The following is a 1,153,433-nucleotide window of genomic DNA, read 5'->3' on the forward strand; positions in this document are numbered from 1 at the left end:
ACATGTGCACGTGGTGCTTTCCCTGAGAGCCCTCTCCAAAAGCTGCTGGCAAACCACGTGCAGCACGGCCTCCCTCCCTGGAGCAGCATCCTGGAGCCCCCAGGGCTGTGCGGTGGCAATGGGCATTGTGCCATCTGTGCAAGACAAAACTGCATGAAGCAAAGGGGAAGGACAGGGAAGTCAGGCAAAGATGCCTTGCAGCTCCAGCTGAATTCAGCAAGGATGCCAGTGGGAACCCAGCGTGGCTCTAGTAATCAGGGTGTTTTGGTAAAAGGGACAGGGGACAGCAGTTAAGGTTACCTTAGTGTCCCTGCACAAGGTGCAGAGATGGGAACAGAGGAAGGCCTTTGGGGAGCTTCCTTCAGAAATCCTTCCAGAAAAATACCTGAAATTAGGTTTTTTAAAAAACCAATCGTGTTCTGTTCATGAGGTACCAATGGCTTGAGTCAACTTTCAGAGAAGTGAGTTAGTGGTGAGTAACCACTAACAGGATGGTAATTTCTCTCTGAAACAGCCTAAATGCCCTCAATTCCCAAAGGATCTCAACAGAGGGCACTTGAAGCTGACTCCCTTGCCCAGAAAATTACATATTTTCAAGAAAACCAGCAAAAGGTGGCAGGTGCTCCCCTAGGAGTAATATTAGGCCACTTGTAATTATGGAGAAACTCATTCTGGGCAGTCTAAATTTGAGATGCTTTTTCTCCTCTGCCCCAGTTGATTTTTTGTCTTTTTCATTGTTCTGTGTGGAAAACCACCTGTCCTTTTCTCCTGTACCAAGGCTCCTTCTGGTAATGGCCAACAGAAAATGGCCCAACCACCATGGCCAGAGCATGTGGTGCAGAGCACTGTTGGTGCTGATGAGAGGAGCCAGATGTCTTGAGCAACTGTGCCATCTGTGACATTTATCCCTAGGACTCATGGTTTGCAATGTACCAAACACTGACAGGCATGGCCAGGGGACTTGGAAGGACTGCTGGGGCAGCTGGGTCGTTCACCATAACCCATGGGGAAAGGCAAGAAAGACAAGGCTGGACAGCTTATTCAGAATGTTCTTCAAACACAGAACACACAGTTACATTTTGGGGGGTTTGTTTTGCATTCCTGGTGAGAAGAAGGTAAAGGAATTTTACAAAGTTGTGAAGGAAGGCTTGTATGAGACTGGCTAAGGTGAGGCACTGGGTTTCACTGCCTGGGATGATGGTAGGATCCAGCACTGGAGCCTGGATTATCCTGTCAAGTACAGGCTTGGCTATTTTATAAGGATTGACAGAAGTGTGATTCATGCTGCTTTAGCCAACAGGAATGACTGGGGTGGTCTCTTGAGGACCCTACCAGTCCTATTCTTCCACTCCTCACAACTGTTATTTCTGTCCCTTTTGCCCAGTTACAGTAATGACAATCCTACTCCTGACTGTTGGCCTTAAGCTGCCGTATTTCTCTGTGCCATATCTGAACTGCATTAAAATCAAGCCTCTGCTGATCACAGACTGGCCAGCATACCAGTGGGACTCTGCTGTATTTGTACTGCAGAAAAGACTTGCAGCAAGGTTTTTATAGGAAGTCCATATGTAGAAGAATATTGTTACACACTGGAAACAGATTGCAGGCCAGAGCAAAACAAAACATGGAGAAATAGTCATTATTCACACAGTCAATACATATATAGCATAATCACCCACAAGGCTGTCAAATGAGGCCAAACCCTGTTGCATTTTTGGCAATCAGTAGGCAGTGAAGCCATGCATCCCTACCAGCAAGACAGGATTTGACCCACAACAGCACTTGGGGTCAGCATGGGATAAGCCTGATAGGAACTGGGCTACTTTCAACACTTTCCAAGATCCTCTCTCCAGGACATGTTGATCCATGACTTTAATCAGCCATGGCAAATCTGGGGGGCAATAATGAAGTTTAATCCCCACACACATGTCCTCACAGACTCACAGAATGGTTGAGGTGGGAAGGGATCTCTGGAAGTCACCTGGACCAAGACCCTGCTTGGACCACCCAGAGCAGACTGCCCTGCTGAGGCAGGGTGTGTCCAGCTGAGCTATTATTTCTCATATTTTATTAATGATTTTTTTTCTTAAGTTTAAGTAATGTGTTAAACCAATCAAAACATCTGGGGAAGATGTGCAGTGATGAAGACTTAACAAGATTAAAGAAAAATGCAGTAAATACTTTTTTTTAATCCAGTCACATGGAAGACATCAGAAAGCATCTGATAGGCAGCAAATCAAACAAAAAAGGCACAGACACATATGCAAATACACAAATACATAAAACATGAAGAGTGGGAGGAATGCCTTAAATACCATACAAAACTTATTTCATTAAGCAGCAACTGAAAACATCATTGATGCAAGACTGCAAGAGTTGGGCCTCATTTCTGCTCAGATGGGTTTGACCATTTTTTGATCTTTACCTTGTTCCAGACCACTCTTTCAGACTGACAGGCTGCTGCATATTTGGAAACAGAAAGAACATCAAGATACTTTCATGAGGGATGCCTTGTGAACACTATGTGAGATGTTCAACTATTTTAGGAGTCCCTGGCAGGGTCTTGGCCCACACCATGCAATACTCTCCAGAACAAGCCCCAAATGTGGGAGTTAGTGCTGTCCCAGCAGGTGCTGTGGATGCAGCCCCACTCCAAGGGTGAGATGAAACAGTGCAAGACCAGGCTGCCCCATTCAGCTTGACCTTGGAACAGCTAAAAACCATGGGCACATTTAATTTAGTACTGTAGATGTAGCCTAGAATCTAAGATGGAATGGGTGAGCTTCACAAAACCAAAAGATTTATACAGCAGCACAGTGAAAAATGTCCGCCACAGGATCAAGAAAAGTGAGAATTTCTGCATTTATTTATCCCAAGTGGTTAAACATAACATGTCTAGAAAATCAAATAAGGCTTTCAAGAAAAGTGAGATCATGTAGCAAGCAGGTTTTACTGGACTTCATATGAAGCAAACCCTAAAGGATTCAAAATACACATTCTTTATGCCACAAGGAACAGTTTTTTGATTATTTACCTTGTGCTGATACATTTGAAGAGCTTCCCAGTGGCTGCTGAAGGGGCTGTTACCCTGCTCCCTGTGGTACCACTATACCTTGGCTCTCAGCTAAACATCCTCTCCACACCACCACGGTGCAGCATCAGTGACTGACCCATGCTGCATGTGCACAGATTGCCAAAGCTGAAATTTGACTCACTGTATAATTTGTTTTAGGAGGTACAAACGTGCTTGTAATGAATATTTAATGTTCTGTGACTCAGCTCCACTGAAGTTTATAGAAGTCTTCATGGTCATGACATTTATTAGCAAAGTAACTGGTACACCCCTGGTTATTTAGAGCCAGCTAGAATTATCTTGATGAGTTTTCTTGGCTATTTAGAGCCAGTTAGAATTATCTTAATGAGTCTTCTTGTTAGGAGTTCTCAAATAATCTTATCTTCTCTATACAACAAGAGCAGTTCACACTTACTGGCCAAAATAGTCTCAATCAACCCACAAATTCCAATTACAGATTTTATGGGTTTGGATATTGCCTTTAGACTAAGCTATTGAATAATATATTAGCAAATAGCAGTGATACTCCTACAATTGTGTTGAAAATTATTTTATTTTATTTTATTTTATTTTATTTTATTTTATTTTATTTTATTTTATTTTATTTTATTTATTTTATTTTATGTATTTCTTTCTGCCCATGTTATTTCCCTCAAAATACAAGATCCGATTTTTTTCTCCTGTTTCACAGAATTTTATTGCAGTCCGAGACTGTTTATCTTTCCTGTCATCTATTTTCACCTCAGAACATTGCTGAGAACAAAAAACTTTTGTTTTTTAAGATAGCAATTGACAGATAAGAGCTTTAATATAATACAACCACAGAATTATTAGTTTTGGGCATGACAGCATCAGCAATGACACATTCTTATCCTGTAGGGTTGTTACAGACCCATTGGAAACTTGGCAAAACCAGGGAAACATAGATTTAATCCTTTGAAATTGTATCTGAGGCGTTCCTTCCTGAACCTCTCTAAATTTCCTGATGGCAACTAAAGCTCTGACCAACACTAAACTGTTGAATTACATTTCTGGAGAATCCAATATTCTTGCCATAATTTACGGGTGAAGTTACATTTCAACTAACACAGTTTTACTTTAAAATACCTTTTTTTAGCCTGTTTGGAAGATATTTCAAAACAACTTAGATAAAAGGGATAATATAAATAAGCATTTTTGCTCAGAATAACCAAAGGATTTTCCTTTAGGCATATGCTTGTTCACAAACAAGTCAAAATTCTATGGCTTTTTAAGAAAGACGCTGAAGAAAATTACTTCATACTTTGCTTGTCCCATGGTCTGTGCAATACATTTTTACACTAACATCAAAAAGATGGGACTCTTGGAAGATGAACCATAACAACTTTGAAATTTGCTTCACGTGAGCAGAAAATTCTTTTGAAGTCTGATGAGAAATTAAATTATGGATGTTAATGCAATTCCATCTTGTTATCCAGTACACACAGTTCTTCAAAACTTAATCAAGAACAGGCATTGGATTTTTAAAAATGGATGTTATATATTAAAAATTAAATGGAGATTATGCTCTAAGTTACAGTGGCTTTGCTACCTTAAAACCCAGAAAAACTATAGCTCTATGATACAATTTATTTTACTTAATACATTTTGCACATAGCTTGTTCTATGTGAATGGTAACAAGGATGACCCTAAAAGCAAAACTAAACTGCCTTGTCCCAGCCTAAAGGCAGTGAGAAAACAGCCAGCTGAGATAGTCAATTCCTCACTGTTAGAGACAACTTTCACTTACCTGAGCCTCTTTTCAATTTACTAAAGTAAATTCACTCCTGCAAACAGCCCAACAACATCAGAGCATCTGTGCCTGGCCATGGTGTCTTCCCAGTGCAAGGAGTGGAGTTGGGAAGGAAAAGAGACACACAGAGCTAGGAAAGACATTGTTTGCAAAGGAAAAGAAGGTACACTGAGACTGTAATAACAAGCATCTGAGTGTTCAAATATCACTAAATTTGCAGTTTCATAATGTGACTCTGTAGTAATGTATGTGGTCTTTTAAAAGAGCTGGGACTGTTTTTTTTTTTTTATATGAATGGAAGTTCCATGTGGAAGAAATCAATGCCTTCCAGTAAACCTCCTCATCATCCATCACCTTCTCCCCCAGCTTACACTGGTGTAACAAGAGGTTGCCTGGTCCCAGCTGATGTCTCTTACACACATTTATTTTCTCCTGCTAGAGTATATAGTACACTAACATCTCCACCTTCCAAGAAGGTGGGAGGACTTGGAGCTTTTTTCCTAAGATGGATGTGACAATGTGAAACAGGGATAACTAAATCATCACTTGCAGATGATGTGCCAGTTCCCCTCCCAGTCCCAGAGGAGCAAACCCGAGCATGGGAGCCACTGAAGAAACTGTGCTAAAATGTAGGGAGAAAGATCAAGATCAGTAAGGGCTGTTCCTAACGCCGCAATGTGAGACACACTCAGCACATGAAAAGATCAGATAATTCACACTTCTTGGCACTGAAGACCACGTAAGCTTAAAAAAATTCCCTCAGCACTTTCTACCAAGCAGAAGCAAATCTGTCATCCCAAGAGCTTGGTTTGACAGACCAGATAAGGCAGATGTGACAGAGCTAATGAACCGAGATGTGAAGCTGGAAACTGGAGAGTGAGGCCTGGTCTTGAGTGGGCCCAGCTTAGAAAACCAAAAAGAAGTTTCATGCTGGTTTGGTTTTCCTCCTTCTTGAAAAGCATCCTTTGTTTTGCAGGGCAGAGAGGACAAACCCATCTCCAGAACAATAATCTACCTCCCAAGAAAAGCCAGGAGATAAGTATGGTAGAAAGTGGCTTCCTCCTGGTACTGCTCCCTGAGAGACATGAGACTGCACTCAAGATTTGATGCTCCTCAGAAGGGACCTGCAGCTGGGGATCTACTGTGAGAAACACTCACTGATGAAGTTGGAAAAAGACAAAAGTCATTGAAGCAAGACTATTTATTAATATAAACAAGTCAGCTGAGTCAGGTGCATCTCACTAAGGAGGCACACCTCCCCTTAAAATGCACAAACTTTTGTGCCCTTCCCTGGCCTGTGGGGGTCCCTGTCCCTTTTTTTCCTTGGGCTGGGTACTCAGGAGTTCACATCCAACTGCCTACTGTGCTCAAACCAACACCTTCTTCCTCTTCCCCCTTCTCTCCCCAGCAACCAGCATTAGTTTGCTCCCCTTTTCCTCCCCCTCATGCTCACAAGGCCTGGCTTTGTCTTGGTTACACCTTTGCATAGGTGACATGAGCACATGTCCTTATGGCTAGTTACAATGGCTGAGGCAAAACATTATTTTTAATAATAATATCCCTTGCATCTACCAAGTGTATCCCCCGCATCTAACAAGTGTTTTCTCAGCTGTGACTCCCTTGGAATCATCAAGATGAACCATTTCCACTTCTGTAGGTTCTTCATTATGAGCTGATAAACTCAATGATAGACATTCATCATCTGCTCCAATTTCCAGTATGGCTGGCCAAAACTGCTCCCAGGAGGTCTCAAATCAGGTCCAGTACCTTGTGGTTTAACCCAAATTGTTCTTCAGGAAGCCACTTTCACATGCTGAAAGGTAAGATTTGGTGCTGAGCCAATGCCAGACATATGGGTCATATGTCCCTGTGTGTACAGGGGATGAAACAACTTCAAGCACTATCCTGCATCCACGTGCAGAGTTTAACCATCCAGCATGGATCCAGTTCCTGTTAGCCACACCAGCACCTTTCTAGCTGCTGCTCTGGACCAGAGCCTGCTGGGTAGAGACAGACAAACTGCCACGGTTGGTGGGGGTGCAGGGGAGAAGACTGTAGCACATTGGCACGAGCCAGGTTGTCTCATGACCTCAGAAGAAGAGAAGGAGAATGCACATGCTAAACAAATGATGGCAATGCAGTGGCTACAAAGCAGCCATTACTGATGCTACCTGTTGTACTTAATACCTGCAGCTCCTACTCAGCAGTGTGCTTGGGAAACCTTTCATGATTCACCTCTGGAGCTTTTAATGTGGGAAATGCTACTGAACTGCTCCCTCAGGCCTTTTTCAGGAATGGCAAAGTTTACCCAGGGGACCTCAAATACTCTGAAAACTCTACAGCTTCTCCTTTCTTCTGACTTTAGTGTTGGACAACACAGGTCTTGCAGCAAAACCAGGAAATTTATAGGGTCAATCTTGCTGTGAATCCACCAATGTTCCAATCTCCATGCCATTTTTCTTAGCTTGGGGCTAGAGTCCTGTGCAATGAACATCATCTGGAACTGTAGTCTGAGTGTGATCAGAAGTCCAGAACGATATTGTGTATCCCAAGGGAACACAATTAAATGAAATTTTCCTCTGACGATTTCTTTCTTTCTTCACATAACAGATTCCATGAATTTGCTTGATCAGCGGCCTAAACTTGTGTGGCTGACACTCTGCAGGTTTGGAAGAGAGCTGCAAGTATGTGAGAAAGGTGTAAATTAAATTAGGTCACATCAAGATTATTCTAATTTACTTCTTCCGGTGCTTGCAGAGTTGGCTTCCACTTCAGCTTCTGCCTCAAGCACCCCAGCTCATAACTTACACTAATTAGACTCCTAAAGCAAGATGCATGCTAATGTGTAGGCAGAAATACAAATACAGTTTTACTGCATTACAGAATGACTGCCCAGCAGCAATGCTCCATTCTACCTTATAGCCCAGTGCCCCTGCAAAACCAAAAGCAGTGCATGGAACACCCCAGTGCTATGGCACCAGTGCCATCTGCTTCGTCAGGGAGCTTCTCTGGGCAAAAAGCAAGTGTTTCAGTGGCACAAAAGCAGGAAGGAATGGTCAGCACCCATCCCAGGGCCATCAGGATGAGGGTTGGTTTTCATCCAGGACAGGAGCAGAAAGCCCTGCTCAAGGGGATGAAGGGACGGAAGGAGATGCCAGATTTCTTGGTGGCATTTCCCTCCTATGGGCACAACTCATCCCTAGCCATGCCAGCCCCTGAGCAGGAGGAGCCACTGGCACCCTGGAGCAGCTGGGTGGGTGCATTCACTTCCACGTGGGAGGATGCCACATCATACAGGCCAGTGGCTCTAGGAAAAATAACTCATCAATCACTAATGAAGAGTCACAGAAGATGCTCCTACCATGTAGGAGTAGATGCTGAAGAACAGCTGAGCAGGGGGCTGTGGTTTATTTTTAATTTTGTAAAGTATATTTGCCTTCCACATGATCCTCTCATTCTTCCTCTCCCAGCACATGTAAATAGAGACAGTGAATGGCACATTCAGGTCCCAACAGACGGAGACACAGCACGGAGCTGCTGCAGATCGCAGTGTTTGCTGTGGCTGTCTCAGACCCACCTGCATTTCACAGAGACATCTTCCTTTTCCTCACACCCCAGGGCAAAGTCAAGTAAGAAAGTCAGCAGGGCAGCCCCACAGGCACTTTTCAGCCTGTGCTGCTTATCTTGGCTGACAGATCCATGCACAGCATGGTCCCAGACCACCACACATTTGGCCACTGAGGAAAACCTCTGGATGCAATACCCCTTCCTGAGTAGAATCATGTTTCACTCCTGGAAAGTTTATTGGCTAATCTACAAGGGCTCTCAAATAAAGTTTATGAGCCTGTAAATGCTCCCTGCCACGAAATGGCCCCAGGAGCCAAGGATAACCTGTGTGAGCTTTACCGCAGCCCTTTAACAGGAGCAGTGCTGGGATGTGGCACAGGCTGCTCCAAGGGGCCGGAGGGAGGGAAGCTGTGGAACAGGAGACTGAGCTCCTCTCTACAAACATCACCAGCTGCCTTCAGCCCACGAATGCCAGGGTGGCACTCAGGCCAGCTGGCAGTTGGGGTGTCCCACAGGGATGGACACTTCCCTGGAGGTATTTGCTGTCCCTGAACGAAAATCTACCACCCTCCAATGGCCTTATGTTCTTGCCTTTCATTGCAAAAGCCAGGCAGTTGTGATAAAATTAGGACAGCTGCTGCTGACAATTAATTAGCTTCGGATAAGGACTTGGGGGTGGCCATTGGGAAATAAATGAATGCTGCTTAAGCCAGCACTGTAAAGTCCCCCTGGCAATCTCTGCCAGACCTCACCCAGCCAGCAGGCGCCAGGCAGTCAAGCAAGGGCCCCTGCTTGGCAAGGGCTTCTGCTTGCAGGGCTGGGTCCCCACCAGCACAGCCCTGCCCAGCCCAGCCCAGCCCAGCCCAGCACAGCCCAGCCCAGCACAGCCCAGCCCAGCACAGCCCAGCCCAGCCCAACACAGCCCAGCCCAACACAGCACAGCACAGCACAGCACAGCCCAGCACAGCACAGCCCAGCCCAACACAGCACAGCCCAGCCCAGCCCAGCCCAGCCCAACACAGCCCTGCCCAGCCCAGCCCAGCCCAGCCCAGCACAGCCCAGCCCAGCACAGCCAGCCCAGCCCAACACAGCCCAGCACAGCACAGCACAGCCCAGCCCAGCACAGCACAGCCCAGCCCAACACAGCCCAGCCCAACACAGCACAGCCCAGCACAGCACAGCACAGCCCAGCCCAGCCCAGCCCAACACAGCACAGCCCAACACAGCACAGCCCAGCACAGCACAGCACAGCCCAGCCCAGCACAGCCCAGCCCAGCCCAACACAGCACAGCCCAGCCCAGCCCAGCACAGCCCAACACAGCACAGCCCAGCCCAGCCCAGCACAGCCCAACACAGCACAGCCCAGCCCAGCCCAGCCCAGCCCAACACAGCCCTGCCCAGCCCAGCCCAGCCCAGCCCAGCACAGCCCAGCCCAGCACAGCCAGCCCAGCCCAACACAGCCCAGCACAGCACAGCACAGCCCAGCACAGCACAGCACAGCCCAGCCCAGCACAGCCCAGCCCAGCCCAACACAGCACAGCCCAGCACAGCACAGCACAGCACAGCACAGCCCAGCCCAGCACAGCACAGCCCAACACAGCACAGCCCAGCCCAACACAGCCCAGCCCAGCCCAGCCCAGCCCAGCCCAGCACAGCCCAGCCCAGCCCAGCCCAGCCCAACACAGCACAGCCCAGCCCAGCCCAACACAGCACAGCCCAGCCCAGCCCAGCACAACACAGCCCAGCCCAGCCCAGCACAGCACAGCCCAACACAGCACAGCCCAGCCCAGCCCAGCACAGCACAGCCCAGCCCAGCCCAGCCCAGCACAGCCCAGCCCAGCCCAGCCCAGCCCAGCCCAGCCCAGCCCAGCCCAGCCCAGCACAGCACAGCCCAGCCCAGCACAGCACAGCCCAGCACAGCCCAGCACAGCACAGCCCAGCACAGCACAGCCCAGCCCAGCCCAGCACAGCCCAGCCCAGCACAGCCCAGCCCAGCCCAGCACAGCACAGCCCAGCACAGCCCAGCCCAGCCCAGCCCAACACAGCACAGCACAGCACAGCACAGCCCAGCACAGCACAGCCCAGCACAGCCCAGCACAGCACAGCACAGCACAGCACAAGGGCTGGCACTCTCTGCCAAGGGACTGCAGCTTTGTAAGTTTCTCAGTTTATTTTAGATGGATGTTTGTTCTAGTGTAGTCTAAAACACTGATGGCCCTCAGGGAAGGTGAATACCTGCCCAGCATGGCACAAACTCCACCTTCATTCTAACTTACCCTCCCCCTCACCTGTTTGTATTACTTTATGCAGAAAGAGCAGAGAATGGGACTTTAGAGATGCTTAGCACACCGAAGCCACACTTCCAGTCTCACATCTATCAAGCACTGACTGGGTCCAGTGTTTCCAGTGGCTCCCCACTGAAAGAGGGTAGTCTTGAATTGGATATTAGGAGGAAATTTTTTACTGTGAGGGTGGTGAGACACTGGAACAGGGTGCCAAGAGAAGCAACCTGGAAGTGTCCAAGGCCAGGCTGAGTGAGGCTTTGAGCCATCTGGTTTAGTGGAAAGTGTCCCAGCCCATAGCAGGGGAATTAGAGCTAGACTCTCTTTAAGATCCCTTCCAACCCAAACTATTCTGTAATTCTGTGCTTCTGTACTCACCAGTATTTTGTGTAAGGATCTGTCTTCCCATCTTTGAGGTCTATGGAAAATGCTTCTCACCCCAGCCACAGGCATCCATCTGCACAACCAGTATTTGTGTTAAACATCACTGATGCATGTCCAACTGTGGTAAAGTTCCATTCTTCAGCCTCACAAGCAAAAGTACCTGTTTAATTCCTACACCTGTTTGGAGGAAAAAAAATTGCCTTTCATACTTCTGGCCAAAAACCTGACTTTTTGTGTGGTTGATGTGAGACTAACTAACCCTGTTAATTTGGACATACACTCAGTAGCAACAGGGAAATGAATTGGCATGACACAAATGAAACAGAAGTGGCAGCAACTGGTCTCTGTTTTATGGACTTTGGGTAACACCATTTGAGCTTAAAATACAGTCAGCATGTGCCAATGCTGCTTCTTCCATCCAATGGATGTGGAAGAGAAAGACTTGCTTATGCAGGTATCATACCACAAGGTACAGCAGCACCAAGAGTAAATGTAGGCTAATATTCTAAGTAACAGAAGAGCTTTAACACACCTCTCAAGAACCTTATATTTTTTAAGTATGCAAATCTAATGGGCCCAAGTTGAATAAAATCAGCCAGTGGTAGGGAGGGGGGAGAGAGGGGAGAGAAAAAGAAAAAAATCAAGACAGTTAAAAATACAATTATTTTTAATAATAATTTAAAAATATTTTTTAATTTTTTAATTATACAGAGGAATTCTTATCCAGTGACTTAGTGCTGCAAAGAGGCACTGCAGTAGGCCATGCCCTGCTGTGAGAATCCATGCATTTATCTCAGCAGCATGCAATGTTTCCCCATGAGTTTGTCTGGCCTCAGCAGCCTATCGAGAGCCATAAAACGTCCTGCCTGCACCAGATGCAGGATGTGCATCCCATGGCTGTGGCCACTGCCTTACAGCCTCATAGCTCAAGAGGACAGGGATTACAAGGAGAAAGACTCATCACCTTGTCCCTCTGCCTGGATGCAGGGCTTGTGGCATTGGCCAGCTGTTGTCCTTTCAAAGGTGCTCCAAAGGCAGATGACATCCTCACTCTGCCCTCAAACCCTGCTCCGTGTGGGAGAAGCTGGGAAAACATTTTTTGGCTTTACACCCTGCTGTGCAAATGAGGAATAAAGCAAACTGGACCAACTTTATGGAAGGGGCTTCTAACAACAGGAATCTTGAAGAAACAAACCAAGCAATGCTTTTTTTTCCCATGATGATGTTAATCCAAAAATGAGGCATGTGTGGTAGTGGCTGTAGGAGCCCTCCAGACACTATCCCATTAGCCCACAAAAGGATGACTAAGTGGGAGACAGAGGGATGACTGAGCAAGGAGCAAGGCAGCTCTGTCAGGGCTTTATCGTACCACCCGTCTCTGCAGCCAGCAATTTCACACACTGTGAATGAAGTAACGTAATAAAAACATTCAGCTTTTCAGTCAAGCTGTAATTTGACTCTATTTCCCTTCAAATTGAAAGAAAAAAAGAAATCAATAACCAATAGGCATGGGGTAGAAATGCTTGCTATAACAACTCTACGCTGGTAGTCCTCTGCACCATGGGTTTATCACTGCCCTGGGACCCTACAACCAAGATTGGAACAGCTTTTATTCACTAGCCTGGCTTAAATTAATTAATGGAAACTCTTCTCCATAGTTACCTAGCCAAGAGGAACTCAACAGCTGAGGTAAATTTTAAAGACACTTCCCTGCTTTCCTGGAGCCTCATTTAATGCCCATTTTCCCCCATAGTCCCAGCAACCCATTTTCCTGGAGAGCTGAGATGTCTGAGAGACAAGCAGGTATTGGGGGAGTTTCTGGGCATCAAAAGATGGTTTAGATGTACCTGGATTCAGGTCTGGTCTGGAGGAGCTGCTCCACAGCTGCGGCTTTCCCAAAGGACACCCCAAGTCCTGCTCCATCCTGTGAGGATCAAAGCAAGCCTGAGCTCAGAAAAGTTAACCCAGTAGCAAATAAACCAGTAAAGGCCATAGAAATGTTTTCAAATGCTAGAGACCTAATAATGAAACATTCTGTTTAGTAGACAAACATACTTGTTCCAAAGCTGTAAATTACCTCTTCAAAGAGTTCTAAAGCTCCCTGTGTCTGCCAGGGCTTGTCCTCATGCACAGGCCATGCTCTGGGCAATGAGGATCTCGCCACTGAGGGGCTGTGGCTCAGAGCAGAGGCATCTCACTCCTTAGCATTGCTGCTGCCAAGGTCAGAATGGCAACAGCCATGGTGGGGCTAAAGCTTTCAGGGCTCAGGCCTCCCCAGGTCTGCTCTGGGTTCCTCATCTTTAACACTGGCAGCAAATATTCCCAGAACTTGTGATTTTCCAGGCCCCCAAAGCTACTTCTGCCATGACTTCCAAGAGGGAAGATGGTAGCACCAGTGTGATTATTCAGTACTATTATTAGATATTTTTTCGTTAGTATTTGTGCTGCTCACCATTGGGTTCAGTTGCCCAGAGCTGGGGTGATGAAGCCCTCAGGGAAGCTCTTGCAGGACATGAGTGACCACACGAGTCTGTGTATGATGATCACACTTGTGGCACTGCTGCTGGCATCTAAGCAGTGAGCAGTGAATATACTGTCACTTCCACTGCCACCAGCACAATTTTTGTTTGTCATACTTTTCCTACCCAAGGCATGTCACTGCCTTCAGGATTCCCCAGCCCTTCCCTGAGTGGTTTCAGTCTCTCAGGAGGTAGCTGGTGTGCCACAGCAATCTGCCTTCAATTAATCTCTCAAAACTGCCTGTGAAGCAGCAAACAGCCCATCCCATCCTGGAGACCCTCCATGGCAGAGGCCAGCAGTGGTGACCGTCTTTGGCACACAATGGGCCCTGGACAGACCTGCAGACACAGCCCAGGGGCAGAGCCTGGACAACCTCCTGCATGGTAAGGCCACGAGCTGTGAAAAGGATTCTTGCATTTCCTCATAAAACAACACAAGTATAATCTCTTCAGAACCATGTCTGTGGGCTAAGGAATAGTGATGGGGAGGCAGATTTTCTCTGAAGCTCCCAAGTTCAGCTTAGCCTGCACTGCCAGAGGCACTTGTCAAAGTATTTGGATGTTGAGACTTGTTCTTAACACTTCTCTTGGATCTGCTCATTGACAAGGAAAAAAAAAAAAAAAAACCAAAGAAAACACCAACTCCTCTGGTATCCATCCAGAACCTCCAGTGTGATTTTGGGAGCCTCTTCACTAAAAGAAGTAACTTATGGATGACCTAAAAGAGAGCCTTGTTTGAGGGGCTTATAAAAACCACACCAGCCTCATGAGCATGCAGCTCCCTCTGAGCCCAGACTGGGGCAAGCAAACAAGGTTCTGGTCAGCATCTGCCCCAGTCTGACAGGCCAGTGCTTCACTGCAGGCCTTTCCTCTGACTCTGGCACTGCACACTGGGATCAGCAATTGCCAAGTCCAAGCCAGGCAGGACTTCAGCCTGAGCTGCAGCTGGAAGGGCACAGCAGCACCCTGCCAGCCATCACACAGAGTGGGCAGAGCAGCGACCAGCAGAGCTGCTTACGGCATCCCAGTGGTCTAATTTTGGTAGGAGTAGGAGTAGAATAAGACATTTAGGAGAGAGTTTCAAGGATAGCCTTTGAGCAGATCACATCCAGCTGTCACTGTGCTGGCACAGATTTTTTTCTGACATTCACTGAGCACCAGAGGGACAGAATCCAAAGTCGGTCCCTGCTGGTGAAGTCATGGAAGAATCCAAAATAACTTTCCATCAGTCTGTTGATCTTCTTTCATTATCTGCTGGTGAGAACCTCCCCCTGCCTCTGCAGCAAGAGGCATTTCCTAAAGGAACAGGCAAGACCTTGGAACAAGCCCCAAGGATGGCCTGTCCCCATGGCAGGAGTCAACACCTCACCCTTAATGCCAGGCAGTTCTCTGTGCCAGCTCTCCTACTCCTACAAGCTCACTAGAGATGCTGCAGCAGTGATGGGAGGACATTCCCAGAGTAACAATAACCAACAGTGCTACAGCACAAAACAGGATCGATGATACAGATTTGTTCTTGTGAGCCCATCAGCAGCCACACCAGAGCCAATGCAGTGATGAATGGTGCTGGCCAAAGCAATAGAAGGAGGAGGACATTTCCCAGGTAAGCCCTTCAAGCATATTTGTAAAAAAAGGATCTGCAGGGCAGGAGCCTCCAGTCAGCATCACTCCGCAAGAAGCTGCAATATTGGCGGCACTGCTGCCTGTCATGGAAATCTCATGTCTGTCATTCATAAATCCTTTTGTTTCGTTCGAAGGGTCAAAATTCAACAGGGAATTCCCCAGCCGGCCCACGTGAGTACACTCAAACAGCCAAATGCCAAAGTTACTGTTTAAAGCAGAAATGTGTGCTCTACACTGGCCAAAACCAGCCGTTCCTGAGATTTACCTGCGTTTCAAGCTGAAAAAACTTTAGCTAAAGTAAGCAGAGCACAGTTCTATGCTCAGGGCAGGCTTTGTTTCCTAGAGGCAGATTATGTACGATGGGAGGGGACCGCTGCCCATCTGTGCCCAGGCTGTACTGCTGCTGTCATCTGTGCCCCGCTGTCGGAAGCAGGGCAAGGCAGCAGCTGCCGGCAAACCAGGAACAATATCTCTTAACAGCAATATTACAGTGCCCACCTTGCCCTTCTGCTCCAGGGAGAGGACTTGCTAAAAGCTGCCATTCAACAGCTTCATTCAACACCCCTCAGCTGTGCTGGTGCGTGTGTGTGGTGTGCGTGCACAGCCGTGTGCCAGGCGTGCACACCCGGCCGCACAAACAGGGTCTGTGCACGCACCTGCGCATCCCTGCGGCGTGCGGTGCGGCCAGCGGGCCCCAGGCACAGGAGCATCCTCCTGGCAAGCACAAACTCGGCTACATGAAACGTCAACGCATCAGCATCGCCAGTGACCGACTCCCAGAAAGAGTGCTAGATAATAGTGACAGAAACATTAATATTTGCTGACTCAAGGGCTCCACCAGGAGGAAAAACCAGCCCAGATCATCCCCTTAGGAAGGCCAGAAGGAAGATGCTCCTCTGGCAGGCTAGGTGACCGGCAGGGAGGCCATGCTTGCTCTTTCAAAGCTTTCCTCATTCAAAGACAAGGACAAGAAATGTGGTGGAAGTGGATCAGCACAGTGTCAGCCGGCCAGGGGCTGGCTGCAGTTCTGAGGGTGCTGCCACACACACAGTATCCTCATCTGCTGCAAAAATCTTTCCAGTCCAGAAACACTGAGAAAGAGGTTACTAACTGCCCTATCTTCACCTGCTTTCTTTTATTTCCCAGCAAGGGCTGGGAATACTCACTGACCTACTGCACTGGGCAGTGGTTTCACAGCCAGAGCAGAGCGTTGGGAGCACGATGTCTGCCTGATGTGGCTACTGATAACCAAGTCATGGGGTTTGCCGGGAGGGACGTCTGCTTGAATGGGAACAATGGGAACTACAGAGGCCACTTTGCAATTTAAAAGGGGGGATTCTTCTCTTGAGCCTCAGCTCCTATTGCAGGCCCCAGAGAGAGGTTTCTACTCATGTGACCCTTGCAGACAAGTTCTTCACCAAGACACAAATACTTCCAGGAAGCACCTTCTCTGTCACACTGGCTCTAGCAAAGTCACACACCAACCTTATTCCAACTCAGAGCACAGAGACCATGTACACTGAAGGGATGCTTCACACCTTCTGCCCCCCACACTCACACCCATCAGGCTTTCTTAAGCTTGATAGACACAGTGTGAGACACAGAGCCCTCAGAGGCCCATGGGGTTTCTGCCCAGAGCCCGGTGCTGGTGGAAGAAGGCACCTTCTGCCCATCATGCCTGTCTCAAGGAGGCACAAAGAGGCTGCAGGGACAAGACTTTTGAAATGACAGCCCTGACAGTGCCTACACAAGCAGGTGTGAAGTTGTGCCAGCTCAGACCCAGGTGACCAGTGTTTGGCTTCAGGCAGGTGCCTGGCTGGCCCCAGCTTAGGGCCTGAACCTGATGATGCTGTGCCCAGGCAGTCAGGGCGCCTGCCCCAAGGGCATGATGCTCTTCATATATCAGGTACCGCCCACTGACAATCACTTACAGACACTCAAAAGATTTCTCCTTGTGCCAGAAAATCCCAATTAAAAACAAAACAAAACAAACAAACGCCAAACCCACTTGTTACCTCACTAGACTGCAAAACCTATTGCCAGGAACAAGAAAGAGCAAGTCAAGAGCTCCTTAAAAAGTGCAAGACAATATATGGAGCACTCATAACTTTCTCCCACAATCCAAAAGCTGTGAATACTGACTTACTCTGTCACATCCCAATTTTATCACTTTGGATTTCACAAGGAGGCAAGTAACTTGTAAATGAAGGCACGGGCTTCCCCACACTCAAATTTTATTGAAACGACACACATATTTTACACACAAATCAAGTGGGAGGCGTTGTACCAGACTTTGGTATCTCATATACATTTACAGAACCTGAGCACATTGCAGTTTCATATTAGAATATTCTCTATACTGTCATCATAATTCACAAGACTCAAAATAAATGCTTTTTAGTACTTTCAGTGACATAATAGGTTCTATTACTCCAACAACAGACCCATTTACAGTATTTTCTCTTTCTCCTCTATCTCAGTATTTCCAAAAGGCACTGTGTTTTCAGTCTGAGTCCACAGTTCTCTTGCAGTTCCAGTATGTTAGTGAGGGCTATCAGTTCCAGCTTTTCTCTGTATTCTCAACGTTCCACTCTGCCCTCTTCCAAGTACCTTATGTCAAATGATGCAGGCTCTAGTAGGGAAAAAAAAAAAAAGCTGTTCCATTTCCATGCTCAGTACATACTCCTGATCTTTTACAGAGACTAAAAGAACAGAGTCAATTTTGCTGCTTATTTTACAGCAGAGACAGTTGTTCACTAGGAACTATGCTAAGGCAGTGGACCTGTTTCATGGAACTCAGGTACCCAGGACTGTGGCTGATCTGGGCTGGCAGGGAAATAACACTTGTGCTACCCCATCACTGATAACCCTGGGCTGTCAGTTTAGCTCATGCTAAAAAAGCAGCACAAGATATTTGCAACAATAAGACTTAAAAAAGCTCTTCCACAAAATGCTGAATATTATGAAAAATGCTTGGGTTTAATAAAGCAGAACCCTTTGTCTAGCTCTTGAATATTCACTTCATCTTGGAAAAAAAGAGCCTATTTATTTGCAGATAAGCTGGGTACAGCTGAATAGCATCCCTTCCACCCCAAGTAGCACTGCAGCACATTGGCCACTCTTCAATCACTCCATTCTCTTCATGTGGTATCAAAAAATTACAAACAGTTTTCAGGCACACAATCAAAACCCAAACAACAGTCCTTTGTAAGATGCTGCTACTCCATACTACTTCTGGTTTGGTTTCGAAATGCTTAATACCTTCTTTCAGAAGCTCTTCTGTGACAATATTCCAATGATTCACATCAAACACACAACCTGATATATGTTCATACATTACTGGGTGCTTCCTTACAGCCCAAGTAATCTGTTTGTAGCAACTCAAGGAATAATCCCTTGGAATGACATCTCTTCTCACCCCTTCAATGCACAAGTTCAACCAAGAAGGGGAGAGTATCAAATCACCCAGCATGACAAGGGGAGATGGACAACACCAAGAGCTGGCTGTTTCAGTGTCAGATGACTACAAATACAACTACAGATTGCTTAATAAGGCACTTGATCAGTGAAGCATGGAAAAACACAAGCCAAAGAACTATGGGATGTGGTTTTTCTCCACTGTTAACAGACGTGCCTTTTCAAGGACCATTCAAAGTCCACTGACCTATTCATTAACAGCTATAACACAAGAATCACATGTATTTGAATTAAATGCCTACCAGTTTTCCAACCCAAGTAAAAACTTTTTCAGACAGAATCCAGGTTAATGGGGGGATTACACATAATTCCCAGGTTTAATAATATTCCATAGTTCAGACCTCATTACGGTCTTCCCACATTCAATTATTACTATATCTGCAACAGGATGAAACAGAAGAGCTTTTACTCTATACCAAATCTATAAATATGAAAACAGAAAACAGGAAAATAATTTATAGCAACATTTTTACATGGAGTGATACCTCAGCTGGTTTTCAGATTAAAATACCGTAACATGAGGTAAATATGCAGTTTGCTTTCTTAAAACACTACCAAAAGTCTTAAAAAAATCCATTCCATGTCATTTTTAAAGACAGCATTGACAGCAGATGAATCAAGGGAATCTTTAAAAGGCCATCCTTTTACAAAGCCATATAAATTTTTTACAAATTATCCCCCTTTTTTTTCAAATGACACAGAGAGAAATATATTTACTCTTCTGACAAATAACATGAAAACCCAGGAAAAATATCCCAGGACACTCTAATTTCCATGAGAGGAAATTAAGCCAACTTCACAGCATATAGGGAGATGAGGAGAGGGAAACAGTCACCATTCATTTGGCAATTTGTCAAAAATCTGCATCCAGAGTGAAGACATTGTCCATTGTTTCTGCCATAACAGCAAAACGTTGATATTCCGAAACCCGCTTCTCAAAGAAATTTGTTTTTCCTTCCAGAGATATATTCTCCATGAAATCAAAAGGATTTTCTGCATTAAAGACCTGGGGATGGAAAACACACTGGTGATTCTGACAGGGAAATAATGCTTTCAAAACCCCACAGCAAACAAAATCTGTCAAACTCTTTCAAACTAGACCACCTCTGGCTGCAATATCCTGCAGGATCTATGGACCCCTATCTAAGCAAATTCAGTACTGCCACTCCCAGGAGTTTGGCCTGTGATGAAGTTCACTTGTGCAAGGTGCTTGTTATTCTTCAAGCACTGCAGCATCTGAGCACAGCTTACATTTCCCATTACAAACCTGCTGAGCAGCTGAAGGGAAACAAAGGCCTGGATTGTTCTTGCTCTTTTACAGTGAAGCATAGGTATGAATGCTGTGGTTTCAGCTGTCACTCACAGGAAGTCCATGTGCTAAATATGACCTGCTTCCCAGCATGACAAGGGAGTGCTTTGTGCTGGCAGTTCTCCTGGGCTGCACTGGTAGGCCAGCATCTGGAGCAATTGCATCTCTTACCTTTGAGAACCCAAGTTCCATTAGTAATCGGTCTGCAACAAATTCAATGTATTGTTTCATCAAGGTGCAATTCATTCCAATCAGACCCACAGGTAATGCCTCAGTTAGAAACTCCTAGAATTAAAATACAGATGACAATTAGAGAAATTAGATTTAAGAAGAAAAAAAGGAGAGAAGACACCTGTGTTTCACAGTAACATACTTTGTGATGTTTCACACTCCCCAGGAAGTTGTCTGAATAAATAACTCACATCACTAAATTCAACAAATATCTTCTGCTTTCAGTAACTGTTTGTATCTTCCTTTACTTTTAGCCTGTTACTCTGGAAAAGGCACAAGATTTTTATCACTGCCCCTCTAATCTGCCGTTTTCCAATCCCCCAGTGTAAGCTTCTGTGTAAGCTTAAGCTCCAACTTCAATAAATCTATGGACCATACTAGTGGGAGCAAGGACAGATCAAGAAATCACCAGTTTTCCTGGCTTCCAGCCACCACAGAATGACAGATCAGAGGGCAGTGATATATATGAGTGCTGAACCCAGGCAGGTGTATATTCAGGCACCAATGCATACCTGTCAGTGCTGTGAGACAAAGAAGGAGCATTTGTCATCATCATAGTAGTTAGGTAACAACAGGAAAGAAAGCTAAACTAAAATCCTGCCAAACACTCAGCCATGCAGAAACCTGTGCCTGCAGAAGGGCAGCACTTCACGTGAAAGAACCTGACATCAACCTCAGAAAAAGCCAGAAGACAGCATGATACTCGTGGCCTGAGCAGACTCTGCCTTCTCCTGAGGACAAGCAGAGATGTGAATACAATAGGGAGAGACAAAGTACCTGAAAGGACAGATGTAAACAAACTCCTCTCTAAGAGACAGCAGCAGCTGGACTAGATGATTACTGCAGGTCCCTTCCAACTGGAACTATTCTATTCAATATCAAATAAGACAGCTTTTCTTCCTTTCTGTCATTAAGGAAAAAACCAGCTGCCAGCTTCAGCTTGCCCCAGTTGCTTGACAACTGAATCAGAAGTCTCTGACTCTTATTGTCACCATTAAGGAAGAGGGAAGAATGGTATAATGCATCAGGAATCAAGTCTGAGACAAGTATCAAACATGGAATTGCAAAAGTTAGAAGTTAATTTGTTTATTTTCACACCTCAGACTGAGCCTGTGCTGCCCACAATGTTGCCACAACCAAGATTACCTGCTCAATTTCTACAGCATTAACGATGATCTCACAGACTCGCTCTTCTGATGGTTTGTTCACTAAATAATGGAACATTAGACAAGCAAAATCACAGTGTAGACCCTGAAATAAGAGAACAATGAAAAAACCAGTCAGTTTTCCCCTCTTCCCCATAGTTTGCCCTTATTTTCAGGCAGTCTCATTTGGGTTGAAGTTTCCCAGCCTCCTGCTTTTATGGAAGTCTTAATGTTATCACATGTAGTGTGGACTTGTAGTTTACAACCCAGTAACATCTCAAATCACATGTGCCAAAATAATGTTCGGCATACATGTTTCTCAGGTAAAATTTTTCTGAGGGCTGCTCTACTGTGAGTGATCCTACAAAGAGCCTTGCTGGTCTCTGCCTCCTGTCAGGGATGATTTTGCTGAAAGACTTCTACATCAAGACCTGCAAAACTACTTGTGAGTTAAAACAGGCTGATTACCTGCTCTTTGCTTTGAGATACTTGATTAAAATTCTTTCACTAGCATTTCTTCCCTCGCTTCTCCCAACAGCATTTTTAGAAAGGCAGATTCAGATTAAAGTCACCAAACCCAAGATTAACAAATCATCTCTTCCCCAACTGAACTCCCCTTCTCATTTCACCCAGCTATCCTACACAGAGCCTAGTAAACTGTGCTCCTTTCCAGGATTTCCAGGAAAGTCTCCTGACAAGGTAAGGAGACAAGCAACTCCAGGCTGCTGCTCCCAGAGGCACCTCAGCTGCTCTTTAACTTGCCTGGGTACAGCTTGATGGTCTGGCTTCAGCCATACCTACCACTGCCAGCCTAATGGACCACTGTGCTACCATCTCTCCTCTCAACTGCAAGGTAGTGATTACAGCCAATAAATACCAAGAGGGCACATCCAGAGTGAAAACCAATCAGAAAGAATTTGGCAGACTATGGGCTACAAGACAATCTAATATTATCATAACAAGGGTCAAAACAAAACCTGGGGGCTGACCTACTAGAGAGCTGTTCTTCTGCAAAAGACCTGGGAGTCTCAATGGGTAACAAGCTGACTGAGCCAGCAGTGCTCGTGTGATCAGAAGGGCCAAGGGTATCTCAGGGTGCATTGGGAAGAGTGTGGCCAACAGGTCAAGGGAGGTGATTCTCTCCCTCTGCCCATCCCTGGTGAGGTCACATCTGGACTGCTGAGTCCAGTTCTGGGATCCTCAGTATGGAAGAGACAAGGAGCTACTGGAGAGGGTCCAGCAGAGGTCACAAAAATGATGAGGGGTCTGGAATATCTTTTTTATGAGAAGAAACTGCAGGAGCTGGGCCTATTTGATCTGAAGAAGAGAACACTTAGAGGGGATCTCATTAATGCATATAATTATCTCAAAGGTGGTGTCATGGTTTAGGAATGGTACTCCCCACTTCAGTGCCCCCACCAAGACTCTCCCAAACCAGATGCCTCTTGCTTGCTGCCTGCCCTCACCAAGACACCCCTGGCTTTCCCTTGCCCCTTCCTGGTCTGTGAATGGAGGCACAAAAGGTGAAAATCACAGGATGGGTTAGAATCATTTACTGGAAACAAGAAGATAATGAAAAGAACACTGACAGCAATATGAACAACAAAATGTATAAGATGAAGCTATTTACATGGAAAATCCACAACAAATACCCACCTGCTCTTCCCAAATACATTTTTTCCCACTGGAAGAACACCCTTCTTAAAAGCAGGAGAGGGAATCCCTTTTCTCCACCCCTGTCAATGATCTGAGATGATACCCAGTAACATTAGGGTCTTAGCCACACAGCTCCAGGCTCTAACCTCTCACAGCTACTGCAAAAAATTAACCCTGTCTTTGGCTGAAGCCAGGACAGGTAGGTGCCAAGACCCTTTTCAGTGGTGTCCAGCAACAGGATGAGGACCAATGGCTGTAAACTAAAACACAAGAAGTTTCACTTCAATATGAGGAAGAACTTCTTTACGTTGAGTGTGACAGAGCACTGGAACAGGATGCCCAGGGTGATTGCAGAGTCTCCCTCTCTGGAGACATTCCAAACCCACCTGGACATGCTCCTGTGTCACCTGCTTCAGGTGACTCTGTTTGGCAGGGCGATTGGACAGGATGATTTCCAGAGGACCCTTCTAACCCTAACAATCCTGTGATTCTGTGAAAACCTTTTTGGAAAGGCTATAAAATCCTTGTGATTAAAGTCATGAAACAGCCCTGAAGTAATGTAATTTGGGAAATATCCCCCCTTCTAGTGACCACAATAGCTGCCTGCTGCAAGGCTCCCACGGTCTTATCCAGGGCAACATCACCAGCAGGATGCAGGACATGCCTGGCTTCTCCATGAACCGGTGTGCTCTGCTGACCGGTGCTCCCACCAGCTTTGCACCTTTAAGTGTCAGAGATGCACCAGCTCAAGAACAGCCTGGGAACAGAACCAGCAGCTCAAAAAACACACTGAGCATTGATCATTTATCTGTCCAGGTGCATCAAAAAACAGTTTGCAGTTTTCCATTGTGGATTCTTTTTACTGCCACTGGGTTTCAATGCAGGTGCTCTGTGCACCAGGCTTTAACCTTTGTAACAGCACTGCACTTGGAATTACGCCAGCAGAGCTCAAAAAATTTTAGTCTTTTGGTGCTTGGCTCTGCAGAAAAGTACAGTTACATGCACTCACCTGCAAGTGATCCTTGTAACAAACAAATACTGCCTCACTCAAATGGATCAGTTCATGATGCCTCACAGAAGACACAAGGAAGGTGAAGGCTGAAGAACTATTTGTTTTTCCTTACTCATCATATCACTTTCTTCAAAAGTGTCTTTTAAAGACATGTCATAAGATGTCTCATTTCAAAGCAAATTATCTAACCTATGAAAATCACCTCCATTATAAAAAAGCTCTTTACACATTAAGACCAGCTCTGATAAGTTACAACCACTAGTATGTTTATACTGCATACAAAACTGGTCTTTCTACTTTTTCAGTGCTGACAGCAAGCTAAGTAGTGCAGTGCACAGTCCCTAGCCATAAACAACAGCTGCCAACTTGAAGGGAGCAAGGAAAAAGAAAGGAAGGAAGCAGTGAAAAGAAGGGGCACTTGTAAACACATGGTCTGTCATATTTGGTGTGCTGACATGCAGCCCCTCAGACACCTCACATCTAAAGGTAAGATTTACTCTCCTCCAAGGCAGATCTGTAGTTGCCCCCTCCCAGGAGATTCTACTGCTGTGCAGCAACACAAGACCATGGAGAGGAATGGTATCTGCTGCTTCTGCAGCAACCTGCCACAGCTGCCTCAGTGATGGATGCAGGTGGCTGTCTGCAAGCTCTGGAGGGTGCAGGTGGGGAGTGCTACTTGGAGCCCACCTGAACCTGCCTGAAGCAGCTGAAGCACAGCAAGTCTCAGAGTCACACACTATCCAGGTCCTTGCTCCAGCCAGCCCCCCCTACAGCTGGGAACCATGCAATTCCACCCCACTCCTTGAGCAGCTGGGCCTTTGCCTCCCTTCACAGCAGAGGAAAACAAACATCCCCTTCAATCTAAAAAATCCACTTTTGATAATATTATATACATTGGCTGGTTTTGGATGGTGTGCTGTTTTGGGGTAGGGTTGGTGTTCTTCAAGTACGGTATGGGTCTGTGTTTTGGATTTGTGCTGAACACAGGGTGGGTAATATAGAGATGTTTTTGCTATTGCTGAGCAGGGCTTACACAGAGCCAAGGCCTTTTCTGCTTCTCATACTGCCACCCAGGTGAGGAAGTTGGGGGTGCATGGGACATTGGGAAGAGACACAAAACCTGTCCTGAGCCGAGTCAGGTGACCCAAACTGACTAAAGGGATATTCCAGACCATGTGACATTCAGTATATGAAGTGAGGGGAAGAAGGAAGAAGGGGGGAGCATTTGGAGTAATGCCATTTGCCTTCCCAAGTCACTGTTGCACATGATGGGACCCTGCTCTCCTGGAGATGGCTGAACACCTTCCTGCCCACGGAAAACAGTGAATTAATTCCTTGGTTTGATTTGCTCATGTGTGTGACTTTTTGTTTCCCCATTAAACTGTCTTCATATCAACCCACGAGTTTTCCAGCTTTTACCTTTCCAATTCTCTCCCTGATACTACTGGTGGAGGAGTGAGAGAGTGGTTGCATGGGGCTTGATTGCTGGCTGGGGTTAAATCACAATTGGGACACCAGTATTTATGTTTACTCCCTTTAAAAACAGGTACTTCTGCTGAGGGACCCAGCGGCACCCAGGCTTTAAGTTCATCAGTGCTGTTTGCTGGGTATAAAAATGGCTGGATGGCCAGGCCAAAAAACATGGTAAGAATTAAATGCAGTTGGTGGCTGGCCACAGACAGGGTTCCCCAGGGCTCAGTTATGTTATGTTAGCTATATATACATGTTATATATATGCATGTAACACACACAAACACACACACACACACACACACATATATATATATGTATGTTACTGGCCTGAGTGGCCAGTCCTGTTTAATATCTTTATCAGTGGTAAAGTGCATTGAGTGCACCCTCAGTCAGTTTGCAGAAGATACCAAGCTTGGTAGGAATGTTGATCTGCTGGAGGCTAGGAAGGCAGGGGGATCTGGACAGGCTGGATCAGTGGACTGAAGGCAATGGTATGAGGTTCCACAAGGCCAAACGCCAGGTCCTGCACTTGTGCCACAACAAACCCATGCAGTGCGACAGACTTGGGCAGAGTGGCTGGAAAGCAGCCCAGTGGAAAAGGACCCGAGGGTGCTGGTTGAGAGTGGCTGAACATGAGCCAGCATGTGCCCAGGTGGCCAAGAAGGCCAACAGCATCCTGGCTTGTGTCAGGAATAGCGTGGCAAAAGGACCAGGGAGGTGATTGTACTGGGCACTGGTGAGGAAATATCTTTAATCCTGTGTTCAGTTTTGGGCCCCTCACTACAAGAAGGACATTGAGGTGCTGTAGCAAATCTAGGGAAGGGCAACAAAGCTAGTGAAGGGTCTGGAGCACCAGTCTTAGGAGGATTGGCTGAGGAAGATGGGAGTGTTTATGCTGGAGAAAAGGAGGCTCAGGGGAGACCTGAGCTCTCTACAATTGCCTGAGAGAAGGTTGCAGTGAGGCGTGGGTTGCCCTCTTCTCCCAAGCAACAGGACAAGAGGAAATAGCCTCCAGTTGCATTAAGCAGGGGATTAGATTTGATATTACAAAAAACTTCATGGAAATTGCTGCCAAGAGAAGTGGTTGAGTCACCATCCCTGAAGGTATTTAAAAGACATGTGAATGTGGCACTTAGGGGCATGGTTTAGGGGTGGACTTGGCAATGGCCGGTTAACAGTTTGATTTGGTGATCTTAAAGGTCTTTTCCAATTTAAATGATTCTATGATTCTGTAATTTTTGGTAAAAGTCTGCTTCTTTCCCCTTCCTCTGTCAAGACTACGGGTTTTTCATAAATATAATTCTACCCTTGCCCTGGAAACTCACTTTTCTTCCCAAATAGTGTGTAGGATATGCCACATTACCTCATCTCTGCTAATAAGTTCATTGGAGAAAGTCAATCCAGGCATCAGGCCCCTCTTCTTCAGCCAAAATATAGCAGCAAAGGAACCCGAAAAGAAGATGCCTTCCACTGCAGCAAAGGCAACCACTCTCTCACCTGTTTAACATAACACATTTTTCATTAGACACAAATTTCTCTATTGCTCATCAGCAAAAGGGACCATTTGCATCAGACACAGTGATGCTGGAGAAAAGCAATCCCCTTTGCAGCACCAGATGCTGTCTTTGACCACATCTGTCAGCAGATCCTGATGTACAAAAGGTCTACACACCCCACAGCACTCAGCCATAGGCAACCCCAGCAGAACTGAAAAACCAGGGCACCCACTGAAACTGCCACAGGTCCGAAGCAAAAGAAGGTAATTGTCCAAAGTGGCCAAGACATTAGTACTCCATTATCTCTTTCTCCTGAAAGGCAGAAAAGTAGCTATGTAACTGACAGCCAAAACTGAGAAAAGGGCCAATCTCTTCTAAATTAAACAAAAAACCCTACACCACAATTTCTTCTTGTTGGGAATCTACATAAAAGCACATATTCTTAAAAGAGCACATATGCTTAAAAGAGTGAAAGTCTACAGAACATAAGCCAAGACACAAATAACTACTTGTGTTATCCCACCTTTAATCCTAGGAAAGCAAGGCATTATTGCTCCCAGTTCTCCCTGTTCTCTACACAAATGTATTTCTTCAGACTACAAGACCACCTGACTGTTTAGTGAAGCCACATAATTCCATGTACACTACTTCAAACAACTTCACAGGCTTATTGTGTATGTTCTGACATGAAGAGCTTTGGCACTAAGTTCTCATGCTTTTTCCCAATAAGAATTGCACAGAATTTTGTTTTAAAAAATAACCCAAAGTAGCCAGATATCCCACTTCCTCTATGAGATACAAATGTCCACTGCTGGTTCATCTGAAGAAATTCAAATTAGGAAAAAGCACAGAGAGAAATACCAACTTACAAGTATCAGAGAAGTTATTAAAGAAAGAATTTTTCTGGCAACACAAAAAATCTTGTAGGTTACTGCTATAGAGGAATGGAGAAAGGCTGCTTATAAAATATAGGTTTAATGAAGCAGAAGACTGATTACTTATTTGGATAAAATGCATTAAGTTTGGGGCAGGAAGCAGGGGGCACACTGCTTTTTGAGTTAGGGAACCTTCTGATTCCTGCACACCCCACACTGCTGGGAGCCAAACAAAGGGACAATGAAGGGGTTTCACACACAACAAGCACTCCCCAGACCGGGGAGGCAGTGGGAGCTCCAGGACAGAACAATATACAGCTACAAAAAAGAACCTCTCTCAAACAAGAGCTCTGAACAGATGCTGCAAAAGAATGATGTTCAGATTAATTTTGTTCACCAGGTTGAATCTATCTCCTACACTTTCTCAAAATATAGAGGATGTTTGTTAAAAAAAATTCACCAGAGTACACCTATTATGTATTTCAGCTACAGCAAACCCTTCCAAGTCAACACTGTAAGAATGCAGAACACTTCTAAGGATGCCCTGCACCATGCTGATGGAAGCTGAACCACTGTCCCAGCTCTGAAATGAGATACAAAAACTAGAAACCTGGTTCCAACAGCAAACCAGAAACACTAGAAAGAGATGGTTCTTGAATCTTTTTTTGTCCAGGCTCAGTCATGCCTCAGTTACAAAAAAACCCACGTGGATTTCTCTATAGGAACGTGGACACAGAAAATACCCGGACTTGCAAGAACTTCAGCTGCCCAGTTCTGAACACTGAGTGAAAAATAAGAACCAATTAGAAGAAATAATCAAAACTAGAACATAAGGTCTACAGGCAAAAATTGAGGAAACCAGGGTTATTCAGTATAAAGATAATAAGAAGACAGAGCATTTTTCATAATATGATTTCTGGGGGCACTGCCATTTCTTTATTTCTCTACCTGAAGATAAAAACATACAAGCTCACCAGAATTTACTTCTAGGTTTTAGCTAAACCAGAGACCCACTACATCTGTGGAGAATTTAATTTCATGTTCCAGGAGTGCAGCTTACTCACAGACAGTCAGTTTGTGATATGCAATAGAAACAAGTTTATAAAAAGCTACACACCGAAAGTGGATTCTCGGTCTTCAATCCACTTCAGAGCCCAGTCTGCTTTCTTCTTAACACAAGGCATTGTTTCAATAGCATTAAATAAGAAATCCCTATAGAAGAAAATGAGACAAAACATCAAAATAGTGATTTAGGTAAATCTGCCCTGGTTGTCCCTTCCAGCTCCACCAGACAGATGATCCCATTATGCAAGGCTCTGAACTAACCCAAGTAAGAGACCATTCCCACCCCAAAGAGGTGATGATCTGTCCTGTTTTTGTCTGGGATAGAGTTCATTTTCTTCCTAGTTGCTTGTACAGTTCTGTGTTTTATATTTAGAATGAGAATTATGTTGATAACCGATGTTTTAGTTGTGACTAAGCAGTGTTTACACGAAGTCCAGGACTCTTCAGCTTCTAACCCTACTCCACCAGTGAGCAGGCTGGGGGGAACAGGAAGCTGGGAGGGGACACAGCCAAGACAGCAGACCCCAAGTGGCCAAAGGGATATTCCATACAATGTCATGCTCAGAATACAAACTAGGGAAAAGCTGGCCAGGGACTGCTTTTTGGGGACTGGCTGGGTATCAGTCAGCAGGCAGTGAGCAACTGCATTGTGCATCACTTGTTTTGTTTATTATTATTATTATTATTATTATTATTATTATTATTATTATTATTATTTTCCTGTCCTATCCAGCTGCCTTTACCTCAAACCAACACTTCTACTTTTCTCCCCGATTCTCTCCCACCCCACTGGGCAGGGGCAGGCAGTGAGCTGCTGTGTAGTGTTAGCTGCCTGCCAGGTTAAACCACGATGTGATCTGTGATAAAAAGAGCAGAGGGAGGCAAATGTGCAGAAAGCAACATTCCCAAGGGCTCAGGGGAGGAAGGCTGTGAACTCAAACATCCCATTCCAGGAGTGCTCACCCACCAGATCACAGTATCTCTCTGAATTGAAGCCAGCTACTTCAGTCTATCCACAGAGCAAAACCTCATCTTGCCCAACTCCACAAAAGAAACTGGACAAGTCCCACATGCACAGACTCTGTTCCTATGCTGAAAACCTGAAAGGAAACCTTTCAGTCCTCCCACCATCATCAACACATGATGATGGGAAAGCACCACGGGAAAGCAAGCTCTGCCTGACCATCACCATAGTGGAGTCTCTGAGGGAAAGTGCTGCTTTTCAAATGTATTCTGTTTGGACTAGGAAGTTCTTCAGGTAAAGAAGGTGAACTCAATAATTCAAAAATAAGCAGTTCAAATTGTGTTAAAAAGCATTGACAACAAAAAGGCTGAAAGTATGCAATACATTGACTGCTGTATATTAGAAACACTACTTTAATCATGAGCACTCAATTTCCTCAGGCTGATCCTTTGCTGATGTAAGAGAAGCACTGCAGGAGCATGATAACCTCAAGAAGCTCATCTAACCTTTAACATTTCACATACTCCATGCTTCCAGCAATAAAAGATTTATACAAATATTAATTAACCTTCTGATACTCCCACAATAAGCCTTGGTCAGTAATACTCCTCTCCATTTTGGGGGTCAGACATGCAGGCCTTGAAAGCTTTAAGGAACTCTCCCCAGTTCCCCCAGAAAGTCAGTATGAAAACAGGAGACAGCTGCCATGCTGCCCTACAACGGTGGCACTGGCTTCAGTGACAGATTTCCCACAGGTTTGTAACACATCCAGAGGTTTACCTTTTCTTGGGATCTTTGATGTAGGTGTCTATGAGCAAGCTGTACATCTCTGAGTGAACATTCTCAATGAGAATCTGAAAGCCATAGAAACAACGAGCTTCTGGGATCTGCACCTCCTGACTAAAACGTGCCACCTGCCAAAACCAGAAAGCATGCAGTTAGTACAATAAAGCAGTCCTGCATGACACTGCTCTGAGCTCAACAGGAGAGACATCAGATCTCTGCTACAGAGACAGGATGGGAGCAGTTCTGTCCTACTTTGTTCACAGATATGTCAATAGGATAGTTGTGGTGCAGAAGAAAAAAAAGCAAGCTAGCCAGAAGTAAATACATCTAAGAGCTGAAGCATGAGGGCACATGTACACAGGAGAATAACAGCAAAATAATGCAATACTAAACACTTAGTACTGAACAAAGCCTCAGACTTTGTGTTCATCATTAAAAAAATAAACAGCATGACATAAAGCATGTTCATGGAATACATGCACATATATACTGCATGTTATAAACATTCAAACATTTGAGATTTAAACTAGGCATTTGCAGACAAATACCACTGCTAACCTGTGATGAGATATTCTCCAGCCCAGAACAGATATCAACAGGAAGAATTCCCCACCTTTTTAGCAGCACCCACCTGCAGCCCTAAGAGATTCTAGGATGCCATTCAGTGAGAACAAAACAGATTTTACCAAAATGAGGAATACATGGTACAGCCATGGTCTGTATTCCTTACTTCTCAATTAACATGAGTACAGAACAATATGGGGTTACATTAATTCATTCAGAAATGCACATCCCACAGCCAAGCAGGGGCTGAACTTAAAAACAGTGTTCCAGAGTGATGTGATTTGGAGCCCTGATGACCACAGCTGACCCAATTTAACTCAAACACTGCTTCCAGATGAACAAGCTGTTTGTTCCACTCGAAAAAGGTGAGATGGAAAGAAAAAAAAGTACACATTTAATAAACCTATGAATTAATGTGAAAAAGCCAAAATGGAAAGTTAATAAGACAGTAACATGACTAAGTATTCAAGCCCTCTGTCTTTCTCACCAGGTTTTCATTTACAATTCCATCACTGGCTGCAAAAAATGCCAGAACGTGAGAGATAAAGTATTTTTCATCTGCTTTCAGCTTGTTCCAGTGAGGAAGGTCCTTTGACAAATCAACCTAATGAAAAGAAAAAGGAAAACATTGTCCTTCTGCATTTGTCATTCTGTAAAAACAAACACCCAAGTCAAGTGACTGAGGCAGAGTTTTGGCATTTGCTTTCAAATTTTTACATGTAGGGAATTTAAATACTTGTGACTGTAAAAGACAACAGAGACACTGCAGAACTATTGTCTCTCTCTGCAACAATAACATCATGTACTTGATTCACAGTTTATGCTTTTGTAATTTGGAACAAAAGTTGGTGTCTACTGAATAAATAAATGAGATTTTGAAAAGCCTTAGTATCTTTCTGTCACAAGTATGAACACACACCAGTAACCAGACCTCATTCTGAGACACTTAAACTTTACTTGAAATAAATGCTGATACCCCAAGAAAGCTATACCAAGCATGTCAAAAGATGGACTGAGGGGACTTCTGCCTTTGGCAGGTGTTCAGCCTTCATGTTGTCAAAGAATGGTATGGAGCAAATGCTGTGCAACTGCTCTTGCCTATCAGACCAAACCCCAGCCACGAGAGAAAACCACAGCTTCCTTCACACGGTCCTTTTTTGTTTGTTTGTAGGATTTCTGAACCAAAACAGCACTAAAGTAGAGTCAGATGTGAAAAATGTAGAGGACCCACAGATGGTAGGATAGTGTAAGAAGGAACCAGCAATGTAGTAAAAGGGTAAGGCAGGAGTTCAACTGCTTTTTCTTTCATGGTTTAAATGAAGATCTGCTGCAACAGGGCAGCCAGCTGCCCAGGGAAGCAATGAAATACCACCTCCACAAAGGGCAGTTCCTCATCATCCCATGATGCTTTCTGGTCTATTTAGAGCCTGCCAGTGCTTTCATCTCACTTGTCTGCAATTGCAGACCACTGTCCACAAATGAGCTCAGGTCTAGCTAACCAGCAACCTCGGGGAAGAACTTAAAGCTTGCACTGTAACATGGGGCAAGCACCTCACCAGGGCAATCAGGAGTCAGCTAAACACATTCTCAGCAAAATTAACACAATCTGTCTGGAAATGTAGGTACCTAATATTAAGGAACAGCATGAAATTTCCCAGAGTACTTTACTCCTTACATCAGCAGTCAGTTGCATGTTCAGAGACCGCAGCACGGTAGGAGCACAAATTAGAGCAATCTGACTTAGGATTTCTCTATAACCAGAGAAGCACTCCAGGACACAATTCCACCTCATCCTAAACTAAGCACCTAAAACAGCTCTACTGAATCACCCTGTGGAAGCAGCTTGCTTTCCACTGTCGAAGGGAGTTCTGCTTTGGTGCTGGCACCTGATGTTTGATGAAATTAACTCCAACCTTTGCAACACAGAAGCCAGCAACAGAGCTAGGAAAGATGTGCCAGGACCTTGGTGGTCTGACTATCTTTTGCCAACCTACTGGCCCAGGGCTCACCTCTTCTGCTGTCCAAAAGGAGGCCTGAGCCTGCTTATACATCTTCCATATGTCTGGATACTGGATCGGGAAGATGACGAACCGGCGGTGATTTTTTCTGAGTAGAGGCTCTTCATCAAGGTTGGAGCCATTTTCAACAGCACTTGATGAGCTCTGAAAATAAAGCACAGCTCTGGTTAAAGTTACCACTATTTATTCCTCCTCCTCGCACTATCTCAAAAGTGTGGTCTGAAGTTCACCCGTGTCACACAGACACTCACCTGGCCCGCTGGGGTACGTGTCCCCTCGCCCTCCATCAGTGCTCCCGGCAGCGCTGCCTGCCTGCCCGGCTCTACCCAGCACAGCTCTCAGCAACCGCCCCGTCCCAGCTGTGCCGGCACAGGAAGCGCCCGATGCCTGTGTGCCAAGACAAAGCCTTTTGCAGCACAGGGGGGAAATCTGCCCTGGGAGACATCAGCCACTGCAGTCCCACACACGGGGAGACACGAGTGAGGTCACGGCACGGGGCTGCAGCCTGCCACCAGCACAGCTCCACCACGCTCACTGCCCAGCTACCTCCCAGCCATTTGCTTTCCGTTCAGCCATTAGGACCTGGATGGACTGCCCTAAGCCATGAGATCACAGTAACTAATCCCAATTGACAGAGCACAGCCCTGTGCCACAGCGAGTGTCAGCATGGAGGTTTGTGTATGCAATCTGTGAGGGCAGCCCACAAAGCAGCATGGGTCTGGAGGCTGCCCTGGAGGCTCTCCCTCGATATGAAATTAACTTGCCTCTTCTCAGCAGCTGGCAGCAGGAAAACCTCTGCCTGGAGTCACCCATCTCCACCCTGATCTTTCTGTGTGGGCTTTCAGAGGACATCTGTGCACAGCTCTTCCTCAGAGAGTTCTAGCCCAGCCGAGCTGGGGAGGTGGGGACAGCTGATATTTAGGAAACAGGCCAGTGAAAAGTAGCAGAGAGGGCACTCTGACCAGGGCCTTCACCTCACCTCTGGCTGGGGACATCTGCTCCCAGGATCAATCCCTGCATCCCTGCAGACATGTCACCAAGCACCTACTAGAAACTATTGCTGTGAAGAGCTGTCAGGACAGCACGCTGCAACCTCTGCAGAAGGGTGGGGGACTCACACTGATCAGAAGTTCAGCAAGCAGGACGCCTTTCTGGGTTGATTCCAAGATCCCACTGACACTCCTCTACAGCAGTAACTAACTGTACAGGCAGTGTACAAGGTGTTCCATATAATACAGCAGAAAAGGGGAGCTGAAGGTTTTGAACAACATTGTTTCTACCTTCATTAAGGTATCTGGAAGTCTTTTCCCTACCCAGTCTGACTGTAACTACTCACATAATAAAAAGCATTCCTTTACTTCAATTTGGAAAATATTCTCAAGCAAATAATGCCATTCAGATTTTAATAAACAAACAAAACCCAAACGTGTGCACATTGCATAACTGGCATAGATACCCCAGATACCCCCAGTGAATGCATCACTGAAACACATTGCAATTATAATTCTACCCCTTTATTCCATTTTTAAATATTACTCAATTACATGATACAGATTTCCCAGCATCATCTGATGGCCATGAGAGTTGAAGACCTTTTTTACTTCCCAGACATAGATGGTTACAATAACTCACTGGAATTGGGAGAATTTGGGGTTGGCAGGTTCAGCACCTTGTCTTAGCACACACCTGCTCAGGGCCTGGCATCCAGCCAGCTTCATCTGTTTTTGCACCAACTGACATCCTTGAAAAGAGAAACACTGCAAAAGTTTTCCCTGTTATCCCAGCCACTGCTGGCTCATGGGTAGCTTGTTGTCCTCCAGGACTCCCAGATCCTTCTCCACAGAGCTGCTTTCCAACAGGTCACCCCCATCCTGTACTGGATCCCAGGGTTATTGCTCCCTAGACCTGCATTTGTCTTCACTGAATTTCAGACTATTCCTCTGCCCATCTCTCCAGCCTGCCCAAGTCCTTCTGAAGGGCTGCACAGTCCTCTGGGGTATTGGCTGCTCCTCCCAGCTTTGTGCCATCAGTGAACTTGCTGAGGAGGCATCTGCCCCTTTCATCCGAGTCACTGATGGATAAGTTAAAGAATACTTGGCCCAGCATTGAACCCTGGGGGACACAACCAGTGACAGCCCTGAAACTAGACCAGTGCTCAATCCACCTCATCATCCACTCATCCTGCTCACACTTTCTGAGCTTGACTATGAGGGTACCATGGGAGACATTGGCAAAAGCCTGGCTAACACCCATGTAGACAAAATCCACTGCTCTCCCTTGTCTATTCAGCCAATTGTCCTATCACAGAAGGTAATCAGATTGGTTTAGCACGAGTCCCCTTTGGTGAATCCACGGTGACTATTCCTGATGACTGTCTTGTCTTCATGTGCTTAGAGGTGGACTGCAGGATGAGCTGTCCCATCATCTTTCCCAGGATTCAGGTGAGGCTGGCTGGCCTGTGGTTTTAAAAACTGTACCAGTATCTTGTTAAATAGATGGTTTTGGTTGTTTGGGGTTTTTTAATTTTAAAAAAGGAAAGGTCAGTCACAGAGGCTACACCATACCGAAACCTCCTGCTCACCTCCCTTATCACCTTCAGGGGTTCAGAGGAGTTTCACAGGCAGGCTCTGTGAAAGGAGCCTTTCACAGGCTCTAAATGGGCAGGCAGGCAGGCAGGCAGTGGCTACAAGACAATCCCATCTTCTCTAACTCAGTTTCAAGTGTGTGGCGCGTTCTGATCACTGCTGAGGTTTCTGTGCAGTCATCACCATGTGCTGAAGGAGCATAATGCATTCCCTGCCTTGCTTTCCTGGATCCAGGGGCACTGGCAGGAGTGTGAGAGGCAGGAGAAGGTAGAAGTCACTAGGTCAACACTACCTTCAATCTGCACCCCCAGATCTTTTTCTTAATGCTATGATGGTGCATAAAACAGTCAACACTCACCATAATGACAAAGGGCACCCATTTTCTAATGTGTACACGCTTCGTTCTTTTCAGACAACGTCATCCAAATGCATAAAAGAGCTGAAGCTGGTGGGCACAGGCCAACCCTTGCACCAGCAGGGTCAACCAAATGAGGCTTCAGTATCTCCAAGGATGGAGACTACACAGCCTCTGTGAGCAACCTGTGCCAGCATTTGCCCACTTTCAGAAAAAACAAGTGTTTTCTCACACGTAAGTGCAACCTCTTGTACTTCAGTGTGTTACCAATGCCCCTAGTCCCACCATGGGGCACCACTGAGAAGAGCCTGGCTCTGTCTCCTTTATTCCCTCCACTAGGTATTTTCAGCCACTCACAAAATTGCCTGCAATCTTCTCCAGGCTGAACAGTCCCAGCACTCATGGCCTCTCTTTGTATAACAGATGCTGTAGTCTCTTAATCATCAGCCCTTTGCTGGACACACTCCAGTACATCATATCCCAGTTATTCTGCAACTGAGAGAGACAAGCTCTTCTGGTGATGACAATAAACCAAATGGACAACAAAAACTGCTTAGGGGTACTGAAATGCCTTCCATTAATTTCAAATTCAGCAAACTAGGAAATAATTAACAAACAAGGAAACAAACTAGAAAATAATTAACAAACAAGGAAACAAACTAGGAAATAATTAACATATATACACACCCATCACCCCACAGTTACAGCTGCTGGGCTACATGTGCAAGCATCACAGTTACATGCCCTACATCAGCTGTAGGCAGGGGAAAAGCTAAAGGTGCTGGCAGAACCAGCAGTGTGATGTGGAACACACGCTCAATGGTATGCGACCATGAACCCTCACACACCCTAGTAAGAAGCTGCACGAGCATCCCATGAGCTTCCTAAGCATTCAGGCCAGCCCTGGGAAGCACAGGCCATGCCAGCAGTGAGACTGGGAAGACCATCACTTTTCCTGGGAGAGATGGTTTGCACTGCACGGCGTCTGAGGAGCACAACACCTGCTGGTTCCACATGCTTGAGGGGACCACAGGACTGCCACACACTTCACTATGGGTACAGCATGTCACTGTTCAGGGGGACAGAGTAAGGGGTTTCTTACACTTGTATTTAACATGGCACACTTGTTTTTGGATACTTGAGTACTGATGACACATAAGGGTTCAGGAAGACCATGTCTTCCCTGTCATGATGATCCTTTCTCTTCGAACACCTCAGCCTGGCTTAGCACGGTTATACTGGGGGGACACCAGAACGTAGCTCAGACGCCTCCCAGGGGCAGACCTTCCTGGTCCATAGGGCCTAGGAAGCCGGGAACATCACCAACACACATCTGCCTCCACGGCAGCTGGGGGCAGAGAGGACGAGCTCTACCTTCCCGGTCCCGGCAGGGACCCCCGGGGCGGCACTGCCCAGCCCCCGTGCCAAGCAGCCGCGGCCTCCGGTCGGAGGCCCGCATCTCCCGCAGGTGCTGCCAGCGCTCCCCGGGGCCGCGGTGCCCGAGCGGTCCGGCCCTGCCGAGCCCGGGCAGGACAAGGGCGCGGGGGGACGGGTCCGTGTCCTCTCCAGGGCTGTCCGAAGTGTGATAAACTGTGGTAACTTGTTTGTTCATCAAAAGAATTGGAATATTAAAGGAGGAAATATAAAAATTAAAGTATGATTAATCACCATATAGGGAGCTTTTTGTAGCTTTTTTGCAGACACAGGCTAAGGATGTCGGGGGATGGCCGGAGCTGATTATGAAATCAGCGACCACCAGGCAACGGCCACCGGACTAGACAACGTAGGAGTACTCCGGGTATGCCCATCACTGTCCGGAGCCGATTGTGAAATCAGCGATCACCTGCCTCGACACAACGCAGACACGACGCAGAGAGATGCTCAAGCTACGCACACTGCTATCGCAAAAGACACGAATTAAGAAACCTCCAAGAAACTATAAAAAGAAACTGAATAAGGGAGTGGGGTGTGGGGCACTGCAGTGTGGGACACTGCAGGAGGGGCGGTTAGGAGACCCCTACCCACCCAGCGCTGTTTTGCTTGCTACTGCTTGCTGTAATTAATAAAATTCTAATTGACCTTAAAAAGGCTGAATCAAATTATTCGCCTCAATTTATCACAATTTGGTGCCGTGACTCGGATAAAGGAAACCCGGGAGGGAGGCCCCACTAGGGTGAGGCGCCCCACCGCCTTTTTGCGGTGGACCTAAGGGGGGCTTCCTCCTTGGGCCTTTACCGACGAACCTAAAACTCAGTAGCAAGCAAAGGTACCCCCGTTAATCTTTGTGCACGAAGAACCGCGGAAGAGTGAACACGCAGGAAGCGTAAGTAGCCCCCAGTGGGTGGTGGGCCTCTTTTCCCGGTGGGTGGTGGGCCTCCTTTTTCCAGGGTTGATTAAAACCTGCTGGATTGAGGGATTAATATTCCAAGAGCATCCAGGGTTGATTCAAACCTGCTGGATTGAGGGACTAATGTTCCAAGAGCATCCAGGGTTGGGGGACGTAGGAGGGGGGGAGCTGCACCCCGCTCGGCGTCGAGTTACCCTCGGTGGGGAGGCTCCTGGGTTAGGAGGAGAGCAAGCGGGCCTAACCCAGACGCGGAGGTGGACGGCGTCAAAGTTCCTGGGGCGGGGGATCCCCGGAGAAACTTCCCCAAGTTTCGGCTTACTAATTTAGTATAAGTGTATGTGCTCAGTGGGCCCCGTACAAGCGGGCTCCGGAATGCGTGTGCGTGTGAAAAAGACGGTGGGCCCCGTACAAGCGGGCTCCGGAGTGCATGTGGAAGGGACAAAGCCTCGACCCTGGAAACGGGGTCTTTAAGAGTCGTTTAGGGGTGTGTAGTCCCGGAGTGATTGAGGTGAATAAGAAGACACACAGGGCGAAGCCCCGGTTGAGAAACAGAGGCGCCGGAAAGACGTGAGTAGTCCGGTCCGCTCGGTCGCTCGGTCAGGGGTGGGAGTCCTGGAGTGTAGCAAATGCGAACGTGTGTGTGAGAGGGGAACTGGCAGCTCAGATTCCCCAAGTGAGTGTGGACCCCATAGTAGTGCGTTTCCCATATCCGGCGACGGAGTGGGCCACGAATTGGGGGAAGCGACTGTCGTATTGTTTGTGTTGAGTGTGAGAAGGCACTCTAGAAGATGGGTCAGAGAAAAAGTAAATCTGCTGAACCCATGGGTGGGAGAATCTCGGTAAAACTTCCACTAGGCTTAACGGTAGAGTATTGGGATGCCTTTCCTTCTAGAAAAGGAAAAGATAAGGTTAAAATGATCCATTATTGTATGGAAATTTGGGGAGGTAAACAAATAAGGGGAGACCAACTATATTGGCCCGTATTTGGGTTGTTTGAGGATTGGATCTGTCAAGCTCTAAATATATATGTTAACTCCAAAGAGCCCTTTAACCAAGAGGAGAGCGAATATGCAGCTCTTTGGATAGTGGGAGAGATTGAAGAAAGCTTTCCAGTTGTATTCAGGGGTGGACCCCAATACCCCAGAAGGGGAGACACTTTTGAAGGTGCATTTTGTAGTCAATTCTTGGGTAGACATTCGGAAGAAGTTGGAGAAATTAGAAGGATGGCAAACAAAAGGATTGGATGAGTTGTTGTGAGAGGCTCAAAAGGTGTGTGTTGGGAGAGAGGATGAGAGTTTTAAAAAGCAGTCTGGAATCGTGTTAGCAGCAGTAGGGGGGGACAACAGAATCCCCAAAGGGGAACTGGAGGTCAGTCCAGAGGTCGGACTGACGTCCAGCGAAGTTGGTTTGAAGGGAAGTCGAGAGGTGGAGAGAGCATTGTTTGTTTCTATTGTGGGAAGAAGGGACACATGAGGAGAGAGTGTCGGCAGAAGATTGCTGATGAGGAACAGTTCAAAGAAGATTAGGGGGGTCGGGGGCTCTATCTGCTGGGGACAAGAGAAAGAACAGAGCCCCTGGTAAAATTAAAAATAGGTCCCCAGCAACGAGAATATGAGTTCCTTGTGGACTCAGGGGCGGAGAGATCAACCGTCCAGACCCTTCCCCAAGGGTGTAAGATTTCACCTGAGATAATACAGGTGATTGGGGCCAAAGGGGAACCCTTTGGAGTACCTGTAATTAAGGATGTACTCTTAGAAAGTGATTCTAAATTAGGAATTGGGTCATTTTTACTAGTTCCAGAAGCAGATTAAAACTATATCCTCTCTGAGTTGAAGACGAGAAAAAGATTAACCCAGAAGTTTGGTATACCCCCGACAGTGTGGGGAAATTAAATATTGAACCCTTTGAGGTAACTATCAGGAACCCAGAAATCCCTGTCAGGATTCGGCAATATCCCATACCCAAAGAGGGGAGGGAAGGACTAAAAACAGAAATAAAGAGACTTTTGGAAAAGGGACTTTTAGAACCCTGTATGTCCCCTTTCAATACCCCCATCCTGCCAGTAAAGAAACCGAATGGCAGTTACAGATTGGTGCATGACTTGCGGGAAATTAATAAAAGAACAGTTGAAAGATTCCCGGTCGTAGCCAATCCACATACTATTTTAAGCCAACTTGGCCCAGAAAACCAGTGGTATAGTGTAATAGATCTTAAAGATGCTTTTTGGGCCTGTCCCCTTAAGGAAACCTCTAGAGATTATTTTGCTTTTGAATGGGAAGACCCGGATACACATAGAAAACAACAACTGAGGTGGACTGTCCTTCCCCAGGGGTTTACCGAATCCCCAAATTTATTTGGGCAAGCTCTGGAACAAATATTGGCAGAATATTCACAGGGGAAGGGGATTGTGCTTCTACAATATGTAGATGATTTATTAATTGCAGGGAAAGAAGAAGAAAGAGTAAGGGAAGAAACTATAAAACTCCTAAATTATTTAAGCCTTAAGGGACTCAAAGTTTCAAAGTCGAAATTACAATTTGTGGAAGAGGAAGCTAAATACCTCGGACACTGGCTGACTCAGGGGACTAAGAAATTGGATACTGATAGAGTCCAAGGAATACTTTCCCTGGAAGCCCCAAAAACTAAAAGGCAGGTTCGGCAGTTACTGGGACTTTTTGGGTATTGCAGACAATGGATTGAAAATTTTAGTGGGAAAGTTAAATTTCTGTATGAAAAATTAACAACAGACGGGCTATTAAAGTGGAGCCCTGAGGATGAGACCCGGTTAAAATAATTAAAAACTGAACTGGTCAATGCCCCGGTTCTCAGCCTCCCGGATCTAAAAAGACCATTCTTTTTATTCATTAATTTCAATGAAGGGGTGGCATACGGGGTGTTAGCCCAGGAATGGGCTGGAGGAAAAAAACCAGTGGCATATCTTTCAAAGCTTCTCGACCCTGTTAGCCGAGGGTGGCCTGCCTGTCTGCAATCGATAGTGGCTGCTGCCCTTTTGGTAGAAGAAGCAGGAAAGATAACTTTTGGGAGTGAACTGAAGGTTTTATCTCCTCATAACATTCGTGGAGTACTACAACAAAAAGCAGATAAATGGATAACAGATGCCAGACTCCTAAAGTATGAAGGCATCCTAATTTCTTCTCCTAGGTTAAGTATTGAAACCACAAGCTTACAAAATCCAGCCCAGTTTCTATATGGGGAACCAGTTGTGGGACTAACTCATGATTGTCTTTTGCAAATAGAGGAACAAACAAAAATAAGACCAGACCTCGAAGAGGAGGAATTAGAGGAAGGATATCGGTATTATGTAGATGGGTCCTCTCGGGTCCTTGAAGGGAAAAGGAAATCTGGGTATGCTATTGTGGATGGGAAAATTTTTAAGAAAATAGAATCTGGTCCTCTTAGCCCCAGCTGGTCAGCACAAGCATGTGAATTGTATGCAGTACTCAGAGCTTTAGAACTACTAAAAGGAAAAGTTGGGACCATTTATACTGATTCAAAATATGCTTATGGGGTGGTTCATACATTTGGTAAAATCTGGGAAGAAAGGGGTCTTATCAATTCACAGGGAAGGGGGTTGATACATGGGGAATTAATTCTGAAAGTGCTCCAGGCCTTGAGAGGTCCGGAAAGAATAGCTATTGTTCATGTAAAAGGACATCAAATGGGGATGGGAAACTCAGTACGGGGAAATAACTTAGCCGACCAGGAGGCGAGAAAGGCAGCTCTAATGAATTTAAAACCATATAAGGGGGGGGTCACACAAAGGAAAGATTGCTCCACTTGTGGAGCTGACTTAGAGGAAGAACCATGTTGGGCTTGCTGGGATGCATACGGGATTGATTCGATACAGTGTGCCTGTGATAACCCCCAAGACAAACATTGCCGGTTCCATGAACCCATTAACCATGTGTTAGCCTTCACGGTACAGGAAAAACAAAAATTAAACCAAATGGGGGTGAAGGAAAAAGAGGGAGGCAAGTGGATACTACTGGATGGGCGGGAGGTACTCCCAAAAGGAATGGCAATAAGGGTCCTGCAAGCAATTCATGAGAAAACCCACTGGGAACTCAAGCCCTGGTTGACCAATTTGCAATTAAATATATGTGTATAGGGGTCTATAATCTTGCAAAACAGGTAGCCCAACAATGTTTAACCTGTCAAAGAATAAATAAACAACAATTAATAGAAAGACCAATGGGCGGAAGGGAACTGGCACAACGACCCTTTTCACATATACAAATAGATTTTACAGAATTTCCAAAAGTGGGGAGGTATAAATATCTATTGGTACTGGTAGACCACTTAACCCATTACGTGGAAGCTTATCCTATGGCCCGAGCTACTTCGAACACTGTGGTAAAAGTATTATTAGAGCAAATTATCCCCCGGTATGGATTAATTGAGTGTTTAGACTCAGACCGGGGACCCCATTACACCTCTAAAATTGCAAAAGATGTCCTGACAGCTTTGGGGACTCAATGGAAATATCACACCCCATGGCATCCACAGAGCTCGGGGAGGGTGGAAAGAATGAATGGAGAAATAAAAAAAAAAAAAACAAAAAAAAAAACAAAAAAAAAAAAAAACCAACTCACAAAGTAAAATGCTAGAAACAAAAATGTCATGGGTTAAGTGCCTACCTCTTGCCTTATTGAACATTCGAACTCAACCCCGAACTGATGTGGGAATCTCCCCATTTGAAATGCTATTTGGAATGCCTTATGATATGGAAGCCCCCACAGATCACCCCTGCCTAAAAGATTCTCATATTAAATTCTACATTACCCAAATTATGAGCAGAAGGCAGTAATTGAGGAAGAAAGGAGTATTGGCACAGAGACCACCTCTGGATATCACAATCCATAAGATAAAACCAGGGGATCAAGTACTTATTAAGTCTTGGAAGGAAGATTCCTTAACTCCATGTGGGGAAGGTCCTTTTCTTGTTTTGCTTACCACAGAAACGGCAGTCAGGACGGCCGAAAAGGGGTGGACTCACGCCAGCCGAGTGAAAGGCCCGGTTGCCACAAATAACCAGTGAAGAGTGACTAGCCAGCCTGGGAACTTGAAAGTGACTCTTAAGAAAAACTAATGAACTCTGTGGACATTATCCAAATCAACCATAAGGGGAAGCAAAGGGATACAATTACAAAAGACTATATAGTGATTTGTAATAAGGAAGGTTGTGGAGATTGTTACCCTTTTGTGTGCTTTATATGTAAAATTTGCCAAGAACGGTGGTGGGTCCATTGCCAGAGGGGAAGACCACCAATTGGGGTTTGTACTGAGTGCTATAAAACTCAGCGAAAACTAACTGAAACTGTGCTAAGGATAGGAGAATTGGAAAATCAGTGGGTCAGTTTTGGATCTGAGTGGTGGGAAATATTCTTGTTTTCATACTAACGAGCCCACTTCATTTGCTGCTCAGATAATAAAAGGGTGTTGTCGAAAGGAACTGAAGGGGATTCCTTGCAATCCACCTCTGGTCAAAGATAAGAACTGGGAACAGTACAAGGCTAGGCAGGAGCGGAAAAGGGGACGCTCAGGCGAGTACTGCTGCTGCCGAGAAGATGGTTTACCTCGCGGCTCGAAGCACCCGAGTCGGCGAGCGAGGCAGAGAGGAAAAGGCCAAGCCCCCTCTAAGTGGAACAATGCTGAAATGCTCCAACTATTGCCAGCCGAGTACTAGGATCCCTCAAAGGACCAGTCTAAGTGCCTCCGAAACACCAAGGGAGCAGCAAGCCAAAAAGGGGAAAACAGGATATTACGTAACAAAAACAAGGCTAGGACTCCACCCTTATTGGCAAATTATTAGTTTTCTATCGCTCTGTCCTAATGGTGTTTCTAGTCAGAACAATGCTGAACACTTTACTTCTAGCCTACGAAGCAGCAAAGCGATTTGATGAACAAAATGGTAAAAGAGAAAATGGGGGATTGTGATAAACTGTGGTAACTTGTTTGTTCATCAAAAGAATTGGAATATTAAAGGAGGAAATATAAAAATTAAAGTATGATTAATCACCATATAGGGAGCTTTTTGTAGCTTTTTTGCAGACACAGGCTAAGGATGTCGGGGGATGGCCGGAGCTGATTATGAAATCAGCGACCACCAGGCAACGGCCACCGGACTAGACAACGTAGGAGTACTCCGGGTATGCCCATCACTGTCCGGAGCCGATTGTGAAATCAGCGATCACCTGCCTCGACACAACGCAGACACGACGCAGAGAGATGCTCAAGCTACGCACACTGCTATCGCAAAAGACACGAATTAAGAAACCTCCAAGAAACTATAAAAAGAAACTGAATAAGGGAGTGGGGTGTGGGGCACTGCAGTGTGGGACACTGCAGGAGGGGCGGTTAGGAGACCCCTACCCACCCAGCGCTGTTTTGCTTGCTACTGCTTGCTGTAATTAATAAAATTCTAATTGACCTTAAAAAGGCTGAATCAAATTATTCGCCTCAATTTATCACAGAAGCAGCGGGTCCCCGGTGCCCGGGGTCTCCCCGCGGCGGCCCGGCCTGGCGGGGAGGCAGCGCAGCGCCCGGAGGGGCGGCGAGGCCCGGCCGGACAGGGCTGCGCTGCCGCCGCCGCGCCGTTCTCGGAGCCCCGGCCCGGCCCCGCTCCCCGCCCCGCCCGGCCTTACCCGCTCCGGGCCCGCCGCCTCCTGCGGCGCCGCCGAGCCCTGGCGTTCGCCCATGGCCGGCGGGACTGCACCGCGAGGAGCGGCGGCGGAGGAAGGGGGAACAGCCATGGCCAAGGCCGCTCCTCCCCCGGGGAGGACTCAGCAATTGCATAACAAACACAGCCGCAGCGCTTGGAGGCGCTCGCCAAGGGCCCGTCAGTGGCAGTACGACTGATGCTTGTTTCTCTCCCTTGCAAGCAGAGAGAGCTTCAAAAGATGTCCCCTTTCCAGAAAGGTAACTTTCGGTGCTGCTTTAAGAATTCGTGTGCCCTTAAGAATTTTGGGTATTTTTTTTAAAGGCACCAGGCTGCCACAGTAACTGGGACCTCCCCTCCTCCCCTCTCTCCATTCGCAAGGATGGGATGGGGGAGTCAGGCCAGCTGGGCTCCTCTGGACTGCATCTGTTTCCTGGTTTTATGCCTTGTATGAGACGCCCAAGCCTCGCCAGGCAGGGGATAAGAAAAGTTCCGTGGTGAGATCTGTGACTAAGCACAAGAACAGCTCTGGTTTTCTCACGTGTTTTCTGAGGAGCAGAAACATGTGCCTGAGCAGCAAGTGACTTAAAAGCACAGCAGGAACACTGAAAAAGTAAACGAGAAAAGGTGGATTCACATTGATAATAATATCTGCTGTTAGCTGAGTACTGTTATTTTTGAGACATCCTTTAAGTTTTATTTCCCAGAGATACCTAGACAAGCTGCTTAATCTTTACGTCCAACAACAGCTCCACTCATATCAAGTACATGGAGTAGCAGGGAATCCAGCTTTTTGTCCAGAGCAATCAGAGGAACACTGACTGATGTAGAGCAAACCCTATTGACCCATTTACAAACAAATTCTATTGGTGCGTGTAATGCAGAATTTGCTGGTGGTTTAAGGGGGAGATGCATGAATTTGTGGAACCAAAACTAACAAGCAGCAGACTATTCGTATTAAATGACATTGACTGGTCTACCAGTTGTCTTAGCCCCTAAATCTGATTGTCCCAGCTACTGTTTCAGAGTTCCCTAAATAAAGAAATGCCCTGTCCTGACAGGGATTAAGATCTACCATAAATTAATATAATTAGCAATAGAAAATTGTTCAAGTATTTGGAGACAACTTCTTAAACACCTGCCCTTATGTCTACTTACATGGTGCCTAAAGATGTACAAAAAAAGAAAAATACTGGAAAGGATTAACCAAACAGCATGTGGCTGTTCTTGCACCTCAACAAAAATCTGCCAACTTCTGTTAGCTTTGTTTTATAAAAATTAAATCATGTACAAAACACTGAAATACAGACAAGCACATAAAAATGAAATACATTATGCACAATTTTGCAAGATTTCAGATTACCTACGATGTCCTATTTAGGACAAGCTCCCTGACAGGTGATGGAAGCTGTACTCCTCCCTTAGTTCCACACAGCTGCAGCAGCTGTCCTGCTATGGCAAAGGTAGTCATCACTGTTTTAACCGTCCTACCTTTCTTCCCTCCCCCAAAAAGTGTTACTTTTTGGGGGAATACTCAGCTGCCTTTTGCAATGGGTTATAAGTCTGATTTTGTATATGAAAATGCCATTTCAGGTAAATTGAAGAATTTTCATTTATAAATTAAAGTGAAATCTGCTTTTCAGCTTAGCACTGTTCCCTCTCAGAAAATCAATTTTTGAATTATTTCATTATGTCTAAAGCCTAAAATTTCTTTAAGTCTCCTTGAAGTCTCTGTGCAGAGAAACCTTACCATAGGTTTGGCAATAATCTATTTTCCAACATGACTACAGTATACAAGCATACTAATTTGGTTAGCTGCCACTGCCACTGGACAAAGGGATACTGAAGAGTTTCATCATTATGGAAAAGTCCTGAAACACCTCGGAGCAACCAACTGCCTCTTCTTATACTAAATAGTCTATTACTATAATAGTAGTTTTTGGTGATAATAGACAAAAATACCTTTATATTAAGCCATTGACAAAGGGGGGAAATAGTCTCTCACAGGATCGTGTTTCAAGCAAGACATGGAGTTATCCTCTAAGACAACTCCACAAAAAATCCATTAAAATATATTAAAAATTAAAAGCCCTCCACTCTTCTCAGTTCAGCAAATCTGAAATAGCTGCAAATGAAAGCCACAAAAGCAATTTCCAACTAGCAAAGGATCCATCAGAACTCCTGATAATGCTGGAAGTCCTGATGGGCAATGACTGCACTGTGATGGAGGCCACACTCCAGTTGTGAAGCCTGTTCACGTCCTCCCCACAGAGATCATGTGGAAACTTCCAGCACTGTGAGTTCCAGGTAGTCACTGAAGCTTTCACATGACCCATTCACCTATGCATTTTAATATGTGGATATACCTTCTATCTCAGAATATAATGCCACACATGCTGAAATACAGCTAATCTGGACATGCAGAATTTTCTGTTTGGTTTTAGCAGACCTGTTACTAAATAGGCAAACCAAAGAGTTCAGAAAAAAGGTCAAATCCTACAAAGCTTGAAAGAGGAAGGGAATCAGAGCTACTAAACGAGGTATTCAGAGTTTGCCTTACAGAGAGGAAGCCAGAAGAATCCAAGTGTCAGTGAAGCAAAGAGCACAGACACAGAAGCAGCTCAGAATGGCATTTACAGATGCACACAGAGACATAATCCACAGGCTATGGGACCCCATAAAGAAGGAGTAAGGGCACAGCAGTTAGCATAGAAAGGAAGAGGTTAACACAAACTTAGTGAACAATCTTCCACGTGGTATTAAGGGTCACCAGGAGCTGTGCTGAATTCTGGCTCTCTCTGAGAAGCAACCACACAGGAGGCGGTTGGTGGTGGCTGGGGAACTCCCACCTGCACACCAACTACCATGGAGAGGTGCAGCCCTGTTCACTACATGGTTCTCTTCAGATGCATGGAACTTTTGAAAAACAGCATGTCTGTACGGTGTGCACAATTGCATACAAAGATAAACATTGTTTAAGAGTTGAGGAAAATTTCCTTTCCTTGGCCTCCCTGAATGCTGCTGGGCAAGGGTATTGGTTTGGATTCACAAGATTGCCAGTTTCCAGCTTTATCACTGCTTGTTATCTAGGGACCAAATTACTAAATTGCTAAAGGAAAGAAAAATCACTTCCAAACCACACAGGTGGGAAAGACCACTTGATGACAATTTTTCGTTCCTGGAAAATTATCAAAGTTGGAGCAAGTGATTTACCTTGTGCTGGATACAGCTAGCTAAGTAAAAGAAACCAAAGCCAAGAATTAGTCACAGAAATTAGCACTAAAGTATCAGTTTCTCCTAGATCCGGATTAGGACCTACTCTAGTAGTTGGTCATAACATTTTATTAGTAGCTACCTTTATCTCCTCTTTCAGCAATGGTGAACAGCTAAGGATTTAGACTATTAAAAAAGTGTAAACAGAATGTAACTAGTTAGAGTCTCTAACACACTTTAAGTGAACTAACAGAAGGGCTTAAGTCAAAGGGAGAGGAGGTGTATGATTTTAATAAACATTTTTCTTATTAAAATCTTGATATAGTTTAAATATACCATACAGAGGAAAAAAAGCTATTTATAAAGCTACATACATAGTTCAAGTCAATGACGACAGAATATAGCATTCTAAATTCCCTCTCTGCTTATCAGAATGCCTTGTGTGTGTATATATGGTGAGCTACTGTGCTATCTGCATAACTTTTGTCTAGCTATACATTACAGGACTTAAAAAATGCTTAATCTATATACAGAAATATATATACATATAACATATATTTATATGTTATACATACACACACACTTATATACATATACACACAATACATATATATATATACAGTACTTTACATGTATATATGGCCTTTCATCCAAGGGCCTTGGATACTTCTTAGTACATCAAGCCTCACAAAGCTTTGTGAGGGAGCTTTATTTTACAGACTGGAGCTTTGATGCCTATTCTAAACAGTTTCTTTTGTTGCTTTCTACTAATTTTGCACATTTCAGTTAGAGGCAGTTTTGATAGTGGAAATAATCACAGCAGTTTGATAGCCAGGCATAAGGTAGATGTTGCTTTGTACCTTTGTAACTTATCCTCCTTAGTATAAGAGAACAGCATAAATTTTCTCTATGCTAAAATGCCTCTACCTAGATTTGTGAGGCTGTACTGCTTTTTTTATTTTTAGCACAGTAAAATCTAATACAGTTTTGAACTTAAAATACACTGGAGGTCACAACAGGAAATCTAGCTCCAATCCTAACACATTGAAACTATCCTTTTCTAAGATGATCGATTTAGAGGAAGTATTAGTACCTGCAGAAATAATTCTACATCTATTTATTTATCTGCAGTTTAACTACACAAACCTGAAACAATCCACCTTATTTAGAAAACAGGATTTTCAGCATCAATTTGGCAACTGGTGATCAGAATTTGTGGTATCAACTGTACTCCATACCTTTAGCAACTAAATAAATGAAGAAAACCGAGTTTTTTTTGAAAATCAGATGTAGGTAACTTTTGGTCATCCTAAAACTAGCTGACAGAAAGGAAAACACAGAGGAGCTCTGGCTAAGGTGAATTCTACTGGGATTTGGATGGAACAGTACTTCAGCTCTTCCCAACTAAAGGGAGAAAAAAAAATTATTAACATGGACTAATGGGGGTTGGAGAAGCAAGAAAGAACATCACCACCACAAAACCTCTAATCCCTCAGTACTTCAGTCTGCTAAGCTTTCATGAATTTATTTTGACACAGAAAAAGTAGCTCCTTTCTTCATCAACCAATTTCTAACTCAAAAATCTCTCAAGCCTTAGGGAAAAGAAGTCCTAGATCATGGTCAAAGACTGCCCTCCCCAAAAGTAACCAAGCACTTCAAAAGTGAACATAGAGTAGAACTCACTACAATGAAGTTCGAGAATTTTATTCTAATCTAATTGCCTTGAGATTTTTCAGAACAAGCTACTTTTCCTTCAAACCAATTCTGTTAAAAGGAGGGGTTGCCTGGCCCATTTCTTTCAGGATTCTCTGCTAACTGTAAAATGTGGGCTAAATGTCTTCTGCATGTCAATTTTTTAGCTACAAAATTCAGATTTTTAATGACCAACTATGTTTAGTGTATGCTGTTAGCTAAAGTATAAATGGCTTAATAAATAAAAACTATTGTTTCTTCAGTATGACTTGGTATTTTGTCTGTAATTTCTTTATTAAAAAACTGTAACAAGATACTTAAAAAAAGGCTAGATACAAAAGAAGTTAAGCAGCTCACGAACATTAAAGTTTTCCAAAAAATGTATCTTCAATAATCATGATCTTATAAACATTTTACAGTTACCAGAAAGTGCCCAGGCTGAGTTTACACAGTTAGATAATGTAGTACAGGTGTTGGGTTAGAACTGGTAGTGGAACAATCTCCTGACTGTCTGTTCACTGTAACAAGGATACAAAAATGTTGATTGTGAACTATGAAATACTGTGCATTGGCCTCATCAAATATGTACAGGGAAAAAAAAAACCACTAAAGGTACACATTACATGCAAAGTATTAGTGATGGTATCTGATGTGCCAGAGTTCAATGCAATAGAACAAAAATTGCAATGGAAGTGGTTTCATAAGTGAACAATCCCAACTCTGGGATCTGAGCTGTCAGGAACTTTTTACAAGTTCAATATACATGATACACAACTGCAGCCAACCACAAATTAAACACCATTAAAAAAAAGTTAAAAACACAGAACATACTTAATTTTTTATTTTGAAATTCCCTACTCCCTCTATACAAGAACCTTTGCTGAAACACTTTCCACAAAGGCAGCAGTGAATTTTCAGAACATTTTACATATTTTCCCTCAGCAAAAAGATAAATCACAGTGTAAATTATATTGTTCTGCTGTCATCTTTGGCTGGGGTTAGGCAAAGGAGTTATTGACTAGCAAACTGTTGCAATCACATATTGCTAGTGCTCCTTAGGCCTTTATGTTACAAATTTAGTACAGGAATGTTTGCATTTAAATCTTTGAAGTACCACCAGGGGTATGACAGCATTAACTTTCATAAACTTTTATAGACAAATGGAAAAATCTACAAAACTTAGCTAGTAATATTACACAGCAATACACACTTTTTATACTCTACACAAAACCAAAATTCTTGGTCTTAATGGCGAGTAACAATTTTTGTTTCAAAATCTGCTTAGAGGAATAGAGTGGGACATAAAGGCGAGAAATGCAAGTGTTTGCTGTTGGAAGATGTTGGTCATCTGGTGGCCTTATTGTGATGGATGGCATAGGCTGGAACCCCTCCTCACTGGCGGGCAATGATGGACTTGAGGTCCAAAAGTAAACCTGAAAAAAGAAGACAGCGTTTAAAATTAAGATTCATACTGCCTACAAATTGTGTAGGGATAGGTTAAAAAAAAACCTGCACAGTCATAGCAAGATTGATCATACTATGTTCTCTTCAATATGCCAAACTAAACTCCACAGTCGTTCTACTTTCTTCTGTAGCAATTTCCTTTACTTCCCTTCATCAACCGCTCATTCATAAAACTGATAAAAGCAGCACTCAAAATTATCCTGTATCAACAAATCCTCAGTAAATGGCATGTCCACAAATCCATCTAGGAAGGTGGTGACTGCCATCAATACAAATTGAATGAGGAATCTCTCACAAACCAGTCAGAGACTACAGAATGTAGTACTGGTACAGACAAAAGGCAGCAACGGAGAGTATTTGGTTTATTATCTCAAGTGTGAAATATGGAGTCACCACCAAGGTGTAAGCATAGACACTCCTTGAAAAATGTGCTCTAGGCTTTCCACTTTCCAGAGTACTCTTTGTTTCCTTTTAGTAGACTGTAAGGGAGAGATAGTACCTTAAAGATTAGGAAGTTAAAAACAAACCATTTTAAGAAGTGTACAATGAATAAAATTTCCAGGTGAGTTTTTAAAAATGAAACCTCCTGAACAATATCTTATTCCTTCATGCTTCTCATCAGCTTCTCACTCCTAAAGGGCTTTGAGATGGACATGGTATCGTTACTGACATCTTACAGAGAAGACACACATATTGCCCTCAGGATACACAAAAGTCAGGTGAGTAGATAATCCATGAAGAGAACTTGACCTCAAAACCCTACCAGCCCACAACACAGTTGAGTAACCACAGTTACACATCTTAACTTACTCTGCAACTGTGCAGAGTGAAACTGTGCTTCTGTAAGAGATCTATGAACAGGGAGAAGGACACACCATGCTTACTTTCAGTTATATGAAGGTCTAGGATTCACACCTCTTGTTTCCAGAACCAAGTCTTACCCAGCCCTACTACCCTGCTCTGCTGCTTTAACTCTGCACAAAGTCTCTGTAGGTAGACACAGCTAAGAACAGTATTGACATCAGTTATTCCAGTTCTTCTGCATGTTTCCAATGGGAATGGACAACTTACCAGATCCTGTCTTTCCGTCATACTCATCTTCTCAACTATGGACCAAAACCAACGTTTGAATTGCAAAAGCTTCTCAGCATTTTCTCCTATGTGAAATAACAAGGTACACAATTCAGCTGTTACACTGGACAATAACATTAAGAGACCTGTTTTACATGTGCTGCAAGTTGGATCTCAGCTACAATTGTGTTCATAAAGTCCTGATATTGGAGACTAGTAATTTCAAAACTGATAGCTTTGAATGCAAGGCCAACACTGACATAACTCAGTACCACTCCCATTCCTCCCTCCTTACCAAAAAGCCTAACTGCAACTAAAGGCAGTTAACACGCTTTCTCCTCCCTCACTTAACTGAAGGTAAATATTTTTTAAGGAATGTAAAAAAATATCCCAAGTAATAACTTTATTACAGCTTTCACTGGCTTATTAACTAATGTCAGATTTAATAGTTCAAGTTTAATGCTAGCAACTACTCCACACAGAAAAAACAGTGTTAAGTTATACCTGCAACTCTATTTATGACCAAGTTATTTCATACCTGATTCATCATTGAAAGAGGTAAAGCTGATTAGCATTTGCACATTTACTTCACCACAGCCATTTACCAGAAGTCTGAAATCTTCTGCTGTCAAATCTTCTAATGAATTCTTTGGAAGTACATCCAGGAGCCCCTTCCTCATTGCCTTAAGTGAAAACCACAAAATGCACATTGTAACCCTGTAACTTTTAAGATTGACTTTAAATACAGTACTCAAAAGTTTCATGTGAAATTCCCTTTAACTCAAGATTCATTATTCTCTGAGCTGTTCTTTTCTTTTAAAGCTTTATCATCTAAGATGCAGATCTTCTGAAACAAAGAACTGCACCAATTTTTAAACCCTATGTACTAGAGCAAAAGAAAGCAGCTATTTGCTTTGAGCTATTGGTTTGAGCTATTATTTCACCAAGAGCAGAAGCACATGAACTCTGTTAATGCTAAAATGTTCAGGTATTTTGCTAAGCTGTGCTGAATTTGATGAGAATTAAAAAAAAAAAAACCACATCTTGCATGTTACTTTTACTTTGCTTCCTCACACACATGCCAACTCTGCTTCAAAAATATTACACACACAGACACACACACACATGCACACACACACGCATTTAAGTAAGTAATATCCTGGAAAGATAGGAAATTCCATATTCAAAATGGAATACTAAGAATCAATTTGCTTTAGAAAATTTCAAAATGAAAACAAGTGTAAGAGTTTTCAACTCTTAAAATAAACAAGAGTCAAACTATTCATATATGCAGACATGGAGATCAAGTATCTTAATTCCAGGAACATGTTCTTTCTGTGAGAATTTGGACCTCAGCTGCACAGAGGTAATATGGCCTGCTCCCCTATCTCAGATGTGCAGCAGGAAACCACAATGAGCTCAAGCAACAGAGTTTAGACGTAGCATCATATGACAGACTGGCCTTCATTAACGGTCTTCATTAACTGTCTATATTATTCTGTAAGTGTTATTTCACAAGGGCTTTAAAAAAGAAAAAAAATTTTAATGTGGTTTTCTAGTCAATTTTTAAATTTCTTGCCAGGCTAGTATAAGTGGTTTTATAAATTATTTTTTCTTAGAACAAGGATGCAAACAAATCAAAGGTAATAAATTGTTAAGAACAAAGTAGCCGCCAAATACAAAGCCAAAATTCCAAGAGAATTTGTGCCATTTGAGCTGAAGAAATGAACATATATATTTAACCAATGAGACCCACTATAAAAGAAATTATCTTTCATTCTATAAAATAAATTACTCAAAGTATTCAGTCTTTACAGTACTGCATAAGCAGCTATACAATTACAAAAAAAATTTAATACTTTTAATCAAGCTGTCAAGACTTTGAAGAAAACTGATTAGCAATACCACAACTAGGAGAATAATTAACTGACAGAAATATTACAGATCTTTTTATCTTATTTTTAAAAAAACACTGAAGACTTACATGTAGAGGCTGCTCTGCTACTACCAACATTCGGTGTTCTGCATATTTCCGGACATACTCATATACATTCTGAGGAGTAACTGGTATATTTACACCATTGGAAATAAGTTCAACCTATGCAAAGAAATAAGGAACATTTAAAAAGGGGAAGAAGAAAAGGGATATAAAGGAAATGAGATTATTACAACCACCACAGTATGCTGCAGAGTGATTTATTGCTCAATATACCTCCAAACCCAAGCAAAATTCACTACTACAGGTTAGTTTTAAAGATTCCCTAAGACTGACTATGGTTGCCAGGGTCTAAGGTAGACTCTATATCATTTCAAAGAAAAAAATCCAGGCTTCAATATCTAAGAACACTGTACTGAATCCAAGAAGAGTAAAATGTTTTATCTGCCATCTGAAAAGAGTATGGATTATGTGCACACTACACCCTGCATAAGCAGTCGAACTCTGACATTACAGAGCCACAAAGTTAGCTGTGCTTACCTGCCCTCCACCCTCCTCCTTACACAGGTCTATTGCAAAGGCTAAATCCATTGCTGCAAACACTGCATCAGCATCTGTACTCTGCGAAGCGAGGATAAGTTGCCGAAGGCTTTCATACATAACTGGATCGAAAAAAGCGAAGTCGTGCCAGTTCACCTATAAAAAAAGGATAGAAGTTTGAAACATAACAGGTGTTTAAGAATGTATTCAAAATTACGTGATCGGTGCCAGATCTATGCACTAGCAACAAAGGATACAAACACACAGAAATAAATGCAGTTAAACTCCTACTTTTGGTCTGCTTTAGAAGGTACATTGAAATACTGGAAGGAGTACATATTCAACAAGAAAAACCTTGAGATAATAATTAGAAGGCAATCACTCTTGGAAGACACCAGGAGGTATTTAAAGGCCATTTCTCCTATTAACTCTTTTTCATTGAAGATTATACTGTGTTGGGTAACTGATTATGTGATCAAAGCTGAATTTAAGGAAAGACCAGCAGTAACAACCTTGGTTGAAGTTTGCTGGATCAGACAGGACTTACAATGCCATTGACTAATGCATCAGAAGTGCAGTACATAATTAGCTTTTACTGGGCCAGGGTAGCAATTTTGGTCAAAAGTTTATGTAATTATTGCTCTGAATTAAATTATGCCTACACCTGAGACAAAATTTTAATTACAAATTAATTCCATGAGCTCTCTCAAATATCCAGAAAAATGCTTTTCTGTAAGCTATTGCCTAGTATTGTCTAACATCATCTTTTTTGAGTCTCAGGAAGAAAAAAAAGCAGAGACAGTGTGTAGTTTCTGAAGAGAGTTGAAGGCTAACCTATTTCAAATCATTACATCTTAGTCAAATACCTGACTTCTAGTACATCTACTCTGTTCAAAATCTAGGAAATGAAAAAATTAAGTTCTCAAATTAAAGACCTCCATACAGTTCTGAGTATCAACTTGGCTAGTTAATACATATGTGGTATGGGGGAAAAGTCCAGTTTTACAGATGAGGTTTTAAGTAATTACAGGAAATTAAAATTGTTATGTCCAACTTACCTTTCTGCCAAGTAGAACTTTGATTACGTGTCTATTTAACGTGATGGGACATAGTTCATTCTGCAACAAGCACAATCCTAGGATTCTGAAAAAATGTGTTTGGAGTTGGTTTTGGTACAGCAGAAATTACACTAGAGCTCTTTCAGCAAACTCACATTTAAGAGTTCCAATAATCTAAGAATTAAGCTGGAGCCAGATTTCCAAATGTATTGGTCACAAATGAAAATCATGGGCATACATAATTGAAAGAAAGAAGGATAAAAAATTAAACTTTAACAGGAAAAGAAACCTCAGCTTGACATATGCAAATTCCCCTCTATTTAGGCTCAGTGTGAGAAATAGAGACCATTAAAAAAAAAAAAAAAATCCAGCTTGGATCATTGGTACTCTCCCTGGTGTTATGTATGATTGTCTTTTATATTTTTTCAGACTGAAAAGTTAATGGTAGCATACCTGCCAATGTTTCGGAAACAATTCAGCCTTGCTTCTGTGTTTTTACCAGGTCTTGGTGTATAAAATCCTCGTTTTCCAGGTTGGTAGAAAAGTGGTGCATTATCATCCCCATCATCTGTATCGTCTAATTCCATATCTACTACACTGCGGCTGGATCCATGTCGCTTTCTATTTTCCTGTTTTTAAAGTCAAAACAGCAATTAACACACTTAATTCTAGTTATTGACACACATCAAGCTATTTGCTACTAGACCCAAAGATTCAGGTTCCATTGGTTAAGAATTCCTGTGATATTTCCTAATCATAATATTTTATACTTTTGACTAATTACTGTTAATCCTTTCTAAACAAAATGATTAAACAGAACTTTGTCTTGCATGATAAAGCTTCCAATTGCTTCCGGTTTTAAAATTAACTGATAAAATTGAATCTTACATAAATTTTGTGCAACAGGTCATTACCTGTACTTTATCTGAAGAGTCTAGCAATCCAAGATCCAATATACTGTCAGCACCATTCTCCCTTAAGAAGGGAATAAAAAGGTAGATTTAATTTCACCATCACAGACTCACAGAATGATAGAATGGTTTGGGTTAGAAAGGAACCTTGAAGATCATCTAGTTCCAGCTCCCTTGTTGTGGGCAGGGACACTTTCCTCTAGAGCAAGTTGCTCAGAGCCCCATCCTGGCCTCTACAGCTTCTGTGGGTAACCTGTTGCAGTGCTTCACTATCCTCAAAGTAAAGACCTTCTTTTTGTTATCTAATCTAAATCTGCTCTCTTTCAGTTTGAAGCTATTCCCCTTGAATTGTTACTACATGCTCTTGTATAAAGTCCCTCGCCATCTTTTTGTTGGTTCTCTTCAGGGACTGGAAGGTCACAATTAGGTCATCCATAAGCTTTCTCTTTTCCATGCTGAACAACCCCAGTTCTCTCAACCTTTCTTCATAAGATAGGTACTCTGTTCTTCTGATTATCTTGGTGACCTCCTCAGGACTTGCTCCCACAGGTCCATGTCCTTCCTGTGCTGGGGACTCCTGAGCTGGATGCAGCACTGTAGGTGAGGTCTCACCAGAGGGGCAGAATCCTCTCCCTCAACCTGCTGGCCACGCTGTTTTTGACACAGCCCTGAACACATCTGGCACATTGCATGGCCAGTTCATGTCCAGTTTCTCATCCACCAGCATCCATCAAGTCCTTCTCAGCAGGGCTGCTCTCAATAACGAACTGTCATATTCTGAAACCAGTCAGAATAGATTAAACCAAAGCCAAAAAGTCACTTGTCCAAAGAAAAATATCTAGACTATCAAGAAATAAGCTGCATCTATTGAAGTCAGATGTAGAACAGTACAAATGCTTTGGCCACAAATATCAGTTCTCACTTTTGATACTTTACCTGCCATGTGCAATAATGAGTTCCATTGCTTCATCAACTCTTGCTCTAAGGGAATCTTCACTAGCTAGTAACAGAAGCAGCTGAGCAGGAGACAATTCTAATAACATTCCTGTGATTTTACTTGCAAATGCCTGGGGATAAAGGAGTGATAGGTCTTACTATTCTCCTCCAGTTCTCTCATTTTCAAATACAATCTTATGAAAGTTTTGGTATTTTAAATAGAGCATGAATTACAAGATATGTCCTAAGCTAAAAAAAATTTAGAAAAAAAAATCTTAACAAAATAAAAAATAAAATCAGTCTTACATGTTTGAATACTATCAATTATGTTTCAATTATTTCAATTATGGATAAGGAATTAAATTTTTACATTACAAGATGACAAGAACAATCATTAGGTGTATTAGGAAAGTCTTACTGGTTGCATTGCTTGCACTCGAGGGTAGAGCCGTTCTCCAAGGGCTTGTCTGTGTGCTGGGAGAGGGTCAGGGTCATCACTAGGATTTCCTTCTGATGCTGGTCTAAAAGGCCGTGTGTCAATGGACAATTGTCTTCTGAAGTCCCTTAAGATAATCAGAGCAGTTTGTACTCATTTCAGAGGAAAAATTCAAAAATCCTCTGGGAACAATATTATTTGCACACAGATTGTTATTAGCATTAGCTTTACTGCTGGAATAGTAGTGTTGCTCATAGCTGCTTGGAGAGAATGAATCAGAAAGAGAGAATCAAAATAAACCAGAGATTTTAGTATACTTGTGCTTTGGATACAGCAGTCAGACATGCCACCAGTGGCACTGTTGTTTCTAAACTACCTCACAATTTTATTATAGTACACAAGTTTTTGTTACTGTTTTAGCAGAAGAAACTGATGGCCTGTGGTGGAGACATAACCGATTAATGATAAAGTAAGCATAATGATTCTTTAAAGAATTAAAACTAGAGACCGAATTTCAAGAAATTACCCTGCAAATCATTCCTGAGACTCCTTTAACTGGAGGAAGTAAAAGTATCTTTCCTGACAATATCCAAGGCAATTACTCTATTTGACAAAATATCTTCATCAAGATAAAGATTATCACTTACCTATCCCTATCTCTCCGAGAACCAGTTCGCAAGCCACTACTTCTCCGCATTTCTCTCTCTCGCTCCCTTTCCCGATCTCTCTCTCCCCTATTTCGCAATCTCTGCATCAAACCTGAAGGGGAAAAAACCTCATAAACTTAAACATCTTTATATTTCTCTCTCCTACTTAAGTTTCAGTGTACGGAAGACTAAGGTTTTGGAAGAGTTTGAAAGACATCAATGAGACAGTACCACTTCACTTGAAGCAGTGGTTGGGTTCAGCCAAACTTAAGAAGGGACCTGAAGTGTTTGTACCAACTTAAAAATGATAAAATACTTTAAGAGTTTATATATACACTTTCAAAACCATTAAAATGTGTTTGTGGCAAGTCAGATGGAACAGCTGTAATAAAATGTATAAGCTCTTAGTAGCTAAAATCTTGACAATTATTACCTGCTGGAGAGAAGGACGCTCAAAAAATCTGAGCACATCTAAAGCAAAGTCCTGTTGCTAGAAAAGCAAGAAGTTCCTGTTTCTGAAAGCGGGGGCAGGGAAAGCCATTTCCTTGCTCCAGAGAACTAATGCATAATTTTTATGGATTCTGAGCTAACAAGAGATATCTCTGGCACAAGGCCAAGTATTTATATGTAAATAAAGCACCCAAGGTTTTTATTAATATTTTCTGTAGATTAACTGCTGTGCATCACTTACTTGTATGGGTACCCTTGTTGGCATTTTGAATGCAATCTAGATTTGGCAGTTTCTCATTTGACAGAAAAGCCTGTGCAATAGCAGTATAAAAGCTTCGTGCTACACCGCTGCCTTCTCCGGGCTCATCCTTAAAAGTAACTTTCACTCTGTGTACGGCCATCGGAGTGGTAGCACACCTGCGACCAAAATGATTGTTGAGCTGCCTCATAGTCTGCTGAATTAGAAGATCTCTGTCTCGATCAACCTAGTAAAGAAATAAAAAAAAGTCTTTCTTTACCAATTATCATTCTAAGAGACTTACAGCTTCACAAATGATTTCTGGACACTGCTGCACAGATTCAAAAAATAACAATCAGACTGGGAAAAACTACAGAGCAATTGCAACATAACTCAAAAAGTATGATTTAATACACCTGCTTGCAGACTCTGAAATACTTTTCCTATCAAGTTACTGTAATAATTTAACTTTTAATGAAAGTTTATTCAAAGATAAACTAACATTTTTTACCTCCAATGTTAAATCCCTTGATTGCTGGTTTCTAAGTTTTTCCATCTCCCTGCGGAATTTCGATTCCTTTACTTCAAAACCACCTAATTCAGTCAAGATCTAAAAATAATTAAAAAAAACAAGGACAAAACCCAAAATCAGAATAATTAGAGAGAGTCACAATTTAGTTTTAAGAGGAACTGTCCTTACACTGGGAAATACATACCGATCCAGGCTCTGCTCCAACATCTTCCATGAATACTCTACCAAACAACTCCAAAGAAAGGCGCCAACGTCCCAGCAACATGTCATGAGAAATAACCATGCCCATGAAGCTACACTGCGGCCTGACAGAAAGAAGAAAAAATGACAGATATGTGGAATCAAGTTAAATTTCAGACACATTTTGTGTAGTTCAGCTTTTTCCTACCCTCTGCCTTCAACTAAGTTTTTTATTCCTGATAAACAACAACACAGTACACTAAGTCTGTGGACAAAAGCACATGAAGCTGCTTAGTTTCAGCAGAAACACAAGTCTTGCTTTCAAAGGGTAATTACTCCAAAAGCATGTAAATTTTGGTGCTATGTGGAATGCACTTTTACTGGTCTCCCATCAACCAAGACCTTAATTTCTTTTAAAATAGCTGTAATTTGAAGGGAGGGCAGTTCAATCTATAACTGCATTAAGTGTGGGTAGCACCACCAGACACAGATGGCAAGCTGTCGATTCCAACTGCTCAGCCTGGCTACCCAGGACATCACAGTAGGTCTGCAGCAGGAAGTCAGGGAGTAAAGGAATTTGTCTCCAGTTTGCACAGACCTCTTTGAAGACTGTTCAACTATTCACCTTAGAAGCTACTAATCACAAACTAAAAATGCAAACTAAATTAAGCTACCCATTTTAATTTCAAAAAGACTTTCTGGAGTCCCAAACGGCAATTTATCAGAGCAGTAGTATTTCAAAATGTAATTTTTAACTCAGCTACCTGAAAGATGTGAGGGGTGGCCCTTCACTTTCTGTCAGTCCTATCTCTGCCAACAAGCTGCTTTTCAGTTGTGCTGCAAGATCGTGAGCTGAAGGCCCTGGTTTTGAACTCTCAGATTCTTCTGTAGGCACATTTTGTTCTTCCCCTTCCTTCTTTTGCCGATTTTGCATGCTCATAACATTTTTTAAGTTGGCTGCGTAAGACATTTTAGTTGGAAGAACCTAAAGGAGAAGTAAAATTTAACTGAAATTTCAAAGAAGACTAGAAGGCTTTTTCAGCACATATATTAATAAGTGTATATTTTAAATCACACAAAAGTGAACACTGTAATTGACCTGTTAAAACATGGTGACCTCAATCATTTCAATAAATACAGAAAAAAAAAAAAAATATTTTCCCCACTGTATGTTTGCATTTCATATGCTTGCTAATTAATGTACAGTCTAAAGGCAAGTCAAATCTACTGGACAGACTATAGGAAGATTTAAATCTTTTTATCAAAACTAATTATATAATTAGCATTTCAAAATTAACTCAGAATTGTACTGCTGCATTTAAAAATATTACCTGAAAGCTGCTGTAAGTCAATAATCACCAACTTTCTACATTAAGCATACTTTTCATAAATTTTCAAGTTTTCACAGGCACTGGGCTTTTAAATTATCATTCTGAAAGCTACATAAAATTCTCTCTGAAAATATTAAAGTGTCTTTTTAAGGAATGATGGTTCTAGTTTAAATTACCATATTGTTTAAAATAATAAAGTTTTACATTTACCTCAAGGCAGTTTCTATCCACTGTAACTTCCACTAAGCACTTGCCACTGTTGGCAGAAGATGAGTACAGACCCTGACTGGGTCGGCCGAACAGATCCTCTTTGCGAGCATTCGGCTGAAAAGCAACAAAAGTGTTCTGGGTCAATAATACACTTCGGTAAGGAATGAAAAAGCAAACTGCAGTTTTCTTCCAAAACCCCATCTCTGATGTCACCTGTAATAGATGTGGCTGGTCTGCCAAGGGGATGGCCTCTGCCAGAGGAACCTCAAAGGGATTGGGTGGAATGCAGCCAAGGAATGTCATAGAGTCTGACCGTCTGAAAAACGGATGGTTTTGGCCAGTCTCTGCTGGGAGGGCATCATCATCTTTGTCGTTGAGTGTAGCACCTAAATATCAGAGATTTAAAATCAGTTTTCACAGTTACAAAAGCAAAGGATATAAAATGCCAAAAATTAATATCCTTCCCTATTAGCTACCTGACTAGAGGAGAAACTCTGCAAATTTAGTACTTCTACAAGATGCTTCTGCAAATGGTGTATCTTTATTAATTTGCTTAGTTATAGTTTTTATTCTTTTTACTGTACATAGCTTTACTGAACAGACACTCCTATACTGTATGTAGGAGTATATATTCTACCATTTTCAGCACAGTTTCATCAGATCAAAAAAATTAGTCTATGATTCAAATTTTAATGTAGAATGGTAGGTAACAGCAGAAATGCTGCAGTTTAGTGAGAAAGGAGATGAAAAGATGATCCTGAAATGAGAGGCCATGAAATAGGCAATGGTAGAAGAAACTTGGTAAAGTAACAATGTTAAGAAAATCTTACTAAAACCCAACTTTACATATACAAGCAGCAAAATTTATTCAAAGTCTCAGCTAGCAAAAGGGAAAAAGCTCTAAGAAAGTCTGGCATTTTGGTATGCTATGTCAATTTTTGTATACTAACTTTGATTGGTATCATCATCATTTTCATGTTCTGAATCTTCGTTGTCAAGACCCAGTTCCAAAAGCTCACGAGTTCTTAATAAAAAACACCCAAAACAACAACAAAAGAAAATAAAAAAGAGTCAATCATCTTGAAGAAATTATTAGGCAAAACATCTGTATCTGTAGCATAATCATGAAGTGTACTTATGAGCTATACATAACAAAAACAAAACTAAAACTAAAGCACCGTAGAGAACTTCTTATTACATACTCACTACGTCACTCAAACAGTTACCCTTAGAGCCATTTCGCCACCTACCAATTTTGATCTTTAAAGTTACAGCTTTGGGCAGTGATACTTGGTTTTAAACACTGTATCAATATAAAATCCTAGGAACCCTGTATTAGTGGAAGAAATATGCAAGTAAATACTATTTCAAAATTTGAAAATAATCTCACTGATATAATATCAGAAGGTAAGTCTGCAAGCTGCACATTAAAAAACTTTATTTCACTGTATTATACTACTGTTCTGTCAAGAACTTTGATTAGTATTAATTTCTGGCAGTTTATGCATTGTGAAACGTGTTCTGAAACTACATGAAGACTGATAAGATTCATTTTACTCAGACTACTAATATGTCATCTAACAGAAGCAACTGTTTGAACCACTCACTTTTAATTGAAAAGGTCTAGGCTTTCACAGTTTTAAAAGCATTTCATGCAAATTTCCCAATTCTTTAATGAACAGTTATTTGACAGATTTCAGTACGTGAATTTTTTTTTTTTAAGCAGCTTCGGGAAGTATGTTATTGCCTGGAAAAGGGTTAAAGCTGTGGCTGTAACTACTCAAATCAGTACAAAAAGTTGATTACTGTACTATATCATTCTTACTTGTGAGGAAACTACTGTTGATAACACCCCCCTCGGTACAGCTTTGAGGTCATAACAAACCTTACATTAACGAAATAAACAGAACACAGGATTCAACTGAAGTAACAGTCCAATATATATCTAAAATATTAATATCTTATATCTTACAGTTACTACATTTGTAAAGAAAATGTAAAGTTAAGCTTGACCTGCAGTATTGAAAATTAGGAGCAAAAAGGGGCAAAGATCTGCATTTAACTGTTGGCTAGGACTGCTTGGGTACATTACCTAAAAATCTAGTAAGAAATGAGAACAGATGGTGTAGATTACCAACAGGTGGACATTTCTATTAGCATTAATTGGCATTTGAAATGAAAAAAAATATAAAAAGAAATCTTAAAACATCTTAAAAATTAATACATGCACCTTGGAAAATGCCATAGTTGAAACAGCAGTTTTTCAACTTAAGGACATTTTCAGCTATTGATTTCCCTACTGTGCTTTAAATATCAGGTGAATCTCAAATGTATATAACCAAATGGAAAACAAAACCACAAAGCCCATTATATCAGACAATGACATTTTCTCCAATGTCATCTCTAACATGCTTGACAGATATCTAAGTTGCTATCACGTCAAATGCATGTCTCATGTCATTAACTGAGAAATTGTCCTGAGTATGTCTTTTAGAGGCGCTGCTACAGAGTTAAAAATCCAACTCAAGTTTCAACAGTAAGAAAACATTTTACAGCATAAAAAGAAGTGAACGGGGTACTGCAACAAGTGTATTAAACACAGGTACATTATATACCATTATAGAAATTGGTTTTATAATATGTATGTTACTACATACATTTATAATATGTATGTTACTACACACACCCACAAAGAGACATACACATTCCTGCATCTATTTATATAAAAGTTGCTGAGGAACAATACCAATGACTGAAACAAAAGGGCTTATGCCACTTTTATGTAGGTTTTGTTTCTAGGAGTCAACCTTAGTACCTTTTCCTTTCCAGCTGAGGAGTGTCCAATGTTGTCTGTTGATTCATTGCTTTAATCCAATAAATAAGGGCTTGAAAAACATATGCTACGTGCTTTAGTGAGCAGACATCTAGAACAGGAAGAACATCTGAGTGCTCATCGTTGTGAGAACGCATCAAGGACAGTGCATAGTTCAGGAAATCACCGCGTGCTGACATCATTCCCTGACGGGCACTGAGCAAAGTAGCACGTCTAGTGAAGGAAAAGGATTAAATATAGAGACATCAGGCACCACAGGAGAACACACACTTTATTTACAAGCCCTATATTTGAAATTTGGATGTAGAATCTCAATGAACTCCACACAAAAATAATGATAACAAGCTACAAGCATAGAACAAGCAGTTCAGATGCAGTATGTTGTAAATAGTTAATGCTCAAGATTAATCTAGTATGTCAGAATAAAACAAATAGTAGCAACAATACAGGAAGCCAACTTAAATCAAAACAGCAACTACTTTCCAGCACTGCAGAATTAGATTCCTAAGATGTCTGTGAATAAGATTTGACTATAAAACTGATCATTCATACTGCATGCAGTAATCAAACATACCTTCTTCCCTCAAGTGTTCTCAAGCTGGCTTCCTCACGGGCTGTCATCCTTTCCCTTCTAGCTGAGTTCTGAGAAGCATGGAGAGGATGATTTGGATGCCCAGGATCACCAGCAGATGATAATGCGGAACCATAACGCAGCTGAGCTTCAGTAGAGTCCATGATACTGACCATCCAGTTCCAAGTAGGAATAAGCTTTTCTTCCACATAATTCTATAGAAAATGAGATTTAACTGGTTTTGCAAACAATAGAACTAGATGACGAGAATGAAATCTTCCTGATTCCCTACAAAGAGGCTGCAAAATCATGCTCAAGAATTACCTATGATCAGTTTCTGAAAGCTTTGTTGAGACTGTTGATTTACAGTGGTGGTATGCAGCTCTCATTGCTTAACACTTTGATATCTATAAAGCATTCTCACCATCTCTCTCTCTTTTGGGCACCGCTTCTACTCCTCCCCTTATGACCACTCAGCATCTCCCAGGTGTGCACAACTTGACGATTTGAGCTTAATTCCTGACTTTCTATTAGCTTTAACAGCCCTCATCCTGCTGTGGAATTCATCAGCCAGATCTTTTACCATTCTTCACCCCTTGCAGATTACTCACTGAAGACAACAAAGACCTGCACAGAGAACTATGTCTGCATACAAGTCTCACCTCTGGTCTCATCTTTGCTTCACCTGTTCCCACTCCTGGCTCTGCAGCCTGCTTTTCTTACCATTTGCTAACTCCATTGACCTGTTGGATTTTTTTGATCCAACATCAGCCTGCTTTCTTCATTCCTCTGCATTCTGGTCTTCAAAAATATCCCTCACACTTCTAATGCACTGAACTACCAAAATGCTGTCTCAACCCCACTTCTGTATCCAAACAAAACCTCCACTGTTCAGGTTTCCTGTGCTAATACAAACATCTGGCTGCATCAGCTGGACAGATCTCCTGTTCACTTTTCCCATTAAGAATCTCTTGGAACAGAAAATTATTTTAGCCTCCTCCATAATAAAACTACACTCTCTTATTTCTTTCCCTGTTTGTTTACCCCAGTGTTTGATTCCAGAATATCTTTCTAACCTTCCTCTCCCAAATCAGAAGTCTTTTCCTTCCATCACACTGTGAAAACAGAGCCATACAAATACCATGTGGCTCAACTGCAAGTAAATATATTGTCAGCGGGTTTCCATATCCTTACCCAGCACTACTAACAGAAAAGAGCATTCCTTGATTTCCTGCCCCCACACAGCAGTTGTGTTGTTCACAGCTGACTTCTGTGTACAGCTGTACTAAATTCAGTACATACAATTTTACCCTATACACTACGCCCAGGTACAAGTTGATACATACTTTCTAAACACTCTGGAGTCCCTCCACTCTTGTCAGTCTCTGAAAGGAATATCTATACATGAAGGAGAAGATTGCTGTCTGACATGTATTTTCTCTACAGATGTATTTTACATAAATTTTCAAAAACAGACATTCAAGAGCACTGTATAAAAAATACATGCATAACATGGAAAGGATGACCATGTCCCTGAAGGAAGGGACAGTGAACAGTACATTTACCTATACAAATCTTTTCTCTCATTTAATTATTTGGCCCTTACTAACTTTCTTCTTATACAGACTCAACAGTTCATGTCAAATAGAATATAGCAAGAGATGTCTAGCAGAAATCCCTAATCAATTCTGACTTAACAATTACGTATCAGTCAGACATTGTTTAAACAAAATCACCATTAAGTTCCTTTTTTTGAAAGAATATATGTATATGAAATACTACCAATTTAATGAAATAAATGACCACAGTTACTTTAGTCCACACCCTCTCTTAACATAAGAAGAGGCTGAGAATGCTGGGAATACTTTAGATTGAAGAAACAAACACAGGAGGATCTTACCAGTGTGTACAAACACCTGACAAAAACGTATGAAGTATACAAAGCCAGACTCTTACTAGTGATATCCAGTGAATGGACAAGTGGCAACAATTGAAATACTTGGTAAGTCCCTTTAAACTCAAGAAAAATGCTCTTTCACTGCAAGAACTGCACTGTCAAACATTTAATAGGTTGTTCAGAGCAGCTGTGGAATCTCCATCCTTGAAGATATTCAAAACCTAACCAGACAGTCCTGAACAGCCTGCTTCTGGCTGACCCTCAAAGAAATTTATATTAGCAAATATGCAGAGGTCACTTTCAATTTCAAAAATTCTGTAATTTTACCTAAAAAAACCCAGTTGTACTGAAATTATGTTTTTTCTACAAAAGTTTCCATGTTCTTACCTGCAAGTTAACTGCATCTTGGTAAGTCAGCTTCACTGCAGCTGGAATCTGGGAGTATACTAAGTGGTTGTATTTGGGAATCAGACCCATCAGATCAGATATCTGCCGTATCACAATACTGTATGCTCTTGCTAAGCTGCTTGCAGATGTTAAATAGCTGCTTGCATTGCTGGCTTCAAGTGCTGCAGCAGCTGCTGCAGCACTTGTACTGATGGTACCACTCCGACGAAGGTTTGATGGATCAATATAAATCAAGCCCGCTGAACTTGCTAAATATAAAAGAAAAGATTACATTAATTAACTCATTGAATCTTTACTATGCCATTTGTGTATTGATTGATTTCATGATCAAGATTTACAGAAATAAACTTGTAAATATTACTGACATCACAACTGTAACTAGCAAATAATTACTAACTACAGTAAGCATACTCAGATCTTAACTGCAACAGATCTTCTCCTTTTTTAAATTCAAAACTAGAACTGGAACAGTCAAGGTAGGTCAGCAGTATGACAAAGAGATAAGATTTCATCCTTAAGAGAATAAACAAAAGCAGAGGAAGGAACAAAGCCAGGGCTAGCTGGCATTCATGCATGCAATTCACTCAGACTTGCCTGCTGGGGTTGACGTACTAGAGGGAGCTGTGCTGGTAGTCCTCTGGTTTTGGGTGTTCCGTACAGCCCACTGCATGGAACGGGGAGCCTGGGCAGCACCGTTGGCATGGGAGCTATTTGTGGTCCGCTCCAGAGGCTCATCAAGCATGAAGGTCTCCTGCTCTATGTCATCACTCTGACTGCTGCTGCTATCAGAGTCACTGGAATCATTTGATTGAGAGTCATCTTCAGAAAAAAATGCTGGAACACTGCTAGCTCCTGTTGGGAAAAATAAGCAATAACTGACAGCTCCACACCTGTGCACATATACATGTATCATGTCAGCATAGTAGACTTCTTTCATGAGAAACTACACTATACTAAAAACGTTCAAATACCACTATTGAAAATGTTCAATAAATTATCATAACATACTGCTAATTCTCCACACGTGTAATGAAAAAGCAGTATGATTACTTACAATTCAAAATATAAATTAAGAGATAATTTGATTTAAAAATACTTTCTATCCCTAGGAAAAGCATTCCAAAAATTGTGTTTCCAAATTGGACAGTAAGGCAGTTGCTCTCAAAAACCTGTGCAATGAGTGCTCAAGTTTTGTGTATTGATTTGAACCATAAACCATAAACCATTGTTTTCAACTACTACATTTGAAGATAAGTGAGACCATTTCATTTCACTACACAAGAGTGCATGGTAATTTCTAACACATGCAGCTGCTCTGTAAGAGCAAAAAATGTATGTCACATCTTGATGCATTTCCTTGTCCAAAAAGTCTGCACAGTACCTTACTATTAGAGCAAAGATAAAACAGGAATTCTAGGGAAGGAGGAAAGTGCTTACTCCTAATATCTAAATTTAACCAGCTAGATTAGATCCGAAAAGATGTGCTGTACCTGCTTCTGACCCAGCAGTAGCTGCAGTGACAACACTTCTGCGCCCGCTGGCATTGTCCTGGTTACTGTGGTTACTCTCACTGTCACTTTCTGTTTCAGCAGCAGCTAGCAAATCCAACTCCATATCACTGCCTATAAAAACAATGGACAAAACATCTCATGTTTGGAAGACAAAATTACAATTACTGTGGTGATTCATATAAGACAGAAACAAACCCCAGACACTCTTACTATAGCAGAAGTTAATGGATATGCAGGGAGGTCATAAAAGCAGTGCAGACACCCAACAACACCTGGAGCATGTTTTCTTATTTTCCAGTAATTAGCCACCCGTTCTCACTCTGCACTGTATATGTACATTCAACACACAGTGGAAATATAGGCTTTTATGATTCAAAATAAGTCACTCCAGCCAAAAGACTCCACAACTCTGCATACACATGTACTAGGACAATTTACCATATGCTGTTTCAACTAGTTTTTAAGGAATACTTGAAAATGTAAAAAAAACCTATTTAAATATACAGGTTCTATTCCAGCTTTAAGCTTTAAGCATGAAAAGTTTGAATATTCAGCAAATCAGTAAACAGATTTTCTATACTGTAAATGGATTGACTGGAAACACAAAGCACAGTCAGAAAAAGAAGATAACCTTTTTTTAAATCATAGCTTTGGGTTATCTAACCCCAAACTAAGTAATACAAGACAAGTCATATTAATTTCAAACATTTTCATACAGGATTGATTAATTATGTCTACAAAATATTGAACCATAATTTAATACTTTGTGATTAGTTTGAAAATTAGCTTGCCAGGATTCAAATTGCTTTTGAGAACACATTGCCGTGGTTTGACACTGGCCCCAACCATCAACAACATTTTACAGTAGCAAATACAAAAGGTAAAATATATTGTTAACCAAGAATATAATAACATCTGATACCTTTGGGAACTTAGTATTTTCTCCTCAATCAGAAAAAGTTCATGTATTTGTCTACTACACGTTATCTCCAATTTTACACATCTCCTTCTGTAAGATGAGCAGTCTGGAACCCTTGGATTTTCTCTACTTGTGCAAATCTCCCAAATCATTATCACTGGTGACTCCAAAGATGCTTTTCTTTTTGATGCATTGTTTTCTCACTCAAGCAGTAAATGTGCAAGATGTACATTATACATACCATCCTCATCATGCTCATCATGCTGTCCTTCTGCTTCAGCATTTTCTTCACCATGTTCTTCCTGTTCATCATGATGGTCTTCTTCACCCGCCACCCCCTCAACCACCTCAACCTGGAAAGAGATCGTAATATTATGCCAAACTATCTTCAATATCAGAGAATCTATGCAACTTCACTTTTCCAAAACAGAGTGCAAAGCTTGATTTAAAAAACACATCTTAGAAAGATTATGTCAAAATTGAACTGATGTGAACAAAAAATGAACTTACAGTCACAGAAGCTGTACATGGCTGTACAGTTTATCGTGTTGTAGGAAAAAAAAATCACATACACAAATAAAACAGCTTTGGATGTTAGATTTTAATGCTATAAGGATAAAACTGACTACAAAATCAACAATTAGCTTCTAAATACTGAAGAGGTATTATGTGCTATTATCTGCTGAAAAACCCTCTAGCTCTCTAATAGAACCTACATAATAGCTGCCATGTGCTGAAAGACTTTAAAACATTTTAAACACGGTAAAATAAAATAGAAAACAACAATTACAATGTTCTATTAAAAATACTTATAGCACTGTAAGATTTCATGAAGTATTACTTAACATCTTTTTCAAATCAGATGCATGGATTTCAGATTCAGATGTCAAAGCATAGGCTAATGTATTAGGTGTGCTATATTGAGAAGAAGAAAAAAAGTACAAAAAGAAAACTGACCTCTTCTACATCAGCTGAAACAATATCATCTTGTTCTTCATCCCTGCCACGAACTGGTTGTGACTGGCTGATTCGTCTTTGCTGAGGATTTCTTATTATGTAGGACGACTGAGACTGACTAGAACTTAAAAGAAAAATATATAAAAATAAATCCTCAAAAAAAGTCGATTTGGACCTCTGGATATCACTTAATGCAAAGCTAACAAAAACTCCAAAATAAAACCACCTTTAAGAAGTCTTTGAAAAGAACAGATAGTAAGCTTTAACAAGTTTTACCTGCTAGACTGGTCAGATGATGGTCTGGGTGGCAGAGGCTCCACGGAAAACAGTTCTTCACTTCCCTGCATGGCATCTATACTAGTGCTAGCAAGGGTAAAGGGTGCTGTAGGACGTGCAATTCCCATCCTGACTGGAATAATTAGAGATTCTGCTACATTGCACAACTCTTCAACAGCATAGGGCAATAATGCCTGAAATACACGTTTACATTTTCCAATTGGCTGTGGAATAAAATTGCTGGGGGATAAAATACAGAAAGATAAATGTCAAATACATCTTTTTTTTCCCAAAAACTTCATGGCAATATTAATTGTCCTAATTTTTTTCTCAAAAAATCATCTTTAAGAGATACATGCATTTGCATGTATAGAAACAATATGCATTTATTCAAGTCAGTGAAAAACATTGATAATTCAATAATTCAAGACTAAGGCTTGATATCTAAATCTACTACTGACAACCAACCATACACTGCAATTTTAATATGTTTAAAAAAACCTATTTCCAAAACCCTGACACTGTAAACAAAAGGTTTGGTATGAACATGTAAGTCTAACAAGCACTGCATTAAGAAGTTACATGACATACCAGCAGCTATTGTGCAACTTTCCAATTCTGTATACAGAATACAAAACAAATCAGATGTTTCTGCCTATTGTTGGTTTTTATCAACTCATTATATAGGAAGAAAAAAGTAAATAAAGGGAAAAAAAACACCACAACCAACACACATCTTCACCACTTACTTTTTCTTTTTGGAAGAAGCCATCTCCACACTAAGAATGACAAACACTCTCGCCACAGAACGCAGGAATCTCATTGTAACAGCAATAGCTTCTTCTCTGCGTCCTGGCGTATACTTGTTCTGTAGTTCCTTTACCAGAGTACCCAGCAAAGTATCTAACAGCTATAGAAAGAGGTCATTACAACTTATTAGTTGTGTGCAATTTTGAAGCATGAAACAAGAGAGATTAAGACTCAAAGGGAGATCACAGTCATAACAGTATAAATTCACAAAACCAAGATTAACTTGAAGTTATTTTCAAATTAGTTTCCAAGCACATGACCTGAGATACCTTATAATATCATGTTATTCAGAAAACTTATGTAAAACATGCCTAAGAGTGCTTACCAAAATGTCTGCTGTACATTTGACAATAAGGCAGTGTGTAAAACAGTCCAAGCGAATAGTTCCACTTTGCTGATTAAGGTAAACTTGCTCTTCAGGCAGAAGATGACCTATCCTACTGCTTGCACTAAGACTTGGAAAAAACAAAAAGAAATTAAATAAATTTTTGTAAGTCAGTAGGTATCAAGTATCAGATCAAACTTTACATCAACAACTATGTGTAGATACACACGGGTCTTTATTTTCCTGGGAGCCAAACATGATCATGGACTTCAGTGCATTCCAGTCTTGTAAAACACGTTCCAGTGCTAGCTGGGCAAAACGAGGAGGTTCTAAATCATGATCAGGCATATCAGAATCTAGAAAAATAAAACAAAAAAAACCAAAAAAGCATAAGGAAGAGGTACTGAAATATGGAATTTGCCATTTATTTCACTGAAACAGCTCTTACCTTCAGGATTTGCAGCCTTACGATTACGATCTTCCCTGATTCTAGGTGGTCTGTACTGGCAGTGTTCTACTGTTTGCCTGGCAACTGTCTGTACTAAAAACAAGAGCAGATGTTCTCCCCTGTAATGAAAAAATTGTTAGTGGGAATACAATATACCACATATATTTAGAAACTAATTTTTAAAATTCTGCCCTAGTCAATGCTAATATGAACTTGCCTGCTATTTGGCATGGTAACAAGATTTGTGGTGGTAAGCAGGCGGTAAAGGAGATCAAGGCGAGCAGACTTTTGTCCAGCAATTAGTGTTTTACACTTGCACTTTTCCCAGCAATCACAGTAGGCTGTTGGGGATGTTCGTTTGAGCCTACAAGAAATAGAAAAGGTGAACTGCAACACTGTTCAGTAACATATCAAATCTTTTCTACACAAACCGAGGGTGTTAGTGTACATGCTTAGATTTTGTTCTGCAGTTTTTTGTTTGTGATACTAGCAAAATGCCAAAACCTAGCTTAAAAAGAGAAATACAGATTTTGTATGTGGTACCACTTGACATTTGTCATCCATGTTTCCTACGCTCATCTTAAGAGGGCAGTTTCACTACAGAGCTTTACATACTGTCTTAGTAAAACTCATCCAAGGTCATTTATTCTTCCCTAAAACAGCCTCCATCCAAGAAAGTTAAGCTGAAAATACTCATGACATGCAGTAAAATCTCAGTAACTGTTATGGTACTGAGAATATATTTTAAATTGTATTTGTTAACTCATTATAGCTAGGATATTAATACTGTAACTTTTACACCTTGTAACAGCAGCACAGAACACATGCAGCTTCAAAGCTTTGGGCCAGGTTGATCTGAGATTTCTTGATTGTTTGCTCACTTTTCCCTTTGTTACAGTTGATTTTTAAAAGACTAATAACCTACATTTCTTTCCAAAAATTCACAAGAATGATCTATCATCAAGATTCATAAAACTCTGAGGGGCACCCAAAATGAAAACACAGCAATATTTAGATACAATGTTCTCACAGTATTATGCACTTTGAGAATTATTCCTTTACTCTAAATACTACAAAGTGGAAAGTACAAAACCACTTCAGATTACTCTTGCAATTCTGACCTAATCTTATAGAGTAGGCACAAAACTATTTCATTAATCTTCTGTTCTCTTCTGCAAGTTTGGAACACTTCAAACAATGAAAAAAATTATTAAGTATCAGTAAACAAAGGAAACCACAAAATACTGATTTAATTTTAAGAAATGGAACACAATACTTACTTGCAGTCATGTCCTTTGTGACAGACCCTTGCACATTCTGTGCAACAACAAAGTGATTCCAACAGGCCACATGTTCGGCATTCAAATATATCCTAAAAGAAAAAGGGGAAAAGAAATATTATGCATAGTTTTTTCCTTACAGTGCTTGCAATCTCACACTATTTCAGGTTACAACAAAACTGCACTTGTTTAAATTGATGCCTAAACTCAGAAGTAGGTCAGTTCTAGAAAGTGAAACTTAGTTGTTAAGTTAGAATATTCAGTGATTTCAAAGAGCCATGACCATCAAAATTCTTGCCAAAGTTAGCCAGAGGGGAAAAGCCACAAGCAGTAACAACCATGTTGTGAGGAACACCGTCAGCTTTGGGACTACATAGCAGTTTGGGGAGGCAGTACTTACACCAGACTTAAAAGTCACAGTAATTTAAACAATGTAATTAATAATTTAAAAATCAGGTTAGTAGACTAATACAATACATGGTTGAAACACATTCCTATTTGCTTTAAAAAAAACAGCTTACTTGGTTAATATGTTCTGCACCAGTCCAGGTAAAACTGCACGTATCATTACAACACAAAACATACAAAGGAGAGTCATCTGGATTTGTACCAGAAGGACAAACCATTCCCATAAACACATCATCTTCTTTTTCACTGGAAGTTGCTTCAGCTAAAATAATAGAATAACAGTGTTAAAAACAACCCCCCCAAAAAAACCCAAAATATCTAGCAAAATAATCCATTCTTGGCAGATGCTTGCCATTACAAAATGTCATACAGCATTAGAAGTTTGAATAAAACCTGTTACAGCTTTTTGAGAAAACTTTCTGCTCGTCACATTATTACTTAAAGAAGCCACTGCAAATTCCTGACTGAAAAACACAACCATTATCTCTTCCCTAGTTTTAAATTCACTAATACTTTACTCAATTCAATGAATCACCATTTTGAAGGATTACGGACCGTATTCTTAAAAGGAGTATTCTTGTCCCACACAAAGTCCTACAGAACTGGGGTGTGACAAGCTCTGATGTGCTTAAGTTTTTCCCTAAATTCAATTTCACGTATTTCTCCCAAAAAATTAAATACCAACATTACAAGAGAGTCACAAAATACTTGTTTGTACAGAAGTCTTTTCAGGAATAGGATCTAGCTTGGCATATCACTGTATCATATCAGGTTTTTTCAATTTCAACAGAGAAGTTCCATGTGATACAATTGTGCGACCAAAAAATAGTACCTTAATCCACTGGTTTATGAAACAATGAAATGCCAAAAAGACTATAAAGAGCACAAAAGCAATAATATTCATAGAAATCTACTGCAATATACAAACTGCAAAAGAGAAAGATACTCCATAATAGCAAAATTTCCAAAACATGCAGCAATCTACAGTGTTAGTAAAGACTCTGCACACATGCCAAAGTTTAGAAGGAAGCCACACACTAACAATCACTTAAACTGCTGTACCTTTAGCAATTTTCTGTGCAGTTTCTAGAATTGTAATTGCAGCAGGATATGCCCGGCCACTAACTGCTGACATAAATGGCGTCATGCCTCTCGCATCCCTAGGCAAAAAAAACCCAACAGACAAGTTAAAACACTGAATTCTTTTCATTGTAACAGGAGACATAGGATGAAAATACATGAAAACTTAGCACCACTGATCTTGTGCAAATAGAAAAACCACAGAGTGAACATGCACTCTTGTTTATTTTACTTCTCTGAAACAGACATACTTTTAAAGGATGGCAGGACACAATACAGCTGTATTCTAACGTTCTCAATTTTAACTAACAGGCCTTTATGTAACCTTTCTAAAAAGGTTTCTATGTAATTGATTTAAGGTAGTATAACATTACAAAAGATAGTGAGAACTCTCATGAAAATCCTTACTTAGCTGACAGCAATTCTCGAAGATAAGGCTGTAGAACAACGCTATCACAAAGCAATTTCAGTATGAAATGAGCATTTGCCTTCCGATCCTTTGATTCCACTACAGAGGGCTCTGTAGAAGGACCTGCAGTAAGAAAAAAAAATTGCAGAGAAACTGGTTTTCCTCAAAAAATTACTTCCTGCTAAAGCAAGTAATTCACTATGGTGAATAACTGGTAACTTGACTATTCAGTGGTTTCAGCAATACTTCACTGAAGTACTGTAAATTTCAGTTCCAAATTATATTTGAAATACAGAGGGTAATCCCAATTTCATACTGATTTCCATAGTTTTACATATTTGTCACTCTCCATGTATATTTTTACATAAAACATAGTGTGGTGCTTCATTTACTTTCTGCACACTTGAGAGATTCTGCTTCAATCCAGTCTTCATCTGGTAAGAGGCATTTTCATATGCAGAAAGTCTGTGCAAGCAAAGACAGCTTTTGAGATAATTTTCATTCTAAAGCATAAATCAAATAAGCAGTATGTCCTCACCTGGTATTGTGGAGGTGCTGGGTCCTTGGCCGGTGCCAGTCGCTGCTGTGGTAAGAGATCCCACAGCGGGGGCCAGGATAAAATCAATGTCACCATCTTTCAGTAAACAGAACAGCAGGATGTATATCAATACATAAAAACATCCCTAACAACATGCTCTTGCTGCAATGTCTAACACACTGCAGGTTTTCTGTATTTAACTGGTAATCTTTCCCACAAACGGCCACATTCCTAGGTCTGTAATGTAACTCAGCATTACAAAGCAGACTTCCCAGCAGTTTGACACCAGCATTAAAAAGACATATACTGGATTAAAAAACAGCTGTTAAGTCTTCAGTAAACTCTTCAAGTTATCTCAATGAACACTTGCTGCCTCAATGGCATTAGACAGATTACAGTGTGAGACTGAAATAAGTTATTATTCACCTTAAAAGCCACTGGTTCTTTATCAAATCTCTCCTTCTACAGTCTAATGTGATATATGAGCAGATTTACCTGGATCCATTGCAGGAGGATCTGGAACCCAGCTGGGAGGAGCAATTGGTGGAGAAACTGGGTCTTGGTGATCACTTGATGAAGCACCAGCTTCATGCCTGCCCAGTCCAGCAGCTCTCAAGGATCTTCTCATCATTTCCCTTAATCTCAAACTAAATACAAAACCAAGGCAGAAATACTATCATTTTCATTTATAATTAGAACACATTTAAGAAAAATGTCACACTGAAAAAGGGAATCAAACTCCTCTTATAACCATTATATTTCAGTATAAATAAGAATGAGCCAAGAGGTATTTTTCATTACATTTTTGTTGCACCAGAATGTTTTAGCTCTGGAAGAGAAGTCACTCAGCAATGCTTCAGATCTGAGCCCAGAATACATCCCTAGGCACCACAGCACTGCCTTTTGCAGGCAGCAGCTGATGGGCGTTCTTACTGCTATCTGACATTCCTTTTAGCCCAAGCTCATTGCCAGGAGTGTTAAGCTTTTGCAAGGATTTGCTCTTATTGCTACTGCTTTTTAAAATCTAACTACAAGAAGAGGTCAATGAAAGGATAAAAAAATAGGTCTTTATAGAATTTATTTTTAATGACTGCTTAGAATAAAATGAATCAACTTAAATTCTTCCCCAGCACTGTTATGTTGGTTTCACTATTATTCATCTGCTTAATTGACCATCTTCCTCAGAAATTCTCTTAAAACAAGCCTGGACACCATCACTGTGATGGTGATGATATTTCTGTGATACTTAAAACTTCTTGGTAAAGAACACTAGAGCTTATCCTCAAATTCCATTTCCCCACAAGGAGGAACATTTCCACTTCACAACTGACAGACAAAGCAGGAACCCCAGAAAACAAGATTAGATTAGAAATATCCCACCATTAGTTCTCACACAAAAAAGGGTTCAAAAAACCACTAGAGCTCTAATTTGGTGTTTAAAGAAGTGAAATCCAATTTTAAGATAGCAACAGAGGCCAATTCTTAAACTAGACTGAAGGAAAGAATTAATAACAGATTGGTAGTTAATATAGCAATTAGCATTCAGAAAAGAAGAAGAAAGCATTACTCAGTTTACCTCCTGCTGCTTGATGATCCTGCCCTATTTCCTGGACCATTACTTGACACAACAGAGATTGCATTTGCAATAGCTTCCACAGCTGAGAGCCTTTCAGCAAACGTGTTCCTTTCAGAGCGCTCTGCTTCTGAAAAATTAAGAAAAGTGTCAGTATTAAAATTTTACTTGGGAAAATTATAAGAAAGGAGTATAAAATATGGAACGTCACTATTTTTTGGGTTTTTTTACATTTAGAGAGACAGACTAGGTTCATATACAATTTTTTATTTTGGATGAGCTTAAAAATGATTCTGTACAAGCTTTCAGTATCATCAACAGACAAGGTCCTATCATGTAACTGCTTCCAGGCACCTGCTGAGTCAAGGCCTCAAAAAAGCCTTGATAAAAATTATAAAAAAACAAAGAAAACAAAACAAACAAAATACAAACAAAAACAATAATAAAACACAAAAAACAAATAAACAAACAAGACCACCAAAACAACCCACACCAAAACACTAGACCAGGAGAACAAGAAAACAAACCACACTTCACAGTGAGCATCCATGAACAATGCAAATGTTTGGGCTTGTAATATACACACTCGGGGTATGAACATGCTTAGGAGAACTATGTTTGGAGTATAAGAAGGCAGTACAATCCATTTACATCAGAAAGAAATAGCATTTCTTCTAAAATCTACAACCCTAAGCATCATAACACCTACCAGTTCAACTCATAATGAGGACTGAATTTTGTCAAGTGGGATACAGAATATTAAAGCAAGATATAGAACATTATTAAAATAAAAAAAAAGTTTTTGGTACAAACTAGACAGAAAAGATGTATTTCTGAACAAAGAAAGTATTTTCTTAAAGTGACTCTGATTGTGCTTTCAAAGTTGCAAGGGCTAGTGCTCACTTTCTATTCAAAGGCTTTTCAAACTGAGAGTCACCATTCTCTGCACACTTATTTTCACCAGTGACAGTTCCCTTTTTTCCCTTTTTTAACAGGAAAGTACTATCAATACCTTTCATTCAAAGAAGGAAAGAATAAGGCAGTCTGACTGTGTGTCAGCTGTTACAGTAAGGTTATTCTTTAAATATTTCCACTCATCACAACCCTAAGTAAAAGAGATCCTTGGTTTTTCTTGTTCACAAGCATGTGTGCAGGCTTATTAGACAAAGATCACCAACTACCCAAAGCAGACAACTATTAAACAGTTAGCAGTGAGAGAATACTACACTTGTGCCCCTAGCTACAAGTTGATTTGTAGCTGTAAATGAATTGCCACTGTATTTGTGCTGTACTCCTTTCTCAGACCCACTAGCTCTCATAACTCACAACCCATCACTTCTGGACCTCTCACACAAGGGGTCACAGCTCTTGAGAGTGATCTCTCAAGCAATACAACCATTCTCTGCAGAGGGTTCACCTGTTCTGGAGAAAGTGATCTGTAACTGAATTTTCACCATTCCACTTACAAAGTTAGCGTTTGTTTTTGGAGAACCATCAATTGTAAATGCTTTGGCTCTAATGGGTGATTTGCTGTTCTACTGTCTAATGAAATCCATCCCAGTTGTCCAGGCAAAATCCCTCAGTTTTTATGTGTTCAGTGACATTAGCTGAAATTCAGTATCACAACTTTTTAATGATTTCACACGCTTTGAACATTTCTTTTAGACATGCTTTTCCCAAGATCCATTCTATTGGCAAGACTGAGGAGATAGCAATTCACAGAAACAGAGCAGCTTTCCCCCAGCTTTTCAGGTCTGGGGCCACTTTTCCTGCAATTCATTTATCATTTATCCAACACTGCAAGAACTGTACCAAAACTAGGCACAGGATGTAATAAAGAAGAAAAGAAAAGAAAAAAAAGAAAAAAAAAAAAGCTTATCAAGCTTATCCCTGCCCTCAATATTTCCTTTCTGGCACTTAAGAAGAAATCTGTATGAACAAGAGTGAAGAATCTCAAGCAGACTAGCTGGGAAGTAGCACTAAATTGTTAAGAAATTGTTAAGAAATTCTTAAGAAACATCATATCTGTATGTTTGGAATTGAAGCCTTTACTTCTAAATCAAACTTCTTTTACATTTTAAGAGATCACCATGTAACTCACAGACAGTAACATAAGTCACCACTGCCCTCCAGATGATAAACAGAAAATAAGCTTGTCCTAATATCCATCACTAACAGTTACAGTGGAAGCTAAATGTGACCTGAATGTAAAGATATTAATCTCTTTCAAGGACAAGTTTTATGAGGGAAAAAGAGAGAGGCAGAGGAGTGTCACAAATCTATCAGGTTCATATTTTTCATTTTTCAGAAAGTTAGATTACACCCAAATGAAGTTACTGAAAAAATGTCAAGGTTGCAAATACAAGCACTCAAATTAGGAAAAGTCAGATTAAGTTTGCCTATGCATCCTTATTTCAACTTCCTTGCATGCTTATAGTAAAACAATCTTCAGTTACACAGTTAGGTTTTGTTTGTTTATTTTGGTTTGGGTTTTTTGTCTCGGATTATTTTGTCACCCCACCCGCCCTAAGCCCAGCAACAATACCCCTGCCTCAATCAGTGCACAGGATGGACGACACACTAAACATGAAGGGTTGTACAGAGAGCAGGCTGTTTATGCCTTGTTTGCTGCAACGTTAGGGAGGGGTGTATTAAGGCAGCAACAGCTTGGGAAGGAGAGGTGGAAACATTGCATTGTGCTTAATGCCACTGAACATCGCTTTGGAAAACCAGAACCTATTTGTGACACATCTATCAGCACACAGAACTTTGTGAAACAAGTTTTTACAGATGATCATGATACATTTTACTCATTTCTGGACACCTAAAAGGTGCCCAACTCACAGAAATAATTAACATTCACAGCACAACTAAAACTACAATTAATCCAGTTGTAGAATACAGTGTTTTGAAGTAACACCTACTCAAAATCAGGCCCTAGGCTTCTCAAATTGAAAGCTCAAAATTAGTTAATAGCTTTGAATACAGAAAAACTTCAAGCTATAATAAAATTCCAAGCAAGAGATGAGAAAGCTGCACATTACCCCCATTTTATAAATAGGGATATGAAGAACAATTAAAGTCTATAAATGACTAAAATTCAATGACAGCACCATACAAAAATCCCACAAGGAAGTTCATTCGTTATTCAGTGCAGGGTTTGTATGGTGTGCAAGAGTAAGGAATGGGGCCACACACTGAATGATGAGGATAAAAAGAAATATTGAATAGCTACCCATTCGGTGAGCACCGTCCATCTTGTGCACTGAATGAGGTAGTCCTGTGGAAAAAATAGTATGACGGTGTAATTAAAGACCATTTCACAATGCATACCCGTGTACAGCACATGGGTAAACTTAATTCTGCTATTCTTTAATTTTTGAGTGCTTGACTTAGCAACCTTGCCCTGTTAACATGCTTTTTACATAACAGTATTTTAAAATGGTGTCAGTAACTGGCATTAATAGGTCATTCTTCCACATTTCTTAATATGTATCAATGACAAGTAGCATTTCTAATTGAAGGCATTAACATATTCTACAACACTTCAAAATTATTAAATACCATTTATCATAAATTTTACTAGTGATACAAAGGGGATACTAGTGATACAAAGGTAGAAAAATACTTTTTTCATCTAAAATTAACATGTGAATGTCAAAAGCTTTTACAATCAATTTAAACAGCTTAGTGCTTGTAACTATTGAATTCTTATAAAATTCTCATAAAACTTTATGAAAGTAATAAAAATGTTGTCTCAGCACCTTTGAAATGGCAGAGCACATTTTAGGTGCTAAATTTTAATATATCCATATATGAAGAATGCAGCCTTTATTTCATATTTTCTTGAAAATGCATTAAAATATTATTTTTTAATTATTTTCATTATATTGTTGAGCTCACCCTCTTCCTCTTTTGTTTCCTTGTTGCTGGTTGGAAAGCATACAGACACACAAGCATGCAGAATATTACGGTTTCCATCACATCTATGGCCAAGGAATGTCTGCAGCATTTGTGGATTCTGATCCAAGACAACTGCTTGTTCAAGATTCATCAGGTATTGTCTGCAAGCCTCATAGTCACATCGAAGAATGTGCTGCATCAATGTTTGTTTCTGTACTCAAAAGAATACAATATTTTAGAAATGTGAAGCACAAAATGTAGATATAAGCTCCATAAATACTTTTAATTTTCTTCTAATTTTGAAAATAATAGGAAGGTCTTCATCTACAACACTGGCTGGAAGTTACTGCAGGAGCTGTTCAGAATATTCATCATCTCAATTATAGCACTGTTAAAAAGAGAGTTGTGTGCATTCAGGCACAGACAAGCAAAAGGAATGGAGCAGCAGATGCCATCAGGCTCACAAAAGCATTCCTTTGGCTTCACAGTTGGATTCTTAAGATAGATTATTTCCATTTCATAGCTCCATGTAACATGGGAAAAGTGATACAACTGAAAAAGCCTAAGGATGTACACGAATGAGTTCTAACCTAGTTCTTTTTAAACAAATTATTTATGTGCTGAGAAGTGAATGATTAGAAGCTGTTGAAGGTCTGGGAGGTTCACCCCCATATATAACCAGTTTTTCCATAATGATGGAATACTACTTCACTGTGAAATCAATCTCAGTCTAACAGGTACACAGTACCTCCGGGTGGCAGCAGAACACACAGCAGAGCTAACAAATTACTGACGAGATTTTACAAGTATGACATATAAATTCACAGCAGAACTGCTCATACAACATCACTGATGAGGACAGAACTCTACAGGTGATTCAAGTGAAAAAACCTTCACTTTCCTCTCCCAGTTTCCTAGTACGTGCTCTAAATAGATGATTTTTTAAAAATAGAAAAAAATAAAGAAGTATTGCATTCTCAGGGATCTAACCAAAATAAGTTGTTAGATCTCTGAGAAAAACTGTGTACCCATGAGACAAATGAAACTGCACGGTGTTAGTAGGTATAAAAAGGTAATCATTTCAAAATCAATGCCTAAAAAAACCCTACTAATTAAAAGCCTGATACAGAAGTCATGCATCCCCCCCAAAAAAGGCTCTTTCACTTTACTTGGTAAATTTATTGGTGTGTTTGTGTTTCTAAGAGAATCTTCAGTTGAAATTAGCTTCTTTCAAATAGTGAAAACACAAATCAGTATCTAAACATGAAGCTGCTTTAAGCATAACTTTACAATAGCAAGAGAAAAAAAAAAAAGCACGTAATTTCATAGCAGAGAAAATATTTTACCTCAACAGCCATAATGATAATAGCAGCTTTCTTTTTGATAGTCGAGTTAGCAGGAAGATTTGTTAAGGAATGAACACCCATTCCAAGACTACTAATAGGTGGAAGATCAAGCCAGTCAGGGTCTCGTATCCCACCCATACAGTCTTTAGCCATTGGATAGATTGTACCATTTCCATCTCTAAGAATAATAGGTGATTCCTACATTTGGGGAAAAAAGTTTCATTATTAAGTCTCCACAATTTATAAATATTATCCTTCCCAAAAGTTCCTGTTCTTAACTGACAACAATTACAACAGTTTACCCAAGATTCTCATTTAGGATAGGAGTAATGACTCCTATCATTAGGAGTCTTTGACTCCTATTATTAGAGGTGGTGCAACATAAGATAGGAAATTCCCTTTTGCAAATGCCTGAAATGTGTTTAACATAATAAATATTACTAGAAGTATCTTGCTTCTGATAAACATTCATTAATTAACATTACCAGTGAAACAAATAGTCACTATACTTTTAGCTTACTTAAATGCTCCAAGTAAAGTTGAATATAGTGAAATGAAACATTCAAAATCAATTATTTTGCAAAAACTGTTTCTTTCAATTATCCTAAACAAAGTACGCCACGTTTGTGGAAGAGTTGCACAAAACTTCAATCATTTTTAGTAAATCTGTACTGTCAATTACAGATTAATTTCTTTTCTTTGTTAATATTTCCATTTATTTTCAAGAGTGGATTTATATCTGACCCAGCTCCAAAATATAGCTAGATCACATTCCAAAATGCAGCTAGATAACAAGTTGATACTGACCCAAGAACCATTCTGCCACCTTTTTTCTCCCCTATTTTACATTCAAGGTAGAATTTAAGTAAGATGTGCTTAGGTAAGTTGTTTGCTATTGCCCTTGTGCCATCAAAATATTAAAGGTAGCAGCAAGTTTTTCATAACCTGTTTGAAAAACTATTTCTTTGCCATATTTTGGAAAAGTCTTACAGAAGGCTGTACCACCTCATTCAAAGTTGACAGAAGTGAAGTGCAGTGAGGTTAAATGATTGAGGAGACATAAAACCACAAACCTGTCCAGCTGTAAAAATAGCAACACTTCTCTCATTCTGACCCAGGAATGCAATGCTGCTAGTAGGGAAATTATTTTCCTGTTCAGCCTTTCCTGTGGCAAGGTCAAATATGCAGTATCGAACCCAGTTCCCAGTTTTCAGAACAGCATGCACTCCTTCAAAGACACACAAAGAAAAAAGTTAATGTGTTTTATGGATGGCATCCAGTTAAAGAACTCCTAACTAAAGCACTTTCAAGAAAGTACTAATATCAATGGAAGCACCTGTTTATGTCATTTTGAAAGTAGGTGTTTTTCACTTGGATGGGAGACAGGTAATAAAGGAGCCAACAGATTTGGACTCATAGGGTAAGTCCTACTTACCTTTTGAATCTACATTTACTGCTAGGATCTCTGTTTTTTCAGGAATACACAGCTTTTTGGGTGTTCTTTGAAAGCAGTCAGGAACTTTTGGAGTTCCACCAGTTTTTACAACCTGAAGATAGATGTAAAATTTTAAGCTGCAATTAAGCACACATAGCGCTGGCAGTTGTAAATACTGATTGTTTCCTCCATGTTTCACAAACACATACCTGCAGTTCATCTATCCTGAGCAGCCTACAGTCTTGGAGGAGAGAAGAAGGATCAGGATCGGAGTTAGAACTGCTCTGACAGTTTGCATTATTGGAGGTGCCTGGAAATTTCACAGCAACATACGCACCATCCACTTTTAGCACCTACAGGCAGAACAAAAGAGTATTACCAAAAGGCTGAACAGAATCTGATTTGCTTCAAAATAAACCACACCTTTTTCAGGGAGAAGAAAAAATTTACACTATCCAGTGATAAAATTGTATAGCTCATGGTCTTGCTAAAATTACTGAAATTTGAAAAACTTGGATTTCCTAATGACTTCATAAGCATCCTGACTCGTATCAGAGGTCCCTCCATTTCGGCATCCTACATCCAAGAGAAGCCAAGATCAACTGACTAGAGAAGCTCCTACTGGTACTCCCCTGGACTTTTTCCAACTTCCACCTCCTGGAAACAGTAGGACAACTTCATGTTTAATAGCCTGGATAGACCTTTCTCTTATTAATTTGTGCAATCACTTTTGGAAATAAACACTATTCTTGTGGCAATGAATTCTAAGCATTAGCCAACAATTCAACCACAACGAAGTTTACACTGAGTCTCCTTCTTTAAGTGCCCATTAGATCTTATACTACAAGATAAAGGGAAAAGCTTTTTTTTGGCCCCACCTGAAAATTTTTAGTGCTCTTTCCTCAACAGGAATGTACACAGTGGAAAAAAGACTTGTTAGTTTACTGGTCTAGTACCTGTTCTGTACACTCAATGATCAAGTTCTCCACTCAGTCCCTTAGGACTGAAGGATACAGACAAGTGTATCCAGATGTTCTTCATGTGTGTGTGTGTCTGTCCTTCTCTGGCCACCCAAGGAAAGAAAAATTATTCAACCCTATACTGACACAGGCATTTCTAAGACTGTAAGCCTCTATAAAGAGTTGCTGCCATGCATATCTAATCAGAACTGTCAAAACAGGCTTCCTTGATACAGGAACTTCTTGTGCTATCACCAAACAGCAAGGCCCTTTGTATTTCCAGCTAAGACCATAGTTTTCTCAAAACAAAAACAAAGCTAAGGCAGAAGGGGGTGGGGAAAGAACAGACAATGTTTTAACCATGAGCAGAAATAAGAACTCCGTATGCTCTCAGTCTTGATCAAAACTAGATATAAGCAACCATCAATCTTTAATAAGCCCTAATTTGTTAATAGTTTCTACACAGAAAGTGCTTAACAAACTAAAGTCTAGATGTAATCAACTTATCTAAAAGGTCTCCAACAATAAAAAACTTGTCTCAAATTTTCAAGAGACTGTATGTAAGAGAAAATCCATGTTTTCTACCAGTTTTTCTAGCTAAGTGCAGCCTATCAAGTGCAATAGAGAATATGTTATATTGACAACCTTAAAGCATTAGCAGATTTTCTTTGCAACGAAGATTACTGTGGACAGAGTTACAGCAATTGCTCCCTACATGCTGAAACTTCACTCTAGAAGCAGAATTACAAGTTCCAGTAGTAGAGCACCACTGACAGCTGTAAGACTACTACCCAAAATTTTCAAAATTCAGACCTAGTCAAAAGATTCACAAACATTAACCATCGTCTGGACTATACAAAGACAGAATTCTACTGAGACTGGCAAGACAACTCTCTAGAAGTTGTGCTTTAGTAAAAAAAGTTTATTCCATGTACGTTTAGATGTTTCTAAGAAATCAGACTAACTTATAAGCCTGCAATCCCATGCCAATGGTTCAATCAGAGCTTCTAGTACAAAATGTATATTTTTCTTTTTTTTTTAATGACTAAATGTTGCTACAAGAACTGTATAAATTTGGGCTGCTTTCTGATGGAAGCACACCTTAAGAAATTTACAGTTCCCCAATCTTTAACATATCTTATCTCCACAATTAAAAGGTTTTTACTGCATGCTTTCTGGCTGCTCAAAGTGTTACCAACTACATAATTTCTCATTTATATCACTTTTGATGTGTTCAGAGAAATGATGACAGTTTCTAAGTGCTGGAACTCTTACGGCATCCACATGACAAATATTTTTTCTTTCCCATTCTCCAGGAAAATCACATATCTTTAAAAACTGGAAAATATGCTTATTAAGATTTTGTTAAGAAGATAATCACCTCTTCAAACCTAAAATCAGTTCTTTAGTTAAAGTTATACTACAGCTGTTGGTTGTAATACAGAAAGAAAATAAAACTATCCCCCCTGATGTAGAGAGCAATGAGCTTGAGTGAAGCATTTGATAGCAACTGTACATAGAAAGCTCCAAAGCAAAGATGTGGCATAATGAGCCAGCACCAAACAAGATAAATATGCAACATAAACATTCCTCTTTAAGTGAATTTATATAAGACTGAGATAATTTAAAAACTCATTACAAAAATAAAATGGAAAAACTTAAAGGATTGAGATGCTTTAGCTTACACAACTAATGTACTGCTGATACTGCTAATGCAAAAGTTTCACCAAGTAGAAACAAGCATTTTACATAACTACATAGACAATATGAGCCTTACTAGGACTTAATTAAGAGAATGAATTGAATGAAAAAAGCAAGCAACTAAACAGAAAACTAAAGATGTTTTTTTTAAAAACAGAATACCTTTGTAGTGCATTTTCAACTACAAGATAACAACCCCTGGTCTTTTTAATGGAATTTTAAAAATAATTGAGAAACTAAAAGATGAACACAGTTGTTAACTCCTTTATCCTTACTATCAACCCACTTCCACAGTCCCTAACACCAGAATGCCCCTGGAAATCACTGAATCTTTCCCTCTCCAAAATCACCACATTCTTCCTCAAAACACAGCAGCAGAAGACCAGGGAAAATATATTTTTTACTTCCTATCCAATCTTCTTTTCGAAATGGAAGAAATTTTAACATCACAGAAAAGGCTTCTACCTCTTTCCCAAAGGTAGAAAGAAATACTTCTTCACCTTCAAAGAAATACTGACACAATTTTAAAAAATACTCAACTTTGAAAGATTACAAACAGATTCATAATAGGGAGTGAGTAACTCTTCTAGGGCAAGATCCAGTTCTTTCAATTTATCCTTCTCATTGGAAGGCTTCAATCTCAGACAGGAATCAAAGAGAAAAAAACAAAATCAAGTGACTGACTGAAATAATGCAATACAAAGTAAGAACAAACTACTCAATCCAAATTTACGTTTTATAAAATTCCTAGGAGCTGACAGGCTTTCTGGGTATAAGAACTGCAAAATTGGTAAGACACAGGATTCTCACCTGGTTGAGGATAACTTTGATGACCAGAAGCAGTTTGGGGAGGCCTTGGACACTGCCAATGGAAAGCCTCAGACCAAAACGAACCGCAGCTGCCAAAGAAGAAAAAAGCAGCTCCAACCCAGGTTCCCCATCCCTCTGTTCTAGCAGTGGTTTCAGACACCATTTAAGCCATTTCAGAAGAAAAGATCCAGAAGCTAATGGGGTGAAGTAGAATATCCCGAAGCGCATGGGATCAACAGAAAAAGGCTTTTATCCCTTCGATACCAGTGAGCAGTAAAAAAGGCTTATTTCAGCCCATATCTTTTCTCAACAACACTAATGAACACTCCATCAGACTTCTCACCAGGGCAGACAAGAGATGGGACAAGTGCCAGGCTATTTCATTCCATCAGTCTTCCATTAGGTAGATAATCCTGGAGTGATTATCTCTTCCATCTAGTGACGGACTTGGAGGAATAAAGGCTTACTTTCATTCCAAGCCATGAAGGATTTAAATTGAAATTACATTGGAAGGCAATAAATTCCAAGGAGCAAGGAGATGATTAACTAGAAGAGTGTATCTAGCAGACATGCATTCTTAGTCTCTTTCAACACCACCTCAGTGTAAGGACTTTGCACTCTTGTCAGACTCTCTGGTCATTCACTGCTTTGGCATCATATGAAATCAACACTTACAAAGCAGTGTGCAAAATGCAGGTTGCACAACCTACTGGTATCAGAATGATCACAAACACTCATCTTGGATCTTAGCACTCAGGGGAGAGCTGTTACATTATCAACAAAGTGCCCAGAGAGACACGAGCACTTTAGAAGTCAACACCTTCTACCTGCCCACCATGCTACAGGACAAAGCAGAGGTTGTGGAAGGATTTTAAACAGACATTTTTTAGAGACATCATGAAGCTCCTGCATACATCCAAAAGCACGGGGACATAAAATTTCTAGGAACAAAACTATTTCAAGAACACAGGCTGCACATCAGTAAATCTGAACCCATTCATTTCCTATCTCTAAATTCCACCTCCTGAAGACTAAATCTTTGGTTTTGTGTAAAATAAAGAATTATATAAATAATTTTAAAAGACAGCAAACATTTTGACAGAAGCTCATGGCTACCACACATTATTCATTTTATTTTAAAGAATATAAATGTTTAAACTTCCGGATGCTCTTGCAGGTAAAAAGACAAAATCTGAATTATTACATTAAGCAAGATTTTTGGCCTCAGAAATCAATTTGTTTACTGCAATTGACTTCATATTGTGCTCAAAAAATATCCACTAAGTTACCGGTGTGTATTTCTCAAAGATGCCCAAGTATTCATATGCTCCATGATCACATATTTACTGGATGACACTTTGAGAGAAGCTAGGTGTTGCTCCACTGACACCACGATTTGTAACATCAAGTTCTTAAAACTCAAAGTTGTTTCAAAGCCTTTCCAATTTTCTGAAACACCAAGGCTAACATGTTCCCAGGTTATACTGGAATAGTATATTCTCATGCAAGATGCTCATGCCACTGAAGCCACCCATACAATACATCAAAGATGTGACTTTTCAAATTGTCAGTCAGTACACAGAAGACCACGGAAGACCAGATTAATGTATATTTGGGTGGATTATAAAAGGGTGGAACTACTTAACTCATGAAGTCCTACGAGCCAAAACCCATCTAGTCATGTTTTTGCAGTCTGAACCTCTGTACACACACATTCAAAAATTACTTAAGGATACAACAGCCAAATTATTCAGAGTTCAAATCCTCTTTGTGCTTAATTGAGCTCACAACAAGCTCAATTACAAATATTACTGTTCCAGAATGAACAACATTACTCTGGAGTCTGTAGGAGAAAACTACCCAGGGTAACTTCTGCAGACTGAGATGCCTCTGGTTTTCCTTCATACAATCACACAACTGATCCAAATTACAAACAGAACATGTAACAAGGCTTAAACTTCTTTATTGCCCTGTAATAAACTGCGTTTCTGACTTTAACCTGGACACCACCAGGCAAAAATAGTTATGATTTTGTCTGCTGGATTCTACCTAAGCTCTAAAGATAAAGTATTACAAAACTCCAAAAGGAAAAACATGAGTGGCAGTATACAATACTGGAAAAGCACAGCATGCTTTATGGAGGAAAACAAGCATTTTTGCTATAAACAACTGATCTAGAAGAGACTCAGCACCAGTAAGTGTTCAGAAGACATGCCACTTACTGATTTTAGCACTCCAGTGAAAATATAACCATAAAAATTCAAGGTCTTTTATACTGATTATAGTAGTTCTTGATGCAATGCACAGACACCTTTGCAACTGTATACAGAAATAGTGGCATAGTCTCTGTACTGAAAAGTCTTAGGATCTAAAACAAGAAGGACAGATAAGGACAAGAGGGACTTTCCCAAAGATGATATCAGAGGAAAACAATGGTTTCAGCAACTTCAATTAGATCTCAAAATCTTATTTTGAGAAATTTAAGTGTTACAATGAACTAAGTTGCTCCATATTCCCTTCTGCAGAAATGACCTAAACTTGATAATGAAAATTGATTGTGAGCCTGCTCCTTTCAAAGATACTGCTGAAAGCAAATCTTACATTGCCACACAAGTAAATCCATTAGGGATGCAAGTAAAATAACTCTTACTAACTTCAGCTGCCTTCTGTTGGACAGTTACTGATCCTCTTCTGATAACATTTTTTAAAATCTTCTATGAATCGAGTAGAAAGCAACCCAATCGTTTCCCTTTGAGGAAAACCTTATCGGTTTTTGCATTGCTTTTATTTTTGAAAAGCATACCAGAGAACTGTCTAGAGGACCTAATCCCTCCTAACATCACACAACAGTGCCAAAGAAGAAAAGGGAGTATTTTCCTCTATTTGGCTCTTGAGTCAGAGCAAAGGTTTATTAGAGAAAAAATGAAAACATTATAAGGATTAAAGAAAGGGATTTTCTGGAGTAACAAATCATATAACTTTATAATCATATTAATGAAGCGTTTAATTTCTAACAAAAATATTTATGTTCTTTGCTTGCCAGAACATGAGATTCACCCAAATATTCTACCTATGTGTATGTAAAAGTCAGTCATAACAGGTGGAACCTTCACAATCTCACTGGACATGTGGGAGTTATTGCTCAAAACAACAAAATGGTATTTTGGATAAAACCACCTCTGTTTTTTGTAATATTGTGGTTCAACTTAAAATACCAGAATTTTTAAGATTTATCATGTTTTACTCACAACACACCCGCTCTATTATTATCATTATGTTATAGACAAATGTAAACACAGCTAAAGTCATACTCATCAGAAACATTCTCAAGCATCCCTGAAAGTGTGATTTTTTAAAACAGTTAGCTGATCTAAAAGAACAACTCTTTTCTTCCCCCCTCCCCAAAAACAATGGGGCAGAGTGTTTTAGATTTTAGACAAACCTTGCCAACAGGAACATTCTTAACATCTTCCACAAATACAACTTCCCGCAGAGACCACTGTTCTTCATTCACTTTCTCCTCCTCTTTCGGGGCAGGAGTAGATCGTCGTCGCTCTGAGACAAAAAAAGTTAGTACCAAAAAGAAACTTGGCATACTTAATCAAAGCATCAAAATGCAATGTTTACTAAACACCAAACCTTTCCCCCCAAAAGATTATCAGCAGTCAAATGTAGAAATTAACAAGAGGTTAACAAGAATACAACTTTCAGAGTCAGAGCTACCTAACAAGTATATCATGTCACTTTTATGTTTTTCTATGGATTTGGAAACTAATAAAGCCTATATGATAAGCAAAGCAATTTTAAAGATATTTAAGAAAAATAATTAGACTACAGTATTTTTTAGAATTTTAAATAATACAGTAACTAGAATACAAAAAAATAAAATACAAAGACCAAGTCCTGTTTTGGCAGGGCTCCCATACTCATGCTATAAGTGAAATGGCTGACACTGTGAGAACATTCAGTCACCCCTGCTACAGTGCTTTGTATCAACCTTACAAAAAGTCTGCTTGCCTACCACATATGGATTACTTGGTAAACTTCTAGACGAATAGCAAATGAGGCAGAAAATAGCTATTTGGGCGAATGGCAATTGCAATACAGTTAGATTTGCTGCAGACTTTATCTGAACAGCAACTGTAGTACACTCAGAATCAAATCCAAATACATAACATGGCTAAATTAACACTGACAAGAATCTTTAATCTTCCAAGTTGAGTATATAGTGTAATTAATACTATCAACATATTTAAAGAAAGAAGTAGAGAACTTCTAAGCTAATTGCACAGTTAATTCCAAACACTAGTTCAAAAGCCCAAGCAAAGTTGTAGTCAGTGGAAAATTACAGCTGAATGAACTGCAAAAGAAATCAATAGCAAAAGACTTCTAGTAAAATGAGTGAGTACTGCAGATCTGAGCAGATGAGATGCTCAGTCATTGCACAAGGCCATTTGAGTCATTAGGTCAATGCTGCTTAAAACTGCAGCCTGTGAACAATTAGAAGAATAAGCTGCAGAGAGAAGATTTCTTCAAATGATGGCATTGTAAATACATTTTATAAATTTATGCGTTTAAATTGAGAGAAAAAAATGCTTAAGTAGTCCAGTTACACAAATTTGGATGTGCTTAAGGTTTTTAAGCACAACTTGTACTACGAAACTTCCCTGACTGCTTTTGTATGTTAGTAAAGAATGTCTCATTTTAGACATTTTCTGTAATAGATACAAACTACTGCTTTCTGCACTGACTTTTAACTACAACACAAGCTGTTCAACAGCAGCTTAATCTTTAAAGAAGTTTTCCAAAACAAGTTCAACTTCCTGGCTACAAAGAAACTCATTATCACATTGCAACTAAAAATAAATTTATCTTTAGAATTTCCTCTTGATCACCTCCTGAAAGATACTTTTGATTCTGAGAACTGTTACGCTTGCACAGATACACCTTACATGGAGGAGTCACTGCTTTATTTAACACTGACAATTCACAGATTATTCAAAGTCTATTACAAAAGCCTTTATCTACACTGCAGTACAGACTGACAGACCAAAGGATTCTGAAATTAGTACAGAATCACTGTAGAATTGCCTTTTATGGAAACTTCTTATCTACATAATTATTTAAGTTTTCTCTGAGCTACACATTACTTACTATATGGCATCGATGCACTGCTTGCTATTGAAGATGCATCACTACAAGTGGAAGCTGGGGATGGTGGAGGACCCATCTCAGTTTTCACTGGTTCCTGTTTGCTTTCAGGTCTAGAATAAAAGTTAGTACTCAGAAATGAAGAAAGAAAAAAGTGAATTTTCTTCTGTAACAATGGACAAAGCGCCAGTATATCCCAGCACTGTTCCTTTAACAATACCTTAAAGAAGTAACTCCACACTTGTGGATGACCATCCTAACTGACAAAGCTATAAATCTTGAATGCTGCTTAATCAGGGATTAGCTTTTTAATATTAACTGAGCATAGATACACTATTACAGAAAATAAACTTCAAATGAGCTTCATTTGAGGAAAGAAAGAATTATTAGCTTTACACAGTAACCCCAAACTCTGGAGCTGCTAAATATTTTCAAGCTTTACTTGAAATTGTTTAAATCTGTTTTAAGAAACATTTAAAGATTTTTTTTTCAAACTATGGAGGGGCTGAAACAGATCTGTTTAATCTCATGAAGAGCCAGGAAACAGCTGGTTCCATTTTCAGCTATTAAAATATAAAATCTTGGAAACCTTATGAAACACTGTAGGCAAGCCTTCATTTAATACTCCTCATGCATTTCACATGTACGTAGTGCTTTCACAGAAGTGAGAGACTCTTCCTGCAGTGAGCATTTCTGCACATCTAGCCAAGTTTACAAGAAACCTAGTACCTCATAAAGATCGCAATATTTTCAAAATTACAAAAATCTGATCTTCCTTTTCTATTATTACTCCCCAGTTCAGGAGAGTATCACATGAACGATCTGAGTGTATGTGCACATGGTCTCCACACTTACTTTGCTTCAGTAGTTTTGCTGGCCTTCTCCATGTTTTTCAAGCTCTCAGGGGACCGAAGCTGAAATCGACAGCTGTCATTCATGTTCCAAACAGATTCCATTAGCACACCAACTTTAGGAATTCCAGCACTAATTGAAAAAGCAACTGCTCCAGCATGATAGAGGGGGTTATTTCTTAAACACACCTACAGACAGAAATATTTATTTCTGTGAGAAAAATGAATTCTACTAAGGGAAATCATACATACATTATTTTCTTGGTGGCATATGCAGTAGTCAAAATAGAAAACTTATGGAATCAGGTGAAATCAGCATTATGTACAGAAAATGAAGCTGTTGTGAAATTCACAGCTGAAAGCAACAGCTTTAGCATTGAAACTGTTTAATGTATAATATTTAGATGCTCAACCACAAAAGGAACAATTAATCCAATAACAGAGACTCATCAACATATCAATTAGAATGGTTTTGCAATCAAAAAGAAATGTGCTCCCTGCAAAAGGAATGCTTTGCCTCATATTAGTTCTAGTACTTATCAAAAAAAAAAAAAAAAGGGTGTCTGTATCAGTTTTTAGTCTTTTAGGTAAAGGCTTCAAACCAAAGGTCTATCACACTGCATAAATAAATCAAACCCAGATATTAATACTGTGGGCATTTAAATGCCTCATCATTTACAAAGCTATTTGTTCTACAGAGAATTGTATTTCTATACTTAGTTTCTCTCAAAGTACAAAATCAGTAGGTAAGTTAAAATAGAAGTACTTTGCATGAGTACAGCTTGTTCTTCTGTGCAGCAAGAGTCATACTTGTAGAACAGTAACAATACTAACAGGATACAGCCATTTACAGCCATATAATTCAAACATATTATTTTAATTTCTCATTATTGCTATCACTTTTGTGCATAACTTTTTGTGCTAATTAATTTTGTGGTGTTTTTTTAAGAGCATGTTGTAAGCTCATCATATAGCATGGTAGAAGTGCCACTGGTGACAGCTGTACTTGCCTGGGTTCCAACAGTTATGTTTGGCATAGAGGAGATACCAGCACTAGACTTCGGCTTTTTATTTTTTGCTCTGGCCTTTTCTAGCATTTTCTTCCTTTGACTGAAAGGAACTACACCCCTGTGGAAAAATGCATTTTATTTTAAAAAGGCTGTGAAAGAAAAGCTTTGAACAGTTTATTCCTTCTGCTTAATGTAATCATGAGCAAACATTCAAGTGTGTTTGCCACCTTCTCCAAAATCTCAAAGCACTGTAGAAATGTAATCTTTTTCCATATGTACCCCAACTTTCCAAATTCATCTCGACTACCCCAATTTATACAGAGGAGGAAGAAGAGGCAGATGACTTATTTCATTGCCAAGTGGCTTTCCTTCCTGTCTGAAGTGCTGTAAACCTCTGTCACAAGTGGTATACTCCAGTCACAGCTTTCAAGATGCAGCTTGCCTCTCTGAACTTGAGGATATCTTTCCCACAACTAGTGATAATTTCCAGAATTTTCAACCTCTGGGGAACATGATTTTTGTTTCCAAATTCTAAAAGCCTCATTTTCTCTCTGGGTACATGGCTGAAGAAGTCTGGGGCTCTTACAACCAACTTCCACTGCAAGACGGGGGGAAAAAAACCCACTTTTTTTTTTTGTACTTGGATCTGCTCAGTTTAGTTGAAAATCATGCCTGCATACATAGTTAAGCATGCTCATTATTTTGATATTTCATGATTTAGTCAATGGCTTATACAGTTAGAAGCTTTGATTCAAGAAGCTCCTTCATGTTAGGCAAAATGTAAAAAGCATCAGTCCTGTGAAACACTGGAAATTGGGATCCTGTCTCATGTACTACAGACCACTGTAACTCAGGCTATCAATAGTAACAGAAGCTTCTGTCTGCATCAATCTGGTAACATAAAATCACCATGGCTGACATTTAACCAGAAAAAGACATGTTTCATCATAAATTGCTTCCAAAGACTACATGTAAACACTAACAAGTATTTTTGTATTTTGCACAGATTATTCCAATAAATATAGAACGTTCTAATAGCCAAGTATCTCCAATGCTACAGCTTAGCAGTATCTATACGAACAGTAGTTAAAGTATGCCATGTCAGCCATGACATAATGAAAGAGCCAAGAACCAGAAGTTTACAAGTCTAGCTACAAGTCTACTTAAATATTTTCCAGAGTTAATAGAATTTAATGAGGAAGCTGTTTCATAGAATTAATTTTCAATGCTCTCATTTCCAGCTCATCATTGAGTATTGAGCTCATCCATGCCTCAAAGCTACTTGAACTTTAGGCATGATACATAATGCAATGACTCCTGACACACTGAAAAATAATGCATACTGACAATGCATTAGTATTAATTAATTCACTTAAATTAGAAACTCATTTCAGAGCCCTTTTGGAAGTATTATTTTTGAGCATTTGTTTTTTGCTTTGTTTTGTTTGGGTGTTTTTGGTATAAGCTTCTTAATAATGAAGCTATTAGTTAACATATTTCAACTAACATTTCATATTTTATGTCTGAAAGGATTATATTTTAACAACAAACTCCAGAGGGAGCATTTGATGTTATTTCCCCCTTCTTTAAGATTTAGAACACAAACTAACAGACCAAATCTTCTAACAGAGCAAGACAGAAGAACATCGACCTCATATGTGGGTAAGTTTGTTCCATATTTATAATCTGAAAGACCCAAAAGGCATAGAGGAGATTATTTTCTGATCCTGTGTAGTACTGATAGATCTGAATGCTAAAGCACTTACACACATCTCCTAAAAGAATGACCTTATTCTGTTACAAATGTTATAATTGGATCCAAAATCTTTAGGCATTAAAAAAGAGAATAAATATATTTTATAAAGAGAACCTAAGATCAAGTGCAGATTTACCAAACTCAGAACAATGGTGGTTCAGTAGTTTTGCAATACTTCTCAGAGCCAGAGACATGAAGACATGCAGAGCATCCACACTGTTGTACACAAACACAGTATTTACTTACCACCAATACAAGTTGTTCTCTAGTTGAGCACACGTGTAAAGAGCACAACAATGTAAAGAAACAATCCGTTCTCCCTGAAGCTCTGAGTATGTCTGTGCAGTGTGTTCTAATTTAGAGGCTACAGAGCTTAAAGTTTCATCTACCCATGTAGCAACCTAAGGGAGAAGGAAAGAAAGGAACAGAGAAGGTAGAGGGGAAAAAAAAAGAAAAAGAAAAGTGGCACATCAGTTACATCTTTAATGTAATATTTACTGGTTTTGGAATGGGGGGGGAAAATGTATCACAAAACAAAGAAACAATTATACCCTTCGGAAATTTATCCCCTACCATTTTTCCTTCCCCAAAAGAGAGCTTTCCAGAATTGTTTTCCCCTCTATTTCCAGTCCTAAACCTTAACAGAAAAGATTAAAAAAAAACCAAAGGAGAAACTTGTCATAAAGTATATGAATGTGTTGGTGTCTTTACCAAATCAATTTCAAGTTCACTCTAACTGGGCTGAAAAGCATATTTAGCTAACTTACTTTACATCACGGAAAGCTTCAATGTCCTTAGTTTCCCTACTGAATCTCTACAGAACATTAACAAGCTTCTCTATTCTCAAACCAGAGTCAGTTTCTACTGTAACAGCAAAAAGTCAAGCACTTCATATAATCAGGCAACCTTTTCACTGTTTCAGCTCTAAATCTGATAGATATCTTTTTAAAAAACTTTTTGCATTTCATGGGGAGGAAAGGAAAGGAATGAGCAAATGAATTGAGTACTTTCTGGTGCAGGTGAAGCTGAAGAAACAACTTCTTTACGATACAATGCAAGCAATTGAAAAAACCCAGCTTGACCAAATTCAGCAACCAGCAAACATTTCATACCTTGTTACTTTCCGTGGCAACAGTTGCTCTAATACTATTTGCAGAAAGGAGCACAATCTTTTCATTGGTTAACCCCAAGAACATGGCTCGTGGATGATGTAGTGAAGGATTCTTTAGAAACAAAAAAGTATTTTAGATATTCAAAGCATATAAATAATTCTGAAGGGGACTATTTAAAGCTATACAGTACCTGTGCATTTCTGTAAGGCTCTGATTCACTCCATTTCCACTGATAGAGTTCTCCTTTACTGCTAACAGCCACAAGCTCAGAATATAGAGCTCCAATAGAAATAAACTTTGTTCCATCCTACAAGCACAGAAATATGAAGTCTAAGACAATGATATTATAAATGCATCTACAAAAACATATAAATGCAAAAAACTGAACTTTTTTTTTTTTCAGAGCACCCATGAATGCTGAACATGAAAATAAAGATCTATCCAAGTTGTCTCAAGATCAGCATGCCCCTTCACACAAAACATCATTTTTTCTGATGAAGTGAGGGAATAAAGATATTATTTCCAAGACCTTTAGCAATAGCATATACAAGGCAATTAACTTGGACAGTTTATTAAGAACTTACATGGTGCTTTAAGAACACAACACTGCTCATAAAATTAGAGATGAGAAGATCTCTTGACTTGCGACATTGAAAAAAAAAACCTGCTTGAAATTCTGGCTGTTTGAAATTAACAAAAAAGCAACATAATTCCACTATTCCATTACTAAGTATAGTCAGGAAGGTATCTTCCAAGCTACTCAAAAAATCAATTATCAAATTCACTATTTCAGCAGTTAACAACTCTTATCTTGCACTTCTGAAAGTAAGTAATGGCAAACAACATCAAATTTAAAAAAAATCAGTATGCTATGTCTCAATAATACATCATTACAACCTGACATGCTGGAAGAGTTTCTAATTATTGGTTATTCCTCTTGCTCTTTTCTCCTTTTTAACATTTTATCAAAACTCATCTGGTATCTTTCTACTACTTACATGGCATCAGTTCATTCATTTGCTTCATCCTATACCTACAGGGGCCTCAGAGGTCTGATTTCCTCTCTCTTAGATTGGGTTTTGTATCAATGCAACTATACAATGTTACAACCTCACTTTTGCAAATTCCTGTTCCTCCTTGCATTGAAACTGATCTCAAACTACAGAGAATTTGAGTGATTTCACAAAATATTAAATTCTGTTTACTGAGAAACATCTGTAACATTTCACTGCTCCTCAGCAAGTGCAGCTATAGGACAAACATGTTCCTTCTAAAGTTCCTTACTACTAATAACTCAAATTTTTCTTCCACTTACAGCTTCACAAAAAAGTGAAAAAAAAAAAACCAGATCTGAAAGAAAAAACAGATCTGAAAGATGCTATCTGGTCTTCTCTGCCGTGGTTATCTCCCCAGATCAGTACCTTTAACTGACTCTCAGATTACAATACACCATGTTTAAGTACTTCAGCCATCTGAGGGGAAACTGAACTCAGTCAGCCAATAAAAATGTCCCATTATCCAGTACATTTACCTGTCCTCTAAATTAGGAGACTTTTCGCCACAGAATTTTAAAAGTGGAAACATTTTTAGTTTTGTAAGTCTGGATTTACACTATTTTTTTACTGTTTTCATGCCCAGAAATGTGCGTTCCAAAAGACATGAATGTGTCCTTGAGTGACACAGGATTCATTCAGTACAGAATGAATTCAGTACAGCTCTTACCAAATGCTCACCAGTATTTTGGGAAAAAGAAAAGCAGCAGGAGGAAAGGACAGAAGCAATCACAAGTAATTATCTTTTTTAACTTGATAAGAGTCTCTAGAATTCATTAAATCATTAGAGAACTATTTTGTTCTGGAGAGCATCTACCAACATAGCAAAGAAGTAACAAAAATACTAATCCATGTCATGACTATTTATACATGCCATGGCATAAACATTGCACATTCTGAGAAAGAACTGTCATCAGAACCTACTGTAGTCTAATGAGATGCATCTCTACTTCATCAGCATAGATGAATCTTCAGAAGTTAGCTGGCCTAATGCCTCAGAGTTAAGTAGGAAAAGCAATTAATTTTTGCTCCAAGACACTCTCATTTTGACTTCTTATCTTGCTATCATATCTTTTAAAAACAAACAGCTTTGTACCAAAAGCTGAATATTAGAGAGACCTGCCAATCAAATTTTTTCTCTCCCTTCCATCAAACTATTAGCAGTTGTGACCTAAGTGCTTCAGGATCAACGCTGCATTCACCTCCAGAGGGCTATTCAACCAACTGCCCAAAGTATCTTGAAAATACAGAGAGGAGAAAATTAAAACAGTAGTAACAGAAGTGCAGCTGATCTTGCAAAGATGCCAAGAACAACACAACAGCTCTGTTTCTGTAAACCTGAGACTCGTGTTCAACTACAGATTCTGATTTCAGACCAGTGAAATGAAAGATGAATGTGTCTTCCAGACACATGAAGATGATGCAGACTACTGACAAAATCTTAGTATCTCAAGCAGAACAGACCTGCTTGAAAAAACTAAAGGCTTGGTTTGCACCTAAATTACAGTAAAGCAGGGAAAGACCAGCCAGACTTGCCATTACAACACTCCAATACACGTGGTTCTGATACACGTGGCACAAGGTTGATACAGTGCAACTGCAGACTGACAGTACTACAGTGTAACAAGATTTGAAATATCAGAAGAATGTACTCATTGATTTGGATTCCTGAGCAGTTGATGAAGTTTATTTGATGGAGAAAATTCAGTACCTGAGCAACATGTCTATACACTGTCACGCTCAGACTGCTGGTGAAACTGATGCACTTGGGAGCACTATCAGCTTTCCTAAAGTTTCACCCATGCCTCCCAGGTTGATACTTCACCTCCCACAAACAAAAGTTAACCACCCTCATCACAGCCTTCTACAGAGTTCTGTCCCAAATGCTAAAGATCAAAATAATGAAAAACTAAGGAAAAAAATATCTGCAAACATGACTGGTTCTTCTGTAGTGGTTTCTTGTGTGCTTTCACTTGCCCCCTAGCTTACTGTCTTTTCCAGTAACCTTTCAAGACCCCCCTCCTATTTTCCAAAGTGGAAGAGACCTCTGAACTGACCTCTCTGCTAAACCATCTCCCTCAGGATTTTCCCCTTGAAGAATTTCTGTTAGAAAATACTATCAACAAAAATTCATACTGGATTTACAGAAGGAAAAGCCACAGAACCATTTCTTATGAATGTTCAGCTGAAGGAAATGATAGAAAGTTTAATTACTTTTGAATAAAAATGGAAGGCCTTCCAGTAAGACACCTTCATGTAACTGGAAGCATAGAAGCTGGGGTTTATATGAGTGCATATGCAAACAGGTAAGTGGGAAGCAGTTCAGTATATATAAACTGCACAGGCATACAGTTAGATATCACAGCAAAACAAACAAAAGAACCCCACACTAGTAATAATGGCCATAGTAACGTTACCAAAACAAAGATGATGAGTCAGTATTCCAAATCTGAACTACATTTATTCACTGATGTTAAATTCCTGAAATGTGTCTCTACCAAGCTAGATTTTCTCATTCTAAACTAGGGGGACAAAAGCTGCCAACTTTGCCTGACAGAAAAGTTCAATGTTACTAGATAAGGAAAAACAGAACAAAACCAACAACAAACCCAAAACAAACCAAGGAGAAACACTCTAGACATAAAAGATCTGGTAGAGAGCAACTACTAGATAAACATTCTTTTTAGGTCTCTCAATTTCTCAGTCTGAATACTCAGAAGAAGACAATTGCATCTAAAGTCATGCTGCTGTTAGCAGAAATAAGCCTCTATATTCACCTCTGTTTTCAAGCTTTCTATCTAGATTTAGTCTGAAATGGACAGAGACACAGAAAAAGAAAGTGTGACAGATCAAAAAAGCAACCTCACAGATCCCATGCACAGACAGAAATGGGAACACTAGAGCAAGTCAATAAAATTTGGTCTACTAAACATAGATGATCACTTCCATTCTTAGGAAGCTTTTTGGTTTGGTTGGTTGGTCTGGGTTTTATTTTATTTAGGTTTTTAAAAACTCATCTCCCCAAACATCTAAGTAGTTCACAAAGACAGTGACCACAGATATTCAATTACCAACATATAGCTGGTGTTTCTACTACTTTTATCTTCTGTAGTTATTACTTCTTGCCTTGAAAATTGAATTAAGGTTATAAAGCAAAACAGCTAATCAAAGCCAAAGGATTTCGAAGGAGCAACCAAGTTACTGATCAACTCAAAACACAACTGCAAATAAATGCAAATTTTTACTACTGTAGTTTAAAAGCCCAATCCACTCAAAATGAAAGTATCTCTAGGAAAAATAATGCTTATCAAAAATGTTTCCATGATGAAGCATCATTTAGATTGTTTCATGAGTTTCCTACTGCCAATTAAATGCTTTGAGCACCCAAATAAATAAAAGAAAGAAGAAAACCCCAAGCTTTATCATCTACAGCAGTATCTTGAAAATACACAGAGAAGAAAATTAAAACAGTAGTAACAGAAGTGCAGCTGTAAGTGCCAATAATTTTGTGTAATTTAACTAAGTGTCTAATAAGGAATATGCTTTATTACATTATCTCACAAAACTAAGACATTGTAGTCAAAAAGGCAACTCACAGTATTTATTCAGAAAAAAAAATAAACAGATCAATTGCACAGCATGCAAATAATAGACTAAAAAATTCCATACCTTATCTGGCCACCACTGCAAGTCTTCTCCTAAAGAAACGGGACTTTGAACAGGTGTATTCTTCTTGTCCATGTTTGGTTCCCCTTCCTTACTTGTTGAGCCTCTTTCATTATCAAATGAGGCTCCATCAAGCCACCTTCGTTCACGCAAACGTAAAACGGACTCACGTTCACGCAACAGCTCAGAGTCTCTCTCTAAGGGAAGAAGGAGAACTGGTATGCAATTGGGTCACACCAGTGGGATAAAAGTAAGCCACTCTCTAGTAAAGACCCTTCAGGATGCAACTAACAGCAGTTTAATCTACTCACACAGATTAAAAATATAGTCCTGACATGCAACATTCAAGATATTAACTCTTTCAAGAAATGTACTTGAGAATCACTAAACATAAAATAAGCTAGAAATAAAGGCTTACAGTTTTGTGCACTATGAAAAAATGCTAGAGAAATTTCACTTACATCATAACAGGCCAAATACATTTAACATTTCTATTTAAAATTTTCTAGGACAATATGCAGTTTTGTAGTTTTATCAATGTAGTTACAACAATAGAAGAATCTTAAGTCTACAGTCTGTCAGATAGCTTTATGCAAACCAAAAAAGAGTATTTATTAGAGAGTTTCATAGCAACTTTCCCAGAAAAAAACAGTTATTTGAAAAGGTTAAAGAAAAAAAGCATTAAAAAAAGCTCTCATACATGTTTGATAATCCAACCCCTTTCATTTAAAACAATATTCTATAGGCCTGGATTTAATAAATTAAAGTGTATCTGCTTTGAGTAGATTAAATGAAAACTTTTCAAGAGTCAGACAATTTTTTAAAAGGATCCTCACAGAAGAATGTTCCTTACCAAAATGCTTCCCCTCCAACTGGTCTATAAACTGTCTAAAGCCAATACTCTGCAGTTCGCTCATGCAGAAAAAATTTTTAAATCGGGCAATCAAACTAACTTTCCACAAGTAAACTATGCATGGAAAACAAGGACTATGAAATTCGTGGTAATGTCTTATATAGAATAACCTCTTACATAGAATAACCTTAGAAAAGGAAAAAAAAGGACGAATTTAGAAGGAGTTATGTCAGATGCTGAATATTCACACATGCACATAAATGCATTTAACCTATGAAGTACCTCACTTATGCTCACAAAAATCAACTGGAACTACATATACGAGATGACTGCGTTATTATCTCATAGTTTCAATGGATTACACCAAGTCTTGGGTCTTTTGCTGTATTAGACAAATGGGAAAGTTTTTACTTAAGCCAAACACGACAGCCTGTCTTACAGATGTATTTCATATAAGTACTGTATTTACTTTCTAGCAAACATCACACTGACTCCTGACTAATAATTTTGTAACAGGAACTTACATATTCAGCAATTAATATATTAAAACATGTTCATGAAAGGCAACAAAACTGTACTAAATAAACAATCACACCAGAGGTTGGATTAACAGTTTGGAAATACTCTAGGTATTTGTGGCAACAGCCTCAAAAAGATAAGAAATTGCTGTGTGGTCTGTTATAAAATTTTCACATGTATAATGCTTAAAAGAAAAAATGCCCTAACACTGCTGAAGGAGCTTTTTTTATCACCTGCCAATAGTTCTCCTTATACAACTACAAAAATGCTTCATAAAAGTAAAATTTAGATTTCTTCTCCCTCCTTGTTATCTAAAGTTCCTCGTTCCATAAAGGTAAATTCTGTCATGGAGCAACTAAGGAAATGTGAAGAACAGTGTACAAAGAGCAACCCAAAAGAAAGAAAAAAGAAGAAGAAGAAAAAAAGAAAGTATTAAGAATGCTGCATGTCAATCATTACTAATTTTTGAGCCAAATCATATATTTGTATTGCAAACTATGTATTAGTAGGTACATATACTACAGTTTATTTTAAACTTAACATGCAATAATTTTGTAACACCTTGCAACACCAGTGATCAACAATTATATTTTTAATATATGACTTCCAATGTTCTTGCAGAACTTACCTGCTAACAGTCAGAATTCATTAATAATTTTGATGAGCAGCAGTCTACTTGTCTACTCTAGATTTGACAACATATCACAGTCTACTTTCACATTAAATGAGCATCTAAACCACCAGTGTGTACTATCACTAGCTTTTTCCACAGTAAGCTACTTATTACAAAGAAAAAAGGTGCAAAATTACCTCTGGATGAGCCTAGCCTGGAAAGTGATGAGCGCCGAAAGGATGGATAACCAAAGTAACTAATATCTTCTGAAAACATAGCATCAGCATCAATAATGACACTTGGGTGAGCAGAATGTATGTCAGCATCCAGAAGAGACATAAGATCCTCTATAAGAGGAGACAAGGGTCTTAAGTGAATAATCATCTACTTAAAACATCAGCTAGAGAGACCATCAACTAAACAAATATCAAAACAAAAAAAATCCTATCTATTAATTGAATTTCTGCTCTTCAGATTCACCAGTGCAAACTCATGTGCCTCCTATGCAACCACATTTACAATCAAGCTTGGCGAACTAGTGAACAAAAAACAGCTTCCCTGCAAGAACTGCTCTGTCACTTACCTAACTACATTTCCCAAACAAGACTTTCCCAAAACATATTGTTCTATATCCCAGAAATTCAAACTTTTGACTGTCACTTGAAAGAAAAAAGCACTAAAGTAAGATAGAGACATATACACACATGTGCACACACACTCATGCATGTGATGCAGAACTCCCAAGATGACCTAGTATGAAAGGACAGAGCTGATGGAGAAAGGCGGCCTTCACACAGCCACATCTTTGATGCCAAAGACTGCACCTTTCTCCATGAAATGTTTCCTTCAGAGAATGATGTACTTATTTAATTCACAAGCTAGCAACTTGCAGCTCTCAATACAAAGCTTTAAATGGCAGCTACATGAACAACAACGGTTATCTGGAAAAAGCACGATGTTTTAATACCATGCAGTTAAAAAAAAATACCCAACCAAACCTAAAGGTTAAACTTAAATTAAATACTGTGACTGCCCTAGCTTCTATGTTAGAAAACTTCAGTTTCCCTGGAGTAATGATCATCATTAAAATGCAAAACAATCTCCGTCCATTAACTAAACTAAAGCTTCTATCCACACACAAAAGAGGCTGCTGGAAATTCATGTAACTTATTGAAGGCCAGCAATATGGACTGTCAAGACAACTGAACCTGGCCACCATCTTTCTACAAAAGGGAAGTCCTACTTCCCTCCTTTATCCTTGTGGCAGGCACCTCCTTGGGACAAGGGCAGATTTCTAAATCTACAACTAGTGCATTCACCTCACTTGAAACAGAAGTTCACTGGGTTTAGAAGTAAGGTCGGGATGGATTTTCAGACTGACTTAATGGAGTAATCAAAGCCCCAAAGGTGGAGCTTAACCAAATGCTGCAAAGCTGACCAGACCCTACTGCTTGCTGCCAAAGGAAATAGCTCTGCCCTTCCCAAACCTTCAAGCAAATATGACTTTAAAAAAAAAAAAAAAAAAAAATCAGGCTCTCCAAATTAGGTTTCAGTAGCCCATTCGGGCCCAAGAATCTCACCCCTATGCAAGGGAATGGCAGAATAGTGCCTTCTGGCAGCAGGACAACCTCATCAGCTTAAAGCACCCACAAAGCTCATGTGAGGCTATAGACAGGCTCCCTTCAGGAAACCTGGAAGCAGCATGCAGAATTTCTGCACATCCAGTTCTCAGCCTCCATCTCACAGGCATAAAACAAAACAGTGGCTAGAAAACAAGCATTCTTGACAGCAGAATCTGATTATTACGGGTCTTTCTCTCAGTGTTGGGAATGAAATGGAGGGAGAAACCTGAAGTAGAGGGTATCAAAAAACTGAAAATTAGCCAGAAGTTTGCTCTTAGACCTGGTATTAATTCACTTAAGACTTTCACATGCCTGCACATCAGAATATTCATCCTTGTATTTCTAAACTCTCATCTATAGGAAATGTAACACATGCCACCGACTGTCCACAGAAAAACAGCACTGCAAACCAGTGAGCACAGTGGGTTTAAGGCAAGACCTACATAAATGCTTTTTGCATTAATTAAGTAATCCACTCAAGTGTAGGCTGTGCTTCTGAAAGCACATCATTTGGGACTCCACAGTTCACACAGTACACTTTAGGAAGTCATCCATGACAGACTGCTTGGAAATCTTAGAAAGAAAATACACATTTGGCAAACAGGCTCTATCTAAAACAATTCAGATCACTCAGAGTACCCTTACCCTGCCTGCTACCGGCTTTTCACAACTTTACACTGTAGATGCAGTACACCTCACCTTCAGTGTCAACTTTTAAGTAACACACTTTCAGAGCTGGGAACACAGATGAGATCCTGTTGTATTTCGCTATATTGACATACTGATCCCTTCTCCCTCATCCCACAACCATCTTTTCCTAGGTAAGCTCCAACCCCTCCATAGTCTAGCAACTAGTTCTGATATCTTCTGGTCAGTGTCCAGGAAAAAAACTGCAAATAACTCTGATCTCTTTCTAGGAACCAAATTGCCCAGTACAGAAAAGAACCTTCCACCCTCATTCAAAATGGACAATAGTGGATTTTTTTTAGGTAAGCAACGTGAGAAATCCTCTTGACAGAAAACACACACTAACTTGTGACATACACACACACACCTTCCACCAGGTCAGGCATCTTGACTTTAGCTGTGTTTCAAAAAAAAAAAAAAAAAAAAAAAAAAAAGAAAAAAAAAAAAAAAGGTAAAAATTCAAATATCAGACGTAAGAACCAAAACTAGGTGGCTTTGGGCTAAATACGCATTAAGATGAGTAACGAAATGAAGCCTTTTCTTACCCTCTTATTTCAGCTTCAAATCAGATTTTAATTTTCTTCCAGTATGTATTTCTGAAAGAGATCCCCCTTCTTCCATTTTCTATATCAGCAAAGAAAGGTGCTAAAACCAGTAGGGATAGGAGCCAAATCCACTCCCCTTCAAACATCACTGGAATTTTTTTAGCGCTGTGAAAACACAGATACTGCAAGGCTACATCCAGTTTTAAGAATCCAGAGTTAAAAAAAACAAAACAAAACCAAAACCAAACAAAAAAAAACCACCAAAAATCACTCTCTATGTGTTTATTTTCCTGCTCTTCAGACAAATCCCATGGGATTATATGATTCATCTCTTGTGCTGTGTTAGACCAGAATCAGACTGCTCCCTTCACACATAGGTGTGATACTTCTGATGAACCTATTTTTCCAAGAAAAAAAAACACCAAAAAAAAAAAAAAAAAAAAAAAAAAAAAAAAAACAAAACAAAAAAAAAAAAAAAAGAAAAAAAGAAAAAAAAAAAAAAACGCCCTAGTTTTCAGTATGCACATAAGCAGCAATTTAAATCGCATGATCACCGGATTCATTAATTGAAGGCATTGCTTAGATCAATTCTGATCCCAAGGAGAGCTCACTTTAAACCTTTTCCCTTAAGGGAGCAATCATAAGTTCTCTCCCCTCTTCTCAGCTGCACATTTTTATGAAATATTCAAGTATTCAATGTGTTCAGTACCTCCTCCTCTTTCAAGTTTGGATTAAATTGGCAAAACTGCGACAGTGAAGGGAGAGAAACATTTGTTTTGGTTTCCTAGGAAACTAGACTAAAACACAACTCCAGAATTCATTTTTGATAAGATAATATCTATTCAAAATATTATCCAACTTGAAGTTCAGAAAAACAGAGAAAAAAAAAATCAACCCAACAACAAAGAAAACCAAACCACAACAACAAAACCACGAAAAACCCCAACCCCATTATCTAATTGTTTTCCCCAAAGGCAAACCACTGAACTGATCCTACACTAGGCTGCAGTTCCCATTCCCCTTACTGGAAGCCAGCACAGTAAGCCTTGCTGTGATACCAGCCCATCTCTCTCGTCTGCAAAGCAGCCTGGATGTCGTCAAACCCACATTTTACAAGTCCCACTAGCGAGAACCCATTGTACCATGCAGAAGTTACTGAGCAAATATGCACTGCTCTGAACTACAGAAACAATAAAACTTTTTAATATCTACAGCATCTCTATTCCAACTATTAACAGAACATAAAGCCCACAAGAACCTCTGATACAAGCTGGTATGAGCCTCATAGAGGCCGTCGAGTCTTTCCTGTGCTAAATGATCTTCCTCTATATATTTTTACCTTGATTATTCTCCTTATGTATTTGTTATGAAACAAATGAACCCACACTCCTCTCTGCTAACTATCACAGAACAAAAGAAACAGGACTAGATTAGAGAAGCCAAAAATCAAAGTACACTGGGTTCCAAAAATAAATATTTAAGAGACACTTGTTGATAGCAATCTGTACAGGAAAGTAATGTTCTGATCTTCACTTAAGACATTTTGAGAATTCAGGAAGGATTGGAACATGTTTTTTGCTACCTCAAAAGAAGCCAGATGCATAACATTCACTATACTAATAATATCATCACAACTGATATATTAAGAAATTATGATCCATTAAATAAGAATATATTAATTTCACAGTAGTTGGAAAGTATTTTAGCTTATTAATGATTTTTTTAATTATATGTAAAGTGCTTTAAAAATTTTCTCTATCTTGGAAAGCTTAGACAAGTAACCCCTAAATTTAAGAGTCACAAATCATCAGACATGCAGAAGGCAGAAAGACAAAATTAACATATGCTTTTAATTGAAATGCAAGAGCCTCAAAAGTCCAGAGGCAAATTCTGTCTTCTTGCTTTTTTTTGTGCTTAAGATGAAAATCAAAAAGCTTTAAAGCATAATTTGGCATAAGTTTAAAAAAGGTTCTTTATCTTTCAGAACAATAAAAAAGCCTAACAATTGAATGCATATAACATTTATCAGTTATCCACAGTTTTCTCTGATGATGTTATAGTTCCAAAAGGGCATCCAGATGTGAGATGACAAGTGTAAGCAAGAAGACTGCAAAGTTTCTAGAGCAAAAATACTTTTAAAAAGGGCTATAGGTAACTTTTTCTGGCCATTTGATTTTCCTGAAAACTAGCTTGCATGGTCATGTGACACAAGCAAAGCTGCTAATTTTTACTATTTCATGTTTCAACAGTAGAGTTATGACAGCACTGCCTAGTGTTCAGCTAGATTTCTGATCAGTTCAGATACCAAACTAATTTCTGTGCAACAAACTGATTTTCACCCCTAAAATTTAGGACAGAGAAGGCATGCACATTCTACAAATAAGAAATTACATCTTTGAAGAGTGGCGTTAAAACAGATCAAGTGTAATTTCAGTCATCATTTCCATATCTTTTCCCATAAAAACAGGGAAAAATTTAGCCCAATTTCTCTGTGAGGAAAAAAAGGGGAAAAACCTAATTTTAGGATATTGCAATACCTTACAGGAAATTTACACTGAACAGGGAAGAAGATTTAAACATTAAGCCAAGGAGAAAAATTTTTTCTGGACATCCATTGAGGACAGTGACACTCTGCATACTACTTTAACCCATCTCAAATTGATGAGACACACACTGTAGTGGAGGCACCTTCAAATAAATGTTACCAGTCACAGGTTGTCAGACAGTCCCTATTAACTGATCCTCAGGATCACAAGAGGTACTCAGAGAACAACTGATGCTGTAGAAGGCTGGTTAGTATGGTTAAAAGCAGTAATTTACAGTATAAGTTCCTAACTGTGATTTAACTTCCTAAGGTCAGTTCTGGAGGAATGCGTTTGCATATGCTTAAGACTAACAAGTGCTTTGAACACTTGGAAACTTCAGAGAATTAACTTCCTCCAGTGCATCTGTCTAATGCTATTAAGCTGATCACTGAAAAATAAGACTGAGATTAAAGATTTTTCACCCCTTTCACCAAAAGAGTCTTGATTCTACAGCAAAATAAAGATGCTTGACAGATGCAACTAAAAGAAGCAAAATGAAATGCAAAGTTTTTGTTGCAGAAATTAAAAAAAACCCATTCTCTAACCACATGACTGACAAGGTAAAGATGGACGAAGCCCATGAACCTTCCTGGTGAACCAGATGAGCAGAAAGAAAAAACCAAAGCACAACCATTTATTAGAAAAATATCAAAACATTTTGACACACAGAAGAAAAGCTACTATGTAGTCAGAGTTCAGACATGTTTTTTTCGTGCGATGCAACTAACACAACACTGAATTTGGCTGCTATGTTTTCCAATCTGTTCACTCAGCAAGAAAAGATTGCCTAAAGTATTTAGCCAATGCAAAAGAAGATTCAAAGTCTTTTATAAAAAGCAATTTTATGGGACAGGCAGTATTTCAAAAACGGCTGCACTTATATTACAGGATTTTGCCATTATAGCCAGAACAGCATTTATAAGGGGAACTTCAGATGAAGACTAAATTCTTGATCTAACTGTAACCACTGTAAAGTGTTTTGCCCTCTATGAAGGCTTTTTGATTTTAAAAAACATGTAATTTTTGCTCTAAAAACTTATATGAATATTAAGAATATATGTTAGTAATAAAAAACATGCAAGTCACTAGAAAGTTTTAGAATTATCTTTTATGAGCAAGCCACACAGCAGTCTCAGCATCTCACTGAGCAGCAAAACAGATGAAAGTAATGCTAGTGTTACAAAGCCTGGGATCCTAAAAAAACCCAAAACTTTCATGCCCCCCACAAACAGCATCAACAGTTATTCTTCAGTGGCTATCCTAATCCCTCAAGATATCCCAGTCCATCTTTTGTTTTATACATCTTTAGACTTTGTTCCTATAAGCAAGAATTGTCTTCGCTGCGTACCTTGCACAGCACAGAGCTCACTGTCAGTACTTAAATACAGAAAAATAAGAACACACTGGCATTTTTTCATCAAAAGTTGCAGGATACAAACCTCCAGGAAGATATGATTCACTTGCTGTGTCATCCCCATCATCTCCATCTTCATCATCACGACTCAACAAATTATTTACAGCAAGGTTTACATCAAGATTTGTTCGTTGGAGTTCTCGAATAATAATACTTCTGGACTTCCCTTGTAAAACAACTTGTGCCTATAAGAGCAGAGTGAATTGGTTACTGGTCATTCTCAGATCACCAACCACTATTCATAAAAAAATGCTTGATTCTAAAGAAAGTCTAGTAAGAATCAAAATCCAGTAACAGTACATACAGACACAGGCTCCTATCAATTTTTCACAGTATTGTGTACTTGATATCCAGCCTTCTCTCAGCTCCAGTTAGGCCACTGAACTGCAACTTTGGCACTAAATTTCCTAACAAAATCTTATAATCTACTTCTTGGAATGTTTAATGCTGCAGTTAAATAATAAGTAAAATCTGGTTTTGAGAGTTTCTGCATGTTGCTATAAAAGTGTTTAAACTTAGTATGTCAATCAACAGAGTTTGCAATCAATTGCTGTGCCAAAAATACACCTCAATCCCTTTTACACTGGTTTCTTTCTACTGCCCTTCAAACAAAACCACTTTAATGACTCTATTTTCCTCATCATTATGTTTCTAAAGGCTTATCATCAGCAGTTTCTGCAACACTGAAGTTTTTATTAACGAAGTGCAAATGCAGATAAAACCTCCCAAACATCAGATGCAATGAATTTACAAAAAAAAAGAGAGAAACTGATTTATTCCACTGAGCCTAGGACTCAGAGCACTTTGTTTTTCCAGACTAGCCTCTACCAAATGTCAGAGATTATGAGAATTTTGAAAGATCAGAAACAAAAGAATGTAAGAAACAAGTACTGAGTATTTTCACAAGTTAAAAAAAAGGGACATTCTCATAGCACACAAAGGTAAATTTTTTGTCATAAACTTCTATGCCAGAAGTTTACAGATTTTTGAGACCTCCTAGAATATACAGACCATCTGCTAAGTTCTTTCCCATTGCTCTGCTTTCAAGTTACCTCAAAGATGTTTTAGACACCTTCTATTTTAAAGGCAAACAAAGTACACTATCTAAAAAATAAAATTTTTAAAAAAGCAAAATATCACAGAAAGGGAAGTACAGCAGATTATCTTTGGCCTAGCAACTAACAACTGTATTTCAAATGTCAACCAGCAACTATTTCTAAGCTAATAGTTAAAATGCATTAACTAGTCACATATTTTGAATGCATTATTTTCTTCAAATACGGAGGAAAATGTTTTAACAGACTTAACCGCTTCTTCAGACTTAAGTGCATTAAAAGGCAAAAGTAGAGCAATATATACCCAACATTCAAGAAAGTCACATTTATAAAAAATTAAGCAGAGATGTCCATGAAGAAAAATTATCAGTATTTTAAAGAGAATAAATAAATTTTATATCTTTCATTTACAGCTGAATTGGATCATTCCTTCTATCAAATACAAAAAAAAAAAGTCAATCTGCCCTCCTTTGTTACATTCCTTCAAGAAACTTAACATTTGATATCATTCTCAAATATTTTATTTTCTCACTAAATCTCCCCTCTGCAACCAAACGTGGCCTTCCTCATCAACATTAAACATATATCTTGTCTTGGGTGATGTTTGGAAAATGAAAATTCTAGAATCCAAAAGTCTATCACTTCCACTACACATTTAAGAATAAAACCAAGTCAGCTAAGGAAAGTCAATTTCTTCAATTGCATGCCATTACTCCTTGGAGAACAGGCACTACTACAACACATTCTGGTACACATGCTCTGAGAAGCTCTCCAAGTTTTTGGAAGCAAGCAGTTTCTAGTTCACATACCTGTGAAATTAGTTCCTCTGGAATGACTGATGCTGGAATCACTGGTTGTGGTTGACTCCCCAGCAGTCCAGATCCTCTATCACGTCCTGTGCGTATAACTCTGGTCTGCCTTCGAGAGTCTCGAGCTCCAGCAGATGATCTACCAGAAGATCCTCCTCCACTTCCACCAACCCCTGAATTCCAGCGACTTCTAGAAGATTTAGATTATTTGGTTTTTTTAATACAGCAGCATACTTTGGGGGCTATTTCAAAAGTCTTTCGTTTTATTGTTAATAACTTACAAACAGCCTCTGAAAAATACTGAAGCTTGACTTCACAGACAAATGCTATAAAAGTAACTCGCAAAACTAGAAAGAAAAAGAACACCAGGAAACCGATGAAGTTCTGAAATATGCAGAAGAAATAAAAAAAAAAGGACTCCAACTGGAACTTGCATTCTTTCCTACTCATATAGCTGCGTGGATGTATCCATACATAAACACATAAAAGGATCAACTCCTGGATTTTTTAAAAGCAGTAGCAGCAACATAACATTTAATACTTATCTGTAAATTTCCTGCTATAAAAGCACACATGCACGAACTTCACTGCCAGTGGCTCTGACAGAAGATCACTATGCTTAGGTGGATCTTCCAAAGATTCTGATACTTGATTTACGTTAAGAAATTAGTTAAGATTACACTAGAAAAATCAAGTAATCTTCTCTACGGCCAAAGAAATCTTACACTAGATAGTTCTCTGATCCTCGGGCATAGTTTTCAAAAGATACTCTTTACCTATTCCTATTGCAGAAATCAACATCAACTGTAGACATTGCAAAAACATGCCTTAACTGACTGAATGGTTTCTTCATTTCTATGAATCAGCATCAAAATAAGGCAACAAAAAGACAGTGATTTGTAGAAATAGACATCTCACCATCATTACAACGATCCACTAAGAATTATCACCACAGAACTGTGCCAATTGAATCTGCTCTGAATTTAAAACAAGATAATCTGCTGCCATGAAAGACAAGAGACTCTAGTTTGTTCTTCAAGGTTAACTAAGCTTTATCTTGTAATACACCTTAAAGGTTATTGGATATAGTATTACTGCTACTTAATAAACTGTATCAGCAGAACCTTCCTGCTATTAACCACTTGAAGTCTCGAACTCCTTTCAAGAAAAACATTTAAAATCAGACACAAAAATAAAAATACGTTCTCTGAAACAGTATCTAATAAACTTACATTAAAAGTCTATCATATGTAGCTATTAAAAGCTAATTAAGAATAATTGTCTTGCATTGTATGCCTTCAGTTGATTACTAACACCCTCTTTTAATTGGGCTTTCTTCTTCCTCCTGACAAGACCCTGCAATCACAGAGAAACTCGATTGTCTGCTTAAGACAAGGCCCTGTCAGACACATCAACATTTTCAGAATTCTAGCTAGCGACCACAGACAATGACAAGACAAAAAGCAGTTAAATTATGTCTTTAGGAAAAGTCTTGTCTCATGAGTTAGAAAGAGAAGTCTAAAAATAAAAATATACTACTGAAAACAGAAAAAAAGAAAGAACACCAAAGAATGTGACATTTTAAATAAAATGAGCCACTTAAACTGTTCTAAAGGGGGGAAGGTGGCTGAGAAGAAAAGAAAAGGGCTGAGGGGAAGTCAAATTCTACCTACAGAGCAACTTTCAATTCAACGCTCTGCAGGGAGGTGTGGGGTTAAAGAAAAAGTTCTGTATTGCATATTAATACTTACTACAGATGCATTTTCTACTTTAAGTTACAAACTATCAATGGCATCGTTTAGACATCTACCAGTTAAAACCATTTCTATTTGTGTAATAATTCAAATATTCCCTGTGTGTCCTAACCTGGTCCTGTTAAGGAGAGTAAGGACATAGCCATTGCTATTAGAGCCATCTAAACCTAAAATAAATATTAACATAGAATCTTTCCTCTCATTTCTGTTCACCTACTAGTTTACCACATCTCTCCACTATGCAGCAGCATGCTAGCAATTTTCCAAATCCAGTTACCTACTCAAATGGCTCCACAGTTTGAATGGTTTTAAATTCAATTTATTAAGATAATTACTCCCTCCATTTAACAGACTAGTTATAGTACCTACTGCTATTCTATTAGTTCAGTGACTTTCAACTTCCTAGTTCTGAGACATTCAAGAGAAGACATTAGGAACGCTTTAGGGTTAGTCTCTAAGATTCAAACAATTTTAACACATTATGCTTAGCTAAGAATAAGGAGGAAAAAAATGTCTTACATGTACCACAATAAGTTCTTAAACATGACAATACTAGTTTGTTTTTGAAGTTTGACACGTGGATTTTTAGGTTCAGATTCATAATGATTTCAGAAAAAAATTGGGAAGGTTACGGGGATAGTTATTCTTCATGCAACTAAGGCCCAAATGAAATTAATTAATTTGGTAATAAAAAACGAACAAATTTTCTCGAAATTCATGGGAAAGATGTAGCTCCTTCCTCTTAACAAATCATTCACATGCAGAAACCACAGTTCTCATTATTGCAATCAGTAACCTTAGGAAGCAGCATAGTTAGACATGTCTTACAAAAACATGTAACAAAGAGATCACTGTCATTATGGAATGTAAATTACCTTTCTATAAAAAGGGACACTATCAATTTTAAAGCTAATCACAAGAAATCTGGATCTATACAGTACATTTTGCAGATAGTACAATTTTAAAGATTCTGAGAAACAACCTTTTCCAAATGTTCCTTTTCTATTACAATGTATAGGACCCTTGCTATCAAAACACCACTTATGACTTGGGGCAAGAGACTGGAAGGCACAAAACAATGGAGCACATTATGAAGGTTCTTCCTGCATAAATGCACTCATTTCACTGTATGCTTCTAGCCTATCATGGTTTAAATTGATAGTGTCCCTCTAAAAGACTGCTTTTCAAAAATCAAGAAACTAAAAAAAAAAACATTCAAAAGAAGACAACACAGCCTAAACCAGGTTATTCTTCACAAATATATGAAGAACTCTCTGTATCCTATGTGCTGAAGGGTCATTTAAATGTCTGTTATTTTAACCAAGTCAATCAAGTTTGTTTTGTTATATCCTACCTACACAACTGCTGTGATTATACGTTCCCTTAGACATACTGCATACAATTTATATATGTGTATACACATATACTCAAATATGGAACAAACAGATTGCAGCCTCAATCCTATCAAAACTTACCCAAGGGTGTTGCCTGCCAGTCTGCCCAGAGTTTCAGAACCAGACAGAAACCATGGGGAGTCACTAGTCCTGCCTGGCCTGGATGTCCTTCCTGCCCCTGAGCCACTGCTCAACTTTGAACTGAAAGTAAAAGATGGTAAATCAGTCACAAAACAATCCCAAATGGGTTAAGAACAAAACCTGGAATCCCAGGTTGAAATTCTCAGGGACTTAGTCTGGTAACATACCAGCTTAAGCAACACCCTTGGGGAATACTCCAAACTAATCTAACTGTATATTAAGAGGTACACTGGAAAAAGAAAGTGGAAAGCATACCTAACAGACCTTACGTACATCAGCAATCCATAATAGCACAGATGCAAATACATATTAAGCTAATTAGTGATTGGAGTTCGCCACTGTGCTAAGATTCTCATTAGTGTATATGTACAAATTGTAATCAGCAGGTGCTCTATCTGTAAACCTGAGCCTGAGTACGCTACTTCAATATTAAGTGGTTTAAATTCAAATCTGAACCGTTAATTAGTCCTATTAAGGGGGACTTACCTGGACCGAGGACCACAGGTCTAGAAGGTGAGCCTTGCCAGAGGGGACCACTTTCAGAGTGGATTCTACATTAAGCTTACCAGTTTAACACAGCTTCTTTCTTAAGGATTATTTTTGGAGTAGTTTGTTTCTTCAAGTTAAAGAGAGCCTGTCTCACTCCCTTCAGAATCACATATACTATTTCTTCCTACACCAGTTTGTCAAACTAGGCTGTTTGGCTGCATCACCGTAACCATTGTGACTCTACTCAAAGTATCCATTCCAAAATCTACTTTGAAAATACACAAATAAAAACAAAACCAGAAAAGCAGCTGAGCTGCTTACTGAGTTAAAAAAATATCTTAGAAGAAAAGCATTCCTTACCCATCACTGTTCTCAGGTTTACCCAATTCCAATCTGTCTGGTTGAACTGAAAAACCAATCCTGCAGACTCTACCATCCTGTATTTAGAATAAGAAAAGCAAATGTTCAGAACTGAAATGTAAGTCAAGTTTACAAAAAAAATTAAAACACAAGTCTTCAGTTATTGAAGAGTATTAATCAATTTAATGTTAGAATAACTAACTTTAACTGTATGGTTTCAAGTTTGTTATCTGAGAAGATTTCAGGAACTCACCTCCAGAAGAAATGCAGCATGATTTGGTCCCACCACACACTGTTTAATAGTGGCCTGTTCCAATACATTCAAAGGCGGGTGGCTGAAAATAATAAGTGAAAATTTATAGTATTTTAGTATTTATACTATTTAGACTTCTTTTGAAGTCTGAAAAAAAAAAAAATCAAGCTGTACATGAAAGGAAAAATGTGCAGTGGTGGTTACCAATACGAAAAACTTTCAAAAATGACTAAGCATGCATGAATTGAAGCACACAGTACATAAAATGCAGGAAAAAAGATCTTAAAAGGTAATCATTTTCATGTAATCTGATCAGCAATAAACAACAGGATTTATACCTCATATTACAAAGTCATTCCATAATGAAGATTTTAATAATATAATTTATCATAACTGAGAACCTCCCTTTTTCTTCCTGTGTTATCTGAACTATGTTACCTGAAGCATGTCTGGACTTCAGTATCAGTAGCACTGAGGATTTCTAAGGCTCCATCATCTACTGTACAATCATTTGCTTCTTGTTACTGTTAGAAAAATTGTACTTTCCTAAATTATTTACAGCAGCATATGATATGCCTTACCTGTTTAAATTATATTTGTTCAGCTTCTCTGAAACTTCCCTTAATCTGAAACAGAAAGAAATGTATTTGATTACATACTGCACAGTCCACAACATGCACTCACACAGCATATTTATGATGTTATGGGAACAACTTGCCACCACATTTATTGATGTTTAATATAAATACTACTTGGTGCTGAGAATCTGTTTTGCTTTGGAGTTTTTACCCTTGCCACAGAACCAACATTTGCTTGCATTTCTGTGTGTTTTGCAAGTCACTATCAGAAAACACTACTCTTGCCTTGTTACAACCATTTACAACTTCATGCACAAAATAAAAATATAAAGCAATGACCATGAACTGTAGATATACTTTTATTTCCTTGTATAAACTTGAATACAGTATCCCAGAGGAGAAAATATTATAATCTCCTAGGAAATCCAAGTATGTGGCATGTGAAAGCCAAAAATACGACAGTAAATTCCCCGAAACAGAAAACACAAGGAAATAGATGAACAAAAGGCAACGGCAAAAGGGACAAAACCAAATTCTGACTAACAGAAGAAACAATCCAGAGAAACATCTCTATTTATAAGGTTTTGTAAAACATTACCTTTACTAAAGGTAAACAATGTTTCCAAAAGCTCAAAATATCAGAGCAGAAGAAAGCACCAACCCATATACCACTCCTGCTTACAGGATACTGTGTCCAAAAGTGGAAAGCAACAGTCATTTCTAACGTAATTTCTAAATCCACTTAGGAAAGATCATCTATGGGCAGCAAAAACACTGGAGTATTATCAAGTAAGCATGTCAATTAAAGCTTGGGTTCCTCTCTTCCCAAAGGAGACAAGCAATCTGAAAAAGCCTCCAAAGAACTTCCAATTATAGTCAGAGTACTTGAATTTTATCAAGATATAAAACAAAGACTGATTCTGTAAAACTTGTGTAAGGTCTTCTTAATTAAGATAAAAAATCTCAGCTTTGGTACCATGCTCATCCCAGCATAAATCAGCAACACCTTTCTAAACCTAACAAAAAGCCACACCAGTACTATTTTTGTCTGTTTGAATCCATGTCTTTAAATCCTTCATTTTTACTTGCTTCATTTCAGTTTCTACATACAGACTACGGACATCAGACTTCAGCTACTTGAAAACCCTGAAAATGAGAAAGAAAACAGACTAGAGGTCCAAACAGTGAAATCTTAACATTATCAACGGTGTTTAACTCTGAAGTATTTGTCCTAAGGGGAAAAAAATAATGGGAAAAAATCTCTAAATCTGTTTGAGAAACAAGGTCTTTTATACTGATAGAAGTAACTTTCAAGCCCAAGAAGAAAGAAGAAGTGAAAAGACAGCAGGAAGGAATTGAATGTGTTTAGAATAGCCTTTTGCTATCCAAGCCAAGCTGCCAATTTGTAAGTAGGCAATTTCACACTCCCAATTTCCAGCCACAACTTCACACAGGCCAAGAGTACATATGCAGGTAAGGTTTCTGTGAAGACAACCCACAAGAGCAAGAGAAAATACAAACTTCCCATGCAATCTGTGCAAAAGGTACCCCACAAGAGTGAACTACTGTGGGAGACTATGGAATGAACCCCAAGTACACTCCACACCTTATCATATGGTTTTATACAGCAAGCAGGGATTGCTGCGTACTATCTGACAAGTTAAACATCCCTGAAGTTCCATGTCTTGAGTTTGCCACCTAACAATTTCCCACAGGAATCCTGAGCAGTTTCCCATTAACATTTCTCTCCTGGCAAGCATGAGTAATAATTACAGAATAGGAAAACCTACCTTTATATTCATTGCACTGCCTTTAAGAAAAGCTGATGGCAAAAAAACTAGCACTTTATTGAAGATGATTACTAGACTAGTCTATGAGCAACATTTAAAGCTTCCTTACCCAGCCTTGGTCACAAGACCAGACCACTACCAAAGAAATAGATGATAAAATTTGAAAAAAATCATCATAGTCCTTTTATACCTGTAAAAAATGAAGTAATAGGAAAGAAATATGCTCAGGAAGCTAAGACTTGAATAGTCAATGAATCCATGAGTAATCTCAATCTCAAGAGAGTAGGTCTATCTGCAAGAAGCACAGGCCAAAAGAGATCTAATGTTCCTGAAAAGAGGCTGGCGTCAATCATCACCAGGAGGGAGCAGAGAAAGCTATAAACAACAATGCTGAAAGTACTAAACTCTTCCGTAGAAAGAAAAATAAAAGTAAAAACTATCTCATGCCTCAAAAATCTCATATGCAACTGCTGTAACAGCAAAATTAACAAGTACTGCTCATAAGCTCCTATAAGTCCACGAGGACTTGAATTTGATGCAGAACACCACTGAATTTGTTCCCTGCTGAGCTGCTGGTTCCACCCTCATTCCTCCCGTTTCTTGTGCTGGCACCAGCATCCACATGAACACCAATCGCAAAACCAAACCAGCAGGAAAACAAGAACAAAGCAGAAAGATGTGTTTGTATACTCTGTATGGAGAAAATAAAAACTTGAAATAATTTCCTGCAGCAATCTAAACCTCTCTGCCTGCACAGTTGCAGGGTATTGTACCACTGACCCTCTGAAGGGAAAAGCTTATTTAAGATCAGGTTAATTTTAATTATACAGTGCAATGATTTCAACTGATGGTGCTCTGGAGGAAGAGGTACAAGCAGAGATGATTCCCACATCAAGGTCAACATTTTCACTAAGACCCTTCTGTGGTAAATGAAATCTCCAATATAAATGCCTTGACAGACTACACTTCAAAAAGGTCTCATTAAAGGCAATTAAACTACTTCAAAGGACAAAGTTAAAAGCAACAAGTATTTTCATCACAAACATTTTTGAAGAAATACACTAGCTTGGCAACACTTTTAGACAAAAAGTTTAGTGATGATAGCTCCTGTCAAGACACACATTCTTTAAATATTATTAGTGAAATTAATCCAAAAACAGCTGTGAGGAAAATACAGTCAGTTTGTCCAAGCCAAGGAGGGATTTCTTTAATTTCAAGTTTAGAAGCTCCAATTTCTAGCCTCTAGAAACTGATCAGAATAGAAGGGATCTATGCTCACACTAAGCAACCAAAAAGGCTCTAGGTCAGGACTATCACAGCTCAGATTTCTGACATGGCACTTTTATTCATCACAAGACATTACTTTTCTCAAAGAAAATTTCTATTTCCAGGCAAGTTTATCTCAGGACCCATTCTTCCACCATATCTTGTTTTATAAAAGCAGGTTAGGCTCAAAAATGCAGGAGTTATAGAGAAATTCAATTTCAAAATACTGAAGGTAAGAGTTGCAGAGGAGTAAAAAGTACTTTTTAAAAAGACCAACCAAATAAACAAAACCAGCCAAACAAAAAAACCACACAGGCACACATAAAAAACCCCAAGCAAACAAAACCCCCCACACCCCAAAACCCTAAAACTTTCAAAACCAACTTGGTATGATGAACAACTTCAAGTAGGAAATAAGAAATAAAGCTACTTCAGGCCTGGTAGATTTTTCTAAGTGATCAGGTCTCTTTAAAACAACTTAATGTGTCAATGAAATCTGTATGCCAACAAACACTAGACTTCCACACCAGAGCAGAAAGTATTCAAAGTACCACTACAATGCTTTTCCAAGGGAAGGCTAATGCTAATGCTAATAACGAGCAGATACCCAAGGGGACACACCCATATGACACAATCCATTTAAGCACTGGAGAACAGTCCTACATACCTATCAATACTTAAAAGGTAAAAACAACCTTCATCCCTGTCCCTCAGCTGAGATCCTGAAGGGCTCTGAGCAGAGCGAGCCAGACCCAAGGAAGCACCTCTGGGGCCAGTTTACAGGGTTTGGCCCAGCAGAGCTGCACAGCCTCCAGATCAAACACCTCTCTCACCTGCCTGTCTTGAATCACATGGAAATGAGCTCCTGTGCCGGTCTATCAGTGTCACAAAAACAGTCTCAAAAATGCAGAAAATTGATGCCAATAAAAATCTTAAGCAAATACATTATCTTAGCTTCCTAATCCCAGGATAACTTTGATGCTAGACACTGTCATTGATGTAAAGTCACACCCAGCTATCTTCCGTGCCACAATACAGCATACAGAAGGATCCTGCTCCCAGCTGCCATCTCAAAGCTTAGAGAGCAGCTTTCAAGGAGGCAGCCTTCCACAGCTACACCTTTCTCCTACTGGAATAAATGAAGATTTGGAGTGTGCTTTAAGTCATTCTGGGTCGAAAGGGGGAAGGATCCATAAAATCAAATGCTAAAGTACCAGGCAAAAGCAGGCAATAAGATTATCTGTAGAAATAAAGTAATGCACATAAGAAAAAAAAGAGAAAGAAATCCCAAGCACAAGTACAAAATGACAGGCTCCAAGGTAACACATGCTGCTCATCAGGGTAGTGGGCTAATTTGTTTAGACTATTAATTCACAGATCACTGAAATGAACTAGATGACAAAGAAACCCTTTCCTCTACTCAGTCAGTACTCAGGGGAACCATGGCTTACACTGTGTCCTCTCCACATTTCAAGAATTATAAATTAGGACTATTTGGTTATTACATACTAAACCAACACCTACTGCTCAGGAAATCCCCAAGCCGCAAATTCTTAGAAGCTGAAAAGGCGTCACTGTATATTTGCCCTATTCTGACACTGTTCTCCTGTTAATCTAGCACTGGTCTCTGTCAGCAGAAAACAGGAGGAAAATAAGTCTTCTCTGACTTGAACAGCTGTTCTTGTATTTCATAGTATCAGCCAACACAGGTTTATAGAACCATATATACAGGACACTTCTCCCAAACTTTATTTCCTATTTTGCATGATTGTCAGTTTGGTTGATAAAGGTAGTTCTGATCACTTCATAGTTCTCTCTGGAACAATGGTAACACACTGTGGTGACTCTGTAATCTGCAGTAGAATGCTAATATGGCAAAGACCAAACAAATTAATGTCCTGAAAATAGCTTTCTGTCACTGAAAAGTCTTCAGGTAATACAGTGATTGCAGAATGAAAGTTCTCTAACAATAGACTCTTACTATTTAATAACACTGATGTAGACAATGACCTAAGTTGGGTATAAAATAGCCCATAAAAAGGTGAAAGCATGATAAGAAAAAGTAGCAAAAATAGAACATGTATTTTAGTTCCAGTTTTAAGAAAAAAAGGCAGACTTCTTACCACTATATTGAAGAACAAGGGGAGAGCAGTTTATATTGCCTAGCAAGGCTTAGAGCGCTGTGTTCCATAAAATCCTCACATACAAGTTGTTGATGTTCAGGCTGGATGAGCAGACAGTGAGATGAACCAAAAACTGTCTGAACATTTGGGTCCAGAGGGTGGTGATCAGTGTCACAAGGTTTGGCTGGAAGCCAGTGACAAGCTGTGTGCCCCACAGGTCAATACTGGGTCCAGTCCTGCTCAACATCTTCATTAACAATTTAGATGATGGGGCAGTGGGTACCCTCAGCAAGTTTGCTGATGACACCCAACTGTAAGGACTGGTGGATATGCAGGACATCGCTGCCATCCAGAGCACAGCAACCTCATGACAACCAAGGGGAGGCAAGGCACAAATCCCTGCACCTCGGCAGGAACAGCCACATGCACAAAAACAACCACATGCCAGACGCTGTCCAGCTGGAGAACAGCGTGGCAGAAAAGAACCTGGAAGTCCTGGTGGCCACCAGGTTGAACAGGAGCCAACATGCCTTGCAGCAAAGAAGGTAAAACAGCATTCTGGCTGCAACAGAGAAAGTATTGCCAGCATGCTGAGAGAGACAATCCTTCTCTTTATTCAGCACTCATGAGGCCACAACTGGATTTCTGGGCTCCCCACTACACGAGAGACATGAGCATACTGGACAGAGTCTAGCAAAGGGACACAAAAATAAGGGACTAGAGCATCTCTCACAAGAGGAAAGGCTGACAAAGTTGGGACTTCAGCATAGGGAAGAGAAAGCTCTGGACGGGATCTTAGCAACATACATGAACACCTAAAGCAAGGGTAGTAAAGGGGACTGAGCCAGGCACTTTCCAGTGGCACCCAGTGACAGGACCAGAGGCAAGAGATACACACCAAAACACAGGAGGTTCTGTCTGAACATCAGGAAACACTTTCTTTGCTGTGAGGGTGACCAATTACACAGGGTGCTCAGGGAAGTTGTAGAGTCTCAGCCCCTGAGAGTTATTGAAACACCATCTGAACACACTCCTGGGCAATCAGTTGTAGATGGCCTTGCCTGGAAATGGGACCAGATGATATCCAGAGGTCCCTTCAACCTCAGCCATTTTGCAATTGATATTGAGGACTTAATGCTTTCAGGATGTGATCTCCTTGAAGGCACAGCAGCAAAAGGAGGGGATTTGCCATTGAAAAGCTAGGAACTCATGTTTTGCTGTAGAGAATCCCTCTGCGGTCAGTGACACAGGAAAAAAAGTTACACCAATGAGTCAGGAAAGTGTCAGAGAGTTACACATTCAGTTAAAAAATTCATGGATACTTAAATACCCAGCTGGAAGTACTCTTGTTTCTTCAGCAGGAACAGCAAGCGCAGGGGCAGACACCTGTAGAATTTGTGAAATGCCTGTAACTAGCAATGAATTCCTAAGCTGGGCGACCGGTTGCTCTAGCTCAGAATCTACTTAGACCCTTTCTTCAGATTTAAGTGACACTGAAAATATCCCCCTCTGAATAAAAAAAACCCAGAACCATAACCCCACACCACAGTGCAGATGATGGCCATAGCCTAGCTCAACAGGAATACAAAGCCTATCACGCTTTTTAAATAAGTAAACACACATAAGCTACGAAACAGCATGGCCCCTTTTCTGGAGAAAAAAAAAAATTGTAGTTAACAATCTAAATACAAACAGGAAGAAATCACAAATGGTATGATTGTGACAGGACTGCCACAGAGGAGTTAACAACATGCCTACCTGTTATTTAACACATTATCTACAGGATTTGGTAGTGAAGTAGATCTATAGCTACAAGTTGCCTAAACACCTAGTGTCATTTCTGGGGGGAAATAAAGAAAAATGCACTACAGGAGAACAAGTCAGACTCAATCTGAGGTCCTTCTATGGCAGTAGATTTCGAAAAGTATAGTTTGCATATCCAGAGAGAAATCTGTTCTCTGGTGCAGAATGCATCAAATCATGTTGTAGTCCAAATTCTGTTCAACTGCGCAAAGTCCTCGCAGCTGTTCTGTTTAACATTTAGCAGAAGGCCATTTCTTTAGCCAGAACACCACAGCTAAACAACTGGATCGACCAACTCAGTTGGGTGAGTTCTGAATCTTAAAGCAGTTAAGGTTGTAAGCTATTTAACTATCCATCATTTTAGGAAATATATCCTCTTGTGATAATAAAACACGAATAATGGGAATTTAGAACCCCATGGTTCTAAATTCAAGGATACTTGAAAAATACACATATGATAATAGCATGAGCAGTGTTACTACACTGAACAACAAAAAATGAGTGCTAGCTACCAAAATACAGCTAGGAAGCTGTATACTTGTTTAACTAGAATGAATGAAAATTAAAAGATCCCATTAAGGCAAAGAAAAGAAAAAATCCCATTTTTACAGTCAGAACATTGCTGTAGTGATTCCATTAAAAAATGCTATCAAATTAAAAATCCAGTCACTGAAAATCATAGAACCTTTTTGTGCCCCATTGTGATACTGTTGTTTATGTTCCTTCAGGAGTTCATTACGAGCCACCAGGGAGGCCGTGAATTTACCAGCACACCAGCTGAAAGCCTGGAGAGCCAAGTTCTGGTCCCAGCTGAGGCTACTGCGGGAACCCAAATCATCTCTTCACCATTTTCCTTTGCTCTAAGCTTTTGGGAGCTGTGATCACTTTGTGCAAAGTTGGAAAATGGCCTTTGATTAGAGCATTCAAATGCTATAAAAATATTTTTAAAAGTAAGAACTGCCACATTATTAAATACTCAGTGTCTTGACTAGAGAAAAGCAACTGTATGTTTTGTACAAGTGATTTTATTAAAAACAAAGCACAGACAAGAACTGAATTCTAATTGCTTTGCTATAAAGTCCAACGACCTTATTCTCATTCTGAATTAGTTTTAGCAACAGGGAAAGATCACTCAGCATGTCCAGTCCTTTACTTGCCAATTCCTCCAATTCCAGGCCTTAAAGTATTCAACAAAAACTCTGATATCACAGTGTTATCTGCATGTCACTTTTGCAAACTTGCTAAAAACTGCCTTTTAAATACCAGACCTCCTCCTCCTCACACTGCTCTGTCTTCCACTAAAAACACAATCTTCAAAACCTTTCCCTCAGACACTGAATCTTTGATTTAGATAGGAATGGACTGAGGCCTGGAATAAAGAGTAGAGAGCAAGCACCACACCAGAAAAACAAGCAGCCAAATCGCTTTGTCTGATGCAGAGTGCGGGCAAAATAAGAAACCCTGGCTTCTGAGGTGCACAGCTCATCCCAATACTTTTTTGCATTGCCAGGAAAAAAATTCTTATTTCCATCTGCCTGCACCCCGGCCATGAAACTCCAGGTGCTTCCCTCAGTGTAACCTCAGCATTTTGGTTCCCCTAGAAGAACTCATGAAACAGCACATTGTGTACCTCCTGCATCACATTTTGCCTAGGGCCATATTATCTCTGGTAACAATCTTGCCAGATACAGATTCTGCCCCACAAGAGAAAAAAACCAAACTTTGGCCATTCTAGCAAAGCAGCCTGTTAGTCCCCAGCCTTCCCATGAGGAACAGGACACTCCTTGCCAGATTATCTTCTGCCTACCCAATCCGCCCCACAATGACAAGATGTTATGATCCATCTCATTTGAGGGTTTTATGAAGTGTCTTTAAATTACTGCTCTAGAGACAGACACATTTTGCCAGTCAGTGAATTGTGTATACAATGACTTAAAAAAATGGAAAATGAGAAATGTAAAACTGTTGTTAATAGTATACTATGGTCAAAGCCGAAGAGTTCCAACAACCTAAGAAAGATCTTCATTAAAGATCAGACAACAATAACTCACTTATACTAAAAAAATATGAAATGGATTAAAAGCCACAAATTATCTTCAGAAGAACATATCTTGATATTTACTAGAGAGAAAAAAATTACAGCTCTGACCATTTTCAGGCTGGATAGAGAATAGCAAGAATTTAATACAATAAATGAAAGAATAAATACAGACACACATTTAAGAACATTAATTTTGCAAAATGAACAAGGAATTTAAATGATACCACCCTTACTGGAGGAAGTGACAAACTCCAATGGCTTCAAGCAAAAGCAGAGTAAGGCATACATTCAACTTTATTCCCACAGGCAAATACTTATTCTCCAGTTAAGTTTTTGGAAAAACGCTGTAGCAGAAACATTTGTTTATGTAAAGTCAATGTCAGACTCCATGCTGACACCTACATAGTGAAATTACAATTTTCAGTAGAATCCAGAGATCTCAATCAAGATTCATTTCACTGTATCAGAACTCCCTACCTATATAGAGAGATAATCCATCCCAAAGGTGAAAAAGGTGAGAGGTTGAGGAAACATAATGGATAATAGAGAATGAAAGATGGTAAGCAAATTTTAAAAATGCTGTTTTATCACAAGTTTGGATTAAAGTAATTAACTACTACTTCTATAGCACATAGAAAAAAAAAAAAAAAGACAAAATTAGCATCTTGCTTAACTAGAGATGATGGCAAACATGCTGCAGAAAGTAACACCAGCAAGACCTGGGTACAAATCAGTTTCTTTCTGGGCTATCTTCTAATGAATAGGCAAACTACAGCTGCATGGTTATTATCACCCTCAGCTATTCAAGATATTTTGAACTGATTCATTTGACAAACAAAAAACACACTCTCTTGAATGTGGATTATTTTTTGGGCTTTTTTTTTGCTGAAGACAAATTTTTTAAGATTACTGAAGTCTCCAGCAGCCTTGGTACCTTTACCTGCTGCATTACACTACCGCTGCCACAAATTAAACTGGCGACCTCATGTCTGGCAATAAAACAACAATGACAGCAAGAAATCCCAACACAGCTAACGTCCAAAATAGTATTAATCATGGAAATGTTTTCAAAGTTTTTATTCTGCACTCTTTAATAAACACCATAATGTAAAAACTAAATCAGAAAGATACACCAAAATATCTTCAGGCATCTTTTCTGATAAAAGGCAGTAACCAGTTTAATGATGAAAAGCTGTCCAAAACAACATTACAGAAATAAACGTTTCATCTCCACTGTAGATATAAGCAATTTGAGAAATCACCTCAACAGCAACTGGCTTGGGATTACAAAAACTAGCCAGTAATACAAAGTTTAAGATGCTACACCAAAAATCATTTTTAAAACTGCAACAAAATAATCAAGTTGGGATTTAAATATTCACTGTACCATCATGGATTGCTGCTGTAAAACACACTGCACTTTTAAGTGCAGCAGCTAGGATTTGCTGAAAGATTGGGTGAAGCATATTTACTATGAGACATTCCCCTGACAAGTGCTGGGCGTAGCAGTCAGACTTATGAGATGAAGACTAAATTTTCAAAGACAGCAAATTTAATGGCTACCTCATTCCTCACCTGGAACCAAACTGGCAGTTTTATGTGTAAATGCATAAATGCAGACAACCATTGTCTCCACCTTAAACCTTTCTGTTTAGGTTTGCAGTATGTTTAAATACTGTTTAAACTGTTTAAAATTGTCCTGCTTCATACCTTTGTATCAGTGAGTATGTGTTCTCTCTCATATAAAACAAAAACATTATTTAAATTGAAGCGAAACACTAATTTCCCTAGAGGGGAAGGGTAAGAGAAAAGAAAGCAATGCTGGTGACCTGCATTTTTTAAGCACAGAAAGACTTTTAGTAATAGAGCACAGAGTTTATTGTCAAAATAGGTCTATGCCAGAAAGAGCAAATAAGATCTGAAGTTTGGATAATTATTCCTGTAATGGATTAACTAATGCTGTGTCATCTTCACTTAAACTGTCAAGCTTAAGAGTTTGGGCAAAATATATGTGTGCACTGTGAAAATTAGATTTGTGCATTTATTTCAACATCTTTTTCGTCCAAATTGTTCCTCTCAATTTAAAATCCTCTAACTATTGCAACCAGGCCTTGTCTTCATGTATTCTCTGGGGCACACACAGATGCCAACTACTGCAGTCTCCTATGTGGAGTTGTTGCTAAAAGTGAAATCCTTAGTGGACTTCAATGAACTCAAGGTCAAAAAAAAAGTCTGTACAACTGAAAAACACAAGTCGTTTTTCTGTATGTTTTTTTTTCTGCATAAATGACTGTTGATGCAGAGAAAGACAAAACAGCAGCTTTTACACTAAGCATCTTGCAAAACTAACTGCAAATTAGATTGCTGCTAGTGTAATCACTAAAACAAAATACCTTGAACCCCCTTCTCTTCTTCAAAGACGTTTCACATACATAATACCACCTATTTAAGTCACAAATTATTAACTGTGCCAGAAATGTGAAAAGGCAGCTACAGCACCTTGCAGTTTGCCAAGCTTAGGTACATCCTTGGTTGTTTTTCCTCAAGTGTCAAGTCATTTTTCATGTAAGTATAATTGTGTACTGAACAGTTATCTACTTCAGATAGTTTAAGAAAGAAAGTGTCACACCCTTCACATTTATTTTTTGATTGAATCACAAATTTGACAAACACCCTACATGGCAATCAGAATATTTAATAAATACATACTATACCAAAAATTACCTCAAATGCATGTCATTGTTTATAGTTTTTAACTTTTACAAATATTTAGCACATGAATGTTGTTGACGTACTGTTCTTAGAATTAAAAATGTTGTTCTCTGACAGCTTTGATTTGCAGTGCCAACCTTAAAATACTGCTACTAATCTCTTAGTCAGTTAGTCTTGCTCTATCATTGGTCTAACAAATATGCTTAAACCTTACATTTAAGAAGCAAAAAGAAAGCAACATTTGTGTCCCCATTACTATTTTACCAAATTCCTTGTGACAGGTCACAACTACTCTCAGCCCAGATCACATTCACAGTACAGTTTCACATTACAGTAGCCAAAATAAACTTGCTGCTTTCAAAATGGAAGGAACTCAACCCTGCTTCCTCTTTCCCGTTCTTCACTACCAACTCTCCCTCCTGCAGCACTTTTCAAAATATTCTGATGCACACCCAACAAGGAGATAAACCGGTTCAACTTCCTAATGCACTAAATTATATTTACTTCACATTACCAGAGCTATCTTCTATCATTTTAGCAACTGAAGTCAGTTTCCTATGGGATCAGAAACTTAAAAGTTAGTACAACCTAAGAGGCGGGGAAAGCAAACCTCCGCCTTCAGAAGAGAGCAATTACTTTGACTTACAACATCTCAGGAAAGTTTCAGCAAGAACATTCACAGACAATTACATATGTACTCTCTAAAAAGCAGCATCTGGGGTGTAGCAGGCAACTGTAATCAGAAGAGGACCCTGGCAGAGCAAAGTTCAAAAAGGCCTAGAATACCAGCCAATGTAAAAGTAACCTTCCACGTTCAACCAGACATGAAATAACACTGTACTTTCTGATGCTTAACCTCCCAAATCATTGGTCTTAAGTAACAATACTAAGTAAGATCAAATCTTAATGCACTGCTGCACATATGAATCTGCACATATGAAACAGTCTATATTACCACAGTGGTGGTGCAAATCCTTTGAGGCAGCCAAACCATTTTATATTTAAAAAAGTGTTTCCATCTAAGAGTCTGATGATAATAATAATGTCATGACAGTCATACTGTTCCATTCTTCTCTTCCAAAAGAGCACAATCTAAATTTGGGTATGCTTTCAAGAAATTAATCCTAAAACCAAGTTCAACACTTTGCCTGTTACTAAAGTTTATCAAGCAGCTGTAACTCAGGTAATTCAAATAACACGTCAGTTATGGCTTCTTAGTAATTAAACCACCTATTTCTGTTTGAGGTGGGCTACCTGCACTTTTGCAAAGTAGATTAGGAAGAGTTTAAAGCACACCAAAATAAATCACTTAACCTAAAAGAAGTACTGTATTATCTGCACAAAACTTGCAGATTCTCTATCTAAGAATGCATCCATCAATCCTTTCTTTTCCCCAGCTTGGGGCAGCAATGCAGATCACACGTAAGTAACAGCACAGAAGTTCGTGCTCGGGCTGCCTTCCTCTACACAAGAGGACAGGTACTCTCCCAGCATGCCTGTGGACACAGCAGAGCGGGTTCAGGTCATACAATATCACTTTAACATGAACGGCTGCATTATCGGGAGCTCTCTCGCCCTCCCTGTGCGTGGCTGCTGCAAACACGTGGGGCCAAGACACCAGCTCCACATCGCTGCTGGCTCCCTGCACAGCCACACCACACCCTACGCCAGCTCCTTCCAGCAACATCTGCTCGAGATTTTTAACAGATTTGCTCATCAGTAAATGCAAGGGGGGGTGGCGTTTGCCAGAGCAGCAGCCACATATCCACAGATCACTTGCACAGTACCTTAAATTGATGTGCAGATTAAAAAGGTATGTTCTTGCTAGCAATTTTTTCCACAGAAATTCAGAGTGCAAACAATGCAGGCAATGCAAAGTACACAACTTAAATTTTCAGTTCAGGCACGGCCTAAAGTAAGTAGCATTCAAATAACAGAAACAGGCACTGAATGTATTACTAAGAGAAAACAAAGTCATGTAAGGAACGAGATCATCCTTTCTTCCCCCAAAGCTGACTCTACATACAGACTCACTGAAGCTTCAAATTAACTCTTCTCAGGTGTGCTACTGGTTTCAAAGATGTCACTGCCAGAAAACTTACTACATGACACTTCTAAACCCTCATATTCAGAATAGCCTCTATTTAACCAAATTCATTACATCTCATCTCCAGGACAAGAGAAAAGACCACATTAACACTGTGTCAATGACCACTTCAAAAACTACATCTTACTCTATGCTAGGACTTAAATGGTTTAGCTGACAAGAATTTTCTTAGTACAAGGTAAAAACAAAGTCAAAGCTTTGAGATAAAGCCTGTCTCTGAAGGTTAGTTCAGGTATGGAAAGCCATTTGTGTAAGGTGAAAGACTCCCCTTCTCCTTCCCAGAGCAGCAAGTTAAACTGCTCCTGTGAGGTTTCATAACAGCCAAGAAAAGGCTATTTGTCATGGTTACACCCACCTCCTAACCCAATATAAAATTAAGAAATATACTAAGAATTTGCTAAGATTAACTTATCTATGAAACTGTGTCAAACTTCCTCCACAAAGTCTCCAACCCTGAAAGAGGTGGATAATCGACAAAATATACCTAACACCCACTGCAACAGAAGCTGCATACCTCTTTTTCAAATATTAAAGCAATTAATTATTTACATCCCAAATACTCTATGGAGTTGTTTCTCAAACTGCAGGCCATACAGAATTTTTCTCCCATTAAACTCTTCATATTCAGTTTGCAGACAACAAATTGCTTGGGGAAAAAATTCCAAGTTACCTGTCTTCCTTAATAAACCTACCAGAAAAACCTTAATTACCTCAGTTCATCCTAAACAAAAGCTTAGCCTAGTATCCATTTCAAAAGATGAATCCTAATACAACTGCAAAATTAAGTATGACCTTGTCCTCTGTGAACTCTCTTCAGTGTCACCAGCTCCCAGACTTCTGAGTGAAGAAGTCAACACTGTTTCAGCTTATTTGAGAGACGACTAATAATTACCCTTGTGCAACATTAACCTACATTTTCAAAAACACTAGCTAAGAAGTATTTTCAGATGATGAGTAGATGTGCTCAGGAGTCCTCCGATTATTCATGGTTCTACAGTTACTTTCCTCTCTTTTCTCTGAAGTGTTTTGCCATTCTCACAGTTGCTGCATGAATAAGTGTGACAACAAATTACACAGAAAACCTAATAAGAACTGTAGAACAAAATGACAGAAAATGTACCAAACCAAACTGGAAAAAACTACTTCCTCACGTTTTTTCGACTACTTAAGAGCACAGCAATACTTCAGGAGAAGGATGGTTTCCAAAAACCACTGCCTTTACATATCTACACTGGTTATTAAGCATAATTGATTACAAAATTCAACAGTGTCCCGTACCCTGAACACACAGGGATTGCAGCAATATATGCCTTGGGTTTTAAGTGATTACTCCTTAGATGCAGAACACAAATCCATTACTGAAAGCATACAATACAGAAATATGATCCCAAAATCTGATTTTGAGAAACAACTATCATTCAGAATACAGACAGAAAAAAGCCCTGACTGACCACCGGCTGCAGCACAGACTCAAAAAAGCCTATAAAGTGAGAGAGAAAAGAAACATCACAGAGATGAGATGTTCCAAGATCCTAACTTCTTATGAGAGAGTACGTGTATGAGAATTTATTAAGCCATCTAGATCTTGATCAACATTGACAGAATAGTAATAAGCAGCTACTGATAAAATTGAACTGGCATTTCCAGCACATATGTGTGTGCCTCAACCCTATTTATGAATCATTCTGATTTCACTGCATTACAAGTTCTGATACACAGCTACTGCACTTTTAGTAAAATTACGTTTATCAAGTCGAAATTTCTGACTTGCAGCTCAGATCAAGGAGTCACTTGACTTTTCAGAATAGTCACTACTTAACAGCACTGCTGCAGCTTTCTCCATATATTAATTACCACCCATTTTGAAGGTTCGTGTATCAAAAAGTAGGTGTAAGAGCTGCTGCTGTGGTAAGAAAAAAAAATTTTAAAAAACCGAGAAAGCATTATGAAGACTGAAAGGCACTCATATTTTATATCAATATGTCAACAGAAGACGTAACATTAAAGAAAAAACAGATGAGCTCTCTCACTTGGAGCAAAGTGTGATAATTACATGCTAAATGTTTTCTAAGGGCCAATCAACATAAAAAGAAGAGAAAACCCACTGGGGTCTTTTCAAGTTCAAAGGCCTAGATCTTACTCCAAACCAAAACAGTGCAAGCAATAAATCCTAGTACAGCATCATCTCTCAGTTTGTCACTCTAAAGGAAGATGGTCTATGCCAAATTTGAATGCAGTACCTATGGAGAAAGCAAATCAATTCTGTAGGAATGGCTAGGCCTCCTAGGAAGCAGGATTCTGTAAAATGCATTATCAGGCTACAGGAAAAAAATACAGTCCACAGCAACACACTTCAGGTTTTGGATCTGTTTTATCTTTTTCTTTTCCCTGTATAAACATATAGACTATGTAGTTAGGCAGAAATTCTGCCTTCAAAACTACCTATTTTCCTCATTGTACATACTGAAACTTCACCTCCTCTAAGAGGCATCTCAGCAAAGACTGGTCTAGGAGAAGTGACCTAACTACAAACAACTGTGAAATAACCTGGACCCTGACCTACTGGTAGTATCAAAACCAGAGAGTATAACCAAGAGCTTATGCTTTTTAAGACTTAAAAATACTTAAATATTGTTTAGAATCATTAAATAACATTTATCTTTAGTGCAAAAACAGTTTAGGTTTCTAGCCAGTGATCATTAAAGATCACGATTTATTCACACATAAATTTGTTAGAAATTAAAGATGAAGTTTTTAAGAATTCCTGTATAAAAGAGCAGAAGTAAAATTTGCAAGCCATTACACATACCATTAACAATTGCAATAGAAGAAATATTTGACAGCAACACAGAGCTGTCAAATAAACGTCAAGCAGTGAGGAAAATTTGGTTCACGGATTCATTTTCTCTCAAAGCACTCCAGTTTCTCCCCAGCCTGCAATTTCTCTCCCCCATTCCTACATAAAGTTAGCTGCGTGGTTTCCAGGCTGGCAGCTGTCATCCCCATCTCAGCCAAGCCGCACACCATCAGTGATTTGAGATCGGGCCTCCTTTTGTATCGAACACCCGGTGCGTGAGCAGGGGAAGGCAGCGCACACCGGCGCTGCGTGTGACAGCGCTGCCGCCTTTATCTCCGCTCCCGTCATTCTCTCACACACCGCGATCCCCCATCCGCATTGTCTGCCTCGCTCCATCCCTGATTAATACGGACACGTTCTCGCTCCTCCGCCAGGCATCCCCGGGAACCCGCTTCCTCGGCCAGGGAACCCCGGGAACCTCCTTCCTCGGCCGGACGCCGGGATTTCCCTGGCCGGCCGGAGCCCCCGCCGGGCCCGCGGCGAAAGTCGCGGCCCCCCAACCCCGCGCGGGGTGAAGCCGGCGGCGGCGGCGGCTGCCGGGAGAGGCCGCTCGGAGCGGGACGCGCCGAGACCCGGCGGAACCGCGGCCCGGCGGGGGGGGGGTCGGGCCGGCCCCGCTGCCCCGGGGCCCCTCCCCTCGTCCCCGGGGGGCCCCTCCCCTCCGCCCCCCCTCACCGGTCGTTGAGCTGGTCCTCGGTGCCCGGCAGCGGGTGCACCACGAAGTGGATCGAGGTCATGTTCCGCACCGGTGCCCCCCCGGCGGCGGCGGGAGGCGGGCGGGCGGGGGCCGGGCACACAATGGGGGCGGCGGGGGAGGGGGCTCTCGGCCTACGTCCCTCCCCCGGGGTGGTTCGGGGCCGCCCGGCGGAGTCTAGGGCTCTCGGCGGCCGCGGCGCTGCGGGCGCGGGGCGGGGCGGAACGGCCGCAACGGCGCCGCTCGGAGCTGGGCCCGCGCCGCGCTCACGCACGCGCCGCCATCTTGGCTTCCAGCGGGCCCTTCTCCCTCCCCCTCCCCCGCCCTCCGTGCGCCGCGACAGGGAAGGGGCGGGGCTCGACCGGCGCGCGCGGCGGCGCGCGTGCAAGCCTCGTGCTGACTGGCGCGCGCGGCTCCCTCCCCTGCCACTAAGCGCGCCGCCGATTGGCCCGGTGCGTCGCCCTCGCGGCGGGCCGCAATGACGTCATTGCGCAAGAGGGACGTAAAGCACCACGTGCCTCTCCCCCCCCGGCTCTCTCTCCCCCCCCCGCCCCAGAGCGGCTCCCCGGCGGGCGGCGCGCGCGGCTTCCCCTGAGGCGCAGGGCGGGAGCGGAGCCGCTTCCTCTTGGCCGGAGCGGCTGCGGGAGGAAGCGGGGGAGGAGGTGTGCGGGGCCTTCGTGTGCTGGTCCCCAGGGGGGCCCTGGGGGAGGGGACAGGGATTTCCCCCGGAGCCCGCTCTCGGCGGCCCGTGCTAGCTCTGTCCCTTCCAGTTGCGTTTCTTGTTGCATTTCTAGTCAGTCTTCCCTGCAGCAGCTGGGAGTTTTCACCATTTTTCAGGGAGGTTCCCAGAATCATTAGGGTTGGAAGGGACCTCTGGAGATCATCCACTCCAACCCCTCTGCCAAGGCAGGGTCATCTGGAGCAGGTGACACAGGAACGTGTCCAGGTGGGTTTGGAATGCCTCCAGACAGGGAGCGACATCCCTGGGCAGCCTCTTCAGTGCTTTGCCACTCTCTGCGTAAAGCAGCTCTACCTTACGTTGAGGTGGAACTTGTATTTCAGTTTATGGCCTTTAGTCCTCGTCCTGTCGCTAGGCACCAGCAAAAGGCGTCTGGCACCATCTTCTTGACACATTCCTTTAAGATATTTATATCTTTGATGAGACCCCTTTTCAGTCTTCTGTAGACTAACCACTAGGTTGGTGGTATAGAAGAATAAAAAGCTACCACGCTGTGAAGCTCCCGGTGCCTCTGGCCTTGCATGCCTTCCCTCTGGACGGGATTCAACTGAGCTGTTCCACACCTTGCCAATGGAGCTGTTTTTACCAAATTAACATGTCAATGTACCGAAGGTTGAGTAGCAAAGTCAATAAAACAGCCATTTGTTTCTATAGAAACTAAACACCTTAGCAGGGATTGAACCGAGCTTTGATTTTGGTGATTTTTTTTTTTTTTAACTGGAATTTACTGCTTTTGCAGCCTGCTCTTGCTTGTTTTCAGGAAATCAGAAATTTGGAAAACTGACTCGGAATTTTTTAGCATGTGAGGAATGATGATCACATGATAGCAGTGCCAAAAAAAAAAACCTCTAGAACCTAGTTCAGTGAGTTAGAATTGATTTCTGAGTCTGTATTATCATAAACACTAAAAATCTCAGTTTGTTCCCCCACTTTCAGACCTTAAGGAACTTTGTGACTTCCCATCTTCTACTTCCCTTTCTTCCTAGGCTCTTTTTCCAGTTCAGCTGAAAGGAGCTAATCCAAGAATAGGCTGATGCAGCTGCTTGCTGCCCAGAGATTTGGGGAGTTTATGAAGGTTTTTTCCCCCAGCTATCATTAACATGAGGAAATGTCATAGAGAGAAGAAATACTCAATTGATGTATTCCAGATTTCTTGGATGAAGTTTCTCCATATGTTCTGTTTTCAAGTGGCAGTGATACTCAAATGCCTCCAAGAATACAAATAAGTAATTTAGCTTATCCTGGGAGGGAAATACTAACAGGTTTCTGGAAATCTACAAGGCATGGAATAGGACTCATTTTGTTTGGTAGTGAGACAGTGCAGTAGCTGTGCATTTAAAAACCAGTAGGTCCATGTTTACCTTTTTACATTTTTTTTCCTGTTAGGAGAGAACTTAGTGTTTATTTATTATTTAGTTCTGTGTTTGACTGTACCTAAGTTTGTTAGGTTTTTTCTGCATTTTTTCTTCCCAACATCAGTCTTTATGCTTTCCCTGAAAATATTTGTGGTGTTTATCATAGTGATTCTTGTGAGCTGTGTTGACCTCAGTTATTTTATCAGAATCACTTGCATGTTTTGGTAAGCACCTGAAATGCCTTGCTTCTCAATTTGATTTTTTTTTTTCCATACAAAAAGAAAATTCCCTTTGGCCATAATTTCTTTTTTTCCATTGAACAGTAGGAAGATGGGTCACGGGAATTCCCACAGAGCCCTTCTGAATGCTGTCAAGAATTTTTGGTAGGTTTTGGGAAGCTCCAGATAACTGTTTGCTTTTCTGTTCAAGATGTAGGTCTCCAAAGCATTTACATTTCCAAATGCTATGACTTGTTCATTGGAATTCTTCAAGGGGATGGGTATGAGGAAGAGATTTCCATTGCTCTCTCCCTTCCACCATTAACACACAGCCTTTAAAAGTTAATGGGTTATGGAAACTGGCTAGATACAGGAAAGGAGTTGGGAAAGCCCTAAGGGGGTGCACATCTGTTAGGCCTCAGCATTCTGCTGCTGGCCATTTCCAAGCAATCCTTTTCTGTAGCTTTATTTACATTTGTCTAAACCCCAGTTTTAGCCATTGCTTGTTGCTTTGCCAATGCAAGCACTAGGCATGACCAAAATTTTTAAAAAAATTAAAATGGATCCCACTGGAACTTGTATTCAGAGCCAGAATAAGGTTGAGTGGTGCAAATGTCAGCTCTTGTTCACACAGAGTTTACACTGCTGTCTAGAATGGCAGCTAAGCTTAGGTGAGAGGACACAAAGCCAAGTGCTCAACTGCTGATGTTATTCTGACAGGAGTTTGGAATATGGAGGAAGTTCCAGCTCAGGGATGTGAGGCTGCGTCTTACTGGTTGACTTTTGCATTACCAGGAAGTGGCAAGCATTGAATGCCTGCTTTGGCCACTTGGTTTTGGAAGATAATTACGGGGGGGTTACAGCTTGATGGCCCTTTGATTATCTGAATTTGACTTCAAATAGAATTGCTTTCTGATTGCAGAACTACTCATTCTTACAACTTGTGTTTCTTAAGAACTTCAAAATAGAAGATTGTCCGAAGTTCTCTCGATTGCCCCAGTCTTGGATGTGAGCATCCACTACTGAAATGATATTTTGAATTCATGTTTGCCAAGTCATGAAAAAATCCTTAAGAACCAAACCAGATTTTTTTCTTTACAAAATATGTCTTTAAGACAACACTGTATGTCTTGGCCTAAGAAATTTGGCTGCCTACACTGCACAGCTCCTCCATGTGTAGATAGTGCTATTTTCAGGTCTACAGGTAAAGCAGCAGCTTCCTTATGAAGGTGCAGCTATATATACACCAACACCCAACCAGCAGAACAAGTTTCTTGCTGATATATTTTCTGTACAAGAGTTCTGTCAACTTGGAAATACCGTACAAAATAACTCCTGTGAGATCATTGCTGTCATGTCTGAAATTCAGTTTTGATGAGTCAATGTTTCTTGAAGTTTTCAGACTGGTAGAAGCACAGAGATCCAATGAAGGATCTCTGGAGGTCATCTCATCCAGCCTCCTGCTCCACAAATGTTCCGTTCCAGTGGATCAGGAACTTTCATATCAGAAAAAGCTTCTGAATCACATGCACTGGGACAGATTTATTCCCAACTGCTTGCTATGCAGCAGCTGCAGGCCTTACAGATTACACAGAAGTCTGTTCTGAGGGGAGGGGACCTGCTAAAGATGGGAGGGTTGGGGTAAGAGGACTGCAATGGACTTTGCTCTGTAAACAGTGGGAGCAGATGCCAGCAGGTGTATCACAGGCTGATGGCTGCGGCTGATGGGACATGCAGAAGTCAGGGAAGAGGCTTCAGGCAGTGAAGGAGAGCTCCAGAGTGCACTTTCCAAGCTGTTAACTCCAGATATCAACAGAGATGACATCAGGCTGGCACTGTAAGATTGTATTTTGCTCTGGAAAAAACAAGGCCAGCGTTCCTAGAAATGTCAGGCAAGAATGCTGTGCAGAAAACTGCAGTTTCTAGATTGTTCCCAAGGCTGAAAAGAAGTTTCTATAATGAACAGCAAAGTGCATGGCAAGGTTTCCATCACCTTGTGTAACAGACTGAAGCAAGGTAGCTCTTTCATAGCAGAGCTGATGAAAACACGTTTTCCATGGAATTTTTCTTACATTGCGTTTTTCAATGTCTAATAGTGCGCACATGATTTCTTTCTGCCCTGGGATTGTTCAGCAATTAAAAAAAAAAGTTGCTGAAGCAACTGAAGCTCTGCTTTGATCTTTGTCTTTCCCCTAGCTGGAGGACTAGGTGGTTCTCCTGCTGCCTGTCCAATGCTTGGGTCACTTAAGCTAGCAGAAACCTCTGAGACCATAAATTTGTGTCAAAATTTGGCTGCAACTTAGATATTCAGAAGTGAATATGGTGAGCTTTAACACACAGCCTGGACTGAAATGCATTATTTAAAATGAGGCAATTCTGGAGGTGCCTAATCTCCATTCTCCTCCCTTGTCTGATCTATTCTGCATTTCCTCTCTTCAGCTCTACAGTGAAGGACTCCAGGGGCAGAAATTAGAATTATGCAAGAAATTTAGCCTCCAAGAAAGCTGGAGAGGGACTTTCTACAAAGGCACATAGTAACGGCTTTACACTGGAAGAGGGCAGATTTAGACGAGAGATAAGGTAGAAATTATTCAGTGCGAAGGTGGTGATAACACTGGAGCAAGCTGCCCAGAGAAGCTGTGGATGTCGAAGAAGCTGGGTGTCTCGTCCCTGGAAGTGTTCAAGGTTGGATGGGGCTTTGAGCAACGTGGTCTAGTGGAAAGTATCTCCTCCCATGGCAGGGAAGCTGGAGCTAGATGTTCTTTAATGTCCCTTCCAACCCAAATAACTCAAGGAACCTATGATCTCCTTTCTTTACAGTATGGTTTGCTTTCTTTGTTTAGGGGTGTTGGCACAACATGTCTGGGATCAAAGTAGGGTCTCTGCCCAGTGTTTGGTGGAGTTTGTAGATCCACCAGTACTTTATTTTGACACTCACTTGACATTGTGTCTCACTGTGGTTGTAGCCCCTTACTTGGGTCTTTCTCTTCCAGCTCCCATAGAGACACTTCTGAACATTTGTTCCTTCTGACTGGGCATCTAAGACACCTCTTCTTGTCCAGGCCTCACCACAAAGTTTACATGATCACTTCCTTATGTGTAGACCAGACCTGTCCACTGACAAATGCAGCTGAGTGAGACAAGAGGAGCTCACTAGGCACCCTGGGCACTGTGCAGGAGCTGAAGGAGGAGAGGCTGTGGGCAGCCCCTTGTGTGACTGTCCCTGTAAGGTGGCATGGGCACAGCTGGTGTGCACAGTGTACGTGGTGGGTGTATCTCTGAGGCTTCCTAAAACCTGGGCGGGTGTTCCTGTGCAGGCAGCTGTAAAACAGAATTGTGTTCTTTTGTATCAGAGCAGCTTCCTTTAAGTTCCTGGTAAGGAAAGACAGAATTTCTTTGAACTTTGGCAACTTTAAGGTGGGGGGTTTTCTGGGTTCCCTAGGGAGTTGCCTTCTCCTTCTTATCTGTCTGCAGTCTGTCAAGGTGATTAACTAGGACAAGAAAAGGGTTTTTTTTATCTCCCTATTAGTTTCATTTGGTTGGGTTAGCTACTCTTGTCTTAACCATATTTACCTTCAAAGATGGCAGTTTTGAAAAAAAAAATCATAAAATATGTGGGTGAAATGCATTCACAGCAATAGTTCTGTGTGGCCTTGATTCAGGTACTGCCTTCTGAAATTATTGCAGAGTAAATTTGTTTCTGGCAGGGAAAGGAGTGGAGACCTTCCAGGTCAAAAGCAAGTGATTTATTCCATGGACTCTAGTGGGGCCAGGATTTACCTTTGAGCATATATACTTTCAGCCTACTTTTTAGCTGCTGTTCCTCTGCCATTAAATAGCCATTTGTCATGGATGGCTATTTATAATATTGGGAGAAATAGTAGATAGTTCTTGGGTTTAAATTCCCCTTGGAAAAAATATTAAAATTTAAACATTTCCGGAGAAGTTCAGTGTAGCACAAAGCAGTGGGTGCCAAGTCCCCAGCCATCCCCCTACTGAAGGTGGTTTTAGTGGCCAGCTCTAGTTGTTCCTCATGGACTGAACATCCACAGCTTTCCCAGAGATAACAAGGCACTTTGGGAGCAGAATTTCCCATTTGGTTTTACCCTGAAGGAGGCCACGTTGTGTGCTCTCTGGCTGTTCCACAACATCAAACGGAAGATGGTGAGAGGAAGATGAGTTGCAAACTGCTGATTTGAACAATAGCACAGGCACACAGACAGAAAACCGATCTGCTTGTGAAATAACTCCAAAGCAGCCTCCGTTTGCAGCTGACACTCGAAGCAAACCAGAGGCTGTGTCATTTGAGAAGTGGCTTATAAACAGCGGCTGTTCAGGAGAAATTTGGCCTGGCAAAATGAGTGTACACAGAGGCTACAAATCCACCATCCCTTCTGAAATATCTCTTCAGTATTTCAGCAGTTGGAGGTTCCTGTCAGGAGGTGCAGGCAAAGTGTCAAACACAGCCCATTCCCTTTAAACTATGGGTTTTGCTTCCAGGGATGATTGCACCTTCTGCTAAATATCTTACGAGCTTTTTTCTACTTTGTTTTCCCCCTTTCAATCACTAAAGACATTCAGATAGAGCAGGATTGTTGTTTTTTACTGTTCTCCCATGTCCCTATAGCGTCTTCCCTAGATGAGAACACAGTTGCAGTGGGTCTTGCAACCAGTCACAGAAGTGATTAAATGTCAAAAAAAGTAGATGTTAACTTCATGTGAAGGGAGGCAGCTCTAACATTTGGGAGTCCCACAGAACAGGATTTTTATGGTGATGGTGCTTCAGTACTGAAAGGCAGAAAAAAAATGGCAATAGAGACAGTGGTCAATAGGAAATGCAGCACACAAAGACTGTGCTGAGAACTGCTTTGGCAGTTAACATTTAGCTTTATTGAAATAAATGGAGGAAAGAAAATATTAATAAATAGTGTGGAAGGGTTTTCTTCCATTGCAGTTAAGGAGAAAGGGACACAGTTAACTGATGGTTGAACATTTTATTGTGAATAACAGCAATTGCAACACTGTTGCATATGCCTGCATATGTGTTAGCAAGCATATTTTTATAGACAGGCAGGCAGTTGACACGAAACTGCAGGCAGATTTGCACATTCAGAATTACTTGCTACTAACTGAACATACAGGTAGTTTCAACTTACCGTCTGCTGTGAACTGAGACTTTAATTATTGGGGCTTAAATGTTTACTACTGTATATATACTCTGTCTATTTTTTAACAAAAATGTCAAGCAAAAGGTTTAGGTATTGCAAAATGGGAAAGGAGAAGAAATATGGCCCTAAGTCATCTTTGAAACATTTTCATGAAAACTGTAATGCCACTGGAATCTGAAGGAGGGCAGTCAGTATATTATCACTTGCAGGAAACTTCAAAGTTTGAATTTGGGTTATGAGCACTGAGCAAAAGAAAAACTGAAGTAAATAAGCCAGGTATAAACTTGTTAGCATTTGACAGATCTGTTCACTCATGATTATGTACTTACACTTGGCCTTTCCCTCCGTACATTTTGTACAACCTACCTAGACGCAGCTAAATTTGCCTGAAGTTTTCCCTGTCACCGTGCCTTCCAGCTGGCAGGGGAACCACCCCTTGGCTGCTTCCCTGGGCAGAATGCCTGCTGGGCACACTGCTGATGTCCATTGGGAAATGTCTTGTGTCACCTATCTTTGGGACTACAGAGGCAAGAGGACAAATACATTGGTTTGGGATGTCCCATTTAGAAATGCTGTTCAATTCTAATGCACAAGCTACAGGCTTTTGCCTGAGGAATGTACAGAAGTTTATAGTACGTAAGGCACTAGGGCAGGAGTTCAAATAGGCTTCAGTCATAATGACAGGCAACTTATCCATTTGGCTTTCTATTTCCTAGGATTTATTCTGCTGTTCTGATAAGCTATAATTTAAAACACACTGAAGTGCCAGTGCAGGCTAACAGCCCCTTTTCCTACACTGAAACACATCAGATAGAGTTGAAGACACTGTGCTTTGTATCTGTCTCCCAGAATGAGGGAGAAAATAACTAAGAGATATGGGGCTCTGCCCACAAAGACCACCTCATAGGCAGTCAGCTGAATTTGGAGTGGGAATCAGATCCAGAAAACAGATACCTGATTTTAGGTGTCTAATCTCCCACACTAGCCAGTGGAGACTTAGTTATGGTAGTCAATGGAGCTGGGAGTGTGATTCATCTGAGGAAATGTAGGTATCCATCCTCTGTTAAGCTGAATCCCTCCCGGCAGTGGGAGGTGGGACACTGAGCTCATCGGGTGTCGACACCTCTAAGTACACAGCTACAGCCTGGAAGCCCATCCCTGGTAAGGATGGGCTGATGACAGGGATTCAGTCTCCAGTTGCTGTATTGTTTCTGCAGTTTAATGAGAGGGGTGGGCTGGACTACCCCCCACCTCTGGCAAAGGATGGAGCTGCAGAGCCCTTGGGAGAGCCAGAGAGTCTGAGCGTGTGTAGGCAAGCGCCATCCCCTCTGTTAGGGGTGGGTGAGCACATTAGACCTTATTTAGGTAGTCAAAATGGCACTCAAGGCTGTGCAATAAAGAAACAACATCTCTCTGTTAAAATTATTTTTACAACCTCTATTGTCAAGTTCAGACAAATAGACTTAACCAAGCCTTCTTAGGATATGAAACATTAGTATCTACCACTTATATCTGAACCTATGTTTTAGATTTTATTTTCCAGACAAAAGAGTAATTTAAAATTATGCAAATGAGCTGCCAAAGCAAGGCATTATGCAGATTTGTGAGGCAGGCAGCAGAGTGTTAACCCTTGGTGCTGCAGCTTGCTGAGGAGGAGTGCTGCTGCAGCAGCTCTGTGTGAATTCCTTCCAGCCCTTGTGTTCTTTAATTACAACACTCCTGTGGCAGGGCCTGAGTGTGTGAGGCTCAGCCCCTGCACACCCCCACTGCCAAGTGGACTTAGGTGGATGGAAGAGCTGTGTTTGCTGCATTGTTCACCTCACAGACCTGCCCAGCACAAGCTGTACACAAATCTGGTCTGGGCATCTCAGAAAAGACAAGTGTTGTAACTGTCATCCGTGATTGTTTCCAGAATATTTGAAGTGACTGTCATGGGAGAAATATTAAATTGCTTTTCAAATGCCAGTACTGCAGTAACACTTTAAAAACAATTGACACTGTCAGCTATAAGTCCTCTAGCTTGCTGGCGTGGCTTGTATACACAAGATGCACTAGCAGCCTTGACTTTCTGTAGAGGAAAGCTATTAAAAGAACTCCATGTTGTGCTAATGTGGATTTGATAGCTCATTATCCCACCCAGCTATAAAGGTGGTGGGAATCACTCTCAGTCAGGAACAGATGGATTCTGATAGAAATCCAAGGTCTGATCTGCTCTGGAAGTTTGCCCTGGTCTCTGCAACTGATGCCAACAGCTGACATAGCCACATTGGTGCAAGCACTAGGGCTGAGCAACAAATCCAATGTTTTATAGCAGTAAAGTTTGGCAAATGGCAAGAGCAGGCAAATCCCCAACATGCACGAGGATGCAAGTGCAGCTGATCTCCAGTGGAGGTGCCTGATGATGAGTTAAAGTAGTGGCAGCCAAGCTCAGGGAAAGAGGGAGAGAATTCACATCAGGCAGTTTTGGAAGGCCTGGGTTTGTGCCTCAGTCATGCTCATGTGGGATGCCATGCCCTGTGAATATTGGATTTGTTCAGCATCAGGCAGGGATGGATCCTGGTGAGGGCAGGAAGGAGTCTGGCTTCAGTATGGGAGGACTTGAATCCACATTTCCTCCTGCACTCCAATTCATAGAATCATACAATAGAATCATACAATCATAGTTATTCATGGCTCTCTGTGAGAGAGCTTACAGAGCAGTGCAGGTTTCAAGGAAAACACCAAGAATATGTATTTCTGTAATGAGTTACTTCAGGAACAAACTGTCTCAGTGCTGCTCCAGGACACAGAAGTAATCTGGGTTTCTCTCTTGCACCCTTTTACACCCAAACCCTTTAAAGTTTTCTCCACTCGCCAAATTGCTCCCTCACTTTCTTTCTAGTTAAAGGTGTCATTTCAAGCTGCCTGTCAGAAGCTGCCTGTCTCAGCCAGCAATACTGAATAAACATTTCAATATGTTCAAACCTGGATGCTGTTGGTGAATTTACAGGCTTAAAACCTATGGCCATTTTTAAACTGGATACACATGTGTGCACACAAAGGTTATCTCAGTTTAGCTACTTTGGTTTTGCTTGTTCTTAAGAGCATTTTTTGGCTCAAAAATGTGATGTCTCTCACGTACTTGGAAAGAGTTGTCCAAAGCACATGATCAGCATCTGTTGGTTTAGATATGCCAGAGGAGCTATGTAAGAGATGCAGAAATCAGAAAATACATTGCTGCTGCTGTGTATATTTGTTGTTAAATTTGGATTTTCTGTTTTGAATTGGGAGCTTTTCTATTGCTCAACAATTTAAGCAATGGATTGATGGTCAGGTTAGTAAAAAAAAAAAAGCATGAAACCCACTTACATTGGTTCAGGTTTTGTTAGTTTTGGAGGAATAGGAAGGATATGAGGATAGAAAGCTGAAAAGGATATAAATCAGACACTGCTGCTGTAATGCCAATGCCTGGCCAGCTTAAAAGAACTAAACTAGTTTAAATAGGCAGAAACACTGTTTTATGATGGCAAACAACATAACTGAGCACCAAGACCATGGAAGGAAGTTGATACGAAACCTCTACAGTGCTCTGGAAAAGTTTTGCAGCACAGACACCTATAAAGAGAGTTGTCACCACCTGCCAGCCTGGGCATTTCCTAAAAACAGGGGTGTAAAATTGTAATACACCTTGATTTCTATATGAATGCAGCACCAGGAAATGCCTTAGAGCTCATTTTAAGTCAGTGCAGCTTCAGGGAACAGTAAGCTGTTCCCAGAACCATCTCTGAAGACAACACTAAGGTCTTGTCCACAGTAACACTGAAGCCCTGACTTCTGTGTCCAGACAAGGTCTGCCCAGACTGCTCTCATCTTAATTAGGTTCTTAGCAAAGATCTTTGCTTCTGTGAGCGCTAACCTTGCCCATGCTGAGATTTCAATAAGGTAAACTGTAAACTGGACTGGCCCTCTGCAGGCACAGCCACGGAGTCCACTTTTGCACTGATCTGCATGGTGGCTTTGCCAGCAGAGATTTCCCACAGGCATGCTGCCAGCTCAGGTGGGTTCTCTGCATGGGCATGCTTCAGAAAGCTGAGCTGCATCAATCAAAATGTTACAACTGCAGGTCCACAGCGTCAGCATGCACATGTTAAAACCCCAATTTTGGTACCAAGTAGTTGTAATTGTGATGGTATCCTAATGATGGTATCTTAATCCTTTTAACACTTGATTTCTTTTGTATGGCTACTTCATAGTTTAACCATTTAAGCCCATTTTCATGAGGAAACCTGTAGGCAAAAGACTGGGGAATCAACAGGAACCAGGTTTTTCTTTCATCATGAAGTCATCTGTCCGCGCAGCTCATGACTGGGATTAAGACAGGCAATGTCTATCAGGGGTTGCTAAGGATTGCTTGTCTACATACTTGCTTGGTAACATTTTGCAAAAATGGGTGATGTGAGGTACAGTGATGAAGGAATGGCTGCTGAGAGCACAATGAACAGAGCTGTGAAATTTCTAGTCTGTGAAATTCCCTTTGTGTGGGAACCCCCTGAATGAGTGTCACCAGCAAACTCCTGCCTGCCACCACCCGTCCTTGTTATATCGTTCATTCTGCACTCCTCCCTGCCCACCTGGTGAAACGACCCATCATGCTACAGGCCATTTGCACTCAAAAGGTGGGCAAGGGGATTTCCTGCTGCTTCAAAGATAAACAATAAATTAAGAGAAATAAGAAATACATGTTAAACCTGAGGATACTCCTTTAAAGAAAGATTCCTTTTATAACAACAGGATTCATTCCGCAACAAAGAAGGCACTCCAGAGAAGATGTGATGCTGATATGCAATACTGATACATGAAGTATGGCTCTTATAGGATTTTCCATTCTAGCCTATCTAGTCTGTTGACATATATAGAAGATCCAGATCTTCAGTTTAACTTGAAAAAACAAACCTCTTAGGAAATCATTTTTTACACAGCATATAATTAATGTATGGGATCAGCACAGGATATTCCTGACAGGCATAGACTAGCTCTGCACTTGATGGTCTAGCAGCCTTCTGAGCTGTGTCCCTGTGAGATGCTGTGGGAGGGAGGGAGGGCTCAAAACAGTGTGTAAGGCCAGGAGCTCAGCTGTTAATTTAAAGAGAAGCCTTTAGTTTCTGGAGCAAGAAAACTGTGAGAGCTATAGTAACATCTGGAGCTTTCTCGGTTCAAAGAAAGGTTTTTCTACATTTCAGAAAGGATTATGTACATGCACAGAAAGCAGTTCCAGTGGTGTTACTGGAGTAAGGTGACATCCAAAGAGTCTCAGATTCCACACTTGGTGACTCAGAAAGTAGGACCCACATCACATGCTTTTACAGCAGTGACATCAACACCTGAGCGAGTTCCCTGCACCTTCCTTATGGCAGGTAAGGAGAAACGAGGACCTAACGAACTCAGCTGGATAGCTGCTGATGGGGATAGCCATGTCCTAGCAGCACCCCTCTCCTTTCTTGGCTGCAGAGAAAATTTAGAGGGAAGTGGATGTGTTTGCTAGAGGTTTGAAGAGGGTAAAGCCCATCAACGTGCCTGCTGACTGCAGCTGGGGAGCCTTCTGCTTTCCCTGCTCTGAAGGCAGAGCCACCCCATATGGGGTGCTGGGAGATGCAGGTTCCACTTGGTGCGGGATGACTGAAGCAGGCACCCCTTGCAGCTGTCCATCCTGCCCCTTTGGTAGGCACAGCTGCCCCGAAGCAAGGATGTGCTCCTCCCATGAATCATCTCGGCCATACAAGTTCATGTGTCACTACATCTCTTGGTCTCTGTGCTCACCACAGCCATGGGCCTAATACTGGTGCAGAGCAGGCAGGACCTGGGCAGGTCTTGCTCAGATGCAGGACAGCTGAGTAGTGAGGAGAAAAGGTGACATAGTAACACCAAGCGAGCAGGCACAACCCTGTGCAGTCTACTGGTGTCCACTGGAGCCCTCCCATCAGGCTGTACTATGGCAGCACCGTGTCTCCAGCTGGAAATGAGAAGGGGTCTTCCCCAAAGTATCCAGCACAGGCAGGACTGATAGAGGCAGGATTCTGGAGCAAACGTAAGCCTTGCTCATCGCCACAACATCCTTGTGCACAGGTAATTGCCTCTTCCAAAGCAGCAGCCCTCACAGACCTGAGCCTGGGAGGTGCAAAGCATCTGAGCCATCTCAGAGATCAGTGCTTCTGAAATACGGTGTGATTGTTACGGTTCATCAAAGCACAGGCTTAACTTTAAACTCCTCAGTCACACAAGTAGTTACTGTCTGACCCTGTCTCACACCCTAACAGTGTTGCCAAAGGAAGAGGGAAAGAATTGAAATTTTACACCGTGGCATATGGAGTGATTCAGAATTCTTCTAAAATGGAGATGGCAAGAATGTTTTTGTCAGGTCTTTGATCCCTTTCGAAAATAGAACCCCCTGGATGTGGTTAGAGAGGGCTCATGCTGTGAGCTGGAGTTTTTGTAATCACTGCTGACTGGAACTGCCTGTCAGTCTGATTTGTGCATTTTTCCAGTCTGTTTTATAATACAATCAAATTGCTGTTCCCACATTGTAAGAGACACTTCACAAGTTTCTTGGGAGAGGACACCAAGCTCCAAGGCTAATTCATTTTTCCTCTCAAAAAATAATTTTTCCATTTCTTTTTCTTAAACTATTCAATTTTGTAATTACTCACAGGGGCTGAAAATGATTCAACAAGTCTTGGGTAATCTCTAGGTGTTCCCCAGACTGGAAACCAGCAATTGAAAAGAAAAAAATAAAATAAAATTTAAAAATGTTTCAAAATTGAGGAACTTCTTATTTCATGATAGTTAAGTGGTTAAACATCTCTTATAGAGTGGCACATCAGGATGTATTTCCAGGTAGTTTCCAGGGTTCACATCCCTGTAAGTGGCCTTAAACTGCTGCAGAAACAAGATAACAGAAGCCTTTCGATTTTAGCCACGAGCCTTATTTACCTCTGCTCTGAGGATACTGTAGATAAAACCCCTGAGACCCTAGAATAAATTTACTGGAGAAAGTAAGGCTGGCACACCTCCTGTTTCACCATGCTGAGTGCCATGAGGTAGGACCTGTAAGCTCACAGCTCATTCTTCTGGGCCACTGCTGTTGCTGCACCTTGCCAAGGAGATCCTCAGTGCAAAGAGCTGCTCATCCTCCTTTAAACAGGGGAGAATGAAAAGGAAAGCAAAATAGGATTGGGGTTTTCTTGTCATCACAGGAGCGCATGGCTTGTTCCATCTGTGTGGAGAAAAGCTGTCACAGAAATGATGGGAAGCTGGTGGTGGTACCGGGCTGCTAAAGGAAGACACTGCTAGTAGCCTGGAGTGTAGAGCTGATGTCGATGAGTGGTATAAATTTAACTGGTAACTAATTTCTTATTAAAGCTGACAATTTTTTTCTTCCTAGCAGAATAGACAAGAGTGGAAATGTTTCACATAATCACTGATTTCACTGAAACTTTGACAGCATTATCAAGTACTTTTAATACTTTTTGATTTTATATGAATCCCATAAAACATCCAAACACCAGGATGTAAACAAAGCCTTCAAGAAGCTTAGTTTTGATATTTCTATTATGTTCCAAATTGGGAATGAAAGGAAGTGTGAAATAATCAGCTCTCCCAAGAAAATGTGACATTTCATACAACTTTGACCATTCTTGCATAAGTCTCAAGGATCTCTGCTGATGGACAAGTCTCCTCCTGCACTTAGTAATGCTGCAAAACGTCCAGCACACCTGCCACAAAGGTAATTCTCATTCTCATCCTACTGGATGCTCAGGGTCACCTTCCAGGGCAGCAGCACCAATTACCAATACCATCTTTTGGGAGAGTACTTTCTGAAGCACACTGATGGAAAGGTAGAGGTCATCTCTTACTACTCAAGTAACCTGGGCATATCTCTGGCAAGTGGCTAGGCCTTACCTTCATCTTTTAGAAGAGAAAACAAAAGGCACATGCAAACTGTTTTCTTTTGAAGAGAACATGGATGTTGAAGAAATGAGAGAATTCTTGTTAAAAAAGAACTCTTCTCATACTGCAGTAGTGCCTTAGGTTGCAATGCAAGATGTAACTGAATGTATTCCATTACCATCTGTTAAAATCAGGTAGGGCAGTGCTCTTTATCTTTCCCAAGACCCATCCTTCCTCCAGGGGGTTATTTTCTGTTAATGGGCCATTGAGTGTCACTGCATGACTGATAAAATTACATCATCCCATTGTGAGATGCTCTGCCCAGGGTGAAGAGCCAAGCATTCCTACCTGGATATAATCTGAGATTTAGAACACCATAGTCAGCCTTTTTCCACTGGATTCCCAGAAGAAGACTGGACCCGTCTGCACTACCACTGGACCTTCAAGGGAGAACTGTACCCTGATTCTGCAGGATCACTGCTTCAACAGAATCACATTTGTCACTCCAGGAGGACTGCAGCCACCATTTAATCGGACTGCTACCAACACCCGGACTGCTGACCAACAGGGTATCAGATTATATTCTGACTCTGTCAGTAGTTTTGGTGGGTTTTTTTTTGGTTGTTGGTTGGTTTTTTTGTACTACTGCATTTTAATTTTAATTTCCCTAGTAAAGAACTGTTACTCCTATTCCCATATCTTTTTCTGAGAGCACCTTAATTTCAAAATTATAATAATTTGGAGGGAGGGGGTTTACATTTTCCATATCAAGGGAGACAACTGTCTTCCTTAGCAGAAACCTGTGTTTTCAAACTGAGACAACTAGCATATTGATTTCTACTTCTGCAGCAAAAATGTGTTTCATTTGTAGAGGACTCTCCTGGACAGAAACACGTGTCAGACTATTGACTAACAACATAGAATGCAGTTTTTTGTAGCAAATAACTTTTTGTTTGCATTTGGGTGGACAAGATACCTACAATGGAAGAACAAGAGCCAGTAGATACATTGCACACTGAACTACACAGGCACCAGTGTAGTTGTGGTAGCACTTGTTCACAGATGGGGGTTTGTACCCCGGGTGTTGTACATAGCTGGCTAATACCACTTACCTTGTTCATACGCCTGAGAACTGGAAGGCACAAATAATGACCATTTCCAGCTACTCCACAATTTACATCTCTTCTGGGTGCTCAGTTAGCTGAGCTATTTGTACTCAATGGGAACAGTAGGAATACAGTAATGTTGGCTGAAAAGAAAAGCTGAAGCAAGGGGATTTTCAGAGCAGCTTTAGGGCCTGAAAACTGCTGCAGTCTTCCCGTATTTGCTACAGAAAGATGGTAAGGAGTACTAGAAATTACTCTGGTTGTGACAGAGAGAAAAAAAATTCAATTTATCAGCAGGCTGCTCCCTTTAAGCATTGCAGCAGCTTTCAGATACTACCTTTAGGAAGAGGGACTGGCTTGATGGAGGGAGAGAGGAGCTCTTCCCATAGCATCACCCCTCCAAACGTGCAGGATGGCAAGCAGCTGCTGCAAGCCCAGGCAGTCTGCGCTGGCCCACTAGTGCAGGAGCAATGGCAGGGGTGGCCCAGCAAGGCCAGACCCTCCTGTGAATTAGCACCACTGACATTCCACTGATGGGCTTTTGCTCTCCATGGCATGGTGCTGCAGGATGTTGTGGTCAAGATCCCACGTGCACGTGGTACAAAGCATCTTTAGCAATGATGCTGGGTAGCATGATGCCCTGAAGTATGCTGGGGAAAGACCTGTCATTGCTTTAATTACATTCAAACATGCACAGCTAGAGTGAATAATACCATGAGCAGGTCAGGAATTGATTAACCAGTTTGCTGTGAAAGGGAAGGGTACCCCCTTCCTTTTCTTCCACCTGGCCTGTTTAGAGCAGACCTTGATAGGAAGAAGGACATTTATTCACTTAGGTGTAACAAAATATGGTGCTGCCTCTCAGATCCCCACCACTGTGTGCCAGTGGGAGAGCAGGAGCAGGAGAGACCCCAGGATAATGCAGGAACGTTATTTAGTAGAAAGACCTGTTAGGACAGCACTAGGAAAACAAGGAAAAGACAACTCTTTTTACGAAAGTTGACTAAGCATCAGTGTGTCTGAGCAGCAGCTTGAGGAGTCAGTGCAAAATATTTGATGAATCCTGTAAATTTGAATTAAAGGAATTCAACTGCTCCATTATGAGTTTCAAGGGGAGAAAGAATTCCTTGAGGAAATATATAAAAAGTAGTTATTGATATAACATGAGTATTTTTTCCTATGAAGGTTAAAGAGTGTTAAATATGTTGGTAAAACCAAGAGAATATCAAAGGATGTCTCGTTTACATAAACAGTGTGTTGGCAATCCAGAAATACCATCCTCAGGAGTTAATTCCACAGGTTGATACTGGAAGTCAATGCCACTCCAAGGAGCAGGAGGCTGAGCTGGAGCCTGACATGCTGGGTCTGCTCCAAGCCTTTCAGCAATACTTGGCTGAATGTAGGGGCACAGTTACTTTGCTAATTACTTCTGTTCCATATGGAAGTGAGAAGAGGAGAAAATGATCATTATTATCCATTTGAGCACACTATTACCTGAGTGCAGTGTGTGGCTACAGTGCTCTGTATGCAATTGCACTCTCCGTTAAACAACACCTGGATTTCTTCTGAGGGTTGGTGCAGACTCAGCTTCAAGTGATATCCTTATGCCCCACTTAAGAAAGTGATTGGGATGTTAAGACATTCTGCCTGATACCTATAAATCAGTGCTTCAGACACTGTCAAAACCTCGTAGGTCTGAAAATACCTTGACAACACTCTGAATTGATCTGTACTTGCTGAACTTGATGTGTTCTTGCTCAAAAGAGACCAAGAGAAACCTTGAAGGAATGGTTAATTCAGGAATTGTGTTTGAAAGGGCAAAGAAGCTAGCAGTGCTTCCAGCCCTAGGAGTTAGATTTTGGGGTTTTGGAGGTTTATGGTTGGGTTTTTTGTTTGGTCATATTTTGGGGGGTGTTTTTGGGGGACATTTTTTAGGGGCTTTTTCTTTGAGCAGATCATATGGAGTATCTTTAAGTCCATCTCTGTGGACTTCCCAGGCAATTCACTGGACTCTGTGAACTCACTGGACTCAAAGTGGAGAGGTCCCTGTCTCTGTGCAGTGAACAAGGGGAGACAGTTACACCTGACAGTAAGCAATGAAGGCCATCTACCAGTTTCCATTGCTCCATTCTGCTTTTACATTTGAGGAACTTCTCAGCTTCATGGGTATCAGGAAGACCTTGACAGCCAGGGATGCTTAAGGAGCCAAATAATCTATACTGTGTTTGACTTGTCTGTGTTGAGATGTTGTCTTTGAGGTCACTGTGGGAGTGGGTTCAGGACAACCTGTGAGACTGATAAGGGCTGGATCAGACATGGATGCTGTAGCACATGCACTCCTTCATCCTCCTCCTCATGCCAGGCCAGACCTGACTGTGCAGACTCCCCGGGACTGCAGCAGATATGAAACAGGAGGATTTCCTATTCCATTGATTAGTAAAGACAATTTCAGAGCAGCACTTGCAAATTAGGCTTATTAGCGGACCCACTTCCTTAACATCCCCAGACTTTGGGCTTGGTCTTCGTAGAAGTCAAAATTCACCTTGGCTTCACTGGGCAGGGATCTTCTTAAGCTGAAACCACCCTGCTGGTTCTCCATGTCCCAGTAATATGCAGCACCCACATACCAGCATGCCATGCCACCAGCAACTCCACATTGCATTTACAGCACCAGCTGACTTGCAGTGAAAGAGAAATACTAAGAAATCCTCTCTACCAGAAGGAGTACTGGAAGTACCCCACCAGCAGCTGCAGTAACACACTGTGTGGCAGAAGTCCCTCCTTCCCCTAGGGAAACAGAGCTGAATTGGTTCTTGAAATGACAGATAGAGCACCCTCAAGGTGGAGTTGATCTGTACTTAAAACAATTTTTATTTATCCATCTACCTTCTAGGAAGTGTTTGGTGCTCCTTTCAAGTGGGGCCAGCTAGGCAGACCCACAGAAATGTGAGTGCCACTTCCCTGTGCCTGAGAATCACCAGCTCCACAGTGGTGACACTGTCCAAGTCATATGCATGAGGTTGTTTATTCCTCTGGTGTGGGCCCATAATTACCCATCCGTGCCCAGAAGGGCAGGCAAGCTCTCCTGCAGCTCACAGGAAATAATTACAGAGCAGCTCACCTTCCTGCAGTACAAAACTCTTCCTGATACATCCCAGAGGCACCAGCAGCAGCATTACTCATAGTGGGTGACGTTTCCCAGCCTGATTCTCATGCCCTGGCTCAGCCATCCATCCCACTCCCACCTGAGGCTGGTCCAGCCCAGGACAGCACGTTGATGCAGGGGAGCTGGGGAGGAAGTGGAGATCATGGCTCTGGCTGTGGGAAGCAGCCTATCAAGAAATGCTTGTTTAACACATGGTAGATCAGCCTGCCTCAGGAGTGAGCTGTTTCTGTAAATCAAATTGCTTCTCATGAGTCAGGAGCCCAACCCTTTATTACAGAGTCACATATTTTCAGAAATCGCTGTAATTCAGGGATTTTTATTGTTAACATTTTTTGGCTTTCATGTACCAGCCTGAGGTGGGATCTGACTCCTTAGAACTGTTAAGAGCATGGGTTTCTGTGTACTGCCAGCACCCAAAGGGAGTGAAAGCCTATAAAGGGATACCAGACAACCCATCCTCATTTGCCAAGAGAGACAGATCAGTCCTTCTTCTCTGAATGCTTCTGAGGGCCCCTTTCCTAAAAATGACATCCACAGATGGTAAGCTCTGTGGACCACTACTGGAAATCACCACGTATGGCTGAGAATGCTGGAATTAAATTTGTAATACTCAGCTGCTGTAATCTGCAAACAGTGCTAAGTGGTAGAAAGAGGCAGCAACCGTCTTCCAAAGCTCTTTGCAAGTACATACGATCAAGAGAGTCACTTGTCAGCCACAGCAGGTGCTCACTTCTCTCAGCCCCTAGGAAGTCACACTGAGGATGATTGCCATGCAGCTCCTTATAGAAATTTCATAAAATATACGATGAAAAATAATTATTGAGTTGTCTAGACAAGCTACCCATCCATCTCTTATATGTGCAAAGTGAATGATTTGCAGCAGAAGACCAAAAGTTTAAAGTGTGTGGGAGTAACACAAAACAGCAATAGAAGCATGAAAAAAGCTCTTTACCAACATTGCTTAGCTGCTGCAGTAATGGGAAACAAGGCTACAAATTACTTTCAGAGTTCTATATTTCCATTGTTTTAAAAGCTACAGCCCTTTTTTCAGAGCATTACAAAAACATCCTGCCTACAGATAGGCTTTTATGTTTTTTAAACACTGCTTGCAAACATAAGTGCAGGTATGTGGTTGATGTGAGAGAACCCTTGGGGTTGAGAAGCTCCACACAGGGGTGTTTTGGGCAGTCTCTGTAAACCAGTGTTGCCCCCCCTGGTTAATTAATTCCACAGTGGGCACTTGCTGACACAGTGTTTCATTTGACTGCAGGATTTCCTGGGAGGTTTTGGGACACGGTAAGACAAGGCAAAGCACACACTCTTCCCAAGGCATGGCAATGCAAGCCAACAGCACTGCTGGGTACTGCCCTTCTGCCTGTGATAATGGGTGGGAAAGGGAGCAGCGGAGGAGAGCAGAGCTTGGCAAGTACCTGCTTGGTTGATTTGTGTCTACACACACCTGCTTATCCTATGTACAGTATGTGGTGATGCCCCTCCAAGGTTATTTTGCCTGCAGGTCCCTCTGCTCAATGTTCTGCTTGCAGACCATGCTGATGCTCTCCTGCTCTGAGGACAATCTCCCTGGATGAGCATGCCTGCGGAGAAAAGTTCACATCCCTTGGCTTAAAGATGCATCCCAAAGGAGTCAGCAACCTATGGGCACCACTGCCTGCAGACCCTCCTCACTCTCCTGTGGGGCATGTGGCAAATCCTCAACCCCCCAGTTTCATGTGCCAGGAAGGTTTAACTTCAAATTATTTTTTGAGCTGTTGCTTTCCCTGCAGAAGTTTTGTTTTGTTTTGACACACACCCTAGTGTTCAGCATCTTTGCTTTGTAGTGGCTTTTGTGATCCCTACTCATGTATCAGAAGGGAGATTGAGCTCCGTGCTCAGTTCAAGTGATCTGCTCCAGACATCATCTCTTCAGACTGGGCTCAGCAAACAAAACCCTCTCTGGGAAATAAAGGGCTCAGACTCACCAGGCAAGAGAGACCTCCTGAAGGACTCATGTAGAGCTGAAGAGAATAGAGTGTGTAAGAGTTTTAAAGACAAAATAGTGCCATCAGAGGGGTGTACAGGCTCCACACAGGAGGGACACTTCACAGGTTGTCAGCCTTTGAATTCAGCTTTTAAATAAAAGGTTGGTCTTCAGACCAAAAAAGTGATGCTTTTTATGAGTAATAAAGCACAAAGCAATTTAATTTTTTATGGATGAAACTACCATTCAATATAAAATAATCTGGCTCTTTTGATTTATTGATAAACCAAATTCATATTTCACCTTGGGAAAATAATACATCATCTGGCTTGCCACTGGGCAGATGCCTGAGAGACAAGGGTGTTGGTGCTGCTGAGGCTGGGATTAGCTTTTGTGTCACAGGCTAGTCTGAGGGAATACATTTCATGTCCTGGGCTCCAGCACTTGTCAGAGGTGATGGGATGGAAGCTGATGGTCAGTACCATTGTTGGGAATTTTGGGCAGCCACGCTGTAGCAACATTGTGTATGAAACTGCATGCAAGTCGTGCTCCCCATGGTCCACGGCTCTGCTGCCCAGACACTGTGCACATATCCCTGCCTTGTCCAGCCCTCGGCATGTCCTGCTGCCCTGGGCTCCCCTGGGCCACGGCTGGGAGCTGCAGCAGGGGCTGCAGTTGTGCGGGGACCCGGCTGTTGTTCCCATGGTGACAGGAGAACGGTGGCGTTCTGGATCCGCGATGTCACAAGGTAGCTGCTGGAAGGCTGCATGAGCAACGGCAGCTCTGCTCCACACTCACCACCAGATGAAGCTCTCAGGGCACTCAGGATTGCTCTTGCCCTGACACACTTACAGCTTGACCATGTCGACACACTGTCACTTCGAGAGCATGCAGAACCTGAGGCACATACAGAGGCACATGAAGCTGCTGAACCTGCGCCTGCAGCTGCTCCGTGAGAGGCTGTGTGCAGCCCGCCTGCACAGGTGCACCCTTTCCTGCTGCTGCCTGCCCCAGCCCTGCCTCCGGAGAAGGTGCATCTCAAGATATGAGAGGTAAGAGAGAGCTGCCTGCTTTCTACAGACATTGGCAGCCTTTAGGGTAGGATAAGGGATGTTTGACATTGCTATCAGGAGCAAAGGTTGAAACAGGTAAGTAGGATGGGAGCGAAATAGCCATTTTGGAGAAATAAATTGAAAGGGATACAGGAAGGTAAATATTGTTCTCTTGTTTTAATTCCAGAATGAAAAGACTTGGCAGGATGTTGAACTCATGCTCTGGTCAAAATTTGGCTTTGATCGATGTGAAGGGGTTTGACCCCAGGGACATCACGGTAACGGTGAAGGACGGGAAGGTGACCGTGTCAGGGGAGCGCAAGGTGGAGTGCAACACCGGCTTGACAAAGACATGTAACTACAAAAAGTTCATTAAGGAATTCAGCCTGCCGCCAGGGGTGGATGACAAGGAGGTGACCTACTCAGTGGAATCCAAGTGCCCCAGAGAGATTGAAAAACCACCCAAGTGCTGCCCTTTTCTCTGCAACTACTGAGCTGCAGCAGGAAGCCAAACCAGGCACAGCCATTCCCCTGCCTCACTCTGTCTCTCCATCACATTTAGATCTGTCCCAGTAACTGTGTGTCAGCAGCTTCTCTTACCTCTTCCATTAAAGAAAACAGCATTCTGAGCAGGTTGTGTGAGCCTTATTTTGAAGGGGTTTGGTGGGCAAAAAGGGGAATGCCACTAGAAAAACACAAAGATATTTTTAGGCATACATGACTGTGGTCACTTGCTGGGTACTGAAGGCAGGGCTAGAGGTGGTGGACTCAGGGCATACAATCTCATGGATTTTAAAGGCTGAGAGGCACCACTTATGATCAGTCACATTTCTGTAAGGACACTTCTCTCAATCCAACCTCTTCCATTTGAGCTCTAGGGTATTTCTAGGAGGAAAATCTTGAAGAGAAACACCTTGAGGGGAAGAGCCTTCTCCCCAAAAAATCAAGCTGTACCCTTTGTTCCCTTGGTTTGGTTCTTGCACAGAGTGCCTGGCTGGGAAAAGCTGTGGATGAAGGACAGAGAGCTTTTCCTTAGAAGAGTTGGGATTAGGCTAGAACTCTTACCAGCTGAGGAGGGAATGACAGCATTTCTTGCTGAATTCAATGGCTCCAAAATAATAAGAAAACATTTTTCATGTTGGGAGAGGGGGAGAATTGTCAGTACAATTGCTTGAAGGCAATTTTAATTTTGCTGCCCTAGCCTCAGCACTTGGGTATGCACTCCTATGGGAAGTAGCATTACCTCCCACTGCACAAAGGTGTGTAACAGAACACACCTGGTGCCTGCATTTACCAGCCACCTGGGCCAGCATCTCCCCAGTGAGCACCACCTGGTTCAGGCTTCATGAGCCCCTGGGGCTGGAGGGAGGAAGGTTACCACCTCTTCATGTGATGCACTCCCCTGCAGCAGACTTTCCTAACAGGGAACTCAATGTTTTAGGTTGTGCTGGCACAGAACCTGATATTCCCTAACCTGCTGGGGGAGGGGGTGAGCACGTGTGGGCTGGTGCTGTGCAGGTGTGCTGCACAGCTGAAACTCTTCAGAGTGGAGTGTTGTCCCTGCCATTAGCCTGGTTGAAAAAGGCATTTGGTTGCTGTCACCTATGAGGACCCTGGCCCCTAAAGGACCCTCACACCAACTGGGTCAATGTGTCCCAGTGCAGCCAAGGGGTCCCCAGTGCCAAAGGCACCCACTCACTGCTGCAGCAGGGAATATTCCCCTGGAAACATCACGCCTGAAGAAAACAAAGCCAGTCCTTTCTGTACAGCCTCACTTCCACAGCTTACTTTCACCTCATGAAGGTGGTGAATCACAGGGGATGGGTTACAGAGCAGTGAGTCCATGGCTGGGAGCACCATGGCTGGGGGAGGCCCTTGGCTCCATTGCCACCTGCTCCTGAGGTGAGTGGGAGTCCTCTGAGTGGGAGCTCCTCCAGTCAAACATGCTACAAGCAGATCAGATGAGGATCAGTTTAGCTTGGCTATAAACTTGGTAATTTAACTTTGGTGCAAGAAATTAACTGCTTCTGGGATATTTTCAGCACCCAACTACCACTTAAAATAACACCTGCTAACAAATGTTAAACTTTATGGGCTAGCGTATAGCTGGGTCAATATAGAACCATACAACCATGGAATAGTTTTGGTGTTAAGGGACTTTTTGAAGGTCACCTTGTCTAATGCCCCTACCATGACCAGGAACATCTTCCATGAGACGAGGCTGCTCAAAAACCCATCCAACCCGGCCTCTGGGCAACCAGTTACAGTGTCTCACCACCCTCATAATAATATTTAAAAAAATATTCCTCATGTCACATTTAAATCTAATATTTTTCAGTTTAAAACTGCTTCTCCAGTCACTACAGTCCTTGGTATCAAGTGTCTCTTCATCATTCTTACAGACGTTCCTAATATACTGAAAGGGTGCCCATGCACAGGTAGTCTGATTCTGCTGGTGCTGCCCAAGGATGTTTAGACCTAAACCACCCCTCACCTGGGAGGCCAAAAGGGAGCCTCCAGTGAGAGCACACAGCAGGGATGGGTACTGGGGATGGACTGGGAAAGACCATCTTCCTACAAAGCAACCCACCAAGTAATAAAACCAAAACCCCTCTGTGATAGGGTTTTTGCACTTTGTAATGATTTCTATAGAAGCTGTCTAAGCATGCAGAAGGGAAACATATTTCAACACCTCCCCTCTACCCGTGACTTGCAGAACATATCGAGTCCCACGGCAATCACAGGGCTGGTTATGACTGCTCTTATCCCTCCTGCTCATCCTTTAACACATGCTCTTCACACACTGTTCCTAAATTAGGCTCCTTACGCTCCTAAAACCAAATTACACTCTTGAGCACTTATTGACAGCTTTGAATTTTTTCTTATTGACAGACAGAATTTTCTGAGGAAAATTCTGAATTCATATTACATCCTGTGAGTTGCTAGTCTAGGCTGGTAGGAGCATCTTCGAGACCTTTTCTGCAATAAAAGCAAATCACTGAAATAGTCACTTAGTTTTGCTAATGCCTACATGCTGTTAGCAATTTGGAACTTAGCCCAAAGTCTATAATAAACAAATACTGAGAGTTTTGAAGGAGAAAATACCTTTGGAAAGCCACCATTAACCCAGCAAGCCGTAACATCATCATCTCCCATTTAAAAAATTCATTTACCACTAGGTGGCAGATACTATTTTTTTTTAATTTACCACCATGCAACTCTTTTATTCAGAGCAAACACACTGAGGGTGGTGTCACAAAGCAGTAAGACTGGCACACACCGGAGCTGGCATTTTTTTCTGATACACTAATGGCAAGTGAAGAGGAGGACAAGAGACAGAGCTGGTTTTTGATCCTGGGTGTGCAAGAGCTCTCAGGACAGACCACCATCACATTAGGTTACTACACTGAATATATATCTCCCCCATGGAAATAAGGCTCCTGTTTAAGGCCACTTTCATTGCTTCAGCAGCTTGTCTCTGCCACAGTTATCAGCCCAACAGGGTCTTCCAGTGGTTCATGTATTCTTCAGCATGTTGCTGCAACCAATTATTTTTGGGGCCAATCTTGACCATCCTCACGCAGCAGATACTCTCTCTGAATTCCCTAGCATGAGGAAGGTATCAGAGAGGGTGAATTGGCTCTGTGGTTCTAAATGTTAGCGCATTCTTGAACTCTAGTCTTATAGGGGGCATTTATAAATAGCCAAGGAATTTGTAACGAAAGGTCATCTGAGGATGCTAAATCCAGACCTCTCCTCGGTCATCAATTTCTAGGGTTTTTCCTACAGCTAGGCAGTGCTCTGCTGTGCTCTACACAGGCTTAGGCTGTGTTGAAATGTTGTTTCTCTCCCTGCTATTGAAAACCTGGGGAGAGCAGTGCCTTCATGAGAAGGTGAAAAGATCCCATCTTTCCTCTCTGGGTGCCCTGCTGCTCCCGAGGGCACAGCACTGCCCGGGCAGGGGGCTGCTGCTCTCAGTGGGCACTGCCTGCTTGGCAGGGCTCTTCCTGCCAAGGACTAAATTAAATGCCTGTCACAGGGGCCAGCTCCACTTTTCACACCTCCTCAGAGCAGCAGCATGGCGAGGCTTTTGGCATCACCCCAGCCAAGGGGGGCTGGTGCAGTTGCCCCCCACTGCACCTCCACATGAGGTGAGAAGCTTCATCCATCCATTGTGTTTGTGCTTAAAGTTAAATTTAACCATTGTCCTTGCTAAGCTGTTTGGCATCTTAGTCTCTTAGGTAAACTTTCCAAGCCTGTTTTCCATCATCTCCTCTGGAGAAAGCCCTAAGACTTTAAAAGAGAGAGCAGGACCCATGTCTGCACCTCTGCCTTTGTACCAAAGACTCCATAGATTTGTTGTCATTCTGGACTCTGCACTTGCCACCTCATTAATAACCCTGCACTGAATTTAGGTTAGCAGTAAGCTGATCCTTCCAGCACACTCAGCATGACTGTCATGAAGCTGCCACCTCCACGAGCATGGGACACCGGCCCTTGCTTCTCCTCTTTTACCCTACAGGTCCTTTCCCTGGTCTCTGGAATGAAAAGGAAGTTTTCCATCTCTGTCTGTCTTCTAATTCCCTCTGCCATCCCATTTGTGCCCCTCCAATTGCTGTAGGTCAGGCCTTTCTTTTGACAAGTGATGTATGAGGGTTTGTTTCTTCTCTTAAAACCCCACTCTATTGCAAAAAGCTTTGCTGTCCTGGAGGTTAGCCTTTCAATTGCCCTGCTATGGGGTGTGAAATCCTCCCCATGCAATTGTCTTCCTCAATTTCAACATCAATTATAAATAATAGCAGATCTCTCAGCTCTCTGATTGCTTGTGCTAGTCCCTATCTTGGGTGTTACATGGAGCCTTTAAAGGCCTGCAAGTGACAATAATGCTATAATTAAAAAATCTGAAAACTAAAAGTCATCAGCCCCCACACCTCACTAGAACAGATTTTAACTTGCTAGAAAAATAAAATACAGCCTCCTTTTTTGTTTGTTTGGGTTTGGGTTTTTTTTGCCATAGCTTTTTGCATCTCCACATGTGTGTGCAGAAAAGCTTGCAAAAGGGAGAGCTGCCAGGGCTCTGACTCACAGCCACACAAGTGCATGTGGCACTTTAGAACATGCCAAAAGAGAAAACAAAATCCTCTCTCTGCTGAGGTCTGGGTCCCAAAGCCATGGAGAGTCCTGGGTCTCGACAGGGAGGAGCAGGACCCACAAGAGCCACAGGACACGACCCTGTCCCCTCACACCCCCCTGGCCCAGGGCTGCCATCTCGGGGTCACCAGCCACCACGTGCCTGTGCTTGCAGGGACACGGGGTTGTGTTCCTGCAAGCACAGAACCAGGAACACCACCCAGAGCACCTGGCTATGGCCCAGTAAGAATTTCCAGGAGAATGTGAGCAGAAGTGGGTGGGAAGGCAGAGGGACCCAGGAGAGTCTGTCAGAGTGCTCACAGCCCAGGGACAAGCAGCCTCACTCCAGCCACAGGCAAGGCACTGGAGCCCAGCTTCGGGCAGCCACTGGGACAGACTCCTCCAGAGCCCAGCAGGGAGGGAAGGCTCTGTCCTCTGGCAGAGCAGAAGAGGGATGGGGAAGAGGAGAGGCTGGGGCCACGCAAGGTGCACTGAAGACACTCAAACCTGAGCACAGCCCATCGGAGCAACTCCAAGGTGCTTCAGAGCCATTGCCTCCTGCTCAGGCCAGCTGCAGCAGCAATGCTGAGCTGTGATTACCATTGCTTTGTGTCTTGGATTTTCCCTCTCTTCTGGAAACCTGCTAGAAATGTTTAAATATGAGCAGAATCTGCAGGATGCAGAAGAGATGACTGGGGTAAGAGATGTGAAGTTGAGAACAAATTGGGCATGAGGACCTCATGCAGATAAACAATTAAAATCAGTGAGCATCTTTTGGTAGAGAGGCAGCAGAAGAAAAGGAAACCAGCACTGCAGCAGGTAGAAACAGCTGATTGTAGCAGCTAAAAGTCATGCAGCCTTGCTGAGGTTTTACTGATTGCAAATTCAGTAAGGCTCCAGGACACTGAAAAGAGATGAATAAATTAAACTCCAGCACTTGAAGCCCACACATGCCATGTCCTGAGCACTTTCTATTCCCACTAAATCCTCTGAACAACAACAGCACACAGCAGAACTTCACCATTACTGTGAACACCTACACAGTAAATGGCCTTGGAGAAACACAGGGTGTTTACATGACCAGGACTGAGTATCACCACACAGAGCTAAGAGGAAAATTCAATCATACTGGGAAAAGTGTCAAAATGCCACCTTGTCTGACCAGGTACCCACCCATTCTTGGCTGCTTGGTGTGCCTGGAGAGCCAGGCACTTAGTTTGAAATCCTGGGCTGGCACCCGGAGAGATTTATGGATGGTAATGCACCAGGGTAATGTAATCCTCACCTCAATATTTAAAAATAGCCCAAGGGACTGACCTACATAAACTCCAAGCCATCCAGTCTGGACTGGGTGCCCAGTTAGCAGGACATTTCAAATGTGGTGCAGCTGACTCCATGACAATATGGTAGGTTTCTTCTAGGAGAGGTATGCAAAGTGTGCACAGACAATGACACTTCATATTGGATTAAAGCACCAAAATAACCTGGAGGAGGGAAGCACTCTCTGTTTAATCTTCGGAGCAGCTAGTAAAGGAGCAGGAGCAATGCTTGTACTGTAGTACTATTCAGCCAATTATATGTGCTTGCTTCATCTGGAAAGCTGAGGAAAAGCAAGTCCTGACATGGCAGAGGATTACTGCACGCAGGGAGGGAGCAGCAGTAAATAGGTCAGTAAACACTGGCCAGACAGTGGCCCTGGGGGCTGGGTATCCTGCTGGCTCCCAGCAGTGCCTTGCACGGGCTGCCTGGGTCCCTGGAGGCAGGGGTCCTGCCCTGTCTTCATGGGAGCTCCTGGAAACTGGCTCTTGTCCTCCTGGCTCCCAGGCAGGCACAGCACAGGAACACAAGTTTTGCACCCTCAGTGCCGAGCTCCTTCAGCACCGGCCCACCCAAGGACATTAGAGAGAAGAACAAATTTCCTGTTCCTGGGTCCCCACTTCGTGTGTTTGCAGGGTTGAATACCACACCAGGACCCCATTCTCCTCCCAGGGTGCCTGCAGCCTGCTGTGGAAGTGGGATCAACCACCTCAATCCCACCAGATGGACCCAGAGCCCTCGCAGAGAGGATCTAGTGAGGGCAAACGTGCCGGCTGGGTCTGGGGGAGTTTTCTAAAGCACAAGCAAACCCTTAAAGAGGTGCTGCATCACCCCGACAGCAAATGAAGAGGACTGAGCCAGAAGCCAATGCAGGTCTTAATGTCAGCATGGGACATGGGAGCTGTGGCACACGGGGCACCCTGCATGGGATGCAGCTACATGTTTTGCACGCTTGGTCCATTTTGCATAAACCCTTGAGCTGTACGAGAGAAAACACACAAGCACGGCTCACCAGGGCTGCACGGCCACTGCTGAGCCCCAGCCCTGGGCCTCAGTGCCATGTGCTGCCAGGGGGCAGGAAAGCCAATGCAGCAGGGCTTGGCTCCAGCCAGGAGATGATAAGATTTAGATGCAAGGTAAAATCTGGTCTAAAAGAGGCCATTTAAGGATGAACTCATGGAGGACTGTGCAGCTGGGGAGCAGAGGGATGCCTTGCCTGTTGGTGTCAGCAGCAGCAGGCAGCTCTGCAGGCAGCACAACCAAAACTTGCCCTCTAATTGCCTATGTGACAGGAATTTATCAGTCATAAACTGTCTGGGGACCCCAGAGCAAAAGCTGCACCTTATTTGCAGCCAGATCACTGTGCCCCCTGCTCTGTGCCAGGAGCATGCTGGGCTTCTGCTGTGCCGTGTCCACAGCTACTGGAGACAGGAGTCACCCAGGACGAGAAGCAGTGGTGCCTAAGGACAGTGGTGGGCATTTCTGGTTTTCTGCCCATATCTCTGGGAATGTTTTACTGACAGAACAAGGATAATGTTGGCCAATGGTGTCAGGAAAAAAAAAATCAGGTAAGAATTCCCATAGACAAGATAAACACAGGCTTGAGGACATTGGAGTCATTGTGTTGGGAGATGCTGCACCCTTAGACTGCCTGAGAACCAACCATGTCCAGTATCCACCTGTTTTGGCAGAAAGCTTCTATGTCTGAGACTCAGCACAGTATGGTACAGAGAGTGTTCCAGTCTGTACTTCATCTCAGTAAAAAAAACATGGACGAAATATTAAAAGAGCAAAGAGTAGGGGGTCCAAACAACATCAGAAGGAACCAGAATGAGGGGCAAATTTAAAGTAAGAGCATTAAAGTGCATATTAGGAGGAAAGCTGACTTTGGAGCAATGCAAACAGGAAAAGAATGGGCATGGCTACACAAATAGCCTGCCTCAAAAACAGGGAGAGGCACAGGCGTTGGAATATGGCTGATGTGCCAAAAGCTTTGGTGGCATTTCCCCCTGCTGATGGTGCGTCATGACAATACTGGATTCCCACCAACAAAAACTGGGGTAAAGCCCAAGATTTAGCTCAACTCAGGGATAGGCAGCTGAGATGTAATGGTTTGAAACACAGTGTGCTGAACAGATGGCCTGATGTGCCTGCTAGTCTGAAAGGCTCATTAGCTTCTACAGAGCATCCTGGGGAAGTCTCACCACAGGGTGTAGCAAGGAGCTCCTGCATCTCCCCTGCCAATGACAGCAGTAGCTCAAATCCCAGCACATTTTGTTTTCTGTAAGGCAAAGTTTGTCTTTCAAATCAGAAATAAATGAAATTACCAGTTAAACACTCACATTCTTACACAACAGGTATCTCCATAAAAGAAAGCTTAATCGGTTCTTTGTTTGGAAATCACCTCAATACATCTTGTAGTGCTCCAAGAAAGCCTCTGGTTTCTCCAGGACTTGAATTTTGGTCCTTAATCTCTTTTCTTCCAGCAATATTGGGTCAGTCCTGGTCCATCCATGTTTTGGAGATGTAAATCTGAGGCTTGGGATCTATGCAGGAGTGTCTCCTGACAGCACCCCAGAGACCTGACTTCATCCATGCCATCGTGGGGGCTGGCTTGGAAGCAAAACATTCTGCAGCACCTCCCCTTCTCATCCACTTTGTTTCACCTCAGGGAGAGCCAGACTTCCCACTTAAATTCAGGTACCTTTCTAGGCCTCAGCTTATTCTTTCTGACCTATGAACAGCTTTCTACCCATAGGCCTCTTTGAATTCCAAATAGAGATGAAATTCAGTTTGCTTCCCATGATTCATGTGGGAAGGCCCATGAGATCTGGCAGAAACAGCAGCTCATCACTTATGTTTATTATGCCAAAGCAGAGTATGACAAATCACAAGTAGGGAGATGAGCTGACCTCTAATAATCTAACATTTTTAGAATATTCCTTTTATTTTTACAGAAAGAAAGGTAACTGAGTGTGCTTGAAGAGCCCGAGGCTCTGTCTCTTGCTTAGCATTAGCATCAATCTCTCTGACATTATTTGTACTAGTTTTCTCACGAGTGTAGAGGTTTAACTGGATTTCAAACATTATCAAGAAGACTTAAAAGGTAAAGGCCAGATATTTTTATGTTTGCTTGCTGAAAAGGTTTTTATTCCATCTCCCTGACTGTGATTATAGATACACTTCTTGCTCCTTGAAAGCAGTCTTAAATTCACAACTGCTTACAAAGCCATAAAAAAAGCAATTTATTGCACATCACTGAACACCCTCAAGAGGCCTGAGGCAGCATTAACATTTTAAAGGAAGTGCTGGTAAATCCTTTTGCACATACCCCACCTGTTCTTTTGTTCCTACATGATGTCTATGGATGGTACATAAATTCTTGCCAAGAGGTGCCCAGCTCCACACAAAGGGCTGAGGACAGAGGGCACATGATTACAAACCTATCCATGCTGAGCACATAAGGCTGGTTTCTTCTGACCAGATAAGCCTTGACTCGTGTCACCTCCAGGCAGGATAGGGACACCAGGCTGGGGGAGGTGGCATTCAGAGGACGCAAGAGGACAAGAGACTTACACTGCCAAACAGACTCTCCAGCAGGTTTTAAGACACATTTCAGCTGAAATAAAAGTGACCATCACCAGTGTCATTGACTGGGCAAAGAAATAAACTTAACATTTCCAAATAAAGAAAAATAAAGAACAAAAGCAAGACACACAGTCTGATGTTTTCCACCAGCCACGGTAATTCACTGTGTTGTCCACCAGTAAATGCCACAGTAATTCAAATTCAAAACACCAAGATAGTTGGGCTTTAAAATCAACAAAGCAGTAGCAAGAGTTTCATATGAGCTAACATAAATAGTGCAGATTGAAAGTCACTTGGCACCAGAGAGAAGTAAGGGAATTGCTCAGTTTTTGGCCACAGTTCTAAGGGGTTGTAAAAGTTACATAAGCAAATGGATTTGTTACTTTATCAACTGACATTCTTTTTGATCAAACTTTTTCTCTTCACCTCTTTTTTGCTTGTTTATTTTAGGACATTCACTCCTGGTACAGAAGGGCAGTGGTTGCTGTTCATGGACTACTCTTGGCACAGAGAAGCCGCAGCTTGGATCTTGGATGCAGGTATATTTACAGAAAAGAAGCATTCAAAAACATCTGCAGCACAAAATTATTTTCTGTTTCATTTACGGGCCTAAAAGGGAAAAAAAATTGTCTTTTCCCTGGGCCACTGCTGCACCTGGCTCCAATTCCTGCTCTGCAGAGAGCCAGACTGCAGCAGGTTGAAGGCAGCTGCCCACGCGGCAGCGACGTGCTCGCTCAGCACACCGAGGGCATCCACGTGTCAGAGAGCACCAGGAACATCCATGTGGTGTCAGAGAGCACCAGGAACATCCATGTGGTGTCAGGGAGCACCAGGTTCACCACAGCCTCATCCCCAACTCCAGTGTTTGCTCAGCAGCACCACAGTTTGTCACGCTCTGCTCCCAGCTCAGCTCTCCCAGGATCTGAAGATGTCTTGGACAGGGCTGAAATTCTTGGAGAGGCTGTTTCAGCCTCTGGTGAGCACTGACCCCAGCCAGCTGAAGTCATTTGCTCTCCAAAGCTGCACTGCAGGTGCTGGCAGGGCTCTTTCTGCAGCAACATCTCAATATCACACACGGAGGAGGCTGCAGATTTGGTCCTTGGCAACCTCCTGCCCTAAAGGACCACTTCTCAGGGAAGCCCACCAGGCAATAGATGGCAGTGGGCAAGCCTAGATCAATTCTTCTCCATGGCAGGAAAGGCAGAGCTGGGCAAGAAAATCCCACAGCAGGGAATGGGCAAAGTCTTCCTGACTGCAGCCTTGAGTAAGCATCTCTCCTGTGTTTGCCATTTGGGAGCATCTACACCAGATGCTCAGGAGGGTGTTGTGGCTGAGGAGTTGGGTTCACTCCCACCATTCAAAGCTGACCTTTCCAGGGATGCAGTGACCAGTGTCAGGAGAGAGCAAGCTTGTCTTCTTCACTGCTGCTCCAGCAGCTCTGGCATTTACCTGGGCAATGCAATCCATGGGCTGGGGTCCAGGCAGGCACAGAGGAATGTCCCAGGCTCTCTCCCTGAGCAGGATGTGACTGTTGCCCATGCTGCTCACCACTGACCTAGCCAAGCCAGCTCAGATCCCAAGTGCCTGACACTGGGGCCAGCATGTCCCCACACCAGTTCCTGCTGAAAACTCATGGAATGGTTTGGGGAAGAGGGACTTTTAAGTTCCTCTGGTCCCAACCCTACTGCCATGGGCAGTAATGCCCCTGTCCCACATGGCCTTGAACACTTCCAGTAGTGGAGCATCCACAATGTCTCTGGGCAACCTGTGCTACTGCCTCAGCATCTTCAGGCTCAGCACCAGGAGCTGCAAACAGCAAGTGGAGTTACCTGGGCTGTACACTGGGAGAGGGGCAGCTCTTGCTGTGCTGTTGCTCTGGAGGAAGCCACATCCCCACAGGTGGCACCACTTGCTGAACACCCTCCTGCTGTGCTGGTTTAAATTTCTTCCAACAGCGCAATGGCAGGGAGAACAGTGTCATTGTGTGAAGTTCTATGTTTCCATCTTTCACTAGCACAGACTTTACTAGAGAACTAACTTCCTAAAATCCGGTTTCCATATAGTTACCGGTGCTCTTCACACCTCTGGGGGTCAACCATAGCTTAAACACTTCCTTTGTTACAAACTTTCCTAAAGGCCCTTATTGTATTTGTGATCCCCTAAATGCCCTTGGAAACACCAGGAGAATGATAAGAATCAGGCTGGATGCTTTTTGTCAGCTTTGACTAATGAAAAACCCATTTCATGAAACATAGTGACCTTCTCTCCAAAATGCTGTGTCCATGACCCAGACACCAAGGTCTTGGGATGGGGGACTTCATAGTTTATGGCTTTATTTCCAAATCAGTATATTCAGATTCAGAAAAGGGGGATGGGATTTTTGTTTCTTTGGTTTGGTTGGTTGGTTAGTTTGTTTGTCTAAAAAAAAAAAAAAAATTCTTAGAGCAGCTACAGGGACTGAAAAATAAACCTCCCATATTTCTCAGTAAAGCAGTATTTTTTTGGCTTGTTACTGAGTTACCTGAAGCGCTGCCATCAGCACAGGAACCACTTAGAATTTAATCAGATCAGCCCAATCTGCTGAGAACTGCAACTTGCCTTTCTAATGCCAAAATAAAAATTAATAGAAGCAGGTTTTCTCTGTTTTTCTCCTGAATTGCAAAACGGGCTGTCACATGGCAAGCAGAAGGGGAGGGGTGGCTGCCTTCATCCCGGCTCAGTCTCCGGGAGGAGTTCTGAGCTCCGGGGAGGCCCTTTCTGTGCAGGACGTGCCAAACGCTGTTCTGTCTCACCACGGTGCCTCGCGGGGACTAACACGCAGGCAGAGGCAGTTCCAGCAAGGATGGGGACCAAAGCCTTTGCAGCACAGACTGTCACCTGCTTTGCATGGATGTTGAGTGTTACAAAACCCCTCTCAGCCCCTTCTTGCTTAATTTTAGGACTGCCTGGAGGAAGGGGAAATAAATTACCTCAGAATGGGAAAAAAGAAAACAGAATATAGAAGACATTGCCAAGATGAAACTCCCAGCTGCAGGTTCTGCAGGTCCTGCAGGTCTTGCCTCAAAGGAGGTTGCAGGTGATGTTACAGGAGCCACAGGCAACAGCTTTCCCAGCTCAGCGACAACAGAAAAGAAGCTTCCTCTGCTTTTGCTGGTCTCCGCTTCCTTCTTGACAGGCACATTCAGCCCTTCTTCCCCATCGTTCCCTGTGTCAGGGACAGGCAATGTTCCTGTCAAAGGGTCTCAGATCCCTGCTGGAAGAGTTCACACCCTTGATTTCAAAACTCTGGAAGGGGAAAAAGGAAGAACAGCTACAACAAAAACAGCCCCCAAACGATTGCTCCCGACACGTCATTCCCGAGTGTGTGACAGGCAGGAGCAGGGACGGGTGGCACTGAACTGCCACCCTGCAGCGTGGCGCTGGCCTTGGCCTCTGCTGGACATGGACACGGCAGCTGGACCTCGGGGCTGCCAAGCTGGAGATCCTGCAGCCCTGCCCTGGCCTGGCCCTTGCCTGCTCTCTCCCCCTGGGGTCTGACTCAACGAGAGGAATGTGTGAGGAAAGCCAACACACTGCACTTAAGAACGGGAAGAAAACAGCAAAAGGAAAACATTACTTGGGCTTTTTTTTTTTTTTTTTTTTTTTTTTTTTTTTTTGTGGGAAGTTAAAAAAAATGCTCTAATTAGAGAGGGAAGCTGAGCTACAACTAAATTTGTCATTTTTACAGTTTTTACGATTTGCATTGTCCTAGGGTAACATATTTTTGAACCCTGTGAGCCACAACTCCAAACTACCAGCATGTCAGGAGACACCCTGCCCTACCCATACCCTGTGCTCCCTCAGGGACCCATTGCAATTCCCACCCCAGCCTCTCACTCTTCAGTCTTTCTCCAGTCCCTCTCTTTGGGGCAGCAAACCTCCTGTACCACAAGCAGAGCCCTGGCACCCCCAGCAGCTCCCTGTGACCTCCTCCCCCCTCTGCAGCTCCACTTGCTGCACCGCAGTGGCCAGAACAGCTGGGGCTGGGGCTGGGGCTGGGGCTGGGGCTGGGGCTGGGGCTGCTGTGTGCAGCCACCACCCCCAGCACCCACTGCTCACAGCAGAAGTGCTGCCAGTGCAACACGTTGTCAAAGTGGTCCTTCTGCAGCAGCTTTTCCCTGACTGCTGCCTCCTTCCAGGAGGCCTCCCCTGTTGCTCAAGCCTTGGCAGTCCCTGTGACATGCTCCCCCTGCTCAGGCAGGTTTATGAGGCCTTAGGAGGCACATGTTGTGTCCTACACTGTCATGTAGGAAAGCTGTACCTTTCAGGAACCTCTCAGCAAGCAGCTGTGCAAGTGCTGGCTCAGAATAAAATGTCAGGAATAAACAATTTTGGACATTCTTATGAAAAAAAAAAAAAAAGTGAGTACACACATACACTTCTGTATGTTTCTCTCTGAAACACAAGGCAGTTCAGTCCTGACTCTGGTATGCTGGGAGTACAAAAAGGGAGAGCTTAAAGGAACTCTACCACGGATTTAATTTTCTTCTTGTGGCCTCAGGATCAGCAGGGTTTTCCTAGATGTCCTTAGAAACTGGATGCAAAGGGAAAAGCATGGCATAGTGGAATTTCCACGCCTGGCCAGCCAGAAGGCAAACCAAGGCCAGAGAGGTGGGCAGCAGCTGGGTAAGCCCAGCTGGCTCCATGGTGGCACATCCTGGGCTGCCTTGGAAATGCCTTGTCAGACGAGTGGTCAGTTTAACATGTCAACATGTCAGGCAGCAAGTGCCCGGATCTGGAACTCTCTGGCATGTGCTTTGGGGGCAGTGGTGCCTGCTGTCTGGGGGAGCCAGAAGGGTGCCAGAGCAAGGGCACTTTCTGGAAGAGGTTTTTGCACCAACTAGTGTCCTAGCAAAAGCCAAAGACTCTTCATTTTGCAGAGTTTCAGGTCACATCCAGTAAATTTGTGTAGTTAATTTTCTTGTATCCAGCATATCCCTGGGGCTTCCCCCATCCTACCCGAGCCACAGAACCCCATTTCGTATCTCATCTGCAATTAAACAGAAAGCAGTTGACACTGCAGAACTGCATTTGTTTCTGCAAGAGCAAGGGTTGTACTGAGTATCGTATGGAGCTTGTTGCCATGGGAAATATCAGTGTTTGTCAAAACTTTAAAATCCAACCCAGCATATCAAAGCATCCCATTTCCACTTGTGCACCCACAGAGCTGGGGACAAATTACAGTGGTGGCAAATCAGCTGTGGAGAGGATAGGAAATTAAATTTGCTCAATATATGTTAAAGAGAGAAAAAAACAGGCAGCAGCAAGGAAAACAGAAAGGAGAACATCAGCATGCAAACAAAAAGTACCAGGGGAAAAAAAAACAGGCCAAAAGGCAAAAGGGTTCATTAACAGCAACAATTTATTTGACTTTGGTGACAATTTATTTTTTTGGTGACACTTAGGGAGAGTCTTGTGAAGTCAAACCCAGCCCTGAAATTACACTGCAATCAGAACTCAGGGTTGCAAAGTGCTCCTGTAACACAGGCATTAATTCACTCACCAGTGGCAAGGCCTCAGCTGTGGTTCCTGGTGCAGGTGGGTGCGGGGTGGCCCCAAACCTCCGCTCTTCCTGCCTGATTTTCTCCTCCTCCCCAGGCCCCACATCTGAGGCACCAATACCATCTGTACTAATGCAGAGGCTCACAACGGGGAGGGCAAAGTGCACCTCCCTTTCCCCAGTCAATCAACACCCAGCCGAGGAAAAAGAAGGGAAAGGAAAACCACCCTTTGCCCTTGAGCCCAAGGGATGTTTGGCCCTCCTGACTCCTCTCCAACAGAGCACAGGCAATCACCTCTGCCAAGCACAGCCAGTGCAGGTGCAGTAAGACAAGAAGCAAAGTTTTCACAGAGTAACTACCAAAGGCTCAGAGCTCCAGACAGGAAGGTGAGAGTCCAGGAGAAAGACACCCAGAACCAGATACAGCCATCCAAATACTGACACTGAGAGGTGTCTCCAGCCTGCAGACACCTCAGGCTCTCCCACCTGTCACTAAACTGAAGCAGCAATTGTAACATCTAAAACCTGCTTTGAAGCTGCCAGACTCTGCAAGCCCTGAGCCTCTGTGGAGTAAGGCAGTGCCTTCCCAAGAGCTCCAAGCCAACACAGACTGCATGCTGTAACAATGCAAGCAAAAGAAATGGTTTATTTACAGCCTATTTGAGCCAACCAACATTAGCAACATGCAGAAATAAGGCAGATCAGTTCCTTACTGTGGGAGTAAGTAATAAAAATTTTTTTTTTATTGAAGTGATTTAAGAAAACAACATCTTTCAGGTCAATTAAAAGTTTGCTTTAGTGTTGAAATGGCCTTCAACATAGGCTGAAGTTCTTTCAGGAGGCAGGGTCTGTGGTTTTTGGACATGATGTGATGAACCCAAGACAACACTGTCATACTGCCGAGGAATTTTCCTCCTCCCCAGCAGCAGCACTGAAAAATTAAATCTGTTAATCCTTTGTTGCAAAGCTTCTATTGATGGTGGTTGTAAAAGGGACTGAAATACCCTCACAGGAACACATTTCTTTGGTTTTTTTTGCTACCTACTAACACCAAAAATACTGTAAGTACATACTGTAAGTAAATTGGGTTCCTCTTTTTGTTCCTTAAAGGCTGTGGCTAACAAAGGCAGCCAACTTTCTTAACTATGGCAAACAAAACTAACTTTCCCCAATAAGGTATCACTTTGATTTCCCTTTAGAAACATGCTGATCTGAGTGGTTTCTTTAAAGATGCACCAGGTGAGGAGCTGCCACGCAGCTCACACTAATCACTCACTGGACTGCTGCTGCCCATTCAAAGCCTGAAGTGGTGTGCAAATAGTACTGACCATATTTTCACCTTGAGTACACTCAGTCAAGAGACACTGTCACCTAAGCACTCAAGACCTGTCCTCCTTCTTCCCCAGATCCAGTGCTTTACGAAACTAGAGCCTAAATAAACTCCTAAAGATATTAATCTCATTAGGTGTGCAGGTGTCCCACAAACTGGGACGTGCTGAACATCAGCACTAAGCCATGTCTTGAATCAGAACTGTGAATACTGGATCAAGCCACTAGCACATAATCCGTGTCTAAAGTGATAAAGAAAGCTCATCACCTTCTAGTCCCCCTGTCCTGTTTAAGCACCTGTTTGACTGTGCCATGCCATGGTTTTGTGACAGGCTTTTGGATTTTGACACAGTGCCAGAAGTAGGGATGATGTGAGCGTAGGGCAGGTATGTGAGGACAAAGCTGTGTCAGCCACCAGACCGACCCGTGCTGAGGAGCCCTCTGCACCCAAAGCATGAGGTATTCACGCAGTCCAACCCCTTCCCACAGGTACTGATCCTGTTCTGCAAGTGAGACTCTCAAGCTCTCAGACGCTCTTTGCCTCCCGGCAATGGGTCCTTCCCTCCGACCCTGCCCAACTATATTCCAGAGCAGCTACAACTATCCAAAATTTAAGTGTCAAAACGCCGAGGAATGTGTATATTATACACAAATATCCGCTGTATGAGGAGGCCATGCCACGTTGCTTGCATGTGCCCTTGGCGTCAGCTCGGGCGGTGCTTGCCGGAGGTGAAGCTCCCGTTGCTTCCCGCTGCCAGCCTCCTGTCAGGCAGCGCTATCTCCCGTCCGTGGGATCCCCAGGCCGGCTTGCACACGCACTAGTGCCCTTGCCAGCCATGCCAACACCGCACAATTACTGCCAAAGAGCTCTTTTGTTCGTTTTTTCTTCCCGCGGCACCTCCGCATCCCTCCCTGCGGTACGGTGGTGCGAGCGGAGGAGGAGGAGGAGGAGGAGGAGGAGGAGGAGGAGGAGGAGGAGGAGAAGGAGAAATCCCTTCCAGCCTCCTCCTCCTCCACCGCTCCAGCGGAGCGCGGCGCCTGCGCGGCCGCGGCGCTGACTCACACGGGGGTACCGGGCGGGGATTCACACGTGGGTTCCGGGCAGTGACACACGGGGGTACCGGTACCGGGCAGTGACTCACGGGGGTACCGGGCAGTGACACACGGGGGTACCGGTACCGGGCACTGGCACACGGGGGTACCGGGAGGGACTCACACGGGGGTACCGGGCTGCGCTCGCCGGCAGCCGCCTCGGCACACGCAGCCCACGCTTGTGCCGTGGCGCTGGAGAGCCGGGCTGCCCGACCTCCCCTCCGATGGATCCGGGCAGCCCGGCTGGATCCAGGCACACCGGCTGGATCCGGGCACACCGGCCGTGCCCCTCGGAGGAGACTGCGGAGCTGTCCCGCTACAGGCGGCAGTTCTGCGGAGCGCCTCGCTCCCTGCCGCGCCAATGAATCCCGTCCGTAAATCCGTGTACGCCCTGCCAGCGCTTCCCCTCCCTCCGGGAGGTTTGCTGTCTGGCGCCTGGGAATATGCTATCCCACAAGAGAAGCTGGAGTCACCGTCCAGATCTAACTGCATGTAGAATATATTTCCTTTCTTTCTTTTATATATTATAAATAGTCCAGCCTTCCTACAGCTTTTTTTCCTGGCCTGGTGACTCATCATCGACTCATCATACTTGTTGCTTCACTTAAATAGGGCATTGAAAAGTCCCTTGCTTAAATGAAAAAAAAAAAAAAAAATCCCCCCAGCTGCAGATTAACAACTGACCACTTCATCCTGAAAGACCTGAAATAATTCCTGCTGTCCCATGGCTGGAAAGTTCATGCTAAGATAAATCGGTGTGAGGCAGAGCAATGCTGTCTAGGCCAGCCAGTCTGTACGTGCTCCTCCTTTCTGCCCACCCTGCTTCCCTCTGGGTATTTGCAGACCGTAGCAATTTCTTTCTCTTCCTTAGTTCAATGACTGGCATTTTTGACTCGTGTACTGCCTTGAGAATTTCACAGGGATGCCACAGTTTCCCCTTTATTTCAAAAAATTGCATAACTCTTTTGCCAGCATGGTTCCTAGCAGAAGCACATGGAGGTTTCACACCACCCTCCTGAGCAGCCACCAGCTTTGCTGGCAGCATGGGAAGCTCCTGGGACACGTCAGCTGCAGCCAGGTGAGGAGGTGAGGACCCAAAGACACTAACTAACATCTCCCAGGCTTCAGGAGAAGAAGAGCCCCCCATTTTGGACTGCTGCCAAGCCAGGCTGGGGGTTTGGTGGGTGCCAGTGCTGGAAGGGATGGTAAGCCCCTGAGTCAGGGCCAGTGAGGGATGCAACCAGCAGCATCAATGAGAGGTCAAGCTGCTCCAGTGCCCCCAGCAAAGGCTGCCCTGCCACAGGGCTGCTTCTGGTTTCCCATTCCCCAAGCTCTGCTCTGGGCTGCAGAAGCTGGTGGAGAACCAGGAGCAGAGTGATGCCAGAAGGTGGGGTGAAAGGGTGACAGTCACCTGCAGGTGGAAGGAATGTGGTACCAGTGGGAAACCTAATTCCCTGTGGTGGGAGTTCCTGGTAAGGTGCCCCACAGTCCAAGGTTAGGGGGAGCCCCTCTTCCTAGGACAGCATGCAGCCACTTGTAGGTAGGAACTCTCATCTCCAGGAAGGCAGGAATCCTGACATCTCAGAGCACCTGCATGGCACTGTGAGGGCAGGTAATGGTGGGGATAGAAAAAGAAGTGAAACCACTTATGCTCAACCAAGAGCATTAGAGGCAACTGCTCCCTAAACGTGCATAGCAACCAGATGGCAGCAGCAGCACAACACACTCAGCTGGAAACAGGGGAATCCCTTTGGTTTTCCTAGCCCTCACTGCTGCATTCGCCTCTACTGCTTGTCAGGATTACCTGAGGAATACTGATTACAGCTGATCCAGAGTTCTGTTTTCATTGAGCTGATTGCACAGCTTGTTTGAAGATGGCCGCTCTGTCCTCTTGTTATGCTGTGGCTCCTAAATGCCTTTTTATTTAGCAGATGCTCCTCTGCTGTGCAGCAAGTGCCAGTGTTACATCACAGCTGGTGGGTGGTCGAGGGACTTGCTTTATTGTTTGCTGGATGGGAGTTTCATTAACATTTTGATAACCCTGCATTTTAGGCCATTAAGGTACTCTCTGTATCCTGTTTTTCTTCAATTCCAGTCAGGTTGCATGCTCTCTTTTGATTTAGAGGAGGTGAGGGTTGCTCTTTCCAAGTGACTGCCAGGCAATTAAACATTAAAGGCTCTGTTTCCCAAGCAGAAGGGTTTTAACTGTCTGAGGTTGTTGCTCACAATAAGTACCCCATGCCAGTTTCCTGGCTATCCCTGAGAAGATCCCAGCCTTCACCATTAAACAAAGACAATTGTATGGAATTCAGCCCAGATGGCAATAAAGAGAAGTTTGTGAAGGGTTTTGGTGTTGTTTTTTTTTGTTTTTTTGGGTTTTTTTTTGGGTTTTTTTTTTGTTGTTTTTTTTTTGTGTGTGTGTGGGTTTTTTTGTTTTTTTTTTTTGTTTTGGTGTTTGGTTTTTTTTGTGTGCTTTTTTTTTTGTTTTTTTTTTTTTTAAGGTAGACTTGACAAATGTCAGATTCTCTTGCATGTGTTGGAAGCAGTCAGGAGATGAGGTGGGCAGAGAGGAGACTCTGTATGTCTTAGCTATTCAAAACCACTTAAGTTTTGCTGAAGCTCTGGGGAATATTTAGCTGAGGCAGGGTGTTCTTGTGCCTCTCCACAGCTGTTAGTGCATGAGCAGTCCCCACCACAGCTGTCCCCATTTTTTTAGGAGGTTGTTGCCATGCAAGTACCTTGACATCTACCAAAACCTTCTGAGTATTTGAAATGAAGTCATGGTAACAGCAGAATTTTTTTTTCCTCAAGCAACTATAACTTTCAGAGTAGACTACACAATCAAGTATGAAGTTTCATCAAAACTGTGTTATCCTAAAAAAGCTTCTGAATTATTTAATGCATTTTATATGATGATTGCCTGATTTATATCACAGCACAGGAAGTGGGTTAGCAAGTTTATCTCCTGTCTTCTCATTAATATAACGAGATAGCTGAAGATGTGTTTTGCTCTTGTTCTCTTACTGCCAAAGTATCACATTTTCTTCTGGGCACAACAGAAAGCATTCCAGAACCTCATATTCCTACACATGGAAGCTCTGTGTGACATGTTAAATTACATTGTAAGACCTAAACCCAGTTGTTCTAGTCTGTATTCTGAATATTACACTCTCTGGTCACATGTTCCAGGAGAAGCAGAGTTTCCTGCAGAAAATATGTGATACAGAACTAAAAGCTTGAGCCCATAATGCACATATTCATTCATCATTTCTCTTGATCTGATTTTGTGCTCCAGCTTTTCTAACAGATTGTTTCCTTGGTTATCCAAGTTTGTTGCCAAAGCAGACAAATGAATCATCCATTTACAGTAAAAGTGGGGAACTGCCAAGGGAATACCTGATGTCGCTGCATGTGGCATGCAAGTCTCAGGCCAGCTGATGATAAAGTCCTTCCTCTCAGCTCTTTGGGCATAAGCCACATCTGCAGTGTGGCACCCACCCTGGCACAGAGGCTGAAGACACCCTGTGCCAGGATGACAGGACTGGTTGGTTAAGGGTGTCTTGAAATAGCGCTGCTGAATGGTAAAGCTCAGGAGGAAAAACCTCAGAAAGCCACAGGAAGGATGGGTAGGCAGGCTGCCCTGGTTCTTGTCTCAGCAGCATCTGGGGGTCCAGACAAGCTGACCCAGCTCAGGACCCTTCTTCTTTTAAAATACATTAGTTCACTCAATGAGCATCTAAGTTTCCCACAAATACTCCTGCTGTAATGGAAATCATTCTTTTCCAAACCACAAGGAAAAATGCTTGCTTTTTCCAGCCTTCTTTCCATCCTCTCTGGAGATTAAAATCCCTGAACACTCACAGAGTGCTCAGGACATATGCAGGGTGCCCTGGCACTGCAGTTCCCTACTGCTGATCTGTTTGGGTGGGATAAGCAGACCTCAAGCCCTCTAACCTATCCTGCTGATGCCTGTCCTATGGCTGGAGTGAGCTGCCTGTGCTACACCCAGGGCAGGCAGGCACACTCAGCAGGGGAGGCACACTGAGCATGGCATTGTATTGCTTTGCTTTGGACACAGGGGCTAGCTCCCTTCTTTCCCAGGACAATTTGTGGTGACACCCCCACTGCTCTTCCCTACTGCAAGCTGAGACACGGAATGTGTCACTCCAGCTCCTGTAATCCATGTCAGCACTGCAGCATCAACTTTTATGTGTGTGTCCATCACTTCAGAGTGCAGTGCTAAGCAGCAAGCTGGAGGGTTTATAGATACTTCCAAAATCTTCTACCAAGAATCTATGCTATCTCTTGGATCCCTTTGGATTAACTCCCCAGAGCCAGGTGTGGCACAGCAAATGACACCCTGGCAAGCCCTTCCACAGCCAGCGCCAGCCAGTGTTGGCATCCAAGTACTAATTGTGGGCGTTGCTCAGAGCGTCTTGGTTTGCATTTCTGTTTGGCTTCATCACTAAACCCAAACAGGAGGAAAAAATACGAGGTGTGCCTTTGTTTTACATACAGGAATAAGGAAGTTCTAATTATTTACAGCAATTTGTAGAAAATTCATAAAAATCAATCTTCCTACTATGCAACCAAATTTGATTGCACAATAAAGTTAGCATTGAAAATAATGCCCTTTCAACTACATTTTTCAGGTTAGCCTTGGATTAAACCACAAAATAGCTGATGTAATTTCCAGCTGGCTTTCACGGTTAAGCTTTAAAAATGGCATGAGGTAAATTCACAACTATGACTCTGTCTTCAGCTAGACCCAGCCAGAAGTGCACTTCTTGCTGTTAAGTTCTGTATTTAGAGGGAGAAGCTGTATTTTATTTAGTTCACAGCATGCCAGAAACAAGCTTCCCTCAGCAGCCTCCCAGCAGTGCAGCCAGTGGGTGGTCCCAGGGCACAGCCCCTGCATACCTCCAGAGTGTGTTGCTACTCAAAAAGCACCAGCAGCTGCTTTTACTTCAGAAAGCACAGGCAGCCGAGATCACAGCATGGAAACCCACTTTCTTCCTCTCTTATTGCATGGCAGCCTGAGAGTGCTTGCCTGGAAAGTCACATAAGTTCAGCTCCATGCTTAGAGAGAGGGGCTTCAAAGCCCACTGCATGCACTGCTGAGGAGAGGGACAGGGCCATTGCATGGGCAAAATACCAGTGGGGAGGTGGCACGTTCTTTATGCTCTTCTTCTGCAGGGCTGCAGCAGAAAATGGCATTCAAGGATCAGTGTGCCAGGCAGAGCTGGTGAGAGGACTTAATTCCTAGTCCACTGGCTACTTGCAAATGTGGAAAGGTCTCAGACCCAGAGCTGTTTCTTATTTTATTTTATCTCATGGCCATGAAATGAGAAATACCGTGAAGCAAGGTGGTGGAATGGGACTCACATCTCACATTTCTGGGGAAGGAGCCTCTCTTTTGCATTGGACTATGATGGCATATCACACCTGGAACAAGAAGGGCAATGACTCAGATGCCCCCTACGCAGGGCCCTGTGTCACACAGGATAAGCTAAGGAGTGCCTCTGCCCCAAACCCACAGCAGGGAAGGGCACTGAGTCAGCATCCGTGCGATTGTGAAATCTGGGGATCCCTGCATGCGGGGATCCGAGCAGGATGCAGAAGAGCCCACGTGAGCAGTGCCAACGGCCATTGCTGGCACGCAGGGGCAGCAGACAGAGAAGCCAGACTGCCCAGCCTCTGCCCTGAGATGAGAGAACCCCAGTTCCCTGCTCTCCTCCTGCAGAGGGGACTCCTGCAGCGACACCTTTAATTGGGCAGGCAAACACCCAGCCTGGAGCCCATCTCGGTGCCAGCACCACATGCCCACTGGCCCTGGGGAGGGCCACAAGGGACCCAGATCCCACACTGTGCGGTAGTAGCCACCACCTCTGCCCGACAGCCAGGCCATCAGGAACACAACCAGGTTCCTTCCTGGGGAAGGCAGTGCAATCACCAACATAAAGGAAATACTTTTCACCGGAGTCATAATGGCCCACATAGGCATGATTAGCTTTGGATACTGAAGAAAGGCAGGGGGATGAAAAGCTGGGACAAAAGACCCAAAACAGAGATGCAGAGTAGTAAGCACAGACTTGGAATTCCATTCCTGTGGGCTTTATAGCGCTTTAAAAATATTAAAAATTAAGAGAGAGTGTTCCGTTGGTCAGGACAACTTTATTTTGAGGTTATTTTCCTTGCAAATGGATAAAAGTTCCACTATGAATTAAAAAAAGAGGTTGATATTAAAGAAAATTGGTTTATTGTAAACAAAGTATAAAGTACAACGTAAGAAATGTGCAAATCTTTAAAGTAGTCACAAAAAGCAGATCTAATACACTATTATCAAACCATTCACTTTCTGATATGTGTCTTCAACATAATATGATAAAATACAAATAGTGAAAATTGGTGCATTGTCACAAAAGCTGGTTTAAATTCTAGGCTGGTGTCTTTGCTGCCTTGTTTTCCTCTTTGAATCACAACTTTCTAATTTAATACAATATATAATATATCAATTTCAATTTTAGCATGAACCACTTTTCAAAGAGTAACACAATCAAGAAGCCTAGGATTCTTGGTTTTCTTCTTTAATCAACCAGAGTAGTTTACGGTTACCAAGTTTGTCTTCAAGGTGCCCCATTATCCGCTCATGACAAGCACAGTGAGAAGGTGGAAAGGAAACCATAAGCAACACGAAAGCAGAAGCATCATGCGATGCCCAGGTATAACCAGCTGTAACAATCACAAAGCTTGCCAAAGCAGCTGAGAAAACATTACAAAGCTAATAAGGATTCAGAAACGTTCCTGCCCTTTGGCTGCCCATGCATTGCCCCTGCATGCCCATCCCAAGCCCCTTTGGACACAGCAGTGTAAAGCTGTGTGTGTTAACCACCCCATGCAGAAGATGTCTAAAATCTCCAGGAGTCTGACACGAAATCATCGATTATGATGGGGCTGGAGAACGGTTAGGAGAAAAAGACTCCTACCAAGCAAAGGCAGCAGAAATAGCAAAACAGATTTAGATTAACTTACGCAGGTGGGTTCTGGGCTTTCAAGCCTGTGCCTGTACATTGCCGCTGTCCTTGTCTGCGCCTACTGAAGATGGACAACTGACAGCTAAAACTGGAGTTGGTCTCAGGCATGAGCAGCAAACCCTCAGAAATACTTGCATGGCACTAGATCTAGAGCATACAGAAGTGATTTGCAAAATTCAAAACTGGCACAATGTGGCTGCTCTGCTCTAGAGCCTTCCCCTTCTTTCTCTCCTCACCAGTGCAAAAGACACCCGCTATTCCAGTCAGCCACTGGTTCTTCCAGCAACATTTTTTGTGACTGAGTGCAGGCTGCCTTTGCCTCTCTGTACTGCTGTTAGCAGCCAGTGCGGGAGAACTACAGACTGGGAGAAAAAGCATTTTCCAGCCAGCCTATCCCAGCAACAACAGTTAATTCCACTGTCTTCAGAACAAGTCCTTTCACTGGGTGGTCGCAGACGTTGGTGGCACGGCAACATCACTGAGCTTGCTCACTTCCATTTGCCAGTTCGGTAATTTCTTTGCCGATAAGTGGCGACGCGCGTGCTTCGTGAGGTGGTCGCTCCGCATGAACCGCCGCTCGCACATCGGGCAGGCAAACTTCTTCTCCCCGGTGTGCGTCCTGCGGTGCCGAGACAGTTCATCAGACCGTGCAAACCTCCTCTCACAGCCTTTCCAACTGCAACTGAATGGCTTTTCTCCTAGAAAGGAAAAAATTACAAAGGGAAAAGCCCAGTGAGTACTGAGCAATAAACACCACTGCCTTAACTGGCAGGATTTCACTTAATTGTCAGGAAAGTTTCTATTAAGGCAGCTTAGCCTTATGTAAGCATTATACACACAAAATGTGGAAAATTGTTTACATTTAATATAATATTTAAACATGCAGACTCACTATCTCTAAGGCTAAGTAGTATGCGTAAGGGTTAAAGGATTAAAAAGGGTTAAAAGGGTTATTTGAAATGCTCTTCACATCTCAAGACAGCCAATTTTAACACTCCATGTAAACTGCGGATAATGATGACTCAGCATGCCCAAAACTCCCCTCTGAAGCGCAGCCTGCAATGATGTTTTATGTTACCGAGCTCCAGCAGTGTACTGTGACCCTGTGTGAAAATACATGGAACTCTTTCTGCTACTGCAGTTAAGGGCTGAGGCTGGAGAAGTTACTCTAGAATAACCAAGACAGGAATAGATTGGAGTGGATTCTCACATCCTCTCATAAAACAATCTCCAAGTTTTACCCACTTCTGGCAAAGGCATTCCTGAGGAGAAGCCTAATAAGGATTCTTTAACTCTGGAAAGCATGCTCCATGTTGGGCAAGGCCTTGCTTCCACAGATGCATTACTGAACACCTTCTGACACGCAGCGAGTCCAGCACAAACAAAGTGCTGAGTCAACTTCCCCTTGGGGAGACTTCCCGTCAGAGATTAGGCAGCATTATAATGCATGCTGGCAAAAAACATATTTCATTGCTGGCCCACAGTTTGTTCAATAAACAGATCCAGTAATCGTTACAACTGTAACAAGCTGTATATACAACCACAGTTTTCTACATTAGATTTTAACATGCAGCAGCAGTAACCAACCTGTGTGTGTTCTGACATGAGCCTTCAAATGGGAGCTCTTGAAGTACGTTTTCCCACATCCTGGGTAGCCGCAAATGTGACTTCTTATTCTTGAAGAATCAGCCTGAGGAGTGGCTTTTGCTGTAGAAGGTACAAAGCCAGGAGCGGGGGCAATGGGAGACAGTCTCGTGCCATTTGGACTAACAATGGGAGCCTTTGAGCCCTGCACAACTGGCTGGGGCACAACAAACATGACAGCACCTTTGGGAACCTGGGTGCCCATGAAGACCATGGGCTGACAGAGAGCCGGCTGCTGGCTCGGCGCAGTGTTGGGCACCACAGCTGTCACAACATTGTTGTTTGCGGGCAGTGGGACCATCTGGCAAATCACTGGCACAGGGGGAGCTCCGCTGCCTTGGGCGGGGGACAGCGGTGCTGCCACCGCTGGCTGCTCTGCTGGTTCAGGGACAGACTCCTCCTTCCTCACCGAGGGCTTTGTCAAGGGCACGGGACCAACAGCTGGTTCTGCAATTCTTCCTTCTGCCACTGACAGTTCGCTGGTCTCAGCACTGGCTCCACTCGGTGCCGCGGCAGAGCACATGGAGTGCTCTTCGCTGGCTTTCTGTTTCCTGTTTGTTTCCCTCCAAGCACTGTCCTGGTATTTGAGCACACTGGCTGTTCTCACAGGGCAGGTTTTGTGATCACAGAGCTGGGCATCAGCCGTGTGGCGGATAACACTTGTCACTCGAGCCTTCAGAGGCCTGGCTGCTGGAGACCTCTCTGCTTCTCTCCGAGGTGTGGCCAGAGGAGGCTTGGCAGCCTCGGGCAGCGCCTTGCCGAGCGGATGGATCACCTGCGACATCTCCAAGTCGGAAGGGCTGTAGGGAGGGGTCAGGCACTGCGCAGGAGAGAGAGACACAGTAAGGGGGGGACGCCAACAGGACATCACCACATTGTTAAAAACAAGCACACACACACACAAACTGGAAAACTTACAAATGCTGGTATTGCATTAAAGTCCGCTGCTCCAGGAAGCAAAGCCTCATCACTTTCTTCTGACATGTCAGATGCAGGAGTTATGGGTCTCATTTCTCCATGTTTCTTGAGGTCTGATTTCCAGTTGCAACTCATAGAAATAAGGGCTTCTACGGCCTCATAATCGCTTTTTTCAGGGGTATTGTTCCAGAAATACCTCATATCTCTCTGTTTTTCAGTCATCATCTCCATTTCTCACTCCTGTTTTGGTTAGAGAAAAAAAAAGAAACTTTAAACCTGATGCTAAGCTTGAGTATTTTGCAGCTGCTTGTAAGAAGGCATTGCTAAAAACAAGCAAGGCAACCTTTGCAAGATAAATACACTTAATGTACCTGTATTTTCCTGCCTACTTTCTTATTTATGTAATATTTTTATGAAGTTGTTAGCGACGAAATCTGGCCATCAGATGAAAATTATATAATTACTTGAGACAAAAGAACTACTCTGGATGTTAAGTATGTTAAAGTTATTCCACACTACAAGAGCTGTGTCTGAGAACTTAAGAAAAATCTTCACACCCCCCCAAAAAAGTAAATCAAAGCTTCCTCCACCATCCCACCCTCCTTCTATTTTTGCTTTGGAAGCACACAGCCCTCAGGATTGTGCTTATTTTGGCCACACTGGGGCTGATTCACATTTTCTTCGAAAGGTATTAGCAACAAAAAATGTTCTATAAAATACTCAAAGGATCTCTCTCACACACACGTATGTGCAAGGGAAATCACCTGCTTGGAGAACCGAGACATACGTACATATCCACACGTATGCACCCCCACGCTCCGTGTGTCCCTGCCCGGCCCTCACGCAGCGCTGTGGGCGGGGCTCAGGCGCGGCCCCGCCCCCGGCTGTTGGGCGCGCGCCACCGTCACCTCAGCGCACCCCGCCGGCCGCCCCCGCGCGCGCCGCCCCCGCCCTCCCTTATTGGTTCCCTCGGAGCCGCGCCGGGCGCCCATTGGCCCGCACCGAGCAGGGCGCGGGCCGGGGCGGGGCACCTGAACAAAGCGTGATCGGGCGCCGCCGCGCGCCGACCTTTCCCCCAGTTCCCCCGCGCGGCGCCCCCGCCTCTGGCGCGCGGCGGCGGCCGGCTGTGAGGGAGGGAGGGCGGGGGAAGGAGCCCGGGCGGGAGGAGCCGTCACAGCGGGCGGGGGCCGGGCGGGGGTCAGCACCACCACACCCGACGCCTCCCGCCGCGGGGGAAGGGAAGCGAAGCGAAGCGGCGACCCTGCGAAGTGGGTTACGGGGGCAACGGCCGGCTCTTCCCGCAGCGCCGCTCCGCTTCCCTGCCGCCGCGCCGCCCACCCCGCATGGCGCCGGGATCCCCCCGGCTTTCTCCTCCTCCCCAACTGCTGCAACCTGGTACATGCAGCCGCTGAGGCCAGCGCCCGCACCCGGTCGGGAACGCAGGCACGAGAGACTGCACGGCGCCGGACCGGCGCTGCCAACAGGTTCTCGGCGGCTTCTCTCCCTCCCGCGGCTTCCCTCGCCGGCTTGCCCCGCGGAGGGCTCTCCATGCGGGTGGCGCTCCTACAGCCCACCCCAGCAGCTCCACTCCTCCGCCGCGACTCAACCCCTTCAGCCGCCACCCCAGCCCGACCTCTCGCCCGCGGTCCCTCCTATCGTGGGTCGCCCCCGCACGTGCCCTGGGGATCCCCATGCCGCACCACCCCCGAGGACTCCCTCCGTCCCAGCCGCCCCGACCCCCCGGGATGCCCGGTTCAGCTCACCGGAGGAGCCGATTCCGCCCCGAGGTGCCGCCGCCGCTCTCCCGGTTTTCCTCTTTTTGTTCGCCGCTCCCCACTCGGGCGTCGGCGCCCCCGGGCCCGCGCGCGGGGGGGTGGGCGGGGCCCCCGGCCGCCCGCCGGCCAATCGCGGGCAAAGGTGTGTGGGGCGGCGGCCAATGGGCGCCCGGCGGCCGCGCGTGATCGGCGGCCGCGCGGCGGCGTGGCCGGAGTGTCAGCGCGGCGTGTCCCCGCCGGCGGCTGAGTCAGGGCGGCCGCCCCCGCCCCCCCCGCCGTGCCCTTCCCTTCCCTCCCCGGCATCCGTGTGGGAGCGGCGGGGGCGGCTCGGCGCTTCCTCCTGCATGAGGTCACACGGCGGCGGGGGAGGGAGCAGCCTCCCCAGTGCGGCCCCCGCTCCCCGCCGGGCTGAGGTGAAGCGGGGCCGCGGCCGCGGGCGCGGGGAGACGGAGAGAGCGGCGCGGTCGTTCCGACCTCCTCGGGCCTTTCTGGCCCATCCCCGTGGCTGGGCGTGCCCGGGGGACCCGCTGCCGTGTGCTGGCAGCCCCCTCGGGGTGGGGGAGGTCGCTGCCACGCGTCGGGACCACCCCAGTCTGCATCGGGATGCCCGGCTCTGTCCGTGTCAACCCAGGGCGCTGCTGTTGGCGGGAGATCCGAGCGAGACCGCAGTCTGAGGAGACCCCAGGCAGGTCGGCCCCGCGGGGCTCGGCCGTGTCTCTCCGCGGCTGCCTCGCCCGCTCGCCGGCTGCTCCGCCCGGCCGGCTCGGGAACAGCTGCGGCTTAGCTGGGTCACTGCTAATCGCGTTACCCCGCAGGCTGCGGCGCGCGAGGGGGGCGAGAGCCGTGTGATCCGGTCTGCTCCATGCAGGGTTTAAGGCGGGCTCTTTTTCCCGTCAGAAAGTTTAATGAAAGTTGAAAGAGTGGCTGTGTGTGTTAGGACCTGAGAAGCCAGATCCAGGCCAGGCTGCAGCTGTGACTGGTCTTGCGCTCTAGAAATGCTATTGATGCTTCGTTATGGTTCAGTTTCTTTCCTCCTGCTTATTTAACCTCACTTAAGAGATTTTTCCCTCCTCCTTCTCCTCCCCAAGTAGTCCAGGGTCTTTGGTCAGAGCATTTTCCTTTTTTTTTTTTTTCCTAACACCTTCTTTGCCTTAGTCTTCCCACAGTAAGACCAGTTATCCTCAGGACAATGGGCCTCCTGAGCTGGTAGACAGGGAGTAGAATGGACACCCTGTTATCCAGGAGGAAGCAGTTAGTGACCTGCTGTGCCACTTAGATGCTTACAAGTCCATGGGACTGGATTGAGCTCATGCCTAGTAGATGAGGGGAAGGTTGTGGATGTAGTAGTCTACCTGGGCTTCAGGAAAGCTTTTGACTCTGTGTCCCATAGCATACTCCTGAAAAAGCTGGCAGCCCGTGGCGTGGAGAGACAAACTCTCTTCACTGAGTTGAAAACTGGCTGGATAGCCTGGCCCAGAGAGTGGTGGTGAATGGCATCTAGTCACCAGTGGTGTCCCACAGGGATGAGTTTTGGGGCTCAGTCCTGTTTCATATCTTCGTTGAGATCTGGATGAGGGGATCCAGTAAATTTGTGGATGGCACCAAGTTGGGTGCGAGTGTTGGTCTGCTGTGGGATAGGAATTCTCTGCAGAGGAATCTGGACAAGGTGGATCAATGGCCCAAAGCCAGTGGTAGGAGGTTCAATAAGGAGAATTGCTCAGTCCTACACTTTGTCCATATAACCCCATGCAGTACTACCTGCTGTGGGTAGAGTGTCTGGAAAGCTGCTCAGAAGAAAAGGACCTGGGGGTGCTGCTCAACAGCTACTGAGCATCATCCAGTGTGTGCCCAGGTGGCCAAGAAGGCCAATGGCATCCTGGCCTGTATCAGCAATAGTGTGGCCAGCAGGACCAGGGCAGTGACCCTCCCCATGTACTCAGCACTGGTGAGGCCACACCTTGAGTGCTGTGTCCAGTTCAAGGCCCCTCAATTCAAGAAGGACATGGAGGTGCCAGAGAGAGTCCAAAGAAGAACAACTGAGCTGCTGTGCGGTCTGGAGCACCAGTCTTGTGAGGACCAGCTGAGGGAACTTGGGGTGTTTAGCCTGGAGAAAAGGAGGCTCAGGGGTGACCTTATCACTCTGTAACTCCCTGATGAGAGGTTGTAGCCAGATGGAGGTTGAGCTCTTTTCCCAGGCAGCAAGCAACAGGATGAGAAGAGACTCAAGCTGTCTCAGGGGCAGTTTAGGTCAAACATTAGGGGGAATTTCTTTACATAAAGGGTCATTAGGCACTGGAGTGGGCTGCCCAGGGAGGTCCTGGAGTCATCGTGCCTGGGGGTGTTTAAGGAAAGACTGGAAGTGGCATGCAGTGCCATGGTCTAGTTGGCATGGTGATGTTCAAAGGTCTCAGATACCTTTTCAAACCTAATTGTTCTGTGATTATGTCATTCTTCCTGTCCTTCCCCTTTTCAATGGTGTCATGGTCCTGTTCTTTCATTCTTAGTTCTTCCCTATGTCAGCCAATCCCAATTGGCAGAAGGGGTCTGGCAGCAAGTGATGTGTTCCTGAAACTTGCTGGAAAGCAAGGAAACAAGAAACACCTCTCCCAGAGAGTTTAGTTATGCCTGAAAGAGATAAAAAAAAAAAAAAAAAAACACAACAAGAAAAACAAACCAACCTGCAAGAAATGAGCAGTTTCTTCAGCCTGAAGATAGAGAAAGGATATAAATATTGCAAAACATGACCACAGATGTATGTAATTTAAAGTAACACTTAATAATTTCACAGACATGTATTGACAAAAGAGTGGTAATTTTATTCCCAGGAAGACTTTTTTTTAAATATTGCTTTAATTCCAGTATTTCGACTAATACATTATACAGATGGAATGTCTGTTATTTGGCTTCTCAGTACCCCATCTGATGGGATGTGCTGTCCTACTATGCCCCTTGCACCAGGCTGCCAGTGGTGGGATCCCTTTCTCTGTGCTCCTACAGCTGCCACAACTGGCACCTGTAGGAAAACATGCCATAGAGAGAAAGCTCCATCTCCCATCTTCTGTTTTGGTTCTGCAGCCTGAGTATCTGCCTGACTTTCTGACAGATTTTATAAGATCCCTGCAGGCACTGCAGGGAAACAGATTGGCTTGACTGCCTTATCTAGAGGGAATTCCCAAAAGAGAATTCATTTCAGGATGATCCAAACTCCTTTCACTACCAGTAGCAAACAGTTGTTTACAAATTACTCCATTGGATCCCACGTCTCTGGGTGGAGAAATGAGAAAGTGTGTTTACTGTGTGTTTCACACTGAAATCAACAGGGAAAAAAATGTTGATAAAATGGTTGCTTGGCTCCCAGAACATGCTGTCCTTTGCCAGAAGGTGCTACTGTCACCCAAGGTGCAGCTGGGGAGAGGGCGCCTGCCTCTCAAGTGTATCTGCCCTGGCTGAAATAAAGGTTGTGGAGCAAATACTCAATAGATCTTGGTGAAATTCTGTGTTTGCTGTTTATGGCAAGTTCTGTCATAGTTTTTGTGATTTTAAGTGGTTTTATTTAAAACATTCTGAAATCTCATTTGAAACAAATTATTGCCACTAAAACTAAATCTGTAAAAGTTGCACCAGCCAATATGATGAATTCACTCACAAAACTAATAGTTTCTCTCTACATTCAGCAGAAAATTTGTCACTTTTTCACCCTTACTTTTATGTAATGCATATATACAAATATTTCACTGATACAGTAAGAACTTTATTGTTAAAAATCCAGTTTCCAATATGAACAGAATATCTGTAACATTATAATACTGTCGCCATTTTTAGTTTGCTTGCTATGGCAACGTGTTGAAGGTGTGTGCTGGACTGTTGGAAGAAGTTACAGTGATTCCACAGTAATCTTCTATAAGTCAAGTGTTCTTTGGAGGGAATACAATTACTTTCATATAAAATGGAAAGGTGAAATTAGCACAGTGATGTTTAAGTTTGATCATGTGCATTTCAGATTTGTCATAAGGGTGACTTTCATCTTTGGAGTTTTGGCCATATCTCTTCATTTATGTGACGTGAAGTAAGTTATGATCCAACACTGACAGGTACTTCTTGACTTTGCTATGGTGTGACTATGAGAAAATAAAGGGCTGACTTGCACGGCAGCTCATGCTTCAGGTGGTCTGTTCTGTTTTGTTCTCTTCCCACTCTTAATTCTCTCTCCTCTGTCCTTGCTTTACCTCCTTGCCCATCCTCCTCTTGGCTTCCCAGTAAGCCATTTCAGCTCTTTGTTGCTGTGGGTGCTGCAGGATCACCCTTGCTGCCCTTGGCACCCCTTTCAGCAGTGGTTCTCCACAGGTCCTCTCGGCTTGCCTGTCCCAGCTGCCAATCTCATGTGCCCCAGCACACACCGTGTTTTTAATACATCTCAATGCACCTTCCTTTCCATGATTTCCGTACTGCTTTTGCTCCATGAAAGCCTCTCCCTGTGGCCATTCCCAGTAACCTGCACTTGCCAGAGCCTGGTCTGCATCACGCATAGGCCATTCAGATCCTGCTGCTTCCTCCATTTCTGGATCCTCCCTAAGGTATTCCTCCTCCACTGACACCTCCAGCCACTGATGTTTCCAGCCTTGCCTCCCCAACTGCCCTCTTTGCTTCTTCAAACCAGCTTGTTTCAACTTTAATTTCCAGATCAGCCCCCTGCAGCCACGCCTCTCTTCAGTCTGCTTGTCTCCTGACTCAGGAAGCCTCTTGCTCATTCTCCTGTGTGAGTCTCTTCTCACCCTTGGGCTTTGTTCCCACCATGTCAATGCTTGTCTGCTGCTGCTGCCATCCAAGTGCAGAGCCCTGCAAGTTTTGTGCACTGACCAGCTGCAGTCAAAATATACAGAAAGACTGGGGTTGGACTGGTAGATCAAAAACCTGTTACACTTCCCCTCCTTTAGGCCAGATCTTTGGATGAGTTCTGGGTTTAGCAGGGCGTATGGGCTCTGAAAAAGAGACTGCCTGGTGGTGTGGGGGATTGGGATGCAGGCGGGGTGAAGGACTTTGTGAGAGGGTAGAGAGGGGGTTTGCTGTGCCTGTCCTCCACAAGCAGGCTTGACTGTCATCTCAGTGGCATGTCCTGTAGCTGTGTTGGTAGCAGCTGGCCTTGGCTCAGGAAAGAACAGTGCTCAGAAGTGAGAAGACATATCTGTTCCTTGACTCCCACAGTCCACAGGAGCTTTGTGTCCCCCCAGAGACCTCCAGTCCCTTCTAAATGCACAGTCAGGAGCCCTGTGTGTGTGTTCATCTGCTGTATCTTCTCCCCCTGCTCTGTGCTCTGCCTTTGAATTACAGAGCAGAACTGTCAAAACCACCTCTCCCAAAAATAATCTCTTGCTTCAGAGGCTGGAAAATGTGACAGCTCATTTTCATATGCAGAACGATGCAGTGGGTGTCTGAAAGCAGCTGAGGCTGAGGGGGTGGCCGGGGAAAGGCAGCTCTGAAATGGCAGCTGGGGAACATGAGAGGAAGGACGGAAGGAAGGGAACAAATGAAGAACGGGGAGGGGGTGGAAGGAGGGCCGGAGGCAGTAGACAGCAAGTCCAGGGCATGAGAGGGTTGTACAGTGTGGGGCTGTTATTTTTTCCCTGTCCTTCTACTGCTCCTGTTCAGTTATTGAATTAGAAGAGTATCTCTGCTGCTAATGACAGCAATTGCCAAGCTTGATATATCAGATAACTGGGAGAGGGAGCATACAGTCAGCAACAAGACAGCTTGGTGCTTTTTTTGTCTCCTTTTTCCTTCTTCTTCATGCCCCATTTTCCTCACATATCCTAACCGTAAGAAAAATCTGCTTCATCCTGGTTCTTCAATTGCTTATTGGAGTACTGAGTGAAAAACAGAACTTGTCATTAAGATTTCAGTTTATGGGTTTTACTTTGCTTTACCAATCTGATTGCCAGATGGAACAAATCCTATTTGCCTGGCAATGCCATGTTCCTCCCCAGCTCTATGTGATACTCACCCTGGTTTCTGTGTACATGCATTTTACAGATTGTTGCTCGTGGCCCTTTGTCTCTGGAACATTTGTGGCTGTGCCTGAGTCACTGCAGTTCCAGTCCTGCTGTGCCTGCTCAGTGGAAGGCTTCAGAGGCTGTCGGCAGTGTTGATGTTTGCACTGCTGCCATAGGAGAGAGCCTCGTGGAGTCAGGGAAACCTCAAACATCCCTAGTGGAAGCCAAAGGGCAGGTGAGAGAAACTTCTTTTTGGCAAGTGAGCCGTTTCCAGTGAAGTTGATCTCTGGCAGCACTGGAAGCAGCTAAAGGATCACTGTCAATAAGTATTTTCCATTCAGTTTCCCAGAGAAGCTGGGGATGTGGTTTTATGCCACCCAGGAGGAAATGTTTATTTCTTTAGGAAAATGTTTAGGATTTTGACTGTTAAGCACTTGTTGGTTATTATGTATGCCTTGTACACTTAAGCTTAAATTTCAAAAAGACCCACTTGTCCAACCTGCAGGTCATAGAATGGTTTGAGTTGAAAGGGACCTTAAAGATCATCTGGTTCCAACTTCCCTGCCACAGGCCGGGACACCTTCCACTAGACCAGGTTGCTCAAAGCCCCATCCAGCCTGGCTGTGAACACTTTAAGGGATAGAGTACCTTATTTTTCTGATTGAAAAGCTAAATTGTCATAGGATTGTGGCAGTAAATTAGAGAAGAGAATTGGGAACACAGCTAGTAATTTACTGGCCAGCTTTGTAGCTGGTCTAGGGGCTGAGGCTAAGTCAGGTGAAACTACAGTCTCCTGAATTTCACCCCTCACTTAAGAAAAACAGCTTTGTTATCTGTGCCTTATCTTGGCTTTGGCATGCAAAATTAAGAAGGTGTTTTAAGTTGTTCCTTTATCCTAAACTCTTTGATTTCTACCAACAAATAGGCAAGAGACATTTTCCACTTCTCATGACAGGACATCAAGGGGTATTTTTTACTTCTGAAGAGTACATGTTTCACATAAGACTGTAGGATAGACGGCTATTTTAGTCAGCACAGAAAGAACCCAGGTAAGTAAATGTTTGCTTCGATACATACTAAAAATTGTGAGAGGATTACACTCAGCTGTTTCAGTGCAGGATTAGGTTGTATGCCAACAAGAAGTTTCCTTGGGTCCTGTGGCTGTGTTTCTTCTGAGGACACTATGTGGGATGGTTGGTCCTGTACAGCTACAGCCCTGCTTCCATCTGTCTTTTTGGAAGGTCAACCAAAACAGGTGTCTGGTCAGCTCAAACCAGCCAAGTCACATACTCACTGAGTGTCTTGACCCAAGAAATCCTGGGAACCCAGTGGCAATCAGGAATTAATATTGGAATGATTTGTTGATTCCTTCAGTGCTTCCTATTTCACTTCCCATGGTGTGACCATGTATTTATTTTTGTTTAGTATCTTGTGTGATCTTTCTTCACTTGTGCAATGCTAGTGGGTTTGTTGATACCTCCAGTGAAGTGCAACACTGCTGTGTCACATGGAGTTTGTAATTTCACAGCAATATAGGTACCTATACCTGAGATCTGTGGAAGAATGTGACAAAGTGGCATTGTTTTTTTTTTTTTTGCAGACAGAGCTTGAAAAATATCAGAAAACACAACAGAGAATGTTTTCTTCTTGAGAGGAAAACATACAGGTCTGTGCATTCCACCACTTGGAAAGGTATATTTAATATATTTCAAGTTTTCTCAGTGTCATGGTGGATTTTACTATTCAGTAAAAAACTTAACTGATCAATTTGAATTTCTGCTATCAAAATCAGATACTTAGAAGCTGAACTGTCAGCCAATAAAATGAGAAGCAGACAGCCTGTAAACGTTGTAGGATGAGCTTGTGTAGCTAAGAAACCCACCTGTTCCTGCTATGATCAAATAAATGTTTTTCCCAATGGAAGTGTTAGAAACACATTTGTGTCCTTCTCCTGCCAAAACAGAATTTGCTTGTTACACTGTGACCTAGAGGTTGCTGCATTTTAAAATGATCTGATGGGCTAAATCCTAAATTACCATCATAAAGGTATGAAGGAAATGAGGTGGTGGTGGTATGGGACATAGCACTATAATATAAAAGTCAGCAGGGACACTGCCTTTCCTCCTAACATAGGTAACAGCATTTCCATACCTCCCACTGTAGGTATTGTCCTGGTTTTGGCTGGTATAGAGTTAATTTTCTTCCCAGTAGCTGGTACAGTGCTGTGTTATGGAGTATGAGTATGAGAATAACATTGATAACATGCTGATGTTTTAGTTGTTGCTAAGTAGTGCTTCCCTCAAGTCAAGGACTTCTCAGTTTCCCACGCTCTGCCTGTGAGGAGCTGCACAGAAGCCTGGAGGGAGCACAGCCAGGACAACTGAACCAAACTAGCCAAAGGGATATTCCAGACCATAGAATGTCATGCTCAGGTCCCCACACCATGTGGGACCTGAGCATGACATAAATGGTATGGAATAAGGGGTGGACAAGGTGCTGGCATTGGCTGCAGTAGAATTAATTTTCTTCATAGTAGCAGGTTTGGGCCTATGTTTGGGATCTGTCCTGAAAACAGTATTGATAACAGAGGAACGTTTTTATTATCACTGAGCAGCACTAATACAGACTCAAAGCCTTTTCAGCTTTTCACCTCATCCCCCAAGTGAGAAGGCTGGAGGAGCACAAGGCGCTGGGATAGCTGACCCCAGCTATATATCCCAGAGGGATAACACACCACATGGCATCATGCTCACCATCTAAACCTGGGGGAAGAAGGAAGGAAGGGGAGGATGTTTGGAGCAATGATGTTTGTCTTCTCAAGTCACCATTACATGTGATGGAGCCCTGCTTTTCTGAGGATGGCTGAACATCTGGCTGTCCATGGGGAAGAGTGAAAGAATTCCAAATTCCTTGGTTTGCTTTGGTTGTGTTCCTATTAGACTGTCTTTATCTCAGTCCCTGAATTTTCTCACTTTTCTGATTCTCTTCCCATCCCACTGCCAGGCAATAAGCAAGTGGCTGTGTGGTTGCTGGCAGGGTTTTAGCCATGACATGTATTTTGATAGAAGTCATGGGATCTAAGGATCTTCTTTCCTTTAAATCTGCCTTTAATTATTTTTGGACTATTGACTAATTTAATCTTCATATGACAAATGACATAGAGATGTTAATAGCTGCCACAGTGTTAATTTATTAATGTAATGCCTGAACCCACTGTGTACCGCTTAGTTTACGTTCAGACAAACAAACAATCTCTAGATAGGAAAATTAAAGTGAAAAAGGACAGGTAGCATGTCCTTCATCTGATACAGACTAAACTGCATCCAGTTTGGTCCCCTGCGGCCGATACACTCCTTCTGTATGTGTCAGCAGGCCTTGAGCTCTCCCATGTCCTGCTGCTCTCTCTTGCCAAATTCTTGGCTCACATACCACACCCTTGGCATCATGGTACAAAACACATCAAGCTGTTAAGCCACCCACTTAATATTAGTAAATGGTTTCCTTGTTTTTCTTAAGATTTCACATGAATTAAGGCAAGGGGCACACTTGTGAGACCTGTGGAGATCAAGGCCTTGTGTTTCATTTAAAGAGATAAGAGCCACACCTTTGTTGCTCACATAGTCTCTTAGCAGCAATATAAGGATTAAACAATTCTACTTAAAATCTTTAAAACAAGAGCCTTTGTGAAAGCTAGCTTTGGTGTTCCTCAGTGCAAGTATCTCCACCGTGAGCTCAGACTGGCATGTGGGGCTGCAAGGAGATAGATTTCTCTTTATTCTCCAAATGCACAATGTGCAGGGACGGTGTTGGCTTTGTCAGAGACTACAGGGAGGGAACCTCTGTCAGTGGAGTTGCCCTCATGACCAGAAAAACTTGCCCAAAGATTTTCATCAGTCTTTGCAAGATCCCAGGTGTAGCTGGAGATTGTGCAGGTTACGCACAATGTGTGTATTTGCCTGCATACCAAACCCTGCATGGCAGCAGGCTGCCAGCATCCATCTGCTCTCTGAATTCTCCTCTGTGTCTCACTTTACTCTTGCAGCTCAACTCTGGGGACACGCACTTCATTCCTGCAGCTCTGCATGGGACATACACACTTTGGTCTTGCAGCTCACTGTTGGAAAGTCACTTCTGTCCCACAGTTCATCCTTGGTCCTACAGACATTCATTCTGTGGGAGCCACAGTATCCTGGTTTTGACTGGTATAGAGTTAATTTTCTTCCCAGGAGCTCATACAGTCCTATGTTTTCAATTTAGGATAAGAACAATGTTGGTAACACACTGATGGTTTAGATGTTGCTAGTAGGGCTTGCAAAAAATCAAGGTTTTTTCAGCTTTCTGTGTTCTGCTAATGAGGAGTTGCACAAGAAGCAGTAGGGAGCACAGTCAGGACAGCTGACCCAAACTGGCCATGGGATATTCCATACCATAGAATACCATGTTTGGTACATAAACTGTGGGGAATTGTCTGGAAGCTGCCAGTCACTGCCCAGGGATGGAATGGGTATTGGACAGGGGTGGTAAGCAGTTGCACTATGCATAATTTGTCTTTCTTGGTTTTATTTATAGCTCTTTTTATTCCCTCCCTTTTCATTATAGTCTTATATATTATACATTATTATTATTATTATTATTATTATTATTATTATTATTATTATTATTATTATTATTATTATTATTATATTTTATTTTATTTCAATTATTAAACTGTTGTTATCTCAACTCATGGGTTTTACCTTTTTTTTCAATTCTCCTCCTCATCCCACGGGGTTGGGGGAGCAGTGAGCAAACTGCTACATAGTCTTTAGTTGTCAGCTGAGGTTAAACCACAACAAACAGTAAGAAGAAGAGGGCAGTATGAGCCTTGTTTGAGGTGACATGCACAGTGACATCCTGACCTAATGGAAGCTTTGCTAGAAGAGGGCACTGTCTTGTCTATAGTAGAGAGGATACATTTTTCCAGATGGATCTGTGGTGCAGACTGAACCCATTTAGCTGGTTATGGTACCCACAACTCTGCAGGGCCTGAGTGATGTGCTGGCATTCAAGGGCTGGCAAGCAGCCTTCTAAAGCAGCCTCCTAAAGACCTTGTCAATCTGAGCCTGCCTATGACTGCTGCTGCCCTGGTCCAAAGTCTTCTCTCCACAAGGGGAGGATGGGACAGGGAAGGTGGAGAAGAGGTGGACAAGGTCAGTGTCTGAAAGGGTGTAGATATGTAGGCATGGGTCTTTTGCAAAACAGCCATGGAGGCTCTTGAGCATGGAGAGTACACAGGCATGGGAAGCCAAGAAGGCCTGGGCAGGTGGGCCCTGGGCTGACATGCTTCCCTTCATCTTCTCTGTAGGTGCAAATCATCTCCTCCAAAGGATCCTTGTTGTCAGCAGCAGGGAACTGAGCCAGTTTGCAGTGTATGACCCTGGGCCCACAGTTGTTCTTGGGTTTCAAGAGCAAAGTCTACATAAATGTACCCAGAATCACTATGGGTTGAGTTCATTTGAAATTAGGTGTTTATAACACAAGCATGTGGTTTTATAGCTCTTTTTATCATCAGTGAAGTGCTAATAAATATAAATCACTGGGTTCAAGCAAGTTATGTTTTTCCCTGATGTGGAATGAACTACATTCTAGGCTCTGTTGACTCCATCTCCCTGATGATAATGGAAACCTGAGCAGCAACCACAGTGGGTGACTCTACAAAGCAGGTGAGGTGAGGTGGATCCCACCACAAGTGCCCACAAGAACCATCAGCTGGGCAGAGCAGAGTCCCGTGGAGGTACAGCAGGAGCGGGTTCAGGCTGTTTGCCGGCTGTTGGCATGCAGGTGTTCACACGCATGTCTGCAGCTCGAACATAGCACACACTACTCTTTGCTGCCAAGAGACCTGGGGGGAAAAATGAGGGAAGAGAGAAGACACTGTGATGGGCACTCAGATTTAGAGAAGGTGAAAAGGCTGAGTGACTTGCAAGGGCACCAAGGAAGCAGGAAAGAAGGTATGGTGTAGCTATTGAGACGGGGCACATAGAGGAGAGTTTCAGACCCTGTAGTGAACCAGGCTCCCACAGAGCAGCTGCCTCAGGGAAAGCTTGGTTATCTTTATCCTGCACCAGAAGCATCCATTTTGCCCTATTGCCCCTGGATGTGCTGCACAGCATGACAGCTGTCACTTGCAGGTTTGCTCTGCTGAGGGGCAGTGGCTCTGTTCCTTCAGGTTTTACAGGAACATGCTTGTCCACCATGAATCTCTTCTTTGGCTCCTTGCTCTGTCTCTTTGGGTGAAGCTGAAGGACTGATGTAAAAGGCTTTGTGATCCCTTTGGTTTTCAGTTTAGTTTTCACAAGTATATCTTGTATTGAAAAATATTTTTAAGTCCGGAGACAGCCTGTGTGTAACTAGCTCCATTCTCCCAGGAGAGAATTTACATTAATTTCTTACTACTTCCAGGAACGTTTGGTTTTGTAAAATGTTTTTTTTTTTTTCTTCTTTCAACATTTTTCTAGTATCTTCCTGTTTCTGAGTTAGCTAAGGTGGGTTTTGCAGGTAAGCTCTATTTCTATAAAAAGAGGATTGGCTGAAAATGGACTGATGTGTTCATTTCCATCACAAACTTTCAGGAAGTCTTTTCACAGGTACTGTTGAAAAGTTACTGGTTTGCAGTAGTGGAAGGACAAAATTATTCTTGCAAAATACTGTTTCATCTCCCTTTTTTAGGGACTGAAAATGCAGATATTGGACAGAAATAAAGAGAGTGATTCTGCAGCTCTTGATGCCAGTGCAGTGAACTGTTTAGAGCAAGGACTAAAAGGCAATGGGAAAGAGGTATCTACCAGAAGAAAGCTTGCATCTAGTTGTTAGTTTCAAAAAGCTAACAAGATGCTTTGGCTAGTTTAAAGATGCTTTAGTTAGTTTTGAGATGTTTTCAAGATGGTTCTGAAGACCATCTTCGTGTATTTGATGGCACCAGATGTAAAAAACCCCACTGATGTCATAATATCTGTGTGTGTACATGTGTTTGTTTTGCAGCTAGAACAGTTTTAGCTATCAGAAAACTGTTACATCCTGCTCTGTGCAGTCAGGGTCATGCACTCACCAGGAACTGTCTTCAGAGCCCCCCCCCCCGCCCCCCCGCCAAAAAAGGGCATTTCCAGCATCAATGTGGGTGTGGGTGGAAGAGAAAGCAGCAAGTGAGGGTCAGGGGGTTCTTGTGCCTGCAACAGGCTTTGTCAGATAAAGTGGGTCACATTTCCCACACTTTTATTCTGCCTGTGTGTTCAGCCTTCAACTGCACAAACCTGGATGCAGCGGTGGTGGATTTCACTCTCAGGGGTCCTGCTCACAATCAGTGAGCACTGTCTGTGACCAGTGCTGGAACCTGAGTACAGAAAAAAAAGAGGAAGGTGGAAGCCCTTTGGGTTTCTTTGTCCTCAAGAAGCTTTGATGTTAACCTCAAATCCAGGTCAGTCTCATGAGACAGTGAATGATCTAAGCTGTAATTATTCTGGAACATGTAATATCCGTAACAATTCTCCAGAAAGCTTTGCCTGCTGTTTGGGCTTCAGCTTCCCAAGACTTCCTGCTTCTGGTGAAGTCCTGGGAACTCCTAAAGCTGGTGTGACACCTTCTTCTCCTCCAACCCAGTGTTTTGTGTCCTGTATGAGCTGCATTGTCACATATTGTGAGCCTGTCACAGTTTGGGTCTGTTTTCTTAGGCTCAGTTAATTAAAAGCTCAGATGTCATTTAAGAGCAACTGGAGGAGTTGCTGTCATAGAGAAATCAGTTCTGTATCATCCTGGTTAGCACACCCATGGAAGGCAAAGCTGAGACACTAAAGTACACGTATGTGAAATAAAACCATGTCTGGAAAGCATCTCCTAAATTAAAGAAACACAGCATAGCAACCCATGCTGAAGGAAGCTTTTTGTATCCAAATTAGGATGACACAGATGATACAGTGAAGACATGTTTTTAGGTGCAGATCTACGAGTGGGCCTGCATGCACCAACCCCTCTCCTCTCATTGGGATGACTGTTATTGGCACAGTGTCTGACCAGCCCAAATTCAAGTGGTGTGTGGTCTGTTTGGTTACTGAATAGCTATTTGGCAACTCTGGGTGAATGCCCTTGGATAATCCCACTGACACTGGGTGTTGGAGAGCTTGAGGTTTTGGAAACTTTTGGATCAAATTTACTCTTGTTAAATAAACAATGAGTATTGATTAGATCATATTAGATCATTAGATCACCCAACAGAGCACTCTTTCAAATACTGCAACTCTCCAGAGTTCATTTTTATGTATTTATATTCTCAGAATGCCTTGAAATGCTTGCTTTGGTCTATGCTAGATCTTTACTCATATACTTTTATATGCATGGACTTTTGCACACAGATAGGACAATTTTCAAGGCTGCTTAAAGGATTTGGGTACTCACTTTGTTTGTTTTAATTGGAGACTTGAATCCCTTAGATAGATTTGAAAATCTTAGCCATAATTCTTTGCTTATCTTAGTATATTAGGGTAAGACCTTTTCCATGTTAAAATAATTTCTAAGTGCTCTTTTCTTGCTGCCATGGAATAAAAATTTATTTAAGTGGAATTTTAAGAAGCATTTGTTTTTCTAGACATATTAGTTTATTTTACTCACTTGCTGCTTTGTTTACTGAGGAAGCTCTTAAATCACAGTCTGTTTATATTTTGTACTGAGCAGAGTAGCAAAGGGTTTGTCTGGACTAAGCCTACACATCTATGAAGGCCTTTTATTATCATTATTTGTACAGCTTAAATGTCCTGGAAAGGTTTTCTCATCTTAAATCTCTCAGCAGTACAGTACGTATCTGGCCTCAGATGTATGTCAGGAGAACACCATATGGCCCTGCCAAGTGCAACACCCGCGCACGCAGGAGCTGGTGTGCAGCGGTGGGAAAAGAGCGAGGAGTGGAATCTGTAAACAGAGCGGAGTAGGTGAAAGGCTGCGGGTGCTCTGTTTACATGTACGCCGAGCGGGAAGCTCTCATGTTGCACAGGCAGTTCTGTCCAGGCAGGAAGAGGAAAGCACAGCCTGTTTCGGTGCTGCTTCCCAAGGCGGCTTGTTGCGCCACTCTCCATATCTGGCAAGGTGCTGCTTGAAGCCCCCGAGGAGCCTCAGGCACAGGGTGTTCCATCCATCCCAGTGCCTTCCCAGCTGCTCTGCTGCCAGTAAAACCCCGGCCCGCACCTCGAGGGAGGCCAGTGCGAGCAGTGGAAGCAGCTGTGGGCAGTGGGCACCAGGCCCCTTGCACTGTCAGCGGGGCTACCCAGCGTGGTCCTAGGCTGCACGGAGTGAGTGTTGCCTTTCTGAGCTGCCTGGATGATGGAAATGAGCTGGTGCACTGCAGAGTGCTGGAGCAAGTCCAAGTGTGGGGAAAACCAGCCCATCCCCAGACCTGACCTGGATCTTGTTGCCAATCTTTTGAGTGACACTCTGTTGGGTTTGACTTCTAGTTTAGGGCAACATTTTCCTCTTTCACTCCCAGCAAGGAGAGGATTTCATTGGGAGTAACATGTTGAAATAAACACAACTTGAGAATTTGCTTATTTGCAAAGTAAGCATGGGACTGGCTGTGCTTTAGGCACACACAAAAGAAGATGCAGCTCAATAGTTTTAGATCAGTTTTTAAACATTACTTTGCCTTACCTGTACATGTTGAAATGTCATGGAGGCATGAAATGCCATCTGAGGCCATGGACCTCAGATTTTGGGTTGCTTGCAAGTGCTGGAAATGCTGCAGGTGTTTTGTTAAATAAAATACTCACTTGTCCCCAGCAGTTTATCAAAGGTGCTTCCCACCCATTTCCTCTCCAGCTCCAAGAATAAGAGCTGACAGTTAAGACTCCGAGCGCTGGAAGGACCATGTGCCCTACAGCTGTCCCTGTGACCAAAAGGGCTGAGAACTCCCATGGAGCACCAGCACCTTCTCCTGCACTCCTTTTTTGTGTTTTTAATTGTAGCCTGGCAGGTGGAGCCAGTGACACTCAGGAGGGGAGCCTCTGGTTGTCCCTTGATGTCTGTGGTCCCTGCCATGAGTGTAATCCCCTCCGCAGGGCTTGCTCGGCCAGCCTCAGGGTGTGACTCCTTTGCACACCTGCAGACACACTCTGGTTTGACTCTGGTTGAACAGGAGTGGCCACAGAGCAGGCTGGAGGCATCAGCCCCATCCCCAGGGCCCTGCTCCCTCAGTGGCTTCAGCAAGAGCAGCCCCATGTTCTGCCAGGAGGAGTGGCCAGCAGCTCCTCTCTGCTCCAGAAGAGAGGGCTGAAAGCACCTACAGCACATGCAGGGAGTGACAGCTCATGGCTGCATCCATCATCCTTTGGTTAGTCATCTACAACTCATGCCATCTCGGGAGAGGCCTGAGGAACACACTGGGTGCCAGTAGCTGGGTGTGCAAGCTGCACATCATGCCTTGGGGGGATAAGTTGCTTGCAGGCAGTGAGCCACAAATGGACACTGACCCTTTGCCTACATGGGGACCCAGCCGGGGGGGTGGAGGGTCACCTGGGGACTGCACAGGGCCCCATGAACAGCACGACTGGGACCAAATATCATCACTGGACCCAGAGATGTGTGCAAGGCATATGAAGAGCAGGTGCATAGACTGTGAAGGTATGAAACCTCGGGGATCTCTTTGTTGGGGTTCCCTCCCCAGAGGCACCCGCTCAAGCTGTTGTTGCTGTACCACAATTAAAAAACTTAAAGGAGCCAGATGTTTGAAATTCTGCTACGGGAAGGCCAGGGTGGGGATGGCGACTGTGTGAGCGGTGTGTGTATGGAGTCAAGTGGGGCACCTGTCAGTTCAAACTGCCTGGTTTGGGGTGATGTGAGTGGCTCCCAAAGGACCTTTTGGAGATCATTGTGAAATCCCATGATCATTGATTTTAAAACAACCAAAGAAGCTACAATCATTTAACAAGCTGTCTCTACTGATCTGGTCCTGCCATTTGTAGACAGTACAGACATTCTGTGTGAATTACAGACTAGATACCAAGCCAAACACTGTGCTTCCATCTGGAGCATTATAGTTCTGCTTCTTGCTTTTATCAGTTTGTTCAACTGGGCAAGGGAGCCTAGTGCAGAAATTTATTTTCTTTGGAAAAAAATTAGCAATCTACTTAATGCTGAAACAATGCCTTCTGACTAGCTGCCAGGGCCTTCAGCTGGTTTGAGTGTAGCTTATTCCAGACCATGATGCTTTATATGTTATGGTGCATGTCCTCAGCTTCACCTTTCCATTGTGCATCTTATATGAAACCCTGCTTCTGGGACTTGCAATCATTCATTTGGAATTAAAAATGAAACAAATCACCTTAGATCTCATTTATGTGGGAAGCTGGGAACTGTACTGGGTATAGAAACAACTTTTGGTTTATTGAATATCCTGGGGACATGCTGCAGAAAGCCCAGCATGCTGTGTGTGTAAAACATGCACAGTGTGTAAATAGAAGCTTACAAGACAACATGTTTTAAGGTGAAATTGCTTCAGTATGAGACAAACCCCAGAAGCTTGAAGGGACAACATCAGTCTGAGTTTGGGGGATTGTTAGTAATCACTGGAGAGGCAATAGAAAGTCACAGGTAGAAAGAAAATGTGATAATATGGAAACAGGCAGGTGGAGCAAGCACAGCTGCACCCTCTCCAAGCCCAGAGCAGCATGTTGGGCAGATGGGCTCAGTTTGTGGCACAGGGAGCCTGCACCAGCTCCTAGGAAACCCAGTGCTGCTGAGGGCAGGGGGCTATGGTGTGACAGGGTGTGCATTGGCACCATATCCCCTCTCTCCTCTCCCTGCCAGCCATGTCACATCTAGAGTGGTCTCCTGCCCTGTCCTGGCAGGTGCAAGGCTCTGGCTGGCAGGTGTGGAGGATGCCAGTGCCTCGGCAGCCAGGCACACTGCTTGGCTGTGGCTGCAGTGCTGGCCCTGGTGTGGCATGCAGGCTGTTTGCATTCCTGCACCAGGGGCTTGTGGCCACCATCTCATCCTGAGTGCTTTAGTCCTGCGTGAGTGCATGATAGAGCACTTGGCACGTGAGACAGAGATCTCTCCTCTGAAACTTCTTGAATTCCGGTGTCCTCCAGGGTTTTGCACTGGGGCAGGATTCATCCTGCTCAAGGTGCATCCAATATAACCAGTCTGCTGGTTTAGTAAGTTTAATGTCAAAGAAACTCCTTGCTCTGAGCTGGAGACATTACCTCGTGGTTGCCAGAGACTGCTTGGGCCAGCAGCAGCTTTGTATGCTGTGCCAAGCTAGTGCCTGGAGCCCCAGCCCTACATGCCTGCAGCCAGGTGAGAGGCACCAGAAGGTCGTCCAGAGCACCAAGGTCTGGAGCCAGGTCTGTGTGTGAGCAGTGGGTTGCAAGGCTGCTGTGGGCTTTATGTGCCTGCCATTTCATTGCCAGGCTACAGGTGACTCCCCTTATCTTGACTTTGAGATGGCTGAACCCCACAGAAATGCCCAAGCAGGTGGCATCCTCCAGGGCCTTAGGCTCAGGGGAGAGCAGCAGCATGCCAGCCATGCAGGCAGAGCAGCAGTGAGTGGCCCATGGAGGTGGGTGTGGGTGGGTTCATGCCATGCGTGCAGTGGGGCTGGGGCTGTGGGTGCCTGCTGCCGCTGGAGAGGGGCTCCAGCCCTTTGGCAGCACCAGCAATGGGAGAGCCCCTGCTCCAGGGAGATTGCAAAATGCATTTGGCAGAAGCAGAAGCACAGCATGCTAAATGTGCTAAGCTATATCAGCTTTGCTTTGTGGGTTGTTTTTTTTTTTCTCACAAGCCACCAAACAAACACCACTTTGGGGCCTGAACAGAAGCTGGGAATGCCCCTTCTGTTTCTGCCTTTCCCCCACTTGTCTATTCCCCACTTATCCAGCCCCTTGCAGAATCTCACAGGGCCCCCACAGCCGCTGCAGCAGCACCGTGGAAAAATGCATTGTGGCTTTGTGGGACTCGGCTCAATGGCCCCAAGGGGATGGAGGGCTAGGACTGCCAGGGGAACAGCAGCCGAGCCAGCGGCTGCAGCCTGGCACGCGGGAGGCTGAGTGGTCCTCCTTGTGGGGCTGCCCACGCAGTAGAGACTTCCTAAAGCCATCTGGAGGGTGTTTTAAAAGCAAACATTGCAAAGCATTGCCTGACCTTCCTCTAGCTAGCAGAGGAAAAAAAAAGAATACCCTGGAAAGCTATTCTGGTCTCGCATGATTCTCAAGTGGAAAATTTCATCTGAATTGATTTCGGCTGGCGGGGTTAAGGGAGGTGAGGCCCAGCTGCCGCTGGCTCTGCAGCACGGACGGACTGACGGACGGCTCCACAGGAGCCCGTGCCTGCCACGTGGGCAGGGCTGGGTCTGGCAGCGGCTCCCATGGGGAGAAAGGAAACCTGAGCGCAGTGGAGCGCCAGGGTTGGGATGCAGCCTTCAGTCAGCGTGGCTGCTGCCGCCGCTGTTAACCCCTCCCCGGCAGGGAATAAACCGTGCCAACTCTCCAGGTCCTGAGGGCTGCCTTTCCACCTTGTCCCCGTCTCCCAGCCGCAGTCCCTCCCCTCGGTGCAGCCCATGGAGTGCAGCGGCAGGGACGCTGGGTGCGGTGGCTGGCGGGGCTAATCCCTGTCCTGCAGGAATAACATGGGGCATGTCACCAGCCCTGCTGACGGCACAGGTCTTGAGCACCGGCCTTGAAACTGTGCAGGAGAGCTCGCCTCGGGCCAGGGACCGCGGCCTGGAGCCGGCAGGGGCGAGCGCCTCGCGGTCAAGCCCAGCTGGAGAAGGGGATGTCCGCTCCTCATCCTTCCCCTCAGTGCTGATATCCCAGGACCATGCACTTTAAAACCTAGGGTGGGCTGGGAACTTGCTGTTCAGGTGTTTGTTGTTGGAAAGGAGTAGTAATTTGTCGAAATTGCAACTTTTAATGGGAATGTTCGTATGTGTATGGGAGACAGAGTCCCTGGTCCTGTGTCATGGAGTGTCTCCCCCCTTTCCCCTCTATCATGAAACACATGAAACAGAAAGGCTTTGGATCCTCAGACAGCTCAAAAAAAAATGGGTTTTCCAGCCAGCCCTACCCACAGCACCTGCCAGCACAGCTCCAGCCGTGTGGGCCGGCAGCGATCAGCCAGGGCGGTGGTGCAGCACAAACTGGAAAGGGGGTTTGTGATCCGGTGTCACAGACTCACCGGGTAATTCTGTGGGGAAGAGGGCCCGGGAGGTCTTAGGTTCAGCTGCTGGCTCTGGGCAGGTTCGGCCACGATGTCAGACCAGGCTGCCAGGGCTTCGTCCGTCGGGGCTGGGAAAGCCTGCGGGAAAGGATCCCGACAGCCTGTCTGGGCAGCCCTCGGCACTGCCTCACGCATCCAGACGGCTTTCCCCGTTCGCAGTTCCAGGGGCATTTAAAGAGCGCGTCAGAGCTCGGAGCGTGTGGCGAGCGGCTGTGACTCCCCGGCGCCGCCGGGACGCGGGAGCGGCCGGGCACGGCCCGGGCTGGAGCAGGGCAGGGCTTCTCCCGCCGCCCCGGCTCCGGGCGGGCGCTGGAGCTCCCTGCTGGCCGCAGCTCCAGCGGCCGCCTGAGAAAGGAGAGGGGCCGGGGCGGCTCCGCCGCGGTGCCCCAAGGCAGTCCCGAACGGCAATACTCGCTCTGGGGCTCGCTGGGTATTGATGGTGCTCCAAAGGGGAGTTACTGGGAGGAGGGTGTCCACCGTGGAGCCTGAACATCGCTCGGCCATCCCTGGCTGCAGCAAGCGACTGACAAGTGACCTGTAGTGCACAGCACCTCTCTGCTTCATCACCTCCACCCCGAGGATTTCCATTGGAAAGGTGCAATAAACTGCTGACACACATAGCTAAGTGGTTTGTCTAAGGGTACAAGGAAGGGAATTCAGAGAGTGGGTAGTTGAGAAAAATATCCAGTCAGGATCTAAATGCAACTTCTTGGGCCTGAATTCTCTCCCCTATTTGACTGATACGAAGGATTTGCCCCATATTGACGTGGCACAGTAGGACAGGACACGATGCACATGTGACAGATTGGGCTCTGCACTACTGCCCACTGCAGCATTCAAGCATTTCAAGAGAACATTAAAATAAAGGATCATATTTAACAGAACTTATGGGAAGCAGCCGGTTGAAGACAGGGGGGATCAGCAGGGAATCTCTGCTGCCACATCTAAACTCAGGCTGACAAACACAATTAGCTTTGTCCTGTGAGCCAAGAGGGTAATCCTGTTAATACCCCTAATTTAGCTCTAAGACTGTGCAGTTGCAAATAGATGAAAATATAGAGGGGGAAAAAAGCTTGCAAACATAGTGAATATAGGTGTTACTCCAAGCATAAGGACTGTAATAGGAAGGGTCCCCACCCTTCCCACATCTGTGAAAGGATCAGGTCTTAGGGAATAGTCCTGGAGTCCTGGGTTAGAGACCTTCACTTGTCTTCTTCTCTTGGCAGCCTCTCTGCCAGTGCCACAGACATCCCCACTCCCCTCAGCAATGGAGCTTCTCCCTAAAACTCAGGGCAAGTACTTGATGCACAAGTAGTGACTCTCACATGGTAAAGCAATAGCTAGCAGTAAATTGGTGAATCAGTTGCTACTACTTACTTCAAATTTTAATAAACAGATGAAATAAGAGCTCATAGAAGGAGCAAGTCTGCAGTCAGTGCAGTGTCTCCAGCAAAAGGAAAAATTAGGTGTTTAACATCTGCCACCCTCCTGCAGTCTATGTGGCACTCACAGGTATTTTCTCCTTCAGTTATGATCAGGGCCAGTTAAGCCATCTTTGTCACATACCCTGTTCCTTCTCCTGGCTCCTTGCAGCAGTCAGCTGGTACTGCCAGCACTCACTGAGCCCTTCCTATGGGCAGCCACTGCCACCCTTGCTGGCCTCCAGGCTGCTTCTTAGGGCTACATTTACTTTCCAGCTGCTGCCCAAGGCCTTAGCAAAGCTCTGAGAGCATTGCCCCTCCTCTCCTCACAGAAGAGGAGACTCACAAGGTACATTCCTGGTTCAGCAAGATCAGTCTGGACCAGAACAAAGGCAGTTGCCTGGCTATCAAGGATTAAAAGCTGTTTTCTAGCCCAAGTTTTTTTGGGGGCAGGTGGTTTTTTTGGTTGGGTGGCAGGTTTTTTTGTTTTAGGTGCTTTGGTTTTAATTTAAAAAACCCCAAGGGTTCAAACCTGAGACATAGACAACTCCACACACCCTTCCCCACCTCTACCCTCCCCCCCCCAAAAAGCAGAAACAAGAGTACATAGGAAGCAGCAAAATATCCAGTGGTGGATCCAGGGCACCCACTTTTATTCTGATCCAATGTAAGCCAGTTGTGCAGCTGCTTATGCACACAATGAAAAGTTGGAACCATTTTCTCCTGTTCCTAAGAAGTAACTGGCAACACCAGTACCACAGCCTTGTCTGGGCTCACAGCCCTGGATCTTCCTTAGGAAATGGAACGCAGGCTGCAGGGCTGGATCAGGGAAGCATTCAGGCCAAAGCAGGCGTGCCTGTTTGCCATGCACGACCATCACATCACACAGTGAAGCACCGTCTGCAGGTCTGTGTCACAGACACCCCTGCTCCTGCCACAGCCTCAGCAAGCAAGAGGGGCTGCAGCTGTCTAGCAAGCACAACAGGGCTACATCACTTCCAAGTACTCTAAAGAAATCATCCAGCTTTCATATTTTGTAAAAATTCTGAACTGCAGTTACAACATAAACAGTAGCACATAGCAAATCAAACTGAAATACATACTGTGTTCAGACTCCAGGGTGGCTTTAATGGCAGACTGTCTTTAAGTACAGCAAGTATTTCTGCTCTGACCACTGCTACATTTATAGAGAAATTGTTTTCTACTCATCTGTAAGTCAACATAAAACAACTTTTAAAGACTGTATGACAGAATCCTGTTGGATTATCTAACCTTAGGCAACTGTAGTTGCATTAAGTCAAAAACCACACAGCAGTCTGTCTATAAAGACCTCAGCAGGAAAACTGAAGAGCTTATCACTGCTTGACATGGGTCAGCTAGTAACTTCAGGTTAAAAAAAAAAAACAAACAAAAAAAACAGAAAACCAAACCAAAACACAAGTTACCCACTTAATTTACTCCCTTTCCACTTCTACATTTAATAACAGTAATAAGTATTTCTTAAACTGCATCTCCAAAGCACAAGCCATTTTGTATATTCTAACTGGCCTGTAAAACTGTTCTGACAAATACAAACTGAGAATTTACTTTCAAGCAAAAGTTTGTGACATTTCATAAAATCTTTGCTTTACAGAATCAGAAAATAAAATTTCCTACTAGCTGGCACTCATGTGAAATACACTTGCAGCCAAAGGGTATAAATTTTACCTCCAACTAAAGCGTTTAAAAAGTCCCTTTTATCTGCAGGATCCGGACCTCAGTGCATCATTTCAAAACCCTAAAACCTCCTTCTCCTCCTTCCCCCAGTTTTCAAGTAGGGTAAGTTCAAGTGAGAAAGTAAGCAAAGGACCTTGAAGAAATCGAGAGGCTGCAGTAACACAATAAAGAAATTCTCTGACCAGTTCAGGCAGTTCATTACTCAATGCACATATACTTGCAGCAGTCTGATTTACCTTTACATTATGGATACAGCTAAATGAAGTCCAGTGCAAGAGAGCATTTGAGGTTTCTGTAGTCTTGTGCAGCCCTACCCTAGAGTCAGCACTATACAGAACTAGCTAAAGTTGAAAGTTAAGACTTTTCAAATAAACACTATTAAAAAAGGAGCCAAAGGTTCTGTGACAACATGCAGAATTGGACTAACCCATGCTGCCTCAGGGCACTGCATGCACACGAACTGGGACAACCTCTCCGTGCACACCCATGCCTACTGCAGGTTAGCTGGTTGGTGTGAAGAACTGAATCTAAGGTCATGCTCTAAAAACACACCACAAATTGCCTTTTAGCCTTCCAGGAACTTACATGACTTTCACTTCATACAGATTGATCAACCTTGAAATTTTTACTGGTTAACACAAAGCTGAATCAATGGGCTTGAGAAAAGAAAGCTTCTCAAATCAATCACATATACATCTACCTTATAGCTATCTGCCTAGCTCCTCCCAAAGTTAGCCTGGAAAACAGTAAAATCTACACAAAGTTTTATTGCAATCATACAAGGGATACATCATGGGTCAAATACAACAAATACTATGATGCAATTTTACATTTATTAAACTACAGTTCAAAGCACAAATTTACACATTCTAAATACACTACAACATCTAATGAAGTCACACTGGTCTCCCACTGACATTTGATATATCTGGGCGAAAGACAATAACTTTACAAGACTTTTCTAACAGGAATCCTTAGTATAAAAACTGTGTACTTGTATGTAAACTGTTGAAGAACCCAAGTGATGGGTTTCCATCTCCACTAAGTCATCCATTTTGTTGCATATTTAACGCTCAGGGGTTGAATGAACTTGATTTTAAATTTGGACACCATTATTTAACCCTCCCACCCACCCCACTGAATTGTAGCTGTAGCTTGTTTTGCCTGGTCCCCATTACTATTACTATTTTTTCAAGTTTTGAAGAGAATGAATTGAATTCAAGATTGTTCCATTTCTTCCACATTGGAATGTTGACCAGACAAACTACAGACTTGCAACTGCAGGTCTAAATGAAGCGTTAATGCCTGTTTAAGCTGCAGTGGAAAAGCGTTCTTCCGGGCTCAGCTGAATGCACGAAGGCACAAAGAAGAAGTTCTTCATCAATGTGTCTGAAGCAATTCCAGCATCTTGCATCTCATCCCTGCAGCAGAAAAGGTCAAGAGATGTAATAGCATGTTTTCAGGTTCAATTTCCCTTCAGAACCCAGCCTCCACACAGCACTTGAAGCCAATTGCCCCCGCATGGCTTGGCCCTGGCTCAGCAGAAGGCAGCTCAGCTGTGCCAGTGCCTGGCACACACAGAAATGCTGCCACTCTCCAGGGGTGGGAGCACAAAGGCCCTGCCTGCCTGGGGGCAGGAATGGGTTACCACACTCTCCATCACCACAAGAGCATCACCGCCCTTCCTGCCTGTGATGGTGCCAACACTGCACACAAGCTGCAGTTACATGTATTAGGAAAGCTCAAAGGTTAATATCAAACAGCTTTTGTTAAGCCAGTACAAGACTTTACAACTGCCACTGAAACTCACAGGTGAGATCAGTCAGGTATTTTGCTTTCCTTTGTCAGCCCTAAAACAAAGTAGGCATTTTATCACAGATCTCAGTTCAGTCTCAGCAGTCAGAGACAAAAAAATTTCCACAAACTAAAAAGGCACATTCTTGCACTCAGCATTTTCCTCTATTTGGCACGGAATGTAATTTATAAGCGTATACTCCCCAAAGGAAGCAAAAGCAACCTTGCCACTACCAGGATAGTTTTCTTACCAGTCACTGAAAGACATCATGTAGTAAATCAGTGGCCTCTGATAGTCGTTAAAGGTAGACTGTTCACCTAAGGTACCAGAACCCATATTGTCAAAGATCAGCCAATCTCCAACGCTCAACTCGGGAAGAAGACAGTTTTCCACAATTTGATCAAGCTCATCACAGGATGGACCCCAAAGGCTGCTTGCAAACAGAGGCTCATCTTCCTTGTATTTCTATAGGGAAATGATTGAGGCAATTCAGGCTTCAGTTTATTGAATAAGAAAATTTTCAAATATACAGAAGGTTAATTTAATAAATAACATGCAATTATATATGCATGAAGTTTTAAATATATGTTCAATAAAGAAGGATAGTAAGGACTACCTCTGAAGAATATAGAAGGACTCACCTTGTGAACCTCTGGGATAGTATTCAGTTTCTCAGACAATTTACTTGCAAAAGAACCATAAACACCATCATTTATGTAATATGTAAATACTGGTTCATCATCATTCCTGGTTTGCTCCACTGGAAGTAAAAAAAAGTTGTCTTGCATGCATGTTTTGTCATTAGTAGTCTTTTTGCAATCTAACTCAAGTCAGCTGCTTTCTCCTGACAAAGGAGTTCCATATATACTGGAATATGAGAATTACAAGCAGAGTAATCTGTATGAGACCAGATTATAAATTCAGTTATTAAGTGTGAGGCTTAATAAAATTAATACTTTCAGTAATAACCACTGCTAAGAATATAAATCCAGAGAAGCAGGGAAGTAGCTTGCTCTGTGACATGATTTTTTATGTTCTAATACAGAACCTTCTAACACACCATCTGTGATGCACCCACTATAGGTTTAACCTAGTAAGGATACAAGAAGTGCCACATAAAAATAACAGTGAGACACACAGATAACATACGGTCAGAATCCAGAAGGCATATTACAGTGCAAGAATTAGGGGATGCACTAAATATATAAACAAACTGATCAATCCCAACTAATAGTGGGCAGTTATCTGTACTGATTCATAACAAAGAACACAAATTACCCTTACCTCCAGAAGGAAGAAGTTTATCATACTCAACAGTCTTCTTTGCAATGACGTTCACTGCCAGTGTAAATGCAGATGAAACATAGTAACATCCAGGCTCTGCAATCACATTAACACCAGATTCCTTAGGAAAGTAGACATCCAGCAATGGCCTGATGACATGATTAACCTAGGAAATTGAAGTCAGAGGTAAGGCCAATGAACTCAGCTTATGGATGTATCACACACACACCTCCAGTCAGCAACAAGTATAGTCAGCACACCAAATGCTTACTCTGGTCCTCCATTCTCTGAGAAATGCCTTTACCAGAGGTCCACAATTTATAAACAACATGTAAGAAAACTGATCATTCTGCTAAACACTGAAGATTGAGAACCATGAGTCTGATTACTATACAGTCTCTTTTCACAACCAAAGTTCAAGCTGTGGTACACTCATGACTGCACCAGTAACTTCAGTGCCCATCCAGCACAACAGATAATGTAAAATGACATGTGAACCCACAAGAATGGGCAAAGGAGCTTTTTGTGATCAGTTCTGAATAGTATCATATTAGAAACAGAATTATTTAATACTAATGTTCATATCTTAGGACAGATATTTGAAGATTAACAGATATTTTGGACAAGTAACAGAACCATTAGAATGGAGAGAAAAGCCCTGATTGCTGTTAGTAACACCTCATACATCACTTTCACTGTTCTGAATTCATGGAGTCTGTTTTTAAGACAACATAAGTGTAAACTGGGTATCCTGTTTTACGTGCCACTTCATACTAAAGATAGCATTTATGCCAAATCAGAGGCCAGCCAAATCAAGACCTTTAGCTTTCAGTTCCAAAGCAAAATACTGGAAATTTTCATCCAGTAGCAACAGGGTTTATGATTCAAAGCATGCAAAGGTACCCTGGCCCAAACCATGCGAGAGTCACCAGCTGGACACTAGTCAAGAAAAACCTTGAATTATTACTGCTAGGGCTGCTTCAGATAGTAATTTAATCTCTAACACACTTAAACGAGCATTCACCCAAGATGAATGGGATTAAAAAGAAGTCATGATCACCTCCAAGAACAGATTACACTATTCATCATCAAGAACACAAACCCAACTAGTGAGATCTTGAGTTACAGTCTAGCATGGAACTTAACTATGTTTCAGCTATCAATTCAAGCTGCAGTTTGAAGGTTAAACACTTCAACTTCTTCAAAAGTAAGAGTGTCAACTTCCAACACATTGCGTACCTCTTCCAGCTGAAGTTCTGAACCTGTGAAGCCCCCACCAATATCCAACATGTTCATCTTAAAGCCAAATTCTTCCTAAAATGTGTAGGCAGAAGGTAAGTACATGAACAACGGCAAATGCAAAAATATTTTGTTGCTCCTTACTGTGGTTGTTTTCTGTGTATTTAAGCTTTTAAAACTATTTAGCTGAGTACATCTAATGGAGTAAGGGCATAGTACAGATCCATTAAATCTAGAAGCAAAGCACTGGGATGTCAATAGAGGCTGGTTACACAATTCTCTGCAAGTCCCACAGCAATACCAAGTGGCTTTTGTTATATTCAGACAGTGTTTGCTGAACAGGTGGTGTATTTTGACAAAAGGCAGTTTTAGGATTTCACTAATTTTGTGACAACACCACTACAACGAAATTTGCACAAAGATCAGCAAGATCCTCAATTTTATTGTCCCCATATGTTACCAGCCACAGCTAAGGCACTGCAGTAATAAGAGTAAAAAGACTTGCAGTCTTCTCTGTTTAGTTTACAAACTCCTCATACCACAACAGATGCTAGCATACAATTGTTTCATTTCAATGTAACCTAAAAGCATCAGTTGTATATTTACAGGACTGAGATTTGAATATCAAAAAGCTTTGACTCAAAGTGGGAAACTAATTTAAATAGCATGTAAGGCTACTGCCTGTCAGTGGGACAGCATTCATTACCATAATTATGACAAAGTTGGTTTTACTTCTACCACATATCACAAAGGAGTATTTAGTCCCTTACTAAAAGTTCCATCTCCAATGATTTATTTTGGAAAGAATGTAGTTGGTTTGTTAGTATGATTGGAATAGAATGGATCCTCTACTGTAGCAATTGCATGTGTGTATAGATCTACTTACAGCCATGTCAAACACACACCGAGCATCAGATAGAGCATGAATGTATGTTTGCAGATCCTGGCAAGAGCCTGAAACATGAAATCTGAAAGAAATAAAAACACTGTAAATACGCTGAACTATGCAGCTTTCAGACCAACCAAATTGTTTCACCATATAAAACAGCAACAGAAGCAATTCATTTCCAAGTGTCTCAAAACAAGCTTAAATGATAACACAGCAACTGTGCAAAGAAGCTCAGACCACAACCACTGCCTTCTATTTCACCAAATTTGTACTTGAGAGTTGCCCTCCTCTTAATACTAAGAATGTCCCACAATATTCTCATCTTTGAGAAACAACAGATTTACTGAATTTTTCAGTCTTCACTAGCAAAGTGGCTAAAAGTTGTTCTTCAGTAGGTGCCAAAGCTGCAGAGAAGTACTGATGCCCACCACAAGCTCCTGAATCCCCTCTTGTTCCTTGTTCAAAAAATTCAAGTACTGCCATATGCACTTAGGCACTGAGGTGCTAAAACAAGTGCCAGAATTCCTACGGGCTTCCGCAACAGGAATGTGGTCTACTGGTTCTAGACAGACCATACACACACCCGAGCCACAGTGTTCTCGACTCCAAGTCTACTCCTTTAAGGAATGCCGTTTTGAGGCAAAGGTCACTTTTCAAACTCACTTGCATGAATCCACGTGTGGAATTTAAAATTAAATAAAAATAATGCAGAAGACCCACATGATTTTTGTAAAAGTTGGTTGAGACATTATATGTTGAGGAATGTTTTTTCAGTAGTATCTAATTTATTAAGACATTTGTAGTTTATGCTTTAATATCCATTTCGAACAGATATAACATCAAAACATTTATGGTTTAAATCATCAAAATCTGGCTTAACATTTTTTTATTGTCTTGATGACCCATTTATTTGTTTGGTTGCTTTCCTAAAACACTCATGAGCATGTGAGAGATTTGTAGCTGATGGCAGACAGAGCAGACTCGTGCATACATTTTTTTCAGATACAGTAAAATATCCATCAAGCTTCCAATTAAAATACCACAGATTATTTATACAAACTTGGAACTCTAGGATTCATTCCTGCCACGTGCAAGTCAAAAACTTATCTGAGTATTTTGTCTTGATATGATCAAAGAGTGTAATAGAACCTTAACCTTTAGGTTCTAACTCAAAATCTGACCCCTTGTTCATCTTGTTCAAAGTATCCAACCTATTCCATGCTGTACTAGCACTTTTCTTATGATGTTTATTGCTGGAAAAATACAAATCGAGTTACCATAGAAGTTCAAGAGTACAGTTAGAGAACAGGAGAGGCCTTTAAATTTAGTTTTTATGCTGACAGAAGGATTTATGATACTTCATTTCATATGGTTTTGATGTCTGTAATAGTTACTTTGTTTCATACTAGTTTGTGCTTGCAAGCAAAAGCTCATGATTCTAAATTGATGTGATACTGTTTGTCTGGGGTTTTTGATTTTTTTTAAACCTTGTAAAATAGTGTCACCAGGGAAAAAATTATTTTCTATTTTACATCTTAAGTACATCATACAAATATCTGCTCAGCCAGCAGAGGACAATGAAGTTACTCACTTGACACCAACTATTTGGACTCCCAGCTCCTTAGCACATTCCATAAGGTGCCTACAGTTCTTCAGGGTGGTGCCAAACTTCATATTCATCTCCTCACCAGCAGTAATGTCTTCTGTGGCAATGTGCAGTAAGAGCCTAAGAGAAGGGGAAGATGATTGGGGCAGTTGGTTTACATCATCAGCACATGTGAAGCCTGAAGACTGTCAGAAGTGTGTTGATTATGTTGTCAGTATTCCAGCTCCATCGATGGATGAATCAAGGCAACCTAATAATAACAATCCTGTACAGAGAAAAAACTAGCAATTAGGGGCTAAAACATGGAGCCAACAAGGACAAGGGATTTCGAAATGCAGCAACTAAGACTCTTGCAGCAGCAAGAGTCTGCTGAGTGCTGTAATAAAAAATAATGTTACCTTCTACTAAAGCGTAGTTCCTCATAAAATTAGTAAGACTAATATGATTTTTCCCATTTCTGTACTCCTCCCCAGCCCAGAGGTTCCCCTTCAGTTAGACATATATCAGATTTAGTTAAACTCAGCATCTGGAGAACACCAGGCTGAAAGCACACCCTGGCCATATCACATAGCCTCCCCGTCTGGCTGAGCACATGGACTCAGGATGAGGGGGTAGGGTGATCGGTCCATTCCCTGCCCCTTTTTCCAGGACACTGAAGAGGAGAGAGGCAGCAAGTACCATTTCTTACATTCTTATGCAGTGGGACATCTTCCTCTGTCTGGTCAAAGCCTCATTTTAGGTAGGTCTGGCAAATCTTTTTCTATGTTAAAGTAACACTTGATGGTCACATCCTAACCTCTAGAGACATACTTCCAAACCTCCCAAAAATCAAACTGCTGTTTGCTGAGAAAGTCACACTCCCACAAGATCAATTAATTAGTCATGCAGTAAACTAAACAGAGGTGGTGTCATGACATACATGCAGACTGGACAGAGCACACTGCAGTTAACCAGGATGGGGAGTGTAAATGAGTGGAAGAAACTCTGCAATCAGAGTGAAACAGCTCTTTACAAGACAGGCAACAAACAGAACTCAGCCTAGCCAATACAGTTGGCCTAACATATACCATGACTTCTACAGGTACTTTCCAAATGTTTCATGATGTGTTTAACATGCATTTTGTAAAGAGCAAAAAGTCCTAAGTTCTCATACAGGTTGCCCTGCAATCCTTGTTAATTTATATCATTTTGTCTTGAGAAACTGACAAGCATTTCATTTCCTGCTTCTCACTAGCACAGAAAATTCTGTTCAAAAAATTTGTAGTCAGTATTTTGTGAAGCATTTGGAAAAATGTGCTAACTATAGCAAAAAATTATTACAAGTCAAACTCTTTAAAATGCAATACAAAAATTCAAATCCATGCTATGATTTGTAACCTTGTATTAAGACCCCTCCTTAAAGACATCCAGTGTGAAATTTATTGAGAAATTGTTATAGCAGCATTTTAAGGGAATCAAGATATTTTTCAAGCAAAACTCACTAAATCTGACTTCTAGAAATCCAAGAGATTGTTAGAATCATGGAAATAAATCAACATAAAAACTAACAAAACTCTAAAGCCACCAGTGAATAACTGGTAAAACACTAATGATTTAACAGTCAGCTTTAGCATTGCCAAGGCTTTCAAATCCACTAAGTATACCAGAGCCAGCAGTTTCAGAGAAGTTTATTTATAATACATAATATTTTTGCACAGAAATTTCTCTCCAGTATGCAAAGCACAGACTTCCATGAAGTGTTATCACCAGCAACAGCAATATTAAATCTTGTAGTCTTGAACAAAAAAAAACAAAAACACTGTCTCAAATACCACCACCTCCCCCAAAAAAACCAGTGAAACAAAAAAAAAAAAAAAAGCCACAGTTTTGGGAGAAGACACAATACTTCAATAATGACTCTTCAGAACCAAGGAATTTGTTAAGGATATCTGGAATTCAGTTTCTCCAATGACACTTATGGAAAGCTGTATCTTTAATCACTGTAAACCACTGTAACATTCACTTAGACTCTGGCTCCATATTTCTTAAAGGCATGGCCCAAAGCTAAAGCATTCATAGGTGAGGGATGTGATGCTAAATGACAGGAGTGCCTATCAGTCCAAGAGACCATTATACACTGCCAGCAATAAAGTTGCCATATTTAACAGCCAGATGATCAGCTTTGATCACTTTTCTACAGAGAGCAGCTGAGCTAATACCAAAGTGATGAAAAAATTTCTGTTTCAATTGTGTGAAAATACCTGCAGGTGTATTTAATAGACCTGCAGAGTGTGCCCAAACCCCAGGTGGGATCCAATGCACACGGTCATTCACTGGTAGCTCAGCCCTGACTTCAGCCAGAGCCCTAGTATCCAAACAGAACTCCCTGGAAGATAACACTGAAGCCAAAACAGAGCAGGAGGGAGATGTTATTTGCAGATGATGAAATCCTAGACTTCTGAACTTTAATCACTGAAACCTTTACATGAAGATTGCCCTAAAAAAATCACTTTCTCCCAAACCAAGGGCCATTGTTTTAGGAAGCCAAGCCTCAGTAAGAAAAGATGCAAGAAAGCTACTTTGAAAGAAGACAGAAGAAGATACAAGTGACTTGTACTGAAGAAGCCATGTACTTTGCTTGCAACTCAAACCACCCAGAATACAAGCAAAAAGTTTCCCCCACATTAAAAGCAAAACCAGAATTTTGACACTTACTTGGCATTTGGATGGTTACGTGAAATTTTCTTCAGCTCAATATCATTGTCACAAGTCATGATGTTTATCCCAGCTTTCGCTGCATACTTGATCTGAGAGGCTTGCTTGCAAGGATTTGTGTATATGATGTTTTCAGGAGAAATGCCCAGGTCTTGTACCAAAGCCATTTCAGCCTGAAAAACAGGAGCATACCAAAGTCTGACAAAGTGCACTGTACCATCTTTCCTTTAATTTTTATTAGATGTGCTCTACTACCACATTAAAGAGAAAACTATCTACTGCTTCTAGGGCAGAAGTACAGATTTTCAACAGCCAGTTACAAATGAGTTCACAGTTCAAACTTTATTTATAATCATGGCACTTAACACCAAAGAGATGAATTTAAACCAGCAGACATATGAAAGAAAATTAGGCACACAGTCAAGAAAAACTTACTTTACTGGAACATGCAAAACCAACACCAAGGGTTCCCAGAATTTCGAGTACACCTGGAGTAGAATTGCATTTTACAGGATAAAATGGCTTTATTGGTGCCATCACGCTCTGCCATTGCATGTTATTCCTTACAAGCTTTCCAAGATCACCAACATAAAATGCCTTTTTTCCAGTCTGCAAAAGGAAGAATAGGAAAATAAAACATCTGAAATTGTAGGTTTGCTGTCAAGACAAACAACCCAAAGTCTTAAAGAATTATGTACCTTTTTTTTAACCTACTCTTAACTTTTAGATTTGACCTTGAATCATGTTTTTCTGCTCACCTAGCAATTTGAGCTAGTTTTAAAAAAACCAAAGGGAATACCTACCACTTCAGAGATATTATGAATGCTATTGACAATATTCTGAGATTCCTGAATAAAAGATTCTACTTAAATGCCAAATGCTGATTTTATCAAAAAATACAGAATAAGTTACACATTTCTTTCAACTTTTTATTTTCAGAAGTCTGCAGCTATTTATAGGAAGAAAATCCACTGGGATGAAAGCTTCCACAGTCTCAATGTAATTTATAACTTATTATACAAGGAATAAAATCTGATGCACTAACATTATTTTAGCATCCAGGTAACCGCTTGTTTTACTAAAAATTTGTCTGATTGTATTTTAGTTCAGGAAGTCAATTTTGAGATTTATCTCCACATCTTGTGAAGAATGAAGTTCAAAAGGAATTTTAAGAACTAGACTCCATGTTAAAGGTGACAGACTCAAGTACATAATCTTTAAGAACTTTTCTGGAACTGTTAAGTTCCCTCTGCACATCTGTTACAACATAGTGTTTCTCACAATCAGGTCATGATGCAGGTGTAGTAGATCAAAATGCAAACAGATCATTCCAGATTTGTTCATAATGTGCACTCAGTAAAACTACTGTAGGTGAATGACCTACTGTAAAGCAATTAAAGACCATCACAAAATATATGATGGATCTGAATTGAGACTGTACATCAAATGTTAATTCTAGCACTTGACTTTTGCAGATATGAAACTCTAAATGTCGTGGCTTATTTTATACAAAGTCTTTATTTCTGTTTAAAAAACACAAATAGAAATTCCATCGGGTGGAAGCATACTGACCCCCTGTACGGGTCACCAGCAGGAATGGGATCTGGAGCTTTAGATCCATGGCACAGGCCTCTACCCCTTGAGCTAAAGGAGTAAATGAAAGCAGCAGGAGGCAGCTATCCTCTGTGAGCCAGCCAGTGGTTGGAGACATGACATGTTGCCAGTAGTTTACCTATTTATTTGCTAGACAGAAAAAGAATATTAGGAATCAGGATTTGGGAATCCTACACCTGAGTTCAGAAGGCCATGGAATTTAGCTATTTGCTGTACTATAGTTGACCACTTGTACATGAATAGTTCTGATAAACCAAGGGAAAAGTGAGCAACTCACATGTATGGCATATGAAGAACACAGGATTTGCTTAATGAACCTTTTTAAAAAAGTTTTCTATTTCTACAACTTTGTCTGCAGAACAAAAGGTACATCTTCCTGCCTCCTCCTAAGAAATGAGTGAAGCCTTTTTCGAAAAATGACTATTGTACACACAAAATTACTCAGTTTCTTTCCAGTTGGCTGCTAAACTTCAGTAGCTTTTACACCAGTTTGTCTTGAAAGATAGTACTTCACAATGTGCTTGTACCAGAGTTTCCAGTGGGGAGAAGGGTAACAGGAAGATGTATGAATATTAACCATGATGGCCCACAGAAAATTTAAACATGGCTTTAAACTGGCTCAGCATACACATTTGTCAGAACTCTGCCATATTTTCAGGGAAAGAACAACAACAAAAAGGTTCTAACTGAATATATCCACTTGCATAATTTCAGGTGCTTGATCTAAACCCCATTGCTAATAAAATCTCTTGAAACAATGAGATGGGAAAACTTGTATTTAATTACATCAGCCAGACTACTTTCTTGCCAGTCACACTCAGAGAAGAGTTGATGCCCAAATTTTCCCAACAGAATTCTGCTCAAAGCAAGAAAACAGCAAAGAAGCAGAATTAGAAGAGGAAACTACTTTATAAGGTGAGTGAGGACTGTTTCTCAGCTGCTGTCAGCTCATCAGTTCTAAAATACTTTGACCTAGTTTGAAGACTTAGGGAACTAAATAAAAAGAACTGGGAAGCAAACTTACATGAGTATGTTCATAAATACAGTTGTCAATAACATCTGCAAGAGTTGCTCCTTCATCCAACAGACCAATGGAATAATTTGCATCCTCAAGAAATCCTTTCATCTCAGCCGTATTCCACAAAGCCGACAGTCATAAACCAAGAAACACAAGGGATGGGCTTCCAAGCCTTATATCCGGGTCCTTAAATTATGCAACAAACTGTACAAAGAAAACATGTGTCAATGGAACAAGAGGCACAAAGCATACCATGCTGCTATTTAAAAATCAGCTTTCTACACCTGATGGCCTACAAACAGTAACACACCCTCTACAAAGACCAAAGATGTTTTACGCTGCTCACCCTACGTTTGTAAGAGATCTGGACAGAACAACTCTACTGAAGCCAAGAATAAAACAGAATCTGAGTACTTTAAATCTGAAACTAATTTCCAGAAACAACTGATGCAAGGCTGTTCTTGAGAAGAATTCCAGACTGTATGTACACTGATCTGCACTGAGTTTACGCAAACTATGAAAATACTGTGAGTGCAGCATATTTGTACAAATGTCTCAGCTCAGTTCTTCTCAAATACAGCATCTTAAGCAATGCTAGCATTTGAGTGTGCAACTGGAATAGAATACTTCTGAATTTGTTACAGAAAACTTGTAGCTTATTGATGAAATGTTAGCAGTGATATTTGTGTTAACATTCTAGGTTTTTGATGCTTATTTATAGCCACTGCATTTACACATTGCATTTATTAGACATTTATTTTGTTGTTCTGTTCATAGTATTACCTACAAAACTTAAAATAGAGGTTAATAAAAAGAAGCCAATAGTCTAGAAGTAATTTTAAAAGTTATAATCTTAGCATGTAGAACTGTTATTAAAATAAAGTGATAGTTACAGTCTAACTTTATTTGCATTTTGCTTATCCTCAGATCTTCACTGCAAATTAGCTTAGTAGTTTATACAGTGTTTTCCAAAAGACAATCTAAATCAAAGTCCAAACACTGAAAACACTGTTAAATATAATCTTAGAATGCAGACTGACTAATCACAAGTAAAAATCAGCAGACAGCAGAAAACTACCAACAGCTGACCATATACCTTCATTTGCTTTACTTGATTAATAGAACAATCTGCAGCTTACATTCCATTAGAGTTGTGGGTCTTGTTTAAAAGCAGCTTATTAGCTTACATCAACCCACTGACCACATTTTTGTTTCAACTGTCATCTTTATGACTAACACAAGATTGATCAAAAGCAGCTAGCTAACTAGATTCCTTCTCTAAATGAAGACCCAAGACATTTTTAAATCTCTCAACAGAAGTTGCACAGTAGTTGTAAAAAAGGTGATGGTTCTTTTCTAAGGCCACCTGCACGTAGATTTACAATAGCAGAATTGTTTTTCTAATTAAAATGTTTATAGAAACCACAAACATTACAGCTGAAAGCCAAAAGTACTTCATTAGGACTATAAAAATTAAGATAATTTTGGCTTCAAATCATCACAGGACCATGGTATTAACTCAGTCTCCACCACCTTCATACAGCAAAAAAAAAAAAACACAAAAAAAAAAAAAAAAAAAAAAAAAAAAAAAAAAAAAAAAAAAAAAAAAAAAAAAAAAAAAACAAAAAAACACCACCAAAAAAACCACCACGATTTGCAACATAGGTTTAGTTAATGTTGTCAACAATATGAACAAAGTTACTTTGCTGTAGTTTAATACTACCACAACTAAGCAGCAGTTGCTCCTGCTTGTCATTATGCCAAATAATGGGAAAGGAGCCAGCAGGCTTTTTATATGCTTTCTGCACAACTGAAACATGCCCTCTGTGTTTGTTACAAGAAGAATTTACTGCCAGGTGAACTAACTTAGTGGCAGCAAGAATATTTACTTCTGTTCAGAAGCTGAACGATAAAGACAAGTACCCCAGGTAAGAAAAAGTTGTCTCACACATATATAGTGAGTCCTATGATTATTTAAGGGAATCCTGAAGATCCAAAACAATCACAGAAGAGCAAGATAATTAATCACATTGATGTAGGGATTTAGTGAGTTATAAAAACAATGACTAGGTGGTAGATTATAATAAGCAGGAAAGCGTTTAGTTAGTCATATCTCAGTATGAGACTAATAGCTAAAACTCCTTAAAAAAATACCACCACTGAACAAAAGAAGCTTGTGAACTAAGTTTGCCTTAGAATCAGTCTAACAAAGATAAACACCACAGTCATCTTCATAAAATATCCATGGTTTTCAGAGGCAGAGGACCAAAAAGGTTGAGTTATCTTTTTCCCCCCCAGAAAGAAATGCTGGCATCAGCATCTCACTGAAAATTTTTTTAAGGAATTACTGTATATACAAGGGTACTACTTAGCTAGATTTTTAAATTTTCGTTGAGGTGGTTTTTTTTTTTCATGCTACAAGCCACTTCCTACACTCTAAAGCTTGCACAGTCAAGAGTCCCTTTCACCCCAGATCTACCATACTGGAAAGTCTCAGCACACCCACTGGAACCAGTCACAGCCCTGAACAATTTTTAGACTTACCAGACACACATAGCTAATTGCTTGTACCTTGAGCTGCTTTTTTTGAAATACAATCTAACCAACTGCACACTTTTCCTCTTTGAGTGTGGATGTTCATCTGAGTTACAGTGGAGTGGATTTAAGCCAGTTGTTTAGCACTCTTAAAAGAAAGGCTTTTTTCCCATAGTTAATGACTGTGGTGTCTAGCTTTCAGACAGATGATGTAGAAGAATACTTTCCTTCAAAAGCTGCCCTTTTAATTTTGGGGAGAGTCGGTTCAAGTAAAGCATGGGGGGAGGACTCTTTACCACCAACACCCAAAGCCGCCACCAACAAAACGAACAATTATCTAGTAAGTTAGTTTTGATAAAGATCATTTCCTAAACAAGACCTGCCTCCTGCTCATTCATCAAAAAGCATCTTATGGTTAAGAGGCAGGGACCAAAAGGAATATATGCTAGTAGAGATTCAATTACATAAATTGCAACAAACCATAAACAACCTGATATAACCTCTCCCAGGCTGCTAAACAGTGATTGCTTTTTCTAAGCACATTCAAGACATGGAAGCTTTTCCACTTAACAAAATTAATCTAGTAGAAAAAAAGTGCTAACATTTGTTTGACTACTGTCCAATTTCCCCTTTTTTGAATAACTTGTATCTCTTCAGTCTTGATAGGAATAATATTCTACAAAGAAAAAACAAATTCCTAGAAGCACTGCTACAGCATCACTACAAGACAGTGGCTAGAGAAACATTTCTTTAAGGGGTTAATACCTTACAGTAGGATTTGGGACTCTGCTATCACTTTATTCTGTCCTGACCGGTTCCCTCCTGAGAGGGGGAGGAGAATCAGTGATAAAATTTGCAGAAGGAAATCTAAAGGATGGTTTAGGATTTTTTTTGATGTCTGTAAGATGAGTCAGAATTCATTAGAGTACAGAGTGCACTCCTTGCTGGAAATGCTGACTTGCTGCAAGTCATTATTTGACAGACTTGGTGTGGTAACACCACCCATTTTCACACCTGAAATGTTAGTCTGCACAATGCTCCAGGACATACATTTTAAGTCAAACAAAAGCTGTCAAGTGGTATGAGACTTCTACATAGGCATGTAATTGCTTTCTTTGAAGTAACATTACATCCTCAGGCTCTTTAACACAATGACTTCCCAGATGAAGAACTCTAAGATAAAGGTGTACCTATTTAAACACTGCAATTACTGCAGACATTGGGAATAAAAGAAAATTAAAATTCTCTGAACAGAGAGTCTAAACACATGCTTGTGTGTGCTACCAATGCTTACATGTGACAATTTTCATTTCTTCTTTACATTGTCCAAACTATGTATTGTTTGGCCTAAGAAAAGAACTTCCAAAAACCCCAAACACCTATACGGTTGGCTCTTTCACTAAAAACTTCCTCTACAAAAAAAAGTCTCTGCAAATGAAATGGGCTCCAAATAATGCCTTTCAACCACATCTTATTAAACAAAAGTATTTATGACCTATAACAATTATGCTAATGCAAAAATCATAAAGGGCTAAAAACACATTCTCTCATTCCTTGCAATACTGGTTCTTCAGGGGTAACAAATCAAAACAAGAAACATTTTGTCACTGACACTGGCAATTCAGTACAGAACAGGCATACTAGAAAAGTATATATATTTTATATATATACTCACTATACATGACTCCTCTGCTTTCAGTGCAGGGAATGCCTATTTTTAATGTGAGTATCTTTTAAAAAAAAATCCAAGACACCATTTCATCAACTTGCATCACTGTAATTCAGTTAGCTGAATGCAGCCCCTAACCAGCTGATGGAAGTGCTGAAACAGGTGTCTTTTTTTGCATTACTCAAGTTACCTCTCCTCAGCACAAATCCACTGAAGACCGTAAGTAGGGTACCTGTAAAGCTTAGGTCAGTTGCAGCCTACTCTATTCTCTGAGCAGCATTCCACACAGTTAAGTGAGCAATGTAGAAAGAGCAATTCTGCTGAAGCAAGCAACCGGGATAGATACTGAAAAAACAATGCCCCATCCAGCATCTTGCACAGGAACAAAAACCTTCTCTTGCATTCTTGAAGTCTGAATACATTATTCAGACCCAATAAGCTCACAAAGCTAACAAAAGAATGGTTAATCTTCTAAGTGCACATATACTTCCGTGGTAGCAGACCAGCACTTCTCTTTTACAACAGTGCAAGCAGTCACTTCCCTATTCTTTTTCTTTACTCGCTCAGTCAGTGTTAGTATTTGGCCTCCCCACTACCCCCTACAACTCCCAACTCTCAGCCCTCCTGTTCCCCAACTGCCTCCAGCTCCATCCACACAAAGTCATGAAGGCTTTCAAAGTCAGCCAGTCCAGATAGCTCCTGCTTCCACTTGGCATAGATAGGACTTGTTAATACATCAGACCTCCATTGCTGGTTCCCATCATTTCTGACCAACCAGGTGGGACAATAAATAGAAGAGATTTAAAGGAGAAAGACTTCAGGACACTTCCAGTTGCCAGACTGCTCAGGGAGTGAGAGCTTGAAAAGCAGACAGAACTAAACCCCAAGTCTTCCCCTGCCAGTGTAACACAAGGAAAAAGTGAGATGGAGAAAATCATAAAAAGGAAGCTAGTTTAATGGAAGTAAGTACACCTTCAGACAGAAGATTTTTTTTTTTTAGTTCCACTGGAGCATTAACATAACACTACAGTTATATTTAAGAGCCCACTTGACCTTTTTCCCATTAAATTACTTTGCAAGTTGAACAAGACTCAAAGTACCAATTAAGTCTCTAACTTGAGTCTTAGCTGCATTTGAGGCAATGACTTGTGCTTCAGCACACCAAAACAGGTACAGATTTCCTGGCAAACACCACTGCTACCTACATCACCACTAGATTCAATACTAATTCAGTAAGAATTACCTCTACTTGTGTACAGTACGTTATTGCTGAATGTGTAATAGATCCAATCTCAAAATAAATATACATTATCTGAACATTCACCTGCAAATAAAGCAAATCCAGTGGCATTTCCATTCTAGGGCAACATGTACTTTGCATCATCTGTCACAGCACAGGATCTACCAGTTTGAGAAGGAATATCTTAAAGAAGGTATCAGAACAGCCTGCATCTCAAGAGTAAGAACTTCTGTCACAGCCAAAATTATCTTCAGAACAGTTTTAGAAATTAAGATGCATGTACAGTACCTTAAGATTGTATACTTTATTCACTTCTTTCTAACAATTCTTTTGCCTTTCCTAGCTTTTTACTACTTTACTTTATTCCTGTTCAAGTGCAAAATGTCATGCAAGACTTCTAGCCACATACAAGAGCAACCCAAAACTTAAACTGAACAGGAGAAGCAATTTTCTCAGCTATTTTGCTTATAAAAACCACACCTTAAACATAACTGTGATATTCAGAAAATTCTCAGTGCTAACTGAATTCATTTGACTAGAGTATTCAACTACAAAGAACCAGATATATGCAGTTAATTCAGTAAGTTTCAAACAAAACAAAAAGAACATAACCTCTGGAGATATAGCCAGAAGTCAGGATAAACCAAGCTCATCCTGTGCCTCAGCAATTGCGGTATTTTCAAAGAACGAGTTTATCTACATGAAGCACCTTATTAGGATGCATAATAACACAACTGGCATTTGGAATCTTTGTGGTCTTTAAAAAGTACCTGGCTCAGTAAGATGTATTTAACCAGTTGCAAGTTCTACATTAAAAAGTGTTCCATAATTTATAGGTACTAAGCCAAACAAAAACGCCTTCAGCTAGACAGGAAAAGGTAATGCTGTACAAATACTGTATAAAGTCAGCTTAAATGCATTTGTAATGTCTGAGTTAAGACTATTGTTAAAAACCACATAAAACTATTTTAAGTTAACAGAATGTGATAACCACATATATTTCAGAGTTTTCTGTGCTCCTTAAGATCAGCTAAGTGCATTCATTTGTTTTCCATTATCATGGTCTTGTTTTCCTTTAACACCTATTTGCTACTTCAAAATATAAAGGGATTTATAATTGGTACACATTTTCCATCCAACATTAAATTCCACATTCTACTGTAACCCCACTACAACTATTTGTGGAAATGGATAGTAATTAACAAATAATGGAGACAAGCATTTGGGAAGGCACACCCTCCATGATCAGCCTTAGTTACTGTTTACAATAGCAAATCTTAACTATTTCAGTATAAACTACTCTAAAACTATAGAGTACTCAGCAAGTCATGAGTTGATGTTAACAGTCATGCAGTCCAATTCCTGACTTCAGAATTATCACAGAGACTGAAGCTACAGCATTTTTATTTCAGGATTTCTGCAGCCAACACCTCTAATTCAGAAAAGTAGCTTTATTTACCAAGTTTACTGCAGGATTTAATCAGATAATTGTACTGAGAAAGGTGTTAGGTGAGTAAAATGTTAGTTTAGTCCCCCCTGCCATCCTGAATGAAAGTCCTACATAATTTTGTTAATCTGCATCCAGACAGTTACCCTGCTTATCAAAAATAAAGCTGTATTTTTGCAAGGGCTTATCCTCCTGCATACAGATGAAGAGAGACTTACATGGACAAGTTAGGAGATGGAACCCTACTATCATCAGCTAGGTTCCCAAGGTGGCTCAGCGTTGAAGTCGAACTGCTCTCTATAAAGCACTTCTCCTAAGCCTTCTGGATAGTTGTAAACTTGATCAGAGATTTTGCCCTGTAGGGAGAAAAATGCACACAAAAATAAATTTCATAGCCAGAACAGAATAAAAGCTTTACCATAAATCATGTAACAAATGCCTTTTCAGCAGTGCTTTTAAGGAGGCTTGCAACACCCCACCAATGAAAGTTTATAATCACATCAAACACACAGTTTTCAAGAGTTAATATAAACTCTGAGCCAGAACAAGTCAGATGTACAAAGAACTGCTAAAACACGTGAAACTGCTTGTTTTACTTATCTTTTACAGTCTGAATGAGAAGATTTTCAAAACTAATGGCAAAGAGCTCTACATGATCCTGCTGTAGGGTAGTATGCCTTAATACTGGATTACTCTCCCAGAAGTGTTTTTAACCCTGTAACCACTGCATTCTTCCCCTCCCCACTTCCTTTCTATTTTAGAATTCCCTTGCCACGTTCCTTCTCCCTCTGCTGTGAATGAACACGGCATGTGGGTGAAAAAGCTACGTGGGTGAAAAAGAGTGCTTTATATAGTGAAACTGAACACCACACAGACAAATCCAGAAATAAGCAAGACAGTAAAAACAAAAACTTATGCTTGCCTTCAGGAATGAGGAAACATTTCAGCTGGCCCTAAAGGCTATTACACACATCACCAAAGCAGCATTTTAAAGTACAAGGCTAGCTTACTCAAGGTACAGCAATTACACAAACCAGAACAATGAGCATAAAAGCAGTCAAGGAAACATTTATTAGGCCTGTTATTCCTCCTAAAAGCAACAATAATTTTCATGGGATTAAATACACTACCAAATTGGTCACATGTAAACCCAAAATACAAAGTTTCTACAAATTTGCTGCAATATATGGCATGGAACATAGAACATACCAACCTATTGTGAAAATAAACTTTTGATACTTTCATTAGAGAAGTAATACTACATGGGTTGACTACAAAAGCCTGACTTCTGGGAATCACCCAACACAAAAGATCATCTTCACAGCCGTGTTAGCTAAACTCCTGAAATGTACTTTTCCACTTATTCTTGCTATTGGAAAACTAAACTAGTACACGCCATAAAGTACTGCATAACACACAGAGGTAATGCAACTTGAGGGTAACTGTTTCACAGCAACTCCCACAGAGCAATTCCTGCAGCCTTACCACATAAATTAGCATTTACTAGCATGCAACATTAAAAACAACCTCAATGCTTCAAAATTGAGATATTACAGAATTTTGACAGCTAGAATTAGTGCATATGTATATTTAACCTTATCCTCTTCTTTCACTAAACCAAGTCAGTAACATTTAGTTTTGCACAAAACAGTTTTACAAAAGGAAGGTGTTGCCAACATTTAAAGTTAACTGGTAGTTACCCTACTTCCTACTGCTGTTCTGATGATACTCAAGAATTCATACAAATTTTCCAGTGATAGGAATTAAGTTTACCTTCCTAGCCAAACAAGTCATTAAACACAAGTGCTTCTAGGTAGAGCACCTTACCTTCAATGCAAAACTTAAAATGCAATGCTTCAGCCAAATATCACCTGCAATATTATGCCAATAAATATTCTCCCAAGTTCCAAGGAGAAAAGTTTACAGTGAAAATTCCTGTGGAGCAGGAATGAAACCCAACAATTTTCTGTAGCAACAGGAAACTTTGAGCTGTGCCGAGTTCTGTCTTTCAGAACTTATTTTAAATGAGAATTATTTATGTAAAGGATATACACAAACATACAAAATAGTCTGACTACTCTTTTTGTGCAGCTTTGCTACTTCTGAACATTCAGAGGAAAATGGAACAATTTGAGCCTTTCCAATCACAGGCATTTTAGTCTACTTCAACCAGCAGAAAGGGATTTTGCTGTCGAGTGGCAGAGCTGGGCTGCAGTAGAAGTGTATTAGATGTCCATAACCCATATGGACAAACCCAGTTTTACAAAAATAGCACATGTTATGAACCACAATGAAGCATTCCTTGTTTAAGGGTTTTAAAGTAGGTATAAAATTATTCTTTGCTAAGCAGCGAGCTTTGATTTGTGGAAATAGTCAGCAAGGTAGCTCTGCTTTTTAATATTCAAGTGACACCTATATGCATGTGTTTATCATCTATTGGTATACTCTACTAGCAGGTTCCTGAAGCTTGACTACAGCTCAAACAAGAGTCACAACTCACCTGAGGACTCCAATCACCCCCCAGCTGTCCACAGCAATAGTTTTGTCAGAACACCTGCATCCCTGCAGCAAGCCCTATAAGTGCCCAGCAGGGCTGGGCTTTTTCCAGTTCACTGGCCCCCCTCACCTCCCCATGTGTGACGCCAACAGGCCTACAAAACCAGGGATCAACCCATTTTCTTAAAGAAAAAAAAAAAAATCCACTATATTTGTTTCTGAGAAGAGGCTCTCTAGTGGCTTGAGCTAAAATATATCCATTAACCAAACCGTAAAAATCTAGAATTAAAATGACCTTGCACATTTACACTGAGTGACAGACTCAAAGGCACCAATGTTACTCTGGTTCACAGAAAAGCCTACGTATTTTTGAGTTACAGTAAGCATCTTCCAGAGCAGAGAGAGGACACTGTGGCACAGGGATCCCGGAGGGGGAGCAGGTCCTGAAGGAAGCACAGGTCCCTGAGGAGTTCTCCCATGAACCACACTCTTGCTCCTGTGCCACATCAACAGCATCTAGAACTGATATTTATCATTACACCTATATTAGCACACTACATGATTAAGCCTCGCTTTTAGGAAGGGACAGTCTTAATTCTCTTCCAGAGTACTCTGTCTCCCCTTGAAATTGGAGAGCTGGAATAATTTCCAGCAGCACTGCTGCAATCACACACCTGCAGCAGCCTCCCAGGGAGCAGTGGGAGGCACGAGCTGCAGGTCCAGGGGCCGGCTGCAGTGCTGAAAGGCAGTAATCCTTCCTCTTGCCTCCAGTAAAACTGTGCCCACAGGAGAAACATTCCCACAGCTGCTCACCACCAAACAACACCCTCCCCCTCCCAAAGACCCTCCTTTTTCTGGGGTTTAATAGCCTTTCCCTGGAGCTCAATGCCCAGCAGGAGGGATGGGGGAGAGCAGGCCAACTGGCCTGCCGGGGGTCTTGGCCTACAGGAGGCAGAGAAGGGAGCTCACCACAGCCAAAGGCACACGGGGAAGGGGCTGCCTTGTCACAGGCATCAGCCACAGCAGCAGCAGCATTGTTCACACGGTGACAGGAAGGAAAGAACTAGACTGGACCAGTCCAGACTGGAACAAACCCCTCCTACCATCACCATTATTCACAACCCCCACCTCCCCCCCAGCACCACTGCCTCCCACGTTTATTCCAAGGAAGAATAATGGGCAAGTGCAGCATCTTCAGAGACAAAAATCCGGCAGCCGGGGAGGGCAGAAGTAGGGCAGAACTACCCCCCAACCCTCTCGCACACAAGAGACTCAATCACGCCTCTGACTAGACGGTAGGCATTTCTACGCTGTTTTATTGGCCTTCATACCGTGTTTTCATTCAGGGTGGCTATAACCAACTGGGACAACACAATTGTATCCTGGTTAGTCACCGGAGACTGCTGCAGAGGTCTGAAATGCAGTGCTTCTCCTGCCTACACAAGACAGCTGTGCAGGATTTTGTACTGCAGGAGATGCACTTCAGAAAGGCTCTAAAGGTTTAAGCTCACTTTCTTCCCTCTTCACCACAATCAGGTAACCCCCAGCACACACAGGCATCTTCACGGGCTCAGACTGATGACCAGAAAAGATCTGCAGTGCTGCCCAGTACTCAGTCATAACAGCATCCTCTTCAGCCACACTACGATCCTGCACTTGCATCGTCCCACTTGTGCACGCATGAGCCCGCTCGCTCACCGTGCCTTCAGTTCCCCTACCATCAGGAACACCTCTACTAATTTGTCACCACTACAACTCTGCTGACCTCCTACCAAACAGGTAACGGCACTGCAGCCAACACACACACTCCAGATACGCCAACATTTGGGTACACACACTTTACACACACAAATTCAGCTGGCAGCTGAGCAGGAACCAGAATCTCTTCCCCATACTTTCCAAAAGCCATTAGTACACCAGTGGCCAAATGGACCACAATATGTTGGCAGAGGCAGCCAAGCCAAGAAGGTTGAGCTCAACCAAGAGACCTCCAAAAGGATGAGGGGCACCAAACCTACTACTGCTACACTAAGGGTCTGACCAAGGGGAAGGGTAAAGGGTGCACCTGTGAGACGACCAGAGAGCTACTCCCCGGGCAAAGGGAGGAGGGGACTGCTAACGGGAAGGAAGGGCTCCCTTTCCACATGCCGGGTGACCCCACGGCCCTTCTGCGTGAAGGCAGTCCCGGAAAGCGTCACTTGTGCAATGCCCTTACGACTCGCGCGTTGCTGCTCTGACAGCCGGCGATGCCACCCTGCTCCTCGGCGTGGCCCTTGCTGACCATGCCGAGGGGGACAGGTGAGGAGGCCTCGTGCAAGCGCAGCTCAGGTGAGGGGGAGAAAGTGGAGCATGGCAGCGGGAGCCCGGATGGATAATCACGCTCACAGAAGCACAACATGGCCCCTGAGAAGCAGGCGAGGAGACGCCGCGGCCATGCCACCAGCCCTTCTCCTGCCTCTGCTCCCGTCAGGCTGCCCAGCGCTGAAACCTGTCACACACGGCTGGCCCCGGGGGCTCGGGGAAGCTTACGGCGTATGGGTCAAACGTAGAAAGGGACCCTGCAGCACCCGCACCGCAGCCCGTGCTGCCAGCCCAGGCTGCTGCCACAGGGCATTGGGCAGCCCCTCGCTCTGCGGGATCCAGGCGAGGACGCCCCTCAGCCCCCGCTCCCAAGGCAGGGGCGCCCTGCGAGAGGCAGCAGCGCCCGGTGGGCGCGGGTCTCCAGCCGCGGGCACTGCCTCGGCTGCGAGGGGGAAGACACCGTACAGCCCCCCTCCGCAGGAATCCGCCATGTTAGGGCGGCCGCCGAGCCCCCGCTGCCCGCCGAGCCGGCGGCCCCGCCGCCCTTCTGCGTCCCAAGGACTGCGGGAGAAGGGGACCGGCGGCACCGCCGCAGCGTTCACCCCGGTGTCCGGCCTCTGCTCCCGCCCCGTCACCGCTCGCACGCAGCGCTGTCCGCCATGTTAGCGCGGCGGCCGTTGACCCTCCGCCCGCCGCCGCCGCCACCCTCCCGGGTGCGGGGGTCCCGCTGCCCGCCCGCTCGGCCCCCGCACTGCGGCCCCGCACCGCCCGGCGCGCCGGGGGACAGGGGGAGCTCCGGCTCTGACTCATTCCGCCGCTCTCCATCTGCGGCTGCCGGTGGCAGCCGGTCTCGCCCTACGCCGCCGGGCGGAGAAAGGGCAGCGGGAGGAACCGGCCCCATCCCCAAACCTCCTCGGCCGTCACCGCCACGGTACTGCCCGCCGGCTGCCCCTCCGCCCTTTCCGGCCACCACGACCACCGCTCCCCGTCCCTCCCTGCACTGCCCCGAGCCTCAGGCCCCAGGCAGAGGGAAACCCCTAACACTACCGCCCGCCGCCGGTGACCACGGACGCTCCGGCCCGGTTCGGAGCTTGGGGTGGGCGTCGGCACTGCTTCCCTCCCTCACTCCCACCACCTCCCCCACGGGCGGCGAGAGACCCAGGACTCCCGCTCCGGTACTCACGTGAGATAACGGCCCGAAAGATTTGGTAAATCGTCTTCTCTTTTTAGGCGGAATTTTTAAAGAGGGATGTGGGAACCTACAGCAGAAATACAGGCGGCGGCAGCGGCGCCTTCCAGGGCCATAGGCTGCGGGGGCGGCCGGCGGGGAAAGCGCAGCGCAGCGCTGGGACCAGAGGGCACAGGCGAAGAGAGACAGAGCCGGAGCTGGCCGGGGGCTGCGGCAGCGGCGGGCGGAGACGGGAGCGCGGCCGGTGAGCTGCGAGCGAGCGGAGACACGGAGGGAGAAGAAGGGGCAGTCTCCGGCAGCGCTTTTATAGAGAGGGCGGGCGGGCGGGGCGGCACCCGGGCCGCCGTCACCGCACCGGGGGCGGGACCCACGGCCTTCTCCCGCCGCGGCGGCCGGGGCGCGCTGGGCCAGGCGAGTACGGCGTGTGTCCGCGGCGGGGCCAGCGTGTCCGCGGCGGGGCCGGAGTGTCCGCGGCGGACCGCCCGCCCGCCCTGGCTGGCACCGAGAGTGCTGCAGGAGCGGTCAAGTCTTTGGTTAGTTCCTGACACAAGCCAGGGCAGGGACACCGTCAGCATCCCCCCGGGATCCCGGGCAGGTGGTTATCATACGTCTCTTCACACGGCATCTGGGATCTGCGCCTCTGTCATGGCTTCCTAACTAACCCGAGACCTATTCTATGTCACTACGGCTTTGAGCAGGTGGAAAAAGAACCCAGGGTTCAGTGGTCAGCCAGAGGCCTCATTCACCGAGGTAACAACAGCCTGACAGATCGCCCTGATTCCCTGGGCATTGATAAGCTGTTCATAATGCTCACCAGAGGAAACTAATTACACTGCATAGCTGGCAGCCTCAGTCTCCCAGCAATTTCAGGCCTTCAAGAATTCTGTAAGTCAATACATTAATAGAAAGCTTTAGCTGACCCATACAATTCACAGAGAGTTTCACTGAAGCTCTGGGACATCTTCAGCACACCTCAAAGCCTTTAGTGCTTTCTTAACGCCCTTATGAGGGAGTGTCGCTCTGCTGCAAGTAGAAAAGAGCCACCCAGAGATGAGGTGCCTCAGTTAAAAGCCACAGAACTGTTTCATGGTGGAGCTGTGGATGAACCCTGATCTACCAGCCTGGCTCTGCCATGTCAATTTTACTAAACCACACAGGGCTGCTTTTAAAAAAATTCATTCCAGCAATCACAATTCTTTCCAGACACTAAAATACGTAGGTATGCAGTTCACTGAAATCCACCAAAAGAAATACGTGTTCCAGAAAGTACTTCTTCCTCTCAGGAAGAAGTATTTATTTTCTTTTTAAAAGGTATATTAGTACAGTTTGCATTTTTTTTCAAAGCAAATTTGGTTTGTTTAGTTGTATAGCAGAGAGAATTTAGAAAAGGAGTGAATAGACACACACCTGTAATATCTTCAGAAAAAGAATATGACTGAGGTTCCACAGCACACAGAGATGTAGTTTATTTACTCTTTTCATCTGTTACCATGTTCTCTTTTGCAAATAATTTTAAATGAGGAGGAAGTGAATTGAGAAATATATGCAGTCTCATTATCATGTCTCCTTTTTTTGTGATAAATGCACTAGTGGGTTATAGATGAAGTTAGTAAAAGCAGGCACATGGATTAGGAAGTCAGAAAACCTCTTACATACACTTGCAACAAACCCTGTATTGAAGACCAAAAATTCAACTTTACAGTTTACAATGCTGTTTTTTCAGGGGTGTTCTGTATTACACCCTTCAACAGTGACTTACTTGTATTTTGAGTTCCCATTCTAGAATGCAAGTGCAGGAGGAGGGATCAGATTATATTAAAAAAAAAAAACAAAAAAAACCAACCAACAAACAAACAAAACAAACCAGAAAAAAGCTATAGAGAGATAGGAAAAGAAATTTGGGCAGAGCTTGGTTATGGTACAGTAATTGTGAATTATTAACAGGCAAAGAAAGGAGGAAGGGATAGATGGGAGGACAAAGGTTATAGTGATATATACAGAAGAGCAACCCAGAAAGCTGTATTAATTAGGAAGGTAGATTTTTCAAATCACATCTTTGGAAGGGATATAAACTAGGAAAAGGACTTGACTAGTTTGGAGATGTTACTATGTGTTTTATATATGTTCTTAGAGGTCTCCTGTTGGTAATACTCAAAGATATCCCAGTGATACATGAGTGATCTCACTGGCACATGTTACTGCCACATTCATCTTCCCAGGAGAGTTTTTGTTTTGGTAGGTAGGGGATGTTTTTAATATTCTTATCGGGAGTAAGAAAACAGATGGACTATTTAAGAGGAGTGCATAGCATGTAGGACAGGAAAAAGAACTTCAGTTTGATATGCAATTAATTGGGGGATCTGTCAACTATTTTAAAAATGCACAGAGGGAAGGAGGATTTCCTGCTTGTGAAGGAAGCAACACTTGAAAACAGAAACATAAACTTCATCCTCTCAAATCTACTGGAAAAAGAAGAGTGGCACGCTATTAGGGAGAGTACAAGACTGAACTCTGTAGTCACTTCATACAACATGAGAAAAAAGTGATGCTTTATGCAGTGTTTCTGCTACCACAGGTGATATTAATGCAGAACTAGAAAATTGATGCCACAGCTCAATATATATATTTATTTTAGCAGTTCTGTTTTGTCCGGAGAGGCAAAATATTTAAAAAAGCTTAAATAAAATTTCCTTCTGCCTCATTTCTCGCATTCAGTTTTAATACTTGTATTCCTAACATTGTATGGCTCCATATCCACATTTCATAGATTAGTAGAGTAAAACATTACATTTTCTGCTTCAAAGAGAGAAAGTGAACAAAGCACAAAATGCATCTCCAGCTTTGAGTTCCCCTTACTTCCAACTGTGATGCATTTCTACAATTTTGGTTTTGTTTTTTTTTTTTTTTTTGCCTCCACACTTTCTTTTCAGTACGGTTCACAGTTGGATATAGACAAAATTGGGTGTTATCCCTATGACACAGATAAACTGGAGCAGGAAAGACATCCTTCCCCACCTCATCTTTTGGAGTGCAAAAAACACTCACTAATGAGGCAACCCAGTGGCCAGGAGCTCCAGACTGGTTTGGACACATGTCTGAGGGCTGCACAGCCTGATGACCCTCCCTGCTAATCCCAAATATTTCCTTCTCTTAAGGATGTCTTCTAAAGGCTCTTTTCTCCTCTGGTTCTCCCATTTCCTCTCCCTCTCGGATGCACCCTCTATCGCCACTCATCAGCAGCAGGGTCGGATTCCACTCCTGCAGTGAGAGAATGAGATTATTTCCTCCTCCATCTCCTCTTCCTTTTCCCCCACTGCTGCCAACTCCTGCAGCGGCCAGTATTTTTTCTTAATTCCTCAGGTGCAGGAATTGCGTGATTATGCAGGAATTTCATCTTCCACTGAAAATAAAATGTTCCTAGCTACTGCAAACTCAGTGCAACAGAAGACAAATACAAATAATGATCCACCTTCCAAACTAGGCAAAAGGTTGCTTCAATTTCTGAATGCTTGGACTTGGGAGTCTGTTCCCTGTATCATCTCCTTTTACATGTAGTGGCACTCGGTATAGTAGACACTGGGTACAGTTAAAAATCTGTAGCCATCCAGCTAGAGCACTCAGCTCTTGGGGTGGGAAGAAAGAATCAGTCCAAAGTGCAATTTTGTCTGAGCTGCTCAGGGCAGGAACGCTTGTGCAAAGGGAAGAGGTACGAGAAAAAGAAAACAAAGGCTGTGATAGCTCTGGATCCCTCATACCCACAATGACATAGAAACACTAGAACTCCGGTAGTCCCTCTTTTTAGTAAAATAACCTGTATAAATAGGACCTTTTAGTAGTAGCATCCATTGATACTCTGATCTTCAGACCTTTTTTATTGCTGCATACTTTGGAGCTATCACTGTTCCAGCCAGTTGACAGAAATGCTGATAACCAGCTGGAGGATGATTCATAATTATTAAAAGCTCAGAGACGATGGGAGGAAAGACATCTCTGCCTTAACTCACAGGGACAGTCACCTTTCACCTATATTTACTGACTGTTTTTCTGGATCAAAACAACTGGGGCAAAAATAGGGTTCCACCTTTCTATTGGTTTCAAAAGAGTGTAATTTCTATGGAGTATAGTTACAGAATAGATCTCATACTCAAACCAAATAGTTTACACAAAGTTAATGGAAAGGTCAGCTCAAAGCACTACATAAAGACATCACAAGTAATTTAAATTTGGGTTGTTCTACAAAGTCAAAGAAAAAGAGGGAAAGAGCAAAAGAAAAGTCAGTCTCGGTTTAGAAGTATTCAGTGATTTACTATAAGTTGATTGCAGTTCAATGCTAGAACGATGTCAGCTCCAAAAAATCTAGACTGGGTGGGCAGAAACTAAGAGAAAAGAGCCAACCAGCAACCAAGTAACACATCACTGCTCACTCACTCCCTCACTAGTGGGATTGGGAGAGAATCAGAAGGGTAAAAGCCAGAGAACTCCTGGGTTGAGATAAAGACAGTTTACTAGGTAAAGCAAAACCACTCACAAAAGCAAAGCAAAGCAAAAAAAGAATGAATCTTTGCTTCCCAGGGGCAGGCAGGTGTTCAGCCATGTCCAGGACAGCAAGGCTCCATCAGATGTAACAGTTACTTGGGAAAACAAATGCTGTCACTCCAAGTGTGCCCCCTCCCTCTTTCTTCTCCCCATTTTTTTTACTGAACATGATATCATGTGGTCTGGACTATCCCTTTGGTCAGTTTGGGTCACCTCTCCTGGCTGTGTCTTCTCTCAATCTCCCATGCACCCCCAGCCTCCCTGCCAGTGTGGCAGCAAGAAAAGCAGAAAAGCCCTTGGCTCTATGTAAGCATTGCTCAGCAATAACAAAAACATCACAATATTTGAAGCCCTGTGTTCAGCAAAAATCCAAATAATAGCCCTGTACCAGCCATGGTGAAGAAAACTATACCCCTGCCAAAACCAGCACAATCCAAGCTACTAAATGAGGGCTATTTAAGAGAATATTCAGCTAGGAGCATTACTTGAGAGTCTAGCCACCTGCATGCCTACTTAACATTAACTGGTTAAGAAAACTTGAAAGTTTTAAGTATCTGCAACATGATATGGACTTTTTACTGTAGGAAATGTGCCCAAGTTGAGATCAGGTTAGAATTTCCTTGGGTTCATTGGGTTCATTGTGTGATAGATTTTGAGCTGTGCATTAAATTAATCACACCCATTCCAGTTCCAGGTGCAATGGATCATCACTAATACCTGAAGGGTCAGCTGGAGACCAAAGGTTATGCCTCTGTGGAATTTATAATTTCTCATTGCAAATATCTTGGAATTGGAGAAGTGGCATGGAATTCCCCTGCATGGATAAACAGGAGGCACTGGTTCCCAGAAGAGTGAACTGGTCAGCAGCAATAAATCAACTTTAAAACACAACATCTAAACACTAAAGCAGGATGAAGTGGTCTGTGTACCATGCAAGGAGGTTAAAAGTATGCATATCATGTGCTGTGACTGATGGTTACTGAATGGGGAGATTCTTCTTATTAACTTTTTTTGGAATGAATACTCTCTCTGTTGTCATTGGTTGCATTTGCAAGAAGTTTTTGTTCCCAAATGTTTATTCTCAGCCCTGTACTTCTTGTATAAGTAGTCTTCCTCAAATGTGACCTTAGCTTTATGCAATGATTAAGAGTTTTTTCAGGCTGCTTGTTTTGCTCTTGACAGTCACGTTTCAGCTTTCTGAACATGCACATGTTCATCTCATGATTTCTAGTAACAGCATCCCCTGATAGCCTCCAGCTTTGCTGAGCTTCCCCAGGCTGCTAGGGCATTTTGTCAAGAGTGAAGACTCACAGGCTTCAAAAGAAAGATTTCCAGCTAACCCCTGGAGAAGCACTTTCTACTTGTCTATGTCCTTCACCACCCTCCCAACTCTGAGAGGTGGTGATGTTATCCAAGAGCAGCAAGAAGGGAAGTGGTCTCATGAGATTGCACTCCAGTGCCATTGGAGATGCCTCCAAATGTGTGCCTGCATTTTCTCTCACTGACAATGCTGTCTCAACACATTTTGGGATTGAGAGAATCACAAGTCAAGGCAGAGGCCTTTCCCAGTAGCATGAAAGGAGCAGGACTCTTACACAAAACTCTAGCAAACTCCTTTGCTACTTTAAAAGCAAGTAACAACACATTTGAAAAGCAAAATCGACCCATTTAATATAATCCTGTAAATCTTGTTTACTTTGCTTGCATGATTAGAGTTTTTATGTTAGCAGGAGGAAGATGAGCAGCATGTAGAACTATTCACTTCCCTCTGCATTTGAATTTTCTGTAACATATACATTTTTCCCTTAGAAATTGAAGGCTTTTTAAAAAAATAATTATTTTTTCTTCCACATAAAAAAACAGAAAAACCACAGATGATAGGTTGGCAATAGTGACCAGAATGGAATAGTTACCTCTTTAACACAGTTCAGAGATACAGAAGGATCTGTCACATCTGTGTCACCTACATACAGGAAGAAACATGGTGTTGTCATGTCCATTTTGTTGTCAGAGTACTGCAGGAATGATGCTGCTGGTACTCAGGGTCTTCAAACAAGTTGTTTGTCAACATGCTTTTGAGTCCCTAATTGTACTCAACCAAATTTGATCTTCACTTCAAGAAACTATGTCCGTGTACCTTTTACTCTTTAAGGCCTGGGCCTTAATGCTTAGATTTGTAGCTTGCAATTTTTTTTCCCCAGCCTCAGTCTTTTTGTGATCCTCAAAAACCAGGATCACAACGATGAAGGAAACCCCTTTTAAAATTTGTTGCCATTAAGATCCCTGATCTTGTTTAGGACTCCTTGGCTCAAGAATGTGGATATATGTCCTGGCTCAGATACATTGTTGGAGGTGAAACAGTAGCTATGGATATCATCTGTTCAGGGTACTGTGTCAGTGCTATCCCCCGGCTTCGTTATTTCCAGCCAGATTTGCAGAAGCAACAGGAAAGTTAGCAAAGGAAGGCAAACAGTGCTGGGTTATTTTTGTTACACTCAGTTTCCTTGCAGCTGGTCAAAGTACTCAGTACCTTCCAAATCTGACCAGATAGAAATGCAAGTGAAAACTGAACTTGAAGTGAGCACCAGACAAGCTTGGAACAGTGTCTTGTGTTTGATGCCCTTTGTCCTGCCCTGTTTCATCAGCAAGACTGAGCAGCCTTTTGTGCACACTCACACCAGAAGATGTAAATGCAAAGCCAGAAGGTCTCACCTATTTTTAACATCTCCCAAACCCCAGGGCAAGACCCAAGGAGGATATTGTGCAGGACAATGGGGTAACACTAACCAGGAAGCCCCAGGACGGGGGGGGGGGGGGGGGGGGGGGGGCTGTAGCCAGGGCCCCACTGGGGGGCTGCAGAGCAGGAAGACCAAAGGGCAAAGTGCTGCTGAGATGAGCTGAGCTGAGCTGAGCTTTCAGCCCCGGCCAGTCCTCAGGGGTCCTGGCCCTGTCCCTGCCATGGTGTTCTGCCATGTCTCTGTTGTTTACCTCTCTGCAGAGAGCTCCCAGGCCAAGGCACAGCCCCTGCAAGCTCAGCCACTGCAAGGAGCGGGAGATGGTCCGATTTAAGGAGTTATTACTGGTACCAGTGGCTGCTTCCTGCATGCATACTCTGCATCTGCTCATGAAAAATACCACCTAAACTGGACTTGAGTCATTAGCTTTGCCTGGTGCTCTTACACTGGGATTTGCTTCCTTTTATTAGATAAAGTTTTCCAAAGGGACAGATAATTGCTGTTCCATCTTGAAACTAAAACAAACAAACAAACAAAGCCACCATCAACTTTCTTGTCATGTATAATATTCTTGCATGATTTAGAATTTGTTTCCTCTCTTTTCTCCTGATGGGAAATGAGGGGCAGGGAAGGAGAGATGGCTGCACCCATGTCATCCATCATGGGAAAAAATGCCCAAAGCAGTGTGTATTTAAGGTTACCATCTCCCAGATGGCCCTTTCCTCAGAACATCCCAATATGTTGTTAGCTATGGAGCAGGGCTTTGGGCTTAGGTTTGTTGTGAGAAACCAAAGGCGTGCTTACCATTTTCTGTGATAGCAGTGGAGTTAAATGAATGATTATAATAATAACTACAGAGTGTGTTTCTGAGGTTTTATTACATGTAAACACAAAAATAAGTGTAATCAATGTCAATGACTTCCATTTAATTCTCAGACAAAGTTTGCTTTTAAATACCACACCAGATTTGACACGGTTAATGATAAATGGAATGCAATTAGTTCTACTATTTGCTTTGATGATATGCTAAATTATTTCTTACAACAGACCATTTATTATCCAATGCTAATGGTTATACTCTTGCATTTAACAAATCTAATGTATATTAAACCATAGCAAACTGATAAGTTTCAAAATTAGATACTAAAGGCTAGAAAAAAGTGATTCCATGAATGAGTTTCATTTAATAAATCCTTATCATTGCTCAAGTCATAAAACCTTAAATTGGAAGAGTTTTATATATATTTCTCGTAATTGCACAAATAAAAAAAAATTATGCTGCCTCTTAGTGATTTGCAGTCACTTAATGGATATTTAATCTTAAAGAAAATGTCCAAATTTAAATGTTCTTGTGGCATTTTTAACATAATGCATCTTCTAATTCTTAACAAGAAAATTATTACTTTTTTTTTCCTCCAGAAATTTATTATGAGCTTACCGTGATAATTGAAAAATTAACGAAGAGAGTGTAGTACTTCAGAAGATAAAAGTAATTTCCTAATTTTTCACTATGTGTTGGTTTTGCATGGCCTGGTTTTTGGTAGCAGGGGGACCACAGAGGTGGCTTTGGTGAGAAGCTGCTGGAAGCTTCCACCATGTCCAGCAGAGCCAATCCCTGATGGCTCTGAAGATGGACATGCTGCTGGCCAAGGCTGGGCCAATTAGAAATGATGGTAATACCTCTGTGATAACAGATTTAAGAAGAAATCCAAACAAAGGTGTGAGGTGCAGTTCTAATTCCAGTCAGGAAAGAGGAGAAGGTGAGAACATGTGAGGGAAACAACATGGAGACACTAAGGTCAGTGGAGAAAGAGGGGAAGGAGGTGCTCCAGGTGCCAGAACTGAGATTGCTCTGCAGGCCGTGGTGATAACCATGGTGAAGCAGCTGTGCCCCTGCAGCCTGTGGGGATCCATGGGGGATGCAGAGATCCACCCACAGCCCATAGAGGAGGTGCCAGAGCAGGTGGATGCCTGATGCACTTCTGCCTGTGATCCAGTGGGAGGCCCAAACAGAGACAGAGGGCCCTTGCTTCCAGGTTGGAGCAGCCTGTCCTTGGAGGACTGCACCCCAAGGAAGAGTGACCAACACCATAGAAATTTTGGGAGGACTGTGTGCCTGTGGGAAATTGGGACTCATGTTGCAGCAGTTTTGGGAGGACTGCTGTTCATGAGAGTGGATCCACATTGGAGAGGTTCATGGAGAACTGTCTCCTGTGGGAAGGACCCCCATGGTCTCACAGGGGAACAACTTCTCTCCCTGAGGAGTGGAAGAAAACCTCAGGTGATGAACTGATCAAAACCTCCACGCCATCTCCCTGCGCTGTCGGTGGGAAGGAGGGAGGCATTGGGGGAAGAAAAGGTATTTTTAAGGGCGTATTTTACTTGTTGTTATCCTCCTCTGATTTTGTTAGTAATAAACTTACTCTGTATCTCTATGGTGAGCCTGTTTTGCTCTTGGAGTGTTTTCTCCTGGTCCTTATCTCAACTCATGAACCCTCTGTTAAATTTTCCTCTCCTCTGTCCAGCTGTAGCAGGGGAAGGTGAGTGAATAGCTTTCATGGGTGCCTGGCATTTGGCCAGTGTCAAACCATGACACACTTATATCCAAATTTTCTCCTATCATCAAAAGGCAGGTCTGTCTCATCTTGATTTATATTATTCAAAGTTTCAAAATAATGCAGGCAGCAAATTCTCATTGTTGCTAGAGAAAATACTTCTATAACATGAGGGATTACAGAAATTGACAATTAATTCCTATTTCTGTGGTTACCTTAATAACAGCAAGCCAGGCCTACATCAAGTTGCTCTGCCCCAGTCCACCTGCACACACTTGTCTGCCCCCTCCCAAACACCTCCTGCTCTCCCCGTTCTTCCTCCCTTCCTTTCACCCACACCTGGCTGAAGCCCCTCCAGGCACATCCCTAAATCTTACACTCTTCTGCCATTTCCTTAATGTTCTTCCTTCTATTTATCTAATTCCTCAGAGATTTTTTCTCACTCTAGTACCTTCTCCCATTTTCTGAGCTCCATGTCTTCTTGCTCCTTGTGTGCAGGGGTTATTCTTCTCAACAGTTCAATCCCCCTGAAGATGATAGGAAAAGTTGACACTAGGGATGAAGGGAAACTTGGAAAATACACCAGTGTTTCATGATGAGCACTTAAAAACATCAGAAATATCATACTGATCTCAGTAAAATCTTAAAAATTAACAACCATGGATTGCCCCTTCTGCTGAGGATTACATAGAAATGAAAAGGGCATCTTGGCATTTTTCCTTAGAAGAAAAAGAAGTGCCCTAGACATTCAAATCATCCTTCCAGTTTTGTTGTCCATACAATGTCTTCATAAATCTGTTAATCTTGAATAAAACCAGTTGCAACAGGGAGATTTGACTAGGGAAATTCCACTTGCAGGACCACAGCTGATACACTGCTATGTTTGCTAGCCTTTACTTTAAGGCTCTGCCTCATTATTTTCTCTGTAAACTGTCTGATCTCTAAATTCTGATCAGAAGTATATTCCCATCATCCAGATGACATCCTGTCTCCTATTTTCCCTGGGATAACATTTCCCTTGAGGATCTCTGTCTAGATAAAAGAGACCTCCACAAATTCTGCATGACTGGCCTAGGGCTGCCTGAAGCTGCAAGCTCTGTTTAACTCTGCCCCTACACTCCATAGTATGTATTCATTGCCCCCACATTTATCTTAGCAAGATTCATAAAGATTTTTGACAGATGATACATACCTTCTAAACTTTGGTTTTCCAACATAAATAGCAGGAAGTGGCAGAGAGCTGCTTCTTTTTCAGTTTGAGGAAAGCTGCAGCCACCGATAGCAGCAGTACATCATTGCAGCAAAGGCAGTCCATCATAATTGCTATGCCTTCCACTCACCTCTGGTCAGATACGGCTCTGTGATTTTAGCACTACAAAGGCTCTGCATTTCTCTAGAGTACGACTCATCTTTTTCTAGGGAGTCATGTTAAAATGACCACCTGCAGAAGGTTTTGTCTTCAGCTTTTGTCTTCACCTTTTTCTTCCAAGTAAAAAGGATTTATTTAGCAAATAGATTCCTCTTCTTTTGGGGAGCGGGCACTGGGTAAACACATTCTGCTCATCATTTTTTTTCTGCAGCCAGGTGGCTGCTTGCACTGAGATGAGGTATCAGCAGGAGCTCAGTAATCATCTGCTCTGTTTAGCCAAACAGCACTGGCTTGAAGACAGCATACACTGTCTTCTCCCTGGCCAGTCCTTGCCAGGCTACTGGGGGCAAAGGGTGTTAGGAGATATGGAGGGAATCTGGGGCTGTGGAGGAGAAGGGAGACAAGGATGGGATGAGGTGAGATAGGATTTCTGCACAAATCATGGGAAGCAGACAGGGTTACTGCTGATGTCCATGGGGAAAATTGTCTCCTCCTTCCACACCTTAGATGAGCTTCTATGGGACAATGACACAAAAGCCATGCAGTTCATGTACCATTACCATGCACCAGAGCCCCATAGGGGAGATATAAATCACATGTTCACATGGCATGCTTAATAACCCCATGAGTGAAGTATAAAATAAAGGTAATAATAAAGAGCTGCAGTGAAATCCCTCAGGACACTGATGAGAAAGCAGGCAGCTCTGCTTCCTGCAAGACAGGCGCTGATTTCCTCTGATGGCAGATGAAGCTGTCACTGCGGCTGCTTGCTTTAGCACGGGATGCCAGCTGCATGATACCATTAGCATTCCTCATCAGCCACGGCTTATGTCTCTTTGCGCAGTGTTGGAAAACCAGGTCATTCTCTTGGCTCATCCTCCTCTGATAACTCCTCTTTTCTTTCACTGCTGGGAAGCTGAGGATAGTGTAATTAGTTTTCACTAATGTTCAGCTCTACGTGGAACTGCTTTTGTGCCAAGCCAAAAATGAAGTTTTCACATAGTTTGCATGCCCTAAGAGGAGGAAAACTGGAAACAAATTTGGGAGGCACCTATTTTCCTTGTATCATAATGATTCAGCTGATATTTTTCAAAATACCACAGAGAATACAAATGACATGTTAAACTTCCAGTACTTACTGAACAGAGAATAAACGAGTGTGATTCCAATGAAAATACAAAGTTAAATACTTACCCATGCCAGATAACAACTGGTACTGCAAGGCTGTCATAGCAAGCAATCTGAAATCATGCCCTTAAGTAGAAAAGCTGCCCAAAGTAGTATTTAACTGCTTGGGGTTTGCAGGCAGATCAGAGACCTGATATTCCAAAGAAGCTGCAGGGGAAGATAAAAATGAAAAATTCAACCCAAACCCCAGATAAGAAGTTCAGGTTTTCTTAATAATATAGTGGAAGTGATGACTTCTAAACCTGTGAAGAATAAATTTTGAAAGGCTTGTATAGGGCATGATACGGAGAGATAAAACAACAAACTTTATTAAAGACTAAGTGATTTTGGGCTGTGAGTTAATTCATAAACATAAATGTCCACAAAGAATTAACTGGCTGGTACAGTGAGGCTTATATACTGGTAGAGTAACCGTATCAGTAATTAAAGCTGCATTAATGTGCTTGACTGATGCTCTGAAAGTGTCACTGTAATGACAGTCACAGAACCAACTGAAGCAACTAAGCTGTGAGACGAGGAGCTACTAGTTAGAGAGGCTCCTTGCCAGGAATATGCTTGAAGGTTGAGGCGTTGGTACACTATTAGAAATAAATTTATTTAAATAATAATACATCCCCATCTCCCAGTGTTTAGTATCCACTACAGTAATTGCAAAATCAACCAAATTATATGCAGTATTTTAGGGGATAAAATATGAAGCAGTAAATGCTTTAGCAGTCATTCATATCCTCTCATCAGCAGGGGGGCTCTCTGGAAAGAAGTACACCAAGTTTCAAGCCACTACATTGTATTTTGGGAGGCTGGGAAAGATCAAAGTCAGCCTGAGATTACAGTTGGATGTGATGACACTAGAAACATTTAAATTTCTCTTTTTCAATGATTTAAGTTAAGAAGTCCTAAATATGGCATATAAGCTGTCCAGACCTCTGAAAACACAGATCTGTTCCTTCAGTTAGGCAAGAATTACAGCTCATTGGGAGAAAAATATCAGCCAGGAAAGTTTGCAAATACATTTAGTGGGAATACTTGTGCTCCTAAAGCAAAAGAAACATGAAAGAAAAAAAAAAAAATCATACTCAAGCATAGGTGATCCTAGTTGCCCAAATTCAGCAGAATAATTTTACAGAAGCTTCAGATACATCAGCATTATTAAAATAGGATTTGGCCCAGAAGGCCACACATCCCTTAAACTTGTCATAACAACTCCAGATATAATAGAAGCCTAAGGTCAAACTATGCTTCAGATATGTGGTCTTAGTTACAGATACATTTGTCTTATTTTTCAGCTTCATCTCTTGCAAGCCATCAGGTTTCAAATAAATCCTGAAGAAATAACTCATTTTGGTAAGTTCAGTGACCTATTACCTGTTTCCTGAAGTGGTTCATTTAATAAAAGCTACTTCAGTGTTACCGACAATCAGTACCAGTGTGATAATGAATATAATCTCAATCCTCTATGTTGTGTGAAAACAGTACTTTGGTTCACGACAGGGAAATCACAATTTCATACATATACAAGACCAATACTAAGGACTTAATGGCTACAATGATGCACAAAGAATTAACTCAAAGAACACCTGGACAAGAATCCTTCCTTGATTTTTTTTCCAGATTTAAGCCTAGAATGTCAATTGTGCTTAAAATGTAATTTGCAGCAATGAGCATTTTACCATGACTGGGCTTTTCTTATGCATTGCAAAAAGTGAGATAAAGGAGCTTCTCTGACACTGTTAGCTCCAGATTCTTGTAGTCTACATGCTTTGGTGATGTTTAGCCTATGGAAATATGGACAGTATAAGTGATGGTCTTTTGTAATGCAGCTACTGAGATGTTAGGAAGAAACCTAAGCCTTGCAGTTGCTTTCTCCCATAAACCAAACAGTGCTTCTTTCATTACTGGAGGTGCAGAGTTATGTACCCTCTAGTTAAATCTTGCAGTAAAAAGAATCATTCTGCTTTAGAAATTAACTCTGCAAATCAAAAAGAACAAGCAGCCACAATTTTTTTATGCTTTAATACATATCTTCGGGGGAGTGGGAGGAAAGAAAAAGAGTTTTCCAGGTTCACAATATATTAGAATAAATGCCCATCTAAAAACATTGCATAAGATAGTATAATAGTTCTGGTTTGATTCATTTATGACTAAGGAATTCCTTTACAGATGGAGGGACACCTCTTCCTGCTGCCAGCCCTCGACCTGCTGCTGCTCCTGGCACATTGTGTTCATGCACCAAATGGCAGCTCACATCCAGGCTCTAGCAGGCCATTGATCAGTTACTAACACTTTCAGCTGAGTAAGACTTCCATGGCAGGATAAAGTGACAATAGCAGGGGAGGCAGATTGTAAAAATCCTACTAGCCACAGTAACACGCACTGAAGGACAGCCTGAGTTTGCATATTACCTTCTTTCTTTGTCCTTCTCCAACAGATTGCATAGTAGCTCCACTTACTATTGCATAGTAAGACAGCAACATTATTTGATTTTTTGTGTTTAATTAAAAGCTAAGAGAGTGAAGTCCTCTTCTATTCCTATTTCTTGTAGTTAGTGATCTCAAAAGTTTTCACCAAACAGTTGCGCTAATATTCTTGTAGTTGCACATCAAGAAGTGGGAAAAGTAGAAAATACTAGAAACTTAGAATCATACAGTATTCTGAGTTGCGAGTGACTCAAGAAGATCATTCAATCCAACTCCTGCAAAGGGCAGACTAAAATGTAAACCATATTTCTAAAAGCATTGTACAAAGTCTTCTTGCCCACTGTCAGGCCTGGGACCGTGACCACATCCCTGGGGAACTTGCTGCAGTACAGATCTCTGAGCATTCAGCCCAAAACCTGTGCAAAGAGACCTTTTGTTGACAGCACTGTCATGGAGAGGGCAAGCCTTAGCTGTGGTTGTACAATTGAGTAGCAAGGGTATGAGAGGATAGTAATAAGCTGTGTAGGAAAAGAAGGTCTGTGGGACTGAGTTTAGGCCTCAGGCTCTGAACAAGAGCCAACGTGGTGGAGCTGCTCAAGAAGACTGCTTAGAAACTGGTGGAGACACTACCATGGTAATGCCTGTGGTTGTTGGACCTGATTCAGAAGGTTTGGCTCTAGCACACATGGTCCATTAATGTTTATGCAGTGTAATATGTTATAAATGAAAAGCAGTTCGGGGGGGGGGGGGTCATTTGTGCTGCTGGTGACAAGAAGATTCTTTCCACAGTTTCATCTTTAGCAGGAAGAATGGTTTCTAGACCATTCATGTCTCACAAATATGTTGCTGAAAGAGTCTGTGATTGTCATTAGGATCCTAAAAATGTAGTTGTAACATCAAGATCTGTCTACCTTTATGTGCTTTTTCATTAAGAGAATATTTTATATGCAGATCAGCTTAATTTACCTCCAGCTTATTGCAGTTGTACATCTAAAGCATCACAGCCCTGAATGTTATCCACAAGTTAGTCTTCTACCCAGTACCAGAGTGCATACGCATCATTAACCTCATAGATACAGTCAAAATGAAAAGGAAAATTCATGGTCCTTCTTTTTATAAAACAAAATTATGAGGTCACTTCTCCCTGCCTGAAGACATATTAAAAATAAGAAAAAAAACTGATGAAAATATTCTGAAAAAGGTCAGAGGAACAAATGACCCAGTAAAGTGTCTGGCTCTTTGAGCAACAATACCACTAAGCAAAGAACTGGCTTATCTCTCTGTGCATCATAAATCCTGTCTTCAGTTCTTAAAGTGTTCACAAATAATCTTTCAAAGTAGAACATAAAAACAGTTCCTGTATATCTTGTGTTAAAGGGATAAGGGCTTCCTACAGGAGCAATCCTCACTTCTCCATCATCATCATGTATTACCATAATCTCCTACACTTCATGGTACTAAATGCCTGGTACTAAAAACAAAGTTTAATTACTATATCTTTTTCTAAAATGACTGAAATTATTTTTAACTGCTACCCCAGAACATTTACATGGCATTTAAATATAGTCCTAAAACACGTGTGGCTAGTACCAACTGCATTTGCATTTCCGTATTTGTGTGCTTTTAGGATTTAGGCCAGCAGTTAAATGATCCTTTAAGGATGATATAGTCCTTACCGAGCTACTGTGCACAAATTGCTACACATTTTCCCACTACAATTCATGCCCCTTGGAAGTTCCTCAGTCTCTTTAATGTTCAGTGATATGATAATCATGGGTAAGCAGGCATGGAAACGTCACTGACACTGCTCGTCTCCAGAAGCCCTGACACACCTTTGACTAGGGTGTGTTATAGCACAGATGGTTTCAATCTTTCCTTTTATCTCTTCGACACCAGCATGACAGAGCAAACACTTCCAGGGCGTTGGGGAACATGACATACAGAGCAGGACTGATGCCGTGTATGCTCTTGCAAGCCCCAAATGACCAGGGAGCTGCGGCCACCTCTGGCCTCCTCTGGTCTCGTGTACTGCACTGAAGCTTACTACAGCTTTCCATCTTAGCTGAGTTCAAAGAAAGGCCAAACTGAATCCCAAACCAAACAAACAAGCCCTAAGTACAAGCTTATCAGCATTGCTGAAGCTTTTCTTTAATTTCTTGTTTGCTTGTTTGTGCAAAGAAATCTGCAGTCACTTAACAGGCTTGGCATTGTGTATAACTCCCTGCATCAGCAATTAGGTCAACCAGCAGGGTAAAGCACCGTACAAGTGAGAGGCTCCCTCAGCTCAGCCGATGCCTGCTGATTATATTTTGGGAATTAGCTAGGTAGAAGAGAATGTCCTCCCAGGCATGTAGCTACCCTGAAATTTTAGTCCATTTGCACCAGTCATTTGAAACCTGTTCTTGGCCCCAGCTGAAAGGAGTGCTAAGCCCATGGCGGCTAAAGCAAGACAAAAACAGTGGAAAGTTCAGGGGTCTGTCTTCCTCTTTGCTCTTTTCAGCACTTGTAACTACCCAGTAATTAGTCACAGCACCCAACACTATATAGGGCTTGTGCTGTGTTCAGAGAGTATCAGCTTTCCCAAGTGATGCAGATAACTCTTGAGTAAGATAAAAGTGAGAGGATAAAGACACAGGATATTTTTACCTGGACTATTTTTATTTACCATATGAACATAATTCCTCCCAGTGCCTTAGGCAAAGACAAATAAAACTGAAAAGATGACAGCTACCCTTACATCTAGGCAGGCAGAACTCTCCATCCTGCCAAAGCGTGGGTTTGCTTGCTTCGTCTCTGGTGGAGCTGCCTCTGTTGTAGTGCCATCAGTTTGGAAACACTGCTGCAAGAACATATTTTTGGCCTTCAATCAGAAACTCCTGCCAGCCCTCCATAGAGCCTGGGAGACCTTTTACGCTGTGAGCTTGCCTTTAAGGGAAAAGTTATTACAAAAATTTATTGCAGAATGAATTATTTCTGCATTGCTCTTGTAGCTCAAATGTTCAGATATTCTGTAAATTAAAAAAAAAAAAAAAAAAAGCGCCCCACCCAAATAAAACTGACAGCTCTATAGAGCTCCACCTGGGGCATACTATATTGCTCTAAAAGCTAAAGAATTATACATAGATTACCTCCAAACTCACCCACATGACAAAATTCTCCTTGAATCAGAGCACCAAAGCATTTGTGACTGCACAGTGAATGCAGACATGAAAAATGGAGGGACATTTCTTCTTCCCCTTTTTTTTTAATCTGATTTTTTTTCTACTTCTCCTTTTTTTTAATCACTTTAATCTTCCATATTATGCAGAATTTGTGAAATCGCACTGTGTCCAGCCATGTCTGTGCACACAATGACAGCACTTCACCCTATTTCAGGAACAATAGAGTCAGAGGGGCTTAAAGGAGGCTTTGGGGAAGGTCATCAGCAACCTTCTGGAGAGGCTGCTTGCACAGGGGTAGCAGTGGAGCTTGCCAGGGGACATGGCAGTCCTGCCCAGATGGTATTGCTGCGCATTGCACCTGGCTCAGCACATCTGCTCTGCTTGTTGAGGTATAGTGGGAAAGGATCTGAGCTGTGGGGAGTAAGCTGGCACCTTCACAACGTGCTCTCAGTATGCAGTAGAAGCAATCTGGAACACATTTTTAAAAGCCCTCCGAGTGCAGAGAAGGGGCAGCTGCACAAAAAGTTTGTGCAAAATAATATTGACCTTCAATTTCACACTCTAACTTCCTTAACAACAGCTTATTTCCAGGGTGGATAAGCCTGAAGATGGAAAAGTCTGCTTAAGCACAGAAACATGAGTAACAGAAATGCATCAGAAAATGACAATACAGAAAATGTGTAGTGTGGATTTCTATTCTCTCTCCTAATAAAAGGAGGAATGGAGAGTTGAATAAATCAAAATGTGACCCATTTAGGAGTGACATGAAGTTAGGTTTTTTCTCATGAGAGACAGTTCAACTGTGGGACTCCCAGCTGATAGATATTACCAATGGCTAGAACTCCATAGGAGTTGGTAAGGGCATGAACACCAACACCAGTGTTGAGAGTTGCAACACATTGAAATTTCGAAATCAGTCATAGTTTTCCCCAGTCCTCAGCTGAACATGATTAGGATATTTCTTGCCCCTTCCTCTGCTGAATACTTTCAGGGACAGAATATAAAACTATGTGAGTCATGTGGCTAATCCAGCAAAACAGCTGGTGTGACATACACATGAATGTTGCATTAAAAACAGCATGACTTTGTAGTAGGTAGAGGCCTTGGTGGCAGTGGCTTTCCTTTTAAGGAGTATCTCACCCATTTCTGTATTCTATGTCTTGTATAAATTCATTAAGGACTTGAAAATGACAAAAATGTAAAATCTAGAAAATTAACTACCTAGTGACTGGATGGAAGGTGGAAGCTCCTAGGAGCCTGTGTTTGCTGCCCTTAAAAATCAGATACATGGGTTAGATTACAGGTATGTTATAGCCTTGGATACATGAGGCTAGGGCTCAGCCATAATTTAGCCCTGCACACTTCCTTTCCATAAAGGGGCACTTTAAAGAAACCTATTTAAATATGTATAACTCTGTAAAAATAGCCTACTTTGAGTACTTAGAAGTCAAATTTAAAATATAATCACACTAGCAGAAATATCCAGCAGTCTGTGCACATCTCCAGCTCAGCAAAGGACATATCAAGTATTAGATCTCCAATACCCTGGGTTTCCTGCAAGCACCAGCTCTTATCAGTTGTCACAGTCTGGATTAATCCATCAGACTGGCTGTGTGCCATTAAGACCAATGGGATGTGCAAGCTACCAAGGCAAAAGGTCTCTCTGCAAATGTAGTGAGACAGAGGTGGTGTCACAATGCTTGCAACAGGGACTGGAAGAGCATATGATATGATATTACACTGGTTTTTGCCCAGTTACTGCATGTTCATTAAAAGAAAAAATCATGGGTTGTGTAGAAAAACTCAAAGGTGGGGATTGTTGGTGGCATCAGAAAGGAGCAAATATCAATAAAATGTAATCATGAGGGGTTTTTAAAAATTAGTTATTTTGTAGTTTTTGTAGTTGACATGCTGCAGATTATACATTGCTATCACTATTTTGGTGCAGAGCAATGAAGCACAGAAATGGCACCTACCCTTTCTGCCAGCCAGTCATTGCTCAGCTGTGTATCCTTCACACAGACACAAAATCTACTTCACCACGGAGATATAAATGGAATCAGAGAATCACAGGATGATTTGGGTTAGAAGGGACATTAATGATCACCTAGTTTCAACCCCATGCCATAGGCAGAGACACCTTTCACTCAACCAGGTTGCTCAAAGCCCCATGCAGCCTAGCCTTGAACACTTTCAGGAAGAGGGCATCCACAACTTCTCTGAGCAACCCGCTCCATCCTGCAGAGCCACGCTGCTACGTGTGGGTCCCATAACTGTGGCATTTTGTCTGGGCATGCATTATAGGCACATCCAGGCTTTCCCAATGCACTGTGTCCTCATGACCATAGCATAACTCCAGGTATTAACAGACAATGACTCCTCAAACCCCAGTGATGCAACTAGAAGATCAGATCAGAATAAACTCTTGCTCACAGTAGCCTGGAAACCTGTAAGCCTCTGGGCCAAAAGATCCCAGGAGTTGTTGTTATTAAAGAAGAGGGGTGACAGAAACTCAAGAACTACCTCCAAATCATGGCTACTACATCACAGCAATCATAGTGGTTCCTCACTTGCAGGACAGCATTGCCCTGGAGGGTTTGTGGAGGGGATAAGTGTGCAAAACGTGAGGAAGAATGGGTATATAGGAAAAACACACTGAGAAGAAGAAAAGCACATGAGAGTGAAGAAATCAAGATCAATTAACTTGCTCAAAGAAGAAATAAAACATGCAAAACACCCTTAATGAAAGAAAAAAAAGTAGTTACTATCCCAATAATAGTTATAAACCAAAGCAGTTGCTGGAGTTAGCATAGGGACCTTATTCAGTTGCACAGGAAGGGAAGTGATCCACCAAGCACTTCTGTGAACAGCATATGCTCTGCATTGCCAGAAGCACTATCTGCCAAAATATCTCTTTAAATATATATATAATGTGAAGAAATAAGGTTTTCCATGAATTGCTGTCCAGCTAGATGACCTTCCCCTCTGTCATAGCCAGAGAAGGCCATTTCTTTCCTTTGGCAATTATGACCTTCCTAAAATACATTTTTACCTGAAACACCAGTAAAATACAGCATTTAGACAGTTGATTTCAAATATAATGATCCCAAGTTGAACTGCAGCATTTCTGTCCTTTTTGAAGCTCTCCTGTGCTCATTTTCCTTACTGGGAAGTGCATCCTTTCAGCCAGCCTTTGCATGGTAAGAACCAGCAGTCCTATTAGTAGAGGTGCATTCTCAAATACAAATCTAGGTTTCTGATGTTGATGAGAAAAGACAGCCTGGAGAAGGTAGCAATTTCCACAGTAGGGCCATTCTGACCATGTGCTAAGGGCTCAATCTTCACTCAAACACTGCTTGAATGGGAGCAAGTCAGATCCCTTCCCAATGCTTCATTCTCCTCATTCATAAAATAAAAATATATGAGAGACATATATTTGAGATTTAAGAGTGAAAGTAGTGTTGAGGAGCTATCATTGCTGTTGTAATTTATTATTATTCACATGTTTACATGTCCTTTCTCACCTGCAATGTGTTAGGCATTACCTTACATGAAACTTGGAACTCTATCTACCAAATTTGGGGTTTTGCCATCCAAGTTGTGCTTTAGGCAAGAAAAGGTGCCTCCGTATCTTACTGCTGTCTCAAATACATGAAACAAATGTCAGCAGCTCTTCCAGCTATCCCTTTTGTTCTCAATGCATGCCTTTCACATTGTGCTGTTTCACATTGTATTTTCCAAATCCAGGGAATTCAGTACAAGTTCATGTCTATCTTCATTGTTTAATTGAAACACTGTTGATCTCATTATTAATCCACCCAAGCAGAACAAATGTGATTGAAAGGAATTTGACATGGAAGAATCTAGTATGTTATTTAGCCCAACTCCAGAAGAGCCTGCCAAAAAGAGAGACTTTCAACGTTTTTAGCTCCAGAAAAAAACAAAAGGCAAAAATATGAAAGGGATGTGATGGAATTAATTGAAAAATGTTTATTGTATTTCTGCATTCCAGGTGTCAGACAGAATAAAATGTACTCCTTGTCTGAACTTTGGGATACACTTGTAGAATAGACTCAAAGATAAAATATCCAAAATGCCACTGCTGGTGATCACTTATCCTCATAAATAAGAGTAAGTGCTAGCATAAACTTCAGTGCCTCCTCTGAGATCATTTCATTTTGGTGAAGAAATGGGGAATACATTCAAAGATCTAAATTTACTGGCAGGTAAATCACCGCCCTTTTGGCAAATTAAAAATAAACTGGCAGTGATAAGCGTCACAAAGTCCATGTGGTTGCCTTGGAGGTATGTGTGACAAAATGAGACTTCAGCTCCCAGGAACCTTGAGTGAATTATTAGCTCTGCTGCACATCTGTGAAGAGCTAGACATACCAGAGTTTATAGACTGTGAAAAACAAGGACAGAAGATAAGCTGTTCTAACATTGCCCTCTATCAGAAATTTGAAGTAAAGACAAAATTTACATGATTTATTAATTCTGTATGTAGCAGATGTTATTGTTGTAGTTAGCAAAAGAAACATATAACATCATATAAACCATAAACATATATGTAATTTTATTTATGGGATGACAAGATTCAGAGGAAGTGCTGCATGGATCAGCCTCTTGCTCTCCCACCACCTCTGTCCCTCAAGCGCTGGCACACTTACAGCTACCGAGTAGATTAGGTTAAAGAACTGATTCCACTGAAAAATAACCAAGGGGATGGAAAAAGGTTGTTTTCCAGCCACGTGAGTCCACTATGTGGTTGCAGATTGCTCCTGCTGGGCAATAGGGGAGGTTATGCGGGGCAGGACCAGCAGACAAGAACACAGAAGGGAGATAATGACATTATAAGGTGTCTTTGTAATTGGATATCAAGCAGTTAATTATCAAAATATGCCCTAAAACATTTTCTAACATAATGCTGTGATGAGGAAAATATTTGGCCAGGATTATAACCAAAGGATTTAAATGAGAGGAAACTGAGAACTTATGAGAATACAATTACTCAAACTGGTTTTTAAAAAGTAATTTTAAAGGAAAACTGTCTAGGACAGTTATATGGTAGCGATGCAGGGATTTTGCTTTTCCTGTCAAAACTACTGTGGTGGTAGTCTGTATTGTGTCTTCTTTAGTCAGCAACTTCTGTGTTCTAATGTGTCATCTACAAAGGCACAAGGGACATACATCCTGCTAGGCTGAATGAGTGCTTCTAGAGCGGGGTGCCAAGTTATAACAGTTGGGACTTTATTGTCACTCATATCTTCTGAATCTGTCATAAAACATAAATTGCCAACCCATTATTGCTATTACTGATGTGATTATATATGGTTTCCATTTTTCAGAATATACAGCCATATAACTCATTTAAATACTATGATCTAGTATTGCACTACTATGATAGACTTAAGGTCTATGATCATGAAATTACCTAAATGGAATTGTAATTCAGTATAGGTTCACAGCAGGGTTCAGGCATTTAACTCCAGTGAAGTGATACCTGGCATCACTGGTGTCCCGACATCTTATTCATGGCTTCTCACCCAGCTCCTAAAGCATCCAACCATTCTGCTGACAGACCCCTCTGGACTTCGAGCTTTCTTCCACTGTACAGATTAGTAACTGTGCACTGCTTCACTGTGCACCCTGCAAAGTTCTGCTGCCTGAGCCCAGCCAGCTTGGCTCTGCTGTAGATAGAGAAGTAGATCTATCTCTAGATAGAGATAGATCTAGATAGATGCTGTAGATAGAGAAGTAGATCTATCTCTATCTCTGCTGTAGATAGAGGGAAGTGCCTGACTTTGGATTATCTGAGAATGGGACTAACATGAGATCTGGATGCAGCAGGGTGTGGATGGAAGCGCTCTGCGGCCACGGGGCTGAACGTGTCCCCAGGTGTTACACACTGTACAGGGCTACAGCCTTCCCAGCCCCTTCTGATCAATGCAAGCCTGGAGTTAGGAGCCCCACAAGAAGCCCCCATCAGCTTGTCTCTACACCAGAACTCTAAATGATGGGCTCTGAAACACAGATCCACGGCAATACTGAGCTTCCCAGTGCCCCCTTCCATAAATCAGGTGCTCTCCCAAATAACAGTAGAGTATTTGAGAACTCTGTCCTGTTTGGAATAAGGGAGGTAATGGACAGTGCTGTCCATGTGGAGCATGAACTGGGATCACAAATGCTTTTCACAGCTTCCCTCAGCTTGATTTGGAACAAGGCTTTGGACATGGATTTCAACTCTGTCAGAGGGCAGCCTGCCCCACAGTTTTTCAGGCACGATGGTTTAAATCTTTCTGCACCTGTCCTGAACACGCTGCCCACATTGTATAGAATAATTAAATGCTCATATGCATAAATACATATAAATGGTGACTTCAATGTTAATTGTGGTAATTTAGGAATTCAGATTTATTATCTACCTCAAGTACTTGAACTGAACCTGAAAATCAGGGATGAAGTTTTAAAACACAGAAGCAGCTAGGGAAGTGATATTCTGTCTCCGGCACAAAGCTTACCTGAAGAAAAAAAAAATTTCTACAGTTTGCAAATGTCTTTTTTCAAAGACTTACATTTCAATCTTGAGGCTTGTGTCTCCCAGACAACATCAGGAAAGATGAAAGTGCAGTGTGCTTTGACAGGTATTTTTTATTAAAATGCTTTCAAAAGAGGACCTCCAGGAAAAATAAATAACAAATTAATATAATTTTTTTCTCTGCTTTCTTTGACTAGTTTTTGGAAAACAAAAGTATTTTTTATCTCATTCTCATATCAGCCAAACTGATGGAAGCTGCGGGATGGGGTCTTATATTGCATTTTACCCATATTACACAGAACATTATGACCCAACCTAATTGTATTTATTTTTCAGACATTTGAATACTGCACAACATGATACTGGGATATTAGTACAACAATATTATTCTTCCCTATCTTTTGATCTACATCTTTAAAATTATAACTTTGCATTTTTAGGGCTTTAGTCCTGCAAATTGTATAGAATCCTTATTTTACCACCTTTATTACCAGAATAAAAAAATAATCCCACTGACATATTAATAAAAAATAATAATAAAAATTATGATCATGTTAAAACAGATTATAATATTCCCATTGTCTTCAGCAAGTCAGTTTGTCAGCTTTTCTTAGTATAATATTGGAGAAGCCTCAGAGGACACCAAAAGCAAGGGAAATCTGTACCATCTGTGATGATCTCTGTTGTATACATCCACATATCAAAGAAGAACACACAGCTCTGCAACAATTATTGGAGAAAATTTGGCTAAAAATCAAATAAATTTAGAATGGGTGAATAATCAGAATTCAAATAAAATCTGTATTTCCCTCAAAAATGATCCAGAGATGTCAAGACCCACCACATTAGAATGAAAAGCTAAAATCTTTTCACCATGTTCATTCTGGAGCCATCTGTTGCTGTAAGGGAATGTGGAATGTCAGTCCTGACTCACAGCTGAGAGGGTTTCTGCAGGACAGAGCCCTTGGACGGCCTATGGCAGCAGCCTGCAATTGGCTTTTTGGCTGAGGCTCCTGCACAGCTGCCGTGGGTTCCCTCACTGGGGACTCCCCATTGCTGCCTGGTGCAGCACACACGCTTGGGGTCATATAAATCCTCCTAACCCCAAGTAGGGATACTTTCATCACCAGGATTTTCAAAGAGCAGCAGCTACTTTCATAACCTATCTCATGTGTTCTAATTTTCACTCTAGAGATCTAAAAGAGCAACCACTTCATGCAGCTGGTAAAAGATAATGTCTAAGGGCAGCCCTGCACCCACCATTGCTTGCTAACTCCCAGGTAAGCTTTCTCAAGCCTAAGTAGATTTATCTCAAATACTTCTGTGCAGCCCACTACACACTCAAGTCAATCTGTGTTTAGCCTGTGCATAACAGGAGTATTCAACAAAAATGAGTCATTCAGATATTCAAGGCTGAATACAGGCCTACACAGAGATTTGACCCACAGTAATTTTTGACATATGTTTTTATTATAGAACAAAACATCTATGCAAAGATTTAAAGATATAATTATTTTTCAAAAATTACAACAGAAAATAATTGCAGTCAAAAAGACACATAACAGTTCCCTCCTCCCTGAATGAAATTTTAACAAATAGATTTCTTAAGACATAAAAAAAAGTATGTACTATTTTTTTCCAGGTTTCAGAGTCTTCATACAAATATCCCTGTCAGACTAGATGGTGTAATAATACAGGGAAGTATTATAAAAATATTATTGAACATATCTGTTTAATCTACCATATAGCTACTCCTATTGTAGCAGCTGTGGTTTTAAATGCTACTATTTACAGATTTCTCCCTAATAGCATTTATAATGATTGCACATCTGGCTTGGGTTTCTCACCAATAGCTCACTTAATGACCACATTGCAGCTCACTGCAATATGGTACTGTGCATTTATTCCACGGGTGCTAATATCCTGGTTGTTTGATTTGTGCTAATCACTTTTTCCTTTTTTTTTTTTTTTTCTAGTGAAGAGTTATAGATTGCCTACAGCCTTGCTTTGTATCTCATTGATAATTATAAAACCAACCACATTAGGCAGTGGACTTTAAGTAGCAGATCATAAGTCCTCATTCTCAAAATCCCCTCCTGCAGTTTTACAAGCAGGTTGTCATTTTGCAGGTTAGAAATGCTTGCTGTTTGTCTCTTAAAGACTTTGAGTATCATTTACTAACCACTCTGTTTATTTATAGAGGTTGATGCCAAGTTTCCGCCTGATAGCTTGGAGCTATGGATCACTCAAAAAAATCTTATCTTGTTCCAAAAATAACAGAGATAATGTCTTGCATTTGCTGGTCACTGCTTGCATATGGCATATATTGCCACAATTTGAGGAAATGGCTTGCAATACTAATGCAAAAATATGCCTATTGTGAAATTTTATAGGATTTTTAATTGAAAACTCAATAATGCATCCATTAAGAAATTATTCTTGCTACAATTGTTAGTTTGGGATTTAAAAATAAGTTTGCCCGCTTTTAAGATAGGCAAGTTTCCATTTTACTGCGTTAGTTTAGGGTAAGTATTTTTATACCGATATGAGAAAAGCCTCTCTAAAAAAATTGTACCAATAGGAGCATGTAAGAGCATTTTAAAGGGCTTTGGGCACTTTGGCAATGGGAACATTTTCAGCAGCTTCTGGTGGTTGAAGGACAACATAAATGGCTGAAGGAAAACTATCTGTCAGATCAGGTCTTGTTTAACAACATTCACACTTGGACTAAGCACAGTTTAGAGCTTCTGCATCTTTAAGTACTTAAAGGCAGAAGAGCACAGGACTAGAGGCCTGAAGTTGCTCCCAGAGTCACAAAGCTGCATCCTTCGCTGGGTTGGAACTGTGTGAAGTCATCTTTCTGATATCTCTGGTCACATGTGTGCCTTCTCTCTGCTGCAGTTCCCCACAAGCCACCCACAGCTATATAATGGTTCCAACTCTTGCTTATTTGGAAAAAGGGGGAAAAAAAATTGAAGAAAAATAGGATCAAACTATTTGTTTCACTAAAACTAGCAAACCAAAATAGTTTGCCTTTTGTGTACAGTTTCTGCTTTCTTCAGATAATGTTGTGAATTACGACAGGCAGTTTCACACAACTTAGCTAGCAATAGAGCAATTTACAATCTGCTCTTTTTCATTCAGCATTTCTACTCTGAGCTAAGACAAATGGGGTTAGGTGCCAAAATAAAACAGTGACAGTTTCTTCTCAAGTGCATGTATTTCCACTGTCACCTGCATGCAAGCCTCTTTTCTCAAGCCCTTCACTGCAGACTGACAGCAGTAAAGCATTTCAGCACACGTTCCATAGCTGTGATCCCTGAAGTACACTCTGTTTTCCAGCACTGTGTGTTTTCCCAAAGCTGATCTTTTCCCCTTCACTGGGCACTCATGAGGATACATCTCGAGTACTGGGCTCAGTTCCAGGCCCATCAATTCAGGAAGGACATTCAGGAGCCGGAGCGAGTCCAGAGAAGGACAAGGAGCTGGTGAAGGGTCTGGAGCTCAAGTCCTGCGAGGAGCGGCTGATGGGGCTGGGGGTGTTTGGCCTGGAGCGAAGGAGGCTCGGCCGTGACCGCTCCCGACAGAGCCCTGGGAGGAGGCTGAGGCCAGGTGGGGGTCGGGCTCTTCTCCCAGGGAACAGGCTGTATAGTATAAGAGGACATGGCCTCAAACTGTGCCAGGGGAGGTTTAGGTTGGACATCAGGAGGAACTTCTTCACTGGAGGAGTGATTAAGCATCGGAATGGATTGCCCATGCCTAGGGAGGTAGTGGAGTCACCATCCCCAGAGGTGCTCATAGACTGGATGTGGCACTCAGTGGCAGTCTGGTTTACGTGGTGGTGTTCAACGCGGTGGATTCGATGACCCTACAGGTCATTTCCAGACTAAATGTTTCCTTGACCCTGTGTTTCTGTAATTTGAGGAAAATATACTGGCCGCAGCAAGAACAAACACACAGGCCTTCAAACCCGACCATCCTCTCTGCCCGAAGGGCAGAATCGTACAAGGCCTTCTTGTCACAGGGCCGCCCTGGGCTAGATGTGGTTTTCACACCAATTCCCTAATCAAGCCCAGATTACTCAGAAGTGGCCCGGGCCCTGAGGCAGTCGGTGCCCTGAGGTGCCCGTGGCGATAGCGGAGCACGGAGGAGAGCAGCGATTCCGCCGGGGCCGGCCTCGAACCCGCGGCCCCCGCGCACCCGGCAGTCACTGCGCAGCTGCGTCACAGCGCCTCCTCCCGCCCCTCGTGCCCGGCGCTGCGGCGGCGTCAGCTGACCGCGGGTCACGTGACCCACCGGCGGGTGAGCGGGCGGCGGCGCCGGGGATGGAGCAGTGACGGTAACGGCGGGGCCGGGCCCGGGAGCGGGCAGGGGGAGGGAAGGAAGGACCGAACGGTGAAAGGAAGGAAGGAAGGACGGACGGACGAGTGTCTGGGCTACCCCGAGCGGCTGCCGCAGCTCCCCGGCCTCCCCCGGTGCACGCCCTCACCCGCGCCGGGCTGCGCAGGGCCCGGCACGAAGGGCAGCGCCGGCCGGGCCCGGCGGCACCGCGGCTCCCTGGGGCCTCAGGGCCGCCCGGCCACCGCTCTGCCGCTGCGGGGGCTGTTTACCTCGGGGAGGGCGAAGGGACAGCGCGGCCCGGGGAGCCCGAACCGGCGGCTGCCGGGCTGTGGGAACTGCCATCTAATCCCCGTGATCCGGGTCGGCGGCTCCGTGGGGAGCGAGGGCAGCGCCCCCCGCTCCCGGCGCCAGCCCCAGGTCGCCTCCGCACAAGCGTGGGGACTCCCCACGGCGCAATCTCCCCGGCTGCCTGGTTGTGGCCGCTTCTGCTTAGGGAACGTGGAGGCCAAGCAGCAGAAGTGATTTCTGAAAACGAGCTTGAAGAAGTGACACTCTAGAGACTTAGTGCTGAGCCGCATCGGTAAATTGAGATTTCCTATTGAGCTAAATAGAAGCAATTGTCCCCTGCCCCTTGCCCTGTTTTGTTTGTTTGTTTGTTTGTTTGTTTTGGTTTTTTTTTTTGGGTTTTTTTTTTTTTTTTTTTGGTTTTTTTTTTTAATGCAGTGCTGTAGTTGAGATTCTGTTTCGACATCGCTGTTTCTTTTTCTGGGTACAGCACTGAAAGCACTTATTCATGAGTTTTGTTTTAGGTTGTAGTATACTGCATGAAATATTTTTCTTTGGAAATCCATTTTTCTAGTAACATAGGGATGAAACAGTGTATTTCACAAAAAAGTCCTGGTCATAGAGGTATGTTGTGTGAATAACCTACCCATTCTTACTGCTTATTCTAGGTTTTACTTTGAACACTTGCTATTTCCTGCTTTATCCTGTGGTTCTTTTCTTTAATTTGCTTGGCTTTCACTTTGCAATTGGTCTGTATGTATTTTTTGTCTGACCAGCATTTGTATCTGTTTTTCTGTAGCACTTCTCCTTTCTTCACTTCTTGTTTGGTAGTCTCCATTGTTCTGGTTTCAAGGCCCCTCATGTAAAAAACACTTAAAACTCTTCTACCAAGCTTTTTGTTCCCTTGTTCCCCCATAATACCTCAATTTTATCTGAAATAGGAAATCATCTTCCTTCCCATGACTATTAGAAATGGAGCAGAGCTTCAAGAAAACCAACCACACAGACAGAAAATGGTGAGGGAGGAAGGGAAGTCCAGTGACTTAGTGATTCCTGGGTGCTACAACTGTTTCCTCTGTGCCATTTCTGGAAATTTTATAAATATTCTTTAGAGAGTATTGATGTTTGTGGAAAACATGAGAATGCAATGTTCCCTATGTCTTCCTGAATAGGATCCTAGATTTCTGTGTTACCACTTTTCTGTCTTTTACTTGGATATTTGCAAGTTGCTGCTGTCACCATTTAGTTTGTTTATCCACATTTATTCTACAACTTTTTCTAGTCTTAGTCTAGTTAAATCCAGACAAAACCAATTTAAATCTTCAACACTTTGAGAGTGTGTGTCAGCTGTAGTGGTGTCTCCCTGCGTAGGTGAAGTTTAGTGTAACCCTTTTATAGGGCCAGAGTTCAGTGGAGTGTAGGAAAACCTCTCTTGTGCCAAGTCTGGCATGCATTAAGGAAGATAATGCATCATAGTAGTCTGAATAAGAGGAAAATTTGTTTTGTTCCAAATCATCAGTAAGTAATAGCCCTCCTGTGCAGACCCGTTATGTGAGATACTGCAGTTGGTGCTAAACAACGAAGCCCTGTAGCATGGTGATAACTGATGTTGTGTGTCTGGTCTTGTAAATATTTTGATTTCTCAGCTACCTCAGATACCTGCCTTGGCATTGTCTGCCTTGGGGTTTGTGGCACTGCTGTGCTGTGCCTGGTGGTGCATTGCCAGATGTCACTGAGTGTGTGCTGTCAAGGGCCTCAGGAACTGGGCGTCATCATCTCCTGCTGAAAACGAGGCCCCTTAAGCCCAGGGGGATGGATGGCTGCTATGCCAGGCTGTGCTTCATGATGGTGATTTAATGGCTGGTAAACTTCAGCTTTAGGCTTCCTGAGTAGCTGAGCAAAAGAAGCAGCAGGCAGGCCTATATCTTACCTGGAATTTCAACACCCTTGATAACTTGCTACCCCTAGAATAAATACACAGATGAAGGATCTATGTGTGTTGTTTTGGGCAAAGTTTGCTACCACATACTAGTTCTAACAAATACAACATTTGATTTGTTCTCCCTCAAAAAATTGAGTGCTGTAGTCTGTGCTTATGAAATGTAGGTTAGTCTCTACTCATTCAGAGGTGCTACAGAAGACATTGCAGATATCGAAATTGACATTTAGATTCTGTCAAGGTACTCTTTGATTTTGTTCTTCATTCCCTTATTAAAAACATCCAGTAACTCTCAACCAGCTGTTTCTGCTTCTTAGTGACAAAAGAACATGTATACTCCTAACCTCCTGAGCTTGTCTGCAAAGCAAAACAACATCATTTGTATTTAGTACCAACACTTTCTTGACTAATGCCAGTATGTGTAATTTTATTGATGGTCTGCAGTAATAACACAGATATCAATACTAGAAAGTGTTCTCCTTTTTGTTGAAATTTTTAGCTGCCAGGAGTAGCTTCTTTACTTGAAAGAATAAACTAGATTTTACTACATTTAAATAATTTTAGGCATTTACTTACTTTAAAACACTGTCCTAATCTGAAAAGTGATTGGAAAAGAGATGTCAGAGTTGAAATTTGTTTGGTTTTTCTTATTTTTTCTGTTGTTTTCAGAAAAAGTTATTTGTTGTACAGACACTGGAAAATGTGTATAGCTGTGACCCTGTTTGTTTTGATTCCTTTTCAGTTAGATTGTTTGCTTGTTAACTTTCTATGAGATTGCAGTTGAAAGGTGCTAATGTTGCAAACTCAGCCCACTTTAACATACAGGATAGGCAGTTTAAAAATATTTTCCAACTGTGTAAATGTGATTTGGAAGATAGGAAAAAATTAATTTGAAACTGCATGATACTACTGGTAAAATCTCTTACAGTGACTGGAACTGCACTTTAGTAATACAGAATGAGAAGTTTTTCTTCAGGCAAAGCTTTGACTGCTGTATTAATGGCAGATTTTTTTTTCTTTTTTCCCTTGTTTCCCTTCTGCTAGCATCTTGCCTTTATCCTCAGAATCAACTATCAAGATAAAGGCACAAAAATGACAGAGTTTTGGCTGATTTCTGCTCCTGGGGAAAAGACCTGTCAACAGACATGGGAGAAGCTACATGCAGCAACTACAAAACATAACAATCTTTCCACTAATTCAAAGTTCAATATTCCGGACTTGAAGGTATGTAAACCCCGTGTTGTGTCCTAAGAAGTGTGTTTGTTTTGTACCATCTTTATTTCTCTAGATTAAAACCTGCAAATGTTTTAGCGAGAACAGCTGACTTCTCTTGATGTTTATGTGTGGATCTAAGAAATAATTCAGACAATGGTTATATTTTTTTTCTGAACTTCTAAGTTAGTTGTTCACTCTGTAAGTTTTCAAGATTCAGCAACCTATGTTCTTTCAGCAAATAAAGCAGTTTTTTTCTGAGGATGGTAGTCTTGATATCATGGTGGTAGCAGTTACTTGGAGAAGAAAAACAGGAACTTGTGATCTGATTATTGAGAGTTTCCTTTGACTGTTTTGTTTTGCCTTTTATAAAAAGGTATTTTAAATTTTTTCCCGTCTGAATTGTCTGCTCCTTTTCTCTGTCTGAGATACAGTGAAAAGGTTCAAATTAAAATACAGGAGTTGATCAAAGAGCTGCTCTGCCTTTTCTCCATCCAGAAGTAGCATTCTTCTATTAGAGCAGTGGTTTATCTCTGAGCATTCCAGTGTGACCTGCCAATGTGTTGTGGAAAGTGGAAAAAAAAAAACCTGTTTGAACTATTCAGTGAGAAGCAAACAGTAACAAAATCTGAAGGTAGTTAATCTTGGTTTAATACAATCATCAGGATATGGAAAAGTTATGAGCCAGTGTATTCATTTAGAAAAGGTCTTTCCTGGTGCCTGAATGTTTCTTCAACAAGAATTTGTTCAATGCTCAGTTTAACATACTGAAAGCACATCAGAGTTTACAAAATTGAGGAGAAAAGTGCCATCACTCTTTGTCTACAGAGTGGATCAAGTTCAGGTGGCATAATGCCTTTTTCCTGTCTCTGCTAAGGAATGAGCCCAGGGCACAGAGTGCTTCACTGTGCCTTTTAAGGTTTTCAAACTGCCATAACTTGTATTCACATTTGGACTGTCCTGAGTTAGAATAGGGACTAGAACAAATGTTTGTCTCCTCCCCAGATATCCTTGGACATGAGTCAGGATGGCTTTCAAACTGTAGGGTGACTGAAGCTTTTAGAGGAGTTATTACTGAAAACTGTTGGGGTCTATCAGGGTTAGAAACAATTTGTTTTGCTTCTACTCTGCTTCCTAAAAGGAGCAGAAGCTGAATTTACCTTATGTACAGTGGGAAATAGTCTGGCTTCTGCAGACCTGGTAAAACTGTTTAAGCAGTGAGATCCTTTAGTTAAAACTAATTTAAACAGTGGTTTAGTCTCCACTGAACAGCAGTGTTATTGCTTAAGGACTTGCTTGTCCTGAGGCTAATATGTGACTAGTTAAAATGAGCTTCCTTATTCTGCTTGTGACCCACAAGAAGGTGGGGCATGGAGAGTCATTTGGTGTGATATTTCTTAAGTAATTCTGCTCCTTTCTGCTTCAAAGCTAAACAGAAAAGGACTAATGTGAATTTGAGTGATCAGATATATAGAAAGTAGATACTAGGCTACAAGTATGCTAAATGTTAATACCATCTTGGCTAGACAGAAGATTAACTTATATGAATAAATGAAATACTGTAATATTTCAGTGAGAAATGTGTACTCGAGATACATGAGATTGGGGAAGAAAGTGTTTTCTATAGAAGGGAAGAAAGAGCAAAAGCTTGTAGACAAGCTAGATATTTTATTACCCAAGATGCAAAAAGTCGAGACTCTTGTTGGTCTTACTGCTGCAGTACTCTTGTATTGTCAAAGTTTTCAATGTCCAGGTTCCCTCCAGTGCTGAGATTCATGATCAGTGAAATTTGACATTTGATCTAAAGTAGTGAATTAAACGCTGAAGCAACTGCCTTGTGGAAAATGCAGCCAGTCCATAGCGTAGACATTGTTTTAACATGTTTTGGATGGCTGGATTGCAGAACTGAAGCTGAGCACCAAGCTAGTGAGTTAGATTTGATCCTGCGGTGCTTTAAGGGGAGCATGGTATCTAACAAGTGAAACAGAGTGTGACTTTGGTAAATCAAGATGTCTGAAACCTTAAGAGTCCAGCATTTCATGTAGTTCTGCAGAGATACTTGTTGAGAGATGTAATTTTTACTGTTAGCTGTTTTTATCTTTCTATATTTATATAAATGTGCTAATGCATTTTGATCTTTGCATCTAGGTTGGCACACTGGATGTTTTGGTTGGTTTGTCAGATGAGCTGGCTAAACTGGATGCATTTGTGGAGAGGTAACAGTTTATTTTTACTAGGATGCAAAGTATTAGAATAATAATGCGATGGTTTGCTGAGTCCTAATAATACACAGGTTATTTGCAGGATTTTTTGTATCACAGTGATCCTCTGCAGGCAGTCAGCAAGCTCAGATTTAAGAAAGCTAAGATGCTGGTTTTAACAGTATCTGTTCTTGAAAAAAGAAAAATAATCTGAACTTCTTCTGGAATAGTGGAACATATGCATTGATGAATGATGGTTCTCCCTACAGTAGTGCTGTGTGCTGCTGGGTCCTGAAGAATTGTTAAGAATTGACCCAGACAGATACAGGAAGTGGTGATGAAATGAAGTAAAAGCTTGTTCTTTCAATAGGAATACTGTTTACACACTTTGAGAAAGTAACCCTGTAATTTCCTAATCCATAGAAATACTTAAAAGTATTAATATTAAAATGCAAAACCTATTCATTTTGAAGAAACCAACTTTCAGGTTGGTTTTGAAAGTGATTTTGAGCAAAAGTAGCAAAATTTCAGACCAGAACTCATGGAGCCATCTTCTGTTTCAAGGAGAGAAATCTTAAGTAGACATTTTTAAATAGAAAAGAAAACTATTTGGCCTGGCACGTGTGAATAATATACGTATCTTTTCACTTATGAAGGCAGGTCTTGAGAGTCAGATTGCATTGTCAAACTAAACCTTGTGTTTAATTTGTATTACTCTTGACTTCTACCTCTCTACCTGTTTCTAGAAGGGGGTTAGAATTTTGGAAGTACAACAGACTTAAAAAAAAAATTTACAGTCTAGTGACTTTTCACTTGAAGTCAACACCAATGTGAGGGAGCTAGCCTCACCTTGTTGAGAATTGGTAGCAGCAGTAGAGATTTTAAATAAGTTGTGGAATACTGAGAAGTTGGTCTCCTTCAGATATTGAGCCCAGCTTGTGCTCTCAGAAAGTTTGGATGTAGAGCAGTCCTCATCTTGTTTGATCCAGTCACTTTTGAACCAATCTCAGGCAATTTAAAATGAGTTTTATGAATGGTATTTTTCAAATGGCAGGTTTGGGGTTTTGTTTTTTTTTTGTTTTTTTTTTTTTAAATATATTTTGATCTTTATCTTCCAATTTTCAGTGTTGTAAAGAAGGTGGCCCAATATATGGCTGATGTGCTGGAAGACAGTAAAGATAAAGTTCAGGAGAATCTTCTGGCCAATGGAGGTAACGTATTAACCATGATATCCTAATGTATTCTAAAACTGTAGAAGGGAAGGCAATGATCCTGGAACTTACTGAGGTACAAAGAAGCCAAGTGCAAGGGGCTGCAGCTGGGTCAGGGCAACCCTCAGTGTCAATACAGGTGGGACATGAACGGATCAAGAGCAGCCCTGCTGAGAAGAATTTGGGGTGCCAGTGTGCATTTTCTTTCTGTAAAGAGCTGCACTTTTCTCTGAACCAATATTTTATTTTCAGAGCTATTTAATAGAATTATCACAACTTGTATTGATGCAAGAGAGGCTAGTATGAGTGGATAAGGGCTTGGAGTAGTGTCTTTTATAGATAGCTGTACAAACCTGTCATTTCAGGGGGCTGCATGGTCATTACTGCCTTTTTTGCCGTCATAACCTTCCCTTCTCCCACCCATTTTTCACACACAGAGCAAAAAGTCTGTAGTTCTCCAGCCATCCTTGACTTAGTAGTAAATGTCATTTACAGTCTACAGAGGTGGTGAAAGCAATATCAGAAGACAGAGGTCATGGATAATTTACAACTTGTTAATTTGCAAATATCTTAAGCAACAGGGTCCACATATGGGAAGGTCCAGTCTGTTACAGTTCTCTTCTGTTAGAGCAGTTCTACATAGAATATAATGCAGTAGTCTTTTTATTGTCAATCTTAACAAAGTTCTTTAAAATTCTAGTTGACTTGGTCACCTATATAACAAGGTTCCAATGGGATATGGCCAAATACCCTATCAAGCAATCCTTGAAGAATATTTCAGAAATTATTGCAAAGGTAAGGTAGCTTGTTTTATAAAACTTCCCTATTTGAACTTGAGATATTTATGCACAGAACTTGCTCTCAAAACAATTTGTCTGTTTTAGTCAGCTAACAATACAGTTAGTAACCCAATAAATACATTAGGATGTGGCTAGAATTTGGAGAGTGCTCCCTGAAGGCCATCATGCTGTCTTTGCTGATTTTTGTTTCCTAAGATCACTGAGCTAACAAATAAATAGCCAGGAAATGATGTTTTCATTTTGCTGTACTAGCATATTGTTTGTCTGATGTTCTCAAACCTTGTGGGCTGTTAGCAGTGAACCAGGGAACTTATTTACATTCTGAAAGCTGTGGAACTCAGTTGTGAGGAGAGAAATAAGCCTTCATTGTTAGATGTAAAGAAAGCTGATTTGAGAGTTGTCATGCGTTTTTCTCATCTTTGGCAAAGTGTTTCATACATGGAGAGTTTAATTTGCATTTTACTTTCTTGTGAGCCTATACAGGGTTCTCAGCAGCGACTGGCTGATTTAGACAGTAAGAGAATTCTCTGTAGACAGTCCTTGCTTTAAGATCTTCCCAACCTCTTCAGGTTGTTTTTTTCCCTTCCCTGTTTTCTGTAATCTGCAGACTGGCTCTTGAACTGCCTGTGTTACTAACTGGAAATATATAACTTGGAAAAAAGAAGAGGCTGTTCTGGGTACCTATACAGTCAGTCTTTGGTAGTGGATGTGTAGGGACTATAATGGGGTTGAGATGGGGGTAAGTGCTGACAGACTTGGGTTTTGCTATAACTGCAGATTTCTGAAACTATTACATTAATTTTTTTGCAGAGATTACAAAATCTTAATATGTGGTACAAAGCTGACTGAGAATGCAATTAGTACTTTCATTTTTGATATTTTCTTTGGGACTATCACTGTATCTTGAATTTATTTCACAAATTACATTTAGTAAGTATTCTTGGAAAACACCTGCAGTGTGGCCTGTTGTTAAAGGATGACTGGCTATTGTATGGCTCTGAAGATTTGCACATTAAAAATATTTCACAGATATAAAATAATAATCTTAATATCTGACACTAGCACATACTATTTGCTTTTTCAGAAGAAGGTACCAAAATGAAGCACTGAACTTTTTACAGCTGTTATAGTACAGCACTTGTTTTTGTAGAAGATAAATTTGTTGAAAAAGAAACATAGGACATGAAGAGATATGCCCCTTATAGAAAATTATCAAATATTCAGTGCATATTATTTTGTGTCCCAGAGTCTGCTAGATAAATAATCTGCTTCAACAAAGCTCTAGAACCTGAACTTTAGCTGTCTTACATTCTTTATCTACTTTAGGGACCTCATGGACGTGTTGTGTTGGATAGTAAATGTAGATAAACAGGTCTGCTGGAGTTCAGCCTGAGTCATCTTGTTGGGGGTTTCCATTTTGCTTCATGTTTAGCTGTGCTTGTATTCTATAGGGACAGCTTTAGGACACCTGTGTCATAAATGTGATTTCAAATAGATTATAAAATATTTTCAACTGTGAGCCATAAAGTAGAGAAGGAAGATGACTGAGGATGCCTTATGTTACTATAGAAATGACCCCAAGGAGATCATATCACAGGACTTGAAACAGTTTTGTCCCAAGGCAGAAAGAGTCCTGACAAAGATAAAATCTTCATGTAATCACATGCCAAAGTGAAGATAGAGGAAAATTGATAGAGCTACAGTAATTAAAATCTGTGAAGCCTCTTGACAGGTTGATGTTAAATAATTTGAAAAGTTTGTCAAATAATGAATTACTCCTTTTCCTGTACGGTTTTGTATCATCCTCACTCACTCAGGCAGCAGATTCTGATGTCTGTCAAAATGAGTAATGGCAATTGCAGTGGGGCGTTTGTCAGTTGAGAGGAAATTGCAGCAGTGTCAGAAACATTTAAAATAAAATTATATCTGCTAAAACTATCCATCAGGTTTTTTCAGCTTTTAACTTCCAGAAGTTTTGTGAGTCCCAATGTCAATACAGAAGACTTTTGAGATGGCATCTGTGCTATGTGAGAGCTGTCACTTGAGTCATTCTTTGAATTTGAAATTAGTGATCAAATTTGTGCAAGGAGACAACTTCAATATTTTTAGTACCCTAGTCCAACCTTTTCAGCAACCCAGGCATGCACTGAAGTGCAAACAGCTCAAGACACTCATGTATTGCCAATGATTACCTAAGTGGTTTAAATATCTGGGATTCTTCCGTGTAGGAATAGGCTCACTATGTTAGACTGGCACTTTCCTTAGCAATACTGTGAGTCTGCCTCCTTTTGCAATGACCTTTGTGAGTTATTCACCAATTCTACTTGCAAAAGGAAGTTTGTATTGTTGCTTCATTTGGTGATTTTACAAAAATTTATTTTCAAGAGCTCTTCTGTGGCACTGAGGTTTGTGGTTCTGTATTCTCTAACATTCAGTAGGAAGCGAAGCTGATTGTCTTTACAATAAATTTCAGTCAGTGCAGCGGTAACAGGTTTTTGTCTAAGCAGTCATCTTTTAAAAGACTACTGACTCTACAAATGAGAGCAATTAGAGTATTGTTAAGTAGAAAATGCTGAATGAAACTGGTTTGTAAAGGCAGTATTTGATATCGAAGATTTTTGGGTTTTGTAATTAATAATGCATAGTTATACTGTTGTTGAAAGTTTTGATCCTTGGAAAAGGTTGTCAGTCTGGGGAAGAGCTGAAATGCACAAAGATACTAGTTTAATATCTTCTGGTTAATGTTCCCCTTATGCTGTCCTCTAGATGTAAAAAGAAGGTGCTGGTGTTACTTGTAGTATTAAAAAGTTTTCATGAAGTTATATTCCTTGTGTGACACCTGCTGAAATGTTCTGCATGTTGCTTTGCTAAAGGTTGTATCAGTCAAAGGATTTAAATAGCCTTAAGTACTTACTTGTTTAATTTTGTCATTTTCAGAGTATTTTGTCTAAAGGATTTCTGTATCTCTAAAGGTGCAAGCTGTTAATGTGTTGCTACATGAAACTTACAGAATGTTCAGGCTTTTGATGACTTCCTGCTACAGACAAGCCAACTTAGGTGTTACCATAAACTAGGTTGCTATTTAATTAAGTGGTCTTGCTTTTAAGAGAAATTTATTTTGTGGAAACCAAATCATATCTGGATCTCCAAGCTAAAGTGTTTTATGCAAATAAAATGTTCTGTCAGTGGTCTAAGTATATATAAAGGGAGAGTCCCTGGACAGCGTTCAGAAACCTTTCCCTGGGAATTTTTTCATGCTTGCGCCTCCTTACTATGGTGAGGAGGCAGTGAAGGAGGCAGTAGGCAGCGTTATAATCCCAGACCAACACTGCCATGTTCTTGCACTTACCCAGCTGTTACTGAGTAGGCTGATTTTAAAACACTTCCTTGTATAGGGTACACACCGATATGAGTATGGTTGGCAGTTCAACATGTACTAAAGTGCTTCTTTTGTTTTGTATTCTTCCACTTGCTGCCAAGTTATCTAGCTGGGAATGAATCATTTTTGGCAATCATACTAATTAAGCCATCCTTCTCAAATCCATCCTCCAGGATTACTTGAACAGCAGTGGCAAACTGAACATAAGTTCTATTCTAGTTCTTTAGACACAGTTCCTTTTCTTTTTGTTTTTAAGGGAGTAAACCAGATTGACAATGATCTAAAAGCAAGAGCCTCGGCATACAATAATCTGAAAGGGAATCTTCAGAATTTGGAAAGAAAGAATGCGTAAGTTGTATTATTTTTTGCTAATGTAGTGCAGGAATGTTATCTAATCATGAAAATTTAAGGAAATGCAGAGTGATACAGGCTCTAAGCTTAATGTATTTTTGAGGTGTTTAGCAGTCTTGAAGAGCAGCTGTCATAAAAGAACATTTATTACCAGCTGTCTGGTTGGTATTAACTTACCTGTGACTGAAAAGCAATTAAGAAGTCACAAAAGCATGTGCAAATAGCATAAATTGCTGGAACTTCTGAGAGGAGCTTGCTGTTAGTGGTAATGCTGCTACTTAGGTGTCTTGTCTAAATAAGAAAGTCGTTCTTTCACACCATCTTACCTGGTTTTCTTTCCTCAGAATTTACCTGCAAAGACAGCTGTTGTGTACACCCGGATAATAAATTAAACAAGGACTGTGTGTTGTCTTGTCACATACGTGTGATGATTCTTTGAAGTACAGTTGCAGTACAGTTGTTCTTCTGTGCAAATGTGGTTGATTAATGTGCCTGAACCCTGCCATTACAGTGAATGGCACAAGCCTGCTGGCTGATTCAGAACCATGGGTCATGCCAATGACAGTACGTGTCAAGCTCTTCAAGGAGTGAGACATAAGTTCTGTGCTAAGCCGTGGCAGTTTGTCGGCTGAATGCCAATTAAACCTATGTGCCTTCTTGCTGTTTTATGAATACGAGGAAATACATGGCTTTAAGTTTTTATTGATGTTCTGCATGTAGATCTGGACTACATTAGTTATAACTCTGAGGCTCCGTGTGCTAGAATCAACAGTTAATGGTTTTAATGGTTCTTGCAATTTTAAATAACTTCTAAAAAGACAAGTTGGCCACTTAAGCATGTGACATATTTGGAATATGGAAATGACACACGGCAGTGGAGCTACTGATAAAAATGTCAGTGACTTTGGACAGTGAGATATAAAATGCATATAAGGACATTTGTTTGCTCTGCTAATAGCAATCGTGTAGGTAAAATGTATTTTTGAGAATGCTATATTGCCAAGCACTGGAAACTGTTATCCAGACAAATTCAATTCTTAAACATGTAATTGTTCTGGCTGTCTTTGTTTCTCTGCAGGGGAAGCTTGCTAACCAGAAGTCTTGCTGATATTGTAAAGAAAGAGGACTTTGTACTTGATTCAGAATATTTGGTCACGTTATTAGTGATTGTGCCGAAGTAAGTTTATTCTTCCTAAGAGCAGAATACAATAAGAAATATAAATCAAATAATAGATCTCACAGCTCTATAATACTGTAAGAATGACATCTGAATTTACTGGGGGCTTTCCTGGATGAACAAACAGAACTGTCAAGATGCTCAGGAGAGATAAGTGAGCATCTGTGCCTGCATTCCTTTGTTCACAAAAACTTCTTATAAGGACTGCATAGTGCTCATGAATTTCCTAAAGAAACTGGAAATTAGATTTATGTCTCTTATCCAGTGTTTGCTATGACTAGTCATGTTCCAGATGGTGTCCTTAGGAAAATAAGTGCTGAGTAAAAACATGACTTGTTTTACATTAGAAGGCTTAATCATTGAATTATCCTGGTTACAACTATGCCAACTTTCACCACTAAGTGAGTGAACTCTACTGCTTTGCTCTGCATGTTTTTAGATTGCCTGAACACTGACTTTTTTTTTATTTTATTTTTTTGCTTAACTAAGTCTGTGCCATTGTAACCCTGCTTATGTCCTGTCAGTGGCTTGCTGGTGGAACAGGCTGGTCTTATTTGAAATGTTTGAACAACAGAAACCTCATGTTTTCCCCTGACCAAAGAAAGTGGTGATACAGATGCCCTCAAAACTGTTGTAAATTACAAAAATGGCCCTTGACTGGAGCTGCAAGCAAAAGAGAGCTTCTAGTTTATTAAAAGCCCACTGGCTCTCTTTACCACAGGAGCCATTAGAGTCTGTCACATGTCAAACTCTGGTGAAGGAAAACCAGTTTTGCAGAGGCTTTAGCAGAAATCAGGTGGTTAGAATATCTCAGCTGTTATTTTTCTTTGTCTTGTTTTTGCTGTTGAAAGGATGGAACCTCTTCACAGCTAACTACAGAAAGGCAGGGCTTCCAAAATTCTCAGTCCTTCAGGCAAGTGTAGGACTCTAGGGGACTTGATTATAATTGTGGAAGAAGTATTCCTCTTCTCAAAAGAGCAGAGTTGGATGAGGAGTTTCTGATTAACTTTGACAGTTAATTCCATTTGGTCTCCTGAGAGCTGTACTTAATGATGATTTAATTTCATAGTTCTTTGATTTAAAAAATGTTGCACTTGCAAACTGACATGAAAACTGAAAATATGTTACTTTTGCAGTCACAGTAGTTTATTTATCAATAATTATAAAAACAGCATAAGGAGAACTGAGCGTTTCTTGAGTCTTGTGTATTTCTGACAACCTACACCTGAGATGGAAGATGTGATGATTAAATGTTTTTCCCTTTAAAAAAAACCCTGATCCATTAATCTCAGATTTAAAGTCTAACAGTAACCTGTGTATTCTTTAGGTTAAATTACAACGACTGGGTTAAGCAGTATGAAACACTAGCAGAGATGGTTGTACCACGTTCCAGCAAGTAAGTTGTTAAATGCTAAATCTCATATTTGCATGTGCTGTGTTTCAGGAGTGTTCTTTATCTAGAAAGACTTCGAATTCTAAAAATTGGTGAAAAACTTGTCAAGCTTTATCTGACCAAATCTGATCCAATAATTGAGGAAGTGTTCAAATGAACTCTAGGGTTAACAAGGTTATCAAACTTACGTGAGAAGAGTAAGAGGATTGAAAAGTTAATCTAGTTTTGGTCAGATATATTCAGCTGGAGTGTGGTGGAGATAACCAACAAATGCTGGCTGCTGGCCTGTAAGCTTTAGGTCTGTATTCACAGGACTTGAAGCAAGTTGTATAACTCTTTGAAAAATTTCACAGAATGGACAACTGGAAGTGTAAATGGTTTTGTTGTATACAAAGAAAGGTAGCTTGTCTCTTTGGGTCCCTGGTATCAAGCTGGTGCTAGATGCTGTGGTGGGTAAGATTAAACCATTTTAACACATTGAAGTTAAAGTCCACATGTAGCACAAAGCATCAGTTTGTGGTTAATTTTAACTGACAGACTGAGGTTTTGAGCAGGCAAATCTGATATTACTGGTTCTGTGCCAGTTAAAAAATCTGAACCTGCTCTGGATAGCTTCACATTTGGAAGACCTGCTAGTGGTCCTTATTATTGGGAAGCCATGGCCTAGGGCTAGCTTAAGAAAAGGCAATTTGTTAAACTGTTGGATAATTCTTGTGTTGAAGACAGTATGACATTGAGGAACAGTCTAAATCCATTCAAGCTTTTTATTTTCCTAAGGTAAAGCCTCAAAATAAGCAATATTATTTTTAATTATAAAATAGTAAATCTAGGGGTCATCTTTGCAGCCTAAGAAACATTTTGTTTTGCCAACATGTATCTTTTTTTTGTGTACTTTTCTGTTTTTTATCAATTTCATTTTTCTTTATAACACACATTTCTAATAAATCTGTAGTCCAAATGTTTAAATGCTAAACCAGCTTCAGTTGCTTTTTTTTTGTTAATTAAGTTTTAATTTGAACAAATATATGAAGTGGTTTTGTGTGATGAAGTCTCTGAATGTGAACTACAAGCTGCCATCATTTATGAAGGGAGTAATTAAGAGCAGTCAGTTACATTCTGTATGAGGTGCTTAATTTGGGAACTAAACCTTGTATAATTATCTACGTTTATGTCTTGCCTTGTAGCAATAAAGTACAACATGTGGTACTGTGTGACTGATCTCTGCTGACTTGAACCTGGTTAATTCTGATACTTGGTTTGTTTTCTTTCTGTGTAGTGTACTCTTTGAGGACCAAGACAGCTACCTTTGTAATGTCACCTTGTTCAGGAAGGCAGTGGATGACTTCAAGCACAAAGCCAGAGAATATAAGTAAGGTTTATTTTGTGTGCATTCTGTCTCAAGCTTGAAGGGTCTCTAGACAGGCACTTTTGATTTTATTCACTTCCAATTGCAGGTTTATGGTCCGTGACTTCCAGTACAATGAAGAAGAGATGAAAGCCGATAAAGAAGAAATGAATAGACTGTCAACTGACAAGAAGAAACAGTTTGTAAGTCTTAATAAACTGGTCATTGCAGAAATGTGAGACATCTAAGACTTGTTATTGCTACATAAAAATTTAATGAAGTTGTGATTCAGAGAAAGCATTGTAAGGATGACATGATACAGCCATCCTGTCACCCAGCTAATCTACTCTGGGATAATTGAATTTCCTGCAGCACAAGAGCTCCTCACTGCATTGAACCAAGGGCTGGTATTGCAGCTGATAATGTTTGAAGTTTGAAAATGGACAAGTTTTTTAATTACATAATCAGATAATACTAAAAGGATCTTTAATATAGTTAGATCATGACAACTGAGATGGGGACCTGAAGGGACAATGGGAAGTCTCATTAAATGTCTCTTTACTTTGTATCAAAACACTTTTGAGCCATAATGTCCATAGTGAACTCTGCCTTTAACTTGTCTTTTATTATCATGGTACAGATATTGAGTAGCTGCTCAAACATGCATAATGGGCTGAGTCTTTTTCTGATGTTTGAATAGCTTTTTTTTTTCACCCTCTTTTCTTTCACAGGGGCCTCTGGTTCGGTGGCTGAAAGTTAATTTCAGTGAAGCTTTCATTGCATGGATTCATGTGAAAGCGTTACGTGTTTTTGTTGAATCTGTTTTAAGGTAATGAGGCAGACTTGAATAGTGATTTTCTTCCTAGACTTGATAAGAATTTACATCTAGTTTGGGTTTACCAAACTGAAGCATATGAATGCTATTCTCCTGGGAAGTAGGAAGCAAAAAGTAGGGTAGTAAGAATAGCTGGTGGTAATAGCTCTTATTGCCAGTTGTGAAATATTTGAGGTAGATAATTGTGTATCTGCCCCTTGGATAGTCTTTTTACTATTGCTTTAGGAGTTACAGATACTGGGTGGGGAGCAGGCAGACATATTTGCTAATTTTTAGGTTACTTTATGAGCTGCTTGTAGCAAGAGCTAAATACATCTTATATTTAAATGGCAAATTTGAATTGTTGAGAATAAAAACTATTTGGGCTTTCAGTAACATAGTTTGGCATCATGAAATCTATACTTTTTTTCAATACATGTCTTTTGTAGTCTAAATTTTTCAATATTAAACTACTCAATAGTCTAACTAGAAAATTTATCTGCTTTTTTCTTCATACTATCCACAAGTATTGTTACTAGTCAAGAACAGCGGTAGTTGTTCTGCAAAGGAAAGACTTTAATTTTTTATAATTGAAGACGTTCCTACCATAGTTAGTAAAGGGCAAGGTGTTTTTAGCCTTTTTGATCAGTTGTCATAATGGAGAAAAGCAGAGGAGAAAAAGAAAACAAATCACATGAACTTGCATTCTTGCTGCTATGGCCTTGTTGTGAAGACAAAACTTGAGTAAAGGAGAAAGCTGAACCTGACTGGAATGTTGGCAGCTGTTTCCACACTCCTAGAAAGGAGGATTAAGTACATTGTCCACCAAGTGTCATAAACAAAGTAAACTAATGGAGTGTTCAAAATTTAGTCTGTATTCAGGTAACATTGAGAATTATGCTAAATACTCAAGGATTTAAAATCATTTTTAAAATACTTAGGCTTCTGTTTTGTTATTTTAAACTTTTGAAGTTCTACTTTTTTGATGCCTTATGAAATGTGGACATAGAATGGTTTTGCAAAAATGGAAATCAGCAGAATTTCCTCTTCAGCAATAGGATTCTTTCTCAAAATAAAATTCTGCTCTGAATTATGAAAGATGGTTTATTTCAGCATTTCCATGGTTTTCTACTTGACTTCCTCAGGTACGGTTTGCCAGTTAACTTCCAGGCAATGCTGCTTCAGCCTAATAAGAAAACAATGAAGAAACTGAGGGAAGTTCTGTATGACTTATACAAACATCTTGACAGCAGTGCAGCAGCTATCATTGATGTAAGTACTTTTTAACTGCTACTAGTATGTTTAAACAAAGTCTATTGGCATCATTAAAAAGCTATACCTCTCCATATTCTTCATTTTCTCACAGTACAGAGAGTTTTGTCTCCTTAAAAAAATGCTGCTTCTGTTTTACACTTCGGCAAGGCAGATGGTATTCAAAGTTGCAGCCAATATATTTGAAGAGCTGTCTGGTTTAAAAGTCACACGTAATTTCTTGTTACTGCATTCTTCCCTACTACTGATGGAAAGATAGACTGCAAGTTAGCATAGTAGTCCTCTGCTGAAGAAGGCTGAATCATTGTCAAAATGGAATCAGCCTTTCCATCTGTAGAGATCTCATTTTCATGTGTAAAAACTGGTTTGTTGAGTGGCTTATTCTACTAATTTGCTTTGTGTTGAAAAGCAATGATATTCGTAGTTAAAGGTTAACTGAAGATACCATGAGTTCAGCTGAATTAGAAAAGATTCTTAATGTTATATTGAATGTAATGTATTTCCAGGCCTTTCTGTGGAAAGAGGATGTGAGACAATTTTAGGTGAAAGTTAAAGATGCTGAACTTATGTAACATCCTGGATCATTTAGCACCCTATAACATTCTCATCAGAAACTGACAGTGTTTAGATGTAGTAGTCATGCTGTGTTTACTATAGCAATGGATGTGAATTATTGATACAGAGCTACTTAGATTTTGAAAAAGCACTTTGTATTTACTTTTGAAAAATACTGTTAGTCATTTGTCAAAGTTCTAACTTTACCTGTTATTTAAACAGTCACTTGAATGTGAAAATTTAAGCTTGAAGTCTTACCTGGCCTATTTGCTTCTAAAACATATGAATATTTTATCTACTTCTTAATAGGAGTCTGAATTGTAAGAGTATAACTGGTTTCAAAACTTTATTTGCAGGCAACTATGGATATTCCAGGTTTAAACCTCAGCCAACAGGAGTACTACCCATATGTGTACTACAAGATCGATTGTAATTTACTGGAATTCAAGTAAAAGTTCCCTAACATGACAATCTTCTCAGTGTTGGTGTAAACAAGCAGAAGTGAGGTTGAAGTATAGTAATACTTTTAACATTCTACTAATCATATGCTTGCTCCTTATGTTAGGTGAATTGAACACACTGTGGTCCATCTCTAGACATTTTCTTTTTAAAGAGCAGTGTAGGTAACCAGCTTTTAATCGACTATGTCTGTAAATGTATATTGAGAGAATTGAAGTATTTATAAACAGAGTGATTTATTTAAGGAAAAGCTTATCCCTCTTTCCTATGGTGGTCTGTGTTAATTCCATTTACTGTTGTTTATAAAAAAACTTGTTTACAGAAGACTAGTGTAAATGTTCATGGCCATTTTGTTAATTTGATTTAGTAGATACAACTGTGTTAATGTTGTTGAACTGTGATGTAAAGTATGTAAAATTGGTATGAAATTGTGCTTTCTGAATGGTTTAAAATTACAATTGATGCACTGTAAACACAGGGAAAATAAACATACCTGTGCAAATGTGTCACTTTCTTCTACCACATAAAATTGCAGATACTTGTGTCTAAACTGAAGCAATATGTTAAGTCTTTAATAGTGCTGCATCCTGCATGCACTGGTACAGAAATGCAATTGGCTTCAGCACAAGTACTTTTAAGAGATGCAGGAACTGATTTTGCTTTTTGCAGAAAGTCTCAAGTATGTTGTTTGGCCACCACACATATGTATGAATGTTTTTTATGTTTATATCTTTGTGACTCTAAAGAAAAGATGTGAGACAATTACTGGGAAGATGATGGCAAGCTGGGATAAAAACAAGCTAGGCTGAGCTGGGATTTTAAGAATTCTTTTCAGTCAGCTTGAGACTTGAAGCTTGAGACTATTTTATGGCTTTTAATACTGTACTATTAGATGCTCTTTTTTTTTTTTTTTTTTTTTTGGCAACATCTGCTCTACCACACAGGGAATATGATGACTTCCTTCTAATGTGGATAGAGAGGAGTTGTTTATTTCAGTAGCAGCTATTACAAGTATTCTACCTGACTGAGTAGCTAAATATGCAGTGAAAGCTGCAGTATTGTTTAAAACTGACTTGAATCAAGAGTGAGACTGGAGGAGTTCTGATTTAGCAAAACTAATATTTGAAGTACTGTAACCACTGTATTCTTTTCTCTCCCTAACTGAAAATATCAGAGCTCCAAGCAGTATAGAGCTTTCAGCTGTGGGATCTCTAATCATAACCCAGCAGCACCTTGGAAGGAATTGGCTAACTTTGTAAGCCTACATTGTTATCTCTAATTATGACAGGGTTTGACAACTATGAAAATATTTGCTGTGTAAATTTAGATTTGCTTTTCTTCCTATTTTTATGGACAAAAAGGGAAATAGTGAGATCAGGTGTCCTATTGTGGTCACATTTCTGCTTCTCCCACTTCTCATTTCCTTACGGAAGTTAACAGCTGTTTGCTATGTTGTCCAGATTGTTAAAAGTGTACCCAAGTGGAAGAGGTTTTCCTTTTTATCACCCAGCTCTGCCTCTTCCACTGGCTTTTGTTACTGCTGCTCACAAAGGTTGTAATCTTGGCTCTGAGCCCCCTGTAACACATACACTGCTTAAAGGTAAAGAGGGTTTTTTTGTCCTGCCTCTCGAATAACAGGAGGAATCAGGCTAAACTGTTGTCTCTGTCCTTCACCTTAGTTCTCTTTTGATTTTGTTTTCAAAGCTGTTCTACAAACAAGTGCACATAAGGGCTTAGGTTTCCAGTAAGTGCTGTATGAAATGCTTTGCTGTGTATTTCACCCTGTTCAAGATACTGGTCCCTGCTCAATCAGCCTTAAAGCCTTCTGCAATGAATGGAAGCAAAGGGCAAGTGGACAACAGAATGACACCACCATCCAAAGTGAGGGAAGCAGTCAATATGCTGAAAGGCAGAGAGATGTGGAAATGCTGGAGAAATGGGCTGACAGGCCCTGCATGGACTGCAGCAGAGAGAATTGCCAAGTCCAGTGCTGGGGGATGAATAACTCTTATTCCCCAGTCTGGGCTGGGCGTGGACTAGCCAGGAAGCAACACTGCAGAGAAGGAGCTGGGATTGCTCATGGGAAGCTAGTTGTGCTTGTGGCCAGCCATCTCCTGGGATGGCTGCTAGCAAGAGGGTAGCCATCCTTCCCCAGGATTTGGCACTTGTAAAGTCATGTCTGGGCTCTATAATGCAAGAAAATGGAGTACCACAATGGAGAAAGTCCAGTGGAAACTACCCAAGCTTGTCAGGGAGGTGGAGCATGTGACACTGACTGGGAGAATCGTGTCTCTCCCTGCTGGGGAAGAGATGGGAAAAGCAAAGAGCAGATTTTACGGATATTTCCAACTGCCTGAACAGAGGATACAGAGAAGATGGAGCCTTCTGATATGCCTGAGCACCTCTCAGAGGTACATGGCAATAAGGAGAGGCAAAGGATGCAAGCTTGAATGTGGGAAATGCTTGCTGGAGGCTGTGGTGGGTTGACCTTAGCTGGTGGCCAGTTACCCATCAGCTGCTCTCTCACTACTCCTGCTTGATGGGACAGGGGAGAATACAGGGTGCTAAAGTTCCTGAGTTGAGATAAAGATGTAGAGATTGCTTACCAGTTACTGTCACAGGCAAAACAGGGTAGGCTTGGGTAAGATGGGAGAGTTGGAGTTGAAGAAGTTTATTGCCAGTTCAAGAAGATTTGGTTTGTGAGAAGCAGATAAAAAGTGGAATACCGTATCCTTTTTTTTTTTCTGAGGCTCAACTTCTTTACTTCTAACCTCTGTCCTTCTGTTCAGCAGCTTAGAGGGATGAAGAATAGAGGTTATGATCATATATTCATAATAATTCCTCTCTGCTTTATCTTCCCCCTCACACATTTCCCCTGCTCCAGCATGGCTTCTTCCACAGGCTGCAGTCCTTCAGAATAAACCTAGTCTAGCACAGATCTTCTGTGAGTCATGTTTCCTTCAGAGCTTGTCCCCCTGGTCTGTTTTGAGTCCTCCAGAGGCTGCAGTGTGGGTAAGTGCTCTGGCACAGACCTCTAATTAGGCTGCAAGACAGTTTCTGCTCCACTGTGGTCCCCTCTGTGGGCTATAGGGAAATTAATAACCTGCAGTGCATTTCCTTTCAGTGATGTATCTAGTCTGGCATTACCTGTGGCTGAGTAGACTCAAAATTGCTGTTTAAAAGAAGGGAAAATTGCAGAGTATTAAATATTAGTAACCAGCCTGGAATAGCTGATGTCTGGATATCGTTGGGCCTTTCTAGTGATGAAGAGATACTTTGGATACAGGAGCTGGGAGTCAGTTAGATTAGTTAGTCTGTTAGATTTGATTTATAGGGAAAAGCTAGAACCAAACCCACATCATTTTACAATTTATTGTATTTCTGTGGTTCTTCAAAGATTTCTGGCAACTGAAACAAAGTTAAAACTGTGTAGAAATGGAAATTTTTCATTTTGTTTCCAAGAAGCAGGGCAAGTGACTAGGTTAGAGAGTAATTTGTGGAAGAAATTACAAACATAGTATACTCAGGAATGTGAGGAGTTTGGGAATGTTATTTTTCTTATAATTAAGTATCAACAGATGATTTATGTCTTAATAGGAAAAGCAGACATAACTGGATTGTTACAATTTACAGTCTGTAATCAAAGTCTGAGAAGGGGAGATAGATACTTCTGCTGTGCAGCAGCTAAAATAGCAATACTTTTAGTAAAATTCTAAAATTCTACTAAATTCTAGTCTTTTAGTAAAATTAACATAGGTCTTGAAATGCTGATGGATGCCATTTGAAAGCTCACAAATAAAACTTAGTAATGAAATTGTGTGACAAAGCAATACCTGCAGTGATCACCAGGATCACCAGGACTGGGAAGAAGAATGAGCAGAGAACTGGGGACGCGGTAGGAATGTGGTAGCCAGGAGCTTGAAGGAGGGGCAGTTAAGCAAACTTAGTAACTCCTTACTGAACAGGAAGAGCTATCACAATAGCTGAGGTCAGAGCAGGAGAGGATTTCAGTGAACTCTAAGGAAAATGAAACATGACAAACTTGTTGGAAGAAAAGAGGCATCTCTCTGTCTTGAAACTACTGACCCAGATCTACTGATGAGGTCTGGGCAGCCTGACCTCGATTTCTGGGAAGGATGAAGGAGCAAACTGTGCCAAGGACAGGAAGGTGATTAAGGGTAGTTAGTCTGGATTTGTGCCTTACCAACCTGATGGACTTCTTGCAATGAGATGATTGGATCAATGGATGAGAGCAGAGCAGTAGATGTTTGTGTATCTTGGCCCTTGATGCTGTCTCCTGTAGCATCATTGGCAATCTGATGGAGCACATTGGAGTAGGTTAAATGCATGGTGAGGTGGACTGAAAAGTAGGTGAATTTGTGGGGCCAAAGGTTTGTGATCAGTGATACAAAGTCCATGCAGAAGCCACTAGCTACTACTGGTATGTCCCAGGGTTCAATACTGGGGCCAGTATTTTATACATTTTTATTAGTGACTTGGATGATGGGACAGTGCACCTTCACCAAGTTTGCTGGTGACACAAAACTGGAAGGAGAGGCTCATATGCCAAATGATCCATGTTCAGAGGCACTCAGTATACTGCAGAAGTTGGAACATGGGAACTTTATGAAGTCCAGCAGAGGGAAATGTCATGTCCCACATCTGAGGAAGAATACTGGATTGCCGTATACCAGTACACACTGGTAGCCAACTGGCTGGGAAGCATTTTTGCAGAAAAAGGACCCAGGGCTCCATTTGGAAAAGCTGAGCATGAGGCAGCAATGTGCACTCGTAGCGGAGAAGGCCAATAGCACACCTTAGGAAGAGCACTGCCAATGGGTTGAGGAGGGTGGTTAGTCCCTTCACCTCAGCACTAAGGAGACACACCACAGCTTGGCAGTGGCTGAGGTTGGCAGGCACCACTGAAGACCATCGTCTAGTCCTCCCTTCTCAAGCAAGGTCAGGAAGAACAGATTGCTCAGTACTGTGTCCAGTAAGGGGTTGGAAATCTCCAAGACTGGATACTCCACAATGCTCTCAGTGCAATCTTCCCTGGTGTTCAAACATCCAGGTGGTAAAACTGTTCTGTTTAGACAAGATAAGATGTGTCTCTGTGCCTGTTGTCTCTGGGCACCACTGAGAAGTCAGGCTCCCTCTTTACACCCTCTCAGAATGAATAAACATTGATAAGGTGCTCTTGAGACTAATTATTTTCTTGAGCAAGGGTACTGGAGCCCTCTGCAGTGTTCAAGCACTTGTTTTCTGGAGCTATTTTTGTTGTAGCTCTTGGATATAGCAATGCACAGTGACCAGCTGATGTGGGAATCTTTGGTTTTGTTTCTTTTTAATATATAATAGTCTGAAATGCTTAGCATTTAAACCTCTATATTAATTCAGTTTTCATAAAGATGTTGATGATTTTGAAAGCTTTCTGAAAGATAAATGTATCTATGATCTGCTGAACTATTAGATATAGTTCAGGCAGTGACTGGTTTCTGAAAAGTGTTTAGAAAGTAAGTTCTTCCCAGATATCTTTATACTTTAATTGTGGTTTTCTGGCAGAATTCCCACTGCGGAAGGGATGTTTGAATTGTGCTTCATCACTTATGTCAACAATTGCAGTGTTTGTCTTCCGCCCAACCAGGACTGGATTCTTAGAGTGAAAGACTGTAATATTTGCCAGCACCTTAGTATTTGTTTCCAGGCAGACAGTGTGTAGTTTATCTTATACTGACTTAAATATCTTTAAGAGCACAACTGGGGAGATGAGTCAGAAGCAAATGGTATCACGCTTCACTTCATGGGGATAGGATCCCTGCCTGGGCTCGGTTAATGTTGCTTCAGTATAAATGAATGAACTCTGTCACTCTCTGTACTGTGGCATTAATAGCAAGAGTCACGGATAGACTAAATCATGACTGTTTCCTCTTGCAGAGGTCTGGGGTTTGTGTTTCACCAAGAAGCTCACATTCTGTAGGTTCTGGGGAAATACAAGTGTAATATTTATATTCCTGCAGCTTCACTGAGTAGAATGTGGTTTTCCTGAGGTTCTTGGGAGTCTGTAAGTAGGTTGTTGCAATGCTGTATTTCCCTGAGACACTGGGTGAGATGGTGGTGGTGGGACCTGGGAAGCTGTGGCTGTGTGGACGCTTTTGGGCAGTCCTACATTCGACAGAGCCAATGAGAAAACTACAGGGGAAACTACATTAGGCAAAAGCAGATGGTGGAGAGCCGGCTTTGAACAGATGACAACACTGTCATGCTAAAGAGTTACAAAGAGCAGTGTGTGTGCACAACATCGTAGAACTGATCTCTTGGTTTTGGCCTCACTATCACTTTTCTAAAAATGTAATGGGTTTAGCTTTTGTCCTCTGTAGGCTCATCAAGGATCTCTCCTGTCTAGCTCTGTCCGGGTGTGTGCTGTCACGTGTCCTTGACGATTTGCTTTGGTTGCATCATCTGCAGAAGTGAAATCTGTGTTTTCCACCTCTAGAGAGCAACCTCGAGCTGCTCTCAAGTAACTGCGGGGTAAAGCTCTCATAAAACCTTTGCTGAATGATTTGAGTTTGAACTGAAGCGTTTGGTCTTTGAATAGTCTCGTGGTCTCATAGTACCAAGGAAGTTTTTAATATTGTCCATAATTACTATGTTTTGCTTCCCCATGCTCCTTAAAGATTTATGTGGTGCCAAGCACATATCCAGCTTCTCGCTGAAGAGCCTGAAGCAATTGGCATGTCCCAATGGTGAAAGAGAATTCTGGTGGACTCAGAATTGCTACATGTCTAATTTAAGGTACATTATGAGATTTCAGTATTTTAAAAGTAGATTCTTTGACTACACTGTTTACTGGTACTGTTTATTTTACCAAGTATTAAATGAAGGAATTTGAGGGATCATATGTATTTTCCAGCAAAGCAAAAGTCTTCAGTTTCTATACCATCTCCTTTTGCAATGTTCAGCCCTGCTCCACACCTGTGGCAACAGGGGAGATCCTGCAGCTGAAGGCTGTATAACTTTAATGCAGGCCTTTTAATCTTTTTTTAAAATAGATTTGTGAGTTTTTTGATGTGTGAAAATATTCCTGTAGTTCCTGAGCTACTAAGTTTTCTTTCCACAACAAACTTAGATTTTTAAATCAAATACTCAAAATGCAGGGCTTCGATAACTTCTAGTAGAGCCTGGCAGAAGGTTGCCTTTTCCTTTCAGACTCCTCAGGAAGAATTCCTGGTGTCTTAGGACATGTGGGAATCATGACACAGTTACTTCATCTTGCACGTGTTTGTTTTGCCATTCTCTGCCTTGTGTGAGCAACAGCATCAGTCCAAAGCAGATCTGCCAGCTGGTCCAGCTGAACCCCACCTGTTTTCCCATGTCCTGCTTACCTCCTTTGGCTAAGAGAAAACAGAAAAACTGTTTTCAACCAAACTTCACCTGTAAACACGATGGAGAAAGCAGCTGTAAGAAGTGTTACTCTGGGTTACATGGGACAATCTCACTTGGTAAGGCCTTGCTTTCCCACAGCAGAGCAGCCAGGAGCAGGGCCTCAGCCCTGCTAGCTTCCCACTCCTGTTCTGCTCTGTCACATCACCTTGGTTACATTATTCTCTTGCAGGTCATTGCATGTTCCTTACTGAATCTCTTAATTCTTCTGCAGCTCCAACTTTCCCCTTTTTCCCCAGTTCTTTACACTCTTCTACTCCTCCCTTTCCTTGTTCCTCTTGTATTTATAAACTGCCACAGTACCACAGGCTTCATTTTTAAATGTTTTCATGTTGCTAAGTGATATTTTTCCTCTCTTCTCAACAGCCTGGTTTTCTTAGAAGTGTTTAGTACCTGCAGTTCCCACTTAGTTGCCCTAAATTCAGATGCTTTTTTATCTCCCATAGCTAAACAACAGTTTACCTTGCCACATTTAGCCTTATGAAAGCTTGTAGTCATTACTAAATCTGTTTTCTTGGACAATACTGTTTCAGAATTGGTTATATTTCACAATGTATTTGTTGACTGTGTTGTGTTTTGTTACAAGAGACTTGCAACCTGCTCATAAGGGCTTATCCAACCTGGACCAGGCTCTGGAGCATGTGATTTGAAGCCCATCATGCTGCAGCCATCATCAATGCCCCAAAGTATTGTGAAGCAAAGGATAGGCTGATTATTTGGCCAATTTGCTCATTATGCTCCACTGATTAAGGGTGTGGAAATACAAAATTACGTATGGATTTTCAGCTACTAATGGTACAGCAAGTAATCAAGATGAAAAGACTGTTTTCACCAGCTTTTGGAGTCAAACTATCCATAAAAATTCCGCTTAACCCTTGTGAAACTGTGGGTCAGAGTTACCTATTTCAGTGTTCTTTCAACTTAATTCAAAGTTAAATAGGTGTCAGAAAAAAACCAAAACAAGCATCATGAGCTTAGATGAATGCAATAGGAAATACACAGCAGATGCAAGCAGAGAGAGTTCATCCCCAGGTGACAGGCCTGTACTGCTTCTGCGACTGTGTGGGAGAGGTGTTACTGCCACTATGGCACCACAGAGGCTTTGTTAGCCTGTCACTGATACACTGGGCATTCAGATGGATTAGAAGTGCTCAGCACCTTTAGCTACACTGTAAGGAGAAATTTAAATGTACTTTTTCAGACCATGATGAGTAATCTGTGCACAGAGAGGAATGTCTGCCATGCAGAGCCCCAGCCTGTAGGAATTTCTTACTGTCATTTGCTGTAAACTAATAAGTATTTTTGGTTCTTTCTTCTCCCAGCAGATAATTTTCCATTTAAAATAGTGTTGAACCAGTGGGATGCTGTTACTCTGCCACTGCTGTTACTGCACACAACCTGGTGTGAAGTGGCAGGGTCTGCCTTGACATGCCACTCTAGCACGTGCTGAGTGTATTTCCCCATCTGACAAGGATTAGTTCTGACACCATTGCTGTGCTGATGGATCCTGGCTCTAACCAGTGAAACTGTTGTGTCAGCAGAGTGTTGTAAGGGGCTCTGTCTGCACTTACAGGGAAACTGAAAAACAACAGATTTTAATTCCTGGTGGCAACAAAATCTGAAATTAATAATGATGAACAATTTTGTGCTAAATAGTAAATCAATGATGTTTTTAACTGGGGTACATAACTTTGAAGAATAAAGCTTCTATCAATTTTACTTCATCAGAATGAAATAGAAATAGCAAGTTTCTTCCCAAATACTAAACTGGTGTAATAAGAATTCTTCACTTAAACTGTCCAAAGTGGTTAATTTCTAAAAATGTGCGACACACCTCTAGTGGCTAAATTTTCATAAGAATTTAGAAAAATGCTTGTAAGTACATATCTATGAGCAACTTTGTTACCAGCTAGAGGTGCTTTTAATCCAGTTTCCCTCTGGTTTTCACCTGGGATTGTCACCTTGTGGAAATGCTGTGGTTTAGAAAAACATCTTTGCCCAGCTTTGGCAGAGAGAGCTTTGACTGACTCTTTTGCAAAGGACTTTTTCCTCCTCTAAAGATTTGAGGTGGTCCAATGGCACTGTAGATGAATGAAGATGGATGAAAGAACCAAACCTTTTGGAATTGTGTCTCTGAGAGGGCAGCACTAAAGCCATCTTGAAACACCAACACACTCTTGGGCTTGGGTGTACTTTTTGTAGATGCTAAGTAGGCATTTACTGCCACCATGTTCAACACTGTGACTGCTGAGACAGTCATTAGTACTACAAATAACAGTTTCAAAACTAATACTCAGTGTTTTTTGAGTGGGACCAAACTCAGTGGAAAATTGATAATTAAACTATTTAGGAAGAATTGGCCCAGCTGATACCAGAATGGATTATGGTGCCCACATCTTGATATTTTTCTAAAAATTACTGTGGTTAGTGCTGTAAAGTAGTGTTTTCAAATTATTTTAGTATATTTTCTAGTGGAAAACATATTAATACAATGGTTAGGTAAAAATAGCTTTACATTCTTTAAAAAAAGCTACTTCCAATTCTTAAAAATCAGGTTTGAATTTTTAAAATATTTCAGCTGGCCTTATTAAAAGGTATTACTTAAGACAGATAAGGGTTCCTTTTTGTTTCTGTGAAAAAAAAAAAAAGCTGTTGTAATAAAAAAGTACTTTTTCATTCAAGCACTTCAAACTTCGGAGCTTCAAAATTTGGAGCTAAAATGAGCAGGTTACATGCCATCCCCATTTCAGTTAATGATCTCTTGCCACTTGTTTCTGTCAGACTTGGATTGCACTCAAAATGCTAAATCAAACCTATAATTTTCCTTTTGTTCTGCTTTTCTGGAGGACAGTTCAGGCTCCTAATTCAGGCCTTTGCATCTCTCATTGGCTCTCATGCAGCTGATCCCAAGAAATGTAATAGTAAAATAAGAATAATAATGCAAAATCCATTTTTGTTTAAAATAACTATGTGGATACATTGTTCCTCTTGAACTATTTCCTAATTAAAATTAAAAAAAAAATAATAAATAAAACTAACCAAAAATAAACCCCACAAAAACTCTTTCCAAAAAAACCCCAAAACCCACAAACTAACAACAGCCAAAAAACCCAAACCAAAATCAACAAACCCACAACAAGAGGTCCTCCTCAACAATGAAATTCAAGTTTCAGAAGATAGTTGTGAATTTCACAACAACAACTGGAAGGGGGTCAGCTGCTTTACAGAACTATTTTTAATGTAATTACTAACACCTTGTTTTACCTTAAGCAAATATTGGCAAAGGACAATATCTCAAAGCAATACATTTTGAAGTAGCCAACCTTTTTGCATAGCATGACAAGGGAACCAGGATGTGAGCATTTCCTGCAAAAGAATGGGAGGAGCAGGGTTTGCAAACAGAAGGTAGCTTCACCAAAGTGTGAAATTCAGCTCTAAACAGCAAAAATGGTGATGTCTGCCTGTAAGCTGGCTGGCTCAGCTCTCACCCTAGACAAGCTGAGCAGCAGTTTGTTAGTGCTGTCTGAGCAGGGGTGGCCAGTGCCATGTCAAACACCATAAGGCAGCTGAGTTCTGCTGGAAGAATTGCAGAATTGTTTAGGTTAGAAGAGACCTTTAAGATCATCAAAGGTAGGATGATAGGTAAGACATGGGACCAGTGGGAGGCCCATATCCATCTGGATCCTCCCTGGATCACTAAATGCTTTGTTTGTCTGCCTGAGTCCCCTCTGGCTGAGCAGCTGAACTCTGTTCCTTAGATCCCCATGGACTGTAGTGGGCCATAGATAGGGTTACATGTCTTCATCTCTAACTGAATCTCAAGGGCTTCATTTCCACACTGTGATGTCTCCAACCTCCTCAAGCTGCAGTTCTTACCTGGAACTCTCTGCAAATCACTGTTTTGCTAAGCTGCTTTCTTTTTTTTTGCTGTTCTTTTAAACATTCTTGAAGCTATTTAAATTTGTGGGGGTTTTCCCTGTCTTTATGGTGAATCACACGCAGAACATGAAACAAAGGTGCTGCCAAATGTGAACCCAGCCAAGCATTGAGTGCGCTGGGATTGTATCAGTGATCCAGCTGTGGTCAGACACAGCAGCTTCAGGCTCATGGCTTGGTCTCAACCATCAGGTGTATAAAGAGCAAACACTTGGTGCCCTCCCAGCTCTGGTCTCTCCTCTGGAGCCAGCTGACTCAGGCTGCTCTGCTTGCACAAGTGTAGCACAATGCAGCCACAGCACACAGCAGGGGCAGAGTGAAGCTGAATGAACACCTGGGCACTGAAAGGATGTCATGGGAATGGACAAAGAGATGATGGCCTTCAGTAGTGTTATGATCGACAGAACAGCTCCTTCTGAAAAGAGCAGCTGGGTGAATCAAAAATTCAGAGAATGTTCTCAGCCTGAGAGCCCATGCCTCCTCAAAAGCAGCTGGGATACTCGTCAGGATAGATCTTCCTGAGAGATCTCTTTTGTACATAACCTAGCTTTTATATTTATGTCCTAGTTGGTATACTGGCACAGTATCCCATATAATGTGTGTATTTATTTTGCCAGCAAACAAGGGCTGGAATATTCCCTTTTTGCAGGTGAAGCAGAGAGTTAAACTTCCAAATTTCTGAATATGTTCAGGTTTGCAAATCCATCCAATCTCAAGTCAATTTAAGCCCAAATATTCAAGGACACTTAAATGTTATCTACTCATGTTGAGACACAAAACATGCCAGAACAGAGAACCATGAAATTAATAATTTAATAGAATTCCTCAAATAAATAGGAATGCTTTTAGTTATTTACTATCATCACCAGGCGCTTCCACAAGACTGAGGTAATGGCTTACCACAGGAAAATAACTTTTCTAAAAGAGGATTATCTTAGTTTTCCTGTCCTGAATTGACAGACTTCCTGCTGCAGTTTGTTTGACTATGGAGTTAAAAAGTGTAACAATTTTAGACTGAGGCAAATTAAATTTTTTTTTTTTTTGTTTAAGTCAAGCAGCCCTTAAGTTGTCACCATTTACAGACACCATTTACAGACTGTCACATCACAGCAAGCTGAGATCAGTGCTACCTTATGTTAATTCGCAGATGAATCAACTCTTTAAGATACAAATTAATGGAACTGATCTTAAGAGAGCAAAAAAAAATCTTAGCTGAAGAGGGAAACCTCCATCATAGGAAAAGGGCTTGGTCATTCGATGGAGAGGCAGCCCTTGCCAGCATTCCTGTTCCATTTGTAAGTGAAACCTTCTGGCAAACTGAGCTCAACCAGGCAGGAGCAGCCTCCGGCCCTGCTCTGCTTCCGAGAGGAAAACACAGCCGCGTTGTCGTCATTCAGAGAAGGAGTGGAAGGAAGAAATAAGTAATCTGCTGAGATGGGAATGGTAATGGAGATATATTTTGAAACTGATGTAAATCCTGTTTGGTGACGTGCTGGTGAGTCACCAGGGTGGGTGGAAGTGATTTTGCATAATAACAGTATCATCTGCTTTCTGCAACAGCAAACACAGGCTCTGTGCAGCAGCCAGTGAGTCATACACTGTGTACCAACCTAAAAGCAGGGAAACCTCAAAATATTTACAGTTGCATTTCACATCTCAGTGCTAAAAGGTATTGGGAGTGGGCACGGGTGGTGCACGGCTATTCTGGTTTCCCCTGGACTGATGACACCCAACCAGGAGTCAAAACTTTGGAGGAATCTTAGGAAGATGCTGCTCTAGGCTCCACAGTGTTTAGACAGAATAAAAGAGGACAGATATGAACAGGAGGACAGAATCTTTCAGAGTTAGCATTAATAAAGAGTGAGGCTGAATTCAGAATAATTGTACTGAGGTAAATTTTCAGTGGCACTTTCAAATAAGCTCAGCAGAAGCAGTGGAGCTCAAAGGAAGACACATGTACAAAAGGTGCTGAAGTTTAGAAATATTCACAAGTACTTATTGGAGATTATTTTTTTCTCTTTTTTTTATTTTTTAGATGACAAAATATGCTTTAAAATTCAGCATGATTGCTCTTAATTGGTCTCTTACTGATAACACAAATGTAATTAATTCCTGCAGGTTTCCATCTCCTTTTTCCTGTCCTCTTGGCACTGTAGGGAACAGAAAAAAAAAGCCTAGGAAAAGAAGACAGCAAAATATTGTATCTGTCAGATTTATAGTTGACTGAGTAGACCCTGTATATGTAGAACTAGAAATTCCTCAAATTACAGAGCTTTCCTAATGTAGAACACAGCTAATGGAGTGTCTGACTACATCCTTTTTAATTGCATTTAGATTTTCCTGCACTGTTGCATTAGGCTGATAGAGCATCTAGTCTATTTCAAAACAAATGAATTACCTGTAAACAATTAAAATGTGGCAGTACATGCTTAATTTTGTAATACCCACAGAGAGAAGAATGCATCCAAAGGAAAAAGTCAAAGATATTTAATTAAGACTTGGGTATTAGGGCCATAAAATTTCAGGCTCACTCTGCCAAGAACAACTGAAGTGCTAAATGTTTACCCAGTATGATACTTAGTTACATAAAATACTGGTTTCATAACTAGGTTTTATGATTTACCTTCTTAATTAGGAACAAAATGTAATCTTGGAACAGAGTACGTGGTAAACAGATTTTATGTGGAGGAGCTCTGCAGAGACTTGGGTAAATGAGAATAAATCCATCACTGCTCTGTGCTACAGCTCTGTTTGCAGTCTGAGTTTTCCAGGGACATTATGGTTAGTGCCCATGTGGGCTTCTGCAAGGTGGCAGTGACTGATTCGAGCCCTTTTAGGAACAAACTCAATGTCTCTTTCTGCTGGGGAGCACCACCCAGGTATTTTGAGATTCTCTGCATTATCCTTTCTTACTTTCATTTAATATCCTTGCTGGATACTACACTTGACATCCTTTATTCAGGTGCCTTAATCAATAGATATTTAAACACCCCCAAATGAGGTGCACAGCTGACAATTGTTTTTTTCCCAGAAAATAATTTTATTTCACTAGCTGCCAGTTTATTTGAACAAGCCTGAGACACCCAAAGGGACTGGAGGTTGATCTTAGACCTTCTTTAAGAAGAACCTAAGGAAGGTTTAGACCATAGACCTTCGTTAAGAAAGAGATCTCAGCTGGGCTGTCACAGCCTAGCAATACTTTGGAGGATTTGTTTCCATAGGTGGTTATTGCACCCTCCAAAGAGTCTGGTGAAGGGAATGGCTGTTTAGAACAGCCAGGAGCTCTCAATGTGACAAAGTAATACAGCCAAAACTTCTCTATTATGACCTTTTCCTACCACCTTTTCTTTTGATCCCTTTGAACTATTTGAATTCAAAGGAAAGTAGGAGATATTTTCCATGAGGAAAATACACTTAGCCATTAGCAAGCATGCTATCCCCCAAGCATCCCCTTTCATGACAACCCGGGATCCACCATCACCCAGTCTCTGCTTCTGTGCAGTGGTTGCAATCTACTTGCTATCCTTGACAGCAAATGGGGTAACTCTGCATTCCAAGACCAGCGAAGGGCACAGCTGCTCAAGCCACAAATGAAGCAAATATCCTCATGCAACTTTGGAATGTTTGAACTTCCAATGTGTCAGAAGGTAGATGAGGCAAACCAAGAGTTTTATCTTTCCATATACTGATTTTGAAGATTTGTGTTCACACAGCACACAGAAAAGGCACGATATACATTGTACAAACATGCACATCTGCCCCAGTTTTCAGTCATAAGGTATCAGTAAGATGCCATGCAGTGAGGACATTTTGATGCTTGCTATGTATCGGTTTTTCACTACTTGCTGGGAAAGTGAATATAATTATACTGATCCTAAACTTCCCACTTATGCAAAGCTTACAGTTTGTTCACTGAGAAACATTCACCATTCACAAGGGAAGGGAGACTGGACCCTGACAAGTTCAGGTCAGCATTAAAGCCCAGCTGTGGTTCAAAGGCTGAGAAAGCTGAAAAGAAATGACCACAAAATTTCATTGATAGTACTCCATCACAGGAAACTTCTGTGCTGCCAGGCTACAGTTATTCACAATTAAGAATCTAGTAAATTATTATTTTGAAATGAAATTGAAAGTTTCAGATGGGGGAATTCAAGGCCTTGCTCTCTGACTCTGTGAAATTGGAATTTGAGGTTCTGTTTCAGAGTCATTTTCAAACGTGAAAAAGATGCAGTGGAAGAGTGAGTTAATTTACTTCTCTCTATTTATGAGCTCTTTGGAGATATCTTACCAAACCTTCACATGTAGCTAATGTTGAGTATCACCCACACATGTCCAGGAAGCTGTGAATACTAAAATGAAAACTTTCTCTGTTTGAATGGTCATATCAGATAAATGAATGCTACTATTTCCTTGTTGGAAAGAAATGCATAATTAATTCACAGCAATATGAAAATTATATGGTATAAATTTTAAAACTTTTAAAGACAATTATTTGAGAAATCAAGGTAAGCAAATAATATTTTTCAAGTGTTCACAGCAGTAAAGAGGAATGTGTGATCATTTATTAATATAAATGGTGTGAAAGCTGCAGAGGCAATCTTGCTTCCAGGCATATTGCAAGCTTAGAGTGATGATGTCAAATGGGTATAACACAGCTAAATAATTCTTTCTCCTCTGATACACAGAATACATTACTGGAAAGAAAAAGTTTTAAATTCAAATTCTTCTCCCCCCCTTTAATAATGTTCTTAAACCACAGGGATCCTGGGTAGTTCAGTAAACTGATCTGCTGTCTACTTTCTGGGGTGAACAGATTTGTGAGAAAAGCTGGGGCCTGAAATTTAGTGCCATCTTATAAAACAAGCAGAGATGCCACACAAAAAATGAAGGCAGGCAGGACATCTCCTAAACCTCCTGTTTCTTCTTCTTCATCTAACACTGAAATGGTCATGGGGATACAAAAGATTTAATTGACTCCGTATCACCAAAGGAAAAATTAATAATGGGTCCTACAACAATTACGTACGGCTTTTATGAGGAAAAGTTTCTTTTCATTATTTTAAACTTATTTTAGAGGTAAATGTAAATTCCCTGAAATCCCCTTCCCTTGTTCATCCCCTGCCCACCCTGTCCTTTTACTTCCTACTCCCATTATTTCAAGTAGCATGTTTTGAAACCAGCATACACAGAGCAGACATCACTGACAGCATGAGGAGGAAAAGCATCACTGCAGTGTGCACCAGGCAGCACAAAACCAGAGCAGCTAAAACACAGTCCAAGCTCCACTAATAGGATCTGTGGGAGACCACCCTTTTTTAGCAATTAATGAAGAGAGGTCAGATTTTAATGCCTTAATCATCTCTCAGCGTGAGGGTAGCAGCATGACAAATTAAACTTGATCCAAAAAATTGCATTTTTAATCCCTCTCCTGCTAGGCTACACCACCTCAGGTGTTGAAGTAAAGGAAGAAAAACAAATTGTGAAGTTTTTCCCCTTAAGTGTTCTGCAGATTTTAATTCTTCACTTGCACATTGCCATCAACCTCTTCCTGCCCTGCGTCAATTGCTCTCCACCCAGCTTCAGAGGCTGAGTAGTTCCCATACAATTACACTACTGGAGGAGATGGAATCAGGCCAAGGATTCAACTGATGCTGGGTATTTTCTGTTTCTGGAGGCAGATTTCTTTGTCTGTCCACTTACTTTCCCAATACAATTCTCAGTGCAAAACTAAGATTATCAGATTCATACTCTTGTACTGTTACCTTGCTGTATTAAAGATGCCATCTCTGTTTCATGCCAGCCAACATGCACTTCCCTGCCACAGGCTATTCACACACCCTCTACACAATGGCTGTGTGCCTCTGTGCCTCAGGGTTTGCTCTTTAGCTCAGGAGGGAGTCAGAATGGTGCAGATCCATCAACATTGTGCCCTGCACAGTTGGCAGTGAGGAGTAATTTTCAATAATTCAGAACTAATTATGATAAAAGGCTACCCACAATTGCTCTTTTAACAAAACAATGCAAACCTCATTTTTTCTCCTAGTCTCTTAAGTTTATTCTAAACACACCAAAGAATAAAACTTCCTTTAGCTATGGGAAAAAAAATTCCAGTTTCAAAAAGTAGTTCTCAGTTCCACTAGGAACTGATGAAAATAAAATGAAATAATTTACTTACTAGAGCTAACAAACATTTTCAGTCATGCAAAAAAAATCTTATTTGAAAGTATGTTTTTAAATTCAAAATCATAATGACACCAGAAGTTTAAATATGAAATCTGTAATAGTTACATTATTATTTTTATGCAGTAATTTTCTGAATGTTCCACCAAAAGTGGAAATTTGAAAGGTGATGTGAAATACTAGTGCAAGGAAAATGAACATGGTTCAATATAATGCTTCAAGACCCTGCTTCACATTTATGGTCTAATTCCTCTCTAGTGCTGGTAGTAATAACAGGAAAGAAAGAGAAGCCTTTTGTTGCTCTCTTGCCATTGGTTTTTCAAGGGTTTGAAAACTGCTAGGAAAAATAAGTGTCAGAAAACAAAGTTCCTGCAAGTCGAGCTAGAACTGAAATCAAAGTGATGTGAAAGCACACATGCCAGAAGGGAGCAGCCTGCCAGAGCCCCTTAAACTTTTAAGTTAAAATGAAACAACATATAAAGGCTCCCCCAAGGTTCTGCTCCAGTGTGTTTTTCATTTAGAGCTCTTGGTCTAGGAAGTTTTGCACAGTTGCAGTGTAAGACACTGATGTCTTGGTCATGTTTTCATCTGAAGACTCAGGGATGTCTGGCAGTTTTTCCTGGGCCATGTCCTGTGCTTACCTAGGGCACACACAACTCCTGGGAGGGGGGATGTGTGTTAGGCTTCTTTATTGGCTTCAAACACCATTATATCCCATTGCCCCGGGGACTGTTTGCTGGGGAGCAGTTTGATTGAAATATAATCTCTTTTGAAACTCTCTTTTTATAAAAGTAAAGTATTTTTAATCTACCAAAACATTACCACAGTGATGAAAAAGTAGCTCAGATCACTGCCCCAGTCACCCTGGGACCTTGGTAGCACAAGTACAGGGACAAGAGCTGCTGGCAGCACCCACGTGGGTAAGGGATCTCAGCAGACCTCAGTCAGAAAGTAAGATTGCTGGGAGTCAGTATTTGGCTGGGAAGCTGCTTAGAAGCACCTCAGTGGTCATCTGTTTCGAGAAGCACAATGAGAGATTTGGTGGCTTGGACAGCAATGTCTGACCTGAATCCCTTCAGAGCAAGAACACGGGACCTGCCATCTGAGATGCAAAGCTAAGGCCTGTGGGATCCTGGTAGAGATCCTGAGCCAGCCTTAGGGACAAGAGCTTTTACTCCAGAGACTTTGTGTTCCTATTTGCAGCTCCCATAACGCTGGACAGCTTAATTTTGGATTTCAGTGGATGAATCCTTTATAGCCGACAGCCATGCTGGGTAATGGCATGAAGTGTGGAACATGACTTCTGTATTGCTCTGTAAGTTCTCACAGGGGAAGGAGTCATTCCTGCTGCTCTACTGCAAAATTATTCCAGGAGAGAAACCTTTACCTGGGATAAAATCTCCCCCTCAGGATATGATCCCAGAGTGCCTAGTGTTCACGAGGCTGGTTCCAGCCCTGCAGGGACCTTGTGAAGCAGCTCTTGCCACACAAACTGCAATCACCATCAATACAACTCAGTGCAGAATCTCTGTCTGTCACTTGGACTACCCAAGCATAAGCTTTAATTATAGTCTGTTTTTCAGGGTCTCATGTTCTTGGTTGTTTTCCAAAGTGAGTGTGCAAGAGGAAAGAGTGGAAGTATCTCTGGAGTTGAGCACTCAGTATTGCACCTTCGGTTCCCAATTATACAGCAGCAAACTGCAACACCAAAGTGGGAGCAAGGCTCTCCAACGAGGCTAAAACAGTGAAGGGACAGATGGCTTTAGTGAAACAGAGCACAAGACCCAGTCAGGGCACAAGAGCTGGGTGCCAGCTCAGGCCGGGGGGCTGCTGTGTGGTACTAGCTGTGGCACGCTGGCAGATAGGTGTAAATCCTTTCTATCCAGATCCTAACCCGGGGAGGAGAGAGCTGCTGCCCGCGGCGTGTGTCTGCCCCCGGCAGGCTCGGCAGGGCAGAGCCAGCGCCGCGGCGGAGGCAGCGTCCCCGCTTCTGGGAGACACCCGCGGATGGGAAGGATCGGGGACGAGCCGGGAGGCGGTGGGGCGGGAGAGCGGAGAGAAGCGGGAGAGGAGTGCAGATGGTTGAGGGAGGAGAAGGGGAGGGGACAGCCAGGAGTCGGGGTGGGGTGCGAGAGGGAACAGCGGAGGTAATAAAGCCGGGGAGAAGGGGTAGACGGGCGAGCAGAGCCGGGGGGAGCTGGACGAGCGGGGATGGGGCTGAGGGCTTGAGCGGGGCCGGCGGGGCGGCCGTGCCCGGCGGGGCCATGGTGCCCGGGCGGCGGCGGCGGCGGCGGCTGTGAGCGGGGCGTCGCCATGGGCTGCGGGGGCAGCCGGGCCGACGCTATCGAGCCCCGCTACTACGAGAGCTGGACGCGGGAGACCGAGTCCACCTGGCTGACCAACACGGACTCCGAGAGCCCGCCGCAGGAGGGCGGCAGCGCCGAGGGCCCCGGCCGGGAGCAGGGCGGCCCGCGCCCCGGTGAGTGCGGGAGACGCGAGCGGGCACCGGGGAGAGGGGAACGGCGGCGACACCGTGTGTGTGCACCTACACACCCTGTGTGTGCACCTACACACCCTGTGTGTTCACCTGCACACCGTGTGTGTGCACCTACACACCCTGTGTGTGCACCTGCACACCGTGTGTGTGCACCTAGACACGCTGTGTGTGCACCTGCACACCGTGTGTGTGCACCTAGACACGCTGTGTGTGCACCTACACACCCTGTACGTGCAGCTACACACGCTGTGTGTACCGACACCCGCTGTATATACCCGTACACACACACAGTGTGTGCGCATGGAGGGGGCTGTACCCGTGTTCCTGCTGTGAGAAGAACGTACTCCGCCGCTCCAGCCCCCCCGGCGAGAAATGCAGGCGCCCAAGTCTGCTTTGAAGCTGCAGCGGCTCGGAGCGCTCGGAGCGTCTGCCCTGCCCGGCCAGCCCCGCCGAGAGCGGCCCCGGGACCGGGCAGCGCCAGGAGCGGCCCCGGGACCGGGCAGAGTCGGGACCAGGCGGCGCCGAGAGCGGCGCCGCCGCGTTACGGGCTCTGAGCTACCAGAGCCGGTTCGGGCTCTAGAGATCCTCTCTCGGCAGTGCTCGGCTACGAGCGAGAGCGTACGGACGCCGTCAGCTGTAGAACTGTGTTATCAGAAGGGAAGAGAACTCAGTCCTTGAGGCTCTTGCCGTGGAATACATGGCTTTTTCTTTTGCAAGACAAGTAACTTAAGAAATAAATTGAAATTAGGGAAGAGGAAGCTTTCTTTTCACACTACCTCTGATGCCTTCTGATACACGGAAAGTTGACCTGAGGGTGGGTTGCACAAGAGCAGACCTGCAAGTTTGAATTTCCCAGTTCTTGTCAGTATGCTACATCCCTAGTTGTGCACTTGAGTTGTTACAGAAGCGACAGATATGGGAAAGGGATTGAGGAGCTCTGATCTGTTGAGCAGTTTGAAATTATTTAAGAATTATTGTGTATTGCAGCAGTATCTAGAAATCTCAGCTTAAGTCCAGAAATCCATTGTGCTAGATATTCTACAAATGGTTGCTGCCCAGAATAATTATAATTTCCATATAAAGCAGTAAATGCCTATAGGCAGGCTCAGATGAAAAAAAGTAGCTTTACAGACTTTTTGTAGACAGTAACAAAGCACCAGGAAGAAATTATGAAAGTGCAGAAGTGAAAATTCACAAAGATGGGCATCACAAGCCAGCTGGAACAGGGAGACCACAACTCTCTGCTGACCAAAATATTATAGGGAGGGGTCTATGTTGTACTCCTAAAGGCTAAAGAAAGACTCTGTCGTAGTCACATGGGAAATTATGAGAATTTGAAGTTGAATGGGTCTATGAAATACCATATTAAAGAAGATTAGATAAGGAATTTAAGGAGGTTTGAGATGATGCTGATCAGTAAGTTCAAAATGACAGATAACAGTGTCATCTCCAGCAGTGAAAGCTAAACAGTGTTACCTTTTTATCCACACTTAGCATTATCTTAGCCATGTTTACTTTGAGTTGGTGCCTAAACATCATAAACAGAAGCTAGACAGTCCAAGATCTGACTCTGAATAGGAGGTAATAAAGAGGTAGATCAGTAAGTATTCTTCCTAGAAAAATGTGGGAATTGACTTTGTGTTTAGAGATGAGAACAGCAGAGATAAGAAGAAGAGAACAACACTCGAGACCAATGGAGACTGAGGAAGGCATGAAAAGCTTTACAAGAAAACCTTGCAGAAGAAATTAGAAGGAAGGTGATGAGGAAAGGACAGAGTAGAAGCAAAAACGATGAGTAGAACTTCAGTTAGGGCAAGATTCACTCTTCAACAGAGCAGCAGTTTAAGGAGCCCGAGGAACACACACTGCTCCCAATTAGTGCCTCAAAAGTCATAAAGTACTTCAGGGAGAGCTGTTGTAGCATAAGGTTTGAGGTAGGGAAGGAATAGGGATAAGGAGAGGTACTCCAGGGACTAGAAACAGCACTTCAAGTGAATTTACAGATGAAAGGGAGAAGGAGCAATTGGAGGGGCAAATGAGGTCAAATACGAGATTAAGACATGAAAAGGAATGCATGCCTTTATTGTGAGAACAGAAAACTACCTTAGAGTGAGAGACAAAAAGGAAGGGTAAGGGAGGGGACCAGAGCAGGATGGGAGAGATGGAGAAATGGGAGATGACACCGGTACAAGGCAAGGAAGGAAGGTTCTGTAACTGGGACACAGAAAGGGAAGAGGCAGCAGGGAAGGGCATCAGCCAAACAAGGATGGGGAAAGAGGATGAAGTTCTTCTCTTTCATTTTTCATTTGGAATAAATTGGTGAAATTCTGTGAAGAGAGAGACATAGAGATAGGATAAAAGAAATATTTTGGGAAAAGAAAAAAAATTGGGGAAAAGACAAAAGCAGTAAAGGTGGTTGTGATTGCAAACATGTCTCAGTTGTAGAAAGAAAAAAAAACAGAATTGGACATCAAAATGCAAAGAGGAGTAAATCACTCAGAAATGTAATGTATACAGAATCAGAGGGTGTATCAATGAGGAAAGGGTTAGTAACTACCATATATTAATCTTCGTGATTTCATACCACCACAAATTTCATCATATGCTTCTCTTGTTTTTAACTAGTACATTCAGCTTTCTGTGCCTGCTTTCATTGGAACTATAAGTATTTCTGTAGCCAAATGTTTGTACCTTTACCAAAGCATTTTGAAAGCTTAAATATTATTAAATTAATAGGGAAGTACTGAGGTTTTTTTGTTTCTTTGTTTGTTTTCTAATTTGCATTTCTATTTTTCCAATTTCAATTGATCCCTTTTTTGACTATTTGTTAATTTCCCTACTTGATTTTTTTACATTTATTTTTATAAAGTGTATTGTAATCTCCTTATTTTTTACAGGAAGACATAGAGGACAGTATTAGTTGCTATAACATACCTAAAATAAGAGAGATGTTCTTAGGTTCATGAGAAGTGACTTAGGTCATGAGAAGTCACCAACAGACACAAATATAGGTGGTTGTAACTTTTATAGTAATGTATATTATGTAACTTGATAGTGTTGCAGTACACTGCTGAGGCTTTGGCAATGAGGAACAGGGCAAGCAGGTATGGATGAAGAGGGATAGAAAAGTAATAAATAACTTCATGAAGCACTGCAGGTGCTGGAATTGAAAGGCATTTTCTGGAAAATAAGTGTACATACTGTTCATAGGATGAGTGGCTTCTGTGAGGGAGAGAAAAAGGAAAGAATCACGATGAGCCCTTACAATAAAGCAATTTCTTGGAAGAACATCCATTGCTATGTGAGCAAAGAACTCTTCACAGGACTGAGCTACTGCATAGGCTATAGCTATATTTCATTTCTGCTTAGTAACTGTTCGTTGATCCTTGCAACTCTTTGCATAAATTGCTTTCTCTTTAGAAGGTCTGATTCAGCTAAGTGGAAGTGTTAGTAAAGTGATGACTTTCAGGGGAAGTAACAATCTGTGGGTACAGATGAGCCCCCAGGGCAGTCACCTCGGCTTGCACTCAAACCATGGGGAAAAGGTCGAATTCACAAAAAGCACACAAAAATTGTCAAGTACTTTGGAACATGTTTGCACAACCTGTTATATTATATTGGGATAACTTGTTGAAATGTATATGTACATGTACATGTATATGTATATCCTATGAATTTAAACTGTACAATTAACTGCCAGAAACCAGAACTGTAAATGTGCTCTATTAACACATTCAATATAAACTAACAAAAATTAATTTTGTTTGTTTTAAAGCAGGTTTAAAGCCATCTTATTTCTACTTCTTTCTATTTTCACTTACTAAGTTAGCTGCTGTATTCAAATATTTCTTCTTTATTATACCTGAAAGTGCCTCAGAGTGGATATGGCTCCTTGTCTTGTGGTCAGAGAGACTTTAGAATCAATTTACCCCGTGGGCTGCAAGTACTTTAGGAAAGGATCTCTCATTACTGTTTTCCCACAGCAACCAGCACAGTAAGAACCCAGTCTTTAATAAGGGTTGTTATTGAAATGCAAATAAAAGTATTTAATTTTTAAATTATGTAGTAACCATAAAAAATATGGTAAAAATATCGTAAAAAATAATTTTCTCATCTCAGAATGGAAAAATTGAATACTGATTGCCTCAGGACTGACTTCTTCCTCATCTATTAAATTGTTTGTTGATTTTTTATCATGATGTCACACACAGTACCAGATTTTTTTTTTTAAAGCGCTTTTTATTCTTTGAACTTTACACTTTTTCCTTAGTGAAGTAATTTTTTTCCTGAGGCATATTAAAGAAAACATTATCCGTGTTTCACAGACTTCCCTGATGTACTCAGAAGGAAACCTTGCCCATGGCATCAGCAAAGGGAACTGCAGTAAGCGGTCTGCCAGGAATGAAACCTGCAGTTTGGGATCAGTGAAGACATTTGCAAAATACCTATGAAATGGGAGGGCAATCGAGTCCTTTGTAAAATAAATAGAGCAAATCAGAGGAATACAGGAGAAATTTTATCACTATCTAGCAATCTGGCTGGCTAACAGTTTATCTTGCATAATTGCCCTAATATACTTGTGTGTTTATGAATGATTCTTGCTCTGCTCTTTGGGGCTAAATGCCTGGCTCATGCTGCTGCTCCACTCTTTTCTGGTCGCTGACAACTCCGGGACGTTTTATGGACCAGGCTCATAATTTGCAGCTAGGCTTTGGTCAAGCCTCAGCATGCAAAATGCAGCGTTTCAGAGATAACCTCTGGCAGGGAAGTTTTGGACAGTCAGTTTTGCATCGTGTGCGGCAGAGGGCTGCGAGCAGCCGCAGCCCAGGCCGGGCTGTGCGAGCTCCAGTTGCCGTGACAACAGGGACTGGCGCTGGCTCGGACCGCGCTGCCGTCATCCGCTCCCTCGTGCACCAGGTGTACGCAAAGCCAAGAGCTTAACAGACATAAATAAGCAAACATCAGGTTGTAAATTATGAACCCGGTGCAGCAGAGTGTTTTTCATGAATTGGACTGCAGAGAAATATTTAATAAACCATCTGGTTTAGGTCAAGGGGTAAAGAGGGATCAGTGCAATACATGGGTATATCAGGATCTCTTTGTGCTCTTATGTCCTTATGTTCTTTTATTAATGGGTTGTTTCAAAATCTGGTATGTTTAATAAACAATTATAACAGTGATTCTGATGTGATATTTTCAGGAGATAGCCTTATTACAGTTCAGTATTACAGTAAAAGTGAATAAATGCAGCTCTTCTGGACTGTAGACATATTGCAGCAATTCCCTTTCCATCTTAGTCCAGACCTTGGGTATAATAATGTATTGTGTTTGCGGGGCAATGCTTTGTAGAATGGAGCAGGGTACAGGGTTGGTTTCTGTGAGAAGCTGCTAGAAGCTTTCCCCATGTCCCGAGGAGCCAGTCAGCTCCAAGATGGACCCACCACTGGGTGGGCTTAGTTCATCAGCAATAGTGGTGACACCTTTGGGATAACGCATTTAAGAAGTAAGTGGGGGAAGAACCTGCAGAAGAGCAGCTGGAGAGAGGAGTGAGAATCTGTGAGAGCAGTGCCTTTGCCATTTCCCATTCAACACATTATTGTGGGTTGACCTGGGCCAGATGTCAGGCATCTACCAAAGCACTCACCCACTCCCCTCCACAGCTGGACAGAGGAGATAAAATTTAATAAAGGTTGAGGTAAGGACTGGGAGAGAGATTACTCATTAAATACTGTCACTGGCAAAACAAGCTCAACTTAGTGATATGAAGTGAATTTACTACACTAACAAAATCAGAGCAGGATAATGAGAAGTAAAATAAGCCTTTAAAAACACCTTCTCCCCACCTCTCCCTCCTTCCCAGCTCTACGTCCTTCCCCAGTGGCTAAAGAAGACAGGGAATGGGGGTTATGGTCAGTTCATCACCCAAGGCTTCTCCTGCTGCTCAGGGAGAAGAGTCCTTCCCCTGCTGCACCGTGGGGTCCATCTCACAGAAGACAGTTCTCCATGAACTTCTCCAGTGTGAGTCCATCTCATGAGCAACAGCTTTCTGTGAACAGCTGCAGAGTGAGTCCCTCCCACAGGCAAACAGTCCTTCCAATACTGCTGCAGTGTGGGTCACCCTTCCATGGGTGCAGTCCTCCAAGGACAGGCTGCTCCAGCCTGGGGCAGGGCTCTCTCTCCACTAGCTCTTCCACAGGGTCACAGCCTCCTCCAGGCAGCCACAGCTGCAGCTCTCATCCAGAGGTGCAGGTGGATCTCTGCATCCCTTGGGACCTCAGTGGGCTGCAGGGGCACAGCTGCTTCACCATGGGTTGCACCAAGGGCTGCAGAGGGATCTCAGCTCCAGTGCCTGGAGCACCTCCTTCCCCTCCTTCTCTGCTGACCTTGGTGTCTGCAGGGTTGTTCCTCTCACATAGTCTCACTTTGGTCTTCTCTGGCAGGAAAATTACCACTACACTAAAACCTTTGTTAGGATTTTCTTGTACAGTAGATCATATAGTAGGGGGTTGCTCGGCATAGAAGCCAATTAAGGATTACAGTATTGGCCTAAGCCACTATTTATTGCTCCACAAAAGAGTATTGAAATTATTGGAAAAAATCAGACTCAGATGATAAATACAACTTTTTGTAATGACCATATTTTTCAGCCCAACCCTAGCTGTTAATTCTTCCATTCTATACATTTTCAACTTTGCTGTCATTTGATAGTGCAATAATGGTTTAATTTCACATTTCAGTTTAAAAATGGCGCCAATACTTATTTGGCCCATCAGATCATGCTAAGCAATCTACCCCACCACCTCTGGAAGTATTTTTAAATTAATTGGTTTTTAATAAATATCCACTGCCATAAAAAAGGATGCATCCATAGATAGCAGAACTTAAGTGTGAAAGATAATTGAGAGATGAGAAATTTTTTTCTATTATGACCCTTCAGCTTGCTATTCTTTAGACCCAATTGTTGGGAAAACTTCAATCTTTTTTGAGAGTAGGTGGTTCAGATACTGCATGAAGCCTCCTGACCCATTCTCGTGTCTCAGGTGGGAGCAGCCACCTCTCAGGCCTGTGACAGGAAGGGAGGGCAGGGGCTGGACAGGGTTCTCCAGATGCTTCCTCCTTCCCCAGCAGCCTCTTCATTGCCTCTGGGATTTTCTCAAAACTCTGCAAAAACTGTAACACCAGCCAACCTAAACTGTGATAATCTTTCCACAAAACATCTCAGGCTTTGATTAGCATCCATTTAGTTAGTGGCTAACAGTCTTGATAAACCCTCCCTACAGTCTAAAGCAGACCTGCTAGGATTGATCACCCACAGTTTACCCCAGTACAATGATTTTCCCACTGATAAAGTAAATTTGCTAAAAATGTCACGTACAGGAGCACTTGAATTACATGAAAGGCTTTCCCAGCTGTCACAGTACCAGAAAGCAGAAAGGCTGTTGAGCATCAATAGAGATGATTTTCAGGAAGATGAACTGGAACCATCTCTCCAAATTACTTCCCTGTGAAAAAAACCCTCTTTTTTGCCACATTGAAATCTTTAAAGGCAAAAATATTCCTAGTTATTGCGAGCCAAAGGTCTGTCATTAACTAAAGGAAGGGGTTTTACACTGTCTCTGCAGCAGGTGGTGGGGAGGAGGGATGGTGAGAGAGGGAGAGTGTCTGAAATATTCTGAGCAGGAAACCTGAATTGTGGTTTTGTCAATGGCAGATTCTGCCTGCAAAATGCTGAGAAGGAAATTGCCCTGCAAAATTACTCTTTTTGTGGAAATAGCACTCTTTCCCTCATCTCAGCCTTTATATCCTGATCCAGGACATTTAAAATTGTTTTTTCTTTTCCTTGGGAATGTATTTACACTTTCCAGCCAGTTCTAATTCTGCATTTTCCAGTTTAGGAATGTAAAATTCACAGCAAACAATTAAAAATTTAATTAGCTTTAAGCAAAGATTCCTGACAATCTCAAAGCAGAAGAGCCATGTATTGCATACAGGAAACACATTTAAGAGTGCAGTTTACCTTGTTGTTCATTGATTAAAATTTCTAAAATTTCCACATAAAGCACATATTGCAGTAATTCAGCATTGAAATGGCCAAAATCTCTTTTCTTTAACTGTAATCAGTTCTAGAAATATATATCTTCATAGAAACAGAAATGATATTGCTAGTTCCAACTTTTTCCCTCACATGTTCCTCACATGTTTAAAACAGATTGCAGTTAAAAGAAAACTGGGATTGAAAGTTGGGTTTTATCTTAAATCAAATCTGTAATACTTAAGACTCAGGAACAGAATGATCGAAGCCAGCAGTTTATTGTAAGGCTTTCTCTTTGACCTGCACCAAGCAGCCCTCTTTTCTGGAGTACAGGACAGACCTCTCTGTCTGTGTGGTGAGTGCATACATTTTTCAGCAGTTGTCTCACATGAAACAAGTGGCTTGGTCCTTTGCTGTGCGCAAAGAAATGATGCAATAAGGGAATTTTATCTTCTGATGAATACATTAGAAAATAACACACCAGTCTGCTTCCCTAGACTGCCACAGTGCCTTTTCTGTTCTGTTTAGGAAAAATACAGGTTAAAAGTAAGTCAAAGAAGTAGATGAAGGAGTGGTATTTTACCACTTAACATGGGCAACTGGAGGCTGTGACGCAGGACTTTACATTTTAAGTTTTCCTTGAGTTCACTGAGCTCCTCTGCATTGCTGTTTGCTTAACTGAGCCTAACATTTTAAGCAGCTGATTAAAACAAAGCAATGTTGAGCCTCGTTCCTTCTGGGAGATGGGAAATTTAGGCTAGTTGGTTGAGATGCATGCTAGCTACTGAAGAGAAAAATAACCAGCCCATTCTTTATTGACTGACTGAAATATTTTGATTGTGGTTTTTTTTTTTACCAGTTTCCTAACAGTGTATATAGTTGTGTTTCTGTCTCTGTACATTTTGTCTGGATACTGTCCTTGTGTTGCAATTTTCATTTTTGGAAACTGCTAGCATTTCCCAAGTGGGCCATCAGAATTGTTTCAAGCACCTGCAGTACTAAAAGCAGGAATATCTGACATTTGCACAATGCAGATGCCTGAGTGCTTTCTGAATGTTTACACTGTGTGTGGAAAAGATGGAAAAATGCAATGAATTTATCTAGAAGATGGTTGATGGCTGATGGCATTAAGTTTTAATGTAGTTACTGCCTTCATTTTAGGGTGAACACTAAATGTGAGTGATGACTTTTTCACATGCATACAGATACCTTAAAGCCAAAGCACTTTATGATGATAGTTACACCGATTAAGTCAGCAGTATCCTTCTGTATATTCATGGACTGTAAGGCTGGGAATGCCACCAGGCCATACAGCCCACTGCACTTTCCTGAGTTAATTCCCACAGAGAACATACCTTTGGGACATTGAGACTGAATTTACAGGTTTCGAGTGGTTGACATTTTGCCTAAGCCTTTGTAAATTATCCCAGTAGTCAATCACTATTTTTTAAAACAAATGTGCAATGTACTACCTGGAATGTTTAACTTCAATTCCAGCTGCTGAACCTTGGTAAGCAAAACTCAGGAGTCATTTCAGCTCACATTTCATGTACCTTTAAATGCTTTTCATGAGGATTTGTATTTAGTCTGCCTAAATATTTTTGCTGCTCCTCAGTGTGATTAACTGAAATAATGCATTTTGCTCATCTTAAAACTCCATGTGTGATTAGGTAGGTAATAAGACTAATAGTAATGTTTTCCATGTCTGTGTTGGAATGAGAGATATTTTTTTAGCACATCCCAAAGGAGAAGGAAAGCCCAGGAAAATGAGAGGGAGGGGAAGAGCATGTGAACACCTACAGCTGTAAGGCACTGCTCAAAACAGGGTGGGTACTGCTGTGGGAAGGATGACTGAGAGAGGGCCAGCAGCCTCCTGCTTGTTTTCCATCTCACACAGTGCTCTCCTGTAAGGGGAACTTCTTTCTTGGCATTTTAAGGATGGGTTTAGACAGGAACGGAGCCAAAAGCCAGCACTTTTGGAAAACAGGCTGATTTGCCATAATTTGGACCCATGATATAAGGTATTGTGTATGGAGTGTATAATTTTAAACATGTATTTTTCATGGGCTTTATTGAAACACAGCTGGTATATTTGCATGTGGAAAATCAAATGCCCCCACTCTCTATCCTTCTAAAATTCAGTACTATGAAAATCAATACTATGAAAAGTACTTCAGAGCTTTGCTATTTGTGTGTCAGTTTTTCAGTTTGGAGGAAGGAGTGATCTGTTTCTGGCACATCATGTGGCACTGGCTAGTTGCTTAATCCTTCCTGTGTCATTTTCCCAGGCAAAAGATGTACTCAGGTGTCAAGGTCTTCCAAAATGTTGCTAATACTTATTCCAAAATATAGTGAAAATTTGATTCTTCTGTCTTATTACAGTTATCAAAATTTGTACCTTCATACATTAAACTCTGTTATCTTTCTGAAGTCTTTGCCTAGCACCATGATTACAATTCTCTCAAGTTTACCTTTTGCATCTTCCCTTGATGATCAGGCCAATTCCCTTTAATTCATCTTCTGGACTCTAGTTGCCATGAAGAACCCTTTGTCTGGAGCTTTGAAATGATCACGCATTTGTTAAAGAGTGTTGCAGCATGCTTTTCCTAGTTGGGATAAATATAAATTTTATATTCACCTTTCTTTCACAGATATGGTTGCAACATTGTTAAATTTGTTTACAAGATAGTTATTCGGTGATTCTGTATCCCCAATTGAAATTGAAATATACCAACATGCAAAGATTTAGCATGTTCTTGGGAAGTTAGGCCATGCAAGTGATATCAAGGTTTGCAGCTTGAGAGTTTGTTTGTGCTTTAGGATGAGCTCACTTCAGAAAAGCATCCCCCTGTAAGTATGGAGGAAGGCACAGAGCTCCTGGCTGCCTCCCCACACCAGCAGTGTGCCTTGGCATGGCTCAGCCCTGCCTGCCTGGAGACAGCTTTGGAGAGACCTCCAAAATGTGTGGAAAGTGAAAATGTGTTTGTTGTATTTTGCTTCACTGTCTACAATTCATATCACATTAGAGTTCAGAGAAATCATTCTGGATTCTCTGAATGTCTGGGAAGCAAATTTATTGCATTATTGTATTTACTGATACAAAACATTGTTTCTGACAATATTTTCCTGCTGCAGTAGGTCATCCCTCTGTAAATCTGGATCCTTCATCCTAGCTCACAAACCCACTCTGATATGCCTGAAAGTTTCTAAATTGTTTCTTGTTAAGTAAAAGAGCTATTGCATATTTCCTGAGCATCTGGCCTCATCCGTGAGGCTACTGCTTTGGAGGAAATGACTTAAACCTGACTTTTGTCACACAGCCCCCACTCCATTTTTTATTGGATCCTTGCTACGTCTTGTTTTTGCAGCCAAAGCGTGCACCAGTCCCCAGGCCTGCAGATGCGTGGCTTTCCCAAAACTATATTGTTTCAAATCAGAAAAATAGGTAGAGAAAACAGATGTTTCAGTGCTTTCTGTACTTGTTATCACTAGCATTAAATGCCAGAAACTCAGTGATGATTGCAAACACATATTTCCTCTGGAAGCACCTGTATGTGGTGATAACACTTTCCATTTGTCTTCACTGTGAGCTTTCTCAGAGTCCATCTTTACAGTGCATCATCTTTTTAGGCAGGCATTTTCTAAACCAGCATCTTATGCATTATACATGAGATAAGAGTCATGATAAATAAAAAAGGGTCTTACTGAACTAGAAAATGGAACCCTACTGGTTTGTTCATAGTCAGTTCCAAAGGTATAAATTTAGCTAATCAACAGCCACCTGCTTTAAACAAATGTATACTTGTTACTCCATAACAGAACACCTGATAGCACAGGGTCTCATGGGTACTGGGTCAGATCTAGAGCTTGTTTGGGTCAGAATTCATGTCCTGTTTTGGTCACTACCTGTTGCTTTAAAATGAAGTGGGAGAATACCATGGCAAACACACGTGGAATAATTTTCTTCACAAATAGTTGATTCTTTTGGCTAAGATTAACTTTGCCTCCTTACTGCAGGCTTCATACCCTGCCCAAACTTCTTGACAGTATTAGCTACTGCAGCATTGCTGATTTTCTTAGTCACAGAAATTTTCAAATCATCTTGAACCTTACTAAGACTCTTCTGATTAAGCCTGTGCAGGAAATCCAGGCAGACCTACCTATGTGTTATTTGTGGTTTGAGATGTTTCCTGTGGTCCTGATATTTAAGGGCTACAGAATTGTCCCTCCTAGATCTCTTTTCTGTCTCTCTGTGCCAGATGTCAATCCATGACACAACATTGCTTTTTAGACTAATTTTACATTCACAAATTGAATAAATTAGGTGATTTCCCCCATTTCCACATCATCTTTATACAAAGGTGATACAAAAATCTTCATACAAAAATCTGGTTAGAAAGAGTTAAGAGTAAAAATTTCTTCTTCTCTTTATGAGATACTGTTATTAAGAATAATTTGAATTCTTAGGTGTAACCAGGCTGTATGAAGAACTAGAGCAGCATGTATGCAATGTTTATCCTTGGTTATCATTAGTGTTGTCATTATAATAAAAGAGACCAGAAAAAAAAAAAAAAAGAAATACAGGTCTAATGTCTTAAATGTTCATTCTGTATTTTACATTTTCACTGACTTTTCTGTGATGAACACCCTATTTACTAAAATAATTCTTTTCAAAGCTTTCTTAGACAGCTCCCTCCCCAAGTAAATGGCAGGGGGGAGGTTTAGAGCTATTTGAATGGACATAAGCTTGCAAGTCTGTGAGCAATTTTTCAGACTGCAATTTTAAATATCTATCTCCTAAACCACTAAATTGGGATGATGCTGTCTGACAATTTATGAAAACTCATTCAAAATTTAAAAATTATCATGTTTGTTTTGTTTTATTGGAGAGCACACAAAGCTAAGCTGCTTTCAGCTGCTTGTTCTGATTCCTCTGCTACCTCCCAAGTTGTGCCAGTCTGACTGCTTGCGTCACTGGGGGAAGAATAAGTCTAGGATTGATTTCAGTTTACAATAACCCTTTTTTCCCCTGATGCTGCTGAAGAAAGCATTTGTTAAGCTCCAGCCTAAGGGATTTCTATTGGCATGGTAAGAAAGGCAAGACTTAGTGTGCCTGTGCAGTCTAGCAAGCAAAGAGAAAGGTGGTGGTAAATGTTGCCATGGGAAGACAGGTTCTTTTAGGCACATTTTGTGCTGGAAAGGTACACTTGGATTTATGAATTTATGAGCAATGGGGCTGCTGCAGGGGTGTTCTCCCTGTGGCCTTTGAGAGAGAACTTGTGTGTGTTTCTTACAAATATTGTAGCCTTGCCAGTTCATTTGAAAGTAAAACATAGGTATTTGACAGAACATTGAGGTGGGATCTGCTGTTTCCTCTGGCCCATAGGCTTTTGGCAGGGGTGGCATGAATGAGAAGATGAGAATGAAAACAACATTACTGAACCAGTTCATTTAAATGTCTACACTGATGTAAACTGAAGGTCTACCATGAAAGACCAAGGAGATTATTTACCAAACCCCTGCTGTGAGGATTGCATAAATATCTCAACACTTTGCTTGTTTTAAACCACACTGAGGCAAGACCCTTAGTATTGCCACCCTGCTGGCTTTTAAATTCTAATAGTACATAAGAGAGTTAACTCTTTATTTTTGTGTACTGTAGCAAATCCCAAATAACAGTGCAAAAATATTTGCTATTTTAAAACTAGCCCTGTGTTCCTAATCCTTTTTAAACATCATCTCTGTTTAGCAATCATCATTTTGTGTCTATAAAATAGGTGTTGCTTTATGGATTGCCAACAAATCTCATGCTCTTAACACCACTGCCTCTGTATTCTCACTGTAATTTCTTCTTGGTGTTAATACATAGTGAGCAAGTCACTGAAGCCACTAACTGTTGCCCACTGACTAAATCATCTATTTGCTAATGAAAATGGATTCTAAAATAGTTTCTTAACTTCAGAATAGCAAACATATTACATGATAAAATAAAAAATCTTTTTGCCTAGTATTGGTGATCATCCATATAAAAATACAGTAGTGATAGTGGAAGGCTCAAATACTGATACCTGGTTTATATTTGACAAGTATTACAAAAAAAAAGGCACACCCCTGCAATGCAGGATGCAGCAAGTATGCTCGGGCTGCAAACTAACAGAAATAAAAAATGAATCAGATATACTATTTTCAGGATTGAGATTTTCCATCAGCCTCTGGAAATGGATTGATGTAAGAAAAACTTTTCTGTGCAAGACCAAAAGATGCAACACAATCTGATAAATGAACAATTGGACTTAATAACAAAATGGCTTTTTAGCTGACAGATGTTTCACCAGACAATTTAGTCAGAGGCCAGATGGCCAAAGAGACACATGGTGGAAAGTAATTTCATAGGATGACTCCAGAGAAGTTAAAACTCATCATTTGGATGTTTGAAATGTCAAAGACTCAATTAATGGAATTAGTATGTAATTCCTAGTGCAGTTTGCTTGTTGAAAGCTGTGCTCAAGCTTGTTCTCAGAGCTCCTCTGCCAGGTGAAGCAGTGGACTCCTGGCTGAGAGCTCTGACTCACACGTGGCTCATTGCCTCTCCATCTTCCTTCCTGACAGCTGCTTTTGTCTACAATATCAGCCTGTGCCACTTACTGCTCTGCACCGAGGCATTATTTGCCTCTCCTCTGGTCCTGTGGAGTGATAGGAAGAGGTAAGACCTAAAACATAAGTAGGTAGGCAATTTTGGGAGGTGCAGGAGAGGTGAAGTTTACTGTTGCCTTACTGAAGTTGCATCTAAACTTAGACACAAGAACAACATCCGTTTTTATGTCTAGCAGAAAAGGCAGTTTATAAAGAGAGAAGTATTTTTTTAAAAATAAATTATAATATTTTCAAGTTTCAGCTCAATTTTTTCCTATCAAAAAACAGATGACAGCATTATTAGTTACCACCACTACAAGTTAAAGCATCTTTGGAATACTCTGCCTCCATCTTCTGACTGCTCAGGGAAATGCAGTGACTAGTTTGCATTCAGACTTCTTAACTCAGAATCATAGAATGACTTGAGTCAGAAGAGATCTTGAAGACTTTTTAATTTCACAAAATTTTATATATTTTCAAAGCCAAGGCTTTGAATATTTGGGTGAAACTATTGAATTCAGTCATTGCCTTTGCTAGCTAATACTGACAAATGTTGCTTTCTACTAACAAATCATCTTTTCTTACAGATTTCTGAAAAAGAATTCAGGACTTTGCTTTCTTTTAAATATCTTTAACACAGCACTTGAATTCCTACCTGATTAATGTAGAAGGTTTTGATGACACAATGTCACTTCATACAGCAGTGGCTTGTCATTGGTTTTCCACATACTTTTTTCTCACTTAGTGTCTGTGACTCCTTAATTTTTCTAGGTTTGATACCTGCATTACCAGTTAGTAAATTTGCCTTCTTTGTTTCTGTTTTAACATAAAGCTCTTCATAAATAAGCTTTGACAAAAACTAAATTGAGAGCAACAGTCATGCATCCCACTTACTCCTTGTATTTGGATTTCACACCCAGAGTTGCAATGGATGTTGAGTGCTTTCACTCACCATAAATGACAACTGATTTTTGTTAATGCATTAAGATGGGAAAATTCATCCATGCTGTCCAATGTCATATTGTACAATTCATGTGTATCCACACAGCTAGAGCAGAATGCAAATTACTCATTTATTTGATTGCTGATAGATAAAACAACATGAAATAACTTCTTTCTAACTTTCTCAACTTCAAATGAAAAAGATATTCAAGGCAAGGTCACACATAGAGCAACCCTTCCATCCATATTCGTCTTATCTGTCATGCTTACATCTGACCCCTTCATTTCTCAGAACTGGAAGAGATTTAAGGAGGCCTTCTCTGGGTCTTAAATTCAACTCTTGGTCATGCAAGGAGGTGTGTGTTTAGAGACGTCAGTGGAGACCTGCAGGTGACAAAAATCTACTGAAATGCTGTACTCATTGACTGTTTTCCCAGGTTTTCTAAGCCAATGTTTCACAGGGAAGTGGACCATAGAAAAAAGGCCAAATGATGTCAAATGTGAGGATGAAGATGCCACAGGGAGGTAGACTGCTCTCACTGTGGTACTGTACCACACCTTGCATCACTGACACAATCACAAAACGTGGCAAAATAGAGCCAGCTGCAAATTGACTGCCCAATTCCATGTGTCCCTACTAGGTCTTCTGGAGGATGGGAAATTGGCTCACACAGGTGTATCTACAGCACCAGCCACAGCTGGAATGCTGAATGCTGAGAAGAAGAACAACTGTGGCCCTCAGTGTGCAAACCCCACAGTCCACAGCATGGGAACTACAGCACAGAGACAGAATGGCTTCAGGACCACAGAGGTATGAGTATAATTATGTTCCCTATTGCCCAGCACTAGCTTTAACCAGGTCTAAATTACTTTTGTGACAGCCTTTCTCTTTGCAGTGAAACTGTATTTAATGTCTTGAGATAAGAGAAAATGGTGCCAGGCTGCACTACAGGTATGGCATGATCGAGCTGAGCACCTCTGGCAATGCTTCATGCCTGAACAGCCACAGAATTGATGTTTTATTTGTCAATCAGAGTAACACACATTTGCTACAATAAAAAAAAAAGCCCCCATGCTAATTTCTTTCAACTCACTCCAGCTGTGGCATGTATCATGCAAACTATTTAGCTTAATTATCTGAAAAGGAACATGTTTTCCCTTAATTGATGTTCTGCTTAAAATATGTGCACTGCATGAGCCCTGGTTCATTCAAAGCTGAACATGAAGCTTGAAAAAGTCAATGGGTGTCTTTTCAATAACTTCAGTGGGCTTTGGATCAGATCCTCCCCCCTTTTCCCCCTCACTTATGTGTTGTGTACATTGTATACATTGTAAGAGCAAGGCTTTGGGGCTACACCAAAGACCAGCCTTCTCCTGCCACAGCTGCCTACCCACCCACCTGCTTCCTACAGGCTTCCACTTGCTGCCCTGTTTGCATAGCAGCTGCTGAGCTGCTGCAGATTAAAGAAAGCCAAAATCTATGGCTGGTTTACTGCTTATGGCTGGTTTCTCATATGAGAAGGTGTTAGATAAAAATCTGGGGAAGGGAGACTTCCTTGTCTTTTGGGTTATCTGCAGATGTAGCAGATAAAGTCCTTTACATGGTCCTTGGCATTTCTGGGGGAATCTCAATTTCTATTTTGAGAAGTGCTTGCCATGCTGTTGTTGCTGCTTCCCCTGCTTTTTCAGGGGAGTCTCCTCTTACTACAATATCATCTAATTTCACATGTAGGGAGAGTGAGACTGTAAAAGTTTGGCAATCACAAAATGTGCAGTCATGGGTGAATGTTTATGTCCCTGTGGGAATCTGTCAAAGGTACACTGCACTTCCTTCTGGGTACGCATGAACTGAGCCTTGAAGTATTCCCAGAGTGGAATCATAAATAACGTCTTTTACATCTAGTTTTGCCCTCTGTGAATAGGATGCTCCCTGAATTTGCATTACTAGTTCCACGAAATTTGGCACAGCAGTAGTTAAAGGTGTAATATTGGCATTCAGTCTCCTGCAGACAATGGTGAGTGGCCACTGTCCCCTCGGCTTCTTCACCATTCTCCAAGGTGAGAATGGTTTTCAATTGGTTTTCTATCTGTACAATGCTGGTTGGATTGGCAGCCCCCTTAAGCATAATTTTTACCTTTTCTTCCAGTTTTTTCTTTATCTCCTTTTCTTTCTGTAACTGTGCAGCTGCTCAGTTTCCACAGATAGTAACAATTCTGTTGTTTTCTTTCCCTTTATTTCCTCTCTCAGATTTTGTTCACACTGCATTTTTTTCCTACCTAATTTCTGCTATAATTGTCTTTCCCTGTGCTGTGTTGAAGCAAGTAGAATCTTAAAATTATCTTTCTCAGTAATAAGCTTGGTTTTGGGTTTCCAATCTTTCTTTTATTTCCCTCTCAAAAGCCAATGATGACTTTAATACTCCATTTTCTGATTTCAAAGCAGCATGTTCTATAGATAATATGTTTGAGGGAAGAAGGACTCTTTGATTCCCTTTTGCATGTAAGATAAGAGAGCCTCCAATACTGCACAAATAATTGCTCTGCCTTTCCAGAATTTTTGGGCTCATTCCTTGCCTGCCTGGGAAGGAGCATATTCATACTTCTGTAGCTGTTTATCCATGGCAATCCTGCTGACTACACCAATTCTTCTGTCACATAAAAAATTAGGGAAGGGAGACCCCTGCCTTGCTTTCCATGTTGTCTGCAGATGTAGTGGGCCTGGGGGCCTTCCCTTTCTCACTCAGTATTATCTGCCTGAGATCCTGGGAGGCCTTCACAGACAATATTTCAGAGTAAGCAATCTGGCACTCTGAGTCTGGTGAGGTGCCAGAGATGCAGTGTGGTGGCTCAGTAATTCTGGTGAGGATCCCAATCCCTGATGCAAAACAGACATGCATTGCACTGTAAATCCTGGCAAACTCATTAAGACTTCACATTCACAAATAGTGTAATTTCTTGACTCTTGGACAAAGTAAGATCCACAAATATCTGTTGATAAATGCACTGATATCAGAATGCATAAGCAATAGTATTGCTGTGGAAGAAAGTTTACCTGACAGGTGTCCCCATGGGGGAGGAGAGAGTACAGCCTGTTGACCATCCCAGGACACAAAGGAAGAGTCTCCTCTGACTTCCCTCCCCTATTAAGTCATATTTATATTGTTCTCTTCGAGGATGGGGGAAAAAAGTTTCAGTTGACATAATTTTACACTTAAATGGAGTTGGAGTGACTTTATGTACGTGTAAAGATTGTACAAGTTTTACTTTGTTAGCATGCTGTGTGGGGCATGAAAAGGAACATGTGTTTTCAAGTTCAAGCAAATTTCAGCTTTTGGTCACCATTTGGGTCATTCCTTCAGTTTAATTCCTGTTAGCTGCATTTTTTTTAAACAGAGAATGACTGCAACACCTCTTTGCAATTCCAGCCTTTGTTTCCTGCCTCTCTCACACATGAAACAAGCTCCCCTGGTGTCCCTGCTCCTCAGGCGTGAACAGTTTGTTTCTGCTGAATTACTGCCAGTGTGGGCACGCCTCCTTGCTAAGCTTTGTCTTTTGACATTTTTCCACAGAAAGTGCCTCAGCACAGCCTGGGGCAGAAGAGCTACACCCACCCCATCAGAAGTTGTCCCATCTTGAGAGTCACATCCTTAAACCAAGGGGTCTGAGCAAATGACAAAGGCAGTTTGGATTGAACTTCACTTTGCATTTGCCAACACACAACACATCAGTACATGTCTATTTATTTTATACCTCCATTGTATTATTATCTTTTGTATTGCTATAGTACAAAGATATTCCCAGGTGACATAAAAGATACTGCTGTATCTTTTCATGAGATACTGCACCTCCAGGACAGGGACACATTCCACAGCAGCATGACATCTAGAGCCATGGGATTTCTGTGAATGAAAAGCCCAAATGCTTGTCATAGCCACTAGCCCACAGAGAAATTTTAATTGGTGTAGTGGAAATTTTAATTGGTGTAGTTCTGTCAAACAGAACTACATAATTATTAATCCAATTTGAAAAAGACTTGGTCACAATTTATAATTACACTGTGTACCTGTCCTACTGTTAGACAAAATTGTCTAATTTTGTAATTGAATGGAAAATTACTTCTGTATTGCATTAGTAGGAAGTATGGGCAAATCCCCACAACATATTAACAATGACAGTGTTGACTGTAATGGTACTACCCAGTGAAGTGTGGGCTCCTGCCTGAGGCCCCATGACTTGGAAGATACCCTCCTGCATTTTCTAGCTGAGATACATTCAGTAACATGTATCTGTGCTGTTGCAGTTCAGTGCAAAAAAAATTCTGATGATAACTAAAGCATTTACATTATTCTCCACATCCAATGCAGGTACATAAGAAGCTGTCAAAACTTCTTATAGTCAAAAAGGAAATATATATGCCTAGAGAGAAAGTGTAGTATCTAATGTAGGCTCTAGCTCTGGTCTGTCGTTCTGCATCTCTGTTCTTCCACTGTTTAGAGAACCATAAGGTGAGCATATAATGTGAATACCTTAAGTTTAGGTGCCTAGAGTTGAAAAGGTGATTGTCCCCTGCAGCTCAAAATGTACCCATTTTATTTACCTCAACACTGACTACTGTTTTTCTTTTGTCTCAACAAGCCATAGAATACAGTGCAATGCAGCACATGGTGCTCCTGGGAGCCTTGGGTTGTACCATCAGCCTGTGGCCTGGCAGGAGATAAACCATGTCTCACATGTCTCAGCAGGAGATAAACTTCTCTCTCACTCACTTTCTCCTGCATCAAGCTCTAAAGCAGCCATCTGCCTTATCCCTTGATACTTGGTTATGACAGCGTGCAGCTTGTGCTGTTGAAGGGGAAAAGGTTTGACACTGACTGTATCTGGGAAATTTTATCATCCTCTCATGACGGTAATGTCAAAACAATTTAGAAGTAAAAGATGATGATGATGATGAAGACGATAATAAAGAAAGGAGTTCTAATACCAGTGAAGGTAACAGGTTGGTCAGATACCCCTCCAAAGAAAAGGTGGCATCCAGATTATGTCCCTGACTGACAATAATCTAGTTTGATTCTCATTGAAGGCTTTGGCAAGTACTTGCATGAGCAGTAGCACTGGGGGAGCAAATAGCAAAGGAGCTGGTGTATTCAGGCTGCAGAAATGTGAAATAATACACAGCAACAAATTAACTCCAGGTGTTTCTCTGTGATATATATGAACCTTCCATTATGTCAGTGTCTGAACTTTATCAGACATTATTTTACCTGGCACTCTTACCATGTAAATAATGCCTAATTTACCTGGCATTCCTTACACTGACAAATAGTCTCATGGAACACTGGCAATGCAATAATCAAACCCACCTAACTCAGCTGTGTGTCTCTATCAGCCCAGATCAGCCCACTTTGTTAGACCTATCCAGTTTCCTGTGCATTATGGTGCGTTGCTTATGGCAACAAGCAGACAGTCTGGGAGATGGAAAACTATAAATTTAAATTAGAGATGCACTTGCATGCCTCAGAAAGACTGACTTTTTTGAATATTGAAAATAAACTGATGAAGCTCTGAAAGGTATATATTGTGCTTGGGTCTTGTATGCAGGCAGAAGTAAGTGTTACTTTAAAACTGTATTTTCACATCAGAAAAAAAAAATCAAGTACAGAAAATTCCAGCTCAGGCTAGTGATGCACTATTCACAGTGACATCAAAAAGAACCTCTAATTTTCACTTCTGGACTGAAACCAGATTTATTTGCTCTGCCTTTATAGTACACACATGCAGAGATGATAATTATAGGCAAGAATGTTGATCCAAAGCCTACTGACACCCACTGCCTTTGCAGCAGATATAAAAGCTTGTGTCCACGCTGAATGAGACAGTTGCTCTGCATCACAGTGCCATGTGAAATATGCTGGAGACATTTTGTTTATTACATAGAACTGTTTCTGTAAATCCAGGGTTAATCACCAGTGACTCTTTCTGTTGTCATCGTGGAACTCACTGTGCTGTTTAAAACTCTCACAGAGTAAATGGGACACACAGAAAACCTCCACACAAGAAGTTGCCAGTAATGTTACAAAAGGCATCAGACAAACTGACAGAAGAAAAACAAAGAATTGTGCCAATTAATGAAGAAAATTGCAGGTGACGATGGACTTAACAAAGCTTCACTGCACTTTAAATATCAGTCACTGAAGACATGAAGATCTCTAGGTGTTCCAGGTTGAATACAGCAGGCAGCTGCTACTGAGTGCCTCCAGAAGCAGGTCTTGTGGAAACCACCTGCAAGCACTGTAGACATTGTTTGTCTAAAGCAGCAGCACCATACAGACATATACAGAAATTCATGACATTTGTTTTTTACTAACTTCCATGTTATCCCTTCGTTATGTCCTGTTCCACATTGCTATTAAGATGAGACTGGATAATAAGGGGTACAGCTCATCACAATTAAAACCAGGAAATGAACAAATGAATCTGCATTTTTAGTCATAAAGGGGTTTTGAGTGTGGACATTCAAACCCACACAGAGCTCATTTAAAACACATATTTTAAAACACAAACCCACACAACTAAAGAAAGTGAGACTAAAGGCTAGTTTTCTACTAAATCTCTTTTCAACTATATATATAGGCTATATGTAGTTAAGTCATACAGTAAAATTTTTATATATTAAATGTTCAATTACTTGGTTTTAAATTATTGTTCATATTGACATAATTTTGGTCTTAAAAATAGTAATTTTCATATTGATTAGCCTTACTTGAAGGTCCTAGTCTTAACTAGTAAGTTATGGCTACTTGATTGTTTTATAAATGCCCCTTCGATTATGTTGAAGTCCAGTCTGACTAGGAAAAAAGTTACCATTAACATTACAAGAAAATAACCACAATTTTTAAAGTCATATTTTTATGTCAATTCAAAAAATTAACTTTCTTTGAGAAGATATAATTAATTCACTGTGCAGAACTTACTTAATACATTGTCAGCATCCTGTACAACAGTATTCCATGATTATAATAAATATATATCTAAAAGGAATATAAATGTTCAGTATAGTGAAGTCCAGGAATTAATTCAATGTATTACTTCTTAATATGGAAGTAATAATATATATTCTCTGTGAGTTTGCATGTTTATGAAGATAAAAGAGGTAAATGTATTTGCCTTCCCTATCAGACATATATATATATATATATATCCTTAAAGGGCCTTTTATATATATATATATATATATATATAATATATATATATCCTTAAAGTTTAAAAGAACTACTCAAAACAAGCACACAAGATTAGGATTGTGAACTGAACCCTTATTCTGTATTAGGATCATTTTAATAGCTTGCTGCTTAGGTGTGTGAGTTATTTTCCTTGTTGTACAACAAGTCTATGCAATAGGAATTGTTTATTAATTACTCCAACAAAAAGGCAAACTGGAATCCAGAGTTAGAGCCAGAATTTTGCATACCATAACATATTCTAAAAGGATTTACTGGCAGAGAGAGTGCAGTATAAACTTGTATGATACAAGAAAGCTACAGAAAGTGAATAATGATCCTGATGAGTTTAAGGGTAAACAGGATTTTGAAGGAAGGCAAAAGGGAAGGTTTGCTGTGTAAGAAGCTGTTCCAGAGATTTTGGCCTTGGGTGGATACCACATTAGAGTGAATAGATGCAAGAACAAAGGAGTCCTGGCAGTGAGATTATTTATTAGCTAAGAAATTATTTAGTGGTGATGTGCTGACCAGATGTGTCAGACAGCTTGGGTCACACCACAGAAGGAAGCCCATGAGCTGCATGGCACATGAAGCAGCCCTGGCTCACGTCAGCAGCCATCAGGGAGGCAGCTCTTGAGTCTTGTATTCTCAGCATGAGAGATGACAGGATGGTTTGCAGGAGATGGCCTTGGTACACAATTATCTGGGCAATAGCACAGACCTTTCTTATGATGACCACATCCCCCCCATCAGGGTGGCAGCTGCAGAGTGCTGGATGCTGCCTGCCCTGGACTGCTCATGATAATATTCCTGAGCTACTCCAAGATCCCCTAGACCTGTTTATATCCTGAAACTTAATTTTATGACGTTCAAATATTGGATCCAACTTCTGTGGTAAAAGCCATGTTTAGTAACAAGCAATTTTATACACACTCCTCATGTAGTACATTACTGTTCTTATTCATTGGGCATTAGTAACTGAAAAGAAATTACATTATGTCCTAGGTGGCTTCTTAGTGTTTGATGTGCAAACTTCCAGTGACCTTAATAAAACTAAGAGCTTGTTGTGGAGATATACATCTTGCCTCTGTACACAGATTGGGATATACTTATGTTTACTTTCCTTCTACTAGGGATAACCACAAGTAGAAACAACCAATTTATAAAATAATACCCCACTCTGTATAATTAGGGTGACAGAATCTAGTCTATACCACTTCAGACAATTTAAAGTCCTCATAATAGATTCTCATGTTGGTTGTAGTGGAAGAAGCAAGCCCAAAGAATCATCTGGATATTTTCACTCCAGGTGGCCTTCCTAGAAATGAGGAGTCTTATTTACAGGGTCTGTTCTTTGAGCATCATCTTTCAAATACAAATGGCTCAAAGACATCAACTAAAATAACCATGTTAAAAGATATGGACTTTCAGATAATGAACCTGTGGGCATCTCTGTCTTATATGCCAGGATTTTAAAAATGTAATTTTCCCCAAAAAGACATTATTGCCACATAATTTGTTTGATGTCCCTTGGCTGCACGTGAAGATTTCTACAGATACACTGAAACAACATACTTTCTGCTGGAATGATTTGCCAACAGATGGTGAGTTCTTATGATTTATCTAAGTTCAGATTTTAAACAGAAAGGAACTTTGTCATGTTTCCACAATTCCAACACAATATATACATAGGATTTTCCTATATATCTTGATATATCTTCTTCCACTATGTGAGAAATGGAATAATTCAAAAGAAAAAGGATATTGTCCAAAGAAGAGAGAGGATTTACAGTTACAAATTCATCATGAGGCAAATTAATCTTCTCAAAGACTCAGTACAGCTTTATCTTGCACTATTCCTTCATCTTCTCCCTTATGATTCCTTAATGTATTTCTTCATTTCAGCATCACTGTAGGACATTGACTGGAAGACACACAGTTTTACTGTGTAACTGAAATGATTTTGTACTGACATAAACAGGAAATTATAATTATTGTGTAAGCAATATATGAGCACTGCATTAAACATGCATTCTTATTCGTTAAATCACTGAGATTTCACTAAAAAATGGACACAGGTATTTTTGATCTACCTAGTATGTTCATATACATATTTATTTGTGCATGTCTCAGCATGTGTATATTGTAATGTTTTTAGTGTGTACTTCTGCAGTTCAGGCATATTTTTTTGAGAACCTTTAATTTCTGTTTGTAATTCTGATACCCAAGTGTAAAATATTTTGAAATAAAATCTGTTTCACATGCTATATGAAAAGAATGAGCTATATAATTTGTGCACAGAAATGGTTATTTGAAAATTCAGGCTTAGTTTTATTTACAAATATATCTAAATTCAAACTAGACTAACAGGAACATTTTTGTACTCTCTGCAAATTAATGAAGATTGACCTTAAATTTGCAAATGAAAATAAATAACATTTTTAAAGTGTCTGTTTATTACTCCACTTATTTCACATTTCTGTGTTTATGGTTGGGTTAACTTTTAAAGCTGAGATCAAAGAGGGCAAATGGTTCCTACATCTGCTATCCATGGAATCAGAATATTTCTGTATTTGATGTCCTCAGGTTTTGGCTCATGGACTGTTTGGTCATATGAAAGAAAGCAAAATATATATATTCCCACAAGAAATGTGTGTATTTGCCAAAGAGGGATTGTGAGGTCAAAATACAGTTGTACCTCTGTAATTATAAATGGGAGAGTTTGTGGTTGCTGTCATGGCTAAAGTGGAAGACACTGGGAATCTGAGACACTTTCTCTACTAAGATGCCATGAGGCAACTATGAGACAACTGGAATACTAAAGCTAAAGAAAAGCTCTTATTCCTGCCTGAACTGGAGAGCACAGGATGGAAAAGTAGCTGTGGTGTTGCTTGACCTCTGCCATAGAAATAAACTCATAACTTTTACAGATGATGCTTCTTATTTTTTCCAAAATTGCACGAAATTTTCGATATATTTTTCCTTACTACCAGAAAGGCTATTGCTGAAATATCATCTCCATCCTAATTGTCTGTGCCCTGGGTGTTGCCTGACAAGTTGCTTGTTCTCTTTGATTCCTGGCCAGGATGCTGACACAGCAACTTGTTTGTTTCCTGTGGAAAAGGAAGAATAGTATCAAAGGAATGGTTTTCAGATGTACTAAAAAAGAAGACGGATTTAGGGACACAAGGAAACCATAGTCCAGCAGTCAGGCATGTAACAGCCCAAGGGAACCCTACAAACAGATGCTTCAAAATCTGGGATCAGACAGTACCTTGCAAGTGGAGCCTTTGAACTCAATACACTGCAGTGTTTCAAAACTAAACCTCCATTGTCCTCAGACCAAGCATCCCTCATTGCACCAGTGCCTTCTCAGGTGCCTCCTTTCCAGACTGGCTCAGTGAAGCATGTGAAAAAGGTGCTAGCAAGAAATAAGATGTACTCTAAGATGCATGGATGCAAGATTTCATTCTGTCCTGCTATCACCCTCCAGTTTTCAAATCTTTCCTTCTGATTTTCAAAGTTTTTTTTTCAGGTAGCCCGTGCATACTATCCATAGTTAAAAGCCATTCTTCTACCTTTTGGTAAACTAATGGCAAAGTTGGGTAATTAATATAAGATAAAAAGTGAGCTGGTCCACCAGAAATGACATTGATTGATATATGTCACTTAATCAAGATAAAATCCAAGCTTATTTGCAACAGCACCTTGCACAGAAAAACTCAGCAAACACTAAAATCTAGGAAATACTGTAATCCTAATGGTAGAACTACGATGTTCATAAGCAAGAATGAAAAAGGGAGAATATAATAGCTTTTCATTTCTTTCTGGAGGACTGAATATCATTTAAATCCTGAGTGCAAAAATTGGGATGCTGCTGTATATCTATCATTCAAGACTGTATAAAACAAGTAGCCTTATGTTGCTGTGGGTTCCTGCTTAGGAAAAAAATGGGATTGAGGGAGAGAGAGAGAGTGGTGTCACAGGGCAAGACTGAGCCATGCTGCCAGTTGTATTAATTAGCTTTGCTTGCACACTCTTGCATTATAATCAGTATTATTCAGCTTTAATTTAATTTCCATTAACCTCTGCAAACATCAAAAACACCCACATGTTTGGATACAGGGAAACGTCTGGGGTATTATTGCATGGATAGAAAAAACAGTTTGCTCACAGTCAAAAAGCAGCTTAAGAAAAGGCACCATAGCTAAGCAGCAGCCTATTCTTTATCAGCTATGAAGAGCTGTCAAATACAAAAGGCATGAAATTATTCACGTTCATCTGTATCTGGTTTTACCAGGGAATTAAATATTGGGGTTGTTCATTCAAGACAGGTAGAACTTTCCAGGTCACACAGTAAATGGCTTAATGTTCAGTTTGCCTGACTCAAGGACTGATTTGAACCTAAAACACTGGGCATTGTGGCCTGTTCAAGTCCCTAAACCAGGCCTTCTCGAGTGTAGTAGCATTTCCTTTGCCCTCAAATTAGTTCCCTCCTAGAAAAATTTTTCCACTTTATTATTTTCCACTTTACTATTAATATGACATTTTTTTTTTGAAGCACATTATTAGACATGTTATTATATTATTAAGAGCATAATTTTACCAATTCAGACATGGGCCTGAAAACTAAAGCTCATGATCACAACTGCCAAGCACAGGGGCAAAATTAATTCTCATTAACTCACTGAACAGATACAACTCCACCCAAGCAGTATCATCACCTCTGGGAACTGTTGAGATGTAAGGAGTTCAATATTAATGTACATGTATAGTGTCCTATGCAAATGGATATTCATTATTCATGTTTTTGATTCAAAGCCGTCTTTCAGATGAACTAACATGCTTAAAATCATTGTGGAAGCCAACATTTTATAATAATTCCTGCTCTACCTGGGATTTCATATCTGATAAGGATTTTCTGTCCCTGGTCTGTGCCTGATATCTTTTGACAATTTAGAGGAATAATTAACAAGTATAACAGAATAACTTCCAGAATATACAGTGGTGTATATATATTATATTTTTTTTTCCAGCACAAAATTGGTGTCATCATTGCTGCTCATCTGTCTGCATGCTGTCTTTTCTTACAATGTATTGATTACTTGCATCCATGGTGAGAAATAATTTCTTATGCCTTCACCATATAGGTATTTTTAATTTATGTCTAATAAGCTCTTGCTGGTATTTCATGTTACAGATGCATTTTTATCAAAGGGTGAATTTATGCTGCCAAATTTCTAGCTCCAGTACCAGCTCCTGGATCCTAGTCCCAGACCATCTGCTCTGCACACATGGCACATGCGCAAGTTCACCTCTGGTGAACACACAGAAACAAAACAACCAGTTCCCTCTGCAATGAAACTATGCTGGTCCAGGACAGCTTCAGTTGCAAATTTATGATCTTATTAGCTCACGATATCCTCATTTATATCTGCTCAGTTCTTTGGACTGTTTCTCTTCCAATTCATGTGGGATTTATCCTACATAGTTGATCAGTCAGTGCCACTCAGATATATTTCTGTGCTCTCAAGAACCTGTTGGAGATTTGCTTGAGTAAGTCCAGGTGACCACTTAAATTTTGACATGTGTAGTATAATAAAATATATCCTGACAGTGCTCTCAGACTGCCTGTTGTACTCTTAGAAAAGTAATAGCACCTTCTACCTCTGCTGGATATTTGTGATATCCTTGAGATCAAGAGAAATAATGATTCCCATCTTCACATGACAGACAAGTTTAAGCTTTGCTTACACCAGAGCAATTCAGTATAATTTTTTTCTACTCTAGCATTTTTTCCCATATATCTAAAACTCAGTGGCAATAGGTCTGTGTGACAGCTTTCTCCTTCCATTAACTGACCATTTTGGTTGCATTTAGCAGAGGTAAGTTCTGATTCAAGAGACACTGATTTTCACCACTACTAAGGCCATTGCATACCACATTGTCTACTTTGTTAGCATAAAAACTTGGAAGTGAGTATGGCTTGCACACTCTCTACACTTTATATTGGCATTGTGATATAAAGTAATTTAACTGTGGGCTCAAATCAGTGCATTTGTAGTTTTTCCTATGGTTTTGCTTTTATAAATTTATACATTTTTTATACCAAAAAAATTACTTCGCTGTGTTCATTAGTTAGCCTCTGGCTTCATTCATTCAACATGGATTATGCTGCTGCTGTTCTCGTACAATAGTCCACAATCTAGAAGAAACCAAGTTACTTTACTACAAATTAGTATGAAAGTAGAAAGCTCTAGTAATGCAGGTTTGATTTCCTTCCCTTTTTATTGCTTTCAAACTCAGAAACAGGTTAAAACCAGCAGTTCAATTCACACAGCTAGAGCTCCTGAATATAAAGCAACTTTAGATTCTTCCAAATTGGTAGAGATTTGAGAACTCGTTCCTGGCACTCAGCAGTTTCACTTACACAGTTCTTGTAAAGCTCAAACAAAAGCTTAGCTAAATTATTCACTTTACTCCCAGGAGTGTAGAAACCTTGTATTTGCTAGTGACCGAGGAAAAGACACCATGCAATTGGCAGAGATGCAGAAACATGTATATTTTGCCAGAAAAGGCACAGAGAGGAGAATGGAACAAGAGAAATATACAAATGATGAAATTATGGGAATGTCAGTCCATTGGATAAAATCATTGTTCTAATTATACCTGTATAAATCAATGAATACATTAACATTTTTGATATGATAACAGAATTTGTTATTAACTTCTATTAAAATTGTTAGTATCTATTCTTAGGATAAATTACTCCACAACACTTGCTTAAAAAGTTTCATCTGAGTTTTTCTAAGGACATTGAAATAATTTGGTGCAAAATATAATGAGGCATGTGTTCATATAATGCAAGTGCAAAGAGGAGAATAGAAAAAAATGCTGTCTTTGTCTGTTATTTAATTTCAGTCCCTTTGCTCAAGAGCAAATAACTGCTTGAGTGGTGAAGAATGAAGTTTCTAAGTACTTATGCTAGCTGTTGTGACATCTGATGCACAAAGAAGAGACAGGACAATTGAATTTATGAAAGATTTATGAATCCAAGGGCCAAACTGACAAATTCTAGTAACATTATCCCAATTGCATTTGCATCAGAAATTGAATTGGGTGAGTTAAACTGATTTTTTACTTTTCTATTGATTTTGATCTACTGACATTTTGAAAGGGTCCTGGAAGCTGTATTACAATATCTTTGGCATGGAATATCTTTATCTTTCTGACCTCTGTAAAGAGGGTTGCCATCTCTGGATGTCCATGCTCCTCTTTACATGGATTGGTTGGCCTATTCCCTTAAGTGTTGTCAGTATCCTTAAGTCTGGAGTGGCTCCCAGTCATAATCAACCTTTCCATCTTGCTGCACAGCAGACCTATGGCCTCTGCTACTATGCTGGGATTATTTTGCCTTTCTTCATTTTCCACCATGAAAGTATCAGCTCTGCAGAATGATACCACTCTGAAATTAGACGAGACATAGAACATAGTTCCGAACTTACCCCTAAATGCAACCATGAAAAACGATGTTCCAGGAGAATGTGTACTTCCATATCATGATCCAAATTGAACCTTTTGGATGGTTCTTACACTGCCTGAAAGTTTGAGCTAAGGATCATCAGTGCATGAGGTGACAATTGGTGGCATAGGATGATTCACTGTGGTCTTTTGTGCCCATATGGCCCAGCACAGGTAGGAATGCAACTTACTGCAGTGCAGGACTAAAATTAAAGCCCTGAGATGGACTTGGAAAACAGTTCAATACAATAATGAGCAGTTATCCATTGCTAAGTCATTGTCCTCTGCTACTGGAAAGCTCTGAATTGTATCCTGTTGCAGGACAAGGGCATCACATCATGCTCCATGGAAGAGGACATGGACATCTCCATCATTCAAGGGCAGTTTGGGTCCTCAGAGGACAAAGATAATGATGATGATTAGGCTGCTGTTGGCAAGGAAGGTCTGAGAACTTTCCAAAGAATCCTAAATGTATGTTTTTCTCAGAAGGTCTTTAGGATCCAGGAGCTGATGGCATGAATGCCTTTCACTTTCTGTTTGTAATAGGGAATGTTTTATAGATACTTCTCTGCCATATATCCTGTCTGGAAAACAACACCATAGGCCTTTATGACCCAGTGCTCTGAGAAGGGTGGGTTAGGATTCCTGTGTCACAGAGAGGCACAAATCCCACCTGGTATCTCAGGCTTCCCTTTTCTTGTTGCTTATATGCCACATTTTTGCTTTGCTTTGCCATTTTGGATGCTTTGTAAGATCCTTAGCAATTGCCCACAGCTGAGCTTTATAATTTCCATCCCCATCCAGCAAGTAAACTGTCACCCAGCATCCCGTACACTCTTCTCAGAGAAGCAAAGAGCCTCCTGGCCTTCCTCCTCTGCTTCTTATATTTATGCTTTGGAGAATCCTGCCCCTCTGTCCCTGTTGGCTCCTGGCCTTCCTTCTCTATCTGAAGCTTTAATTTCTGACTTCTGGCCTCCTCTTTCACCTTCAAATTAAATACACTCAGTTATATGTCACAAAGTCCAAGAAGGGAAATGAAGGCATAAACATGAAATCAGTATACTTTGTACAAAAGTCATGTAAAAATAAATGAGAGTAGTGGTTAGCCCCTTGTTTGCCTCCTTGTGTCTCAAATTGTCTGCTGCCATAGCTGATGATATCTGTGAATTACTGAAACTCTGGCATGCCAGGTGGGAAGACAAATTTGAATGTTAACTAGATGTAGTCAGAAAAAAAGCATTTTTATGGTTAGACTCAAGGTGATTATTACTGATGCATACTAAAATCTTTCCTATCTCGTTCATTATTGGCTTTGTCTCTTTAAATTTTTTTTGCCTGACAATATTCCGTGTTCCACTTGCCCCAGCCCTGCAGATGTTCAAGGCCAGGTGGGATGGGGCTCTAGGCAACCTGGTCTATTTGAAAATGTCCCTGCCCATGGCAGGGAAATTGAAATGAGATGATCTTTAAGATCCACTTACAACCCAAACCATTCTATAATTCCATGATTTTATTTTCTGCTATAATTTGTACTTGAGATGCTTTCACACTCACACAGTTGTCTCCATCATCTGACTACAAATGCCTGGATGGAAAGGCTTAGTTTCCAGACATTCACTGGTTATATGATGGTTGATCTCAAACACCAAGGATGAAAAAACACAGAAGGAGACTAAGAAAATGAGGTTTATATAATTTAGAAGTCTTAAAAGTAGTCAGCACTATCTCCCAGGACATGGTATAACTGCTTCCAGAACCCTATTTTGCAAATTCTAATTTAAAACTGTTATGCTGACACAAGTCCTGGAGTGTAGCAGGTTTTATTAACCTGAGAAATTAGTTCTTATGTGGTTATACTTACTATAAGATCTAAAGTGTGACTCATTTTTGTATTGTGCATTGATCTCAGGCAAAAATGTATGTCTCAGCTGAAAACATCCTTAATATTTTGCATGATGTTTCTATTTATAATAGCTTAGGAGAACCTGCAAACAGGCTTAGGAAAAGCATTATTTTTGAGCATTAAAACCATTAATAAAATAAGTTTTTGTTGTCATAAACAGTGACCAAAAAAAGACAGAAAATGACTTGCTGTTCTGTTTGTAAAGATAATGCATACACTGATCATGACACTTTCTAATAAATTTTCTACACATTACCAATAACTTTATTCCACAGGTTTTAAAAGAAATGCTATTAAAGAAATTGAGAAGCAATAATAATGGAAAATTTGTGCTTCTTATCTGAACTTCTTCCTTCAGGTTTTAGCAAATAGTGAATCTGCTCACTCCAGAAATCCCACTGGGAGGAGGTGTTGAGAGGATGTATTTACAGACAGACCTGTTCTATTTTTACAAGGTACTCTGTTATGTAGTTCACCAGAACCTGAGAAATCCCTGCAGTACAGGATTGTTATGATGAGGAGAGATGATACAGTAGCTGGTTAAGGGATGGATATAATTACTAATGTCCTGAAACACTTCTGTGGATGCTCATTAGTCTGCCTTTAACAGGCTGACATGAATCACCTTGTAGCAGGTGCCTCTGAACTTCCAAAGCTATTGTTTTCTTGTATCTCTAGCATGCTCACGTTTCAATAAATATCTTGAACTACCACCTTAAAGAACATCATTTGAAATGTGTGTGAAGTTACTCCTGTGTTGCTGTGAGGAGGATAAAGATGAACACAACACTTTCAAAGTCAAGCAGCAAAAGCTGCCCTTTAATGTTCACAGCCTATTTTTATACGGTTTTCAAAAGCCTTGTGTTTAATCGGTTAGTAACTTTCTTGCCACTTAATTCATTGGTTCATAGGTGCTCGTGTGTGTACATGCTAAAGCCCTCTTCTTCAACAGATGTTTACATGTTTTCTTCATGGATTCTCACGGGATAAACTTCTTATTTTCACAGGTGTTGGACAGTTTTCATGAGCAATGGCTGATGTGCTTGCAGGCTCTTATGGGACAGGCTAGCTGTTAGCTATACTTAACTGAAGTAACAAGGCCTGAATCATGGTCTTACAAGGCCTTTCTTTTGTAAGGTTTTACCTATGTGTGACACTCCTGCTTTGATAATTGCACTTTGTATTGAAATGGACAGTTCACCTCTAATTAATGGGTCAATGTTTTGGAGGGAGTAAAACCCAAAGCTACAATATACCTCTTAAACCAGGATTTTCTGCTTTGCTGTCAGAATCATCTATACCTTGCCTGTCCACTCTAACAGATTGCTTGGTTTGTATCAGTCTTTTCCATAGGACTTATGCTCTGAAACACAGATTTCTTTTCCCTAGCCTGTGTGACATTGTCTGAGGTGAGTCCCACTCCAGCCACAGAAACAATGGGACAAGAGGGGCTCTGTCAAGAAAAACACTTACTGCTGCTGCTACTGTCACCCACACAGACGGGCTGCAGATTTATCAGGAGTAAAGGCAGCTGCTAAAGGTCCACAAGGAATAAAGTGTCCTTGGCCTTAAACTGTTAGGACAGTTTACTCTTTACAAGCTTATTTCCTGTTTAGTTTGCATTGTGCTTAATATCTGAGGCTAGGTGAGGTAACCTGTTTGGAAAGAAATACTATTAGCATAATCACTGTTTTATTAAAGCAATGCTGTGAAGGCATGCTGTTGTCATTTACAGACAAATGAAAGATGAGATCTTTCTTGAGATCCTTCTTACATCAAAGAAATCAACATCTTCTTGTGTGTGGGTGCCACAACCCACACAGCTGTAATATTTTGAAGGACTAAAGTCTAAATAACATACTTTGTTCAGGGAAGAACATGACATGGGTTCCAAGTACCCAGTAATGTGTTTAATACACAGCAATGCACCAACATTTGGCTTTCTCTATATGATTCCTTCTCTTGTCTTCATTGCTGTAGTGAGTTGAGGGGGGTGAGTTACAGTTTAAAGACTTTATGGAAGAAAATGTTATAAACAATGTTTTAGCTGACACAGCTGCAATGAGACTGCAGAAGTACTCAGAAGGCACTAACTCATCAATGACTGGATTTTCTAAATAATTGGGAAATTACTGTAAGACATCTTTATGTTCTTCCTCATGAGTTTATGTGTTCAATCACACTGTAGAATTTTGACTTCAGACAAACATTCTGTTCAAAAACTATTACTGTAAACTAAAAAGTATAAATTATGTCAATAACATTGTTTTGTCTAGTTTTTTTAATTTCCAAAATGCATTTGAGAAAAAGACAAGAACTACACTTTGCCATTCTAACTCTCACAACAGGATTTATTGGTGCCATCTACTGGCTATTTAGTCCTTTTAAATTCTAGCAAATGATGAATAATGTGTTTTAAATGCAGAATAGTAAGAACATTATGAGCCTTATGACTGAATCAGCTAACATCAAACTATGTAATTGGCAAATCCGTAACATTAAATTAGGTCAAACTTTGATACAATGTTCCAACAGTGCAATTCAATTATGAAGCTGTTAGATGTGTCAAGAGGAGAAAGCTCGTGTACAAGTACTCGTGTGCAGACTCCAAGCATTACCACCACACACATCCTCCTGTGTGTCAGAGGAAAGCTTCTTCCTGACAACTGCCACTGCTTGAGATCCCTCCTCCATAAAGCATGACCACGTAGGGCACTAACATGTTCACGCAGCAGGTAAACATCATTACCTTGCTGTTTGCCTTTGCTGGAGGGATGTCACCACAAAAACTTGGATGGAGAAAATGGTGCTTTAGCTCATAGCCCACACAAGTTGTGAATGTTTCTGTTGAGGGTGGGTTTAAGCAAGCTGGAAGGGAGCATGGGCATGGAGGGGATGGCACAAAGCCTGTTCCGGCACATCCATTGCAAAGATGGTGGGAGCAAGCAGAGCTTGGAAAGGACCTGCTGTGCATAACTGCTGAATTCCCTTCTTGTTGAAAGACATCTGAAGATGACCTAGGATTTAAATAAGGTTTTAAATAACTTAAACTCTTTGCAGTAAAAATTGCTAAACTATAATTATTTGAGGCAGTGCCAGGTAAGATCAGCAAATCAATATTAACTGGAATGTTAACAATATCTCCACTGCCAGGTAAGAAAAGTATTTACACATCTGAGTAGCTGCATCCCTAATCAGCAATATAGCTGAGCACATGCTTAAAATACTTAATCATACTTAAAGGCGCTTTGCTAGATACCAAAGAGAGTGCTCACATTCCCCACTCTGGTTAGTCAAGACCTTAATAGAGCCAGAAACAAATATATTTAGATCACACTCTGAGAACCAACCTCTGGAATAACTTGCTTAACAACTAGGTTCTGAGCAAAGAAAGTATATTAATAGAGTGACTGAAGAAAGGGTTCATGCTTCCTGTTCTCTGCCTTTTCCTGTCATCCAATGAAAACATGAGTCTTTAGGGAAGGAAAAGAATGTTACTTAACCATATCTGTTTTTCAGAGATTTATGTAATAAAATGCATTCTGATGGAACAAACTAAGCCATGACTTTATATAATGCCTTGGTCAATGGAACTAGAAAGGAAAGAGAGTTCATTAGAAATCTGGTGGAGTGTAAATCTGCACTAAACATGCTTTGTCCCTGCAAGGTTTCAGTGTGTCTGATGTTCCCAGAGCTGAGAGCAACTCTGCAACTTCAGTAAGGGCTGATCGAGAACTTCCCAAGAAGAACTTCTGCAGAAGTGGAGTGGGGAAACTGTCCCTTGCATGCTCCTGGGGCTCTCACTTCCAGACCCCTAGAGTATGTGGCCTCCCAGAGCTCATGAAAAGAAAAATGTAGTATTTCTAGGATAAGGAAGAGCTACTGAGAGAGACTAGGACAGAAGATAGCTGGAAGATGAGAAATGGAGCAATGACAAAGGGTAATGTAGGTGGGGGTTATCATACAGTAAAGTACATTAACTTCCACAACCTGCAAATAACATTTAATTTAGCATCATTTGTTTGTTTGTACAGCAAATTTAATTCCAGCTATCAAGTTACTCCATGTGCTCAAGTGGCAGAGCTATGTGGATATGCAGCAAGTAGGTATAATCCTCCTCATGATTCATAGAGGTGCTAAAATGGTTTGGTGTAAGGGAATCTGGAGGAGTTTTATATTTCTTCAGGGTAAAACAGGCAATGACACACAAAATATCTGCATGAATAGAGAGCTTCTAGATACTTACTGTTTTCTGAATAACCACATGCAAGTTCATGCTCTCCACACACAATTCATGGAAGCTTTCTCTGGATGAATGTGCCAGACTGCACAGACTATCTAGGGGCTCATTAGAAGAGAGGCAGTGCTGCCTGAACATCAACAACCCATTCCTAAATCTGGTTTGCATGTCTCGGCATCTGGTGTTTCCTGTTCCAGTCCTGGAGCGTGGAGCAACTTGCATGGCTGAACAACAACCTGATGAGACCTTGGATGGCTCCATGCTGAGAAATTTGGTCATCTCTGCTTAGTAACCTTCCAAATTTCTATAGTTAGGTCTCATTAGCTCAGGCCTGTGTTTGTCAACACAGTTGAACACTACTGGCCAGTACTTGTCTGGTATGTGTGGTCTCAGCCAGCAGCAGGTATGGGAGCAGTGGGAGGACAGTTCACACATCCTCGGGCTGTGTTTCTGGAAGACAGCTGTAGTCTGAGCACCAAAGTCACCACAATGCTCCTCCTTCACTTGAACAGTCATTTCCCTTTGTTCTCACCACAGCATCCCTTTCCTCAGCAAATATTTCTGATTACTTCCCTTTCCTTCATTAAATTCAATTGCTGAACATCAATTTCTAATATCAATCTCTTCTTCAGCTATAGCCTCATCTACTGAGTGTCTGCACCTGTCAGGTCCTGAGGATTCGGGCCTTTTGCAGGACGGTGGCAGCTCAGGTGCCAGCAAAAGTGGCAGTGAGGGTAGCAACCAGGGTGGCAGCGAAGGTGACAGTGAAGGTGTCAGTGAAAGTGGCAGCAAGGGTCTCAGCGAAGGTGTCAGCGAAGGTGTCAGTGAAGGTGTCAGTGAAGGTGACAGTGAAGGTGTCAGTGAAGGTGACAGTGAAGGTGACAGTGAAGGTGACAGTGAAGGTGGCAGCGCCAGGCAGGCTGCCCTCTGCCGCGGAGCCCTCCCGCTTGGCAGGGGCCGAGGTGCCTTTGGAAACAATCCTCGAGATCGCTTCCAGCGGCGGGACAGGTTCATGGCCAGACACGTTAAGTTGCCTTCAGAATTTACACAGTTCATTACAGAGATGTTTACGAAAACCCCAGTGCCGAGTCAGTTTGTAGGGATTTTCACGCCGTTTTCGTCTGTGCTGCAGTCCCGGAGCCCTTCTCAGCCGGGGCTCCCCCGGCTAGCGAGGCGCGCTGGGACAACACGGAGGGCTTCGGGGGCACGGCCGGACGGGTCACTGCTCCTCACAGCCCCGGCCGCGGCCCACGCCCGCCGCCCCCGGCCCCGCCGGGGCGGGAAGGTGCGGCCGCCCCGCCCCGCCCCGCCCGCCAGACGCCACATCCTGCAGGTGCCGCGGGGCGGCCATCGCGGAGGGGCCGCCGCCGGTGAGTGCGGCGGGTAGCGGGTCGGGCCCCGTCCCGTCTCGTCCCGGGGAGCAGCGACTCCAACTCAGAGAGTTGCCGCGGGGTGGCCACCGGGAGGCGGGTCCCGGTGAGCGGGCGGCGGGGGCGCGGCCCGGGCGTGGCGGGGATGCGGCGCCGGGGCCGCGCCAGGCGAGCCCTGGGTCCTGGGCCGACTGCACTGCCGAGCCCGCGGGCGCCGCTTCCCAGGGCGGGGCTGGGAACGGAGCGTTGGGAGTGGCGGCAGCTCCGGGGCCCGGGCGGGAGCGGGAGACGGAGTTCCCGGAGCGCGGCTGCGCCGAGCCCCGGCCCCGGCGGGGTGTGTGGGGTCGGGGAGGAGCCGCGGGGGGCACCCGGCCCGGCCGGAGCCGCCCTCTCGCCTGCAGGCCGGCCGGGAGGCCGAGCTCGGCCTTCGCACGGGTGGTCGCGGTCGGGTTGTTTCTGCTGTTCACTTCTCTGTCCCGTCTTTGCACGTACAGGCTCGAAGAAGAAGGGATTTAGTCAAGTCGCGCTCAGCTAAAATGGGGCAATAGCTAAAGCAGCTCTGAGGAGTCTGATTGTGCGCCTTAACTGCCTTGCGCTGGAGCTAGCAGAGGAAGATGCATGTTTTTATCCTTGTGCAACGCCGGTCTGTCTAACTACTGAACGGAGCGATGTGCTGAAGTTGGAGATCCTGACAAAATGGAAGTGCTTGTGTTCTCTGCGACCTGCAGTTTACTTCTAGCTCTGGTGCAAGGGCACAGCTTATTCACATGTGAGCCAATTACTATTTCCAGATGTTCAGGAATGCCTTACAATATGACTTTTTTCCCAAACCTCATGGGACACTATGATCAGGACACGGCTGCTCGCAAAATGGATGTAAGTTTCTCATCCCTCCACCCCCCCACCCCCCCAGTATGTAACGAATTTGTCATTAAGAAATTATTTGGGATACCTGTTGCACTGAATGACAAGACTGATAATGTTTAGTGAGTAGATGTGTCTTCAAACAGTTTTCTAGAGCTCCTTGTAAAGCACTATAAAAGGGAGCTACCAACTTCCTCCCTCCACCCTGCCTTGGATCCTGTATTAGAGTGGAAGAGGAATGGGAGTAGCACAGCAATGTGGCTATTCTGAGCTTTTTGGCAGAGTTGATCTCGTATAGCTCAGGCACCTTACTGTTATACAGAACAATTGTTGAAATTCTCAGGGGGAATAGTTTATGATATCCTGGCCTGCCTGAACTCTGTGCAAAAATCATATTTAGAAGATGCTCTTTGCTCCTCTCTCACCTTACATCTACTAAGTAGAATCGCCTGAAGTTATTCTTAACTCTATCTCCATTGTGGCTTTTGCATTCTGTTGTCTTCTCACTGGATGCTGAAACTTCTCACTGAAAGTGCAACTTTACTATTTTAAACTGAAAATAAGCACTTTTCTTACCTGAACTGACTGTAAGTGTGGCTTCCCTGGGAATATGCCACGTTGTGGAAAGGCTTTGCCCATAGCAATACCAGTAAAGGGCGAGAACCTCTCTGGGTGAGAGGCTTGTAAAACAAGTTTTAAACCTGTTTTAATAATGGCTTTTCAGTGCTAAGAGAAGGGGGAAAATCTTAATACAGGTCTTGAAAAGCTCAGTGTCTTGTGCTATGCAGAGAGTGAAACAGAAGTGAGGTGAATATTAAGTTTCTGTTTTAAAAAAAAAATTATATGTGGTGTTGGAGGTAATGCTACTAAATTCTTATTTGCATACTGTTTACTGAGCTTGGAGGAGGAGCTTGGTTCAGTTGCTGAAACATGTTTTGAGTGTTGCTTGGGATGATCACAATTCCCTGTTTGGCTGCCAGTTGCCAGCCTGGAATAGCACAGGCTTTGGTCTCACATTGGCTTTGTCAGCCCGGTGTAGATGTGTGAGAAATTCTGGTATCAAATGTTAAGCCATCTGTATGCAAGCAACTGAATTCGGTTGCAGATCTCTGACAAATTGAGGGCTTTTTGGTTGGAAAGCAGGCTGTAGGCTTCATCTGTGAGCTGTGCAGTGCTTCTCTAGCCATCACTTTTCAGGGATGCTTCCTGCAGTGTCTGCCACTTTATCTCCTCAGGTACGCTGCTGCTTCTGACTTGGTGTGTGTTAACTGCAGCCGTTGAGCCAGCACGTGTCAGTATTTGTGCCTTCCAGTCATGCTGCTGTTAGGGCAGAGAGACCACAGAGCCATTTTTATTAGGTTGCTATTGACTGACTTTTCTCAACTGTCAGTAACTTGTGCCTAGTGCATGTGTGGAGGGAGTTCCTCCTGGAAAGTATTCATGGCTTGCCTTACATATAACTACCTACCTTCTTGTATAGCTATTTCATTAAAAATTGTGTGGTAGTGAGAGGTTTTCTTGTTTTCCTCTTTTTCCATCCTGTCACCCTTATAACCTGACTACTAGTGTTGGATTGCTACTCAGCCAACTGGCTGGGTGGCTGCAGGGAGCAACAGTGTCTATTAGGATTTAATTTGCCTGCCCTCTTTGATTTGCTTCCTAGTCTCCTGTCATTCCCACTGCCTGGCCTCTAATTTGATATTCCTAACTACTGTGCTGCTGTGCAGACATTTCTGAACTGACTCTTGAGTGGTGGTCTGCCTGCCTTTATTGTGGTCCAGCAGTGATGATGGATTACTTGGTCAAAGTGAATTTTTAAGACAGCTGCTTTACAGGTGAAAAGGTCTGGAAAAGGTCTGTGCTCCCATTCTGTATGAAGTTCACATTGAATCCGCTGCTAGTGGTTAGATTTGGAACTAATATGGTAAAAGCTTACCGGGCTTCATTGCTGGGCCTTCTTTCTGAGAGGGACCAGTATGGACCAGTATGGACCTCACATATTTCGATGTCATTCTTCATATCATTCAGTAATGGCACCACTTTGTCCATAGTTGATTGCAACAGAGAATCTTCTCAGGATTGTCAAAGGGTTCTGCTTTTCAGGGGACTTGGTGTTGCAGCAGGGGAGGAGGAGTCGCTCACTTCTGCAATAGTAATTTCAGTTTGCAGCCATAATGAGGCAGCAGGCTAGGAAGTGAAAGAGACTCCTCTTGAATTTTTTTGTAATTTTCTGTCCGAACTTCATTCATACCAAAGAAAGAATTTTAATGGCATGTTTTCACTCTATTTCTTTTGATCCTCAGTAGGAATGCTTAAAGGCTTTCTTTGTTAATTCTGTCTTGCTCTTCCCCCTCCCCGTGCCTGTTCTCATAATTGGGCATGAGATTTACATCTTTGCATGTAAGGTCTCACAGGGTTTTGAGGTTGAGGCCTGCAGTATTTTGCTTCCTGTATCATAACTGACTTTGAGTAAGATGCTTGATCATACAATTCTAAGGAACAAGGTAGAGACTTACAGAAATATTTTTTTTTTTGTGCAGAGAAAGCCCTGATGTTAATCCAGTTTTATGTTTCTATCCCCTCTAAGACTCCTTGGGGAGTGTTTACTCCCCAAAAGAACCAAGATTTGTCAAGGGGGCAAGTCTCACCTCAAGGTGAAGTTCACTCTCCAAAACAGTGGTAACTCACAATGCCCCACTCTGAAGGCTCTACAGGTGTGTTCTGCTGTAAGGGAGTGTTGTATAGCCAGAAGAGCTGTGCTGGGAATCTTTCAAATTGGTATTTCTGGATGATGTCTTCATCTTCCAGAAGAGGATGATGTGGAGCTACTGTCTCAGGTAGTGGTTGTCTTCCAGGAAAGTAGCTGATACATGTCTTGCAATTCTGCCTCACATATCAGCTGTTCATAATGATGTGCTATAAACCAGAACACTGAAGCACTAGAGCAGGAAGATGACTAACTCAGTCCCAGGGCCTCTGTTATGGATGTTCTGGGTAGTGAGGATAGTCCCTCTGGGATCTTGTTTTCTGCAGTGCAAGATGTGTAGTTTCCAGTTGCTCCCTCTATTCACATATTTATTTAGTTAGTTTAATTTTGAGCTTTCAACTTGACAGACTGAGTTTTGGCTTCTTCAGTTTTACTTTATATTTGGATTCGTTTTGTTTACACAACAAATGGTGGCTTTAGGAAAATAAAACCACATGGTTTTATGGTGTGAAGTTTTGTGCATGTTTGCTAAACAGCTGCATGACTGTGGAATCTGATTATTTGCAGATGCCTACAATCTCTATATCTCAAAGCAGTTTATCAGTAACCGTTCTTGTTACTACTAGTTCAGATTGGGAGGTGGAAGATCTAGGGGTTTGTCTGATGAGGAGAATAAATGGACATAACAGAAGGTCTGGTTCATTACAGCTGTACTTAAATAGGTGTAACTCCCCCTCGTGGTCATCCACAAAAACAAGTCACTTCTAATTCCAAAGTAGTTCCTAATTTAACTATCCTGGAATATAAATAGGTTGTCAGCTGAAGGCATTATTCCATCAAGGCAGAGAGTTACTGTGTTGTAACTTACATTCATATCTCTTAATCTGTTCTGCTGCAGTTCTGGAATGTGTCCACAGGAGACAAACCCTTAAGACTTCCTGATGTGGGCAAGATCCAGGTCTGTAGAAGTACAAAGGGAAAAGGCTTGCCAGTGAGCTTTTAGAGCAGACTATAGAAAACACTGGAAAATGTTGCACAGAGAACAATGAAGTACCTCAGAGAGACTGAAAAAATGATTCAGTAGTGAGTTTTCCATTCACTTCTGAGTCCATGGCCGTGTGCCAGAATATGCATGTGCATGTCTATGGAGGGTTAAGTGCAGCTGGCTGCAGCAGTGACAGAAATTGTGTGAGAACTGGGGTCAGTTTAAACAAAGACATTTAGAGGGGGTTAAAAAGCACCTTCAAAAGTTTAACACTAAAGTTGCATGAGTTAAAATTTGTAATGTAATGGCTTCATTTGCTTCCACTAAATCCAAATTTACAGTTATTTCAATATAATGATACTTATAAAAGCCTGCAAACCTGGTGAATGCAAGTTGAAATTGGTAAATGTGTGTGTGTATACACACAGGGAGAAAAAAGCTGTCTACCACTGTAGGCTGGGAGTTTTGGGGAAATAAGTGCTGTTTTGTGAAAAAGCTACTACTGAGATAGCCTGCAAAGTAGCACAGGTGTGAATTTACTTAATCTCTAGAGACAGCTGTCTTTGCTTCTTGCTTGTACTCCACATGAGCAGTGTAATATATGAACCACTAGTACTTAAAACTTGAAGCTTAAATCTCAGCATCTTTTAAGAAAACAGTCAATATTCTTGATCTGCTTGGAGTTATGTTTTGTCCCTGGTGCTGCCTCAGACCCTAAAGTGGAGAAATGTGTGCAGAGGTGTGGACATTGATCCAATGGAACAAACACAAAGGAGTCTTTAATTCATATTTTGTTAGAAATATGAAACATTTTTGTTGTCTCTTTACCTTGGTACTAAAGAGCAGGGAAGGCTTTTGTAAAAAGTGATAAATTTAGAAGATCATGTGTTACTGTTTACAAACTAAGGTAACTTTTCTAGCTTCTCAGAATGTAGTGGATGTCACAAAAGATTGTGGTGATGAAACAGCTAAATTGATGCTTGTTAAATGAAAGTTGGCAGATGTCTTTTTTATACATACTTCATATGGATCAAAGGAAATACAAGGCAGTGCACCTGACTTCTCTGCTGGTTATGTCTCAAGAAATATGGAATAATTGGACATGAGTAATTCTTTTGAGCATCACCATGGAAGGTGCAGAAAAGCATTGACTAAGGGTTTAAAAGCGTGAATTATCTGTGTAATTTTGTAAAATAACATAAAAATTTGGGATATGTGTTCATTTGTTGTGCTCTCTTGCTCTCAGGTATTCCAAAGAAACACACATCATGTTTAGTTCATAGAGTGGTGCTTATAGCAACATTCATAAACCATTTTTGCTGATTCCTATGGGTACAGTAAATTACAAAAAGTGTTTGTTACCTGTAGTACTGAGGCCCTTCAAGTGTGATTGGCTTGTGCAGATTGACTGAAAGCAGACAGGTGAATGTGTGTAATCCCATTACCCTGCCTTTAAACCTATCAGTTGTCTGCAAAATCTGCTGCTGGTTTCTCTGAGCAGCAGGACTTGCCCACTTGATAATGTGAATAGCACTGCCTTGCTCTTTGTTCTGCAAGGATGCTTTTCAGAATGTATGGGTGTCCAAACTACTGCATGCTTGGAAAAAAGATGGTGGCTGGAGTTCTTGGAGATGGTGTTGACAGTATGATTCCAACAGCCTCCTCTTTATCCATCTTCAGAGGCTATGTCTACACTAGCAAGTAATTTGGTGTTACAGGAGTGGATCACTAGGTGAAGTTGTCAGCACACTTATTACCTTTCTGCTGCCTGAGACAGAGGAGTTCTACCCTGGGTGAGATTTTGGCCAGTCTCACTGTGCATGAGGTCTGAAGCTGACCTATGGAAGGCTGTCTTCAGATCTTGCAGATCTTTGTGAACAGCAGACTTCTGAGAAATACCATGGTATCTTGTTGTTTGTCTCCTGCAGATGTCTGTCCCTTCTGCAGTTAATGTTCCCTGGTTAATGTTCAAGTGTAGCTGCAAGCTGTTGTGGTTCCTTAGTCCTGCTGTGCAGCCTTGTCTCCAATTCCCTCTTCTCCATGCTCAAATCTGCAATTACTTGCTAAAACAGGGCAGTGATGGACTTAGTCCTGTGGCTGTAGCCTACTCCTAGAGGACACCTGTGGATGAACAGAACAACTTCCCTGAAACTATTTATATAGAGAACGAAAACAGGAACAGAGCTACTGAGTTTGTAACTACTTTGCCTTCACTGATCGGCAGTTAGGGCCTGGGAGCTGAGCTGTCTGCTGAGAACACGTCATCCTTGGAGTTGGGGAGAGTCAGCAGTGGGTACAAAGCTTTGAGACAGGTGCAATTTCCATATTGTCTTAGTGTTTTTATGGAAGTGGCTGCTGCCCAGTTGAACCTTGTGAACTTTACCTGGTCATTAGTAAAACCTAGCATTAGATTAGGTAGGATAGGTCTGCTGAGGGTGATGTGGTGACCATGATTTTGAAGGTCATCTTCACATATCTTTCTTTGAATAGTAGGCAAGTAGGACAAAATTGTATGTTGTTACGTGCTGGTGGTCCACACTGTTTGCCCTCTGCTGTCTGTGAGCTGTCAAACGGTGTGGGATCAAAAACTGGGTGACAACTCACACCCAGTGCATTGGCCCACAGCAGCTCTGGAAACAGCAACTGGATAGTCTTGAAGGATTTGGTGAACCAAGGTACATTGTGGGACATATTTGCAAGGCTCCTGATGTTTGTCATCTACAAATCTAGCCTAAGAATGGCAGAGGATCCTGATGTCTTTCTGAAGCGAGCTTTGTGGTGTTGGGGTGTGAGATGCTCTTTGTCCACAGTGTTGCATGGGTCAGGAGGCTGGATGGAGCTTGGGCCCTTGTTGTGTGCTGGTGGAGGTGGAATGCAGGCTTAGTTTTGCATTTGCAGGATGGATGTTCAGGGTGACAGCTTGGCTACAAGATGTTACCTATGCCTTCATTGAAATAGACCATAAAAAGCAATCGGTCCAGAAAATAACCACATTGCATGGCAAATATGGTCAAATGTCCATGGTTTCTTTTCTAGTTTGACAGTGCAGTGATTAAAGCTGACAATTTCTAAAACTACTATTGTGTCATCTTAGTTCTTTACTGTATTCCAAAGGAGGTGGTGGGAGTAGCTGCACCACAAAATTTGCTGCCTTTTTCTCTCTCAATGTTGACTGTTGATTCACCAGCCCTTAGGGGCAAACATAGTTCCTTTGTCACATGGTTGCCTTTTTGGGTCTTTTCTGTGTATTTGTGTCCATCTGTGATTGCTGTAACACATTGGTAATTTGCCTGCCAGACTAAAAGATGCATATGTCTGCCCTCTTCTTCTGAGCTGTGTAGTGTAGATGAGTGGAGTCTTGCTTGGTTTCTGCTTAGCTACTGGGTGAGGTGTACAGGGGTGTGTAAGAGCTGTGTAAGTAGCTACTGTAGATGGGTGGAGAGAGGCCTGGATGCTCAGTGTTTGTAGGACAGTAAGAATGTCCTCTTACTGAAGATACCTCTCCTCTAGACAAGAGCTATCTGGGATTGAAAAAAAAAAAATCCATCTTTCCTGTACTTAAATTTCTGGTAGATCAAGTTACTTCAGAGAATAACCACATCCTTCCAAGTTTGGCTCATGCTGTATTCCCCAGAGGGCCTGCTTAACCAGATTTCTTTTGACTCAGTAGCTACAGCCACCAAACACTTAGTGGCCAAACCCTCCACACAGTTGTCCTGCATACAAAATTAAAAGCATTGCTTTTCTGGAGAGGGACTGTACCTATCCAGCCTCATGGCGCCCTAGCAATACCTGTTTGCTAGGATGCCATGTCCCATCTGCATACTGTTTCACATGAGCTAATGCTCTTGCAAGGAAGGTACAAGGTGCACCATTCTAAGAATCCAGTTGGGTGGGGGATCTCGCTGGGGATTATACGCAGAGCTACAAACAGAACATTAAATGTCAAAGGCTAACATAGCCCACAAATCATAATGTGACAGCGAGAAAGAAAAGGTGGCCTTGAGATTTTAGAGCAGGAGAAATAGGGAGGATAATAAGGAGAATGTCACCAAAATGTGCACTGTGGGCTAACAATAAAGAAACAGTGTCTAATACAGGCATTCAAAACTGGGGAGTGTCTCAAAGTATGACCAACTGGAAATAGTGAAAGCAGAAGACAGAGGTAATGATTGCAGATGCTGAGGTAGATTACTGCATCTTCATGGGCTTCAACTTGGTCAAATGACTTGTGCATGCCTGACTGACATCTCCTACATCATAACAAAGTTGAGTTTTTTAAGACTACTAAAGTTTTCATTTAAGACTGCTTAAAAATGCATGAAGTAGGCAAGAAAGAAATGGTGCAGGTTTACTGCTCTGGTAACTTGGGTGGTGCTGTTATGCCGAAGTGTATCTGTGTACTCACAGAGAGAGGGGGAAGCATAAATCTGGATGACTTTTGGAACCAGAGTAGTAATGACTTGTGCTGGAATTTCTTAGAAATGGGAGGCTTTTTTAAAGCTAAGACTGTCTATCAACATTATTACAGGTAATCCTTTACATTGAATGCAGCACAAAAAGTTTAGCAATAAATCCACGTACTCCTGTAACACAATACTCCTGTGGCAAATACAAGGAGAATTTAAGATTTGAGATTCTTATGCTACCACAGTCCAGATGTAATGAGGCTCTGTCTAGACTTCAGATGTCTGAGGGCCTACAGTAAATCTTCCTTCAGTTAACTTATAGTCTGTCTTTTATGCTGTCTAGTTTACACAAAAGCTAAATCAGATACAATGTATAACTGAAAATCTCAGTAAAAATAGATCAGTTCTGTAATACTTGGGAAAAAGCTCTCATGTTTGTTAAGGACTGTAAATTGCAGAGGCTGGAATATCTATAATTTAGGTCAAGCTATAATTTAGGTTAGAACAAAAAAAATGCAGTGGGTTTTGGTCATAAGCTGTTTTGAAAAGTATTTGAAATACTTCTACTTTAGTTTGCTTCAGGTAGTGAGATGTAATATTCCTGTTTATATTGTTTGTAACCTTTGCTATAGTTAAAAAATATAGGTATATATGTATTTTTATACATAGAAAAAAAAGTCTGTTGCTAGATCCCTGCATGGACTGTTCTTTTGACTTGGACTTGGTCCTAGTGAGTCCCTTCCAACTCAGAATATCTTGCGGCTCTGTATAGTTAATACAAAACCATTCAGAGTGTATAACAGTAAAAAAGCAGAATTGTCTGCTTTATCCTTCTGTGTCTGTGCCCATTTATAGTGTCAATGACAACCTTATGGCCAAGGTGTGATATTGAAGTAGTTTTTTGGAGTTTGTTTTACCTTTTTTTTGAAAGTGTATGAGTGCCTTGCTGTCCTGTTGACCTTTGAAAACATTCCCCAATGTGCTTTATCCTTACCTTGACAGGAGTTTTTGATTAATATTCCCATAACCTTTGAATAGCTAATATGAAAATTCAAACCAGAATATATATGCAGACACATAGATGTGTATATATATATATATATATGTATGTATGTATGTATGTACATTGCATGTGTTGGGGGAATGATGGTGAAGAGTTTGCAGACAGACTCGTTCTTGTTGCAGATACATTGAACATTTCACTGCTGAGCGATTCGGCTCCCTGAGCGATTGCTCAGCCCGGCATCTGAACTCTTGCCTGGATGGCTGATGAAGCTCAGTCCCGCCTAGCCTGCCCCCACGGGCACCTGGCTGCCTGCTGGCCAGTCCCTGGGCACTTCACAGCACAGGGGTTTTTAGGATCAGCTGTCATCCTTTGCCCTCTAAACACTGATCTTCAGGCACTGAGCAGCAGGCAGCTCCTGGCCTGTACAGCTATGGGAGGAGCACTGCTGGGCACAGTCCAGCTTATCAGCTGCTGCACACTGGGCTGGCCCCAGGCTTTGTTCACAGCCCTTTGACAGTCTAAGTCCATTTGTTGCCTTTGCTGTTTGGTTGAAGGACAAAAATAAGCTTATATCTTTGCAAGCATCTTTCACTGCACAACAGCAACGTTTGTGCCACTGCTTGTTTACTACCCTTTTCTTTCTCTGCACCACCCCTACCCTCTACCAGCTCTTTGAACTTCAGCTTTTCCTGGAGTAGGAAACTTAAACTATTGTCTTTTAAACTACAGGGGCAACCTACTTTGTACTATGACAAAATAATTCATTCTTATCTATGTAAATGTTAAGTTGATTACATTTTAAAAATGTTTGAAAAGCTTTTAGATTAAACACAACTTCATGTACTTTTAGTTTATTGTGGAAGCTGCAGAAAGTAATGCTGTTTTTTTTTAAAGCACCTTATTAAACAAGAAATCAAATTCATATATGCTTGATGGTTTTCTTTTTACTTCTGTCAAATCAAGATGCACTAATAATGCATATTAAACGTACAAGTGTTCAGGTTTATAATATATATATTATATACATTTATAGCTAAAATATAAATGGTGGCTTTTAGCCCTGAAAAACTTTCGTTGGTTTACCCATGTAATTTTAACTGAATTGAGAAAATACAGATTACAGCTGATATTTGCTGCTGGCAGCAGTAGTTGATTATTACCCACAGCTCAGGTAGAGACATGGTATATGTGGGCCCTCAAATGAGCTCATACCATGTTCCTTGCTGGTTTAAAGGATGGTTGACATTGCACTAATGTTTCTGGGCATTCCCATGTTCCTGTTTTGCAGTTCTGCTGTTAAGTAGCAGCTTTTAGCAGGCATGTAGCAACAAGACACTGACACTTAAACTGCCTCAGCTTCCTGCAAAATCCTTACATACCAAATTAAGTGTATTTAACTTGCCTTTGATCTAAATTCATCAATGTAATTTCCAATGGGAAAAACCTTGTCTTTTCTCAACCTTGCTTTGAATCTATTGAACTTGTAAATGTCATCCTTCATTTAGTTTCATGTGTTGGGACACTTATTTATCATGACTTAGTTAATTGTGCATGAACTAGAAGTCAGAGGATCTTGGCAACTGATTCACTATGGCCATCAGCAAATTGCCGCCCTTGCCAGCCTGTCTAGGAATTGCATGAAGGCATTAATCTCTTTGGGTGTGATGCTAATCTTGTTTGCATCCAGTAGAGAATAACTCCATTGTAGCAATAGTGTAGGATTAAATCAGCTGTGCCATACTTGCTCCACTGTTTTTAATTGAAACAGATTATCATTGTAAAAGTGGCTAAAGATACTGTGAAGATTGTTAGTGTAGCTCTGTGACTATTAAGAGTAATTACTGTCTCCTCTTCTGAGATACTTTATGTGCACTGTGATTGACAGTGGCTGCATTTCCTGACTATCACGTCTGAAACTTACATGTTTATAAATATTTTTGGTTTAGGGTTTGAGGCTATACTTCAATTCTCTAGTGACTGGATAGTAGGTTTGTTTGTATGGTACTGTAAATTATTAACAATTAATTTTTAATTATTAATCACTAAGGTACCCTGCAAGAAGCAAGGGAGTTGGTGATCCTTCTGGGTCCGTTCCAATTTGAGATATTCTGTGACTAATTATTCATTATTTAGGTAGGTGCTATTTCCTGTAAAGCAGATACATAGTTACATGAATAGCAATGTGTATCTTTAATATGGGTAGGAATCTGAGGTACAGAGTGTAGTACAACTGTAGAAATACAGATTAAAGCTTGCCTTTGCTTCAGTGACTGAAATACAGAGTTCTGTAAGCAACAAGGTTGTAGTGTTGTTTCTTTAATCACAAGATATGTATCAAAGAGGTGACATGGCTTAACACTGAGACGGTGTCTCAGTCGTTGTTCAACTCAGTTAACCTCAGTGTTAACTAGATTAATAAAACCAAATGCTTTCACATGGTAGGTAGAACCCAGTGGGTTAGGAGAACAGGTTGTTACTGTCTTAGATATCTGACTCCAGTGGCTGAATAAAGTCTCAAGTCCTCTGTGCCTCTCAGCAATTCAAAGTATTTCCTGTCTCTTAGAGTAAAGGTTTGCCATAGATTGATTGTAACAAAGACCTTGATATTTCAGTCCACCATTTTCTATATTATGAAAGTGTCTCTGTGAGGCTAATCAGCAGAGTACAGGAGAGTGTTTTCACTTACTTGTTTTGGCATATATTGGTTATCACATATCAGAACCCCAGGGACTGATCATCTCTAGTAATGCATCTCTCTAGGATCAGACTGAGGTGAGGTACAACAGAGCATTTGAAATGTCTGCATGGAATAATGAACTTGTTTCTCTTGTGTCTTGGAGTTGTAAGCCTGCTAAGCACAAAACAGAGAAGCATGGCAAGCACAGGATCCATATATAGTTCTAGGTTGCAATTTACTTGTTGGCAAAGCGCATTTAAGAACATGTTTGCACTTAGACATTTTTCTGTGTTTTGTACCATTTGTTTTCACTTGTCTCTGTTATGTTACTGTTTGTAGAACCACACCATAACTGAATTTCTGAGGTAGCTTGTCTTTGCTGCTGGAGAAAATATAACATATACACACCTTGGAAGGAATCTAGGACTTAATGAGGTGTTCATGTTTGTTAGTGGAAAGTTTGCATCCTACAGTCCTTGGTTCTTCACTGATAGTGCTTGAGGCAGTGCCCCTCTTGCTGGTACAGGCTACGTTATCGTTGACTTTACAGCTGCTATTAGTTTGTTGGTTTGGGTTTTTTTGTGGTGGTGTTTTTTTTAAGGATCGTTATTGTGTTCTAGTTTGCCTTATAGTTACTGAGTTTTGTTTCCCATTGTCAAGAAGATGAGAATTTATATTTTAGAACTTACATTGGCTGTGTGAGGCTCCCTTTCTGTTTTTCCAAGAGTGTGGTTTCACTCTATTTTTAACATTCTTATCACCCAGTGTGCAGATTTTCATCTCTTCTTCATATGACAGGACAGTGGTTGCTAATGCTTGAAATGCCAAGTACCTTGGTACCTGGAAGAGTGTATTTTGTTTGTTTGTGCCACATGCAGACCCTGAACTTCCTGAAGAGAGGAGGATTATGGTATAAGATTGTGCATTTAATCCCAGACTTGCATGCTTAGGACACCAGCGTGTGCATGCAACTTACCCAGCTGACCACGTGGGTAAAATGTGGTTCGTGGTTGGGACATCCATGGCTCAGATAAAGTGCCCTTGAAGGAACTGAAATCTCTTACTGACAGTGAATTTATGATCTTGGCTTTACTTTTTGCTTTCAGACTATGAAGCTGGAGCAAATACTTTGGTTTTGGTAAGATTTTGCTTTTATGGTCCATCAGAAAATACAGATATACTATTTTCTATGAGCAGACTTTTCCATTTTGGCTAGCTGGAAGTGAAGCCCACATTTAAAGATACCTCATTGTTAGCAGAGTTCCAGGCACAATTTGCTAATATTTCTGATGTTCTTAAATGGTAAAAGTAGGCAGTTGCTGAAAATACACCTGTATTTTACAAATCCCATTTGTATGTGCTTGAGGCAAAGTTTTACATTTTATAGAGGTTTTTTTTTTTTTGGTTGAGAAAATCATTGGCTGTAAAATCTATTAGAGTTTTTTGAGGGACTCCATACTTCTGTTGAAAGGGACAATTCAGATGGTATATTATACATCAGTTTCCAAAAACATGGTCACAGCCTGTATTTTTTTTTAAGAAACTCTGCTGGTAACCCATTGGAGACTTTGTTTTCCAATGCCTGCCTAAAGAACAAGAAGAAAAATAGGTATAAATAAATAGATAAATGTTTTTTCCCAATAAGAGATATTAAATCTTGAGCTGATAGTTTCATGCTATACCAAATGAATGACTAGAGTGGTTCTCTTTAGTTCTGGTACTGAAACCTCTGATAACAAACTAATTCATAAATGGATTGAGAAGAGGGATAGGTACTAAATTTCCTGAGAAAACAAAGTGGGATTAAAGAATTGTAGAGTGATCATGTGCTAGAAGCAACTGGACAATAAAATGGTAGGTGTGATTTAGGGTAGGGAAATGCAGAGTAATAAGTTTGGGGGAAAATAACCCCCAGAGTAATAAATATGGGGGAAGAGTAACACCCACTCTCTGTACAAGTGGGTGGGCACAGTTTTTTACCAGTTACTGTCACCCAGAAAGTCTCTGGAAATGTGATGTCAGTCTTCAAATTTAGTCAAGGCAAATTGAAGGCAAAATATATTATGAAAGGAGCAGAAATCAAAATTTAAAGCATTACTATACTAATATATAAATATAATATAAAAATTATAGCAGGAAGACAAAATGACATGGAAAAAGTATAGTGCAATCTGCTACCTGTTTGTCAAAACACATTAGGCTGCAAAACCAGGAGTTACAATAAACAAGTAAAATGCAGTATTTTCTCACCAATGTCTGCTTAAATTATGCAGGACAACTTACTGCTGTAGTATTTTACAAAGGATTTAAACTTATATGATTGAAAAAGGGATAAGATGCATTTTAGGAAGAAAGGTTTGTCACTGTCTTCTCAACACAGTGGTTGTGTTACAATGTGCAGCTTGTTTCCTAAACCCTTGATAGCAGGAAAATGGAAGAGATGTCAGCTTCTCTTATTACAGCCCCCTTGCTACCAGCATGGTGAGGTGTCCAGCTGAATGGTCTGACTCGGGAGGTCAGCTTGTGTTTTCAGAACATCAAACTTGTTGCTCTTGTGCTCATACTTTCAGGTGTCAGAAGGTAAATATTTTTAGCAAGCTGAAAGAAATAAAAGAAATTGTGTAAAAACAGTTACTCTTGGCAGCCAAGTCCTTAGAATACTACTCTGATGACATTATAGGCTAAACGTAGCATTCTTCCTAAAAATTTGCATTTTTCAATTTATCTGTTAGGGTGGTTTTGCATTTAAATAAGATATGCTCTTTAAACAAGTGTTTAAACAATGACAACATGCTTTAGTAAAACTCTTGTAAACATTTTATTTTTGCTTGTCATTTGTTATCTGCCTCTAATATACAATATCATTACACATATTGTGATTCTTGTGCTATTTTAGCTTTTTGGTAGCTTCATATGACAGAAACTCTAACAGAGTGGTAGAGGTTGGTTTTATGTCCTGACTTTCTTCTTCCTTTCTTCTTCTTTATGCTCATTTTCTGTATCAAAGGAGCAGGCTTAAAATATGTAACCTTATTATCTGTATTGGAAAATGCGATTTAAAAATTGTCGAGTTGCTTATAAAAATAGTTGGTAAAATATCTCTGTAGGTAAACTCAGTTTCATTGATATGAATACTAAGATTTAAAAAAATCTTTACTTTTCTAGATAAGATTTATGAAAAAGTTTTTGGCTGGTAGTCCAAAACTTGCTCTAGAGAATTAATTTTACTTTTTATTGAATGAGATGAACTGTGGGTGACAAAAAGGAAGAATTCAGAATAATCAAGACAAATTCTGCAAGACAATGTCAAAAATAATTTCTGTAACAATTGAATATGACTACCCAGGCTTTTTTGTTTATCCTGAGTTCTGGAAGGAACAGAGCAAATAAATTTAACAATTGAGAAGAGAAGAAGCATCATAATTATGCAAAGAGAATTTAATTCATGTAAAGTAAACTTCTGACTACTTTTTTCATCTGAAGCTGTGCAGCCTTTAGGAAATAATCCAACTTATGGAACTGGAACACAGAAGAGCAGAACTGCATTTCTGTCCTTGTTACAAAATACTCAAATCTTGGGTTCCAACCAAGGCAGCTCAAGAGGAGACATTCAGAGAAGGGATCAAAGTAATGTGTGCCTGTTGTAATGGCATGTGCAGATGCAGCACACAGCTGGAGTGCTCTGAAGGGTACTGCCAACATTTTTTTGGTTTATCATATAGCACTTGTATGTTATTCTTGCTCTGCCTTATCTCCTTCCTTCCTCCCCACACATTCCTGTATTTATTACCAAGGTCCTTTAAGGACTTGTAGATATTCCATTTTGTAAGGGAAGTTTATTTAGCAATGTCTTTTCTTTTAAACTGCATGTTCAGCAGTAAGACTTGCTTCTTGGGTAAGGAGATGTAGATACATAGATAGATATGAGATACTTAAAAGCTGAAAAAGATAAGGATACTGTTCTGGACTCAGAATCTTATCTTTCCTTTTACAGCCATTGGTTGAATACTTGAGAGACATAGATATTGATGGCAAATATTTAGTAAGAATTTTATTTAATTAAAAATATTACTAAAAGCTTGGCCTACTTTGAAAATTGCATGCACTGTCCCTGTTTATCATCACACATAACATTTGCACACATGGTAGTATTTTGTGCAAAATAATTTGCCCTAACAATAAAACTGAGAAAGTGTAGAACAGAAAGGCTGGGGGTTTTTTTTCTTATTTAAAAATCTGAGTGTGAATAAGCAATTGAATGCATTGAGCAGAAAAAGTTAAACTTTGTTCTATGAATTCTCTAGTAAGAGCAGTCATCAGTTACTCACTGCATGGCACTTGGTAATCCAGGCAAAGGAATTCTCAATAATGTTGAGAGAGATTTGAAATGAGATGTTCAAAAATGGGAATTAATGTTTGGACCTCATTAACAAAAAAAAAAAAAAAAAAAAAAAAAAAAAAAACAACAAAAAAACACCCAAATTTCTTTAATGTGAGAGATGGGTACATCACACCATTTAGGACTGAAAATATAATCTAACAGGAGCTACAGGAACAAACACACCTAAGAAAACCCCAGGGCATTTGTTTAGAAGCTGACTGGTGTACAAAGAAACTCAATGTTTTACTTCATTTTTAAATATCTTGGGCATTCATAATACCTTTCAGATTTCTAATGTTGTCAGATAGGAAAAATGAGGTTTGGATAGCCAGAGGTTGCCAAGATCCTGGGACAAGGGCTGGGCTGGAAGTGCCAATGGAGCCTCTTGCCACTCAGGCCAGTGGGTTTTGCTTTTTCAGAATTGCTAAACAAACAAGCAAACAAACTGCTGTGTCTTTTCAAACCTACATAGGATTAAATGCAAGCCCTAGTGATGAAAGTTAATTTTGATGCTTTGAATTATCTTTTAACTGCTGAACAAACAAACTGCTGTATCTTTTCAAACCTACATAGGATTAAATGCAAACCCTAGTGATGAAAGTTAATTTTCATGCTTTGAATTCTTTTAAAAATTGCTAACCAAAGCCTTTTTCTTCCCCGTAGCCTTTCCTTATTCTTATGAATCTTCACTGTTCACCAGACGTCCACACATTTCTGTGCAGAGCCTTTGTCCCAGCCTGCCTAGATCAGATTCGCGTGATTCCCCCGTGTCGAAGCCTCTGTGAGAAAGTGTATTCTGACTGTAAGCAGTTGATGGACACTTTTGGAATTGCATGGCCTGAAGAGCTGGAATGTGCCAGGTATTTTTCATGCTGACAGGTGGTGGGAGTGGTATTTTCATGTTTGACCCAGACTGAGTTGAAAATCTGAGGCAGAATGTTAAATATCACCTCACAGTAATTGCCTTAGTATGCTGACCCTGCAGTGCTTATCCACAGGACCATTTCTTTATTAAAATATTTTTGTTATTCAAATGATCACCTGCATTTTCTGCCTGACACTTTTTTGCAACAAAGTTCTGCAGCAGTTCCTTTCAATAATCAGATCCCTGAAAGAGGTAGCTTTTTTTACTATACATTTCTAAAAGTTTACAATATTATATGTTACAGCATAGATTTTGCTTTGGCTTCTGATCTCTAAACTAGGGATGATCATGCTTACTTTATTAGGGATTTTAGAAGTAACTGCTCATAAGAAATATAGAATATTCTGTATTTCAACAGACCCAGAACATTAAATAGTAGAAACCTTATCTTGCTCCTAACTGCTTAAATGTGCCAAACTACTCTTGTGTTGCTTTACCTGCACTGCCTGCTAAAACTCTATTTTTTGAAATGTTACCTTCTCCTCAAAGGTGTTCACGTCTGTTTTAGATAGAGGACAGTTAATACTTCACTTGGGGAAAAGATGTCTGCATATTTTAAATGGAAACCACTGGAAGCACTCCAGAGCAATCTTTTTGAGATTATGACCTCCAACTGTGGATATTTATAAATTATTAAGGCCAGATTTTTTTTGTGTTGTTTGTTAACACACATCAGGTCAAGAGGTACAGGAAAGGAGCAGAGACTGGAAACTCAATTTTTCTACCCTACGTGCAGTTGCTAATCTGTGATGGGACTGAGGGAGAGCTGGGACAGTAGTTCTGTGGATGACTTCTGGTAGGAATCAGTATTGGAGTCAATGTGACAAGTGGCATTAATGCCATTTCCCATAGTTCTGTAGAAAAACAGAAGTTTGTGGAGTTTTAAGACAAGAAGGCTTAAACTTCTCCCATCTTTTATGGGGTTCTATGTAACAATAGTGCCCCTCAGCCAGCAGATATCTTCAAGGATTGTTTTGAAAAAGTAGGACAATTATAAGTAAATCCAATTATTCAATATATGTTTAAAATGACATTTTAAATCAAATTATGTTTTTTTTGCAGGATTTAGTGCAGCTTTAAATTATTTTATTACTGTTAGCATTTACTGAAAATGAACCTTTCCAGTTCATATGTGAAGAGATATCTCCTTGGTAGCCAATACTGAAAAGTCCATGTCCGTGTTCTGAGAAGTCCAGGATGTTCTTAGAGCAGCAGAGATCCAACTGCTGCAGCCCATGGAAGAGGAGCTGGTGTGAGCATGGGCAGTAACTGGAATACTGAGGTTCACACTTCTGTATTCTTACAGATGAACTTGAAGCTGATTAAGACAATGAGAGAATGAAATTCACTCTTGTTTCCACATGTACTGCTCTAGCCTGTGGTTAATGAGAGAATCTGCCATAGAATCAGTTTTCTTAACAATTAGTCTGGATTTAATTGGACAGCATGATAGTGCAGTAAAACAAAGAACTAAAGGAGTTTTTAGCTGGAGCTGAGCTTGGATACTGAATTGAGAGACTCTTGTAATAGTGTTTGACAAAGAATGTCGAGGTAACAGAATTTTACTTTAAAAGCTAGAATGCAAAACTTGTTTCTTTTAATGTACACTTAAACTTGGAATGCATGTGACCATAAATCCCATTTTGAGTAAGTGCTTACTTGCTTGAGTTATATAATCTCGTTTGAAGTTACATCCAGCACTGCTAATATGGTATTATCCATATAAAAAATCACATCTTGTGTCCAGTTAAACCCTGGAGCAATTGAGTCTTGAGCAGTTTTTAAATTAACATCACAGAGCTAGAAATTTGCTAAAATACTAAAAATCTTGACAATGCTTGCATTTTCTATTTAGGTTTTTTTTCCAGTTAGGTTATTTATTGTTGGTAATGAAATAGCAGTACAACAGAAAAAATTCTAATAATCATGTACTAGTCATCAAGTATGATGTCAGTCCTCTTCCTTAATTGGAAGCTTGTATTTTCACAAGATTTTTTGCTGTCACAAAGAGTCTGTTATCAACAATTTTAAAAAAATACTGTAAATATTTTATGTAAGTATGTAAAGGTTTAGTATAATTTTAAAGTGTATAATGATTGCAATTTGAGTAGTGTTTCATAAACTATAAAACAACAGCTGGAGAGCAACAGTTAAATAACTGCGATTGAAATCTTCTGAAGTGAAGACAGTTGAAGTTTGTTTTTTGTAATGCCATCTGATTTTTGTTCATATAATTTCACATTTGCATCATCTATAAAATTTAACAGTGCTTAGGATTAGATTTTTCTCATATTTCTAAGAAGTGATTCCAATGCCTTATCAAGGCTGACCTAGAACAGAGGCTTGATGGAGTTAAAGAATAAAGTAGGTATTTATTAGAAGGCCTCAGTGGATACACCTTGGGTGGGCAGCACAAGAGCCCAGCCAGGGCTACACTTAAGAAGAACCCAAAATGGTCACAAAATGTATGACTGGTCATGAGGTCTCTCACTTTTATAAGTTCTGGTCCATTTGCATATTGGAGTTAATTGTCCAATTATAGTTTTAGGTTATGAGGTCCCATCCTTCTTGTTTTTCTCTCTTCAGTCCACATTGTTTATGCTCTTGGGTCTGAAATTTGGTTCCAAGCTAGGAAAGGAATTGTTTTTGTCTAGCTGTTCTGTGAAGAGAGCTTACCATCCCTTAATATGAAGCTCAGAGCTACACACTAAAGCAGTACAGAGCCTGAAAAATATAAAAGCTAAAACCTAAGGCATCAATTCTAGTTAAGAATGAGGGCTATTGAGATATTCCTCTTCTCTTTACTTATTCAGATTAATCAATTGTGATGAGACTGCTCCTGCCACTGCTGCTGTAACCACAAACGTACATGGAACTCAGAAGACCCCAAGCCAAATCCGAAGGGATTATGGATTCTGGTGTCCCCGACACCTACACACTACCAATGGACAAGGCTACAAGTTTCTAGGAATTGATCAGTGTGCACCCCCATGTCCCAATATGTATTTCAAAAATTATGAATTGGATGTGGCAAAAAGTTTTATTGGAATAGTTTCAATCTTTTGTCTTTGTGCTACGCTTTTCACATTCCTAACTTTTCTGATTGATGTTAAAAGATTTAGATACCCAGAGAGACCAATAATATATTATTCTGTCTGTTACAGCATAGTCTCTCTAATGTACTTTATTGGATTTTTACTTGGGAACAGAACTGCCTGTAATGAAGCAGATGATAAGTTAGAAATTGGTGAAACGGTTGTTCTTGGCTCCCAAAACAAAGCCTGTACTGTCCTTTTCATGGTTTTGTACTTTTTCACTATGGCAGGAACTATATGGTGGGTGATTTTGACAATCACTTGGTTCCTTGCAGCAGGAAGAAAATGGAGCTGTGAAGCTATTGCACAAAAGGCCATGTGGTTCCATGCAGTTGCCTGGGGAATACCTGGTTTTCTAACCATTATGCTCCTTGCAATGAACAAAGTCGAAGGGGACAATATCAGTGGAGTTTGTTTTGTGGGTCTCTATGACCTGGACGCCTCTCTGTACTTCGTGCTTTTGCCGCTGTGCCTTTGTGTCTTTTTCGGTCTGTCTCTCCTTTTAGCCGGCATCATTTCTCTCAACCACGTGCGGCAGGTCATTCAGCACGATGGCAGGAACCAGGAGAAGCTCAAGAAGTTCATGATCCGAATTGGAGTTTTTAGTGGTTTGTACTTGGTGCCACTTGTAGCACTTCTCGGATGTTACGTTTATGAACTGGTGAACCGGAAAATCTGGGAAACTACTTGGGTGTTTGACCACTGTGACCAGTACCATATTCCTTGCCCTTATCAGGTAAGTAATGTTTTCTTTTATAAATAATACTGTAAAGTTAATTAGCAAAAACCCTTATGCATATCTACCATGCAATGAGTAAATTATTTTCATGTTAAGTAATCAGTTCAAAAACATGGAGTGATTAGCTCCTCTTTAAGTCAAAAACAATGGAATATTACTGTTGCTTTGAAAATTTTAATCGGTAGCGTTCAGCAGTTAAATTCTAACTTGCAGCTCTAACAGAATATATAGCATTTTTGTGGTCTTTGAACTTCATGTTACAAATTGTGATGGAGGAGGATTGTTCTTTATATTTGTTTCTAAAAGTGTTTGCTTAGTACTTTGGTACCAAGCTCAGTATCAAAGTATGTAAGTTGAATTTTCATCAATTTCAGTTGAAGCTGAAATAATGATTCTTAAAAATTTAGACTAAATTGGATTTTAAATGCTGCTTATAACCACAGATTTAGAATCACTTTTTTCTTTTTTTTTTTCTTTAAAGTGTAGAAGTATAAACCACTTGAAATTACAGAACAAATTTCCCATATATTTTTTTACCACAATAGCTGTCGTTTGCAGGCTGATTTTCAGAACTGCAAAGAATTCTTTATTAAAAAACCAACAACAAAAAAAAAGGCAAATAAAACTAAAAAAACTCAAAATTTTAGAGGTGGTTGTGTTTAACAGTTGCCTCCTAAAATCCAATTTATTTGGAAAGACTTTTAGATTAAATCTGCCTATGTTTAGTGGATTAAATCTGCTGCAGTTACAGGGAGTTTTATATACTTTTAAGTATTGTTTCTTTCCATTTAAGAACAAATATATAAGAAGACAACATCACTAAGAAATGCAAGTGTCTTGTGTCATCTTTCATTGCATTACGCTTCCCATCTATGTTTTTGCTGCAACAAACTATCATTAAAAATGAGGAATTATGGAATGATAAGGATTGACCTTTTTTCATTCTTAAACATCATTTAGTATCCTCTGGATTGAAGTGTAGGCTGAGAGAAGCACAGCTCACAGACAACTTGGTTATTTTGGCTTCCAATACTGTTTCTTAACAAGTGTTTTTTGACTTCAGTGGGTTTTATTCTGAGCTCTGTATAAACCTAAATGCTTCCGAATATACAAGTCTGAAAACAAGACTTTTATGCTTTAAAAATAATCAATAAATTTGTTTTGTAGTGTTTAAATGTAACACCATGGCATAACAACACAGAGCATGCATTTTTAGCGTTTATTTAACCCACTGGGAGGAAGAAATATCAACATTAAATATTACTCAAAGATCTGCTTTATGAGATCTGTCCCTATGATGGACAGTGTGGAATAGCTCAAAGTGGTGTGCTTGGCCTTGGCTTACCTGAGCTGACTTTGGTTACATTTTCCAGATGAAAACCAAATAAAAACAAACTGAAGCAGCTAATGTTACCTGGCTAACAAAAATAGTGACTTTCATTGATGGATGTGGCAGATAAGACAAGTGGCATAAATTAAATTTGCAGCATGAGAGCTGAAGATAATGATCTCTCACTGAGTTAAATGTCTCAGCTCCTATGATACAGCTGTGCAAATAGGTGGATTAATTTTGCAATAAACAGAAAGCTACTGTGTAGTTCCCTGCAGCTCCTTGAAGATGCTGTCTAATCAGATTAACTCCCAACTAATCCTTCCAGTACCTAAAGGGAGCCTACAAGAAAGAGGAAGAGAGACTTTTTACGAGGGCATGTAGTGACAGGACAAGGGGGAATAGCTTTGAACTGAAAAGAGAGTTAAGTTTAGATTAGGAAGATATTAGGAAGAAATCCTTTACTTTGAAGGTGGAGAGGCACTGGAATGTGTTTGCCAGAGAAGTTGTGGATGCCTCATCCCTGAAGTGTTCAAGGCCAGGCTGGATGGGGCTTTGATCAACCTGGTGTAGTGGGAGGTGTCCCTGCCTGTAGCAGCTGGGGTGAAGTTGATGATCTTTAAGGTGCCTTCCAACCCAAACCATTCTGTGTTTCTGTGATCCACTTGCTGTTTCTTTTAAGTTGAAGGGATAAATCTTTCACAGTTATCTCTGGAGAATATTTTTACTAATACTATTACTCCCAAAGTTACCTTTCCTTTCAATTTAAAAGAAAAACAATTCCTTCTGACAGATTTCTTGTGTGTATATTCAGCTGAACCACATCTGACTTGTCTGTACATGTCTGATGTTTGTCCACAGTACAAGCCTCAACAAAGAGCAACAGTCATAAGGAGAAATTCTCTCATTTAAGAAATTTGTATGTTTTCTTCATTTAAAAAAATAAATCAATGAGTATATTTTCTTCTTTGCATTTATCTTCTAGGCAAAGGCACTAGCAAGACCAGAAATATTTTTGTTTCTGATGAAATATTTGCTAACTTTAATTGTTGGCATATCTCCAGTGTTCTGGGTGGGAAGTAAAAAGACCTGTTCCGAATGGGCCAATTTCTTCAACAGAAACCGCAAAAGAGAGTAAGAAAATTTTTTTCTCTGTTTTTTAAAGTGTATACTTAAATTTGGCTTTCAGACGTGTTTTTTTATATATAGCTCAGGTAATCAAAATGTTGTCCCCAGACTATAAATGCTGCTGTGGAAATCAGAATTCCATTGGAATCTGGGGAAGTTTTAAATGCACAGTGACTTTTTAACAGTAGTCTCAGGAAGACAGAAAATATTTTCCTCTGCTGATTTCTCTTTTGTAGAGCAGAAGGTGTGTTGCTGTGTTTAGCATTGGCTAATACATCTCTGGTTCACAGTCTAAAGAGGAAAGATAATTTCAACCATCAGTTTAGTTTTTTTCATGTGTTGTGACCACTTCATTCGACACAGTACTTAGCGCTATGTTTACTGTCATGCAATAATAATATCCTCTTTTTTCCTCTGCCAGGCTTGTCTTATTTTAAAATTAATATTCATTGAACCCCCCTTCCTATCACTTTTATTGTGTTAATCTAGTGTTCCTTTTTTTTTATTAAACGGAAGAATTCAATTTAATTACCTAATTTAAGCAAATGGATACCCATGAATTTAAACAGCTTATAAATTTTGTCTCCATTTCTTGTAGTTGTCGTTTTTTTCAATTCTTTTTTATGACTCGATTATTTCTTTTCAGATTATCTGTTACTTATAAATGATATTGTGGTTTTAGATCATTTTGTTACTTTGGATTTCCCAAGGCAGTAGTCTCTAAGCTCTTTTTATTTTACATCTACATTTCTCAATGGTGAATTTATAGCTTCCTTTCCCTCTCCCCTCTTTTTCTATTTCCTGTATAATTTTTTCTTGTGTTTCAGATGTTAATTGCTTTCAGCTACAAGGATTTAAAAATAATGAAGTCATTTTTACAATGCTTATATTTTTTTCATTTGGAGGAGGTTGACTCTATATAAAGTTGGTAATGCAGCTGCTTATGAGCTAATTCTTCTTTTCTCTCTAGTAGATCATTAATTCACTGTAGTCATTGGACCAGTTTGCAGAAGTAAGAAATGTAGAAATCTGCTTTATTTATTTGTTCCACAGACAGTTACTTTGGAGCCATTATGATTTTTCCTCCTCTTTTCACATATAATTTTTTCCCTGTTCATTAACATCCAGCTTGGATTGCATCACTGGTTGCTGTTCTTTCAAGGTTTTGTGTACTACTCTTTATTATATGAGCTAAGGTTATCCTCTTTGTTCAGTGATGTGCTTGTACTCTCTTCCAGTCCAATCAGTGAGAGTCGTAGAGTGCTGCAAGAATCATGCGAATTTTTCTTGAGGCACAATTCCAAAGTTAAACATAAAAAGAAGCACTACAAGTCAACTTCACACAGACTGAAAGTCATTTCAAAGTCAATGGGGACCAGTACAGGTGGCACAACAAATCATGGAACTTCTGCAGTAGCAATCACTAATCATGATTATTTGAGCCAAGAAACTGTGGCAGAAATTAAAAGCTCTCCAGAGACATCTGAGAAGGAGATGGAGGCAGATGGAGCATCTGCCCAAAGAGTGGAGGAAGGTGAAAACAGTGGAGATCAGATGTTACCCAGTGCTAAACTGACCGTGGATCAGCTGGAAAGGAGAAACAAAGCAGACAGCACCTGCCATATGAGTACTTTGGCTGAGAGTATTAAGAGAGTAGGTGAAGGAAGGTAAGGCTCCTGAACTCGGTATTTTCTTTGTTTCTACATATTACCACTGGTTTTGTTAGTGTTCTGTTTCTTCTCTCTGAGGAATCAGGGTACTCTCAGGATGCAGCTGACCCTCAGTAGCTGTCAAGAGAACTTGCAGGCTAAAGTCATGTATGTTTAGCATATGGACTATCTTGTATTTTTGTAGGATTCTTCTTTTTCTTTTAAGCATTGTGAGCTGGAGCTTCAGCTTGTAGGATATTCTTGCCTTGCTGAACAGTGACCCTCAAGAAACCTGTGTCTGCACTGCAATCACTTTGAGAGGGTGATGGGTCTGAAAAAGAACAATGGTGACTGTAGGCTTGGGAAAGCGTACAGAACTGTACTGCATTCTTTTGAAAGAATACAGCTGAATATATATTATGATTTCACTGCTCTTTTTTTTTTCCAGTGTAATGTAAATTAAACTGTGCTTAAAATTTACTGTCTGTGTTTTATTTTTCATTACTTACAGAATAACTCCTAAAAATGATTTTAATGAATCTCCTTCACTACAAAGGAGCTGTTCCCAAATACCTGATGTCTCACAGTCACCTTCTGTATCACTGCTTGTCTACTCAGCTTCAGATATCAGAAGAGAGTTGGATTCAGGAAACAGTTCTAATCCTTGAAAGATTGAAAATGAATATGAACATTTGCATTGCATAAAACTGAAAGACTGAAAATTTGTATGAACATTTGCATTGTATAAAACTGACATGAATTCTTTGTTACACTGGAAATAACGGATATTCTGTGCCTTATTAAAAACACATATATCCTGCTTTGCACTTAAAAAAATGTATGTTTTGTTGTGGGGACAGCTAGCAATAATGTACTGTATTTAATCCTGTCCGGGACTAATGGAAATTGAAGTTCTGTAGGACATGGCAATAATGTAAGAAAAAGATGAGAGACAAATATTATTCCTTATATAAAGAACACTTTGTAATGAATTGCATTAAAATAATGCTTCGAAAGCACTGTTACTTCTCAAGGTATAAAATTCTGTCTGCCTCTTCAATATTTTTCAAAACTTGTTAATTTTTTTCTCTTTTTTACTATCTCTTAAACAACAGTATCACCTTAATAGGTGATGCACAAATTTATAAAAACTCTATAAATTGTGCATTATGCTGTACCAATTATAGCACTGGTTTATGGTAGCTTGTACACTGAATATGAAAGGGAATCTGAAATTATAGCAGTTTATTTTGTGCATAAAAATGAATTTTGTAAATAAGTGAATGCATAAGGTCAATATTTAGAACTACTGTTTTGTATGTATTGTACAAACTTGAGAAAGTTCCCGTGATTCCCTTAGGGTGTTGCTGAAGCCAGCAGTTGGTGATCAGCCAACGTGGCACAGTTCTGGGAAAAGCAGGTTGGACCTTTATCCATAGCATGCACTGATATTTGGGGTGAGACGGGTCCTGCCGCAGGGATGATGCTGAAGGTGCAGCACTGTCTCAGAAAAATGCCTCTTGGAGCCTCTCCTGACATGGTGTTCCAGGGCATGGTGCCAAAGGGAACACCTCAGACTCCTGGGCTTAGTGGGCACAGCCTGATGTGCAGGCTTTGGGCTTTTGTCCTGGGCTGCAGCGACAGCTCGTCTTGTGCTGTTTCTATGTGAGTAACTTCATTAAAAAAAAAAATGCTATAAAGAAATGTCTCACAGATATAACTGCTGCAAATAACTGGTGAATTATTAATGTGCAGGCTTCTTTAACAATCTGTTTACTCAGAAGACAGCCTTAGTGCTTTTCCTCCAAAGCCTAATTTTCTACAAAACCTAGTTTTCTATTATGCTACAGCAATATATTTTCTCTAAATCAAAAAGGCCTTAATACATATAGCCTTTTTAATGCTAGGTTGTTCTCAGGAGCAAGTACTGCTGATGTGGAAAACAATTTCATTGTCTGACTTCATTTGAGTCAAGATTTTTTTAAGAGCCAATGGGATTTATTACTTGAGATAATTTAGAGACAGATGTTACTATTTTCTAAACCTGAATGTCAGTGCATTTTGTAAAACTGTCCAGCATCTTGCATTTGACCACTAATGAGAATATGTCTCAATGTTATGGTGTTGTGCAGAGAATTTACTGTGAGTTGAGGCAGCATTCACAGTGATGCATTGAACAATGAAAATTGCATGGTTCAAAGGACATGTAACTGCTGGAACAACAGGAACTACAGTTCTGATAAACCAAAGTTATTTGTTTTATCCATCATGCATTAAAAATGAAATTTCTTTACCTTTTTATTACAGTACCTGCATTTTAGTATTTGTAATTTAATGCCTTCAATGGGATATGCTCTTTCTTTTAGAATTTTCCTATTAAAAGTACACAGAATTCTTGCTACTGAGTGGACAGTAAGAAATATATGAAAAACCTCCTGTGAAAAGGTGCACTAAATACCCTTCATTTTTCTAGTTCTGTTTGTAACCAGGTAACTTTATACACCTGTTCAGTAGTTTTGTTATTACTGTATTTGTTAGTAATAAAATATGCTGTTGTATAGTAAGAGCTTCTGAGTGGATATTTCTCAGTAACTAGATGTGGCATATTTGTTGCTGTACCCACTACTGTATTATTTTTGCACCTAAAACACAAGTATTTTTTTTTTGTAGGGCTGTGTGAGTTAGTAAGTATTGCAATGTTTTTGTTTCTCCTGTGTGAGAAATTGAGAACAATGCTGGGAATTGTTCACATGAACAGACTTACGAAGGAGTGAGGAACTTGAGCTAGTACTTTCATCCTCATATTTACAACATTTTTTCTTTCATGACCTCCAAAGGCCTCCTTTAGATTATGTAGAATGTGTATTTCCAGACTGCTCATGCTGCCACCTTCTTAAAATATTGATTTTTAATTTTTTAGTGTTAAACCCCCTTTTAGGAAGTCCTGAAAAAAAATTGCTTTTGTGGTAACTGCTCTACAAAAGATAAATGCAAAGTAATTTTGAAGTTATAGCAAAAAAAAATAGATAAATTATATATTAAAAATAGATAAATTATCAAAGAAATGTGAACTACAAAGCAATAATCAAAGCACTGACTGGCAGTGAAACGCATCAGTGGTAGATTGAGACTGTAGCACATTGTGTGTTCTAGGGCAGCTGCACCAGAAAAATCAGACTCAGAATTCCCAGGGTGATCCTTGCAGGCAAGGAGGCTGTGACCTCTCTGGGTGCTTTAATTGCTAAGTACCCAAGCAGTGAATGGGAAGTTGAAGTGCTGTTTGAATGCTCACATCAGTGATGAGGAGAAGGAAACAGAAAAGGGGCACAGAGATGAGTCAGGGCCTGGAAGACTGACTGCCTTATGGTGAGGGGCAGTGCAGAATCTCATAAGCAGCTTCTCTAACAAAAGGTATTTATTTGTTTGCTTTCCTCTTGTAATCTGAATGAAGTTAAACCATTCATGTTCAAAGGGTGTTTCTGAACCTGTGAGAATAACTTCTCCCTGGGAAGAAGGGAGCTGATCTCCATCAGCTGAAGTTGTTTAACGGAGGCTGGCAATCATCTGGAAGCTGTGCTGTAAATCCAGCTATTTACATTGATACAGCCATTCTAATCTTGTTTGGTGCCACTGTTTGCAAGAAACTAGACTATAGGATACTGACAGCTTCTCCAAACCTGGAATTATGTGTGCCAAATAGTCTTTCTCTGAATGAAGTTGTCATAAATCAGTTCAAATTATGCATTGCACTGAGTTTTCAGGTTGCATAGAAAATTTTCAAAGGACAAGAAAAATTTAGCATATCAAATAATATTTGATTTGTGAAATAAACAGCACCTGAAATTGCCAATATGGTACTTTTATGGTACATGTTGTTTATACTGTATCTTACTGCTGTATTTTGTGAAATGTATTTAGTGAAAACTAGGGTAGACTTTACCTAGACTGTAAATCTATGCACATAGTTGAAAAATTAAGTCAAAGTTTGAAAATAAAATAATATTTGTAGCATTTAAAATATGCTATTACCAGAGAAGGAAAAAAAAAAAAAAAAACAAAACAAAAAACCTGCAGTATTTAAGACCTGTTTAAATCCTTCTGTTTTTTTAAAGTAAAAACCCCAACAATTCAGCGATGGAGCACTAACAGGCTGAAGTATCACACTATTTTCTTTGACAATTGTTCAGCTGATTTACAGAGAACTGTAGCTCCTTTTTCCTTACAGGATACAGAATATATTTGGTTTAAACTGTCAAATCCAGTTGAAATTCAGAAGCAAAATAGAAAAAAAAATTGATATGAAAAGTTGAACTTCTTTAATAAAAATTAGTTCAGCATTCTGCAAAACACTGAAAAATGCAGTAGCTGAAGTTTTGCTGTGAAGTTTGACCACCCAGTCTCAACGTGCTGTTTCAGAAGGCTGCACATCAAAGGACAGATTCTGCATCCTTCCCTTCACACTGGCCACTTGTTGGATCAGTCTTTGAAGGCATCTGGCTGCTCTCTGCCTGCATTCACTGGTAAAACTCACTGCCAGTATTAACCAGTGGTATTTGCAGTAATTGGGATGGCTGGCACCAAAGGTATTTCAGAGTCTCATGAGTATAGATGTTATTTCCTGCACATTACCTTTTTTTTGCACTTATTCTTTCATGCCTTTACACTTATCATACTTGTATTTTTTAATGGACTGGAGTTTAATTAAAGCAACTTACACCATGCATTCATGAGCTTTCTGCTTTGTATACCTAGAAGTGGAGCTCAGAATGTATTTCTGATTTGCATCTATGAAATCCACTTCTGTTTATTAACTGGATTTTACTTCCTATTAAAAAGCACTTGAGATTAAAAGTATAATAAAAGATTAAAAACATGCCAGGACATTTATATCCAAGCTCTTTGTTAATGTTTATTCCCTGCATTTTAAACTTTGATCACTGAAACAAAATGTGAAATAAAATTTTGCTTTCTTTCAGGTTTTACTAGTCAAAATAAAGTAATGGCCAGTGAGCTCTTTAAACAATGATCTATCTTCATTAAATGGGTCAGAGCTGGTTTCTTAGCACAGACAGGAGCTGGAGAGGGAAGTAGTTCCTGCTGTTTGGAAGAAAGCACTTTTTGTGGAAGGGCAGTGCTGAACGGGCACTTAGTGCTGGGCAGAAGTGATGTGGAGGGACACTGACCTCCCTCCCAGAGAGCACACTCAGGTACAGCAGGGTAGTTATGAGAGAACATTGGGTATTTAAAGAGGAAAGGTATTTTAGGACTCATTTTTGCCGTGCAAGGTGAAGAGACACAGCAAGAAGACATTTTGTTGCCATTGAGTAGGTTTGTCAGAGGTGAGGGGAGGATGATTAGACATGGCCACCAAAGGGGTCTTAATGGGAAAAAGGATGTTCCATGTTGGTTGTGTATGAAGGACTAAGAAGAGAATGTGTGTCCCAGTTTATCTTCCTGGTGTTCTACCTTACCACATGAAACTAGATCACAAGAAATTAATAGTAAATTTTTAGTTATTAGTTGAAGGCTTAAGCTATCTGGGAAGCATTCCCTCCAGACCCAATTCTAATAGTATCACACCTACCATCCAAGAGTGCAGGTAAGTCTTGAATGACCAAAGATGGAGGCTTTCAGGAAGCTGAAGCAGTTGAGTTCACTAGGTTTGAGTCACTGGTGTTGCCCACTGGACACAGTCCTATCTGGGACTTGTTCTTCTCCTTCCAGATTCCTACAGGCATGGCTGTGATCCAGACTTCCAAGTAAAGAACAAGTGGATGCGCTGCAGGGATAAATAATCTAGACACATGAATCTGTGAAATGTGGAGACATGGCATTGATAGGTGTGTAGGTGTGATGTGCCAGAGGGTGGATGAGATGCAAATGTATTGGGCTGGCTCACCATGCAAATTAATTTATTTTTCCTAAAATTATTCTTAAATTATTTCTTAAAATTCTAGTAGGCCAGATTATCCTTAGAAAGACACCTAAAGATGCTGATAGCTGTGATGAGGTTCTCTATGGAGAGAAATGGACAGGCACCAAACCAGCAGGAAAAGCCAAGAAAGCACATGCACACACACACAAACACACACACACACAAAAGAAAAAGGAGAAATTTGCCTTTTAAATTAATATTACTTCAACAGCATTTTTAGGGCACACACCCTGAAAATTCCTCTACTTGACAATGGGAAATTCTGAACTCATAAATAAGATCTGTAAACAACCAAGAGGTGCTGTAATTACAGCAAAGTTACAAGGACAGAAGCAAGGAAACCAACACTAAGTTATGCCTCACAAAAGCATAGTTAGATGGGCACCTGCTGAAAAAATGTAACTTAAAGAAGGGCTCAAAATTACATTTTTCTTCACAGGAACCTGGTGAGTCTTTTGCTATTCTGGCCAAACACAATTTCATCTCCAGGTGAGCCAGGGATTCAGGTGCTTGATCCTTTCCAGTGCCATTGTACCAGTCACCTGTTGATGCAAATCAAATATGATTTCTATATTAGCACATAAAACAACTTAAATGCAAGACTTTACCTGTTTCAGTACCCCTCAGGACTGAAGGATGACCCCACTGAGCCATTTGTGGTGAACTTCACTGGCCTGACCCAGCAGCCCCTGTCCATGCATTGCCCTTTCAGTGACAGTGGGTCATGTGTGAGGAGATGCTGGGGGTGGTCTCCAGAAGCTCCACAGCCCTGCTTGCCTCAAGCCATGGCACTTTTTCACTGAGGTCAGTGTGAGCATGGGGAGCCAGGTGACAGGAATGCCACAGGCTTCAAGCTCCACCACTGCATCCAAGAAGCAGAGCTGCAGTGATCACATGTGCTCCCATCTGTCATTGTTGTTTGGCTCTGCTCATCTGTCTCTCTTCTGAGTTTTGTGCAAATGGACCAAATAGTTTGTTTCTTTGACCAAATCTTTCATCTACAGGCTTCTGTGCATTTTGTGTGTGCCTTCTATGGTGGCTATTGACCTCTGGTTTCTGTAAACTACCTTGAAGGGCTGCAGAGCCCTGCCTCAGCCCTGCTCATATCTTGCTTATCCTGAAGAACTCCTTTTCAAAGGTTTTACTGGACACAAATAAAACATTTCAAAGTTCAAGTCTATTCCTTTAATTTCAGGATTATCACTTATTTGAGCTACTACCTTTCAAAACTGGAAGGACAAACTTCTGGCAGTGCATTTGATGAATGATGTAGAAAAAGGCAGATTGTGCCCTTCATTTGAAGAAGCCTTCCTGTCTGAATGGAGCACTGTATTTCACATCCTAATAACCATTTATTAGCATAGGATTTAAGGAAAGTTAGCTTTTCAGTTCTGTATAAGCCTTTCTATTCATTGAGGTTTCATGAGGTAGCCAAGTGATTTTTCTATCACTGACTGATTCCCAGCCACTGGTAATGAGCAAATGTTCCTCCTGAGACTCAGCTCTCCCCTTGCACATGATGATTCACTGGACACCCAGTGGATTTAATTTTAAACTGGACTGAAATAATTTTACCATTCTACAAGTCCTTGAACAACCCAATATAAATGGACCTGCTTCAACCAGATGTGCCCCTGATGTCTCTGCAGACCCAAATGTTTCCGTGGCTGCAGCTGGGATTGTGCCAGCTGCTCTTGGGAGCAGACTTGCAGAGGCACAGACCAGACCCCTTCAGGGTCTGAAATTTGCAACCAGCAGCTAATGGAAACAGTATGGGCTTCTCATCATAAAGTTTGCACTATGGAAACATCTGGATGTCCTGAGTTATCCTTTATCAGCGAAGCAGACAGTTCTCCCAAATCGTTTTATTAAAGTTTATCTCTCTCTGACTGTTTGTGAATAGTGTTTAGTTTAAAATATTCAGTGCCTCCATTATTATTGTAGAAACACAGCTATAAGCAAATGCAACTATAAATCAACTGCTGTCTTGGACAGAAATAACTAGATCTGCCTGGAATCCCAGCAGGCAATGGAAGGAACTGTTTCCATAAGTTTTCATTGGTATATGACCTATGTTCTGGTCTTGACTTGTCAGAGACAATGTTAAAGATTTCTCCCCATAGAAAACATAATTAATATGAGTAATAAAAAGTGTCAATTCTCTCATGTTTTCTATTATGTAAAAACACATTTCCTATAGTAACATTAAGAACTGCCATGTGCTTATTCAAAAATAAAGAATTAACACTTACCTTCAGGATTTTTTTTTCTCAAACTCAAAAAATGCTGTCCTCATGTATGTGAACACAGGAATTCGCTTCTACAGACACACCTCTGAAGGATGAGCACATGCCCCGAATCAGATTTTAAGATTCAAATGTTAATATGTGTACCTGCAAAGCACTGCTGTGGCTAAAATGCTTTTATCATTTTTCATAGAAGTTACTGGAAGGTTTTTTGTTCTGTGCTAGTAAAGCAATAAAATGGAGGGAGAGATGTTTTGGAATTTTTTTTTTAATATTACTCATGCTATATGAATCATATATTTAAATTAAGAGGTGTTAGAAGGGACTAAGACTACAATCCCATTGATTTTTGTGCTGTTCCAAAGGTTTTTTTGGTGGAAGAAGTTGGAATCAATTTCTTAAATCTGTAATAAATTACTCAAGAGCTTTTACTTTGGTTTTCTTCCACAGCAGTACAGACAGCTCTTTGTCTCCTTGATCAGACAGGCAGCCTGCAAAGAGCCATTTGAAAATTCAACAGTTTTCCCTGATCTCAGCCTTTTACACCAACTTAAAACTCACCCTAAAATGTCAGTAATAAAGTGAACAAGATCTAAATTATGAACTCCACAGTTAAAAGCACCAAGGATGCATTGGCAAGGGTGCTGAGTGTTGTGATGCTGAGCACTGCAGTGCTAACCTCGACTGCTCTGCTGTTATCTGGGGTATAACAACATGATCCCCAGAGTGATGCAGAGATCAGGCTGCCAGCCAAGGTCAAAATCCCCAGACATCCTCAGAATAGGGAAATGTAAGAGCAGTAAGAGTTAAAGGCAGATGAAAGGTCCAAGTCTTGGCATTTACCTTCCTGGGCCTCTTTTGTCTCAGGATCCTCAGCCTTTAACTTTCTCTAATGTTTAGACACCTAAGTCTGGTGTTCCTGGTTCCCTGCAGTTATTTCACACTGTAAAGATTAAGGACTGAATAATAATTGATTTGAATAACAAATACTTACTGGCTGAATTCAAACCAGTGTGCTAACAAACAGTATTCATAAACTGGAATAGTTTGGACAGGAAAGGCAGACAGACCCAGTGACCCCATGGACAGTCCCTTGAATTTAAATACGTTATAGCTGAGGTGAATGGAAACACATGTGTGTATGGGAACATCCTCCTCTCCAGACTTGTGTGTCTGGATTTTTGGGATGCTGAGAGGCTGTGTGAGGGGGAAAGCAGCTCAAGCTGCAGCAGAGAGACTGCACTTACGGCATCAGCCTCATCTATGGTGCAAGATGCATTGACTGTGCCATAGTGACCTTGTGTGAGCCTGCCCAGGCTGTGCAAGAGCAGACTGACCATCTGGGAAATTTTAGTGACATTAATAACAACTCATAATATTTGCCGATATGTTTGTGAGGCCTTGTATAAAAGATAAAACCTATATCATATGGCAGGATGGATAAAATGAAGAAATCACTAGTTGATGTAGTACAGATCGTGGTCAGAGGTTGCTCAGGCAAGTTTATTACCAGTCCTTGGATCATGGTCAGAGGATGCTCAGGCAAGTTTATTATCACTCCTTTGAGCTGCAAAATAGTTAAGGTAAAATAGATCAGTAGTTCTGATTCAATTTGAGTATCTCACCAGCATTTGGCAGTGATTGGTGCCCTCAGAAGCATTTAAATATATCAGAAGCCCACAGAGCATAAGCCTAACAGATGGCAAGGCTTGCTTGGGCTGAAAAAGGCTAAAGAGGATGTTGACATTTCTGTTTTCCAGATGGAAATGCACACTGCAAGTCAAATGAGTGCTAGAAACTGCACTCACTAGAGCTCAAAGCAGATGTCCCACCGTTGTTTGCTAAGACCTTCTCTTACAGTGCTCCTCAGTTTGCTTCCTCTGGCAAAGCCATTTGGAATTCCAAAGCTTCTAAACCACACTCAACTATATGGTGAGCAAACCCAGGTGGGGAAATAATTGTGAACGTCCATGCAAATTTTGTTCTCTAAAACCCTGAGTGATTGCCTTAGGAAAGCGTGCAGTGCTGCTGCACTGTGCACTTCAGCTGCTGCACCTTGCCTGAGGAAATTAATTCTGTAATGCAGAAGTTTGGCACCCTGTGAAGAGACACACCTTAGCAACAGCCTGTGTTGATGCTGAGGATCCCCAGCCCTTGGTAAGGACGCTTGTGCGAACATGCAGGTGACACAGAAATCAAACATTACCGCCTTCACAGCGCTGCCATCAGCCCAGGCCAGAGGCGGCAGGGTTTGCTGACAGCACCACACAATTGCTCAGTGAAGCCTCTGCCTGCGTGTGTTTGTGGATGCTGACTGAGCTGTCACCAAAGCAATTGTTACAATTAAGGATTTACATCATTCCATAAATTTTCCCAGCTGGTTTAGGGAAACATTATTATTTTCCAGCTGTTTTTTTGAAGTTGGCAGGGTGTAACGCTGCCCTTCTTCACAAGGTAGGAGCCCTCACCTCAGCAATGTGGCTGATGTCAGTCTCAGCTCTCAGGACAGCGTGTGACGGGGTTGATGACAGCAGTGTGACTGGCCTGTGGTGTAGCTCTCTCTTTGCTGTTCTTCACCAGCACAGACATGGAAAGGGGAGAAAGGCAGAAGCGGCTTAAAATGCAGAGCCACATGAAGGGGTTCAGTCTACACAGAAATGTGGTTCCATGCAGCTTGTTTGAATGACTCAACATCTTGTAGCATTCTTTCCTGCAGGAGAAATGTGTGGTTTTGTTAAATACTTCAGGGAAAAAAAAAATGTGTTGAAGCTTATCTCCCCCTTCTGGAAACTCTACCTCCACAAATCCCACGAAGTTTGCAGTATACAGAAGCTACATCTCAAACATTTGTTATTTCTATTTTGAATTCTTGAGGACATATCACATCCTTTATTTTACAGTGCTTTCAGTTCTAGAATGATGAAAAACAATGTATGATTTTACATTAAAGCAATATGAGATGGTTTACACTGTGTAGCCAAGAACTTTCTTTCCTTCTGTTGCTAAATTGACAATATTCAGTCTGGCAATACCCGGTTTTTCGAAAAAGCCCAAAATCCTCTATTGTTCAGAAGGATTTTTTGTCCTTACCTTGATTTCTGTTAAAGTGAAATCTGTGACTGATGCCCAGCTGATACGTTATCACACAGTGCATCAGGATCCCGCTGTGGCGTTAAGCGGTTTCTTGCAGACACAGCTCCTTCATCGGAAAGGAGCTACCGAGTGCCGAGCAAACACCTGGAGACGTGGAAGGGAACTGCCTGGGGCTCCGGGAGAGCCCGTGAGGAGAGCCGGGAGGGGCTCCGGGAGAGCCGGGCATGGCCCCGCAGCGCTGCCGCCGCCCGGCTCGGCTGGGCTCGGCTCGGCGCGGCCGGGGGCTCCGGCACGGCCCGCGGAAAGCTCGGCGGGGCCGGCCCGAGGGGCGGGAGCCCCCGGCCCCGTGCCAATGGCTGCGGGGGGGTGGCTCTGCCTGGCCGTCTCGCTCGGTTACAGGATGGAAATTCCCGGCCTCCCCGGGGAGGGAGCTGGGGCTGCGCGCTCTGAAAGGCTCATTTATCGCCGCGCTGCCGCCCAGAGCGGCGGACCCGGGCTCCTGCTGCAGCCGGCCCCGGCGCATCCCCGCCCCGCAGCATGCCCCGCGCCCCGGCCGCCACCGCCGCCCCGCTGCTGCTGCTGCTGGCGCTGCTGCTGGCGGCGGCGCCGCCGCACGGCGGCTCCGAGAGCCCCAAGGGGAAGCAGAAGGCGCTCCGCCAGCGGGAGGTGGTGGACGTGGTGAGAGCGGCGGGGCCGGGGGCCGGGAGCGGGGCGGGCGGAGGTGTTGGGGGAGTCGTGCGGGCGGAGAGTGGCCGGAGGAGCCACGCAGCCGCTTTGTTATTGCAAAGATATGAAAAAAACCAATAGATCAGAGGCTTTCGAAAAACCTCTCGGCCCCTCCAGCAGAGCAGCGCCGGTCCCGCGCTGCGGGCATCTCTCGGTTCAGTTAATTATGCCCTTGTTGTGCTGAATCAGGAAAACGCGGAGAAGGCGCTGGACGGGCTTTGACACAAACCGCAGGCTTTCGGCGGCCCGGTGTTTGAGTGCTTTCCCCATCGGGCCAGGGTCGGGGATGGCGGCTGGAGCCGGCGGAGCCCGCGCTCCCCGCCGTGCCGGGGGGGACATCGCGGCGGGAGCCGAGGCAGCGCCGTGGGCTGGGCAACGCCGAAATCTTCCTGCCCTTCCAACATAAGTAGTAAATGCTGCTTAGTTCTTTCCAACATAAGCAGTTAACTGCTGTTTATCTCCTAAAATGCTAGTGGATAAATAGTGATGAGAAAAACTATCTGCATGCTCTGAAAACTATCTGCATGCTTACCGAACACACTTTTCCTTTGAGTCGCGTGAATGCATTATTTCCTTTGGCGGCAGGGACTGCACACCACTGTTTGCAATTCCATTGCTCCTAGAAACCTGAATGCATTGGGACTATCCCATCTCAGGGATAGATGATGACAGGAGGGAAATTTTCCAGTCCTTGGAATGTAGAAAGCAGATGTGAAGGTATTTCTGTGAGTTGCTGGACTGCCGTTCACCTTCTGTAGAAAATCACTCGTATGACCATTTCTTCCATGATCTCCAGAAAGACCCTCTAAAGTGATGTGCTGGAAGCATCACTGCTAGCAAAGCTCCTTTTCTTTCACACTGTTTCATTGCCTTTTCACTTTTATTGTGGAAATTGAACTGCATTGAGAATAAGGAGTCTGTACACATGGATGAGCTAACATTTTCTAAGCAGTATTTTAGGGTGCCTCATTTCTTTGAATTTGCTTGATGCTTTTTGGGTGCATCAGAGTGAGCAGCAAAGTGCGGGTAAATCAGTAGCAGCTGATTCGAGCACAGCCCAGCTGTACAGACTGCTTCAGCAGAAGCCCTGCCAGGGCAGAGTGGAGGCAGGACTGAGGGGGGCTTCTGCCTTCAGTAGATATTTAAAGTATGTTTTATGCATTTCCAGCTTAAGAAAACATGAAAAATTCTTGACTTGGCAAGACAGATAATTTTAGTTGGAGTAGAGCCCAAAGCCCAGGTGATTCTTGTGCTCCCATTTATTTTTGGGATGTGCCATGGCTGAGGTGCTCTCCCTGTCTGGCTGTGGGTGGCAGCTCCTGTGCGAAGGCAGGTCAGCCCCTCTTGGTGTCTCTGGGGATGGGGGGCAATAGGCCAGAGCTTTGGCCTGACCCAGCTCTTGCCTATTTCCACATCCAGGATTTCTGTGGTGAGTAACCACATGCAAAAGCCGGAGCCTGTCACTGTTACAAATAGAGTCCAATGGGAAAGCAACTGCAAAACCAGATAACTGTTGCTGTGTGAAATAGAAATGTCTTTGCATTGTTCTCCTGGGTTGGTGTGTGCTTTGCCAACCAGCCTTCTCTTCAGCTAACTTTTCTAAAATGTGGTTTTCTTAATGAAAATATTCCAGTATTTCCACTGCCTTTAGCCAGCAGGGTTTTCTTTGGTGAAGGTATTAAGGGAAAGCTAGCAACCATTAGTCAAACCCTCATCTGACTTCATACTAGACTTCTCTATAGAGTCACTGATTTTACTTCTGGTGTGGCTCCAGCTAAGCCTGTGATGGCTCTGCTGGTTTTTGCAGCAGACCTCGTGAAAAGGCACAGCCTCAGAAGAAAATTCTGACAAAGGAAAGAGCGTGGGGGCTGTAGTTTACAGCTCTGCAGTGCAGACAGGGGCATGGCTGGCATGAGGGGGAATAGCTGCAGCACTGTTTCTTTTGAAACAGGTGGGCATTAGGTGGTTTAAACTAGATAAAGACAAATAAATGTGAGAAAGTGGAAGAGCAGAATACAGCTATTTGTGAGGTTTTGGGATGAAGACTGGAGGAAGCAGTCGGTCACCAGGTGGGACAGAGCACATGAAGTAAAAGCTATGGCCAGCCCCTGCAGGTTCCTGCTCAGCATTCCCATGCCCAGAGCTCCTCCTGCATCCCAGCACTCAGGCTGCTGGGGGAGGGAGCCCTGGGCTTCACAAACCTATGCTCCAAGGTGGGCAGCCCCAAGTCTCAGAAGGTGAAAAGGCAGTGTGTGTTAACATGGAGTTTGGGAAAGCAATATTTGATCTTTCCTAATACTGTGATGTTAGGAAGGATGTTAGTGTGCCCTCCTCCCACATGTACCTTCCCACAGATACCTTCCCTTTACAAACAGGATTCCTGAGGTCAGCTTTATTCTAGGGTGCAGATTCCCACATCCATATCACCATCCATTTGTGTGCATATTGGAGTCTGAATTGTGGGGCTTGATTATCACTATGTGGTTGTCACCTCATCACCAGAGGAGCAGTGACAGAAGAAAAGTGGCATTAACCTTTGCACCTTTGCTCGCTATGAAATGGAAAATCTTCTTAAAAAAAAAACCGAAAAATAATACTGAACACGTATTAGCATAGACAGTTATACAAGTAATGGTGGGTCAGGAGAAAGTTACTATTAACTATTAACATTTTTTTGTTTCTGTATTGAAATGTTTTGACTCTTGTGAGGTTTTCCAACAGGTTTTAATTCTTGGACTAGGTACATTTTTAATTCTAGGATTTATGCATCTTTTTGTTAAAAAAAGGCATCTTATTTTACAGCAAATTTTGCTGGACTGCTTATCTTTGAAAATTTATTCTTCCTTTTTTTTTTTTTTTTCCTTCTGTGGAATCATTTTCTCGGAGATGCAGAAATAGCCCATTGTGGCACAGCAGGGGATTTGTGTTTTGTTGTTATTCACTTGTGTTTGACTTGGTTAGCCTTGGAGATAAGGGATGGAAGCAGCAAGATCTGTTCTATCTTCCAGTATAATGGCATGTGCTTACAAGGCCCCAGTGGTGTTCCTGGACGGGATGGAAACCCAGGAGCCAATGGGATCCCTGGGACACCTGGAATCCCAGGACGGGATGGGTTGAAAGGGGAGAAGGGCGAGTGCATGCGTGAGAGCATCGAGGAGTCCTGGACACCCAACTTCAAGCAGTGTTCGTGGAGCGCGCTGAATTACGGCATCGACCTTGGGAAGATCGCGGTAAGCTGGCTCTGCATGGAGGGGCTGCACCAGCCACAGCGGGCTCTAGGACTGCCTCTGGGAGCTGGGCAGCACCAGCCTCACAGATTCCCTGCTGGGGCCTTTTTCTGCATGCAATGGTGAACTTCTGAAAAGCTTAGCTACTTCGGATTGCTCTCAGCTGTGTTTCAGCTATGTGCCTGTTTCATTCCTGGAATAGGGTTTCGGAAGAATTTTGTACCTGGTGTAAGAGTACATTTAGTAGACCAGATTTGTAACTGTAAGGCTGAAAGTCACAGTACCAAAAAAGTACCTCTAGCTTTTTTGGGCAAGGTTTTCACCATTTCAATCCTAAGAAGGGATGAACATCTTTAGTCTCTTAATTGTACCCGTCTTTATAACTCTTGCTTCATAGTGGTTATTCACTGAAATTCAGTTGCAGGATGCTACTGCAAAGGATCACCATTGCTCAGGAGCAGAATTGCCAGTGTCACCCAGACTGACACAATCTGTCCTCCACTGCAGCCCTGGGTGTAAAACTTTTGGAAAAAATCCCTGCTCAATCCCAGCTATGAAGCAAAGCCCAGAGTGATTATAGCAGTTTAACTGCTGTGCTGTGGTTAGAGGGAGAATCAACTTTTTCAGCAGACTTTTCTTACAGCCTGCCTTGTACTTACAGAACTGTCCCTAGCTTTTTTTCTTTGTTTTCGTTTTTTTTTTTTTTTTTCCCATGATATCAAGCATTTTGAAGACAGGTTAACAACCATTTAAAAACATGAAAGTATTTATTTTTAAGTTGTGTAGCTTTTATTGGGTATAAACTGCTCAGAAATCTTGTGATAATTGGTAAGTCCAGGATTTCTGTTAGCAGAGACAGAAACTGTGCTGTCTTGTCATGCAAAGACTTGGGGGTTGGACTAGATGATCTTCAGAGGTCCCTTCCAATCCTTTTGATTGTGTGATCCTGTGGCTTGAGTGCAGCTTTCAGAGAGCTTATATCCCTTTACATAAATCCCAGAAGGCAACTAAGCTACCAACTTAACAGTAGGTGTTATCAAAATAAAGTTAAGAATTTCCATAATCTGTTTCTCCTTTACCATCTCTGAGGTGCTGTTCTGATTTGCATCTTTGCACCACAATGGATTTTACAGGCTCTGATCTTTTTTTTTTCCCAGAGGGGGGTAAAGAGAATAGCCAAAACATTTTGAAATAAATATATTCCTAAATCTGTGTCCTAAATATAAATATATAGAAATTAAATAGGCTCAAAGCCAGAGGTTTGTGCCAAAGCACCTTTGTCTCCTGTCAGGAATGCACGTTTACCAAGATGCGCTCCAACAGCGCCCTCCGCGTGCTCTTCAGCGGCTCCCTCCGGCTCAAGTGCAGGAACGCCTGCTGCCAGCGCTGGTACTTCACCTTCAACGGGGCAGAGTGTGCTGGCCCACTGCCTATTGAAGCCATAATATACTTAGATCAAGGAAGCCCAGAGCTGAATTCTACTATTAACATACACAGAACTTCCTCAGGTATGTATGCCGGGAGAGCAGAGATGGAGTAGAAGGCAGCAGCGGTTACCAAACGCAGAGTGGCCAACTCACACTTGTTCTCTTACTCTGCTCTCTCAGAGTTGACTATTGATAAGTAACAGTATAATAATTATTTATTAAGTGGTACTTTTTGCTGTGGCATTTTTCGTGGCACTTAAAACCTGAGATTTAGAAATGGAAGATATTTCTGTCCAGACAGGTCTACTGATCTCTGCCACAATATGATTACAGAGACATTCTGTGCTGTATTAGCCTATGGAGAAACAGCTTACTGTCAAGTAGACAGTGTCATCCTGGCTTAAAATACTGGTATTTGCACACTATCTGTGCAAAAATGAGACTTTCCTCCTGCAATTTCTACTCTGATTTTAGGTGGGGCACAAAAGTACCTCCAAAGTGAAATATCTGGGAGCAATTATTCATTTGCTTAGCAGAGACAAATTAGTGAATTCATTAAATATAAAAGGATGTGACACTAAGAAAAAGCATGTAAAGTCTGTGTCCTTTCTCCATTTTCCTCCCTGTACTGCATGACTACATGAAATCTAATGTCTAAAGCTATTATAGGATTTTTTCAGCATAGGGGTAGAGCTGACTCATCTTCATTACCCCACCTCCAGCTAGTGGTGCCAGTGGGGCATCAGGAGTGCAACTTTATGCAGAAGCAGCGACTGACGTGTGGAAAAGCTTACAGGGTGGCAACCACCTTTACAGAGCTGAGCTGTAAACCAGGCATGGCTGTGCTCCCACCCCCTCCCACCACTGCTAGAAAGATGTCTGGAAGGGTATGAAGCCATATTCCAGCTCCCAGTGTGTAAATTTGGGTATTTAAAGCAGCAGGTATACCTCCCATTTAGCCATCTGGTAGTGCAGGTACTGCAATGAGTGTCAAACAGCAGCATGGACAGAGGCACTGCATGGCTGTAACTGATGTTCCCACATCTCTACATAATAGTTTTTATTTCTGAGATTGTTTTAAAATTCTAAAAACTGTTCATATTTAACAAAATAGCAACAAGCTGCTGTTCTTGAGTACTTGAGTCCACTTTCAGTTGTGAAATACAAAAGGATTGTGTCTGCTGAGGTAACCTGATTTTTGTCTCTAACCAGTGGAAGGTCTGTGTGAAGGGATCAATGCTGGCTTGGTGGACATTGCCATCTGGGTTGGGACGTGCTCAGATTATCCACGGGGAGATGCTTCTACTGGATGGAATTCAGTCTCCCGAATCATCATTGAAGAACTGCCAAAATAACTTCCCTCCCTTTTTATAATACCTGTTTTTTTTTAATTTTGTACTATTTTTTTCAGAATTTATTTCAATAGAGTTGGATGCAAGTACTGGACTGAAAGGCACCAAAGCCTTGCATCTGTAGCCTTTGCCTTGTTTTGTACATGGCAGAGGCTTTTTATAATAATCATTTTAGAATACAAATATCAAAACCAAGTTCACTAACATTTTAAATTTCTTTTTTGATGTAATAGCACCACTGTTTTTAGAATTAACCATAACTTTTTGTATCAAATAAATAAGACCTTTTACAAAAAAAAAATCCGGGTTATTTTATTGAACATTAATCTGTTTCAGGTATTTTACATGGTTTTATGATACACGATTTTTTTAGAAGGCTTTATAGATAAAGTTCTAAGAAAGTAAAATCAGGTGTTGGCTTTAGCCTTCAGAAAACATACATAAAATGCACTCCCATAAATCTGACTGCAGAATAGGATGCTCCGCTGTTACAGTCTTGTCTCAACAAACTCCTGGTGACTTAACTGTGACCTAGACAATGTGGTAAGTGTTAAAATACCTCATTATGAATAACTGAGCAAAACCAGACTATCTAAGCTTGTAGCAGCCAGAGGCCCTGCAAGGCCTCCCTGGCGGTCTCTTGCCTAAGATAAGAAATGCCAAGTCATGATGACTGGACCAAAGCAGCCCCTCTTCTGCCTTCAGACCCTCGTTATCTCTCTGTAAGACCATAGGTCATATTTGCCTCGACCCTTACTACTGGACAATTTCCAATGCCTCTGTACCCCATATAAAACCCCATTTCTGCCCAGTTTGGCAGAAGAGCTGTCAGTGACAGCTGTCAGTGACAGTCCCTTCGCAGGAGCTGCCAATAAAGACACCGCTGTGGAACCGCATACAGCCTTCTCTCTCTCCCTGTGTCTGCAAGGCACTTAGCAAGCAAAGAGCTGAAATCACTAAAGAGCTGTTTTCACCAAAGAGCTGATCTCTCTTAAGAGCTGAGCTGCTTGTTAAGATTGCCCACGGCTGGGAGCCTGCCTGAGGGACCTGGACAGGTTGTGCCTATCAGCTCAGTGCTATCTGGGACACCTACGGCAGCCAGGGTTGGATGGACCCCAGGAACCCCAAGCTGTAATATAAGCTCTTCTTCCTTCTCTTGCTTCTCGACAGACTGGATTTCAGTGTAATATCTATGACTGGTCTCCACTACTAAGATGCAGAGACTAAATAATTTTAGTTACAACACTTAATTTCATTGCTCCAATAAAATAATTCTCCTGGATTTAGCCTTTCAGATATACAGAATCACTTTTGTGTTGGGTAAAAGCTAGGTATATTAAACAGTTTAGAAGATACAGAAATAAGACAGGTTGAAATGCCTAGGCTTTCTAAAAGTGAACTGTTAAAGTGAAACAATGATGTCACAGCTGTTTGAAAGTGACAACACCGATCATGCCAACAGACCATAAGCTTCAGTGTTTTAAGTATTTTCTTCCAAATGCTGCAAGTGACATACTGAAATATTTTTTTAAATTGTACACATTCTAAAGAGAAACAACAGTCATGTTTGTATTACAAAACCAATTTTACATTAACGAACTAAAAAAACTCACAAACAGCATGTACAACATGCAAAAATCTCCACTCTTCCCAGAAATTAAAAGGAAAAAAACCCATTAAATCTGAGATAATGAACTTATTTCAGCTATTTAGAATTAAATCTCATTTTCTTTTCTGAAGAACAAGCTGTAAGATTTCCCCCAGGCATCTCTTGGATGGGTAGCTCTTGCCTGTAGCTGTTGTTGCAGATACCAGGGGAGGACACCTGCAGTGTCGGGAGCACTTGGCCTTGCCCAACTGCAAGATGGTGTGTGAGATTTGCTGCAAGCCAGCAAGTTACACAGCTGACATTTTGTCTCTGAAGAACTGCAATGTTTTCACTGGCTTGGATGATGGTTTTAAGGTACCTGAACACAAGCAAGTTACTATGAACTGAACTGCGGTGTGAACTTACAGAACGTCAGCTAACACACAGTGAGTGATTGTGCACATGCTCACAGCCTGTCCTTGCAGTTATCCTGAAGCACGAGGAAGCTCTTCTGGGCCCAGAGCACACTAATCCACGGTAGTACGTGCACAGCTTTTTCTCTTTTATGATGTTTTCCTGTCTTCACAATATATTTTGGACCCTGGGTGGTAGAGTTAATTCAGTGTTCCATTAAATTCATTCTGTGTACCACAAAACACACAAAGCCCAGTAAGCACCCTCCAAAGGCAGGAGCTGCTGTTCTGGATCTACATAATTTACACGGTAAACTTCCAGTAAATTTATCTTTGGCTAAATACACACGGAACCTTCCATAGTAAAAACCAAAGCCAGCCATGCTGGCCCCAGATGAGATTACTAAATCTATCAGTAGAGGGGATGAGATTGTGGAAGAGAAAGTGCAAATTATTAATAAATTTAGTTATACACAAAATGTGGTATGTGGCAACAGCACCTACAAAAACAAGCAAGTGGATCGCTGAATGAAGATTCAAAATACGGAGTAGTTTCTCTGGCTTTTCAGATTTTAACTTAAAATTTAAACCAAGTCCCTAATCTGTTAAATTTTTATTTAAAATTGTTCTTTCTGCTTTAGGTTAGTCTGGTAAACAGGAAACTTCTCTAAATGATTATTCTGCTCCCTACAAAACTGATGATTTCCCCCTAACTGCTGGATAGCCTTTGCTAACTTATTTCCTAGTTAAATGATACTTACTAGATACTTAATATCTTCTTACCAACAGCAGGAGGCAGATGTTAGGGTCAGTAATGTCTTTTCTAAAAGAAATAAAAAAACCCAAACCACCAAACCCAGAACTCTCATAAGTACATATCCTTGATGGCAATTACTGGTATGGGAAAAAACCCTAATATACAAATTTACTGAGATGTACTATAACTTAAATTATCAGTAAATTAGCAATCAATATATTAACAAGCTTTTCCTTAAACCAAATCAGAAGACATTAACAGATAGTTCTGTTTTTTTTAAAGAAAGTACTGTGCGCAGGATTCTTTTAGCCTAGAAACATTGTTTTTCCAGAGAATATTATTGAAAGTAAGTGTGGTCCTATTTGTTACTATACTGGCTTGAACACTGCATCACTATGGGATTACTAGAAAAAAATCCTCATCTTTAAAATGTAAGCCCACTTTCAAATATGTATTTACTTAGTAATATTTGGTCAGCTGTATCACTAATGGAGACAGATTCTGGCACAGTGAGAGATGGCAAGAGAATGAAAGAGAGAGAAAATGAATTAAGTGTCCAGCAACGCATGCACTTTCAGCACGTCGGGCTGCTGCTAAAACCAAGTCAAAAAATACAGTGTAAGTCCGGCCTGGTATGAGACAAGAACTGAACTTCAGACTTGCAATTATTCAAACTCAAGAATGGACAGCTGTTTAAAAAAAACCAATTTCAGTTTCCAAACTGCACCCCACTGAGGCAGCATTTTTGTGTTGGATGAACAATGGAGTCTGGAGGATTCCATATCCTAAAATGTGACGAATAACAGAGGTGGATTCAGATGACATTCCTTGTTTTAATGAGACTCAGAGATTTAAGAAAGTTTTGACAGGCTCCAGGGTTGCTTTCATATGAAGTTTTCCAGTTGTGCAGGAGCAGAATTTCACCAACTGTTATCTTGAGACTTGTTGAAACTGCTTAGTGGGTTATTCCAGGCAGGCCAGGATGAATGGAATTGCTGTGCAGCTGCCTTCACCCAGTCACAGCACTATTATTTCACAGTTGCAGACATCGGCTTCAAGCAGACACAGCTGATTCAGAGAGGAAGGCAGCAATACAGGAGCATTCAACAGGAGAGATGTTGGCAGGGTTTCTTGTCTCTATATTCTTTCCTCAAAATACCAGATCAATTCACAGTGTCAAAGAAGACTGCTGAACTAAATTTCTCCCAGGTCATAAATATAAAAATAAAGGATAGATTCCTTCCTAGGAACTTGTGTTCCTTTAATTATTTTCTTTCCTAAAACCAAGTAAAAAGCCAGATACATTTTCATAAACTACAAAGGTAATACAGCAGGCAGGAGTCACTCTGATTACATTAGGTATAATTCCTTTGTAAAATCCATGAACACCTTCTTTCCTTTAAAGACAAAAAAAAATTGGTTTTAATGAATGTCTTTTAATAGAAAAAATCAGACATAAAACGAAGCCTGGTATTTTATTTCTCACACTCCCATTGAGAGATGTACTTCAGGTTAGAAATAACAATTTCAGACAGTGTTTAAAGTGCATCAAGTATTAACCCATCATTTTTTCTTCTGAACATACAATAGCATTATGTAAATCAGTTATTTAGCTCAGGCTTTGATTGTATTTTGTGGGTATTGTCCAAGTAAGGCAATTTTCTATCTTTCTTCATGCTACAAGAACTGGCTAAACAATTAAGAAAAGCCAGCATTCATTTTTTCAGAATTTAAGCACCCCTTCCAGAATTTTGATTGTACTGGCCAATGAATGAGAATCTAATTTGACCCAATTTGAATCAGTGTGTCATGCTAGGGCTGTTAAAAAGTTTCAGAGACATTAAATCTCAGCTCTTTAGGTACAGGCCTCACAGGCCTAAGACACCTGGAAGGATGAGAAAACAGAGAGCCTGAGAAATGCTTGCGTGTGGTTTACACTACCCTCCCTAAGTCCCATCTGTTCATCACAAGCACAGCAGTGGCTCCAGAATGGCTGTACTACACTTTTCCAGAACTAATAAGCCTTCCTGTAGCCTGCAGCTCTGAAGGGCTCTGCACTGACACGTCAGAGCTACTTTTGCTCTGAACTGCCTCCAGTCAAAATGGTTGTACAGCCTCTGAACCAGGGGTGCTCCTGGAACAACAGAGCCTCAGTAACTTACTCAGCTGGCCCCTCTTCACAGCCCAGGAGCGCATTCCCACCTCTCCAGCAATATGGGCCAACCCAGAAGCACTGCCCAAAGCCATGGATGCACACGCAGAGGTGGCCACCCGTAGTAACTACACAGGTCTGTGTGAAAAGCTCAGATATGAATAGGTGTGAGGTCACAGGTCTCTAGAGGTCCTACAGGAAGCTAGGACCAGACTACAAGTGCAGTCAGGCTCCAGGGTAACCCAGGGACATCAGTATAATCAGCTCTGGCTAGCTCACTTCACCTTGCCAGGAATTTGGATTAGCCACAACTCCCAGCAGCACAATGCTCCTGTCCTATGTGATAAGCTAAAGCAGTTCAAGTGAGACTTCATTTAGTGTCCCAAACCAGCCATGACAATGTTATTTTTTAGAATGTGAATTTTGCTGGAGAAGAGAGAAGGGAGACAGAATAAACAACAGAAACCTGCAGGGGGCATTGACTCCCTCCTATCTCCTCCTCTCTCCTTAGCTTACTGCTGTTGGTGGCATCTTGCACAATATGACTTTGTACGGCTAACACTTTGCTTGCTCTGAACTGTACTGGTTCTGCAAGTCAGCACAGAAGCCAGTAAAGGTAGCTCTGATTCTGTAAAACTCAGTTTCCAACATGTAGGCTTTTAATTTTGCACACCTACCTCCATGTCCTGCGGATCACATCAAACACCCCAGAATATGTGTTATGCTGGTCTTGAAGACGAGCTCGCACAACTTGATAGGGGTATGTTGCTACCACAGCAAATATTTTGGATACAGCTGCCATCAGTATGTATTCCACAGTGTTCTAAAAGCAACAAAAATTGTCAAGCTTGCCTTAGGTATGATCTAAATTAGCCAATTCCCAAAATCTTATTTGATTTTTAAATGCACAATCAAACAATACTCTAGATTTTCCCCCCTTTTAATACAACACATTAAAAGAAATGTCAGTGTTTACTACATGCAGTGCTACAAGTAATTGACTGTAAAACATGTCTTGTGCCTTCTTCTCATTCCCACCAAGAGAAACACTTCTTCCAAAAGTAGCTACCTTTGCCCAACTTGCACCCGAACGGTTTTCCAGGGTTTAATACCACCCCCTCTGGTTCCACAAAGTATGAAAAAACACTCATTCCTTCCTCTAAAATTCTCAAACCACTTGCCAAAGTAAGAAGTTGGTTTTCAAAACCAGTGAAAACCAGTTGCTTGTTCCTAAAAAGTGAGAAAGTATTATTTCTTTCTATATATTCTGCACTTCAATTAATGTACCAATACTTCGTACATTTGGCTGCTGCATAACTTGACAAATGGAATTAACTTCTATTTATTTATATGCCACAACATAATTTTATTCTCAAGCATCATACCAATTTTGTATCTGATACTCTGTTTCTATACTTGTTGTATCTCTCTTTCAAATCCTCGTAGGCCATGAACTGAAGTGCTCCATGTGATGTTCCGAACAGACCAGGCACAAATCCCTAAAAAAAGGATAAAACAAGGATAAAGGGTAATGCACAAAACCTAAACAACTTGACAGAGCACAGCTCACACACCTACATTTGTCCTCCCTTAATGCACAGACTGTGCCTGCACAGCAGTTGCAGCCTGACTCAGGTATCTTTAAGGGCAGGCATCACACAAACCCTTAACAAATGCTACTTTCCTGGCATACAGCCTAAAGTCACCTACTGAGATAAAACAAGTGGCTCAGGGACTCCACCTCACAGAGCACAAACTGGTAACACAGATTAGGATGGCAAGATCACAAATCAAGCTGTGGTCTTGCAAACGTGCTGCCCAATGCACATTTCCAGAGACTGGCACCGAGGGGTCTGGTTCTCACCTGAGACTGGTAAAGCAATGACAGATGCTGGCAACTCAGAGAAGAGCCATCAGGAGAAGGGGTAAAAAACATTATTGTGATTGAGCCCAGGAAATAGATATGTATGTGTTTGCATGTGTGTGTCTACATAAATGTGTGTCTATGAGATATAAATATGTATTTCTAGACTAAAAATGTTTGTGTCTATGTAGAATCATAGAATCATTTTGGTTGGAAAAGATCTTTAGGATTATCAAATCTAACGATAAACCTGACACTGCCATGCCTACCAGCATACCATGTCCCTGTGGGAGAAGAGAGTGAGCTGCTCCAGCACTGTCTTTCTTACACAAGCACATGAAAATATACATCAACTTTTAGCTTCAAAAAAGTTGAAATGAAGGGGGAAAACAGGTACTTTCTGAACTGTGTCCACAAGAAAGAGAAGGCAGGAGTTCCCCCAGGAGCAGGACTAGCTCCATTAAAAGTGAGCTACCAGCTGCATGGATATGGAAAAGCACTAATTCTCTTTTTGAAGAGTTGGTCACCTACATTGAAAAACACAAATAAATGGGGGATTAATCACCTTGGCCAGAAAGGGACTCAAAAGCTTGCTGCGAACTGTTGGGGGACAATTATAACAGAATAAGTGATCAAAGTGTGGTTAAAAGCACTCAAAGAAACAAAGTAAAAAACAAACAAAAAACAAAACAAAACAAAAAAAACCCAAACAAAACAAAACCCAAAAAACCCAACAACAACAAAAACAAACAAACAAAGGAAACAAACAAAAAAATCAAACAAAAAACCAAAACAAACAAACAAACAAAAACAAAAAAAAACACCCCCCCAAAAAACCCAACAGTTTTATTTCCTATTCAGGCAAGAAAAAGGAATTTAAAAATGTGCTCAGATGCCAAACTCTGTGTTAGACTAAAAGGGAAGCCCAAAATGTTGAAGACTTATCAGTATACAATTAAAAGCCTGGAGAAGGTGAAAAAGAGAAGGGATCCTGAAGGAGTCCACTGAATTGGTGTTAACAAGACAAAATAATAAAACTCCTAAATTGCAGAAGAACTAAACAACTTCAACAACTAAAACTACAGCAGGTATAAAAATTGCACAGATAATACACAAAATACCACTTCAGGAATCAGCTTTTCAAATGCTACATATAGATTTCTAAAGTTTTTCAGTCATTCAGGAAATTATTTTTAAGAATTTCTTTAATACATGAGGATAAATTTCTTCTCACAGTAAGAAATAATGGTCATGAACTCACCATGAGTGACCACAAACTGATGAAATGCATTAGGAGTTAGTGAAAGTACCAGAAAAAAAATTTCCCCAAATGAGAACAAGTGTAATTAAACTACATATCTGTATTTTGTCAGCTGTAAGCACAAAGTGAAGTTTGAAGCCAAAGGGCCCCAACAGAGGGAAAAGGACAACTTTGGTTTTCAGAAATCCTGGATCAGAGAAGAAAATAAAAGGAGCAGAAACAAAAATTATGAAAAAATGTCAAAGAAAAATTTATCTGGATCAGCAAAAAAAAAAAAAAAAAAAAACACCAAAACAATATGAAACTTATGGACAGTGATAGCAGGGAAAATCTTCACAAACATTTCACAGTGGTTAATCAGTAAAACAACTAAAAGACAGTGGAAGTGATTGTTCTCCACTTGGAAAGAATTAGAACAATGTATTTGTATCATAGAAGAATGAGGTAATACTTTCCCTGCCAACAAAAGAAGAACATTAAACAAGCTTTAAGAGGGCTAAACTCTTAAACTTAAGCCAGAAGATTTGGATAACTTGCACCCTTGAGTCCTAAAGCATCTACTGGTTGTACTTCATAAACAAATACCAGCACACTTTAAGTCTTGGGCTGATGAGAAAAGCTTCCAAAGACTGAGGGACTTTTACTGTTGGGCCAATGTTAATGCAAGAAGGGAGTGAGGCAACTGTCAGCCAGTGTGCCCCAGTAAAATAGGAGCTGACCCAGGCTTTTATTGATCACAGAAAATAATGTATTCTTATGGAAAAATGTTTCAAAGCAAAACTGATTTCTTCACAGCACTGAAATATCTTGGCCGAGGAAGTTTTTGAAACATATTCTATTTTTTTATTCTTAGAATAACTTAATTCAAAATTCTTTCTTGCCACAAATTTGATAGAATTTAATATTTATTTTTATCCACAATATGACTGTAAAGAGAAATTTTATAATAACTTCATGTATTTTCTGTTATTTTTTATTTTAATATTTGAAATATATCTTTAGAAGATTTTTGCCATGAAAGCATGACAAGATGAATGGTTCCTCAAAGAAGTCCTGCTTGAATTCTCCTTCAAAGGATTAGAACAATAGACAGAATTAAATATAGTTCTATATTTATCTATTCTATAATTAGAAATTTAAATGGCATATAATTCTGAGCAGCAGACAGTGGGAATAAAGAAATATTTTAAAGTTGGCTTAAAGCATTTTAAGTGCTGGAAATCCAGACAAGAAGAAAATGTCCTGCTGGTTAGTGTTTCAAATGTTACCCATCACAATAAAAAGGCAAATGTACACACTGGAAACCCTGTGCTTCTTAGCAAAGAAGGGAACAAGGATCATTTGGTGATGTGGTACTCAGATCACTGCCAGAAATGTTTGACAGCACTCAAGCCAGAACAGCCTCTGCTGTATGCTTCAAAAGAATGCAGCAAATACCTCTTGTAATCTCTCCAATGCTGCCTTCACTGGGCTCTCAGTGTGTCAAAGAGCTGCAGCATCTGAGTGCCCTGCTCTGACAACTTGTGCAGACAAGACATTGAAGTCACCATTATCATCTTGATTCCCTCATGGTGAAAAATGTTACCATCTTTTATGTGAAAGCCACTTATGCTTATGTCTCTGTGTAGAACTTGCAACTTAAGTTATAATCAAGATGGCCAAATCTCAATGGATTTTGCTATGTACAAGTACAAAGATATAGAAAGCTTACAAGCTTCATATTTCTGAGAAGAAAAATAACAGAAGCAACAGCATTGCAAAATAAAAAGAGCTAAGTGTCTTAGCCACTGAGGGACCAGGAAAAGTACTTTATCCTCACAGCACAGAATCTTGCCTACCAAAAGTGAAGTACCAACACAGAAGTGTCCAAATATATTTCACTTGGTAACGAGCAGACATTACTGTTATGACTTTTGTTGTTGTTAGCATGCCACATTATTATTCTCAGTCATTCATTAATGGCAAAGTAATTTTTAGAGCTCAAATCTCCAGCAGATCCATGGGTGTGCTCAAAGTACATAACCCCAAGCTGTTTTTTAATTCACCTGGTGTGCAGCAGAGCAGCTCTGTCCCTAATCATCAGGGGGATGGAGGCCAAAAAGATGAAGCCCAACGGATGGAGGGTGTGGAGGACCACTGACTGATGATTACTGGGATAATGAGTGAAGAAGGCTTCTCCTGCCTTTTCAGAACCAGGCCAAGTTCAAAAGGAATAACTTACTGAGAAACCCAGATTCAGACAAACTATATTTGATGAACAATCAATACCCAGCAGAGCTAATAAAGACAGCTTTGATCCCTGCTAGAAAGATTGATGTAGGCTGACATTACCAGTTTGTACCTCAAAGGACTGAAAGGATTTGCTCAGATCAGTAACAGCATCTATGCAATAAAGAGCAATATTGAATTGCTTGGTCAGAAATACCATTCTTTAGGAGACAAATCTCAAACAGAAAGTAACTCCTTCCAGATTTTATTTCCAGTTCTATCTGAGACAGTTGCTCTATTTGAGATTCCTTCATTTACTGTGAGGTGGTACTATCTGAGATCCCTTTATCTGCTATAAGGAATGCTATCTGAAATGAAATGAAATGAAATGAAATGAAATGAAATGAAATGAAGATTATGAGGAAAAAGAAGACAATTGTGTGTACTACAACTCCTGACTCAGGGCAATTAACAAAGCTTTAGCTGTACAATTTCAAATAGAGCAAGAAAAATAAAAGCTCCCCTAAACACTGAAATGGAGGAAGGCTAAAGCATGTACAAGTCAAAGAGCCACTTTGACTTGGAAAGGAGAGGCGCCTTTTTCCCCAGTATAGACAAGGTTGAGAGAGTCCTGACATCAAATGGAAATTGCTCAGTGTGCATACTTATGTAGGTCACTCAGGATTTATTTAGGTCACCTTCTTTGCAGATTTAAGCAAGTAATTTGCTCTTTCAAAGGAAGTAGCTGCTTTAGTCCCACACTTGCAGATTAACACTACAAAGAATGTCTAGTGCCAAAGGCGACACATGCTACATGCACGAATAATCTGAAAAGAAGGGTGGAAGGACATCTTAAAAACGAACAGATCCAGGAAATCAGAACTTATCTACGTGGAACAGAGCAGACATCCAGGCAGGCAAACCATAAATCCTGACAATTTCAATTTAGGAACAAGTAAGGTGCCTTGTTGCTGGTGTTAGAATTTGGCATTCATTGCTATGAAGCACACAAGTCCTACAGAATAGGAAGGATCACATTTTTCACTGAAAATAAGCTAACATTCAGTAATCAGGATAATTTCTAGGAGAAAGTGGTCTTGTTCCCTATCCCTTGCAGTGTTCAAGGTCAGGCTGGATGGGCTTTGAGCAGCCTAGGCTAGTGGAAGGTACACCTGCCCATCGCAGAGGTGTTAGAACAACAATATCTTTAAGATCCCTTCCAACCCAAGCCATTCTATGATTCCATGATTCTGCAGCATTACTTGCAGGAGAAGAGCCAGACTGAACTAAAATAGGTTTCTTCACAACTTCCAGGCACTGATGAATGCATCTTGATGTCATGACCTGAAGGGAGGAGGAGGCAAAAAGTCCAAATCTTGTTGCCATCTGTTTCCCTAAATTAAAGGGAACAAAAAACCCACACATATGCAGACCATATTTAGAAGTCTGCAAATTTAAGGTATCTAGAGCTGACAGATTACAGACATCAATAACCAGAGGGCAAATAAGCAGTTGTGAAGCTATCCATTGTGGAAGAAAAAAATAGCAAGTACTTTAGTCATGTTATCTTCCAGAAGAGGTTAGAAATACAGAGATAAGGGATAAAATGCAAGGAAGTACTACCAGCAACATAGGTTACATTGTTGCTGTCCTACTTATCCAAATTCTAATTATAGGAAGATTTAAAAAATTACAAAGCAGTTTATCACCAGTATAATGGATTTTCTTCTGACTAAGCCTTTTTGCTACAGTTCTTCAGTGGGAAAGACTCACAGAATGAGTTATTACAATTTAATTTTTTTAGACAAATATTTAGAAGTCTCACTATGCTACTGGGTGGTGCCAGGCAATCATGGAATTTTTCTGAAATGTGATTACCTTATATAAGCCACGTATGCCCTCTGTCTTGTATATCTTTATAAGAGCATCAAACATTCCTCTGTATTGGCGCTTGGATGGATCCACGCCAGCGTTATATTGTAGCACAAGTCGAGTCTTGGTTACCCATATTGGGTTTGTAATGCAGAGAGTCATGGCTCCTGAGAACAGACAGAAGTTACTCTCATTGTTATGCCAACTCCACAGATTGTCCCAGCTAGTTCAGTCCAATATAACACAGGCTTCTAGAATGACAAAACTACTTTTCCTACCAGAGTACTCATATTGTTTAAAACAGGTGAAGTTTATGCCCTCCATTGCTCCCTCTCTCTCCCTTCAAAGCTCACAGTAAAGTCCAATTCACTTCTGCTGGGGTACTTTTGCAGGGCACATGTATTTTTGCATATTCCTAGTACAGCCCCTTTTTTCTTCACCTTTCCACAGTTAGTAGCATAATCTGAAGTAGACAGGAAACGTAATTTCTTAATGTACCACTGATTATCTGAGTTATTCTTCAGTATACAATAATTCAAAATTTAATGAACACCTCAGTGATGTGAAATTTGCTTAATAATATTGATAGGTTAATAGCAACAACATGTTATAACTTTATAGGTTATTGAAAATACCATTGTAGCAGAATCCATTACTATATTTCATGTCGAACAACAAGCCTTATATTTCAACATTAAATGAATGCTTCAAAATCCTAATAAAAAGTCTTCCAAATTGCCTGTACAGCATGTAGTGACAGGACAAGGGGGAATGATTCAAACTGGAAGAGAGTAGGTTTAGATTAAGTATGAGACAGAAATTCTTTACGGTGATAGCAGTGAGGCACTGGAACAAGTTGCCCAGAGAAGCTGTGGATGCCTCACCTCTGGAAGTGTTCAAGACCAAGCTGGATGGGGCTTTGAGCAACCTGGTCTAGTGGGAGGTGTCCCAGCCAAAGACGGGGGTTGGAACTAGATTATTTTTAAGGTCCCTTCCAACCCAAACCATTCCATGATTTAAGAGGCCACCTCCTTTCAAGGTCCAAGTGTTAAAATGTAACAAGTTAACAATCTGATAGCAGCAGATTCCTACAGTTACATTTTAGGACTCAATACAGTACTAAATATGGAAAGTGCTTACACAGAATGAAAACAAGGACAAAAGACATTTTGACAACTGCTCATTCTGCACAAAACTGAAGCACCACAGTGACCCACTTATTTGTGCTAGACATCTTTGTTTTATTTACAGACAACAAACTATTGTGTCTGGGCTGGAACACTTACAATTGCCACCTGTAAAAAAAGCTGCACTGACACAGAAAGGCAGGTAGCAGCATATGGGAAGGCTACAAGTGAACATTAATTTTTGCATTTAACCTCACCAGCCTCTGCAGCTGACACTAGGTGTTCGCTCGGACTGAGATTTTCCATCTTCCCTTCCTTCTTGTAAGCTTTGATGGCATTGTAACTGGAAAATGTACAACATAGTTTAGTAAAGGTGAAAACAGACCTACATCACAAATAACACAATCCAGAATGACATACCTAAGATCATAATGGTTGGTACACAGCCTTTGAAGAAAAGGTATCCAAACTACCTTTATTTAATTGATTAATTGATCTCTGAGCAGTCAGCTCTTTAAAGTGAACTATGGTAATATATATTTAAATTGTAAAATTAAACTCTCAGTATCAATGGGACTACATCTTGAAAATGATCAGATATCAAGAATTAACTTCTAAAATAAGTTTATTGGGAGCCAGAGTGCTAGGTATCTACCCTCTAGCTCAGATATACACTGAGCATTCTTCTCTTGATCTAGTTTGCAATCTTTATGAATTAAGAAATTGTCAACAGAAGATGAAGTGTCAATAGCAATCTACAGCAAAACTTAAGGACTGAAGTACAACAATAACAGAGTCTAGAGAACTGACAAGTGAACTTTGCATAGGCATGCCAGTTAACTAGTCCCTAAAATGTTTCAATTAATAGGGATAAGCAGTAATGGAGTTAATAAAGTAGAATATTAAAAAAAAAGGGATTTAAGCAAAGCCCATCAACTGCCAAAAACAATGAAAAAAACTGTCACTAAAATAATTTAAAACAATCAAACGTTTAGTTTTAGTAGAAAACTTCATACTCTTTTAATTTTTAATAAATCAATTTAGTTTCTTGCTTTTCATGACATTTTAAGAACACTTTTAGAGAATTCTTCATGAATAGTGTCACCACCTCTCAAATTCCTTAGTATTTTCACAGCATCAAGGGAATGCACTGTACCTGACAAAGGAACAGGTCTCTGACTCAAATTGCTTAAATTCTAAACCAGCAAACCATAATAAACATTAACAAACCCGGACTAGCTAAGACAACGACAAGTTTCTAAGTCCATTTTTATACCCCACAAAGAAGATGCAATGTATATCTGAACACTACATTGTGCAGGGTGTGACACATTTTACAGTTCTACTTACAAGAAAAAGTAAAGTCCCCAGGAGGCCCCTGCTCCCACCATGTTTGGAGTTACCCCTTGGTACAAGCCTCGAAGTCCTTCATGCTTCCAGACTGTGGTCATACAGTGAAGAATTCCATTGTACTTTGGCCTCAGCTCCAATCCATCGCTTACTATGAAAGAAAGAAATGATACTGGAAAACATTTCAGGAAGCATAAAGTTCAACTGCATCCAAGCCAACACAGAAGTCCACAGCCTCCAAAGCAAGCATAAATAAACATGATACCTAACTGATCAACTGTATTAGATGAGTTTTATTTCACAAGTATGCAAGAGTTGGGGTTTACAGCTTTATAAGCCTAGAGTTCAAGAACTTAGGGAAAAAAAAAGAGGGAAAAAGAGGTAACTCCTTAGCTCAGTAAGAGGAAAGCTCCTATTAATCTGACAAGGCTAAATAAATGCACTTTCGTACATTTTTGATGAACAGCAGATCTGAAGTTTTCTGTCTCTTCTTTTTAGCACTGCAGCAATTGTGCATCATATTTCAAGTGATATGGATGGCATCCTTGACATGTTTCTCTAAACTATTTAGACAAGTCCTAAGTAACAACCCTTAAATTCAAATTTTCTCTTTAAAATGTTCTATTAAGCAATGGGTGACATCTTACTGATTCCCAAGTCAGTTTTTACCAGAACACTCAAGGGTTTCTTCTCCCACCTAATAACCTAACAGCGGGTGGTCCAAATGTTCAGAAAAGATCACTTCAAAAATACAGAAAATGCACAAGTTTTTTGTCTGACAGATCATGTAGAACGTGGATGTCCACAAAACTTGGAGTGGCAACTACTATTGCTCCTACCATAACAACAAAGGAGTAAGTTGATTACTGATGAGAAATGTGATACAGTCCATGGTGAGATGATGAGATGTAACAGACAGAAGCTGAAATACAGGGAATTTTGATCAGAATTTTTTATCCAGCAGAATGGCCAAATACTTGAACAAGTTGCCTGAAGATCATCTTTGGAGCTACTCAAAACTCCAGTGCACAAGATGAAACAAACTGATCTAAGCAGAGCTTATCTGAGTAGGGGTTGAACTCCTTAGCTCTCTTCTCACCTAAATTACTCTATGATGCCAACATAGCAGCACCTTTCATTCTTAATACAGACGTATGGCTAGACTGCAACTGTACTGAAAACGGATCTCAAAGTTTTACAAGAAGTGCAGTTTTTATGTCCCCATCAAAATTAATCCTGGTAAATTGTCATTTTATGTTCAGTGCCACATTTATTATTAATTCCCCTTGAACTCTGTGTCCCATACACGTTGTGACAGACTTCACCATTAAAGACAAAATGCTTTTACTGAGCACAGTGTGACAACACCTCAACACCTTGACAACCACACAAAACTAGAACACAAACATCTCTTTTCTCCTTCCAGAATAAGTGTTGCTAGACAATTTTTTACCATGCATACACTAGATCAAATTTATAAACATATTAAACAACATCAGAAATCAGAGACACAAAGACAAGTCTTTCTGTCAATGATGCTGCCAAGAAACTTCACAACATTCATTTCTGATATCAGCTCCTGCTCCCTGATTGAAGACAAAACATAGGAATTGTTATTTTCAACCCAAAGAAGCATGTGAAAGTGCGTGACCTCCAAAAGCCACCTAATCCAAACCTGTACTCAAACCAGATCTAATTAGATCTGGTTACTTAGGGACACGACCAGTTGACTCCTGAATGTTTCCATGGCTGAAGAGATTACAGGTTGTCTGGGTAACCTTTTCCAGTATTTGACCATTCTCATAGTAAAATAACTAGATTTTTCCATGTTCATGCTTGTGCCTGTTCCTTTTTGGCCTACTAACCAAGAATCTGGCTTTACCATCTCTGTGTCTTCCAATAACATTGTCATAGACTGAAATTTTATGTCCCCTCAGCCCTTCCTTTCTGAGGCCAAACTGATCCTGTTCTGTCAGCCTGTTCTATGTCATGTGCTCCAGCCCTTCACCAGTCTGGTGGCTTCCACTGGAGTCACACCAGTGTGTCATTGTCTTCCTTCCACGTCCTGGGGAGCCCCAAAGTAAACACAGCACTTCTGATGTAGCCTTACAAATGGAAAACAGAGAGAAAAGAGCCCTTCTGCTGGCTGGGCTTTTCAAAATGCAGCCCAGGATGTGCCCAGCTAGGACACGCAATGTTTTGAATTTTGTAAAATGTCTCTGAGATAGTTTGGTTTTGAGATCTTAAAATATCCATGTATTTATTTAAGAAACCAATCCAAAGATACAGTAAAATGTTTCAATCTCTCTGAAAGAGAATATGATAAATGGTGGACAAGTTTCTCAAAACAGCAGAAAAGTCTAGAGAAGTCACCATGTATCCCTGTGGAAAAACAAATTAGTTACAGAGTTTTCTGCAACACAATACCACGATTGTTAACAACCAAGGTTATTCCAAAACCACCGCTACGCTTTGAGTGTTGAAAATCTTTGGCATAAAGGTGAACTTTGAACGTGGGCTTGGGACGACCCGCCGGCTAAAAGCAGGCAGTGCTCCGGCGCCTCTGGCACTGGTGGTCACGGAAGGGGGGAAGAGGCTGGCAGCCCTGTGACCCGCCCGCAAACAGCCCGAGGCACACCGCACACTTTACGGTCCCTACGAGGGACAAGAAGAAGCCTTGGGATAGCAGGGAAGAGAATGGGAGACCGTCCCCTTCGGCTCACGGCCAGTTTATTCCAAGCCGTGGGGCTGCCCGCCGGCACCGGGGCGCTGCAGCCGCGCTCGGGGCGGGCCGAACAGCGCGGGCTTTGGGCAGCAAGCCCGGCAGGTCCCGGCCCGGGCTCGGCGAGCTCGGGCACGGCGGTGCGTCCTTAGCGCAGGACGGCGGGGGCGGCCTCACCTGCGAAGCGGATCTTGACGAGGTCCAGCGGGTGCAGCGCCAGGGTGGACAGGACGCCGCCGCTCATTCCCGCCGCCAGGTTCTCCAGCCGCACGTGCCGCAGCACGGAGCGCAGCGCCGGCTCGCGCGCCAGCGGCTCGCGCGCCGCGCACGCGGGACCCGCGGCGCCCATCTCCGGCCGCGCGCGCTCGGGGGCGGGGCTACGGCGGGCCTCGCGCCCTCGCGCGAGAACGGCCGGCGCGGCGCATCCGGTCACGTGTGCGCGGGCGGCGCGATGCGGGTGAAGGTGCTGAGCCGCAATCCCGATGACTACGTGCGGGAGACCAAGCTGGACCTGCAGCGCGGTGAGCGGGGCTCCGGGATCGGCCCTCGGCCCGGCCCGGCCCGGCCCAGCCCGGCCCGACATGGCCCGGCCCGGCCCGGCCCGGCCCGGCCCGGCCCTACACGGCCCACCCGGAAGGGATGAGGCCGGCGGCGCAGGAGGGAGGGCGGCAGCAAGGCAGGCGGCAGCGTCGTCCGCGCCCTGCTCCGCTCCGGTCCGGTCCCCTCCCCTCCGCCGCTGCTCCGGTGTCCTCTAGCAGCGAGAATCGGAGAGCTCGGGCAGTGGGCTTTGGGCTTCCCTCCTTCCGAGGGCCGGGAGTTTTCCCCGCGGGTGCCGGTCCCAGGCGGGGATTTGCGTGCGCTGCCCTCTGCGGTGGCGAACTTCTCTTGCCGTGTTCCGGGGCCGGGCGGCTGCCGGCAGCTGCACCTCGGGGTGGCAGAGCCTGGAGCTTCCAGAGCCTGGTCGGGGAGCGGCGTCAGAGCAGGAGTGTGAGGCTGGGGTTTAATCGCTGTTCTGGTACCCCGAGATTGCGCTTAGCATTTCTTAGGTTATCCTCTGCAGTTTTTTGCACTTAATGCTGTTTCATTCCTGGTACGTCGAATTCTGCTTCTTGCACATTCATTATTAAAATTGCCAAAAATTGTGTTGATTTTACAAACAGAATAATAGAGTTTTGGAGGTTGGAAGGGAACTCTAAAGGTTATCTAGTCCAACCCCCCACACCCTGCCCTGTGGTGAACAGGGACATCTTCAGCTAGGTCAGGCTGCTCAGAGCCTTGATGGGACATGTGCCATTTCATTGTAAAAAGCTTCTTACTACTATCTAGTCTAAATTTACCCTCCTCAAGTTTAAAACTGTTACTCATTGTCATATCAGACCATCTAAAAGTCTGTCCCCATCTTTCTCATAGCCCCCTTTAAGTACTGAAAGTGAGGTCTTCCCGGAGCCATCTCTTCTTCAGGCTGAACAACCCCAGCTCTCACAGCCTTTCCTCATGGGAGAAGTAGTCCATCCCTCTGCTCACCTCTCCTCTGGACCTGCTCCAGCGTGGGTTTCTAATGTGTGTTCTTTCTGTTGCAGTTCCAAGGAACTATGACCCTGCATTGCATCCATTTGAGGTTGCACGAGAGTACACAAGAGCTCTGAATGCCACAAAGCTAGAACGTGTGTTTGCAAAACCCTTTCTTAGTTCACTTGATGGCCACAAAGATGGAGTTAATTGCATGGCCAAACATCCAAAAAGTTTGTCTACTGTGCTGTCTGGAGCTTGTGATGGAGAGGTAAGCTTACAAACTGCAACAAAGAAAGTACCTTTCTTTCTTATTTTTTCTCTTTTGTGTTTTGCTGTGTTGTTTGGTTGGTTTTGTCACACCTTTTCTGGCTCCGTTCAGTGTGTTGCCTTCATCCTCACTTGGAAGGTGAAACTTTTTTCTACTCTGTAACTCTGCCACTGTACAGGGGAGACAAATTGTAGTGGAAGGTTTGTGGGTTGAGATAAGGACAGGGAGGGATCACTCACCTATTACCACCAGGGACAAAACAGACTGAACTTGGGGTTATTAATTGAATTTATTATTAACAAACTCAGAACAGAATAATGAGAAGTAAAACAAGACCTTAAAACTACCTTCCTCTCACCCATCCCTCTTTCCCAGGCTCTCCCTTCTCCTCTTCAGCAGCACAGGGAAATGGGGAAGGGGGTTACAGTCAGTTCATTACAAGTTGTTCCTGCCTCTGCTCAGCAAGAGGAGGTGCTCTGCTGTTCCACCGTGGGTCCCTCCCACGGGAGACAGTTCTCCATGACCTTCTCCAGTGTGAGTCCTTTCCACAGGCTGCTGCTTTTCATGAATTGCTGCTGTGTGGGTGACTGTTCCACATTGTGCAGTCCTTCAAGAGCAGGCTGCTCCAGGGTGGATCCCCCACAGGGTCACAAGTCCTAGGAAACCTGCTCCAGTGTGGGCTCCTCTCTCCGTGGGTCCAGAGGTCCCTGCCAGGAGACTGCTCCAGCAAGGACTTGCCATGGATCACAGGCTGCTTTGGGTGCATCTGGCCTCGGTCTTCTCCACAGGTGCAGGTGGATCTCTGCACGCCCATTAACCTCCTCCCTGGGCACCAGGAGCACTGCTGCCTCACCGTGGTCTTCACGACAGGCTCAGAGGAACCTCAGTTCTTCCTCCTCCTTCTTCCCTCACCTTGGTGCCTGCAGAATTATTCTCTCACGTATTTTCGCTCCTCTCTTCTCTGAGTGCAGTTACATTTGCCCACTAACTTTTATTCCTTCTTAAATGTGTTATCACGGAATTGTTATCACCATTTCTTATTAGCTTGGCCTTGGCCAGTGGTAGGTCTGTGTAGGAACTAGCTGGCATTGGCTCTGCTGGATGTGGAGGAAGATTCCAGCAGCTTCTCACAGAAACCACCCCTGTAGACTCCTAGTACCAAAGCCTGGCCACACAAACCCAATACACATTGTGATTGCTTTTTGCTGCCCACATGACAACCCCCCCCAACTCCTCCCCCTAAAGAAGTTAAACTGCTAGATTAGCTATGGTGAAGGGACACAAGCAAAAATGTTTTGGAATAACAGGGTTTCATACTGCCTAAAAAAGGCTAACCCTATGTATATTTGATTGTATTACATAACTATTATAAATAGCAATCAAGGACATTTTAATTGGAACTAGCTGCAGAAAAAACTACTTGTCTCTTTTGAATTGCCTGTCTTTTCTCATCCTTATGTTGCTCATTTGGTAGTACTTGAATACTTTAAAGGTGTCTTCTGGGCAGTTGGTTGCTTTCTGCTTCTTATAGAAATTGCACGTGTCATGCAGTAGTGTAAGGAAGGTTAACCTTTTCAGAAAGAAGTGAATGAAATTTCTAGGAAAGTTCTTATCCACTGATAGAGCAAGTAAAACTTGCTAGTACTTTCAGTACTCCCATTTCTTTGTTGTTGTTTTTTAAATGAGCCCAAAAGCTTTGCAACAGAAACCTCTGTGAGAAGTGGACAATCTATAGACAATGTAGTATAGCAGCTGGACAGAAAAAATTCTGTTGGTTCCAAATTTCTTTGTGTTTTTGTCTTCAAAGGGGTATTACTTTGCTAAATTTATAACTGCTGCTGTTTTTTAGCAAGAATTCTAGTTCAGAAATAGGGGAGTGCAAAACACAGAAAGCATACAGCTTAGGTCAGGGGGGGAGGCCAGGAATGAAAGAGCCTCCTTTTAAAATTTTCAAGAAAGAAATCTGACCAGTGTCCCAGCCAGCTCTGCCATTTCATTACAACATGTGTGATCTCTTGTGCTTGAATTGTGAGCTGCAGCTATGGGCCGTAGAAAGCTTACAGAATATTTGCTCTTTTGTTTTTATTAGGTTAAAATTTGGAACTTGACCAAACGACAGTGTATCCGCACTATACAAGCCCACGAAGGCTTTGTTCGAGGCATGTGTGCCCGCTTCTGTGGTACATCATTCTTCACTGTAAGTATTATGTGTCTCCTTAGCAGTGCAGCAGCACAGAGTACCTGCTCACCATCTGTTTTCCACTGAGAAGCTTGCTTGCTGCCATTGAATATTTAAATATTGTATAAATACACTTATTAAATGTGTCAGTGAACCGGACAGTTCTGTTTAGGATGAAGTTTTTTCTGATGCTGTGATATGGATGTCATTCAAGATTGTTGAAGGTATAAATACCAGCTAAGATCTAACAGATGGTCATGTAATTAAAACTCGAGTAAACTAGTTTTTGTTAAAGTAGTAAATGGATTATGTTCATTGCAAGACATAAAAAAGTTTAAAAGTAACCATTTGCATATACATATACCATGTAAAAAAGTAACTATTTGCATATACTATGATTAAAAATAATCTGATTAAGTTAAGATCATTCCAGGTTAATAAAGCTTTATTGATTCATAAAAACCACAACAGATGCAGTTGCATTTAAACTGCTTGGAAATCGTATGTCTTCCTGTTGGCATTAAAACAGTTCTAAGATAACAGTTCTAAGAACTGTTTTTGAAAACTGAAGTGTCCTGATGTTGTGCTTTGTTTGAACTGGTCATAGAAGAGCTATTTTTGCTACAGTATATTTATTTTTTCTAAGGTATATACCTGGTAACAGGGACAGTATTTAGGATATAGGGAAAGTCACAGTAAAAAATCCTAAGTGACTCCAAGTTAGTTACTCCCCTTTTGACAATCTGTCTGCCTGAAAATTGAGAGAGGGAGAGAAGCAGTAGTAGTGCAGTCAGGGAGAGGAAGATAAACTTGTAAAGCTAACTTTTTTTAGGCCTGTTTTCCTGATCCAGGTCACTGCACAGCCCTGCAAAAGCTTGTGCTGGCATTAGTGCAAGAGGTAGAACAAAATTTGGAACAGGCAACCAGAGCAACTGAGGTGGAAAGTGCCTTTTAACTGATTAAAGGCTCACCAAAGTGACTTCCAGAAGATAATTTGCAGCGTAGGGTGCCAGTTGATTAAAAATCACAAAATGTAACCTTACAAAATAGCCATCATTCCTGCTCACCTTTTCCCTATTCAGCTATCTCTTTTGGAACATGGAAAAGCTTTGTGGCTCAAGATAGAAAGTGGAATAGGTGAAGGAAAGGCGGTGGTGGGGAAGTGACAAGCTGGGAATCAATTGCCTGCTCTCACAAGCCGACAGATCCCCAGATAATCTCTGAGCAGCCCCCACCTCCTCTTTCTGCTCCCAGTACTGCAGCTTTTATTGCAGAGCATTGTTCTATGGTATGGAGTACTCCTTTGGCCAGTTCAGGACATCTGTCACACCCATGTCCCCTCCCAGTCTGCTGCCCACCCCAAGTCTGTTTGCTGGTGGGAGAGGCAGGGATGATGGAGACAGAGTGGGAGCCGGGTGAATTGCACAGCCAAGGCCTGGGTGCTGTATCAGGGCTGTTTCAGCCACACATCAAAAACACAGTGCCGGGTGGGCTGCTATGAAGAATGTTCACTCTAGCCAGACCATGTATGTGTTTTAATAACATATGATGACCAGGAGAGCTAATCTGTAGCTTGGAGGTATAAAATGGAGCAATGAAGAGGCAGGAAGAAACATTTGTGTATATCACAGAATATTTTTTTAAATGATGCCTGTATTTAATTGCAAAGCACATCTAGCAAAATCAAAGGGAATATATTTACATAAAACTGTACATGATTTCTCCAATATTTCCAGGTTGGTGATGACAAAACTGTGAAGCAGTGGAAAATGGAGAGCCCAGAATATGGAGAAGAAGAAGAACCTATTCATACAATTCTTGGAAAGGTAGTAAATCTGAGTTTTGATTTTCCCACATCTCTTCTTTTGAATTAAGTTTTGAATCATTTCTTATCTAGCTTTTGAAGGAGAGAGAAATAGTGTGATATCGCCTATTATCATAATGGGTTGTAATTTGATTGCATCAAATTTTATAATGGCACTTTTAAAGCATCTTCATGTTTTTATTGCAGTTACTTTAGATGTAACCAGAAAGGACTCCTCCAAGGCCACCAGAGACTGCTTAGCTCTGTCTGTACTAATTATGCCTTTCCTGCAAACTGGTCACATTTCTCTGTAGTCTCTTCAGATGTGTTGTCAGTGCTTAGTCTGTGTTTAATAACTTACTTTTCATACCAATATCTCACAGTCATTCAATACAAAATACTAGCTTTACATCTCTCTTATTGACAAAAGCAGTCTAAAAATAGATATTTTGGCACTTTGAATTTATTATAAGGTTATATTAGGAAAAATATTAAATGCTTTTTTCAAATAGATAGTTTGAAACTCTTTAGTTATTGCAATGTCTGTGGAATTCCCTAAAGTCCCCACTGAAAATACAGTTGCCCTCTTAAAATTTTCATTTGCTTTAAAATCAGCCAGGATTTTGTAAATATGCCTTTAGTGCCAACTCCATTGTAAATTAACAAGAAAGGCATACATACACCTTAAATGGAAGAGAAAGCTTGCCTACTGAAAGGGGTACATCTGATAAGGATTAGTTCCTAGTAGCAGTGGTGACTTAATTTTCAGTAATATAAATGAGAAAAACCATGTGAGACTCCATATGCAAAAGTTTGTTGATTCTTTTTTTTCTAACAGAACATACTTGAGTATTTATGCATACAATTGGGTTTTAAAATTTCTGCTTTGCTTTTTTTTTCTCTTAAAGACAGTGTATACAGGAATTGATCACCACTGGAAGGAACCTGTTTTTGCTACTTGTGGCCATCAAGTGGACATTTGGGATGAACAAAGGACAAGCCCCAAATGTTCTCTGACTTGGGGTTTTGATAGCATAAGCAGTGTAAAATTTAATCCCATTGAGGTAATGATTGTGTTATATATTGGAAATTAGTATTTTTCTCGAGCAGTATGAGATCTAAACTCTGTTTACACCATCTTGATTTTTTTTTTTTCTTCTGAATTTAGATTTTATGTTTTAATGGAATATGTAGGGGGATATATGCATAGATTTTGATGGTTATATTATTTTGGAATGTAGTACCATATAATTTTATCTTCCTATCTTTCATCTCTATTAGTGTGGGAGAGGAGAAACAAAAGCAGGGCAGTCTCCATTCTGCCCACAACAATACATACCTGGTACCTCAGTCATGCAGTGTAGTAGTTAAGTGGCTGTGGAGCTGCCAGTTCATCTGTTCCAGTATTCTACTCCCTGTGACTGAGACTTCTCACCTTCTCCATGGCAAAACAATTGCATTTGATCTTTTACAGCACTTCTGTTATACCCCTTTGACTGGGCTATGCCCATAGAAAAAATGTTTATAAGGAATTATCTGTTCGTTTTAAAGTAGAGGGCACTGCATGGATTCTGAATCTTACAGGGAAAGCTATTTTAAGATGTTTGTGCTGGGTAATTAGCTGCACAGAAAAATTGATTAATGTATTTCCTTGACTGAAAAAGAAATTAATGACCAGTTTTGTGAAATAGCTTAGGTATCTGATGTAAGCTGTTAACCACACTCTAGATGTATTCAAAAGACCATACACACTGGTTTTGTTTTTTTTTTTTTTTTTTCCAGACTTACCTTTTGGGAAGCTGTGCTTCTGACAGAAATATTGTGCTCTATGATATGAGAAAATCAACTCCATTAAAGAAGGTAATATTTTTCTTTTTAAGATTAATTACGGGTGCTAATAATCATACTGAATATATTAATAGCCTGTAACTGTTGGTGACAGTAGATAACGGGAAGCTCAGAATTCTGAGTTAACTGAGTTTTCATTGTCTCAGTCTTCTGAGTTTGAATTAATGTTGGGATTTAAACAATACAGAGTTGGAAGGACCTTTTTCTGCATTCAGACAGGCTGTCATGCTCGCTCTGTTGTAATTCTTGATCAAGTGCCTGACCTGACAGCAATTTCACAATAAGAACTTTATGTTCCTGTATTGTATTCTGTCTATGTATGTGTGATTTTTTTTTTTTTAATTTTTCTCTTCCTTACCAGAAGGAAACAAGGTAGCTTCACCACTGGAGAGCCTTGCTCTGTATTTGAAAAGGTGTTTCTCCTTCGAAGGGAGATAAACCCTTCCCTGTACACCTACTGTGAACATTCAGAAACCCTGTGCAGTGTAATCAAAGTAATATTTATATGTGGAAGGTACTGATGACCTAAAGATTCCTATTTAACAGAATATTTGTATTTATTTAGATGAGGCTGGTAATTCATACACACGTATCAAACCTCAATCAAGTTCAGTAGTTCTGAGCCCCAGAACTATCTTAACAATATTCTTGAAATACAATATTTTGGCTTGTGAGTATGTGCTCAGTGTTACATACTGTCTGTAGTGTCATTGAGCTGATACACACTACAAGGTTAAAATGGTACTTATAAAAAGGAATGTTGTTAGCATAACAGTATTTTTTTCTCTCCCTGTGCCCCAACAATTTTTAGTGAAGTTTCATTTAGGCCACTGAGGCAGTGCTTATAGAAACTTGTCAGTGATGCCATGCTGACATGAACACAGCCAGTGCTGTAGAGCTGCAGTTACAAGGTCAAAGGATGCAGTTTGATCCTTTGTGAACTAAGTTTGAATCTAACATAAGTTTACATATGTATATATGCTAAGTGTATGACTGTACATGCATGTGTATATAGAATTATTATAGACTGTGTGCACACATTTGTATATGTGTGTCTCATGCAAGCAGTGTGCTGAGGTGCATTTGAATAAAAGACTGGTTAGTTCTTCCTTGTTTCCATGGGCACAGTACTAGGTTTCTTCCTGGGATAGGAATAATTCTTCTGTGGAGAGGAGGTGAAATGTCCATTTCTGCATTGAGAGCTAAGAGCTCTGGGACTCCTAAGAGAAGGGTTTTGCTTATTAGCGGTACCTTACTTATGTATGGGCACTGGTTTGTGGCACTGCTGCATTCCTGGGACTTGATCAGCAGAGCAGTTGGAACTCAGTGGGAATCCCTTCATTAATGGAAGTAGGAGTACATCACACATGTATTCCTATTCACACATTTTTCACATCGTGAAGCAGTAGCTCTGTTGCCCATTTGTCCTGAGTGTGGGTTTCAAACCCTTACGTTTTAAAAAGGGAGGGATGAGATAGTGAGATGCTACCTAGGTTCAAAAGAAGAACTAGTCTAAAAAAAGCTGGGAAAGATGAATGAAAGCAATTCTGTTGAAAGACAAGAGGAAAATGTTTTGATAGGAATTGGTACACTTTAAAAGTCATTTTTGTGCAACCTGTGGGATCAGAAAAGCTTAGGGTGTTGTAAAAATAGACTTTAGCATTTAAACAGCTGACAGGAAATATGTTTTCTCTTGCTTGTTACATTATTAGGTGTTCATCTCAGCCAAAAACCTTGTAGGTAGTAAAAGAAGACAGGTTAATTATTGGGGTAATGTTTCTGTGTTAAAGTAATCTCAGCATTTCCAGGCTGACATTCTTTGTAAGCAACTGCTTACAGTTAAAATAATTAAACCCAGAGAACCAAGTCTTCAGGGACTTCACAATTTTGACTTGTCTTAATGGGGACTTAAACTTACCCATTTTCTAAGAAGATGTACAATAGATTAAAAATTGCAGTTAAAATGGCTCTGTTATGGGTTTAGATAGTTCTGAAATGCCATTATTAATGTATTTACAGCATGTTAAATCACTTCCAGCCCAGGTTATCTTACCTGGTTAGTCTAGTTGATACTAAACCTAATGCTAGAACTGTAGAGACAGTCTCATTTCTTAGGCACTATTTTAATTCCAAAAGCCACTGCTGAAATCAACTGAAATCAACTTATAAATTTTGGTGAAAAAATAGAGATTCGGAGCATGACAGGACTTTACTCCTTTTGAAAGAGCTGGATTTTTAGCAATATTGAAGTTATTTTGTAACATGACTTAAGGTACTTATTATAGATACGGTGGGTTAACATTAATTGTTTGCTCATTTTGCAGTGGCTGATAAACTTGTACAGGAAGGAATAAAGAACAGTTCTTGATTATTAACTTCCCAGTTTTGTGCAAGTTTTGTAACTAGAACAATACTGAAATTTGAGCAAATTCTAGTTGTCACATTAGTGTAAACAGAGGACATCTCAATGTCTATTTTTTAAATTAGAGATCACTTTAGAGATCTGATAATTGCATTCACTTCTGGTGTGTGCAATTACTGAAAATAAGCAGTGGTCTACAGCACAGACTTTATAATGAACAGGTTGGTGTCACCTAGGAAATAAGGATTTAGGGAGAATGAGAATTACAGGAATAGACACACATTCATTGCAGTCTTTTGGAGGGGTGTTCAGTAAAGTCATCACTATTAACTTGTTTTGAAACTGTGTTCATTACCTTAAGGGTTATAATTGTACAACTATATTCTGAAATATGTGTGTAAATTTATGGTGTTTGGTGTAGTAAGCCAAGAACAAGAATGGGGTTTGAGTACCATAGCATTAAACACCCAACTTTCAGCATTTTTAAGTAGGATTATAGCTGGCCTGGAGCGTTGTAGAAAATCCTGTTTGGAGTTGTTCAGTTTGTTAATCAGTTGCTCTGTAATTACACATCCACTTTGTGTCAGACATACTGCATAGTTCTTATTTTCAAATAAATGGTTGGGAGTTCCTCTCAGACTTGGCAGAAGCCAAAGCTGCAGTGTCTGGTGTGTCAGATGACTTCCTCCTTGCCTTGCCTAGCCCCACAGGGGCCCAGCTGTCCTCCAAGGTGTATCCAGCATACAGCTTGCTAGTGCCTCTTGTCTAGTCTGCAGTTAGCAAAGTAGAAGGGTTTATTAGTCTGTTATCAGCTGCCTTCCTCCCACTTCAGGGCCAGCTGGCCTCTTCGTTGGCCATATGCTTACAAGCAGCAAGCACATCTTACAAATGTGTGAGGAATGATTCACTGCTGATACAGTGAGAGTGCTCAGTACCTGACAACCCAGTAACTTCTGTGTGCATTGCTTGGCACTTCCACAAGAAATGGCAACTGGACAGGAGAATTGGTGAACTGCAATTTTAGACATAAAATAATAAAGGGGTAATAACTGGGAGAAAATAAACACGTTACAATTGCTTTGCAAATGCTGGTTCACAACTTCAATTAATGACTATATCTGTTGAAATAGCCATTTAATTAGGTTTGTCTACAGATTACTTAACTAAAGATTCCTGTAAATAGGACAGAGAAGTGAAATTTTTCGAAGTTGTAGATTTACTTGTTGACTGCTAGCAGGTTGCCATGTTAAATGACCACTTAGAAGAGTTTGATTCTAAGGTGATTTAGAGAGGAAAATTTAATTGTTGTGTAGCCCAAAGCAGTAAGCATGTAATGAGGGACAGGAGGTTCTTGGGTTTCACTTCTAACACAGCTGAGGAAACATTCTGTCTTGTACTATTCCTCTGCCATAATTCTCTGTCTACTAAGTGCTTGTCTTCAGGGGTATGTAGGAAGTTTTGAACTGAATTTACTGTATTTTACTGCCTTTAACAAGGTAGCAATGTGTAAATATATTTCAGGTTATCTTGAACATGAGGACAAATACACTGTGTTGGAACCCTATGGAAGCATTCGTTTTTACTGCAGCAAATGAAGATTACAAGTAAGTGTAACCTTACTTTTTGATAATCCTGGACAGGTTATATTTTCATCTGTATCTTGGTGATTTATGATCATGCTAAAATAAATTTTTAAAAGACTACTCAAGCTCTTCATTTGAATTGCTTAATAACCTAGAGAATTATAGGCATACTGATTTTAAGAAATATGAATTGATAGTAGACTGCCTCTCTCTGTGTGTCTCAGTACTTGGGGGTTAAAAAGCAGTGTAACAGAATAAATGCAGCTGAACCAATGCAAGTGTTACTTGAAATGGGTCCTGGAAAATAAGTACTATTGGTCCAGTGTGAGGCAATTTAAGTGTTTATTTTCTTGCCAGCTCTTGTGAAGCTTGATACATTGTACTGATCAGCTATTTTGATGAGAACATTTCTTAAAAAAAAAAAATTAATCCTTTGTGTGACAGTTCTGGAGACTGCAGTACTTATCCTTTCAGTGTCTCGGAGCAGTTTTTTACTTTTGAGCAATACTATTCATGTGAACAGCTAATCTGATATTGAAAAAGCTGTCTCTTCAAAACTAGGCCATTGCAAATATGCTCCATATCCTTTTTTCCAGGAAGTCAGTGATCTAACAATAGATCACTGTTTTCTTCTAGAACATAGGAATTTTATCACTTATCTTAAGGCTGTTTTTCTAAGGAAATGGAATCTGGCTCAGACCTTGAAAGTGATGTTATATTCAATGTGCTGGTTTTCTTATATTTATGTTATGATATGGTAAAACTATTAGACTACCTAATCTGTTTGTTTGTAAGTTTGGGGTTTTTCTTTATGAATTTTCTTTTTGACTGGTTTGGGTTTTTAAAAATTTTTTTTCTTCCTCTTGCTAAACTAAAAACTTTGGCTGTTGCTGTCAGGGACAGCTGTCCTCTTGCAGCCTGAAGTATTTAATATGCAAAGGCAAATGCAAACATCAACAATGCATATATGCAAATATTTGCTAGTTATATGGAGTAGCAATTTTGAATAAGGTGCTGCATACTTTCTCTTGGGGAAGAAGGAAAAAGCAATAATCACCATTATAGTGTTCAGTAAGATATATTTAATTTCAGTTATGCATTCATCTGCAGAACCAAAGGTAAGAAACCTATTGAATTAAATTTTCTAACATAATAGTTCTACTAAATAGTATATCTTAATCAGGTTCCAATAAATGCATTGTCTGTAAAGCACATATGCTTATTTGATGATCTACATAGTGATTTATGCCTAGCTTCTTTATTCAAAGGGAGTAGAGGTAGGCCTTATCTGAGCTTTAAAGTCCTTAAGAGCAAACCAGCTGTGGTCTAGCAGCTGGGTGTTTACTTTTAACATAATGTTTTTCTATAGACAGTGTGCTCTGCAGAACTAACATCTCCATGGGTAAGGACCAGGCTTTCCCTGCACTCCTGGACACGCTACACCAAACTTCCCTTGCGCTTGTCTGCTTAAGATAATTAGGCAGTAACAAAAGGTGCCAACCAAATGGAACTTTACAGTAGACTCTGAATTACTGGGTGTTCACAGCACGGGAATATTTAGAAACATTTCAGAACTGATAGGCTTGCTATAATGATTGAGAGATGCTTTTACAAGTTCAGGGTGCATACTTACATGGGAAGATGGAGTAAAGGAGGCCAGTGTGATGTCTGCAGCCTGACCCTGCAGATGGACAGATAATAAAGTGTGTCTATCTGTCCTTTGATAGGGAGCAAGAAACCTGATCCAATAACTAGATCCTCTGATTAACAAATTCTTTCAGACCCTAAATTATGCAGTTTTCTTTTTTTTTTTTCATGTATTATGAGCTGTTTTTAAGGAGTTCCCTCTGCAATATGGCTCTGTCCTTAAGTGTGGTTTATGCAAAATGTACTGTTTACTTAGGACTTGTTATGATATTAAGCTATTGATGTGTTTATTTTAAAGCTTATATACTTTTGATATGCGCTATCTTGAATCACCTGTGATGGTGCATATGGATCACGTGTCTGCTGTTCTTGATGTGGATTATTCACCCACTGGGAAAGAATTTGTGTCTGCCAGCTTTGATAAGTCCATCCGCATTTTTCCTGTAGACAAAGGTCACAGCAGGTGAGTAGTTTTACACCTTTCTTTCTCTTCATTCCAGTGACTTCCTCCCAAATTATCAAAATTACTAATTCATTCATTAACGTCTTCATTGGGGCATTTGCTTCCTGTGAGTGTAGAGATCTTATTCTGTCAGTAGCTTGAAACTAACAGGCTGTGTAGTTGACTTAATTCTGGAGTATGGATCAAGAGTAGAACTACTTAACAAGTAGCAGTACTTCCACAATATGGAATTAAAATTAGAGTGGATTACTGTGCTCATGTCATTTGTATTTTACCATGGTGAATCTCATTTGATTTCCCTGTTGATGCATCTTTAATGTTTTTAGGTTGCTTTATACTGTTTCTGTCACCATTTGAGTTTGTAGTGTATTACAGCATTGTAGCATTTGGTTTCCTAGGGATTGTCTTCATCCTATGTGGATGATTGCTGAAGACATTATGTAAAATAGATTCCTGGATGAATTCCTCAGGATCAGTTTGGGACCCTTTTGTGATCCGTTTCAGTGCACTTACTACCTTTTGTTCATATTTTGTTTAACTTGGTTTTGGTTTGTAATACAGTGCTTTGAATACAATTCACATGGATTTTATTTTTCATGTAAGGTTTCATAAGTCAGTATATTAAATATTTTGCTGATGTTCAGATTGAATCTACTGTGTCTCCATTATTTTTTGGTTTTCTTTCAGTTTGATGAAAAGTGAAGCAAGTTATCTGATCTTTCTGGTATCATTTTATCTTCATAAACCTGACTTCATTATTCTTTCTTGTCAGTTCTTCCTGCTTTTTCTTTATTCTTAACTTTATTTTACTTCTGCTTGACTTCCTCTCCCCAAGCTTGTCCTTCCAGAAGGTTGTTACTAAGTCAAGTAAGTCAAGTGGTTTGAGGGTAAAAATGTTGAAATACTGGTTGGTGAAAGAGTATATTTTTATTATTGATTGATGAAATTGTGCATTCTGTGTAACTTTGTGCTCCTGTTCTGCATTAAATAGTGGGAGGGGCTATTTACATTCCCTCTATATCTAATCTACAGATCATTTTCATGTTCTTTTTGTCTTGCAATAATACTTTAAATTAATTAGGTAGTGCAGTTTCTTTGTAGCTTTGGGTTTTTTTTCCCTGACTTGCATTATTAAACAATATGGTTAGCAGCTTCTTTGTATGAATTAATAATCTTCACAGAAGTGGTAATACACAAAGTCAACACACATCACTGAGGAGAAGTTTGCAGACCCCATAACACAGCAGTAAAAGGCTTTATTTCACATTTTAGCAGATTGTTGTCAAGGCCTATGGAAGGGGTTTTTTTCTTTGTCCACACTTTTTCCTCTTTTGTATTGTAGCCATAAATCTAGTGAGGAGAAGCTTTACAAATGAAAAATTTTGCCTCATGTAAGCTGATTAGAGTGTTCTGGTACACTTAAAATTCTTTAGAAGCTGGGCTGCTTTAGAATTGCACAGTTCGTATTAATGTCATGGAATGGAGAAAAGTCTCTAAATAGAAGATCTGATCCTGCTTGGAAAACTGAGAGGGCAGTTAGGAATACCTGTAAATAAGGATCCTGGTGCTATTCTAGTTTTTACTTCTGATATCCTGCCAATCTGAAAAACTCCTAACTTCAATTGCTTTCTATTTTGTTTCTAAATGAAAACTTAAATAATGAAATTGTTTAGCCCTAAGAAATAAGGTTTGTTATGGAGTTGATTAAATTTAGTAAATGCTTAGTAAACAGAACTGTATTTCTGTGCAAACTTCTAAATGACAGATCCAGGTTATTTGGCCATGTTTTCTGTTTTTCCTGTCCCTGAAAAATTACATTTAATACCTTCTGATGACAGCCACAGGATAGGCAAAGGCTGCAAATTCAAAGTATGAAAAGGAAAAGGACTTAGTTCCCCTAAGGTGGGTGAAGAAAAGCTTTGTTACTGAGTCACATGGTAGAAGGAAAGTAAAACATAGAAATTCTTGTGAAAGTGCAGATGTGCACACATGCCATTGAACAGTGAAAAGCTGATGGGAGTATTAATGTTTTTGATGGTAGATGTGCTCAGTCTTCCATATACTTGTTCTTGTAGAGTATTGCTTGCTGGTGAATTAAAAGAAGTGATTAAACTTATTAAAGGTTCTTTATTCTGATATATTGATTACTTTTCTTTTCCTCACAACCACTTCAGCTCAGCTCCAGTCTAGTTTCTCCACACCACTTGAAAAGGTGTTGCTTCTGTGTTTCTTTTACATTATTATTTGGGTTTTCCGTGCAAAAATAACTGAGTGGAAGAAAGAGAATAAGCTGTAATGCCTGCCTGATGCATCAAAGGAGTGGCTATTGGTAGACAATAAATAGGCCTTACTTTTTCCTTCTTTTCAGAATGCTAATAAATTGCTAAAATTCCCCAAAAAATGTATTTTGTCCTTTTTTTGTATAGCAGAAATAAAAGAATAAATTTGTTTGATACATACTTCATGAAAATTAGACAAGCGTTTAACTTAAATATTGGTTTAAATGAAGCATGCAGAAACATTTTTTTAATTGCACTTGTTGAGCAGGAGTCTGACCAGCAGAAATTAAAAAAGAAATGGACTTCATTTTTGGGTAAAGGAGGGAAATCACAATGAAGAGTAGCAAATCCATTGCCATATCATAAATGGACAGCTGGGAAGTGTTTCATTGCTGTTTGGTGTCAGATTCTTTGGCACCTATTTTTCTGCATTCCCATTCTGTAATACTTTTAAGGTAAAAGCATATTAATCAAAATTATTTCAGGAACAGTATGCATTTCATACTGTATACCCTTAGCATGTCTTGCAAAAGGAGTTATTATTTAACTCTTTGCTATTATTTCTGTGAAAGCACTTTTTTAAAAAGCATCTTACTCTAGGTGGTCCTTTATCAGTCTATCACACTTCCTTTGTACCTCTATCTATAGAAAGATGAGATTAGCAGTGTTTAAAAAAGTAGTTTTTTTAAAAACAACAGCAAGAAAATTTAAAAAAAATTTGCCTTGACCAGAATGCTTTCTACTATTTGAAAGGTAATGGTGATAAAAGTGATGATAGATAATTTAAAAATGCTTCTCTTTGCTCTAGGGAGGTTTATCATACCAAACGAATGCAGCACGTCATCACTGTAAAATGGACTTCAGATAACAAATACATTCTGTGTGGCTCAGATGAGATGAATATTCGCCTGTGGAAAGCTAATGCTTCGGAAAAACTGGGAGTGGTAAGAGTTGCATTTTGCTTTTTGATATCACAACATGTTTGGGGGTTTTTGTTATATTACAACCAGTTAGCCTCTTCAACTTTTAAAAACTTTTTTATGAAGGGAAGCTGTAAAATCATTGACATTTGTGTTTAATTTGTAGATTGACATGTCCAGTACAGCTCATTGCATTTACTACAGCTTATAATAAGAAGAGAATTAGATGCCTCATTATTGCCATACAAGATGAATTCTTTTGGTCTTGTTTAATGTTAACAATAATCATCAGTTCTATCTAAACTAGATTTGAATTTTTTACCTGTGTGCTAATGGTTAGAATTCATCCTTTACCACTGGGAAAAAGGTAATAAATTCTGTTTAGCCATACTTAAGTAATTCTATTGAAGTTTAGAATTACTACTTTTAAAGATTTTGACTGGCATGTGATTAGTTCGTGTTCATTCATGCAGCTCGTTTGTTAAAAAAAAGTATAAAAAAAAAATCATGCTGTGATAAGCATATGTATTGTAAAGTAGACTATTTGCACTGATGTGTAGTTTGACACCGAGATTGTTGTTAACCTGTGTAACTCTCAGATTCCAAGTGGGCAAACTAGGCTGGTATCTGAAGTCTGCTTACTTTAATGTAAGTGTGTTTGGTCGAGGTGTTCCTAGTGTGAACAATCACCAGCCTCGTTAGAGAAGTCTTCTCAGTTATACTTATTCAAATGTTTATGTACAGACAAAGCCCAAATGTTCCCTTTCAGTTACCAATTGCATAGATTCATCTGCACAGTTGTGTCAAAGTATTCAGTGACTTTGGACAATGAATTTGGCACTTTGTCTGCTGGGAGTAATCCCTTTATGTAGCTTTATGTTGTTATGGTATTTTGGAGGTGCTTACATTGTGTTTTCTGAGCCCATCGGCAGAGCTGTCAGATAATGTCTGGGGGAGTTTTTGCTTGATCTTGTGACAGGTTGTGGGGAGAGGAAAGGGAAGCTGTGTTTCAGGGAAGAATGTGATACAGCTGAGATGCTGGATCTGTTGCATACTAATGTTTAGGACTGCTTGTGATTACCTGAAGCTCCATCAACTTAAAGTATTTGTAGGAGGGAAGTGAAGCAGAGCTGGGAGAGGTGGGCAGGTGGAGGGAGTGGAGGAGTACTTAGGGTTGCACTGGAAACAGGATAATTCATGGACTGCTGTGCACTCTGAAGCACTGGCTGTGCAGTAGCACAGTTAAAATGACATTTGTAGCCATGGCCCACCATAGGTATTGGGAAATCCTGTTAGTATTCTCAGTTTTGCTACAGAGCAGTAGATTAAAAAAACCCCACAGCTTTGTGGTCTCTGCAGTAATTGTGACTACAAATGACTGTTTATGTTGAATTTTTTTTATTTTAATTTTTTAACAGATACCTTTTTTTTTCTTTTTTTTGTTCCCCCCTGCTCTTCTGCATTGATTATTGGTATTGTCCCATGCGGTGCTTTGGTCAAACACTTAAATATCAGTTCCATAGTTGCTAATTTTGGGGATTCCACAAAGCTCATTAGAGACTTGACTTTTGGATTTAGTGTTTGTGCTGAATTTGTTTAGATAGTGCAGTGTTGGGTAGAAATATTATCTGTGTTCCTTCTGTTATATCCGTATGCCCATGGCAACAACCTTTTTCACCTAATTTTATTATATTAACTGAGGCTTTCTCCATTTACTTACTGTATTTTTAGCGAGAGATCATGACGTTTCTCTCCAAGATGATGTTCTGTAACAGAATTGTCTGGTATTTTTTACATGCATCTTTACTCTGAGCCCTTCGTGTGAAGGACAAGTGGGTAAAAAGAATGTCACGAATACCATTTTCATGTAGAAGAGTTGCTAATATTTTCAGATGTGAACAAAAAGTTTGCTGTATTGACTACTAGATGGCATTGGCTTCTTTTCTTATGAAAGAGTAAGGATAATTGACTCTAGGAAGTAATAGGCAAACACAGCTACTCCTGCATTGCAGAAATATTGCACACCAAAAGGACAACTTAGCTACTGTTTAAGTGTTCAGAACGTAGACTGGTAAATGACATTCTGCTGTTGTCTGTAGTATTTGGATCAGTAAAAAGTGGCCATGGATGGGCCTTAAAAAAGACACTACTTAGTTGTGACTGCTGGGTATTGGATATGGATTGGATATGGCACATTAATAGTCTTGTGTTCCTTTACCTACACAAGACGACCTTTGTTGTTTTTCTTTGTGAGTACAGTGTTGTTGCTTGATGTGCCCCCTGGAGGCTGCGCCCACGGTGTGGTTCTGCTCTTGTGGGATCTTCCCAGCGAAGCTTCTGTAAAGTGTGTAAGGGTGTGTATTTCTGTCACAGCCCTTGGGCTGTTGGCTCCAAAAGAGCCAAACCAATAACTATCTGTGACACAGGTCAAGGGACATGTAGTTTATTATTTGATTTTTTTCCTCCCTGTTTTTTGAATTATTCTTGAGGAGTTGTTTTTTTTTGTTTTGTTTTGTTTTGTTTTTTGCTGTCACAAGTGAAAATCCTCCCATAATATATCATCACATCTAAGAGAAAACACCTCACAACATCAAAAGTCATCTTAAGAAGGCAAAACTATTTAGACATACAGGAAAAACTTAAAAGGGGCATAGAAAAATTGCTCTCACTTCACAGGACAGAGATGAACTTGTGAAGAATTACATTATAATGAGAAAAGAACATATCGCCATATCTTATGTGAAAATGTGTTCAAGCATGGTGTTGGTAAAGCCGTGAATTTAGCAAGACACAGAATTTGAAGGTGTCTGAAGTGGCTGTAGTTGTTTAAATTTTTTTAGGAGCACTATGAAGTTTTATTTTTCAGGTGTTTAGAGAGCAATTGTAGCTAATAGGACTCAGGAGTCCTCATGGACTTTTCACACTCTTGGATATATCTTGGGAATGTTGCTTGGATTCAACTCTTTGATCCAACCTGGTCATTCCTGTGATTCTTAAGAATGCAACTGTTAATGGCTATTTAGCAGGTTCCTCTGATTTTTTTTTTTTAGTATCTGCTTCTTTTTTAGAGTATTGGTGTTCTTATCTTCACAGACATATGCTTGCTTATTTTATAAGTGTCCAGTCATTCCACAGTCTGTGGCTATTTTTTGAATGTTTTAAATATTCAAAGCTGAACATTCAGTAATTCTGTCAGAAGTGTCAAAATATGTCTTCAATGCTTAGTTGCTTGGTCTGCTATTTTTCTTTGCTGAGAAGATTTGATTGAATGACTCATCCTAAGGTCACTGTATTTCTGATATAATGCTAAAATCTTGCAATACATTGTATTTTAAGATGGATATTTTTGTGCTGGGGGCAGGTAGAAATCAACATCCTGAAAGAGAAAAAAAAACCATTATTTTTCTTCTTTGATGAGTACTTAGTTGTTCTTTTTGCGTTGTGAGTTCAAAGGAAGTTATAGTGAATATATAGTACTCATGTTGTGGCTGGTGAACATTTATCCAGTTGGAAAGTTGTACTTTCTGAACCGTACCCGAGCAGTCATCAGTTCTGACATGCATGTTTCTTTTGGATTTTAATGTATTTGGCACTGCACTCATTATTCAAAATCAGTGAAACATAAAAGAAAGAAGAAAAGTTTCTGGAGAAGCCAGAGGCATCTTGTGTCTCTATTCCACTGACAATTAGGTCTGCACGTAGGGGTAAAATAAGTTTTACATAGGGGCAACAAAACCCAAATATCTGTGCTGGAGCTACTGCAGAGGTTGCTTTGACATAATTTTCTGCATTTGGCTTTTAATAAATTTTCATTAATTGATAAATATGTATTATTAAATAGGATGTAACAGGTGTTATTTTTAAAACACTGAACATCTATCTCTGCATGCCCAGAAGTAAAAGACTCAGTTAAGACTTGAAAAACTCTAGACCGTTCAAATACATAAAATATGGCTTGTTAAGTATGTTTGATGCTTTTTTAACCTGTGCTTTTGAAGAAGTTTGGGATTTATGAAAAGGTAAATTATTTTGACTTTTGAGGAGAAAAATAGAGCCTGATCTGAGTGGAAAGGCTGAAAAATCAGCAGTAATATAGTAGATTTCAGTTAATAGTGTACAATTAATATAATTGATAGAAAGAAAGGGATAGACTAGGTTTTTCTGAATTGTACTGTAAGTAATGAACCATTAGGAAAACATGTAAAAGCTGTACTGCTCTTCAGTCTACTGCCACATTAAAAAAGAAACTATACCTGCACTTCTTAGAGTGTGAATTCTTGGTAACTTTACTTCTGTGAGTAACAGCTGCAACATTTGTCTCTGTTACTTTTATGAATTAGGACAGAGCAGTGGGTTAGGATGCTTAGAAATTTTGTGAAACTACTGATGAGTGAGTGAACAGTAGTGGAGCATAGGTTTACTGCTTTCTTAAAAAATGCAGAAAGACCAGATTTTGAATATGGGCTAGTAGAGATAGGAGAAAGTGCTGTTAGAAATCTTGGTTTTGATCTAGCAAAGTGCATTAGCATGAGCACATCAAAACTGTCTTAAGCAATTGTTTATCCTTTCAGTCTGTTTCTAGTATGGGGTTCCATTTTCCGAGATAATGCTGATAACAAGCAGTACCAGATACTGTGGGTTGTGGCATTCTTTTCATAGTGACTTTCAGCTTGTGATTCAGTGCACCTGTAACTTCAGCCCTGTAGCTATGATTTTATGTTCTTAACATCTACATTGCCCTACATTACTTTTCTGGTTTTTTGCTTTTGTCATCCATTTAGATGTAAAGAGATCAAAATTTTTGGTCGAGGAAAGAATGAATAATGAACTTCATGGCTATAAATTTAGAAAGTGTTTTCAGCAGAGCAATAGAAAAATAAATAAAGACAAGCTATGGTATAGAAAATAGCTGGGATATATCTGGATTCTAAAAATATATTGCATCTGTGCTCTTGTCTGCCCTAACCTAGAAGGGCAACCTGAAGAGGACAGATAAAAATTCATTTCATATTCTCATGAATTACAGAAGTCTTAATAGTGTGGAGTTTTAAATACAATCCTCTTGAAGAGAAGAATTTTTAAGGGTGGTTTTAGCTTCTAATCAGGACTCTGCAAAAATGCTTACTTTCCTTCTGCTTAGATGGAAAAATAAGCAGTCTGTGTCATCAGGAGGGAGGAGAAGAGGATGGGCAGTTTACTCAAAGAGGCATTTTCCTATTGCTGACAACTTGGTTGCATTGAAAGTGTTCTTTTTCCCCTTTTTTCACCGTGAGTATTTGCTGTGAAGGCCTCCTGTGGTAGTGACACAAATCAGCTATGTTTGTTACATAATCTTCATTTTCCTTGTGTAGGAAAGAAATTGCACATTCATAATTTGAACAGACGAAAAAACAGTCATATGTCACCTTTAAGCATGTCTTCCCCTCATGATGTCACATAAATCCTAATTTATTACATATATTAAATTGGAGAGTGTTCTAGTCCATAGAAATGAAATCCCTAATCCTGCAAATCGTGCTGTGCATCTTCTCCAGCCCAAAACAGAATGGGAAGTAACACTGTTCTCTTGAAGAGCTCACACTGACCTTTGTAAAGTGACTTGCAAGAGAGAGCTGAAATTCAGTGTGCAATTGCAGTGTGTCTTCTCAGCTATCTGCTATGTCTCATGAAGGAAATTTGTCATTACTGCAAAATTTTCTTTTCCATCGTGTGGATGAGGGTGCACTTAGCACAGCCGGGTGCGTTGGCCGCTGGCATCCGGTAGTTGGGTGGAAAGTCAGCAGCTGTGTGCCTTTCTCTATACCACAGGACCCATAAAAACGGAGTCAGGCTCCACCACCTCTTAATCTATAGTATTTTTTAAAATAAGATGTCCTGGATGTATCTTTAATTTACAGATTCACCTCTTGTCTGTGGAATCATCAAGGTTATACTAAATTGGCAGCAATTAGCTCTTCTAAAATTAAAAGAAAATCATTGCATTTAATTAAAATAAAGCTCTTTAATTTGGATTATGTTGGCAGTTTTCTGCAAAGTGGGAACACCTGGGATTTACTGAGAGTGAACCAGCTATTCACAGGCTGGCTCACAAGAAGGAATTTCAGTAGAAGAGTAGCTTTAGTGGGCTAAGACTGTAAAATATACTCAATTTCCATTTCAGAGGCCACACTGAATGTAAGTAAAGCAGAAGGATTTGGGTTTTATGAACAAGAAGGTGTGGAGAAACAGGTTATAAGAGCATCATGTATCTCTGATGCTGTGAGCAACTCTGTATCTGGTACCTGGTTTCTTTATTGTCCCAAATCAGAAGCTCCTTTATGGTAATTTTTATCAATACTTGTTTTCAGACCATTTATGGTATTCTGGACCATTTATGGTATTCTGAGTGTGATATTTGTTTATTCAGAATTCATGAAAAATTCTACCAGAAGTCACACACAAAAGTGATCTCCAGAGTGGAGAATAAATAGCCAATTGCTGATTTCAAGAGGGGGAAAAACACCTCATTATATTGTAAGTGAAATTTCCAACTGTGTGTGTAATAAAGTTGTTGGTTTTGTTAGTGCCTTTTTTTTTGTTTGTTAGCATCAGTTTCTCTCTTTTCTTGAAAGTGAGAATTTAGTGACACTGTGTCATTTACAAAGCTGAATAAAGAGAAGTTGCCTGAACTATTGTTTTAGATTTAATATTTTAGGATATTTTAGGAGACAGTAGTGTGACATAAATGTGGGGTGGCAAAACACTAGTGCCATGGTTTAATTGAAGTTATGAAGGGTTTTTAAGATGTCTGAAATATTTGAGTTAGAGTTTGGGCAGGAGGGTAGGAAAAAAGAGGATGGGATTATCATCATCTCATATTTAATACTAACAGATTTTATATTTATATGAAAACTCACTAGATGAAATGCAGCTGAAATTCCCAAAGATCCAGGCAAATCCAAAATACATAGAGATTGCTACTCCTCATGAAGCTTTGAACAAAACCACAGGAAACACTTTTTTTTTTTCCCTTTTGATAAATCAACATTAAGACCAAAGGAAAAAAGCCTAATTGGAAAAAAAAAAAATCTTGTGTAGATTGGCTGTCAGGAGAAGGTGTTTCTTACTTTCAGTGCTGTTGATGGTGGCTTGGACAGAATTTTAAACATGAATTAAAAATCAGTCTTTAATGGCAATACCAGCTTACTTGTGTTTCATGTGTTCATGATACCAAGACTTTTTTAGCTGCTTGGTGAAAGTTGGAATTTCCTGTGTGCCATATAGTCAAGCTAATATGTGAAATCTGATCCGTGCTTGGTGCTTCCCAAGGGATCAGGGTGCTGGATAAGATTTAAGCCACCTCAAGAACTGTCTGTAAACCTGTTCATGAAGACAGTTTCTCTACAGCATTTATAATTACACTGCCTAGTGATTAAAATGCCTGAAAATCTTTGTTTTACAGGGAAAGTTGATTGTCATCCAAGGTTAGGAAAGACTAATCAAAGAGTGTTTACCGTCAGCTATTTATGTTCTCATTTGTCACTTTGCAGCACATTAAAATCTGATTCTTGGGAATTAAATTTGGTTGCTTCACCCAGCTTAAAAATGATAACATTTTGTGTTTTTCAGCACTGGGACATGGTTGGAATTTTAGGTTTTTAATACTTACCCACCGTCTTCTAAAGGAATTTACTAGAAAGAAGTCATTTGGATGAAAAGGAAAAATTTTGTTTTGTAGAGGAGATTGACAGTTAAATCCCTGTTCTTTTATAACGTGCTTTTCTGTGTTATTTTCCCTGTAGCTTGCACCCCGAGAGAAGGCAGCTATGAATTACAACCAGAAGCTGAAGGAGAAGTTCCAGTTTCACCCACAGATCCGGCGCATAGCTCAGCACCGACACTTGCCCAAGAGCATTTATTACCAGATCAAGGAGCAGCGGATCATGAGGGAGGCTCGGCGGCGCAAGTGCGTGTTCCTCTCTGGCTTTACTTTCTCTTCCTCTAAATAAACCCCATCCCTGCAGTGCTGCTGTGGCAGTGGCCCATGGGAGTGATAGAGCTCCTTTGAGCATCTGAATGAGGGATCATGAGCTACTGGATTGATTATAAGGAAAACACAGCTGAGTGCCAGTGCCAGTGAGGGCTGGCTGCTTCCCAAAAGTACAGGGAAGACATGGCAACAGATGCCATGTTGGAAAGAGCCACAGTGCTGAGTTAAGCATGACATGATGCCCCATTGCAGTGGAAATAGGATGGGCTGTTAAGGGGTGTGTGGAGGGTTTGGTTTTTTGTGGGTTTGTGGTTTGTTTTTTTTTTTTTTTTGGTTTTTTTTTTTTTTTTGATAATGCCAGATTCCAGGATGAATGTTTTATGCCATCTGGATTATTGCCATATTGGAATTTCTAGGAGTAGGAGGTGGCATACTTTGCCATTGAATTAACAGTAAAGTGGTGGGTCTTCGTCATCTTTATTAGCTAAAAACTCCACAAACTTGAGCAGCCGATCCTGTTGACATAAAAACCAAGCTGAGCTCCCAAGGAAAGGCCCAAGGAAACCTTTCTAAATTAGCCAACTTTAAAGTTACTTTCAAAAGGGATGGTCCTTCTTCCCAAAGGTTATTAGAAACAGAGTGATTCTTAACTTTTTTGGCTTTCTTTGTGGGATAACTTCATTAGTAGCTTGAGGAGGAAGACAGTATTTCTTAAACATTTATGCTGACTACTGAGTTTCATTTTTTTGTTTTGTTTCTAGGGAACAGAATCGTCGTAAGCACAGCAAGCCGGGATCTGTGCCATTTGTGCCAGAGAGGAAGAAGCATATTGTGGCAGTAGTGAAATAATTGTTTTCACATGTACAAAATGCCACAATGAAAGAAAAATGTCACTATTAAAAGAATACATTGTACAAAATTTGATGTACTTTGGTAAGACAGCATGTGGTTCCAGAAACATGACTTTTCTTCCAAGTTTGTACATCCTCTGACTTCTCAAGCTGTTGTCTATTTTGAGTAGTTATGAGAATTTCACCTGTAATCTTTTTTTGCCATTTGTCTCATGTTACTGGCCGAACACTGCATATTGCAGCGGAGTTTGACCCTTTTAATACAAGCAGATAATTTGGTGGAGAATATCTGTAATTCCAGTTCTATTCCTTGGTACTGTTACTACAAAAAATGGATAAAATAGATTAATGCTTGTCAAAGCAAAAAAAAAACTGCTTCACACAGACTTACAAAAATTATTGTCCTTATGCTGTCCTTTTTAAAAATTTTTATTTAAACAAATTTAATAAAGTGAGCTTAAGCAATGGACTAGATTTTGATTATTTCAACTGATTATTCCAAATGTCTGCATTATACTTCTTACAGTACAATGTATTATTTTTCTTTTATCCAGAAATTCAACAGGATTTTCTGACATCGGTAAACATTTATAATTTTGCTCTGTCTTTTTAACTGTTATATAACTTTACCAAACTTCAGGCTGTTAAATTGCTAATATTGCTAATTACTTAGTTGAATATTTTTTCTCTTTAAAACTTGGAAAATCTGGATGAAAAATCACATAAATTTTATAAACCACAGAAACTCCTTTGGATGAAATTTATTATAAGCTTTCTATTTTACATTTATAGAAGAAAAGTGGAAGTTTCACAATTTACAAGGTATCTGTAGCCTAAAGTTCCTTTACAGTTTGCCTGGGAAACACCCTATTCCTCTTCCAGTGCACTAAACAGCTTTTTACTGAAGTTACCACAGTGATGAGAAATTAAACTAGGCTGTCTAGACTAAGGAGAGATATGAGATATGTAATAACCGTAATGTTGCTTAACATAAAGGTCTTTTTAAGTCTTAACACTACAGTGTGTAATGACACTCCCCTTGCTGTGAGCTTATGCACCAAAAAAAAAAAAAAAAAAAAAAGGTGAACTCAATTAGAGTAAACTTAATAACTAATTTTTTTTTTTAATCTGGAAAATGCATTTCTGGTTCTTACTCTTTAACTTGTCTCTTGCAGTACTGTTGGGCAAGATTCCTGAATCATCATGGCAAAATTATGACTCTTTGGTGATAAGAGGCCATAATGTATCTTTGACTCTCTGGATCACTTACCTTTATGGGGTGATGCAGGAAGAGAGGCAGATCTGAAGAGCTATAAGTAGGATGATGAGAAGAAGTGGAACAGATCAGGAAATAGGCTGATGCTGGCTGTGTGCCTGTTGTACTAATACGGTGCACTCTGTGGCAAGTACAGTTTATTTTCTTCCTGAAATACTGAAAAAATTGAGCAAGAATACAAAGTCCAAAATGTGGCTTGTGACACAGCTGTAGTCAAGTCTTGCACGATTTGCAAAACCAGACTAATCTCCTGAAATGTGATTAAAAATTTTCAGCCTTGTCAGTTTTGTGTGAGTTGAAGCCGTTGATTATTGATTTGTTGAGTCATGGTAACCTCTGGTGTGAACAAGCCCTGCTGCTTGGAATTTATTAGCTTTGGTGCAGAACTCTGAATGTAAAGAGAGCTTTCAGTTGTGAAGTTGGTTAGGTTGTGTTGTGGTATTGGTGTAGAGCAATGGGTGTGAGCCATGTCCAAAGGATCTCCTCATATTCTAACACCTTTGTAAACTGTTGCTTTCAGAGAGAATCCAAGTGAGGAACTCAAAAGGATCAGGGTTGGCTAAAAATTTCTAGAAAGATTGTAACTATGCTGGGAAAAGGAAATTTAATGTTAGGAGGGTACTCAGAGTCCATGCATTCGGTTATGAATTCCTTTTCCAAAATCTTTGGGTATAGTTTTACACAGAGATTCATCTTGGCATCAAGTGGGGCACCCTTTTGGCATCCCAGGAAAAAGTCTGTTTTCCAAAGTCAAGTCTTGCTGTGACTTCTAGAAACATGCTAGTTGTAAAATCAGTGTAGCTCTGAAATGGGGCTTTCTGCTTGGAAAAAAAAAAAAATCAGTCATTTGGAATTTTGCAGGTGGTGGCTGCAGTCTGTCAGTTCACAGGATCCCTGGCCATGGATTTGTACATTGCTGGGCTAGCTGCTGTTGATTTATCCCTTTTGGAAACCCTTACAGTTTGTCTCTGATGCTTTTTGTGGTCATCCTCCTGAAGTACATAATACCACAGCACTCAAAAACGTTTATTTAAGTGTAGTAGTTGCCAGGTGGTAGCTGTGCTTGCAAGAAGTGCTCATGTAAGTCTGTTACAGGCCATTGCTGAAATGGTTTAGAAATTAAAATAAAGGAGCTGGAGCCGTTAATCAGTTTTTATTTGGCAGGGTTTTTTATTATTTTTCCCCCTCAGTGATTTGAGGGGCTTAATCAAACTTCATCTTAATTACCTTAATGGAGTTACCTAGATTTATCAAAGTTATTATATGTAAAAAGACTGTGGCTATCTGCATGTGTGTGTACCCAAGTGTATGCAGAATAAAATCCTTAGTACCACACAAAATACTGAAAATCTAAGGAAGCTAGTAGTGTTTCCCTTCAAAATTTTGGTGTTGTTGATTAAAGAAAAAAAGGAAGATGACAGATAATTTTCTAAGCCAAGACATTACCTACAGACCTGCTGAGTAAAAAAAACCAAAAAAACAAAATTCTGTATATGTTCTTTCTTTGGGAAAAATTACTTAAGGAGCAGTTTTAAAGAAAAATAATTTCTTTATTGCATAAATACTTAGAACAGTATTCATAGCCTTGGTGAATTTAGCTGTTTCATGATACAGGAGCTGTGGAGTCATCTATGTTTTATTTCATTTTTATCATAGCCAGACTATGTAACGAAACAGATATTTGAATAAAGTAATTTCTTTTACTCTCCATGTGTTAGAGATACCTGAAACAAACTAAATGACCACTCAGGTATGTGGAAATATATAAACCTTTTAGACCAACTGAAAATTTCAACAGGAGGGTTTTTTGCCAGTGTCTGTGTGACCCTTCTTTACTTTGCTCATGTTAGCAAAGTCCCATGGCTTTTGGGATAAGGGCTTTTTTTTGTTTCCCCTCCCAAGCCAAAGGACCCCAGGCTGTTGTGATTCCTGTATTATCAAGCTTGTAACAATATAAAACAATGCCTGTGTGCACACCTACACACAGTACAAACAATAAACACTGCCAGCCACAACTCCCAGGGGCAGAGTGCAGTGCTTGTATTGGCACCTGTGCAAACAGAGACTGTGCTGGGTATTGCTGCTCCACCCTCCTTCAGCTGGCCAGGCTGAGCCTCACCTCTGTGTGTGCACACAGCTGCAGTGGGGCTCTGCAACTGCTCTGGGAGACACTCCAGGCAGTGACTGCTTACCCTTTGCAGGCCCCTGGACCTTCAAGTGCCTCAGCCATGTGGTCCTGCTCCAGTGGATCATACTCCTGTTGTCCTGCTTGTGGGCTAGTCTCACTTGAGGTTTGCTAGTCTTGACAGGTACATGCACACAACACCAGTTAGAAATAGGGTGCAATAATAATATGGGATGGACTGCAGCAGTGCAGTGTAATTGGTAAGCTGTCTACATGGGACTGGTCCCATTTATTCTCTTTGTCCTTGATTTTCCTATGCCTCTTTCTTTCCAGTCTACTTTAGTCACTCCCTTTACACACTTTTTACACACCTTAAGCATCCCAGAGGGAAGTCTGGCACACTGCTGCAATCCACTAAAAAAATTAATCCTCTAATAAATTTTACACACTCCCTAAATTCTTATTCCTCTGAAGTCTTAAATGCTTTAGGCAATCCCTCAGTTTGCAGTTTTCTAGGGAGTTTCCTACACTTGTTTAGTGGGTTTTGCACTAAGAGCAGTCATCTGTACTGTTCCCCTTCCATGTTACTTGGATTGGTGAGTCTGTTGTGCACTTGGTTTTTGCTAATTGTTCTGATCCTTGCCGTGGCTTTGTGTTTAATTGGTAACCTTTAGTCAGGTAACATGCTCTGTTATGGAAGTATCTCTGCAGTACTTTCCCAGTGACTGGACCAAGAATGTGGTGGAGGCAGTAGATTTCATCTTGCTTAACCTTAGATGTCTACAGTGCAGGCCCAGTGAACAGCTTTGCATACCTGACCTGTACTTGGTGGAGGTAAATACTTATTTCAGGAGTGTTTATTCCATGCTTCAGACATTTATATTTTAGTTAAAACTGAATTTTTATACTTAACATTATGATGTGAAATATGATTAGTTAACTTATGAGTATTTGTCTAGGTTTGGACAGAATTGCACACAGAGGCAATGAGGTTTAAAATGAGCAAAACCAGTGACAAGCGAACACCTTGTGCCCCTTCTGCAATTCTGCACCTAAAAGTCTAAAAATATTTGAAGAGAGATGAATGAGATTTTGTAACTGAAGACAAAGAAATTTCTATGGATAATGGTTTGTGGGAAACAAGCTCAGTGTTAAACCAGAGAAAGATGAAAAGGTGTTTGAAGAAGAGGGACTTTAATTGGAAAGAAAAGACTGCGATGTGCTCACCCAAGACTTCTGGGGCTTTAGAAAGTATGTGAAGAATTCTAGCACAAAATCAAAGATCACAGTTCAAATACCACCAACTAAAAACTGCTGAAAGTGTCATTGCTTACCATATTAAATGAAAAAAATATACACTTCTCTCAGTTGAAGATCATGTACTTTATACACAGTTTGAAACAACCTTAAGGAATTATTTTCAAAGATAGTGAGTAATTACTGTTAGAATGACTTTAAGGCAGGGCTGCTGTTTTCCAGTGCCTTCAAAGTTTGATCTGTTATCTCTGAAGTTTTTAGAATGTAAAGTGGAATATCTTGAGTTTCAATTTTTTTTTTAGTATTAATGAATATTAATATACTCAATGATTTCATTTGTCCAGGGCTGGAACAGTTTCAGCAGGTACAAAAAATGTGTGCTCAGTGGGTAGATGGAAATGATCAAGAGCATATAGCATGTTGCATCATGTTTTCTACTTTTACGACTTGTGTAGGCAAAACCAAAGATCTTTCAACAGACAAAAGAGCATTGCTGATTATTAAGAAGATAAATGGATGGAGATGGTATTTTGACTCTCATTGTAAAAATGTGATTAAAAACCATAATATGATAGAAGCCCACAGATTTAATATAGATTCAGTGGACATATTGTGTTCATGTACTTATTACAATACTGACATCCAAGCCTCTAACTTGTATTCAGTCAGAGTGGAATTATTTGAAGACGTGGCTTTTTTTCTAAGAGCCTTGTAGAATACGACAATTTTTGTCAGCAACCTGAAAAATGCCAATTATTTATAGAACAGTGTATGAAAGCTGTAGTGGCATAAGGTACAAGTGGGCTGTGGGATGCAGCAAGGGATAGGGGATCTGTTACACCTGCTAAGAGAGGCCATTGCATCAAACAACTGCCTGAAACAACTCCACTAGTTCATGATAGAGCCAAGCCTCATCAACAGCTGCAGAGTCACAGTCTGGACACTCCTGCTTTTGCTATCTGGGGCAAACATCCCTGTGTAGCTAAGCAGCAGCATTTGTCATTACTCATTTCCCTTTCACTCTGTCCTGTGAGAACAGCTGTTTGCTGTTTTTCTGCACTTTGAGATCTAGGGTAGGGATCGAACAGTACCTGAGGATGAAATCACTTCTTCCTATTTGTAAAACTGTTTTGATCTGAGGATTTCAGATTTTCCAGCATGATGGTTTTCTTTCTCTTCTGTTTTTGTTCTTTTCAGATCCTTGCTTCCCAAAATAGCACCCTCTGAAATTCTTGCTTTCTCTGTGGTCATCATTGACTTGCCTGTATGGCTTAGGTTTTGCTAATCAAAAAATATAAATGCTTCTTTCTTGAGGTTATTTCTACTGTATAATATCTGGGGCAATATTACCCCTAATCCCTCCAAAAATGAGGTTTATTTTGCTTTTAAAGACTTGTGGTTGCTTTAATCATTTGCAGATGCCTGTGAATCTGCACTATGGTATGCACAGTATTTGGGATGCATTAAGGGAAAGGAAACCTGGACTCAAAAATTCATGGAAGAAGAGACGTCAGGAGAGCCAAAGGGGAAAGATTATTAACAGAATATAATTGCAGACTGGCCAAAGGGTTGCAGTTTGGCATGGCAGGAGATGGGGGAGCTATAAGGCACAGATCAAAAAGAAAGGAGCATGTCAGCAGTTTTCTTGGTCAGTTTGAGTGAAGACGAAAGGGAAAATTCAATCCCTCTTATGCTCTAAGAATGTAAAGTGAAATATCAAAAATGCCTAATTTTTTTTCCTCACAAATGGGATAATCCAGCATTTAAGTCTGAAGGCAAGAGAATCATTGGCTCAGCTGGGTACCTAAAGGTATCATATTTATAGACCAGCTATTTCAGGAATAGAGCCTGTGTTCTTTTGCATCACTTAAGGCAAAATATAACCTTGGCAAACAAAACCACTGGCAATATTTGCAGTTGCATCATTCTCAAGTGAGTATTTAACATCATAAAACATTAGGACATTCGTGATAAGCTGCTGTTTTTACATAATCCCATCAGTTATGGCTGTCCAGTACTGCGGTGCAATATCTCGAACAGAAAATGTTCACTATCACAAGTTAAAGCAGCATGGGATAGGTAACTGGATTATGATACTGATGTCAAACTGTGGAATAAACTTAATTCAGTAATTGGGTGTCTAAATGTGATTTGAAACTAAGGCTTAGTCAGAAGAGGGTTTTTTCCCCTCCAGGAATAAAGGAATAAAACCAGAAGTCTGGCTTAGTGACAATTCCTTAAATTATGGATAATGTGTAGTAATTTGCTTTAAAAGACAAATACCTTTGTGTTTTGTGCCTTACTCTATGGAGAGTCTTTTGTGTGAACAGCCCTAGACAGAGATTTTGACTGTATGTTGAAGAAATATCATAGTGAATTTTGGACAGGGCCAAAATTCCAAGGGATGGTCACACTAAAGGGTGCAGTCACAGTAGCAGACATGGAAAAATGTAGCAGAACAGATCAGAACTAAATTCTTAATAAAGCTATTAAAATGAGTTTTAAAATGTTTTAAAATCTAGTACCAAAGATTTTATTCATAAAATAGGAAAAGCTAAAATAGTATGCAGTAGATTGCTAAACTAACCAGTTTCATATTTCAGTGAGAGATACCTGAAGGAAGAAACTGCAAATCTGTCAGGTTCTCATTTTATCTGTCTTAATTCAACCTACTTTTCATATCGCCAGAAGCATAAGACTTCAGCTGCCTCGAGGAAGTACTATCAGAAGCCAACACATCACAGTTTCCCAAATTTTCTTGCAAAGCTGCTGCTTTAGTGAATACTGTGCTGAAAATGTCTCTCTGGTTTTCTTGTCTTTGGGGATGCCAATGGTCTGGTGTTTTGGGCCACAATGTCCAGTTCAAGATCAGGGCTGCTTTATTCTGTGCAACTGTTTCTGAGTAGCCAAGGGGAATGCCAATGCTGACAGCAGTTTTCCATCCGTTCCTTCCTGACCTGCAGATATATGTTTAATGCATAGCTACAAAAGACTCTTAGCTTGTCATGGAGGGCGTTAGATTTCCCTGCTGGAGGCTGGCCATGCCAAAGCAAAGCTTTCCACTTGAGTCATTTGCTCACAGTTGAAATTGTGCAAAAGTTGCTGTTTTAGTGAGGTAATAATACTTTAGACTTCCCTCTTACGGAGCCATACAGTTCTCTGAGGTCACACTGGTTTTTATCACCTTTGTTTATCGACTTTCTGACTTCAGGACATTTTATTCAGTTCTGACAGTTCTTAAGCAGCATGTTTTTTATCAATGTCTCCAGGAAGCAGATACCATCAACAATGTCCAGACCTACATGTGCGTGACCTGACCACAGAATTTCACTGTCTTGAAGATGTTTTACCTCCAAAATACAGTAAATTCAGCACAAACTTCAAGCCAGCTGGTTAGAGATCTTGGTCCATCTGTCTGGTGTCTTAATGAAAACCGTAACATTTACTGTGTATTGTACAGATTCATGAAAAAATTTCAGAGATCCTCTTGAAAGCTTTCTGAAAGTCAATACCAAAGACCACAGTCTAGGTATGTTTGGTATGTGCCCTGTGTCCCCTGTGCACTGGTTGTTCAGTGACAGTGCACAGCCTGAAAATACGGTCAGCACAAGACCAGCTGCCAGAAGTAATCTGCTGTTCTTAAGGTACCTGAAGATGCAGTGATGTTGCAAATCCAATTCAGTGTAAGTATGTAGAATAATTTTCTGGAGAGGACTGTGATGCTATATCAGTCTTACAGTCACTAAAATTGTCTTTCAGGAAGTTTTGTAGGTTTTTCTTCTACATTCTTCTAAAGTGGATTCATTCTCTTGTGCTCAGTTCAAGATTTAGAGCATCATTTTGTGATTCTTTTTGCTGCCTTTGGGCAGATCTGATCTGTTTTACCCTACACTGTGTCATGCCTTCCAGTTCTTCACTTTTACGCTGTTTTTGTGTTAATGCAAGATTGTTTTCTCACAGTTATTGTCTTATTTAAATTAGCCGAATAGATTATTTTTCGATTGGTAGGACAGTTTCAGTATGAAGTGGAAGTCTCCTCTTTAATTTGGGGTAGGGTTTCTTTTATGGTAATGGTATTTGCTCTTTTGTTTTTTATTAGTTAATTCTAGCTATTATTAAAATCAGGAACCACCTTTTTGCTACCTGCCAATGTGATCTTTTCCATTTTAATGGGATTTTGTCCTGACCATTTGGTAAGTTCTGCTTTGCTGGTCCCTTTCTGACACTGCCACTCCACAGCATTGCTGTGACCCAGCCCTCCTACTTTTATTGAAAAATATCAGAAAAGTCTTAGTTCTACCAACATATTTTGCTGAAGATACTCAAGTTTTGTTTTTCTGAAACCTGAAAATTATGCCTTTCAGTGGAAAAATTGTTTTTGAAAGAACTGACATTTAAACACCATACATTTGGGTGGCTATTTTTTATTCACTTCTGCAAGTATTTTATTTAAATTTATTCTCCACAATGGCAGCATATCTGTCACACTCACTGTTGGCACCTAAAACTTACATGCCTAAACGTTCAGAAGAACAAATAAAAATGAATACAGGTTAAAACCATGTTGTGCCCATATTTTATTATCATCAGTCCGATGTGATTTTGTGGGCAGAAGAACATGCTCTTGCCATCAAGAGATAATTTAGTTACCAAAGCTGGATAATGGCTTTATTGGTGCTGCTGTGTGAACAGATTCCAGATACCCAGTCATGTTCAGTCCATAATTAGTTCTCCCTACTTTCCCATTTATTCCCAGCCATGTTGATGAGGGTGTGCTACTGTTAATAAGGTTCTGCAAGATGTTTTAGGAAGTGGTTTTGTATCATGGTAGCATTTGGAGGGTTTTCGTCCTCACTTACTTGAACTGTGTACCTGCTGCTTTGCTGCTAATTGGTTCCTCATCAGTCTCACAGGGCTCTTTATGTGGTGTCACTCACAATCAGTGCAACTTCTCTGTTTTCCTCCAGCAGGGGAACCTCAGTAGTTCATGATTTTATTATTGTTCTTCAATTTGATACAATCTGTTCCTGACCATCTGTACCCACTCATGCTGAGAATATCAATACTGTAATTTTCCATCTCCCTCATAACTTGAGCTGATTTTTCCAGCTTGCAGCATTGGATGTACATGCCAGGATCTTGTACATAACATGGAGCAGCAGATACTTCAAGGTTTGAGCTCCTTGCTGAGATGGGATTGGACTGATGCTTGTTGCACGGATTTGTTTGGGGCTACCCACTAATCCAAGGAGCTGAGGTGGATATTGTCGTGGAGACAAAGTGCAGGCTCAGCCAGTAATATTTCTACAGAGGAAGGTGGTCAGCCTTGCATCCAGCTCCCACACTTGAAGAATCAAGAGAGAAATTTCTGTCTGGCCTCTATCTTTGATTTACCCAGCCTTGGTAGACCTGTCGGGAGTTTTCACAAGCCTGCTGACATAACTTTGGATCAGAGTTTCCTAAGCAACCCAACACAGCAAGGTACCAGGTTCAGAAATGGGGAAAAATGGGGGAAAAGTGGGTTTGCCTCTGTGTGGGGTGTGTGTGCATGCGCGCATGTGTGTAGTTTGCATAATTCTGGCAATTTGTATTCTACTGTACTTAGAATTAAGCAGGTTAATTTGGCTTTTCCTCTATTTGTTCATATCTGGTGCTTAGAGGATTTGGAAAATCCTATTCTCAGCTAATTTCATAGAACCTACTACAACTGTTATATGTTGTCTGGTGGACTATTTTATGATTGGGTTTTTTTTAAATTTTTTTGAAGTAAAATACTTCTAAATGGCATGTGATTATAAATCTGATAAATTAAACCCTTTCAGTATTTAAGTAATCCTTCAGGTCATGCAGGACCTACATTTGTGTATGTGAGAATAGAAGGGAAAATAAAGACACATAATGGACTATAACAGGAGGTTTCGGTAGTGTTATAAAGCACAGGAATAAAGTTCAGATAATTTATGGTCCACTTAACAGAAACTCTCAATGGAATAATACCTCTATAAATCAAAATTTGTCCATTGCTTATTTTAAATATGTGATTCTGACTCATGAATCCATGCCCTGTAGAAATTTCTATACCTTCTTGAGTCATGCAAATGTTGCCTCCTATCACACCAGATATTGCTTTCTTGAGTGATTAGCTCTGTTTAACCCTACACTGTTGTCATATATTTTTTACTTCATCTAACTTCACCAGTTTGGGGAAAAGATATTGTGCTAATGTTTCTTCTTTTTCAAAAATACAGTAGAATTCGTTGTACCAAAATTGGAGAAGTACAAGAGGCAATCAGTATATACATTATGTAGAACCAAATATGAAAAAAAAAATATACATGAACAGAATTATTGATGCTGCTTTCTTCATGTTACCTTTTTCCTGCTTCAAATGTCTGATCACAACAAAATGTCATTTTGAAGGACATGTGGACATCATCCACTAGGGAGACTCCTCCTCAGCTAGTGAACAAGTTTACCTTTTCCTCTTTTTAAGATATTCTGTGAGAGAATAAAGCAAAGCTGAGACATCTTTGCATGTCCTTCTCATCCTACGAACTGATAGAAAGAAACATGACATAAAACAATGGAATTAAATGCTTGGTGGATATGGAATCACGGACAGTAACAATGTAGGGCAGTAGCAGACAACTCTATGAAAGCCAAAGATGTTACATCAGGTGGACAAAGTCAGAGGAAGCAACTTTCTGACTAGAAATGAGAAGCAGCTCCTTGTGAGAGAAGCAAACAGCCGTGTGTCCAACATGTCCTCTTTGCTCTCAGGATGTGAGTCAGCAGTGTTGTAGTTGTTTGCAGTCGTCTGCTACTGCAGGTTAGGGACTAGGCTAAAAGGCTTTACTGAAGTCCAGGCAGACAATGTCCACAGCCTTTCCCTCATCCACAAAACAGGTCACACCATCACAGAAGATCAGGTCGGTCAAGCAGGACCTGCCTTTCATAAAACCTACCTTGCCAGGCCTGATTCCCTGGTTGTCCTTACATGCCCTGTGTTGGCACTCAATGTGATCTGCTCCATGACTTTCTCTGGCACTGAGGTCAGGCTGACAGGCCTGTAGTTCCTTGAAACCTCGCTCCAGCCTTTCTTGTACACATTTGCTAATTTCCAGTCAACTGGGACCTCTCCAGTTACCCAGAACTTCTGGTGATGAGCGAAAGCAGCATGGCAAGCTCTTCTGCCATGAAGAAGACACATTTGCTAGTTTCCAGTCAACTGGGACCTCTCCAGTGACCCAGGACTAGTGGTGATGAGTGAAAGCAGCATGGCAAGCTCTTCTGCCAGCTCCATCAGTATACCTAGGTGGATCCCATGTAGCCCCATAGACTTGTGAATGTCTAAATCACATTGCAGGCTATTTCCTCCTGGATTATGGGAGCTTCATTCTGCTCCCCATCTCTGTCTTCCAGCTCAGAGGACTGGATATCCAGAAAACAATTGGTCTCTCTGTCAAAGACTGAAGCAAAGGAGCCTTTAAGTACCTCAGCCTTTTCCTCATCCTATGTCACTGCTTCCCTCTGCATCCAGAATTGTCAAGTGTTGATTTATCCTACACACATTGTGGACTGCAGTGATTTGTACATAAGAAGCAATGCTTTATTTTAGTGTATAACTCAGTTTTCTATATTTTTATGGCTGAGTTTTGAATGTGTTACAGACTCTTTTTATAGGTTTTGAACTCTTGACAGCCATGAATACTTTTCAAAACAACTGTGAATGATGGATGGATACCTATGAAATCCACAGTATCACCAAAAAATGCCATCAGCTGTTATTGATGGTTTTTGCTTGGTATCTTTTGAAATAGCTGGCACAGGGGAGACTATGCACACAGAATGTGGCTACTCATCAGACCAGCTCATATTCAAGACAGAAATACAGGAAAGAATGCACCCAGATAACTAGAAAAAAAATATTTGGATATTTAATGTTAACACATACAGTGGGAAGTAAAAAAGGTTATTTATCTGCCCACTGTTATGGAGAGAAGTACAGCAGTAATGAGCATTGTAAGGACAGGATTGCTTTAAGGACGCAACTATAAACATGTGCCCCTCAGTGCAGCTGGATACTTTCTTGCTTTTGCACATGCAACAGGTTTATTGCCACCCCTCCCCCTGCCCCTCGCCCCCCACTAAATTAAGGTGTAGAACAAATTCTGTCCACTGTGTGGTCGATGCTAGAAAGTGTCAATACTTGCTCAGTTTGCTCTATGGGAGAGCATGTATATTTACTGTGAAAATATTTCCTATGGAAAAGTAGAGACGAAGCTGGGAAGTCTTTCTGCACAAGTGTATCCTCTTTGGCTTTGTAATGTATCAATTCTGTAGCATTAATCTGAACTGTAGTATGGTGGTTAATGACATTTAGGCTAAGCAGCTGTGTTAACTCAGTGTTTCACACTTTGTCGTTATCAGGGTAGTTACTGGTCCTGTTCTTTTCTTTTCCAACTTATAAAGCCCCTGCTTTTGAAAGTGTCATCCACTAATTTTATAGTGGATGTAGTCCCTTTTGTAAGACACAAGGTAGACTTTAGCAGCTGATATTCTAAAGTAAAGATTCTCTGCACACTGGCACTGGAATAACTCCTTTTACATTCAAAGAAGGAAATTCCCTGCACTTTCTTTTTTTGATATACCTCTTTGAAATGCAAGAGGAAATGTCAAAAATGAACTCATATTTTATTATTCCTTCCCTTCCATCCTTTCCTTTGTAAGACCATTCTTTATAGAGAAATATTTTTCCTGTCCACTATAAAAACAGACTATGTTCAAGTGCTGCTACTTATACTTCACTATCATCAGGAAAGCTGGAAATAAAATTACAAACTTGTCATCCATTTATATATTAAATACCTTTGTCTGACAGCAATTCTAACATACACTTTTTGTATTAATTTGTAAGATGCTGTAGCATAAAAAAGGTAATAATTGTACTCAAAGGTTGTATATTTTCTGAGACTAATATTGCTAGTAAAAATAGCCAAGCTTTTGTGCATGTGAATCACTTCTCAGAATGTTTTGATTTTCTACTTATTACAAAATCATTATGAATGTAATTATACTAATGTAGCTAGTGAATTAATCTTGTTTTAATCATACTTGTACTTTTAAGTATGGCAGAATCCTGGTCTGGAGAGCAGAACACAAAGCAGCCATCATCATGTTACTACGCATTTGCTGACTCTCATTTGGCCTAATGCAATTTTCCCCTTAGCCTAGTAAAATGCCAAAATTGATTAACGTTGATTAAGACTGTTCATAAACTTTTCATGCTGCACAGTTTGATTTTATCTGAGGCATGTCAACTAGGATCTCATGGGGAGCCTTTTCAGGGAAACAGTGCTAGAAAGTGTCAAATAAGTGCTAATGATCTCAATGTACAAGAAAGAAATTGTTTTCCAATTAGACTTTAGCTTTTGCCATTCTAGTGCCTTCTGTCTCTGGAGTGTAAAATGAAGTTTCACAAGATACTGGCTCCTTTCTTCGTGTACTGGAGCTAAAATTGTAATGTATGCTTGCTTGAATTAAAAAAAAAAAAAAATTGCCTGTACCGTTATGCTTTTAGTAACAGTTTCACAGTGCTACTACTTCTGCCTTTATGTATTATTTGAATTAATTGAACTTCCTGGTAATTTTCTGGTCATTTGATAGATGTGAAAACTAGAAAGGTAGAGTTTTAGATATAAAATACCAGATGCTAAACTTCAATTATCATCTCTTTCAGGCATGTTTTCATTATCAAAGCTACTATAGTCTGGGTCTGTGAGAATTAACTGTAGTTGAAAATCCAAACAGCTAAAGCCCTGCTGCCTTTGGATTTTGAGGAAAGCGAAGAGTCAAACCAGTGTTTTCTATCTCTTGCCAAGGGAGAGATCAGAACTTAAACTGGATGCACTGAAAAAGGCACCTCAGTAATGGGCTGGTTTTGCATGAATGGATGTTACCTTGAGAAATTTCCACTCAAATGCTACTTTGGGGAAACTCTAAACAGTTCTACTGCAGCAATGATGCTCTGTCTCCCAAATTGTGTCTCGTTTTTCTTCAAAGATCAATTTAACACCATCTTGTAATAATGTCCCTAGTCATCTTCCACTTCTCTAGTGTTGCTACCTTTATGTTACTGCTGTCTTCTCATTTCAATTGTATTTGTCTGAGTTACTCATGTATTGTGTTTTGTCTGTGCCTATCTGAGTTTTCTGTGGCAATAGGCTGTTGCCTGTGCTATTTTTTCTATTGATTTCTAGGGCACTAGACTCTTCATACATGACTAGGCTTTATAATAATAATAATAATAATAATAATAATAATAATAATAATAATAATAATAATAATAATAATAATAATAATAATGTCAGGATATTATTAATACTTTTAAGAATAATGTTAGTAAAACTTAATAAAAGTTAGTAAAAGTAACAGTTAAAATAACTTTTAACTAATAATGAATAATAAATTGAGAGACAAAATCATATAGTGCAGTCCATGAAAAAAAAAAGGAAAAAAAAAAGGGCAGTCATTTCTATCTAGTATAAAATCAGGAGATTTAGGACTTTCAAGATGCCACTACAATAGGAATGAATATATTCCTGAGATCGGGAACAGGATATTCTGTACCAACTCTGGAGGACAATCTTGTGACTGAATTTAAAAAAAAAAAAAAAAATCACATGGGTCTTAAGAATACTGGTGTTTCTTCTAAAGCAGCTTGAGTTTCATAAATGCCGGAGGGGTCAGGGAAGAGGGATTAGAAGGCAGCAAAGAGGGAAGACAATGCTGCATCCATAACTTACAGGAACATATGATAATGTTCTAAGCACCAACTGTGCCAATGTAAGCCTGTGCTTTATGTGTTGAATAACGCCTATATACTCATCATTTAGAAATCAGTGTAGTATCTGACAACTCAGAACAATTTAAAAGAAATCAGAGTGCTCAAGCTGGGGACAATTTTTAATACTAATAAAGGTATTAAGACCAATGAATATTTTGGCCTGTAAGTGGCCAAAAGAAATAGACTTGTATGATTTTCGTAGGATTCTTGATTCTACAATTCTTTTAGCTGGACAATTGCAACACTGTTGATGTATTACTATCAGGACTGTTAGATTATAAGAATTACCTTGCTGCCCAGTTACTTAAAAACATTGCTGGTACAAGTAGAGAATCAAATAGAAATGTATAATCAAAGAACTGTCATTACACAGGAACTTTTAGGTGCTTTCAAAACTTCCTCCTTTGACTTTTAATCAACTAAATGAACAATCAAAATTGAACTATCAAATTCAGATTGAAAATACTGATTTTAAGATCCTGTAAAGATTTTAGCCTGCAAATTCAGCATGTTTTATGTCACAAATATGACAGAATCTTTCAAACTGAGCATGGAAACAGAAGTGCAGGAATGAGGCATAATAAAGTTCATAGCATTGATCATATTTACAAACTTATGTACCCTGTGTCTGTGTATAACTGCTCTGGACAAAATATCCAAGCTGCAGAAATCATGTTTAGCAAGTATCCCATTAATAGAATAGTTCAGGTTGGAAGGAACCTTTAAAGGTCATCTAGTCCACCACCTCTCTGAGCAACATGTTCCAGTTTTTACAACCCCTATGATAAAAAAATTTCTTCCTTCTATATATCTACTTCTGTCTGCAACAGGCTAAAACATATTTCCCCATCTAACTTACAGACCCTCTTTAGGTGTTTACAGGCCACATTAAGCTTACCAGAGCCTTCTCTTCTCCTGGCTGAACTACCCCAACTCTCCCAACCTTAAACCAGAAAACTATCTAATTGATCTGAGCCTCTTTTCAGTTTTCAGCCAGCTGTGCTTACAGAAAACCTATGTGCCAGGGCCTCTACCATATCGCATTTCAAAATACAACCCAGCTCCTCGGTCCACTGAGAGAAGGCAAATCAATCTCTTCCCAGCAAAGATTTAGGAATAAGATTGGACATCTTCCATAACCCAAGCAGTTCCAATGATGCCCATGGAGAGCCCCCAGTCCTCTAATCCAAATGTTTTTGTTAATGGTTCTCCTTGAGCAGGGAAAGGGTTTGGAACTGGGTAAAAATTAAGTTACACATTTCAGCACGACTTAAGAAATTCACTCTTCTGACTCGGTGAAGATACAGATCATATGTGTAGAGTGGAGAAAGAAATGTGTTCTCTAGATACCAATATCTTTTCATCTACTGCAGACAGATCCTTAACACCAGTTAAATTGGGAGGAACTATTTCACTAATATAGTTGATTATGGTCAATACTATGTATACTATGGATGATCTTCTTTTATAGGAAATGACATTAACAAAAAAAATCTAACTTCTACCCATAAACATCTAGCATTGTTTAAATCACTTGTGGGGAAGTATCCAACTAATAGAAATATAGAGGAAACATATATAATACATATGTTACATAACATATATAATATATGTTATATAACATATATAATATGTTTCCTCAATTTAGACAGAAAAAAGATGGGAAAGATCCAAGGCTGCACCAGAAAACCAGCCAGTGATGGTTGGATGGCACTTAGTACAGGACCTGGAAAACATAATTTGTTGCAGCGCAGTTTTTCCTTCCTGTATGGGAATTTGAGCAGTCCCTTGCAGATTGCTTTGATGAAGTGTCCTGCAGGAAGCATTTCTTGCTGGTTATACATCTTATTTGATCCACTGAGAGTCTGAGTACTGGTCATTTTCAACCAAGAATATGTTTTTAATTTCCTCCATTCACTGATCCATAACAGAATACTTTAAAGTTCCCTTCTTGTCAGCTACATAAAAAATGTTTTCTGTGTTTCAAATTGGGACAAAATAATAAATAATTAGTTACATTGGATTTTTTTCCCTTATACAAAACATTATAAAGCAGATGTTAGCACTTCCTTTTCAGAGACGACTTATACTTGACATGCTTAAACAATGAATCTACCAACTCATTTACTCTTGTAGTTGCTATGAGGTAGGAAATGGGAGTAAGTATAATGAGACCCTTAGAGAAAGACATTTTGTGGTGATATATAAAACTAGGTTACAATATCACTGTTTCCTTGGGAACCCCTCATGTCTAGCGGAACTGAAAAGGAAGGGATTAAAAAGGGTATAAAAATTATATTAATAACACTGCTGGTGTCAGTACATTTAGATGACTTACAGAAGCCACCAAAAGAAAGTACCACATGCCTTTGATACACAATTAGAGTGAATTTCCATTTACAGATTCTGCAGCGAAGAACAATTTCAGCAGAGGATTGTAAACCAGGAATGGGAATAGGGCTTTTTGGAGGATCTGAGTGAGTTCAGAATGAGAATTGAAAAGAACAGAAAGGGCAGGAACCTGGAGACATATGAATGGCTAGGTCAGAATTAAAAATGAATGCTCCTCAAAAATAATTTTTGTAAATTATCATACTACATGACAGTATGATCATTTGTTGGTTGATTATAGACTGCTGTTGACCCCATTACACTGGAGTGGGTAGGGAAGTCGGTGCTGTGTTTTCTTCAATATATCACCTGGGTAGTGTAAATAACAGTAACAACATGAGACAATTCTGTGCAGGCTGACAGGAACATGAAAATATAATTTTTGTTTTCAGTTGCAGAAAAATGTGAGGAATGATAGGTGGACCTGCTTGTGAGAAAGGAAGGTTGTCGTGGTTTGACATGGAAGTGAATTTTTTCCAGGAAGTTGGGTCAAACCAATCAGTGGTCAGGTTTGGATATTGGCACCTGGAGTGACCACTGAAAGTATGGACACGCCTCTGAGAACACAGGGGGTTAAAAGCAAGAACTCCCAGGAGAACTCTCTCTTTTGGTTCCGGTCGTCAGAGTGTGCAGACTCCCCCCCTGCCCAGCCTTAGGCTGGGTGGGGGAGGGGAAGCCACGCGGCCTTATCCAGGTAGGCCGAGGGGGCTGAGGGTCTGGAACCGAGCCAGCTCCTGCGGACGGAAGGGTGGAGAGAAGCGGAGATGCCTTTGCCCCCCCCAAGAGGGAAAGAGACAGAGAGCCTGGCGGCACCTGGAAATCTGCTGGCAGAGGAGAAGGAGAAGCGGGGGGGAATGCCCAGCGTGGGAGGCAGAATGCCGGACTGAGATATCGGCCGTCCAGGGAGTCTGAACTTTTAACCCTTTCCAGGAAATGAGGGTTTTTTTTTAAAGTATTACTCCTCCTTGATTTGTAGTGGAAGAGAGATAGTCCGGGACCTGAGATGTTAGAAGAAGAAATATTTAGGTGGGAGGAGATGATGGAGTAGCTTTTAGCTGGACTTTTCTTATTAGCCATGGACTGAACCAAAATCTCCTGCAATAGAGACTGCATTTTAGGGGGATGCGGTGGTGACCCAGGGAGACCTGTTTCAGCTTCAAACAGCACAAGAATGGCGAGAAACGAAGAGAGTTGAAGAGGGAATGGTGATACCCTCTGTCTTCAGGAAGAAGATGAGTCCTGTTTTTGGACCCCTCGGCCCCAGGGGAAAATGGGGGGGACTGTAGTCCCAGGATGAGAAACTGAACTGTTGTATCTTTGGGTCCATGGCAAAGCATCCTTAAAGGAGCCCTATGAGCAGTCTGTCCATGCACGGTGGTGAGAGCACTGTGACATGGAAAGGAGAGTGTCACACTGGCAGATTTTTCTTCCGGGCGGTTGCCATGTGTGACAGGGAAACACAGGGGGGCAGCTGTGTTTCCTGGGGGGCCTGTGGTGCAAGAGAGACTTCTCTCTCCCTTGATAGTTTAAGCATAGATTACCTGAAGGGTGGTAATTTGATCAAGAATCCCGGGTGATGTTTCATGGCTGGGTGTGTTTGGAATTGGGAGGAGGAGGGGTGGCTTTAAAAGGTCTTCATCCTGGATTTAGTTTATGTGTTTTCTGTATTAGTAGTAGTTTAATAAAGTTTTTTTCCTTTGTTATTAAGCTTGGGCCTGCTCTGCTCTGTCCCTGATAACATCTCACAGCTTTTATTTAGGGAAGGTGCATTTTCATGGGGGTGCTGGCATTGCGCCAGTGTCAAACCATGACAAAGGTAGAAGCTTAGAAAGGTCAAGTTGAACCATTTTTTCATTGTCATCAAGATGGGATGCCTTCTACCCTGAATCTGCTCTCTCTTCTCAAAAGTCTGCTCTCTCTTTTCAAAATAGCTAGATAACATATGGGTATTACAGTTCCTGTCCCTGTATTTGTTTGTTTACAGTCACCCATCTAATGGTAGGGGATTTTGTGGAAACAAGGCAAATACCACGGAGAAAAGAAAGCTCTTGAAATTCTACAGTAACGCTGAGAGCAAGTATTTGTCATTTGTGGATAAAACCTCACAGGCACATTGAAATGAAGCAGGCACTGTAAATCCAGGGAGTTCAAAGGTAAATATCTGTTGGAAAGAATCTTAGCTGAATGAGACAATGCACAAAAAAACTGTAGTGATGTCTTGCAACCAAAACTACAGCCTGAATACTGCTTGTGTTTATGGTTGAGGAATGGCATGAAATATTCTTGAACCAACTGTGTAACCTGACAGAATGATTGCTTTCAATCAGTCTGGTTCTTTGTAATCATTCTTAGAAGTGATTGAGTGATTTATCTCCTTCTTCACTTCCCTGGGATAAAATGTATTTTCCAAAGGCTTCTGTACAGTTAATTCTTCCATTCAACATTCACAGATTGATAAAGAATGTACTATCTTTGGTAATCTGATGACACATGGATCTAAATTTCCTCTTCTTTTTGACTTCGATGCCAGATTTATCTAGTGCCTGGAAGAAACAAGGAATTCAGTGAGAGCCAGCTGGCTGGAATCCAGTCTGAAAGGTGAAGGTGATGTGAACTGGAAGAGCAGAATGCTTTCAGGAATGAATGAAAAATCATATAGTTTATTTTTAAAGATATCTGCTTAAATATAATACGCTCAGTGTCTTACACGATGGTTTATGGTTTTTACCATAGGGTTTATTATAAACAAGTTTACGTAAAGAAATGTAACAGTCTCCTTTAGCTAAGGATGCCAGTGACATTTCTTAGAAAAAAATTAAAATTCAATGAATATATGTGCCTGATAATAGCTAGAGATTATTGTTAAGACCTGCTTTACCACAGCAAACCTCTCATGTCCTTCTGACAATCTGTTCCTCCAGAATTTGTTGCCACGAAGGAATGGTGTTTTCACACACAGGCAGAACTCTTTAGTTTGTGGACCTGCATCCTAGAATTTATTCTCTGTGGAAATACAGCTAATGAGGATCATGATAGGTTCTGGAAGATGACTTTTTTACCCCATGTATTTGCACCTGGTTATAAATTGATGTCATGGCAGATAACGAATAACACCAGCTCCAAGACTACATGATCTAGAATGAGATTTCAAACTGCTCAAATTAAATCTTTAAAAATCACTTTATTATTGCTGTATACACTTCCATGTTATCCAGCACTGATGTTACGTCTCATGAAGTGAGAGAACAGCAAGCAGAACTCTATTGTCTCTTACAGAGTAAAAACATACAGATTTGGATTGAATCGTTTCTTTGGCATTCTTGGATAGGGTATTTCCCATTTAATGCCATTCTGAATGGCATTTTGGGTACTTTAGGATGCTATTTCCAGAAATTATTTCTTGCCACAAAATGACTGCTCAGGTGGGGGATTTATAGGTAGCAAAAGAGTTTTGAGAGGTTTATTTCACCACTACCTGGTGCCCATGTGGGAGGAGGACTTCTCCAAGCTTCTCTAATGGGTGTCACATTCTTGCTCTTCTGGGTCAGAAGAATCTGTCCAGACAGAGGCTGGGGTAGAGTTCACACCTTGCGTGGGGTGAAGGACACTCCAACAGGACCTTTTGTGGGGGATCGTGGAGCAGCAGGTCTGCTGGGCTGGATTCGCACGACTGAACAGCGATGCGGTTCCCTCCTCGAGGGCACCGGAGGCCGGCCCGGCGCACACCCCGCGGCTCCCTTGATGTTGCTCTGCGGTTCTCTGCCCGAACTGCGGAGCGTGCCGTGGGGCCTACGAGGGGAAGGGGATACGGGTGCTCTGCAGCCCTCCCGGGCGACTCCCCCTTGCCTTTCCCTCTGCCTCCATTTACTCCTCCCGGGGCCGGCGCTCCCCAGCGCCAGATCCTCCTCCCAAGGGCTGCGCTCGGGGACTGGCCCAGCCGAGCGGGTGCCCCTCTCCGGCCGCCCTGCGGGCGGCAGGGGCAGCGGGAGCGGCATGAGCAGCGGAAGCGGCGGGAGATGCGGGAGCGACGGCCGCGCAGCATCTCCCCCGCCCTTCCCCCTTGCCCCCCCGGCGGCCGCCGGGCTCGGTCCTCCCAGCGCGTCGCCGGCGCCTTGGCTCCTCCTTGTCCTTCCTCGCGTGATTTTTATCGCGTCCATTTTTTGTGCGGGGATAAATAAATAAATAAGGGCAGCTGCCGCCCGCCTCCCCACGCCGCCAGCCCGCGCGGCGCCGCTAGGGGCGGCAGCCGGGCCCCGCATCGCCCCGCGCCGCTCGGCTCAGGAGAGGGAGGCAGCGGGGCGATGCGGAGTCCCCTCCCGTGACTCCGGCTCTCCGCCATGCCATGGGTTAGGCGGACTCCATCCCGCAGCCGAGAGGGCACCAGCCAAGCGAGGCGGCGGCAGGAAGCGGCGCGGTCCGGCAGAGGAGCGGCGGGAGGCGGCAGCGGCGGGAGGCGAGCGCGGCGCCCCGCGGCCCCTTCCATGGACGGCGGCGAGGAATTATGAGCCGCGGCCGGCGGCCGGGACTGGCGCTCGCCCGCTCGGGCTTTCCCCGCTGCGCGCCCCGGGGCGCCGGGGCTCCGCTCTCTTACGGCACCCCCCTCGGCCCCCCCGGCAGTCGCTGCCCCCGTCTCCTGACCCCCCGACGCTCGCTCCGTCCCCCCTCTCCCTGCCTGGAGCTCGGGGTTGGGATAATCTCGCTCGCACCCAAACCACAGCGCTCCCGCGGCTAATCCTGCCCTCTCCCCTCTCTCTCCCCACCCCGCCCCCGGCCCTTCCTCTCCCGGCGCTGCCTTCTCCCCTCCCCGCTCCCCCTGCTCGCCCCCCGAGGCCCCTCCGTCCCCGTCCTCCCGCTGCCGCCGGCGGCCCGGCGGGTGGGTGCGAGGTCGGGGCTGCCGGGCACCCCGCCCCTCCCCGGCGGGGCCGTCATTAGGCTGCCGGTTGATTACAGGGTATTGATTTGTATGTGCTTCTCCCGGCGCCGGCCGCTCCCGCTGGTGCTGCTGGAGTTCGGGCAGCGCTTCTCGTAGCGGCGGCGGCAGCTCCCACCAAACATGTCGGCTCCCGCCGGGCCCCGGAGCGGCCCCGCCGCTCCTCAGCCTCCTCCGGCCCCGCAGCCCGAAATGCCGGACCTCAGCCACCTCACGGAGGAAGAGCGGAAGATCATCCTGGCCGTCATGGACCGCCAGAAGAAGGAAGAGGAGAAGGAGCAATCCGTGCTCAAGTAAGGAAGGGCGCATCCCTTTCTCGTCCTCCCGGGCCCGCGGCCGCGGAACTCTCTCCTCTGGCCCCGGGGGCGGCACGGCCAGGGCGGGAGAGAGGAGTCGGGCTGCCGGGGTCGGGCAGGGGGCTCGGCGCCGGGCGAGTGTGGGGCACGGCGGGAGGGACCTGCGGGAGCGGCCAGGGACGCGGCAACGCTCGGTTCCTGCCTTAGTCGCGCTCCGCGGGGCGGCTCCGGCTCGCACGCCCCGGCGCCGGCGGGAACCGGGCGCCCAACATGGCCGCACAGGTGCCGTCCTCACCCGGCGTGTTCCATCGGGAGGACGGGGGTGGGTCGGGGCGGCGGTCGGCGCCGCCGGAGGGGGCGGACCGGCAGCATCGGGCCCAGTGCCGGGGGCGCGGCGGGCTCCGCGCTGGCGGCGGCGGCCCCGCCGGGCGGAGAGGCACAGCCGGGGCCTGGGCTCCGGCCGCCTGGCTGGTGGGTTTGCCACAGCCGCCATCTTCCCCCGACAACGTGTCTACCGCCCGCCCCCGCCCCGCTGCTCTTTCCAAGCGTGAGCCCCGGCGCCGGGGAAAGCGGGACGCCTTCCGCCTGCCCGGCGCGGGCGTGGGGGCGGCCCCGGCCCCGGCACCGGCACCGGCGCCGGGAGCTGTCCGGAGCGACCCGGCTCCGGCACTGGGAGCTAGCTGTCCGCTGCCACCCTGCCCTGCTCAGCACCGGGAGCTGTCCGCTGCCACCCTGCCCAGCTCAGCACCGGGAGCTGTCCGCTGCCACCCTGCCCAGCTCAGCACCGGGAGCTGTCCGCTGCCACCCTGCCCAGCTCAGCACCGGGAGCTGTCCGCTGCCACCCTGCCCAGCTCAGCACCGGGAGCTGTCCGCTGCCGCCCGGCTCGGCACCGGGAGTGTCCGGGCACGGGCGCGGGGCCCGGGGAAGCGCGAGCTTTCCCCGTGCGCTGTGCCCCGTTCCCGGGGTGACACCGGTCTCCTTGCAGGGGTCCCGCTGCCGTGCTCGGCGTGGGTCACGCCCTCCCCCCGTCGGCTGGCAAACACTGAGTAAAGTCGAGAAAACTGTTTTCCCTTCGTGATGGAGTAACCACGCTGACTTCTAGTGGCTTAAAAATAAGCAAAGCTACTGCTGTCGTGAACGTGACTTTGATGAGTGTGGTGAAGATGAAGCTCTAAGCTCCAAGGGTTTTTATTTTTTTTTGTACCAAAATTAGCGTTGTGTCTTAGGCAAGTTAATTGCAGCTGGCCTTTCACACTCAGCACCTGGAAGCTGTCTTCTGGGCTTTAGTTTCTGACTTTGGAAGTCTGTTTCCAAGATTCAACGCATTATTATTAGCATCATACCAAAAACTTCAAATATAATTTGTGTGACAGCTCCTAGATATTGAGGAGATCTAAAAACATTTCAAAGTCTGTTTAAAAAGGTTTCTTGTTGGATGAACATTCTGAAACACGTCAGTGTAGTGTGAGCACTGGAAATAAAGTACCATACCTTCTTCTGTCACCACATCTTAGTCTCTTACTCTACAGTTTGTTTGCTATTGGGATACTTTTATTTTGAAACAATTTAGACTATTTCATTAAGTTGCGTGATATAGCAAAATAAATGCAAATTTTTGTCTAAAATTTCTGCACTCTTAAAAATCATTAACAAAAATGGAAGTTCAAGTTGGAAGCTGCAGGAATTCAAGGAATTAAGGTTGCATTTTAAATATATAATAATAGCATTAAAATTTTAAAGAAGGCTCCTGTTAACTTTTGCTGTGGACAGTAATATTTATGACCAAATATAAAGTAAAATATCAGTACAATACTAGGATCAGCTTGAATGGTTAAGCTTGCAAATGAAGAATAAACTCAAGTAATGGTAAGGTAAAGCTAACTTAAGAAATGAAGCAGAATTGTTTTCATTTGTAATATTGAGAATCTTGGAAGCAGACAATGGGCAAAAAAACAGTCTTGATCAAATCTAAAGATAAAATTTATGTGGGGTTTAGTTTCTCATTATGTCTCACTAAAAGTGTCCTCTTGAGTTCTGTGTAAGCTGTGAGGGAAATGGTAAGGTGTAAAGTTCATATATAAAGGATAGCCAAAAGCAGCACTATTAGGAACATGGAATTTGAATAGATGGCCCACAATATTTTAGAGGGTAGTAAGAAGTGAGCTGGTGTCAGATGAATAACTCATCAGTTTCATTTTTCTTAAAATGAAGTGTCTCCTTGAACCATCAGGTATATGTTTATTCTAAAAATATCTACAGATTTATCAAGCACAACTCTCCACCAAAGTCATACCAGCTCTTTATGTAGATATTACTGAGTTTAATTCTCTTGATATTTTCCTTCTGTCAAAAGAAGAGAAAGAATAAAAAAACCCTCCCATGTTTATATGAATGAACTACTGTTATTGCACAGAGATAAATATAGAGCTAAATACTGCAGTCTTTGTTCAAGTGTAATTCTTCTCGAAGGCAAGCTTCTTTTGAAGTGGAAGGTATTTTTGCCTCAGCAATAGAATTGTGTAATTTCATTCCATGGAGAAACATAGCAGGATTAAAAAAATGCTGAAAACAAAAGTTGATATTTAGCGATATTAACACAAGAACTGTTCAAATGTTGAAGAAAGCAGCAAGCATGTGTTCCCTCTATTTATTTTTTAAAATAATTTATTGTGATCGAGTGTCAGTATGAATGACTAGTCCCTGGGCTCTACTTCCTTTCTCCATTCTGTTTCTATCTTGTGTTTTTCAAATTCTTATGCTGTTCCCATCACTGTGGTATTTGAGCATTTTCCAAAAGAGCATTAAGTAGTGTGACTCACATCTGTAATGTGGACTATTTATTCTTTTCCTTTCACTCCCTGGGGTAAAGATGTGTGGATTTAAAATAGATACACAACTTCTCCTTATGCTTGTTTTACTCTTTTTGGGGAAAGGAAATACAGATGGTATTGAGTTGTAGTCTGTAGCAACTAATAGTGATCGGGTCAGCATGAATTCTTGCCAGGATTTGATGGAACATGATGGCATGGAAAGCAGAAGCTTTCCAGATTTGCTCTGTCCTTTGGCCTGGTTTGGTCTGTGAACTACGCTGAGCTACAGTTGTGCACTGTGTTCCTGAGGTAGAACTTTTGCTTCAAAAAGGATGGGTGGCAAACTTTGCTGTTTTGACTGTCTCTTTTCTGGAATTTTTGGGACCCTTGGAGTGCATTTTGAACATTATGGGCTAAGAAGTTGTCTTTTTGACAAGGTTATTGAAGATATATTTTGCATAACAATTAATATGCATAATGCGCGACAGAGTGAATTTATGTCTGCACTCTGGATGTAGGTCTTTGCTTTTTAAAGAATATTTACATATTTTCAACTTTTTTCTTTGTGGATATTTTACTGACTTGGATAGAGGATAGAATTTTTGATGATCACTTTTCTTTTAAATTATTTGCGTCCTTCCTCTTATAAAATCTGGTTTTGTGTGTGTAACAGATTATAGACGGCACATTTCCTCCATACAGACTGATTTATGGGATCAGTCTTGTGCTTTTTAAATTTGAATTTGTACTTTATTTCTGTATTGAAGAATCATGTTGAGAGAATGCACACAGGAAAAAAAATAGATGTTAGGATGCTGCCGTTATTTATTAAGACTTCTGTTTCCGTCTATGTGATGTGCATCTACACTTTCCTACTTCAAATATCATGAATTTCCAGCTCCTTTGCTGAGCAATTCTAAAGATAAAATATTCTCCTCATAAAGTCAGACTCATAGCTCTGAAAAGACATGTATTTCAACTTTTCACGAGAGTTTGGCCCAGTAGTAGACAAATTTTCCCAAGAGAAAATTTTTTAATGAAATCATACAACTTTTCATATATTTGCAAAGCATCACAGGTTTACCATGAGGTCCTTTTAAAAGATTTCTATTAAAAGTGTCTGGCTTTGTCAGCTGATTTACCTAAGAAAGGTGGATACACAGTGGGCTAGCTAGAGGATGGTGGCTCTCTGTGAACCACCACTGTCAAGTCCAGAATGAACTTTAGGAAGGTACATCTGACTGTAGGCTCAGTTACTGTGGTAGTGATAGCACAGACATAGTAAAAATGGGGTAGCTACACTGAACGAAACAAAATCTCTGACAAGCAAACCTCCAGGAAGCTAGGCTTTGTGAGCTCTGTATGACACTGTGAGTGAGTGAGGTGTGGGGCAGGATATATATATATATTTGTATAGAGTTGAGGAGTTGCCCTCTTTCCTGCCCTGCCATGTCCTCTTTCCTTCCTACCACCTCATTCCGCTCCCCTTGTATTATTCCTTATAGTCTCCCCTTTCGTTTTAATAATTTGTACTGCTTTTTGGGCCTCTTTCAAAATTGTCATTGTTCCTTGCTCTTCATTCTTACCACATGCTTAGACATTTTATACTGTAGATAATGCTTGTCAAGTTGTTATGGCTTGTACCATTTGCTCTTCAAGAAGACTTAGTGTTTACAAATGTTCTCTAAAGAACCTAAATCACTTTTAGACACTGTCTACAAATGATTAAAGTAGTACTTCTTCTTAGCGACTAAGCAGAATGTATTTGGAGATTATACAGGGTGGCAGTTACACTAATTATTTGGTTTGATAATTTTTATGTTGAGTAAAGTTTTGGAAGACTGCAATAGTGCTGACATTTCACATTCAAGAAGTACAAGTAGGATTGGTTGGATGTAGAAAGGTTTGACATCGTATAGGGCTGAGAAATAGTCTAACAGATACAGGATTTAGTTAAAAAAGAACCCCCCAAAATAGACCATTCAACACCAGATAGTATGTGCTTTCTGTAATCTTGTCAATAAATATCTTTCTGTGCTTCTTAAAAAAAAAAAAAAAAAAAGAGAGAAAAAGTCATTTAATTTTACATCCAAAAGAGAGGAGTAGAGATCAAATTTTAAGGTGCTGGGACTGTATCCTAGAAAGCAGTGACTGGGTGAGATGCAGTAGTCTCTGGAGATGAGTTTAGGGGACTGAATGGTCCATTCTGGCTTTTGTCTGCATGCATCTCTGAGCTGGGTCACATCTAAATAACTGAGAATGTCAAATAATTGATTTTCCCATTGAAACAATGGCTAATTAGTGTATATATTGTAAGGTCAAAATACACAGAAGTGATAGGTTACTGCAGAACTGGTGTAAAATATGGTTTTATCCTGCCAGTGAAGTTTTAAAATACTTGCAATGTATTCAAAGTTCCATAATAGGGAGGAAAAATTAAATTAATAATTTGAATTTGCAATTTTAATGCAGTGGAATGGGATATTTTTTTCAGCTTAATGCCACCTCTCACCCACTTGCTTTAGTGGCTTCCTTCAAGTTTTGTTATCATATTTACAGTCAGTCAGAATGCTAGGGCAGTTTCTAAGACCATTAGAACAACCTTTTCCAAGAAGGATTATTTTGGTGTGATCTTTCCTTTTCCTCTAACGTCTTCACTGATGATGCATTTTGACAGAAACGTGGGGAGATAAAATCCCAAGAACACATTAAGTGATGAGTTATGATCTCATCTGTAACTGTTTTACTGCAACTGAAATTATACATTAACAATGACATTTGAGGTAGGGATGATTTTTTAAGTTAAGTTTAGATCACATGGGCTGTTTTAATAATATGTCTTACTATATCAAGGTTATTATCTACAATTTACCTTAGACAACCTAATCTCTCCAAGAGTGGGCAAGTCTTTATTTTAATTTAAACTCATAAGCAAGAAGAATCTCTTGAAATACTAGTTGTCTACGAATGGCATTCAAAAGCAGCCGTCGTTCAGAGAAAGTTATTTGTATTATAAATCTGAAGTTCATATCGACCAATATTGTTTTCAGTGCTTACTGAGTTTAGATCTGTTTTGCAGGACTACATGGTGTAACAGGAGGAACTGTTACATCCTTGAAATAATTCTGTTGAGGGTATGTTATAGTTTATTAATAAAAACAGTTTACACCAAATCCGGTAGTGCATTTATAAATTCAGTAAACTCCAACAACTTCATCTCAGGAGTTATTTATACTTCTGGTGATACTGTAACATTGCAAAGTGAGTGCTGTGCAGCTGCTTCTGCATGATATCATGCGGTGACTGTGTCCTCATGTAGTTTCTCCAAGCTATGGTCTTGAAGCTGCAAAGATGTCAGTAAGGACTGAGACTGTAAGAGTTAATGTAACAAACAGTAAGAGATTGTTAGCTTTATAGGGGAATAGCAGAGCATATAAGAAGTAAATAGCTGTAATTTTTGGAGAGTAAGAGTTCAAAGAAAGTTCTGCTGGTTTTTGTCATTGAAGGTGGAAGACAGTGTTTTTATAGTCTTGAATTTAAGTATCAGCTATCATCATATTACATGCTTGCAGAGTGATCTCAGTTGCATTTTGATAAAGAAATCAAACTCATGCATTTTGATAGAGGAAACATAATAGTCATAATAGTTGACTTTATGTTTCTGTATCTTTAGGAGTTTCTAAGTTTTGATGTGAGGTCATAAAGAATTTGATTTCAAATTTTTATTAAAAATCTAGTGAGATATCCTGTTTGTTCTAGCAGGAGTTAGCAAGAGTTGAACTCGTGTTTCAAACAAATGCTTATATTTAGAAAATTCATAGGAAAATCTTTAAACTTTAAACAACACATAAAACCTATTATTTTCTTTGTTTACTGTCTCTATGTGGTTGGTTCTTTCTTCTTAAATCTCATATGAGGTTGCTTAAATACTTCCTGATGACCTATTCTTTATTTGACATTAATATTTTTAAGGTGAATCATTTCTTATAGCAAATATAATATTGTATTTGTACTCAGAATATTTATCAGGTCATAACATTACTAGGTATTCGATATAACGTGGCATTTTGGTTCTGTGTATTTTTGAGGCCAGACTTACTTTAGAATGTGTACTATCTTAAGCATATGATGTTTTAAGCATCAAATTTTTTCACCTTTAAATAAAATTGTGAGTAAGAAGCAATTAACCTGTTTTGGAAAATGGTTTACAACGTCTTTCCTATAACTTTTCAGAAATGTGTACTCCAGCATATTAGCAAGAAATCTTTTTCCATATAGTGTTTATCTAACTCTTGGTGCATTTATACATTTTTCTGATTACAGAAAGGATGAGTGAAAATAAATGTTTTTAAAGCTGTTTAAAGCCCAGAGAACACATAGAATAATAGAAAACATTGCTGGTTGTGACCTCAACAGGTTTTCCAATTCATCCTTTGCCTCAAGGCATGACCAGCTCTTAAGACAGCAGTTTCTGTCACTTATTTGTATAACCTTGTGATTCGCAATTGTGAGACCCCACCTAACTGTTGCATCCCGGAGTTTGGGTTTAGATTAGGGTTTTTAATTTATGTTAAAATAAGTTCTGTAATCCTGTGTTTCCCCTGTGTTGTTCCCCCCCGCGGTTTCTGGCCCCATGTTGCCTGCTGCCGGCTCTTACCGCTGTGCCGCTCCTGTAACCACCCTGCCGTCCGGCCCCGGGAAACCCCGTGCTGGCCACCCCAATCCCCACGATCCCGCTCAGCCTGCGGCTCGGTGCCCACCCCTGTGGGGTTCTCTGGTTGGTCGCTGTTGCTGGCGTCACCGCCACGGCAGCCGCCCCTATTGGCCGGCAGGCCGTGGATCCTCTCGCCCCGCCCCTCCATAAAACCCTATCCCGCCGGCAGTCAGGCGCCATTTTCTCCCATGCGAGTGCTGGGAGCGGTCGCATCTTTCCATCGAACCGCGCCATATGTGACCAATAAACCGTTCCTGCTAAGCACGGAGTAAATGGACAAATTCCTTACCTCTTTGCCGGGTCCCTAGTGCACAGTAACAGAGGCTGGCCAGCCCACGCGCCCGAGACACGGAGCCGTGTCCGGGAACCCGCGGCAGCAAACCCCGGCAGCACGTGGAAGCTACGCCACAGCCGGGCTCCCAAGAGCCGCGTGCAGCCGGGGAGAGCAAAACCCATGCCACACCTAACTAGTGAAATAAATAGCTTTCCTGTCTGAGGCAAGGGCCTCAGATGATAGCAGATGATACACTGAATTCAAAGCTAATAATCTCTGCAAGTGCTGTGTTGCCAATGTAGCATAAAGTGAAGAGTGGGCCAAAGAGATCTTAGGGTAAAGCTCTTGTATACAGGATGAATATTTTACATTTTTTTTCAAATGATAGATTATTACTGAAAGGTGTGAGAAGAATGACTTCACTGCTCACTCAAACAGGGATGGAGATTTCTTGAATTCCCTGGATAATTTGTCTCAGTTACTCAAAGTCCTTATCCTTACCACTAGAATTTTCCCCTTACTGTTAAACCTAAATCTCTTTCCTGCCATTTGCTTCTTACTCTGTCCACATTGGAAATGCAATGCAGTCTGTTATTTTTCTGTTTGCAGCAACCTTTTATATATTCCTCAAATGTGATCGTATCTCCTCCGGTATATTCTCATCACTCCTTTCTGTGTATTCAACAGGTCATATTTTCTAGATTTCTGACCATTCTTGCTGCTGGTATTTATATGTACTTTTTGACTGATTTTTTAAAAATACAATGTCCAAACCCAGACACATATTCCAAAAGTATGGGGAGAGCATGAGGATAAAACTGTCTTGAGCAGAACTCTGTCCTTGTATAGGCACTGTCACACGTGTTTGGGGTTTTTGTTGTGGTATAGCACTTATGGATTCATGGTCAGCTTGTGATCTACTATCCCTTCACCATGCTTTTCTGCAGAACTCTTGTTGAATCAGTCATTCCTCATTTTGTATTTTGAATTTGATTATCTCAACTATGCAGTGTTTGTCTTTAGTGCCATTGAGTTGTATTCTGTCTATATCAGATGCCTCTTATGGATTGTGCATTCAAGTGCTTAAATAAAATGCACAACAGCCCTTGGAGCAGGAATGAGGACTTGCCTCTGGAGAGAGAGAATCCTAATCACAGAGATATTTTGACTTTTTCTTGCTTGTCCATTTGCATTCCTGACTGCACAATTGTATGCCTTCATTGTTAGGATGCAGAATAAACTTTTCCATTCATTTGGGAAGAGAGAGCTGTGTTCAAATCTCTTCCAGAGAAAGGAGGCCTTTCACCAACTTGGAAATACACAAATGCTATATTATTTTAAGGGAAACAGTTGCATCTGCTGCCATATTTATTCAGTAGGTGCAAGATGTTTGGTTAACTTACAAAAAATTTGACAAAAATTTGAGGTCCCAAAAATACATTATTACTGTAGGTTTAATGAAAATAAGAAGATGGGTAGTGGAAGTGATTGTCCATACTCCCGATTGAAAAAGTCTACTCACACCATTCTACATACTGAAGAGTTCTTATAGGGGAGAGCCAACACTGGCATCAAAATAAATCCATCATGAAGTGTGAGTCCTCACAATATCAGACTTCTTTAAATTCAGCATGCATAGAACTGTTTGATTAATGAACACCATTGCTTCAGTTTTAGTATCTTTTTCATTACCACATTACATCATTTAGAGCTTGGATTACACTATTTGAGCCCAGAAAATCTTTGGGATTCTTCTGACCAGATCTGAATACCTACAGAGGAAGACATCCATTTCTGAAATCACTTAGGTTCAATTTGAAGCAAATGGAAATAAAGAGGTGCCTTTAGGATGTGTTCCATCTCAAATTAGACATTTCAAATAGGCCAGATGAATTGCAGAACCTATTTCTGGCTGTGGACTTAAAAAGAAGATAGAGTGAATATGTCAGAGGTAGAGGTCTATCTCACAGACTTCTGGAACTAGGTAAGTTGAGTCTCCCTTGCAGAGTTCTGCTTTTGAGAGTAACTCTTCACTATTTGGTCCTGTAAGAATGCCATGGACACTTTGCCAGCTGACACTGACGTTTATAGTTCCCTAGAAGCTGTCAATCTGCATATTTTGCTTATATTTCTATCAATTATTAATTAGGATATGCTCATTTATCCATATCTTTATTATTTGAGACTCACTGCTGGGAACCTGAGTATGCTTCCCTTTTAGTCCATGGTTATTCTTAGGATTTAGTATATTTTTTATACTGAATTCAGAAAGCCTTTGAAGAATGAGATCTAAAAGAAGACCTTGGAATATGAAATCATTCCAGCATTAAGATTAAGCATTCCCATCATCAAAAGAGCATTGCAAAGAAAACCTTCCTATGCCATTCCTCAATAAGAATGAGTAACAGATATTTTAAGGTAGAATCTCATAGATGAAGCTAGTCAGATTGCTAGATGGGAAGTCACAAACCGGATTTGTCTACTACTTGTAGGATTAAAACAATGTAACATTAAGACCCAAAGAAAGCTCTATAAACTCAGTTTGACAGTTTCTTTCCTTAACTCACACTCCATCTCTCTTTTGCTATGTATTGTTTTAATGGGATTTGTTTAGCTACTGTGTATTTACAAGCTGATAGGTCACTTTTGATGGTAGTCTGTTAAAAACATACTGTTGTCCTACTATGCATTCTGAATTCAGCATTTTCTTGCTTTGAAGGTCTGAATAAACACGTATCTATGGAATAAGCTGTATGGTATTTAAATCAAATATATTTTTGCTGAATCAGGCCCTAAGACATTTTGGGAGCATGAGTTTTGATTCAGCACGCTTTCATTAATTTGGCTAGTCATTGTGATTATGATTCATTTCATTCTGTGTAACCAACTGCTGCACAGTAAGTGACAGCTGAACCATGTATTATCTAACAGCTAGAAAAATAACATCACTGTCATTTTAGAAGGCTGAGGATTATGCTTTTATCAAACACGTGTTTTTTACTAAAGTTAAAATGCTTCAGGAAAATATCATATTTTTTCAAACTACTTGTAACATTGCAGTAATGAAGTGATGAAATATCACAGCAAACACTATGAACTATTTAAAATTAAGAACTTAATATTATTCTATGGATAGAATGAAGCAGCTTGTTCTGGTTTTTATTAATGTATTAACTTTTTGGATCGGTAGTAAGGTTATGCCTGTTCATATTTTGATGATAGTCTGATTTACATATATGTAGTAAGTCTGATGAGCTATGTTTCAGTGAATTGTAAATATTTCTGAAGTGTTGATATTACTTCCATGCTAATACATATTATATCAGAAGACATTTCAAGTGAAGCAGTAATTCTAATTTCTTTGTGGAACTTTACCAAAGATTCTACCAGATTTAAAGTTAAGCAAAATCCCAATATGATTGAAAGAAAACTGTATTTTCCCTAGTATCCATATTTCTCTTACAAAACTGTATCTTCCAAGTTTAAAAATATGTATAAAAAAATCCAAATCTATTTTTTTCCTGCCCTGTTTATGGTTCATCTGAAAAATTGCTGTAAAGGATGCTCTGAAGGCACTGGACCAAGAAAAGGTGCTTTCAGGGTAGAGTACAGAGAAAGTACTTGTTATTTGAAAGCCTTGAATTCTGTCTGCTTGATATCTGAAAATGCAGGTGGCCAAAGCTGAATGAAGTTTAATGTGCTATAGCTGAGCACTAATGTACATTTATGTATTTTGAATTTATTTAGACATGGTTGGAAGATAAGTGTTTTTAGCTACTTTGTAGAGTTTACATGAGCTTGTCTTCTGCAGAATTTGCCGAGTGCTCTTGTCTAAAATTTGGTTTGAGTTATATATTCCTAAGCTTTCTATAACACAGATATTCTCATGTATAGAAGTTTTTATTTGGAGAAAGACAAAATAAACATTTAGTCACATTGTTAACTTTTAGTAGGAATGGTCATATTTGTTCTGCACAAAGAAGAGTGATAAAAATGATAGAATTAGTCAATGATAACACCATGTCTAAACTTAATGTCTCAGATATAAATAACTATTTCTTAATTAAGTATGACCAGTTAGTTACAAGTAAGAAGTTTGTTTATTGAAGGAATATGGGCAAAATAGTGCCTTTGTTTAGATTCATAATTTTTCCTAATAAAACTTTAATAAGTTTTTATAACTTTAATAATCAAAAATAATTCACTGAATCTGGAGTTTCACTATGGAGACTCAATAGGTATTGAGCATGTGGTCATTATAATACGTAAAAGCACTGATGTATATTTTTTCTTATTATTATTGAAATAATTAATGATGTAGTCCTAATTTTATTTTTAGGTTAAAAAAGAAAGAGCAGTTTAGAATTAGTAACATGTTTTGTCACTCTTCATAGCCACAAGGTTTTTCTTTGATAAGGGCTTAGGAGTGTTTTATTATAGTAATCCACAAAAAATTTGTATTTCAAAGGGACTTCTGGTCCTAACACGAATAAGACTAAACATGATGACCTATTTTAAAACAGCTCTTGCCTGCCATTGAAACTGCTGGATTTTCAGTAAAGCTGCCCAAAAGAAAGATGTTGGTTTGTGTTAAAAGAGGGAAATTGCCATTAAAAATCTTCCATCTTGGACATAAGTATATTTTATTTAGTTCCTGAATGGCATTAGGATGTGGAAGGAGGTTTAAACTCCACTGTGCCTTTTATTGCTTGGTATGTTTGGACATCATTAGTTTCTTTTTAGGGACTGTATGAACATCTGCATAATAATAGTTTTTGTAATTACATCACCGAAATGTATTCCACCCTTAGTTTCAATTTAATAAAGATTTTCTTCAAAAATTTTCTCAATATGTGAAACAAAGGAAGGAAAGGAGTTATTGAACTGATGTCCACCAAGCCAACTATTCTTTGCCTTTTAATTCATAATTAAGTTTATATTGCCATAATAAATGGAAACTTACATAAAAACTTACATGGAAGAATGTAACTCACTAGATTCATAACTAAAAATGATATCACTTCTTGTGGTGTGAATGAAGTATTCATGCTGCATTTACATGTCCAGGTATTGGGGTCCAGCCGCAGGGGTGGCAGAAGGCACCAAGACCTGCACTCGTGTCAGAAAAAATTGGTTTCCCCCAGCTCCAATATGGATCTGCCACTGGCTATATTGTCCATCAGTGACACTGCTGGTCAGTCACACATTATCTCTGTGAATAATGTGTAAGAGAAGATAAAAAATCTTGTGAGAGAAAGGAAGTGAGAAAAATATGGGAGAAGCAACCCTGAAGACGCCAAAGTGAGTGAGGAAGGAGGAGCAGGAGGTGCCTCCAGGCACCAGAGCAGAGATTGCCCTGCAGCCCATGGTGAAGACCATGGTGAGGCAGCTGTGCCCCTGTGGCCTGTGGAGGACCTCATGCCAGAGCAGGTGGATGCACCTTGTATGAAGCTGGGACCTCATGGAGAGCCCACTTTGGAGCAGGCTCCTGGCAGGTACTGAAGCCTGTGGAAGAGGCACCCGCACTGAAGTAGGTTTCTGGGCAAGACTTCTGATTCTCTAGGGGCCCCATGCTGGAGCAGGATGTTCCTGAAGGACTGCACCCCGTGGAAGAGGCCTGGAACAGTTCCTGAAGAACTGGAGGCTGTGGGAAGGATCATGTTGGAGCAGTTCAGTAAGGACTGTATCCCGTTGGAAGGACCCCACACTGGAGCAGGGGACAAGTATGATGAAAAAGGAGTCACAGAGATGAAGAGCTCTCAACTGACCACAATGTCCCTGCCCCCTCCACCTGCACTGCTCCAAGTGTAGAGGTAGAAGGTTCATAAGTGAAGCTGAGCCTGAAAAGAAGGAAGAGGCAGGGGGGAAAAATGTTTTTAGATTTTTTTTTTCACTGTCCTGCCCTGTTATTAAGTGGCAATAATTTTAATTAATCCTCCAAAATTAGAGTCTGGTAACTGGTGAGTGGTGTCTCTGTCCTTAATTTGACCTATGAGCTTTTCCATCATATTCTCTGCCCTGTTCTGCTGAGGAAGGGGAATGAAAGAAGAGCTTGTTGGGTGTCTGGCAGCCATCCAAGGTTAATCCACCACAATATTTATTTAGCAAATATATTTGCAAAGGCTAACTTGAGCTTAGATATACTACTCTTCCTGGGTCCCTGTGGAATCAATACAGTAAGAAAAAGAGAGGCTTCTCTAGAAGGCAGATCTGAGAGGTTAAATTCAGCTTCAGAGCCCCAGGCAATTCTGTGATGTCAGTGCAGCAACTGCAGCTCCACTGCCAGCCCAGCTGCTCCTTCCTGCCTCCATGACACCATCATAGCCCTGGTGCAAGTATCTGTTGAACTGCCTAGTGAAACTATTTCAGAGAGGTTAAACTAATGAAAAAATATTTTCCCCCTTCATCACTTTGGCAGAACATCTTTTTAAGCTACAGAAAGGAACTCATCTGATTTACTGTACCATCCTACAAAATGATGAGCTAGCACAGCTGAGGGGCTGAGAAAGATTAGCTACAGTACTTTTGGAGTCTCTGAGAGCAATGGAATTATTCCACCACTATTTCCACAGTCTGCAAAGACTGGTTATGTTGCAGTCATTGAGAAAACCAGCGGACAAATGTACAAACTGATTTCTGATTTTTAAGTTGGTGTTTAAGGTCTGTGAAACAATGCCACCAAAATTAGCGTTGAAAAAATTTTTGGTGAAGAAAAAAAAATGCTCATAAAATTTTTCTGCTGAATAACTGGAGTTGGAAAGTCATTAATGTTGTTACTTTAGGTAGAACTAGGTTTTGTGTCTCCATATCAAACAGCGGGTTTTCTTCTTTAACACTTTTAAAGCTCTGATTTTCAGACATAAGTTAGTTCAGCTCACAGGATGAAGACAAAAAGGCGAAATGAAATACCTCAGATGACTCAGGTTAAGTGAATGAGCTCTGTAAAGCTGTGTTGTTGCATTTTTCACTGTGATCTGGAGCATAAATAATGAAAGGTGTGTAGCAAAGGCCGTAGTTGTAATTGCTGCACACATGCACACTTGTATTTTCACAGGTGACTGGACAGTCTTTTTGTTGTGTAAAATAATGGGAGAGCTGCTTCACCCCTAGTATTTCAGATTTTGTATGGGAAGATCTTCTGATTATTTAAACTGTATGATGGGTTTGGCTCTAAGTTTGTTTGCAATTGACTTGAAATATAGGCTACATCAATATTTTTAAAAAGAGGACATAGAAATAGTTTTGTTCTAATTTAATCTCTTACCAAAACATAATTTTAAATAGAGATCTTGTAGATAACAAAAATTATGATTGACTTTCAATATGCCAGGGTCATGAATTCATTAACTTCTGAATCTTTTTAAGATTACATAGAGAAATACAAAGTGTGAAGTTTTCATTGCTAGTGTCTATGCCAACACAAAAGAAAAAGACCTTGCATCAAGCATTTTTTTTTTTATAATTGCAATAAAAGTAATTGATTCTCCTAAGTTGCAGGCCTGCAGACTTACTTGTGCATTTGAGATGTAGCTTAATTGAATTAAAAAAAATGACTGACAAATGTAGCAATTAAAAATATTGCCATGCTAGTAGCAATTTTCTGAATGCCTACCTAGCATTCTTATTTTTAAGCAATGCTATATTTAGAAGGACATTTCATTCTTTCAGAAGAGAAATGAATCTATCAGGACTAGGACTATTATGTAGGAATATTAAATATTCACATATTTTGTACTACTTGGTTGCTAATATTAGCCCAGTATTCATAACGACCTACATTCTACTATTGGTTAGAATTTTTTTTCTCTTGGATTGCTGTAACTGTCATCTTTGATCTGCATTGTATGAAAAATAAAACAGCTGTCCCCTTTCTTATGTCTCCCCTCTAGAATCCTGGTAAAAATTACTACAAAAGCAATATTTTAACATGTTAACACGTGTAATATCCCCAAATGACTGTGATGATCCTCCTTTCATGATCAAAAGTAAAAGTATTCTGGGAGTTGACCATTTAAGTCTGTCAGTTTTTTTGTATTTTAATACAGACTTATTTGAAGCTGTTCACTTCCCCCAACTCAATTTATAGAGATATGGTAAAGCTTGCAAGAAAATATTTGGCTTAGACCCTCTCACTGGCAAATAAAACACTTCATGGCTTTCTTGTTTTGCTTTCCTGAAAATTTTGTTTCCATAATGAAGCAATAGAGGTGAATTTTGGTTTAACTTGAATTCTTTTATTCTGTTAGAAGTCTACTAATGTCATTAGATCGCTTCTGATTTAATCTTATTGTGAAGGAAAAGAAATTACGTCCATCATTTCTCATCATTTATGTCAAAACTTATAAGGGCCATGCGGGAGTGAGAGACTGCAGATCACCTCGCTCCAGCCCTGTAGAATTTAAGCCATGAATTTGTATTTCCTGAACTGTCTTTGCTGCCTGAGGAAGAGTGAAGAGAACAGCAATATGAAGTGAGGTGTAGTGCCCACCCTGGTGAAATCTTGCAACAAATGAAAACACAGTCTGTCACATTGGAATTGTATTCTTTGGTTTTGTAAGATTTTCTGCCTCCTTACTTGATAAAAAGTATACTTATTTTATTTTCATATTCACTGTATAGGCTTCCAAATTTCCTGTTAGCAGTGAAATTAAAATTTACTGTTACCATTGCTTGAGCAGGAGGTGCATGTAGTGAAGCATGGATTGTAGCTTGGCTCCTAATATTTTGCAGATGTCTTTATTTTGCTTACACAGTAAGGTGTTTTCTGGTAATTTCTATAAAGATTGATATTATTTTCCCTTCTAAGAAGTGGATAAACATCATAATATCTAGTGTTCCACCAAATGTAGTTGAATAGATAAAATATGTAAAATAAATGCAGAAAATTGAGCCAACTTGTCCAGAAATATCCTAGCAAGAGTAACATCACCATTATCCATTATAACTATTGAAATTAATCCAGCTATTCACTGTACCTGTAAAAGGTGAAGAAGCTAGCAAGCCTTGTAGTATCAGCACTCAATGGTTTTCACTGTTGGTTCTAGACCATGCTCCTTTTATTTTTTTGAACTTAATTACTTGATTAACCTCATACATCTTTGACTACTCTGCTGCCTCTGGATATTTTTGTGCAACATCAATTTGTGCAATATACACAGTATAAAGGTTCACATTTTAATAAGCTGAAATTAGTGTGTGTTTCACAAACATGATAAAGCCTTGGGTTAAAGTTCAAGAATAATCACATGTGTAGTAAGTATTCTGCTTACAGTAATAGAAATTGAAGGAGCTGAAGGAAATTGCAAATTGATATTTTCACTTATGAAATCAGCTTTTATGTAGATACAGCTTTATGTTTTTGTTTGTTTACAGTAGATAAAGGGAGGACAGTAGGGCTTTCAATGGTTCTTGTTCTCGCTCTTTGCAAACAGCTCACCTTTAAGACAAGGCACACTATTTGAGTTACATGAATCAATTTTTATACAAATGTTTCTGGAAATAAAAAAAAGTATTTGAAGAACATTTCTGATTTAAAGCTCAAATAAAGCTATTTCAATAATAACGTGCAAAGTAGAAGTTATGAATGCACTTAACTATTACTAAAAATCTGAAATATCCTCTGTGTGTGTGTGCATATGATTTTGATAAAAAACATAACTATTTTTGAAAAATAAACAACAGCTACTCAATATCCTTTGGGGTCTCATTAAGAAAATCTTTCTGATCCAAAGTTTTTTACTTTGCCTTTTAAAACATCTTAACACTATTTTATCTGTAGTAGACAATATGTAAATATAGCTGTTGTATTGCCTAGAATAATCTTCGTACCTACAGCTTTCTACTAGCTCTTTTTGGTGGAAAATCCCTATATTTCTCTTGCTAAAGGAATGGGTGCTAACAAAATTAACTGCTGTCCTGATAAATTCATACAGTTTCGTCAAGTAAGCATCAAAATAACGAAATTCTAAAAGGGCATATTTATTTAACGTTCTTTCTAAGAGCTGGCATCTGATAGTTGAAGCTTTTTTTTGTGCTGTCAGCTGCACCATTTTCAACTGAAGTACTGTTTTTAATTTGCTTCTGACAGACAGCCGTGCCATTCAAAATGCGCGAGCCTGGTTCCTATCAGTTTCTGTTCATTTGCTTATTCACTTCCTTGCTTTGCTACAACCTACTTGTGTTTTCTCAATCTGTCAGATACACTTAAAGGAAGTTGTAGTCTACATTTCTACCCTAGTTTTGTTTGTCCATGTTTCTTTATTTTAACAATCTGTTTTATCCAGTTTTAGTTAGTGCAGATTGATCTATGTTCTTTGGAGAATAGATAGATTGAGTCAAGGTGCATGACAAGTCATTCTTGAGTCAAGAATGACACCAAAATGCTGAACGTACAGTGAAATCACCCAGCCCTGTTTCTGCCTGTACTGAAGAGGAATACAAAGCTTTTTTGAGGACTGCTGCTTTCCATCTCCAGCTGTTTTGCCGGTGTTTCCTGGGCACAAGTGGAGAGGGAATTGACCTTAACATTTGTTAGCAAGTTTTGGAATTGTCTGCACTCTCACAAAGAAGGAAGTGATTAGAAACAAGAACAAATCTGACTTAGATTATCCTTTTGCACTCCCAAAATACATTTTTACTGCCTTGAACAAATGTTGCCCCTGAAGCAGCACAAGCAGGTTTTGTTCCTTTCTCTGGGCTTTTGATAAAAATAGAGCAAAAGTGCATCATCCACGAGACTCATATCTTAGTGTACTCATCTTTGTCTCTCTCTTTCTGCTTCTTTTATTTTCTGTCCTTGAGGAAGGATGTTATTATTGCAAAAGTTTTCACTGGGAAGTCTAGTGGTTGAAAATAAAGTTGAGAAATTTGTGTTTTCAGGTAGAGTATTATTCTCTACTGAGTACTGAGAATCCAAGAGCTTCTCAGAACACATTTCCCAGTATCTGCAGCATGGTACATGTTACGTGTTCACTGGATTCAGATATGCAACTCAGCTTTGAGGTATTACTCCATAATAGCATAAAATTAAAGTGTCTACCAGCATTCCAGGTTTCCTGTGTCTTGGTTTCCACAAAATGGAAGCCTCTCTGTGACAGTTATGGTATACTATAAAAAATAGCTGATCACAGAGGTAAGGATATCTGAGTCCTGATGCATGACAAAAGATTTGTTTAGGTTTACCTTCTGTCCCCTCTGAAATTCCATTACCTGCAGGATGCATGGCATTGTAGTATCTACTGCCCATGTAATATAGCAGTACCTATTGCAGCAAAATCTGTAGCTTGCCCTGCAGTCATGTTTTTAACTGTAGTGTGTGGTGATGTGGTTCTCCCAGGTTATTCTTATTTCTTGTTGGACATGGAGGTTGCTGAATTTTATGCAAGTTATGTTTTCTCATATTTTTTAGGAAAAGTTGAAATACTCTACATAGAAAATGATTAAAGCATGAAAAAAGTGACATTGTCCTCATTTGAAAACAGAAAGTTCAGCCTCCTGGACACTTAAGGTTTTAAAAACACTATTTTGCCATTAGTACAACTGTGCCACCAGGAGAAATGAGGAATCCAGTATAACCCCATGACGGTGCACTTGATAATCATTTCACTCTTAATAATCTAATCCATCCATTGTAATGAAGCAATTAGCTTGCTCTGCCCCCAGCTGTAATCTAAGAGTGAAAAATTACATTTATTCTTGTTTCAGCAGCTTTGCTGTTGAATACTATTAGGTGGAGTTTATTTGACCTGCCGTTTCAGGCCTTTTACATTGCAGGAAAAAAATGTTTTTGTATGTCAGGAAATTTGTTGGAAGGACATTTATGATAGATGAATTTAGCTTGCTGTCATAAATTTCCTTGGTTCAGAAATAAAGGTAATATAACATTGGAGGAAATAAAACGGAAAAAAATAAAGAAAAAAAGGACAAGGAAAGGAGAAACCACAGCTGCTATTAATTCCTCAGGTTTCATTTGAAGTGATTAAAGAAGTGATCTGTGACAAAGTATTACTCTTTCCTGATTTCATCACTGACCCTCAGAAGCTTCCATGTATTTTTCAATTTCTTTTATGGTCTAACACTCAATTTCAATATATTTTATTTTTCTAAGTCTATTTGGTGAAAATAGGAACAAAAATTCCTTGTATACTTTTTAAATGGGATAAAGACAAGATTTTATTTGATGTGTAATATTTAAGGATCAAGTATGTGAGTATGTCTATTTTGACTTCACAAGAATTTGGTAGCACTTGTTTTCTTTCTTACATTAATTTTTTTCTTTCCCGTGCTGTGTTTATTCCTTGTAAGAGCTTTTTATGTTACAGGTAGGTTTTGTCTAGTGCAGCTTTTACTCCACTCCTACAATGACAAGGAATTCAGCATCAGAAATGGCATTTGGGAGATGTCAGGAGAAAGAAGGGAGGAGGAGAAGGGTGTTCAGTGCAACCACTGAAAGGCAGTTCCAGGTAAAAAGTGACATTAGGAAATTTTTGAGAGGAGAAAGAACCTTTCTTTTGTGTAGAGTTTTCAGGGTTTTATTTATCTTCAAATTCTACCAACAGATTTTTCTACTGCAGTGTATAGTGCATGTTCTTCTGAGCTCATTGGGATCTTTTCAGTTACTCAGTAAGGTCTTGATGTACTTAAGACTTCATCACACCTTCTCAACTTTTTTTTTGAATTTTCATGTTCATTGAGGTAACAAGATATTATTTTCAATTTTTGCCAGGATTTTTTTATGACAGAACTTTTTATGTGATGCTAAAAGCCAGACAGGTTTTGATATCTGGATTCTGACGGAAGGAACCTGAATTTCTGCCAGGTCCTTTCCCCAGCTCTTTGGCAGCCTCCCTGGCAGGCTGGTGGGAAGCCTTATTCTGCATCCTTTGACTTGTTCAATCCCTGGTTCTTCAGCAACAGAGATAGCTGGAGCTTCCAGGACCCTTAATTCTGGGCAGCATGTCAGGCAGCTTTTTGCAAAACCTGAACTCCCAATTCAAGTGGGTCAAAAAAAAAGTAATTCTAGTTTGTGGAAAAATTCTAAATATGTGATATTCAGTCTTCCGTAAAACAAAATCACTACTACGTTTGAACCTTGTATATTCCTTTCCTTATGTGAATTTGGAATGCTCTCCTCTCTGGATTTTTTTGGTATCTCGAATGTAATGCCTTTCTCTCATTTACCTTTCTCTTTTCCATCAGTGACAGAACAATGTTTATGGTTAAAGAGTGCTTTCACAAATGAAATATTGAAATGTTAAGAATCTGACATGTTTTTCAGGTAAGACAAAAAATTCAGCCCAGTTAGTCTATACAGTGAGAGATTATTATTAAGTTTGTCTGCCTCTCTCTTTACTGGAGACTGAAGCCTCTAAAATAACCACTGAAACTGCATAAACCAACTAAGTTTTCATCCTGAATAGGCATAAAATGTTGAATTGGTTTTGTTCTATTATTTGATTAAAATGAACCAATGCTTCATTCTTATATTAATCTGGCAGCATAGTTGGCTAAACCTTTGCTATGAAAACTTTGATATTATCTATACCATGTAGTATTTAAATAAACTCTTTATGTATTCAACACAGACAACAAACAAAATGTACTTCTAATTATTATCACTTAACAAGTAGCCTTCTGTTGTCTAATTTAGAACAAGAATCTTCTTTAACTCCTCAGAAAACTAAATTAGTCCCGTCCTTATAGAATAGCAGAGAACAAATTTAATTGCCTTCCTTTCCTTATTTTTCCTTGTCTAATTTATATAGTTAGCATTTGGGGGCTCACAGGAGTTTTTATATTTTAGATATTCATGGCTACTCTGGGTTATGCTAAAATTTGTGGTAACCATTTGCCATTAAGGTTTTTTTTAAAAACGTAACTGCGATTGGCATTCCCCAAAGAATTTAATCTTAAATAAGCCTCTGCTTTCATTAATTTTTGGACAATCTGGAAAAGATCTCATGCTGAAAACATACAAAGAGATAAAAATAAAAATTTATAAATGTAGTAAGAGAATAGTAAATAGAACTAACACAGATTTCAACCTTAAATTTATTTGAAGGCTGAATCCATGTTAATCAGTTTTTTAAAATATAATTGAGGCAAACTGCTAAGTCAGACACATGGATTTTTTTCTTTTTCCATTTATCATCAGATATTCAAAGACATGAAGATAAAAATTATGTAGTTTCACACTTTCACTTTTAATGGCGTTTTTCTTGTTTCCTTTTTCTTTTTTTTTTAGTTTAGACGTTTTTCTTTTGTTTGTTTGTTTGTTCACTTTCACCACCAGAATTTGAAAAACGGTTTTCTAAAAAAGGTTGGGGCCAGAGAATAACACCCTTCTGTTTCCTGGTTTATAACTTCCTCTACCATCTGAATTTCATGTTGGGTTATTCTCCCAGGACTACTTTACTGGAGCAGTTCCATACACTCAGACAGCTGCCCTTTTAGTCAGGAGTCAATCTCTGAAAAAAGAATAGGTAGCTGCACAAGAAGAGGCAAAAGAATGAGAGTAAGGGGAAGATCTCTGAGGTATTCACAGATAAACAGTTTGGAGAAAAATAAAATTTCTTCTGTACTATCCTTGGAATTTTTTCCAAATGATGAAGAGCAAGTGTTCTAGTCAGAAAAATGCTTTGGAAGATGCTGAGGATGTGGTCTTACACCTATAGGATAAGACTAAATTATGGTCTACTGACTTTCCAATGAGGAAATCATCACAATGTCTTAAAAATCTGGAAGATTTTATTTTCATATTTTTTTAACATTCCAAGTGAGAAATCTAGAAGCTTGACTTGTGGGTGAAGTGCTCATCTAAACTTGGAAGAATATAACTAATTCCCTCTGTTTTTCACCATTCTTGCTTTAAGCCTGAGTGACTTTATGGCATGTTTTTCCAGAATTGTGTTTATTCCTTGTTGCAGGCTACACATGCAAATCTGCATGAAAAGTTGGAGTGCTATGGTGCTGTTGCCAGACTGTTTCATACTTATAGAAGCAGTTTTATTGGACAAAAAAGTGGGTTTTTTTCTGAAATCCTTGAAACTGAGGAGGAATTTTTTATTATTTTGGAATTAATTTGGGGAGTGGTGATCAGTTTGGATGTTCTAAATATTTTTGTCTTTAATCTCTTAACCTGATATCCATGGCAGACTGAAAACATACAAAGAAATTTTGGATCAAACTGGACTTCTCACCTTTCATCCTGGCACTTAATTCACATCTGGAACTCCTTGCTCATTCTAAAGAAGAGTTGGATTTTCAGGGAAGGATTATGTGTCCTGATGATGTCTTCTGTGATGGAAAGTCTGTCAAGAAGATTTTCTGGACTTCTCTCTAGACTACAATGTAGTGATGGAACTGAAATCATGTTCTTTCTGTCCTTCAGAATTTTCGGTTATTTAAATTCCTCCTTTTTCTTCAGTTTCTGTTATAAAATGGCATGCCAACCAGAAAGTCTGAAGGAGTAAATGTCAGAAGATTAGGCTGAACAAAGAGACATTTGGAGAATTCTGAATAAGTAAAAAATTTGAAACTTCCTTGTGTCCGTTTTTGTTGCCACGAGGTGGGAGATTGTGTTGAGGTGGGGGTTGTCCCTCTTCTCCCAGGCAGCTAGGGATAGGACAAAGGAAAATGGCTCAAGTTGCACCAGGGGAAGTTCAGTTTGGATATTATCATGATGTGGTTTTGTGGGTATGGTGATATTCAGTCTAAGGTTGAACTTGATGATCTTGGAGGTCTTCTACAATTTTAATGATTCCGTATTTCCACTGTTTAGGAAAAGAGGTTGTTTTCCTCCAGGTACAAGTTAGAAGGTAACAGAAGAGCAGTGGGAAATCTCTGGCTTTCCACCAAAAACCTTTGCAGAGTCTAGTCTCTCTCCATTTCCAGGAAGAGAATGAAAAAATTGAGGATATCCAATCATTATCAAATGTTAGCATAATAAAATTTCATAGGCTTACTTTTTGAGAACATCTATTGAAATCAGGATTTCTATTTAATTTTATGTTCATCTGGTGTCTTCTATTTAGTCTACAGAACAGTTAGAAAAGAGGCCACCCAAAAGGTTATGGTCCTAACCACCTACGAGGAATATATTGTGCTATGTTATGCACAAATATTTCAAAGAACTTCTCAGAACATAGACTTTTAGAGAGGCTGCTGGTTTTTGATTGTTTTGTTGTGTTTCAAAGTGACATAGGTCAGAAAGTCTGTTGGTAATATGGCCATGTAAAATCACCAAGCATGTTTGCTAATTTTTTTTATTATTTGCTATAGCTGTGCCTATATTTAGCCCATTTTCACCTGTTTGCTTTTTGTTACATGATTGATCGAAAGCTCAGATGGCATATTATTGCCAGTCGTGTTTGAATGACTCTGTGGGTCTTTCCTAAATGCTATTTTGCCACTTCTGGGATCCCTATGGACCTGGCTGCACTTGTAAGTTCTAGCCTTGACAGATCGGGTGTGTTGTTTTACCTCTGTCTGATTATGGAACCACAAAAGCCTTTCTGTTTGCCAAATGCACAATGTAGGAGTTGGGATTGCTTTCATAGGCTTGTAATACCTGTAAAAAATGAAGCTATTAATTTTTCCTCAATTGTTAAAATAACTGTAGATTTAAAATTTTCAATTAATGAGGCTTCTGTGTCTCAGGAACATTAGGAATTTCATTTTCGAATTTTTATAAGTAATTATTTTCCAAGCTAAGGGTGTAAGATGATTGAGAAAGCAGTCACATTTGCTAGTATGCACTCCCAAGATAGCTGTCACAGCTAGGAATTTGGTTTAATATTGCCAGGAGAGTGTTAAAAAATACATATGAAAAGGGATATAGTAAAATCAGAGATTGAAAAATCTAAGGGGAATGCTATGGGCCTTACAACATCTCTCAAACTTTGTAGGATATGCTATTGTAAAGGGGATAGAAGAAGTTAATGTGGATACGATTCAAAAAACTAATTCATGGGGCAAAATAGTCACAGATATGTACTTGCATGGTGAGAAAAAGTTTGCTAATTTCAGACCACTTTTTTTCACTTCCTACAGTGCTTTACAAGATGGCACTACAACTGAAGGGGTTTCTAACCCAGTTATGTTTGGTAATGCCTATCAACAGATCTCTTTTCCGGGCATGAGTCATGTAGTTTGCAATATCCTTTGGTAACAGGTCTGTAACAGTAGGCCCAGTTGTTCCCCTGGTTGGTGAGGAATAGAATTAAAAATAATGCAAAGCCTCTTGATTGAAGATGGGAATATAGATACCTGTTTATGATTTTTGAAATGCATAGTGTATTCATAGTGGGATGGTATTTACTATGGAATGATATTTTATTCTAGAGAAATGTCATAGAATATAACAGATGCATTGGGGAAGAAATTGGGGTTTTGCAGAAGAATCATGATTTTGTTTTGGCTTGGTGCCAAAGGAGACTTTCACTAATTCAGTAAATGATACAGTCATGTGCACCAAGATAAACAACCTTCAACATGACGGATGTCATGTGAGTGCATCCTTAGACTTTTAATATTTTCACCTCAAATAGCGGTGAAGAAATAAGTAGAATTTGTCAACTTCCACAGGAATATGGGGTACTAAGTTAGCCATTCTGTTGAGAGATTAATGGATGGGCAATAGTAAAACAAGGTTAATACAGATGTGATTTACTATGTAGATAAATATCTGAAGTCCTGTGCTAAGTAATTATTGATTATTCATTGATAAATATGCTGGGAGAGAAATGGTGCACTGTGCCTTTCTCAGAGTCTTCTGATGTACATTTTGCAAAGGTCGGAGACATCAGGAGTTGAAATAGTAAGAGAAACCACAGTTTCCCTGCTTTGTAATATCCTGATGTAGTAAGAACTTACACTGGAATTCAGGAACAAATATTTAAATACTAGAGGAGATCTGTCTTTTCCCCCCTCTCTCCACAGAACTGGAATAAAAATATTTTTTCAATGTTTTTCTAGTTTTTCTGTAAGAGTTGGAATGAAATATCATTTGGTCCATCTTGACTGTTAATGAGGCTGATTGACATTGGTGTTACAGTCCATTGCAGAGTGGAGAATGATCTGGATTGCCCTGTGGATTGTAAATCTCTTTGAATTTTTGTAATAAATGCCTTGTTTTGACTCACTTTCTCAATAACACAAAAGACAGACAAAATAATTTTATTTGTGAATGACAGACTAAAAGATTAATATGTACAATGACAGACTAAATGATTAAAATGTACAAATAACCAAACTGGTCCCCTGCACACATATACAGGCTGATATCTTTGACAGGGGCTAGGCATAAATGTGTACAAGAGAATATCTCACCATACAGTTTTAGGGCCTTTTTTGCTCTATATGAAAACCAATACACCTTGACCAAATTCATTGTGTTTAAATAGAGTTTTCTATATATCCCCTGAACTGTTTGGTTTTACAGTTTAGATATTTTCAGTTTATCTCAGTTTGATCTTGGGTTCTTAAAAGTACCACACATAGGTTTTTCCAATGTGGAAATCATTCTTTGCCTCTCATCACCCTTACTGTCCTTCTTGTTAGTTTTTTAAAATAAATTTTCTTCTTTCTGAGGGGTGGTAACTAGATCTGAAAGAATAAAAATATGATAATACTACATATTTATCAAGTAATATAGTAGTATATTGTCTTTCATAATTTGCATTTGATTTACTTGATTACTATTAGAATTTACTTGATTACTATTAGATTTACTTGATTACTATTACTATTAGAAGCTGATTTTTTTCCTGAAACATAATAGCTAATTTATCAGAGACCTTCACATCTCTTGCTAGGATTGTTTTTTTTTTTTTTTTTTTTTTGTTGTGGTTTGTACCATTGTGGAATTCTTTCACTGAAGTATATATTTTAATATTTGCCTTGTGTTTGGATGACAATAGTCAGGCTTTTTAACTGCCCTTTTGGAATGAGAATGCATTAGATTATGGGATGAAACATATATATTTAATTTAAAATTTTGTAATGCTCCCAATGAAGGTTGTCTCAGATTTTTCTTGTCCTAGGTACAGTCCAGATGAGAAATTCCTGTAGTGTGATAATTTTATTACATCAATAAGATCTGAAGTAGATTTGAATACAAATATTATTTACTTACCTTCTAATGTTCAGTTACTGAACTTAAATATTTTTGCACCTCAGAACTACAAGACATCATTTTCTCATTAGTGCTAGACTGTAATAGTTATATATGAAAATGTAAGGGAAATTCTGGAAAATGTGGTCATCATAAATGCATAAATATGACTTTATGCAGTAAAATTTACCCCCTTTTTTTAGAATTTTTGTAAAATATTTGCTTTGCCTTAAAAAGAGCAAAGCTGTACTACGTGGAACAATTTAGAGAATATAGACATATGTCTATATAGTCATAGTACAAGATTTATTTACATAGCTGGAAATCCTGTTAAAATGATATATGTGACTGTAATTTAGATAACAGAACAGATGGAGTGCTGTTCTTTTCAGGTTAAGGTTTTAAAATTTGTTTATTTAATATCCATTTTAATCTCTGGGTTTTCATGGATTTTTTTTTTTTTTGGTTGGTTGGTTTGTTTTGGTAACATTTAGAAAATTTGGCATTACACTGCTTTCTGATAGTTTTGGGAAGATTATAATGTATTTACTGTGTTGCATTTGCACTGTGTTCTGTGAGAGCAGTGCTTGCAAAATGTACAAGGTTCCTACAACCAGAGGATTCCACATAACACAGAAATACCTATTGAAGACTATTCCCTGAGTCTCACCAGTTTAAATACCCAAGGCACCTTTATAGCTGACTCTTGAAAATGTAGGTATTTTTGGGGGTGGGTGGGTGAGGGCATGTGTACTTAAAAATATCTGGAAGTGTTTGAGGAAAAAGGGAGAAATGCCAAGTTTCTACTGGTATACACATATTTAGTTCCAAATAAAAATTTCATTGATTCTTTTGATTTTAAGAGGAAACATGATAATTATTCTTTTTTCCTGTTCTTTTAGTATGTATGGAATGAATGGAAGATGAATCCCTAGGCAGGATGGATGACTCTTAGATCATCAGGTCCAAACCCTAGCTCTTAGTCAAGCAGGCTTAATAGCCTCTTTCATAACTATTTTATAGTTATGAAATCTATTTTATAGGTAGAGCTTGATTAGTTTAACTGTATTTTGCTCGCTTACTTGAAGATGTATTAGTATACCATTCTTTTTGCAGCTAGAAGCCATCTTCTAATTTCCTGCTTAAACCAGTCCCAGACAATTTATGCCTGTTCTTTATTGTTTTTCTTGTTTCTCTGATATTTGGCAGTACTTTTACTCCTACTTTTTATTTCTTATTTTAGTACAACTCAGATGTTTCCTCCTATTTCTTAAATTATGCTTGTATCCCCTAATCATCCTCCAAACTCTCCAGGTGTTAAGTTCATTTTTCTTGAAGATGGATAAATAGGACTGTGTGTGGTGTTCAAGGCAAAGTTTTTACAGGACCACTGTGTTGGAATTAATGCTTCTTTCTTTACCATAAGTGGCTGGACTAGTTCTCTCTCTCCAGTTGCTCTCCTCTTTTATTCTGCAAATTATTTGCCATTCCTGCTTGTTGTCTGGTATGAATGAGTTTTGTACATTGGCTTCCAAAGACTTGATCTTGTACTGGGTACAACTGGCTGTAGCACTTTGAGAAGGAACTAGGAGCACAGAGACTAAATGATCTTGTATACCAGCAGCACACTTAATCACAGATATATTTGATGTTAATGAGTTATGTGACCTCCCTGCTCCACTGAGTAGAGGGCAAGGCCTAGGAGCAAACCTGGGGGTCAGTACTACAATTCCTTACATGACTTTCTGTAAGCGGAGATTATAGAGTCATGAACGGTTTGAGTTGGAAGGGACCTTCAAAATCATTGGTATGTTGCTCCAACGCCCTTGCCAAGAGCTTGAGTGCCACTCAGTACATGAGGTTCCCCAGGGCCCCATCGAACCTCACCTTGAACAATTCCAAGAGTGGGGCATCTATAATTTCTCTGGGCAGCCTGTTGCTGTGTCTCACCAGTCATACACTAACGAAGTTCTTCCTAACATCTTAATATTTCACCTTTTACTTTAAAACTGTCCCCTTGTCTTACTGTGCAAAAAGTTGCTCTCCTTATTTTACAAACTTCCTTTAATACTGAAAAGCTGCAATTGGGTCTCCTTCTCCCATCTCTTCTTCAGGCTGAACAATCCAAACACTCTCAACCTGTCTTCATAAGAGAAGTTCTCCATCCCTCTAATCATCTTTGTGGCCCTCCTCTGGACTTGCTTCAGCAGCTCCACATCAGAACAATACTGATGACTGAGGAAATAGTTATTTTCTTTCAGTTTGTGATTCTATAGGTCCTAAACCCATGAAATTCAACAAGTCCAGGTGCAAGATCCTGCCTGTGGGTCAGGGAAAGCCCATACAAAGATGCAGATTGGGCAGGGAATAGATTGAGAGAAACTATGAGGAGACTTTGAGGTGTTGCTGCATGGAAAGCTGGATACAACCTGGCAATGTGCTCTTGCAGAGCAGAAAGCCAGCTGTATCCTGGGCTGCGACTAGAGAAGTGTGGCCAGCAGGTCAAGGGAGGTATTTCAATACCTCTACTCCTGTCTTGTGAGACGCCACTTGGAGTACTGCAACCAGTTCTGGAGTCTCCAGCATATGAAGGACATGGACATACTGGGCCGAGTCCAGAGAATGGCCACAGAGATGCTCAGAGGGCTGGAGCACCTCTGGAGCCAGAAGACAGGCTGAGAGATTTGGGGTAGTTCAAACTGGAGAAGAGAAAGCTCCAGGGACACCTTATAGAACCTTCCAGTATCTCAACGAGGCTCATAAAAAAGAGGGAGAAGGGCTTTTTACAAGGACATGTAGTGACAGGACAAGGGGGAATGGCTCTAAACTGAAAGAGGGCAGGTTTAGATTGTATATTTAGAAGAAATTCTTTACTGTGTGGGTGGTAAGACACTGGAATAGGTTGCCCACAAAACCTGTAAATGCCCCACACCTGGAAGACTTGAAGGCCAGGCTGGTTGGGGTTTTGAGCAGCCTGGTCTAGTGGAAGGTATCCCTTCCCATGAGTGATTTTGATAATGGTCTTAAGAACTTTGTTATTCTTAGCGACTTTTGTGCAGCATAATCCTCTTCAGACTTTTATACTTTCCTCAGAAATCCAAATAAATGAGGCACATCCTGGATCTTTAAGTTGGAACAACTTATCTTCATTTTGATAATATTTTTTCTTTCTTTTTTTTTGTTACTTGTTACCCCCCTGTATTTGCTTTATTTACTTATGTTTTATTTACTCTTTTTTCCTTTCCTGTCTGTTCATAAACAGTGGGAAAGTTAATTTCTTATAACTTTTCCCTGGACTTTAGTTTATTTTCTTTACAAATCTGCTTCTTAAAAAAGTGCTCTGGCTTCTGGCCTTGCTTGGCATGCAGTATAGAAACCTGTCAGACAGCCATTCTTACCTTCTTGGATGCGTGTCTGGGAGAAGACATGTTTGGAAGAATTCAGTGATTGCCAGATGTTTCAGCTCAGAAATAGGAAGGAACTGCAAAAAAGCCTCAAAACTACTTGTCTGAGAGTTTCAGTAGATATTTTCCACTCTGGCAGCTTAGGTCAGAATGGAAATGAATTCATTAATTGGAATGTCATGTGGGCTTCTCTCTGGATTTATGCTTGAACAAGTGAGGAATTTTCAAAATTAGTTTAATACCTAGTGTGTTTCATCCACAGGATTAGTCTTTAGAACATAATTTGGACCCTGTTATCATGTTCTTTCCCACTGCACATAGTCATTAGTGGATACTCTTCCTCTTCTGCTTTGGTGGGTTGACCCTGGCCAGCAGGTAAACACAGCTGCTTACTCCTCCTCTCCAGTGGAACAGGGGGAAAAATAAAACAAAGGCATAAAGATTTGTGAATCAAGATAAAGACAGTTTAATAGGTGAAGCAAAAGCTATACTTGCAAGCAAAGTAAAGGAATTTATTCACTGCTTTCCACTAGCAGCCAGATATTTAACCAATTTCTGGTAAGGTTGGCCTCAGTGTAGCCATGACTTTCCCTGCTTCCATGACCCTTTCTTGAGTTTTTATTGCTCACCAAAATATCATATGGTATGGAACACGATTTTGATCAATAGGATCAGCTCTTCCAGCTGTGTATTCTTCCAGTTGTGTATTCTTCCAGTTTCTTGCCAACACCAGCCTACTTCTGGAGTGATAGACTGGGAAAAAGCCTTAGCACTGTGCAAGCCCTGTTCAGCAATAACCAGAATTCTGCTCTGTTATCAACAGTGTTAGTCAGAAATGCAGAAAACCTCAGGACCATACAGGCTGCTGTGAAGAAAATTGACTCCATCCCAGCCAAATGCAGTACACCTGCAGAGATCCTGTCTAAAAAAAACTCCACAACAGGAACAGGAGAATAGGGGATTATTTGGAATCTAGTAGTGTTATGTAGAACAAAGCTGTGCCTTTTACATGTGACACACAGCTATTCAGGTGGTTTGGACATTGAAGAAATATTCCTTTGTTCTACTTCCAGTTCCCCAACAGTTCTTTTTTCCTTACTATACCCTGAGGTGACCTTTCTCTTCCATTTAGACATTGATAAATTATATCAGTGATGTTAGGTTCATTTGGGGCCTGTGTGCCTCACCGTGTTTTATTCTCTGGCAATACAGTAATTCCTTCATCTCTGGACCAACACTTTTTTTTTTTTTGTTCTTGGCTGCCATTTTTGCCTGAAATGTAGAAAAAGTCTTACGGAACATTACCCTATAGGTTTTTCTCAGTAAAATTTCTCTTAGAAAGGGATCCAAGATAAGTTCTAAAGTGTTTGTTCAATTAAGATAATTGAAAATTGTATATTGTTCTGAAATTGAAACATGGCTTCACATCTTGGATGTCACTTTTCATATGGGTTGTCTAGAATAATTTACATTTTATGTATATTAAACAAAACTATTTTGCCCTTCCCTCTCTGAATCAGAGGCAAACAAAGATCCTCACAGTAAAGTGCATAAAAATTCTTGACTGGTATGAAAGCACTAAGAACACAGAAAACCCACCAGTTTTCTAATATATTTTCTAACTCTTCAAGTCCTCATTTTATAAACAGAAGTGAAGGTGTACGAAGATACTACATCAGGTTGCCTTGCACTGGTCCTCATAAGGATGGAACCTTTAGAATGACACCTCTGATCTCTGTTACAGGAGCTAATAAAGAATTAGCATTGGCTGTTCTTGATTTCTCCTGAAAGCTTAGAACGAGTATGATGGGAATTGTTCCCAGGGATTGTCAACATTATTAGCAGAGGAATGCTCTGGGTCATGGATTCAGGGTTTAGCTGAGTTGGGAAATAAGTGTAACACATATTAGGATTTATAGAGGATTATAATGCATCTCCTGTAAGATGCCTGACCCCAGCAGGGAGCTCAGGAAAAAGAGTCTTTCTATTCTTATTTCAACTGTCCAGATCAAAAGCTGATATGACTCACAGAAGCTCAGACCTGTCATTATGGATACGGTTGTGTTCAGCCCAGGTTAGAAGACTCTCCTTGCAGATGAAATGTCTGGAGGATTTGTCTTCTAAAATATTAGAATTCTCTTTAGTATGTGTGATCTGAAGTTACTCTCAGAGTAACTTTTATTTTTTTCTGGTTTCTGTATGATGTCCAATGGCACATCCTTTGTTAAATATTAAGGCCTTCCACAAAACATTATTGCTCAATATGACATAATATTTTTGAATTTTTTTAAAAAATATAGCAGTTTGTTCTCTTGCAGCTTTGTTTATGTAAATAGAGACCATTATAGAGGCATTAAAGAAAGAGTGAATTAAACCTGTGATGTAGAACGTCAGGTCAAATGGTTGAACAGTGACAAAGTTTTATGCTATTGAAACCAGTATTTTATAACAGGAAGTGCATGATCAATCTTGTCTATTAATAATGAAGAATATTTATTAAACTAAACATACCTGAATTCATATGTGTGTATATACCTTTTTTTTCCCCCCTTTAAAATGATAATGTGTTAATTTTGCTTTCTTACCATAGAAAAATAATTTAGGAGACGGGCACAGATATTGCTAAAAAAAAACAGTCCATGATCTACTCTGAAAACTCAATAAGATTAATTTTACATTTGGTAGGATGTAAGGGCTGATGTTCTTTGTATGAAATAGTATCTCTTTTGTACAGTGTATGAGAACAGGAGAGGCTAAAGGCAACTGATCATGTTATGTTTGAAAAATGGCTAAGTGAAAATGACAGTATGGAGTTCCATGTACGTGTGATTGAGTCTGTCACCTTTAAGAAAGCAATAAAAAAACAAAACAAAACCTCTGAAACAAAATCTTAGTGCTTTATAGTTGCTAGACTTTAAATGCTGGGAATTTTAAATTAAAGTCATAGCTTTTTTCACTTATGTTCTTTATCATATGCAAATTAATCTATCAGGAAAAGGAATGTCAGTAAATAATTTTCCTAAAAATGATTAGAGGTTAAAAGTAACATAAAATATAGCACAGTGAAAAATTAGGCTGTAAATTGAAATAGAATTTATTTCATTGTCAGAACAATGCTGGATAAATTCGTGGAGGTGAAAAATTCATGAAAATGTACTTATTAATGTAGGAAAGTGACTTAAAACCACAGAGAACATATTAAGACAGTAATTTTAACTTTAAAAAACCTATACATTATTAACAAAAAATTTGGCATTTTTATGGTCTCTGACAACACTGGGAGAACTCTAGAACAACTCACAAGTGTAAAGGAACATTTTTTTTCCTGCTGTAAATGTATTTGTGGGAGGTTGTTGTCTGTGAATGTATACTTGTACTACAACCATGGTATGCCTCATGTACTACAGAATTGAAATGTACATTTGTAAAAAGAGAATTGCAATTTGTTTGCAATTGTGCATTGAAGAAAACCTTTTACATAATGAAATTAGTTTTTATGGAGAGTAGGTAGAATAGTACACTTAAATGTCTGTATTACATACATTAATTCTTTATGTTTATATAAAATTTTCTTGTTTTATTAAGGAGAACAAAACAAACAGGAGTGCTAGATTTTTAAAGAATGCTAAGTGAGGCAGGTGTAATCAGATTTGAAGTAAAAAGAGCACCTAGGTTCATTGGTGTAAACATGGAATAAAATAATTGACTTGCTGACTCTTACTTTTAGAACACATATCAGTGTCACTCTCCACAGCAGCCTGTGCTTACAGAGGTTTTGTTTTACCTGGCACGATGGAATGTGGACCAGGAATTGTCAATTCCCATGGATGGCTCCTGATTAGAGGGGCAGTGCTGTATCTCAGCTGTGATGCACATAGCCTGTTTAAAGCACAGAAAGGACCAGTATATCCAGCTAAATATATTTCTGGATTTTCTTTCTAAGATTCTAAATAATCCTGAAATTTTATTGAAAAGTTTTTGCAGTGTACCAAAGTATATTTTTTTTTCTGAGGTGGAAACTTTTATTTTAAGGACTTAGCCTTCTGAAGTATATATAATACTTATATAAAAATTAAATAATATTATGTATTTGGTATTTAATCCTTCTTATATCAGTATAAAAATAGATAATTTGAATACTTTATTGACATTGTAGTTGTTGTTAAAATGGAAGCCTTAAATAACTGTAGTTCATGGGCCTTTCTGTCTTTGCAGAAAACCAATAACTTCTACATCACAATGTAATCCATAGGAGGAATAAATTCCATTTCACTTTTTTGTTCATTAAATTGTGCAGATTTTCTCAAATAGAATTATGAAACCAATAATTTTACTGCTTGTTCTTCAGTTAGCAACTTGTGTTTCTGATCTGATGGTGGTTACCCACCCCATCTGTATATGGTATTACTAAAATACTGAATATTGGATTACTTTCCCCTGTCTCTTTTTTCTGTTTAGTGGTTGAAAATTGTGATTTGGTGTAGGAGGCGTCATGCTGTCTTATGCTTCATACAACATTGAACATTCAGGAGGCTGCCAGAGCTTAGGTTAATAATAATAGATTAGCTGAGCTGTGATGAAGGAATGATATTCAGTCAATTTTGAGGGGATAAAGAAGTTTAGCAAATAATTTAACAGAAGAGCAGAGCACGATGCCTTGGCCTGGAGTATCTGGTACTCGCTGTTGTACTCGGCACTGGCTCATGGGGGTGCTCCAGTCATGACTCTGGCGAGGTTTCTGACCTGGTGCCAATGGGAGGTGAAATGAAAGAGGAAGTAAAAGGCAAAGAAGAGATAGGCAAGTTATATGTCTTTCCTCAAAGTTTTTTTCCTGTGATTTATGAATAGCTATTTGAGATGCTTTTTATGAAAATTTTGGACTGGCTGGGATATTTCTCAGGATCAGTCCAATGAATGCTTCTACTGATGCTTTGGTTAGTGGGTCACAGGAGACGAAGGGATGCAAATAGTCCTTCTGGCAAATGATGACTAAAGACATAATCCAACACAGCCCATTCTTCACTTGGTATTTTCCCATCATTTCAGGCTAGTTTGTGATCTTCTGTTTAGTTTACCATCCCTCATTAACATTGTCCTTTGGTGATAGAAGTATATTTTAAAATAAAAGTTTTTTTCAGTTGCTAACTAGCTTTTTCTGCCTATTGTATCTTCTCCTGTCAATATTAATTGTTCTAAGACAGTTGAAATTTTAAGAGTCCTTATAGTAATTCAACATGCAAGACATGATTTATTGCAAAAGTAGGATTCCTTCTTGTTCAGTATCTTCATGTCCTGAGTTGATTAGGAATGAAGCACAGTGACAGAACAGCTGAGACTTCAAGAAGCACAGTTCCAATACAATAACCTAACTGATTATTTTAAATTGAAATTTAGGTCTTCAAATCTTGTCAGATTCATATATACACTAATCTTACACCTAGAGTTGTTTTTGGTATTTTTTACTCTATAGTTATCATTGTATCAGTTGTCACATAAACTTTCTATTCAAAACAGAGAAAACTGCATGCTTGCACTGGTGTAAGCAGACCTTTGTCATCCATCAGAGTTCCTTCTTTTTATTTTTGTACCACTTAATGTAAAAGAAGAAGAAAATAATGTATACATGACTTATATATAGTGTTATTATTACTTAAGGTGGGGCTCAATTTTTTTGCTGATTTCCATTCTTTTTTAATGAAAAATTACAAAGCAAAAAGAAATACATTTTAGTGGAAATAAAAAAAATTTTGATAGAAATAAATTAATTCAAACAAAATTTAGAGACAAATTGTTGTACTGATTTATTTATTTAGGATAACTTCTAAATATTCTGCTTATCAGTGTTGTTACTTCAAAATTCACTTCTGTATTAAATTCAGAGTGAAAGATCAGTACCTTGTCTGTCATAAGTAAATCATTATGAAAATTAAGAGTGACTTTTGTTGTAGGAGAGAACTGAATTTTTTGTGCTTTATTTAAAAAAAATCACTATTGAAACAATAGTTATTGTTGGACATAGTTAATTTTTTTTCATGTGACACTTTAGGCTTCCTCTTCAGAAAGAAATACAAAATTGCTGTCTCTAGTCATCTCTACTCAAAAAGTGTCAAGCTGCTGTAAACTTAATTCAGCATGGAGCCTAACATTTCATAGTTAAAATGTTCGGTCATCGATTTTACAGCTATGAGAAGTTCCTCCTAAAGAGGTGTCATTATGACCATATGGTCTAAACACTGTGTAACAGATTGTAGAATTTTTGTAGTAGTATGTGAGAAAAACTTTGGCTATGAGACCTAGTTAAAAATTTTACAGCTAGCCTTCTAAATCTTCACCTTATTTTTGGATATTCAACTTTGTTGTTTGATTACTAGCAGAATTTGTGTCCTTTCATTGTAAAGCTAAAAAGAAATACCGATAAAAGCCAGTACTCATGCTTTTATCAATACACATCACAAGATCTCTTGTCTTCCAAATGTGTATTTTTGGTCAATTGGAAAAGTCACGAATCTTCAAAAATTTTTCCAGATCTCCTGAGCATGTTTTATTTGCCTGCTTAATTTAATCCTTAGGTTTGAGCAACTTTTCATAGTGGGACAACAGTTGGAGCTCTAAGTCTCTTGTTTTCCTTTGGAAAGGAAGATGTCTTTTATATATCAACTCATTGAAACATCTTAGATAGCTTGTGTGAACTTCTGTGAACAGTCAAACATGAAAATGCCTGTTCGATATCCATGACATCAAGATTATGAATTTATCCCTTTTGTACAGTACGTTTTGAAAATAAAAATAATTTAAAAATGGAAGTAGCCAGTCCACTTTCTGTCAGTTATGGTGAATCCTTTGCAAAGAAAGTGTTAGGAATGTGGTTTCTTATATCAGTGTATATATATATATATACACACACACATATATATATATGGTGGACTTTAGAGTGTTAGGTAAATGGTTGTACTGGATGATCTTAAAGGTCTTTTCCAACCTAAATGATTCTAGGAATGTTATGTTCACTTTGTCACATGGTGATGAATTGCTCTGTATTAAGCAAAGAAGGATTGATGGCATCTGTTAGAACCCACCTGTCATGTTACTGGATATAGTTATTTGTTAGATGTGTTTTGCTTTAGGTAAGAACAATTACAGGAACTGCATTTGCGCATTTCAGTACAAATATTCATTACCTTATTGACTTTTTTACAGGTAGTACATTTTGTAATAAGTTCCAACAATCAAAAAATGGAACTTGCATAGATTTTGCTGTTTCAGCTTTTCAGATGACAAAGCTAAGGTGATACTTCAACTCTTTCTTTTGGACATATGCACTTAAATGAAAAACACAATAATTTATTTTTATGCTAGTGCTTATCTATCATTTAGACAAATGGCAAATCTTATTTTTCTAGAAGCTTGTTTGAATCCTCCTTCAAATATTTGGTTTTGGTGCAATAATATTTGGAAATGGATAGGTAGTGTAATGAATGATGATAGAATAAAATATAATTTAAAAAGTGGAGCTGATACTTGTTTGTGGAATGAGCCATTTCTCTTTGAAACAGAATGAAAGCAGCGCTGATACTAGCAGTGAACAATGAATGTACTACTTTGCCTTGAACAGCTACGCTTAACTTGAGAAAAGTGAATAATTTCCAAAATTGCTAAGGCTACTCACAGTCTTAGGAATATTTGCAAGATCAGGATGTCTAAGAAATTTATCTTCTGACCTATGCCTACCTATCACCATGCAACCTGGTATTTGCTCTAGAGCTCCCTGCATGTCTAAGTTTGGGCCTTAGCACAGATGCGTCTTAACAGGAAGAAGCAAGAGATTCAGCTTGTCACAATCAAAAAACAGCCAGAAAAGTTCCTAAACTCTGTCTGACCATCGTCAGATAAACAGCAGGCTCACCTTATGAAAACCTGTGTTTTTGAGTCTGTCATAAAATGTATTTTAATAAGGAAATGAAAGAAGGTGACCAGAGTACAAGCCCAGACAACAAAAGGTCCTGGGGGAACGTCACTAGTTCTGGGCCACCAATTAGACTTCAATGTCTGTGCACTACACCCTGAGCCTGGCAGTCCAACCAGTTTTTCATCTGCTTGTCCAGCCCACGTGTCCCCAGTTTGTCTAGAAGGATGCCATGGGAGACCAAGTCACGAGGTTTTACATTCCCCTCACACAGCCAGTCATTTCGTCAGAGGTGGCAATCTGATAATTCCAACATGTTTGCATTCTCCTGTGCTTGGAAATGGCATCCACCAGGATATGTCCCAGAACCTTCCATGAATGTCTGGTAGGATGTTCATTCTCCCAGGTGTTGAATCTATGATATTATGCAGAAAATGCAGAGGCTGACAGGAAAGCAAGCTCTGTAGTCCTACAAGTACAGACTTCATCTGAGAGTGCAAAACAATTTGGATTTCTATCCCCTTACTTTTATTTCTGGCCAGACAAGCTATTAGCCAAAGAATCAATACAATATTTATAAAACAAATGAATTTGTTCAGTTAAATATTGACTTTTACAAGAATATTCTGTGAAAAAGATAATCGGTGGTACTATTGCACATTATTTAAAAGTTCATACATGTAGAGAAGCTTCAGTCATGTACCCAACTTCACGGAAAAGACTGGAATTCAGAAGAGTAGTGTCCTTATCTTTCTGCTGGCTAGATCTATAAAGCTTATTTGTCAGATTTTGGGTGTCTGCATTATGTTTTTAGGATACTTAACTTCCTTAACGTCCAATTAAGTGCGTAATTTAGTTTTCTTGGGGTACTTTTTAGGCCTCATAAGAGTGTAGCACAGTAGTTGCTAAATCTTGCTATTATTCCTTGTCTCATCAGACACTTGTGTGAAATTAGGGATGTTCCTAAATATTTGCAGTCTTTTGTTGTATCTATGGACTTAAACATATAAGTGGAGGAAAGGAGTTGCCTATGCCCTCCGTGTTATATCATTATGCAGAGAAATAATATTTTTTGTTGGAACTCTGTTTCTTGAAGGTTGATTTGGCCTTGCCTTGTGTAAGACTTGTGTATTTGCTTGCCTGGTAGCTATGTCTGTATTATGGCCACGGAATATGGATATGTCCCTGATGGAGTAAAAAATATGAGACATGTGTAAAATAATGCTGTTATTTTTAAATGAAAAACCTGGAAAGTCTAAGGCTCTTGCAGTAAGATTTTTGTCTCTGAGTGCTTAAAAGCTCTAAGCTATCAATTGTATACAAGACTAGTAATCCTGGGGTAGAATTCCTTCCAGGAATGATTACAGGGAATTTTCCCTTCTTTCCTGGGGAATGAATGATAATGAATTTGTGTTTTGTTTGTTTTAGAAAGGACTTGCAGTATCTACAACTGATTTATATTTAAAGAGCTATATAAATTTTAAGTGGTCACTGACATTCCAACCAGAATATATTTTTGTAGAGCTATCATGGAGGTGGCATTTTTAGATAAAGTATATTAATTATAACAGTGTCATCACAGATGCTACTATTCTGGCCCATTTTATAGAAAATAGCTTACATTTCCTGTCTGCTTAAAGTTCCATAACAGGAAAGACTACTGTGGCTATTCCACAGGGATGTTTGACATCATACATATTTTTTTTAATTGCTAGTTGACCACCTGCTTTAATAATTCTCTTAACTTCAACTAATATTTAGGAAAATGGCTAGCATTTAAAATATTCTTGAAGATATTTAAAGACATTTAAAATTTATGTACTCTCTTTATGGTGTTCATGTTGAGCTCTGAGGTTTTTAAGTAACTGCCAATAAATAAAATTATTATACAGGTTTTTAGACATTGCTTTTAATATTTTTTTTTAATTATAGCTTTTTCAAAGCTGCTGTTAGTGATGTACAGAACAAATTCCCTTTCTTTGACCTGCTGTAATAATATCTGCAATTAATGCTACAATGATTATAGGAATTTTGACATTCACTTGTGGTTTCAGTAACTAATTTAGATAATGTTTATGATGAAGTCTACCCATTTACGTCCTGAAACTATACACAGGAACAACAAAAGACAAAGGGTATTATTAGTGTCAGTAAGTTTGACCACAGTGTTGTGGTGTGGTCATCTGTGGCAGATTTAATCTTCATTTTGAATTATAGGCTTCTGGGGTTTTGACAAGCTTTATAGCAAATTAGAAGTTCTGATGTGCCTTTGTTGGTCATTCCATAGTTTTCAATTTAATTAAATGTGAAAAAGAGATTTGGCTTTGTTTTTTATACTGTTCCCTCATTTCAACAATAGATATGGAAGTGCTAATCCCATTCTGTTCTGCAGAGGTTCTTGTGTTGTCCTCATCAACATATATCTTTAGTCTTTCAGTCATGCATTAAATAATATGACTAACATCTGTTACATTTGGTTTGTTCTCTCACATTCTCTCCCTGGGGGAGGAATTTAATGTGCAGTTAGTGGGGTTTGTTTTAACATGGAGGGTTTAAAAAAAAATATGTATATTTCTTTGTGTTCATATTAGAAGAGGTGAGATCAGTGCACTTTGTACCTCCAACAAAAGACAGGATGGTTTAGGAGTGGATGATTGTTGTAGGAAACTTCTGTCTCCATTCATATAGACTAAAACCATTATTATGTCTGAGGAAGGAAATTGCTGAGCATGATCTTTATCTTGGACATGCTGGACACAAGATGCTGAGCTTTTTGAACATAAGAATTGAAATGTCCCACTCAATGCTCTCTTCTGTTAAAAATCAATGCAGAGAGTAGAAAAGTAGGCCAGAGTACTTATGGTGGAAAATGTTAAAGGGAATATGATGATGGCTGATGGCTTCCTGCTGATGAATTTTGGATTACTGTGGTGATGTAGGTAATTATAATGGCAGCTAATAAATACTGGCACAATTAAAGATGAATATCAAACTTTCCTAGCAAACTAGGAAAGGAGAAAACTGCTGTAGGTGCTGTATGGTAAGCCATTGTCAGGAGAAATTCCAAGAGAATTCTGAATTCTGATTGACTAAATTGATTTAACAGTTTGATGATATAGATGTCCAACAAAATAGAGATACAGAAAGTGGTCTCTTGTGCCCATTCGCTTTCTGTTCAGCTTGCACCAGCTGTTCTTCATTGCTAAGGTGATCTTGTTTAAGTAGTGAAACCCTGTTATCACTTATCACTGTAAAAGTGATAAAAATCAGCACATCCAGATGCTAAGCTGGGCTTTGAAGCATCTTAGAAAAATTAGGCAAGATTTCTAAAGCCATGATCAGTGCAACTCTTCAGCTTATTTGCAAAGATATAAATACATTTTATTTATAGAATGTCTTTTTATTGACACCAAAAGAGCTTGCTATTTACTTCTGAAAACTGTGGAAGATGGCAGAGTACTTCTAGCACTGCTTTGTGTTCTGAGAACATTTTGCAAATCAGTGTTATTCTGCAGTGTTATTGTATTAGCAGTGAGAAACATTATGTGTAATTAATTAGGTAGTAATTTTATGTGCTTTTTATAGGTCAGTCCAGAGCTTATATTCTTTGCAGAAATCCAGTCCATTATCTAAGTAATATGATAACCAGGTATGGTTTCTTCTTTGAGCTGCAATAGGAGCCACTGTATGCAAGTTCTCCAGAAAGTAAAAAGATCCCTTTTCTCATAAGTTGGAAGAATTTTCTAATTTCTCCTTCTGAAGTTCAGTAGTTTTGAATTTTTATAGTCTTATTAAATGTAGCCCTTCCTTTTGTGTAGTGCTACTGTTTTTAATCAATGCAGACAGTGAGATAATATTGCATTTATGTGGGAAAGGCACTGTTTGTACTATAGCTATGCTGTATTCAGAGATCTATTCAGAGATGCTGAAACAATTTTTAACAAGCTAAAAACAGACTCCCATAGTTTTAGCTATGCAAACTACAGAGATTTGTTTGGATAGTTCATGAGCAAAATGGACACATAAACCCCCATATAATTTTATGTAATGTTATTAATTGTAATTTAAAAATATCTATATAGTATACATTTGAAATAGATGTAAATTTTGTGGTGGTGGTAATGTATTAAATATGCCTTATGCATCAAATGCCATCTTTATTTTATTTTCAATGCATGTTTTTTTTCCTCAAAATGTTTTAAGTTGCTGTGAAATGTACTCACATAAAGTTAATTTCAAATATATCTCACTTTTCAGTTAGATGGCTGTTAATTTATCATTAGGACATAGATGGTGACATATATGACTTACATGAGAGGGTGTGATCAGTTGAAAAAGGCTGCATATTTGAAATCACACAGAGGAAATTTTCTGAGTTCACAGTAGGAGAAGGGAAGAGTGATTAAGTAGATTTTAAAGTTAGATGAGGAACCATTAAGATCTGGTTGCACCACATATGTGACCAATCTCTTTGAGCAATTGCATCAAGTTCAAGAACATGATATTTAAATAGAACATATTTTGAGATACAACCAATACTGACTTAAGTTTCACTACTGTTATGAGTAAAATGCTTCAATATTTACAAAACTTAAACTTTCAAAATTTGTTCTAATTTTTTGTTCTAATTGTTCTAAATTTTTGTTCTAATCTCTCCCCTCTTTCATCCACATGTCTCTTGCTCAAGAACAGATATTTCAGTTTATATCAATCCTATTCTATTCTATACATGAAGATAGAAGCCCAGGCTTCTATACAAGCTGGGACTTGTATTCACCATGCAGACCAACTTGCATTATCTTCTCATCCATAGCTGCTTTTCCTGAGTCAAGATGACAGCTTGGTTCAGTCATAATGGGCCTGGCTACAAACTGATATATGTACACTTTGAATGGTCAAGGGGCTACAGTGCCAAAGAGAAAATGAACCAACCTCACAGTCAAAACGCCTGCTGAAGTGCCTGTGTTTCCTGTGAGCATAATGTTTGACAAGACTGAAATCTAAACAATGCTTTTATAAATTTTCCTATAAGGTTAAAAATCCTCAACTCAGGTCTCACATTTTCCCAATAGTCATGTCACTCTTGCCCATCTTTTTTGAACTCTTTTAATGTTATTTGTCACTTTTCACCCCTGTTTTGCTGTACATGATTTGAAAGAAAGATTTAACTAAATTGTGTACATTGTTCATGAATTTTGGGATTCATCTTAGCTACCTTTGTCTTTCTTAGAGTTGATGTCTCTTTTAAAGGGAAAAAGAAGTGCATTATTAACTACATGAAAAAAATTGAGACAATCAGTTTCAAAATCTGTTGTTTCTGCACCTGTGACAAGCACATCCATATCTCTGCATTTTCTATTCTCCATCGGGGCTGGCTTTTCAAGTAAGAGTTCAAATGTGACTAAGAATACTGAGATCTTGAGGGAATAGAACAGATAAGTTAAAGGAAATCTGGAATGTTTGATACAGGCACGCAGTGCCACAGACAGGCCTCACAGGGTTATGATACATGTGCCTGCTCTGTCTTTGGTGAGTAGGGATCATGTGTAATAATGTGAAAGCATTGTGCTTTCCAAGACAGTGTTGCCCAAAAGTATGAATCAGTTTTAAATTTTGTTCATTGGTTAATATGATTGTTTTCAGAGACAGCACATAATACCTACACAGGACCATTGCCCTTTTTTCAGGAATGGGAATAAGAAAAATTTCAGAAGTGGTTGCAGATATTCTGTACATTGTCTTATTCTAGAAGGTCAAGATCATGCTTCCTATTAATGTTTTTATTCGGATCAAGGGATCTGAATAGACAGGACTTTAGAAAATAGTTTTCTATTGGCTGAAGTAGTATTTTAATTGAGATGCTAAGATTGTCTCTAAAATTGTGTCTTAAAATTTATTTGTAAGTCACAAAGAATAAAATTACTGATTATGGTGGTCTTGTGGATTTTATTGAAAGCTATTTTAAGAGTTCAGAAAATCTGATGGAATCTCTTTTCTGGATATGACCAGAAAGAATGGAATCCCCTTTAGAAAATTGGGGTGGTGTGAGTGGAAGAAGAGCCAAGGATTAGCAGTGAATCAGTCAACTGAAATTCCAAGAAAATCAGGGGAAGAAATAAGCAAAGTTCTTGTAATTATCTAGAAGATAAGAAATAAATTAATAGTAGTCAATGTGGATTTATCAAGAACAAATCATGCCAGAAAAATCTAATTTAATTCTGCAACAGATATCAGCTCCTGTAGATAGAGAAGTAGTAATAGATAGCGTATCTTGAGGAAGGCTTTAATATCTTCTTGAAAAACATATTCCTAAGTAATCCAGGGCAGGTGATACAGAGAAAACTACTGTAGAATAATAATACTTACCCATGAGTAATGAACTAGAAAGTTTTACTTCCTATATATGGATGATTTTCTGTCTAAACAAAGATTTACCAAATGAAACTTTGCTGAAGTTGTCAAGCACATCCATTAATGTTCAGAATGATGGAATAGAGTGCACTTACAAGCATGTTAGAGAAGTTATAAATGATTTTTAGAAAGTAGAGACATGTTCTAAAATTACTGAATGATATTCAACAAGGACGTTATTCAGTAAGTGCTGTGCTCACACGTAATCATTAATTGAAATTGAAGTTAGCTACTGGCTATGTGTCTATTCCCAAGTGCAGTATCTAGGCTCTAAACTGTCTCTTATGCTGAAAATGAACTTCAATTGCACGTGGTTATGGAAAGGATACTTGCTATCATAAGTTGCATAAACATTACAATGTCCTACAAAACTGTCAGGCAATAATGACCACCACTAAATGCCCACCTAGAATGAGTTTAGTTTTCAAAATTGCAGCTCAAAATAGCAGTGGGTAAGTTCACAGTAGTCCAGGTGAGATCCCTAGAAAACAGGCCATGAGAAGAGGCTAAACACTTTAGGTAAGCTTTAGGACAGAAGACTTAGGGAAACTTCAAAATTTCAAAGAAATGAAAGGCTGCTCTTTTTCATGCCCCGAGTAGGTGATGGGACAAGAAGTATTGAGCTTGCAGTTTGGGAGATTCAGAGAATATAGAAAATAGAAGGTCTAAGTTTTATTTGACATTCAGCTATTTAATGTACTGTTTTCTCATTTGCATCTCACACAACTTAGTGCATTGAACTTGTGCTTGGGGTAGACAATGACTAATGAGAAAAACTGAAACATAGTAATCTCATCCTTCCATCATTAATTTCTGCAGTTTTGAAAAGTCTACTCCTTGTGTTGATTTTGGGTAGGTTTTTCATTTAAGAAATATGTTTTCTTTAAACAAAAATGCATGTACCTATTTCCTCAGAAGAAAGGGGTATTTTTGTTACAAAACAACAACATAGAAATTTACTAATTTGTGAACTTGAGAATCACTTTTAAACTTTTTTTTTTCTGTAGATTGCCTTTACTTCTAATTTATACTACTAGTAGAGGTATAAAAATACTGAATTAACAAAATTTAGTTTCATACTCCCAACTGGAAATCTATACTGGTGTTGTAGCTCTGCAGAATCTGTTCACTTGTGAATTTTTCAAGGATGTTTAGCATGTGCTACATAGGACTATCATCTGAGCTGCCAACACCCTGTTTATTATGCAACAGTGATCCAGAGCTTCGTGTGCAGAGGGACTGCAGGACACAAGTCTGCTCCAAAAAGGGGCTCTTTGTAAGGCTGGTTTGGAAGAGAACAGAAACAAATTAATGATATTTTTTATTTATGTTCCTGTTGTATCTTTTGCAATAACTCTTTTCTAGAATTGCCTGAACTCTGGAAGAAATTTGAATCCATTTCACACAATTAAATGTCACAGTCTGAGAAATACTAGCTTATTGTTTGCTGTGTAGTTTTTAAGCTCTAGTGTATATGATTTTCCCCTGGTGGGTATCTTAGAGATAATAATATTATAAAATTGTTATTTAACAGGCAAAATAACATATCAAGTCCAAAGTAATTACCAATGCATTTAAAATTAATTACAGAATTAAAATTAATTTTTTTAAATTCACCTGCTAGCATCTGAGCCCAGGGTTGCATATTTCACTAGCAGCTGGTGACAGAACAATCATCTAGGAAAGCACTTTCTGCAGGAGATGCTTGGAATGCCATCTACTGTTGAAAAAGTAAAAATCCAATCCAAAAGCAACTCAAAACCCTTAGGAGAAATTTATTTTTTAATGGTTTGTTCTAAAATTAAACTTTACTTACATTAGAATTCAATTAATGTTCTAAAAAGGTCCTAATGTGTTTGATTTCAATATCCTAGCTTTTGTATCAGTTTTAAAATTAGGCTTTCTGCTTAATTTTATGAATTCCTTGAGAATTTCAGTTAATTGCAAAACATTTTGAAGCATAAGTAAAAAATAAAGTCTCATCTTTCCAATACAGAATTAATAAAAATTGCATTAAGTAGAGTTGTGATTAAGGAAATTAGAGTTGCATTAAGGAAAGTTGTGATCCAGATACTGAAATAAATCTCCCTAAAAAATCCTTATGATTAAAATTTTAATTTAAAGTATTTAAGCCTTTTTTTGAGTGCTCTCTAAGAAAAACTATTGTAGGACAAAACCTTATTTGGTATTTGATTATCTGTTACTGAAGTTCACTCTGGTAAAACTGTGTTTGGAGATTATAGATTTACTAAAATTTGAGTAGTCTTGTACACACATGTATGTTACATTTGGATGTATTTATGCATGTGTTATTACTATAATAGTAGGAAATGTTTGCATTTTGGTCATGAACAAGACTATACAATTCCCAGTCATCTTGTTATAGTCATCCTTATTTCCAGAAGTAAAGTATGGCTCACCATAACACAGCTATTTTGGTACATTTCACACATCCTATAGACAAGAATGTAAAACATTTTTCCCTCTTTACACAAAATATGTGTAAAAAAATACACATAATATTTTTTTTCCTTTTTACACAAAATATATGGCAGACCTAAGTGCTATTCCAGCACTTCTTTGGAAAAACCTGACTTTTTGAAAATAGATACAGTCAAGTGAACACTAGCTGTCAAAAATTAATCTTTGCTGGAGTTTAGGTTGTAGAAATATCTGTAACTTCAACATTTTTTCAATGCAAATCTCACCCAAGACTAGCTATGAGGTCCCCATAATTACAGAAAATTGCATCTAATAACAAATGTTATGTGACAATTGGACAATTTTGTCTCTATTCCTTCTTGGAAAATTAGAGGAAAGTCCAACATTTTTTTAAGATTAGATGCCTGCTGTCTCAGATTGATTTCTTTCATTCTCTGTAGGTCATCTGCCTGAAATATCCACCTATCTGCAGGACGTAGGAGAGGAACATTTACTAAATTGGAGAAAAAAATTAAATCCAAATAAAACTATTTCCCTCCAATGAATTGAAATGTACATGTGCTTAAAGCTCAATTAGCTAAAACATCCTGAGTGAAAGCAGTTGCTACTTACCTAGAGGCTGTGAACAAGTGTCAGGCTCCCATGTGAGGTGTTTCAGCCTGTATAAAATATGAGCACTGAGATCAGAGAGAAGTCAAGGCTTTTCAGATTGTGTCAGGGAGACTTTAGTGTGACCAAACATACAGCAGGACAGTGACTGTTGCCTCAAAGTTGATCTTTTGACAGAAATTGAAAGTTATTTGTAAGAACATTGCCTTTTGTTTTGTTTTGTTTTGTTTTGTTTTGTTTAAAAAGGGGTCTACTGACAGAACAAACTGATTAGATTCAAGGAGGTATTTACTTGTATCTCATGTCGTTGAAGTGGATTTGGAAATTCATTATAGTGAAGAACGATGGAACATTAGCTGCTCTTTAAATGAGCTGATAGAAACTGAACAGGTAAACTGCTTTTAAAGAAATATTTGCTATGGTTCAAGGATTCCTTAAAACTTGTGTGTTTTTTTAATCTGCTGCCCCTGACATCCTTCATATGCATTAATTTGATCTTTGTTTTGTTCTTACTGCATTTCTAATACAGGATAATTTTTGGCTTTATGTGTTGCAAGTTAGCTGGTCCAATCTTGCAGCTATTTTATATGATGCTAGAGAGGAACATCTGACAGATATTGGATGCTTTAGCCAGAAAAAAAGCAAATCTGTGGAGCTCCCAATTAAAAAATATTAGTAACATGCTAATCTGAAAAAAAACTTCTGGAGTTTTAGGGTTGAAAGATACAGCTTCACCCAATATAATTCCTTTGTTATGATTGTTTACACTGTTTTCTAGTTGTTGCCCTCTTTGACAACTTTGTGTGGTCCAAGACTTTCTATTATTTATTATTTTATAACTTTTGTACATGCCTCATTCCCTCACCAGACACATGATACCTACGTGGGAAGCAGCTGGCCTGCTGCAACTGGGCAACAAATTATAATGCTGAGGGCTTTCAAATTCTGCCTTAGAAATTCCCGCTTACTCTGTGATAATCAAAATACTTTTTTCCTTACTAAGTATAGGAAAAAGCTGCTGTAGTCAATTTTAAACTGTGTGGTAGGTTTGGACAGACACACAGACCTTTTAATGTCACCTCTCTGGTCTCGGCCTCCTGCTTGCAATTTTGTATAACCTTCAAAAGAGAGCATTGATCCATGAATTAATTATTGGAACTGTATATAACGTATGTATGTTATATACAGTATATGTGTAACTGTATATAACATAATGGCTACTGTTCATTGTAGTACTTATTTATTATTACAGTTGTACTATAATAACTTTCTCACGTGCTGATTGGTGAGTTTGACACTCATTTTTATCATTTTACACCATAACAAATAGCAGGGAAGAAGTCTGGCTGAGTTAGGGCGTGCGAGAAGCAAGGGAACTTTCATTTGTAGAACACAGTGTGTCCATCTCTCATCCCAGAAATGAATGGTAGGAAACATTTCTGCCCTGAGGAGTTCATATCCTAAGATAAGCAGAATCTGATTTATTTTGCTGATTCTGAAATAATCAAAACATACTGTAATTTCTTCTGTTTTAGAGTTAAAACTACAGGGCTGTTGAGCGCTGGTTTTGGTCACACTGAACCACATTTTAGTAGATATTTTATAAAAATATTAGTGTCAAAATTTCACTTTGCGGCTTGTTTTTCTGGAACCTTAGATTAATTAACATCTAAATTTCTAATTAACATCTAAATGTCAGAGTAGGCTTTATCTCACAGAACTTGTTATGTTTATGGATGATACTCATCTGATGTCATTCAGGAAGCTCATTCAGCTTAGACTGTTATAGAGGAGCATGAATATGTCTGTGCTTATCTGTAAACTATGTATGGTGCCTCCTTGTTGTTTTGGTACATCTTTAGGGAAAATTTAGTTTGGACTTCAAGGAATGTTTAACCTCTTATGCTTGGATTTATGTAGGTTTTATATTTGTTCTGTGTACCAGATGTTGTTTCTAGCTGAAGTACCCAACTTCTCCACCTGCTTGTTCACTTATATCAAATATTGGATTACTGCTCAGCTACTGATTGTGGAAGTGTTTTTTTGGAAACTACTGGTATATTGTTACAAACAGAGCAAAATTACAATAAAATCACCTGCATATATTTTCAGGAAAATATCCCTTTGGAAAGACATTACTTTGTTGTCCAAAATATGATCCTTCTCAATTCAACTACTTATACTCTCTAAATTAATAAAACACTTGGAACAGTAATATAAATTAAAGACTTTAAGTTTGATCAAAATAGTTAAACTGCATGTTATTATGTCTGTGTTCTTATAGCATCAATATGGTAATCAATGCAAAGAATCAATTCGGTAATATATAACATTTTATGGTTATGTAAATGACATGGATTTAAATTTGACCTCCTTTCTTGGAGTTAAACATACTTACATAATTTAACTTAATTAATCTGTGGAGATGCCTTCTCAAGAAAATAGTTGGTTGTATTTGAATATATGTCTGTGTTAAGTCCCCTGTTTTGACAAGAGTGAATGCCGGCAAAGTAATATACTGTGTGTTGTGTCTTGACTTCCGATGTGTGAGTTAAGTCACTGCAGTCACTGCAACTAATCATTTTTGTTTGTTCATTTGGTGCAGGGCACATAATTGAAATACTGTTATGAAGATTTAGGGAAAAAAAAAAAAAAAAGAAAGAGTCCACAGCAGGCGGTCTAGGAAAATGGATTAATGAACCTTGCATTCTATGACAGGGTGGTGGAAACCTCTGAATGTCACTGGAGCTGATGATCTTCCATCCTTTTCAGCACAATAAAAATGAGGGCATGGGTATCCCCAATGTGGTTTGGATATAGTTATGCACCAAATGCAATGTTTTGGAAAGAAATAATGGAAGGTACAGGGAAGCAAGAGGGAAGGGAGGTTAGATTTTTTTCGTTGTTTCTTTAAATCTATTTTATTTTCAGTGCCATTTTCAAGGGTATAAGTTTCAGGGGAGGAAGTTGTTCTAAATTAAGAAATATTGCCAATGGAAACTACTTTTAGAGATTATGATGTTCGTATACTATGAGAATGGGAATATATAAATTCCAGAGAAAGCTAATTACATAACTTCATTAAAATCTTTTCACTATTTGTGCATTGAAAAGACATTTGTTAACTATCAAGTGATTTTGGAATATTTCAAATCTGCTTATAATTGTGGACAGTTATTAAAGAGAGAGAGAACACTTCAAAGATGTTGGCACCTTGACTCTTGTGAAAGCTACTGTCATCTGGGTTAGTGGGGTCTGGAATGCAAAGAAGGAAAAATCCTAATCCTGAGGATAGTATTCAGTTTAATTCACCTTATAATACAATTGGTTATGAAGTAGTTAGCATTCATGCTGCTGTTTTTATTTGAAAGATAGCAGCTTTACAGATTTTTATTGCATATAATATAAATCTGGGTTTGAGACAAAATTCTCTCCTACTCTCTTCTCTCAACTATTTCTATTTCTTTATTGTGAACAAAGCTGGAGGTCAATGTCAGTATGGTATCTGCAGAGGAAGCAAACTTGACAAATCTTTTTATAGATCTGAGACTGTCCCTCATCCTTCCTGTATGATTTGCTTTAGGAAAACCAGATAGTTTGGTGCATTAATATTTAATCTTATGTTGATTCTTAATCAAGTTTAGTGTAACATGCATTGCTCATTGAGACTACTGCACATACATCCTGCTTTGTCATTAGGATCTGCATCCGCTAAATTTAAAAATTTCATACAAGTGTACCACTCTCTGGATTTCCTAGTCAATATATTTGATAAAAATAACTACTCTAGAAGCATCAACAGCTTCATTAAATTGGTACTATCAAAACTACAGCATTAATAGTGATAATAAAATATATTTAGATTTTTTTTTCATGGATGAATTCCAAGCAAAAGATTTACCTGTTTTTTCAAATCTCCTCAATTTCATCAAAAGGGCTAGAAAAAACTTCCATCTTGGTCTATCCTAGTCCACTGAGTTGGTTAGGAAATACAGAAAACATAGACTATAATTGAGCAAAAGACTGAAACTACTTGCCTGTAGCATTTTTAAATTAAAGTGATATAGAGTTATATAGTGTTATATATAACTCCACACAGTGTTTCTAGGAGACATTAGGTACACCCAGTTTACTCCTGCAGATTTGATCTCCTTGTGCTTGTAGGTCCACGGATGGCAAGTTGTGAATCTTGCGAGTATTACTGGGTTAGAGGTAGATATTATGATGTTTATCCCTGCCAAGGATGGCTGATTCTAAAATCTGGATTCCCCAAACATCACTTGAGAAGGACGAATATGGATATCTAGGAGCTGTAGAGTCTGTTTTAAGGGTTATTTTCATAGATTGAGGCACTTGAGTTCTTCCCCTATGCTTTTGTGGCTATGCATCCAAGTATGTGAAAATAGAGATGAGCTCTGGTAACAGAGTGCTTGTTAGTTTACCTGTCTCCAAAGCACCTTTTGGAAAGAATATTTTATGGCTTTGACATAGTATATTTTAGAGAGAAGCTTTTACTGGTGGCAGTAGATTGAAAAATAGAAAAGTATTAGGAGTTTAAAGGGATAATAATAATTTTATATTGATGTTTTCATTACTTATTCTCCTGCTTCCATTTTTCTTGTTCTCTTCCCTCTCTTTTCTGTTCTGTTCTCATATTCATTCCCTGTGCCAGTGGGAATAGCCTTAATCTTTGAGGAAATTTTTAGTACACGGAGAGAACCCAACATCAAAAACTGTTCACTGAGACTTGAGATTTAGCTTAATGATTCCAGCTACTGGGAAAGATCAAAGGGGTCTGGCACTTGGACTGTGTAGGCTTGCAGAGGAACACAAAAGTAATGGTGCTGTGTGTGTTTCAAAGGGCAGAGGTTTCCCATAACAAAGTGCAAGGTGTAAAAATTCTTTATTGTTGGCAAGTAGAAAAATCCTGGCTTGTTTTCAAGTGGAGTAGTGTATGGAGTTGTGATCTTTTAAAAAAAGAGTTGTGACAAAATTTTCAAACTCCTCTAACATTTTAGAATAGGTGGTAAAATACTTAGTATTCTGCACCGTTAGAATACATTGTCTCAGTTACTGTCGATCAGACACATTATCTGCAGCCTGTTGGTGTTTTTAGATCAGAATTTGTTTCTAGTGAATAATGAGAAGTGACACTGTTCTTGGTAGAGTTTTGGGTGGATAGAGCTGAAAAGACATGGGAAGGTTAAATGAAGACAGGTAGCCGGGAAGGAGCAGTATGTAGTTATACTACTTGGGGTACTTCAGTTGGTCTGTTGAGAAAATGGAAATTTGGGGGTTTGCTGACCTGGCAAGACACTTCTTTTAAGCAATTGTTTGTTGCTGATTTTTGAAAGGAGGATAGAAAGCAATGCATAAATATGGGAGTACACAATCCAGTGAAACACAACGCAGCTCTTGTAACTAAAGGAAATACAACTGTATGTGTACATGTAGACAGGGTTCAAGTTATCTGGAGTCTCTTTCGTCCTTTTCTGTCTAGAAAAAGATATTTAAACCACAGCAATGCTAAAAATACATTCAGTGCATTTCATCTAATATATAATTATTTCTATCAGTTGCTACAACTTGTAATTTCATCTGAATGAAATCTTTTGGAAAAAAAGAAGCAGAAATTAGTCAGTGGTTTTCAGATTTAGATCCAGAATCTGTATTCATTCTCTGACCTTGAAAGATAAATACCTGGCTATACACCTGAAGGGTTCAGGCCTGTTGATCCACAAGGTTAATATTAATTTAAAATCATATGGTAGAATCTATTAATTCAACTGTTTTCTTAATAATTTCTTTTTAAATTGTAACGTGTCTCCTATGCTCGTTATAAAGTCAAGGAAGATAATTTCCTAATCCAGGGACTGAAGGATGTATGGAGAGTGCTCAAGGAATGCGTCACTGTTATATAATAATGGAAGCTCTTGTCCTCACATAACTGCAGTGTTGGAAAGTGGAGAGTGAATGAGACAGAATTCTAGGAGGCAAAAAGATTAATTTGTAAGAGAGATATTTTGAATTGTAGGGTCATATAATATCCTGACTTAGAACACAGTGTTCCTATAAAATGCTGAGAAATTAATTTTCAGTGCAGGTTTTCAACATGTCTTATAATGGACAATGCGTTTTATTTACTGGTGCGAAACTAAAAATTGATTGTAAGATTTTCAAAAATACCAAGGGTTTGCAGCTGCAACTGAAGCCACCATATATATACTATAGTGTGAATATGCTAGATCTTGTTGAAAAAAAATGTACCAAAGATTTCAAACTACACACAGTAGTACAGATCTTACAGTAACTTGCTCTCAATTCCAAATGTGAAAAAGGATTGACCATGGTCACTATCCAAAGGGAAGATGCTGGTTGTAATCTGATTATGTGAAGGGCTCGGATTTCCTTTCTTTAGTTCTATAGAACAATTCACAATGAAGTAATAACTTAAAAGAGTTGAGTACGTATGTTTGGAAATAATGTATGGAAAGGAATATATAGATTAGTGATATATTCAGTTTTCAATGTTCAGTTGTCAGGGAGGTCACATTTCAGTGTCTAGTTCTGTGTAGGCAACTTAGGAGCTCTGAATTATTATCTGGGAATTTCCTTCTCACAGCTGACCATGGAGCCTTAAGGCTCATAATGTTGGGGATCTAAATTAAATATCCTGAGCTACCTAGTGAGAAAAGTGTGGACATGCTTTGATTTCCCATCCCTCCCATTTCTCCAGTTCTGAATTTTCTGCATTGAAAAACAAGTGTGGATTGTCTTGATTAAAGATAATAATATGATTAAGATGCATGGTAGAGTGGAATTGCAATGGCATGTGACTTTTTTTTTTCCTTTTTTTTGTTTAATATACCTGCTTGATTTTGTTGGCCTTGTTTATTTATTTATTTTGTTTTTTGTACTGGAATGTTATTTTTATATACATTTCTAAAGCACTGAAGAGGCAAAACCATGCTAGAAGACATTTTACTGTGTGTTGCATGTTCAGTTTTCCCTTTTGGTACTCAGTTTTGGAGAGATATTAGTCTTTCTCATTGTCCACTTACTTAAATCTCACGTAGTCACTGAATGCTGTTTATGGAGTTATTTCCTGTGCTATCATATGGTGGATGAGATACGGAGGTATTTTGGTGAGCTTTATTTATCTGTGCAACACCAAGCATCCACTTAAAATTGTGAGCCTGTGCCTCCTGTTTAGGTAGGTGAGAGTATTCTCTATAGAGACATTCAGAATATCTATAAAGGAACCTTTTTGGGTTTTTGAACATATAGGGAAAGTAGATCCTAACTTGATATTTAAGACCAATACCTGCAATTAGAGGATGCAAATACTCCTGTATGTATATGTCTCTGTTCTTGGGTTTTGTCATGGTTTAACCCCAGTCAGGAAACAAGGCCCAAGCAGCTGCTCATTCGTTCCCTCACCAGTAGGAGCAGAGAGAGTATTAGAAGGGTAAAAGATAGAAAACTTGTGGGTTGAAATAATGACAGTTTAATAGGGAAAGTAGAACCTACTCACACAAGCAAATCAAACCAAGGAATTAATTCACTGTTTTCCGTGGGCAGGAAGGTGTTCAGCCATCTCCAGGAGAGCAGGGCCCCATCATGTGCAACAGTGACTTGGGAAGGCAAATGGCATTACTCCAAACACCTCCTCCTACTACCCCCACCTTCCTCCTACTACCCCTATCTTTATTTACTGAGCGTGAGGCCACATGGTCTGGAGTATCCTTTTGGTCAGTTTGTCCTGGCTGTGTCTCCTCCCATCCTGCCATGCACCCCCAACTTCCTCACCTGGGTGGCAGTATGAGAAGCAGAAAAGGCCTTGGGTCTGTGTAAGCCCTGCTCAGCAATAGCAAAGACATCTCTATATTATCAACTCTGTTCAGCACAAAGTCAAACCACAGCCCCATACCAACCACTGTGAAGAAAATTAACTCTACCCCAGCTGAAACCAGCACAGGTTTGATATAGAACATCAACTTGCTCATTTAAGTTAAAGCATGTATTTCAGATGGAATATTTTCCTTAAGAGAGTGGACAACTATTAATCAGTACTAAACAGACCTACTATATGAATTATCCAGTTATTTCTTTAAGCAAGTCCTAGTAAAGTTCACTGATGAGTAAAATTCCTTAGCTTTCCTCCCTTAGTTTTTAGCTATGTTTTCTACAAGTCCTGACATTACTGTAGTTTAATAAATATAACGCAGATTTTCCTTTAATCTATTAGTTTAGTATACTGCATTTAAAATGGTATATTACATGTTAAAAATTTGCCTTGAACTATGACAGGCATTTTGGTTGTGAATAAAAAAGAAATAGATTGTAGTTCACATAATCAAAGCACCTTCCTTTGTATTTGTAGCTGAATGTATTGCTGGAAATGTTTTAATATGGTATTATGTGCAAAAAATTGAAAGTCAGGTAAAGAACATTAGTAATTTAATTTTTAGTTTTAACTAAAAATTAACATATTAAAGTTTTCTATACTTGGCACTCTCCATTTTTAAAACTAAATGGAAATAAGCCCATAATATAGCTTAATATAAGCATACAACAAATGTTAAAGCAAATCCTTTTAATTGAAAATAGGAACTTTTCCCTTCCCGATCGATACAGATTTTAGTACTTCAGGGTAGTTGTTTTCAACATGTTGCACTCAGTTGTGCAAACTTATCTTTTTAGGGTCAAAGAAGAGCAAAAACCACAGCCGACACAGTAAGTAAAGTATCTTCAAGATGCAATAGGCTTGACTTTTCTACCTTTGCCATGTTCTGCTCTCTGCACCTTTGATGGTATTAGCTTTCACTGATACCTGATAGGCTGCAGGTAGTTTGTCATCTGCTTCCTGACTGGCTTGTAAGAGAGCTGCCTGTAGCTTCTTACTCCATCCACATGTTAGCTGGATGTAGGTTCTTGCTGCCTGCTTGTGAACTGGTGAATTGTAAAACTTTACTTCCCTTACACCCTTAGTGGCTGACTTAGTTCTGCAGCTCACATTCCCGTTGGCTCTAGCTTTTCTGCCTGTGTATTTCTACTAACATTGGATAAGAGAACATTTAAACTAGTGTGGTTTTATTGGTTATTCAGTCACATTATTTGCTTGTTTAAACAGGTGGTTTCCCTTTAGTGGGATCACTGAGCTGGTAAATAACGTTCTTCAACCACAGCAAAAACAGCAAAATGAAAAGGAGCCCCAGACGTAAGTAAGCTGCTCTCTGTAGATTAAGTAACATCTGTATAGCATTAGAACATCCTGGAGAGTATGTTTAAAATAATTGCCCCTTTAGAGCATACAGGTGAGGGCATTTTACAAGCTGAGCACCATTTGCCTTCCAACCCCTGACTTGCAAAGGGAAAACTGAAAATCAAGTCTTACTCTCCTTATCAGTAACTTAAGTGATTAGAGTGCATTGGAGTGCAATTTAAGGAGTTACTACTACTCTGTGTTTTGGTTTTCTTTTTGTTTGGTTGTTTGGTTGGGTTTTTTGGCAAATGTTCCTTATAATGAAATTTCTGTTGAAGTGATGTGTTTTCTGTGCATGAGGAGCTGGAATTATAAGACATGTAGCATTATTTATAGTATGTCTATGCACATGCGTGGTCTGAGTCATGCATAGAATGCTATATGAATCTACATAATATGTCAGAAGAGCTTTCTAAGGACCAGGAAAATATCATGTCATTTTTTTCATGCTTTCAGAATATCTGTAAAGTTTCAGAACTTCAGCAGATATAAGGTGAAATCTTGGGTCAATCAAAGATGAGGAAATTTTGACTTTGATGGAGCCAGTATTTCATCTGTGAACCTTTTATATGATATTTTTTTTGCTATCTGAAAATCTTAAGTTTTAACAGAAACTGGCAAAGCTAGGACATTGAGTCTTAGAGTAGAACTTAAAGCATGGAGAGGAAAATATTCCTTTAATAAAGAGAAACTAAAAATATTCATTATTATAAATTTTCAAATTACTAAAATGTATTTTGGATGTTATTTAAGCTTTAAGCAGTTAAGTTGCTCTCTCTTCTTTCTTCTAGAGGTTTATGCTTTGTAAGTTCATGTGATAAATGGTTTAAAGCATGCATATAACTTACTAATTACTTTCCAGGCAGAATCAATTTTTGTTTATTTTTTAATATATGTATTTAAGTGGACCTTCATACTTGTGGGTCATGAAAGCCATGATGTTTTTTGAGAATACATGGTGAAAAAATGTCACAAATTAAAATGGAAAAATAGGACATAAAATTGATATTCTGTAAAGCAATGTATTATTCTGAGCTCTCTTTCTGATATTCTCACTTAACTGCTTATAAAATTGTGTATATATTAATACTGATTTTTGGGGTTATTATTAGATACTGGCAATATTACATTTTGTTCACAACACCTCAGTACTTCGTATTCCCAGTTTCCTTAACAGCAAAAGTTGTTCTGCTCACTAGTGTAAATATGAAGCATATGGCTTTCAAGAAACTTAAAATACTATATGAGCAGTGTAAACAGATGAGCTATAGTTAACAAAAATGTTAATAAATGGTTACTGTTAGAATGGAAGGATCTTTTCAAATGGGGACCTCTTTGGGAACCAGTTTTGTTCAGTGTTTCTATTATATAACTAAGACATTAATTAATTAGTATACTCACTGAATTTATAGATACACTTCTCCCAGTCTTGTGTTAACACCTCATGGCAGGATTATATTAAAAAATTATCCTGAAAAACCCAAGCTATGGTTATGATGTTATGATGCTAATCAGAAGGAAAAATGCAAAGTGATGTTCTGTAGGGGTCATTTATGTGGTTGACATAGGACAAAGAAAAATTGTGTAGGGAAATGTTCTTTGGCAGAGAATCAGGGAAACCTAATAGTATATAAGTTGAGCTGTAGCCAGTATCCTGAAAGAGATTAATGTCATACAGGAATGCACAGACACTAGCCAGGAAGCGCTGTGAAGAAGTTTTCCCACTGCTAGGCTTTGGTAAGGTCTCACCTGGAATAGCATACCCTTCAAAAATTATGTAGAGCAGTTTTAATTCAGTGGAGAGTAATAGCAATGAATAATAGGTGTCTAAAAACCATGGTATGTGCTAGGAAAGAATCAAACACATGAGTTAATTTAGCCTCCTAAAGAGACAATCCCAGGGAATGAAGGAGATGGACAAGTGAAAGGAAATTATCACTTTTCCGTGTTCATCTCATGGTGAAGCTGAAAGGAGTAAAGTTATGTTAGGGAGGACTGAACTTGGTAGGGAGAACCTTTTAATGGAAAGAAAACTTAAAATGCTTGCATACTTTGTTTAGGACTTGTTTGGAAGCTGTGAAAATCTTAAGGAGCAGGTTTGGCAAATACCTGTTAGAAGAGACACAAGTGTAGCTGGTCCTGCGCTGGAACAAGAGAATGGACTAAATTACTTTCTTTTAACAGTGTCTTCCAGCACTGCTTATTTGTGATAATTTCATTAATATATTAAGTATCAGGATTTGTTTTCGTGATTATCGTAAACATTCAGGGAGAAAATTGAACAGAAATACTAATGGTGCAACTTTTAAATTTTATTCATTTTTCTGACATTAATGGCTTGCAAAGAAGTGTTGTACTGGAGAACACTGTGAGATACTGGGGAGGAGAATAAATGTGTGTAGAAATTTTTACCACTATTTGTACATATTGGGGCATTTTCCACTTGAAATCACTGTCAGTATCTGAGTCTAATTTTGAGATATACCTGATTGTCCACCTTTGCTGATGAAAAAGCTTATTTACAGTGAATCTGGGGAGGACAAAATGTGATGAGCAACAGCAGAATAGGAGTTAGTAGTATCTGAAAACAAGGTATCTTGTTACAGATGTCACTTTTGCTCTGGAAAAGGTATTTTTGTAGAACCACTGACCATGTGTCCTTATGGGCAGAGGTAGGATTAGTCTGATGCTCTTGGACATGAGTTCTTTACCACAAAAATCACAGAATGATTGAGGTTGGAAGAGGCTTCTGGAGGTCATCTTGCCCGACCCTCCTTCTCATGTGGGTCACCTAGGGGCACTGTTCAAAACTATGTGTAGCTGGATTTTGAATATATCTAGGGATGGAGAATCTAGAAAATCTCTGGGCAAGAGATACATGTGCTAGAGCTTGGTCACCCCTAGAATGAAAAATGTTTCTCTCTGCTCAAAGGGAACTTCCTGTGCTTCGGTTTGTGCCTATTGCCTCTGATCCTGTCACTGGACACTGCTGAAAAGAGCCTGGATCCATTCTCTTTGCAACTTTCCTTCAGGTGTTTGTATTTATTGATAAGATCTCCTCCCTGAACTTTTTCTTCTCCAGGCTAAAAAGTTCAAGCTCTCTGTCTATCCTCATGTGAGAGATGCTTCAGTCCCTATCTTTTTGGTTTTTTACTGGACTATCTCCAGTATGTCCATGTTGCTCTTTAACTGGGGAGGACACAGAACTCCAGGTGTGGCTTTGCCAGTGCTGAATGAAGGGTAGGATCACCTCCTTCTGCCTAATACTGCCCAGAGTGCCATTCACTTCCCTTTCCTCAAGGCATGCTGGCCTATGTTCAACGTGGTGTGCACCAGGACTTCCAGGTGCTTTTCTGCAGAGCTGCTCTCCAGCTGGGCAGTTCCCAGCCTGCACCGGTGTGTGTGCTTCCTCCCCAGATGCAGGACTTTGCATTTTGCTTTGCTGAACATTGTGAGATCCTGGGCAGCCTGTTTCTCCAGCCTGTTAAGGTCCCTCTGGATGGCAACATGACCTTCTGACATATCAGCCACTCCTCCCAGCTTGGTGTCATTCACAAACTGCCTGAAGGCACCCACTGCCCCATCATCTACATCAGTAAGTTATTGAACAGGACTGGACTCAATATTGACCCCTGGGATAAACTTCTAGGACCTGGCCTCCAACTAGACTTTGTGCCACTGATCTCCCTGCTCTGGGCCCAGCCTTTCAGCCAGGTCTCAGTCTACTTCAAAGTCTGCTCATCCAGTCTGTACTTCACAGATTCTCTAGGATCTGATAGGAGACAATGGGAAAAGCCTTATTGGAGACAAGATAGACAACATTCACTGCTCTTCCCTCCTTGTGGTCATTTCATTGTAGAAGGTCATTACATTGGTCGAGTGTGACCTTCCCTCGGTTAATGCCTGCTGACTCCTGATCACTTCTTTGTATTTCATGTTCCTAGAAATAGGTCCCAGGATTAGTTGTACCATCACTTTCCCAGGAATTGAGATTAGTCTGACCAGTCTGTGGTTCTGTAGATCCTTATGCTTCTTCAAGATGGAAGTGACATTTTCTTTTCCGCAGTTGTTAGGCACCTCTCCCAATTTCTGTGATCATTCTGATATAGAGAGCGGTCTTTCATATCTTGTCTTGATGAAGAATACTTCTATCTCCAGCACATGCGCACTTCATCATGAGTTTTATCTGCAGTGTTTGAGATATTTCCATATTTTAATCCTTAAAGAGTAGAAATTCTTAGCTGCCCCCTGAAGCAGCTGTCTTTGATGCTTAGCAATCAGCAAACCAAGTTTTATTTCTTCAGATTTATAAGGTATATACTTTGTAAAAGGTGTATTCAGGTTGCTCCTCATTAGGATGTGGTGGTCTTGTGCCTAAGGGTTTGACTTGGTGTTTATATCTTTCTTCTGCATGAATCTTGGAATGTTATGTAATGGTGTTAATCTCTAATCACAATAAAGGAATTCCCATGCTAGAAGGCACTGAAGATTTCACTATTGCAATATTGTATATTGGCAGCATTCAGCAATGAATACCTGAGAACACACATAAGGAGAAGGGTATGCATAGAATGGTTCTGATACAGGTATTTTAGTGACTTCCTCAGGCAGTGGCTGCATGCATGCTGCTGGATTTATTCCCTGGCAATAAGGAATCTGTTTGCCACAATTATTTGCAGTCCCCTTTTAAACCTACTTATATTCTTGCTTTCAAAACTTGGTCAAAAGGAATTCTACAACTTAATTGTCTGTATGGAGAAGTTGTCACCCTGTGTTTACTTAAAAACTACTTCCTGATATTTTTAAATGGAATGTTGTGTTATATAATTTATCTGTAATATGTATAAGCTTTAAATATTTTTATTATGTTCCATGCAGTCTATTATATTTGATACAGTTAAACTGCAGAGTCAGAGTTTTTCCTTCTATGATAGAAACTGCTTCTGGTCATCGTTGCTGTCTTATCTCCTTTTAAAAGCCTGATTAGATCTTTTTTTATTTAACAGTGATCAGTGTGACAGTATTCAAGATACAAGAGCTCTGTGTTTTTAAGCAGTGATTTAGGAAAGTTTCTAATGTTTGCTGCTTAAAGATATCCAAATATTGAAAAGATGGTGGTTTTTTTTCCCTTTTTCCATAAACATTTTTGTTTATTTTCAGGCTGGAAATTTGGTTGATTGCTAAGAACTGTAAGAGGTCCATCCTGGAATTTGACAGCAGAAATTGAGCCTCTCTTCTTTCTTTGATAGTTATGAGCACATTATTAATGAACAGTAGACAAAATACAATCAGCATCAAAAGTCATTAAACATAAAGCTTTTTGTAGCTAAACAATTTCAAAACAAATACATTATTTCATTGTCTTTTTGTATTTTTACTAGAAGAATTCTAGGGGAGGTTAAAAAATGTACATTGCTTAGCAAAGCATAGGTATTTTTTTTCTGCTAAAAATGGCTTGTCAATAAATAGATATTCATGGTTATTCAGAAAGTCATGTTGTCACCTTAAGGAAATGAAGATTGAAAATTACCGTAAGATGATAATCAGTAAAACCTTTTCCTGCATGTTTTTCTATAAATTAAATTAATTTCTCTATTGTGCTAGACCACTCCAGCAAAGCAGTAAAATTTTCTGCTTATTAGAATTTCTAATGAATTCTGGTTAAACTAGATTGACATTTCTCAAATACTTAACATAAATCAATGGATCATTAATTTTGAATTCTAAATTTACTGCATAAAGAATATGTCTGCCAACCACGATGTAGTTTTGAATGTCTTCAAATTGTCTAATGGACATGTGATAGCAAGCCCACATCAACAATTATTTAATACAATTTACACAATATATATACATATATATATACATACTCAGTGGGTTTATTTGCAGTCAGTGTAGTTCTTGTTGAGACTGCTTTTTTATACAACCTGTTAAAAACAACACACTCCACTTGAGAGAATAATTTCTGGAAAGAGAAAAATAGGTCTATGCATCCAATACACTTGTGACATTGGAGTCATGAGAAGTCTAACATTCTGCTGTGTTTGTTTTCTAGGGCAGTAAGATAGAAAAAAAACAGAGAGTAAATGAGTTAAAATTATAATTTGCAGTATATTAAAAGAAAAAAGGGGGGGGGGGAGATTGTAGCTATTGCAAAGTAAAATAGAAATCCACAAAATACCTCTTAACTATGAAACTGGTTTTGTCTCCCTAATATAGTAAATATGAGGTACCAAAACAACTTCTGTTGTTTGATTCTGATAACTTGTTGCATCTCTTACTCAGACTATTAAATTTACCATTTGCAACATGACATGATAGTTTCCTTGACTGATGGTTGCCCTGAACTTTTTTCTCAAGCTATTTAATACAAGAAAAACTTACTTATGTTGGTTGGATTGTTCCCAATGTTAATGAGGTTAAGATACCTCTTCAGTGAAGAAATGGCTTGTTAAGCACTGGAAGAAGCTGCCTGGGAAAGAGATGGACTCACCATCCCTGGAAGTGTTCAAGGAATGGCTGGATGTGGCACTTGGTGCAGTGGTTTAGTTGACTTGGTGGTGTTTGGTCAAAGGTTGAACTCAATATTGGAGGTCTTTTCCAACCTTAATGATTCTATGAATATAGTAGAATTCAGTTTTATCAGCAGGTAAATATAGTGATCATAAGACATATATTTCTTAATTGTAACCTAACTGATCTATTTTAATCCTTAACACACATGGATTTGTAATTCGGCAGAACCACAGAATATGATTAATTAAAAAAGAATAGATGCTGCATTTTGGAAAAATTAATAAAGTTGATTAATAAACTTTATTAATAAGGAAGTTTAAAAAGAGATGGAAAAAATGTAAGAAACCTATTGTCCATTTGTGAAAGATAGAACTAAACTTTAAACAAAAGCCATGTAGTATGGTACAATGAAGAATTCCTTGTGGATCTGGGGTTATAAAAAAAGACTTGCATATAGAAAGAAGAATACAACCAGAAATATTTAGCTGACCAGCAGTTAGCATTATGGGCAAGGAAAAGGTGAAAGAAATCCTCCAAAGTGACATAATCTGTGTTTATATACTTTACTCAAATAATAAACTGGATAAAAGAATAAAAAAGTGAAATTATCCACTTATTTATAAAATAGGGCTGAATTTGAGCTTTATCTGACCTATTTTGTATACTAAAATCTCTAGAAGTTTTGTGTTATGCAACAGAAGTATAACATATGTGATTGAGGAAGGGAGTGTTTCCATATGTGTATGCATAGAGGTGTAAGGTGATGCTTACTAGACAATAAATTAACATAGAACAGCTCCTAAAAGCTTTGTGGGAATTATTTTTGCTCTAATTTTTGCAGTTTCTCAGATTTTGTGAATGTCACAGGCTGTGGCACTACTAATATGCTGACAACATCCTGATTTGAACTGCTTTCAAAAAGAAGTAGACAGTACCCCTAGAGGGATGACAGGTTGTCTGAATGAGATAAGCAAATAGATTTAGAGAATGCTGGCTTAAGCTTAACTTAAACAAGACAGAAGTGATACTCTTATAATAAGAGGAAACCATGTTAAGCCTGCAGCTAAATCAGCAACCTCAGTTTCAAATGCAACTTTTAGGACAGAGGCAAAAGATGTTCTTGCAAAACATAGAGGCTATACACTCATTTTGGCATTAACTGTAACCCTAATGAATGCTGTAATTTTTATTTTCCAAAGAAGAATTGTGCATTTCATTCTGTGAAGAATTGATGATAAAAGTCATACATCAATTTATATGATTTATCAAGTCTTGTTATTCAGAAGGTCAAAACTTCTACAGCAGATCAGACCCCAGCTGCTGCACTCTACTGGCTCTACATTATTCATGATAATTTAATGTCATTCTCCTTAAACTGACTGGGCATGTTGTATTCTGTAAGTGGAAGTGATGTGAACCCTATTTTACATGCAATAGTACTAGTTCCAAGTAAGATTATTCCAAGAAGTGGCATAAGATGGTTTTAGGTTTCTAAATGAAATCTGAATCTTTTTTTTTCTAGTTTGTCAGGGCCTAAACTGGCAGAGGAGTGGCTTTTATTTCTGAGGCACTCTGACTAAACTATGGTGAAAATACAAAAAAAATGTAAATGCAGGTAATTATTAATTCTTGAAAATATAGATCTACTTTGTTGAAAACTTTTTTTTTAAATTAGAGGTGACTATTCAGTGCAGCCACAGCTGCTATGATGTATAGAGGTTTTTTTTTTTTTATGGATTATCTATAAATTTGCAACCATTCATGGTACATAAGTTTTTATTTATGTCAATTTGAGGGAAATTCAAGTTTGTGGAAGTAACTTTTTAATAACTGTTTTTTTTTTCTTTTAACCAAGGAAATATTGCAATAAGCAATATATTCCTAGCTTTCTTATAGAGATTCTGTCTTGATAAAATAATCTCTTAGTCACATTATAGAGATGAATTGGCAGAGACTAAGCAAAAGAAAAGAAAAAGATAATATCTTCTGGTTCATTATGTTTTTTTTTTAAGTTGGTAGAGAATTCCATCAGCTTTTTTAATATGTTTGCCTTTCTGTTCAAGCGGGGAACAATTGTCTTCTCATAATTGAATAGAAAATAAAAAATACATGTGTGATATTACACTGCTGAATTCTGGTCTGGTTCATGATTCTCATAGTGAACATAACAAATATCAAAATCTGAACTTCCATGGGGTTTATATTATCTCATTCACTTTGCGTGGCATGCTTTATGTCATTATTTGCCCTCTGGTAGTTTCATTTTGAATTAATATTCCCATTAGGAATATTAGCCCAGCACAAAAACTTTATACTATAGAACAGCAGTCAGAGTGCTTGAAACGGAAGGGAAGCTTGGGAGCTCAGCAATTCTACAGCCTTCCTGCACAGACTGAATCCTAGTCTGAAACCTAACAGAGAAAACCAGAATGTACAGCCAGGCTGTGCTTCGTGTATATGATTTCTGGGCACCAGTTAGTTGAGACAATTCCTTTTAATAACACAAAAATTGTTTTCATAGACCATCTTCTTCCAACTCAAGACTACTTTTTTTCTAGTTTAAAGATACTCTTATCTCTCTTTAGCAAGTTCCCAATGTATTTTATTTTGGCTGTCTGCACTGCTCCACTGCTCCACTGCTCCAAACACAGCAGAATGTTAAAGTTTTCCTCAACATGGATATTTGTTATTTTGTCAGTATTTTCTGTATTCTAAACATTTTGAATTTAAGTTAATACTATTGGATTTGGAGAATAGATCAACACATTATAGTGTTTTCTGCATTATCTAGTTTAAAAATATGTCAAAATAGATGCTTATAGGTTAGTGTTCTTCTTTTTGGTTGAATTTTCCAAGAGAAAATAATAAGCTTAGCTGTCAGAATCATAAAATCAAAGGATATTGGAACTAGATAGACTTTAATGGAACTGATCTCTCTCTTCCCTGAAGCCATGCTTCTGTGAGTCATGCAGCCACCCTCATAGTACTGCAAATGTAAAGAGTATGTTCAGGATGCACTCACACAAGACAGCAGAGTTATGAGTGTCTGTTTTCATCATTTGGGAAGAATAATTACGGTTGACTTGGGCTTGTTTTGGCATTACATCTCTTTTTATATGAAAACTGCTGACTTGAGCTTTCTAGCGTTCAATACTTGTAATTAGGCTCACCTGGTATTATAGACTAAGAACTACTTTCTCCAGGGATGATTCTCTAGACTTTTTGCATAAGACTGTAGATCAAAACAGTCCTTTGGTACCTCTCCTCAATATATTTCTCCTTATCATCGTCTTTCTACCTATTTCATCCTTTCTACATTTTACCTGAAAAAACTCAGCATGGCTTTTACAAAAGAGGAATGACCTCCCAGGATACTGAGGTTATTGAGGTATGACACATGAATAAGGGTATGAATAATGTAAAGTGTTAACTTGTATAGTTTTTGGAGAGCAGTATCTTTATCCCAGAGTAATCCTGGTTTTGTGTTGTTTTGGTTTGTTTTTTTCCCCCATATAAACTGTTAGTAAGAAAACATGAACAGAAGATACCTTCATTTCTTCTGCTCTACATGCTACTGAGTGATGGGAAAATTTCTGGAAATAGCTAGAAGAAGTTTTTAAATTATTGGATGAATTGGGAAGACAATTCATCCAATAAGATGAATTGAAGACAATTCTGATGAAGAATTTGAAGTCAGAGATGTATAAAAGTTTATTTAGTAGTAAAAAATAACATTTCTTGAAACAATCTAAATGGCTTTACTGATGGCTTTTAACTGTTTGTATCAAATACATCAGGCTTCTTAAATCAATAGTGATTGGTGCAATAAAAAAAGGCTTTCAAAGGGTAGTTTTAAGGAACAGTAATTTGACATAAAATTATTATAAATATTTCTATTTTGCACTGCAGGTAGAGTTATCATGATAAGAGCATAAAGAAAAATGTTGAATAAATATTCAGGAAAGAGGAGAGATTCAGTGATCATGGTTGAATCAATTATAACACCATAACTGCATACAGTTATGTAACACCCTCAAGATGTTGGCTTGAATTCTTGGAAAATCATTAATTAGGTTCACAAACCAATACCAAATTTCAAACCAGGAAGCAAGTTCTGAAACAGTTAATGCCAGGAACTATAGAAATGGATCTGGTGGATACTTTTTAACTCTATTGAGTTTCTTGGTACTGAAGATGTTTGGTACCTCACAATGGCTTCCTGTGTGGTCTAAGCCATATATATTAAGGTTTACTGCTGAATGCAGGTGCTGAGAGTAGTTTGTACCTCTGGAATGACTTCCACAAATGACCCAGCTGTGGGCAGTGCTGAATGCTGATATGGGCACTTCCAGCTGCTAATACCAGTGGAAAAAGGGATGGTTTTCATACTGTAGGTATTTTTGCTTGCTTGCAGGTTGAAAGCAGAACCAGACCCATCAGTCAACAGCATCTGGGGAATTCCTGTCCCCTGGAGTCAGGAAACACAATTAGGCTTGCTGAAAATACAATTAGGCTTCCCAGCTGCAGAGCTTTTCAGATGAAAGTTCAGTAATGTCATTTACACGCTTTTAAACTCCCAACTTCTTTCAAAAACATTTCTGTCTAATTGATACCTGTGAGTTAATGCAGAGTTAATGCTGTGTTTGTCTTTGGGAGGGTTTAGTCTCTCAGCTGCGTATTTTTATTTTGATGTATTTGCAGTGGTTGTGGTACAATTTTCAGAGGGAAGATGAGTAAAGCGTTATTATCACTGTTGTCTTGTTTTATTCCTTTGATAAGGAATAGTTGTAGTATTTTCTCAATTAATTATATAAAAATATAATTAAATGTTCATTCTTTAATTGAAGAGTTGTTGGGGGGGCAGCAAGGCTAGAGGAAAAATGTGTCTATTTATTCTCCCTTATTTAAGACAGGAAAGGATTAGACTGATTTAGAAAGGCTGACTACAGGATGTGGAGCTCTGCCACGTTTACTTATGGAAGACATAATAGATGAGACAATTGTCTTTTATCACCAGGAGATTTCTGTTATGTGATGGTAGTCTTCACTCTAGTTTGGTTGTAGAGATTTGAGGACAGTTGAACAGATAGTCAGAACATTCAGGCATGCTCCAAAAGGAGGCCAGTCCACAGAATATTTATATCATGAAACCCTCTCTCAGCTCTTCTATTTTACAGATGAGTGTACCTTTTTACTTTTTCAACATCATCATTCCCATTTGCTTTTGCTTGTGAACTCATGGGTGCTTTCTGTGATCACAGTAGAAGTAACATTGATTTTTAAAAAGTAGGAAATGTACTTATCTCTTCCAAAATATGTTTTTCTGATTATGTTCTATATAGAGAGAAAGTCGAAGTAAATTCATAGTGATGTGGCTCCTGGAGTATCTTGGACTCAGAACAAACACAGACAGATGGTGCCAGAGTGAGTTGATCAGAAGCCTGGGGTGAGGAGGAATACTACTGGGTACAAAGTCTCATCTATGAATAACATTAACAGACGGTGAAGATTCTCACAGAGCAAAAAAAGACACTGTCACAGAAACAAAAATCCAGTTTTTACCAAGTCCTATTTGGAATTTGGATTTGTCACTGACATGATTCAATCTGAAAGCTGATCAGTAATTCAAGTTACTCTTTCCACATGTCACCTTTTTCTCATCCTTTAGGAAGTTTTGCATCCATTTGTATATTCTCTGTTTCAACAGCTGATTAGTAAGAATAGGTTTGTAGGAAATAGATTTTCTTGTTTCAGTGTGATGCTATTAAGCAGAGAGAACTTTGATTTTGTCAGCAGGAAGAGAGTCAGGCCTCTAATCTCAGGTGTACTTTATCCATATATACAGACTACGTCAGAAAACAGTTTTGGAACAGTTATGGACACCCCCTTCTCCCAGTTATGTGCCTAAGAGCTAAACATGTTTTATTGTTTTTAGTGCAGTGTTCACCAACAGGGTGAAAACCACTAATATTTGTATGACAAATGATTAACAGGTAACTTCAGAAACAGCAGCATGTTGTCTGTTTCAAGATTAAATGTGAATTGAAATTAGCAAGTATACTGTAGTCATATTTCATCATATCTAGTGATGTTGCTACATTCTTCTCTTTACAGTATCTATATTGAGTTTCTTAAGAAAATATAATGCTATGTGCTCTATGTTGGAAATTATTCTTTAGAAGAATAATAATAATATTCTTTAAAATAATATTCTTTAATAATAATTATTCTTTAATAATATTCTTTAAAAGATTAACTATTGGATTTGGAACTCCATTGTGTACATTTCCCATTTCCTAGCTGTTACAGTACTAATTACCTATGTAACTAAACGAATATTCTTTCTTTGCTTAGACATGCAACATTGATGAATTGTAATAATCCTAGGATCACAACTTTATCTCCTCTGGTGATTTGTTCAGGAATTGGCTGTGATATCACAGCCATGCCTTTGCCTCTCTTTTGACTCTGCCTTTAGAGGCCAGGGAAAGATGAAAATAAGATGTAGATACAATAAGCTACTTCTTTGGGTATCCATATTGAAAGAAAGTTCTTGCTTCCAAGGTTGGAAACAGACTGTTACAAAGATCCTGTTGTAGCAGCTTAGTTACAATAGCAGAAAGAACTGGAAATATATCAGTATTGATATTGTTTCATCTTTAAGCAGTGATGTCTGGTCAGTCCTGGATACAAAATACATACAAAAATAGAATGGCAGTTGATTTTGAATATGATGGAATTGACCACGTTCTGCAGTAGGGAGGATAATAAATATTCTTTTTTTTCCCCCAAATTTTATTCCACAATGTCTACAATTAGGATAGTAGATTTTTTACAAAGTCATGGCAGTTGAGAGTACCTCTGTGAGAAAGAGCAAAAGGAAAACCACCTAATAAAGTAAGGCTTTCCTTCTGCCAGAGATTGCAAAGTTTGATTTGCATTGAAGACACTTAGGGATTAGGCCTGCAGATTTTATTATTAAAAAAAAAAAAAAAAAAAAAAAAAAAAAAAAAAAGGAAAAAAAGGCTTCTCAGCAATTTACATGATGGCATAGCAATATAGTAATCTATGTGCCCTGATTGCTAATACAGAAAAATAAAATACATGAAAATAAGAACTATGATGCAAAAGAGGAAGTGCTTGATGAGGAGCAGAACTAAAACTTATTCTTCTTGTTTAAGTGAAGTTGTGCTAATACAAATGTGAGTAAAATCTATTTATATGTACAACAGTATTCAAACTTTGTAGGAAAATATATTCACAGAGCTGTCAGTGTCCCAGGGCCTGCTGCTGCTGCTTCCTTCTCTCTGTGGGGTTATGGGCAGCAGGTCAGCTGGTGGCTTGGCTTCATTCTCTTATAACCCTCATGTATGCCCAGTAACTCTGAGCTCTTAATGGTTAATTAATAGGATTTAATTAAGAGGTTAAAGGATTTAAATATAGGATTAATTCTGATCTTCTCTCTGACACTGATTAGTTTGGGTGGTTTTGTACAACTACAGTTACTTGGAAAACTCAAGCATTATCTGTCAGAAACAGAATTAGATTTATTATTATTTATACAGCTTTTGACGCAAAATTTCTTATCTTTTACCAAATACTTTTTATCAAATACTTTTAATCTTAAATGAAGAAATACTGCTACAACCTAAATTGACACATTTTACTTCTGAGAAGCAAAGTTTGAGTTCAATGCACTTCTACAGTGAAGGGGGAGGTATGGAAGCATGGATTTAGATATAATTAGTGTGGGGAAAATCACTACACACCTTGTTCATGCACTTACAAAAAGACCCTCCTGCAGGTGAGAACATCAGTCTCTCTGAGCTCCTTCCTCATTTAAAAAAAAATTATATTAGCATGATGAAAGTAATTTGTGTTTTGGACTTCCTGTTACTTTAAAAATATGAGCAGTATGGAAAATAAAAGTCTTCTGAGAATTGGCAAACTGTTTCAAGAGGCTCTCCCCCTAGAGAGCTGCTAGCAATGTGGCTTCATTGCTACTACTTTTACGGTAAGAATACTGGCACAGTCAAAGCCAAGATGCATCAGAAATAATTGCAAACACCACTTCTGGTGGTGATTATTCAGCATCAGTTGTGTTGACCAGTAATTTGCTTGGGTGAAGTTGAGACAACCATGTGTTTAGCACAGCCAAGACTTGCTTACACTGGCTTTCCCAGCATTGCTCACATTTATTTCCTGTTTGTTAGAAAAGGAAAATCATCAAGATAGAAACACTCCTGTCACAGAAGTAAAAAGATAGGGGCTACTTAATAATTGAAAATGCTCATGAATGTTGTAAACAATGTGGAATGAACTCATTCTAATCATGATACTGCAATGTCAGGAGGTGTTACATTTCGGAGCCGAGACAGTCTGACCTATTATTTAGTGTGTGTTTATTTTGGCTATGTGTGTAATTGTCCAATGAAAAAGTAATTTTTCCTTTCATAGTAAGGATAAAAACGTTTATCACAGTACCTTACTTATTTTGGACATTTCTGAAACTACAGGTGTGAAGTGAATGGCTTCCTATTGCAAGTCAACAGATGATGCAAAAAAAGTAACCCGAGTGACTATGAGAAATACTATCTCTGCTGGAGAAGCCCTTTATAAATGTAATAATGTTGCAATGTGCTTAATTGCCAACAACTGAATAAGCCTCTATTTCTGCCACATTTGGGGTAAATACTGTATTCCTTTAAAAGGAAATTTAGAATAAAGTTAATAAAGGTGTCATTTGTGGAAACAAGTAAAATACAAGATAAACTGTGAAACTTCTTCTGAGTGAATAATTTAGATAGAACAGTAATTTGTATACTTTTAATAATAAGGTTGTATAAAAAATAATTTCTAGTAATTAAAATATTTATAAATGTGTCTCAAGCTCCTTAAAACTGATATTTAATAGAATTCCTAAAATCAGCACTATCAGCAAAAATGTAGAGATAATTAAGGGGCAACTAGATTTATAATGTTTTTATATTAGTGTAATAGTTCTGCTTCAAAATAGCATTCAAGTGAATCAGGAAGAAACATCTAACTATAAAAATCAGCATGTTTTTGTCAGCATAGATACAAAAAGTGGAATGATAGGATAAAAACAGACTGTAAAAGGAAACTTTTATGGGAGCCAAGTGTATTTCTAGGAGTTTAGACTTCAGGTGAGAATTTTTTTATAGGATATGAAAGTTTGTATACATCCTGTCTCATCTGTGTATGAAAAATATCCCAGTAGGATTCTTGAGTTTTGCATAAAGCTCATAACATAGTAAAGGTGCTGCAATAGCTGCAAAATAATTATAATTTTAGAAAATAAAGTACTATTCTATAAAAAAAAAAAAAGGGATGCTATTTCCTCTCTGTTCAGCAAGGAGCTCTGACCCTTTCTACTTTTTTTTTTTTTTTTTTTTTTTTACCTGGGAGTTTTTTGTGGTTGATTGACTTGCAGGTCTAGAGACATTTAGGTTTCTGAGCTGCAAGTGGTGGTAGTTGAGAGTGTCACGATTCTGGATGTGAATAATGCTATGCCTGATGTGCTTATTTTGCACAATATACAGGCTACAGATCTTCCCTTTTTGTTGCGCCTTCTCTCCTAGAAATTAAGGACAGATGCTGGTTGTCATCATTATGAGTCTGAATGCAGAAGGAAAGGCTCACTATTCCTATGCACAGTTTCTGAAAACTCCACTTTCAGTTGTCCAAAGTGCTTAGCAGCAGCAGTACATGATAATTCTATGGCATTAGTAGAACTGAAGATTCAAATAGTATCACCTATTGTAAGGTGTCTCTGATGGAGTCCTTTTTAATATTCAGTAAAACTTGAGCTCACGTTGCATTGTTACCCTTAAATGAGAGAGTTCTAAAAGTTTCCTTCTGTCACTAGGACTATTTTCTGAACTTGAAACACATTTGTATTAGAGACAATTGGTTTTTTTCCTATCAGAATTCTCAAAAATTATTTAAATGAAGTTGAAGGTATTTGGATATGTAAAGCATGCAGATTGACTGTTTACATATTTTTTCTTTTGTAATGAGTTAGTTAAAAAAATTGACCACAATTATCTGTAATTTTTACAGTTCCTGGCAGCCTACTTTTGCTGTAAGTTCAACTGCTTGCTCCTGATCATAACTGTCAGCTGAGGTTCAGTTCTTACAGCTTCAGCACTTTATCAAGACAGCTCCTTTGGGATAGTGTGGATTACAAACAAAGGGATAAGGCCATGGAACTGGAGATAAAATATTTTTAACTGCATGAATGCAGTTGTGGAATGAACTTGGAGAGTTTCCTTGGAGAGTCAGGCACATTTTCAATTACAACTGGCATGGTCAATCTTGCTTCAAATGAGACCTAAAATTACCTGGGAAGTGTTGGCCTTGTTGCAAGGGTAAAGAGCAGCAGGAAAACTCTCACTGTTGTGCGTAACAGTATGGATTTAGCTTATCCACTTGATGCTTAGACATTAAAACCAGAGTCATACTGATACTTCCAGTACAGCTGGAGAGGTAAAGAACTAAATGAAAAAATCTATTAGAGGAAAAATGAAGAATTTTTTTATGGATAAAGAATTAAAAATGCAGCTAAGAATGTTTATTTTAGAATCAAATGAGAAAAATATGGTAGGAATAGACAGACTCACAATGGTTTAAGAAACGATTTTCTAATTTTTTTTTTTTAACTATGAGCAGCTATTGAGCAGCATGAGCAGCTATGGAGAATGAGGAAAAATACCATAGTGTAATCACCATAATATTTGCATGAAAGTTGTGGAAACTTCTGTTTTAACATAGGATTTTAAAAAAGATCCAGAAAAGAATAATTAAAACCTTCTCAGTTACATTGAAATAAAATAGAGTGGTGTGAAAATATTCAAAGGTGTAAAGTAGTTTCCATATGGACTTACAAAGGAACCTTACTTATTTACAGGTGGTTACTCTCATAACTATCAGCTATGGAGAAATTAGGGAGTTTTGTCTGAATGATTTGGCCATTAAACTTCTGGAGCAATGTGGTATTATCTTTAATTTTAAATGCCCATATTTCTTATTATCACCAAAGAAGTGTTGGAAAAGATCTTGATAAATTGGATGTTTTACTATATTGTGTCTGTTTAAAACTTAGTTGTAACTTTCTAGCTTTATGTCTATTATAGATTGTAAAAGTAGAATAAACAATTCAGTAAAAGATGAATTTTAATAAACAAGAAACAATTAGAAAGATACCACTTCTCGGTTTAATCTTGCAATTAGTTTGAACTGCTGAGGAAAAAGTAGAAGCAAGTATCTGTTGTTCTGGGGAAAACTGGAAGTGACAGGTACAGCCAGGAACTACCTACTTCCTTTTAATGCATCTTGTCTGGCTTATCTCAATATCATTAAACCCACACAGAAATATGATAACATTAATTGTGTCAGTCCTTTTTAGTCCATATGTTCATCTTCTTCATGTTCACTTTTTCTTGTGTTCACAGGCCTATTGTACTTAGCTATTACTCCCTTGTTAACAAAGAGCAATTTCACTTCTGCTAATAAACAAAGTTAATAAACAAAGGCTGCAGTTTATTCAATACTGAGCATTATAAAGAGGAAAAAAAAAAAAAAAGGTAAAGTAATCATTTCTGTTCCAGGTAGGCTTTTTCTCTAGCTGGTATGTTTTCTGTTGATTCATTTACAGTCATATCTTCATTTATTAAAACCCAGGGCCTTTTTTCCCCCACATTTTCTTGTCTTTTTTTTTTTTTTTTTTTTTTTTTTTTTTTTTTTTTTTTTTTTTTTTTTTTAATGAGTTTCTGACTGTAGTAAATTAAACTAGAGTCACTGACATGACTTCATCTGTAGTTAAAAATTTATTTAGGGTCATACCAAATTAAGTAATTAATTCTGACATCAGGAAGAATGCAAAGGGAGAATATTTTCTATTTTGTGAGGGAGGTCAAATAAACTGTGAACAAAATGTGATGCAGAAAGCCCTAGTAAGTGGGGAAAAGAGAGAATGGAGCAAGGCCAACTTGAAGACATCATATTGGCCATGTATTTTACTTCTGAGGACAGCCTGTTAGGAGGTTCCCACCAGCAGAGAATATTTGGGTTCATTCTCCAGCATGAGGCAAATGATGTTAGGTCATAACAGAGCATCTTTCCCTTGCATGGAAAAGAGAGACTGAAACAGAGATCTGGTATTTTTGGATGCTCATTAGCTCTGATATAGTTGGCTTTTCCCACTTGAATTATAAGTGAGCAGCAGCACTGGTTTGAACCAAGGGCAACATCATTTAGCGACCACACTCCTTTCTTTCAATTCTCTTTCCTCTTTTTCTTCTCTTCAGCATTTCAGGCACAGTCAGTGTAATTCACTTAGATTTAGAATATATTTATGCACACAGACTAATAATATATGAATTTTACAGTATTTTTTTCAGGGAAACTATCCAAAGACATTGTGTTTCATTTGTGTGAACTTATTTTAACTCTGTTTGTGTCCTTTTTACCTAGGATTCAGATTTTGGCCATCTTGTGGGTTTTTTTTGGTTTTTTTTTTTTTTTTTTTTTTTTTTTTTTTTTTTTTTTTTTTTTTTTGTAAATTCAGTAAGAGTATGATATTGCTAAATAAATACTTCACTGATTGAGAGGCAGGTAGTATTTTTATTAGTGTGAACAAAGATATTTCTTTTTTAAGTAAGTAAATATTTCACCATGTTTAGGGCTGTCTTATTCTCTGACTAGTAATTTTCTGTAGGTTCTTTAAAGATGTTCTGCACTTAAAATTACATCACTGTTCCTCTTTGTCTCTTTCATGTTAATGAATATCTCTGAATAATTAAAGTAAAGAATAATTCCTTTATAGGGTAGAGATTAGGAGACATGAAAATCATGGGTCTTTTCCTAGGTACCTCTACCTGTAAAACAACTCAAACCATAACAGGTGAAAAAGCTAAAAATTTCCTGACATTTTCAGGACGATTTACTCTGTATTAAGAGAAAAAGTCACAGTGAAATATCTCAGTATTTGACACTGCTGAATAAGGCTGTTATTGTCATTATATAGCTTACATTTAACCTTCTTTTTCTAAACAAAATACTGAAAATGCTAGGAAAAATCTGCTGTTAACTTTTAAAGTGGGGAAAATGCATTTCCCACCTGAAAAAAAATAGTGTACATTTAGCTATATTCTTTGCTTAAACAGATAAAAATCAGAATATTTAGGCAAAGTGCAACTCAAAGGAGAAACTATACACACTTTTCAGATAAGCTTGGGAGTTATTGTTTCTGCATAGATTTCTTGGACTCAGAGCAGAGGTAGAAATTCAAATTAATTGGATTTTATAGTATCTTTCTGCTTTAAAAGAAAAAGTTTGTGAACATTTACCTAGAACTGGTACTTTCAGCAGGAATCAAAGTAAGCACCTGTGACTAGCTCTTTTCAATATCTTAGATTTCTCCTATTTATTGTAAATTCCAGTGCATTGCGGCTTTGGTTTTTCTTGCCCCGATCTCGGGCCGCTCGGAAGCCCGGCTAGGCTCTGAGTTTTGGCCGGGAGACCGGGGCTGCCGCGTGTGTGCGGAGCTCTAAGGTTGAGCCCCCGCATGGGTTTACCATTCTTTGTAGCTGAATGCTGAGAGGAGACAAAGGGATGAGGGAGGCACACCTTGTCCTGCGTGGCTGGAGAATGTTTATTCCTGCATTGCCGCTGCGGTGGCTGGAGCGGCGCCTGTCTCCTAGTGCGTGTGGTCAAGATGGCACCAGGAGAAAGGGAGCACGGGGTTATATGGGGGGCGGGTAGACAGGGGCGGAAGCCCCCCTCGCCCAGTGGGGACAGGCAGCGGGGGAGTGACGTGGACCACGACAGCCAACGGGAACACAACAGGGGTGGGTACAGGGTTCTGGGACGAATGGGATTGCAGGGATAGGGTGACTGACACAGAAGTTTCAGGAATGAACAGGGGTGGCTACAAGAATGACATGGGAAAGCTCCTATGGGAGATAACCTGGAGTAGACCATTGTGAGGGGAAAATGGGGGTACATAGAACCGGCTAACTAACATTTATTAAAACCCCTAACTGAACCAACCCAGGATGCAACGGTGCATAAATTAAAAAAGCAACATTTTTACTTAACAGTTTTATTTTTAAGCCCTTTCAACTTGCACTCTCTAAATGTATTTTTTTCAATCTAAGGTCTAAACTTTGAGATTTCACTTAGATAGGTGCCCCTGAAGTTAAACCTACTGACAGTTAGTTAAAAAATAGTTAATTTTTATTTGAGGAAATCAGACAGTTAGAAATAATACACCAATTCCAATGAGGCAGTTCCAATGAGATCTTGCCAGTGAGAAAGTTAAAGTGCTGTGAGTTGAGTGAATGTTTGTGGAGATCTCTGCTGATTTTCACTGATATGAAAGCTGAAAACTCTAAATTGTGAATGGCTTCAGTACTCTAGTTGTGTTACCTGCCTGGGTATAACCTATTCATTTCAAATAGAATTGGATGTGAGATATTTGTTTGAAGTTAGATTTGAGTCTTTGGTTGGTTAATAATTTTTCTTTATCTGGTAGACTTAGAGCAGAATCATGGTCTTCTGAAGAGGAGTTTTGTGTGATACCCTTTCTCATTTCAGTTGAATACTTGTAAAATCAGCATTTTTCAATTAAGAAATGTCCTATTTTGCGTTGCTGAACATTGGTTTTTTTTAATTTTTCATTTCTATTTTACTGCCTCTGCATATCCATATCAAAGCATAAACTCAAGGTTTTTCTGCCCTTTTCACTTCACAGAGTTGAAAGCAAATTGGGTTCATTGGTCAGATTTTGAGAGAGCTATTCTCACAGTAGTTTATAAAAAACATAAAGATCTGTTTTTTTCTATTAGTAAAAGTGGTTACTTTTTTTTTTTTCAACACTGCTAAGCCAAATAGTTCTTGTTGAATATTTTTCCTCATGACTCTGCTTGAGTTTATACTTCATATCTCTTGTCTGATTCCATAAAGCTCTTGCCAATAATGTAACAACAGGAATGTTTTCTGAAGAGAGTCTTTGAACTGACCTACTGCTCAGAGCATGGTTATTGCCAAGACTCAGTTAAGGCAGCTGGACATCTGTCTGGGCAAGTTTTGAAAAGCTTCAAACATAGTGATCCCACAGTGTATTGGGACAACTTTTTTCAGTGCTGCATTGCCTTCCAAATGTACATGCTTCTTCTAATGCCCAGTCTGAACCCCCTCACAAATTGCCATTTTAGTACCTTTTGCTGCTTGATTTGGATTTTTGACTACCAGGAAGAATTTGGCTCTGTAATTTTTCTTTTCAGGTAATGTTTAGATTAGATAGCTAGTTTCAGACAGGTGTTAAATCACTCCTTAGTCCTTTCCTCTTCACTGGATTGAGCAAAGACATGATCATTTCTTTTTTGTTGACAAACTGGACTTGTCAAATGTGTCCAATTTGTCCACATCCATCAATAACAGGCAGACACCAACCTGGGCACAATAGTCCAGGTGCAGCCTTGCCAGTGCCAGTCAAAGGGAATAAATAACTTCCCTTAATCTGCTGCTCATACTCTTGCTAATATGGACCCATATGTAATTTGTCCAATTTGTAATGCAAGCACACACACCACTGGCTTATTGCCTGGTTTCCACCCTATTTTCCAGGGGTTCTTATCAGCAGAACTGCTGTTCAGCCTGCTGTTTCCCAACCTCTACTAACACATGGGGTTATATATATAAGAGTAATATCCATTAAGAAGTGGGTGTAGGCAGTGACAGGTTAGCTGGCACAATTGTAAAAGCAGGAGCTTCAAGAGTACAGTACAGGGAAGAATGTCATATGCTACCAGACAGTCACTGCCACCAGCAGAAAAATTGTTAAATGAATGCACTTGGCAGAACTGAAAGTGAACAAACCCTTTTTGAAGCCTGGATTAAAGCCACATCTGTGCTCCATGCCTGGGAATACGAAATAGACAAGTGCTACATCTGTAATAAAACTTTGAGAGAAGTGTAGCCAGGAAATGAGAAGTGGCTTCTACACTTACATCTGGCCTAAACATCCTGGATTCTTTCTTAACAATTGCCCTTCTAGTGGTAAATTCTTTAGCAGATTTAGAAATTTCAGAAACATTTATGTGAACTTTTAGGGAGGCAGGTATAGTTTAAGAACTTCTTGTCAGTAATTTTTTTGTTTTTTAGCTTTGGTAAAATGCTGAAAGATTTAGGGATATTTCTGGAGTGGAGGAGAAAATGAAAACTTCTGTATGGTAATAAAAGGTCAATAATAAACTTGAATTTTTTACTTGCCTTTGGCATCAGGAGAGACTCACAGTTTGCTGCTTTTTTACTGATATTGAATTTTCCATTCCTGGAAAGGTATGGGCAATCAGGAAAAGCAGAATTAACTCCATTCCAGAACAAAGCAAGTATTCCAATACAAACTATATCTTGATGCTGGCAGAGCAATCCAAATTCTTACAAATAGTTGCTTTTCACACTGAGATGTCTTCTATGAAGTTATCTTGGATATGTTATTTAAAAAAAACCCCAAACTTGTCTAGTCATATAAGCTTCATGAACTTCATCACTGTAACTTCCAGCTGATATAAGTGTGGCTCAGGGAAGTAATTCTCACAAGAACAGAACTTAATTACCAATTTCCCAGACTAAATTTTCACTATCATTAGGTGTCTGTGTAAACTCATGCCAACTTCTCCTTTTCCTTTAAAATTTATAGCATTGTTAAAGTACATACTTGTATTTTTGAAGCAAATGTAGTAAAGGAGTGAGGACCTTGCATCAGTACAGATAGATGGCATGTGCTATAGGGGCCATTGCCAAAATACATTTATATAAGGGTCATGGATATGCATTTCTGAGTTTTCTACTTAAATGAGCTGTTAATTATGATTTAATATAACTATCTGGATTTACAAACAAAAAAAGTCCCTATCATGTCTAAAAATAAGGCTTTTCACTGTGGATAAAATTTTGGCCCAAAATACAACTCTTGGGCAGAACGCATTTTTTCACTACTAGAAACACATTGAGGTGGTGAAGTGTGTGCAGAGAAGGGCAATGAATTTGGTAAAGGGTCTGGAGTCCCATGAGGAGCAGCTGAGGGCACAGGGGTTGTTTAGCCTGGAGAAAAAGAAGCTCAGGGGCGACCTTATTGCTCTCTACAACTGCCTAAAAGGACCCACGTGTGGGTCAGGCTCTTTGTTCAGGTAACCAGTGGTTGGATGAGAGGAAATCATCTCTAGCTGCACCAGGGGAGGTGTAGATTGCATATTAAGAAAAAAATTCTCCATGGAAAGGTTTTTCAAGCATCGGAACAGGCTTTTCAGGGAAGTGTTTGAGTCACCATCCCTGGAGGTATTTAATAGATGTGTGGATGTGGCATTTGGGGACATAGATCAGCAGTGACCTTGGCAGTGCTGGGTGAACAGTTGGACTCAATGATCTTAAAAGTCTATTCCAACCTAAACTATCATGGATCGCTCTTGACCTCTTGCATTAGCAGAGTAACTCACTGGATAGCGGGACTGGAAATTGTAGTCTTGGGATACCTGAGTTTGGTTTCAATCTCTGAAGGTTGTCTTGGTACTGGTTATGTTAATTTCCCTAATAAGTGAACTTCCAAGCCCCTCAGGTAGCAATGAATGCAGACAGCTTGAACAAAATGGAATTTTATTTTACATTATGTTTTCTGAAAAGTATACATTATAAAGGTTTTGCTAAATGTGTTTCAGATGCTGTGCTATTGTAAACACCTAATTATTGCTGCGTGTTTTTAGCTTAAATTTTGGCTTAAACCTGTGCAGGCTACATAAAAAAAAATATTTATCTACAAAATAGATCAAAAATTTTTAAGTGAAATTCCTAAAATGAATACTCTATATTTTGTTTCAAGTATGCATATTCGTCTCAGGTGGTTCTGCTTAGTAAATACAACACATATGGTGTCTAACTGAATATTTCATAGATTCTTGTCTTCACTGTTTAATCTTTTCTGACAGCTATCAATACATGTAATATTTTTCTCAAAACAGAAAAAGATGTAATTTTGGCTGATTTTCTTACTAGAACAAGGATTTTTCTTTTTTTTTTTGAAAATTACTCTGCATAACCTTGGAAAGTTAATACTTTAAAGGAAAAGTTACGACCTTTACATAGATTCTTGTGCCCAAGAGGAAACACAAGTGAAATTATTTTAGTACATGAGGCTTAAGATTTGGCAAAAGCCTTGTGCTTTTTATGCATCAGTGAGACTGGTAAGCAAGTAATCATACAAACAAAGGCTGTAGATTATAAGGAAGCCACAAAACTGAATGCAGCCTAAAAATAAACTTGGAGTTCAGCATAGATAATATGCTTTAAATGAAGAATGCAGTGTTAAGCAAAATTAAAAGGCAGGCAAGGTCTCAGAGATTACATGTGTTATTGATGGAAACAGGCCAGACTGCCAACTACCAATTATATAGTGTTGTCAGTCTAAAACGCTGAAATGTGCCAGGTTTCCAGACTTCCACATTTTTTTTTCAACTTCATTCAGCTCTTTCTTATTAGTAACTCATGTCCTGCCCCATTCAACAAAGAGCACTCAACAGTGAGCTCTTTGGAAGCAAGGAGAAGGCAGAGGAAGCCCCTTGCTCTTGACTGCCCAAATGGCTTTTAGGGCAATGCCAACTCTGCCATCCCTCCTGCAGAGGTCTCAGATGAGCCCCTTTCCCTGCTGGTGCAGGTGGGACAGGGCTGAAAGCGAGGGGAAACTGAGCCATTGCTGTTGGGAGTCCACACTGCCGGACCTGAGGGCAGCCCGTGGACTGGTCTTGAAGTGACAAGAGCAGGTACACAGAAAAAAGAGACATAAGCAAATGAAGTATCCCTCTTTCCCTCTTCCTGGGAAAGGGTTGGTGGCAGCTGGGAGCTCAGGCAGCAGGTCAGTACAGAGGAGAGGCACGACTCCAGCCTCCTGTCCTTCCTGCTGGGGAGAGGGAGCTGCCTGCCTGTTCCTACAATTCCTCTGTGGTCTAATGTAAAGTACATTCTTAGGGGAGTTTTCCTGAAAAATAAGATAAATCCCAGCAATTCTTGCCATATATGTGAATATCCACAATAAATAACTGCCTAAGTTAATTTTTAACTGACTTGTGTGATATTTGTTTTGGTAGGCACCTCTGAAAATTCTGATGAAATAGTTTTGCATCATTAATTTATATGTGATCTGTGTAAATGATATATTTATACTTAAGGAAGTTGGTCTCCTGGATTTAGTTAGGAGGTTATTTTTTGTTCTATCTTATGATGCATGTGTGCTTTTTTATTAACTTAATCTCAAGATTCTCAAGACGAATAATTCTAAGGAAAAATAAATGCCTTTTGCAATTTTATTTTTTTGTCTTTTGTTACCTTTTCAATGTTTCATAAAAAGTGCTTAATTTTTGGATTTTGCCTAAACTTATTCAGGGAACTAAAAAATCTGCCAAAATTAGATTAATAACTTTTAATTTACTAAACTTTACAATCTTGATTGCAAAATTAGGCAAGTTAAATTCCATGATAAGAATTTAAATATCACTGTTCAGACCCCTTTAAATCACAATGATAAAAAAAGAGAGAAGTCAAAGTTCTTTTTTTTTTCTCAATGGGTTTGAAACTCTCATGATATGCAATGTCACCCTTCCCATCTTTTTCAGAATCTGCAAAAACGAAAATATTATGGCTATGTATAATGAAAATTTAATTTCCCATGACATCATTTACCTTTAGAAACAGAGCTTTTGAGAAAAATTACCATTAAAGAGCATTAAATATGTCTGTAGGTTTGGTCAGCATGAGACACTGTCCATTATCATGTATTGAGATTTGATGATCGTGGACTCTGGAGTATGAATGAATTAACATGATGAATTAACTTTGCAGTTCTGGACACTCATGGCCACTGACTGCATTTGTTTCTAGTTCTGGAAATAGATGGTAAAAATATGTGTGTATCTTAAGCAATTTTTCCTGCATTTTACACCTAAGACTGTCTTCTACTTTACATTTTACATGAGATGACAGTTTCTATCCAATGATATGAATGGCTTAAATGATTTATAATAACTTGTTAAGGTGAGGCAACTTATTATGGGCTTAAACCCAGTGCTTGAAAAATCAGTGAAAAAAAATTTTGGAATCATTATTCTATGCAGTATTGTTAGCTAAATGAAGATAAGCCAGATCAAGAAAATATATTTGCATCTGACTGGTGGAATTAGGTAAAAGTATACTTTAAAGAATGAATTAGATTTTTTTTCTTCCTCTTTGCCAGTTTATTGTTTAGCACCATGGGCTCTTGGATCACTTATCCTATGTTTCCAGGTGTTGTATTTGTAGCAAACATCTGATCCCATCCTAAAGCAAAGTTACATCTCTTTGTAACAGCTGGACTGTGAGCTCAACGTTATCAATGTTGAGCTTCCTCCTAGAGTTTAGTTATAATGAAAAAGAAATAATTCTTGAATGTAATACTTCTGGAGCATCATAAATTAAATATATTTGCTTTACTACAGTATTTCTTTCTGATTTGTAAAAATGATTATGATTTAGTGACTGTGAAGTATTTGTGGGCAAAAGTAAACAACAACTAATGATCTCTTCTCTTCTGCAGAAAATTACATCAGCAGTTTGAGATGTATAAGGAGCAAGTGAAGAAGATGGGTGAAGAATCACAGCAGCACCAGGAGCAGAAGGGTGATGCCCCAACCTGTGGCATTTGCCACAAAACCAAATTTGCTGATGGCTGTGGCCATAACTGTTCCTATTGCCAAACTAAATTCTGCGCACGCTGCGGAGGAAGAGTGTCTCTGCGGTCCAATAAGGTATGGAGCTATGAGAGTTGAACAGCAGGCTTCTCCTAAACTCAGGATCTCTTACTCATTGCTTATGAATCCAAATCACATAACTACTGAAACAGATTTCCTTTAAGGAGAAATCTACTCCAGGGGCTTTTAAGATCTCTGTCCTCATTTCACGTAATTTCCAATTCCATATGAATTTGTGATTATGGCTTTTAAGTTAATACATATCCTTTTTTGACAAAGAAACTCATGCAAGTACATTTTTTTGATTGGAGGATGAGTCTCTGAGAAACAGAATATATCTAGTGATCTAGTGATGCTAACAATATTGATTATTACAAACTAGAGCAAGGATTTGTTTCTTTCTTGCTTGCCTAGGCTCTTCTGTACAAGATTATTGTAAAATTAGTGTTAGAACATTTTATATAATATTGTGCTTTAAAATATTTATTAGCTCTTGTACATATCCACAAATATTATGCATATTTATATGTGCATACACATGCAAATGTTAACCTATTTCTGGGAAATAATTAAATGCACTAACATATATTGTTCTGTGTATGCTGGTGGTTATTGTATAACAAGTGGTAAACCAGCAATCTGAATTTTTACAAAAGCTGAAGGATAGAGTAAAAAATTCAGCACAACTGATGTAATCACAGAAAACTCTTTTGAGATCATTTTGCTCAACATTTTAGATAAAATGTTCAGATCTGATACACAGAATCTTTCTCAGATTCTGAGAGATACTTGTAGAAGGCATATGACAATATTCAAGAAGTATTATGCTAATCTTTTTTTAAAATATGTATTTTGTAAACAATACAATTTTATTGTTTTAATGTTTATTCATGTAATATTTTTATATAATTTATTTACATAAGTAATTTTTTTTCAGTAGTATGCTTATTGCAAATACCATGCAATTGATAAATATTATCTTTTGTAAGGTAGGAGACAATAGTATGCATACTATGTATTTCTTGGCCTAAGATTGAAAAGTAGGTTTAAATAATGGACTGAAGTTTTTGATTAACAAAGTATAAAATAATAAAAAATATAAAAAATTAATAATAGTTCCTGATAATTAAAGTAGCTGAGATTATGTGTAAATGTGTCAAATTGTCTTGGTTTTCACTAAGGTAACTTAAAAATGCTGCCTTCAGTAGGTTTACATATTTTATTTGTTTTTTTTTTATAACTGACTAAGTCATGTTGCTAGTAATAAGAGAGATAATTTCTGTATTCATTTCATCTGATTACAAAAGCCAATTAGGACAGATATTTGAGTCATTATGCCTACATCCTTAGAAACATAGCATTAGGAAGAATGCTTCATTTCCTAATGACACATTCTGTTACACTATTTAGATTCTCCTTGAGACGGATCATTTGAACTTGACAGACAGATATATGTCTGACTTCTCTTGACAGATTTCCAATGAGATTCTTCCACAGAGTCTTGGGTAATTCCACTGCTTCACCATGCTCACCACAGATAGCTTTTCTTACTGTCTAACCTAAATCTGTCTTTCAACAAGTCAGCTTCTCCATTCAGTCTGACACTGTTCTGCAACACTTCTCAGCTGGCATTTTCTTCTATTACTTTTGCTAATTTAGTGCGAGGCTTTCCTGCACCTCATTCATTTTTGTTCTAGATAATTTATGAATAAGGTGAACAGAGTATCTCTAGACTGATCTCCTGTGAGGCTTTGCTGGTGGAAACTTTCTCTTAAAAAACACTGGATCATTTATTCCTGTTTTTTCTTCTTGTCCTTTCATTAATTAAGTTTTCTCATGGATGAATTTATTCCTGTTTCACGGCAGCTGAGATTCTTTAAAAGCCTGTAATCCCAACTGAGCAGTAGGAATAAATCCCATTTTCTCACTTTCTCTGTGACTACTTGAAAGAATTCTAATACATGTAACAGATGTGAATTCCCTCTACTAAAGCCATTCTGACTTCTCCACATTTTATCATCATTTATTCATATGCTTGCTAATTTTATTGTGTATTTGAGTTTCTGAATATCTGTCCAATGTGGATGTCAGACTCCTTTGTCTATTCTTCAATTGATATAATGTTGAAGTTCCTTAAAAATATCATGGTATTTCTGCCAACTTTTATACTTCTTATCAATGAAAGACTGTACTACAGCTAATAATTATTTTAGACTGGAGATGCTTTACACTAACTATCATTTAATTTGAAAAATATGGTTTTTTTTTGTTGTTTTTTTTTTTTTACTCACTTTGTAGCTTCTCTTTCTGAAATATCAGTTCCAAGTACGTCCAGTTTATTCTGCATAAAATATTCTCGAGTAATTACCTTCCTAATCACTGTGAATAGGAACAAAAATGATCTAATTCAGAAAGATTGTGACAGTCTCCTATTTATGCCCTGCTTTATGCCTACACTGATTATTTTATTAAAACTATTTTGGTCTACCAGAATTTATTCTTATCTCTCTTCTTTTCTGAATACAACTTCAGTTTCTTGAAGGATGACTTCTAATAACTTCCTATTTTAAATTTGCTTTTTTTTGATCTTTTGATCAAAAGATTTATTGACACATTACATATATATATATCTTTATCTATATATATATATTACATATATATATATCTGCTTTGGAACTTACATAAGGTGATACTTACACTGTTTGAAATGTTCTTTGGTGGATCTGTTTGAGATCTTCATAATATCAAATTTCAAGCTAAAATCCTACCTTTTACTCCAGATTCTCCTCCTAAATTGTTTAGTACAGACCAGTATTAGCAGCATGTGCCTCAGAGGATGGAGAATTGCAAAGAATACTCCTCTTTCAAAGGTCTCAAGGCTGACTACTGCTTACAAGGTTCATGGCCATGAGTAGGAGCAGGGAGTGGAAATGTTTTGACTGTTGCCAGAACATTAGATTAAGATTCTCAAAATGTTTGGATGACTTATTCCTTTTATAGTTTCATTAAAGTGACTTATATATTTAAGCATTGGCATTCAAAAATTATCATTATGTGGGAGTTCCTTCTAGCTCAAACAAATAAAAATTATAATGGTAGCACTTCTGTACAATTTGTTATCTTGGTGAATGGTGTATTTAGCTAAATGGGGATTAAATTTCAAGGGAGTAAAAAAACCTGAACAGTCATCTTTTATGTTTATGAACAGTTTCAGATTGATTAAAATTTAAATAATAAATCATGTGAGAGCAAGCAGTAATAGTTCTTAGTAATAAGAGTACCACCGATATATAAAATATACTCTTGTTCTTTCTTTTTTTTTTATTATATGCTAATTTATATAGGGAAATGCACATTGAATGAGTCAGTTAACAACAGAATGAGGTTAATGCAGGTGAGAGATCTAAATGCTAAAATTTTAGAAAAATACAGCCTCCAGATTTGATACAACATTGTGTGCAGCGAATATCAATTTTAGCACCTCAGAACGGCAATTCACTAAACCAACATTTTACTTGTACAGAAAGGAAAAAAATGCTTGTCTGTAAAGTTAATGCATGCTGAATACCTTCTTTCAGAGTGTTTGGCAACTTACTATCACTTGGAGCCACTGAAACATCCTTCTTTCTTTGTCTTTGAAGAACAAAAGTAAGAGATTTTCAGTTGTTTTATAGGACCCAAAACCAACATGGGAAACACATAAGGTGTAAGTAGGGAATTTCTCTCAGTTCCCCTGGTTCAGTGCAAGCTTTGCATTCTGATTATTTCCTCGGGGTTGTTTGATTTTGAAAAAACCATCAAGTTATCTTTGCTGAATGATTCTAACTGCTGGACTTGCAATGTGATCTGTATGGAGTTGCAACACGATATTATAGCATATTTGTGGTAATGCATAATCCTTTCATTCTGTTGAGAATTAGCAAGCACCGAAGAATTAGTCTGTCACAATCAGGTTTTCTAAGTCACTAGGATTTGGAATAAACTCCATGATTTATTATTGCATACAAGGAAGTTGGTCTTCAAGAGATGTGGTTTGACTTTGCATTTCTCTGCAAAAGACACTAAAAATAACTCTAAAAATGAGGAAAGGGTTCCTCTAAACAGTTTGTGTGTTTTTTCTTTTCAGTTTAATCCATGTAAAACCTGTAAAAACTGATAACCTGCAACTGTATTCATCTTTCTGAAGAACAAGTATCTCTGGAAAAAAAAGAAAGTCAGTGGTAAATTATTCCAAAGACATTCCACTTCTTATTCAGAAGTTGTAAATTCACAGTTGGAGGGTTTAAAAATTATGCTTCTCATTAGGATGAATTTCACATCTCAGTCTCCCCATGGATAGAATAGAATTTGTATTATCAAATGTGTTGAAGACTTTCAATCTTAAATCTGGTCCTGATTATATTGGACCAATATTAATGCCATAGGAACATCTATGATAGTTAAGACATCTCGAAGTGATGATCATTTAGAAATTATCAACCCCCCCTGTTTTATTTGAGGTGATCAACCTCTTTATTCTTTTGAAAGTTATACCCAAACTTGTCAGAACTACAGTTCAGCTAGTGTACTTCATGGTCCTTAGCAGCTTTCCCCACTCCTTTCCTGGTGGAGTTTGGCTTCTCTGATGTGGCACAGCTGTAACCTGGAATCAGCCTTGGGGAAAGAGCTGTGTGAGGATGATTTGCAATAAGCTCCCTTGGGAGCTCCAGTCCTTTGCCTGGGAGCTGCTCAGTGCTCAGCCTTGGTCCCTGCCTCAGCCATGCAGGTGCCTGGATGGATCCCTCGCTGAGCCTAATCGATTGGCTTGGCTTCCTGGATTGCCTCAGCTCTGCCTCATCACCATGGACTCTGCTGGGGACCTGGATTCTTTGTTGACCCTGGGCCCTATCCTTGGGTTCCCCTTGGGTGCATGCTGTGGGACACAGGTCTGCAGGTGGGAGCATGACCTACTTCATCCTCCCTTTCTGCCTTCCCCTGGCCGTGGCCGAGCTGCTGACCCTGCTTCTGCTGGGACAGTACAGATGTGGTGCTGCCCCAGCGTAACCCTTCAGCAAAACACTTCTTGAAATTGTTGCATTTAATGCTGAGAGTTAATACCTTGCACAAGTACCATTTTGAACCAGGAGATACTGCTCCTTTCCAGTCAGAAAACATTACTCAGAAAAAATAATACCTAGCAGAACTAATATTCAGAATCTGCATTTCTGTACTGATTCTTTACATTCTCTTGATTGTTAAAAAAACCCTGTGATTTTAATACAAGCTATGTGGATATGATCAGTCCCTTCAAATGACAATTGCACAAACTATTTCTGTTATTAATTTTATTTATTTGAAACTATTTACATTCGATAGCTCTTTTGATCTCAATAAACAGCAAATGATGGTCTCAATTTCAACAGAGGCTACGTGTTTGAACTCTTCACTACTTTAAAGCTTTCATAAACCTTGGAGGTTGTTATGATCCTGACACAGTGAAGAACTCACAATTTTACCCAGACTTATAATTTTAGGCAATTAAAGTGAGAAAAATACAGTCTTGAAGAGTAGCTTTGGCTCCTGCAGTCAGATGCCAGATTGACCTCATAACAGATCTTTTTTAAAAAAGGATAAGGGATAAATACTGACCCATTCTAGTTTTTTTTTTCAGTATAGGATGGAATTCCACTAATTTTGCTAACATTTCTGTGTGTCTGAATACTCATGTAGATAAGGCCTTTTTCCTTAAAACCACTGTTAAAATATACCTGCATTTTCATGTGGAACAGGACAAATACCCCTGTTCTTTGAAAACTAAATTGAATGATTTCTCTAATGTCTTTGCTATTGAAATGCCTGACTAGGTTGTCTTTCATATTGTCAATCATGTCATTGCTTGCAGTGTATTGCTATGAACTCAAGAATGTTTGACAGTGTGTGTGAGGAAGCTGAGAGGCTGGAGGAAGTCATAGGTGTTTGGTAAAGTGTGGTGGCATGTCTTGAACTTCACATATCTTTGTATTTCGTAGCTTGTTTCTGAAAAGAAATTCTTCATCCTGGATATTATTCAACATAGGTTGATTGTGTGAATTAAGTCTTGGTTACTGTTATGATCAAAGTATGTATGACAGTATTTTGAATTCTACTTATGGATCATAATTGTCTTGGATAGTAGAGTGTATTTCTTCAGAAATGAGGATGAGAAATCAAGGCTGTAGTTGTTTCCATATAAAATGCCTCTGAACACTACTTTCTTACTGCAGTGGGATAGGAGACGATGCTAGGAAAGTATGAGGTCAGCTGGTACTGAGCAGAAAAATATGTCGCTGCACACAGAGTGATAATGCATGGATGTCCTGTGATTTAGATAGCTTCCTATGCTATTTACTATTTCTGTAACTGAGAATATCACTAAAACCCATAGCATCTTTAAAACACTTTAATCTTTTGCCACTGAACATAAGATCATAGAATAAATTGGGTCAGATGGGACCCGTGGAGGTTTTTCGAGACCAAACTCCTGCTCCATGCAGGATTAACTTCAAAGTCAGATGAGGTTTTTAGGATCTTGTTCAACTGAATTGTAAAACCTCCTAGGAGAGCAAATCCCTAACCCCACTGGACAACCTCTTTCAGTGATTAACAACTCTTTTGATTTTCTTTTTTTGTTACATGCAATACAATCCCTTAATTGTTGCATTTTGTTTATCACCTGTGCATCTTCAAGAAAATTCTGTCTTTGTGTTTCCTATAGCTAAACTTCAAATAGTTGAGGGATGCAAGTAGTTCCTGTCTTCCCACATCCTTCCCTATCCCAGCCTTCTTTAGACTAAACAAGACTATTTCCCTCAGCTTCTTCTTGTATATTTTGTGTTTTATTGCCTGACTGTCTTGTTTGGCCTCTGTTGTATTCTTTCCTGTTTGTTTGTAACTTTAGGATTGGAGGGAACCTAAGTCTTCTCTAAGAGTTACATGTTACAAAGTTACATTTCATACAGGTATTGGAACAACAAATGTATAAAATTAATTGTTACCCTATTTTGGCAAGCAGTTGTATTCCCAGCACAGCCAATGCTTAAGCAAGTGCCTAGATTTAGTCTCTGTATTGGCATGTGAAATTAAAATACCAAATAAAAATCATCATTCTTCATTCAGTAAAAGAGGGAATATTTTTGACTGAAAATATTTTGAATATTTTTTTTCTAAAGTATTATTCCATTTACAATTTTAGACAGCTAAAAAGAAAATTTCTTCAAGGAAAATAACAAATAGGAATGTTTATATTTAATATTGATGGGTATGAAAAAGAAAGTATATGTGTTATAAACCTGGCATGACATGCAGCAAATACTTGTGACACTCTGTCTCCTTGTGCTTAATAACTCCAGGATTTTAAAGATCTCTAGAGTGACTAACATGCAGTTTTGCCGTTTGAATGCCCTTTATTTGTCTGTAGTAAACATTCTTAATTTCACTGAAGTCTTTGCAAATGCAAAGCATTGATGAATGCTAATCATTTGCAGTACTAGGGTCCAAGGTGTCAGCTAAGTGCTGCATCCTTTTGATGGGATGACCCGTTCTTTTGTGAAAATAACTAAGGCATGACTCCCAAATTATGAAAATAATTTCCTTTGAGCATTTTTTGTACAATTTTTTTTATTATAAGATAGTCTCAATTTCACTCATGAAAAGATAATGAAAATTATTAAAATTACTTATTTTTCACTATATCTCTTTCACCACTAGGGAAAATAAGAAAGTTATATATTACTTCCTTTGATATTTATTTGTTTATCTTACTAAAAATTTCTAGTACTTACTTTCAAAATGGATGTGATTCTTTTCTTATTTGTGTTTTTTTTTCCCCCTGTCCTTTCTTTCTTGCTTTCGTGGATATGAACTCCAGGAGGACAAAGTGGTTAGAGCCTTTTTTCTGTTTAAAGTTTTTTCTTTTATGGTTGACTTATTTCCTGCCCTACATTTGCTCTCATTTACACAGGTGTAATTCCTACTGAAGGCAAGGGGAATTACTGTCATTAAAATGAAAGCAATGCTTGGCATAAAAGGCTTAACTGTTTTTCAAATAGCTTACTAATAACCTATGAGTTGTTGTGAACAGTATGCATGATATTCCTCTCTGTTTGCAGCTTTTGTGAGCATGCCCCTGCCTTTCCTTTGCTTTTGCAATATATGTGCACAGCTTAAAAAAGTTAAATGTCATTTGTGTCATAGGTGTTTCTTTGATAAAATTCATTTGTATTCTTGTCAAAGTGGCATAAAGTGATCATAACGATTTTTCCGCTCTGTATCACTGATATGTATGCTCTCCACATTTTAGGTTGTAATTTTTTTTGGCATGGTAGTTCAGTTCTGATTGTCAATGGCAATACCTGTAAATATTAAGAAAACATATCTATCCTAAACGCTTAGGATATGCCAGCAATGTCATAGAGTTATCCACTAATATAAATTATTTTCCAAACTGGTTTGTAGGCTTTCCTAAAATATAGTGCACATATTGTATTCAGCATAATGTTGAAACAATGTTAAATGTTATGCATGTCACTGACATTCTGTTTGTCTTGATAATAATACACATACAGGAAATATTTTAATCTTTATTTTAGCAAGGTTAAAATGGTAGTATAAATCTGAATTTGGGAATAAGCCTGGGTATGCTTCAGTATTTTTACCAAATTAGTGTAATTGCTTTTAAATAACAGAATTGAGAAAACTACATGAGCTAATATAAATCTGTTTTTCCATCAAACTCTCTGCTGTATTCTAAAGAACTAAAATTACAAAAACAATTTTCCCTGTAATGCTTGGCAAATAAGTTCCTGATTGAGATGGAATAAAGAAATTCTTTAATGTTTGTATACTTTTAGCTAATGTATACAGGAAACAAGAGTGTACAGGCTTTTTTCTATAATAAAATGTAATTTTTTCTTCCTGATAGAAGTGTCAAGGCTCACATTTGACTTGCACATATGATTCAGAAATTGCTTCACACAGAAGTTGTAAGCCTTTATTGTAAGCCTCAGTGTTGTTACCATTGAGGACATATCTTTAGTAGCAGGAAGTGACATTTGAGGTGGGCCATCTCCTGGTGCCCCCATCTGTTAGAGGGTACGCAGCTTGCTTTTGGCCTACACCATCAGAGTTTTTCACAGTTAAAAGGCTGTGAAAGTTCGAAAGCTGTGAAGTAACAGCAGTTTGTAGAATAAAGAGGTAGCTGTCAAATACAAAAAGCAGCTGAAGAAAAGGAACAGTTTTCTCCTTGAAGAATGTACCCTTTCTGTATAATCTTGCAAGTAATTGATACATGCTAACAGTACTTATTTCAGTCCAACAACTGATGCCTGCGATATCATCTATGTTGGAGTCATGTCAAATACTAAATTCACCTGGAAAATAAAATTAAAAAAACACGTGAAGGTTATATTATTATCTAGCTTTACCATGTACATGTGTTAAAGGAGGAAAGGGACAGGAGCTTCCCTAGCTAATCAACTAGTTAGATTTTTCCATGAATAAGGACAGTGGCTGAAGTTGCTTTATGTAATGTCTGTTTCTGCTGATTTTGAAATAGATATTTTAGAAATTATGAAGGCAGAAAAAAAAATGAATATATTAAGTCAACTTTTTCTCAACTGTAAACATTGTAAAGAAAGAACAACAGTGGTATTTTTCTTTATATTTTAGTACTAACTGTAAGGTTAAAAGCCCGGGTGTATCGAATGCAGTGTAATGTATCAAAATAGGTGCTTTCAATATAAACAGTATTTTTTTGTATGCTACAGCATTTACCAGTAGATTAACACACCTAGTGAACCCTTAATATTATTTTTTTATCCTTAATTTTCCAGTGTTAGTGTAGAAGGTCTCAATTCCAGTATTTCTTAGGAGGCCTATTCTGTATTGTGTAACCATAGAACGGCAAGTTCAATAGAAAATGCCCCTAGATAAAGCTATAGATACTTCATGACTGTTTATGGTTTGTTGACCCACTTAAAAAAAACAGCTTTGGAAAATGAGATGTATTGAAAGTATCAGGTCTGTAAAGAAGTAGAAACATATTTTATTGTGGCCCCTGTAGAAGTCTTGTTACATCTTTTGATAAAGATTAAGATTGCAGAGAGAAGCTGGGACTGCACATGGAGCCGAAAAATTGGGACAACCGTAGAGCAGTTTATTGGTGCTATTAATGGTGGTGGGGAATGGAGTTAGACATGGATCCTAATTGTATTTCAGTGTTTTACCATTAAACATGCACAGAAGGGAACTTGTACTAGATGTCCTTCTATTGCACTTGTGAGACCTCACCTGCAGTACTGCATCCAGCTCTGGGGTCCCCAGTACAGGAAGGACATAGACCTTGGAGTGAGTCCAGAGGAGGCCACCAAGATGATCAGAGGAATCAGAGCACCTCTCCTATGAGGAAAGGCTGAGGCAATTCTCCAGGCTGAACAATCCCAAGAGAAGACTCTGGGAAGACCTTATAGCAGCTTTCCAGCACCTAAAGGGGTCCTACAAGGAAGATAAGGACAAACATTTTTAGCCGGGCCTGCTGCAATAAGAAGAGGGGAATATGATTTTCAACTAAAGGAGGGTTGGTTTATGTTAGATATGAGAGAAGGTTTTTACAGTGTGGGAGATAAAATGCTAGAACAGGTTGGTGAGAGAGGTGGTGGAGTGGCATTCTGAGCAGCCCAATCAAGTTGAAGCTGTTCCTGCCATGGCAGGGGGGTTGGACTAGATGAGCTTTAAAGGTCCATTCTATTCCCAAGCCATTCCATTGTTCTATGATATTAATACCTCTTCCGTGTTTACAGCTCACTGTGCCTCTTCCCACACAGAATATGGGAATGACTCATGAATGTCTCAGTCCTTCATTAGTCAGGTATATAAAGAAGTACTTTTACAAAATTGAGGCCCCAGTGTGCCAGAAAGGAATAATTTAAAATTAAAAGAGTTAGATCGTATCTGAGAAGGAAACAGTTGATGTTTTAAAATTGAAAAATAGTGTGAATTTTTTCCAACTTTTGCATGTTTTTTCTTTAAGAAACAAAGGTACATTTTAAAAGATTTCCTGCATTTCTGTCACTAATTTTCAGTCAAAATGTGACTATGAAGTAGAATTTTCTTTGAGAAACCAGAGTCAATTAAGGCTGTTAAAAATGAAGTTGATTTAAAAAATAAAGGTACACAGGAGCATCTCCCTTTCACATAGATTTTGACAATTCCTAAGCAAATAACTTTATTGAAATGAGCAACACCCTTAGCTAGAATAGTAAAAATTTTTTACTATATCACTGAAAGTCATGGAAAATGTGATTAAACTGATGAGGATCTAGGAAGTACAATACAGTTTGGGCAAAAATATATCTTCATTTTAAATAGTAGGAAATGAAAAAGTAGTAGAATTTCTAAATTTTTACTGAATTTTATCCTGAATTTAAATGAAATTATAGACTTTGTACCTTTCATTGGAGACCATGACCTTAAAGTAACCACTGATACTTTGGAGACAGCAAATAAGTAAGCAACCTAATACGTTTTTGGAAAGAGCTGACGGGAGAAAATGGGGTTCCTTCACTTTGCTGGTCATTGTTTGGCTTTTTAAAGCTGATACAATTCCTGTGGAGTGTTTTGTTATGGACATTTGAGGTTTAGATACATTGATTCATATTTTTAAGTGTTTGTTTTCAAGTGACAAGTTTTGTAGTGACATTAAATCAGCAGTGGGTTGGCCCTCAGAGCTCCTGATACTTTTTTGGTTCATTCATCTCTTCTATTGGATTCAGGAGCTTGTTTTTAGAGAATCTGTTTTAAACTGCCACAGATCAAAGGCTTCACCAAAACTGTTTATAATTTTGTACAGGAAAAACCTGAGGAAGAATGCAAGGGAGCTTGCTTTTTTTCTGTCTTTATGTCCTGTGCAAGGAAATAAAATATTTGGCACTTTCTTTGAAGTAAGTCTTCTACCATTCTAATGTTATTAATTTTGAAATACTTAAGACACAGACAAATAGCTTGTATTTAAAAATCTATTCTGAAACCTTCACCAGTCCTAAGAACTTTATTTTTTACTTAAAGAATTCTATATAAAATTACAGTAGAAAGGACAAAAAAGCAATTATCATAGGGCATTATTCTTTATCCCTTTATCTTACTGCAGTATTTTCCAGTTTTACTTCACATGTTCCAAAGTAATCAACATTGTTATTCCAGTCAGGAGAGACCTAGGTGTTGATGATAATGTTTTCTGTCACTTTTGTGAAAATTTCACTGTTAAAAAAGAACATTTTCTCATTTTACTTTTGCCATTCTGAAGAGGTCTTGGGCCCTACCAAGTTTCATATTATTTCTAAACCATCAGTGTTGTAGTTCTGTACCTCCACAACACCTGAAAACTTTCTCATCTCGAATTGAACAAATGTGAGAAATATTTGTAGAAGCCATAGGTTGCTTCTCCTACCTCTGCCTTCTTGCTACTGGAAAATATCTGCTTGGGGAAGCTCTTACCTTGTTCTTGACATTTGACTCGAGCTGATTTTGTGTCTTATGAAGAAACAGACTCAGAGTCTCATCAAGATTTTCATGGCCTGTGTATGCTCTATGTATCTTTTTAACAAAGAAATATGTTAATTTCCAGATCACTGAAATTTGGAAAAAAAACCTTTTTTAGAAAAAGACTCACAAAAACTATAGAATATTTCCTATACTTAGAATACCTCTGACAAAAGTCTCCTGTACCAGCTATTACATAGGATCATTTTCTGAGATACCTCTTTGCTGTGGGAAGCTTAATGATTTTCCTCAGCTCTTGAGTATTGTCTTTCAGATTGGGATCTCTAAAAGTCATTCAGAGAGTTGGCAACTTACATCTTCCTGAATCCACTTGGGCCACTTGTCCCAGCCTGTTCTCTGATCCTGTTTCTCACATATCTGTTTGTCTAAGTTGCTCTCCTTTATCTTACTGCATTCAGTCTGCACTCTTGTTTCCTTGATCACTAACAGAAAGCACCTCCTGTAGCAGAAGGTGAACAAACTTCTTGGTTGAAATTGGATTGCCAAACATATTTCAATACTAGGTTTTCCTTTTGCCTGTCAAAATTATCCTGCAATCAAGACACATCCTCTACTCAAAATATGTTATCCAGTTTTATTTTCAGTGTTTTCAGGACTGTCATGATGTGACACGATAGAATGTAGTCACTGTACATAGGTTTTTAAATCTGCAAGTAGCAGACAAACTTGCCTGAAATCCTGGTGAAGACTATACATAGTAAATATCTCCTACTAATGGTTAAATTGGCATACAAATGTTTTCTCTAAATTAGATCTCATGTGTTGCTAACTTTTTGGGCCTTACTGTCATACCAAAATACACTGTTGGTTGGCCATCACAGTCAAAGAACGGGGAGATTACACTACATTGTAGTCCATAGTCCAACTTTATATTAACTTCTTTGAGTTGTTGGAGATGTTGTGGGATTTCATTTTTTTTATTTTCTTCTTTTTTTCTCTTTTTTTCTTTTTTTTTTTTTTTTGCCTTCTCTGCAATGCCCATTGGTCTATTTTGTCATGCACAGATTATTGGCTTAAACTCCACAGTGTTCAAGGAAAGGGGAATGTCTTCCTAGGAACTGCCAATCTCCTTTTCCAGCTTCTGCTTGAAATTTAATTGGAAAATAAAAATAAACTTCTTCACATTATGTAGGTTCAAAGAGGTCTTAGCTATTTCAATCCAATGGCTATGTGGGGTTTTAGATCCATGTAATGAGACTTTTCTTTTGATATCTATGTTCCATGCTTAAAGAACACACTCAGATATGTTTCTTGCTTAAGAAACAGAAAAAATGACTATGAGTGAGTCTGAAATTCTTTTTACAGTCATATTTGTACTTCTGTATTAGATGAGTAAGGTTTTATATACCTAAAAGCTTGTATAATTTTTTTTACCCACAACAGTCAGTGTAAAAGACACTAATCCTTCCTATAAACCTTGTCCTTGACATATACACTGTGGTGGTGTAATTTTACAGTACAGAAATTAGAAGTAGCTGGTTTGATTTTAGATGTACTGAATTTCTGAAAAGCACTAGAGGTGATTTAGAGAGAGTCCGGTGATATTAGAGTGACCAGTTTTTGTTTAGCTAACTATTTTTCCCATCCTGATAGAAATTTATCTTTTAACTTCAAATTATTGAAAATAGATTAATTTTCCATTGAAATTCTTCTTCAAGCTATCCTAAAATAATCTTGTCTTAAAACATGTATGGAAACATTGCTATAACAATAAAAACTATAGCACATCAATAAATTTCACTTTTGTTCAAATTAATAGAGCAAGATCAATTGCAAATAGCAATTCTGGAAGCAGAAGATGAAACAGTTCTTGAGCAGTAAGTTTTATTTGCCACCTGTTGCAATATTCAGAAACATTACCATGTGCTATTAAGTTCCAGGTGTAGACCTTTATCAAAAGTAGCTCAGCAAATTCCTCATTTCAGTCCCAGGTGTGTAACAGCACACCTAGGACTCTTTGGACACAGTTAGACATTATGGCACAGCAGGGGATGGTATAAATGTTTAATTATCTAGATTCAGCTTCAGTGGCTGGAAACCAGTGCCTATATATATAAATAATGAAGACATTGCTAGTAATAGAGCTAAGCAGCAAACCTCCCAAGGTGGTTTCCCCCCCTCAACTGTTTACTTAGAGCTTCATTTAGCAAGTGCCTTCAAGGAACAGTTTAGTGGTAGGTTGAGGAATTAAATGAAAAAGGCCTTGCATCTGAGTTAATATCTATTTGCTCTTTAGATCTGCTGTGTGAAAAATGGAATTTGCATGGCCAGCATCTGTTGATATATGAAATATTGTATGCACAGACAAGACAGTTATGCAGCTTAGTATGAGTGCACTTATGTAGACAGTTTCAGCAGATGTTGAACTTCATGCATTCAAGGAAAAAATTAAATAAATGTGAAAAATCCTGTGTTAAAACAAGATGTCACCTATGAACTATAAACAGGGTATTCAAAAATTAAAACTTCCATGGTTTGAATTATTACAAAGATGCTGTTATTCGGCGTCAAGAAGATCTATGGAAAAGCCTGGATTTCAGGTAGCTAATTCAATTTCGGTCAATTTATATTTGTTACTGTTTGTGGCTTTTTGAGAATTAGTTTCATGTAGTTCACAAGCCTTTTTTAGCATTTTAGATCTGCAAGAAATGAAATACCAATGGTTTGTAAACCAAACACATATTAAAAGGATTTCTGTTTGATATGGGGGATAATATGCTTTCACAAAATAAATCCATACAATGTTTTAATACTGATAGAATCCAGATGTATCTTTATTAAGTGGGAATCTGAGTAATATTTTTTGCTATGTATACATGTACCTCCCATTTATCTTTAAATGTTTAAAGTTGGTCAGTGTTAATCACTAGTGTTCCTTTAACCGGTTCATCTTTCAGTTTCAGTGTAATTGCTACATAACTTCAGAGTCATGACCTGTTTAATTAAGATGTTCTTGCTCTCAGATACTTGGTCATGTGATTATGAAAGATGATATTTAATACTATTAACGATTTGGATTTCTTACTGTTTTAGGTAGACAAAGTATGGGATCTTTCTAAGGGATTAGAATAGTTTAACCTCCACATTGAAGATAGGGTTCAAATGCCTATTTCTCCCAATGTGTGCAATTGCCTAGTGTCCTTGCATTCATTATTAGTTAATTTTTAGATTATAACACCATGATGATTATATATTTTTCAACAAATTGGTTTTGCTCTGTAGGTGTGACACAAATTCCTCCTACTCTGCTTCAAATTATTTTTTAGTTTTATCTAGTCTTTGTTTGACTTCTATTTTTATTGACATCATTTTGAGTGGCCAAAGAAAACTTTCTGTGTAGTGAATGTCTGGCCTCAGTAACTTGGGAGGTGCATAATTGTTTACATTTTTCTTAACATTGTTGTATAGCAAAAAGTGAAAATTAGTTTAAAATGTAGCCTATAGATTCAGACACCAATCTCAAGTACTCATTAAAAATGCCTCAAAAGCTGTATTTTATTCAAGAGAAAGTGCTTTATTAATGTTAGCCATGTTGCAAAAGACTTTTTTGGTTGTTTCCAGAGATTAATATGATTGCTTTTGTTTTATAGGTTATTCATCTGTTTATCTTAACTGGCTATTTATAAAAGACTTTGAACTAAAATAGCTGTGATCCTAGAATTTTCGACTTCTGTAATTTTTTTGTTCCATAAGCTTAAAAAAATGCTGTAGATATATTTAGTATTATGAATGGGATTCTGATACCATCATAGGTAAGGGTTTGTTCATGCCCCAAGTCCACTGTATGGCTGCCTGCTGTGTAAGGCCCTTACTCAAAGGAGAATGTGCCACCATTTACACCTTACACTTAGCAGTTAGGGAAGAAACAGAGGGCTTTATCAGAGAGAAGTAGATCACCATCTTCACTTTCCCTGGACTTAAATGTGGGTTAGGTCTGGTCTAGGTCTTAGAATTGAGAATTAAAATATATACAACTTAACCTTCTGAGAAGATTAAAAATTCTTGCATAAAGAAGCCATTGTGTCAGGATTTAAGCTCAACAAAAGTGCCTGTTTAACCACTTTTCTTTCTAAAGCCTCAAACATTTAGTCTAGCCCATTTATACAGGCTGCATGTGGTGTCTTCACAGAGCTGACTTTCTTCCTTTGACATTGTCTGTAGTGAATATTGGAAAAAATGAACGGAGAAGCAGAAGCCACATGGAGATGTATCAATAGTAAGATTCAGTGGTTTAACAGGGTAAATTGATAAGAGCTTCCAGTTGGAGTGTGAGTGAGTTGGAATGTAAAATTACACAGCCTATTTAGAAAGAATTCCCAACAAACTACATGGATTTTTAAGGCAAATTCTATGTCCTTTCTAAGGCACAGACATAGTTTCCAGGATATACTTCTAAAGCCTTTTATTCTTGCGAGAGCTTCAAATACTGATGCAAAGTTTTTCAGGACAAAATTCTTTTTATAATTCAGTAATATTCTTTGAAAAGTTTGCTGTTGTTAGCTGTCTAACTTAGTTGTTAGCTACAAATTGAAATTGTAGTGTAGGTTCTCTTTTTAAGAGAAATTCAGTGATTGATGTTCTTCAAGACACTTTGTCCGTGACTTTTTTGCTGTTCTTGCTTAATTTGGATTCTCATACTAGGAGTTTAGAAGAACATGAAGGACTTATTAAAGTATGACAGCTTTGGACTATCAGTTCACATACACAGAATATGTAAGTAAAGAGTTCTATCATGATATATTTAACTTTTCTTGCAAGAAGGAATGATACCAAAGAACTATAAAGCAGGAAGTGATCATTAAACTATAGATACAATTATCTGAATGAATTTGAAATAGAACTAAGTTTAGGGAAGGTGATAATTCTCACTAATAATGCTTTAAAGCCTGCTAATTTATAATAGCAGAGAAAGGAAAGCATTCATCTAGCTACCACTGCTGAAGTAGAAAAAGGGATTACATATGTGGAATTTGTAGCTATTTAAAAGTGAGAAGTAATTATGGAAGTATATAAACATGTCAATATATATAAAGTAGAAGTATAGGCAGTTAACTATATTTGCTTCCTAACAAAGGGGACTATTTGACATTGGATTAAAAAAAAAGAAAAAAGAGCTTTATTTCAATGTTCTTTTTTTCCTTTTGTTTAATATAATTGTTCTCTCCAGCATATTGATAGGCAGATATACTTGACTGTGTGAGGTGTCACTAAGTGTGTTGCTTTTTTACCCTTAGTCTGTTCTATTTTGAAATTCACGAAACAAACATACTGACATACATATAATTATTTTTTTAATGTTAGATTTTCTTGCTGTTCTGTCAGGGTTAGCTATGGCTGCATCTATTGCAGGCATAAGATGTGCAGCTGTTGTAGTATGCAGCTTGGTGTAGGTTTCCAGGCTGGATAGCACAGCACTGAGAATGGTGCAGGGAGCTGATTGTCCCACCATGCCATGAGCTGATGTGGCTTCACTGAGTGCTGTGTGCAGTTTGGGGTACCACACTGTACAAAGGACATCAGACTATTAGAGTGAGTCCAGGGGAAGGAGATCAAAGTGGTGAAAATTCTCAAGGGCAAGACTTATGAGTAGTGGCTGAGGTCGCTTGGCTTATCCTGGTTGGAGAAGAGAAGGCAGAGGGGTGACCTCACTGCAGTCCACAACTTCCTCACCGGCACAGGGAGGTGGGCTGGGGAGCTTCAGATGGGACATTATGAAAAGGCTCTCCAACTAGAGGGTGGTTGTTCAGTGGAACAGTCTCCCCAGAGAACTGGACACAGCACCAAGCCTGTTCCAGGAGCATCTGGATAATGCTCACAGTGATATGGTTCAGTTGTAGGCAGTCCTTTGAGGAGCAGGGAGCTGGAGTCCATGCTCCTTATGGATCCCTTCCAACTCAGCATATTCTATGATTCTGTATGTTATACATTTTGCTGAGAGCTGTGCTGCTGTGACTACGTTGTTAGAGCCCAGGCAGCAAGTTCATGTAAAGTTGAAGAATGTTTATGTGGGATTCAATACAGCAGTAACTACATGATAAGCATCTCAATTTTTCTATTACCATTATGTTACACTTCATTAGAGTTGTATCTTTCATTTTTCTCAGACAATTTCAGTAATGAATGATGACACAGATGATGTAAATGGTGTAATTCTGTTGATTTCAATTTAGTGCCATCTGCGTACAGACCCCAGGCTTATTGTGGTCCTGTCACATCTTCTCTCTTTTGGTCCCTTGTTGATGTTGATATTGTGTCTTATATTTATACATAACTTGTGAGCACTTAGTGCCATTCATCTTCAGACAGTTTACATGTGTTAATTAACGAATATGCTCAGCACCTCTGGGCTGTGGATAATTTGTTATTTTCATTAGCTGTTCCCTTAATGAATCTGTGACATTAGTACAGATTTTTTGAACACAAAGAGGCATAAATAACACCTAATTGAGAATTTTAGGAAACAAAAGTCTCAAAATGAAATCACTTTATGATACTTGAATATTATTTAACATTGTCTTTGACAGCAAAAGTCTTGGTAAAATAAAATAAGTTGGAAGTGTCATTTGGATTGTCAAGTGTCAAGTATCCAGCCAATTTTTGTAGAAAACAAATATTTAGTATAATAATAGCTAATAATAATTAATTTTTATTAAAATAATTAAGAAAATATTGTAATAGTATTTTATTTTTAAAAACCTGTAATATTTTTAGACATTCAATATTTGTTCAAAAGCTGTGAATATAATTCACTTTGCTAGAAAAGTTTTGAAAATTAGTAATTCTAATGCCTATTTGTATTTTATTTGTATTCTATTTGTATCCTTATTGCAACCATAATTGCCTATTTGTATTTTTTACCAAAAAGATTTATCTTTTCTCCATCACAAATTTCTAATCCATGAGCTCTGACAACAGTCTTTACAGAGAAAATTATTTTTTGAGGAATTAAGGGAACAAATAGGCAAAAAATATTGGACTGAGGAGTTAAGTAACTTGTTTTTGTGCAGTGATGGCTAAGGGTTAGTGTAAAAAAAAAACCTAACTTCTTTGCAGAAGCTTAAATTATAGAAGACCAACAGAAATTACAGGTTAAACTGAAACAATGAAGATTAATTGAATAAAGAAATAGAGGGGAAAGCTGTAATCAACTTCCTAGATGAGTTCCTCAAGCCTTCCTAGTACTGGGGAAGACCTTTAATATCTTCACTAGTGGCTTTGGCATAGAGAACAAGAAAACTGTAATTAAATACATTGGCCACAAAAAGTTGGATACTTATCAGCACAGGGGAGCAATGGGATACTGCACAATAGAGAACCAGATGACCTTCTGAACTCCCGTAGTGAAAATGAGTGTGATAAAACACCACTAAGTGTAAAACCAGGAATTTAAGAACTAATAAGGTTTTGTTCTCTGAACTGCAGGCCAGGGACTCTTGTGTGGCTCAGTCTTGATCAACAGTCCTGAATTCTGCTTTCCATAGCAGGGTAACTGAGTCCAAGCTGCTTATTAGGAGCAGTTTTTGCTCCATGCTGTTCTCCTACACTGTGTGCTGGCATTGTCTGGGAGATACTGGTTAGCAAAGGCCTGACTGTGCCAGGAAGCATAAGAATGAGCAGGAATCCTGGGCCAGCACCTGGCTCTGTGACAGGGTTATGTCTTGCTAGTATAGGCATAGTCTCAAAGGGCAAAATCTATTTGGCCTTGAAAAATGAAAGCAGAGAGGGTATGTGATTGGTTATTGTAAAAACATCAGGCAGCAACCACTGAGGAGAGAAAGGAGCTATTTACATTTAATGGCAATACTGGTACAAGAATAAATAGCAATAAACTAGTTTGGAATATGTGAGCACTGGAAATTGAAAGGCATTCTTTCCATTGTAGCTGTAGGACTTGGGAAAGTGTTTTGACAGATTTTGGGCTCATTATTCTTAGTTAACTTTAAGAAAATTTATTATATTATGAAGTTTAAAAAAAAATTATTTTCTTTGAACCAGCAGGCAACTGGAAGCAATCCATGAGGTTTCTTCCTATCCAATATACTTAATGAGCTTAAGTTTACTAAGAAAACTGCAGGAGCTGTGTGCTCGGTTCTTTTGCTTTTCTGAGACTGTTACAAATCTGAAAGTTTGGTAAACATGTAGCTTGGTCAACTGTACATTCTCAGTATATTAAGTAATTATTCAAATTTCCAAGGTTAAAGATATCCTCTGTGAACCACGTTGTAAACTTTGTTCACTTAGAGCAGGTTTATTTCATACCAAACCCAGTGCACTTACTTAATAAACCCTCACAGCCCTCTGGAGTTTTGTGTAGGTTTATGGATTCCATTTTGGAAGCAGTGCAGCTGTATTTGTTGAGACATAATACTGACCAGTTTGTGCTACGTCCAAAGCACACCCCATGTCACAATAGCCATTTTCTCACTGGAAGGCTGTACACCATTCTAGTTCTTCATGACGTCATAAAAGCTCATGAAGGAGCTAAGTATGGTCAATATGGCACTGTGTAGAAATTGTGCACTGTCTTCATTGGCATGGACTGGACAGTTTTGAGTTGTGCCTGTGCCATAATGAAAAACAAATTATTGCCTTTACAGATCTTCAGGAATATCAGATATTTTATACATTAACTTCTTCATTTTATACAATGTGTTTTAGGAAGGATGTGCTTTGGCTTTTATTAACCCAGCTAGATTAGTGTTCTAACAGTTTCTAGTCCTACTGTGCATGTAGATGGGTTGAAAAAATGTATGAACAAAATTACTAGTATATGTCTTAAAGATAGTAAAAGAGTGATACACAAGAGATACACTGTCCATTAAGACAAAGTCACCATTAGTACAAAAGAGTATAGCTTTTAAAAATTGTAGTCACATAATTTTCTCTTCTGCTTGAAAGATAGTGTCATGTAAATATATATACACTGTATCACATGCATGCACAAGATGTGATATGCTTATTTCACTCTGACTTCGTTGTTTATGGCCATTATAACTTTTCATACATAATGTATCCATTCACTACAAAGTCAAGAGCAAATATAATCACTCCCCCAGTACAAAGAATTTTTGTAGTGCAAATACACATATCCCTTAAAATATATGTAAAGGTATTTGTCTCATACTAGTATTATAAACTTTCCCACTTTTCTTAGCTGGTATTGGAATTCTTGTGATATTTAATACAATTTTGAGGGATAGATATCCATTTCTCATTATAGATATAAGACAAATATTCTAGCAGTTTTGACATTCAGCCAAACTGATTGTAACATGAAAGTCAGTACCATAGCACAGACTAGTGGCATAGCAAAATATTGAAAAAACAGGTAATCTTTATCAACTTTTATCAAAGTCATGAATTCAGAGATTAACTTTGCTCATGCAATGTACCTCACTGACTAAATGCATTAATGGAACAGAAGGAAATGAAAAGGGGACTTGTCTGTACAGTCAGAACAGTAAAATGAAATGGAAGATTTTCTGTTTCATTAAAGTTATAACCAGACTCTGCTGCTTACAGTGTATGACCATAAAGATTTATTCCAATAAATCTAAAATAATGATTTTGTGTCTTTAAAATAGATCTTAGCAGCTGCAAAAGATGCATCTGTATTCTGGACCCAAACCTCTAGAATTATGTCTCTATAGAGAAATCCTACAGACATTGCAAAAGGCTCTGTGTTTTCCAAAAATATAAATGTTGGCTATGGATAGCACATGCTATATATAAGTCTTCCACACTCATAGACACTTCCATTAGAAAGGGATGCCAACCCAGAAATTTTTAAAGGAAACACCTTATAGAAAACAGCACAAATTTTCCCTCACCAGTAGTGGAAATCAGTACTCTTGGCTGTAAGAGAGAACACAGACTTCAGATGGGGAGAGCAAAAGGGAACTACTATTTTTGTAATGCAAGCATGAGACATGTTTTGGTAGTGTATAGAACCAAGTAGATAAGATTTTATATTTTAGCTAACTTCTATAAGTCTTCCAGTCTGATTTGAGGAAGATTGAATTCTAAATAATAAGTAGGGTACTAAAAAGTTTTACTTCTGACAGGGACAACTAATAATGTTGTTATTTTACTGAAAAATTTTGGGAGAACTTAATGTAATCTGAAAAAAACCCAATAACCAGAAAAGCAGTTCCATGTAATTTTCTGGGGAGATGATGTTCAAAGGGATCCTCACAGTCCCAAACCCAAGACAGTCACTTATTAAAATTATAGTACTTTAGAAAAAATGTTACATTTCAAATAGGCAAAATGAAGAAAGATTAGCAGAAACAGGGACTAGAGGTAAGGAAGATACCATTGACCCCTACTGAGACTGGGTCTGTGTTCCCTGAAAATGGACAGATTTGCTACAGTAAATTGTAGTTTCCATGACTGCGCAGAGGAAGGTGACTCATGTTACATAGTGGCAGTGCTGGTTTGGCAGTGTCTATTCCACACTGGCATGTGGACTCTTTTGGGTGGTGACCAGTGACAGGATAAGGAGCAACGGCCACAAACTAAAATACAAGAAGTTCCACCTCAGCATGAGGAAGAGCTTATTAACATTGAGGGTGGCAAAGCACTGCAAGAGGCTGCCCAGGGATGTCGCTCCCTCTCTGGAGGCATTCCAAACCCACCTGGACACGTTCCTGTGTCACCTGCTCCAGATGACCCTGCCTTGGCAGAGGGGCAGATCTGGATGATCTCCAGAGGTTCCTTCCAACCCTAATGATTCTGGGTATCTGTCATCAAAGTGACTAATGGAGAGATGTATTACATCCCTGAAGAAACTTCCTTAGTACAGGGGAGCTTCAAACATTGCTCTGCTTCATGATGTAATGAAGTTTTGTACCGGTGAAATTAGGGGGAAAAAATAAAAGGACAAGCAGTAATGTGTTTGCAATCATGATTAGTTACCTTGATGACCAAGCAGGGTTTTTCTACTCTTCCTTTTGTCTCCTATTTCTTTTCAGTGCTGTAGTCTTGTTACCTTATATAATTTTAAAAGAATTGTATCCTACATGAAATATGAGAGCCAAAAACCCCAACATAAACATGTGAAATTTGCTTAAGACTACTACCAGCAAGCACAGCAGTTAATATAATGCTAATATATATTAGATTCTTCTGCCAAGCAGGTGAACTCTAATAGATTTGGTGGAATACTATGCAAGCATTGCACTACAATTTTTCACCTCAGCACACCTTTAATTTGAAGTAATGTTCTAAAGGCTGATGAGGATTTGGTGTAATCATTTCTTAGGTTGTAGTGTCAAAGCTATCAAACTCAAGCTTATGCATAATCAAATATATTGAGCCTCTTAATCTCATCTTAAATAAAACAAGGTTTTCATTTTCTTCTCAGGATTTACTGTTAGACCATCTATAACTGTACTTAGAGGAACAGTGAGTGATGTTTTTTAAGGTAGCTGTCTTTTCACACTGTCTATCTGGAAGTACTAAAATGTGTCCTACTATATCCTTTTATTAAAATGTTTTGTTTTCACTTGAAATATTTGCAGATGTAATTTACTGATAAATATATTTCCCATTTATTGTGGTATGTCAAATATGTTTTGAAGAATTTTATCTAAGAACAAAAAATTTTAATATATTTTTTAGGACAGTACAAAGAAGTGATTGTTTTGTGCATTATTTATTTCTGATATGTAGATGTGAAATTGCTGATTCCTGTAGGTTTTGCAGAATTTGTTTTATGGGCCCATGTAATAATAAGTGCTAATAATATGTGATGAAAGCTGCTGGACAGTGTTGGAAGTGGGAGCATGTTAAGATTAATCTTGCCAAAAATAGTGAAGAAATCAAAAATGAGTTAGAACTTATTAGTTCACTGTATAGAACTAACCTTTGAGAATGGAAAGCAGATGGAAGGTTTAAGATCAATTTGTCTAATCCAAATTTGGAACACTTCTTTTCAGTGTTGTATATTTAAAAAAAATATTATTTGAAAGAATGGATGTAAGGGATAATGCGAAAATGTCAGGTATGTTTAGTGCATTGTTTTCAGCAATGAAAAAAAAGTTGCTTTGAACTTCAGCAATGCCTCTTGTATGCACTAGGTGGAGTTTCAGCCTTTGCTATGGAAAAGTGCCACTAGCCCCTGAGGTTCTAGTTTTGAGCTAGTACTTTGCGTTGGAGAGGAGATTCTTTCCCATATTTTCCTTTTCAAATTGGCAGTGTTCTCGTGTGGAGGATTGACGCCCACAAATTTCAACACTGATTTTTGTGTACCAAATGTGCTCATGACTGTTTTTAGGAGGGCGGTTAGGAGAGTTGCAAATGTGTGTAATCGATAGTGTGCCTACTCTGGAGTGCAGATTTCTATGTAAGGGGTTAGTCATTTTTAATTTCAGTTTTAGAAGGGAAAATTCCATGTTTTCTTCTCCCAGGTTTGCCAAAATGCATGTATTGAGCATGCAGACCACTCGTGTGGTCTTTGCTTCTCTGCAGTGCTGCTGTCACAGTCCCAGTAATCGCTCTGGCCTGCAGGGACTTGGCAGGGCCAGAGCTGCTCTGCATGTGTGTGAGCTGCTGAGCACTGTGTCCCAGCACCTGGGGGCAGGAGGAGAAATCCTGTCCAGGAACATGCCACCGTGCCGTCTGTGCTCTTACGACACCATCTTACAACGGTGTCTGTATGTAATTGAGAGGTCTGCACTATAAATTACCAGTATTTTTTAAACTGCAAGAATGCTTCTACATGCTGCAGTAAGATGGGGAAGGCAATTTTGTCCAGTGCTATTTGAGGGCTTGTAATTTTTGTGCTCACTGAAAGTACAAACATTTCTGTCTATGTGACAGTTCCCATTCTTCCCACTGTGTGTGATTATTTGAAGCTAAAATTTTGTTAGGGTCAACACTATGATATCCTGCATGTTGAAGTTATGTTGGAAATAAGGCTTCATCAGAAGTGTGACCTGTAATTATCATTAAAGACTCCTAAAAAAGCAGAAAAAAAAATCTGCAAAATTCATACATCTCTGCATTTTAAATGCCATGCGTTTGATATATTTTTTTTTCAATCTGAAATACCCTAAATAAACTTTTCAGGAATCAGGTTAGGTCAGGAGTGCTCTTCCTGATTCTACTCTTAGAGGAGGGGATAGGAAATAATTTTATTTCAGAGAGAACTCTTATTCTGTTGGGTACAGGAGAATAATACTGGTCATCCTGGAGTCCATTGTCTGGGGACAAAATTTTGACTGTCAGCCAAGGAAAAAGTTGCCCAAGTGTTTTGGCTGTAGTATCTAGCTTTTGTGATATTTTAACATCTACTAAAAGAAGTGAAAATAGCAAGTGAGAACTTGGGGGGATTTTATCTCATTGTCATTCAAGTTGTTATGTATTTGTATACTTACATAATTGTATCACATCTGGTCCTTTCATTGCTCTGACACATACATGGAAAGTTTAGGACTACTTTCAGCTGTGTACAGACCTAGCAGAAATATTAAAATCTTTTAATTGCTATTGATTAAAGAGGGCAAAATTACTTCTGTCTTGGGTTCTGAAATTTCACTTTGCTGCTTTCTCATGAACTTTCTAGCTTAATTAGCAAAGGTAAAACAGACCTGTTCTTAAATATGTATTTGAATGATGTCCAGGCCTGAAGCATACACAGTTTTGTCCCTTGAATGTTGTCTAAGGACATCAGATGTACCTGAGAGAGCAAGCTGCTTCTTGGGGAGTCTCTCTTTTTTGCCCTCAGTGCTTTGGTGGTTTGTTCTGTGTTGTTGATGTATGCAGACATGAGTTCTCATAAATGTTGAGAGCCCTATAAAAAGATAAGAAGGAGGTTTTCTAGGATGGGGCATACCACCACCATTAAATGGGCAAGTGATGCCTCCTTTTCCTGCCCCAGTCCAAGAGTTTGAGAATGAGGCAGTTGGTGACTGTAGTTTGAGTATGAGCCTTGCATCCAAATAACCTTCTATATGAAGCTCTCATTGAAAGATTTTTTGTGAGACTTGACTAGAGAGCATGGCCCAAATTATCTATTAGATAACAGCCTGGGGAATGAAAGCAAGATACTGATGGCAATTTCTGAAACCTTTTCTGGGGGACTGAGCTAGATGTATGGTGGAGGTAGAAACTACATCTTCCATGTGATTCCATGGAGCTGGCTGCATTTAAAAGAGTGATGAACATTGATGTAAGACTTTTCATGTCCTAAACTCTAAACTATTGAAAAAAAGTGAGCTTGCTGCAGGATTAGAACTGGAGACATAACTAGATTGAAGGCTGAGCATAGACATTCAAGGAATATATAGTAAAAATGGTACAATTTTGTCTATGAACTTAAACAAAAATAGATAAAGGGAAGAGAAAGAAAAGGAAGCTAAGGTTTAAGAAAAATGAAGATTAAAGAGTGAAGGAGGAAACTTGCAGTGAATTAATACTGTCTACAATCCAAATTTTAAGGTAACACAATAATCAGTTTGAATGTGTTCATGAACTGGTGTGTTGTATTTGATTCACTGCATTCCGATTTATTCTCATATAACATAATAACTCAATGTTATTATGAAATTAACTTACAGGTAGTTGGTGTTGATTTCCTGAACTGCCATGTGACTAGGGTAATCAGATACAAAAGCTTTGCAAAGAAGTACATTTTAGTATGTTAAAAAACCTCATTACTATATGCAGGATCACACAACTGGGAAACTGCAATAATTTTAATAATTTAGTAAGTATATAGTGAAAGCTAAATTGTGGGTGTGAAGTGGATGGACACACCACCTTATACATTGTGTTATTTTAGTTATAAAATGGCTTTAATTTAAAGTTGCTATGAAATTGTAGTCACTTTTTGAAGTCAGCATCTTCATGTAAGCATTGGATATAGACCACCATGGACAAAAATTAGCATAGCATTTTGGCGAGTTATAAAATTACTTGTTTGCAACAGAAGATGGCCATTTCTAAAGTTCCTTATTCTTAGTGAAAGAATTAAAATGGATTAAAAGTTTTTTCTGTCATCCTCAAATTATAGTGCTGATTTGCAAAGCTTATATTTATTAACATTGGAACCTCAGTATTAGAACCTTTTCATTTATATAGCTACTATCTGTTTTTTTTTCCTTGTATTAAAAATAATGAAAAAAACCCACTAAAATTATTTTTGTTTGTATTTTTTTCCAGAACTAGTTACTTCAAGGTTGTACAGACATATTTTATTGTATTGTAGCTAAGATATTGTAATTTTAAAAGAATTAAAACCGTAGTCTTTCTGCCTTTGGAAATGGTAACAGTCAGTTGATGTGTGCTTGCTGGAAACGTTGTATACAGTGTTTACAAGCTAACATTTACATTTTACATTTAAATATGTCTGAACAGGTGATGTGGGTATGTAACTTGTGCCGAAAACAACAAGAAATCCTCACGAAATCAGGCGCCTGGTTCTATAACAGCGGGTCACACGCACCACAGCAGCCAGACCAAGAAGGAATCAGAGCTCTGAGGAACGAGGAAGCACCTCAAGAGAAAAAAGCAAAACTGCAGGAGCATCCGCAGTACCAGGGACCATCAGGTGACATATCCACACAAGCTTTGGACAAAAACAGATCTCAAGGGCTCACAAGACAAGACTCAATTAAGAATGGTTCAACAGTAAAGCATCCAGTAACAAGTGACACATCAGACAGGTAAGAAAGTATTTAATGATTATCCTGGTATGATTTGATGAATTTGGGCTACAAATTTGATTTTATCTTTTACAATTTTGTCTTATTTTTATTGTGTAGCCTATAAAATACATACTGGGCATTTTGAAGAGCACTGAGAAGCCTTTTATTGATTGCAGATGGTCATATCCAGTGTGTACTCTTCATTCCTTCTCACTGAAAATAAAGGCAATGAGACAGTCCCAGTGTGACTGAGTTTGTCCATGTGCTTGCAACTTTGTCAGATTACAGTAACTGTGCTGTGCAGAATGTTACAGTATTTCTTTTGTGGCCACTGTAGCAAATCCAAAATAGGACTCAAAAAGGGAGATTAATGGAAGACAGCATCTGTTCAGACTACTGAATTAAGACATCTGGTTGTACTTGCAGTACATAGTATTGAGGATGGTGAAATCTTTGTGTAATGACTTGAGTCTTTTCATGGTTTCTCAGTTTCTTGCTGTTAGCTACTGTCATAAGTCTAAATATTTTTTTCCTTCCCTGGTTTACATTAGTGTTACTGTGTTGTTTGAAACTGTAATTCTATCAGTGCTAATGTAGTTAAGAGTTGGTTTAGCCAGAGACTGGAGCAGGAACTTCCCTCCCTTTTTCTTGATGTGATTATTCCAAAAGGCACCAGACAGCTCTCAACCCAGTGGCTATGTTTTACAGGAACACAAAAATAAAAATTGTTTCATTGAATGAATTTAAATTTTTCATAAATAACACTGCTATAGAACTTTAAATATGGTGGGAAGGGAAAGATGAGAGTGCGGTTGTTCAGGTGTTTCCATGGAAATGATATCCTCATGCGCGTGTGAGAGACCTCCAGCTGCCTCGGAATTTGGCAGCCAGAGCAATATGATCTGGCAGCTTTTCTCTGCTGCCCAGATATGACATCATTACAGCATTTATTCTGCGAGCTTGAAACAAGTTACACATATATAGTATCTTTTACATTTAGTATAAGGAAAATAGTTTCCGTTTTTCTTCACATCTTGTATTCCCCCATATTTTATTTCCTATTTTCGGTCTTACATGAGAGCCAATTGAATGTAATGAATCTAACCTTTTTTGTTTAACTTATTCTGCCTATTGCTGTTTGCTCTGATTTCGGCTGTTGGGTTCAGTACTTAGTTGTCCTGAGTGCTCCTCAGTTACATGTACAGTGTCTGAAAAACACAGCTGGCACCCTAACCTGACATTAGGGAGCAGGAGTGACAGACTGATTCTCTTGTGGTTCATTTTTTCCCACTGATTTTGCCAGGAAATTTGTATCATAGATAATGTGATAATAGAAAAATCCCAAACCCTTGTTAGCAGCAGCATTTTAACTCTAAAAGTGTTTTTATATTATATGCATGCAGAAATATGGAGGGAGAGAAGGATACATAAATAAATATATAATTGAAATACGCAATATGCATTTACCCTAAGTAGAGTTAAATGATAAACATGGACAGTATAAAGTAATATTTTCCAACAGGAAGAATGTAGGCTTTGTGCCTGAAATCAGAACTATTTTGCTGATTGTGATCACTTCTACTTGATATATTCTTTAAGTTCAGATAGTTTTTTCAGTCATTAGCCTCTTTGTGTTTTATTTGGATAATAATACTGATGTTCCCTAATTAACATATATGAGTATGCTTTGAATATGATATATAGTACTGAAGGATAGAGGGTCTTCTGAATAATTTTATTCCCTCATGTTCCCCACATAGACTTTTTTTTCTGGACCTAATGAAAAAGATTCCTCTATGATGCTCATTCAAGTCTTACTGGTCAAATGGACTTTTAGAGGAGAATATCAACAGCTCTGAGAAAGACTACCCCAGAATTCAACTAGGTACCTGTAAAAACTGAGCAACTAACTAGTATGTTAGACCATTTGTCTGCATGAAGGAATTCTTTGAGAAAAACATGGCCATTTAAAATGTCCAAAATAATAAGGAAATATACAAAAAAGTCTCAAGTATTTAGAAGTGGCTGTTGCTTGCCTTGCACAATCACAATAATGGAAGTAAGTAGAAAGTGAGAACTATATTTTCTGTCTTATTTTTCATCAGAAGGACATTAGTTTTGACACAAAAAAATAATTTAAAATATTAAAAACAATAACCACTTGTCAAAAGAAAGTTATTGCTAAGGCTTTATACATTTGGGTTATGATTTGAATAGAAAGGTAAAATATATTCTTTTTGTCAAAGGTTTTTAGTTCTTTCTGTAGCTTCCATGGGTGTTGCAGCAATGCTTAGAAGTTCTTTAAATCAAGTATCATATATCTTATCTTGGTCATCTGGAGACATGCTGGTCACAGAGTAAAGGGCAACATTCAGTCCTTTAATCTCAAGATCATCAATGTCCTTTCTGTCTCATTCCTTACCATGTCTTTTCTGGTTGTGTTTTTTTGTTTTTTCATCCTTGAGTAGGATGGAAAGTAGGACTGATGAGTAGGACTCACCATATTTTTTTTCCTGTTTTCTTTATTAGTATTATTCTTCATTAAAATTTTATTGTTTCAACATTAGACTAGTATTCTATTTCCTTGATGTAAGCAACAGTCCCATTTGCAATTGATAGATCCCAGCCTGTTTAGACAGATAGATAGGTACTTATTTATAAATCTTCTCTGACTGATCTGTAATTTTTTGCCTGAAGAAGCCTGGGATGATTTTGGATTGCACATTCTCCAAGAACATGTTTTTTATATTGTATCCATTACAGAAAAAAGTAAAATGTAAAAAAAAAAATAAAAAAATGTTCAGAAGTAAGTTGTACTTAACAAGAGCAGAACAGTTTTTCATTACTTTTTTTTTTCTAGTTCATATAATAGAATCACAGCATGACTTAGACTGCAACCTTAAAATCATCTAGATACACCTCACCTGCCATGGTCAAGGACATCTTTCACTGGACCACTGCTTAAAGCCCCATCCAGCCTGGCCTTGAACATTTCCAGAGATGGGGCCATCCACAGCTTTTCTGGATAACCTGTTCCTGTGCTGCACTACTCTCATAGTACAGATTTTCTTCCTTTTATCTAGCCTAAATCTACCCTCTTTCAGTTTAAATTCCTTACCACAGTATTTACATTCTGGCCCATGGTGCTTTTACTGACTTTTATATCGTAAACCTGTGGGTAGGGCAGGGGCAGCAGGCACACGTGTATGATTCACTAAATGACCATGGTGTGTTTGACATAGTTTGAGGTGAGACCAATGTAATTTGTCCCACATGGGGGTTTTGTGCTAAGCAGAGTTGAACTGTGATCACGTGTAGTGGTTTTCACAGACTTAACCTTGTGTACATGTTGTATGAATGCTGATACAGTGTAACATTTGATTCCCTGAAAACTGCAAAATGATGTGAATCCAAGAAATGTGAAATATTATTTTAAGTAAACCATAGACTCAGAAGGTCTATTCTGAGGTCTGCTGAGCACAGATGGTAGATTTGTAGCTGCAGTTCTTTGATTTGCAGATTTACGTTAATTCTGGATTAGGCAAAGAGGTCTGATTTTATTTTATTTTCATCAAGATCTTTCATGTAGTCTATTGTTCCCAAGATCTACACTACTCATTATACAATATGTGTTTTATTTCTAGCAGAAAAATAATTTAAACAGACATAATATTTTTTTTTTCAGTCATTCTGCAGGAGGCAATCAGCTTGTGAAATGGTTGGTTTCTTCATTCCAAGCCCATGTTTATATTGTCCTATTAAAATGTGTACAACATCCTAAAATTAAAATCTGGGAAACAAGGAACCTAATGCTGATATGAAGCTTTTTTTATTTGTCATTCTCTTTGCCTGAATTATTGGATCTTTATGCGGTGTTGCCATGCTTAGCTTTTAAAATAATTATTTTTCTTGCTCTCAGTACGATCCATTGTAAAGCCATTTCAGTAATTTTCCACATATGAACTCAGTGTTTTAAACTGTAAATATTTTGTGACATTCCAGAGGTGTTGCTTCACAAACCTTTATTGTGTACATATACATAGCTCTCTAAAAGTAGTAAACGACTCATGCATCTTCCCAAAGAAAGGTTACAATGACACAGCTATTAATATATATCTGTTATGTAGTTCAGGTAGATGTGAATTTTTGAGGGTTTAAAAAAATTATTATTATTTTCCCTAATCTGTATTTTATTAATCCAAAATGTTCTTCAAAATTTGAAAATGATGACTTTAATTTTACAATATATGTTTTCTCATTAGTGAAAGAAAAACTTCCTCAAGGATATTTTTCATGAGATTCAGTGAAAAAAAAGAAAATGAAAATATTGTGAGAATGTTAATTTTCATGTGTTATGAGTCAATTTATTCCTGCTATATCTATCAGAGGTTGAGCCTTGTCACAAAGAGAGAATTGGTTCTTGGTATAGGAAAAGATCATGATCTGTAAGCTCATGATCTGAAGGAAGACTAATAAATAAAGCTGCCTGAACCCTTTTCAGATTAACTGTAAGGATATGAGATTAAATCATAAAAACCAGAACGAAAACAACAAATTGAGAGAGTGAGCAGCTGCAGAGTTGCACAACAGCGGTATTTATTTTCCAGGCCAGCAGACACAGTAAAGATATATCCTACTTCCCTCTCCCTTGTTTTCTCCTTTCAGAGATACATATGTATTTGGGGGTTTATTTTCTATCAACCCTCTTACTTTGGGAAAAAAAGAGGATTTTTAGGGTGGTTTCCCGTAGGCTTGGAGAATATGTTTTATTCTGAGTAAGAAATGCAAACAAGAGGCTACTTGGGTCTAAAGATGCAGGATTTGTGCATGTATTCTTTATGAAATGTGTACATGTGCTTCCCACATATAAAGGCTTTATTCTGTTGTGTCACCAAATAGCAGTAGCATTGAAAGTGGTTTCCTGTGTCCCTTTCATTCCATTCTTGGGAGGAATGCCAGTATGAGCTGGCAGTGTAGGATCTGTCTTTTGGGACTGCAGTTGGGGATGTCAGGGTGTGAACAGAGAGGAAAAAAGAGACCAAAACAAGAGAGAAAAGGAGGAGACAGGAAAAAGCAGGCATAAGTGAGATGAGAAACATGAAAGAGCAGCATGAATTTAAAAATGAAAATGTGAGTCCATCTGTTTCATGTTTATATCTTTTTAAACTGATTCTTCTTTAATTGCTGGATCATGAACAACTGACACTGAGAACAGCACTGATGGTAGTTTATTGCAATTTAAAATATGACAGTGTAACATTAAAGTCAGTCAATTATACTTATTTTGGAAAAGCTGAAAACTACCCGTTTCTTGAGATTATCACTATTTCTCTGCTGCAACACTTATGACACATCACTGTAGTGCAACCTCTGGTTTTGATTGTTTCTATTTCTGAGTACCTGATTTGATAGATTTCTAGGCCAGATGTGTTAAAACCCCTTCACTTGGACCCGTGGAGACTAAGCATGTTTGACAGCAAAGTATTTTACCTGATTCTCAAGTAAAATAGAGGTATTTTAACTTTTTTTTTTTACCCATTTCTGAGATATTTAAATACAGTGAGAAATATTAAAATAATTGTGTAGAGAAAGTATTTAAATTGTGTTGGTATTCAAGAGTCAGACTGATAAAGCTGTGTGCAGATTTTTTCATGCTCAGACAACAGTGTCTCTAAACTTTTTAGAGTTCTTTATGTAAGGCATAAAAAATATGATTTTTTTAAACATTTTTGACCACCACAGTGGCAAAACCCCACAATTGTTGATAAGCATAATGATATTCTTTCACTTAATGAATAAATCTAATACTCCATTCAAGAAATTTGCAGGTTGAGTTTAAAATAGAATCAGTATTCTTTTCCATGCATGACTGCAAAGGCCTCACAATGACTTTCCTTGGTGCTTGAATGGGATGCAAAGGGCTTTAGAGGTACTCTACAGTAGAATATTTAACATTTTTATTAAGTACCGACTGCAGCTAACATTTATGACACTAAATGTAGTTTTGCTTTTAACTAAAATGACACTGTAAAAAAGCAATATCAGAAAAAAAATGAGGGTAGCAGCATTTATAAATTATTTCTTAAAATTAATAAGGCCAGTACCTTTCTGGGTTGAGCAGATCTTGAAGTGCAGTTTTGTTGACCTTGCATAAACTTGAATGCTAGAGTTCACTGTGTGCTCATAATCCTTAATTGTACTGTCCTCTGTTCTTTGGAGGCTAAGTTCTCTTAAGAAGTATAAATAACAGATTTTTTAAATTTTCATATTTTAAAAGAAATGGTGTGTAAGGGTGAATAAGATACATCTGTGGAGTGTAGCTGATGGAAATTTCTGACATTTGGTGAAGAGCTCTGCTAAGTCAAGTTTATTGTTTCTAGCAGCCAAGTAATTTTGGGATCTGCAGGAAGCAATTAAATGAATGGCTTTTGTTTTCATATTTTTTACCATAGCTATATAGACTGAAATAAAATAAAAAAGTGAGACTACATGCAAATGATCTGGTGTAAATGGACAGATGCAAATTCTTTGGCTTTTCCTTTGTGTTTCTAGAAGTCACAAATGATAAAGAAATCAATTCTGTAGTGCAATTTAGTTGTCACTTATCTTTTGCATGGTAAGATTAAAAATTTTAGTAACTGTCAATCTATCTTTTTAAGTCAGAGTTGAGGAAAAAATGTAACAATATTGAATGTAATAGGGCCAGGGTGACCATATTTTTATAATTCAAAGTTACTAAGCAATACTTAGTTACTAAGTATTGCTTAGCAAATACTTGCAAATACTACTAAGCAAAGTTATTAAGCAATAAGATTTTCTTTCTACCTTTTCTTTAGCACGATTATTCTGTTTCATTTTCTGCCCTTCTTCAAGACAAATCCTTTCATCCCTTTGCCTACTCTGGAATATCCTTATAGAATTATTTATTTAGTTAGTTATTTTATTAACTCATTTTTCTGTATATCACTGTCTCTTTTCCACCAGCGTGAGAAACAAAACCAAATTCTGGCCAGACATTGAAAGTGGTTTCAAAGATATACCCATGATCTGTTTTCACCTAGAGACATTGCTTTCTTCTCTAAGCCACTTCTTTTACTTTCCCCATGATGTAGTTCCCTTCTTTTCCTCACTTTACAAGCAATAATTCTGCAACCATTCCTAAGTGTCCTTTCAGTTTTGTGGTGAGCAAATTGGACACTTTTCTCCCAAATCTTAATTTTGTGCCTTTCAGAAAAAACAGAGCTCTCTACATTCTTTACTAACCAGAATAAAGATAGCCACAGACATTTTAAGTGAATAGTTGCAGCAAAGTAGTGCAGTACAATGTCATTTCAAGTTAAGTCGGAAATGTAGGTGACCTGAAGTCAGTGACTCTTAAAGTGGTGTTCTAAAATCCAAGGTAATATCTGTATATGATATGCAGTGGGTTGTGTATACACGTGACTTGTTCTGACTTCCTGCACTATGCATCACTGTTCCCTGTAACCATGCCCTGGTGTTTTTAGAAAATGACATCATCAAGTGCCCAGTTCTGCAGCACTGAGCTTCCTGAAAATGCTATTAGGGACCTCAGAAAGTGTAGCATCTTCACAGAATATCAAGAGGTTAAGTTGCTCCAAACACAGCTTTCTGAATTTCTGCTCCACTGTTTTGTCAGCTGGTATTATATGCTTGAACTGGCCCCTAGATGTAATTTGTCTGCCTAAGCAAGTTTCTGTTATGCAGCGTGTAATAGGACGAACCATGAACTTCGCTGCAGAAGCCCCATTTTCTTTGTAAAAAGAAAATGGCAAGAAGAAGAGTTCTTATGGTAAGATTGTGATAGAAAGAAATACATTTTAACTGCAAGAGGTTACATTTGTAATAACTTTGTGAAAATGCTGGACTTTAAATTAAAGTTCTTGATGTTCATTTAAAAAAAATTTAAAATACCTAGCAAGGCCAAGGAGATTAAAGCAAAAACATCTGATTTGCTTTATAATGCCAAATAAATTGGTAAGCCTCAGAAGGACTTTGCATTCTAAAGTTCCAAATCAGTGCACAAACCCGATTTTTTTTAAGAGGTAGATTAATTTTAATTGAATCTTTTTGACTCTGCCATGAGGTGCTGGGCTGACAAAAAATGACCTGCTTGAGTTGCATCTTTGTGCTGCAGTTAGAACTGTGAAAAATATTTAAGCTAGAAGAGAAATCAAAATTAGTTCAAGAATCTCAACCCTTGAATATAAGAAATTTGACAACTCAAAGGTTAGTTCAGTAATTCCACCTCCTCACTAGGATGAGATAATTGCATTTTATTCCTAAAATAGGCATGTAGTGATTAATCTTCCTGTACCATTTATTAACAATGTCTAGAACAAAAATGTATTCTTGAAAGGAACCAAATTTAACTTGGATATGCATTTCTTATAAAACAATGTATAATTTGGTTGCTTCTTGTGTCTCAAGTACATACAATGAAGACTGAAGAATTGACTTTCATTTATAAAATATATATTAATATTTGAAGCAATAAATTTGATCTTCTGAATAAAGTAAAATTGAAGTAAAGTATAATTTAATTTCTACTCAGCAGATTTTTAATGCATTCTTTCCAAAATTAGAAAGTCAGTTCTAAAGACCCTGAGAGCCAGGGTAAGAAGGAAAAGAGGAAGATATGTCACTTAAATAATGGAAAAGATAGGAATATTTTGTAGATGGACTCAAGCTCTCTAGCTTTGGATATTAAGTGCAGTACTAATAGTGCCTCAACTTTAAAAAAAAAATTGTTTTGGATGGTGATAAACTGCATTGCAGTAATGATTGATGCAATAACGTAGATCTGGATCATTTTCACCTACTTTACTTCTTTGCTCCTCCTTCAAGTAATTAAGAGCATATATAAGAATGTTTGTGTCCTTTTGGTAGATAGTCCCAAAAGCTGTCAATTGTTTTTGGTGTTAAGCTTAGCAAAGCTAACCAAACAATGAGATTTTGCTCAAGACAAGGATTTGAAATTTCATTCTCTATGTGGCATACAGATATTTCTTTCAGGAGCACTTCTTTTCTGTCTGAAAATGAGATTTATTTAGAAAGTTATTCTGTGGTATGTCACCAAGTATCATGAAGCCTTACAGTTACAACAATCAATTATGAAGTTAACCCTAACTCCCTTCCCAAGTGGCCAATGATGCCTTTATTCCACTAAAATAGAACTCCTGTATTAAATGGAAATCTTTCCAAAGTAAAATATTTACACAGTCTTAATGCTTATAAAATCCATGAGACTGTAAAAGGAAATGAATTCCAGAAGTGTGTGATAATCAGGAAAATATTCTTCTGGTATTCCAATCAGCTGAATATAGGAGCACCCCAGGAGACCATAATGACATGAAAGGAAGATAAATTAGTCTCTTTGAACTCATCCCCAAGATATGGAAGGCTCAAATTTTTAACCAGTGGACCAAGCAGCAAAAATTAATAAACAATCTAGTGCAAAGATGTGTTATCATAGCTTCTGTTAAACTAAATGAAAAGACTGATTTTAATCTTACTGTCATTTGGACAATGATCTATCTTTTAGTTTGTACATATATTAGTCTTTGTTTCCAACACAGATCACCTGGACACATTGACACCCAACACAAGTTTGGACCTTTAAGGACCAAATCAGTCATCTGAAAGTAGAGATATGGCAATAAATCCCAAGATATTTTCCAACTGAAAAAAAAAGTAATTTCTAAAATTTCTAAAATTAATTAAACTCCCAAATTCATTGTGAATGAGAGACCATTTCTGCAATGTATAGCCAGCATGGATTTCAAGATCAGTGTAATTGCTATTTTCTTTACATAACAAGGAACTTTATGATCAGCCCCACTTAATGATCAGTTCACCAAAAAAGCGCATGTGTAAAGGATGTCGTAACTGTGGTAACTGTGTCTTTCATGAAGAAAACATTATCTCTTTATCTGAGTGTATATATTGGAATAATTTCTGTTGGGGGCATTTACATAATTGATAATCATCGTTGGACTGTTGTAGGATTTATTTTTTGCTGACTGTTTGCTTAAATGTCTATAACTTGGAGAATAAGGGATATAAGTACAAACTGCCTGTGAGTACTGAAGAAATTAACTTGCACCTTGAATACCTTATCCTGAAATGGAGAGGAAAGACAGGTATCTGCAAACTGTTAGTGAGTGTATTTTCACATTTAGTTTTTAGTATTTTACATTATTAATCATGCATAATACTTTTTTAGTAGTATTTAAATCACCTTTTGTGTTTTTGAAAGGTGAAAAATGATCACTTTTTATAAAATTGAAGAACAGAAATCTCTTCTGTAGCAGATGAAGTTTTCAGTGCACTGTTTCAAAAATCAATCAAATCTCTGTTCTAGGCCAGCAGTTCTTGTCTTGTGAGACACATCTCATTGGTGAACCATCCAGAACTGCAAATGAAGCATAAAGCAGGATTCTTGTACTATAATGAGGTGCAAGGAAATATCAGTTGATTGTAAGTCAGCTGAAGGTAAAATTGGTTGAAATATGCTATTCTAAACCACATGTTCTACAAGGTGCAGAGAGTCCTGAATATTGAGCTTTTGCATCCTTGTGTATTACACAGACTTCTCTACTTCTTCAACCAGTATTCAGAAAATTTGGTGTTCCTGTTGGATAGAGGAGCTATTCCTTTAGCCAGGGGAATGAGGTCTCAGTTAGATCTTTTCTAACTCTGATTCTTCCACCTTAATAGCACTCCTTTAATACATTTAGAAATATTATTTATATATTATATACTATTATATACTACATGTATGGACATGGACAAATGTATACCTTCACGCTAAAAGGTTAGGATGCCTAGCCATTTCAGTAAACTATCAGAACTCTAGGAAAGCAGAGAACTGATTATGGGACCATCATTTGATCCAGAGTTTCAAGAAATTTATTTTGTGGAGATGTATTTCTCCTGTAGGAAGCTGACCAGCTCTGCAGAAATGAATGAAATTAGTAGCATTTATGAATTATTTTAGTACAAAAATACATGCTCTTAGCATGTTGAAGTAGTGATTTGTACATTTATTAGAAAGATAGATTAGTTTTCTTGTTTGCCAAATGCAATTTCTGCCTCAGTAGTTCTTTATATAAATTATGTCTTAGGTCAGGATTGTGGTTGAAAAACCCCATTTCCCTAGATCTGAAGTCTTCTTTTTTGTATGTGACATCTGCTATCAATAGTTTTGCTAGAAACCATGAAGATCTCTAAAATACCTGTGTTATATGTGGGGAAAATGCATGAGTTAGAAAAAGGAAGAGAATGCACACACTTGGATTTTTTCAGGTATGTGTCAGAACACAGCTAAGGAACTGGAAAGTGTTCTCAGATCTAGCAATAGAAATGAAACCACAGATTTATATTCCTGCCTCCTATATAAAGTAATTAGACAAGCACAAGAACATGTCATTAAATCTGTTTTTGGGTGCTCGTGCAATTTTGAGTCACATGATTTTTTCCCCCCTACATATTCCTCTTTCTTTCCGTTAATTATACAGGAAGGAAAAGGTGGTTAGCTTTTCAAACTACACTCCTTAGTCATCTACATTTAGGTGGGATGAATCTGGGTGTCTTTGTTGATAAGGTCAAACAATCTAAATTCAACCTCTGAATTTACCTAAAATCACTACCACCTTCATTTATAAACATAGACTTCCCTAAGCAAGGAATACTTAGAAAAGCCCAGAATTGGCAAGTGAGGTAGAAGAAGGCACTGGAATTTTATTGCAGACCAAGCAAGTTGTATATACTGTGTAATATTCAGAAGGAAAAAGATGTGAGAAATAATTAAAATTTTACATAATACATTTTAGATAATTATTTGCAACCATTCCATGCCTTGTCATATTTAAATAAAATTTCCCATATTGCCTTTCAGCTAATGCATTAAAGAGAATTCTGCAGAGGGGTTTGAGAAGCCATAATCTATACTGAGCTAAGGAAATGAAACAATAAGTCAAAGTTATTCATGTTAAAGATGTCTTAAAAATAATTATACTCGGAAGTATATCCAGTTGTGAGGCATACTTACTTATTAATTTCAAGAATTAGTACTGTTGTGGTACAGTCTATCATGATAAATAACAATAAGTTTTCAAATTATAATTTTTCTATTTCCTTTTCTAATTTGTTTGGTTTTTTTCCCTGTCTTACTCATCCTCAAATGCGCAATTTGTGCGTGGTCAGTGCCAGTTTTTGTATGTGTCCATAACAGCCCTAACAGTAGGATTTCCCAAGTGAACATATGGCACATTACCTAATATCTGTGTAAGGAATAAAGTTAGACCTACCATTGTGTTATCTGAGTTTTAAAAAATGTAGAATTATTTTATCAGTAAAAGTATTTATTGTATGTCACCTGACATTTAACTTTCACGAGTATTTATTTTTTCATTTCACAGATTTAAAATTTCTTTAAAAAGAAACTGACAAAAAATACAAAATATAAGCTTCCAAGTATTTTATTTGTAGAATATAATCTTTCCTAAGCAGTAAGTATGCAGGCAAAATATCATGTTTAACTTGTTTGCCACTTTTTAGGTAGTTTTAAATCTGTCCTGATCAGTGGATGATGATTATTTCTTTTATTTACTTAGACCATGATGAAATGCAGGGAAATGAGTTGTTAGGAAGTCCAAAGCTCATCTGGAATTTCCCGTCAAGACGTAGCTTTTTGGGCTGATGTACTTTGTACTCCTTGACTTCCCTGAGAATCTATAGATGTCAAGATTAGTTTTGTCTTTTATTAAAAAGTAGGCAGTTGTTTACCTTTTTTCCTGTGTGTTGAAGACATAAGTATAAGAATTTCTGGAGATGGGAATATCCAGATACCTGTAAAGGTGCTAAAGGTAAACTGACAGCTTATTTTATCCTCAGTGTAAGTAGGTTAATGAGAGCATCCCCTTTACCATTTTGAGTATTGTTGTACTCGCTGGGCGAGTTCGTGACTGAGGAGCAGAGCACAGACTGCTTCCACTGGCACTAGAGCAGTTCAATATCTGGAAACGTGCTAGAGGCGCAGTGTTGAACTGTGCTTTTGGGCCTTAATCCAAAGACTGTTGGCATGCAGTGTTATCCCTGATTTCACTGGAATTAGACTACTTAAACACTTGATGCTACAAGGAATGTATTTCAACAGACTTTGGAATAGCAAAGTTCTAGTATCCTACACAGCAAATAGGATAAGGGCTTACGGTCCACACCTCCAATGTGGACCAATGACATTACTCTTACCTGCAACCTTAGTCACATCACTTAATCTTCATATCCTAAAGCATTTAATAGAGAATATGCTTACAAGGTTTGTAATAATTAACTGTTTTTTGAAGCTTATTCTAAGGATAAATTATTATTATTTCATTGTTCGATATTACTGCTGGTGGAACAGGAGATAAACTTTTGTGAGTCCTTTGTGCATGGGATGCCTGTAACATCAAGTCTGATAGAAAATGAAGAAGAGGGAGTCAAATACACCTGGGAGGCAGTTCCATGAGCTCCAGAATCAGTACAGCCTATAATGGAATATCATGTTTTTTCATCCTAATTCTTCTGTGATGTGGTGGAAGGCCACAATAACTTAAGCATCTTTTCCTATTACTTCTGATAATTTTGTCAAAGGTCAGATGGTAGTGTTGTGCCTATTTGCTGACCATGCTCTGACTGTCTTTCTGCTGTGAAAGTCATTGAGTAATGGCTCTCAGTTCTACCTACTCTTCCTCTGTGCACAGTGACTTGGGTCTTTGTCCTCCTGTGATGATACAAATTTTCACAAGAGATTGCTGGAATTTAACTATATAAATACTTATGCCCTATGAAATTACCCAGTCTCCTCAAGCATATTAGTCATGATGATAGATGGTAAAATGGAGGAAAAAAGGGATAAACAGACTACCCAGATTTCTAAGTCTCATCTATTGGCCCAAACAGTGTAACTTACAGTAAAGGGAGAGTATAGATTAATTTAAATGGCTACATGGGAGAAATATGAAGAGGGACACTGAGAAGAATTAAATAAATGAAATGCCTCAAAAAAGAAATAAAGAAATGTGGAGATACTGAGAATAAAACACGAGAAAAACCCCCAATATATTATGGGGTAAGATGAGGATGAATTTACTTTCTTTTACATTACTATACTTTGGTAGTGGATATTTTCTGTAACGAGGTTTGGTCTCTTAGCTGGAATTTCAGTATCTTCCATTGTAGATCTGTGACCTCACTACCAAGGATTAAAATCAGTATCACTTTTCCATTCTTGATTAATGTTTAACTCAGTGAATTAAATAGTTCTTTCAATATTTAATTATTTTACGGGAGAGAGAACAGTGTCAACAGCAAAGACAAATTCCCTTAGGAGTAACCAGGGGGATGTTGATAAGAACTTTGTGGGCATATTTTAGGAAGCCAGTAGAGAAACCTGGGACTCAGTTTTCCATGCTTCCTAACACTGTTCTAATGGCCCATCTACCTGTAATAAGAAGAATGGTGCATTTTGAAGGACTGCTCAGGCTCCAGCAGAACAAGAAGATTCATTTTTACGGTTCTTGGACAGAGACTGATGCTTCCCTGTAGTCTGGATTTAGGTACTTTTATCCTTTTGGGTTTGAGGCTTTATTGGCTTTCTTTAATATTTCCTATAGTAGGTATTCAGAATACTGGCTTCTATGACTCCTGTTGTTATGTGTTTAAATTTACAGTTGTAGATTTTGCATTCGTTGATAAACTTCTCTTGTGAAATGGAACCTTTGAACATTGATGTGATGAAATACAAATGGGTGTGTGCTTTATCCCAAAAGAAAGTCTGCTTGCATTTCACTTGCAGTAGTGAAGTGAAATGCCCATCCTTGAATGGAATTTCCAATAGACCTTAAAATCATGTCCTACCTTGGAACATCAGTTTGCTGACCCAAAAGGAGTAGTCTTATATACAGTAATAATACAACACTATGTAATGTCCAAGGCCACTGTTGTTAGCTTACCTATTTGAAAAGAATTTGTTCAGAAGTTTATTATTTTCATAATGAATGTCAGTCAAAATTTTTTAATCATGAGTATTTAAATAAATGCTTTGATAAGGGCATGTTGGAGAGCAATGGTGGTATAATACAGGTATTTATGTGCTATTAATTACAAAATTTTATGTAGAGTCTAAATGGAAAAAACAGTAGACATTAGAATTTCTGTACATTTCCAAAATCCCACTTTTATCCTCAAACTCCAAGTGACTTAGCTCTACAATTTTCTTCTGCGTTTCCATCAAACTATACTTACATACTATCCAGTAGATTAGAATGGATTTAAATCCAAAATTGTTTTTGATAGTATCTTTTATCACAGAAAAATCTTTGTCTTATAAGCTGTAATATATAGCTTTAATAAGTTTGTATGACTCTACCTTGTTTAAACTACAATGTCCTGTGAAATCTTTTTTATATGCTTATAATAAGAAGTGATGCATGTAAGTAATTGTTTGAGATAACATTTATACATATTGTCAACTTTCTTGTATAATAGATTTACATTTCTGAAATCTCAAATCAAATCAAGGAAGTTTAATCTTATGTTTGAAATAGAAATATTTTATATAAATTTGAAAGTGCTCATATTTGGGAGCTTTCTAGATAACTTTTTGTCTTAAAAACTTGTATCTGGTGAACTTTTATTAAGGTTCAGTTTGGCTACAGAGAAAGGTGTCTCTGTGGACCTCAGTGTAGCTTGGCTTAATGGATTCAATGATGCTTTCTCAGGCTTGTCTTTTCATTTTGAAATAGGCTGTCAACCATGTCAGGTAGTTCAGACTATCTAGTACTCATTTTGCTCTTTAAAGTATTTGCAGTATCTTTAAAGTACTTTGTCTTCATTTCCATCAAATCCTTAATAAAATTGGTGTGAAAATGAAATATATTATTATTAAACCATAAATAGCAAAAGCATGTACACATATCTTTTTGCAAGTATAAATACACCAAATGCCATAAAAAAGATCACTGTCAAAATTATTTTAATGAGGCCCTCAAAGAATAGGAAGTGCTAGAAACAGAAGTGCTTGAGCAGTGCTTGGCTTACCTGGTGCTTTTTAATACACAATTAGGGATGTTCCAAGAAAAAGAAGCCTGTGCATATAGGACCTCTTTTTCTTCTAGTGTGGGTATTGGAGAGTATAGAGTGAGAGCCCTGAAGAACAGAAAAGGAGATCTCAAGTTAAATATCAAATAGGTAGAAAAGTAATCCCTGTCTTTTTCAACATTCTTATGTGAAGCTTTTAATTTGGGAATGCTGAGGGTATAATTTCCTGAATCTTAGAAATTACACTAAATCACTGCCCTTCCCAACAGGAATTTTTTTAATATAAGAAACAGTGACATGTTTGAAGACCCGTAACAGCATTGAAATAAGGTAAATAGTACCTTTAGCATTTTGTTCTCAAACAATATCAATGTACAGAAAATAAATTTTACGTGTGGCTCTACTGACTTCTTTTGATTGTCAGTTTCATTCTGGTTCTCAAAGGATGGGTACTTCAGTGGGCAGAGCCTACTCTGCTCATGCTCCTTCATTCTATTCCCTCCAGCCTCTTCATGTTAGGTCTCCTTACTTCCTTGACTCTTCTCAGATGAATGATGACATTTTGGAAAAGGTGGAGGTACCTAAAAAGAGATGTTAGTAGGAAGTCCACATTATAGGGTCACTTCACTACTCTAGGCCACATAATAAATGCAGGAAACAATTGCTTATTGGCTAAGGGGTCTCCTGGAGTGCATTAGAAGGGTCAGGAAAGAAAGGCAATTCTGTTTTATTCTCTTCCACTCTTTTTTTTTTTTGAAACAGAAAATAGTATTTTAAATCAATAGTACAGTCAATTTTGATGAAAATTCCAGATCTCCAAGAATATATGTATTTGCACAAATCCCATTTCTTTATAGCTGAATTTTCTGCTAGCAGCAACTATGAAGTATTTGCCTTTAAAAGTATTCTTTTACTTCCCTATGAAACATTTTACATGCATGAGTATCTGCAGGGCACTCTTTATTCCTTACTCCAAAATAAAATTAAAAAGCTAAGAGTTTTAAATATGTGTCTTTTGTCAGTAGTTTTAGGACAATCTTAAAAAAAAATAAGCAAGAGAAGAAAAAAGAGTGTATGCCCTAACTTCCATTTTAAATATCTGAGAATAAAGACATAGAAAGAGGAATGTCAAATGTTCAGCAATTTGTTGCAACTACAAGAGCCTTTTGACTGTGATGCCCATTCATAAGGCACACAACAAAAGGGTAATGTACTTGAAATGTATGATAAAGTACTGGTCTTGTACCTACTCCATAGCCAACATTGCCTCTGAACTGTGGAGTGGTGCATACTATACTGATTGCAATGACTTGAACTTTTGTGACAAGACAACTGTTTCTTGGAGCAGATAAGAAAATTTGGTTTTTTTAATGGAATGAAAGTAAAGGCATATTTTCTTGCATTCCAGACATGAATTCTCTGTAATATAATTAAGGTGGTTGCCGAGTATTACTTTTTCATTTTTTATAGCAAGATAGCCACAAATATACATCAGTTCCTACTTCAGGATCTCAAAAGTTACCAGCTTTGACAGACATAGAGCCTATCACTTTTATCACAAGTTGCAATAAACTGCTCAAATACAAATGCTTCCATAATGCACAATATGCTATGGACAGAAAAAAACAGCTATTAAAAACTATTTTGGGAAGCACTTTGTAGGGTTTCACATGTGTTTTGCAAACAGATTTATTAGCAGATATTTTCATAAAAAAAAATATTTAACATGGGTGGTAGTGGACAGTCACATATTTATATTTTTTAAGAGGGCTAGGAGATGAATTTGTCCCTATTTCTTTTTTCTTTTAAAATTTGTGTTGTAGCTGCCATCCTTCTGGCCAAAGAAGCCTGGATGGCTTCTTCCTCCTGAGCACATCAACACACTTGAATTAGCTGGAAAGATGCTTATTCCCACATCATCTGAGATTCAAATTGCTTTCAGTGGAAAAGCTTTAATAATAGACCTCATTTTATGTTGGTTTATTTGGAGATTTTGTAATTAGTGCTAAGATGTTAAAAGCTGTGGATAGAAAATGAAATATTATAAAGGAAATATTTTTAATTGTTATTTTTTAATTTGACAGTGATAAACTTTTTTCTGTATTGTTATGTAATGTCATCCTCTGGCGTAAGCATTGAAAGAAAAGAAAAAAATGGTTTTTAGTCAGGGATACTTATTTTCTGTACATTTCATGGTATTCCCAGTGCATACTATGTTGCAAAAACTCACTCTGTTCTGTTAGATGACTGATCCTGCATCTTGCTCTTTGATATCCAATACTTATGTGTTCCAGTACACAGGCTCCTAAAATAGTGGGTTTTCCTGGAAATAGATGGGTTTGGAGCACCCTAAGAAGCGATTGATTTTTCTCAGTTCTATCATGGCTGATTCAGTGCAATAAAGTTTTAAAAGATACCGAAGACATTTCATTTTGAAATGCAGTGCTTCTGTATAATGCAGCTATTCATTTTAGTAATTGTTCAAGTTTGCATGCTAAATCATTGCCTTGATGCTGTATGTACAATCCCTGACAGAATGATTACATATAGGATGTATACTGTTTGCTTCAGTCATGACTTGATACTACATTTAAATGTTTGCACTAGAACCTGTTATCTCAGATACAGTATAGCTTTTCGGATATGAGACAAAAGATCTGTTGTTACAGTCTCAGTGCTACATGTTGTTTATTATGTGCAGATTTTTTATTAGAGTGGTCTTTCAGTCCTTTAGAATTGCCATTACGTTAAAAAAAATTAAGAATTCTACATACATGGTCACGGATATTAGTCATTTTTACAGGGGAGGGAAGGAGGAGGGGAAGATGCAGAAATCCTCCTCCTCTTAGATAGTAGTAACAGTGTGAGGATGTCTTGTCCTCCTTTTTTTTACTTCTGAGATTTTATTGCTGGCAGCCAGATGTGCTGAAACTCCTGACGACAGCATCTATTCACTGCGTGTTTTTAATAGGCTTAGAGAAATATGAGTAGAGTACATGAAAGCAGCTCAGCTTCACACTTCAGCTGGGAATGCCCAAAAAGCTTACTGCTGTTTAGAATTCTTGCCACAGTCAGGAGAAAGCTGCTCGGGTACTAAATCTTCTACGACTGAATTAGAAGAATAATGACTGTACAATTAACTATCAGCCCCTGCTCATTTAGGCACAGTTTTTACAGAGATCAGGAGAAATATGGAACTTGATTGGCATATTTGTATTTGATGGTGTGTACAAAATAGATGACTTTTAAGACAGGTGGTGAAGAAAAATAGAAGGGAAAGAAAGGGAGAAAATGCAATTTGAAACACTGCGCCAGGTCTGCAATTCTGTTTTATCTCATTTTCATGGGGTTTTCTCATCCCCTCCAAATATTTTACAAAATGATCTTTTTGGACAAACGTTGAACAACACTAGGTAAGTAGAAATTAAATATTTTTGCTTTATCATTTCTCTTTTTATGCTGATGGCAATCTATCTGCATGCTTTTCAGTGGGGTACTTTTATAACTGCACTCCTAGATATTAATATTTTTATGGTAGCAGTGAGTCTGTTAGTGCTTTTATGTTTTATGTAAGGATTTACATGAGAACTCAATCTGCAGAAATAAAGCCAGCAAAGATAGAATAAAATATTTAAGATGGTTATGTATCTTTCAAGTACATTAGCTGCCATTAGAAGCTAGCATTATTAGCTGTAATCCTTAAAGCATATTAAATATTCATAAACAAATTTGTCAGAGAAAATGATTTCTATGTGGATATGGCAGTGAAAAGATTAAATGCTCAGAGATGTGTCTGTTTAACCATACATAATTTATTGGAAGATGCAAATTAGCAGTCCTGCATACCTTTTGCAAAATAGAGAGCAGTTCCTTGTTTTTAGAAGATTTAGATCCTGTGTGTAATGCTTTTCAATAATGTTTTTAACTGGTCAAATTATAGCTGATTAGTGGATGCTTTGCAGCAGGTCAGTCAGCTCTGTAGGGTATCCTTTTGTGAATAGCTGCTGTTTTGTGGGAATTAGAAATGATAGGGTGAAGTTGTTGTTTATTGGTGTGAGACAGTTTTTGAACAGGTTTATTAGGGTTTTTGGAGGGGTAAAGTGAATTAATAATGCCACATTTCTGTGTCATTATTCAGTAAACATATTACAGTACTGATGTTTAGAACTTTTTCAGATGGCTATTAAATATTGAACATAAAAATATTAATAATTTTATCTAAGAGAGTGGAAGTGCAGGTCAGAAAGAAAAAGACTCCTGTAGTTTTTTTATAAAGATAGTGCACTGATGGAAACATTCTGGAAAAAGGGTGGAAGTAATAGGCAGAGACTACATCCAGCATTTTAATCTTCTTCTCTGTCTCTGTGGGAGAAATCTCTTTTAAATGGGATATTATTTCTTAAAACTAGGGATATTTGCACTTGATACTTCAGAAGATGGTTATAATTTTATTTCCCAGAATTTTGTTGCAAGGATTCTCTCCCTTACTGCTAATATTTCCTTTTAAAATATGTTAATATTTATTTAATATTACTGTTCTCAAGTTTTGTTATCTTGGTTATGAATTTCTAACTAGGTATGTAAAATGATGTAGGTAGTTTTAGCAATCATAATCACAGTTATGAATTTAGGTATTTTTAGGTATATATGAAATCTGTATTCAGTGAGATTTTTCTTATATCCCTTTGGTATACTGTGAAATATTTGGAGCTCTACAAAATGGAGCAATAATTTACGTATTATCAGCTGTGACTGTAAAGCTGCATATTTCCAAGTGCATAGTTTCAGGCCTGCAGCAACCAGCAAAGCCCTTAGCAACTGTTCAAATCAGCTACCATCCCAGTCCTGCATCCCTGGATCTGCTTTTGCAGATCAGAGTACATGCTTTTAGTAAATCAAGGTGCATGCTTATTGCTAATTTTTTTTTACAGATACATGTACATGGTGCTTTTTGCTGTTTATTTTGCTTGTGAGACTTGGGCAAAAGATGCATATAGTATCAGATCAAAAGACAGAGTTATTTTATTCATTTGCTGTGCCTTAGATTAAGAGTATATTTGTTCTAGAAGACTGGCAAACAAGAAAGGATTATTAGGAAACTGAGCCTCCTACCTAGTATGGGCTGTTTTACTTAGGACAAGAATATTTCTGTATTTATAAGGAGCAATGTTGTGTTTTTCTACGTATCAATGCTTTTGGACTCAAGAAAACATTGTGCATTTTTTAAACAATATGCAGCAATAATTGTGAGAGACTAATTAATGTTTTCTCTGTCTTTTGATACTAAAGTTAGGTGAAAGTATTTTAAGGTTATTGAGTAAAAAGATTCACTCTTCCAAATAACTATTTGTTATTAAATCTGATCTTGATAAAACATTTTTGAAGAAGTCATCTATTAGTCACTAAAAAATCTCACTGGCATTTATTACAGGGGGTAGTCCTTTGATTGTCTTATTGATTTAAAAAATCTGTTCTATTTTTTTTTTTAATTAAATGAATGTAGTATATAATTTAGGTAGATTTTTCACTTAAGGCTTTGCATGATGAATGTAAGGCACTTGCTAAAAACGAGTTGTTCATGCATTAAGAGTTAATGCTTCAGAACTGTGGTGTACCTCCAGCACGTAAGAGTCTGCTTTGATGAGGTGTAATGTGCTCTACCACTTTAGTCTTCAAAGTTATATGTTTTGTCCTTTGATGATCCTTTTTCTTTTGAATAAGGTTTTTTTCTTCTGTTTTTACATCTGATAAGTACAAGTCAGAGTCCAGAAAGATAACAGCTGACATTACACACAGAGTGATTAATTGCTACTGACAGAAAGTAGTAATGTGAAGAAAACAGGTTAATGCATACAAATTGTACAGTAGATAATGAAGTGTAAAACAAAGTCATAGGAAAGGAGGTAGTATACTGATAATTTTAATTGAATAGACATTCCTCCTAAGTTTCACATCATTTTTTCTTGGAGTTCTTATTCTTCAGTTCTTCAGAAAGTTTAGATATGCTGAGATTTTGTTGAAGAAAAGATAGAGATCTTGGGCTTTACTTTCTGATGCTATGCTAAACATTGACAGGAATATACATTAAACTCCTTTTTATAATTTCCCATAAAAACTTTATATGAGTTGGGTTTTTATTTGCATAGTTTTAGTTTTGCGGTAACTGATGTGAGAGGGCCCAAATGGTAGTAGGCTCCTTGTGAGTTAGATTGATTTTAGCACTTAAATGGGTTTAGTTATCCCCTCCTAGCAGCTTCTAATGGAGGAATATTGCTGCTGAGTTCTCTTCTGCCAGCTACAGGGCAGCACTTTCCTGTGAGATGCTATTGTGAGTGTAAAATAGAAAGCTGGTTTGCTGGGCTTCCCTCCTGCTCCTACACAGCTCTGTCTGACATTACCAACTCCAGCCAGCTGAAGCAGTAAGAGCTATCCTTTTACCTCAAAATTGTGTTTCACTTGTGTTGAGTGGTGCTATTTCCTGGGCAATAAGTTACTTTTTATTGCAAAATTATTAGAATGACCTCATGTTGGGAAACCATAAGAATTGTTCTGCATTTTGAGCATTTGGCAAATAGCTAGTTTATGGAATAAATTCATCATGTGCCCAGAAAAGAAATCAAGAGACCTTTTATGAAAACACAGTATGTGCTTGCATTACATCCAAATTTTACAGCAGCTTCTAAAGGAGGCTTGCTTTTTTGCAGTCTAAAATTTTTCTGATTACTTTCAGTGACATGCTATTCATTCAAATGACAAAAAACAATGAAATAAAGTTTTAAAATATATTTATATATTTTAAACCATTAGTAAATTAGTAAACTGGATTTTCAGATCTCCATTCTTCATTTAGTGTTTAGTGTACAAATATTGTGCTGTTGGATGCTCTATTTGTAGCAACATGCTTTGAGAAGTCACAATTGCTTTGGGCAGTATTGAGATTAAAACAGTACTGCATAATGGCAAGCATCTTTTGTGACTAAAATTGGTACAAAATGTACGGAGGACTATCAATCCAATTTTGCAATTGCAGTTTATTTTAGAAGCTTTTCTCATAAAATGGAAAGTGGTCAATTTACCAAAACTTGGTTTCTCACATGACATATTGTTAGGATTTTTTTATAGTTCTATGAAAGTGAATTTGCTGTCTAGCTTGGCCACACAGGGGCATAAGATAACTAATATATTGAGCCTAGAACCAGTACAAAGATTGTTCACCAAATTCTATGTACAATAGAGACTTCGGAATTGTCTCATTTTGAAATTAAAAACACCTAGTTAAAAAAAACAAGTTGTATTTTCTTTCATTAAATTAAACTCCAGTGTTTTTGAAGACTCTTAAGAGTCTTTCACTTTTGAGATCCCTTGGTAAGCATCTTTTACATAAATACACTGATTTTTAAAAGATTAATAAAATGCCAAAATAAATTAACTAATTGGCAAAACTAGACATTTACACTGAAAGTATCATTTTAGCAGAAACAAATGATTTCTTTTTATTATTTAATTTTTTTGTTTTGTTTCCTCCAATATATCTAACCAATATATCTAGTAGCTATTTTCCAAAGGTCCATTTTATAATGAAGCGATCAAATGATGTCAAGAATTACTGTCACAGGCAATTGCTATTTTTTCTGGTGTTGGTAGTCATTACTTTGACATTGAAGGAAAAAGATCATTTTCCCTTCCTTGTTGGGAGAAAAAATTGCCAGAATACTTCTGTAGAATAGATTTGAGGTTGTTTTTCCTGACTATATTGGTTCAACATAGCAAGAGGTTTGATAATATTCTAAGAGAATGTTGCATTTTTAAATATTATTAGTCTAAGAGCCAAGAAGAAAATCACCATAATGGTGTTAGAACTGACAGTATATTGTCCATATTCTGTGGTGCAGTACTGCTGAATACTGTAATTGAAACTGCCTCTCCTCCCTTTTCAAAACTAGATTGTCTATAACTACCTTTAAAATTTTAGTTGGGACTTTCACATCTGCTCCTTTTTACCTCCATAGTAGATTCATAGAATCCTGTTTTAAGTGTATTCCTTGAATTTGTAGCTGATGTACTTTCTCAAGTAAAACATACACAGTGTTGGTAAATACATTTATTTGTATTCCTACCATGTAATTTTTCTTTAATGTATTAAAGACATAGCAAAGCTATTTATTTCCTTCTCTTGTTCTTAACTGTCTATGTCTTGCCTCAGACACAATCCGAATTCCAAAACTAAGCTGATTGCAGTCCTAGATCTCTGTATTACTGTAGGAAAGTTGTCCATGTCAAATAATCCTCTATCTTATTTTCTTCCTAAAATGAGAGAAATAAGCCATATTCAGGTGAATCCCTATGTGCATATATATCTATACATATGTGAACTTCTCTAAACACAAAGGGAAGACTGGCAGCTGGGGCAGCAAGTTGCGTATAAAAGGCAGAGAGAAACTCATACAGCTGTGTATTTGTTTTTTTTCTGCACCTTTGCCAAACATCCCTCACAGAGCACTCTTATGTCCTCTTTGAGCTGCAAATAAGTGTATCTAACTTCATCTGTCCTTTGGCCCTTGATTAGTTTCTTTGGGACAAAGTAGGACAAGTAGTATGATTTTTTCTCATCTTCTACTCATATTTCTATTTCCTTTGGAGGAAGCAACTGAACGTACTAACTTGCCCCAAAGCTATTTCTTTCTCAGAGGAAGTTCTGTATTCCATCCCGCTTGGCGGCTGTTGGGTTTTGGGTTTGTTTTTAAGTCCCTATTTCTAGGAAAAACCATCCCTGTAACATTCTGTTACAGATATTTTCAGGGAGAGAAAAGGAAGAGATTTCCTTACAGAACTGTTTCTTTTCCCATCTCTTCCATCTCTGGGGAGAGATACCTTCTGTTACTTCCACCTCAGTTGCTACAGATTTAATAAGGTGACATATGCTTCCTCCATGCATCTCACAGAGCTGTGGATATTTGCAGCCATAACAGGTTTCTCTCTATTCTCATTGTGCATCAACTGCTGTTATCTGATGATGGCAATAAAATCCTAGCTGGCATGTCATCCTAACCTCCCACCAGGAAGAAAAAAGAGGCTGGATCAGAGGTGGATAATTTGTCTCAATTCAGCTAGTATGTTAAATTCAGAAATTTAAATAATCCTAAAATAGAAATGATTAAATATGCTTTAAAACTCGATTTTTTTACCTCACCTGGGTGAGAGCAAAAGAAATCTAAGGAATAACTGAATTACCAAGAACAACTTTTTGAAGAGAACATGTAAAAAATATCTTTCTATTCTTGAATAACTCAGATGATTCCTGTCATTTCTCAGAATAGCCCAATAAGATGTGGGTATTATTTTCTTTTTCTGGAAAAAGAAAAGGCAGAGAGTATGATATTAAAAATGGCTATGATATTGTATAATTGAAGCATTTAAGAGATTTGTTCAATGACAAGACCCCAGTATTTCATGGGAACTGCATGTTCCAACATCCAAGAATCAAGGTTGCTAGTCTTGACCCTTGAGTAGGTAATCGGTACATCTAAGGGCAGAGCTTTGGTGACTACAACAATAACTAGCCCTATGTATCCATTTTAGTCTTCTTCAGGGTACTGTCACTGATAAATAAAACTGGCATGAATGCTAAGCAAACCTGCTCCATCCTGCCTTAGCTGAGTTAGTTTCTTGTATTGATGTGCAGCAAAGTCAATACCTCAGACTGTTTCTTGTAGCTGATCAGACTCATATGCATAAATATGTCATTTTTCTCAACTGTGTGGTCAAAAGCTCCTAGTGAGAGTCTTCAGCAGTCCTTCTTTGTTCATTATCAAGTGTGCTAAAAAAAATCACAGAATATTCTGAGTTGGAAGGGACCCACAAGGATTATAAAATTCCAACTCCTGACCCTGCACAGCACCATCCCCAGGAGTCACATCTGTGCCCAAGAGCATTGTCCAAGCGCTCCTTGAACATGTCAGGCTGATGCTGTGACCACTTCCTTGAGGAGCTGTTCCAGTGACCAACCACAGCCTCTGGGTGAAGAACCTTTTCGTGATATCCAATCTAGACTTCCCTTGACACAACTTCAGGCCATTCTCTCAGATCCTGTCACTGGGACTGCAGAGCAGGCATCAGTGCCTGCCCCTCCTCTTCTTCTCATGAGGAAGATGTAACTGCAATGAGGTCTCCCCTCAGTCTCTTCTTGGACAGACCAAGTGACCTCAGCCACTCCTCCTATGGCTTTCCCTCAAGGCCCTTCACTGCCTTTGTTGCCCTCCTTTGAATGCTAAGAGCTTAATCTTTCTTATACTATATCTATCTATCTATCTATCTATCTATCTATATATATATATATTATAGTATAAGTATATATAGTATATATACTATATATTTATACCCAACAGTTTTGTTGGGTCCAAAACTGTACACAATAATGACTAACAGCACTCATGTAGCCCTCATCTTCTTTACACTCCTTTATCCTTTTAGCTTTTTTCCTTTTGGATTAGTAATCACATGCACATTTATGGTAAAATCTGCCTATGAATGGCGCTATCCCTTTACTGGGTCAGGAGCAGTAATTATACTGCATTGTAGAAACATGGGGCTTTGAAAAGCATGAAAAATGGGGTTTTGAAAAGCAAAACTTTCCTTACCAGAAAAAAGCTATGTCTTTTGCTTTGTTCCTTTATTGAGAAATTTTGCTGCTGTTCCTGCCACAGTTACTTATTTACTGAAGTAGTCGAATGAAGACCACTTCTGTTGGTGTGGGTTTGGACATTTCTTCATTATTTCTTTCTGTTTTGTTCTTTTGGGTATGGTATGGTTATGACTTGAAAGAGAACTAAAAGGAAAACCAGACTTTTTTAAACCTCTAATACTACGTCTTACAGATGGACAGAAGAGCACAAATAACATTGGGATGTTTGGCTGTGTAGGTCTGGCTAAGCTGGGGAAGATGGAAGGGAGGAGTGCTGCAGTTACCCAGCTTCTTTCCTGTCAGGTGCAATGGGACTTTCCCACCAGTCACTAACTATGGACCCATCATCCCTTTAGATTTCCAGGAATATACTCTGGATTTTCCACTATAATGGCAGAATGAAGGTTTACTCATAGAGCTGCGTGAAACACTGTGTCTCAAAATGGTTCAAGAAAGATTAGTATTGAGCCTCAAATGATTTCCAGGGTTCTGAGAAAGGAATAAATGAATATAGTATTGACCCCTGAAAAAGTGTGAAATCTGAGATGAGTTTTGGAGGTAATGGCCTAATTTTAACTTTACCCTGAGATAAAGGTTTGAAGCAGAAGCTGGGGGTATTTCAAGTCCTTGGCTTCACTTCAGCATGTGCTTTGCAATAGGGAGGCAAAGTCAGCGTTCTGAAAGCTGCTTAATGGGTTCTGAACCTGAGAAGGAATAATTATGAGATTGAGAAATGAAATAAAAATATTATGTACTGGAGAAATTTGTCCCAAAGTTGCCTAAGTTTGAAAGAGATTAGAGATTGAAATGCTGAAACATTAATTTTGTTTGTTTTATAATAAGAATTGAGTTGGATGTATTGCAAGTCAGAGGGAATTTGTATGGTGTCTTTATTTATAAGAATGAAAATATGTCTTGATTAATACACTTTACCCTTTCTGCAATATTTGAGTCATCTTTCTGATTAAGATATACTTCCAAATTCCCATCTTCTGGTATTCAAGGCAATTTTTTGTCATGAAACTTCATCAATATTTTGAATAAATAAATTTTAAGCCCTTGTCTCTTCGAAAGTAGAAGTCACATATATTGTAATAGGTTATTAATAGGTTAATTAACTGTTAAAGGTATACAAAACTAAGTTGACAAGCAAGTAATGCAATTATAATTGCTTTAAGATAGTTTTCATTATTAACCTTTAAAACAGGACATACACTCACAGAGAAATGTTTAGTCTGTGGTTTAACTACTGTGCACCAAATATAAGACCTTTTGGCATGTATTATGTGTTGTAAAGAAAACATCATTTCAATAATAAATAAATAGTAGAATAATGAAATAAGAATATTTCTTGCAAATTTTAGTATTTTTTTTCTCTATATAAGACATTCAAAATATTTTTAAAGTGATGAAGGAGATGATGAATGAAACATTACTAAAAGATGGAACCTCAGAATTTCAGGAAGACTTAACACCACAATTATTGATTATTTCTTATCCTACAAAATATATTTTCAAGTATAGATATATAAACTTAATTATAATAACATTAAAATCTTTACCTAAAACAGGATGTTTAAAATCTCTCCTCCCCTCTTACCCTCTCCTCTTCTATACACAGATGTTTCTTTTTAAGTTTCTTGATTTTCCTAATATTATGTTTTAGGTTGTTGTTCCTGTGTCTTCAGATTGCACTCAGAACAAGTGAATTTTGTGTGGATTTGAGGACCCCAGGGATAGTCAGTCTTTCATTCACTTAAGGACCTTCATTTTTTCCTGCTAATGGTGGCATTGTTCTGCTACAAAATTGCAAGAACAATGAGTGTTTTAGAGAAAACTCAATTTTTATTGCTCTTCTGTATCACAGTGACTCTAAAACAGTTCAAGCATTATTCAAATAACCTACAGCAAAATCTTCAATGTGCTCTGTTTACAAGAACTCTTCCAGTAAGACATGCTTCATCTACCTGTCATACTTTGGAAGCTTTTGAAAAGTGTCAGGGAGAACAGAAAAGATTTTAAAATGCAGGAAAGATTACAGTATAAAAAACTGAATAATTCAAATTATTTATGTCCACAAAAGCTTGCTTGTGCTTAACATGTATCTTTCATGTTGAAGTTGCTCATTTGTAAGACACAGCATAATAAGGATGTATAAGGACAACCTGCAATCATAATTCAATTTTTTTTTTAATAAAGCATGAGAATAAAGTATACTGTTCAGTCAAAGGACCTGACAAGTACAGAGGTTTAAATTCTACACTTGCCACTGTCAACATCTCCTTTGTAGTGCCAGGAAAATCATGTGAACTTCACAGCTGGAGTTCCCAGGAATATAGGTCTTATTTAATACCTCATGTGCATCTATGGATTTTAGTTTATAAATATTTGCAGAGGTCTTATGATCATGAATTTGTGAGTATACACGAATGAAAGTACAAATTAAATTTTCCCTTTTCTTTTGGAATTTAGGTACATCTCTAGGCATTAGAACATGTGAGTAACTTAAGTACCTTAGAGATACACAAGGATTTTGTGCCTTGCCCTTCACTTGCACACTTAGTCTTAGGAGCTGCACATTATTTCATATTACTAACCAGATTGTTTCCTTAGGTACTACCAGTTACATGGCTGATGTGTCCTCACTACAGTGAGATTTTTTTTCTTGAGCTAGGTCTTTCAGAACATTTAAATTCAAATATTGAACATTATTCATATACAAATAAAGCAAATGCATTCACAAAAAAAATTATTAACAATTGTGAGGATGTACAGTAAGCATGATAAAATCATACAGTCATAGAATCCTTTAGTTTGGAAAAGACCTTTAAAGTCATCAATTGCAAATGTAAACCCAGGACTGCCAAGTCAACCACTAAATCATGTCCCTAAAAGATAATATGATATGATATAATATAATATAATATGATATAAAATTTATTATAGCACATGTAATATATGACACACATATTAATATTATAAAAATTGTAATGTAATATACTATATGATGTAAAGTGTAATGGAGGCACTAAAAAATTGGGTAACCATACAAGATACTCAGAGACTATGCTCACAAGATTGCAGTAATGTACAAAAATACCCTCTTCTGTTAAGCACAGACAAAAACTTATTTTTAATTATTGATTAATAATTATTTGTTTGTTATTAATTCTGCACAGTATGACAGTATACTGCAAATCTGCATTTTTGTGGATTTTGTTATTGCTTCCATGCAACTAATGCAAAGGGATTTTTTTTACTGGATTTTGGTCTTCTGATGTAATCCACTATGAGTAAGTCTGTTTCTTGGAGTTCATGGCTGAATATAGAAATAAACCCATTTCCTACTTACCTTTAGTTAGGAAAGTTTTAGAATAATCACTGGTGTCTAAATGATGTCTCAAAAATCACTATTTTCATTGAAATTATGCAAAATATGTTGTATTACATTTTGATCAAATTCAGGTGATATCTGGACTGCACTTGTGGCATACAGAAAAAAGTCTGTTGCATATATTCACCTTGATTGGAGCAAGTGGATATTGAAACCAGAGCTTAGTTCAGATTGAGAACTAATCTCAAATCTACTGCTCTTTCAGCTGAAGTGAGACGAGCTAACTAAAGAGAAGAACAAAAATAAATCTTTTAATACATCTTTGGCAGGACATCAGCTTTATTTGAATTCTGGGAGTTTCATTATAACAATTCCAAATTTGGAGTGATGTGGTATTTATGTGATATGGTTTTGTCTCCAGAAAGTAATGTCAACTTGAATGAAAATGTGTAGAAAAAGTAGACTGAAATGTAAGGAGTGCAACAGGGTGGAGGTAAGATAGGAAATAGAATTTATTGTATAGACCTATTCACTGAGTTGCAGTTATTTCTATCTTTTGCCTATCTGTGTTATTTTCTTCTCCTGCTTCGGAGAAAAAATGCTGCAAAATAATAGAATATCTCATTAAATCCTATGTCATGTATCACTCATGCAAAACTTAATATGGCATTAGAGCAGAATATTTCATTATCTCCATGTACCTAAATAAGGCATTAGAGAAACTAATTTCTTTCCTTATTACTTTATATGGGGTTGGATCTGAATTTATTACATAAAAGCACTTAATTAAAAGTCCAAGGTCTTTCTTTGCTCATAACACTATCTAAAACCAAATAACTCATCTTTGTTTAAAATTTTAAAATGATTTTGCACTAATGGCCATTGGTGGATTTTTTACTTTCCAGAAGGGAATGCACTACTTTAAGTTATATAACCAAAACCAAGAGAAGGTAAATGTTCTCAGCCTAATAAATTAATTTCAAAAATTTTTTTTCATCACTGTACTGGATTAGTCTATGTACTGAGCAGATCTAGAAAGAAAATCTTTCTTTCTATTATTTGGACAGGTTTTGTACTTAACTACTTCATACAGTGTTATTTTAGAGCATGCTTTAGCAAAGACTGAACTAGATACCCTAAATAAAGAAATGCTACAATCATTAATCTGAGCACAATTTATACTGATTGCAAATTGACTAATGCCAGCATGAACCTGATTTTATGTTTATATACCTATATACACCTACAGAAAAAAAAAAAGAAACATACTAAGGACCTTTGCATATAGACCTAGACTTTGCCTGTACTTTAAACTTATTGTGAAGTCCAATTTAGAAGCATTACTAAATGGGAAAAAGGGGGTTCTGAGAACTGCTGTGATGGAGAATAATGTCAGTATCACAGCAGAAGTCTGTATTAACTCTGCAGTGAAAGCATAGCCTCCATTTCACATGATTATATTTTCTTTCTGTGATGCACTGTGTGCTGATTAGCTTTACTTTCTGCTGCGGGGCTCCTGCATTTTATTTGTGCTATATAATCATGTATAAAAATAAGGCAGTTTGAATATTTAACCAGGAATGATACTACATTAATGCAGGTATCCATAAATTATCATGAATTAATTATGGTTCCATAGGTAATGTAATTTCTTTTTCCTTCGAAGCAGAATATTTAACTTTGTTGCTTGTATGAAGGAAAACAATCTCAGGTGTTCTTAACATTCTCTCAGGAAAGTTAGATTTATCTGAGTATCTTGAAATCTCATCTTTAGTCCTGTAAAATAATATTATATAGATATATAAACTGGGTCTCTTTGTTTTCTGAACTCTATACAAACAGTACAAGGAATAAGGTATTAGGATAAATTTTCCCAGTTTCTTTGTAACTATACAATCTGCTAACTGAAAAAAGACTGTCACTGGCTAAGGCTGCTTTCCCTGAATCATTATGGATCTTGATTAGTCAATCAAGATTTTTTTTTCACTCTGGTGGTTAGTTTTATTTTAAGTTTTATATTCAGAAATAATGTATTTGATACAAGAGGATTCAACATCTATTGTTACAGGATGATAGAAGGCTCGGATTGGAAGGGACCTTAAAGATCATCCAGTTCCACCTCCCCTAACATGGCCAGGGACACCTTCCACTAGATCAGGTTGCTCAATGCCTCATCCAACCTGACCTAAATATTGTTGTCCTCTGGAAATATAATACAACAAATAGGTGAACATTTTGCCATACAATCACTGTATCTCCCAGGTAGCCATGTATTCTTCTGTAAACTGTCTTTCTCTATATTGATGAAAACTTTGGCTTCTACAGAACTAGTTGGAAAAAGGAGCTTTGTGTTTGAACTCTTCAAGATGAACATATGTTTATTGTATTTCACTTGGAAACTGAGTTTAAGATAATATGGAAAATATTTTAGAAACAACCCTGAACTTTAGACAAACGTCATTTGTAGCATGGCAAGTTAATGTTTTCTACAAAAAGTCCACAGATGCCTGCTGGGGCTGATCGTGGCTGGTAGGTTGTCAACTAAATAAAAATATTTGAAGGCTCTTTTTGGTTTTGTGTAGTATTTCTAATTGTTAAGTATAAGGGGTAATATGCTGTCCTACACATCTCTGAGACCCTAGTATTTGGATCATTGTGCATAATTCTGGACATACATTTTTAGCAAATCTGGATTTCAGAAAAAGCACAAGGTAAAAAATTTCAGGAGAGAATAGTGAAGAGATAGAAATATGTCCAGATTGGTTTAGCTAGCATTTAAAATACTCAGACTAGCAGCAGCAATATGTATATGATTACTTAAACCACAAGAAGAAAGGAGATTTATCTGGGAGATTAAAAAAAAAAAAAAAAAGACATAGAGTGCGGTGTAAAGAGTGGAAGGCTTCAACTGAATGCCCATGCAAATTTCTTAACTTACCACAGTATAGAATTCATCCCATAGGAAATAGTATAAGCCTTAAATTAGATTGAGTAAATTCTAGAAAAATGTACTGTGGGGAAAGATCTTTCATTGTCATGGAAACAAACTAGATGATCTAATAAATGTTTTCCATCTCTAGCTGTGTTCTATTTCTGCCATTCACTTTCAGGTGAATTTAGAAAATTGAGGTATTTTTTATTATTTTCACTGTCTGGCATTACAGTATAGTATATAACAGCTGAGATTTAAGTGCTGTATCAGGAAGTTTATATTTCATTAAGATCAACTAGGAATTATTGTTTCAATACCACAAATGCCTAATTGAAACACATGGACTAAATCTCATTAATAATAGAGCAAATATTGCTACCGTTATTCCTGTTTTTTTCTGCATCATGTGAGCATCACTTCTATTATATTTGTCTCATTGTACTGTCTCTCAGTCCAATGCAAGTCAAGTCAAAGAACTGAAATGAAAATTAATTACTTTTATTTATCCTTTATCTAAATTATCCCTTTGACAATTAGGACCTTGTTTTCAGAAAAATGTGTATATCATGTTTGTGTGTTACCTTTTACACAAGATTTTATAAAGTAAACTATTTGCTTGAAAGATTCTCAAAAGAATAATATTGCAGATGAAAGACGTGTTTCTTCCCATGAGGTTAAAAATTAATTTTACCTAGCACCAATCTAACACTCTTTCTTCCAAAGAGACAACTTTCACCTGACTGTACCAGTAGTTAAGGCAGCAGTTGTGCTTTACTTAAATTCCAATTGTATATTTAGTCTATCTTCACATGACTTAATTCTGAAATCAAATATGTATATAAAGAAGTAGTAAAAAAATCCAGGGACAGAATGTAGATATTCTGAAGGCATTCTTAATGCTTGCTACACTTATCTGCAGTTTCTAAATTTTCAGCAGAAAGGTTTTACCCTTTGCATTGCTAAAATAATTTTCAGTTATATAAACTTTATGAGTCAGACAGTGTATTTACCAACACATGAAATGGAGCTTCTATTAAAAGTCCAAAATCTAGAAGGAATATTTCAAAGACTAACACTGCATTTGAGGGGCTGGTATCAGGTACCAAGAAGGAAATGAGGCTTTTGTCTCACCTGACTTCACATGCTGCTTGGAAGCACCACAGGCCTCCAGTGAAATCAGTGGAGACACATCAGTATTTTAGGGCAGAGCCCTATGACATATTTTAGGCAGCTGCATTAATTTAAGTGTATGGCTGAGCTGAAGAGGGGAGGCAGTAGTGGCTTCATTGTTTTCGGGAGCTCATTTACAGAGGGATGTGAGTGCAAGGGATGCAATTACTATTCCTTGAAAATTTCCTTGATGCCTAGATCCCCACTTCATGGCTCACATTGCCATCTAGCATTTCACATGCTGAAGATAATTAATCAGGTAATGGCAATTATAATGAAACTCGGACTATTCTGAGAAAAGGACTGTAACACAAATATTAATTATCTCATATGAATATGACCATTAGATGCACCCAGATTTGGAATCAGTTGTCTAAATGAGGTCAGTGCATCTTTCTTACAGGAATTTGAGTGGTTACTTTGGCATTGTAATGCATGAAAATATTTAATGGTAATGTAAAATCTAGAGAAAACTGAAGTTGCTAAAGAATAAATATTTGTTTATAGCATTAATTATTTCTTTATTTTTCCTGAGGCAAAGCAGTTCCTTCTACTTAGATTGTAAGATTCATACAGAGAAAAGAAATCATTTCTCAAATAGTGTGATAAATGCTATCCTTTTCCTTAGTAGTTGATATTTAGTGTCTATTAAAAACCCCCTTATTGTTTCCTCTAGCTACTGTGGTTGTTGATAAGAGCAATGGTGCTGCTTAGAGAATAAACCTTAACATTTTATTATGTAACAGTTAGATTAAATACATAATATAAGATTAATGAAATTCATATTACCACAGCCTGAGTCTGTGAAAATTAAAATGCTGACTGAGGCTACTCAAATATATGTATTGAAATACAAAAAAAGTCTTTGAATGTTATTTTAATGGGAGGTCCAAGCCTGCAGCAACTTTTGTTCATCCCTGTATGCTTAGAAAGCAGTGGAACTTTTCAGAAGGTAAATTTATCAAATGATTCAATGCAACCACATTTTAATGTGGTTTGCCAACAATGAGCTCTATACCGTAATACTTGCCATAGAAGCAGATTATTTTCAACTAAACTACATATCAGTATAATAACTTCTAGAGTTAATTTTTCAAGCATACTGTTAAAAAAAAACCAAAACTATTTAACACCATTCAGCTTCCTGCACTGCACAGAGATTGATTTCTGAACTGAAAACTTCAAATATAATCTTGCACAAAAAATTCTCAGAAAATATTTCAGACTCATAAAACATCATCATATTCCCAATGAGGGTACATTTTAAAAGAGTCTATTTCAGCTTATTTGAATTTCTCTTAAATCTGTTCTACATCCATGATAGCCTAAGGATAACTACAGTGCTGCCTACCTTTCCTTTCCTTATGGCTGTCAACAGCAGCTGGTGCAACCAAAGACTGAAATGAAAAAGAATCAGCATAAAATAAGTTACATTTTCCAGAATACTAATTTAGGTTCCGTGCACCAAAAGAAAAATAATAATACTAATTCATTAAAGGTAATAAGCAACGCTTGCCAGATATTTGTCTAAGATGTTTGCATTTATTCTGATTGTGTTTAAAGAATAGCTACAGGACAAAAATGTATACAAGTGCTTAAAATTAAACTTATAATTGTCTATTTTAACTTCATTTTATCTCCTGTGCTACAGTTTCCAGAAATTTCTCTTTTTTTTTCTTTTTCTATAAAGTAGAGGCAATAGAAAATTTAGTTGAATAGCTCTGAAACACCATGCAATTAATTCACTCAAACAAAAAGCATACTTCACCAAATGCTTCAGAACACATATCCAACTGCAATGCTGTCTGGTTCCAGATAAGTTTTCTTCAGTCATCCAGAGATGCAATGTAGACTGTAAATTACTGTAAAAATCCATCAAGGATATTTTTCAGAATATGTACACATACACAGGTACACATATTTAAAATATATATTTAATAATTAACAAAAATTTGTGACTATCCTAAAGAAGAATTACTTTTTTTTTAAATATTTGGCATACATTTTGAAAAAGAAATATGTGTGCATCTTGTAAATCAAGCAGGTCATAGAAATCTGTGGAGAAGTATGTAGGCAGTTGATAGATCACAGATACCGTTTTTATGACTCAGTTTGCATAATTCTTAAAGTTCTGAGAAATTCCTGCCAGTTCTGCAATGGCTTGTCACCTAACAAGCATGTAGTACTGTATGAGGTTCCTGAGTGTGATGCCTCAGGTTTCAGCTTTTATATTTTTCAGATTCTGTACTGTTTTAGTGTGTAGTTCTGCACTTCATATGAGGGGATAGTAAGCTCTCTTCACAGAGTCAGTAGAAAAAACAATTCCTTTCTAGCTGGGGATCAAGGACAAATGATCCAAATTTCAGGCCCAAGAGCATAAACAACAGTGGACTGAAGAGAGAAAAACAAGAAGGATGGGGCTTCATAAGCTAAAGGTATAATTGGACAATTAACTCCAATGTGCTAATGGACCAGAACTTATAAAAGTGTGAGACCTTGTGACCGGTTGTCCATTTTGTGACCATTTTGTTTTCATTTTGGGCGGGCTCTTGTACTGCCCAAGGTGTATCCATTGAGATCTAATAAATACCTACTTTATTCTTTAACTCCATCTAGCCTCTGTTCTAGGTCAGCCTTCACAAGGCATCAATCGAAGCACTCTGGTGCAGTTGGGGTGCTCAGAGGCAGAGGACACTCAGAGACCTGAAGGCAGCACAAGGTACTCTGACCACGTCACAGAACCCTCATAACAGCTTAGTTAGAGAGTGCACAGCTGCAGCCTGGCATCTTCTGTCCCTGTTAGTGAAAGAATGAGGACATCCTAGAAGGTGACCGCAGTCAAAGGCTCAAAGTTGAGAGACATCAAGCAAAGCACTCCAGGCAGTGCTCACTACTTCCTGGAAGCACCAGGGAGGCGGGGGATGCTCCAGGCAATGGAAGCAGGAGATGAGGGAATGAGAGTACATACCAAAAATGCCAAAACCTACAAAGAATTTTCTCTGCTGGTGATATGGCCTGCTTCATTAGGGCCAGTAATCTGGTCAAATGTTGGAGCAGGGGCCTATATTCATTGATTTAGGCCTCCCATATACTGCTTAGAAACAAAGTGACTTAAATTCTCATATTGCTTAATCTTCTAATTTGCAATATAAGAATGGTTAATGATCAACTTTGCATTTTACTTCCACTTCATGAACTATTTAGGAAGCAATTTTCATCATTCTCATACCTAAGTTCTTGCAAGGAAGGAAGATTATCTTGTTTTCTTCTCTTTGACTCTGCAACCTTATTGTAGTCAGACCCTATTTTCTGATTTTAAGATATGATTTATTAGAAGGTGGGACAAACAGTTGCATCTATTTTTCTCTCCTATGTGTAATGGATATTTATGCACATATGTAATAAAATCTGGCAGCAGCACATTTACAAATATATCATCGTCTCTTAGAGTAAGAACAAGTAAATGTTTCTGTTTCAGTTCATTTCCTGTAAATGTAAAGCTTATAAAATTTCAAGCAACAAAATATGTGTTGAAAGCAGGCTGTTGATGAAGACAGATCTCATGAAATTGGAGAAAATAAAGGAATCTTTATAGGTTAATAGCAAGTTCATAACTAATACTTTATTTTTTTTGGTTTTACTTTGATACACTGTTTTATATACTCTCTCTTATGTAAAATATTGAGATTTTGATAACTAATTAAACAACTGTTGATATGGACTGCATAAAATTGACTTGCTAAGCATATTAAGCAATATGTTGTAGATATGTTCTTGTGGGAAGATACAATAATATATAATAAGCCAGGTCTCTACAGATGGACAGTTTGAAAGAAGATATGGGCTAAAAAATTACCATACCACGGTAAGTATTGTCTAGCTTTTTGAGCAAATGGGTGAAGTGTTGTATCTTAAAAATATCAGCAGGTCACATACATAAATTGTGAATAATTTAGTCTAATCATTATTTCTCCCTCCTTTCTAACCATTCTTTCTCCATCTTTTCTACTCAAAGGAGCTTGAAGGAATCATAAACTCCCAATGGAGTCTTAAGCTAACTGTGGAATCTCCTTCTATGAGTTCTCATTGTTAAAGATATTATCAGGGAAGTTTAAGATACCTGCTAGACTTTAATCTACAACATTAATAATTTCTGTGTAATCAGCAGCTTTTTTCCTAATTTTCTGCTCTAGATGGTAGTGTGTTCAGGTTCTAGCTAGAGATACTGAAAAGTTACATTCCTTCTGTTTTCTCCTGTTTAGTGGATTATTTACTATGGGAGAATGGTGGGATGGATGAAGGAATACTGGACAAAATTCTTTGTATGAGATTGGTCTTGATAACCTGATGAGCAGGTTTGTTGTCAGAAGCAGTATGAGAGAGACAGGACTGATTCAAATATTTTAATTTGAATGAAATTGTTTATCTACAATACGTTCTCAGACTGTAATAAAACATATTAACAACATAGAGAAAGGGATTGAGTGCACCCTCAGTGAATTTGCTGCTGACATCAAGCTGACACTGACTGACTCATATGAAGAACAGGATCCAGCCAGAGGGACCTGGACAAGCTCAAGAAGTGGGCCTGTGGAAATAGCATGAGGTTTAACAAGATCAAGTGCTGGTGTTGCAGCTGGATCAAGGCAACCCTGGTATCAATCCAGGCTGGGGGATGAACAGATTGAGAGCAGCCCTGCCCAGAAGCACCTGGGAGTGCTGGTGGGTGAGAGGCTGGGCATGACCCAGGAATGGTCACTCACAGCCCAGAAAGCCACACGTGTCCTGGGCTGCATCCAGAGCAGTTTGGGCAGCAGGAGAGGGAGGGGATTCTGCCCCTCTGCTCTGCTCTGGTGAGAGCCCACCTGTAACATTGCATCCTGCTCTGGGGTCCCCAGCACAGGACGGACATGGACCTGTTGGAATGAGTTCAGAGCAGGGACGCCAAGTTGATTGGAACACCTCTCCTAGGAGGTTAGGTTAAGAGGATTGGGATTGTTCAGTCTGGAAAAGAGAAGGCTTCAGGATGATCTAATTGAGGCCATCCAGCAGCTCAAGGAAATCTACAAGAAAGATGGACAGAGACTTCTTATGAGGCCATGTAATGACAGGGCAAGGGGGAATGGCTTCAAAAAACTGAAGGAGAGTAGGTTTAGACTAGATATTAGGAAAAAAATAATTTAATGTGATGATGGTGAGGCACTAGAATACATTGCCCAAAGAGGTTTTAGGTGCCCCATCCCTGGAAATTTTCAAGGCCAGGTTGGATAGAATTCTGAAAACCTGATCAAATGAAAGGTGTCCCTGCTTACTGCAGGGACATTGGAACTAGATGATGTTTAATGTCACTTCTAACTCAAACAATTCTATGAATCTGTATGTTAGGGTTTTGATATCTCAGTAGCCTTTGAGATTTTTCTAGGGAGCAGAAAAGGAGTATGTGCTGTTATTATCAATTATGCATTAACCATTTGTCCATAGATTACAGATGACAAGGTAAGCATTGGCAACAACAAGGCTGTATCATGCAAATATATCCTTTAATTTAAAAGAAATTCCCTTCTCTATTTTCACTGTTAGAAGAGTAATTTCTAGGTTAGAAAGAAACTAGATATTGATTTTTGGTCTAAACTGCTCTGGCAACATTTACTTGTATAAGTTAAGTGAAAAATGTCCATGAAACTCTCTATTTTAAAGAAAAGTATTTTAATTATAATACAATACTAATAATGGTCCAGCGTAAAAAATATTTTTCTATTTTTGTCACCCATAAATAGATAATTACTTAATAAATTGGTAGATTATTATTGTATAAATTTGCTGACCCACTACTGCATTCACTGTAGTCTTGTACATTACTGTAGCTCTAAGATGCTCAAATCCTGACAGAAATAATCACTTAAAATTGTGGAGGAGAGTAATAAAGCAGACCATCTTCCAGCACACTATGTGGTGGAAGTGGTAAAATGATATCCAGCTGGCCTCCAAACAGTGCAGTCAAGATAGTCAACATGATGGATTTAATGAAGGGGAGTGAAAGAGGCAGGGCTCAGAGTCAGAAGGCTGTTCCCATGGTTTTGGTATAGGAAGAAGCCTCTCTGTGGATATCATAAGTGAAGCGCAAAAAAATCTGTCACCTTCTCAGCAGTATGTGACTTATTATCATCATTATGGTTATTGTGCTAAGTTATTATGGTTACTGTAATTAAATCTTACATGTGAGAAAAGAGAAAGAACTGAGGATGTTCAAGCAGGACTGGAGGTGAAGTACAGTTTGGAGCAAGAACATGAGAATCGGAAAAATTGAATGGATTACTAACATTTCAGGAATTGTTCAAAGGAATGTTGCAATTCCAAAGTTCGCTCATGATCAGGATAAAATTCAAGGAAAATTAGTTGGGTAGAATACTAATAAAGGAACAATAAGAGTTTCAAAGGGATGAGTTGGACAATGGGTAATGGCTTGACAAGTCAGTACCTTTTTTTTTGGTAGTGACTTTTGGCTTGTGTTTCATTACTTAGTTGTTCATTTAGACAAAGTTCTGTTTTTCAGAGAGGTGTGAATATAAATCAAGTATGACCAGATTCACTTATGTGGGAGATAAGTGTGAAAAATGCTAGTAAGATCATTACCTGTAGCCAGTTTTAGATTCAGTTCTTCTATAGGGATTTTCCCTCCTGGGAAGAGCTTCAGAAAGCTCTACAGCGGAGTTCAAAGTCTGGAAAACTTGCCTTAAAGTTTAAGAGGCTAAAGATGCAGCATTTTTAAAGAAGGTGAAATATTCACTTGGCAACAGCTGATAAGTGTCTTCTTCCTGAAAAGTTTTCTTAGGTGCAACAAAATCCATTAGCTGCAAGGAAATTACATCTCAGATTAGAATAAGGTGGAAGTTTTGTTCTAGGATTCAGAGACTTGACATCAAAATACTCTAAATCACAACTGAATATTTTTCAGAAAGTTGTTTTTCAACTTCAATGCAATTTATGGTTTGATGTAAGAAATCTTCTAATCTTTGTAATCTGAGAGAGCTCAGAAGTTGATAAGAATAATTCCCTTACAATTTAATTTATGTAGTAACTAAAGACCAAGTGGAGGATATAAACCTACAAAAATCTATATCTTCAGAGATTTTAGACAAAGGAAGATAAGGAAGGCTGTAGTAAATGTAAGGGAGTAAATGTCTGGGTGGAGATAAAACTATGCTATATAGGAGCAGAGTGTAAATGTGCATAGCAGTAATGCAGTCTGCTTATGAACACATGGTAGTTCAAAGCTGGAAATATATCAGGCAGCATGGTCATCTTATAGCTCTTCTTCCCCAAGATAATCCTATGGGAAATGGTCACTACGTTTATTTCTTGTGAACATAATATTTTTTCTGTTTTGTTACTTTGTCTATATAGAAGAGCAATATCAACAATAACATGAAAAACCAGCAATATTAACTGAGAACAAACTGGTGAATATGATTTCACTTTTGAAGCAAAATTTTTGAATTTAAGAAATTATTTTGAATTTAAGAATCCACCTTGATAATAAAATACTTTACACAATGATGTTATTTAATTTTTTCTCCTTAGACATTTGCTTTGTATGACATTCATTTTTTCCAGTAAAACAGACTATTGGATTTCAGAAAATTTTGCTCTTCTTTTGGCATCCTTACTAATGTGTTTTGTAGCTGCTAGCAGTCAAGAACATATATTTTAATTCAAGCAAATTTTCCACAGCAGACATTTCAAATAATATTAATTTTATCATTAATTTTGCTTTAAAACAAGCCTTAAGACATTGCTATCTTACCTGAAAATATTATTTTAGATCTTGTTTATTACTTAAATATCTACTACTGTATGTTTTTAATTGTATTTATTACATGCCTTATGTATAAATTTAGCAGTAGTTTGGTTTCTATGCATTTTAAGAAGCTTTTCCAGGTGGTGTGCATTGCTGTTTCCTGTAGCCCCCGTCAAAGTATTTATAATGATTCTCATAAATTTATTTGCCCTTGTTCATCTCATAAATGCTGAAGCTTAATGGACTCACGGTTTTATATTGTTCAGAAAATATTGATATTTCAAGGAACCACTTTCATTACAATCCATTGTAGTCTTTCCAAATCATTCCAATTCTAACAGGGTTATTGTTAAAGAAGGACACCTTATCATTCGGTTTCCATTTCCATGCACTAGATCATGTTACTATTTTTCTTAAATCAAGGAAGTGCCTAGGAATTTTTTTTCTCTTTTGATAAACTAAATACACTGTATTGATGGAGTCTTTATTAAGTGACATATTCCCAGTGGTTGAACCATGCCTAACTGTACTTCCAGGAGTTCAATCATTAGATGTAGACCTAATTTTCAAAGGCAGTTGCAATATAAATTTAATATAATAATACAGCTTCTGTAATCAATTAAATTTCCTCAGTTCTTAGTTACAAATTCAAGGATTGTATCAGTCCCTCTGCTCTCTCTTGAAAATTGAAGTGACCACTTCTCAGTTTGGAGTCTTCCATTCTAATGTTATGACTTGCCTGTTTTATCTTGCTGTTAAGAGTTGCATTTTTAGCTCTTCTGCAACATGATTTTTGAAGTTATTTCTCCCTTTATTCATTCAGTCAGTGTCATCCTGACAAGTACATGCCTATTTGGGAGATATATAAATATCAATGTGTAAATAACTATTGGCACAACACCCCCAGTGCTTCAGGGTCTAGGAAACCACAGTTAACACATCACCTTGCTCATTGTGTAGCCCATTTGAAGCTATTGTGTACAAATTTATAAATTCTGTATCATTAAAAAATAAAAGCCAATCGTTACTAACATTAATGTTTGTACTGATAGAATGGGAAATATTGTGATCATACCACCTAATATTACCCAATATCAATAAATCATGTGACTTCCTTCCAAACCACAGGAGAGCAATACTTGCTGGGTGTTTCTGTCTGCCAACTGAAAAAAATTTCTATTTCATAACAAGGCTCATATAATTGTTAAAATTCCTGTGCTCTTAATGTACTTGCAGAAATATGTCATGCCTTTCTAATCTCATCTGACAAGGGATTTTCCTAATATATTTTTGGCTCCATTACTAGGTTCTTGATAACTTCTAGATTTATGTTAATTATTCTCATCTTTTTCTCTTTTCTATGTGTTATATTTGTGTAAATGCTTTCACTAACCATTGAAGTAAAGGACAGCTGCTAAAATGTTCTTAAGAGTAATAGATCAGAATTTCCACTTTTCAGTTCACATTTTTTTCCATTGTTAGATCTGGTTCCTGATTTAAAATTGTTTTCAGCTTGGGAGTACAGATGATTTTAAACCCCTAGTCTGTATTACAGACTAGGATTTGACTGTCAATCATATAACATATACAAAGCAATTGTACTTAGGATGTTACTCAGATTCAGTTCCTGTTCTTCATCATCCTTTCAGGATGATACCTGTATTCTGTTGATGAAGAATTTTTTCCTCACTATTGACAACTTTCTAAAAATTTCTAGGTACATTTTGGCACTGATAGCCTGAGATGTCCAGTATGTGTCATATTTGCTTATTCTAATGTTTCCCCATTATTGAAAAGGTTTTATTTTGTTGCTCTGTAAGTTATAGTCTATAGTCTTAATGATTTTGTCATTTACTCAACTAGTGTGACTGGATGCTTTGTAGACAGACTGAAGCTCAGCAGCCATACATGAAAGTGGAACAAATGATTGCTGTCCTGTCACATGGCACAAAGTACGTGTTTGATGATGATCATGCGTGACTGGGAAATTATAGCAAGCTTGTACTCTGTCTTTTGTTTTATATGCTAAAACATTTGACATAATTTCACTGAAAGTTATTCAGAAAATGTAAAATAGGTAAAGGAATTAAAGGAAAGTAATTTAGAAAAGTGAATTATCTGACCCCCATTAATTGACATGAATTGTATGAAGAAATGAATTTTTCAAGGGATGATGCGCTTATTCTTTAAATCCACACCTTGACAAGTGTTCAATTCCAAAATGTGATCAATAATGTCTTCAAAATTAGTCATTAGTTCCTAGTGTTCCGCAATCTTCTAACCTATGAAGGGGTTGTGTGGCAGTGTCATTAATTCTAATATATATCATTGCTAGTGGCAGAAGCCCATCAGACAATAATTAGAACCTGTAACTTGACTTTAGAAGGCAGTATAGCATCCAATAGTGTATCAATTTCTCACTGATTTTAAAAAAAAAAAAAAATCATTATATTCTGTCAGCAGAGATCATCAGTGACCATATCTATCTCTTGAATATTTCTTTCTCTCTCTCTTTGGACATGTTTGTTTGGCTTGCTCTTTGGGCTGGATAGACCTTAAAGCAAGTATGTGAACAAAACATGGTTTCATTCTTCAGCACTTCACTGACATCTTGAACAATTTTAGAAGCTTTCCAAATTCCTTACCTATACTTTTCTACTAGTGAGAAAAGCTGCCCTTTATCTGAAATGAAATTCAGGGGATTAAAATGCAAAGACAAGCAGCATTTTTTTCCTCCAAAGAACTGTTCCTTTGCCCAATTATTACTTAAAGCTGCCTTCTGATAGCCATAATAGTATCTGGCAGATATTTTGCAAGACTGAGGTTTGTAATGTTTTACTACTTGCCACAGGACACATAAACAAGATGTCCCTTAGGTCACTTTCCTACTTCCCTAGTATTTGCACACTTTCAAGTCAAACAGCCTATTTTTCTTTTTGTCCTTTTCCTTTAGGCTCCTGTCTACTCAGGAAAAAAGCCAACAAAGCAACAACCCACCAATCTTTGCATGCCCCTAATGTGAAAAAGAATCCTTTTTGAGAGAGAGGGGTAGAGAGAGAGAGAGGAAAGGCCTTTAAAAACTAAAATGGAATGTATGTACCCTATGGGGAAAAGTGCAAAGGTGATTCCATTTAAAGTTTTACAAATCAATGAGATCATATAATGAAACTTACAAGAACACTTACATTTTTACTGTATAAAGAGCTCAGCCAAGCAGGGCTATGGCCATGTTTATTCGAAACCCATTCAATATTGCAGCCTATAAAACAATTCTTTGTAGCCAAATTCACCCATTTACTAAATACACTGACTCAGTGGTACAGTCTTTGTTTGGATGAGAACCCTTTGGCTCTTCTCATCTGGATTGAGCTGCTAATTAGTGTCTTTCCTTCAGAAATGTATAAAGGTTCTCAAAGGAGATCATATATCTTCAAATACAAGATAAGGGTGAAAGGTGCTGTAATTGAGTCAACCACTTTCATTACTGTTTAGGATGGAAACTGACACTTCTGGAAGGTTTACAAAATACTGCATGCACTGTGAGTTGCTTTTTTCTGTTTCTTTGTCTTGTCTTTTCTTTTTGCACTTAAAAAAAATGAGACATGTTGTGTGAGATTTCAAGGAAAGGGAAGGAATGACCAAGAGCTTTGCCAGTATCCGATATTTTTGAAAGCACTCAAAGATAAGAATACCGAATGACAACACTAACAGCAAACAATACTTTATACTCTAGAGAAAGAACAAATACGTTCCTGGTAATCTGACATACCTAAAATTCATTCTTGACCTCAATTACATCCATTAGGCTATCCATGAAAGGGTAAAGAAGATGCAACAATGAGACAGCTGAGATTTTTTTCATACCATCTGGAGCATGCTTGTCCTCCTCTCAAAAATCTGTTGCTAGATAGAGCCAGATTCTCACACGTCGGTGAAAACTAAAGTCTAGCAAAACTAAAATCAAATTATGCTTCCTGGAAACAAGAATGAGATCACTGAAAGCCATGAAGTGCAGGACTAGTTAATTAGATGGTGGAACAAGCAGGATCCAAGCCTTATTTTTCAACATTTCTTTATGAATGTTAAACAGTCTTCTACATACCTAAAACTCAGGCTCATCTTTGAATATCTTGGTCAGATGATAACCTTATTTAAAAGTACTTTTTCTGTTGTAAAACAATGCAGATTTCATGCCTCTATTACTCTATTTGGAACAAAATCACAGAAAAAGATTTCTTAGATGATTAGGTTGCATTTCAGTTTTTAGTCTTAGTTCATGACTGATTTGTATGTATTTCATCTTGCTAGAGAAATATCCTGCTAAAGGTGTTCCTTTCTCTCAATATGTATCTCTAATTAGAGTAGAAATAAATATCTTGACTTTAATTTTGCATAGCTAGATAAGCCAAGCTATTTTTTGTAATAATTTTTAGTGAGACTCTCCATTTTCTTAGTCATTCCAGTAGGTCTTTGTATCTAACTTTTTTTTTGAGGGTGACTCAAAGTGTACAAGGTACTCTAAACAAAGTCTTACAGTGCATCATACAATGTTACCACACTTCTTTCTGTTGCCAGAAGTAACTTTCTGAATAGTCCTAGAACCATGATTGTCTTTCATATCTGGAAACTCTCAATTTTGGCTGGGAAACATGAATCATCCTGGACTGCACATTTCTGTGTTTATTTGCTGCCAGACACTATATAACTTTATAAAACAACACTTGCACAACCAAGTTTTATGACTAAGACAAGCAAAACTGAAGTTTAAAGATTCAGTTCAGGTTGGTTGAAAAATCAGAGGTTTGGAGTTTTTTCTTCTGCTCCCAAGAATGGATGTCATAAATCTTCTTTACCAAAATAAATTTTGGTATTTTTAGGAATCAGGGTCCACTGTAAGAACTATTTAAACTTATTTTAAAAATTATGTGTTTGCATTTTAAATGAGAGAGCTGAGATTCCGTATTTTTTTCTTTTTCTTTTTTCCCCCCCTGCTAAATACATAGGTCATCTAAGTAATATTCAACTTGCAAGAATTTTTTAAGAAGCAATGAGTCCATCACTTAATAGAGGGTAAAACATGGTCTACTACACAGAAATCACCATTTGATACTTTAGTGACAAAAAAATTATTAGATATGCTGGAAAGCAAACATATTTGGAGAAAATAGAGAAACTATTTTGGCTGTATAGTTCCCCTTGTAACTGTGCACCTACTCTAATGCTATAGGACTATGATGCATAATGATAATGTAAAAGTCTGGTTCCTTGTGCCTGTTAAAGCATCACCTTTATATTTTCTTTTCCCATCCTTTGACATTTTCATGATGTGAGGCCATATGGGTCAGAGATTTCTGTACTTCAGTCTCTTGTCTCTAACAATGATGGGCAAGAGATGTTCAGAGAGGAATATCAACAGCAGTGGAAGTGGAGAACAACTTAGCTGCCAAAAAATTCAGGGACTTTTTAAGGCATTGTTATACATAGATGGTGTCTGGTAGATCTGTTCTCACATTTTTAAACAAATTTCTTATTCCACTTAGTGTTTTAGCATCCACACACTACTACTACAACATGTGAGTTACGTCCTTTGTGGAATAAAATTGTTTCCTTTTTGCTAGTTTTGAAATCTGTAATTTGACAGTTTCAGCCAGTATTTTCAGTTTTGTGAGATATTGTGTTTTTCCTTCTTATACATGATTTTATGAACTGAAATCTTCTCCCATGAGCCTACAGTTTCTTTTCAACATTTCAAACTATTATTTCTATGCTTTTGACCACTATTGACCACTAAGTTGATATTTCAGAAAAATGACCACAATGTCTCAGGCTTTTGAGTAGATAATAGCTTATTTATGGTTTTCTAGAAGTTAAACCTGCTTAGGTTTACTTTTGCCCCTTTATGCTTTTTAACATTTAGTATTATAAACCAGCTTATTATCCAAACATCACTGTAGGATCATCGTATAGCAACGTGTAATCTGATCACATGCTACATTTTTATTAAAGTATGTTGAGATTAATATTATGTGAATTAAATATCCTGATGAGAGAAGTTGCTAACACCTGAGTTGAAAAAAATGGGTGAAATAGAATGACTCCTAGTAAAATACCATTTATAATGAAATGAGTATGATGAAATACAGCTTTAAAAATGCAAGTAACAATCTTGTGCAGGAATATAAGGAAGTGTTTTGCCTAAGTTTGAATATGTCAGTCATCAATTAGCCTGCTCAGAATACAGTTTAGATGACACATTGTCTTTGACAGCTGAAGAATTTTTGGTCTGTTTTTATCTGTCCCATATCCCATCTCACACATTCCCAGCTCTAAAGGCACAATTTACCATCCCTTTGGACAGATGTACTGCAAGTGCTCATTCATACCTCCTTCAGGTTAGGTGGTGCATCATTGAGCAGCATTCTGGACCACTTCCTATGGCATTTTAGATACTTAATAAATAAACAAACAGTGGTTGAGTCAAAGTGAAAGCATAGATACAGGGGACCCTGTACTTTCTGTGCTCTCACTGGGGTCCTGCTGCACCATAGCTTTCTATTCCATTATTTCTTAGTGATACTGAGTATTGATACTGATATTGATCATGGCAAAGAGAATATCTGTAAATAAAATTCAGAGATAATGTGTTAGTCTGCTTATACATTACTGGACTTCTATTTATTTTCATGCAATTACACTATAAAGAGAATTTGTTTTACATCGCTCTTTCTCATACATCTTAACTTCATACTAGTGCTTAGGGATCATTTGTTAGTTATGCAGCTGTACATTAAACAGGGGCTTTTTCTCCCTTTGAAAAACGTTTGGATTAGAGATACTTTACTAGTTGTTCAGACTTCTATTTTTATCCTCAATGCCCTTAAACACCTATAGCAACTGTCTTTGAAGGCTGTGTAATTAGCTCCCATAGGCAACTTGAGCTTTTGTTTGAAGCTTCATTTAGGAGAAAAATCCCATGTGAGCCACTGTATTTTTTAAAAAATTTAATTTTCCACGCTGAGTTAAGAACTGCTATACATATAATGCTTACACAGCTAAAATAGGCATCTCTTACCTTCTCTTGCTACTTGTCTTTATTTTTTTTTTTTGACTAATGACAAGCTCCTCATAGTTATACCTCTTAAGTAAGTGTATCAAAATGGTCCTTGCTTGCTGAAGTATTATTTTTGGGAAGTAAATTTTTAAATGAGATCACACTGTAAATTAATTAGTTAGTCATGTATTCTGCTTGGTAAGATATTCTTGTAGCCTCCAGCTTAAATGGGCTATTCCTACATAGGAAAAGAAGCTTTAGAAGAAAAGTATAATTATATCTTTTTATTCTTTTACTTTTTGGTTGCAGAGTAATTTTTTTTTTTTTTACTTGGCAAGTCCCAGTATAAAGGGCAAAAGATATTAAGCATATTTTATGAAGACAGTTTACTTTCCTGACATTATTTTTGAGTATTAAATGGTTGAATATGGGGCACGAGTATGCTAACATTCATGTAACAGAATATAGAATGTAGCAAAACATAATATTGCATACAGTATAATATTCCATTACCAAAAAGGAGGGAGTTATTCTGTAATGGTATAAAAAGAAGAATTTTAATCAAGTTTTTAGTGTTTGGGGTTTTTTCCTTCTGTAAATTGCTTTAAAGTGAATTATTACAGTAATTTGAATGAACAAAATGTAAATGCTAAAATTTTAGCTGAAGCTGATGTTATTTGGAGATGAATAGCTGACTAAGGTTGCAGTGAACTGTGAAAGCACAATTGAGAATGCCAAGAATGATCAGAATGCAAAATATTTCAGATTTCATTATACCGTAACTACAAGTTTTTCTTTGTTTGGAGTGCCTGGATTATTTGCCCAGCTAATCTGAATATACTGTATTTAAATTAGACTGTACATTACTGAAACATCCTTTTGTCTCTGAACAAAGTTGAATTGTATTACCAGAATGTTCATGTAACATAATTGAAATTAACCATTGAATCATGTACCTGTTCCCAGTAAATGACCTAAGAGCCACTGTACATGCTGCAAGTGCTACTAGAAATGGAGGCCTTCATTTGTCTTTAAGAAATAATTTGCTCTTAAAATATTATTTTTCCTTTTTTAGTGTTATTATAAAAACCTTTAATTTCCAGCAGTTTTATTTAATTTTGACACAAAGTCCGTTTTTTTCTTTTTTTTTTTTTCTTTTTTAATGGGCTCTAAATATATATTAGTCTAACTTCCACATCTTTTTATGATGAAGGTTAAAAATTACAGTTCTGTGTTTTGATCTTAGCATTAAAAATGAGCTACTATGGATATTTAATTTTCATTTTGGCTTTAGATTCCCATAAAAATGTGAATTACCTTTGAGATAATATATTTTTTTTCTTACTGTGAAAGTCTACAATCAAATAATATTGGGGTGTATTTTGATTGAGGATGAGGAAAAGAGTGTTTATTTAAGCTGTTTCACAGCTTTCTGAATATTTGCACTTCTAATCCTTATACCTGCTGGGTGTAAAATTAGCTGCTTACATAAATCCCCATTTTATCTTTCAAAATCTAAAAAAATATTTAAATTTGGATTCAAAGGTCTTTGTAACAATACAAGCTTCAATGTAGTCCTCTTAGAGCTAGAGTAGTACCATAATTTCCCAGTGTGAGAGTGTGTTGAAAATGGGGAAGAAGGTGCTGCAATTTGATTGAAGGGTGAAAAGTAAGTAGAAGTTTAACAATTTAAAAACCATGATCAAAGTGATTTGACTTGATGTACATTAGATGACACAAAATTGGTTTTTCCATTGTATCATGCACAAAAAGTTTGCAAGTGATTTGCATTTTTTTTCCTTAGTAAATTTTCAAGGTATTTCTTGTTACTTAATAACTTGAATAAAGAAAAAAAAAGAGGTGATTGAGGATGCTTATTAAGGAAGAGATACTTATTAAGGAGAAAATTAGATTTTTGGTAGAGCTGTGAGCGTTATTTGTTATAATCTCAGTAAATAACAGTTATAGGTGGCAATACAAAAATGGTTCCTTAATAACCATGTGTGACTTTCAAGTGTACACTTAAACACTGTTTGTTTAGGGGACATTTCTTGTCTCACCAGCTGAGAATCTCTTAGTCAGGAAATGTAGGAGCTCAGATCTCATAGCAAAACAGCACAGACTCTATTGAAATGGAATGAACTCCCATAAGAACATCTTCTTCTCCCCTGCAGTGTTTAACTGTGTGTATTTTACATAGCCCTGCATTTTGACCTTGCGAACATGAGCCAGTTGCTCTGTCAGCTCGCATTAATGCTTAAGCTCAGTAAAATATCTTAATAAAGGCATCCAGCTCAGACCCTGTCAGGGAATGGGGTTTTCAAAGCTGACTGCAAAAGTTCCCTACTCAAGTCAGATGATACTGAACAGTGCCTGAATGTCTCTCAGAAAAATAATGAATCTATATTTCACTAGCATTTACTTAAGAAAATTGTTATACTCACCAGCATTTAAAAAGAGCTTTGGCTGGAACTGTTCTGTTGGATTGGCTATTATATTTGGGATAATAATATAGTACTTCAACAAACTATTTAAAAACACATATTGGCAGGAAAACTGCACATTATCTAAAACCATTGGCTATTAAAGTTTATTTCTTTGAGGGTTTTTTGGCAGGTCAATCTGACACAACAGACTGCAGAAATGTCTTCTCTACTTAGCAAAAATTTAGAATTTCCTGTAAAATTTGATGCAATAAGCTTCACTTAATTTCATCTAAACTTGTATCAATAAATTGTCACAGTAATATGGATTGATTAATGAGGCATTGATACACTTCAAGAATATGTATTTTTTTTAGCATTCAAGGTAATGTGGCCCAGAAACCCAGCCCTGTTCTGGCCTGCTTCAAAAGAAGTCTGGTTGAGGGAGATGTTCCTGCTCTTCTACTCTGCTCTCACAGGCCCCACCTAGAGTACTGTGTCCAGCTCTGGGATCCTCAGAAAAAGAAACCCATAGACCTGTTCCAGAGGAGAGCCAGAAAGAGAATCAGTGCTCTGTAGAGTTTGCATTAAAATGGAAAAAAAAAAAAAAAAAAAAAGAAGAAGAAGAGGGAGAGAGAAGGCTCCAGGGAGAATTTATAGCACTTTCCAGTACTTAAAGGGGGACTACAAGAAAACTGGAGAGGGACTCTATCAGAAAGTGCAATAATAATGGGAGGCAATGATTTTAAACTGAAAGAGGGTAGATTAAGATAAAACAAAAGGAAAAGGAAAATTATGGGGAGGGAACTGATGCACTGACACAGGTTGACCAGAGAAGTTGTGGATGCCCCATCCCTGGATGTGTTCAAGGCCAGGCCAAATGAGACTCTGAGCAGCCTGGTCTGGAGGAAGGTGTCTATGACCCTATGATTCAGTTTCTATGTTATTTAAAGCTCTGTAATCTATATAGAACACTTAATTTTGACTAAATGGAATTCTTCTTATATTTGTAGGCAAAGCCTGGAGATACTCATAATTCAGGGTTAGAAACTGAAAAATTGACTGGATAATGCAAAATAATTTTATTTAATATTAACTAAAAAATCAGAACCCTCCAAGAACACTATTGATTAAGTAATCAATACTCCATTTTTTTCAGTTTACGAAACATCTTTAGGCTTAGGGCCTGCCTATTCTCAGTAAAATTTTATGAAATTTTGATTAAAATATATAAAAGAATATTAGCCCGTCCAAAAATCATGAACTCTTTTTAATATAAACTAAAAAGATATATTTTAAATTTAAAAACTTTTGCTCAAGGTACATCAATCCTATAACAACTGTTTTATTAGTCCTTTGTTCTTTCCTGACATTTAAATTATTCCATGAAGCCACATATTTTATGGAGCCATATAAAGCTCTCTGGGTTATTTTACAAAAGTTCTTTGATACTCTTGGAAAATAAGACAAAACCAGCTGAGGCATTATCAATGAAAAAGGCCTTGCTTTTAGATCTTGCTTTAAACCTGGTGAGTTCTCTTTTTGTCTCAAAAGTCAGACTGGACATTTGGAGGGCAATGTTGTCATCCTGGCTGTTAGTTATTCAGAGAAAGAAAAGAACATTCATGCCAGATGGTCTCATCCTTTTATCAGACATGTAATGGTGATAGACAGCATGTGAGTTGGGCAGCAAGAAGAGAAACAAGACGGAGGCAAGAACTATAGATGTCAAAAATATACTTTAAATATTTTGTCTTGTAGAACAATGGAATAGATACCAATGCAGGGCAGGCATCCTTTGCATCTCAAAAAGCAACATACATGTTGATTCTGGGCTTTAGAACATATAAAGGGGCAACACTAGGATAATAGTGATACAAAAATACAAAAATATTTTCCTCAACTTTAGTTCTTGTTCTACAAGATATTTTACAGTTTTCGAAGACTCTAATTCGAAAGCTTTCAGAGAAATATCAAGGAATGCAAAAGAGCAGGCTCCAGGGAGACCTGATAGTGGCCTTCAATATATAAATGGACTTACATGAAAGATGGAGAAAGACTTTTTTTAGGGCCTGCAGTGATAACACAAGAGGCAATTGTTTTAAACCTAAATAGGATAGATTGGACTAAAGGAAAAAAAAAAAAAAATGAAGGTGATTAGGCACTGGAACGAGTTGCCCAGAGATGTTGTGGATGCCCCATCTCTGGAAGTGTTCCAGGCCAGGCGGGATGGGGCCTGAACAACCTGGTCTAGTGGAAGGTGTCCCTGCTTATGGCAGGGGGTTGGAACTAGAAGATCTCTAAGATCTCTTCTTACCCAAACATTTTTATATTTCTATGAAATTCTCCCTGTTCTAGCAGTAAATAATCTAGTTATGCAATTTTTATTTCTCAGTGAAAACACAAGCAAAAAGAGACCAAGATGCACAGGGGTTCTATTAAACAAATTATTTTAATATTTTTTAATTTCACGTGAAATTAAAAGTTATGAAAAGTTATATAATCATTGGCAGGGTATTGAAAGTAGACTCTTAAACGACATCCAGATCAGGTATGACTACATGTAGTATTACTTTTTTAGTTTTAGATCAATATGCCATTCATTTCAATTCATGATGCAGAAGCTGCATCACAAATACCCCACCTACACAGTCTGAAAGTTAAGGACAGGAATTTTTTTTCCTTGTACTCTGATCCTTGTAAAACTTGCTTTTCTTATAAACTTATAAAGCCAAGCTTAGAGCATGGCTTTTATTTTTTAATTTTTCCTGTTTTCTTACATGATTGGTTTGCCTTTATTTGTTTAGGTGTTTTTTTTTGTTTGTTTGTTTTTTGGTGGGGATAGTATAATGTTTTGGCTTCAGTTTGGATTCTTTTTCTGTTTTGACTTTATAAGTCTACAGTGTAAAAGTCTGTGTCTTAGTTATCTAGTCTTCCTTTAGAAGGAGATAAATAAACGAGTCTAGGAAAAAATTAATCTCTTTCCATTAAAGAGATGAAATTTAGATTCTGTAAGTCCCATTTCTTTCTAGCTAGTTTTAAGGACTGACTGATGACTAAAGGAGCTTGCTCTGGAGTGCCTAAACTACTGGGTCTTTCCAACAAGGTGAAATCACCTGGACCCTTGGGTCTGGGGTTTCTTTTTTTCCCTTTTGTTTTATGAAAATTTTCATTCTTTTTAATGTGAAAAAGGCACTAGTTCTATTGAAAACAACATTGCTAATGGTTTTAGGCTGCTTTCCTTCTGGATTTAAAATTGAGTCTTAGTGACGATGATGATTTCTTGTTCGGACATCTTAACATGTAAAATTCAGTATCAGTCAAAAGTTTCAATTTCATTTAGAAGTTTTGAAAACTGCCTATTAAATGAATGATTCTTCATTTTTTTTTTCTTTCTCCCCACAAAATATCAGCCAAAGAGGTGTAGATATCAGTTCTTAGCCATGACAACTGTGGTAGTTCATTCAGACCTTACACAATGTGGTAAAATGCAACAGGTTCATAAATGTTAACTTTAGCTTGAAGATTGTCTCCCTTGGCTCTCTTTATAGTCAATGGAAAGGGTCTCGAGGGGATCATCCAGAGAACCTAAACTAAACTTAGTTTTCTGTTCTGAATTGCCCATTAGAATCTTCTGCCTCCACTGGCTGTAGTGGGGAGCTGGGAGAGCAGATTCTCAGACCTGACTTGGAGTGTTTGAATATCCCCAGTAAACACACAGAGGGCTCTAATGCTCTGGAAGCATTATAGGTCACTGTACACCCATTAAGAGGTATGCTGGGAATTAAGGTTCTTATCCCATACTGTATAGAGAGAGTTAACCACAGGCTACTTTCTTTGCATCTTTAAAAGCAGTATCACACTGTAGCATGTCAGATGGAGTAAAATCTGTTAATTCCAGGGTAAAATATACTGGATTTAATTTTTGTTTTAAGATACAGCATGATAGGGGATTTGGTGCAATTAGTTTTCTAGTTCTGATTTTTTCTGTATGTGCTGAATTTTAGATAGGAGTTTTCAAATACACATACACACACTCATTATGTGACAGATCAGGTTTTATTGCTATTGAATGCAGCAAAAATATATTTATTGAATTGGATGACTTTTATCTTGATATTATCTTTAATTTTATGTAGTCTTGATAATGTTAGCCATAGTATTTATTAATTTTTAATAGATAAACGTGATTTACTAAACTACCATTATATAGGTACCTCAAAGTAAAAGAAAAAATAAAATCCCTGTGTATTTCTGATGTCATTTGGTAGTAAAATAGAAATTAAGTTATTATAAACTGGTAGGATAACAGGGTGAATGCAACATAAGGCTCAATGAACAAAATAGTCCAGAAAATCACTCTTTGTTAGCAATACTGAAATTTAATGTACCTTTGACAGCATCAGTTTTATGTTCAAGTTTAATTTTGTAGGGAATTTGAGAAGAAAGATTTTGTTTGTGACTAACCCTTTCATCACTTTTATGATACAGGTTTATGAAACCCTGAGTTATAAGCTTTCAGTGATGTTTCCCTGTAGTTAATTTTAAGCAAACTTACAGAAGGATATTCAGCATTTCCCCCCTTCTTAATTCTTTTGTTTTGGGAAGGCATTCTGTCTAGAATACAACACAGTGAATCTTTGGGTGATTTGGTATTTTGGGGGCAGGGATTTTTTGTTTGTTTGGCGGTTTTCTGGTTTTATTTGTTTGTTTGATTTTTGCTATTTTAGTGAATTATTTTTAAGGACTATGAACATGCTGGAACTTGAGCCTTTACTTTCTGAACTGGATTGTAGGTTTTAAAACACTTCTCTCTGGGGTTAATACAGACATTTTTGGGAGAGTATTCCTTTGTAAAGGCTCATGTAAAGGCATGCTGCTCATTTTGGCAGAATTGCATGAGTCATTTTTAGATGGACTTGGAGCATTTAGATTCTGCATATCAAGTTACTGTTTGTGAGTCAGCAAAAATGAGTTGCTGATGACCTGTCATTTGCCAAAGACAGCGGATGTCAATACCTGTGGTTCCCAGAGGCACCCCGTGCCTGTGGAGGCATGGTGCTACCTCCCTGCTCACCACTGAGGGATCTCCCAGCTGGATCCTGCAGTGGCCCGAGCTGCAGGACCACACATCACCCCTCAATCCTCACAGGGAGTAGGGTGTGATCAGTCAGGTACAGCCCCAACAAATACTGATGGCCTTAAGGTTCCATGGTGAGTGCCTGAGGTGTCTGTGCACCAAAGCCATACATCTCGCAGAACTCCAATTACTGTAAGGTAAGTAATTATTCTCTCTTTTTGTTCTTTTTTTTTTTTCTCTTCCCATGCTTATTCCTACAAACAAGCAAACTGATTAAGCTTCTATGTATGCTTTAAAGGGCTTATCTGAAAAAGTGATGGCTGCAAAAGCTATCTGTAAAAACAATTTTGAATTGGTCCTTTAGTTTTAAAAATAAACTACCAAGAAGTCTGCCTCTTGTGAAATTTTTATAGATCTCCCTGATCTGCAGTGACTAAACGATGAGTAGATAAATGAAATATTTATTGCATACACAGGTGGAAGAACTAAGTATGCTTTCAAATATCCAGAGCTGTTGCATAATATCTGGTGATTCACAGAAGAGTAAAGATAATAGTTTTCAAAAGATTTCAGTCTCCTTTTGAGGTTTTAAATTCTGTGGTCATCTTACATTTTTTGAAATATAATGCTTCTAAAGAAGTGACTCAGTACTTTAATTATTGTAGATATTTCTTCTCTTTTGGTGTCTGCACTTTGGAAAATAAACAGAAAGCAGACTGCTTATGTATAACTGTATATTTTCCTCTGATGATTTTATTTTCACTGGCTTTCTCTGAGAATTCTGCTGAAAATTTCTATTTGTACAGGGCACTGAATTCTCTCAGAAAGCCACCTCTGATTAGAGCCTTCTGTTTTTTCTTCACCAGTTAATTACATTTCTTAAGCAGAGCCACAAATGTAAACTGAGACACATCACTTTTATGGTTTATTCAGTAGACTGCATTGCATATTTTGAATTGGTTAGCTATGTCCTGTTATTAAAAGAGTCTGTAAAGGAACATGTCTTTGTGATACCAGTGTGCAGTTACATTTTGTATATTCAGTGACCCAATATTTTGTAGCGTTTCATATGAGCCATAAGAGGAAATGAACAAAGACTAAATGCATGAATCATTATTTGCTGAAAGGATTTTTTATTCACATTTTTATTGTGCCTCTCAGAGTGAACATGTATGTTTTTTGTTTTGCAGGGATTGAAGGTTTTTTCTAGTGAATATCAGAATAAATGTGCAGTTCTCTCCTTTTGCTGTTCTTTCAACTGGAAAGTACAATGCAGCCCCAGCATGTACTCTCCAGTATGAAAAGTGTGGAGTTTTAGAGAATATTTAGAGACTAAATGCTATATAATAAAATATAATAAAATATATAATAAAAAACTGTCTCTGTCTAGAAAAAATCCTAACCCTGAAAGGTTCAAAAAATACATGCATTAGCAGAATAGAAAATCGCCTTGACACTCAGCCAGTTGCTTTATATAATTATCTCACTGTATAATTAATACTGGGGAAAGATAGATAAAAGTAGTTAAATACTTAATGCCAGAGGGATGGAAATTTTAATAAAGTATTAATGCATTTACTGTAAAAAATAATTTTGGTTCTGAATACTAGAAAAATATAATTTACTTGTATTTTGGCATATTTTCTTTTCTAAGCTGATAATAAAAAGTGGTCCAACCTCATTGTCTTGGAAGCAAGGGATGCTATGTATTTATAGAGATATGATGTGTAGAAACCTCAAATTAATGAATTCACTGAAGTGTGATTTTCAAGAGAGAAAAGACATGTTAAAATTTCCAAGGCTTTCTTACTCTGAGGAGCATACTTCAGGAGCATATTGAACTTTGATAATTGAGAAATTTCCATATAAATGTCTTTGGAAAAGTGACAAATGTAGGTGCAATACTCCAAAGTAGATAAAGAAGCATCTCTCCCTCTCACATTTTTGATCCAGCAGTCATTTTATATCTTGCATAATGTCCCCATTAGATCCTGAGAAGAAAAACAGCTGCAGTTTTAACTACAACAGCATAACATGTTTAATTTTACTGTCCTTTGTTTCAAAATGTTTTAGAAGCATTGGTAAATTGTTTTCTATTTCAGAAGTAATGTAATCTGGGATTTAGGAAAAAAGATTTGCATTCTAAAGACATTTACTTGCCATGTTTGGTTTTGTGTTCACTATGAAAACATAACAGAAATATCTCTTTTACTGATCAGAGTGTGGTAAAATAGCAGTATTATGATTTATATAAAAGTGTAAATCTTAATCTATATAAAGTGGTCCACAGAGTTCATAAACATACACTTATTGAATGTTTTGATGCTAGCTTTTTAAGGCCTGAAAACTGGTTTACAGTGAAACTGTCTGATGGAATTGTCAACACTCTACTGGTTAAAAGATTTGAAACTTCATTGAACTTATGGCATGATTGCCATTGTCTCAGCCAGCTTTCATCAAAGTGACAGATCTCTGGATGTCTTTTAAAAATTGGCAATATCTGTTGGTTGTGCCTGGAATTAAAATTAAAGTTACATCTGCTTGGACATCTTTGTCTTTCTAAAATCAGGCTTCCCACCAATAATTACTTTAGCCACTTACAATAAAGGCTGAGGTTATCCATATAGAAATTTGTTTCTTCTTGACATTCTGCTTTTCATCAGAAAATCTAACCTAGTAAGAGATTTTTTTTAATGGATATTTTTTTTTCCATATTTAGAGGGTATGGACTTCTTTAGATGATGCCACATTATTGATAATAGTGATATCAGTAGGAGATGATCACACATGACAAATGCCAGATTATGCTTTGTTATAAATGCTTCATTTTGAATTTCGACCAATACTTTTATTTTTTGTCTTATTTTTATCACAACAACAGGAAGGAGAAAATGAAAAGTTTTAGTAAAGTTAACTACAATAAACAATCCAATGATACATGGAATAATTATTTCCTGTTGTCAGTTCTCCTTTTGTAAAAATCCTGTCTTAATTATTGTTGAAATATCTTGAATTCTCTGGATATGACTGAGTAAGTGGACTTGATTTCATAACTTACATTTTAAGTAGGCTTTGAAACTTACTGGTTAGCTGATAGTTATCCTGACTGGATAAGTTTTGTGTTATTAACCACCACTACAATATGTGTGACAGGAACATCAGCTTTCAAGGAATAGGTGACTAATTCTTCAAAGATGAGACAATGCATGTTCTGCAGTCACAGAAAACTACTAGTGATATTAGAGTACTTTTTACTCTTCAGTATAATAAAATCTAAAAAAATGTTTGTTAAAACAGTAGTCTGGATAGAAGAAAAAAATTTATTTCAACCACTCACTATTTAGATCAATTTTCTATACTGAATATTCACAAAGAATGTTAGAGTTATGAATGTTTTTCTATGTTACAGTTTCTTTGAGAGAAAAAAAAATGGGCAATAGTCAGGACTTATTATTTTAAGAAACGTGTATTTTAAACAGTATTTCACATAGGTTTCTGATGTTCAGAGTGCTATTTGGGTGGGTTTTATGGACCAGCTATAAAGAGGTTTTAAATCCCCTACAGCAGCATTTCTAGTGAGATAAAAGTAAAGAAGAGGAAAGTAGTTTTTCTGGTGAAGATTATCTGTCTTAAAGTAATGGTTTTGGGAAAAGTCATGAAATATGGACTGAGATGTCAGGCCTTTCTGAGAATCTCAGACTGCTTGCTGTAATAAATTTGTTGATGTCAGAACCACTAAATAGGCCTCCAAAAATAATGAAGAGAATGTAATTTACAGTAGATTATGGTGCACATGTTCTTTGGCTCCTCTTCCCATTTCTTTTTCTACAGCCTCCTCTTTGAAGTTGTGCAGATGTATTCTTCCCTCTTTGTTCGGCCTCTCCATTTCTTCTTGTGCTGAAGGCATTGAGGAGTAATCTGTGGTCACATTCTGGCTGCACAGTAGCTTGTGAAGATTGAGTCATATATCCTTCTTATACTTTGCATTTTCCATCTAAATTCCAAATAAAGGTTTTATATTTGCCATGGACTTACTTATTTTTCATCCATTACTAAAGTAGCAAGTTCAGAAGAATGAAGTGTTACTTGTAATCAGAGTATGTGTGTGTTGATGTTCTATGCATCTTGGTTTCCATACAAGACAATATGGGCAATGCACATTGAAACTTCCTCATACATTTGCAGCATTGGAGGCTTTCCTTAAGTGTTGTGATTTCACCTGAATTGTGCTCATGACTACGCACCACTCTGCACAATATTGCATAATAATGACAAAGATAGCATGTTAAATAATTTTAGCCGTAAAAGTAATTGTTAGAAATTGGAGAGTAATTGTACCATTATTCCTCAGTGTACTGTGAGAAAATCACACAGGTCACCTCAAACCAAGAATTCTGGGAGTTTTCTAATTTAAATTGCTGTTTTTAATCTTTCTATTTACTTATTATCCACTTCTTATATCAGTGTGTTTCAGTTTTATCCCCCATGATGATCTTGAATGATTGCTTGAGAAAAACCTGTGTAGTCCGTTCATATGAAGAGATACCTTTCAATCCAATGCCTGTTTTTTTGTTGTCACCTCAGAATGGGGTATCATAAAAGATGACCCAGGGAGACAGTATGATTTGTCAGTAAAAGGGTCTGAAGAGAAATGCTTTAAAAATATACTTTGTTGGAAGGCCTGATTTGCAAACATATTCTCTGATGGAAGACATCTGATTCACAGCACTGCATCTGAAAGCTATATGCCTCTTTGTAAAAAATAGTGTAAGATCATGGAGATCTTGGATCCCTCGTGTTGGTAATGTTGTGGTTTAACCAAGGTCACAAGATACTTTTGATGGCAAAGAACAGGAATATGTGTGGATTCAGGAAGACTAACTAAAATATGAAAAGTGTACCTATATAAGGTGGATTTCTTTTAATTTTCTCTTTTGCCACCTTGTATTATGTGCCTCAGTAAGCCAGTCAACTACTGGACATAAAAAGAATTGGAAAGTTTAAAAAATGCATGAGCAGAAAACAAGTTTTGCAATAAAATGTGCGTTCAGATTGTGTTGCTGGAAGAAACCTATGTTTTGGTCTTGGCCACCAAAACAAATGAAATTCTGTGTTAGAATATTTGGAGTATTTATGTCTTGGTGTGCTACATAAAACTAGCATAATTATTGTTAGACAGCAGGTAGCTTGACAGCAGAGGGGATCAGGAAAGGAAATCAAGTCTGACTTGAAGCTCCCTTTAATAATCAATGAGCTTAAGAAAGAAGTCCAGAGGATTAATTGTTGCTTGATCTTTGGATGTAATATATATTAAAAACCCTCTCTTAAGCTGGTGCTTGAGCTTGGTCATGGAATCAGGCTATAACACTGCTTTTTCACATGTCCTTGTCAAAATCACCTGTTGTTATTCACTTCTGAACTCTGTTCATGTGAGCATTTTTGTAGGGGTTCCTAGTGCTGATATACTTATCCTAACTTTACTCATGCAGTTGTTCCTGTTTTTGATAAGATAATCACCACAGAGACATTTTCAGGCTAGCTTGCCATAAACAATGAAATATGGAGACTTGTACACCTTGTTAAACTCTATCATGGAGATTTACTGAAAATTAAAGAGTTTGTGAGTATATATCGTAAGGCCCTTTGTGATCTTGAATTCTTAATCTTGGCCACTCCCATATGTTTTGAGAGACAAAGGGCATCGTTGTTTTTGTGTGTGTGTGTGTGTGTGTGTGCTTTGTTTGCCTTTTTTCTTTTAAGGTGAGGAGTAAATTATGGTTTTGTTGCTGGTTAGGAGATAAGTTTCTCACTTAACTCCCTCCCTTTCCATTGAGTTCATAGACAAGAAGGTGCCATTGGCAAGAAATGGTGTTGTATTCCAGACCAGAAGATTCTCTGGGGTAATATCCATTCCAAGAAGGAAGAATAAGGGACAAATCATTCCTAATCATATAAAGCCTAACAAAATTGTATTTGAAAACTTGGGAGTGGGAATGATAAGGAACATCTGAAAGCAGGAATATTTCTGAGCATGTGCATAGACAACTAAATAAAAAAGAGTATCATGATTTGTTCCTGCACAGGTACTTAGCCTGTACTTACACCGAGCAAATTATAGCTCCTGTAGAATGTACAACGCCCCTTCTTGCTTCTAACTGGCATTGTTATTACAGAAGAAGAAATGAGAGAATTTTAGATTAGAAATATCCTGATTTGCATTTTATATCGTGTCCATCTTTCCTAGCACTGTTTTTTTTTTTTTGTTTTGGTTTTTTTTTTTTTGTTTTGGTTTTTTTTTTTTTTTTTTTTTTTTTTTTTGGTTTGATTTCTGTAGGCAGTATTTGTAAAGCTGTAATCTCAATTTACAGTTCTTGTTTTTTGTTTTTTCTTTTTTTTTTTCAAATCGCTATTAATGACAATTTCATTATCATTTTGAGTACAACTTCCTTAGATTAAGAATTTACCTTGATGAGATCCTTTGCCCAATGTACCAACTAGTGATCAACACTGGTTGCAAGACCTACACCTTCCATATAAAATAATTATTGCAAACATTTTAGTCCACTTCACTGAAATGCGTATGCCTATGTTTGTTTGTAGCTCCCCTGTATTTTTAAGATAATAGCAATTCCCAGTCCAGGTTCTTGCAGGATTTATAGGCTTCTATGGTAGTCCCTCTGTTTATACATAATTTGCATAAAATGCCAATCATCTCATTGTCTCTATTAAAATATTTCATGATTTCATTTTATGTGATTAATAGATCCATTATCTTTGAGAATCTGAAACAAAATCTGCAAGTCCAGGTTCTTGTACAAGTTAAAGTCTGTTTTTTAAATCCAGAATTTTTGAACAAAAAATTACCATTTTCAGTCAGTGAGACAACATGGCTCTTCTAATGTTAGGTTGACCTGACCTGAAAATGTTGAGAAAGAGAGAAAACAGAATTTTGCATTAAGTTGAATTAAGATGAATTACATAATTGCCAGCTTTTGCCAGCCTTGCAAAGTCCTCAAATATTTTGTTGCACCACCTGCTGGGTCTCAATCTTTGATGATTCTTGACAAAGATTGTTCATAATGTCTGGCAAAACGTTGAATCTCTTGGCTATGAATGAGTTTTTCATGTTAAGTTTCTGTCTTGCAGATATGTGTGTTATTCCTAATGCCTTTAGAAGTTTGACTTTTTTCTCATATTTCAGTGTAAAAAATTTCCACTTAACATTACCTTAATGTTGAAGCAGAGTAGGTGAACCTACCTCTGCACTTGTCTCTGGACGTCTCTGGGTATGTTGCACTGGGAGGAATTATCTTCTCCCAGCTAATGCTGGTGAAGTGTAACTTTGTTGCAGGTAATTAATGGCCCAGTGGAACAGACATCACAAGGCACAAGAGCAAGTGCAGAATAAACAATCAGCAAGGCAGGGCACTCTTACAGCATAAAGCATAAATAAAATTCTTCCCTCTTAGCTTAAAGGAATGAGGAAGAGAAAATACGTCATGGTGTTCCTCTATTTTTGAAATGAAATTTGTGTTTTAATATTGTATTTTTATAACATTGAATAGAAAATTCTTCTGTATCACTAATGTCAGCTTTTAGCCTTCACTCTATTGATCAGCAACTGCACCTGAGTTCTCCATTCACAGACAGTTTCTAATGTGTTATTGAAGATATTGAAATTAGTCCAAAATAGCAAAAAGGGGCCAAAGTGATGTCCACAGCCACTACCCCAGTAATATCTTTCAGTCCACTTTTCACAAAACTTGACCTTAGGAAACCTTTTCTTTTCTATGAGGTATTGAGGATGATAATTCTCTTAAGAATTTTCCTGTGGTTTAGGTATTTTTTTATCTGCTGCAAGAATTTTCTAACATGGCTATAATTAACCACTTCATTTTCTTCTCTGCCTCTCCCTCCACCCTCTACTCCAAATTTCTATGTATTTCTGAATCAAACTCATTTCCAACAGAGTAGTGTTGGTTTTTCTCACCTTGCTACAGAACTTGCAGCAGTAGGGAAATGGCCAGCTAGTGGAAATGTAATAGTTCTTCAGGTCGTGCTTTTAATAGCATATCATCCATATAAACCAAAAGATTCTAATCCATTGTTTTGGGAAATATCTCCCTAATGATAAGGGTAAATGAGCTTGGTGCCACTGTAAGGCCAAATAAAAGGAATATAATTTGATTTTTTATTCCTTCTCAGCAAAGTTTAAATAATATCTGGCATTAATCTCATTTCTGTAAAAGCATCCAGGAAGAAGGAAATCAAACTTCTTGATCGTGGTTATTCTTCTCTTATTTTTATATATGAATCTATTAATATTGTAACTGTTTTGGGTTAGTTTACCTCAATATGCATTTCAAAATTACTATATAGCATGAAATATTCTTTGCTAATTGTAAAAGTCAGATCTGTCCTACTACCCATTTTGACCATTTAAATTACAGTAACTAAATTACTGAAACTTGATCATTGTTTTCTGCTCTGTCAACTCAAGCATCTTGAATAATTTTTATAGCCTGGCTCCCTAGCCTGTTATCCAGTTGATCTCATTCTTGAAAAGTGCTTCAGTGAGAAAACATTTAACCTTTTGTGTTCAGGTCAACAATGAAAGTAAAGTTTAACTTAAAACATACTACTGGTCCCCAAAATTTGACAATAACAGTACTGAGAGAGATGAAGTCATCGTTAATCTCAAAAAGATTTCATGAGTTCAAAAAATGCTTTCAAATCATTGCTTTACTTTTTTTCTTGTTCCATTACTTTTTTCTTGCTCCTTTCTCTGTTGCCTTAGCTGATTGATCACACTCTGCTTAAGACTGAGTTACTGAGTGTGTTCTGTAACTTTTGTAATGGACTTGTGTTATCGGAGATGCGGAGAGCCTGTATAATTTGTATAAACCTCTCAGTGTTTGTCAGCTGTTTGCCATTTGAGTCTAGTTGGTAATGACAGGCCCTCTGGTTATTCTTATACCTTTTCTAGAAATTCTGGAATTGATGGAAAAAATTACCAGTGTTATGTCAAAAATCTGCTAATTACACAGCCTAAACTTCAGTCAGAATTTCATCATTTGACTTTGTAGGATCCTGCTGAAAACAAGTTTATTGGGTAAAGCAGATGATGGTGACAGGATCTGTAAAGCATGAATTAGTTGGGATGTTTATGTACACATTAACTTACAAAAGGAGCATTATTTTAACTGTGGAATATAAAAAGCTGGCATCTTATTTTAGAAGTAAATGTAGAATAACTAAATCTACCTTCACTGCAGTAGAATGTAGAATACATTTATGGACTTGTTTATGTTACAAGATGAAGTTTATTTTAGCTGTTTAATTTTAAATCTCCTTAGATTTCCACACAACTGTCTTGGAAGTAACATAGTCATATATTTCAGTGAATTTTATTCAGTGCTATTTTGTTGCTAGTAGTTCTATATGGACTATTCAGTATTGTTTTGATTCCTGCTAGAAGTGGTTACTATTTTCCTCTATGTGGTCTGTACTGTTGTCATCTTAGCTGGGTGCTACCTTTTTGTATAGAAGCTGCTAAGCTTTGCACTTCCAAGTGTTCACTTCCACACATTTTCTAGAGTACTTATCTTCCATATGGATTTTTGTAAGCATCCATGAATATATTTTCTTCTTTAGAAGGCTTCATATTGAGCCTCTTTTAAGGAAGGCATACTCTAGTGCAGACATCTCTAACAGATGATAAGAGAACAAAAGGGGAGGAATATCCTGAGCTGGTCTCAGCACTGCAGAAAAACAAAGTCATGCTGGTAGAAATACCTACATCAGAGATCTGAGCTGAGTATCTAAGGATGGCTCTTTGACCTGTTGATGTTTCAAATCCCAGGATGTTATTATCCATGTGAGGTTGTTATTGTATGATAGTGTGGTGGGAAATTTTTCAGTGTCTCTGAAAACCCAGCAGCACAGACATGGTTTCCATCCTAACCTCCTGCCTGAGGGGCTCTGAACTGAAGGAGCTCTGTCTAGGCAGACATAACCATTTGATCCTGAACATTTTGGTATGTAACAGCTGTGAATTGTGAGCCCACTGCTTAAACTAGTGTGAAGGAAGTTCTTGTGCTTAAAAAACATTGTAAAATCATGTCCTACCAATACGTAATATAGTGCTGTAGTTTTTACAGAAATACAACTTAATTTCCTCTAAACTTGTGGTCTGCTTCTATGATAGACTTAGGTGCTACTTTAAAATGCAGACCTTTAATCCCAATTCACCAGTATGTTGAGAATGACAGTTGAACCAGAAATTTAAAGTTTTCTGTACCAATTACCATGGTAATTTCCAAGAGCTATTGAATGCACCTGTCTCATTCCATGGTGGTCCAGCTGATGTTCCCTAGCAGGAACACATTTGCCCTGACAGCTTGGTCTTGGAGAAACTGGTGCAGACAGCCCATCATTCATTGATGAGCCACCACTGATCTAATTCACAAGATTTAATAATGGGTCTTTACCTCCCATTACTGAGGAAACTGGACATTTTCACAGCGGTTATTTTATGCTTGCTCTTTTACGGAGGCATCAAAACAGCTCAGTATGATCTATTTCCTCTCTTCCAGACTGAAATATGAATCACAGAGATCTTTTAAAACTTAAGTTCATTGTGTGATATCACATTTATATTGTAATTGTGGACACAATGAAGAGAAAGAGAAAAAATCAGAATATATATTGAATCTAGTTAATTAATAAGAGTTTTAAAAGTTCAACAGTCCAAAATAGCCTCCAGATGTTATTAGGGAAAACAATTCTCAAGTGACAGTTCACGTCACTGATATTTTCTTAGTTTGGTCATTATTGAAATAGCTTTATTTTTTATGTAATGGTGATAATTACCACATAATAATGGAGTGTTTCTTTGAAAGAAAATTCTCCCTGTTATCAAACTTAAAGGTTTCCTTTGAAGAACCAGGATACTTCCAGCTGCTGGTAAAGGTATCTGCTGAACAATCCCTGTCGTAAGAAACTGAAACACTTAAAAAAGATTAGACTCAAAATTGGATGAAATGATGAATAGATGAAGTCTATTATGGTACATTCTCTGTGATGGCTGACCAAATGTCAGAATGCCTTTCCTAAGAATCTGAACTCATGATTATTGAGGTGGAGAAAATCTAGGCTTCTGTTAAGTCTTTAGTTTTTCCATGTCATGCTACTTTATCATAGCTTAAATATATTGCAGTCAGATTTGGTTGGTGCTTTATATTAAACATAATGTATTCATAAGCTAGTTTGCATAGGTAGAAAAAGCTGTGGAAAACTAGAAAAATATGTTTATAATTTATTTAAGGCAAATGAAGACATACATTTGCTCTCTATTATTTTCATATTTTCAACATATTTTGAATGGGAGTTTTGATGGCTGTTTTTGGAAATAATTAATCCATTGATTTTCAAAGGTTTTTTTTTTTTTTTGACTATGTAAGAAAAAAATGTTTTCAGTTTTATGGTATGTGTGACACATCAGACTAGTATAGATGCCACAAGTATTTTAGCCTAATAGTTGAAAATTATGCCAAAATTTGACTTCTTACAAACTAAAAGTATAGATATTACATAACTTCATTGGAGACCTAGAACATAAAGAAAATGCTGGAACTAGTATCACAAAATATGAAATACTGGACCTGCACAATTTTAAAAATAGTTTAAATGAAATGTCCTGACCAGCATGTACATTTGTAGGCAATAGTACTGTAGCAAGGCTCTAATCAGCTAAGTACCATAATCCTCCTTATAGGGTAAATTCTTACTTGACCTCCAGCTATATACAGCACATGGTAACAGCATTAAACTATAACACTCCTCTCATGCTCTCAATAGCTTCCCATTGGGTCAGCTCTCTGACTTGCTGTTGTTGCAGATACTAAACTTTATTTTTTTCCTAGATGCCTTATATTTTATAAGTACATTTTGGGGGAAGGGAAGGCTTTGTAAAATACATATCTAAAAAATTGTGTCTCAAAATTAAGAGACTGTTTATATGATTTCACTGAACCTAGAGGATTAAATGAAAGCGTTAGCGAGAACAGAAATTGATGTATTCTCATGATCCCGAGGCTTCCAACTTCCCAGATGTGCAGTGGCTGATCAAAAGGTAAAGCAGGGAAGAATGTGTTGTCTGAAAACAATGTCTAATGCTCAGCATTTCTTGTTCTTCTGGGGGATGATTAGGAAGATATTTTTTACTTTTAGCAAAAAACTTAAAAACTTTTTCTTGTGCTTCAGATATATGCAAATATTATCTTTAAAAAAATCTTTTGCTACCCTATAATTTAGTTTCTTAAATTGTATTCTATTTTCTGTGATAAAAATAATTCTTGAAACATTATATTTCTTTTAATAAAAATAGTGTATATAGAATTTTGAAATGTTATTTTATTTTATATTATTTGTACTTTTTAGTAACAGTTCAGTATTATATTTACTCATTCTTATGTTAGTGTTTCTGTGATCTACTATTCTTTTAAACTAATTTGAATCCTGCTGTTAGACAGCTGTTAATTGATTCCACCCTTCTGCAAATAGTTTCTGTAGTGTCAGTACTACTGCAGATAACAAGAATGCCCATTCCTACTAATTATTCTTGAAAACAATCTAATCAATTTGCTATTTAGTAGAGTTTTTGTTATTATATTTTTTGAGACAATTTTTTTTACTGAAGGAAAAGGTGCAATATTGCTTATCTATTAAGTGGAAATAATTAGAAAGATATTAATTTTGAAAATGTTCAGAACTAGAAATAATGAAAAATCTTGGCATGTTTAACCTATTTATAAGAGGTAGTAATTCATCAATATATCTGAATGAACACTCAGTAAAATACAGTTGTTTTATTTCTCAGTTTGCAGTTCTCTAAAATCATATTATATGATTTAAGGGCTACTGAATACTTAGGCAAAATAAAGGAGGACAAAATAATTTCTACTGTTAGTCCAGTTTTCCTATTTGTGATGTTTTTGATTTAAGGAAAAAAAAGCAAACAAATGTATTACCTAAATATTTCTAGATTGGCAATTGATACTTACAATCACCTCTTTTGTTCAGCAGTTTTTCCCACGTTATAATTCTTTTCCTCATACAAATTGAAATTAACCCTGCAATGCTGAATTTTTGCTGAATTACTCATACAGAATAAAAATGCATTGTTTCATGTTTCTGTGCAATCATGTCAAGTTCAAAGAAAAATTGTTATCAGTGGTGACTTTATTATATCAACATTTTGTTACTACAGATTTCCTTTTATTCTGTTGATACAAGCCTGCAGTCAGTGAATTCTTATTTTCAGATAAAATCTAATAGAGATCAACATCTGCTCTACCAATCTTATGCTTCAGTAAATTTGCTGAATTGTAAACTTAATTCATATTCTTTGGAGATATTTAGCTGGAATGTGTTCTAATGTTTCTAAGAATGATTTCTATAAAATAAAATCACAAGGCATGGCTGAAATGAGGAATGAGATATTGTCTCACATGAGCTTTACCTAGTGAATTCCTTAGATATGTGAGTGTTAGATGTACTTCAGAACAATTTTTTAAAGCCATATTGGTCAAATGCAATAAACACATTTTCTATTTATCAAAGTAGGCTGTTTAAATTAACTTGTGAATTGTGCACTGGTTGCTTACATTCTTCATTTTTTTTGTGGAGGTGAGAAACTAAGGAGAGGGGAACTGCCAAATCATAAGTTTAATCTAGTATAAAACTAGACAGCATAGAGGAACTGTAAAGAGAGATCTTGGTGAAAACTGGAACTGCTTTGAAGTCAAAAAATGCCTCCTTTTTCAATAAGAGAGCCATAGCTTCTTTGAAGAATGTGCAAAATGAATTCTCCTGCACAGTATGACTCAGCAAAGGCAGAAGTTTTAAGCGGAGAATGAAGAGTAAATAATTGGCAGCTATCCTCTTAAAACCACTGCCAAAAATTTTGCAGATTTTTCAGTCTGGCAACGGAAGGCTGTGGAAATCGTTTCCTAAATGAGAGAGTAGAAACCACCCTGTGAAAGGCTGACCCTAAAGCTGCACAGTGAGTTTTCTGGGTTCATTGCACTCATGGGGCTTTGGGTGCATGGTCCAGAGAGTGCCCAGCTCAGCTCCTGGCAGCCCAGGAACGGTGTGACAAGTGCTTTATCTGCTCCCTCTCACCATTGTTTTAAAACAAGTGTCCTGACTGCTTGTTGAATTCAACACATAGAAATACAAAATTTCAGATAGTAGAAGAACTATTCTTAGATGATCACTCAGGGACCAGCAAATGCAGTTTCCCTGACAGAAGCCATATAGTAAAGGAGAAATGAAGCTGTGTTCAGGGTATTTGATGAGGTCTCTAACAAGAAGCCCTGTATCTTGCAAGGCTTTTGTGACAAAGTTCTGGTGAAAAATGTCTATTTTTACCTTCTCTGAATTATTCTTTCATGTATTGAAAAGATCACATTTTGAGTTAAGCAAAATTATTGCTATTATTCTTAATATGTGCAAAATTATTATTAATATGTGCAGAAGAGATATTTTCAGTTTTAATTTTCCATTTAACATTATTCCTTGATAATTTATAGGAAAAAGAGAACAAAATTTGAAAGTATTGTTTAGTAAAGTATAATTAGGTCTTACAAGTAGATGGCCAACATTCATTTTCAAGTAGCTGATGGCTCAGGCCCACCGAGACCATTATTTAATTGACCCAAATTATCATTTTTAATTGACCCAAAGCTTCTGATAAATAATACTCTTCAAGTAAATGCATCTTGTTTCAGGTAGAGAAACACATCTTTAGAAGAGATATTTTCATTAACATTTTCCCCAGTTCAAATGTGTATTCTGTTAGTCTGAGAAAAAGATTATCAGTAGGAGGGTCTGATATCTAGTTTTGACAGTGATATAAATACTTTACATATTACAATGTTTTTTAATGTCTCTGCCTTCTGAAATGTGTTGGATACTTAATTTTTAAAATATCCTTTTCTACAGTACATTTGGGTCAATTTTCTAAAAACCTAAATCAAAGCAGAAGAGTGGTTTCTCTTTAAGGCAGAATACAAGTGAATGTCAAAGAGTTTCAAGACATTTAGTTCCATTATGGAAATCACAGCCATCAAAGCTGAATAGCTGTCTTATATTCTTCTATGTTATATTTTAAGCACTTGATTCTATTGTGATGTGGAGGAGTTGAATAATTTAACTTTATGAGCAGGAGTACAGATTACAGTCAAGCTATTTGCTTTTCCATAATACTACTGATATCTGTAGTGTACTGCAAATAAGGTTTCCATCAGTGCAGGGTTATGGGTTGTATATTAAAAGACCAAATGTCATGTATTAATAAATTACAATAAAAATAAATATACAGTAATTAGTAGGAAAAAATAAATTTCATAGTCTGTATCTGAAAAAAAAAAAAACCCAAACATTTATGGATTGTGCCTCACAGAGATTTTTGCACAGTTTTTTAACCATAATAGAGATTTTATTTTATGGTTGTTTCAAACAAGTAGCAATCATAATGGCCTGGAGGATTTTTCAGGAAAGGTGTGATAACCTTTTCAGAAAATGTGGTAATCCTTCTGACAAGAGATATATAGTGCTTAGTTCAGCTGGCAGCTGGAGGGTGCATATTACACCCTTAACATTCACTTAGCTTTTAAAGTTCCAGGGAAGTCCTGGAAAGGCAGGAGTAGTAATTTTCCATGGTGTATCCAGCTGGAGGTACTTGATGAGAGGTTTATTAAGGTATCTTTAAGGTAGTTAATGGTGAGAAATGGATTAGACAGATGCTCATGAAGGTGAGTGAGAATTAGCTAGTGATCTAAAAATAGCAGCAGATTTTTAATAGTAGGGACAGGCCATAAATTTTCATCAATACTAGTTGCCTCCTACTGTAATTTCATAACTCTGATTTAAAATGTATAGCATTCATTTTACAACTCTGTATATAGCAGGTATTTTTAAAATTTAAAAACTGTTGAATATTAAAGGAATGCTAATTGTGCTGTAATGACCAGTAGAGAATGACAGACTTTAGTACTAAGGGTCTGGTGGCTGTAGGGCAGGATGAGCCCTTTCCTGACAGAAGGTTTCTGACTGATCACGTGTACAGGTACAGATAATTTATTTCTGATGGACATGCCTACAGCTTCTGGTTAGTTCAATAACTTCAGTAGCGAAGTAAGCTGACTTCAACAGGAATGAAATTAATTAGAAAGGGGGTTTGATGATGTCAGTCAACATAGGCCATGAATTAAATTAGTTACTTTTTTCTGTTAGGCTGCTTTTTCTGAAGAAAAGCACTATATTTGCAGGTAGGTCTTTTTCTTGCATGTGCCCTAGTAATTGCCACACTCAGGGCAGCCATGCAAAGCTTTTTCCTTCATGAAAGGTTAGAGTAGATTAAGGACCCAGCTGCTCTTCACATTACTGTCAGCCATAGATGGTTTCCTATTTTTATATCTTTAATGGAGGAAGGAAAATGACTGTTTGTAGTAAATGTAGCACATGAGGTTAGAGAATATTTGTGCAAGTGGTATAAAAATATAATGCTAAATCAACACATTCTCCTCTCATTAACATAGTTAATGCTAGAAAAAAACAGGTGTATTTTTTAGTAAGTCATATGCCAGTTCATCTGATGATGTATTTCCTTAATAGAAATACATTTTCCTCAGCAACAAGTCTACAGTAATGTTTTTACTTGTACAGAAATCCATCTGTTTTATACCCCTCAACCTTCCCCCCATGACATTATATCCATAATGTCATCAGAAGAGGATTGCATGCATATGAGGACACTGTGACATGGAGTGATATATTTATTTATATGTGTATATACAGATGCACATGTTTTGTGTATGTTTATATAATCTTCTATTTGTAGCTAAACCAGTTCTTACTGTTGTGTTGTTTGTATTGCTGTAGATACAAGTATGTAGATGTTTAATACTGAAGCATGTGTACACTCAGACTGCTCCAAGGCCCACACGTGAGATTTGTCGGGCTAGAGTCTGTATGGCTTTGTGTGTTACACCGTTCATCATGGAGTTGATCCTGCAAACCATATGTTCTAGAGTGTTTTAATGCTTTGGAGGATCAAATTGATGCAAAAATTGTGGCTCTGATCACCTATGTGATCTATAGGTTATATAGACTGAGTATACACAGTGTGAGTATTAACAGTGTAGTAGTGCGTGTACATTTCATGTTTACATGTATTTGTCTCGATCTTGCAATGAGATTCACATGAATGAATGCCTGTGTCTGATGAATGCAGATTTTTCCTATATATGGGACACAGCTGGGAAGAGGAAGTTATGCACACTTTTGCTATAGCCATGACAGAAATTTTCAGGGATTGGGTAATTTGCTATTGGAACAACTTATTTTGGGATGTGGCATAATTTTTCATCATCTGAAGTATTTAAGTGAAAAATATTTATCTTCCTTAAAGCATTTCTGCATCTAACCTCTGTTGTCTTAATGAAGCTTCTAAGTCTTTGCAAACTTAGTCTGCATTTGGGTAGTTCTGTTCTAATTGTCCCTTCCTGTTGGCCATTCTGGTTTTAGCCTTCTGAAACTCTGTTCATGTTACATTGGAGCGATTCAAGTTGAGTCCCCAGTAGCAGAATCTGTAGAGATTTTGTAAAACTTACAGAGGTTATAATTTGTGCTGGTACTAACATGTCAATATAACAAGACAGACAGGACATCTTACCTTCACCATCAGCAAATAGGCATCTGCATGATGCTTATAGAACTTGTCATGCTTCGCACTAAGAGTTTAATTTTTTCAAGATTGAATTAGTTTTCTCATTTGTAGATGTCATTGCAAAGCTAAAGTACTTTACTATTTACAAGGCAATACTGGGTCCAAATCTTTCAAGCAGAGTTTAGTAATTCTGTATGGAACCTAAAACAGTACATGATGCCAGTTTGCCAGTTACCCCACAGGCCATGCACACTGCACTGACAGCTGTTGTTTTTCCTTGTTGAGCAGAGACTGCATTGCTTCCTGGCTGTGAAAAGAATGTTTTCTCTCCTATCAGATAGCCAGAGCCCTTTATACTTTCCTGGGCACCGAGGAGAACCTCTTTCTTCTTCTCCCCTTCACTAAATTGAAGTGTTTTCTTTCTTCTTCTAGGACAACTGTGACAAAACCAGAGCTTAGTATTTGCTTGCCTTTTTTTCCTGTCCTTCTAAACACTAGGCAGGATCTCCTGGCTGCTGCCTGCAAGGCTGCCCTTCAGAATCAGTCATCATTTTGTGAGTGTAGAAAATATTTTAAAAGGGATCTTAATTATAAAGGTAGAACTAAACATAAGAAGAAAGGACTAATAACACAGAAATAGCTTCTCCTTTGTATTTTTATTACTTAAAGTTTGAGTTGATCTACATTATCCCAGAGAAGCCTGCCTCTCAGGCTCTTTTATCTGGAATCTCTGCTCAAGTTTTCTGCAGGTAACTTCTTCAGATCCATATAGGGTGAAAAGCCAAGCATAAATCAGGATATGTCTGGAAAGTAGCATTTTACATGCTTATTACCCTGTAAGGGTTGATAAACGGAAGATTTAAAGACCCAGTTTGTTTTTTTTCTATTTAACTGATCTCTTCTAATTATGTAGCAAACAATGTTGAGTCAAACAGAAAACATAGCATTTATTATATGTTCCAGACACACCCTTTATGAAAATATTGCATATAAATGAATCACATGCTTCATTTGTCAGTGTCAGGAAAGAAGGCTTCCTCTGAAGCCTCAGTAGCTGCCTATAGCTAGATGGTGTAAATGACATCAGTGAGTCAATGCTTTATATGGCACAGGAACTCCATTCTGATATTTGTCTTGTTCAATTGCTTGGACTAATACTGCTACCATCCCTATAGGATGGGAAGGATTGTTTCTCAACTCAGGAGGCACTTTGAAACTCTTTCCCTTCACAACACAAAAAAGTGGTTTGTTTTCTCAATTCAGGACATCTGATGTCATCTGATTTAGAAAAGTGCTGCCATTGAATCTTTGTCTGTTTTCTGCCCTTGGTACAAATTATAGTTTTGTGGGAGCTGAAATGTGTGTTTTTGAGCAGTAACAGCTGCTAAAAGAGTAAACTAACTGAATGATCCTTCTAGCCCTGATTTCCATGGTGATTATAAAACTCTATGAATCAGAGTACATGAAACAGTGTATATGAAACTCTATGAAACAGAAGTATATGACCAATTTGTATTGCTGTAAGTGATTACAAAGGATTATAAAATTTTGGTACTTGTAAAGCAGTCATGACTACAAAGTATTGTATAGTATTTGTATTCTATATTTTATAAAGTCATATTAGCATTTTTCCTTCAAAGCTGTTTTTTATTCAAACTGTGCACCATAAGCAGATTTATAGCATGATATCCTTTCTTTAATTTAGTACAGAAAATGTGAGAGCACATTCACAAAAAATGCAACGAACGGATTTTTTTTCCATCAGCTGGTCATTTTATCTTTTAACTAGCATTAACTGTATATTTGTGCTATATAAAATATTGACAGAATTCTCTTTCTGCTTTCTTGCCATCATTATTTAGGAAAAGAAGCCCTTCAATATCAAGAGAACAGAGCAAAAGATACGACCAAAGGGACGAGAGAGACGAATATTCACAGTATGCTACATCAGACAGTGCGATGCCCAGGTCACCATCAGATTATTCAGATAGGCGGTCACAGCGTGGGCCCCAGCTATACGAAGAACCTGAACTGGGTGATTATAGAGATTCCAACAGAAGGAGCCGCAGGCGTTCCAAGGAGTATCCGGTAGAAGAAGAAGATGCACAAAGCAGGGAAGAATATGAAAGGCAAAGGAGGGAAGAGGAATACCAGGCACGATACCGGAGTGATCCTAATTTGGCTCGTTATCCAGTCAAGCCGCAGCCTTATGAGGAGCAAATGCGTATCCACGCTGAAGTGTCCCGCGCACGTCATGAACGCAGGCATAGCGATGTCTCACTGGCAAATACAGAGTTGGAAGATTCTCGGATGTCCATGCTCAGGATGGAACGGCCATCAAGACAAAGATCAGTGTCTGAGCGCAGGGCCGCCATGGAAAATCAACGTTCATACTCTATGGAAAGAACTCGAGAGGCTCAGGGACCAAGTCCCAATCGTCAGAGGACCACAAATCATAGTCCTCCTACACCTAGGAGGAGTCCAATTCCTCTGGAAAGACCAGACATGAGGCGCTCTGATTCTTTAAGGAAACAGCACCATTTGGATCCCAGTTCTGCTGTCCGGAAAACAAAACGTGAAAAGATGGAGACCATGTTACGGAATGATTCACTCAGCTCGGACCAGTCTGAATCTGTCAGACCTCCACCACCAAAGCCCCATAAAACAAAAAAAGGAGGTAAAATGCGCCAGGTTTCATTAAGTAGCTCAGAAGAAGAACTGGCATCCACTCCAGAATATACAAGTTGTGATGATGTAGAGATTGAAAGTGAAAGTGTTAGTGAAAAAGGTAAGTTTTCTAATTTTTTGATTGTTTCACTATATAAATTTGATTTGGTTTCTATTATTTTGGACATTTATTTCAGCTATTTAAATTGATTGCAACCACACATCTACAGCCCTTCACAGATGACTCAACTTTGTTGTGATGGGAATTGAGATTTTTTTTCTGATTTTGTGTTTCATTTATATAAATTTAATGATTTATGTGGAAAAGAACATCACAGCTCCTATAAGTACTCGGATAAGTTAAAGGAAAAAACACGCCTACTGAAAAACCTATCAGTGAAATCTGCAAAATATCTAAAGCTGGTCTGTCATATAAGGCCACGGTTTCATGTCCTTTAATACCAGATTTGCGTGCTCCTGGAACACAATGAGTGCATATTTGATCTGGATCAAGTGTGGGCGCATGACCGCGTTTTTGTTGAATTAACTGGAGCACATGATACAGCCCTTATGCCAGTTTCATGCTGTCTGCTGCAGGTTAAAGAATGTCTGATCTGCAAAATAACCTGTGTGTATAAAGTTAACCCACTGAAGTTTTGAGACAAATTTAAAATGACTGATGAGGTTTACACCAGTGGAGGTTTTTTTTTCTTGTGGTGCTTATGATGATTTTTGGTTTTACTGCTTTTTGGAAATAGTTGTGGAGTTACTCCAATGTCAGAAAGAAAACTAAGATTGATTGAAATTACTTCCCAGCCTATAAAAGGATAATTTCTAATTAAATATGAAAGTATTGGGGACCATGAATTTAAACTCAATCAAATGAATATTATTAGTTTGCTTACCTTCATATATGTTGTTTTAAGCTTTTTTTTGAGTTATTATTCTTTTACCAGTGAAACTTTATTACTTCCCCTGAATGGTTATCTGCTGTTGTGGATTGCAAATAGAAAATTTTACTACTATTTATTATTATTATTATTATTATTATTATTATTATTAAAATAATAATAATATTGTTATCAAATTGATTCTGAAGTAAGCAATTAACTTGAGTAGGTGAAATAACTCTGAATTTTCATATGTCAATATACTCAGCCATGGTCTGATAAGTAAGGAGCAAGATAGTGTAGAATGGAAGGAAATTTCACCAGGTTAAAGTAGACAGTTCCATGTACTTACGTGAAACAACTGTGCTGAAACCTTGACCCCCTTAGTCTTCCTGATGAGTAGAAAAAACTTATACCAATTTTATGGTGTTCATGATTTTGTTCTTAGAAGCAACCTTGAGGAAAATAGGACCAATCAATACAGGGAAAATAGTAACAAAATGTTTATTTAAGGCAATTGAATGTAGGAAATGTAGTATACAAGATAGTATAGACAATATATTTTTTGTACATATAACACACAAAGCATATATATTTAGGATTATAAAAGCATAGAATCATTTAGGTTGGAAAAGATCTACAATATTATTGATTACCAATAATTTAGCACTTCCATGGCTTCTAACACATCAATAACCCTTGTGTCTGCTGCTGTATGGCTCGCTATCCCCTACCTCCATGGACACAGCAGAATGAAGGACCCCACCAGCACAATGCCTCTCAGGCACTGGAAGAGTGCTGCCTAGTTTATCTGTAATAAGTCTGGTTTCATGCCTTTCCCCTTCAGACCTAGTTTAAAGCTCCCTCCATAAACCCTGCTAATGCCTGAGAAAAATCTTTTCCCCTTTTGAGACAGGTGACTCCCATTTGTCATCAGCAGGCCTAGTGTCATGTAAACTGTAAACATGATCAGAAACCCACAAAGTTCTGCTGGTGATGCCAGACTCTGAGTCAAGTATTGATCTGCTGGATCTTCCTCTCTTCCCTCCTCATTTCCTGCAACTGGGAGAATGGAGGAGAAGTCCACTTGTACTCCTGATTCCTTATCCTGTCACCCTAAAGCCCTGATGTCTCTCTTTGATTGCCCTTGGACTTCTTATTGCCACTTTGCTGCCCTCCTGAAAAATCCTAACGACTGAGGGCCTTTCCAGGATAGGAACCTTTCCCTTCACAGATGGGTCTCAGGGGTGCACCAGGCTGACAAGAAGTGGGTCTGGTCTACATATTGGGCCTTCTTCTCCTTTCAGATGGGAGTTTAAAACTGGCTCTACAATTCTAGATTCTCTGTCATAATAATGATCTTACAAAACTTACAGCTTTCACTTAAATAATTTTGCATTTTTAGTGTCAAAGAAAACATTCTTATTGATAACAATAGTTAATAATAATGACAATGTCATGTCTGTCCTGATTTCTGAGGGAGTGAATGAAGCTAGATATTTGTTATACAAATTAATTTAAAAAGCTTGCAAAGATTTTGCAGGGAAAAAAAAATGCTTCATACTGTGCTTTGTTAATCTTGATTGAATTAGTGTAAGCGCTTTGTCGTGACATACAGGGTGTAACTGTGTCAAAGTGGCCTAGCGGTGGCCTGCAGCTGGAACTGATGTGGAGAATAACCTTGGTTTTTCATAAAGGAGAAGAACAACTGCTTGAACTGGGGAAGGATGTGACTGCTTTGACTGTGTCTGCTCCCAGCCTGTGCTGGGGGTCCTGGGCTGGGGGAAGTGACCATGCACAGCACAAGAAGTCATTCCAGCAGTAACACCTGCAACTGGAACCAGAGCCCGCTGTGCCAGCCTCAGCAGCCCTGGTCACATACACAAATAATATCCTCAGACCCTCCTACTTCTCTCCTGCTCTTTAACCACTGGAGTGGCATTTTTTGCAAAGATGGACTGGGACTTCTAAGCAAGGAATGTGGACCTGGCAGCGTTGACATGAAGGGCTGGAATGGTGTTTGGTGGGGTGAGATGTGCTAAGACCATGGTCAGGAGCTGACACTGGCAGGCGAGTTCATTCTTTAGAAGCTCAGGAAACAACGCATGAGAACATGAGAACATGAGAACAGTGTTAAATGGACATAGCTAAGATTACAAATGTGTTTACCTGAAACTTAGGTTGTGCCAGAATTAGACATATTTTTCAGAATTAATTTTGTGCAAGTCTTCACAGAGATTGAAACTCTCTTTAGTGACATAACTGAGCACCAACTTAACAGATGGCCTCTGCCTTTTTCTGTGCATAGGATGAACAATTCTTTCTTATTGTGTTATTCAAATTTTTCTGAAACTCACAATATTTTTTCCACATTATGTAAGGGACCCTTCTTCACTCTTGCTGTGAATACCAGGCCTCTGTAACTGCCAAGATTTACAGCACTTACTGCAAGTCTTGAGATCAGTGTAGCAGACAGTTCAGAGCTATATCTCCATGACAGGACCTCCTGCCTGTCTTAGGACATACACTTTGGAGAAGAAAAAAAGAAGTTGCCTATAATTAGGTATATTGCTATTTTCCCTAAGTATGAAAGATCAAAATTGCTTAAAATGTTAGAGAAAAACAATTCTTGAAATGCCAATGTTTTTATGAAATTGTAAATTATAAATGGCTGTAAAATAGCTCCTCCATCACTAGATGTTCTAGACTATAAATGTTCAAATCACCAATTCTTTCTCAAAACCATCTCAGTTTACATGGTGCAGTTTGAAGGCTCTGAGAAATGTGGCTTATAAAAAGAAAACAGTTTTTTGTGATGGTATTGTAGCAGAGTCAACTATGTCACCTACAGAGGTCCATATAAAGCTGTATTTTGTGGTGTGCAAGTTAGGCCAACCTTTCTACATTGATTGTCCAATTTAAGTGTTTTCTATTGTGAGGGACAGTTAGAATACTTTTTTACCTTCATGTTCATTTAGATGTTTCTCAGTGCAATTCTAAGGAGTAGGCCTTAAGGGGAGGTTTGAAAGGGCTCCTATAATTTGTTAGCCAGCATGAAGCAGATGTGAAGCAGATGTGAAGCAGAGTCCTACTGGCTAATTCTGTGTGTCCACAGGCTTTGCAGATAAATGTACAAAATCAAACATTACCACTGTCCATGTGTTCCTTATGGCAATACTGTCACACCTGCAGTCTGCCAAAGGACCAATCTGAAGAGTCTCAGGAAAGCTTGTGATCCCTGGGGTTGTTTTACCCCCACTCAGAACACAGGCACGAGAGACACGACCTGCACTGAAGCTGGGGTTCTATCTGCACCTTTCCCAAACACTTGAGGGTCTTAAAAGCCCTACAAGAATTTACAAATCTCAAACTCTAGGGATTTAGCAAGAGACAATCTCTACATGGAAGAAGAGAATTCATTCAAGGAAATCTAGGTGTGTGATAGTTCTAAATATGGCCCTAATTTGTTCTATATATAAAGTAGGACATAGTAGATTCTCCAATGACGGTAAACAGTTCAGGCATACACGCACACCATGCTCCCCACACTTTTCAGAGCACCCTGTGAGAGGTATGTGTTTGCACAAATGGTGGCTGACATCTAATGTGGGTGGAATCTGTGGTGGGAAAGCCAAATGTGTTTGTGTTTTGTCAGTTCTTAAATTTAGTGTTTGCTTTCACTCTTATTTTATTAAAACATGATAGCTAGTTAGTTTTTATTATCAAAGATACTCATATGCATAGAAAGAAAGAAACCTTTAGGTTGGAAGAGATCTTTGGGATAAAGTCCTGCTATTAATTAAAGAGTGACAATTTCACCACTAAACCAGTGTCACATCTATGCCTTTTAAATACCTCCAGGAGTGGTGCATCCACTAGTCCCCTGGGCAGCCTGTTCCTGTTTCTAGTGTCCTGTTCCTATCTAGTGTTTGATAACCCTTTTGGTGAAGAATTTTTCCCCTTATATCCAGTCTAAATTTCCCCTGCCACACCATGAAGCCATTTCCTCTCCTTTCTGTTGCTTGTTACTTTGGAGAAGAGTCCCACACCCACGTGGCTGCAACTCCTCTCAGGTAGTTGTAGAGGGCCGTAAGGTCCCCCCGAGCCTCCTTTTCTCCAGGCTTAACATCCCCAGCTCTCTCCTCATAGGACTTGTGCTCCAGACTCTTCACCAGCTTTGTTACCCTTCTCTGGACTTGCTCCAGCACTTCCATGTCTGTCTTGTAGTGAGGGGCCCAAAGCCAGACCCCGTATTTAAAGTGCAGCCTCACCCATGCTGAGTACCAGAGGATGATCACTGCCCTGGTCCTGCTGGCCACACCATTGCTGATACCAGCCAGGATGTGACTGGCCTTCTTAGTCACCCAAGCACGCTGCCAGCTCATATTCAGCCAGCTGTTCACCAACCCCCTAACAAAACATGTGAATAGACTCCAGCAATCTTAAAACATTAAACATCCCTGTGTTGTTGATTGAAAGCTGCAGCGCAGGCTGTGTGAGCAGAAATATGTGCTTGCAGGAGCAGGTGAAAATACACTGTTCTTTGTCACTAAGCACACTGAAAACATAAATATATAACCTTGCACTGGCTGTGTTCTGGTCATTTGCAAACTTGTGAAGAACTGCCCTTTTTTGTGATAGAAGTTAAAATATCTTCATGTCTGGAACAGCTTCCAGGACCCAGTTGTTTATTGCAGATTTGAAACCAATCTGATAGACATCCAGTTTAGTTTTTGATGGAGAATTAGGGCTGTTTGAAAACAATATGCTTGTCACAAGTTAGAAAAAATTATGGTATCTCATGGTGTGAGAAGCAGAAAGCACATTTCCTGAGTGCTACTGCAAGAACAGTGCATATTTTACATGAGCAGAGATGCCAAGGAAGTGGGATTCCATCAGAGAGCTCTCACTTTTAAATTCAGAGAGATAAGGGACCTGTTTTCAGTCCTGCTTGTGCCAGTTTCATACATCTTCAACAACTTTGGCTTCAAAGTTACACTGAGCTAAATTAGATCAGAACGAGGTCATTGTTTCTAAAATTTGTTTCATTCAGGTTAGAGCGTTCCTGAAAGTCTAACTTCTCTGGAACAAATTATACTAGAAGGCAAAATTTCAGGACTGAACTGCAGCAGCTGAATGAAAAGATTTGAATTTTCACACAGTTTCAGTATAGAAATATCTTACAATTCAAAGCACGAATTTTAAATTATCAAAAGAAGAATGATTCCTTGTTTAAAATGCTGAAATATTTGACATGTTTTATTAAAACAGATTTCAGAGAATGAAAAATTTTCCTTTTATTATTTCACTTAATATTGCAGTTTAGGAGATTGTGTTTTGTTTTTGTAATTAAGTAATTTTTCTTTTTATAGACACCTCTACCTCTTATATAAGATAAATGTAACTTAAATATATAGGTTGACTGGAAATTCAGAACTCTATTATTCCAATTTTTAAGCTTACTCCCATGAACTGCCTCTATTTTATGTGCAAATATAAGAAATATTGAGAGATAAGAAATATTACACTTTTCTCTGTCTATTTTTAAGCAATAAGAAGTCACTGCTTCAAAAGTAATTTTTACAACATTGACTAAGAAGTACCTAACTACTTTAAAATGTTAGTATTGCCTAGGATATTTTTTATAGAAAAATATTTTTCACAGATGTATAGATAATAATAGAACTAGAATGTTTAAAGTTACAGAAATTTCTAATTGTAGAGAATATTAAAAAAAAAGTTTTGCTAAACCTTGTCCTACTTACACACTTCCATGTTCCTTAGAAGATATGATAAGGATGTGATCTTTTGCAGCATTTAGAGGACTCTACTGCAACATATTTTAAATTTGCAGTAATTTAAAATATTGGCATAAGACAATAACGTCTCTCATTTTAAAAGCCTGCCTTTTCCCTATTCTTGGCTGCATATTCACATCCTTATTATCACTCCTGCTGGCAGAAGCGTTCAGGCAGGTACACACTCATCAAGCCAGGAAACTTTTGTGGGGTAACTCTTAACTAGGCGAAAAGATGGCAAATATTAACATTAGAAGCTTCCTTATAAAATGATGATTGTCCTCTAAGATATTAAAATACATGCTGAAAAGATGTGTGTAACTTATGCATTCTCAGAAGTGAGGATAGACAAGGATTTCCTGAAGTCAGGAAGAAGAAATATTTTCATATAGTAATCAGAGCATACAGAATATTTTATCATAGGTAAATGAACATGAACAATTTCCTATCACTTAAATTCAAACAAAAATGTCTAATATTCAATTTTATTTATTAAAACCTTACCTAAATTGCAATCTGAACCTTCTGTATACAAATGTACAGGAATAATTAAAACTGTAATTCTTTCATCATGTTTCCTTTTACTCTGTGACTTTGCTGGAACTATGGCTATAGGGGAAATGTTGCAAAAGATTAATAATCTTCTGAGATGATGCAACACTAGAACTATGAGTTAGTACTAAAGTATTTTAGTGTATTTGTTGTAGTTATCTATGGTTTAATGTGAGATTAAGTTTATTATTAACAAAACAACATGGTTTTTAGTATTTTTAACTTATGGATCATTGGAACCCAGCTTTAGTTTACCTTTTTAACACTAACTGCAACATGTAGTTTCCCCCAGAATTTGTGAAAATTTTTTATTCTGAAGGTTCTTTTTCAGTTGAAATTGAAGACCACCAAATTATATGAGTGACCAATATTATAAGTTTCATCAAAACATTTTTGCTTTCTCTGCACCTTTTTTTTATCTTTTCCAAATTTAAATAGGAAAGAAACTTGAATTATCATTCCAAGATAATTTTTTCACTCTCCTTTACCATCTTGGCAGGTGAAATATCTGCTGAATAAAATTAGTAAATATCCATTAGCTTCTTAACAGTGATGAAAGAAATTTTTGTACAAACATGGCTGGAAGGGGTGTCATCCTATGAAATGCAAGCCTTCCAATGTAGGTAATTCTTATCTGATTCAATCTGCTCCACTTATTTCAAACTACAATTACAGTTTAACTAAGTTAGAGATTTTTACTTGATATCCAAATCTTGCATCAGGGCTAAGTGCTAATAATTAATACAGATTTGGCACAGATAAGACAAAATGAAGAACTGCTGAATTCTGTGTAAAACATTTCAGTTCTTTACAATGCCATGCTAGAACAAAAAAATGTCATGGAGTTTTTCTTTAAAGTTTTCTGAATATTTATGTAAATACTGTGATTTTTTAGTCTTTTTTACAGAGGAGTCCCAGCAAACAGAAATAATGACAACACAAAAAAGAAAAAAAAAACACATGTACTTTCTCCAGAATACATGAAGTGTGTATTTTTCAAATTATAATTTTCTTCATACTTTGATGAAATCATTATTCCTCTAATATAACAAAACAAATTTATCTGTCACAGATTAGACTCAGTGTCATTTTAGATTATGTTAGTACTTTCCTATGGTATATTTAAATTGATTTTGCAGGTAATTTTGTTACTTCTTCAGTTAACTATCAGAAACTAAATGGCTCACTGTCAAATAGATTTAATTAATGAAAAAAATGATTATTTAGTTTGTAGTATTTTCTCAATTTTATGGTTTGGGTTGTTTTTTTTTTTTTTTTCATTTTCTGTAAAAGCATGTCTTTCTTGCTCTGTTTTTATTTTTATGTGTATTTCACTAGGGATAGGATAATCAGTATGGAAGAAATAGAGAAACCAAAGTGAAGAGGAAATAAGCAGAACAGAACGTATATATGTCATTCATGTGAGAACTGTTCCTAAGATGTTCTGTCCTTTAGCCCTGTTGTCCCAAGCTCCCCAAAATGTGTCATTCAAGACTTGGAGTTATTCACAGAAACTGCTTGAGGTTTAAGTGAATATTGTTGAGGGTGAGACCTGGAAGCATATGCTTGTCAGAGGAAAGCATGTTCTTTCCATCTTCTCACAGTTCTCACTCCATCCAAGTCTCATCCATTGCAATTCACAATCTGGGCACCAGGAAGAAATACTTGATATGAAGAGTCTGGGCAAAGTGGTACCAGTTTCTGTGTCCTTCTCTCTCTGGCTGTAATTTCAGCTGCAGCAGTTCAGGAGCTGCTCTATAAATGTAAAGCTGGTCCTGGGAGGAAGGCACTGGCACGAGTGTGAGGGGTGAGACAGACACTTTGGGCAGTCACAAGGACAGTCCTACAGAAACCCGTCCCAGTCAGAGCCTCAGCAGGTACTGAATGATGAGTGCCTCAAAAATCAGGCAATCTACCTAGGAATCTATTTATTGATTTAGGAATGCAATTTCACCCTATTTCTAGCTAAATTGAAAATTCTAGCAAACTTTTTTCCAATAATAATATCCTCTTGAAAGTATATTTAAAATCCTATAAATGTGTTTTAAAGTTTTTGGTGTCTGTCAGTAATATAAAAAAATTATTAATGCATTTCTCCTGTGATGGTCCACTGATTTTAGGGGGAAGACAGAAAAAAAAAAAAACAATGTAATGATAATGACATTTATGATAATTAAGAAAATAGAGAATTGGGTCATTACAGTCTATCAAATTAGTGCTCAGTGGTTTTGTTATAAAGTTGTGTTGAGAAATTTATTTTGCCTTGGAATACAAAGTATCTACATCTCTCTTAAGAGTGAAGTTTTATGCTAACATATATAATAATACTTTTACCTTTTCTAGTGAAGTAGTCTTATTTTTCATGGAAAGGGTAAGGACTATTGCACAAAGAAAACAAGAATGCTTAGCCCCCACTGCTTTTTCTTGGCTGTAAATCATAACTTTTATTGCCATAAAGTCCGTGACTTTGAAATGTGAAAGGATTAAAAAAATTAATTTCTAATTTACTTTGGAAAATATTTCACACAAAATGTAGCATGCTTTTCCACTAAAATAGTGACATCCTATAATATTCAGCTGTATTGAGGACAAAGAAGGTCTGCAGACTTTTGGTCCTAAGTAGTCCTGAACCAGGTTGAGCGTCGTCACATGTTTACAGAACCATTACATAATCAAAGAGAAAGGGAAAATGGAGAAATATCTCTCAGAAATGTCACTGAGTTACCCCAACAAGATTGCCATTACTTACACTGCAGCCTGGTCCCCCTTCATATAACCCATCAAAGTCTTTACATTACTCAGTAGTTCTTCTACCCTTTACTGAATTTTGAATTTTTCTCTTCTATAGATTTTTTTACCCTTCTCTCTCTTTTGAAGCCATGTAGTTTAGGCAATGATTTGTTTGATCATGCTGCAGCACTTAACAGGCTTTCAGACTTGAAGATACTTTTAAAAGAGTTTATTTTAGTTAATATTTAACTTGCTAAATTGTCAAAAGTGCTGTGGAAGTCAGGTCCATCTGATTTCTCCATTTCACCTCACTGATTAAGTTGTTTCCAAGGAACGTTTGAGCAGCCTTTATGAGCATAGAGAAGTAGATTGTGAAAGAAGTGTGTGGCATTAGAGCTTCTGGTTTATGTCTCATCTGTTTCAACAGAAAAGTGAACCTAATAGCCTGTATTCATGCAACACTATAGTCTGTGTTAAGATATTCTTTTGAAATGTATAAAGGCAGATGATCTGAATGAATATGTGCATTAAAAACACCTGTGTCACACACTGAGGTTTAGATCAGATTGAAAGCACCAATTCTTATGAAAATGTACTCAGATCAATGGTATTCTAGAGAAATATTCTATAAGAAATAGTTCCTGTGTTTATACTTTCTGCCTTTCTGAACATTTAGATTATGAATATCTTTTAGGTTCCTAGTTATATAATCTGTTTACTTGGAAAATGTAAATATATGGGCATTAGTTATATAATCTAAATAGAATAAAATAAAAGTTTTCATCACAAACCTCCATGACTATTTCCTGTTTTGCCTATTTATAGGCCATTTTCTGTATACATCTATAACATGGAGAGGCTGGCTTGTGATGCACTATGAAAGATATTTAGATCCTACATTTCTTACTACTCCTAGGAAGTGAATGTATGCAGTATTACATTGGATTTTATAATTTCTAATAATTTTACCATTTCTGCAAATTATTGTTCGGTTTTAATTTTTTTTCTAAGTTTAGTTCTGCAAATCTGCTCATACTGAAAGTTTCTAAAAGATGAGTTCCTTTGAAAAGTCTTCATATTCTGTTTTAATCACACAATTTTAACACACTTAAAAAAAGAATATTACAAAGCCACCATTTTTTAAAGCTAGGCAATTGATTTACTGAAGAAACTGATTTTGTTCTTGAAAGCTTCTGACTGATGAAAGTCATCAGAATTAGGCTTGAACTTCAGACTAATATCCCAGCACAATTTAAAGTGCTGCTTTTTTTTCACTTCAGTGAATGAACTATATTTATGAGGCTGAAAGTTCCTGGATTTCTGACATACATAATCCATTGCCTCAAGTCAATCACTATGAACCTTTACAAAAGCCATGGCTGGTCAGTAGTTGAAATCTTCATAGATGTAATTCAGTATAACCACAGGTAGCGGAAGAAGGTTTTCTGCTATTTGCTTTGTGTGTGTAGTATTGCAAGAAAAAATTAGTATCTTCAAACCCATGAATTTCATTGTAAATGTATTAAGTTTTCATGGAAGCTCAGGCCAGCAGAGTGGGTGAACCAATTTAAAGACCCCATAAAAAGCAGAGAAGTCACCAAGCGCTAGTGTCCGACTTCAACAGACTGAGAGCACAAGGTTTTATCTTGAAGTGTGGCTCAATAAGGTGAAGCTGTGGTAAGCCAGAAGCTCATTGTCATCTGGAATGAAATCATTCTCTCATCCTCATCCTTTCTCATGATTGTTGATCTGGACCTGACTTTTAGTGAGCCATTTTAGGTGACTACACTGGTATCAAACTAAGCTGCTACAACAAATGAACACATTCCTTTCACCTTAATAAGCTGAAGAATTACTATGGCATATCACACGTTTATCAGAATTGGCACAAAAAGCACAGTCAGACTGCTGGAAGCAGCATGGAGAAGAGTGAGAGCCATGCCCAGTGACAAAGAGCTGTTAGGTAACTCAGCTGCCTAATGGACCACATTTTCACTAAGCAGTAAATAACAGTATGACTTTCAAGCAACACTGGCAACGTCATAGGCAAAATTGCAAATTATAAAGGGTGATGTAAGTGACAGCTTGAGAGGTGGCAGAGTAGGTGAGAGCCTCTTGGTATTCCTATTTTCCTAAAATTGAAACCACATATCTTATCTAAAGATAGGTCTGCATTGCAGCCCAAAGCATGACTGCGGCTCATCTTGGCAGATGCAAACTAGTTTTGAGGGCAGTAGTTAAAAGTGCTGATAGCTGGAGCTGCAGAGTGCTGACTGCTGGGACCCTGGGTAAACATTCACGTGATGAGTGCGAGCTGAGCTGCTATGTCCATGTCCTTGTTACTACAGAGGCCCTGCTGGTGTACAGATACCCTGTGAGATAAGCAGCTTTTCAACCCTGGCCTCTTGGAAGAAGATGACTTCTCTAAGCAGTAAGCTTGTGCAAATAAGAATCCTTTGTGGCACCTGTGTAAGATGAGAAAAAGCATCTAGGAAAATGCCAATACTTCGTGTTACTGCTGTAGATTATGTTCACAAAATACATGGTTGTGTCAAACTTTGTACCATGAAAATGTTATCTACTTAATGTTGTTGCCTTTTTTACTAATAGTTTTCTGTAAGAAAGGAAAAATGCAGCAAAAATAGATACACATTGAGGCATCCTGACATGATTCTCATTCAGTATTTTCTGAGCCTGAATTTCTGTTGCTCCCTTCTCTTTTTATCTGTACAAAGTAACTAAAAAGTGGGTGTAAGACATTAATATTCTGATTTGCTAGCATTAATACTAACACCTTCCTTGTGTTCACTCCAGAGCAGATCAGATGATTAGACAACATGCATTTCAGGGGGAGATAAAAGCTTTATTTTTCAAAAGTGGTAAAGTCTCAGTGTGTCTATGAAATTCAATGAGAGCACAGAATGCTTTAGTCAACACCTTTCTTCTTTTTAGATATCTGCAAAGAGACTTGCACACAGTGCCCTGTCTCTTTGAGTCGTTTACATTTGTGTCGTGTGAGTGTGAAATCCCGTCACCCTTTGAAGGCGCTGACCTTCAGTGACTCTGCACAGATAGAGATCGCTGAGCGTTTGACAGAGCTCTGTGAAGCTCAAGTTCCCTTTTTATTGACAACAATGAATTGTGCTGTAGGAAGTACTATGAAAGTACATTGTAATTATGTAATTCTATTCCTAATTATAGATAACAGTTGCAGGTCACTTGTTTGGAAAAAAAAAATAAAACCAGGTTGTAGCGCTGTCTCTGACTTCCTGGTTTGCCTGTGGGTTCTGTATCAGTGAGACTTGGCTGTTTGTGCTGTAGTTTTCCTTGCCAGACTTGTGCTGTAGGCTGATTTTTTTTCTTCTTTTTTTTTAAAAAAATCCCCATAAAAATTCAGAAAATGTAATTCAGCCATTTCGAAGAGTGAGTCTGCAGGAAAATGTTTTGTTTAGTCCATGTTAAAACACTTAAGACACTAATTTGAAGTGGTGCATAACCTTCCTTCTGAGGGTGTGCATTTCATGTCACTGAGAAAACTGGCAGAACAAAAATCACAATTCACAGAGGCTTAGGAGAGAATTGTTAGTATTTGCTTGCTAATATCTATGGCTCTGCTGAGCTTCTTGAGGTTGCTGTGTATAGCTGCAATATATGGGGACCTTTCCTAAGGAATTAACTTGTTTTGTCTTGCATCCTCATAGCCACAAGAGGATTTTCCCTTTAAGTGCTCTGAACCAAGGCAGTACAGGATTACAAAAGAAAGACTATATATTTTGTATTCTTGATAAGTCTTCTACATCTTGCTGACCCCAGGACTCCCTATGTTGGTTGGTGAGAATTATGTTGAATATTGTTCAGATAGTACTCTCTGCAATTTAATTAAAATCACTATCATAAGTTATTTTGACTTATAAAAATATTGTTCATTAAGTAAATTCCTACAGTCAAAACCTCTGGCAGAGATGCACTACAATACATTATTGAGTGATTTCTTTGGCAATAATAAGCCATAGACGCTGTCTTTCCTGTTCTTTATTACATGGTTCTTGTCAGTTTATTGCAACCGAATAAGCAAGATCAAAAACAAAACTTCAAAAATTGCATTTGGTGAAATGAATTTCAATAACTTTTTAGTTTTTAATATATTTCATCAATCTTTTAGCTGCTCTATATTTTTCTGAGTATTTGTTATTCCTTAGATCTTTCTGGCTGAATGTTTTTTCTCCAATTTGTTTTGAAAACTGATGCTGTAAGAGTAGAAGTTATTAAAGATTTATCTTTGTATTATTGCAGCTAGCACAGTTGCCAAATCTTTTATAATCATATTTGTCAAGAGAGGTTGTAAATAATTTTCAAATGGATTGTCTAATAGCAAGTGACAAAAGGGAATTCAACTCAGTTGTAGAAGATTGATGGATTTGAGTTTCCCCCTGCATTTTAGGCTTTGGATCTGTATTCATTTGTAGATCCCATTTCATGAAGTTTGTTTATTTTATCTATAATTGAAGTTACATATGCAACAGCTCCCAAAAGCTTTACTGTTCTTGGAGGACAGAGTGAGTAGGGTGTCTTCTGGTGGATACAGCTGCAGTTCAGGTGTTGCACAACTGTGACTGGACTGTATCACATCAGCTTATGATGTCCTAGTGTCCACTAGAAATGTTGATACATACCTTTGCCTGTCCAATTTATTCTTTATTAAGCTGAGCCTTGCTGGGGTGCAGAAATATTTTGGTTCCACAAGTATATGCCAAATAGCTGGCATTTTCATTTCCATGCTACCCCAAAACTTTCTCAGCCCCTCTGGCTCATCAGAAGCCTCGCTAAGCCCACTTGGATGGCTTAGGAATGCACAGTAGGTCTTTTTCAAGGCTAGAGATCTGGCCTGCCTATCAGAGGTTTAAATTTGGTATTACATAGCATAATCCACCAAATGCTTTGGCTGTTATGTTCCCTGTAAAAATAAAGCAGATTTTGCCGAACTAGACAGCCCCATCGGATCATGTACTTGCAAACTATTTATGATAAAAACATAAGCATAAAATTGTAGCTGCATTTCCAAATTACAGGCTGAGGAATAATCAAGAGAGTTCTAATCCTTGACTGCTGCTTTTAGATACTATTGCAATAGAACCAATATAGTGCTGTCTAGAGTCTAACTTGGTGAACAACATTTTATTGAGCAGGAGAGCTCTGCTTTAGGACCTGTAGAGTATTTCTGCTGGTTTTTTTTCTAAACTGTTTTTATAGCTTCAGAGAATTTAGAATGAATAGTTACCATTACAACATCTAATGCAGCCTGCTATTTATCACAGTCCATTCAGTGACATGCTGTTAATTTGTTATTGAGCTCAATGACTTGTATTACTGAAGAACATCTCGTGCCTGATCAAAGGGCATTTCTTGAAAGGCATCCAGCATTTGTGAGAAGGAGAGATGAGAATCTGATGTCTCTTAAAAGTTCATTTAAATAGGTGATTTCTGTTGCCATTTAGGGTGAGGGTTTACATTCAAAACATTAATCTAGCCTTACATGTATTTCATCTTAAAAGATACAGTCTTAATTTTATGTATTCTAAAGTATTCTGGTAAAGTCAGCAGTATTAATCTTAAAATGTAAATTTCTGCATTTGCCTAAGATTGTGTGTAAACAGAAATAGAGAGCAACAATCATAACTATATGTAATCTGAGCTCCTAGGATTGCTGCAAATGGCAAAACTTCATCTCATTAAACTTGAATACATCTTCATTAATAATTATGAGAACTGAGCCTATCTAAAAAAGACAAAATAAACTTAGTTCAACACCTTAACAGATCTCCTAACTGCTCTGATCTGGAGTTCTGCTAGATGTTGTTTCCATCTTTTAATATGAAATGTTTTGAATTTAAAAGATGTGAAGAAATAAGCAGGACAGATTATACTGTGTTTTAATTATAGAATGATATTTATGTTTGAGAATATGCATTGCTGTGTGCCTCATGTGAACTGGCTGATTTGTTTTAGGTTTTCAACATAGTCTAGATGTTGTGAGCTAACAACTTGTAAATAGATTAATATTATTTAAAGAGGAATATTAAAATTAGATAAAAGTTTATATAGGAAAATATTTACAGAGAAGAGAACAATAGGTTTTTTGGAAGAAAATTTCTAAAACAATTGCATTTAGAGTAAGTTCTTTCCTGTTCTTTAAAATGAGGGTCCAAAAAAATGGTTATTTCTATCATTACCATTCCAGTAATAAGAGAGAATAAGTTATATGGCGTAATAATTTAACTATTTATTTTATTAGGAAAAAAGGCTTAGTGAATTTAAAATCAGTGAGGGGAGGCAGTTCTAAAATTATGTGAGGAGAAAATAGAGATTCATAAATCAGGCTCAAATTATTCATTAAATATGTTTTGTGTACTTGAAAACTGGAAATTTACTTGGAATTACTGAATTCATGACTGTTGAAGTTCAATACAATATTTTAATACATCAAATCTAGAAGCTGTATTAATTTGATGAATCAGTCAGGTAATATTTAAAAGGGAAAAAATGGGTTTTATGACAACTGAAAGTCAAATATTGAAGAAAGAAAGAAAAAGAGCTCAAATTCATAATCTATTTCCTGATTAATGCATTTGTCAAAGTGTGAGAACAAACATGAAGTCTTTTTCCTGTGGACTGCAGAAGAACTTGTGTTTTTTCAGATTTTATTTTCTTCCCCTGCAGTTTTTATTGCTGACCAACACATTGTATGGTATGGGGCAGTCCTTTGGTCAAGCTGGGGCCAGCTGTCCCAGCTGTGTCCCCTCCCAGACTCTTTGCTGGTGGGATGGGCTGAGAAGTGGGAAAACAGTCCCTTGCCAGCTCTTATGGGGCGAACACTGAGCTCTGGGTGGCACAGGGGAGGGTTTGTGCTGGACGCACGTTCCTTCCTGACAGTGTGAGCAGGTAACACCTGCCTGATGGAGCACAGGTTGAAATGCTTGGTGAAGGTACTTTTACCTTGAAGCACTTGCAATGAACTAAAGCAAAAATATTTATGTAAACTGTGCATACTCAATAAACTTGGCATCACATGCTCTACGAGGCCTTTTCATGTAGAAGAAGAATATTGAGACTATATTGAGACTAATACTATGAAGTATTTCATGTTTGCTGAAAAGAACTGAATTTTCTGTGTCTCCAAGACTGATGTATTGTGTTACTTGGATTGGCTTGAATTTCTAACAAGATGCAAATGAGTAAAATTAGCAATTGAATGTATCCTCAGAGGGTAAGTGCCATCCCCTTGTGTGCTCTGAACTAGAGCAGCATTTGCCATCAGCCGTTTCTACACGTTTGTGTGTGACTGGTAATAAACTCAATAGAGTGGCTGGGGTTACCAGCATGATCACAGTTTGCATAAATACAATTATGCCCTTTGCAACTGAGGGTTTGTTTGAGCATCTCTGGCAGAAGTGGTAGAAGAAGAAAGCATGTCGGACTTTGCAGCTGATTGTATAGATAATGTCTTGGATGAGTTTCAGGACTAATCTAAGTAGGCAGCAGCCCAGAATAATTAGGGTTGGTGAAATTGCCCAGTTGATTATTTTGCATGCTGAGCTTGCTGTTGCTGCTGTAAAAGAGGTTAGTGTTTGGTGCAGTGGCTGCTGCTGAAGACGGGAAGAGGATGAGCTGAGTGGTTGCCTCAGACTGCAGTGACAGCCATGGCTTGAAGGAAGCAGGAACATCAAACCTGGCCCTGAATCCTTAGCCCTCACCTCCATCTCCTCTGCCTCCTTCTCCCAAAATACAGGCCATCGCTAGCCCTCAGTGCAGAAAATTTCAGTTCTCTGTACAAAACTGAGAAACTTTTCTTTGGCTCTGTACATCTGCTAACATTTCTCATCTCCTGAACAGAGCAGAACAAAGGATGAGTAGATGTCTTTCTAATGAATTTTTTCAGATCATAATCTAAACCAGCACATTGACCATCCTCCCTTTGTCTCTATAGATGATACCTTATAAAGATGGGAATAATATGTGTAATGGTATCTCTTTACTTTCTCTCTTGCAGCAACAGAACAGCTCTTTATGGTTGGTGGGCCATTAAAAAAAGGTTTTTCTTCCACAGAAATTTTTCTTTAAAGTTATTGCTACTGACATCTATAATTTCTACAGTCAAAACCAGAAAATTAATTGATAACTGGAATATTAAAGTGAAATAATGAATGACTCTTTTTCTTTCATATTCTATAACATCCTTAGAAGGAAAAAATCCCACCTGTTAAAGGGACTTTCACATGTGCAACTTGTTACTACTGGGGAAAAGGAGAGGTAATAAAATGAGGATTTTTGGCTCATTTATATTTGCTAACTTTATTTCTTCAGTTTAGGCTCATAGTACTCATAAAAAACAAATAAGGAAACTTCTTTCCCTTTTTTTTTTTTTTTTTGTGCAATAGGTACAGGAATATGAAAACATAATATTTGAGACTAGGTAGGCTTTTCTCCTCCTTTCCTTTTGCTATCAGTCTGGATGATATTGCTAACTACATCTGAGTTTCTCATACTAGTTATGATGGTGGTGATAGCATGAAGTCAATTCAGAAACTGGGCAGTTTTAGAGCTGGTTATGTAGAAGTCAGGAAAATGACAGAGAAGGAAATTGAAGGTGAAGGAGAAAATGTAAGAGTGATTGTGAGTATATTCCTGAAAGCTGTTTCACCCAGCCAACCACCTCACAGGCTTCTGGTGTGGCCCATACATGTAATCAGCAGGAAGAGCAGTGCCATCAGGAACGGTGAGTAAAGCAGCCTGCAAGCAAAGGTTTGGTCCCCTGGATGACAAGGTGGCAGCTGCAGATCCCTGATGGCCAATGGTATCTCCATGGTGCTCTGCAGTAGAGAAATCTAGGCTCTGCAGTCAGTGGGAGTTCTATTCCTTTTTTAGTTGTAGCCAAGTTTATTTGTTGAGAGGGGAATTATCACTGATTATGAAACCATCAAAGTGTGTTTCCTACATTTACCTTTAAAATAAATTTATATTTTAAATGTGTATTTGAAGAGTTTGCACAAAGACCTAGACACTGAGATTATTTTCTGTCGAATTAATCTCGTCAGAATATTTTTGGCTTTCCTGAATTTAGTAGGAAATCTCTCATATGCATCAATTGGAGTGAGGATTGCGTTTTAATTACAAAAAATGAATCCAGTTAACTTAAGCACTTTCAAGATAACCTATTTTAACAAATGCAAGTGCTCAGCTACTTTCTTGCAAAAACTATTGTTTGCAGACTAAATTTTTCTGCAAGAAGCCAATATAAGCTGAACATGACAGTAAGTTTTAAGTGGTCATTTGACTCAAATTTCTTAAGAAATCTTCTCAAGTAAAACAACATAAACATGGAAAGTGGTAGAAAGTTTTAATATCAGGCACAGGCATGAATGAAAAAAGATTGTTAAGTAATAAATATTTAAATATCTGACTTTGAAGCAAGTCCACATTCATGTGGAGGACCTGTAAAATACCTGGAACAACTTCTGCTTGGTATATACTACAGAACTAAAAAATAAATAAAGAAGAAAGTATTTTTCTTACTTGTGCACTTTCAATGACACTAATTTTCCTAATTTTTATTTGGAAAAAGTCTTGAAAGTCAAATCTGTGTTTCCTGGGAGCCATAATTTTGAATTAAATATTTGTTACCTTTAAGAAAAGTCTAAATTATTTTCTTTAAGAGGAAACCAAAACTATGATTAATTATTAGTATGATAAACCTTTGCTATGATAATGTATTGACATACCAGATAAAGTCTGCTCTCAGAATGTCTGTGCAGATGTGACTAAGTAAAGCACTTACACATCTGCTGTGAAAATCATCTGTGCATAATTATTAATTGCATCTGTGCCAAGACTGCAATGGTTTTGCAAAGCTCTGCCTCATCATTGATTGAAAATTTTAGTCTTTTTCCAAATACGTTGATATTTTTTGAGGAGGTGTTTTGAGTTACATCTATACAAATACTTCAATATGAAGGCTGGTGAGTTATCTTTATGATTTTCTAAAAGTTTCTTTTTATGAGCATATTCAGAAAAAGTATCATATTGAATGTAGTTTCTGCATAAGAGAAGTGTATTGGTGGAAGAGTAAGATTCAAACCAGGGAAATTCTGACTGGTGGTGGATAGCAGATGTACATTTGAAGTCCAGGGTTAAAATATCTCTCTGATAAGAAGGTTGTAAGGATTACATCTTTTTATAGCATCACACATATGACTAAGCAGTAAAAAGCATGTCATCTCCATTCTTTTTTCTAAACTAGGTTGTGCTGTAAAACTTGATTTATGTCATGATACAATACGGGATTGTCATGCAGTTGAAAATTGTGCATATGACATGTTTTGCTTCCATGATGTTCATTCCTCATGAAATAAAAGGCTCACAGTCTGCATAAATTATAGATGAGAAAAAAATGTAAGTCATGTGTTACTTTTAGCCAGATGCTTCAGCTAGAAAATAATAAAAAAGTGTTTGGGGACTACAAGTTCTTATATATTATAAAGCTAAGGTATTGTGATTTTGGAATTTAATTTTTAATATTATGCTCAGGTAAAGTGACAATAAAATATAGAGTTTAATCCAAATTAATCTCAAGGTTTTCTGTCCCAGATTTTATTTTTGCAGTTGTAGATATTTATATCTACAGGGAGTTTAATTTTTCATAATTAGCTTCTTGATTCAACTTATTAGTAAATAACCTACACATTCTTTTGTTTGACATTATTCACATTTGCAGAACGAGTTCATTTGAGGTGGAATACTCTCCTAAGCCAGTGAGAAGAACAATAGAACATTTTATTTGTTAAGAATGGAAAGGATGAGAGATTACAATCATTATAATGTAGTGCTCATTCACTGAGATGAACTTCAAAGGGCGGACTTGTTCGTTGTGACCTTCTTTCTATGCTATAATTTCTCTGAGTGTTAATGATTTCCCTATGAATGCAGCTTGTGAAGATTTGCCACACAGGACTCTTGCAGTGTAACAGTTATAAACTGCTGAAAAGAGATGGGGGATATAATGGAAAACTGAGAAACAAAACTCCTTCGTGCTTTTGCCAAGTCTGTAGGCAAACCAGAGTTTGTTGAGTGGTTTTGAAGAATGCTGATACTATTAGGTGTATCTAGGATGTGGAAGTCTTTAGTCAGAGAAAGATTATTCATTTTTCCCCCTCTGTTTACTTTTTATGTCCTGTGACATCAATAAACAACCATCTGCCCTACAGAAGCCCCATAATCCTCTAATTCAAGTCCTTGGGATTAACCACCTTTTATCCAAACATATTTCTGTGTCTAGTCTTTAGTCTTTTTCATGTTCTGGCCTTTTTTTCCCCTGCTAGTCTTGGTTAAAGCACTGCCCTTAAGAAGAGAGACTTTTAATGTAATAATTGTCTTGGAAGATGTAAGCACTGCCATTTAAATTTCTTTTAGTTTTCCTTCTATTAATATTTTTACTTCTTAGCAAACAGACAAACTAGGGCTTTTGTTTGTTTGAGGGGAAGAAGGTGGCTGTTTGTGACTTAATTAAATTTCAAAAAATATAATTTTGGCACAGGATGAGATTGGATCAACCAAAGTAATCATATTCACATAAGAAATTGAATTAGGAAACAACTTAGAACCTTTATATTATGGATAAAAATTTATGTTTGTTTGCTTGTGATTTGTTCACAGTGGATTCATTCCCATGGAATTTTGGTGACAAAACACTTGACAAGTAATTTCCTAACAGTAATGGTTTAATTATATGAAAAAAATATGGAAAATGAAGTAGTCAGAAAGTATCTGCCAACCTGAGGAGTCAGAGTCATAGAGCAGGATCTGTCTTTGCTTTTTCTGGCACCCTAGTAAAGAAAGGGAGATAAAACATTTGGAAAGGAGAGTAGAAAGAAGAAAAAAAAAAAACAGTGGTGAAGGAAAAGGGAGAAAAATGGAACAGTGTGGACCGGGCAAAAGGCATTTGCAACACAGAGAACTGGGACACAGGGCTGATGTAGGTCTATGCAGTAGGATAGGAGGGCAGTAAATCCGGGCTAACACCCGGGATTCGCACATAAGAGCACAAAACTGCAGTGCAGCAAACAGAGCAATCATGAAGATAATGCCTGTCATTGACATGAGTCAGACTGATAAAATGGCTAAAAGCATTTCTAATGCAAATCCTACCAAGTTCTGTCATGGCCACTCACTCCATGGCCCTTGTAAAAGATAATTCAAATGATCTGTTTCTGGAACTTTGTATCTTTTATTGCAATTTCAGCTTCTTGAAACAGCTGTTCTGTTTTCCTGAAGTTCAGTGATGGTTTGGTTAATAAATAGGATGGAATGACATATGCTTTTGAAGAGAAAGTGAATTGTAGTGGGGATGAGACATATTTTCTACTCTGAACATTTATCCTTTTGCTTGTGTGTATAAATAAATATAATAATCAAAATAATCACACTGACAGCTCAGCAATTAAAACAGAGATACAAATAAGCAATTCTGCATACAAAGAAAGTAAAGGCATACTTCTTTCTTTTCAACTTTTGAATGATAAATTTTGAGAGAATTCATGAAGCTAAATTTGGAGTTTATTTCCCTTCAATGCTGTTAGATTCTATACTCTTAAGTAAATCTATACAAATTCCTACTGTTTTGCTCTTCCTTACCTAATCTTTCTAATTTGAAATATTTTGTGAATGAGATGTGGGATCCAGTGCACTCTCACAAGTCTACAGACAGCAACAAGCTGAGTGGTGCTGTTGAAACACTTGAAGGATGGGATGCTGTCCAGAGGGACCTGGACAAGCTCAAGAAGAGGTCCATGGGAACACCATGAGCTTCAACAAAGCCAAGTGCTTGTGCTGCACCAGGTCAGGGCAACCCTGGTATCAATCCAGGCTGGGGGATGAATAGATCAGAGCAGTTCTGCCCAGAAGCACCTGGGAGTGCTGGTGAGTGAGAGGCTGGACATGACCCAGCAATGGTCACTCACAGCCCAGAAAGCCACACGTGTCCTGGGCTGCATCCAGAGCAGCGTGGGCAGCAGGAGAGGGAGGGGATTCTTCCCCTCTGCTCTGCTCTGGTGAGAGCCCACCTGCAGTGCTGCACCCTGCTCTGGGTGTCACAAAATAAGAATGTGGACCTGTTGGAAAAAGTCCAGAGGATGCCACCAAAATAATCAGAGAGCTGAAAGACTTATCCTATGGAGAGAGGCTGAGAGAACTGGGGCTGTTCAGCCTGGAGAAGAGAAGGCTCTGAAGAAACCTTAGAGCACCTTCCTGTACTTAAAAGGGGCCTACAAGAAAGATGGAGATGTAATTTTAAACAGGGCATGTAGTGATAGAATAAGGGGGAATGGTTTTCAAGTAGAAGAGGATAGTTTTAAGCTAGATGTGAAGAAGATGGTTTTTAAAAAGAGGGTATTAAAACACTAGCACAGAATGTCCAGAGATGTGATAGATGGGAATGGCGATCCCTGGAAATTTTCAAGGTCAGGTGGGCTGGGCCTCTGAACAACCAGGTGCAGTAGAATATATCCCTTCCCATTGCAGTGGGGTTAGTCTAGGAGTTTTAGTGGTCCCTTACAATTCAAACTATTCTCTGCATCTACAGGATTGTATTTTTAAAGTATTCTGAGATTAAACGGTGACATTTGCTATACTGATGTTTGATGAAGAAAATAGGGAAGTACATGACAGTGGCCTTGGTGATGCTGTAAATCCATCTTGCATGCTACCAGCATTTTAAAACAATTTTTTTAATATATGAAATGAGTCCATCATACCAGAGAGATTTATATGTTAAGGCATTCATTGCAATATGAATTGCAATATGAATATTTTTTGTATTGTTTCAAAAGAAAAAATGTACTAGCATCAGTAAATTCACGAACATCCAGAAAAATCCATGGTTTTAGAAATGTTTCCTAAACAGTCAATTCACTAGAAAAAAAAAAAAAAAAAAGCAGATTGTATAGTATGCAATAATCTAAGCTTGCTATAAACTTCACCTGTTTTGCTTACATCTCTGCATTGTTACACAGAACTTACAACTAAAGAAATAGAAAGTAGAGACAAAGCAGAGAACTTGACACTACCAAAGCATTTGCCATTTCTTATTAATTTGTTTTGTGATTGTCATGATTTATAACAAGAATTGGTTTAATATATTTCATTATGTTACTCTTAGTGGTGAGTCCTATTATTATTTGATTTATATGCAAATTTATAAATAAATTAAAACATGGGGAACAAATAAACTCTGAAGTTACTTTCTCATTCAGTGTAGAAATTCAGAAAAGCAAAGTGTTCATGAATCTTATGAGATTGTATTCTTAGCACAATATATTTGTTTAATATCAGTTGTATTATTCCTTCCTTAGCCACAGCTGGAAGTGTTTTATTTCCTCTGGAAGATGACTTTAAAATTGGTGTCTTAGTGAAAAGAGCTGCCATCCCCGTCAAATCTCTTCACTCCACTGTTCCTTGTAAACACCCCAGAGATGTGTGAGAAAAAGATGGTTTATTTCTCAATTCCAAAAATCAGAAAAGTTCTGCTTGCAAAGCAAGTTCCAGTTGGAGTTGTACAAGCTTGAAGAGGCTCTTGAGGTACAGGCTGATTTTCCTGTGGAAACAGTGCCTTTTAAACTTGCAGTGTGGGCAGATTTCATCCAGAAATCACCAGACTTCAGTGGTGCTTCACATTTTTGTAGTTCTTTTTTAGCATAACAATGACTGGAAATCTTAGTTTTATTTGTGATGTTCATTGGCAACTTTTGCATTTTGTCTGGGCAAAGGTGACTTTCTGAAGTTCTTGTTTTGAAAGTTAGAGTTATATGAGTTTCCACTTATGCAATCTTCTAAGAAATTAGATGCTAGATGCCCTTTATCCAGCATCAGGTCTTTACAACTCTGCAAAGAAAATGGCTGAAAAGTACTAGCAATAGTTGTGGAAATGCAGCATGGCAAGTGCATGTGATACTTAATGTTGGCATATTGAAAGCTCTTCATTAAAGTATGGAACTGGCTTTAGGGAAAGATTTTAATATGCACTGAAAGATACTTTTTGCCTGTAGTTTAGAAGTAATTCTACTGGTAGGAAAGGGTACAAAAATTGAATTTTCTTTTCAGTTTGAAATGTTAATGTGTCCTGGTATCTGTTATCCTGAGTCATGAATAATGAACAAGGCAGAGCAAAGGGCAAAATATGCAAGTCATGAATTCAGAAGTCAGCTGAGAATTTTTCTATTTCCTTTGGAGGCATTTATACGGATTATGGTTATCTTTTCTACTAAGTATAATGCTAATGCATAGTCAAAGCTAGAAATCTAGATAGCTTGTTTATATCTCTAACTGTTGTCCCAGCAGCAAACAATGTGAAAAAATATGGTAATATGAAATAATAGGAAATAAATTTCCAGGAATAAGTATTGAAACAGTGGCAATATTTTAAAATGTTGACTGTTTATAGTAATGTTGAAGCAGACATGATACTGTAATTTTTCTTTATCAAGTGTTCTCCATAGTGTGCACAATGTAGTGCAGATTTTGGACAAAGTTCTAATGAGAAAGAAGCTGGGGATTTATGTGCATTTTGTGCAGAAGGGCAAAATAATGAAAACAATTGATGTAGAACTGATTAACAAAGCAGTATTCAACATCTGAAAAATGCCTATTGTTTTACTGCAAGCAGATCTTTTTCATTGTGAAGTTCTGGAACAATTCCATTAAATACAGCATTAGCTGCTTACAGAAAGATCAAAAGTTTGTGAATTTTCACGTAAGGCTTTTGTAACAATGCACATTATGGCATAATATACCTCATGTGACCCTAGTCACCAAAGGCAAATTGTTTCAAGCTACAAAAGTAATTATGCTTGACAGATGAAAGTGATGTATTATAATTTTTACTGTATTTTATAAATTCAAAAATGAGAATTTTGTATATGAAGAAAGACCTTTTTCCTCTCAATTCTAAAAAAAAAGTGTGTCCATGAATACCTTCAGTGTATTTAATGTAGTTTAATTAATGGGCATACTTTTGTTTCAATGATCCTCATTTCTGTAATGTTAGCAGAAAGCAAAACAAAAAAATCCCCATCAACATTTATTTAAAAGGGCTATATCTATATAAACCAAAGCCAAGCATTTTCCTAAGCCAGAAGAAATAAACTACTCCATAAGTACAATGTGAGAAATGCTGACCAAATTCTTTCTCACATCTGTATTTGGAATACAATCTGACAACATTCTGGGTGATGTCAAATATGGACTGAGAACAGTATTTTGGTGTTGGTAAATATAACATAATACTTGCTAAGGTATAATTAATGCTTTTTTAATATTGACATTAACAATATCTGAATTGAGTAAAAAGTATGTGTGTATACTCCCAAGCATCACAGCTGTGATCACATTTATTTATTTATTGTTTTACTTTATTTTTACATAGACTAATTAAATTTACATTAGCTTTCTGTGAAATAGCTGAACTAGGCGAATTTTTAATGTAATTTCTTTCTCTTTTCCAAATAATCATTCTAGAATGTGATTTAACTTAAAAGCAAACAAGAACTGTAAAGAAGAGCTTTTACAAAAAGGTACTTGTGTAAAAAATTAAGGTTACTCTTGAAAACTAAATTTGCAGTGTACCAAAATTAGATTCTACATATCAGCCAGATGAATCTAAACTGGGCATTCACCTTTGAGAAGGTATTTGCTCCTTTGTGCACAGAATCAGAGCCCATCTCTCATTACTTCTTCCCTTGAACAACATTGTCGTGTTTCAGAATCACATATGAATTAAAAAAATGTAAGTAACTAGATTGCATGGTCATCTATACTTTGCTTTGAAATATTTGATCTGTACCAATCTCTTTTTGCTTATTACCCCATGGTCCTTTTTCAGCATCTGCCTTTTTCACTGTAGGAAATGGATGGTATCTGGAGAAATGAGACATATTTATTCTTTTAATTCTTATTAAAAGAGCTTGGGTTATTTTAATGGTCCAATCTTTTAATGGTCCTTTGCAGAACACACATCACAGTAGTGTTTGAATTGCTTGCATTCATTCCTTTATCTCTGTAAGTGTAAGAAAGCTTTATTATATTGGTTTTATGGTCTGGAAATCAATGGATCACTGTCAGAACTAAGCTTAGCATTCAAGTCCCTTGTATTTTTGAGTCCTTTGCTCATTACTCTTTTGTGAAGAACTGAAGATCCACATTTCAGCTAACTATTTTTATAATTATTAGATTTCAGTTGAGTTCGCTTGCTAAAATCTGGGTTCTGTTCAGGGACAAACCATTTAAACAAAACCGAGGATCAATTTTTTTCCTTCATTCAGTTCACTTTCCTCTAACTGCCGGCTTGCTTCTTCAACTTTCTGCGTGACAGTCTTCTTCCTTCTTCTGGGTCTCATAAAATTTGCAAAAAACAAAATCTCTAAATTCTTAAACTGTGATATACATTTTATTTTCTTCTAATAGCATTTGTTCATTTCTGTGGATTGACTTCATAACCCTTTTTCTGTGTTTGAAGCTCTCTCAAATTTGCTCTTTTTATGATTAATCTCTGTGGTAGTACTACCACAAATCTCTTCTAACAGATTAAGTAACTAAGGCATTGTACAAGGCCAGGGCTAGGAACAGGGCCTGAAGTCTCCAGTGTGGAATGTCTGCCTTTGTCACGCAGCGTTTGAGGAAGAACAACCCACACCAGTGCTTTCCTGTGCTGTCTGCCCACTAGCTCTCCTGATGGGTGCTGTCGGAGTCCAGGACATCCCTCTGGCTACCCTGGCTGTCTCAAGACTCTGGCAGGGAGCTCGGAGACCTTGGCAAGAGGTCCAAAACATCTGTGGCTTCAATTTTAGCCTGTGGAAAGCTGTCAATTTTGTACGAGGAATTACAAGTCACAAGGGTTTGAGTTGTGTGATAGTGAAATTAACACAGGGTGAAAAACATAATTTTGGGGTTTTTAAGATAAGGGGTTCAGGGGACAAGATGGAGGGATTTGGGCATGTCCTGACCTTGTTCTTCTTGTCCTCCATGTCTTGGTGTGAAGGTGGAGACACACTGTCCAACATAGATCTTAGGCATTGGTGCGGGAACTGTAAACATGGTACATGTAGTTTTGAGTATGTAATGTGGGAGCCACCCAGAACTCGAGGACAGACTGCTATGGCTTCTGTACTAGGCGGACCACGGCAGGTCAGAGAGAAAATATTATAGATAAGGAAGAAATAAACAACCTTGAAAGCGCAATCACAAGCATTCCAGGCTCCTCATTTGTCTGCGTTCAGGCTAGGGAAGAAAAGACTCTCTACGATCTCTCTTGGGGTCACCCTGACCTAGGAGCCCCGAGAGAGAAATCCAAAGGGTGCCTTTAAACTAGGGAAAGTATTGCAGTCTTGACATCCACCATACCTGGTGTGCTGGTTACACAACAGTTCTGAAGTGTTTGTTACTGGAGTAGACAGCTTCTACAGAAGCTAAAAAGTGCATGAATCTTGGAGAGTCAACTATTTCACTCTGCCTGCTTTAGATGACTTAGCTCCCATTCCTCAGTGTACCCAAGCTGTCAGGATGAGGTCAATGGTCATGTAGGTCTCCTGTTACACTGTGGATTGGTAGCTCATAAGCTATGGCTTACTCTAAGGTATCATCTGGAATGCTTCCTTGTCATGTTCAGGGACACAAAGAATGAAGTATGAAAGTAGCAGCTGCCAGTGAGAAGACCATGGCACTGTACTGGCTCAGGAAGTTATGGTTTGATGCAGGTTGAGACAAGTAGCTGAGTAAAATTGTATCGAAAGTTGTCCTGCTCTAGGATTGCACTCATCCATTTATTTAACTCCCATGTCTGATTACACGATGTTGATTGCATGTGGAAATAAGTATAAAAGATTTGGAAAATAAGTATAAAAGATTTTATGGTTGCAAGGGACATTTAAGTTAAAGGCTTTGAAGGATCCTATTGAACTTCTCTGCTCCCTAGGAAAAGGCAATCTCCTACTAAGTTCTTTGGGTGTGCAGTAGCTGAAATTAAAGACAAAGTGCAGTGAAGTTTTAGTTTCCCCCCACTGGAACACTTTTATACTTGGAAATATATGAAGGTCAGGAAATAGGATTTTTTTAATTGTAAAATTTTGTTGCTTCTGACTTTACTTCAAGAAATAACAAATTCCTTATTATACTTCCCTTATAAAAGAAAGGATGTTGCAAAAACAAAGAAAGAAGAAAGTTACAAAAAACTTCTTAATAACATAGTCATTTATGAAATTGAATGTTGGAACTAGCGAATCTTCCCATCCAAATCATTCTATGAGTCTACGAAATGTAGAAATATTTTTTTTTTGCATAAGATCTCATTTGAAATCAACAAGGAAAAAGAAAAGATGCTGAATTGTGACAGAGAAGCAGTTAAAAATCTGTAACTGTTTACATTGAGATGAGTAGTTTGCCAAAGTTGCAAAGTTGTTATTCCCAAAGCATATCATACTTTCCAGTTCTTTATCGGATTTGACAGAGGATGATCTAAAAAAAAAAAAAAAAAAGGAAAAGCAGAACTGCAATGTCGCCCTAAAAAGTCATTAACTGCTTGTGTTGTGTAGAGTGTATAACTGTGAGCATAGCCAATTCTACATTTACAAAATCCTGTGATATCTCTTTATGTCAACAAATGAATCTCTAGGTTTGCAAAAATCTGTGGTATCTCCTTATTTCAACAAATTCGAGAAAGGGAATTACAGTCACAGTCCATTATAAAATGCAGAATAATAAATGTTAATGGTGTCACTAGTTGTATATTTTCAGTATTACCAATCAAAATTTCATTTGAATCCAATTTTATTTTCTTTTGATAGATATGAATAGGCCAAATTTACTTGCATTATAATAAGCAGCAACAGAAAAATACTGGTGGTTAAAATTATTTCTAATCACTGTAAAATAAGTAAAATATTATCACAGAGTTTTAAAAAATGGCAGACTCAGGTACTACAATAGTCTAATCATAATAAATTTATTATAGCTTATTCATGCTCTGCATTTTTATAATACCTTCACTCTGACAAGACTGCAGTACTTACAGTACAGCAAAGATGCTCTATGCAATTTTGTCTGTGCTGAGCAGACAGAGGCAGAAGAGTGTTTTGGGAAGTCTAAGAAAAATTTGCTGAGCAGTCTTCCAAGGGACTAATGGAGGCATTTCCAAGTGTTCACTGCCAGATTTAAATCAGGGGAATGATTCTTTTGTTGTTTACAAATCAGCTGGCCATATCTGTAAGGTCATTGTTTTGACACCTGTGCCAGCTGTATCCCACACCTGTTTTTTTCACATCTGATTGTTATAGTCATTCATATTAAGAATGCATAATGAAAAGAGGAAGCCTCTTTAATTTAAAATGAATAAAAAAACTCAAAAACCCTCCAATCAACCAAAAATATTTACATGTAATTTTCATATTTCTTGCTATGCTTCTTCATCAAGGACCTTCCGCTTCATACTGCGTAGAGATGAATAAGTAGTTCATAAGTGAAGTGCACAGGTCTTTGGACAAATTATGATGCATTTTCTGTTAGTCTTCTTTAGGCAGTAGCAGGTTACTTCACTAGCAGTTTATCTGAAAATGAAACTGAAGTGGACAGTCACAAGACAAATGTAAAACTTTGGTTCGAAGAGTTGTGTTAATCTGGATAAATTATATTGTCAGTAAGGTGCACACCTAAGGAAATGAGCAAATGAAGCAGGGGAGAGAATGGTTTGAACCTGGCTGTACTACAGCTGTCTTACTCAACTCTATCTGAAGTCACTTGAAGTCTTTTGAAGTATATTGCTTTGTTGACCTTAATACATTTGTAACAAGAGTAAGTTACTGACCTCCCTTTAAGCTGTATATTCTCAATGTTTACATCACAATTATGCACCTTCTGTTTTGTGAATGCAGCTGTTCTACCTGCAGAAGAGAAGGCTGGTCCAGCCTCTGCTACACAATGTGTCTGGTTCTGAAAACCTCTGTGTGAACCAGACAGGTTACATTGTCTGAAGGACTGCTTTGAGCAATGAGAGCCTCCATAGTGTAGGGCCTGGTCCAGTTTAGGAGGCAGAATTCTCTGATGGTTTTGCAAGCATTAAGTATTATTTCTTATCACAAATTTCCAGAAATTTAAACATTAACAAGTAGAGGATGTGAGGGAATTTTCCTTGAAAAGTAGTGGAAAATACTGACCTTTTACTTAAACTCATTCTGGAAATATTTAGCCTCAGGAGATATATTTTTGGGTAATTGTGATCATACAAAAACAAGAGACTGAGATTAAATCCCTTATGTAACTTTTATTACAGCTTCAGCTACCATGAAGGCTATAATTATGAGTGTAGTTCTTGTTGACTGTGGAAAGGTCCCTGAGCAACGTGCTTCTTTATGTATTCAGTGAAATGAAATAATTGCGGAGCTAACATCCACTATTCTTCTGTGGACACTTTTTCCATTGTTCTATATTCTTCTGAAATAACGAAGACAGTGCAAATTACAATGAAAAAATATACCTTTTTTTCATTAGTATTCTAAATTAATTTAAAATGCAGATTGTATCTGTATCTCTCTATTTATTGCTTTACCAATCTTACCCTTAAATCTCCACAACATTTTTTAAACCATATTGGTTTTCTTTGAAGTACATTCTTAGGGAATTTCTGTTTGAAGGAGATTCCATCCAGCTTGTATACATAGACATGAGCAATCTTGGATAAATGTTGGGAATATGATTTTTTTCTGTTTGTTTTAATCATATAATAAAATTTACTGCTTATTTTGTGAGTAGATTTGTATAAATTCTTGCCATTTTCTAAGAATAGGTATAAAGAGCAGGGAAAAGGCAGAACTAAAATCCTAGAAAATATTAAAGAAAAGTCAAGCCCTGTATTTCTTATGTTTGGCACTGAAAATTGTTTGGAATACTTCAAAGTGTTTGATGGTACATCTGTATGTCAGCAGCTCATTTTAGGAGGTTAATTGTAGCATCTTGTTCATTTCATTATGCAGATAGTCCACAAAGAGCAATCCCTTGAATTTAACCCTGACTTCTGGAGAATATTCTCAAAGCACCAGAGCTCTCAGGAGACAAATCATTTTGCATTTAGATTTGCATTTAGATTATGTTCAGTAACTAATAAATGGGGTCATAATATCAAACAATGATATTAACTAGTTACTTATTTAAACTACACCTTTCTTTCTGTGCACAGAAGATCCATTGTGGGAATGGGGGACTTTACCATAGTATTATGAAATATTATACATGAATACATTTGTATAGGGACTAAATAAATGCATGGCAAGGTAAGTCTTGTACCACTCTTACCTTCCGAATATTTAATTTTGCATCCAAACCTTCTTCTTAATGTAATGTGTATGGGAATTTTCCTGCATGTATGTATAAACGTGTATACATGAGCAAAATAACCTTCATTGTGCCGAAGTGTCTTAAAAAATAACCACCATCATTGCTTTTTTATTTTTGCACATCTGTTCTTTAAGCTGTAACCCAGGTGTGACAGATCATTGCTCTGAACTAATTTGATTATACAGTATCACACTGTCAAGCCTGTGCACAGAAGGTGTGAAACTAAATAAGACAGTTGATTATGATTTTTATTTCTGGGATCCACTGGAGTTTCATTTTCAGGTTTTCTGTTCCTCTTTAAAGAGGTAATTAATTTCCTTCAAAGAAGGTGGTTTGACAAAAATAGCATGTAAGCAAACTCAAAACAATAGGTATTTTTACATATAACAAATTACTTTCTTCATCATGACTGCTAAAGGGGAGATCAATAATTAATGATCCAATTACTAGTTTACAAAGGCTTTTATTGCAGTGTCAAGGTGATGAAAAAGCCTCTTGCACTGTTTTTTTTGCTTCCACTACAGCTAACTGAATCAGCAGATGTACTGCATATTTCTAGATCATTTATGGCATGTGTGCTGCCAGGGATAGATGATGCTTTGGACTTACACCTGCTATTAATCTCTTTTTTCTTAAAGCAAATAATTTTAAAAGTAAAGGGAATGTATGTAGTGTCTCCTGCAGTTTAGTTTTGCGAAGGTAGCAGGTTAAAAATTAAACTTGTTTAGACAACCAGAAAGTTATTTTTACTCCACATGTAAAATGTTAGGTCAGGTTTAAAGAAAAAAAAACTGCTATAAATTGTAAAGAAATGTTGTATTTCTTTGTTACACACAGTTTAAAAGGTGACATTTACTTCTCTCTTGATTGTTAGGTAGAATTTTGAAATTTGCCCGTGTCTTTCTGCATAATGTAAACTGAGAATTACAGACAAGAAAATAAATCAGTTTAACTTCTGAATGATGATTTACTATTGAAATACTAGTTGTTCAAATATGTAATACAGAGGATTTTTTAAAGGTTATTTTTATTTCTAATCTGAAATGTGCATTTCCTCATCAGTGATCAAGACATTAAGAGTGAATTTAGAGTCTTCTTCTGTACCCACTGAAAGTTTGTAAGAAATTATTGGTAATACTATGCTTAAAAACATGGACTGGACCTTTTTTTGCATTACTCCTTCCCTTCAGCTGTCCTTGTAGGATAACAGCCATGTCCAAGGGTAAAAGTAAAAATGTATTTTCATCCCAAACAAAATCTAAAAACTGAACAGAAAAAGGCAGCAAGTATATAGAACTTAGATACTGGTTTGGTTATTTTGTAAGACTGTTTCACCTCAAAAAGTTTAAAAGTTTTTCTATTTTTAAGTTCTTATTATTTTTGTTGATGATTAATTTTTCTATTAGATAAAAATAATTATATACATAATTTTTATATTGTTTATCTCTTACTGAAAATCACAAAATGAGTAATTCTTAATATTACTTTTTGGTAGCAAGATGTCAGTGGTGTTGACAGGAAGTAGTGGAGAGAAAGGAAAAAGATGTGATCAATGAAACAGCTGGGTGATCCTCAGTCATGATATATTGGTGGCTGCTGGGCTGATGGTGGAAATTGATTCTAGATAATGATGTGCCTATGAAAGGAGCCATCTCTATGTTAGTAATGTCTCCTTTCATTAGGATTAGCTCTACATGACATTGGGGTTAAAAGATAGGAAATTGTTATGAATAAATATATTTATGCTTCTTTACACTTGAGCTAAGAAGACTTTCCTTCCTGACATGTTCACTATTTCAGCTTTACTTATGGTTGATAGTTCTCTTGATGAAATTAGTACAGCTCTGTCATGAGTACAACTGGCATGTTAAGTCCTTGTCCTTATTTGTGAATTTGATATTGTGCCTCATGAAGAACCCATTCCTTTGCTGTCTTTCTTGGTCTCCTGTTGTCTTCATTTTGCAAATTTGAAGCTTACTTATTAATTAAGATATACTGATTCAAAGTTGCTTGGGGTTATTTTCTGTAATAATTAGTGTTGGCATCAAAGCAGTAAAAATTGAAAGTAAACAAGTACACAATATAAGGGAGGTTTTTTGGTTTTCTTTGTTAGTTTCTTTTTTCTTTTGTTAATAAGTATTAGAAGGAACTATGCATATAGAAAACATTATTATAGGCTCCCTGTCAATGTATGCCCATTACTAAAAGGAATGAAATGCACCTGGTTATGCACTGCCTCTCAAAGGTAGAGAGCTTATTTCTATCCAAATAGAAATAGGGTGTTACTTAGGATTCAGTTCATGTGCATTAAATCCTATGGGCCTGAGACTTGGAGATGCCAGGCAGCCTTGTGGGAGCTACTCTGGCGGTAATTTTGGCACAGTCACAACTTCAGGATGTAGAAAGTGTGTATATCTGCAGAAAGCTGAGTATAGGGTAAGCCAGGACAAAGTGAACTGCATAAACAAATATGTCTACTAATGCTAAATAGAGTTTTCCTGAAGCTACTTATTTCTTCAGTTTAACCAAGCCCTCTTCAGTGAGTGTATATAAAACGGTAATGAAAAGTCTAATGGAAATAGGTACTGAGAGCACACAAAACCCCAAAGCTGTTTCCTAAACTTTGCAGCTATTTCTCACAAATTTTCATAGTGCTCCAATTATGAACTGTCTTCACTTCAAGGGGACTATAAGGCTTGTTTCCAACTGGCTTGTCAGGTTTTACTGTTGCTTCCTGTTGGCAGCAAAGCAGTTGAGTTTGCCTGGACTGGTTTCAAAGTCTGAGGACAGAATTTCTTGTGTGTGTGTGGTTTGGTTCCCAGTTGTGCAGCAACTCCAACACATCACAGAACTGTTGGATTCTGTGCTTCCTTAGCAGTTGTCAAGATGGCTCATTTTTCTGAATCAGGATTTCAGTGATTCAGGAAATACAGGGATTTTCCTCACCTTCTAGATGCCAAATGATTCCTCTGTGCATTATATCCAAGTAGTTGTTAACTTTCAGCAGGCTAGTCTGTGAAAAAGGTTGGGCTCGTTGGGAATACCTAAATGGGCTTTCTGGTTTTAGTTGGTGAGAACATTTTCACAGTATTACACAACACTAAGCTGCTGGAAGAAGGGCCAGATATGAGATTCTTTAATAGGATTATTCTCCCCTGCATTGTTTCCTCTTTATATAAATCCCTCATTCAGGTGTAAGCAAGCTGCTATTGCTGATACTGGTTCCAGGCCTGAGATGGTGAAGAACTTGTGATCAAGCTGTCAGTTGCAACCCTAAGGTGAAGAGATGCATGGTTATAACACACAGTCAGGGAAGATGTGTGAGGTCAGCCCAGGAATACCTATGTGGTCTTTATGGATGTGAATAGGGAAGAAAAAGGAAAAGATGTATTTTAAAAATAATAATGAAAGAGTAATAAATTGGTTTTGATTACTTGATGCTGGGCATGATCCAAAAATACTGTCTTATTGAAACTTTTCAATGTTTTCCTTTGCATTCTGCCTAAAGAACTTTCTTTTTTCTGGTACAGGGTCTAAATTTTGTAATGACAGAAGGAAGAAGGGAAACAGTGAAAATGCCACCAGTAGGGTCAAAAGCATAATTTGAAATAAGTATCTTCCTAAGATAAAATCTTAAAGATAATCAAGCCAGAGAGAAACCCATAGGACATTATACTTAATTAGTTCTTGTTTTCCCTGATCTTATTAAAGTAGCAGGGAATATGTAACACAGGTGTGCAAATCTGAAAAGTTTGAATCCTAATAAGGAAACAAACTGGCAGTGGTAGACTGGGACCACAGTATAAAATGTCTGTCTGTCTCCCATAACTAAACTGTACTTGTCCATTTTCTTGTTGATTAAGTTTGTGTACTGAATTGTATGATAGAGGTCATGGTGTGGCATATAGGGTCACACTTCAGGTGTCATATGAGAGACATAATTGTAAGTGTATAAGGTCATCCAGCTTGTGTACTGAGCTGTGACCAAGTGTATTTGCCATGTTGATATGCTTTCTTTCAATGTATTCCAAGGAAACATATTTCTCAAGATATGTTTGACTAACAGACTGAACATAATTTTGTTTTAGAAAATGTAATTTTGAAGAAAGTATTTTCTGCAATTTAAATCCTTCCAGCAAAACATAATTTAAAAAAATACTTCCAGTAAATATTCTTTTATTAATAGTGCTCCTAAGTCTCAGTTTCAGGAAGAGAACCAGAATGAAATAGACATGCTGAAACCCTTTCACCTTTACATTAGGTAAGCATTTACATCAAGAGTAATATGTTTTCTGTTAAGCAGTTCTTGTAGTAGTTGAAAGCAAGGCTACATAGTTTTTGAGGGTAAACCAGGGTCTTCAAGTAAAATCTTTTAGTAAGATTTTCCCCTGAACAGTATCCCTTAAAACAAAACAAAACAAAACAAAACAACAAATAAAAGAAATTCAGGATATTACTAAGTTCTCAGCGACTAGCCCATGAGGTCCAGAGACATTTCTTTGATAGCAGCATCTCTATTCAATATTTGTATGGTGTCATTGTCATCATTCTTGCCACATGGGTATGCAGTTACCTGCTCCCACCTCCCCCAGTCTCTTCTCTCACCTGCCTTGTGGAATGCAGCACTCTGCTATTCACTAATGAAGATTTATACATTTTTCTCCCCTGCATTTCTCTGTATTTTACTTATTAAATGTCAAAATATATTTCATATTCTTTACACAAAGAACAGCTTCTCTTTTTTTTGCTTTGGTAGGACCAGATATTTCAGACATTTTCCTAATCTGTTCCATGCTGAATGTTGACAAATCTAGAGAAATAATAGTTTCCCAAGAAGAAATGTTGCAATGCATAGTAGGATTTTTCAAAGCCTTCTGCAAGCCCTGCAGGAAGGTGCTTCTTTTTGTAATCAGTGCTCAAACTTCATCAGTGACTGTGTTGGAAAATATTTCTGTGCTTTACAGTCAGCTGTGTGACAGGCAGTGTTGTAGATGTCGGCAAGGCAGCTTTACATCTGCTCCTGCACCAAAAGCTAGAATGTCCCTGAAATGTCCAGAGCTGACAAAACAATTGTTTAAGCACTCATATAATCACCTCCAGGCAATTCTAGCTATGTAGCTCCTCTTTGGAGTCACCCACTGTGTGGCAGTCTGGATGGATAGTATTGTTAACACAGAAAGTAACCTGCTTAAATGGAAGTTCTTAATAGCAGTAGTCCACTTTTTACTTCAGAGACCTTCTGGTACAGGGCTGCACTGGGAGCTGTGCAGTTAGGAGAAGGATATAGACATAGATATATGGGATGTGTTCAGCTCACTGTACCTTATGCTGAAAATTAGCTTGGAGGGGGAAAATACTTAATGGCAAGGTTAAATCATTTGCAGTTTTGAGTAATGACATATATGTTCCATTACTGGCTCAAGTAGTCAGCAGTATGTGTTCAGGATACACCATGTAGTCAGGTAGTCTCCTCAGCCTAAAGTTATATGACCTGTCCTTTTTGGCAATGAGATTTGAATTTGAGAACAAGTTTTTGGTTTATTTGGTTCAAAGCAAGGATATGTTTTTAGTTTACTAAGGGAAACAATTGACAGTTTAGAAAGGTCTTGCTTTAGGTAGAAAGGGCCTGGGTTGGGCTTATATCCTATATGAAGATGTTGGGCACTTTAGAGTGTCCAGATAACTCTGTATGAGTAGAACAGCCAATAACACAGAGTGCTTTATGGTGTGTGCCTGTTTGGAAGATAAATGATTTTGGACTTGACCATGAACTTAAACAGCGTTCAAAAAGGAGTAGACATGCACCTTGTATGTTAGATACAAATTCTGTAATGCTTTCTAAAAAATACTCAATTATTGTATTTCTGTGTGAGAAAGCCATTATAGGAAACAAAAAACTATGTAATAAAACATTAAAATAAAGGGAAACAGAAACTGACTAAAAATCTTTTAAAATATCCTCTAACATTCAAAGTTCCCATTTCTACAGGAAGGTCCCATTGCTGGGGGTTGCCAAATGTAGAAGAAAAAATAATGTTTTCCTCTGCCTTTTTGGTTTTGTCCAGAGAAAATAAGAAAAGCACACTGAACACCAGTAAGGTTACAGTTAGGTTACAAATTAAGGTTACAGTTAGGTTACAAAGGCTTCAGCTTAACCCCGTTTCTACAGAAGGGCAAGGTTACTGATGTGGTTATTCTCTCGACCTGATTAGCCCTTGGAAGCTTTCCATATACACATAGAACTCATTGACATTAATAAGAGCAGACCTCACATATGTCCTTTCCTATATCCAGCTGCACTCCTGAACTCAAAAGGCATCTGAATATTGTTATAATGGCATAAACTAGGATTGTATCTTCCTTAGTAATATATTAGGTCCTTTTTCCATGAATCATGATTTTGATATTATATCTTTTGTAATTTATCAACAAAGTGACATTTTTTCCTGTGCAATTTCGGCTTCATACCCTAAATATATATATTCTCAATAATAAATTATTTTCTATTGTGGATAATTAATTTCTAAGAGAGCAACAAGTGCATTTTCTGGTAGTCAGATTTACAACTATGGTGTCTGTGTTACAAAAGATCATGGCTTAACTTTTATTTTATTTTTTTACTTTTTTTTTTGTTTATTTACTTATAATTTTTTCTTGTAGGCAAAGACCTACATGCTTTACATATATTGCTTTTAATTTTACAAGATTTCAACAATAATTTACCTAGTCAAGATTTTAATATTTCTAGAACTTCCATTGAAAAACTGATGTCCAGTGACTTTATCAAGCTATTAATTTTATTTCAAAAAGTTGTAGGTATACTAAGCCATTCATGTCTGTCATAGAAATGTAATATACTACAGGGCTTCCAGACAATCATCCTTTTATTAACTTGCATAGTATTTATGCCTGTCATTTAGATCAATTAACACAGTATTAAGGGCGAAATCTGTAAGATCTGCAATAGTTTTACAACTTCTAATTTATATTATAATTTTTGGAAACATATGATTACATATTTTACACAGATGAAACCAACCAGTGTTTGGATGGAGTTGTTGCTTATTCTAATTTAATTTTCATTTTATAAATGCCAATTATTTAATATTTACTGCGAGACACAACTACAATTAAAAAAAGCCTTCTACATCTTGTTTGAAAGGAAGGGAAAATGGTCGAGCAAGAAGAGGGAGTGCTTTTATCAGGTAACAGGCTCAATTTTGCAGGTGTTCCTCTGTGCAGCTTTAGTTCCAGGGCTTATCACTTGATGAAGAGTAACTATTTTTGCAAAATGACTGAATCTAATCTTGGACACATACTGTTTGTGGATGCACCATACAGTAATAAAATAAATGGGTAAGAGGACTTGGAGTAAGCAGAAACCAGCTATATCAGCAAATGAGCCTGGGACCAATGCTTAAAGGCCCCAAGGAATTTGTAAATCAGGCAATATGTAGGCTGGAACTCTTGCTATCTTCTGGATATCTCTAAATGTATATTTATGAGTAAGGGCTAGTTCACTGATGATTTCACTCAGTATCCCTTGAAGCAATATCTGGAGGCAAAAGTAACACTGGAAGTTCCATTGCAGAAGTAGTGTTAGCAAAATGTTACTAGCTTTCAAAAGAGTATTTCTTCCCCCTTTGGCAGGATAGCCACACTTTTATCTGTAATACAGGCAAGATGTTAACATTCATTAATAGATTTACAACCTATTTATTATTTAGAAAATGTGAATTAATTGAGGTCTCAAAATAATTTTATGAAGTTACTTTATCACTGTTTTTATGAAAGAAAAGGCTATTTAATATGCTACAAGATCTCTGCAATGTACATGTAAGGGACTAAGTTCAAAGTATCTTTTTGAAAACAAAGCCTTTGTATTTTTAATATTTCCTTCTTTAAAATGAAAATGAGACTTGATTTTTTTTTTCTATACAACATATGCAAGTTTCTATTTTAGGAGGAAACAAGTGAAAAAATTGTATTTCTCATTGTACATATACAATGTATTAGGTTGGACTTGATTTCAAAGGACTTTTCCAACCTAGCTAATACTGTGATACCTCTCCAAGGAGAATGTTTTACTTTACTAAAGCCACTATTATTTTTTTGTAGTTTTATGGGGCTGTATCTTCACATCCTTTCTGTAAAGTTCTCTATACAAGTGTTAAGACAGTGCTAAGACTTGTGAGTTACATTTCACCACCCTACTGATGTAGTTCCAGAGGAATAGTCTGGGCAATGCTGAAACGGGATCTGGAGTAACAGAAATAGAAAAATGTTTTTTGAGGCCTGTATTACGGAACCCTAAACTACTTTGCTATTTTGGTCAAATTTGATAGAAAATGAAACATTTGTTTCCTGCAAATAGTAATATAAAAATATTATGCAGCATTCAGTAGCAAAATATTTTTCATGTAACATGTAGTAACAATGGTGAGGGGAAAAAAGAGAGAGACATAATAGTGCAGAATGTGTGGGCATAACTTACAGTTTAAAGTACCTACATAAAAGAGAATGTTTTATTGAAATACATGAGTCATTCCCTAATTCTTTGGACAGCAGCATTAATTTAGATCTCTTCTTAAACTGTTTTTCAAATCTTTCTTTCTACGTGGCAGTAGACATCAGTGTGTCTGCCATGGAGGTTAAATTCTGACTCTATGAAATATTTATGTTTTGCCAAAAACCTAAACACTCCCATTTGTGTACCTGCACTTACTAGAGTTCATCCTTATATTTAACCAGCAGACAAAGCAAAGTTAATATGCTTTTTATTCTCAATATAGTTTCTAGATTTCTTTTTTCATTTAACTTTCCTTAACATCATCTACTGCAAAGTGAATACAGTGTGCCATTTTTTAAGTATTTTATTGATCTGATTAGAATAAATACTGACTTGTGTTAGAAAAGCAAAGAGATAAGTTCCTTAAGACATGCTGTATTCAAATGCTTTCCCTTCTGGATATTCTATTAGGAATACAATTTGTCTTTTCATTTAATTTACTGTAAATAATTTTATAGGGACAGTTAATAAATCTGGCACAATGATGCTTTGCTCTGTACATAATTTTATGCACACAGAGACACACACAAATGTATCTCCTTCCTCACTGTTTTTTATATTCCATGTACTCTGTTGTTGGAGCCTTAACTTTTTATTGGAAACCCTTTGCAAGTCCTGCTGCAGAGGTTACGAATCAGATAGGATAATCAGAAGTCTTTGCAATTTTACTGTATCTTTGTTTGTCCTTTCTTTCACCCTTCCTTTACTGCACTATCTTGTCTGTCTGATTCTCACAGGAGACATGGATTACAACTGGTTGGACCATACGTCTTGGCATAGCAGTGAGGCATCCCCAATGTCTTTGGTGAGACATGTGGAGCCTTACCATTTAGTTTCCTTTATCATTTTACATTTCCTTGGTTTTATTTACACCTTTGCATGTTTTCTTTTTTTGTATCCCTTTTTTATCCCACACCTATAGGGGACAATCAAAGGGGAAAAAGAAAAACTAGTGAGCAGGCAGTTTTGTCGGATTCTAACACCTTATCCGAGAGGCAAAAGAAAATGGTGTGCTTTGGTGGCCACTCTTTGGAAGAGGACTTGGAATGGTCTGAGCCTCAGATAAAAGACTCTGGGGTAGATACGTGTAGTAGCACAACTCTAAACGAGGAACATAGCCATAGTGAGAAGGTACTGAGATTATGGAGCCTGCATTTTAACCTGCTCATTTGGTCTTTGTTTGCTCTCTGTCACTCATTAAAATAGTGCATAAAATGAAAGATAGGGTGTTTTTAGAGATAATATAGCATTTCTTAAGGTGCAGAAAAGAAAAACAAATGAAAAGTCTTTGCTTGCTTGCGGCTTTTACTGTTTGGCAGCCTAAGAAAAAAACATTGAGAGGCATAAAGGAATGTTGTTCTTACGGTTGCAAATTAGCATATCTTGATATTACCTTAAAGAACAAAGTAATTAACAATAAGGATTCTACCAATTGGCTTATTTGATTTACTATTTCCAAACTCCTGGGGCTGAAATTAAATTAATAGTTTAAACCCCAGGTGAAAAAGGGAGAAAATTGGGTCTCTCTGCACAGAAAAGTTGTTTTTCTTTTTTCCCTTTCACTGTCATGGTTGTTCATTTGTTTTGTTGCCATGTAATTTTTGTGCAGTACTGTGCAGAATTAAAGGCTTTGCCATCTGCTTTGGTATTTTTTATTTTTGCTTTCTGTTTGGTGGAGATTATGATAAATCTTTTTAGAGTTATTAGTTGTAATGGGAGCAGATTTATCTGTGCCTGCTAATTTTGCATGAAATAGAGCATGAAATAATATTTTTCTGTGAGAAAGTACTATGATTACACAAAAGAAAATCTTAACAATTCATTAATTAGGCCAATAGACAAGTATAACTGTGCCCATGTATAGTAATGGAATAATAATGCTCATTGTAACTGTGCTTCATGTGTGAATTAATTATTCCAAGAAAGAAACAGAATATTAAAATGAAGAAATGAAGTAACCTTTTAACAGTATTTTTTAATTTGAATCTACTACTACTGAGAGAAAATAAAACACTAAAAATATTTATTGGTCTTGGATAAAAATTGAAATGTTTGAAGTAGTGGAAAAATAAGAAATTTCTTGTATCAAACTTTCAGTTTGAGTTAAACTTCTTTTCCAGTATTATTCTTATACTAGATCTTTAGCAATGTTTTTCTCAGTACTTAGGTGTGAATTTGTGTGAATCATTGTGTGTGGATAACTATGTGTACTTGTCTATATCTGTCAAATCAAGATTGAAAGATCATTGTAGATGTTTACAAATTGGATTTAGTAAAATAGATAATGTTATTAAATATTAGACATCCATTTTGATGAATGATATGTTCAAATAAATATTTTCCAGCACAGTTTTCTGTCTTTTTTTACATTAAATTTTAGTGTAATCATAATACTTTCATAGCATTTTTAAAATATATCAGCAAATGAAAAGTATTACTGAAATATTTTTCATTAAAATGCTATTCACTGTATTTTCCATTAACACCATATGATAGCATCCAGTAACTTGGCAACCATCCAAAGATGGAGATCGTCTCATTGGTCGGATTTTGTTAAATAAGCGACTAAAAGATGGAAGTGTGCCTAGAGATTCAGGAGCAATGCTTGGATTGAAGGTTGGTGATGAACAATTTTGAAACTAACAACTCTCTCAGTTAAACTAGCTACTTTTATAATTAATTTTGCATTCTCATACTATATAGCATATGCATGCCAATATTGATAATGCCTTATCATTCTCAAAATTACAATATATACATTTTATATTCATTTACCTAGAGTAATTTTGCAGGGTCCTTGGTAGAATTAAAAAATTTGTGTTTTTCTGAAAGACTAGACATGTTTTCAGAAGTTTTCTGAGGATGTCTTCTTAGCAAAGTACGAATTACACCCTTGCTAGGCAAGCTAAGTCCTGTCTGTGTTCTTCTGTATGGAGCACTGCACCATGGTATAACTTCTATTTCCCAAGAAAGAGAAGAAAAGTGAAAAAAAAAAATTATCTCCCTTGAAGACCTGGGGAACATCTGTGAGTTAATGACATTTCAATCCAGATCAGAGTATGCCAGTGGTTGAATTTTTCTCTTTGATTGTTTGATTTGCCACATTTTAAAAACACAAAATGGAAATTTTTTTAATATTATTGGTTTTTATCACAAAATGTACTCTTTTTTATATGTTAACCTCTTTTTCATGATGTAGTGCTCTTTAAATATATTATGAATTATTTCTAGCTCATATACTGACCTCAATTTTGTGTGATATAATTTGCAGTCCCAGAAATGCTAGTACAAGAATGAGTACAAACTATAAACAGTGGAAGAAACAAACATGCATTTATTTTGATTCCATATCATTGCTGTGAGAAATTATTAAGAAGTTTAAATTTTCTGTTCTCTATTTAACATGACTTTTACATCACCTCAAGTATACAGATTAGGTTATTGTCACACCCTATGAGTAAGGATTAAATCAGTGTAGTTATGTATTACATATACTAACATGCTTTGGAAAGATTTTAAATTTTTATTTAATTAATCAATAGTTTTATTTGAAGTCAGCAGAGGAGCCAGTTGAACATCAAGTTTTATATGTTTATTTTTGTCTAATTGCCAGAAAATGCAAGAGAAAAGATTAACAGCACCATTAGAAAGCACTTTTTGTTTAAACATCTATGTTAAAATTTCTAAAATCTCATATTATGAAGATGAACTCTCCAGTGAGATTCATTAATAGTTCAGATTCAAGAGTAACTACTTTTTAATCTCAGTAGACATCTGGAAAGAGTGATTTCCAATAGTTATCCCTGACCTGAATTTTCAATTACATATTGAAAGTAAACTAAACTGGATTTAGTATTACAAATTTTAAATCCTAGTATGAAGACCATTAAGAAACTTCAAGAATTTAGTTATTACTGATTCTGACATGTAAGTCTGATTCTAAGATAAATATTGAGGTCAAACTTGTTGAAGTTCCCTGTAGAGAAATTTATAGTGTGACAAGTGTTTTCATCTGACTTGCCAAGCCAAAGGGAATTTCATTGCTTAGTGTGAACATCCTGAGTTCTGTTACATAAATATATCTTTTTCCAGTTAAAAAATAGTGAAGTGAACAATCAAATGATCAATAACTTACATTGTTTTGGGTGGTAATTTATAACATGAGATACTATGCAGGTATTTGCTAAAATTTAAAAGCTTTGGGATTTTCTATTTTCATTGTTTTTCAATTGTACAAATTGCCAGAATAGCTACAAAAATAATCTGTCATAGCCAAACTTCTATGGTGCTTTTTTTTCACGTGTATATGTGTTACTACATAAAATCGAAGGAAAAAGCTAAATTCTTCTTTCTATTGCCAGAACATTTAAATAATTTAAAGTAATTCTTATAATGTGAAAATACTTCCTATTTGAAACAGGTAGTAGGAGGAAAGATGACTGAATCAGGTCGACTCTGCGCATTTATCACCAAAGTTAAAAAAGGAAGCTTAGCTGATACAGTGGGGCATCTTAGACCAGGTATGTATCTACTATAGATCTATACTGCTGAGTTGCTTTTCTGAAGATGAGAACAAGTGAGCAAGTCTAATTACATGTGAAATTATATTAAATAAATGTGATGAAATACTGCAGAATTCAACCTGACACTCTTACTAGGTGGTGGCTTTTGTGAAATATATATTCTCATGTTGTTAAAAAAATATTTCAACATTTTTGATCATTTTTATACTCAAAATAATATTCTGTTGATGTCCTCCCCAGTCATTTTGTGGTGTATATTTTGTTTAGAGCAAACCAAGCTATGACAAAGGCTTGAGTAGAACCACCTTAGCTAGGAAGCTGCTTCTGTTCCAACATGCAAACCATAGATTGCTACAATAGAGCATGCTCAAGAAATATTAACTATTAACCTAACAGCTATCTGAACCAAGTTGATGAGATATGATGTTTTAGTTATGAATTTTCTAAAGAGCATGTTGGGATTTTTGTAAGCCACAGCTGCCAAAGCAAGTAAGAGCAGCATCTAACTCAGTAGGGGTCCTACTGATTATATTTTTGTTTCACAGAACTTTACGTGTTTGAAGCTGGGCTGCAGAAAACCTGCAAAAACTCAGGATTTTCCTGCATGAAGGCCTCCAAACTTGTTCTGTAACACAGGTTACACAATCCAAAAAACTGACAGTAGAATGGCTTAAATCGTTATTTTAAGTGCTCTCCACAGCAAACTTCCTAAGCAGGGTGTTATTCCTTGACAGGTGATGAAGTATTAGAATGGAATGGAAGGATACTACAAGGAGCCACCTTTGAGGAGGTGTATAATATCATTTTAGAATCCAAACCTGAGCCACAAGTAGAGCTTGTAGTTTCAAGACCAATAGGGTAAGTAATTCCATGTATTTTTATAATAAATATGATAAAATTGTTCACTTTTAGGATGGAGTATATAAAAAATTCATTAACATTGTAAACAGAAAAATCTTATGCAAAATTCTGTAAACCCAAGTGTAGCTAGAATGATAGATCGTGCCAGTAAGTAAAAAGAGATGGTGTGAAATCCTGTGTTCTCAGAGTCTCGGGTATCATCTGGTATTATGGTTAAAAATAGGTTCCCTTCTCTAGCTTTTCAGTTGGTGGGCCGGCCTATATTGGCTCTGAAACTAGTTATACTCCTTGTTGTAATTCTTGACTGTTGATTTTTATTTCTCCATTCCTATTTTTTATAACACATACATAAAATTTTGAGATCATATTTGGTCTGTGAACTGATGATGAACTCTATTTATTGAGAGTCTGCAATGTAGAATTTTCTGTGAAATATAGTATGCTAATGAAAAAAATCAATATGCTTTGGAAAGTCTCAAATCCACATTCACATCACCTTCATCTATGGAACTATTAAATTATTGCTTGTTATATAATACAGAACACATCTGAATGAATAGTTAGAATTGTATGGGACTTTTTTTTTGGTGCTGTACATTGCCCATTTTTATTAACCTTCAAACCTACCTCTCAATTATGTCTAAACTTAATTTTTTCTTGCATAGCAGTAGTTGATTTGTTGTATTGGACTGTGAGTACTTCCCCTTCTTCAACTGTTCTTTTTCTTCCAAGTTCCTACACCCTAAAGGCATATGCATCATGTTTTTAATTCTCCAGTGGAAGTTCCATATGTGGTTACATCAGGGTTGTGAAGAGAGGAATGATTATCACTGATTTTGAAGATATTTACAGATATTAAGAATTTTCTTTTTTTCCCCCAGAATCTTTGGTGATATATAGGACACAACTGGACAGGGTGATAGGTAATATCAACTGGATTCCCTTTTCCATTTTATTTTGGACCAGATGATCTTTCAAGATCGCTTCCAACCTGGACTGTTTGAGGATTCTATAATTACATTTTAATAAATATATGTGACCCTTTATTTTGTATAAAATGCACAGTAACTTAATATAAGAAAACATTACTAAAAATTAAGGAGTACTAAAAAATCTAGAACTATATAATCTGAGAACGGCATTCCAGTGAGGACAACATACGGTTTCAGCTATAATAGAACTTATTGTGTTGGACACATCAGGAACTTAAGGTGTAGGAACTTAATTTGGTAAGACAATTTTAAACAGACTTGATGATAACAAAAAACCAGCTTTAGCTTGTCAGTGAGATGAAAGTTTATCTCCTGCATATGTATGGAATTGGAACCCCTTTAGGGTAATGACTGTATCATCTGTCATGTCTTTAAAAACCTTTGCACAGCTTAGGAGCTGTGGGTATAATAGTAATGCTAAGGGACAGACTACATTACTTGTCTCAGAAAAGGAGGTCTCAAATTAATTTCATACACAAATATTCCATAGAATCTCTCAAATAGAAGTTTATATCAAAAGTTTCAAGGAACAACTCACATCTTGAAAATACCCATTTTTAAAAATCTTTCTGCATTCTTTTCATTGTGTAAAATCTCCTGTATTATTTCTTGTGCTTTTGTATTTTCTGTCTCTTGTTCAGCTTCCTTATCATCCATTATGTCGCTGTCACTTGAGCAGGTAATCTATAATTCCTTAAACCAAGTGATGTGGGCTCTCAATATGCCTTTTTCTGCATAACCACTTGCCTCCTGGTCTGAAGAACTGAGCTAGATCAGTGATAAAAGAGTTGTTCAGTGTATTTGATTCCCAGTGTCAGTTTGCAGTAGATGTAAAAGAGTATCAGTGATGAATGCTTCCTACAAATTAGTAGGTTTTAGATTTTGGTTAGGTGTGTGCAACACTTTGGAGTTTGATATTAAGAGCATCATGTCAGAAATGTTTTTCATGAGGTTAGAGCTGATGAAATGGAAAGACTATTACTTTTTTCAGTTTAGAAGGTTTCAGTTCGTAATCAAATGGACAGTAAAAATTAATAGCCTATGCTTGTCCAAGGAACCATAACTTCATAGGATTATGTTCTTCTCTGGGAAATAAAGTTTCAGTGTATGTACAATATTTAAAAGTTCTTATTTCCTAGATATCAGCAGTGGCATCTATTTCATTAGAATTATTGATGCCCAGTTGAAGGATTTTGCATATGCATTGGGATAAATCTTATTATTTATAAGGAGAATTCCTTGATGGTTTTATGGCAACACTTTAAATAGTGCAAGAAATTTTCAGTTACCAGCAATTAACTGAGCTGAGAACCTGTTTGCATCCTGATAATCTGAGAGCAAAACCAAACTCCAGTAAACACAGTTATTAGTTTTTCTCTTTTTTATGGGCTGAGTGCTATGAAAATGGAAGATGACAAGCTAAGCTGACATGGCAGATAAAATTGAAAGCCATTCTGAAAAAATACCAACAAAACAAAACTTGCCAGTTTGTCATGCAATTTACCACTTTTTTTCATCTTAAAATAAAAATTGATGGCCAAGTTGCTAGTCAGTGTGAGCTGGCTATCCCTTATACACAAGAACTTACTATTTTCTGCCTTCTAATTCTCAGAAACAGTAACTTAAAATGCATGTTATTTTCATGGTTTCTTCAGTTTTGAATTTGGAAGAAATAATGCACTGTGTTTTAATAATTACTCTATACAACTTGTGTGCAGTGGAACATAACTTACTGTGCAAAGTGTTTATGAAACTAATTTTGCTTCTCCTCCATCTGTTTATCTCTATGAGAGTTCCTTGTAAGAAAAGCCATTCACACTACCATGAAATACAAGGATCTGTATGCTTTAGGAGCATAAATGACAATGTTCAAAGCTCTCAAGTTAATTTTTTCAGCTATGTATAGAAAACTCCTATTCACTCTGTTCAGAATGATTTATGTATATTATATATATATAACTTTTTTTTCAAAGTTTTCTTTTCAGACTCATACAGTAGAAGAAATTTTCTTGCATTTATGAGTTAAGTTCAAGAGTGTAGTTCTGAGTCAATTACTAGGCGAGTATTGGATCCTGTTATAAATTCTCCTTATATACAAACTTATATATTTGCTTCTTCAATAGTGCTTGTGATTTTCTCACAAGTTTTGGGTACTAACAACAGAGATTTTTTTCTTGTCTGTAGTGGGCTCTTAGAGCAGTTTTATGCCTTCTGGTTTATTTCAATTATTGGATATTGTGCATCAACTCACTTGGAAAGATTCCTCAGTGTACTTAGTAAAGCTGTCTTTCTAGTAAGTCTTGAAAAATGTTTGGAAAAGATATACTAAAGGTATTCTGGAAAAGCTTTTCTAAAAGAAATAGATAAGTTATTTATGTATCATACTGACTCTTTCATTGTTTGAAACAGTAGATATCACTGGAACTTTTTTCATTTCCCCTTCCTTTTCATTTGCCTTTGTGGTGGGTTGACCTTGACTGAGCACCAAAGACTTGCTCTTCTCTCCATTTCCCTCCTCAGCAAGACTCGGGGAGGAAATAAGACAAAGAAAGTTTATGGGCCACTCAGCAGTTTCCATTGTGGACAAAACAAACTTGAAGAAGATTAATTTGTTAGGAATTAATAAAATAAAAGGACAGTGAGAAATAAAACCAAAACTGAAGCCCCCTTACCCCTACCTCTCTTCTTCCCAGGCTCAAATTCACTCATTTTTCCCTGTTTTTTCTGTCTCCCTCTCTGCCAAGGAGTCCATGGCAGGGGTAAAGGGAGCTGCAGCCAGTCCTCCTCCTCCACCTTCTTCCCTAACCTTGGTGTCTGCAACAACATTTCTCTCGTGGCCTTTTCTTATCATTGTTTTCTCTCACAGCTGCTGCACAGCTGTTTTGTTCTTTATTAAATATGTTATCACAGAGGCACCCAAGGAGCCAGCTGGGCCCAGCTCAGTGCAGTCCCAGCCTCTCCTCACCATGGCCACCCTTCAGGACTGGCTGTGGCCTTGGAAAAACCAACTGCACTGAAACACACAACAGGATTGTAAATATTGGTTTTGCTGTGACTCAGAACTGAAGCTCTTCATCTTGCTTGCTTTTGCTCAAATAGCTCTGAAATGGTTTATTAGCATATTGATAGTTTTTATTAGCATACAGTAATGTTTGCCCCTCAGAGGAATAAGATATTCCTTTGCTTGGGGGGATGTGATTGAGTGCTTTAAAATTATGTGGCTCTGCAGAAAATTTAATACAGGTGTTGCAACTTGTCTTGTATATGAATGAATGAAATTTTACCAAATGAACTTACACATTTTATTTGGTTATGGAAAAGGTAAGATTGATTAAATTTGTGGTTCAAGGACAGTAAAGAATATACTGGAATAGCCATGACTGGCAGCCGAATATGTTTCAGTGAGACTCCAGTAAATTTAATTAATGTATAATGTCATCGTAAATCTACTGCTCACAATTTTAGTCTACCATTAACTCTGAGATTGTTCTTTTATTTACTGAATTATTTTATTTGTGATTGTGCAGCCTGTCTGCTGCATCCACCAATTTTTTTTTCTGTAGGATTTAATTTGACAATGAAATTATTTATACTGGATAACAGATAATCATCCCAGTGGCTGAAGACAGCCAGCAGATCATGCACCATTCCTGCGGCATTCTGTGGTGGATTGGGAAGTGTTACAGTGTAACTGAAATTTAAATATGCTTGTTAGATGAGGGATCAGCTTGTCTTAATTTTTCTGATTTCAGCGACATTCCCAGAATACCCGACAGCACACATGCACAGCTGGAGTCCAGTAAGTTTCAATTATGGGGTAGGAAAATCTTCTCTCCCTTTTATGTAAGCACAAATAGAATGAAAAATGTCCTCTGCAGTCAGTATAGGTCTTGTCCTTTTGTCTATATTTGTCTCAATATGTCATCTTACTGTATTATCTATCATCCTTTGTTTAATAATAAGCTATCAAAACTCAGGATATTGTGATTTAGGTTTGACATTGGTTATAAACTTAGATGAGGTTTGATTGAAGAAAGTATAATTCTAACTAATATATAAGAACATTAATAGCAATTTTTAATATCCTGTTCTCTTGCTTTGCATTTCAATTGCATCTCATAAACTAAAAATGGGAAAGAAATGTTCTTTGTTTACAGCCTAAGTGATAGCTACTTTGAACTCAGAATACCCTTACTTTATTAAAGCAACTCAGTGCTACTTAAATTGACTAAACCCATATTTCAAGTAGGGAAGAATAACTTGTTCTTTGGCTTGGATCTGATAAGATGGATTTCAGCCTGGAGTTTTTTTTTATCATTGTTTTAGAACGCTATTATAATGGAAGCCATGAATAAATGAAATGGCATAAGCTTCATTACAATAATAAGAAAAACTCCTTCAATGACTTTTTGCTCATTGCCCAATTCTTAAAATTCATTTTATGTTTTGTGAGATGTGGATTGTCTTTTGTATTTATAAAAATGCTTCACTTTTTCTCTATGCTTTGTATGTCAAAACTTGTCCTTTGACCATTTTCAGACCTTGTAGATTTGAAACAAAATGCACAGAAAACATAGTGTACATCTTGATATTTTTGTAAAAATATAATTAAAAACTAGTCTGATTGTGCAAGATATTAAATCAGAAGACTGAATTCATTTGACCACAGTAAAGTGTTTATTTTTGGGCCTTCAACTTACTGACATAATTACAGTCAGAAATAACTGAATAATCTGTATTCCATTCTATAAATAAAAGCTCCTGATTGCATCTGATCACAGAAAGATTGAGTATCATCATTTGGTAATTTTAAATAGATTTTAAAAAGTGATATTTATCACAATTTTACTGCATGTTTGGTTATATTTCTACAATTTCTGTTTAAAGAATGTTGAAATATATGCATAACTGCTACTATGTATAAAATATTTTTTTTTTTACAATTACAGGTTCTAGTTCATTTGAATCTCAAAAAATGGACCGACCTTCTATTTCAGTGACTTCTCCTATGAGTCCTGGCATGTTAAGGGATGTTCCACAGTTCTTGTCTGGACAACTTTCAGTATGTAAACATTTCATTGATATTAATGTACTTTTTGCAGCATATACAACTCTTACTATAGTGCTAGCTACCTCTAACAGAAATATCTTGTTAAACTAGCTGCATTTTTTGTTTAATGCTATACATCTCAGTCTAGGCAGGAACATAATTTCATAATCATATTCCATTTTATTAGCTTTTGGAAATTTTATATGAGTTGAATTTGATATATACATATATATTTATCTGGTAAGCTAGACTGGTAGAGTCAAATTTTTACAAAGGTCATATCTTGGCCTCCGGTTATGTTTGTGCTGTTGAGAGTAAACATTTTTTTCAACTGTCACATTTGCATGTAGAGTTGGTAGATTTTATTTACTGTGTGCCTGGATGCTATGATTACTTATTTATTATGCCCAAACTTTCCCCGATATCCCTCTGATATTTTACTCATGTTGTATTCTTTGTATTGATGCTACTCAGTTTTGTTCTTCACTCTCACAGAGAAAAAAGTTCATTACGTGAATATTTTCTTTTAAAGAGTACTTTTTTTTTTGTAATAAACTGAAGAAGTTGGGTTTTGTGCACCTTTCCATGTTATTTAGAATTCCAAAGTGTGATTTTTCAAAAGTGCTCAGTTGAGGCCTGACATATTGAAAAGGAAAGGCAAATGGAATGGAAACAGTGCAAAACTGGTGTTAAACAAGTTTGAAAATGTCACATTCATGATACCTCCAAATTGTATTTGTTGAGTGTACCATAAAAATATGCATAAAATCCAAGCAGACTGTTTCTAGGTGTCACAGAAATGGTTTATGGTATTGATAGAGGAGACAGAAAATATTTTTGTCTCTTCAGTGGCCATGTTGGCTCCATTTTGCAGTGCATGAGACATTATTTGTTTGCTCATCAGAAAAACCATTTACAATATATAATTTTCTGTAGTTGTTATACTTAATTACTTTGAAAGATTCAATCCTTTGGATAAATAGAAAACTAAAAATCTTGACCGTAGAATGCAGAGTTCTTTGCAAAAGTACAATGACAAGGGAACATGAACTGTCAAAATACGCAGACCAAAGTTTCTAAAAACCCTCTTATTTTTACAAGACAGTAAAAATTGTTGATAGGGGAGACAGGGAAGAAATAAATTCCTTTTTTCTAAACTTCATAAAATATTAGGCTATCAAAAGGTTGTGTTGCCTAGCTCCCAGCAGCAAATTGAAGAGCCAGAGTTAGTTGCTCAGTTGACCAGTGCACACACATGATGGAATAATTGGCCAAATAGGAACCACATAGAACTGACTTTCTCACTTTTCAGTTTCAGATCAAAATCATAATGAGTTTAAGATTAGGATTTTTAGTGAAGTCAGTAAGTCTTTTCATTTAGTGGTTTCATAGGATACTGTAGTTCAAGGTATATAATCATTGTATTGGGAAATTTTGAGGTATATTCTAATTTATTGAGAATAAAAGAAATCCAAAGGTTTCATTTCTCAGAATGGCATATAAAATTCAGTGTTTAACTCAAGAAGGCATAATTCCTATTTTTATTTATTTTTTAATGTTTCAATATATAAATGCCTATTATAAAATATTTCTTTCCATCAAAGGAAAACAAAATAATATTAAGAGACATTAGAAAATCTTTCCCTTTTTTTTAGTCCTTCCTTATGTACTGTTTGCAATTACATTCAATACTCCCTACTTGATATTATCTGTGTTTTCTTCAGAGAGCAGCTGATATCTATCTGAGAACACAAAGCTTCAGCTGAGTGAAACTGAAGTCAGAAATACTCTGTAACTCTCTAAAGTTGCAATTTATACATCTAACAATAGTAGACAGTTTGAAAGTTTGGATGCTTGTCTTGTCTGCCCAGCTAATGAAACATTGGAAATAGCTGTGTTTCATGTTAATCATGTTAAGGGTACAACCCAGCTCCTGCTGCTATTGGGTCAAGACTTTGGGAGGCAAGTACTGAACTTTTTGCTTTGCTAGTCATAGTGTCTGAAGATGCTCTGCACAGGAGGCAACATGGGGCCTAACTGGGCAAATTGCAATGTGTAGGTTAATATGCATTTTTAGAAGTAAAGGGCTTTATGAGAATTGGAGTATTCTACAGGAAGAGTGTTTTCAAAACAATCAGTGTAGTTTCGTTTTGATCTGATATTTTAAGATAGTTTTCAAAAATTAAAAATGTTGTGACATTAGATTTGGGTGTTTATGTTCTTGAAAGTAGTATGATGAATAGTTTTTCCTTCACTTTTTAATATTTGGGTTTATCACTCTATAATTTTTAAAAGTTTTGAAACTTTAGAAGAGTTAGTGAAAAAATCCTGTTTGTACAGTTGGAGATGTTTTGAAAAATTATAGCGAACTATGAGATTTTCTAATTTTGGACCTTTAACAAAGGTGAAGTAGTGAGGTAAAACTGAATTTTGAAAATCTCCTCAAGTTACAAAAAATATTTTATTTCAAATGCTACAAAATAGATGTGCTTCAGTATTTTGGTCTTCCATGTCTTAATCAATTCTTTTCTAACAGAACAGTTGATGCATCACATATTCATTCAAAATAGCTGAGTAAGGTAGAAATTAAAGGAAATACTAAATTCTGAATGTAATTGTGAATGTGTACTTTATGGGGAGTGCGTAGACAAGAGAATAACTACAGAACCCTGGCAATAAAGGAGCTTTAAATCGGTAAATGAGGATGTTGTTTTTTGTGGAAGTGGTGGGTCAATGATATTCTCTGTGATGGTGGCTGAATTCAAGCAGGTGTGATGGATCTGAGAGAATAGATTAAAGGAAAGATTTTGGAAGTGTTTTCGGTATTTTCTGTGCCTTTGAACAGTAGCATGTATACTGAGGGGTTGCTGTTAGTGCAGCTGTGGTTACTGTGAAATATAGGCAGTGAAATACAAGAGTTGTAGGCAGAAATGGAGATACGACAGTTTGGATGAAAGTCTGAAGTATTTGAATGAATACTTGAGCATAGGCTTATTCAGACAGTGCTCTAGATCCTTAAAGATTTTTTTAAATATAAATAGTATTTTGGAATCTATTTCTTTATGTTCAGTGCGGTTTTGGCTGGTTTAGCTACAGCAATGCCACTGTAGTATTCAGGGATGTCTTCCTCTGTCCAGTCTTCCATATGTTTTCCTCTGTATTGGCATTGGTCTGTGTAAGTGTTTTCTTTGTGGAGGTTACAGTGTCAAGTCTAGAGCTGACTAATAGGATTGACCACAAAGTAAACCATTGCACATAGACAGGAAATCCTCTTTACCTTAATAATTATTCTGCCCAAGTACATATTTAATTGAACAAATTATGTGCAACTACAGTAAACTATTGTGTTATAACTTGCTAACATAATTTATCCATATTATCTGTGTTTTATTTTATAGCACTTTTTATTCATGTTGTTTTTCAGGGGAATATCTGACTGTTATTGCAATTATAGATTTTTTTTATTTGCTTTGTCTCATTCCTCTTTCTGTATTTTTTCACTGAGTTGTTTTTCCTTTATTATAATTTTGAAAAAGTCAAAAGTATTCTTTGTATGTTGGTGCTCTTAGCTTAACTACTGAATTTTAGCTACATTTTCAATACTGTATGAAAAGTATAACTTGAAATGCTTTTCTACTAGTTAGGTTTAGGGAATAATAATATAAGACCATGTGAATGGATACAAGTATAAAATCACAGTATTTAATTTTTGTACTGGTGGAAGTTCTAGCAGAAAAGGGGTGTCATTTATCAAATGAATCTATTTCCCTGTATACTTGAACCACAGAACCACTTCAACAGATTTTCCATACATATTCAATTTATAAAGAAATAAAAATAAAGTTATATTAATTATAGTTGCAATACATGCAACATAATTGAAAGCCTTTATGGTACGTTATTAAGGGCCTATATGTCAGCACATTGAGGAGATGAGATCAAGTACAACACATGCTACCCCTCCCTTTTCACATGTACTTTTTCCTTTTCTTCCTCCCCTTTATACCTCTATAAAATTAAATTGCTGTTGCTCTAATGTCAAGACCTGGAAAATTCTAGGTAGTGCGCACAGTGTGTTGATTTTCCTCCATTTCCAAGGCAGAATATGACAGGTGAGGACCCTTGGTGCATGGTGAGAGAGATTCTATCCCTCTTAGGATGGCAATATTCTGTGATAACTTATTTTTTCCCTTGTGAAATGGAGCTGAAGCAAGCTGAAGATCTACTTTTATTGTGAGTAGGTCACATTCTGACACCCTTAACACTGGGCTCTGCAGCTCTGCCTATGCAGAATGGCAGGTAGAGTGCAGCTGCTGCACCTTGCAGAACGCAGGGAGAAACATCAGACAAAACTCGTGATCCAGACTGCCAAATTTTCTTATGTATCCTCTTTCTTTGATGTAAGAACAGATTACTTCACACATTTTATAGAACAGATTTCTCGATCATCTGTGCATGCCAAATAAGCGAGGAGGGTGGCAGAAGCATCATCACAGTGCCTATTTCCATGCTTTGAGTACATTTCTAATAGAAGTGAATATTGAGTAGTAGCTTCTTTCTATCATTTTGAATTAGATCAATAATCTCAGGAAAACTGAGCAGAGATAAAGGAGATTCCAACCTGCCAGATGGCTGTGATTATTGTGACCTACTCCATGCTCCTGTTCTCCCCCTCACCAGCCCTCTGAGGTATCAACACATGCTCCTTTTCCTGTCCATGGCCCATACTCTGTACCAATTTTGTGCCACTCCATTAGCTGTTGCCCTAAGCTGAAGGTGGGAAGTGGTTGCTTGGAATTTGCAGCTAGTCCAGGAATTTGTGTTGCCTTGATGTAGTTATTCTATGTAGCCATAGGAGGCCACAAGGTTGCATGTGGTCTGAACTGTTACAGCGCAAAAATATGTTATAAATGCATCTATATGTGCGGTTTGCTAAATTTTCTAGATCCCATTTCACGCAAGGATGTTGTGTGTATACCATATGTCATTTCTGTCATGATTGCTAGAGAATTGAAATACACAGATTGTACCTTCCCCCATGTAAAGTTAATGCCAGGGAGCACTAACTTTCTTTTAATTATTTTCTAAGTATTTAGGATGACTTTCCATAGACATGACTCTTAAAATTGCAAAAAATAAAAAAACCTTTTATTTTACTCACTTTCCTAAGTAACCAAAGCTGTCAGTATGTGAATGGTACTTGTTTCTCTCTGGATATGCATGTACAATCTCCCTGAAAGAGATTATCAACCTTATGTTTCTAACCCCACTTTTAAATCACACTTTGCCTACCTGTTGTTTTTGTTACATGTTATTTCTAAATCTATTGTAAATGTTGTCTATAGACTTGCAAAGAGAAATCCTTGCTCCTGGGGAATCAGTGGCAAAATTCCTGCTGACTTCCCTAAGGCAAGAATTTCCACCAGAAGGTTTTGATATGATTTGGTAACAAATTTGCAGATTTAATTTACGCATTGCATTAAAATACTTTTTGTTAGATAAATATGTTGTTGGTGTAAAGCTGTGTTTAAAGTAATAGTTATGTGTCTTTGTTTTTACTTTTGGTCTTTTAGTTTCCAGCGTGTTGTCCTTTTTGGTTTTGTTTTATTGCTTTTTCTTTAATTTTGCTTACCAGAGCCAAAGCCTTAGTAGAAGAACAACGCCTTTTGTTCCTAGGGTTCAGGTAAAGACTTCGTCTGCCTGACAGAAACTAAAGTTGTGGGTTTTTCTTTTGTTCATTATGGAAAATGCATAGTAGGAAAACGTTACATTATAGTCCGTTTTCCCATATTTTGAGTGTGTTGCTTTAAACCATATTAACAACTTTCATGTCATCTTGTGAGCAGCTTGTAAAATTCTGCATGGAGGTTAAAATATTAAATTAAAATTTAAAGAGACATCTAGTTTTTGTTTGCTGTCTGCCCAATATTAAACTTATACAGGTTTCAATAGTGATGATGGCTATGCATCCCACATACAAAATTTGTGTATTGTTTAAGCAATAAATAATTTTGTGCTTGAGTTTATTATATAAAGATGAATGTCTCTTTAAATCATTCATTGTCATTACTTAACACATATTTTTTTGCATTTTCCACATAATAGTAGCGCCTTGAGTAGAAGACAGGCAAAAAATTTGTACCTTGTTTAAATAAACTTCTTGTATATGAAACTTGGTTCTTGCATTTTTAAGTACGTTAAAATAACCAAAACTCTACTTGAATAAAAAATTAATTCCTTCTTTTTCTTGCACTATTTATTTAGCTTTGATATTCTGTTTAGGTACAAGTTGTTTGCCTTTTTTTTCATTAGGAAGCTTCTAAGGTACTATAGATTTATACAAAAGTAGGTTTTACTAATATTCTACAATGCTTATCTTGCTTTGCTGCATGTTTTTTATTTTTTTTTTAACTAGAATATTATCTGATTTTCTTACAATATATCTTTATGGAGATGTTCATCTTTTGTGTGGCAGCTTTATAAATGTTGTTCTTTGATTAATTGACCAAAATGTAAAGAAAGATCAGAAAGAGATGACTGAATTTCATTATGAAATGGAAAAGAGATCATATATATATTTAAAAAGGAATTCTAAATAAGACTGTAATTAAGACATCAAATATGACTCATATTTGATAAAGTACACTTTTTTCACAACATAGTATTCTCAAAAGTATTTATTACATCTGCTTAAATATAAATTCAAAATTAAGAACTTCTAAAGAAATAAGAGATTAGAAAATAATGCCTTGATTGTATGATTTAAAGTTAATATATTATGTGCTATTGACATAAACTGGTTTTGTATAATAAATTTAAAACATCCTTTAGCATGATTAAGAAAGTTAGATTCTGCTCATGATAATGAAATCAGAGAGGTACAATTACAAGTTGTTAAGTAGTTCATAGAGGTAAATATTATATATGACATAAGTATTTTTTTAATATTTATTTTCTTTTTATATATGTGCTAAGTAAATTTAAAAAATATATGAGAGTTGATTGTTCAATTTAAAAAGGAAATCTCTGCCTGAAACCTGCATGTTTAATGAAATACTGTAATGTAGAAATAACATGTAGTAGTTCCTTGTTTTTTAATTCCATTATACAAAATAAAAACATAGACATAAAAATTGTCTGTTCTACTTAGACTAATATCCTCTAATGAAACAAAAAAAGTATGTTGCTCAAAAGATTATGGTAGCTGAGAAATGAAAAGAAGTGTCATGTTTGCTAGAAAATATCTAACAAGAGGTGAAAATGTTTAAGGATTACTTGCTCACCCTTTGGATGCATTATTTTTTATATTGTAGGTAAGAATTGTCCTTAGCCCCAGTTTTGTCCCTACATAATCAATGCCTGTGGAGTCCTTGTGGACCTGTCTACCAGGGATTTTTTTGCAGAGCCTAGTAACTGTCAATGGCAAACATAAGGGTTTTGACAAGAGTTCCTGAAGAACTCAAAATTATGACCTTGGCAAAATCTTTACAACTGCTCTGAAACAAAAAGTCATCCATCTACCCACTTTTAGTGGTGATAGTAGATAGTATAAAAAGAATAATGTTAGATATAGTTACCATGCAGGCTGCTGAAAGAAGAGGAATTCTCCAGTGGTCTTCAAACAAGGGTATTAGGATCAGTCCAGCAGCAGTCCAGAACTCTGGTTACTTTTTTGGCATGACAAATTCACTAAATCAGAGCTCTGAGCTGCTGTTTACGGTTGTCAGGAAGTATAGGTTTCATTGTGGGCTGAGGTGTAGCTGTGTCTGTAGAACTCCTTACAAGAATGAGAATCTCCAAGCATTCTCTTTATATTTATTTGTTTCATCGCTCTCAACAGGAAATATGTATCTTTATTCTTGCTTGCATCTTCTTTACTTGTTAGTCTGAAACTGATCCTTTCTGGCAAAAGCTCGTCTTCCACACTTCCATCCATGACATTCCATTCATCTGCTAGCTCACTGAATGATTTCATAGAATCATCATTATTTCATTGGGAAGAAAAACACTCAGTTTCTTTCCTATCAAATGCCCACTGAGCTTTTACTAATTTTACAGTACTTGTAAAAGTGCATCTTTATTTCCTGAACTTTTAGATTCAGTTTGGCATACCAGTAATTTTCTAACTTGTGGAGTGATGCTTTATGAACCTTTGTAGGGAAAAATCTGTTCTTAAAATTGTGTTTTCTATGCAGTATCTCTTGTTTACTTGGCAAAGCATTCTTTTGAGCCAGAGTTGCCCCTGGGTTTTTTCTAACTTCAAAAATTTCAGCCATCCTTTTGGCTTTAATACAGAACATCAATATATAATGTATAAAAATATGTAAAAGGTAAAACCACTAAAAAAGAGATTTTGAAAAGAAACATAGATTAGGGCAGCCGAAATACTTCCATAATTTCCTGGCCTTTTTATCGTACGAGCTTTTCCATTTGACAGCCTTTTCTTGTAGTTGTTCAAGCATATTAGAAAGCAGCTGAAGCAGAAAGCAATAGTAGTTTGATCTAGGAACCCTCAATGCTCAGGATTTTTTAGGGGTGTATTTAACAATATTCAAAACTGGCCTCAGCTATGCCAAAGACATTACTACCTCAGGGCAGTTTCAGCATCTGCATAAGCTTAAGTCAAATAAAAAGATTAATGCAAGTATTTTTAAAAATAAACTGAGATTTTTTTTTTCAAACAACAGATCCCACTGATGGATCTTTGGTTTCTGAATAATGTGAGAAAGAAAAATAGTACATAATTTTAAAATAATAATAAACATTATAAACACCTATATAGGTTACATGAAAAATTATAATGAAGAACAGAAGAAAAAAAAAAATGCCTGGCCAGCTGTCTATAAAAGCCAGTGATATCTGAGTAGGTTGTGGTGGTAAAAATCAGCTGTAGGGCAGATGGTCTCTCCCTGTGGCACAAGTTTTATCTCTTTTCATGAGACTTGTGAAGTAACCCTTATATAACAAAGACATAACTGTAGCATAGGATTTAAAACTTCAAATATTCTCTGTTTCTAAATCTAAATTCTGTCTGAAGATATATTTTGCCTGTATGTCCTGTATATAAAACTACATTGGAATTGTGCAGTTGAGCAAACAGTCAAATATTCATGAGACAAGAGTATAGGAAGTTCAATAATAACATTATCTAGAATATCTTAACTGATTCCCTTATCAGGGGAAATAAGAGTAGGGGCTCTTATACATGATACTTCTTTTCTAAACTCTGACCTCAGTCAGTGCTCTAGTTTTTAGTGAAGATGAGATATAATAGAAATAGATGAAATATAGTAAGCTTAATTTATATAATTTATACTAACATCAAATACATTTGAGGTGCCTTGAGGAAGAGCTTTCACTTGTACAGTTGAAGGAAAGATCTAAGTACATCAGTAACTGCAGTGAGTGATTAACCCAAATAAAAGACACCTAAGCCCATTAAGTCTGTTTGAAACTAAGGCTACTCCAGAGGGTGAGTTGATTCTCCAGGGGAGTCACCTTCTACTGAGGCTACAGAGGACCAACCTTACACATTCTGTGATTCTGTGAAACAGGAATGCTAGCTAGATATACTAGATACCTGCATCCTAAGTTCTCAGAACACCAGCAGTCAGCTTTTATATACTGTTTGTGTAGGAAGCTTATTCCAGAAACAGGACATATACTGTTTAAATATTGTTTAAACTGAAGAGGTTGAATCTGTGTATCAAAATAGTGCCTTTATCATCAAGCTATGCCACATCCTATTCTTCTCTGGAGTATGAAGTCTCATCTGAAGCTGATACACTTTGGCTGGTAATAGGAGTGTCTGGTGTTATCACAGTATGCTTCAGTTTAGCATAGCAAGTTCCAGACCTGATACCCTACATGAGTATTGCTCTTGTATTAGACCATTACTGGTTAAAAACCAGAAAGAATGAAACTGGGGTCAGACCCACATCTCTGTTTCCTTCAATCCTCTGAAGGCAGAAGAGTTCCTGTTTCCTGCACTCTGTGGCAGTTATTCCTACCTGGTAGCCTGTCTGCAGCAGATGCACCCCTCAGTGAATAGCAGACCATCTCAGTGCATCTCAGTATCAGGAGGCACTAGATGAATTTAGATGCCTATTTGCCTGAATGTAGGTCACAGCAGAAGCTTAATAAAGCATTAGGTGCATGTCTGGCTGCTGAAGGAGCCCAGGGAAGGAAAGTATATGAGCATGTGTGTGGCTAATTAGTCGCCAGGACTTCAGTGTAAAGTGGGAAAGTATTCAGGTTGCACCACTTTCTAAGTGAATCTTAGGTACCTACATCCAAAGTAATCTAGACAGACAAAATCCCATTCAAGAAGTTTTTGTTCAGGTGTTCGTCTCGACATTAGCATCAGCTAGGATGATTTTTTTATGTAGCGTATTTTATGTGTTGTTAGTTTAGCTTTCCCTTTCCTTCATTTAGATCAGGATTGCTTTGTTGAAGTTTCTTAGATGTTTTAAACTTATAAAAATGTGTGTGTGTGTAAAACATCTTGCTAGATTTTTGTTCATCCCAGTCTCTCTTTCAACATATATTGTGCTGGTTAGCATGGCTAGTTCTTTTGTCATCTCACAGCATTTCCCTCATTCATTCTATTTTTGCCCTTCTGTTAATCTCTGGTCCCTGACATTAGTGGTTCCATTCTTCCCGTGTTTCACCAAGAAGTATCCTGCCTGATTTACTTTCACAGTAATTATAAAGCAGCTTTTTATTTCTCCCTTCTTCCTTCTTCTAATCCCATTCTCCCCTCTATGGGCTTCTTTGACCATTCTCTCACAGTTTCTTCCTTCTCCTTGCATCCTAGTCAAACGACTGCTTGAGTTACAAGTACCTTTGCTGCGTATTGGAGTGCTAGCAGTGTGAATAGAGGAGAGAGAGAGAGCTTTCTGGTCTTAATTCTGACTCCTGGCTTTTTCTGCAACAAGGCAAATTAAAGAGCATTACACGGAAAATATGCCCATTTAGTTCAAGTTTTTCCAATTTTTTATTTCAGAACATCAAGAGAAAAGTAGAAGGTATAAGTCAATGCAAATTTTGAGCCCTTGTTCCAAACTACAGTTTTTAAAGCAACTCAATGAAGTGGTGTCAGATGATTTCAGTTTCTGCTTAAGTAATTCTCTAAATATTTTGACTGAAGTTTTCATGTAAAAATTCAGTCTGAAACAAATATATTTAGCTTGCATATGAACACATAATTCTGGTTGTATTTTTGGTGCCTATTTTCACATTCATCAGTCACAGTTTGTGATAGTGTCTGTATCACAAATATATTTCATTCTCCTTAAGCAAGCATAATTTTCCACAAAAAACAAACGAAGAAGATTGTCTTCAGTGCTTGAAATGTGGGACTAGCCAAGTCTGTCTTTTGCTTCAGGACTCCCAAGGAAACCTGAGGTGGATACATTTAGTGTCAAAGAACATTTAAGTTGACTTGCACTTCAGAGGTCATTAAAGCTGTACTGTTGATACAAAGCTTTCTGCTTTTGATCTATAGCTGGATGGAGATAACTAGAAGTCCAGATAATTCTCAGTGTAGAAAAAATACTGTCAAAGCCCCTGGCTTGCAAGAATGTAGGAACAACATTTAAAATTCACACACAGATGAGTGGCCACAGGGCCCTTTAACAATTAGTACCAGAAACCTTAAAGTCTGTAGCAGGGCCAATGACAAGGCAATGGAGGAAAAATATCCCATTTTTAATATCCATTCAAATGGTTGGTGGCTACAAGAGTTGCAAGATCTGAAGCAATGAAGGAAGTACACTGCCACCAGTAATTGAGTTGGCGTGTCTTAGTGTAATCTCACTTAGTGAAGTATTAGCAATGGCAGAGAGCTAAATCAGCCTCTTCTTTATGGGTTAAAAGTCTCGAGAATTACATCAAGATTTTTCTTTAGGAGTCTGAAATGTTGAAGATGAGGAGCTATGATAGCAGATGACAACTCTGTTTCTGAAATTATGTGAGATGGTTTCCACAGAAAGTGCACCTTCCCCTCTTTATGTCTACATTAGCTAGGATATATTCATGCCTAAAGGTGTATTGCCTGGTTAGGTGTGCAGCTGGGCATTATCCTCTCTGATTCCCTTAAGTTCAGGCAGGGTCACTGTTTTCTTTAAATGTCCTAGTTTGTCCCGTCTCAGGCAAAGTCCTCATGCAAAGAGCCTCCTCAGTAAGCTGTAGCTAGTGATACTGCAGTGCTACCACCGTGTAATGGCTCCCTGGCCATTTGGAAGGCTTTGTTTTGCCCTAACTACATCATTTCCCCTTTCTGCAGTGACTGCTCTGAAGTAGGTATATCCCTTTCTTGGCTGATGTACTTGCAGTCATAGAATTCAAACTGAAAAAGCTAAATAGCAGCTTGTAATGACTGTAGTGAAAAAGGATAGCTAATCAAGCCTTAGACTGGTTAATAGCAATTTCTACAAATGAATAATAGTGGTTTTTACCTTGTTACTGAGTTGGACTATGAAGAGGGTTGGACTACTGAGCCTTCCTCTCAGTATTTATGGAGGACTTATATGATTTCAGAATAAGTGTATTTATGTTGAAAAATATTAAGTGATATGAAATACTTATGGGTTTATCCCATAGTCTCTTTAGCACAACAGCAGATGAAAAAATGTTAATTCATTGTGCATAAACTCAGAAATTCAGAAATGTATATATATGAATACCATAGTAATGCAAGTAATACAATACAAGGGAGAATAATCCTAACCAGAGCACCATGTAAAAAACAATTAGTGTGAAGTAAGGTACTTGCAGTACAGGGTTTTAAAAAAAGAGTAACTCCTGGTATATACTGAAGCTATTACGATATTAACTTATTTTTATTCTTTGTTATAAATGAAAAGTAGAATATAATATTTTCTGTTTAAGTAACCAATATAAATAGAAGCTCATGAGCAAAATTATTTTTAAGGATTAATATGCAACTTCATTGTAGAAATAAGTTCACTAATTAATATTTTCTTCCTACAGATAAAACTGTGGTATGACAAGGTTGGTCATCAGTTAATAGTGACCATACTGGGAGCAAAGGATCTTCCTTCAAGGGAAGATGGGAGGCCAAGGAATCCTTATGTTAAAATTTACTTTCTTCCAGACAGAAGGTAGGGTGAACACAAAGTCAAGGAATATTTGATTTAGTCTGATACTCAGGTGGCATGCACAGCTGAACTTATCAGCCATACTTACATGGAAAAAAGCTTACAGTGCTGAGCTTTTGTGTTGAACATGCTATGTAACAGCAAGGTGTCTTTGAACCCTAAGCACAAACTTGTTTTCCCTGGTTATATTATAAAATGCTGAATAGAAAAGGAAAGGAAAGGTAAACATATGTCTTTGCATGGGGAGCTGTTATTTGCAAAGAATGTTATTAGTGTATTATAATGCCTTTATATGCTAGTTATTCTTTAGAGCAAAGAGGATGCTACACAGTCAGGTTCATAAATTTCTCGACTGATGAGTCCAGCAGTTTGGTTTGCCCCACTTTATGCAATAAAGCAGCAATAGGTTTTGTCCACAGTATAAGTTAGTTAATGCTGAAGGGGACTCAGCTGAGAGTTCCCATTTGCACTTTGAAAACTTTCCCTAAAGCACAGGACTCGTGTTAATCTGGATGGTTTAATATATGCACTTCAGAAAAATTAAACTGTGGTAGGACCCCTATTCCTGAAAAGCTCCTTCACTTCTTAGTCCATGATTTTCTGTGTATCAATTTAGGTGTTGGGAAAAACAGCGGAAGAGATAGTGTGTTTTCCAGTTTATTTTTTTTACTTGATGTTTCCTCAGATTGTGTCAGTAGGGGAACATGTTTACCTTTATTTTATAATGTACCAACCAAATAATTCAAAGCTTTAATGTCACTCAAAATAACAGATCAGTGGATTGCTGAATCTGTAGAATAGAGTGTAACTGGTATTTTTATTTCCTTTGCTTTTCCAAATAGCGAAAGAAGGAAGATTCCCATTTGGCTTCAGCAGGAATTAAAGCTATTTAGTATTTTGGAAGATCTTGCTTTTTCACTTTCACTGTAAACCATATGTTGACAAGCAAATTTTCTGTGACTACCTAATTTGCTGTGTCATTGATGATTAAAAGGTTTTGGGTAGATTTTCTCAAGGTCACCAGTATTTGAACAGTTGGTTCAGATCTCTAGTTTATTCAAACTGCTGTAGTGTGTTTGTAGCTGCTGAAGCTGTGCTAAACTGAGAATCAGGTCTGCTTCAATTATCTTACCTGCTTTTTCAATAGTAATGAGTAATTAATAGGCTAACAAAAGTGTGTTCACAATGTTTTACAATGTAAATTGTTATAACTAAAAAATATATTGACATTAAATTTTATTAATCTATAATTTTTTTCTCATTTATGAGAAGTATTCAGAACTTTCTTTAGTTGTTTTATGTGCTTATGATCAGCAATTTGTTTTATAGAATTGTGGGTTTTTTTCTGATGTAGAAATTAATTTTCTTTCCTTAGATTTAAAAGCTAAGTAAGCAACAGTATATTTCTTGTGTAGTAGAAAGAAACATGCTGGAGGTAAAATACTCTTAAGTAAGTCAAGCATTTAATTAGATGAAGATACTGAATTCTCTTTGAATTAAGAAATTTAATTGCAAAATGTTGTACAGTGTAAATTATTTCAGTTCACAAGGGTAAACAAACCTTTTGTATGCTAGAAACAATTTATTTTTTTTAATAGTGTGTCTAAAAATATTATTAGGCAATTTTTTGATCCAATTTCCAAGTAGCAGTTCAGAAATACAATGACTTTATTACAATTGCAATTATTAATGAATGGACTGCATCTGCATTGCCTATTAAAAATCCTTATAAATGAGTATGGCAGCTGCATTATGCAGCAATCAGCAGGTTTAAAATAAGCATTGTTATGAGGACTCTTGTCAGTATTCTCAGTAGGAGGAGTGTGGGTGTTTTCCAGCGAAAATTGTTTTAATCAGAAAATATTAATTCTTTCAAGCAGAAATATTCTGCAAAAGACATTGCTTTCAACAACACCCTGGAGCCGGAGCCAAGGCTGCCAGGGTAGCCTTGCCTGGAGACCTCACCTCGTAATGGAGGTCCACCTTCAGCCTGGGTGATTCATTGGAGTGACCAAAGGATTTGGGAAGCTGTTTTGAGAACACTGTTTGTTCCAGTGTTGCTGGAAAAGAACGTGTAACTCACTTTTGGGGCTTCTGGTTTCCCAGGTGGATAAGGAGCCCTTAGCCAGGAAAACCCTGCACTGCCCCCAGCTCCCTGACCATTCCTTCACGTGGGCCAGCTGCTCCTTCCTGCTCTGCAGTTGGAGGGAGCCACTGTAGGACTGGAACTTGACTGAACCAGCTGGATCATTTTTTGAAATGCAGGTGTTTGCTGTGCCCAATGTTGTCTGTAGAGATCTTCTACTGTCAGATTGTGCCTTGTGGAAATCCCATTTATGGAAATACATTTTATTTTATAAAATGCTGTTTCCAAAATAAAAGAGAATAAACCCAAAATCACATTAAAACATTTGTAGTTTTTGGGAAACATCTTAAAATTGGAATTGGCACATAAACTTGAAATTACCTAACCATAGCTTTTAATATGAACTTACTAATTATCCTCAATATATGCACTGACCATTATAATAAAGGAAAATTCATGATGTAGATTATAGTACCCATGATCCTACAAACTGAACTGCTGATTTAAGATTTCCTATTTTCTGTTATATACGTAATGCAGTTTAATGGTGTTTTGAGCATATTTAATATTTAACTGTTTTTTTCAGTGATAAAAATAAAAGAAGAACAAAAACAGTAAAGAAAACATTGGAACCTAAGTGGAATCAGACATTTATTTATTCTCCAGTTCATCGGAGAGAGTTTAGAGAACGAATGTTAGAAATCACTCTTTGGGACCAAGCACGAGTTCGAGAGGAAGAAAGTGAATTTTTAGGAGAGGTATACAAGTATTGGTAGTTGCTATAGAAATGCAGTTGCAATCATACTCATGTATAGATAGAGTATTTTCGAAAAAAAAATACTAACTGTGCAAAGCAAAGCTGGTTTTATTGTTTTATTTTTTCTTTCACTTAGTAGTAAATGAATAGTAATCTCGCACGTATCACATAAATCTGATATGAGATTATTTCTGTGTTTTTTCTGTTTTAGTAACAGCATGAATGTGGTTTCTCACTTTATAATTGTTCATTAAAATCCATATTATCCATAGTCATATTTTATTAAAACTTTGGAACGTTGCTCATTAACTTGTTTGAAAGCTGTGAAGGTTCTCATAAGGTAATAAGGGTTTTGTGAAAGATTTTTTGATATATTTAGTGTTCCAAAAGGCACAAGAGATTTTTTCATATTAAAGCAACGTTTTTATATTACTTCAGACAAGTCCTTAGCAGTAAGAGAATAATAGAATAAAATTTATGAGTATGCTTATTTTAAAATATTCTGTCAGCAATGCTTTCCTACTTTTAACCATTCTTTCTTTTTTAGATTCTTATTGAGTTAGAGACAGCATTACTAGATGATGAACCCCACTGGTACAAACTTCAAACACATGATGTCTCTTCATTGCCACTTCCCCATCCCTCACCATATTTGCCACGCAGACAGCTCCATGGCGAGAGTCCCACACGGAGGTTACAAAGTAGGTTATTATTAGTTTTACACACTGTGTATAGTTCATTTGATTAATGCATAATAAAATCTATTAAATTCTTGTGAATGGAAAGCTGACAGAATTTTTATGTTAATTTGTAGCTGTTATGAATTAGATCATTGTGGTTACTGATGAGAGTCTGACGTGCTACAAATCGTATCAGCCACTGCGCATTACACCATTTTTTTCTTATAAGACAACTCAGTTCAGATCCTCAGCTCGAGTAAATTATCTCAGTTTTTGCAATGTGCTCTTTTTATCATGAAGCTCTTTCTTTTGTATTATGTTCATAATTTCATTGTTTAAACAAAAGTAGGTTTGCAGAACCTCTCTCTTTAGCTTGTACTTTTAAAAGTAACCTGTGTATAACATCATATGTAGATAAATTAATACTATGGCCTGTTGCCTTGCTTTGATATTATTTTATGTGCTTAGATTCACAAATAGAATTTCTTTAAAAATTCTACTTTGTAGAGTTTGTTATACTCAATCCATAGTAATTATCAGTAGATATTTTGAAAATAGAATATATAAAATATGGTAATATAAATAGATACATAAGAATAAGACAGTGAAGGGGAAAAATCTGCTTATTCAATACTTCATGGTTTCTCCAGTTTAACTTTTCAATACTGCCAGTGATTTAAAGCTCTTCTTCACTGAATAAACTTTATAAAATACCAGTTGGCAGTTATATTAAAAAAAGGCAAACCAAATTAACCAACCAAATTAATAAAATTCCCAAAACCCAAAAGACCCACCACCACCACAAAACCCAACAAAACCAAAACTCCAAAACAAACAAAAAAGCCCTAACAGCACAACAACAGCCCAAATCCAATTTTTAAGATTTACTTGGAGTTTCTTTGAGTCATTGTATGTGAACATGTGTGCATGTTTCACACCAACTCACAGAAACTTATGTGTAGTCATGAAAGCAAGCTTGGATATTTCATATGTTCTATGTAGAGTCTTTATTACATAACCCATTGTATACAAATATTTCAAGGAGTTGATCTGTTTTGCTTCTGTGCACTTGATGGTGAGAAGGATTAAAATGCTCCATATCATAATATTCTGAATAGACACACTGTCGGAGACTTACATTGCATAGCCTTGAAGCTGTAATATTATACTTGTCCCCAAAAGGATGAAAGAAGTGATAGTTAAAAGATAAGGAGTTCTATTGCAATTCAATCCTCTTCAGTCTTCTCATATGCCATGACTGTTATTTAACTAAAGTTTTTAAATTATACTTCTTATATGGTCTACACCATCTTTTAACACATTTTAAGAAGCTTCCATCAACTGTTTTTATAGACCAATTGAATTCTTTGTATGTAAAGTTAGTGAAATTCTGGTTTTAAGGGAATATTCAGTCCTACAAACAAATGCTGTTTGACTATCAGAATTTCTGTCTGTGCAATAAATAATTGCCATTAAGAATGAATTTCTGATTTATTTTTTAACATATTTTAGTGATGTTTGAGTAAAGATCTGTTGGATGATATTGACTCAAAATATGAAAGACATTCAGGTTTCTTTATCTAGTAATACTACGTAATAAAAAATAACTAATAAATACTAATCCTCATAATGTGCTCAACTGAACAATTGCACATGTTTGTCTGTAAATATAAAGGAAAGGATTTAGCAAAACTTCTGTTTTGGTGAAATACTAAGATTTGGTATAGAAGTCTTGCTTTTCAATGAAGACAGTTTAGCCTGACTATTCCCAGGGTCCTAGTTTTTCAGCCTCAGGTTCAAAAAACTTCAATCAAATAAGCAATTTTAGATGTTCACTATTATTGCTGGAGAATTCACATGTTCCTACACTAAATTATACTATTTCCTTTTGTATAGAGATAGAGAGCCTATAAAGAAGGATTTTCTCTAGTGGCCTCGGAATATATTCATGTCTTGAATCCTTGTGTATCATAAATAATTTTCAGTTTAAACAGATAGTTTTAAATGTAGAGAACATGGTATCCTGGAATTAAAATCCTTGCTTTTTGGAGTCTTAAAAAATATACAACTGGAAATTTAGTATCTGATCAGAGTTCAGCTATGGTAGAAGAATCCATTTAGCAATGGGAAAATACTATATTTCTTTTATTTCTGTCACAACTCTGAAATGAAAATAAAAGTACTTTTTGGTGTCCAAAGAGGTCGTGCAATATCCTACTGAGAGATCCAGTACTCAACTGAACAAGGCTGTAAACAATGCAGTGTAGGTTGGCCAGGCTGAAAGAGGCACTGCACCAGATGGGCTCCAAAAATGCTCTTCCCAATCTAAATGTCATCACCAGGGACAGGTGAAGGGCAGACAGCACCTCTTAAGACTGTTTGTCTTCACCGAGTGAAATATTTATACTATATTAATAACGCATAGAAGTGCAGGGTTTCAACTTTTTTTTTGAGGTGTAAGTAAAAAGAGTATAAAATCAATATATTAGTTTCTGCTGTCTGAAGAGGCTTTTGTATCTTTCAATAACATTATTGTATATGATGAAACAGAAAATGTTATCCAGCAGCACATTATGACAATGTGAAGAAAATCTCTAGAACAAGGCATGTCTAGCATGTTTGTCAATGTTTTTCAAAGCACTTAGAACATGTACTGGGCAGTTATCAAGCAGGCTGATTTCAGTTTTGGGGGGGTGCAAAATCTGAGCAGTTCAGTCCTCCTACCTTTTGTTCTTTTCTGCAATGCCTCTATGTATAGAATCAGTGATGAAAGAATTTATTGAATACCCCCAAAAATTGTTAGTGTGAGAAATGACAGGAGAGATATTTTGAATTACAAGGTTGTTTTTTGTTTTTATAAATACACATTACACATCTAAGCTTTTTTATCTTTATGATTGTCGAGTAGGGATAAACTTATTTATTTGAAGACAATACTTAAGTGTTACTCTCTAAAGGTAGTTTAAATGAACCACCTACATTTACCACTTCTATTCTCTTTTTAATATCACTGGATTGCAATGTTCCTGAAGAAGAGCAGACTGTCAGCCCTGAGAGTGAAGTTGTATTTACAGATTGCCAGTAGCAAAGTGCAAGCTTCCCACAGAGCCCCATATGCTGTTTTTTTAGGAACCAGATTTCAGAGACAGTAGCTTAGTTTCCACATATATTTATCTCTCAATACCTTTGAGTGGGCAGTGTGTTGTAGTACTGACTGGTCTAAGTCAGCTGTCCACCTTCTCTTTCCCAGTCCTCTGATCCATACATTCCAGTAACTTCCTAGTGATAAAGAATCATTCCCATACTTTCTCCTTTGTGTTTTTTGACAGACATCTACTTAGAAACTGGAACTAATATAGAACATAGGATTATGACTTACTAGCTCTTTCAGCTAATTATATTTGAGATTTTCATAACCTGATCCAATGAGTATATTTTAAGCTTTTTCTTATGAGAAATGTGGGGTAATGAGTAGGTCTCTTTTACTTACTGTGCTCAACTTTCAAAGTGAGTTTTTAAAATGACTTCATTTTCTCTAACATTTACCATAAAATCAACCATACACCCAGAATTCCAACAACATTAATTAGAATTACAGCCAAACTGAAGTTCTTTTTATATTGCCTCTGAAAAAGACTGTAACCAGAAAATTAAAAATAATTTTAGAGAATATTTAGGAATTCCCATTTTTAGTAGGCTATTTTTCTGTCTCACATTAGCTAAAAATCTTATTGGAGAATACATACAAAATTGATTGTGCTTTGGGTGCTTTGTCCATGGTTATTAAGATGTGCAAGTTATTGTTAGTATTTCTACTTGTTGAGGAATGACACAGAAATCAAACAAGGTTTATACTATGGGATTGTGTATCTAAAATTAGTTCCTCTCCATGAGCCCAGAATATAGAGATAGAAATCAAATTGGATATGTTGCATTCTTATTCCATTTTTTACAGTTATATCCATGTAATGTGAGCATTTGTACAATGTGAGCTGATCATGGAGAATTGAGAAAGAATATCGGGTTATTTTTTGTTTTGGAGAACAACAATTTTTTTTGGTTTTATATTGATGCTGAATTTGTTTTTGAAGCAGATTTTGTTTTACTCTGAGTGTTTTAAGACTTTCCCAAAATACTTAGCATTGAAAAGAAAACACTAGTTTTCTAAAATAGATTCTGTGGTTTTAAAACTAAGCTGTCTGAATTATTGATCTGCAAGCCCACAGAGAGTGCAATGTGCAGTGTAGGTAACTGCTAAATGTGCAAATGAGAAGAAATGTGAGTATAGCAATAAACCAGACATTTTCAGGTCTCTTGCTGCAGCATAGGTCTGTACAGCAGCAGGTCTCTACAGTTTTTAAATACCATGAGAATTCACAATATGGTTTGAAAAATAAAAATTTTATATTTTGAGCATCCTCAGTAAGGGAAAAGTAATAAATCTATAGGAGATAAACTCTGCTGAGAACAAGATCTCAAATATTTTAGAAATTACAGTGTTTGAAAATCAACATGTAGAAGTCAAAAATGTTTTTTTTTTTCCCAAGCTCTGAAGACCAGAAAAAATCAATCAAAATTAAAGTAAATGTAAATTAATAGACTTTGGAGTAGTTTTCTTGTAAAGAGAATTTCATTACTTTTAGAATGAAATTAATCAATTAATTCATTCACTGAATTTCATGATTCTGCAGGCCCATAAAAAATCTGGAGGGAGAGAAATTACAGTAATGAAAATTTAAACTCTTGGGGCAAAATTTGAGTACAGTTATGTTCAAAAAATCTTCATATGGTGTGCAAAAAGCTGTATATAACTTTTTTTTTCCAAATTTTATTAATTTTTTGGATGGGAATAAAGAAAATCTATAATGTGTAAACAAAGTGTTTTGAGAAACATGAAAAATTTTGTTATATCTTTTCACTTTTTTACTTTGTACATTTTTCCATCAGACTGTTTTCTGCAGCAATGCTGAGACCTTAACATGATAAAAATTATTAAATCTGACTAGAAAAAAATCAAACAGATAGACTGATTTAAAAAATAAATAATCCCATTCCTTATTAATTTTTGAAAAACATTTTTAGATGGACTTGTCATTGCTGAGTGCTGACAATTTTTAGTTTTTGAATGTTCTGTGGCTCTATCATCTGATCAAGGAGGAATATCATAGCTGTTAATTTAGTCCCTCTCTTCCATTCTTTAAATGGTAAAGCTATCAAGTCTATATTGTAGAACATCAAGATGTACATTTTCCAGTACCAAAATCATTCAAATTTTACAATAATTAATTACAAATGTATCGGAGACTTTAATCTGTAAAATATAAACTCCTGTGAAATGATGGCCAATCTTCTTCCACTGAAAATTATTCATTTCCTTGGAGCTCTGTAGAGGCTCATTTTATTGCAGAATCAGGATCTTGCTGTCTCAGCAATTTCCTGTTAGTTTGTTGTGAGTTTGGGAAGTCAGCACAATAATTTTTGATGAATGTCACTGAACCTCACTTGAGGAAATGATAATAATGCTGTTCACTAGTAGGTAAGTGAATTGTAGTTAATGGACACATGCGTCAGAGACTTTTTTTTCCAAATTATAATATGGAGCATTTTATGGTCAGTGGCACAGGCCATAATTAATTTATTACATGATTTTTACCCTAGAGAGCCAAAATGACGATTAATTTTCTCTTTCATGCTTCTTCCTTAGTTTTTATCTTTCTTTGAATGAAGCACAGGCCTTGGGCATGTTATCTTTGTTTGCATGCATTGATATTTTGTTCACAGACTATGGATATATATACCAGTATTTATTGTACATCTATTATTTATTTATTATATTTTATTGTACATCTATGGTTTATTAAATACTTTAATTAAAAGGTATTTAACATGATACAGGGATGTCTAAAAAGCCTTAGACTATCAAAATATTTTCCTTTTTCTAATAAAAGAAACTCATTTAGGATATTAATTTACTAAATTGTAATTAAACTACAAAAATACTTAAAAACCTGTTTTGAAGCAGTTTAAGAGAATTACCTTATTTCTCTGATACTTGATAAAATCATGTTATTAAACTACTCTTCTGTTGTGTAATGAAGTTTTCAGATGGTTTTAATACTATTCTAACTTCTTCCTTTCTGTGCTGTGACCATATAGAAACAAACATTGCTTTCTTAGTCCTTGATGCCATTATAATCTCATTAATTTTATATTCTTGTGCTTTTCAAGAAGCTCTACACTTTTGAAGATCTATCCAGCAGTTTAATTCAGAGAGCCCATAATTTTTAACTAGATGAATAATTTCTAGACTGTGTTAATAGATTTTTTTTGTGGGCATGTGACACGCTTCCACTGTTGGTGTTTGGGTAACACCTGATATTGTCAGGGTAAATTAGGCAAAGTCCCTAACCACCATTTTTTCATAATTTTGTAGCCAAATAATTGTAATTTTTAATGAAGTTCATAACCGAAGAGATTAGTATTAAGGAATACAATTATTAGAGAAGTTAAACAATAAATCACATCTAAAAGGTTGTAAGTGACGCTGAAAAAAACCCCATCATTCACTTTGAAATTATATTGCCTAGTGGAATTCTGGGTCTGGGACATAAAAATGTATTACATTTATCAAGAAACCAAAGTTGAAAATATAGACAGTTAGAAATTGTAAGTAGTAGGTGATTTAGTAATATGATCCACATATTAGAATAGTTAGTACGTGGATGTCAGAAAAAGTGTGACTTGCCAGAAGGCACTTAGTCATCCAGTGAATCCATTAACAGCACCATTTGGAAAAAAATTGAAATTTTTTCTAACACTGTCATATCATATCATCTGAGGTGCATCATTTACTTACAGACTGGCACTCTTTTCTGTTTAATATCGTGTCTGTGAGCTTTTTAACTACAAGGAATAAAAAAATTCATAAAATCTTGCTAATGACAAGATATCATTAATGTTATTCTGGCTTCCTGCCTTCTTTGTATTATGACATCTTATGGAAATCATATTTCAAAATCTATGAATGCAATTAACATTTCATGTTTCCAGAATTGTCCAGATATCCACATCCTATTCTTTGGTTCAGTTTAGAAAACTTGGTATGATTGTTTGGAAAGCTAAAATACATAAACCAGTTGGACTTAAGGAATGCAAACAATAAATCAGGTATTGCAAGTATTTAATCATTGAGCTCATATCAGGATTCTAAAATTCAGTGGTAACAACAGTATGTAATTAAAGTTCTCATGTATGTACATATTTACCAGATCAAGACCTAGCAGGAGGGAGAAGATTGACTGGCACATCACTTCAGAGTCTGTTAAATTTAAAGTAGGATTCAAAACTACATCTTGGGAAAGTTCTGCTAGTATTGCAGTGCCAACAGAAGCGTGTGATATTTTTAAGGGTAGGAGCTCATATTTTATGCCTAGCTGAATATACATTTTGCCCTTAAAAAGTTAAACACTTATAGTAAAAGTGTGCAATTTTATTGCAAAATTGGAAATGACTGAAATTGCTCTACTAGATCTCTGTGGCTGTTGATCCAGAAGTGATTGGCATTTTTGTGGTTTAATTTCTCTTAGCTGCTTGAGTTTCATTTTGAAGGATTGTGGCCTACACTATCAAACTCTTCCATCTCTGGCAGCAATTATAAAAATGTTTAAGGTTCTAATCATCCCTGTTACATGTGCTGATTCATGTATTTTTCCCTGATGCTACTTCATTTCAATATTTGTTTTCCAGATAAAGGCTTATATTCATATAATTCAGGTAAATTTTCAGCATGTCAGAAATGTTTATTGCTTCCATATATGTGCAAAATTTAATTTGATATTTTATTGGTGTGCTTTTGCTACCTATTGTGCAGATACTAAAAATTGCATAAAAGTTCTTTGGCTTTTCTTGTCTGCTTTTCAGTAATAGGTCTTTCGTTGGCTTTCTTTCTCTATTGTTAATGTCTCAGTATTGATATTGGAGCAATATTGTAACACCATACTTGCTTTGCTTGCCTTTATTTTAGGTAGAGCTATGGTAGGAAAATTGTAGTGAGCTTTATTAACTATACTAGGAAAATGCTATCTTGCTTAAACTGGATTAAAAGGAATGCTATTGTGTTACAGCTGTTTGAGAACTAGTGTAAGTATTATTAGGATACAGACATGGGGTAAGTGAAGTACTGGCAAAATCAGTATTTACACTGGTATATATTTTTACAGTTTCTTGTTGATATAAATCCCCCATTACAAATCCAGCTCTATCTAAGGAATTTGTCTTAATTAAATATAAGTAAATTAATAACATACAGTTTTTACCAACCTAAATTTTGTAGTGCATTTCATTTAGGACTTTTTGCAGTTTTAATTATTGGAGTCTCTGAGAATTGGTTCAACTAATTATCTTTTAGTTATGTTTAAAAAATTAAATTCACATTGTTATGAAAACAGATCCATACCATGGTGGAGAGAAACAAAATCCCCTTAGAGCAGAACTTTCTTGAGAGTAGTAGTAATAAAATCCATTTTCCATTACATCTAATCTCACTCTCCCATATTTCTTCTACTCCTTTCTCTCCTGAAATAATCCCACATTCTTCTCATGTTTTACAATAGTTTCATATGGGGAGAGACCAAGTTTGGTGCGGCATCTGTGGACTTGCTCACCTTTGGATTAGCTGCAAATTTTAGCTGGATAGTTTCTTTTTGATTAAGGACTTCCAATTTGTATCTCTCTCTTCTGTCTAGAAGTGGTATCTCTCTCTTTTATCTTTCTCATCTATCCTATTCTAACCATTTTCAAAGATCTCTAGGAACTTAATAGAATTTGATATTTATACTCTGTCAGTGTAGATAAAGTTGGTTGAAAGCCTCTAAACCCCACTATTATGTGCAGGATGATAAAGTGACTGACATGGAGACAGCAGGACTGCATGTGAAATTAGCTCACACTAAGGGCCCTCGGGCACAGGCTGGATGGATATCAGAGAGCAAATTCTTAAAACAGTTGTTATGATACTCTTTTGGGGCTGCTTATATGCCAGCTCTGAACATAGAAGAAATACAGGCAATGCTAAGTGACTTTAAGTGATTGTGAAAGCCTTCTGTGAACTCCAGGGAAGGAACTGCAAGCATGCTTCACCACCCTTGGTTGCCCCAGGGAGTCCACAAAACCTTGTAAAAAGCTTCCTGCATTGTAAGGGACAGGATTGGGAGCCTGGTCTGCTTTTTTTTTTTCCTTTTCTTTTTTTTTCTTTCTCCACAAAAAAACCACAGAATTCCTGAGCCATAAACTTGGCACTTTCTTCTGTATTTAGACTGACTCACACTAATTTTATTTCTCATTCTATTCCCTGTCCTAGTTCATTTTGATAACTATGTTAGTTGGTCATATGCACTTTAGTAGAGCTTTGAACCTCCTGTGTTTTCTTGAGGTCTATCAGAAATGTCTGTGGAGACTATATGAAGCACAGAAGGTATTTTGTATTATTTCCTCTGTATATTCATAAGAGAGTTAAGAAAATCTGTGGGACAATTTCAGTTGTCATGTGGAAGGCAGAAGGTTTTTTGGAACCCTCCACAGATTTTTGGTTGCTTTGTAAGAAAATATTTATGTTTGCATATTGTTTCATTCATCTGGGAGAGCTCCAATTATTTAGAATATTGCTATGGAGGGAAATGTGATTCTGGTGAAATAGAATAGAATATTCCAGTTGGCAGGGGCCTACCACAATCATCTAGTCCAAGAGCCCAACCATTCAGTGCTTCCAAAAAGCTAAAGCGTGTTATTAAATACATTGTCTGAATGCTTTTGAAACATTGACAGGCTTGGGAAAACCAAAGAATATTCTGTAAACAATTTTCAATTGTTCCCATATTATTTTTTATTTTCAAGCTGTTGAAGCTTCCATTGCCACCAACACTGCATCCAATGAAAGTTTAAAAAACCCCCAAAACTGTTTCCTTAATGAAATTAAATGAAACACCTTATTTTTTCTTTACTTCTTATTACTTCTTTACTTCTTATTACTTCATCCCTGAGGATGAAAAATGGAAATGTTTTTATACTAAGAAACTACTGTATTATAAATTCCTTTTCTGTGTAATAGAAAGTAAAAATGCAAATAATAAAAAATTAAATAGAAAGTACTTGCTGAATTGAAATTTAAAATCATGGTCCTAATGGTTTTTAGGTGACAGGGTTTTTCCCCAACCCTGTGAGTGCTGTGAGCTTCCAGTTCTGCTGTGCACATGTTCTCACAGAGCTGTCGTGCTGGGTGAGGTGGTAGCCTGAGCAGCATTGCAGGGAAGGAGTAAGGAGGTGTGGAAGGGCAGGAGGATGCTGAATGCTGACAAGTTCTGATGGGGAGGTTTTCCAGTGTCCCCAGAGAAAACTCTCCCCTAAAAAGTTTTATTGATACTCAAACTTGCTAAATGGAATAAAAATACATATTTTGATTTCACTGGGGCTGGGGTTGTGCTGAATTAAGGCATTTTTGAGGGTTACAGTAGCATGGGATCTATTTTGCCTTCCGTCCCTAACTGTAATAATTGTTAATCTGGGTGGAAGCGATTTGAAAGTCTGTATTTACCATCTATTACTGCCTAGTTCTCAGACAAAAGCTGAATAATACCTCCAATAAAGTTTTTTAAATAAACAACATACTAGTGGGTTAACTTCAGGCAAACCATTGGCACCAATGCATTCATTTAATGTAGACATGAATGAATGTCTTCATTCTACATTAATGAATGTATCCTTGAATATAAGATTTTTACTGAATTCTGAATTTATATAAGAATGGATTTAAACTGCTCGCTCTTGATTTTAGGACCATATTTTATAACGTATATATCAAAGAGTTTAAGATATTAACTAAATACTAAATAACAGTTTAATTCACAATATTAATTTGCAATAATTTGTGAGAGGCTTCAATGTTACACTTCACAGATAAAATATGATTTGTTCTTTCTCTTTTTTGTAATCAGTGCTCCAAATTAATTAATGAAGTAGTACTTTGAAAAGACATGGCTAAGGTGGGGCACATGCCTAAATCTTCACATTTACATCATCAATAGGTTAAAAAGAAAAGTACCATCTAAAATTAATATAAAGCAGATTAAATTACTCTTGCAAAAATTCAAAGAAATATTAAACTAATCTGCCAGCAATTATACTGACATTACAAATACTTGCTTCAATAAAAGGTTTTGACCTGTGCACTTTCTAGTTTGTTCCATTTCTGAAGTTAATTGAATGTTTTAAATATGTATAATCTGATTCTTTTGCAGAAATGATGTATTCCGGGCAGTAGTTCTTGATATTACACATTTAATTGACATAGCATTGCTTTCCTTCCCCCTTCCTGAAAAAATTGCCAGAGATGAAACCAAGTCATTAATTCTGCTTTAAATTTCTTCTGACTTCTTTACTATCATTTAAAATTACTTTTTACGGAAATGAAAAATATTAAACATGATTATTTTTTTCAATTGGTTAAGTCTGTTAGTAGTTAGAGCTGGCTTGTAGCAGCTTGAGGAGATCGAGTGGATGATCTGAGCTGAACAAGCTTCTTTATATCTCATCTTACAGATGAAGCTTTCATATTTAAGGATGTCAGGTGTTACAAGAGACTCCCGCTTTTCAGTGGCAAAGACAGTTTGAGAAATCACTGAAATCTGATTCTTCCCTTGCTTTTATTCTTTTTTCTACTCCCATCCTTTGGGCAGGTCTCAATCCTGGCCTGTTCACTTTCTCTTGCACTGGCTCCTCCCTGAAGCTTGGATCTCTAGATCCTGGAAGATGATGTAGAGCTGAGATGTTAGGACATTCTGGAATGGGTGTATGTGGCTTGAGAAGACAGAGAGAGAAAGAGAGAGATAATAGAACCCTGTCTTTTGTACCTGTGGTCTGTTGTAGCTTAATGTCTCTTCTCTGCCAGATGTATCCTGTGACTACAGCAATATATAATTTTAGCTACACAGCTGGGAAGTGGAGAGCCCACTGTGACAACAGCTGACTATTTTCATCCTCAAAGATGCAAATATCTCCTCCTGAATACAGAATATAATATTCTAAAAATATGTTAAAGCGGATGTACTTAGCTGTAAATATAAACATAAATAAAAAGCAACCTCAATTGTAATTAATTAGATTCATTCATAAGAATGAATTAGTTGATTAGTAAATGACATCTATTCAAATCATAGTTGATTCAGCCTTTTTACATCTTTCATTATGAAAACCTTTCCAAGCAGCCACGTGATGCGCATCAGCAAACTCAATTGCCCTCATCTTCCCATTCCAGAATCCTCCCTCTGATAGGGCCTGAGTAACATTATTGGCATCTCTGCACATCAAACCCACTGCAAGATCAGTGTCAGGGTTACCCAAAGACAGAATCCCACTGCTTTCCACTCCCTTTGGGGGCTTTTGCCTTTCAGGTCCCAGCCAAAGCCCAGCCAGCTAGTAGGTCTCTCTTGCTTAGTATTTGGTCACAAATATTGTCCTCATTTAATGGACCTGGATTTGAATCAGTGACTAAGAAGAATGGAGACTAATCTTTCTTGCTCACTGGCATGTGTATCACTACAGCAGTAGAAAATTCTCCTGAAAATGGCAACAGGGACACATCACAGGTGGAATGGATGCTTTCTTTGGGGAAAAAGAGTGACTGAGCCTTTGTAGTACTATAATTAAGAAAATAATCAGAGGAGGTTGAAATCTTTTCCATCATTTCTACCCTCATCTTCTAGGTTTTCTTGAGTGCTAATTGTCATCACTTGCTTATAATTTTTTGTTTTAGAGAAAGACTTTACTTGTTAATTCTTGAATTCAAAGATACTTGTACTCTGCCCATTGTAGCATGGCTATCTCTAAAATTTTATAATAAATTGAGCTACCATATGAGATTTGCATGACTTTCCCTGAACTAATTTTAATTTCCTATTTGTGAGGAAAGCATCAACCTTTAGTGCAATTAAATAACCACAGTTAAAATTTCTTTACTGAAATTGCATAATATTGTTTTCTAAGGCTATATTGTTTTCTAAGAATTCGCACATTTCACACTTACACCATGTTTTAGCTGAATAAGTTTTAAACTGAGAAATTTTTATCCTCAAAGAAATAGTCTGCAGTCTAGATTACAAATTCATACACCCACATCTTAATTGCTGCAGTGACTTCTGACTTCTCCTAAAAGGCACAGAAGAAACAGAAAGTATACAAACAAATACGGCAGGAACAATCAGAAATATGGAATGGTTTGCATTTGTACAGGAATTAAAGAATGATATTTCAGCTTAAAAAATGCAAACCAAAGAGCTATCTATAGCAGAACACAGAATGCTGATTCATGTTTCTCAGAATATAAAAACTTGGAGGGCATTGTCTGAAATGATATAACAGAAATAAAATATGTGTGAAAAATATATTCACACAATGCATAGTTAAACTGCAGAATTTACTGACACAGAATATTACAGAGGCCAAGAGAATACTGTGACAAAAAATGAAATTACATTAGTTTATGGAGAATAAGTTAATTGCTTCTTGTAAACAGGATGGCTTAGGAGAAGTCTCAGATCTTGTAAGCACATTCTTTCTGCTAAAGAAAGACCTTTCACTATCCTCTAGCGGGTAGGTAAACAAATGATCAACAGTCTAAAAAATGACAGCAGTTCTTATAATTCAAATAATTTCTAAAGTTTCTTTAAATTGAAAACTTTTTATTTTTTGTCAAAACCACTCTCAGTACATGTTCTCCCAGTTTTTTTCTGGAAAGGGAGGGTAGACATCCTTCTGTGCCACTCACCCAGATAGAGCATTACGACTGCTTTGTCCTGGGCTTCTTTAGGTTTACTCCAAGTTTTTTACGGTTATTTTTGTGTCTATATTTTTCAGAAAATTTGTCTTGAGGCAGGAAAAAAAAAATCTTTCACGTGATTGGAGGTGTGGTGACAATTAATGTTTCTGCCTTCTAACTGCCCATTTTTAGATGGCCAGAAACTTAAAATAGACACACCATCTTGCTGAAGAACAGGGATTTTTTCACATTTAAAAGAAATAAATTAATAATTCTCAGTTGCATGCCAGTGTTTAACCCTGATATCAGCAATCAAATACTGTTTAAAAGATGCCACAGAAGACTGAAGTAAATTTAGGCTGAACAAAACCTGACATAATTACTTTTCCTGTGTGACCTACATTTGGGCTCTAATCATGGAAGTGGAATCTGCTTTTGCCAACTCAGCTCTAGATATTTTGGCAGGTATACATTTAATAGTTTGCTTGTGTTCCATGGCACACTATATGTGTGAAGCTGCCTTTTCTCCTGATAATCCTTATTAAGAACTTCAAGAAAGTACTACATGCATTTAATATTATTGCTATTAATAATCTTTCTGTTATTTAGAGACTTCGGGGAGGGATGGTGCCTTGTATATGAAAACTTGGAAGATGAACAGTGTGGTGCCAGTTTTTGTACAGAATGAATACAAATATCTGTGTATATGGAATGAATATAAACTATATAAAATATTTCATAAAAGCAATGTGGTGGAGATGTATCTCAGCATTTCATTTTATATTACTTTAAAGATTTAGCTGAAATAATTCATGCAGTCATATATGGTCAACAATTATATAATGAATAATTACCTTTATATACTGATGCTAATGCATCATGGTAAAGTATGAAATCCATACAATAATTTAAGTATTATTGACAGAGAATAGTTTTAACTTACAGGAAGGAAAATGATACATGTCTTTTCTTTTTCCAGGATCCAAAAGAATCAGTGATAGTGAAGTCTCTGATTATGACTGCGATGATGGAATTGGTGTTGTTTCAGGTACTAATGTTTAAATTTACTTATCCAAGTTCAATAGAAATATTTCTTATTTATAATTTATTATGAATTTTGCAATATTTTTCTAATGAAAAATAAGTGCAACTTAAGTATATATTTTTCTAAGAGACACAAAATAAATATTATGCATAGTGCATATCTAATCTCAAAAATTAATAATGCGGGAAAAAGAGTCAGTGTGTGAATGTCCTTATTGTTTTTATATAATGATACAAATGGCATAAAGGTAGTGCTTTTAATAAATGTCAAGAAGTGTTCATATATTTTTTTTTTACAGACATATGTTGTTGATATATCCTGTAAAATTTCATGATGGAATAATAACACTGCCAAAGGTCTGAAACACGAACGTTTAAGGCAGGACAGGAGATAGCAGATAATCTGTTTCACTAAGTATTGGAGAAAAAAGTTATCATGTCAAAGAATATGTCTCCTCAGAGAAAAGATAATACCAGATAAAAAATAATCATTGCTGAAAACAATAAAATCATAACCATATGTGTTTGATAACTACAATAGAGAATTGTAGTCATCAAAAATCTTAATATTATAGAATCATGGACATTTTTAGGTTGGATCAAGTCCAACTGCTAGAACTGCAAAGTCCACTAGTAAACCTTTCCCCTGAGTCCCACAGCTGCATATCTTTTAAAAGGCTGCAGGAGTGGTGACTCCACCCCTTCCCTGGGCAGCCTGTTCCATTGCTGGACAACTCTTTCAGGAAAGCATTTTTCCCAGTATCCAGTCCAAAGGAGGCAGCTGTGCCACCTTTAACCAGTATTGAGGGCTACTGCTATCAGCACAGAGTGGGGCACTCATCTCAGTGTATATTCTGTTACCCTGCTGCTGTTTGGAGATTTTTAACACACAGGGTTTTCTGTGCTAGACAGTTTCTGGTTCTCTTGGGTGAGGTCCAGCTCAAGTGTTAGACAGTGGGGTTTGGGAAAGGCTGAGCAGTATAATCTGTCTGGTCTACGCAGCAGCTGTGAGAGCGTGATCCGCTCAGGTCAGTCAAAGCGTGTTCCTGCCACACAGCCAACCATCAGCAAACGGGGTACAGAACGTTCTGCTGGAGGCTAAGGAAGGGGAGACAGGAAAGAGGAATGAGAGGAATACAGCTCACCTTGGAACTAAGAGGGAATAAAATAAATAAAATAAAAGAGGGAATATTGCAAGATAGGCAATCTTGAATATTGTGAGATGGTGTGAAGCCAAGTATTGATCAATCCAGACATTTAGTAAACTATCTAATTATATGAGTTGGCCTAGTCCTGTTTAAAAATCTGTTACCAGTCTGAGCACAGATGCATTTCTGTTTTGTCTACACAGTTATGCTTTTATTTACAGGCTATTTCATGGTTAGCTCACAGGCTGTGCTTATTTTTTGACCCTGGTATGTTACTATTCCATGCTATGGGTCTTGCACTTCCTGAGCTAAGGAGATAACTTTTTCTCTTTTTTTTTTTTTTTTTTTTTTTTTTTTTTTTTTTTTTTTTTATAATAAACACCATGTAAATTTTATGAAAAAGCCCTTTTTATAAACTGACAACATTTTACAGACTTAATGATATAAACAGGGCATGTCATATTTGTGATAAGGTTCCAGCAATTTTACCAGATAAAAAAAAGAACACTAGGCCTGCAAAACCGCTAAAATTTCTATGTTCCTTAAAACATTTATCTTCAAACAGTACCAAGCTCAGTTTTCAGATTATTACCTTACTTAGAAAACTATTAAGGAAAACTTACAGCATTTTTATATTCCCATTCCCAGTTTGCTTTATTACAATCAGAACACAGGAAGGTTAGATAGCCAGAGTGATGTGAAGTACTGGAACCAAAGAGGAGCCATCCTCAGAAGCCCTTTGTTCCTATTTAGTGTACTTTCAATCTTTGATGAGCTTTCTGTCTGTAATTAGTAGTCTCTAAGGCTTTTACATTGCCTTTCCTCCCAAAAATAAGGGCTTTCATATTACTGTGGGTCAGTTAAATTAAAAATGTATCAATCTAATTTAGGAGCTTAAAAATAAAGGTAGGAAATAACTGGATTTAATGGATATATTTCTGTGCCCAGTGCCCAGTGTAGCATCATTTTGAAAGTGAAATTTTTTTCCTGTCCTGGAAAAAGGTACCAAGTTTTGCAGATTTTTTTTACCAGGTGCTTGAACATCAGCACGATTCTTATGAAACACCTAGATTTACAACTTTGATTCAATAAACTTATCTTTTGACAGCTTGTAAAATTATGGTCTTTACAGTTCAATGAATGAGCCTACTTCCCTTACCTGAGTTTTGACGCCATTGGGCAGGATGGGAACAAAGAACTCCAGATCAGAAGGCTAAGAAAATGAACTCTCTCCTTTACTTCAAATGTACTGCTCTATATATAGAGAACATCGTGCGGATTAATTTCATTGGTCTTAGAGTAAAAACATCCCACACCATTGGTGTGCAGTGAATGACGCACAGTGGCAGAACCTATCTATAAACAATGTGAACAACAAGATAGATTAGAGAATTATTTACATTCTTTCCCAACTGTTTCCCAGGCTCTCTCCTGGTTAGAAAACCTTTCTCTTTCTCTCTGACAGAGCTGAGAATACCCACAGAGTTTCTGACATACCTTTAGTTTTTTATGATCTTCTATTGAATTTTTGCTGAACAATTCTACACATTAGTTGCATTTTAATTCAGCCTGGCTGTGTGGGTAGGAAAATCTGATGGTGTTTAGGTTTTGAAATATTAATTTAGTGCCTTACCTTTTTTTTGTGCTGCTGCCACTATGTTTGTCAGTGTTCTGGTTTAGTCTTGTCTTGTCTTACTCACTCTCCTTATCATTCCCTCAATTGTTTGAAGTTCTTCTATTAGTTTGTAGACTCATCACAATCTTGGTTTAAATATATGCACTGTTTGCATGAAACCATTTATCTCTCTTTGTTTTCTTTCTTTTTTACTTACCCCAGTTCTTTCCTTTTGTATTTTCAGGTTTTATTTAACATGACACTTTGCTCTTCTTCTGTCTGCTATATAAATAGTGCATTACATGAAGTAAACTTGCAAACATCTTTCGAGTACTCTCAGCGATCCTTTCCATAAAATTAATTCCTAGTATCACACTTGTGAACTAAACTCCAGAAACCTTTAAGAGGAATAAAAATTATGTCTTTGCTCCTCTTCAATTTACTTTTATTCATAATGGTTGACTATATGTCCTTCAAAGTTCCCTTCCAATTCAAACCATTCTGTGATTTTATGACCTCTTGGAAAAATTATTTACCAAATCTATCACTTCTTGTGGCTTGGATCTTAGCCTGCTTAGACAAATGTAGTAATCTTCAGTCTGTCATTTCTGTCAACAGGAAAGGCTTTTAAAAAAATAGTGATAAACAGCTTGAAAAATTTCAATGTATTTTTTCTGGCTACACATGTATTCTCCAAGAGCAATTGTCACAAAGAGTTATAACATATTACGTATTTAAAAAGCAAATTTATACTAGATTCTAAAATAGCTCTCTTCAACTATAATGTACATTCATCTTGGGAAACACTAGAATAGAGTCTTTATTAATATTTCATCTTTGCTGTCATTAATCTTACCATAAGATAGTGGAATCAGCAGCATTAGCCATTCTGGTTATGTCTTTATATTGGTTATACATAGCTCTCAAACAATTTAAAGCATTTTTTTTGCTGTCCTGAACAATAAACCTTGGCCCTCAAAGTTGTCTGTCACCAGCAGTTCTGTGTGGGAGTACATCAGCATCTACATCTGCCCTTTAGAATGCTCGAATGTCATTTTTGATAAAAGCCATACAGTATTTTTATATTGATTTTTTTTTAATGCCAGAAAGGTTTACAAAACATCATTTATATTATAAAAATAAATAAAACTCAGTGAAAGGCAGGTTGGCTTTTTGGGTGTTTTTTTTTTTTTTTCTAGTGTCCAAAGTTAAGCATGCATTGCATTTAACAAATTCAAGGAATATGGACTATAATTTCTAAATAGTTTTCTTCCCAGATACTTTCTAGTATCTGGGAACCTAGGGAATACAAGCAGCCTACTGAGTCTGACTTTATGAATAGAGACATGTATTGTCAAGACCATTTAATCATAAAATTCTCACCTATTGTTTTTGCAACACTAAAATATAAAGTAAGATAACAATGTTTAAAATTCAGTTCTACACCAATATCTCATCTGCATTACGACAGATTACGTATTATGAAACACTTGCAATCTGAGATATGTTTCAACAGAAGCAACAAATGAATCATTGAAGAATGTAAGGCAGTGAATTCTGCATAGACTGTGTTACAAGTCTCTATAGAGAAGAGCTTTTCCGAGTAAAAGAATGCAGTCTCCAGCTTTGAGAAGGAAAACATTTATAGTGATACGTTTTTATCATTATGCAGAAGATAGCTGTATGTTTCAGGAGCAAATAAGAACACAAAGAAGATATTTATTCAGAGGATAGTTAGAGCCAAGTAAATTAGGAAAAAAATAGTAACCATCAGTACAGAAATTATTGTGGAATTTACAAAAATATTTCTGTGTTTGAAGAAGAATGAAAAGAAATTATCTATTTTTGCTTCACTTCTCAAAACACCTGAGGAATCCTTTGTTCAAAACACTGTCATGTTTCAGCCTTTGCTGCAGAGGAAATGTCTTTTTCTCTATTTGCTGATAACGTGGGCTGAATTTTTATGCCTGAATCCTGTGGATCGTTGCTTCTCAAAGCAGATACAGAAAACACTTTGGTTACAGATTGAAATCAACTGCCTATAGAAAGATTCTTACAGCATTAGCACATAGAATGGATTACTTCTATCCCTACTAAAATACAGATTTCATTGTAGCTCACCAGCTAGCCCTAAGCTAGCTGGGAGCCTGTAGTGACCCAAAAGCCCAGCAACTTCAGACATATACACTGATAAGGTTTTTATTTTATTGTATGTTGATACCAAATGCCCTGTTCTAAAATCTATTCTTTCTGGGCTCTCCTTTGAGTTAAAAATGTTAGTCTGTGTATCACAAAAATCCTCCTTCCAAACTGAAATTCAAGCCATGTTAAATAGTCCTTATGCTGGCTGCCTAGATCAGTGGATCTTTAACCATTTTCCTTTCTTTCAAACACATAATGTATACATTATTTTCAACTCTATGCCTAAAGTTCTTTAAACATCATTATAATTCTTCAAGCTTTTTTTTGCATTTTTAGTTTTATTTCTTATTGTATACTTTCCATTTTACATGTTTATTCCCTTATTTAAATTTGGAATGTAATACTTTTAAAAAAATAAAGAAATTCATCAGTATCATTTCCTCAGCTGAAAAATCATCTTTCTCTTCAAACATCCAAATTCTCTCAATACATTTCTTTAAACTAGTCAAAACTATTTTTAAATATAAGCTGTATCACTCTACTTTGAAAGAACAGATATAACTTGATTCAAGTTTTATTTTCAGATTATTACTAATTATCAATAGCAATCTCTTTGAGGAAAGTTAAGGAACTATGAACTTGGTGTGTTAGTTTATATTTTACTACAGTCCTATATCTATGGAGTGACAAAGGCATTAAAAACCAATGAAAATTGCAATGAAATTACATTCCTATCAGAGATTCTCTTAGTGGAAAGGAAGCATGTAGCAAGAAAGTAAAGGAAATATAGCAAGAAAAGACTGATAAATTCAAATCAACAGTGTGATGAGGAGGGTAATTTGGAGGACTTGCTGGACAGATGCAAATATGCATGGATGAGTGCTTAACTAAGAAGAAATGTCTTTATAGTACCTGTGGTGGTTTGGGGTTTTTTCCTCAAGCTTTGCATGTCTTTCTGGGCACAGGAACAGCACTGAAAACTAGCAAGTTCTAGTTGAGTGGGAATGCTTTTCCATAAGAAAAGAATTGTCTCAAGTGTAATAGGCCCATAAATACATTTAGTGCTGTAGAGCTAAATATACCTGTGAGGAACTGAGTTGCTATGCAGCAAGTAACCAGTTGTTCCTTCTGTAATGTTTACTGATTCCTTTCACTGTACATTCATTCTTCCCATATTTGCAGAATAATATTTGATACAAAAAACTCCCCAAAGCAATGCATAATGTATCTTCAACTTATAAAGTATTCAGATATTAATAATTCAATTTATTTGATCAGTGACTGTCAGCAATTTTTTTTTAGAGGACATCTAAACTCTTTGTTTAGATGTTCAAATCACCCCAGAAGCTGAGCACATTTGTATGAAAGAACTGAACTCTCTTCAAAGTGCCCATATGTGAAATGTTGGTATGTTATGCATTTCTGGCAATTTGATTATATAATTGTTTTTAATTAATGCTTGTTCTAAGCCAACCACTGTGAGTATTAAAAAGTTAAATATCTGAAAGCTTGACACTTCAATCAAATACAGATGTTAAAGTGGAGAAAACACCACTTAGCGTCAGAAACAAGTCAATTTCGTTGCCTGTGATGAGCAGCCATTCTAGTACTGCCTTTCTAGAACAATTTTTGTACTAAGAGTTTCTTTCAAGTAAATCAAGCAGCAAGGCATCTAAATTAAAATCTTCATTAGTACGCTTCCCTTAATTCTTTTTAGGGCTATTTTAGGACTGTTGATGTGAACCTAATATTTGGAAGTTTGTGATTTTCTGCAATTTTGTGCCTGAAAGACTGATAATTTAATAATTCAATCATCAGTATTTACAGAACATGTATCCTGTGTAGCATAATATTAGTACAGTACAGCTATACTGTGTGGATTAATACTTTAAGTCAAATATATTAATAGTCTCTCTTAAATCAGATAAAACTAAAACTTCAGGTCTGAAGAAGGTGTATTTAGTGTGCTTTGTAAAATCCCTCTTTTCATATGTATCAGTTTTTAATGAAACCTTCCCATGACAGAGGAAAGTGGTGGCATTGCAGTTATCTTTGTCATGTGTCTGTCTTTGAGGTGTCTGCAGCTCACAGTTGTTTGCCACTGATTATCTCTACACTGATTATCAGGTTCTGTGTACTCTCTATGTTGATTTAAGAGGCTTGCCATAGTTATAGAGCCTTTGATTCTATGGTAATGACTCAATATTTATAGCTGCAAGCAGGATAATGTTTATCCTATTTTTACTACTGCTATAAATAACTATCTGCTGTGCTCAATAGCAACTCATTGGCCAAGCTGCCCTTATGACCTGTCTTTTCTGTCTATAATTTCTTTTCACAAGAAAATGTATTACTTAACTTCTCTAACCTTATTTCCAGGATGTGCAATACTTTTGAAATTGGAAGTTAAATTGTACCTACAATACAGGCAGTTAAATCAGAGTTACATTAACTCTACAAAAGTGAAGGATAACTTTGAAATTACTTCATTAACCTATGTTAGTGGGTTGTCTTACTCAAACAATTGCTTTTCAATGTGTGACTGTTGGAAAAAGAGGAGTTTGTAAATATAATTTTTTTTTTTAGGTAAATGCATTATAAATGTCTTTTTTTTTTGCCAACAATATTATTAGATTATTAATCTGTTTCTTTGATCACAGCTAAACACCTATAGTTTTCTTCAAAAAATGTAGCAAAAATTTATCTAAATTTAACAAAATTGCTAGGAATGCTGATTGTTTCTGCCTTTTTTATTGTCATAAGGAATCAGTACCAATGTTAGTTACCAGAAAGCACTGCATGACTACCTCCAAGTTAATGTAAAGCACATATTTGATCAGGATTTGACTTGACAATTAATTACAAAGTCATATATTTTAATTTATTGCAACAATACTGCTCATTTGGTCAACTACAATAACAAATTAGAGCTGGAAGAGGCTTTTTGTTCCAAAGTGATTAATTTGTTCCTATGTGCAGATTTATAAATTCAATAATTTAGATTTACTTGTTCTCACTTCTAGGAATTTTATAGACTATTTTAGCATTTTTTATAATTTTAAAGAAGGTTCTAGTTTGTGTTTTGTTAATTGATTACCTTGCCCTTCATTATTTTTATTCACCTAGAAAATCTTATGATATTGCTCATTCGCCTCATACTTCGATGTCTGTACATACCAAATATTATACAAACTGCTGATTTTTTCAAAGGATTTACCTATATCTTCATATTACTACTCTAGATTGTTTTCCATCTCCAAAAGCGACAAATTTTCCTTGTGTATGCAGAATTCAAAGAACCGTCTCTGTCTTTTATGTCAACAGATCTGCATTATTAGGATAATAAGACAATATTTCTCTCTGTTCTTGTACTGTAAATCATGTTTTTTTATTTCAATATCTAGAAGTTTATAATAACTCGCTGCTCATTTATTTGTGATGGATTGACCCTGGCTAGGTGCCAAGTGGCTGCCAAAACTCCATCGCTCCATCGCTTCCCTCACGAGCTGGCCATGGGAGAGAAAATATAACTGAAGACTTGTGGCTGGAGATAAGGACAGGAAGAGACCACTTGCCACTTATGGTCATAGGCAAAACAGACAACTCAGAGAAATTATTTTATCACCAATAACATCAGAGTAGGATAATGAGAAAATAACCCCCTGAAATTTCAAAACTTTCCCCCCATCCTTTCCTTCTCTCTGGTCTCAATTTCACTCCTGTTCTCTGCCTCCTCCCTCTCAGCGGCACAGGGTGATGGGAGTAGGGGTCGCAGTCACTTCATCACATGTTGTGTCTGCTGCTCCTTCCTCCCTTCACTCTATTCCTCTGCTCCAGAGTGAGGTCCTTCTCATGGGAGACAGTCCTTTATGAACTTCTCTGATGTCAGTTCATCCCATGAGCTCCAGTTCTTCATGAGCTGCTCCAGCATGAGTCCCTCCCATAGGGTTCAGTCCCTCAAAACTGCTCCAGGCTGGGTCACAAGTCCTGCCAGCAAACCTGCTCCAGGGTGGGCTTCTCTCTCCACAGGTTCACAGGTCCTGCCAGGAGTCTGCTGCAGGGTGGGCTCTCCACTACTGCCTTTAGCTGTCACTTTAGCTCTTTTACTTCTGGTTAAAGAATTGCAGAATTGCAGTATATTGATTTCCAGACTGACTTGCAAAAATTTTATTTATTTATCTCCTACACTTTACTAGTGAGTGAATAACACCCTGTTTCAAACACACATAAAATTTCCCTTGTCTTGCCTTTGATGATCTCAGAATTATGTTCCACTGGCCCCTATATATTTTGTCAGTGCTTATAATAATAAATTTACTTCATATATGGGATAAAAGTCTGTATTTCATTACTGACTCTTCGCTGAGGATGCACATAACATGACTGCTGTGTAGTGAGGAGAGACTATATCATCCTCAGCATCATCATATTAGTGTAATGTAATGGTGACGTGCTTTTTTTTTTTCCCCTTTATGTACACATACCAGATACACACAAAGCAGTTTACATCTAAACATAGGAGGAAGAAGTTGTTTACAAATTAGGATTGTTTACATATATCCTTGGTTGTAGGGCCATACCGTAAATATGAGTACTCAGTTAAAAGTATTGAACATACTTGGAATCATAAAGTGGAATGAATTAATAAGGTTTTGTTTAAGTCCTAATGGACATTTTCCAGGAAGAAAAAGAAGAAAATCATGAGCAGAAGATTATTCTCCTCTTGGAAGATTCTCATGGCAAAAGTATAACAGTTGCATGACCCAGAATTTTTCCAGTGCCGGGTGGATCTCTCTAAGTATTCTTTACTTGGTTACTGTCTTTGGAACAAAGAAATCAGTTATATCAGTTGTCATAACCATCAGGAACTCTCTGAACACCTATTCCTGCTAATCTTCAATTTCTTATCATTGTGTTTTAATTTCATCCTTACAAAATTTTGGGAAACTTACTTGAAATGGCTGTATATCTAGCATCTTTTTTTCCACAGAGACTATTGCACCATGGGACAGTGAATTTAACTTTTTCAATTACGTGAAGACCATCACTTTTAATACATCCAGATTTTTAAAAATATTTTTATTAAAAGCCTGTGTTAAATGTCCATGTGGTAGCCTTTTAGGCCAGTGTAACTTGGAGGCTTTTTCTTAGACTACTTATGCCTTCTATTGGGCTTATTCAAGATATCCCCCCCCATCCCTTCCTTCTCTCTGGTCTCAACTTCATTCCTGTTTCTCTACCTCCTCCCTCTCAGCTGCACAGGGAGATGGGAAGAGTGCTTGCTATTTGTGTTTTTTAATTCAGAATTGTAAGTAGAGTCTGATGTCATTGAGTCATTGTTACTTTAATTATTTCTGATACAAGTCTTTCTTGAACCCAATCTCATTATTGAACTCCATAGTAGCTTCCTATCCCAAATCTGTAAACTAAACTTTGGATTAATTTTTAATTATGGACATTTCTATTTGAAAAACATTATACACAACAGTTGCGATATAATTTTAATTAAAAGTGTGATAATTAGCTTTTTTTATTCCAAATAAAAATCAGGTTTTTTTTTTATTATTAATACATCATATTAGCCATAAATGGTTAGTCCCCAGTTTGGTGCATGGCATTAATTTCTATACTTTTAAAGTATAACTATAGGAACTGTAATTGTACTTAAATAAAGCATAACAACAGGAGTCAACTTTACGTATGTATGTTTTATTATAAAACCCAAGAACACACGATAACATTCTTGATCAAATCCCATCTTTTATTGAGTTTCTCACTACTACAGATATGGCAGGAAGTTGAAAAGAGCAACTTCAGATTCACTGAATATTTGCATTTCTTTTTAGATTACCGACATAATGGGAGAGATCTTCAAAGTTCAACACTGTCAGTGCCAGAGCAAGTAATGTCATCTAATCATTGTTCTCGATCAGGGTCCCCTCACCGTGGAGATAGTATAGGACGGACTAGATCGTGGTCTCCCAGTGTCCCTCCCCCACAAAGGTAAACTCTTCTTGAACTATGCAGTTATGTAAATTAAAATGGTATTGATCTTGTACCAGTACTGGAAATCATCTCCAGACTTTCACAATGGCAATGAATTGGTTAGATCTTATAAAATTACATAAAGCCAATAATATGGTTTTTTTTTTTTTTACATTTAGTGATGTGCCTAATTTATATATAATTCTATGTAATTTATGGTTTATTATTGCTATTTATTTATTATTATATGATTACATAATTGTATCTTACTCCTGCCTATTTATATATGGTTTTTCATCAAAATTCAGTACAGTCCAATCAAAAGAAAGAAAAGTATCTCTCCACATTTTCATTTTCCAGAGCTATTTACAGGTGCCATGTTTTATAGTATGCGATAGTTTGATATTTCCTTAGCAGTCATATGATAGTGGATGTCTTCAACCCTTTTATTTCTGTAGAGTTAAGATTCTGGGGAGCCTCCCTTGCTCCCTATAGAAGCTTCCTTTCTACTCTTTCTTTCATACTTCTAAATCATCAAGAATAAACTGACAGACATATAATTTAGTAGTAAAAGATATCAACTCCTGATCTTGGAAGACCTCTGGTAACTATTTATCTTGAGAAAATTAGACCAGGAAATTTCTTCCAAAAGCTAGTGCTTTTGGATAACATCTAATAATTGATTTAATACTCTGCAGGATAAGCTTTCTTAAGAGAATAGAAACAGAAGGATAGATGTAAATGGGAATGAAATATGTTTTCCAGCTCTTTTGTTGCTATATATGGGTAGGTTTCCAGATGATGTAATTCAGTTGAAATAAAAGTAGAAGTTTTCTCTTTTGCCCGTAATGTTCACAATTCCCCTTTGGTACTGAAGATCTGTTATCCAGTATTTCCTGGCAGCCCCATGTTCCTCTCCCTTTCTTTCAGCCATCCTGATTCTCTTGTGTTCTGCTTTCCTTTTTGTTCTTTGTTCTTTTTGTTAAAATTCTCTTGACTTCATAGTATCTAACTTATGTTTTTACTTACCATTTCCTCTAATGGATGTAGCCTATATGATGTCCTTTTGCATTAGTGAGATATTAGGATTCCAGATTATCCCCCATCATCTCATACAGCTAAGAGGCAGAAACTGTGTGTTTCTTCTTGAAATCTAAATCCATCTAAAACCAAGTCAGCCTGACCTGAAATGAGACATAAGTGGTAGACACAAAAGGGCCTATTCGGATTTTTACTATACTGATTTCAGCCTAAGTAATTGCCTAAGCTAAATCTCCAGAGGTTATTTGTCTTGGATATAGACATAAATGTCAGCAAAATCTCTTTGTGCGTATGTTTGTGTCTTTATGTTTTTCTGTCTGCATGCATGCTGTGTGCATTTTGGGTAGAACTTTTACCCAAGCTGGTAATTAACACTTGTTTAACATCATTGAAAAATCTACTTTTCATTTTCTTGTAGTCTTGGATTTCTTTACATGTTCAAGATCTCTTGCTTTTTAACTTTCCTAAAGCTAAATTTTTAAATACAGTTTTGAATTTATTGCAGCTGTTTCCTACAATGTCAGAATGAAATGCATTATTTGTATAATATTTCCCTGCCCACACACCAAATCAGTTCTTTGAGGACTTGTTGAGCTCAGAAAATTAGGTTATGAGAGCTTGAGGATTTGTAGAAGACAAATATAATATATGGGTTACAGAAATACTTTTTTTTTGTTCTACTGAAAATGCAGGTCTACTCAGGAAATCTATAAGAATTATCAATCACGTTTGCACCCTGTCCAGGTGAATTTGTTATACATGTTATACTCTATAGATGTCCTAACTGCAGTGAGCATTCTGCATGCCCAGAGATTTCCCATTAGTCACACCTCTGCAGGCAGGAGGTTTTGGGCCATAGAAGTTGCTGTTATTTTTTAGAAACCATTTTGCAGTCCTCAGTCCTACTTAACTTTTTAATAAACTCCACCAAAGGCCCACTCCATTGTAGCTGACAAGAAATTGTTACTGCTCTTGTTACTTTTTACTAGCCAAAGTAAACCCGATATTTGGATTCATGAATGCCAGAGTGGCAAATGCTTTATGACAAATGAGGTGGAACTGAAGGCAAAAGTTTATGTGTAATGCAACATCTTTATAGCACTTGTGTGCAGAAATAAATAATGTCATGGCAGCAGCAGTGAAAGATACATGTACAAGTCAACACTAGCCAGAAATTGGTAAATGTCAAAGAATAAGTACAACAGGTACCAAAAGGACAGACAAAGTGACAAGAAAGGAAAGGGGAACTGAATAATGTAAAACAAAAACAAAAAAAAAAAAAAACAAAAAACAAAACACCAAACCAAACAAACAAAAAACAAAAAAAAAAAAAAAAAGAAACTGAGGTTCACAGTAGTGCAGATTGAAGTAAAGGACAGGAGACACAAGAATTTATTGGTCTTGAACTTGTGTGGAGGGAAGCATCCAATTTGTTATTTTCAAATCAATACAAAACAATTATGTTTTCATTATCCAATAATTATTACAGTTAACCATTGTCTCCTGTTTTCCTATTCTTGTGGATTTGTTTTACAGAGCACAAAAAGTAAAGTAAGTGTGTGTCAGTAGGTATTGATAGATAAACTGTGCAAAACAATCGATTGGCAAAGCTTTGGTCTCATTTAGTACAGGTGATCTTTACCCAAACCTGCACCAACCCACTAATTGGGTACCACATACAGTCCTGTTTTTAAATTCAGATGACAATGTTTTCAACAGGCTAAACTCTACTGTAACAGCCACAAGTCCCCATTGTGTCTGACTACAGTGAACATCTTTATAGTAAAGCCAAAATCAAGAACTCATGAAAAATTATTTACAGTGTATGTTTCTGTCAGAAATGAATTTTTGCTTGAAGTCTGGAAAGACTAATGAAATGTTGTGGAAGATTAACATTTTTCATGAAGGAAATGAAAAAGCTTTCCTCTTATTTCTAGAAGAAACACATTGGAACAAAAAAAGAGATCTCTATCCCTATCATGGACTTGGCACCATCTTCTAAATGAGAAATTTTTTTTTTTTACTTTAAGATTTAAAATTATTTTACTTTAAATGTATGGAAAAGTCTGGTTGGCTAAAAGATATTGTTACCAGCATGATTGCTGATAATTGTTTGTACAAACCAGTGAGAGGATGTCATCCAGGCACACTCAAAACTCAGGATCTGGTATCTTCTATCCTCAGTCGGAATGTGGATCAGGGACTGCGAGGGACTCGATCCACTCCTGTGCATTACAACACCCTGAACCGGATGGAGAGACACCGAGCTGTAGATGACCACTACTCCCCAGACAGAGAGAGGTAAGTACCTGGCTGCAATTAGGAACAGCTGTAGCCTACAGGCATCAACGTGAGTAACTTCAGTATGGTAGCTTGCTAAAATAAATTACATACCTAATCCCAGAGATTAGCATTTCTCGTTTATCCACTGGTACATTACAAAATATCAGTGCACATAAGGCTGACAAAACTGTCCAGTGAGTGTATGTTTGCCAGGAGGGAATCTGAAAAAATCTGTGAGAAAATGTATAATAGCTGAATAGTTTAGTTGTCGTTTTTGTGTGTTATATCAATGAATTCTTTAGGTACTAAATATCTTTTTAAAAAATCTATCAGTAGACTTTGTTGTATTTGCTGCTGAATGAAGAGGCATAAAAATAGATAATTTCAGCTCAGTATTAATGTAATGCTCCCTTTGGATACAGTGCAGTTCACAAATTAACAAAAGTATATTCTAGTACTGTGTTCTGTTTTTGTCTTTGCTCAACCTTCTGAGACACTTTGTAAAAAAGAAAAGAAAACAAATTATTAGGACAGCATGTATGAAATCAGAGTCTTTGTGTTTAGAGGCACATCTGACTATGAATAATGTTTTGCCTAATGGAACTTCCCAAACTGTAAGCAGAGCTTTAGCAACATCTATGAATTTTAATGATGTAAAAAAGAATTGCAGCAATAATTGAACGATGTAGTTAATTTTGCTGAATTAATTGTGGCAATGACTTAATGACATTAAAAAAATTACTAGTTTTTTTTCACCTCATTGTCTTCAGGTAGAAAATCAAAACAAAAAGCATTTATTACCTTTAATTTTTAAAATATTTCAGCTCTTTTTCACCAGGTTGAAATTCCTGTACTTTATAATGAGAAGCATAATTTCTAGCTTTTGTCTAGTTTTATAATTGCATATAACAAGGAGTAATACAGATGTGTTTTGTAATCTTGAGTATAGGACTAGTATTTGAAGTTAATGTTTTTACAGATAGCTATTACAGGTTATTCTTCACATGACATCAAAGCTCATCTTTGGAGTTTCTAACTGTAATACAAAGAATTTGAGAAATCAGTGCGTTTTTGTTAGCAATATTGAACAGAATAGTTTAATATTTGTTAAGAGACCAGTAATGTGATGGTCAATGCTTGTATGGAATGCAAGACAATATTTTTCAGAAGATTAAACCCTAACCCTAACCCTAATTTCAGAAAATAAAAATAATAATTAATTTTTCCCAAAGGCATGTTACCAAAAAAGTATCAAAAGGAATTAAAACCCAAATCTATTCAAAGTGATTTGTAATTTAATTTGGTGAATAAAAAAGTCAAATGGGCAAAAATAAAGCTAATGAAAAATGGTGAAGTGTTTGTCATCTAGAATAGGAACTGTATTCATTACAATACAGTAGATCAGAAGTCAACCTCTTTTTTGCATTAAAATATTTAATATTTCAATTTAAATTATGGGGAAAACTATTTGGTTGATTCATTAGTATATTATTTTCATACAGAAGGCAATAACTTGAAGATTCTGAGCAGTTTCCTTAAAAGATGATTACAGAATGTTCTTGGGATATAATGTTATGTTGATTTTTAGACCAGTCATCCTTGAAACAGGATTGAAACTCGTCCTTAGAGCTTGTGTATGCCTTATGGAATGCTGCTGCATTTGCTCACTGTGCAAGTTCATTTGTTGCCTCCCAGATAAATATGTAGCTGTGAAAGGTTGCTTGAAGTTTGGTACCACAATGTTTTTCCATCCCTTCAGTCAAATAATCCCTGCTGGGCTGACTTGATTTAGAGAAAAATAATTGTTTTTTTTTAGAATATGTCAGAAAAACAATGTCAGAAGGTTGCTGAAAATGAGATTATTGAATTTTCACGACTGTTCTAGATTAAAATGTGTTTGCTTGATAGGGGTGCTCTGAATCTCTGAACTCAGTTTTATATGTTGTCTGTATTTTCTAAAACCCATTGAGAAATTCTCCTCTTCGCACATGGTGAGTGGTTGCTTGTGCAATCAAATTATTGATTAGTTATGCCTCTATTGTAACATGCAGTCTCTGAACAGGAAAAGACTATTTCCAGTATTAACAGTGAATATTTTTTAAATTCCTTGCTAATTTGACAGTGATTTTATGCATGGAAAGATTATTAGATTACAAAATTTTTTAATGAATATTTGTGATACTGTCACTGCTATATAATAAAACCCCAATGGTATCCCTAAAGTAGCTATTTAATAGTATTGTCCTGAAAACTTCTAGAACTGCAGGCAGTTGGGAGAAGTTGAAAACTGCATTTTTGTATAGGTTTGTAATCTCTCTACATGTTATCCACACTTGGCTCTGAAAACAAATCACATATTTCCTTCCCACAGCTCTGATGTTTTCTTGTTTCCATGAAACAGCTTTTGAAGCTGTTTTGAAGTACCATCTTATAGACATGCTCAGTTGCTAAGTTAAAGTATGACTGAGAATATAATTAAGAAAATACTTTCCTTCCTTTTCTAGATAATTCAGCATTAAGTTCTCTAATGTATATGGCACCGAGGAGTTAGTTGAAACCACATACAAAAAGCCTAATGATCTCAAGTTTAATTGCAATGTAAACATTCCTTCAAAATTGAATGCATAATTAGAATAGAAAATAAAATTATTTTTAAAAGCCCTGAAAGACACTTTAAAAAAAATTAATTGGAGATAATTTTAATTTAAAAAAACAAACCCTTAAATATGTAAAATATGGCTATATCATATACTTATTTTTGTATAATATAAGGGTAAATTTACAGTTTAAATTTGCATCTGTTGCTGTATTAACAAAAGTGTCAAATTGTATCGTGTACACTGATAACTCAAATTGAGAAACCATGTTCATTTGTTACCTGTATATTTAATATAGGTCTACTAGTTAATTGTTATCAAAATGTGAGGTTTTTTGTGGGTACTCACAATCTTATGAAATAGCCAAGATTTGTAATGTAAAGAAATACGAATGGTTATGACCTAATATGCACCCAAGTTCCATAATAATATTTATCTGTAATGGGATAACCTCGTAAATGTCAATTTGACATGTTTTGATAAATTCTCTAAAACTGATTTTACCTCGCTTGGGAAACTGAAACTAATCAAACTATAGAAACTATTGAGAAAATTTTGGAAACAGTTGGATTTAATCTAAGAGTTTTATATTAAACAATCAATATAATTAGGTGAATTAGAGGAAAAATGTGAGACTCTTGGCATAGTTCCAGAAAGAAAAAAACAAACAACAAAAGCACTAAACTATACCTGTGTGTTTCTTTCTGAAAGATATATCAACAGTTAACAACAAACACCAAGACAGTGAGAGAAAATTGTACTCAGGCGCACAATGTCAACAAACTTAGATATTCAGCAACTATAATTTACCTATATTTGACACGTGAGGTGGGTCCTCCCTGAGGAATAACATTGCTAATGGTGAATTTAACATAGGTATGTTAATCCAGAGCATGCTGAGAATGCCTAACTCAAATAGTCTTGCAGGAGAAATGTATGAAAAAGCTCCTAAAGTATGAGTGTTTTTCTGAAAGGTGCTTAAAAGAAAACAAGAGAAAAGAGAAATTATCCACTATTCATTCATCAAAGCTATTGCACAGTTTCCATTTGAAAGAAGAAAAGTTGCTACCTGTTTTGTTAAACTAATAAGGTAGTCACAAGCATGGTTATTTAGAGAAATATTGTCCATTATTTTAAAATCACTTTAAAGATGTTATCTGGATGTGCTGGGACTAGCAGGACTAGCACGCCCTTGTTAATGAGAGGAGATTTCATTCACATATTTGAATACACACTTGGTTTTTTCAGTCTGTTGAAAGCATGTGGCTTGGATTTTTTTAACATGAAGTAAATGTTGAACTATATGCCAAAAAATTCCATTTTCTATAATTAAACCAGTGAATACCAAAATAATTCACTACAATGTGCCTGTTACATGTTAGCTAAAACACAGTGTAAATACCTGCTTCTATTATTTGACACAAAATTAAAGGTGGGCAAGAGCAACATCAATTTTACACTTCTAAATGTCATCTTAAACCATGCAATTGCATTATCTATGGGTAGGAGGCTCCTAATCTAATACTGCTATTAAATAGATGTCAGATTAGGTCAAACTAGGTAAAGATTTTTTGGATACATTTTTCCATATTAAAACACTGAAAAGAATGGATTTTTTTTTTCAAAGTGTTTATTAAATACACAGCTGAATAATATGTAATTTGCTAATCATTTATTTATTATTTAGTTAAAATTTACTGTAAAATCATTTAAATGCAGATTAAAATACAAAGATATTGTAAAGTATAAAGGGTTCCTGATGCTTTATTTGGAAATTTTGGGATAATTTTTTCAGGTTTCAGTTGTGTCTATCATGTGGGTAACAAACCCACATGGGATATGTAATGTCATTGTTTTGCTTCTTCAAATACTCAGTAAAGTGAAAGAAATGCATTGCTGAAAATTCGCTTATAGCTATGTTATAAAATGTTTGCATCAGTTTGAATCTCAATAATTGCAGTGTTTCTTTAAGTTCTTTTTTTCCTTTCAAATCACTGTTTAATTGCACAATTATCTGCACCACCCACCTGGTGCCTCCATGAGTCTGCTGAAGCATGATTATCTCCAACAGGGATGGTGGAGTAGGCGGGTGGTAAAGAAGAAGCTTTGAGTCAAATTAAAAAAAAAAAAACACCACGAAGAGTCATAGATATATTCCTCAGAATAAAATGCACAAAATGCACACACAGATGAAAAAAAGAAAGAAAGCCTGTGTTAAAAAGATTGCAGTTTTGATAAAAGACTTCAGCGTTGCACCTTTGGAGCAATGATTTAAAATGCAGCATGGGGAGCACTGTGATAATGTGATACTGATTTACTTATTTAAAGTCATCTTGATGGAATGTGTGTCAGCTGATAATCATCTGCTGATAATTGCTATTGTTTCACAACTAAAGTCTTCAAATTGTCAGTTACATTCAGATGGAACATTTCTAGGATTTCATTTATTCCATCAGATTAGCAGAAATTTCTATAGAATTGATGTAGCAAAAAGCATCAATACCATTATTGGTGAAAAAAATGTTGATATTTATAAGTAAAGAAAGACTGTTTTTTTCTTAAAAAAAACCCCAATTATTAAATAAAACTATTCTAATGATATATTCAATTAAATATTGCAGGTGAAATTACATAACCAGTGCTTTATTCTTGAATGGCATTTGACATTATTTAAGAGTCAAGAGCTCGACTTCACATTTTATTCACACAGCTGGTGTGATTTGCCAGGTGTTTGGGAAGCAACATGGAAAACATTCTACCACAGAGAAGATTAACTGTTGCTTTATTCAGATGAGAATATAACCTTTTAGAATGGTATAACTGGAGCCTGAAAAAGTAACTAGTTGTAGTAGTTGCTTTCCATTGTTGAAATGAGTAAGCTGGTCATAGAGCTGTGCCTTTTCTCTGAATCCACATCACGTTATTATTCCCGACTCCTTTTCCCTTGAACAACTCTGTGCTCAACCTCACAGTCAATGTGATTCCAAGCACAATTTTTTACTTCATTCCTTCCCACAGAACTTTCCCTAAATTTCATATGGCAGCTTTCTCTTTTTTACCACTTTCAATGTCTCTTTCCCGCTTAAATTTCTAACTGGTCAACCCCAAGAACCACCTGTTTCTTACTCTGCTGTCTGATTAAGCTAATTTCTATTTTATCACATAGCTAGTTTTTCAGAAAATTGTAACTTGACAAATTGGGGAGTATTTGGTTAAAGGCAAATTCATACCAGTAAAAAATTATATTTATTTTTAAACATTTTAAATAATTTTATAATTTTCCTACATTTAATTTGTTATTTCAGTTGAAAAAATGTAAAGGAGTGTTGCTAAAAATAAAGGATAATACTATTGCAAATGATACAATATTTTGCTTTAATTGCAATCAGATAATACACTGGAAAAAGCTGAATATGGGAATATATAAACAGTGATAGGATGAGAGAAATTTCTTGTGTCAACTGAGTTTCATTCATGCAGGCTCTAACAGAAAGGAGCACTAAGACTTATTTTGTGTCTAGAATTATTTATCGATATTTCAATAAGCACAAGAGTGTAATAATACACAGTACTTTAGCCTTTCCACAAAAACACTTGGGAGTCTGCTGTCCACTCTAGTAGTGAAGCTGGAGTGTCAATCAGATTTTAGGCTCTGGTCACAGAGAGTGAAAATTAAAAGGAATAAATTATCTCCTAAATGCCTCTTCTTTACTATTAAATAAAATATACCAAGCAATAGAGAGCAGGTTAAACTCCCCTTGCATAGGAAGAATAGAAAGGTATTCCATGAGGCCCGAGGGAGGTACTCTGTGTGTGAATGTTTTCAAGCATGCTTCTGAGACTCTTCTGGTATGCTAAGCCTGATCCTGGATACTAAGTACTTCCAATTTGGCAATCTAATCAGTTGCTGGTTTCTGTTTTCTTACCCTAATGTTTCACTGAATTTTGTAAGAAAATGGACAACTAGGTGAGCAATATCAGATAAATTTTAAGTAATATTCTGTTCACTTTAAAAAAAAGGAAAGTTATCCTGTTTTCCTATGTACCTGGAATCTTGTCAGAACAGTGGAAATCTCTTTTCACCTGATGCAGTGTGGAAGGGGAGATGGCTCTGTGTGTGTATAATAATGATGATATTGCAGAACTTATAATGCTGCCTTATTAGACTAACTTCATTATTTTAATCTAAGTAAAATGAATTGTTGCTGCAAATTTTCCGTCTATTCTATCTGTAACAAAATAGGTAGATGTTTCATAAGTCTATGAGGATGCAGGTTAGGTTCATTTTGCTATACCATCATTTGACATACTAGTGCCACGTACTACTATAATGTAGGACGTAAAGAATGTGTGATGAGAGGCTAGAAATCTAAATCAAGGTTGCAAAAAAAACAACAACAAAAAAAGGTATCCTGTAGTTCTTTTGTCATATTAAAAATCTGACATATCTAAATTTTGTCCATGTCTCCATTGTCTTCTGAGCATTCCCATGTATATGTGCATATAGGGTAATTATTTTTATTAACAGCTCAAATGATATATTTAGTTGAGATGGAGATCTGGAACATTACTGGAATTCTTTTGCACTTAGGCAATGCAAAGCCTAATGTTTTTACTACATTATAATACATTTACTTTATGATTTTAAGTGGTTTATACTAGGGATTAGCCAAATAAATATGGTGTATATTTCAGTTTTGGACATTGAGAATAAGTCATAGGCATTTTTGGTCTTGCTAACATATTTATAAAAGCATAAAGAATTTATTTTAACCTAAATATATAAAAATGTATAGTAATGAATTTAATGGTAAAAAATCAACCTGTGATATTGACTGGATGCTCAGAAGAAAGATGGCATTTAAGCATTTTGCTCTGCATGTTGAATCAGGCTGGATATTAAGAAATATTTTTTCACTGAAAGAGAGGAGAGTCTATGCATTGGAACATACTCCCCAGGGAAATGGTTGAGTCACCATTTCTGGAAGTGTCCAAAAAACAAGTAGAAGTGGCACTTTACAATATAGTTTAGTGGGCATAGTGGTATTTGCTTCAAGGTTGGGTTTGATGATCTTTGACAATGATTCTATGATTCTATTAAGTTAGATAGTATGGTTAACATGGACTCTAAGAAAGAAGGAAAAGTATGAATAGCCAGCAATTCCAGAGGGTCAGGTCAAGTATAAGCTCAAGCTAACTCCATTCCTATATATAGATAAGCAATGTTCTGGATGATGAGGAAGCTTATTTTAAACTCATTACAAGTTGTTGCATATCAAATTGTATAAGTGGTCGTATCTAAATACCATCTAAATGCTACCATACTCTGATTCTGAAATCCTGAACTGAATGAAAAAAAAAAAAAAAAGAAAAAAAGGAAAAGGTTGAATTGTCTGCCAGTAATTCCCAAGAAAAATTCCCAGAACTTGGTAAGGACACTGGAATTCTGAGTTTCCAGAAGTATTAGAACAAAACTCGATACCAGAAGTTGGGAATTCAACAGTTTGGTGGAGATATGAAAAGTTGTTAGGACTGAAATCCTAAGCAGAACATGAACTGATGATGTCTCATTCACATACAAATAAGTGAAGTGAACAGTCGTGAACAGTCTGGGTTGTTCCTTCTTACGGACAGTGAGTAATCTAATTGCAAATAGCATGTGCATTTCCATGTTCCATGTCTTCTGCAACATATGTTCTGCCTGAAGTCCTAGTTTTGTTTAAGATGTTGGTTTTTAAATAATGGTTAAATAGATTGTATTCATTGATGTCATGTATTTTTCAAAGACTACCAGGAAAACTTGTCAGCAGTTCACTGGAAAGATAAAAGGCCAAGTGAATTGTTAAAATTAAAATGTCATTTACCAGCTGGAAATACTTAATTGCTTATTAATACTAGAGCAAGAGTTTTGAGGTGTTAATTCCAGGGTTGCACCTGAATAATTTAAAGGCATATTCATGTGGATGTAGCCTGGGAATGTACCCATGTAGTGGAGAGAATAACCTGGTATGCAGTTTGCCATCATTGTGCATTTAGCTCCTGGGGGATAGACTCCTACTTTTTTATTTCATTGTTCTTCCTGTGGGTGTGCATATATTCCAAAGAAAATTTTAAGATCGTGGTGAATTTTTTTAATGTTTCTTGACAACATGCTGACTTACAGGCTGTTATGGGTAGACTGCTTTTGATACTTAGGTATTTACATTACTTTAAAAACATTCATAGTTTTTCACAGCTTGCAGTGTAAACTCTGTGACTATTTTAATAATTATTAGTCCTTCTTCAGATTTTAACTATACCATGTCAAACTGGGCCCTGTTGTATTGTCTACAGCTCCTCATTCTTGTAACAAACTGCAAAGTTTAAATTGCATAATCAGAGATTTAAGGTAGTTGTTTATAGTGGAAACTCTTCTTTTGCATTTATTTGACAAGAAGTGAAAATGAAGATATCTTATTCTATATATAATTGACCTAATATAAGGAGTAGTTTCATGTGGGTGATGGTGCATTTTATCCTCATGCAAAATAGGCAAATATAAAAAGTGTAGGTAATATACCTACTGGAAAAACAGTAATCATAAGCAAATTAAGATATGAGAAATAAAAATGAAGGATGAGGTTTTCCATGTTTCTTGTGAAGTCAATTTAACTTCCAATGTGGACAGTTGTGATTAGACTTCCCTTTGAAATATCCTAGCTTCATGGAAACTGTAGTCAATAACTCCCTTTTAATGGTAAACCCCTCTCTTTTCCAAACCCTTTTTCCTGTACTGTGTGCATATATTTATAGTAAAAGTAAAATTACTTTCTTCTATTTTTGATGATTGGAGACTATCTAGTGTAACAAATATATTTAAAATATATAAATTTTGACATAGTTTCATAATACAAACAAAATATAAATAACTTAGTTTTATTATTTGAATTGCATATGTTTGTTTGTTTGTTTTTTTGGGCATATTCTGGTACTGATGTTATATCTCTTAATTATTTACTTAAATAATGAAACACTTTGATCTAAATTCCTGTTTTATCACAATATGATCAGTATTAGGAGAATTTACACTTAGAAATGGGAAAGCTCTGGAGCTATGTGAGGACAGATTTCAAAATGGTGATAGCCTTTCAGACAGATTAGGTAAATCTCTTTCAAAGATATTATTCATACTAAAGTTATGACTACCTTCAAACAAGGAAATAAGCAATCTGACTTCTTGAGTTGCTTTCAGAGATTTATGTATTTTTTCTTCCTAACTGAAATACTGTAGAAATCCCAAATTTTAGCTATCTTCTTGATCCATAATATCCCACTGGCTTCTCAGAATAAATATGTGAATCATCTAGATAATTTTATGTTTAGAACCATATATCATATTATTTTGTTAAGAAGTTCAGTGGTCTTAAACCATAATGTTATTATTATAATGTTTTCTGTTTTATGTTGTGTATCATTCCTTCTCCATCTTATTGTCTCATACCTGTATTTTTCTTTCTGCCATCACCTCAGTCATTATGTTACTTTACCTCGTTCCCGATACACCCAGTCCTCAGATCACCATTACAGGGATGTCAGGTATATGTTTTACTCTGTGTGACTATGAGTGGGTAATGCATGTACTTCTGTGTACCTACATGTCCACTTCTGGTTTTATTTGTCTGTTTATAGTGGTAGAAAACTTAGAAATTGAGTTAGTATCATCATTAGTTTTGTTAACATAGTGTTCACACAAACACAGGTAATTCTTCCTGTGTTTCACTGGAATATTTTCTCACTGCCAATAGTCTATAATTGATGGTCCTCAAAGTTAATGCTTTATTTATGTCTTTTAGAGATTATATAAAGAAAATAATTTAAAACAGCAAATACTAATAACTGCTAATACTATGGTTTTAATATGCATAAAATTATATATGAGTGGCTGTATTAAAGATTATGATAAAACTGGAGAGTGATATCTTTCTCAGTCTTGTAGCTCTTGTAGCTGTGAGCCAATATACTTAAATTTTTAGAAGTAGCTTTGCAAAGTTCACCGAAGTTCCAGTCATGTTCTGTTCCAGTGTTTTGTTCTGTTGTTGACATTGCTTGCTTTCCATGTTGTTTTGTCTTCGTTTCATCCTTTTGTTGCTTTTCATTGTGTTCACCCATTCTGTTTTGGCAGCCAGGATCACACGATGTATCCTCTATTTTGTGAAGATGCAATCAGATTACTCCGCTCCCGTACGATGTGCCGTACCTATTCTGAGGGTGCTTACTATGATCTTGAGAGGTATATAATGTGGAGTATGCCATTAGCTCTGCCACACTGACACAGCCATGTTTGATGTACAAACTGAGAATGTGATCTGTGTTTTAAGAGATAAATACATGCAGTGAATATGTTTCCTAATTCTCTGGGTATGTATACATCTTAAAACAGACTACTTGGGGCCATGGGTAAATCCCAAAAGGTACCTTTGCAGAAGCCAGTTTTAAAATAGCTTATATGGATATTATATATATCTGTGTCTTTTATAACCCTTATTTTTGCTGGAATTTTCAAGAGTGCTTGTAGTATTTATTATTCTCTTTGAAATAACAAGGAAAACCCTATCTACTTTAAAGTACAAGAAAGAGTATCTTCTGAAGTCTTATACTTTGGGTAACTGAAAAATAGAGTGAAAAATAGAAGTGTATGCTTATGTAAGCTTATGTTGTATTTATTTTTATACTGTATATTCTGTGTTTTAGGACTACTTGTACACACTCACAATATCTGTGTGTGATTGCAGAGTATCACAGTTCCTATTTACACATGAAATACATGGAGAGAGAATTTGAGTCCATAACAATTTCTGTGAAATAATTTGCCACTTGAAATACAGTGGCTTTTAAGCTATGCTGCTCAAGTACTGTAATTAAGATATTTTCAGAAATGTTGCAAACTGAAAAAGTTCACATAGTTGTGTGTAAATAGAAATAAGAATATCAAACTGAAAACTGTAATCCAATCAAAAGGAAGTGGTGACTTCAGATCAGATACAATGGCTGATAGAGGTGTTGCTTTACAAGAGGGGCCACATAAAAATTTCCAGTGCAAGAAATAAAGAACTCTATATATTAACTTCATGGCTGCCCTGTGGATATGAGTCTAAGAAGTTCATTAATGCTTGCTCTGGATTCAGATCCTATATTACCATATTTTTAAGTGAATGTGACTTTTGGATGCAGAAACAAAAAAGTATCTGAAAAATCCTTTGAAAGAAGAATTTTTTTTTAAAAATTCTCCAAAGCTGTAGTGTATTAGACATTTTAACATTTACAACTCAGTCAAGCATTCCTATTCCTCATTTTTATTGTAAATATATGAACAATTACTCTTTAAACAATATTTCCTCTTTTATCTTTACACTTTTCCCCAGTTCAATGCTTACTCTATAATACATTATTTTGTGGGTCAAGATGTTATTCCTGTCTTCTTTTTTCCACCTTCTTAATCAACGTTTTTTTGATATCAAGCAACCACATCTCTTCTTTCATCTTGTATTTTACTTTCACTTTATCATGCATATGAAACAACTTTCCTTGCTTTTATCAAAATAGCAAATATTGTTCTGTACACTCCAGCATTCAGGAAAGAATCTCTCCTCTGGGACGGAGATTTTTTTATCTTACATTACTCTGAATCCATCAGTGTCTGTGTCCTGCAGGCAAATAAATGGTATAGATATATTAGTCAAAATTGCTTGCCTTTGTTATTCATGGCTCTTTTTATTGCTTATATTGTAGTCATTCACAGTCACCCCATTAACTCTTGTGGTCTCTTCTAGCATTTTTTTATTTTTTGTTTTTCCTCTCACAGAGTGACTTCTTGGTTCTCTTTCATCTTTTCTCTGCTGAATTTTGTGTCAGTTACTGTTTATCTGATATGACAGACTTCAGTTCATTAGTTCTAGGACACATTTACATTATCAAAACCCTTAATTTCTGAGGTCATTCTTAGGTTAAAGCAGTCATCATTTTGTTTTTCTGATAGCTCCCCCCTTTTGAAGAAGTCCAACTCTTTCCCTCCCAAAAGGAACAGCAGCATTGACAAGATATTTACTCCAGCATATGCCTAAGAAAGGCAATAAGCACCTGTGCATCTTCAGTGACTTCAGAGCCCTTAGGACCTGGGGTCTTCCCAAGAACATCCTGCTGCTCAGTGCCACACCCCGAGTTTCCTTGACTCTTCAATGTTACAGTCAGCACGGTAGCTCCAGCTGGGATCAGCTCACCCTGCTGCAGCTACTCACACTGCATGTATACAAGGCATCATGGCTGGGCATGTTGAGCTTTACTTACGCTTTGATTTATATCCCCCAGTTCAGAATCCTACAGAGTTATATGAGCTAATTCATCATTTGACAGCAACACATTTTAAATTGTCTGACACACAAATGATGACAATGACAAAGTAATCTTTTCAAGGTTCTTATTCTTAACCTTGTCCTTGTGTTTAAAAAAATATTAGCAGTTCATTCCAAATAAAATTATGCTCACTGTAAAAACCTCACTGTATGAAATTCTTTCTCCACTTACCTATCTCAGAGCTCAGTTTAACCAACAAAAACAGCACACTGTGCAATTTATTTTTTTCCACTTAGCCTTTGAGTTTAGTGTTGTAGGTCCATAAAAACTGGTTTGTGTCTGTTTTGTGCAGGAGGTGAGGTTTCTTTCAGGCAGCATTTCTGTTGTTTCACTTAAGGAAATTAGATTTTGCTTCCATTTTCTTTCCTTTTGTTTTACCCAGTAGACATTTTCTAATATCCAAATCCTACTTTTGATGAACACACTCTGTTGTTCAACTACTAGTTTTCTGTCAATATAACTTTTTACTTCTATGAAATACGTGTGCATTGATCAAGTGTTCTTAGTAAGTTGTTAATTATTTCTGAATAGAATTTGAAAACAGAAGTTTAAATTTATATATATATATATGAAAATATATGTTCAGAGTATACAGCTGTATTGAAGATAAGTGTGCTCTATCTTCATCACATCTTAATAATACAGTAAGGGAATAAATAATGAACAAAGCACCCTCTAAAATGTCTGAAATATCTGTGCTATTTATTCCACATTCAGGAGAACTAGGCAGGAGAGAAGAGTGCCTAATTCATATTATGATGACACAGCCTATACTCCTGAAAGGTATTTTAATTTATATAGTAAAAATAGATAGAGTTGAGTAATAAATTTTTATGAAGTGTAGTCTAAAATTCTAATTGACCTAGACTAAAGATATTTAAATTTACAGTGCACTTTATGCCATATTTCTCTAAATACAGAACAACTAATCTCCATAGTTTTAAGTACCTCATTTTCTTTTTAGCTCTCCATTACTTTTACTTCAGATTTTTTAAGCATAATTCTTAACTTGAAAAATTTTTTATTCATTAGATGTGGGAGGAAAACTGAATAGTTCAGAGGAGCTTAGGTACAACTGAAGGTTTTTTCTCAACTTAACTGCACCGTAATTTAAATGGCTAACCTCTTCTGTCACTAGAAGTCATTCTAGGGCAATTTAGAGTCCTCAATTTCATTCTTTCAATAACCCGAGCACCGTAAGATGGTACTCAGCTTTTAGCATGTTACTGCCCACATTGACTTAAAAAAGGACTAACTAAATGCCTTCAAATTGGTTTTTAGTGTTTGCCATGCTAGGAACCAAAGTAGTATTGTTCTTCCTAAATTTTCTTATGCGTATAATGTATCACAGTGAGCAGAATATCACTAGAATCTGACATGTAATCTGAAAAGTTTTGAAGTGTCTCTGGTAGTAGTTATTTGATAACAGCCTTTCATGTTTAAAGAGCTAGGCCAAAAGAGAAGTAAATCTGAAGAAAAGAACAAATCAATGTTCCTCTCCCTCTTTACAATTAGATATTTTATACTTCTCTGTCCATTTTTGAGTCAACGTCTGATTTTTCTCTATGCTATGTGAACAGGTGAAGTAGGGATTTTTTTTCCTAACTAATAGCAAGAAATTTTGTTTTTGTTTGATTGTTATGAATAAATACAGTCATATTTAAGAAAAAATAAAGTGCACTGCAATTTTAAACCCTTATTTATGTATTTATGCTGTCTGTAATAAAGTAGTTTTATCAAAAACTCTTATTTAATATACTCGTTAACTGGAGAGACTGGCTTCAGTTTTGAGGATATGGATTATCAGGGAGAGTGTAAAGATGTACCTGTCATTCTCCAGCAGTAGCCTAATTTATATGGGATTAAATCTAAATCAAATCTAAAATTCAATTAGATTAAACTGAAATTACTTTCATCCAGCCATTGATCTGGCTACAAAACATGAAAAAAAAAAAAAAAAGCTGCTCCCCTACCATCCAATTGGACATAGAATAAACAGGGGCAGCTAATTGACATTCACATATATTGCACCCCATATGGTCTTCCCTCAACATAATATCCAGGAGATGTGGAGTTATTAAGTTTGTAAACATACTGCAAACCCCAAGATTCTGCAGCATGGGGAGTTTGAAGAAAAGGCAGACAAGCAAAAAAATACTTCTGTGATTCCCAGGAACAGATTAATGAAAATTCTTGGATCGGTGTTTTCAAATCATTAAAAAGTTTTTCCTTTAGCCTATGGCTAATATTTTAAGTACGTATAAATGATTTTTTTTTTGGTCCAAATTGATAATATAGTGGTCTCTTGATTATTTCTGATAATCCCTGTCTTCTCACTCACTGTCATGTGGAAATCTTGAATACAGACAACACAAGAGTTCCCTGGCTTTACCCTAGCAAGATCCTGAAAGTATAAAACTCCAGAGATTTAGTTGAAACTCCTTAACCAAATGGTGGATTATTTTTATCTAGTTTTAATATGCTGGAGTAGTGGCACATAAGCAGTTTATCCAGATTTCTTAAAACAGCTTTTTTTTGTCCCATTATTTCTTTTCCCGATGTTTTTTGTTAAGATAAAATACTTCTATATGTGCTTTATGTTGTCTTCAACTGGTTTGATGAAGTGATGCTGCAAAGGTTTGGGCAGCCCATATTCAGTACCTGGAAAAACAATACCACTTTAAAATTTAACTAGTTTACATTGTTTGACCATTGAAGTGAATTTTCTTCTGCTTCTTACATACCTGTGAGAAACCAACTACCCTATCAAATAGAAAAAAAAAAGATTACAACTGGACAGGTCATGTATTTGAAGTTAAAAGCAATATTTTAAAGTCTTAATGTATATTATGTTATTTTAGTTACTGTTTTGTCTCCACAATTAATTTTTTATTATTCCACAAGCTCAACAGCCATTGAAAACATGAAAACATTTATGTACAAAAAGATAAGAGATCAATTATTCTTTATGTAACTGAAGTTTATGGCTTAACTGCTGAAAAGACTAGAGGTAAAACATAATAATTGTATAAGGAAAAAAGCCTTATAATTTTTTTGGTGTTTGGTTTTGAAAAAGTTGCTTTTCTTCATACCTGAAAGAAAATATGAAATGTACAAATTATTTGAAAACATTTGGAAATCTTCCCATTTTGTTGAGAAGCGGTCATGTCACGTGAATTAGAGTGATAATAGTAATACATCATTTTTTAATAACACTTCTTTATTTTGACTGCATTGTAAAGGTGGTACAATGGTGCAAGTTCATGGGCAGATGATATAGTCAATGGTTCAGCTGAAAAATATGGGTAAGTAAAAAGTGTAGTGTTACAAATAAAACTAAAATGTATTTTGGATCCTTATACTAAATGTTCATTTATAATTGTACCAAATTTATTCCTAATAAATGTATTTTTCTTGATGTCTTTCTTTCTTGACTCAGAACTAAGGCACTTATGTTCTAGTCTTTTTTCCAAAATTAAATTGTTTTATTCAGTTACAAATAGAAAAAGATCATTAATTATGTTTGAACTATTTTTAAAACATGTTCTCACTGTTCAGGGCTGCTTTAATGAAAAGTGGCTTTTTAGTGATAGCTGCCTACATCTGCAGTGTTGGGGAAGGTGTCTTTGAGACCTAATACTTTTTTACTTTTAGAAATAATTCCTATTCTATCTGTCTAACCTATCTTCCATTGTGATTGATGCATAAGCCATGCAAAGTGCTGTGTGCCTTAGAATCTGTAGTTCTTCCCAGTTGTAGCTGGCTTCTGATCAAGAAAGCACACAAATTTTCCTTGCTTTTAGTTCGTTGACTTTACCGCTTCCCCCTCATTTTCTTATAGCTCTTGCAAGAATTTTCTTTTTTTTTTTACTTCCTTCCTGTGTGAATGTGAACAGAGAACATGAGAGACTGTTAAATAGAAATGTAAAAAATCTTATACAACCCAGAATGAATCCATCAATATTTTAATGTGGGCTTCTCTCTTTAGAGAGGAAGGATTTATGAGAGTCTTTTGGCTAAACATTATTGCAGTTGCAGAGACCAGAGACCAGATATATTCTCTAGCTTTTTGAACCACAGTGCCACTGTTCATTGGCTCTTCATTTTTAAGTGCACAGCAAGGGCCATACTTATTACTTCATCCTGGAAACAGCAGAAACATGCTGAAAATGAACAGCATTTAAAGAGGGTTGGAAAGTACTTGGTGTAACAAAAGCTTTTGCTTTTGACAGTCATATTAAATAGTCCTGGCTTACTTCTCTTACTTTTTAGCCTGAATAGATGCTAACATAGGTAAATATCAGGGGTAAATATCTAAAAATAGTTTTTTAGCATGAAAAAGAAACTTATTAGTTACTACTCTCCATCTCCATTTAAATTTAGCTCCTAAAATGTTTGGCAAAGGAAAAAAAATATAACATCATTTGTTGTGAACCTTTATGATTTTTAAATAAAACATCAGGCATAGAAAACACTTTAATAAAGACTGCTGAAATGGATCAGATTCTGTACGGATCAATGGATTTAAAGAATGCCTTTAACAGAAACTGAATGCTATTTTGCTCATTCATAATTTAAGAACTTAAAAGATGATAAAGTCTTACATACCTGCTCCTGCTTGAATGATCAGATTGAAATCCTGGTCTCATCAAGGGACAAAACTCTTGATGTCAGGGAGGTCAGAATTACAGATCTGTTGCCAAAAATTAAGAAGAAGAAAAACATGTATCTGAAGTATATAAACACAATAACTGCGTGGTTACAAGTCTGATTGTGGTAATTTACTTCCATATTATTGGTGTTTAAAAATGTCACTAAAAAAAAAAACAACTATGTGCCATATAATAATAAAGTTATATTTAAGATCTGAGGAAAAAAATCTCACAAACTCCATCAAGATCCAAGTACTTTTCATATTTTGCATTTAGTACTGCACTTTAAAAAGACACATTTAAGTATATGCTTAGTTTTAAACCTACAAGTACTTAGTCTAGGTACTCTGCATTTGAATATTCAAGCTCTACTAGGAAATTCTTCTTTTTCATTGCTTCCCTCTCCAAATCCTCTAGCATTGTCTTATATACTACTATACTTAAGTCATGAGACACAGGTTAATTAAAATCCAGGCATGTTCCTGGTTTTGCTCATACATTATGGTATAATATTCGAATTGAGTGGGTGAAATATTGTGTTCCAAAATGGGAAAAACTGTGGAATATATTTATAATATAAAGCTGAAAGTATAATATTTTGGAATACTTCCAGTACTTTATGGAAGTTTAGATTATTATCTGGAGAGAATCACTGCAGTAGATTCAGTTATAAAACTGAGCTGGGGTGAAGGAGAGGAGAGGATTTCAGCTCTCATCTTTGAGAATTTTGAATTCCCAGCTTTTGAATCCTAATCAGCTTTATCGTGATCCTCAGTGAGTCATCTCATGAACACAGAGATGCATATTCCTCCAGGGTGATTCTTTTATATATGTCAGTTGAGGGTCTGTGTTAAGGATGTTGAAAGTTAGAAGTAGTTGGCAAAATACAAAATACTGTATAAGGCAGCTGGCTATATAAGTGAAAAGGTACATTGCAAGTACCAGAAGCAAGGAAGTAAAAACACTCTACAACTTTCTTGCAGATTACAATTATATGAAATGCACATCATTTCAGTCTTCCAAGGATTTACATTACTTATTGGTTTTATTGATATTTGATTGTAATAGCTAGTATATACCTCTAACTGCATCCACAGAGTCATATAATAATTTGGTTTGGAAAAAACATTGTCTGCTTCAACTCCCTATGTGAAGCTCGACTTGCTATTCCTCAGCAAATATATCAGTGATGACACATATTTTGGAGAGTACATCTCAACAGGTGTAGATACATATGCTTTCCTTAAGCATTTTTCTAATTGTACCATGCCATGTGTTAGCATGGTCAGCTGTGTCAACAGCAGTCATGAAGTACTGCAGTGTCAGGCTCAGACCTGAGCAAGCTGTGAGCCACTGCATTTCTGTGGCTGCAGCAGAACACAGTGAAGCACAACATGCCTGAGCAATGGGATCACAGCAGTTCCCTGCTTTGTTTGCTTAGCTGAGTTAGCAGAATAGTTCAGACTCTGTCATGTTGCAGTTCAGTCATGCCTGTCACTGGCATGGAGATATACTGGTGGTTATCACATATACCACAGGGTAATATGCATGTGACCAGATCATATCAGTGTATGGATGCATGTATATATCTATATCTATATATCTATATATCTATGTGTATCAATATATATAAAACATATATAAAAACATTATACAATATTACAGCAACCAAAATATCTTCCTTTACCTTTTTTTAAACCAGAGTACCTAAAAGCTTTACATTCCTGTCTTTTAAAAACTACAGCAGCACATGATTTTATATTAAGTTCCTTCATGAGTGTAGATGAGTGTTCCTTTATGAGTATAGATGAGTTATTTGCTGAGATATCCTGTCACCAGTTTTTCTAGAGATTTGACAGTGTACTGCTCCTTCCTATTTTTCATTGCAATATTTATGACTCAAATTTAAGTTTTTTTGGTACTAGAAATCTCATTTGGTTTTAGACATGCTTATCTATGTTATGCTAACAGAGGATCTTGTGTCTGTGACTAAACAGCAAAGTTCCTATAGCTAGTAGAAGAATAACATGTCCAAGGATCGAAATCCAGCAGCCATCCACAGACACTGACAGGTATTGCCATTGTATATTAGCTGGAGTTTGAAATTATGATACTTAGAAAGTGTGGTGCTGTATTTTTCTTGTTCTGTTCAGTGTTTCTAGATGGAAAAGATGCACTAGGAGCTGAATTGTAGCGTACTGTAATCCTACAACAATTCTATTTTTATTTCTTCAGTTTTTTGTTACAAGAAAAACCTAATGCTAAAATGGTAATTGGCATGATCTCATCATTTGTGCAGAGTAAAAAATTTAACATGGGCTTTTAAATAAATTATTTTCAGTCATTTTGGGGAAAAAAAAAGTTCTATTTGTTATGTAAGCTGTTACAATTACTTACTGTTGGAAAATGTTCATCTCTTATAAAGCTTTCTCTATCCATAAGTTTATATCAATGACTGTAATAATTTGTTGAAAATTATTTTAATTTGTTAAGAAAAGTAACAAATCTGAAAAATTAAAAATCAGAAATTATTATTTACTGCACTGGGAACAGAGTTCACATTTGAAATTTGCAGTATATATATGTATAAGTGGAGATAAATCAATATATAAAATAAAATTTAGTAGCACCTTTGGTTAGGTACTACAGCAACCAGAGTTTACAGTGTACCTAAATGATATCAGATTCTAGTTCCAATACTTGATGGGTTTGGAACAAGAAGTTAGACTGTGAATACTCACAGAGCTTTCTGTGTAGTGACTTACAGAGAGCTCAAACTGTCTCATAGTGGTTGGCTTGCTTGGTTTAGAAGCGAACACTGCTGTACCTTTTCCTCAGAGCAAGGGAGAGCTATGCTTGCAAGTCTTGCAGACTTTGGCATGGAAATTAGCCATCTACCATGCCTGTCTTCCCTAGCAAAGTAGAAGGGTGCTACAATAGTCAGTACTAGATGGAGGAGGTCATTATTTGACATTTCATTTACTGTATTTTCATAATGAAAGTCTTTTAGCAAAGGTAAACAGTGATAGTGTACATTAAAATATTATATGGATGTTGAATAGTTTAACTAAGACTACCGTATTTCCCTCTTTAAAAATCAGTAATTCATATGATACAATTTGTAATGAGAAGAAAGTTTCATCTAGATAATTTGTAAACATAAGTCTTTAAGAATGATATCTGAAAAGTTAGAAATTTCAATTTTTAATTTAACTTCCTCCCATAACTATGGCTGGATTTTGATATCCATGCATAATTGTTTACAGTGATAAGGAAGGAGTTTCACTGCACAAGCATATGATAGATATGAATGATAATTTTCCTATAAAAGGGACAGTTGCTGAAGAATGGGATCATGTAGTATGTGTGTTTACTGTTAAAAGGATAAAAGAATAGGTAAGGATGAAGACCAGAGAGTAAAACTTTTGAATTGCTCTTTATATGTGTATGATGTAAAACCACAACATGAAGCTTTCAAGAGGAAGACTGTCCCCTTGAAATAGCCCTCCATTTGCTGTAGTGGTTATTGAGAGGATTGCAGCCTGTAGCCTGGAACCTGAGGGTGACAATCAGTTTGACCTCAGGACTCAACTTAGTCTTCAAATCCTTTAGTCTACAGAACAGCATTGTCACAGCTTCAGAGGTTTACTGCCGAAATCCACCCTCTCCTTCACTCCAGGAAACTCCCAGTTGTTTTTGCACTTGAAGGAAATGCCCACTGGAGATTGTAACAAACTGTATACTAGCTACTGAGTGTGACATTTTTGAGGCCTTTATCTGTTTAGCTAAGTTGCTCCATGATGTTCTGCAGAACACAAAACCTGCCCGCTAAGCCATTGCTATTGATCCCAATGGTAAAAATGCCTCCTTCCTTATAATCAGGCAATAGGCCAGACCCCTAATAGCCTAAAAACTACTTTTTATACCTATAGAGCTAAAGAGAATGAGGCGTTAAGAGTAACAAATGGGAGCCTTAACTTCTCATGAAGTCTTTATGAGAAGCATGTGGCTGCCATTCACCTGTTCCTCTGTGTGTCCTACTGGCTGTTGGAAGGAGAGAGGAATGGAGTATGGAGTGATACCCTTACCGTATTGCCCAGTCCCTGCTGCTCCAGGGTAGAGGGTGCTGCAGCTCTAATCACTGACAGCAGAAATGCTGGCACCCAAAAAAGTCTCTGTGGCTCATTAATATTCTTAAATATGTGGATAAACAAGATAAGGGTCGGTTTTTCAAGACCTGGATATAATTATTCTTTGTAATTTTGTTGAAATATTTTTTCTTGGAATTTATTCCCATAGTTAAAGAATGTATTCAATGGTCATTTCTTACCATGATGTAGATGGGTGACATTTTTCTCACCTTCCATAACACTGAAACCTTTCTTAAGCAGTTACTTAAACTAAACAACATTCCTATCAAAGCTAAGGTTGTGTTTCTCTGTCTGTCAACAATGTAAAAGAAGCGAGACAGTGGATGTTTTTGCTGATGAAGCTTCCTATTCAGAAACAGAACTTATAGAAGAAGAAGTGAGGTAATCTTGTTGTGGTTTCGTGCCAGGCTCATTGTGATTTTTCTACAATCTTTAGTGCCTCAGCTTATAATTACCATTTATGTGTTTCACTGTGGTGTGTTTGCTTGTTAGGAGCTTATAGATGTAGGTTCATAATGTATGGTATTATTCTGAATCTGTCTGTGGCAAGTCCTTCGTATGCTCTAGGAGTGCAATTAGGACCTCATGGAAGGCCTGAAAAGCCTGTTTTTAATGAATGTTTTGTAAACGTGTTTGGCAAAGTCAGCCACTATATTCTTTTTCGATGCTTTTAGAAATAAAATGCTGTTATTAACATAAAAGTCTTCACAATAAGGCTGTGGTATGTCTCTCCCCTTTTTGATACTAATTAAAATTTGACTTCTTGTTACACCTAATCACCATCAAGCCACTCATTGTATTAACTGACTTCATTGTAAAATGCATGACTTCGCTCAAGGAAAAGTCCTGAAGGGTACACATTCCCCATTTGTATTCTGTATCTGTTCAGTTACTCAAGGAGAGCTGGGAGTAGTGTGGTTTTAATAAATAGCTCCATTAGGGTATGGATTTTACTTTTTAAATTGCCTTGGTTTAATGTATTTGAGGATATTGCTAACAAATACTACTCCTTGAAAACACACCAATTGCATTGGGAAAAAAGGTGGGGCTTGATTAATTTCTGAAAGTAATGGCCTGATTAATTGCCTAAAATAGTAGAAGATATCACTGCTTGATTAAGAAATTCTATTTTACTCGGTCTAATTTCTTCCCATTACATCTCTAACAATAACTTTTTCCACTGCTGTTTTGGTACAGTTCCATGGGTTGTGGGTTAAAAGAATTTTTGAATTACAAACTAATTTTTTTCTTGTTGTTGGAACCTTTGTAAGTACTAATGATGTAGATTTTCATCTGGTTACAGTCTCAGCACCACATATGAATCTATCACTTACTGACTAGCCTATATATAACAGACATTCCCAAGTCTAATAATAGTTAACAGTGCTACATGGTAATTATAACATCTAGATTGTGGACTTCCCTGCAAACAAAAGTGCTACCTCTAGAGAGAATGCAATCTGTAAGAAATCTGTAAAAATCTATTCATATGAGAAAAAATGCACAATTAAGCTGCACTATTAATGAGTTCTTAGCTTTATTGAGACTTAATATTATGTCAGCTACTCTTTTATTCCCAGGTTGATACATTAATTGAAAAAATAACAATATTTTAACCCAGAAATTGTCAGGAAACAGACTATTGCATGGATAGTCATTACTGAGACATTGGAAACATTTCAGCCCATTTATCAAGAGTATGGAGCAAGTCAAATCATATGTGTAAAAAAACTATATGTTATCAAGAAGTTATCTCAGAAAATTTATTCCCCCTAAAAATGTATATAATAAAATGATTTGCTCCAAACCAGTATCATGCAGCATATTTTATAACTAATAGAAAAGTCAAAGTTCAACTGAGCTGCTTTTTGACTAACATTACAGGAATTGTGAAGCAGCAGATAGACAGCCATATCAAAGATCCAGATCAACAGAGCAACGTCCTGTGCTAGAGCGGACCAACTCCCGCTCCCGATCCACAGAGCGTCCTGACTCAAACCTCATCAGGTCGATGCCTTCATTAATGACTGGAAGATCTGCCCCTCCTTCACCTGCCTTACCGAGGTGAAACAGACAAATCAATCGGACTAAACCCCTTCTGCCCCACCAGCTCACCATTTTATTTTCCCAGTAGCTAATTGGTATCGCCTCATCCTTAGCTGATCACTAGCAGCAGTAGATACTAACCCTTTCAGTGTGAACACACTATTTATATTCTACTCTGGATATAATGGTGTGACTACCATTGCAAATTGCTTGCTAACAGTATTTAACTACATTTGTTTATGATTTCTCATTTGTCAGGAATCCTGGATGGTTTCCACATAAAGCACCTCATAACTATCATATTCTTCTCTTACAGAATGAGAAATTATTTGTGTTCATCAGACATTGCTTATGGAACAACCATCATAACATCAAATGAAACTATTTTTTTTTTAAAAAAAGTTTCTTTAAATGCACTGTACTAACTTTGTCTATTACTTATCATTTTAACCATCATTTTCTCTGACTACATTTTACTGTGCCATAGTCTGTACTGTTCCTGTTTGAGTACCCCTTATTGATATTTTGAGGATTTCTATACATTATTCTTAGCTTAAACAAACATAATACAATAAAAAGATGAGCACATTCTGGTCTAGATCATGTTCAGGAAAGCCTCTCTGTATTTTAGAACTGCAGAATACATTATTTCGTTTTCTGAAAGTTAGAGTTAGTATCATCAAATCCCCAGTGAAAATTGGGTCAAACATCATTGTCTTTCCTCAGTTCATTACTCTGTTTAGACAAATTCATGTAATGTCATTGCAACTCAAAGGTAATATAAAATTACAAGCTGAGTAAAGATAATTGAATTTGACTTGTGAATAAATCTATGTGTATGTGGCTATTATATCCATATGCACATGAATATGCACACAACACATTTTCTGGCTTGACTGTGTGAAAAAGCATCTTATGGAAGCATCCTCAGCCTTAATTTGGCTTCCTTTTAATGGAGAGATTTCTCTTTTTAATCAGGTCTTTTTCTGAATAGAGATAATAGTTTCCCTCTGGGACTGCAAGGGTCTCAAGTGATGTAAAGTCTACTTAGTCATGTTATCAGTTCTTGACAATATTTAAGAATGACTTTGTCATTTAATGGCTGTGGTTTGTTTTGATATGTGTCTCCTAGGTCACATCCTCGAACTGGGTCTGTCCAGACAAGTCCATCAAGTACTCCAGTAGCAGGGCGAAGGGGCAGGCAGCTACCGCAGCTCCCACCAAAGGGGACGTTGGAGAGAAGTAAGTGGATGGCTTTCTCCCTAATGACATTTCCAAATTGCTCATGAAGATCGATTATATTCATTATTTTTCTTTTGCCATTACAGTTGAAATCTCTTGAGTTTTTGTGTAGAGAGCTGGGATTTGGTAATGGTATTGCATTTTGTACTGTGTTTTCTTCTATTATGTTTTAATATCTATGATACTCTTGGCTGACATGAATAATCAGCAGTATAATGCACACAACACAAGGTGGACTATTAGCATGATCCTGTTCCTTTTGAATTCAGTAGGTGTTTTGTCATTGACTTCAACAGGCACAGGAAATGATCTTTAGTATGTTGTCTAGTGACAAAATTCTGGCTCTTTTGGGAGTCAGGAACCTAGCTGATCACTGGTGGGCTCAATGGAGTGTACTAGAGAATGATAATATAAAACCTCTGCATCTTGAAACAGGAAGAGCAAGAAGACAGGTAATAATCTTTTTAACATAAGAAATGTCAGCTATTTCATGATTCACGTTTTACTGGTACTGTAATTGTGCTTCTCTTTAAGCAGTGGTTGATGGAGATATTTTCTCAAATGTTTAGAGACAAAGGTATATAAATGCATTCTTGACAGCAAATACATTTTCACACTTCTGTTTCTAGTAACTAGGTGTGCTGTGCAAAATCAGTCTAAATGGCCATATACACTCCTTTTTTTAATCCTTCTTAGTATGTATATTGTATCTTTTAAAAATTCTGTTGTTCTGTTGTTTTTTAACCCCTGTGCTTTGGTTCCTTTTTTTTTTGTTTGTTTGTTTTTGTGTTTGTTTGTTTTGTTTTGTTTTTGTGACTTTCCGTAGACAATGGAGACAAGGAGATAGAGTCTTATGAAGGTCTGTACATAAAGAAGGGCTTGTTTTTCACCTGAAAGGCTTTTTTCAGAGGCTGTATAGGGAAAAACAAACCCAACTGCAATTGATGTTACTTGATTGCACAGACATAGTCAGAATTATTTTCTTAATGATTTAGTCTTTATTTCTAGACCTGTGGCTCATAACTTTTACAGGATTCTACATGAAAAAAAGACAATATAAATAATACTATCTTAATATGATTGTCATTAGAAAAGTATCTAGACATGTACCCCTTTTTAAAAACCTAGAATTTACCCTATGGTAAATAAAAGCATTTCAGCAGTTATGTATGTACATTTCCAGGATTAGCAGATATTCAGGCACATGTTTATATATAAGCATTGGAGGATATTTGACATGTTTTATGTTAGCCATTCATTTAATCAGAATCATGCTTTTATTGTAAATATTTTACAGTGTGATACATTTGCTGAATTAGTAGGTAATTTGCAAATATTATGGGAAAACTATTGAATTGAGATAGACTTTCAAAAAGTTAAAATATTTTTGCTTTAAAAAATCCTCTTATACTTTACAGTATTAAAACCATTTAAATTACTTAATAGCAAGCCACAAGATATCAATTGCAGTCCTTGGTTATACCACTGAGGGTCTTTATGTAGTATTACTGTGTTTGTCTCATCAGACTTTTTAATTTAGTATTTCCAATGTTTACAGTATTTATTTCCATTTTGGAAACAAAACTTCATGAAAAGGAAGCTCTTGTTTTCTTGGGTCATCACTCTATTATATTAATTTCTTTGTCACCTTATGTGTTGTGAATTGCTTATATGAAATAGTCTAGATATTCCAGGAAATAGTCACATCTAATCACATGATATTTGCTGTTATTGCTGTATATGCTTGTATGTTTTACCACTCTTCCCTGCTCTTTGCTTAGTATACCTATTTAGACTGTGAGCTCCTCAGAGCAGCAATTGTGAAGTGCTGTATATTATTACTGTATTTGATTAGAGAGGGCAAAAGTCTTATTTATTATTTACATCATAGGTTCTATAGAGAGAAACATAATAAATACAATAAAATAACTATTTTTTATAGGAATTCTAGAATTATTTCCTCTGGTAAGTACTGCTGGGACTTGAGGAAATCTCTTTTTACTCAAATGAGTAATATTTCCTTTTACTTTGTCTTTTGAAAAAAGTAGTCTTTTGGAAAATCTGGGTTATGGAAAGTTGTCAGATCCATAGATTCTGATGTTCTAATATACAATCAAAGCATCATAAGTGTCTCAAGATGCAGTCATTATCAGTAATTATGAAAAGATGTCTGGGACCACCTAACAAGACACATTTCATATTGAACTTACACATATAAAGATGGTGAACTCTTTTAAAAACCTAATCCACAGATACAGCTTTCATAGACTATTCTATGTAATTTTCTGTCATGAATTAAGAGCTCATATTTTAATACCAATAGAGTTTTTCTTTGAGGTTTTTCTGTCCTTCTCTAGGATTTTCTAATATTTTTCTTTAAAGGGAGTAATAATTTTCTTTAAAAAGGATAGTGCTCTGCAAGAACAGCAGATTACCTAACTTTGTTCAGTGACAGAATATAATTAAGATTAATAGAAGTCTTTTTACTGTGGAGAATTGAATTTTACATAAAGTTATTTTAGGCAAATGAAGTACTAGTTACAAAACCTGAAGTTTAATAGAATTGGAAATGCTGACTATCATAGAAGGAGTTTATGTTAGTATTTAACAAATACAGCATCAAGTAAACCTGCAAGTTTTGTAGATATTTGAGTAAGTTTCAATGCCCTTTTTTAAGCCCCAGTGATAATCAAAAGTTTTATGTGTGGTTGGGAAGGCTATATGACCATACCAAAAGATGTTATCACAGAGTATTCCTTTCTGCTCTTACAAAACACATACTTGACTCAAATGAGAGAGGTGTTTCTATATTACATGGAAACGTGCTGTGAAGGTTGAATTTTCTGTATTTTGAAATCAAGGATTTTATTATTGACTAGATTAAGTTAAAATCAAACTGATGAAAAGAGTTAGTTAAAGGTATCTTATAGGCAACAATGAATTGAAAGTCATCTCAGCTTTGTAAAAGAGAAAAAGAAAGAAGGAAAAACTTATGTGTTGCAGACTCCTACAGTGGTCTCAGTTTGCATACATTTGAATAATCTGTATTTCTTACAAGGTTGTATCTGCACACCTTTCCTTTAAATGTAGTACAAATGCCAGAACTCAAGTAGAACGAAGGGAGTAATTTGTTGCTGGAGATATTTTTATGTTACAGGGCAGCACTCACTAGAATGTGGAATATGGTGTGCTTATGGCTGTGTGACTAGAAATGGGAGGGAAGGAATCTACAGGGAAAAACCCACCCCATTGGGTAATTACTTTCCAAATTAGGACAACATAAATAAAAAGATATTTATTTGGGTTAGATTTAGTCCGTAAACTGTATTATGTGGTTGGGACATGGACATGAAGGTGCCTCTTCAATACTTTATTTCAAAATAGCCCAAAATGTTTGCTTTCAAGAAAGCTACCTGGGAGTAGCTATGATTAGCTATGAAGGACCATTCCTATCTGTGGTGTACTGATCCAAACATGTTAATCAGTGTCCCACATGCTCAGTAGACCATACAATATCCTTAGTTATGTTGCATTTACAGCCTTTTATGTTTATGATATTTTTGCTAATTCCTTAGGTTGCCACTGCTGTGTTTATTGCAGTATCAGATTTGCCCGTTGAGAAGAATGACTGGGTATTTCTGAAATGCATTGCCTTGTCTACCCAGGCTATACCTTAGCATCTAGGCAGTTTGAGTTTTGCTTTAGATTTTATTACTTTACTATATTTTTATGTTATGTGGTTAGAAAATAGTTCTGAAAAGATGACTGGGACTACCTAACAAATTATCACTACTGAAATGCCAGAAGACTTTTTTTTCAGCTAAACCTTTGGTTGTATATTATAAAATTACTAGAGATAGAAATATCTTGTTTAAATTACTATTTGTAGAAAGTATTGTTAAATTGAACTTGGTTTTAGTGCTGAAATATTGATGTCCTCTTAAGTGTTCTGTATTTTTCACACTAGTTGACAATTGAATAGTGCAGTATTTATAGTTCTTAAGGGTTAACGTGACTTTTTCACTTATATGTGGCTACAAAGTATTTCTTTGTTCTTAGTCGCCTTGGTAGAAGGATGAAATCACTGACCTAATTAAAATGAAACACCATAAAGTGAAAGTCTTCAGTATTCACCCTTTCAGTTCATTGTTAATTACTAATCAGAGAGAGAGTACTTTTTCTTAATATAGATTTTTTTGCTTTTCCTTTTAAAAATAAACATAGCCCTTTCTTTCTTCTTTCTACAAAAACATCCCCCAACCATTCACCCGAGCCTGAAAACTAGAAAATCATGTTAGGCCAAATGGATGTAATAAAACTTTAAAATTTGGAAATGAAATGCTCAGAAATTTAACAAATAGTAGAGCTCAGTAAGGATTTGCCTTTCTACTTCTGCTCTATCATAAAGACTTTCATTATATGATCTCATAGTAATCTTGTGTCTTGGAAAAGTTATTTCAGAACCTGTTAAGGCCTGACATTAATGCTGATTAACTGTCCTCTCTTAACTTCAGGTGTGGATAATCTTTTTCCAGAATTAAATGAGATATGAATGGAATTAACAGGAATATTTTATTAAGTTTAATCAGAGATAGCTAGAAACCATTAGTTAATGTTTGTATGTCTCAGATATATATTCAAATCTCTAAAAGGGACAGATGTATAGTGATAATGTACTGTTGCAACTCATGCAGTCTGGAATGGAAGCTACAGAGACATTCTGATGGTTAGGAAAACCCAAATACAGCTGACAGAAGTACATGCTATTTATTTTAAGGGGTTTTATCTCATTTAGAACATAATTTCTTTAAATGAGAACTCATTTTGCAAAATGAAAAGGAATTTTATAGTTTTTTACATAGACCTACCCTAGTTTGATTGGAGACACAGAAAGGTGGTTGTAATGCAATTGCAGAGGACCAGTATTAAGATGGGTCAAGATACTCTATCAGCTATGATTTTGCAGGGTTTTAAAAATATATGGCATATGGGTATTTTGTTTTATAAAAATGATTGATCACACATATAAAATATAGGATAGGATCTTAGATTACCTTCAGCTTGGCTATGAACTTGATATCTTCGGCAAACACAGCAGTGTAAAAGATAGAAATGTAGAGCTTTGCACCATCCTCTTTTTTGTGTGGATACTTCTGTGGTACTGGCTGTACTGTGTTAGAAACCTTTATACTTGTACAGTGTAACTTGCATTTTGTGTGCTTGACAGCAAAGTAAACAGAATAGGTTAGTTAACATCAGTAACATGGCTTCCTTAGGATACTTTCTGAGTCTACTTTGGGGTTTTGATTTCAACTACGATTTTGCAAAAATACCTTTGGGTTTCAACTGTGGATGCTTAGTTCACTTTCCTGAGAGGCAGCAGAATCCTCAGACCCTGAAGAGTATTAAAATATTTAATTTGGATTGGTACAGTTTCTATAGAACAACTTGAACAAACTTTACCTTTAACCCAGTGTTTAAAGTACTTACTTAAAAGGTTCTGACCTTTCAAGGGAAGTCATTGTTTATAAATTAAATTTGAAGGAGAAATTAAACAGCTTTATGAAATTTGAAGATGTTGCTGTCTAGGTCTGAGACTACAAAGGACATGAAAGGAAAATGACTGAGAAGTTATTCAGCTGTGCTTATGACAGCCATTGTTCATTTACCTTTCAGGGTACCTACATGCCAAAAACATTTTCATTCAACTCTACTGAAAATGTTTTTTCAAAGTCTTAAGCACATCTTCTATACATTTGTTTCTATGTGAGAAGGCTGACTGTATAGATTATATCCCTGCTGAATATTATAATTGAAATTTTCAGTGTCCTGATTTCAACTGGAGTTTAAATGTCCTGGTTTTATCATGGAGTTATAGAGCAGAAATCTGAGCACGTAGTAGTTTGCATTGCACTGCATTGATTATAGCCTGAATTTCTCTATTGACAATACCCTTCTAGAAACAGTAATTTTAAAATTACTATTACATGCTAGCTAAACCTAAAGTCAAGTAATTCAATGAGCTATTTAATTGAACATAAACTTATACATGTAATGAGAGAACTGGAAAGAATTCTGGATACCAAGAACATGAAAAATCAATAAGCAATCAAAATCTGAGCCTTAAAAACTACACTATATTGAATCACATCAAAGCTGTTTAATAAATAACTGACTTTAATTTAAATTAAAGCAGGCATATGGTATATCAGTAATTCAGTTTGACACTCTTCAATATTATTACTGTTGTTACCCTCATGAGCTTTGTCACAAAAGAAAGGTGTGGTTCTTTATTAATGACATTAAAAATAATTTTGTGTTTCTTATCAATAATGGCACTTTCACTGTTGTTCCCAACAGTATTCTCTAGTATTTAAATATTCTCTAGGCAACTGTAGATACTAGTGGAAAATGTCTTTCTTTTTGTGTTCTAACTACTCTGAAGTCCAGGTAAAAGAAGCATATTATCTGGCAAAATGAGGATATTTTTTTTTCTGAACTGAAAAAGCATTTGCTCAGTTTATTGTGCTCTTTTTAATGTACCAAGTATGTCCAATAGTTTATGATTTATATTCAATTTTAAATATGCTGTTTGAGAATGGAAACTTGGAGTTTATTCCCAAAAAAACTAAAAGAAAGCCAAGCAGAAGATTTAAACTACTTATCTACCAATATCTGTCTGTTTTCTCTGCTTTGATACTTATTGTCTGCTTTCCAGTGCTTAAAAATTTAGTAAGAAATTGGTGACAAAAACATTAAGGGCTGCATACAAGCATCACTACTTGCAGAAAGATCTCATTGGAATTAGCTAGAGATATAAATGAAAAATAGCGCAACCATTTATTTCATCTTTGATTCACTAAAAAAATAATTTCTGCCACAGACTGAGGGTTTGTATGTTATTGTGGATGTCTTTTGTTTGATGTTTTTCTTTTATTTGAACAGCTTGTAACAAAGCATGCGTGTTTTTGTCTTGCTTTTTCTCCCTCTCCCATCCCTTGCTTATCTAATGCAGCAGGAGATGAAGAAAACAAGCGTGCTGGAGTTGAGGAGGCAGAGGTCGAGGCAGGTCTGTCTGACCACAAGCACCTATTTCCTTTAGATATGTTTCCCCTGAGTATATAGGGAAGCTTTACCAGCCAGCTTGTAAAAATATTGAACATATAAAACACAGAGAATATTTGTATCATTTTATGAAAGAACAGCACAAAAAAAATTTTTGTAGCATAGTTTATTTGCCAGTTGTGAATGCTTAAAATAATTCAACATGACAAAAAGTACCCAACTATTTTACTCTTTTTTATTCTTTTTTATGGAATTCCTCTGTCATTATGCTCAAGTAACAGACTTAGCAGATCTGGGTGGGTACTTCTTAGATGTGGTACCATCTACTTTGAATTAATAATTTTTACATGCAGGGAAGTAAATTTTTTTGCATGATGACAGTTTTCTTTTCCCTTAGTTTGCATAAGCAGACTGATGCTGGACAAAAATAGTAGGCAACTGCATTAGATGGAAATACTTCAACCATTTTGTATGATGTCCTCCATCCTGCTTGGAAGACAGTTGGTAGTGTGATGACAATCATCAGTTCATGATCAAATCAAACAGTTGTAAATAGTTTTTTCCACTCAAATACCATGTGTTTAAAACATAAATTTAACTTCTAATTTCAGGAAACACCCAGTACAGGTTCAAAGATATGCAGAGATCTAAAGATATAATTTCTCTGTTCTTCAGTTTCCTTTTCAAAGGAAGAATCATAAATGCATACATTTGCATTTACATGCCTTGTTAATAGGTTACATTCTGTTGTAATAGAATTACATTCTGTAATTAACAGTTAATATTCGCCAAAAATGGTGGCAGTGTGGTACAAAAAAAAAAAAAAGATGAGTTGATCAAGAAACACATTTAGTATTAGCTGGTAGGAAAAATTGCTAGCATACATATGTATGCCTAAGATGCTAAATGCTGCTTAAAAGTGTAAGTGTCTGAATCCTGTGCCCTGAACCCTCTTCCCATTTTTATTTAAGAGAGGAAAATACAGATTACTATTTTCTTCTATGGAAAAAAAGTCAGGAATAATTACTGTGATGGGACTCATTACGTGCTCAAAACTCTAGATGCTAGGGTAATTTCATTATTTCAGTGGCAGAAAGCAGGTTTACTTTTTTTTAAATTTTAGTTCTTACTTAGGCATCCAAAGTGTCCTTTAAGATCCTTCCCTTTTTTTTTATAGTAGAGTTTGTTTATTGCTTTTGTTATGATTCTGTCTCTGTGGTGCTCAGTGGGGTGTGTGCTGTGTGCTCTTCACTCTGTGTGCTTTGTGGTAACTCAAGCCTAGTGCATGGAGTTTTGCTCACCTAGCTTGCAACAGGTTTCTGTGTGCTTGTAGTTACATTGTTCTTCATAGTAACTTTCCAACTGTTAATCATCATTGTCTGTTTTTAATGTTGTAAAGACTGTGAGGAAAAACATCAAACCCCACCTGTTAATGGGAGAAAAGGCAAGTTGATTATGATATTGCTTATGAATTGTGGGTGCTTGAGAAATTTATTTTTTTGCTGCATGTGTGTGTGTTGCTTAGTTCTACTAGCTCAAAATTAGTAAGTTCACACATGTTCAATTCCAGTGTGTTGTTTTACTTCTTGGATATAATTCTTTTCAGCTGAGGTTTAAAAATATTTACTGGAATCAAAATCTCCAGATGTTTATGTTTTTGCAGCTAACTCTATTATAGAAGATATAGTTTACACTAGGCAGATATGTGATCAGGTTGGCTATAGAGAGCTAAGGGGGCAGGTTTATATTTCTTCTTATTTTGGAACTCCTAGGCTGCCTTGCCCTAAGAGGTCAAGCAGAGTTTGCAGACACCTGCAAAATTGCATTGTCTTCCACTTTTATATCAGGTCTAAAATCTTTTACATTGCTTGGATATATATTTTACAAGCTTGACACTTTTTAATGTGAGTAGAAAAAAATTACCATTTTAATTATATACTTTTAGAGAAAGGCTTATGTTATTAGCAATCATTTCTATTGTCTTGTTTGTAGTCATGTTTGATGTTCTCTTTCAAATGCTGTAGAAATAAGCTTAATTCAAAGCACTGAAATGTTAACATGGAGATTTAGGATTCTTATCTAAAAACAGAACAAGAAAGTTGCAATGAACAACCATAGCTTACTTTGATGTTTTACTCAAGTTCATGCTTCTAAATTGCTTTGATAATTTTGAAGAAGTATGTTACTACTTTTCCATGTACTTCTAAGACCTTATAACATGTAGATTTTGTGTCATTGATGTCTTCTGCCAGTGAAGGAAATACAAACTAGTTAGTGTCTTGGATTTATTAAAATTTGGGTATTCACTCTTACAATTCCATCTCTACCAGGAGCCTACAAGGGGTATAGACCCAGTTACACTGTTATGGACCATTCCTAGCTGTCTGTTCCCTAGAACAACTTAGCAGAGGGAATATGGATATCAGGAGAGCAGGGATTCTCTTTTGCCTGTGCTAGTTCATTGTCTGGGAAAGACAACCACACCATTTTTAATGTCTCTTATTATCAAGTGTAGACAAGACCAAATGGAGTGCCTTTGCAGAGAAGGGGCCATGTCACCAGCCTCTCAGAGCAATCTGAGGGGTCACCTCACTTGCTCTGGTGGGTGTCCCAGCATAGTCGTGAATTAATTCAAATCTGGGAGTCTGCTGTTGTAACTGTAATCCATGCTACTTACCAGATAGTTCAGTGTCATACTTTTAAGATCTAAATTCCAGTTGTACTAAGATTGGAGGCTTTTGCCACTGATCTGACAAAGCTGACAAAACAATTAACAGTGATTTAGTCAGGCTAAAGTTGGTTTTGTTCTTGGTTTAATCTTCCACTCCTCCAACAAAACCTATATTTTATACACTTATAGAGCCTGAAATATGTACATTGCACAATAAACTAACTACTACTAACTATTTAGATAGTTTGTTTCATACTTAAGTTCTCTAAGGCATCAATTTTATGTTTTAGAAGTTTTTTTCTGCAGAACTCTTATGCTCCAAAAGAATGATCATTGTCTACTATTGAATTTCAAATATTTATTACCCAAACTGTCATACCTTTCCATAATTCCTCAGGTCTTTTGCATTTCTCTTTCATGTATTTTGTATGATATCTTTTGATCATTTGAGTTTGTGAGAAAAGGATCCAGGTAATGCTGTCCTTTACTATCTTAATTTAGGGTGCATAGAAGATGATGTAGTTACCAAAGCAAAAAGTGTTTCATATTTTCTAACTCTTCAGAATATTTTGTAGGATTACATTACAGCTTTGTCTATATTATGGGAATCAGGAATGCTTTGTAGTTCTCACCTCCCAGACTGAGAAGTGTCTGGAGTATATTTGTGTCTTGAGTTTATAGCAAGACAAGACCCAAGTCTCAGTCCTGCCCTTTTTGTGCACTCTGGTTTCCCCATGCATGGGAGTCCCACCACTCTGTGAGCAGTCTGGATGCCTGAAGGAATAGAACTGAAACTATGTTGTATTCCATATTATTCTAAACTGTGGAACAGTTTAGACACAATCTAAAGAATTCAGGTGATTGAAGGGCGAACTAGCCAGAATAGAGAGACTCCAGTAAAGGAAGTGATGACAGATGCACCTGCTTAAACTGACTTGCAGAAGTAGTGTTCAAATACACTTTTTTGAAAACAAGCAGGTTCCTGTCAGGCCAGAAGGTTGTCTCATCTTGATGGCTGATCCAAGCATCTTTTTCCATTCTAAGACCATTTGGATTTGTGGAATTGGGGCCTACACTTTGCCTGAACTACTGAGCATGAGTGCTGTGAGTCTCCTAGGTGCTTTTTCCTCCTCTGGCTCACTGACTCCAGACTTCACTAAGAGCCCACAACATCTTCTGAATTTTGCATGAGAAATTATATTGGATGTGTTTTACGTGGGCTGTGAGAATACTTAACATATTCCTATGTGTTATGAGTACCTAGAGAAATACTGCATTTTAATTAAATTCTAGTTCAAGCAAAGTAAGGTTTAAATAGAGTGTAGACCTGGTTAGATTGTGCTAGTTGTAGACAGGCACATAACTTGAATTTGCATGCTGGAAAAGGAGTGAAATTTTAAAAAACCCCACAATAAAACAACAAAACAAACCAGTAAAAATAAAGTACCAGTAAAATGCTCTAGACTGAAGAACCTACATTCTGTTAAAATTCCTTATGATATAGGGGGCTATTTTACAAATTTAGCTCTAAAACTACCAGGAAGGTGTTACAGATGAGAAAGAGTCTAGCTACTAACTTGTCCATAAATACCTTCAAATTTTACTTATAAAAAATTTGAGTTTGCATCTTTCAAAAGTACATTGCAATACCACATGACATTTCTAAGACTGGTATGTGACAATGGGATGTCATTTTATCTGCTAGACAAACACAGTTTGTCTGGTTACAAGTCTACTGTTCCAGAAGTAATGCAGAAGAATGAAAGGGCCCTTTTGGTACAGACAGTATTTGCATGTAAAGGTGCATGTACAATTTTCATGTAAATTTGCATGCAAATTTGAGCAATAAGAAAACTTTTATGTTATTAAGTAGTAGTAATTGACATTCAGAAAACCTAGAGCTTTCTGAAGAAACAAATCTGTATTTTTCATCTTTGTGTAAGACATTGATTGTATTTTCTTTACTGGTTGGTATTAGTGCTTACATCTACTGGCTTTCAGAGCCTTTTTATGAGCAGAATGACTTTTTTTTTCATTTTAGAATAATACCATAAGCTTCAGTCTTAGCTGCATTTAAAAAGGGTAGAGCACCTGTGATTGCTTGCAGAACTTTTCTATTTTGTGCGTGTGTTTGTGAGATATATATAATCATATAATACAAAATTATTATTATTTTCTGCTTAGAAAATGTTTGAAGACTTACTATAAGATAGCATCTTTTTAAATAAATATAAAAATAACATGGAAAGAAAATCCTAAACCCTATATCAAGCCAAACCTTACCTTCTGCATTCTGCAGAGTGAATTTGTAGGCTGTTCACATTTCCTTGCATGCACAGAGTACTCCCTGACATCCAGGGCATGGAAACACAAACTGAGGAGACACTATCGAAAAGAGGTGTAGAGCAGAAATTTGTACTTTTCTCCATGTCTATTTTGGACATTACTTGTCATTTTCTTTCTTTTCTTTTCTTTTTTTTTTTTTTTTTTTTTTTTTTTTTAATTCATTGTTGATTAAATTCTGGAGAAATTTTGATTTTTATTGTGATTACCTAGTGCAGCAGTATGAGGATTGCCATACCAGCTTCTGACTAAAAATCCATGTAGCCCAGTGTCTGGTCTCCAGTAGACCAGGTGTGGATAGTGAGGGAAAGGGATATAAGCAGGACAAGTATTCCTGTGTTGGGAGTAGTGTGGCCAGCAGGAGCAGGGAGGTCATTCTTCCCCTGTACTCAGCCCCTCAGTTTAGGAAAGACGTTGAGACACTTGAGCGCGTCCAGAGGAGGCAACGAGGCTGGGGAAGAGTCTGAAACTCTTCAAGTGCTATGAGGAACGGCTGAGGGAGCTGGGGTTGTTTAGCCTGGAGAAAAGGAGACTCCGAGGTGACCTTATCACTCTCTACAGCTCCCTGAAAGGTGGTTGTGGTCAGGTGGGGGTTGGTCTCTTTCTCCAGGCAGCAACTGACAGAACAAGGGGACACAGTCTAAAGCTGTGCCAAGGGAAATATAGATTGGATATTAGGAAGAAGTTTTTCACGGAAAGAGTGATAAAGTACTGGAATTGTCTGCCTGAGGAGGTGACAGATGACTGGGGAGTCACCATCCCTGGATATGTTTAAGAAAAGACTGGATGTGGCACTTGGTGCCATGGTTTAGTTGAGGTGTTAGGATATGGGTTGGACTTGATGATCTCGGAGGTCTCTTCCAACCTAGCCATTCTGTAAATTCTGTTCTAGTGTATAGTGAAGTTTATCCAGGATCCTGGCTGCCCAGTCTCCTATGCCTTGTGCCTCAGTAATCTACATAAACAGCTAGCACTCTATCTTTGCAGGGTGTCTTCATCTCCCTCAGAGGTTCTCTGTTTCTTGTCCCTTAAATCAGTCCTGCCAAAATGCCCCGAAGTGCTTATCTAAACAAGGGACTCGGAGGAGCTGTCCTTCCACATGTCCCAGAGAAGCCGATTGAGAGCGGCCCCGCTCTAGCACAGCCTGCCGTGGTGCAGGCATATAGCCAGAAGAGGGAGCAAAGCTGCTGTATTTTAAAAACATGAAAAAAGATGTGAAACAAACAAACAACTCCTCCCCATGCTCGAAATGATACTGGAAAAAAAAAGTCTTGATAGTGGCTTACAAATAATGTCTTTGTGTTATTTAAATGTAATTTACTAAATATTAATATACTCATGTTTAATGTAACATTAACTGACTATTTTCTTCTCAGCCATTTGGAGTATTAATTTTTTTTTTCTGGTGTTTCTTCATGTTTTACAAATCCATTGTATTTATAAAAGTAACAACATGTTACTCTGATTTTTAGCTAAAGATAAGCTATGACTTTACTGATTGTTATTTCAACAAGGGCTGTCTGGGACCTTGCCTATAAAATGTAAAATTTTTCATAAAAATAAGCAATAGAAGATTACAATCAATTTATTTCCCATATAGAGGAATCCACTAGCAAAAACTTTAAAATATAAATTTAAAATATAATTGACTGAATTTGCAGGTAGAGAATATGATGAGAAGAGACTGCTACTGAACTAGACTTAAGTGATTTACAGTTACAAATAATGAATGTAGCCTTGGAGTCAGCTTGAAGAAAACATTTCTGGAGTAAGGAATAATCTACAGTGCACTATTATGTTTTTAATGCTAGTAACAATAATATGAAATGTAGATATGTTGCAGTACTTTTTATTGCTGACCTGATGATTTACATTGAAGTTCTTTTAATGTATTCCAAGGGCAGCCTCAGGAAATGAAGCTTAAGGTTTGGGTACTGGGTTTTTTTTGTTTGTTTTTTACTTTTTTTGCAGAATGTGTATGTAGTTCAGTAAGAAAGATGAAATCAAAACAATAAATAATTAAGATATGTCAGAAATTTTATTGGGACACTATTAATTAAAAAACATTATATAAGCCATTAATGAACAATTGATTTATTTTAAAATTTTATAACATTTCTTAGCATTCATTAGTTGATTTGGCATTAATTTGCAAACTATTTTCTTGTGAAGGTTGTGTGTACGTATGTGTATGTGTGTCCCTGCCTTTATACTGTCCACACATTGTCAGTATTCAGGGCAATGTTCTAAGAAGCATTTAAGATTTTGAAGGAAGGACAGATCATCATGTCTCAAATACGTTGATCTCTAAAGTACAGAAACATTCTATAAAATATTCTTCCAGTGTATGGAGAAAAAAATGTAGATCAACTGATACTGTGACAAAAGAGGAGGCTAAAAGATTATGTCCTCAGGTTGGCTGTGGGTTACCTGGGGAGGCAGGAGGTCTTGTTCTGCATTTGTCAGAAAAAGACTACATGTGTTCCTACTTGTTTTTGGGTACTGGATGAGTCTTGTTCCTGTTACATCAGGGTAGGGAAGCATCAACACTGTTTTAATGAGGCACCTGAAGGTTTTTCTGGTGTAGGAACATCAGCAGTCTGGCATTAAATCTTGATTGCTGACTTTGTGTCACTTCGAGTTGGCCTTGATGCCATTAGCAGCACTCTGGTGCTGCAAGGTGGGACTGGATACTGGATTCATTCCAGATGCAATTTAGTACATCTGGGACGATTCATGCATCATGGTTTGAAGCCATTTGCTTTCCCCTAGTAGAGGTTTGACACACTGAAAATATTTCTCTCTGTGTGAGCTCTAGAGACTGATGTCTCTTTAATTTTCTTAGGGACCTTGTTTTGTAAAAAGTAAAACTTGTATGCCATGAATTTAGTCTTCATTATTTCTTCTTCTTGTATTCTTAATGCACGAGTTGAGATCTTGAGTATATGATTCAAAACAGTTTCTTATCTCCTGACAGTTTATCCCACAGTTTTAATGACTTATTGTGCTGCATTGGTTTAAGAAGCACTAGCCAAATCCACTTTTGACTTATTTTTACAGTAGTTGTCACCATATATTATTAATAACATAATTCCTTTCTGAACATTCTTCATATAAAATTAAAAATAGAAAGAAGTTCTGAATACTTTTAATTTGCAGAAAAAGATGACTAAATTAAGCATGTCCTTATGAAAAAGTGAGGACTTTATGATAACCTAATGAAGTCTAAAACTAGAAATACACTGATAATAATTGGTTCCCAGAAAAGTTACATGCTGAAAAAAAGATAAAAGCTGACATAGATTTAATTAAAAAAAAAAAAGACAAATTCCAGTAAAAGAGAAAATATATAACAATGTTTAAAGTAAAGGTTAGTTGTGAGAAACACTATTACTGTTTGTAGTATTGAGAAAAGAAGGGAGGAGGAAAGTATTAGCATTAGAAAAATCCTTATAATTAGTATCTGGTATTTTGCTGCATCATCTTGTACTTCTGCAGTTTGCTGCATCATTTCCAATTCAACTGCAACGTTCCTGGTGCTAAGCTGGCATGGTTAGAAATTCAGAAAAGCTATATATATGCAACTATTCTTCTCATATATTATTTCCACATTTTTAATATTTTTCATATTAAATATTTTAAACAAAAGTGTAAGAAATGCTGAGGTTGTACTTGACACTGTGTACTGGAGCACACCATGCCCCCTCTCCCAGGCAGCACAGGTGAGTGTCATTCTCACAGGGAATGGCACAACACCCAGTGTCAGCCCAGCTGCATTATTCACTGTGGTGTGCAGTGCCCAGGGGAAGGTGCAACTCAGTCTAAAGAAACAACTGCATCTAAAGATTGTCCATTTCATACTGGTGGGAAAAAACTGCATCAGGCACCTGTCAAATCCTTCTAGCCCTAAAAGTGCACCAGCTGATTGAAATACTGACTCAAGAATCTCATATTTTATGTAATCTATATAAGATCTTTTTGTATAAATATTTAATAATTTTTCATCTCTCTTTATACATAAGTCAAAGCTGATTATCACAACAGGTGACAGGATGAAGTTTATGTTATGGGAAGTGAGAGTGATAACAGGATAGTGATGATCTAGAAAATGTATGGTTTCTTTCAAAATATTTACTATTTGACCAGAGTTGGCTTTGGTTAAAACAACAAGGGAATAGATGGTGGCCTTTGCCTTGGGGAAAAAAAGATATTTTAGAAACTACATTGTGTAAAGTACATTATTAACTAAACTTATTTGTCTAACCAGAGAGTATATGGTCAACACTGACATTTTGGCACTTTGAATAAGCATCAGCATCTCATGCTAGTTCCCAAACAGAAAGCTGTCCTTTAAGCTCTTCTTAAAACATATTTTCTCATCTTTGTAAAACATAGAAATGGAAATTAAATTAGAAAATGTTGAAGACAAGGTCAAATATTTGGTTAAATCCAATGGGTATGCCTATTTTTATTTCTCAGTTGAAACAATAACCATTACTAGTAAAACTCTTGCAATATTCTAGAAGTCAGTGAAGGTTTTCACTTGATCTGGAGTACTGCCATCCCCATATACTCAATCTAAACGTTGTACTTAACTGCTGATAAAATTAAACAGCCATTTGAATTTGCTGATATGCCATAAATACAACTGAAGCTATAGAAAAGAGGTCATTTGGAACCTTTTCTGGAAGTGTCTGCATGTTCATGCTATGACTTTCCTCAAAAACATATAGTAGCCTGTCTTGCTTTTTTGTAATGTTGTTTTTCTTTTTAAGGTTAACATGAGGCAAAACTATTTATTCAAATGATTGTATTTTTATTTGATTTTTATTTCCTCACTCTTGTCAGTTCAAATGTTATTACAGAGTGTTACCAAGAGGGTTAACTATTTTCTAGATACTGAGCTCTCAAAGAATTATCAAGATTTAGTAAAGCTTTTCTTTTGATAGGGAACTTTTTTATAATAAGTGATTTTGGTGGCTGAGACAACTACAGTTTTTAGGTTCAGAACTAAACCAGGAGCTCTGAAAAGGACTCTGACCTAGACTAAGAGAGAGAGAGAGTGAAAGAGTCTTCTAAAATTTGCATTAAAATAGCATGGAAATCACTGGACTTCCTGATATTCTTCAGTATTTAGATTATTTGTTTATATAGTTAAAAATTCCTTTAGATTACTGTATGCCTACTTTTTATCTTATTCAAAGTACAATCTCCACTATTTGGCCTGAATTAAAGTTAATGGTATTTTTTTCCTAGCAGTGACTAACTATTCCTTAAATTAAAAAGTAGTTTTTACTAAGGTCATTGAGTTTCTTGATTTGCTAGCTAAGAAGATACTTCTGGACTCATTTGAGAAAAATAAAGGATAAATGACATCAGTAGATATTTTATTGTGAACTATGTATATTCATACAGAAAAAGAAAGAATCACATTCTTGCTAGGAGTAATCATATTAAGATTTTATTTCCATGGTTTAGTAATAGAATGTTCTGTTTGAAATTTCTCATTTAGTACTCACCATACATGGTATTTCAAAGATGATAGAGTCTGTTTCACCTTGCATATCTGTGATGTCACGAAATCATTACAGTGACAACTTTACTTAAACCTACATTTCCATCCATTTCAAAAATCAAAGCAGCCTTTTATAGGACAGCAGCCTGTCATGGATCAGCAACAGCCACAGAGAAGAAGGGTGCAGGATGCATACAGATAACACTTTCACATGTTTACATTTTAAATGTTAGATATCCATCAGTTTTCTTGAAAAAGGAAAATAATTATAAAGTCATAGGCTAAAATACTTTGCGTCAGTTTACTTTGAATTGGTAAGATTAAAAATGTTTTCCACACCTGTCATACTATTCACCATCACTGGCTATTTCTGTGACCGTAAAAGTGATAACATCTGTGGGCAGTGGTTGTGAGGAACTTCACCCTTTACAGGATAAGCAAAATAAGCAGATTCTTAACAGCCCAAAGCAAAATTGGAGCTTGGAGTATTGGATCTCTCTTGTTAATTGGTGTAGATTTGGTTTTGCCGTAAGATTCCAAAGAGTTTAAAACTGATAATATTTATGCTAACTACCTAGTTTGTCAGAAGATAGAGAATAAAAATGTAAAAAAAAAAATTTACAACCTCAAAATGCTAACAGCTCTCAAGTCTAGAGAATGTAGTTCTGTGTATATGCTTCTCTTTTCCTGAGCAGTTACATCAGAAATTCCAGTTTCAGAAAAAGGAATAATTGGTGCAAGAGTTCTTATTGAGTAGTTGAATCTGTCCAAATTAAAAACTTAATTTAAATCAAGCTCCAGATTTTGAAAATAAATCTGACTTAGTTTTGGCTTAGGAATTAATTGTTAAAAACTTTTTCAACTTAAATTAGGCATGCATGGTTGCTTGTTCAGGTTTTTTGTTTGTTTGCTTGTTTGTTTGTTAATTTGTTTTGTTTGGTTGGTTATTTTTGTTAATTAAATCTTTGCATAATCTTTTTAACCAAAATATTTCTAACTTCCTGTATAACTTACAGAAACATAATGATGATGTAAGAAGCTCTAGAATGTAGAACAGTAACTTTTAAAAATGGGCCAAATTGTTGTGTAAACAAGCCCCTGTTTTTTATATCAGTTGTTAAATATTAAAGACAGCAGAATACTTGACAATTACATAGATACTAAGTTTCGGATAAGATGTGCTGTTCCAGAATGTTTAAGATGTGTAATAATTCTCTTCACCCCAGGCTTCTAAGAACTAATCTAAATTTTATTACTAATGATAATACATTTGTTTAGATCAAGTTGTCCCAAATGATATTAGGTGTATTATAATGTAAGTTACATAATATTTCTGATTTTTTTTTTTGATTTACACTAGAAGTTACATGGGAAGACCAGCAGAAAAAGGTGAATGGTACAATAACTGATGACAAACCATTGCCGAAAAAGAAACACCATTCTGAGACAGGTTTGTCAGGGTTTGGAAAACCACATGAAAGCATGAGACTATAAAACCACATTTCATGCTTTTGTAATGCGTGTGTGCTTTATGTACCTTATTTTTTCAGTTTGGTGTGAAATATTTAGCATGTAGAGACCATTTAGATTACATAGTTCTGTTTTAGAATAGCCAAAATAGATCTGCTTTTGTAAACAATTGTGTTAGAATGCACATACTTTAGAAAAGAGGTGTTCTGGCACAATATTAGACATAGTTTGCTTTTTAGTTTTGAATTTTGTTATGACAATATATTTGTGCAAGCCTCAGAAATCCAAGTATAATCTATGCTGATTCTTATTTAGTTGACCAAACCAAGGTATCTACTGCATGTATGGTGGGAAAATCATCTTCTACAGACTTAAATCTGAAATCTTTCACTATCACACATGGCAGAAATAATGTTCCAGTGTAATTTTTTATATAAGCTGCAATTTAGATCTTCATACTTGGAAATTCTCAAATCTAAAAAATCTCTTCTTTCCTCCATTCTGTACATGAATGCATTTCTTCTGAAACTAAAAACTGTCATAAACTTTCTTTCACCCCAAATGGCAAGTTCAATTATTCCACTATCTTTGTTCCTACAAATGCATAGCAATAAAATGTAAACCTAGTAATAATAATGATGATGATAATAATAGTATTGTTCTGTCTTCATAATCATAGAATAAAAGGTCCTAATCACATTAATTTATACACTTGCAAAGGAGTAGAATTTATACACTTTAAGGAGTAGAAAGGGGAAGGGAAAGGAAAGGGAAATGGGATCTTTATATTGCAGGTTTCATCCTGTATTTAAAGATTGATCCAATCTACTCAAGTGAATGGGATTTTTCAGTTGCAAGAATACCTTGGTTTAATTTTGTATTGCAAATAACTCTATTGCGCATATTAGTTGTCTCACTCTAATAACAGCCCTTCTCCCAGTCACACAAATTAAAGTTTATAAGATTGGCTGGCTATGTCACCTCCGAAATTAATAGTGTAATCTCACCTACATAATAATGTAATACTGATAATATCCAAGTGTTTTGCTGAAGTTCAGCTATTGTACAGCTGAAAGTGCAAGACTCAGAACTGAAGAAATCCAGCAAAATCTGTCTTGATTCTAACCTAGGAATTTGACAACCTAGCTGTAAAAGTCCAGATGTGCACTTGCATTTTCTGTTCCCCAACTTTTTGATGCATCAGAAGAAGTTACAGGATAAAACAAATGCTGTTTATAAGAATCAGGATCAGAATGTGATATATCTTCCTTTCCAGCTGTTTTAACTGTTGCATGATAGATTCAAAATACAATGTCTACACATATGCTCTGTTGTCTTTCCAGGGAGAGTTGATCAGAATAGTGCCTCTGCCCTGACTTTTCCCTTATGTAATATCTGGGTAGGAACATTAACTCCATCTCCCAGCTGAGGTGAGCTTAGGACTGTGTTTTAGACAGATAATTTATTTATAGTTACTGGCAGTACTTTTAGGGCCACCATCTCCATATTTTAGGAAGAGGCAACATATTTTTTAGATGGCCATTCTTGGGGCATTCTACATTTTGGAACATGAGTAAAATCTTATAATTGAAAGACAAAACCAGTCAGAATAGTAGAAATCAGAATCAAATATAAACAACAAAATGCTCTCACTTTACAGGTGTTCTGTATATTAAAATGATAGTTATCTGATTTCTATCTATTTTTCTGTCTGTAACCAAACCACTGATCTCCACTCAGAATTGGTTTGAAAAGCCACAGTCTCAATTGTCAAAGTCTAGAATAGACACAAAGTTATGTAAAAGTTATGTTCTTCACTTCACAGTCCTAAGTCTTTCTGTGAAGGCTGAGGCCTGATAAGAACATAACTTCTATTTTAATTTACATTATCAGTAATGTCTTGTGCATGGGATGTTGATACATGAGGAAGAAACATCTGAGGTGGTTCTGAACAAACTGCAATGGGCCTCAAATGGCACATCCCTACATTCCTCAGATGCTTTTGCAAACTGAATCTGTCAAAAAGCTTTATGTACTTCAGTGGTAGGAGTGGAGTAATGCAACTTCCAGGACTGGCATAATCTGCTATGTGTGCACACTACTGTTCCCTGTAGACATCCCTGTATCATTTCAAACAGTTATTTTTCAAGGCATAGCAGTCAGAACATCTAGAGGAAGGTGCCATAACACTATACTCACATTTGGACGTTGAGCTGTATTATATCTGTGACCATGATCTAACAGTGATGCAGCCTGACAGAACCTACCTAAGGAAGCTTCAAATTCCTTGAAGCCTTACAATATGGGATTTATCCTCTTTCTTTCATCTGAGAATGCTTTAAACATTCTGTCTGCACAGAAAACAGTGAAGTGGTACTATTAAAACTTAGTCACTGAATGCAGAGGATGCAATGGAGGCAAGAAGGAATAGGGACACCTCATAGTCGCCTGTTTTGATTGCCTTTTCATCTGTTGATGAATTTTTTGATATGACCTGTTAAAAAAGCTTATACTGTCTTTAAGTGCAGTTTGTCAGTTAAGAATTTACCCTAAACAGTGCCATGGCAGTAGTATAGCTAAGAAAACCTGGGAGAACAAAGAGGCATTGATTACAAGAGTACCATGAGTGAAGAACTGAGATCTGTGAGCAAATTGTGGAGAAAAGCATGAATAGTTAACAAAAATAATTTCAAGCCCCAGAAAAATAACAGTAATACTGTACCTTGTAAAGCATTAATATTGAATAAATATGCATGACTAGAAATGGGATTAGCAAATTTGTTGGAGGACAATTGAAGGTCATTAAATAATGTAGCAAAATGGTTCTTGTGTTGTAGACTTTGCAATAGAAGATGATGATAAGATTTCTCTTCCTGAATAGCAGAAATCAATGTGTTTTCTTTTTTTAACAGTGTCTAAGCTCTAAGTTCTGATGCAATTTGCAGAATTAGTGTTATGCATATTTCAGATTCAATTCAAATCTTTATGCAAAGATTTTGAAGGATTGGAAGGGTAAAACTGCAGAATCGTAGGTAAGCATAGCATAAAAATTCAAGCCATATTTTGAATCTGTGCCCTTCCTTTAGCTGATGTCAGCACTCTGTCAGAGAATACTGCATTCTAGGACAGCACTAAATCAAAAAGCATGAGAAACAGTTACTTGTTCATACCTGAGATTATTAAGTACCTTCAGCACTCACCATTGTGTCTGAGCTGTAATAGATGGTATTTGAAAGAAAGTGAATAAAACTCTGGTCCTCTAATCAGATTTTGTTTGTCAGTGAAAATAAAAGAAAAAAAGGTACAGCAGGCTGTGGCAAACATTTTTACGTGGTTTTGCATTTTTATATGTGAGGCCTTCAAAGAAGAAGTTGGAAAAGAAGGTTGTGTGTAGAGAATGTGCCCTGTACTGATGCAGATAAGGCTAGGCAGGATATTCTTTTGTTTTTTTAAAAGCAATTTTTATCAATATCATCGCTAGTGTCTTTTGAACCCTTCAAGGTAATTAAAATGGAAAAAGGACATAGTTTAGGGTACCATGGCAGAGATACTCACTTCTGTTTCCTGTCTCATGATCCAAAATATTGGAAGCTGAATATGGTCTAGCAACCTGTGTCTCCATCCAGAGGTGAAAATGCAGAAACTGCCTTTGTAAGATAGTGAAGAAAACAGTATTGGCTTTCCCATGTTTTTCCTACAGAGAGGCAGTAGATTTGATGGCTATTACCTGAAACTATCCTGTTTCATTATCACTGGCTGTTGAGCACATTGCGGTGTCATCAAATATCCAACCTTTGCCACAGAAACTTTTGATTTCCAAGGAGGAGTTGAAGAGCAGAACTGTCACAAAGTGCTGACATATATTAATATTATTGAACAAAAGGACACAGGGTAGTTAAAATGGATTTATAAATCTTGGACTGGAATTAAGTAAAAACTGAGTGTCCTTGTAATTATTTTGGGGAAAGACATATTTCTGTAAAATATGGAAGTAAAACAAAGTTTTAGAGAAATCATAGCAAGGGTAGGTTGAACACATCAGAAAATGTAAAGGTAGTGTATTCTTACAAATGGTAAGTCTTTAGATGGATAGATTTACTTTCAATTTAAAGGGAATCATGCTTATTTTTGTGTGTGGAACATTTAAGTCTCTTTCCTGGGCAGGATTATGCCATGACAACTTCATAGACAAAGACCTTCAGAAATTTAATGTTATGTAATGAAAACTAATTGCAGCTTATCTCTTACCATGAATTCAATTGACTAGTGTGAAAAGAGTAGTCAAAAATCAAAATTGTGTTTATTTTAATAGAAGTTTGTAGTCAGAATTGACAGTATGAGAGATTGAGAATTATGAAAAGGGAGATATGGTTAGAAATGGGTGGGAAAAGGCAAAATAATTAGAGGGCAGAGAGAGAGAGAGAGGTAATTACCTTTTCAGGAATCATAATATTTCCAATCCAATGTGTAACTATACTGCATTAATATTTTGAAGAGTTACTATTTTGTCTTTTCCCCCCTTATAAAATTATCATATAAACTTTATTCAGAGAAGCAAAACAATAAAATCTGTCTCTGGATTCTTCATTTGTTTTATCTCTTGAGACTTATGAAAAAGTTATGCAACCTACATGGTTTAATTTGAATTAGAAAGTTTATGATACTGAGAATATTTACAATTTCTTCTTCTGTTATTTTCTACCATTGTCTCTACTATCCTTGTCTTTGGATAAGAGTAAGATTTTTCATACTTACTGTCTTTACCTATTGTGTTTTTTATATAGTGTATATTACATATATCTACATTATGTAATTGCAGAATTAAATGTATTGCTTTAGTCTTTCCTGTATTTTCTTGCTGTATTTTTCAGTAAAAATGTCATCATACATCCAGTATATATATGCTACTTTTTGTGTGTGGGTTTATGCTTCAAGGTAAAGAACTATAACTAAGAGGGAGAAACCTCATTAAAAAAGTTCAGAAGTGTGGGACAGGCTCTGTGTCTAGTTGTGGCTTAATGCTTTTAAAGAGTATTAATTAATACAGATTTTATTCACATCCCAGTGTAGTAAAATAGCCTTTTCATCTAAATCTTCTGCTAACAGTTATTTGTACTCTTAGCTTTTCTATCTACTCTTGTATAGATGTAGCCTTAGCATTGCAGAGTTTGAGTGGTGTCAGGGGATATCTTCCCTGAGAGTTAAATGTATTATATCAGTCTTCAGGTCTAGTCTCATCCAGATTAATGACACAAAATTTATGGAACATACAGGCTCTATGGAGCATTTCTGTCTTAGAGTCTCTTCTGTGTTTTAAGATGATGCTTATTTGATTGTGCTATTGCAGATTGTATTTTATGAGGAGTGTCCAGAAATGAGACTTTACAAATCTGAGTTTCTGTTTGCAGTGAAAGATCATTGGTTCTTAGGAAAAGATAAAAATGAAATTAAGAAAACTCTTGAGGGAAAAAAAAAAAAGAGTAATTAACTGATGTCTCTCTGTCCTCTGCTGCTTTAAGAATTTTAGTTTGGTGTGCTTGCCATGTAAAGTTTTTTTGAACCGTGAGTTCCCAAATACTTCTCTTCAATGGGTGACATTACTTACAATGAACACTTCTATGTCAATGCATGATAAAAGAGATGGTACTTATTTTGGGCACATTTCAGACTTAAAGTTTTTGCTAACTTTTTATGTTTATTTATTGAGATTTAAATTTGTTTGTAAATCTGTATATAATAGCCTTATACATACTACTCTCATACACTGAGATGAACAACTGATGCAAATAAATGCTAGTTCCACAAAAAAGCAATAACTACAAATGGAGACTGACTATTGACGTGATGTAAATTTAATAGAATTGGTGACATTGTTTTATTCTTGCATTTAAATGTATTTCTATCAAAAAGATTATTTTGTAGATTCAAAGCTACAGAAACAGAGAATTTTCAAACTATTGTCTGAGGTTTTTGGCATGGCATCTTAATCAAGAGGAAAAGTGATTCACATAAGTTGTACTGTTTTTAAATTAATCAGTCTGTTAGTACTTTCTTCTTCACATCATTATTTGAAAGAAGTTGGTGCATTACCATGCCACAATTTCTACTGCTTCTTTAATATTTCCAACAATAAATACCAAAATATCATAATCTATTTATCTCAACAGGTGAGGTAGCAGTTGATCAGGTATCCACAGTGAGACAGCAACTATTATCTTTTTTCCCCCTCTGGCTTCTATTAGAATTATTCTTCCCATATGTTTGATAAGTAAAAACTAAAGCTGAAAAATATTTGTAATTAAGAATGATTTTTGATTGCCACTTTGATATGTAAATATTTTTTTCATAATAAATACTTTGCATGAGGACTTTAAAAAAGGCTATTCTTAAAAAGTATTGGTATATGTGACTGATATGCATGCAAATACTGGTCATTTGATTCTAAAATATTCAAAGAGAACTTCCTTGCTATTCAGTTGTGTCTGTCTGGCATTACTAGAATACCTTGCATTATGTTACCAGGCATATTCCAAGTTTGGAAATAATGTGATTCAATACTTTGAAAATTTGTAGAGAAGGATTTCTCTTACTCCAGTATATGTCTCAAAGCTACTCATTCTCATGGATATTAAAAAAAATAAACCAAGGATAGTGGGGTCTTGGTAGAGACTTTCAAATAACTGGTTTTACTATAGGAGGAATGCTCACTACAGGGCTATACATATGTAATATAAAGTATCTTTAGAACATTCTGAATACTTTTAGCTGTGTTTTGGTGGTGCTAATAATGATTTATTTATTTATTTAGCACTTACAGCAATTATAGCTATGTTATATTAGTATGAGTGTAACATGACACAGAGAAGTAGATCTTTCTGTTTGCTTATTTGTATTTTTTCCAATGGATTCTTTGTACTTGCTCAGATAAAAAATATTTATACTCCATTATTGTTTTTTTAACATGCAAAGACATAGCAACCTTTGTCAAAACTGACAGCTGCTATGCTTTCACACTATATATCTCATATATAACTCTAATGTGTGTTCATTCTGTAAGCAAATTTAATTTCCTAAAATGATTTCTAATTATGTATGTTTCAAGCTGCTTGATTTTGCAATAATTTTGGTACAGTCTTGGCATTTGATAGTAGATTAAAATATAATCTAACACTATAATATAAAATTGTTGAAGTATAGAAGACAATTGTTATCAGATAAAATTTGGTGTTGTCTTTAATTTTGTTTTTCAGATTTATGTTGCTTATTCTCATTTTGCATTTTTTCAGTGGTATATTGATATTGACTGTAAAATGCCGATAAAATTACAATATTTTTGTGGTGTGTAAAACTTTCTGGACTTTATCTAGTATCTTCAGTGTTACTAATTTATGAGCAGTGTTTTGTGACTCATTAGAAAACTGCATGTTGAAATTAGGCCAAGTTTATAGATTTTTTTTTCTATTTCTGATGATTTTTGGGAGAAAGCATTTGTTCTGCTAGCAACAGTGGCTTCACAGTTCTTTGTAATTATTATTACTTTTCGAGATGAATTCCTCCCATTCTTTTGCTACAAATAGATTTTCAGTACATAGCATGGCACTGTCTCTCAGATGTTTTCCATGTCTAAAATGGCAGTGTGCTTTTGAATGTGAAGTAATAACGTAAGTAATGAGATTGTTGCTTTGGCATTTGACTTGCATGCATTTGTAGTAACTTAGACTTCTGTGAGATGACCAACATTGGTTCTGAAAAGGTATCCTGAACTGGCCATGAGACTTAATAGCTATACATTCTCTTTTCACACGTTCTATATTTTGGTGTTGATAATTTTGCCTTTGGCAGAGCATTACAATAATGCAGTCCTTTCCAGAGTGTGTTATGTGGATTCTGAAATGTCTGAGCTTGTACCTACACTTGCAAAAAGAAAAAAAAAAAAAAATTTTCTGTTTTGGGTATCTGAAGTTTGGTTCAGCATAAATTACAATAATTTAATAATTGAAAAATCTAACAATACAAGTCCCTTAAACATTAAACTGAGTGTTCAATACTTGAAAGAGAAAAATAATATTTTCATTCAAGTAGATAACTTTCAAAAGATTGAACAGTCATGAACAAAAGTATTTATGCTAGTTAACATACCTTTTACTGTCCAGCTTTTTCTTCAGCATCATTACAGGGATTGACTTTGCTGTCAGTTATAACTTTTATTATTTCCTCAGCTTCTATACTAACTCTGTCTTTGCTGTTCTTTTCTAACAACAGTAGTTTAACCACTTCTTTCTCAGCTTTCTTTTTTCTTCTAGTGTCTTTTATTTATTTTTTTTTTTCTCCACTTACTAACTCTGCTCTGCAGACTTCTCTCTAAAACAATTTTTGGCCCTTTCCCTCAGTGTCAGTTTTAACCTTCTGAATACATCCTCTCACGCCCATCTCCTTTGTCTATGTCTGTACATTACACGATGTGATCACAGAAGAAGCGGAATCATCAAGGAGAACAAACTCAGGTCTGTCTCTTCTACTGCTTTTCTCTGTGTTATTTTTTTTCATTTTACCTTTTCTATAGATTTTATCACAGCTCGCCTCACATACTTTTCCCTCTCTTCCCCCACAATATACTTGCAAAATATTGTCAAGGTGTAAGAATTTTAGCTTAAGACGCTTATGTAATTTCTGTTACCTATAAACTATGAACTCTATAAAAAGTGATGACAGGTAGCTGATGACAAGTAGGCTATACCTTAAGACTTTAAACTGATTTGATTTCTATCATATCAGTTCTTATTTCCCATTTCAAATAATCTGAAAATTAGCCTTTGAAGTTCCAGCTAACACATGAAAACAATATATAGTTTGTTTATCTATGCATTTGAAAAGTGCTACAAAAACTGCGGAAACTCTTCTATAATTAGTTCTTTTTGACTCTGCGAGGCTATAATTTCAAAACGGAATAATTTCAGTAAGTTAAATTTCATGCATTAGAATTTCAAAATTAGGTTTTTGAATAAAACCTGTTTCAATTAGAAGTAGATTCTTTAGTGAACAAAAGCTCTTTTCTCATGCCAAAAAGTGCAAATCAAAAATTTATGATAGTATGGGAGCAAGAAGTCAGAACACTGGAGTCCTCACTTAGCTGTACTTTTTATGAGGCTTTTATTTCATATTGTACATTACTTATGGTTTCTTTCACAACAAATTTTAAGCTGCTATTTTATTGAATTTTCCATGTAATTTATATTACTGACAGAGAACTAACATCTATCAAGGCATCCTAGCTCTGAAAATGCAATATTTGTTCACATTTCCCTGCTTGTTCAGTTGTGGTATGTAGAACAACAGCGAAATTCCCCATATTTAATTAAATTAAATTCAGGTATAAAGTTCAAATTTTACAATTACTGTGTAAAAGCTTTAATTAATTTCTTGTTTCTCTGCTATTATCCCAAGAAATTAGAGAAGCCACTTGGATGCCATTTAGGTTGGCAAATCTGGAGAAGTTTTGGGGTACATTGACTGGTCCATTAAACTTAGCTGATATTTAGTGAAACATTTTTGTCTTTTCTCTACTATGACTGGCTTCTTCAGAGCTCAGTTTTACCTTTCGTGCTGGTCTTGTCCTAATTAGAGTCATAGATTATTTTTACAGAATCTCGCAGATGTTATTTGCTGTGTTTTTCATGTTAAACAAATCTCCAGATAGAAATTGTTAAAATTACAGGGTAAAAAATGTTGAGGATGGGTAGGGAATATAATTGGCAGAGTTTTCTGAAATTGTTCTTTTGTAAATCACTACTATTAGGAATTAATAAATTATGCTGTCGAAAGACTGAGCTTACTTACCTTGTACTTATAATTCACTGCCAGTTCCTATGCAGTGATTCTGAATAACTTTTATTACAAAAATGGACTTAGCAGATTGGGTGACCCATTTCCTGTCTTTTCATAATAAAAGCTGTAGGCATTTTTATTCAAAAACCTTCCTCTGAGTTACTGATTGAATCAATATATTAAATCAGAATATGGATTCAGTCCATATCTCTCTCAGTGCTGGAAGAAATCAGACCTTAAAATGGTCAGAAGAAACCATTTTCATTACCTGTGTTTCTTGAACATATATAAGTAGGTAATACTCTGTATTATTAAATTTTTTGACATTGCAATTCTGCAAAACACTACTTAGCTCACAGTGTTAAGTAAATATATTAGGCACTGATGAATTTAATAGTCTAACACACAAATGCAAAAGCATGATCAGCTCTGCAGTTGCAATAGTTGTTATTATTGCCCTTAAACTCAGGAGAAAATTACTGTGTGTATAGTAAGATATTTTCAGATGCACATTTGAAACAGATCCTCTTCCATGTTTGCCCTTGTAACAAATTAGGTTACACATTTCAGTACAAGGCACTTGGAGCACAGCTGAAAAACAAGGATTTCATTTCAACGGCATATTTTAGAATAAAGCGTTTTCCCATTGCTTTAGAAATTACTTTAACAAATGTGAATCTAGTATTATCACTTTACAGATTTTCTTAGGAAATGGTTTTCACATAGTTTATTTATCATGGTTTATTTTTCATGTGACTAAACATTCATGTATTCCAGAGGATTAGCTATTGATTTGAGCTGTTATTAGACCAAGAAATCTTGTGAAAGCTAAATATCTGAATATGTTACAATTGTACTGATAGACAAACATTGCAATTTCCTCTCTCTGGATATTATAATCTATAATTGTAAAAAATAAAATTTTATTCCTTGAAAAAAATCTAAATTTTTTATTGAAAAGTTTTATGAAAGTGTGTGCAAATCTTTTGCTGTATGTTTCAAACACAAAGCAAGTCCAGAAATATAAGAAGCAAAAGTATTTTAACATAAATTTTGTTGTCTGACAGCAGTAGAGCTTGATAGCATCCTTAATGATTAAACCCTGTTTTTCTTGGGTGAAAGAGGAGCTTTGTGATCCAGGATTTTCACAAACCTGCTTTGAGATGCAGGGTTTTTGTATTTTTCAAATTAATATGTTTCATAGGTTTAGATATTGTGAAAACTGTTGAGAAGATGTGTTCCTGTTCATATCCCCATGTCTTCATGAAGAATACTTCCATTCAGGAGAAGTGGAAGCTAGCTCTTGTCTGCCCAAGAGCCTTAGTGAGAAACAGATATCTTTATTTTCATCTCTAAGATGGGTGAGACCAACCAGTTATCATCGTGGCAAAAATTACTGGCAATTGCACATAATACTTACTGTGTTCTTCAAACATATGAAATACAGAGAACATTCTTCAGAATTCCCACAATTGAGCTAGCTGACTCAGGTAACTGCCCAAAAAATGAGCATCAAAACATTGCAAAGGTGAATCCATGCCAGTACAAAGGCAGTCAGTGCACATACAGAAGAAATAGTGCTGAGTAATTAATTCTAGGATGAGAAGGGGTGACATAGTGATGCCCAGGCATTCTAAACTTTTTAACATGGATGGAAGTTAGAAGATAGTGGGGACTGTTCCATTTCTAAAGGGCCACGAAAGGCATGGAAATAGATATTGAACTCATTTTTTTGCAGCTTCTGGTGTAAAACTGTCATGTTAAGAGCACACAAAGGCTTGATTAGAGTTTTTGTTAACTTTCAGAGTGAAATTCAAATAGACAAGGGCTTTGAAATACCATTTTTTGGTGCTTTATTATGAAGTTTCTTTGTAATAACATGATTGATGGAAATGAAGCCTACAAAAACTAACAAACCCTACTGAGGATGAGTGACCAAATTGGAAGAGCTCATAGACCTGGAGAGTGGAGGGCCAAACAGTAAAAGGGTGTGGCAAATTTACTGTAGGAAAAAACAAGGACGAAAATGGTACAGGTCAGAGTGTTTAAGAAATCAACTGCAGTAGAACACAAGGAGCACAAGTCTTTTAATTCATTCTTATCTTACAGAACTGTGAGAAGTTTTTCAAGTTATCCAAAAGTGAATCTTCTGTGATATACACATATAAACAGAACATGACACCCTCTGCTTTTGCGTTATTATTATAGTCAGTATTATGTGACACACTTTCCTTTATAGAACAAGATGATGCCTTGTTCTGTTTCCATTTTCCTTATGTTGACAAAACATTTCTGGGTAGGATTTGTAAGATTTTAGCACAAATATGATTAAATTACTTGTGCATCTCTGAACACTTCTGTGATATTTAGTTTGACAGGCTTATTTAAAATCAGATGCCCTAGACTGTGAAAGAGAAATTTAAAGCATCTAAATCTGTATTTGGTCAACAAAACCCAAAGGGTAAACTCCAAATTCAGTCTAATTTTGTAAACTCTGAATTCAGTCTACAGGTACTTAGCATAGTAATAAATGTATCATACTGGATGGCTGGGCAGCTCTTTGTCCTTATTTTTATTTTGTTTAGAATTAAATCCAGAAACCAGACTTCCAAAGTAGCCATCTGTACTAAACCACAAAAATAAAGGCTGATGATCAGTCTGCTGAAGCTAAAATAGTAAAACCATCAGATTATGTAATTTAAAATGACAGCATAATTTTGCAAAATGTTATGTAGTTTAATTTGTAACTATTCTGAGTTCTAAATGCAGGTGATGATTTTGTGTTCATTGGTTAAACCTTTGACTATCTTTCTAGTTATTGAGATGCTAATGAATATGTCTTGCATTCTTTGATGCTTGAAGAATCTCTATTAATACCTGTTAGCCTTTCTGAAATCAGAGACACAATTATTACCAAATGTTTATGCCTATGATTGGAAATGGCTGTTTTAGAATGTGAAATTCTCTGTGGTTATGCTGTGGAGTGTACCAGTGGTGGGAACTCTGAGAAGCATGCTTGGCAAATGGGATATTGGAAAGCTTTATAATAAGACTGTGCTCAGGTTTTCCTGAAAACAATGCAGAGTTTATAGTGTGGCTGATCTGAATGGATTTTTATGAGTACAGAATATAAGGGCCTACTCAGACATTTTTCTTTCACACTTTCAAAATCCTATTTCATGTCATTTATATAGGAAGGATGTGCCAGGATTCTTGGGAGAAGCAAAATGGAATGTTTTAGCTAATATTTGACTTACTACTTCTTTCTTCCATGCTTTTTCCATGTAGACATCAGTACTTTATGAAAGCCACCAAAGTGTGTGTATACCTTTGTATGAGGCACAGAAAAACATCACCAGCAACGCTGCAAAAATCACCATGGAAATGGATCTAGGCAGCATAAAAAAGGGTTAGCCATAGCCCTAATCATCACTTTAATAAATATACAAAATAGAACTTTCCAATTTGTTTAAAAAGATCTTTGTCCTTTACCATCTGCAGTGATCTATACCTAACAATGGAGACCTTAGCTGACCCTATTCAATTTATAAACCCAGGATTGTAGAGATTCTTTAACTTCCCTGTTTAGATTACCACACCATTTTATTCAGTTATTGTACTAAACATATCCATGTACTCTGCAAATAATCCAAAGAAACATTGTTAACATGCTTTTAGCATTGTGATAAAAATTTATTTAAGTGGTGAGAAATGTCCCCGGGTTTTAGTTTTTCTTTAGTGTGTCTGTGTCAAGCTTGAAACCAACAAGGAAAAAAAAAAAAAAAGCAAAAAGCCATCAAGCAATCCTCAAATAGAAAACAGGAATGTGAAGCCATATTCCCTGCTAGGAAGCTGGCTGCCTGAAATAGTCTTCTTTTGAGCATGCCCTTTTAAGGGAAATAAGATACATTTAAACAGTAATATTAAGTATCAAGAATATATAAGTAATATTAAGTTGAAGAACACTTCAACAACCATTAATTATTTTCATTCAGACTGTGATATTGATCACAGACTTGGAAAGAACTTGTTTGCTGCAACAGTACTTTTTTTAATATTTGCTGCAAATTGGACATAAAGGCCTGGAGTGAAGTTCAGTAACCATTTATATCACAGCATCTGGTACTTTGCTAGACCTGTACCAGATAGGCAGTTATATTTTTCACACTGTTGAAAGCCAGAATGACAAAATTTAGAGCTAATTCCTTAGAGGTAGACCTGGAATTTAATAGCTCAGCAAACAGGAGGAAATGTAATCCTTTGAGTACAAGACCTTTAACTGGCAAGTTTTGACATTCAAAGCAAATACTTCTACATTTTACAATTTACTTTTAGGAGACAATCTTCTTTCCTTTGCCTGATTTGATAATAGGGCTATGAAGATGGTGGAGGGGCTTGAGTAGAAGCCATACAAGGAATGACTGAGGTGACTTGGTCTGTTCAGCCTGGAGGAGACTGAATGGAAGACCTTGTGGAAGTCTACAACTTCCTTGTGAGGGCAAGAGGAGAGGCAGACACTGATCTCTCTTTGTGGACCTGAAGGAATGGCCTGAAGTTGTGTCAGGGGAGGTTTAGGTTGGATACTGGAAAAAGGTTCTTCACCCAAGAGTGACTGGGCACAGGAACAGGCTCCCCAGGGGTGACAGCACCAAGCCTGACAGAGTTCAAGAAGTCTTTGGACAATACTCTCAGGCACATGGTGAAACTCTTGGGGCTGTCCTATAAAGGGCCAGGAATTGGACTCAATGATCCTTATGGGTCCCTTGCAGCTTAGAATATTCTATGATTTTGTGATGTTGTTTTAGGGATTTTTTTTTCAGAATAGAATTGATTTTCCCATATTCTCATGAATGGCATTTCAAGAGAAATCTCTAGTAAGAAATTCAGCTAGCATTTTTTGAAGTACTTACCCAAAGTTAGGGTACTACATGTATATTCAATTTTAAAAATAAAATATTATTTAATAATTTAGACTACCTTGAGAAATCAGACTCAATTTTCAATAAGGCACATAAGTAGAGGAGCTAATTTATCCACTGTATAAATAAAATTCCTAGTCATATTGCTGATATCAAGTGTCTGCAAATATGAAAAATAGAAGGATAAAACCTTTTATGTCACTGTCATATCTTATGCCTAAAATCAGAAACAAACAAGGAGTTCCATATTTGTCTTTTGCAATGACATGCGTATCCTCCAGCATTGAAAGCTGCAATTTTTTTCATTCAAAGCACGGAGGTCAAGATTTATTTTAGGCCTCTGCTCAGTTTATGTCAATCTCATTCACCTGGATCCCAGGTGAGTGAGAAGAGAAAGGTCAAGACAGAACCAGGATCTAACCTTGAGTTTGGAGCAGTCAGTTGTGAGAGAAGGGAGAAACCCTGGGAAGCCCAGCACCTCCCCATTGTAACCTTAAGGCTGAAGAATCAGGCTGCCCCTTATCTTCACCAGGAAGCCAGCAAGTTTGAGCAATTGTTCAATGCTGCCATCAGTAATTTTTGAGCAATTGTTCAATACTGCCATCAGTATCCATGACTAGGGAGAAATCTGCTATCCTGCTTCTTCTATTGAACTGTTATTCTATTCTCTCATGTGTTCCAAGGAACTTGGAGTCCCTGCTACATGAGACTTGGTGTGATGTGAGTGAAGTCTGATGGGGCCCTGGCACCGCCAGGTACCCATCAGAAGAGCAAAGCTCATTGCATTAAGGCATTTCCAAGAAAATCAAGGCCATTTTAGATCAGTTTTATTTCTTGACAACTCTGCTCTTGAATGAGGCTCTTGTATTCTTTTCTATTAATTTTATCTTCCAGAAATACATTAGATTGTTAGAGATCTCTCAGATATATTAGGACCAGTTAGAAAAAACAGGGAGTTAGATGATGGGAACATGACTCCCAAATAAAATGTCAGTGGTGATTATAATAACAATGTCTACTCTGATGGTAGAAGAAGGTTTTGAGAGAGAATAGTTTAGCATTTTGATCTATAGGTCATTTCTATATTTCATCCATATACTTAAATATATCTGTATTCTGATCAAGCAGAAAACATACAGTTGTTTTCTGTAATGTGCAGAAATATCTCCTTCATAAAAGCATTTATTTATTTTCTCCAAAGTACATTGCTCTGAAAAAAATTAGTTCTTGATTTGAGAACATTACACCACAGGACACAATATATGTTTTTCACTTTGTAAATCAAGGTTAAATTAAGTAAGTAGAAAAAGAATGACTAATGCGATGATACTGGTCATATATAAAAAAATCAGATCAATATTTTTTAGGAATGACTAGTGACTTTGTCTTCTCATATTTTTGAGTTTGAGACATTTTAAAATAATCTCATAGTGATTTATGGGTTTTCAGCAGTTTCAAGACATTAAGGCTCCTTAGAGCTTTTTTTGTTTTGAACACATTACAAACAAAAGCATTAATTACTTTAGTATCAACATCCTGAACCTGCTCTGAAATCCTTTAGCGGTGATGAATAGGCCCATAGCTGCAGTGATCTTTGCTGCTGCGACATTAATATTGTTTTATTTGGTAAATGGATAATATCAAATTTGTAAAGTTCTGCTGCTTCCACCCAAGTAAGGTCTTTCTCAATTCCATCTTCAGTCCTTTCTAGTACTTCTTCAGATACCTCTTCACAATAAATACAAAACCTCAGTTTGAAGAGTAGAATCCACTCTGTTGAGCTTTCTACAAAAAATCTAAAGAATGTATCTACTGTAGAGATTTGTCACAGCACTTCAATTACACATTTAAAATTCAAGAATCTAATAGATTTTTTTGTTTGCTAATACTATGATATTAATTTCTACGGTCTGATTTGAAAATATTTTTCTATATACTTTGTATATCTAGACAAGAATGAGTGAAAATTGGACAGGTTTCAAACTTCTTTATTTTGACAATGTATTTATTTAAAGATACGTGTTTGAAAGACATCTAGACATAAGGATGAATGGACTTCTAGGCGTCTTAAAAATTATTACCCTATATAAAATTTCTATATTAAGATAATATTTAGGCAAAGTAAAGGTTTCTTTTCACTATGCATATGGACCAACCTAGAAATGTCATCATTTTCTCTGAGCTTAAGCTCATGGGTGTTTTAATGACTCAATTCACTTTCCTCTATTGTGCATTATGTTGGATCAGTGATATTGCTAACAAATTACTTTCTGCTTTAGAAAGTAATGCAGCAATAAAAGACACTGTATTTGTAGATTTTATATTGGAAACAGCAATTTAAAACTAAAAGAAAAATAAAAATATTGAAAGGTTGAAAAGCTATCATTCTCTGCTATTTTCCTAGCACTATCCACAGCGCACATAGATAGTAAGGCCAGGCTGCCCAAAGGCCAACTCAGAAGAATGAAAAAAGCCTTATTTAAAAATGGTGTAAAGTGTGGGGCAGGAAAGGTCAGGGAATGGGAGAAGTTCCAAGAAGATTGTTGAAAGTGTAGGCTTATGACCTGCCATATCTTTTTCCCATTTATTTGCCTAACAGTTCCACTAGAAATTGCCAGCAGAACAATAATCTTGATCCCACATGTAATAGGAAGCCAGATCCTATTGAAGTGTAGTATATTACTTATGCTCTCTGTAGGAACCCATTTTTCCTTCTTAGGATTCTACCTTGCTTGAGTATGATTTCTCTCTCAATTTGACTTCATCCTCTGCTTTGATACCCACCTACAAAATGATATTTCCTTAAAATACAACAACCCTTGTTTTCTTCTTCAGTCTGTATACTGTAAATTAGATCATAATCTTTTAAGTAATCATCAATAGCTAATAACTGGAAAAATATTTAGTTCTAGTAATGCATAGTATTTTTGGTGTGTGGCTTGGGGGCTGTTGCTCCATATTCATGGGATTGTTTTAATTGCATGTAATATAGTTTTGAAAAGGAAACACAACCTATTTCAAAGTTAATGTATTTCTAATTAAGGTAAATTTCATTTGACTTAAAATTCTTTCACATTATTTACCAAAACTGGATTTCAGATAATTTATGGGCTGCCAAATTATTTGATAGGGATCCAATGTATTTTCATTTCTTTGTGACAGATGAATGCCCTGAGCCAGTTACAACCTTTGATATATATTCAGAGTTGGCATCAGTCCGCTGAGTTTATGAGCATGAACTGGGTTTCTGAGTATTGATTGTAGTGTCTTTTGTTCTTCATCATTTTTAACTCTAAGACAAGTTACAGTAATATCATTATTAAACCTTTTAACCTGTAGAAGCTATGAGAATTGATTAAACCAATGAAGATTTAAAGTAATTGCCAAAACCCATTCTGACACATTCAATTTTTGTGCCTGAACCATTAGACTGTATCTTGTGTGTGCACTGCATAAAATCTACAGCACAAGCAAATTTTTTTTACTTCTATTTTTGTGTCATCCTGATTAAGGAAACTGGAAAGTAACTCTACCTGACACCTGCCTTGCTCTCTTTTTCTTGAGTATGTTAATGATTCTGGAAGTGCACAAAATATCCATGGGTTCCCTTCAGTAAATGTTCAATAACAGTACACAAATGTATGCACTAGCATGCAGTGAATATGCCTCTAGATTTAGAGCACCATACTTGGTTGGTTGACTAAATTCTTTATGTTATATTAATTTGGTGAGTTTTGTTAATGTTTTCCTTTTCAATGCATTTTTATATTACTTTTATTATTATTTCTGCATTTTTTTTCTCTCCCCCTCTTTTTGCTTTACGTATTGCTTTCATTTGTTTGTAGAAGAAAAGAAAACAGATCCAGAGAATGGGGATACAGGTAGGGTGACTTATTAAAAATATTTTTGTGTTCTTCCCTTATATTCTTTGATCCATCATGTTTGAGCAAATATGTAGCAAAGAGTTGGAGTGCAATTTTGATGTATTTTGCAGATTTCAAAATAGACACTAGGAAATGGAACCTAAGAAAGGGCTTTTCCAAATATATTTCCTTTGCTATTTTAAGGGTGTCAAATAAGGGTGAGAAATGGTAAGAAAGAGACGAGAATCAGCTAAATGCAGATATACACTTTAAGACCTCTGTTCTGTCCTCCCCTCTCCAGACACAGAGCGTGCTCACCTGCACACGTTCTTCTGCTCTATTAGAGGCTTCTGATTTCCAAAATATCAGTCTTTATCAGACTTTAATCCCCTCATCATAAGTTTTTTCCCCATGCCTTAGTGGCTGTGCCTCCCAAATGTTCTATCCCTTTTGTCCATATGTATTCAAAACTAAATCTGTTCTAATGTCATAAGAGAAACTCCACTCTTCTTCCATACCAGATTTCCTTTAACTCTTTGTGCCACAGAAGCCTCACTGTACAGCAAGCTCCTCTTTCAAACTCAGATCCTGCTATAGGATCTCCATCACCACCATCTCTAGGAACTAGAATGGTTTAGTAAGTCTCACTGGAGAAGACAATGAAAGAAAGAATGAAAGAGCAGAGGTCTCAGCTAGTTTGATTTTTATTGTTAACCAGATAGGTTTGCCTTAGACTGAGCTGGATGATAAGGCCCGTTTGTTGTCCCTTTTGTCTCTAGAGGTGTGGATCACAGACTATCAGCTGGAGAGTCTTACCCTAGAGAGTAGCCAGTATTTGACCTGAAGAGCAAATAACAGTCTTTGGCTCTAGGCTGAATTCAGTGATTGCTTATCTCCTTGTAATACTGTGACTCAGTGAGCAGCTCAGGGGTTAGGAAAAGTTAGGTATTAACCAAATCACTCATTACAGCCCTTCACTTTAGTGGTGAAGTAGCTGAATCTTATCTTGTTTCATCTTAGCTTATTTCAAATTAAAACATGAAAATAATGTTTTTTATTTAAGCTGAAGCAATGATTTTAGTGCCCGTCCTGAGTCCTGTTGTAGGAATGGAATTATACAGCCACCACCTAGACCATGGTAGGAATTATGTGGATCTTACCTCAATAGGGCTTATCCCTAGCTTCCACTTCAATAAAAGAATCAAGCAGAGTTCCTTTTTCTATTATGTTTAATAGGCAATAGTAGTTCCAGTTCAAGCTTGTCACTGTTGAGCAGGACGAGAACAAAAGGACTCCAAGCTAGAAGGCAAAGAGAATGAGCTCTGATTTATTTCAAATGTACTGCTCTATATATAGAGAACATCGTGCAGATTGATTTCATTGGTCTTAGAGTAAAAACATCCCACACCATTGGTGTGCAGTGAATGATGCACGGTGGCAGAACCTATCTATAAACAATGTGAACAACAAGATAGATTAGAGAATTATTTACATTCTTTCCCAACTGCTTCCCAGGCTCTCGCCTGGTTAGGAAAACCCTCTCTTTTTCTCTCTGACTGAACAGAGAATATCCACACAAGCTGAGTGCCTCTTATTAGGGGCCCTGCCTGTTGCTTGTTACTGGATTTTGTAGTCTCTATAGGTGGCTTCATTTTCTGATTGCGCTCCTGCTCGCACAATCCTGTTTGCAGCATCTGGGGTCTTCTCTTCTGATTTATTCCCACAGCCTCCAGGCAGCCTTTTGTCTGTGTCTTGAGAAATTTCTCTACTTTTGTCCCAAAATATCCTATAGCTAAATTTGAAATTATAGTTCATTGTCTAGTGGTTACATTTCCATAGATAAAAACAAGCATCAAATTCATGTGGCCCAAGGTTTAATTTATTGTAGTCACTAGAGCTAAGCTCCGGCACAACAGTATCTCACTGCAGTCCTTGTGGATCTGAGGTTACAGGGCTGCACTGCACAGTACTTCTGTGCTTACTCTGGCATTTCAGGAGTCTTTGCTCTGTAGTTATATTACTTTTCCTCAGCACATTCTCTTCTGAAAATATGGGGAATAGCTGGTAATGAATCAGCAGTTGTCTCTCTGTCAGCCAGGAATTGCCTTGTGCCCATGAAAACCCCACTGAACTAACCTTCAGGCCATGGGTTTTTAATGCTAGAGACTTCAAAATAACCAAAACTCCAGAATGTTGCCTACAGTCCAATGACCCCAGTTATAACTGGTGAGCAGCACCAGGCTTTGTTCTTCCCTTCAGTCTTAAATTTTTGTGTTCATATGGCTGGAATTTTAGTGTCTCATTGGATATTTCTGTTGGACGCACAACTACTGTTTATAAGCAAAATTCTGGAAGGATGTTCATGAAGAAATGAATGCATTTTACCTGGCCAAAATTTGGTTGCATACAAAATGCATTGTCGCAGTACTTCAGTATATCAGAAGCAGCTTTAACTTTTCTAGTGCCAGTCTTTATAGTCCTGAAAATGTGTTGTACTGGGCTCCAGCTCAGGATCTAATAACACAAGGGCTCAGTCAGCCCTTGAGTGATTCAGGTGTGTGAAAGCTTATGCTCCTAATTTTAACCACTGTTGATAACTAATGATTAGATTCAGGTTAGTTCTGGTTTGTTGACACAAGCTCCATGAACAGCTCCTGACTGCAGTGGAGTCCTTAGGGTAGGACTGATGTTTGGTGTCCAAACTCCTGTTAAAAGCTGAAGCTTTAATGCACCCAGATGGTTACTGAACTTTCTAGAAATATTTTCTTCTTCTGCTAAACCCTCCCACATAGGTGTGAGCTAAGCAGAAATTTTGCCAGAAGTGGAGGTGACGATAGCCCTGCATTCCCACCACTCAGTGCGACGTTTTCATGCTGGGCACGGAAATAGGAAGTGCCATGACACTCTCCAGCCTTTCCTGCTGCCGTGCAGATCACAGCTGCATCTGGCTGGAGTTACAGTGAGCTCAGCCCGGGGCACACAGTAACCCTGCATTCTCTGCATGTCAGTTCTATGCATAGTAGAGCCAGAGCTTTCTTCTGCATTATGAACTATCCACTGCCCTTGGGTTTTCCTCCTTTTGTTCATAACTGAATTCACTTACTTGTTAAAGACAGTTTCAAAAATACAAAGGAAGTTAGATTTTCCTTTAATAAGATTTGATGGGAATTGAATAATTTTTTTTCCAACATTTTTCTGTCTTGTTTTTCTCTTGAGAAAAAATAAGCTACAAATTTTGCTTGTTTTGTTGCAGAGGACTCACACTAAGGCCTTTTATCTTCTGCTCCCCTTTTGAGTGACATATATTGTACATATCATTGGTGATTGGATTTGTGGAAATCTAATTTTCACTTTGCCAACTGATCATAGATAAGAATGAATATTTTCTCAAGTAATTCTGAAGTTTCTAATTTATGCTCAGGAATTGTTATATCTTCACTTGCACTTTCCTAAAATTTGGCAGAATGTCTGGAGACAAGGAAACACACCATGATTTCATAATAAAACATAAGAAAAATTGAAAAAATGTCCCTTTTTGTGAAAAATGTCTCCTTGCTTACATTACTGAAAAATGACAAGAAGATTTTGATTTCAGCAAAAGATGATTTCTTTCTTTGAGAGGAGGCTGGAGTATTTTACTTAAAAGCATGTGTTACTTCTGTCACTGAAAACAGAAAATATCTTCCAGTGTAACTTTTTGTTTTTAAGAGAAAAAGAATAGAGCTTTTAAAACTAGATCCTAAAAAATTCACTTCATCTTAATGATAAATTGACAAACACTGCTATGGGTTCTATCATGGTTGAGGAAAATTATGATAGGAAAAAACCCTGTATTTTATTTTAGAAATTTTCATCTGCTGCTCTCTTTTTCATTTTATTTCTCCCTATAAGATGCCATTTATTCTTTCTCATTATTTTTTCTTAATTTTAATTTCTTTTAGAATTTTTGATGAAGTCTTTTCTTTCATGTTGTTGTAGGGTGTAAAGATAGAGAGTCAGAATACAAAAACTAGAAGTGAGAGTGTTTATAGAGAACAGAACAGCTTAGTGTTTTTGCATTCCCACTTCCTTTTACCTCTTCTCCTTCCAGATTTCCTATGAAGTGCCACATCTACCTGGCAGTTCTCCTAGTATGTGCCACTACCCCTATTGTTCTCAAGAAAGGAAACACAAAGCTGAGAGGCCCAGGTTCTGTGCCAAGCCCCATTTTGCTGTTAGATCATGACTTACAACTGAGGTTTAGAGTTTAAACCAGGTTTCTGTAGTACACTGGAATCTAATATTCCCATCTCAGTTCCATAAATGCAGTCCATATTGCTCAATACTTACAATATACAGAAAATTCTGTTTATGATTAGTGGGATTCTGAAATTTTCATCCTAGACAACTTTTGCATTAAAATGATGGATATTTTAAGACAAATGTTATTAAAAATGAATGCTTTTTAGCGTTCGGTGGATAATGATTTATTCTTGACTTATACCAGGTTAAAGTGAAAAAGAATCATACTTATGTGTGTATCATAGCTAATTACATTTTGTTTGAAAATCTCTTCTGAGCTGTTGTCTTCCTCTCATTTTTCTATTTCTCAGTCTTCCACCTCAGCTTTGGCACTTCCTTATTATTTTACCTTGTAAATTGTGGTACAATACCAGTTTGTTGAAACCAGCTACTGCTTGAGTCACGTAGTGAGACCCCATCCCTGACTAAAGCTAATCACATATGTTATCCAAGACAAGTGACTCCTGGAATTGTTCTTGAAGCTGTGTTTCATTAGAATGTAATAGTGATGCCACTGGGTGGCTCTTTAAGATTCCTTTAGTTGCTCTTTGATTTTTTGAGCATACTAAGAATATACTCAAATAGTAAATGAAAGGTCTGCTAGTCCTAGGCTGTTACTTGATTATTAATTTGATATGTCAGATTATAATAAATGCAGAACCAGAATCTCTACCCAAAATAAGCAGGCTATCTTTACATTCCTGCTTATTAAATAAAAGACTCAATTTCTCTTGAATATTCTTAAAATAGTAAAATTATATTCCATGGAAACACTGTGTTTCATTTATATTGAATTCTTTTCATAAAGTTGGCTTCATTTGAATTGTGTAGATAATACAACACTTATTAAGATTCTGCTGAAATAGTTATCTGCTCTTTTCCTCCTGTTACAACTTTTTGGTTTTCTGCAAAATCATAATTCAGGAACTAAAATTACATGCACGGAATTTAAGTAAATAAAATTTCATCTCTTTCTGTTAAAACATCCATGAGCATAATTTTAACCTTGGAAATGATGACTGCTTGTGTATTTATTTTCTTTTTTTTCCTTCTGTTTTTAACTTAACAGGTGCACTGGATGTAGAAGAAAGGAGTCGCCAAATGAAAATGAGCAAGTACAAACAGGTAGCAGGATCAGATTCCAGGCTGGAACAAGATTATCATTCTAAGGCAAGGGAGTTTTGTTTTGAAAAGCAACAAAATATGCTAAACTGAAATATCCAACATCCTATTAGAAAGTAATAGATGAGTGCCAGGTTGTTTCTTCAGTAAAAGTTGCTTGTGTGTCTATAATAAAATTTTGGAAATGTGCAGCAAAAGTCGTAACACACAGTGTTGTTGATTATTAAAATTTAAGAAGGATAAGTTGAAGCAAATGAAAGAAGCAGTGTAATTGTCTATCAGAATGAACAATAGTGCCACGATTTAAAAACTCAAGGAGTAGGAAAAAAGATGCTTATTGAGTGATGGATGGCACGAGAGCTATTGAAACTTGTTCATGGCTTTCATATAGCTGAACAGAGAGTTACCTTGATCCATTGAAAACTTGAAGATACAGTGTTACTTAGTTTAATAGTGGCTTTTTAGCACTTGGAAAAGTATTTTATACACTAACAAAAGCTTTTACCCTAGCTGTGGCAGATTGCCAAGAATCTGAATATCTATGTAGTAGTATAACCTTAAATATACTATCCAAAATTTCCTGCTATCTGGAACAGGGTCATGTCATATAGAGTATGTTAATTAAAGTAATCAAGATATTTTCAATTTAAATTTCTATTATACAAAAATAATTTAGTGTCCTCTAAAAGACTTCATTAATTGGGGTCGCATTTTAAGTGGAAAACACGAGACTTCTGACCTATAAAATTTGGCTAAGGAAAAGATATCTGGTTTAGACTTTTATTTCCAGGTTGTTTTTCCTTGCTCTCAGGATTGGCAAAGCTACTGTAAAAGGAGACATTTAGTATTTGAATGCAAATAAACAATACATTTCTAATTATTAATTATTATTATATTTAATTATTTGTTTTGCAGATAATGTAGACTAATACACTTCACATAATTACTTTCTAGAATATAAATTTCAGTGTGGGAAAATAGAAGTGCTATAGCAAAGTCCATTTCTAAATGGAAAGCCCTATTAATGAAAATAGAATTGACAAAATCCAGATGGTGAAAATGGCTTAAGATACTTTAAAACTCTGTGGATGTGCTGCATGGTTATTTGGGTATTTTGCAAATGTAGTTTTAACGGCACAAGGCATAGGAATGTTTATTAACATGTAAGAGGGACTTGGATACTGTTGTGTTTAGCTGTTTCTTTTATTTTGACACTTATGGAAAGTATTTCTATATTGTCGGCTTTGAAAGGTGTTACCTTTAAGAGATGAGCGTAATACTGTGAGTGGACCTTATCGTAAGTGTTGTGATTGTATGTACCACAAAAATATGACTTTATGTATTGTATGTATAACCAGACTTAATCTGCTGATTTTCCTGCTCCCTCAGTGCTTAACTGAAATTTGAGTCAGAAGCAGGACTGGTGCAGATTAAATTGGTTCTCATGTAAAGGAGTGAGATAGAACATGACTACCTAAGGAAGTATTTACTACCCTTGTTTTTCCATTTCACCTACACCATATTATTGGGCATCACTCTACATCTTTTATCTTTTTAATTAAAATTTTGCCTTCAGTATTATTGGGATGTATTAAAGAGGAAAGTTATTAATGGAATTATTTTATGAATATGGTGGTTTATTTATTGCACACATCAAATAATGTCTCCAGAAATAAACAGTTAATTTCTTCTTCTGCTTAAGTGTAGTTTCACTACTTGAAAGTGAGTTATTTATTCTATCAACGAGCCTATGAAACTAGACACGGTATATTCACATATATGTAGTAATTCAACATGCATTCTTAAAATTGTGTAGTTTCAAAGCCATGTGAGAACCATAAATCTCATAAGCCATATGAGAGTTCTGACTTCACTTTTTTACTACCAGTGCTTCAGTTCCTCTTAATTAAATTCCTATATTATCTAGAGACAGAAAATGAGTAAGTAAAATTTATCTACCTGGTTTCTACAAAAATTCTTTTGGAATCATGAACTGAAACATGTATGTTGAATGCTGACTGTAATGGTCGGTACAGTGTACAGTGACTTCGATTTTTTTACACTTCTCAACTGGCACAAGCTAGCACTCATGAGTGCCATGCCTGAGAAAAATATCATTAATTAGGCATGAAGCTACATTCAGAAAAGCCAGCACCTGGAATTTTCTTTTACCTTTTTTAATTCTTTCTTTAAATAGAAGTCAACTGGTCAACAGCATCTTTATGTCCCTCTTGATTGCTTTAACTTAAGAAAAAATATCCAATATCTTTCCTTGCTGATAAGGCAAAAGCTATAAAAATAGAAGTGCTGTTAAATATTGAAACATTAAAATAGGTATCCTGTATTATATGTCTCTAGCTTTGTTCTACCTCTGAAAGTCAGTACTAGAGGCTTTAGAGGAAGGTACATACTCTTCTGTGGTGCACAGTCATACATTAAGAAGTTTGTGGGAAAAGTTTAATTCCAGACCTCAGTGTTCTTAGAAGCTGCTGAAATATGAAATTGATTCTCCCTTATATTTTTATCTCATGATTGATAAAGATTGTATTTCCATTATTCTTAAACATGCCTCATTATTTTTGGAACAATAATTATTCTGCTTCCATAATATTTTGTATATATTAGTTTAGTAGGGTGCAAAAGACATTTCCTTAAATAACTTCCTTCAGAAACTGCCAAAGTGTGGTTTAAGGACAGACATATGGAAAGCAAGTAATATATTAACTTTCATATAAATATTTCCAGCTAAGCAGATGTGAGAAAAACGTTGTAGGAGCTAAGGATTAGGTAAATTAATTTCTGGTATTGGAACAACTATTTATTTCTGCTTATTGGGTACTAGTAAATTTGTACTAAATAGGATATATACTAAAGTCTGAATTGCAGTGCTGGTAGATGCTGACAGGAAAACCTGAATTATGGAAATAAAGAAAAAATGCTCAGTAGCACAAGAATGTTCCACCAGAGGCAAAATGAGCCATTTACCATACTGTGCCTCTGCAACACCAGCCTGATTTGTGTAATTTCCCTCAAGAATTTTTCTGTGACTAGCTTATTGTTTTGCATAAGAGCTAAGCTTCCCAGTTCTAAATTGTTAAGCCAGATGTACTGTGAAGAGGGAAGGGCCAAGATGGGAGCTGAGCAAGCCACATGCTGGACTTACACAGTTCACATTTTGTAGAACTGCCTTTTGGAGTCACTTCCCAAACTACCTCATCAAACCTCTCTGAACCTCTCTTCCTTGCTTCCTGTTTTCTTACTCCCGCCATTCTGGCAAACAGCTTGGTAGTGCTATGTTTGGTGAGCAGCATCTTCCCCTGGCCATTCCCATCAGTGATCAGATACAGGAATTCCCGCTGACAAATTGAGGATGAAGGGTGTGAGAAATCCTGCCATTCCTCTCGCATTGCCCCATGACTAGAACAAGCACAGTGGATCAGCTGAAGAGAGTTAAAAAGCTTTGTTGTAACTGAGAAAAAAAAAGAGAAGATACTTCCGGTATAAAGTACCCTAGAAATGTTTGCAATCAGTGTGAAATCAAGTGAGAATTCCATTAACTCAGGCTAATGTTAGCCACTACGGAGAAGTCTGGTCACTGATGTCAAACTAAAGGGAGCTGGATTTATGTAGGAGTTTCAGCAGTGAAAAACTATGGCTTTCTTTAGGAACAAAGGTAAAACAGAGACTGACAACTAGCTGACACACATTTAAACCTCTAAGTATCTTGAGACTCATTTTATTTGTTTTATCAGGGAAAAAATTAATGACCTACAAAAAGGCAGAGAAATCCAGTTACATAATATAGCAATTAGTAATAGTCAGTAATGTAGTAATTAGCAATAGACTATGTTAGAGCAACAAGGAATAAAGTCGGGATAAAAGAGGTAAAAGAGCAGATAAAACTGACTTTTTTGCTGAACAAGCTTATTTAGCCAAATGTAGAAAAAACTACATCAAATACAGAACAATACAGAACATCAAAGAGGATTTCCTAACTCCATCTTTAATGATTCATATTGATTATAAGACTGAAACTTTCTGCATCATCAGATGTATGTAAAGCTGCATTTCTTGATAATCAATAACCACAATTCAAATTTTAGATACAAGCATAATTCTCTGTGTTTGGTGTAGGAGAATAGCACTATAAGGCATACTAGTATGCTAGTTTGTGATCTTCTAGCCTGATAACAAGACCAAGACAAATTAAACTGTGGAAGAATCAAACATGTGATTAGCTTTTTGAGTAGTGTAGATACAGCATGCAGACACAGAACAGCTGCAGTTCTTCAGACTGAGACACTTTGATTCAGCAGTGAATCAAGTGCAACCTTAGGGGATTTCTGTGTGAGAGAATGTGAAAAAGGTAAGATCTGGAGGTGGAAGAGGCTGAATTTGAATGACTCAGAAGCAGATCTTAATTGTAAGGTCTTGTAAAGTGCAGAAGTGCTGCCAAGAGTTGCCTTTTCCCTCTGAAACCTGCAGTAAGTAGTTGTGCCATGGGTACAGCTACATATGGAATCCTTTGACCTTTGCTGTTGATTGAAAGATTTCATGTAATGGTGTTTTGGGAATCCCTTTTTCTCCTCCTTTAAAATCAAAGCAGAGCAGTACACAGAGCAGCAAAGAGTGCTAGTAAAAGCACTTGCCACCTTTCTTCTTGAAACCCTTGTGGAGAAGGGAGTTAAACAAACATTCAATTAAAGGGATGTTGGGAACTTTGATATTTGGCTGCATATAAGCTGTATTTGATTTATATTAATTTTATATTGACAACTGTTTTAGAGTTCTTGGAGGATCATGAGATTCCCAGTAATAATTTGATAATTTACAATAACTACGAATATACCTCTTTGATCTAAAATTGTTTCTTACAACTGGTGCTGTTAAGGATGCAATTAGAAATATCCAAAATACTAAATACAAAATGGAAGCTATTTAGATATCCATATGCCCTCAAAACAGTTCATAAATTGTTTTGTATATGCTTCTTTTTAACATACCAGTTTAAATTTTAAAATTTTAAATATCTGGATAAAACTTAGAGAAACAAAATAAATTGAATGGAGCTGTGCTTTAGAATAATTAAGAAAGCAAAGACTAACACAGATAAGACCACACACAAATATTCAGTGCAGTAAATATCTGTGGAATGCCCATACAGATAAGGGCCTTACCAGTAGAATTGGGTAGGGTTACTGTGTAGTTCCCTGCATCTTCCCATTGCCCACCTCCGCACCAATAAGCTCTTGCCTTTGGAAGATAAACCAAACACCAATTAGACCAACTGAGAACTTCCCAGGTGAGGAAACATTTTACTTATTGCCTGTTCCATGGCTTTTGTACTTTCCTATGGACTAATGAGTATTGTAGTTTGGGCCAGAAACTTGGTAGCTCCACCAGCTGATCTGGAAGGACAGGTCCTGTCACTGCCAACAGCCTGTGAGTGCTCAGGTCATCTAATCCATCACTCATGTGTGTGTGATATGTAATGAATTTTGCTGGTCAGTGGCAGAGAGTCTCTCTAGCCCATAGTGCTGGTAGCATTTATATTTTCAATCAAGTATTTAATTGTATTTTTAATACGAGATTTTTTTTTTAATAAATTGCTAAAATGGAAGTTCTGGTTCCTATAAGTGAGAGGATTTAAAGCTCAATTATAAGACTTAAAAATATATCAAGATGAAATAAATTCAGAACTCTAGAATTGACCTCTATATACATGGTAATGTAGAAAATACCTCTTCTTTAATTTCTATTTTTATCAAACTGTATTTTGCTGATGTGTTAGAATTCATTTAGTGACTTTGAATATAGATGTGGGTTGCTATGATTTCTAGTATTTTTTTCTTCATTAAAAGGTGTGAAAACACTTAGAAAATACTTCTGTTGCTGTCATTTTTATTTTTCATTAAATTTAAGCACTCTTACTTTATTTTGCCTTTGATAATTTTTTGATTTATTTTTTTAATCTTGAGTATCCATGTCTCCATCAGAAATTTAGGGTATTTTTAAATGTAATACTGTGGTTAACAAAAATACTGCATTCACATATGATGATTGTGGCTGAAATTTAAACGTCAGAAAGGAGATTGATGCTGTCTTTAGCTGTCGACAGGTACTTTCTGTTGTCACATTTTCTTCGATTTTTTGTAAGCTTCTATTGGTAATCGTGTTTAGAAAGAAGAGGTTAAATACATTATAGAATGTTATTGAAGTACTTTATAATTTTACAGTGAATTTCAAAGAGAAAAATTGCCCAGAATGTAAAAAAATAAAACTATCATTCTATTTTGGCTCTGAATTTTCATTAGTTATAGGAATCTACTAGGGGGAAAAAGGGCTTTTCGATTGCAGAGAATTGGGTTTCCATTAAAAAAGCTCAAATTCTAACTGCAACACAGTCTTGTGTTTTATAGCAATGAGTTAAATTTTCTCTTGCAAAGAAGAAGTATTTTCAAGGAAAAAAGTTTTAATGAGCACATATATATATATATCTAATATACTGCAAAATTTATATCAAAAGCTTTCTGTAAAAGCCAGGTTCAATTGAGCATTGTAACCATTCCATTACTAATCACATTTTAAACTCATCTGCATGATGTTTTGATCAACTTCCATCCAGAGCAATTACTGTAATCTATCTTAAAACCTTATATACTTTTCATAATAGAATATATTTTCATTTCTGAATAGCTTTGTATAGACATGTGAATTGTTAGTCTTTTGGTTCAGAGGTGCTCTCTTTTCATAGTAAACTTTTGTACAGTTTTTATCTGAATTTAAGCTGTAAACTTCCAAGATGCTATTGAATTAAGTGGCAATTAGTGTGCAAAATAGTGTGACTGTGCTTGAATTAATTATTTAAGTTGTTCTAAAACTGATGCTATGCTGATATTGGTGAGAAAATCTACAGAAAAACTGTAGAACTGGGAAATATATACTAAATATCTGGATACCAAGGTGTGACATTCAAAAATAGAGAACATATGAAGTTAATTGAATTGCTGCAACAATCAGGAAACTCTAAGAAATTAGAATAATAATCTATGATAAGATGTATTACACCAGTTTGTGATACATAATTCTGCACCATGCAAATATGTACAAAAAAGTCATTATTCACATTTGAAATACAAGTCTAGAGCAGTGGCTCCATGATGGACGCAGGTTTGCTAGATCAATCTGCTAGACTACTGACCTTGAAAATTTGAGGGAAGTGTGGCACACACTTAGAAAGGTCAGACCTGAAATCTCAGTGCAGGTCTTGCATGGAGCCTGCTTAAATGTGTAGAATTCAAAATGAACCACAGAATCATAGAATGGCCTGACTTGAAAAGGACCTTAAAGATCATCTGCTTCCTATCCCCCTTCTTTGGGCAGGGACACCTTCCACTAGACCAGGCTGCTGAAAGTTCCACCCAACCATGTCTTTATCACTTCCACGTATGGGGCATCCACAATTTCTCTGGGCAACCTATTCCAGTGCCTCACCACCCTCACAGTAAAGAATTTCTTCCTAATATCTTATCTATTCTTTCAGTTTAAAGCCATTACCCCTCTTTCTATCACTACAGGCTTTTGTAGAAAAAATCCTTCTCTGGCATTTTTTACTGAAGGCTTCTCTAAGGTCTTCCTGGAGCCTTCTCTGTCGCTTTTCATTCTTGCAACACTTCTCTTCTCCAAGCTGAAGCAGCAGGACCTTTATCTGCTTCACAGAGGGTGGCTCAGAAGGGACAGAGCACTGTCAGATTTGCAGGCAGGAATGCTGGTTGCCCCCTCACCTCACACCCCTCCTGTCCTGCCCAGCTCCAGGAGGTGCTCCTGGGACAGCCCCTGGAGAGCTGCTCCCATGGTTTAGCTGAGCACACCTCAGGGGAAGGATTTGGCCAGAGTTTACTTTTATCCTTTGTAACTCTGGCTATAATAATGTTTTAGTGGTGTGGATGTTTTATTGACATCTGGGAGTGCTCCTCTTTATTAAATAGGTTGATTTTCTTTGATAGCAACCCCAAAATTATCAATGAAAATGTAACCAGCTTATCATATTTTTTAAACAATAAGTTTGTGGTTTTGAGGAATTTTTGCCAGCTGTTACATGGAAAAGAACCTTAACTACTTAAACTCTTAGTTAACTGTGTATATAACTGAATATAACTGTGGCTTCAAGCATCTGTACTGCAAGAACTTCATATGAAGGATTTAGAGAGATGTAGCACACAGCCATTATTCTGAAAAAGGTGGTTCTGCACAATGGAGCTAATCAAAGTAGGGTCAGGACCTTGGAGTCTCAGCACAGGGAAGGTTTTGTAAAGCCTCAATGCCTTCCACAACACTCATAGTGAGAGTGTTACTAAGACATGAAATTACCTTTGTGTCCTTTCTAACCTGTGGTATTTTTTATTGTTCTTTCTGGGAAACTAAAGGCTTTGCTTACAAGAACTAGTATTGTTTAGTGCTAGGAAACAGAATATTTTCTTTAATAATTTACCAGGAAGAGTATTATTCTTCTTCTGCAGATGGAAATCATTGTTTTACCAGACATTTCACTGACACTCTGGAGTCAGTGAATAATAGCAGGAAATAACACAATTTTATCTGAGATTCTGCTTGTTCTATCACAGTAAAATTATTCTGATTTATCTTTTTTCTTCAAACTGTAAAATCCTTGAAGCATGTTATATTTGTCGCATCATATAGAGCATCTTGGATACATTAATTTCAGAGAATCAGGATGCATAATTCTGTTTCTGCTCTCTCTTGAGTGACATATGCCATCATGTAAAAAACAAATCTGATGATTTGCATAGTTCTGCAGTTTAATCCAAAACTACTAGCTAATTAATAATATCTGAACTTTAATTAATATCTGATTTTCTATTAAAAAAATTCAAAGCACTGTGACATAGTGTTCTGTAAGTGAGGGACAATAATTCACTTCTGGCTAATAGGCTGACTCTCAGTTTCAAGAATTATAAAGAAGCAGATTGGGTGATATTTAGGAGGTATTTTAAAACGTTTCCCTCATCTAAGCTAGTTTCTAGTCACATAAATTTGGGAAATATTATACTAATGCTATGCTGAGGAAACATTTGTAAAATGAAAATAACTTCAAGTCTGAAGTTATTCTAAGAATGCATAGACATTAAAGATCTTCAAAAATGTTTACAGAAGTTTTAATCTCAGAATAGTTCCAATCTAAGTACTTGTCTTGTCAATATCAAGCAATTGATATTTTTAATTGTTTCTTTTCTGCAAATGTTACATATTTAAGTGTTTAAGTGGTTTCTGTGGTGAAGATGAAATTGTAAATGATAATAGATGTTGCATGTTTTCAGTAAAATGAACTCAGATTAACCTTACAAGCAAGCAAATGTAAATAATAATTTTTAAAATGACATATGGGAGACATAAGTAGTAAATGTTTTCTAATTACTCCCTCAAGGACAATGACTGAAAGCAAAAGAGAGTTCAGTTTTTCTGATCTGTAGGAGCAGTTTGCTTGCTCAGGATCTCCCTTCTGCCTTTTTTTCACTAGTTACAATAAAACAAGAATAAAGCTGCTGAGGAAATATGTTTTAGGGAAAATGTTTTCTAAGCAGTTTACCTTGTTTATGGACTGATAAGGAAAAGATGTTATCTATCTTGCAGATTTGTTCCTCCTTTAGCTTGACATGAATCAGCAGAAAATTTTCAGGAAAGCTATCAGCTGAACTTACATTTCTTATTGTGCAGGGATTTTCCAAGATGTATCCTAATAATCAATGAAAACAAAACATTAAGAAAAAAAAGATTATGTGATGTCCCCTCAAATCATGCTTGATTTTGCAGGCTATCCTCTGGTATCTGCGGATTTAAGGACTTGGAAAGTGAAATCATAGATGTATAAAGATATATTTATATCCTGTTCTTGAACAATTGTGGCCCTAGGCACTTCTGCTTACAGGAATAAGCTCTCACCAGATGGCCATGTGTCAATCCAGCTGTTCTCTTCAGCATGAATTCTTTTGAAGGTGCTGTGTCCCAGGACAAATTTGGTGAAAGGCATATTAATGTTACATAATGAAGGTAGGATTAAGGGGAAAGTTCGTATTTCTGTTCTTAAGCCACCAGATCTGCTGAACTAGTTAACAGGCTTTTGGGTTGAAATAAAGTGTAATGAAATAGAAATTCTGTGGTAAGAAAAGATGATTGCCTTGCCATCTTTTTATTTTATTTGTACTTGTTTTCGTGAGACCAAAGGACTGAAATCAAATTATGGAAATAAAGTTTAAAAACCAGGTTAATGTATAAAAAAATGCATATGATTTGATGTCCTAGCTTGCATTTGCAAGTAACATCTCAAAGAAGCCCAAATTAGGTAGAACAACCATAGACAAAAGAGGTTTTTTTAAAGCAGAAATTCTGCCTCGTTACTCTCTTTAAAAAATAAGCTGTTGACTGGATTCCAGGACTAAATGAAGAGCAAAAGATTTTGAGTGCTGTGGTGGAGAAATGGCATGTGAACCACTTGAGGAATGGAAACAAATATAGGAAGCATGCTTCGATTCATTTTATCCGATGTGAGTAGGGTGTACTAGTGTACTAGTGTTAGAAGACCAATAAGGAGCAGAAAAAGCAGAGTTATCCCTCAAACTGGACCCATTAAGCAAGTGTAGGCTCACCAGGTTGTCCTACAAACACTCTGAAGTTCACCAGGAATTAAAGTACTGGAGATACTGTTAAATGTAATTGCACAGCAAATGGGGAAGTCCCTGGATACCTGTGTTTTGCAATTGCCCTGACTTGAAAAGCCCAGACTTTTTACAGTGAACTGTGTCTGTGATGATGCATCTTCAGGAGTCTTGACATGGTGCTGTGGATTGCTAAAGGATTACTGGTGTCTATTTTAAATAAATTTTCTTCCTTCTGTGTAAGACAGAATGGTTGATATGTGGCGGTCAAAAAGATTCTGGGAAGTGTAAGAAGATGTACCTTAGAGTTTATTACCCGCCATCACGTAGCCAGACTGTGTACCCATTTCTTTTAAGTGAAACTTGGTGACTGACTTTACCCTGTTTTAAATAGCAGTTAAAATTCTGGTGGAGATCAGCATTATGAAAGGGAAATTGGATAGTAAATGTTTCAAATAAATAATTGGAAGAGCTTTGTTTTATTTTCCAATTTGTATACTTTCCTGAATTCCTTTCACATTGGAAGAGGGGGAGTGATTGTTGAATATCCTTCTACCCTTAATTATGATTGCAAGGTACTTCTTTTGAAGCTCTTATTTGTTCACCTTCATATTAGGTAGACTCATATTTCTTCAAGATCTTGGGTTTTTTTCAGAAACTCTTGGGAATATTCTGGTTAGAGAAATGCATTCTAAGGTTCACTTATAACTTGATACAAGGTATCAGCTCTTGTAACAAGATGAAGTTCATCCACAGGGCACATAAGATTTTCTATTTCTTGCAGCTTATATAGTCAATGATAGCTGTTTCACCCTAGACATGTGCTGTAGCTGGGTCTCTCTTTTGCCTCAATTAATCTGTCAGAATCAACTTTATTATTCCAGCTGTCAAAATTCCTCCTAAACATCTCAATTACTCTGATAAATAATAGAAAGCAGTTACCTTCACTTTTAAAGATGATGTCTGGTTATCTGGTAGATGAGGCATACCACCAAAGGGGTCCGTGGTATTGCTGTGGTGTCATGTCCCATGTTTCAGTTATATTTATTTGATGTATTTGATGTAGATTTGATGTAGAAGCTCTCTCTATGTGCAAGTATTTTAAGGTAGCTTTTGATGAGACATTAGGAGGCACCTGCTTGGCCATCATAAACCCTATATTTTCACTCCAATATGTAACACATCTTAGATTGCCTTTTAAGAATTTTTTGTTGTGATGTTTATAATTATTCCTCTCTTTATTTATTTGTTTGTTTTTTTTTATCTTAAACAACAGTTTTTCACCCACTGTGTTTTTCAAAGAAGAGATGGGATTTTAAACAGTGTCTTTGTGATTTTGAAGGGTCTGGAACAATGTAGTAACTTTATATATTCCAGCAGAAAGTCTGCAGTTCTCTCTCCTTTCAGAAGTTTTAAAATTTGGTTCTGACTTAAAGTAAGATTAAATAATAACATTTAGTTCCCTAGACTACATGGAAGTATCTTGTGAATTAATTCTGCATCAATAAGAGCTTGATTTCAGAACAGGTATTAGTGCAGTTGAAATTAGAAATTGCCTTGATATTCCAAAAGTCATATTGTATGGAAAAAAAACATCAGAGAAAAAGTCACTTGGTGTATGAAGATTACTGCAGGAACATATTTTTTTGTAGGAAGACAAACTTGTTGACAAGCTAATTTTCAAGCTCACTTAAAGACACAAATACATAAGAGCTGCCTTACTGCTTCCTACTTTACCAAATATTTACAGGGTCTGTAAGTTCTCTTGAAGTAATGCCAGAATATTTTCTAGTGCTCTCCTGTATTTATATAGCATTGTGCACTTTGAAAGTTCTTAAAAAAAATTACACCATATGTGAACATATGTGAAGCTGAGGATTTTTTGTCTTTTGATTTAGCTTGCCTCTGGACAACTTCCTTCTAGATTTCTAGTTGTCCCTAGGTGCTGATACACTGGGGACTTCTGTATTGCTTCTGCCCTTGAAGTTTCAACTTCAACTCCTGGATCACCCTGAGTAATTTGGGTTGGAAAGGACCTCAAAAACTGTCTAGCCCAACCCTTAGCAGGAGTCCAAGGCAAGGTCAGTGTGACATCAGTAGAGGTTCCTCAGGGCTTTTGCTGGTCAGGTCTTGAAAGTATTCGAGGATCAAAACTGCACAACTTCCCTGGGTAACTTGATCCATTACTTCACTGTGCCTATGGTAAAATTGTGCCTTCTTACACCAGTCAGAGCTGCTGTGAAATGCTTGGCTCTGTCTTTTTGATGTTCTCCCCTGTATGATCTGATAAACTGCTGTTAGGTACTCCCATAGCCATCACTGCTTCAGTCAGAACGAAACCAACTCCACCTAGCCAGCTTGGTGGCTTTCCAATAAACTTAATCTAGTTTATCGGTGTCAGTGTTTCACTTTGGGTCTCAAAACTGCTTACAATATTCTAGATACAGGCTAGTGACTGCTGAATAAAGGGGAATCTCTCTTGTTCTACTTGTACTCAAGTCAGTACAACTGAGGCTGTCCTTCTTTCCTGCAAAGGCCCACTGCTGACTTGATCTTTTTCATTGTTATTTTCTTTCCTTAATTTAGTAGTAAGATGCTATTTGCAGCATTGCTTAGTTCCATAGTGAAATCAGCTTTTAGGAACTCCTTTGTAAGATTGAATATGTGAGTACTGGTTAGTGAAATTGATAAATAGATGACACCACACTACAAAGGGAAGGATGTGAAAACTTTTGACGAAAGTTTTTTTTCACATATTCAATAGAAATATGAATGTTCCTTTTTATTGATGTTTTAATTGGGGTCTAAATTTATTGGAAATTTGGATGGTTTAGAGGGTGGATTTTGCAAATCAGATTACAGTCAGTTCTTTTTTTATTCAAGGTAAAAGTCGATTGGAATGTTTTGAATACCGAGGAAAAAAATTATTGCATAAGGAACAGGAGTGATGGATGAATGTATAGAAAACCACTGTACATCCGTCTGGATTTACTGGTCCAGGCACTATACTGATCAGGAGTAGCACCACCATAGCTCTCTCCTTTATGTTAATGCAAGGCAAGAATGCCAGTAGAGGTGCACAGGGCCAGGCTCAGGAGATCAAAGGGTGCTGAATACAAAGCAAGAAGTGGGGGAAGAGAGAACAATTGGTACAATGCCAATGTGACTCATCAGGAGAAAATTATAGGGTTAAAAAAGTAGGATCCAAGAATTAAAAATAAAAAATAGGAAGATAGGATAGGATCCAGGACTACAAAGCAGAAGACAGGATCAGCAGCCAAGAATGAGTCTAAGGTAGACTGGCTGCAGCTCCATATTGAGAAGCCCAAGGCAACTGTGAATCTCATTATATACCTAACATCTAATACAAGAGTAGTGCAAGAATTAATCCCCTGAGGGACTGCTGTGTGCCATGTGATAGCTAAAGCAGAACTGGCAAAGGCAGATCTGGCTGGCTGTACCTCAATTGTCTTGATCGATCTTGACAGGAGTGGCAAATGTAAACACAGATTATTGAGCTGGCTATGTATAAATTACATAAAAGTGTAGATTAATCATAGCCTTCATCTTGAGTTTTTGTGTATGCAAGCTAAAGATAAACATATGTACTTATCTGAGTGTGGTATTTTGTAAAAACGTCTGAATTTTCTGCTTTATATAAGTCTAATGTTATTGTTGTAATTGTTACTAAGTATTTGGCTTTATTTTTAATGATAGACTTCATTAGGCAGCCATTAACAAAAGTTTTAGAAAGAACCAAACAATCCAGTAACATTCATTCAAGTCATATGTGGTAATAACTAAATTTTGCAATGCCTTTAGAGGTTGTAAATTCACACCAAGAGGTATAGAATGTTTCAAATTGCTGTGCTGTGGCTGCTTGAGAGCTTTTGTTAGTGAGCCAAAGAATTATTGAAGTAGTCCAGCATGGTTCTTTAATCTTCTGGTAGTAGCACAATAGACAATTGTCTGAAACATCTTCCCAACATTTTGATCACTATAAACATTGACCAGATTTGTATATCCCTATGTAAATGCTAGCAAATAAAACCTGATGAGTAGACTATAAAAAAAGAAAAGACAATAAAATAGAAAGATGTTTAGAAATCACTGACAATGCAAATTGCCTGGACAACTGCATGACTGTATAGTCCAAGATGCAAGACTGGTAACAATAGAGTAAAGCAACATGAAACACTTTAAAACTCTCTTTGAACTACAAGTTCCAAACCAGTTTCTTTGCAGAAATAAGAGCATCAGTGTTTCAGTGTCAGATGAGTTGCAGCTCTATGTGTCCTGTCAGCCATTTACTGGTAGTTCACAAAGAGGTCAAAATGTTTGCAGAGGTTGTTATATTAGGAAGCAGAGTAGGTATTTGTTTTTCAGCTTTAATAATAACGAATTTGTCCCTAAAGGACAGTAATCTCTTGAAGTTAAAAGGCATAGGTACTAACACTTAACTTTTGTTAGGTGTTAGGTCCTTTTGTTAGGCTCTCCAGCTGATTATTCTGCGAACACAGATAAAAATGATTTTAGAAACTTTGGAATACTTGTTGATAGAATCTGTATATTCTCATTCTTCAACACTGCAAAATAAGACAAAACTATCTTACTATGAAAATTTCAAAAGGAACTTTTAATCAATCCCGCTGCTTTCAGCAGACTTCCCATTTTTGAAGCAGCTTGAAGAGGTTGGGTTGACTGCTTAATGGGTTGCAAAGTCCAGAATGTTGCCTGTATTATATGTGTCCTTATTGGGGTGGAAATGAAATTCCAACAAAAGAGAACTGTATTTCCAGCCTGGGGAAAGTCAGGAGTTAATTTTCCTGCTGTCGTGGCTGGTATTTAAAAAGAAAAAAAAAAAAAGAATCTGAAAGAAACCTTTTAGCTAATCTTTATAGTGTGGAGGTACATTTCACCACACCCTGACCTAATTGTTCAGCCCAGGGGAGGTGTGATGCTCATTTCTGTCCTTGCACACGTGTTTTCTGCTGAGGGTATTGGAGCACACAGGGTAGTTGCTGGAGCCGATGATTGAAAGCAGTGGCCATGCTGATCCAGCCATGGGGACTGCAGTTCCCTGTCAATGTGCAGTCAGATGGTGCAAATCCTACAGCACAGGATGCAGGGACAGCGCTGGAGAGGGATGGGAAATGGTATCTGTTTTTCAGATATAATGGGGGGGATAGCACTTGGTTAAAAATTACTTTTTCAGTCCAATAGTTGATCTTGTTATACAGTGGGTGACATTTAGGAAAAAAAGAAACTGAAATTTGGAGGAAGAAAGAACTTTGGATGTGAAATATATGAAGATGTGATGCTTTGGGGCAACTTTAACCACACAAAAGCTGAAAAAGCAGTAGCAGAAAACTGAAAAAATGGTTGCATTTTAGAGTTGGAGTATATGACATAAGGACCAAACACTTTTGAAAAAATCAATATTTGCACAGTGGAAGTGCAATTTTACTCTTGAGGCAGTCAGCAAAGGAGCACTTCCAAAGCTGCCTTGTATAGAACCGCAATTTAAGAAGCAAATTTGAAACTAAAGTGGCAGCATGGCTTCTCTCAGGCCAGAAATACGGTTCCTTTGGTCTTCTGTGCTGGAGTAACGGAAATGCCAACGTGCAATACCCTACTGTAATCAGTTTCCTAAAAAAATTAAGTCAGATAAAAGGTTAAAAGTACACCTCAGCAGAGAATAAAGGGTAATTAGGAGCAGTTAATGAGTGAATATGAGGTATCTGAACTTTGTCCAGCAAGAAAGACAATTTAATTTCATTTACATTTAATTTACATTTCCTTGGTAGGCAGCTTTTTTGTACATATTAGAGCAGGTAACAGTAACTCAGACAAGGTACAAGAGACTGTAACTCAGACAAGGTATAAACAAAATCTTTAAAAATATTTTATATCAAGACATTCTGATGTAATAAAAGGATCAATTAACTTTCCCAGTTTTAATCTTAAAACATCCTGAAGCTGTAACAGTCAAATAATATTTCAGTGACATCTGTCTCAACAAAAAGCATTTGATAGGAAATACCTTTTGTATAACTGAGAAAAAAGAGACAAGGTAATGATTTGATGACCTTTTCCACATTATATTTCTAAAATTATTTACTTTTAAGTTGCTTTTTTTGCCAAAACAATTCTCAGCCTTCACTCTGTATCACTAGATTATAACTATTGCATTGGCTAAAAAAAAACCCAAACCAACACAATAAGGGTTTTTTTATTTATGGAAATGTCTAATTTGTTGTATACACCACATTGCTATGTAGCAGTTTAAAAACTGACATTCTCTAGGTGTGGAAATGAAACAGAAAATCAAAACCGCATGTTTTTGACACTTTGTGTACTGCAGGATGACTCTAGAATAACTTTGTGCAATATGATTCAGTTTGCCACTTCGTGTTTAATTTAGAGGGGCTCATTCCCATGAACTGTTGGGCAAGCTCAATGTAGGATCTGCAGGTTGAGTCCTGTTATTTGATGAGTCACCACATCTAATTATCTATCCCCCAACTGCAATAGGACTAACAATTCCATCAATGACACACGTATGCTGTGTTCCCCAAAGCAGAGCCATGCCAGCTCTGCCACGGCAGCGGTGTGCCCAGTGCCACGGGCAGCAGGATCCCTGCTTACACAGGCATTCATGTCTTGGTGTCTCTTAGCTTGGTGGGAGCCAGTGGCAGTGTGGCCATGGCAGCAGAGGGTTTGGCACAGCCATGCCATCTGCCCAGGGCTCAGATGGTGCTGCAGGCCTGAGGGCAGCTCTGCATTGCCTTTTCCATAGTGTGCAATGGTAGCCCAGTCTTTACTTTCCAGTCTCAATAGCTTTAGGCTAAATCAGCAGAAGCCACATTCATAACTTTGTCTTAAATGAAGAATCATCCTAGGGAAGGTTAGGTGGGGGGATAGGACTCAATGCATGCACATTTCTCTAGGCATAATAATTTTTTTATCTCTTTAAAGGGCTAAGTAGTTGCTCTTTTAAAAGGATACTCCTTTTATTCTGGTATAATGTTCCATTATCTCTGATGATCAGGACAGCTGTTTAATCATTGCTTTTACATTCCCAATTGAACGTATAAGTAATAATATGCACTGTCTTCTTCATCAAGAAAAAACATTAATGTCATCAATAGGACCAGTCAGTAAATATTAAAACTTTTGAATGTTATAATCACAGAGGTACTTCAAGTTTATGGATGGCTAAGTTCACTTTTACACTTAAAGGCTGGGAGGAACTTGAGTGGTTGTTGATAAACACAAGTATGGTAAATTAGTACAGATCAGGAAGAATGATAAAGATTAGCATAGAATGTGCAACCATTTTTGTAAGTGTGGACTTATGGCTATGATTGGTCACTCTCTGCAACAGATGTACAGCCTAACTTGCATGAGCATTTTTGTCTTGTTCATTTCCCTGTCTTAAAATGAGCAAAATTACTTACTATTTCTACACATAAACATAACTTCTAAGGAAAGGCACTAAATGCTATTTTGAAATGCTATTCAGATATATCTGAAATCCTATTTAGATACTACACAGTCTTTCAGAATATTTCCCAGTATAACATTCCTTGCAAGAGAACAGAAACAAAAGCTCACAAAAGACAGTTCTTCTAAAACTATAAAAAAGGGACACATTTAACAGCTAAACCTGGACACCCTTCTCTTCTGCAGTACTACACAGGTCTGCCATTTCACATTATGATTTATTTTCTACATGTGGTTGAGTACTATGTCGCTATACTCAAGAGTTCAACAAGCCACTGGTTAGGCAGATTATTTTTTCCCATTGTTTTCTTTCAGTCTTGTCTGTGCTGCTCTTTGTCTGTACTGCTCTGTACTGTTCTTTTTTCCAAAGAATCACCTGGTGATCATTGACAATTCATCTTGAAGTACTATTTTCCTGAAAAGGTTACCAGTAGCAGCCCATTAGATTTCTGTATACTCAGAAATGCCTGTATATGAAGGGAAGAAAAAATATCTTTCTGCTATTTACTATATTTGCATATAGTGCCATGCAGAGTGGCACAGATTTAACATTAATTTAGGGCTAACAAAACCAAATATCCATTGTATTTTATTCAGATCTAACCTGAATACTGCTGCATGATACTGTTTATATTGTATGGGCTTACTGCTGATCACCAGTCACCTGCCAGTTCCACGTTTGATATTACTGTTAACCAGCTCAAATACCTTTGTAATCTTTTAGTTTCTGAGGCACACATACATTTTCCCTGCAAATCACCTCTAGTCCAGTCCCATCCTTTCAGACTCTCCCCAGCCCAGCAGTTCAGCAAGATGCGGGTTTGTTTACACAGCTGCAACATCACTTTGTCTTTTGATTTGATAATCTTATCTATCTATTTACTTGGAGGAAAAAAATTAACATTTTTCAGTTAGAAGTTCTTGTAAACAGGCTAGGCCCCAAAAGAGACTTGTACTTTATAGATAGCACGCAGCACATTCTGTCTCCTGTTTAATCTTTCATGAGCTCAGAAATCATAGCCAAGTCACTAGTCTCTCTGCTTTCCTTTCTGCACTGGCGAAACAGTTGTGGTAAGAATATTCTATGAGGGTTTAGATGTCTTTTCTAAGCTTTGTGAAACTTTTGGACATGCTGGAAATTTTGTACAAGTTGCAACTGAGGACCGGGATAGCAAAACAGAGTAAAATTAATAGATACCAAGACATAACTTCTATTCTGTATCAGGGAAAAACTTCATTTAAAAGTTCAGGCAGTGTGGTGACAAGGGCAGTTTAGACAGCAGGAGGGACCAGGTCCATAGCTGATCTGTGGTAGCATGTCACAACAACACCATATCTTTGTCCCTTTGCTCTTGCAGTATCGGTCAGGGCGGGATCCTCATCGAGGCTCAGACAATGTTTCCAACAAGTCTTCGGACAGCGATGTCAGCGACGTCTCGGCCGTGTCCCGGACCAGCAGCGCTTCCCGTTTCAGCAGCACGAGCTACATGTCTGTCCAGTCAGAGCGTCCAAGGGGAAACAAGAAAATAAGGTGAGCATGATGAGCTATAGTGTCAGCCATAGCTGTGTAATTTTAGTAATGGAACACTTATCAATGTTTGTATTTGACATTAGCATTTCGCCTAGAATGACATTTGCAGGGATTTTGCAAAATACTGGCTTAAATGTTTGTTATACCTAATGCTTCTTGAAGTCTTCATGGAATTTGTTTTTAGCCAAGTTTTGTTGTCTTGGATTATCTAACATACACTGAAATAACAAACATATGCTGTCAGCAAGCATTAGACATGCTTTCTGAAAACCATTTTGTAAAATATACTTAATTTGGCTGAAAAGACAGTTTTAACTTGAAAATTTGTGCCAGCAGAGGCATCTTATTTTTATTTTAAATAGAACGCTGAACTTTTTATAGATGTATTATTTAATACTTACAGAGACCAATTAAATTTATTTAGTACGTACACTTGTCCAATTTAACTGTAGATGTACAATCATTGAGCTGCTCTTCAACAAGATGTAGATTGTGTATCTGTGACCAAAACACAGCATTTTCTTTGCCTGCACCCTATGTGCACTCATAGGAGCTTTGGGTTTCATTTGGTGCACAAAAAAAAGATAATTTTTCTAGAGAGTGTAACCCACCTCCATCACCTATAGAAATTCTCAGAAAATTGTCCTCTTAAAATAAATTATTTTCAAATTTAAGCATCTGCTTGTATGAGCATTGCTAGGACCACCTTGTTTCTGTCACACATTTCTTTCTAAATGTGAAGTATTGCCATGCAAGTTTTATTTGAATAGGGACTTACTAAGAAAATGCTCCAAAGCTCTCTAGTGTAGGCTGAACTCCTAGCAAGCATGACTTACATTATATCTGCTTCTGTCCTTTAGTTTTTATTTAATTTCTTTTGCATTTCCTTTCTTCATGCATGTTCTTCTCCTTACTTTAATTTATTCTTTTCTTTTTTCTTTTTTGCATGCCTTTTTCAATTTTTGTTGACTTCAGAAGGACAAGGGATATAGAGGGGAAAAAAGAGGGAGGGCTGGAAGGGGATGAACAAGATGAAGTATTTCCTGAGGAGGAAGAAAAAGAGGAGGAGGAGGAAAAAGCAAAAGAGCAAGAAATTAATGAAAAAGGGGAAAGGCAAGAGGTGACAGAGAACTGTGATAAGGAGGACATCAAAGAATCAGGGCATGATGAAAAAGCTCAAGAAGACCAAGCTGAGGAAGGGAAAGAGGATGACAGGTAAAATATATTTCTGTTTATATAGATCTATTATTTTTCCTGTACTAGCACCCTACTTGTCTTCCCTTTTTATTCCCTTTGCTTGTTTATTGCCTCTGCTCTCTGCAGCTCTTTTTTTTTGTTTGTTTTTGCTTTCAGTCATCATGCTTTCATATTTAATCAAGTTTCATTCTCAGCTTCAATGAACTTGTTCTACATACCAAATGAGGCAGCACACCAACTTGACTCATTAATATGCATACAACTGCAGCATATTATTTTTAAATTAGTTTAGACTAAAGTTTGGGTTTGACTGTAACAAACAGTAGAAATTGTAAGCTTCTTTATTATATTTCCTACTTGAATTATTATTTAATGGAAAAATGTTTTGTTGAGTGAAAACTCAGCAATGCCAAAATTATCCTTACTTATATTTATGGCCATAATAAAGAAGAAAATTTGGAATTTTTTTTTCAGTCCTCTTTGTGGTGCATACTGATTGACAAACAATTTGAATAAAGCAGAGTCTTCCTTTTTCTTTTTTTGTTCCATATGAATAACTGTTGAGGATTGCTGTATTGTGGAAGGGTCATGCACTTCACCTGCTGTGTTGCATCCAGAAACATTGCAGCACAACCAGCTCTGGTTTTATCAGATAACATTCTAGAATTATACATTTTGCCACAAATCCTTAAAACAATGTAAATGTCTGACATTTTATATTGCAAAATCCATGTATGTTGCATTGAGAGAAATACAACATTCCTCCTTTCTTTATTAGAAAAATGAGTTTCAGATTTGATGAATATTCTTGAACCCATTCTCAGTCACACAAGAATGGCAAAAAATCTCAGAAAAAATACATTTTGTTTTAGCCTGACAATTCTGCACTACCTCTAAATAACTTACACCTGTAAAATTGTGCTCATATACATTAGGGTAAGCACAGAGTAATCCATGGAAATCCATTTTCTTTCCTTGCTACACACTTATATATGTTCATGCTTGTATATGCTCACATACATAATATACTCAAGACAAAGGGGATACAAAGAGAGAATCAAGATGCCTAGTGTAGTCTTGGGTGATATGAACTAACATAGCCATACTACTGCCTTTATATATTGTGCCATCATTCCTTCACTTACGTTCATGCACTTTAGCTTTTAGCAAAAAGAGTTGCTTAGAACCAGCTGGCTTTAAGAGTGCCTTGGCATATATGTTCCAGGGACTGTTGTATGGTAGTGTGTGAAAGGATTATTTAAAGACCTTTTTCTCTTCCGTTTCCCACTAATTTCCCAGTCTAATGGATCTTGAAGTCCTGCCTTTCTAACGCATGACTCTGTTCCAGGTTTCTAGATTTCACTCAGGCTGGTCTTTGGCCAATATGTTGTCCTCCACAGAAAGTAAAGTCCTTTTTGAGAAACAGCTCCTTGTTTCTTGAGCCAGCTTGTTCTTCTGGTTGCTAGCTGCTCTCTGCCTTCAGGAAGAAGTGACACAAGTCAGGAATCTCTATAAAGAAACAAGGTGTTATTAAGTGACTGTTGTGTAGTGACTTTTGTTTGTATTAGATTTTGGCTCCCTTCATGGAAATCAGTCTCTAATATTATTTCCCCACTTTGCACATTTTGACCACTTTTAGTATGCAAATTGTGAATAAACAGAAAAGTTTATATTTGCCTTCCTTTACTATGGTAAAGGAGTATGGCTCACTTTTTAGCATTGTCTGAGCATTTTTCTAGGGTAAGAATCAAACAGAAAAGCCAGATTGATTCCTGGATAGGGGCAGCTATAGATATGTGTACACATTTATATACACACATAGCTGTGTCTCATTAACATATTGAAATATTGTGACTTGTGTATTCGGTGGACAAGCCTGAAGGCAGGATCTAATCACCATTTTTGTAAATTCGGTGCCTTCTGCTCATTTCTCTGGCAATTTTTAAAATAACACACACACTTGGAAATTTATAAGATAAGGTAATGACTTCAGCTTCCAAAAAAGAATGTTTTCAGACACACCACAAATATTAAAAGTAACCAAACATATCGATTAAACATATCAATAGGTATTTGAGAGACCCAGCAGAACAAAGGCGGCCAATTTTTCCTTGATAAAATAGTAGTAAATTATCATGTAGTTCTTGAGATCTTGGGCATCAAGGAAAGTTTCAAGATATTTTTTACTTCAGAGGTGCATCTGTAATTGGACAGCAGCCACCTTTCCTCTGGGCACTGTGGAATGCAGGGGCTGCTCACAATCACTCCATCATCAAAAATTACCTTGTTAAGGCTACCTCATACCTCTTGATGTTACTGTGTTTATATACTTCAGGAATAATGGTAATAGTCCCACTAGGGTCTTCAATCTGCTGAGATCATGGGTGGGTTGAAATGACTGTAAACACAGACATTCATCACTAATGGCTATTTCAAAGAGTACCTTGGCACAATAAAAGGTGTTAGCTTGGAACACTGGAGTACGTTAAATAATTTTATCTTTTTTGGCAGAAATAGTTGCAGCATCAGATTTTTAATTAAACCTTGTAAAATTAAACTTTGGCATATGCTTGACCTGTAGGGAAATCATAATTATGTTCTTTCTCTGTAGTACATGTTAGCAAACAAAGGGTGGCTCCAGCTTTGCTGTTGAATATTTATTATGTAGAGTTCACTGGCTTTTTTTCATACTTTGTCTCCTTGATAATTTCAAGACCAAAAATAAAGGCTTCTTAGATATAATCTTTGATCATTAAATACCTTTTATTGAACTTAATCTGTTTAAGACTGCTCTAAATTTTATCCTTTCTTAATATTTTTCTAAATATCAATCCCAAGCATTAATTCTGATAGTCACAATAGTTTTGTTTTACCATGTGAATGAACGGGACATGTAGTGACAGAGCAGGATTTCACTGTTGAAATACAATAGAAAAACAAAACTTCTGTTCCAAGCACACAGAGTCTAAATAATGAAATAACATATGAGTCCAGAGAGGGAAGCACAGAAGAACGAAGAGATGTTCCACAGAAGATAGGTACAACACAGCGTTAGGGACATCTTGACAGCAGAGAATGAATGCTAAGAGAAGATTTGAGGAGAGAAAATAAGGTATCTTTGTGAATGTTTCTGGAGAGCTGTTTTCAAGCATTCAAGACAATGAGAACAAAACATGAGGTGCTTGCTGAAAATATATCAAGTGGATGAGGGACAGGTTTGATGATCAGGAGTTGATCTTTCAGTCTTGAATGAGAGATGATAAATATGATAAGGAACAAGTGCTAAGATACTAGGAAATAAGGAAGAATTATGTACAACTGTGTAAAAGAGAGTGTAACTTTCTACTGATGTGTGGAGGAAGATGTGACAACCAAATAGAATGGCTATGAAACTTACCTTTTCTCTAGTATCCTGGAAGGGGTTATTGGGTAAATTGCCAGGGCTGGAGAAAAACACCACAGTATCTGTCATTTGAAATGGTGAGAGAGTGGACAAAGAAATTGTCTGTGTGGGTGGACAGTGAGGGCAGAGATGGGAAATAAAAAGCATGTGCAAGTCACAAAGTTTTGCTACGTATTTGGAAGGAATCAGTGATAGCCCGTTTGAAAAAAGAAAGTGAATTCTAAAAGATGGTAGAAGGATTAGAGCTGATTAAGTAAGAAGATGACACAACCAAGAAAGGAAAATTTGTAGTAGAAAAATTCATCTGGGATGTAATTTTGCAGAGCACTTAAAAATGCAAGAAACTGGGTGCAATGTATGGATTTAAGTAATATATTCCTTCAAACACAAAACCTTATCTCTTTCTAAAGGTTCCTAATGCTTTTTGTGCCCCTTCCATTGTTAGGTATAAAGATTCATTTCAAATTTACTTTCTATTTGTAGTTTGTTCAGTAAAAAAAAAGACCTTAGAGAATTTAATTTGTAGGTTTTAAAACTGATTCCTGCTGAGTATTTGTTCCTTAGGTTTTCATTAAATTGTAATTTTAGCATTTCAGGTTTTATGAGCCTTCCACTGTGACTGCAGCTATTAACAGTTAAATGCAGTATTTTTCTGGAAGAAAAAAGCATGTCAAAGAAGCTTTGCAAGCTCCTTCACAGGGATGGAAGCCAGTAATGGTTTTGAAAGTGTTTTTTCTGGTAAAAATATAAAAAACTGTACAAAAGATAACAGACACTAAGAATCCATTTTCAATGTCTATGTACTGTTTGGTTTCTTAAAGCTACTTCAAAAGTATTTCAATGACTGTTTCAACTGCCTCGCTAGACGAAAGAAGTTAATTGTATCTAACCTTTGTAGCCAAACAAGCCATATGTTTGGAAGAGAAAATGATAGCCTGAGACTCTTTCCCTGCTGCATGATCAGTCTTTTAGCAGAATTGCAGTATAGGTAGTCTGTGCTTCCAACAGAGAGAGAGAGAGAGAGAGAGAGAGAGAGAGAGAGAGATAAGGTTCACCCAGTGTCATTTCTGCCATGGAAGGAGACAGAACCTGGGTCCTTTATGTCAGTGTTCATGTAGGTTTTCAGGGAAAGCATGCCAGCATGCAGTTTCCTGAAGCTCTCAACAGAAGATGTTGGTCTTTTTCAACTTTTTCAACATGACAACAAAATGATCTTGCCATTCCTGGGCTGAGAATGGCAGGTTGCAGTACAGTGTTCAGCATCTTTTGAGCTGCAAAATGTTGCATTATCCAGGCAATTGGGGCAGGTGTGATGCACTGGGTCCTTGAACAAGAAGCAGCAACTTTATTTTGTGTCTCTCTAACATAACTCTTCTGCATTCTTATGACTAGATAAGCAGAGCTGCTTACATATTGCCAATCTGTATCTTTAAAAACAGAGGACTCAAAAAAAAAAAAAGGTTTTTTCAGTAAAATTTTCCTAGTATTACTGATCTGGGTGGAATCTGTTAGGAATTTTTGAAAAACTCTTGGCCATTTAAAGCATACATTCAAAGCTACTACTTTTTAATGTAAGATTTTTACCTTTAATTTTCTACAGGGAGGTAAATATTCAAAAGCTATAAATTCATAGAGCTGCTGGGTCTGTACCAACACACATGGACAATAATTTGGTCATTTGGTTTTTTACATTTTCACACATGACATTTAGAAGGAAATTATCTGTAGCTTCTGGAAAAATATTATGGAAAAATATGCAGAAGATCAATGGTTCCAAACAAAATTATATGAACAAATATATTTATGAAATCTGTACTGAGAATAGAATAAAAATAATTTAAGAAATCTAGTAAAGTCACCTGTTTCTATTTGTCACTGTCTATAGAACCCTTGGAGACTTATTTTTTCCTGTTACTTTGGAGTAAATACTAAACAATACAAATAGGCTCCTTTACAGTTAGTAAATTCATTTTGATACACTGGGATATAATAAATTAATGAATTTGGAAGTGCACATTAGTAACAGGTGAACAATAAAAATAAATAATTTGAAACAGTCTGCAGCTTTGATATAAGGTGTCCAGCAAAGAACTCAGACATTTTTACTTTGACTGCAATGCAATATCTTTGAGACTGCTTCCCTCTCCATGAAATGAAGCCTGCACTTTTACCTCTGCTGAGCCAGCTCTGACCTGTGATCCATGAAGCACTGATGCATTCCTGTTACTAAAGTTTATTTTAAAACTGTGCATCAGTAGTTTAAACAAAACAAAACCACAAGAAATGCAGGGGAAAAGCCCTGTAGACATTCATGGAAGCAGAGATGAAGGAAAAAATTAAAATGAGGGTTTGAAGCAAATATAAATGTTGAAATTACTTTTAGCACATTTAAGTGTGTTATTAAAAGATTCATTTTCTAAAAATATTTAAAGCTGGATTGAATCATAAGGTTTTCAATATACAGACTTTTTTATCTTTATTTGTACAGGACTGAGCATGCCAGATCTGGTCACAAGAACAGCAACAGCAAAAACTAGAAGTGGTATAGAAACTTATAAAAACAACGGATTGAATATTGAAGCTAATAAGGCTTTTCTTTCTTGGACATTATGATTGGACAGATATGGCTCTGTCTTAGTGATGCCATCTTTTCACTCTTTTTACCTGAGTATTATTTGAATAGAAGAGTGACAAGATTTTGTAAAATTAATACATATTCCTAAAAATGTACTTCATTAAAAATAAATAATAAGCTTATCATTTAGTCTTCCAAGAAACAAACTCCTTCATGTTACTTCTTAGGAGTATTTCTAAAATGCAGTTGCTGGATTTGTGCTATTGCCTTTAAAACATGTTGCCAGGCCCATCTAGCAAGTGATTTGCTACATCTACTACATCTAGCAAGTATTGTACTTTAATTAAGGCTAAGGGGCCCAGTGCTGGTTTTACTACTGTGTGCTTAATAGCTATGGAAAGATAATGCTCCAGTGGTTGGGCATTGCCCATAATCTGATTGTAGTGGTTTTGGACCGAACGTCTGAGCATTTTCGGTAATTTCACTGCACCTGTGTGGTGTTCATATATCTCCTGAAGTTCATAAGGTGCTATCTAAACAAGCTGGGGGATGTGTCATCAGGTAGCCCCTAGGAGGAAATCAAATTTCCTTACAAATACCTCTGAGAGCCCAGCACTTCCCAGACAGCCATTGTTGTAAGAAATGTGCTTGCCACAGCCTTCCTATGGAGGCCTAAGGTAAAAAAGAGGAAAGTTGCTTCAAACTTGCATGGTGTGCCATGTACACAATGTCTCAGCAGGGACATTTGGTCCACCTGCATTCTCCAGCTCAGAAAAACAAAGGTTTCAGGCTCGTGTTCAGAAAGATGTGAGACACCTTTCCTCATATTTTCTTTTTTTATTATGGTCTTAAGTTTTCTCTATGCTTTTATAATTTCCCCCAGAGACCAAAAGTGACTCAAAGTCATTTTGTCAAAGTGACAGAAGTCAGACAGGCAAGATCATGATGTCCCAGATAATGTCTCTTTGGTTGAAGTAATTACGGCTTCGGATCTCTTGCTCATGTCCATTTAGTTCTCAGTCCCAGAAGATCAATTCAGAGACATGCTATGAGTTTTGGAGATGTTAGCAGTGTCTATTCTGACCCTGATTTTTCAGAGACCTCAAGCAACCCGAATTTACAAGGATAAAGGAAATGTTAGAGTTGTTTTATTCTTTAGACAGCCACTGCCACATACATGCACATAAGCATTAAAATGAGCCTGAGCATATTCCCTTTGTGCAGTACTAATCAAAGAAATAGTCTTTCATGAGTGAAGTATAGATGAAGCTAGAGTGAGATCCATATGCTGACAGCAATTTATTTAAATAAAGCCCTTTCAAGACATTTGGCCTTTCCCTGTGTATTATGTGATTTTTCTCTTAATGTAATCTCAGTAGTGCATCCTGTCCAGTTCCCCCATGTCTATCTTCCAAAGTTTTCTAACTGTCAGTGAGTTTTCTAAATAAGTAAATCTCCCTCACAGCAGTTTCAGTTTAGCAAGATAATAAATCATGGTACTTCTTACCCTCAAGCAAAACATGATTTCTCTTATCTCTGTATATTTTTGAGCATTTCAGCCTTCAGGTCTGAAATTTTTCTCATTTTCCTGACTCAGTTTTACATTATTTCTCTGGTGATTTGTGGTCTGGGACACATACTGGATGTAATGTCTGGTTTAGCAATTCACTGCTTGCTTTTCATTTCATAGAGCTCTATTCAGCACTTCAAGAAAAAACACTGAGCAGCACTAAGCAAGTTTGCAGTGTAGATTGTGACATAGCAGGATAAATACAGAAAACTGGGCCCTCCATCCCTGTTGGAAGACTAATTAAACAAGTTGGAACAGGCACACAACATTTAAATTTCAGATTAAGTACATGCAAGGGTGCATTTCTGCAAGAGAACAGTCATGATTAAATCAGGTTGCTCATGATCAGTTTTAATTTAGCAAGTTAGTTGTTACCCAGCTTTTACAAACTGCTTCTTTGCCAGGCTGGGTTAAAGAAGATGCTTTCTAAACTCAAAGAATTTGGATGTTAATCTCAGCTCACTCAGTCTTTGACTGCAATGTATTTATTGCCAAACCTTCAGAACTCATATGGACTTCTTCTATTACCAATGAATATGACAGCTGACTAATGCAAGACTTCTAGACCTCAATTAATTTTCTTACTAGACTTTTTTTTGCATCCACACAGAGTAAAGAACTGGTTTAGTTCACTGTATCAAAGAAAGGGATTTCATCAAAGATTCATTACTGTTAGCAAGGTAATAAAGCTTTTCCGTAACTTTGTAGAGGAAAACTTGAAAATTTATTGACACTAGATGAATATTAATATAATCTTCATTGTAATTTAAATTAACATAAAATATCAAATGTATTTTTATTTTTTAAAATAGTCAATTATTCTATCAGAGAAGGTGAGAAATTTTATCAAAAATCTCTGAAGCTCTGTGTGTAATTCAACTGCTAGCATTTGGAAACATCTAGCTGTCACAGTGTTTTTTCTGCATCATTCATTTGCTGTGGCTATGATTTGTAAATAATCTAGTGCCCTGATCCCAAATAAGTTTGCTATTTGTTCCTATTTGAAAAAAAATTTTGATAGAGATGTCATGAAAGAAGTTATACTTCCATTAAAAATAAAGCAGTGTGGACAAATTTGCCAGAAAGGGGGAAACAGCTCAAGTCAACCTATGTACTGTAGCAGGTGAGGTATTCATGATTTGTAATGAAAGAGACCTTTGAAAAAAGAAATTTCATATCAAAATATTGCTATTTATATTTTGAGATGTGCCCACTAGTTTTATTTGAATAGCAGTGTACATACAAAATAGAGTATAAACACTGCTCTATTTTTTTCCCTCCAACTTTCTTGTTATAATTTCAATAAAATAAACCTAATTAAATCAGTCCAGTAGCTATTAGAGATTTATACCACCTATAAGTTAATAGAGTAATTTTTGACCAAGTGGATCTCCAGAGACAAAGTCATTATAATTTTGAACCTGCAGTGTTTCTCTTGGATGTGAATTGGCAGACGTGTATGTGTATTGGCCGGAAGCATTGTTCCCATGGAAATGTTATTTCCTACATCACAGCTGTCCCCATAATGCTGTTTTTGTTAAATTTCTTCAGTAAATTAATGAAATAAGAGCATCTCTGATTGAGTTAACAGGTCTATTAAGAATGGCATTAAAATTCATCTCCTGCTTGTAAAAAGCAGTAAACAAAGCCTTCAGTGTGTCTTCCAGTCTCACAGGAGACATATATTAGAAAATATCATTTACAACAACTCAAAAATTTTTAAAATCCTTTCCCTAGGACATCACAGCCCACAGCTGTACTACACAGTTGGCAACATGGATTTTCACTATTATGGATGCTTTATTTTCATTAGGAATCATTAACAGAGAACTAAGCTGGAAAGCAATAATATTAATTTTGCTTTGACTTTGAACTAAAGAAATAAAGAAACCTGCAAGGTCTGCCAAATGACTTGTGTAAATGTGATTCTCTGATACACGTTTATGGCAGAGCAATGAGATTACAAGTTGTGATTTCTAATACTGCTGTAAAGATGACTGAAAAATACAAATGGCATCCTCAAAAATCCTACCAACAATACAGGGTACAATAGATTATATTCATATCTTCTCCATCACATTTAAAAGTATTAGCAGCATTGTAGATTAGAAAAATGCCTATGCTTCATAACACTGATTTTAGTAAAGTGTATTTATTGATAAGTGAAAAAAAATCAAGTTTTTCATAATAATTTTAGTCTATCAGTCATTGAAACAGATAAGATCTGTTACAACTTTACTTAGTCTTTGTAGAACAAGTGATATTCTTTGTAATTGGTTAGTGATTATGAAGTCACTGGGTATAAGGATTCTGTACTGCTCTCTGTGCAGCTTTCTGCCACAGACTGGTGTGGTTCAGAGCCAGGGCCTGATGTAAAAGATAGTTTTATAAATCATTACTACTGCAGAACTTAGCAGGTTAGTGAAAAGGGAGGATGAAGCTGGGTGGCAGCTCTGGGGTTTCTGTCACTGGGACTTATTTTGAGCTGATAGATGCATCTTGATATCAGTATGGGGTTTTTAGTTTGTGTTTTGGGGGTGGTTTTTTTGTTTGTTTGTTTGTTTGTTTTCTGGCCTAAACAAAGGATTCCTGATGAAATTTGGCACTTAGTGTATGAATCAGCCAGTTTTTAGAAAATATTTCTGTTTCTGTAGACAGGAATCTGACCACAATGCCTTCCAACTCTGCAACTAATTCAAAAACTACAGTCAAAGATTTCAGGTTTTTACCTATGGCAACAGGATGAGATTTTCCATTTAGTACATATGTTACAATGAACATTTATTGTGTCTGCACCTGCTTCATGGAAAATACAACAGCCAAAAATAGTATCAAATAGTTCTAAGAAGAGTATTTTCTTGTAAGATTATTGAACATTTTCAAGTCCCTCAGAAACTGAGAGAGGTAGGATGAAGCTTCTGACTTGTTTTTTGCACCTAGCATCCAAAACTATTGAGTAAACCAAGTTTTTATCTGGAACCTGTTCAGGATCTAGAACATTTGCCCACAGTGCAGTCCATCTTACCCAGTGCAAGAGCTACAGCCCATATACTGTCCCAGGTGAAGTGGCTTCAAATCAGTTTCACTGTCTTTAGTGTTGCATCCTGGGGGCAAATGCCGCATTTAGGACAGGACTATTTCACACTGTGAAATCTTCCCTCTCCTCAACCCAAACCTCACAAACAGTTTTTTTCCATCTTGGTCAGATATCGAGGGAATGGTCTGCCTAAAGCAGGAGATACCAAGACTAAATCAGAGATCTTCTTGTGAGACCTATTTCTCTGCTTCTCTTCTGGGAGGGTTTCCTTAGGCACTTTATGGAATTCCCTTCTGTCTATGCAACATTTCCAGAACTGATTGTTTTCCAAGCAGACAATTCTAATAATTGTTTTTTGGAAGTTTCTCTGGCAGTGTTTTCTAATCTTTCTGTAATTCAGTACAAATATTGAACAACATGGAGAGAAAAACCAGATAATTTCTGATTATCTGCTGTAGAAAGACTCCGGAAGACTTTGAAAGCACATTTTTTCCAGACAGTAATTACACTCTTGGTTTTGAAAACAGGTGAGTCTCTGCAAAAGGCAGTGAAGATTAATGCCTTTAAGAAATCCAAAACCTTAACACTGCAATTCCAGATGGCTGTGTTTGAACAGCAGTTTTAGAGTTCCTTACTGTTTTTCTTTAAAAGCATTCAGAAAAAGCTTATGGGTCAGAACTGGGCTGTTGAATATCATCATTTGAAAACAATCTGAGATTTCTAATCTCATCAAGGAATTTAAGGCTATATCTAGACCAGTAAGCAACATAGGGCCAGGACATAGTCTTGATCATCTATATTGTTTGAACAGTTTGTGTTCTCTTTGGCATAACCTTGTCCTGGACACACTGATTCAAATCAGGGATATTTCAGGAGATGGCATAAATTGGGGTCAGTTTCCTCCAGGCAGGATGCCTGATAAAACCCTGTTTTGGGAAGGATGTAAGCTAGTGTAAGTGAGCCTGCTGTGTGGATGCAGGCTGTCAAGGCCAGACAACAGGCCTAACACATTTGATTAACTGCTCTAGGTGTGGCACAGAACTCTTCACTGGCTACAAAGACCATATTAAACGTAACAGAATAATAGAGTTGGGAGGCACCCAAAACTACCATGGAAGTCCAACTCCTGGCCCTTCACAGAACAGCTCAAAGAGTCACACCATGTGTCTGAGAGCACTGTCCAAACACTTCTTGGACTCTGTCAGGCTTAGTGCTGCGACCACTTCCCTGGGGAGCTGTTCCAGCCCCCAGCCACCCTCTGGGTGAAAACCTTTCCCTGATATCCAATCTAAACCTCACCTGACACAGCTTCAGGCCATTCCCTTGGGTCCTGTCACTGGGACCACAGAGAAGAGATCAGTGTCTGCCCCTCCTCTTCCCCTGATAAGGAAGCTCCAGGTTGCAATGAGGTCTCTCCTCAGTCTCCTCTGCAGTGAACAGACCGAGTAACCTGATCTGCTTCTCATATGGCTTCTCCTCAAGGCTCTTCACCATGTTTGTTGCCATTGTTTGGCAACAGGCCCTCTAATGCCTTTATAGCTTTCTTATATTGTGGTGACCAAAACTGTCCCCAGCATTCGATGTGAGGCTGCCCCAGGGCAGAGCAGAGCAGGACAATCCCCTCCCTTGCCCAGCTGGCCATGCTGTGCCTGGTGCCCCCCAGGACACTCTTGGCCCTCCTGGCTGCCAGGGCTCTGCTGACTCATGGTCAACTTGCCAGTGACCCCCAGGTCCCTTTTTGTGGTGCCAGTCTCCAGATTCTTGTTTCCCAGTCTGTACGTACAATCCCCATCCCAGGTGCAGAATCCAGCACTTGTCTTTGTTAAACTTCATATGGCTGCTGATTTCCCAGACCTCTAATTTGTCAAAGTCTCTCTTCTGAGCCTCTCTGCATTCAAAGGAGTCAGAAGCTTCTCCTAATCTAGTATTATAAGCAAACTTTAGAATACCTTTGACATCACAGGTATCTGTCAGTCTGACTCTCCTCAACTGGCTAACATAGTATATTTTTAAAAATACTGTTTAATGGCCAGGGCTCTCATACGCCACCATTGGCTTTAAATTACAAATATATATATAGATATCTTGTAATTTCTTTTCTAACATCTTATTTTTCTCTTGTGTTTTTTTTAAAGGACTTTCTGCTTTAGCTTTGAGAAAGTATTCCTCTAAAATTTATGCATCTTTCCTTTTTCTTTTTTCACTGGAACACTGAAGTGTCTGAAAAGATATTTACACTGAGACCTGTCTGTAGCTCTTGGTTTCCTCAAGAGGTTTGCTGGATTTTGGGATAGTGCAGGAACTAACGTTCCTGTGTGAGCTTTGCCCTTCATCCTGCTCATGTTGATCGTTTGGTCCTGTTAAGCCAAAGGCAATAGCCTGGCTGCCACCTTCACTCTGCTCTTGCTGTAGGCTGTGGACTGCCACATGCTGGGATGATCAGCACGTGTGCGCTGATTTTGTTCTTGTTTTGGTTCTAATAATGGTATTATTATGTCATTTTGCACATATTATTTGTAGTAGGATAATTACTTTATTTCCCCCTTTATTTTATTCTCCTCCCAGCATCTGGCTGTGTATTCTCTTTGCTGAGGGTATTTTAAAAATTATTATTATAAGACACCTTGAGAACCCTGTTTTTACTGTGTATCTATTCATTAACTCATACAACATTATAAATTACTTTTATGTTAATGATATAATTTAACAGTTTTTAAATACTCTTGAACTTATTTGACTAGATGTATGTGAGATTAGATTTGTGTATATGTACTTATAAAGAAAACTTCCAGTAATTTCTGTTTCCTGTTAAGGAAAAAGGTTCTATGATTTACTCTCTAAATTTTACTCTGAGGTCAACCTTTCTGTTAGCTCAGAAAGGAACCAAATCCGACATACAATACCCAGTTTTTCTGAGAATGATGCATTTGTTGCACTGTCAAAAGGGAGACTGGGTAGAAGCATGATTTCTACTGGAGCAGGTATCAAGTATCTGCCAAGAAAAATTAGTAAATGAGGGTTTGGATGGCCAGAAAGGATTCAGAGTGCTGATGAACGAAGTGCTCATTACCACTCTAGGTTTATTTTGAGGCAATATAAACCACACATAACTCTCCTAGTATGTATTTCTCTAAGCTTTTTTGCTAAGAGAGGAATTGCAAAAAAAAACAAAGTCCCTGCTATGGGATGGCTTTCTCCAAGGGCTGTTTGCTGGATAGGACTGAAGCAAAGATCTATTCCCTGCTGCTTTTAGAGAAGGGGAACACCCCCAAGCCTTTAATTGAAGAAAATAGTTTCAGAGCTCAACTGGGGAAAAAAATAGAGGTTTGGGAAAGAATTTTTAGCATCAACCATTTGTACTAGTATTTGGAATATCCACTTAAATCTAAATCCCTTTCTCCTCATTTGAATTCCCTTTCCTACCTTTCTCAAAAAGTTGGCCAAGAGAAGGTGTCTGACTGAAGTCTACATCATTACTGGCAGGACTACACAGCAAAACATTTTGTGATACAGAAGCCTTTAGACAGCAGCCAAGAAGCAAACTTTGGTAATTCAGAGTACTTTCATAGCTAAACACAGTGAAACTATAGTGACCAACATCTTTAAACACACTGATTTATTTAATAAAGGCAACTATTGTAGTCCATTCCACTTAAATAGAACTATACATCTTGGAAAGGACACAAAAAAGCACCTCAAAGGCACATTCAACTCAGGAAATTGTGACATTTTTTTCCCATGTAATTTTTATCTTAAAATGCAGAATATTTCTGTTTCCACTGATGACATAGGACTTCATTGAATGGTAATATCACTTATAAAACAATGCATTAATTGCTGTTTTCCATATGACAGGAACTAGCTGATTTTCTGGGTACTATTTTTGGAAAAATGGATCACTGAAATAGGTTGTTCTGCATGCAGTGAAAAATTTACTTCCCCCACCAGTCTGTATCTGTGAATGAGCTTCTACTAGGAGAGATTCAATGACTTCTGCAATCTTTCCCCAAAGAGGCATTCATAAGGTCTCTCTCCAGGGATCTGTTTTCAAAACAGTTTTAGAAACTAAATAGCTTTAGTTTCCTACTGCTCTGTCAAATTTTATCTGATTTTAAAAAATACTGAAAAGAGAGAGACCTGACTGAAAGCACACATTAATCATATTTCCTTTGAGAACTTGGATTAAAAATAGCATTACTGGATAAGGGGTTCTAATTTTCTGATTCTTAGTAAAATTTTGCTTAAGATAAAGTTGAAGATACTGGCTCTTCACAGCAATGTTTTTTCTAGACCTCTAGTATTTTTTACGTGCAAGATAATGTTGAAACTGAGAACTAGCTTCTGTGTCATCTGTTTTCTTTGCCTGAATTCTTAGAGGTGTTAGTTTGATAAAAATACAGCATGTGAGGTTATCATCTAACAGGTAAGTTAACATAGTGCTAATAAGACACAGAAATACAAATTCTCATTTACTGTTTCCCTGACTTCCTCTTTACCTACATCCTATCCCACTCCTCCCTTGGTGATAAATGTACTAATGAGAGTCAGTGTGTACTAACATATAACAACAAAGAGAGCTAAAAGAGGGTAAGAAAAAAGCTTTCAGGTTACCACTGTGTTCAGTCTTTTGTAATTGTGTGTCCAGCCAAGGCCACTATGGCTCTCTCTCAGCTTTGTTTTGTGCTTCTACAGCTGCTGATCCAAACTCTCATTCATTTTTTTTTTCCCTGTAACTTCCCTGAGAAGTACACTCAGTATTTTTTCTATGGTAAAGGTCTACTTCTGCTATGAACCATCTCTTAGCTTTCCCTCTGGGTTGTGGCTAAGCTGTAAGTCTTCATTTACTTTTGAGTGCACTGCATTAATTCCATTGATAAGTTACTGACAGAATATGTATTGCAAAATCTTCATAAAGAAACAAAAATTCCTTCCTTTTATGAAATAGATTTCAGGCCTTTATAGGTAAGGGAAAAGGAGTATATGTTTTTTTGTATACTCAGAAAAATTGGCTCTAGAGACATAAAGCTCTAGCAGCTGCTTTTGCATGTATTTGAAAATCTGTTTAAGAAGCAAAAATATTAATTTTAGCCTTGATATATTGGTGATTTAACAAGAAAAAAAATTCCCCTGGGTTCCAGAAATATTCCACAGTTTTGTTGATTGTTTAAAATGGCATCTCATGGGGACTTTTTGGTGAGAAGCACTGTACTGAAAAGAATAATAAATGTCTAAGTTCTGTGCAAGAACTTCATTGAAATAGAAAATTCTCTATAAATTTTCAGGCCCACATGTACCCCAGAGCTTCCAGTTCTAGATATTTTTTCAGACACCTACCAATTAGATGTCAGGGCAAATTTTGGATAAATGCTGTTGTCATCAGTGTAGATTGCCATTTCTGAGGAAAGCAAAGGTCCCTTAGCCTGGTAGATCAGGTTCCCCTGGGACACCTGAAATGCTGCAGCAGATAGTTTAGAGCAGCCACATAGAGCACATTTACAGACCCTCTAAACAAGTACAAAAGATACAATCGAATTGAATTCCATTTTATCAGTACTGATGATCTATGCCACAGAACACTCAAGTGTTGTGTGAAATTCATATCTAGTACCTGTATTTGTTGATGCAGAGATGGAGGAAAAAACCTATGGGTGTTCATTACTGTACGATGACTGAACTAAACCAGATTACTGAGAACATTCTTGAAATATCTGAATGTATAATAACCAAAACTGGCCTTCAGACTGATATTCTTTTCCACTCAGTAGTGAATCAAGTGTCTGTTTCCCAGAGGAATATAGGTTATTTGTGTGTATGTATGTGAGAAGAAGAGGCACACAGCACTTCAGGCAGAACTTAATTTTTCCAAACAAAAAGTGATTATATGATATATGGATGCATTAATTCTTTGGTATGCTTTTGCTGGTAATAAGTTTTAAGTCAATCAGTAAATAAGAGCTTGTTAATTAAAACACAATTTTGATGAGTCCAGTATTTTCACAGCCATGAACCAACCAAGACCCTAGAATTAAAGTTTCTCCTTTTACCTCTTAAAACCAAACCCTACCTGTGTGATTAGCTGCTTTTACCCTTTAGTCTCCCAAAACCTTCCATCTGAAACCTGTCCTTTTCTGTCTTCCCCTTTTTACTCTTTGTCTGCACTGTTTATCCATCAACTGGCTGACAGTGTCTTTACATCCAAAATGCAAAGCAGACAGATGGCCATCTCAGGAAAGAACATGACTAAGAGCACCAGCATCAGCGGGGAGATGTACACGCTGGAGAAGAACGATGGCAGCCAGTCGGACACGGCAGTGGGCACTGTTGGTGGTGGCAGCAAAAAGAGACGTTCCAGCATTGGTGCAAAGATGGTTGCCATCGTGGGGCTATCGAGAAAGAGCCGTAGCACATCACAACTCAGCCAAACTGGTAGGAACTAGATTTTTTTCTCTCTCTCAAATTATCACTTAAATGTACATAATACTTATGTGTTACAGTTTAATCATTTGAAGATCCTGTTGAAGTTGCCTCATCAACAATATTCTGTGGAATGAAGAAAATGGTCAATTATCTTTTTTCCTCTGAACATTTACTAAACTTTTTTTTTTTTTTAAGCAAAGATCCTTTTCAGGTTGGACTGAAGCTTTTATCTTCTGCTTGCCGGAGCCTGCTTAATACACTAATTCCTTACTTTTCAGCTTTTCAGGAACCAGCATGAGCTGTACTTTCATTTAGGGGGATTCCTTACTGAAGTTTCTGAAGGGTCGCTGAAATGCTGCAAGAAGCTTTTGGTTTTGTCACAGATAGTGTTTGTGTATTTCAACATGAGGTTTTTTCACCTTTAAACATGCAACCTTATTTTGAAACAAAGCAATTTTCCTGAACAAAATTATATGTTATATTACTTTAGTGCAAATGTTTTATTGTGTTTTAATTACTTTCTTTTTAGCCTACAAGTGTATTCACCATCTTTAGAAATTTTCCTCATTTCTGTTTCTCTCAATTCAAATTGAATACTTCAACATACCGCCTAGGAAAATGGAAAGCTTTTCTGCTTTGATGCCTAATGCATTTAAAATCTTACACCTTTTTTTTTTTCTATTTTTTTCCTATTCTGGGGAAAATCCATATAATACACTCTGAAAAGCTCAATGTCAAATAATGACAAGTGTATTTGACAAGTGTATTTGACGTGGAAAAAAGTTACTTGTGTTTGAATAACATTCATATAAAAGAAGCATTTAAGCAATTTATATAAGTATGCATATATATGTATATATAAAATATATTTCAAGGTATGTATAGAAGATATGTTGTAGTCTCAGTATTTAAAAAAAAACTGTTGTGATGTTTTCATACAGTTCAATGTAAGTTTACAGTGTCCTGCTGTGTGAGGTCCCATCTGAAAGTCTCCCGTGAGCTAACCACCATTCAAACACAAAGAAATTTCTCGGTTCTTTCCAAACCAAAGTAATGAGTTTTCATGTACAACAAAATGGAGCAAAACAATGATTTGCACTGTCAAAAACTGTGGTAAATTTTTAAAGTAAACTTTGAGGGGCAGGATTTCAAGTACTGTAAAGAGTAGAACTAAAAAAGAAAGAAGGAGAGGTAACAATGCAGAAGAAGGTAGGAAGCTTGACTGTGTGACTTATTGAATGCAATATGAGCAGGAGGGAATGAAGAAGAGGGGAAAGAATGAATATAGAGAAAGCCCTGAATATCATGCAGACACTGGTGACTCCATCAGTAGGCAAGTCATTGCAGCGGCCTTGTGTTTTACCAGCTCACTTGCAGGTTATGGAAAGGACAGGTTCGTGTACATTTCTATTTTCTTTGAAATAAATGACAGATAAAAGATGAAGTCACCTTTAGACAAATCTGGGAAGTGTCTGGTTAGGCAAGAAAAATATTAACAACTTGCTTAGCTGGAAATCTAAATTTTTACCTTGTGACAGTACAGAGCTATGTAAGTGTATAGATGCATTTGAATATCAAATCATATGCAATGCACTACATTACTTTTTTTATCTAATCTGGTCTCTCTTGCCATAAGAGCTATTAAATGAAGGATGTCAGCTCATTGTACATTGCTCAAGTATGTCTCATCACTAGAGAGAATCTGTATTGTGTGTTTGGTCTAGATTGGATTTAAATACCATGCTGTCTTTGTTATTTGGTACTTTTAAGCTGAAGTTTTTCTCTCTGTTACATCCAATCAGTTGCCCAATGACTGATTAGATGCTCCAGTCAGGGACAGATGTGAAATATAACTGTCTAAAAGGGTACTCAAAATCTTTAGACCCACTGACCATGAGTAGGGTGTTCAGACAAACTTGAGTGAGGAGCTGTAATTCAGTGCTCTCAGAGGAGTGGCAGGCAGCCTGCATGGCTCTGGCTGGCAGCCCCTGTCCCTTGGCTGCTCCCTGGGACTGGCCGGTGCTCAGGGCTGGCCTGTGCCTGGCCCCGACCAGAGCAGCCAGAGCAGCTCCTGCTGCCATCTCCTGGAAAAGCCCCTCATGTTGGTTGGATACGGGGATACAGGTGAGGGTTGGGGGTTGTTTTGTAGAGCTGTTACTGCACACCTGCTCCTGCTGCTCTATTGGACAAGTGTCTCCAAGGGGCCCTGTCTGGTGGCCACATGTGGCTGCTGCTACAGGACAGCACAAGCATCTTTAATCTCTGGGTCACACAAGCATTGCTGGTTGTGGTGAGCAGCATGTGGCCACATGTCAGGCCCTGGATGAGGTGTGTGCATGGTGCTGTGTCTAAAGTGACACAACGTGATGAGGGTGAGGTCACACCATGAAGAAATACCTTGTCTATCTTCACAAAGAGAATGGTGAGACACCAGAACAGGTTGCTCCGTGGATGTCCCATCCCTGGAAATGTTCAAGGCAAGGTTAGATGGGGCTCTGAGCAACCCAAGTGGAGGGCATCTCTGCCTCCCTTAGCTAGATGATGCTTAAGGTCCCTTCCAACCCAAAGTGTTCTGTTTCCATCCATTGGTGCATCTTACAGAAAATGTTGGACACCAGCATTGTATGTACATTGATACCAGAGGATTAAAACTTGCAATTAAGGTGTTTAATTAATTTTCTAAATTTCTCTGGCTTGTCTCATCATGTTCCTTTTCTCAGATGGTGGGTGCCTGCACAAGGAATCATGTATTGGTACAATCTGGAACCAAAACACTAATTTCCTGTAGATGTCCTGTAAGTAGAGTTTTCTGGAACTAAGAGGCTGGAGATACTCAGGTGTTAGGGCACTGGTACCATGTAGAAACTGAATTAAGTATAAAGGTTTCTTAGGTACTTTCTGAAGATATTATATCATTCAAAGGGCTGGCTAAATATTTCCTTACATATCAGGCTTGAAAAAGCATACCAATATCAGAAGATAACATTACGTCTGTAGAAAGTTGTGTGCTCATATGGAAATCAGTGTAGAAATGACTATCTGAATCTCTGAAGCTTTTTTCAAGTGTTTTGTAAAGTATAATTTTATTTCAGTGGTTTCTTCATTCATATTTTATAATGAAATCTATGCCAGAAGTTTTTCTGAAAGTAGGTCATCATAACTGTTTTCAGGATGGTGTATCAGACTTACAATACATGCCTTATAAGGTCAGTTTTAAATGTCTTTTCAAATTATATTTGTATTGTTTCTTGTTATTTGTCATAGTGCTAAGAAGTTGATACTCAAAATAGATAAAGAAATGTATTTTTTTATTCTGGTCTGTAGTCTTTTTCAGGTAGGAACAGTTGTTTTTTGGGTAAAGAGAATGACTGTAGGAGCGAGGGTGAGTAGGACGGTCGGGATGGACGGAGACGGGAGATCTCTGAAGCCAGGTCTTGGAACTTGTGGTTTATTGCAAAGGGAGTGGGTGCAGGGGTCCTGTTTGGAGCTGCCAGCCACAGCTCCGAGCAGGCCTGAAAGAGAGAGCTAAAAGAGCAAGAGGGCAAGAGAGCAAGAGAGGGCAAGAGAGTGAAGTTCCCGTTACAATACAATAAATCTTCTTCTGTGTTGAATATTCTAATTTTCACTAAACAATCTAGTACAAGATACAAATCCTATACCATTTACCTACAGCCTGTAAGAATCATTACATTACCATACTGTGTTACATTTTAAACCCTAAAAACTACTCTTCGGACCCTTTCTGCCAAGCTAGTAGGGTCTGCTCTGACCCTTGGACCTGTCTGCAAGCAGAGGGTATCATTTTATCAAAAGGGGATTACCTTCAGTCAGCCATACTATTGTTTTCCAGTTGTTCAGTAACCGAGGCTTGGTATCTCAAAACTTGCTTTCATTTCAATTTCACATGTAGTTTCCATATTCTCAAAATCTTTTGCCAAGCAATCATATTTATAAGGCTTTCCTGTTTCATCTTCCCCAACACATGACACAAAAGTAACTTTTCATAAGGTTGCTTTTACTTAAGACTTCAGTAAATGACAAGATTCTGAAGAGTAGAGTAGCAAGATAAACTAGAATTTATTTTATTTTTGGTTCCTCTACCTTTCCAGTGCTCCAAAAATAGTTAAGGGTATACTCTGTATTCTTGAGTCAAGCTATCAATTCTAGAAGCTAAAATTTGATGGGTTAGAGGAAGTTTATGTTGTAACGTTCAGGTCCTGATTCCACAGGCACTCTTCCTTGTGGAAAAGATGCTTTCTTTACTGAGGAAGATGGAATACAAAATGCAATTCTTAACAGGCTTAGCTATTCATATCTGGAATGAAATTGTTTTCCTGCTGGTCAGCCCTGAGGGAATTGATGATCAGACTTCTATAGAGATGCAGACCTAATGCTCAGCTATATTTCATTAGTGAGTAAAGTCTTTGCCATCTTCTTATCGTGCCATCTTAGACATCCCTTTCAATTTACACACACTGTCTCTGGCAGGCAGATACCTGGGTCCCTTCCCTTCCCTTCCCTTCCCTTCCCTTCCCTTCCCTTCCCTTCCCTTCCCTTCCCTTCCCTTCCCTTCCCTTCCCTTCCCTTCCCTTCCCTTCCCTTCCCTTCCCTTCCCTTCCCTTCCCTTCCCTTCCCTTCCCTTCCCTTCCCTTCCCTTCCCTTCCCTTCCCTTCCCTTCCCTTCCCTTCCCTTCCCTTCCCTTCCCTTCCCTTCCCTTCCTTCCCTTCCCTTCCCTTCCCTTCCCTTCCCTTCCCTTCCCTTCCCTTCCCTTCCCTTCCCTTCCCTTCCCTTCCCTTCCCTTCCCTTCCCTTCCCTTCCCTTCCCTTCCCTTCCCTTCTTTAGTGGACATTTCTCTTTTTGCAAGGTAAATATTCCATCTTTTCTTTAGTTAGCCAAGACCTATTGTATTTGTAGGCTGATTATAGCCAAGAGCCAAAGCAGTTTAAGGCATATTTTCAGAATCTGGGGCACTCCATGGATCATATATCCTAAAACATCACGTGTGCATGTTGGGTCACCCGTACGGGTCCAGCGCACTCTCAGAGACTGAGACCCATGATGTCTTTGGTTTCAGGGAGATGGAATCTCCTTGGTTTTAGTAGATGGAATCTATTAAAAGAGATGAAAAAAGGAAGTAACAGCACGACTTGAGAGGGACTAGTGCAGTAATGCCTGCAGAGAGGTGTAACTATGTTTGGATAGAAATCAGTGCCTTCGTATGTCTCTGGAGAGCGTTGCTCCTAGGGCCCTGCACACGTAAACATAGCAGGTGGGGCTGGAGGCAGCTGACGCTGCATGAACTGCACTTGCTTTGTGGCAAAATATTGCTCCATGTCACCTAAGAACCCTTGCTAGGACGCCAAATGTGGCATGAAGTTATAGGTCTGTGAAAATGGAATTTTGAGACAGTGTTATGAGATCTTTTGACATCCTTCATAATTTTGCTGAGGTTAAACTTTTTCATATATTATTGAAATTATAGTTCTCTATGGGAAAAGTACAAACAGAAGGTGAATCTGTACTAACGAAATGATGATTGATGTTGTGTGAATTCAATAGTTTTTATCAAAATGAGGCATTTCCAATTTAAGAAATACTGGAGATACAGAGTGAAAAGAGATTAAAGTATTTAGAAATGTTGATATTTCATGGCTTCATCTTAGAATGAAATAAGAGAACTAGGTCTCAGAGCAAAAAGTTTGAGTGAGATTTTATTTTATTTGTATTTAAAATCAAATTCTGGATTATGTATGGTTTGTAAGGTGTTCAAACTGCAATCTGCAGTGCTGTACTTATAAGTAGAACAGTCTCACTTATGTCTGTTAGGAACCAATGACATAGCCTATAGAGCAATTTTCTCAACTTATGGAATAATTGAGAGGAATCTATTGGTGTGGTATAGAACTTCACATTTCTCAATTCAAAATTTGATTTATATAAAAATAGTCTTCTACTACACGTATAGTCAATGTGGTTCCTATTAAAAAGAGGATGCTTAATCACTTGGAATCTGGTGATTAAAGGAGAAACTACATTGATTGTCTTTCATTGTCTAAAGTGAGATAGTATATGGTAAGCATACAATTTACTGAATAAAAGTATTTGTTTACATAATAGACATTGTTATTTTCTATCCCTAGAAATAATTTATGTGGTAAAAATGGCAACTGAAATTATCATCCACTACTTTTAATTTGGACATGTATTTTACTTTTTTAAAAATTGTATAATACAGACAATTTGAAACAAGCCATTTGTTTGGGGGTTTATTTCCTCTCCTATTCCAGAGACAGACTGCTAATGTAATAGATTGCTTTATTGTGTTGTATTACACTTGCATCAACATTTTTGATGTGTAATCTGATTTACTTTCAAAATTAATACATAATAAGTTGATAGAAATATAGGATTAGCAATTGACAAGAGATTAGGGCATATTTATCTTACTCATTATTTGAGAATTGTGAACTGAATCCTTTACCAAAGAGAAAGAGCTATTATAATAAATACATAACCAAGAGCATTAATCAGCTTTTACTAAATAAGCTCTGAAAAGTATGCTAATAAATAAAGAGACTCTAATTGCAAACTAAAAAGGCTATAAAATGTCATTAAATTCTGTTGTTTTCCTCTATATATCGGAAAAGACTAGGAAAGGAGATATGGCAGTGCAAAATGTATGCCACTTTCCTTAACAGATTTTCTGTAGATGAAGTAGGTGTATATTTGAGTCTTCACATGTTCACAAGGCTTTTCTGAGAGATGGAAGCAGTGAAAACAAACACAGAGTTGAGATACCAGAACTGAACTCCAGCCAATGCTAGCTGTGATCTTACAGAAGTCCTCTGGAAGACAATTCTCACACACAAAGTGTGGGAGACATCTTATACCATATATGAGGAGAAATTCCAGGAAAATGGGAAGGAAGCTCTATGGTAAGACTAGGGAGTAAGAATAAAAGGCTTAATTTAAGGTAAAAAGGTGCAGATCATGTACACCAACTGAGCCATACTGCCTCAGTCGCAAATAACTCATCAAACTTTTTTGTAATATGCTTATCAACTCAGGTACACACCTGCAAGATTTCCATCTGCCTCTGGTAGAAGTAGAACTAATCCCCCTGGTTGTAGGCATTTATGACATTAAAAATCCTTACTCAGCATTAAAAAAAGATTTTCTACATTTCTTTACTTAAAAAGAAAGTCTCTTATATTACTACTTGAACTCATTAATAAGGGGAAAAAAAGGAGAAAGTTCGAAGTGAGATCAGAACATTTAGCTTGACCTTCCACAAGATTTTTTGCTTTCCATAATTAGCGGTAAAAATCAAGAGAAATGTAGGGTGATCTTTCTTGGTAAGAATACTGCTAAACTATTTTTCTTTTTCAGAGTGAAAGAATTCTCATAAGGTCCCTGCTTAAAAAAAATATACATCTCATAAAAACCCCCAGACTATAAAGCTGTTTTATTTCTGTTTTTGCAGTAAACAAGATTTGGGCCTTTTTTTGTGTTGTTACATAAGAAAAAATTTAGGCTTTCCTTAAGAATGTTTCCACTTAGAAACTCCTTTTGGGATTTTTTTAATCCCTTAGTTAACATGTGATATAATAGATGAGAATTTCTTGTTCATTATTCTATGAAAGAGGACTCTGATTTCAGTCTATTGAAACTTGAGAGTGGAAAAAAGAACTTTATAGGGCAATCTCATACCTTGGCAATTATTCAGTTTTCACTTCGCCTGAAATGTCTGTGATATTTATCTGTAGTCATAGTTCTGTGTATATATGTAATTTATACTTCAAGGAAGAAAAACTCAGTTGGTTTTTTTTCTCAGTTTAAATAATATTTCTAGTTTTGTCAATTTCCTACATAGCCATCTCAATGAATACTCTTTGTATTATTCTAGAAGGACAACATTAATCTAGCCATTGCTCTGTGAAGCAGTGTCACTAAATAACATTGTGCTGTGAAGGGAGATTTACTTCAGATCTCCAAAGGCCAGCAGGAAAAGGGCTCTAGTATTTTGCTGTTGAACAGTTATCAGAGACATGGTTTGCACACCAAAAATAAATAAAGATTACAGTTATATTTACAGATTCATTAGAGCTGCGTATTTTTTAAATTTAACATTTCATAATAATACAGGATTTCAGTCCTTGTACTTAAGTGGAATGCAATATTTAATGTCTTTTGGCAAGTGTATCTTAATATTGAATTTATGTCTTTACCACTATCCATGCTATCAATGCTATTAATAACCCTTTGATAAATGGAAATCTCTTTCTAAGAATAGAAGTGAATTTATAGAATAATTGCCTAAAAGTAAAAAAAACATTAAAATGGCCTCAAAATAAAAGGTGGTAATAGAAGCATGCTGTGCAGACTAATTCAGAACAACCCTCTGGCCTTGACTGGTATCCAAGTTACGTTGCTGTGTCACAGAAGTTCAGTTTGACTGCACTCTCCTGTTGCCCGTTTCAGCTGCTGCTGGGTCTCCTTACAAACACAGCAATCCGTGATCTCTGTAGGATAAAACAGGGAGGGAAAAGTTACAGAACTCCTGTTTTTAAACACCCCACAGGATGCACAGCCTGTGGGAAATCATGCAGGTACTGAGAATACAGTTGTGCTATTCATATTTCCAGGCACTTTGTGTATAATGAACTGGGCTATGACTCACAGAGCACCTCCAGGCTCTTTAGACTGGTTTAACTTCCACAGAGCAAGTGTGATGATACTATCACCCAAAACTGACACATGCCACTAACAGTAAACTCTTAACAGATAACTCTACAGGAGAAATTTTATTAACAGAGTAATTTAAAATTATTTAAGTGTAGCGTTGATGAACACACAAGCAACCATTTGATCAGGAAGCTGAACCTTTTGCTCACAATCAAGATACCATATTAGCTTACAGTCAAGTCTCTTATCCATGCTTTATTTCTCATACTGGGTCATCCTTTTTCTTTTTTTAAGTGCTAATAAAAACTTCAGTTTGTAAAATAGTGCATCTCAGGTATGTGCCAGATGGTGTATGCCAGGTACAGTCCAAGAAACTGGGAAACATTTTTTTTTCCTTCAGCAAGGGAGGGGCTCTGAACACAGATCTCAAAACACAGATACATGTTGGTTAGTTGGAATATGAGACAGACATTTGGTCTCTGCTTCTCTAAAGACATAATAAAATAAAGCAGGAGTCAAAACTAAATTTCTTATGCCAAGTTCTGCAGCTGCATTTTTAAAAGCTTGCCAGATCTGTCCCTGAGGCAGAATGTGCAGGACCTGTGTTTTCTGAATGCTCATGTGGTACAATAGGGCCCCTGCATCTCCATGGTGGCAAGTCAGATGTTTCTCAGCTTGTACAGAATCAAAATTAGAAGGAAAATTAGGATTAAAATACTGAATTTGAGGAACTTTTTTTACTTCAGAATGAGCTGACTGATTCCTGTGAATTTTAGGAACTTGTATCCAATACTAAACTGTTTTTCATTCATATGTGATTTTGCATTTCTGCAATCTGAGACAAACACAAGGGAAGATAAGAAAAGAACAGAAAAGAGAAATTGCTTGAGACCTGCAGAAGTCAATGGAGTGTCATAATATAAACCTAAAACTTGTCAATACTCTACTTTCTGTTTTAGCACACGAAAAGGATTCTGTGAAATTACTTTTTCTGTCCTTCTGGATTGCACATTGTGCTTCTTAACTGTGCTATTAGAGAACTCCAAGTTAAAGTTTTAAATTTTTTTAAAATTGAGATAGTAAAACATATCCTTATACTTTACAAATACCAAATGCTTTGGCAATAGATACTAAGGAAATGGATAGATTAAAGACATCCCAAGTGCATCTAAATTAAGTGGAAACATGAGAACCTAGCTCAAGGAGTGCAGTGATGAACTGTGTCTTTTTGATGCAGTATTTTATATTCTGGTAGTTTACAACTGAGGAATTCTTCCACGTATTATTCTTAAATGTCAATACAGGTTTTGTTATTGCCTTTTGAACTAAGTTATTTAACTTGAACTAAGTAATATAATTTTCTTTAATACTGTTAGGCATATGTGAGTTCAGTTAAACTTGCTTTTCATGCTCAGGGAGCAAAAATTGTCGTGGAGAACATTTAATAGAAGTATAAAAACATTTAAGTTGTTTGCAAACCTTTTGTGATGCAGTCTATCTAGGAAAAGATGAAATGCCCCTTAAGAAATGCAAAAAAAATTCCTTTTTCCTTATCACCTAAATAATTTGTGCATGGTTCTTTGTCTACCTGTATAAGATAAAGAGATCCTTTGGGAGATATTTTTTTAACAGTCTTACATTTTTTTGTAAAGTAAGCAAAACATAGTTTCCTTAATGGTGGGAGGGGGATTTGTCCTTTTATATCTATTTTTAGGAGTTTTTTCTATGCTTGCAAGTGCTTGTGTGAATGACGTTCAATTTTTTACTGTCATGATTATTTCATTTTACGAAATATTAAACTATATATGTTTTCTTATACTAATTAAATCTCTGCTCCAAAAGTTACAATCAGATTTTATTCATTTTTGTAACTTTTGGGTTTGTCCTTGTCTGGTTAGAATTTGGTGCCAGCAAAAATTATTTTTAGCTCAGTCTATGAAATCACGTTGAGACTTAATTGAAAATATTCACAGTAATAAGTACTGTTCTTGTTACTATTTGCTGAAGTAAGACCTGTCAAGAACAAATTTGTGCTGTAAAGGAAAAATTACTTCCCTATGATTAACTAAATTAATTAATAGTTACCAGCATTACAGATTTTTTTAATAAGGTGAATGTCTTTAATATTTTTTAAATTTTTAAATTAAGACAATATATTTTGTATAACCTGCAGTGTTAAGGCACTGCCAATTAAAATATTTATGTAGAAAAGATAACATAGTAACACATTAAAAAAAACAAAGCAAAGTTCTATAGAAATTTCCTATTTTAGATGTCCTAAAATTTGTAACTTACATGTTCTAGCAAGGCAATAGTCTACTTTTTTTTTTCTTAATACAGCAAAGAAATATGCTATGATATATGAACATCAAAAAAATACCATTGAATTTGAAGACCTAGTGAGAAGCATTCTTTTTATTGAACAGGAAAAAGAGCTTCTCCCTGCTACCAGCTGTTTCCTTGTTCTGTCACTCTTTCCCAGTTGCTATGTCCTCTTGTTTCACTAGCAGTGCTGAGCTCCCTGCTGTTCTTGGACTTACCTACAGAGCAAGCATTTGGTTTGTTCCTTGGCTGAGTTTGTAGGCAACTGAATAATTTCTGGTCCTAACCTCTGTATGCCATGAGTTGCATTAGTGACTGAAAATTGAGCTCCCATCCAGAGGATGCAAATAAAATTGGTTCATATGAATCTGCATAACTTGAATGAAGGAAAACCTTTAGGCAGACTTTTTTATTGTTTTTCTGCTTTAAAGACATTCTGATTTTATTTCAGAGGTTGATTTTATTTCTGAGCTTGAATATTATTTATGTATGTTGGAAATTAGCTAAGTACAGTGATTACTAAAAGCATATGAGCAGTACCACTCAAGTTAGTAGCTCATTTGAGGAATTCTGACCCTCACAAAGGGGAGGAAGACATGAATCCACTTTTCACACACAAGCAGCCCTGTTCTCTTCTGTTCTCTCTCTTTGGTGAGATCGCTAAGGGACAAGAATTAGATTAATCTTCATCTCTGTCACTGCTGCCATTGCTATGCTTTGTGGTTTAACTTCACCACTCAATCAATAGCCAAAGTCATGTCTTCATCAGGAGAAGGATAGAAATGTAGTGAAGCTTAGAAAATTAATTGAAGTCAAATATCTTGCAGTTTACTTGCTGTTAAATAACGCACATGAAAGTCTGGACAGAATGGTTCCCTGTGCCATTCCATCAGTGGCTGCAGACCATTTTGCCATAGGAGTTACCTTTAAAAGCAGCACTTCTCAGCAGTGTGCAGGCTGAGAGCCTCCTCACGTTCTGTTACTGCACTGCCAAAGCCAGGTTCCAGCAGCTGGTAGCCCTCACAGGTCAGGCTGCATGGAAGTACACAGATCAATCATTTCAGCAGCTTTCCTATGAAATCTTAAGTGCTCAGTGCTCAGTAGAAGTCATTAACTTGCATGCCTTTTGCTATTCCATTTAAGCAAATGCTTTCATGCAGCGTGTTGGCTGATTATAGGAATTGTTGAACAGAACCCTACTGGGAAAAGGATTCTTTGCAATTTTGAAATGAATTTTTTTTCAGATGGTTAAAGCTGGATTCTAGATTTTACAACCATGCTTGTCTTTTCTCAGTGGGGAGCTGAATCTAAGCATGTGCCAGTTTTGTCCAAGTTGCATATTCTAACCCCTTCAAGATTAAGAAAGAAAATTTTTGTCATTTGATTTGACCTTAGTGTCATCCTATACTCATCTGGCATTTGAAGGAATGCAGTATTTGTGGAGAGGAACCTGAAGGTCTCTTTCTGGAAAGACCTTTAAAGCTCTCAATCTTATGATCATTTAAAGGTTTTATCTGTAAGGATAAATAAAATGATCACACTCTCTGGTATTTTAAACATAGCCTGAGAAAATTAGTTTTGTGCAGTCACCCCTACATGATGGAGGATTTATTTGTCTGTGTGCACTGTCCATAACTCATTGCAATTTTATAATGCCTTGGTTAATTTCATCTACATATGAATAAGTAGACCACAAAACTAAACAACTTGAGGAGGATAAGGTAGATGGCAGAGCAATGTGCTCCTAATAAGTACCTACATATAAATCCTATTGCAGTCTCTGTTTCCACTTTTTTTATTCTGATTTATAGCTTTGTGTTTCCTAATTATTTTCTTTTACACACTACACACACACACACACACACACACACACATATATATATATATAAGCGTCGACACGATAGAAGTGGCCAAAATCACAGTCAGTGATCACACAGGTAAAACTCATTAAAATACTTGAACTTATTTTTTGTTTAAATTTTTGGCATATCACCAAGAATTCTGTTTCCATATGAAAATACTTTGTAGGCAGTTAGCCATTTTCAGCTCATTTAAGCTCCTTCCCTTTAGCAGAGTTAACTGCATTTTCCAGTTCCACCTTCAGCCCATCAATTCCTGCTTTTTCTCTGTCTCTCATCCTGAGTTATGGCATGTCTGTCCAAGGTCTAAACACCAAAGATGTGAACATATTTGGTTGCTTTTTTTGTTTTCAGCACAGACATTTTGGATCTCACCAAAAGTAAGTATCCTTGAAATTATATCAGATATGAAAAAAAGTGACCTCCTGGGAATTATCTAGATTTTAGGAAAAAAAATCTTAATAATTAAAAATATTAAGAAGAAACTTTTCTGTTCTGTGAAAACAGGTCTTTAAAATATCGGTCTTAAATCAGTATGAAGGGAAGTTACTAATATCACGGGATAATACTGGCATCAAAGGAAGGCAGTGAGGTAGATCTGCTTAGTAAAAGTGTACAGGTCCAGGATGAAGGGCTCAGGGTCAGTGGCTGGTAGCAGGGAGCCTGTTGAAAAGACTTTCAGCAAAGATGAGCCACAGTCTGAGAGCAGCAGTGATTGATGAGGATGAACCACAGCAGGAAGAACTAATGTGGACTTTAATGTGAGAGAAAGCCAAGAGGTGAGGGAAGTGGAGTACGGAGGAATTCAGCAATTATAGCAGTGAAAGTGGGAGAAGAAGGCACACACGAGGGGACAAAATGACAGCATGGCTCTGGCTGCACATTAGAGTGTGGGAATCAGGAACAAGGCAGTTAGAGGAAGACTAGCAGCTGGAAAAAATTATAGCAAAAGACAAAAGCTTTTGTGAAGGAGAATTGTGTAGGACAGTTTGGAGTGACCAGGGCAATCCTGAGAAAGCAGAGTACATGAGCAACTCAGAGAGCAATTCCTCCTTTTTCCGTTATGGTTTCTTCTTCCCCATTCTTTGTAAGACTTAATTAGCTTTCTGCTATTGTTCGGGCTTGGTAAATATTTATTGTTAATGTATCCCCTGTTGGTTTTAATATTAATTATTAAATAATTAATATTTAAATTAATAATAATATAATTATAATATTATTAATTTAATAATAAAAAAGTGTTGTTGCTTCTAATATGCAGAAATAGTAATTGAAAACCACTGCTTTGTTGGGGACAGGAAATGAGATTATAGTTTCACAAAGCCACCCTCAACACATTAAAAAATAAGACAGCTATGGTAAATTCTCTTTTTATTTTGATTTAAAAGTTCATCTGGATTTTTGTGTTCCCTTAAAATGCGTTTTTTTTTTTTTAATATCTCTTTTAATTTTATAATGCAAAATAGAAAATATTTGATTACTTGAAAAAAAATTTGATTAAACAGTCTCAAAGCGTACCTGATTTAAATGTGTTTGAGTGGTACACACTTCTGTCACGGATTTCTAATAAATACACCTATATCACACATATGTATTCTCTGTGTACATATTTTTTTATTTCTTCCTAACTTCAGTTTTTCTACAAATATTAGAAGCATTGAAGACTACATCTCTCATTGGAATGATAAGATCACATCTCTTATTCAGCCTACAGCAGTTCTTGTTCAAACCTCCTACGTCCATGGAGGTCTCTCGGCTCCCTCCCCCATGCCCTCCCTCCTGTGGGACACGAGCTGTGCAAACGGTGACTGGCACAGTCCAGCCTGAGCTTGGGCTCCTTGGTTTCATTAAACCCCTAGGAAGTTAATGCCTCTAGCTACCATGGATGTAAATGAAAATGTTTCATTGGTTGAAAAGTTAGATTGGGGAGGAGAACGCCCACATAGGAGACAGGGAACGGTGTGAGAACCTTTTACTAGGGGTTGCCAAGGAATTACACCCCTGGCTTTTGTGCTGGGCAGCTGCAGTGACCCTGCCTGGCTGCAGCACTGGGCACTGCTGGGCTCTTGGTGCATCAGGACAGGATAACCAGTATTGGTGGCATACTTCGTTTCTGAAATTGAGCTTTTCTCACTGTCACTGTCACTTTTCAGTTCTGAGATGAGCACAGAATTGCCCCTGAATGTGTGAGTTGGCTTGGGTGCTTGGTCATAGAGTTTGCAATGACTTTCTGAGGGACTATGCCATGAACTGGTTTCTCAGCCAAATTTAAAGCCAAGTGTGTGTAAGTGAAGCCAGTAAATTAATGTCTGCCTAATGTAACAATTGATAGTATATTGTAGAAAGGGTGAGTTATTTTTAAAAATGCAATCTGCGCAACATACAGTAACTAACAGCTCCATGCTGACAGAATTTTTGCTCCTTTCCTGAATGGGCTTCCTGAGAGTGTACAAGCTGGCTCTGGCATTGGCACTGGGTAGCTGGATTAAGAGATTGCTCTGTTTCTAATTTCTGTAATTCTCTTGATGAAAAGTTATATATTCTATATATGTGATAGATATTATTCTAACAACTCTCCCATCTTCCAAACTGAGACATGATGAGAAAGTCACCATGTAATAGTGCCTATGCTTATGCTTTCTCTGGAAGACAAGCAACAGCTTCGTTTCTGACTCTTCCATGCAAGTTTGTCTGCACCATGGTAGTTCTTCTGTTTATTTTGCAATATATTTGCATTAAAAGAGTATGGGGTTTTTTGCTTCTGATCTGTCAAGAGAAAGCTTTAGGGACCATCTACTGATCAATCTCCATATGCAATTCATATGCAAAATTTAATACATTTCAGTCATGAGTGAAGAAGGCCATAGAAGTGCTCCAAGAAAGAAGAATGAGGTTTACATGAAGGCATGGAAATTATTTCTTAATGGTGACTATTACTTCCACCCACTCTTTACCAGATTGAAAACACATCAAAGCTTTGTTTTGCAAAAGCCTAAGCCCTAAGCAGGAAGAAGATCAATTGAAAGAATCACTGAAATTAAATTTAATTAATTAAATTAAATTAAATTAAAGACTTCACCATTGATTAGTCCTGGAGCTGTTTTTTCCTGTTACTTTCTTCAGGACTTAATTGTAGATCCTTTCTTAGCTTCATAAGCTCAGACTACTTTTTTTTACTAGGATGGAATATGACAGACAGAGGAATCATGAGACTTGATATTGGGCAAAAAGAGATTAGTTTTGGCTTGCCTGTAGACAAAATTACAAACAATGAATTTTTTAAGGCAAACACTATTTTACAGTAGCACCTTTTCCCAGCAGTAGTCAAGTTCTATTGTTGTTCTGTAGAGTTCTGTGCTGTATATGCATCTCTGTCCTGCAGCCCAGCATGTTTTGGTTTCTCCTGTCTGTCAGCAAAGCCTCATGTACTTGGTAGTTAAAAATTATTTTCCCTACCTACTGCTCTGGCAGACTTTCTCCCTTTCTATGTCCATAAATTTAACCTCAGTGTCCTGAATGTCAACATCCTCATGACTCATCCTCTTGTCCTAAGTTTTGCTCCTCATTAAGTTACTTCTTTTCCTTTCTCACAGCTAAGCTAGATGCACAGATAGAGTTTAGACTGAAGAAAAACTGGAAAATTATGTTCACAACTGTGGGTAGACCATGGCAAGGACCATATTATCAATACCTATTTATACATCATTTTTGCGTAAGTTCCTTTGCTCCATTGAAAATACAGCCTTGCATATTTATAAATTAGGTAAATTATCTCTCTTTTAGGTAAAAATCCTCCTTTTACAGTTTTAGGCCCTCAGGTTTGGGTTACATGGTTGTTCAGTGGCTAGAAAACAATGGAGCATGTGAATAAAGTGTTTTGTCTCCATTAAAAAAAAAAGAATGGAAATAAAGAAGGTTTATTGTGGGAAGAGAAGACAATTGTTCTCTCTCTCACTCACTCTGTTTACATATACATGTACACCATTATACGGCATGGAAAAAATATTTAGATTATTATAGTTCAACAAGGGAGGTAAGGTGAACATTCAGAAAATAAATTTTGGGAGGATACTCATTCAGTGATGGAGAAATAAATATAAGGTTGTCAGACAGGGTAGAGCTCAGTGGAATTAACTTTTATTAGAAGATTTGTCCTATGCATGGTTGATGTGTAGAGTGTACTGAGTGCCTAAAATTATTCTGCCTAACCTGCAGCTCTGTTATGTCATTGTCTCCCCAGCTGTTTTGACAGAAATGTGGTTTTCTGCACACTTGGTGCTTTTCCCACTTCCTGAATGAATTCATTCAACATCCTGAATGAATGTTGAACCTTCATTCATATCATCTGATGAGCATTAACGTTATGCCAGTAAACTTATTTTTCATACACATCTTTGTTGCACTCTCTTTTGTCTTACTGTGCCAGAAAAGCACACTCCTTTTGAGTTGTATCCCAACTATTAACACACAATATTTTGATACTTTCCTAAACATTATGGTATTTTACTTCATCTGCTCATATTAAATTAGAATTAACAAGTTTTGTGGCAATTACATAATATGATCTTATTAATGTAGACCAGGACTTCTCTGATTCCCTCTATTTTGTCAAACAATACTGTACTTGCTCATAAAAGTGATAACTTGCAGAAATAGAAATAAAATATAGACAGACTGATGGAAAATTATATCAGTGGAGAAGCAGGCATAAGCAGAATGGAGCAATTTCACAAGTGTTTATGCCAGTGAATGCCATGTGTTCCTTTTAAAACATTTTTAATATAATACCAAAACTGTTAGCATAAAAGGGTAATTACAATGTTACTTTTATTTGTCCTAAAAATAAATTGCCAGTACAGAGAACCATAAAAGGAACAGGAATGCAACTTCATTCCACTCTCAAATTCATCATTTAGACATTCAGAGCACGTACATTATCTTTTGATTTTGCAAAAGTATTTAATAAAATGTTAAATAATAAATGTGTATTCTTGAGAGTGCAGCTTTTTAAAGAAAAGGTCACTAAAAGTATCTCAGTTGTAAGGAAGAACAGAGGTGTTCCTTGCTATTGAACTCCAAAGTTCTTTCAGAAATCTGTTAACCTGATTTTCATGACTGTTTATCCAGATTCATCATATTGAGCACTTATGATACTAATATTATTTTACATCAGCATCATTATTTCTTACCCCAATTAATCTACATTTGACTGTTTCCTCCCATATTCTCACTGGTTAATCTTCTTAAACAGGATTGTGGCAAAGAAACAGATCTTGAGGTTTAATGCACCTTTGGCATTTCTGTGGAAGTCCAAGGAAAGCAGGGCAGGTGGCACAAAACATTTAATGCATCTTGATGAGAGACTGACAAATAACAATGTGGCCACCTGTAAATGCTGTCTTTTCAAACCTCACGGATTCCAAAGTCCTGTAGCAAGGGACCTGCAGCTGCAATGACCCAGGAAGTCCTTTCCAGGCTTGTTTTGGACTGACACCCTCTCCAGTGCCCAAAGCACTTGGTCAGACTTTTTATTCAAAATGAACCTGATATAAATTGCAGCTAAAGGATCCTCTCTAATGAAATAATTGTTTTATAAACACAGTATCTCACAGACCAAACATTATTTATTACTATGATCTTCCACAAATTTCTTACATTTTCTTAAAGGCTTCGTTTATATAGTGTTGTTTCTAAAAATTAAATCCTAAGGAAGGAGGAAAGATTCACAGACTCCCCTAAAATTTAGTGATTCCTGATCTCTAAGTAGAAATACAGTAGAAAGTAAATAATCCTTTTCAAAAACTAACCTTCTCTTGACATCTTTTCTGTTTGATAGATCAGGTACAGCTGACACTCTCCAGTGGAGTAATTACAAAAGGAGGAGCTAGTTCTTGAGGTAGCCGTGACACAAAATGCCTAAGTCTTCCTAATTTAAAAGTTTAGGTAGCTTTTTTGTGGTAATTTGTATGTTTGAGCTTAAATTGTGAATAAAAGACAGGATGCCATCTTATAGAACAGCCTTATGTAGGTATATGTAGGTTAAACAGCCTTCTAGCAGTAACCCTGCATACAATGCCAGTATGTAGGACCATAGTGAGAATGCACAAGCAAACAGAAGAAAATATTAGTCTGATTAACAGAAAATCATAAAATCACGGGATGATGGAGTGGTTTGGCTTTGAAGACACCTTAAAAATCATATAATTCCAAGCCTTCTGCCACAGGCAGGATACCTGCAAAAGCATTGCAGAAAAGAAAAGATTGGAGTCAGAACTGCTAAACCTTAGTTACTGAGCAAAGACTCCTTCTTTTACTGCCTCAGAGTGACTGGAGGTTGTGATTTAAAGTGTAGGAGTTGGATCTCTGTTCCAAGAGCTTGCCACAGGTGGCAGGCAGAGCTGGACAGGATACCAGCTGGAATGACCTGCCTCCCTGCACCTCAGGGAGCATGGACTAGGGACTCAGTGGAAAAGGCAATGACCACATTACTTGATGCTTTAGTCAGTTGAAAACAAAGTCAAATTTCCTATAATGTCAGTTATGGGTGTTATCTGGACATTTGGTTAGGAGTCCGAAACAAATCAAAGCCTCTGCTGTCCCTGTAATAAAAATAGGCACAATTCTCCACTAGTTTCACCCAATCCAAAAGGATAAATTCTGAACCCTTCAGTGGCTCTTCAAATCTCACAAGGTAACCCTCCCAGCACAATCTCCTAAAGCTGCCTTCAGCCGTGTCCTCTGTCTATTTTCCCCTGCAGTTGTTGCAAATTTCCCCATGTTCCCAATCTTCATATGATTGCTGAAGTTTCCTTTCACAGTGAACTTTTTCTGTTTTAAATTGTTTCTCTTCCATGAGAAATCCCATCTTTGGACATATTGAATTAAAATACTGCACCAATTATCTGTCTTCCAAGTGATCTTTCCATGTACTTGCCTATATTAAAAATCCTTTTCCTAGAGTGCAGAGCTAGTAAATGGTTATTCAGACCATATGTCCCTGAAGATTTTCACTATGATCACCATCCCTCTGCAGGCATTAGGGTTTTTGTCTAAAGGTTCCTTTATGTTATTTGGGCCACAAATTTTCTGGGTAGCTGGCTACAGTCATTCTTTTAATTAATTTTTATCTGTCTATCCTGAACTGCATGAATGGGATGTTTTCTTCCCCTTCCAACTGAAATTTGACAGTGAGGATCAGTGATTTCTCCTAGTCTCATGTAGAAATTGCACAATTTATGTCAAACCACAGACTGAGGTATTTTCCTGTGTAGAATGTTTTCCAGTTTCCATATAGACCTTTGTCATTTCTTGGGGTGCACTCTAGGAAGCAATTGCTTTTGTTTTATCATTGACTCATATATGATCATCACCTAACATTTCTCTCTCCATACATGACTGCTGGCTTCCTCTGACAGATCTCTTTAGCTGCTTGCCAACATTTTAGCCACTAATTTTCCTTAATCCCATCACAAAATTCTACTTACACTCAAAGACTTTCCTACTTAGGAAGGCAAAAAAAGTTTCCCATTTTTCTCTATAGTTTCACTTTGTAAAATGGTCCAGGTTTATAATTTTCTGTCTGTCAATTATACATGAACTTGAAATGGGATTATCTGATGCACTTCAGTCATGCTGGATGCAACACAAAGTAAGCATAGTACCTGAGTCAAATACTGTATGCTGAAAAAGGCACAGGTCCCTGAGTTCAAGCACTCAGAGCTGCTCACTGTCTGAACACAGATTTTTATGTGTCAAGGCTTTCCAAAATAGAAAACAAATATTTTCATCATTCTTTACAGCTTAGAAGTTGTTTAAAAAAAAATGAGAGTTCACTTCTTATTTAGTCATCTCAAATTGAAGATGTGGTTTCATGTTTTTTCCCCTCTGTTTTGTCTCCACACTCAAATTCCTATGTGCTTTCTTTCCCCCAAAATATGAAGCTACAATTGTTAGGAAAATAATATAACAAAGTAGCACAGAAAACATCATTATTCTGATGTATGCACCTCTAATGGCCCCACAGCCTCAGAAAGGACACAGAGCTAAAGAAAGTAGGAAGAGATTGCAGCAGGGATGATGAAGAATGTGAAACAGGATTTTTTCAGTCCAGCAAAAAAAAAAAAGAAAAAAAAAAAAAAAAAAAAAAAAAAAAAAAAGACTGATGGAGATGTTTGAGGCCTGTAAAATCAGGGATAGTGTGAAAAAAGTGACTACAGAATGATAGATTCATTGCTCCCACACTCCGAAAATGCAAGAACAAATCATTGCAGACAATTATCAGGCAAACAAGCAAGAGGAAGTACAAATTTAGACCAAGGGACCCATTCTGTAGCATACTGCATGGACCTGATGTATATACTAGTTCAAAATGAGATTAGAAGAAGTGAGCTGGGTTTGATCTAGCAATGGCAATTAAACACAAAAAGATCTAACTCAGCCTCTAAACCAGCAGACAGCAAAATAAAGGTGTTCTTTCCCATACTTTTCTTACATATGTTTCTTAGGCATTGGTATTAGCTATGCTGACAGAGGATACTGAGTAATTGGATCTTTGTTTTTTTCCTGATATGGCCATTTTGATTTTCTTATGTTTTGTTCATATTTGCCTCTGGTCTGGGACTTGAAAAAAGCAGTCTGACTGCTAGACTGTATGGATGTTGGAAGCCAGAAGTTTGTGTGACTTATCTAGCATGGTAGATTCAGGTCTTTAAAGTAACATCTATTTTCTCACTCTGAAGTCTTCATCTATTATAAATTTTGGTTGGCTTTTGGCAAAAGTCTAAGTAGCTTATATCAAAGCTGGTTTTCAACATCCCAGTTAAAGAGCTTAACATTTCATTAAGTTTTTTATCTTTACTACTGCTCAATAATATATTTCTCCTACAAACAATATTCTAACTATGATCTTAGCTTAATTATAAATTATTTTAAATCTAATAGGTGCATAACACAACCGATTGCTGTGCTTACCTGACCCACTTTTGTGAAACCTCACATTTAATGATAATCTAGAGAGGTTCATTGAGTAGCTACATATTCGCATGGGTATAAGCAAGGACAGGAGGTGTCTTTAGACATTGGCACCAGTAGTTTAACTGTGCAGTCTGTACTTTTCAGCTATATATGACATTTCATAGAGTAAAATAAGGCTGAAATTAAAATTTAAAACATTCTCTAAATATTTACAGGGAAAAAAGTGTTCTCATATGCTCATTTGTCACATTCGTTCTTGGAGAACATTCTTCTCTCTTTCCATGCACACAGAACTGAACTCATCTGTGTATTAAATGACCCTGAATCTAAAGGTATTCCACAAACTAAATACAAAGATATTAAGATTATTATACGTGGAGAGACTGAATAAGGATAGCTATAGCGAAAATTTAAAATGTATTAACTAAACTTTAGTCAAACATTAACTAAAGACTTGCATTATGAAATTAAGAAAAGAGTCAACTATTTTTGATGCACTACATAATAGGCACATGTAAAAAAAGTATTCAAATAACTCATTTGCCCAACTTAGTGGGTTGCTTCTATTCTAATTGAATTTTGAAGAGCTCTCTAAACAAGAATGCTGGTGCAGCATCCTGACATTTGTTAAGTCCACAAAGGATTATTTTAGAAAGTAACAATAGCCAGTATTCATACAGAAAAAAAAAGGAATTTTAATTAACAAAATGTGTATATTTTTTTGGGTGTTTTTTTTTTTTTCTGAAACAAAGGAAGCAGGGTAGAAGGAAAGGAACAAGCAAAGAATTATTGACTTGATTTTTAGGGTTCTGAAAACCCAGAATTCCTGAAAAAATGCTCCAAAAGAAGTGGGAGGAATATTTCTCAGCTCCTGTGTGAAATAGCTTATGTACTATTTACCTGAAATTTCTGGTGGAAGATGTAACAAACATTCATTTTTAAAAGAAAAACTTAATTCTGTTGATTATTTGGGTGTTATTTTTAGCATATTCATTTATATATAAGAATATTTCAAATTAAATATACATTGTTTGTGATATATGCCATACAGCTGGGCTGTTGCCCTGATTGCTTTTATCAGTCCAGCATCAGCTCCTACCAACTCCTTTTTCCTGTACAATTTTTCCCTTGTACAAAATATGATACAGACACAACTGGGTGGGAATAAACACAATATAGCATTTCTATATGCATGAACATCAATATGCATGTGCATACAGACAGACACACAAGTGTGTACTGCAAAGGAGCAGCTGCAGTCTGGACTGTGGGCTGCAGGTGACCTGCCTATTTCATCTATCTGTAAATTGGCCCCTGGGCTTCTGGGTAGGTGAGTCAGAAGTTGTCTTTTGTACCACCCTGCACTCTTGAGTTCAAATCTTGATGTGCCTTTACTAGTCCAAAAATATTTGAGAAGCCCTTTTACACAGCTGACAGTCACCAGCTGAATCAGATTTTTGGGGTTCTGTCATCTTCTAGGTTTAGTTCTGATATTTTTGTGGCTGTGTGTAGTTCCTGTTGGAGTCCATAGGCTTTCTATTTTCAGTTAGCATTGGCTGTTAACTCCTCTGGGACTGAAAATTCATTCATTTGCTATAGTTGGTACTCTGGCATTGCAGTCACGTTGTTTCAAATTTTTGTCCATTGTGTACAGATGCGGCCTAGGCAGCTGGTTTAAACTAGACTCCTAGTTTTAGTATGCAGAAGTGAAATGAGGTGACTCTTGGTGCATACCATGGCCACACAGCACAGCAGGGTCACAACTCAGGCAAACAAGTGACATATTCTGCAAAACTATTTAGCCTGGCCAGACCCAGCACTGATGTAGTTTCCAATACCTGAGTCGGGGCTAAAGTACTGGGTCCATTGTGCTGTGTAAGTAAACATATTATGTCACTCAGCATGAACCATTTGGAGTTGGGATTTTTTTTTTTCCTTCCTCTTTAGTTAAGAGACTCTTTTCTTCTCTAAACCAGAGAAACACCTTTGTCCTTAGATGAGTCACTTACCACTAGCATTGGAAACTGCTATGACCCTTGAAAAAGAATAGAACTCTTTAAATTATATTGGTGCTGCTTTTTATTTTAAAAAGCTAATACAAGGAGATAAAGAAAGAGGCACACATTTCAGTGTCCCTTCGACTAAGGAAATCATAATCCTTACTTCAATACACCAGTCTGAAATAACACTAGTGAAAAGGAAGTTGATACAAACTGTCTCTTAATATAGAAACATATGAAAAGATTTGTAGGATGTTATTTGCTAGTACATTTGAAATATTCTATGCTGATGGAGCTTATCCAGATGGCAGGAAGTTTTTACTGCTGATTTACTGAGGGTAGTGTAAATTTGGTGCAATTTCTTTCTGTGCTGCAGCCTGAGGTTTTTATCTGCTGTACCATTAAGATTGCAAACTCTTTTAGGGAAAAAAAAAAACCAAATTATGAGTTTATATAGTATTTTCTACATTCATGTCCAAGCTTTCTTGCTCTTCTAGCATTATCGTTAAAATAAATATGCAGCAAAAAGTAGCCAGATTCTGAAATACAAATAGCAAGTATTGTATAATCCTGGCAAAGCGGATAAAATTTGTGAAGATTATTCACAGACCTGTGCTCATAAGTGGTTTTTCAAATGAACAAAATTATCTTGAGGTTGACATCAGTTATATACCTCTCACCTTTTTATTTTCAGTTATTTACTCCTTATGTGACAGCCTAAATTGTACATGGAAGATAATGAACCTCATATCTGAGGGATCTTTGGAAAGTATGATATATTTAGATCCTCTTGGATGGGACACCTTACTAGCTGGAGAAGTAAAATTTATTTTTTAAAGGTCAGCATAAGTAAAGAAGCTTAAGTAATTCAGTATTTTGTAGGATACACCAAATGCATTGCCAAATTTGTATCAGCACATCTGGTCTGTAATCAATATTAGCTAGTGCATTAGTAACAATAGTAACAATAGTAGTAGAATCTTAGTCAATGAAATTTTACTGCTTTTGATCTGTTACTCTCAGTCCTGGAATGCTAGATTGTGAAATGATGTCCAGCATGGCCTTACATGTATGAAGTGTGTATGAAAGGTTTCTAAGAGTTCCAGGTTATGCACACACATTAAGCCTCCATATATGGTGTTTCAAATCTCATTTCAACTTATTAATATGGTGACAGTATGGCTAACTGGTTTTCAAACAGCTAACTGAGGAAATGTTATTTGCAGTACAGTGACTCTGAGGTCAAATAAGTTGTTGTAAAACTTCATATTTTGCATCTGCAATTCAAATCCTGCCTGGCAGTTTTAAATCTGTGGCCATGTCATACCTGAGAGAAGGTTCTACTGTGTTACAGTGTTAAGTCACACAGGGTGGTCCCCTGGCACTGAGTCCAGTTGGCACAGTTACACAAATCCGTATTGTGGCACACCAAAACAGACTTTGGATGTGATTTCTGGCCCATTTGAACTCCTGAATCAGAACATCTTTGGAGGTGCTCTACAGCTTTAAGCTGATACTGTGCTAGAGACTCTTGAAAATGTAGCAGTAAAATGATCCAGTTCCTAACAGAAGCCTTCCAGTACCCAAAAGGGAGCCTACAAAAAAGCTGAGAATGACTTTTCACAAGGGCATGTAGTGATAGCACAAGGGGTAATGGGTTTAAACTGAAAGAGGGAAGGTTTAGATTAGATATTAGGAAGAAATTCTTTTCTCAGAGTGTGGTGAGGCTCTGGAACAGGCTGCCCAGAGAAGCTGAGAGGATACCCCACCCTTTGTGAAAACCTAGTTAAGACTGAAAATATTTGCACCCTATACATTTGCACCCATAAGAAGGGAAATTTATGACATCATTAAAATGGTGTAGCTTCCACTGACATCTGGAACTCTGAGACATTCAGAGATTCCACTCTACCAGCTAGCAGTAATCATATGGATGGTAACCATAAGGTTATAGATGTAACCATATGATGGTTACAGCCAGCCTGGAAGCCAGGCTGGCTGATGGATGGACCTGGTTACCTGTGGACTACACAGTGCAGGCAGTCTGAAAGAGCATGATTTACCAAGTAGGTGTGGCAAGTCTCTGCAGTGCTTTGCAGAGCATAAGAAGCCTCAGAAAACCCTGTTTGGTTGTTCTGCACTGAAATAATGCACAGGACTCTGCCACACAGTGTTTTCAATGAATGTAATCTGTGGTCTCAAGAAAACAGATAACCTAATAGGCACAGAACTTTGCAAAATCACAGCACCTTAATATATATTAACCTTCTGCAGGATAATTCGAAATTACCTGACTGACTTGCAAGACAAATGTCTCTTCAAGGCTGACATTTGGACTCACCAAGGCTTTTGACACTTGATGATATTACTTTTAAAATGCAAACATATTGAACCAGTCCTGCACTGTCCTTGGCAAACTACATTCTCTCTAGTCACTGCAGTTCTTGAGTGCAGAAAACAATGTCTGACAGGTACACACCTTGCTTTCCACCCTGTTGTTTACATGATCATCATTTTACATGTTGTTTGCAAAACATATTTAATCTCATCAGGATGGTCTTTGTATTTTTTTTTTTCCTGGCAGAATACAAGCATAAAAATCATAGAGTGCTTTTCTGCAGTACATTGTCTTCAGTAACATCAGCAGATTGCAGCACCAACAGAGGTTCAGGATACTGAGCTCCACAGGCCACTCAAGTGCCAAAAGTTCTGTAATGGTTTTGTCCCATCTCTACTGAAGATGGAATTATAAGGGAAACAAATCATGTTTCATGAAATTAGAGTGTCTGAAACTAATTACACTGTCCTCCTCTAAGACATTCTGGAAACGTTCAGTGGAGTACACAGGCAGCTGCAATAATATAATTTGAGCATATAAATGAATAACTACAGCTTGTTTCTAAACTGATGGGTCTGATGAATTATAAAGGTCACTCTCAGAGATAAAAAGGTAGATTGGGATCAAAACAGAGGAAGAAGATAGAATGTATGCATTTATAACAAAAAAAATTCCAAATCAAATCAAACAAAACCCCACCACTTGCCTTTAGTTTTTCAAACTGCTTGATATTTTTCTTATGGGGTTCTTTCTCAACACTTCTTTCCTCAAAAAAACATGTAGCTTTTTGTTTCTGTGCTCTTGGTTTCTTTCCCTGATGAAGCATTATAGAGTAATACTTTTTGCCAAGCTCTAAGACACCTTTTTGATTTGCAGATCACCTTGTTATCATAAAGATGTGAAATTACTTTAATCAAAACAGAAATAGTCAGCAGTGTAGAGGTTCTCTCTCTTACCTCTTAGCTACTTGTGAGCTATCTACATTACATTGCTTCATGCTAGCCCATTAAAAACTCCTTTTGTTATTCAGAAAAATTATTACTTTATTTTGGTTTTGTGGTTTTCTCATAAACATTGGAGGGGAAAGTAAATATATTTTGTTTAAATAAGAACAGACAGTTTTCACATGTGATTAATATTAGCATCAAAGCATAAGAGTTACTTTTATACATTTCCTTTATATTAATTAAAGAAAGCTTAATGCAGAAGAGAATGCCAACTGCAGAACAAGCAATTTTTAATTGTTTAAGAAACTAAAATTGGTATCTTTATGCATCTGAAAGCAGCCTATGTTTCCAAGAAAAAAAAAACAGAAGACTTTTCCATTTCTACCTTTTAAAACAATTTTTATGTTAAAATTTCCCAATTTTATTTTTAGAAACTGAAATTTGTTGGGTTTTTTAAAAAGATGTAGTCAAAGTAATTTCTTTCAGCTCTTCAAATCTGTATCCTTTGAAAATGTGCAAGACTTTGAAATTATATCCACAAGGGCTGAATTACTTGAAGGTAGAGTCCCGTTGGCAGATACTGTTAAGGTGATAGGAACAGCAGAACCACTATTCCCATGTAGGAATGCTGGAATTGTGTACCAGTAAATGAGTCCTAAGGTGGGCATGCAAAACATGCAGTTCTAGGAGAATCCCGTTTTGCTAATATAACTGCACTTGCACTAACAACTAGGGAATTCTTCCAGAACAGCTGTGTCAGTCAGCAAAGCTATTTTGGTATAAATCTGTACTGTGTACCTAGCTTGATATTTGGGGTGGAGTTGACCTTACAGTAGAAAATGCCAAAAGAAGTGGGAGAATGGAAAAATTTACTGTTACCACGTAAGCAAACAGAAAAGTGTACCTGCATTCTCTGTGACTGCTTAGTAGGGGATGCTGAGAAAACCCAAAATGTATGATTTAAATAAAGTAGAATTTAGGAAACTTATATCTAACTGCTAGACGTAGAAATAATGTAGGAATTATTGTTATATCATGAAAATTTAAGAAGAGAGACCACTGGAGGTCAATGCTGCATGGGAGATATTGCCCTGGGATGGAGTTCATGACAAAGGTCATGATGAGTCAGGGACCAACTATTTAGCATGGTCTGTTGTGATAGGACAAGGGCAAACCAAACCAAATGAGGGCAGGTTTAGATAAGATATAAGGAAAAGGTTCTTTATAACAAATGTGGTAAAACTCTGGAACAGGTAGATGTCTCAACCTTGGAAACATTCAAGGTCAGGTTGGATGGGGCTCTGAGCAACCTGGTGTAGTGGAAGGTGTCCTTGCTCATCACAAGAGCATTGGACTAGATGACTTTTAACTGTCCCTTTCAACCTAAACCATTCTATGATTCTTTGATCATGACCAAAAAAATAGTAAGTCAAGAGCAGTGAATATTTATAAGAAGGGATTCAGTAAAAGCACCCATTACTTTGTGAAGGACCTTGTACATTTTGGAATCTGCCCTTTCAAAGTGCTGGGCTGGAGTTGGCACATGGCCGTCTCTGTAGGGAATGAGGACAGCCAGCACAGTCCTAACATTTAGCAAATTATAGGAAATAGCAGCTTGTTACTACATGTTACAAGTTTTTATACATAAACCCTGTTTTACACGAAATGGGCCGTGTTTTTAGTGATCTTTTCAGTGTATTGTTTAGCTTTACACAAAGGCAAAAAAAAGGTTTAATTCAGTAATAATAGCAATTGTATATTCCAGTGATACTTAATCTGGACAAATTACTGGTAACCACTTGAATAATAACTCAGTTGGAGAATAACATTTCCTCCAACCAATACTGGTATTTATTTTTCCTTTTGTGTCTTCCTAGAATTAGATAAATGCTGGGTTTTCAAACTGGGTTATTTTTTTGAGTGGGAGACAATTCAGTTAACTCTTTTTGAGTCAAGTATTTCTTCTCTGTTGACATGTTGGCTGTCTCTGATTAGTGAAGACTGAGGACATGAGAGGAGGCAAGAACTCAGTGAAATAAAACAGAGTGTGGGAGGTATGGGGGACTCTCCCTCCTGTTTCAAGAGGAAGCAGTTTGCCTTTCTTGTAGTGACACACTGCACAAAGATTTTTTGTAAGTGGGAATTCATTAAGAGTTTGAATTACAATTTTAATATGTTATGCCTAATTGTTGATAGGTGTGGTGCAAGTTAAAGATAATTAACCAGCATATAAAGCTCAGCAGCTGAATTGTTTTTTTTTTTTTTGAAGACAATAATGAACAAAATAAATCCCTTCTGTAGCCAACAAAAGAAGTCTGTGGGCAATGCTTGACAGAAGAGGTGACAAAGAAAAGTCAATAATTCCTTTCCAGTCCCATTCCCAGGATACCTTCCTTAATTGCAGGTTAAAGGAGAAACTTTAGATTACCCTTCCATAGTGACTGCCCTGGAGAATCCTCTCCGAAATGTGCACAAAGGCCCAAGAACTCTTTTATGGCAATGTGTGCTTTTATCTTGTGTTCAGAAGCTGAAGCAGGCTTTAGGAATTAATCCATAATATAGGCAATAATTTAAAAATAATCGCCATAAAAATTATTGCGTTCTTTACTCCAGGGAATTATGGCCTCTGGGTTCAGTACATAGAAGTAGAAATGAGAAGTGAAGAAATTTCATTTTTCCTTTTATTTTTTCTTTCTTTGATAAAAGGTATGGTTTCAAGAAGGAATCATCAAATCATTATTTTTCTGAAGCATCCTTATTTTAAGTCTAATAATTAGTGTTTACTTGAAGCAAGCTTGCTGAAATACACTCAGTTATGGCTGAAACATTGAAAAAGATGGGGAATACATTAATTTCCATGTTACTTTTTAAATTACCTCACATGGCATATCTACATAAAGAGAGAAGGGTACATTTATTAAATTCTATTATTGGCTGGCTGTGTTTAGAGTAGGTTGACACCAAATATCCAGTGCCACAAATTCATCTTTTAGTAATTTTCAGGGAACACTACTAGTAAGCAATTGCTTCCACAGTTCTTTAGATGAGCCATCAAAATATTTTATAATAAATCCAGCCCTACAAATAGCATTTCTTTAGGACAGTACATACATTTATAGAAGGTGTTTGACCTTGTTCTGTTTGACCTGGATTCCTGCAACATAGTTTCTTTCAGCAAACTATGAAAATGTTAAAAAAATAGCATACCTGGGAGTCTCTTGCTTTGTCTTAATATTTAGCATTGAGATGGGAATTCGGATGCTGTTCCTTTAACAGGAATTGTATTCACTTCTACATAGTGATGCAAATCAATGAGTGTCAGTTAAAATTTAAACAATCAGCAAAACAACTGGGGGATGTTGTCAATGTCGGGGTAGTAAACTTGTTTTCTGCAGTTCAGGATGTGTCTAGGTTGCCATCAATTAGATTATTTGTATAATGCAATCATTAGAAACTGAGGACAGCCTCCCCAGGTACCATGAGAATGTATGGATTTCTCACCTCAGTTCTTTGTGTCTGCTTTCATCTCCCATTTAAATATTTATCTTAAAGAAAGAAAATTAGGACAGAAGCATATTGAGGAAGCTTGGATGGGATGGTTATCAGTGTTTTGTCACAGATTTTTTTTGCATAGGTGCCTAATATCCCAATGTCTGTTTGGGGTAATTTGTAATTGACTACAGATGGTTGAGGTTTTAAAGTGCTTTTATTGGTATAGGCTGATTTTATTAATGACTGTTACAGGATTTTTATATACTATGCAATATTAGCAAAAATGTTAATTTGTTGTTAGTGGCTTAGAAGCCTCTTAGAAGCTTCTAAGCCTCCTGGCTTCTAAGCAGGTATTATTTCTTCTACAAGACATACTTCTAAGGGGAGTACTTACACAAGAATATTTATAAATGTGAGTGAAAGTAGATGAAACAGATGTTCCAAATCAGTTGCTCTTTTTTCAATATGTATTCTAGAGTTTATTTATATTTTTGTAAATATTTCCAAGTCACCTAACTGTTGTTTTGCCTTTCTCTGCATTCTCAATGTCATTTCAGTTTTATTCAACTGTTTTTTGTGAAAGTAACCAGTAGTTCATATGAAATGTAATGAACATTAACTCATTTTTACTATCCAACTTCTCAAAAGCAGTCATGAATTATTATTAAATGGACATTTACTTTTCTGACAAATCTTACATTCATAAAAATGTTGAAGGAAGTTACTTTGTCTGCTTTAGTGTTTATAGATAGAAAATTCTATAGTCACCAAGTCTTTTAAAAATATCTTTAGCAATTATTTAAACAAATTTTATTGGGTTTTGCCAATTACATGATTTTGTATATTAGACATTTATGATTACGTTTTCTTTTAGAGTTGTTTGCTTTACAGTATTTCAGTAACGTCTTTTTAGAGTAAAGTGTAAACAGGAAAAGTTCACTCTACCACTTGAATATACTTTAGAGACATGTAATGCAAAGGGTGATTTTTAGGGGAAGAGGTACTGCAGGCTGACTGGGTGTCCCCCACAGACCTTGGCAGGTCTCTGCCATCATGGAGTGCCCATGGGCCTGCCTGTGGCATACAAGAGAGGTGTCTGTCTGTCTTGGCAGCTCCCCTTCTTGTTAATCTGTAAAACATCACAGATATGTTGGGAGGGGACAAATTTGGGCATATGGCCAGAGAAACATGACAAGCAACTAAATTCACATTTTGGAACATGACCTAAATGAGACATTTAAAAGATGTCAGAGCCTAGTGAAGCTGCCCTGGGCATCTTTTATAACCTGTAAAGAGGAAAAAAGGGATTTTTGTTCTTCTAAAGTAAGTTCCTATGATGTTTCATGAAAGGTGCTTTATTATCTTATAGTTATCTAGAAATCAAGTTATTGGGCAAATTGTAAAAATAGCTGTAAAAACTTACTACTTTGCTGTAGATTGAGTGATGAAGGTTCCATCCCTGAATGCTAGTTCCAACTAGTTTTCATTCCTCAGTAAAGTATGTCAGTGATAGTGTTGGCTGGTTTTAATATCTTATTATTATCCTTTCCAATCATCAAGGAAATACACTAAGGGTGTGAAGTGTATTTCACTCTACACACTTTCTTCATGAAGAGTTTCAGTTCACTTCAAACCATCATTCTGTCTGCAAAGGTTTTTAGATCAAATCCTAAACATTATTTAACCATTATTTTGAGAGAATTCTTTTTTTTATTTGAAAGAAATCTGAATGCACCCCATGCCCTGCATTTACTATCATTACTGTTCAAAGGGCCAGTAAGGAAACGATTATGTGCAAGTCTTGATAGCACTTTTGCACTGTCATGAACTATAGTGGAATAAGTTATTGATGCTTCAAAAGATGGCTAAAGTAGCTAGTACCATTTTTCAATCATGCCCAGTGCTTTAATTTCTTAGCATTTTAGGGAAAAGGTTGCCAATTGCTATATACTCAATTAATGTAACATACTGGATAAAAGAAAAAAAGGTAATATTAAATAGTGTTGAGGAAGTAAGACTGGATAAAACCCCTAAAATTATGTGATGTAGTTATAAGCAAGTCCTCTAAGGACTGAATTCAGAAAAGGTAATCATGTTTGCTAAGGAGGCAGATGTGCTTTAGAGAAATACGGCTTGGCTTGAAGTGGAGGAGATGAAGGATTTGCCTGTGGCTTGCAGGGTCAGCTCCTCAAAAGATGCTGGGCCACTGACAGAAGCAATGGGCACAAGCTCACATACAGAAGGCCCACGCTGAACATTTTTTCACTGTGAGGGTGAGTGAGCATTGATGAGTGAGGTTTCCCAGAGCGGCTGTGAATCTCCATCCTTGGAGATACTCAAAGCCGTCTGGCCCCCAGTCAGGGCAGCTGGCTCTGTGACCCTGCCTCATGACCCAGGGACCCCTTCCCACCTCAGCCTTTCTCCGGCCCGGTGGTTCGTTCCCTCTTTTACAGAGCCCATCCGAGGGCAGACTCTGGCCCGTCGGCTGCAGGTGTGTCCTGCCGGCCAGGAGTGGGGGCAGCGCTGACCAGCCCCGCTCCCCGCCGGGGCCGCTGCTGTCTTCTCCGGTCCGTGCCGAGCCACGGGGCCGCCCCTTCTCCGGCCTCCCCCCGCCTCCAGCATCCCTTCGAGGCCCCGGCCAGCCCCGGCGCGCCCCTCCCGCCTGCTGCCGCGCAGGGACCGCTCGCCAGCCCAGCGGGAACCGGGCGGAGAGCAAAGTCTGCGGGCGGTGCCTGCGGGACGTCCCGCCGCTACCGGCCGGCGCCGTGCCCCGGTCCTGCCTCCGGCGCGTTCGGTATTTACAGCCGCCGCGGCCGGGCCGTCCCGCCCGCGAGTCTCGCACGACGGCGCCGTCCCGCTCGGCCCTCCCCGGAGCCCCGCGCCGCCGGCTGGCTGCTCGCCCCGCTGGTAGGCGGCTCCGTGCTGGCTGCGGCGGCCCGCCCCGCCGAGAGCAGCGGCAGCGGGGCAGAGCCGGGCACAGCGGGGCAGAACCGAACTCCGCGGCGCGCAGCCCGCCCAGCGCTCCCCGCCGCCCTCAGCCCCCGCCGCCAAGACGCCGCGCTTCTTGTACCGCGCCAAAGGCGGGTGCCGCTCGGCCAAGATGGGCCGGCAGACGGCGGCCGGCGGGCGCGCCATGCAGCGGTCGCAGAGCCGGAGCAGCCTCTCCGCCTCCTTCGAGGCGCTGGCGGTCTACTTTCCCTGCATGAACTCCCTGGAGGAGGAGGACGGAGGTGAGGGGCCGGGGCACGGTGGCCGCAGGTGTGCGCGTGGACCGCGGGCGCTCCGGCCACGCCAGGGACGGGCCGGGCTCGGCGGTGGCCGCCCGCCGGGAAGGCTGGGGGCCGGCACTGGGCGAGGAGCTGGATGGGGAACGCGAGTGATGGAGAGTGGCTTGGGCTGAAAGAGAGATTGGGAGCACCGTGCTTGTAGCTGGAGAATGAGATGGAATTTAACAGATTATGTTTATCTTCACATTGGGAATGAAGTTGCTTACTGAACTTTAGTTATGTTGGGGGGAGAAATAAAGGATTGAGGGTCTTTCCATTCTGTCCATTTTCTGATCATTCATACGAAAAACAAACCACACTTTCTCGCAGGTGCTTTTCTGACAATCTGTGGGCTTGTTCAGGTAACCCTTGTCTGTCATTACAACATAATTTGTATAGAACACCAGAGTTGAGCAATTAAATACTGGCCCCAAGTACCCTTTCCTTAGAGGCAGTAGTGTAGGTGGAAGGCTAACAAGAGAAATGCAGTGGATTTTCTGTGTAGCCATGCCCCCCAAAAAGATTTGCTCTTTGGAATGCGCAAATATACATACATAGTTATGCATGTATAACACCAAACTGTGTCCAGGATGGAACTTGTATTTCATGAGTTTGTTTTGAGTATACTGGTTTCATGAGGAAAGTAATCTGTTAAATATGTTTATGTATAGAATGAACAGATGTGCTTTCCCTTGTTTTATCAGAACTAATTCAAGATTTTTAATTTCTTTAAAATTAATGGAGCAAATTGCACCTTAAATATGTAAAATGCACTATAAAACAGAGAAACCAATGTCCAGTGCTGCTATGCAAACATGTATCAACTGTGTGTGTACACCATTCATGATCTATTTAAAATATCTGTGTGTTCATTTATCACTTTCCACATTTCAGGTTGAGAGTTCAGTGGGTAATGTGTGTCTCCAGTCTTTGTGTGTTTTAATTTATCTTTTCATGTGCAATAGTGTCTGATTTTTTTTTCTCCAAAGCATCTCTCATTTCTGATTGTATCCCAAGGCATGGTCCCTCACCTTTTCCCTGCTCTTACTCTGGAGCTGGCCAGCTTGCCCCTTTCAGTGGAAAAGAAGTGGCTGCTGCCCCCTGGGGCAAACTCTGCTGTCCTTCAGTACTCTCATCTGTTCCCTGCCTTGAACAATGAAGTGAACTGCAAAATATTGCCAGTAGACTGCAGGGTAGGCTTCAGATGGCATTTTTAATACTGTTGATGTGCTAATAAACACTATGGCTGAAAGCACACACTGAAAATATAATAAATTATCCTAAACATATTTAGGTATTCTTTAAAGATTATTTTTTTTTATCATTCCTGAAGCTTTTTCTTTTCAGTCCTGATTTTGAGATACAATAATTGCATTAATCCCGTGTGAAATCAGAGTATTGATTTGTTTTGTTCTACTTGGTTTTCTTTACTTCTCTAGGAAGCATTTAATGTATTCCTTGGTGGAATCTGTGTTTGCTTAAAACTGTTCACTGGTTCAAAGAAATACAAAGTACATGGGAGTCAGTAGAGAAATATCTGTAAATTTAGGGATAATTGTAATGATTTATTTATTTTGTGCTGGCAAATTATTCAAAGAGAAGTGTTAAAAGATTGTATAATGGTGAATATGTCACATATTGTGTTGATATATGTTATCTGATCCTATTTAGATGTAGGCTACACTTGAAAATGCATTTCATTAATTCCCGTGAAAAAAATAGAAATGGAACTGCTATGCAGTTTTATGGATTTGAGTTTCTGCTACCTCAATTTAGACATACCAGGTTACAGAGGGAATGGCAGGCATGACAGCGAAGATCATTTCCCAAGTGTTCTTAGTGGGATTAGAAAGAAAAAATTGTGATGTGTTTTCTGGATAGCAAGTCACCTCTGCACTCAAATTGGAATTTGTTGTCTTATGAGTGCTTATGCAATTAGATTAATGTAATGTAATTAAAGTGGTTGTGGTACATGTACTTCCATGTGCACATACAAATATTCTTTTAAAGTTTAATCTGAAAAAGGTGTCAGACCCACTTCATAAGTTAACTGTCCTCACGATGTAGTTATTTCTGCATATAGTGGATAGCTTAAAAAAAGATAACCTGTTACAGGGTGCATTTCCTTTTCTTCTTTTTTTTTTTTTTTTTTTTTTTTACATTTCACACTCAGTCATATTTTTAATACAAATAGAAAATATAGAAAATCTGACCTGTTGAGGCATTACTATATTCAAGAGATGGTCTCTTGAAGACTTTTTTTTGTTAACTGCTGAAGTAGATGTACTGGTCCAGAGGTGTATCTTTCGGTATGAAAGAATATAAGTACTGTCACGTTCATAAGTAATTTAGTAGCAATAAACTCAATACAACAAATTAATAATTTTTGAAACTATTTAGCTATTTTTGAACATGATGATTAAGAAGATCCATTTACATGTTGGATGATTAAAGAAGCCCTGGCATTCAAGCTGTGATGTACTGAAGAAGTGGGCTGTGGAAAGGCTGCTATTTGCTGTTTTTGGTAGCCATGAATTTGAATCATAGAATCATCAAGGTTGGAAGGGACCTTCAAGAACATCCAGTTCAACTGTCTACCCAGCACTGTCACTGTAACCCCTAAACCCCATCACCCAGAGCCAGATCCAGACACCTCTTGAACACCTCCAGGGGTGGTGACTCCACCATCTCCCTGGGCAATCTATTCCAATGCATGACCACCCTAACAGTGAATTTTTGTTTCTAGTATCGAATCTGAATCTCCCCTGTCTCAGTTTAAGGCCATTTTCTCCCATCCTCTCACTGCAGGCATGGCAGAAAAGACTGAACCTCACCTCACTACAGCCTCCTGTCAGGTGCTTGTAGAGAGTGATGAGGTTCCCCCTTGAGTCTCTTCCAGGCTAAACAAGCCCAGCTCCCTCAGCTATTTCTCGTAAGATGTGTTTTTTAGAGCATTGTTGAATTTCTCTGGACACCTTTCCAGCACCTCAGTGTCCTTAGAGGACCCTAAACTGAGCACAGTACTCAAAGTGTGGCCTCACCAATGCAGAGTACAGGGGAATTTGTCATGGCTAGGCCTAAACTTGCCATGGTTGGCCAGGTTTGCAGTACAGGGAACTGCTATTTAAAATAGCATTTCTTACCTGCTGATCAGTTGAGATGAATCCTTCAAGTTTATGCACATTCATTATTTAGGAGTTTATTATTCTTAGTCACATCTAGTAAAAGTTGTTAGGAAAAATTCTTTGCATCATCCATTTCCTCTGGCATGTCTGCATGTATACACACAGGGCTAACATGGTGCCAGAGAAAATTATTTATGTTGTCAAAGTATCGAGGATTTTAGAGGTGTCTTTTGCATTTTATTTTGTTGGATTCATTGATGATAAAATGTATGGCCTGCATACTAAAGTGAGAATTGGTGTCAAATACCACTTAGAACAGACTTAATTTTTATGGAAATTGTTGAAGAGGTATGGGGACAGAGTACAAATTGGTATCTGTATGAATGCTCTTGAAACATTCCAAGCCTCATATTTTTTCTGAAATCTTCGCTTTGTTGAAGTTAAAGAAATTTTGTGATTGTCAAAAGATAAGAGAATTTCCAACATAAATGCGTGTGATTTCCTTTTAGATGTCTGTGTAGTCCTAGTGCAAAGTGTCATGCACATGGTATATTTACAGGTAGTGCATAAGTGTACTAAACTTTCCTGTGAACAACTGAGCGAATGAATTCTTATGTACAAGAAGCTTACTGGAGAAGAAATAGTTATCCAACATGCAGAGAAAAGAAGAGAGGCTCAGGTCACATGATGTGATCACTAGAAAGCCTATGTCTGTTTTCATGAGTGGGACTGGTAACTTGGGGCTTCCTCAAATTACACTGTGTATTGTTTACTGTAATACATTTTCACTATGATTTCCTTTTATACTCTATTTACGTTCACTTCTGATTTGCATTTACACTGAAGTGTTGTTATAAACAGTTAAATAGCACATTGCCAGGAGTGCAGTTGCGGAGCTGCTGGTCATGGCAAGGTCTGTGTGCAGAACTATGCCCACCAAAAGGGAGTATATTTCAATTTAATATCTTCCTTTGCCGAAGTTTTTGGGTGGTAGTGAAGCCATGAGATTGAATGGAAAAGCCAAATGCTTTGCAGGTGCTGAAGACAATTCAGGAGATAATTTATGATAATTTAAGACATAAATTAATTCAGAAAGACTGGAAAGCATCTTGGTCTCCCAGTATGTTAGAAAAACAAAAGACAATTTAAAAAAAGCCACAGAATGTTCTTCAGTCCAAGACAATCATGCCAAAAATAGCAAAAATTGGTTGTGTTAGCTGAGGAGAAGTTACATTACAGTTTTGCATATTGATATGTACTGAAATAAGTATCTGAGTGTTGGTGCAGGAGTTCAGCAGGAATAGAAGCACATTGTACTCTCCTGTCACCTGGCTGATAATTAGCTGGAAAACTTGCTGGAGGGGTTGTTCGATCCCACATAGGTGTCAGAGGGAGTGCTGCCCCTGAGTGAAGACTCAGGACTTATTTAAGGGTATGCTGAGCTGCTCAGTTGACAACTGGTAATGGCTTCAGTGGCATTTCTCACTGATTAATCACTGCACATTGGTACAGCTGGAATAAAACTCAGCAGTTCCTGGATTCTGTTCCTGTGGTTAGACCGCCAGATCACAGTGTCCCTCTGGAGGTCCCAGGAGACAATAACAAGCAGACAATAATTTGACCAGAAATAGAAATGGGGGAAGTAGTAACAATAAATTCATTAGCACAGTAATTACTAAAGAGAAGAGAATTCTGCACATGAAGTAGTTACCCTTTAAAATTATCATCTTAAAAAGAATAAAGTAATATAGGAGTATCAGGCTGTGAAGAAAACGAAAATAACTACATCATCTTGGGGGAATTGGCCTACATTTTGGCCTTGGTGGTAAAGATGACCTTGTTTATGTGGAATGCTCATCAGCAGAGCCAAGGAAGGATATGAAAGAAGGGTGTAATGCCCTGTGACAGGTTGTCCTGTAAGAGATGAAGCTTTAAAGATCTTACATCAATTGATGCTAACACACTAGAGATTGTCTGCTGCACATTGCATGCAGTGGTGGGGTCACACATCTTGGAGGATAAAAACCACTCTGAATATGCAATAATAATTGTTCTGTAAGAATCTGCATGACATTTAAGTTTATAGTTGATAATTTTTTCTGTTTGCTGTTAGGGCACAGTTCAGGGGCTGACTTGGGTCAGCCTTTCCATCATGGTGATGGATCTGTCCCATTTCTGCAGCTCCATGGGCTGAGTTAGAGGTAGAGGCAGTATAGCAGGCATTTTGAGCAAGTCACAAGTGTTTTTACCAGTTATACTCAGGTACTATATGAATGAAGTGGCTGTAGATGCCAAAATTGATAAGACCTTTAAAAAAATAAGCATAGAAAAAAGTATGCTGCTGCTGGCAAAATAGAGAGTGTGACAAAAAAACCCACATGCATTCTAGAAAACTAAGGGAAAAGTGGAAGAAACTGCAGAAAGATTGGCATTCAAAGCACAACATACTTCAACCTGAGTTAGAAATGGCCAGTAGATTTTTAAAGATGTATTTCTCTTATAGTTGTGTTTCACTTCTGGGCTGCTGGTTACACTGCAGCATGTACCTGAATAGCTGACAGATAATTTAGATATGGCTGTAGCAGCCGCAGTGAAGCTACAATGTATGATAGGTTGCATCTCTGGTGGTACCCACATAAACATGTAAAAACCTGTCTCATATCTATGTGCTGTAATTGTCATTTTTCAGTGTCAAGGTCAAGAATGTAGCCAGAACAGCAATGCACTGTGTTGCCATTGTTTCAGTTTGGAGAGGTAAATGTTGAACAGCAGTAGTTTGAAAATAGGTCATTACGGTGTGAAATTTCCTCCTTTTTTTTGTGAACTGTGGTTATTTAAATAATGGTATTTGCATAGGATCATTATTCATCTTAGACAAAGCAAGGGAGGAAGAGCTGTTTCTAATTTGTGTAATCTCAGTAGCCATCCAAGTTCTTGGCACCATCTACTTCATTAAGCCTTAATAGAGGGTGTTGAATTGTTTCAACACATTTGCTACATCATTCAAAAATGTTGCCCAGATCTGTCTGATAGTGTATGCAATGACCCTTGCTACAATAAAAATAATCGAGGTTGGGATAAAGAAAAGTGTTACTGCCATTATTCCATATTTAGAAACTATCTCTCGCTTCATATAATAAAAAAAAAAACAAAAACAAAAACATAAAACCAAAAAGAAAACCCAAAAAAAAAGGCAATTCTAAGTTCCTCAATATATGTACTCTTCACTTCTTAAGCATTTTTAATCTGCTCTTGACACTGCATGAAATAATGGTTATTAGTAAATACATAAGAATGGTATACATCGAGAAAATTGAATGTCCATGTAAACATAAAAAAAAATGCCTCTTAAAACTGCAGAAATTGTTTCTGTTTACTTTGGATGATTATCCTTTGTCATTGGTAAAATCAGAGACTGGATGTGAAGAGTTCTGTGATGAAGATGTACACCTATCTAGTTGTACATCTATATTCTTTATATAAATGGTGTACAAAATTAGAATGTGATTCCACAAAATTACTTTCTCTGTTTATCGGGATTTTAATAGATTGGGGATGAGACTGATTTCCCACTGCTTTGCACTTTTTGTACTTATATAGATTATTTTACAGGGTGTACAAAGTGGATATAAAATGCTACCATTCTGTTTTGACATGCACAAAATATGCACAAATTATTATAGACCTATTACATTTGAATGATAAGAACATTTATCTGTGTAGAGATCATAACTGGTCTAAATGAGGGCTCCTGAAGATCTGTTCATTCAGGTCACTTGTTACATGGGACATACAGCTGTGGGCTACAAAGACGTGCTTTTTGTTGTATCTCTGTGTTCAGGTTTACAGCAGGTAAATGGCTTTTAACAGGTAAATCCTCGGACCACACCTAGAAAACTGATGGCCTTATCAGTAACAGAGACCTCTGCAGTGGTGCTGGAAGGGCCTGAGTGACTGTGTGTAGTTCTATTCCTGATCTGCATCTCACTGTCAAGATCTGTAATCAGCACCTGAAAAAAAGGATCCAAGCAGACCTGCATAGCTTGTTTGTTGTTATACAGTCAGAGCCAGGTAACCAAAAGACAAGTGGAAATTACGTCAGCACTAACCCTTCTCTTTCTTACAGCTGTGGTTAATTTGTTTTGATTCCCAGGGACAGCTGTCTCTTACCAGGGGAAAATTCTTTGTCAAGGGAACAGCCAAGCATCATACCTCTGTGCTGTATATACTGTACATATACAATGATTCTGATTCTGTATATACTTATTTGGGATTACTGGGAGTGTTACTTAGCACAGATACTGAAAACAAACCATAGGGTGTTCAAGGTGGTTATGCGTCCTTTTCATATGTAGCATGTGATTCTGAATAATAATGCCGGGGTTACTAAAGTTTTAGAACATTAAGTACTTATTGTGTATGCAGGAAAACAGCTCTTTGTTTACAGTTCAGTGCTGTAAAAATATTTTAAAAACCTTTTTGGGAACATAAAACCATAAGTTGAAGATCCTAAAGTGATGGGTGTCGCTGTTGAGCAGGACGGGAACAGAGAACTCCAGATCAGAAGGCAAAGAAAATGCCTTCTGAAATAAATAAATATATTTATTTCAAATATACCGCTCTATATATAGAGAACATCGAGAAGATTAATTTCATTGGTCTTAGAGTAAAAACATGTCACACCATTGGTGTGCAGTGAATGATGCACAGTGGCAGAGCATATCTATAAACAATGTGAATAACAAGATAGATTAGAGAATTATTTACATTCTTTCCCAACTGTTTCCCAGGCTCTTGCCTGGTTAGAAAACCTTTCTCTTTCTCTCTGACTGAGCTGAGAATATCCACAGATGGGTGCTGCACAGAGACAATACCAGTTTCTCTTTTCTGATGATTTTAACAATTTGCTGAAGGATCAGTTAAGACTGGAGAATCGACATCAGAGCAACAGTGAAATTACAGTGGCAGATGTAATTAAGATGTGGGAGAGAATAAGGAGCAGGTGCTTGCCTTAAACCACAGCATTGCTGAGAAGCCACGTGATAAACTGACTTCACATCACATGGCCACAAAAAGGCATGGAGTTGGCTGAACATACAACCAGCCTTGCCATGGCAGGGAAGTAGAATGCAGACAAAGGATGCTGCAATCTGGCCAGGAACAAATGAGATTCATGATGCCTCTTGGGTTCTGTAAGAAATCCATCAAGAATGGGATGCCAAATCTTCTATACCAGCCTTTGACCAGAAGTGCAAGCAACAGTTTTGCAGTTGATTATTGTTGATTATTTAATTCAGTTCTCTCTTTTACATTTTCTTGGGTGCTATCTTGAGTAACCATGCCTCCATTATGGCATGGTTAAGAGGAAGAAACAAAAAGAGTAGGACAAGAGTGAAAAAGTGTTTCTTGCCCAAAAATGAAAAACTAGTGAGGCCTCCTAATAAATTTAAAAATGTGTGGGGGCAGACTGACACTCTCAGCCCAGACTCTCTCACACTTTCCAAACCTGGCTGCTCCCATACTGAAGAGCTTTCTTGCTGAAGGCAGCTCTGCTTTGGGCATATCAGGGCAGGTCATTCCTGTCCCAGTCAAAATTTATCAGTATTTTACATTCAGATACTCGTGGAAGCAGGAACTAGAATGCAGATCTTCCTTTCTTCCTTACAAGTAAGAGAAGGCCCCTGGTTACAGTTTCCTCCTGGCTCTGAAATGCTCTTTGGGTTTCAGAAATGCTGACAGCATGCACTGTGAAAATGTCCATTGGAAGGACTGTAACACAAAACTTCATAAATTGATTGTTAGCACTGGCCTATGAGCATCAGTGAAATGAGCTCAAACTCAAGTGGCAATGGAATCTGTGTTTCTCAAACCCTGCTTAAATTAATAGAGCCTAAACTATGTCTTCTGCTTGGGGTCTGTGGGTAACACAGTGAAAGAAATAACTTGGCTGTGCTTCCTAGTGCTTCAACAAGAGCTAAATGCCTTGTTCAGTGCAAACAAAACTTGGACTACTCCAGAAACAGATCTGTGCAGCTGCAAGGGAATTCAAGACCTATCCTATCCCCCTTTTCTTCTGTAGGTTCAAATTTTCTTAGGCTGTCTTTTATCTAGCCAGTTGTTAACATATCTGGAGCAGGTAACTAGGTATGTAAATAATTTTAGTCTTAAAAACTGGGCACTTAAAGGCAGCTTATTCTCTTTGTGGATCTAACTCTTGAGTTGAGATGACAATGCTGAAGGAGTTTTTATGCAGCTTTTCCGGTGAGGTGGGGAGAGCAGAGAAGAGCCACCTCAAGCACTTAAGTGTGTTTCTGAAGCCACAGCTGCTCTGTACTCCCTACAAGTCCTACCAAGAGCTCACATACCAGCTGGGGACTGGCATAGCCAGCCTGCCTGTGCCTGTGCCATGTCTTCTCTTGGCTCTGCCTGCTGGGGAGCAGTTGTAGGAAGCTCCTGCCGAGAGCAAGCTGAGAGCTCTCACTCTTACACCAGCAGCAGATTTCATCTGGCTAGATCCCAGATGATGGAAGGTAATCTGCTGCATTCACTGCAGTTTTTGACTTCTCCTCATCTGCTATTGAAGATTGTATCAGTAGTTTTGCATCCCTAATTTGTAAGTGATTTGCACTCCCAAGTTGTGGGAACAAATAATTCTGTGCGTAACTTAGAAAATGTGGCCTGCAGAGTCTATTTGCAGTTACCATATTAGTTAAATTACCAGTGTGATTAACTGTAAGAATGAGTGTGCTTTCATAAATACCAGTGCAATTATTTCTGGTAATTTATTCCAGTCCTTACAATATGGCTGCGAGAATCTCAACTAGTGTTTTTCAGATAATATATTCCATTTTGTTGAGGGACTTGAGAGAAATTTCTTTTTTGCTAGGGCAATTAGCTTATACTAATTTGGAGAATATTTTCAATGTTCTTTATTAGAATTTAGGAAATTAGTTTGATTGTAGGTACTCAGCAACATAACAACAAAGTACACTTCTGAGCTCTCATTTCCATATCTTTTCATTTGTTAAAATTAAAACAGCATGCATAACATGAATGTATAAGTATATATACTTTAGGATTTTAAAACCAACCCCCACTTTTACAGTGACACCAGTTAGATAGTTATTTCTGAGTGAGTGGTACATTACCAAGTTACTTGTTTAGCTAGAGGTCTTAGTTGGATTCATTCAGCTATATTCTTGTCTTGACAAATATCCTTTCCAAAATCATCTGTCTTGAAAGAAGAACATCTTTAAATCATATTTTTGTTTGTTCCTTTTGATTTGGGTCCAGTATGGAATGCAGCCACATGAGTAGTTAAATTAACACAAGAGAGGAGGTTTCAATTTCCAGGCAGAAATGAGGAAAACAGTTTGGCTTTAGTAGAGTGATATGATCTTCAATCAGATGCTGTACCAGCTACAGCTTAGAAGTATGGCACCAAAGGCTATTTCTTTAAGTTGGGCAGCTATTTTGTGGTTTCATTGCTTCTTGAAGCCATTTTAATTTTTGAATGCTGAATTTATGAAACATAAATTATGGATGGCACAAATACTATCTTTGCTCTTAAATTGTTTGAGGAATTGTAGGATTATTTTTGATTTATTAACATTTTTCCAGGGACAAATGTATTGCTAGTATTGGGGGCAATCAAGTGAGGATATTTGTCATGTATTATTATGTATTAGTTTAGCAAAGTTTCAACTGAAAGAATATTCATGTCAAAAGCAATGGCTCAGAAGTCACGCCACCCAGATCTGGGTCTTCTGTTAATTCTATTCCAAGCTGCCATTTTGCTGTTAAAATCGGCAATTCTTACTTCAAGAAGCATCAACATCATGATTAGGAGCTTTATTGATGAAAGGTCAGATCTTTCTTTTTGGAGACCATTCAAGAGCGCTGCCTGTTTCTATTGAAAATTGGGAAATAGTTATTCACATAACCTCCTTTCAACCCTCCTTAAATTCCATGTTAAGGTCAAAATATTTACTGTTTACCACTCATACAAAAGTTGGATATACTACACTTGTCTAACTTTCATGTTGTATCAAAGTTCTATCTTTGTCTGCCTTTTGTCATGTTAACCAAACCAATTATTTCAGTTAAAATGAATGTGGGAAAGTAAAACTGCTTTAAATTAAGGTTTAGAGGGATGCTGTAAACACGTGTGCCTTTGTGAAGACTTGAATGGCAGTTGCATGAGTTCTGTCTTGATTTCTCAGTAAATTGATGTGCAATGGATACGTACATTTTTTTATTCTGTTCTTCTACAATGAAGGCATACAGACTTACGATTTTAATTCAGAAAAAGAATTGACCTACAAATTAATAAAAGTTACTATATACTCCTTCACATATTTCATAATCGAACATATATTTCTCCCAAACTCCCAAATCTTTGAAAGTTATATGAAGATACTGAAGAATCATGCAAAATTGAGGTGTTCTTTTAAATTTGCGTTAAGGACATCATGTTTACAATAATGAATTGAGAATGACCATCATTCAATGAGGCTGAATAAAAATGAATGCTTACTCATCAAAAGAGTTCTTAGAAGAGTAATATCCTGTGGGGCTTCATAGTTGTATGACTTTCACTTGTAACTATGATGAAGTGTACCTTTTCTACAAAACTACAGCACGATATTTTCCTGGCAGTTTGTGGGAATATTTCTTTGAAATGAGTGCTTGTATTTTAGAACAACTCTGGAGCACTGTTGGAAGTCAGCTGCCAGCTTTCATTAGTTGAATATAAATAATAAACCAGCAGGCACTTGGAATGGTGCAACCCAAAAGAAATGAAATTGTTGATTTCTGACCTTCATTTTTTGTATGTTGTAGTAGCCTGGTACCTTTTTTATTTGCATTTCTTACATCAGATATTGATGGGCATTTTTAGGAGTAATTTTGATGCAATAAAATTTATTTTTTCATTCTCCTGTGTACTGAATTCATTTGTGTAGCTGAAGTTCTAGAGGAAAATTTTTACTTCTATTATTATTACTATTTGTATGTACTGATTCAAAGTGATGGTCTTAAGGAATATGTAGAAGGCTTTTAATAAGAAATATGATTTGAACCACTCATGATACTGCTGTTGAAATGTCTCACTGCTGCTAAATATTGCAGAGTTATTAATCTTTCTTGACAAGGAGGCAGTGGTTTTCAAGGTATTTTTGGTGTCTAGTTCCCACATCACTACATTTCCCATGTTCTTTATTGACCTAATATTCCTCCTGACTGAGGGGCCTGGGAGACTTCAACCCACGCTGCAGCCTGTAGGAGAGTGACAATGAGTGCACACATTGAAATTAAGGTCTCTCTCCCATTCCCTAACTGAGGGTGCAGATCCTCTTACTCTAAGCCAGTCCTTGTGCTCACACATTCCCCCTGGGGCATGATAGTCCTCATCTCAGGACAATCTCCTCTTTTTGCTCATTTCCTTTTTCAAATCCCTAAAGCTTCAACATCCTCACAGGTCCAGAAGATCTTCTGACCACTAGTACATGACGAGGCAGAGAAGGTGTAAAGGGTACCAGATGCTACAAACAACTGCACAAGGAAATTGAGTCCATCAATATCCTATGATATTGGATATTACTCTACCCTCATTGTATCAGTATTTAAGAATTGTTATTATTGTAGTGTTTTTAAACTTTTTTTCTCTTTTATAATATCGGTATATTACACATCACTGTGCTGCACTCAGGTGTATAGAACAGATAAAAAGAAATAAGTATGCAGAATTCCTTGCCCCATTGCAGGCAACAGCATTTAAAATCAGAAATTACATGGAGTAGCTGTCTTATTCATGAAAGAAAAAATGAGGCTTCATTCCTAACTCATTTCACCCAGTTGAGGTCTTGATCAAAATTCCTACACTAAAATGCTATTATATTGTTTGAGTATTTTTTCCCTTGTCTGATACCCGGACATCTGTCATGCTGTAAAATTATACTATGCAAATAGATAGAAAAATTGTTATCCTTGAAGTTGATAATAAAGTTTCTTATTGTGCATAAAAATACTGTATATTTTAAATATAAATTTAAATTTATCAGCTAGTGAGTAGAGAAGAAAGCATGGGAAGGCTTCTTGATTTTTAGTTTACTATCTTCACTAATGGATAGCTGTAACTTGATTTAGGAGATAATGACCAAATGCTTTTAAAACAATAATCCATCTGAATTAGAACATTTCTCTTCAGGTTTTGACATCATGGTAACATTTTAATTGAATTCCTAAGAGGGATTTATTCATCCAGGGAAAATATATTTTAAACATGCTAGACTATGGATTGTTTAAATCTGGTTACCTCTGTGAGCAGACTTGTGCTGTCTGACCTTGGAAAGCAGGCGGTGACAGAACTAAAATCCTGATCCTGTAAAGATATTTATGATGCTGTTTTCCTGTTACTAAAAAATGGATACATTTTAAATGGAAATTTTGTTACAGGTCATTAATTTGTGGCTCTGACTGTGCCACGTGGAGCAGGGGTGTGCACAGTAGCCCAGCTGCAACAGCACAGTGGCATGGGGGCTTCTCTTTTGTCTCCAACAGAAGCAGGGGGCAAGAAGCTGCGAAGCACCGTCCAGAGGAGCACGGAGACAGGGCTGGCTGTGGAGATGAGGAACTGGATGACTCGCCAGGCGAGCCGGGAGTCAACGGATGGGAGCATGAACAGCTACAGCTCTGAGGGAAAGTAAGCAGCATTTACAGCTGTTTTCCTGATGTTTCTCCATGAAGCTGGGGGATGTTTCTCCATGAAACTGGTTGTTAGAGAGAAGCACAGTGGTGTTGAAGGTCCTGTTCAGTCAGAATTCCCTTCACAAGCCAGTGCCATTGACGGACTAAGCCTAAGTCTTCCCCTGTGACTGAAAAGAGTGTCCCACTGTTGGTGCAGGAATGGAGGAGGGTCATTTCTGCTGTGCCATGAGAAGGGCACATGGTGGGTCAGATCATCATCATAAGGTGTGTCAGGAGGGGAAGCAGGTGCAGTACACCAGGTAAAACACAGATATGGACAAGTTCTCTTCCAAAAACTCCTGGCGTACATTAGTGCTATGCAGAGCAAAGCATTTCCAGAGCATTTCCGGGTCACTGGGCTCAAGAGTTCTTCAAAGATTCTGCTACTTTTAACCTGAAGAAATTATCTTGGCAGAAGTACAAGTCTGTCATGTATCATGGTTATCATAACATCATAAAAGCCAAAGCTAAAAACTTCTCAGTGATATATCTGAGACATTGCCCAGAAAAGTCTTATTGTGGGTTGATTTATTGGTGGTGTTCACAACATCAGACAATCCATCTATGCTGCTCAATATATATTATGTTTCCAAGTTGGTGTTCTCTATGCATTTGAAATGGACATTTCTCAATGATTGGTCATTACAAATTTCATTAGTTCTTGTTACTTTGTAATGGGTAATTTATGGCAAGCATTTTAATTTTAAGTTATTTTGGTCATTTGCCACAAAGGATTTCAATTCTGTTATTGAATAGACGTCATTCTCAAAGACATTTTCAACAAAATATTTTGAATGAATGGTGATTTTGAAAATAGCAACCGGTATTTAGTCTAATGTCATAATTTCACTGTGTACATTTGATATTTAGCCACTGAATTTACAGTAACTTGAGAAGTGTGAGCAATTTAACCTTCATGTAACTGAATCAGTGGTAAGGGTGTGTGTTAGTATCTTAATGAATTGGTCTCATATCAATACTTTGATAATTAACAGTGGTCTTTAATGCGTTAGAAAAGGAGAACATCATGGAAGAATACAAATTTGGAAATTATTGAGGAGAGTGCTTTCTTTACCTGTTTGTTTATGTGCTGGAGGCTAATTGCTAAATTGCTGCTTGTTGAACACTGTGGGATTTCAAAAATTACAGTAATTGTTTTGTAAGTTCCTTACAGTACTACCAAACCCACAAACATTAAGTGCAAAACATCTAGAAAACAAAAAAACAAACCCAAGCCAAAACAAAACAAAAAAACAACCAAATAAATAAAAACCACAAACAAATAAAGGGCAAATTTAAGTGTATTTTTGTTTGGTTTATTTTTCAATATTATTTCTAGCTTGATCTTCCCTGGTGTGAGGTTGGCTGCAGACAGCCAGTTCAGTGATTTTCTGGATGGACTTGGTCCTGGCCAGCTTGTGGGACGACAGACTTTGGCAACACCATCAATGGGTAAGTGTTTATGTTCTCTAGATATGATATATTCTATTTGGTCAGGTAATTAGGACATAAAATTTATCTAGATTCCCTTTAAATATGGATTTCTCTTGTGGTTTTGAACAATTCAGTTAAGACCGAAGCTGTAACCTTGGCCAAAGTTGAATGTAATCATGGATGCTTATGAAGACATGAAAGTTGCTTTGAAAAGTTCAGCCTTTTACCTCTTCTTCAGTTTTCCATCTTTAAAGTGGGGCTAATGAGATCCAACTTTTTTCTGAATCACTTGGATCATATTGTATAAAAATTGGTAATTTAGGCACAAAATATTTGTTATTATTGTGTTTACAGGCTCATATATTCACAAGTTATCTTTTCATAACTTGTCTTTAACTAGAGGCATGGTGAAGAGATTTCAAGCAGTTTTACAGAGCTGCTTTGTCTTAATTCCCTTGCTGCCTTTTTTTTTGATATATGAAACTCTTAGGAAATAGAAATTAATTTGAAGTAATAGAGGCATGGAAGATGGGAGACAAGGTGTTATTGCAGAGGTTTTAAATTGCTTACTAACATAAACAGCAGTGAAGAGGGTAAATATTAAATTATATAATAGTGTTAAAATCCAGATCATACTTATTGATGAAAAACAGATGATACAAGTTACCACATATTCATCCTAGAAATTTTTTCAACATTTCGTATATTAAAGTGGTTCTGAATTACAGTGCTGGGATTTCTTTTTATTATCTAGGAGATATTCAGGTGGGAATGATGGATAAGAAAGGACAACTGGAAGTAGAAATAATCCGAGCCCGTGGCCTTGTTGTAAAACCAGGTTCAAAGACACTGCCAGGTAAGGAAGAAAAACCTTAGTAACAATCATAGCACAGGGCCAGGGGTTGGACTTGATGATCATAATGAGTCCCTTCCAACTCAGTATATTCTATGATTCTGAGAATAGCATTCTACGAGAAAGGTCTCTGGCTTTTCTGTTCAGCTTTGTCAACCCTTAACAAGTTCCAATCTCTGTAGGTTATAATGTTATATACTGAAATGCATACTGTATTGAAATGATACACCAGAAATCAGCCCTGCTTCAGGAGGAAATTAAAAATCAGGCTGCCAGAAGACCCAAAAGTATTTTTGGTAATAGCAAAGGCATCCTTAGTTATGGGGTAGGAAGAAAAGTATGTACTGAAGATTTTATGTAGGAGTCTTAGGAATGAAGAGGGAATCAAGAGGTGTGGAATAGGTATCTACTCAAAAAGTAGACCAATATCTGATACTTACTCCTTATTTTATAATCTGATGTCCTGTAACACTATGTGAAAAGGACAATATAATGATATTTTTAGCAAGCTCTTCTGACAAAATAGAAATTGTGTCAGAGTCCTTTCTTCACTGATTCTCACCTTGTAGATAATTTTAAATTATTAACAATTTGGAGCATTGATCCAGATTTCACCAAAGTCATTGCAAGTCTTGCATTTACTTAATAGGCCTATTTTGCCTATTGTAGAGTATAGGGATGCTATATAAAGGAATACTTGATTTGTTCAGGTCAAAATCTGAATTGTTGCATGGTAAAAGAGACATACAAAAAGAAGTCAAGAAAAAAATACTCCCAAGGAGAAGAGTAAAGAAAATGCATGGATGCTTTGTATGGGAATAATTGTTAATATTGCTTGTGGAGATTTGTTCTTACAAGTTAAATATCCTTTAGAAGCATATTTTTGTATGGTGATAGAAAGTGTGTGTTACACAAAAAAATCTGGACGACTTCTTTACCTGCTCTTCTCTATTTTCATTCTTCTAAGCACCATATGTAAAGGTGTATCTATTAGAAAATGGAGTCTGCATAGCCAAAAAGAAAACAAAGGTAGCAAGAAAAACGCTGGAACCACTTTATCAGCAGCTTCTATCATTTGAAGAAAGTCCCCAAGGGAAAGTTTTACAGGTAATTTGAATAAATATTCCTCTGAACCTAAAATGTCACCTGTACAGTTTTCACTGAATGAGTTTCAAATTTCTTTCAGGCTTCATTTGACAATAAATACTCATATTTTATTTACTTGCTGAGCAGATAAACACAACAGTAATAGCTATTTATGCAAGTATAAACTGAGTATGCAAGTAGAAGGGAGCAAAAGTGAGTTATAGATTATTTTGCTTCTGCTATATATATGGGCTCTTCTCACTGGGCTTTCCCTGGTATCGTGGATAACTGTTGTTTGTGCCCAGATAATTTCTGTCAGTGCATCATGATTAGGATACACAGAACTAAACTATGTCAGCAGCTGGATATTTCCTTTCTTACTGTAATTAAAGAAGCAGAGATTTTTGACAGATCAGATTAAAGCTTTTGACATTTTCACTTAATTTTTTCTATTTTCTTTTGCTTTACCTAACAGATAATTGTTTGGGGAGACTATGGACGTATGGATCACAAATCCTTTATGGGAGTGGCACAGATACTTTTAGATGAACTGGACCTGTCCAACATGGTGATTGGGTGGTTCAAACTTTTCCCTCCTTCTTCCCTAGTAGACCCAACCTTAGCTCCTCTCACTAGAAGAGCTTCCCAATCATCTCTTGAAAGTTCAACAGGACCTTCATATGCTCGCTCATAGCAGCTGTGAAACTGTTGTCATAGCAACCAGCGTTACAAAAAAATAAAATTACAGGTCGCAAACCCTGGTAACACTGCATGCTTAATGTTGTGTCTTCTGAGCCTGTTTCTAGGGCTGCAACGCGATCCTGTGTTCTCAAGAAAGTTGCACACATTGTGCCCTATGGAAGGCCCTCAGGTGATGGACTGAAATCAAGAAGAACTGATAGGTTTGGAGTTCAGGGACTCAGTTTTGGTCCAATCTGAAGCCATGGACTAAACTAAAAAAATCAATCTGTTTCATGCAACAGAAGTCCTTTTCAATGGCATATCTGTTTTGTTGCTCCCTTTTCTTTATTTATCTGCCCTCCCCTCCTAAAGTCTGGTTATGCCACAGAAACGGAGTTACCCTCCCATGGAACCATGTTACAAGTCAGTGGATTAGCAGACACTGGAAGAAAAGAAAAATCTAAGGATACTGGAAAAGTCAACTGGCACTTGCAGCAGTTGCTTGAGATCTGAAAACTCTTCATATTGAAAAGGTTCAAGACTTAAAGTGGCGGGCTTCATACCTCCAGCTGTTCACACAGTGAAACCGCAGACATGATGGACTCTCTGAAAAATAAAAAGTTCTGTGGATATACTGTACTGTATGAAATTAAGAAACTTTTTTGCATGGACACAGATTTAGCTGAACACTTAAATTATTTTCTTGGGGCTGCAACTTGCAAAAACAAAAAAGAATAAATCAGCCATTTTCAACAGTTTATATTATTTTTAAAGATAAATTTCACTAGTGCATGGTTTTAAAGGGAAGAGAATGCAACAGGGTGATACAAAGACACACCACGTTTATCATTCTTTAAACCAGTCATGGTCTGTGTTTTTGCAGACTTATATTAAAAAAATAATAATTTCTAGCAAATATTTAAAATTCTGTTTATGTGACAAGAAATAAGTGTAATATATTAAATTTATTTAAATGTAAAAGGTACAAGCCTTGTAAAGTTCAACATAATGTGCAAATTGTACACTTCTTTTACCTCCTTCTTTCTCTATCTCTCCTCCCAATCTCCCTTCTTTCTTTTGTTCTTTTCTCCCCTCTACCTCCCAGGATGATCAGCATATTCTAAAATGGCTACCTTTTGACTTATTACTGTCTTATGCCCCATATTTGGTTCAGGGTTGCAGATTGTTCTGCATTTCTGAATTCTTTGAGAAAAATATTGTTTAAGAGCTTACTTTTTTTCAAGCATGTTGAAAAGGATTTTGCAACATGGCTTGGGAGTACATTAATGTAATTCAGCATGTATTTGATAAAGAAGATATTTGAACTTTTGCAATTTATTGTACAGTGCATGGTAACTTATTTTCATTTTTCCTCAATTTCAAATTGAATTCTACAGCAAAATACTGGAATCCTGTGGCCATTGTAAGATGTCTTCAATAAATTTGTGTTCAGCACCAGCATCTTTCATTCAAAGACTGAACTATTATTTCTTGAAGGTTTTTGGAAAGACGAAAAATTAAGAATGTGATTGATTTTTAGGAAACAAATTTAAGCACTTTTATTTGCACTTAACCAAATTGATTGCAACATTTTTGAAATAACAAAAGCAACAAAGGTTACAAATCCATACAGTTCTTCTGCTGTAAAGTTCAATTTTCATAAATTACATTTGTGTTGCAAAAGACATAATTAGGTTATATCAGTCTGGAAAGTATCAGTCTTTGGTTCGTAAAATAGCCTTAAAGAAAGCTTATCAGTACCACTCCGTCAGCTATTTAACACCATTTCCAGAACCTCGCTGCAGGTAATGGATCTTCACAACCCTGGGTTTGGTAGCAGACAGTAACAACCGTTGGGTGGTGCTGCAAGTTCAAGCTTCTCATTAAGTTTCGTTATTTAAAGGGAATGTAACTGGCTAACGTTTAATAACAAAATATCCTTTTTTTTTTTTTTTTCTGGGTCTTTGTATGCCTTTAATACCTACTTAAGGTTTAATATTGAAATCTTGCAATAATTTTTGAAGGATGTTACATTTACCTTTATGGCCACACAGAAATATTCTGATTTTATTTGAAAATCTGTTGAAGTTTCCCATTAACAAATTGTACATGCCTCGTAAGAGGGAAAAAGTAATAACAGTATCACTTATAATGCCTTTTACTTTGTGCAATATCATAGAAAATGAGATTGTGTCTTGTCTGCAGAGTTTATATAATGGATTATTGTTAAGTTAATAGACTGGTAAAATTATATTAATTGAAATAATTTAGACATCTGTCTACCAGCAGCAAATAAATACTACTAACATGCAGTCTACAATATCCCCTAGGATATTAAACAAAAATACATAACCATTTTCCTGACACTGTGAGATGTGCTCACACATTCTTGTATGCATAGTCCTCTATAAATTATTTCAAATTTTAAAATCAAGGACACGACGCATGGAAGGTTTGTACATAATTGTCATTATGCAGTATTTATTTTAAAAAAAATTAATGTATTTTTTTTAATTTTCACACATCTGCAATTCTACTTATGGTTTAGTCATGTAAATAGTACTATTCCAGTGATCACTGCTGTCTTGTAAATAGTACGTTTTAAAAAGTTAAAAGGAATTACAGTTGGGGGAAAAAAAAAAAAGGGCAGATTAGGCCTGTAATGAACACCAACTAATGTAAATCAAACTCATTCTGGTGATGGTATTTAACACTTTAAATAAAACATTTTCTTTACAGAATTTGTGTGCAGAATTTTGTTGCTTTTCTCTAAGGTGGTCAGCAGCATCCCTCCACACCCTTCAGTGGAGCTGGAGCAAGCAGCTCACGCAGCTGGAGAGCAAGCATGCTTCTCTTCCCCAGCAGGGCTGCAGGAGAAATGCCAGTGCCACGGTGCCACTGTCACTGCCGGGCTCAGGAGCGGTGGGAGCCAGGTGTGCCCGTCACCCAGCCAGGTCCTGGGCTCTGCGCTCCAGCCACCCTCGGGCTCCCACATGCCCAGTGCACGGCTCCCAGGATGGAGCTGGCTCCAAGCTGCCAGCTCTGGCTGCCAGGACGCGCTCCAGCTCTGATATAACCAGCACACTGAACGTGTGAGACTGTGAAGAGGTCCCATCAGCTGCTCTGGAGTGGCTGCACCATCCAGTTAGACTTCTACCGTATCCCTAGATACCACCTAATATTAGCTGCCTTTTTTCTTCATGAGCAGGGTACAAATGAGGACAGAATGCCCACCTGACAGTGGTGCCTGCAAGGGCTCATGCAGCCTCTGCAGAAGGGAGCTGTGGTCCGCAGTGGTCCACACCTCTACAGCAATGAGAAGGATGGGTGGAGATGGGAGAGTAGAGAATTTATCTCTACCTGATCCCTCAGAGGCAGCATCAGCACAGGCAGTGGTGACTGGGTAAAACTTGAGCACTGATGACTCGGAAATTTACTGAAGAGTGAGAGTCTGGCTGGCAGTTTGCACAGCAAAGTATGTGTATTTATTTCCAGATATGAGGTGAAAGAAAAGCGCTGCAGTACTGTCATGAGAAAACCACCAAAAAAGCAAGCAAATGTATTTTGGGCTGAGCAGTTGCGGGAACTGTTGAGGATAGGAACTCCATTTGTTGCACAGCATCTGCAAGTGGGTTGCTGGAGGAACAGACACAGGTTTCTGGTGCTTTAAACCACTAATACTCCAGCAGGTCCCTCTTCTGCTGAGGCTGACATTGATGTTGCAAGCATGTCAGACAAGTCTCTGGGTGGGAACTGGACTATGGGGACAGGTGAGGCTGCCCCATGCCCTGGAACACATCACTTCCAGCTCTGTAGTGGGGTGGGCAGCAAAACACCTCGTCCCACAGCTGAACATGAGACTGTGTCTGTCTTTGCCACTTGTAAGAATTGTACACCATTACAATCAGTGAATCCTTGAAAAGACCCTTTGGACAGACCAAGAAATCTACAACATATACTTTTCTAAAGGGTTCTATTCTCTGAGACAGTTTCTCAAGATTGCTTGCTGTTTCCCCTCTCCAATTTCTTCTTGTCTATGTCCACTTTATTTCAAACCAAACAAAACTAGATCATTTTAATGTTAACAGTACCACCTTACTCATGACTACTAAACATTGGCTCAGATGGCTGTAAAACACCATGGTGCCCTAACTGTGGGGCTTTTCTGCTTCCACGCATTTACTTCAGATTTACAAGGCTTAAGTAATATGATGGCATAGTAGTAGTATATCAGGCACTATGTTGGGGGTGAGCCTGGGGCCAGCACATCCTAACCAGCGCACCATTGCATTCTCACAGTTTCCCACTACTATCAAATATCTGTTCACAACTGTATAATAATTAAAATGTAATAGTTCTTATATAAAGGTTTAATATGGCATAAAATGCAACAAAGCAATAGGTTTAATAGTTTTCTCACAAAGTTAGATAATGCTGTGTGGAAGTCTAGAACAGTTTGTACTTCTTTCCTTGCCGCATTTCTGTGCAATTCTCATCTCTCTGATACCCAAGCAGCAAAGAGCAGACACCACAGCTGTAGATATGACAATCAGCTTCCAATTTTGACTATCCCCTCTGTCCCTTCCTTGGTAACTGTTTACAGGAAGGCTTCACTAGGAGCAAGAAGCAACGCAAGAAAGAAGACACATGTGTCTAGCAAAGAATGGTTCACCTTCAAAGGACAGGTTTATGGAACCTAGCTTAGCTGGCAAGAAAAAAAAAATCAGCTATCTGCTACTAATACCGAAGATAAATTAACTTCTGGCATTATTTGCTTAATACCTGCCTATTTTGATGTCTTGTTTAGGATGGGATGAGTCACGCTGGGGACATCAGATTTTCTCCTTCTCTCTCCATTGGCCGCAGAGGCAGAAAGTGATGACTGCCTTGTGTTGAATTTCTACCTTCACAGCAGCTGTGCTAAGGAGAAGCAGATCCAGGCATAGTAGCCAGAAATAAGAATGAGGATTCCATAGTCCTTCAGTAGCAAGACCTGTCTGAACTGCCTGTATAATTATCAGAACTGAGGGCAGCAGGCAGCCAATAACTGATGAAAGAGGAAATGGATGTGAAATGACTTCCCAGATCTGACACACTGTCATGTCAGGTCACTCTTCAGCCCAGCCTCAGGGAGAAAGAGAAGCAGCCATACTTATTAAACCACAGAGCACTGATGCTCTAAAATATGCCATGAGGTCACATGGAAAGGAAACAGCATCCTAGATCTGCAGAGGGTGCAGGGCACAGGACTAAGGAAAAGTTTGTCATAAGTGCTTGTCTGCTGTGACTATTCCTGTGACCAAGAACAGTTTATCAAGTGCTATCCAAAATGTAGATGTTATGGAAGTGATGCTGGCATGAAGATGGAATAGGTGAATGGTGCTGGATGACATTAATTTTATAGACATGGAGGTTTAGGATACCTTACTGAGGTGAGAGCAGGTTTGGCACTTGTAGAGCGTTTCAAGATCAAGACTCACAAACAGTGGCTGAAGTCACTTGGCTTTTTCAGCTTGGAAAAGGATAAGGAGTGATTCCACCACAGTCTAAAGCTTCCTCCTGGCGGCCAGTGGAGGGGAGTTGCTGATCTCCTCTTTGGGGAGCAGTGATAGGGCACAGGGAAATGGAATGGAGCTGCATTGGTCGAAGTTCAAACTGAATATTAGGGAAAGGCTTTTCAGCCATAGGGTGGTCACTCACTGGAACAGGCTCTCCATGGAAGCAGTCATGTGTTCAAGGAGTGTCTGGAGGATGCTCTTAGTCACCTGGTTTAGGTAGTCGTGTGAGAAGCAGGGAGTTGGAGTCCTTGCTCCTTAGGGATCCCTTCCAACTCGAGATATTCCATGATTTCTTTGGACAGCTGTTAGGGCTTATGTAAGAGTTGTTAGTCAAAGTCCTTCTGTCTAGCTACAGTTTTGGTAAAGGAATTATCAGTGTTTTAAAGATGACATTTATAGTAAGGTGACACCATTCACTGAAATGAAATGAAACCAAAACACGAAAACTTGTTAGGCCAAAGCTCAATCAGTATGTCCTGCTATGCTGATGGTGCAACTGGCACATGAAGAAAAGTGCCAGTACTACCCTTGCCAGTGCATGTTAGCCTAGGTTGAATGCCAACAGCAGCCAAAATTATTATCCCCTTGATGAGAATTAAAAGAGATTTAAGTAATACTGAGGGATTAAATAGTAACGTGAAATTATCAAAGTAGCAGATACTTTATTGGTATCTATTCTGATCCCCCCCTTTTGTTTCTTATTTATTAGTATTTTTGCTGCAACAATCCTGAATACTGGCAAGCCAGATCCCTGAAGATAAGGAAGAGTCATTTATATCAGGCACCATCCCTCAGGGACCAGCACACTGTGAGTTCTGCTGCTTGGGAAGAAACTCAGTTAAGAACCTTGAGGACTTTTGAAGTTTCTTCTTACAGTCTCCCACACACTGGAAACGACACAAAGATTTTCTTTATCTGATAGACTCTCACCCCATATTCTGATTCTGTACCAAATTCTGAGCTGTGATTTTGTGTTTTGGAATTTGTACTCAAGAACTGCTTACTCTCAGATCTGCTAACCTGGCCATCCAGACGCCTTAGTTACCATCTGCCACATGCCTGAGGTGTCAGTGCACACAGTTACACAACCTCATGCACGAACAAATGAGTCCTGTCCTTCACTGTGTTTTGGCTGTACAAACGCTGTTTTGACTCAACAATCTGGAAGCCAGCAGCTCTGGCTCTCTAGGAACAGCCCTGGGTAGGAAGGCACTTCACCAACAGACAACTTTATTCTTCACTGGCAAAAATACAGCTTGGAGAATTGACATTTTTTATATATCCTGATGCACTTTGGCAATTTAAATAAAGTAAGAGCTAAGAAGGGTGGATCTCAGAGTGAGCCAAGAAGCATTTGGGTAACATGAAGGGGAAAAGGCCACTTAAATCACTTAAAATGCAACTGCATTTCTAAGTTGTCCCCTGAACATATGAGTCAGGTGATAGACAAAAAAATGTTGAATCCCCATTCATACAGAGGTGACATATTCCTGTCAGCACCTTAAAATACCTTAAACAAAATAATACAAAGCAAAACAATGTTGGCACAGTTCCAGCTCTGAAAGTTTCATTAAGATTAAAAACTAAGGAAAATGAACATAAGAATCCTCATTTTGGATTGCTGTGAATTCTTCTCATTTCTAATCCAGGATTTCTTGTTTTCAATTAGCATGGTATCAGTAAAAAACACAGTATCTGTGCAGCTGTAGGACTCGCTTCTTTAGTTATACATGTTTAACTAAGAACATATTTAATATTGTTTTCTTTACCTGTTTAGGCACAGTTTTTATTTTCTTGTTGTCTTTAAGAAAGATCCAGAACCAAGATGCTTCCTTGTGAATTTTCCACATCTCATGCATATCTGATACTTAAAATATGAGCAGGTGCCTTAGGCAACAGATTCAGAATACAGTTTTCTTACACCCTCAGCAGCTTTGCTTTCCTAACCAGTGTTGATTTACAAACTTAGTTGTGACAGCTGGGTGTCAACATCAAACCACAGTTACAGTCCTAGATGTATACTCAGGCTCTGTTCAGACATCTAATTTAGGTGAAACTCAGAGGGTCAAAATTAATAGTCTATTTAATTGGTCTCAGTGAAAAGAGACAGGAGAACTTCCATGGTAACTCTAATTTAGGATCTTCTGGAAAGCCATTTTGAACACTTTTCACTATCAGCTGTAAGGCAGTTCAGCTTCCAAGGTAGATAATGCAAATAGCTTCTAAAATGAGGATGCCAGACATGGAAGAATATCAGGTCCTTATTCTCTTTGGTACTTTTTGCTCCCAGAAAACATCTGGGAATATCTTCCTCCTGAGAACCAGATTACAATGAAATTTAATATTGTGAAAGCAAAAATGTGGGGAAGAGAAAAAAATGGACCCACTGAATCTTCTCCATCCTCTCATGCAGACCTCAGCCCTTCAGACTAACACCATGGCTGATCTTGGCCTCAGTCATGGTCACGGCATGAAGTTTGGTCATATTCCTGCTCTCAAACAGCTACTTGAGCTCCATTTGCAGACAGCAAAGTGTCAGCTGCCTGCTGGAGCCCTACAACAGCTTTGTCCTGGCATCCCTGCCTCCCTTCAGCCTCTGGCCCTCGTTCAGTTAGGTCACATCTGCACTGCTCACTGAAGCATGCCAGCTCCATTTTGCAGGCCTGGACAGCCAGCAGAAGTGCTTTGCATCCATACACCTGAACTGTCTTCCTTTCCTCTTGCTCCTTCCCTGCCCCAAATAAGTTTTCCTCTCCCAGATTTCTGGGGGCAAGGGCTCACAAATGCCACCATAAAGCATTTTCTGGGAGAGCGTTGTCTCCTGTGGGTTAAAACCATGGCAGGGGCCATGCCAGCGATGGCACAGTGAGTGTGGCACAAGCCAGGGCTTTCGGGCATGGCCTGTCCCTGCTCACAGATGCAGCCTGGCCACCTTTGCATGTGGAGAGGCAGAGCCAGATGGGAGTCCAAGTGGATGAGCAAAGGGTAAATCAGTCCTTTTAAAACTGGGAACACAGCACTTCTTTTGCCAAATTTGAAGCCTGTTCCTTCACTCCATGTGATCTTAAACAAATCTGTAAATAAATGCAAGTCTGTTAAGGGAGAAAGGCTGAAATCAACAAGAATTTTTAAATTAAAAGCTATTGTAAGATGGCCAGGCTCCTGGGCACTGTGAGCAAAATTGGAAGTTTTGGTCTGAAGTACACAAGGAGCTACTGCAGAGGGTCCAGCAGAGGTCCCAGAGATGATGAAGGGATGCAGCCTCTCTTATAAGGAGAAACTGTGGGAGCTGGGCCTGTTAATTTGGAGGAGACTGAGTGGGGATCTCACCAATACATACAAATATCTCAAAGGCAGGTGCTAAGAGGATGCTGCCAGGCTGTTTTTGGTGGTGCCCAGAGAGAGGATAAGGAGCAATGGCCACAAACTAAAATACAAGAAGTACCACCTCAGCATGAGGAAGAACTTTACCTTGAGGGTGACAGAGCACTGGAACAGGCTGCCCAGTGAGGTCGTGGAGTCTCCCTCTCTGGAGACATTCAAAAACTCTCTGGATGCATTCCTGTGTCACTTGCTGTAGGTGACCCTGCCTTGGCAGAGTATTGAACTGAATGATCTCCAGCAATCTCTTCCAACAATTCTGTGATTGTGAAACATCTGGGTGGTGTTTAAGGACCACAGTGTGCTGCTGCCACCACAGGAGAGATGGAAGGTCTGGAAGGAGAAGAAGGTACTAAAAAGCACTATAACCATACCCTGCTTCCCATCAGCAGGAAAGGTAAGAGCCAACAAGCTTCCTGAGGAAATGCTGCAGGAAAAATAAATTACAGGATCCATTCTCCACTTTTCCAGAAGTCTGCTGTCCTGGATGAATATTTACCTTGCTCAAGTTGGTCCTACTTGTACAAGTTTGCAAAAGGAGAACAGACTCTTGGTCAGTCAATTAATCATAATTAATAAGGATAATGTGAATGAACCAAGCAAAGTAATTAAAGCCTGAGAAGGGGCAAAAAACCAAAACACCTGCTAAGGTGTTAATTATTTCCTCTCCACCCCTTGCCTACAACCACAGTGTTGTGTTGTCTTGTCTTGTTCAGCACCTGTGATACTACCCCGTTATTGTTTCAACAGGTAAAAAACCAAACAGCATGCTGGTGGGTTTTCTCATAAAGAGCCATCACTGATCTCAGTATTACAACCACTCCTAACAAATTTCTGGAAATGATGCAATTACTCAAGTTTCAGGGCTGAAAATGGTTTCTAGGCACAAGAGAAATTATTTTGTTAGGTCAGATTACCCTGCTTCTATCCAAAGAATATAATATACTTTCTTCTGAAGCATTTAGCAGGGATACTTATCAAACCAAAGTGAAACAGGAGGCTGGGATCCAGGATGGTGACTCCCATGTTTTTCAAGGCCAGCTTTAATCTTGCTGCTGGTCTGTCTTTAAGGATGCCAAATAACAGTGAAATGAGATGGCCCAAAGATGAGATGATTTGTTTGTAAGTCATCGACACCTGCTTTCTTTCTCAAGTATCCTTACATCCAAATGTGATTTTGTTTTATATTTTACTATGCTATTATTTATTGACAACATGTATCCAGGTCATAACTGTTAATACAGCTTGAATTGTTCAAGACAAATTCTTCTTAAAAAAAAAAGTGGTTTTCTTGAGCAAGGGCTGAGAAGAATATGGTAAATTGGAAGGAAACAGCACACAATTAATGCAGAAAAGGAAAGTTAAGGAATAAGTGCCTGCCTTGCAAGGCTCCACAATGGGCCATTGTCAACTGATGCCAAATCACATACATCATCTTCTCTGGAAGTGAAGATCTATTACCCAAAACTCTGCAGGGGAAGAATAAGTTGGAAGAAGCTGTGATGCAGTCATCTCCCACAGAGCTTTCTCTGGAACTTTCCTTTGTTGGGAGAAGAGCTCAAGTCAGCCTCAGAGGAACCACTTGTGGGGGTTGTGAAACCACAAAGATCCCTTGAGATCTTCAGAGATGATGGGCATGGCTGAGTTGGATGCTGATCAGCATGTAGCTTTGAGACAAGACCTGCCCTCTAATCATTGCTCCAGTCAGCACTGAATTATGTTATTAAGTTACCAAACCCTTTCAGTTCATGATCTGAGAAGTGCCCTCTGCCACGTGCTCACTATCCTGGAGGATTGGAACCCCTCATGACAGGTAAATAAACAACACATTGGTATCTGCATAAAAGAGGTACATTATCTCCCTCTGTTGGGTATCCCTTTGAGAAATGACTCTTCCAGCTTTTTCATCTAATGGTGCTGGACAGATTTTGTGATGATTGATCCCTGTTACAAATTGGGCTCTCTGCCTGCCCTAACATCAGGTCCTATTTCCTGCTGCACGGGTTTCCTAAATGCCTAGCCTGGGGTTATTCATGCCCCTTAACTGTATCAACACCTCCCCTGTGTTTTGCAGTGCCTTCACCCAGGTACTGAAGCTTGAGGGTGCTCTTCTGTCTGGCAACTCTATATGAATGTGACTCATCTCACCTAATTTCAGTGGTCAGCCAGATGGGCATGGGTCTTCTGGTTTCTCTGTATAGGCAGTGGAAATGGTACTTTTGAAACAATTTTAGACATCTCCTTGTCCTGGTTACAGGAAAAGTTTTGCACTATGTGTATGTAACCCAAACTGTGTATTCTACTCCCCTCTATATGATTTCTGACAAGCCGTTAATCAAGGGTCTTTTGCAGGAGCTGCTCAGTGCACATCCAACACCTCAGGCTACAAGCTGGATGTTAAATGAGACAAAGGAGAAGGGGCAACCCTTAGAAGTAGGGCAGTGCTTCTTTTTCCTCACAAACAACTCAGTTGTGATAACTCCCTCCAGGGAAGCACCAGCACAGTCACACCCTTCCTGAGAGTTCATCTCTGCTAGTGGGCCATCATGGACTCAATGGCACCACCAAAATGGGCAGATGACTCACTAGATTACATCATTCCATTGTAAAAAATCCTGCCCTTGGTGGGAGTGGTACTGAGCATTCCCACCCGAACCTGACCATATATAACTGGGAACTTGGGACATCACTACCACCTCTCATTGGATCCAGAGGATGACAAGACCACCACTTTTGACTGCAACCATCACTTCAACAGGACTGTAACCACCACCCTGACCAACAGGGTGCAAGGTTCTACTCTGACTTATTGTGTATAAGCCAGTTTTCTGGGTATCATTGCATTTATTGTAATCTTTCTATTGCATTGTAACTCCAACCTGAAATCTCTCTTAAGGTTACTATGTGGGGTTCATTTCTCCTACTGGTTTACATTCAAACTAGCACAATCCTTTAAGAAGAAAATGAGTCATAGCTTAGCTGTACCTATTCTTGTCATTGGCTATGAAGGGAATAGCGCAGATGCACATCTAGTCCACTGGAACCCATAAATTGAGTCTTGCTGTTGACTCAAATGGGCTCTTCTCTTCTCTTCTCTTCTCTTCTCTTCTCTTCTCTTCTCTTCTCTTCTCTTCTCTTCTCTTCTCTTCTCTTCTCTTCTCTTCTCTTCTCTTCTCTTCTCTTCTCTTCTCTTCTCTTCTCTTCTCTTCTCTTCTCTTCTTCTGGGATATTATTGGTTAATATGCTGCTAGCCTGCAGCCATGATGCTTTCAGCATTACTGTTAGTTTTAGGGCCTGGTTGTTGTACTGAAAAATTACCTTCCGCATGAGGGAAGACCTGTGACTTTATACAGGAATTTCAGAGATGGGTTCTGTGGCCTAAATTTACTTATCCATTCTCACATTCATCTGTTTTCCTCTGCACTCAGAGGATGAGGAATTGATCATCTGTTTGAAACCACATTGGTGCAAGCATGTTGGTAAACAAATATAACTGTTACTTTGGAGAGAAGATTTGTGCAGGATTGTTTTTAATATTTATTATTATTTCTGAAGCAGATGAAATTAAGTTGAATGCCATATTTCTGGCCACTCTCTCTGGCCACTCTCTGGCTTTGCTATTAACCTTGGGCTGAAGTATTTAACTTAAGCCTTATTTTGAACCCAAGCTTGTAGAAAAGATGTATAAAGGAAGATACTGGAACTTGCAAGTCAGTCTGTGTTTTCAGTACAAGCTGAGAACACAGAAAAGCAATGAAAGAATTGTACTTTCTGTTTTAAAACAATTTACTATTTAAACTTGAGGAGCTCACCCTGGAGATATCTGTTTCATTTCCTTCTTTAATAACGTCATCAACAAAATTCTGTTCCTTCTTTAATAACATCATCAACAAAATTCCTGTTGATTGTTGCAGTTAAAACTGTATCTGGTGGACATCTGTCTATTGACTTAAGGACTTTGGAACCTCGGAGTGGAGAAAAGTATATAATGTTTTTTGGTTGGTTGTTTTTTTTTTTTTAATATGGTGAGTATTAAGATGAGCAACACAAAAAGATACTTTCTTGAATGTTTCTCCAGAATATAACAAAGGTAAACGAAGTGTTACACTGATAAGGGGGACAATTTCCAGGATGGGTGAGGACAGAGCCATGGAGAAAGATTTGCAGCCTCTGCTCTGAGTCATTAGGGGCCCTGCACAGTCCCAGGAAACTGGTGGGAGATAACAGGCTTGCCTTGTACACTGAAGAGTGGCAGGAAACCAAAATGTAAAATGTTTTATCTCCACTAAACCCTCTAATTTCCTATATTAAAAGGTTTGATCTCTAAAATAAGTTTCAGTTTTAATGGTGATCTGAACATTTTTGCTTTCTCTAGCCCAAGAAAGGAAAAGTGGAGAGTTATCTATCATTAGTTTGTTCTTTGTGAATTAGTTCTGAGGGCTTTGCTCCACCTGTGGAGAAAGAGGTTTTCCTTCTCATCTTTGTACTGCAGGATTCATTTATTCCACTGCAGATCACAGCATACTCGAATTATAGAAAAGAGTTCTACATTAGATGCTTGTGCTAAGCGTTACTGGCACACGAGAGCAGAGCCACAGGCTGGCAGCAGACTCCCCTGCCAGCACACACACAGCCCTTGGCTGCCTGTCCGTGTCAGGCTCTGCAGTCACACTCCCAGGCACGTGATGTGCAGGACAGAGATAAACTTCAGGTTAGATTATCTCACCCTTCAAGTGCAAGGTTCCATGGAAAGGGTGGCTGCAATGAGATGTTCAGCCATCACAGCACTTCTCTGAAAAGCCTTTTGCTGAACTGTGCCACATGCACTGCTTTATTCCAGCTAGAAAAGAGCATTATTTAGCAACGGGTTTTTATGTATTTCTCTGTGTTTTTTCCATTCTACTTTTCCCTGATCAGCATTATCTTTTGTATGTACTTCATTTGACAGACAAAAGCCAGCCATGCACTCACAGGGACAGTGAAGACACCAGTGTAGGCTATGCAGCGAAATGAATCTGTTCAGTGGGGTCCTGACGTCTTCCCTGTCCTCTAGCTCTGATGGCATTTTTCCCTTTGGTTGACTTAAGATGCATCACTGTCCCACTTAACCCTGTTATGTGACCACTAAAGTACATGGTTTAATATTCTGACCTTTTTCTTGGAGGAGAATCCCATATTAGCATTTAGTAAAGAATCAATACTTACAAATAAGGGCCATGAAATAATTAGATAAAAGAAGGGGGGAAGACAAGATAAACTCTTGCAGTCTACTCAGGTTGAATTACTTTCTGTTCAGTTATTCATCTCACACACAGTGCAAACTAGATCTGAGGATCTACAAACCCCTGATGTTGAGATGGTGCACTTGTTTTTCAATCACTGCTCTCTACTAATTGCAGCAACCAGTTTCACTTCTCAGATGTATCACCCTGACACCTATGAGGCAAGGGTGACTGTGTACAAAACATGTGCAGTACTGCACTGGATTTCAAATCTGTGCTTTAACTTCAAAGGATTTGGGTATGAAAAACCTTAAAAATGCAGTCACAGTATGGGCATTCAATGTTCTACATGTTCCAGACTAATTAATACCTGGGCTATAGTATCAGTGGCTACTTGGTTGAAATTGCCTGAAAGCTTTGCTCTGAAGGCAAATGCCAAATCACAACTTTCATCACTGAAAAATGCATGAGTATTTTCCACTCACTATAGAAGGGGGTTTTGCCCCTGCATCATCTTGTTGGATCACCTTGGATAATTAAAACTGATTTCACAAATTCTTCTTTGGCCAACACTGAACCGAAGCTGCTGGAGACATTCTTGGAGCCAGCTCGATAGCCTTGGACATTGACGTTTTCCTTTTACCTACTAAAGCAGTAGGTAAGCAGTAATACAAATATTCCCACATGGCCTCTAAGTGCTGGTAGACTTTAAACCACTTATGCTGTTTCCAGAAAATGAACAGTCATGAGCAGTCTTGCACTAAAACCTTGCCTCCAGACCTCCCAAACGCAACAGAAATCAATAGGACTGTTTGTGCCTATTGGGATTTTTTTTAGGAACTGAATGCATTCATGAATTGTTAAGGCTGAGACATGAAACATAAGATTTCTGGATGCTAAAGAGTAACCATAAAAAATATTTTCCCCGTATTTCCTTAGTGTCAATAATATATTTTATAATGTTAATAATATTAATATCAAGTCAGATGGTATAAATATTCACTGAAGGAATTGAAACTCTATGTCAAGAGGGAGGAATAACTAGTTCAATTTTCTGTAAATGGAGAAGTAATTCTGTATGGATAGACCATGGGCGGTTTCAGAGTTATCTAATAGGATGGATGTGGGGCCTGCAACTGGATGGACCATAGTCAGTGATTTTTCTGAGATGCCTGCATTTCACAGACTTTTTGTGAAGTCATGAAGGAGTCACTGAAACAATATGTAAGTACAATAAACATTCCTGTGGAACTCAGTTCCCAATTTAGAAGAAAATAATAACAGCAACAATAATAATGCCACACTTCAGAACACAGAGGATTTCTGTGTACCTCGCTTTTCTGCTTAGAGGGTGATTCCTGAAACAAGAATCCAATTAACAATTGTTGTACACATGCACATTATTTTCTACCCCTTTTCCCTCTCATCCCTCTGCTGCTCCAATGGGTCTTAAGGCTGGTAGCTGTGTTCTGGTGAATCTGGGGGAGATTTCAGCATCTGGAGTACTTCTCCAAATGAATATAATGTTTATGTTTATGGTTTCTTCTTCCTCTCTCCAAGATCCGTCCAGGTCATCCTTTGCTAATATGCTCTTGCACTTCTCTCCTGTCTTCACCAGTTTGCAGCTCCATGTTGTGTCTATATTTACTGTAAATTCTACCTTTTATATTGGTTAGATACTACCTTTTATTCTCTTTGTTACCCCTAAACCCAGTTTTCTCCGTATTTGTCTCTGTATTTCTTTAACTGACCTTTAGGGCACTATTTATAGCTACAGTGTCTCTGGTGACAGCCTACACCCCATCTCTTATCACATCCTTGCCTGTGCTTCTCTACATTGCATCCCATGTCCCTGCTTCTCAACATCTTTGCTGTTGCACCAGGTCTGTATTCTTCTTCACTGCATCTACTGCTGGAGTGGTGCATCTCACTCAGTGCAGACTGCTTGTTACTCTGACTGTGTCTCCCAAAATAAAAGACATTAGCCATAGACATCTGAACAGTCAGAGAAGTTGCTCTCTCAAATTAACCAAGTAGGCCAGAGCTGGAGGCAGGTGAGGAAGACTTCAGGCAAGGCAGGCCTGACCATCCTCAGTCCTGATGGCTTTCAGACTCATCAAAGCTTATGGTCTGTTACTAGGGATAGCAATAGGACAATCCAGGGCCTTGTGCTCACACAGTTCCCAGATGTCCCAGTGTGGTGCTCTAAGGATTTGCTGCCTGTGTTAGTGAAAACAGAGTAAAACCAAAAGCAATTGCAGAAGCAGATGTGATTTTTTTTCCTGGTAAGACATATGTGACCAACATTATGCTTATCAATTGTCTGTAGGTAAATGCCTCTATAACCTAGATGGAGCAAATATCTTGGAAAATCACTTTAAGTACCATAGCCTACGAAGTCCTGAGGCACCAGGTCTTCCATTTACAGAATCACAGATTGGGTAAAGGTTGGAAGGGACCACAGGGGGTCATCTGGTCCAACCTCCCTGCTCAGTCAGGGTTGACCTAGAATGCATTACACAGGATTGTATCCAGGTGATTTTCTTATATTTTGTTACTTTTATTTTATTTATTTATATTTACATGTGTTTGCTCCCAGTCTTTCCTCCCATGATTATAAAACATGATTTCCTGCTTTGCTAAGTCAGCCATGAAAACAGAGATACTGTAAAACAAACTAGAGAAGGACTAGAAAAATGTTCCTCCAAAATATAGCTCTGAGCAGCCTAAAGCCATGATTTATCTTGCACACATTATATAAATGCACCTGGCTTAAGGAACTATTTTATCAGCTTCGCCTAGGGTTGTGAGAGCACTGTGGTGGTGACAGGCAGATAGGGGCATATAGGAGGTAACTGGCAGGGCTATCAACACTTCAGCAGGGTGGTGGGAAGGTTTTTGAATAGCACGGAGTTTCATACTGTGGGCTGAGGACAGCCTCTTGTAATACCTGGTATTACACTTTTACATAACAAAAATAAAGGAATGTAATAGCTGAATACATGATATCCTGGTTTTAATAGGAAGGAAAACCACAGCAATGTTGTGCAGCTGAACATGTTCTGCAGCCAGACCAAAAATGTGAAGGTTGCCTGAGCCAGCTATTGTGTTTTAAAGCAAAGGGACAAAGATTCACAAACCCCACCACAATCTGAAAACTTGTCTTCCTACAGGGTCAAATGTAATACAACACTTCCATAAATGGTGTTTCTCCATAGGCTATGAGAAACGTCTGAAACCAAGTTCTTGTCACTGTAATGTTTCCCATACCCTACCTTTGACTCACCCAAGATAGATCTGTATCTCTCACCACAGAAGTCATAACTAGCAGCAGAGACATTTTTAAAGTTCCTCTTATTGTGTTATTTGTCAAACATAACCATTAAGGGATCATTAGCACATAAATGCTACTCAAAATCATGTTCTGATGCCACTAGAAGGGCTTACTGCAATTTTTTACCTATACCCTTGAAATTTTATGTTTACCTGAGGAAATATGCCATACAGACTTTATTTCATTCCATTTAAACTTTTTTTTTTTTCTTATAAGTTAAAGGGAGGAAAATAAGCCCAGAAGAGGCCTTAAAAAAACCTGAGCAGAAATATGAGATAGGGATTGGCAGAGAGAACTCACATGAGAAATCTGCAAATTTCCTTGGTAATTATTTTGGTAGTGGGACAAGATGAGTTCAGTTATTATTCACACAGTCATCATGTGATCCTTTGGAATGCTAACAGGTCATCTTTGCCCACTTTGTATTGAGTTTGACATTGGATTTCAACAACTCCTTGGAACTCAAGGCAAAGCATATAAATTTGAGTGGGATTTCAGATAAAGTTAGGCTGAGCTCTGCCATACTGCCAATAAAAGTTGTATTATGCCCAGGAGTAGATCTCATTAGTTCTCTGATCCAGTAACCATGTAGTTGTGTGAATCTGGGGCTGGCAGACAATGGTGTTGAGAATACATGGGCACAGAGTAAGGGCAGGGAGGAGCCACCTTCCCTGGAAGCAGCTTGGACTCTGGCTGCAGAGCTGCACTCTAAGGGTGGGTCTCTTCAGGGATTTCAGTGCTGCTCCTGGGACCTGGCTTCAGGCAACATACTGGAGCAGCTTGCATGTACCTCCTGAGCAACAGAGCAGAGTGTTGGTGCACATGTACCTTTAGTCTCTGCTAACTGCCTCTGTTAACATGGACCCCCATTCTGCAACTGCCTACAGCAGCACACACAGCTGCCCTCACTCGTAACAGGGCTCAGGAAGGTTTTAAGCAATAAAGCTGCATTGCCATCTGATGATTTAGTTAAAACTGCTTGCTACCAAGTCTTGCCTGGATTCTCTGTACATTGACAATAGTCATAAACTAAGAATCATTTTCAGAATATACTACCCATAGTATTAAGTGTCCTCATTTTGGTGTGTAAGAATCAAATATTCACTGGCCAGGGAGAAGCACCAGACCATGGCACTGCTACACAGCTGTTAAGATCCAGGCTTTAGACACTCCATCCACAAATCCTGCAGTTCTTTCTGCACTTATTTAGTTGTTCCCATTCACATCTTCACCCTCACACACACACAATTTCTTGTTCAGTGCATTTTAGTAACACATGCTGACACATCTGTAGGTCCTACTGCCTGGAGTTAAGTCCAGAGAGCAGATGGTCTTCAGCTGTATGGCTGTGCTTTCTTGAGCTGAGCTATTCAAGTGGGATATCTCAGGGTCGACAGGAAGCTGGCAGGAAAGCTCTGAGCAACAGAAATGAAAAGCAGCACTGTCAGTGCGGGATGTGGTATTTTCCCACTGAAAACTGCTGCACTGATGCTATGCATGAATTTATGCACAGCATTCTCCTAAAGGAGCGGATTTGGTTATGGATTTGAAGGTGAGCCATTCTGGCCACTGGGATACGTAAGAAATGTGATGGGAACTCTGCTGTCCCAGGCAATTGTATCTTCCTGGCAGAGGGATCTCTGCAGGTTCAGCTGGGAAGACAGCTTTGCATTGCTTGTCTCCATGTGACGTGGCTGATGTGATTAGAGTCACTTTTTGCTCCTACTGAACAACCTCACTGGTATGTGGCTGATTTATGTCACTGTATTGTGCATCACACATAAAAAGCACATGTATAAGGTCTTCAGTAATCTCTGTTAAAAATTCAGTGATAATATCTGACCTGACATTTCTATAATTTCATACTACATATATTTCTGTATTATTACTATTATTACTGTTTATGTCTCATCACTAATATACTGTTTTATAATATATTATTAATAAAATATATTGCTTATGAAATACATTAACCAATTATTTAATGATATTAATTCAATATATTATATATTTTTCCTATATAGTTTTCTATACCTAGTCCTTACATAAAATTAATTGATTGTAACAAACTCAAGTGCTGTGAAAGTGAAATCCACACAGAATTTAGAAATCCATCAGCATGATCCATTGGTTTTGGTGATATTTGTTCTGATTGACTGTCGTGTCTTCTCTGCTTGTAGTTGAAGAAAGGAAAAAACTATCTTTACATGCTCAGACAATATGTCAAGGGCATACCATGAATTTCACCCACTTTCAGAAAAGATCTGAAACAGAAACAGAAAGCTTTGTCATGGCATCACAGAGAAAGCTGTTTGGGATCCTTTGGCAATTCAGAAGATATTTTTGGATCACTCCTAACCAGCTGCTCCTAAAACCTGCAGTCAGTGTGCACCCTGCAGCTGAGTCATTGCAGCTTCTTCTTGTGCAGGAAATTTCTACTTTCTGAAGGGGTACAACACTGTTGTAGCCTTACCCTGACCCTTGGGTTTTGCAACGCCCAGTGGCTCATACATATTCCAGGCAAAAAAGCCTCCAACCTTTTGTCCTTGCTTCAGTAAGTTTAGACATTCTTGAATGTACAGCTTCAATAACACAAATACTTTATGACAAAAATAGTCAGAATTTGGGGAGTTTTCTTAGCAGTAGTACTGAACGTGTATCTATAGAAGAATTTGTAGAGTGAGATGCAAAACCACAGAAAAACTGGAATTGGTTTTCTTGTTTATGTTCCCAGATATGTTAAGATGGCATTGAAGGAAAAGGAAAGTAAAGGAAGCACAGAGCATCAGAAAGTTATAACTTTATTAAAACTGTTTGTTACAAACCTGGAAAATGGTATTTGGATTGTAACTTGAGAGGAAGTAACCTGTAATATCCTTAGAACATCCAAGCATCTTTGGCTCTGCTTTGCAAAGATGAAATTCCATAGCCATCCCATTTGTCTTGAGAGGGAGATGGCAACAGTACAAGAGAGGGAGGAAAAATACAGAGAGGGAGAAAAAATGAATTATGATTCTGAAGAAACAACTGACTTTTTTTCCCTCTTTCTCTCTTTCTTTCCTGGGCAGAAGTGCTTACCTGCAACGTTGAGGTGTTTTTGTGGGACTGGATTTTGCACAGTCATATTCTTTGAATGGGAAGGACTGGCTTACATTTCTTTCCCTAAAAAGTGAACTAGAAAGAAGCCATTGTGTGTATCTTTTCTCCAGTGCTTCAGTGAAAGGAGGTTTTGTGTCAGGTCCTTGCATTTTCTAAGGTGATTAAAATTAATTTTTCTTTTTTTTCCCCATAACATGTCTTCAGCACAGGGCAACTTGGGCAAGGGCTGAAGAGTGAAGGAAAAGTAACACATTCTGGTGTCCTGACCATTACAGCCACAGCAGTAAGAAGCAGCATCACGCCTCTTTGGTTGTGGTTTTGTATGATGTGTTGTCAGCATGTGTGAGACACTCAGTGCACCCCTAAAAGGAGGCCTCCGACATGACTTTGGTCATCTGGTGAATCTTACCCTTATTTTTTTCTTGACAGACTGAAAGGATTTTCATACACCATCACAGGTGTTGGAGGCCTGCTGCCTGGGAAGCAGCTTTGCAGAGAAAACCCTGTGAGCATGGGCAAGAAGTTAATAATGAACCAGCACTGCGGCAAGGAAGCCAATGTACCCCGGGCTGTATTAGGTCAAGTATTGCCAGAGGCTGGGGATCCTTCCCCTCTGCTCAGCACTGGTGAGGACCATCTGGAAAGCTGTACCCCTGCTGAGCTTCCCAGCACAAGACAGACAAGGACATAATGGAACAAGCCCAGTGAGGGTTCACAGGTTGACAAAAAAGCAGGAGCCTCTGTGATATGAGGAGAGGCTGAAGAGAAATTACTCAGAAAAATCTCATACGTGTTTGTAGATATCTGATGGGGAGTGCGTGTAAAGAAGAAGATTCAGCCTTAGAATCACAGGATCAGAGAATCACTTTGGTTGAAAAAGTGATTGGACTTCTCAGTCCAGCCTCTTCTCAAAGCTCAACTCTTCTCAGTGGTGCCCAGTGTGAGGAGAAAAGGCAATGGGGGTGCATTGAAATGGGAGATTCCACTTCCACATAAGGAAAATAATATGTTTACTGTTCAGTTGGTCAAACAGTGGAGCAGATTACCCAGAGAAGTGGTGGACTGACAATCCTTGGAGATACTCAAATCCTGACTGAACATGGTCCCAAAAACCATCTTACTCTGAAGAGGAGGCTGGACTAACTAGATGGTTTCCAGAGATGTCTGTCAGCCTCAAGTACTCTTTGATTTTGTGACTTTTTTAAAGACCTGCTTTTAAAAAATCTTGCTTTCACATTATCACTGCTGGGAAGCACTAAGCTTTTGTGGATGTCTCAGTGATGCATCACTAATAGTCAGCATAGTTCTGTTAGCTTGATTTTGAATTATCTGAGTTCAGAGTAGGCAATTTGGAGTATGTGTTTCTTACCCCTATCTTGCTAATGAGCAGCTTTATCTCCATTCTTGTCTAGAATGTCTTTGGGCTTTAACAATTAGCATTGAGTCTATAAATAAACACTGAACAACATCCCTTGCTATTTTTAATGTTTTCTGTTATGGAGTCTGGTGGTAAAATCATTCAAATTTTTTCAGCTTTTAAGGAAAGATTCAGAACAGTCCATAGCAGCCAGAGTTCACTGGTCAGCAAAACCATGCTTGCTTTGTCAGAGCAGCAGAAAACCAGCCAAGCATTACTTGTCTCTAGTTTTCAAATGTCTGATTTCCTTAGCACAGTGTTATAAAGACCAGTATTTTGTGATGGACAGAAAAGCCTCTTCACCTGTCCTTGAGTCATTACTGAAAATACAAGCATTGCAGGTCAATGGTAACAGTTAGACATGAGAAACTCTTTGCTGTCAACTACAACTCATATAAAATACTCATTGAAACAGCTGCTGTCTAGAGTGTTTAGAATGTAATTGTTTTCCAACCCTAGTTGACACATAAGATTACTCTGACTTTAAACTCCAGTTAAAGTTTGGATAATCAGACTCATTTGAGACAGAACCAAGACAGGGAAAGGAGATGCAGTGAAGCTCTTAAAGACTGTAGAGTTGACCTGAAAAATGGATCAATAGACCCTCATGGCAGTTCTTAAAAAGCTCAAGAAGTAAGAGCTGACAGAGCATGTGCTCTGTTTTGCAAACATGAAGTCCATCAAGTATCAGAGTGAGGATGTGACCATCTAAACAGGTAGACAGCTAGATGGGTAAAAAACTGATTGTGCAGTCAGGATTAACGGGCAGTGGATAATGGGATATAATCCATAGAATTCTGGATGCTGCAGGAGTAGAGTTCAGGGGTGTCTCCTGGGACCTGTCAGCTTAAACATCTTTACTGATGACCTGGTGGAGTTTGCTCTCAGCAAGTTTGCATTCAACACCCAGTTGAGGGGCAGGAATCAGACAACATGCTCGAGGGCTCTGTGCCATTGGGTCAAAAGCACAAATTCAACAAAGACAAATGCAAAGTCCTGTACCTGGGAAGAAATAGTAGAATTGTAGTAGGGTAATTCAGGCTGGATGGGACCTCAGCAGGACTATAGTCCAGCCTCCTGCTGGAGATGAGACTTGAGGGGATATGGACATCATTGTACAGGTGATGTGACCTGGTGGAGCTAGCTGGGATGAGGGGCCCTCAGTTTGACATGGAACATGTTTGAGAAAACATGTACCATTTATGAGATTCAAGTTCTGAAGTGCAAACTGTAGTGAAGTTTAAACTTACAGGATTACTGCAAAAGTATGCTCGTCAGGATTTATTACACATAATAGTTTGCTACAGGAATACCTCTTGGTTTTAGTATGAAACAGGAGTATTTGAAACACTGTAGAACAGAAGGGGTTTAGTGGTGGTGTTTTTAAGGGAGATTGCATGCCAGACAGTCTAAATAATCTGTTGGCACTATTCCATGCCAACTCTTGATATTAAGTGGAAAAGCTCTTTGGAAAGGTATTTCCAGAGCATTTCTGCAGAAGCAGGCAGCTACCTGGCATAAGGCACAGACTGTGCCAGGCATGGGCTGGCACAGCACAGGGCTGGGAGCTCAGGGAGCTCAGGGTGGTGGCAGGCTGTCTGCAGGGATGTGGATGCTGCCAGCCCAAACTCAGGCTGGCTTTTCAGCAGGATCAGCCAAGACTGAAGGCTGGCAGTGGAGGTGGCAGAAGGGGCAGCCCTAGGGTCCCCAAAGGAGAAACTGGGAGGTGGAAAGGACTTGGGGAGGGAGCAGGGACTTTCAGGTTGTGGAGCTAGAGGACAGCCAGGAGGTGAGCTTGGCAGGTGTCCGCAATTCCAGAGCCCTGTGGGAGTTTGTAAACACAGTGTAAGAGCCATGTCCTTCTCTGTGTCCCAGTGAGTTTGTGGGGATCAAGGAGCACTGTGGGGCCCTCCAGCAACCATGTGCATCTCTGGATGTGGTTCACCACCAGCAGGCAGGTATCACTCTCCTGAATTCCATTGTACCACTGGAATCCAGATCTGTCCTGTATTCTTCATGGACCCTAAGAGTGCAAACTGTCTGTACTGTAACATTTACCTCCATGGGAACTTGCTGTCTGTTGATGGACTTGCACTGACTTCAACACTTTTGTCTTGGAATCCACACCCCTTTTTCTCCAAAATCTGTGGTTTGGTAGCTCATGGATGGCTGTGCCATGCTGTCCTACCAGTTATATTTGTGCTGGTGAAGGATCACTCAGTTATTTCCCCTCTGACAGCTGGTAAGTGGCCCTCAGCATCACTGCTTGTGTGCTGCAGCATTGCTGGCTTGGGGCAGAGCCTCAGCCACCTGTCCAGGCTGCATCTTTAGTGGATCCTTCAAATCCAAGGCAGACAGTGTTAGGCATGGTTGATAAAGCCAAAATTCCATTACAATGCAAGTTGAGAGTAGCATCCATGTTGGTTTCAAGGACAGCAGGACAGTTTGAAAAATTTTCAAAACATAAACATTTCCAGTGACAGTTGTAAATGATTTATGAGTCATTCTCCATCTGCATTAAGAACTAGCATATGAATAATAAAGAATAAACTTAAATAATTCCATACAATTACTGCTTCCTCAGATGGTCATATTATATTACTTAAAAATGTAGTTTGTTGTTTAACTCTGCTCTGCTTGTGTTAACACAAATGACTACTTTTGTCACCAGTTGGCTAATGCAGTGCTTGGAAAATATATTTCCTGAGCTAATGGCACAAACAAATAGCCACAAAAGAGTGAACCATTTACACATGTCTCCTTTGGGATACACAGTTCAGCATAATTACCACAAACACAAAAGATGCTGTACTGGAGTTTTAATTAAAAACAAAAACAAAATAAAATACACACAATCATTCTGAGTTTGGGAAACAGAAACAAGTTCCATTCTTCTTTGCCACATGGGCTAATTACCGGTTTTAATTTGCTGCATTTGTGTCACCAAAGCCATTTATCCTAACCTGTCTTAAGTAAAGAACTTTAATTTTGAGAGAAAAATATCCACAGGCCATTTACATGGTCTTTCAAGTATTGCTTTGTAGTTAAAAGGGAGAAAAATATATAAACTAAGTATTTTATGTCATAATTTCATTTACTTCATAAATAAAACAACAATATTCTGCAAAAAAAACCCAACTTCACAGTTATACTGAAGATACTATTTAACCCTGGGTTGTGGACAGAACAGCTGCATGGAGTTGTGCTTGCACAGAGTTTTAAATCAATTTAGTGTAGCTCAAGGACATGTTTCTCAATCACATTGGGGTGAAGGATCAGCAGCAAGCTCTATGGTACATTCTGAGTAACCCTGATGTTGGATAGGAAGTGCAGTAGACTCTTTTGCCACTGGATGCCCCAGGAAGACCCTGTCCGCCCACTCAAATGTACCTTATGGCACTCTCAGTGATTTCTATCCCACTGGCATCCACCAGGTATGGTCAGCTGAAGAAGTGTTTTGCTCTTCTTATTTCTTACAACTCTTAGACAAGTGAAAACAAGACATTTTAGTTAGGCTCTAAAAGAGTCTTATGTTTCTTCTGACACACACCCTCGCACAAGCACACCCTGCTACTCTAAAACTAAAAAGCAACCTATTAAATGCAAAGATACATGAGAAAGTGCCATCAAAGAATAGTCCTAGAGGCTGGGTAAGTATTTTATTGACACTAGGTCAAATAAACTTCAAATGTGCATGGACTTGTTACACAGCTTTACACATGTGTGGGGCAAAATCCTTCAAATCATCCTTGGGAAGCCAGCTCCACACTCCCACCACAAGCGCAGCTGTTGATAGTCAAGGCAGCTTGAGAGTTTTCTTTATATTATATGAAAAAGGAGATATGTATGAAAAAAAGCAAAAAAGAAAAAACAAACAAAACCCAGACCAACTGAACAAAAACAAGAAAAACAACAACAAAAAAAATCAAAACAAAAACTCCCAAACAATCAAAAAATCCCCAGGCAAACTGATGCCCAGCTGTGGGGCTGGGAGAGCCTCCAGTCCAGTTTAAGGAGGGAACTATGTAGGTGATTGACTATGATATGAGTGTGGACCAAGACTATCAGCCAAGGTTAAAGCTCTCCTTCCTCCCCTGTCCCCAGAAAGTTCTTAAAACTATTTGATTTAGTTTTCCCTCTCTCCTGCCATCTTCCTCACAAATATCTCCTCTCCCAGTGTGTGGGGGGAGCACAGGAGAGCATTGGGCTGGTACTGAGGAGCTGCAGGGAGCTGTTAGGGCTGAGTGCTGCAGGAGTGCTGCTACCTGGGCTGGTGGTGGGAGGTGGAGAGGGCAGTGTCTGTGACGAAGCTGAAGCACTGGGTGCTCCTGTGATGCATGTCACAGCTCTGACCCTGGAGCAGGGTGTCAGGAAATGTGTGCGCCGTGGTAGATCTGGCCTGGATCATTTCACATGAGCACTGGAGACAAGCCCATTTTCAGCCACTTTCTAATGTATCCGGGCTGAGGAATACAACCACCAGCTCTGCATTGCAATTTTATGATCTCTAGCTAATTTATGGTGACATTTCCAGCTGAAGACATGTACTGCCGCTGCTATGTTATTACTGAAGTAGACAAATCTGCAAATTTTTTACCTTCACCTTTGACTGAAATTTTTGGAAGCGGTGACACAGAACTAAAACCAGACTTCTGTGAAGCTCTAAAAGACTTCTGCTTGAATCTCTGGACAAGGGCATGGCCAAACCAAGAAGGCACCTGAGTTGGCTGGTGGGGCCAAAGGTCTGGTGGGGTCAGTAATAGCAATCTGAAAAGGGCTTTTTTCATGGCTACATCCTGATATGGATTATAAACTATACAAAAAGGAAGTTTGGATGTTTTAGAAAGGGAGAAGGATATGAGAGGATATGAGATGCTCCATGATTTGAAGAAAATGCCTGGTGTGGAACATGGAGTTTGCTTCCCAGGGAGAAAGATAAAAGCCCAAAGAACAGGAGTGGGGAAGCATGGAGGTATGGAAAGGTGCATTATATTGTTTGTTTGCATTATGGTTTGTTGGGTTGCATGAAGAAAGGAATCATTTGGGTATTAGAAATGTTAACATAATTTGTGTGGCTATGAAACATCATGTGTCTAAATCAAAACCTAGATGTTCTGCTTGAATAGAGTATTAGAGCTGTAGGAAAAGGTCCAAGGTGGGATTTTTGCCAAAAAAGAGGGCAAAACAATTGACTACCACCTACATAAATTGCACTAATGTGGATTAAGTCTTTCCCTTCTCAGGACACTGGAGCAGTGGCACTTAGAAAAAAAAAGTTTTTCCATTAAAAAATGAAACAAGCTAATTGTATTTTAATGAGTATTTAGCAAACTACAGGAAATGTAGTGTTCATACATAACAGACTTAAATAGTTACTCATTATACTGGAGCAAGATTATACTCTTCGTGACACTGGTGTTCTGAATAAATGGTAGCAAATCAATTTGACTAAAGATGTGACAAGGATTTTTTCTTTCCAGTAACTAAGATATAAATCTTGTTATGAAACTTAAGTGAAACAAGGATGAAATTCACTGACTGCTACTGAAAAGACTTGGTTGCACTTCCTTTTACAGTAATTTAATCTCATTCATATTTAAACAATCTCTATGGAAAAGAAATAGAAATAAAGAGCTCTCAGTATAATGGTGATGAAGAGGGAAGATCCATTGAGAACTGGTAAATCAAGAAATAGGGAAAGTAATTACAGTGTATTGAGCATCTTCCTTTATTCTCATCCAATTGAGTAAAACATGTGCAGCATGCCAAAAGCAAAGAAAATACAATAATTATGTCATAGCACTGATATTTTCTTTTGGAACACTGAAAAGTACAAAATAGGGCATTTGCCAGCTAGGAGCAAGTTTTCCAGCAAGAATCATTGACTTTAATTATCCTATGGTAGAGCTTTTAAAATATAGTATAATTTATATTTTAGATTTTGAGCACATCCCAGGCTAACTCCCTTTGCAAACTCTCTTCTATGCTGCCTCAGGTTCCCAAAGGGGAGCGAGGAACCAGCCTCAGGCTCACTCTCTGTACTGCTTCCAGGAGGTTTGGCTGGTGTCTAAACAATCCTTAATAATGTCATGGCTATTATTGAGCTATTTCAGCACAGTAATTCATCCCATTAGCAATTGCAGTTCAACACAAAAGTGTCCTCAAGACAGCTACTTGTGCTATAAATCTTTTTGTTAAAATCAGTTTTTAACCATGTTTACCTGGTGTTGGCATATGATCTGTGTTTTTTGAGTGCTTGTAGAAAGCTCAGGGTCTGACTGGCTAAATTCAGCTGGAAAGTTGTCTTCCTAAAAGTCTCCTTACTCCCCTGTTTTCTGTTAAGTGCCCTATTACTTGAGAAATCTTTCATGCTGCAACCTGTTTCCCCTCAGTCTTTCCCATATTTACAGAAAATTTTGTAGTTCCAAATTGGCTTGTCCCATCCTGAACACAATCTTTGCCTGATTGCAGGAAAAGAAATGGCTTATGAGCAGTTTTCTTCCTAACAAAGTACAAATGTTGACAAATGCTAATTGAAGTTTTGATTACTGAAGAAAGGATGATATATGGGAAGCCTGAATGTTGCTTTTCATAAAAATGCAGAAGAAAGTTGCAAGAATAGAAACTCCTTTTCTTATAAATCATATACATTACCATTTAATGTTGGGTTTTATATTTTGCTTCATTTGATGTATGCTGTTTACCTGTAACAACTTAAATAATTCCTCAATCACTATATGAGACTTACTTCAAAACTTATAATGAATCAGTTTAAGATTAAAAAAAAAAAAGTATAACCACAGGAAATTTCTTTCATTTTCCACTCTTTGCAGACAACTAGCAGTATTTATATCATCAATAAGAAAATGCTTTTCTTTTACTTTTTCACTACACCAAATTTCTTTTAAGGTGTCATATAGCTAATCCTATGATTTTATTAGTAAATATCAGGGTCAAAAAAATTCTGTATAGGTCAGAAGGTAAGCAAGATCCTGCCTTTCAGTTTTTCACACTGGGAGCTCACTATTTACTAGAGTTATAATATTATTTATAAATAAACATTTACTTCTTCATATTTGAGTTATCCTTCTCCTGACCAGAACTGTCATGAGCTGCAACTTCCAGTTAGTAGGCTGTGTGCCATCTCTCTTTGCATACTTCCATAAGGAATAATACATTTTAAAATGACAGGGAGTAGATTTAGATTAGATATGAGGAAGAAAATCTTCACTATGAGCGTGGTGAGGCATAGGCTGCCCAGAGAGGCTGTGAATGCCTCCTTCTTGGAAGTGCTCAAGGTCAGGCTGGATGGGGCTTTGAGCAACCTGGTCTAGTGGGAGATGTCCCTGCCCATGGCAGAGGAGGTGGAAGTAAATGGTCTTTAAGGTCTCTTTCAACCCAAAGCAATAATTATCCAGGGAGATAGCATGTCCTGTAAAGTTACAGGGCAGATGGGATCCTGTAAATTAGTATTTCATGAAAGTGTAACTATTTCCATAACTCTGCAAACTTATATGTGTTGAGGTTTGTTTTACAATGCTCTGTGGGTTTCATTCTGTGTTTCCCTTTGTTTTACCACTTCTTTCTCATAACACTTTATTTCTATACTGATTTTAGTATCATATATTCATTGTGCATGAGAACTAACTTCATTGCATCAACCACTTCCTCCCTCGTAATTTCTTTTTAATATAAAGAAGCCATTCTTTAGCACAGCCACGTGAAAGGCAGAAAACAGAAGACAGAAATTTCAGTCTTTGGTCAGAAGCAAACAACACAAGGAAAGGCTTTGGAAAGAACTGTGAAAATATTGCCTTGTATAACTAAGTCTGCCTTATTTCTTCTTCTTTTTTTTCTCTTTTTTTTGTCAGAAGGCACTTTCTTATTAGTCACTAACAATACCCAAACATCCAAGCAAGACTGGAAAATAATATTTTACTGCAAGTTTCAAGCAGGTTAGCAATGTTATAAATGCCTTCAAAGTAACTGAGGGGTAAAGATGGAAATGCCAGATCTATTTTATAGCAACATTGCCAGATGCTTTGGTAGATCCATTATAAATTCAGCTTACATTATTCTAAGCTAAGATTGCTATCTAGTTGCTGTTCCTTGGATATATTATTTCTTTTCTTATCTCACTGACTCTTTTCATAGCATACAGTAAGAAATTTATTAGTAATGTATCAGATTTCCTGGTAAGATATGGTTCAACAAATGCTGTTATTATATTTTACTCTTTTTTCCATATAACCTTTTTCCTTTATCATTTTTTTCAGTCTTTACTGTTTGGGCATCTTCACTGGATCAATGCTGGCTTCGGTTATCTGGAATAGCATATATTATAGAAAAATGAGATTGGAATTGTTTGGTATTTCATTACACTGTAACTGTCTGGGGCAAAAAATTTTTGTGGCACATCCTATTTGTTTTGCATTTCCTTTGAGTCTTTTAAAGAATTCAGTTCTTATGTCTGGTGTATTTTTGCTCTGGTATAAAAGCTAATATGATATTGAGTAAATATTTGGATGAATACACAAAGGAGATAAAAAGGAATTAAAAATCAGTTATCAATGTATGAATAGTTTGAGGGTCACTTCAAGCTGAAAATAATCTAGAAGCCACTTCTCAGAAATGTGCCTTGTGAGTATCCCCAGGTGTACCCCCATCAAGCAGGAGTGCACACATCATCTTCAGCCTGAGAACTTTCTGTGCTCTTCCCAGTCTATTCCCATTATTGTGGCTCAGCAGAGAATACTTCTCCTCCCAAATTTTCTGGAATAATCTCTTGTTCAGTCTCTAGCCAGTCTAACAGTGTCAAAGTGATACCACTTATTTTAAGGGTTTTAATAATGTATTTTTTCTAAGCAGTGTGATTTTGTAATGAGTTAAAGCAGGAATGGGTGACCAGCTGGGTACACAATGCTAAGGAGGGTGGGAATGCTCAAGCCAGGGACTCAGTTGAGTTCAAAACAAGGTACATGACTGCACCAGGCAAAACTGCAGCCCAAAAGTATGTGCCCATGAATCTGCTCAACAGTTCAGTCTGTGGAGTGAAGGGCAGGAATCCCACAGGCAGCCATGAACCAGCCAGCATTTATTTCCAAATAAGGTTGTTGTTACAGACCCCTTAATCTAGGATCTCACAGATGCTCTATCCTGTTTTTTTGGAAGAGCTAGTTTGGCAGGTGCAGCTTCTCGTTATAACTGTGAAACTACTAAAAGTGCTTTTTTAAACTTTGATTTTATGTTCCATTTGAAAGGCTTATTCTCTCTGCATTTGGAGGTAGCAGCTGTAGCTGGCTCTATAATTTGTTGGAAGTGGCATCTCCTACATAGAAGAGGTTATGAAATATAAACAAAGTAAAGTGACTTACAGCAGCAAAGAGAGACACTTCCAGCTTTCATGAAAAGAAGGATGTGATAAATCTGTGCCTTGGGCAGCCACTTCATGATATCTGTTGGACACTCAATCAAGACTCCATAGAGAGTCATTTTCCTGGGACCAAGTCAGAAGCATATATATGGCTATCAATGACAATTAGTCAGCTGAAAACTCCCAGCTTAACTGCTTTCCTGGAGACTTTTAGGAACCTTCCTCAGCTCTGCCTACAGGAATAGTTCATTATAGCAAACATCCAGTCAGTATTTTCAAAGATTCAAACAATACCTGTATATCATATGAAGATTAGTTTCAGCTACCAGCATTAAATACAAACTTTACCCAAGCTCAGCAGTGTTTGGATTGGGTTTTTCACTGGGGCCCCTCAGAACTGAGTTTCTACAATCCTGATTCAATCCAAGAACCATTTACTCATAGCTGTTTGGTTGCTGGCTCCAGACATACTGCTCATCCGGTGCAGCTCATTGGGAATAACAACCCACTGTCATTATTTCATTTCCTCGGATATTTAGAAAATAAAATGCAATTGTCTTTTTGTAATTGAAATTTCTGCTGTAGCAGTAAAACAGAAACAATAATTAGAACCATGACTGAAAAACAACGGTGCAAATATTTACAAATGTTTATGTTTGTTTCTTTCCGTGCTCTCTGGAAGCTAGCCACAAGGAAGGACTTATTTGCTAGCTGATCTTCCTTAGGTAGGAAGGTAAAGCAGAATAGGAAGTGCTTTCAATAGACATGGTGTTCAGAGCTCTGAACTTGCTTTGTTTTTGCCACACACAGCTGCCACAAAAGGAAGCAATCTTCAGTATCCTAAATAAAAGCCCAAAAACCACTCATCCAGCCTGCATGTTACAATGGTTGAAGCACAGTGTAATCCAAACTATGCTAATCACAGTTGAAATTTACACACATACTGTGTTGCTCACATCATTATCTGTTGAAATGCATTTAGCAATTGCCAGAACAGTAGGATTTCAAGCAGTGACATTTTTAATACCTTTTATGTGCAAGCAAGTTTTGCTAGTCATTCTGCAGCAGTTAAGAAGAAAATTGGGAAAAGGGTCATAGATGCACTAATTTTGAAATGATCCTCACTTTTTTGAGTACAGAAACATCTACATTGCACTGGCAGACAGAGCAGAACTAAAAACAGCAGCCATCATTGTACTGTTGTTCAAATTTGTGAACTGTCAGTTCCTCCCATTTTACGGTGGCCAGTAACACCAACAAGGAAGTTCAGGGACCAGACAGCCCAAGCAGCTGATGTTTGCTAGGGATAATATTCCCCCAGCAGAGGGAATATTATTCCCTCTCAGCCACCACCAGCCAGTAGGCATCCACCTTGATCCCAGAAAATGTGGTACTGAGAAGAGTTTGTGAGGGCATGCTGTGAGTGGGTCACTAAAATATTCTGTGTTAAAAACCTGCCAAAAAATGCAGTGACACCAGCACAGCTGGTTGCAGCATATGGGTTGAGAAAGACCAGCTGAAGCTCTTTATCAAAATGCTGTCTCTCTGAAGGGAGCTATGGCCTTAGGTAGCTTTCAGACTGTGGGGTTGATTTCTACATTGTCTGTATGTACTTTACATACAGCATACAGCATATTTGATTGTCTAGGAGACACTAGAAATGCTGCCAGTCACTGCCAGCACTTGATCCAAATTGGTGGGTATGGGTAAAGCCTGCCCATACAACTCCTTGTCCTTGAAAAAGTAAGGGGTGGAAATAGTCCATCCACATGACCATAAACTACTTTCTTTCTCATATATAGCCCAAGGGAATGCAAAAATGCCTTTCTTGAACTGTGCCTTTACTAGGAAGACCAGCCTTTTGGAACCCCAGGCCTTTGAGAAAAGGGCAAGGATGGAGCAAGGAGGATTTAACCTTGGTGGAGGAGAATCATGCTGGGGCACATTTAAGCAAGTGTGCATCCATGGGACCTGATGGGAGGTACACATGGGTGCTGAGGGTGCTGGCTGATGTCACTGTGAGGCCACTTTTAATTGTCTTTGAAACATCATGGGGCCTGGGAGACATTCCTGGAGAGTGGAAGAAAGCAGATGTTACTCCCATCTTCAAGAATGAAAGGAGGATGATCCAGGGAACTGGTCAGCCTCATTTTGATCCCTGGGAAGGTTACAAAGCAACTAATCTTGTAAATCATTTGCAGTAAGTATTCAGCATGCATTTACAAAGGGGAATTCATGCTTACCCAATGTGACAGACTGCAACGAGGTGACTAACTAAGTGGGGGAGGGGAGAGCAGTGGATGCTGTTTACCTCCCTTTCAGAAAGGCTTTCCACAGTGTCTCCCATAATATTCTCATAGAAAAGCTGACAAAGTATTGGGTAGATAATGGACAGCGAGTTGGATTGGAAACTGGATGAACTACTGGTCCTGGGGTCAGCCACAGGAAGTTCAGTTACACAAATTTCACTTGTGGGGTGTCCTATGGGTTGATACTGGGGCCAATACAGTATAACATTGTCATTACTGGCCTGGAAGGGGTCCACCCTCAGAAGCTTTGCAGATAATAATAACCTGAGAGAGTGCTTGATACTCCAGATGGCTGTGCTGCCATTTGGATTGGCCTCAGAGGATGGAAAAAAGAAAAGAGGAATGTTAATGGTCATGGAATCAAAGAATAGTTGAGGCTGGAAGGGACCTCTGGAGGTCATCTCTAGACCTCCTTCACCCCCATGCAGGGTCACCTAGACCATGTTCTAATGGTCCATATTCCCCATTGTGGGACTCTGTAAATATCTGCTGTATGCTGCTATCAAGGCTGATGTGCTGGGTTCAGTGGAGGCTTGTTCTGATTTAATACGCACCTACCTGCATCCCTTAACAGAATATTCTCTTTTATCACAATATGAACAGTATGTTCTGCTAAAAGATCATTTCATCCATTCAACCTATAATAATCAGAGACTTTCTCCAGTTATAGATAGTCCACTGTATCTAATTATAGCCCTACATTATGCATAATTTAGATGCTATGAACATTATGCTATGCTCACCATTCTGTCTGACAGCTTTCTGAACTTGTTCAGTAGCTGCTTTTGGAAGAGCAGGGGTATGGCTGCTCTGTAGAGGGGAAACCTGGGCTCAACCTGCTACTTCAGTACTATCAGTATCTGCTGGAAAACCAGCTGTCTGGAAAATTACAGGCAGGGACATTTCAACCAAGGGCAAATAGACAATGTGCATGCCATCACTACAGTAGCTACTGATTGGATTCTGCAAAGAGCCCAAGGACAGAACCGAGACTAGTGTACAGCTCTGGATCTTTGAAATCAGAGTCTAAATGAGAGTCAGTTTCCAGTTTAGGATTCCTTACGTGTAGCAGGTAACATCTCTGCAATGGACCAAACCACCTATGACATTTCTGAGAAAAATTAATCTGAAAGGTTAAACATAAACAGTAAAACCATAATTGCAAGTTAGTTCTGAAAATGGCTGAAAAAAGCAGTGTATGAAGGATGTTATTGAAAAGGTATCATAGGTATGTAACAATCCTCTTACTCTTTTCACTGCTGTTGTCCTTGTGAAGCTGTGTATCAGCCTTTGATTTGCTTTAAATCTGTTGTCCTCTTTATCAGATGGTCTTGATGACCACTGAATAAAGGATTGACTGGTTCAATAAATCAATCCAATAATTAGTAGGATGTGTGCAACACATTTCAATTGAGGAGTACAGGTGTCCAGAATTATCTTTCTCCTCTGTACACACAAATGCACATGCAAACTGTGTCTGCAGAAACCAATAGCAGATTTAAAATAAAAGTTAAAGTTCGTCTGCATACCCTCCTGTATATAAATTATCTTAATTGTATATAACTTTTGTCTTTATTTTATATTTAAGGTGTGTCTTACTCTAAGGACCATATTCTGACAGACTGTCTACAAAAGTATTTGCATGTATCTCAGTAGGAACATTTTTGGGGTGAAAAGTATTATAGCTTTAAATTTATTTGGGTACTGAATTGCTGCAAGTTTCAAAGGAAATACCAAAATAGCTAAAATGTTCTAGACCTAAGGCATTACTCAACATAATATTAAATTGTTGAAATTTGGGCCCTGAACTCATTTGCTGATATCTATTACTCTGCCAGAAAAAAAGGTAGAAAGTGGTACTTGCAAATTATATACTATTCTGGTCTTGAGCATAAGTTACTTCCTCATGAATCTTTGTCAAAACCAGAACAATTTCAAAATTGTAGTGTGTCTGACTCATTGAGGGAGGATATAGGAAAAAAATTACTCATGTGAGATTTTTTACTACTGTCTGTCTCAGTTCCCCACCAAAGTCAAGAGACACACAGCACTGGGAAGAACCTTCAAGTGCTTTACAGGAGTGCCTGTAAGTAATATTTTAAGGTTAATATCAAGGAACTTTGGACAGTAATCATGGGCTGAGCTAGCTGTTCTAAGGTAAAAGGACTTGCTTTAAGTTAACTGTTGTGACCTTACTAATTGGAGAGTCTATTCCTAAAGTTTGTGAAGCAATTTACCCCTAAACTCTCCCAAAAGTATGTGTAGAGCTATTCTATGTAGGAGAGGGACTGTGTAATCTCATATGTTCCCTGTCTTCCCTCACACTTAGAATTTTCTATGTTTTGTAGAGTTGTTTTTGGCAATAGGCAAATTGCCATTTGGGTTTCCCAAACTGGGCCTACATTCCTTCCTGTGTTTTAAGGGAAGAATATGTCTGTGGGTTTGTTGCATCACAGCTTCCTAACACAGCCCATACATTTGTGAGAAAATTTGATTTCTTGTTCTATGTCCCTTCCATAACTGTCCATTCTCTATGGCTGCCCACAACATATTTTCTGTGTCCTTCTCTGGGTGTCCAGCTTAGTGAAATACAACCTGTGCTGGCAATTAGGAACACAAGGAGATGTTCATCTTCCCAGGCTTTGGATAGCTCTCTCTGAGTAACTCAGACACTTTTCACAGTTTGAGCCAAAGTTCTCGTAGAATGCAATCCATCTTCTGTGAGGGTGGATTCCTAAAACAGGTCTGAAGTAATGGTTCTGGGTGACTGCCCTTTTCTCTTCATTCACACACAGGCAGCTCAGATGTGGACATCACAGAATCACAGACGACTTGGGTTAGAAGAACCCTTTTTAAAGATCATCGGGTCCAATCTCCAGTGCTATAGACATCTCATATTAGATGACATTTAATCAATTTGTGGCATCCTAAAGAACTTGTAATATCTTGCAGTGTTCAGAATTATCCCAAGCTATTTTCAATACATGAAGAGAAAGAGATCTCACTCAGTTGCTATTTTTGCTTGTTTGTTTGTTTTTCCTTGTGTATAAATTGTTATGTTTGCATTGCTGTGTTGTTTAGTATTTCAAGTTCCTACGTGCACATATATGATTAGATATTTTAGTCATCCCTTCTGTTTAATGTGTTTAGTACCATTTACTTTCTTTCCTTACGCAGTTAAAAGCAAATAATGTGAACTTGAGAATTGTAAGGGTGTCAATGAAGACCTGGGATAGCTTCAGTAATGTTGTTGGATTTTTGATTGGGCTGTTATTTCTTTATTGAATGCCCTGCACTGACCAAAGGAAATAATGTGGGACTCCCTCCTGTATTTTTGCTTTTACTATGCTATAGTTCGGCACTGGATTTTTTGACGGTATCCAAAAAAGGGAAGTAATTTTCTACATTTCAGTGTAACTGATTCAGGCTAGAAAAGAAGGCTCCTGAAACTGCCAAAAAAGGAAATATTTGTTTTTTAAATCTTATTGTGTGCTTTCTATTCTTTAATTCTTGTATAAAATCCCGACAGGATTTATGAGGCAAAGCAAAGATGACTGTGTAGCTGGGCATCAGTGGGATCTAATGTTTCTCTTAATAAGATTTTGGTTTTATGTATAAGGATCCTGCACACTATTCTGGGCAAAGGGCCTGCCAAACTTCCATACTGCTCCTGGGATCAGCCCAAACAACAGTGCAGAGAAAGTTATATCAGACTTGGTGTGAAGGTGCAAAAACTGGGTAGTACTATTCAGTCCTAAATCAATGGCACTTGTAGTCCCTAGCTTTGCCTGACTTAGGTCTGTATCAAAATAGACTTAGAGATCTGACTCCTTTTGTCATGCTTTGCCAAGTCAGGTGTGTCTCTGTCAAAAACCCCAAATTATTTACTAAATCCCATTCTTTTACTCACTATTATTTTTTAGGAGATACCTGCTTCTTCCATTATATTCAAAATTGGCAAGGTGTTTGCATGGGTGACTAATCCATACACTAGACATGTAGACTTCCTGTTCACCTCTAAGCAATAAATAGCCTAGGTAGAAAAGATTTCCCAAATACTCTCTGCAAATATTTAGAGTTTCAATCTATTGCAGTTGGACTAGATGATTGTTGTTGGCCCCTTCCAACTCATTGCCCTATTCTATTCTATTCTATTCTATTCTATTCTATTCTATTCTATTCTATTCTATTCTATTCTATTCTATTCTATTCTATTCTATTCTATTCTATTCTATTCTATTCATCTGTAGCAAGGCACCATCAGCTGCAGGGTGAGCAAGGGACTAAGACAGGACCAAGCTGGTAGCAGAGGCAGCCACAACTGCTTGGAGGATGAATATGGAGGAGTCTCCATAGAAGGCAGGGAAGAAATCATACATAACATAAACATATACTATTAAAAAATTACATAACTCTACCACAGGGTTAATGGCTGAATTGGAAGGACATTTTCTAGGGACTCTTGATATGATGTACTTATTTTCTGCTTCCTCAAATCTGTAGCCATATCTGAAATAACACAAACAGGACCTTAAAATGCTTTTAAATTTTTCTTGTTTATTTTAAAATGAAACTAGAAAAATGTCTTTTAAATATTTGGCATTAATTTCAGTACATCACAAGTCTTAAGAACTGTGGCCCAACCTCCTTGCCAGAGAAGCTCCTTCGGAGAATTTGTTTTTATTATTATTCCTGCCAGCATGCCATATGGTAGAAGAATATCATGCTTCTAGAGCAGAGTAAATATTTCCTAGAGAGGGAAACTAAAGCATAGAGAGGTTCCCCTTGGACCCAACTAAAAAATCAGTTATGGAAGCAGAATTAGAGCACAAGAATTTCCAATTCCCCTCTGTGGGAGGAGGAGTTTTCCATCACTAGAACCTATGGTGAAAAGAAATTGGCAGTTCAGAGCAAGAAACAGCTTTCCAAGAATCATTCTTTCCTTATGCTACATAAATAATGGCAACAGCCTCCATCTTAGTTCATGTTACAGGACAGGAGAAAAAGTACTTTGCTTCAGACTGCAATTGAAATGAAGGTTTTGTTCTTGTCAGCCTCCTATTATAATTCCTAACTGCACCAAACAGCTTCAGGAAACTTTTGTGATTTATGTTTTTAAGAATAATCATTCCAGAAGGCTCTCAAAGTTTACTATTTCTTTAAGTTCTAAATTAGCCTCTTTTGTGATGCCAACAATTTATTTCTACCTCTAAGCCAGAGTATTATTTTCCTTTCCCAAGCATTAACTGCTGTAGAACTGCCTGGTAATATAACAATGTTCAGCCTCCAAACATTTTTTTTGGGTTTAGAGTTTTCATCCTTTGAGTGGTTCTCCTGTACTCAATGCTGAATATCTATACTTGTTGCCTGATGCCTTATGTGGGGAAAACTGAGGTAGGTGTCAGACAAGCCACAGAAATGCACACTGTGAGCTTGACTCTTACAAAAGTTTAAGCCTAGAGATGGGCTCTTGAGGGGATGAGGATGCTCCTTTTGTGACCTTCAATGACCATGGAGAGACATCTGAGCATCCATGCCACAGGCTCCAAAATTCACTGTGTCTTTACAATGCCTTTCCTGCCTTAAAGCTCTGGGTTCATGGAGGTTAAGGACACACCTACCATGTATGTTTTGAATACTGCAGGGATCTCATGTAACAGCATTGAATATGCTCAGAAAAGGAGACTTTTTGCTTCTTTTCAGGTTCTGTCCATATTTTGCAAGTCTCTAGCCTCCCAGTCCAGAAGTACTTTTATTAAATCTAAGGATGCAGTCATACCAAAATCCCAGTCACATATTACAGCCATTTACTGAATGCTTATAAGCATTTACCCAAATTCACCATATCCACACATACAAATGTAAACCATGTAAAACTCAAAACCATGTAAAAACTGTGCCTGAGAACAGCTGTGAAATTGGTGCTGCTAAAGAAAACGGAATATTTACTCTTTTCTTACACAGAGGTTTTGGACAGCATTAGATAAATGCTAGACTTTTTGCATTTTATTTTGTTAAGGTTTCTTAAAACAAGAACAGAATGCCAGATATGCCTTCACTGTGCAAGGCAATTTTTCTTGGATCTATAAAGAAGTTGTGGTGGCACATACTGCTTAATGATCTGATCACAGAGGTGCAGGATTTGCTGACTAAGTTTGCTGGCTGTTAGGTCTGGTTCTGCTTGATTTCAGGACCATAAACATCTCCTTTTTGATTATGTTTCCTAAAAATGTCTTTCAGTAGAAAGAGGACAAAGCAGACCATCCACATAAGCAGAAGGGCAGCTCTGCTCATAGCAGAGCTGGAGCCAGGCAGCTTGTGGGCTAATTCTCCTCCTCATTTCACTTGCAGCACCTTCCCAAAAATGGTGACTTCTACTTACTTCTGGGGCATTGACAAACTAATTTTGCTTCTGTGAAGGGGCTGTTAATTGCTCTTGTACTTCATTTATAGCTGAGTTCACTTAGGCCCTGGAGCGGAGCAATTTTCTCAGCCTTCCCAGGACCTGTCATAGTGCTAGGAATTAAGCCCACCTTGAGAGCCTACTGCCCACTGTTCACCTGTGCTGAAGTGGTTAAGCACAAAAAACACCCAGCATTTTTCAGAATAGTCCTCAGCACTATAAAGGATCAGGCCCAAGTAAGGCCAAGGAAAAGCAGCACATCAGTACAAGAAGGTCCCAGCTGGTGATGGATGCTTGCTCCCATAATATTCAACTCCTGTTGCACACAAAGGAGATAATGACACAACTAATAACTAATTACAATGAGAAGGAGGGGGAAATGGTGTAGTGAATGCTAGCAGGATTCATAGAGGCTAATGCTAATAAAATACAGTATGTGTACAAAATTATAGTTTAGTTCCTGACTACCTGTTATGTTCAAGCTAAGCAAAAGACAAAGTAGTATCTTCAGGATGTATTTTACAAAGACAACTGTTCCCTATTTAAGATAAATTTAGCACTGTTTATTTTATTTAATTAGTATCTCATTTATTCTAGAATGTTAAAATGCTAATATGCATATGAATTGACCTTGCATCTTTGGACAAATTGCACTATAAATATTATATTATAATATCTCCCATCAAACTGAATTGAATCACAGAAATACTCTGTAATTTACATAACGGGCATACTGGTAACCAGGACAGATGGTGACAAGCACAAGCTATTAGGCTTAATAAGGGTTAAATAGAACGTGGTAAGGTTGGAAGGGAGCACAGTGAGTCATCTGCTCCAAACCCCCTGCTCAGGGACAGGATTGAATCCAGGTGGTTCTTGAGTATCTCCAGTGATGGAGATTCCACAACCTCTCTGGGAGCCTTTTCCAGTGCCTGGTCACCCTCACAATTATGAGAGCCTGGAATGATTGATGTCTCGAGACATTTTGGGGTGCGTGTGTGTGGGGAAGGGGCAGGTGGAGCCTTGCCCTGGTGAGGCAGTGCCCCACCCTACACCCCCCACCCTAGAGCCTGTATTGCAGCCTGGCAGTGGCTGCCAATCACTGGCACACTGGAGGCAATGCTGCACACCCCAGCCCTAGAGCCCCTTACCCAGCTCCTGAGTGGCCAAATGACTGGAAGTCCCTCCTGGGGGAAGGGCCAAGGGGTGTTTAAAGTGGAACATGAGGCAAGCATGTCTTGACTCTACCACCTCTTGGAATTTCTATCAGTTGCACAACACTGGAATCCAGGAGTAGTAGTTTTGTGGCTCCTCTTTTATGTATTTTCTTTCTGTTTCTAATTCTTCTTAGAATTTTTGTGTAATTTAACATCAGACAGACTTAGAGGTTCCTAAGTTAATGCTTTGAGAAGTGTTTTATATTGATTGAATGTTGCACTAAGTCTTTTGCCAAAGTTCTCTGATTTTCTAAAGTTGCCAGTAAAGTTTTTTAGTTGTTTTGACCTCTTGAGAATATCTTGTCCATATTTATCCTATGCATCTAACTCAGAGCTTACATGAACAACTTTAAGCCCTTCTAAGAGCCATGTCGAGCAAGGTTTTTGGAGACCTTATAAGAGTAAAGAAGTTTTTCCTCAAGTTCTGGTGGAACTTCCTATGCATCAGTTTCTGCCCATTGGCTCTTGTCTGTCGCTTGGCATCACTGAGAAGAGCCTTGACACCTTCCCTTCAGCTCCTTGTATACATTGATGAGATTCCTCTCTCAGTGATCTCTTCTGAAGGCTGAACACGCTCACCTCCCTGAGCCTGTCCTCCTAAGAGAGGTGCTCCAGTTCCCTCATCATCTTTATAGCCTTTCACTGAGCTTCAGGAGCTCCAAGCACTGAGTTTCAGCAGCTCCAAGTCTCTCTTGTACTGAGGAGCCCAGAACTGGACACAGCACTCCAGATGTGCCATCAGGGCTGAGCAGAGGAGCAGGATCACCTCCCTCAAGCTGCTGTGAATATTCTTAAGGCACCCCAGGATTGGCCTTCTTGGCCATGAAGCACACAGCTGACTCATGGACAGCTTGTTGTATATGGACCAATTTGTAGATGTGCTATCCCAGGAGAGACCCAAAGAAGGAATGGTGCCTCTGAGGCACACTTCCTTTGCTCTGAACTAACTTACCTCCACCTGAGAAGCTGTGCTTCATTCCCCATCCCTGGGCAGTGTGCACATGCTGCTTTACCAGCTCCTTCCTCCCTGCTCCAGCTGCTCCCTGCAGATCGAGCCACGCTCCCCTTCGTGGGGCTACCAATAGGAAGTTTCTGTGCTCCTCTCTTTCCCTTCTTGGTGCTTACAAGGCAAAGCTAGCATCTGTGGGGAGCAGTGGGTGCTACAGGAAGCTGGTGTCTCTCTCATATATACACTCACACCCACACATATACATGTGCATGTGAACCATTATCTCTACATAGCTAATGAGAAATCAAAGTGTGCAAACATAAAAGGACAAAAGATAGAAATCCTTTTAGAGTCACCTTCTCAATATTTACATCTGTGGCATTGGGTACAAATATTTTGGTCTCATGTGTGGTGGTTCAGCCTCATGTGAGTCAGACCTGCTGATTTTGAAGTATGAAGAAGTACCAGTCACTTAAAAGCACATCACTGTCAGTAGTATGACCCTGTAAATGACAGTGTTTTTCTTTTCCTTTCCTTTTAGTGTGAGCCATTGCAGTGTCAGCAACAATCAGAAGAAAATGCAAAAATTCATTTCAATAGCTCGGAACACATGGGAAATTTTTATATCTGAAAGGAAGCCTGGCTGGAAGTATCAAATGCAGCTTTTTGCAGTTTGCTTTGCAGTTGGCTTCCTCTCCAGCTTTCTGTTTTTCCTTAGCATGCAATTCTCCTTGGCACACCATTCCTTGGGTCCTTTGCTGATTTCTGGATTCATCTGGATTTTACTTTCTATCATGCTCTTTTGTTTCAAGCACCTGCGCTGTTTTAGTGTTCTGTTCCTCCTTTCCTGTGGATTGAAAAATGGCAGGAATGCTCTTATTACTGCTGGCACAGGTGTTGTGGTGGCCAACAACATTAAAAATATTTTTCACAATCTAAAGGTTCTGGCAGACAGTATAACCTGTCATTTAAAGCACGAGCAATTTGCCTTGATAAAATATTATGTTGAGGCAATAAAATGGATTTATGAGGTGGCCAAGCTTCCTCCTGAGCTACCCAAAGATTTAGTGGTCCTAAAGCACGAATTCACACCATCTTATTCAATTTTAGATGATGCATTAAAACAAGAGCTAAATGACACAGAGCAAGAAATCCAGAGAATTGCTAACCAGATATCTTTTATGTTGACTATACTGCCCTATATAGGTCAGAAAGTATTGCCTATATTTGGGGTTTTTCTAGTTTCTTTTGGAACTGGCCTCTTTATCAAAAAATTTATGAGTTCTCATAGTGCCAAGTTTAAGAATACTTACATCACAAAAAAGTTCATTGCATTTGATGAGCACCAAAAGCAACAGCAAAGACCCTGTCTTCTGCCACTTAACAGGAAAGAGAGAAAAGATTATGTGACAATCCCATCCTTTTTCTTTACAAGAAAGGACAGGAAAAAAATGCTGTGTTCTTTTCTCCCTATAATTATTCATCTTTGCATCTGGCTTCTGTTTGTTGCAGTAGACTCTTTGTTTTATTTGTTAATTATTTCTGTGAACAAGTATCTCCAAGAAGTACCGGATCTAGACATTCAACTCAGTCTCTTTCAGAATGTAAGTACTTATCAGTACCATATATTTCTTAGTTTAGTGTTGAAAAATGTCCCTTCATCTTCAGCAGCTGCAAGAGCAGACAAACAGCAACGAGCCATCAATTCTTTCCTGGAATATCATTCATTTCAAAATGAGTCATTGCCTCTACAGATACATTGGTTGGATGGAACCAGACAGTTCTTTCGAGAGCATTGTAATATTTCTAGAGAATGGTAAATTTTAGAAGGAGGATTTTCATTCCTCCATTTATATACATGAAGAAAATCAGAGGTTTAAAATTGGAAACTCACAAAACTGACATTTGTGAAGCACTACCTTTTACAGTCAAAAGTCACTGTGACACTGATGTAAGAGATGCCTATCCTTACTTTATGCATTTTCTTTGTGTGCATGGGCACATACACACAAAATAATGGCTTATTGCCAAAATCTCCAGGTTCCTCTAGCAGGAGCAGCAGCAGCATAGAGAAACATAAATTAACTAGGTTGGAAGGTAAGTCTGGAGGCCATCAAGACTAACCTCATGCTCAAAACAAGGACAACTGGCTAGAGCATGGTGCTAATAACACCAAGGTTGTCGGTTTGAGCCCCATATGGGCCATTCATTTAACAGCTGGACTTGATCATTCTTGTGGATCTCTTCCAACTCAGAATATTCTGTGATTCTGTGGCAAACTTCAGAGATAGATCAGATTGCTCAGGATCTTGTCTGAATATTCTTAAAGGAGAATATTCTACCATTGGAGTGATGCCTTTAGTGCTAAGTAAAGCAACCTGTTTTGATAGCTCAAGAATTATTCATCCCAACGAAATCAAGCAAGGGCAGCTGGAGGCCAGCATGGGTGAGCAAGGAACTCTTGAAAAAGCACAGAATAAGTGAAAGGAAGAGCAGTCCCAGGAGGAATGGAGATACACTGTCTGACTGAAGATGGGTAGCATGCTTTGGGAACTTCATTTCTCCAATTAACATCTAACAGAAGTGTTTGGCCGCTGTAGGGTGATTAGAAAAGCCACAAGGAAGACATTATTCCTTTGACATGATCAGAAAAGAGGCTGGGTTATTCAGTGTCCCTACAGTGTTCTTATTCACAGAACAGAAAGTTGCCGGATAGTATGGTCCCAGCAGCATGTCTAACTCACCCTTTTTATTGAGCATTTCACTCCACAAGCAGTGAAAGACATCAGCTAAGCAGAGGCAGCGACAAGAGGAGGTCAGGCAGCCTCATTTGCGTGACAGCCTTTGGTCAGAGCGCTGCCTGGGCCAGTGTGTGGCTGCAGAGAGGGGACAGGGCTTAGTGCCATGTGGGCATGGCTGGGTTGCTGTTCTATACCACGCACAGCATCACTGCAGGTGTGGTTTCAGGGGGAAGAAAGGGTGAGAACCCCTGAACATGATACGTTTTTACCTTCCTCTCTCCATTGGGAAGGTTGTCAGATCAGCCCTGCCCCTGCCTCTCCCATCATCTGGTGCCCATTGCCCTCCTGCTTGTCTAAGACTTGACTCAGGCACACGGTGCTGAACAGCTCTGGTGCAGAAGGCAGCTGCAGGGAACAGAGCGGGGAGGAGAGCCCGAGCCTAGCCAAATCTGAGCTGAGCTGAAAGGACCTGACTGGAGTTGGGTGGGGCAGTCAATAGCACTAGGGCCAGTGCTGGAAACAGCTGCACAGAGTTGAGTCCAGTGTCCCAAGCGGAGGCGCAGTGTGGTGGAGACAATCATACTTTCATATTTTCAGGGGTTTGTCTGTCATTGTCTTCTGCTGTCTCAGGCTCAGGGACAGAGAGAGTGCTGTGCTGAGTGAATTCCACCTTGTCCTTTGTCTGGGGACAGCCATGTGGTACCGGCCATAGGAACAGCCACCATTTTGGCTTTGTCCCAGGGCCACGTGGAACTAAACTGAGATGGTGAATACCTTTTGTAGGTAAACCACCTTCTTTTTTATGTACTTTTGTTAATAATACTGCTGCTGTTACTGTGCATCTCTTATTCCATTGCTTGCTGCTTTCAGTAACTTGCTATTTCAACCCATAGTCTGGAAGGGGAGAGGCTTATTTGGAGTTTAATTTCTGGCTGGTGTTAAACCACCATGGTGTGGAAGCACTGCTGATTGTGTGCTGAGACAAAACCAAAAGGACAGACACTCTGCTCTGCAGTTTTACTCTCAACAAAGGACCCTCCAACAGGGCATCTGAGCAGTCATAGGAGTGGAAAAATAATAAACCATTACAACCAGATTAGTTAAATATTTCCCTGTCAGAGCCACTGAGAAGGTAAGTTTTTAACAGTCAAAAGTGCTGGACATTGTCCCAAGAGAAATCATGAAAATAAAGTCCAAAACATTTATAAATAGCCAATAAATACATTGTTTTGAGCATACTGTATATAAACACTGGATGGTGTAGATGATTTAGAGTCCTTTGTAAATCTGAATATCTAGTGGGAGAAATATTAAGAAAGGAGGGGATCTATATTATAACCAACACCTTTTTTCCACTTTTCTTGTGCAGAAGAATGAGAAAAGCTATATCATTTCTATGAAAGAGCATATTGCAAAGACTGATTCTTTCAAGATCCCTTTGGTTAAGCAAAACTGCATCCCTCATCCAGAGCTCGCTCCCTCCACAACATGGATTCAGCTTGGAGTCATCATCTTCTTCTTAATAATTTTTGGGTTATTCTCTGGCCTCCTGACCCAACTTAAAATACTTGTGTCAACTTCCTTTTATCCTGATACCGAGATGAAACGGATACATTATTTACATGCAAAATTACTCAAAAAAAGAGCAAAGCTACAAGAGAAAACTGGGAAGAACATGTTTGCAAGAACGGTAAGCCATGAGCCCTGGGGAAAAAAATAAACCTTCTCATTGGGTGGTAGCCAGATCCAGGAAATACTTAAACACTTGTTAACTTCAATTATGTGCTAATAGACTTTTCCCAATGTTCAGGAGCCAGAGACATGTTGCCTAATGGTAAGATTAGATCATCCAATCATTTTGTTCTGTACTTCAGTACACATGCCTCAGACATGACACTGGTATGCTCAAATGACTATGTGCTGGCAAGAAAATACTTCTCAGATTCAGAGTCCTCCAGAGAAGAAACTTTGTTTTCCTTAACGTATGAAAAGCACTTAGAGTATTCCTGCAATCTAGACAGCAAATCCTAGGCAGCAAGAGCAGCCCTAGATGTAGAGAAAGATATTCTGGTATTGCTTAGCAATATGGAAGGTGATATATTTCTGTTTTAAAACACAGTGTGACTGCATATACTACTAGGAAACAGAACTTTTGCTTGCAAAAACATTTTTCCTGTACATGTATGTATAAACACACATACACACTAATGGAAACAACTAGCACACATGCATATACCTATGGCATACCCAGATAGAAAGCTGCAGACATATAGTTTGTTTAAGTTCGTTTTTTTTACAGCCTCCAATACTGACTATACAGGGTGTTGGTGTCTGGGTGATCTGAACTCAGTAATACTATAATACAGATCATATTTCTGTTTTTTTCAGGTCAACTTTTGGTTTCCAATACTCAAGGCAAGACAGGCAGTGAGGAAGAAAGAAAGGAGTGTAGCAGAATGAGAGGATGATGTGAAAGAGACTAAGTGCATCTTTGGATATGGCTGAGATGCTTTAGCTCCACCTGTGTTTTGCACCATCTTTCCTATAGAATGTCAATTGTAAAATGCAAAAATTTCACACTCAAAGGCTGAGCAGCAGTATTTTGGAAAAGATGTCATTGTGGATAGTGTGCAGTTCACCACAGATTGCTCTGGATTAATTAACAGGTTTTTTTCAGCTTGGGGTTTGCATTATCTGGTACTTGAGAAAATCATGGATGATCTGTTCTTCTGTCTAAAAGTAATAAAATAGTTTGGAGCTTTTGGGACTACACCAGAAACCTCTCTGGGTTGAGCTAACAGAGGATGTAATGACAGCAGCAGGTTTGTCTTCTTCACATTTGCCAGACACTGAAGATAGAAGACACAGCAGAGGCTGTGCATCCATTGCCTTCTGGGATATCCAAGAACTGGGACTTAGATATTTCTAGACATTTTTATCTATTTCTCAAGCCTCAAGCCCTTCAGCCTGGATCTTTGCCATCCCTAGTTTCTAGTCTCCTACCTAGTCTCCCACCCAGATTTCCTTATTTGATCTTGGTCCCCACTTCCACATATCCATAGACTGTATCACTAGTGTAGATTGTTAGATGCCTTTGATAATCATGAGAGGTCATGTAACAGGTAGAAGTGAGAATGGTCACAAGAGCTAGAATAGACAGGAATCAGCTGCTGTGGGTGCAAACAAGGTATCTTTAAAGGGTGAGGCATGTAAATAAAGATGAGCAATGTTTCAAATCTTGCAGATTGAGGAAGCTCACAGAAGAGACAAAAATGGGCTTAATTATGCTGCATAAGCACCAATGACTTAAATTCAATTAAAGTGAGCCAATCCTGAAGTGCTTCACCTATTCAACCAACATTGGTGATGTGACCTTCATATGATATAAGAGCAAATGCAAAATTCCTAAAGACGTAGAAATGACTTATGTAGCTTTAGAGATTCAATGCAGAGCTAAAAAATGTACCCAACAGGCAGTGTATTTCTGATTTTCAGCCACAGCCAACTTCCTTTTTTAGTCTGAATAATAGGAAATTCTGCTCTCTTCCTCTATAATACATGCATGGTTTCAGGACAGCCATTGATCAATGTCTCTATTATCTGAATGAATTAAGACTTAAAACTCTCCAGTAGCAAGTGTCAGAAGTTATTTTGCACTTAAACCACTGAAAAACACAAAGACTGTATTTCTTTGAGCCTTCCTAAGTCTCGCTTCTCCATGCATGCAGGTGGTTCAGGTTGCTGGTGTGACAACAATTTGGGAAACGGTGCTGGATTAAAGCCACGCATTATTAAGGGTTGTGCTGAATGTGTCTGAAAGGCCTGACTATGTCCTTTTTGCTAAAGTGGGACAGTCCTGAATAGTAGCAGAATGTCAGCTTGTATTTTAGGTGCTACTGTCAAGCACCAGTAGCAAGAAGCATTCTGGTGAGAGAGAGGCAATTAGAAGGTTGCTCTAAATTTAGACTCACAGGACAGAATAGCCAGCCAGGTATTATTGATAAGAGGATCACACTCTTGTTATCATTTCAAATGAAAGAGTTACATGTCAATAAGAGCTAAATATTTTTGGCAGAGTTCTGACTAATTGCTGGCAGGAGTTGGACATGCTCCTTTCAATCAGAAGGGACAAGCTGGTGAGAAGCCCAAATATGGGGCAAGTCTGATTGACAGCACTACCACAAAACACCATGCACTTATCATCAGGAGGAAAACTTTGGCTTGGAGTTTCTTGCTTTTCCTGTTTGATGGTGTTACCACTCAGATTACCTTTTCACTCTGTTGTTCTACGAGGAGCACACAAAAGCTTTGTAGCCCATGGGAATGGTTCATCAAAATTACTCAGATGTTGGTCAATCTTTGAGAGAGGTGCCTAAATCTGTTAGGATTTTGAGTTCCATAGTACTGTCAGGACAATGCCATGTCTGTATTTTTCATTTACTTAAGGATATTCATCCGATGTTGAATATGGACGCTCCCCCCACTACCTGTCAGGACAATTAAACATTGCTTAGTTTGTCCTTCAAACTGATAAAAAACAATCCTTATTGGGTAACTAATTGTAATTCTGTACATGTTCAGTTCTGGTAAATATTTTACCTAGATGCTTGACCCTAGTGACAGAAGACATGGAAAAGCCCAAGGTGTTTCTTTGTCTTGGTCTTTAGCCATAAATCTTTCAGAACTGAAGGAAAAGCTAGAGCAAGGAAGACTTACCCCTTGTAGTTAGAGAGCTCTCAAACACCATGAGACATGAGGAGAGGTATCCATGGGTATTGAGGGTGCTGGTTGATGTCACTGAAAGGTGTCTTGATTTTTTGTAAGAGGTCTTGGTGATCAGGAGGCATTACTGAGGACTGGAAGGAAGCACGTCACTCCCATTTTCAAGCAGGGCAAGAAGGAAAATCTGAGAAACTACAGGTTTGTCAGACTCATCTCAATCTGTGGGAAGGTGATGGAACAATTTCCCCTGGTAGCTGCTTCCAAACATAAAGGCCAGGAAGTTGACTGGTACACTGAAACACAAGAAAAACTTTTTTACTGTGGGGGTGGTCAAACACTGGAATGGGATGCCCAGAGAGGTTATGGAATCTCCATCCTCGGAGATACTCAAAAGCCACTAGGCATGGCTCTGAGCACCTCAGAGCAGCAAAGCTGGAGCAGATATTTCTAGAGCTGCCTGACAGCCTCAGCCATTATATGATTATTGATTTTAACACAGCACGTTTCAGGAAAAATACTAGATATTCACAGGAAAAGCTTGTTTTAATTTGTGAATATGTTGTGCCAGCATCAAGGGTGCCACCTGACAAATATTGTTACCATTACAGTCAGACAAGAGTCACATACTTGAGTGGACTAATGCACACTTTGTTTCTGTGATCATACACAGAACAATCCTCCAATTGGATCAAATCTGTTTTGTAAAATTAGTGAAAGGCTGACCCGATTGTCTTGTGAAGGTAATTCAGAGAGACATGCTAGTGCTCCTGACCCTCCCGACAAAAAAGGACATTTCCTTTCAGCAGCTGTGTTTATGGACCTCTCCTTATCAGCACCCCATACCCCCAGACCTGGCTGGCTTCTAAAGCCAAGCCAAGCTAAAGGCTTCTTTTCCTCTGTGCTGGTTTTGTTGCAGCATTTCATGTGAGCAGCTGGGTGTGCAAAGGATGCTGGGTTATAACTGCTCTCACCGTGACCCCTGCTCTGTCAATATTATCACATTGACTCCCTGCTTTCATCGCAGTTTAAATAGCCCAGAGATGCAGTTAAAAAATAAAGAATAATCAAAGCTTTTCCTCTAATTCTGTTTTACATTGCAAAAGTGGAGAGTAAGGATCAAACGATCCCTCTCTGCTGCTGATAAAATAGAGCCTGAAAACAGGGATGTTACTGTCGGCTTTAGGGACACAGATTTCAAACCGTGAGCACGCTTCACGGGGCTGCAGTGCATGACAGTACCTTCCTCCTCGTTTCACTGCTGATACCTCAGACCTGCCCTGCCCTCCAGTGGCCCAGTGCAGCCACAGGGCCCAGGATTGCTGCTCTGCAGAGACCCACCCGTGATACCTCAGGCTGAAGAGAGAGGAGCTGCAGGTGTGGGTGTTTGCACCACAGCTGTGACTTTCACGGATGGTGAGCTGAGTGCCAGCAATAAGCACATACCGTCCATATGAGGCTTTCTCTGGCAAAGATGGGGATGAAAGCAGTATTGTGCAATCAGATCTCCCAAACTGCTTTTTTGCTCCTGCCTCTGGAATCCACATCACCAGAATGGAGTACTAAAGACCCCAAATTTCTGTCTGGGTGGGAAGACAGATGAAAATCTGGTTAACAGAATTTTCTCCTTACTTTAACAAAGTGTTTGAATCGTCAACCTTTCCATACAAGAAAGAGATGGAAACCAGCAGCATTCCAAGGAGAAGTGCTAAGGAAAGAAAGGATGGTCTGTGTTTTAGCTTCGACAAAACAGTTCCTTGTCTCCTCTGCACAGATATTGCTCCAGATGAAAAGGGTTTTAATGCAGCAGTAACACCGCAAGCAGACCTTTTTTCAGTAAGTGGTGGAGCCTGAGGATTATGGCTAAATGAGATAGGATTCAAACATCTGGGAAAGCAATTATTGTCTTACTTTCTCATGAAAGGGTCAGGACAACTGTGTGGGCTGCAGAACCTCTCTAAATCACCTTTCCAACCTGGTGTGTGGCATCTGTTTTCTTAGCACAACATTTATAGAACAGAGCAACAACTTGAGAATGCAATGAGCAAATGACAGCTCAGGGATGAGATTACAGAATGAATTCAGAAGTCTTGTCAGGGTCTAGAGACTGAGGTACAACTGAGAGACCAGTCAGTGCTTTTTCTAGTGCTCCAGTTTAGGACTTATGCTAACATAATTGTAATCCCATTGAATCCCAAACTATATGCCTACTAAAAAATCCCATGCTACTGTTGGCTCTGCTGTCACTCCTTACTGGTGTTTTGGAAGAAAGACCTGGGCAGTCCCAAAATTGCACCCCTAGGAAGATTCCACCATTATAGCCTAGCCCATGTAAGGGGGAAAAGAACAAGGATGACAGAGATTTGCAATCTGACAGTTTCAATATTAGTAGGAGTGCCTGAACGGCACAGTGGAAATTCTTTTGATGTCACACAGTTCCTCAAGGGCTATTACTTGGCACCTTGTGGCTTGAGGCAGGATTCAGGTACTAGGGCCAACACGTGTCATGGGAAAACAAATATTCATAAATAGAACAAGCCTGACAAGCTCAATATCTTGTTGCATCCAAGGATGCAAAAATACAGCAGATGATTTGGTGGAAATCTCAGTTCACAATATGCAGGTAATTTCTTTCATCTGCACAATAGTTAAGAATCACTGGATTTTAAAAGTTGGTATTTCTTAAACAAAAAATAGTATAGCCCTATAGGAAGAATAGTCCATGATACAGAGCAGTAAGTATGAACATAGGGAACAGGAATTCCTTGTAATTATACAGGAGGAAGCTCACTCATTTCTAATCTAATTCAAATGAGTAGGAAACCAAAAAATATCATACATTTTTCCATAGATAATACATGTTCACAGTTTGGAGATTACTCTTACCAAATTTCTGCTCTTCTTCCAATGTAGCAAAATATTAATTAGAAAGAATGGATTAGTGGTTGACATGCACTATTGATGAGACAAAACATAAGAAAAGACAGGCATCTTTCATACAAGAACGTTCCAGTTCTGAGAGGCAAAGGTGGGCTGAGTGGAAGGCAGCTGTAGAGTAGAAGTCTGCACCATAGTTACACAGCCTGTATAATTTTTGTAGCCAATGAAGAAAAACAAGCATTGCAAGAAAACTGCCCCCTTCATCCTAAAGAACAGCTCCAGACAGATTCATCTAACCTGTGTGAGATCTTGATGCAGAGACAAAAAAAAGTTGCAGAAGCATCTCTCTCTCTGTTGATTGTAAAGGGAGATGGGACAACAAACTGAGATGCAGAGTATGACAGTACAGAAGTCTGTACTGAACAGTAAACTCTGTTTCCTTGTAGTAGTGCTGGATTGATGGTTCTGCCACCCCAAAGATAAACCTGAGAAATGGGAACTGGTGCTAGAACTTGTCAGCCATACCCATGACTATCCTCCATCATCTTATAAGGAAAACCCTCTTTTTCTGTTTAGAGACACAAGAACTACTGACCTAATAGGAGTTTGTTTTTCACAAAAGCTCAAACATCACTGCATGCCTATGAAAATAGCAGGAACTGCAAGTCTGCTTTCCACTGTCAAAAATAATAGTAACTATCATATGTTTAATCTGTATGTCTTAAAATACGCAGCACTTTCTGCGCCTGTTTGGCCTGTGGGTTGCAGAATACAGGTTACATTGTTTCTACATATAGGACAGCCAACTTGCTGTGCAGGTGATTTTGGGTTGGCCTCTTTTTTCTCTGTGGTGTTTTTGGCTGGGGTAGAGTTAATTTTCTTCACAGTAGCTAGTGTGGGGTTATGTTTTGGATTTGTGCTGGAAACAGAATTGATAATTCAAGGCTATTTTCATTATCAATGAGCAATGCCCACACAGCATCAAAGCCTTTTTTGTTTCTTGTCCCAACCCATCAGCAAGAGGGCTGGGCATGCACAAGGAGATTGGATGGGACACAGCCAGGACAGTTGACCTCAACTGACCCCAGGAATACCTTAGACCATATGCTCATGCTCAGCATGTAAAACTGGGGGAAGAAGCAGGGGGAACATTCAGAGTGCTTTCCTAGGGATGCCTGAACACCTGCCTGACAATGGGGAGTGAATTTCTTGTTTTGCTTTGCTTGTGGGCATGGCTTTTGCTTTACCATTTAAACTGTCTTTATCCAAACCTAAGAGTTTTCTTTTAGCCCTCTGATTCTCTTCCCCACCTAACTAGGGAGGGGGAAAATTGAACAAATGTCTGTGTGGTACTTAGCTGCCAGCTGGGATTAAACCATGACACTCTCTTAATTTTTTCCCAGTGGCAGCTGCTTAAAAAGAAGAGCTATTACATATGAAAGCGCAACTTTAAACAACATTCCAGTTCTCCAAATCAAAGTTTGTCTAGACATGGTAGCAGAATCATGCTTCTGAAAGTACTACAACCTCTGAAACTGGAAATTAGATAAATTGAGCAAAAGGTTGTTTTTGTTTTTTTTTTTATAATAGGAATCCTATTCCACAAAAAGCAAAGTATTCATTACATTGGGAAAAACCTAATTTTCAGTTAAAAGGTTTTTTTTGATATTAATGCATTATGGTTTTTCTCTGGTGATCTCACTTCATAAACCTTCAGGTGATGGGTGTGTGTCTCTCCATAAAGCCAGAACACAAACTATTACTGTAGGTGAGTTCACAAGTACGGTTGGCATAGGTTTGCCATTTCCCCTTGTTTCTCTACAAGGGAAATAGCTGAGCCCACCAAAAAAAGCTTGGTGGTGCAGTTGGCAGGGACAAAATATATAAAGTTCTTTAAAGATAGTGACATGGAGATGTGGCAGCAGCTCCAAAATTGTGAGTGTTCTGAATCAGCATATTTCTGTACTGACCCCTTCCAGATAAGGAAAATTAAAAAAATAAAATTCAGCATCTGCTCTCAGATGCAGCAATCACTGCATTGCCAAGCACAACAGAGATCTTCCTTACATATAAAATTAGTGAATTAGGATTAATCTCTTGGGACCCAATGGAGCAGGAGTTAAAAAAAAAATGTTCTTAAACACCATTGTTCTTTGCTTTTACTTTATTGGGTAGCTGATACCTTCTAAAGATAAACATTAAGAAGTACTATCCCAAAACAAAATCCCAATACTTTTAAGAATATACAGAGCTGTTGCCACATTATAATTGTAGGGTTTTTTTATTATTACTCTATTTTCTAGAAAGAATTTTCCAATTCTTACAGCAAAAGTATTTTCAAAGATAAATTTCAATGACAATTTTATGTAGGAAACCAAGTATAATGTTTATTGGTTACTGTTTCATGTTGGCTCTTGAGAAGTTGATTGTGAATTGATTGCTGGACCCAGAAGGAACTGCTGGTGGGGGCAGCAAGGTCATTTTCATTTGCTTTTATCTACAGAGAAGAAAAAGACAATACAATATCATCTTTCAAACGAAAATATTTTCTTTGCAATTTGTCACTCAGAGGTAATAATGGAGAAGGAGTGCTAGGAGCTAGAAAGAATTATTATTGCTCCCTCACTCTACTGAAGCTTTACCCTTTAGTCCTCTCTATTAGCAAAGCTTTTCCCTTAGGATAGAGAAAAACAAATAAGATACTGCACTATTGCTGCTACTGATGCCCTGGATGAGGTTCACTGTAAGGTAGCTTTAAAAAATGATACCATGAAATTTGGAAAAGTTAATTTCCCCTCCTACCATAGCAGGTTTGTTCCTGTCCCATATTAATTAGCTCTAAGAACAGACTCATTTTATCTGAGGTACAAACTGGGGCTTTCTGTTCATCTACTGGGAAATCATCTCTCAAACTAGCTGATCTCATTGTTGGTACACATTCGCACCCAAAACTTCAGCTTGGATTTTGGCATGCTTCCTGTCACACACTGTTCCCCCAGCCCACATTAATCAACTCCTCTGCTGTAGCAGACAACATTTCAGCTGCAGCTGGCACACAGCAGCAGCATGGCTCGACCGTGCTTGCTGAAGGACTTGCCTAGATTTACCTTTTCCTGAAGCATTTCCTCTGCTTCTTAAACAGTTGGAGAGTGAGGTGCTGTTGTTAGTCTTTGTTCCCAGCTGCCTCACCCCACTCATATGCTGCACTGCATTGATCTTTGCTTGGTTCTCCTAAGAGACACTTCAACTCACTAAGGCAACAGAAAACTAACACAGAAAACAAAGCTAATTGATTTCTGCTCACAGAAAGATCTGCCAAGCAACAGGGCATGTACAAGGACCGACAATAACCCAGTTACACACTGTGAACACTGGAGAGGAGGGAAGGAGAAATTCTGGGTGTTACTCCTGTTAGCAGTGATGAGCTCACACTAATTCAAATACTGCTGGCACTGCTTGCAGCACCTTTATTCGTGGAATCACAGAATGGTGTGGGTTGGAAGGAAGCTTAAAGGTCATCTAGTTCCAGCCCCTCTACCATGGGCAGGAATGCCTTCCATTAAACCAGGCTTGGCCTTGAATACTTCCCAGAGATATGACACCCACAAATTCTCTGAATAACCAGTTCCAGTTCCTTACCAACTTCACAGTAAAGAATTTCTTCCTAATATCTAATCTAAACCTACTCTCTCTATCAGTGTAATTACATTCTACCTTGTCCAACTACTCCATGCCCTTGTAAAAAGAATCCCTCTCCAGCTCTCTTATAGGCTTCCTTTAGGTACTGAAAGGCTGCTCTAAGGTCTCCCTGGAGCCTTCTCTTTTTGTGAAGGCAGTTTTTGTAAAACAAATATGTCATCTTAACCCAAACAACACATTTGTTGGGGGGTTATTGTCTGTAACACAGGGACACTAACAAATTTAATTTTTCACATCAAGCTGTTTATAAATTTGCGAGTCAGTCGTGCTTCATTTTATATTTCTGTTGCTAACTGAACTTGGGTTTTGTATGGGCCTTCATACCCATGTCTCAGTCAAACAGCTAAACTTCATCAGTTTCTTTCAACTGAACTTTTAAAATAAGGTTCCAATCAAAATGAGGTTCTCCATGCCTGCATGCCAGACCTTTTTGTTGAATTTACAGATACCAAGACAACTCAGCTTCTGAGAGGGCTTATTTCAGACAAGCCTGTCACCAGATAGACAGCCTGCTACACTTTTGTTTTCTTGAATTTTCAGAGAAGCATTAAGTAGTCTTTAATAAGCAAAGGAGATGGTTACCTGCAACAGCCAAAACTGGGGAATGAGCCTGTTATTTTCGTGTGACAGGTGTTCCTGAGACCGTGCCTGTATATGGTGCCCTCTTGACAGAAACAGGTTGACATACCTGCAATAAAATATTTTAAATCTTTCACTATTTTGTCTTCTCTTGCAATTGCTAATTGGACAAAATTGAAATAGAAGTCCTATGATAATTTGTCTTTCTACGAAATGCATCCCAATACTTTCATTTAACTTCTCTCTGGAAAAGATCTCTTGCACTGGGATTAAACTGCTCAGTTCTCAGCTTTCATCAGGAGCTGGGTGGCTAAATCTGCTCAACACTGTAACAATCCAATTCCAAATCAAATTTTAAAGAAACAACAACATGTTCCACCTCATTTTATGGATTGTTCGATTTGTTAGAGTATTCACATTTTCCAGTGATGTTTTTAATATATCAGGTAAGAGAGGTAAATAAATATCAATGAAACAAAGCAAATTCTGCCTTGTGTGGATAACTATCACTCACTATTCCAGTTGCTGGCTGCAGGAGGCTGAGCTGGTTGAAAAATCACTTCTGAAGACATGCTGCAATTGATATTTGGGTTAAGGGAAAATTCTCTCTAGCTTTGATGGGAAATGGAAACCACTATGTTCATGGAAGTCTTTCAGAATTGTGCAATTATAAAATTTCTTATAAATTTCAGTTTAGTTTAGTTTTGATACTGTATTGTGTGTAGGAACTCGCAGGCAGCTCACTACATCCTGTGAAACTGTGGTCTTTGGAGGATAGTGTTATTCAGCCACTTTTACATGCCCTTCTCAGTCCATCAAGACAACAGCAGAAAGAAATATACAGAATTATTTTGGGGCAGTTCACTGGGCCTTATTTTGCACGGATTCAGCTTTTAGATCCTGCAGTGAATCCCACTGATTCAGGTGGTGATTTTAAAATGTACTTAACTCAGTGTGCTTTTGAAAATCCTATTCACAGTACACTAAGGATGTAAAAGCATCATGGATGCTTGCACAGTAAATAGGCACTGAAAATCCAATCTTTATGTGTTTGAAATATTTCTCTTTAAAAAATAGAAGAGAACAAAAGCTTAAACAGATCTATCTTGTTTGGCTCTGCAGTGCCCTTTGCAGATGTTCTGCTTTAATACATTCTTGCTGGAATACAGCAAAATGTTCAACACTCTGCAAGGTTTAGCTCAAAATATCTGGTCCATGAAAGAATTAGAAAATTTTTTATTTCTTCCTTGGTGCAATATTTCTTCCTGCATATGAAATTTGATTTTCAGTGAAATCAGTGATGAAATGTAGCCGTTAGACTACTCAGAAGCAAAAACTTTGTCCATTTTTATTGCAAGTAGGACATGTTAGTTTTTAAAAGTACTGAGGCTTAGGTCACAAGCTGGACAGACTACTGTAAGAGCAGGAACTAGTCCATGATATTTTTCTGTAAGAGAAAGAGCAATAAAATTTGAGTCCTTAGTTTCCTTTCCTCCCACCTTGGCATATTTTGATTAGTAAGGAAAATTACCATTGAATCCCCAAACTTCTTTTCCCAAGAGCTAGTTATCCTCATGTTCTACAAGGCATTACAGAGATTTATTAGTTTAATTAACCTGTTCCCGCTGCCTGACTCGTTTGTAGACATATGGAGGGAATGGTGGACGGGAGACATATTTGCCTTCTCCTGCTGTGACATTGAAAACTCCACCTTCATAAACTACTTTGCCTCTTGAAACTGTCACGACTGGAACTCCATGGCAGACCATTCCTTCAAATATATTGAAGTTATTTGCCTGGTGATGTGTCTTTGCAGATATTGTCCTGTGTTTGCAAAACAACACAAAAAAATTAGTATGATTCTTGCATTTGACTTCATTATAAAATTTTGATAAATTGATATAGCAACATTATTTAACTACAACCCTGTACAGTACATCATAGAGCAGCTGTAAAAATAGGATAGTGCAATAACATTTCATTGAACAGTAATTGCATTTCAAAAGAATGAAGAGGGAATCAAAAAGACAGAACTCAGCAGCCTTTAAATGCAAAATTTTCCACTACAAAAGAGATTAGTGGAAAAAAAAATCAGGTTGTAATATTTTCTTTGGATAACATGATTTTATTTTGCCTTGTCAAGCAAATATCTATGCACAATTCAATCAGGAAATGCTCTGACCTTTTAGCTGGAATGACTTGCAATTTCAAGTTTGAAAAGTATGGCTGCAATGTTTCACAGATTGAGTCTCACAAATAACACAAGGACCATTTCATTGGAAAGTCAGTAGACGATATTGATTTTTGGTAATGATTAGTGTGAGCTCAATGGATTCAATGACTGACAGCCCAAATATCTTAAGGCTGCTAAATAATAATGACATCACACTTCTACATACCTTTTCTCCAAGGGTATTAAGTAAATTAGAACTTCAGACTTCAACAGTACTCATTTGAATGATTGTATTATTGCTTTTTGTACATATAGACCTCATTCTATATGATTTCCATTTTTCTAGACAATTTTTTCCAACCCCAACTGGCTACTTTAAAGGCTATGAGATGCTAGAGATGACATTACTGTCTGGAAGTCCAGGCTGTGTATACTTCCTTTATTGTCTATTTTCCCTACTAAACTACTTACTATATACTGTAATAACAGACTTTGAATTTCAGTTAATTATTTTATTAACTTCCTCTATCCAAGCTACAGATTATATATATTATTTAGAGAGTTTATATTTTTATTGTCATTTATGGTTTCTGAAAAGAAAGAAGCTTCATGCTTTTGGCTACCAGTTGGGCTTTTTCTAGGATGGGTGCTCACACAATCAAAAATCTATCATGCATATATTATAATGCATATACATGCATTCATATTATTCCAGAGACTACATCTTTCTGCAAAGAAATTATGAAAGTCAAAGGAAATATGAAATATTAATAGATTAAAATAGTTGTCAAGTTGGAGAAGAATTTTTTTTAAACTTTAGTCAATATCCTTATCAAAACAAAAAAAACACACAAAAATCTGAATCTTACTTGAAGTATAGCCATTTTCAAAGACAATCATACTAAATATTCAAAATGATTACTTATAAAGAGGAAAAAAGAATTCATGGAGGGATACTGAGTTTCTTTTCATATCATTCTGTTGAACTAAGACTAATTGGTTCTGCTAAGGGCTACATTCAAATCTTGGTGGTAACTGACATTTCAGTGGCTATATATATGTAAATACTCTCTATGACCAGTCTACCCACAGGAGTAAAATCTTTGCCCTATACAACACACCTTGGACAGAAAACTTATGCATGCCTGCTCACCAATATCAGCATTACCTCGTAGGTTCACTTTGGGAAAAATCAAACCTCTCTTGTTTTCACTGGTCCTATTGAATGCTGTCAAACAAATTTATCCATGGTTGTTATAATAGCCCTATTAGGAGTTTCTGAACATATTCCTCTAGCTTATTGCATTACCCTTATGGGTCCAATTGCTAGAACAGTAAGTAAGAACAACTGTAATATAATAATCTTTAGCATTCTCTGTGTATATATCCTATCTACTTGCACAATAGCACCAGGACATGAAAAAAAAATGGAGAGGGTAATTTGAAGAAACAGAAAAATAAGCAAGATCCTTCATCAACATGTGAGCTGTTAAAATGTGCTAGAACAGGATCACTAAAGGTAACTATGTCTCAGAGGTATGTCCTTCATTTAAAGATACAAAATGAATGGAAGTTGGCACATTTTAAAGTAATATCCATTTGTACAGCTAAACCTTGCAATAGGACAAAACACATTTCCCAGAGCTTGCCTCAGCAACAAACCTCAATAAAATTCATTTACAGTTCTTCTGTTGAAACAAGCTGTTGATCATGCTGCCCTTTCTGAAGGTGAAGTGCATTTTCCCTGATGGAAATCATCAAAATTTGCCTGTGATTTAACCCTTTGACATTGTCAATGTCAGTAAAAGTTTCAGGTAGTAAGCAAGCAACCAAATAGAACTAGATGGTATGTTTGGGTCTGAAGCTCACAATTCAGCAACCTTATGCAACAGACTACTTACAGCTGTATCACCAATTTCAGTAGAAGGCAGCTTAGCAAAGTTCTGATGTTTATTCTCACCTAACAGCAAAAGCAGTTGTAACCCACTAATAAAGCTAAGAAACCAAGACTGACACCATGGTAGAGTACAACTTAACAGCTGTGTTCAGCATCCTAAGTGATACCTGACATAAGGGGTTACTCAGCACGAAAACAGATTCTGGGTCCAGGTTTCAAAAATTTGTACTGTATTTTAAAAATAAGACTTGTAAAATTATCTAATTCTGGTTATAAATTGCAGTGGCTCTTGTTTCAAACAACCCTTTCTCAAATGGAGGCTGAGATCAGAACAATTGTTTCAATGTTTAAAAGAACATTCTCCTCTACAAAGAGGATACTCTTAAGACATCAGGTCCTATATTGTTCTTACATCAGTGTTTCCATGCAGTTCACTTCAGCTGCTTTTGATATACCTGGCTTGCAGAGCAATTTGAAGCTATTAATATATACATTGCCATTCCTCTAGTACCAAAGAGCAAGACATGCTTCTGAAATTGTCTTTTTTCACCACCATACTTCTGTCCAACTAATTTAGAGTCAAAATGTAATTTAGTCTAAGAACAGCTAACAGATTTGCTCTGTGTGAGGATTCAGTGACTAGTAGTACTGTATTTATTTATGCTCTATGTGAGAAAGGACTTTACAGCAACTCCTAGAGTATTGTAACTAAATAAACTACAGACTGCAGCTTGAAACTTGAAAAAGAGCAGCAGCTTAGACTAATGCAGCAATATGTAGGGTTAAATTCAAGACTATAGAGGTAGTCAGCTCAAGTTATGACCTAAAACTTTGTTAAGGAGTTAGAGGGACCAGTTTTAATCTCAACAAACATGTCTATGCTTCAGACAGAGATTGAAACAGTAAACAGTGAGTTACAGTTGGGCAGGAGGGGGACATGGATGAAGGCAAACCATTAGATATTAGATTGATCTTATACCTTTCGTAATGCATAGGACATGAAGCTACATCAGCTCTAGAACCAAAACTTTGACTATCATAAGTATCGTCCTTTTAATTTTCAAGGTCACATAAGCAAGCAAATGAAGAATTTAACTACATTCAATGGAAATGGCTACATACCTCACCCAGATTTCTTTAAAAAGTTCAGAGACTGGAATATGAAGGAATGCTGTAGATGACAGCCCTCAGGCAAGAATAGCTGTTCAACATTTCATTAAAGGGAGGACAACTATTTTATAATCAATTAATTACCTAATTTAAAACATAGTAATAAAGTCTGTAATTGAAAACAGCTGCTTTGTTGACAGCTGCCAAAGAAAACCAGTTTATGTAGGAGTAAGTATTTGAGCTCTAAGTAACCTCTCTCAGTGCTTATAGTGCAGTATCTGTGAGCCTTTCGGAGCTGGGGGTAGGTGAGAAATGCCACTTTGCTGGAGACAGTATCAGCATTTGTGAGTTGCCTCTTCTCACCACTTACAGATGCCTTTGAACTGTATATATAGTTAACCTGTTTTTCTAAAATTTAGAAAAAAAAATCTTTCACCTTTCTGTTATTTCTGAGTCACCACTCATCTATACTGATAATTAAGAGTTTTATTAAAAAGAAAAGCAAAGAACAGGAAAAAGAAAATAGAGGAAATATAAGAAAGTCTCAAAATCTGTGTGTAAAAATGCTAGCTATAAGCCTATAATGTGGATTAAAAACCTCATGGCCTACTTTATATTAAGGAATTGCAATAACTGCATATGTAAAAATACACAGGCAACTATTTATAAAGTTGTGCTCCTAGCCTCTTAAAAATACCTTCAATAAACATTACTTTTCAGTAGTCATGTGAATTGAGAGGATTTGTAGATAAAAAGAGATGCAAGAAGAGGCAGGAAGTTGATGTTTGGGAGCTTCAGATCAAAGTGACTTATCTGAAGAAATGGGATATTTATTTCATGTTATCATATCTCCTAAAATTCATCATTTTAAGGGGGTTAGACAATGACAACAAAATTATTTTTTTATTATGATAAGTAGCTCATTTGTCAACAATATTATCCAGTCTGGTCCTTCCATTCCAAGAACAGAAGTGAATGTTTGTGAAAAACTGTGGGCAGAAGAGAAGCAGTAATGAAAAAACAGCTTGCAGAAAAGCATACAAAAAGAGAACACAAATTAGTCTATTCAATGACTAGAGAAGATCTTTACAAGTGAAAAGTGTTTACAAGGGAAAAAAAGTCAAAATTAGGTAAAGAGAAAATAAATAATTATTTAATTTTTTGGGTAACATTTCTGAGATTCGCTTCTCTGAAGAGAACTGATATTTTGGAGACTGCAAGTTACTAGGGAAACAAACATCAAGCACTCTCAGAGAAGCTTATCTTGTTACAGGGCACAGAACCAGTGTCACTGAGGTTGGAAATCATCTCTGGAGATCATCTATTCCAAGCCCTCTGTTCTGATCAGGGTCAGTCAAAGTAGACTTCTTAGGGACATGTTAGATTGGGTTTTAAGTACCTCCAAAGAGGGAGAGCCACAATCTCTATGGGCAATCTGTGCCAGTGTTTGATCACTATCACAGAAAAACAGTATTATTTATCATGCTGGAATGGAATTTCCTATTTTTTAATTTGTGCCTATTGTTTCCTTCTCCCCATTTTCTTAATTTGAGATAAGATGTCTTTGGCAGGATTCTGGTGAATTAGTGTACATTCATGCATGCACACTGCTTTCACTTGTGCAGAAGAACATGGGGCTATTGAAAATACCAGAACATACTTGTCCTGTGCATAGATATTTGTACGCCACATTATTTCATTTTGTCTCATTGTGATTAGATGCAGTCATCCATATATTCAGTATTCAAAATTATGCTTATTCATCAGAAGAGTAAGACAGTTACAGCATTATTTATTCTAATCTTCTGCTAACATCTTGGCTCCTTCCTCTCTTATGTTACTAAAAATTACTGGCAGTTACTTGGCAGAGTGCTTAAACATTGTAACATCCTCACTTAAGCCTCTGAGGCTGAAGTCTTGACTACAAATGAGACAGACATAGGCTACAGATTTTGGTTCTAACAAACCAAAAAATCAAACAAATGCAAAAGATCTAGCCATGAACATATCTGCATGGAAGCAAAGGCATTGAGGGAACATATGCCAGGAGACAGGGGAACTCCGACATTTTGCTGATTCACATCCAGTCACTGTTTCCCTTAAAATGCAAAAATGCTAGAAACAAACTAGAAACACATCTTCCTCTGTCATTTCAGGCAGGTAGATGACCTGTCTTTTTCTTCCCTCCTGTCCCCACTAAAGGCTTCCCACACCTCCTGCTGGTCAGGGGCCCACTCTGGCAGCTGTACTGGGGCTACAGCCCCCACTGCCCTGCTCAGGGCTTGAGCCCAGCTCCACCAGCACATGTGGGGCACATGCTGGGCCTGCCAAAGTGGGCCACTCCAGCAAAGCCCAAAGAGGATGGTGCTACCTGCACAGCCAGCTCTGCCTTTGCAATCAGAAGCATCTAACTTCTCAGTTATATTTAATGAGGGAAAAACCCTGGGGAGTGTGCCTTCCCAATTTGCATGTTGGTATAAGGAAGTGGCTGGACTTAGAAAGTTAAACTCTATTTGAGACAGGTTTTTTATCCTTATGGGTGTTTGATCTTGCCTTTGGGACCTGATCCAAAGTTTACTTGCAGGGCTCCAACAGGCTACAGTGAATTAATTGAGCTCTAATATCTGCTGGGAGCTGGATGTCTCTTTACAAGATCCTTAGGACCTTCTGCCCCTACTTTACAAGGGATGTTCAGCTCTTTTCACTGCCTGAATTGGTTACTGCAGTATTTAGATTCCTTGCTGAGCGTTTCTGAAACAAACCCTAGAGATTTTATATTCTTGCTTGCTTTCAAACAGCTAAAGGCATCAGCTATAGAAGACACTTGCTGACAGGTGAAATTCCCTTTCCTTTACTTACTCTGCTTTCTCCTCCTGAAAAAATCTTTACATTTGCTTTTGACTCACAGACTTAGGGCTTTTATATTATTTGTGTGCAGCCACAAAAGAAGTCAGTGAACAATCTTGATCAAAGCACAGATTAAAATAAGATGGTACAGCGAGTACATATTTGCTGCCTACATGCATTTTCCCAAGGAGTTTTCACAGAACAATCCTGTATGCACAGACTGTACTTGGGATGCTGAGGGTGTTGAGGTCTGCAATATGATATTTGGTAGCACATGGCTTGCAATCAACCAACAGATCCCTTTTGTATTTTTGTGGCCTTTAATGAATGGAATAAGTATAAGGAATCTAACAAAAAAACCTACTTTGGCAAGACTCACAACCCATCTTTTGTAATGCAGTTTCTAACCAATTTGTACATTTAATGTTTCTTCCCAATAATGCTTGCTGTCATGCAGACCTGCTAAAATCAATATTCAGATGCTTTTAAACACAGTAGCAAATGTTATAATTGTTGATATAGTATTTTCTGCACAAATTACCAGAAAATGCTACAGAAATAGGCGAGTCAATGAAGCTGAGACTTGAAAGCCTCAGCTAGAGCAGCAGAGTGCTGGAAGCAGAACGTTAAATTGCAATTGCTCCCAGTTTGCAGAGCCGTCACGCTGAATTCACCAGGGTTTTGTAACCTAGAAAGGGAAAATCCTGAGTGCTCAGATAGCACTCAGCGTTATTGTGCAATGATGTGGGCAGGGAAATGCAGCTGATTTTGTGGGGATACAAGTTTTTGTATGAAAGAGCTGCACTACCTTTCTAAATGACTCTAGAATCTTCTGTACAGACTTCCTCTGACAGACAGTGATAAGATCAATTCCTCACAGCAATACTTCAGCAATTTTCTAACTCATTAGACTGGTATCAATCAGAATTTTAAGACTACAGCAAAACAACCTCAAACCAGAACTGGAAAATTGCATTTCCCTCTTGCAAGACTTATAGTTGCAAACAAGATAAAAAGTCACGCACAAAAGAGGAAGAACTTAGCAAGAAAGAGGAATAAGCCTATTGTGAAACTGAAAATCACTCCCCAGAATCAACAAAGCACAGGAGGCTGCACCTTGTGTAACATCTTAAATGGCTGAAATCCATTAGCTAGATCACTTTTCTCTGCTGGTCTGTTTACGCCCTCTTCAGGATTTCTAGTGAAATTAATAGACAAGTTCCAGTGAGATTTATTTATACTTTCTTATATATTTCACAAAATTGTACCTGCAGAGAGCCTGTTCCCAGCAAACCCAAATGGATAAACATGGATAAACAATCGGAACAGTACCAGATCAGGAAGAAAAATAATGGCTGAACTTAAAATAAGCTCAGTAAGAAAATATAGTTTAAATGTTTAAAAAATGCTTAAAGAAAAACTGCACCTTCACAGCCGGAGAGGATGAAAAGGCAATTAGAGCACTCAGGAGAGAGTGAAGGGAAGCAGAAGAAATGTTTGAGAAGCAAAAAAATTACAGGAGCTGACAAAGCACCTTAAGAACATTGTCAGAACCCTGATATCCCTCTAGATTCATTTGTCCCCAGGCAGAGCAGAAGAGAGCTCAGAAAACAATCCTTCAGGGTTTTTTTAAGTCAGAGTTCATAGCTCCACTGTCCTGAAATAGCTCAGTGCTGGTATCTCAAAATATGCCTGCTCAACATGCCAGAAGGCATAATGCACATGAAAATCTCCCTGACCCAGCACTGGGCAAGCCTCTATATTTATTTGGGTTGTTGACACTCCTGAAACTTCTTTTGCTGGTGCTGTCACTTTTTTTGTGGGACTTCTGAATAGCAACTTCCATATCCTCAAATGTTGTAGCTTAAACCACAGAAGATTTCACACTTTCACATGTTTTTGGTATTCATTAATATACCGAAATGAGTGAAAATTACATATCAAAAATCAAAAAAAACCAGAAGATTGGTCAAAAGACTTTTGTTTGCGTAAGGTAAAGCTAGGATTGGGCAGAGGGTGTGGAGCATGTTATCTATTTGGCTACCAAAATCAGACATGTCTAGTTATGTTTCAGAACTTTCCTACACCATGAACAGAGTATTCAACTTTTTTCTTCTCAAAAATCAAAGGCTGAAAGCACAGTTTCTGAAAGTTACACTGCTCACTAGAGCTGACCCCATGAAGAAAACCACCACCCCATAACACTTCCTGGCCTGCTGCTGTTGTTGTGTGCATGGGTGGTCAGAGGTAGGGCTTGGCTGTTAAGGGTTCCTGCAGACTTGAGTTACCCTGCACAGCACTGGAACAGTGGAGATGCACTCACAGAGCTCGTAGGCACCTCAGCTGAGAGACAACTCCCCAGGAGATCAGGATGGGCACAAGAGCCAGAACAAGACTCAAGACATAAGTCCTGAAATATTTCTAGAGTCCTGACTATGGAGTTGGCTGATGGTGTGAGGACAGGAATCAGCTGTAATGCACAGTACACTGTGTGAGTTGAGGCTCCTAGAAAGACACTTCGTGCCCTTTCTAGCAAAAATATACCATGGTATCAAGTCATGCAGGGTGACACACCAGGACACTGTTTGTGCATCTGTCGGTGCAACAAGCTCTATTCTAGCAGAATTACTGTGCAGACAATGAGAAAACTCCTTAAATAAAAGCATAAGCATGAAAAGATTGAGCTTCAGAAGTAAGTTCAATCCAGCTTTGAACAGGTTTTAAGTGGCTCTAAGTTCAAAACACAATTTGTAAGAGGTCATGCTGCAGCAGGCTTTTCTCTCTGCCCTTTGCAGCGAAGGAATTCAAACATACTCCAGCACTAAAAAGAGTTGCTCTAAAATCCCAAAGGAATTATTTTTACTCTTAGGATACCAAGCCCTGGTTGCATAATGTAAAGACTTTTTAATTTTTGCACTTGGTCAGCAATCAGAGAGAATGCTTTTTAATCCATGTAGAGATCAAAGATCTCTCCTTACATACACTATTGTGGGAGAAAAACCCCTTTAATTAATTCAAACGAGATGCTATATAAAACCACCATAACCTCAGATAAAGGCTTATTGTTGTACAAAGGCTTTGTGATGCTTTTTTCCTGCAGAAAGGCTGGAGGGAGGGGAGGCGGAGGGGGGGGAAGGCGGGGGGGAAAGGGTGGGTGGGGAGAAGAACTTCCCATGCATACCTTGTAGCTTCAGGATCCCAAATTACAATGTCAGCATCAGAGCCCACAGCAATTCTGCCCTTCTTTGGGTAAAGGTTAAATATTTTTGCTGCATTTGTGCTGGTAACAGCTACAAATCTGTTTTCATCCATTTTTCCACTGTGCTGCAAAACAGTACACAAAAGCAAACCCATGACTTTCTTAAACAAGGAATGAAAAAAATGTTCTTCTTGTTGAAAAATTAGGATGAGTGACATCCATTTTTTTTAAATGTCATACTAAAGGATTTAGAAGTAAAAGTAACTATTTGTCTCAGATGCCCATAATGCAATGTACTTTCACTAAATACAGTAACTTTATCTTATTTTATCACACAGCAAAAAGAAAAAAAAAGACAACTTTAAACCAAACACTCTGTGGATCCAGCCTCAGGTCAACTGAAATCAAATGTTTTAGCTGGCTTTAAATCTGTAGTCCTGCTCAGCAATTTCCTCAGGAAATGTAACATTTCTCAAGTATTTTGGTTTTGAAAATGGTGACATAGTATCAAGGGGAATGTAATATAGGAAAACTGATTTGCAGATTTCCTTAGCAATGACACAGAGTATAGCAGTGATCCGCAAATGCTGCAATCAAGTAGTATAAAAAACAGATTTGCTCACGTGACATTTCATCCAAATAGCAAGTAGCAATGGATATACACGTGTCTTGAGACTGTCCACTGCTGTGAACTAATTTAATCCAGCTTCCATGACTGTTGTTTATTTGGAAAGCCATCTACACTGGCAGTAATATTGTGCACAGGTCAGTCTGGGAATCAGACTGGCATAAAAAAAACATGTTTATGGTGGCCTGTGAGCAGTCATCTGAGAAGAAAAGTATAATGAAAATGGTAAGCACTGCTATTCTAATTAATGCTGTGTGGGAAGAGAGGGAAGCTGTTTGAACAAACTCACACAGCTGTATAATATTTTACAAATGAAAAAAGGGAGGATATTATCAATTGAGAAACTTTTAAAAAATTATCTTGCCCAACCAGCACTGATGAACACATTTGTGTCTCTGCGCCTGGCTCTCAGTGGCCACAGGATGGAGGTTCTCTGTCTCGCTGTCCCTGTGGCCGCAGGGCAGACACGCGCGTGGCCGCCCCCGAATCTGCCGAGATTGTCACGGGTGGTGGTGATTGCTGCGGTGTGGGCAGCACAGCAGAGGCACAGGGCATGAGGAAACCGAGGCAGAGGAATAAGGGAGGGACACTTGTCTGAATCTCCTAATGTTTAATGTCGAAGTGGGGCAGAGCAAGTGACAAATCTGAACCTGAAGGGGCTCCTTTTATAGGGATGAGGGAGCACAGGGAGGACACAACCTCTGACCAATAGCAGGGCATTAGGGGAGGGGTGCAGGGTAAGGGCTCCCCAGTAGAAGCCAACATGGGCAAGGAGCAAACCTTACAATCCAATTCTGCCCTGAGGAAGGAATGAAAGACAGGGAAAACTCCAGAACCAAAGGAGTGTGCTGTCTTTGACAGACAGGGGTGAGACAAGGGAACAAGGGAGGTATACAGGTGGATTGACATGTGGATTGACATACATTTTGGCAGGGAAAACTGTGGTAAACAACTCAGGACTGAACCATTAGGGAAGCCAAATGGGGTACAGAGACTGAGCCACTACAAACTGATAACAAGGAATATTAAAACATACTACAGAAGAACCAACTGTAAAATAACAGACTTACCACATGTCTCAGTTTCATATGAACCACAAGCTAGATTTCTGTTTACACCGTAAGAGATCTCACTAGAACTGTGCCACAGGCAAGTATAGGCACAAGTATGTGTTTTGCACATACCAACTGGAGCTGAATCCCAAATACAGATATAAACAAGAGATATGAACCACATTCTTACCAAGCGTGTGAGGTAGGTAATTATTCTGTGACAAATGAATATGCTTCACAGTGCATTATCAATGTGACTTCACTACTGCAAGAGAACTTCAATAGAACTAGAGCTTCCAGAACATAACAATTTTGCATTAGCCAGAGCAATCATAACAACTAATATTCAGCAGCTTCCTCGAGAGATTTCCTTACCTACCCCCTCATCAGACATTGTCTGAGAAGCACTGACCTTCTAACACTACCTTATGTTGGTACGAGAATCTGAAGTCAGTGGGACTTGAAGCTGCTCATTGCATCTTATCACATTAGAGAAGCATTTCTTAAAACGTAAATTAGAAGTTGACAGGCACACCACTGTGCAAACTCCTCCAATGGCTAAGTTGGAGAGAGATCAAAAAGGAAAAAATACCCAGCTGATAGAGTTGAAACTGTAGGCACCTCTTTTATTTTCATTTCATGAGTTGAAAAAAATGCTTCAAGGAAATATACTTGCAGTACCACTGAAACAATAGCAATCCCTTACTGCTAAACAATAAAAATGATTCTTTAGTGAAATACTTTAAACACTAAGAATCTTCTTCCATCTTCCATGAGCATAAAGTGAGAGCTAATAAGGACTGTTATAGTTTTCAATTGAATGAGTTATCTTATGATAAACACACTTGATAAAACTGAAGAGTAAATACCTGCTGAGAGATTATGTTTTGTGGGAGAAATCAATTACCTCTCTGTTTGGACATTTTGATATACTTACAACGCCTTTTTCCCATATGACTGACATCCTATCCTCCACACCATTCACTCCATTAGGGATTTTTGTGAAGTCATCTTTGCCCAGAGCTTTTTGGCATATGTCAAAGGTGCAATTGTCTGTCCCTGTCACAGATAGGTCATCACTGCAGAGAAACAAAGTTCATTATGAATCAGTGCATGTACCAGACAGTACCACAGAGGAAAACCTGTTGTAAGGCTGGGTAGATCAAGACATCCATCCTTCAAAAAAAAAAAACCTGATATGCCCTGCCAGCCTGTCCTCAGTCCCATTCTCCAAGACTGGCTCCACAGTTAACAGCTAGTTGCCCTATGAAGCAATTTCCTCTTCAGAAACTGCTCAGAAGAAAACAAGCACTAACACTGACGCTTTTACTCTGGGTATGTCAAAGACATCCCACAAATGGAAGACTCTCCACTTTGCCCAGAGCAAACAGCTTGGTTTCATCTTTACTTTGGGCAATTTTAGTCTGTGTCACTCCATATGACCTCTGAAATTACTATGGATCTACACAACAGTTAGCCTGTGTTCAGGCATACCTTTACAGGCTCTTCTATCAAATTCAACCCTTTTGTGGAGTTAACCTTTACTGGTAATGAAATACAAGCAAACCACACTTCTTGTTAAGTGTAGATATCCTAAAGATACTTCTTTTTCTATGTCCTGAAGCAGACATTCTGAAGTGAATACCTTGTATGTACCTTCAGAAGTTAGCAGGTTTAATTTTATGCAGCATTTGAATTTCAAGCAAAATAGGCAGCTGACAACAAACCCCAGAAAATCTAGCTGTGACTTCACCTTTTACACATTTCCCACTGACTTACAGTCTGTTTTCCTGGTCATGTTACAATTTTTGCTGTGGTATGAGCAAGGCAGGGCTTATTGAATAAAATCATATGTGGACAGAAGGCCATAAGAGTTCAGAGAAATAAAATATGAAAAGAGAAATTATTTTCATCTGTGATTTCACCCTCCATTTCTCCTTTCTGATAATGTAGCATTCTGTACTTAGAAAATCTCCAGAGCATCAGCCTGCAATTATGTACTTCTGACAAAATTTGCTGTGCATTTGGGTATCAGTGGTCACTGTTTGTTCATCTGCTTACTTGGCCAGTAAGTTCATGAGGAAACCAGGAGTAGATGGATCTGGTCTCAGTGGGGGTCCCATCACATATGCTGCAGCATGAGCCCAGTCTTTATTCCAGTAGTTGGTGCCATCAGTGCCAAGACTTGCAGCAATAGGCTCCCCATAAACCACTTTTCCTGAAAAATGTAAAGCAAAGTTATCATCATCAAACAACATAAAAATGCATAACTTGTATTTCCTCTGCTAAGGATCTTTTTGTTGGCAATGAATTTAAATTTGAATGAGTGTTTCAAATTAAACACCTACATATGGAAGGACATAATAAACTAAGCTATAACACAGCATCTTTGTTCTGAATTTTCTGCTAGTGATTTCCCAATATATTTCCTCCTAAGAACATTGCTTGGGCAAGTTTTTTAATTAAATTGTTGACAGATATACTATAATGGGTTTTACACATTGTTTACTAGGAATGTGATTGAGATTTCAAAAGGAAAGCAGTCCTCAGTTGCATTAATTATGTTTAAGATTCATATACAGAGCACCTGTTTGGTGCTCTGAAATTACTGACTACGTAACAGTGTAAGTTAATATATATAGCATACAGACTTTGCAAGGTGGCACTTCTAATTGTCAGTCTATAATCATACCAGGAAGAAAAATATGGCAGAAGACATAAACCAGAAAGTATAGAAAGATTTCCTGGATGAAAAACTATAAATAACTTAATTTAAAAAGTTATCTCCCAAATTTTAATCTTTTATCCTTTGCTGCACAGTATCCTATTTTCCTCAGAAGAGGAAACACCAACCAAGACTGGCTGTTAACCTTTGGACAGAGCTAGCATATTTTAACTACTTTTTTCTCCTGGGAAACATGGAATTGAAACTCATCAGAACAAGATGTTTCACTCCCTGAGCGAGTGGTCCAGACACTTTACAGTTCTGCAGCTGACCGGTGGAAATGTCTCCAACTGCAATGGTCACTAAAGAAGCAGAATGAGCTGGGACCTCCTACACCCACCCAGAGGCCACTTGATGCTGGTTAAATGCAGCCTCTGCTGGGTCCCAGCAAGAGCTTTCTCCCTCCCCTGATCCCTACAGACAGTGGGTATTTTGCATCGGATGCCAGATTTCACTCCAGGCACAGTTTTTAATGGAACCATCACTGCATTGGCCCAGCAAGGCCACAGCTGGTGATTGCTGGGTGATAAAACACTGTGACCTTTCTCTGACTTTCTGAGTGTAAGTCATGCAGTCATGGTACTGTGGGAAAACAAAAAGCAAAGCTTTGCAGATCTCTCTCTGTACATTAGACTGCTACTGCTGTGAGCTACTGGATTATAACTCCTGCACTGGCATTAGTAGCTACTGAGGAGCTCAGTTATTTTCAAAATACGTTTCTCATTGCAGTAGTGCCATTCCTGAAATATTTGGTGCTAGATTTGCTAAAAGGCCTCATACAACTTTATCTCTACAAGGTGTCAAGGTCTGCTTTGGTGTTACTGGAGTTACTGTATTTATTCCAAGTACTACCTAGTACAACCTCATCCACAGCCTAAAGACTCCCTATTGGCATCACTAATTTGCTACAACCAACTCAGCATACTCACATGCTCAGTGTGCTTGTCTCATATTGATGCTTTGGCTTGGAGCATTCTAAATTCTCAATCCCACTTATTTACATATTTTATAGATTAATACTTGAGCTCAGTGGCAGACCACCATTTTTTTAGACTTGAAAACACGACTTTGGCAGTTATTTACTGTTTTTTTACATCTTATTTTTGGAACTCAAAAGCACTGACTATGAGGCCATGCATGGAAGTCATATGACTACTCACTGATGAGGTGATTTGAGCAGATTAGTGTTTTCTTAATTCAGAGCTGAATGAGGGAACTTAAGAAGAGACATGGATAAAACCAAGAGAATGGATGAAATCAGGATGAAACCTGATTCACCTTAGTTCAAGGTCTTCCCTGACTCTTGAAGGAGCCCTTGGCCTTCCCTGGCCAACTCCAAATATTGTATTTGAGGGTAGGCTGCCACCAATCTAGATGCATATAGAGAAGGTCTGGTATATATATCCAATCTATCATATTTACCTATTAGTCTTTTGACAGATTTTTCATTATCAAAGCCACCAGAAAGGGGAGGGAAAGGGAATTGTGGTTTGTGTCCTACTGCATTTAAACAAGCTAAAGAAGCTTTCATCCAAAGTAAACCTGAGCCATGAAATATTAGGACCTAGCTACAAATTATTAAAATTGAAATTACAGGAAAAGAATAGTTTTTTTTCTCAATAAATACTTCAGAGAATAATAGGAAAATAATTTTCTCATTACAGTTTCACCACATGAAAATGAAAAGAAGTTTCCAAGCTCCCAGTTGGATATGCTGAACTGATTCTAACTCATGTACCGTAGCTGATGACAGTATTTTTGCAGTCAGAGTTTGAGCTAACCAGCTCCCTTTGTTCCCATGAGTGGGGAGGAGTAGAAGTTATTCCCTCAAGTGATTTTGAGTCTGAGCACTGCAGTTTCAACAGACTACCTCTGGACAGTTCTGCTGAATGTGCAATTTCGTGCATTTCACTTGGGCATGACTAGCCAGCCTGAAGGATACAATAATATCAAGATTCTACTTTAAACCTAGTAAAAAGGGAATTCTGCACGAAGGCTCTTTCAGCTGAACTGGCAACAAGGAAATTCTGCATTAAGGCTCTTCTAGCTTGATTGATTTCTGCCTATAGGCATAGAAGTGAAGTAATGCAGTAATAAATCACATCTTTCAAATTGTTATATTTGCCAGCATTCAATTAAAAAAGGAACCACTAAGTGTTCTGCTGTTTGGTCTTCCTGACACCTCTGAGCAGCTGGTAAACAGCTGTGTATTTTGTGACTTTTTTTCAGATGCTCTAACTGGCTACCCAGAGCTATTTTTAATAGATTACTTTATCAAAAAGAAGAGCATTCAATTGTTATTTTTGTACCACCTACTAGAACTCAAAAAGAGTTTCAATACTGATAAACATCAACTAACATTTAGAGATTTGAAAAACTGGTCCATATGTTCTTATTCTAGTAGAAGTGTTAGAAGCACTTAAGATAGGGTCATATGGGGCAAAGATACTCACAAGCTGTGCTCTGAAAGGAGCAGAACTGCAAGGCAGGGTTTACTGAATCAGGGATAGCATTGCATCCATTAGGCTATATACAGCCTGGACCTGAGATGTCCTGCATGAGACAGCTAAAAAGTTGACATTTTTAGTTGCATTCCTGTGCTCAGAATCAGCTTGAGAGTTTGTATTCCCTCAGCAATGGACATGCCTTTCCTCTCACTGAGAAGAGACATAACCCGTGACTGTTGGTGGGAAGCAATCTTGTAAGCCTAAGTAAGCTTCTTAGAATCTGGCCAAGGACATCTATTTCTATACACTTTTTGTAAAAGGAGAAACTTTTATAAAAAAATTACTTTTTCAGTAACATTTTGCTCTCCAGGTTTCCAGTAGAAAATCCCATTTCCTGGCTGTAGCATCACATTAAATGAGGAAAGGGACATGATCTTTAATCATCACACTGGATGGTCCTTAAGGTCCCTTCCAACCCAAACCACTCTGTGATTCTATGGTCTCCAGCTTTAGCTGAGATTTAGCTTAGATTGAAAGCATTTTTTAGGGGGAGACAGTAGAAATCATATACCCCTAAATCACATTTTATTAGCCTTGCTCTCTCCACAAGCATTTCTGGTGGCAGGAGTGGGTGACAAGGCCGCATTAATTTTCCCCAGTAAGTTCACATCAGGTAATCCTAAAAAGGAGAAGGAGCTGCACTGCCTGACATGAGAGCTCTTGAGCCTTTTATTCTCACTGGAGGGAAGATTTTACACAATAGCAGGAAGAGAATGCCTTTTGTCTTCCCACTTAAGGGAATGAGAGTGTCATGTACACAAATATATCAAACTGCCCTTTTGTAGAAGAATACAGTTCCTCTACCTACTCTGTCAAGATTCAAGGCCATATTTTGCAAAGGGATGAAGAAACAGCCCACCAAGACAAGCAAGGACAGAAGTGCTGTCACACCTGTCACACACTGCTATTCTCACAGAGGTGCTTTCTTTGATCCTCTCAGTGGAGAACTGATGAACCATTGCTTTTGGCAAACAGGTTGGTAGGACCCCCCAAAAATAACAGGATGGGGACATGGAGAGGGACCTGTCCCTCTCCAACATGGTCACAATGTGGAATTTTGGATTCCCTGTTGAATATTCAGCAGCTATTACAGATGTACATGAAAACCATGCTGCTATAATCTGGAGGTTTCCTTCCTTGAGTGGTGTCGCTGGAGATCAGAGCAGACATAGATGGTGAACTCTGGCATGGAAGAGAGAAGGAAAGACTTTTCCTCACTTCATTCTCTTAAATTTGCTTAATCTAGAATAAGAACTGCTGTTCCTTTACAGTGTGTATAACTGATTTTAACCTTCAAGGTCTGAGCCATAGCTCACTGAAGACAACAGAATTATGCCTACTGTCTTGAGCAAGCTCTATCTGGCCTTCAGCCTCTAATATTAGCTCTCGCCTTGTATAGCTAAATGAGTGACAAGGAAGAGTTGGGCTCTGACTTACATTTTTGACTAAGAAAATCACTATCCCATAGAGTTTGAAAAGCAATACAATTGCAATTCAATTCTGGTATCACACTGTCAACCAGAAAATAGATTTCACTCACTGAAGATCCGTTTTTCCCCTTCTGAGGTCAGTGATGGAATTGGAAAGGATATCAATTTTCCTCTGACATGAGCAGGGATGAATATGCACACACACTTTGTATTTCATGCTAAGTGCTTGAAAAGGAACATGAAAAATTTCACAATTGTGAATAGCAGGAAGCTAGCATCAAGACATGGAGAAATGATCTTGAAAATATGCATAAACTGTTTTAGAGTAAATATTTCAAATGCTTGAGAGGCTTCCAGTATTTAAGAGTATACACAATTTTCACATTTAGAGTAGTTTTTAACCTGTCCAAATGGAATGTCTTTCATCAAAATACGTGAGTTTTATTTATGTCATTCATACCATACTTTGAGAATTTTTTTTTTGTCTGGAACTCCTTGCTTTTTATTACCACTCTTTACTGAAAAATGAAAAATAACTTCTACTGAAACCAACAATAGTGAATTTCCAATTATCAAAATTCATACAGATCAATCTCATTAAAAACTACAATTCTTGTAACTACCTTTGTGGTACTCTAGTTATCTTCTGAAATTTCTTAATCAATCTCAGATTTCTTTTTTATAAACAGTAAACTTCTATGCAGATCAATATGAATTATGAAAATATGTTATATATTGCTGTGCACAAAGGAAAGCATTGGTGAATCTGACTGCAGCAGCCTAGGAAGTTATAAAATACAATTTGCACCACAATTTGCATCAATTGTCCCATTTTTTTCTTAGTACATATTGGAGAAGCATACATCTATCCTCAGTAATCAAACTGGCACTGCAGATTCTTACAACTCATGCCTAATCAATGTTTTACAGTATTTACGGTCAGCATAACATTCTTTACTTGAACAGTGTATTATGAAACACTGGCTTAGGTCTTCACATCCAGTTTTTCATCTTTAATCTGGGTATTTCACTGTTGTCATAACTTCTTGTAGCTAATGTTCACATGATGCCTGTGAATACACAACCAACCGATGGATATAATCCACATTCCTGGCAGCACTGGCATCTAGTGGAGGAATCCAATATAGCACAGTACAAAAAGATGTGCCAATAAAATATATTCTGGTAAGTTCTTTTACAAACTTGAATTACTGCTAAATCTTACTAGAAGTCATGGTCATACATATTGTGCATAAACATATCCATCTATATTAGTACAATGATATCACACTGTGTTGATTTATCATGATCTCATACTCTACATTTTAATATTAATAATCTATGCCCCCTGTGTAGGCGTTACCTAAAGACAAGAAATAGGGAAACTGAGGTCTGTATGAAATTCATATCAAGTCAGGTGAAAACAAGCTGTAAATGCAAAAGATGTAAAAACATAGTAAAAAAGATGTAAAAAGATAATGAGGATAGATAATTTTAGGTCCTCCAAATCTTGGGCTCCTGTCCTGCTCCTTCCACCTTGATAATGTCTCTTCACAGGGCTGTTGTTCCATGTGCTGCTCTGGATGAACTTATAGATTAGGAGATAAAACATCCTGAATACCTAGGGCCTTCAGGTTGCTTCTAGTCTACCTAACAAGAAAGTCAGGCCCCCTTGGCTGACCAGAGTTATTTGTGAACACTGCAGTGCAAACCTGAGCAACTCTGCACTGGTGGAAATCAAGACTTTCAAACTCTGTCATCTTCACCATGACTTTAAATGCCCAGTGAATAGGAGTCATCATGGCACTATCCATAAAAATATGGTGTGGTCTCTGCAATAGAATTTCTCATCAAGGTATCTGGTAAAGTCTTGCAGACAAACTCAAGAGAGGAGAACAGTAGAGTATTTTTTGTCCTGAACTGGTCGCATAATTTTTAATGCAATAATGCTGTTCTGGCGATCACTTTTACCTTGGCCTGTACTTTGACAGTACAAAGAGAAAAAAGTTTGCTCTGGGGAGAAGGGAAAGTCTCAATTCTAGTTTCTTTTCTTCCACACTGCTCCCCTTGGGCGCAACAACACATACACACACACACACACACGCAATTTAGACATCCTGCTCCAAGAAATTCACCCATGATCTGAGGCTTATGATAACCATGAAAAGTAAGACACTAATGCTGTGTTATTTTTCCATGACCCTTCCTCCAATGCCATTGTCCAAGCATAAAAGAATTACAACTTTTACCTTCTCTTCGTGCATTACTTATCACCTTTGCTGAAGATTTACTCATTACATGGACTACATAAAGGGGGCAGTTTACAGCATTTGCTATGGTAATTGCTCTTTGTGTAGCTTCAGCTTCCACTTCTTCAGGACGACACAGTTCATGACCCTCAGGGCCAGTTATTCCCATTGCCAGCATCTTCTTTGCACCCTGAAGACCGAACAAAAGCATGAAATAGTCAGTTAAAATGTATCTATGGTGTCATGAGCATGCTGTCAGTCAAATTGATTCTGAACCAGCCATTGCAGCCAGTTCAAGGAAAAAAATAACTAGGCAGTTATGATTTTTTTCCAAAATAAGTTACTGTAGTTTTATCTGAAATCTAATACATCAGTAAATTCAGGTCTCAGAATACCTAAGTAAATTCAAAGAACACACTTCACTGGCTTGCAGGATTAAATCACTGCTTTTGAAAACCCTACTGCTCTCTCAATACATACACCTAAATATCATGGCCAAGGAAGTCCAATGATGATACTAACCCTCACTGGAAAGAAAAAAAGGAAAAACATTCTTACTAAGCACAAAAATGCATCTCCAGAGCCTCTGAAAACCCCAAGATTTTAAGAGGCCAAAAGGTTTTGTCTATACTCCGTTCCAGGAATTTTAGATTTGCTGATTTGAGATTATCAATGAATTAATTTCCATTACGGGACCTGGGGTGCTGTTGACTGGAATAGTTGAAGAAACTATTCTATTATAGCCCCTCGAGTTATCACTGATGTTGAGTATCACCAGTGTAGTTACACCCTCAGGGTCCCAGAACTCTCAGTGCCTCCACACAGCACTAAGGTGGCAATAGCAAGTATGAAGTGAAGCTAATTATGCATAGAGGGACATTGAGATTTCTGTGTCCAGTCAGTGGAGCTTTCTCCATACTTCTGGATTTGCTTCTGTTACATGAGCTGACTATGTCTGGAGAGACCTAGGGTTAGGACCATCTATATTCCTGACTTTGATGGACAAAATGTCAAATATGCACCTGTGCAATTAGTTCCCCATTCTCCGCATGGACTTGAGCAACTGCCCCAAGTTCCTTACAGCAGGAAAAGGCTTCATATAGCTCCTCATCATTGACCATGTATATATCTTTATAGGCCATAAACATCTTGAAGGAGTTGACACCTTTGTTTTGAACAAGATTTTCCATTTCTTGCTTCACCTGAAAAATACAGCAATTATATTTTACATATTAATAATTTTGTATAAAGAAATTTTAAGCATAAATGGTGAACCTTTACTCACCCATCAAACATATGTTCAATACAAATGGTCCAAGTCACATATTTAAAGACTTAGTCTTTAAATATGTCTTCTTCTTGCATCAAATTGATTTTCAAAATATATAAAAGTGTAGCACTGCAGTGCAAATTGGAAGCACAAGCTAATTGCAGGAGGGAATGCTTTTTACAAAAGGTAATAAGGCAGAATTTTCAAATAAACCTCCTGATGTTGAAAACACCCATTCTAATATTACAGTCAATGTGTCCAACTCACACAACATGGACATTTGTGCAAAACTGATTTTCAAAATTGGATTGCAACGGACTGCAGCTTCTACCAAACAACACAGCAACACGGTGACAGAAAAGATTTCATCTTTTAGAGCTTTGTCCTTACTCTAAACAACACACGCAGCCTTTTGAAACATTTGTTGTCAAACAAAACAGCTACAAAATGCTAAGTCCAGCAAAACCTTACATCACAAAGAAAGAAAGACAAATATCTTAGTCTAAAGGTTTATTGCACAACTGGTTAGCTAGAAACATATATTACATAACTTTGGCTCTCCCTTCCCAGTAAAATGATGCTTACAATAATTGACATGTATCTGTAATAATATTACAATTTCCATGGGATTAATTCCTTTCAAAAAGTAAAATATTATTTTTCATCTTCTCTCTAATAATCTGGTTGGCTCTGCCCAAGAACAGTAAGATATGTAAAAAATTCAAGGAATTGTTTTAGTTATTCAGAGGAAGAATGGGAGCACATCTTGAGTGGGAGTTATCAAATAAATACATGACAGAAGGCCCTGCTCTGGCACAAATATAGAGGCATGTCATTTATCCTCTTCACTGTTTACTACAACTAACAGAAGGCATTGTAAAGAATGTATGCTTTTAATTAATAGTTCAAATCCTGATGAGATGAGAACTGATCAGATGGGCATGACATATCAGTCTTTTTCACCCAGGCCTTTTGCAGCTACAAAATGCCCAACCTATTTCTTTTAATCTTGGCCTTTATAAACAGTTACATATGAACTAGAACATTTAATTGATTTACATCTCCCTATTTTTATTGGATTCATCAATACAATTCCACTAGTGTCTGCTGAGGCTGTTTCAAATGCACATTAATCAAATTTCATTGGAGAATTTATTTCATGACTTTGCCTTAAGTTAGAAGTTGTGGTCAGCCTATTTTAGCACTCAGGACACAGAATACCAAAGATGTGTTGTTTGCAGAATGAAGGCTTTGGTGCATATATTTTAGAACTTAAAAATTAGAAGTACTCATATATAAAATAGGAATTTACTTAATATATCTGTGTACTGATGCATAGTTCTCTGAGAATCCAAAGTCATCTTGTAAAACATGGGTCTCATTCAAATAGATATCAAGCACCTGAAAAATTAATTTATCAGTAAAGCTTTCAGGCTATAAGCAAACATTCACTCAGCAAAGGTGATTCTCCTATATATAAATTCAAAAATGGTTTTTAAGATTATTTCACATTCAATGCTATTGGCTACAGTCCTGCTTTACTGTAAAGGGGTTTTACTGCAGTCACCCAGGAAAAAATTTCATTTCCTCTACAAATGAAAGTCAAGTACCATATTTTTCATGTATACCCTTACTAAAAAAAACCAAAAAAAACAAAAACAAAAAAACCCCAAACAAAAAACCCCAAAAAAACCCAAAACAAATTAACAAAACTCATCAGAAGCATAAAATATCAAGTGTTCAAGCAACAAAAGACAAAATTATTGTAAATACCTCTTTCCTTCTCTGACCTGCCTGGTCTTGGTATTGCACAATCCCTACCTTTAACTTTGTGCAGTATAATCCAGAGATGTAGGCTATCTGCAGACTTTCAAATACATATACTCTCAGAAGGGTGTGGGCTATTTCAAATGTTGTTTTTAATCACAAAACCACTAACCAGCAAGCAATATTTAGCATGTGAAGACTGATTCAAATCAGGTGTGGCATAAATTTATGGAATTTAAATCAGCTCTTGTGTCTACCTTGTTGCTCCACCATGTAACTGCCACGTGCAATGAATAATCACAGCAGACTTTAGGGTCTGCCCAGCTTTTCCATGTATCAAAAGCTTCAGTAAGAGAACAACCTTTCTGAGGGATGGCAAAGTCGATGATCATAGTGGTTCCTCCTGCTATAGCTGCCTGAAAAGAAGAAAGTTAATATTTAGCAATCAGAAAGAACGCAAATTTCCTCCCACCCTCTCCAACTCCCTTACATCAATTAATCTGGATAGACTGAAAAGCCAAAAGCCACTGAGGACTTCCCCTGAGTAAAGTCCAGACTTGAAAAATTATTATGGAGATTAATTTCATTTGCTTTGAGAAAAATGTTCTCAAAACCATGCTCAAGAGAATCCAAGTGAAATTCTCATGCTGAAGGAGAAGCTTCTCTTCATGTACAAAAACTTATCAAAGACTGGGAGATGTGTCTGTAATGTTCATGCATCAGTGACATTCCTCAAGTGTGTGGAATGACTGAGGAAGAAGAGCATTAGAAGAGCACAGTCAACTTGAGACGTGCTTCCTCAGAGTCTGTGTAGTAGAAAAAACAAGCCTGAGTGACAGGCAAGTATTAAGGGGCAAATACGCAACAACAACAGTAAAAAACCCCATTGAGTTTGAAAATACAATATGAAAACCCCCAAATTCTTGACTAATACTAAAATATTTTACAAGTGTTTAAAAGCACATTTTTTTAGTAACAGGATATCATTTAGTAAAACTGTATAGAGGGTTTTAAATAGAATGAGGAATTTACATCCTCTACATAAATGTTGTCAAGTAATAAAATAAACTACAACTTTACTTAACAGATGAATGGTGATCAAAAATTGCTTTTTAACAAATAATTTCCACTCTTCTTTATGGACAACTGAATTATTAATTTTCTTGCCTTTGGCAGGGAAAAAAGTTACTCAGATGCCAGATCCTTGACTAAAAGAAATTGATCCAGTACAGTTCCTTTGTTGAAATTGTTGCTTTCTTCCAGATTAGCAAAAGAAATTCTCTCTATTGCTCTGAACAATGTCCCTTTGCAAAACGGTAATAACCAATTCAGATCAAAATATGCACAGCTCAAATTCACAGGATCAGAGAATCACAGAATTAGCTAGGTTCAAAAAGACCTCTGAGATCAAGTCCAGCCTATGACCTAACACCACCTTATCAACTAAACCATTGCACTAAGTGACACACCCAGTCTTTTTTAAACACCTCCAGGGATGGTGACTCCACCACCTCCCTGGGCAGCCAATTCCAATGCCCAATCATTCCTTCTGTGAAGAATTTTTTCCTAATGTCCAGCTTAAACTTCCCCTGGCGCAGATTAAGACTTTGTCCTCTTGTCCTGTTGTGGGTTGCCTGGGAGACCAAACCCCACCTGGCTGCACCCTCCTTTCAGGGATTTGCAGAAAGAGCTGAGGTCTCCCCTAAGCCTCCTCCAGGCTAAACTGCCCCAGCTCCCTCAGCTGCTTCTCACAGGGCTTGTGCTTCAGACCCTTCACCAGTCTTGTTGCCCTTCTCTGGATGCATTTGAGCACTTCAATGCTCTTACTGAATTGAGGGGCGCAGGACTGGACACAGCATTCAAGGTGTGGCCTCACCAATGCCCAGTACAGTGGAAGAATGACCTCCCTGGTCCTGCTGGCCACACTATTGCTGATACAGGCCAGGATGCCATTGGCCTTCTTGGCACACACCGGCTCATATTCAGTCTGTTGTCAACCAGCACCCCCAGATCCCCTGGGCACTGTCCAGCCACTCTGTCCCCCAGTAACGCTGCAGGGGGTTATTGTGGCCAAAGTGCAGGATGCTGCACTTGGACTTGTTAAACCTTGTATTGTTGGACTCAGCCCATCTATCCAGGATGTCCAGGTCCCTTATGACATATTACTCTTCCTTTTTCTACAACAATTAGTCTCTTTCTTCCTTCTGTTGACTTAGAAATCAGAAGAATAATTGTAAATATGTCAGTATATTTTGCAAAAAGAGAAGTTTGGAGAGTGGCACAAGTATTTGTAATCTCTAATTAATTGAGCAAAACATTTTCTCCAGGAAAAGTTTTTCAAACTGTCAAATATTTTTCAACAAGACTGATTGACTTGTTTGTTAAACAGGATTTAAAGAAAGTTTATAGACTCCATGAAAAAAGAAACATCATGGGTTCCACAACTCCACTCAAAGTCTCTTTTTATTCCTACATCTTTTTCCCTCTCTATCTGTAAAGTGCTTTTACTTATTCAACTGAATGGGTAAATCTTAGCTAATCATTGTAGCATATTTCACAATAGTTGGAATACAACTCTGTCTCACTGAATTTCTTGACAAAATATTTGTCAGATGATGACCTTTAGTGAATAGGTCTGAACAATTTCCACACTTTGACCTGGGTTAAGAATAGCCACAAAATCAAATTTTTTGACATCTGATTGCTAAGTTGGATTTAGAATTTTCTTGTAGGCACTGAAGTGACTATCTGGACATCCTGTTTTGCCTCTGTTTTGCAGCCTCCCTGTTCTATAAGTACCACAGAGTTACTCAGAAAACCTTAAAAATGTATTTTCTGCTTTTTAGTAAACCCCAGTTCTCCAGTGAGAGGAACTGGGTATAACAGTCTCTGTGAAGGTAATGGCTAGCAGACAAGCCAAGTAGGGCAATGGGATCCTTTCTGTGAACAAAGGATTTCAGTCTGCACAACAAAGCTCTTAGAAAAGTGCCTTGAAAATTTTGGTTATGGAAATTGTATGGAGATGATGCATAATACTGTTAATATGAGTAATTGATACACTATTCATATTCAGGGAAGTGAATAAGATCAGCTAAAAAGCTGGGAAAAAAACACTCCAAATGTAAAACTGGGAGAAATTAGGTACTTTAATAAAGTGTATTTGAAGTGGACTTTAATTGAGAGACAGAGTAAGCACCAAAGTGAATGACTGAAGAAAAGTCTGCATTCCTTATGCTAACAGAGGAGAAAGATCAGATTACCACAGAAGTGCTTGAACAGCACAGTGGAATTAAACTGTTGCTTTAGTTAACCTTTGCTCAGAGAAGTATGAAGCTTGATCTATGTACCAAAGCAGGTTGTAGTCTGCATGCTGACAGCCAGGGTTAATGCCTGCCCCACTTGACCCCTGCAATCACAATAGTTTCTGAAGGAGCCCAAACAATATACTGGTTGAGGGTGGACCTCAACTGAGTACCCCAACTGCTTTACAACAATGTCCTGGTCAAAGGGACAGGAACAACTGGCCATGCTTGATTCACATTCTGTTCTCTCCTTAAGAAATAATACTGGACAACCAGCAGGTACCCCTCCGAGAAAGCCCAGATGCACACACAGACGTGCACATGTGCACCCACCTTGGTTCCAGTATAGAAGTCATCTTTTGACCTGCTTCCCATGAAAGGGAATTCCATGTGTGTGTGAGTATCAATGCCCCCAGGGATCACCAGCTTGTTAGTTGCATCCAGCACAACGAGTCCAGTCGAGGGCTCTGGGTTTAGGTTTGGTCCCACCTGCTGCACCACTCCATCTTCCACATACACATCAGCCACCACAGAGAGGTCATCATTCACAACTTTTCCCCCTTTGATCAAAAGTCTCTGCTGAGCCCAGGTTTGGGGTGGCATGCCAGCGGGTGAGAGTGAGGCCTCAGCTCAGAAAGTTCTCTTGCCTCAGAGTACTTCACTGCCCCCTCCTCCCAGAGCAGCAGCTCTCTCCAAATGGCCCTAAACACACACCACACCATGCCCTTTAAACAGACACCGGAGGAACTGCCCCTCTGCCCCCGGCAGCTCCACCTCCCTCCTCCCGTGCAGCCCAGTGACACAGATGGGAGCAGGGCGCTGCCCTTGGGCCCTTTCTGCTCCGGACTCTGCCTGGACAAAGCGAGCCAGGCTTCCAGGGGGTCTGGGGTGTTCTCACAGCACGCGCTCCAGCCTGCCCTGTGCACCTGGGGGTTTGCAACTTGCTGAGCTGCTTTGAAAATGTGGCTATTTTATCATCTTGTGGTGCCCAAAAGCAAACTGTTCTTTGCGGCCACATTTTAGGAAATCAAGGGTGACCTGAGCTCTCCACAGAAGCAGCCAGAGAGCCCAGGGATGACCTGAGCTTCCTGCAGCCGTGTCTGGGGAGCCTGTGGGTCCAGCCTATGCGGAGGGAAAGACACTGCAGTGCTCTGGTGACCCAAGTGCTGCATCCTTCTCAGTGGAGGTGGTGGGGTCCACACTGCTCGCAAGCTGTTTCTCAAAGGACTTGTCACACATCACCTCAGGATCCAAACACGGCTTCCCCCTGCCACTACAATGACACCACATGGACAGTGCTCCTGCCTGAGGGGAAAGCTGGGGTGTGTGTGCCGACATCCACGTGAAAATCACATTTCAGTATCCGATGCTCCATCTGCCCCATGGCCCTGCTGTGCCCACCTGGCAGGCCCGGCCTGTGCTCACCACACCCCCCTCACTGCTGCCCACACCCTCTGCCTGCCCCGGCTGTGCTGGCCCCTCAAATCTCCCTGCCCCACGGGAGCCCTTCCCGAGGGCCAGGGAAAGTCAGGAAATTCTGTGGTGGGTTTCACACAAGGCTGGTGTGACCTTGGCAGGATGTGGCTTGTGTGTTTCAGAATATACACCTTGAAAAAGAGGCGGGAAAGTAATACGAAGACAACTGGAAAATGAGCTAAAGACTGGCACAGAAGAGGAAAGACCTGCTCTGTACCATCTCAGAAGCACCAGTTTCTATGGCATTTTCCCACTTCTCCCATAACCCTGGATTTTCTTACTCAGCAGTGACATGGCACTGCTCAAGTGTGTCCCTAAATCTGCTGAGCAATTGTATCTTCATCCCCTCACCTCTTCCAGTTCAGTGGTGATGATTTAGCAAGATAGAACATTGTCTCTGAGGGCTGTGAGAAGGTACCAAATAGGGTACCACACAGGGCACCAAAAAGCCATTTAGACAAAGGACACAAGATTTGGAAAAATCTCACTTTCCCATCAGCATGTCACCTTTGTTCCTTCCCTTATGATGGGTAAAAGAGCATTATCATACGTTTACTTTTCTATCTGCTCATCCCAAAGTATCTTGTCTTACACCTCACCTTTGTGCAACAAAACAGACACCTACTGGGATTCATAACCTGACGCAGCAACAAAACAGGTCAAAACTCATTTGGAAAAGCAGCTTCACTTTGCATAAATTAAGTGACCTTTGTTAAGTGAGGAGAGGGGGTAGCAAAGTCAGAGGTTCATCTGATCATGTATAGCAGTTAAGTTCCTATGCCAACCCCAATGGATATTTAATGATATGATGTAGAACAGCATGAACAGAATTTACAGTATTTATTGGCAAAGAGACTTCACCGTGAAATTTCAGTACCACTTCAGTACCTAAACTTCCAACCTAAAATAAAATAGTCAGTTTCTTGTATTTTCTCCCTGGCCAATGATTACTTAGTATTTTCTATGAAAGGAGTTTTGACTTGACAGACCTAGACAGAAATCTCTGAGTATGCTCTTGGGCCAGTGGCAGTCGTAAACTGTTTCTGCTCAAATCCTTCTGCCAGTTTGGGCAGAGGGAGATCTGAAGGCAGATCAGCCACATCACAGCAGATCATAGTGCGATGGGATATCCAGTATTCCCAGTATCCCATAGCGGGATATCCAGTTCCCTTTCTATGTGTGTTGCACAGGAAAGAGGTGATACAAGTTTCATAAATTCATGAAGAGTAGCACAGCTCAAAGTCCTATTTATGTCTGTTTCTGAACAAGAACAGGCTTGAACTCTGTTTCCCCTCCTCTGATTTCCTCCTGGATAATTTAGACTTTGTGGATCCTACTCTTAAATGCCTAAACCTTCCTACCTGTAACTTCATGCCCAGTTCAGAATTGCAGAGCTGCCCACAAACCAGCAACATGACATCTTACAATACTGTTCCTAGGAAAATTGACTTTATCCCACAGGTGGTTTTGAACACATTAAATAACATATTGGTATATAACATGATTCTGTCTAAACAACCCTTTTATTTAAACCATTTGGACCAAAAAGATAATCTCACATCAGTTGCATTTATGTATATTTGGTAAATATTTAACAGCTCAGATGTCCCTAGAAAAAACAGCCTGAAATACCACTGGTGGAGCAGAAATAATACTTGAAATAATCAGAGAAGACAGCTGGACCTACATTCTTAGTGATCACTGAATATCTACTGCTGCTCCAACAGGGATTCTGGCTCCTAATTGCCTTCATAGTATTTACTTACCCACAAAACATTTTACCTTTTTATCCTTCTCTTTGCAGAGTTTAAAACAAATCTTTGCTCCATAATCAATGTCTGAGTCTGCACTGTTGAAGTGGTCTGGGCTGGAAGAGAATTAAACTCTGTCATAGTACCTGGTATTGCTGTGTTTTGCATCTGTGCTGAACGCAGTGTTAGTAACAAAGGGAAGTTCTCATTATTGCTGAGCAGCACTTGCACTACGTCAAAGGCTTTTCTGCATCTCATACTGCCCCACCAGCGAGGAGGCTGGGGGTGCACAAGAAGCTGGAAGGGGACAAAGCTATGACAGCTGACCCCAACTGACCACAAGAATACCCCAGGCCATATGGTGCCATGCTCAGCATATAAAGCTGGGGAAAGAAGAAGGAAGGGGAGGGACATTCGGCGTATGTAGCATTTGTCTTCTCAAGCCACTGTTAGCGGATGGTGGAGATCTGCTTTTCTGGAGATGGCAGAACAACTGCCTGCCCCTGGGAAGTGAGGGATGAATTAGTTTTGCTTCGCTCACAAGTGCAGCTTTTGCTTTACCTATTAAACTGTCATTATCTCAAACCCAAAAGTTTTCACGATATTAGCCTTCCAAGCCAATTGAGTGAGTGGCTGTGCAGTGATCAAATACCAGCTGGGCTTAAACCACAACCCTGCAGAGACATTTCCTGTTAGGAAACAATACTGATCCTAAAATGTTACATAGTAGCTCAACAATCTGACATCCATTGCATAAAGTCTTCCCAAGCTCACAAATCTGAAGTTGAATCATATGGTAATGTTTTTGTTGTGTCTAGCGAAGCAAATAATCCTAGCAATCTAAATATGGAGCATCTTGTTTAGTTTAACTACCACAGAAATGCAATCATAAGAGGTTTCTCAGTAGCTTAATGATTAACTGATTCCATTTGAACAACTCTAAAGGAAACACAATCCACGTCCATGATTTACCAAATGAAAATAATTTAGCAAATTTAGGAATAAGTTTGCAAGAAACAGAGGACTGAAGTTTGGAACATCCAGCAAACCTTGAGGATATCTAAAAGTCATTATAATGCAGACACCATCAGTTTAAAGTCTTCTGACACACACATACTCTCACCCACTTCATCCTGGAACCTTTAACTGCTACCTGCCTGCATAAAATACTATTTATTTTTAACTTCTCCTGTAATTATTACACCTTACTCTTATCTTCCCTTTGCTTCCATTTTCACATTCTTCTTACCATACCCTAGTGCTGTAAAGCTCTTCTATTATCACACAGTCCTCAGCTTTTTCTTAACTCCAGGACTCTTACTGGCATTAACCTTCAAATTAAAGTTGGTGAAACTGAAATGTATCTCAAAATGCAGGAGCAGCAGACAAATAGGCTTTTGACCAAACAGAGACATTTTGTGAAGGAAACTAGAGGTTGATAATGAGCAGCAGAAAGAAAGCTCAGCTAATGAAGATGTACAATTCATAATATTACTTATTTTTGACAACTTTCCACCAAGGAAGAAAGACTGGATCATGAACCACATTTGCAATATGAGAAAATTAATAAAAATAGTACCATCAACTTTCAGCAATAATGGATAAAGCACTAGGTTTTGGAGAATTGGTGAGTTTGAGGTGCACTCTGGATTTGCAGAAAGGAAAGAATGGTTATCTTTTGCCATATTCAGAAAGTCAGAAGGACTGAATACTCAGTAGGCATTTCTTTACAACTCCTATTAAAAAAATCCGTAATGCCTGTTCACCTGGGATTTACTTTCACACTTTTCTCTGCAGTGGGAATTTAACATTCATTCAATAAAACCAGGTGGTCTAAATGTAATTGCACCTGTAAAGTCTTCATAATTGTGAGACGAGTCAGGTGCCCTTGTCAAAACCTCACAAGTCTTCAGAAGAGTCTGCTGGCTACTTTCATGAGATGGATTTTCAGACACAAACAAGTGAGGTTTCAAAACCTAAGCTCTCAAGCCTTCTTCAGTTGTAAAAGCTTTCCAAAACTAGCAAGAGTGCCCCATGGCTTTCTATAATAAAACAAGGCTAAAGAACATTAAGAAAGGAGTTCAATCCTGGAGTTCCACATCACCTGAACTATAAATATGCTCTCAAGTACTAGGCTACATCCTAGTGCTAGTCTTTCCCCAGATACATTAGCAGTGATGAAGCCCATTAGCACCCAGCCTTGCGTCTCACATGTGTGACACAAAGGAAGGCAGCCAAAGGTGTGTGTGTGCTGAAGACCATCCTACTTTTTAGAGAAACAGTAAGTAGTGACTGTTCTCTCATTTTCATAAGGCCAAGTGCCTCCTTCTCTTCGATCAACACAAATGGTGAACCACAGACAGTAAAACCAATGAAGAAAAAGGAATGACCAGGAATCCAGCAGAGGAATAACTAAGAAACCCTCATACTCTCTCTGTAATTGCTCTTTGCTCTTTTCACTATTCATTGGCTCAGTAAGGGTGGAATAAAATGTCCACTTTCTAAATATGTGCAAGACAGGTCAACTCAGGCATTGAAGTTCTAAGCCTCACAGTGCTCTGGGAAAAACAAAACAAAACAAAACAAAACCTCATCATACTTGTCAGTTACTTCCCAGTGCATAATCGCAGTCAAAGAAATGAAGTTCTTAGGTGGGATTTTTCCAAACTCCAAGAAACATAACCACAAAAGCACATGGATTAGCTATCTTTGGAAACTGTTATATTTACTAATGCATTGTCTAAAAGAAACACAGCAAAATATTAGTTGTATCTTCTCCAACTCTCGAGAACATCTATTCAACATCTATCGAAAGAACACAAAGTCAGAACTATAACTGCTGGCCAACAGAGTAGATGAGAGAAAGCAAAACTGAACATCTCTGTTCCTTGCTGGGCCACTGCAGAAATATGGTGTCACTTTATGACATTCCTCACATTCTTGTATATTGCTCCTCTTTTTCCTCTGGTGCACAAGAACAACTTCTTCCAACTGTGTCTGTTCAAGGTGGTTCTTAACCAACCACAGGAAAGATGACAGATTTAAATCAATATATTTTATCAGTTGTTTTTTCTCAATTATATAAATTGGAAAAGCAGATAAATCTATTTCTTCAGTTCTGTTGGCACACTTTCAGATGCATGATTATTTCACTGCAAAGGTACAAATGCAATTCTACCAAACCTCTGTAACACCACAAGTCAACAATGCTGTAATGAAATCTGAGATTTCTGCTCTGAATTCAGACACCTGCCTCTGTTAGATAATATGCACAATGTATGCTTATTTCAGGGATCATGTTCTTCCTTAAAGCAAGTTTATTTCTTTGTCCTTTACATTTTGCATAAGAAACCCTTATTATTTGTAAGGAAGCCCACACTAAACCATAGCTCCTTCTGTCTTTCTCTGATCTCCTGATTTGACATGTCCTACCCATTGTGACTTATTTTTGGGAAGGTCTCCTGCAATAGTTTGTCTCAAAAAAAAAACCCCAAAAAAACCAAACAAAAAAACCCACTCCTTTGTGCAATGTAATATAATTATATTCCTTTAGAGTGTCTAGTTGTTTTATTACAACCTTTCCGAAATTCAAAATCCAGTGACTCATCTTTTAATTTTTTTTTGCTTCCTGTGTTTTCCACCCATTTCTTTCCTGCATAAGCAGCATATAAAGAGTAACTGTGATCTGAAAATAAACCTCAATCTTGTAAAAACTTCACTTGCATTTGAGTCTTTTGTTTCGTTCTTTGATAACAGGATGCAACTTGGTCACAAGGAGAAATTAATGCTGGAAGCTGAACTTTTCTGCTAGATTTCAGTGTGCATGTAAAAATACCACAAACACTAATTTGTGCTCAGATATTCACAAAGGTTAGCTAAATTTTGTTTACTGTAAATGCCCTTTCTCAAAATATGATTAGGAATCACTAACTGACACTGCTCAGAGTGATGTCTCTCATTTCCTCCATCAAACACATGGGAAGTCTTGCCCATCTGAATTCTTAGATAATACTTCAGTTTAGTGAATCCTACGTTCTCTTCCCCCAAGCTACTACTCACCAGATAGGGGGAACTGCACATGGACAAAAACCTCAACTAGACATATTGACATGAATGTTGTGCTACAAACCTCTCTGTATCAAGTCCAATAATTATGGACTTTAATTTACCAGGATGAAGCAAAAGCTAACTACAACAGTGAAATCCCAGTGGAGGATAGAAGGGAAAGAGCTTTAACTATCAATCTGCTTACCTCTATATACTTCTGGTGACTTGGCAAAGGGACAAGACAGTCTTCTCCCTTGTCCTTTCAGAACACACCCCATTTTGGGCAATTGACTTTTAGCTGCCATCCTGGAGGAATTCAGCTACCAACTGCTTATTTTCAGAAAGTCACAAGGGAGGAAGAAAAGAGATACAGTCAAAAAAACCCCACAAACTGATAAAACACTTCAAAAAAAGCTTCATCACAAATTGAGGAAGATTAAAACTTTTGCCTTAAACTAAGATTTATGGGAAATGTGCAGCACTTCCTCAGGACAACTGGCACAGCTGAATATCTGGAGATGTATATTGGAGAATAAAACACCTACTTTTCAGAAAGAAAGCAAAACCTCATCCCAACAAGAAAAGCCATGATTTGATCTGCAAGTGAGTATTTAAGATATAAACTTCATTAAAACAGTATTTGTGTCCCAACCTGAACTTGATTTCCCTGGACTGAATCCAAGCTTTGGCACAAAGCTCATGCTTTGGCATTTGGATAGAAAGTGGAACACATAATACAGTAACTAATTCCAGCATCCGCTCCAGCAACCTGTTTTGAAAGAAGAGTTATCAGCAACACTTGGTGAACTTGTACTGAAAATGAACTTTACTTTGGAAACAGAACAAGCTCTTGCACCATCTGAAGCTCAGTCAGACCCCTCTAATGTTTCAATGACAAAAAAAGTGTGGTATGTGAAAAAGAACGGTGACAAACTATTTCCATGTTTAAATAACTTTACATAAGGAGAAAACTTGTCTCACAACAACCTAGATTCTTCAAAGCTAGCAGATAAAAGTGATTTATTACAAAAAACAAGGTAATTCCACAGTAAATATTTCTGACTTTTTTTTCAAACTGCCCTAGTATTGTAGCACAGCTAAATCAAGAATCAATTAAACAAAACACTAATTCAAGCTCTCCAGCATAAAAAGAAACAGGGTAATAATGTCTTATCGGAAACCTCAATAAAACCAAACTAAACAAATGCAACCAATCATTCATACATTACTCAAAAGAAAAATCAATCACTCCTTTTAATATCACTAAGAAAAAAAAATCACTGCAACAAATTCACCTCATACAAATATGAATTTTATTTACAATTTTCCAAATTATCAATCAAATCCAACTTCTCAGTTAAATGTGTAGCATTTGTCCTTTAAAACAAATTAAACATTGTGTTCTTTTTACATCTGCAATATGGAGTCCATAGGTACATGCTATTTGGGGCATCTAATGGAACAAATTTAGATCACTATGTCTGTTCAACACCAAAGGTATTCTGTGAAGAGACTTTCTTTAAAATTTATCTGCCTCAGGGACAAGCATTTCCACAACCACTTTCTAATGACAATTAATTAGGAAGGTTTAAAAACCCAGTATTTTATACCAGGACATACTGTTCACATATACTTCAGGGTATGTTACCATGTTCCTACTGCAAAGCTGCCTGCTCTATAAGCAATGCTACTGAAATCAGACTAGAGATTACCCACAGATTTAGATATTATTCAATGTGAATAAAAATGGCCATTGACGACTTTTACTTGAGTATGTGTAAGTATGGGCCAACTTGTACCTGATCTGGTACCAGTGTGATGTGATCTGTTCTGAAACTTGAAACCGCATGGGTCATTATAATAAAATCTTTTACAACTGTATTGCACATAAGGTTCCTCAAAAGCACAAATCTACGTAATTGCATCCTGAACTCAGAATTTACCTGCTGACTCTCATGAAAAAATCAACCAGATGGTAAAATAGTTTATTTTTCTCATCCCAGTGTCTGTGAATGAAGAGGGAGAAGATACATACACTTTGGAATCCATTCAATTGTTTGTTCCTTCTGCATGTGATTTGTACTTCAGAGATGAGGATTTAAAAAAAATAAAAAGCCAGACAGACCTTGGATTTATCTTTAAAAGTACCTCAAAAACATAACAAAAATTCAATTTAATTTTGATACATATTAAAATTTTAGTCAGTTCTGCCCGACAGCATAACACGACAGAAATGCACAAGACTTTAAACATGCTTTAAAATGACATTCAACAAAGTATTTAAAATTTAATAAATAGCATACAATCACACACAAATACATTTCATACTGGATCTTTAAGCCTACTAAAAACAGACTGGCAAAAAATAAATAAAACAGTAGTTGACAGTTTTGTTTTTAAAAGGTGTAGTTTCTTGTTGTTACACTAGTAGCCACGTGTTAACCTGCTTATCACAAAATTGGAAGTTATGAGCTTTTTTCCTCACTGATTTATTTTGCTCCAACATGTAATATCAGAAAAAAAAAATACACTAAAAGGGTTTTCTTTTGGTTTTTTTTAAACCACCAGTCTGCAACCGAGTAAACCAGTTTTTAAATACAACAAATAAATAGGGAATTAGTAAAGCAAAATCAATTGCAACAAAAACGCAACACCCCAAGAAAAGAGCCATGGAAATATATAGCCATTGCAATATTAGACAATAATAGTACTTAAAGTGATAGTGCTTGTGCACTAAGCTCATTAGAGACCTTAATATGATTTTAGTGCAAATCCCTTGAGTCCAAACAAGCTTTATACCCTACAGTATAATGGAAAGATCTATTACCAGTTGGAACTTATTCTGTAGTGTATTTGTACATACCGGATATTTAAAGAACTAACAGATACTGTAATATCTTCAGCCCTTTTTTACTTCAAATCAAAAAGACTAATGACCGGGGATTTTACATACTATTTGGTTTGTACCATATTAAATTGCAGTTTAGGAAAGTCAGTGCTAAAAAAGCTTTTGCCATCAGTTTATCTATTATGCCTATATTTTATATATCATTGCATTTTGTACTTCTGAAAGAAAAAGAATGCTCCTGGAGAAAGTTTCTCCTCCCTTTAAGTAAGTTCACATTATGATGAAATTCAAGAATATTTAGACAAAGTGTTGAATAAACTCAAATAAAAGTACATATTTTACATTAACAATCCTTACCATATTTAGTATATTAAGTTACAAGTATGTTGGCAACAATACAACAGAGTCAATTCCTAAAGGAAAATAATTCTGTACAAATTCACCTGTTAATATGGGGTTAAATAGGCAGCCACTAAGTCTTGAGCAGCCATGTTTCAGGTTTGAACTATAGTACCAGGATAAACTAAATTTGAAACTAATGGGGAAAACTTCAGTTTAAAGAGTAATCCAATTATACTGGATACACACATTGTGTATTCAGAGCCATTAAAATGTTCACTCTTATAGTTCCATAATGTCATCCAGTATAAGAAAAGTTTAATTAACCACACAGGCTAAAATAGCTTTAACATAATATTGTCCTGGATTTTTTAAAACTAAAAACTAATTTTAACTGTGAAGTACAAAACAATGACAGATATTGCTCCAACTTGTACACAATCTTTCCTAAACAAGCCGTACCTAGCAGAGTAATAATGCCTCATCGTCACTAGTTTCGTTTTTGACTGTTGCCTCTAAGCAAGTGTCGGGTATCTGGGCAGTGTGTACGATGCCACAGCTCTCACAGGGGCCATCTCGACTGCATGACCTTACACTGTGATGTGTTGCACTGTAAGGCTGTCTAAGCCCTGGTCCTTGATCTGAGCTGAGATCAAGTAGAGGTCTTGAACAGTCATTCATGTCAAAGTCTGATGCTACATCAGAGACTGGAATTAACATTTCAACATCATCATCCTCTTCTCTTCCACTTACCCCATTATCAAGCTGTCTCAAAGGACTTTGGTTCTGATTCACTGAGCTTGATCTCCCTAAAGTAAAGCGTACCCAGCGTAAGCCTTGAGTCATACGGCTTAGTGCGCTCGAGAGCTGGTGGCGTGCGGGACTTGTGCTTGGGGGCTCTACACTTGTCACTTCTCTTCCACCATCCGTGGTGCTGCTACTGCTGCCCTGAGCAGAGGAACTCCCACACGCTCCCACTGTTGCTTCTATTGCTGTTGCAGGAGGGACTTTTTGAGGCAAGGTGGCAGCAACACCACCAACTGCTCCTGCTGTGTCTCTTCTTTCATTTTCTGTGTCTGTATCATCAGATTCAACTGAAAACAAACTTCTATGAGTATTACTTCGTTCAGCTTCTCTATTAGTACTTTGGCTGGCAACATCATCTCCATCCGCTGAGACCAATGCCAACGATCCAGAATGACGTGACCTTGCAAAATTAAAAATTCGATTCCAAATGTTACTTGATCTGCCAGCCATAGGAAGTCTGATTGAGGTAAATCCAAGCTGAGATCGTACTGCCAGCCTCAGGTTTTCCAGAACTGAAGCCTAAATAAGAAGATAAGCAACAATCAAGCACTGACAGTCTGCTGGTACTGTTCTAGCAAAGAAAGAATGATTAACTATTGTGCAAAACAGCACTTAACGAAGTTAAATGTAGAATCTTAAATATTACAAAATGTTCCACGCTTCTTAATAAGGATCTAGTATATGTAGCAAAAGGCTATTAAAAAAAAAAAAAAGTGGGCATGACAGAAGTCTAGATGCTCTAGAGGAAACAACATTATAAACAGGCGAATTAAGTGGAAATACATATGCAAAGACAATAAAAGAGCAATGATTTCTACACAAGGTATATTTTTGCCCTAATCAAGGATCTCTAAATAAATACATTGTAAAAAGCAAGGCACCATAGTCCGGATATGAAACACAGATTAAAGTAAAGTACAACCACAGAGCCACTAGAGCAGGCATACAAAATCTATTACAGTCTCCCCAAAAAGGTAGTCACTGTGGATTTTAGAGTACAGCACATAGAAACATGTCTCAAAAAGTTTAGGATTTGTAAACAAGGTCTTCCAGAAAGATTTAACAAAGGTGGCCACCTTCTTTATCCACTACCACAGGGCTGCCTCAAAGGGACTAAAGTATCTTCTCCAGCAGAGGTTTATAGTTTGATTTCCACCCCCTTTCTGATATAATCTGTTAATTCCAGTTTCAAAATGCTTTAATGCTTCAGTTTAAATAAAATTATCTTATGTGTTCTAAAATATAAATTTCCCGAATTCAGTATACATTTTCTAATTACCCAGCTACAGCATGCCTGAATTTTCCTGTTTAAAATCCTGTATAACTTTTCAACTGTAAGGTAACACAAACATAAGAACACAAACTCCTTTGTCTTGGGGATCTCTTGACTCAAACTTAGACAAAACACTGCCTCAGCTAAGTAGCTCCATTCTCAAATAGGGTAGAAGATCTTCCGGGTGCCCATCATTCTAAAAATTTTCACAAATGTGTTAGAAGATAAAGCCCATATTCACAACTTTTCATTAAGATTATGGCAAAAAAGTAGAATATTCTTCAGAAGAGCCATTCCCTGATTAAACCCTTAACATATATGCATGAATTTCCCTTAATTTATAAAAACTGAAATTCAGTGTTCTCATGCTGTCACCTTCATCTCCCTTTCACTATCCTTCAGACAACACAGCAGGATATCCAAACAACACTTCATGCACAACCTACCTCTTCCCTTATTTCACAGGATGACTGAATTCAAGCATGCAGTATGTGAGTATGGCAGCCTTATTTTCAAAAGCTACTAAAGAGGCTGCTGCTCATCTTTGAAAATCCAGCTCTGAGGGCATGTATCAGTTTCAGGTAGAAAGCACTACACTGAAATTAGAACATCCAACATTCCTATAGCTTGAGACTTCTAGCAAATCTTGAGTAACTATCTTCAGTCCCACAGAGCCCTGCAACCTTAAAATGAGTATTTTGCTGAAAACAAATTAAAACACACCTTGACTTAATACTGACTCCCTTCTCCCAACACTTTACCATATTAAAAATTGCATTTTATAATTTATAGAAATCAATTTACATTGAGTTGAGTTTTTACTAATGTTGCCTCCTCTGAAAAACAAAAGGTTTTAAACATTGCAACTTCATTGGTTAAATATGAGAAAAGTTTTTATCATGGAAGCATCAATGTTCTAGGATAACATTTTCTTTACTTTTGATGGCCTGGTCACTACTATTTCTTATTTCTATGCTAGTTAATTGCTCAGTATAGTTACTTCAGTTTTCAAGGCTACAAGTCTTATTTGAAATACTGGTGTCATAATGGGAATTCACTAACACTCTCACTGTTTGAAACTATTGTACATACATTGATATTTTATGGAGAGTGAAATCATGATTACACAGAAATATTATGAAGCAACTACATTTTATTATGTTTAATTATAAAAGTTTGCCATATAATTCCAATATATTTTGAAATGAACTTAAAATGTATCTAAAGAAACAGTGCTTCATTAAATTTAAGTCAAAATAAAGACTAAAGACATGTCAGTAATGACACAGATTTTTAAAATCTCCAGTACCAGCCTCTGACTGCAGCCAGTATATGTCTGGGTTTTGCAGAACTGTGCTCTCTATGAGGAGGTTTCATTTTAGTAAAACCCAAGATCTTTACATCACCTTTGTGGGATTTAAAGATGATAAAGGAGTTTGAGCAAGCTAGGTTTTTCTCAAAATCATAACTGTTCCTACACATATTCATGTACACCAAACCTGAAGTGTCCCACACAGGGTAGGCAACTTCAGGAAACACTGGTTTGTTCCAAGTTACCTGTACTAGAGGACTTACACATCTGGGCATGACAACTGCACTGTCTCCAGAGACTTTCTTAAGTTAACCTACCTGAAGAGACTTGTGAACATAGATCCATTATAAACCAGTGAAGGTTAATTTTTTTTTTTTTTTTTTTTGGAAAAGAGGACAGCAAGCCAAATTTATAAAAGTACAGAATTTGTTTGAAACAGAAACATACTGATCTTTATTATAACCACAGCAACCCACTGAAAAAGAACAAGGGATTCTACAGTGTTCACTACGGACATTTATTAAATTCATTAAAGAAGTTCATTGCTAATTTAGCTATCAAAAAAAAAATCTTTACAATGTTTTTTTAAAGCCTCTCAGGCAAATTGCAATTTATTTTCCTCTTTTCCTCTGTAAAATTTTTGTGGCAGGTCCCAGCTGCTTGTGAACATATGAGCATGAAAGAACATGTGAGAGTAATGCAATTTTTTCTTACCATAATCTTTGCTGTATTAACTGCAACACAATATAATTAATGCCATCTCTAACAGAGCACACCAGGATTCCCAGACTAAGACTTTTCTTCTATTTCTCACGAAGTTTTATACTTGAAAGATATGTTTAACTCCTTGAAAAGTTTTTTGAGAGAAATTAATTTATCAACCAAGTAAGAAATGCACTAATCATCCACCTCTGAATCTGAGGGACTAGAAACTAATGACTGCCATTTACTAGCTTTTGCTTTGTTACTCATTCATGATTATTTTATATGATATGACACCGTCTTTCTCCATCATCTTGTTATGCAAAGCAGGCATGAACGTACCTACACACTGCGCATGTCTACCATTCTGCATTACAAGTTTAGGTCTTTCCCAAATTGCAAAGTGCCATCTTGCAATCTTTACTTTCACAACAGTAATACAGAACATACAATTAGATCTACCAATCCATTACTTTTCATGCAAGAGGGGGTTCTATAGTGTGCATTACTAGCAGTATCAACAAAAGAAAGCCTGCGAAAGAAACTGTGGTGTTACTATATCAAGATTTTGTTCAAGGGCTAATCATTTGTATAACACTATTGACTTGCAAGGAGGAAAAGGAAATGCTATAGAGGAAAAGGAAGCAGATGAAAGTTAAAATATCTTTACTTCAGTCTCCTTAAAATTTAAGGGGTCTGCCTGCTATTTTGAAATCTTACCTGATTTGGGGAACAAACAGGGAAATCTTCAACTGGTGGAATTAAACCCTGGGCAATTAATTGTCCATAGGATGGGGGAGCTTCTCTTCTTAACAGTTCAGCCTCAACCCTTGACAAATGAGTTTCAAATGATCTTTCAAAGAAAAAAGAAATTTCAAAATACATAAGACACTGATCTATACATAAAAATACAAGAATGAAAGTACATCAGACTATTATAATCAGAAATAAAAACCTGCAGAAGATGAAGTTTAGCTAATTTAATTGAAATTTAATTGGCAAAGAATATAAAGTCACTCCCGTGAGTCTGTCCAGCTGGAATGAAAGCAAAAAAACCAACCCAACAATACATTTTTTAAAAACAAACAAACCAGCCCAAGCCCATGGGCTAAATATAAACAGCACCATGAGTAACGCTTACATTATTGTAAAAGATTGAAGGATATGTAATCCTGATATGAACTAGCTTACAAGAGAAGAAACACGCTGTTATATACAGAACTGTGATATAAATTTCTAATTAACTGCAGTTTTCTCATACTTCCTTTTTGGTAACACCATCTGAAAGCTTTAACCCTCTATAGTGAAGTGATCAGAATACTACTATCCCCTTTTCTTCACTGGGAGATTAGTGAGTCCCTGGAACATGCTCCCCAGAAAACTGTGTCACAGCACCCAGCCTTCAGAGTTCAAGGAGCATCTAGACAATGCTCAGCCATAGGCCTTAGCAAGGTTTAGCTTCAGATGTCCTGCAAAAAGTAGGGAGTTAATTTGATATTCCTTATGGGTCCCTTCCAACCTGATAAACTCTATGATTAACTAACCTCTTTTTACTATCAAAGAAAAAGGAGCAATATCTTTACAAATCATGTGCAACAATTTCCGTATGGCAATAAAACTACTTCAAGTACAAACAACAGAAAACACCAAAATATTTTTATGAAGCTGAGTTCTACTTACCTTCGCTCAAACATCCTGAGTGAGTACAATTTACAAGTACATCCCAGTGCAATGACAAGCAGTAATCCACAAATAAGACTCCCAATGACAGCTGCAGTTATCACTCTAGTGGGCACAATGACCGGGCAATTCTCTTCGTCACTGCCATCGCCACAGTCATCTTGAGAATCACAAACCCAGCTCTCAAACACACAGCGGTTATTTTTACAGTGAAAATTGCCTGGCTGGCAGAAGAAACAATTCTTTTCATCCGAACCATTAGGGCAATGATTCTGGTAGTTGCAGCGATCTGAACGAGGGTAGCAAACACCATTTCGAGAGCAGGGAAACTCATCTCTTTGGCACATGGTGCAGTTGGTTTCATCCCTTCCATTTGGACAGTGCCAGTAGCCATCGCAGCGTTGCTGCTCTGTGTAGCACCCCCAATTTCCACCGCATGGGATTTCCCAGGGCAAACAGAAGCCATCAACTTGGTATGTTGCATTGAACCCTCTTGCAGCATTCACTTTGTCAGCACAAAAATGCACTCTTATCTGTCCTGAGGATGAAACAACTGTGAGGGGAGCATGAGAGTCAAATGCTGTCAGTACACGCAACAGTCTCCGTGGATTCTCCTCTAATCCATCATATATTTTGACATAGTCTCCATAACCTGTACCATCAAGTTTAAAATCGGTGAATCGCAAGATTACTTTGCGATGATCACCTGTGTCTATCAGCCAGGTGCAGTTGCTGCCAGGTGGGTAGAAGTCAGGATAGTTGGGAGAACTGAAAGTACCATAAAAATATTTCAACCACTGCCCACATGTTGGCACATCACAGTCTATTTCATCTCCCAGGTCAAGACAATCAATGTTACCATCACATTTTAAAGATTCTGGAAGGCAAGTGTAAAGCTTGGTGAAGCGGGAAAGACACTGGAACTGATCTTTTGTACAAGGCTGAAAGGAAGAAGCTGTCGGAGGATTAGCTTTGGCACAGATTTCTTCATCCGAGTTGTCTCCACATTCATCCATATTGTTACATTTCCAACTTTCTGGAATACACTTCCCATTAGCACAATGGAACTGGTCACAATCACAACTTGGTTCATCAGATTTCCCTGAAAATATAAAAAAAAAAGTTTTCTTAGAATTTAGCACTTTACGGTTTGTGCTGTGTTTATTTGCTGTGCCAGGTACTTCAGAAGGGCAAAGAAAATGCCTGAAGTGTCTTTAAACCATGGCAACTTTCAGCAAATTTCAAGACAAAACAGGTTTTTCAAGTCAAAATTCAATCAACACATCAGCATGAACCTTATCCTTAGCTGATTTCAGTCAAGTAACTCTAACCCAAGCAAGAAAACAATGCTCATTTATAGCTATTGAGAAATCTGATTTCAAATATGCTAAAAATAAGTTAGAAAAACATCCTTTCTTCTATCACTCAAAATACAGAAACATTTTGTGCTGCAGTACTGGATATCTCCTCAAATTGTTTCTCAGAAAAAGCAGTCAGACTCTCTTCTGCTTCTGGAGGTTCCTACTTTGTACCAAAGGATCTAAGGCAAGAGAGAAGCTGACAGCTGAAGATTATGTATAACCACCAACCACAAAAAGAAACCTCTGTCCTCTTCTTTTCCCACAGTTTGCTCCTGCCTCTCCTGCAGCAACTAAGATGGGAGTGCAGCAAATGCAAAAATGCATGCTTGCCTTTACTTATTGTAGTTTCAGCCATGTTGAACACAGAAGCATACCTTGGATCCAAGTTATTTCAGTTTTGCAACAATTCAGCTGAGTCAAACACTGCTGTATAATTTTCAATCAGTTATTTCTACAAACCACAGTACAGACTGTAAAATTTGCTATAAAAGAAACTGTCATGGTCAGAATATTTAAAACAAGTCTGCAATGCAGATGGTGCTACACAGCAGTAATTTAGAAAACAAACTAGGCAAATATACATTCATTCTAAGGAACACTATACACCTAAGGTTTTAATAAGGAAACAGGAAAGACAGCATGATGAACTCACTGAAATCCTAATGCTCCCAAGAGAAGAATGTCCTATCTTTTTTAAAAGGAGAACAATTCAGATTGGAATGGAGGCCATCTAATAAAATCATCTGCTCAAAACAAGGCCAAATGGTATTTGATTAGGCTCTTCAGGGCCTTCTCCAATCAAGTATTTTTAAATTCCAGTGCTTTACTAAACAACATGATAACAATTTTCACAGCTAGCTTGAATTTTTCTTGCTGGAACGAATCTGCTATGATAGGTCAAGTCATATCATACTTTTGTTCTCCTTTTTTTCTACATTAATATCTCTTAGAAAGCATTGAAAATAAATACTCTAACTTAAAATAATAATTTTTCTTTAAAAAAGTGCAACACATAATTTTTAAATTTCACAAATGCTTAGGCTTTTAAAAAGTGAATGCAGAAAAAAATGAAATCATCAAGTGTTAAATGTTATATGCACTGCTGAAGAATGTTTAAGTCTACAAATCTGCTTTCAGAGACTGAATGAAAGGAGAGCAAAATGTATGTGTTGTCAGTGACTAATTTTCAGAATACGTTCATTTCACACAAAAAAATTCCAAAGAACAGATGCAGTATAAATGATACCATCTTGTTCTGTTACAGATATGTAAGTATTTATAGAACACACACACATACATATGGTTCACAATATTAGTACAGCAAAGTTGGAACCTCGGCCTTGAATTTAAAACCTGTAAAACTGAACTGCTAGACTAGTCCTACCTAAATTGAATGACTAAGCTCCATAGGTGGAGGTAATAGAATAGTAGGTAGGAGGTAGTAGAATAAGAGGTAGGAGAATATGCATCATTGAACCTGTTCAAGTACTGATCATAATCTAGCTCCGTCCTTCTGCACTGCAGAACCTGGAAGAGGTTGAGAAGAAAGCTGTAACATGGAGTTATAAATATTGATGGGAATATTGCAGTAACAAAACAGGCTACAATTTCAACCCAAGCTCTTCCTTCAACAAGCTTTTAAACATCCCAGAAAAGAGTTGGGACACTTGATCCTGATTTAGCATTTTTAATCACCAATCCTGCAATCCTTACATGAAGAAAATTTACCTATGATCCTGCAATCCTTACATGAAGAAAATTTACCTATGAATCAAAAATTGGAGTCATAAAATTATAAGAGATGTACTAAATAAGACTAACTTTGGAAGCTGTACTACAAAAGACTTCAGGATAGCACAAGATCATTAGCAGCATCCATATGCAGTTGTAGCCAAAGGACTAACACAATTCTTCCTTGCATTTACAGTGGCCATTGACCTCTGTGCTTTTAGTAACTTTATTTTCCACTCTACATCACCATTAGTAATCTCTGTCCCATTTCAACTCCCATAATTAAAAAGGCTTATAAAAAATAAGCAGCGAGAGGAAGACAGAGGGAAGAAAGACAAATAAAAGTGGCACAAAATTTACTTTCTAGTCTAGCACCCTTCCTACCTGTAATGCTTTTTTCTTTCCTATTATTGGTTTTAAGTTAAATATGAATATTTACCTATTGTTTTCTTTAAACAAGAATTAATTCAAACAATTCACATGACCTATCTTCCACATCAGATTTTAAACATGGGGCTCCCTAATGGTCACTTTTATACTTGGAATCTGTAGTGTTTCTATCATTTCAGCACAGATAGGCCTAACTTGCATCCAAGTAACTAATTTATTATTGTTTTTCCCTTTTTCTACGATGACTTGGCAATTTTGAGAGGAGCCTTAAAAATACTGAATTAAATAGTCTATTGAGGTGTTAATCTGAGCACTACTGCATGATGCTGATGAGAAGAAACCAAACATAATGGCACAGCTGAACCCATAGTAAGTGTGTTAGCATTTCAGGAGCCTTTTTTGACGATCAAAGGCAGAAATTACTAGATTATTATTAAAGCAACTGTCAAGTCTTCTCCTATATACAGGTTAGTTGAAAACATCAAAAGACCACTCTGATCACTGAAACACTACACTTACACCTCAATTGTGAAATACTTCCTAAGTATTGTATAAAATATAGGGAGCAAACTCAAGCCAAAGTTTCAGCAAGGCTTGTTTGTTAAAAAATGAACAAACCTCCACAAAATAAAACTTATTTGTTTTAAAAAGGACATTTATAAACATAGGATTCAAGTCTTAAGCACTCTAATCTACAACACAAAATAGAAGAAATCAATTAACAGAAAAAAAAGCTTATTATTGAAAATCTTATAGCTTCTTCCAAGAGGGGTTACATAATGAAATTTTCTCAAGATCAGAGAAAAAGAGAGAAAAGGATTTGGAAAGAGGAAGAGGAAAAATTCTACAAATCCCATGGCTTACCTCCCCTACCCATTCCACACTTTTAACTAAGGTATCTTTCCTTCTCCAAACCCCTCAGGAAGGAATGATGTCTTTCTTCTGCACCTACTTTGAGAGGGAGGTGAAGAGGGCAGAATGATGACTGACAAAGGTAGCAGTGTTCACCTGGGCCGTTGGCAGAAATGGCAGCACAGGATGACTGATTAGCCAGCGGCTTCTTCCCAGCTACCTGACATGTTTTTGGTGAGACGGTGCACAATCCCCAGGTAGAACACTACCCTGAAAGCTGGGCCAGCATCAAATGCAAGGCTGCATTACTTCCCCAAGACCTGCTAAAGTGCAAGGAGCTGGACCACAGAAGGAGCTTTTTTGTAGACTTGAGAACAGGTGATAGAGATGGATAAGCCTGCTTGGAAACCTGTTTGTGAGAGACTGACATAGTGGAGGAAGCTACTAGATAAGAAGACTGCGGAGTAAAAACCAGGAGCTTAGACTAGAGGAGATCAGGGGTAGATTTACTGAATCTTGTTGGAACAGTTTTGAAGGTGGGTAGCACTGGATATGTTTACAGGTATGAATTGTTTTATGGAGGAGTCAAAAGTTGGCGTGCACAGAAATCTGGAGCAGGCCAGTGAGTGGATACAGGCACACTCAGAGGGAGCAAGGTAACATGAAATCATTGTGAAAACCAAGAAAAATCTAATCCAGTATTTGGGATGATCATGATGTAGAACACCATAATCATGCTATTACATAAAACTGTAAAATCTCTTAAAGCCAGGAAAAGTTTGGAACTAGTCTTGACCCACGACTGGCTTCCTCCTCATTCTTGGCAACCTCTAATAGAACAAGAATGGCTCACAAAAGTGTCTCAAACTATTACTACTGGTAACTAGTTTTTACCACATCCTGTAATTACACAAGAAAAATTTTGTGTGTACAGAACCATGTCTGCAGATGGCTAGAATAATCTATAATACCAATGTGGGCTTTTTTTTTTTAGATTTATTTTTTAAAAGATTTCTATTTTTCTGGAGATGAGAAAAATGAAAATTCTGTGAGAAATGATGTAAAAAAAAATCCTGCCATTTCCTTCCTCTCTCACTGTATGTACAATACTCAGAAGTTTACCCAACTACTTTAACAAATTAATTTTAGTCTGATGAAAACATTTCAAGTCTTACTATGTTAAAAGAAATTCCAGGTGCCTACTACTACTGGCTAACCTTTTCTTCCCAAATATCATTCAATCTGCTTATTGTTACTTCCACTTTGAATATTCAGATTGTGCATGGGATCAAAATACATTACCTAATGTATTTTCTCTGATTTCAACAGACCTTGAGGTGACTACAGGAAAGACCTGAGTCAGTACTGTACCCTGTTAAAAGGAAGTAATTCTTGAAAAAGAAACAGAAAGTGAAACCATAAAATTATACTAGGTATCATTTGAAACATACCAGCAAAGTAGGCTAATCTGAAGCCTTTTCTGGAGATGCTATCATCTGAATGGAACCTTATCCAAACATGATCCTGTGAAGAGATGTATGGTGAGGGAATGGAGGAGCCACATGCTCTATAGCCTTCAATGTTCTTGTAGCTTCCAATTGTTAACCAATCTGAGCTGCATCGTCGAGATCCCTGAACATCAAAATCTTGAAAGCTGAAAAAGAGAAAAGGTCAACATTGCTACTGAACTGAATATTACACAAACAAGATGCTGAATTATTACACACGAAAATTAGCTTGAAATTCTTTTTGAAATAAATACTTCTGAAATAAAAATAGTAGCTTCTCTCTACCCACATAGAAATAGGGTTTAACCTTGTGTTGATACTTTTATATTATGAGGACAGCAAGAATCTATTCTGTCAAACAACATGTTGCATCCACCACTTAAAGAAATGCAATTTTGCTACAAAAACACACACTGTCTTAATCTAAAATTGCGGTAATGAAATTGTTATGTGTCTCATTTAATGACTTTCATAGAGTACTAAGTAATTTTAACTCAAATTTCACCAGAAATTTGTAGCTAATGCTACACTTATGGCAATAACGTGATTTGACATTATAAATACAGCTAAATTGTTCAAAATTATGTTTTCAGATAACACTTTCTCCCAGTTGCACTACTCAGCTACCCCAGCATTATGTCATGGAGTGCCATGGTACGGCTGCAGGCGGTCAAGACAAGCTGCCATGGTAATGACGTGTGAGGGGTAACTGTGCAAAACAAGTCTGTACAGACAAAAGAGCACTATCAGAACTGAAATGTGGTATGGATGAGTGGAAGAAAACATGAAAGAAAAAAGGAGTTTTATTAAAAATAAACAGTATGACAAGTTTAGAAAGCATTCTAGTAGCTGAACAGTATTACCTACTTTACATTGCATTTATGCCAGTCAAATATTTAGTAGAAAGACTTTTAAATTAAGAGGCAAAATTTAAACAAGTAACTGATGTCAAAGCAAATACTTCATAATGAAGAGCAGTTTATTAGGTCAGCAAGTCTGAACTGGAAACTGTAAAAAACCTGCAGGTAATGCAGTTTCATAATCAAGTCCATGAAGCAGTACTAACTTGTATGTTGATGCTAAAAGAAATCAGTAATCAGAAATGAACTGATGAGAACTTGAATCCACAAGTATTTTACATTACTACTTTAGAAAAGTTACAAGATATGTGAAACTGTGAGGAGCTCCCTGCATTAAAACTCAGCCTTTCCTAAACTGATATCTATTGACTTGCTATTTGTCCCTGACATTTTTAAGCACATGAAGAGACCTCATAGCATTTAGTCACATCTAGTTATATACTTTTTAATGGAAAATTCCTATGTTTCAGACACATTGAAAAATTTCAAATAAATGAGCACAATGAATTTTTTTCTAGTCACCGATTCTCCAGTTAAAAACAAATACTACATGGCTGTGTGCAAGCAAATCAGATAAAAGGAAAGGCAAAAAAAACAGACAGAACTGAAATCCTTCACTTACAGGAAGGAAAACTGGTATGTATACAACTGGCAGTTAAAAATACCTGGTTAGTACTTCTTCCACATGGATATTACAGGAGCACTGTTACCTTATAGTAATGATCTCCCCTGGGTTGGCATGGATGTACCAGCTACAGTTAATTCGGGCAGGATACTCAGAGGGCCACCCTGGACTCGTGATTGTCCCGCTTGGTGATCGAATTTGTTCTGGAATATCTCCACAAGCTAAAAAAGACATATATATTGAAAGCAACTTCATTAATTCAATTTTTTAAAAAGTCAGTAGGACAAAAAACCCCACTCAACTAATCAGCACCTAATCAGGTAGAACATGAGAGTGAGTTAGATGACATACCAATTGGAAAACCCACAACTTCTAAAGGAGTTGGTAATGGAACACGTCAGCCAAAAGATGTTTTCCAACACTGCCAATGCAGCAGTTTTCACTTATGTCAATTACTATTACAGATTAAAAAATATTATCTATGTGGATTTTGACAACTTTATTAAGTTAAAGATTTTTTTTTATTTTAAAATTTATTTTTAGTCTTTACAAAGATTCAGTTCAATTTAACCATGCACTAACACCTTATACTGACAAGAGCATTAGATGGTGAAAAACAAATTAAAGCTAAATAATCAAGCAGCTGAAACTTCTTGTCTTAGGCAGACCTACTGTTTGACCATCATTTAAATACCTTCCCCCTTCCAGTTCTTGGCATGGAAATGATCTCCATACACGATTCCAAATGCTTGAAAGGAAAAGAGCACTTTCTGCAGCAGCGAAACCTGCATAACTACATTTCTGATAATGGACTAGAAAGCTTATATTTACAGGTCTAATTATATGCAACTGAAGTAACTCAGTCATTTGTACTCTTACTTTATTATAGGTGCAGTTTTCTGCACTAGCCTTAACTCAGCTGCTGTTCCTTCCACAGCTCGAGTGTTCTCCATTCTTGTGATTTTATTTCAAGGAATGTACTTACACTTTGTGGATTTTTTTTCCTGTTTTCCCCCCCTCTTAGCAGCCTCATATCCAAAACCTGTCATATAGCATATACACAACCTTCACATAAAGAGAAAGGCTAGAACACTCTCACTGCAGAGCTTCAAATTATGAGGAAGTCTCAGTGGTAAGAAAACACAATAAAAATAACTGCCCTCTGTGTTTTTATTTTTCAATTTTAGCACTGATAGTCCAAAATCTGCCAGGCTGTCAAAGTTACTGGTAACCCAGTAAATTACACATGGTAGTCTGAACACAAGAACTATTACAAATAAGGAAGCACTTCCATTATTGTCTGATCATCAAAACCTTTTAGGATTCCTATTTGAATCCTAAAATGATTAATGAATAATAAATGAATCCTATATGATTAAAATAGCCAATCAGAACTGATGAATAAACAAATATGATGAAGAATGAACTGCATTTATAACAGTGAAAAAGTTATAATTACATTATATTATAATAATGTAATTTGTGGAGAGGTTACTTTTTTCTGTTTTTGTAATACAGGGACCTGAAATTTTATTATAAAAAGTTATAATCTTGAATTATTATTTTTTAAAGTATTTCTATATGGCATAACAGTTCTACTTTAAAACTATATTTTAGAAGGACTAAAAGACAAAAATACTGACATATGTCTGAATTTTCTTTATTAACTTCAATACCACAGCAAAAATAAAACCCAGGAAATTTTCTATTTTCCTGTGTATCAGTAAGAGAATAATGCTTTAAACAGTTTCTCCCATGTTCCTTTTTAGAGGTTTATTCACGCTTCACAGTTAAGTATTAGCATACCGTAACTGCAGGACACAGGAGCTGCCCTAATATCTCGGGATGAAAGTCACAAAATACATAAAGATATGATTCCATTTGAATATGCAACCATTCACTTTCATTTAATTTTTGAGCAAACCCTATAGGTGGTGCTCTAACACCACGATAATTTGGAACACAGCTCCTGTGTAAGTGATCTTTTGATACTTAACATTTGTTCAGGCAATAAATGGAAGGACTTGAAAGAAAAGCTAGTTATTCAGTTGCTAAAGTAAAATAGCAGTTTTAACAAAACCAAAAAAACATACAGAACAAAAACATGCAAAAAAGTAGAAGAATGTATAAGACATTTTGTACCAAGCTTGCAAATCTGGCAACAATTCCACATACTACTTGGTTAATACTGAAATAGTCTCCAACTTCAAAAAAGTTGCCTAGAGGTGAAATTTACACTACAACATATACCTGCTATCAATATTTCCAAACTGACAGAAAAAATTTTGTCAGAACCTCTAAAGAAGCTATTAAGTTTACCTGACAAAGGAAACTTTGCACTAAAATACATTTTAAAAAAATCCATTCAACATGGGTTCATTCAGTTTTACAGAGTTCACCTCCAAACACAGTAACATGCTAAACCCTACAGTGGTACAAACAGTACCGTATTTATACACAAGTATGAATGGAAGAAATTCCACATGAAAATCATGTATAACCAAGGCAGTGCTTTCAGAGCACATGAAAGCTTCCAGGTTTACTCCAACTGAGGATTTTTTTATCTTTGCAGAACCAACCTTATCTGTGTAATTTCTACATTCTTTTATTAAGATGTTTTTTTCTCTGTTTCTAGTAAAGCTCACACTACAGAGCTGACAGCGAAAGACAATAATTTGCAACAGCATCCAACATGGGGAGAGAGAACCAGACTATGGGGAAGCGAGAATGACCACAGGCACAATAACACAGGGTGAACAAAACTGTACAAGTGCTGTAGAGGAGAAAACACTGAAGAAAGTATTCACGTGACAAAGAGGGGGTTCAAAAAAAAGGGGAATGGACTTGAAAAGCGAATTACAGCTTTCTTAACTTCAAGTTGGCTAGACAAGCTAAACACACTTGCACACTTGATATATATTCATGCACTAAAAATCTCTTACTTTTTACTCAGGATACAACAGAAATCTGTTTCCTTAAGAAGTGTATAAAGGTCAATATAACTGCACAGAAGCTACACTTCAGAAGTGCAGTCTTTTTGAGAGAGAGAGTAATTTCTCAGAGATATTTTTAAAATCAAGGATAAACTTTTGAAATAGAACAGCTTTAAAGGGCATATACTTTATGAAGACAATAGCAAGCCTTGAAAATCAGTTCCTGGCCCTCTGCCTAAGGGTGTTTCTCCTACACCATAACAAGCTACCATGTAACATACATTTTATTCATGTATTTGTAAACATGCAAGCAACACCACGAAGGATATGGAATAAAAAAAAAAAAATCCAACTAGCAGCACGTAAAACAGAAATGCATCAATAGAGGCAAACATCCGTACTTTAAGTTGAGGAAAATTTGGACTTTTAATCTCAATTGCTATCAGCCCTACAAGCATTTGTCATACAGGTCAATTTTGTCTATGACAACCTAAAATTACAGGAAAACTGATTAGGTTTAGAATAATTTATTTAAAATATTAAAAATACATAGGAGAACAGAAGAATGAAAATTAGACGGGTCAGGATAAAAGGAAATGAGTCTGCAATCAAGGCAAAAGCACAAAAGAAATTGAGAAGGCTGCTTTGTAGAGAAGCAAAGACACCCAGTGATGCATACCCAAGATGTTTTCAAATATCATGCTGGTGGCTGCAATCTTATATTTGGAGGGGGGGAACAAATTCCTCTTGAACAACCATTTCTATGTGAATGTTGTGTCTGCTTACATTCCCTTCAATGTCCTTGTATTCTTTGGCACAATTCTGCTCATCCTTCTCCTACCTGTTTCAAACTCTTTCCTTTGGTAACTTTTATTCCATTAAGAATCTATTTGCAATTCTGTTTGTTACTCTGATATAACTTTTCAGTAAATTGCAATACTGCAATTAGGACTGAGGATATTTCACATATTACAGTGTAAAATAATGGTCAAAAGAGCTTGCACATAATTTTCTGGTGTATATGGACTTTCCTGTAGACTTCTTAAAAACAGACACAACAATTTTTCTTATTTCCTTCTTCCTGAAATTTGTTTACCATCCCACATTATAAAACATTATTGTAAACTACAGGATGTTGACTGGTAAACAGAAGAGAGTTAATTAAAAGTTTATTAATTAAATTAAATTATTAAATTCAACTAGCTAGTTATAATAAGAAAATAATTAAGAAACCTATGCAAAATTTCTGTAGCAAGATCTAGAGAAGTAAAGTACCTGTAGTAAGAGTGAACAACATGTCAAGGGAAAAAGTCACTTCAGAAAAGCAGGGAGAGGGAGATTAGGGATTTATCTTCACAGTAATGCCAGGAGATTAGTTGAAAAGATAAAAGAATTAGCTTTCAATGTGAACCACAGGATGATAAGGTGTGCATTATATTGGACATGGTAAGGACATGAATGCAGCTGGATAAATGATCTGTAGGTGTTTAAAACAGCTTAGAATAAAAAGAGAACAACGTGATAAAGTCTAAACCGTGAACAGGGAGGATAATTATTGCATTGTAAGTCTCAGGAGCCACTGAAAGTCTTATGTGGGGAACTACAGGGGAAGAAGGCATGGGAATCTTTGCCTCCAGGTCAAGCCAAAAGGCTTTAATTTAGAATGCCCTTTGCTCTGCAATACAGAGACATATGCAGTAAAAAGAAATCATTATACATATATAACAGTGCTGCAGTTCTTTAAAATGTACAGTGAGGGGTTGGGGAGATGGGGAATTGGTTTTGCAATTGTGACAATTATGGCTCAACACACCTCAAAGACAGACCTGAAAATATTTCTGAACTCTTCAGATTTTTAAGGCATAAACACTTCTTCTGTAGTGATAGCTTATATGCAAATAGACAACATTCCACTAATTGCTGCTGGCAGAAAAAGCATCCTCCTATATTAGAGGGGTACCTGTAACTTGGCAATATAGTATACAGCAGAAGCATAAATACCAAAGGCCACAGAGGTCTGTGCTATTAAAACATAATTTAGTAAGGTAGGTCATGTAGTCTTACAGCAGCAGCAAGACAGGAAATCTACCATCAAGACAAAAATTTCATTTTAAAACCTGTCTCTGTACAACTGTCCAAGACAATCGCTTGCTTGGTTTCAGCACTGAATGAAATTTGGATTTAGAAATATTAAAGGCCAGATGTCTTTTGTTCTATTTTACAGAAACTCTACTTAAAACTGTTCTGCTAAATATAAAGTTGCCCAGGTATGCTTAATGAAACATATAACCTGCAAGTTAGAAAATATGTTTGGGAGACCAAATTTATTTAAAAAGAACTAAAAAAATAATTTCATTCATCACCATCTTTTGCACTAGGGCTACGCACTTAAATTTTAAGATGTACATACAAAGAGCAGTGAGGAAAATGCTGCTGGGTCAGTCTGTATGTTTTCTTCATGTTGTCCTTAACAGATCACCTCTGCCCCTTACACTGAAATTCCCCAGTGAAGAACTTGCACTTTGTATTAAGAAAGAAACTTAGGAGTACAGTATTTAATTAATTTTTTCCCATCTGGAAAGCTATTTAAAAACACAAGAAAATCAGAGGTATCTTTTTTGTTGTTGTTGTTGTTTTTGTTTTTGTTATTATTTATTTCTAAATGGATCTTTCTTCTAAGTAGTTAAAGTTCTATCTACCAGCTGTTGTTATCTTGCATACGAAGTACGCTGTGTTCTGCTCTTCTTGGCACTGCCTATTCAAGCATGCTGACCAAAGTACTGGAAGTAGAGTCAAAAATTCCATTCACCTCTTGCCCAGCAGATGCTTTTCTGCCTGTATTGTGACCTGTGACACAATGATTGCAGTCAACAAAGGTGTGAGGGGCTGTTAAAACATACTCTGAAAGCTGCAGTGAGATTTCAGGTTGACTTAGCGTCTCTCATCCATTCCAATTCCAGCAATAACTGTTCCAAGAGGGGCAAGTAGCGATGTAGGTATTTATTATTTACAGTGTGCCATAAATGTAATACATATGATACTTGTTGCACCAGTACTATGAAAAAGCAACAGCATTCTTCATGATGCAGCACAAGAATGGGTAACAAAGATCTATAAACAGACTTCAGTTTTTGAGTGGCGAGCAATAAAAAGGAAATAGAAAGCAGTAGGTGTAAGAGACCACCCACTGACCACAAATTTATCCAAAAACTCAACCATACAAGTATAAGTAGCAACTTAATGTTTAAAGCAATACTGCAAGGATAACTACAGTGAGATGAACGAGCTGTTCTCAAAAAGGACAACTTTGCATTTTGACTCTTATTTTAGAAGAAGGGGGTATGGAAATCAGTTTGAATTCTAGGGATTAGAGGCAGTTTTCCCAGGGAAAGAACCAGGCTTGTATTCTGCTACCTGCTGAGGAGCCTTTATCTCCCTGTTTGCACATATTCTGGGTATCTGTATGATAAACCACCTCCAGCAGCTGCTGACACTGCACAGCTTCTGAAGAACAAAGACTGCACACCAATGTCTCAATGGCCTCACAGTCCCACCACTAACACGCAACAGACCCGACTGCGGCTGCTGCCCAGAGGAGGCCTAAAACTGACTTATTGGAAGGGAACACAGAAACCTTTGAGGAGTGTGTGCTGCTTTGATACCCCACGTTCTCCCAGCATCTCATCAGTTTCTCAGTTTCATGAGTTCTAAATTTTTTTTGTTGTATTAAGGAAACAGTGCAGTCAAGTGTACAGTTGTTTCAGTTAAATCTAATCAGGTGAAATGGATAACTCTTGGATTTACGTTATTTGATAGTAGCAGTGTCCAAAATTACATTTCAGTAAATTTCATTTCACAAAAACTTTACTGTGGAAAGAAAATATCAATTCAACTTAAACCAACTTTCCTCTTAGTTCAATGTTTGTATGGAAAAATAATTAAGCAGTCCACTTAGAAAGGCATAATCTGTTCATGAGCATGCAGGTATCAGTTTTATCTTATGAGAATTTTTCCATGTTCCAGTTGCTTCATTCCTTATTACATGCTGCAAAAGGCAGTAATAATTTTTATAGCCAAATATCTCTTCATAAGATACCAGGTGGCTTTCAATATTTACTATTTAAGTCATGCATGAAATTTAAACATTACAAAAAATGACTTACCCGTTGACACTCCTGAAATATGCACATTTTCAGAATGTTCTGCAAGAGCACCATTTCCTAAAATTAAACATAATGAATAAGCTAATTTCCAAGATAAAATTTGTAAAAATTCTTCAGATACCTTTTTACATAACAGAATGAACAAACCTGAAGTTATTTTAATTAATATTAAACATGAAAGGTCCTACATAAGTTTTATCATAAATTAAAGAGAAAAACTAGAGAGAAAGTTACCATACAATAAAAATACCCCCACCCAAGCATTGTTAGTTTACTAAGAACAATCAGACATACTAGAAAGTTAAGGAACAAGCAGAGACTTATACTGTCAGTTTTGAGAAACTTTATGCATGTTAGATGGTAGACTTTGTATTTTGCATCAAGTGCTATTTTATTTTCAAGAAAGGTCTGTTTCAATGCATCTTCCCCATCTCCTTATGGAACAAGATTTGTAAGTAAATGCTATGCAAATAAAAAGACATCCAAGGGACTATACCCATCTATGTCAGAAAAATTGCAGCCCATACCCTTTATCCAGAAAGACAGCTCAGATGCAGCAGGGAACCAGCTACCTTCGAGAGTAACTCACCCCACAATGTTCATTAAAACAAAGTAGACTTGCCAATATGAACAAGACCCATCACGAGTAAGAGACCAGAAAGTTATCCCTCCAAACACCATACTACTTGGTACTCTCCAAAGTAAAAGAAGTCTGCTAAAGACAACACATCTTTTTTTGCTGCCAGGTGGCAGTCCTGGTACATGATGTGACACATAAGATTGTACTTGTCTGCATTTCTCCCCTTCTTTATTCATCATCTTTTGTTTTAACCTTTACAACAAATTTTTAGTAAACTCTTTCAGAAATTTTAGGAGGAAAGAGCTGTTTTGATATATAAGCTCTTTTTGAACACAGGCTGTGAATCTAAAATGTAAAATACTTCACTAAGCAAAAAAATCCACAACTCTTAATCCTTCAAAGTTTTGTAGTATTTAAGATTTGCCATGTCACACAGATTCTCCTGCATGTGATATCAGTTATTCTACCAGCACTGCAATGTCAGTGTACTATGTCTGGGTAACAAGAGCCTTAAATATATGACAAAACCAAAAATTCCTTTTATACCAATTTAAAGACTGGTACAAGTTGACCAAGAACATAGTATACCTAAGCCAGCACCTCAGTGCTCCTCTGGTACAGTGATTACATGCAAGATGTTTACAAAATTGCTCCCAGGGTTGACACCAAATACAGAAAGCTGTAATTTTTAGCTTCTTAGAGACACAATACAGTTAGAAACCTGATGATCAGAATTTGTGGAAAAATAGCAAGTTTAATTTATTTATTTTTTAAAATTAAATTTCTTGGCTCTTCAAAGTGGCATGTTTCCCACCCCATTTTCAAAGTACTAATTTCACTGCATATATTTACATATCAAGTTGCTTTGTCTCAGTTGTTAAAAAATTCCACACTGCAACAATTCTCCTCAATGTTCAAAACACTGAAGTATTTTTAAAACAAAAGCTATTTCAAATACTATTTTACTGAGCAGCTATTTTTCAATTAAACTATTTTCAAAGTAAAATATATATTTAAGTTTTAAAAAACTGTTCTCCAAATAATTTCTCCACTTTGCATATCACTGACATGCCAAGGGATGTTGCCACTCTAATTTTGTGTATACAGTAACACTTAGCTCTCAATTTACAAAATAAACATCTTTGCTGGAAAATTATTTTACTTGGAACTAATTCCACAGAAGCATATTTCTGATTGTTTTGTATTCCATTATTTCCATCAGCATAAAGAAAACATGAACACATTTCAGGACCTCTTGTCTAACCTAAAAATAACTTACTGACATTTAATCTTTCAAGTACACCAGGGATTATTCACCTTATTACTTGTAAAAAGGGGCATTAGCACATACAGCTATATCTGTATTTACTGAACACTGAAAACGAACATCATGACAAAAAAAGAAGAAACTCTCAAACATCTAGACATATGAAAAACCCAGAAGTAATTACATTGAAGACAGTCAGTATCTGAACACTCCATTGATGCTCCAAGAATTTGAACTCCTGACAAGCTGCCTGTACATAAAGATGAGTAAAACAAAAACCCCAGAATACTAATGAAATCAGCTCTGATAAAAATACAATAAAACATGAAAAGACTGACATAGCATTGAAGTGATGGAAAACAAAGCAAAGTATATATATATATCAAAGACTGACAAAATCTGTAAAGCAGTAATAATGAGAAGCATACTAAAATGGGAACTTGCATCCAAATCCCGTATGTGTTGACTCAGAATTAATGGGTTAAGAAAATTTAAGCCAATACCTAAAGAGGGAACACTTGAATATCTAAATATACTTTAAAATCTAACAATTAATCTCTCGAGATAAAGTGATGTCAGATTTATTGTCAAACTAACTTCAGTGATTAGTCAGAAGTGGCCCTAGTGTGCAATGATGAAGCCTAAATTCAGATCCAAGTACTACAGTATCAAAATAAGGTCTTTTTTAATAATAAACTTCCACTAAACTTTCGTTACTTTGAAGAGGAGAAATCTCTCAGATTATTACTTCCCCTTTTATTGAAAACTGTCATTGAAACAGTGTGTTCAGGTGCCATTTAAGTGTTACTAACTGCTGACATCCTTAATGAAATTCTTAGGCAATGATCCTTATATGATCTCAACAAATAATCACATGGTTCCTTTTAAAGTTAGCCTACTAGTAGACCAATATATCAGGTAACAGATCAGTAACTTCCTTTAAGATATGGGAACATAATTATCTTTAAAATTCCTGTTAGTCTATTTAACACAGCAGAATATAAAAATGTAAAATAAAATTTCTTAGGTCACCAGTAAGTTTTTATATTTCTTTATGTCCTAAAGAAATATTTGTTATTTATTCCCATTTCAACCTGAAGTTTTAAACTGAAACAGGTGTCACCTAACAAAATTCAGTGCTAGGTTTGTCCATATCAATTATAGGAGTTTGACAGCACAGCACTGGAAGCTACACATCAAGAAGATCCTGCCTTCTGCGCTGCCTGTGAGAAACCAGGATTGTTTTTTTTTAAAACCAACACCTTCCATCATTTGTGTAACCAGGACTATACCTATCTTCTTCACATCCTTTTATAAACACTTAGTACAAATACAAAACAGCTTTACAGTTTTGTACTACAGCTTTACTGTATTTTATATACAGTCAGCTTTAGCCCTGCAGCTTAAGATATAGTCAGCAACTGCACATAAGTCAAAAAATTCAAATGGACAAGGATCAAGATAAAATCAAGCACTTAATATGCTTTTTCTAAACAAAACAAAATAAATTCATAAATAGAAAAAAAAATTTAAACTACTGGTAACCTACAGGTTAAGCAAAAGCACAGAAAGTGCTTTTAATGGCTTTCTACTGAGGTGCACAAGTTTGTTGCCACCATTCATGGTAATATCTCTAAAGACTGCTTGACTGCAATATAAAAAAACTCACCCAACTGGTCACTAAATGAGTTGGACTCTTGATAGAGTGTTTTACAGTATGGAATAACCTCCAACATTTGAGGTGCCTCTCTGTCTTCAACAAATTTAAAAATTTCCCAAATTTTCCAAGGAAGAATGGTTATGTTCAAAGTTGTTCACCCATTCTTACAGATGTGTCCATAAAATTTTATTTTGCTTTCACAGCACAAAGCCAGACCTTTTGACCTCCACCACTTTTTTCTGTTCCACTCAAATCCTCTGGGCTGCAATGCCACCTCATCTAAGGAGCAGGCAGAGACAGACAAGTAGTTCCACAGACACTTGAATTAACTCCTTTTGATTCATGTCTCACAGTTGACTGACCACAGAAGCAATCAAGATTACACTAGGTCTGCCTTCAGGTTTTCCAGCAGTTGGGGAATTTCTCCCCTACAAATCCATATGAAACTATGGCAAACATACCCCACCCAAAAAATCCTGATACTGTCAAAACATCAGTTCCCAATATCCTGGTCCGAGACTCCTATACATAATCTGGAGAGGTGAAGAGAACTATGCAGAAGATAACACCCATGGCCTTGGAAGGTATTTGACTCACTAACTGCTTCTGCATTTCATCATAGGTAGAAGATTAAATACAGGCCAGGGGAGTGGGCTGGCAACAAAATGTGGCAGCAGCAAACACTTCAACTAATGAGCAAAGCAGAAGAATGCTTTCATACTTGAAAAACATTAAATGCTTGGAAAAATCACCTACCAAGTTCTATATATTTAAAACCCAGATAGTAGCAGTGATGCTGAGCCTCAGTCTGGAGGCTAACCACAATGCAGCAGCCTTCATTTTATGATACATCCCTACATCCATCTTTCCCCATAGCCTATGCTATGCACAGCTCTCAAAATGGGATGAGTATCAGACTCAAAGGATTATGTGCATATAACTTCAGAGCATAGAACTAAGCCTACAGTCCTGATATGAGCTACTCCTTTGATTTGTACCCAAATTTATGCATTTACAAAAAGCATAGCCAAACAGACTCCCACTTACCTCCACCCTCCTATAATTAAGTGTTCCTTAGCCAAAATATTCAGCTTAAACAAGACAACCTTCTCTTGTTGTCTCCTTCCAGATATATAAATACATACATATATATAAATGAACTTGAAGGCTTTGGACAATGAACAAGTTTACCTAAATGCTGATATATTTGAGACAGCAAATAACGACTCTTAAATGAAGCAGTTTTGATTTCAAATTGACTAAAATTAGTAACATTAATATAATACACTGAAATGATAAATAATGCAAAAGCACACACAAAGATCTGGTACATGCAACTTTGACCACTGTGATTGTAAAATCAAACTCTATAACTTCAGTTTGAAATAACATCATGTATCTCGAGACTGAACTGAATCCAGATTGTGTTTTACAGAAAATTTGATTGTTGAAATGAAAAAAATGAGAAGAAAAAAATAATCATAGTAGCAAAGGCTACTTAAGTCACCTTTATTTCTGCTGTTACACTAAGTAGTTACTGTCCACAAAGAAAAATCACATACACTTATCTCCATTAAAGCTAAATTCTTCTGTATCAAGATTAAGCCTGTGCCACTATCCTCAACAGCCAAATTACAACCCTCTCTAAACAGAACTGTATAAATTGAAGAAGTGCTGTAACTGAACAGCTATGAAGAGAGAGCGTTTTCTAAACTACCTTGAGTTAAAAGGTACTGTGGTGCATAATGAATGCTACATAAGCAGACTGGACAGGGTGTTTTTCTTGAACCACAATTATCAAGGGCAAGAGATCAACAACAGTTCCTGTATATTATGTGTTTCTAAACACCCTTCATCGTGATAGATATCCAGCTTGCTTTACTTTAGACAATGTACTTCATGACCAAACATCCTTTCTTCAACCTACTCCCAAAATTCCTTCCCATCCTTTACCTTACAAAGCTGCCTCTTGTCCTGAAGTTACCTTGCATTATTCTTCACTAAGTTTTGCTTCTAATTGACCAAAATAAGGGTACTATATGCTTTCAAGAACATATTGGTGCTGCCTTCCATATCACCTCACTAAAAAGCCACTTAGCAATGGTACTTTGACTATGGAGTACAAAAAATAAAAATAACCTTCTTCATCTACAGATACTGGCACTGGAAAATCCATGATGCCTCTGCAATATCAGGCTTCTTGAAATGACCCTTTTTGATAGAACATTTTGTGACAGTCCCAGCCAGTGGCCCACTTTCTGCAAGCACCTAAGTACAGCTGAGCAGAAACAAGCTTCCACTGAAGATGCGTGTGTCCTGCTGAACCACAGCCAGGCTCCTCTGCCAAGCCTGTGAGAGAAAAGTGGCAAAGGCCACTGCCTGCCTACCACGCCTATGGTTAATCCATGCTTATGATGTTACAGCCCAGAGCAGGGCATGTGGGAGACCAACAGAAAAACAAGTACTACTACTCTTCTTCAGATAAACTAGATGATCTATAAAGGTTCCTTCCAACACAAACCATTCTATGATAAAAGCATTAGTTCAGTATGTAACCCAAAATACTTTATTGGATTACTTACTTGTGGGCCACCTGCAGTGAATGAGCCAAAAAAAATCAGTTAGGAGCTTTCTCAGTCTTTTGACTCATCATTTACAACCTCATCTCTTGAATGCTTTCCTTATATTTGTTAAACTAATGTGCATTTAGAATAAAATGCATCAGCTGCAGGAGCTTAAAGCTGTAACCACAGCCAAGAGCTACACATGCATAGGTGTATGGCCATACTGCTGCCAAGCTCTCCTGCAATGCAAAAGGATCAGTAGTCAGTATACTGAAAGTACCAAAAGTACCAAAAGAAATTACTTTCTGCAATCTCAGATGGACATGAGCGTGCAAAAAGGACTAGATGTGTTTTTTCCTCATTTATAATCCACAGTCTCAGAAATTAAGTTTTATCCTGTAGTTTTTCTTCTATCTGTGTACCATGTGGTGTCCAACCACTGCTAAATCGAACTACAGAAATTCAAATTTTCTCTTCCTCAGAAGACAGGAAGAGCTGCATATGCGCTTCAAACTACATGAATGAAGGAAGTGAAAGTGAAACAAACAGTAGAGCAGAAGGAAAAAAAAATAAGAGCAGTCTAATAGTTTGAATAGCTTGAAACTTACCCCCTCCCCCCGCCGCTGAACAGTCCATGAAATAGGGGGTTATTGCTACCGGGAATGCTTCAAAGTAAGGTGTGGCACAGCTCAGAACACACAGTCCACTGAAGTCAGGTAACCATTTGTAATATCTCCATATCCAGTAAAAAAGTAAAGCAGCAGTATCATTCCCAAATTTCTACACTACCAGTCCCAGCTTTTACAGGTACCACCATTTTACTATTTTCTGCCTTCTGACAGTTTAGTTTGCGATCACTACATCCCTTCTATTAGATATATGCATGAAATAAAATTAGTTTGTGTACCAATATGTATTTGGATCAACTACTCAGAATAAGTTTCACAAACCACAGTAATCTCATATTTTCCTGTCTTCGCTGACTTTTTACATAATATATTGCACTTTGACCACTAGTTTTTGTCCTACACCCAGTGGCTGCTTACTTCCTTGACAAAGGGCAATATGCAACTCATAATAGAAGGCAATTTAAAAAGCATCATGAGAAGGGATGATACTGACTTTTAGGCATTAACTGATCAGTAATCTCCAGTGTAGCTGAAGAATCTCCAGAAGAGTTATTGACAAATTTTATATTATTTATTTTTAAACCAACAGTTTGGCATTAACTAATCAGGTTTATTTAATTTTTTCCTTATTTCCTTAGGGTTAAGTACTGGGGTCATCAGAATTTCAGGTGATCATTTGTAAATCAGATTTCAAATGTGCAGCAAGATGCAAAGTATCCTTTATGTGAGGGATGGATTAAACAACCATTTATTTTAATATAAAATTACACATGCAATACACAGAAACACTGTCATACAGGCATCAGTCAGAATTTTCTACTGAAGACAAGCAGAGCAACAGTGACAACCTTTACTGTAAATTCCAGTAACAGAAGAACATCTGGTACAAAGAGGATACAGTTAATGTATCTAAAATTTCAAAGAGTGAAGACCAATGTTCAGAGGAATTGAGAAAGTGTTGTATATGCAAACACTACAGTGGCTTAGGTAATTTCTTTAATAAAGAATAAAAATGACTAACAGATGAAACTATACTGAAATGGTGGCTTCTTTAAATATTTAACAATACAAAATCCAGAAATAACCACATAAAATTTCACTGTAAAAGCAGATAAAGCACAGAATTTGCTTATAATACTCAATACTGTTATTTTATATGACATCATTTTCATTTTAGACTGTGATGTAACTTTATTTAGTAAGCTAAGACAAAAACTAAAGAATTAATTCTGCAATTGAATAGTTTTATGTAGGTTTTAGTTTTTTTTTTTTTAACCTTTTATAACAACAAGTATCGACCATTTTATGCTTAGACAATTATTCCTGGGTATAAAATAAGGGGTATGGTGCTGCTGAAAGTATGCACTGTATACTCAAAACTTGTCTAACACTGTCTTCTTTTAATTACTCTCCCACACTGTCCTTTCCTTCTCTCAGAGGAACTGTGTATATGTTGCATGACACTTTTGAAAAACAGGTTTTGATTCATTTCTTGGTGAATAAAACAGTCGTGAAGGTTCCAAATCCACATTTGCTCTAAAAAGCCTAAGTTCAAAAGTTAATCAGTACTTGAATGAACATCAGACCTACCTTTACTGCCATAAGTAGGGCGACAAAGGTGATCAGAGGGCTGAAGCACCTCTCCTACTAGGAAAGGCTGAGAGCTGTGGTTATTTCAGTGTGGGTCCTATAAGAGAGAGCTGGAGAGGGCATGACCACACTGAAAGAGAGCAGGCTTAGTTTGGATACCAAGAGGAAATTCTTTACTTTGAGGCTGGTGAGAAGTTTTCTCCCCATAAAAATGCCCCATCCCTGGAAGTGTTCAGGGTCATATTGGATGGGGCTTAGAGCAACCTGGTCTAGTGGAAAGTCCCCTGCCTACAGCAGGTGAAATAGATGGTCCTTTAATAGCACAGGCCATTCTATGATGATACTTTATAACTTGTAACACTGAATTAAAAATCTCCAAAGACAAATGTCCTACTACTTTTACATTTCTTAGCATTGTCATTACTCCACACCTAAAAAAAGTCTGCATTCTTTCTTCAAAAATTAACTATTACAACCCATTCTCTAAAAATCTAAGTTTGTTTCATCAGTGAATGCTCTGAATTTACAAATTACAAATCTATTAGCTTCTCTACCGAAACATAATACATCCTTTATTCCTGACAGTTTTATGGTGTGAACTTGGGACTTGTCTACATTAATATTTTGTTTCAGGTAAGGGACATGTTTCTGAATCGCCTGATCTGCTCCACTTCCTGTGCTTTCACTCACATTACACTGGGGCCTTGGAACCAACAAACTGGATTTCTTTTAGAAGACATGCTCCTACTTGTAATGGATACTGAGTTTTCTAGGCCACACTAGACCTAGACCAAGAAAACTCGTTAGAAACATATAGCACAAACTTATGTCTTCAGCATAATTTGTTTTGCTCCACGAATCCCTCTTGCCAGGGGATGTACCAATGCACACCCCAGGCATGTCCTCTACTCCCCACAGCTCCAGTGCTGCCAGGGAGGCTCCACCTCAATTTCAGGAATAAGCTCAGCCTCTGCAGCCATTCAGTGTAAACCACACAAGTTCTCATTCTGGATTCACTAGGCACTGCATACATTATTTACTAATATTACACCAGTTGTGAATGCCATTGCAACACACATAAGAAATTGCATAGAATTCCCTATAATCTGAGATGTTAGCATAATTCAAATTTCACATAGATGCTGCCAGCCAGATGATGCTGGAGTCTTAAAACAGAACCCACAACACCATCAGGAAACGTCAAGCAAATGTCTGGAAGATGCTGCAGTCCACAAACAATTCACATTCTTGCACCATTAAGTGTGGCTTTCCAGTCACTTTCCACTCTTCTTTGCATTTTGAGTCTGCTACCATTAAAACACATAATTTTAAAGTAGCAGCTAAACTAATTTGACTTAAGGATTTTTGTGTGAAAGTTTCAGAACAAAAAAAAAAACCCAAAACCAAAAAAACAGTTAAAGCTTCTCAGTTGTTTGAAAAGGCAGGGACAGAAAAGAACCTGACATTATTTTTTTATTCTCAGTCAAAAATTCCACAAACTATTTATAGACAGCTCTAATATACTTGGCAGCAAGCAGTGGAAAATGGAAATCTAGCAGAGACACTGGCTCAGCTTCAACAAGAGTCCTGATTTTAAGTACATAAGTAGTTCTATTCATGTCACACCCTACCCTACTTCTGCCCTGCCAGGTACAAAAGGAGGTTACCTGACTGACCACTGCCTGAACGTTGTACATGTTCTCAGGTGGTAACCTAACACAGCACTTCACATTAGACAGAGTCGGAAAAAACACAGATTATTAAACCAAAATTAAACAATTCAAACAGTGAATTCAGTCACCTAAATTACAACTAAATCTCAACAAAAAAGATTGAAGAAATCAGAGGAAAAGGGAGTAGATCCAAACTAGCAGGGGAAGCAAGAGAGATTATACTGCCTACCTGTCCTTATATGAGCTATGTCCATCATGAGGCTTAGAAATCTATTCTTAACTGATTAGACCCTATCACTAATTTGAATCTAACACTTTGCCCTCCTATTTGGAAATGTCCACTGCTATATTACTTAAAAAACTAAAAAGACCCACGCTTCTAGATATTTTAAAAAGCTATTTAAATTATTAAAACTCTGTTATTTTATGAAAGAACTGCTTAGTGCATTTGTTCATGTTGAACAGTTGTAACTATCATTTTCTGAAACCGCATTTCAGAATTTAACTACGTCACATTTGAGAAGTGCCAGACTAGGGGAAAATTTTGATGTGTGGGCTGCACAGTGCTTACATAGTAGAGGGAAGAGCAATGCTAATTTGATTCACATTCTTCACATGCTTCATACTTTTACCTACTGGTTTCTTTAAATTACGGCTGCAGTAAAAAAAATTGTTTTGTTTTTTCATCATGCTAAATTATTTCTCATCTTAATTCTGTGTAAGTACAGGAACAAATGTTAGCACACAACAATCTATGTAGAGCTGGTATACTGTATTTTAAAAAATTAAAATCAAAACCCCATAACCACATACAAACAAACAGATTTGTCATCTGTCACAAGTTAGATGGTAACAGCAGGACTTCATCAGGTCATATATTCTTAAAATATAATACTGATGGTTATCCTCTTTTCCTTTCATGATTTGGGCCTGTACCATCCTGAAAAAAATGCTAACAGAAGAAATTAAATCATTATTCATAAATAATAACTGCAACTATCAAAAACCTATTATAAGGTTGAAAAAATGAAAATATAACCTGCTATTACTCCATGAATCTCTACCAGTAACCCAGAGAACATCCAAGCTTCTGGCTTCAGATTACAGTATGACTCAGATTTACAACTGATTTTTTTTTTCCAAAAAAGACTAAAATAGTGTAGGAGTACTTGATATTGGAGGGTGGGAGAGAATCACAAGGGTTTCTGAAAAGAAGGAAAAAACACTGCTCTACTGCTGCACCTTTATTAGTGAGCCTACATGTCATGTGCCACAAAAAAGAAAAAAAAAAGGCATAAGATACATCCAGAGAATAACAGTTTCAAAATACAGAAAGCTGACTGGATTCAAAAAATAAAGCTACAACATCAATTTATTTCAAGTCTTTATTCAGCAGAATGCCTAAGATGTCACAATCCAGACAGAGATCAAGGAGGAATTCATGGTTCTGATTGAAGCAAAAATCAAACCGTAATTTCCAGATCTGCTATATTCTCTTTGGAACATTGGCCTGAGCAAACCAGGGAATACTGGAGTCAGTGGTATAGTGCTGCTGAGCTTCAACTCTACCTTTATGACAGTAACAATAAATTAGAATTAACTGCAACACATCCCAGCTGAATTCACTGTAGTGACGTAAGTGACTTGAAAGCAAGCAGTTTACTGGGAAGGGCAGTGAAGCAACAGTATATTTACAGCACACTTTGCACACATATCAAATACAAAAATCATAAAACCACTGCATATTTATTGCATCTAGGAAAGAAAATATCCTCAAATGAGGATATTTTTCCTTCTTGCTACTTATTAGTAGAAATAAAACATTGATTTTGACAACTTTTTATACTTTTTAATGTGTTTCATTTTCTTTCTGATAGAATTAAAAAGCACTGCAGAGCTCCCAAGAAAACTTGTTTCCTTTAATCTATGAAAGAAATTCACAGAAACTACAAATTTTGCAGACTTGTGCAGACTTGCTTTTGCATAGTCTGGTAACAGGAGTTTTTAGACCCCACGCACCTATTCACACTGAAACTGAACTTAAACCACATGTCATGCTATCTGCCCAGCTACCTTCCAGTAACACAAGACACAGTCTTGGTCTCTTGTTAATGCTTCACTGAACTAATTAAAGTGTAGAAGTAACCTTGCATAGTGCAACCCTGCACCCATTGTGCATCCAGTGTGAAAAGCACAGCCAAAGGGGGAAAGAGCTCCTAAGGCAATGCACCTTTTTTGCCTGTCCCTTCAACATCTGTGAAACAATGCTTTTTGTTAATAGCATGCAAACAACCTTGTGCAAAATTAATTTCATTATTTATTATGAGCTATTTGATCTGCTCTAGTTTCAGCAGACAGAAGTGGAGATGTCACCAAGTTTCAAGGCAACCACACCAAGTAGGAGCTTCTGTTCTTGCTACTGAGAAGACACTGAATTGACACAGTTCTTGCTGTAACGATGTCAGCTGGGAAATTTCAATTGCTGTGATAGGAAAGGCTATTAATTAGCTGCACTAACTTTCTAGAGTTGTCTACCCAATGCTGCTTATTTAATATCCTCAGGACTTAGGAAGAATAAGAGATGAACTTGCTGTAACTTGCTAGTCATAATATACTGCATTCCTCAAAATGTACTATGAATCGCAACAAATAAAAAAAGACATTAATAGATGGCCTGCAAGACATGATTTTATTCAGAGTAGTAGCTTCTTTAAATAAGAATCAGATCTTGAAATTGCTAAGGCATACTCCTAATATTAACATGTGTGCACATACTTGAATGGGTACACTCAGCACCCATGAAAGAATTCTGTACATGGCAGCCTTGATATTTTTAGATTCTTTTGTTCAAATAGACTTGATTCATCAGAGCAAACATGATAAGAGAAATGGCCAATAAAATTTATAATTTAGTAAAAATTATTTTGTCTCCAGTGATCTATGAAAGATCTATATTCTTATTTGAGAAAACTCCACTATAGCTACTGCATTGATTCAAGTCATTGATTCCAAATAGGAAACTCCTGAGAGCCTCAAGGATAATTTTTAAAAAGTCTAGAAGCTGTCTCTAAGTATTCAAAAAATTTTAAAACCAACAGACAAGTAGATGCACATCACTAAGACCCAAATTCTCTCCCTCTCTTTGAAAAGATCTTTTCCTTTTTTCCTCCTTCCCTCCCATGCTATCTGCTATAAATCCTGTGATTCTTGTCCTGCAAGAATAATTCTGGTGCTGTACCTCACACATGAGCATGAGTACACCTGTTTTATTTCAAACACCATGGAGTATGTTAGAAATAAATTTTCAAAATAGATTTGTGATAAATTTGGACTCTTCTTTACTTGGCTCATGATACAGTAACATACCACTGCATGGCTATTTTTCCTGTAACAGTACAAATAAGCTTTTCTCATTATTACAGCTCTATTGTGTCAGGAACTGTACAAACAAGAAAAACAACTCTTGCTTCACAGAACTCATTGCTTTGTAAAAACTGGAAATCTCAGCCCACCATGTTCCAAAACATAATCAAATGGCAGTGCTGTACAGGAAGCACAGCAGAGACAGGTGGGGTTAAAGAAAGCACATACGATGGCTTTGTGTTTCCAATGGACAGTACTACCCAGGTAGTGGGAAGCACATAGGAAAGAATGACTAGGCTTGAGTAATGTTCATAAGTGATAAAGCTATCAGTACTAAAGAAACACAGAACAACGGGAGAGTAAAACCAAGAGAAACAGAACTGACATACAGCTATCCTGGGTTAACAACTATCTCCTTATTGTTCATCACCTTCCCTCTCTCCCCCAAATCACTGAGACAATTTTTTCCAGAATTTTTACAAAAGTCTGAGCACCAAAGGGAAAGGCTTGTCCCTTTCATGAAATATTTGGAAATCCTGAATTACATTGATTGTCCTGAAGGTAGTAACAGAGACAAGAGAGATTATGTGAAAACACTTTTAATACAGTAATTGTAAGGTAAGGACAGTTAACATTACCACCTTTCTATGCACTGGAAACAAGTGCACTTCTGACAGCCAGAATGCTATTTCTCATATTGCACAGGACTCTAGGGTACTACACTCTCTTGCCATGGGGGTTCCCAGTTGTTAGAAAAGATAAACATAATCTTCTATTATCAGGGACTACAAACATGAGTGTTGATAGTAGTATGACTCCAAAATTGCAAAATAAAGAAAAATAAAATACTTTCTGTAGAACTAGATAAGCATTTGACTAGATAGACAGTTTAGGCAGCTGCAGTTCAGCAGAGTACAGCACAACCTCAAGACAGCTATAGTATACATAACATTGGTTGAAGAGAACACAACAAAGTCTGTTTCAAAACAGACTTTTTAATATCACACTGTCAAACTACATCCCCCAGACTTACAAATTACCCCTGAAAAACTTTAAATGTGTTAAAGTAGACACACAAGTAATTTGCTATATGGATTCTGATTTTGGCTTTTTACATAGCAAGTATTTGTGACAGAAACTCAAAGATCACAATTACTCACAGATACCACAGTTTACAAATGAAGGCTTGTTTGTATGACCCTAAATGCACTTTCTTGTGCCTACTCTCAGTAGTCAGTAACAAAGTCTCACATTTTATGGGTCACAAAATCCCAAATTTTATTATATTACAGTAGCTCTAAGCATTCAAGAATCTTTTGTTCTATTCTGTAACATGAAATTTGAACTACATCCAAATTTCCTTCTTAAATATGCACAGATATTGCCATCCGTCTGTCAACTACATCCTTGTAGTCCTGGGCAGCAGAACCATAATTTCTATCAAAGTGCTTTGCAAGGAATTGGAAACATGTATAAAATTCATGATACATGGTTATCTCAGAGTCAAATTAACTCAAATGTGGTGGTACATTACACTCTGAACCATCACGTTTTAGATGTAACTTCACTGCAATTCAAAAGAGCAAAGAGGTTTTCAGAAGTTAGGTAGTTGAAATAGGTGCGTTTACAGAGGTGTGAATTGGCCCACTCCCCCTTAATGTTACCAACCGAATGAAAAGCCTATGGAAATGAATGACAAAGAAATAAGCTTCCTCTTTTCACTGAAACATAGCCATACTTGGAACCATACCATCTCCCTCAGCTTCAACAGGGCCAGTATGAGGCTGCCCATTTCTAATACTCCTGTTCTCAGGCTCACCCACATGCCAGTCCCACCAGCAGAACTAGGAAAGGAGGTTCAAAGAAACTTGCCTACTGGGGATGAGCACTGGGAAAACCAAAGCACATCACACTGCAGTGCTCTGAAAAACCTTACCAAACCATCAGTTCCCCAGAGAGGGAAAAGCAGGCAGCCACCAGTAGCACACACACACATTTGCTCTAGGGCAGGCTTCCAACGACAAAAGCACAAATAGGAAGAGAGGTTTAAACACAGTAAGAGGAATGAACACCTTGGAGAAGAGAATGCCACCTAACCGGTATTTCCAAAATCCTTATCACCATATACCCTTACATTCACATTTATAATTACTTTCCAGTATGCTATCCCTACACCTAGTACACCTCTCATCTCTTTGACACAAGCTCTTCAGATTTACACTTTTCTTGATCAAAAAACACTCTCACTACTTGTTTACACAAGTCATTAACTTCCTAAGGATATTTTAAAACAACTGTTTCTTTCTGCAATCCAGCTTCCTAAAAAAAACTTATTAAAATATATGGGATAATATAAAACAAAAATTGACTCTCCCTGTGGAAAACCCTGGCAAGAATGATTCTGATTAACACCAGATGACTGAAGGTCAAGTTACATAGTAACTGCCTGCTCCTTTGTCCATTCATTTCATAACTTCATCCTCCAAAAGCCAGTTCAGTTGTTTAATTTGAGGATATTCACTGTTACTCAATGATGTGACTATCAATTCAAGCTTCACTTCCTGTGGATCACTCAGTTGTGTACATCTGCACACTCCCCACAACTTCCAAACGCTTTGGAATATTTCTACGTTTGGCAAAAGAGTAACAGTACCAAAAATCCAGATTAAAAAAATTTAAAGAAAAAAAAACCTTACACTTCTCTATGTATTCTAACACAGAGATTTCATTGTAGATTTTTTACTAAGTGTAACAGACTCCAAAAAGAATACAGTAATCCATGATAAAGAATTTTCTACCTCTGCTTCCAAGAAAATATATGTGGTCTGAAGGAGCTCTTTAAGTGCCAGCAGCAGATCATCACTAAACCTCTTAAAGCACTCTGCATCCACTCACTTAAACACAGCTGAAATATACAATAGACTGTGTTTCTAACCAGCAGATGAGAGGAAATCAGTAGTTAGTAATATCTGTAAAACCAGACAAGGATAGGAGCTGGAGTTTTAAATAAAGTAGAACATATACTGTTCTGAAAGTAGTCTATTTCCACTTCCACAACAAAAACTCAGCAACTGGGTATTTCCCAGAAGGATGCTGTTGGCATTTAAATAATTTAGGACAACTCTTCATTCTCTGTCTTCCCTCTAAGGGCCAGATTAATCTGCTTACACTGAGAATTGAGACTTCTCTGCAGAGGAGTTCAGATCATTAAGTCACGCTCCTGTTGCCTCACATTCCTTTAATAAGTCTGCCTTTTCCCACACCGACTCTGCCTCAAATGATGCCAAAGCAAGACTCCCAAGTTCACTCACACAGAATCAGTATAGGATCAGAAATGTGGAGTAACAAACTCTATACATGCACAACCATGAAACAGCTACTTATTTTCTGTGCTTCAGCTTCTACTTTGCTCAACACATTTACAGGAATACTGTCAGTATTAGTGTATCTTAATAATTAAATCTCAGATAATAAAGAGCTTTTAGGACACAATGCAAAGAATATATTAAAACAAAAATATTTATTGAAGGTTTGCTACCAACCATGTCACATCTTGAAGCACAGTAAATTCAGATGCAAGTCAGGTTTATAGTACGCTTTTGGAGTAAGCCTATTTTTAAGAAGAAAGTCCAGTACCAGCAACTCACCACCAGGTACATACATGCTCTTTTATAAAGAGGAAGCACATGTGAAGTTAATGGCCAGCTAGGGAAAGAAACAACAGCCATTTGCTGGGACACTCAGATTCAACCTGTATATGCCTGAAAATAAGTGGTTTTTTTAAGAAAGGGATGAAGACTGCTTTGGAAAAAGAGCTAAGTGAAAAACGTATTACTTTCTTATGTTAACACCATTTACCAAATTTGATGGGCAGTTGTATTCTTTTGGATGTAGATTCTTTTCAATGCACATGAAAAGCATTGTTACACTTTTGCATTGATGAAAGCAGATTACATCCCTTACAATTCCTTACTGGTAACTTTGTCTAACTAATAATAATACTAAGTCACAGTTTAAGGGCATTGGCTTTGCTGTGTGTTGGCTCTTTGAGAAACAAAAAGGGTATCTCTAGAAGAGGTTCAGTTCTGGGAAACAAGTATAAAGGAAACCTGGAATATTTCATTGTACCAGAGTTTTTCATTCCTCATCTGTTACTGATGATAGATACATATACAACTTTCTAAAATTAGGGAGAATTTTCAAGTTGATAGAGATCACAAAACTGAAGAGTAAGGCTTGTTTGTAATAAAGCAGATGTGAAGACAGCATACCTGCAAATTCTTACACCATTCATACTTCACTCTGATTGTAATCCACTTGACTATCTACTCGCTTTTCTTTCTGGATCATCTGCAGAACTACTCAGAGGCTCAGCACTGACATTACATGGCAACTTTTAGAAGGAATCTGCCATTATCAGTGTTAGGGCACCAAGACAATGTGATTTCTCAAGACATTTGTGTATTCACTCAAAGTACTTGAGTTGGTTCAGTCCCCAGAAGGTAACTGGTTAGGCTTACTGCAGCCACACAGATGGTACTTCTGTTGGCCTTTGTCCTCACCACTGTATAGGCGTCACAAATCAGTGTTTTGGGTTTTTTTAAATGATCATGGATCATGCTACAACAGGTAATACTTTATTCTGCGTCTTAAAGGTTCTAACATTCCAATAGCTATGGCTTTCCTTCTTAGGAAGTGTAGCTGTAAGAGGAGAACAGGTATATTAGGTTTCAATGCATTAATTCAGCTGTAAAATAAAGGGTAAAAAAATACTTTCATTTTACATACATTTCACTCTATTAAAAGCCAACCTGATAACAAAATTCAGCACTTGCTCCTACAGCCTTTTTAAAGGGAGGCACTGAATTTTAAAATAGCAGAAAATGTGACACAGCATGGTGACAAGTACAAGAACAATGTCAGACATAATGCCTACATGTTCAAATTCCTATTTATCTGCCTTTATATAATGAAGTATATGGCTAATTTAAGTGCATATCCTTCCTGTTCAAGAGCAGATTTCCAGATATAGGGAGAAAAGCATTCCCGGGACAATGGAACCCCATAAAGTGCAAACTAAACTCTGATTATCTGTCTAAATAAACTAAGGTTTCATCAAGACACTTCAAAAATACATTAAAGTACAGTTTAATTCTGTACAGGCATGAAGGAGTTGTTTAGTAGAAATCTAACACCATGATCCTTATGTTCATAGCAGTAATTTATACACTACATTCAAACAAGTTTAGAGCTAGTTCAGACCTCTTTGCAATCACAGTGTCTCATCTCCCTCAAAAAAAAATTGTTTGGTGTGATCATTTTAGTTGAGCAACACATACGCCTGAAAAACTGTGCATGCTTATTTCAAATTAGGTGCTTTGAGCACTTTATTGGCTCCCAAATGCATAGTATGGTCAGTAAGTAAGACCTCAGATTAAAAACTTAAATTCAGCTTTATTTTAATCATCAATCATTTCTGAAAGCTTTTGCATTTTATGCTGAAGTCCTTCATGACCAATATTTTAAACTGCTACCTCAGACTTCAGACCGACCTCCTTTGTAAAGCTGCAAAATATGGATGGTTTCAGAAAACTGGTGAAAGGAAGTCAAACACAGACTATTTACTTAATTCTCACATACATATTCCTGACTTCCATGATTTTACTTAACATTTTTAGACTGATTAACAGCTGAATATTTCAAGATACTTAAAAAAAGTCAGTATCAAGCACCAATAAAACTTTCTGTTCCATAGGAGAGAAGGATGTCTCTCAACTCCCCAGCAATGACCTTAACTCTCTGGGCAGATCTGACTTGAAGGATGCCATCACTGTGTAGGACAGTTACACTGCTGCTCCTATGAATTGGCACAGTTAGAAAATAGGATTTCTTATACCAGGAAAACTCCTCATGGACCCTAAAAGCACCTATACTGGGTTTACATGGCCAGGTTTTGGTAGCAGGGGGGGTTACAGGAGTTGGATTTCTACAAGAAGCTGCTGGAAGCTTCCACTGTGTCCAGGAGAGCCAATGCCAGCCAGCTCCAAGACAGATGTGCTGCTGGCCAAGGCTAAGCCCATCAGAAACAGTGGTAAAGCCTGTGATAACTTATTCAAGAACAAAAAAAGTCATTGTGCAGATGTAACTGCAGCCAGAGAAGACCAAAGTGAGTACATGTGAAAGGAACAACTTTGAAGACACAAAGATCAGTGGAGAAGAAGAGGGGTGCTCCAGGCACTGGAGCTGAGATTCCTCAGCAGAACATGGTGCAGCCTGCCCATGGTGAAGCAGCTGTGCCCCTGCAGCCCATGGAGGACCACAGGAGGAGGAGACCCACACTGTGGAGGAGACCCACACTGCAGCAGGTGGATGTTGAGAGGAGTCTGTGGCACCAGGGAGGCCCATGTTGGAGCAGGCTCCTGGCAGGGATCTGCAACCCGTGGAGTGAGAAGCTTACACTGGAGAAGGTTTCCTGCTAGGACTTGTGACCCTGTGGGGAATCCAGGCTAGATACGCTGTTCTTTAAGGACTGCACCTCAAGGAAGAATGGCCCATGATGAAGCAGTTCCCACTGTTGCCTGTGGGAAGGGCTCACACTGGAGAAGTTCATGGAGAGCAGTCTCTATCGCAAGGAACCCTACACTGAAGCAGAAGAAGGATTCCTCTCCCTAAGCAGCGGCAGGGATGAACTGACCTAACCCCCATTCCCTGTCTCCCTGTGCCACTGGTGGGCATGAGGTAGAGCCGAGAAAGAGGGAAGGGTGGGAGATGGTGTTTTAAGGTCTGTTTTTACTTCTCATTTTCCTGCTCCAATTTTGTTAAATTCGCTTAATATCTCTAATTCGAGTCTATTTCTAACTCTATAGTTTGGTCTACGACAGTATTTGGTGAGTGATCTCTCTCAAGGACCTTATCTCAACCCACTAACCCTTTGTTATACATTCTCTACCTTGTCCAGTTGCAGAAGGGAGTTAAAGAGTAGCTTTCGTGGGAGCCTGGTGTTCAGTCAGGATCAGCCCACTACAGTTCCACACACAAGGCTTTGCAATTCCAACTGACAGTGGGGAAAGTGGACTGTGCTCCTCACTACAGCAAGACAACAAAGGTATAGTTCTTTCCCTCAAGCCTTACCCATCTACAGTGTAAAGGCACAAGGCCTGTGTACTGTCCCACATTTCCACAACGGATGAGGAAAACTGGAAAGCCAGTATTGTGGACCTAAAAAGAGGTTAAAAACATTATCACTCAGCTGTGGTATACTGGATTGTCATTTACATGAGAACTGTGATACTACTGAGGCTTTGTTACAGTGTGCATAGATGACAGACATAACAGATAATTTAAAATCTGGAATTGAAGTAAGACAAGCTAGATGATACCTAGGCAACAGGCACTGGAAACAGCATTAGCTGGATCAGCAACAACAGGGAGGTAGGTCATTAGTAACTGGACTCTATAAACATGCAGCTCCCAGGCACATCCTGCAGTAAAGCTGCTGGAGTGCAGAAATACCAAATGCCAGTATCAGCCAGAAAAGAGATCACAAAAAAAGAAGTTTAAAAATATTGATGAAAGCCATTCACTGAATTACAGAATGTTCAAAGATCTCTATTTGTTTATTCACTTATTTGCTAAAATACAGGTCAAATGCAGGAATCTAATGTTCCTGTAATGTAATGTCCCGTTCTCTGCCTGAGAATACTTGGATAGCCAGAGATCAAGACCTCAAGCAATTTCCAAGCTCTTTCTGCATTCAACCCCTTTTTTTTTCCTTGCCCATAAGAGCAACCTCTTAGACTGACTAGATGCTCACTCAGCCACCATAATACCCTCAAAATAAAAGGATGGTTCCTTTACTCCCCTCTATTTGCCCAATCTCTTCAAAAACAGCTGTTCTTGTAGACATCTTGGCCTCCTATTTCACTCTGAAAAACAGTTCTGCCACCTTTAGCTGTGAATGTGCCTTAACAAGACAACCCAATCTTTCCCTCCCTTGCCATCACAGCTCTCCTGTCTTCATGAATCCAACCACAGCTGAACTTTAGTCATGGAACTCACTGCTTGTTCAGTACCTTTAGATAGAAAACATGACAAATGGGAGGTGCCCTGACAAGGGAAGCTATTTCTGCTAATTACACAATCACCCAAATCCATCCCTGTCAGTGCTTCCAGCTGCAAGTTGCTATGATCAAGAGTCATGTGTCTGATGTCATTCATCTTCCTGACTTAAGAGTAGACATCTCTCTCAGATAATTTTAACTGATGTTTAGATCGTGGAAAGGACATATGTTCTTTCTCCATACTTTTAAAAAATTACAAATTGGAAAAAATGAAATATGTATTCTCTCAAGTCCAGTTACAAATATTTCAATGTGGTTTAAACACATTTTTAGTTAAATCCCTGTGCACTCTTCCTAAGCACCTCTCTAGAAGACAGCAAATGGAAAAATGCAATTCTTCAGTGATATGAAGAGCAGGCTGAAGTAAATAACAATATTACAAACACCTTAATTAGGACTCTAAAATGAATCTCTGTTTGAAACTTACTCTGTTGAACTCTATGTGCAGGAAATAAAGAAAGGGAAGGTTAAAGACTCCACTTAAATCTATGTGATAAGAGAAGCACATATGTATGGATTTGTTTACTGCATGTGATGTATTCATTATCGCAGTCCCAGTTACTACAATATCCCTATCACATACAATTTCATAGAAGGAAAACACCCTACCAGGGTGTACCAATTCATTGAATACCCTTTGTGAAGCATAGGAAAAAAGGCATTAAGCAAAGTCTTATGAAAATTCATATACAGCTAAAATCTAGAAGTCAAAGCATATGAATGTGTGTGCCTTCCCACTACAAGGCACATGAAACAAGACTTCATTTTTCTGTTCTAAACTGCTTACCTTCAGTTACTGAAAAGTTCTTCCTAAAGGAACAGCTCTTTAAATGAGTAGGATCATTAAATTTTTAAGATACATCACTGACTAGAACAAAATTATTTCTAGTAATGCTATATAAATTAGAAGAAAATCTTATTTTTTCCACAAAAGAACTATTCTCACAATCCTTCTGTACTTACAGAGGGACTTATCTCTATCTCCCAATACATGCATACAAAGCTGAAGTAATAAAACCAAGTTACAGGACCCTCTAGCAGACTAATTTTTTCTTGACTTTTAAATACAAGCAACTTCATTACAGACTTTTACCACATGCCAAAGTGTCCTCACACTGCTTGTTAGAGGACCACTCTACTGTTATATGGCTACAACTGACTTTGAATGTCTGCTCTGGTTACCCACAGGCAGTCCCAGGGGCTTCCACTTAGCAGAGTAAACATCTGCAAGGTTAAGCAAAGGGTAGTCATGAATTACACACAATCAGATGGGTGAAACATGCAGTTTCCACCAATATATATAGTTCAAATATTTCACTCACAGAGGAACAAAACTAGTTCACTTTCATTGCTTTGTGGAATTTATGATTTACTAAGTGTGAGCATGTTGAGCTTTCTTGCACAACAAAAAATTCCGCAACCAGGTAAATGTATCTGGGAAAGTCCTGTAAGTACTAAAACTCACAAGATGCTTAAGTGAGAGACCACCTTGACTCAAGGTACTAAACCAAGTGGTTTTGTGTGACTCCCTTCCCCCCTTCAAAGCATGCTCTATTTGTAAGCTTTTTTAATTTTGGGGAGGCTCTTATTTTTGCTTGTTAACTTCCTGACTAGTTCGAAGAAGTTGCTCCTCACAAAATAGCTGAGAAAGATATACAGAAATTCCCTCATAACCTAAAATTCAGTGTCAAATAGAATAGCAGGGGAAAAAAATTTAGTACATAGCTATTAAATATGCTAGCCTTGATAAGAAGACACCACCACGATAACAATGTACCAAAAGTTACCATATATCCAAATTTAAAGCAGCTGTTCAGGGAAACAAGTCTGAACCGCAACTTAGATTAGGGTGTTTTTGAAGTGTTTGCACTGATCTGTCAATTATGCTGAATTCAGTAGTTTTAACTTAGATACTCACAAGAATCAATAGTGTATATTTCAAAGCAGTTGTAAAGCTTTGCATAATGAATAATCAGTGAAGTAACAACTGCAGCAGAAAATCAAGCGTAAGGAACAAAAAAAGAACATAGTCAGAACAACACAAATACTTCACAATACTTCAGAGCATGGTATCATACAGCCTGCCATAAACCACTCTGAGCATTTATTTCTACCGAGGGGATAAACACAGGAACTCAAATCTACAACCAAATTTTTTAGTATCCAATGTACTGGTACCCAGTGTTTTCTTAAAACCATGTGAACTATAGAGGATCAATTTTGCCAACCAACAGACACCTCAAGTAATAACTGGTACTGCAAAAATGCCACCGCTAGTAATTCTGAAATGCATACGAGCTAAAAACATCCAAGGCTGTCAACAAATCACACTCTCTCAATTACTGCCTAGCTAGATATCTCAGCTGTTCCAGTATTTTAATATAATCATTAACTATCTGGGACAGTATAAATGGAACATTAAAACTAGAAAATGCAGAGACATCTAAGAAAGCAAAACCACACTATTTACACAGTACAAACAGTTCTCATGAATTTTTAAAAAAACCTTGTAAGGAAATTAGTGAATTATACTTAATAAGTATGGAAATAATGTCTACACTTTGGGAAACTTGAGTAATCTGGTAAAAGGCATGTAATGTGTGAAGGAATGCACCTAATACACCAAAACCACAAATTTAAAAATTTGAGATCTGCTAACAAACCACAAGACTGATAATAATTTAAAGTTTTACCCAGACCAAGTACAAAACAATAAATATTTCGTGCTTAGTTGAAAATAACACTGATACAATTTACATCTATTTGATATTAAAACAGCAGTGACTGAAGTAAAGGAATCAAACAGATTCACCTGTAGGGTCCTTCCAACACCAATGCAGTAGAGCTCTTCCTCTCCTAGCAATGACAGAACAGATGAAAAAGCCATGCTCATTACATGCTCTGCTCTGATGACAGGAATGGAGTCAGATGGCTTCTGTCATGATTCTGGTTACAATTACACCTCTGCTCTTTCTCTGGCTGACAGTAGTGTATAATAACAATTACACCGACTACCTTATACTCAATTTTCAAACTTTTTGCCATGAGGTTGTTTAGGATATGGATTTTTTCTTCTCCCCTTGATTGAACATTGCTTTAAATATTATCCACATGACCTCACAGACATTTTGACTATAGATACAATATTGTCTCTGAACAGTCATTTGAATGTGTACATACTTGGACAAGTTGACATACGACTAACTTATTAGACAACATAAATTTCTACAGTGTTAAAATTAGGACATGTTCTCTTAAAGGACTACAAAACTGTTCTAATAAATTAAATGCAGTGGTTTTACTAATAATATGATTTACAGCTTAGTAAAATATATCTGTTCAATATATCACAAAATATCACTGACATTCAAGAGTTTAAGATATAATAATTTTTTAAGTCAAGGAATTCCTTTAGGACAGTCTGTTCTGGCTTTGAAGTTCAACTTCTTTAGAAAATTGAATAAACTGGCTGGCAGACTTTAATTCCATGATTCAGGCTGTTATTTCAAACAAGGTGAATGAACCCAAAAAACTATTTATTCTTCCTCATTCACACCATCATTAACAAACTGACATGCAAGTAAAGTTCGGGTCCTGACAAGTGAACTTTTATGACAATTTTACTTGTCTTCCCTTAGAACCAAATGAAGAATGAGTTATATACACAGTATAGTTACACTTCCAGCAACATCTGTACCACAGAAACCTGGAATGGTTCTATTCCAAAATTAAATGGTTTAAAGCTTATATAAGGGTAGTATGTTTTTCTTTAACACGACAAAATAATATCAGTAGCATTGTAGTCTCAGTAGTCTAACATAAAACACTGCTTCAATCACAGTTTTGGGGAATAATCCTTTTATGATCTCCACTCATGTTTCTCAGTCATTAGTGCTTCCAAGGGTACCCACCAAACCAAAAACCAACCTAGAGATAAGGATAATTATCCTCCTCTGCTGCCACTTCTACCTTGGAACTCTACCACTGTAAATATTTTTTTGACATACATTTACATCTGGAAGTCAGAAGCAGGGAGATTCATCTACTGTACCATTGCACTGACTGCTACCAACTGTACAAAGCTTCATAGAAATTGCCTGTAGTCTTCTGCTCAGTGTGATGGAAATTCAAATTAATATATCTGGGTAACAAATATAGTTAAGACTACATAAAGTTTGAATTTCCAGAAAGCTGAAGAAGCCAAATATCCATGCTTCCAGACTCCATTCCAAAGGAAGGCATGTCCTAGTTTCTCCACTATACCACCTCAGAGACTTTTCTTAACTCAGCCTCTGCTCTGAACACCAATCCCTCACAAACTGGTCCTGAAAGTGCTCCATCACAGATATAAACCACCATCCTGTCAAGAGTTAAATAAATATCAAACAAAATGGTAACATAGAAATTCAGTTCTCTAACCTAAGCTCATGTTATAGCAAAAAAGAAATAAGATCAGCATCTCTGGAGGTACATTAAACATGCATAGATGTATCGTTCAGGGACATGGTTTAATAATGGACTTGGCACTGCTGGATTTGTGGTTGGACTCTATGATCTTGAAGGTCTTTCCTAACCTACATGATTCTATGATTCCAAGATTTACCTCATTTACAGCTGATCAATCACGGAACTTTGGTTTGAAAAATACTTCCCTCAAGAACAGGACTGATTTCTCAAACAACGTTTTTTCCCCTAAAATAATTACTTGCACAACATATGGTTCTGTTTTAAACTCAGATAACTGTTATGGCCTTTGAGATAAGCAGAAATGTCTTAATACTTGTCCCAGTAAAAGCTAGGCCAGGATTATATAGAGACACATAGAATCAATTACTTCTTGGATATAAAACTCTCAAGGCAACAGGAAGGCTGGAAATAAAAACCAAAAAATACTGTTGCTCAATGCCCTACCAAGCCGTAATTCTTGCTGGTCGGTGCTATTCCAATATTTCACTCATCAGTATTCCTCCTTCTCAAATTTTTATAATTATAGTCATCATCAAAAAGAAGGTTTGAAAAATTCACCAACTACAGGGAAACAGAAAAACATTCTCTGGAGAGCTCAATGCCCACATAACAACCTTGGTGAATTTAGTATTTTAATTAGCAGAAATTTCTAGATATTTTAGCTGTGCAATTGCATAATGGAAGGCAACTGAAGTGATGCACCATTGCTTTTCCAAGCATGCATTTACCTTGGGCACTGCCTACTTGCATTCAAAGCCTTAACATAATGATATCTGCAAGGCTCTGCTCAGCATCAACATTACAGTCCAGATCTATGCTGACAGCAGTCTTGATCAAATTCATGTCAATACTAAATCAGTTTCGTTTGTAAGAGCTAAAAGCAGTTGTACAGGAAGGTAAAATGCTTTAATAGGACATAGTTCCCAGTCTCACATTTTTCTCCCAAAATAAATAAATGGGAGAAATCAAAGTGAAAGCTAGAGAAAGGGCTATGCTACACAGTAAATGCTTGCTTTTGTTTTGGATACTATAGCCTGGGGATGATAAAGCTCCTTTCCTTTGAGCAGTGAAACTGGTCAGAACTTCAGACATTTTTAAGAAAAACTGTTAAGAGAAACAAATTCCTCATGAGGATGAAGTGACACAGAGTGCTGATCAAAGTCAGAAGCGCCTTCTCCTTCCTGGCAGTGGCACTAATGGATGGTGATGTGTTTCTAAGCAAGGCAGAAGAAACTTATGAAGCCTTCTTGGCTGAACTTTCGAAAGTCTAGATTAAAGCTCTATGAACAACGTTATCCAGAAAGAATTTAATTTGGTTGGATTTTCTCTAACCAAAGATTATGTTTGTGATTTAAGCTTTTGTAAGGGAAATGCTGACATTAACATCCAAGTTACAGTATCACAGTTCAAAACATTTTACTTAGGTCAGGCTGATGAGGAATATCACAATTATAATTTTGACTTTTAATTTCAATTCTGTGACGAGTATAATAAAACCAGCACACTGAGTTTGTTAAAAAACCTTTTCACAGAAATTCACTTTCTTTAAGTACATTAAGTACGCAAACAGAAGAACAGCTTAATATATCCAAACTTGAGATTTTTGCTACCACTTCCTGCTCCACCATTAGCTATCTCCTTTTCAGTTGTGCTTGTAGTTTACCTTTTGATATGAAACACTTTCGCTTCACTTAATATGCATCTAAGACTGGTCAGTACCTCACTTTGTTCATGCAAGTAACACCTGCTCAAAAATTAAACTTTATCAATGTAACTATTTGGTTATGGGCAGTGGCATAGTTGTAGCTTTGTTTGAAGAAGCCTTCTTTACTTTTCTACTCATGTAGATATGAAATGGGAAACGCTCCTACAACTTTATGTAGTACATATACATTTTTAGAGTTTGGACTGATTGTTGTTGCACAGGCATGTGCCGGACAAAACACTTTGCAAAGGTGAATCTGAAATATCTTAATGTTCCAAACACAAGCCTGCTTTTTTAACAGTGAAAGAGATTCCAATTTCTTGTGTTCAATTGCGTGTTTAGAGCAAAGGCATCTACTTCAGAAACTGCTGAAGCAGGGCCCCTGTCGCTGTCCTCGGGGCAAGGCACATGCCCAGTTCTGTGTCAAAGGCTGCTTCTCCTGCCTGAGGCCCATGGACACAATCTATGCTCGACTTCATAAAACAAACACAACTTCCTGAGAAAACATGAGACGACTCTCCTTTGTCAAGTATCTGTGGTTTTGATCTGTCATGTGTTACTGGGCCAGCTTTACACTGTAAAAACCAACCTCAATAAATTTACACAAATATTTTCCATTAGCAGTTCTGCTTTAAAGATGGGCTTATATCCAAGAATATACCCGAATCCTATTCGGGTATGAACTGCAGATACACTGAGCAGAAGCAAAGGTCCCTGGAAGGTCTTCCGGGCCTGTGCTGATGTGTCACAAACTCATCACCAGTGCCAGCCCCCGACTCCGCGGCCCGGAGGGGCCGCCCTGGCCCCGACACCAGGCCTCGTTCGTCCTGGCCGGACGTGGAACATCTCCCAAGCATCCATCCCTATTATGCACAGGCAGCGATTACTCGTGACTCAGAGGATTTGGGGCTGGCTTGTTTGTGCGGCCCCGCGCCAACTCCGGAGTTCCCGGCAACGCACATCTGCGGGAGAGCAAGCCCAGGGCAGCTGGGCCAAATCCCAGAATCCCGGCCGCAGTTTTAAGGACTTCCCAGAGGAGATTTCCATTCACCCCCACAAATAATAAATAAATTAACAACACACAAAAATCCCAAACAAAACAAACAAAAAACCCCGGAGCGAGTTTTGGAGCAGTCGAGCTCGAAGAAGACGGGGCTGGGGGCAGAGAAGGGAAAGTGCGGGGACACGAGCCGGCCGTGGCGGCGGTACTAAGAGGCTCTGGGGACCCCGCCGAGGCCGGCCGGGAGAAAGGCCGCTTTGTTCCCCCTCCCCCGCGGCCGCCTCCCGGCCCGCGAGCCGGAGGCGGACGGACGGCGTCACTGCCCGGTACCTACCGCAGCAGGAGACGACGAGGAGCAGGAGCTGCGCTGACCTCCAAGCCGGGGAGCCCTCTGCGCTCCCCCAAGGGGCCATAACACCCGGCCGCGGGGAGGCGGCAAGGAGCCGGAGCTGCCACCGCCGCGCCCCCGACACGGAGCCGGAGCTGCCGCCGCCGCAGGAGGGGCCGGCGGCGCCTCGCCCCCCTCGCCCGCCGGAGCCGCTGCCTCGGGGAGCGCTAGCGGCCCGCACGCCTCGGCCGCCCGCCCGCCTGCCGAGCCATGAGCCGCCACCGCCGCCGGCCTCGGCCTCCCTCCCCGCGCGCCGCTTCCTCCTCCCGGCTGGGCTCCGCCGCGGCTGCGCACTGCCGGCACGAGCGCATGGAGCCGCTCCCGGCAGCCGCGGGCCGGGCGGGCGAGCGGGGCGGAGCGGCGGCCCCCAGACGGCGGGGGCGGGCCCGGGCCGGCGCGCTCGGCGCAGCACCGCCCTGCCGGCTCCTCCGGCTCCTCCTTCGTCACCTCCTCCCTGCCCTCCCACTCCGTCGCCGCCGCAGCCGCCGAGGTTTGGCGCGCCCCGTCCCAACGAGGCGACCGCCGCCAGCCGTGGATGCTGAGGCCGCGTCCGGAGGAGGGAGGGTAAATATGCTGGCGGCTGAGCAGCCCAGATCCCCGGCCCGCACAGGACAACCCAGTGGGTGTTTGAGTGCGCTGGCTCTCCGCCCTGAGTAAAACTGCCTGAATCCAAACGCAGTCTGTAAAGCACAGGGGTACTCTGGCAGCTGCCGGCTGCTTTGCTTCTGACCTCCAAATCTGCATTTCAACAGTAAGACCGAAAAATTACCTTGGGAGCACAAAAAGTGCAACTGCTGTACATGCAAGATTATGGACCTCATAGAAACTCCTTGAGACACTTCCTGTTCGCTTACAGTTGCCTGTTTTCCTGCTGCATAGTTACCTGTTGTCAAAACCAAGTGGGATTCACAGTGCAATTTTGATATTTCGCTTTAATTTTGACGTGCCTGTTGCAGACCGTGAGAAGTGTTTATTGACCCTGTTCGACTAGAACCATTTGTTTGGAATAACAAAGTATTGCCATTCCCAAGAAAAGCAAAACTTATTTTGGTAAGGATTTACAGTTACGCCTTGAAAGCAGATGTGTTGAGTCAGACCAGAGTTCTTGCTCCACAAATGGTCATTGCTATGGGGAGTGCTCTATGCTATTTCTTGTCATTCATCTCAGTTTTCCATAGAATCATGAAATCATTTTGGTTGGAAAACACCCTTAAAATCATTGAGTTCAACTGCAAATATAACATGGCCAAGTCCACTACTAAACCATGTCCCCACATGCCACATCTACATATCCTTTAAATACCTCCAGGAATGGTGAATCAACATCTTGCCTGTTACAATGCTTGACAACCCTTTCTGTGAAGAAATGTTTTCCAATAACTTTTTCTGTCACAACTTGATGTCACTTCCTTTCATTTATTGTTCTGTGATTTCTCCTGCATTTGTTTCCAAATCCACAGCTATTTGGGAAGGAAGAGAAATATATTGGGGTGATGTCTCATTTGAAAGGGAGGAGATGTTTATTTAAGGGTGAGCTTCAGGATGAAGATTCAGCATTAATAATTGTCATGAAAGAAGGAAGGGAAACCAGCCAAGCATGAATGCTTTCCAAGTCTGGGAAGTTGTGGTCCAGAAAGACCCTGAGGTGGCATCATTGAGTTTAACAGTTCTCAGTGGATTAGTCTTCAGTACATTGGCCTTTAGTCACAGTTTGAACCTATGAGTGTTCATCTCTCCAAAACCATGAGTTTGCACACAAAATCAACATTTCATGGAAGAAGAATACACAACCTATAGTTTTATACAAATATGTAAAGCATTCACAGCAGCTTGGCCAACAATCTTTTGGGTTTCTTTCTACTCACAAATCTAACTAACTTCAGTGAAACCTCAGGTGGTCTTTTTTTCTACCTCATTCATGTATTTTTTTTAGTTATTAACAATGGGGCACTGAAGGAGTGCTCAGGATGTTTGGTCTGTAGCTTCTGAGAGAGGCATTACTGCTTTTATGAACAGACACCACACAAAACCTATGAACATACAGGGACTTCTAACCCTCAAGCATAATTACAGCTGAAACTGAGAGGTGTGATAAGATTCTCTTCCCATAGATTTTAGTTGCATAATAAAGAAGACAACACTAATTATAAGATTAAATGCAATTCCAAACAACTCAAATATCTTTGTTGGCAAAACTACTTTCAACCTACTGCACAAACAAGTGGCTACCCTTTACCATGTACCCAGGCTGATCATTCATGACAGAGAGCAGAGCATCTACCCCTGGCATCAGGGGCTTAATTCCAACATCCTTCTTAAAGATGCAGAGTGAAGATTGATATGCAAAAGAATCTTGCCTCAGTACTAAATGAGCTTGGCAAAGTAAAGGTGAGATACCAAAGGGATGATCTAAAGAAAAAGAACAACTACAGGAAGCAGTTTGCCTGCATACGAGATGAGCCGGATCTTCTAAATCCATGGAAGAAAATGTGTTAGTAGTCCAGATAAAACACTCAGGATGTCAAGCAACATCTACTCACATAACACCCTTAGCAGGTCCACCAGATCTACGAACTTCTTTCCTAGCCAAATAAGAAGTCTTAAACACTTTTGGCATTTTTTTGCTACTCCTTTTCGTCTCTGCTGAGAGCCTTCTTAATCTCTTTGATGTTTTGGGAGAATATCTTTATTCCTATGCCTGAAAAGTGTGTTGTAAATCACAGTCATAACTTTATGTACATGAAATTCTAATCATGACTGCATTTTTGTTTGGATTTTTTTTTCTGTACTGTTATCTGAAGATGACTAATAGAAGTTTATTACTAGGAATAATTTTAAACTGGCACAGATGTTGACAGCATCTTTCTTTTGTATTTGAAGGCAGGTGAAGATAAAACAAAGCACACATGCTTCACCTTGAACCAAATCAAGATTGCTGTTACAGGCAGTTATTCTTCTGTCTGATGCTTTAGGTTGGCACATGAAGTTACTGAGGCAGCTTCAGCAAGAATTATCAGGCACCCACTGACAATATCAGCATATGATTTTTTTTCCTCTTGTACTTTTCTTTGCAGCATTATTATGTTTTTACTGATGAGTTGATTATAGTCACTTCAGTTTCATTTTACTTCCTGCTAAATGCACATCCTTTTTGCCATTGTTGCTCTTCTTTTTTTTTTTTTTTCCTCATCAGTTCTCCCAGTTCAGACTATGGTGTTAGCAAATGCCACCCACAGATTTAACAGCAGTTTTATGGCCCATTGTGAAACTACTCCATGTTTAATTCCTTTCTTTCTATTCCTGCTCTGACTGTGTAAAATGAATGTGTAAAACTGGAGAAGATCTTACAGTGTCTCCCTAATGCCAAGACCTGGTTGGAACCTCTCAGCACCATTTTAATAAAAAGTGATAATGAGGACAATTTAAGGTGTTGTCTAGATCTCAGCTAAATAAAGAAATAGTATTCTTCCTTTACCAATCACATTATTTTCTGTCTCATAACTTCCCTTTACATGAAGTCATAAGAAATATTACTATAATCAGTACTAGTATTTAACTTTTTGGTGAGTCCCTCTACCACATCTGAATTTACTTGAATTTACTTCCGTTTTTTGCAGAAGTTTATCATAAGAGGGACAGCAATGGAATTCTAAATATTCTTATTAGTTTAAAAAAAACCAATTATTTATAAACAGTAAAGCATAGCTAATAGGCAGGAGAGGAAGTGAATTTCACTTCTAGACTTATGTTTATTTTGCAGCTCAACATACGAACACTGGGGCAAAAGTTATTTGTGCCATCTATTCAGTCATTTGTTTTTTCTAACAAATGGTTGTTTGCACAGCAGTTGTCTAAAGGGTGCTACTAAATGACATTTTTATACAACATTAATTTTAACCACAGCTACCTCAAATCTAGAGTACCCTACATAACTTCACTGCAAAATGATGAAAGACAGTGGAAGATGTTGTCAGAAATGTCTGGAGCAAGGCCATTGTGCTAAAAATATATTACACACATCAGAATCTGCTTACAGTGTGCTGGTGTACATATTCATATTGCTCTTTCATACTGGAGGAAATATATCAAATGTGTTAAGTCATCATTTTTTTCCCCTGGTATTTATTTTTATCACTGTGCAGTCTAGAGGTCAGTCAAGAGCAGGGTCCCATTTTGCTAAGGACTCTACAAACACAGGACATGCTGTACATTCAGCAGTGAAAATAGTCCAAATATAGTTTGGCTATCAGCAAATGAAGTGTGCCTGGAGACAGTGACAGTGTAGCTGCATCCTTGTAGCTTGCATCCACCCAAACTAATTTGATGGGGCACATTAGTTTAAGAACTTATACTCCACTAGCTACTTCTGGGATTCAAGTTTGTTTCTTCAAACCACTGCAGACCACTTGGAGTAAATCACTGCTCTTTTTCCATGCTTTCTGGACTGAGGACCTATTTGTAGACAGTTTGTAAGCTCTTTGCCTAGAAGCTAAACAAAGTAACTGTATACCCCTCAGAAGAAAGGGATTTTGTACAAAGAAGTTTTAAGAACTGTCTAGAAAATTTCTTACTTCAGTTAAAAGTACTTCATGTCCCTAACATGATAGTCATTGGGGTTTTCTTTGCTTGTCATCCAAATCTAGACTGCCTCTCTTACACATATCAGATATCATACTTTAAATATTTTTACAACTGGTTTACATTCAACTGACTACAGAATAAATAATGAGTTGTGGTCATAAGCTCTGTAGTTTCTCTGACAGTAATAGCACTTCTGTCATATGCTGCATGAATTGCAGTTGCCTAATTTTGTAGTTTTAAACAGTTCTGGAAATGTTGCCCAAGCTTACTCACTTATTGAAGTACAATGCTGCTCCTGAAAGGAACAATCAAACAGAAGTACCATCAATTTGGAATAAGCCATGTGACAAAGTGTGACCTAATTCAGCCTGCAATTACACCGCATAATGTATTGCTTAGATAAGTACAACGGGGTAACACCACCGGTATTACAACTGCTTTTGTTCATTCCATACTGTTAAGTAAAGCAGCTTAACTCTTACTGTGGCAGTGTGGACCTAGATGACAGGCAAAGATCAAAAAGTGTGGTGATATCTTCATTCTTCATTCTTCTGTCTGCTTCCTTAATAACAGCCCCAGAAGTGCTTTAAGAACCATTATATTAGCATTATTTTACTACAAAATTTCCAGTGCATTAGATAAACAGCAGAGGTTATCTCAAGTGGTTGAATAGTATCAGAAGATAGATGATCAGAATCTATAGTTACATTGCATCCCAGAAGAAGATTTAGTCTTTCACCCCAGTTGTTACAGACCTAAGGCTGTAACATTCTCATACCTTTGGATTTATTTTCTCAGGATTAAGGAACCAGATCTGCTTGTTGATACCTGGAGAAACTTCCATCACTGAAATCTCTGATTTTTACACATTACTGAATAAAACATAATAAACCCATAAGGAAGGCCCGAGTTTAATGTCTAGTAAAACCAATGTATTTGTAGCTGAGGATATTTGCATAAAGATTTCAAATATCTTTTAACAATTATCCAATCACAGAAGGAGCTCGACTGTTCAGCTGATTCATGGATTAAAAAAAAAAAAAAAAGAAGAGAAAGAAAATGCCAAGACAAAAGACTTCATGATTGCAAAAAAGCCCAAAAAAATCTCATCAATACTAACAGAACATTTCATGAGCAGTTTTCAAAACCTAAGAGGCTAATTAGTGTGGAAAGAACTATTAAAAAGCCCACAAGTTGTTGTTTTGTGAATTTTTTCAATTTTTAAATGAAATCTATTTTTTCTTGTATACAATTTTTGAAACAATTATCATTTCAAGCTCCATACTGACATTGGTAATATTCTTGATTTTTAATTAGGTTAAATTAGAAGCTCCTTTATCTGGCCTGCACATGCACATTATGTCTCTACTGGTCATTAAAGCAGAAACAACACAAAGTCTGTACTTCTAAAGTACAGCAGTTTAAAGTTACTGGATTTATTAAAGTTTGAAGAAGCACAATAAATTGTAGTTTTATAGCGGTAATCATGTTCTGCATGTTGATAGATCTGGAAGAAAGGGCAACAAGTGTAGTATGTTCATATTTTGCCCAAATAGATTTTTTAATCGTGTTGAGTGCAGCTAGTATTTAGTTATGGTTCCAGATCATCTGTTTCTGCTGTGCACCCATAACCTCCAAGTGGAAGATTTTGAGTCTGAGGGAAGGATCCCAGACAGAGGAGTCCTCAGCAAAAGAAAGCTGTGAACCTGTTAGAGTGTGTCCAGAGGATGATCATGAAGATCATCCAAGGGCTGGAGCACCTCCCCTATGAAGACAGGCTGACAGAAGTAAGGGTGTTCAGCCTGGAAAAGAGAAGGGTCCAAGGAGACCTTAGACCAACCTTTCAGTAGCTAAAAGGGGCTTATAAAAAAGAGGGAGGCCTTTTTACATAGGACAAGGAAGAATTTATCTAAACTGAAAGAGGGCAGGTTTAGATTAGGTATTAGGAAGGAATTCTTTACTATGAAGGATGGTGAGGTACTGGAACCATTTGCCCAGAGAAATTACAATTGTCCCATCTCTGGAAATGTTCAAGGCCAGATTGGATGGTGCTTTTAGCAACCTGGTGGAAGGTGTCCTTGCCCATGGTAAGGGGCTTGGAACTTGATGGTCTTTCAGGTCCCTTCCAACCCAACCCAATTCTATGATGATTCAGGGACTTAATCCAGTCCTTAATCTAATCCTTCCTTAGTGGATGCCAGAACTGATGTCTACAATTCTCCAGGACCAAGAATAAAGTGGTTTGTTTTACATGATGGCAGTTGAAATGATACTGTTTTAAAATTCTTATCAAATTTAGTTTGGCTTAGCCATATCTAATGCCCTTTCATTGATGTGGTTTGTGATTTCGAGAAAACCATGGGTCTAAACTTGTAGAGGTGGTGATGAGCACTCTGTAGGATAACTGCTAACTTCAAAGGGAGTAACCCCTAGAGGAGCCAGATATTCAGAGTGGGATTACATTACTTCAGTCTCACTCATCCTTTCCATTGTTCCAATCAGTGTAAACTATCCTTCAAAGTCATAATTTCAGTCTTAAGGCATGACTGAACTGCATTTGACAAGAGGAACCACACTTTTCTGCCTAAACTTCTGAACATGACAGTTATTCTGTTAAAAGTCCGAATTTATAGCAGACACATACACACCTCTGTGTGTGCATGTGTGTATGTATTACAGTAAAATACACTGTTCCACCTTCCATTCTTATTTAGGAACTTTATCTTAATAGTACCTATTTCAAAAAATCCTAGGAGTCATTCTAATTCTCACCTTCCCTTGCCCCAAATTACATAGTGATTAAAAAAATGCAAGGCTCTCAATAAGACTTTGCATATGACTTGACTCATAAAACTTGGTGATACAGTAAAGCTAAGACATAAACCATGTGCTAATATGTTAAGACTGCCAAGGATTCACAAAACTCTGGATGTCCCCAAGATGAACACAAGCTTTTTAGTTCTGAAGTATGTACGAAATATGCATGAAAATTAGAACTCAAAGCAAATTTAATTTTGTAGTTTGTTTCCATTTACAAAGGTATTTTATAGACCCTTCTAGTCTACTCTGACAAACCACCTTTATTTGAAATCCCATACTCAAACTTTTCCTTATTTGTAAAAGCAAACCTGTATTAACCCGCTCATAAGACAGAAGCAAGTGCATTTCAACACCCTGAAGATGTACTTTAGTATATTCAAGTAATATAACTGAAAATAAAACATCCTAAATTTAATAATTCAGTATTTTAATTGGACCTTGTGGTAGGATGATATCCTGTAGTGAAGAAAGATGTATTACAGTTTTGTTTTAGCATTTCCCCATCTTTTAACTAAAATACAAGAAAACGTGAAAGGAAGATTAAGATTATGACATTTACATTCTGTCACCTCTTCTTCAGAGAACATATCAACAGTACATTTTACATCTAGTCATTAGAGCTACAGGAGTAAATTAAAGCCTGAGTGCCTAAATCCCATTTGCATCTTTCAATGCATCTCCCATGAGTGACAGTGGGAGATTCACAGCAGAAGAGATGTCCTAATATTCCCTGTTTCCCTGTAGCTACAGATATCAGTGGGTTACAATTAGAATGATCATTTGGAGGAGCATTTCAATATACCAAAAATACATTTAGTACTAGACTCAGTTGTTTTACATTTTAGTTCTTCACTGTGCCAGGCTATTTGGCACTTCATTTTTCCCTTTGAAGCTTTAGTCCTGCTATGTTATGCTGTTCATTTATTGACATGATTTTTTAAAATATATTCCTGTTAGGCTTCTACAATAACACTGAAGTATTTTCATAGCTATATTCAGAGACTTTTGAGTTAGAGCCTGTATCATGAACTGCAGGAATTAGCATTGTTCTCCAAAGTGAATGAAACTCCACTAATATCAGATTTGCCTGAAATCACTCTTGGATCAAGCTTCAGATTTTCTGTTTGTGAAAAATTCAAGCATTTGATGAAGTTTCACTTGTCTGCAAACAGACATCTGGCTTTTTTTCCCCACTGGAAAAAGTGATAGGGGCTAATAAACAAAGGCTTTTGTTTGTTTGCTACAGAACAGCTGCTCCTAATCTACCTTGGACTCACACTGGTATTGCAGCATTAAGGAGGATGTAAGCAGACAAACAAGAGGACAATGAGAGGCTGAAGGGCAGATTTTCAACACCAAAAAACCCAGTAGTAGTGGATTCAGATGCAATTTAATGCAATATCAATGTAGTTTACTGCAGTCATTTATTACATTGTCCTTTAGCTCCAAATGTGCAGAATAGTTTACTACTGAGCCTGCATAATTGCATTGCAAGAGATATCTGGGACTCCTGGAAATGCTGGCAGCAGGGATAGTTTTCATGAGAACTACCATGTGAGGCTCTTAAAATTCAGAAAGACATTTTGTTATTTTTCACAGTTACTTGTTTATTCATGACTGTCCAGGTCCAAAGGGTAAAGACACAGGCTCTGTCAGCACTAAACCCTCTATCAGTGTCCTTGATGACGGCCTGTGTCACAGAAAACCAGCTAGCTGACACTGCTGCACCCATCTCTCATTTTACTCCCTGCATACCCTACCCCCCCTCCTTATTCATCACAGGTCTAGAGCTGGAAGGATAAAAATTGAGGGGAAGCCAGTATTTCCTCACACTTAATCTGTGTGTCCAGAGACAGTATACACTCTGGCCATGCTGTTAATCTCTACATGCCCTAAACAGATACAGCTTTCTAGAGAAGCTTCTGTAGACACCAAGAAGATAGGACTCCCTTGGTTGCTTTCTTGGAAGACTTCAACTTTCTATACTGAATGTGGACATAAAGTGCAGGAACAAATCCTGGCAATTTCTTCCTGTAGGAGGAGATAAAATCTGATGAAAAGAGGGGCAGAACTATAAAACTTCATTCCAGCAATCTGAGGAATCAAGAAACCTATCAACACAACCTCCCATTCAGCTGCTGTTGTGCTGTTTGCAGTCAACATTCTGGCTTTTCCTGACCAGGCCCAGTAGAGACATGGCACTTGCTGCTCTAAGGACAAAGGAAAGGTCACTAAAAGTTTCACATATTGCTGCAAATTTTCTGTAGACTCTTAGTTACTCATTTCTGGCTCTTCTAACTAGTAGTGCAGAGAAGTGGAACTTTCATATTTCAGTTGGCTGACTCCTTCAGCTGCCCATTAAACAAATCTAGACTGAAGTATCACTTTCAGTACAGACAGTTCTACATAGGATAATCCAGCCTACCTATAAGATCTGCTTAGCTCTGTGACAACTTGTGACATTTAGGCTTTGCCAGAAAAGAAAAAAAGGAAAGCCAAGAGTAATATAAGATTGGAGTGCTGCTGACAGGACATCCGTGGAAGCTGGCACAAACTGGCACAAAATCAAGAGATAATGCCTTTGCTCCAGTTATCCTCACTGACCTTGTAAAAAACAAGATTTTTCTGAATTTCCAAGGTAAAGAATGTGGTAATACTCTTTTACTTAACATTTTCTTTAAACTGGGAGGATTTTGATGGTGGATGTCTTACTGCAAAAATGTACAGTGTCCATAGTTCAAGGATTCTGTTTGTAGGCATTCTACAGTGTGTTTAGGAAAGCGAATTTAAAAACTGTCTTTGTAAAATATAATTCATGATATCTGTGTCTGGAAATCCAGCAGCCTCTTAGAATAACTCGTTAGTAAAAAGCCTATTCATCTGCCTTTAAAAAAACAAGGACAGTACAAAAGCAAAAGACAGATCCATGAAGTAGAAATTCACAGAGAGTAGAGGTGCAAAGGTAAAGCCTCTCATATATTTTACTGCAGCCATTAAGGTTCATTTCTTGGCATATTCTTCCTATGTGTAGATGTCTACCAAACACCTGGATATCTCTTGAGTGAAATTTATAGTTGCAAATTGCTTGCAAATTAGATTGCACTGGAATATCAAGGGGCCCTCCCCTCTTATTTTAATTCCTTCAAGAAATGCCCTAGCCCACATAAGGAATATACAAACATTTTTGATATATGTCTATATATACATGCATAATTCATATGTTGCATGAAAAAATACTTTAAACTGCAGTGCATTCCAAAGTGAATAAATTCTAGCAATGTATGCACAAACAGCCTTTATTCTGTATTTGTACTTGCTCATTATATAGGACTCTTGAAATATTAAAGTAGTATTTTTTTCTCCTACTGTTCTTCTTAGGTGGCTAGCAGATAATATTTCCATCATCAAATGGTTTATTTTTTAAACCTGTTGCTAATATGTTCAATAGACTGCTCAAAAGCTGCATGTCTGGGGTAGAAACCCCTTGACTAATAATTATAATTAAGTAACAAAGATAATGCCACTATATCTGGTGATTTGGCAGGTAAGGGAATACATGAAGAAACAGAATATATAAGGATGAGCCAGTCTAGAAGATATGCATCCTGTAGTCTTCAGGGTATTCACTAATAAAATTACTGCATGACTTGTAATTATATTTTGTAAGTTAAAGGAGAGCCAGAATTATATCTAAGGGATTGGAAATGAAAAGATAGACTGATTAATTTTTTTGGTTATATATAAAGAAATAGTAGTAATTACAATTTGCTAAACATATCTTGAACTATCATAAACTTAATTAAGATCATAAATAAGAACATCTATAAGTATCTACACCAGTGAGGACTAATAACAATTCAAAGGATGCAGATGCAAAGGCATGTGGCACCTTAATGTTTTAGGTCAGAATTTCATTAGTTTATTAGATACAACTATAAAACCTAACGAGACTTGAGGAGTTATGGAAAGAGGAGAAATTCCATAGTCAACAGCAATATGAGTTTGACATCACAGATTCACAGAATATTCAGAGTTGGAAGGGACCCATAAGGATCAAGTTCACCTCTTAATTAAATGGCTCGTATGGGGATTGAACCTACAACCTTGCTGTTATTAGCACCATACTCAAACAAGCTGAGCCTAGTTAAATACAGAGAAAGCCTTCATTTAAAAAAAAAAGAAGAAAAATAAAAAATATTTTATACCAAATTTAACAGAAATTTTCAAGAAAACTTTCCAGTTAGCTTGAAAATGCATGGGTGGAATTCTATGTGAATTTGAAGTCAACAACAAAAGACCCATGAACTCCTGTGGGAAGCAGACAGTATTTTGTGCTATTTTATTTGACATAAAGTTTTTACACTGCATTTATTGCTGTGGTCTCTGAGTATTTTGCAGGGCATTGGGGTGATGACTGACATCTATCTGCCACTCAGCTGCTTCCTTGGGGCAGAAGTGAAGGTGTGCTTTTTTCCAGAGGTGAAATGGACAGATCCCACTAGGTTACTCCAGTGCAAGTATGAGAAAACTGCAGTGGATGTGGATGCGGGAGCTGATGTATATCTGGAATCAGACACATGTGCTATGTGGCTGCCACACGGATTTGGCCACTTGAAGGATGCAATGGTGCCAATACAGAGAGGCTGCCAGGACAAAGGTCTAAGCCCATGTCTATACATGTCCTCAGCAGCCTGGCTGTATGGCTCTTATACCAAGGTCTGAGCAGTGCTAGCAATGAGGAGCTACAGGGGTAAGAGAATTTGCAATGGCATTTCACTTTCATGGCACTATACCTCCAGTATTTCATCTGCTAAATTATCTGACCTGTATTTCATCCTATCCAAAGTAACTTAATTTCTAAGAATTTTCCTCTTTGTACATTTTTAAGTCAGAAGAGTAGCTTGTACTGATTATCATGCAGGACCTCTGAGTTTTACCAGAGGTGGAATACTATCTACATTTATTTAGCTTGCTCAGCAAACAGTTCTTTAAGAGTAATTATTGACAAATTAAAGAAGTCAAGTTAACTGCTGCAGGGATACAAAGGGGATCACACAGAATATCTTAATCAGAAGTATACTGTTTGAAACAAAATGTCATAAAAAGACCAGTAAATTGAAAAATGTAAAACATCTGTCAGATAACCCATTTACTATTTGATTTACTGTCAGATAACCCATTTACTATTTGATCTACTGTCATAATTCTTAAGGGAAAAAAAAAAAACACCAAAACAACAAACCCAAAGTGCTGCTGCTGCTGTAGCTGGTCACTGGTGGAATACAGAAGATAGAATTTCACTAATCAGATGATACAAAATTATGGAAATAAAAAAAAATAAAATAAAATGCCCACTTCTTAACTTGAGTCTAATGGTATCCAAATGACAATGTCTGAAATTACATTTTTCTAATTAATATTGAGTTTAAATAGTGTACTTAGAGATTATATTGCTAACTCTAGGGAACACTTAAATAACAGATCAGTCATCTGCTATATTATTTGAAGAGTACTGATTATACATCTGATGTAGCATTTAATACTGTTCTTCCTTGATCTGAAAACAAAGAAAACAGATGTGATTTTTTCCAGTGTAACAGGCAATATTTCATAAAAGAATTCAAGGCTGAATAATCAACAAAGTTCCATTACAAATGCAAGAAAATTAAACACCATATTTTGTTACGTTTATGAAAACATTCAGCTTGTGTGTCATGCACTCCCTACAGGAAAAAAACAAGTTCAGCATTATGTAAACAACAGCAGTGTCCTTACCTGGGGGAAGGCTAGGGAAAGTCGCACCATGAAAATTTTCAATGTAAAGGAGCTATTGAGGTTGTCTCCTCCCCTCCAGTCATACACTATTTCAAAGTCAGCATTTTTAAAACTGGTACTTACAGTTAAATCTTAGCCACTATATTAGAATAATACATAACTTCGGTATCAGAGCTATAATGCAGTCTTTTGACTACTGCTAAATATTGATATTTTAGTTGTGAAATAAGGTCTGGGTTTCTTTGGATAGCTTTTCAAATTACAAACATTTCTATTCATTATAAATACACATAATGGCATCAGTCTCCGAATTAAAACAGTATCAAAGTAACACCACAGTTAGGATTTTAACTTATAATCTTTAACTTCCTTCTATAAACAGCAAAATGTTATATGCTACTGTTTAAAAATAATAAAAGAAAATTTTTGTAACTATAGGTCATCGATACTATTACCAAGCAAGATACTGACTTCAATTCTCTTGTTGAAGTTTTCCCACATACTGACCAGCAGAAGTCTCTTTGCTTCTCTAGGAAATTTCACATTCACCCTTGCTTTAAACTCTTCAATATTTTCTCTTAAATGATCCAATTGTGTTTTTTTTTTTAAATCTGGATCTATAATGTTTTTGCATAAAATTAAATAGCCCTCACTGGTATATTTGGAATGTTGGGGAACTCAGAACTGTTAGGAGTGAAGGTCCATACCAAAACTTCATCCGTGACACTGGGACATGCACATTCCTTCCCAAACATGGTATTCATATTCCTTTCTAAATTCACATGTGGAAAGGGTCTCCCTATTCATTTTGAAGGGATGCCTTGTGTAATGTGAGCATGAACATATATGAAGAAATTCCATAAGCACATCAACAGGCAGTATCATACTTTTCTCATAGCTTCTGCAGGTACTAGCCATAATATGCACAAAATGAAACAAATATTCACAGGGCCAGATGGCAGGATGGCAGGGCTAGAGCACAGCTAAGCCTCATGGACCAGCAGATGGACTGACAGCAGATATGTGCATCTTTTATCCAAGGCCATAGGGAAGAAGGGCAGGAGGGCAGAGCCGTCACCCCAAGGACCCATGTCTGCAGTTCTGTGGGGAAGGACAATGCTGAGCTCCCAGGGTGAAATTCAGTGGAAAGGTCAACTTGGAAAATGTGAGGAAGTGAACTGGATATTTGGTCTTAGTAAGTCCACAGAAGTAGGACACTGTGTAGATTCCTTTGTAAATAAACTGAATTTATCTAAAGAAAGACCTTATTGTAAAAATCAATTCCCCTTACCAGCAGACTCTGAATACTGGCTAAACACTTGAGTCAAAAAAACAACAAGATAAAGCTTTGAGCATAGTGGAAAAGCTACTAAAAGTATCTTTTCGAGCCTATTCTGGAACATTACACAACTTATTTCTTCTTCAGCCTTATCCCCAACGCTCTCTGTCACCATTCTCAGAGGTTCCTTCTTACTACCAGTATTGAAAAGCATTAACACTAGAAATAGTCTGCCTTTCTACAGCAGATTTCTTTCATGCCTCTTCAGGTTTCAAAGCAAAGCCCAAATACAGATGATGCGGGAAAATCAGCTCTACCAAATGGGAAATTGATGGCAAATAAATAGGTGGAGGCATAAAAAGAAAGCTTATCTCTTACTAAACTTTATTTTTCTTTGCTTCAGTGTAGAAGGCATATACCAGTCCTCACTTTAAAGGAGAGGTATCCAAAAGCCTGTGTCGGCACAGAAGGGTGAAGAATCAGGAGAGATTCCAGCTAAGCAGTGGCTGGACTCATTATCAACTTGCTTCCTCCAGCTCACAAACCCCAAAGCTGTCCCTCTGCATCTAATGCCATTATGCAAAAGCAAAAGACTTTCTTCTGTAATACCCCGATACACAATTAACCTGGGGGACTTAGAAGATGCTATGTACATAAATGTACATATGCCTGTTTGATAAAGTCTTGAAGAAATATTATTATTAAATATGCCTATGTGTCCTTGTGTTTTATACCAAAATTAAGCAGACTATCATATAACAGTCAAAAGAGTGCAACAGCACACATAGGGATTTAATAGGAACAAAAGATCTCCCACATACAGATGTGAACACTAAGCAACTTCACCAAGTGCAGTGAAATTAGTCTGTGTAATTTAGGCAGTTTATGTCTTTTAGTGTTTAAATCTATGAATCAATCTTGAGACAATTGTATAAAACTTCATTTGTAATGAGTGTTGTTCATTTGACTACATGAAAATACATTTCATTAATGAATGGCTTCCTCTTATTCAGAATCATGTATTTTGAGTCTGGGGCCATAGATAAATAACAGAAACTAAATGAAAATAACATTTGCCCTGTGAATGATTTTCTTTTCTCTCTTGCTGGAAACATCTCCTCCCTCCCTGCTAGTAACCATAAATCTTTCTCTGTACTGCTCTGTTAACTTTAATAAGAAGTACAGCGCAGTAGCCAGTGCTGCCTTTCATTTACTGTAGCTGAATGTAAAGCAGCATTGCAAAATGTTAAGTTGCAAGATAGGTCTTTGTATTGGGTTTCCATGGAAAGATTTTGGAAGTGGGAAGGCTATAGGGTTGGCTTCTGTGAGAAGCTGTAAGAAGCTTCCTCTATGTCCAACGGAGTCAACGCCAAGTAGCTCAAAGATGGACCTGCAACTAGACAAGGCCAAGCCCATCAGTGACGGTGGCAGCACCTCTGGGGTAATGGATTTAAGAAGGGGAAAAACCTGTACAGCTATGGATGGAGCCTGAAGGAGACTGTGACCCTGTGAGACACTTATGCTGGAGCAGCCTTCTGACAGGAGTTGTGTCCTTGGGTGGAGCCCACACTGGAGCAGCATGTTCCTGGAGAACTGCATGCCATGGAAGGGACCCACACTGAAGGCTGTGGGAAAGCCCCACTTTGGAGAAGTTCATGGAGGACTGTCTGCCATGGGAGTGACCCCACATTGGCACAGAGAAAGTGAGGAGTCCTTCCCTGAGGAAGAAACACCAGCAGACACAATGTGTGGTGAACTTACTGCAGCTTCCATTCCCTGGCGGAGATTGAGAATTAACAATACTTCTCACCTCCCTCTAGACACTCCAATAGGAAAATACTAATTTACTAATAACCTCATCGCAGTTGCCCTGCCCTGTTTCAGACAGGAATATATACACTGACACTATGCATTGTTTATGGAAAAGTATTTGGAATTTCTTTCAGTAAAGATTCTGCTCACAAAACTTCATCCAAGAAAGGGAGAAAACTTGCATTCTTTAGGGCATGAAACCCATATAACAGAATTGCTTCATTTTTTCATATGATCTTGTTAGTAATGTTCCAGTGCTTTGTGCCTACGTTCCTAATCATAGGTATCTATAGCCTGACTTCTGAAAAATAAAATATTACTTTAGTTCTTTTAACACTGTCAGCAGCAATGTGTAATGAGACAATGTGTTTATACTGTTGGACTGAATTTCTCACAGGGGCTCTAGTCCACAGTCATCCATACTGCCTATGTGTTGATCTGTCTGGAAAAGAGGCAGGCAGATGGTTTCAAAGCAACTGCAAATGGTCACAGCTGACAAGATTCCAGTTGGGATTCCAGTTTGCCCATGTACTCTGCCCCCTCCTTGCTCTGTGCCACCAAGCACAGGCACCATAACTGTGCCCAATGCTGTGACATGCAGTGCTGCAGTGAGCAGCTCTCACCTACTTACTCCTACTGTAACAGCAGCAAAGGTGGCGAGGATGAGCATTGTTTTCCCACAAGTAATGGTTTGGTTGCATGAATCTGTCCCAGACTTGGAACACACAGATCAGGAAACCATTTCACTTAGAAATAAAACCCCAGAATATCCTTGTTCCCCTGAAACAAGTCTTCAGTCTTGAGTAGCTCACCAGATTTACCCATGCTACTAAGCTGGTCCTCATTCTTTACAAGGTGTCTATAACCAAATCAGATCATCCATCCTGTCTATATTTGTTTCCAAGACACAGAAGAAGTTTCTTTCCAAGCCCAGACTGTAGCCATGGCAGTGACACTTTTCCTACAGTTCAGGATAAGTCAAATATAAGCTGCCTGACCTAGCCCAGCATTATGGCATTACTCTGCAAGCAAGCTGATGCAGGTATGCTTGCTGTTGGTGAGGGGAGTAAGGCTGAAGGGCAGACAATATCATCTTGAGAGAGAGGACATGCTCTGCACACACTTGCTTATGGAGGGTATACTGACAGCCAGTGGCCAGAGCTGAGTGCCTGGGATTAGGAAGAAATTCTTCATCTTCAAAATCTTCTTCTCCCTTCATCCACCCAGCAGTAAAGCAAGCACTGTGAAGGGGTTCTACACTCTACTAGTCACACTTGCAGCTCCTCAGACCTATACTGCAAATCTAGTCCTCATCTATCAGCCATATAAATAGGCAAATTTCAAGCATTGTTAGTTGCAGGCTGTGGTTAACGGCCTGCAGTAGTTATAACACTCCAGACTAGATCACATTTTTGTTCAGTGTGGGTAAATGTGGCATGAAGCAGAGGTACTATAATCAAAACATACCACCACTTCACTAATCACAAATGCCCATTTTGCTTTCCAAGGACTCATGAAGGAGCCATGGGTTCTCTAACCACATCTCTAGAAGTAGGTCAAGCATTAAGCATTAAGACAGATAGACAGACAGACAGACAGACAGTAGAGTAGTACCATTAGCATGGTGCCTTCAGGGAGACAGCTGTGTCTGCTAGGAAACCAGGTGTTGCAACCTGGGGCCAGAGATCTTTTCCAGGCAATTCTTCTGGATCGAGGCCTGCAGAGAAGTAAGCCCAGCCTCAATAAAGGAACGTGAGCAGTGACCTGGCAGGAGTCTAATTTTTAATGTAGAGTCTGCCCCCTTCTCTTTTCCAACATACTGGGAGGCAAAGGAGAGTGAAGATTTTTTTCCTGGGAGACTTTTGGCTGTAAGTACATGCTCAAAATGAAAAATAGGACACAAAAAAAATGAACACCAGCAGTAAGTTTCTGTGCCTGATTTTTGCCCATTCCTGTTCAACTGCCCATAATCAGAGAAGATGTGTTACAGCATGTCTGCAGGTTCTGTAGCACCCTGCTGCCATAGCCATGCAGCAGTCTCTGTCAGGGAGAGCATGCAAAACCATAGGATAGGAAGGAATGCAGCATTTGGATCTGTTAAGATCTGAAAGAATAACAGGACACATTAAATACATGTTCTGGAAAACACAGACCTAATTTCCAGGGGGAATATTTAAAAATATTTCCAGACCAAGACTGACAGAGAAGGATAATGAGATTTTTGCCTTTGGGGTACAGGTACCTCAAAAAGAAAAGTAAAAAGCAGTGGTCCCTGTGGATAGGGCTATTCCCTGAAGAGGGACAGATGTATCTTCTTTGTGATGTAAAAGACAGAGGTTTTTCTTTTGCTGCTCTATAGCAGAGTTGCCATAGAGCAACACAACTGTTTTGCTGAATTAAAAATATCTGCTCTTTGGTTTTGCATGGGAGTCAGCTGCTGGCAGAAGGAGAGGATGCTTTCCTCCTCTTAAGGTTTTGTGCACATTGTGGGCTGTGTTAGATGTGGCAGGACAAGTGATCTCACTTGTGCATTTTGGTTTCCCTATTTTAAAACTGCAAATAACAGATGAGTCCATCTCTGATTGGAAATTTTGGCCAAATATTTCTTAAACTGTGTTTTCAGAACTGTAAAATACCTTAGGACTGTTCCAAAATTAAATCACTTCTGTGCCTGTCTACTCATTGAGCTAAGTGGCCAATAAAGTTGTGGCAATAGCTAAAGAAAATGATACAGGTGCTGACATTAATATGTAGAGGGGAAAACATTCTTTATGAGTCTAATGGTATGCATTTGGTTCTGCTGTTTGTGCACTCGGAAACAAACAAACCAAAAAAGCAAATACATAATGATGGTTGATCCTGATGTAGAGGCATGGGCAATCAAGTGCATGGTTGCAGCAGTGGCTGGCAATGCCTCATTACCCAGTGAAGTTCTACCCAGGGATGGCTCTCCAGAGCTGCTGACTGTGTAGAGAAGGCATAAGCAGGTTATCAGGTGGCATAACCTGCATTTATTCCATTTGATATTGAGGAAGAGGTAAGTATTGGTGAGTTGGGACTGTCATGTGGCCTTCCAGTCACAGGTCTCATGGGACTTGCTGTCAGAGCACTAGGTAGCATGGTCATGCAGATGCCTAACAGTCCAGTAAAGGCTGAAATTATATACTGATCATATTTTACATGTTACATTTTAATCTGCTTATTACATTTTAAATGGCTACTTTATATATCTTGGACTGCTAGATCACTGAAGCCAAACAATAACTTTTAACCAACAGAATAATTTTAAGAATGCAATAAGAAACAAATGAAATTACAGCAGGGCTTCTGCTGTGCCTGTAATTCAATTTTTCACTGAGTGTGATCAGCTCTTCCTCTCTTGGTGAAGACCTGCCCTTTGCTCTGTGAACAGATGAAGGGCTGGTGGGGCAAATTGTTTCTGGTGACAACTGCTTTGGTTCACCAAAGATACTCAGATTCAGAAATCTTCTAATTACATAAATGGTGAACTGGAGTACTGGCAGTCCTTCCAGTGTTAGAGAGGGTGTCGGTGTCACCACCTCTTGCTAATTCCCTGCATTATACAGTACATGTAGATGAAGGCAGCAAAGCATTTTCTTTACCTTAAGCTATGAAATAATTGGAAGTAGAACAATTTAAATCCCTTGGTGCTGGAGGGAGGAGTAAAGACAGTGGAAGGGCTAAAGGTGGGTGAGAGGTGGATAAGAGATGAGACAGATTCTTCTCAGTCTCAAAACTCATTCAGTTGTAAATCAGATGACCTTTGTGTTACTTTTCAATTTACTTTTCATGGAGATATTCAGAAAACCTAGTAGCCTAAAGCAAAAGCTTAGCAAGCCAGGTTGCAAGTCAAGGCTTGCTTATTATGACCTTTACTCATGAAGACTGTCTTCACTTTCTGAAATGGTTTTCTTTTCCCAGTTGTCAAGAGACTGAAATGTTATGGTTCATGGCTTAAGCATTGTTATGAAGGACCTTTTTCCCATGATGACAAAACTGTATAAAGAATGTGTGATAACCAAAGCCCTCCTCTCCCTGAAGATGCCTCCTAAGAGGAACTTTGGACTGTGAGCTAAACCACCTAAGGCAACTTGAGATAAAATAGAGGTGACACTATTGTTCAGTCATCTCAAAAAGCAACCAAGGCTTAAGGAGATGAATGCATCCACAAGAAAGCCGAACCCAGCAGCTGTCCCAAAAATCATCCCTGTCTGGGTTCCATAGGGTGGGGGAAGCCATAGCCTTCAGGCTCTCTGTTGAGGGCAGGTTTGCACAGACTTCCCCTCCCCCTACCCCCTCCTGGGAGGGCCATATCCATCAGACATTCATGTGAGGAGAAGCTGAGGAGGTGTCATAACCCATTAAAGACCTCCCAAAGTACTCCCCAGACTTATTCCTGAGGCCTTGCACTGGAGCACTGCACGTGATGCAAAGTGATTCAACAGATCCAAAGTCTGTTACGAGAGACAGTGTCAAAATTACTTGCCCTCCTCCAGGGTGCTACCTGGGCATTCCCACCTGCTTAAATGTATATTAATCCATCAGACTCTATGTTTTTGGGGGGGACCCTCACCACCAAGAAGACTGGATGGAGAAGCTCAACAGGACATTGTTGGGATCCAGGGAGTGGTGATATTTTATACTAAATCTGTCTCTTTCACTCTCTTTCTGTCCCCCCACCTCTTTTCTCTTTCTTTCTCTTTCTTTCTCTTTCTTTCTTTCTCTCTCTCTCTTTCATTTACTTTTAAATAAAATCCATGCTATTGACTTTGGCATATGGTCTTATTTGCACCTCAATTCGGGTAGAGACATTTCTAACAATTTAAAGAACTGGATCATAACACCTATACAGTATGTATTTTCCAACCAGTGGAGAAAATGCAAAACTTGTCACAAAAAGAATAAAATTCATGAACAGTAATTGAAAGGATGCAGTTTACAATAGGCTGCATCTTGGTGCCTGAGATTGGCAGGAAAATTTACTTCTGTTAAGTAGTAGCTTCTGGTTCATTAAACACTCTTGGATTATATAATTTTCTGGATTTAACTGAGAGTCAAGTTATAGAGGGCAGCATGGTATAAAATGTGACAGGCATTGTACATGGAAGCCCTCATTGTAAATGCCATGAATGGAATGATGCAAAAAGAAAGTAAACACAGAAATTGTTAGAAAGGTTCTGTAAGGGAAAACTCTGAGTGACAGGATGAAAAGGGAGGGCAGCTGCAGATGGATGCAGAGCTGGCTGCATTTAGACTGTGCCAGGGGGAAGACAAGGCTCAAGGAGGTCAAGCTGCACCAAAGCCACCATAGTCAGGATGGCAGATTACAAGCACCCATAAGCTATGATCTGAGAACTGCTTAATAGGATGTGAAGGGTGAAGTGAGAGCTTGATTTCAATTCAGTTGGAAAACTTTAAAATTGCGGCAATAATTCCAGCATCCACTTCAGAACTGAAGTTCAATGGAGCAATACATTATTAATTTCCCTCTCTTTCTGTACATCTTCTTTCCCCAGTGTGCTACCATGTCTGTGAGTTCACTTTCAAAGCATCCTTCTGTTTCAGCAATGATTCTTTTGTTTCTGTCATCTTTCCTCCTCCCAGGCTCTTTTTGTCCTTTTGCTTTTTCCTAGATCCCTGCCGTTAATTTCTATTTCCCCTCTTACCTTGCTTAGTCCCATGTCCCTCTTTATCAGCTCAGTCCTAATAAATGCTTGCAGATAAAAACATATGTTAGATTCATCACTGACTGCTGTTTTTAAATGCAACTCCCAATTTCAGCAGCCAGAAGCTTTTAATTGGCATCATGCTAGAATAATGACACAGGTGTGGAAAGGGAATTGGACTCCCAATACTTACAGTTGTTAAAATTACAGACTCAGTGTTATGACCTGTCCCTGAAGGTGAGGGTAACTGAAATTCTTTTTAATAGATTCCCTTGGCGTGGATTAGAGTGAAACAATAGTGAATGATCAGTGTTTAAATATATATATATATATGGTTTATTTTGGAACAATTTGGTTGCAATAGAAAGGGGATATGTAGCCATTTCAGTTATTAGTCTCTATAGTAATATAACAATACAGAAGTATAAAGATATCACTCAAGAAAATATATAAGGAAAAGAAAGAAAAAGAAAGGATAGGAGTAGATTGTGGAGAGAAAAATATCACCACCTGTGGATCTAGAAATGAGACTTGATCATTTCAATTTTGATGTCTGCTGGTTGAAGTGGTCATTACAGTCTTGATCCATCAGAGAAGGGGAGGCCCATGAAACGAAGACTTCAATGGGTTAATATAAATTCAGGTTTATGTGGGAATGCCCAGGTACCTCCCCTGAGGGGGCTGTTCTACACTGCCTGATATAACCCTGTAGATCTGTTGCAACACTGTGGATTACAGCACAGTTCTCTGAGGTGGAAGGCCTCAGAAATATGTCTGGGGGCACTTTAGGGACCTTTGATGGTACATGACACCGTATAAGACATGACAGCTGTCTCTCACACCAGCCAGTTATGCCCCATCAGAAGGGATGAATACCTTCAGGCCTACATGAAAATGTCTTGGTACTTCCCGGGATGGAGGGATGTTTTACAACTGAGACAGTTGCGTAAGGGAGGAAATTGGCTTGATAAAAACCATTATCCCACCAAGTAGAATCTGTTGCTTATTGGCCCTCTCCCTTATGTGGCTCAAACCCCAACTTTTTACTAAACAAAGGTTGGTTTTTGTGGTCATGTCCTGGTGATGAATGCTCACCCTCTCTGTCTTATGCAGATCAGAGATTTTGCCACCACACACAAAAACCTCTCCCTCCCTGGCTTTTGTTGGGCATGCAAATCTGGCCTCATCAAAACACACCGTTGCTTTTGCAAATGACCAATTGCTTGAGTCATTAACCATTAACCATTTTGGTCTCCCAGTTCATAAGGCTCAAAAGGAGTTTAAACTCTGGTTAGTTCTTCATCATGCCCTTACACATGCAGAGTTGGTTCCCCTCTTTGCTACACCTCCAGCATACCGGGTCAAGATGCTGGAGGACAGCTGCAGTTCAAAGTGGGGAAGACATTTATGAGACCAAGAGACATCTCTTCTAGATTGACTGATTGCTTCCCACAACACGTCAAGATCCAGCACTGCAGTAGAATTTGGGGGTAAATCAGGACACCCTTGACTCTAAGCAAGGCTACCAAATGTCTGGGGTTTGCACAGACTTGATCTTTTTCCAGTCTCCAAAATCTTTCTGGGTGAACAACTGACACATGAAAGCCCTTTGATGAAAAAATTGTTTGTTACTATAATTTTTTGCCCCAAAGTGATGTTGGGTTGATGCTTCTCTTAGTGCTCTTACACAACAAAACGATCACATCCTCTGCATTTGGCAGCACAGATTTTTATCCTGACCCTAAAGACTGTCTATCAAAAGTTTCCCTAGGCCAAAAGACCAAGTGGTTGACAAAGAGAAAAACAGTAACAGTCCAGCTGCAAACACTGAAGGGGTGTTCCAGTGCCCCGAGGATAACCACAGTCTAGTTTATGGATTATCCAACAGCCTCAGGCAGTGCCACAACTGATGGTCCTGGTGCAGGGACAACCCTCAAACTCCTCTAAAACCAAATGCAGAGTGGTGGTCAAAGACTGGTCAGTCTGATCTAACATTTTCATGGATGGTCCAAGTGATGAAAGCATTAAAACCACTGTAGATGCTCTGTATGTCACTGAACTCCTGTGAACATCACAGAAAGATGAGACAGCCACTCTGAACACAGAGCCTGCCTATGAGACAGTGACTGCCTTTTTCTGGCACAAAGGGTTACATAGTGACAAAGGGTTGCTCCATAGCTGGAGACTATTCATCAACGTGGAGGGAAATCTCTTGTAAATTTAAAATACAGACAGCCAAATGCATTGGTTTATTTGTTTTGCTTTGGTGGGGAGTTTTTTTGTTTGGTTAGTTTTTTAGTTATTGACATCATTTTTCTGTTTGCATTGCAAGTTAGTTTCTTTGAATTTTTTAGTACCATGAGAGTAAAACACCATTTGCCAACATATGTCTTTGCACAGTAAGTACTGCAATAATTCCTACTAATTGTTGCCTCTGGAAAAAGGAGGGATTTCTTCCTCTCCCTTTGGTATGGGCATTTCTGCCGACTGTTAACATTTTTTTAAAAACATCTGTCTTTAGGATGATCACCTAGACATGACGCTCCAAACTATGCTTAAATTGGGCACACTATTTTCAAACCTAGCCACTTGAAACTTAATTGTATAAATAAAACTGTGGTCAGTGAAACTTCTGACTAGTCTGTCTGTTAGGATCAGAAATGTTAAGTATCAGTTCCCTAGAAAATTAAGGCTCCAATAAAATCACATATCATTAATTTAAAAATGGTTGTTTTAATGACTTATATTGCTATCTGAATGTTGAAAACAATGTAAAGGAGACATTTGCAGAACTAATATTCAGTACGTCGTGAACATGCAACTGCTGTCCATCAGTTTATTAATAATTATCACATGCATAGTTAGAATTAAAAATTTAGATTTGCTTCTTTGCTTTGATAAATTGATTTATAAAAGGCCTGCAACATAATATCAGTGTAAAAACCTTTTTTGCCCTGAGCTCAGAAAGATTTTCTTAACTCCTGAGAGCTTTTGTTGGTTAGCTGTTAGAGCATGTGGGAAGACAGGACCAAATGTACAATTTTGGAGAATACAGCTGCCATTAGTTAAGCACAGAACATGAATTAGAGTGTCTGCACTGCTGAAAATGTTCATAGCCTTTAAAAAAAAGCCTCCATCTTATATCAGTCAATTTAAATGCATTAGCTCTGAGAGGTTTTTTGCTATTTGTCATCACAAGAAGCCTAGATTTTTTATGGTCTTTTATATAGGAAAAGCATTGGATTGTGTATATATATATATAATACACACACACACATATATTCCATATAAAAGCTATCTTCAGGATACATAGAGACTGCAAAACCAGCTAAAGTTAAATGTGTCAGCACAACCTCTTGCATATTCATTATATGCAGTTTTTTTTGAACATATTCTTTCACACTACTGTCTATGGAATACTTTAAACCTGTTTTCACTAGAAAAGCCTTCCTGTTCGCTAAGAACCATAACAGCACACCATCCTAAAATAAGCTTTTTTACAGCCTTACAGGCTGAGTGTGCTATTGCATTCTTGGTTCTTAGTTGAGTACTCTTTGCTGGGAGCTGTTGCCATCCCCATTTTGCAGGTAGGAATAACAGGGGGATACTTCCCTTTTACACTTGCTGTCAGCAGGGCCAGTGGATTCAGTCCACCCAGGTGTCTGGTTTCAGTTCACCCAGATGGCCCAGAAGTGGTGGCATAATTATTTTCATTTGAAAAGCTGTAGATGGAGACAGGATTACAATGAGCAGCTGGGATACAATAATATCTCCAGTCAGTGCAGCCAGCTTGGACAGGGAGGGGCATCCACAGGCTCACTTACACCAGCAAAATAGTATTTCTGCTGACATGGCTGTTACCAATTCCCAGGATAGAATTAAGGCATGTAGCACTTGTTCATCTGCTTTCTTTCTCTCAGTGGAGTCTTTGCCTATAGAAACCAAAAAATGACAGTGAAATACCAAGAGATTTTAGATCTAGACCTGACATCACACCTTTGCCTTTGCCTTTGAACAGCATCCAAAATTTTTAAACTGATTACCATATGGATCACAGGTCTTCATGTAATAATCAGTCTTTCAAAAAAGCAGTGATTAAGATGTGTATCACAAGTCGGCCTAGAAAATCCTTTGAAAAAGCAGAAAACAGGTCCTGAGGCAAAGCTAATGATTTACCTTTGGAGTAAGGTAAATCTGGTACTTGCTTACCTGAAGTTCCAGCTTTGATGTGGTGGTTTTTCAGTTTCCTCTCATTATTGATTCCCATGACTACCTCTGTAAAGATATGGCCTGCACAGCCCATGGTGTAAGCAGCATCACAAATACACTGAAGTTCCCATGTCTGAAGTTCTCTTAGAAAAATCCTTGGATCCTGGTTAATCTTAGAATCAAAAAAATCACAACTTGGAGTAATTTTTTTGCTTCAGTGACTTGAGAGAATAGCCTTGTAAGAGGAAGACATACCACAAATCTTATAATATTTCTAATATTAGTGTTCTTTACAGTCAGTAAGTTCACCTTCTACAATTCTCAGTCATTATAATCCCCTCTTCCAAAAGAATTATTGAAATTACTTAGTATGGTTCTGTGGTTTGATACCTATATTGAGAAGGTGGACAATTTTTTATTTCAGATATACATGAAATACTTGAAATAAATCTTTAGTTCTTCTCTCCTAACCTTGACTATAGGACAAAAAAAAATTATAATAAGCTACTCCTAAATGACCCCTTATAATGATTTTCAGCTTAGCTAGTGTTGGTTGCTCATCTTGAATGTATATTTTCACTGTTCTAATAAACACCATACCTACTGGGAATGAAAGCTTTTCTTTAAATAAGACAAGAAGTCTCATTCAGATTTTCTATAAATTCCCTGACTATTGGAAGAAGTCCTTTCCTCTTGGAAAGTAAATTAGGAGTGCCAGCTCTCCTGACCCATCCTACCAACCTTTCAGTCATTTCTGTGAGAGACAGAGAAATTTGATCTCTACAATATATTAACTTTTTGCTCCTTCTTTGAACTTGGCCAACAAATTGGGTCAATTAACATAAATGGCAAAAGAGGCTGGACATCTGGGGAATGACACCAAATCCATTTTCCGTAAACTTTGAAGTAACCAGATGGCAAATGATTCAAAGGCCTATTTTCAAGAACCAGCTGTATAAGCCAGTTACCAGTATGGTGTTAGAAGTCAGGCTTTAGAGTAAGAAATTACACCTACAACTTTGCCAATGACCTTGTATTAAAAACAAGAAAAAAAAAAACCAAATGAAAAACAAAACAAAAAAATTTGTCACACTACAGGAAATTCATAAGGAGCTTATCTGTAAATGAGATATAGGCTATCAACAGTTAATTATATAAAGATAGTACTTAACAAGGAACACATCTTACCTATGCAGGCTGTAAATTCAAAACAGATTAATGTTAATTAAATGGTCCGTCAAGCTGGAGTGTGCAAAATCGATGAGCACTGACAGCAGTATAATAGAGATAAATCTAAGACACTGTCAACTATAGAAGGAAAAGTTTAGACATTGCACATAAGCTGTGGCATCCAAATTTTGACTGGGACCTCCTCACAGATTCACTGTTTACTTTGGATGGGTTTTTAGAAGTATAGAGGGAGACCAACTTTCAATATTAGCAGCTTTTGGACTGAGATAAAAACAAGTCAGCTCTACTGTTCTCACATATTTAGGCTGAATTCCCCTCCCTCCACAGAAGGTAGATGAAGCATGACTTTTAGAAAGAGATCTAAATCTCATGAAAAAGCTTTCTGCTGAACATTTACACTAAAGTCAAAGTGACATTTCACTAAGCAACATCCATCACTTGGTAATTCATTTCAGCTCTCTTTGCAGAATATGCAAATTTAATTAGTACAGTTTTTATGGCATAGCATTGTTCCTAAAGAAGGGATTTTGGTCCTTCTGGAACTTTCCCTCCCTGGTCTTTGTATTAGAAATACACTAAAATGACTTCTAGTTCTGAAACAAAGCAAAGATTTAAATCAAAATGTCACGGAATATTAAGTCCATACTTCATGAAATGCAAGAATTTTACTTGTTTCTATTTAATACCAGTCTGACCTAGATGAATTATCTAACAATCTTATCTCTTTTTCCTCTGAAGACCTTCTTGATAGCAGGATGTCAAAACAAAAAGGGAACAAAGTACAGTTGATAAGCCTCTTCCTATCCAACATCTTTCTGTAGCAACCCTGTGCCAAGCATAGCACTGTGGCATAAAGAGAGACCAGAGCATCCCTTGATCATATATTGAGATAGCTACATGCAAGAATAGAGAGAAATACATTAGCTATACTTAACTTGTATTTTTAGTTTCTTTTCTTCCCTTGACACTTTCCAGACAGGAATCACTTTGAAGAACTGCAGGAATACAAACATCTCACTGAAAAACTTTTCTCTGTCTGATCCTTAATTCATGTTCAGAAACTTTCCACTTTGAATGAATGACTACCATGGTAGTAACAAGGGTATTTTCTCTTCAAACATTACAAATACTAAAATGAACTTTGCCTGATTTCTACAACTTGTAAGTCACTTTTGTTGTACTTCTGTAGAAAGGTGCAAGCTCCCCTGAAACTTCTAAGGCCAGCTCATTCATGTATCATCCCTCTGCTGTTGATTACCTAGTGTTTAAAAAAGGATGAGCTCACCCAACATCTTTTCCTGAGGGCATGTATGGTATCTTCTTTCTCTAAATAATCATCTGTTTTCACAGAGTGCGATTATCTCTGAGGGCTGATTTCTGCATGGACAATGAGCCTAAAAATTATTAGGAAGGGTATCCACATCTGTATATGCTTGCACAAAGATAGCATGATTTAATTTCCATAATAAGCCATAAACCAAAATGTTTTTTAGATATTGGTCCATCTATGGAGTTTCCCATAGTCAAAATTCATGAGAAACATTAGCCAGTTATTTTCAATTGACCACTCTGGTCAAATAAAATACCAAATAAACTAGTAAAAAAAAAAAAAAAAAAAAAGAAGTTGTCAAGAAGCTCAACTAAATAAAATAATAGTTTAGTTTAGGAATCAAAGAAGGATCTATGGAGACACATCCATGCAGAGGAATAGGAAACAAGTAGTAGCACATCCTAAACAAAAGGCTAAGAAAAGAGCATTTTGAGTCATTCAGCTTCATCAACTACCATCCTGCTCTACTCTGTGCTAGTGCAGCCTCACGTCAAGTCCTGTGTGCAGTTTTGGGTGCCACAGTTTAGGAAGGATATAAAGTTCTTAGAGAGTGCCCAAAGGAGCACCATGAGGATGGTGAAGTGTCCTGTGGGGAAGCCGTATCAGGAGCATCTGAAGTCATTTGGTCTGTTCAGCCTGAGGAAGAGGAGACTGAGGGGAGACCTCACAGTGCTCTACAGCTTCCTCATGAGGTGAAGTAGAGGGGTTCCTTCTATTTGGTGACCAACAACACAACCCCAGGGAATGGCATGAAGTTGTATCAGGGGAGATTGGATATTAGGAAATTATTCTTCACCCAGAGGATGGCTGGCCACTGGAACAGGCTCCTCAGGGAAGCGATCATGGCCTCAAGCCTGACAGAGTTCAAGAAGCATTTGGAAAATACACTCAGGCGCATGGTTTTATTCTTAGGGACGGTGCTGTGCAGGACCAGGAGTTGGACTTCAATGATGCTTGTAGGTCCCTTCTGTCTCAGCTTATTCTATGATTCTATGAACACCACTGTCTACATGACAAGCAATTCCCTGACATTCACATAAAAGCCTGATCTACTTTATGTACCCAACATTTCATTGTGTCACTACCATCTTTTGGGAACTCCTCTTCCTTTTTTTTTGTCTTTGACAGCATATTTTCTTCATTTCAGGGATTGATTGAGACACCCACGAATATTCACTCAAATGTTTTCTAAGCTCAAATATTTTGATGTTACTTTTGTTCCAGAAACAGACTGAATACCAAAACATTCTGAGAAATTGTTTGAAATGTTTTGGAAAAAAACCAGAAAATATCTTTTCCTCCAAATCCAAAAGAATCATTTCAGCATTTTCATATCCGCATATTTAATTTTCTTGCATTAGAACCAACTGAAGAAAAGTTGATTGAAGGCCACATAAAGATCCAGCAGTTTGTGAGGTTGAAGTGCCTCGTGGGACCTGTCATTCTAAAGCCCTCCCTCCTGCCTAAGAGTTAGTCAGCCTTTTCTGCAGTGCATGATTGCCGTGACAGTATGCCAAAATGCATCATGAGAGAGATGTATAGGCAAACAGAAGCTCAGACCATGGAGTAAGGGAGGGCCACAAAAACACTTGCACAAATCTGTGAAACCATCCATAACATATAAAGGTTGAACTGATTTCAGAGAGAGAGTTTTAGTGCAGTTCAAAAGATTTTAATTTGGATTAAATGTATTCAAGAGGAGGTCCTTTCTTTAGTTTTCTCCTTGAAATAAAAATAACAATAATTTAAAAAATACTGTATTAAAGAAGTTATAATCATAGCTTCAATATTTTAAGTAGAAATTTGTGAGTGGGAAACAGCTTTGCGTGAGTCTGAAGGAGAGCTACAAAGATGATCAGAGGGTTGGAGCAGCTCTCCCATAAAGGCACGCTCAGGGAATTGGAGTTGTTCAGCCAGAGGAAGAGCGAGGCTGCCCTTAGAGCAGTCTTCCAGTGCCCAGAGGAAACTACAAGAGAGCTGGAGAGGGACTTTTTATAAGTGCATATGATTCACCATTGACCCATATGAAAGTAAATGTAAATATCTACAGGAAGTTAGCTATAATTACCAGCCAAAATATTGGCAACCTAAAACCATTCTGGGGTGATTTACAAAGACACTGACCCCACACAAAACTCTGAGTTTTCTTTGGAGGCAGGTTTTTTTCTCAGAAATGTTGACTGCCATCCGGTAGGGTATAACTTTCTAATCTTTCTGAACCAGTTTGAAAGTGTTAATAATGCCCCATAATTTTAAGAAATAATTCTTCTTTGTATAAGGTAAGAAGATTCAGATGTCAGCCTTTAGGGACCTTTGAAAACATTATTATATTCAGGAAAACTATCCGTAATCTTGCACATAGAGAAAAAGTCTTAGAAGGGATTAGAAAATACCAGTGTTCTTTGTCAGTAAGTACATAATTCATTCAATTTAGTTACTGCTGATCTTTTTTCTTTACCTTTTTAGAACTGACCTGATGTGTCAAATTTACATACATTTCAATAGAAACACATTCTCTACTCCTACAGAAAAGATTAGCTATATATAGCATGGTCCTTAAGAGTTCCAAACTGCTTTTAAATCCTACAAAGCAATAGTTTATAACTGTGCTAAGTGATCTTTTTATATAATTGCTAATAAGAATATTAGCACTCTTCCCATACTAAAAGTATCAATTAATCTCATATATTAGAGATAACCTGGTATTAATGCATCATTAGATCAACAGCATTGAATTCAGAAAGTTTTTATTATGTGTAAACATTTTAGAAAGATCAAGATTATAATAAATTTGAGTTTATAAGTGTCCTTTGGCATATGCTTATCATTATCAAGTTTTGTAAATGACCCATTCCCCAGTCACACCAGGAGAATGATGGTAAATGAATTGATTACACTGAAGGAAGTGTAATCTGTTAGTTTCTGCAGCAACCACTGTACAAAATGCCTGCCTAAAAATTAAAAGGAAAACAATAAAGACAAGACTTAATGAAATAACAACCCACAACTAAAAGAGAGATTGGTTGGATTGTCATGTGATTAAAATCTTGGGTTTACAGTTAGAAAACCTAGAGTCAATTCTTGTATTTATCAATGCATTTCATGTTTCTATTCATAACTTTGCATTTGTCAGATGAAATGAAAGTACTTTTCTACTTGAGCAGCTAATGTGTTGGAAAGGGACTGTTTCTCCAGGTGTTTCTTTATTGCTCCAACACAAGAACATCCCGGTGCAACTGGAGACTGGGCACCATAGAGGCACATATTAAAACCCTCACAGAAATATTTATACAGACTCTAAGATTTCAGAGCAGGTAGTGTGTAGGGGTTCTCCGTACCAAAATTAAAATGACCTAGTGAAACAACATTTAAGGTCACAGAATGAGGTACAAGGAAGTTCTGGAAGCAGTGTGCAGTTACCATTTTTAAGCTAGTCATCCTGACTGTTTTCCATTTTGGACTGAAAGTGCGTCTTCTAGTCACACAGAAAGGAAAGGATTTGCTGTGTAGAGGAAGTTCAAGAGCAGGAAATTACTTCAAATCTCAGCAGGCAGCAAGAAACTTTGTCTGTTTTTTTTCACCCCCTCCATATGCTTTGTTTCCTTGGGTGGATTTCGGGAGGGAGGAATTAGGACGAAACACCCCATGATTACTGACCTTGTGGGAACGGGTGATGTATGTTATTTGCCAATTCTGTGGGAATTCATCACGACCCTTCTCTACCAGTTGCAAATCATTATGTACATCCTATTTTTAGTTCACACAGTATTTGTTTGCTTATCTTTTTTCCTGTCTCTTCTTCTTCCCACCAGACTGAGGGCAATCACTATGGGAAATTCAATGCTTGTTTGATACATATTAGTTTTGGTTTTGTATTTTAAGTAGCAACAAAATCTTCCACATTAAAATACTACAGTGAACCATGACCATTAACTTTTTTTCTGATGGACAAGGCTATAGAATATCCTTGAACAAGCAACCACTTAAAACCATGTAGATCTATCAAAGTGGTTCAGATTTATTTAAAACAATAAAGGTAGTAGACCACATGCAGCATTCGATGGTTAATTGTTTGTCCTCACCATTCAAACAATAACAAAGAAATAACAAAGAAAAATAAGTATCTGGGTTTCAGTTTCTAGACTGGATTTTGTCAAGCACATACTACTGGGTACCAGTCACATCTTCATCTGCAACACTGGAACCCAGACATTCATCAGTTCTCCATCACAGCTGGGAAACAAGTCAGCCCTTAGCTTTTTCTGTCACATCAAATGTAATGGCACACAGAAATCTCTCAGTCAACAATGTATTAAAGGATGGTTTCCAAACTTTTCTCTAAGCCCTCATTTAGTGTGGGAAAAACACAGCCCTGAGACAGCTGCATGGCATTTGAGCTGTCCTTGTGCATCTGGTTCTCCCAGCTGCTGTCTACATTCTTCAACCCTACAATCAAAACTGAGAGCAACTCTTTCATGTTCTCTTCAAATGCATGCACAGCACCTGCACTACTCTCCAAAATTTCCTGTTGCTATTCCCATTCTCTTGCTTTGCTCTGAAAGAGTCCTGGCAGCCAAAGTCCTCCCCAGGGAAAGAGCATCTTCTGCATCAGCTACCCTCAGGACTGCTATAGCACTTCATTAAAGATGAATTTTGCACCCCCCTTTGTAGTAGATACAGGTAGGATACATTGAACACTGAACTACAGCACATATAAAAGCAGGTGGAAGAAGCTGTGAGGTGAAAAGTTTTACACAATTACACCCCTCAGGGCTTGTTTTGCCTTATTTATAACTTTCTGCACCCTCTTATTCTACCCCTTTCCAGGTAGCAAATCCCAGATATGCTTGGATAAGCACTTCAAAACTGGATATTCAGGGAACAGTTACAACAGACAGCTCATAATTACAGTTGCCATGGAAAACAACTCTACTCTGTGCCATACTCTGTCATCTTAAATCTGGTTTAGGCCTGACGAGCTGAACAACCAAGGTAATTACATTTAAAATACATCTAGCCAGAGTCAAGCAGTTATTCTTTCCTAGACTGCAAAGCCATAAAGAAGATGAGATGCAGCACTGATGGTAGTAAACTCAGTGATAATTTTAAGGCTAAATGTGCTTACCCTTTCTCCATTTACATATTTTTTGCTCCAGATGGGCCTTAAAAGCTTGGTATACTTTGCTAACTAATTACTGGCTTAACTGACACACAGTTACAAACAATGACAATAAAACTCCCAGATCCCTCAAAGGTATTTCAATACTCATCCTCTCACCAAGGAGTCATCAGTGATCCAAGGTGCTGGGCTATCCCTTCCCTACCCTGACACACTCAGTGACACACCTATGCCAGGAGAAGCTGCCTGTGCTAAGTGAAGCCTTGCTGCCCCTAAGACCAGGAGGAATTTGTCATTAGCTTCCAAAGAGAGACACCAAAATCTTTTCTATGGAAATCAGGCAAGGATCAAAGGGAGGCACAGCTCAGTCAGGTTTCTATTTCTGACATCTACTTGAATCGTACAAGAAAGTGGATTATCCTCATGCAGATGTTTAAGGATTCCAGTAATTATTTAATTTTTTTGCATACATTTCAGCATGAAAATACAAAACATATACACAAGTCTTAAATACTCAGTTGTGCAAATGTTTTCCGAAGCTATGTGATAAAATGATGTTACATTAGCTGCCTTCTGGGGCAAGTCATATATCTATTTTAAGAGGAGAATTTGGAAATTTAAAATTAATGGTGAAGGGTGGCATAATATCCTCTAGAGAACAAGGTGTTGAAGATGAATATATTTACTTAGCCCACTTGATCCTGGAGAAATAATTAGTAAGCAAATCCCTGACTCTAAGCAAGTATGAACCTTTAAAGGTGTCTATCTCTGGCTTCATACCTCAAATTTGAAATTTACATCAAGTCTACCTCTATTAATAACAGGTCAGAATCATGCAGTCATTTACAAATTAGGAGTTAAATACATTCTTTCCCCACTAGCCTTAACAGGTAAGTGAAAAGGTGATTGTACATGTGTAGGTACACAGTTTGTGGTAACTGGGAGTGGGGCTGTGGCTGAGCCTCATCCCCAATGGGCTACAGCTGTAAAAAGCAGGTGAACAGCATTGAAAGCAATGAGCCATGGAGTGCCGGGTGCACTGACCAGCCACCAAAGGGAACAGAGGGCACACAGGTGCAGTGCATGAGCAATGAGGGGTATAAAAGGCTGGGCTAAGCACAAGGAGGGCAAACAGTTGAAGCCTTCTGAAGTGATATGGTGTTACTGTGTATGGGCAGGTGTTTAAAGCCTTCTGAAATTGTATGGTGATACTCTGTGTATTGTGGCCCTCTTAACTGTGACATATGCTGCAACATATATGCAGTCTAACAGTGTTTATAAAAGGGTGAGTTGAACAAACATGTCAAATGAGCTAAAATGCATAGTTATAATGATCTAATCATCTGTTGCTTAGCTCTCATTTTCAGATCAAGTACTGTGTTAACTTTTCAACTTGTTACATTATGCAATTTATAACCTACCTGTTCATACTCATCAAAAGACACTGTGTGTATATATATATTTTTGCTTTAACACCACTTGTTTTCAGCAATAAAGATCATAATTTTTAGGATTTTTTATTATCTGTAATACTGGATAAGATCTGAATACAATGCAGTGTAGTAATCCCTTAAGTGCTACTTTTCAGGCCAAAGAAGCCATGCAGAAAATTTTCTGAGGTCCTCAACAGAAAAGATTTTGTGGAGGAGGAGGATAAAAAAGAGATTTTTAATTATGAAGTATGGAGTTGCAGTATGGAGAGACAGGTTAAGGCTCCCCAGGAGCATTAGCAAAACTTAATTTTGCCTCTCCAAGGATGGAGACTCAGGGCTTTGACCATGGGAAGGGGCAGAATCACCACAGGAATCTTGTGAAGGTATAGAGTTTGTTTGGTTAGCTGGTGCCAGAGAGAAGGTCTGGGCACTCCCATGGGCCTGGGCTGCCCACATGTGCCCTCATCCTCACATTGTAGCTCACTTCCAATAGTGACCTTCCCAGTTTTGCCACAGACAATGTAAGCAGGAGGGGCACAGTCTTCTGCAGTGTCATCCAAAGCAAACACCATCTCTGCTCCTGCTCACGGTTGGTGATAATCCTTAATTATCAAGGTGTCCCCATGGCAGACAAGTTCCAGTGCCTAAGAGCATGGTATCTCCTTTTCAATGGATAAATAAATATTTTTGGAATCATCACACATGAGCATAAAGTGAAAGTGAGCATGAGTGAAAAAATAGGATCATGACTAAGCAATGTAGAATCATCCTCCAAAGGATCGTTCTTTGTTGCTTGCCAAAGAAGAAACTTGTTTCAAGTAATAAGGACAGATACTCAATTACTACAAATAGCTTCATGGTACAGACATTCAAAATTCATTTGAAATTTACGGGTCCGTGATAATTTTCATTTTCAAACAATTCACACAATAGAGTACAGTAGCTTTTATTTTGTTTGTGGTGTACACAGGTGTCTGGAGCAAGTGGGAGCCACATTACACAAGTCAACAGGCAGCACCCATCTGGCTACAATGCACCACTCATACAGATGGTGTGTAAATACTGGGTGAGACCATCAAAAATCAGGGCAAGATGGAGACAGGACAAGGTGGATGAGGAAGCTATGTAACAGCAAGAACATGGCTTAGTATCAACTAGTCAGGCATATATGCTATACAAAAAAAGAGACCATTGGGAGCAGCAAGAACAATATGAATGTTGCAGCTAGGAAAATAAATATATTTTAGCTGATTTTAGGGTCTTTTCAATTTCCACATTTATTGTCAAGTTCAATGTCCTTGAATTTGCTCACTGATATCTATATTTGCTTTCTAAAATAGCTTCATGAGAATGCCTGGTTCTCTGTTTTCAAATGGCCTATAGAACTAATCATGAAGGGTTTCAGAAGTGGAGTTACACAAAGTTTGTTAACTGTGGTATTTGGGCAGATAACCTGCTAAATTAAAAAATATATGTGTTAGTTCTGCTTACTCAGCTATAATTAATGATACTTAGATTCTCTTCCCCTTTTTAAGTTCCAGCTGACCAGAAATGAGAAGCAATCTGATTTGTCAGTTCATGAAACCTTATTAACAAGAGTGAGGAACAAATAGCCAAAGCAGAGCAAAGAAGCCTTGGACTGACAACATGTCTAAAATTTCTAAGACCTAAATATGTTTTATTAATAGTTTGCAAACAGAAACAACTGCAGACTGAAAAAAAAAATAAATTAATGATGAATGGCTTGATGGCATTTATTTACCACATCAGCAGGAAAATGTTTATTTCTAACATTTTAAATAAAATATTAATATTTTTGAAATAGAAAAACATTCACACTATATAATTGTCTTCTATGTGTTTTGACTGGAAACATCTCAATTTTGCAACAGAAATAGTTATTAATTAATAACACTAATTTTCTAGACTTGTTCAGACTACACTGTTGATTAAATATCCTCATGATCCAGTAAGAATAAAACAGGAGTGTGTTATGACATGTCAGTTGCACAAACATGACTTTCAGTTACCAGGAAAGTCTTTGAGCTACATAAATACTTACTGCATTCCTACAAAACACAAACCACATGGTGAACTGCCTCCACTTAAAAAAAAAAAAATAGGCAGCAGAATTGCATGTAAGAAGTCATGCCTTTTCGCTGCTTAAATTATAACTTCTTAAAAAACAAGAGGAAAACCAGAGATATTGTGAAGTGATTAACATACATTTGTGCATAAACCTTTCTGCCCGTACATTTATGTAAATACAATCAGCATTTGATTTCTATGAGTGTCACTTTTTCCCTACATTGTTATAGTTAATTCCTGCATTACTTTCTGAGAAAAATAACCAATAGGAAAGGAAACAAATAACAGAGGAGACAGGGTGTCTAATTAAATAAGGTATCTGCCTCTTTCCTGGAATTCCATTACATCACATTCTCAAAAAGTATATTCAGAAAATCCATTTGTTCCAGATATTGCCTCCTCTCCAGCTAATACACACAAAGCTTATCCTGCTTTTGAAACACTTTAGTCTCAATATTTTAACCAGTTCACTTTGGAACATTTGTCTGAATCCTTTCACCTAGGTTAGAAATGGCAGATATCCAAGCACAAATCCTTGCAGCAGTGTAATGGTATTTTTTCTGGGACAGCAGACCTATTTTTTTTGTGCTCGCCATTTCTTAACCTAAGACTATGGTTTCTTTTTCTTGGATGCTGGTCCTGCACTTGTGTGCACAAAGACCCCTGTAAGAGATCATTTATACTACCTACCAACTCAGGTGCACTGGATCATGGAATGCTCCTCTAAGCCATTTCCTCTGCACTGCCATTAGAAATAGAGCTTCATCTCCTTCTTGTTTGCCTCATTATTTTTACCACAAAAAAAAAAAAAAAAAAAAAAAAAAAAAAAAGTAATGTGTTAGTCTTTAATACAGCACACATCAAGGACTTGGACTCCATTGTTTTAGAAATGATATAAATAAGGATAAATAAAATCCTTGCTCTAGGAAGCTTGCTGTTCTGAGAATTAGATATGCTAAGCTTCAACACTAATGGACTAGATCAATATGGCATTTGCTGTATTTTCCTTTGCTTTGGTCCTTCTGGTAAATAAGGACTAGAGTCACTTCACTAGCAGCCAAGCTGTAATCAGGGAGTAGGGAGTTATAGCTGAGGTAAATCTCTGAAGGCTGTATGAAAGTCTGTGGAGACCATAGAATGCAGAAGTATGTTTGCAGGAATTGCATGCAATTACTGTAAATTAGTCCTCAGATGATAAAGACTGATATAGGTTAAAGACTAGAAGATGAATATTTAGAAAGATCCATTCAAACCTACAGGTCCCACAAGCATGTAGCATTAGGACATGGTAATGGAAGGAGAAGATGGCTGCTCATTTGTGGAACTGCTTGCAACTCCAATACCCAAGAAACCAGGTTTCCATTTGCATCAGGACTGATTAAAGAAATTTCAAGCTGCCTTCTGTAGAGCTGTAACACAATACATCAGGTTGCCCAACCCCACATCCTGACAGGGTCAGTGGCACAATTAAATAAAATTACAGCTTTTCTACCCCTCCCCTCCCCTCCCCTCCCCTCCCCTCCCCTCCCCTCCCCTCCCCTCCCCTCCCCTCCCCTCCCCTCCATTCCCCTCCCCTCCTCTCCCCTCCCCTCCCCTCCCCTCCCCTCATGCCAGGAAACATGGGATACCTAAGAAAAGTTTTCAGACAGAAGAATGTATCTGAGATAACCTAACTATGTAGTACCTGTAGTCTAGAAGAAGACAGCCTTTCAAACCGTGCACAGCACCCAAGGGTCACTCAGCCTATTGGGAACGGAGTGTGCAAATCCTTCCAGCTTCCAGACTTGTCTGTGTTTCCAGTTCCTACTAATTTCTTTCCTGCCTCTCTCACGACACCCAGCTTCTCTCTGAGGTTCACTGGGCCTAATTTCTTTGTCTCGACACACCTGCATTTATTTGCCCTCCTGATGTACACAAGATTCTGCACACATTTCCTACATCATCTCCCTGTGGTCATCCACACACACCTTTTCTGTCCTTTTTGACAACGGAACATTTTCTGAGTTTTTCACTGCACACAGATGACACTTCTTTTTATATCCCCACCTTCCACAACCCCCTGGAGTAAAATCACTTCCCTTCAAGAATGTAAGAAGCTTTATTTCCTCTCCTTTTTCTTTTTTTTTTTTCTGATTATGTCTCCAATGGCCACTGGCTTGGGGTGAGTGTCAGGGCCATTTACACTTCCCTTTGGAAAAAGCTACCCATCTCACATAAAAACTGGCAGGCAAAAAGTCTTTTGGCCCTCTACCTCTCATTATCATTTAGGTTTGCAAGGGAAGCTGACACTCCCCTGCTTAGAGGACTTTCCCTTTTTTTTTTTTTTTTTTTTTTTTTTTTTTTTTTTTTTAATCAATAACCTTCTTCATGCTTTTCTCCCTGTAGGGTAGTGAGTGGCAAGCTTTAGCTGAGGTAAATTTCAGTCATCTGGAAGGACAATGACAGTATGTTTTTATTTCTCTGAATTTTGGGAAAACCTTGACAGAATGTGACAAAGCTTACTTAAAGCTACTTTTAGAATGGGGCTTTATCCCAGAAACCTTTTACTGAAACTGCACCAAGTGTGCCTTGCTGCCTGAGGTGTCCCATACTCTCCCAGTGCCCAGGTGATTGTTGACTGTTTCCAGAGCTCTGGCATTCAGCAAAAGTCTGCTGGTGCTGGCACTTCATCCCAAGACAAGTTGTGATACCAAGGCTAAAGCAGAAAGGGAGAGAGAGCCTTAAAGGTAAAGAGAAGGTGAAAGGTGTCATCTCATTTTTAGTGGCTGCTAGTGACAGGAGAAGCAGCAGTTATACTGATTTATAACTTCCTTTCTACAGAGAGGATATAAAATAAACAGTGAAAGGATGTGGATATAGCTTGTGAATATCAGCTTGATCATTCATGGAATTAAATTTTGATTTTTTTTTTTTTTTTTTAGGTAACTTCTTATAGAATCAAATATCGCTTTGTGTTTTGTAGAAGATACCTGTTAGAAAAGCTTAGACTGTTGTCTCTTGCCTCTCCCATGTGGAGTTTAGGATTATGTGCAGTTTGGTGTCTTCAAGGTTCAGCAGTCAGGTTATGCTGGAGCCTGTTGGTTCCCTACTAAAAACAGAGCCTTGTGGTGCACTGCAGAGCTCATTAACAAGGTCAGTTTGTTCAAGTAAAGGTCTCTTTATCAAAAGGATTGTTTGCAACACAAGCAATCCCAAATGTTTTCTGCACACCAAATTTATCATAGAAGTTAATGTCTGCATATCTATTTCTTTCCAGTAGTTCAGATGCAATAAATACTAGGATGTTAAACCACAATTTAAAAAGAGGGAAATTTTTTTTAGTCTTCCAACAGAGCATGTCTGCTGCTTAACTGGAAGCCCAAAGGAGCAGAAAAGCTCCTGAACTTCAAATAAAACCAAATGCAGACTGAGATTTGCGTTGAGTGAAAAGAAATACAGTACACATATGAAAAGTGGCCATCCTATTTTCCATTTGAAAATTTTATGTAATTTTTGAATTATATGACTGAACTTAAAATTAGACATCTGTTTAGATAGATTACTTAGCACCTTGGCACAGATGTACTATGTTTTTTATTATAGCACTTTAATTAAAAATCATTCATCAGCATTCACTCAGCACTGTTAAATGCCATTTTGAGTAGAGCTGCACAGGGAATGAGTCCTGTGTGCCATTTCTAAGAGCAGCTTTAAATCAGGTGGTAATGGCAAATGATTGCCACACAGCCAGCCACAACCTTTTTGCCACTACTGAATGGGGAAAGAGGTCAGGAGGGGACTCACACTCTCACATCTGTGCAGCAGATGCCAACACACCTTCCACTCCCTTGCTACCCACAGTGTTCCTGAAGGGAGTGGATCAGGACAAGATCCTGTTATCCCCAGTGTACCTAGAGGGACGGGAGCAGGCATGGAGAAAACCAGCCAGGGCCTCCTCTCTGGTATCCGCTTCAACTCTGCCCTGTTGCCTCCTCTCACTACTCCCTGGTCCCTTCCTGCTGGCCCCCAGCAACAAGTGTGCTCTACCAGTAAGGGGTTTTCTAAGGGGGTGAAGGGAGAAGGTGACACAAAATCTGTCTTAGCTAGGTTAGGTAACTGGGAGTCTTTCAGGCTAGATCCCAGGAAAGCTACAGAAGAATAACTTGGGAAGATGTGGAACAGTCCTTCAAAAATATGTGCCAGGTGATGCAGTCCAAAAGAATTAATTTAAAACACTGTTGTTGTATTGTGTTTTTATATTTCTGTAACAGTTCTGTAATGGTTTTGCCCTTTCACCCCCCATTTTCTCCCAATGGTTCCACCCCGAGCTTTCCCACCTTTCCCTCAATGCCAATCTCCCTGAAAATGCTGTCACTCCCCTGTCCCCTCCCTGGCGCCCTGTCCATCACTCGGCTCCCCATCCCACTCTCCCACAATCTTCCACCTTGGGCGTCGAGTGAGTGGACGAGGGCCAGGGGCCCCTCCCTTGAACTTCCCCTATTGGTTTATGTATCTGTCTATTCTTCCACCTTCCACTCCCCCAAATCCCCCCATTGGTTAATGGACGTCCCTCCCTCCTTGTTACTGCCCCGGTACTTAAGATGTTGCGAAAGCCTCGAAGGCACTTTCAGCTGTTGGATACTATGATGCTCGGAGCTTCTCAGAGCATGGATTAAACCTGAGACTGTTTTCCCAGCCTTGAGTGGCTTCCCTTATTGCCTCCTCGGACATCGCCTCTCCTCCATACAAGGCAGACAGCGAAGCGCTCTGTCTTAGCTGCTCCCTGACCCTCCTCGAGACGCAGGGGAGTGTCCCCCGCAGCTGACTGTGCCTCTGCTGGGCAGGCAAAGCTAGGGGCTTCAGGGTGGGCACGGCGGCATATTGTGAGTGAAGGATGAAAGTTCACAAGTTTAATGTCACATCCCTGCAAAGTATTTCTGCAATTCAGTGTATTCACCTCACCAATTGCACATCAGCCTCTTGCAGGTATACACCATGCCTTCCACCCTGGTCTCTGCCTGGCAGAGATTTGCAGAAATGACTATTGCATATCACAGAAATGTGCTAGGTGGGTTTGATTTGTAGAGAGCCTATAATTTGCTTCCTGTATCTTTTTAAACCCATTACATCCCTAACAATGGAAACTGTCAGTTGAAGTGATTTTGTCAGCCACATTTGAGAAGCTGCATATTTTATGACCATTAAAGTTTCCTGTAACGTCTCACTTGAATTTTTCCATGGGTTTTTATTTCTCAAATTCCAAAATAAGCATCAGCAGTGATAAAAACTTGTCAGCTCAACAGGAAAGGAACTGAGGGTTTGTACTTCTATTCTTTTAATCTAATGAATGTTTAGCATAAAACACACAGACAATTACATAGTTACACTTAATGCCGTTCCCATTTTTCACCACGTGGGTTTTGTTTGCATTACCCACAGAGGCAGTTCTTCAGCAGTAGGAGGAGAAATATGTTTCCCAAAGCTTAATTTCACCCCAGTGGTTGCGGTATTTTTCCAGGTCATGTAAGTTGCACACTTGTTTCCAAGGCCAAGAGGATGCTGAACTTCAAATTCCCCTAAGGCAGATTCTCACCTTCAGCAGAAAATGCTCAGCTGGGTCTAAGTGGGAGGAAGCTTACAGCACCCTGATGCTGGTGTGCCAGCTTTCACTACCCACACATTTTAAGTACACCAATGCACTGCTTTGTTTGGAGGGAGGTGGCTCACCCACCAGGCAGGGATTGCAGCCAGCTAATAGGAATCTTGAGATCCACCTTGCCAGATGGGATCCCAAGTGATTGCTTTTATTAAACCCATAGTTTCTTCAGAAAATCACTCTTAGATGGACACTTCCCTGCCATTTGTGGGTTTTTAAACTGTTATCAGTGTCTAAGCATTAAGGACAGCATACTTTTCTTCTGTGCTAAGCAGAGCACATAGCAGAAGCTTGGTCAAGAAGCACAGGGCTCCCTAATGATTCTGCTGGGGCAGAATGAGTAGATGATTTGATAGAACTTTGGGGCAACATCCAGAGTAACTCTTTTTAGCATTGTTTCTAAAACAGTTTTGTAGTCTCTTTCTGCATATGTCCTTTCTCTGCACACATCTTTACCCTTCTGAAGGTTTTTTCTGTCCTATTTTCTGTCAGTACAGAAATACAGTTCTGCTTAATATGCTTTGATTCCTGTTATATGCTGATATAACAGAAAAAACAATTGAATGGCTACAATGGCTTAATCCCTATTTTGGTTTTGTGGATGTTAAGAAATCTGGGAGATTGTATTTTTTTTTTTTTAATGTTGGAATGCATTTCTCATTCTTCAATCCCTACCCTACTGTTCATAAAAGACTTTTTGGATGAAAGGCAAAACCATGCATGCCCTGCTTCAAATGCTGCTTACCTTTCATAACTACATGCTTCAACAGGTTGGATAATTTTATTTTTTCCTGGAGTAAAGGATGAGAGAAAGATGGAAAAAACAACACACAACAAGTCTCAGTGAGTTCACTTAATGCATAGTGAAGGCATTCAAACACTTAGAAAAGCAGGAAAAGAGGAAACAAGGATGAAGTAAGAAGCATTGAGCATTCACGATCAAAAGGGCCCCTATTGACTTGCTTATAGGAAGGACAGGTTATTTTGTGACCACAACTACTTGAAACAGGGTTTGACAGGATCCGGCCTTTGGTTAAACATCGGTGTGGCTCTATGCTAAGATGCCAAATTGCAAGAGTAAGTACAATTTCTCATCAAAGTGCCCTGCACTTTGTTAAAAAACAAAGCTGGTAAGAGACCATTTCCCATCTAATGTAGTTGAGAACCTGATGCAACAGAAACCTGGCCATTCTGCAGAATTATCAACAGTTCAATCTTTTTTTTTTCTTTCCAATTAAAATACTTTAAGACTAGCATCATGTTCCTGACTTGCTCTGTGCCTTACGGCAGAGTTGTACATTGCCCTCCCTTCAGATACTAGTCTTGTTACCCCTCCTGCCTTCCTAATTTATAAACTATATATATATAGTTTATAACTATATATACTATTATATATATATATAATGTACATATATGTCAGTGATGTACTGTTTTGAATAAATTTCCTTATTCCTTGAAAGAAATAAAGAAAAGAGATTGATTAAAACAATTTTGTTTGTTTCTGGTAGATTTGTAGAGTCACAGAACCAGTTAGGTTTGAAAAGACCTCTGAGTTCAAACATCAACCCAGCACTGCTAAGTCTATCACTAAGCCATGCCCTTAAGTGACACATCCACATGTCTTTTAAATGCCTCCAGGGTATTCCCTGGCAGCCTGTTCCAAAGCATAACAATGCTTTTGGTGAAGAAATGTTTCTAAATATCCAGTCTAAACCAAGGAGGTCAGTCCCTCTCAACTATCGCTTGTTACCTGGGAAAAGAGACTGACTTCCATCTCTCAGGTACTTGTAGAGAATGATAAGGTCACCCCCAAGCCTCCTTTTCTCTAGGCTAAACACACCCAGCTCTACCAGCTGCTCCTCATGGGACTTGTGCTCCAGACCCTTCACCAGCTCCATTGCCCTTCTCTGAACATGCTTCAGCACCTCAATGTCGTTCCTCAAATGAGAGGCCCAGAACTGGACACAGGATTCGAGGTGCAGCCTCACCAGTGCCCAGTACAGGGGGACAATCCCTGCCCTGGTCCTGCTGGCCACATTATTGCTGATGCAGACCAGGATGCCACTGGCCTTCTTGGCCACCTGGACACACACTGGCTCACGTTCAGCTGCTGTCAACCAGCACCCTCAGGTCCTTTTCTACTGGGAAACTTTTCAGCCACTCTGTCCCCAGCCTGTTGTTGTGACCTGAGTGCAGGACCCAGCACTTGGCCTTGTTGAACCTCATACAGTTGGCCTCAGCCCACTGATCCAGTCTGTCCTGACCTCTCTGAAGAGCCTTCATTTCCTCAACAGATCAACACTGCAACTCAACTTGGTGTTGTATGGAGGAAAAAATTTGAGACTTTTTTCCTGTATTTCATCTCTAATTTTTTTGATATTTTCAAGACAGTAATTCTGAATTCAACAAAAATCAGAGCATGTATCAATATTAACTTCAATTGAAATCAGAAATGAAATATTTTATTCCATCTCCACCAAGTGTTCCCTATCTCAAAAGTAGTCCAGAGCTGGCAGTTCAGATCTAGTATTCTCACATACACAAATTTCTTTCTTATCACCCTCCTTCTTATACTGCCTCACTATAACATTCCCCTGTGGTTTTGCAGATGAACCTTTGAGCTTGGGCTAATGAGAAAACCAGGATTAATCACCTGCAGGACAGGATTCTCTCTTTTTCCTTCACTCACAGGAGTAAAGACAGCTTCTTTGAAAGAGTGGATTGCTGTTTCTGATCCCTTCAATTTGTCTGTGATGATGATCCTTCCAGCTGTGAGAAATAGTAATTCGCCTACAAAATTGAAAGAGGAAAAAGTCATCAAAGCAAAACTATTATTGATATAAACAAGTAAGCTGAGTCAGGCACATCTTACTAAGGAAGGACACCTCTCTCTAAAATGCACAACCTTTTAGACACTTCCTCAACTAGTGGGGTCCCTGTCCCTTTTTGCCTTTGGCTGAGTATTCAGGAATTCACATTCTTTCCAACTGCCTACCAGGTTCAAACTGACACCTCCTTTCCCCTCCCCTTTCTATCCCTCTCCGAGCTAAGGACTCTCAGGTAACAAGCATCACTTCTCTTTCTCCCCTCCATATTCAGGAGGCCTGGCCTCCTGCTAGCTACATCTTTTCCTGCATGACATAAGTACACATTCTTATAGCTGAAACAGTGACTGAAGCAAAACATTATTTTACCTCTCACACAAATCCATGCCAGAGTTAATTTCATTTTTTTTCTGCTGTCTGACTTAGTTTAAAAAGTCTTTTAGGCCTGTATGGAATATTAAAGTTACTTCAAGTTGCAATATTGGTAAGAGAAAGCATTAAAATAGGTCCCTAGAGAACTGACCACAGTACCATGCCTGCCAGGGCTTGGCAAGAAACATTTGGAAAATGCTCTCAGGCACATGCTGTGATATTTGGGGTTGTCAGGTGTGGAGCCAGGAGCTGGACTAGATGATCTTTGTGGGTCCCTTTCAACTCAGGATATTCTATGATTCCATGAAGAATAAAGTGCAGAAGTCCCTCAGAAGTATTTGCAATGTGAAAAGAGAGAAGAGGAAGGCCATGGTTCCCATCAGTTTGAATGAGTGTAGAGCAATGCATAGACAAGATTCTGTTTACCTCTTTCTCCTAGAAACCAGAATGGTCAGTGAGATAAATGATGACAGATACTGGAAAGGACAAGTGGGGCATAGTTAGGTAAGCTTCATGATCAGGGAACTTACAGACTTCCAAAGCCAAATGCTGACATGCAGACCTGTGACCTCCTTTTTAACAAACTTGGGAGCAGACAAAGAATACAGCAGCTTGCAGTGTTTTGAAAAGTGTTTTCCCAGTGTGATTGAGTTATTTCTTAGTGTTAACATAAAAACAGAAAAAGATGCACACACATCTAAACACCTACAAAGGGCTAAGGGGGCTGTGTAGCATCCAGATACTGTTAGCAACAATAGCTTTTAAACTGCAAAGTAGAAGCAGTTTTCAAAGCAGAGTTGTGAACTGAGATAATTTTAGAAGTAATGAATATCCCTCAGCAGCAGCAGCAGGAGGTATCTCAGTGGGAAAACAGTGTCATGGTCAGAGCCTGACCCCAGAAAGAAACAACCGGCTGAACAACAGAAGGGTGGCTGAAAGTTACAGTCAACTATCCTTTTCTACCAATTCTGATGCCATTATGCTAAGATTGTTACCCACATTATTATTTACTGAACAGATTATGTTGTTGGAAATGAAAATTCTGAAAATTACTGCATTTATATATGTGTATATATTCAGTGTCACAAAAATAATTTATGGACTTTTAATGAAAAAAAGAAAAAAAAGGGGGTTATCTGGCTTTTTAAAATTAGAAAATGTAATTTTGGAACATCACTGCACAGAAGCATTAATGTGTGCTTTAGTGTAGAGTTCACTCAAAATGTGTAAAAAATCTTGGAAAAATTGGTGCCAAAAGTATTTTAGTCTGAAAATCAGTTTTCATGACAGTACAAATATAGAGCTGGGAAGTTTCATATATTAGAGCTCAAATCAACCACTTTAAGGAAAACACAACCATGAATCCAAGCACACAGGGCCTATCAGCCAGACCTTTATTGCAGAGGGAAGACCTCTGCCAGATCAGCCTACAGCAAGTGTTCAGTACAGATACGGAACTGTGCCTATAGAACAGCGGTCACTGATTCTTGGGCCACCGCAGGGAAAGAAAAGTATCAGTATGCAAGACCTATGATCTGTACATAATAACAGATAGTGGAATCACAGAATTGTTTTGGTTGGAAGGAACCTTTGAAAGTCATCTAGTTCCAACTCCCCTTCCATGAGCAGGGATACCAGCTTGCTCAGAGCCCCGTCAAACATGGCATTTAATGTTTCCAGGCACGGGAGATCTCTGGGCAGCTTGTTCCGGGGTTTCACCACCCTCATCGCAAAACACTTCTCACTTATGTCCAAACGAAATCGACCCTCCCTCAGTTTAAAATCATTATGTCATAAATGCTACACTGGCCTGATAAAAAAATCGTGTTGCCTAAATAACGCCTCTGTTACATATGTCACTGTTCCACAGATTATACCTGTACCCCATATCTTTTTGATCCTGCCGGGGGTTGGCTCTGGTGCTATAAGGAGCGGTGCCAGAGTTTGCTGGAGCTCCCGGGGAAGTCCCGCGGAAGTCCCGGCCCGAGACCGCCGCGCCGCGCCTGCAGCCGAGCGAGGCCGCCGGGGCCTCAGCGCCGGCGCCGCAGCGCCCTCTGCCGGCGGCACAGCGGCCTCCGGCGGCACCGCCAGCCCCGCCCCGCGCCGGGGCCGCGGCAGGGGCCGGAGCCGGCGCCGTAGCGGCTGCGCTCTGCTTGTTTCCTGACGCGGGGAATTACAACCGCATGGTGAACCATTGCCGCCCGCACCACCGACTGTGAACTCCGCAGCTCGGCGGGTGCTGCGTGCTCAGGTGCGCAGCTTGGAAACCAAGCCGAAGGAACCGGGCTGGCGACGCGGGTGCCCGCGGCCCGGGTCAAGCTCTTCCTTGAGAACTCGTCTCCATCAGATGTGAAGGTCTCACTGTTTTGGCCCGGTTCAGCAGTCTATCCCTGTTCAGGTTACTCATGCCAGCCTGCTACTAACTTCTTGTCACAGGCAACAATTTCCTGTAAAAACCCAGCACTCCCCAGCCAGAACTTGGCCGTGTGGAGGTCCTGAGGCAGGTCCAGCTAGGGCGAGCTCACTGAGCAGGTAAAAACAAGAGAAAGAGAAACAAGAGCTGTGAAAATGAGAAAACATGCCAATTTATTGGCCTGTTCAGTAAATATTATTTACACATTCTGGAACAACTCAAGGTGCAGGAGTGGAGCAACTCAAGTGCAGAAGTAAACTTGGACATGGGTCCTTCAGCTGATGGAGCACATCCTGCGGCATAGCAACACCATCAGTCTGAATGAAAATCCATGGACTGACAAGTTCTGGATCAAGCCCTTGAGGTATATTTCACAAAAACACTCCTTTGGTCATCTATATTAGCATAGCATCCAGTGGCATTTGAGCTGGGAAAAGGGTTGCATGATGCTGTAGATTGGATAACCTTTCAATAAGAATGGTATTTTGTTCTTAAGATGTAGAGAAATTGAAATCAAAGTGTGAGTTACTTGTGATACCAGCACCAGAGGCACACAGACTGTAGAAATGGCACAGTAATAACTGCACAGATTAACTAAACTACCATAACAATCCTACATCAGAGCTGCACTATCAGGATCTAGAACTAGACCACAACCAAAGTTTTTTCCCAGCTGACAGCCCCAGCTGGTGAGACTAAAGTGTTGTGAGAGATCCTCTATTTATTTTATCTCTTTTGCACCATCTCTGAGAGATCCTCTGTTTGTTGTTACCTCTTTTGCACCATCCCAGTTCCCAGCCTCGGAGGCAGAGGGTGTACAAAGCATGCTTCCCTACCCTTCAGCCACAGTAACCCCAGGCAGTGCTCCAGACCTGGGGAAGGGTGGCTGGAAAGCTGTCCAGGGGAAAAGGACCTGGGGTTGCTGGTCAACAGCCAGCTGAACGTGAGCCAGGTGAGATTCAGGTTGGATATCAGGAGGAATTTCTTCACAGAAAGGGTTGTTAAACATTGGAATGGGCTGCCCAGGGAGGTGGTGGAGTCACCATCTCTAGAGGTGTTAGAGAAATGACTCGTGGCATTTAGTGTTGTGGTCTAGTTGACATGGTAGTCAAAGGTTGAAATCGATGATCTCAGAGGTCTTTTCTAACATAAATGATTCTTTGATCCTCTGATTCTATAAACATGGCAGTGAAACTTTGTGGAAACTAGAAGAGTAGCCTGGGATAGGTCTTGTTCAATAATACGCCTTCGGCATGCTGACATCTGCTTTGTCTGTTTGACTGATAGCAAATTCTTTTTTTTTTTTTTTTTTTTTTGCTTCCAGTATTTCTGCCAAGCTATTCTTGACAATCTTGTACACTGTAAAGGTTGAATCATAAAGACTGTAAACAAATACAATAAACAAAACATGTTTATTTGATTTATTTCCTATTTAATTTCCAATTTTGTTTCTACTGTAAAGGCTGGATATGCCAATCATGTATCTGAAAAATATTTAATAGTTATAAAAATTCTTCAGCTGAAGCTGAAAATTTTCAACCAAAGTTGTGCAACCATACCCTGGATACTTATTCTGCCCAAAGAATTTTTTTTCAGAGAATTCTTTCATATGTGCCTCATTTCCCCCCCTGGACTTTTAAAGTTAGTAACAAGTAAATTTTAGTAGTTTCAGCTCATGGATCTTGGTGTATTTATTCAACCACATAAAAGAACATCTCATCATCCAGTTTTGTTAGTGTCTCATAGCTCTAATCTTGACCTAGTTTGTGAATGTTTTATTTATCGACAGCAGCCTGCACAAACAGCCTCCTCTCGGAGGGATTCCAAATACAAGCTCAGTCCAAGAGGATGCAGCTTCTCCAGGGCATCCCTACCTCCCCCATTTTTATTTTTGTCAGCTACGCCTCCCTCTTAAAGGGCCTTTAAGGCCTCATTTTTCCCTGACAGTATTTTTTTTTTTTCACTAAGAAACAGTGCCATGACACATAGTTATAATTAGTTTCTCCTTTCTCCTGCAAACTGTGACTACAAATCATGCACACAAATCTTGCAGCATTATTGGGAAGTGTCCATGGTGGTATGACTCATTTCTCAGCTGAGATTGTAAGCTGGGGCTTCGCATTTTTCTCATCTTTCAATGAAAATAATTTAGGAAAAGAAACAATCTGAAGCATCAAGAAAGGAGGAACAACAGAAACTCTGAAAGTAAGTTGAGCATATATCACATGTAACAATACATTTGTTACATTGGCCTTTATGGTGCTTTATAGCACTTCTGTTTTAGAGAACAGGCAGACATACTATGTGGATGACAAGATGGATGTGACCCAGCATTGTGCACTTGCAGCCCAGAAAGCAAACATATCCTGGGCTGCATCAAAAGCAGCATGACTGGCAGATCAAGGAGGTGATTTTCCCCCTCTACTCCACTCCTCTAAGACCTCCCTGGAGTACTGTGTTCAGCTCTGGGGAGGGAGGACATGGACCAGTCCAAAAAAGGGATATGAAGTTGATCAGAGGGCTGAAGCGCCTCTCCCATGAAGACAAACTTGAGACAGTTGGGGTTGTTCAGACTAAAGAAGGGAAGTCTCCAGGTAGATCTTGCAGCAGCCTCTCCATTCTTAAAAGGGTTTATCAGAAAGATGGGGAGAGGCTTTTTAGCAGGGCCTGTTGCAATAGAGCATTGCATAGGTAATGGTTTTAAACTGAAGAAAGGTCGATTTTGATTAGGTATGTGGCATGCATCTTTTATTATGAAAGTGGTGTAACACTGGTACAGGTTACCCAGAGAGGTGGCAGATGTCCCATTCCTGGAAACATTCACGGTCAGGTTGGACTGGGGCTCTAAGTAATTTGATCTCATTGAAGATGTCCCTGCTCAGTGCAAGGAGAGTTGGACTACATAACCTGCAAAGGTTCCTTCTAATGCAAACTATTCTATAATTCTATGATTAAACCCTTAATGTCAAAGCATTCACTGGCCAAAGCATTCACCAGCCAAAAGACAAAAAAAAACTCAAACTAAAACCCAAGCAAAGAGAAAAAACTATGTAGAAACACAGAAGGATTTTTACCCATTTAATTCTAAAAAATAACATGGCACTTTGTAGTTGCATATTGAAAAAAAACCTAAACATTTATACTGTCTATCTCTGCTCAGCCAAGTGGGCTTCCAGCAAATTCTGAAAGTACTTGGACAGAAACTGTCTGCTCTCAAGACACCACTTTTGAATACCAGCGTAATGCTGTACCAAAAACCCAGTGCCTGAGAAATACAGTATCAGATGAGAGCAAATAGAGATTTCCACTGCAGGAGATGTTATTTCAAGGGCAAACATAACAGGCTTCAAACAAAGCAAATTGACCCAGGAGAAGTGAAATAATCCTGTTGGTAGAGTTTCACAGGGCCTCCTGTAGAGAGCTACGAAGCCCCATGGACTCTTTGGGGAGGTTCAGGCCACCACCCTGAGACTGTAGGTGAGGCTTGACAGCAGGGGTACCCCAGAGCTGCTCCAGCTCTGAAACAACAGCAGCAAGGTCATATGGTTGCTACAAATTCCCTCAAGGAAAAGGAGCCATGGCAAGAAATAGGCAGAGCTTGGGGGTGAGGCTGGAAAAAAAGGACAATGCCTAACCTCTCTAACCTCTGTAACTGTCTCTCTAACCAATCGCGGCTATTTCGGCTGCTGGCTCACCATGTGGCCCCAGAGCAGGTGCTGCCTCCCTCTGCTCCCAGCATATTTGCAGACTGAATTTATTTTATTATTTTCTCATCATATGCCCAAGGTCCATCTTCTGCCCAGCTCTTTGTCTTTACCTTCCCCCCAGCTGTTACCTTTTCAGCATCTCATCAGCATGTACTTTCAATTCCCTTTGAGACTATTTATAAAGGTGTAAAGGAACATAAATGCAGTTTTCTCCCAAGTACATTAGAGATTTGACTGCCTTGCAGCATACTAAAACTGGACTCATACAAAGAGGCTTTGAAAAGGTCAAATCCTGTGAATATTCAGTTTCTAGCTACATTATATGCAGCTGTGCTTATACTCGTTTTGTGTTCATTTTGTCAGGCCATACTAACAAATGAGCTTGCTGATATTATTTATGGGATAGTAAATCTTATGTGCAACAACATAAAATTCATACTAATGAGCAGAAATCCATCACTGATGTGTGTGTTCAGTCAAAACAAAAATAAATATCGGAGACTGTGAATACCAAATTCTTAATAAGTCCTGGAGATACACAATTTAAGGATTAAATTATTCATAGTTTCCACTGACTTCAAATAATAAGTGTATGTGACAAATTTATAACTCATTTGTTGTTAATTTGTAAAAGGAAAAAATGTAAAAATTGCCGTGTATATGATTCTTGCAGTTTATGTCAAATAATAACCTCCTAATTTTAATTACTTTAGATTCTTGAAAGTTTCCTAATGAAGACCAGTTAGTTTCAAGAAGATTTTATCACAGTCTGAATTGATTTACACTGATATGACGTCCCTGCAGTCAGTGGAGCTAATCTGATTTAGTCCTCATGAAGATCTAACCTGAAACAAGGTACCAGAAACAGCTTGTTCAGAAAGTATCCAGAAGTAGAGGTGCCTGGAGTGGTGGAGCTCTGGCTGGTAGAGAATTTGTGGTTATTTCCATCCCACCCTGGGTTGCTTAGCACATCCAGTGAAAGAAGGGTGGGTATAATTGCAAAATGGCACAGAGGTGACACAGCAAAATTTAATTGTACCTATATATCTTTTTTTTTTTGAGTATCTGATAGTCACTGACATGAAATCTGCGGATTTCTCCACACTCCACCCCTTCAGCAGAGAGAGATCTGGAACTTTACAGCAAAGATCATTCCTGTAATACATCTAATATGGACTAACATGTAATTTCATTTTATCAGGCACTCAGTGAGGGATGCTTTTTTTTTTATGTAAGCTTTTGAATAAAATCTTTGCAGTCTCAGACAATTAATGGAATTTTAAAGAGATGGGAAAGTGAACAACAAAACGCAAAATTAGAAAGAGAAATGAAGAAATTAAATCCAGGAGGAAAATAACAGAGGAAAAGGAGACAATTACTATAATTAAGTATGACTTGAAGATCTTAATGAATATAGTGGCACTGTGGTCATTAGTATAAGGCTATAGCATTCAGTAGAGAATGTCAGCTTTTGTGATGGAAGTCTTCTGGAAAGAATTTGTCATCAAATGTCTGCCATTGTTCTGCCCTTGCATTGTCTTGTTTCTTGTCCTTGAAGGCCTCAACCATGCTCTCATTCAGTTTTGTAGGGCTTTTGTCTCCTGTCGTCTTCTCTGCTGCACCCTCACAGCCCCTTTTCTGCATCTTTTACCATCACTATGGCTTGTGCACAGGCACTGCTTGCCCAGCCAGGCCTTCTACAGCCAGCAGTCTTGTCTTTCTGTTACTCAGAGGTGATACTGAAGAGAGAAGAAGGATGGCTTGAGCACCCTCCTCACTCCCCCAATTCCACACAAATCAGCTGCTGAAGGTGAGGCCCTTCATCCATCTCCTGCAGTTACCCCTGATGGCTGCAACGCTTTCAGAGGCAAAGGTGAAGAAAGTCATCAGGTACACAGTGCTCCCCACCACACCCCTTATACTGGGAAATCATGAGCACCCCTCAGGTGCATATCCAGAAGCCACTGCAGCCTGTCACACACACTCTTTGCCTTGGATTTTATGATTAACAGTAATTTGTACAGTTGTCACTGTTGATTCAGAAGGCTAAGGGCAGAAAGCAGTCCATTTATTGAATCCTCTTCTTTTATACCCTAGTTCACTACAGGTAGACCTGATTGGTCATTTAATCAACACATTTCACATGACTGACTAATTAAGAAGACACCCATCAGTAAACAACTTCATGAGAAAAACAACTTGTTATAAACCCTACCTGCAGATTGTTACCATTTGATTATCATTCTTTCTCTCCAGCTCCCCAAAGCTTCCCAGACCGACTCATGGGAAAGCTTATCTAGCTTTCTCTCTCTCTGACCAGACTGTCACATCCACATATGGTAAGTAATCTTGAGTGATTGAAATCTCTTTTTAACCACACACCTTCCCCCCCAATCTAAATATGCAGATAGACCCTTCCCCCCAATCTAAATGTGCAAAATGTGGAGGGGGCCAGGAGGTAGCAGCAGCTGAGGTGATTTGCCCAGCACAGCTCAGTGGTGGAGGCAGAAGCAGAATGCAGTTCTCCTGCCCTCCTCTGTCTTCTTACTGAGATTGTCCCCCAGTAAAGGAAAGTTTATGGTCCTACATATTGTTAAGCCATTACAGCTCTGGGCTTTTACTCTGGATCATAAAAGTACTTCAGAGGGTTGAATCAATTTTTTAAAAAGACATTTCATCTGAGGTCTTTTGTGCCAACACTCTCTTCTACACCCCTGCCAATGACTGATTTCCAAAGTAAGGGTGAGAAAAAGAATGAGGAGGGAATGGTAGCGTTGCATCTTCAGATCCTAATTACTAATGCAAATTTTGTATTTGTGGTATGAATGATGTTTAGCTTCTAGCAAAGTTAATGAGTACTACGGCTCTACATGGATAAAGAGGAAATCAGATTGACTGCACAGATCAATGACTTGACACAAAAGCCTTCTGCATGCAGACTAAACAGAGATCTGTTAAAATGAACCATGTAATCTGTGGTCAGAGTGCTGACATGTTCAGGAAAAAAAAGCTAATATTTAAACCAGATCCTTCTCATGAATAAATCTCAGTATCTTCAGCTGGAAATTACAAAAAAAGATCTAGTGGATTTCCTGGAAAAATTACAGTCTGCTCTTTTTGAGCTGCCAGAGAATGAGGATGTTTCCTGCATTGATTGATGCTAAAAAATACTCACCCACAACCAACTCAAGGGTACTCCTTCCAAGAACACAATGCTTCTGACTTTAGTGGAAATGAGAGATAAGGAGAAGATCCTTCAGGCAGCCAGGAAAGAGAGAAGCATTGAATTCCAAGGGCAAGTGATAACAATTTCTCCAGACTTCAGCCAAAAGATACAAGAAAGAAGGAGTTGGTAGAACTTTAAAAAAGCCTTTGTAGATTTAAAACCCAAGGCTGTCATCTCTTCTGAAACTGGGAGTTCTACATGAAAATAAAGATTACGTCCTCTGGGATGCAGATTGAAGGAAACAGTTTGTGGATCATGCCACCCTCATTTTTGCCCCGGGGCATTCAGATGGATTAATTCCTTGCTGGCAGAGCCCTGGTACATTGCCATTCCCAGCAATGTATGGTCTGTGCAGAGGATCCTATGGGAGTTACAAGCAGCCCACCAAGTCTACTCCATCTCGGGGACTGAGACAGATGGTGCAGCTGCCAAAGCTGGCGGGGCTGAGCATCTGGTAAGTACGTTGATTTAAAGCAGTTCTCAAGCAGCAGCCGCTGCTGTGGCTGAGATGAGCGCAGTTCAGAGGTGCTTCCTTGTCTGGAGCCCGTGGGGGAACTGGGGTGGTATTGCTACAGATTCTTCTTGGAAGTGAGTACCAAATGTTTTGGAAGATGAAGAAAAGGTTTTGGGTGACCTGTCAAGGATTGCTGATATCAGAGAGGGAGTTAGCACCATGGAAGGTTAATGCTACCACTGTTTCAAAATTATATTTGATATTTAGGTTCCTCTAGGGTGGTTCTGGTCAGGTTTGTATTTTATTTCTTGGCTTTGTCAAGCCTTCTGTCTATCTTTTGTCTCTCCCACTCTGAATAAACAATGCCTGGTTTAAATAGTAAACTGTACTTCAGTTTCTGACTACTGATAGTCAGAGATGAGTGGTGATTTCCCTGGGATACAAAGAGCACAAAGGGAGAGTTAACCAGCCCAAAGCTGAGACTACAGCTTTGGTGATTGCACCCCAGTTAGATTTAGACTGGCAGCATGGAGGCCTGGATATATTGTTCTCTGGTTTTATTTTTTATCTGAGACAGCTTTTTTTCCCCCAAATTCTCTATCATCGCATTGGCACCAGGTAAGAGCATATTGCTTAAGGGCTATGTAAATGCAGCCTTAATGATAGCAAGTCATCAGAAGTAGACTGGTGAGACAGGACTGAAGAGAAGCCTACATGCTAGAAAAAACTACTGATTTTTTTAATCTGCATGGACAGCCCCAGAAAAGGCTGTGAGCCTACTGTTAGATGCTACCATCATGACCAAGAAAGAGCACACATGAGCTGTGAGGAAATATTACCAAAGCCATTCCCACAGTTGCAATGGGAGACTGCTCCTCAAATTCACTGATACTTTTGCAAAGTTACTGCACCACTCTGAAGACATATTTATTTATAAAAACAATTAAGTAGAAAGCAAATACTTCTTGTGTGTGTCAAGCCCACAATGCTAAGAAGTTGTTGTTGACAATGCTAAAACTTTCCCAGTACATTTCACAAAAAAGTCTAAGTGAGACAGCATGCTTGGTGGTCAGATACTGATGATACTGGAGAACTGATTTATAACCATAAACCTTGTCAGTTTTTATAGCTGAAAGCTTATTCACCAAGAAATACCTGTGAAGTTGCCCTTTCTTTGATAAAAACTTTGCAAATGAGGCCAGGTTTTGTTGTACAGTCTTCTCCACCCTACAGGTCCCTTAATTTCTGTGACTTTTGATTTACCTAAAGAATTAATGCTTGATATATTATGATGTCATTTACATCTTAAAAACTGAGGAAATTTCTGTGTGTTGATAAAATTTGACATGTTTTATCTGTGCCCTGCCATCAGAGTACTAATGGGAATCCAAATGTTTTTAGAACTTTTTAACTGTTACACAAGCAATCAGGAGAGACACCCTATCTTTAAATCAGAAAATAGCTTAATTCCTGCTATCTTATCAAACAGCAGCACATAGTCCCACAAAAAGTATCCCCCCTGAACTACTAATGGAAAGGTGTTTACATATGAGACAGGAAGCCATACAACCTGTTTTGGATAATCACAGGAAACGAGGGAAGCAAAGTGTGGTGGAGAAGAAATTCCAGAACTGATCTGAAGAGGAAAGAAATTTGGATAGAAAGGCTCCTCTTAAAAGCATGAGGAGCACAGTTAATGAAGCTTGATGAATAAGGATACAAAAGATGCAGCGACCACTGGGTAGGTGATTATTTCACTGGTACATAAAAGATCATGAGAAATTTATTAATATTCATTTTATTTGTCAGCTTGCCATTCCTCCATCATTCATCTTAAACAAAATATTTGACAGTTTATATAAGTACAGACAAAGAACAGCTATTAGCAAATTAAAGAAAGCACACATGCACTGTATATATTTATATGCAATTATATTGCTTTACCCAGAACAATGGAAAAATAAGATTTGGCTTAAAAAAAATTAAAGAAAAATGAAACTTCTGGAGATATTTTTGCTTCTAACAATCCAAGAATGTTGGCATATAGTATATAATTATATATGAATTTATAATTTTCCAGTTACTCTTTGAAAGGTGTAGTTGATTCTTACTATGAGAAAGAAATAACAGCATTAATAATAGCCAAAAACATGTCTCTGATCCTCAGCCCTTGGTGTCTTGAGGAAGAAGGACACTGCTCTGCCCCATAAAGAGCTTTACCCCTCTCACCTCCTTTTGCTTCTGTGTTTTTGCCACTTCACTGCTCAGGTATTCATTCTCTCTCTCATCCTCCATATCTTGCTTTGGTTTTGACATGGTTAATTCCATCCTCCTTTTGCCCTGTGTGTGCCAGCTGTTGTTTCCTATTTTTACCTTTTCCCAGAAGCATTGTACTTCTTTCTCCCACACTAGCCCCAGGCTTGGGAGATGTCTAAAAGATTGTTTTCCTTAACCTTCATCTCTAAAATGTCTAAGAGAATGGTCTCCTTAGCCTTCATAGTTAAAATACCTTTGCCTTGGTGTCTGCAAGACAATCTACCATTGTTGAGGTGACTGCTTTGTGGATAATTGTCCATCACTTACAAGACCTGTCTTGTTCTTTCAAGCCTGTCTATATCCATCTGACTGTTAGGGCATGTGGGGTTCACTCCTGTTCATTCTCTTGCATTCATGCAGCTCCTGTGACAAGTCTCCGAGCAAAGCTGGGAGGCACTGCCACAGTGTGTATATGCAGCAGGAGAATGTGGTCTTCATGTGTTAGAAAGCCCACTGCTGCTCTGAAAGTTTAGATATAGAAAAGACAGACTGTTTTATCCTTGCCTTACAGAATATCCTCTTGGGTTTAGGAGCCAGCTCAGAGAGCCTTCTTCACTCGCTGAGTTCAGCATGGCTCTAATGTGCTTAGTTACAGTCCTGATCTTGAAAAATTGATTCCACTTTTAGAAATATTACCAATTCTAGGGGCATTCACCACTGTAAATATAAGAGCTATTGCAAAAGCCTGGAAACCTCAATGATCGTAAATGTCCTTTCCAACCTAAGTATTCCTATGAGTCTATGAAATTCTATGAAAACCATGGGCAGCTTTATAAATGTGCCCATCAAGTGTTTCAATTCACAGGAAGAGAAGGAGCACAAGCCTCAGGAAGCTGCAGGCTCATTTCACCCAGACTGCTCTAGTCCAGGAATATCTCAGAAGAAATTTTCTTACAAAATTTTTATACTTGTTACAAACCTGTTGGAAGCAATATTAAGCCCCAGCATATTTTAGCATCTCAGCCTTTTGTGGTTTGTTTTTAAGTACAAAAAGCATCCCATAATGCTCTTCCTCCTTCTCCTGAGTTGGCTGTGGCCAGCACTGAAGATACATCCAAAACTTTGCATCTGAGAGTGGTTCTGATCGAGGTAACCATCAAGGCACCCTGTGCCCTAAGACCCCTTCATCCAGGAACACAGAATTGAAGAGTGACAGCCCTTGTGTCCCTGGATAAACAAGCCTTTCAGGGCTCTGCCTGGCACTCAGAGCCAGCACTTTTGGGTGTAGCTGAGTTAGAGCCAGGCTTGAGCAGCCAAGAGGCGCGTGCATCTTTCCTGTGCACTGCTGAGTCCATGTAGCTGTTTCTTCCCACATTGCTAGCTAAAGGATGCTAGCTGAGATATATGTCCTGCATACTGTAAAAAAAAAATAAAAAAATAAAAAAAAAATCCATTTTTCCTACCCAAACTATAGGAACCATAGAGGAACAGAACAAGAATGAGGAGAAAAGGGGGAAATTCCTCCCTTTAACTTTAAATGGTCTTTTTAAGGACTATTTTTAGTGTGCATGATAGGTTTGGAATAAATATTAGGAATTTTTTTTCCCTGGTTTTTGGTACTATGTTGTTGTCCATTGTGGGATCAGGTGTGTGAACATCCCATGACTATAACACCCTATTTCAGTGTGGTTATTTCTATGGAAGGGAAGGGAGTTGGGCCCAAATGGTAGCAGCAGAACCCAGGTTCTGAAACTGTCAAACCTGCTGCTGTGAGCACTCAAATTTATTTTGATCTTGCTTTTTATGGCAAATATTCTGGCAAATATGTGAATGTGCTATGACAACAACAACAAAAAGCAATTAACAGGAACCAGTTGGACTCAAAGCCACTGTTCTCCATGGTATACCCTAGTTAAACATATTCCTAAACATAATTGCTACTGAAGAGAAGACAGAAGAAAAATACATGAAGTGTCTATCATGTCTACATACTTAGTATACCCCTGAAAGATACTGATAAACAGTTAAAAGGGCAGTATAAGGACATGAATAGACAAGACTAGAGTAGAAGTGCATTTGTGAAGTGAAAAAAAAAGCAAACAGTGGCCAACAATTAAAATTTTATTTATTTTGTTTTGCTTTGTTGGTGCTTTTGTTTGTTTGTGTGCGGGTTTTGGTGTTGATTTTTTGGTTTTCTCTGTTTTTTTTTTTTTTTAATTTAAAACCCTAGTTTTCCAAAGGTTCTGTTATTCTTCATTTGGACGCTAGATGGAGATCTTGAGTCAGCCATGCCAGAGACTCCTTTTTTCTGCTTTTTCTTCATTTTAATCTGTTTTATCATGGACAGAGTACATGCAATGCAAGTTTACTCTTCAGGCATTTCTATTTATACTAAGTTTTTTGGGGGGAAGGGTAATCTACAGTAAATAAATATTTACTTTTAAAAACACAAGTTTAATTAAGGTTACATTGCATCTTTCAAAACAGAAGGGAATGCATCTGGAACTGTAGAGCACATGCTCTTCTTCATCCTAATTATTTGTTTAATTCCAATGGCACATTGCAATTGTTTTCTCACTTTTCAGTGAGGGATGCAGTTTACAGTGACAATTGTCTCACCGCTGCGTAGCACAAATTATGACAAGGGGAGAGGCGGCGGAGTCACTCATTTGCGGCAGTAGTAATGACCCAAGCATTGTTATTTCCATAAATGAGATCTTTGTGTGCTAACTAAACCTGAGTGATACAACTGTGAAAGCTGCTTTCCTTCAATCTTCCCCAAATCTCCATATGACTCGTATACATGATAATAAATTAATCTCTCTTGTTACCATGTTGTTGTTTGTTTAGTAAGTACCTCTTTCTTTCATGTGATGTCAAGCTCAGCCTTAAAATGTGAATCATATTTTGAGCCATTGTCTCTAATAGTTCCTTTCTCAAAGGATTCTTTTTTCTTCCTTCAGTAAACTGGGCTTTGCAAATTGCATTGTAAAGAAGCATGTATGGCACCAACCTCATGCCTTCAGACTCTGTTATGGACTGGTCTGGACTAAAGTGAGTTTGGCTGTCTCAGCTCATTTTGTAGGGACACACTAGCCCGCACTATGTAACATGCAGTTTGGGATTATTGCCAGTTTCTTCCCAGAAAATACTCAGAAAGGAATTAATGAAAGGACTGAATGACTTCTTGCGGCGTCTGTGGAGTCAGGGTATATCCAAGGTGAAATGGGATCATACCTCGGGTAGCAGAAAGGAGGGAAAATAAAACAATCAACACTGCAGTGGCCTGTTGTTCTTAGTGCCTCATGCCATTATTGTTGGAACACTCCGAACTGAAACATGCCGGTGAAGGAATAATTCGTGTTGCAGAAAAACAAGCTGAACACCGAATCAGTTCTTTTAAAAGGATCAATTTTTAGAATGCATTATAAATAAACAATTGTTTCTCGATATGGAGAATGATTTTATTTGATGACACACAGTGCTGCTTCTGCAGAGCTGATTGCTCTGTCAGAGCAAAAGGAAAAAATAATATATTAAAGACATGAGATGCATGAAAAATGTCATTAAATAAGTCTTTACTAGCCTTGAAGTGGGGATGGTTTGCATAATTGATTAATCATAAGGGGACATTTTTGGTCACAGAAATTATCATTAGTAGAGCTCCAAAGTTAAATAATCTCTATACTAATAAAAAATGCTATTTTCCCTTCAGATCTTTCTAAGATCTCTTCTTTCTTTTAGTCTTTCTTGCTTTTAAAGGCCTTAATAATTAAACGATATTTAACTTGAAGTGTGGGTGAGGGAACCCTTGTGAGCCAATTTCTCCCCCCGGCACTCAGTGAGAGCAGCGTTGCCCAAGCAGCGCACGTGGACCCAATCCTGCGAGCTCAGCTGTGGTGCCTCCCCTCCCTGCACCAGCAGTTTGGATCTGGGCTTTTCCTTTCAAACTCCAGTCAATGAGAGCTCTCTGAATTTTCTTCCTATAAAAGAAAAATATAATCATGCTGAGCAGCATCTTTGTGCACCCTTTTCTATTCCAGTATTAAACAGCAACTGTCCTGTTTGCTCTGAAAAATTTCACCTCCTTGTGAAACTGTGGGCTTGAAAAACATGCACACATTTTTTTTTTTGTGAGATAGGTTGTGGTCCTTTATGATGGATGTCACCGAATCTAGTTCAGAGATATAATAATAAATATTTTTTTATTGCCAAGAATTTAATTAAAGGAAATGGCTTTCGATACACAATTCTTGGATTTTCTTTAGCCTGCTTTTTTTAAAGGCTATTTTACATTGAATTAGACAGGAATTGCATGAAGCAGGAATGGGTTAAATAAGGCTTGTCATACCTGAATTCATTAATAAAAAATAAATGATGTATGTGTTCAAGCCTGGTCCCACACCACAAACTGGCAATCTTCTCTACTTCTCATTTATTGTTAATCCTTCAGGAGGTAAAAATGGTTGGAAATCACATCTACAACAAAAAGAAGAATGGAGATGTTTGGCATCATACAAAAGATTTTCCTGTTTGTTATTTTGCGATGGAAAGTTTAATTTGGTTTATTTAACCAGGAGATGATCCTTAAATTGAGACATACAGTACCTTCTCATCATAAAAGTCCTTCTCAGGAGATCTCTAACCGAGAGTTCTAATACATTGCAGAAAGAAAAATGTTTTCAAAAGCTCATTTATTACTCCATTTTTTTAATGTGAAAATGGGGTAATACTCATATATCTCAGAAACATATTGTAATGGCTTCCAAACATGAACATAAAATTGGTGTAAAAGTAATTGCAGTCTGTAAAACTTTTTGATTTGTGTTTATTTGTATGCAGAACATAACATATATGTTAATACTATTCACTCTAGTGTGTACATGTACTGAGATAATTACATAGAATTGAATGCTGATACACACGAAAAATATATTGTGTAAATATTTAAAGGTTGGAAAAGATTTAAGAGACAATTTCAATGCATTTAGATATTAATTGTTCTTCAAAATCAAGACTTCCTTCCTAAGTTATAGTGGTCCAATTTATAACTGTATTACAATGCAAGGAACTGTTTTCTAAATCTCTAGTTATAGCTAGATAAATTCAAAAATTACTCTGAGGATTTTGAAGCAAACCAGTTTTTCAGTTTCTTACCGGTTGTTTTTAGCAGAGTAGAACCAGAGCAATGCAGACATTTAAATGGTTTACAAGATTAGGCCGATATATATATACACTTTTGCCAGTGAAGAACACAAATGTTGATTGATGAATACTATAGGTAGTATTTAAAGAAAACCTCTTACCACTCTCCTCTAAATTTGTTTCTAGTCTATCAATATTTTATCTTAAACTGAGTTCTATATATTTTTTCACATCTCAAGATTTATTTCAATATCTCATAGGTATATAAAGCAAGTGCTTTAAAATCCTGTTTTAAAAGATATCTTTCATAAGCAAGAATTGGCAACTTAGTAAAACATTTTTGTGTGATTTTTAATCAAGATTTAACTTGATAATACAACAATAATGGTTGTATTGAGGATATATTTTTTCTGCTTCTGTTTTGATACTTTGTTTTTCTGCATCTGCCTGCATTGGATGTTCAGTATTATCAAATATTTGTATGAACAGGAACACATTACGGTGCTGTAATATGCTCAATCAGTATGACTTTCTTTTTTTCATGTGTTTTGCATCTGAAGTTTTGTAGTAATGTAGTCTCTAGACCAGCAGCTGAGATTTACTAGCATGGTATGACTGTATTAGAGGTGCAGAGACATCCATTTCTTCTGAATCCACCTGCCAGTATATTTTAATAACAATCTTAACTTGAATAATCTTCCCCAAAGAAGTTTTTTAATAGAGATATCCTTTCTTCCACTTTACATTTTCCTTGTATGCTCCAGTTTAAGAAAGCTTCCCACCTTATATATTTAGGCATGTTTTGAAAAGCATATTTTAACTTTGACAGGATCAAACATTTTTCTTAGGCTAGTGTGAATATTCCAAGGAAATGAATTATTTAATACTTACATTATGAATGCATGATAGTATGCATACTATCCTGACATTTATAAGAATCAAAAATTGAAAAACACAGTAGTCATTTTGGTTCAGTCCTGGAAGAAACCAGAGTTTAGCCTATGTGAGGGAGGAATACTTTCTCTTAAAATATGAAGATATGATGATCTTAAGTACTCTACAAGTAGAGTACTAAAATTACATTGGATTATAATGACTTTCCATCACAAAAACCAGCTTGCTTTTAGAGTAGTGACCTAGATAAGATGAGATCTGTATTATATTCTAACTCCCTAAACTAGGTGGTCATGCATGGAACTTTACCGCCTTTCATATGCCAGTGTTATAATATGCTGGTAGATCATATAGCCCAGGATACCACATGCTGATGTTTTACTCCTGTGTTAATTATGCTTTATGTTCATTATGCCTTTATGAAAGAGATGTTTAGCCTATTGATCTTTCTGCAAACTCTAAGCAAAGTAAAAGTAAAATAAAATGAACTTTTCCTGAGGCAGTACAATTAAATCCTCAAGAGAATGAAATTTGTCTCCTCGACTCCTGGAGCTCCATATAGTGAGACAGGACTGACTCCCATCTACTTCATCATACACATTCTCCCAGTGTGCATTAAACGTACATTGACTCAGCTGCTAATTCAGGAGCATGAGTAAATTGTACAGTGAAGGAACAGAATAACTCTACCTGGAAAGACAGGTGCTGTCCACAACCTACTAGGTTAACCTGTACACAAAAAACCCATGTTATTTCTGGAACAATTCTGTTCAATACAGATACTTTTCATGGAAAATCTGTTTCTAGTATTGTGCACATACCACTATCCCCTCTCTTGTTGTAGTTGAATGCTGACATAAATCTTTTTCTAGTAAAATGAACTATTCAAATTTTTCTTTACTGAATGATGTCTGAAACAGATGTATTTTAATCTGCTGGGCATAGAAAATGAAATTTACATGTCAGTGAGGTCTTTCTGGTTAATAAATGTTTTAAAAGAGAGAAAGCAGGAAGCTAAATATATGTAAAACTGCACTGCTTTGCGTATGGTGCTTTTAGCAGAAAATACAGTATTCTAATACTAAATTGTATCTTATTTATGAGACAAAAAGTATACATATTTTGTGATAACAAATATCTTTCATGTAGGGGTATCATATAAAATGCTGGAAAGAGTTCTGATTTCACCAGCAATACTTCCCTTATGCTAGTCCCAATAATTCTTTTTTCATGTAGGAGCAGCATCTGCGTGAAGCATTTTGTTTGTTATCTCTGTGTGTGTGCAATTTTGAACTCATTATGTTTTTCTATTATTTTAACTGTTTACATAGCACCAGTTTTAGTACATTACTGCAGCTTTCTCTTACTCTGAGCTGGATCCAAAGCCCACTGAAATCACTGGAGGGGCCCTGTTAGCTGAAGTTGACTTGCCTCTGGGGATGGAGATTAAGACAAAGAAGAGTTGTATTCAATGTCCCCTGGAGGTTCAGACAGGTTTTCCAAATAATCATAAACACTTCTAAAAATAGCTGTGTATGTTGATGAAATTTTATATTTTCCATCACAATAATGTTACTCATTTTGCAGCATTATTGGGAGGGAGGAGGGGGTCAAAGATAATAGCTATTAAAAATGAAGCTTTAAACCCTATTTACTTTACTGTCTGAACAGTTGCCAAATTTGATAGAGATTTAATAGCAGAGTTAGCCTAAATTGCTTATATAGAAGGCCAACAGACAGCCCCATGTGCTACTTGTGCCACGTCCTGCTACTCTTAACCAAGTCCTTCTCCCAGCCCACCCCGCCCCATCCCTCCCTCCATTCCTCCCTCTCTCCCTCCTTCTTTCTCTTCTGCCCCCAGGTTCCCACTTCTTTCCTTCCAATAATAATAAACAATAATATTATCAGTAAGTAAAAATAAGTAAATAATGTGATTAATTAAAAAAATATTTTAACATCAATATAAAATAATCTTCCTGAGCTCAGTATCCAACAAGTTCATCCTCTGAAAATATATTGATAGCTGAGGTAGCATGAATTTTAAATCGAGGAGAGCAATGGTCCTCGAGAGAATCTTTTTTCATCAGTCAATGGTTGGACAATGCAAGAATTGTCTCCTGAACTTTCCTATCTTAAAAAATGGGGCTGCAGCACTGAAATAATTCCTTAAGTATCTCAATTAAGAACTCAGTTGTTATCTTATCCTGATTAAAAAGTGCTTGAATTTCTACAGGTTTTCAGCCAGAGAAACTCAGGAATGATGTCCAGGTTCATTTTTTAACAATTAGCAAGTCTGAGCCTCAAACTGACAGATTACCGCCATTTGGCAGTATCACCAATAGACAGGGAGTTGTGAAATTGTAAGATATTATTGTATTGTTGGTAGCCTGAGTAAATCTAAATCTTTTCAAGCTTTGCTTCAGTGGGTTAATTCCAGGACCTGAATTACAAGTGCAATTTGAATTACATTGCAAAGACTGAACTTACTTCACTTAGCAAAGTCCTTTTTCTTAGGCTTATGAATTCCAGTTATTTTGAAATCCTGAAATGTTGAAATCTTTTGATACCTTTCTTATTATTTCTAAGAAGAGATGGGTAAAGGTTTTTCATGACTTTCCCTGCCAGCACCTCTTTATTTAGGTAAATGTGTTTCTTTGACTTTACCTTTATTTTGTGGTATCTTAGCAGCTGCTGCATGCACTATACATCCGCAGGAGCTTTTTATTCTTCCCATCCTAAACCTGAGATATTAAAATAGCAGAAAGAACAAACCTTTCCAGAATCAGAAAATAATAAAAAGGAAAAGAACCAAATACATGTTCTGTATATATTTAGGGCAATTGAAGAGACCTGCAAAAAGCAGGGGTGATTTCAGATTATCTCTACATATTTTGTCTGAGAATTTTAAAACACTTAATGGATTCTAGCTAATTACGTCTCAAAGCTTGATGCTGAGCTATATGAGGCAGGGCAGAGGACATCACCCATTCTGTTGAGGAATGAAGGGAAAAGTGATTGCATGATTTGCTGGGTACAAAAGATTATTAAATATTGGATTTGTGAGTAAAGATATGTATTCCATTTACAGTTTAACCTTAGGATTGATTTTTTTCACCAAATAACAACATCTGTGACAATAGAGAAAAAGTGTCTCATAAAATAATTTGGTTCATCAGTAGCTTGTTGTTAAAAGAAAGCTGTATCTGATAATAATACAGACAAAATTCTATTTAGAGTAAAAGGGCTATTACTGAGTACTGGCTTGAAACTATAGCTTTTCAGGTTGTGGAAGTATTTTTTATGTATTCTCCATAACAGAAATACTCACTGGATAATTGCAGCAGAGGGCAAAAAAATACACATTAATAATTGCAGTTCAAAAGCTCAACAGTATTTTTAAGAGAAGCAGCTAAACGGGGCTGTAGCCCTGAAGTTGCTTGCAGCAATCAAGGACTTTCAACAGACAAGTCCTTTTTCAGTTTCTAACAACTGTGTGGATCTGAGTAATCAGACTGGAAACTGTGTGCGCAGTGTTCAGGTTTCAGCCTAGTTTCTGACAGCTTCGGCTTGTCCTCGTGTAGCACCAGGATTTTTAAAATCTCAGATAAATTCTATCTGTGGAAAGTAGATCTATATCAGCAGATCACATCATCTATGCTGTGATGATGCATAATTCTGTATCTCTGTATTTCTCACATTAATAAACCAAAACCAAATGGGAAATGGAAAAGATATGTTGCTAGAAATGTTTAGTCTTCCATATCTACCGGTTGCAATTTTTTTCCCCCAAAGTGTTTTACTTAATCCAGCCTTAAGAGATTGAAGTGATGAAGCTTTCTACTCTTCCTTTCAGAGAGCATTGCAAAGTATAATATACAACAATCCTTGATATTTTAATGAAATTATGGTTATATTTAGCTTTTTATGTGAATTCTGTAAATCTGATATACCATATTTTGTTTGCAAGAACCCCTCATTATTCTGGAAAAATATATAATATTAATATTTCCAGCCAGTTATGCTAGCCTCCTTTAAGTATTCTTACTGAAATATGTTTCCAAAGATTTTAGAACAATTTAATGCTAGGAAAATATGTCAGGAAAGCAACATTTTTGTTGAAATATCTGAGGAGAGTATTTTTACTTTATTCTATCTGGAGATGAGTTTAAGATTTGGCTTAAGTTGAATTATAGGTACAAATGCCTTACATGAATTTGCAGGTTCTATGACCATGTGGTATTTGGTCTGCTTTTCTGTGCTGCTCTCTTCGATTTCTCAGATTTCTCTTATAGTAAATTCCTGATCATTTTGTGATATAATACAAACAGAGGTATCAATAGAGGAAACCAAGATTCAAATAAATAAAAATTTGGCTTATGTTTTTTCATAACCTATAATTTTTCAGTATCTGTAATTCTATATGAAGTCTCTTTCATATTTATTTACAAATTCACTTATTCCCCTGGTTCCTTCTTATTATATGATGTGCCTTAAATCTCTCAGGGTAGTGCAATGCAGAGACTGAGGTACTGCAAGAAAGGCCTTGTGCAGACTCTGAAGAATATATAGCACTGGCTCAGTGCATTAAAACATATATTATTAAATGCTCAGTTGCATTTAAACACATATTATTAGATCTCCCTCTGATTGCATATAAACTATCTCCTGTAACCATTTGAATTTGTGAAGCTGGAAGGGGAAGGCTGCAATGTTCACTGATTCCAGTGAGATTCAGAGTTCCAAAATCCTCACGTGTACCAAATATGAAAAGAGGGAGACTTTAGGCAGACTGGTGAGTGGCTGACTGCCATATTACATAATTACCCACAAGTGGGGAATGTTCATCACACAGGACACCCTCAGTGGGGACAGGGAGAAGGTGGAAAGCCATTTGAAAATTCTGTGTCCACAATATTATTCAAATGCTTAATGTCCATAAAATACATTGCAGAAACATCAGCAATCTATTTTTTTGATGCAAGGTTTTTTTAAGAACTTGTTTCAGAATCTGTTTTTCTCATTAAGATTTTAAATCCATGGCTTCTAACTTTGATCTTATTGGTTGACATTAATCCTTATTTTACCTTGTCGCCGTTTTGGGTTTTCTTGGGAGGGGCTACATCCCTCAATCCAAGACATCTAACACTGCTTCATCTGAGTAAAAAAGCAACTGTTTCCCAGGAGCAGGCACAGATGCTTTCTCCCAGGCAGGAAGGGAGGAAGCCTCAAAACCAGAATGAGTTAGACACCAACACCACCACCTGAACACTGCCCTTTGCTCCTGTATTTACTTCATTGCATCCTGGAGTGCACATAAGACAATAAGAGAACAAACGCTCTGAACTGTCCAAGCCACACTTTCTTTGGTTGGCCCCACTCAGCACTGCAGTAGATGGGTGGGTTTGAAAGAGAGAGATAAAGGAACTTTCTTCCAATTATGTGGGCTTTGACCGTTGAGTTTTGTATGTGAATGTCACAGACATTTCACAGCAGGTCATATGTGATGTGTGTTCTGGTGTAACCCTGGCAAAAGAGAAACATGCTGAGAGTGGTGACATCTGCTCTGTCCTAACTGCAGAACAGAAACATGTACCTGGATCCTTTTCACTTGGGAAAACAGACCCAGGTTTAATTTGGCATGACCACATATCCACACATGTTCCCTTATAAGTGTAAAGGAAGATACTATTCCGTGATGTAGAGCTTGTAAGTTTTATTTGTTTGCTACTAGGCTTTCCTTTGCCAGCATTGCCTCCATGCCAGCAAGACCTTTACCTGACAGTATTTAATTCGGGGCCAGGATCTGGAAAAAAAAGGAGGCAAAGTGGAATATCATCAGCTCTACATTTGTAAATTTGCCCAGTTTTGTTTAAATGACTTTCCTGCTTCCTAGTTTGTCTTCCCCTCAGCACAGAAAAAAAATAGAGGATTAAGGCTGTCAGGGCTGTACTTCAGAGGCAGCCCCAGCAAAGCCCCTAAAGAAGAAAAGTGGATGATCATAACCCATCCTCTGGATCCTCTCCAGCATAAGAAAGGACGAACTAATTTTTTTTAGCATTTGTTAGGTTCCACAGTCAAATAAACAGCACATGGCAGTCTCTGGAATTGAAGATAGAAGGTCAGTGAGACCTGGATTTATTAGTGAGGGCATTGAACTGAACATTGTCCTAGTGACATAGGAAGCATTTCGGTCACTGAAACTGATGCCCTTCAGATGCCATGTAGAAATCTGAAACCTGATTGATTGGTGTCTAAAAATTAAGAGGAGATGCTGTTAGACTCTACTTGCTATTTATCATCTCTTCAATAATCTTGCCCAGAAATGGGAGGTTTAGCAATCAGACAATAATTTCTTCACAAGAAAATTAGTGTCAGAAGAGGATTTATTGAGTAAGGACCAAATAAAAGCATGCTTGAAAGCTTCTGGCAGTCTGCCTTTTCTTAAGAAAAAATTACCAGTAGGAGGTGTTTCCCCCCAGTTTTCACTATGGGAAAACATATTTCCCCTCTGTGGAGTCTTTAAGAAATTTTCCTTAGAGGATCCAAGACCTCCAATTGAAACAGGTGAAAACTGTGTTAATTGAATTGTCTAGTATCTTTATTCCATTTTGATACTTTTATGACAAATCCACACCCAGAATTCAAATATAATGACAGCTTTATGCAGCATGAAATAGTACAAGCTTAAACAGTTGGAGGTAATCTTGGATAATCAGATAGACTAACATCCATAACTGTTTAGTTTTAAGATTGTTTGGCATTTGCAATATTAAGTCCAGTCAGGACTGGACTTTCAGTGGGAGAACACACAATCCAAATGCTGTGATCCATGCCCTGCACACTTCCTGTTCATTGTAAGGCCAATGCAATATGCAATAGAAGAAAATGGATGTTAGAGGTGCATAACGATAAAGAGGTCACATCCTTAGCTGATGCATTGTTTGCTACTTCACAATTATTGACAATTTATGGCTCATTTGAGGACAAAAAGAGATTGAGAGGAAGGTACAAATAAAGTTTGGAAGGCTAGACTTCGCATTCATTAGACTTGATAAAAAAGCAATTTCTCTTTTTTGTCAAAACTGTGACACCTTCTTTCAACAGCAGATGAAGTATTTTCTATTAGGTAGCTTGAGTTCATTTTATTTGAACATAGTGAGCCTACTTTGCAACATACCTATCAAATATAGCCCTAGACAATCATTTGGGAGAAGGAAATGCTAATTTTTAAAGTCTAATTCCAAGCATCTTATGTCCCACAGACTTGTTAAGACCTGCTTTTAAATTCTGCAGTCCTAATGCATCCTGTTGTTTAGATGAGAACTAACCATAATATTTAGTTGCAGATCAAAACAAGAACTCTGAGTATCTTTGGCTCATGTTTTTTACCCCCAACTCTTTACAACAAAATCACAGGCTCTGTCTTGCAGAGTTAAAGCCATGAGAAGGATGAGAACAGCAAGATACTAGCTTTAAGAGCTGTAAGTTACTTATTAGAAAGACTTTGTGTCAGATTCTGTACTTTCTTTGTTTCAACAGTAGCAGCTCTTTCTGTTTCCTTTAGTCTGCTACTCTACATTACACTTCTGAGCTTCGTTCTTTCTCATCTAAGTGAAGTTCTATTTCTGGGTATGCCAATAAAGCATGTCTTCTCCAGGCAAAGAATTTGTTGTTGGAATATCTATATTGGAGTTCAAAGACAAAAGCTCCGTTAATGCGATTTCTATTCTGGATTCTGAAATGCTGTTACCATTTCTCAGTTTTAAAAGGATTTGTGCATTTTCACTTTTTACTTAGGAAGTACAATTATTAATCCTCAAAATAGTCTGCTGTGACCCACCTAGTGCTCACCAAGAAGTAATGTCTTTAGTGGCTCCTCTTGATGTTAGCTGTCCCTGCCTATCCTGGTATAAACCAAGCAAATTAAAAATGGATCCATCCTGCATTATCTTGGGTATGATGGGGGGCAACAAGAACCGACTTGTCTGTTTAGTTACAAGAAACAGCCCAAAAACTGATGTCAAACAATAGCACTGGAATCAAGCCAACATATCTCAAAATAAAATGGCTGAAGATTTCATCAGTACAGGAGTGAAACATCCTCTTGGAGCAAAACAAAAATATACAATTTCCTCAAATAATAATCTGGAACAATGATACTAAACATTTTTTTTAATAATACATGAATTTTTCAAAATCTCCTGGATGAAGGTTTGTAAGGCAAGAAAGTCTTGATTCTCTCACATTATCACTTGTTATACAACTATGTACCTTTGTAAATTTTGTGCCTCTGTAAGGGCTTCACCCAAAGACTACTGTATCATTGCATTGGAAAAAAAAATTATTAACTTACACATGCTTTAGATAAGGGCATAAATGAAAGATGAACTTATTCAATTATTCTGCTTCATTATTTCTGTTACAATTTTGGCCTTGGTCATACTTGTTCTGACATAGGGCATAGAAAGGACACATCCTCCAAACATTTATTCATGTGAAACCAATTTGTAGTAAAAGTATTTTTAAAATAGTGTCAGACCACAAATATTCCAGACCTATGTATTCATTCATCAATTAAATTAATTTCATTAAAATCATATGGGTGTGGATGAAGAATTTCCTTGGTTTTATTCTACGCCTGTTGAAACACTGAGGAGTGTTGTCTGACATTTCAAGCAAAATACCTGAAGACAGGATCATCTTACTTGATGTTGTGTTCTGCCAAATTGCATTTGGATTTCAGACTAGATATTTAATTTTTGCAAAACACACAGGGAATAAAAATAATTTTCTACTTATAGAAAGTGATTACAGCTGAAGACATCCAAGTTGCAATTTATCTCATGCAATGTGTATTGCAGTACATCATAAATTATGCTCTTCTTGGAGGAAAAAGCCTCTTTTAATTTTAGCAGCTAACGTACAAGAATCACAAAACCATTCCATTATACCTATTTGAGGAGCTGACTCTAGAAATCAATAATAAAAAGTAGATGTCTCTTGATAGTCAAATGTAATTGTGAAGAGGGAATTCTGTAGAATTTCCTAAGTATGCAGATTCCCTAAGTTAAATGCTGTATATAAATACTCCCTGGGCCACTTCTAACTATGCCATTGCAACACACTTACTTTTATTTTGTGAATAAGTGAATTTTATTTAACTGAATAATAAAGTTTTGTATTTGAGAATGAGTTGTAAGAAGAAATTAATTGAAAGGTAAAGTCATGGCTACTTTTGCTAAGACACACAAGCAGTTTGAACTATATTGTTGGAGGCTATGAAGCAAGCAGAACTCAGCTGAGGAATGTATGCCTACCTCTGAAGGCTCTTCCCTCAACCCTATCTATGGTGTGCCCGCTCTTTCATGACAACCTGCACAGGGAATTTGGTGTGTAGTCTTCTAAAAGAATATGTTACTAGTTTGTAACATATTTATTGGTATGGAGCAAGTCAGTGGAAACATGGTACAATTCTTTACTTTGTTCAGCAGAAGCAGGGTTAATGAGTTTGGCAAGTATAATGAGTTTGGCTAGTTCTGGAAACAAATTTATTACTGAAGGGCTGCCATAGGGGTTCCTGGGTTGGTGAAGTTTGTGGACTGCTAGGTAGAAATCAGAAATAAACTTTTCCGAAAAAGTTGAATATAGCATTTGACAGCAGGTAAGCTTGTATATAGATTCTCTGAAGTTGCCAAATGGGGACAGAATTTCTTCAGCAATGATAAACACAGAGTGGTCTCTGCTATGGCACGTTTGAGTTGTTGTGTGAGTGTCTTGCAAGTTTTGAAGCCTTGCACTTCAGTTTTGTTAGCCCGTTGAAAGAAATCTCATTTAACTGGCATTTTTACATCTACATTAATTCTTTTAAAACACTGAAGTGAGTGTTCTACAGCTATGTAAAGAAACGCATTATCAAAGCATTAAGATATGATTAAACTGACATTTTCTTAAGAAAACGAAAGGAGCAGGAAAAAGCCATTCTAAAAGGACTGAGTGCTACATACTCCAGATATTATCTTCAGTGCTTACTCAGGGATCTTTAAAGAAGCTTATTACCAAGTACCCTAAGAAGACAAGTGTGGATGTGTACAGATCAGAGGAATGCAAGTTAATGCACCTGCCAGATTTTACTATCGTACAAAGCGTGTCAATCAGCACTCAGACCTTGCGTTTAAAAATGTGTTCCTTCAGATTTTTTTCAGTGCTGTATCACACATAGCTAGAATTTCCTAGTCAGTATCCATCCAGTGTTGCAAATGTCATAAATTATGCTACTGAATATATATCACTGACGTGAATGTGAATAGTCCTTCATTAGATTCAGTAATGAGCTATAGAAATACGATAGATATGGTTGCTGTGAGTACATATATATAAATCTTTCTGCTATTCTCAATAGGAAATAATATTTTGAAATTAAAGAAAAAATCAGTTCTGAATGTGTTTTCTTTAAGAAAGATAAATTAAAATACATAGTGAGTTGAATAGATTGGGCAGTTTATAGCATATGAATTTACAGTGGTTTGAAGCACAGCTACTTGATAGCTACATACAGCTCACATCTCACAGGACCATTTTGAAAGTGATGTGTCAGTTTTGGCTTGGTCTTCATTGGGAAAAAAATGTGTTCAGAAACTCATCCTGAGAGGTCACCGTCTGCAAAAGCCTGTAGTGGAGGAGGGCCTGGTGTACCAGATCACCACAGGATGGCTGAAGGCTGCTGGGAATCTGCAGTGATGAAGAAGACAAACACAGAAGAGAACTTAAGAGAAAAAAAGGTGTGCTAATAAGATGTCCTTTGTTGCTCTGTGCAAAAATCTGACATTGCTCTCTAAAAAAATAATTTATCCAAACTGGAAGTGCTGTAGAAGGACTAGCAGTAGGATATGAGGAAAAGAAACTCAGAGGAGAAAAATCTTCCATTTATTGTGTCTACAGTATTTAGGGAAGTCATGACTACTATCTATATGGGGTCAGAGAGAGATACTGTTCAACCTAACAGCCACTGACTGCACAAGAACAAGCAGGTCTTTAAGAGCAGCTGGGTGAAAACACAGATGGCAGCAGGCATCTGTGGGTCTTGGTCACCCATCAGGGTCCTCAGGCTTTAGTTCCCATCAAAACAAGGAGTCTGAGCCTTGAAAGGTTCTCTGGTCACCTTCACATGTTCATGTTCTCTTACTTGTAGCTCTCACTTAATCAGAGTGAAAGGTCTTCAAATCTTGCAGAAGGGTGCAGCACCATGAAAACTTGTCTCTATTCATTGTTTTAGTTGGTTTTTCAGGATTTAGCCCCCCAAAAATTTTATTGTGTGAAAACTCAGTATTTACTTAGTAAGGACATCAAGTTGTGGTGTTAGGTGGAAGCTACTTTATAAAGAAAGTAGGATAAACATAATGTGACTGAAGATATTCAAGTGACACTGTTCTACTGGAAATATAGTCATATAAATAAATGGCCTTTATCAGTTTGCTGGTACCTCCAGCAATGTTGACATTTGCATTCTGCTCTCCTACCTCTGACAGACTTTAGTTCTATTAAAATAATGAATTCTTATGCTGATATTCACCTCTTAGCATGAGGCATTTGGAACAAGTCAACACAGTTTCAGGGATAAATTTTGGAAGTTTATTAAGATATACAGATTTAAAAAGGAGAAATCTGTACAGATGGCATGTGTCAGAGATTTCTCTTTTTATCAGTCCTCGTAAAACATGTCCATATATGATGTGTTTTCCAATAGAAAAATGAAGCACAAATCCTATTGGGATCACCAGCAGGGTCTGATGTCCAAAGGCAGATATTTTATTTAAATGATCCTATACTGCTCAGTAGGAAATACCATTTTCATTGTGTTTACAAACATGTTAGCTTTCATTAAAATGTTTTTCTGCTGCCCTTGAGATATGTATTTTAAAATACATACTTCTGAAAAGCTTTAGAGAGCAGAATTTTTTAAGTCTGATCATTTAGCAGGTGTTAATTTGCATTGAAATTCTCTTTGCAGAGACCTAGAAGCCCGTGTTTAAAACAGCTTTTACATCAGAGAAGGACTGGGCCATAATGTCCTTCAAAATATTTTTTGCTTCATAACTTTGTGGCTACTTTTGAGGTCAATGTAGTGGTACCTCCCTGGGATATGACATACTGCATTACAACCTGTCTAGTGGTTTCCCCAGTCAGCTCCATGCTCTGCTTGTACTTATCAGCATCTCAACACTATCATTTTCTTTTGATGCATGACTTCAAATGCAAACAGCTACTGGATAGTTTTGGCATCATCAGCTTTTGTAAAAAATTAAGTTAGTAATTTGATAAACTCTAAATATGCCATGCTCTGAAGACTGTTCACTCCTCCAAATTTTTCCTATGGTGCAGAGACATACTTTGTTAAGACAGAGGGATGATTTTAAATGCTCAGAAAAGGTACTCCGTCCCAGTCCCATCTTGAGAATTCATTCTCTTCACTTTACAAGGCTTTTAGTATAAATATCTCCTCACTAAGTGTTCGCCAAACTGTGAAGCTACAGGTGCAGGAGAATGATGTTGTTGTAATAGGTGTGGTGCTACCATAATAGTCATTGGGGATTTCTCTATAATAGAGAAATTTTGGGATGATATGCAGTTTCTTTTCAGAACTATCCCATTGCTGTTTGTTGAGGCAAGGAGTGGTGTCCCTCAGGGGTCTGTGCTGTGGCTAGTTCTGTTCAGTATTTTTATTGATGACATGGATGAAGGGATTGAGTCTTCCATTGGTAAATTTGCAGATGACACTAAGCTGGGAGCGTGTGTCGATCTGTTGGAGGGTCGGAGGGCTCTGCAGAGAGACCCGGAGCAGTTGGATGGATGGGCAGAGTCCAATAGGATGAAGTTTAATAAATCCAAGTGCCCAGTCCTGCATTTTGGCCACAATAACCCCCTGCAGCGTTATAGGCTGGGGATGGTGTGGCTGGACAGTGCCCAGGCAGAAAGGGACCTGGGGGTACTGACAGCCAGCTGAACATGAGCCAGCAATGTGCCCTGGTGGCCAAGAGGGCCAATGGCATCCTGGCCTGGGTCAGGAATAGTGTGGCCAGCAGGAGCAGGGAGGTCATCCTTCCCCTGCACTCCGCACTGGTGCGGCCACACCTTGAGTGCTGTGTCAAGTTCTGGCCCCTCAGTTTGGGAAGGACGTTGAGACGCTTGAGTGCGTCCAGAGGAGGCAACGAGGCTGGTGAGGGGCTTGGAACACAAGCCCTGTGAGGAACGGCTGAGGGAGCTGGGGTTGTTTAGCCTGGAGAAAAGGAGACTCAGAGGTGACCTTATTGCTCTCTACAGCTCCCTGAAAGGTGGTTGTGGTCAGGTGGGGGTTGGTCTCTTTCTCCAGGCAGAAGCTGACAGAACGAGAGGACACAGTCTTAACCTGTGCCAAGGGAAATATAGGTTGGATATTAGGAAAAAGTTTATTATGGAAAGAGTGATAAAGTACTGGAATTGTCTGTCTGGGGAGGTGGTGGAGTCACCATCCCTGGATGTGTTTAAACGAAGATTGGATGTTGCACTTGGTGCCATGGTTTAGTTGAGGTGTTAGGGCATGGGTTGGACTCAGTCATCTTTAAGGTCTCTTCCAACCTAGTCATTCTGTGAATTCTGTGAATTCTGATAACAACAGGGAGAAGGGACAGAGTTATTTTCTGTTCCAAATGTGATACCCTGATATGAATTTTCATGTGCAGCCCCAAAAGCCAAAAGATTGCCAACAGAGACAGGAGGCTGCTTGTGTAGCTCTGCTGAAATCAGCTAGTGTTTCTCCTCTTCAGGTCCGTGAAGGGTTGTTTGAGCAGATATGTCTTTCAGGCTGTAATTGTGGTCCTTCAATCCTCCAGGCAGAAATTGTAGGTTTTTTTAGAAAAATTGCTATGACTAGCATTGGCTCAGTATGGAGAATTGATTGATTGGAGGATATGAAGGATTGATTTCTTCCATGGTGAAATACAAAAAGTACTAATTACTATCTCATGTGACTTTGCTTAAAATTAGGGGTCTTGCAGGATGCTCCAGTGAAGAGAAAATAAACAATGTAGATATTATTTGTTACAGGTGATAATATCAGGTGATATTATCAAATTATATTTTCCAGCATTACATCTTGGTAATGCATGACTTAGCCAGCAGATTTGAATAACTTCTTTGATTTAGAGTACTTCAATATGTAATTTATTTCAGTGTTTAATTTCAGTCAATAAATATTGTTCTATAGTGTTTTCATTACAACAGGAAGTGCTTTGAAACCAATTTTATTGGTATATACATTTGAAGAGACCTGTGCTGTCAGGCATAAGATACATTTCTTAGTACCTGGAGAAGTGTAAGTATACTCTTTTCTAGTTGAACATGGCATGCTTTGAAAGTGATTATCCTGTTGAGAAACTGAAACATACACCATAGTTTCTTACTTTGGATATGTAAAATTCGTAAAACTTTCAAACACAAATTCCCCTTATGACAAATTTTTCTATTACAATTAATGAAGTTAAGTGATACATCTTCCTTTTTTTTTTTTTTTTTTAATTATTCTTCTGAATTCATGGACTAAAACATATGACCTTGAGAAACTTTTAAGTGAAAGAGGTGTTTCCAACTGTCAGAGATGCCCAGCTCTACCAAGACCTCACACCATCCAGCAAGCATTCCACAGAACGCTGAAAGGTTATGATTATATCCTGGAGATGCTGAAGGCTTTTTAGCCTTTAGGACAAATGGAGAACTCTGTATGTAATACAGTTTTTAGATCACAAATTAACTGGAAAACAGCTTGAGCAAAAGTTAATGCTTGACCCTCTGTTGGACGACTATGTTTCTTTGAATGGTTCTGTGAAATCTATAATTTTCTCTACTTTCTTTAAATAAGTCTGGTTTTGAAATGGCTAATTAATGTGCATGAAAAACAGTGGCTAGGGGAGAAAGCTGCATCACCCTTGTTTACTTCACATGAGCATTATGGTGAGGTTTTGGATTGGTATAGCCATGATTTACAGGGAGTTTCCAGTTTTGGCCTGGTGGTGGTTTGCAGAATCAGAGGCAATCACTGTTACAAGAAGACCATGAGCTTAATTATATGCTCCTTGCTGGCAAGTAATTACTCCTAAAAGTACTTCCATATGGATCACCACAGTTGTGGATGTGCAGTTATTCTTGAAGTAAATTCAGTTAATTCAGACAGAATTTATGTGTGAGCCTGCCTAGTGAATTTCTTTAGCTTCTTGGAGCAATTTAATAATGGATTATTACCTGTCACTAGATTCTTCCAAGGTCCTAAATTATTTTGTGCTCTTACCATCAAAATCTAGTAATTTTTAATGGCAAAATTCCAGAATTTTTAGAGTAAGCTCCATAATCCAACTTTTTTGAAAAACTTGCATCATATCTCTAATTCTAAACTCCTTGGATGTTGCATCCTGGGATTGGGTTTAGGGGTTCTTATTTGTGTTAGCTAGCCGAGTCCTGTGTACCCCCGCGCTTCCCCCGTGTCATTTCCTCCCCCGCGGTTTCTGGCCCCACGCTGCCTGCAGCCGGATCTTCCCCCTCTGCCGCTCCTGTAACCACTGCCCCGTCTGGCCCCGGGAAACCCCGTGCCGGCCACCCCAATCCACACGATCCCACTCAGCCCGAGGCTCGGTGCCCACCCCTGCGGGGTTCTCTGGTTGGTCACTGTTGCTGGTGTCACCGCCGCGGCAGCCGCCCCTATTGGCCGGCAGGCCGTGGATCCTCTTGCCCCACCCCTCCATAAAATCCTACCCCGCTGGCACCCAGGCACCATTTTCTCCCATGCGAGTGCCAGGAGCGGTCGCGTCTTTCCATCGAACCGCGCCACGTGACCAATAAACTGTTCCTGCCAAGCACGGAGTAAATGGGCAAATTCCTTACCTCTTTACCGGATCCCTAGCGCACGGTAACAGAGGCTGGCCAGCCCACGCGCCCGAGACACGGAGCCGTGTCCGGGAACCCGCGGCAGCAAACCCCGGCAGCACGTGGAAGCTACGCCACAGCCGGGCTCCCAAGAGCTGCATGCAGCTGGGGAGAGAGAAAACCCATGCCGCACTTGGAGATGTGAAAAACCTTTAAATTCCCACCAGTTCAATGTAATAAAGATTTATCCATAATTTGTCTAGCTACAGCTATAAATGAAATACGTACATTTGGCCTTCCTGTCATTCATTCATGAAGTATGGTAATTCATAGCAATGTTTCTCAGTACAAGTAAAAGTTCTCTTGATTTTCCCCATATCAGCTTCACTAAATTTCCTTCTTAGTTAGTGAAAAACAACTTCTTCTTTGAGTTATCTAACAGGAACCCAAAGAAGCTTATAAATTTAAAATAAAATCACCACAATCCAAAGCAGCCATCCCACAACAATTTCATTCTCACTCTAGAGAGAATCAACTAATGTGGAAAACATAAGTTTAATGTACAACTTGAATAATACTGTAATGTGAGTTACAGAAAAAGTTAGATAAAAGTGATTGTCTTTTATTTGCACTGTCTTTACAGAATAAAAATGGAAATGCTTTAATGTGTTGCATAACGTTTACCCTAACACATAACATTGCATAACATTAGCCCTAACTAATCTTTGAAACAACACTGATTTATGTACACAGTAACTATTTGCATCTTTCTACTTAGCAGAGTATTAAAAAAGAGATTAGGACCAAGGTTCAGGATGAAGTTGCCTAAAGCTAAGTATTTGATTTTGGCTTTAGGAGTCTAAATAAAAATGGCCTAGATTTTAGACTGCTGTGTACAGATACCTCCAAATCAATCTTGTGAAAGCTGTAGCTCTTACATGATGTAGAATCTGTCCACTCTTTGAAGTGACTTACGTGGGTTGAAGTCTGGTTAATTTTGACCTGCTTAAGTTTGAAAATGTTGGTCTATAGTGCTTGCCCGGAAACAGGCTAAGCAGTTAATCAAAGGGAGAAGGAATCCTGTCAGGGACAGTGATCTCCACTACAGGCAGAGAAACTCCATAGGGAGGACAGCAACAAGAGAAACAATAAGTAGGGATGCCCTTATCTCTGCAATATCCATTGGATCTTAATGGACACCTGCACAACACTGTACAGTAACACACAGGAGCTGGGAACTACCCCTGACATCAGGAGGTATGATCTTCAAAAGCATCTATATTGCATTTGAGTTCCAAAGTATATTTTTCACAGCACCTTTCTTTGTTGTGTGGGCACACATCCCAGCTCATACATAATAACACAGGTGCCTCTAGGATGAACACTGTTGTGCCTTGAGGGCCTACTCTTGGGCTTACTTGTTCTCTGGAGTTGAATATATTTAAAGATATCCCTCTTCTCTTGATTTTTTCCACCTAACTTCATCCTATTTCAGGTATGTAAGCTCTTTTTCACATGTCAGTCATAATTCCAGCTGCAGTTTGAAGAAATTTACCATACATATGAGTATGAATAAATATTCATAGGTATTGGTCCCCTTAGTAAATTGAATCTTTGCTTTTACCATATCTGGTTGCCATTCTGGTGAGTCAGAATCCAGGTAAGGAACCAGTATTTTGCACATCTGCCTTTTTTCAGCAGAACTATAATTTATCCGTCTTCTAAGAAACCATCATCAGTGGCTACTCTAAAAAGACAAGCATGTGTGACACAATATTGTGTTTCATGGAATACTCTTAATTGGTTACAAAGCCTCTAAATATATAGAGGCTAGGGTTTCATTTTCTAAATTCATGTTGGTTTACACTGCAGAATAAATTTGCTTTTCTGTGTCATCATAGTAATATATGCACTAATAAGCCCAAGATCAGGCACAAGGATGGATTTGAATAGAAGGCATACTATTTCAACTTGATAATGACAAGAATGTTCCCACACTCATCAGGAACTAAATTGGTTCCAGTGAGAACTGGAAAGTCTTAGTACCACATAAATGGTGTTAAGTGAAAATTGGCTTTTTTGGCTTTCTGAACATTGCCAATCTCTGCTCTGATGGAATAGAGGCAAATAAAGAGAGACTTCTGACATGCCAAATGTTACCTGTCCCACAGTTTACCTCTGGCAACTGGTCTCTTTTGTCTTTATGTGCAGGGAACTGTAGTAGCAGCATACTCAATAATTCCAGGTCTCCTAACAAGCCCTGCCTATTCATATAGTCCTGACTGCTCCTTCCCTTGTGGTCCTTACCAAATAGACCCACAAGTGGAAAGCAATCTTTCCAGTCTCTTGGCCACATCATTTGTCATGATCAGATCCACATCCAGGGAGCTCTGCTGTGAAGAGATTTGTGTCAGACCAATGATGGAAGAAAGAAGATTCTGGATGATCAGATAGGAATGGAAGACACAAGAGGATCAGTCATCTTCTTGAAGATGGATTTAGGAAAGTTATAAGCAAAGTCCCAGCTCTCCAAAGTCTGCATGACACAGACTAACTCTGGTTTTGATGATATACTGAACTAGTCCTGCAGCTTAGGTACTGGTAGGAAACGCTAGAGATTGTGGCACTCTGTCCATTACACTGCATTTCACTGCAACCCAGGCAAACATACTAGGCCCTTTTTTCCCTGAGTTAAGGGTATGATGCTGCCTGTTTAAGTCATACATGTGCAGTTTCTGTAACTCAGGGACAGGAGCCATGAGCACGTGTAAATGCACAATGTTCAAAAATTGCCAAGGGTATTCCTGAGGCTGGATGTTTTAACACAAACTGTGTGAACATGATTGTGACTCATAGCTGTCACTTGAAGGCTCCAGGAGAGGTTTCCACAACTTCCTCATGTTGTAAATCAATAATAAAAACAACAGCAGTTAGCACTTCTACTTTCCAGCCTGCAGCACACAATATAAATATTGACTAATCAGCCCACATGAATCAGGACAATGCTCACCAAGTCTGCTCAGAAACGTGCAATGAGGCTGGGATATTCGCATGAGCCTGAGGGAGTTCCCTGCCCAAATCATATGGTGTGTCACGGGGAGGTGGGTGCTGACTCCCTGAGGTACCCTTGAAAAACCAAGCTTTAATAGATGATGTCTATAGTCAATTTAACATACAATTAAGCATTTTCACAAAGCAAATAGCACCAGAACTGTTGAAAATGTAATCCTGCCCCCTTGTTAAAACAGGCTTGGCTGTTTGGCATTATGCAGAATGACTGTCACCAGAGCGCTTTGAAGTCACTATCGCTAAGGCAAACATGTGCAGGTACAAATAATTCGGCAGCAGAACACTGATGCTCCCCAAGTTTCTTATGCCATGTATGATCCTGAAATCTTCAGGATCATAGTTTAGTCTATTTATTCTCCACACAAAAGGTACTTTACAAAATCTGCTAAATAGCTGGGCCTACTTACTGGGACCCAGGAATATGCCCTGCACACATTTCATCAGACACATCTGTTCCTCTGGCTCCTGGCTCCTCTGTTCTCTTTCACCAGCAGCTGGTCTCTGAATGGATGTCAGAGACTGATCTCTTTGCTTTGCTTAGGCTGTGGGATTGTTTCTCTTCTGGTCTGCAGAGATCTGTCAATATTAGCTTAAATGTAGGTTCTTTTTTCCTTGTGAAAAGAAAAGATAATAATTCTTCCTCCTGATGGTAGCTTAGAGCACTTCAGATTATCCCTTGTTATTTCTTTGCAGGAAGAAATGTATATTCTTTCTTCATAAGAATTATAGCAGTTAACAATCCTCCAGCCCAAACTTTGTCCCATGAAGAACTAACATCAATGGGAGTTAGCTATATCCGCTAAGGGTAGAATTAGGATTCTCACAGAAATCTTTAGGTTCAAATAAAACAATCTTCACTGCTGTAGCCATAGCAGCTCTCATGTCCTACATAGTACTTTTTAAGGATATCTTGGTCAAACATAGCTTTCAAAGTAAAACATTTTTTTCTCTCCCTAGGCCATGCAATTTTCTTTATATGAGTCTCTGTTCCACAGAGCTACAAATATTCCTCAAATGTAAGGAGTTCTGGTTATTTATTTGTTCCAGTTTCAGTCTTGTTTTCCAGATTATTTTGCAGATTCTAATTAAAAAAATTAGGTAAAACCAAAACAAAACAAAGAAACACCACCCTACCTCAATTCAATTATTAATGTTTTGCATTGTGTGCTGTCTTTCTACAGTTGTTATTTTTACACTTAGTATAAAAATGCTAGTACCTTTTTACTAGTATGTTCCTTGGCCAACTTTAGATTCTAAATTTGTACGCCAAAGTAATGAAATTGGTTTTTCTCAGCTTCTAATATAGCTAATGAGGACAGAGTCTCTTCTAGCGCAAACTTTAGGCTGCCTAAGTTGATTTCCTGGCTGAAAATTTGCAGAAGAAACCTTTTTTAGAACCAAAGATGCCCAGTTTAGGCACCTAAAGTACTTTGTTTGGTGGTAGGAGAGCCTGTTTTTCCTGCTTCCTGTGGGTCACATTCCCCCTTGCCCAGGCAATGTGCCCAACCTGTGGAGATGGAGAAGGCTCTCCACATGACATGCCCGTTTGGGCATGTTTCTGACCAGAAATTACTCATGGGCTAGAAACAACATGTTGAAGAAGGACCAACACATCACCAGGCTCTGAACCATGGACTTCAGCCAGAGTGCCAGGTTTCCAACATGAAAACCAGGAATCTGAGATCCAGTACAACCTGTGAAAAGGAAATAGCACACATGATTCCCTTTTCTGTCACTATATTTGTTAACTTGTGTTTGGCCAAATTATCAGGTTTTTCACAATTGCAGGAGTACTTTCTATAGAGATTAATATTTCTGCAATGGTTTTAAAGGCTAATGATGAAGCATTAAGCAATACATGATTCAACAAGTGGAGGCACTGGACTTGTTCTGCACTTATTTCATTCATCTTAAAAAAGAAAACAGATTTCATTTGAGGGAGAGTTGAAATTGATATAGGATACCTTGGTAATGAAACTCAGTATTAAGTTTTAATGCAAGTAAGTCACATTACCAGGGAGAATGGGATAAATACCCATAAAATAAACACCACACAGGCTGGACTGAAATGGTAAAAGAGCATGATTGTGAGCAATTAACAGCTTTGTCCTTGATTGTTTTACATGTATTTTAGTTTACAGGACTAGTCCAGTGTGGGAATAAGACCTGTTCATTGGGCTGCAGAAAAAACTACAGTAGCAATGGGGATGAAATAAAGAGTGGGGTCAATTTTTTTTCAAAGTGAAATAGAATTTTCTTCAGAAATCATTAGAATAAGTTATAGGTCTTGTGAACTGGCTGAGTATTTTGCCTGTCATCAATATGTTTTCTTTGATCTATCATCCACATTAGAAAGCAATGGCAATGGTAGCAATTTTTATTTGCTTTTTTTGAAATGGAAGATTATTTTAGCATGTGCCTATCCCAAATACATTTGTTCTGTCATCTAAATATGTTATATAGTAGACTGCAGCCTGCCTCTTTGATGCATTGATTTAATATTGGATGATGTTAATGTAGTAAACATTAACAATTATGTTAAATCTCTACAGTATATGGCAAAAAAATGAAGCCACCTTTCTAAATTTGAAATGTGTCCTGAAGCACATGGTTATGAACATCCATAGGGACACTGTGTGCTTAGGCCATTCTGAGACCTGAATGCTAGACAGCAACGAGCACTCCCTTCCCTCAATAAAGATCTGTAGCAAAAAACAGATATGCCCATGTACAGTACTGTTAAAATGAATAGTTCCCAAAATATAAGTGTATTTAATTGTGGAATGTATATGTCCTACAAGATCACATTCAGATGCATGTGCTTTCCACAATGAAAAATGGATTTGCAATTTTCATTTTCCCCTAACTATAAATATTTGTATGCCACTTAATTTAAAGATTATACTGAAAGATATCATTTTCGATTAATATGCTGTATTTTACACAGTTTACATTCCATTTCAATATGCTCGCCTTCTATAAAATGTATTTCAAGACTTCCTAAAAAAAAAGAGAAAATAGGCACACTTTAAGCAGTTTACAGGAGACAGATCATTATCTCTTACAAAGGAAAGGAAACAGGAAAGCTGTAAATAATAAGTTCTGAATAGGAATGACATAAACAGCCTAATCAATGTCTTCCAGAACTGGCAAGTGACACCTCTTTGTTTTTTGCAAATAAAAACCTTCTTAACATCACAATATAAACCATTATCTCTGCAGGCAAGGTATATTTAGAAATGTACAAAATGTACATTTCCTGCCAGCCACTAGATCAGTAGGTGGAGATCTAAAGTCATGCAAATATTACAGTAAATGCAGGCAACCAATTTCTAATTATTCCATATCAGCAGATTTGTGAGGAATATAATTTATTAAAAAAAGAACAGTTTATGATCAGCAGACCTTAGTTATGACTGTTTAGGAATTCAGTACATTTTGATCTAATCACAAAATCAAAATATTCATGAAACACAATGATATCTCCCCAAAGCAGCCGGGCAGCCATTAATTTTGAAATTCGGGTAATTTATTAACACTTATCTGTAGCTGTAAAAGCTTACCTCTGTGTTTGTAATACGGGTAAAAGTGAAAGCAGTTTTAAAACTGATTCCTAATGATTTATAATGGTTTGCTGTAATTTGAGCCAGAAATTCAATTAAAATGTATGTCTAGTTTTGTTTCAAGATCTTTAGTTAAAAATTCTATTAAAATTCTATTTCCTTCTTGCATTAAATGTATCTGTTATCTGCATATATGAGAAATATAAGAAAATTCTATCATTTATTCCCCAGACTGCACAAATACCTTTAAAAACATCCATTTTTATTTCATAATTCTGCCAAGGTACTATTTAAAATTTATGTATAGCAGAGGAGGAATAAGTGTGCGTGCTATTTTCTTTTGAAGAAAACTAGCTTCTCTACTGAGTGCTCATGCAAATATTCAAGTGACATTTATCAGTTCATCAAAGAAAGGAAAAACAAATAACACTGAATTATCGGGCGTTTTAAAAGCGTAATTACAATACCAAGGGTATAGTTTCTTTCTATATATGTTCCCGTTATAAATCCTTCTTGTAAAGGATATGTAACTTCACTACCAAAATTCCCTTTTGAGATAACACTTCACATTGTTATTTATAAATAATGAGAAGTAAACTGGCCACTCTCGTGTTTATTTATAGGGAAACAAAAAAGACAACTCACTGCTAATGTTGGAATCACTCCAGGCAAAACCAGAAGTGAAGGAGTGAATGTTACTCACTTTCCATCTGTGATTGTCTTATCTCAGAATACTTCACCACATGTAAAGGTAAAGGACTGAGTTTATAGATGAGCACATCTGTTACTGTTGATGAGAGTGATGTGGCCAGCCCCAGTTCTCTGTGTTGGGAACTGATCTTTTGTAATGCAGTTAATCAGTCGTTTCTAGATAAAGAGAAAAACATTCAGGTACCCAAATAAATGCTACCTTGTGCAAAATACTAATTATTTTCAAATTCAATTTTTCAGCATTTACCATACTTAGGTATAATTGACTGGGAGTAGTGGTGAATCAGGACCATATACCAGCAAGGTAAGGATGCAGTTCAGTAGACTAAGTGGCACTAGGAAAACATTGAGGGCTTTCTTGTTCTGTTTGATCTGGGTCAGTAGCAGCTATTGACCCTGTAAAAGTAAGTTTTACAGAAGACTGGGACACTTCAAAGTCAGTGGTAAAGGTAAATCTGAGAGGAAGAAGATGTAGGTCTCTCAGTGTAGGATAATTACTGGATTAGATTTACAGGGCAAATGATCCACTAAATTACTTCAATGGCTTTAAGACTCAAATGCTTTTGACTAGAGAGTAAGGAAAGTCTACAAGTGAGGAGGCTCCAAAATGGAAGGCTTTCATAGAAAGAAGAAATATTTGCTGTGGGAGATATGGATTAACAGAGATGGAGGAAACACATAGAAAGTATTTGGATGATGCTTTCACAAGACGAAGAGCAAGGGATTAACTTTTCTGCTGTTGATCAAGAGGCAAAGGAGGAAATATTCATGTGTTGTATTTTACCCAGAAGCAGAAAAGGAAACAACAGCCAGTTGACACTGGCTAATGAGAATAAATGGGCAGGGCTGCTAAGAATCCTCATTCCCTAGGTGATCTCACCAATACATGGAACATATCACTGCCACGTCTCTGTCCTTTCAGACCACCGACGATTGATGGTTTCTTCCAGATGAAATGAAGACTCTCTGTAAGGTGTGGCTCTACAGAGACTGTATTTTGGACACAATCCAGTCTGTCATTCTCTCCTGTGGAGGGCAGTGGTACTCTTAAATAGTAGCTCCAGGCTTTAATAGTGTAATTAATGATCTCAAGATGAAGCAGCAGCTAGCATGTTAACAATATTATTGTGTACTAAACTGGTTGAGAGATATTGCAAGAAACAAGAAATGATACAAAGGGTCATAGAGAGGTTAGAAACGTGGGCAAAGAAATAGCAAAATTGCTTTAGACAAAATACATAATTTTCTAGTTGTTTCACACTTGAAATAACAGTTCACAACAGACAACAGACAACAGACAACATCAGACTTAAGGAGTGGGTGAAACTTGGAGAAACCTGCTATACCAGGAGATACGGGTGAGAGAACAAGAGACCTTAAAGTGAAAGAACAAGAGATATCAAAGTGATAGCATCAGAGACCTTATGTTTATAGGAAATGTAGGAGTGATAGAAGAAAGCAAACTGGATGATAAGTGAGATGCACATAGTCATATGGGACACAGAAAAGACTCCAGAAGCATTTAATGAAGAGATGTGTTCCTAGAGCTAAGTATGTGTATTTCATTGCTTGTGGTTAAATTAGGGTTTTATCGCTTTACTGGGCTCAGTCAAAATTCTAAGAAACAATTTAGGGACACTACTGGGAAGAAGAAATCTAAATGTGTATAATGTGAAGGAAATACAAAGGAAATTTTGACTCCCAAATTTGGGGCAGTTACTATTTACAAAGCATCTTACAACTTAACGTATTAAAGATCACGGTAAAATATGTCTTTTATTAACATCTAGAGGGAAATGTTTCCTCTTACCTTTCTTGTTCTCTTAAGAGAACTGTTGGCATCTCACTGCCTCTGCCTGTGCTGGTATCATCATCTCTGGGCTTGTCTTCCCTCTTAGAGCACCCTCATGCTTTCTGGTACCTGACACTGAATCCTGTTGCAAGTACTAGGAATTCTGTCTTCACTGGGCTTCCATTTTGAGGCAGATGGCTGTTTGCTTTTTCCAGCTGGTAGAAGAACTGAGATTTTTCATTTGACTTAATGGGATCTTTTTCTGCTCTTTTATTGGAAGATATTTTTAAAATAAAAAAATTATATATTAAAAAGAGTGAAGGAAAAATGTGATTTTAAAAACAGTAAATAAAAAGACTACAGTTCTGATATTGATTCCCAGAAAACTGCTTCCTCTACAATAATTTCAGAACTGTACTTTTACAAATACTAGGTTATCACCTGAATACTTGCAAGAACTGAACACCATGTATGAATCAGCTTAAGCTTGATTTGTTCATTTAGGAAAAAGAAAAAAAAAAGAAAAATTTTTCAATTGTTCTTCAATTTCCATAAAAAATACGAAGTACCATCAAGGAATGCTGACAACTCTGCTTTAGATTGAGCCAGATTCCTCTGAAAAAGGAGTATGTAACCATCATCTTTAATGGTATGCAGTCCATAAATGTAACCATTTACATCATTTATATAGTGAGCATTTTGTATTCCAATTAGAGGCATGTTTCTAACCAGAATATACTAATAAAATGTATGTACAAAAAAAGTACTAATACATTTTTTTTTGTACTGAAAATTTTGTGCAAGGGCAGGAAACAGCCAGAATGCGAGAAAAGAGGAGACTCAGAGCCCAGTTCTGCAGTGTCAAAATCCCATCTAGGTGGGAGCTGTCTTCCCTTCACCAACTCTTGACTGCTTGTTCCAAGTCTGTGTGCTGCTTCTGAACTAATCTGTTAAAAAAAATGTCATTATTTTGTTCCATTCATGTCTCTGCTCCCTTTACTGGGTTGCCATTGTGAATGGAGGACAAATTGGTGATTCTGGAGGGGCCATGGACTGTAACTATGGCAGACCTGACTTGGAGATTCTGGAGGGGCCATGGACTGTAACTATGGCAGACCTGACTTGGAGATTCTGGAGGGGCCATGGACTGTAACTATGGCAGACCTGACTTGGAGAGTCTTATGCTGTGGCAGGGCTATATCTGCAGAAACACTGACAGCTTGGCATTGAGAAAGTATCTGTGAAAAACCTTTGGGAAAGGAGCTAGCAAAATGAGACTTGGAGATATAAACAAACAAACCACTGCCTTAAAGTATTTCTTAAAGTTTTCAGTAAAATTTGACTGATACCTGCTTGATAGATAATAGCAGAAATACCTAACACTATTATCGATTTATTCCCCTTTCAGCAGAGTTTATATGCCCCTGAAACATGCTGCCATATTATTTACCACTTAAAATTGTTTTGGGTGTTCCAGATCTGTAAAACAATTCCTTCTCCCCTTCTTCAGAGCAGGTTCCCAAAGAGCTTGCAATGTCATCTTCCAGAGGCACATGATGTAGCTCTATGTCTCACTCACATCAGTGGGTCAATAACAAATCCCATCCTACTTCCAGAGCCATCCTTCTGCCAACATTTTAGTGCTTAAATCTGTCTTTGCCTGAAATCTGTGGGAAGCTGGAATTCTTCAGCTTAGTAAAGTAGGTGTCTAAGTCTTTGTTCACATCAGTCTAGTGCATTCAGCCTTCCTTGAAGGAGAGCAACAGTCGCCCATATACAGGAAGAGTCAAGAGCTTTCACCTTTGTACTGTTTGATTGCTGTTTCTCTCCACCTGATTTCAGTGGGATTCGGAGCAAATAAAGAGAAAATATGAAGGAAGGTATTGAAGGTGCCTATGATGCTTTCACAGACATATTTTACATAGGAGAATAGAGATTTAAAACGTTTTTCAGGCATTCCTTTGGATATCTATGCCCCTCAAAGAATGGTGCTGACTTTGTCTCCGAATCAGCCCTAATATTTTATAAGCATGCATAGCTATTCTAGTCTATCTTTACTAGCTGCAGTTATCTTTTTTTTCCCTGTGAAATGGAAACACGGCATTATGTATCAGAAAACTCCATTGTTTTCTCATAGAACTCTATTGCCTGTGATGTATTAGCAGCCCTTTTGCACTAGAGAACATTTTGTATAGTATGTTTCCTAATTACTTATGAATTTTCTGCTTTTATTGTTCTGTGTCACCGCCCTAACATCTCTTTTAATGTACTTTTGCGTGCAAATTAGAATAGCAAGAGTTAAGAAGTAAGACTTTCTGTACATGGTGGCGGATGTTCAGAGCAATTCAGTATGTCAAGCTGGGGTCAAATGGAAAGGGAATGTCATTACTAAATGGTAACATTTTCTGTGGATATTAGAGAAATTCAAATCCTTTTTTAATCTAAATTTATTTTATCTTTTTTTTCAGGGTTAAAGGTTGGACTTCAAGTTCCTGTCAGACATTTGTATATTAAAATGACTTTACATTTAATTATTTTCTAAACTAACTTTCAAAATAGTTTTTCACAGAACTGCTATACCAGAATGCAATCTATTTCACAGGACCTTTTATCCTGATTCACATATATTTTGTATGATATACTTTCCTACTTGTAAGGCATGGGTTCACATATCCTCTAATTATTTTTTAAATCTCATGCCCAGGAAGTGTCTACTGTCATTCTAGAAAAATGTGGGACACAAGTCCATATCCAATATGTATATGCCTAAATTATGCCTAAATGTCCCTGATTTACTCTGAGTAATTGAGCAAGAAATTTAAGCCATGATCTATTGCAGGAAATTTACATAACAAATGTTAAGGGGAAGGGTTTCTATCTGTGGCACTATGACAGTGGTCACTTGCCTTATTTTTATTTTTCTCTATTCCTGTGTTCAGTGTGCAGTTAAAATTCCTATTTTACTTTAAATCTGCAGTGATATTGGAATGAGTTTGAGATGGGGTAATGTATTCAAAATCATAATGGTTTAGAAAATTACTTTCTATTTTTTAGCTATTACCACAAAGTCTTGTAATACATTATCATGAAAAGAAAGACTAGGCATGACAGGTGTGCTGTAACTTGGTCATAATTGTACTAATGTGTGTGGGACTGTGTGGCAGTAGATTATCCCATATGTCTTTTCCATTATTGCCCATTTCAGCTAGTCAAGGGAAACCATCAGCACCAAAACTCTTCCTTCTATACTATCATTTCCCTTCCTACCCAGTTTTCCTTCACTTCAGCCACATGCACCTTGCTAACCTATGACCATCAAGTAGTGCTGAGGCTCTATGAAACCCACTAAACTGCATGAGGCAAGGAGGAAAAAGGGACTGCTTTATAGTACAATGTCTTCCATCATTGCACACCCTCCAGCTGTGTTCCTGCTTTGAATTCTGATTTTTCAGCAAAGTAAGCCCCAGTGAGCGACAATGCGTTATTTTTCTCGGCCCTGCTCAGCTCCCGAGCACCCGGCTTGGGCGCCTCGGCTTCTCGTTGGGGCCGGCGTTTGCCGCGTTCCTCGGGCGCTTCTGTTGCCGCGCACCGGGGTAGGCTGGCCGCGCTTTGCCGTCGGCGTGAGGGAGGAAATGAAAAGGCAGGGAATTCATCCAAATCTGTCCACATGGCGGCTGGATGCTTTATTGGCTGCGAGAGCCACGATGGAGAAGCTGCAGACCGCTCCCAACCTCGCGTGGATGAAGATGGCGCCGGGACTGGGGGGAGGAACGGGATGTTATGGGGGTGGGACAGGGAGGACGGGAGCCCTCCCGCCCAATGAGTGCGGGTGCCGCGGTGATGATGTGGACCACAGCAACCTACGGGAACACGGCAGGGGTGGACACGGGGCTTTGGGGCGAGTGGGATCGCAGGAATGGGGTGACGGACACAGGATCCTCAGGAGTGGGCAGGGAGTGGTTACAGGAGTGGCAGGGCAAAGCTCCAATGGCAGGCAGCCTGGAGCTAACCACCATGGGGTGGGGGAAACACAGGGGATGCACGAGGGTACACAGCACTGGCAAACTAACAAAGATCAGAACCCCTAATCTGAACCCAAACCCGGGATGCACCAGCAGTGGAGTGCTTATTAACACCTAAGTAATGAAAAATCATGCTGGCCTGAGAAGCAAGGGGTGGGAGAGAGACCTAAAATGAAAATAATGTTATCTAGGCCAGTCTGTAAGTAAGATTCTTGCCCACCTCAATATGATGCCTGGAGCAAAGTTCTGATCACATGATCCAACAGAAAACCTAAATAGATTGAAGATGCAGCAGAATATGTTCATGAATTCCCAAGTACACACAGCCATTTATGAAGCTAAGTGAGGGTGCATTGCTGATGCAAGCTACTCTGAAATGGGTTTCAAGCTTTTTAGAACATTGCTGTATGGAGCACTCTTCATCTCTCTTTATACTGACTTTTCTTTTACAAGGCTTGCAATATTTAAGGTGTATGGCAGCTTAGCCTTGTAAAAATATTCATCTTGTCATGTCCCTGTGAGGCCTGTATTTTATTGATAGTTACCATTTACTTTATCCATATTGTACAAATTCCTTGTTTTGTTACCAGTAGGAAAAAAAGAACAAGTTCATGTTGCTGGCATGTTCAAAAATATATTTAAAAAATTATGTGTTTTGGCTTTTTTTTTCACATTAAAAACAGCCTTGGACTTGAAAAAATGTAGGTTTTTTGCATTCTGAAACACTGACCAATTACAATCAATTGCTTTCCAAGGAATTGTTCCACCACAGAAAGGATTTACCAGTATCAACAGTATTTTCAATGAAGGAACAAAGGTTTTTTATTTCTTTTATTTTAATAACTGGCATTTAAAGAGTGCTTATTAGAAAGATAAATCCCCTGATGGGGGGCTGTTTGAAGCCCAGGTGTCTCTAAATGTGTGCAGCCTGTATTTCTGCACTTCACATTCATAGCCGAGATCTGTAGTGAGAAGTACTGCTTTGATTTCTTGCAAGAACACACCTGATACTCAAGACTCCAATACTGTATACAGAGGTGAGATACAAGCAAGAAACTACTCCATTTAAAATCATGAAGATGGCCATGCTGTCATTCTTTAGCTGAAAACTGTGAAAAAGAAAATATCAGCCAGATTTTGTACTAATCTTCATAGCTGTAAACTGTGACGACTCCATTGGAGTGAATTCAGATGTGCATTGCACTGATTCTCTACTTCCCATTAACTGACACTCTTCCCATTAATTCATTTCTGAAGTGTAAGTATCAAAGACAACTTTGAAAATTAAATGTTCACAAAGAAAATGAAAATTTAATTTTTAAACATTTATACAAATTATTAAATTCTTCATGCATTCAAACTCAGGACTGATTCCTCTTTCTTGCTGGGAACTCCAGACATGTTGAATATATAAAGTTGACTCACAGAACTAATAGGAGTCTTTGGACATAATTCAATAGTTCTTATCTGTGAAGGAAAAGTGTATTTTCTTTTGCTAGCAAAACAAGACATTATGCAGGACCTTCCAAGCTTCTCAAATCCCACTGCTTCACTGAAGTAGTGAAGCATCTCCCAAGAATCTGTGTGCTGTACTTTAAGAGTACTGCTGGTTAAAGAAAAGGTAGTATCACAGAGAAATTCAGGTTCAACTAACTCAGAATCCTTGTGTTCTAGGGTGACTATGAGAGATATAGAAGAAGGAATAAGAGAGACACCAGGTAAGATCAATCTTCATGGTTAAATCAGTCTTCCTGTGATATTGTCTTCTGTCTAGCCACACAGAGAAACAGGGTGATGCACTGCATCACTCTCTAACACAGCCTGCAACTCCATTGACTGTGGATGAAGTGGGGATGAACTTTTTAGCAGTTCCTTATTCCCAATGATTTAAGATTCTATTGATTCAACCAAGAAAATGTGATCATCACTATAAACAGTGATAGTTGGAATACACAACTATAATATTGTCTGTATTATCTGCTTTATCTGGACTGTTCTTGAAAAACAAAGAGATGGAAACTGCCTAGCCTCCCGGCAGGTACTGGCAGGATGCTCTTAGATGCCTGGAATTGCTCCTTCAGGTTGGAGCAGCTCAGCTCCACCAGTCTCTCCTTACAGAGCAAGTTCTCTACCCTGTCCAGCTGGAGGTTCTAAGCTTAGTTAGCCCAAGTTTATAAGTGTCCTCACAATGGGTTATCAAAAGCAGATGCAGTATTTCAGATGTCTCACTAAGCTTCAGCTCTGCCTGTGTGTTTTGAATGAAGTCCTTACTGAATATGTAATTGTTTCTCAGTGTATCATCTTCAACAAATGTCTGTCTAAATTCATAGTCTTTTTAGAGAAAGTAAAATGAATCATCTGGTATTATGGACAAGTCTCTTGCCTCTTTTTAAATCTGGGAATCATTGTTTAAAATAAATTTCTAATTAAAAAAGGCTAAGCAACCACTCCAGTTGTTACATCCTTTTTCTGGTTTATTTGTGAGTTCACCAAACTTAACAGAATTGCTAGGAAACTGTAGGAGTAAGGAACTGGAAAATCTGCTCCACATGAGTATTTCAGAGGAATTACCTGTTCCTGTCTACAGGAAATAATCTCTTTTGTTTGGATGTTCAATCCTCCAGTTTAATACTCCTTCCTGTTTTTTTATAGGCAGTTCTTTGCACAGGGCAATCTGTGACACCCCTGAAATTCTTTTAGTGTCATTGTGATATTTTTTTACCATTTCCATTATATGCTGCATTATTTTTGTAGAGAAAATAAAATAGTAGGAGTGGTGGAAGAAAAAGTTCTGTCTTCGGGAAGAATGCCTGAGTGAAACATTTTGGATTTGCTGGATTATTTTTGAGATGTTCTATTAATTTATTTTTTTAGGGTTTTATATTTGCAATTTAGAAGTGTTTGTCATGTTTTGAATAGTTTGATTTTACAATTCTATTGTCTTAAATTTCTCTATAAGGAAGTGATCCCACATATACCATAAGCAAATTTATGTTTCATTTTCCAGTAAAAAGCATTAAATAAAAAAGAGATATTGAAGTTCTGCATTAATTGTTATTCTTTATGCAAGTGTGCATCAATTCTCCCATTTCAGAATGCCATTGAATTTCTAGATATATTTTCTACAAAATTTCTTGTAGTTCTAGTTTTTTTATCTATGACATCAATAATTACATTGTAAGCATGAGTAATAATTTAGTTATATCAAGTGCATTTAGCATCAAGTATTCTATCCCATTAGTTAAGGGTGGTTTATTCATTTCTGTGAATGAAAATGGCCCAATGTTATATTTGATTTAAAAAAAAAAACTGTATTAGGAAGAGAAAATTGGATCTTGAGTTGCTTGAAATCTTGAAAGGATTTACAATAGGATGAATGAGAAAGATCACCTATAAAATTAACACTGCTTACCTTCTAATTCTTGAAATCTGAATTACCCTAGAAGAGTGATGGAAAAGCATTTTGGATTCAGAATGCAAGGAAAAAGCATCATGAATTCAGGATTCCAGCTCTTCTGCTGGAGAAGAAGGATAGCCTTCTTCTTGGTCTGGGTATTTTCCTGAGGCTACAAGAGGGACTCAGTTTTGTGGAGCTATATTGACCCAGATTTCTCTAAGTCATGTATTCCAGTTACTGCAGTAGTACCTACAGCCAAAATACTCAGCTTTAGGGGCAAAATTCCCATTGTCTCCCAGTTGGAAATTTTCTGTAGGAAGTGCTGGATTCTTAACCATGCTAATGTGCTGAGCATGAAAGTTCTGAACCTGGAGAAAAGTAGCAGTGGTAGAGATTGCCTACAGCCCTCACTCTGTACTGTTCTTTGCTGGTGAGCTGTGGACTGACTGGTCTTGAGAAAAGCCCCTTACCCCGGGGTTCATTTTTCTATTGAATGAAAGGTACAAATACAACCATAGTGATGGGGAAAGCTTAAACTGATTTTCAGATTTTTTATTAAATCTGCTGTTATTTCATATTCAAAAATGACATGATTGAACGAATGCTTCATGCTCCACTAGCTTATAACTTTATATGAATGCCCCTCTGCATATATCAGTCTGGAGGACGCATTTATGAACTGAAACTTCTGAAGATTCAATTTCTGTTGGAGCATTTCATCACATATACTTATATTTTAAACTTGAAATAATGAGTTGACAGCTATGTTTTGTGAGCTTCTTTACACTCGGTTAGAGCAATTTGGGCACTCAGGTCCCTTCATGCCGAGTAAAAGTCCACCACCTGCTTGACAATGAGGGACCTTGTCCTATTCATTATTATGTTAACATAACAGTGTTTCATGAATGGCTAAGCAGCTCTCTTTTCAGCAGCTTTATAGCTGTGGCACTGTGACACTTCTTCCCCTAACATCCACCATTAATGAAAAAGCTGCAACGAGCGATTCTCCCGCGCCCCGGCGAGGTGTTACACCACCCCCTCCAGCGCTGCCTGTCGTGCTGTGGCGGGGTGAGCGCTGAAGGCAGTAGGAAAGCGACACTATTAGTCAGCTCCGTCTTGCCTGACCTCAGCGACCAAGGCTGGAGTTAAAAGCAGGGTAGTTGTGTATAAAGCAAAGTGTTACAGACATGTTAATAGCTTCCTCTCCCCACCCACTGTATCAGTGGAGATACCATGTTCTCTAATGCTGCACTGGTAACCTGCTGGCTTTTGACTTTACTTTGTATGAGATGAAATCCCGAATTAGAGGTTAGTTTAAAGTTAATTTATTGTCCTCACAGTAAAGGGAAAATTCAAACAGGTTTCAAGAGAGGTTTCAACTCTGTCATTGCTGAGAGAGGTGTCCTGGATATTAGGAAGGATCCCATATTTATGTTTGTGTGTGTGTATCTGTATCTACCTATATTAGAATATGTATCTAAATATATATTCTATCTAGATCTACATGTGCAAATATTGCTTACTAATATGTTGTATATAGTTAGCTGTGATGTAGATATCTTCCTGTATTTATTCACTGTATTTTCTTTTCTGTGTGAAGGCTGTTGCATCCAGCTTGCCCTGTTTTCCATCACATGGATGTAGCATGGCATAGCATGGAAGCAGCCAAAAGTGATTTTTTCCTTCCTTTTTGGACCAACTGCTGTTCTTTCTCTCAGAAGCAGTACTCCTGTTTTATAAAGCTTTGCGTGAAAATCCAGAGGTGAAATACTGTCAGGAGTTTAGTGGCAGCAAGATTTCCTTCTTGTTTATTTACATGCAGTTTAAATGAAGCACTGGGCATCTGGATTTTGAAGGGTTCTGGTCACTTAATTTTGTTTGGAGATGCACACACATTGTGTGCTTTTCTCTCTCTTCGGCAAATGGAAGTAAAACTTGGAAAAAAGAGCACGATTGGTCATACATAGGAATTCCAGCTTCTCTTTTGCTTATTCCTGAGGCTGGTCCTTGACTTGTGCTGTAACAAAAGTCACATGCAGTTGTTGTCACAAAGAAAACTGCACAGCATGAGTGAAAATTTTGTGAGGCAGTGCTCTAACAATAAAGCAATGTAGTTGCCTGTGTTCTAGTGCTCAGATCCAGGCTCACAAGAATCACCATGCTGGCCAAAGCAGTTCACCTGTATCTGAAAGAAAAGTAAACCATCACAGAAACTAGTATTGGCTAGAGATTTGATTGCAAGTGTATTTTTTTTTTCATTACTTATTTTCCTCCTTTCTACGAAAGTTCTGTTGTTTAACTTTTTCAACAGCTATAATGGTTGTTGAAAAAAGGCTGAAAATGTGGTCTGGGTCCACACTGCAGGCTCAAAACCTAGAAGGCGAATGAAACAAACATTGTAAGAGACTATAAAGGCATATTTTAAAGCCAATTGCATAGTTTGAGGGGCTTGACTTATGAGTGTAAAGTATTTGACATCCCTATGTGCTGATTTACCAAAGTAGGACTATTCTTCCACTGAAATCCTCATGGGAGCAGTTTAGCCCTCATTGCCATTAACAAATTTCATATGATAATGCAAAAAAAATTCCACTTTTGCATACTTAGAGCAATGCAGTACTTAGTTCATATTCTGGCTTACATCACCCTGACTTTGTTTATGCTTAGATACTCATCTGGACATGGCAGCACGGTTTTGCTAGTCTCCAAGGTTCAGATGCTGCAGTGAATTCCTGCCATTGATCAAACACTGTGATAATGGTCTCAGTTTATGTGGTGTTCGTTATCAGCTACAAAATCTCAGAATTTTATGGGTATCTCATTCACTGTAATGAGATAGGAGTCTACCAACCCAGTGGGCATTGTCTTTATGTTCATTTTAGCCTCTTACTGGTTCATGGTTTGACAAATAGTCATTTTTCTTCTAAGAAAAAATATTTTCATATTTTGTATTTCCAAGAGAAATGTGTTTATTTCATTTATGTGAAGAGTAAATAGGACATCTTTCTCACTTTATCCATGTGTATAAACCCACATTATTTATTATTTGAAGAACCAGCTTAGTAGAGATCTTTACTAGGGACATTTTAGCTCTTTACTTTCTGGAACACACAGTACAGTCTACAATGCAGTCATACAAATTACTGTCAAGAAGCAGTCTATGGATACATCCCACAATATCCTTTTTTGTGTCTGTGGAATCAATGCTTCATTGTCATGGGAATCACAGATATATAGGGCTGGAAGGTATCTACAGACATAGGATAATTCATTCCCTATCCTCACTATACATAAAACAAGCATGACATATCTCACTTGCTCTTAAAAACCTTCAGTGCAAGAGATTCTGCAACCTGCCTCAGTGAGCTGTTTCAACTCTTAACTCTTCTTCCAATTGGAAACCTTGTAACCTGAATATCCTTTGCTTCAAATTATTTGGCTTTCTTCTCCTACAAATCCCACTCAGGCCCTAAGAATAATTGATCGCCACACTCTTTCTAACAAGCTCTATATATTTGAAGACATTATCATGCCTGCCTTCAGTCTTCCCTTTTCCAGACTAAACAAATCCAACTCTTTCAACCTTTCCTTGTAGGTCACATTTTCCGAAGCTCTTATCATTCTTTTTGCTTTCCTCTGGATTCTCTCTAAATTGTCTGTATCTGTTCTGAAGTGTGGTGACCAAAATGGGAAACATTACTCCAGCTGAGCTCTGAGCGATACCCAAGGAGAACAGAACATCAAGAGCAGCACCTCCAATAGCTTATACACAACACTTCTGACCTCCCCTTCAGTTAAAGAGGTTTTTTGCAATAACAAGCAACAATTTAGTTTATGACCTCCTGTGTTTGTTTGTTTTACATTAATCTTGCCTATTTATTCTTCTTTTAACAGTTGCTCACTTAGAGAACTTATGTTCTCTAAGTTTTGCGTTCTGCATGTATATTGACTGCATTTCATGTACACTTGTGAACGCTTTCTCCAGGATTTGACGAATGGCTTATATTCTGACTGAACTGCCAAAATGCTTTGTTGTTCTTGTCTTGTTCCACGTACTCTTGGGACAAATGCCAAGTATATAAAAAATAACTGTATCCTCTATCCCACCACTGAGATTGTCAGTGAAAATCATAGTAGAACAGAGGCTCTGGTAGAGATTCTTAGAGGATTCTGTTTGAAATATCCTCCAGTTTGACAGGGAATCTGTACTAATCATTGTGGTGGGTGTTATTTTCCAAACACTTCATCACACTCTTTTCACTAAATCATCCAGACCACATTTCTCTTGCTTATGAGAACAATATGCACAGTCGTGTTGAAAGACCTGCTGAAGTCAGGACTTATCAAATCTACCTTCTGCTACATTGTTATCCAGTCATCCTGTCAAAGAAAGAAATTAGATTCATGTGATCTGTTATTGACAAATCTATGCTGGCTGTTTCTTTTCACCTTGCTATCTTCTTGGTGCTTTCAGCTGGATTGTTTAATGATTTGTTGGTGTGTCTTTCTGGCTGTCTTTAACTAGACTATAATTTGAAGATTCTCTTCTTCTGTTTTTTTTTTTTTTTTTTTTTTTTTTTTTTATTTTTTTTTTTAACCCACAAACAAATGGTTACTGTATTTACCATTCTCAGTCCTTTGGAACCTCTCCCATACTTGACAAAATTTTGGATACAATGACTGATAGTCCATTACTTTATACAGATCATTACAGCCCAGTGACTGAATACCGCTTGGCACTATCAACGTGAATATATGTAAATTATGTACATACCAGGTCTGTAACCTGATTTGATTAAGACTTTGTTGGATCTATTCTCAATATATTGGTCAAACTATCATATGAATTTTCATGAAGGAAGTGTTGTTTTTATGGGGTTTATTTTCTGCCATATTGAAGTATATGTTTGAAAGAATCTGTAAAATCTCTTTACATTTTTAAAAGTCCATATGGTACAAGAACTAGTTTTAAAATGTTTTGGCTCCCAGGAGTTTGTCTATAATCAAGTGACAGTAGTGAACTGAAACTGGTCAAAAGAAATAGGATAGGGAAACTAAAAAGAGTAATGGAATTACTGAACTGCAAGGTTGAAAGACACCTCAAGAGATTGTGCAGTATGGCAACTTTCACAGACTGAAGGTCACATACACAAGCTCTAGCTGATAGTTTATACCTAGCTTTCAATATCTCTAGTTGTGTGGTTTCCATTAAAACACAGTATTTTAGAATTCTGATTATTGAATGATTTTGCTAGAAACACTGTTTTTCCCTATGCAAATTAAGACAATTTCATTATGCATATAAATACCTGAAAGGAGGGTGCAAAGATGGAACCCGGCTCTTTTCAATAATGCCCAGTTACAGGACAAGAGGTTATGGACACAAATTGAAATGCAGCAGGGTCTATCTGAACATAAGAAAACACTTTTCTGTGAGGATGTCTGAGCACCGTTGCAGATTGTGCAGGGAGATTGAGGAGTCTCCCTCCTCAGAGATATTAAAAAATCACCTAGACATGGTCCTGTACAACTGGCTCTAGGTGCTCCTACTTGACAAACTGGGTTGAACTAGATGACCTCCAGCCTTCCCTTCCCAGCTGAACCATTCTGTGATTCTATGATCCCATCCTTCTTCCAGAAGTCAGGGAAACATTTGAATATTTTCACATGTATCCACAGTTTAGGATACTTAGTTTTTTTTTTTTCTAATCAAAATAAACCCATTTTCTTCACTTTTTTCTTGCATCCGCTACTCATTTCTAACCGGATGTAGATTTGGGCTACTAAGAGAGCTTGGTATCAGTATTTCTCTTTTTCAGGAATGCTTAAACATTGTTCTATGTGTCATGTTCATATACAATGAAAATGTACTTGTCGCTCACTGCTGGCTGAAAAATCTCATCAGAAGTCATCATTATAGGTTGGCAAATTGGGAGGTATTTAAAATGAAACACAGAGTCTTTGGCAGGTCTAGATTTATTCAAAAGTTCAACTAAGAAGCTTGTCTATCTGTACCTATCTGCACATCTGTTGAGCAAATATCATCACACATCCCCAGATTTACCTTCAAGCAAGGTCAGGAGCAGAGAAGATGAACTCTTTGATAGGCAATTCACAAAAGAGTTAAAGAAGTGAAAGGATTTTTAAAAGCAAATGTGAGTGAAAAAAAACCCAACATTTTTTACAGTAAATCTGATGATATGCCTATAATTAAGTCACATAGGTTAAAGGCTTGTTATGCTAAGATTAACATATGGTAAATACATCCATTGAATTTCACTGAGATTCATGTGATGATTACATATAAAATTCCATGTAATGAGATATATTTATCATCAAAAGGTCTTTGGCCTTTAAGAAAATGTTACAACAATTATCCTGTGAACGTGAAAAGTCAATAGAGGTATAAATGCATGTCTTTATGCCATTATTGTGACTGGGTTAATTTCAACAAGACCAGCCCTGCTGACATTAAGCCATCAAGGGGGAAGCCTAGTGTTACTCATACAGCCTCTCAGCATGCCCTCTCTTCTCTCCTTGTCTGCTTGGACAGACAGAAAGAATTTTTTCCTCCACTCTATCCTTTTATAATCACAGCTGTGGAGTTCTATAGTAAGTACTGCAAGATACACTACCCTAGAACTCTTACAAAGTTTTTTTTTCCCTCTTGGATTTCCCAAATCTCTCAATTACAAAAGCTGTATTAGACAGGAAACATCAAATTTCAGCAGTCACTAATGTGACTTGGAGTAACATATTACTATTAAGCAGCGAGTCCAAGCTCATTAACACAACGGTAAATAAACTGTGGAGTAATAGCAGAATAGTAATTTTCTGCCATCTCTGGGAAAGTGAGATGCAGAAATGGAGATGGGGTAGGATCCATAGATATGCAGGAACAAGCACTAAGGAGACGTAAAATAGATACACACACAGGTGGCACACCAACGTGCCCATCCCTTCTCCAGAAGAGCAGAAACACCCATAAAGAAATGGTTTTCCTTTTTTTCTGACCTTAAGTGTCTTGTTCCAATTAGTTATTTTCTTCTTACAATATAATATTCTCTGTTGCTTAGTATCTGAAATTTCCAGTCTCAGGCAGTCTTTCAGTCATTGGTACTTAGTAGCATGTATTTGTATGTCCTGTTTGAGCACAAACACTGCATTTAAGGAGACTGAAATGAGATTTAGAATAGATTGTCTGCCTTGGACCCTGAGAGGGCTTGCACCTTGCTTTCAAGCCAGGGGCAGCCTGGTGTAATTCTGATTTACTAAGTACTTTTTGTTTTAACATTTGTAACAGCAGTGTTATACCACTTGACCATTTTACATCAACAGCCATATTCACCCACAAGGTGATATAGTTATAAAAATCAATAACACTCTTCTTCAGTGGATTAAACAGAGACATTTTTTAGTTCTATTTCAGTTTGCAAAATGTTGGGAATTTGACAGAGATCTAGATGACTATTTACTCATCATTTATTTATTTCTCTTTCTTTAGTAACATTCTACATTGCAGATGCTTGCTTTCCACTGTTGTCTTGCAAAAGCTAGTGAAAGACAAGAAGAAAATATGTATATTTCTCACCACTACTTATAATTTCACATTCTTAATTTTTCTCCCCAAACTGATTAAAGCATTTAATAGGATACCAAACAACTAAGAATTCTGTTCTTGTCTATAAATTGCAAATTAAGTTTAGCTATGAGCTCTTGTTTGTAATTATAGAAGTTTACACTCTATTATATTTAAAGGCAGCTGTCTTTTGTGGAATTTTAAAATAGGCTATTTTTTATCAAAGGTTTTCCTTTCATGTCCTTTGATTACTAAGCTATATAAGTTAACCAAAGATAACTAAGCATTAACCCATGTTGCAGTTTTTATCTCCTTTGGCAATCCCATGAGACTTCAGCTAAGTACATTAAATGGAGCATAAATCTTTTTGTTGTTTTCATTAAGTCACATATTTAGAATACATATCCCAGTTTATTTGATCAATTGTAAAATATTAGCTGTTGCAGTGAAGATTTGTGACATGGTTTGCAGCAAGTGAACAAACATTTCTGCAGAGCACTGAAAATTTTTGCTGGAATGGATGGATAAGTTACAACAATTAGGGTTTGGAACAGCCATTTGAGAGGTTTTTTTTCTTTATGTAACTTGCAAATGTATGCTTAAAGGCCAGTAATACCAACAGGCAAGCTTTGAAGATAATTCTAATATCGACTTAATATTCTTGGTTTGCATTTCTGTTAATTTTCCCATTTTTTCTATATTTTGTTCTTTTTTTTTTTTAATTTATTTATTGGCCAGCCGCAAACCCCAAGAAGAACACTAGCTGCAAAAGGGCAGGTGTTGGGAATAGAAGTTTTAGTGCATGGTGGGGCTTACCATAGCTTCCTAAAAAATTTCATATTCAACTTGGTTCGGATATTAAACTATGATAAAGGAGTCGTTATGATAAGTATTAACATATTAATTATTTGTGTTGGTGGGTGGTCTGAATATAAGATTTGTATTGAATAATTTATTGAAAGTTTTTGTCCTTGAATAATATTTTGCACTTTTGAATTTGTTTTTATCTAAGACTTTGACATTGTTCTACAAGGATTAGTATCATGCATCTCAATACATAGCAGAACAAGAGTTACTTTTGCATTTACAGAAAGTGAAGTTCGGGCACTAAGGCACTACACAATTTCTTCCAAGTCATAGACAATAGAAAAACTAAGTTTAATGCCAAAATATATGGACTTCAGATAGAGCCTTGCACTGACATGATCCTTCACATCTTGTGTCTTTTGTGACTCTTGTGTTTTGAAAGAGGAGAGTTTAGCTCCTTAGCTAAATGCTCTGGAGTAGAAAGAGTTTGGTGTAAGCTTTTTGCTTATCCACAATGATCCTGACTGTTTAATCAGGCCTGTGTCCTACTATTTTTGACTGACTTTTCTTATGTGAGCATCCCAGTCCAAATTAGTAAAGCAGTCCATATAATAAGAAGTTTCCTAAATTAACAAAGGATTTGCATTGCTTTGGTAAAAAAGTTTGGAACCATACTTTTAAGCTTGTGTCTAAACCATCTTGATTTTCAAACCTTCATCGACAAGGAAGAATTGTAACAATATTTACCTGAGAAGTGTTCTTAAAGTATAACCTATGTTTCTATTTCAATATTTCTGGCCAGATACATAGGATGTATGGATTTGTCGATACACAATGGTATTCAAACTAACTAGAGAACTGCATTACAATTTGACAAGAATGGCATATGTACAGAGCAGTGTTCACATTTAAAACATGCAGAGCATGCCATATAGAGATTTTTTGTATTTCCTTTACCAATATAATCCTGCAGTAATTCTGTTAGTTTCACAAGTATTCAAAGAGATTACATGAATGTCCAGTTTTTGTTTTAAAATTTTAACTGTGTATTTGACACAAATATTCAGACAGCATCTCAGATAGAAGCACTTTGAAATTTAGAAGCGTACAATCAACTTGGTAACAGCCCTTCATATGCTTTAGAAACATTGCTAAAACTTGATTCTTAGTAATAGCCAATGTGGTAGTTCCAAAGCAAAAGTGGGACATTTGCATGTGCCCCAAATCTTTTTGATATAAAAGGCATAACTTCAACCTCATTTATGATAACTGCAGGTCTTTACTGCACTGGGAGGTCTGCAATTCCTTCTTTAGTTGTGCATCCTTTGGTAATTGATTTAGATCCTACTAACTCAGCAACAAAAGGCTTTAGCTACAAAATATTTTGAATCCTGGTCTGGAATTCTTAGTTTTCTATAAGACAAACAGTTAAGTAATGCTCCACAAACGCAAGAGAGCTGTGCATTGCACATTCTAGGGACCATTATACAGGCAAGTTTTACTATCAGTAACACACCATTTGGGAATCAGTAACACGTTGTTAAAAACTTGTGTACAACAGTCTTTTTTTGGCAGTGAAATACCCCCTTTGTGTTAATATACACTGCAGTTCTGCTTATTTTAAGCATGCCATACATTAAGTAGATATGATAGGTTGGCATTCATTGACAAATTAAGTGAGTTGATTAGAAATCTGAAATCTGCATGGACCTTCATTATGTTTGTCATGAATTGTAGGCCTAAAAAGTGCTTTTCAGATAAAAGACACAAAACATGAAAGTGAAGCAGAGGCTGATAACCCTTTCTGAAGGAAGAGCTATTAGTAAGTCTCATTGCTTAGCCATCTAGTAAACACGTCAATGACTTCTGATTACTATTAACCAACAGAATGATGTTTTTCTCAGCAAAAAAGAGAATTATGTTTTCCAAGCTGTGCATTTCACTTCAGTAGAAAGATGGTAGCTTGGTAAGATGACTGTGCAAATGCTGGCCATTTTAAGAAAGAAGTATAGGCAGATTTCCCTCTTTTGCACTACCTGTTTTATCCAAGGCAATTAAAGTGTTCTCAATAGATACCACAACATTTTAAATATATATTTGATCAGATCCAAGGTGGTCATTACTAGTGATTAAGTGATTTTTAGAATCACTTGTTCATTGAGCCTTCTTAAGCTAGTCATTATGTGAAAATCACATCATGTACTTGGTTTAGTATTTTCTCAGGTAAAATTGTGGGATTTTTCATTGCTTAGAATGTATCTAGGTTATAACTAGGTGATGAAGTGAGGTCTCATATGGCCTAGAAGCAGGGGAAAAATTCTTAGCCAACACTCATACCTCAGCCCTATGGAAGCCCTGACAGCATAATTTAGGATTGCCTTAAACTGGCTCTAAATTTCATCCAATTAGCTAGAGTTCCAAGATGCTTCCTTATAAGCAAAGCACTACCAAACAGAGGGAAAAAAAAAAAAATCTACTGTTTCCTCATCCATGCTCCTATGGGAAAAGCTGTGAAAGAGACAATTAGAATGAAGACCTTATATCAGTATGGAAAGTGATGGGAAAATACAGTCAGAGCTCCTGAGAGAATGACACCAGAGAGCAGAATCAATGTCCATGTGCATAAATGCACCCTTTGAGAGACAGAACTTTTAAGAAAAGGTAGTATGTAGCTGAAAAAAGAGGCATACTTCCAGTTGCACAGGCTTTCTTTGAGTAATTCACAAATTTTGTTTCAGTTACACTTTTAGACCATCATGGCTGTAACTGCAATTGAAATACCCAAGTGCCAAGGCAGTTGTGAGCATTTATTTTCAAAGGAAATAAATGTTTCATCAGTGTTGTCAAAAGCAATGGTTAAAAGAAATTAAATACCAGGTAGGTAGGTACAGCTTGATTCATTTTATGAGGAGACAGGACATGAACAACGGAAATTGTCTTCTAGGGTATGTAGAGCATAAGCCACATGAAGACTAGGCATGCTACTACTCTCCTGTTTGAGTCTGCACCCAACAAAATGATGTTGTTACTGATTTAACTTCGATCAAAAACTGCTTGACAGAGAAAATAATTCACATCATATTATGCAGATGAATTTTGTCTCTGTTGTGTTAGAGTATATCAATACTCTAGCATCTGGGTACTGGGAAATTATTTCTAGCTATAAAAAAATCCCCTTTGTGTTTCACTACCTCAGCCATACTGCAGTAAAACACATTAATATAACAAAATAATTGGTATGCAGCAAAATATTTGGTATGCAGCAAAATTTCCACCATAATTTTTAAAGGAAACTCAAGTAAAGTCTTGCAACATCTATTGAATAGTAGAAATCTTTCCTAAAACTGCATAACATTGTCACCCCGTAAATATGTTGAACATAGTTCTGCTCTGTTTCCAGGTAGATTTGAATAGTTCATCAGAAGAAGCAATACATTTATTTACTTACTAGGTATAATCAGAAGCAGAGTTAACCCTTTAAGTACTTCTCTGCTGTCAACAAAGGAGGTTTCTAGTTAACAGATCTATTTTGTCTTCTTCAACACTTGTTCATATTGAGGAGTGTAAAACACTTCTGGCTTGTTTAACATGAAAATTATTATTGAATGGTCTATGAGGCAGCTTACAGGTCCAAGGTCCTGGGTAGAACCTGTCTGTTCTTCAGTACTGGTAGGTCATCAACAAAGCATTGCCATAATGTAGGCACAAACACAAAGAAATCTACAAGTAAAACGTTCAATGACTTTACTGTATGTTGAAGTTAAACTGCTTTGCCTAAGTGTGAAAATTCATTATCTATTAGTTTTGGATTAGTTGTGTCTTTATTCAACATAGGTCTTAAAGAAAAGCCAAATAAATACTGCCTAAAACTACTGAAGCTTTCAAATGCTTCAAAGAGCATTTGAAACAGTAATTAAAATATCATCAGGTGTGCTAAAATATAGCTTTCAGGTGAGCTTGATGGCCTGTTATTACCACTGTCATGAGTATTATTGTTATTTTAATTATTTGATCTAATTTTAGGATAAGACAGGACTCACTTCTGTAAGTGGTATATAAACACAGACGGTCCCTTCTGCAAAGGTTGATGAAGCATAGACTTAGTAAAACCTTCCCTAGCTCTGCCTCAGTCAACACAGGAATCCTACCAACAGTCAGGGGTGCAGAAAAGGAAGAAAGGAGATGGTGACTTTCTGCATTAATCAGTAATGCCAGGTATATATATTTACTGTAGTTAGGATAAGATACATCTGGTGCATATTTTGTGACTAGACAGTGCAAATATAAGCAAGTCCTAACCATACAAAGCAACTTTCTCTGATTAATTCTGACCATTACAGAAAAACATCATGTTCTTTTCAACCTTCGATATCCAACAAGGGGCCAAGCGTTGGCCTTGAGAAATTTTGATTCCCCTTTACATGCACAATGTTCTTCATGTTCTGATGCCTGTGGCCGTAGACTTAATGGAATTCAGAGGCTGGATCTTAACGCTGGTAGTTCTGAACAATACATTTGGGTCATCAAGCACTTCAGGAGGAAGTAAACTTCTGTCCAAAGGGAGAGGTTCTTGAAAAAAGTGAATTACTGAGAAAAGATTAATGAAGTTTGTGAGAAAAGCCAGAAACAATTCACGTTCTATTTACAATAGCATCTTGAGCTTTGTGGGAAATGGGTTGTTTAGCTGTGCTAAATAATTGTCACATTAGAAGCGCATCCATTTGATTTTTTTCCCTTCCAGTATAAAATGAAAGCAATACAATAAAGTTTTTCTTACTTAGCAAAACCTTTAAGATTATCAATAACATGGATTTTATATTTTGATAAAATTTAGTGTTAACATTAAAACATCCAAGAATTCAAAACCAAACTAGGATTACAATCTCTTTTCACAATGTTTTGAGAGGCTTCAGCACAAGGAAACTAAAGTGATCTAAAATGACCTGTGGAGTGCTTTGGGAAATAATAGCTTTTTCATTTTTCTATAATAATTTTTTTTATAAGCTATGGATACTGACTGTTCATGATGGTTCATAAGCTCTCTTCTGTATCTTAGTTTTCCTTTCATTTTTCTCCTCTTCGTATTTGCTCAGCTCTGCTTAACTAGTACCATTTCATGTCTCTCTCCACTTCATGGAGTGATGAATGCAGCCATTCTTCTCTCCCCATGATTACAGCTGGTCTTTGATGCAGTACAGCTAATTTATATTTACCAGCTATCATCTGCCATCAAAACTTTATTGGAAAAGAGGTGCACCTGGACTGAATAAATTTCTTTTGATGGAATTTGAGACTATTTTAGGACTTGTGGTTAGGACACGCTCATCCTCTTGATGGTACACAATAGAGCCATCTTCTAATTGGTGCTAACAAGCACTTGGTTTGTGTCAACATATCATACATATTTCAGAGTTCCTCAAATATTAGATTTGGATACACTCATTTGTTAGTCATTTGATCAGAAAGGTTATTTTCCTTCCTAAACTGTGATGTGTTTTATACACATACAAATGTTATTTGTATTTGTAGCACAATCCTAATCATAAGTCATTATAAAACTGTAAGGATATAGCCACCCAATAGACTGTAGAAATATCTCAGATAATTCTGATCCCTACTCTACCACAGATTAATTGTTACACATACCTAAATTGATTTGGTATTCAGATATGTCTTCATTGCACATTAAGACAATGCACAATGGGCAATTAACATTCTTAAAGTTATAGGTGTACTTTCCTTATACCTGTATACAAAAAATCTATCACAAGTTTTCTTTAGGCAATTCATTTGTAAGTCATTCTATTTTACCACTGTTTTTTCCTTTACATTAACAACTGAAAATCTCTCAAATAAGCAAATTGGACATCTTCTATCAAATTGTTAGATGAATCTGTGAAGTGTGGGTTAATTGTCAATTCTCCTTTATGTGATTTGAAATAGTACTGCACTGAGGGGACTGGTGGCAAATATCTACATATGCTGATATAACTTATTCTTGGGGGTGTCAGCTATATGCTAAGATATAGGTGCTAAGCCCCTAAATTTAGGGCTCTACAAACAAATGTTCACATGGACCTTAATGTGCCTAAGCTTCTCTTATAGTTAACGTAGAATCTAATCAATAGAGGCTGAAGAGTGACTACGCTCATTTTAAGTGTGTTTAGAAAATGGCCACTTGGTTTTTTTTATAAGTTGTTATGTTTTATTATATTTCTCAAGGGAAAAATAAAAAGAGAAGGCAGGTATCCTAGTTCCTGGAAACTCACTGCACTGTCCTCAGTCGAAGAACACAGAAGCTGTCTCTCACTAAAGGGACTTAACTAGGGGAACCTGACTTGTCTGAAAGGTCTGTATTATTCTCGGGAAATCCCCTAATTTGGGAAAGTCCTCTGTCTCAAAGCTGGAAGGATAGAAGTCTAGAAAGTCACAATTCTGACTACTGCAGAACTTCCATTCTCCTGGCT

The 1,153,433-nt window shown here is 38.5% G+C and overlaps 16 protein-coding genes and 3 long non-coding RNA genes across 70 annotated transcripts; 11 read left to right on the plus strand and 8 right to left on the minus strand.

Annotated features, from left to right (window-relative positions):
- Positions 1–17,413: 17,413 nt before the first annotated feature.
- RRM2B (ribonucleotide reductase regulatory TP53 inducible subunit M2B) lies at positions 17,414–45,459 on the minus strand. Of its 2 annotated transcripts, XM_053953031.1 has the most exons (10): positions 45,244–45,459; positions 33,283–33,435; positions 31,761–31,877; positions 30,704–30,837; positions 29,012–29,106; positions 26,887–27,020; positions 21,384–21,488; positions 20,178–20,291; positions 19,533–19,703; positions 17,414–17,852 (listed from the first exon to the last, which is right to left on the minus strand). In XM_053953031.1, exons 1-9 carry the CDS (start codon positions 45,349–45,351, stop codon positions 19,551–19,553), a joined length of 1,113 nt encoding a protein of 370 aa, XP_053809006.1. In that variant the 5' UTR covers positions 45,352–45,459; the 3' UTR covers positions 17,414–17,852; positions 19,533–19,550. The 2 variants fall into 2 exon arrangements, with proteins under 2 accessions (XP_053809006.1, XP_053809015.1); XM_053953040.1 differs by lacking the exon at positions 31,761–31,877.
- Positions 38,561–44,620, plus strand: LOC128793681 (uncharacterized). The gene is made up of 2 exons (XR_008432861.1): positions 38,561–39,145; positions 43,558–44,620. It is a non-coding gene; the product is annotated as an uncharacterized LOC128793681 (long non-coding RNA).
- Positions 45,460–50,974: 5,515 nt separating the features above from the next.
- On the minus strand, positions 50,975–136,337 carry UBR5 (ubiquitin protein ligase E3 component n-recognin 5). 10 transcript variants are annotated; one of them, XM_053952957.1, is made up of 60 exons: positions 136,143–136,337; positions 118,772–118,816; positions 118,191–118,272; positions 117,938–118,014; positions 117,029–117,148; positions 113,800–113,986; positions 111,961–112,120; positions 105,280–105,429; positions 103,101–103,312; positions 98,570–98,686; positions 98,380–98,490; positions 97,514–97,668; positions 95,512–95,629; positions 94,506–94,690; positions 93,654–93,781; positions 91,942–92,054; positions 85,239–85,382; positions 85,030–85,141; positions 84,668–84,822; positions 83,595–83,792; positions 82,249–82,459; positions 81,581–81,625; positions 78,349–78,475; positions 77,268–77,419; positions 76,773–76,868; positions 76,234–76,357; positions 75,808–75,905; positions 74,859–75,007; positions 74,338–74,429; positions 73,275–73,421; positions 73,058–73,176; positions 72,839–72,965; positions 72,610–72,739; positions 72,224–72,384; positions 71,475–71,714; positions 71,199–71,322; positions 70,483–70,594; positions 69,302–69,433; positions 68,406–68,663; positions 67,791–68,059; positions 65,510–65,721; positions 64,918–65,148; positions 63,053–63,126; positions 62,316–62,488; positions 62,103–62,216; positions 61,326–61,546; positions 60,566–60,686; positions 60,361–60,459; positions 59,853–60,096; positions 59,162–59,273; positions 58,497–58,641; positions 58,079–58,209; positions 57,146–57,206; positions 56,685–56,860; positions 56,232–56,316; positions 55,174–55,329; positions 54,682–54,795; positions 53,236–53,380; positions 52,698–52,783; positions 50,975–51,595 (listed from the first exon to the last, which is right to left on the minus strand). In XM_053952957.1, exons 1-60 carry the CDS (start codon positions 136,202–136,204, stop codon positions 51,383–51,385), a joined length of 8,457 nt encoding a protein of 2,818 aa, XP_053808932.1. In that variant the 5' UTR covers positions 136,205–136,337; the 3' UTR covers positions 50,975–51,382. The 10 variants fall into 10 exon arrangements, with proteins under 10 accessions (XP_053808932.1, XP_053808960.1, XP_053808952.1 ...); XM_053952985.1 differs by having other exon boundaries at positions 103,101–103,294; positions 113,800–113,989; XM_053952977.1 differs by having other exon boundaries at positions 93,654–93,763; positions 113,800–113,989.
- A 19,306-nt stretch (positions 136,338–155,643) lies between these two features.
- Positions 155,644–158,469, minus strand: LOC128791105 (uncharacterized). The gene is made up of 3 exons (XR_008431976.1): positions 158,118–158,469; positions 157,296–157,431; positions 155,644–156,615 (listed from the first exon to the last, which is right to left on the minus strand). It is a non-coding gene; the product is annotated as an uncharacterized LOC128791105 (long non-coding RNA).
- Positions 158,470–158,582: 113 nt separating this feature from the next.
- On the plus strand, positions 158,583–159,495 carry ODF1 (outer dense fiber of sperm tails 1). The gene is made up of 2 exons (XM_053948459.1): positions 158,583–158,866; positions 159,054–159,495. Exons 1-2 carry the CDS (start codon positions 158,676–158,678, stop codon positions 159,358–159,360), a joined length of 498 nt encoding a protein of 165 aa, XP_053804434.1. The 5' UTR covers positions 158,583–158,675; the 3' UTR covers positions 159,361–159,495.
- A 23,602-nt stretch (positions 159,496–183,097) lies between these two features.
- On the minus strand, positions 183,098–188,329 carry KLF10 (KLF transcription factor 10). 3 transcript variants are annotated; one of them, XM_053949142.1, is made up of 4 exons: positions 188,221–188,329; positions 186,458–186,697; positions 185,483–186,359; positions 183,098–184,593 (listed from the first exon to the last, which is right to left on the minus strand). In XM_053949142.1, the coding sequence occupies exons 2-4, from the start codon at positions 186,686–186,688 to the stop codon at positions 184,334–184,336; spliced, it is 1,368 nt and encodes a 455-aa protein (XP_053805117.1). In that variant the 5' UTR covers positions 186,689–186,697; positions 188,221–188,329; the 3' UTR covers positions 183,098–184,333. The 3 variants fall into 3 exon arrangements, with proteins under 3 accessions (XP_053805117.1, XP_053805126.1, XP_053805134.1); XM_053949151.1 differs by lacking the exon at positions 188,221–188,329 and adding an exon at positions 187,249–187,333; XM_053949159.1 differs by lacking the exon at positions 188,221–188,329 and adding an exon at positions 187,222–187,300.
- On the plus strand, positions 187,631–196,193 carry LOC128791466 (uncharacterized). Of its 2 annotated transcripts, none has more exons than XR_008432052.1 (4): positions 187,631–187,941; positions 194,260–194,454; positions 195,145–195,268; positions 195,820–196,193. It is a non-coding gene; the product is annotated as an uncharacterized LOC128791466 (long non-coding RNA). The 2 variants fall into 2 exon arrangements; XR_008432051.1 differs by having other exon boundaries at positions 195,175–195,268.
- Positions 196,194–212,335: 16,142 nt separating this feature from the next.
- Positions 212,336–236,895, minus strand: AZIN1 (antizyme inhibitor 1). Of its 2 annotated transcripts, XM_053940475.1 has the most exons (12): positions 236,599–236,895; positions 230,837–230,974; positions 223,734–223,931; positions 221,531–221,704; positions 221,096–221,268; positions 218,387–218,521; positions 216,793–216,874; positions 215,907–215,981; positions 214,668–214,833; positions 214,025–214,143; positions 213,634–213,848; positions 212,336–213,009 (listed from the first exon to the last, which is right to left on the minus strand). In XM_053940475.1, the coding sequence occupies exons 3-12, from the start codon at positions 223,833–223,835 to the stop codon at positions 212,898–212,900; spliced, it is 1,353 nt and encodes a 450-aa protein (XP_053796450.1). In that variant the 5' UTR covers positions 223,836–223,931; positions 230,837–230,974; positions 236,599–236,895; the 3' UTR covers positions 212,336–212,897. The 2 variants fall into 2 exon arrangements, with proteins under 2 accessions (XP_053796450.1, XP_053796461.1); XM_053940486.1 differs by lacking the exons at positions 230,837–230,974; positions 236,599–236,895 and adding an exon at positions 222,668–222,838 and having other exon boundaries at positions 223,734–223,821.
- LOC128788173 (uncharacterized) lies at positions 235,511–242,280 on the plus strand. The gene is made up of 3 exons (XM_053943085.1): positions 235,511–235,646; positions 235,758–236,623; positions 241,829–242,280. The coding sequence occupies exons 1-2, from the start codon at positions 235,511–235,513 to the stop codon at positions 236,600–236,602; spliced, it is 981 nt and encodes a 326-aa protein (XP_053799060.1). The 3' UTR covers positions 236,603–236,623; positions 241,829–242,280.
- A 23,056-nt stretch (positions 242,281–265,336) lies between these two features.
- On the plus strand, positions 265,337–283,849 carry ATP6V1C1 (ATPase H+ transporting V1 subunit C1). 3 transcript variants are annotated; one of them, XM_053945466.1, is made up of 13 exons: positions 265,337–265,442; positions 268,713–268,892; positions 271,029–271,096; positions 272,207–272,292; positions 272,993–273,087; positions 276,728–276,819; positions 277,901–277,999; positions 279,327–279,395; positions 280,669–280,761; positions 280,847–280,940; positions 281,469–281,566; positions 282,697–282,823; positions 283,735–283,849. In XM_053945466.1, exons 2-13 carry the CDS (start codon positions 268,761–268,763, stop codon positions 283,828–283,830), a joined length of 1,149 nt encoding a protein of 382 aa, XP_053801441.1. In that variant the 5' UTR covers positions 265,337–265,442; positions 268,713–268,760; the 3' UTR covers positions 283,831–283,849. The 3 variants fall into 3 exon arrangements, with proteins under 3 accessions (XP_053801441.1, XP_053801457.1, XP_053801447.1); XM_053945482.1 differs by lacking the exon at positions 265,337–265,442 and adding an exon at positions 265,448–265,530; XM_053945472.1 differs by lacking the exon at positions 265,337–265,442 and adding an exon at positions 265,658–266,024.
- Positions 283,850–303,706: 19,857 nt separating this feature from the next.
- On the plus strand, positions 303,707–329,163 carry BAALC (BAALC binder of MAP3K1 and KLF4). Its single transcript, XM_053942127.1, has 3 exons — positions 303,707–303,872; positions 320,139–320,308; positions 325,519–329,163. Exons 1-3 carry the CDS (start codon positions 303,707–303,709, stop codon positions 325,621–325,623), a joined length of 441 nt encoding a protein of 146 aa, XP_053798102.1. The 3' UTR covers positions 325,624–329,163.
- Positions 329,164–341,682: 12,519 nt separating this feature from the next.
- On the plus strand, positions 341,683–368,662 carry FZD6 (frizzled class receptor 6). Of its 4 annotated transcripts, none has more exons than XM_053942105.1 (7): positions 341,683–341,748; positions 342,243–342,624; positions 359,441–359,637; positions 362,516–363,533; positions 365,852–366,000; positions 367,233–367,661; positions 368,155–368,662. In XM_053942105.1, the coding sequence occupies exons 2-7, from the start codon at positions 342,445–342,447 to the stop codon at positions 368,309–368,311; spliced, it is 2,130 nt and encodes a 709-aa protein (XP_053798080.1). In that variant the 5' UTR covers positions 341,683–341,748; positions 342,243–342,444; the 3' UTR covers positions 368,312–368,662. The 4 variants fall into 4 exon arrangements, with proteins under 4 accessions (XP_053798080.1, XP_053798071.1, XP_053798060.1 ...); XM_053942096.1 differs by lacking the exon at positions 341,683–341,748 and adding an exon at positions 341,945–342,082; XM_053942085.1 differs by lacking the exon at positions 341,683–341,748 and having other exon boundaries at positions 342,139–342,624.
- A 10,792-nt stretch (positions 368,663–379,454) lies between these two features.
- CTHRC1 (collagen triple helix repeat containing 1) lies at positions 379,455–385,931 on the plus strand. The gene is made up of 4 exons (XM_053944969.1): positions 379,455–379,595; positions 382,652–382,873; positions 384,162–384,378; positions 385,510–385,931. Exons 1-4 carry the CDS (start codon positions 379,455–379,457, stop codon positions 385,650–385,652), a joined length of 723 nt encoding a protein of 240 aa, XP_053800944.1. The 3' UTR covers positions 385,653–385,931.
- A 111-nt stretch (positions 385,932–386,042) lies between these two features.
- On the minus strand, positions 386,043–403,312 carry SLC25A32 (solute carrier family 25 member 32). The gene is made up of 7 exons (XM_053944958.1): positions 403,141–403,312; positions 400,242–400,392; positions 399,149–399,234; positions 397,771–397,931; positions 391,945–392,058; positions 391,237–391,382; positions 386,043–389,804 (listed from the first exon to the last, which is right to left on the minus strand). Exons 1-7 carry the CDS (start codon positions 403,310–403,312, stop codon positions 389,669–389,671), a joined length of 966 nt encoding a protein of 321 aa, XP_053800933.1. The 3' UTR covers positions 386,043–389,668.
- A 68-nt stretch (positions 403,313–403,380) lies between these two features.
- Positions 403,381–429,117, plus strand: DCAF13 (DDB1 and CUL4 associated factor 13). Its single transcript, XM_053957541.1, has 11 exons — positions 403,381–403,484; positions 404,544–404,743; positions 406,833–406,940; positions 408,659–408,748; positions 409,635–409,790; positions 410,509–410,586; positions 414,458–414,540; positions 416,465–416,629; positions 419,717–419,852; positions 427,610–427,773; positions 428,559–429,117. The coding sequence occupies exons 1-11, from the start codon at positions 403,415–403,417 to the stop codon at positions 428,644–428,646; spliced, it is 1,338 nt and encodes a 445-aa protein (XP_053813516.1). The 5' UTR covers positions 403,381–403,414; the 3' UTR covers positions 428,647–429,117.
- Positions 429,118–451,317: 22,200 nt separating this feature from the next.
- RIMS2 (regulating synaptic membrane exocytosis 2) lies at positions 451,318–899,928 on the plus strand. Of its 33 annotated transcripts, XM_053936987.1 has the most exons (42): positions 451,318–451,766; positions 535,874–536,084; positions 543,913–543,924; positions 563,961–564,268; positions 640,420–641,345; positions 683,108–683,316; positions 684,682–684,801; positions 686,606–686,705; positions 687,443–687,566; positions 692,314–692,360; positions 693,511–693,623; positions 699,247–699,294; positions 706,605–706,735; positions 709,405–709,576; positions 710,123–710,276; positions 718,002–718,028; positions 725,042–725,110; positions 735,858–736,014; positions 739,222–739,338; positions 749,427–749,492; positions 750,079–750,186; positions 753,024–753,089; positions 755,549–755,611; positions 758,956–759,030; positions 761,419–761,490; positions 762,994–763,173; positions 764,288–764,397; positions 765,224–765,256; positions 771,413–771,466; positions 772,862–772,906; positions 783,352–783,441; positions 791,933–791,965; positions 802,051–802,086; positions 807,419–807,519; positions 827,009–827,181; positions 828,157–828,396; positions 845,148–845,389; positions 892,948–893,089; positions 894,473–894,585; positions 895,322–895,423; positions 896,388–896,527; positions 896,982–899,928. In XM_053936987.1, the coding sequence occupies exons 1-42, from the start codon at positions 451,597–451,599 to the stop codon at positions 897,198–897,200; spliced, it is 5,718 nt and encodes a 1,905-aa protein (XP_053792962.1). In that variant the 5' UTR covers positions 451,318–451,596; the 3' UTR covers positions 897,201–899,928. The 33 variants fall into 33 exon arrangements, with proteins under 33 accessions (XP_053792962.1, XP_053792971.1, XP_053792975.1 ...); XM_053936996.1 differs by lacking the exons at positions 758,956–759,030; positions 771,413–771,466; positions 772,862–772,906; positions 828,157–828,396 and adding exons at positions 508,152–508,184; positions 508,582–508,668; XM_053937000.1 differs by lacking the exons at positions 699,247–699,294; positions 718,002–718,028; positions 749,427–749,492; ... (9 more) ...; positions 802,051–802,086; positions 828,157–828,396 and adding exons at positions 508,152–508,184; positions 508,582–508,668.
- Positions 899,929–940,027: 40,099 nt separating this feature from the next.
- DCSTAMP (dendrocyte expressed seven transmembrane protein) lies at positions 940,028–944,865 on the plus strand. The gene is made up of 3 exons (XM_053959816.1): positions 940,028–941,053; positions 943,560–943,880; positions 944,579–944,865. The coding sequence occupies exons 1-3, from the start codon at positions 940,028–940,030 to the stop codon at positions 944,648–944,650; spliced, it is 1,419 nt and encodes a 472-aa protein (XP_053815791.1). The 3' UTR covers positions 944,651–944,865.
- A 7,154-nt stretch (positions 944,866–952,019) lies between these two features.
- On the minus strand, positions 952,020–982,881 carry DPYS (dihydropyrimidinase). The gene is made up of 10 exons (XM_053943984.1): positions 982,557–982,881; positions 979,179–979,337; positions 976,907–977,086; positions 975,885–976,074; positions 969,035–969,191; positions 967,911–968,052; positions 965,276–965,418; positions 955,684–955,891; positions 954,071–954,176; positions 952,020–952,286 (listed from the first exon to the last, which is right to left on the minus strand). Exons 1-9 carry the CDS (start codon positions 982,824–982,826, stop codon positions 954,102–954,104), a joined length of 1,524 nt encoding a protein of 507 aa, XP_053799959.1. The 5' UTR covers positions 982,827–982,881; the 3' UTR covers positions 952,020–952,286; positions 954,071–954,101.
- A 7,906-nt stretch (positions 982,882–990,787) lies between these two features.
- On the minus strand, positions 990,788–1,042,060 carry LRP12 (LDL receptor related protein 12). Its single transcript, XM_053954222.1, has 7 exons — positions 1,041,834–1,042,060; positions 1,012,882–1,012,938; positions 1,005,871–1,006,006; positions 1,004,244–1,004,446; positions 998,459–999,560; positions 997,499–997,631; positions 990,788–994,010 (listed from the first exon to the last, which is right to left on the minus strand). Exons 1-7 carry the CDS (start codon positions 1,041,910–1,041,912, stop codon positions 993,147–993,149), a joined length of 2,574 nt encoding a protein of 857 aa, XP_053810197.1. The 5' UTR covers positions 1,041,913–1,042,060; the 3' UTR covers positions 990,788–993,146.
- Positions 1,042,061–1,153,433: the final 111,373 nt, after the last annotated feature.

This window comes from Vidua chalybeata, chromosome 1, assembly GCF_026979565.1.
Source record: "Vidua chalybeata isolate OUT-0048 chromosome 1, bVidCha1 merged haplotype, whole genome shotgun sequence".
Classification (NCBI taxonomy): domain Eukaryota; kingdom Metazoa; phylum Chordata; class Aves; order Passeriformes; family Viduidae; genus Vidua; species Vidua chalybeata.

Bases quoted from the DNA above. Each gene is read 5' to 3' on its own strand.
- RRM2B (XM_053953031.1), bottom strand. From the start codon at position 45,351: ATGGCTGTTCCCCCTTCCTCCGCCGCCGCTCCTCGCGGTGCAGTCCCG. The intron at 31,878-33,282 runs GTGAGCCCTGGG...TCTTTTCATTAG, and splicing joins CCTTTTGGACAGCAGAAGAG to GTTGATTTGTCAAAGGACCT. The intron at 30,838-31,760 runs GTGAGAAAGACA...TGGTTTTGGCAG, and splicing joins GAATTGTAAATGAAAACCTG to GTGGCACGTTTTAGTCAGGA.
- UBR5 (XM_053952948.1), bottom strand. From the start codon at position 136,204: ATGACCTCGATCCACTTCGTGGTGCACCCGCTGCCGGGCACCGAGGAC. The intron at 97,669-98,379 runs GTATGAAATGTT...CTTCTCCCTTAG, and splicing joins TTGCCACGGAAAGTAACAAG to GTTGCTACATGGGTAGATGA. The intron at 72,966-73,057 runs GTAAGAGCTGTT...TTATTTTTCTAG, and splicing joins TAAGGCTGCAAATCCTGAAG to ATTCTGATATGCCTGATCAT.
- ODF1 (XM_053948459.1), top strand. From the start codon at position 158,676: ATGTCGACACACTGTCACTTCGAGAGCATGCAGAACCTGAGGCACATA. The intron at 158,867-159,053 runs GTAAGAGAGAGC...TTTTAATTCCAG, and splicing joins TGCATCTCAAGATATGAGAG to AATGAAAAGACTTGGCAGGA.
- KLF10 (XM_053949142.1), bottom strand. From the start codon at position 186,688: ATGGAGATGATGACTGAAAAACAGAGAGATATGAGGTATTTCTGGAAC. The intron at 186,360-186,457 runs GTAAGTTTTCCA...TCTCCTGCGCAG, and splicing joins TTAATGCAATACCAGCATTT to TGCCTGACCCCTCCCTACAG. The intron at 184,594-185,482 runs GTTGGTTACTGC...TTTCCTTTCTAG, and splicing joins TCATGTCAGAACACACACAG to GAGAAAAGCCATTCAGTTGC.
- AZIN1 (XM_053940475.1), bottom strand. From the start codon at position 223,835: ATGAAAGGATTTCTTGAGGATGCAAATTATTCCATTGGTCTGTTGGAT. The intron at 214,834-215,906 runs GTACGCAATGTG...TCAATTTCCTAG, and splicing joins CAGAACTTCAGCTGGAAGAG to GTTAATCATGTCATCAGGCC. The intron at 213,849-214,024 runs GTGAGTCCTTCT...ATTTCCCTATAG, and splicing joins CTATCCCAGAGGTTCACAAG to AAATACAAGGAAGATGAGCC.
- LOC128788173 (XM_053943085.1), top strand. From the start codon at position 235,511: ATGGCCCCTGAGAAGCAGGCGAGGAGACGCCGCGGCCATGCCACCAGC. The intron at 235,647-235,757 runs GTATGGGTCAAA...TGCGGGATCCAG, and splicing joins GGCTCGGGGAAGCTTACGGC to GCGAGGACGCCCCTCAGCCC.
- ATP6V1C1 (XM_053945466.1), top strand. From the start codon at position 268,761: ATGACAGAGTTTTGGCTGATTTCTGCTCCTGGGGAAAAGACCTGTCAA. The intron at 276,820-277,900 runs GTAAGTTGTATT...GTTTCTCTGCAG, and splicing joins AATTTGGAAAGAAAGAATGC to GGGAAGCTTGCTAACCAGAA. The intron at 282,824-283,734 runs GTAAGTACTTTT...CTTTATTTGCAG, and splicing joins GTGCAGCAGCTATCATTGAT to GCAACTATGGATATTCCAGG.
- BAALC (XM_053942127.1), top strand. From the start codon at position 303,707: ATGGGCTGCGGGGGCAGCCGGGCCGACGCTATCGAGCCCCGCTACTAC. The intron at 303,873-320,138 runs GTGAGTGCGGGA...TGTCCCTACTAG, and splicing joins GCAGGGCGGCCCGCGCCCCG to GTCTTCTGGAGGATGGGAAA. The intron at 320,309-325,518 runs GTATGAGTATAA...AAACTCTCACAG, and splicing joins ATGGCTTCAGGACCACAGAG to AGTAAATGGGACACACAGAA.
- FZD6 (XM_053942105.1), top strand. From the start codon at position 342,445: ATGGAAGTGCTTGTGTTCTCTGCGACCTGCAGTTTACTTCTAGCTCTG. The intron at 359,638-362,515 runs GTATTTTTCATG...TTACTTATTCAG, and splicing joins GAAGAGCTGGAATGTGCCAG to ATTAATCAATTGTGATGAGA. The intron at 366,001-367,232 runs GTAAGAAAATTT...ACTCTCTTCCAG, and splicing joins AACAGAAACCGCAAAAGAGA to TCCAATCAGTGAGAGTCGTA.
- CTHRC1 (XM_053944969.1), top strand. From the start codon at position 379,455: ATGCCCCGCGCCCCGGCCGCCACCGCCGCCCCGCTGCTGCTGCTGCTG. The intron at 379,596-382,651 runs GTGAGAGCGGCG...TCTATCTTCCAG, and splicing joins AGCGGGAGGTGGTGGACGTG to TATAATGGCATGTGCTTACA. The intron at 384,379-385,509 runs GTATGTATGCCG...GTCTCTAACCAG, and splicing joins CATACACAGAACTTCCTCAG to TGGAAGGTCTGTGTGAAGGG.
- SLC25A32 (XM_053944958.1), bottom strand. From the start codon at position 403,312: ATGGGCGCCGCGGGTCCCGCGTGCGCGGCGCGCGAGCCGCTGGCGCGC. The intron at 399,235-400,241 runs GTAAGTAGAACT...TACATTTTCCAG, and splicing joins TGGGGACTTTACTTTTTCTT to TTACAATGCCATCAAAGCTT. The intron at 397,932-399,148 runs GTGAGGTTAAAT...GTCTGTTCTCAG, and splicing joins AGTGTCAGCTGCAGAGGCTG to GAGCCATGACTCTCTGCATT.
- DCAF13 (XM_053957541.1), top strand. From the start codon at position 403,415: ATGCGGGTGAAGGTGCTGAGCCGCAATCCCGATGACTACGTGCGGGAG. The intron at 403,485-404,543 runs GTGAGCGGGGCT...TTTCTGTTGCAG, and splicing joins CAAGCTGGACCTGCAGCGCG to TTCCAAGGAACTATGACCCT. The intron at 414,541-416,464 runs GTAAGTGTAACC...TTTATTTTAAAG, and splicing joins GCAGCAAATGAAGATTACAA to CTTATATACTTTTGATATGC.
- RIMS2 (XM_053936987.1), top strand. From the start codon at position 451,597: ATGTCGGCTCCCGCCGGGCCCCGGAGCGGCCCCGCCGCTCCTCAGCCT. The intron at 771,467-772,861 runs GTCTGTCTGACC...AATGTTGTAAAG, and splicing joins GGAGGCAGAGGTCGAGGCAG to ACTGTGAGGAAAAACATCAA. The intron at 894,586-895,321 runs GTAAGTGTTTAT...TTTATTATCTAG, and splicing joins TTTGGCAACACCATCAATGG to GAGATATTCAGGTGGGAATG.
- DCSTAMP (XM_053959816.1), top strand. From the start codon at position 940,028: ATGCAAAAATTCATTTCAATAGCTCGGAACACATGGGAAATTTTTATA. The intron at 941,054-943,559 runs GTAAGTACTTAT...TTTCTTGTGCAG, and splicing joins AACTCAGTCTCTTTCAGAAT to AAGAATGAGAAAAGCTATAT. The intron at 943,881-944,578 runs GTAAGCCATGAG...TGTTTTTTTCAG, and splicing joins AGAACATGTTTGCAAGAACG to GTCAACTTTTGGTTTCCAAT.
- DPYS (XM_053943984.1), bottom strand. From the start codon at position 982,826: ATGCCACCCCAAACCTGGGCTCAGCAGAGACTTTTGATCAAAGGGGGA. The intron at 977,087-979,178 runs GTAGACACAAGA...TGTATTTTTCAG, and splicing joins TTACATGGTGGAGCAACAAG to GTGAAGCAAGAAATGGAAAA. The intron at 968,053-969,034 runs GTAAGCAGATGA...GTTTCTCTGCAG, and splicing joins CTCATGAACTTACTGGCCAA to TGATGACCTATCTGTGACAG.
- LRP12 (XM_053954222.1), bottom strand. From the start codon at position 1,041,912: ATGGCCCCTTGGGGGAGCGCAGAGGGCTCCCCGGCTTGGAGGTCAGCG. The intron at 1,006,007-1,012,881 runs GTAAGTCATTTT...TGTCTTTTTTAG, and splicing joins TATTTCAGGAGTGTCAACGG to CTTGTGGAGATATTCCAGAA. The intron at 999,561-1,004,243 runs GTATGTTTCAAA...TTATATTTTCAG, and splicing joins CAGATTAGCCTACTTTGCTG to GGAAATCTGATGAACCAAGT.